The following is a 970,133-nucleotide window of genomic DNA, read 5'->3' as shown; positions in this document are numbered from 1 at the left end:
GTATGTCTCTGTTGATCACCCTCCCCTCACCTATCCACACCCATCCTGTTAGAATATCAATGATATGCTTTGATGTCCCCATGCATACCTCCTACCCACCCCCATCCTCCCACCCTGTCAGACTGTCATAGTAATGCTTGAATGTTTTCACTTATATACACTGTCAGCTAGCACATTTGCTTATTTCCGATCTGAGGAAGAAGGGTGACCTTCGAAAGCTAATCAAGAAATGTATTAAGTTATGTCCAATAAAAAAGGTATCATCTTATTTTCTTTTCCATGTTTTATTTTGTTTGATTTCTATTGATAACCTTAAGAGTGGACTAACACGGCTACCACACTCCTCTACTCTGGTTTGTAATAAATTTACTGCTTTGTAGCTTCATCGCATGCTCCCTAGTCCTAGTATTTTTGGAAAGAGTAAACAAATTATTCACGTCTACCCGTTCCACTCCACATTATTTTATAGACCTCTATCATATCTCCCCTCAGCCATCTTTTCTTCAAGCTAATTCTATAAAGGGAAATGGGACTTGATATACCACCTTTCTGAGGGTTTTGCAACTACATTCAAAGCAGTTTACATATATTCAGGTACTTCTTTTGTACCAGGGGCAATGGAGGGTTAAGTGACTTGCCCAGAGTCATTTGGTACCAAGATTCTGTTATAGACCACTAGCATTGGTGTGCCCATGTTTTGGTGCACCATCTTACGCCATGTCAGTGGCCGGTATAAAAGTCAGTGTGCCTAAGTTTACCAAGTGAAGTGGTCTGAGAACCTAGGGGAACTGGGTTTGATTCCCACAGTAGCTTCTTGTGACTCTGGGCAAGTCACTTAACCCTCCATTGCCCCAGATACAATAGATTATGAGCTTACTAGGAACAGAGAAATATAAACTGCTTTGATTCTACCATAGAAAGCATGAACATACTAGAAAAACTATATTTTCTGTACAGGGCCCAGAACACTGGAATAGGCTACCATCTGCTTCTCCACCATACTTCCCTTCAAAGTTTCAGAATGGAACTTAAGACCTTCTTGTTTTTTTTTAGACATGTTCTCCTAATCCTCCATTTATTCACACTCCCCTTTACTCAGCAACTGTGGAGGGTGAGCCTGACTGACTGCAGAGTTTAATGCTCCTCCCCCTTTTTTTTTTACAGTCACCTCTTTCCTTTTTGGATATTGTAGTTCTGCCCCTCTCCCTCCTGTGTCCTGTTTTGTCCATGCATATGCGTTAAACTGTTCTGATGTAACTTTTAGTATGGAAGCCACCTAGACATATCAAATCCCATTACCCTTATGGTAGTCTATAAAGTACTCATGTAACTGAGAGACATGCCTATGCTCTGCCCATGTGTATGCCCACTTACCGGTGAAGATGTATTTTCAAAGTACTTAGACTTACAAAGTTTCATGGGATGGGAGTAACCAGTGAGGTAATTAAATTTGCTGACGACACAAAGTTATTCAAAGTTGTTAAATCACGAGAGGATTGTGAAAAATTACAAGAGGACCTTACAAAACTGGGCATCCATATGGCAGATGACGTTTAATGTGAGCAAGTGCAAAGTGATTCTTGTGGGAAACAGGAACCCGAACTATAGCTACATAATGCAAGTTTCCACATTAGGAGTCACCGACCAAGTGTGGCAATACTTATGTACTTATAACTTTGTAAGTCTAAGTGCATTGAAAATAAGCCCCTTGGGGTGCTAGGGCACTACATTACAGAATGGCACCTAGTGCACACAATGGAGCATATTTTCAAAGCACTTAGACTTACAAAATTCCATAGGATACTATTGGGCTCATTTTCAAAAGAGAAAAACGTCCAAAAAGTGGCATAAGTCTGCATTTGGATGTTTTTCTCACAAAAACATCCAAATCAGCATTTTCGAAACCTAATTTTAGACTTTTTCTCTGAAGTCCGCCAGAAGTGCGTCCAAATCTTAAGGGGATGTGCCAGGTGCATATTCAGGGTGGAACTTAGGCATTCCTAAGACTTAGAGACATTTTTCAACCATAATGGAACAAAACAAAACCGTACAGGACTAAAACTTAAGATGTTTTGAGCTAGACCTGTTTTTATTACAAATAAGGCACAAAAAGGTGCCCTAAATAACCAGATGGCCACTGGAGGGAATCAGGAATGACCTCCCCTTATTCCCCTAGTGGTCACTAACCCCTTCCCCCCCCCCCCCCAAAATGTGATGAAAAACATTACTTACCAACCCCTAAGCCAGCCTCAGATGTTATACTCAGGTCCATTAGAATAGCATGCAGGTCTCTGGAATAGTCTAGTGTTGGGTGCAGTGCACTGCAGACAGGTGGACCCAGCCTCCTACCTCCCCCTACCTGTTACACTTGTGGAGGAAACTGCGAGCCCTTCAAAACTCATCAGAAACCCACTGTACCCACATATAGGTGCCTCCTTCACCCGTAAGGATATGGTAGTGGTGTACATTTGGGGGTAGTGGGTTTTGGGGGGGGGGGGGGGGCTCAGCACAAAAGGTAAGGGAGCAATGGTGAGATGTGTACCTAGGAGCATTTTATGAAGTCCACTGCAGGGCCCCCTAGGGTGCCCTATTGCTGTCCTGGGATGTCAGGGGTACCAGTCTACTAAAAATGCTGGCTCCTCCTACATCCCAATGGCTTGATTTTGTGTGTTTTGCACTTGGATGTTCTTTTCTCGAAAATTGACCAAAAAACAAAACGTCCAAATCAATCACAAAACGTTGTTTGGAACAGTATTTTTGAACACAAAAGATAGACGTTTTTCTTTTTTGAAAATGACCTTCTTTCCTATTCGGATTTTGGACGATTTTTGTAAAACATCCAAAGTCGGTCTTAGACATCATATCGAAAATGCCCCTCCATGTAACTTTGTAAGTCTAAGTGATTGAAAATGTGTGCCCTCCATAGTTCACCAAAACCCTACTGTACCCACATACAGGTGACCCCTTCACCCATAAGGGTTATTGTAGTGGTGTACAGTTGGAAGGCTCAGCAGACAAGATCAGGGGGTAACAGTGAGATGTGTACCTGGGAGCTTTTATATGAAGTTCACAGCAGGATGTCTAATGGCTCGATTTTCTACGTTTTCCTCTTGTACGTTTTTTCCCCGAAAATGGACCAAAAAGATAAACGCACTGAGCACAAAACCATGTAGCATGTGGCCATTTTTAAAAATAAAGATAGACATTTTGCTTTTTTGAAATGGCCATATTTCCTATTCGGATTTGAGACATTTAGTGCAAAACATCCAAAGTTCAACTTAGATGTCATATTGAAAATGCCCCTCCACATATAATTAAACAAAAGCAAGCAATATCTGGAATACACACTTTCAAATAATTGTAAAAAAAAAAGTTTCATAGAGGTAAACACAATATATGACAATCAGAGTCCATTTGTTAAGTTTTCAATAACATGCTATGACATGCTTTATTTTCTATATATAAGCTTTACAACTATTGAAGAAAATACAAAATGATGATACTATTGTGTTTATACATTGCCAGTAAGTCCAGGTTTCTACCAAAATGTATTATTATATGTGAAATACACATATATCATGGTTTTGGCATAATACAATATTTACACTCTTAGAAAGCAACATTGTAAGCCATAGTTTAAGTATTATACAGAGATGTACACAGATCCACATCAGATCATATTACATTGTATTCCAAAACTGCTTTCTTCCATGGATAAGAGAGAGATTATTTTTTAAGCAGCTTCTTCAGCAGAGCAATCAATGCCTGCATAGGTAAACTTTTCATAAAGTGTAGTATTCACATAGGTCTGAAAGGAACAAGAAAGGTTGGCAGTTAATATAAACAGAATGGAGTGCAGTTTATATTTCCTTCTGCCTCTGTACTTTTACTGCCCAGATTGATCTCTGCTTTTCTCCTGGTCTCTAGCCTTGGTAAAACTACAGCTATTCCCATAATCAGACTGATGCAGAAAACCTGAATCAAAGACTCTTGCCTTTGTTTTCCTCAAAATCATTGGTTTACCTCCCATTAATCCGAGGGTGGGCCACTGTGGTCCTCGAGGGTCACAACTCAGTCAGGTTTTCAAGATTTCCACAATGAATATGCTTGAGATTGATTTGCATGTACTGCTTCCATTGTAAGCAAATAGATCTCTTGAAAACGCGACTGGGTTGTGGCCCTCAAGGATCATGGGTGCCCACCACTGCATTAAACTGACTTTCCAGGTTACTATAAGATTCTTCGCAGTTGAAAGGCTCAAAGGAAGATTTCCCTTGAAATCTTAGTTCAAGTATAAAATGAATGAGGGCACAATACAGACTATTGTAAGCTCTGTCGAGCAAGGATTGTCTCTTCATTTTCAAGTGTACAGCGCTTTGTACATCTAGTAGCGCTATAGAAATGACAAGTAGTAGTAGTACTATGTACTATTCTATAAAATAGAATTGCAAGGGAGTGTACCCATGAGCGGAGCATGGGAGGGGTGTAGGCCTGTCTACAACTTACACATGTGCTTACATTAGTGCTGACTTAACAGCATCTTGGTGCATAAATGCCATTATAGAACTGGCACTCAGCATTGGCACACCTACCTCAAGGTGCCCAGTTATAGAATTTCAACATTAGTAAACTGGGTCCATATTGTAGTAACCATATTAATTGTGGGGAACAGGTTCCTTCTTCTGGTTGTACCCTTGTAGTCTTGAAAGCTTATGTTCAATATTTATGAATAATTTTGGTGTTGATCCAATGAAAGCAAAAAATGTAAATGCACGGAACCTTACCTTTCTTTCTTCTAACATCCTGTTCAATGACACCAGTATCTGAGCAAATGATGGTCGTTCATATGCCTTCTCACGCCAGCACTGCCTCATGAGGTCATACCTTAGAAAACAAAAGTATTTCAAATCTAAATATTCTGTATTATCTTCAAAGTTTATTTACATATAATAATCAAGATCTTCAGTCAGAATTAGACAGAAAATGCCATTTTGTGTTGTTTTCTCAGCTTTCCTGTGCTGTTCTTTCATTTAAAGGTATGAAATGTAAGTGTACTGTTACAGCAGCAGACTATTAAGTATGTTCTGCCCATTTACATGGAGGCAGGTTGTTTGTTGTTTATGAATATAAATAAAGTATTGTCTGTAACAGATTCATTGCCTGTACCTTTAATTTAAGGTTGTGCCCTTGAATTACAAATTCCTGTAATCTTGTACTTCTCTGTAATATGATCTTCCAGAGCAAATGTCCCAGATCCCTGTGTCTTATGGGACTCTTCTTATTGGTTTGCCTTGTTCTTCTGTATATGCTGGGCTAATTGTCCCCCTTTCTCTCTCCAAACGTTAGTCTGCAGCATTCTCCTCTGTGAACAGAATCTGCCCAGGGCCGGTCTTAGGCAGGGGCAACAGGGGCAGTCGCACAGGGCCTCGTGTTCCCAGGGGCCCTGCGGTGGCCTTGGCATCTCCCTCCTTCTCCCTACTATTGTATAAATAGGAGAGGAGATACAATAGTGGGGGGTGGGGGGATGCACGGTGATCTAAGCTTTGTCTCTCCTCCCCCGAGCCGCAGGGTGCCCTCCCAGCACATACCTCAAGCCACCCTGGTGGTCTAGTGGATTCTTTGGGGCAGGAAGATCCCCAGTCTTTCCTGCCCTCTTGCTGCTGCATTTCTTTTAAAAAATGACTTCACGAGACTTCCAGCGGTGGCCTCACGAGACTTCCGCTGAACAGGGCCCAGCAATTGCAAAGACCGGCCCTGAATCTACTTATGCTGTACTTTGCTATATGACTCCCATTCAAGCTACCATGATGCTATTAAGATTTCAGCAGTGTAAAAGTATATGCAGCATTATTTTCACTGTGTTGCTGAATTCCTTCCAGCTTCTCTCTTACAGGGAAAGAGAGCAGGTTGAGAACAGACTCCCAGTTTGCAAGGCAAAAGCTCATGTCCAGCACATCTGAATTGTAAGTTATGTTTCCTTGTTTGATTACTACATTAAAGAAGATTTTGGTTCAAGAGTTCTAAGTCTTCTCGTAGTGAAGTTCTGTACTCTGGTTTAAGCTGCATGCCATTCGTGCCAGGCCATTGAAAGGGCAGAACAAAGTAAAAGAAGATTTATGTAACAAAAAGTGAGTACAACATGCATGTTAACATTTCATAACCTCATGCATTATAAAAAAAAAAAGTAACTTACTGCAATAAGCAAATAATATGCAAGTGCATCAAGAGTTAAAATACAGTATGCCAATAAAAATGTGTGCAAAAATGCAAGTAAAAGGTGAACTAACTTTACTGCACCGTTTCACATTGGAAGATCAGCTAAAAATGGTAGTAAAGCCCTATCTTTGTTGCAGGTGGAAGTTAAGCCTAACTAGCAACTCTAACCATTGAATTAATGGGACCCCTAGCCAAAAGGGATCTGCCCTCGGATGAATAAGATAGTGAGTGGGTGAAAGTTACGTTGGGCTGGTTAATAGATGGGTGAGTATGTGGAGGGGTAGGTAGTCGAATAAGAGTAATTAGGCAGACGGGGGTGGTATTGAGTGGAATTCCTAGAACAGAGAGTTCTGGCTTGAACATCCCTGATTTGGATATGCCACTACTTGGCTCATTTTTAAGGACTGAAATTTTAACTCTTGAAGAAAGACGGAATAAAGTTAACTCATATTTCTGCTGATAGGTTAAATCTATGGTGCTGTGTCAGCATAATTCTGAAACCTGGTGCTCCTGGTGATGTGGCCCACCAGAAAGCAGAGTTCAGGACCCTGCAACCAGGAACTCCAGGTCTGGGACTGCACTGGCATAGCACCATAAACAAACACTAGTGGAGGAGTGGCCTAGTGGTTAGGGTAGTGGAATTTGGTCCTGAGGAACTGAGTTTGATTACCACTTCAGGCACAGGCAGCTCCTTGTGACTCTGGGCAAGTCACTTGACCCTCCATTGCCCCATGTAAGCCGCATTGAGCCTGCCATGAGTGGGAAAGCGCGGGGTACAAATGTAAAAAAAAATAAAATAAATAAAAATCTACCGTGGATATTGGAATGTTTTCCAACCCTCATCGCTCAGAACGAGGGGTCACTTCTACATCCCAACCTCCAGTCTCTGGCTCTCACGGCTTGGATGTTGAGAGCTAGAATTTGCCTCCTTGGGTCTTTCAGAGGGTGTCTCCCGAGTCTTGCTTGCTTCTAGAAAAGATTCCACGAAGAGGTGTTACTCTTTCAAATGGAGGAGATTTGCCATCTGGTGTGGCAGCAAGGCCCTAGATCCTCTTTCTTGTCCTACACAGACCCTGCTTGAATACTTTCTACACTTATTGGAGTCTGGCCTCAAAACCAACTCAGTACAGGTTCATCTTAGTATGATTACTGCCTATCATCGCCATGTAAAGGGTAAGCCTATCTCTGGACAGCCTTTAGTTGTTCGCTTCATGAGAGATTTGCTTTTGTCAAAGCCCCCTGTCAGACCTCCACCAGTGTCATGGGATCTCAACATCGTTCTCACCCAGCTGATGAAAGGTCCTTTTGAGCCACTTAATTCCTGCCACCTGAAGTACTTGACCTGGAAAGTCACTTTCTTGGTGGCTATTACTTCAGCTCATAGGGTCAGTGATCTTCAGGCCCTGGTAGTACATTCACCTTATATCAAGTTTCATCACAACAGAGTAGTCCTCCGCACGCGCCCTAAGTTTCTGCCAAAGGTGGTGTCGGAGTTCCATCTGAACAAGTCTATTGTCTTGCCAACATTCTTTCCCCGTCCTCACACCCGCCCTGGCGAAAGCAGTTTGCATACCTTGGACTGCAAGAGAGCATTGGCCTTTTACGTGGAGCGGACGAAGCCCTTCAGACAGTCCGCCCAGTTGTTTGTCTCTTTTGATCCCAACAGGAAGGGAGTCACCATCGGAAAACGCACAATCTCCAATTGGCTAGCAGATTGCATTTCCTTTACTTATGCCCAAGCTGGGGTGACTCTTGAGGGCCATGTCACGGCTCATACAACACAACCCACAACCCAGACGATAATAACCCCGTAACTCACATATCATATAACACTCACATACACACAATGCCCACTCTAAAGAACATCCATAATAACCCACCAACAATACACCAACCCTATATACGACCGACTAACAACTCAACGAACCAAAGACACAATAACCAACCAAAAGGAATAATCCCTGGATATGAACACCACCAACAAAAGGAGGAAAACAACAACAATAACAAATTCAACCACCGAAGAAACAGACAACTAATAAAAATAAACACAGCAAACCTCCCCACAGAACCACACCGCTCAATCCAACTAGGATACATTAATGCAAGATCAGCAGTAAGTAACTCAGTAGATTTACTAGACTGGATCACTACAGATAATTTAGACCTTCTTTTTGTCACAGAAACCTGGTTCCACAGCCCCACTGACCCCGCCATCTTAGAAATTTGCCCACCAGATTATAAAATCACCCACTGGACAAGAAATGGAAAAAGAGGGGCTGGAATAGCCATAATTTACAAATCCGAATTCACCATCACAACCACGGGTGAATCTACCTCTCCACAACTTGAAATTGCCTCGACTAGAATTAATCATCCAAACCTCAACGCAATTCTATTCTACAGACCACCAGGAAAATGGCAAGACTCCCAAACACAACTCATGGACTTCATATCGAACACATGTGTATCTGCCTCAAACATCCTCATAATAGGAGACATCAACCTACACCTTGAAGATGACACCTCAACAGGCACACGAGAATGCAAAGAATTCTTAAAACTCTGGGACCTGCACGCACCCAACAAGCAGCCAACACACAAAAAAGGACATACATTAGACATCATAACACACAAATATGACCCGAACTCAACCATCATACTCACTGACACAAGATGGACACCTACATTATGGTCAGACCACCATAAAGCAAATGTCTCTCTCTACTGGCGAAAAACACACATAAACACAATCAATAAACATGAGCGAACAACATACACCACGAGAGGAAAAATAGACCCCACAACATTCTGGCAACAGATCTACCAAAACGAATGGTCAACAAATGCTGATACCATTCAATTCCTCCAAGAATGGGATGAGTTATGTACAACGACACTAGACAAAATCGCCCCAATCCAAACCAGAATATCACAAAGGAAAAAACCAAACCCATGGTTCACCGAAGAGCTGAAAAAGCTTAAAACACAAGTCAGGAAACTAGAACGCGCTTGGAACAAAAAGAAAGACGAACAAACACTAAATGCCTGGAAGCAACTTCGAAGGAAATACAAATATACCATAAAACAGACCAAAAGATTACATTACAAAACAATAATAGGACCAAACTACAAAGACACACATAAACTCTTCCTTCTTGTGAACAAAGACACTGCAGATGTTGACAACCTTGCGAAATACTTCAAGGAAAAAATTATACAACTACGAACCAAAATACCCGCCAGCCCTATTGACTATGCCACACTTCTAGACTGTCTAGACCCAGAAGACGGAACATACCCAGCAGACAGAACTTGGACCGAATTCGAACTACTATCAGAAAACCTCATCTCCGGAACACTTAAAAGATTTGCCAAATCCCACTGCAAATTAGACACATGCCCAAACAACCTCATGAAATCAGCTCCTCAACAATTCATAATAGACCTAACGAACCACGTTAACTTCATGCTACAAAATGGACTTTTCCCAAAAGAAAAAGGAAAACTTTTACTCACCCCAATACCCAAAGTTACAAAGAAAAGCGCAAGCGAAATAACCAATTACAGACCAGTAGCATCCATACCACTAATAACCAAAATAACCGAAGGAATGGTAACTAAACAACTCACAAAATATTTAAACAAACACTCAATACTGCATGATGCCCAATCAGGATTCCGATCGAACCACAGCACAGAAACAGTATTAATTACCCTTATGATTAAGTTTAAACAAATGATTGCAACCGGCAACAATATACTCCTCCTACAATTTGACGTGTCAAGTGCCTTCGACATGGTTGACCACGAAATCCTATTACACATACTTGAATATTTTGGCATCGGAGGAAATGTCCTAAACTGGTTCAAGGGATTCCTAACCCAGCGGTCATATCAAGTCACATCAAAGTCAACCACGTCTGCTGCATGGACACCTGAATGTGGAGTACCACAAGGATCACCCCTCTCACCAACCATCTTCAACCTAATGATGATCCCCTTGGCAAAACTCCTATCAAATCATAACCTCAACCCATATATATACGCCAATGATGTAACAATATACATCCCTTTCAAAGAAGACATTAAAGAGATCCTCAATGAAATTAACCAAAGTCTACACATCATGAACACCTGGGCAGATGCATTTCTCTTGAAACTAAATGCAGAAAAAACTCAATGCCTGATACTCACTTCCCAGTACAACACGAATGAATTCACCGCTATAAACACACCAAAACTAAACCTTCCAATCTCAGAAACGTTAAAAATCCTTGGAGTCACTATCGACCGCCACCTAACACTCGAAACCCATGCAAAAAACACAACCGAAAAGATGTTCTACTGCATGTGGAAATTGAAAAGAATAAGACCATTCTTCCCAAGATCCGTCTTTCGCAGCCTAGTGCAATCCCTCGTACTCAGCCATCTGGACTACTGCAACTCACTATACGCAGGTTGCAAAGAGCAAATACTGAGGAAACTCCAAACAGCCCAGAACACAGCAGCCAGACTCATCTTCGGAAAAACAAAATATGAAAGTGCAAAACCTACTACTACTACTATTTAGCATTTCTATAGCGCTACAAGGCATACGCAGCGCTGCAGAAACATAGAAGAAAGACAGTCCCTGCTCAAAAAGCTTACAATCTAATAGACCCTTACGAGAGAAGCCACACTGGCTCCCACTTAAGGAACGCATTACTTTTAAAGCATGCACATTAGTCCACAAAATCATTCATGGTGAAGCCCCAGCCTACATGTCTGATCTAATAGATCTACCACCCAGAAATGCTAAAAGATCATCCCGAACTTTCCTCAACCTCCACTTCCCTAATTGCAAAGGCTTGAAATACAAGGCGCTGCACGCGTCAACCTTTTCTTACATGAGCACGCAATTCTGGAACTCACTGCCGCGCAACCTGAAAATGACCTACGAACAAGCCACCTTCCGCAAACTATTGAAGACCCATCTTTTTGAGAATACTTACGGAAAGAACCAAAACACATAAAGCCCACACCCACGGTTCAACAATGCTTCAATACAGCCACTCTGAATTCTCATCCCCTGTAATCTCACCACACTCATACTTCTACTCACAGAAAATGTATGCCTTATGCTTTCTTGTTGTTATGTACTGCCCCTTTTAGTTTCCCGTTGTTCCCCTAATGTTTAACTGCTCGTTTCCATTGTTATATTCCTTAATGATACTCTGAGTTTGTCTCGCTTAACTCCTCACAATGTAATCCATAACTGAGTAGTAACAAACTGTATTTCTATCACTCACAACTTATTGTAAGCCACACTGAGCCCGCAAAAAGGTGGGAAAATGTGGGATACAAATGCAATAAAATAAATAAATAAATACTGTTAGAGCCATGGCTGCGTCAGTGGCTTATTTGAAGTCAGCTTCCATTGAAGAGATTTGCAAGGCTGTAACGTGGTCATCTGTCCACACTTTCACATCTCACTACTGCCTTCAGCAGGATACCCGACGCGACAGTCAGTTTGGGCAGTCAGTGCTGCAGAATCTGTTTGGGGTTTAGAATCCAACTCCACCCCCTTAGACCCAATTTTGTTCTGTTCCAAGCTGCACTCTCAGTTAGTTGTTTGTGGTCTCAGGTCAATCTATGTTATGTCCTCGCCGTTGCGAGGTCCTATTGACCAGTGTTTATAGTTTTGGGTGAGCCTGGATGCTAGGGATACCCCACTTGTGAGAACAAGCAGCCTGCTTGTCCTCGGAGAAAGCAAAGATACTTACCTGTAGCAGGTATTCTCCGAGGACAGTAGGCTGATTGTTCTCACAAACCTGCCCTCCTACCCTTTGGAGTTATTTATTTATATGCTTTTTTATTTAACTGACGAGACATGCTCACGCAACGGGCGGGAAATCTGTCCGCGCATGCGCGGTGCGTGCTGCACACGCGCCAGAAGACTCTGCCAAAACTTTGTTTTTATTTTGCTTGCAAAATACCGATTCTTGGGCCGACGTGGACGTTGACCCACTTGTGAGAACAATCAGCCTGCTGTCCTCAGAGAATACCTGCTACAGGTAAGTATCTTCACTTTTCCTTCATTTAAATGGTATTTGTATGGAGATATGCTTGTTTTAGCGCACATATTTACTCGCATTTTAAAACACCTGGTAGCCATATTGATACCAGAGAAAGTTGGGATTTTTTTGTAGGCTGTAATACCTTTTACTGGCAGTGATTAAAAATTATTTTAAGTTACAATTATTGAGTAAATTGCAACCTATGTTATCTTGGGGTGATTTCCAAAAGGTACTATAAGTACTTTGGATTTCTGTAATATTGTATATTTGGGCCTGCATGTTTCGTGTATACAGGCATTGAAGACAGTACACATTTGTTGTATGGACTTTTGAAATTTGAAGATGTATCTCATTTACTGCGGGAGCTGCTGGCTTCCTATGGGGCAAAGAATCAGATTTAAATTGCTGCTACTAGTTCATTTGTGATTACACCAGGACTCCTCGTACTATCTACATAGTGTATTCAGCGTTATGTGCTGTCAAGATCACTGCGTTCAGCAAGTGCTTGTGCACTTGTTGTGCCAACTTTAAGACTTTAAGACGCTTGTGTCTGAATATTACAAAAACTGGCCTGTTTTCTGTAGCCAGCCCCTCAGAGTGGAACAAGCTGCCCTTAGCACTGAAGGCACAACAGAATGCAATAGTTTACATAAGTACATAAGTATTGCCACACTGGGACAGACCAAAGGTCCATCAAGTCCAGCATCTTGTATCCAACAGTGGCCAATCCAGATCACAAATACCTGGCAAGATCCTAAAAATGTACAATATATTTTATGCTTCTTATCCGAGAAATAAGTAGTGGATTTTCCACAAGTCATTTTAATAATGGTCTATGGACTTTTCCTTTAGGAAGCTGTCCAAACCTTTTTTTAAACCCCGTTAAACTAACTGCCTTTACCAAATTTAGTTGGCTTAAGATTAATGCTTGCATCAGAAGTTTAAATTGAAAAGAGTCAAATTAATTACAGATCCGACGCAAGCCATCTTAAACAGAATTTTTTTTTACAAGATAAGTGATATGTTTTTCAAATGAAAGAGTTCTATCCAATATCATTTCCAGGACCTTCATTTCTGAAACAAAAGGAAAGTCAGTCATGTTAATATTCAGACTCTATTGTTGTAGAGATTGAAATTGAGGACTGGCAATAAAAGAACTTAGTCTTCTCAACATTCAGTTTTAACCTATGGGTAGACACCCATTTCTCTACAGTATTAATGCAATGTTCTGCATGTGTTCTAATGTCAAATGAGGGACCAGGAATGGGGAGCAACAGAGTCACGTCATTAGCCACAGTCACATAAGCCATGTCAATGACATGCGTAAGTGGGCACACAACTGACAGAATTGTATAAGTGCATGTGTCATTAGCTGACACACCTATTACATGCCCTTGCTCCTTCTACATTAGCACCCCTCTTGCAGATGTGCACTATGCAACCTAGGCACACTGCTTATAGAAATAGCACCTATGCAGGTAAATGTCAATTAGTGATGCCATTTACCTGCATAGTTGCACCTATTCTATAAATTAATGCATGTAAATCATGCCTAAATTTAGGTTCCCCTTTATAGAATTGCCCTTTTAGCTTTTGATGGCTCAGTCACAGTCACAAACTTTAATTCTTAAATACTTGAAAAGTATTAATATATAAACAAATCTTTTCTAGAGATGAGGAAGCAGTAACCTAGAGCACATGAATTGAGGTTGCAGGGTGGCAGACTTAGGAGTAATGTCAGGAAATTTTTTTTACAGAGAGGTTGGTAAATGCCTGCAGTGTCCTCCCAGTGGAGATGATGGAGGCAAAAACAGTGACGGAATTCGAAAAAGGAATGACATATGCACAGAGCCCTATATAGAGGATGGTATCATAACAAAAATGGCATTATGGATGTTAATGTTTTATGATTATAGAGAGTTCTCTTAAGGTCTGACTTTTTAAACCAGTTTTTTTCTACAGGAGGAATGTGCTGAGGGTTCTACCCTATTTTTTTGGTTTAATGTTTTATGATTGACAGGACTGGAGTTCGCTCGGAGGAGGGAAAGGTGAGTAGTGGAGTGCCTCAGGGATCGGTGCTGGGGCCGATTCTGTTCAATATATTTGTGAGTGACATTGCCGAAGGGTTACAAGGTAAAGTTTGCCTTTTTGCGGATGACACCAAGATTTCCAACAGAGTGGACACCCCGGAGGGAGTGGAAAACATGAAAAAAGATCTGAAGAAGCTAGAAGAATGGTCTAACGTTTGGCAATTAAAATTCAATGCGAAGAAATGCAAAGTGATGCACTTAGGGAGTAGAAATCCAAGGGAGACGTATGTGTTAGGCGGGGAGAGTCTGATAGGCACGGACGGGGAGAGGGATCTTGGGGTGATAGTATCTGAGGACCTGAAGGCGACGAAACAGTGCGATAAGGCGGTGGCCGTAGCTAGAAGATTGCTAGGCTGTATAGAGAGAGGAGTGACCAGCAGAAGAAAGGAGGTTTTAATGCCCCTGTATAAGACGTTGGTGAGGCCCCACCTGGAGTATTGTGTTCAGTTTTGGAGGCCGTATCTTGCGAAGGATGTTTAAAAAATGGAAGCGGTGCAAAGAAAAGCTACGAGGATGGTATGGGATTTACGTTCCAAGATGTATGAAGAGAGGCTTGCTGACCTGAACATGTACACCCTGGAGGAAAGGAGGAACAGGGGTGATATGATACAGACGTTCAAATATTTGAAAGGTATTAATCCGCAAACGAATCTTTTCCGGAGATGGGAAGGCGGTAGAACGAGAGGACATGAAATGAGATTGAAGGGGGCAGACTCAGGAAAGATGTCAGGAAGTATTTTTTCACGGAGAGGGTGGTGGACGCTTGGAATGCCCTCCCACGGGAGGTGGTGGAGATGAAAACGGTAACGGAGTTCAAACATGCGTGGGATATGCATAGAGGAATCCTGTGCAGAAGGAATGGATCCGCAGAAGCTTAGCTGAAATTGGGTGGCGGAGCAGGTGGGGGGAAGAGGGGGTGGTGGTTGGGAGGCGAGGATAGGGGAGGGCAGACTTATACGGTCTGTACCAGAGCCGGTGATGGGAGGCGGGACTGGTGGTTGTGAGGCGGGAAATACTGCTGGGCAGACTTATATGGTCTGTGCCCTGAAAAGGACAGGTACAAATTCAAGGTAAGGTATACACATATGAGTTTGTCTTGGGCAGACTGAATGGACCATGCAGGTCTTTTTCTGCTGTCATCTACTATGTTACTATGTTACTATGATTGACAGGAGTGGTGCTTAGATGATAACTCCAGCTGTGAGGAACAAAGTCCAATGCTGGGCAGACATTCTGTGTTCTATATGACTCTCAGATCTACATTTCCACCCCTGAAATCTCAACCTCAATCCAGGACAAAATCTCAGCCTGCTTGTCCAACATTGCTGCTTGGATGTCTCAACGCCTTCTAAAGCTCAACATGTCCAAAACTGAACTTCTCGTTTTTCCCCCTAAACCCACCTCCCCTCTTCCCCTTTTCTCTATCTCTGTCAATGGCTCTCACATCCTCCCTGTCTCCTCGGCTCGTAACCTTGGAGTCATCTTTGATTCCTCTCTCTCCTTCTCTGCGCATATTCAACAGATCGCCAAAACCTGTCGTTCTTTTATCTACAATATTAGCAAAATTCGCCCCTTCCTTTCTGAATACGCTGCCAAAACCCTTATCCACACCTCTCGCTTGGACTATTGCAATTTACTTCTCACTGGTCTTCCGCTCAGCCGTCTCTCTTCTCTCCAATCTGTCCAAAATTCTGCGGCACGACTTATTTTCCGCCAGAATCGTTATACCCACACTAGCCTACTCCTCAAGTCACTTCACTGGCTCCCTATCTGCTTCTGCATTCAGTTTAAACTTCTCGTACTGACCTTTAAATGCATCCACTCTGCAACCCCCCATTACCTCTCCACTATCATTTCTCCCTACATTCCTCCCCGTGAACTCCGCTCACTGGACAAATCTCTCTTGTCGCCCCCCTTCTCCTCCACTGCTAACTCCAGGCTTCGCTCCTTTTCTCTCGCGGCACCTTATGCCTGGAATAGACTTCCTGGACCTATATGTCTAGCTCCATCTCTATCTGTTTTCAAAGCTGAAAACCCACCTTTTCACTGCTGCTTTTTAGCTCCCATTACTTCCCTCACCCGTAACTGTCTTGTCTGTCTGTATTACTTAGATTGTAAGCTCTTTTGAGCAGGGACTGTCTCTTTGTATCAGGTGTTCAGCGCTGCATGTGTCTGGTAGCTCTATACAAATGCTAATAATAATAAGAGTGTTCTTCTGTGAGTGTTTGTTGCTGTGCTTTCCTTGCTACTTTCTGTTGCTGCTAGACTCTGCTGGTTTCCTGGTTTATTCTTCTGATTGCTGCCTGCCCAAGACTCTGCTTGCTTCCCGGTTTGTTCTTCTGATTGCTGCCTGCCCAAGACCCTGCTTGATTCCTGAGTTCCTGTTGATTGCTGCCAGCCTACTGACTCTGTGTGGTTCCTGGTTTCCGTGCTACTTTGCTGCCTGCCAGTAAGACTCTGCTTGTTTCGTGGACTATTCTCCTGCTTGCTGCTTTTGCTTCTGTTCCAGCCCAGCCGCTCCAGTTCGGGTTGTACCTGTCTGTCTGTGTTCTGCCTTGTCTCCTCTTTGGGTGATTCTCCTGCAGCTGCCGCTCCTCGGCAGTGGCCCAAGGGCTCACTTTTCCTGTGACAGGCGTAACAGTATGAAAGGTTTTTTGGTGGAGTTACCTTTGGCTGGGAATTGAAAATATGGGTTTGTTAGGGGGCATAAGTGAGATGCTTGTGGAGATGTGTGTTTCTGCATCTGTGTGGGTGAGGTGTGTATGATGACAAATAAGAGAAGGAGATACATGGAAAATGGAATCCATCTAAAAATATAGCAAAAATTTAATTTTGCACACAAAATCAAACATATAAAAAACAAGTGACCGACTCACCTGCAAATGCGCAGTAGAGACTTCCCTCTCTGTCCCGCCCTCGCGTCAAGACGTGATGACGTTAGAGGGCGGAACAGAGAGGGAAACGGATGCTGCCAGCCTGCCGCTGCTGCTGGAGAGCCTGGAGACTAAGGAAAGGAACATCGCCGGCGCACCAACCTCCCCCCTCCCCCCCATCCCCGACGTCGTCGCTGCTGCTGCCGCCGCTCCCTCCCACCTCCATATCAGGCCCCCTGCACTGACATGACAGCGCCTCTCACCTCCGTGTGGAAGCGCTGCAGACTCTGCTGCTGCCTGGAGCGCTTTTACACGGAGGTGAGAGGCACTCTCATGTCAGTGCAGGGGGCCCGGCACGGAGGGGGGAGGGAGCGGCGGCAAGGAGGGTAGCTGGACATGGGGGGAGGGCAGGGGAGAGAGCAGGGTTGCTGGACATGGATCGATGGAGGAGAGGGCAGGGGAGAGAGGAGGGTTGCTGGACATGGGGGAAGGGCAGGGGAGAGAGGAGGGTTGCTGGACATGGGGGGAGGACATGGGAGAGAGCAGGGTTGGTGGACGGGGGGGGAGGCCAAGGGAAAGAGGAGGGTTGCTAGATATTGGGGGAAGGCAGGGGAGAGAGCAGGGTTGCTGGACATGGATCAGGGGAGGGGAGGGCAGGGGAGAGAGGAGGTTTGCTGGACATGGAGGTGAGAATTACAAATCTCACCTGTTTTAACGGGCTAGTACCAATATATACTGCACACAGATTTTAATATCCTCCCAAAGCCCCTCACAGGCTTGTAAATAAACACCTAAATTTGCAACTGATAAACCCCTAGAATCAGATATCTAATTAAGGGGCCCTTTTACAAAGCAGTGGTACCTGGCGCACGGCAACTAAGGTGCTAGAAAATACTTTTGTATTTTGTAGCACTGGGTGTGTTTCACATGCAACAAGTGTTTCACTTACCAAATGGCCATTTCTGTCCCCCGCCCGGAATTTCCTTTTTCTGTGTAGCAGTAAAAGGGGGCCTCGGTGTGGCAAACCCGCACACCAATGCCACCACAGGGCCCCTTTTCCCGTCGCTTGGTAAAAGAGGCCCTAAAAGTTTTTAGTTGATGTATATATTTGTTGTATACTAATCTGAAAAGCCAAAACACAGTAACTTGAGAACGTAAATATGAGAAAAGTTCAAAAAGCTGATATCTTCAAATAAATTCCCATGATGTAGTTCTTGACCAAAACTAATAAAGTACTGTGTTCTAGCTTAACATATTTCCCACTTATCGAAAGATACTGTGTTTTGGGCTTTTGTTACAGGCTTGAAAATGCATCCAAATGTTATCTGGCTTCCATGGTAAGAAATATACAGTAACTACAGGACATCGGGCGAGTTAGCTTAGTTTTGGCAAAACTTTGAGCTATTGTGTTCTGACTTTTCAGGGCAGTATACTGCCAAGGGAAACGATATCTTCTATTTAGAAATTAGTGCAAATAAATTATTATTTTTTTTAAATTAAGGGACCTTTTACTAAGCTACAGTAAGCATTAACGCATGCTTTCTGCAGGGTGAAAGGCACTACTGCGGGCACACTTAGGCACCTCACAATAGATTTTTATTCGGTGCGTGCTACCCACATGCTAAAAAATAGAAAATATCTTTTAGCGCAGGAGATGGAGAATAGGCGTGCCCAGCGCTAATCTGTTAACATAGCTATATCACCGCATTCTAACCGATTAGCGTACAGTTAGTGCGGGAGCCGTTACTGCCTAGAAAATAGGTGTTTGGTAGGAGCTCACATGCTAATGGCCACGCGCTAATGGAGAAATTAGCGCATGGCCATTAAAAGACAAAACGGAAAATGGGGCCATTTTACCACTGTCCTAAAAGTGGCATCAGCACATGGGAAAGCCCCATGCCGGGGATTGTACTGGCTACATTTTAGTGCAGCTAAGTAAAAGGGCCCCTATACTTTAAGGTTTCTTATTATTTTATAGATAAATATTTTTTAGCTTACACTTCATCATCACAGTTGAGTGGTTTTTCGAGTCTGTATCCCTGTGGCAATTTTTCATAGAGTTCTGCACATGTCATTCCACAGTAGGGTGTTCCTCCTATTAAAAAAACAAAAAAAAACAAAAGATAAATCACTGTAGGAATTTCCTGGCTTTTGAGAGTTTCTATCAATGTTAGCAGAAAAGTGAAAGGAGTCCATGATGTCTTCATTGATTCCTCGTTTCAAATTCATTTCTTAATGATTTAGAAAGAGTTTCTCTCCCTATGCATTTAGGACAGGGGTCCTCAACCCAGTCCTCGGGACACACCCAGTCAGTAAGGTTTTCAGAATACCCACAATGAATATTCATGAGACTTTGACTATGACTGGCTGGGTGTGTTCCAAGGACTGGGTTGAGAATCCCTTATTTAGGGTGGAAATTATCAATGTGGGCTAAAGTAAAGATGTGTTATTTTACTTTTACCCTCTGTTTTTAGTAGCTAGGGGCCCTGTTTACTAAGCCGCACTAGAGGCGTGCAAGCATTTTTAGCATGTGCTAAGTATTAGAGCTTGCTAATTGTATAGATGCCCATAATGGGCGTCTACACGGTTAGCATGTGCTAATTTTTAGCACCCACGAAAAATGCTAGTGCACCTTAGTAAACAGGGCCCTTCATCTCCTTTCATAAAATGGGACCTATGCTACAACAGCATAAATTAGTGGTAAAAATAACCTGGCCAATATTCAGCCAGAGGCGGTTACTGTTTTTTTAAACACTGACCGTCACTGGCTAAATTAGCCCCCGATATTGAGTGCTGGGCCATGTGTGGGCACCAGCACTGAATATCTGGGCTGTTACAAAAGTGGTCTCTGGAGTTTACGTGGGTCCCAACCGATATTCAGCCAGGACCTGCATAAGGGTTTCTGCCCAGGAATCATAGCATCTCCCACTTTCGCATCCCCTCTCCCACGCCCAGAAACCATAATACATCCCATCCTGATCCACCCTCCTACCCGAAGCCAGAAGATGGCAAACCCAAGTCTCTTACCCCTGTAGGCCCCCTGGCCTACCTGGGTGGTCCTGGTGGTCTAGCAGGGCAAACGAGTGGGAGCAATGCCCACTCGCCCCTGAAAGGTGTGGCAACCTGTTCAAAATGGCTGCTACGACCTCTAGTGGGAGGGAGGTGGATCCTGCAGGGTGTATAATGTGCTTCCAGGGAAGCGGGATAGAAGGGGGATCCTGCGGGGGGAAGGGGGTGTACATGTTATGGAGAGAAGGAATGGGATCCTGTAGGGAGGAGGACATGATATGCTTCTGTGGGATTGGGAGAGAGGGGTGATCCTACAGGGGGTGACCATGATGTGCTTCCAGGGGGCTGGGATGGATGGGGATCCTGTAGAGGGGTCATGAAGTGCTTCCAGAGTTGGATGGGAGGGAGGGGGACCTGCTGGGAGAGTCACAATGCGCTTCCAGGGGGAGGAAGGGGGATCCTGCTGGAGGGGTCTTCATGTTCTGGAGAGTGGGAGGGAGGAAATGGGATCTTGATGGGGGGGGGCATGATGTACTTCCTGGGGAGTGGGAGGGAGAGAGGATCCTGCAAAGTGGGGGGGGGGGGGGCATACTTCTGGTGGGAGGGAGGGGTGATTGGAGGGGGCTTTGGGATGTTCCATGAATAGAAAGTAGGGAGGGGGATGGCCAAAAAGGTCACTGGCTGTTATTCAGACCGTTGCCAGTTATCTTACCACATTAAGGAGGTCTTTTACTAAAGCTTAGCTTGAGTTATCTGCAGCAGGGCCCATAGGAATAAAATGGGCCCTGCTGAAGATAACTCAAGCTAAGCTTTAGTCAAATATCCCCAAAGTTAGCTAGCTGGCTAAGTTTACACTCTGCTATAATTCCGCCCTCAAACCGCCCACAAACTAGCTGGTTTCAGCATGGGCAGTTACAGGGGATATTCAGTGGCACTGTCTGGTTAAATGCTGCTGATTATCTGCGGTTAACCCTGGACAAGTGATTTAAACAGCTAGGAGCCTCTCCTGGTCATTTAAATAACTTTGAATATCAACCCCTAAATTTTTAATCCTATCTTGAATTAGGTCAGAGAGAATTGCTTCGTCTTCTAAGAAGACTAGAGTAATTAGGCGATCTAATAAGTGGTTTGATCGATAGGATTAGGCAATCTAATAAGTGGTTTGATCGAGAGGATTGTGAAAAATTACAAGAGACTGGGAGACTGGGTGTCTAAATGGCAGATGACATTTATTGTGAACAAGTGCAAAGTGATGCATGTGGGAAAGAGGAACCCGAACTATAGTTACGTAATGCAAAGTTCCACGTTAGGAGTCACCGACCAAGAAAGAGATCTTGACGTCATTTTTGATGATATGTTGAAACCCTCTGTTCAGTGTGCTGCGGCGGCTAAGAAAAGCAAATAGAATGCTAGTTATTATTAGGTAAGGAATGGAAAACAAAAATGAGGACGTTATAATGCCTTTGTATCGTTCCTTGGTGCGACCGCACCTCGAATATTGTGTTCAATTTTGGTTGCCGCATCTCAAAAAAGATATGTTGGAATTAGAAAAGGTGCAGAGAAGAGCAATAAAAATGATAAAGGGGATGGAGGAGGGATTTGACCTGAGAGCGAAGGTTTCGAGTAGGAACGTAAGGGGAAATGAGGGTAGGAGTGAGGAAAGGCTAAAGCAGCTAGGGCTCTTCAGCTTGGAGAAAAAATGGCTGAGTGGAGATATGATAGAGGTCTATAAAATAATGAGTGGAATGGAACGGATAGATGTGAATCATTTGTTTACCCTTTCCAAAAATACTAGGACGAGGGGGCATGCGTTGAAGCTACAAAGTAGTAAATTTAATACGAATTAGAAAATGTTTCTTCAAAATGTGGAATTAAACTCTGGAATTCATTGCCAGAGAATGTGGTAAAGGCGGTTAGCTTAGTGGGGTTTAAAAAAGGTCTGGACAGCTTCATTAAAGGAAAAGTCCATTATTAAATTGACTTAGGGAAAATCCACTGCTATTTCTGGGATAAGCAGCATAAAATGTATTGAACTTTTCGGGATCTGGATTGGCCACTGTTGGAAACAGGATGCTGGGCTTGATGGATCTTTGGTCTGTCTCAGTGTGGTAATACTTACATACTTAAGTAAGAATTGCTTTCTTTAAAAAGGGAGTGTAGATAAAAGGAAAGGTTATGGCAGAGAGTTCCCACAGAGGCAAATAAACATAATTAGAGAATAGCAGTTTGTTCTTATAAGAGGGCTATCTCAAAAAAAGAAGAGCTTTACTCTAAATTAGTAACTCTAAATCACCCTCCCCCTCAGTCTCGCCCAACACTAACCACCACTTCCAGAAATCTCCAGGCTGTTGACCCTCCCACATTATCCCACATTTATCAACTCCTCCCTCTCCTTCTCTGCGCATATCCAGCAGATAGCCAAGACCTGTCGCTTCTTTCTCTATAACATCAGCAAAATTCGCCCCTTCCTCTCTAAGCACACCACACGAACACTCGTCCACTCTCTCATTACCTCTCGCCTTGACTACTGCAACCTACTCCTCACTGGCCTCCCACTTAGCCATCAATCCCCCCTTCAATCCGTTCAGAACGCTGCTGCTCGTCTTATCATCCGTCAGAACCGGCATGCCCATATCACCCCTCTCCTCAAGTCACTTCACTGGCTCCCGATCAGGTACTGCATACAGTTCAAGCTTCTCCTACTTACCTACAAATGCACTTGATCTGCAGCCCCTCACTACCTCTCTACCCTCATCTCCCCTTACGTTCCTACTTGAAACCTTCGCTCTCAGGTCAAATCCCTCCTCTCAGTACCCTTCTCCATCACTGCCAACTCCAGGCTCCGCCCTTTCTGCCTCGCCTCACCCTATGCTTGGAATAAACTACCTGAACCCATACGCCAAGCCCCCTCCCTGCCCATCTTCAAATCCTTACTCAAAGCCCACCTCTTCAATGTCGCCTTCGGCACATAACCGCTACACCTCCATTCAGGATATCTAGACTGCCCCAACTTGACATTTCATCCTTTAGATTGTAAGCTCCTTTGAGCATGGACTGTCCTTTTTTGTGAAACTGTACAGCGCTGCGTAACCCTAGTAGCGCTTTAGAAATGTTAAGTAGTAGTAGTAGTAGGTAAAGATAAGGTTGATATTAAAAAGCTGTACAATTTGGTTGATTCCTTTGTTAGATCTGAGGATTTAGTTCAGCTAGGTGGGCAACAAATTCCATCAGTTAAGAAATTTGCCCAATATTTTCAAAATAAAGTTGAGAATATAAGGGTACAGTTGCCAATGCGAGATGATTTTATTATGAATGCGGTCTTACCTAATTCTACCATTTTGGCAGATAGGATGTGGCTGGAATTTGATAAAATCACTATCAGTGATACTAAGAGAGCACTACTGAAATATGCTAAGTCTTCATGTAGATTAGATGCGTGTCCTGAATATTTAATGAAATATGCTTCTCCACTATATATACATCTGTTGACTCAGTGGATTAATAATCAGTTTCAAGAGGGTATGTTTCCATGAGATGAAGGCAAAAAACTCAAATGGAAATCTAAATGAGGTTAGTAATTACAGATCTATAGCCTCTATACCACTTGTAACAAAATTAATGGAAAGTCTTGTTATACAACAGCTTCAAACATATTTGGATAAATATGATATTTTACAACTCAGTCTGGATTTCAAAGGTTTTATAGTACAGAAACTGTGGTTGGTTCGATTGTGCCTTGGGAAAAACATTGCTGAGCCAAGGCAAACGCGCCATCCTAATCCAATTCGACCTTTCATGTGCCTTTGATTTAGTGGATCACGAAATCCTGTTGTTTATTTTGAGCAAATTTGGTATTTCTGGATCATAGAGGTTTCAAGGTTTTCTTACCAGCAGATCTTATGTAGTAAAATGGAATGAGGAATTTTCAGACTACTAGAGATCACCCAGTAGAGTTCCGCAGGGCTTTCCTTTGTCATCTACTTTGTTCAATGTTTTATTACAATCATTGGGTATTCTTTTGGAAGAGGCTAATTTAACTTTTTTCATATATGCAGATGATATTTCAATTGTGTGCCCTGTTCAATCAAACTGGTCTGAAACACTTACAGGTATAACAAAATGTTTTCTCATAATAGAAAATTGGATCACTGCTCATAGGCTTAAATTGAATAAGGAAAGCACGAAATTTCTCTGGTTGGGGTCTGTGTTGTAATATCGAGGTTTCTTGTTTTTTTCAAGTTTCTTGATGTCTTTTTCAACACACGATTGGAATGCTGTAATCAAAGGATGTGCTTGACCTGAAGGAATCCATGCGGAAGGTTTCTTGACGATGGATATATCTTGGTATGGAGTTTCAGATTTGGAGAAGGTGTGTATGATCTGTAACTTCCTATGGAATTTGAAAAGTCGACTCGAGTATGGAAGGCATTGTATCCTGTCATGGGAACAAAAGATAAACCCTTCTTGAGGATACCTAATTCGGTGGAGTTGAAATTATGTTGTGATAGATTGAAAATGGGAGTGGAGTCTTCTAGTACTGGTTGTAAGATGGGCCTCTGCTGTGCAGGTCTTGTCCTTCCTCTTCCGTTGGAATTTACACACACCTCTTTTTAGAATATGCCTAAAAAGATGCACACGTAAATTCCAATTATTGCCAAGTGTTCATAATTGGTTGTGGACTTTGATCCTGGGGAACTGGGTTCTATTCCCACTGCAGCTTCTTGTGACTCTGGGCAAGTCACTTAACCCTCCATTGCCCCAGGTACAAATAAGTATCTGTATATACTATATAAACCGCTTTGAATATAATTGCAAAAACCACAGAATGGCGGTATATCAAGTCCCTATCCCTTTCCCTTTCCTAACAGGATATATTTTAGCAAACACTGTTTGCTCTTTTCAGTATGGATAAAGGTAGTGTGTATGATGCCTAATTTGATCAAAAATGTGATGAGATTATTTTAAAAACATAATTATATATGCAGAGATGATTTTTCAGTAACGTAGCGGTTGTATATGTACTTGAAAACCAACACAGAACAAGGTGATTTTCAAACACAAGGTTCCTGAGGTCAGTTTGAAAACTGTGTATAAAGGGTATGTACAGACTTTTATGTGAAGTAAAATGAGGATGTAATGTCAGAAACTTTAGCAGCATGTTGTCTGCATGCATATCTTTTGAAAATGTAAGGTACAGGCATACATCTACTACATGCCCTCAGAATACCTTCATTTCCTTCCTCCCCAGATCATTTTATTATGCTAAAATAGTTAGCCCTTGTAAGTCAGCCATATGAGGTCAAGCCTTTAAATGGCAGCTTGACCCCTGTAGGTAAAACCGCAAGACTACTACTAGGGGTCCACCAGTGCAATTTTGAACCCAGTGCCTGCAGGGGTAGGAGTAACTGAGACAAGAACCCATGGAGGTTCTTTGCTAGGGAGCAATTTGTGAAGACAGCCTTAATGTACAGATTTTCATGACTCTGGATTTTTGGACTGTATGGCCTTTTGATTTTCTGTATGGATTACACCAGCCTTCCTGCTCTGGATCCGCCTAAACCACCAGATTCAAAGAGGTAGGCCCAGGGGCCTACAGGGGGGTGAGGGTCTTTGGAGCAGTCTCTATGGAGAGGGGGCATCCCTATGGAGAAGAGGGCTCTTTTGGAGGGTGTTCTGTAGGATCATTTCTTCAGGGGGGGGGCGGGGGGAAACGCATTTCAACTCCTGCCTCTTTAAGAATACTTTTGGAGTCGATGAATAATGCAGCTTACAAAGTTGTGTTATTCATGTACTGTGGGAGTCACACTATGGTATGGTAAAATGCCATCCTACTACATCTTAGTAACTACCCTCCTGAGTCTTGATAGTTTACCACCAAGATCATTGAATTATCATGTAGAATAATGGATGTATTTAAAAAATGAAACACATTTTTAACTTTTTTTTTTATGAATAGTCTTGTGGTAGTGTTAAACTGTTTACATCTGTAATTACTTCTATAGAAGCAGCCCTTTGTTCTATATATACTGTATACATATCCTTGTTAGCTATGAGGTTTTTTTTAATTAAAATGTAAATACAGTATATGTTTGTGAACTTAACTCTCTCCTTTTCTAAATCACTCACATAGTTGGGACCCTGTTTACTAAGCCACATTAGTAATTTTTGATTGTCTGCACTCCTTGTCCTTTAGATTGTAAGCTCCTTTGAGCAGGGACTGTCCTTCTTTGTTTTTTGTACAGCACTGTGTAACCCTGGTAGCGCTCTAGAAATGTTAAATAGTAGTAGTAGTAGTAATACGTGCTATAACATTTTTAATGTACATTAACCATGTAAGTGCGTTAACTGTGTATGCGTCTACAATATCCGTATAGGCGCCTACATGGTTAGCTCGCGCGCTAATTGTAGGCGCATTAAAAACAGTATGTGCCTTAGTAAACAGGGCCTTTGGGCTCTTTTTGCACTGTATTTAGCTTTTCAATTACATGTGAAGTCTGTGGATCCATCCATCAATAAACAAAGGATTAAAAAAACCGGTTAATTTGGGTCACGTGGAGGGGCATAATCGACCAGAAACGCCTATCTCCATGGGCGTTAATCTCCGAGAACGGGTCCGTGAAGGGGCGGAGTGAACCGTATTTTTTAAAAAAAATAGACGCCCATGCTTTATTCGCCAAGGTGTGAGCTGGGCGTTTTTGCTTTTCACCGATAATGGAAAATGAAATCGCCCAGCTCAAAAACGAATAAATGCAAGGCATTTGTTCGTGGGAGGGGCCAGGATTCATAGTGCACTGGTCCCCCTCACATGCCAGGACACCAACCGGGCACCCTAGGGGGCACTTTTACAAAAACAAAAAAAAAGGTAAAAGAGCTCCCAGGTGCATAGCACCCTTCCCTTGGGTGTTGAGCCCCCCAAATCCCCCTCAAAACCCACTGCCCACAAGTCTACACCAGTACTATAGCCCTAAGCGGTGAAGGGGGGCACCTACATGTGGGTACAGGGGGTTTGGGGGGGTTGGACGACTAGTAGCATTAAGCAGCACAATTGTAACAGGTAGGGGGGGGATGGGCCTGGGTCCACCTGCCTGACGTCCACTGCACCCCCTAACAACTGTTCCAGGGACCTGCATACTGCTGCTTGGGAGGAGGGTATGACATTTGAGGGTGAAAGTAAAAAGTTGTGAAACATCATTTGTTGTGGTGGGAGGGGGTTAGTGACCACTGGGGGAGTCAGGGGAGGTCATCCCCGACTCCCTCTGGGGGTCATCTGGTCATTTAGGGCACTTTTTGGGGCCTTATTCGTCAAAAAACAGGGTCCAGGAAAAGTGCCCTAAATTCTAGCTACAAACGCATCCATTATCGGCGAAGGGCGCCCATCTCTGTTCGGGTGATAACCACGCCCCAGTTCCGCCTTCACCACGCCTCCGACACTCCCCCGTCAACTTTGTCCGCATCCGCGACGGAGTGCAGTTGAAAGCGTCCAAAGTTCGGCTTTCGATTATGCCGCTTTATTTGTTTTTGTGAGAAGAACGCCCATCTCCCGATTTAGGTCGGAACTTGGGCGTTATTCTCGTTCGATTATAAGCTGGATAGAATATCAGCATAAAATGTGATTGCAGTCAGTACAAGCAAGTAAGAACAATACTCACCTAAACTCACAATTTCCCATAATAATATCCCATATGACCATCTGTAAATAAAATGGTAAAAGTCAGTAACTTCTGTGTTATAATTCACAATAAAAACTGGCAATGTAATTGTGTAAATAAAGACTTCAACATATTTCTATGCAGGCAACTGTTTCTCAGCTGATACAATTGAAACCCTACATTGCAGTATGTTGGAGAGACAGTAAAAAAAATGACACAAATGGTCAGAGAAAATGGCAATCTAGTATAAACTGCCAACACAATCCCCAGTGGGAAAAAGACACCTACTGTAAGACACACATATACAAAAAAAAAAAAAAGCCAGGGGGGTCTTTTACTAAAGATTAGCTTGAGTTATCTGCAGCAGGCCCATTGGAATAAAATGGAACCTGCTGAAGATAACTCGAGCTAACGTTTAGTAAAAGACCCCACAGATTACCAGAACTGCACAACATTGTCTTAGGTAGAAGAAAGCCAACAAAGAAAAATATGCAAAAGTTAAGGAAGGCAGACATAAGGCAAAAAAAAAAAAGCAATCACAAAGCCCTTTGCAGTACTGTATGACAAGGAGGACAATTTCTTTCATAACATAAGAACATAAGCATTGTCATACCGGGACAAACTGAAAGTCCAGAAAGCCCAGTATCCTGTTTCCAACAGTGGCTAAGACAGGTTACAAATGCCTGGCAAGATCCCAAAACAGTAAAATAGATTGTTGTATGTTGCTTAGCCTAGAAAATAAACAGTGGATTTTCCAAGTCCATCTTCATAATGACTTATGGACTTTTCGTTTAGGAAATTATCCAAACCTTTTTAAAATCCTGCTAAACTAACTGCTTTTACCACATTCTCTGGCATTGAATTCCAGAGTTTAATTACATCTTGAGTGAAGAAATAATTTGTCCAGTTTTTTTTCTTCAAATTTACTGTTTAGTAGCTTCATTGCATACTACCTAGTCCTAGTATTTGTGGAAAGAATAAACAAGGAATTCACGTCTACCCGTTTCACTCCACTCATTATTTTATAGACCTCTATCATATCTCCCCTCAGCCATCTCTTCTCCAAGCTGAAGAGCCCTAGCCGCTTTAGCCTTTCCTCACAGGGAAGTCGTTCCATCCCCTTTATCATTTTTATTGCTGTTCTCTGTACCTTTTCTAATTCTTCTATGTTTGTTGAGGTGCAGTGACCGGAATTGCACACAATATTCGAGGTGCGGTCAAACCATGGCGTGATACAAAGGCATTATAATGTCCTCATTTTTGTTTTCCATTCCTTTCCTAATAATACCTAATATTCCATTTGCTTTCTTAGCCCCCGCTACACACTAAGCAGAGGGTTTCAACCTATTACCAACAATGACACCTAGGTCTTTTTCCTGGGTGGTGGGTGACTCCTAATGTGGAACCTTGCATCACATAGCTATAGTTTGGGTTCTTCTTCACCATGTGCATCACTTTGCACTTGCTCACTTAAAACGCCATCTGCCATTTGGATGCTCGTAAAATCCTCTTGCAGTTGTTCACAATCCTCTTACGATTTTACAACTTTGAATAATTTTGTGTCATCAGCAAATTTAATTACCCTTACTAGTTATTTCCATCTCTAGATCATTTATAAATATGTTAAAAAGCTGCAGTCCCAGCACATGCCCCTGGGAACTCCACTATCTACCCTTCTCCATTAAGAATACTGACCATTTAACCCTACTCTCTGTTTTCTATCTTTTAACCAGTTATTTATCCATAATAGAACAATACCTCCTATCCCATGACTTTCTAATTTCCTCAGGAGTCTTTCATGAGGTATTTTGTCAAATGACTTTTGAAAATCCAGATACACAATATCGACCAGCTCACCTTTATCCATGTTTATTCACCCCTTCAAAGAAATGTAGTAAGTAGATTGGTGAGGTAACATTTCCCTTGGCTAAATCCATGTTGACTATCAGGCTAATTTTCAAAAGAGAAAAACATCCAAAAAGTGACATAAGTCTGCATTTGGATGTTTTTCTCACAAAAACGTCCAAATCAGTATTTTCAAATCCTCTTTTTAGACGTTTTTCTCTGATGTCTGTCAGAAGTCTGTCCAAATCTCAAGGGGGCTTGCCAGGGGCATGTTCAAGGCAGGACTTGGGCATTCCTAAGACTTAGACGTTTTTCAGCCATAATGGAACAAAACAAAAGTGTCCAGGACTACAACTTAGACATTTTAAGCTAGATCTGTTTGGGAATTGAACCCATTTCCCCAGGATCAAAGTCTGCTGCACTAACTACTAGGCTACTCCTCTACTCCACACAAGAGATGCCCCAAATGACCAGATGATCACTGGAGGGAATCGGGGCTCATCTTCCCTTACTCCCCCGGTGGTCACTATCCCCCTCCCACCCCAAAAAATGTGATTAAAAATATTACTTGCCAGCCTCAGATGTTGTACTCAGATCCATTAGAACAGCATGCAGGTCCCTGGAGTAGTCTAGTAGTGGTGCAGTGCACTGCAGAGAGGTGGGCTAAGGCTTCTACCTCCCCCTACTTATTACACTTGTGGAGCAGGGGCGTAGCTACGGGTGGGCCTGGGTGGACCCAGGCCCACCCAATCACATCTCAGGCCCACCCAGTTTTCCCTACTCCTCCAACTAATCAGTGCACAGCCTTTGAGTTCTGCCATGGCAGCTTATGCCACGTGCTTTTAGGCAGCCGACAGGAAAAAGAGTGGCTCTCAAGAATGCATGGGCATAGTTCGGGGGCAATTGCCCCCCCAAACGAACTGCAGCAGCACCCCTCTCTTCTCTCCTTCCAGCATCGCAGCACCCGGTATTGCTCCCCCCCCCCCCCCCGAGTCCTCTAATCGCCGAGCTGTCGGTAGCCTCAACGAGAAAGCAGTACACACACTGCTTTAGTCCTGCCCCCAGAAGCCTTTCTTTCTGCTTCAACTTCCTGTTCCCGCGTAGGAGGGAAACTGTAGGAGAGAGAAGGGCTTCCGGGGTAGGTCTAAAGCAGTGTGTGTACTGCTTTCTCGCTGAAGCTGCTGGTGACTCGAAGGATTAGAAAACTAGGGGGGGTGATACCGGGCGCCACAGGGCTGGAAGAAGAGAAAGAAGACTCCAGTGCTGTGGTGGCGGTGGAGGGGGGGGGGGTGCTGGAAGGAAAGCAAGAGAGAGACAGGGGTGAGGCGAAGGGTAAAAAAAAATGAGACCACCGGGGGGGGGGAGAGTAAGAGAGAGAGATAGAGAAGGAGCACAAGATGGATGGGACTAGGGGGTGTGAGGGGAGGGAGAGGGAGCAGAAGACGAATGGTACTAGGGGGTGTGAGAGAAGGGAGAGGGAGAAGAAGATGGATATGACTAGAGGGTGTGGGTGGAGGGAGGGAGAAGGAACAGAAGATGGATGGGACTAGGGGGTGTGAGGGGAGGGATAGGGAGCAGAAGACGAATGGTACTAGGGGGTGTGAGAGAAGGGAGAGGGAGAAGAAGATGGATATGACTAGAGGGTGTGGGTGGAGGGAGGGAGAAGGAACAGAAGATGGATGGGACTAGAGGGTGTGGTGGAGGGAGGGAGAAGGAACAGAAGATGGATGGGACTAGAGGGTGTGGTGGAGGGAGGGAGAAGGAACAGAAGATGGATGGGACTAGAGGGTGTGGTGGAGGGAGGGAGAAGGAACAGAAGATGGATGCAACTAGGGGTGTGGGAGAAGGGGAACAAAGAAGAAGATGAGTGGGACTTGGGGGAGGGAGAGGGAGCAGAAGATGAATGGGACTAGGGGTTGTGGGGGAGAGAGAGGGAGCAGAAGGTGGATGAGACCAGAGGGTGTGGGTGGAGGGAGGGAGAAGGAGCAGAAGATGGATGTGACTAGGGGTGTGGGGTGAAGGGGAACAGAGCAGAAGATGAGTGGGACTTGGTGATTGAATGGGAAAGGATGACGACAAGAGGAAAGACAAGAAATGGAAAAGCCAACCTGGAAAAGAATTTAGAAGACTGACACATGGAAAGTGAAGGAGAGTGGGACTAGCTCAATCAGAAAAATAAAGTGCTCAGACAACAAAGGAAAAAAAGAAAACAATTATTTTTATTTAATATTTTTTAAAGATTGAGATGTGCATACTTTGTGAAATGTACCTTTTTAAAAAGTTTTAAATATATATATTTTTTTAGTTTTGTATTTTGCAGAGTACAGGAGAAAAAAAACATTTGTTTCTCTCTTACCTGTATTGCCCTGCTTGTAGAGACTGGCTTTTTTGGGTGGAGGGAATAGGGGGGGGGGGGTCTCCATTTCAGTTTTTGTCTGAATGTTTTTTTTGTGAGTGTAATGTTGGTGGTGGGTTTCTGGGTGGGGACGGGCGCTTCACTGCCTAGGGGAAAACAAGGTATATTTAATCTTTTTTCCCTAGCCAGTGAAGAGCCACCCCCACCCAGAAACCCACCAATAATGTTGGGGTAGGCTCATTGCACAGGTTAAAAAAACAAACAAACCTTTTTTAAAAATTTTATGTTGGTGGGTTTTGGGGTGGGGGTGGTCTCTGCAGTGCCCAGGTTTAAAATAAAAAATAACCCTTTATATTTAATGTAGGCAGGTTCCTGGATAGGGGTGGTCTCTGCAGTGCCCAGGACATTAAAAAACAAAAAAAGTTTTATATTGAATGCTGGTGTGCTTCAGGGTTGGGGGGGGGATGCCAGACTATGGAGGATGGGTAGGGGATAGGACAGGACTGACGCTAGACTAGAGGGAGGGGTGGGGCTGATACATAGCAATGGGATGGATGATGGGGAAAGGAAGGGTTGATGCTGGGCTATGGGTGGGGGGTAGGGTAGAGAAGAGAATGGCTGATGCTGGGCTACGGGGCTGGATGGAGGGGTAGAGAAGCAAAGTTTGAAGGATAATATCATTGCTGTAATTATACTGTAGGATCCTGTCGTGTGTTGAAATGTTTGCCATTATAGTGGGAATCAAACCCATGTTGCCAGGCTCAGTGCCTGCTGCACTAACCATTAAGCCATTCCGCCTCTATTTTGGACGTTTTGCATTTGGACGTTTTTTTGTTTGAAAATGGACCAAAAAATAAAACGTCCATATCACAAAATGTCCAAAATACAAGAAGTCCATAGTATTTGTTTCTTTCTTTCTTTCTTTTTTTAAAGATAGACATTTTTCTTTTTCAAAAATTACCTTCTTTCCTGTTCTGGATTTGGACGTTTTGTGTAAAATGTCCAAATTCAGACTTAGACATCATATTGAAAATGCCCCTCTTTGTCTCTTTAATCCATGCTTACATATATGCTCTTTACTTTTGTTCTTTATAATAGTCTCTTCCATTTTGCCTGGCACCAAAATCAGGCTCACTGGTCTATAATTTCCTGGATCACCTCTGGAACCCTTTAAAAAAATTTCCATTACGTAGGCCACCCTCCAATCTTCCGGTACCATGCTTGATTTTAAAGATAAATTACATATTACTAACTATAGCTCATTTATCAATTCTATCAGTACTCTGGACCAGACGGTATACATCCTAGGCGATTAGCTACTCTTCAGTTTGTCAGATTGCCGCATTACATCTTCCAGGTTTACAGAATTTGTTTCAATTTTTCTGACTCATCAGCATTGAATACCATTTTTGGCACTGGTATCTCTCCCAAACCTTCCTCAATGAAGACTGAAACAAAGAATTAATTTAGGGGTCCTTTTACCAAGCTGCGGGAAAAAGGGCCCTGCAATGGCAGCGGGAGCCGTTTTTCCCACGCACCAGGGCCCTTTTTACCATAGTGGGTAAAAAGACCCCAGGTACACATGGCTTGCAATAAGAGAACTCTTATCAAATAGCCATGCAACATGGAGCCCTTACCACCACACGTTCAGGTGCAGATAAGGGCTCTTGCACTAACCCGGTGGTAACCAGGCAGCACGATTACCGCTGGGTTATCGCCGTGTAAGCCATTTCTGGGGGTTTCTTATTCCCCCGGAAATGGTGTACGCTTGGGGTGGACTACCGCTGGTGGTGCTATAGAAATGCTTGTAGCGCTATAGAAATGCTAAATAGTAGTAATTTTTTGTCTATTAGATTGTAAGCTCTTTGAGCAGGGACTGTCTTTCTTCTATGTTTGTGCAGCGCTGCGTATGCCTTGTAGCGCTATAGAAATGCTAAATAGTAGTAGTAGTAGTGGCGGCCGCATTGTGCTGGCAGTAGTCCCAAAAGAGTGAGCAGTAAGCCCTCATTGGGCTTATCACCACTATGTAAAAGGGCCCCCACATCTCTTCACTATGGTCTTGTTTTGCCTGGGTGCCCCTTTTACCCCTTGGTCATGTAGCAGTCCAACTGATTTTTTTTTTTACTGGCTTCTTGCTTCTAATATACGTAAAAACGTTTTTACTATGTGATTTTGCCTCTAATGCAATCTTCTTTTCAAAGTCTCTCTTTGCCTTCTTTATCAGTGCTTTGCATTTGACTTGCCATTCTTTATGCTGTTTCCTATTATTTTCAGTGGCCTTGCTTCCTCTTTTTCTAATGTATAGAATATAACTGGCCTGGGCTTCCAGGATGGTATTTTTGAACAGCATCCACGCCTGATGTAAATTTTTGACCTTCGCAGCTGCTCCTTTAAGTTTTTTTCCCACCATTCTTCCCATTTTATCATAGTCTCCTTTTTGAAAGTGAAATTCTAATTGTGCCAAAACAGTTGGTTTTAAGCATGTAAGACTGTATTAATTTCATGAAGTGTATTTCTATAGTTTGGCCAGCAGGTGGTGTTTCTTACTTTAAAATTGTTACAGAGATGTGACTGTTTTTTCTTTAGTCTAACACAGATAGGAACTAAGATGCAGTATACTTTTGAAAACTTGTTGTTCTGGGCTCTGATTAGCCCAGGAGCTCAATTCATCTCGGATGTACTGGCTTTTGCCCCAGTCTTAGCCAGGGAGAAAACAGAGAACAATCTCTTTGCTGAGGCCCTGTGAGCAGTTATCTTTGATAAACCCTGAGCAGCTATATGTCCTGATCTCCCTAGGTACTATTTAGATAATAAACAAATGTATAGATAGTGTTATAATTGATCCATATTTCAGTTACTTCTTACAGTTTGCTGATTGCACTTTTTCTTTTCATTGTTCTAATTTTTCATGACAATAAACATTTTTAGTTTACTGCCTCTTCTTGTCTGGACTGACTAAAAATCCTGGTAGTTTGTGTGTTAGGTCCGTGAGTGCTTTCTGGGAACTGTGGGACCACTGAGAGTGTGGCCCCAGTAACCTAGAAATCACTGGGGATAATTTGAGAGTGGAAGACTTGCCCAGAGGCAGTCGGGACTCAGTTGGTGGGAGGAGGGTGTTAGTGTAGAGCACAAGCGGCAAGTACAGGCAGACCTGAACTGTGCTGGGGATAGACCCTCTAAGTGGCCGCGGGTTAGCCCCAGGCAGGTGGCTGGGCATTTCGTGACACTAATATATTGTATTTCCTATGTGTACTTCAGAGATGATAACAAATCTGATCATGTTATGATCATTGTTATCAAGTGGCCCCAGCACCATAATCTCTTGCACCAAATCATATGCTGCACTAAGGACTAGGTCTAGAATTGATCCCCCTCTTGTTGGTTCCTGAATCGGTTGCTCCATGAAGCTGCTTTGATTTCATCAAGGAATTTTACCTCCCTAGCATGCCCTGATGTTATCGGACTTAAAGGTTTTTTTATTTAAATGTTTAATTATATAGTTTAAATGTCATGTGTGAGAAACACGTCTATCTGCCTCTCATTACATTTTTTGAATGTTTTTTCTTTTGATTATGAGCCCCTTTATGTATTACATGTGGCATGTTGCTCCGCTATCTTCTGCTTCAACTTGCTCCAGACCATCTGTTCCAACTTATTCCAGTCCGCCTGTTCCAGCTTGTTCCAGTCCGTCCGTTCCAGCTTGTTTCAGTCACATCGCATCTGCCCCTGCCTACCTGCCTGCCTGCCTGCCATCAACCAACCTGCCTGCTTCTCAGCCCATCGACTTGCCTGCTTGTCAGCCCATGAACTACCTGCCTGCCTTCAAGCCTGCACAACTACCTAACTGCCTCCCTGCCTGCCAGCTTGCCAGCCCATTAACCTACCTGCCTGCCAGCTCACCCTCACCTGCCTGCCTCCCAGCCCATCAACCTGCTTGCCCCCTGCCCATCAACCTACCTACCCACCTGCCAGCCCTTCTACCTACCTCCCCACTACTACTCCTCACTACTTATGACCCCTATACACATTCTCTTCATCGCCCTGTCCCTTCCTAATCTTTTCCCCCTCCCCCTACCGCTGACTACCACAGGAACTCACTGCCCATCCATGTCCTCTCCCGTCCTGCTCACTACTGCAATACCCTGCCCACCCCCATCCCTCACCACCTCACCATCTCTCCTATCCCCTCCTCCTTCCTAGCTCTCAACCTTCATCACGTCTTTCCTGCCATTAGCCCATCCCCATTCCTCCTAAGCGCATCCCGCCTTTGTCGCCCTACCTCCCCTACCCTCCTCTGCACTCTCTTACTCCTTCTCCTGCTATCCGCCAGAGACATCAATCCCAATCCAGGTCCCCCACACCTGTCCTCGTCTTATCCAAGAAAACGGTTCTGGGATGTCTCCAATCTCATCTCTATTCCTCTCCTCCCCCCCCTCTTCCCTCCCCTTCTCGTGTGCCCTGTGGAATGCCCGCTCTGTCTGCAACAAACTTTCCTTCACCCATGATCTCTTCATCTCCTGTTCCCTTCTTCAACTGCTCGCCCTAACTGAAACCTGGCTCACCCCCGACGACTCTGCCTCAGTCGCGGCCCTATGTCATGGAGGTTATCTTTTCTCCCACACTCCCCACCCAGTCAGCCGCAGAGGTGATGTCGGGTTACTACTTTCGCCCGCCTGTAGTTTTCAACCCCTCCTCCTACCGCAGTCTCACTGCTTCTCATCCTTTGAAGTTCACTCCATCTGTCTATTCTACCCGCTGCCACTCAGAGTTGCAGTCATTTACCGCCCCCCTGATAAGTCCCTCCCCTCCTTCCTTACCGACTTCGATGCATGGCTCTCCATTTTTCTTGAACCCTCATCTCCATCCCTCATTCTTGGAGACTTAAACATACATGCTGATGACCCATCCGACTCTTACGCTTCTCAGTTCCTCACTCTGACATCCTCCTTCAACCTCCAGCTGAGCTCCACCACCCCTACTCACCAAACTCGTCCTCTCCTCTACCTGCTCACCCTCCAACTTCTGCCCCTCAGCTCTTCCTCTCTCAGATCATCACCTGATCACCTTCACACTTCATCACCCTCCCCCTCAGTCCCACCCTACACTAACCACTACTTTCAGGAATCTCCAGGCCGTCGACCCTCCCACCTTATCCTCTAGTATCTCTAATCTCCTCCCCTCCATCATGTCCTCCGAGTCTGTCGACAAGGCTGTCTCCACTTACAATGCCACTCTCTCCTCTGCTCTGGACACCCTTGCACCATCCATCTCCCGTCCCACAAGGCGTACTAATCCCCAGCCCTGGCTGACCCCTTGCATCCGATACCTTCACTCCTGCGCCCGTTCTGCTGAATGCCTCTGGAGGAAATCTCGCACCCATACCGACTTCATTCATTACAAATTCATGCTATCCTCCTTCCAGTCCTCCCTATTCCTTGCCAAACAGGACTATTACACCTAATTGACTAATTCCCTCAGCTCCAATCCTCATCGTCTCTTCGCCACCCTTAACTCCCTCCTCAAAATGCCCTCCGCTCCCCCCCTCACTCTCTCCTCAATCACTGGCTGACTACTTCCGCGACAAGGTACAGAAGATCAACCTCGAATTCACTACCAAACCACCTCCTCCTCCTCACCCTTTAACCCACCCCCTCAACCAACCAACCCAGGCATCCTTCTCCTCTTTTCCTAATATCACCGAAGAGGAAACCGCCCACCTTCTTTCCTCCTCGAAATGCACCACCTGTTCCTCTGAACCAATCCCCACCAATTTACTTAACACCATCTCTCCTACTGTCACCCCCCCCCCCCATCTGTCATATCCTCAACCTCTCTCTCTCCACTGCAACTGTCCCTGACACTTTCAAGCATGCTGTAGTCACACCTCTCCTCAAAAAACCATCACTTGACCCTACCTGTCCCTCCAACTACCGCCCCATCTCCCTCCTACCCTTCCTCTCCAAGATACTCCGCTGCCTTGATTGTCTCTCCTCTCATGCCATCCTCGACCCGCTTCAATCCGGTTTTCACCCTCTACACTCGTCAGAAACAGCACTCACTAAAGTCTGTAATGACCTGTTCACTGCCAAATCCAAAGGACACTACTCCATCCTCATCCTCCTTGACCTATCCGCCGCTTTTGACACTGTCAATCATAATTTACTTCTTGCCGCACTGTCCTCATTTGGGTTCCAGGGCTCTGTCCTCTCCTGGTTCTCCTCTTATCTCTCCCACCGTACCTTCAAAGTACATTCTCATGGATCTTCCTCCACCCCCATCCTGCTCTCTGTTGGAGCTCCTCAGGGATCTGTCCTTGGACCCCTTCTTTTTTCAATCTACACCTCTTCCCTGGGCTCGCTGATCTCATCTCATGGTTTCCAATATCATCTCTATGCTGACGACACCCAGCTTTATCTCTCCACACCAGACATCACTGCGGAAACCCAGGCCAAAGTATCGGCTTGCTTGTCCGACATTGCTGCTTGGATGTCCAACCGCCACCTGAAACTGAACATGACCAAGACAGAGCTTATTGTCTTTCCACCCAAACCCACTTCTCCTCTCCCCCCACTCTCTATCTCAGTCGATGGCACCCTCATCCTCCCCGTCTCATCTGCCCGCAACCTCGGAGTCATCTTCGATTCCTCCCTCTCCTTCTCTGCGCATATCCAGCAGATAGCCAAGTCCTGTCGCTTCTTTCTCTATAACATCAGCAAAATTCGCCCTTTCCTCTCTGAGCACACCACCCGAACTCTCGTCCACTCTCTCATCACCTCTCGCCTTGACTACTGCAACCTACTCCTCACTGGCCTCCAACTTAGCCATCTATCCCCCCTTCAATCCGTTCAAAACTCTGCTGCACGTCTTATCTTCCGCCTAGACCGATATGCTCATATCACCCCTCTCCTCAAGTCACTTCACTGGCTTCTGATCAGGTACCGCATTCAGTTCAAGCTTCTCCTACTAACCTACAAATGCACTCAATCTGCAGCCCCTCATTACCTCTCTACCCTAATCTCCCCTTACGTTCCTACTCGAAACCTCCGCTCACACGACAAATCCCTCCTCTCTGTACCCTACTCAACCACCGCCAATTCCAGGCTCCGCCCTTTCTGCCTCGCCTCTCCCTATGCTTGGAATAAACTTCCTGAGCCCATATGCCAAGCACCCTCCCTGCCCATCTTCAAATCCTTGCTCAAAGCCCAGCTCTTCAATGTCACCTTCGGCACCTAACCATTCTACCTCTACTCAGGAAAACTCTAGACTGCCCCAATTTGATTGTCTGCACATTTTATCCATTAGATTGTAAGCTCCTTGGAGCAGGGACTGTCCTTCTTTGTTAAACTGTACAGCGCTGCGTAACCCTAGTAGCGCTTTAGAAGTGTTAAGTAGTAGTAGTAGTAGAAACTACTTTAAAGAATTACCCCCTTCATGCTTAGGATAGATTTAAATATATTCCTTGTCCTGTCATAATTTGCAGTACTGTTATTACACTAAAACATTTTAAGAGAGTTACTTACACATCACTGTTTGTTGTATATACACTGTAATTTAGAGACTCGATCGCCATCCATCGCACTGGAAGCCTTCCCTGTTGAAAACAACAATTACCTATGAGAAAAACAAGCACTCCTTTTCTATAAAGCAGTATGGCCAGATTAAAGATGAGGAAAAAGAATACTGTCTTCCAAACCTATTCTGAGGACCCAATAGCCAGCCTGTCAAGTTTTAAGGATATGCATGATGAATATGCAGGAGAAATGCGAAAGTCTCCAGAGCAGGTACATGTATCTCATGCATGTTCATTATGAATATCCTGAAAAGACAGACTGACTGCAGGGTCCCCAGCTTACCTTTGGTGACAACTATTGGGAGTTGAGTGGGGGCGGGGGGGGGGGGAACAGGGTTTTTTTTTCAGTTTTAGCCAAACCTGAATCAACTGCTGAAATCTGCCACTCGGTTTCGGTCAAAACCAAAGCCAAAACCAGTCCCATACCCATACCCAAACCATAGCAGGCTCCTTCCTCTATCTCCTCCTCCTCCCCTCCCCTTTCCTCGAACAAAGGTAGACCTCCCCATGCCCTACCTTTGAGTCCCCGGTAGTCTAGTGCCTACTCAGGACAGAAGCAATTCCCAATCACTCCTGCCCATGCCAACCCTAATCTCAAAATTGCTGCCGCGATCTTCAGCTTCAATCTTATGAGACTGCCATTTTGACAGTGGAGATGGCAGGAGCAGGATTGTTCCTGCCCCAAGTAGCCACTACACCACCAGGGACTCAAAGGTAGGTGTCATGCTGCTGCGTTACCTTCAGAACTTCTGGCGCCCCATCAGGTGATCGCTCTCCTCTCCCTGCAAGGAATCGCAAGTGCCCAGCACGGTGTCTCTCTTCCGCCGCTGCATACTGCGACACTTTGCCTCCGTGGGAGCATGACCACTTCCAGGATTGTGCCACTGGGGCAGCGCCCCACCAACCACTGCCCTCCTGCCTTTATCTTCCGGGCTTCTCCTTAACCCCCCGTGGCTTGGCAACAGTCCCTGCTTGCCTTTCCAGTCCCTGTGCGCTGGAGCATTCTGCTTACTTTGTATCGCTTGTTACCTGCCTTGATTTCTGCTTGGACACTGACGACACCTTGCCTTCTGCCTGTCCTGACCTCTGTCTGGATACTGACGATGGCTTGTCTGCTTCCAGCCTTGACTTCTGACCAGATACCGACGACTCCTTGCCTGTCGCCTGCCTGGATCCTCACCTGGATATTGATCCCATTCTGCCTGCCCTCTGCCTGAGCCCTGCCTGGACCTTGGCTACATCCAGTCTGACCAACTGCACCACAACCAGAAAATCGACTAGGCTGTCACCCAAGCCTACCGGAGTCTTGCTTTGCCCTTAAGTTCTGCCGGCTGCTCGCACCCGAGTGCTCAACTAGAGAATGACACGGGGACGGGGACCCACCGTAACTGCGAGGATGGGGATGGGAACAGAGCCTGCGGGGATGGGGCAGGGACAGATACCGTGGAGACGGGGACAGATCCCACGGGGATGGAGTGGGGAGAGAGCCCATGAGGAGGGGGACAAACTTTGTCCCCGTGTCACTTTCTACTTTGAAGCCTGTTAATCAACTGGACTGTTTGATTGATGTTTGATTGAATGTTTGATTGATTCAGATGACAATATTTTTATTTTTTGGAAAAACAAGCAAACATGCTGGCCACAGCTAGCAAACTTTGCATGGGGGATCCTGTATATCCTGTTACTAGCACATCTTCTAACAAGACATCTTCTATTGCAGGAGGGACTTTGGGAGACAGGAGAGATAGACTGAATCCTGCAGGGACAGGGCAGGGTCAGAAATGGGGCCTGCGGGGACGGAATGGAGATGGAAACAGGGCCTGCAGGAATGGGGTGGGGACGGAGACAGAACCCAAGGGGATGGGGCGGGGACGAGAACAAATTTTATCCCCATGTCATTCTCCCCAGTGGTTGGTCCAGGTGAAGACCTGGGATTGTCAGCTGCTGAACCGGTCCTCTCTAGTATTGGCCACAGGGCTCACTTCCTCTCCAAATGACCGTCTATGTAACAGATTGCCAAGGCCATGAGCTCAGCTGACAAACCCACTCTGCTAGACTTGGCTCAGCCTTTATGGCAACAGCAAAACCAGCTGCAACAGCTGTCTGGCATACTCCAGAATGTTTGTTCACAGTTGACAGCCTTAAGGGCCACTCCTGCTCCAAACACCAACCTTACTGCCCAAGCGGTGACCCCTGCAACTTCAGCTTCCTTCCGGGTTCCTAATCCACCTCGATAAGACGGGACTCCACAGGCCTGTACGGGATTCATAAACCAATCTTTGATGCACTTTGAGTTACAACCAGCTTGTTTTCCCATTGATCGTGTAAAGGTGACCTACATGGTGTCATTATTGTCTGGCCAGGCCCTCACTTGGGCATCTCCATTTTGGGAACAACAGGACCCAATTCCTGCAGTGCTTTTGCCTAGTGTTTGATGAACCCGGACAACTGACCTCTGCTGTCAGTGAAATCCTGCACCTTCAGCAAGGCTCTTTGTCTGTGGAATCTTATGCTGTTTTTGGACGTTAGCAGCTGAACTTCATTTGAATCAAGAAGCCTTGGTCATATTTTGGCAAGGCCTAGCTGGGAAGATCAGGGACGAACTCGCTGCTGGAGAACCCCACGACGCTCAATAAACACATTTCTCTTGGTATTCGCATTGATATACACCTTCAAGAACAAGCCCAAGAGAGGGCCTTGGCTCAGCGAGTACCACCTCTGTCCCCTCGGTTTCAACAATTGCTAGTGGCTCCTGAAGAACGCATGGATGAGCCCATGCTCTTGGGACGATACTGGCACTCCAAAGATAAAAAAAAAGGCATAGACTAATAATCTTTGTCTCTATTGTGGGGAGTCAGGTCACTTTGTGAATAACTGTTCACACAAACCAGGAAACTCCCAGGCCTAGATCATGCAAGGGAAGTCACTCTAGGCCTGTTCCCCGCTTCCCCCAACTCCTTATGTACCTGCTTGGTTCTGTTATGATGGATTCTCATCAGTTGGAAGTTCTGGCCCTGCTGGATTCTGGGACCACTGGAAAATTTCATCAATAGAGACCTGGTTCAGAAATACCAAATTCCAACTGCTCCCTTGATGCTCCCTTCCTCTACGCATTTCCTCCACATTTTTCCATGTCCTATCACTTGGCTCCTTTTATGTTTCAGCTGGGAGCCTTGCACATCCCCTTGTCCTCGGTCTTCCATGGCCACAACACTACTCCCCACACATCGATTGGAATTCTAATGATATATTGGCTTTGAGTTATCATGTTTTCACTCCTGTCTGAGACGTACTGTGCCACCCTGACCTCTCGGACTTGTTCCTCCACCACAACTACAGATACCACCGGACCTGCCTCCCGAATATCATGAATTTGTCAACGTCTTCAGTAAACAGCAGGCGGACATCATACCACCTCATTGAGAGTTTGACTGTGCAATAGATCTCTTGCCAGGCACAACTCCCCCTCGGGGTCAGATGTACACCTTCTCCCACCCTGAGACACAAGCAATGTCAGACTATATAGAAGAGAATTTACACAAGGGTTTTATTCATCCTTCTACTTCCCCTGCGGATGCTGGGTTCTTCTTTGTTACAAAGAAAGATGGAGGCCCTTGCCCCTGCATTGACTACCGGGGGCTCAATGCCATTACTGTCAAAAACTGGTACCCACCCCCACTCATCGCTGAGCTCTTTGACCGAATACAAGGGGTGGTCAAAGTTGAATTTATGGGGGCCCTACAACCTGGTGTGTATTAGAGAGGGTAATGAGTGGAAACCTGCTTTTAACACATGCGATAGGCACTATGAATATCTAGTGATGCCCTTTGGCCTTTGTAATGCACCGGCAGTATTTCAACATTTGGTAAATGATATCTTCAGGGACCTGCTCTATTTCTATGTTATCATATATCTGGATGATATCCATATATTCTCTACTACTTTATCTGACCATCCCACTCATGAACGCAGTGTCCTCCAACGACTTCGGGGCCACAACCTATATGCAAAATTAGAAAAATGTGCATTTCATCAGGAAACTATACCCTTCTTAGAGTATATCATTTTGGCCTCCGGATTATAAATGGATCCAAACAAATTCTACGCCGTTCAGAACTGGCAACGTCCCACTGGTCTTTGGGCTTTCCAACGTTTTCTTGGATTCGTAAATTATTATAGACAGTTTATCGATCATTACTCTATCATCATAGCCTCTCTTACTGCCCTGACTAAGAAGGGGGCCAATCCCACTCATTGGTCTTCAGCGGCCTGCCAGGCCTTTGAACGGCTGAAGAAAGCCTTCCTTACTGCTTCAGTTCTTCAACGACCAGATCCGCTACTACCATTCACTCTTGAGGGCGGATGCTTCCACAGTTGGGGCAGGTGCCATCCTCTCCCAAGTTACCAGGAGGACAGTTACATCCCTGCTTTTACTTCTCTAAGAAATGTTTGTCTACATAATGAAATTACACTGTCAGGGATCGTGAACCTCTGGCTCTAAAATTGGCTCTAGAGGAGTGGAGACACCTTTTGGAAGGAGCAGCCCACCCATTTACCGTTATCACGAAACACAAAAACCTGCTGTACCTACAAGCCAAGCACCTGCTCTAAAGAGTTGGGTTTGGGTACAATAAGCCCAACAGAGAGCTCAATAATAACTCTCGTGCAACCAAGCACAGGACGTAAGAAGAAGTATGCTCCTGATATTGGTCAACAAGATCCAGCCAGCCAGATCCATCCCCAAATCTCTTGCCCAGTTGGAATGAATATTCTCCAAATCCTTAGGTTTCTCCAATGATGTTGGTGCTGGGCAGAATAGTGGAAGCTATTATAAACAATAAAATTATAGAACACGTAGACAAACACGGTTTAATGGGACAGAGTCAGCATGGGTTCAGCTGAGAAGAGTTTTGCCTCACCAATTTGATTCATTTCTTTGAAGGCATGAATAAACATGTGGATAAAGTTGAGCCAGTTGATGTAGTGTATCTAGATTTTCAGAAAGTTTTTGATAAAGTTCCTCATGAGAGACTCCTGAGAAAATTAATGAGTCATAGGATATAAGGCAAGGTTCTGGTGTGAATTAGGAATTTGTTATTGGACAGGAAACAGAGGGTAGAGTTAAATGGTCATTTCTCTCAATGGAGGAGAGTGAACAGTGGAGTGCCGCAGGGATCTGTACTGGGACCAGTACTATTTAAGTATTTATAAATGATATGGAAATCGGAACAATAAGTGAGGTAATAAAATTTGCAGATGATACAAAACTATTCAAGGCTGTTAAAACACTTGCAAACTGTGAAATATTGCAGGAAGACCTTAGGAAATTGGAAGACTGGACGTCCAAATGGCAGATGAAATTTATTGTGGACAAATGCAAGGTGGTGCACATTGGAAAGAATAATCCGAATCAAGTTACCTGATACTAGGGTCCTCCTTGGGGGTCAGCGCTCAAGAAAAAGCTCTGGGTGTTGTTATATGCTGAAATCTGCTCAGTGTGTGGCGGCAGCCAAAAGAGCAAACAGGATGCTAGGAATTATTAGAAAAGGATGGTGAGTAAGACCGAAAATACTGTAATACCTTTGTATCGCTCCATGGTGCGTCCGCACCTCGAGTATTGCGTTCAGTTCTGGTTTGCCGTATCTCAAAAAAGATATAACGGAGTTAGAAAAGGTTCAAAGAAGAGCAACTAAAATGATAAAGGGGGTGGAACTCCTCTCATATGAGGAAGTAATTAGTGGGGTTCCTCAGGGGTCCGTGCTAGGACCGCTGCTTTTTAATATATTTATAAATGATTTAGAGATGGGAGTAACTAGCGAGGTAATTAAATTTGCTGATGACACAAAGTTATTCAAAGTCGTTAAATCGTGACAGGATTGTGAAAAATTACAAGAGGACCTTACGAGACTGGGAGACTGGGCGGCTAAATGGCAGATGATGTTTAATGTGAGCAAGTGCAAGGTGATGCATGTGGGAAAAAAGAACCCGAATTATAGCTACGTCATGCAAGGTTCCACGTTAGGAGTTACGGACCAAGAAAGGGATCTGGGTGTTGTCGTCGATAACACACTGAAACCTTCTGCTCAGTGTGCTGCTGCGGCTAAGAAAGCGAATAGAATGTTGGGTATTATTAGGAAAGGTATGGAAAACAGGTGTGAGGATGTTATAATGCCGTTGTATCGCTCCATGGTGCGACCGCACCTTGAGTATTGTGTTCAATTCTGGTCGCCGCATCTCAAGAAAGATGTAGTAGAATTGGAAAAGGTGCAGCGAAGGGCGACTAAAATGATAGCGGGGATGGGACGACTTCCCTATGAAGAAAGACTAAGGAGGCTAGGGCTATACAGCTTGGAGAAGAGACGGCTGAGGGGAGACATGATAGAGGTATATAAAATAATGAGTGGAGTGGAACAGGTGGATGTGAAGCGTCTGTTCACGCTTTCCAAAAATACTAGGACTAGGGGGCATGCGATGAAACTACAGTGTAGTAAATTTAAAACAAATCGGAGAAAATATTTCTTCACCCAACGTGTAATTAAACTCTGGAATTCGTTGCCGGAGAAAGTGGTGAAGGCGGTTAGCTTAGCAGAGTTTAAAAAGGGGTTGGACGGTTTCCTAAAGGACAAGTCCATAAACCGCTACTAAACGGACTTGGAAAAATCCAAAATTCCAGGAATAACATGTATAGAAAGTTTGTACGTTTGGGAAGCTTGCCAGGTGCCCATGGCCTGGATTGGCCGCTGTCGTGGACAGGATGCTGGGCTCGATGGACCCTTGGTCTTTTCCCAGTATGGCATTACTTATGTACTTATGAAAGGCTAAAGAGGTCAGGGCTCTTCAGCTTGGAAAAGAGACGGCTGAGGGGCGATATGATTGAGGTCAACAAAATCCTGAGTGGTTTAGAATGAGTAGAAGTAGATCTATTTTTTACTCGTTCCAAGACTAGGGGACACTTGAGGAAGTTACATGGAAATACTTTTAAAACAAAAAGGAGTAAATAGTTTTTCACTCAACGAATAGTTAAACTCTGGAACTCTTTGCCAGAGCAGATGGTAACAGTGGTTAGTGTATCTGGGTTTAAAAAAGGTTTGGACAAATTTCTGGAGGAAAAGTCCGTAGTCTGCTATTGAGACAGACATGGGAAGCAACTGCTTGCCCTGGGATTTGTAGTATGGAGTGTTGCCACGATTTGGGTTTCTGCCAGGTGCTTGTTACCTGGCTTGGCCACTGATTGGAAAACAGGATACTGGGCTAGATGGACCATTGGTCTGACCCGGTATGGCTACTCTTCTGTTCTTATGTAATGTACTAAGAGCTTTATGTGCCCCTGAGACTGAAACCCCTCTTTTGGAGATGGTATTAAAGAATTCCCTAAGACGCTCATCCATACACATTTGGAGTTGGGTACTGTCTAAAGAAGCAAGACAACGTTTAAGCTGATGATAGGCGAATTTATGCCCCCATCCCTCACCATTTTTCTGCTGGATGTCAGGAAAGGGGAGAAGGTGCCCCTCTTATTCTAAGATGTGCTGAAGCTGGCACACCCTCGCCACTTCCAATTCATAAAGGTAGAATTGGTCAAACCAGGCTCAAAAGCCATTTGTCCCCGCTAAGAGATATAATAATTAGACCCAAACTAAACAGCTAGGTATAAAGATGGTGGAAAAGCTTTGCTGGTTCTGCTTCCTTCAGAACAAAAAAGCATGGGGCAACAACTACCTGAGAAGAAAGTCTCCATCGAAATCAAAATTAATCCAGAAAAAACAATCCTTCTCTGCCACCTGTGAGATTTAGGTCTCCTTCGGAAAGTATATCCTTTCTGACTTTATCCATAAGATGGCTCAAGCCATACCTTTCAAATTAGAGACAGAAGAAGAACCTCGTTCAGAACTCTTTGAGGTTCTAGATAATGACCCTCCTCCTAGAGAAGGAATCACTGTTCCACTTCATACAATTATGAAAAATACTCTGATCAAAAACTGGGAGACTCCACTGACAGTTTAAGTTGCCCCAAAGAAAATTGATACAATGTATAGAATACAGAAATGCACTGGGGTTGAGAATACTCAATTACCTCATCATTCCAGCAAGTGCATTTGTTTTCAAAACAAGTTATATTAAAATTTTCTTTTAAACAGAACATGTCATACAATAAATGCACAAACGACAGAATGCATAGAAAATACAGATATTCCTCACAGCTATCTATTGTTCTCAATCCAGAGCTTCAAACGTTGATAATGGAAACCAAGGACGCCCATCTCATAAATTACCAAATCCAAGCCATTTGGTCATGGGGGGAGCCATTATTCGTAGTGTACTGGTCCCCCTCACATGTCAGGACACCAACCGGGCACCCTAGGGGGCACTGCAGTGGACTTCAGAAATTTCTCCCAGGTACATAGCTCCCTTACCTTGTGTGCTGAGCCCCCCCAAAACCCACTCCCCACAACTGTACAACACTACCATAGCACTAAGGGGTGAAGGGGGGCACCTACATGTGGGTAGAGTGGGTTTCGAAGGGCTCACATTTACCACCACAAGTGTAACAGGTGGAGGGGAAGGGCCTGGGTCCGCCTGCCTGAAGTGCACTGCACCCACTAAAACTGCTCCAGGGACCTGCATAACTGTTTTTTTAGGGTGGGAAGGGGTTAGTGACCACTGGGGGAGTAAAGGGAGGTCATCTGGTCAGTTCAGACACCTTTTTGAGGCTTGGTCACAAGAAAAAATGGACCAAGTAAAGTCTGCCAGGTGCTGGTCATGGACGCCCTTCTTTTTTCCATTATCGGCCAAGGATGCCCAAGAGGCATATTTTCAAAGCACTTTGGGAGGCTAAGTTCCATAGGTTTCTATGGAACTTTGGGAGGCTAAGTGCTTTGAAAATAAGCCTCATGGGTGTTACGCATGCCCCAGTCCTGCCTTCGCTTTGCTTCCGACTCGCTCCCTTGAACTTTGGTCGTCCCCGCGACGGAAAGCAGTTGAGGACACCCAAAATTGGCTTTCGATTATGCCGATTTGGGCGACCCTGAGAGAAGGATGCCCATCTCCCAATTTGTGTCGAAAGATGGGCGCCCTTCTCTTTTGAAAATGAGCCCAATAATTTCCCAATCCACAGATCTCTATACTGGACCTTGACCCACTCCCAAACTCGAACTGATTGGACTGTGCTGAGTGGAGTATGTGAAGTGAGAGGACTGTGGTATGGAGAGTAGAGAGATGAAAGAAATAAACTTTCCCTGTGACCCAGTTTGAAACTGAGCTAGTGGGAGATTTGGCGGCGAGATCCGGATTACATAAGGTAGTGTTCTTAATAGCTCTTACTTCTGACAGAAGATTAAGCGAACTTCAGGCCCTTGTGGCAGACCCATCTTACACCAGATTCCACCCCAAATTTCTCCCTAAACTGGTATCAGAGTTCCACTTCAATCAGTCCATTGTACTTCCTGTCTTCATCCCTAAGCCACAGTTTCATCCTGGAGAAGCAGCACTGCATACCTTAGACTGCAAGCGTGCTTTAGTGTATTATCTAGAGTGTACAAAACCTCAAAGGAAGTCCTCTCAGCTTTTCTTTTATCCTTCAACCCTAATAGATTAGGGATACCCAACACCAAATACACAATGAGGCATATTTTCAAAGCACTTAGCCTTCCAAAGTTCCATAGAAACCTATGGAACTTTGGAAGGCTAAGTGCTTTGAAAATATGCCTATCTATCTACTTGGCGAGCTGACTGTATCTCCTACACATATACACAGGCTGGGCTGACCCTTCATGGCTGGGTCACTGCTCAGAATGTAAGAGCCATGGCTGTTTCAGTAGCCCATTTCTTCTCTGCCTCCATTGAAGAAATTTGTAAGGCAGCTACATGGTCTTCTATTTACACTTTCACTGCTCAGCACTGTCTGTAACAGCATACTAGGTGGGATAGCCAGTTTGGACATGCAATTCTGCAGAATGTTTTTACTACTTAAAAAGTCAACTCTGCCCTCCAGCCATTATTTTCCACTAGGCTCACTAACTACTTACTTGCCAAAAAATTCATTTATGTTGTGAACCTGGTAGCTAGTGAAACCCCACATGTGAGAATATTATGCCTGCTTGTCCTTGGAGAAAGCTAAGTTATTTATCTATAGCAGGTGTTCTCACATCTCTCCTGCCTTCTCTTGGAGTTGTCTTAGCTTTAATACTGTATTACTGGTCACGTGCTTGAACATCAGGCGGGAAGGCACCCACACATGCGAAGTGGGGGCACTGTCTCAAAGATTTAAAGTGACAGTGCACTTGACAGTGTCCGTACCGGGCTCCATGGATGTCGTCAACCACATGTGAGAATATATGCCTTCTGTGCTCAGAGAACACCTGCTACTGGTAGGTAACAGCTGCACCTACAAGCTGCAAGGGCACACATAACTCAGAGTGTTCTGTAAGTTATGTGTGTAGCTGGAAGCCCTGTCCATGCCCCACCCATATGTATGCTCCCTTGCAGTTGTACACATAGCACTTATGTGCTGTCTTATAGAATAGCACTTAGAGAGCTTTTACATGTAAGTGCTACTTTTTCTCTGCACTTATGTGTGCAAAGGGGTGCGTATCCATGTGCACCTAGTTGCAGAATTGCCTTTTAATTGACTATTGCTATGTCTCCTATGATATAGCAGTTTGATGCAGTTGAGCAGGTCAAAAAGTAACTAAACTAGGTCAAAAAAACTGTACACTGGATGGCTAAAATACTCCATGGCTCCTGCTAAGTTACATATATAGAAAGTTAATATCTGGTTTAAAATTAGGAAACAAAAAGAAGCACCAAGAGCCTTCAAAATCAGGACACGATTCTTTTAATAGTGTAACTTGAAAATCAGTCTTCCATTAGTGACCCGACACAGGCCATTTTTCAGCACACAGCACCTGCGTCAGGGGTCAAATATGATGTGACATCTAATGGATTCAATGTGCAGCAATGGAACTTTCTCCCATGCACATTACAAAGTCATCGCTCAGTGTGTTCAAAGCAAAGACAGTCCCATAGGATAATGTGGAGATCTCACAGCTGACTGTATTTTAATAGGAGGAGACAGGTTGAGAAAAGTTTATGTGCAGTTGTTTTCAAAATTCAAACTGGGTATATTATATAATGTGTTTATTAATAGTAATCCACCTTGAGGCATGAATTAAGTTAAAGGTGAAAAATCAAAACAAATTAATGTAATACTTATTTATAATTTAGTTTATTAAGATTTGATATACCACTTTGCCGGAAGGATCACAGCGGTATATAATAAAAATATAAACATCAAAGAATAAAAGGAAAGGAACTCCAAAATTGATAGGACAGAAGTAAACATTCAACACATATAGCTACAATATAAGGACATTAAAAACAATAACAACAACAAGCATGACAAGATAAGCATGTGCTACAAACCCATAGAACTTCAGAATTTGAAAAGTAAGTAAATGTTTATCACTCAGTCCATATAGCTTGCTGTATTTCTTTTAATATTGCTATCTTTGGCACTTTTCTGCTGTTATGCAAAATGTCTATTCTCCTCTACTATTAGCCATTAAGCCCGTTAAAACGGGCGAGATTTCCAGCTACCCTCCTCGCCACCGCTCCCTCCCCCCTCCGTGCTGGGCCCCCTGCACTGACCTGACAGCGCCTCTCACCTTGTGAAAGCACTGCAGGCAGCAGCAGATCGCTCTGCTGCTGCCTGCAGCGCTTCCAAACGGAGGTGAGAGGCGCTGTCAGGTCAGTGCAGGGGGCCCGATACGGAGGGGGGGCGGGAGCGGCAGCGGGGATGGGGGGGAGGGTGGAGGTTGGTGCGCGCGATGTTTGTTTCCATGCGGCAGTGGCAGCTTCTGACAGTCCGACTCCGTTTCCCTCTCTGTTCTGCCCTCTGACGTCATCACATCTTGACACAAGGGCGGGACAGAGAGGGAAGTCTCTACTGCACATTTGCAGGTGAGTCGGTCACTTGCCATTTATATGTTTGATAGCCTGGCTGCAGTGCTGATTGTTGGGAGGCCCTAGTTCTCTCAGCAATAATTACCATAATTTGTTCAGCTATCAGTCATTCTCTATTGTTTCTTTACAGCTAATCTTTAGCTCTTTTCAACCAATCTCCTCATCATACAAATTAAAGTGAGATTAGTGTGACACAGATGAGTCTTAAGTGACAAACAAATGTCATTTACCTGTTTCAGTCCTTACCATTGTCTTTTTTACGTAAACCTCTTGGCCCCTCGTTAATCCAAAATCTGCAATTTTTGCCACATAGTTTTCTCCCACCAAAATGTTTCTAGCGGCTAAATCCCTGTGGATAAACTAAGACAGAACAACAAAAATTCTTACAGTATTTCGTGATTGTAGTGCATTTTAAAGAGGTTTAAGTATGAATGCAGAATGAATATACAAGCAAAGTTACACAGTTAACAGTAAGATTTTAAAACCAAGGCAAATACATTTTCAGCCTGGGTATATGAACTCTTAAAATAGTCTACCATTAAACCGAATAGAGGCAAATTCCATAGGGACATTTAAACATAAATAAGACATGTGCTTTGCTTCTATTATCAATGAACACATTGACTTCCAAAGACCCAACTAAACAGTCTGTGAAGCTAGTATTCAGTAGATAGCTAGATGACTTTAAGGCATATTTTCAGCAGATTATTGCATTCAAGCCAGACTGCTGAATATGCAGTCCTAAACTTAAACAGATAAGTTATCAGTTTAAGTTAGAACAGCTGTTATGTGTCCTTCATATAGGTAGCTCAAAGTTCGGCGCCAAAATGTAGAGGTGTATTTTCAAAACACTTAAACTTACAAAGTTGCATAGTAAGCTATGGAACTTTGTAAGTCTAAGTGATTTTGAAAATGAGCCCTTGAGTGTGACTTCTGTAATGGCAGGTGGGCATCCCTTTCAATTGTACGCTAACCCCCGGATTCTATATAGTGTGCCTAGAGATTTGCACTGATTTCAGCGTGAATTCTATAATAATGTGTAACTTAAGCCTAACAAGCTGATAAGCGCTGATAACGGTACTTAACAAGCAATAATGAGCACTAATTGGCACTGATTAGCATTTAGGCGCACAATTCACTAAGCATATTCTGTAATGAAGTGCGCTGAATTTCTAACACTCGCAGGCAAAAAGGGGCATGGTTATAGGTGGGGAAATGGGCGTTTCATGAGCATTCCAAAATTTACATGCATAGTTATAGAATATGGCCCAGTGCGCCTAAATCTATGCACAGGGATTTACACCAAGTTTTCGTTGGTGCAAATTGATGCACGTAGATTTAGGCGCTGATATATCAGCTAAATGTATTATATATACTGCGCCTAAATCTAGGCACTGATTATAGAATATGCTTAATCGGCACTAATTTCAGCGCTGACTTTTTAGGCGCCATATATAGAATCTCCCCCTATGTGGGTTGGGTGCTAAGCTTGTAGAAACCCAGTTAGCACCCAACTGGCACTTATTGTGGGTGTGTGAATGTTATATTTGTGTGCTTAAGTGCTAGTATTCTATCATCTTAGCACTCAAATGGTGCCTACATTTAGGCACTAAGATCAAACAATTAGGGCTGGATTCAGTAATTGGCACTCAAAAATCAGCCTCAGAGAAAAAGCTGTGCTCAATAGGCATTCAAAGATGAGCACCCATTACAGAATAAAATTGAGAGCCGATGTCAGTGCCCAACTTTGGGCACCAGGACTTATGCCTGTTGAAACCTGGTGTAATTCCCGGTGCCTAATTTGAGCACACATCCCTGGTATTCAGTAACAGTGCACAGGAATGCCCCTGACCTGCCCATGTACCTCCCATAGCCACACCCCTTTTGGGTTACACTCTATGGGATTTGGGTGCACATTGTTATAGAATAGCACATAGCAAGATATGCGCCTGATTCCAAAATGGTGCAGATTAGTGCCAACTAGCACCCAATTATTGGCACTAATTGGCTCCTTAGCCAATTTTGGGCGCCATATATAGAATCTGAGGGTACAGGGTACATGGATAAAGTTAACTAAATAGGGCTGAATCTCAGTACTATAAAAGTGCACCTATATTTAGGTGCCCATTCTATAAATGAAAGTAGGCTCCTAGCATGACAGGTGAAATACACATCTATAATTTATTTTTTTAAAGTTTTTATTTATCAATTATTTCACTTTTACAACCAACCAAAAAAACACTTGTACAGAAAAGTAAATAAACAATAATAACAACAAGAAAAAGAAAATTATACATTGGAAATCCAAATTTATTCAGGATTACCTACCCTTCCCTTCAGGGAAACTGCAGGGCAGCTTACAATCTACTAAAAAAAATGAGGAAGAAACAACTGGAGGAGAACAAAGGCAAGATAGAGAAAAAAAGAAGAATGCCAGACAAGGGAGAAAGATTAAGGCAGCGTGAGTTAACCAGCTGGGAATGGCTGACGACTGGTTAACTCACAGCTTGGTGGATAACCGGTCATTTTCAGTGGCATTGAACCAGTTATCAGCACTGAAAATGCCCAGTTAGTGCCAAAAATAAAGCTGGTGATGTTGGGTGCATTCTGGGGGCAAGACTGGTTAAGTCCCGATATTTGGGGAAATGGCCATTTAACTCTACCCTCTGTTTTCTGCCCAATATCCATTTTCTAATCCACACCAGAACCTTACCTCCTATCCCAGGGGTAGGCAACTCTAGTCCTCGAGAGCCGCAGGCAGGTCAGGTTTTCAGGATATCCACAATGAATATGCAGGAGATAGATTTGCATACCATGGAGGCAGTGCTTGCAAATCTATCTCCTGCATATTCATTGTGGATATCCATAATTTTATTCTTGATAATAATTTCCACTATTTTGCCTGGAACTGAAGTCAGACTTACTGGTCTTTAATTTTCCAGATTACCCTGGAACCCCTCCATTTCCTCTGTGTCCCTATCTGTCCTGTCTAGCATCTGCCCTTTGTGTCACCCCCCACCCCCCATCCCTCTTTCTGTGGCTATCATCACCCTATCCTTTCCCCATCTAGCATTACCCTTTGTGTCCCTGTCCTTCCCCATGTGCACTTTTTCCTCCTCCCAGACACCCCTCCCCCTAGACCAGCATCTGTCTCCCCTGCCTCCCTCCCTCAATGGGTCCTGTGTCTCTATCCCCCCTCCCACCCTTATCTCCTTATCTCTTTTTCCTCCACTTCCACCCATCCCTGATCCAGTATCTCTATCCCTCCTTTCCTACATGGTTCCAGTGTCTCTCCCACTCTCTTCATCTTCCTTCAGTGGATCTTTTTTCCTTCACTGCTCCCCTCAAGTCCATCACCCTTCTCTCCCTCCTTGTCCTCTCCCTGAACCCAGCACCTCTATTCCTCCTTGTCCTCCTTGCCCTCTGTTCAGCATCTCTCTCACTCCCTCTGTTGGTCCAGTGTCTCTCCCCCTTTCTTCCTCACTTCCCTCTGTTTTCTTTCACCATCCTCCCTTTGAGTACAGCATCTCTCTCCCACAGTCCAGCACCTGTCTTCCTCCTTGTCTCCCCCCCCCCCCCGAGTCCAGCACCTCTCTCACTCCCTCCATGGGTCCATTGTCTCCTCCTCTCTTCTTCACCCCCTCATTGGATGTCTCTACTCCTCCCCCCTCCAAGTCCAGCATATCTCTACACAAGATGAAGCTAAAATATGGTAGATTTAAAACAAATAGGAGAAAGTTTTTCTTTACTCAGCGTGTAGTTAGACTCTGGAACTCGTTGCCAGAAAATGTAGTGACAGCAGCTGGCCTTCCGGAATTTAAAGGGGGTTTGGACAGATTCCTGAGGGAAAAGTCCACTGAACATTATTAAGAATTAAGTTTTTTTTTTTGGGGGGGGGGGAGGGTTTGCCAGGTTCTTGAAGCCTGGATTGGTCACTGTCGAAGACAGGATGCTGGGCTTGATGGACCCTTGGTCTTTTCCCAGTATGGCGGTGCTTATGTACTTATGTACTGTCCCCTGCAGTTGAGTACCTCTTTCTTCCTTTCCCTTTTCTCCTTCTGGAGATCCTCTAATTCCTCTGCATCATTTGCAGCATCAGCCATGTAAACAGGCTGCCTTGGCCAGCCCTAAGGGCCTTCCCTCAGCTGCATCCTGCCCTCGAGGAGACAGAAAGTTGCATCAGAGGGAGCAGGGTATGGTTGAGGAAAGACTGTTGGGGGTCAATCAAGGCAGCTTGTTTTCATGGCTGATGCTGCCAGTGATACAGAGGCTTAGAGGACTGCTGGAATGGAAGGGACGAGAGGTGCCAGACTTCAGGAGGCACAGAGAGGGAGAGAGGTGCTGGACTCTGGGACTGCAGAGAGGATAAGAAGTAATGGGCTCTGGGGGAGGGAGGAGGGAGAGAGATACTGCACTCCGGCTGGGTGAAGGAAATAGAGATGCCAGACTGTTCAGGGAGGGGTCGGAACAAGAGGGTGTTGGGGAGAGATGCCAGATCCATAGAAGCTGGGGAAGGGAGAGGAGAGAAGCATGGTACAACAGATAACCATGCCTTGCAGTGGCTTTTGGTACCCCCCCCCCCCAAAAGGTTGATGCCTCCACTCCACTGCCATGCTTACCACGTTGTACCCGCATTGGTGCTGCCAAACAGATGCACACTAATGGTTCGAGGGTGGAGTCAACGCTTATCTGCATAAGGTAACCACAGAAATAGGACCCATACAACACAGTCCTGTCTTTATACGATTCACCTTATGTGGTCAAGGATAGCCTGCTGCATAAACCTGGATATTTAGTGTCAGTGCCCAGACATGACCCAGCATTGAATATCTGGGAGTAACGCCAGCAGCAGCTGAAAAAACACTCACTGCTTCTGGCTGAATATCTTCTCCTAAATATTCTAACGTTTTGCACTTTTTTATGAAGTGACATTACAAAAATGTACTTTGCAGTTGTAAACATTTTATATGAACTTACATTCAAATTCTCCATTTAAGCTACGATACAAAAGTATGCAAAGCAGCTCATTAACAGTCAAATCTGCACAATGGTAACATGAAATGGATTTGAAAAAAATACAACTATACCTTAATGAGATGCAATTATTTGTCTTTGAAGGTCCCCATAGCAGCCCTCCTGCTATGCCATGCCCGTCCTTGTGGGAAGCTCCACCCTCTTAAAAAAATATACAGCCTCACCTCCCCAACCCAGGCTTACCCCCAAGTATTCTTTCGAGAAAAGGGCAGGAGCAATCCATCTTCAAAAATGTTTTTACCTGACCACCTAGAGGATTAATAGAATGCTCCACTAGGCAATACCATTTTTCAAGATCGTGCTCCTGGGACAGGATAGAGTGGGATTACTCCTACCCCCTTCTGGGGGATAGGGAGCTGCACTAGATAAAAAAAATTTGAGCCCCAAGCTTGCCATGAAGGTAATTGTTAGCAGACCTCTGGATCACCAAACATTTAAAGATGCCTTGGGGGCCTTTAACACAAGTCCAGGACCCCTTTAACAACCTGCTACCAGGCAAAGGGAATCAATTTTTAAAATTATATTTGTATTTCCTCAAGCAGGAACATGTATATCATGGGAATGGGAATCATGGCGAGGCCCCAGTCTACATGGTAGACCTCATAGACTTACCAACCAGGAACACAAAAAGATCAACACGCACATACCTAAATCTTCACTACCCTAGCTGCAAAGGACTAAAATATAAATCAACATATGCATCCAGTTTCTCCTACATAAGCACGCAACTATGGAACGCACTACCAAACGTCATGAAAACAATGCATGGCCTAATAAACTTCCGGAAAGCACTAAAAACCAACCTGTTCAAAAAGGCGTGATCCAACCTAAACACCTGAACCTTGCAACACAACGAAACTCATACCATAACTGGACAATACTTAACTCTCTCTCCTTGACTACTTAATTTACTTTGTCATTATGCAATACTACTCTGTATTTCTCTTACCAGAATTGGCAATCGCCATAACGGTAATATGTAAGCCACATTGAGCCTGCAAATAGGTGGGAAAATGTGGGATACAAATGCAACAAATAATAATAAAAAAATTTGTGATATTTATCTACAGGATGCAAATAAGGAAGGGGCTCATTTGTATCCTGTAGACCAGTGATTCCTCCTTGGTATGCAAATCTATCTCATGCAATTCATTGTGGATATCCTGAAAACCTGACTGGCTGGGATTTCCCCAGGACAGGTTTGGGAACCCCTGCTGTAGCTAAATGCCATAAAAAATGGCTGCTAACCCAAAATTTGTTTCTTGAGTTAGTACATTGGCCTCTTAGCAATCAATCAGTCAAGGTTTTCAAGAGGGTACAGTCTGAAAAAGTGACCTTGATCATACCTGTTTTTGGCTCAAGTACTCCATCCCTCTGGCCACATCTGCTGCAAAGTGCAGGAGTTGCTGGGAAGACAGTGTGGAGGCAGTGCTGTTGGCAATGGCAAATGCCGGGTCTGTCTCTAATACTCTGCTTTTTCGTAGGAAGTCCAGCAGATTTCCATGAGGAGCATACTCAATAGCAAGGTACAAATATCCTATAAACAAAAAAGAAAATGTCATGCACCTGGATTACAAAAATATAAAATGATTTTAAACTAAATTTCACACAGGACTTATATGCAATCTGCCAGCACTATAGACTGAAAGGTTGTATTAGAAGATGCCCTTCTCTGACCAGTTATGTATAATCTGTGATAAGTATCCTCATTCTGACACCATCTAAGAACCAAATTGGGTATTATATACCCTTGTTCGGATTATGCCAATGCTGTTTTGGTAAGTTTACTGGGCTTAACCATTAAGGCTGTATAAATTGTTCAAAACCATATTATCATGGCACTATGGAGCTATATTGGTTACCTATTCAATATAGGATTCACTACAAAATCCTATCAATGATTTTAAAGTCTGTTAGGGGATTTGTTGCTCCAACTGTTTCCTGGTTATTGATGTGGTACTGTTAGGCTGTTACGCACCTGCTTGCATGCTTTTTTTTTTTGTTAGAACTTTATTTTGCTTGTGATGCAAAAATACAGTATACCTTGGGTGGGGTGTTAGGAGGGAGAGTGAGTGACTGAACAGTCAGGTGGTATGATGGATGGTATAGAATAGGTTTTATGTCTTCTGAGGGAATGTAAAGGTATGATTGGCAGAGCAAAAATAAGCAAAAGAGCATCACTGAATGGCTAATTTATCCCCACTGATGTCATCTTCAGTTTTTCTTTGTTAATGATGTTGACCATAGGGACCATATTCTGACTTCAGCTGTTTAACTGCCTACATAGCATTGTAAAAGGAGGGCTGGTATTACATGCTTCTTTTATTGTTCCTTTTGTTTAAGTCATTTGCAAGACTGCTTCACGGAACAGAACATTTTTAGTGTTAACACTTATTGTATGGAATAGTTTACCTCAAGGTGTTTGAAAATTTCCAATTGTGCTACTTTGTGCAAAAGATTGAAGGCCTTTTTATCTGAGAAGATGTTTATTGAATCTTAATTATGCCATTGAATGTGTAGATTTTAGGTTTTTGCAGTTTATATATTTTTTGGTTTTATTTTATTTGTTGTATTATTTAATTTATTATTATTAATGTTTCATGTAACTCACCCAGAAGATTGTGGATTGACAAGCTATAAACGGTTCAAATAAATAAATCAACAAACATAAGTAAATAATTTTGTTCTTTTAATCTGATGTTAGCTAATTACTTCACAGTAGGGAATGTTATTAGTTTACAGGTTTGGAAGATATTTTCACAAGGCATCATTAATACTTCTATCATTTTGCAGTAGGGACAATTCCAGTAATACCTTTGAGTAAATGGGCATCAATTCAATTAGCATTTACTCAATTTCCCCTATTAATTAACAGTAACATTTATTTATTTATTTATTTATTTATTCATTCATTCAAAGAAAATAATTGTGTTTTAATTTTGATACAGATTTAGGAATAGATGGCTACATATGCTAATTGAGTACAGTGGGCAAAGCATTATTTTTCAGCAGGCAGCAAGATATTTATGTCACTCAGTTTCACAGCTCTTATGCTATAAAAAATAGGTAGTGGCACTCCTCTGATATAAAGATAAACTTTAACAAGTGACAGGCTTATTACCCAGAGGTTGTTGGGTTTGAAATGCTCTATGAACTCTTTTTGTGTTAGTCAAGTTCCTTTTGGAAGATGATGCTTGAGCAGAAACAGAGTTTTTTTTAATTAGAATCAGAGACAATGAGGGTGGATGGAGACCACTTGCCCATTCAAGGATGACTTCTGTGCTATCACCACTGTTATTCGATCTGTGAACTTTTCTCTCCACCCCAACACCCCCATCATTAAAACTCTTTTATGTCTACCCTGCACTGACTTAATTTCTGTTACTATTTTGGCTTTCACAGCCGCTGTTGGAAGTCTGTTCCAAGTGATCATCAACTTAGGGACATAGGGCTTGATTCTGAACCAGCTTCATGACCAGATTATGATAAACATGTGTGCAACAGATAAGTAGCCAGGCTGAATATACAGAGAGTGCAGTCACCATGCTGGCACTATCTGTTTAGTTTAGGCCTGCTATTATAAGGTCTAAACTGTCAGCTCAATATTTAAACTCCATGGTTGGAGTTTCTCTTATACACTGGCTGCAGCATTTAACTTGGGTTTTAGCGCCAGTCACTATCTGGATAGTGGTGCTGAAAATCAAATATAGAGACACCAAGTGCCATTAGGTATCAGTGATATTCAGCACCACTATGTATTGGGTCTAGGTCCCTGCCTATGCAGCTGTAATACAGAACTTGGTTGGACAACCTCCTGCAAGAACAGAGTCCAGTGCAGGGTGAACTTTAGCCTGAATTTGTTCAACAGCTGGAACTTGTTTCTGGACTACTTAGCTGATGACATGATTGCACAATCACTGTGCCCTAAACTTCTTGTGCAGAGACCAGCTTGACCCCACCATTCTGGTGCCTGGGTTCGGGGACTTTCCTGAATTCCAAAAACTGCATCTTCAGTGATGTAAAATGTGGTCCGAATGTTCAGAACAAAGGGAGGTGCTTATCCTATCTTCCAAGATAAGGCCTCTACTAGAATTTGTAAAAGGCCTCTTTGACGATTTGTGTTTGCATTCAAACTAAATTATCGTCAGTACAGGTTTCTACCAGCCAACCAATCTGATGCTGCACTGCTGAGACCTTCCAGGGCTAATCTGAATCCAGCTGTTCACCTGGTGTGCTGCACTGACATCGTGTGCTACCCTCATCTACATTCAGGTTGTATGCCAGCTTTGTTATTGCTAAAGGGTAACCACAAGAGGCCTGAAAGCAGGGCCTGAACCAGGGTTTGTGACTGTTTATTCTGACTAATTTTCTGATAAGAACCTCTGTCCTTTCACTCCTTCTTGAGCTACCTCGCATTTGCACATAATTTGTAATTATTCATGTTTACACTTTGGTTGTTTTACCTGCTTGTAAATAAATAGCCTTTATTTTTATAATTGGCCTGGTTCCTTCTTGTAAGTATAATTTAGGAGTTAAGAATTCAAATCTGCTTGAGTGGGGGGAACGTAAGTAAGTAAATAAATAAATGTAGCGTGCTAACCAAAAATATTCTATTGCACACTTTTACATTTCTCATTGCTTGTCATCACTAGGAAGTAGTAGCCTGTAGCTTCTCTGCTACAGGTACCTGGATAACTATCCAGTTAACTTAGAACAGTCTTTTTGTCTTGGAAGAGAGCACAAGATAAAGGAGATGGAGAAATGAGGAAATGAAAAGTACAAAGATGCCAAGTTCCCCAATTCCAGAAGGAAGATTTTAGGCTAGTCCTGGATATCTGATAATCCTATTTTGATGAATTATGGAGAACTGATTTCAGTGGATAGAATCAAGGACTACATATACCACATTGTTGGATGTAAGTTCAAAGTCAGGACTGACCAAAAAGTCTCCTAACTTGGCAGCTCTGGTGGAAAGAAGAGCTCAAAAGGGAACTGGGAGCTGGGTGTTAGGGAAAAAACACAAGAAGGATTGGTGACTGACAGATGTGAAGAGAGAACATGCAGGGTAGTGGGAAATAGGGAAAGAGAGAATGGAAGACTGGAAAGAGAGCAACTAGAAAGAATCCTGGGAATGCTGGAGTGTCTGTGTTGTGGGGGTGAAAGAGAGATGGAGGGCTGGGATATAGAGAACAGCCATAGAGTTGCGAGGCTGGAAGATTAGGAGTGGGGTGGGGATGGTGAAGAGGCAGGGAGAGGGAGAGAGAGCAAGAGATAAGAAGGGCTGGAGGGAGATCTCAGAAGGGGAAAGAGGCAGGGAAAGGTAAGAAACAAATATGAAGAAAGAGAAATGTGGATAAATGGAAGAGAACAACAGTTGGTAATGAAGGGTAGAGAGAGTTGGAGAAAAAAGATGGCAATAAATTAAAGAAAAATATCTGAGTGACACGGGAGAGAGAGATTAAAAAAAGGAAAACACAAGGATGAAATAAAAAATGGAAAAGATAACAGGAAATTAAATTAGAATATCTGTACTTTATTATTTTTTTAAAGTATTTATACCACAAATAGTAAAAAATTAGTATCATCTAAAGACAGACAAAATGAAATCACAGAAAAACTGAGGAGGAAAAAAACCCCTTTAATAACCTAAGTACAGAAAAATAAAACACATTAGGGGCATAATTAAATTGGGTAACCGAAAAAATGTGTTATTTTACCACTTGAGCTATTTCAGCACAGGTCTCATTTTACGCAATTAGACCTAGGGCCCTGTTTACTAAGCCGCACTAGAGACATGCTAGCATTTTTAGTGCTTGCTAACCATTAGCACCTGATAACTGTGTAGGTGCCCACAATAGTGGTGTAGCCAGACCTAACATTTTGGGTGGGCCCAGAGCTAATATGGGTGGGCACTGTATATATAGGTATGAGTAGTGTTTCTTGCTACAAAATAATGCATTAGAATGCACTTGATGATGGATTAAAAAGTAGTATGCCCAACATCTGCCCTGCATCAATATATGGAAAAAACTATATTTTTAAATATGGTTACATTATCCCACATCTTAAACTTGACCAGGCATAAGTCTACTATAATGGCAAATATCTCAACACACATGACAGGATCCTACAGTATAATTACAGCAATGATATTATCCTTCTAACTTTGCTTCCCTACCCCTCCATCCAGCCCCGTAGCCCGGCATCAGCCCTTCTCTTCTCTACCCTACCCCCCCCCCACCCAAAGCCCAGCATCAGCCCTTCCCTTCCCCATCATCCATCCCATTGCTATGCATCAGCCCCACCCTAACCCCCACCCCTCCCTGTAGTCTAGCGTCAGTCCTGTCCTATCCCCTACCCATCCCCCATAGTCTGGCATCCCCCCCAACCCTGAAGCACACCAGCATTAAATATAAAGCTTTTTGTTTTTTAATGTCCTGGGCACTGCAGAGGCCACCCCCATCCAGGAACCTGTCTACAGTGCCGTAGCGAGGGCTAATGACACCCGGGGCGGGTTGCCGCTGCGCACCCTCCCCCCGGGTGCAGCATGGCACGACCCCCCCTCTGCGGCGCACCCCCCCCTCTGGAGCGAACCCCCCCGACCGCATTCTTACCTGCGGGAGGGCCGATCCGCCCCGAGTGCACGTCACTCGGAGCTGCGTCGGCCCCGCTGGTTCCCTGCTCTCTCTGCCCCGGAACAGGAAGTAACCTGTTCCAGGGCAGAGGGAGCAGGGAATCAGCGGGGCCGGCACCCCCCGAGCATGTGCACCCAGGGCGGACCGCCCCTCCCCCCCCCCTTCCTATGCCACTGCCTGCCTACATTAAATCTAAAGGTTTTTTTAATTTTAAACCTGGGCACTTCAGAGACCATCCCCACCCCAAAACCCACCAACATAAAATTAAAAAAAAAAAAGATTTGTTTGTTTTTTTTAACCTGTGCAATGAGCCTACCCCAACATTATTGGTGGGTTTCTGGGTGGGGTTGGGCTCTTCACTGGCTAGGGAAAAAAGATTAAATATACCTTTTTTCCCCTAGGCAGTGAAGAGCCCATCCCCACCCAGAAGTCCACCACCAACATTACACTCACAAAAAAACCAGACAAAAACTACAGGCAGGGCAATACGGGTAAGAGAGAAACATAAATGGGGGGGGGGGGGGGGTTCTCCTGTACTCTGCAAAATACAAAACTAAAAAAAAAAAATACAAATTTTAAATTTTTTAAAAAGTTACATTTTCACAAAGCAGGCACATCTCAATCTTTAAAAAATATTAAATAAAAATATTTTTTCTTTTCTACCTTTGTTGTCTGAGCACTTTATTTTTCTGATTGGGCTAGTCCCACTCTCTTCCACTTTCCATGTGTCAGTCTTCTAAATTCTTTTCCAGCTTGGCTTTTCCATTTCTTTTCGTCATCCTTTCCCATTCAATCACCAAGTCCCACTCATCTTCTGCTCTGTTCCCCTTCCCCCCACACCCCTCGTCACATCCATCTTCTGCTCCTTCTCCCTCCCTCCACCCACACTCTCTAGTCTCATTCATCTTCTGCTCCCTGTCCCTCCCCGTCCCACTCATCTTCTTCTCTGTTCCCCTTCTCCCACACCCCTAGTTGCATCCATCTTCTGTTCCTATGCCCTCCCACACCCTCTAGTCCCATCCATCTTCTGCTCCTTCTCCCTCCCTCTACCCACACACTCTAGTCCCATCCATCTTCTGCTCCCTCTCCCTTCTCTCACACCCCCTAGTACCATTCATCTTCTGCTCCCTCCCCTCACACCCCCTAGTCCCATCCATCTTGTGCTCCTTCTCCATCTCTCTCTCTTACTCTCCCCCCCGCCCCAGTGGTCTCATTTTTTTACCCTTCGCCAGCCGGTCTCGCCCCTGTCTCTGTCTTGCTTTCCTTCCAGCACCCCCCCCCCCTGCCACCACAGCACTGGAGTCTTCCGGTTCTTTCTCTCCTTCCAGCCCCGTGGCGCCCGGTATTGCCCCCCCCCCAGTTTTCCAATCCCTTGAGTCGCCAGCAACTTCAGTGAGAAAGCAGTACACACACTGCTTTAGACCTACCCCGGAAGCCCTTCTCTCTCCTACACTATGTTACTATCCTGCTTATTTTCGAAGGAGAAGGGCGCCCATCTTCTGACACAAATTGGGAGATGGGCGCCCTTCTCTCAGGTGCGGTCAAATCGGCATAATCGAAAGCCGATTTTGGCTGCCCTCAACTGCTGTCTATCGCAGGAGCGGCGAAAGTTTAAGGGGGCATGTCGGAGGCATAGCGAAGTCGGGACGGGGGCGTGGGTGCCCTCGGCCAATAATGGAAAAAAAAAGGGCGGCCCTGACGAGCATTTGGCCGACTTGACTTGGTCTATTTATTTTCAGGACCAAGCCTCAAAAAGAAGTCAGTTTCATTTAACTGGGAATTATTATTATTATTTGTTACATTTGTATCCCACATTTTCCCACCTTTTGCAGGCTCAATGTGGCTTACATATAACCATTAACGGCGTTAGCCAATTACGGTCTGAAGAAATACATGGTAAGAATGAATACCAAGTGATATTGTGGTAGAATAAGGTACATGTATGGTAGGTACAGTTGGGGGAACTTAGAGAGGAAAAGGGGAAGAAGAGTCAGGTAATGTTCGTTACAGTCTTTGGTTGCATTGTGTCGCAAGTGAACAGGTATTTTTATGTTGGGTTGGTGGGGTATGCTCTTCTGAACAGGTCTGTCTTTAGTGCTTTCTGAAAATTTAGGTGGTCGAGCGTAGTTTTTACTGCTTTTGGCAATGCGTTCCATAGTTGTGCGCTTAGGTAGGAAAGGCTGGTTGCATAGGTGAATTTTTTTTTATTACTATTACATTTGTTTTGTATTTGAGTCCTTTGCTGCTTGGGTAGTGGAGGTTTAGGTATGATCGTGCAGATTTTGTGGTGTTTCTGGTTGGCAGGTCAATGAGGTCTGTCATGTATCCCGGTGCCTCGCAGTAAATAATTTTATGAACAGTCGTGCAGATTTTGAAAGTGATATGTTCTTTGATTGGTAGCCAGTGCAATTTTTCTCTGAGTGGTTTGGCGCTGTCAAAACGTGTTTTTCCAAATATAAGCCTGGCTGCTGTGGTCTGAAGTTTCTTTATGATTTGATCCTTGCATCCTGCATAGATTCCATTACAGTAATCTGTGTGGCGTAGTACCATGGACTGTACCAGGTTACGAAATATTTCCCTCGGGAAGAATGGTTTTATGCGTTTGAGTTTCCACATTGAGAGAAACATTTTCTTTATGGTGGATTTCGCTTGGGTCTCTAGTGATAGGTTACGGTCGTTTGTTACTCCGAGAATTTTCAGGCTGTCTGAGACAGGGAGGGTGTATCCTAGGGTGTTAACGTTTTTGGGTTTGTATGTATTGTATTGGGATGAGATGATGAGACAATGTGTTTTTTCTGTATTGAGTTTTAGTTGGAATGCATTTGCCCATGAGTTCATGATGTTTAAGCTTAGCTTGATTTTGTTGGTGATTTCCGACAGATCATGTTTGTATGGTATGTATAATGTAACATCATCAGCGTAGATAAATGGGTTGAGGCCTTGGGTGGATAGGGTCTTGGCTAGTGGAGTCATCATGAGGTTGAAAAGGATCGGTGATAGTGGTGATCCTTGCGGTACTCCGCAGCCTGGTTTTCACGGTGTTGATATGTTTGTTTTTTATTTCACTTGATATGTTCTTGTGGTTAGAAAACCCTTAATCCAGTTGAGAGTGCCACCACTGATTCTGAAGTATTCTAGAAGTCTTAGCATAATAGTAAATGTAGTAATTAAAAAGAAAATTAGTAAATCAGTAATTAAGAAGAAAAACAGTAAATCAGTGGTTAGCATGGGATACATATTTCTGAAACAAAAGAGTTTTCAATTTTTTCCTAAAAAGAATATAGGACTGAGATGATTTAAATATAGGTGAAATCATAGTCCACATTCTTGCTGCTTGAAATGCCCACCCTAATTCAAAGAAATTTAATCTCTTTTTACCTTTTGGTGATGGAAAAGAGTAACCTACAGTATCAGTATGTCTTGTTCTCAAAGCATAATTGAATATAAAATGTGGATATAGATAGTCTGGTGCCAAGCTATGTAAAAGTTTAAAGAAAAAACACGCCAGTCTGAAATAAATTCTAGCCTCAATAGGCAACCAGTGTAATGATAGATAACTGGAAGTGATCCTATCAAACTTAGACAGTCCGAAAATCATTCAAACTGCTGTAATCTGTATCGTTTGCAGTCTTCTCACCAAATTTTTACTACATCCTAAATATACCAGATTACAATAATCCAATTGAGAAACTAAGAGAGATTGAACTAGTATTCTGAAATGATCTTGTTCGAAATAATTCAAATTTTTCATAAGGAAAAAACATTTCCTTGTTAATGAGGAGACCTGTTTTCCCATGGTTAGAGCACTATCAATAAACACTCCTAACAATGTAATAACTATAGAAAATGTAAAGGTAACTTGGTTAATAGTGACAGATTTTGGAATATTTTCTGGATGCATGTCAAAACAAATAAATTTTGTTTTCTCAGTGTTCAATTTTAACTTATGATCAAACATCCAATTATTTATTAATGACATGCATTGTTGAATTAAACTAGAATCTATTAAAGAAATAGAATCAAAAGGTATCAAAACTGAAATGTCGTCTGCATAAATATAGTGAACAAATTTCTTGTTATATAACAACAAAAGTAAAGATCATACAAAAATATTGAAAAGCAGTGAAGACAGTGGAGAGCCTTGAGAGACTCCACAGTTATTACTCCAGGAAGAAGATAGGCCATCCTTTGTTTTGATTGTATAAGAGTGAATCAAAACATCTTAAACCAATTCTGCACTTTTCCAACAATTCCAATATTTTCAAGTAACTGCAGCAGAATTTCAAGGTCCACCAGGTCAAATGCCACCGAAAGATCAAATTGCGACAATACTGCACACTTTCCTTCACTCAGCAGACCTCTGACTTTATCAATCAGTGAACCCACTACTGTTTCTGTACTATGAAAACATCGAAATCCCAACTGAGAAGAACATAAAATTGAATTATTTTCTAAGTACTGTGTTAATTGTTGAGCAACAAGACCCTCCATCAGTTTAGGATAGATAGGAATTGAAGCTATAGGTCTATAATTCGAGTTATTATTAGCAGGCAATTTTGAGTCTTTCAGTAGTGGAGTAATAATTATTTGACTCAATGTTTTGGGAAAGATGCCTAGGGACAATTGTTCTTGAATCCAGTCATTTAGAGCTAATTGGAAGAAAGGTGGTGATGCTTTTATTAAATAAGGATGACAACTATCCAAAAGACAATAAGGAGCATTATTTATGAAACAGACTAATAAAATCATTCCAATTTATAGGGAGAAAATCGCTCCAAATTCTGTCACCTAGAGTCCCTTCAGAAGTAAACAATAAGGGATCATCCTGTAATTCAAATTTATGGCTGGAAAATCCTATTTGTAGATTTTTGACCTTACTTTGGTTTGGAGATGGTAATAAATCATCATTTTGAGAACGTACCTTGATTAGAGAATTAATTATCTGAAATAATTGCCTTGAATTAGGATGTTCTTTACCAATTAGAGTGAAATTTTTTCCTAGCCATTTTTAAAGTTGATTTATAATGGTGAATGCTTTTCCTCCAGTTTTCCTTTGATTGGGCAGTTTTTAACTTATACCATTTACATTCCCATTTTCTATAAATACATTTTAGTTTCCTTAATTCTGGTGTATACCATTTGTCACTTTGACTTACTAACCTTGCTTTCGTATGAAGGGGAGCTATATTGTCTAAAATATAAGTACTAACCTGGGTCCATTCATTAATATAATTATGATTATTCTGAGAGCAAAATGTTGACACTTGATTCCAGAAATTACAAGGTTCAATTTTACTCCTAAAAATAGAAACGATTGAGGTTTTGAAAAACCCTTACATTTTCCCCAATAGATTTTAAATGAGCAAAGTTAGTGATCTGACCACAATGATTGTTTCTAATTTATATCCATTAGTGTTTAATATGTTTTAATGAATTTAAGGTAGTATCAGAAAAGGAAATAATATCCAACTGATTACCCTTCTCGTGTGTTGCTAAAGCAGCGGGTTTAGAATAATTTAAAGAAAACAAAAATGAGTAAAAATCAGTTATGTGTTTATCTTTTATTTGTTCTAAATGTAAATTGAGATCACCTAATAGTAAATTGTAAGAATTAATAATAGAATTCTTTAGCTACAAAGTTATTTAAAAAAAGGACAAGCTTTGGGCCAATTACCAGGAGGGCAGTAACATAGGATACAATCTAAAGTATTAGTTAATGTAGAATCTTTCAACTGACAAGAGAAGATTTCAAGATAGAAGGAAGTAAATGCATCAACTAAGGTTACTTCTAATGTGGTTTTATATATCATTGCTATTCCACCTCCCTTCTTCCCACTTCTTGATAAAGATAATACTTTGTAACCCGCTGGACAAATTTCTTTAATGCGAGGGTCTCAGTTAAGAATAGACATTCAGGTTGATGATCATTGAGCCAATCTTTAAGTAGGCAGATTTTATTGCCTGCTGAACGAATATTTATATAATAGCAAGAAAGTGATGAATAAGAGTAATTAGTTTCAAATTTTACACGGTTAATATATCTAAGATTAGACTTGTTATGTGTAACGTTTCTAGTCCCTATTTTTTTATGACGTTGAGCTTTACTGTGTCTAAGAGAAGATTGAAGTGGATCAATAGCAAATTGTAATTGAGTATGAGAATTAGTAGAACTAATCAAAAGCTCAGAGTCTACTTGTATAGATAGGTCTTAACAATTGAGGAATGAATGGCTGTTCAAACAAGCTTAGAGTGTGGCCATTTATCAATATGCTTTTAAAAAGAATGAGATATATTTGAACCCAGTGAACCCACACCATCATAAGGGTAAGATGCCCAACTAAAACAAACTATAAAATAAGACCACATCTTAATCAACAAACAGACTAAGACACTGCAAAGTTGTGTATGCTACTAGCGTCGCTAAGCTCCACAGGATAATCCCTCAACATCTGATAGCTTAAATTAGGCAGAACTTGCTGCCACACCTCGGTAGTTAAGATTATAGCAACAGCTGGAGTTGCTAAAAACCAAGTAGAAAACTTGTCTTTCGGAGCTTGCTCCCACGCTTCAGTGATAACAAAATAGCAGTGGTGTCACTAGTATAATCAAACATCAGGATAAAGTGGTAGATTCAGGCTGGATTTTAAAGGCTGTAGCATCTAACGTGAGCACAAACTGGGCGGAGCTTGCTCCCACACCTTGGTAGTTAAGATTATAGAAGCAGCTGGAGTTGCTAAAATCGAAGTAGAAAACTTGTCTGGTGGCGCTTGCTCCCACGCCTCAGTGATAAATTAGCAGCAGTGTGACTAGTATAATCAAATGCAGTTGAGAATTGAGAGTGTATGTAGTCTCCAGCTGATCAAATACATCTGAGCACAAAGAAGCAGCAGGCAAGGCTTTCACATAGTGGCTTAGTTGAAGATAGGCAAACACCTCAGTAGGAGCCAAAAGAAATTCCTCTCATAAAGCTGAGGCCTTCATACGGCCATTATTATCTAGTAATTGAATGAGATATTTAATGCCACAATGTTCCCAGGTCACAAAGGATGGCAAGTTGAGTCCAGGGAGGAAGGCTCCATTTTTCCAAATAGGTAGTGGAGATGCCCACTAAGCGGTGATGTAAAAGCGACAGATTCGCTTCCAGACCTGTCATAAGGGTTTATAGAGAATATATGAACTCACTGTGGAGATGGAGTGAAGTGACACAGCATGTATATATGCACTAAAATGTTCATGTTCTAATAAGGAAAGCTCAATAGAGATAGCAAAATAAACATATGGATAAAGGTGAACCAGTTGATGTAGTGTATCTAGATTTTCAGAAATGCTTTTTTGGTAAAGTTCATCATGAAAGACTCCTGAGAAAATTAAAGAGTCATTGGATAGGAGGCAAGGTTCTGGTGTGTCTGGAGACTGAAGATGAAAAAAGAAGAAAGTTGCCCAATATGGACTAGAGTCAATAAATGGCGCTCAAATAGACAGCACCACAAAAAATCTGCATGGAGCGCTATTCTATAAATGGTGCTCTGAGTTGGGGGTCATTTATAGCAGTGTTTCCCAAGCCAGTCCTGGAGTACCTTTTGCCAGTCAGGTTTTCAGGAGATCCACAATGAATATTCATGAAAGAAATTTGCATACAATGGAAGCAGTGTATGCAAATCAAGTTCATATATATTCATTGTGAATATCCTGAAAACATGACTGGCAAGGGTGTACTCCAGGGCCAGCTTGGGAAACACTGGTTTATAGAATAGCACTTAAGAGCCAATTATTCTGCACCAAACTTTGGGGGCAAGAATTTATACCAACTGAAACTTGGTTTAAATCCTGGCGCGGAAATTAGGTATTCAGGAATACTGTGCGCATCTGTATTGAATGCCCCTGACCCGCCCATGCTCCTCCCATGGACACACCACCTTCTGAATAGCACACTATCCCCAGGATTCTATATAGCGTGCCTAGCGTTCCGTGCCAAAATCCAAACGTATTCTATAACAGCGCATGTAACTTAACTTTAGGCGCTTGCATACCAACTAAGCCTATTCTAAATACCACATCTAAATCTAGGTTCAGCTTGTAGAATATGCTTAGGCGGAAATGTTTTCCTCGCGGATTTTTTCAGGCACCATGCATGGAATCTGGCCCTATAAGATTTGCGTGTGGATCTTTATAGAGTAGCGCTTAGCAAGATGCATGCACAAATCCAAATTGTTGCCAGTTAATGCCAATTGTTAGCACACAATTATTGGTGCTAATTGGCTCATTAGTCAGTTTAGTTGCACACACATCTCAGAATAGCGCACAATATTGCATGTGTATATTTGCCCACCATTTATAGAATCTGGGTAACATAGTAGATGACGGCAGAAAAAGACCTGCACAGTCCATCCAGTCTGCCCAAGAAATGTGCCACTTTTTTGTGTATACCTTACCTTGATTTGTACCTGTCTTTTTCAGGGCACAGACCGTATAAGTCTGCCCAGCACTATCCCCGCCTCCCAACCACCAGCCCGACCTCCCACTACCGGCTCTGCTATCCAATCTTGGCTAAGCTCCTGAGGATAATCTCGGCTAAGCTCCTGACCCAGGAGTCCATAAAAGCCCAGAGGAGAGAAGAAGAGAAAAGAAATTCAGAGGAGAAATTCAAACACTGGGCCTATTGGGTACCAAGAAGAGTGCCTAGGAATTCATACTTCTCCCCCTCTATTGGTATCACTTATCAATAATAGCCTCAGTTGTGTTTCTTACTACTTATGCTGCAATCCTCTTTTGATCCTTCTGATCCATATAGCTACAGTATTGGCTGGTCTCTAATCTGCTGTTTGTTTTAAAGATTCTAAAAAAAAGTTGTAAATCTTCAGTTATCCTCTTTTCGAGAAAGCATAAATACACTGTACTCTAGGCAGGCAGGTTTTTGAACTTACCATTGCACAGAATCCCTCCTAAATGATGAGTGAGTTACATCTTATCACTGAATTTAAAACTACTTCTGTTATCTCCCTTGAGCCGAATGCAGCCTTTGATCTGGTAGATCCTCAATTTTTATTGCAGCAGCTACCATATCTGGGTATCAGGAATACTGTTCTCCCGTGGTTTTCCAGCAACTTTTCTGGCCAAACATATGCAGTCCATTTGGGGTCATCTAGTTCAGAAACCCATACACTTCCCCTGGGGGTCCCTTAAGGTACCATTCTGGCCTTGGCCTTATTTAATCTCTTTTTAGTTCCACTTGCTACTGTTGTGCAGAGTCTTGAGTTAAGCAGCCTACTTTCTTGCAGATGATATTCAACTCATTTGTACCATTGACCAGAATTCTCCAGGCTTCATTCCCTATTGAATTCCAGCCTTAAAAAGATCACAAGTGGCTGGCTCAGCATGGATCTCTCAGCATCCTCCACTGCCCACTATCTCACCTACATTAAATAATTGTCCAATTCCCCTTCATGATTGTACTACTGTCTTCGGATTTAAAATAGATTGTCATCTCACTTTTGAGTCCCAAATTTCTTCTATTGTGAAATCATCATGCTTGGCTCTCAGGCAGTTATGCTCCATAAAACCCTACTTTAATTTCTCCAATTTAAAAACCCTTGCCTTTGGTTTAACACTTAGCAGACTTGACGTCTTTAATTCCCTATATCATAGTCTCCCTCAGCACCCTAAACACCATTTACAGTAACTTCAACATGCCACGGTGAGTCTCCTTACTGGAAGAAAAAAATCTGGCCACATATCACTGACTCTCCAAAAACTCCATTGGCACTAACTACCGTATTCAATATAAAATCCTTCTTGGTCCATAGGGCACTCCAGATAGGTTTACCATTATATTTATCTAGTACGCTCGCTCACTCCAGCCAATTCTTCACGTACCACAAGGTCACTCTACATGGATCGATTGGTTCTCCCATCTACCTTTACTCCTCTCTTACAGAACCCCATTACTGGAATTCCCTTCCTCTGGAGATGAGAGATAAACTGAATTGCAATACATTTAAAAGTGCTTTAAATACCTACTGCATTATGCTGGTGAATGGTGCACTGTAGTGTCTTCGGATAACCTACTACTACTACTACTAATCATTTCTATAGCGCTACTAGACATACGCAGCGCTGTACACATTATATGCAGGTACTTTCTCTGTCCCTAGAGGGCTCACACTCTAAGTGTTGTACTTGGAGTCAATGGAGGATTAAGTGACTTGCCCAAGGTCACAAGGAGCTGCAGTGGGAATTGAACCCTGGTTGCCAGGGTCAAAGCCCACTGCACTAACCATTAGGCTACTCCTCCAAATGAAAACTACAATTCTATGCATGAAATGAGGAAAATGCCAGGACTCGATCAGTCCCTTCATGATGACCTGGGAATGAGATGATGACCCAAATATCTCACTCAAATTATGCAACCAGGAGATACTGCTTCACTAACGCCCAGTGGCGTACCAAGGGGGGGTGGGGGCGGTCTGCCCCGGGTGCACGGCGCTGGGGCCAGTCTATGCTGGTAATGTTCCCTCTCCTTTTTGGCTACCCTGTTCCCTTCTTTTCTCAATGATTATTTTATTTCCTTTCTACTCTGAATTTTTCTGTTGTACTGTATAGTTTAAAGGGTGGTATATCAAGAAATACATTAGCTAAGTAAAGGTTAGAGAGGGAAGAAGAATGTCCCAGAAGAGGAAAGATCTAACCTAGTTCTGTTTTTTTTCCTCCCTGCTTTTCTGCTGTAAAACTGCTACTGATCCTGATACAATTGATGTTTTGCTTTGAAGAAACATTTGCAAGACTTTTAATATATCTTGTCTTGGAGTGGAGGAATAGCCTAGTGGTTAGTGCAGCGGACTTTGATCCTGGGGAACTGAGTTCAATTCCCACTGCAGCTCCTTGTGACTGTGGGCAAGTCACTTAACCCTTCATTGCCCCAGGTACAAAATAAGTACCAGTATATATGTAAACCACTTTGAATGTAGTTGCAAAATACCACAGAAAGGCAGTATATCATTTCCCTTTCCCTTAAGTGTCTCTTCAAACTCACAATGGGACAGTGACATGGAGAATCCTTCCCCCCCCCCCATCGGATAATCCCTGTATACAGTCCATGTGATTTGGACCTAGAATTAAGTGAGCATCTAGTATATAATTAGCACCAACAGAGGCTACACCAAAAACATATATTACCTCCTTTTATTCTAGCTAATATAGATGAAGAATTCATATTTAAATGATTTATCCACAGAGCGCAGAACATTTCTGTCTCTTACTTCAACCTGAGTAGCAAGGAGAGGGAGAAAACCACAGATCAAGTGAAACCTATGGCAGCATGGTAGACAGGTACAAATGGACAGACTATTTGGGACACATAATCCTTTTCTGCTGACATTATCTCTGTTTCTATTATAGATTTACACTGCACAGTAAGACCCTCTGGCTAGTGTTACCAACAGCATTGCATTGGGATAACCAGCTGAGGTTTTCAGTGTAGGTAATAAATCAATCCAGTTGCCACAGAAAATTATGAAGATGATTAGTTTACATGTAAGCATCGGGATATTTATTTGATATTATGTGTTTATTTTCCCAGGGCAATAATTTAAGGTAATATTGATGAAATGACGAAAACAAAGAGTACATATTCCTACCCCGGTGCTCACAAGCTCCTAAGAGATTTATGATATTTGGATGGTGCCCGAGTTTGCAAAGAACTTCCAGTTCACCAGCAAAGTCCCTGTGATCATCTTTGGATGCGTACTCTGAAATGGCAACAACAACAACAAAATACTATCAGGTTTGATAGGCCCTAAGATTGTTGCGACAGGGATTGTACTACACAGACTTCATCACAATCATAAACCAACATGTCAATATTACTGATAGGAACTTTAGATTTGTCTAGTTATGGATCAACTAAATCAATATTGATTAATGTGTTTTTACCATAAATTCACAATACATTTATTAATTTAAAGGAAACAATACAGTTCTACATTTGATATTGTTTTTAGGGCTTAATGGCTGCATACACATGTTAGTTGTATGTACTATCATTATCCCCCAGATTCTATATAGGGCACCCAAATTTGGATGCCGATATGTGGGCACCAATTCAAGATGTGTGCCCAATTAAATTGGCTAAGAAGCCAATTAGGGCCAATAATTGGGTGCTAATTGGCACATATTAAGCTGGTTAATAAACATAAACAGAATCAGCACTAATTTGGAATTGTGCACACATTGTGCTATGCACTATTCTTTAACAATGCATGCCCTAATCCCATAGCACAGAACCCAAAAGAGAGCGTGGCCATGGGAGGTGCATGGGCGGGTCGGGCATTCCTAAAATTTGCACGAAGTGTTATAGAATATTGGGGATGGGCACTCAAATTGGGTGCCGGGAATTACACCTGGTTTCAGCAGGCACAAGTCCTGACGCCTAAATTTGGGTGCCAAAATCAGCATGCAATATTATTCTATAATGGGCGTGCATCGTTGAGTGTCCATTATAGTATAGCATTCAGCGCCGATTTTTTTCGGTGCCGAGTTTTGAGACACTATTTATAGAATTTTCTTCTATACGCTCGTTCTCATTCAAATCATGGCCATTCAAATGTCTTCACAGTCTTTGACCCAGTTTTCAATATCATTTTAAAAAATTCACCGAGGGAAGGGAACTCTCCAAACTCACTCCATGTCTGTCCTCCACCTCACCCCCCCCCAAAAAAAACCTTTAGTATCTTATTCTTCTTCCTTCCCTCCCTTCTCACTACCTTACCACTGGTGTAACAATAGGGCCTATGACGCCTGGCCCACACTGGTTGCTACGTCTCCTGACCAGGTCCTCGCTTGTGGCTTGCATCAGTCCTTACTCCTTTTGGCTTCTGGCTAGTCCTGATTGCTACTTTTCCTAACCCACTTGTCACTTGCAGCCCACACTGGCCACTATTCCTCCTGGTACTGTTGAGCAGCAGCATGTTCTGTCCAAATCCTCCTTCTTAAAACAGAGAGGCTCATAGGCTGGTGGTGATTCCATTATCAGCATCACAGAGACTCACATACCTTTAATGGGGATGACTTGAACAAATTATACCACTTTTGGCAGCAATAGTGAAGCTAGGCTGCCTTGCTTCTCATACCAGCCTTAACCACTATTGCCCTTACTATCAGGTGACCAGCCCATCGGGGTATGCAAAAATCGTCCAACAGGCCAATCTGCCCTTGCAATAATTTATTCACCATGGCCTTCTTTCTAGTATTGAATTGGGTGCATCATCCCTTACTGTATATTGGCACACACAGCTTTGTCAATATAAATATATTCTATTATTATTGTATAGCTGAACAGAAGTAGGAATGGGCAATACAGTACAGTACAAGCCACGGATTTTCTAGTATACTGATTTATAGGGTGGTGAGGAGCAGGGCCGTACTGAGGGATGTGTGTAAGAGGGAAAATTCAGCAAATGGCGCCTAAAGATAGACATAAAAAAATAATACTTAATGCTATTCTATAAATGGTGCTCAAAGTTAGGTGCCATATATAGAATAGTGGTAAGCACCGGGAACCACGACTACATTTAGATGCGACCATTTATACCAACGAAACCATGGTGTAAATCCCCATGCCTAAATTAGTCACAGATTCCCCTTATTCTATAAAAGTGCACATACATTTTGGGAATGCCCCTGATCCGCCCATGCCCCTCCCTTAGCTGTGCCCCCTTTTTGGAGCCACATGTAAATATATGCATTTAATTGTTAATTAATGCCAAGTAGCACCAATGATTGGTAGCTCCCAATTATTGGCGCTAATTGGCTCATTATTCAATTAAATTGTATATGCATATTGGGTGTGTGCCTAAATTTGTATGTGAAATTTAAAGCATCATTTATAGAATTAGGGGATGGTGTGGTTGTACAGGGAGCAAGTGAGGCGGACTTCAATTATTGGTCACAGTGTTGAGAGGTTGGATGGGAGTGCCAAGAGGAATGTCACACAAGAAGTGATTCCATGGAGGGGGATAGTTGAAACTTCCAAAATATGCAAATCCTATCCTGCCAAGCTAAACAAAATTCAGGATGAAGCCAGAAAATTTAATGAGCTAGAGGAGAGACAACAGAGAACAGATCTGGAAAAGCAACAAACCTCACTCACCTTTCATTCTTTTAATGGCTGCGTCCATCCGTAACCCATCCTTTTTGATTCGAGCTTTAAGAACTTGCCCAAAATTCCCTTCTCCGATCACATCTTGAAATTTGATGTCACTCCAATCCAGAACTGGGTAAACAATGGGATCAGGGCTGTTTTTTGCTTTCTTTAGAAGCGGTAACATGCCTGAGTTAAACTGCACAGCTGGCTCCTCCCTCTGGAAGGATAAAGGCCTTTAAGTATGAGCACAGTACAAAACCCCAGCAACTGAACTATATGTTCCATAATTTAAATGGGATATGGTTTATTTCGACTTGCTAAACCACCCTTCCCATAGGCATCAAAGGGCATTGTACAATTAACAAAATCTATATAATTTAATAAGCAGAAAAGAACACCAAATATAATAGGAAAGAGCACTGATACATGCATGCAAGAAGAGAAAATAAAAATTGCATGCAGCCATATCCATATGAAGGGTTGATTTCAACTACCGATGGGTCAATGGACCCGGGCTACGCTGCTATCGAACCCTGCAGCAGGTCCAAAGGCAGCTTGGAACAGACAGGTTTTGAGGGCTGAATGGAATTTAGGGTAGGACAATTCCAAACATACCAATGATGGCAAAGTGTTCCAAAGAGATGGGGCAATACAAAAAAATGCAGAATGTCTTGTTGATTCCAGATGGGCATTCCTTGGAGATGGAATGCACAACTGATGGTCATTCAGAAATCGAAGCAATGTAGGTGCTTGCAAGTCTCTAGACATTCTGGGCATAAAGGCTAATATTGCATGCATCACAGTTATAGGGGAAATTACCAAAATTACCTCATTCTTCAATAAACATTGAGTGTTACTGCAGATGGCGGTTTAACCCCCCCTTTGCTTTATTTCCCTCCTAACAACTACATGGGATTAAAAAGCTGGGAGAAAATTTCTGCACTGAAAAGTGGAGACCTGCATTCTCAACTCTACTGTTCTGCTCTCAAATCTCTGGTTACCCAGGGATTCCTGCTTTGCTAAAGCACTTTTCAGAAGAAGAGAAGCATGCTATCTCAAGTTAAAATGTTTCTTCAGAGAGAGACATTTCTGTCTTTTGGAATATGGGGGTTGCTCCAAAAGACATATGAGAAGAGATATGAATGCCTGAATATGTATACCCTACAGAAAAAAAAGGGACAGGAGAGATATGACACAAATGTTTAATAATTGACAGTATAAATTTTTTTCAGAAACAGAGTAGTGGTAGTACTAAAAGACAAATAGAGGTTATAGGGAGGAAGACAGGAGAAATATCAGGAATATTTTTTTTTACAGAGAGGGAAGTGGATGCCTGGAATACCCTCTGACTGGAGGTGGTGGGAGCAAAAATGATAGAATTCAAAAATGGGTGACATAAACACAGAGGATACCTACATAGGAACAGGAATGAATCAGAGCAAAAAAGGCATAACAGAGTGGCAGGTACAACTCTAACCACCTAATTGGGCAGGCTAAATCGAACATACAGGTCTTCATCTGCCATCATTTACAATATTACTATATATTACTATGGAGGTTATGTTCAAAGGTAGTTCTATGTTCACCAGCATCCGATGTACATATAACTCCCCTAATCTGTGATTTTTGGCCCCTATATTGAGCAGGGACTGTCTCTTCATGTTCAAGTGTACAGCGGTGCGTATGTCTAGTAGCGCTATAGAAATGATAAGTAGTAGTAGTAGGATAGTGTCAAAATGGTCTGGGATTACAGCCCATGTGGAACCACATGGTATCTGGATAGTGCTGCCATATAGCATTATGAAAATGGGTCCATTATTGGCTTAATCCAGATAATCGAGGACAGCAAAATAGCTATCCTATGTTAATCGGATAGTTATCCAGATAGCAGCAATATCTAGCAGCCCAATCTTGATAACAGCAGTGGTCAGTAGCATACCTGGATATTCAGGTATGTTTAAACGTTGGGGGTCAGCGTTTATAAGAAACACAATCCACATAGTTCAAATATTGACCCATCTCTTTTTGATACATTTCTGCCATCAACCTTACTCTTCTCCTCCCTGTCTGCAAATAGATGGGCAAAACCTCTGTTATAAAGCCCTGTTTACAGATTGTTCAGAAGCTTTCTAGTTTAAAATGAAACACATGATTAAGCCAATACCAGACCCCTCTACATTATCCTGTTGTTACAGTACCTTATGATCTAAACTCAGTCTTTAATGTGGATACTGTGATCCATATTCAGGTTTCTCCACTCCCCCAAAAGTACCCTAAGATGACTACTGAAACTCTTCCTGTAAAGAAAAAGGTAGCTTTAAACAAAAATACCTCCTCCATTCAGAAACTCCCACACCTGAAAACGTACCACTCCATTTTGGAAAGCCTGGACCATCCTGCGTTGAAAGTGTGCTCGCTTGAACTGCAGCATGATCAGAAACGCTAGCAGTATTGTCAGGCAGGTCATTCCCGCAGAGCCCAGGATAGCAATGAGCAGCATGCTCCCATCCCTCGCTTCCTGTGGTGCTGGGGAGGAGAGAAAGAAATCCCTTTACACCACTTATAGTACAATAGGAACAAAGAAGCTATGTTGTCCCATTTTCTGCCACTCCTGCTGCACTAATATTTCCCATGGCTGTACTCCCATTGCAATCACTCTGATGCATCTCTAAACACTTGCATGAAACAGATGAGTGTGACACAAGAAAAAATACAGGGCTGATAATCGAATGGAATTATAAGTTCAGTGGCAGCTGGTAAATGCAATTTTTAAAGGAACTAGGAAGGCAATTCTATAAAGAGTCACTTTTACTTATGTGCATAGAAGGTGCCTATTGGGAACTGTCATGCCCCTCACCTGTTTTCTGAAGTTTCCTAGGGTCCAGAAGCCTTCCGTGTCTGAGGAATCTTTTCTGTTTCCTAGAATTTGGCACTTCGGGGATGATACTCAGAGTGATTTAAGCAGGCTGGAGAGGTTCTGGCCCACTTAAATCACCTGTCCCTGCCTAACTGCCAATATACAGCAACACTAAACTGGACAGTGCCGCTGAATATCGCCTTTGACCAGCCAAAAAAAAAGTGGGCTGGTCAGAGGTGGGGCAGGGGGCATGTTGGGGAAGAGCTGGGGCTTATGCTGGTGCAGGTGATATTCAGCTGAAGCTCACATAAGCTTAAGTGGGTGAATTTAGGACAGCTCAAAAACTGTCTGGTACCCAAATAAGTTGTTTTTTAAATTTTTTAAAAATTGAAATCCCCTGAGTCCAAATGCGTCACATCCCCTCCCTTTCCCCCTTCCATCCTGTAGCCACAAGCCACTCCCCTCCGCAAATGCCACCCATCCCCCCAACCCACCCACCCCCCCCACCCCCCCGGAGTCCATGTAGACCCCTTCTCGGGCCTACCTTAATCCCTGGTGGTCCAGTGGTGGTCATTGGGGGCATGAGCTGAGCCCCCTTGATCCTTCCCCTTGCAGCACAAGAGGTCATGGCAGCCATTTTGCAAAGGTACAGCAAGGGGCAGGAGTGAGGGGGCTCTGCTCCTGCCCCCAATGACCACCACTGGACCACTAGGAAATTAAGGTAGGCCTGGGGGAGAGGCCCTGCATGATCTCCAGGGAGGGGGAAAGATGAGATGGGGACTGGTGACATTTTCAGTGGCTTGTGGCCATGGGTTGGGAGGGGGAGAGGGAGGATGTGCAATGCATTGGGGGCTTGGGGGGGATTTCAATTTAAAAAAAAAATTTTTTAAACAACTTAGGCAGTTCCGGCCCGATATTCAGCCAGGGCTGCATAACTCTTATGCGGGCTTGGTTGAATATTGGCCAGACCCGCATAAGCTGCAGCAGCCTGCCTGCCCCAAATTGGTCCCCGATATTCAGTGCCAGTGCTTGGACATTTGGTCGACAATGATCAGCGTTTAAAAAAATGCTGACCACCGCCGGCTGAATATTGGGGGGGGGGGGGGTTGTTCTTTATAGCCGTGCCTAGGTATTTAAGGAAGTTCCATACACTCAACCAGTGCCTCAGCAACAAACTTCCTGGTGTCTTACTGACTTTTGTGTTCCTGCCCTGCCTTGCTCCAGTATTCCTGCCAAGCCGTTTCTGCCTTGCCTTATTCCAATGTTCCTGACAATCTGTTCCTGCCCAGCCTTGTTCCAGTGTTCCTGCCAGTCTGTTTCTGCCTTGCCTTGTTCCAGTGTTCCTGCCAGGCTGTTCCTGCCTTGCCTTGTTCCCTGTCAGTCTGTTCCTGCTCTGCCTTGTTCTAGTGTTCCTGCTTGCCTGTTCCTGACTTTGCTTGTTTGCAGCTTGCCTAGATTTTTGGTCTGTTCTAGACCTGTCTGTCTGCTTCTGGGCTTTGCCTTTGACCCTTCTAAGTTGGGTTTGCTGCAGTGTCCTCTACAGTGTCCTGGACTTTGTTAAGCATCTGTGTCAGTAGTCATCGCCAAATACCTATGCTGTGCTTGTGTCACACATGTGGAGCCAACCGGGCTATGGCCCAAGGGCTCACTTTCCTTGTAACATGACAGTTTGCTGAGGCCATGAGCTCAACTGACAAGCCACCTCTCCAGTTTCTCCAGGACATCTCCCAAGTAGTCCAGCAACAACAGACTCAACTTCAACAGCTTATGGGAACCCTTTTTTTGTTTTACTGCATTGGATCCCCTTAGAAGCCAGAATTCTCTACAGACCTTACTCTCTGATATTTAAGATCCTTTATGGCATAGTGCCAAAGTATATGCTTCAGCTTATCCTCCAAATCCTAGAGGTATTTCATCCATGAAAGTGATGTCCTCTTTATTTTCTTATCAAGCTGCTAGTGTTTGGTCAACTCTACCTAATGAGATAAGATTCTTATCTAGCTATGCTATTTTTAAAAAAAGGTATCAAAACTGTCCTGTTTCAAAAATATCTCCTTCTAAGACAGCATTAGGTTTGCTATTAGTGTGTCTTTTTTCTTGTATTACTCTGTAATTTCCTATTAGAACCACTGACAGGAATTAGTGGAATATAAAAGGCATAACCCTAACTTTAAAAATGCCTTTATAAGGTTGCCCTCATTGGGGGTAAATTTATAAAGGCATTGTCACATGTAAATGGCTATTTTGCTCATATAAAATACCACTTAAATACCATGTAAAAACAAGAACACACAAACTTTTATATGACCCAGTTGTAAGTGTATTCAGGGGCGGGTTTTGAGTGGAGTACAGGTGCAATCTTGATTTACATACATATTTTATAAAATAGAAATGATCACGTGTACTTTATGCACAGATATTTATGCCTCCTGATCTTGTGTAAATGTCTACAACCTCAATTTAGCTGCATTTTCTGCAGCTCTTGTACTAGTATTTTATAAAGCTACCTAGGTGTTTATATCTAATATAATAATTCGCACCTCTAATGTTCTGAAGCTGACTCCGTGGCAGCGTGGCAGTGAAGCCGTGTAGTGTTCCTGGGGTTCGTAATTGCCCTGGCCTCGAGGGAAGTCTGTATAGTTGCCAGCCCTGCCCCCCCTCTCCGACTTCCATGCCCCCGCGCCTCCCTTCCTCCCTCTCTCTCTCTGCCCTCCAAGCACGACCTGGCCACCGGCAGCCTTCCTAAGTGCTGGCTGTATTTTAAAAATTCTTACCTTGGGGTGCAGCATCCACAGTGAAGGCGAGCGGCACTTTAAACTGCCTTCATGTCTCAACTGTACCTCTGGTCCCGCCCTTCCGGAAACAGGAAATGAGGGCGGGACCAAAGGCAGAGCTGAGACATGAAGGCAGTTTGAAGCGCCGCACCCCAAGGTAAGAATTTTTAAAATACAGCCAGCATTTAGGAAGGCGAGGGGCTGCCGGAGGACAGGTCATGCTTAGAGGGCAGAGACAGAGAGGGAGGGAGGGAGGCGCGGAGGCATGGAAGTCGGAAGAGAGGGGGGGCATGGACCTCAGAGGGAGGGGAGGTCCTGCAAGTCGAAGGGGAGGGGAGGGGGTGTGGAACTCAAACGAGAATGGGGGGGCATGGAACTCGGAGTGGAGAGAGGGGGTCCTGGAACTCGAAGGGGAGGGGGTCCTGGAACTCAAAGGGGAGGGAGGGGGGGAACAACCTTGCTAGCGCCCGTTTCATTTCTTTCAAAATCGGGCTTTTTTTACTAGTGTCTTCATAAAGTAGGTCCAAAATAAGCTCTTTCTTACACTTACAATCTAGGTGACCGGTTATAAAATTACCTTCTCCATGTACAGCTAGAGGAGCCTTTTAAACTAAACCACATACCTTTACACATAGAAGCTGATTATCGCTGCTATAAGTATAGCTAATAATGGTCACTGTTGCCCATGTACACTCAGCTGTAGCCAGTGGTGTGCTGGTAAATTTTTAACAACTGGCTCTCTCTCCGGGTATAGCCAGCCCTGCAATTACAAGGGCGGCCTCGCAAGACTCCAGTGGAAGTCTCGACAGCCATTTTTGAAGAGCAATGCGGCAGCGGAAGGGTCAGTGCCGGCAGCAAGCAGGAAAGACTGGGGATTTTTCCTGCCCCGAAGAATCCACTAGACCACCAGGGTGGCTACCTTCAGGTATGTGCTGGGACCCTGCGGCTCGGGGGGAGGAGAGGCAAACCAGCTCAGTTTAGATGAGGCTTTTTTGAGCCCTGTAGAACACATTGCTCCCCCACAGCCAGGAAGCAGCTTAGCAGCAGTTCTGCATTCTGCCGAGGTGTCCCAGCAGAAGACAGACCTCGGGGTACAAGAGGAGCAGACCACAGTGATGTCAGATCTTACTCTTGAGGAAGATCAGGCATTGCAAGGTGCAACCAGAGTCCTTGGACAGGAAACTTCGAGTAGCTTGTTGAGAGTTAAGAACCAGGCTGTTTCAGATTCTGAAAGTTGGGCTATGGTGAGACTAGCCATCATGACACTGGAGTCACTATGGGATGTCATAAATGTCATGAATTCTTCTGTACTGGCAGCTACTAAGCAAAATGTTAAAGATATAATGGCTATTTCTGATGCTTTTCTTGTTCAAGCCCAGGTCTCCAGTCAGTAGCTCTCAGAATTGGATTCTTTAAAGACTTAAGGTACATACTATGGAGAGTTTAGGAGCAACTGCTCTTAAGGTACAAAATTGATTGGAACATCTGTAAAATCAAATTAGGAAACACAGTTTGAGACTGTTAAACTTTCCTAAGCCTAAAAATGGCTGCCAAAACATCCAGCAGTGGCCTCGTGAGACTTCCACTTAAGTCTTGCGAGGCCACCAGTGGAAGTGTTGGCAGCCATTTTAAAGAAGATGCGGCAACAGAAGGGTCAGCACCGAGATACACGGATTAGGCATAAGGCTTTCCCTTCCTGCCTCTTCGATCTAGGCTACAAGCCTTAGGTGCCACCTTTGTGTTAAGATTTTCTTGTGCATGTGTTGCTGTTTTTGAGGGTAAGTAATTTCAGGTTTTCAACCCCAGACAACTTGGTGATTTTCTAAGGGTTTAATGTTATTATGTAAACAATTATGTTGCTGTTTGACAAGCTTGAGAGGGTATCTTGGAGGGGTGAGAGCTGACCTTTCAGTTGTATTAGTCAAGTAATTTTTTTTCTTTATTGGATCCAGTTTTTTAAGTTGTGGACAAAATTATGTCTGGTTTTTTCTTTATATATATATATTTTTTTCTATCCATATCTAGATAGATAGATAGATATTTTTTCCATTGTAGTTTTGCTAGGATTTTTATGTAACCCAAAAAGTATAGTTCTACTATTGTATTATATATTGAAATATTAATAAATAAAATAATACAATGACTGCCACAGCCAAAAATGGACCTAGCAAATTTTACTCTGATATTTAAAAAGAAGTACTAGCTACAAACAATTATTTGCTTGGTCTTGAGTCTTTTACTTTCTGTTTTGATCTTATTTAATTTGTAACCTGCTTAACCATTAACATAGCTCAAAGCGAGGAACAACCAGAAAAAGAATATATAAAATAATCAAGGTCAAGGAATACTTCACCTTACAAAGCAAATAAAAATATAATCACATGATCAGTAAACTAAAACAGAAAAAAAGAAAGAAAAAATAAGCATGAAGTACATTTGTTATAAATTATACAATTTCTTAAATAAGCAAGGGCCTTGTTTACTAAGCTGTGCTGTAGGCACGCTAACTTTTTAGTACGTGTTAAAAATTTGCATGCAGTAACACTAGAGACACCCATAGAAATATAATGGATGTCTCTATCATTAACATGCGCTAAGTTTTAGTACGCATTAAAATATTAGCGTGCCTACAGCGCGGCTTAGTAAACAGGGCCCCAAGTTTCCAAGGACCATGTTTACTAAGCCATGCTAGAGGCACGTTAGCGTTTCTAGTATGTACTAACCATTAGTGCGTGCTCTGTAGGCGCCCACAATATTCCTACGGGTGCCTACACATTTAGTGCGCATTAATTTTGTGCATGTGCTAAAAACGCTAGCATGCTTTAGTAAATAGGGCCCCAAATCCCGTCACTAGTTTCCCCTGAATGTACTTTTCTTTTTATAGTCTCAGGGCAAAAGAAAATGGTACACACTGTTTATTATGGGTACAGCTTTTAACTTAGCCATTTTTGAGTTTGTTCAGAAGTGAATTTCGAGTCTGTTCATAAGAATATAAGTGTTGCCATACTGGGACAGACCGAAGGTCCATCAAACCCAGTATCCTGTTTCCAACATTGGCAAATCCAGGTCACAAGTACCTGGCAAGATCCCAGAACAGCAAAACAGATTTTATGCTGCTTAATCTAGAAAAAAAGCAATAGATTTTTCCGAGTCCACCTTAATAATATCTTATGGACCTTTCTTTTAGGAAATTATCCAAACCTTTTTATTTTAAAACCCTTCTAAGCTAACTGCTTGTACCACATTTTCTGCAATGAATTCCAGAGTTTAATTACCCATTGAGTGAAAAAATATTTTCTCCGGTTTGTTTTAAATTTGCTACTTAGTAGCTTCATTGCCTGGCCTCTAGTCCTAGTATTCTTGGAAAGAGTAAAACAAGTAATTCATGTCTACCTGTTCCACTCCACTCAGTATTTTATAGACCTGTAAAAATATCTTCCCTCAAGCATCTCTTCTCCAAACTGAAGAGCCCTAGCTGCTTTAGCCTTTCCTCATAGGGAAGTCATCCCCCATCCCCTTTATCATTTTCGTGACCCTTCTCTGTACCTTTTCTAATTCTGCTATATCTTTTTTGAGACGGGGTGACCAGAATTGCACACTCTTCAGTGGCTTCTTTCTATTAATACCACTGAGGTTTGTATCTCCTATGTGTCACTTTAGACCTTGGTTCCATAAAATTCCTGAACCATTTAGATCGCAATATTCAAGCTGAAACATTTTATTTCAGATTGCAAAATACATATTTGGGCTGGTCTAGAGAATATCCATCTTCATCCTGTGGATATTATGTAGTTATTTCCACTTCTTTGAATTCTGTAGAATCATGGCTATAATGAATAGGGCCATGAGAAATGTAAGCTTGGTACTTGGATATGGGACCTACCTGCATTTTCTAAGGATGTCTTCAGTTGTACCCTGGAATTTGGGAAGCTCTGCCCGATATTATTCTCTGCACAGATCTCCACCATGTATGGGGTATTTGCCTCTAGGCCCTTGAGCTGATACTGAGTGATGGAGATGTTTCTTATCTTTATGTCATGGTTGAAGTCCATATTGTCAGCAATTTTGTACCGAATAATGATTGACGTGATAGAGTGCCCTTCCTCCAAGGACCAAGAGATGATGGCAGAGGAATCTGTGACGTTAAAAATGTTAATACTTGCAGGTGCAGGTGGGATTCCTGTGAAAGGCAAAGACATTCATTCATTTTATTTATCTAAGACCATTCACAGAGCAAACCCTTTTTCTTCAGATTTAATATTTATTTATTTTATTTTTTATTAGTATTTATTTACTGCCTTTTTGAAGGAATTCACTCAAGGCGGTGTACAGTAAGAATAGATCATACATGAGCAATAGGCAGTTACAGCAGTAAAAATATTCAACTAACAATACGAAGTATGGCCTGGTATACTACTTGCAATGTCAACACAATACGTAATAAAACATTATACTTGGTAGTGAAGGGTAATGCAAAGTTGTAACATATAGATGGGTAAGAAAATAGGAAGAGTTAGAAAGTAAGGTGACTGATTTGAAGAACGTTGCACATAGATTTCTGCCTTTGACATTCATCATTTTGATACATATTAGGCCTTATTCTATAAAGGTTATGCTCCTAAATTTGTGCTCCTAAATGTAAGAGCGTAATATATGCTCCTAAATGTATGCTAAATCTATTATCGTACTAGGCCCTAAATTAGGAGCACAGATTACACTTGTAATTTAGGAGCATAATCTTTATAGAATAAGTCCCATTGTTCTGACACAATTCTTTTAGTGCATTTCTGATTTTTGGTCTCTGTTTATTCACCTATAGCCCTGCATGACAGCAGGAAGTGCAAGGCACATTTTTAGAAAAGTGACAACAGGACTGTTGGCAGGGAGCACAGTGCTCTGATAATGATGGTGGTCACCATCACCCATTCTTACCCCTAGCTCACTGGGCAGATCTTCTCATCCACCCCTGCATTATAGCAAGCTAGGAGGGAGGGTATAGAAGGGAGCTGGGTACTGTGCAGCATGCCTTTCTCACCTTCACCTTCTGGTATCATTCCTGGCTTGATGCTCTGGGCAGAAAGCCAACTTACCTTCTCTGTCAATGACTCTAATTAGCTGTAATAGTCATGGGCTAAATTGTTACAAATATTTTCAGATCTGAAACTGCATGACCTGCAAATGGTTATCCAATACCCTGTAAAGTCAACAATCAAAAGTACTTATGTGGTTGCCGGAGGCACCAGATTCATAAGTCCTTTTAAAAAAACAATAGCCCGTAGTTGAAAGTATAAGTTTGGCTATATTATTTGCAAGTACATTATAGGTTCAATTCTGTAAATGGTGCCCAATAAAAATTAGCACTAAGCGCAATTTTATAAATGGTGTTCAGAGTTGGGTGCCATTTATAGAATGGCATTTGGTGCCAGGATCCATGCCCAATTTTGGGCATTAGGGTTTACACAAACTGCAACCTGGTATAAATTCTCACATCTAAATTAGGAGCAGATCCTTCAAATTCTATAACACCGTACACAAATTCCAGGAACGTCCCTGATTTGCTCATGCCCCACCTATAGCCATGCCCCCTTTTTGGACTGTGTGGATCCCGTTGCTTAAAGATGTGCACACAAAGTTTAATTAATGCCATTTAGCACTGATAATTAATTATTAGTGCCCAATTATTGTCACTAATTGGCTCATTTATCAATTAAATTGCACACGCAAATTGGGTGTGTGTCCAACTTTGTGCATGCAATTTTGAACGCCATATGTGGAATTAGGGTGCATATGTTTTAAAAAAAGGGATGTGATTTGGAACAGAGAAAGGGTAGACACAAAAGTTATATGATTAGTGGCAAAATTCAGTTGATGAGCGTATAACTTATATGTCCAATTAGTGACACATACATAAAAGGTGTGACTAACCATTTAGGTTTAATGTTCAGATTTATATGTGATTTTTCAAAGTCGGCACTTATATGTGCCATAAATGTTTAAATGTATAAGTTATGAGGCAGATTTTAGAAAGGACATACAAATTGGACCTCAGACATCTGGGCCAGAACTTGCCAAGATCCAAGAGTACTTTAGAACAGGATCTGCTAATGTAGAGTCTGTTCTACAATACATACAGGAATGGACATGTATGCATTTGTTTCATGCAGTAGGAGCATCTATTTTACAAGCATGTGGTCCCTGATTACTAAGCCGCACTGTAGGCGCGCACTTTTTAGCGCGTGCTAGAAATTAGCACGCAGTAATGCTAGAGCACCCATAGATGTCTATAAAGTTAGCATTCGCTAAAACGTTAGTACGTCTACAGCACGGCTTAGTAAACAGGGCCCATGCATTTCCCAGAATATATACATGTATGTCAGACATTTCAGTAACATACTTATCTATGTTTTCTGAAGTTGTCTCAGTGCTCCATATCCTTTGCCTGTATTGCTTTCAGGGGTAGACAAAAAACACTGGGGGATTAAGGGGGAGAACACCTCTCCAGTGGAGTGCCTCACAACATGATCATCTTTCTATAATCTACACATCTTTGGGAGCAGGTGTAAATCCCATCGGGGGACATAAATGTGCATTCCCTTTCTGAGATAGGGAACGGATGTACATCTTTTTTGTCCTGCCCATCCTGCCCTACATAAACCCAGACCACACCCCCTTACCATATACACATATTTGTGTTTGGAATGTGTATATCCCAGCTTTCTAAAATCAAGATTTTTAGACATGCATGCAATATACACATCTAAATGTCAGTTTCTGCGTGTCCAAAATACAAATATGGGGTTCTAAAATGAGCACCTATGTTTAAAGTTTAATGGCAGCTGCGGCACTGAATATTCATCTCTGCAGTTTTAGTTATCATTCTTATCTTATCGTTTATTATCTGCCTCCACTGCATGCAAATCTGTCTCATGAATATTTATTGTGGATATCCTAAAAACCTGACTGGCTAGGGTGCCTCCAGGATCAGGTTTGGGAACCCCTGATTTAGATTAATTCCTTTTTTCACACTTCTTGTGAACATTTATAATTCAGTTATTTTCCATCTTCCTAAGTGTTTGTGCTTAAGGGAACTTAGGTGTTGAAGCATTTAAGAAACAAAAGTGAAAATGGCAATAAGCATCTGAGCCCATTAACTTACTGTCACTGTAGGTCCAGGCACACACCGTCTCACTCCACTCTCCTGAGGATGTTGTAGTCACACGGACTCTGCACCGATACAACCGTTGAGGTTCTAAGCCCTCTATTGTAGCATTCAGCTCATTTCCTTGCACTTTCATAGATTTATGCTGACCACTGCCATTCACTGTCCTGCATTCAACTTCATACACATATTTTTCCTCTGTGTTCTCAGTGGCAGGCAGCCAGGTCAAGTTGAGTGATGTCTGATCTTTAGGAAGCACGATAAGTTTTCTTGGTGGGGGGAAGCCTTTGAGAAATCACATAGATATGCAAGTTTATTTTAGGCAATATAGCTGAACTCTGGCATACGTGAAGCATGTTACTCTTCAGGCAAGAAAGGCAATCTGGAATGCCAATAAAATAATGTTCTGTCATCCCCATTTTATAACATTCCTAGGGGTCCAAGGGACTCGGTTCAAATCCCACTTTAACTCTTTTATTTTGAAACTGTGAGCCCTCTAAGAACAGAAAAATACCTACTGCAACTGAATGTACACTACTTTAGTAGCCTTCAGGCTTGCAGGTGGCTTATATATTTAGGTACAGTACATTTATTTCTGTTTCTGAAGGGCTCACAATTAAAAGAAAATTGAGCTAAAGTTGGATTTGAACCAGGGTCCCTTGGTTTAAGTCTACTGTACTAGCCACTAGGCTACTCCTCACACTTGCTTCCTGCTTTCCTCATGAGGCCTGAAATATCTAAGGCTGCCATAGAGCTTGGTATTCCTTTCCAGTTTCACTATCAGGGGAGAGGGAGGGGGACAGTTATTACTGGGGATTTATGAAAGGCTCATGCCTTAATACTTGCAGTGGTCAGCTGCTCTATCACAGCACTTTTTTTTTTTATTACCCTGGACTTGATTGAAACAGGTCTAATTTAGGACATCCTAAATCTAAGACAGGTTTCTTCCTGTTCGATTATCACTGTTGGATGTCCTGTTTCTGGGCCCTCCCTAGTCCTGCCCAAAACACGCCTCCTACCCCCTTCCCCAACACACCCCTTTACTATTTGGATGAACTGCGGTGTTGGACTTTTTTTCTGCCTTTTCATTGTTTTTGGCAGATAGACTTTTGGGGGGGAATTTTGAGATGTCTATGTGATTTGAAAATGAGCACCATAATTAACAAACAGTGTAATAACATGAACATATTTCTATGTAGCCTGAGTGGTGCAAGATAGTAGCATGGAGATGCAGCTTTACAATGGCATACCTAGGGTATTTGACACCTGGGGCCAATCATTTTTAACAACCCCTCCAAAATCTAGTACTAGGCATATTGAGAATACAAAACACTCAGCACCTGCAGAGCAATTCTATTACCATAAGCAGTAATTTCTGGTATACCTAGAAAAAGTGGGGGATGCTGAACAGGTGGGTGGGGGGATAGGGACACAGATGATGAAATATGAGGGGAGATGGGGTGATACTGGATGAATACAGGCACAGAGAAGAGGAATACTTAACATGGTGGGAGGATAGAAGCAGAGACACAGGAAATACTAAACAGAGTGATAGTGACACAAAGGGAAGATGGCTAGTGAACATGTAGAGAGAAGAAATGCCAAATAGACCAAGAAGCCCTGCAAGAGAGTTAGGAGAAGACAGAGGAAGGCAGAAACCAGAGACTGGGACCACCATGGTGAGGAAAATTAAAGGACCAGACAACAAAGGTAGAAAAATGAATTTTATTTTCTATTTATAGATTATAATATGTCAGTTTTGGGAATGTGCATGATCTGCCAGAACTAGTTTTAGACATGGCTGGGGCCCACAAGAAAAATCTCACTCATTTGGTCTTCAGTCTCCAGCATTGTGGTGGTAAATCTCCAGCATTGGGATGGGCCACCCTTGGAGTCTCTGAATTACTCCAGAGCTGATATCAAATCTGATCATATTACGATCATTGTTATCAAGAGGCCCCAGCACCATTACCTCCTGCACCAGATCATGCACTTCGGTAAGGACTAGGTCTAAAATTTTTCCCCCTCTTGTTGGTTCCTGAACCTGCTGCTCCATAAAGCAGTCATTGATTTTATCAAGGAATTTTACCTCCCTAGTATGCACTGATGTTACATTTACCCAGTCAATATTAGGGTAATTGAAATCACCCATTATTGCTTTGTTGCCCAGTTTGTTAGCCTCCCTAATTTCTGATAACATTTCTACATCTGGCTGTTCATCCTGGCCAGGTGGATGGTAGTATACTCCTATCACTATCCTTTTCCCCTTTACACATGGAATTTCTATCCATAGGGATTCTAAGATGTGTTTCGTGTCCTGCAGAATTTTTATTCTATTTGATTCAAGGCCCTCCTTAACATATATTGCTACCCCTCCACCAATTCGATCCACCGCTTTATAATGATTTATATTATTTTGCCCGTCATTGAAGTCAGGCTTACTGGTCTGTAATTTTCCAGATCACCCTGGAACCCGTTTTAAAAAGTGGCATTACATTGGCCACCTTCCAATCTTCAGGTATTTTGGATGATTTAATGACACATTACTAACAGTAGATCAGCAACAGTTCTTTCAGTACCCTGGGGTGCATACTATCCAGTCCAGGTGATTTACTACTCTATAATTTGTCAATTTGGCTCAGTACATCTTCAAGTTCAAGTTTAAAACTATGGGGAAAAAGGTTTTAAACAAACTATTTCATAAATAAAGGGTTTTTTTTTAATGAAAATTAAATTAGGCCCAGCTGTGCCTTCTAGAGACTATCTGTTAATTCTTTAGACTGTAATAGTTAAGTTTCAACCTTTGACAGAAAGTTCAAGTTTAAAACTATGGGGGAAAGGGTTTTACACTATTTAAAATAGTTAATAAATAAAGTTTGATTTTCTAAAATCAAACTGTTTTTATCAATAAACCTACAAGATGCTATTATAGAATACTAGTGTAAGTCAGCATCAATGAGGCTACATTTTTGTACACCAGCTTACACCAGGTCAATGGCTGGGATAAATGCATGCACCTACAAGCGATAGTGTGTAACTTACAGTATTCTGTAAGTTACACGTGTAAATGTTAGACCTGCCCATGCGCCTGCCCTGTGAATGCCCCCTTGCATTTACGCACTGAGGGCCTCTTTTACAAAGCCACGCTACCGATTCTCAGTGCGGCAAATGAGAGGAAGCCCATTCAATTCCTATGGCCTTCCTCTCATTTGCTGCGCGACTTTGTAAAAGAGGCCCTAAGTGCGCTTATATTATAGTATACAGCTGAGCGCTCCACTATCACTTATGCATGAATGTATATTCATGTCAGTGCTAGTATTCTATAAGCACAAATGACACTTAAATTTAAGCGCCCTGTTATATAATGAGGAAGCAAGTGTTTCTTTTAAAAGATAATGAGAGTATAGAGAGTGCTGAACAGATTCATTGGGAAATCATATAAATACGAGGACATGTATGGGTAAGACTGAAGAAGGCAATAGGTTCACTTTCTAGCCTACAGCAGAAGATTTATTTACTTGAAAAATGAAGTAACATATTCATACCAAGTTCATCTGTCATAAATCCAGCCTCTGGGCCCGGGTGCCCTGTTCCACCTTTACCTTCCCGTGAGAGTTGAACACAAAACAGATACTCGGTTCTAGGTTCCAAACCCTCCAGTTTCACAATGCTTTCATTTACTGGTACTGAAAAGGGATCAAGAGGTTTCCTGTTATAAATTATATCATTCATGTCCTAAAACTTGGGATGAAACTTATTATTATCAAGTGTGTTTAAGCTTTACAACATATGTCACATTTGCAGATCTCATTCAAAATTTGACTGAGCTCTTTCTCTCTGTCACTCAGATTCAGAGTTAGGAAATTTTATTGGCGTATCAGTTTGGATGTGTTGGATTTGGCGAGGGCTATCTTCTTTGCTGGGCAAAGTGGTACAGCATGTAGCATGCCATAAAGATTTTGACAACCTTCTCTGGGGTGTAGAGGAGCTCCCCCAACCCCCAGAATAGTCGAGGCATCGAAAGCCATTCTTGAGATGGCCAAAGGTCCTTTTTATGATCGAATAGGTGGTCTTATGGGCTCTATTGTAGTGCTCCTCTGCCTCATTTTGATGGTGTATGATGGGGATCATGAACCAAGTTCACTGGGGATAGCCTGTCATCTGAGGGAGGGATTACTATGAAACTTTCTAAGTTTGTGCTTTGAAAATACATTGTCACTTTAATGTTACTTGAGTTTGAAATAAAGGATAATATTTAATATTATAGTGCAATGAATATACATGAGATAAATGTACATGCACTACCTCCATTGTATGCAAATCTATCTCATGCATATTCATTGGGTATATCCTAAAAACCTGACTGGCTGGTTGTGTCTTGAGGACTGGGCTGAGAAGCCCTGACTTTTAGAGGGGCATTTTAGATACGATGTCTAAGTCAGACTTTGGACATTTGACGCTAAACGTCCCAAATCCAAATAGGAAATGTAACCATTTTTGAAAAAGCAAAACATCTTTAAATAAAATACTGTTTGTAGCAAGGTTTTGTGCTCTGTGTGTTTATCTTTTCAGGCCATTAAAAAAAAATGTACAAGTGAAAAACATAGAAAAACAAGCCATTGGGATGTAGGAGGGGCCAGCATTTTTAGCAGACTGGTCCCCCAGCCTCCCAGGAGAGCAACGGAGCACCCTAGGGGGCACTGCTGTGGACTTCATATAAATGCTCCCAAGTACACATCTCACTGTTGCTGTCATATCTTGTCTGCTGAGCCCTCCAAAACCCATCCAAAACCTAGTACCTCCAACTGTACACTACTACAATAGCCCTTATAGGTGAAGGGGGTATCCATATGTGGGTATAGTGGGTTTCTGGTGAGTTTTGGAGGGCTCACAATTTCCACCACAAGTGTAACAGGTAGAGTGAGGTATGGGCCTGGGTCCACCTGTCTACAGTGCACTGCACCCACCACTACACTACTCAAGGGACCTGCATTTGTCAGACTTGTGAGTTCTTGTACCAAGTAGAGCGCTGCTGAGCCCAGTACTCGGACCAGATTCTGCTTGGCGGCTGGACAAAGCCGGGTTTCCCCTGCGCTGACCGCCGTTCCCCAGAGGTTGAGCCCCTAGGTGCGGGCAGCCTGCAGGACTTACAGGATGGAGCTGAAAGCGTGGTGATGAATGTATCGACCAGGCAGGCAGCAGGTCAAGAGAGTAATCCAGGTACAAGCGGCAGTCAGTAGGCAGGCAGCAGGCAAGAGAGTAACCCAGGTACAGGCAAGTCAGTAGGCAGGCGGCAGGCAAGAGAGTAATCCAGGTACAGGCGAAAGTCAGTAGGCAGGCGGCAGGCAAGAGAGTAATCCAGGTACAGGCGAAAGTCAGTAGGCAGGCAGCAGGCAGAAGGGTAATCCAGGTACAGGCAAAGTCAGCAATGAGGGACCAGTAGACAAGAAGCAGACTAGAGAGTTAGAAACACCTACCAAAGTAGAAGCCGAAACATGGAGTCCAGGAAGAGCTCAGCTGATAAAGTGTTGGTGTCTGACATCAGCGGGGAGAAGGGGCACAGCCATAGGACAAAAGCAGGAGAAGGAGGAACCGGAAGACCAATAGGAGAGAAGCAAGAGAAGCCAGGCAGAAGAAGAGCAGACCCAGGTGGGTGGAAGCAAAGCAATCAAGGAGCCTGGAACCACCATTCTCTGAACAAACCCAGAGAGGACTACACACACATGGCTCAGGCAGTGCCAGTCAAGTGTGTGTGTCGACAGGACCCCACGCAGCCCGAGGACGCCGCTTGAGTTGAGGTAGGGGACATGACGGCATGCTGCTGTAATGGACCTGGCTATAACATCTTAGCCATAGAGGCTGGTGAGTACTATTTTTATTCACTTTTTTTGGGGAGTGGGAGGGGGGTCAGTGACCACTGGGAGTATAAGGGGGGATTATCCCTGAATCTCTCCAGTGCTCATTTAGGGCACCTTTTTGTGTCTTATTCATTGTAAAAACAGGTCTAGAACAAAACGTTGAAGTTTTTGCTCTAGACATTTTGGATTTGTTCCATGATGGCTGTAAAATGTCTAAGGCATACCCTAAGCCTGCCCTAATCTCGCCTTCAAAATGCCCCCGACACACCCCTTGTGATTTGGATGCAGAAAAATGCATAGATAGATGTCTGCAAAACAGGTTTCGAAAATACTGATTTGGACGTTTTGAGAAGAAATCTGTCCAATTGGTGCTTTATGACACTTTGTGGATGTTTTTCTCTTTCGAAAATGTGCCCCATCAGCTCAAAATAAGTGCCTAGTGGCCTCCTGACTTAGATGATAAATTACCCTAAAAAAAAACAATTATCAAAGTACAGTATTTCCCCTGTGTAGAACAGCATTTTACTGGTGATAATGGAAAATTGTTCACCCTCATTACAGATAAAATTATATACATTATTCTACAACACATGTAATTTTACATGCTTTATTCCTATGGGAAGTCTAAGGCTGAGAGAACCCAATACATATTGTATTGAATTTTCAAAATCATGGGGACTATTTACTAAGCTGTTTTAGCTGTTTAAAGCAGGGAATATCATGAACTAAGAATTAACATAGGCCCAATGAGAGGAGAACTGGAATCATTGTCAACATCTGCCCTGGCTAGTGCCCACCCATATTAGCTTCAGGCCCCAAAAATAATCATTCCTGCTATGCCACTTATTTTAAGGCATATTGTAATATATGTTGCTGTTTGATGAATTATGGGTTTTGATGCTGTTTTGATATGACATATTTGCTAGATATATGCTGAGTTTTTGCAAGGTTTTGTGTTACGTGATTATTGAAGGAATATGTGCTAAGGAGTTGACACCAGAATCTGAATATTCAATGTTGTGTGGTGAGTAGTAAGGAAAAGTGCCCCAATTCTGTTCTGTATCCTGTTATTAAGGCAGTTTATGTAGGTGCAGAATGTTTTCAAGTTCAGGATTTCTTTTTGGGCACAGAGGTTCAGGATTTGTAATGTGTGTAATGTTTTTCATGTTTTCTGCCCTATCTAAAATGGAGCTCTTTTTCTCTTTTTTTAATTTAAATTTTATTTTATTGTAAAAATATTTATTGTAAACCGCTTAGCTCCTCTATTTGGCATTAGGCAGTATATCAAGTTTTAATAAACATAAACATTTCTATAGAGTTCTGCCTCATACTATATAGTCTGGATTTAATGGTAGACTCCAAACCTCATTTCATACGAGGACTGGTTTAAATAATATTTTCACCAGTGAATAGGAGGTTGTAACTGGTCCATGTGCGATGATGTGAGAACTGTGTGCAAATGCTTCTCAAAACCTTGAGACACTTTAACACACCAAAAAAACCTGAGCACATTATTTAATTATTTTCATATTTTTTATTTAATTTGTTTTTTGATTTAGTAGTAAGGTTTCTGGTTGAGTTGTTGACCATAGTTTCTTTGTCATATATAAGGCTGTTTGATCTTTCTCTTGTAACATTTTTTAGCCAGTTTAGTTTAAAACTCTCAGATGTATATTCTAGGGCATGCACAAATTCTTGATTATTTAGGGAAAATGTGAATTTGTATTGGAGATTTTATGTTCAAGGAAATCACATATTTTTGTCTATTTTCTCTCTATATATATATATTTTTTTCTCTTTAGGCTGAATGAGGTGAAAATGCCCTTACCTTCTTTAGTGCTCCAGGAGGAATTCTGCATTTTTGCAGGTTTGTAGAGGACTTTGACTGATACAATGGGCCCATCACCAGTATGGGGCTCTGCATTGACATAAATGGTAAGATGGTGAGGTCCACTGCTGTTCATCCTTGGAGGATTCTGGGGTCTTGGAAGAACTGAAAGACAATAGAACTCTTAGATCCATTTTTTTCTTTTATCAATTTATTGCCAAACAGTGAATTATCGTTGGGCTCTTGTATTTTACTTTAATAGACCAAAGAGGACTCAATAGACATTATCAGTTGAGCCCTCACTGAAAAAGGTACCATTCTTTGACTACAAAGTGTGATTTATTAGGTGATCAGAATATACCTTATGGAAAATGTATGTCTTACCTGATAATGTTCTTTCCTTTAGTCACAGCAGATGAATCCAGAGGCTTGTGGGTTATGACCATCTACAGCAGGTGGAGATAGAGAGCACTGAACTGAACTCTGTCTTATAGGATGGCATGCCCTTTGGTCAGTTAGTATGTCTCATAATAAATCAGAAGGAATCATTAGTTACAACAATACTTCTTCTCCAAAGGGGCAAAATATTGCACAGTAGAACATTAGATACCTAAAATACTTTAAGAAATAGTAAATAGGAAAAAGTAGCAACAACTTCAAACAGAGAGTTGAACCAATATGATAAACAGGTCATGGAATCCAGGGTAGGACTCTGGATTTATCTGCTGCAACTAAAGGAAAGAAAATTATAAGGTAATACATAATTTTTCCTTCCTTAGCATCTGCAGCAAATGAATCCAGAGACTTGTGGAATGTAGCAAAGAAGTCCTTAAGTATGGTGAGAATTCATAACTCCTGCAGGAAGCCTCTGATCATGCTATGACATCAAAGCAATAGTGTCTAGAAAAGATATGTAAGGAAGACCAAGTCACTCCTCTACATATTTCTTCAAGAGAAAAAAATGAGATTCTGTCCAGGAAGTTGCCATGGCTCAAGTAGAATGTGCCTGGAGCATGACTGAAAGTTGTTTACCAGACAGAAGATGAAGCTATAGCTTCTTTAACCCAGTGAGCACCTTATGTGGCCTGGAGAAGAGGGAAGGGAATGGTTCATGATATACTGCCTTTCTGTGGTTTTTGCAACTACATTCAAAGCAGTTTACATAGTATATATATAAGTACTTATTTGTACCTGGGGCAATAGAGGGTTAAGTAACTTTCCCAGAGTCACAAGGAGCTACAGTGGGAATGAAACCCAGTTCCTGAGGATCAAAGTTCACTGCACTAACTACTAGGCCACTCCTCCACTAGATGATCTGAGCAGCAAAAATCATTGGTTGCTTTCAGGTACTGAAGGAGCATATGACAAACATCAAGAAAGTACAGCCAATGAAAGTCCTTCACATAATCCTCTTCCTGAAATGAAGGAAGAAATAAAGGCTGATTGAGGTGAAATACCGACACTACTTTAGAAAGAAAGGAAGGGAATGTGCATATTGTCATGCCCGTTTCAGAGAAACAGAGGAATGGATCCCTACAGAACAGTGCCTGCAGCTCAGAAACCCTATGCACAGATTATATAGCAACAAGAAAAACAGATTTTAGCATAAGAGATTTTAGAGTAGCTTTCCGTAAAGGCTCAAATGGTGTAGCCTTTACTGTGCTCTTTTCGGGGCACTGAAACCACCGCCCCTAACTGCTGCAAGAATTGCAGAATAGAGTACTGCCATCTGCTCGTGCAAAGTGCTGCACGGGGGACTCCAAGAAAAAATCTATGATTGGAGAGGAGATTTCTAATTTGCAACCATCTTGAATAATTACCTTACCAATTTGCTTCATTTCTTTGAAGGCATGAATAAACATGTGGATAAAGGTGAATGGGGTTGATGTATTTTATCTAGATTGTTCAGAAAGCTTTTGACAAAGTTCCTCATGAGAGACACCTGAGAAAATTTAAAAAGTCATGGCATAGGAGTCAATGTCCTTTTCTGGATTAGGAAATGGTTATTGGACAGAAAACAGAGGATATGATTAAATGACCATTTTTCTCAATACAGGAGGGTGAATAGTGGAGTGCTGCAGGGATCTATACTGGGACGAGTGCTATTTAACACATTTATAAATGATCTGTAAATTGGAATGACAAGTGAGGTGATTAAATTTGCAGATCACACAAAATTATTCAAAGTTGTCAAACACATGCGGACTGTGAAAAATTAGGAAACTGGAAGACTGGGCATCCAAATGGCAGATGAAATTTAATGTGGACAAATGCAAAGTGATGCACACTGGGAAGAATAATTGTTCCTGATGCTAGGGCCCACCTTAGGAGTTAGCACCCAAGAAAAAGATCTAGGTGAAATCTTCTGCCTGGTGTATGACAGCGGCCAAAAAAGCAAACAGAATGCTAGGATTTATTAGGAAAGGAATGGTAAATAAGAACAAGAATATTATAATGCCTCTGTATCGCTCCATGGTGCAACCTCTCCCTGACTATTGCGTTCAATTCTGTTGATTGTATCTCAAGAAAGGTATAGCAGAAATAGAAATGTTTCATAGAAGAGCGACCAAAACGATTAAGGGGATGGAACTCCTCCCATATGAAAAAAGGCTAAAAAGAGGTTAGGACTCTTCAGCTTGGAAAAGAGATGACTAAATGGTGTTGAATGGTTAAGAGTGAATCAATTTTTCACTCTTTCAAAAAGTACACTCAATGAAATTACATGGAAATACTTTTAAAACAAATAGGAGGAAATATTTGTTCACTCAATGTTATGCTCTGGAATAAAACAGTTAGCATATTTGGGTTTAAAAAAAGGTTTGAACAAGTTCCTGGAGGAAAAGCTAATAGACTGCTATTGAGATAGACATGAGGGAAGCTACTGCTCTCCCTGGGATTGGTAGCATTGAATGTTGCTACTATGTGGAGTTCTGACAGGTACTTGTGACCTGGATTGGCTACTGTTGGAAGCAGAATACTGGGCTAGATGTACCACTGGTCTGACCCAATATGGCTATTCTTATGTTCTTATGATCTAGGTCTGTAGTAATCTTGGCCCACTCCTCGTAAAATTGGAACAGCTGTCCTTTGATCAGCGGCATAGAGTGAGTCGGAACCCCATCATTATGAGGAACGAGCCGTGGAGGAGGATCTTTTTCTGCTGATACCTGGACCTCTGTTTAAAATTAGTCCGGCTTGGATGATATCGCTTGTTATCCTTAAAACAGAGGCGAGCCTGAGTTGATCTAAAGAAGCCTTTGGACTTGTCCTCAGGAAGACGCCGAGACTTTAAATCATCCAAATCTTTGACCAACTTCCTCAGATCTTCCCCAAGCAGGAAAAGCTTAACAATTGGTTAACTAGCTAATCAGCACTGTCAATTGAATATTAACAAGCAATTATCAGCACTAATTGGCATTAACTAAGATTTACACACACACCTTATGCATATTTTGTAATGTGGTGCATGTAAATTCTAAGTTGCATAGTTGAAAAGAGAACTTGGCCATTGGCATGGCATGGACATTTCTAAAATCTATGTGCATTGTTATAGAATACACCCGCTCTGTACCTAATTTAGGTATTAGGATTTATGCCAAGTACAATGTGGCTAAAAGGCTGTGACTAAATTTGGTCATGTGGAGAGGTACTCAGCGTATTCTATACACCATGCAGAAATTTAAGCCTATTCTATAAAATTTACGTCTAGGTGTATTTTTTTCCACGTAGAATTTTCAGGCGCCTTATATAGAATCTAGCTCTAGGCGCTGACCACAAATATTCATCGGGAGATAGCTGGCAGTCTTCCACTGAATATTCGCAGATAGCCAGTTAATCACTATTTAACCAGCCGGGGCGCTGAATATTGGGGGGGAATACATATACACTTTAGTCATGAAACGTAGGCATCAGATTCATAATTATGATTTTCTATTGGCATTAGCCTGCTTTGGGCTCTGTAACTGCAAACCTGAAATGAAACTATTGGGAGAATAACACTATATTGTGCATTGTATAGCTTGCAATTTATACAATACAATACAAATAAAACATATTCTGCAAGCTACCAAAAAATGGTCTTATGTGGATCAGTTGTATTTTACCTTTTTTTTTGCCTATACACTATGTTATGTTACATATTTATATATCTAAGCTGGTTGTTATGAGCATCCTTGAATATTTGTCAAACCTTGTCATTATAATGACAATTATAGTTCTATAATTTAAGCTTGATTATGTCTTATACCCAATGCTTGGGATCAATTACAATAAACTTCACAAATCTTGTTGCAGATTATTTATGCATTTTATTAAGAGATCAATTTCCTCACCATATTAATTCAGGCTTAGAAACTATAGGAGTCAGGAAAAAAATAGGACCCCTTACATAATTTCAAAATACTTTGCAATAGTTTAAACATTTAGTATGGCCTTCAAAGTATATTACCTCCAAATATTTTATTAATTTCCAAGAATACAAATAACAGGAAAACAATGATGGAAAAACATAGGAAGCAAGAAACACAACAGGTGGGAAAGGAAAAAAAAAAGAGAAAGGAAAGAAGAGAAAAAAGGAGGGGAAAGCATCCAGGTGTTTAACAAATAAGTCCTTTGTACTTGCCTTCAAAGTATATTAAATAATGAGGGGGGGGGGTGTTCTTAGTTAATTCATTATTTATTTATTTATTATGATTTATTTACCACCTTTTTGAAGGAATTCACTCAAGGTGGTGTACAGTAAGAACAGATCAAACAATTTGTGTTCAAAGTATCCTCCTTCAACCTTGACACTTTTACAAAGTCTTTTACACCACTGAGCTATTGATTCAATGAATTCTGGGGTTCATTAATTAAGAGCTTAACTGTTTTGTGAGCTCGATGCACTAGCGCTCCATCCTGTTGAAAAATAAAGTGCTCAGAAATGTCTCGAATGTCAGGCAGAAGTTCTGCTGTAGTAGGACGTTTTGGGGTTATTTGTTAAATGTTGGGAGTCCTTTTTTTCCAGACACCGTGCACATCAGGTCATACACAGACAAGTGCCATTCACAGGGGCCATACCTGGATTTTCAGCAGTATTATCCAGATAATGGTCCTGAAAATCCTTTCTCGTTGTCCTGGCACTATCCAGGCTGTGCCAGGGAGGACCAGAGATGGAGCTTTGGCAGAGTTTTTATTTATTCAGTTAGTGACAATATTCAATCTGCTAACCGGTTAGCTACCTGGATAAAGTTAGGACGGCAGAAAGGCTGTTCCACCTTTATTCAGTTATTATGTGGACACTTGTTTAAATATCTCAGATATGCTGGTGGACAGGTTATACCCAGATATTCAGTGCTGACCAGTACCCAAATACAGGTAACAGCGGTTAGTATATCTGGGTTTTAAAAGGTTTGGACAAATTCCTGGAGGAAAAGTCCATAGCCTGCTATTGAGACAGACATGGAAAGCAACTGCTTGCCCTGGGATTTGTAGTATGGAATGTTGCCACAATTTGGGTTTCTGCCAGGTACTTGTGACCTGGCTTGGTCACTGTTTGGAAAACAGGATACTGCGCTAGATGGACAATTTGTCTGACTCAGTATGGCTACTCTTATGTTCTTAAGTATGAAAAAACAACAGTGGCTGCTGTTTAAATCAAACACTGACTGCCACAGCTGAATATCTGAGAGTGTATCTGTTAGCTTTCTGGTACATCCTATGGAAAAACAAAACAAAAGACAAAATGCTAGTAAAATGCTGCAATAATTTTAAAAGTGCCATCAGCTTTCCATTTTAAAACCCAAAATATTATGGGTTGGGAGAACCTGAGGGGCTTTGCCCTCTACCTTCATACAAATTAGTCAAGATATTGGCAGTCATTTTACAAGCATTATTTGCGCTTTAAAACCTCTCAGTCCTGCCACTTATATGTTTTTGTGGCCAAAAGGTTTAAGCTAGTATTTTACAAAAGGGCTGAACTAAACATTTAAGCCACTAAAATGTATGGGGCCTGTGAAGGAGTGTTGGGGGAATACTGGGAAGTATTAAGGGTGGTGAAGTCAGCAACTTCTATCCCTGATTCTGGATAGCACGCTGATGTACATCCAATGCCAGATGAATGTTGGGACTTAGACCACTTTTAAATCATGAATAAGTTCTGCCACAGCATGTTTGCCTTGGTGCTGACTGTGAGAGAGCTGAGAGACAGTCTGTGAGTCTGATGGCCTCTTCTGTCTACCCAGGTCTGTTGTCTTAAGCCCCTCCATCTCCACTCCTGCTACCTTCCCCATCTTCTAATACCATGCTAAATGCCTGTTGCTCCTCACCTGTCTTTTTCCCTTCCACCTCACCCTCTGGGGTGCAGCAGTTCCCTTCTGGTTCCTGCCTGGTTCTCAGCATGTTTATCATTCTGCCCCTTGTCCCATCTGAGGTGAGGTTTCCCTTGCAGATCAAGAACTGCTGTTTTGGAGCAAGTACAAACCTTCCCATGCAGCCTCTGCCAGAGATTGTAAAAACAACTTCAAACGGAAACACTCAAAGATTCATCTCCTCACAAAAGATGGGGGCAAAAATAGTCCAACAATCAAAAAATGGCCCAGCGTCTTATAGTTATTAAGAAATTCTTTATTTTCCAAACGCTTGAAAGCTTTTACAAATATAACGCTTCATTAGCTTTATAAAATCAGCTTGATTACTCAATATAAGACCATTGGCTGACATGTAGCATGTTTCGCTATTGCTGCATCAGGGTTTGGTCCACGCGTTGAATGCCATCCACATATAAGTTTTTGCCATGTTGACAGTTTGCCCTTCTTGTTCCTTGGTACTTTGATAAGGTGCTGGACGGGTTGTTGGTGATCATTCTGCTATCCTTTCTAGCAGTGGCGTAGCCAAGGGTGGGCTCGGGTGGGCCCAGGCCCACCCAGTAGCAGCACATCTATGATGTGGCTGGCAAGGATTCCCCAAGCCCCACCAGCCGAAAACTCCCAACAACTGTCCCTCCTGCATACCTTGTAAATACCAGATCTTTGCCTGCAGTGAGCAGCGACTGATACATACTGCTCGCACCAGTCCCACAGCCTTCCCTCTGATGTATTCCCGCCTATGCGGAAACAGGAAGTTACATCAGAGGGAAGGCTGTGGGGCCAACATGAGCAGTGTGTATTAGTTGCTGCTCGCTGTTGGTGAAAATCTGCTATTTAAAAGGTATGCAGTGGAAGGGGTGATGTTTGAGAGACCATATGGCATGCAGGTGAGAGAGGGAGAGACCAAATCACTTGTGGAGTACTTCTGCCCACCCATCTTGGGCCCAGGCCCACCCAAACTTGGGTGTCTGGCTACGCCCCTGCTTCCTAGACTGGGGGAAGGGTTTGAGTCATTTTCATTATGACTCCTTGCAAAAGGACAAGACTAAAAGCCACACCCGGGTGGGGACCGAGATGGGTGAGCATCAGGTTGGGAAGCGGTGTGTTAAGCGGTCCATCCGGTTTTTGGAGGATGCAGATCCTGGGGAGGATACCAAGTTAGCCTGCTCGGGAAGGCAGCATCCTTGTGGTACTTGTGGTAGTGGGCAGGGAGCGTGCACAGTACACAAGCAACATCAAGATACATAGCACTTCACAGACATTATGTACTTGTCCTATGGGTGTCAGCTTCATTGGCACCCTTGGGTATACTTTTCTTTTGGTCATTTTACTTTACCCCGTTTTAAGGCATTGTTGTTGATGCTGCTGTGTTTAGTGGATTAGGAATTGGTTACTGGACAGAAAACAGAGGGTAGGGTTAAATGGTCATTTGTCTTAATGGAGGAGGGTGAACAGTGGAGTGCTGCAGGCATCTGTACTGGGACCAGTGCTATGTAACACATTTATAAATGATATGGAAATCGGAATGATGAGTGAGGTGATTAAATTTGCAGATGATACAAAACTATTCAAGGTTGTTAAAACACGTGCGGACAGTGAAATATTGCAGGAAGACCTAAGGAAATTGGAAGACTGGGCTTCCAAATGGCAGATGAAATTTAATGTGGACAAATGCAAGGTGATGCACATTGGAAAGAATAATCTGAATCATAGTTACCTGATGCTAGGGTCCACCTTGGAATTCAACACTCAAAAAAAGAGCTGGGTGTCATAGATAATATGCTGAAATCTTCTGCTCAGTGTGTGGTGGTGGCCAAAAAAGTAAACAGGATGCTAGAAATTATTAGGAAAGGGATGGTGAATAAAACCAAAAATACTGTAATGCCTTTGTATCGCTCCATGGTGCATCTGCACCTTGAGTATTGCATTCAGTTCTGGTCACCGTTTCTCAAAAAAGAGATAGCGGAATTAGATAAGGTTCAAAGAAGAGCGACCAAAATGATAAAGTGGATGGAACGCCTCTTGTATGAGGAAAGACTAGAGGTTACTGCTCTTCAGATTGGAAAAGAGATGGCTGAAAGGGGTTATGATTGAGGTCTACAAAATCCTGAGTGGTGTAGAACAAGTAGAAGTAAATCGATTTTTTACTCATTCCAAAAGTACAAAGACTAGGGGACATTTGAGGAAGTTACATGGATGCACTGCAGATGAACTACATAGAAAAACATCTTAAAAATGTGTTTTGAAAATAGCAATTTGGACGTTTTGGCAAATAAAACGACCAAATGTTGCTTTGTGCTGCTTTTTGGATGTTTTTCTGTTTCAAAAATGAGCCCCTAAGCAAAATATATCCTATGTTATTGTCTGATGCTAGTTGCATGGCGTATAACAGCAAATGGGCTATACCAGTGGAGGATCTGCCTAGTAATGTGCACACATTATAAAATAGTATCAGATACATGCATTCCAAGACATACTTAAGCATACCAGCCTATTCCTGCCATTGACCTGGCATACGCTGTTGTGCTTAAGTTTTGGTGTGCCAAAGCAGCTTTGCATTACTATTCTTTAACAGGTTAGGTGCTGTTATAAGATTGGCACTAAGGGCACTTATTTATCACAGTTACATTTAGGCATCACTTTATAGGACTTCCTTCTAAGTTTCTTCCTCAGTCATGTGAATTACACAAAGCAATGAGTGTATTTTTAATGTTAAGCCTGCCCCCAATAATATGCATCTCTGGATTTTTTTGTACAATGTGTACATTTTTAAATTTTAATCATTATTAGGGGTCCTTTTACTAAGCAGCATTAAAATGTTTTTGACGCATGCTGAGGCCCCCTTTTACTGCAGCAGCTAAATTTTTTTTAAAGAAATGGCCATGCGGCAAGTGAACCACTTGACACATAGCCATTTTGGGGGGAGCACTGGACGCCAAAAGGCTGAATCCTCATCAGGCCAGGTGGTCTCTCTTTTCCTTCCACTTTAATTTCCAGCTGACCTTCCACCCAACAGAAGAAAACGCTTGAGCTGATGCCCTCTTCAGGTCCTTTGATACCACAGAAACCATCTCTGAACCTCAAACCATTATTGACCCTGTAAAGATTCTGGTTCCTTCCCACATCACAGTACCTCTGGAGAAGATGCTTGTTCTGAAACGATTAAGAGGAAAGTTCTTGCAGTGGGCATATGACTCCAAACTTGAAGGGCACCTGGGAATAAAGAAAACCCTTCAACATGTGGCACGCCAATATTGGCCTCAAATGTTTCGAGATGTACCAAAGTATGTCAACTCCTGTGTCAGCTGTGCCAGAAATAAGCCAATGCACGCTCACCCTTGGGGCCTGCTCCAGCCTCTTCCAGTTCTGAAGCAGCCCTGGTTGGACATCACCATGGGGTGCACTACTATCTGGGTGGTAGTAGATTGTTTTTCCAAGATGGCACACTTCATCACCATGAGCTCCTTATCGTTTGCTGCCATCTTGGCCCAGTTCTTTGTTAACGATATCCTTTGACTATTCAGACTACCAGAATGCATTGTCAGTGACCATGGAGTTCAGTTCATCCTTGCTTCTGGTGGAAGTTATGTGACAATTTTGGCATCCAGTTGGACCTCTCCTCATTTTATCATCCCCAGTCCAATGGCTAGATGGAAATGATAAATCAGATCCTAAAGAGTTTCCTCCGAGCCTACATTAGTGAGTGCCAGGACGACTGGGCACCTCTACTTCCCTGGGCTGAGTTCTCTTATAATAATCACGTCAGTGAATCAACAAGATCTTCTCCCTTCTACATGGTGTATTGATAACTTTCCCTGATTCATGTACCAGTCCATCTTTCTTCTTTTACTCCTGTGGTTCAACAGGCAGTTGGAAGTATCCATGAAATTTAGGACCAGACCCAGAACCTGCTCATTAAGGCTTCAGCATCATACAAGAAATAGGCTGATCGCAAACAATGACCAGCTCCAATGTTTTGCCCCTGGGAGAAGGTGTGGCTTAGCACCAAATATCTCAGGCCCAAGGTGCCATCCCAAAAGTTTGCACCAAGGTTCATTGGTCCCTTTGTAGTACAACATCAGCTAGGACAATTACTTATAGATTGTGGCTTCCACCCTCTATGCACATCCATAAAACCTTCCACGAATCTCTAATAAAGCCAGTCGTTCTGATGGGAAATGCAACAAGGGAACCTCTACCACCTGCACCCACAGTTGCAGATGATCCAGAATTCGAGGTACAAGACATACTGGACACTAAGAAAATTAGGGAGAGACTACATTATCTTCTTGCTTGGAAGGGCTTTGGATAATATGTGGGAACCTGCTAACAATGTTCATGCCCCTGCACTTATCAGATGCTTTCATCACCTCTATCCCCTTAAGCCCAAGCCAAAGGGGCTTGAAAGGAGGCTTAGATGAGGGGATGCTGTCTTGTCCCTCACCTGTTTCCAGATGTCCTCAATGGTCCAGCAGTCTCCCATGCCTGAGGAATCTTTTCTGGTTCATGGAATGCTGCACTTCCTTTTTATAGCACTGAAAGGTGCAGCTGACTGACGATATCCCATCCTGCCCGGACATTTAAGGAAGTCCTTTACTGTCAACTAGTGCCTCAGCAACAGGCTTCTTGGTGTCCTGCTGACTTCATTGTTTCTGCTTGCCTGCTCCTGCCCCGCCTTGTTCCAGTACTCCTGCCAGTGTTCCTGCCCTGCCTTGTTCCAGAGTTCCTGCCAGCTTGTTCCTGCCTTGCCATGTTCCAGTGCTCCAGTCCTGCCTTGTTCCAGCATTCCTGCCAACCTGTTCCTGCCATGCCTTGTGGCCTGCTGATCCCTTGCCTGTTTCAGACCTTGTTCTCCAGCTGTTGGGCCTGGCCTTTGTCACTTCTAGCTTGGATCCGCTACTGTGTCCTGGACTTTGTCAAGCATCTGCAGCTCTCAGCGAGGACCCGTGCTGCACTAGCATTGCACAAGTGGAACCAATCTCGCTATGGCCCAAGGGCTCACTTCCCTTGCACCGTGACAGGTGGCATATCAAATACATTACCCTTACCCTTACAATCCCTCTCAAGTCTAGAAGAAATCATACAGTTGCAAGGTAGTCACAGTTGCTGATTATCCTTTTAAAACTTTTCTTAAGGGGTCATATTTTTTCTTTAAAATGAAAGATTAATGAAATTGAAGAAATGTCTACAGATGCAATGGAAGAAGTAATATAAAAAAATGATTTCAGGTTTGAAAATGATGTCTCAGAGCTAAACACCTGGGCAGAGGATACTTTTGTCAACTGATGTATAATGAAAACATCCCTAAGCTGAACAGAGAAATTACTTAAATGGCTTTACCTTTTACAGAAACAGAGAAAGATTTTTCAGCCATCCCTGCCACGGTTTTCACGCTACAAATCCAAACCCCAGAATCTCTTGGTTGGGTTTTGTTCACCTGGAACAGTGCCACAGAGCCTTTCTTTTCTTCTCTGATTGCTACAGGCTAGAAATACAGTCACAGAAGATCACAATGAGAACATGATTTATTGTATATTTTAAAAATCTTATAAACTGCATACTCAAGTCAGCTAGTTCAATGCAGTTTCCAAAATAACATGCACAATATAAAATCAATAAAAACATAAACTATAGAAACAACATGTCAAATAACAGAAAAATCCATCTGTCCCCAGAGTCAACAGCTCCTCATATCTCTCCACTGATCTAGCCAAGGGTGCACAGTCTTCCCTCCCAATTCCAGAGCAATTTCTGGCTATAGGATAAGTTGTTTTAATCAACCTTTGAAAAAGCACCCTGGTTCAGTTCCAGCCTCACATCTCTAGGCATCCCATTCCACAACAAAGGTGTTGCAACCAAGAAAATATGAGAGTCCTCCAGTGGACTTCCTGAACTTCTTAACAGAGGGCAACACCTGCAAACAATCTTCTGCTGATTTTTAGACTTGATCTGAGCAACACCTACATAGCTTATCTGTCAAGTACTTCCGTTGACTGTCTCACAAAGCTTGAAAAGTTAACACCAAACTTTAAATTTCACCCTTGCAACATATGTTACAAAGGAGTCATTCTTTCCCTCTGGACTTACTCAAAATTACCCTTATGACAGTATTTTGAAGCATTTGGAGTTTTCTAAAAAGCTTACTGGTTGCTTCCACCAACAGTGCATTACAGTAATCTAATTGTGAAAAAATCAGTGGCTAGGTAACCATCTACAGCACATTCACATCCATATAAGGCTGTAGTCCATGAACAAGACACAATTTACCATAATAAACCTTTTGCATCATACTCAATAACATACTCCTCCAATCCAAAATCCATAGTAATTTGAACTCTCACGGATTTATCCTTTTCTTAGCAGAACAGCTATGTTTAACAACACATGCCTCCATCTCCTTCCCCAGACCCACTTGCAATACTGTTAATTTTTACTCTATTCTTCTGAAGCCAATTAACCCCCTTCTCTAAATATTGATACATCTTAGATGCTATCCCCCATCTCCTACCAATTGGACCGCCAAAGGTTGGAGATAAATGTTGAACAATAGTGTAGAGAGGGCTGACTCTTGTGGCACCTTCATATTTAAGATTTGAAGTCACAGTAATTTACCAGTAACTGATACTGTCTACCCTCCAAAACTGAAGCAATCCAGTCAACAATCTCATCCCCACCCCAACCCACCTAAATGAACTCTGTCCAATAAAAAGTCATGAATGACCAAATCAAACGTCAAAGACATGCAAAGGAGTATAAGGAAGAACCACATCTTTTTAGCTAGGAAACCCAACACCATTATCTGTCAATGCAACCTGCACAAAGTTCATGTTATTATTATTATTATTTCTATACTGCCTACAAGCCTGAAAGCTATCAAAGCAGCGTGCACTCAGGTAGTAGGTATTCTTCTGTCCTGGCGGACTCAAAATCTGGACTGAGAAGGATCAAATCTGTTATTATCCAAAAATACAGACAGATGGACCAAAACTATCCTATCCAATAACTTACTCAATAAAGACTGATTTTCCACTGGATAACAACAGGATTCTTCTAACATGCTTCTCTTAAAAATAGGCCTAAATATAACCCTCTTCAAAGCCTTGGGTACTTTATCTTCCAATAAAGATCTATTAACAATCTGACATATGAAACCTATCAATTCAAATTAAATTGCCTTTACTAGTTTTGAGTCACAGAAGTCTAACAGACCTTTATCTCTCTCTATTAAAATGAAACTGAGCCACATTCATTGACATCACAGAAAATTTCTCCAACCGCTCTCCCAACGCAATCCCACTGAATAGTCTCCCTCCTCCACATACCCCCAAGGAGTCCCTCAACACTTCAACTTTGTCCACAAAAACTTGACTAACCTGCTTATTTTCGAAGGAGAAGGGCGCCCATCTTCTAACACAAATTGGGAGATGGGCGTCCTTCTCCTAAGGTCGCCCAAATCGGCATAGTCGAAAGTCAATTTTGGGCGTCCTTAACTGCTTTCCGTCGCGGGGAAGACCAAAGTTCAAGGGGGCATGTCGGCAGTGTACAGAAGGCGGGACGGGGGCATGGTTAACAGATGGGCGTCCTCGGCCGATAATGGAAAAAAGAAGGGCGTCCCTGACGAGCATTTGACCGACTTTACTTGGTCCATTTTTTTTCACGACCAAGCATCAAAAAGGTGCCTGAACTGACCAGATGACCACCGGAGGGAATAGTGATGACCTCTCCTGACTTCCCCAGTGGTCACTAACCACCTCCCACCCTGAAAAAAACAACTTCAAAAACTTTTGTCTTTTTTTTTTTTTTAGAGTATGTCCTTCGCTATGCCTCCATCCCTGCGACAGCAGTTGAGGACGTCCAAAATGTAGATGTTTCTGTGAGAAGGACATCCATGCCTTTGCTATGCCTCCAACACCCTTTTTATTTCTTTGGATTTTGGATCACAAGTGGCAGCAGTGGGATTTGAACCTGCAACCTCTGGATTGCAAGACCAGTGTGCTAACCACTAGGCCACTCCTACATTCCATTCCACTCCCTTTCAAACATTTTAGATGCCCTCAACTGCCCCCCACAGGCGTCCTTAGAGATGGGCGCCCCTGTTCAATTATCCCCCTCTAAGCCTCTCAGCTCCTGGCATTTTAACAACGTCCTCCATCCAAGGGGCCTTCCCCAACAACTGTCCCACCAATCTAAACAAATCCTTCAAAGAATTCATTGCTCTAACTTATCCTTTCCATGTCCAGTCTTACACTACATCTGCTACAGTATTTTCAGGTCAGTAAATTTCAAAGTAAACCAGGGATTCTCTTTCTTATTCTCAGACCTACTCTTCAAAAGGGCAACCCTATTCAAAGTTTTCTGCAAACCTTTGCTCCAAACCCCCACTATCTTATCCAAATCACCTGCCAGAGGCACCTGAAGATAAACTTTCAGGCCTTCCTGTAATAATTTCTGGTCCAATATTTAGTATCCGAATTATCCCATCCTCCCTTACCCTGATTTAGTAGGGGAAATAAATCCGAATGATGATTCGTCCATGTGAAGGCTACTCTGTCTAAAACTCAACATCTCAAAACCTACCACTCACTGATTTAATCATGCGTTGGACAATCAATACACTGTTCCATAGATAAAAGACAATTCTTATAGAAAACTCTTCACTTTCCCATACTCCCTATCATCTACTGTATGTGCAAATTGAAATCACCCATAACCCACAAATCAGGAACAAGTACCTACATCTCTGCCATAGAATCTAATAACTCATTTATATTATTATCATCCAACCTGGGTGGCACTTACACAAGTAAAATTCCCAAACCCCGTCTTCTCCAACCTTCACTATCAACCCATCAATACTGGGCAACTGCACATCCTTAAACCTATTCTTCTTCAAGCCATCCCTAAGCAATCCCCCCCCCCCCCCCTTTCCTAACCCTAGACTGAAATAAGATGCTATTACTTGAAGGACACATCTCATACAGGCTCACTCCTCCCTCCAGCTGGAAGACAAGTTCCTGTGATTGGCAGCAAATCCAAATCATACTGTGTAACAATATTAACTACATTCTCCCTCTTTCTCATTACTAATCTCTCATTTGTTAATCCTATATACATCTCACCCCATCCTTCCCATCCTCCTCCTCCAAATTAAAATAGGATATGAAGGTCAAATCTCCAACTCCTTGATCCCACCTCCTTTAAACTCCCGTACAGCAATACAACCCTCATCCCCTTGTGCTAATCTACCAAATCACTTATTTACTGATCTTCAAATAAACTTGAATCCTAAACAGAACAAATACAACCAAATTAGCTTCCAGGTGCATAGCACCCTTCCCTTGTGTGCTGAGTCCCCCAAATCCCCCCCAAAACCCACTGCCCACAAGTGTGCACCATTACCCTAGCCCTAAGGGCTGAAGGGGGGCGCCTACATGTGGGTACAGTGGGTTTTGGGGGGTTTGGGAGGGCTCAACATTACCCACCACAAGTGGAATAGGTAGGGGGGGATGAGCCTGGCTCTGCCTTTCTGCAGTCCACTGCAACCAACAACAACGGTTCCAGGGACCTGCATACTGCTGTCAGGGTGCTGGGTATGACATTTGAGGCTGGCATACAGGCTGGCAAAAAAGGTTTGTATTTTAATAATTTTAGTGTGGGAGGGGGTTGGCGACCACTGGGGGAGTAAGGGGAGGTCATCCCCCATTCCCTCCGGTGGTCATCTGGTCAGTTGGGGCACCTTTTTGAGGCTTGGTCGTGAAAATAAAAGGACCAAGTAAACCCGGCGAAATACTGCTTATCGCCGGGTTTTATTTTTCCATTATCCGCGAAAGCCAGCCATCTGGTAGCCACGCCCAAGCCTGCCCATGTCCCGCCTTCGCTTCACCGCCAACACGCCCCTTTGAACTTTAGCCGGCGAGGCGAAGGGAAAGCGGTGAAGCTATCACAAATGTAGCTTTCGATTATATGCTTTTCGCCACTTTTGCGAAATCGCCGGCCATATCCCGATTTGTGTCGGGAAATAGCCGGCGATTACTTTCGATTATAAGCTGGTTTGTGACCTAGCTCATTTGCATGTGATAAGGGGGAAGCCAGTTGATCAGCTGAGCATGCGCATAGCAGCCAATCGCAAAGCATGGCTGCTTTGCCCATGCTCAGACAACTTTCATACATGCAAAGAAGCTGCGTGTATGAAAGTCAGTGTAGCTTTTCTTTTTTTTCCTGCTTCCCAGCTTTCTATCCTGGGAGGCTTTCCCAGTTCACCTCCTTAGGCTTTGCATGTCTAACGGAGTATCAGCCTCTGGAGCACCCCCTCCCCACCCCTATCCCTTTCCTGCAGGACGCTACTGTGCTTTCTTTCCAGCCCCCTTGCTCCTGCCCCATCGCAGCTGCCTTTCAAAATGGCTGCTGCAATCTCTTTCGACAGCTCACGGTACTACACAAGTACTGCGAACTGTTGTGAGAGATTGCGGTAGCCATTCTGAAAGGCAGCCGTGAGGGGACAGGAGTAAGGGGGTTGCTCTCTGGCCCTCAAACACCCCCACTGGACCACAAGTAGGCCCAGGGGGTCTACCTAGACATCAGGAGGCGGAGGATGTGGGGTCTTATCCAGAGGAAGGGGAGGGACTTAGCAAATTGTGGTGGGGGGAGAGGTAGGAGGGGTATTAAGCCAGGAGAGGGATCAGGAGGGTTTAATTTAAACAAAAAATAGCTATGTGGGTCCTGGCAGATATTCAGCCACAGCCCACATAAATTTTCTTATGTAGGCCCAGTTGAATATTGTCCAGGCCCACATTAGCTCCGGCAGCCTGCCCAACCACACTTAGCCCCCTGTATTCAATGCCGGTGTCCGGACATGGCACGGCACTGAAGGTTGGGGGCTAATTGAGCCGGTGACAGTCAGCATTTTAAAAAATGCTGACCACTGCCGGCTGAATATCGGGAGGCAGCATGTATCCAGCATCTCCCTCTTCTTTTCCCCCCACTTCAGGGCCTCTCTCGCCCCTCCTCACATTTATTGTTGCTTCTGGTGTGCTGCCAGTACCTAAGTCTGAATGCCCTATTTTGGAGGCGGCAGGAAATGGCAGAACTGAGCACATGGGTAATCAAGACACTGTATCAGCTGGGTTGACTCTTGTTTAGAGTCTCTGTCATGCTAGTGCCAGTCCCACCCCCACCCTGCCAAATTTTGCTAGCATAGGAGTCGTCTAGCCTGCCCAGTGGTTGGGCTGGCCCTGAAGAGATGAAGTCGCATGGCACCTATCAAGCGTCTTCCTAGTCAGTAATGGGAAAGGCGGAGTGATCCCCTGGCCTCCTGCCCTGGAAGTTCTGTCAGTTAACATGGTAACCTCAATCCCATAATGGTGTCTTTTGGTATTACATTTAGGAGTCAGGCTTCCAAATAAGGGAAGTTCCCTTATTTGCTCTTATTTAAAAACTAGATTGGGGTGGGGGAGTTCTGAGGGGCAGCTCTTATTAAAAGAAATAGATTAGGGGGGGGGAGCAAGGGAATAGTTTGCAGCCCAATATTCCTTGTCCCCTTCTTTTTGTGTCATCTCTCCTTATATTAGTCTGTAAGCTCAGCTGCTTAGTTGGTTTCGCTGCTAGGCAGGATAGCAAGTTCTTAATAAATTTGAAACTTAAAACACCTCGTGTTTTATATCTGCCTAAACTGTCTTTCCTCTATCCTATCACTGATTGTAGTTCCTTTCTATCTTTTATTACTTTTTAGAGTTTGTAAACTGCTTTGAACAGTTTCTAGAAGGCGGTAAATCAAACACTAATGAACTTGAATAAAAAGAATAACATGGAGTCCTTTTACAGTAAGCACTAATGCGTTATTACCGCAGCAAAAAATGGCTTACTGTGGGGAGGGCTGAGGCATCACATGGTACTTTTGCAATGTGTGCATGCTACCCACCCTGGGGAGGGTCTGGGGGTGTTGAGTGGGCATGTTCTGCACTAATCAGCACAGCTACATTGCCACATGCTAACCCAGTTAACATGTGCTTAGTGCTGAGCCGTTACTGCCTACATAATGGGTGGCAGTAGGGACTCACATGCAGGGCCGCCGAGAGGGGGGGGCAAAAATCCCCGGGCCTGGCCTCCAAGGGGGACCCAGCACCGGGGTCTCTCTCTCCTGATCCTGATGAGCCCCAAGTGATCGGGTCCCAACAGGAGCAGGAGAGAGAAAACTCCGGCTCCAAGACCCCCTCCAGCGCTGCTCTTTGCTCGCTTCTACTGCCGTGCCGAGTGGCTGCTTTTCCCCCTCAGATGCATGCTCGGTTTTGAAACTGAGCATGTGCGATGAGAGAAAAAGCAGCCACAGGGACAGGGCAGGCATGGAGTGAAGAGCAGCACTGGATTCTTCCACTGGCGGGGCCTCAGGATCCCCGCCAACCCAAGGTACCTCAGTTGCGGCAGCAGCAATGCTTGGGTGAGTGAACAGGAACAGCGACGATCTGGGAGGGTGGTGATTAGGGGGCAGCAGCGGCTCTGCCCAGGGCCTGGCGGCAACCGCCCTGCCCCGGGCCCAGTTCAGTCTCTCGGCGGCCCTACACACATGCTAATGGCCATGTGCTAATGGGAAATTTAGCGCATAGCCATTAATACTAAAAATAGAAAGTCAACCATATTACTCCTGTGGAAAAAATGGCCTTAGCATAACGGAATGAGCCATATAAGGACACACTAAGGACACTTTTTTTTACTGCAGTTTAAAAGGGCCCAATTGCTTGCTGAATTTAATGCAAGCTGCATCGTTCTTTTTGCATCATTATGAGCTGCTTTGCATGCGTTTGTATTTGCATTCTTTGCAGCTCATTACTGTTTAACTTGCACTGTGTTAAAAGCATGCATTGAGTTGTGTTATTGGCAAACTGACAAATAAGGAGTGTTATTACCATAATGCAGCCTTGTAACTCTAGGCATAACTGTAACACCTGGCAGTCAGTAACTATACATAAAAATTAATATTAAAAGTTAATACTTGTATCACTACGGAAAGAACCACTTTTAATATAAATCTTAGCTAGATAACAAAAAGAATATATTTATAGTATTTTTCCATGTTCAGATATATACAGAACTGGTACCTACTTGAAAGACCATTCCATCTTGTTTGGACAACTTAAATTCTTCCAGTACAGGAGCTGGCCGGCCAGTGGCAGTGGAGTTGATCATAAAATGTTCTATTCCAGAATTAACTTCTACATGTTCTGGTAGTTCCACTATCTGTGGTGAAACATAAGCCTCCCCTGTGTGAGAAGACCATATATGTGAAAAGTTCCTCTCAGTATCAGCAAGAATTGATAACACACGGAGTGACATGTACACTTTATTAAAGTACTAGTTTAGAAAGATAATACCACCTAAAATATGTTCAGTTTTTCTAACATTAAAAACCTGCCATTTTCTATTTACTGTGATAAACCTCTGATTATTTTTTTCTAGAAGCTTCCTCAGCTGAAAATTAAGGACCCCGTGATCCTTCAGTGTTGCAGACTCATTACCTTTAATCCAGCCAGTATGTTGTGCAAAATCGGACACATTGGGAAAGGAAGGGAACGATAGGAATGTTGGATGCTATGGGGAGGGAGGGAAGTAAGGAAGGAGAGAGGGGCCCATTTTGAGCAGCCCACAGTTCTGCCAAAGTGCACTGATTCTGTTTCTTTGGTTTTGCACTGTATGCAGAGTTTGGCTTCTTGAGGTTCAGTTTAATTTTTGTCTACGTATTTCTATTATTAGTTTGTGGTTACTTATGCTATTATTTATGAGGGGCTACCTCAGTTCATGTGTGAAAAGGGTCGGGTATTCTGTTAGCTTCAAATGTCTGTGTTGCACTGATCTGTACTAATTCAGGGCTCCTTTTACAAAGCAGCGGTACTGATTCCCGCATGGCAAATGCGATGAAGCCTATTCAATTTCTGGTTTCTTTTACTGTAACCAGCCCTGAACTGAATAGGTAGATGCGGGCTATAAGACATGATGTAACACAACATAACATAACTGCAAATTATTCTCTGACATATCAATTGTTTCTGACCTTAAATCAATTTCCAACCAATTTATGAGTAAAACTAAACTTTAGACAGTAGCTTTCTCACTTTTCCTTTTCTTTCCTACTCTAGTGTCAGGGTGAAGACCCTTCACACTGAGTTAAGTGTTTTTACTACAGTGTTACCTGGCTTTACCTTCACTCTCACAGTGTACCCCACGCCAGCCCGGGGGGCACAGGCAGCCTTTGAATCGGTCACAGGTTCCTCCTTGGCTGCACTGGCACTTCAGTTTACAATCTGGACCATAAAATTCTGATTCACAAGCTGGAAACATATTTAAAACAGAAAAAAACAACAACCAGAGTTAATGGCACTAATTTCAGATCCCTATGCTAGACCCCTTTCTGATAACAAAGCATTGATCTTTTTAGTCTCATGGTAATATCTGAATGTCTAACTTCACCCACATTCTTAAGCTAATACTAGCTAAAGTATTTTTCCTTTTATTCTTGTTTTTCCCCTTTAGCAATCGCCGCCTGCCTACCCCTTCCTCAGACGGCATACCTAAGTAACACAGGACAATCTGAAAGTTGTGAGAGGCATTCATTGACTGGTAGGGGACACCATAACAGAAGTAGCCATCTTCCCTTCCACCCTGGCCTGAATGTATCTCCTCTTCTGCCTGCCCAAGCCCAACTGACCTCCACAGCAAGAAATGTGACTGGGACAAACCTTATCTAAAACCGTTTATTTGGATATTCTAGTATGTTTAACATAGAAAGCCTACTCCAGTGAAGAAGCATTGATGTAGTGCATATTGTAGAAACTTACTAGATAACAAACTGTACTGGATGTGACATTAATGCTAAGTGATCTAATGGTTTTCTGCACATATTCAGTAAGTAAAAAATAAACTTAGGTTTTATAAAATTATTTTTGACAATTCTTTTAATTTTGATCTTTGTTCTTCAGTAATCTGGAGCAATATTATAAATAGCCCTGTAAGTGACCTGCTCTTACAACTGAGGAAGGTAAAGTTAGAGGGGAAGGTAATAGACTGGTTGCTCTTTTTTCTTCAAGGAACAATATTGTGTAGAATAAGCTGGATTGCATTTTGAGGGTTAATTTGTGGCATTAGGGCCACCGAGAGACTGAACCGGAACTGAGGCAGGGCCGCCGCTGCCCCCCCCCCCCCCCCCCCCCCCGATCACTGCTGAAATACCTTGTTGGCTGGCGGAGATCCTGAGGCCCTGCCAGCAGAAGACGTCTTCCTCCAGCGCAGCTTTTCTACTGATTGCCTGCGGCTGCTTTTTCTCTCAGGGCATGCTTGGTTTCAAAGCTGAGCATGTGCCTGAGAGGGATAATTTGCAACCTTTGCTCTGTTCTACCCTTAAACACTCCTGGCTTTCTTTCACCTTTGCTGAAACCTTTCTATTGGGATTTCCTAAATGTCTTGTTATAATAGTATCCTTCAGGGATACCTCACTCCGAACCATGAGCTCCTGAGCAACTGTCGGCATTCTTCCCCCCTCCCCCTTCTATTCTAATTTAAAATCAGCTCGGTCTCCTTTTTAAATGTTAGTGCCAGCAGCCTGGTGCCAATTAACATATGCAACTGATTAGTATTCTATAAATTGTGTGAATGGCTTGGCGACATACCCATGACATACTCAAGCACTTAAAAAGCAATAATGAGCACTAATAGGCCCTGATTAGAATTTAGGCACACAACTCGCTAAGCGTATTCTGTAATGATGTGTGCCAAACTTCTAATGCATGCAGGCAAAAAGGGGTATTGTTATGGGCAGAGAAATGGGCATTCTGAAACTTACATGCCTAGTTATAGAATATGGGATTTATGCCACATTTTCATTGGTGTAAATGGATGAGTGTAGATTTAGGCATAAAATATCAACTAAGCGTATTCTATAATTGGCGTCTAAATCTAGGCACCGATTATAGAATACACTTAGTTGGCACTGATTTCAGCACCAATTTTTTAGGCGCTGTATATAGAATCTCCCCCTATGTGAATTAGGTACACAATTTATAGAATAGTGCCCTGCACTTAACCACTTAACTGCCAATTATTGGCATCAATCACATGCTTAAGTGCTAGTATTCTATAAAGTTGGTGTACTATTGGCATCTATATTTAGTCATCACTTTATAGGTTGAGGGGGAATAGGCTTTTCTGTGTTCCTTAATGCTCTCTTTCTACTTAGTTACAGTATACCTCTGCTCGCTTCTGTGCATCTTGCTTCCCATCTTTCCTTATTTTTATAAACATAACTGTTATCCCTTATATCTGACTTTCTTCCTACTTCTGTTGTTTTTGACTACTCAAAACATTCAGTTGCCTCTCCAAAGGCCCTTGTTGTCTAGGTCAGGACTGCCACATGTGGATGCATACATTTCTGGTAGTATTCCTCTGGAGGAGAAGTTGTATATGTTTGCAACATACCTTTATCACACTGAAGCCCTGTCCAGCCTGAGGCACAGGAACACCCATATGGATCCGGGAGGCAGAACATCAAATGCTTGCAATCACCTGCTTCTCTGCAGGTGTGTGTACAGGTTCTGCCAAATTTATTGCTTCCACAAGCTAAGGGAAAGAAAGGCATCCAATCGACATTAATAAAACTTGACTAGTCTACATTTGAGAAACAGAAAAGCAAATAGTTGAAAAAAAATAGAGAATGAAAATGAAAATGTGAAATCTGCTATGGATTCTAAACTTTTAAATTATGTTTTACTTGCAGATTCCTGAATCATGTTTCATTTTCTCAATATCTTTCTGCGCTTGGGGGACTGCTGGATACTGAATTTCAAGTTTATTAAGTCTGTGCAGGTAATGATGTGCTGGTCTTTCAAACATTTTCAGACATACAAATTAAGTCAAACATGGTTCAAACTTGCTAGGAACTTCGAGCAGGTTTTCCAAACATTGTTCTGATCTTTGGAACACCAAAATGGAGTTCAATGCACTTGTGGCATCCACTTGAGATTTCTGCTTATCCACAGACCATAAGGTAAAATCAAGACGAATGTTTCATGCTGGATCTGGAAAAATACACTTTTCTTTTAAGATCTTGAATCAGGATGAATTCTGACTAGCTTGAGTTTAAATTACTCGGAGAAAGCCATTCCACATATTTACTTTTTTCCAGATTTGCACAGCTTTTGCTAGATTATGTGAAGTCAGTGAAATAAGCAGATTAAGAACGGCATTTTCAAAAGCACATCCATCTCATAATAGAGATGTCCAAGTCAGAATGTCACAAATGGATGTCCATCTCACATGTATTTTCCAACAGCATACAGCCTGTTTGAAAATATGTGAGATGGACATCCACGTGCTGGAAACGTCCAGTATGAACATCCATTTTACAAACTGAAACATCCAAGATATGAACAGGGCAAAACAAGGGACATGGACACCTGTATAGCAACATAGGAACATCCATCTTATAAAATGGCCACACAGACAACCATGCAGAGCTCAAGGATAGCCTAATGGTTAGAGCAGTGGGCAAGGCATCAAGGAATCCAAGTTCAAATCCCCCCTTCAGCTGTTTGTGAGTTTTAGTTTTAATTCCGAACTTTCCAGAATACAGAAAAATACCTACTGTGTCTGAATGTACATCATTTTAGTACCCTTCGGGCTTCCAGATGTCTTAGATATTTAAGTACAATAGATATTCTTCTGTCTCTAGAGGACTCACAGTTAAAAAAAAAAAAAGTTGAAGCAGTATTTGAGCTTGGGCCCCTTGATGTACAGTCCACTGCATTCACCACTTGCTTGTTGCTCTGTTAAGAATGTCCATAATACCTGATGCTGTCCTGGAGCCTGGTATCCCTTGCCAATTTCAGTGCTGAGGAACAGGGAAGGTGACAGCAATCACTGGGAGATTAAGGAGGTGTCATGCCTTAATTTCTCCAGTGGACAGCTGCTCAATCAGAGCACCGTTCTGTAATCTGGACATGCCTGTACCAGGTCAAAATAACACGTCCTTTTTAGAGATGGATCCTTTCCTCTTCTCTAATTGCAGTCGGATGTCCATATTTTGGGCCCTCCCTAGTCCCGCCCAAAAAAACATGCCTTTGCTATATGGACGTTCTGCAGTGTTGGATGTCCATATCCTGCCTTTCTAAAATTAGGATTTGGAGATCCCTGCAATATGGATGTCTAAATGTTAGTTTTCAGAGAACCAAATCAGGAATAGAGCATCAAAAATAAGCACCTAAATCATAATAAATATCTACATAATAAAGATATAAATTTTATTTTTTTATTAGGCTTTTCCTGGTCTAAACGTGATTGTCCTTTGAAGCAGGAATAGTTTTCTACACTTCATCTTATTCAACTGCTTGGCCAACATGATGACTTGTTATGTTTTTGACCTCTACTGAGATACAGAAACTTGTTTTCTGCTAAAATTCTGCATTAAAATCTTTGTCACCTGTTTCACTATAGTTGCCTCATTCTCATTCTATACTATGCATTGTTCCAAGAGAATATATATTCAACAAAAAGTCAATACTCAGCCACACAGTTAAAATATAATTAGAAATATCTAATTAATATGGTTCAAGTTATATATTCATTTGTACTATTTGAAACATAGAAACATGATGGCAGATAGAGGCCATATGACCCATCCAGTCTGCCCATCCTCTGTAACCCCTAACTCTTCCTTTTCCTAAGCGATCCCACATGCTTATCCCATTCCTTTTTAAATTCCGGAACAGTCCTCGACTCCACAACCTCCACCGGAAGGCCATTCCATGCCTCCACCACCCTTTCTGTAAAATAATACTTCCTTAAATTACTCCTAAGCCTATTCCCTCTTAACTTTGTCATTTGCCCCCTCATTCCAGAGCTCTCCTTCATTTGAAAAAGGCTCTCTTCCTTACATAAATGCCCTTGAGATATTTAAACGTCTCTATTATGTCTCCTCTCTCCCTCCTTTCTTCCAGCGTATACATTTTGAGGTTCATAAGCCTGTCCCTATAATTTTTGCGTTCAAGACCGCTTACTAATTTTGTAGCCGCCCTCTGGACCGACTCCACTGGTTGAGACGTTGGGCCAGTGGTAGTCCTGAAAGAGGAAGCGGTAAGCCCACACTGAGCTTACCGCTTCTCTGTAAAAGGGCTCCTTAATTGTTTTCTATGACTCTCAACCTCCTTACTCCCTGATTGTAGTTTTGAGGAGGAGCTGGGGGCAGTGGGTGGGGGCGCCATATCATCCTTCGCCTCAGACAGTAGATTGCCTTGGGCCACCCATATGATAGGCAAGGTTTTCCTAACAATGAAACCACTTTGTAAATACAATAATTATGTCCAAACACAAAAGAAATAGAAAGAGCCCAGGTTTCTCACTCACCTTCTCATGGCTGCAGTAGACTCCTCCCTTGCAGTGTTTAAAACAAAACACTGGACCACCCACTCTGCCAAAAGAAAAACCCTGGAAATGGCTAGCACAGTGGTAACCAAGCGGTAATTAGGCATTGCCGCACGCTGCCTAGTTACCGCCAGGTTAGCGCCAGAGCCCTTATCTCCATCTCAATAGGTGGTGGTAAGTGCTCCCCACTGCATGGTCATGTGGTGAAAGTTATCCAATCCCCCCCCCCCCCCCCAATGAAACTCCAGCACCTCTCTCCCTTTCCTGCCCCCAGCCCCACCATGGGACTCCAGCACCTGTGTCCCTTCCTTTTTGCTCCAGCTCCAGCCCCCCACTCCGCAGGTCCAACACCTCTGCTCCCTTCAGTTCCAACCCCCTCCTATGACTCCATTACCTCTGTCTCCTTCAACTCCAGCCAGCCAGCCAGCCAGCCCGCCTACCGGTCTATGGGTCCAGAACCTACATTCCTCCCACCTGCCCACACACACATCTAGCCCGCCCCCTCCAGCACTGCTCCCCCACAGGTCCAGCATTTTGTTTTCCTCCCATCCCCACCACGTCTACCTTATGCACTGCTGCGAGGAAGATCCCCACTGGCCTGCTCTGAAGCCTTCCCTCTGCTGGCTCCTGCTTTCTGATGTAACTTCTTGTTTTGGGAAACAGGCAGTTATATCAGAAAGTGGGAGCTCACAGGTTTGTCCCCATGGGGATCATCCTCATGGCAGTGGATAAAGTAGAGAGATGGGGCGGGGAGGGGAGGGAGGAAGGAAGGAAGACAAACAGATATGGGACCCACAGTAATTGTGGATTGGTTTGTTTTTTCTACCACAGGAGCAAAGCTTTTTACCATCCCTACACCCACAATAAATGCAGTAACATTTTTTTTTGTTACTGCGGATTACTGCTGGGTTGCCCCATTCCCATGTCATTCTGTACCTGGAATGCCCCAAACCAGGCACCCTTTTGGAAGAATAATTTTGGCTGTATGATGGTTTATTTGTCCAAAGCTATCTATTAAGTGGCCTGAATTTCAAAAATAAAAACAATTATGTGGTAGGCGCTGCTGTCACCTGCATAAATACTTTAGAATAATGGGTCATTTACGTTTAAGCTTTTTGACTGAGAATTAAGAAACATACAAATGTAAAGTTCTTGTATGATTTAACTGTGCACATTAATAATGCTCTACTACTTATAACATGCTGTTAGTACACATGGAGTGGCATTTTTGATATGAGGTCTAAATCCGATTTTGGTCGTTTTGCAAAAAACATCCAAAATCCAGTGCCAAACATGGTCATTTTCAAACCAGAAAAACGTCTATCTTTTTGGTTCAGAAATCACCCTATTTTAGAAGTGTTTGTGCTCAGTGTGTCTTTCTTTCAGGGCCGTTTTCAAACAAAAAACATGCAAGGGAAAAACACACAAAAACAAGCTTTTGGGATGTCTGGGGGCAAGCAGTCTTACTAGACTGGCCACACAAACATCTCAGCAGAGCAGTAGGGCAGCCTAGAGGCCACTGCAGTGAACTTCACATAAAAGGTCCCAGGTACATATCATATCATATTCCCCTTATATTGTATGGTGAGCCCTCCAGGAATAGCAAAAAAAAATGTACTGTACCCAACTGTACACCACTACAGTAGCCCTTATACCTGCATGTGTCACCTATATGTGGGTTCAGTAGGTATTTTGTGGTTTTTGGGGGTGCTCACAATTTCCACCACAAGTGTACCAGTTAGACTGGGATATGGGCCTGGATTCCCTTTTCTACAGTCCATTGTTCCAGCCACTAGGCTACTTCAGGGACCTGCTTGCTGCTCTAAGAGGATTGGCCAAAATATCTGCAGCTGTCATAGAGCCTGATATATACTGTCACTTTCACCTTTTAGGGGGGGTGGGAGGGGGAGGGGACCACTGGGGGATTAAGGAGAGGGGTCATGCCTTAATGCCTCCAGTGGTCATATGGTCAGATTGGGCACCTATTTGGCACTTCGTCATTACTGAAACAGGTCTAGCCAAAAACATTCTGGGGTTTTTTCGCCCTGGACATTTTTACAACGCTCCATTATTGCAGAAAAATGATCAAATCATAAGCCCATCCTAGTCCCACCCAAAACACACCTCCAACACCACCCTTTGAGATTTAGATGCACTGTATAAGAAAACATCTTAGAAATGAGTTTCAAAAATAGCAATTTGGATGCTTTTGCAGAAAATAAAATCCCATCTGCCACTTTGTGCTGTTTTTTTGGATGTTTTTCTCTCTCCAAATTGAGCCCCACAGTCATCAATATGATTACAATATTCCTACCCCAAAGATCTTTGCTGTCTATCTTCAATGAATTGTTTAATATTGCAGAGAGTTGTACAGAGGAGGATTGAAGCTGGGTCTCCTGACTTATTGCCCTCTACGGGAACCATTTTCCACTCCAGTGGCCTTGCCAGTGGAAAGTCTCAAAGCAATGATTAGGGAGCTTACCTTTTTCACACGTTGACCCCATAAAGCCTGGAGGGCATATGCATTCCCCATTTTCTTCATGGCAGACTCCTCGATTCTGGCACTTCAAGCAGGTCTTCTTACACATAGGCCCCCACATTTCTGCTTCACACCCTACAAGCAACCACCAACAAACAACTCCATAAAGTCTTGCTGCAATCAACAACATTGTTCACCTACTTATACTATTGTACCACATATACAGAGGAATCCTCAATGGATTTTGGATTTTTAGACTGCCTTTTGAAATGATATTCAAAGTGGATTACAAAGTTATTCAAATTCAAGTACAGGCTGCATGGAATACAGATCATACACAAGCTTAATTACTACTTTTCTTATTATGATGCAGTTGTGAATGTTAGTTCATGCATAATTTTAAAAAAAATATCTTTATTGTATCATAGATGCAATTACAGACCATAGCAATTAACAACTTCACTGCACCACGTTTAAACTTAATACCAGCTCCCACCCAAGTCTTTTACCCAGCCTCTCAGCCCTATTCCTGCCTCTGTGTTCTGTCTCAAGCATATAAATTGTATGGCACTACTGGCCTTCACCAGTAGTCCATTCCAGGTACTTACCATCCTCACAGCAGGGGCGTAGCCAGACACCCAAATTTGGGTGGGCCTGGGCCCAAGATGGGTGGGCAGAAGATCCAAACCCCGTCCCACAGGTAATTTGGTCTCTCCTCTCGTTTGCATGCCATATGGTCTGTCAAACATCCCCCTCTCCCGCATACCTTTTAAATAGCAGATTTTCACCAGCAGCAAGCAGCAACTAATATACACTGCTCATATTGGCCCCACAGCCTTCCCACTGATGCAACTTCCTGTTTCCGCATAGGTGGGAATAAGGCTGAGGGGCTGGAGTGAACGGTATGTATCAGTCGCTGCTCACTGCAGGCGAAGATCTACTATTTACAAGGTATGCAGAAGGGACAGTTTTCAGCTGGTGGGACTTGGGAATCCCTGCCAGCCACATCATAGGTGTGCTGCTTCTGGGTGGGCCTGAGCCCAAAGTGGGTGAGCCTGGGCCCACCCGGGCCCACCCCTGGCTACGCCACTGCCTCACAGTAAAGAAGTATCTCCTCCTGTCTTCCCTTAACTTATATGAACATGATAGCAGATAAGGACCACTTGACTCATTCAATCTACCTGGCAGCTCCTCTCATATATTCCGTCTGTCAGCTCCAGCAGTTTGGTAATCTGCATAATATTATGTTTTATCCATGTCAGTTTCTGGTATCTTCCTCAGAGGCGTAGGTAAGTGGGTCCGCCAGGGGAGTCCCCCAAACAGACTTCTGACGGCACCTGTGCCTAATTTTGATGCAATCTATTATGTTTAAAATATGCACCTGTGCTGTCTGCAGTCTACTGTATGCTCCCCCCCCCCCCCCCCTGCTCCCTCAACTCGGCTACAGTTCTGATCTTCCTCTTTGGTTCTTGTACATTCTATTAAGAATCTAAATCATTTATCTTTTCTCCCATTCAGTGTGCATAACGGAAACCTTGAAGAGTTCATAAATGTTGAAATATGTGGAACTTACTTCTGACTATCAACCTGGTGCGAGCTGCGATGAAATGGTTTCCCCCCATGTACATGACAGAGTACATCACTGCATCTGCCGGCCCAACATGAGAAAGGGACATTTCCAAGACCCTTTGTACATCGTCCTTGGGCACTGTATGAATAAACGATCCTGAGGAAAGACATATAAACAAAATAATATGTCAGCTCATTGGAAGTAGACATGTAAGATTTGTCCCAGCGTGTAAAGGTTTCAATAGTAAATAGTACCCCCTCCCTCCAAATAAAAGTAGCCAGTCCTAAGATGCTGTGGAGACTGAAACACTGCATGTTCATCAACACAGCTAGGGGTCATCCTGGTCTGTCGTAGGATGCCATCTGCTATACTGGATGCGCTTGGAATCTCATCTGTAGTTGAATTCAAATCAGTTCAACATACATTTCACAAATGCAGTTAGTTTTTTGCTGAGTACACTTCTTTATGAGGAAATTTTAAAGTGGAGATGGGCAAATCTGGTTAATAGGCTGAAAATAAATTTAGGAAACGATATTCAGCTGGCGGCGGTGAGTGTTTTTGAGCTGCTGGCCGCATTATTCCTAGATATTCAATGCAGGCCATGTCCGGACATTGGCATTGAATATCCAGGTTTATGCAGCCAGCTATCTCTTATGCAGTTAAGACCAATATTCAGTCTGGCTGTTACCTTCTGTCACAGACTACGTGAGGAGCATTGCATAACATGTTGTAAAAATTAATAATGTATGTGACGCCAATGTATGTGATGCCAAGAAGACCCATCCCCTGAACCCTGTCTCCACCAACATTTGTTTTGTAGGCGCTTCAGTATCCACCAAGACTTTGAGTCGCTCCGGCGCTGGTACAGGTACATCATCTGAGAAGACCCTGCTTTAATCCGGTGCATGGTGGAGCACCTCAGGGCCCAATGTAAGTACCACATACATAGCACCTCTAAAATAACTCTGTCCCTGATCAAGGCCTGCTGTATACTCAGTGTGCCCACAACACCATATCTACTAGAATGTGTTGCAGTCAACCTCCAACCTATGAGATGACATGGAAAGGAAAGCAGGAGGGGAAGCTCTTTGGACAGCATCCTCCAGTGACCAATAGAAAAGTGTCTAGCGTGTCTCACACACACCTACCTAGCACATTGCAGCCGCTATGACAGGGGAAATAAAACAGTAACCCGAAACACCCACAGTAGGAATTAAACACACGTCCCCTGCATTCAGGGCACACAGTCCTAACCCCTACGCCAAACACGTATCTGATACAGGAGTGTTCAAGGGGGAGAGTACACTGACCATAGCGGGCCTTCTTTTTGACAGGTTAGACTACCTATTTATGGTATTGAAGGACCTGTTCTTTGGGATGCATTACCTGAAGCCTTGTGTAAATTTGTTCTATTGTACAATTCCCAAAATGTTTGAAGGCTCAGATGTTTACACTAGCTTTTGTTAACAACTAAGGTCTGATGTTATTTCTGTATTTTTAGCTGGATTATATTTTATTTTGGTATTGTGTTTGAAGAATAGTGTGTCTTTTGTAATGATTTTATTATGTATGTGGCTTGGAAACCGCTTAGAATTGTATGATAGAGCAATTTAAATTTTTTTAAAATACATAAATCAGTTGACCCTCCCACGCCACACTCATTGGATACATACCATTGTCAGTTCCAAAGTTCAGTATGCTGCCCTGTGAGACATCCTTCAAGGCCCAAGCTAGGGGTCCCTGAAATCTCCACATTATAGTGGGCCCCCAATCTCCTCTCATGGAAACTCCCACCTACAGTGGGGGAAATAAGTATTTGATCCCTTGCTGATTTTGTAAGTTTGCCCACTGACAAAGACATGAGCAGCCCATAATTGAAGGGTAGGTTATTGGTAACAGTGAGAGATAGCACATCACAAATTAAATCCGGAAAATCACATTGTGGAAAGTATATGAATTTATTTGCATTCTGCAGAGGGAAATAAGTATTTGATCCCCTACCAACCAGTAAGAGATCTGGCCCCTACAGACCAGGTAGATGCTCCAAATCAACTCGTTACCTGCATGACAGACAGCTGTCGGCAATGGTCACCTGTATGAAAGACACCTGTCCACAGACTCAGTGAATCAGTCAGACTCTAACCTCTACAAAATGGCCAAGAGCAAGGAGCTGTCTAAGGATGTCAGGGACAAGATCATACATCTGCACAAGGCTGGAATGGGCTACAAAACCATCAGTAAGACGCTGGGCGAGAAGGAGACAACTGTTGGTGCCATAGTAAGAAAATGGAAGAAGTACAAAATGACTGTCAATCGACAAAGATCTGGGGCTCCACGCAAAATCTCACCTCGTGGGGTATCCTTGATCATGAGGAAGGTTAGAAATCAGCCTACAACTACAAGGGGGGAACTTGTCAATGATCTCAAGGCAGCTGGGACCACTGTCACCATGAAAACCATTGGTAACACATTACGACATAACGGATTGCAATCCTGCAGTGCCCGCAAGGTCCCCCTGCTCCGGAAGGCACATGTGATGGCCCGTCTGAAGTTTGCCAGTGAACACCTGGATGATGCCGAGAGTGATTGGGAGAAGGTGCTGTGGTCAGATGAGACAAAAATTGAGCTCTTTGGCATGAACTCAACTCGCCGTGTTTGGAGGAAGAGAAATGCTGCCTATGACCCAAAGAACACCGTCCCCACTGTCAAGCATGGAGGTGGAAATGTTATGTTTTGGGGGTGTTTCTCTGCTAAAGGCACAGGACTACTTCACCGCATCAATGGGAGAATGGATGGGGCCATGTACCGTACAATTCTGAGTGACAACCTCCTTCCCTCCGCCAGGGCCTTAAAAATGGGTCGTGGCTGGGTCTTCCAGCACGACAATGACCCAAAACATACAGCCAAGGCAACAAAGGAGTGGCTCAGGAAGAAGCACATTAGGGTCATGGAGTGGCCTAGCCAGTCACCAGACCTTAATCCCATTGAAAACTTATGGAGGGAGCTGAAGATGCGAGTTGCCAAGCGACAGCCCAGAACTCTTAATGATTTAGAGATGATCTGCAAAGAGGAGTGGACCAAAATTCCTCCTGACATGTGTGCAAACCTCATCATCAACTACAGAAGACGTCTGACCGCTGTGCTTGCCAACAAGGGTTTTGCCACCAAGTATTAGGTCTTGTTTGCCAGAGGGATTAAATACTTATTTCCCTCTGCAGAATGCAAATAAATTCATATACTTTCCACAATGTGATTTTACGGATTTAATTTGTGATGTGCTATCTCTCACTGTTACCAATAACCTACCCTTCAATTATGGGCTGCTCATGTCTTTGTCAGTGGGCAAACTTACAAAATCAGCAAGGGATCAAATACTTATTTACCCCACTGTATGTATGCACTTCTTCTCTTCCCCCCCCCCCCCCTGCACCCCCAAAATATGAGCATAAGTTATGCAGTGATGTGCAGCCACTGCCATCAGTGAGGGCCATAGAACAGCTAGCATGAGTACCCCACAGATAGAAGGCCCGTCTTTCTCGGGGGGGGGGGGGGGGGGTCCCCAGCAGAAGTGGCCAGAAAGATGGGCAGTTCTGACATTGTCCCTTGCCATCTCCCAGTCAGCTGTAGGACACATAGGCATGGGGATACACACACACCCACATCCCTGACAAAAATTATAACAATGGCACCATTTGTGCAACAGTGCAGTGCCATGCTACCTCCCAGCCAGTGCCTGCTCACCCAAGGCCAACGGTCTGTTCTATGATAGTAACATAGTAGCATAATACATGATGGCAGATAAAGACCTGTATGGTCCATCCAGTCTGCCCAACAAGATAAACTCATTACACATGGTATGTGATACTTCATATGTATGCCTGATCTTTATTTGTCCTTGCCATTTTTAGGGCACTGACCGTAGAAGTCTGCCCAGCACTGGCTTTGCTTCCCAATTACCGGTGTTGCCACCCAATCTCTGCTAAGCTTCAGGAGGCAGAGAAGAATTGCTGGACATGGATGGAGAGTACAGCAGGGGAGAGAGGAGAAATGCTGGCCATGGATGGAGAGGAGAGCAGAAGAGAGGAGAATTGTTGGACATGGATAGATAAAGGGGAGGGCAGGGGAGAGAGGATAATTGCTGCACATGGATGGAGGGAAGGACAGGGGGCAGAGGAGAATTGCTGGACATGGCTGGAGAGGAGAGCAGGGGAGACAGGAAAATTGGTGGGCATGAATGGATGGAGAGTTGGACGGGAGGAGGAGAAATGCTAGACATGGATAGTGTATATATATGGCCGCCCTTGCTCTCAGTAAAATACAGGCCAATGGCTCATAATAAGAGCTAGGCTTCTTAAAATCAGAATCATCTCTGATACAAAAGAGAGCTAGCTTGTAAAAATCAGAGATCACCTTTGACACAGTTACATTTCACTGTGGCAAGTGCTGAACTGGCAAGGGTGGGGGCAATCTACTCTATAAACAATCCTGAGATTGGCACCTGCAAGACGTCATAAGCAAGAGTTGCTATGGTTACGTAGAGATAGTGCTGGGTCAGCTGCACCCCGGGTGAGAACATCCAAAGGGGGGGCTACAGGAAGGTTTGGGAACATGTGAAGTCATTCTGATCAACTGATAAGGACTAGGAGCCCAGTTGAGACAGCTGGGGTCCATTGAAATGAATAGGGCCAAAATTGTATATAAGCAGCAGTTTGAGGAGTATTAGTTCAGACGAGATGAGACGAGAAGAAGAAGGAGACAAGAGGAGAAGAAGACCAGAGAAGGGAGACTCCAGAAGGCTAGAGAGAGAGGACGTGCCATGATATGCGGTTCCATTATGTGAATGCTTAACCTACCTGTATTACCATTGGTAAGATTGTAATAAACTATCTTATTATATCTACTACATATTGGGTTCCTTTCTAATTACAAGAGTCCATACTGCCTGATGGTGTAAGCCTGTCATGAGCAGATTCAAGGTTGGGAAAGCTAGATATTTGGAGGGCATATGTAACTTCGCCCAGAGAGATGAGACGGGCCACTGCTTCCGCTGCTTGATTAGCAAAGGCAGATTCAGAGAAAATAAACAATAGAGAGGAGAACTGCTGGACATGGATGGCAGAGGAGAGAGGAGAATTGCTGGACACGGATGGAGAAGAGTAGGGGAGCGAGGAGGAATGCTGGACTTGGATGAAGAAGAGGGAAGAATTGCTGGATATGGATACAGGGGAGGGAAGAGAAAGGAGAAATGCTGGACATGAATGGAGGGGAAGAAAGAGAAAAGAAGATGCACATGGATGGAGATGAGGGAAAGGGAAGAGAGGAGAAAAACTGCACATGGATGGAGAAAATAGGCAAAAGCTGGATCCATGTACCTCCTCCAGTCAATGCTATGAAGGACCCAGCTTTTACTTATGGATGTAGGGAAAGAAATGAAGAAGAAGGGAGGAAAGTAAAGAAATAAATGGAAAGGAAGCCCTGGAAATGGAGTTATGAGAACAGACAGAGAGCATCAGAATCAGAGACTGGGACTAATATAATCAGAAAAACAGTCACCAGACAACAAAGGTAGAAAAAATCATTTTATTTTCATTTTAATGTTTGGAATATGTCCAGTTTGAGAATTTACATCTGTCTTATTTTGCACTGTATAGGAGGACACTTGTTTCTTTCTATTTTTCTGGTAGTGTGCTGCATGCAGAGTCTAGCTTCTTAGGATTTCAGGATAATTTTTGAAGAATTTGAAGAGGGACTATCTCTGTTCTCCATGTGTGACTGCAAGGCCAAGTGTCTGAACAGGGATCTGTTTGTTAGGTTCTGAGATTTTTATAACATATTGTGTTTCAGATTTGGCAAGGCTGTTCTCCTAACTCCTGGTCTGTGTGCTAATTTGGTTTGTGTCATTTTGGGTATATTGGAGCCTTAACAGCTTACAGAAATTTTTTATAATGAAAAAAAAATCACGTTATTTTTTTCTCCTATACTGGTATAATATTATCATTGATGCCTGTTTATATGCCTCATGGCTGGTAAAGGGTGTGTGGCTACTGTGGGTGTGGCTTCCATAGGGGTGGAGCCATAGATGGTGACCCCACCCCTAAGGTCACCCATAATGGCTACAAAAAAAGCACTACCTAAAATTAGCTCACTTAGAATCCACGAGACATTCTGCTTTTTATTTTCTGGTTCCTAAGCTATGGATTGATCCTCCATTGAATATTTGAGGTGAACTATATATAAAACAATCAAAGTTCCTTTTAAAACATATTTTTTTTTTGTGCAGGCATTTGGAGATTCAGAGGCTTAAATTAAATTTTTGGGGGGGGGGGGGGGTTGGAGGGGGAGCATGGATCTCTGATTAGTTGTTTCTATCCTATTTGATAATGGCATTCTTTTCATCTTACCTCTATGTTGATTTTAAATGTAAGCTGCATAGACCTATATTATGATAGAGTGGGCAGTATAAAAAGTTTTAGTTAAACATTAAATAAATTTTATGCACATGGCAAAACATAGGGCACACAAGAAAATACTATACTGTGACAAAGTTTATCTAGGTGTCAGCAGCACAGAGAAACTGAATTACAGCACAGACTTGATTATCTGACCTTTGCTAATCTGACCATCCAGCATATCCGTCAGAGTCTCCCCAGTGATGTCATTGCCCTGGATTTGTCTCCCCTGCAAGTCTGTCTTGAGGCCGTCTCTACTTGGCTTCATGAACACAGGCTTTTGCCTAATCCATCCAAGACCACGGCCTGCTGGCTTATTGGTCATGGTACTGTTCCATCATTCATTCCTACCCTATTTGGTTTACCAGTCCCAACAGTTCATCTTTTAAATATTTAGGAGTAACTATAGACTCTCGGTTGACATTTATGCAACATATATCATTGGTAGTGAGGGCTGTGTTTTTTCGTTTTGCACCAGATTTGAGCGGTGAGAAGTTATCTACCTTCTGATGCTTTGCAACACTTGTCTTGCTCTGGTGATGTCCAGAATTGACTACTGTAATATCATTTTTGTGGGGATTACGCATACAAATTTGAAGCGCCTGCAATCTTTGCAGAATGCGGCCGCTCGCATGCTTTGTCATGCGGGAAGGTCCAACCACATAAATCCATTGCTTCAAAGACTGTATTGGATACCTGTAAATTTCAGGATTAAATTTAAAATTCTATTACTAACCCACAAAGCGTTACACACTGGTCTTCCATCTTATCTAGCTTCTCTTGTCATACGCTCCCACATACCTCTTACGTTCTATTAACAACCACTGGTTGGTCCTACCAGGCATTCTCAGGAGAGATGGGAAAGCACCAGGAAGACAGCTTTTTTCTTCTTGGCCCAGTTCCTGTGGAATACTTTCCCCTCTTTCACTCCTACCTGTAAATTTCAGGATTAAATTTAAAATTCTATTACTAACCCACAAAGCGTTACACACTGGTCTTCCATCTTATCTAGCTTCTCTTGTCATACGCTCCCACATACCTCTTACGTTCTATTAACAACCACTGGTTGGTCCTACCAGTCATTCTCAGGAGAGATGGGAAAGCACCAGGAAGACAGCTTTTTTCTTCTTGGCCCAGTTCCTGTGGAATACTTTCCCCTCTTTCACTCCTACCTGTAAATTTCAGGATTAAATTTAAAATTCTATTACTAACCCACAAAGCGTTACACACTGGTCTTCCATCTCATCTAGCTTCTCTTGTCATACGCTCCCACATACCTCTTACGTTCTATTAACAACCACTGGTTGGTCCTACCAGGCATTCTCAGGAGAGATGGGAAAGCACCAGGAAGACAGCTTTTTTCTTCTTGGCCCAGTTCCTGTGGAATACTTTCCCCTCTTTCACTCCGGAAGGAACATAACTTGATACTTTTTAAGAGAGCTCTAAAAATGCATTTCTTTCAATTAGACTTTGGAGATCAATCGGAGCCTTGGACAGGAGATGAACCTGAATGAGATTATTAATATGTTATATGATTTCTTTAGGGTTGATTGCATGACTCTTCGTGTGTATGACCTCTCCTATATTGTGATGGCATTCCGTTTTCTTTTTCTAGTTGCTTGTTTATTTAATTTTAGTGTAAACCACCTAGACTTGGTTTCAAATTAGACAGTATATAAAGTCTCGTAATAAATATAAGCATAAACAAGAACTGCACAGCTTCTCTTCCTGTTTTCTGGCTTCACATGCTGCGAAGAAGCCTTGTTTGATCTGAGACCGTGCTTCTCTGCAAGGGAACCATGTTTTGCAGCTGATACTCCTTCATGCACCCCTCATCGCCATTAAGAGGCGTGCAGCTTCTCTTCCAGTTTTCCAGTACTTACTGTATGTGCAGTAATTTTTGGACCTAAGACTCCGTTTTTTTCAGTGAGGGAGCTGTTTTTTTGAGACCATGCTTCCATGCAGTAATGTTTGAACCTGGGACCCTGCTTTTGCAGTGAGGGAATCGTTTTTGATTTGAGACCATGCTTCTATGCAAGGGAACCATAATTTTTTGGACCTGGGATCCCGCTATTGCAGCGAGGGAACCATTTTTGATCTGAGATGCTGCTTCTAACAATGCTTGTTTGAGCATCAGATGATGGTAAAGGAAGTGCTAAAGAAGGTGAACATTAAAGATCTTTTGAGCTGAGACCTTGCTTTTGCTACCAGGGAACCATTTTTGAAGTGAGACTGTGCTTTTGCAGAAATGGAACTAGGATAAGATTCTTGTGCACAATGAGTTTTATGCAGTACTGTATGTACACCTATTCCTGTTTGCTCATTTAAATTTACAGCACTTTCTTTATTCTTGCTCTCATTCTTAGATCTGTTTTGCCTGTGAACTTGGAGTGTGGAGAGTTTCACGTTTCAGTTCTGCTGTCTTGAGGTCTGCTTCATACTGTTATTTATTGGAGAAGACAAAGCAGTGAGCTTGAGAAATGGGGCTCCACTCGTGCTCTGCTCAGTTCTGTATTTCTGTTCACATTGCCTGCTGTCAGTGGCATACCAAGGGGGGGCGGTGGGTGCGGTCCACCCCGGGTGCACGCCACTGGAGGGGTGCCGCGCACCTGTCGGCTCTGCTTGTTCCTTGCTCCTGTTCCAGGGCAGAGGGAGCATGGAACGAGCGAAGCCGACAGGCGCGCAGCACCCCCCTCCCCCCCAGCAGGTAAAAGTGCACCCGGGGGGGGTGTCCTTTCACCAGGAGGAGGTGTCCTTTCGCTGGGGGGGGGGGGGGGGCGCATCGGCGATCCGCCCCGGGTGTCAGCCACCCTAGGAACACCACTGCCTGCTGTAGAAGACAACTCAAGTGAGATTGAACATGCAGTAGATAAATATAGTTCCTTTGCACAGTTCTGTATTTTTGTTCACACTGCCTCTGTGCAATTGCTTTATTGTGAAATACTGTATACAGCTCTGTATTTGTGCTCAAATTGCCTGCTTTACAAGACGAACAGTCATGCCCTATACCGTACATTTTATTTTCATTTTTTCATTGCTGTTTAGTGTTAATAAACAATATTTTAAATACAGATACTCTATGCCTGTCCTTTATGCATAAGGTATGTTTTCCATACATTTTTTAAAGGGGTTGCCATTGTTTTCCATATTATCCAACTTTTCACTTATCCGACAATGGGTCGGTCCCGTTTACATCAGATAATCGAGACTGTACTGTATTCACATTTGCCTGAGCTTCGCGGCAAGCTTTTCTAATTATTTAAAATAAATAATATGCCAAAATTGTTTAAAGGGTTACATTCATTAAAATAATTACTTAAATAACATTTTTGAAATCCCAGTACTATTTGCATTATTCTTGTCAAGGTAAACTTGGCTAGTAACAAACAAATTTGAATTTAGCTGATAAAGTTGCTTGAAAGAACATTTTTGCATGCATAACCTGTCAAATATTTGAGGGAATACAGAACACTGTCACTGCTGAACTTTTTGTCTGAATGGGTTCTGTTGCCTGTCTCCCACAAACTCTGGTCCCAAAACCCAATCACCCCCTGCTGCTTGCCTCAGAAGTACTTTTGTCCTTGCCAGTAGGCCCAGCTGATACCTGCTGCTTGCTTTCTATAAGCTGTAGTCTTTTCCTTCAAAACATTTCCCTAAGAGAGCAAATCATATGCCCAATATTCAAAGCGATGTAACTGGGCAGGAAAGGCTCCTTTCCGGTTAATTTGCTTCTATCCACCTAAGCGTTGATAGTCAGTGGCACTGAACCGGACAGGGCTGCTGAATATCACCACTAACCACCACGGCACTGAACAGAGAGTGCCAGAATGATCCATGGGCAGAGCATGGGTGAAGACGTGGATGAGCAGGTACTTAGTCAAGTAGCAGCAATATTCACGTCACTAACTGATTAATTAAGTGGCTAAAGTTAGGGCAGTCAAAAAGGCTGTTCTAACTTTAGCCACAGAGGTAACTGGGTACCAGTCTGAATATTGGCCAGTGCCTAGTTAACCTCTGGGTAGTGTCAGAGGGGTTTCCGGTGCCCTCTCTCATCCTAATCCCCTTCCATCCTCCCCGAAGCAAATGCTAGTCATGGTCTGAGTCCCTCATCATGAGACTACCACTAGGCGGTCACAGCAGCCATTTTGAGGCCAGACCCGAGATGAGCAGGAGCAGTGGGGGGTGAGGGGGGGGGGGGGCTCAGGCCAGGCCTAGCATTTGCTTCAAGAAGGGAAGGAGGGGAGATTGGGACTGGGGTGGAGGTATGGGGAGCAATCAGAGGGGCTGAGGCACTTCTTTCCTGTTATGTGGGTCCCGGCTGATTTTCAGCCACGGCCCGCATAACTGTCTTATGCAGGCCCCAGCTGAATATCAGGTAGGACCAGCAGAAGCTCCAGCAACTAGCTCAGTATGACTTAACCCTGAATATTCAGTGTCAGTGACCAGGCATGGCCTGGCATTGAATATCTGGGGATAGTTCTGCATTTGGAGGTCAGGGTTTAAAATAACACTAACCGCAACATCACTGTAACATCTTCTCTTACCCTCTGACCCTTGTAAAAGGAAAAAAGAAGGTGTCTACTTACCACCCTGTGACCTACTGTACATTAACAGGCATTATTAATGAACAAGCCTTATTGCCAGCAATAGGGGCTGCAGTACCCAATACACATTACTACATGTTCCCAGTTAGTATCATGAACCTCTAAGATTCAAATTCACAAAGGAAACGACTCCAACAACAGTACTACTAGCTAGATACCAACAAATCTAAAATATCTAAAATTGGTCATTTAAAAAGTATTCACCGTTGTAAGAGAACAACAATGTACCAATTGTGAAAATGTTGATGGTATTCCCCTTGTAAAATTCTGAGAAGGGTTTCATCTCTGTAGAGGATTTGAAACCTGAGCTGGAAATGGTAACAAGCTTATACTTGTGGACTCTGTAATGCATTTAGCATTTTCTTTACTATATGTTTGCATGTTTACATAAATTCCACTTTTAAAAAGGATGTTTAAACACAACATTGATATGCAACCTTTTTCAGGAGATGTGTTTTATCTAGCAATGCTCAGCTAGATATCCTCAAGAAGAAGGAATTTGGGATTTGGCTGACACCTTTTCAGTGTAGCTCAAGATGAGTTACATTCAGGTACACTAGGTATTCCCCATCTCCAGATATCTTATGATCTAAGAATGTACCTAAGGCAATGAAGGGTTAAGCGACTCGCTCGAGATCACAAGGAATTTGAACCTCTGGCTTCCCTGGTTCTCAGTCTGCTTTCTTACCACTGCCATGCATTATTTTGTAACACTGTGTTGTCTACCTTTAGAATACCCTCCAACTTCCACATTCCCCTCCACCTCCCTCATCCCCTCCTCCTCCCCCCCCCCCCCCCTGACACACACAGATTAGATCTCTGGGCAGTCATGGAAATCCTTGACAACCTGAGCATCAGAAGTACACCCTTCAAAACTGCACCTTCAGTATTACTGTTTGGCCAGAAGAGGACACCACAGTACTGGCAGCCATCTTCCCTTCATCTTGTGACTTGTGTGAATCACTTATTTTTTTAGTGTGCCTAGGTTGATAGATAGCGCATCCAAACCCAGATTCCTTGTTCCTCAGAACGCTGCATCTGTCCAACTCTGCCCTATCATATTCTGTAAGTGCCACTTCAGTTTTACAGTAAATAGGAATCAATGTGATCGGAAATCACTAACTTTCTAACACCGCTCCTTATCGCCCACAGACCAAAAACTGGAAAATTTTAAGAATAAACAAGCATTGCTCTAACCATTTTTGAAGATCAGAACATCTTCTTGTTTTTGGATATGTCTGATGAAGGAAATAGTGACGTTTTCTCCTCTGTTCACTGTAACAGTTAAGGAATCTGGAATGAAAGGTGCTGAAAAGAGAGACCGTGGGATTACACAATAATTCTTTTCTTACATAATCAATATAAAATACAATTCAGGCAACTGGAAAAATTTGCTGAAAAGTACTAGTTGTGCCTTTCCTATGGCTTCCCACCACTCTTTATTGGACTGTGCTCATTGTAACTAACACAAAGGAAACCTACCGTTGGTTTTGCTCTATGTTCCTTAGAATATCCTGAAAAATTTGTGATGAATGCTATCTGCAAGCGGATAGAACCATATAAACATTCAAGTACTTAGTTCCTTTCACTGTGCTTCTAATAAAGCATGCCATCTGCTAAATCTAGCATACTCTACTATCCTTTCCTGAAACAGTGACTTCATTCATTTATCCACCACCAAGATCAGACTCACTTGCCTGTAGTTACCAGCCTCCTCCATTTTTTCACTTTTATGAATACAGATAATGGGTAGGGGGGGGCAATTATATAACTGGGCGCCAGACATTAGGCATCTAGATACAGTACACTGTGCACTAATTATATAACAGCATCTGGGCATCCACATTCTGTTATAGAATACTAGGGTGTCAACATTTATGCACCAAAACACCTTTTAAATACATCAGAAGGCGGGACATTGAGCGGGAAGCTGGAGCCTGGAGGTGAGCCGTCGCGCTGCAACTGTCTGTTGTCGCTGCTTCCAGTAATTAATGATATGACACCTCGAATTAATCATTTGGAAGTTAGACTGCAATCACAGGAAGAAAAGATTACTAAGCTATTAATTATAAAAATTAGTGAGCACCTCATTGTAGCGACCACTTAAAAGGTATTTTCTGAATTAATTTTCTGAATTTTCTGAATCTTCAGCCCTGCAGCAACAGCAGTGGTACTAAAAAGCTGCCTGCAGCCTGCACCGGGCCTTCCCTTGGACCTGTCCCACCCCCTTCTAATACAATTTCCTGTTTGGGACAGGTCAGAGGGAAGGCCCGATGCAGGCCACAGGCAGCTTTTAAGTACCACTGCTGCGGCTACAGGGTCAAAGATTTTACCGAAAATGGAAGTAAAAGGTAAACCTGGGTGGGAAGGGGAGGGAAGAGAGAGCCATTTGAGGGGGGGGGGGGGGAGAGATGCCTGACCACATGCAGGCGATGGCAGTGGCAGTGGGGGGAAGAGGGAGAAAGCGAGAACCTCGAGTGGCTGTGGGGGGTGGGGTGAGGGAGAGAGAGAGGAAGAGAGAACCTGGGTGGCAGGGGGGAGGGAGGGAGAGAGAACCTGGGTGGCCGTGGGGTAAGGAATAGAGAACCTGGGGTGGCCATGGGGGGAAGGGAGAGAGGACAGCAGGCAGGGCTAAAAGAGGAAGGAGAAATGCTGGACTTTGCACGAGGGGGGGGGGAATAGGGAGAGTAGTCAAACTAAAGGATGAGGGAGAAAAGGATGGAAGGAGAAGAGAGAGGGAGAGATAATGGACCTGGAGTGGAGAGGATTGAGGGAAGGAAGAAAGAGAGAGGTGTTGGGGAGGGGGGTTGAGAGAGAGATAATGGACCTGGAGGTAGATGAGAGGAGAGGAAGGGAGAGAGAGTTGGACCTGGAGGCGGGAGTAAGGAAGATGTTGGGCGTTTAATCAGTGGCATAGCCACAGGGGAGAGGAGGGACCTTGGAGACCTAGGCCCCTGTTCAATGGCTGGTGGGGTAGCTCAAGCCCCACCAGCCAAAGAAATCCTCTGCCTGCATTACCCCCTTCCTCCTTATAGTGCCTCATGAGCAAGGAAGTCAGCAGGGTGCCTTCAGCCACCAATGCTTGTTCAGTTTTTGCATGAACTCAGCATGTTTGGGAAGTGCTGGCATCAGCTGCTTGAGGCACACTGCTGATTTCCTCAATCCTGAGACAGCACAAGGAGGAAGGGGGCTGCTTTGGCAGTGGATTTCTTTGATTGGCAGGGCTTTGGCATCCCTACCAGCAAAAGTATGATATCTAATGGGGGGAGGAAATATGTGCCCCCCAGTCCATCCCTGTGCCTCTTTCAATGGACTGCTGGCTATGCCCTGCATTTAATCATGCAATAAAATGTGAGATTAAATTTTTTAATCACGTTTTTGATCACAATTACAAATGCAGCCCTATTTGCAACTAGCAAGGCTCGCTGGGACTGGATGGCCAACATCCAATCCCAGTATGCCTTGCATGGAGGAGTGGAACACTGAAGCATTTAAACTGCTTCAGCATCTATCATGATCTTTTTTTGAGCCTGCTCACTACCTCAGCTGCCTTCTGCCTGACAGAACCAACCAGATTCTGCTGCTTAGTACAGTCAACCAGACCGACCGCACCTGCTGCTTAGTGCCTAGCTGTACTGTCTACCAGATGCCTGGACTGAAGATCATTTGCCTCTGCTGCCTGCCAGCTTCTGCTGGCCCACCACTGCTGCCTGCTGCTGCTCTAAGTGACTTGAAAGAACTGCTTTTCCAGAGCAGGTAAGGGTTCTGGTCTTGTTTTGAGTCCCGAGGGGGGGGGGAGGCTGGGAGTGGATGGAATGTGGAATGGTGGAAGTTGCTGTTGGGGAGGGAGGTAGAGAGGACGGATTTGCAGGAGATGTTGCTGTTAGGGGGAGAAGGGAGGGTGAAATTGAGGGAGATGTTGCTGTTTGGGCGGAGCAGGGGATGGGACAGGTGGGAGGTGGGGCAGGGGTGGGACTAGTGGGAGGTGGGGCTTGGGAGCGCATAAACAAAAGCTGGTCTGGGGCACCACAACCTCTTAATCCAACCCTGTTAATTTGCACACACAACTTAATCGCCAAACAAGCCAATCAGTGCCAAGAATCAACTGCTAACAACCAATTATTGGGATTAATTGGCCTTAATTATGATATATGCACAGGCCATATTCTATAATGATATGCGTGTAAAACCTAATGCATGAAAATTTAGGGGGTGTGGGGTAGAGTCGTTTTGGGAGCTTTCCAAAATGTTAGTCGCGTAAATATAGAATTCAGCCTAATTTAGGTGCTGACATGTACAACAATTGCTGGCACCTAAATTTATACATGGTTTATGCCCTAAGCACTATTCTATAAAGGACATGTATCCTTTACAGAATAGCAATCAGTGTGTAAAATTGTCAGCGACATTTTTTAGGCCCTGCTTATAGAATTTACCTCTAAGTTAGTTGTGCATTCAGAATAATGCCAAGTTCACACCTAGCAGTTACACACATAATTGTTAATATTCTATAACTTATGCATGCAATTGGCACCATACATTTAGATGACCTGTTATAGACCTTCCTTATAATCCTAGGATGTATCCTATCTTGCTCTATTGACTTATCTAATATCTATGTATACTTATAGCCAAATGAAAACATGCTAATATTAGTGTTCAACAAAATGAACACCATTAATGATGAAACTTTACACCATTAATGCTATACTTAATAGGAATCTTCTACTTTGTTTAGTTTCAGGTTCTAAATGAAATTAAAGAAAAACCTAAGAACATATGAAAAGCCATTTTGAATCAAACCAAGACCAAACAGTCCAGCATCCTATTTCTGACAGTGACCAGACCAGGTCAAAACTACCTAGATTATCCCAAAATGAAGATCTGTTTCTGATAAGCTCATATGCGATCACCCTGGTCCCGTCAGGAGCAAGAGAAAGAGACCCCGGCGCCAGGCCCTCCTTGGAGGCCCAGGTCCGGAGAATTTTGACCCCACTGACCCCTCTCTTGGCGGCCCTGTGGTATGTAAATGCAAGGAGGGCATACACAAGGGGGAGCATGGGTGGGCAATGTGCAGGACTCCCATTTATGCATGTAACTTACAGATTACAATAAATTAAGCATGAACATGCCACATTTATATGATCGCAGTTCACTGGCATAACCAGACCTATCAATGGGCCCAAAATCAGGATGGGTGGGCTGTACAAAATTTCCCCTCCACCTTTTTCCTGCATCTCTCTCTCCTCTGCCCTAGATCCAATATTAGCCCCACTCCCCCCAGTCTTCACTGGTGAAGCAGTAATGCACCTTCATTGCCTGCACTGGCTTTGCAGGCTTCCCTCTGCACATCTAGGAAACAGGAAGTGATGTAGGCGAGGGTGGGACGTGGCACAAGGAATACTGTGGGGGGCCGAACCTGGCAGTAGAAACGGAGGTGCATCACTGCTGCGCTGATAAGATGCTGAGGTAGAACAGAAAGGGAAGGAGAGCTGCCAGGTCACAGGAGGGACAGAGATGGGAGAGAGCAGAGTGAGGTGGCTGCCACTGAACCTTTTTGGTGGGTCATTCAAGGTGGGCCTGAGCTAACCCAGGTCCACCTGTAACTACACCACTGCTGCAGTTATACCAGGCCTATAGCTGGTATAGCTTTGGGTGTGTAAATGTAAGGTGTGCTGATACCAGGTTATGTTAGTATTCTACCACAGAATTTGGCTGCTCAGATGCCATTATAGAATAGGCTCTCACCATGCATCCTTGGGACACCTACATGGAGATGCCCAGTTATAAAATTGCCCCGATAGAGTACGAGGTAACTTGACGGTAATACAGGGGCCCAATTAAGGTATGGGGGGGGGGGCGTTATTTTATAACTAGTTGTGGCAGCAATAGTCTGGGGTGGAGGAATGGGACTCAGGGTCCTTTTAATAAGGTGCGCTAACAGATTTAGAACGCACGAATGATTAGTGCACACTAAATGATAAGACACCCATAGGAATATAATGGGACTCTTATCATTTAGCACATTCTAATCATTAGTGCATGCTAAATCCAATAGCACACCTTAGTAAAAGGACCCCCTTAACCTTTTTTCTATTTCTTTCATTTTTTCCTGTTTTCTTTTTAATGTATTTAATTTTAAAGATATAACAAAATACAAATAAAACAAAAATAAAAACCATTTAAAAATATGAAAAGTAAAATACAAAAATGTTCATTCACATCCCTATTACATAACCTTAAAAAGAGCACCAGCTTACTGAGACCAACCTGTGTATTTATCAGATTATTTGCCCACATAACACAACGTTCATAGTCATTTGCCTGGGTTAATAGATTACTCTCATGGAAAATTTCTTCCCTTATAAGTAGAAGGTATGCGAAGTCTTTTAGAATGCATGTACTTGAACCAGAGTATAAAAGAAGTATCTCAAGGATGTGTTCAGCTCAGAGGACGAATGCTTGTGCATTTGATTTTCAACCGTACACATCCTGCTTCACTCCTGATTGGCTATTTAGCAGTAGAATTACACAATTAGTTTGTATGCACATAGCTGGTAGCCAGTTTTCGAAGAGAAAACACCCACAAACTGTAGCTTCCCTTTGAACATTCACTAAAAGGTACATGCATGCTAAAGTGTACAAGTATTTCACTACACCATGAGCTATTGAAAATTGCCCCCATCTAATGTACTGGTTTCATCATATGCAATATCTACCTGTTTTTAAAGAGAGCATCAGTCAGTATGTGGAACACCCCTGCAGTATATTGAGATCGCTGCCTATAGTACCTTGCTCTGACATCTTCATGGTTCGTATCCTTGTCACCGCATCTTTGACTTTTCCCTCACAGTAGTAAGTGCCTATGGTCTCACTAGCTTTTTCTCTTTTCCACATCGCTATTTTGATCACACGTCGGTTCTCATCTTGAGTAACATTCAAAAAGAGCTGTGGCTGGTTCTTCAAGACATCGTCGCGCCCTATGGTGATGGATTCTGGGGAGCTCCATTCGGGAGCTATACAGATTAATGATGTTTCAGCATTGGATACCAGAGGAAGGGAATTGATTAGTATCAGGTCCATTGTTGCTTCTACATCACCTGAAAAGAAGCAAAACAACACAAAAGACTTTAATAAGTTGCTGGAGCCTTTTCTATTGGAAACCTAATCAGCTTTTAATGTTTTGTGTAAGATTGATTGGTCCTGCATCATCAAAGACCTATGTATTCAAACAGCTGATCAATCACACACCTTATATGGAATCAAAACCATTCTTTTTTTTAAATTTTTTATTTATAACCATTTAAATTTTTACAAGCGATAAAACAACTTGCTGGAAATACAGATAAAGTAATATGTAGGAATTATTTCAGTCAGGTAATTCTATTCTCTTCCTTAGACCACTAAATAGGGAGAGTGAAACAAGATAAGGAGATCAATTAAACAGTAAACAGAAAAAAAACCGTGGTATTAACCTGATATTACTCATCTAATTCATTATTCCACATTGATCATCTGGTTGGCTTCTTCAAGGCCAATACGGTGTATAGTCAAATCATTTCATTGAAAAACATACTTATTGTCCAATATTAGTTAGAAATAATACATCTGATTACATTCTTTCTCTTTTAAAAACCAGAAGTTATTTAACAATACATATACTTAAGTCTCTAATTCAGATCCCACTGATTAAAGTAATCCCAGTTTTCACAGGCTTCACTCCTTTTAAAGTAATAATTTGAGAAAATATTTCTGAGGAAAACTTTAGGAGTCATACCCGGAACTCTGGGAAAAACAATAATCTCGATATTAATCATCTATAATAATATTAATTTTATTATTCAAAATTTCTGGTCTATTATCATAACCACTTCTTGCTCATGTAGATTCATTTGTTATATCAATTTTTTACTCTCAAAGGGTTCAGTTGAATTGTCCATGTAACTCTCTAATAAAATTATATCTGAAACAAAATTATTTACTGCCCCTGTTAGGTCCCGAAGCGCCTTCCAGATGGTATTCAATGTAACCTCCACGGGCGCCAAAAAGAATCAAAACCATTCTATGCGATACCCAAAACTTTCTTTAACAGGTCAATCATATTTTTTATTATCTCAATTGTCCATCTCTCAACCCAAAAAAGTTACATGAAATGGTGAGTTTGATTTTCAAACAAAAGAAGTTTCTTATTCCAGTCTCGTGTATTCCTGTGTAAATAATTCGCACAATGCACCAGCTGTGAGAAACATGGAGCAGAATTCAGTAAATGGCGTTCATAGTTAGGCACTGGCAAGATCTGCGCTAAGCTGGTGTTCTGTAAAGGGTGTTCTGTGCAGAGTGCCTTTTATAGAATATTAGCTTAGCATGGATTTCGTTCTAACTTTGCGCGCAAGCATTTAGTACCAAATTCTATAGATAACGCCTGAAAAATCCGCGTGGAAGAAGTTTCTGTCTAAGCGTATTCTATCAGCGGCACCTAGATTTAGGTGTGGTATATAGAATATGCTTAGTTGATATCCCAGCACCTAGAACTATGTGCGTGCATTTACACCAAGGAACACGTGCCATAAATACCAGTGTGTAAATTTAAGCGCAGAGGGCCATATTCTATAACAGTACACATAAATTTTGGAATTCCCATGAAATGCCCTTATCCCTGCCCATAACTGCACCCCTTTTTAACTGTGCGTATTAGAATGTAGGCACTCTGCGTTACAGAATACACTTAGTGAGTTGTAACATACATAGTAACATAGTAGATGACAGCAGATAAAGACCTGTACGGTCCATCCAGTCTGCCCAACAAGATAAACTCATATGTGCTACTTTATATGTACACCTGACCTTGATTTATCCTTGCCATTTTCGGGGGCATAGATTGTAGAAGTCTGCCCAGTACTTGCCCCACCTCCCAACCACCGGTGCTGCCATCCAATCTCCGCTAAGCTTCTGAGGATCCAGTTGTGCGTGTAAATTCTAATTATTGCCAATTAGTGCTCATTATTGCTCGTTAAGTGCTGTTATCAATGCTGATTCGCTTGTTAAACCAACTAAATTATGCATTTTGATAGCTTGTTAAGCCAATTAAATTACGCATATTATTTTAGAGTATGCTTGGATTTTGGTGTGGAACACTAGGTGCGATATATAGAATCCGGGGGTTACTGCCTGATGTAAATGATGGCACCCAGTTTACAGCAGCTGGGCATGCATTTTACAGTACTGTATAATATCATGCCTAACTTCTGGGAACTCCCCCCTCCACTAGGTATCTGCCTAGGGCAGTAGAATTTAGGGCCCTCCCCCTGCTTAGCCCTGCTGTCCAGAGAAGGTAGAGCACTGTGTGGGCCCCTTAACTACTATTACTCTCTTACCCTTTCCCTTTTTCTTCTTACCCTGTTCCTTCTATCCTATTTCATATAATTGTAATTGTATAACAACTGGTCTGGCGATAGCCTTATCAGTACATTGTAAGCCACTTTGAGTCTGCATACATGTGGAAAAAAGTGGGGTATAAATGTGCATAAATTAATAAATTAATTAATCATTTATATAGCGCTACTAGATGTATGCAGCGCTAAACACATTATATGCAGGTACTTTCTCTGTCCCTAGAGGGCTTCAGGGACATAGCCAGACATCAAGGTGGGAGGGGGCCAGAGCCCAAGGTGGAGGGGGCACATTTTGGTTGACACCCCGCCGCCACCATCCCCTTCTGCCGCCTCACATGTTGCTGCTGTAAGCAGCAACCCCCGCCAGCTGAAGCACCACTGCTGCAAATACTTTGGCTGGCGGGGGTCCCTAACCCCTGCTAGTGCTGAACTAAGTCTTCAGCTGGCAGGGCTTGGGGACCCCTGGCAGCCAACCAAGGGCCCAAAGCAAATTTGGGGGGACCCAAGCCCCCATGGCCCCACCTAGCTACACTCCTGGAGGGCTCACAATCTTAAGTTTTGTATCTGGGGCAATGGAGGGTTAAGTGACTTCCTCAAGATCACAAGGAGCTGCAGTGGGAATTGAACCCAGGTTGCCAAAATCAAAGCTCGCTCCACTAACCATAAGGCTACTCTGCCACTCTATGCTGAAGTGCTGCCTTGTCCTGCCCCCTCTGAGACAGATTTCCTCTCAGAAGGGGGTAGGGCATTGTAGGGGTTCAGCATGGGTCTGTACTTACAGAGTCCACACAATATTTTTTTAAGCTCAGTGCAGATGCTGGGGGAGGCAGGGAGTATCGACAGATGAACGGGGGAAGAAAGGGAGAGATTCTAGAAACCTTGGGAGGAGGGTAGAAGTGAGATGCTGGCCACCTGAGAGAGATGCAGGCAATTAAAGGGCATAAGGAAGGGAAGGGGAGATGCTGTCCTATGGAGGGGGGGAGTGGTAAGGCCTTGAACTGGTGTAAAGTGTTTCCACCTTACATGTAAGCACATTTTTAGCCATTTGCACTAGTAGTCTGTAAAGTAAGTACCTTCTATTCTCTATAAAATAGGCTTGAAATAGGCAGCATATGCATATTACACAATTACTCTCCATCCCCCAGATTCTATAAACGGCAACTAAAGTTGCGCGTGCAAATCTGCACACATCGCCAAAACTTCATTGTTTAACAAGCTAATCAGCTCTAACTGACCGCTAACAAGCAATTATCAGCACTAATTAGCACTAATTAGATTTTACGTGCACAATTTTCTAAGTGTATTCTGTAAAGTGGTACGTGTAAATTCTAATGTGCAGATCACAAAAGGGGGCATGGCTGTGGGCGGGGCATGGGCATTCTGAAAATTTATGTGCACTGTTACAGAACATGCCTGATCCTCGACTAAATAAGACGTGGGCATTTACCCCAGGTTTTAGTTGGCATAAATGGCTGTGCCTAAATTTTAGTCTATTCTATAAACTACACATAACTTTAGGCAAGATTTATAGAATAGTGCTAAGTGCATTTTTTTATCAACACCAATTTTTTTGGTGCCATATATAGAATCTGGCCCCATATGTATAAATTATACATATAAGTGCCAAATATCAATGCTTTTATGTGTAGAGGTCCCTACGGGGACCCGTTTCGCTATGGCTTCATCCGGAGACCTCACCTCTTTTTGTGACAATCATGGGTACTTAGTGCCAGCCTCCAGGCCTACCTGAGGGATCCGAGGGACAAAACATGTTGCAGTTTTTGAAATGGTGGCTTCCCTCATGGATTTAAAATTTGACTGTCCCTCAATGCTGTAGGGACCTCTACCCAGGAGTTCACAGCGTTTATACAAACAAAAGCAGTTAACGATTATTTGAAGCCATTTAGAAGCAGGGCTTCTTAAAGCTGAGTAATATTTTACTACATACAGTTGTTGAATGAGAGTTATTGTCAATTAAAAATGCATATTTTTGGTTTATTCAACAATGGTGAAAAGGAGGTTTTTTTTAGACCAATGATGACTTTTGGTCAATCACACACAGGGGTACACAATCAGTTCCAAGAGTGTGGTTTAAGGTCTAAATTAGGTCTTTTCCTCCTAATTTTTAATTTTCATTAACAAAATATTGAGAAGAATAAGATGCTTTTATTCTAAATCTTTAAGTAAGATACCATACAGGATTTATAGAGTAACTAGGGATTGGCCTACATGTTACGCAGCTCCTGTATAATGTGGAGGATGAAGGACGATTTCTCTTAGCACATGCGACAAAACTTCCTATTCAGCATTTTGATGTCTTGTCTTACGACGTATCGTGTGGAAGACATATATGAGAATGGACATGGATATTGTAATGGCCCCTCACTTGTTTGACAACATGTGTTTGCTGTGATAGATGTGTATTTGCAACTATGATGGCAGTGCTGCTGCCACTAGTTAGGGTGCTGTTTTGGTCTCTGAGTCAGTAGGAAGATTGGTGGTAATGGAACTCACATTGAGAGTGTGGTGTGTCACCAGACCATGCACCTTTCCTTGTTGTGCTGGTGAATTGTTACAGTGTTGTGCACAAACGTATTGTCATCTACAGGACCCTCCATATGTCATGTTTACGGATGGGGTGTGTTGTGGTGTTACTGGTGTCATATCTGTGGATAAATGATAGCAGGCAAGAGGTTTGTGTCATATAGATGTACAGGCTTTCCTTTCTAGAAGTTGGCATTCTGCTGTAGATATTGTCCCTGTCTGCATATCCTGCCACAGCACTGTCATGAGTCCATGAGGGCTTGTTTGGGGCCTAATTCCACTTGTCTGTACCATGATCCTGGGAGCAATGCACATGGTGTTTATGGAAAGTAGTGCAATTGATATTTCTAGTGGGATGTTCATTACAGGAAATAGCTATTGGTCGATTTTGGACTGCTCTTGTATGTTTACAACTTTCTTTCTGTAATACGCCAGCTAACTTATATGTCTCTACCTCAACGTTCATTTTTGTTTTTGGAACGTTCCGTAAGAAATTAAAAACCCACTTATGCGGCATTTATTATTGATACTTTTTATGAGATGATAATTTAATAATATCTTTCCTAGAAATATCTAGTTGAACATTTTGTATGCCGCATAAAACCTATACTGGTCATTTGCACAATATAAGTAACATTTGTATTTGTAATATTCCCGAGAGCTGTCCGAAGTCCATCTCACACCATAGATAACAAAATCTCCTCTGTGAATATTTCCTGTGGCTGTCATTGATACCTGGCAAGCTACGCCTGCCTTGCTTTCGGATGTTAGTGTGTGCTTGGGTATTCTTAGGGAGTACTGTAGGGAATGCACGATTCAAGTCTGCCAAGAAAGGAAATAACACAGAAGAGAAATATGTCGCCTTCTTATTTTTGTGCTGAGTGTCAGGAAATACAAGATTTTCACTGGAAACAAAAACTGGTTTAATGATTCATCCCAAACTATTACTCCACAGAATGATCCTTCTTGTAGGGTTTAATTTTGAAGTAAACATAAGTATTACCATACTGGGACAGACCAAAGGTCCATCAACCCAGCATCCTGTTTCCAACAGTGGCCAATCCAGGTCACAAATACCTGGCAATTGATTACAACTTTTTTTTTAATTAGCTGTTTACATCTTCCCTATGAACAATTCCTGAAAAAATGGTTCAGTAGAAGTCAAAGAACCCAACAGCACAAGTGATGCTCCCATGGGTTCAGCCGTAATACATGGCATGTGCTACTACTGCTATCGGTGCTGCACTGTGAATGCAAATGTGCATTAGGAATGATGTGCCTGCCCCAGTGCTGCAAACAAGTCTTGGTTTTCCGCTTGTAAATTGAACCAGGCACATATAAATATCCATCAACGCTACCCTGATGTAGTGCTCTGGTACTATAATCCATCATTCCTACAGTTATAATACCAGCAAGACATAATTTTGTTATATACTATTTGTTGGTCATATAGAACATGAAAGCCTTGTGATGTTTGACAAGAATACTACCAGGCAGTCTCTCTCCTTTCTCGTTCTTCCTTCCTGCTCAGTTGGAACCAGAGACTTCATTCTCAACTACCCAGGGATTTTTCCTCTATTTTAGCATTACTCTTGGCATGGTTATTGCAACAATGGTTCTGAGGCTGGGAATCATGCATCAGAATCATGCATCAAAACTCCTACTGGAAGCCGTATCATGGATTCTAACTCAAGCCAACAGGTATCACCTGTAAAAATGACCAGTATTCTCATCCTCCCATGATCTGTGAATGTTAATAATAATAAGAAGAAGGAGAATCATGATAAGAATTGGTGCAACTTTCTTGACTGCCCTTTGGCCTAACGGCCTATCAAAATGATTTACAATTAAAATTTTTTTACAAAAATAATAGTAATAAAACACACAAATGATAACAGGGAAGGAAAATCTAGTGCTAGACTATAAATTCAAAGATCAAATGCTTACTTGAAAAACCTGAAGCATTCATCTAGCTGTTCCAGCAGCATCTTCAGCTCTGGTGGATCTGCAGTATGGGAGATCTGATCCAAGAATCAAACTGAGCACTCCTGCTTGCTATAGTCAACAAGGCCACTAATCAGCTGGGTCATCCCTTCTCGGTATCTTTATAATCCTATCTCAAATGAACTTGGGTGCTAAAATTATCTGGAGGTATCATTCAGTTACCTTGATGCAACAGAGAATGACTTTAGAACTCCAGATACAACTTAAGCAACCGCAGTGCAAACCACATTAGACAATACCACAAAATCTAGCAAAATTAAAAAAAAAAAAAATAATAATAATAATAATATATATAAAAATATATATATGATGAAACATACTTTTAAAAGTATATTTATAATTCCAGAGAGCAATATTGTTATGAACTTATACGTATATATATATATACTGTATATATATATATATATATATATATATATATATATATAGTATATATTGTATATAGAGTGCAGGAGGGCCTATGGTTAAAGCAGCAGTCCTAGGGTTAAATCCCATAGGAATTCCTTGTGGTTTTTGGCAAGTCATTTAACCCCCTCATGCCTCAGGAGAAAGGCAATGGCAAACCACTCCTTTATCATGCCAAGAAACCCACTGGAGGGTCACCAGGAATTAATCCTGATTCAAAGGCACATCTGGATATGGGTGTATTGTATGTATACACACACATACAATTTCATAATAATATTGATTCCTGGAATTATTTATGATTATTGAACTTTTAAAGGGGTGTAAATCATTTGGATCCAAAGATTGCCACAGTGATCAGAGCATAACCACAAAAAAAGCAGCATAAGGACAGGTTGAGGGCAAATCTATAATGGTGTGCCTATTTATTTATTTATTTATTAGTATTTTTATCCCACATTTGCCAAAAAGTAATATCAGTTCAATGTGGCTTTCATATATAAGTAAGATGATACATTACAAATAAACATAGAATCAAGAAAAAGTGAACAGTTGTTTAAATGCATTTAGAGCATTTTGTATCAGATACATAATTATAAGAATTCTATTTCATTTTTAGAGAGTTAATTGGCATCCTGTGATAGGAACGTTTTGAATAAAAAGGCTTTTAAAGAATTCCAGCATAGTAGGTAATTGTTTAAATGTCTTATTCTCTTCGGGAGTGTATTGCATCATTTTGTGGCTAGGTAAGGGAAACCACTATTTGGATCCTATTCTGTACAGGAAAGCAGGTGACTACCTTCCTCTATGGAATATTAGCACAATCAGATACTGTATATAAGTGTGGATGTGTTTAGGCCTGAGCATTTGAACTGTTACGCTAGTATTCTATAAAGACCTACTTTTCCTGATAGTATAAGCTCCAATTAGCTACACCATTATAGAATTACCCTCAAAATGGCCACTGTTCTTGTGCTTAGGATCAAATCAGGAATATCTGCCCACTATAAAAGTGCCTGGCTCACATTAGCCTGAATGGTGGTGACAGAGACGTCTGATAGATCCTATACAATAGGATAGCGTTGAATAATATAAAGATCTGTTGAAATAATATGTGAGTTGGGTACTATATTGTGAATAGAACAAGACAGTGGCACTTAAAGTAGTCAAAATAATACAGTTCAAAAATAGACCCCCAGTGTAACTTGCGAATACAAAATCTATGTCCACGTGCATAAATTAAACATCATCAATTATGAAATAAGAACCTACAGTATTGATCTCAGTGATGACTTTTTTCATATGAGGAACTCGCCCCATGATTCATCTCACTCTTCATTGGTCCATACTGAGGTATGTTTATTTAGCTTGATACTCTCGCATATTTATTATTTTTTTATAAATATAAATACTTGTTTTTTCTTTTTTCTTAAAATATATTGATTTCAGAAATCAGTATCAGAACTTATCTTTTAGTATAAGAAGGACCAACAGTGGTCAATCCAGGTCACAAGTACCTGGCAGAAACCCAATTAGTAGCAACATTCCATGCATCAATTCCAGGACAAGCAGTGGTTTCTCCATGTCTGTCTCAATAGCAGACTATGGACTTTTCCTCCAGGAACTTGTCCAAACCTCTCTCCCCTCTTGGCCCCATCCCCTCCTTTCCTTCCTTTTTCAAATACACACCCATTCCCCTTTCTTTTCCTGTCCTGCTCCTTCCCTTTTTGCTACCCCTCTATACCTCCATCCCTTCCTATCCATACTATCCCTTCTCTCTTGCTGCCCCCACTCCCTATCCAGTATCATCCCAACCCCACAGTACAGTTTTTTTCCTTTCCAAATAGCCCAAATCAGTGGCAGGCTCAAACTCTTCCCCTTGGCAGCCCCAACCCTTGATGTTCTGAAATTTCTTCTTTCTTGTTGCTCCACTCCCTCTCCAGTATAATCCTAACCCCATAGTAAAGTTAATAGTTTGTTTTTTTTTGCTTATGCCAGATAACCAAAATTAGTGGCAGGCCCAAACTCTCCGCCTCTGAATTCCCATCCCTTCCTTTCTCCACCATCCAATATTTCTTGCTGCTCCCACTCGCTCTCTAATATCATCTCAGTGACCCAATCCCCAGTAAAATGAATAGTTTTTCTTTTGTTATTGTTTTACCAAGTAGCTCAGATCAATGGTAGTCACTGCCTAGTGTAAGTTCTGAAGGAACCACATGCCACTATGCATTCAGAGCTCTGCTCCTGGCATCTGAGCTGAGGCAGTGGCAAGCCAAGGTGCAAGGCTGCAGCCTCACTGCAATCGGGTCTCCTGTCCCCACTCTCATGGGGTTCAGAGGAGTCCAGGGCGAAAGTATGGCTTTCTGAGATTCAGTTCAGCACAGCACTTAACACTACTGTGTCTCATTGCTGGGTTGGGAGCTGCCACTTGCTTTCAGCTTGGCATTCCTGCAGAGTTCCCTCCATTTCATGTCCTCTGCATCCCTGTGATTATGAAAGACACCATTCAGCTTATGACAGATCACAACCCAGGCTTTTTGTTTTGTATAGGTGCTAAGGCATTGTCTTACCATATCAAAGAAATTCATTTGGTGGCATAGAACCTCCCTGACAAGCATCCCCACTTCTTCTGAGGTAAAGTTACACTTTAGGATCAAAACCTGTTGATAGGGCCCTTTTTAATGTTCCCTATGGCACAAGTCTCAGAGATTGTAAAATGGCAACCTGTATGTTTATATATGTGCTAGAAAAATGATGAGGTAGGACGGCTGAAAACATTGCTTCTCTGAGGACAAGTAGGCCTTTGTATTCTCACAGACGGGTGACATTATCTGACGGAGCCCGATGCGGATGCTGACTAGCAAGTTGTAGGATTTTCTAGCAGTGTCCCACTGCACATGCGCAGCTGACTTCCTGCCCAATGCACGAGCACAGTTCCCTTAGTCTTCGTTTTTCCATGGAGATGAGGGAACACGTTTGTCTTCTCATTGCCGTGCATATTTTCTCTAAGTGCCTTCCCGTGCAGTCCCTTTTTACTGTTTCTGAGTTTTCAGTAATTTTCTTTATATTCCATTTCTCCTTTTTTTTTCCCCACTTTATTTTCTTAATTTTTTTGATATTTTAAGTTTCCTTCGGTTTTTCATGACCAGCTAGGCCTGTGAGTTCGGCCGGAGCCCCAACCTCAATTTGCCACTGCTCCTTTTTCGGTTCAAAATTGAGTTTAATTTGGCCTCGACTCTTTATTGGATGTCTCAGAAGACTCCCAGTGGCTTCAAGTTGTGTGTCCAATGCAATTGCTGATATCTATCACAGACCTCAAGGTGCATTGTGTGCCTTGGGCCTGACCTTGACTCTAACTCCGTTTACAAATGCAGTTGAGGACACAGAGAGCATAGTAGGCACAGCAGGAACAACATCTTGGCTCCTCAAAGTCTGGTGCATCTAACTTTATGGCTGCAAAGGCTTCAACATCCAGTGGGAGTGCACCAGCATTGAGACAGTCTCTACCTCTCTCTACTTCGGGCACTGAAAGTAGGCCATGGTACTGGTCATCATTGGACCCTACGCCAAGGTTGCACTGGATTCGTCAGTGTCCTCACTGGCACTGAAGGACCCCAATGCGGTGCCTCAGGGGAAGCCAAGCATCAATCCTCCTCGATGCATGGTGATGGGAGCATTGGGCCATCAGTATCGCTAGTACCCAAGAAGCGCTGGCACTGCTCCCCCTCTTTGGAAGAGGTGTCAGTGCACGAGCCTCAGAGCAGCCAGGTCCCTGCTACTGGTTTGACACCAAGACCTTTTCAGGTTGCCTCACTACCATCTCCTTGCCTTTGCTGATGCCTTTCTTCGATAAGCAGTTTCAAGCCATGCTCAGGGAGGAGCTGGCGCAGATGCTGCAGCAGTACACTGCTCAGGCATCAAGGGTGCTTGTGCCAGCTGTGGATCAGCTCCAGACTCTTCCTGAGGCTCCTTCTATGTCTATGCAGGCATCTTCAATACCGGCACCTTGAAGGGTGTTGACGTCGACATCAACATATACTGTACCACTCTCAACGTCAGGGGAGGAAGCTTCACCGAAGTTTGAAAGTAGGGCTGTACCTCAGCGCTCTTCAGGGAGTGGACATGGTTCCATAGAACGAGGCAGATACTGGCTCACCAGACCTGCTCTGAGTATGGGGAGGAGTCTGACTGGGACCGCTCATGGATTCATAGAAAGATCCACATTACTTCTCAGAGGAGGAGTCTTATGCTATTCCCTCTGATCTCTCCCCACCTCAGGAGAAGTGAAAATCTCTGCCTGAGGGTTCTCTTTCACTGATTTTGTCAGGTAGATGGTATTGGCCATCCCTTTAAAGTTGGAAATGGAGGAAGAGCCCAGGGCTGAGATGCTGACTGTCCTGGACAACGAGTCTCCTCCTAAGGAAAGGGTCACGGTACCATTGAGCCCTATCCTTAAGGATGCACTGACGAAGAACTGGAAATCTCCCCTCTCAGTGCAGATGGTACCAAAGAAGGTGAATACGCAGTATCATATCCAAAAGGCTCCCAGATTCAAGAAAGCCCAACTCCCGCACCATTCTCTGGTGCTCGAATCTGCCCTCGAACAAGTTACAAGTTCCAGGACTCATGCCTCGGAGCCCCCAGGTAGAGAGGCTCGGACACTAGATTTGTTTGGGAGGAAGACATTTCAGGCCTTGATGCTCATTGCTCGCATCCAGTCCTACCAGCTCTACATGAGCCTGTACTTGCAGTTCCTGGTCTGCAGTACACTTAATCTAGTAGACTCTCTCCCACAGGAGCAGGCTGCAGAGCTTCATCAGTTGGCCACTAAGCAGCTAGAGCATAGAAAATATCTGGTCAGAGGGACTTATGATTCTTTTGATGTGGCATCCAAAATCTCTGCCATGGGTGTGGGGATGTGCAGACTCTCATGGATGCATGTCTCTGACCTGGAACCAGCGGTTCAGGAGAGGTTACCAGATGTTCCATGCTGAGGGGACAACTTGTTTGGAGATAAAGTAGAGGAGGTTGCTGCCCTCAAAGAAACACACTGATACTATCCAGACACTGTCTCGCCACCTTCCAGCTGCATCCTCCACCTCAAGGAAGTTTTCCAGTGGGCCTAGGCGGTGACCCTACTACTCTCAGGCATAGGTTTCCACCACCTTCCCACTCTATCCGGCAGTCCCAGGGCCAGCATTCACAGAAGTCCCAGCCTGCTCCTCAGTCAAAGCAAGGGACGAGCTTTTGGCTGGCTCCAGCAGAACATAGCCACACTCCAAGTAACCGTCCCGGATGGCCTACCAGTTGGGGGGAGGTTAAATTTTTTTCCATCAAAGCTGGACCCTTTTAACCTCTGACCAGTGGGTTCTTCAAATAGTCCATCAAGTTTACATCCTTTATTATCATCAAACACCACCAAATTGCCCACTGAGAGCATCATAAGTCAGCTCTCAGCACAGGCAGGCACTTGTAGAGGAAATCTCCACCCAATGCAGTCGAGCCCATGCCACCAAGGGAAAAAGGGAAGGGATTCTATTCTAGGTACTTCCTTGTGCCCAAGAAGACAGAGGGATTATGTCCCATCCTAAATGTAAGGGTCCTGAACAAATTCCTGGTCAAAGAAAAGTTCTGGATGCTTTCGCTGAGCACCCCTTTCCTCATGATTCAGGAAAACATTTGGCTTTGCTGTCTGGACTTAAAGGATGTCTATACCCACATTTCAGTTCTTTCCAGTCACAGGATGTATCTAAGATTTTCACAGGGAAACACCATTACCAGTATCACATATTTATTTATTTATTTGTTTGTTTGTTTGTTTGTTTGTTGCATTTGTATCCCACATTTTCTCACCTATTTGCAAACTCAATGTGGCTTACAATAATACATCCTGACAATCGCCAATCAAGAGTAGATAAAACAATTGGTTACTAAAGAACAAGTGTAACATAATGGATATAATCAATTCAGTAAATCAGAAAACAGACAGATTATCTAGTAAGTAGTGATGTGTTGGAGTTTCTATTATTGATTATTATGGTAAGTCTTGTTAAAAAAGGTAGGTCTTTAGTGATTTTCGAAAGTTGATAAGGTCGTGAATATTTTTTAGGTCAAGTGGTAATGTATTCCACAGCTGCATGCCAATGTAAGAAAAGAAGGATGCATGAACTAATTTGTATTTTAACCTTTACAACTAGGGAAGTGGAGTCCCAAGAATGTACGTGCTGATTTTTTAGCATTTCTGGGAGGTAAATCAATAAGGTCTGACATGTATGCCGGAGCATTTCCGTGAATGATTTTATGAACCAGTGTGCAAACTGGGAGCCAATGTAGCTTCTCTCTTAGGGGTTTTGCACTTTTGTATTTTGACATTCCAAAAATGAGCCTAGCTGCAGTATTCTGGGCTGTCTGAAGTTTCTTGATGATATGCTCTTTACATATTGCATTTCGGCCTCACATGTGCTCCCAGGGTATTCACTAAATGTCTATCAGTAGTAGTGGCTTATTTATGCAGACTGGTAGTGTATGTTTCCCTATCAGGATGATCGGCTGATCAAGAGCACTTCTCAGAAAGGGGCATCAGAATTAATGCCTAAGTATTTGGGTGTTGGAGCTACTAGGGTTCATCATAAACCTCAAGTCCCAACTTCTCCCAGTTCAGAGATTGGAATACGTAGGAGCCCTGCTAGATACATTGCAAGCTTGGGCTTTTCTCCCACACGCGAAAGCAGAGACCTTATCAACTCTGGTGTAGTAAGTCCAAAGCAGCAAGCAGGTCACAGCTCAGTAAATGTTGAGATTAATGGGCCACATGGCCTCAACGGTGCATGTCACACCCTTGGTAAGTCTTCATTTGAGAGAAGCCCAGTGGACCCTAGGTCTCCAATGGTCTCAGATGACTGGAAACCTAGCAGATGTCATCCAAATTCCTCCAAAGTTGACTCATTCTCTTCTCTACTGTTACCTCCTTAGAAGGTGCTAACAACGGATGTATTTAACCTCAGATGGGGAGCTCATGTGGCTTCACACCCAGGTAACTTGGTCTGTTCAGGAAACAGAATTCCATATCAATCTCCTCAAGCTCAGGGCCATTTGGAATGCTCTAAAGGCTTTCAAAGATTGGCTACAAAACCAAATTATACTTATTCAAACAGACAACCAGGTTGCAATGTTTTATGTAAACAAGCAGGGAGGTACAGGATACTACCCCTTGTGTCAGGAAGCAGTGGGGATGTGGCAGTGGACTCTCCTTCATGGGATGGGCCTTCAAGCCACATATCTTTCAGGAAAGACAGCTGTCTAGTGGACAGACTGAGCATGAATTTGCAACCACACAAGTGATCTCTCAATATGGGCATAGCCTGCAAGATCTTCCAAGAGTGGGGCACCCCATCAGTAGATCTATTTGCCAGTCACCTCAACAACAAAGTTTCCCAATTCTGCTCCATATTCAGATCACATGGCAGACTAGCATCAGATACCATTCTCCTACACTGCTGTATGCATATCCTCTAATTCCTCTCATAGAGAACACTTTACTGAAACTCCAGCAAGACTGAGGAACTATGATACTAATCGCACCTACTGGCTGAGGCAGATCTGGTTACCCCTACTTCCGGAGTTATCCACTGAAGATCCATGGAGATTAGTGTTTTCCAACCCTCAGCATGCAGAATGAGGGATCTCTTTTGCATCCCAGCCTCCAATTCCTGGCCCTCATGGCTTGGATGTTGAAAGCATAGAATTTGAATCCTTGGATTTGCTGAAGGGTGTCTCCTGCATCTTGCTGGCTTCCAGAAAAGACTCCAGAAAGGGGTGTTATTCCTCTAAGTGGAGGAGGTTTGCTGTCTGATGTGAGGGCAAGGCCTTAGATCCACATCTATATTCTATACATTTATTCTACTTTTAATACATCTTTGCTAGGGCCTGAGATATGTTTATTTAACTTGGCACGTATATGCACTGCCCTGGTGTTGTAAAACAGATGGGCAAAAGAGTAGAGAATGCAACACGAGCTGCAGCGTAGGGAGTATTCAACAAAGGTTCTAACACAGGAATGATTGGAGAAAACACCTTTATTTGCACTAAACAAATACCCGAGATGGGGCCATGTTTCAGCAGAGCAAGCTGCCTGTCTTAGGGGGTCAATGATTACACTGTATAAAAACATATATAATAAGTTCAATATAAAAAAACAGGAATTGAAATAATATAGAGATAAAATTAACTTATCAGACTGCTATTTAAAAAGACAATAAGGATAAAAGAAAAAGTAAAAAATAATTAAATGGTAAAATCAAGTTATTCAAAACACAAAAAATGGTACACATGATAAAATGTGGCTAAAACAAGAATAAAATATAAATGTATACTTTAGAACAATACAAACTTTAGAACAATATGCGATGAAAGGGCTTAGAAAATTAGTAAATGAACATAAGGAATTAAAGTTACATGTAACATAAACAATTGCCATATACAGGGAGTCTATATGCACCCAAATGTAAAAAACAGAGACAAAATTTGTATGTATTGAACACAACCCGCCTGACTGGTGTGATGAAAAAAATGGTGCAAATGTTGAAATATCCTAGTTCATTGACGTATATTTGAATCACTCTAACATAATACATAATAAGACATGTAAAATGTTGATGTTTAGATTGTGGTTTAATAAAAATAAATAAATAATGTGTTTAAAAAAAAAAAGATTACCTAAAAATAGCCGACAGGAAAACTACAAATAGGAGTGTACAAACGTAATCGAATAAAAGATGCATGTGGGGAAAAAAACAGAAAAGGAGAAATGTATCCAACTACCAAGGATGCGTGTTATGTAGTGAAGAAAACTATATCAAATCACTGACGGTGCAAGTAATGTCAAGAGGAGAAGCTGATAGGAAAGTTCAACATTGGCTTAATGCAGAAAAAAACATATTCATAAGCAATGAAATGTCTCCTGTCAGTGACACAATATTATAGTGCTTGATGAAAATAGGACCAAACAATTAAAAAAGATGATGAAACATCTTTCAAAACAATGCGTGACAGTGTAAATTGCAAATGAGTGCATTTAAATACTATGTGAAATAGAAATTACACGAAAAAAATCACTGCAATAGCTGTCATGAAGCCAAAACAAGGAGATAATTAATATAATACAAGAATGAAATATACAGTGTCATAGAAAAACAGTAAAGAATGAAAGGCGCCTAGTTCACAAGGAGGCTCAACAGTCCTGATGGCTCTATTAGACTTAAAGAAAGTAAAGTAAAATAAGAGATACATGCATCTCCGGATTCGAACAAACTGTTGTACTAACACCAAAGACTGAAACCAAAAACAAATCAATCAATCAGTGCTTACCAAGATCCAAAACACAGTAACATGGTAGCAAAAACACCTTGGCACCAAAAGCCACAGTTTCAAACATCAACGAGAGGAAGTGCCTCAAGCAGTGGTACTAATAAACGAGACATATTCATGAGTGACATCAATAAACACTGTGCGTGTCACGTCACAGAGTGGAGGAAGTGCAAACCAGAAATCAAATGAGCTTAACAAATCGAGGGCCCTGTTTACTAAGCCGCGCTAGAGGCATGCTAGCGTTTTTAGCATGCACTAAGCAATAGCACGCGCTAACCGTGTAGATGCCCATTACATTCCTATGGGCGTCTACACGGTTAGCACACGCTAATTTTTAGCAAGCACTTTAAACACTAGCACACGTTAGAAAACAGGGTCCCAAATGACTAAATAAAAACCCTGTATTTAAATACTATATATAAAAAATATTAAGATCAGACTAAATGGTAACAAGATGAATTAAAACCATGATGTGTGAAAAAAAATGTGATATGTGGAAAAAAACAGTGTCATTGAGATTGATGTATGGAAGATGTATTAAAAGGAATATATGAATGACAAGGAGGGAATAGCCTAATTAAAAAATCTCACTCAAAAGAATGAATACAGTATGATTGCTTAACCTGCCAAAATAACAAAGTATGCTGTAATAATTGATCTATTCTGAGGCACAATATTTTGTGGGTCAAATAATAATTGTGTGGCAACTGCCGGTGAATCCCAAACTTAGGGCCATGTTTAATAAATGCGCGCTTAACCAGTTAGCGCCTAATGGAAAGCCAGCTCTCTTGGTCATCGCATAAATAGGACCGCATAAAAGTCAGTTCTATCTTATGTGATGCACCATAGTCAGTTAAGTGCTGAATATCACACTTAACTGCTTAAATCTTCATTATCCCAATTGCTGAGGACTTAAATACAAGTCTGTACATACATCCAGTTTCTCATACACCTGCACGCAACTATGGAATGAATTACCGATTGCCATAAAACAACACACGACCTGACAACCTTCCGAAAGTTATTAAAGACCTACTTATTCATAAAGGCGTACAATAAAGATTCCCCATAACGATCTGACTTCCTAATTATTCCAATCACAACTATTAAGGAACCCTCCTATCTGTCCATCCTAATTACATCCTCACGACTGAATATTATATCTTGTCCTGATATCATTATGTTATGTTATGTTGATGTTATGTTGATCTTTCAATCCACTTCCAATCCAATATTTTGAAATTCTTATCCTATAATTTGTATATGTTGCTATAACATTTTGTAAGCCACATTGAGCCTGCAAATAGGTGGGAAAATGTGGGATACAAGTGCAGCAAATAAATAAATAAATAAATAACTGGCTATGGGGTCGCCGGCTCTGTAAACCCAGAAATTCAATGCTGGAGCCTAAAATGGCCTGGCATTGAATTTACGGGTATAAAATGCTGAGCACCACCTGCTGAATATCGACTCCTTGGTTCCTGTGGAAAACCAGTCTCTTTACAAAAAAATATTATAACAGTGAACATATTAAAATTACAGATGAATATTGCTACATGAATTTTACTCTCAGACCTGTAGGCAGACTGGCACAATTTCTTCACAAATCTCCATTCTAGGAGATCTTGGATGCTGAATGTTTCTTTGCAGTAGCAGCTTCCTGTTCAAGTGGGATCTCTATATTTGAATTGTCTTTCTTTTGTAAGGTGACTTGGAAAATAGTAAGGGGAAATATTCTCTCTCAGCCCAGTCATCTATTTCAGAGATTATCTTCAACCCTGCAGCATAAATTTATTTATGAATTTATACATTGATATATTTCTTGGTTCCTTAATTTTTGCACTCCACTCGCAAACAACGGAGATAACGTATTTAAACATCTATTCGTGATTTCTTAAAGATATTTCTTTGATAGTTTAATAGTTGAAAGTATGATGTCCAGTTATCTATCTTTACAAGATTGTTTGGTAAGGGTGGAGTGGGAGGTTGATTATGATCCTTGCATTTAATTACCAAAATCTTGAGGTGGAGGATTCAATGGGCCCAAGTGCCAATCAATCAATAAGGGAAATAACTTGTCCAGTGTCACAAAATGTCCTTAGGATGACTGCTCCAATGATTAGAAGAGGAGTGGTAGCAGATTGGGTCTATTAAATAGGGAGAAAGGTTTCCAGGTGCCCCTCCATCTGGTTTTATAAAATAGACACCCAGAACCAGCCCCAGTAATGCACAAATACTAAGAAATACATTTACACACACAACAGCATCATGTAAAGTTCACAAAGTTGGCACCAGCTCCTGTCCTCATTCTGCTCAGCCCCTTCACAATTTACCCCATCCCTCTCCCATTCCTACCACTCCTCAGCACCCCCCCCCCCCCAAGACATTACTGGTTTCATTGGTCCCCCAACTCAGTTGCACAGGACAGAAATTTAACTCTGGCTCACCCCTTCCTTTCCTCTGAAAAGAGTCACTTTCCAGTGTTCTCAGTCCTATTACTTTCACATTGACTGAATCCTACCTACAGTTTCTATTACAAGTAAAATGAGAAACATGTAGGGCAGACTCACACAAGCAGAGGAGTGGATTAGAGTAGCACTCACCAATATTTTTGCAGACACGACTAAATGCCGACCAAATTTTGGTTTCAGTGTCGGCTTTGGCGCCAAAACCAGCCTCAAATCTGCATTCAGCCTTGTTTCAGTTTCGGCTGAAAATGCCAATACAACCACAGGTTATCTCCCCCGGACCTGCCTTATCACCTGGTGGTCTAGTGATTAGTTGGGGAAGAAGTGATCCTCAGTTGCTCTGCCCATCCTGCGTTTTCAGTCAAAACGGCTGGTGTAACTTCCAGCGGCAGTCTCATATGTTTTCCACTTGACATTTCGTCCTTTAGATTGTAAGCTCCTTTGAGCGGGGACTGTCCTTTCTGTTAAACTGTACAGCGCTGCGTAACCCTAGTAGCGCTCTAGAAATGTTAAGTAGTAGTAGTAGATTGAGCAACCATTTTGAGATTGAAACTGGCACAGGCAGGAGCAATCTGCAGTCTTACCCGTGCTGGTTCCATTCTCAAAATGACTGCTGCGACCTCAAGCAGCAGACTGCTGCTGGAAGTCATGGTGGCCATTTTGACTGAGGGCACAGGATGGGTATGAGCTACTGAGGATCGCTCCTGCACCACCCAGCCATTAAACTACAGGTGATAAGGCAGGTCTGGGAGGGAGGGCAGTGGTGGAAGCCTACAGATTAGCCCAGGGTTGATGGACAGCTGTGGCAGTGGTGGAGGAGAACTTGGAGGAAGAAAGTGGGGGCTGTTCCTGGTCGGGAGCTGAGCCAGTTTTAGTTTTGAATTTGCTTTCATCCAAAACCGAGCAGTGAATTTCAGCGACAGATTCAGTTTCGGTTGCCCTCTAACCACAAACCCAATGAGTATGACCATAAAAAGCATGTGACCCTTGGTTGGCTTAGGACAATATTGTCCAATTGAGTGCCTGCCCAGATCGTGATCCCAAATTACGTTTTACCTATTTTGAGAATCTTTGAATTAGAGGGTCATAGATGGAGATTTAAACTCTGAAAAATGTCCAAATGGAAAAATGTCCAGACACTTTGGTCATCCTTGTGTCAGACATTAAGGCACAAATCTGTATAGTCCTGAGGAAGTCAGACAGGCACTGGCAGTTCCTCCTTTCTGGAAGAGGAGCTAATCACAGACACAGGCACACTCTGTATGTAAAGAATCCCTAATCCATCTCAATACAACTGTAAGTGATTGATTTGTTTTATCTTGTCATCAACTGTATTAAATAAAGAACTGGATTAAGGATTGGAGTCTATTCTTAGAAACAAGCAGCCCCAGGTTTAAGTCTCTGAATAGACTCAGTATTAACACTGAGTTGAGGTCAAAAGAGGTTATAAAAATCATTAAATTGATATTAAAATAACAAGACAGATTAAGTAAAACAGCACATACCTGCACCCTGTAACAGCTGACTAATTAGTTAAAGGCCTCCTGAAATAAATACGCTTTTAATAGTTTCCTGAAATGTAACAGATCCACCCTCTACAGCTCAGGCAAAGAGTTCCAGAGTTGAAGGGTTGCAATCAAAAAAACAGATGTCCTAGAAAAAGCAAGCTTAGCAACCCCTAGAAGAAAACTAGAATCTGCAGATTGCAAAAGACACATAGGAAGACAAAGCATTAAAATTCATCAAACCCATAAAGTTTTAAAAATCAGCAAGCAGATTTTCAATTTAACTCTTTGCACAACTGGTAACCAGTATAAGGGTTCAAAAATTGGGGTAAAGTGCCTATGGACACTACAACCTGAAACTGAGTAGCTTTGTTTTGTGTCAACTGAATGGTTTTTCACTATTGCAATAATCAAGACAACAAAGCCACAATATAGACTGAAAATCAGAAGAGGTTGAAACACTTTCAATGATCATTCTGTCAGCGAATTTGAGCCTTCTACCAGCAAAATAGTAAATACAGTATCACCTACTTTCAGCAAGAAAAAGACCTTTGAACAGGATAGTTTCCTAATCCAAATGACCTCAGTCTTTTTTACATTTAAAATCAGTTTACCACCATCCACTGCTCAACATCTGCCAAAAATTGTTATAGCAGAACAAAGGATAGCCAAATCAATAGGAATCAATTGTACATTGTCAGCATATGTCCTGAATAACAAATTCTTAGAATGCAAAAATAAAACCAGTGAACAAAGGTAAATCTTAAACAAAACAGCAGATAGGGCCATGCCCTGAGGTATTCCAAAAAGCAATGATATCCAGTCATAGTCATGTTCAACCAACAAGATATTATGCAGATGTAACCTGAGTTTATGTAAAGTGTTCTACTAGGAAGTTGCCTAGTACATACCCAGACTCAGCAACTCCAGATAATGTGGGGCAGATGCAGAGAGCTTCCTGAGTGGTTACCTTGGGTTTTACACAGTTTTATTCGGGTTTCATCATGGGTGTTAACTCACGTGGAAACCCTGACCACACACACACACACACACACTGCATAGAAATGAATGCAAATGCAGTACATTTATTATCCTGCACATGCAAATAAAAAAAGCAAGCTTTGGCCTTGTGGCTACTGTAGGAAAACTATGTCAGGGTTTGGGGCAGCGTAGAAGAGTTGGTTGAGAGGAATGGGTGTCTGTCTATAGGCACCCCATCTCTCCGCCTGACCAAATCACTCTGCCCTGGATACCTGCATTGATCCCTGCTGGTGATATAGCAGGTCCTCTCCCTCCCTGACAACCTGACCCAAGCCAACCCTCCCCCCTCCCCCCCCCCCACTGAGGTTCAAAACATTTTCCTGATAGACCATTCCCCTCCCAACCCGACCCTCCCAGAAGCCTCTCTGATGTAACTTCATGTTTCGTCAGAGGATCAGGCATCCGCAGTAAAGAGAAGAGGTGGGTACCAGCAGCAGTGAAGCATATGGATCGCTCCATGTTTGGAATGTGATGAAACAGGTAAACGCCGCAAAAGGCTGGAGGTAGGAAGGGGGCAGCATCTTGGCCTGGGGGGGGGGGGGGTCAGCATCTTAGCTCCATCTCAGGCTGCAGCTTGCCTTGGGCTGGTGCTGCTGTCACTGATGTTAATAGACACTCCTAATTTCTCTCAGCTTCTGTCTCTTTCTAGAAAAGTTCAGAAGATCCACTGCACACAGCTACTTAGATTCTGCCTACCTACTACTGAGGTCAGACAGAGTTTATTATTTTATTGGTTTAAAGTAGTGGTATTCAGTGGCGTTCCTAGGCTGCCTGACACCCGGGGCGGATCGCCGATGCGCCCCCCCCTGGGTGCAGCGTGCCCCCCCCCAGCGAAATTACACCCTCCTCCCGGGTGCATTTTTACCTGCTGGGGGGGGGGGGGGTGCCGCGCGCCCGTTGGCCGAGTCCGCTCATTCCCTCCCTGCTGCTCCCTCTGCCCCGGAACAGGAAGTAACCTGTTCCGCGCAGAGGGAGCAGCAGGGAGGGAACGAGCGGACTCGGCCAACAGGCGCGTGGCACCCCCCCCAGCGGCATGCACCCGGGGCGGACCGCCCCTCCCGCCCCCCCTTAGTACACCACTGGTGGTACTGTGAATATAAGCAGGTGCCCTACACAGACAAACAGAAAGATTCGAACCAACAAAGCATAAATCCACCAATTCCAATGAATTGGAAGTTAGACAGTAAGATGGCATGATCAACAATGACAAAAACAGCAGAAACATCTAACATTATCAATAACCAGGGCTTTTTTTGAGGGGGTACTTGGGGGTACTGAGTACCGGCACCTTTTCCATTGTCTGCTAAAATTGATCCCCAAGTTAAGATCTCAGGCTCTACACACAAATTCTGCCTTGTCATAGATTCTGTGACTGGTTGCAGGGGGCCTGGCTATTGTGGGGTGGGTCCCTCATTGATCACCCCATCCCTGAAGGGTGGCTTAGCTTTTGAGTACTGGCACCTTTTTTGCTAGAAAAAATGCAGTTAACAACACTTGAACTCCTCAATCCAGGTGACTGCAGAAGTATCAAGCAACCAGACCAGTAAGATCTCAATGCTATGATCATTGCAAATGTCATATTGGAAATCGCCCAAGAGCACATAATCACAGAAAGGGGCATTTTTGATATGACACCCAAGTCGGACTTTGGATGTTTATGCCAAACGTCCCAAATCTGAATAGCAAATGTAACCATTTTTGAAAAAAGAAAAATGTCTATCTTTTTTTCCCAAAATATCATTTCAAACAAGGTTTTGTGTTTTGTGCATTTATCTTTTAAGGCCACTTTTGGAAAAAAAAAAACCCACAGGTTAAAAATGCACAAAATCAAGCCATTGGGATGTGGGAGGAGCCAGCATTTTTAGCAGTCTGATCCTCAAAACATCCCAGGAGAGCAATAGGGCACCCTCAGGAGCACGGCTGTGGACTTCATATAAATGCCCCTAGGTACACATTTTACCGTTGCTCCCTTATCTTGTCTGTTGAGCCCTCCAAAGCCCACCGAAAACCCAACCCCCAACCCCACAAAATAGCCCTTATGAGTGAAGGGGGCACATATATATATGTGGGTAAGGTGGTTTTTTGTGAGTTTTGGAGGGCTCACAGCTTCCACCACAAGTAGGGGGAGGTATGGGCCTGGGTCCACCTGTCTACAGTGTACTGCACCCACCACTAGACTACTCCAGGGACCTACATGCTGCTCTAATGGACTTGACTATAACATCTGAGGCTGTCATAGAGGCTTGTGAATACTATTATTATTCACATTGTTTGGGGGTAGGAGCGGGTCGATGGGTTATCCCTGAATCCCTCCAGTAGTCATCTGGTGATTTAGGGCACCTTTTTGTGTCTTATTTGTTAGAAAAACAGGTTTAGACCAAAACACTGAAGTTTTCGCCCTAGACATTTTGGTTTTGTTCCATTATGGCTGTTTAGGCATGCCCTAATCCCGCCTTTGAAACACCCCAACGCACGCCTTTGTGATTTGGATGCACTGCAGACAAATTGCATAGATAAACGTCTGCAAAATAGGTTTTGAAAATATGGATTTGGACGTTTTGAGAAGAAATTTGTTCAAATCTTGCTTTATGACACTTTCTGGATGTTTTTCTCTTTTGAAAATGAGCCTCATAGTCTTTCAACTGTCCCAACACTCACTTTGTAACCAAGGGCCCTGATTACTAAGCCGTGCTGTAGGCACGCTAACCTTTCAGTGCACGCAAACAATTAGCATGCACGAATGCTAAAGACACCCATAGGAATATATGGGTGTCTCTAGCATTAGCGCACACTAATTTTTAGCACATGCTAAAAAGTTAGCTTGCCTTCAGCACAGCTCAGTAAACAGGGCCCCAAATTTGCTAAAAGGGCAGATTCAAGATTGGGTGAAAATTGGCAGGATCATTAAAATCAATTGAAGAGTGCTTCAAAACTGGTTGCCCTAAAGTCCTCTTTGGAGCAGCTGGTAACTCTCCAAAATACAAAGAACAACTGATAAAACATCCAGTAAAACAACATCCTTTGCAGATATCACTAAATGTGTTGGATAAGAATGAAGAGTGCACCCTTTGCTTTTCAGTGAAGCAATGCAGGTTCAATCTCAGTCAAAGAAACCAAGTGGAAAGTGTTCCATCTATGATCTCATCAGGACACATTAGAATTGGTCAAAGTAGTCTACTTATCTTTCAATAGAAGTGTAGTGGTTCATCATTACCCACTTTCTTAGCAGATACAAGGGATTTTCCCATAGAAAAAAGTTCATGGGACTATTCAGTGCAGCTTGCAACTTTTAGCTGATAAAATCTCTCTTATTTTCAGAAACCAGTAATTCATACAACCTTAAAACAAACCTATAACTGCCCCTTGCACTATGGCCAGGATTAGTCCACCTTTGACATTCACCTCTCCTCATATTTCTCTTGGCCTGTAGCAAACTAGAGGTAAACCAAAGATTAGATTTCTGGATAAAGTACAGATTTACTAACTTGTTTTTGTTTTTTGAGGGCAGTTGGTCATATATATTTTGCAAAGAGGAGTCTCATAATGCAACTTTCTCTACTGAAACCTGCTTTTGTTTGAGAACAGGACCTGCATGCCAGTTTGTCACAAACTCCTCAACATCAACTTCCCATGGGACAGTAATTGATTTCAGACTTGAAATCAAACCAACTCTCTTCTTCCGCCAAAAAGTAGAAAATAGCAAGTGATGTTCCAACTGGGGAACAGAATGGATATCCAAACTGTCTCATTTTGCTACATTAAAAAAAAAAAAAGACACCCCAAATCCAATATATGTCCTGCATCATGGGTTGGTTGGGTTTCAAGCTGACCAAAATCCATTGCCGTTGAAAAACGTTCAACCACAGGGGACATCAAGTTACCCCAATTAAGATTTAAATCACCAATAATTATCAAAAATTCAGACTAATAATAGCAATGCACTCAACATCAGCTTAAAAGAAAGGACTAGGGAGAAGCAGTGATACAGTGCCATAAGAGTAAAAATCCAACTCTTCAACAACCATTCCCTCACAACATGGCATAAAGCAAAACTGAACTTTACATCTTAAAAAAGAGTTTTTCACTAATAACAGCACACACAGAGTCCCCTTGAGATCTCTCCATTGATGGAGGAATCAATAATTTTGGGGGGGGGGGGGGTCTGCAGAACTGTGAGTCAATGAATACATCACAAATAAGCTGGCACTTATTCCTCATCAACTTGGCATTAAAATACAATATATTCAAATCAGTAAGTTTGTCAATACAAAGGGAGACCCCTAGATAATCAGTCATAGGTTGAGCTAGGTGCCCAACACACCCACTCCTGTTTTCAGACTATTGCTTTTGGTCTGAGAGCATTTAGGATACCTATCTCTACCAAGGAAAGACTAAGGTAGCCACTGGCCATCAGGGGTACTAAAAGCATGAAACAATACTGAAGATCACTCCAATACCAGTGCCAGTAAGAACTGCACCCAGAGTGGCACACAAAGTTGCAAATGAAGGGGCACATAAAGGAGCATGCCCATTTGGTGTATATCTTGGATGGCATGCCTGCAGAAGCACACTAAAAGAGCATCACCTTTTAAGCTCTCAATCAGTATTCTGAGGTAGCATCAGTGGGGACCAGAGCTCACCATCTGTCAATGTCAGCTGCAGCAAGTTGAAGACAATAAAGTACTTTGTGCAAAAATGAATTGATGCTAGAGGCAAATTAATAGCAGAGAAGCAGTAGTGAGTTAATTATTCAGTGCTCATAGCCCCATGGGTAATGTAGCTGCTATACAGATAGTATTAGGCTGAAATTCTAACTGGCCTGATGCTATCTATATAATAAAGGTACAGAGAAAGAGAAGAGTGAGGGTGGGTTGTGAATCTTATCCAGATAGAGGTGATATTCAGCCATTATCAAGATAAGCTATAAGTGTAGTTTAGGCCTGCTGAATATAATCTTTAATTTGGAGGCAGAGGAAACAGGCTGCACTACTAACTCATCAAATGTCAGAACTTCCCCTTCATCCACTAATTGACTTAAAGTTTTTAGCCCCTTAGCTCCCCATTACAAATGTACTATCATGTTAGGGAGAAAATCTCGGAGGTGCTGCAAAGAGGTAGAGTGGAAATACCTTCTATTTTTTTTTAAACTTTCTCCGAACTCTGTCTCTTCATTCCTTAGCTGCAGTATTATCCATCTGGGGTTTAAAGTTAAAGTTGCCCCCTACTAATAGAGTCTTCAACATAGTTCCCAAATAATGTCCCCTGATCTGCATCCACGTTAAGCGAGGTGTAAAGATGATGATTCAATATGGCCTTGACAAGAATATATCTGTCTTCCCCATTTCATATCATCTCTTTTACTTGACATGCTATCTTCTTATAGATTATGATCCCACTCTATTAGTTTTCCTCCCTATTCTATTGAAGGCCAACAGTATGTATGGATATAAATGATGCACTAACAGTTTTTTCTGCAGCTGGCAGAAAATGCATCTCCTGTAGAAAGCAAACTCTCCCATTTAAGCAGGTTGCCTCCTTAAAAAACAATTGGTGCTTTTGGGGAGAGTTCAAGTCCCACACATTAAAAGACAGTAAAAGCAACTCATTCATTCTTCAAGTACCAAACATACAAACCAATCACCTTCATCATTACATACATAACAGATTCTCACCCCTCCCTGTTCCATACTAATTTCCCATTGGCCACTCAGGCACCCTGGGTCCCTTCCCCTCTAGCCCCTTCCTCATTAGAAATCCCCCCCCAAACCTCTATTGCTTGTCCTCCCCCTTCCTAATGACCCTACTTACCCCTTTTCTCCCTTTCTTCCAATAACTGCCCGGATTCCATCTCCATCACACAGGACACTGAGAAAGCACACATCAAATGCAGGCCAAGTGTCTCTCAAGGCACCCAGTCCTGCCTATACACTTCCAGTATCCTTTATTACTCCCCTCCCACAAGTCCACCAGATTAGCATTTTCAAAGTATGAGAGGGTCAACTTGAGATCTATATCTGTTGCCCATTAGACTATCCATTTTAGCTGAAACATCATACATAAAAATAACAGTCAAGTGGCAGCTTCCATCCTGAATCCTTAACAGCCTCCATTACTGATGCAATTTGTAGCACTCAATTTGGTGGACAAAAGTCAATCTAAATGGGTACAATCACTTATACTGGATATTATGCTAAGTGTACTGTTCTAGGCAAAATATAGAGTAGCTTCAATAGCCAGTTCAAACCATCCCCAAGTAGAAGCTTTACCAGTAGACTCTCAGTTCTTAAGCAAATTTTCTTTATTATAGTACTCAAAATAAACAAAGAAAATCCAATTTACAGTTCAGTTGCTTAGACAGAATTGTTGCCTTCTGCATAGAGTCTGTATCTAGCCACCTCAGAGGCAAGGATATGGTCAGAATCTTAGCCCAGCTGAGAGGAAAGCTATACCACTCAAAGGAGAATAAAGGGGAGTAACTCAGGAAAAATAAAAGGGGAATGACTTGGGGAGATGGTGAAAAATCTGGATGGAATTACAGTAATTTAAGCAGGGATCAGCTCCTAGAACAGCTGCTGATCACAAAAGCATTCTAGCAAGACTGGGGCAGAGAGGGAGGGCTGGCCCTAGTTCAGAGCTAACAGTCAATAGGGAAAGATCACAAGGAGTCAATCACAAGATACTGTAACCTATAGGAAAAGCAGTCCTAAAATACTGTGCTATCTATTACACAGACAATACAACTGAATACAGATAATATTCATATTAAATAATATATAACAATATACCCTGCTTCCATGAATATGGGGGTAGAACACTAAGAATCTGCATTATGTCTTTAAAGACTGTGTGTTTCCTTGAAGTAGTGGCTGAAATGTCTGCAAATTTCTACACGGCTCCCCTCCCAGTACACATGGCCAACACGACTCACTGCTTGCCAGATTGTTTCCTTTACTGGGAAACATAAAAAGTATGCCAGGATATCCTGGGGCATATTTACCGGTTTACAGCCAAACACACAGTGCAGTCTTTCAAATTCAGTGCTTTCTTGTTCCTCCATACAGCCCACTGCCATCAAAAATTGGTGCAAAATTTCTGGAGCATCTGGGCAGTTTTCTCCACAAAGCACCTTCTGGCACTTCTCATACCCTTAAGTTTTTGTGATGGGAATGATTTTCACAGTTTCAAAAGTGCCTCTTGGTACATCGCCTCCAGATCCCACATCACTTCTGCAAGGCAGTGAGTTCCTTATTATGGTCAATAACATTTTTTTCTGTTTCTTGCAGGCATTGCCTTAGCTCTGTCATAACTGCATGCAGCTCCTTGAGATACGTGTGGATCTCTGTTTGCACCCTTGCAATTGCAGCTTTAATCTCCTTGATCCACTTTTCCATAGCACTGGTTGTCTCCACTTGATCATCCAGGGACCCTTCATGCACTTCTGAGACCCCTCTCACATAGACCTTCAGACTTTCCTCTACTTCCAGGGCCAATGCCAGTTTGTTCCCTCTGTGCACTAGCATAGCTGCAAATGTCGGACCCCAGCTTCTTGGACACCATCGCTTCAGCAGTATAGAGCAGCTTGACTGACTGCTAGAAAAGGCTCAGGTAAAAGAGAAGGCTGATTTTACATCTTTTTTACTCCTTGAGATACAGAGCTCTTTACCTAGGAGGCCATTCACCCCGCTGATGCCCTTCAGCTACCAGTTTCAATGCTTTTTATTCATTACAGAAACAAACAGATGGCATTCATTGGTATAGCTAGGATTGAACAGGACCCAGGTGGAAACATCAAGATGAGCCATCCCAAGATACATAAGTACATAAGTATTGCCATACTGGGAAAGACTAAAGGTCCATCAAGCCCAGCATCCTGTTTCCAACAGTGGCCAATCCAGGTCACAAATACCTGGCAAGATCCCAAAAAAGTACAAAACATTTTAAACTGCTTATCCCAGAAATAGTGGATTTTCCCCAAGGCCATTTAATAATGGTCTATGGACTTTTCTTTTAGAAAGCCGTCCAAACCTTTTTTAAACTCCGCTAAGCTAACCGCCTTTACCACATTCTCTGGCAACAAATTCCAGAGTGAAGAAAAATTTTCTCCAATTCGTTTTAAATTTACTACATTGTAGCTTCATCGCATTCCCCCTAGTCCTAGTATTTTTGGAAAGCGTAAACAGACACTTCACATCTACCCGTTCAACTCCACTCATTATTTTATAGACCTCTATCACATCTCCCCTCAGCTGCCTTTTCTCCAAGCTGAAGAGCCCTAGCCGCTTTAGCCTTTCCTCATAGGGAAGTCATCCCATCCCCTTTATAATTTTCGTCGCCCTTCTTTGCACCTTTTCTAATTCCACGATATCTTTTTTGAGATACGGCAACCAGAATTGAACACAATATTCGAGGTGCGGTCGCACCATGGAGCGATACAAAGGCATTATAACATCCTCATTTTTGATTTCCATTCCTTTCCTAATAATACCTAAAATTCTATTTGCTTTCTTAGCCGCATCAGCACACTGAGCAGAAGGTTGCAACATATCATCAACGACGACACCTAGATCCCTTTCTTGGTCCGTGACTCCTAATGTGGAACCTTGCATGACGTAGCTATAATTTGGGTTCCTCTTTCCCACATGCATCATTTTGCACTTGCTCACATTAAACGTCATCTGCCATTTAGACACCCAGTCTGCCAGTCTCGTAAGGTCCTCTTGTAATTTTTCACAATCCTCCCGCGATTTAACTACTTTGAATCAGGGGCGTAGCCAGACCTTGCCAGGAGGGGGGGCCAGAGCCCGAGATGGGGGGGCACTGTTAAGCCGCCTCCCCCCCTCCGGCAACCCCCCTTCCCCCGCTCGATCGCGCCGACACTCTTAAACTCCCTCCCCCCTCCTCCCGCTACCAACCCTCAGCCGCCGTCGCCGCCCGCCCCATGAAGTACCTTGTTTGCTGGCGGGGCTGCCCAAACCCCGCCAGCCAAGAGTGTTCTTCAGCGCTGGAGTTAGTAAACTCCGGCGCCTTCATTCAAGAAAGTTCGTCTGAAGGATCAGCTGGTTTTGACGCATTTACGTCCTGCACGGGGCTACATGCACGGTGCAGGACGTAAGGCGTCAAAACCAGCTGATCCTTCAGACGAACTTTCTTGAATGAAGGCGCCGGAGTTTACTACAGTGGGGGAAATAAGTATTTGATCCCTTGCTGATTTTGTAAGTTTGCCCACTGACAAAGACATGAGCAGCCCATAATTGAAGGGTAGGTTATTGGTAACAGTGAGAGATAGCACATCACAAATTAAATCCGGAAAATCACATTGTGGAAAGTATATGAATTTATTTGCATTCTGCAGAGGGAAATAAGTATTTGATCCCCCACCAACCAGTAAGAGATCTGGCCCCTACAGACCAGGTAGATGCTCCATATCAACTCGTTACCTGCATGACAGACAGCTGTCGGCAATGGTCACCTGTATGAAAGACACCTGTCCACAGACTCAGTGAATCAGTCAGACTCTAACCTCTACAAAATGGCCAAGAGCAAGGAGCTGTCTAAGGATGTCAGGGACAAGATCATACACCTGCACAAGGCTGGAATGGGCTACAAAACCATCAGTAAGACGCTGGGCGAGAAGGAGACAACTGTTGGTGCCATAGTAAGAAAATGGAAGAAGTACAAAATGACTGTCAATCGACAAAGATCTGGGGCTCCACGCAAAATCTCACCTCGTGGGGTATCCTTGATCATGAGGAAGGTTAGAAATCAGCCTACAACTACAAGGGGGGAACTTGTCAATGATCTCAAGGCAGCTGGGACCACTGTCACCACGAAAACCATTGGTAACACATTACGACATAACGGATTGCAATCCTGCAGTGCCCGCAAGGTCCCCCTGCTCCGGAAGGCACATGTGACGGCCCGTCTGAAGTTTGCCAGTGAACACCTGGATGATGCCGAGAGTGATTGGGAGAAGGTGCTGTGGTCAGATGAGACAAAAATTGAGCTCTTTGGCATGAACTCAACTCGCCGTGTTTGGAGGAAGAGAAATGCTGCCTATGACCCAAAGAACACCGTCCCCACTGTCAAGCATGGAGGTGGAAATGTTATGTTTGGGGGTGTTTCTCTGCTAAGGGCACAGGACTACTTCACCGCATCAATGGGAGAATGGATGGGGCCATGTACCGTACAATTCTGAGTGACAACCTCCTTCCCTCCGCCAGGGCCTTAAAAATGGGTCGTGGCTGGGTCTTCCAGCACGACAATGACCCAAAACATACAGCCAAGGCAACAAAGGAGTGGCTCAGGAAGAAGCACATTAGGGTCATGGAGTGGCCTAGCCAGTCACCAGACCTTAATCCCATTGAAAACTTATGGAGGGAGCTGAAGATGCGAGTTGCCAAGCGACAGCCCAGAACTCTTAATGATTTAGAGATGATCTGCAAAGAGGAGTGGACCAAAATTCCTCCTGACATGTGTGCAAACCTCATCATCAACTACAGAAGACGTCTGACCGCTGTGCTTGCCAACAAGGGTTTTGCCACCAAGTATTAGGTCTTGTTTGCCAGAGGGATTAAATACTTATTTCCCTCTGCAGAATGCAAATAAATTCATATACTTTCCACAATGTGATTTTCCGGATTTAATTTGTGATGTGCTATCTCTCACTGTTACCAATAACCTACCCTTCAATTATGGGCTGCTCATGTCTTTGTCAGTGGGCAAACTTACAAAATCAGCAAGGGATCAAATACTTATTTCCCCCACTGTAACTCCAGCGCTGAAGAACACTCTTGGCTGGCGGGGTTTGGGCATCCCCGCCAGCAATCAAGGTAAATCATGCGGTAGCGGGGCTGGCGGCGATGGTGGGGGAGAGTTGGTGGCGGGAGGGGGGTCGTCGGCAGGGGGCCAGGGGCGAATCTGCGGGGGCCCGGGCCCCCTCAGGCCCCACGTAGCTACGCCACTGCTTTGAATTACTTTGTGTCTTCAGCAAATTTAATTACCTCATTAGTTACTCCCATCTCTAGGTCATTTATAAATATGTTAGAAAGCAGCGGTCCAAGCACAGACCCCTGGGGAACCCCACTAACTACCCTTCTCCATTGAGAATACTGACCATTTAACCCTACTCTCTGTTTTCTATCTTTTAACCAGTTTTTAATCCACACTAGAACACTACCTCCTATCCCATGACTCTCCAATTTCCTCTGGAATCTTTCATGAGGTACTTTGTCAAACTCCTAATGAAAATCCAGATACACAATATCAACCGGCTCACCTTTATCACATGTTTGTTCACCCCTTCAAAGAAATGTAGTAGATTGGTGAGGCCAGATTTCCCTTCACTAAATCCATGTTGACTTTGTCTCATTAATCCATGCTTTTGAATATGCTCTGTAATTTTGTTCTTAATAATAGCCTCTACCATTTTGCCCGGCACCGACGTCAGACTCACCAGTCTATAATTTCCTGGATCTCCTCTGGAACCTTTTTTAAAAATCGGCATTACATTGGCCACCCTCCAATCTTCCGGTACCATGCTCGATTTTAAGGATAAATTACATATTACTAACAATAGCTCATTTTTCGGTTCTATCAGTACTCTGGGATTTATACCATCCGGTCCAGGAGATTTGCTACTCTTCAGTTTGTAGAACTGCCCCATTACATCCTTCAGGTTTACAGAGAATTCATTAAGTTTCTCCGACTCATCAGCTTCAAATACCATTTCCGGCACCAGTATCCCACCCAAATCTTCCTCGGTGAAGACCAAAGCAAAGAATTCATTTAATCTCTCCGCTACGGCTTTGTCTTCCCCGGTCGCCCCTTTTACTCCTCGGTCATCTAGCGGTCCAACCAATTCTTTTGCTGGCTTCCTGCTTTTAATATACCTAAAAAAAATTTTACTATGTGTTTTTGCCTCCAATGCAATCTTTTTTTCGAAGTCCCTCTTAGCCTTCCTTATCAGCGCTCTGCATTTGACGACATTCCTTATGCTGTTTCTTATTATTTTCAGTCGGTTCCTTCTTCCATTTTCTGAAGGATTTTCTTTTAGCTCTAAAAGCTTCCTTCACCTCACTTTTTAACCACACCAGCTGTCGTTTGGTCTTCCATCCTCCTTTTTTAATACGCGGAATATATTTGGCCTGGGATTCCAGGATGGTGTTTTTGAATAGTATCCATGCCTGATGTAAATTTTTGACCCTCGCAGTTGCTCCTCTACGTTTTTTTTTCACCGTTCTTCTCATTTTATCATAGTCTCCTTTTTTAAAGTTAAACACTAATGTAGTTGATTTCCTATGTATACTTACTTCAAAGCTAATATCAAATCCGATCATATTATGATCACTGTTATCAAGCGGCCCCAGCACCATTTAGTGGGGACCTGGAAGGAGGGGGTGGGGGATTCAGAGCTTCAGTAACCAAACTCTGCAAAAAGCATATTCCAGACTTATATGGAAAACATGTCATAATATAGCTGAACTAATGTCCAGGAATCAAATACTAACAACCCCACCTATAAAAGGCATAGCAGTTACTTCCTGCTGGAAAAACAGAACAAGTCAGACTACTACAGATCCCTACACAGAAACTAAACACTAGCAGTGTACTTCACTCCTAGCACTCCTGCAGAATACAGAGAGAGCCTTGAAAAGAGAATAAGCAACCACAAACTAGAAACAGGAACTCCAAGAAGTCCGAATGCCATGTAACAATAGAGAAAAAGAAATGTAGGTGCCTTCAGTACTGTGCACAACAAAAAAATTCTAGCTATGCCACTGAGTGCAACTTACAGTATTCTACAAATTACCCTCCCCAACACACACACACACACACACACACACACACACACACACTAATTTTATAAAAGTCACCAAAAATTGTGTGCACAAATTTGAGCATGTGCCCAGCGCATTTCATTTAATTGAATAATGAGCCAATTAATGCCAACAGCTGGCTTTCTAACAAGCAATTATTGGCACAAATTAGATTTAATTGAAACTTATGCACGATTTTAAAAAAAGGGGTGCAGAAACAGGAGGGTCATGGACAGGGCGTTCCTGGCATTTGAGCACGTTGTTATAGAATAATGGGGATACACGCCTAATTTAGGTGTACACATTTGCACCACATTTCAGTTGGTAGAAATGGCCACGCCTAAAGTTAGGCTTGAGTCCTGGGCACGATTCTATAAACTGCACCTAACTTTAAGAGCAGCTTATAGAATAGCACTTTTTTCAGCGCCAATTGTTTAGACACCATATATAGAATCTAGCCCTATATGTATATCCCTATAGGGGCAATTCCATAACAGGGAGCATGGAAGGACCTATTTTTATAAAGGATCCAATCAGATTTAGAGGCAAATGGACTGCTGAGCACCCTTGAGATCCCTTAGGTACATGTTTTGTGCTTGCTGACAATGACTTGCTCAGTAGCTCTGTGATACCACTGGATCCCGCAATCTCATTGGTCAGATAGATAGGCTGACCTCCTCCGGACGATGGGATCCCTACAAGGTTTTGTTGCATTTGCTTGTACTTCTGTGATACTATTGAATGCTGCAGTGTCATTGGTGAGATAGGCAGGGGAATGATGTTTTTTCAGTCAAAGCAGTTGTTGACCTCCTACTGGATATGAGGATGGTCACTGGAACATTTTGTTACATTTGCTCATATTCCCTCCCCCCCCCCCCACCTTGGATTCTATATATGGTTCTCAGATTTGGGTGCCCGAATCTGGGCACACTCCTGAGATGCACGCACAACCTAATTGGATAGCAAGCTATTAATCATCAATTGGATGTTAACAACCAATTATTGATGTTAGCACCAATTAGGCTTTTCACGTGCATCTGGCTGCATCTTATTCTGTAATGCTGGGTGCCTACATCCCATAGTGCACAACCCAAAAGGGGCATGGCCACATGAGGGGCATGGGTGGGCCAGGGGCATTCTGAGAAATTGAGTATGTTGTTACAGAATACTGGCTCAGCATGCCTAACTTGGGTGCCAGCATGTACAAAAAGGAAAAAAAGGGGGGGTCCACAACTTCCACAAAAGAGGCAAGCACAAAATGAAGGGGTGAAAGCAGAGAAAATTCCAAATGACCAACGCAAGCAAGGAGTAAGAGCGTCCAAAAAGTTTATTTGCAAAGAGTCAACTGACCCAAAAGACCCTACACGGGCCGTGTTTCGGCAACAAGCCTTCCTCAGGAGTCAATATGGTTTAGATCGAACAGCATCACAAAGAGTATGAAACCCATAAGAATGCTGGAGCCCAATATGCTGAGGTCGCCCACACAATCCCGGTGTGAGTGCTGCATCTACCCATGTTTGTAAATTTGAGCCCAGCCCATGCTATACTCAAGTGTACAACCTCTTTGCAAACACCCACTATCCCCTGGATTCTATATAGTGCAACTTAAGTTGCGTGTGCAAATCCAGTCATATTCTGGATTTGTGTGCACATCTTAATTAGCTAACAAGTCAATCAGCACCGATAACTGCCAACTATTTATTTATTTATTAGGATTTATTTATTAGGATTTATTTACCGCCTTTTTGAAGGAATTCGCTCAAGGCGGTGTACAGTAAGAATAGATCAAATATGAGCAATAGGCAATTAGAGCAGTAAAAATATTCGAACAACAATACAAAGTATGGCATGGTATATACTACTTGCAATGACAACACAATATGTACTAGAACATTATAATTGGTAGTGAAGGGTAAGGCAAAGTTGTAACATATAGATGAGTAAGAAAGTAGGAAGAATTAGAAAGTAAGGTGATTGATTTGAAGAAAGTTGCACATGAGGTCAGAGAGATGGTTAAATATTATGTCAGCTAGGGTAGGAGTGGATAAACATGTCCCGCTGCAGTATGTGCAGCCCGAGTCAATCCTTGTGTGTGTGTGAGAGACTAAGAAGTTAGTTACTTCTTCCATTAGTGTTATTGACACTAATTGGCATTAATTAGAATTTACATGCCACAACTGTCTAAGCGTATTCTGTAAAGTAATGTGTGTAATTTCTAAGGCACAGAGTTGGAAGGGGGGCATGGCCATGGGTGTGGAATGAGCGGATCATGAACGTTTCTAAAAACTATGCGAATTGTTTTAGAATACACTTGGTCCATGCCTAATTTGGGTGTAGGCATTTACACCAAGTTTTACTTGGCATAACTACCTGTGACTAAATTTAGTTGGCGTGGATGGGCACTAGGCATATTCTATAAACCATGCCTAAATTTAAGCATCGCATAAGCATTGCCATGCTGGGACAGACCAAGGGTCCATCGAGCCCAGCACCCTGTCTCTGACAGCGGCCAAAAGAACAAGCATTTCGTCCCGCCCATCCCAAAAATAGTGGGTTACTCCTACGTCCATTCAATAACATTCTATGTCCTTTTCCTCCAGGAAGCCGTCTAAACTTTTTTAAAACTCCGCTAAGCCAACTGCCTCAACCACCTTATCCGGCAATGAATTCCAGAGTCTAACCACGTTGAGTGAAGAAAAACTTCCTCCGATTCGTTTTAAATTTACTACACTGCAGCTTCATCGCAGGCCCCCTTGTCCTAGTATTTTTGGAAAGCGTAAACAGACGTTCCACATCAACCCGTTCCATTCCACTCATTATCTTATAGACCTCTATCACACCTCCCCTCAGCCGCCTTTTCTATAAAGCATTCACTCTTTCTTCAACAGAAATGCAAACTAATAATACAAAACAAACAAAGAATACATGGTTTCTCAGGCGGCTGCAGGTAACTCCCCACCCCCTTCCTCTTCCCCTTTTGCCGAAGCGGCCAAGGACGTGCCCAACCATCCCCGTCCTCAGGCAAGTCGTCTCCCACCTCCAGGATGCCCAGAACCCCAGCCCAATGGAAAAAGATGGCGCTGCTTCCAATAGCACATTTCTCTTCCAGCATTCCCCTACAGCAGCCCTGAAACGGCCAAAAAATATCGACAGACAAAGAACGTGCTCCTCTACCTTCCGCCCATCTAAAACAACACTGCTGCCTCAGCACAACACAAAAAAAAAAACATGGAAAAAAAAAAACACTCAACAAAGGCTGACCCCCCTACAACCACATTTACATTTCACTAACAGAAAGACCCCCCTCCACAAACCTCCTTGACAGACAAAACCACACACACTCAATACAACAGAAACACACCCTCAAAGCCACACACCAATCCAACCCACTTTGCCAGCACAGCACATCCCCCAACCCCCAAGCAAAAAACAAAACAAAACAAAAAAAGACACACATCAACAACCTGCACACACACCGCACCCTCACACACTCACACACACACACAAAATAACTCTGTGACACATACACACACACAAAAAAAAACCACATGCTAGTGCCCGTTTTATTGGTTTTGGAAACGGGCCTTTTTTACTAGTATGCTAATATTCTACACATGTACATGCGTAAGGTGCACACCTATTTTTCGAATTCTCTGAAAGTGTACATGTACAGGCTGTGGTCTGTGGCCTCTGGTGACGGACTGCTGCTGCAGTGATTTAACTAGACAGAAATAAAAGACCACAGAGAAGTGATAAAAACTTACACTGTTCATTTGATTTATTACAGCTAAAAAGCTGCCATTTGGCTGTGGTCACTGCATTAGCCTAGTTAGGTGTGTATACCAGTCACACCCACTGTGAACGCTCTGTCAGCTTTCCCATTTTTGTTAGAACATGATATCACATTTCCTGGGGAGGTTGCTAGAAGACAATGCAAAACTGCTTTCCTCTCCGCAGGGCAGGCGGAGCTCAGGAAAGCAATATTGACATTTGTGCAAGTTGGGAGACATTAGCGAGGGTGGGAAATGCAGATAATGAACTAAGCTGACCTTCTTACTAAAACGGGGATGATTCTGGGTGTACAGCTGGGGAATTAAGCAAAATGCTATCTACCCATACCAGAGAGAATGAATAAATCTGGTATCGCTATAATTAGAACAAGTTTTATTCACTAGCAGACTGGAAGAATTCCTTTAGCATCTGCTCACAGTGCAGCCATGATTAATCAGTCATACCAGTCATACTGTGTAACTGTAATTTCACCACAAGAACAGTACAGTGTATGACTTTAATTACCAGGACAGCAGAAATCTACATATGAAATATTATAGCATTATGATAAATACCACTTTCACATTCAATACACTTTTATCTGAAGGATACAATTATTGGACCTAGTTCCAATTTTAGTTTCCAGATTAAATTTTCCTGAAAAAGAGGTTTTTTTTTGTTACATTTGTACCCCGCGCTTTCCCACTCATGGCAGGCTCTATGCGGCAGGCAATGGAGGATTAAGTGACTTGCCCAGAGTCACAAGGAGCTGCCTGTGCCGGGAATCGAACTCAGTTTCAGCTGGGAGAAGGAAAAAGGGAGGTGCAGGGCCGGTCTTAGCAAGTGCGGGGCCATATGCAGACCAATCTGATGGAGCCCCATCCTAGCCCCGCCCCCACCCTAGCTCCAGGGCCGACCACCCCTCCCTCTGAGCTCATGGGCGGCCAACCCTCCCTCCAAGCTCCCGGGCCATCCCCAGGGCTCCCCAGCTCCCTCCCTCCCAGCTCCAAGGCCTCCTGGCTTCCCACCCAGCTCCAAGGCTGGTCTCTCTCTCTTTCTCTCTCTCTCTTTCTCTCTCTCTCTCTCTCTCTCTCTCTCTCCCTCCCACCCACCCACCAGCTCCAAGGCCCCCCTCCCTCCCAGCTCCAAGGCCAGCTGGCAGTCTCTCTTTCTCTCTCCCTCCCACCCACCAGCTCCAAGGCCCCCCTTCCTCCCTGCTCCAAGGCCTGTCTCTCTCTCTCTCCCTCCCTCCCACCCACCAGCTCCAAGGCCCCCTTCCCTCCCTGCTCCAAGGCCTGTCTCTCTCTCTCTCTCCCTCCCTCCCACCCACCAGCTCCAAGGCCCCCCTCCCTCTGAATTTTAAAAGTTACCTCGTCGTCGACATCGGAGTGGCCGGCAGGTAGCAGCAGCCGTGAAAAGCGTGCGAGCTGCTGGGCGGCACTTCGGGAGCCTTCTTTTCCCTCGCTCAGCTCTGGTCCCGCCCTCAAAACGAGACCAGAGCTGAAAGAGGGAAAGGAAGGCTCCCGAAGCGCTGCCCAGCAGCTCGCACGCTTTTCATGGCTGCTGCTACCTGCCAGCCGCTCCGACGTCGACGACGAGGTAACTTAAAATTCAGAAGGCGGGGGGACTGGAGCTTGGGCAGTCGGGACGGGGTGACTTCAGGCGCGCCGCGCGGGGCCCCCTTGAGCGTGAGGCCCTATGCGGTCACCTCGCCCTAAGACCGGCCCTGGGGAGGTGTATTACATATGCATCCTCATTTGTACCAGACTCAAATGTATACACATTGTTGGTTGCCTGTATATAAATACAATATTATGATGAAACAGACTGATGGAAATGTTTCACTTGTATATTCTTTACTTACATAAATTTATAAAATACAGAGTAATGGATGGCATTGCCTCTATCCCCGGGCTATACTGATGTTACTATGAGGCCAAGATATTAACAGTAGGATTCCTTAAGGGTTAGCGGCTTCATTTGCATGCAAGCTTGCTAACCAGGCAAAGTTGTTGTGTAAAGATCTGTAGCAGTCGCATTTGTTCTATCACTAGGTGGTGAATTAGTGTTTTATGGCCAGGTGTAATATTTACAGTGTTGCTTGTTCATGGATAAGGTTGTTGCTCTTTGAGCCCTGGGAGTTAATGCTGTTACATAAGTACATAAGTAATGCCACACTGGGAAAAGACCAAGGGTCCATCGAGCCCAGTATCCTGTCCACGACAGCAGCCAATCCAGGCCAAGGGCACCTGACAGTCTTCCCAGACGTACAAACATTCTATACATGTTATTCCTGGAATTGTGGATTTTTCCCAAGTCCATTTAGTAGTGGTTTATGGACTTGTCCTTTAGGAAACCGTCTAACTCCTTTTTAAACTCTGCCAAGCTAACCGCCTTTGCCACGTTCTCCAGCAACGAATTCCAGAGTTTAATTATGCGTTGGGTGAAGAAAATGTTTCTCCGATTTGTTTTAAATTTACTACACTGTAGTTTCATCGCATGCCCCCTAGTCCTAGTATTTTTGGAAAGCGTGAACAGATGCTTCACATCCACCTGTTCCACTCCACTCATTATTTAATATACCTCTATCATGTCTCCCCTCAGCCGTCTCTTCTCTAAGCTGAAAAGCCCTAGCCTCCTTAGTCTTTCTTTATAGGGAAGTCGTCCCATCCCCGTTATCATTTTAATTGCCCTTCGCTGCACCTTTTCCAATTCTACTATATTTTTCTTGAGATGCGGCGACCAGAATTGAACACAATACTCAAGATGCGGTCGCACCATGGAGTGTTACAACGGCATTATAACATCCTCACACCTGTTTTCCATACCTTTCCTAATAATACCCAACATTCTATTTGCTTTCCTAGCCGCAGCAGCACACTGAGCAGAAGGTTTCAGTGTATTATCGACGACGACACCCAGATCCCTTTTTCGGTCCATAACTCCTAACATGGAAGCTTGCATGACGTAGCTATAATTCGGGTTCTTTTTTCCCACATGCATCACCTTGCACTTGCTCACATTAAACGTCATCAGCCATTTAGCCGCCCAGTCTCCCAGTCTCATAAGGTCCTTCTGTAATTTTTCACAATCCTGTCGCGAGTTAACGACTTTGAATAACTTTGTGTCATCAGCAAATTTAATTACCTCACTAGCTACTCCCATCTCTAAATCATTTATAAATATATTAAAAAGCAGCGGTCCTAGCACAGACCCCTGAGGAACCCCACTAACTACCCTTCTCCATTGTGAATACTGCTCATTTAACCCCACTCTCTGTTTCCTATCCTTCAACCAGTTTTTAATCCACAATAGGACATTTCCTCCTATCCCATGACCCTCCAATTTCCTCTGTAGCCTTTCATGAGGTACCTTGTCAAACGCCTTTTGAAAATCCAGATACACAATATCAACCGGCTCCCCTTTATCCACATGCTTGTTTACTCCTTCAAAGAATTGAAGTAAATTGGTCAGGCAAGATTTCCCCACACAAAAGCCGTGCTGACTTGGTCTCAGTAATCCATGTCCTTGGATGTGCTCTGTAATTTTGTTTTTAGTAATAGCCTCTACCATTTTCCCCAGCACCAACGTCAGACTCACCGGTCTATAAATTCCCGGATCTCCCCTGGAACCTTTTTTAAAAATTGGCTTTACATTGGCCACCCTCCAATCTTCTGGTACCATGCTCGATTTTAAGGATAAATTGCATATCACTAACAGTAGGTCCGCAAGCTCATTTTTCAGTTCTATCAGTACTCTAGGATGAATACCATCCAGTCCAGGAGATTTGCTACTCTTCAGTTTGCTGAACTGCCCCATTACGTCCTCCAGGTTTACCGTGAAGCGAAGGCAGCAGGCTCAGCTCGGTTCCTGCCTTCGTTCCATTCCTTCGCATCATGGCTCCACCCTTGCCTGACGTATTTCCTGTTTGCGCAAGGGCGGAGCCATGATGTGAAGGAACGGAACGAAGGCAGGAACCGAGCTGAGCCTGCTGCCTTCGCTTCAACGCTGGCCGCCTCGAGGGAAAATAATTTTTTTAAAGGCAGGGCGGCGGCGGCAGCACAGAAAGGAAACCAGCAGGGCTACTATCGGGGAGCAGAGGGCAAACAGAAGATGGATGACCAGGGGAGCAGAGAGGGCTGGAAGATGGCGGAGAGGAGGGCAGGGGGGGAGATGAGGATTGCTGGACAAAGGGTGGGTGGATGGAGGGCAGGGGAGAGGAGGGTTGCTGGACATGGGTGGGTGGGTGGATGGAGAGGAGGGCGGGGTGAGAGGAGGGTTGCTGGACATGGGTGGATGGAGGGGAGAGGAGGGTTGCTGGACATGGGTGGGTGGATGGAGGGCAGGGAAGAGGAGGGTTCTTGGACATGGGTGGATGGAGGGCAGGGGGGAGAGGAGGGTTGCTGGACATGGGTGGATGGAGGGCAGGGGAGGGAGGGTTGCTGGACATGGGTGGATGGAGGGGAGAGGAGGATTGCTGGACATGGGTGGATGGAGGGCAGGAGGGAGAGGAGGGTTGCTGAACATGGGTGGATGGAGGGCAGGGGACAGGAGGGTTGCTGGACATGGGTGGATGGAGGGCAGGGCAGGGGGAGAGGAGGGTTGCTGGACATGGGTGCATGGAGGGGAGAGGAGGGTTGCTGGACATGGGTGGATGGAGGGCAGGGGAGAGCAGGGCTGCTGGACATGGGTGGGTGGATGGAGAGCAGGGGAGAGCAGGGCTGCTGGACATGGGTGGGTGGATGGAGGGCAGGGGAGAGGAGGATTGCTGGACATGGGTGGAGGAGAGGGAAGGGAGAGAGAAGAAATGCTGGATATGGGTGGAGGGGAGGGAAGAGTGAGGAATGAGATGAGAAGAGGGAAAAGGAAGAGAGGAGAATAACTGCAAATGGATGGAGAAAATAGGCAGAAGCTGAGGACCAGAAATGAAGAAGAAAGGAGGAAAGAAATAAATGGAAAGGAAGCCCTGGAAACGGAATTAAGAGGACAGATAGCAGCAGAATCGGATACTGGGCCAGCATGAGCAGAAAAACAGTCACCAGACAACAAAGGTAGAAAAAAACTCATTTTATTTTCATTATAGTGTTTGGAATATGTTCACCTTGAGAATCAGGTGCTCAACATTAAAAGTTTATATTTATTTACTTATTTATGGCATTTTATCCCACATTAAACATGAATTAGATTGGAACCTGGGATCATTTAATAGTTTTTTCCTGGAGAGAGTAATGCATTGCCCCCCCCCCCCCCCGGCTATAGCCAGCTCTGCAATTTGGGGGGGGCGCAGAGGTGGATGGGGGGGCGCAGAGGTGGACGGGGGGGGGGGGGGGGGCGCTGAGGTGGACCGGGGAGAGAGCCTGTTGTTAAACATTTACCAGCACACCACTGGTTCACGTCCAGTTTTTGATAATATTCTTGATCCAATAATTGACGTTGTGCTTCCTCCCTATACTTCTCTACGTCCTGGATCACTACTTCACCCCCTTTGTCCGCTCTATGGATTACTATACTCTGATCCTCGGTAAGTTCCTGTAAGACCCCTTGCTGTTTTTTATTGAGATTGTGTAAGTTAAATAGATTTTTTCTTCTCCATCTCTGCTACATTATGAAGTACTAATCATGCAAATGTTTCAATGGCTGCTTCCAGAGGACCCGGCGGTGTCCATGTGGACGGCAATCTGTTTGCCGATAGGAACGATAGTCATTCCCTTCATTGCCCATTGGATCATTTGGTTCTTGTAATCTATCAAAATATGCTCTTAATTTTAATTTTCTAAAGAATTTATGTAGATTTTGTCTCATTGAAAACGCATCATAATGATTTATTGTCACGAAGGACAATCCCAATTTCAACACTTGTGACTGAATTGGTGTTAAACATTTAGAGGATAAATTATAAATTATTCTTTGTTGTTCCATGCTTGACAGCGGTTCCTGGTGGGTTTTGGTAGGCTCGTGTTCAGGGCTGACTGAGATTTGTCGGTGGTAATCTCTAAAAAAGTGCCTGTTCTCTGCTCCTCTTCCCTCGTGTTGGCTCTTCATCAGTCAAGAGCCCCAGGCATGTAGTTGCTGTCTGTGGCTGGAATGGCTTAACTGGTAAGGGTACCAGGAGCTTGCTGTGGTGCTGCCTTCTAATCAGTGGCCATATTCCAATTAATATTTGTCTAGAACTCTCAAGGGCTCACAATCTCCAACCACAAAAACTGTGACAAACCCCTTCCCTCAAACCATTATAATTTTAAAAAATGGAGTGGAAGGGCAGAAAAACCATCTTCCTCACCAAACCCAAACTGAAACAAAAGCCCATGAATAAACAACTGTTGAACATAACTTCACCAGCCAACCACCCATTCTGCTCTTATTCTGCCTAGCAAGTTTTGCTGCACATTCCTGATGTGCATCTCCACGCTAAGCATTCCCAGCTCTGTCTGGGGTTTTATTCATATAATAGTTAAAATAGAAACAGTTGGGTTTTCATCCAAGTATCCAGAGAGGGGCATTGTTGATTTAACATCTAAGTCCCAAAAAAAGTCTATTGAAAAACATCCCAAAAAGTGGAGCCATAATGGATAGGTGGAAAAAACATCTATCAATGATCGAAAATAGACCATTGAAATGTCCAAAATGAAGATGCACCGCAGAATGACATAGACATAATGAGATTGTTGTTTTCAATAAAGGTAAGTGCATAATTTATTTGTGATAACAATATCCTAAACTCACCAACCCATATCACAGTCTCCCCTCCCACCTGCACAACCCCCACCATCACTTCACACACTCCCACCATCCTTTCTCCCCTGGCATTACCACCATGGCATGGGAATGATGTCACTCACAGCACAACCTCATTCCCCTCCCCTCTACCACATTCCCTCTGCTGGCCACCTTTGCCATCCCTTCCACTAGCCACTGGTAATGGTCCTGGCCTCTCAAGAGGCAATGGAGTGACTAAATCCTCCCCCGTGGTGCTCGCACTCCCCTCAGAGTCCTCAGTGCACCCTGCTGCTGCTGCTCTGAAATCAGGCCACTTTGTTGGGCCTGTGGCTGACCTGGTGCTGGGCTCAGCACCCAGCATTGCACTGTGTGCCACCCCTGAGGGACCTGGCCTCACACACGACACACTGGCTATGTATCCCGTAGATCCCATCCACACCTGCTTGGATGAGGGTTCATTCACAGCAGTTGAGGCAGTTATTGTGAAGCTGGCCTGGGTGATCTGGGTGCTGGTACCACTTTCTGCTGGTCTGGAAGGCGGTGCTATTGGAATGATGGTCTCACTGGTGCCAGTGGGAGGGTCAGGCACCTGCTGTGTGGGCAGCATGCTGAACAAGACCTCATTGAATGCCTGGAGATCTCTCTGGACCCCAAGAAGCTGTTGTCAAGCATCCCGGTTCTTCACCTGTATGGTACACTGCACCTGCAGACAGTTCTCTTGGGCTTGGACATTCTGCTCCTGCAGTTACAGACCCTCACGCAGCAGCTGTAGCTTCTGGTGCTAGTAGTCAGCCATTTATAAGGTTTGTCAACTGGACAACTCGCTGCCTGTGGTGAGAGGCTCCCCTAGGGGACAGATGTGGCACCCCATCTGGCTCCTCAGCCTCTGCGACAGAACTTGGCAACTCCAGATGGGTTTTTGGTTCCACCACTCTTTTCCTGCTCTTCCTCCCCTGCAAGTGACTCCAGACTTGTGTCCTCTGCTTCCTTTGCCAATGCCCTGGTGTCCTCCCTTGATCCATTTTCTGCCACAGACTCAACCTCCTCCTACTGAGGTGGCTGGCCCTTGGTCCTGCATCCGCATCGGAGTCAGAGTCACACCTGCAAAGGTAAGTTAGAAGAAATGTCTCAGTTGGGCTAACTAACCTGCTAGTCGGTTGCACCCTTCTGAACATATCCTCATGTGCACTTGTATATCACAGGTGATGAGAACTACTATTGTCTGCCAACACCCTACCTATGGAAATACATCCCACGGTGGAAGAGAGGAAGGGTATCATGTACTGTCCACCTCAAATCCAGGATGCCAGACAGCCACACTGTTAGGTGGGTAAAGGGGAAGAGGATAGTAGGAGTGTTCTGTAGGTCAGTGGGCCAGAGATGTCTGGAAAGCAGGGATTGCCAGAGATTGCTGATTGGGGGGGGGGGGGGGGAGAGATTGTACATAGAAAGACAGAAACAGTGGACCTCCTCAAACCGCTTACCTGAGTGCTCCCGGACCAATGCACTAACCATTACACTATGCTCCATTGTTGAGACATGGCCCCTGAAAACTTGCTTTTCTGAGTGTAGTAGATGACGGCAGAAAAAGACCTGCACGGTCCATCCAGTCTGCCCAACAAGATAACTCATATGTGCTACTTTTTGTGTATACCCTACCTTGATTTGTACCTGTCCTCTTCAGGGCACAGACCATATAAGTCTGCCCAGCACTATCCCTGCCTCCCAACCACCAGTCCTGCTTCCCACCACAGGCAGCTTTTAAAAAAAAAAACATGAGATATTTAGGGGACGGGCATGGCTTAACTAAGATATTAAATTTACAAGAAAGCAGTGCAGACAATCCATTCATATCGGGTCAGCACCAGTGGTAGTCCTTTCAGGCAATGCCGTCAGGACAAACGCAGGACAGAGGCAGCGGACATTGCACCTAGCACCCGACACGCCCGCGCGGGCAGGCATGCTTCAGGGCAAGGCAGGCTTCCCAGAGACAGGGAACAGCAATCTAGTAACACGGGACAGGGTACTGAGGGAGCTAGCGCTCCCCCCATCAAGCTTAAGAGACAGGAGACAGCAACCTATTAACTCAGGACAGGGTCCGGAAGCCATCAAGCTTCAAGGTTAGTTCGTTACCCTGACAGAACGGGTGCATCACCACAGGTTTCCAATCAGGTTGCATGATTCCATATTAGAGGCCAATACCACAGTGACAACACTACCCCAACAATGCATCCTCAATTCACAGGCATCGACAGATAGCTGCAGGCAAGATTACCAAAGAACTATTGCTAGGCTGCATAGCGGGGCTGTTTGAGGACCCGCCCTTCAAGGCAACAACAGTGTCTCCGCTAGGCATAATACCAAGGAAGGAGCTGGGGAAAGGTAGGCCCAGTCGTAACTTGTCTCGCCACATAGGAACATCAGTAAATGACTACATTGACCATAGCAGCTGTACAGTACAATATGCATCGGTAGACAACGCCATTCAAATAATTCGGCGGCAAGGCAACTAGGCACATTGGGCTAAGGTGGACGGAGATTCGGCTTTTCGCCCCTTGCCTTTACACCCACAGCCCTTTCCCTTGTTAGGTGTCAGGTTCCAGGAGAGGTTTTATTGCGATAAATGTGTCCCCATGTGTGGCCACATCTAGTGCGCATACTTCAAACAGCTTAGCATGTTTGTGCACGGGGTAGTGGAGCAACTAGCCCCCGCTAGGTCTCTGGTCCTCTATCTGGAGAACTTCCTGTTCAAAGGCCGGGAATCACAAGAGTGGACGGACGTGTTACAGGTCTTTATCCACTTGGCACAGAAATTGGACATCCCATTAGCCGTCGAAAAAACAGTAGGCCCACCGCGAATCCTTATGTTGTAGGTATTGAATTGAAACTAGGTGTTCCAGACTGCCGGCTGACAAAATTGATAAGCTTGCCAGAGCGGCGAATACAAGGTGGCACTGTAAAAAAGCAAGGCTGAAGCAGGTACAGGAACTCCTGGGTCCAGTAGGCTTCGCAATAAGGGTGATTCCCAATAGCTTTAGCAACATCGGGAACAAACAAAGCGCATTTTCATCTCAGACGTACACAGGATATCAAGCAAGATTTAGCAGGTTCTTGGCCCATGGGATTTCATTCTGGCACGATTCACCCACTCTCACGGAAGCCCTGCATTTTCTTTACAGATGCGGCAGATTTACTTCCAGGGAGCGTGGTGCGCAGCAAGCTCGGGCTCCAGCAGGGACCACGTAGGATATCATGTTTCCTGGGGGGACCTGGCATATCTAACAAGTCAATTGTAATTCCCTCAGACAATATGGCAGTAGTTGTCCGCCATGCACTTCCCACAAGTTATGTGCGCAGACAGATAGTTCCGCAGTGATTACAGCTATACATATACCAGGCAGGGAGAATGGTTATAGTGGATGCTCTTTCTCGTTTTTAGAGCACAGACCCGGAAATGGGACCCGATGCTGCGATAGTTAACAGACACCTCGCGGACAAGATACACAACCGCACATACAGTATAGTCAACACTTAGAAGAGAAGGGTGGTACTGATATATTCCCGGCCCCCGGCATGTATGAAGGGAATTAGCAGAAACCAGGTCTCAATCATGTTCGCAGCCATCAGTTTTCTCACCAAAGCGGTGGCTGTCCAAAATCCATCTAGGTCATTTGTTGTCACGAGACTGATGAGAGGATGGGGCAGGCCGGAGTACCCTACCTAGGTAAAAGAAAATCCAGTACTGGCAGGGAAATGGGCCGTCTCTTCGCATCATTAGAGGAGATAAGTGACACTGATTTTGAGGGCCGTTGATTCAAATGCGCATTCTCATTAGCTTTGCATGGTGCTCTGCAAGTCAGTGAGTTGGTGGCTACGTACAAGCATGTCCACCAGGGCATGTCCCTCTTAATACGTGAAGCGGCCATTACAGCCGCGGCAACTGACCTACTTATTCGCAAATCAGAAATGGATCGGAACGGACATGCCCTGTCCTGAACCTTCAAGCCGACTTAAAACAAAGACCAAAGACCAGCCTGCTGATTCATACACTATGTACAGTACCCGCTCATTTAGGATTGGGGCAGCTACGACAGTGGCAGCGCTAGGAGTGTCCATAGAGGCCATCAAAAGACTGGGCCGATGGTGACCTAATGTATACAAGCGCTACATCAGACCCGTCTAGTGTAGACAAGCGGTACATTGGACTCATTAAGGCATCCACAGCAAAGTGATAATGGTTGCTTGCACTGTGCTAACATGTCGCTTCCCATTATATTCTATTACAGGCATCCATATCCAGAATGAGCTGCAGTGGATTTGGATATGCGGTCACTCATTACTCGTATGTACATCGGGCGCAGGGAAAGGCGGTGGGCGCATAGAAGGGCAGCAGTGAGACCGAACAGTGAGAGCCGGGGTTGTCAGGGCGATAGAGGAGCCAGGGCGATAGAGTAGCCATAACAGGGTATAGGTAAGGGAGGGATGCTTCAGGCATTCATGTGTGCATTAAAAGCTATACGATCCCACATGACTTGTGAATAGATACAAGCCATAGCGTTAGGGCATGACCGCAGTCAGGAGGGGTGGGGGACCACGGCAAACGAGGTGTCATTGCCTTGGCCTGTGGCGTTAGACTACAATGTTTACGCACAGCCAGCAATGGGTACACAGCAGCTTGACACATAACAGTTACAAGTTTGGGGTAACTACTGCTGCAGAAAGAGTTGTATGGAAAGTTATCAAGTTGATGCAAATGGTAGGCTTGCATGTGAGCAGCCTTGTTATAAGGAAACAACGTGTATACAGCTTGTCTCCTGGCTTCGGCGGCCGTGAGGCCTAGAACATCATTTTGTAAATGTGGTAGGTGCCTCCTTCAACGGAAAACAACGTGTATACAGCTTGTCTCCTGGCTTCGGCGGCTGGGAGGCCTAGAACGTCACCAGCTCTGGCACAGACCGTATATTAGCAAGCAGGCGACTCCATCACCACTTTCTGCTACAGGGCTGGGGTGGGGGGAGAGAGTCCCTGCTTCCAGGCATCCAGGGCCTCAGTAGTCTGGGGTTCTGGGATGCCCCCCCCCCCCCCCCCAGATAACTTCTAGTACAAAAGGATTTCCTATCACCTCCCCCACTTCAACAGTGTCCCAGCTCGATGGAGAAAGGGTTAGCTAGAGAGAGCAGCCAGCACACCTATATTCCCAAGACCCTTCCTGTCTACCCAGCCTGTGCCGAGGTATCCTGGCGCCCAAGCTCATGGATGGAGTCCTTGGAAATGGTTCTATACACCATTTTCTCCATAGGGGTGAGGTTGTCAATGTCCACATCCTGAGAGTCGGCTCCAGCCTTGGCTCTACCTCTTCAGCTACCTCCATTTCCATTTGCAGTCCTCCACATCTCTATTTGCATGGTAGACTGCATTCAGCTTGTGGTAAATAGCGATCCACTCTCTCTGCTTCAGATATGCACCAACCCTTTGCCCTTTAGGGCTCCTGGGAGCACTATTTCACAGTCATCTTTCGAGGGACCTCATTATAGTTCTCCATGCCTTCATGGAGACACGTGGAAGGTGGTGATGTCTTTTGAAAATCTCCCTCCTGTGCCTCAGGCACAGGATAACCAGACGCTCTGGCTCCTCTCTGGAAAAGTTTGGTTCTCTCCTGAGAGACATCTCTGGGCAGACTGAGAAACAACCTTCCATCTGCTGCACTATACATGGACATTTTACATGTGGAGGGGACGTCTTCCTGTCACAGCAGAGAACATGTTTTTGATATGGAGCCGCTTCCTCATATGGACGTTTTCCACATTATATTTTCTATTGGCGGACATGAATGTCTCATTACCGAACTGTAATTCTGCGGTGTGTATTCATTTTGGATGTTTTAAAAGTGTATTTAAGATCATTGATAGATGTTTTTTTCTAGTTATCCATTATGGCTTCACTTTTTGGGACATTTTAGATACTTTTTGGGGGGACTTAGATGTCATATTGAAAATGCTCCTCTGTGTATACTTGGATGAAAACCCAACTGTTTCTATTTTAACTATCTACTATAATAAAACTCACCCTCAACGTTCTGAAGACAACGTTCTGAAGTCACTCAGTCACTCCCTGAAGGGTTCATGGATTCATGGTGGTGAAGCCACAACACTGACCATGTCTCTCTGCCCCGCCCTCGCATGATGGACCAATCAGAAAAAACACCCTCAACATTCTGAAACACAAAGGACCATCACAACACCTTTCCCAGGCAACACTAGGCAACGTAAGACGGACCAATCAGAGGAAACTACGTGACAATAAGGGAGGAGCATTCCCCAGCAGAATGGCTCATTATCTGTGCAGCACGGAGAGCACAGAACCACCGCTGGAACGAGAGAAGAATATTCCTGCTGTGGGTATGTGCAAAAATAGACCGGGGGGGGGGGGGGGGGGGGGAGAAATTTTTAAATGCCTAATGCCAGTACTGAAGAGTGCCAGAGGGCCTATAGCACAGACTATATTTGGGATCGCTTGACATGGAGTCAGAGGAGCCGGAAAACAACGTGCCCGTCACCATCTGGGACGTGGGCAAACAGGACAAGCTGCGGCCCAGCTGGAAGGATTACCCGTGACCCAGGCAGCAGCAAACAGCGACCAAGGACAGCACAGCACAGCACAGCACATCCCCCAACCCCCAAGCAAAAAACAAAACAAAACAAAAAAAGACACACATCAACAACCTGCACACACACCGCACCCTCACACACTCACACACACACACACACACTCACACACACACAAAATAACTCTGTGACACATACACACACACAAAAAAAGCCACATGCTAGCGCCTGTTTCATTGGTTTCGGAAACGGGCCTTTTTTACTAGTTATATGAATAAAACTCCAGACTGATCTGGGGCTGCTTAGCATGGAGCTGTACATCAGGAATGTGCAGCCAAACTTATTAGGCAGAATAAGAAGGGAATGGGTGGTTGATTGGTGGAGTAGTGTTCAGCAGCTCTTTAGACTTATTTATGGGCTTTTGTTTCAGTTTGGGTTTGATGAGGACGATGGTTTTCCCGCCCTCTCACTCCATTTTTGTTTTATTATAATGGTTTGAGAGAAGGGGTTTGACATAGTTTTTGTGGTTGGAGATTGTTAGCCCTTAAGAGTTCCAGTCAAATAAGAATTGGATTTGGCACGCGGTGCGCTCTCTCCACCACCACCGGGCCTATCGAATCTGACAATGCCAGTTCTCTCGCCAGCCAGGTCTCGAGCCATACTATCCTTGATTATATCAATCTAACCTAATACTAACACCTCCTCTTACCTCCTCTACCCCCTCTCCCTTATAATATTACCTATCCACACATCCCCATTACTCCGCTAAGCTTAGCCTGTTTTTCTCTGCATTATACTCTGTAATTCTACTACTATGTAAGCCGCATTGAACCTGCTATGAGTGGGAAAGTGTGGGGTACAAATGTAACAAATAAATAAATAAATAAATATTACCATGGGAAATCTGCAAATGTATAGCATTTGACCTGAACTACTTTGCATCACCGCAGGAGTTTGGGATCGCTTACAATGTTGATGCGAGATTTGTTAAAGATTAGGACAATACTGTCTAGTCGTGTGTTTGATTGTATATGTTATATTGGACTAAAAAAGGGCCAATAACTGATTTGTTCAGTTATTGAAACTTAAGGTTGAATTCCTATGGTTTGTAATAAAGCTGTGACCTTTGTCGTACCACAATTAATTTGTTATGTGTTATTTGGCTGTGAATGCATGGCTGTGCATGCTCCACATTAGGATATTGTTCAAGTGGCTCATCTTCATAATAAAATCATGAAGAAAGAAGAATTTCTGGTAGAACTTCATCCTAAAATACAGACTATTACAGGCTCATTTTCGAAAGAGATGGACATCCATCTTCCGACATAAATTGGAACATGGATGTCCATGTCTCAGAGACGTCCAAATCGGTATAATCGAAACCCGATTTTGAACGTCTCTAACTGAAGTCCAGCGCAATGACGTCCAAATTTCAAGGGGGTGTGTTGGAGGCATGGTGAAGGCAGGACTCTGGCGTGCCTAACACTTGGACGTCTTTGAGCCATAATCAGTGCTTTTTTTGTGCTGGTACGCACCGGTACGGCATACCAGCTCCTTTTTTCCCCCGGCGAGTCCTGCACCCTTCCTCTCACTCCCCTACTTACTACTACATCGGACTCGGCAGCGCGAACAGTGCAGGCAGCGATTGAGAGAGGCTGGCAGCATCGGAGCTTCCTTCTGCGAGTCCCGCCTATGTTGTTTCAACTTCCTGTTTCCGCATAGGCGGGACTAGCAGAGGGAAGTTCTGACGCTGCCAGCCTCTCTCAATCACTGCCTGCACCGTTCGCGCTGCTGAGTCCGACGCTGGCAGGCAGTGGAGAAGGAGGATGGGCTGGGTGAAGAAGAATCGCTGGACATGGGAGAGGGGGGGGCAGGGGAGATAGGAGAATTGCTGGAGATCAATGGGAGGGGAGGGCAGGGGAGAGAGAATTGCTGGACATCGATGGGAGGGGAGGGCAGGGATGAGAGAATTGCTGGATATGGAGGGGAGAGAGGAGAATCGCTGGGCATGGATGGGAGGGGAGGGCAGGGAGGAGAGAATTGCTGGACATGGATAGGATGAGAGGGGAGGGGAGGGAAGAGAGAATTGCTGGACATCGATGGGAGGGGAGGGCAGGGGAGAGAAGAGAATCACTGGACATGGATGGCAGGGGAGGACAGGGGGCAGAGAAGAATCGCTGGACATGGATGGCAGGAGAGGACAGGGGAAGGAGGAGACATACTGGACATGGATGGGAGGGGAGGTCAGGGAAGAGAGATTCGCTGGACATGGATGGAAGGGGAGGGCAAACAACAAAGGTAGAGAAAATAATTTTATTTTCATTTTAGTGTTTGAAATATGTCCAATTTGAGAATTTACATCTGCTGTCTTATTTTGCATTGGGTATACTAGAGCTGTAACAGCTTACAGAAATTATTTATAATGAAAAAAATCACATTATTTTTTTCTCCTATACTAGTATAATATTTTCAATGATGTCTGTTTATATGCGCCATGGCTGGTAAAAGGGGTGTGGCTATCATAGGGGTGGAGCCATATGTGGTGACCCCGCCCTTAATGAGTACCGGCACCTTTTTTTCTACAAAAAAAGCACTGGCCATAATCGAAAAAAGCAGGGACGTCCTAAAGTAAAACTTGCATGTTTTCACCCTGACGTGTTTTTTTTTTTTTACGAATATGGCACAAAAAGGTGCCCGAAATGACAAGATGACCACCGGAGGGAATTGGAGATGACCTCCCGTTACTCCCCCAGTGGTCACTAACCCCCTCCCACCCTCAAAAAACATATTTAAAAAAATTTTGTGGCAGCCTCTGTGCCAGCCTCAAATGTCATACTCAGGTCCATGACAGCGCATGCAGTTCCCTGGAGCAGTTTTAGTGGGTGCAGTGCACTTCAGACAGGTGGACCCAGGCCCACACCCCTCCCACCTGTTACGTTTGTGGAAGAAACAGCGAGCCCTCCAAAACCCACCACAAACCCACTGTACCCACATCTAGGTGCCCCCCTTTACCCTTAAGGGCTATGGTAGTGGTGTACAGTTGGGGGTAGTGGGTTTTAGGGGGGGTGGGGGGCTCAGCACACACGGTAAGGGAGCTATGTACCTGGGAGCAATTTATGAAGTCTACTGCAGTGCCCCCTAGGATGCCCGGTTGGTGTCCTGGCATGTCAGGGGGATCAGTGCACTACTACTGCTGGCTCCACCCACATCCAAATGGCTTGCATTTGGACGTTTTAAACATGGATGTCTTTGTTTTGAAAATCGCCGAAAGTCAAAGATGTCCATCTCTAAGGACGTCCAAATCCAAGGACGTCCTTTTTTTTTTTTTTTAAACGAAAGATGGACATCCATTTTTTTGAAAATATGGTTTTCCCCGCCCCTGGGTTTGGACGTTTTACAAAGATGTCCAAATCCCAACTTGGACGTTTCTTTTGAAAATGCCCCTCTTAACCTACTGCCCGAAGTACATAAAAATCTCTAGCATTCACATGGAAGACTGACTGTTTCCACTAGGAGACCGATTCTTGAACCTCTATTGAGATTTATGCCTAAATTTTAGAAACCTCAACGAAGTGAGTTAAATCATATATCCAGGATACTTCTCATATGCTGCGGATATTAGATAAAATACATTTAATTGGAAATTTGATATGACTGGTTCCTATTGATTTGGTCTTGCTGAATACACAAGTTCCCCATAAAGGATTGCTGCAACTTATTAAGGGCCCTGTTTACTAAGGTGCACTAGCATTTTTAATGTGTGCTAAAAATTAGCGCATGCTAACCATGTAGATGCTCATAGGAATATTATGGGTATCTACATGGCCAGCGTGTGCTACAAACATCAGCACACCTCAGTAAACAGGGCCCTAAATCAATTTTACAGATGACTCATCAGATTCCAGCTGATTTTCTTTGTAACTTACTGCTACTGCTAATCATTTCTATAGCACTACTAGACATATGCAGCGCTGTACACATTATATGCAGGTACTTTCTCTGTTCCTAGGGGGCTCACAATCTAAGTTTTGGTACCTGGGACAATGGAGGGTTAAGTGACATGCCCAAGGTCACAAGGAGCTGCAGTGGGAATCAAACCCACATCCCCAGGATCAAGGTCCACTGCACAAACCACTAGGCTACAGAGTTCATTATATAGAGAAATTATTTTCATTATGAACACTTTTATTTTCAACAGATTCATAGAGTGGTGGTGGTGCTTCTATAGCTCCATCATTTGCAACACCGCGGTCCTCATTTTATAAGCCCTAGTCATGTTTGAGACATGAATAAACTGGCACTTAGACATTTATCTTATATAAACATCATTGTCCTCATTTTATAATGCCAGGATATGCATGTCTCAAACCCAAGTTCAAATGGCAAAGGGGCATTGTCTGGGCATTTTGGGTGGGACAAAGGCATAGCAAATGAATTCATATTTAGTTTAGAAGGGGTCTAAACATCAGTGTTCTAAAAGATCAACCTAGGGAGTTATATCTGCTACCAAATATAGGATTTATTAAACAGCTGCTAGTGAGCAGCACACCGCTGGCTGGATTAGGGAATGAGTGGAGGAGTAGCCTAGTGGTTAGTGCAGTGGACCTTGATCCTGGCGAACTGAGTTCAACCCACTGCAGCTCCTTGTGACTCTGGGCAAGTCACTTAACCCTCCATTGCCCCTTGTACAAAATAAGCACCTGAATATATATAAACCACTTTAGAATGTAGTTGCAAAAACCTCAGAAAGGCAGTATATCAAGTCCCATTTCCCTTTAATCCTCTAGTTGGTTTTGTCCCTCCTAATGCCATACATAAGTACATAAGTAATGCCACACTGGGAAAAGACCAAGGGTCCATCGAGCCCAGCATCCTGTCCACGACAGTGGCCAATCCAGGCCAAGGGCACCTGGCAAGCTTCCCAAACGTACAAACATTCTATACATGTTATTCCTTACTAGGGAAATCAGTCTCTGTGACAGCATCAGGGTAATATATGGTTATGTTTCTAAAATGTTAAAGATAAATGGGTAGGTGCCATTGTACAATATACACATGTATGTTTTGGATGTTTATGCTGCATGCATCCAGTGCATCAACTTCCATTTTTTCTGTATTTTAGAACCGGCTCCACATTGCAGAATCTGTTCTGAAATACTCATGGAACTTGAGACGTACTGATCTGCACATCTCAATTTCAACTTCTACAACCTGTTTAAAATGGGGCTGCCTATGTTTCTAAATTTGTTTATCCAGCGGATTGATTTAATTATATGCTCTTGTGGAAAAACTTCTTGAATGATAGATTTTTCATCTGAAATAGTACCAAAGATGAATTATTGCAATTTCTTATATAACTTAATTCCTTAGATGTAAATCTGCAATTTACTATGAAATATCATTTAACTGCTAGTGAATTTTTGGACATATTGATACTTCTTTGTTATGCAGAGAAGAGGAATAATCTATTGAGGCATAAAAGCTTTCATCCTATGAGTTTGAAGATAAATCTACAGATGGATCAGTTTTTGCATCTGTGATGCATTTGCAGTTCTCTGTGATTTTGAGAAACATGTGGTTGATCTGAAGAATCATCCTGTGAACAAGGTTATCCTGAAGCCTGTATAAACTGGACGTATAGAAGAACATGATTTGAACCAGGGAGTTACTTTTGTAATATGAGAAGCATGAAGATTTAGTATGTGTTATACTGTTCTCTGCAGGTTCCAAGATAATGGTTGGCTTGATTTAATGGTTTTGGCATGTGTTGCAGCTTCATGATATTTTTGCAGATAATCCTTTCATAGCTTACTTCAGAGGAAAGAATATTGCTGATTTCATAATGAGGATACTCAACTTTAGGAATTAGACCCACAGCACATACTGTTGGTGCTATTAGTATTCATCTATGATTGAAGAACACATTTGGGTATATCCCAAAAAACAAAGGGGGTTTGAGGGCAGATTTGACAATACATGCAACTTTAACATTGCGATTTATATTATCACTAGTAAAAAAGCCCCGTTTCTGATGCAAACGAAACGGGGGCTAGCAATGTTTTCTTCTGTGTGCATGTGGGAGTGTGTGTGTCCCTGCCCTCTGGCCTCTCTCCCCTGCCCCCTCTGAGTCCTTCACTGTTACAGAGCCAGCGATTTGATTTCATGCTCTGCTGTTTTCCTTCACTGACTGTGTTACAGAGAGGGCGGGGCAGACACTCATAGGGAAACCGGATATCTCGCCCCCTTCACACTTCCGGCTGGAGGCTTCATAGAACGTTGGTTTTGCCTTTTATATAGAGAGATATGTCCTTGTAATTTGGGCTACATGGGATACACAAAACATGCAGTGTAACTCTATTTAGATGAACATTGAAGAAGAGTCAACACAAGTGCTTTGTCTGCAGCACTGCTGGTACACAGTGCAGTCTCAAACAGCAAAGGAAGGAGGAAACACCAGAAGATCAAACAACAATTTATTGAGGGGAGTCCCAACTTGATCAAGTTTTGGCTAATAGCCTGCATCAGGGGTCATCCAGTTCTCAATAATCAAAATGGTATACTGAACTGGCGAATAATGATCACTCCTTATAATGTCCTAGTGCAACTTCAAAAGCAACCTCTTGCTCGCAGTTGCTTTTGAAGTTGTGCTGGGACATTAAAAGAAGTGATCATTACCCGCCAGTTGAGTATACCATTTTAATTATTGAGAACCAACTTGGCCAAGTCAGGTCTCCCTGCAATAAATTGTTGTTTGATCTTCTGGTGTTTCCTCCTTCATTTGACCACCTTTGTTATTTTGAACTGCTTTGTGATTTGCAGAGGTTGTTTCTCCCCTTTCTTTTTGCTGCACTGCTGGTAAATCATTTTGTCCGATTTAAATACTAGTTGGAAGATTATTGTTGGAGAGTTACTGATCATATTCTACATAATCACCTTGGCGGGGATAGAAATCTGGGATTTACATGTTAAGAACTGTCCAGCCAGATGGTCTAAATTAATTAATTAATTGTATTTGTACCCCACATTATTCCAAACAAGTTCGGGTTCAATGTAGCTTACAGTAAACTTCTAAAGCAAATTACAATAAGAAAACTATAACGAAAATACAAAACAATAATAGGCAAAAACATCCAAGCAGTAAGATGAATAATTTTGAAATAACAAATTAACGTAAAGAATTGGTGTGTAGAGCCTGAGCTCTTTCATTAAAACTTGGGAACCATGGGTCAATTTTAGCAGACAATGGAAAAGGTGCCGGTACTCAGTACCCCCAAGTACCCCCTCAAAAAAACCCTGATTAGCGTGCACTAAAAATGCTTACGTGCCCTTAGCACTGCTTAGTAAACAGGGCCCAAAGGTAGAAAAAAATGATTTATTTTGAATTTATAAACTGGAATATGCTAATTTTAGGAAAGCTATGTATTGTGTTCATTACAACAGGAAATGCATTTGCTCTTGTTTCTTCAGTGTTGTAATATATGCTGAGCTTTACTTCTATCTCTAATTGGGAATCACTTGTCCTGTATTTGGTGAGAGTCTGTCTGTGTTTTGCATGTGGCTGAGGTGTGATATTTGTTTGCATATAGTTTTTGTGTTGAGATCTGTAGCAGTCCCATTTATTCTGTTTTATTTGTATTTATTTATTAATTTATTTTAAGCGCTTACTATATCGCAAGTGATAGGCGTTTTGGTGTAAAAGGATCCAGTATAATATTTGAAGTTCTTCCTATTCATAGATTACTCCTGGGGGAATTCTGCACCACTGTGCAATGCAGAATTTCTGGAGAATTCTGTATTTGCCTTGCAAAATTCTGCACAGGGAACAAAAGGCAGAAAATTTGTCAGGTTTCTGATCCTCCTGCCCTTGCGGCACATACCCACCAACTACTCGTAGAAACCCCCCTCCCCCACCCAGCTTATACCACATGATCCGGGAGGACAGGGTAAGGAAGAAACAAGTAGTTGCACATCAGACCACTTCCTCCTCCTCTACTAGCCTAGGCCCAACTGCTGTACAGAGTCCTACATGGCTTGAATAAGCAGTGGGCAAGGTCAGAAGAGGAGGAGAAAGTGGTCTCCTGCAGCTGCTTGTTTCTTCCTTATGCCACATTATCCAGGAGGAAAACATGATAATGTAGAGGCAAGGAGAGAAAGAATATAGAGAGGTAGGGGTTGAGGGGTAAGGAAAGACAAAGAACTAGGGTACAGAGAAAGCTGGGGGAAGTGAAGGGTTCAAGCTAAATCAGGGTGGGGAGAGTGGAACCTGAAAGTAAGTTGGAGTGAGAGAGAGCTGGGCAAGCTGGAACATGGAGAGTAGAGAATGACACAGGGACTGGGAAATGTGGTAACCATGGGGATGGGGACGGAGCCTGTGGGACTAGGGTGGGGACAGAGCCTGAGGGGACGGGGTGGGGATGAGGACAAATCCCGTGGAGATAGGGTGGGAACAGGGCCCGTGCGGACAGGGACAAACTTTGTCCCCATGTCATTTTCTACTTTGAATCCTGTTAATGAACTGGACTGTTATTTATGTTTGAGTGATGCAGACGATTTTTTTTTTTTTTGAAAAACAAGCAAACATGCTGGCCACAACTAGCAAAATTTGCTTGGGGGATTCTGTTCATGCCTGTTATCAGCACATCTTCTAAGAAGACATCTTCAATTGCAGGAAGGACTGTGGAAGACAGGAGAGAGAGACTGAATCCTGAGGATGTTGATTCTTATTCATCCACAGATTAAAAAATCATAACAGTCCTTTGTAGGCATATTTCTCCCCTCTAGGGCATACAGAACAGGTTTTATTTTGTACCCTTGGACATTTTAACAGGGTGGATTCCTTGGGGTTGTAGAAGTCAGCTGTTGTTGGAAATGGAAGAGAAGAGGATGGTGGTGTTGGGGGGGGTTATTATAGTTGTTCATTGTTATTATTGTTTTCTATGTAGGATTTATAAACAACCGCTGCACAGCGTATTGTTCCTTTTTATACATTAATAAAAAGATTTAAATATAAAATCATTTCGAGGCTTCTGTAGATGAGGACACAGCCCACAGGGATGGGGCGGGGATGGGGACAGAAGCTGCGGGGACGGGGCAGGGACGGAGACAGTGCTCACCGGGACGGGACAGGGACAGAACCTGCAGGGATGGGGTGGGGCAGAGACAGAACCCACGGGGACGTGGCCAAACTTTATCCCCATATCATTTTCTAGTGGAAAGCGATATTACTGATGAAGAAAGAAGCTGGGGGAGTAGTTAGACCTTATGCCTGATGAAATTCTGTGCAAAAAAATTACAAATAAAGATGCAGAATTTTTAAATACTGTGCATAGAATTCTCAAAACATTTCTGCAGAAGTTTTCATTTTGCAACAAATTCCCCAGGAGTAATAGGTAAGGTTCTCGCTGTTTGAATCATAGCATTAGCACTACTGTTGTATGACATGTTTGCTAACCATATATTGAGTTTGGGTTTTGCATTTCACAATGTGCCTGGTAGAGAGATTTATGTTGCTATTACTCCGATGACATGAGAATCAGAATAATTGTATTGTGACTCCCATGGAGAAATGTCCTAGTTATGATCTGCACTTGTTGGGGGGGGGGGGGGGGGGGGTTGAACTTTTGTAGATGCAGAGCATGGTTACATTTAACTCAGAAGAATTGCTATATTGTGTCAGACCAAAGGTCTCCGAGGGTCATACCTGCTTTGGGTCATATGTGCAGTGTGTCTCATATACGAGCATCGTCCATCTGGTGTGTCCTACCTGAAAAAAGGTTGTGAATCATTGCCATAGAGTCTCTGCAGCACTTAGAAAGCAAAACATGCAGATCTTTCCTAATTTATACCCCAGATGCACCAGTAGAAAAATCTCACTCATTACCTCCAACAGTCATTGTGGTGGTGAATATCACTCTTTGGGACAGGCCACCCTTTTCATATTGCTTGGTGCAACAGTTTCTTTTGGTTCCACCAAAACTTGTGCCAACTGCTCCTTTCTACTACCTGCTTGGTCTGGCACCACTAAATCAGATATAGAGTGGAGCAGTGGCTTAGCTACAGGTGGGCTGGGTGGGCTGTGGCCCACCCAAAATTGTGGCTCTCATGCTGTGGCTGGTGGGAATCCCCAAACCCCAGCAGCTAAAGATTTTCTCCTCCTCAGGCAGCCAATGCCTTTCCAAACGGGAGCTGGCACCACACACCGGCCTCTCTGCACATGCTCAGTTTTCACCAGGTGGAAACACTAAGCATGTACGGACTACTGTCAGTGGCGTCAGCTCAAGTCAAGTGCTGCCAGCTGCTGTTTGGAAGAGCACCGGCTACCCAAGGAGGAGGAAATCCATTAGCTGGTGCAGTTTAGGGATCCCCACCAGCTCAGGTATTTAATATTTTGCGTTTGAGGGTAGGGAGAGAGGCAGAATGTGGCGAGCACAGTGGGAGGGGGGGGGGTGGCAGGATGCGCTGAATTCTGTGCCCATCCATTTTGGGCTCAGGCCCACACAAAATTGGCTGTCTGGCTACGCCCCTGGAGTGGAGAGCTCCTTTCTTTGCTCCAGCTTCTCTGGCTGCCAGCACTACAAAGCTGCTAAAATCAGAGAGAATCTACTTTCAGTTTCATGTGAGGTACAGGAAGTTTTTGTTCTCGACTTTCAATTCCTGCGGGGTGCCAGTGGCTTGAGATAAGAAAGGAGCTCTCTTCTCCGCAGTGGATTTAGTGGTGCTGGGCAGATAGAAGGGGGCTGATGAGACCAGTCTGATGCTAGGGCTGGGTAAAGGTCGATGGGGGCTAAGAAAGGGGCAGGTGGGAGATGGGAGCTGGGGCTTAAAGATAGGCCTGATACAGGGGATCATGGAAGGAGGGCATTGGTGGTGGGAGAAGGAGGAGGACAGATATTGTTGGGACGAAGGTAGAGACATGAGCATATGCAGGGGAAGGTGTAGAGGGGCACAGAGCTAGATGCTGGAATTAAGGTGGAAGAAAAATAAGGTAGAAAAATATTGGAGAAGGAGGTGAGTGGGTGCTGGGGAAGTGGAGAAGAGGTAGGGACAATGGCTACAGGGGAGAGAGGAAAAAGAGGGCAATAAAGAGTGTTTGAGGGATAAAAAAGGTGACCTATGTGAGAGATAGGGGATGAATAAGGGGAAATGGGAACCTGAATAAGGGGTAAGACATAAAAAGGGACTGGAGGTGAGGGGAGCAGAGGAATAACAGGGATGAGAGGAGAGGCAAAGATTGATCAGGCCTGGGAGGTGATGAATACAGGGGCTGGAAATGGGGAACTGCAAAGTGAGTGAAATTCAGGGAATAGGAGGCTGGAGAAGGAATAGGGTGGGGATCATAGGAGAAGGGTGGAAAGTGTAAGAAGTGGAAAGCTGATAAGTAGGTGAAAGAGGAGTCCGAAGATTGTGGGGAGGAGGAGGGATGAAATCTAGTTAGAAGTTCATTAAAAAGGCAGATGAGAGAAATGGAGACAAAAATGAAACAGAAGCATTACTACTACTACTACTACTACTATTTAGCATTTCTATAGCGCTACAAGGCGTACACAGCGCTGCACAAACATAGAAGAAAGACAGTCCCTGCTCAAAGAGCTTACAATCTAATAGACAAAAAAATAAATAAAGTAAGCAAATCAAATCAATTAATGTGAACGGGAAGGAAGAGAGGAGGGTAGGTGGAGGCGAGTGGTTACAAGTGGTTACGAGTCAAAAGCAATGTTAAAGAGGTGGGCTTTCAGTCTAGATTTAAAGGTGGCCAAGGATGGGGCAAGACGTAGGGGCTCAGGAAGTTTATTCCAGGCGTAGGGTGCAGCGAGACAGAAGGAGCGAAGTCTGGAGTTGGCAGTAGTGGAGAAGGGAACAGATAAGAAGGATTTATCCATGGAGCGGAGTGCACAGGAAGGGGTGTAGGGAAAGCATCAGTGTCAGTCAGGTATAAGGAAGAAGACAGTAAAGTGAAGAAAGTGAAAATTGAAGTAAGATCCTGGAAAGGGAGAAAAGCAATAAAAGGAAGTAGTAAAAAGACCAGGATCAACCCAATTCAAAAAATAAACTGGTCAGAAAAAAAGGATACAAATAAATTTAGTTTTGATATTTAGAGAAAGATAACATCAGCTTTGAAAATGTGCACTTCTTATATTTTGTTCAGCACTGAAGGAGATGCATCTCTGTTTTTCTGGGGTTTCATTGCTCACAGTCTGGTTTCTTTTGTTTTACATTTCATTTGTTGTCTACATTATATTTCTAGTTTATAATCTCATTTTTTTTTTTAACTAAGTGATGGCCTGTGTTTTCCTTCTGTAACAGGGATGAGGGATTCAGTTGATATGTAGGTTCTGTATAGGAATTTGTAGCGGTCCATCGTTTCTAGCTAGAAAAGAGCCTGTCACCCCCTGTACTTAATAAAAGACTCGCACCCCTGACCCCTGGAGGTGTTCTAGAACATTTTCAATGCTAACTTTTCATAGGTAGGGTTGGTGTAGTTTGAGGGGCCCTTTTACTAAGCGTAAGCGTCTAAGCGTGCCCAATGTACGCCAAAATGGAGTTACCGCCCGGCTACCGCATGGCTCTTGCAGTAATTTCAATTTTGGCGCGCAACCGAAAAATAATTTTTATTTTCAGACGTGCATATTGGATGCGCGCCAAGTGGCATTTGACACGCATAGGTCATTACACACGGTTACCGCGTGAGACTTTACCGCAAGGTCAATGGCTGGCGGTAAGGTCTCAGACCCAAAATGGACACGCACCAATTTTGATTTTGCCGCACGTCCATTTTCAGCAAAAATTTTAAAAGGCTTTTTTTTTACAGGCGCACTGAAAAATGGACCTGTGCGCGTCCAAAGCCCACACCTACACTACCGCAGGTCGTTTTTCAGCGCACTTTAGTAAAAGGACACCTTGGTGCTGGGATGGTATGGTTAAGCTTCTGAATGTGTATTTGCAAAGTTTTGTCTTACAGTACACATAGTCGGGCAGTGGAGGGAGTTTGTGTTGCTAGCACTGATTTGACACCAGAATTTGTATGTTCAGTTGTTGTAAAGTGAAACATTCTATTTCTGCTCTGTACCTCTTGTTAGGAGAGTTTTATTGGCTGATTTGGGAATGCTCCATGAATGAATAATTATAATCTATATAATTTACATCTCTGTGAGTACTTGTGCTCTGCACTGCACTCCAGGCCTCAGAGATGTGCAGCCAGGTCCTGGTGGACACCAGCACCAGAGAGCTCAACCCTGGTGCAATGAATGAGACATTTTTCTTTTGTGTGTGGTTTACCCTCATTAGGCTGTTCAACTTTGGGTTTTTGTACATATAATTTATAAATATATATGGGTTTATATATTTTCATGATTTTTTAAATAAACTTAATTGCTTGGCTACTGTGAGTTTGTAGTTTTCTGTCACTCCCAACCATTTTACTCCCTGATTGTAGCTCTGAGAAGTGGGGTGGGGGCAGGCTGCTGGGGTTGCCATCTTATCCTTCACTTCAGGCAACAGAGTGCCTTGGGCCGACCATGGGTGTAATTCTATAACTGGGCAATCAAAATAAAACAGCAAACTCTGGGAAATGCCAGAAAATAGACAATGATTTCATTTTAGATGCTATACAAAATGTATAAAACAGAAGAAAACGTGTTTGCAGTAGTTAATAGTTAAGAAACTTCAGATAGTTACCAAATATCCCTTCATATTTTTAGATTTTCAAAAGTTTAAACATTCTTCTCAGAGCTTAACAGGAATAAACCGGGAAAGACTTTATCTCCTGGATTCTATATATCACACCCAAATTTCTGTGCCCAACTTTATGCGTGACTCAGAAATGCACATGCAAATAAATTGATGAATGAGTTCAGAAACATCAATAATTGGGTGCTAACAACCAATTACCGATGTTAATTTGCAGTCTTAAAATTTTGCATGTGCATCTCGCTGCACGCTATTCTATAAAGCATGACGCCTAACTTCAATTGTGTATATTTGAAAAGGTGGTGAGCCCAGGGGTGTGACTGGAGCATTCCAAAAATTTCTACATGGATTGACAGAATTCGCCCACAGCATGACTAAGTTGGCCATCAGGATTTACACCTGCTTTTAGCGGCATAAATACAGTATCCAAAAGTTAGGCATGGGATCCCTGCCAAATGCTATTCTATAAAGAGCATGTTCCCTTTATAGAATAGTGCTTCATACTCAAGTTTTTCAGTGCCATTTATTTATTTATTATTTTTTCATCATTTTACATTTAATCGACCAAGTAAATAACTTGTACAGAAAAGTGTGGCTATCCAACGTAATATAAAAGGAAATTGTTTCTTATCTTGAAAAATATAAATTCGGAGAGCTTCATTCAAGTCCAAAAAATAGATCCAAGATTACATAAAGTGGAGTATTAATTACCAAAGGAAATTGAGAAAGAAAAAAAGCTAACACCTGAAACATTAAGAAATTCCCTTTCTTGAATTAGAGCTATCATAAGGGAACAATCAAACCCCCATGATCCGTTTCCCTGCAAGAAAAACAGTGAGTTGTGAAGGTTAAAAAAAACATATTTTACAGCTTGGTACCTAATTACACATTTTCATGGATAATGTAAATAAAATATAGTTCCAATCTGAAGGACACCTTGTTTAAGTAATAGAAACTGTCGACATCTCTTCCAAGTTTCTCTTGTTACATCTGGGAAAATCTAGATCTTAAAGCCCAGAAAAGGTTTATCTCTATTTTTTTTTTTTAAAGAACAATTTCATCAACCAGCTTTTATCTGGGGTAAGAGCAACAGTAGCAAGCAAGGTTGAAGGTATCACAGTTTCAGTGTCCGAAGACTCTAAAATAGCTGAGACATCCAAAGGTAAATGATCTTGAACTACATTTATTTATTTTGTTTTGTTGATCTTCCAAAGACTTTACTAAAAGGTAGTATACCTGAGAAAATGGAGGAATATTATCCTCCGGAACGCCAAGGATTTCTCTAACATTTAAGCATTTCTCTAGGAGATACCGAGAAGATCCTAGGAAAGTTCAAGAAACGCAGATTATTATCTCTCATTATGTTCCCAAGTGTTTCTGCCTTCCTACGAGGATCAGTTGTATCTTTAATTATAGTTGTATGTATCTTCTGAATATTTTCCAGGTCATTCTTCTGTTTTTCCAACCCATTCTTTTAATTACAAGTTCAGAGTCAACAGTTTCCAACCTTTTCTCACTAAGGGAAAATTGTTGCTCCAATTTTTGAACCTGGGGACATAATTCCTTACCCAGGTTTACAGTCAGAGCCCATAAACTGTCCAAGGTCACCTCAGATGGTTTACTATATAGAAAAGAGGGATACTATGGAGAAGGAACCAATTCCTGAAGTTTAAAAGTTGCTTCCTGCTCACTGTCTGCGGTACATGACTCACCCACACTAGATGAAAACCCTGGTACTTCAGCCTGGGAGTCTGGAGCACCCAGTAATCCTTTGTCCGACATTGAATGGATCAGAGCATCACGACGTTGAAGCTCCACTGTTCTTCCTTGTAGTGGAGTTTGTAACGCTGACAGTGGCGAACTGCTGGTATGCGGCTGTGTGGGGGGAGCTCTATAGTCAGGGCTCAAGGTAACATCTAGCCCAGAAGACACTACAGGATCTCCACCTTCCATGGGCGTCTCAAGCAGGCTTCCTCCCTACTGAATCGGAAATCCAGGCCTCACGATAAAAGATTCTATAGAGCTGATAGCCTGCACAGGTGGTCGCAGCGAGGCTCCAGCCGCCAACTTTCCCCTACGCTTCGGCATCACGGTCAAAAACGATTCAAAAGAAAGTCTCAGCATGTATCAGGTGCATGACACCATCTTGGATTGAACCCCACAGGAAGCCTTCAGTGCCATTTATTGAATTCCCTCCCATGTGGCCAAACTACAACTTTCCAGGGTTCTATGTTCTTCCTCAACTGTATGCAGATATCTTATGCATATTCATTGAGGATATTCTAAAAACCAGATTGGTTTGCAAAGGCTGAAAGGACTGCAGGTTGACATCCCTAATTTAATCCTATGGGGAATAAGGTGCTTTATTTATTACAGGTGTTATTTCTTTATTTATTAGAATTTATTAACAGCCTTTATGAAGAGATTCACCCAAGGAATACAGTAGTTTCTTTTGAAAGCAGTTCACCAGTTATGTGACTGTATGTGGTGTCAAGCAGAATAAACATTCCAGAGGTTCCTGGTAAAGATTAAAAACCTTTACTGCAAATGCATGGGACTTTCCTTGCTGCAGTGGCCTCACAGTTCATTCAGTTCCTATTATTGCTAACCTCAAAGAAAAATGAGAACAACTAAAAAGAGGAACAGGGAAAGTATGTCAAAGCCTGCAGGATATAAATATTTTAAACTAGTAAAAAAGGCCCGTTTCTGTATGAAATGAAACGGGCGCTAGCAAGGTTATCCCCCCCTCCCTCGCTCTCTCCCTCTGTCCCCTCCAAGTCCCACGGCCCCCTTTCATCCCTTCCGATTTCCAGGCCGTCCTCCCTCCCCTCTCCCACTCTCCTGCAACTCACCACTTTATCCATAAGTTTCCAGGTGTTCTGTACGGGCCTGATTGGGGGTGCTGTTTTGTTTTTTTTACAGGTGGTGCATCCCCCCTCCTCTGAGTTCCAGGCCCCCCTCCCTCTCTCCCTCCCTCTGTCTATCCTCCGAGTTCCTGACCCCCCTACCTCCCCCCTGAGTTCCAGACCCCCGCCCCCCTCCAAAATCGCCACCCCCTCTCTCAGTCTCACAGACACGTCCTTGCGATGCCTCCACCTGCGGCCCTCCCCAACACTGGCCCCGCCCATCCCCCTACGTGCACATCACACCCCCTCCAAAATCGCCAAACCCCCTCCCTCCCCCCGTTCCAGACCCCCCACCCCCCTCCAAAATCGCCACCCCCTCTCTCAGTCTCACAGACACGTCCTTGTGATGCCTCCACCCGCGGCCCTCCCCAACACTGGCCCCGCCCATCCCCCATGTGCACATCACGCCCCTCCAAAATCGCCGAACCCCCTCCCTCCCCCCGTTCCAGACCCCCCCACCCCCCCAAAATCGCCACCCCCCTCTCTCAGTCTCACAGACACGTCCTTGCATTGCCTCCACCCATGGCCCTTCCCGACACTGGCCCTGCCCATCCCCCTACGTGCATGTTGCCCCCCCCTCCAAAATCGCCAACCCCCTCTCTTACCCTCCCCTCCCCCTCTTTTACCGGGGTCCCAGCGGCAGCAGTGAAGGACGAGCAGCAGGCTCGGCGAGTCGGCTGCCTTCCCTTCTCTTCGCAGCTCTGTCTCTGATCCCACCCTCATTTCCTGTTTCTGCAAGGGCGGGACCAGAGTCAGAGCTGAGAGCGAAGAGAAGGGAAGGCAGCCGACTCGCCGAGTCTGCTGCTCGCCCTTCACTGCTGCTGCTGAGACCCCGGTAAGAGGGGGGAGGGGAGGGTAGCAGAGGGGGGGTTGGCAATTTTGGAGGGGGGCGATGTGTACGTAGGGACGTCTCTGCCCGCTCCCGCTGTTCTTTTTGCTGGTCGCGCGCTTCCCTTGTCTCTCACTGGTATCGTAACCACCTCCTGACGTCAGGCAAGCAGGGTTCTAGTGCTGGCCAGTGACGTCAGCAGGTGGTTACGATCCCAGGTAGACACTTTTGAACGTTCACAGACCAAATTATTATATTAGATAAATAAACACCTACTACAGGTAAACAACTTGCTTTCTTTGAGTATAAGCAAGTTGACCAATCACATGACCCTTACTCTCTAAGGGATTCTTTTACTTAGGCCTGTGCTTGTGTAGACTCGTGTATTGGGCACTTGCAGGTTCATTTTTCAGTGCACCTGCAAAAAAGGCCTTTTTTTGTTTAGCCAAAATGGACGTGCGACAAATTGAAAATTGGCGCGCATCCATTTTGGGCCTGAGATCTTACCGCCACCCGTTCACTGAGTGGTAAGGTCTCACGTGTTAACCGGGCAGTAATCATCAGCACGCATACAATGCCGATTACTGCCCAGTTAGCACAGCACGCTGTAAAATAAAATATATTTTGCGGCACGCATAGTGGGTGGTAGCTCCGAATTGGTGTGTGTTGGGCACGTGTAGGCGCCTACACAGCTTAGTAAAAGGGCTTCTCACTCAGGGCTGTCTTCAACAAAACACACAAAAAAGCAGTGAGAAAATGACATCAAGCATATTTTAAGTGGGGAAAATTCTTTTCATATTTTTTTAACATAGACAACACAGAATACAACTCAAATCTAAAAGGACTTGGACTCAAGCCCTTAAAAGTGATGTGAATCTGTGGATTGAACACCTCCCGACAGTCCTGCAAATTTCCTCAGTGCAGGTAGACTTTAGACCAGGGGCGTAGCCAGACTTTGGCAGGAAGGGGGTCCAGAGCACGAGGTGAGGGGGCACATTTTAGCCCCCACCGGCGCTGCCACCCAACCCGTCCCTTTCGACCTCCCCAACACCACCACCAGGTACTTTTGCTGGTGGGGGTCCCCAATCCCTGCCAGCCGAAGTCCCCTTCAGCACTGTTCTCCGAGTCCGGTGCGTTCGCTGATCTAGATTCTGTTTCTGTGAGTCCTGACATCCTGCATGTTCCTACGTGCAGGACATCAGGACTCACAGAAGCAGAATCCAGATCAGCAATGCGCCGGTGACCGGCGCTGAAGAGGAGTTTGGCTTGGGAGGGTTTGGGCACCTCCGCCAGCAAAGGTACCTGACGGCGGCGGGGGGGAGGGGGGTCAAATGTGGTGGGGGAGGGTCAGCAGGGGGGGTGAAAGCAGGGGAGCCAGGGCTAAATCTGCAGAGGCCCATGCTCCCGTGGCCCCACCCAGCTACGTCCCTGCTTTACACTAACAATTGACCTCACCAATCTTCTTTATTTCACACAAAAGTAGGATTTTGTATGCTGTAATTGTTCAAAAGGGTAGTTATTATGGCATATATCACTCTGAGGGGCCCTTTTACTAAGCCATGGTAAAAAGTGGCCTGTGGCAATTTAGACGTGTGTATTAGTTGCGTGCCAGGCCAGTTTTTACCGCATCTGCAAAAAAAGGGGGGTTTTTAATGACGGGAAAAGGGCATGCAGTAAAACTGAAACCAGTGCGCGTCTATAACCGGCCTGAGCCCTTAGCGCCACCCATTGATCTAGTGGTAAGGGCTCATGCGCTACACGCACAATGACTGGTCGGTGCGTGCCAACTGCCGATTACCGCTGGAAACAGGGTGTGTGTGAGGAAATAAATAAATAATTAAAGCAGGTGTTATGGACGTGTGCCAAATCTGAAATTACCACCAGGGGGAGCGCTGGCCTGACGGTAGTCTCATTTGGGCATGCGCTGCATGCGTGTAGAGCCTACTGTGGCTTAGTAAAAGGGCCCCTGAATTTACTGCTGTTCATTAATAGCAGAACCAGTGTTTGAAACTGAACATTTTCTTGCACTATAATCCTACTATTCAACATCCTTTTTGCTGATCTAAGAGAGTGGTTTCCTTCACAAGACAGTCTCAGTCCTTCATAAAAGCTGACCACACTGTAATCTCCACCACTATAGCATTTTAAAACTAGCTCTTAATTTTTAGAAAAGGTGTTTTTTTAATTTCTAGATTTTCTCCATGATCTTGCCTGCTGGTTTATTTATGTCCCCCGCCAGCTTTTATTCTACGACGTAACAATGCAACCACGTTGCAAAATAGAGAAAACAATCCTCCGAGAAAAAAGATGATCCCATAAAACTATGACCAGTACATTCTTCCCATAGGGATATAAACAGACCCTATCAGTTAAGGCGTGGGAATGAAATGCATTGTTAAAATGTTTAATTAAAAGAAAGAAAGAAAATGTTCTTCCTGGAGGCTAGAAGAGGGAATGATGGTGCTCTGCCAAGTTCAGGTAATCTGTGTTAATTTTTTTTTTTTTTTACATTTGTATCCCGCACTTTTCCACTCATGGCAGGCTCAATGTGGCTTACATATTGTATACAGGTACTTATTTGTACCTGGGCCAATGGAGGGTTAAGTGACTTGCCCAGAGTCACAAGGAGCTGCCTGTGCCTGAGGTGGGAATCAAACTCAAGTTCCTCAGTTCCCCAGGACCAAAGTCCACCACCCTAACCACTAGGCCACTTAATTAAAAAACATTCTGAATAAATGTAAATATACAAAGCATCTTTTAATGTATTTTTGTTAGATTGTAACCTTGTAAAATGCAATGGGGCTGAATCACACTAGCAGCCACTGGTTATGTTCAGTACATGCTACTGAGAAGTGTGACTGTGCAAAAAGCCTGAATCCATTCCCATATATACATTTTTAACTATTGTAGTACAACATCAAACATATAAACGGCAAGTGACCGACTCACTCGCAAATGCGCAGTAGAGACTTCCCTCTCTGTCCCGCCCCCGCGTCAATATGTGATGACGAGGGCGGGACAGAGAGGGAAACTGCACCGCCGAGGTTGATACCGCACCCGCCCACCCGAGGTCGCCGCTACCGTTACCCCCCCCCCCCCCCCACACACACACACACACCCGGCCCGGGCCCTCTCTCCGCTACTAAACTTACACATCCATTCACCGGAACGCAGCACGCACATCAGCTCAGCTGCCGTCGGCCTTTCTTCCCTGCCTGTGTCCCGCTCCTCGCTGACGTTACGTCACAGGAGGGCGGGACACAGGCAGAGAAGGAAGGGCCGACGGCAGTTCAGCTGATGTGCGTGCTGCGTTCCGGCGAATGGATGTGTAAGTTAGTAGCGGAGAGAGAGAGGGCCCGGGCCGGGTGGAGGGATGGCGGCGACTCCGGGGGGGGGGGGGGGGGGGACGGTAGCGGTGGTGACCTCGCGGGGAGGGAGGAAGGAAAACTCCAATACCAGCCCGTTTTTACGGGCTCAACGGCTAGTAAAACTATACTTTGTTTGGGGTTTTTTTTTAATTTCCATGGTACTGCTTGCATCACATTCATCTAATAGCTCCCAATACCCCTGCATTCTAGAAGTTAAATACATTTTATTGCTACAAGAAATTTTATTATTTATGACATTTATATCCCACATTATCCCTAACAAGTTTGAGTTCAATGTGGCTTACAATAAACAATATTGGATACATAACAAAAAATAATGCATAAGAAAGTAATTTGTTAATAGCATACATGAAAGTGATGTCAGATTGGACAGTACAACCATTACATTTAGTCCTCTTACAAACAGCCTGTGTGGAAGAGGCTGGTCCTTGCTAAATTTCCAAAAAAAAACAAACCCAAGAAAAAGATAACTAGCCGAGATCATATTCAGTCACCTTTCTGACTTCATGTGCCACTTTCTTAAGTTAGACATCTTATTTTCTAACTCCTGTTACTCTATTTTATCTGTCTATACCCCATGCTTACAAAGCTGCATTAGCGGCTGCCAGTGCGCTAATGCCGACTCAGCCCATTCATTTTAAATGGACTGTGTTGGCACTGCCACATGGCTTTGTAAACCGGGGGGGGGGGGGGGGGGGGAATATATTCCCCCTCCACTTACACCCTATGATGTCTACTATGATATTTCATTGCATATTGTGCTGACATTGCAAGTAGCATACTAGGCCATACTATATATTTTAAAATGTTTAGTGCTGAAATTGTTGCCTATTTTGTGATTGTTCATGCTGTACACTGCCTCGGGTTAATTTCTTCAAAAAGGTGGCAATTAAATCCTAATAAGTAAATACATACAGACATAAGTGCTGAAACAAAGTCATCATCGGTTGTTACTGGCATCAATAAATAACTGATTGGACTGGTAGACTGCATATCTACTATGTGATTTTATCAATTTAAAATGTAAATATTTTATATAGTTTGTAGAGATGTTTGTACCTGTTTTTAGTAATTTATTGATAGACCAGGTTGAGATGATATTGATTTATCATTTTTGTTATTTCAGAATTTGAGCATATAATTTTAAATTCCCTAATGAAGCTGAAGAGTGAAACAATGGCCTCTTGGAATTTGAAAACTGTTACACAGATAAGTGCTCTGAAATCCCGTTACAAAGCAGCAGTAAGCCCAACGTGGGCTTACAGATCACCAAAAAGGAGATACCACAGCATTCCCACCCCCAACATGCCAGTGTGCACCTGGTGGTAATTTGCAGTGGCATGCGCTGCCCGGTTACTGCTGGCTTAGTTCAGGAGCCCTTACCTCCACCTCAATGGGTGACGATAGGGGCTCCCCCCCGAATGGCTGCACGGTAAGTGCCTCACTTGCTGCATGGCCATTTCTTTAAAAAAAGAAAGACCTATCTTTTACCCGAAGCAGTAAGAGGGGGCCTCAGCACATGTTAAAAAACACGTACCAATGCCAGCGCAGGCCCCCTTTTGCCGCAGCTTATTAAAAGGGGCCCTGAGTTTGATAATCTCATATTATTGAAACTTATACATTAGACACTAAGGTTTGCTAATGATTAGCAAATGCTAAGAAACCCATTTTATACCTAATCATTACAGCGTGCTAAATCCATTAAAACACATTAGTAAAAGGACCCCTAAGACAGAAATGAATATTTAAAAAAGTAAGCATAAAATATATACAATAAGAATTTGAAAATAAATATGGGAGTTTTTTGACCTATGAATGAACTTGGAGTCTGAATGGCGGCAATCACTGTAAGTCGCACAGGGATCTTTTACTAAAGATTAGCACATGTTATCTGCAGCAGTGCCAACAGGAATAAAATGGGTCCTGTGACTGATAACATGAGCTGATCTGGTGCTCTGTGAATTAAATATTTCCACATATGCAGCTAATAACCGATATATGCTTCCAAAGGCTCATGTTCTCAGATGCAGTAACTATATTTATAGAGGGGAAAACAGAATGGGAGTTTGATCTTTTACCAGGTATTAAATATGCAATAAAACAGTTTGCAAAAGAGATGTCAAAAGAGCTGGTGAAGACAGAATTATGCATGTCCTTGCATATGTATAGACAAAGAAGAGAATCTCATAGCCATTAATGTTAGCACAGTTCTTACAACCATTTAACAGGAATGGAACAGCAAGCACGCTTTCTTTTGTTTCAAATTGTCCAGCAGACATGAAATTGGTTAGCAAATGACAGAAGGAATCAACACAATTCAATCTTCTTAAGCTTACCAAACTATACAGAAATATTTTTCTAAAGAGATTTTTACTAGCAATTCACAAACTACACGTTCACACTGTCCAGTTTCAGAAATTGCACATTTTTGTAAATAATAAAGTATTTCCTGCTACTACTATTAAACTATAGGATAACTCCCAAAAAGTTCTGAAGTGTACGTATGTTTGGCTGCAATATACTTTTCATTTGGTTATATTAAAGGCAACTGTAGAATAGAAAGCAGCGTTTAATTTTGTTTTTTTTAAATTTTTGTGGATCAACATAACATACTGTCCACTAGATTCCGTTGAATGGATTAGGTGAAGAGGTGTACAAAACTTTCCCCTTCTCCCCCCTCCCCAAATCTATTCAATGTACTAAGTTATGTGTACCAAGACTTTATGAGACATTTTTAAGGGTTACAAATGGATGACATTTAGGGCTAAATCTTTAAAAGGCAAGCAAGCTCAAAAAGAAAAGCCTTCTTTCCACTGCAGATACAAACTGCGAACATTCTTTTTACATCTCGCTTTGTTTTAGTAAAAGCAATAGTGAGTTATGAAGGGCACTTGTAAAACTTGTTTCACAGATGTCAATTGAACTGTTTATTGTATTTATCATCTTACCATTAATGTTTAAGTACACGATGTATGATTTAGGATTTCCAGAATCAATTATGCATTAATATGTGCAACATCACAGTGGAACAACTCAGAATTCCCATTTCAACCAACCAAGTTATCATTTTGGCATGTCTTACTACTCTATGAAGTGATACAACTATATAAAATATGTCCATATCTATATAAAATGGAACACAGCATCCAAATACCCTCAGTAAATGTTATGAAAAGAAATTTACACACAAGAAAAGACACAGCTGAGCTATAATACATCCATAACATCATCTGATCGTAGCTAAACACACATGGACATTTTACATATAAGCAGAGCCTTACCTGAAATCAGAAAGCTGATCCCATAGAGAACTAAATGTGCTAAAAAATCCATGCTTTCCAAAATATATCCATCCAGTTTTCAGAAAAGCTCATGAGTTTATTATATCCTTAACATAATACACCCTATGAGATATCTTGTTGACAGCTAACTTACAAGTAAGGGAAGATGAAGGGTTATGCTTTGCTGCTTTCCCATGTCCAGCAGTGGGGCGTATTGTAAAGGTCTTAGTGCTGTCCAAACACTGGGAGTTGAAGTTCCTTTTTCCTGTTTCCTTTGTAGATTAGAATGGGAAAGGCAGGATCTTAAAGGCATTTTGCATCAGCAGTACTTGAGAGCACTGCGAAGGCTTTCCAGACACACAGTAATACATCAAACCATTTAGGCACTGCTCAGGCGTGGCACAGAACTGCTTGAAGAGAACAGGCAACAGGTCACTCAGTTGTGTTAGAAACAATAATGGCACTGTCCCATAAAAGGAGTAAGTAGCCAAACCTCTCTCCTCTTCCTAAAAGTTGTCACTGACATTTGTATTCCATGTGTAAATCACTAGTAAATATAAAAAAAACCAAAATATTGGGTATAGTAGGTATTGTTCTTTTTTGTATGAAGTATTGATATATATATATATTTAAAGTAATCTTTCTTCAGATCTTTAAATAAATGTCCTCAGAAGTTGCTTGCGTCACTAGAGAAGGAGAGCACATGTTGTTTTTACATTCAACCAAAACACATTTTTATGCTTTTCGCTTTTTTTCCCTCCCTCCACAGTCAAAACTCTAATGTACAATATTGAATGTTCTTTGCTACCTCCCCTTTCTTGCTGCCTTTTGATTGGTCTAGAAACGAACACCAAGAACCATTTTCCTCTTTTCCAAATCTCTCCCTACTTTCCCCTCATTGAAGACCTCTACTGCAGAGCTTCTCAAACTACATAAGTACATAAGTATTGCCATACTGGGAAAGACCAAAGGTCCATCAAGCCCAGCATCCTTTTTCCAACAGTGGCCAATCCAGGTCACAAATACCTGGCAAGATCCCAAAAAAGTACAAAACATGTTATACTGCTTATCCCAGAAATAGTGGATGTTCTCCAAGTCCATTTAATAATGGTCTATGGACTTTTCCTTTAGGAAGCCATTCAAACCTTTTTTAAACTCCGCTAAGCTAACTGCCTTTACCACATTCTCTGGTAACAAATTCCAGAGCTTAATTACACATTGAGTGAAGAAAAATAAGCGTAAACAGATGCTTCACATATACCCGTTCAACTCCACTCATTATTTTATAGACCTCTATCATATCTCTCCTCAGCCACCTTTTCTCCAAGCTGAAGAGCCCTAGCCGCTTTAGCCTTTCCTCATAGGGAAGTCATCCTATCCCCTTCATCATTTTCGTTGCCCTTCTCTGCACCTTTTCTAATTCCAATATATCTTTTTTGAGATGCAGTGACCAGAATTGAACACAATATTCGAGGTGCGGTCGCACCATGGAGCGATACAAAGGCATTATAACATCCTCATTTGTGTTTTCCATTCCTTTCCTAATAATACCTAACATTCTATTTTATTTCTTAGTCACAGCAGCACACTGAGCAGAAGGTTTCAACGTATCATCAACGACGACACCTAGATCCCTTTCTTGGTCCGTGACTTCTAACGTGGAACCTTGCATTATGTAGCTATAATTCGGGTTCCTCTTTCCCACATGCATCACTTTGCACTTGCTCACATTAAATGTCATCTGCCATTTAGATGCCCAGTCTCCCAGTCTCGTAAGGTCGTCTTGTAATTTTTCACAATCCTCCCACGATTTAACAACTTTGAATAACTTTGTGTCATCAGCAAATTTAATTACCTCACTAGTTACTCCCATCTCTAGGTCATTTATAAATGTTAGAAAGCAGTGGTCCCAGCACAGACCCCTGGTGAACCCCACTAACTACCCTTCTCCATTGCGAATAATGACCATTTAACCCTACTCTCTGTTTTCTATCTTTTAACCAGTTTTTAATCCACAACAGAATACAGACTTATACTGTCTGTGCCGGGGCTGGTGGTTGGGAGGCGGGACTAGTGCTGGGCAGACTTATACGGTCTGTGCCGGGGCTGGTGGTTGGGCGGCGGGGATAGTGCTGGGCAGCCTTATACGGTCTGTGCCAGAGCTGGTGGTGGGAGGCGGGGTTGGTGGTTGGGAGGCGGAGATAGGGCTGGACAGACTTATACGGTCTGTGCCCTGAAGAGGACAGTACAAATGAAAAAGTAGCACATATGAATTTATCTTCTTGGGCAGACTGGATGGACCGTGCAGGTCTTTTTCTGCCATCATCTACTATTTTACTATGTTACCTCCTATCCCATGACTCTCCAATTTCCTATGGATTTCATGAGGTACTTTGTCAAACACCTTCTGAAAATCCAGATACACAATATCAACCGGCTCACCTTTATCCACATGTTTGTTCACCCCTTCAAAGAAATGTAGTAGATTGGTGGGTCATAATGCCAAATGGGCTCCTGAAACCCAGATTTGAGGTCACAACTTGGACAGGTGCTCCATAGGATATCATTGGCCTACACCACCTGGAGGTTGCACATTTTCTATGGCTACGCAGATCGGGGTTATGGCTGTAAATAGATTGGTGCGCTGCTCTATTGGCTTCCATGTAAGATAAGCACATGGGATCGCTTTGGAAAAGGAAGAGTTAGGGGTTACAAGGGATGGGCAGACTGGGTGGGCCATTTAGCCTTTATCTGCTGTCATGTTTCTATTTTAATTCAAGCTTTTTTTCTCAAGTTCCTGAACTCCTTTTCCCATCCCTAATATTAATAAAATTAATATTTAAGGCTTAATTTACTATGCTTTTATTCTCATAAATACAGAATGGGGGAAAAAAAGTCCATAGTAAATCAGGACCTGAAATCTTCATGCTGTTTATGTTCTGCCTTTGCCATAGGCTTCATCACTGCTACCCGCTTCCTTTGCCTGTGTGGTTTCTACCTTCAAGTTTTTCTTGATGTTTCTTACTAAGACGTTCATGCCCTTTCGCAAAGTACCATGTCTCCTCTTTCTTTACCTTCACAGCGTACCTAAATACTGATTTCTTGGGGGTCAGGTAATGGATGCTGAGCTGAGCAGATGCCTGCTTGATCTGTTCTGCAGAGGCCTTGCAAAAGTTTGCAAATCATAGCATCAAATGACACCCCTGTACACTCCTCAAGGTTGGTGCTTAATGCTGAAGAAACAGACAGACCAGAAAGAGGCATGCACTGTCCAGAGAACAACTCTTGGCAAGCAAGTATGCAAAATCTGTGAAGAAGGCAATGTGTGAGCACAAGGAAAAGATACTCCCTATGTTTACTTTGCACATGGTAGTGGTCCAGGAGCTCACCAGAAACCTGACTGTAGTATTAAAGGGCAAGCTTGCCACATCTAGACCTCCACTGAAGAAATAAAAGAGGGCCTGGATGGACATGCGAGGCAAATCAGTCAAGTAGAATGATTGTCAATCCAGGAAGACCACATGAAAATTTTTAAAGCATGGATCAGGGCTCTGGAAAGTCATAAACTAGGAGAATTGGAGGTGCCAGATTGATTGGAATCCCTGAATCAGTGGAAGATGGTAAATTGCAAATAATATTGGAGTGATGGCTGCCTGAGACCCTTGGCTTTGCAAAAGAGGACAAGGCCTTAAAAGTAGGGTGAGCTCACCAGATTGGTGGGTGCCTGGAGGGAGAAGGGTGGCTGAGACCACCATATTATAAATTCTAAATTAAGGATGCCAATTGCAGTGATACCTCCTAAAGGGAGCACTCTTTATATGGAAAAAAAGTGATCTACAAAATTGTCCACTCAGCAGACTTCCCTTACCTAGGAACCAAATGATGGAACTCCTTACCACCCAAAATAAGGAATATACAGGAATATACTGGATTCTGCAAAATCCTCAAATCGTTCCTATTCAAACAAACCCTTACAAAGAACTAATTATTGCTTGAATTGGTTATTACTCTATTTACCATCAACCTTCTCTTTGCTTCATGTACAATTTCTCATTCATAATAGATTTTCTAAATGTTAAACATCCATAGCTATCCCAGTATGTTTATGATACTGTATTGTAAAATTGGATTCTTACAACTCATTACTTTCTTAATAATTACTCTTTGTTATGTATCCCATACTGTTTTATTGTAAACCACATTGAACTCAAACTTGTTTGGAATAATGTGGGAAATAAATGTCACAAATAAACAAATGAATGAAGGCACAAAAATGTTGATGTTCCAGGATTTCTCCCTACAGGTACTGCTAAAGCAGTGCTCGGTGTCCCTATACTGCTCAGAGTTGTACAAGTGGGGAGGGAAGTTTGCCTTCCATTACCCAGCAAAAGTGTACCTTATTTACCAGAACTGGGCACTGACCCCAAGAGCCTACTAGTCAGAAGGAATTCCTAGAGAAGATACCAGGCGGTGGGTAGGACATCTGATGTGGGAAGTGTCCAAGTTATACGGTATGCAGGGCATTCATCAGATAGTGACTGAAATGGAGGGAAGCTCTGAACGGGGAAAGATGGTAGTTTAGGTTAAATGCTTAGTTGGAGGGAGGGGGAAGGGAAGAGGAGAGTGTGTGCAGGGTGAATGGTGGGATAGGTGTGAATAGATGCTTGCTGTATGTTTGATATTAACGGAAAGGTGCAAGTTTAAGCTGGGAACTGACAAACCAACACATAAATGGGAGAGATTGGCAGGGAGGCTCTCCTGTAAAGTTACAGAAAAAGCACTGAAGACTTACTTGAAGAGATACTCTGGCCAAATGATTAGACTCAAAATTGCCACTTTGAACGTAGATGGTATCCATTCACCTGTTAAGAGGATTAAAATCCTCACATATCATTAGAGACAAGAACTGGACATAGAAATTTGTACATGAAACTCGTTTCAATTCCCTAGACCACAAGAAGCTACAGCAGACTGGGTGGGGCAGTTGGGTTATGCAGCGTATAATGGGAGGCAAAGAGGGATAGCTATTCTTATATACGAGAAATTATAATTTATGCTTCAGAAGCAGTTCCAGAATCCAGAAGGACGATACTTCATCACCATAGGAGAGCTAATGGGACAGAAGATAATGTTTTGTAAAGTTTACAGTACAAACACATGTGGTCACAAGTTCTTGGCCCTACTGGCTACTTTATCATTATTATATTATTATGAGTATATGGAGATAATTGATGGTGACTTCAATATTACAGCAAACTCATTAGCAGACTGTGCAACACTCAAGTCTTACAATTCCATTTCCAGCCTTCTTCCTTTTCCCAATATATTTGAAAAGTTTTACCTTTTACATCTTTAACCATTTTCTTCCCCCTGTGCTTTTGCTTGTTATATTTCTCTCTTCACTTCATTGAGTTTTATCTGGAAATGTTTTCTGAGGTCCTCTTGTTGTGTTCTTTTGTATTTCTTGAACACTGCTTCTTTTATTTTTTCAGCCACTTCTTTAGAGAACCATATTGGTTTCCTGTTTCTCTTGTTTTTGTTAACTTTCCTTACATAACAATCTGTTGCCATATTTATATTGATGCATAAACAAATGAAGAAGGAGAGAGGAGGTGGATAGGTTGAGAAGCATCCATGACGAGAAATACATCAACAAAATGCTTCCTGAGGGGTCAAAGATCTTTGTAAAGAAGAAGCAGTACTGAAAGAGCACAACTGGATAAAGATCACCAAAGCTTGCAAAACCAACATCTTCAACTCCACCTTCCCTTAAACCGAAGAATCGGTAAGCAGCCCTGGAAATGGAAAACAAAAACATTCCATGCACAGGAGGAACCAGAGCTCAAAACTGCTGGATCAATGACCACTAGGAAGACAAGGGTACAGGTGGTTGGTGATTCACTTTTGAGGGCACAGAGGTGTTCATCTCCTGACTAGACATGAGACCCTGAGAGGTGTGCTACCTCCCTGATGCCAAGATCCAAGACATTACAGAGTTTGCCAAGACTCATCAAGCCTACTATTATCAGATGTTACTCATCCATGTTGGCACAAATCATACGCCTAGGTATTAAAAGTGACTTCATGGCTTTAGGAGATAGTGTGCAGGGGTATTCTCATCGATCCTCTCAGTCAAGAGTAAAAGCTGTGTAGTGGTGTCAGAGTGCATTTCAGCTTCCTGGAACATGGAATCATTTCCCAAGGGCTGCTGAACACAGATGGCATCCACCTATGAAAGAAGGAGGGAAGTGTCTTCTGCAGCAGTCTGGGTAGTCAGTCATCAGGGATGCATGAATAAAACCCTCTGGTATGTAAAACATTAAATACCTCTATAGAAATGGGTAAAAGAAACAACATCCAGAAATTCTGTATCGTAATATAAGGTTCTCGAACAAGAGACTGTGATGGAAAAGGCTGAACTGAGTACAGTGATGGTCTGAGATATAATTGATGGAGAACCATGACTGGGATATATTTATACTGGGCTATAATCTACTCTGCAAGAACAGGGTAGGAAGAAAAAGAGTGCCACTCTTTCACTATATGTTATAGATAATAAAGCAAAATCATTGTATACTCCTGGAGGGAATTCTGCGCAACTGTGCAGTACATAATTTGTGAATTCCCCACCCCCATAGAATGTGCAGAAATTTGCGAAGCTGCTGGTACTCTCCCCCTCCTCCACTGAGACTGTGCAGCAGGAGGAAGAGAAAGTAAACCGCTGCACACTGGGTCACTTCCTCCTCCTCTGCTGGCTTAGACCCAACTACAGTGGGGGAAATAAGTATTTGATCCCTTGCTGATTTTGTAAGTTTGCCCACTGACAAAGACATGAGCAGCCCATAATTGAAGGGTAGGTTATTGGTAACAGTGAGAGATAGCACATCACAAATTAAATCCGGAAAATCACATTGTGGAAAGTATATGAATTTATTTGCATTCTGCAGAGGGAAATAAGTATTTGATCCCCCACCAACCAGTAAGAGATCTGGCCCCTACAGACCAGGTAGATGCTCCAAATCAACTCGTTACCTGCATGACAGACAGCTGTCGGCAATGGTCACCTGTATGAAAGACACCTGTCCACAGACTCAGTGAATCAGTCAGACTCTAACCTCTACAAAATGGCCAAGAGCAAGGAGCTGTCTAAGGATGTCAGGGACAAGATCATACACCTGCACAAGGCTGGAATGGGCTACAAAACCATCAGTAAGACGCTGGGCGAGAAGGAGACAACTGTTGGTGCCATAGTAAGAAAATGGAAGAAGTACAAAATGACTGTCAATCGACAAAGATCTGGGGCTCCACGCAAAATCTCACCTCGTGGGGTATCCTTGATCATGAGGAAGGTTAGAAATCAGCCTACAACTACAAGGGGGGAACTTGTCAATGATCTCAAGGCAGCTGGGACCACTGTCACCACGAAAACCATTGGTAACACATTACGACATAACGGATTGCAATCCTGCAGTGCCCGCAAGGTCCCCCTGCTCCGGAAGGCACATGTGACGGCCCGTCTGAAGTTTGCCAGTGAACACCTGGATGATGCCGAGAGTGATTGGGAGAAGGTGCTGTGGTCAGATGAGACAAAAATTGAGCTCTTTGGCATGAACTCAACTCGCCGTGTTTGGAGGAAGAGAAATGCTGCCTATGACCCAAAGAACACCGTCCCCACTGTCAAGCATGGAGGTGGAAATGTTATGTTTTGGGGGTGTTTCTCTGCTAAGGGCACAGGACTACTTCACCGCATCAATGGGAGAATGGATGGGGCCATGTACCGTACAATTCTGAGTGACAACCTCCTTCCCTCCGCCAGGGCCTTAAAAATGGGTCGTGGCTGGGTCTTCCAGCACGACAATGACCCAAAACATACAGCCAAGGCAACAAAGGAGTGGCTCAGGAAGAAGCACATTAGGGTCATGGAGTGGCCTAGCCAGTCACCAGACCTTAATCCCATTGAAAACTTATGGAGGGAGCTGAAGCTGCGAGTTGCCAAGCGACAGCCCAGAACTCTTAATGATTTAGAGATGATCTGCAAAGAGGAGTGGACCAAAATTCCTCCTGACATGTGTGCAAACCTCATCATCAACTACAGAAGACGTCTGACCGCTGTGCTTGCCAACAAGGGTTTTGCCACCAAGTATTAGGTCTTGTTTGCCAGAGGGATTAAATACTTATTTCCCTCTGCAGAATGCAAATAAATTCATATACTTTCCACAATGTGATTTTCCGGATTTAATTTGTGATGTGCTATCTCTCACTGTTACCAATAACCTACCCTTCAATTATGGGCTGCTCATGTCTTTGTCAGTGGGCAAACTTACAAAATCAGCAAGGGATCAAATACTTATTTCCCCCACTGTATGTATATGAACCAATTCTCTGGGTGACCAGAGAATTGGATTGAGAATGAGTGTTAGGAGTGGTGCATTTACATTTCAGCAAAGCCTTTGACATGGTTCTGCAAGAATTTATAAATAAACTGAGCAACTTCAGTACGGCACCTAAAGTGACTGACTGGGTAAAAGCTGGTTGAGTGGGAGGTGTCAAAAGGTAGTGATAAATAAAGTTCACTCTGAGGAAAAGGGTGTTATTAGTGATCATTTCTTGGTCTGTTTTTTAAACATTTTTCTAAGCAACATTGAGTAAGGGCTGTTAGGTAAGGTTTGCCTTCTTACACGTTATCAAACTTTGCAAAACAATAGATAACCTGGATGGTGTGGATAAAATTATCAGGAATCTAACAAACCTTGGTCTAGAATTCTGTGGCTAAGATTCAATACAAAATAAAATATATGGCCATACATTTTGGCTGGAAAAACCCAAAGGAGCTGTTCAGTAGTGAGGTACTTAAGTGCACAAAAGAGCAGAACATGGGGATGATCACAGTGGCCAAACAGGTGGAAAAGGTGACAAATGAGGGTAGAATGATGCTTGGTTGCATAAGGAGAGGAACATTCAGCAGGAACATAAAGGTGATAGTGCCTTGTGTATAAATATTGGGTGAGACCTCATCTGGAGCACAGTGTATAATTCTGGAGATCACAACTTAAAAAAGAATAAACAGGATGGTGTCAGTTCAAAGGGTGGCTACTAAAATGGTCAGTGGTCTTCATCAAGCATATAGGGACAGACTTAAAGATCTCAATATATATACTTTGGAAGAGAGGCAGGGAGATAAAAGACACTTACAAACCTCTATAGCATGAATGCACAGCTGGTGGGCCTATTTCAACTGAAAGGAAGCTCTGGAAGGAGGAGGCATAAGATGAATGTGAAAGAGGTCAGACTTCGGAATAATCTAAGAGAATATTTCTTTATGGAAATGGTGGTTGATACGTATAATGGCCTCCCAGCACAGGCAGTGCAGTTGAAGATTGCATCTGAGTTCAAGAAAAGCATGGGATAAGCACAGAGGATTTTTATGAGAGAGGAAGGGATTGTAGAGTTTAGTAGTTGGAACAGATAGGCAGATTGGATAGACCATATAGAGGGGCATAATCGAACGCGAATGCCCATCTCCAAGGGCGCCTTTCTCTGAGGACGGATACACGAAGGGGCGGGACAGACCGTATTTTTGAAAAAGATGGGCGTCCATCTTTTGTTTCGATAATACGGTTTGTGCCGGACAAATGCATCGCATTTGGGCGGATTTGACCTGGGCGGTATCGGTTTTCAGCGATAATGGAAACCGAAGGCGCCCAGCTCAAAAACAAACAAATCCAAGGCATTTGGTCATAGGAGGGGCCAGGATTCGTAGTGCACTGGTCCCCCTCAAATGCCAGGACACCAACCGGGCACCCTAGGGGGACTTGTAACAATTAAAAAAAAATTAAAATACCTCCCGTCCATAGCTCCCTTACCTTGGGTGCTGAGCCCCCCAAATCCCCCCCCCCAAAACCCACTGCCCACAACTCTACACCATTACCATAGCACTTATGGCTGAAGGGGGCCACCTAGATGTGGGTACAGTGGGTTTTGGGGGCGGTTTGGAGCGCTCCCATTTAGCAGCACAAATTAACAGGTAGGGGGGGATGGGCCTGGGTCCACCTGCCTGAAGTCCACTGCACCCTCTAACAACTGCTCCAGGGACCTGCATACTGCTGTGATGGAGTTGGGTATGACATTTGAGGATGGCATACAGGTTGGCAAAAAAGTTTTTAAAGTTCTTTTTTTTGGTGGGAGGGGGTTAGTGACCACTGGGGGAGCCAGGGGAGATCATCCCCGATTCCCTCCAGTGGTCATCTGGGCAGTTGGGGCACTTTTTGGGGACTTGTTCGTGACAAAAAAGGGTCCAAAAAAGTGACCCAAATTCTCGCTTCTGGCGCCCTTCTTTTTTCCATTATCAGCCGAGCACACCCATCTCTCCTCGGCTGATAAACACGCCCCAGTCCTGCCTTCACCACACCTCCAACACGCCCCGGTCAACTTTGTCCGTTCCCATGACAGACTGCAGTTGGAGGCGCCCAAAATCGGCTTTTGATTATACCGATTTGGGCACCCATGAGAGAAAGGCGCCCATCTCCCGATTTGGGTCAAAATCTGGGCGTCTTTCTCTTTCGAAAATAAACTGGATAGTCTTTATGTGCTTTCATTTTCTATGTTTAGTACGTGAAATCGATAGACAAGGGGTAGGGGAAGGTATAAAAGCAGGAATAATCAAGAAGGACATAAGGGTGGGCAAGAAAAACCTCCATTAACTTAATAAAGCTGTGTAACCTTTACCCCAACTGAAGATAAACCTAAATATTCGGCATCCACCTTTGCAGATGGTGGAAGGCTCCTTGGAGTCTTATAAATTAGCAACAGTAAAGTTGGGGGCATATATAGATTGTCTATAGTGACATGCTCTACTAAATGGAAGAAATATTCTCTGCATGACACAGCTGAATATTAACTGCAGCATAAAACTGCCATTAACTGATCATCAGTATTTCGGACTACATTTAGTAAGTGGTACCCATTTGGGTGCCATTTATAGAATAGCGCATAGTGCCATAATTTTTGTCCAACTTTTGTGCGTGAGGATTTACACCAATTAAAAGCGGGTGTAAATCTTCATGTGTAAATTAGGCATGGATTCCCCAAATTCTATAATACTGCACATACCTTTAGTGATCGCCCCTGACCAGCCCATGCCCCTCCCATTTTCAGTTGCGCACTATAAGATTTGCACATGCATTCTTATAGAATACTATGTAGCAAGATGCACATGCAAATCCAAATTGTTGACAATTAACAATAATTGATTTAGTGGCCAATTATTGGTGCTAATTGGCTTATTACTCAATTAAACTGCTTACACAAATGGCACATGCAATTTTTAGCATCATATATAGAATCCAGGGGTTATCCCTTTATTTGGCTTAACAATTTCACAGAACCAAGTCAGCCTTGTAAGTGTCCAATATTTGATTTTTTATTTAGAAAATAATTTAACTAACAAAGTCTGTACAGACATATGATTCCCCCCTCCCAAATTATCAGAATATAGCAGGTATTTTCACAGGAATAGCTGAAATGCGCTGCAAGGAAAACAGATTCATAAACACTTCCTCTGAGACAATAGCTTCTGGTTCAAAGAAATCCTCTTCTATCATACTGCCTCAGCAGCAGAGCAAGAATTAGTGTACGAAATACTTGCTATTTTCTATTTCTATTCTAGAAGTTCTATCTCTGAAACAATTTTAAATATACGTATTTTCAAGTAAAATCTCTTCCTCTCCCTACATTTAAGAAAATACATTGTCACCAATAAAGCTGAAACATATTCTACATGCTAATAAAAATATGAATCAATATCTATGTATTAACCTAAATTAATACATTGTTTTCAGAAACAGTTTGAATAATCTGGCTTTACATAAAGAATTGGTAACAAGAAAATTTATTTACTTCAAGGAATGAGAAAACATATAAACAGAAAACAACACATTTTGAGGCCCTTTTACTAAGATGCCTAAAGCTGTTAATGTGTGAATTAGCACACGTTAACCACTTCGCCATAAGCGCGCTGTTAGTGCAGCATCATGCCAGTTAGCACAAGCAAATTCATGTGTTAACGGCATCTTGATATAATGGGCAAGAACTAGGCAGAGAATGAGTAGGGACTGCATATTACAGTAGGCTCGTAGTACTTAGCACTATCAGCAATAGGAGCTGCTACGTGCTTCCATATTAATTGCAACCAAATTTAGATGCACTGATGACGTTTTCAGTGTGGTAATTGCAAAGGAAATACTGAGCATGTCTCCAACAATTGCTGCACAGTCTTTGCACTTAGGGCCCTTTTACTAAGCCACGTAAGCGTCTACTTGCACCCAACATGCGCCAAAATAGTTACTGCCTGGCTACCGCGTGGCTCTTGCAGTAATTTCATTTTTGACATGCGTCTGATACGAGCGTCCAAAAAATAATTTTGATTTTCGGACGCGCATATTGGATGCGTGCCAAGTGGCATTTGATGTGCGTGGGATATTATCGCCCGGTCACCACTTTACCGCTAGGTCAATGGCTGGCAGTAAGGTCTCAGACCCAAAATGGACGCGCGGCAATTTTCATTTTGCCACACGTCCATTTTCGGCCAAATTTTAAAAAGGCATTTTTTTGCAGGTGCACTGAAAAATGATTCTGCACGCACCCAAAACACATGCCTACACTACCGCAGGCCATTTTTCAGTGCACCTAAGTAAAAGGACTCCTTAGTGTGTCTTAAGTTTTGCTGTTAAGGCAGGGCTAAGTGCAAGCACTTATGCCATGTCAAAGGCAGGTGTAAATACTTGAGCCTAACTGCTCTCAGTAACATAACTGACAGTATTCTATAACTTTAGCAGATAAGTGCTGGGCACGCTCCTGACCTGTCCATGTCCCTCCCATGTCCACACACTCCTAGCAGTTGCACACTAAAAGAATTATGAGCTTAGTGCCAATTAGCACTTAATTTAACAATTAAATTACGCAACATAACCGCTATTACTATATAACCTATGTGTGCAAATTTGTATGCTTACCTCCAGATTCTAGTGTGACTTGAGTTGCGCGTGCAATTGAAGTCATATTCTGTACTGCGCATGCAACTTAACAAGCCAATCAATGCCAATAATTACCAATTAAAAAGCAATTATTGACACTAATTCACTTTAATAAGAATTTACATGCACAACTTGCTAACTGTATTCTATAAAGTGATGCAAGTAAATTCTAATGTGTGGTGCTGAAAAGGGTGTGTGGAATGGGTGGATCGTGGTCACTTCTATAAAATTATGCATGTTATAGAACAGACCCAGTCTGCGCCTTAGTCACCAGCATTTACACCAAATTTTACTTGGAGTAAATTTCCATGACTAGATTTAGTTGCATGGTCGGGCCCTAGGCGCATCCTATAAACTGTGCCTAATTTTAGGCATAGTTTATGGAATATGCCTAGGTGTATTTTTTTCAGCACCAATTTTTAAGGTGACATATATAGAATCTAGACCTAAGTGCAAAAATGTGCACCAAGATTATAGAATTAGGGGGTAATTTCATAACAGGGAACTTAAAATTAAAAACAAAACCACCTATTTTATAAAAGCAACATTATGTGTCCATGTCCTGTTATAAAACAGGCTCTTATAATGATCTCTAGTAGTGCTCAAATGCTCTTGCACAAATTTATACCTGCTCTGAGGCAGATCTAAGTGTATATACGTACTCTTTGTGTATGCACATGTGTACATTTTAACTCTGCCCCAGAAACACCTACCTGCAGATCATGTAAAATTAGGAGCTATCTTTCAGTGTATCAACCTTTTATATATATATGCTACTGTGCATTTTTGTAATAGTCATTTTCTGGATGTAAAACATGCTTTCCAAGCACATACAGGCAATTCTATAACATAGGTGGTGTCATTCATGGTCGCACTATGGAAATCAGTGTTTAGAATACCAACATATATACACAGATATGTCAACATGCACCCTTTCCAAATACCCACTAACTTACTTAGCATGTATTTGCAAGTGGAATGTGCAAAGGGGGAGAACATGGGCAGGACCCATACTTAAATGCATATGTTATAGAAAATGCTTGTGCATAAATGTTAGGCATGTTAATACCTGGTTACACTAGTATTCCATACAGGAAAGTAGGTGCCTATTTTTCCTTTATAGAATAGCCTCCTATCAGGTACCCTATTACAGAATTGCCTCATAATGGTTTAGAAAAGTATTCCCTTATATGAGTGGGTCATAAAGAAGAATAAACAATAATTTCAAGAGTTAATACTTTAATGTTAATTCATTAGAGGAGTCTTTTTCAAAGACGCACTAGCATATTTTAGCATGTGCTAAATGCTAGAGACACCCATATATTCCTATGGGTGTCTCTAGTGTTTAGTGCATGCTAATTTTTAGTGTGCAATAAAAATGCTAGCGTGCCTTAGTAAAAGGACCCTGAATGAAATTCAGCTATAAAAGAAAACTATTAGCAAATCAGCTTTCTTCCTTTTTAAAACTCAGCTCCTTTTTTAAGTACAATGCAGAACGCAAGAGCTTGTAATATGATTGGAACTGCAGATGTTCTAATGCAAATGGTTCAAAACACCTAAAGGTAAAACTGAGTCACATGCTACCATATTCAAGTATAGGGAAGTCTCCACAGCCATTAAGAAGAAGCAGCGGCACTGGGTAGAGTAGCAGCAGCAGCGGACAGGAGTATGGTTCTTTCCTGCCCCCAAAGAGGCCACTAGATCACCAAGATAGGCCCAGAAAGGGCCTACTGAAGCTTGGGCGTGGGGGGCTGTAGTGTGCAGGGGGGGCTGGAAACAAAGAAGGGGATGTAGTGTATAGAAGAGGGGGTTCTTGAAACAAGGTGGAGGCTGTAGTGTGAAGGGAGGGGGGGGTGGAACAAAGGTGGATGGTGTGTGTATTTGCATACCTTTTGGCCAGGGGTAGGGGGTGGGGTGCAAGTGGCAGGAGTGTCCAATGACCTTTTCTGCCTGGGGGCCCAGATCACTGTCAGTCTACCCCTGTTAAGAATGTGTGCTTCCTGTCCTGAAATTTTAACTAAGGCTTTTTTTTTTCAGTTTGGCAGGAGGAGGAGAGGGATCTAAATTTTCATTCCATTCAAACTTTTTCATTTCTATGTCACTAATGCGGTAGAAGCATATATATATATATATATATACTTCTACCGCATTATAGACATATATATATAGTTTGAATAAATGGAGGAATAAATTTTGTTATTAAATGAAGTGGGGGTTTTTTGAAGGGATATTGTTTATTATTAGAATTCCTTTTGGACATTTTGTGGTAGATTTATTTTATAAAGGCAACATATGCACCTAGATGACTTTATAAAATTACCCAACTGGAAAGTAGGTGCACACATTCACAATTGTTTTAAGGCAGGTATAATAATGTGAATGTATGTGCCAGTAAGAATCATGTTTAACCTAACCCTGTTCCATCTATACTTGGCCCATGGGAACATCTGTGTATCTATATGTATATCTATCTCTATATATCTTGAAAGTGATTTTATGAGCCTATTTTACTTGCATATAACCTTAGACAATTTTATAAGAGTTTACTTAAGCACATAACACAATGTAAATGTGTGTGTCTACTTCTACTGGAGTAATGTTATAAAGTAACACAGTCTCACATGTTGCCCCTAGTTTATAGAGACAGTATGTAAGTCTATTCACCCTCAGCTTAGACACTCTCCCCTAGATTCTACATAGTGTGTCTTGAGTTGCATGTGCAGTTCAGGTTGTACATAGTACATGTGCTTGCAACTTAATTATCTTAACAAGACAATCTGGAAGCAATTATTGACACTAATTGGCTTTAATTAGAATTTATGTGCACAACTTGCTAAGCGTATTCTATAAAGTGGTACCGTAAATTATAATGTGTGCTGCCGAATCAGGATCATGGGCGTTTCTATAAAATATGCGTGCTGTTATAGAATACACCCGCTCCACGCCTTAGACGCCAGCATTTACACCAAGTTTTAGTTAGCATAAATTCCCGTGACTAGATTTTGGCATGCGGATGGGCCCTAGGCGTATTCTATAAACCGCACCTAACTTCAGGCGCAGTTTATAGAATATGGATAGGCGTATTTTTTTGGCGCTGATTTTTAAGGCACCGTAGAATCTAGCTCTCTGGGGAGAAGCCTCAAAGCTGTGGAAAATATGTATTTTACTGCAGCTTAGTTTTTCAGCAATAGTCACCAACCTGCGGTAACTCAGTACCTCAGGCTAGTGACTCCACAGTAAATAACACAAGTTGTGATCAGCCTCACAAAATGCATTAGTCTGCTCTAAGGGCTCATGGGGCTGTTTATGTGCAGCCCAATGCTCCCAGGGAGCCTTTCTTAAAGGGGGCTATTGCTCAATAAGGAGAAAAGTGCTCTCTCCCCCCCCCCCCCCCCCCATCTACATTAGTCAGTCCCTGATGTTCTAGGGGTCTTGGCAGGAATGATCCCCAGTCACTCCTGCCCCTGCTGGCACCAGGTTCAAAATGAACTGGTGACTCTTAGCTGTAGTCTACTAGTACTAAACTCTAGAAGTCAAGCCGACATGAATGCAGCTTCTGAAGTTCAATTCTAGCTGCGTTACTCAGTTTGCATTTGCATGCTTTACATCTCAATATTACACAGCCTGCAGTGACTTACATTAACATGCATTATGATAAAATAACACACGATTTTGCGTTTAATGTGCATTAAGAAGCAAATATGCATTGTTCCTATAAGCACGTATTACTAACTTCCCCTCTGTTAACAAAACTATCTCCTTTGGGGGTAATTTTTTAGAAAGCATTTTTCAAATGTAGAATGGTTCTTATAAAATTGTGTGTGGGTATACTCAACTAAAAGTGGGTGCACTGCAAGACTGTGCTTACCTATACATGACATCGCATAGGCATTCCCAGGGATCTAATATGGATAGTCCTGGGGCAGAGTTGTAATAAACGCATACATACTATAAAATACACATCTATATGCAGAGAGTACAAGTGCATATTATTTACACCTTCTCTGGAGCAAGTATAAATTTCAGCGCTACAGGGGGTCACCACAGAAGTCTACGTCATAAAAGCACATAAGTGCCCATGTTACCTTTATAAAAGTAGCTTTACAGATTTCATATAGGTACCCTGTTATGAATTACTCATATAAATGTTAAACTGTGCAGCACACTGTATTTATATGCAAAATATTTTTAAAAACTGAGCTGGTAAGTTGTGGGGTGCCTTGGGATGTTTTACATTGTTGGTCTTCAGAACTAGCACAGATGCAGCAAGGAAGTGGCTGAGTTCAGTTCCTGGAGTTCTGCAGGGCTTCCATAAGAGTTTTGTTATACTCTGTGATCTGCTTTGTCACATTCTTCATTACTGGCCGGTAGTCGCTCTCTTGACTTTTTGTTGCTATAACTGGTTATCAGAGTTAGGAAAATTAAGTGCAAATAAAAATATGAATCTTGTTGCGATTCCAAAGGGAAGTACATTTTAAATGTTTCTAAATGAAACCATCTTTAGAGCCTCAAAACAACAGAAAAAGAAATTTGCAACAAAGAAAATCAGAAGCGTACAGGATATATACTAAGGATATTGTTAACTATCCCTTAATTTGAATGACGTTTTTAAAAACTGTTTACTGGGATAAGTACATCAGTAACAAAAGCACTCCAGTTTTGATTTTCATTCCTCTCCACCTCACAAAATCAAGCATAAAATCCCACTGGCAAGGATTATTCAAGTTACATCAAATTCTACTAAAAGATCTATTTTTTATTAAAGTGAAATAATCTACAATTTATAGATTTTCCAGCTGTAGAAGGCATCATACATAGTAAATGACAGCAGATAAAGACCTGTACGATCCGTCCAGACTGCCCAACATTTTACAAGGTATGTGATACTTTATATGTATACCTGAGTTTGATTTGTCTTTGCCATTCTCAGGGCACAGACTGTAGAAGTCTGCCCAGCACTGTTCTTATACTAAAAGTTCTGAAGCTAACGTCAAAGCCCCTTAAAATTTACACTCCAGCCCATCCATATCTATTTATTTATTTATTTATTTATTTATTTATTGCATTTGTATCCCACATTTTCCCACCTCTTTGTGGGCTCAGTGTGGCTTACAATAAGATATGAATAATGGAAATACATTTGTTATAACTTGGTTATAGGTTACATTGTACAAGTTTTGTGAAACCATCGAAGTATCATTAAGAATATAACAACGGGACATCAACATTGAAACGTTGGAAAGAGACAATGGGAAGCTTAAAAGGCAGTGTTAAGACACAGAGATATATGGTGTACATATTCCTGTGAGTAAATGTATGAGTGATGTGGAATTAGGGGGGATGAGGGTTAGGAGTGGATGTATGGAGCATTGATGATCAGTGAGTGTGGACTCTATGTGTTTTGGCTCTTGCCATAAATTGTTTCAAACAGATGAGTCTTCAGTAATTTGCGGAAGGAGGCTTGTTCGTAAATCGTTCTTAAGTTGCGCGGCAGTGTATTCCAAAGTTGCGTGCTCGTGTGAGAAAAGGTTGACGCGTGTAGCGTCTTGTATTTCACGCCCTTGCAATTAGGGAAGTGGAGGTTGAGGTATGTTCTGGATGATCTTTTAGCATTTCTGGTTGGAAGGTCTATCAACTCGGACATATAGGCAGGGGCTTCACCATGAATGATCTTGTGGACTAGTGTGCATACCTTGAAAGTGACTCGTTCCTTAAGTGGAAGCCAGTGTAGTTTCTTTAGTAGTGGTGTTGCCCTTTCATATTTTGGTTTTCCGAAAATGAGTTTGGCTGCTGTGTTCTGGGCTGTTTGAAGTTTCCTCAGTACTTGCTCTTTGCAGCCTGTGTATAGTGAGTTACAGTAATCCAGATGGCTTAGGACGAGGGATTGCACTAGGTTGCGGAAGACGAATCTTGGGAAGAATGGTTTAATCCTTTTCAATTTCCACATGCAGTGGAACATCTTCTTAGTTGTGTTATTTGCGTGAGTTTCGAGTGTTAGGTGGCGGTCGATAGTGACTCCAAGAATTTTTAGCGTTTCTGAGATTGGAAGGTTTTGGTTTGGTGTGTTTATCGCGTTGAATTCATTTGTATTGTATTGGGAGGTGAGTATCAGGCATTTAGTTTTTTCTGCATTTAGGTTCAGAACTTCAGACGAAATGCATCTGCCCACGTGTTCATGATGTATAGACTTTGATTGATTTCGTTGAAGATTTCTTTGATGTCTTGTTTGAAAGGGATGTATATCGTCACATCATCGGCGTATATATATGGGTTAAGGTTATGGTTTGATGGGAGTTTTGCTAGAGGGATCATCATTAGGTTGAAGATAGTTGGTGAGAGAGGTGATCCTTGTGGAACTCCACATTCAGGTGTCCATGCCTTGGATGTGGTTGAATTTGATGTGACTTGATACGAACGCAAGGTTAGGAACCCCTTGAACCAGTTCAGGACGTTTCCTCCAATGCCAAAGTATTCCAGTATGTGTAGTAGGATTCCGTGGTCGACCATGTCAAATGCGCTTGACATGTCAAATTGTAGGAGGAGTATGTTGTTGCCAGTTGCTATTATTTGTTTAAATTTAGTCATAAGGGTGACTAATACTGTTTCAGTGCTATGGTTCGACCGGAATCCTGATTGGGCATCGTGCAGTATTGAATGTTTGTTTAGATAGTTTGTGAGTTGTTTGGTTACCATTCCTTCGGTTATCTTGGTTATTAGTGGTATGGATGCTACTGGCCTGTAGTTGGTTATTTCGCTTGTGTTTTTCTTTGTATCTTTAGGAATTGGGGTGAGTAAGATTTTTCCTTTTTCTTTTGGGAAGAGTCCGTTTTGTAGCATGTAGTTTATATGGTTCGTTAGGTCTATTATGAATTGTTGAGGAGAAGATTTCATGAGGCTATTTGGGCATGTGTCTAGTTTGCAATTGGATTTGGCATATCTTTTGAGAGTCTTAGAGATGAGGTCTTCTGATAGTGGTTCGAATTCAGTCCAGGTTCTGTCTGCTGGGTGTGTTCCTTCTTCTGGATCTAGACAGTCCAGAAGAGTGGCGTATTCTATAGGACTAGTGGGTATTTTGTGTCGTAGTAGTATAATTTTCTCCTTGAAGTACTTCGCAAGGTTGTCGACGTCTGGCATATCTTTGCCGTTGTTTGTAACTGGTGTGGTATCTAGCAATTTGTTCACGAGGTTAAAGAGTTTGTGTGTCTTTGTAGTTGGGTCCTATTATTGTTTTGTAATGTAGTCTTTTTGTCTGTTTTATGGTGTATTTGTATTTTCTCCGAAGTAGTTTCCAATCGTTTAGTGTTTGTTCGTTTTTCTTTTTGTTCCAAGCTCGTTCTAGTTTTCTGACTTGCGTTTTAAGTTTTTTTCAGCTCTTCGGTGAACCATGGGTTTGCTTTTTTCCTGTGTGATGTTCTGGTTTGGATTGGGGCGATTTTGTCTAATGTTGTTGTACATAGGTCGTCCCATTCTTGGAGGAATTGGATGGTGTCAGCGTTTGTTGTCCATTCGTTCTGGTAGATCTGTTGCCAGAATGTTGTGGGGTCTATTTTTCCTCTCGTTGTGTATGTTGTTCGCTCACGTTTATTGGTCGTGTTTAAATGTGTTTTTCGCCAGCAGAGAGTGACATTTGCTTTATGGTGGTCTGACCATAATGTGGGTGTCCATCGGGTGTCGGTGAGTATGATAGTTGAGTCTGATTCGAATTTGTTCATTATGATATCTAGTGTGTGTCCTTTTTCGTGGGTTGGTAGCATGTTGGGTGCTTGCAGTTCCCAGAGTTTTAGGAATTCTTTGAATTCTCGTGTGTTTGGTAAGGTGTCATCTTCTATGTGTAGGTTGATGTCTCCTAGTATAAGGATGTTTGAGGCAGATACGCAGGAGTTCGAGATGAAATCCATGAGTTGTGTTTGGGAGTCTTGCCATTTTCCTGGAGGCCTGTAGAATAGGATTGTGTTAAGGTGTCCTGTTAAGTTTGGATGGTTAATTCTTGTCAATGCAATTTCGAGTTGTGGGGAGGTAGATTCGCCCGTGACTGTGATGGTGAATTCGGGTTTGTAAATTATAGCTATTCCGCCTCCTCTTTTTTTCCATTTCTTGTCCAGTGGGTGATTTTGTAATCTGGTGGGCACATTTCTAAGATGGCGGGATCTGTGGGACTATGGAACCAGGTTTCTGTGATAAATAGAAGATCTAGTTTGTCTGGGATGATCCAGTCTAGAATGTCTACTGAATTGCTTACTGCTGACCTTGCATTGATGTATCCTAGTTGGATTGAGTGATATGGTTCCAAGGGATGGTTTGATGTATTTATTTTTATTAATTGTCTGTTTCTTCAGTGGTGGAGTTTGTTGCTGTTGTTGTTGTTTTCCTCGTTTTGTCGGTAGTGTTCATATCCGGATATTATTCCTTTTGGTTGGTTATTGTATCTTTGAGTTGGTGGATTGTTTAGGGTGTGCACTATGTGTATATGAGTGCAGTGTAATTTGTCTGTGTAATTTAGTCTGTCCAGCACTGGTTTTGCTTCCCAATTACCTGTGTTGCCACCCAATCTCCGCTAAGATTCTGTGGATACATTCCTTCTAAACAGGATTCCTTTGTGTTTATCCCACGAATGTTTGAATTCCATTACCGTTTTAATCTCCACCACCTCCCGCAGGAGGGCATTCCATGTATCCACCACCCTTTCCATGAAAAAATACTTCCTGACATTACTCCTGAGTCTTCCCCCCTTCAACCTCAATTCATGTCCTCGAGTTCTACCGCCTTCCCGTCTCTGGAAAAGGTTTGTTTGTGGATTAATACCTTTCAAATATTTGAACGTCTGTATCATGTTACCCATTTCTCCTTTCCTCCAAGGTATACATGCTCATGTCGGCAAGTCTCTCCTTATACGGTTTGCAATGCAAATCCCATTCCATTTTTGTAGCTTTTCTTTGCACCGCTTCCAGTCTTTTTACATCTTTAGCAAGATACGGCCTCCAAAACTGAACACAATACTCCAAGTGGGGGCCTCACCAATGACTTGTAGAAGGGCATCAACACCTCCTTTCTTCTGCTGGTTATACCCCTCTCTATGCAGCCTAGCATTCTTCTGGCCACGGCTGCCACCTTGTCGCATTGTTTCTTAACCTTCAAATCCTCGGACATCAACACTCCAAGGTCTCTCTCCTGAGTCGAGCTTACTAATCTCTCCCCTCTTATCCGGTATCTCTCTTTTGGGTTTCTGCACCCCAAGTGCATCACTCTGCACTTCTTGGCATTAAATTGTAACTATTCCAAGTCACAGGTATAAATGTGTTAAAAATCATCACTATTTGTTACTCATGCTATCATTTATGCAAACCTTTCTACAATTTAAGGTCCTTTAGTGAAAGGATAACAAACCAAATTCATACTGATATGGTACTCATATTTATTCAATGAGTAATATAATGTAACTTTGCTATTAGAACTTCTCTACCAATCACAACGGTGTGGCAACCTGCAAAAGGGAAAGTCCATATGTCAATAGTTCTTATATCGTCTCAGGGGAATCCCCTCAATTTAAAACTGATATTTCCATGCAGTCTTTTCAAGAATATAAAGTTGTCTCTAAACAGTCAATCTTCCTCTTAGGTATAAAACAAGGAGAACGTGTTGTCCACATCACCAATTGTGCAATATGTTCACTCTTCATGGTGAAACAAAATCATGTCCTTCAGTACTTCACTGAATACAGTGCACTGCCTTGACACTGGCCAAGTTTCGCTGTTAGTTTTGTCAAAAGGCATGCTGCGATTCCACCTACAACATGCATACCACCTCAAATAAACCAAATAATGAACCAAATAATATCCCTTCACTATTTCCTATTTGAGCCACTATGATCTTCTTACCTTAGATGATCTGAATCTTAATTATCAACATTTCCCAGCGACCGCTAACCCCGGATGGAGCTCCAGTCCAGAATGTATCTTGCCCAATGGTGGCACTTAGCGTTGTCGTATGGCGGAAATTTAACGTCTTGTCACTAACACCTATTATGCATTCCCCTGTCCCATTCAATTTCCTTGTTCAGTTCCCCTGGCTGGGTCGTGTTCCAAGAGTAAATAAACTGTTGTTCTTTATGTATTAACCAATCTGGATTGACTTTACCACGATGTTGTACCTGCAACAACACTACAAATTTTAATTCAGAAATGGAATGTCTGTGTTCCTTCCAGTGATCAGTCAAAGGAGCTTCCTTTTTATTAGGCCTTATGTTAGAAACATGCTCTCCTATGCGAGTTTTTATCTTTCTAGTCATCTGGCCTATATAATAAAGACCACATGGACACATAATACAATATACAACTCCTTGTGAGTTGCAATCTGTCCTCATAGATAATTGAAACCGTTAATCGAATGGGGAATAGATATAACATTAGTTTCCACTGCATACTGACAATAATTACATTCTCCACAATTAAAATGTCTGTTATTCTCTCCCAGCCAGGGTTTTGGATTTGACACTAATTCTCCCAAGTTTTTCCCTCTATGGTAAGCAAACTTGGGGTATTCTTTAAATACCTTATGAATACCCAGGACATGCCAATACTTTTTAATAATTCATGCTATAATAAGAGCACGAAGAGTATAAGGTAATACACGTCAGCTCATTAAAATTTCCTGAAGATGAAGAATGTATTAACCACTGTCTATCTGCATATAATGCTCTCTTGTACGCTTTTTTTTACTACTGTTCTGGGATAACCCCACTGACAAAATCTAAAGAATATTCTATTCGCTTGCTCCTTGAACTGATCAATGGTGGAGCACAGTCTTTTTAGCCGGAGGAACTGACTAATAGGAACACTATCATGTAAGCTCTTGGGATGATAACTAGTGTAATGCAACACTGTGTTTCTGTCTGTGATTTTTGACACAGATGTATTGAACTGTCCCTAATCATTCAGAACTATAGAGATATCAAGAAAATTGATTTTTTTTCTTATCCCAATGAGTCATAAATTTGATATTTTGATCCACTTGATTTTAACTGCCAGACCCTCAACCATTCTTCTAATATTTGGAGATCCCTTCTCATTGTTTCTACTTCCTCCAGGGTATCCACTCTATTGGCTATCTTCGTGTCATCTGCAAAAAGGCAAACCTTTCCTTCCAACCCTTCAGCAATATCTCTCACACATATATTAAACAGAATCGGCCCCAGCACGACCTCGGAGGAACTCCACTGCTCACCTTCCTTTCCTCCAAACGGATTCCATTTACCACCACCCTCTGCCACCTGTCAGTCAACCAGTTTCCCATCCAGTTCACCACTTTTGGTCCTAAGTTCAGCCCTCTCAGCTTATTCGCTAATCTTCTGTTGAGTACCGTATCAAAGGCTTTGCTGAAATCCAAGTAGATTACATCTAGCGCATGTCCTTCATCCAGTTCTTTGGTCATCCAGTCAAAGAAGTCAATAAGATTTGTTTGGCAGGAATTTCCTTTGGTAAAGCCATGTTGCCTTGGATCCTGTAACCAATTGGCTTCTAGAAAGTTAACTATCCTTTCTTTCAGCAGCGATTCCATTATTTTTCCTAACACTGACGTGAGACTTACCAGTCTGTAGTTTCCCACTTCTTCCCCGTCTCCACTTTTGTGAAGAGGGACCACATCTGCTCGTCTCCAATCTCGCGGAACCTCTACCATCTCTAAAGATCTATTAAATAAATCTTTAAGAGGTCCTGCCAGGACCTCTCTGAGCTCCTTCAGTATCCTGGGATGTATCCCATCTGGCCCCATAGCTTTGTCCACCTTCAGATTCTCAAGCTGTTTATAAACTCTTTCCGTTCCAATAAAATGATTAAATAATGATATAGATATTGGTACATGTCACAGCTACTTCAATCACAGCTGACATGAAAGAGTTTTTCTCCTGCTGGGCCTGCCACTGCTGTATGCCAGTCCCGAGTTAAAGATGAGTGAGTGCTGCGTGGGCCCTGTAAGTACAGGCCCATGCTGAAGCACTGCAATGTCTTGCTCCCATTTGAGGCAGATTTTCTATTGGAGGGGCCAGGACATGACAGCGCTTCACATCAGGCCTTTGCTCACACAGTCCACGCAGCACTCACTCTTCCTTAAGGGGCTGGTGAGGAAGGAGACAGGAAGGTCTGCAGTCACTCTAAAGTGGGGAGGGAAGCAGGGTGGACATGCAGGACATAGAGTAGGGGGTAGGGAAGGGAAGATGAAATGCTGGGCAGTTGGGTGGAGGGTTAAAGGTAGAGGAGACCCTGGCAACAGGGGGGGGGAGGGAGGGAAAGGAGTGATGCTGACAATCTAGGGTGGAGGTTTAGAAAGGGGAAGTGGAGATACTAGCAACATTAGGGTTGAGGGAATGAGAGATGTTGGCCACGGTGGGGGGAGTTTGCTACAGAGGGGAGCGAGTGATGTTGACAACTTGAGGTGAGGGGCTACTGAGGGGAAGGGGAAATGCTGAACTATGCAGGGGCAGGGAGGGGAGGGCCTCAAGCTGCCCTTGGGAGGGGGCCCAAAGTTGAAGGATCACCTAGGACATCCAATACCTTTGGACCGGTCCTGACTTCAGTTTCAATAATGACATCTATCTAGAAGTCATGGGTACTACTATGGACACCAAAATGACACCACAATATGCCAACTTTTTCATTGTAGAACTGGAAAAGACATTTTTGAATAAATATGAGACTAAACCTTTAAATATGGTATATTGATAACTGATCTATGATTTGGACAGGGGGAGAAGAAACTCTCAAACAATTTCATAATTGACAACTCTAAAAAAAAAAAAAGTAAAGTTAACTTTCTGGATACCTCTGGAACTGAGCATATTCCGACCTGGACATCTCTATTCTGATCTCAACATTCTATGCAAAATGGGCCTTCAGATGTCTGAAAATCATTCAACTTAACTAATGTACCAAGGGAAAGATTCAGCTTTATTAAAGGATACATTCTTTCATTACAAAGTTATTTTGCTCATGGTGTTGCCATTTCCTTTCCAAATTTGTAAGCTGAAAGCACAAAAAGCAAAATGTTAAGAGAGCCAAGAAACAAAACACTACACACCCTTTTACAAGTTAAAAAAATTCAAATGCTAAGTCTTATCAATTCCTAACATTCAATCAAACTGATAAGATTATGGTTAACACAAAGGGAAATTAATAGTGGTAAACAATGAATACATTTTTGTGTCATCTGGTGGGTCAGATATTTTAGATCTAACAAGACTACTGTATAAATCTTTATGGATACTAAAAATAAAGGTATCTAAAAAACTGAAGGGTTATTTTGGTACGGCTGGTTTGTTTCATCTCTGAATGGTTATAGATTTTTATATATTATTGGCAGGCTGAAACCACTTACCAGATTCCTTTGCAAGAAGTCCACAGAGCAGCCTTTTAAAAAAATAAAACATAGGTGCTTCTGTGCCTTTATAAAATAGGCTCCCTGATGCAACTCCAACAGCACCCTCACTTTGAACTCAGATTTGGAAAGCTAAAGAACAGATTTATACCTACTCCAAAGGAGTACATATATTCTAAGTGTATTATATAAAATATGCATGCACATTGCAATTCTGCCTCTATTCCACCTAAATTACCCTGGGAACGCCTACATGCAGTTTGTGTAAAAGTAGACACACATTTTCTGTATGAGTACTTTTTACAAGTGTATGTGATCATGCAAGTTTATAAAAGCCCTTTTGTGTATGTAAATCAGGCTTTATAAACTTACCCTCACTATGTTTATAATGGCTTATACCAGTAATCCCACATTCATTTTAAGCACAGATAACTGATTCACACGTGGAGGGTAATTTTATAACAGGATTCCTAAGCTATCAAGGCGCATAAGTACTTATGTTGTCCCTATATTATAAAGGCAAAAAGCAAAGTTACTCACCTGTAGTAGGTGTTTTCTGAGGACAGCAGGGCAAGCATTCTCACAGTTGGATGAAGTCATCCAATGGAGCCTGGTGCAGATGCAGACTAGCGAGAAGTTTGTAGAAGTTTCTAGCAGCATCCCACCATTCATGCACTGGTGCCTTCCTGACCGATGTGCAAGTGTAGGTCCCTCATTCAGGTAATATAGCTAAAAAATTCAACTCCAAGGGGAGGTGGGAGGTTTTGTGAGAACACTTGGCCTGCTGTCCTTGGAGAACACTTGCTACAGATGAGTAACTTTGCTTTCTCCAAGGACAAGCAGACCAGTTGTATTCTCACATTTATGAATTTATTATTGAAATTTTGTATAATGTGTTTAATTCAGTAAACCACATAGGCACTGATGTATTTAGCAGTATATCAAATTATTAAAATCCAATCTAATCCTGGGTACCAGGCTCACTGAAAACAAGAATGTTAGGACAGTAGGGACTCGAATCATTGAGGCCTTGAAGTAAATCAACTTAGAAACTATATATATTCTAGTGGTGGAGGTGCAGCCTGGAAGAGAACAAAATTGGGACTAGGGGGTAGGATTCTAGACACCAAACAAAATGTGCAGAACTGTCTGAGCAAACCGGACGTCATGTCAGGTATCCTGCACAAGGCAGTAATGAGATGTGAATGTATGGACAGAAGAACATGTTGCAACTTTGCATATCTCTTCTATGGAGGCAGATCTCAAGTGGCTACCGGCATTGCCGTGGTTCTGACATTATGAGCCTGGATATGGCCCTCTAGAATCTGCTAGCCAATTAGAAATTGTGTGCTTGCCGATGGCTACCCCCTCCCAATCCGATTTGGGTCAAAAGAAACAAAAAGTTGGGTGGACTGCCTATGGGCTTTAGTCTGCCCCAGGTAAAAGGATAAGGTTCACTTGCAATCTAAGGTATGCAAGTACACTTTCACCAGGATGGACATGTTATTTGGGGAAAAATGTTGGTAAAACAACTGACTTATTAAGATGGAACTCCAACACTACCTTAGGAAGGAACTTAGGGTGCATGCGGAAAACTACTCTATTGTGATGAAACTTAGTGTAAGGTGGATCTGCTACTAGGCTCTGCGGGCTGACATAACCACCACCAAAAACACAACTTTGCAGGTCAAATATTTCAGATGACAGGAATCAAGTGGCTCAAAAGGAGAGTTCATAAACTGGGTGAGAACAATGATGAGATCCCATGACACGATGGGAGGTTTGATGGGGGGGGGGGGGGGGGGGGCTCTGTCAACAGCAAACCTCTAATGAAACGATCAACTAGAGGCTTACCTCCTACACGTTAATGATAAGCACTGATTGCCCTGAGACGAACCTGCAGGAGGTATTCAAGCAGATTTTGTGTAAGGTAAGTGAGGGGATTTAAGGTCTTGCTCTCACACCAGATGGCAAACCTTGTCCACTTAAAAGAGTAAAAAAAACACACAACTATAACAAAGCATATCTATCTTGAAGAAGACAAATAATACGAAGAGAGTAGTTCTGGTAATTATTTCATTTACTGAACTTTTTAGTATTTCAGTTACATTCAAAACATCTGAAGATGTCTACAGCAGAGGCTTCACCAGAGCAAATGCCTGAATAGCAGAAGGAATATAATAAATCTTTTGGAGAGGAGGTTATGCAGTATCAGAAAAATGAAACATTTCTTTTAAGAATCTATGAAATAGATGCTGTTAACATCTGAGTAAAGTTTAAAAGCCTTAAGTTCAATTATCTGGTGAAGTTATCAAAATTTTCTACCTTTTGACGAAGAATCTTTTCCTGGGTAAGAGAGGAATAAAGCTGCTTTACCTGTTGAACCTGAAGACCCATATCTTCAGTTTTCACCTCTGTCACTTGTCAGTTTCGTAGCCATGGGGGGGTGTCTTAGGAGCCTGGGCCCCCCAATTTGGGTTTGGGCCTCTTTAAAATTGAGGCGCTGGTGGGAATCCCCAAGCGCCACCAGCAGAAGCCCTCCTCAAACCAAAGCCTGCTGCATCTCCTGGGCTGCTGCTGTGCCGGTCCCCCCCCCCCCCACCCCCCTGGACATGCTTGGTTTTTTTTGTAAAATTGAGCTTGAGTGAGGCAGGCCTGCCCCTTATGCTTGTACAAAAACCAAGCATGCGCAGGAGGGTCTCTCCTGTATATGCTCAATTTTGTGAAAACCGAACATGCACAGGGATGGGGGTAGCCCAAAAAAAGCGCCAGGCTTTGGCTGGGGCCACCAGCTCAGGTATATGGGGGTTACTGGGTGGGGGAATTTTAAAAAGCCCTCCCCTTCACAATTTGGGCTCAGGCCTCCCCAAAATCTGAGGTTTGGATATGCCCCTGCCCTGGTCACTGTAAGGCCTTCCTCCAAAGTCTGTAGTCTAGTTGAATTTATCTGTACAGTAGGAACAATTCCAGAGCATACTCTGTACAGGGACTCCAAAGCTTGCCATATACAGTCCAGAGTCACTTGTGCAGGTTTAACCAAAAGGGGGGGGGGGGGGGAGCAGATATTCACCTCCACTGTCCCTCCTTGAACTGCTTTCTGTGCCACTGAGATTGGTACAGCTTCCACTTGCACCGTAGTGATCTGTTCCACAGCAGAGGAAGTCAGGGCCAGAAGTCTGCCGATAGTCATTATTGTAGTTCTTTGCTGGCTCTAAGCTACATTTGGGCCCATGGGGCTAAGTGATACATTGCCTCCGAAACTTGGGCTTCTCCTGAGGACCAAGTCAGCCGGAATGTCCAGAGAAGCTGCCTGCATAAAGCCAGTTATCTCTAGTTGGTGAGTTGGGGGAAGGGGTTTGAGTCAGGCAGGCAGATGCCAGACTCTTCCCCCTTTTTTTAGGCAAAAGATAAGGAGTTTTCTCAGCAAATAAACCCAAAAATGTAACATGAGAGACCATCTTGCTCCCACACTCTTTTTTTTTTTAATGTCTAAGTTGCACTGGCAGCACAGGGGCAAGTCTCATCATAACAGCCTTACAATCTTGCAGCTTATACCTGTAGCTACAAGGTGTGATAGGCGCTTAAGTACCTACTCTACTGCAATTAGATTGCGGGCATTTTAAAAGGAAGATTGAGAGATGGTGAGGCAAAACTCACACCTCCCAATGAGCTAATACTGCTAGGATAAGGAAACAGTCTACCAGAGGTAGACAAACTCCAAAACCCTATGAGCAATCAACAGTGAAAAGGCAGTGGAAAGTGGGCCAATGACTCAAGAGACCAGGACAACAGACAAATATCTGAAGTGATATGTTAAAGACTCAAAATAAATCTGTGTTTCGGCCACAGGCCTGCCTCAGGAGTCTGGAAAATAAATATTATAAACATAAAAAACTGATAAATACAAATATATGCATATCACATTGTGTTGAAAACCATACAAACATTAAGATCCAAATATAGAATGAGAATAAATACAGATAAAAAATCATATTAAATAAAATTAACCGAAACTTGAATAATGAAGAAATCATTACACAAGATTTTTATTTTTATTATTTGTTACATTTCTATCCCACATTTCCCCACCTATTAGCAGGCTCAATGTGGCTTACATAGTGCTGGAGATGCGATTGCAGACTCCGGTGTAAACAAATACAGAGTGATGTATATATAAGATAGGTTCATGTGGTATAGCCACATGAGATAGGATAAGGTTCATGTGGCATGGCCACATAGGGGCATCGTACTCGGGAGAATTGTGTTGTGTCCATGATGCATTTTGCTATTATTGTGTCCATACTGTGTTTTGGTTTTGTTGTGCCCGTGATGCATTTTGTTATTATTGTGTCCAAGCTGTGATTTGGATTTGTTGTGTCCACACTGTATTATGGTTTTGTTGTGTTGTATCAGTCAGTGTTTTTATGTTGAGTTGATAGTGTATGCCTTTTTGAACAGATACATTTTTAAGATGACTTAAAGGTGTGTCCTATGTGAATGATAAAAACACAATATGAAAATAACATATACACATGTATCCCAAATCACTAAATGGGCTCATATATGAAAAATAAAACAAGTTGAAAACTCATAATGCAGTAATACATATTATGATATATTAAAACATATAGGATACATCATTTACAAACTTGTAAAAACATATAAATGTGCATAAAATACAATTTATAACAGCAAATACAGTCTTATGAAATCAAGCTAGCTGCAAATATTAAAAAATACATAAAATTAAAAATGAGTGAATAATACCTTGACCTAGATGTTTACACACCACTAAGGGCCCTGTTTACTAAGCCGCGCTAGAGGTGCGTTAGTGCTTTTAGCGTGCGCTAAACATTAGCGCACGCTGTGTAGGCACCCACAATATTCCAATGGGTGCCTACACAATTACTGCGCACTAATTTTGTGAACGCACTAAAAACACTAGTGCGCTTTAGTAAACAGAGCCCTAAGTTATTAAAGAAAATGAGATAGAAAAACATCATGTATATAATAAAAAAAAGGGGGGGTAAAATAAAACAAAGAAATAAAAAGAAAAAAGGAAGAAAAAAGGAAAAAGAAAAAAAGTGGGCCATAGTGTGATGAATACAAAACGAGGGGTTAACATACATATCCTTTAAAGTGGTATTGTCAATTGTAAAAAATATATACTAATGCTACAAAAAAAGTATTCAAATTGAAAACATTAATTGATGTTGCAAACAATTGTAAAAACAAGAGGAACAGGTGAACTAAAGGATTGGTTTACAAAGAGGGGCATAATCAAACAGGGACGACCATCTCTAAGGGCGTCCATCTCTAAGGACGTTCCGGCGAAGGGGCGGGGAAACCCATATTTTCGAAACAAGATGGACGTCCATCTTTTGTTTCGATAATACGGTCAGGGACGCCCAAATCTCAACATTTAGGTCGACCTTAGAGATGGTCGTTCTTAGAGATAGTCGTCCCCGGTTTTCAGCCATAATGGAAACCGAGGACAACCATCTCAAAAACGACCAAACCCAAGCCCTTTGGTCATGGGAGGAGCCAGCATTCGTAGTGCACTGGTGCTCCTCACATGCCAGGACACCAACCGGGCACCCTAGGGGGCACTGCAGTGGACTTCAGAAATTGCTCCCAGGTGCATGCATAGCTCCCTTACCTTGTGTGCTGAGCCCCCCCAAACCCCCCTAAAACCCACTCCCCACAACTGTACACCACTACCATAGCCCTTAGGGATGAAGGGGGCACCTACATGTGGGTACAGTGGGTTTCGGGTGGGTTTTGGAGGGCTCACATTTACCACCACAAGTGTAACAGGTGGGGGGGGGGGGGGGGAATGGGCCTAGGTCCGCCTGCCTGAAGTGCATTGTACCCACTAAAAACTGCTCCAGGGACCTGCATACTGCTGTGATGGAGCTGGGTATGACATTTGAGGCTGGCATAGAGGCTGGAAAAAATGTTAAAAATTTTTTTTTAGGGTGGGAGGGTGTTGGTGGCCACTGGGGGAGTAAGGGGAGGTCATCCCTGATTCCCTCCGGTGGTTATCTGGTCAGTTCGGGCACCTTTTTGAGGCTTGGTCGTGAAAAGAAAGGGACCAAGTAAAGTCGACCAAATGCTCGTGAGGGACGCCCTTCTTTTTTCCATTATCGGCCGAGGATGCCCATCTCTTAACCACGCCCCACCCCGCCTTCGGTACACTGCCGACACGCCCCCGTGAACTTTGGTCATCCCCACAACGGAAAGCAGTTGAGGATGCAAAAAATCGACAAGCTTCCCTTTCGAAAATAAGCTAGACAATAAACCTAACCTTGGTAGTTATGTGAATGGGAAAATCTCCAAGAGATGGCTACCTTAAGATGTTGTGGTACGTAGTTGGTCTATAAAGATTAAAATGATCCACCAATGAACAGTCACTGTGAGCTGTCTGCATAAAAAGTGTGAGCTAACAACTTGCACAGGGGGGCCCAGGTGGTATATGGCTTATAACAACAGTCAGTATAAATAGATGTAATGTCTAATGAAAAGCATATAGGGACAAAACATTGAATACAATAAATAATTGCCGGTACTCTGATATTGTGAGTCTGGAACGAATGAAAAAGAGAATGGATTTATAAATTCAATAGTATCAACTGATGGAAAAATGATTGCTGATCTAAAAAAAGAAAAATGGTTGTCGATCTGAAAAAAGAAGAAACAATGGAGAAGCGTCTATGATTAAACTGGTGGATTGCCACTTGACTTAAAAACGGAATGTCTAAGGTGGGTATAGAAATTAGCAGAGAAGTGTGAGTGCGAATGTAAACGAGCGGTGACATGGAAAGACTAAATCCAAATGCGCATTCTAGGATTGATCCACTTTCCATCTTTGTGGACTATTTCCTTAGACCCTTTGTTCCACTTATTCCATCATATGTACATGACACTTCAGAGATGATTAACTTTCTACAGGATTATGATGGTCCACTTACTGAAACCCTTATGGTTACGATGGATATCGAATCCCTGTACACTAACATCTCCCAACTCGTAGAACAACTACGTATCGCAACATCTTAAGGTAACCATCTCTTGGAGATTTTCCCATTCACACAACAACCAAGGTTAGTTTTACTGCATTATATATGTATTACTGCATTATATTATGAGTTTTCAACATGTCATTTTCATATATGAGCCCATTTAGTGTTTTATGATACATGTTTATACGTTTTTTCATATTGTCTTTTTATCATTTATATAGGACCCACCTTTAAGTCATCTTTTATAATGAATTCTTCATTATTCAAGTTTCGATTAATTTTACTGAATATGATTTTTTTATCTGTATTTATTCTCATTCTATATTTGGATTTTAATGTATGTTTTTCAGCACAATGCGATATGCATATATTTATATATACCAGTTTTTTATGTTTATAATATTTTCTTTCCAGATTCCTGAGGTCGGCCTGTGGCCAAAACACAGATCTGTGTCGAGTCTTCAATAAATTGCTTCAGATATCTGTCTGTTGTCCTGGTCTCTTGAGTCACTGGCCCACTTCCCACTGCCTTTTCATACTACTGTTAGGCTCATTGTTTGGGTGGCAGAATCTGCCCTCCCCACTATCTGCTGTCATGGAGTTGGAGAAACGGTGCAACAGTTGACTTCTCCTACTTGGGAAGCCACTTGCACCTTCCTTACCCATATGCAGGTGTCTCGTTTCCTCCTTCTACTGTTCCTAACTTCCTGTTGCCACTCTAGCTGCCCACTTTACCTAACCTAAAGATTAAATTACCCCCGGGCAAAGGCACTCTTCACAGCCCTGGGGAAGGGGGGGGGGGGGGGGGGGGGGGGTTGCAAAATTGCATGAAAGTGAAGGCTAGATGGCCACAGTCACATACTTAGTCATGAGGTTACAAATAGAACCAGCTCACATAGCCCCTGGCCTAGGATGGTCAATGCAGTGACAACTGAATATGCATTTCAAGGGTGTGTGTGTGTGTAAATATAAAATATGGCAACCCCCCCCTTCAGATAGTGTAAATGAAGTAAGTGTAAGTCCCACCCATGCTCTGTTCTAATCTACCCATGTGTATACCTATCTGTAAAATGCAGGCTATGTAAGTTATGTGCATACTTATAGAACAGCACTTAGGTAGGTATTTGGCATTTACATATGTAGTACACACATACGTGTGTATACGCCACTATTCTACACATATAACTGCAGTGGTGTTCCCAGGTTGCCTGCCACCTGGGGTGGACGGCCGCTGTGCTCCCCCCTAAGCGCATTGCTCTTACCTCCTGGAGGTGCAGGGAGCAATCGCAAGGTTGTTGGCTCTATCGGTTCCCTGCCCTGGAACAGGAAGTAACGTCAGAGGAAGCAGGGAACCAGAACAGCCGACAGCCGCGCAGCTTCTCCATGCACCCCCTTGCAGTATGCACCCGGGGCGCACCGCCCCCACCGCCCTGCCCTTGGTACGCCACTGTATAATTGGTATGTAAATATTAGTGCCTATTTTATAGAATTACCCCTGCTGTGCTAGATCTCAACTTGGTTCCGACTAAGCTGGAACGAAAAAGGAGGAAAGGAGAAATGCTGGATAAAAAAAAATAAATAAAGGTTGTAAGCACAGTTGGGCCAATTTCTAAGCAGTCTGAAAGTTCAGATGTGCAGGAGATTTAATCAATCTGACACAGAATTCTAAATTCTCAATAACAAGGACTAGGTAATTTCTTTATAGCAATTTTATGGACAGAGGCACTAAAATGACATTTTCTCCTCTTTTACTGCTGGAGAACGATCTCCTGTTAATTCATTCAGGCTGCAGGCCATATGTATCATATGACATATCCGGACATCAGAGACTCTTAGCGGTGCAGACAAAACTTCCTTACTTCCACAGCTGAATTTCCTGCCTGATGCAAGAATCTGTGATAAGAGCAGAGCTGCAGTGTGAAGATTACAAAAATGCAGGTTAAATGTTGGCTCTGCTTCAATATTTTCAACATCAACAGGAACTTAGTGTACATATTATTCTGGTGGTAGTTTCCTCAAAAGATCAGTTATCTTGTGTTAAGCAGTTTCTTTAAACCATAGATCAATATTTTTACTTTACAGTAAGAACTACAGAGTAGATTACTATATTTTTTTTTCATTAGTCTACTGGAAAATGCCTAGTACATCTGACATGTTGCAATTATAACAGGGATATATAACGTTTACAGATTTCAAAATAGCCTAACATTTTCTATTACATTTTTTGGCTGCAACAGTTCCATATTTTTATGTCAAGCATACTTACTAAGAAGGGGTTCAAACTGATTATAATGAAAGAGCTTAGGTAGCCTCCCTGCTTTGTGTGGGGTATTTTTTGGGTTGCTTAGGAGGGTATTTATTAAGGTGCATTACATCAACATCCATATTAATTTGCCCCTTGATGCATGTTAAATGGAAAAATATGCATTATATTTCTGTAATGCACATTAATATAAATTACTGAGGGATATATGATGAGATGCAAAGTACACAACGGCATGCAAAACACTTCATTGTTATATAAACTGAATAATGCAAGCTGCATTATTTCTGGAAAATTAATGTCAGCTAAAAGTTGCCATTTTTTCTGCCCAGAACATTGGGATAACAAGTAGACTAATGCTCCCAGGTCACATCTTAAAGGGTCTGGGCATTAAAAACTTTATCTCCCTCTTTAGCTCCCTCCTCCACCCCAGCGAAAGTAACCCCCCCTCTTGAAGACCCCATCACAAACCATGACCCCTGAAGACCCCCCCCCCATCATAAACTCCATCTCACAAAAAGCCCTTCTTTTCCTCAAAGACCACAACCACCCTCCTTATGCTCCTCTGGGCCTGTCCGTAAAAATCCTTGATGCCAGTGTCGTTCAAGGATGCCAGTGACCCCTAGCAGCAGTCTCGCAGCACTACTTCTGGAGGTCAAGCTGCCATAAAAGGGCAAAAGGCTCAGTCTGGGTGTATCTGTAACTAGGACAAGTTTGAGGAGTTGCAAAGAAGACACCCCTGTCCAGATTCCACTGAATCAGCCACCAGGACAAAGAGTTCTTGAGATTTGGGGTGACTCAGATGACAGGTTCTGCATATAATTTTACAATACTGCAACCTGCACTGATATGTGTGTAAAGGCAGGATACAAAGTCTCTCCACAAAAAGATAACTTAACTGTGCAGCTTAGCATTTGTCTCGTAATTGATAATCTGTCGAATACAGCCATAGTATATTCCAGCCTCAAAGGGTTTATGGCAAAACATAGAAGTCTAGTCATATTGTACCTGGGTATGGGTTTCATTCTCCTGCAATTGTGTCTTCAGTGCTTCATATTCTCCATTTAACTTGTCCATTACTTTCTTGAAGGTGTCTTTGCGTTTAGAGAGCATTACTTTATCATCTTGGAGTTTCTGGAAGATGGAGAGAAATAGAAGATAAAGATCTTACAGAATGTTCTCTTTTTAAGTCTTTTGTAAATAGTAAATTTCTAGGCACAATTTCATTTTCAGTGCAAACTCATTCAGAACGCTTTTCATTTTTATTCTTTCTTAGTATATGTGCGAGGGGCATAATCGAAAGGGGCGCCCAAGTTTTCATGAGGATGTCCTCGCAGGACGTCCTAGTGAAGGGGTAGGTAAACCTGTATTATCGAAACAAGATGGGCGTTCATCTTTCGTTTTGATAATACGGTCGGGGACACCCAAATCGAGAAATTTAGGTCGACCTTAGAGATGGTCGTCCCTGATTTTCTGCGATAATGGAAACCGAGGACGCCCATCTCAGAAACGACCAAATGCAAGCCATATGCCAGGACACCAAATGGGCACTCTAGGGGGCACTGCAGTGGACTTCACAAATTGCTCCCAGGGGCATAACTCCCTTACCTTGGGTGCTGAGCCCCCCCCCCCCCCCCCAAACCCTAAAACTCACAACTGTACACCACTACCATAGCTCTTAGGGATGAAGGGGGGCACCTAGATGTGGGTACAGTGGGTTTCGGGTGGGTTTTGAAGGGCTCACATTTACCACCAGAAGTGTAACAGGTAGGGGGGGGGGGGGTTGGCCTGGGTCCCCCTGCCTGAAGTGCACTGCACCCACTAAAACTGCTCCAGGGACTTGCATATTGCTGTCATGGAGCTGGATATGACATTTGAGGCTGGCATAGAGGCTGAACAAAAATATTTAAAAGTTTTTTTTTTTTTAGGGTGGGAGGGGGTTGATGACCACTGGGGGAGTAAGGAGAGGTCATCCCCGATTCCCTCCGGTGGTCATCTGGTCAGTTTGGGCACCTTTTTGAGGCTTGGTCGTGAAAAAAAAATGGACCAAGTAAAGTCGCCCAAGTGCTAGTCAGGGACGCCCTTCTTTTTTCCATTATCGGTCGATGACGCCCATGTGTTAGGCACGCCCCAGTCCCGCCTTCGCTATGCTTCCAACACGCCCCCGTGAACTTTGGTCGTCCCCACGACGGAAAGCAGTTGAGGACGCCCAAAATCGGCTTTCGATTATGCTGATTTGGGCGACCCTGGGAGAAGGACGCCCATCTCCTGATTTGTGTCGAAAGATGGGCGCCCTTCTCTTTCGAAAATAAGCCTGCTAGTAAACCACACAAAACAGAAACAGGAGCCTTCAAACTGTTGACAGCAATCATAATTTTAATAAATTTGTCTAAATAACACAACCACAAAATTCAAAATAACATATAAAATGTGTTTATATTATACAAAATATTTCAATATATTTATTCATAACGGGGCAATTCTATAAATTAGCACCTCAGTTTGGGTGCCAATTCTTAGGCCATGTCAATTCATGTAATTTTTAGTATTCTATACACTATGGGCCCAATATTCAGAAAATGCTGAGCTCCTAATTTATGCTCCTTAACTTCTTAAATGTGTGCCCTATTTTCAGCCAAACTTAAGAGCATACCTTTTCAGCTGAAAATTCATCTTAATTTAGGAGCTTAAAATCATGCTTATAAAGTTATGCCTGCCATTTGTTTGTTCAGATTTATAAGCCTAGGGGGGAGTGCTTGAGGGGGTGGAGGGGTGCACGTCAGCCAGTTTGAGCTCGCACTGAGTTAAAATTAGCATGTTTGCTTATCTTTGTGTACGAGCTGTAAGGAAGAGGAGAGAGTTTGTGTTAAAAGTCAACACTAACTATTAACAATAGTTCTTTTGCCTATGTGCCCTTTAAAGTCTAACATGTAATTCTGTTTTTTTTCCTGCACTGGCTAAAAATGCCTTGTTTTCTTTCCTAAGAGAAACCCCCCCACCATCTGTATGACACCGTAGCTCAGGAGGAGGGGATTTGGGGTCAAGCCTTTTTGCAGCAGTGTTCAGAAAATGGAGTTTAAAAGTCTACATATGTTGAGAGATGTCATTGAAAGCCTGACTAGCCAGACCCCCTCTTGTTTCTTGGGAAAGTCATCTTCAAACAGCTTTGTGTCTGCTGAATTTTTCTGAAAAAAGAAGGTGATGCCCTTGTATCTGTGGAATGTTTTTAGCTGTAATGGACTTCTGCCTGATGCCACATGTTGTAAAAAAAAACAAAAAAAAAACAAGGGACTGAATAAACAAGTGGGGCAGGAGGGAGTGAACAGAATTTTAAAAAATATGGTTTAAGGACAGGGATAAAACAAACCGCACATGCTCCTGCAAGACTACAAGGGGCGGTGCTGGAGAGAGGATTGACATCCCTTCCTGTCTTGTGACTCATCCAAGATCGTTGTGAGTAGTATGAAACAGAGAAGGATATGTTCAGTAGTCGCCACCATCTTGGAAATGGGGCAGAGTTATGATGTCACTTCCTGTGATGTCACTAAAAGGGGCAGTTTTGGGGTGGAGTTATGCAAAAGAGGGCCTGTTTTGGGTCAGGTTATGCAAATAAGGTGGAACTAGGGGCAGGATTATGATAAAGGACAGTTATGGGCAGGTTATGACATATCTGGTGAAGTCATTAAAGTGGGTGGGGTGGGGCTTGGGCATGGTCTGGGTGGATTTGTGATTCTGATTGGCTGACATAACTGGAAGTGGGCATAGCCACAATATATTAAAGATCATTAATGGTTGACAAATACTAGTGAGCCTTACGACTTACACCTTTGAACAGAGGTTTTCAACCTAATTCTCAGGGCACACCTAGACAGTCGGGGTTTTCAGGATACCCTCATTCAATTCAATTGAGATATCCTGAAAACCCAGACTGGCTGTGTATGCCCTGTCTTTGAGAGTTGTAGGGCCACCGCTTAATTCGTTACTAGAGGAGGATGCAGCTGGAGGCTGCTGAGAGAGGGACTGGATGGTGTCTGTGTGCTTCTTGATAAGGTCAGTGACCTCCTCCACATTGTCCACAAAAAGATTATCTCCTCATAAAAACATAAGAATAACCATACTGGGTCAGACCAATGGTCTATCTAGTCCAGTATCCTGCATCCAACAATGGCTAATCCAGGTCACAAGTACCTGGCACAAACCCAATTAGTACCAACATTCATGCTACTAATCCCAGAACAAGCAGTGGCTTCCCCCATGTTCATCTCAATAACAGACTAAGGACTTTTCCTCCAGAAACGTGTCCAAACCTTTTTTAAACCCAGATACGCTAACACCTGTTACCACAACCTCTAGCAGCGAGTTCCAGAGCTTAACTATTCTTTGAGTGAAAAAAATATTTCCTTCCATTTGTTTTTAAAAGTATTTCCATGTAATTTCATTGAGTGTCCCCTGGTCTTTCTACTTTTTGAAAGAGTGAAAAATCGATTCACTTCTACCTGTTCTAGACCGCTCAGGATTTTTTAGACCTCAATCATATCCCCTCTCAGCCATTTCTTTTCCAAGCTGAAGAGCCCTAACCTCTTTAGCCTTTCCTCATATGGGAGGAGTTTCATCTCCTTTATCATTTAGTCACTCTTTTTTGAACCTATATATTTTTTGAGATACGACCAGAATTGAATGCAATACTCAAGGTGAGGTCACACCATGGAGCGATACAGAGGCACTATAATATTCTTGATCTTATTTACCATCCCTTTCCTAATAATTCCCAGCATCCTGTTTGCTTTTTTGGCTGCCGCTGCACACTGGGCAGAAGATTTCAGCATACTGTCTACAATGACACCTAGATCTTTTTCTTGAGTGCTGACTCCTAAGGCAGACCCTAGCATCAGGTAACTATGATTCGGATTATTCTTCCCAATGTGCATTACTTTGCATTTGTCCACATGAAATTTCATTTGCCATTTGGATGCCCAGTCTTCCAGTTTCCTAAGGTCTTCCTGCAATTTTTCACAATCCACATGTGTTTTGACAACTTTAAATAGTTTTGCGTTATCTGCAAATTTAAGCACCCCACTCGTCGCTCTGTTTTCTAGATCATTTATAAATATGTTAAACTGCACTGGTCCCAGTACAGATTCCTGCGGCAGTCCACTATTCACACTCCTCCATTGAGAAAAATGGCCATTTAACCCTACCCTCTGTTTTCTGTCCAGTAATCAATTCCTAATCCACAGAAGGACACTGAAGGGCATAACTGAACGCGAACGCCCATTTCCATGGGCGTCTATGTCCGAGAACGGGTACGTGAAGGGGCGGGACAGACCGTATTTTTGAAAAAAATTGCCGCCCATCTTTTTTTCGATAATACGGTTTGTGCCTGGCAAATGCATCAGAGTTGTGCGGATTTGAGCTGGGCAGTTTCGTTTTTCAGCGAAGGCGCCCAGCTCAAAAATGAACAAATCCAAGGTATTTGGTCATAGGAGGGGCCAGGATTCGTAGTGCACTGGTCCCCCTCACATGCCAGGACACCAACCGGGCACCCTAGGGGGCACTTGTAACAAGTAAAAAAAAAAAAGTCAAATACCTCCCAAGTCCATAGCTCCCTTCCTTTGGGTGCTGAGCCCCTCAAATCCCCCCAAAACCCACTGCCCACAACTTTACACTAGTACCATAGCCCTTATGCCTGAAGGGGGGCACCTACATGTGGGTACAGTGGGTTTTGGGGGCAGTTTGGAGGGCTCCCATTTACCACCACAAGTGTAATAGGTGGTGGGGGGAGGGGGGGAGGATGTGCCTGGGTCCACCTGCCTGAAGTCCACTGCATCCACTAACAACTGCTCCAGGGACCTGCATACTGCTGTGATGGAGCTGGGTATGGCATTTGAGGCTGGCATACAGGCTGGAAAACAAAGTTGTTAAAGTTGTTTTTTTTTTGGTGGGAGGGGTTTAGTGACCACTGGGGGAGTCAGGGGTGGTCATCTGGTCATTTAGGGCACTTTTTTAGGACTTGTTCGTGCAAAAAAAGGGTTCAAAAAAAGTGACCTAAATTCTCGCTAAAAATGGCCATTTTTTTCGATTATCGGCTGAAGGCACCCATCTCTCCTCAGCCAATAAACACGCCCCAGTCCCACCTTTACCACGCCTCCGACACGCCCCCATCAACTTTGTTGGTTCCTGCGACGGAGTGCAGTTGAAGACGCCCAAAATCGGCTTTTGATTATACCAATTTGGGCGCCTTTGCGAGATGGGCGCCTATCTCCCGATTTGGGTCGAAATCTGGGTGCCCATCACTTTCGAAAATAAGGCTGATTGCCTCCTATCCCATGACGAGGAACTTTGTCAGACGTTTTCTAAAAGTCCAGATACATTACATCAACTGACTCACCTTTATCCACGTTTATTTACACCTTCAAAGAAATGAAGCAAATTGGTGAGACAAGACTTCCCTTGGCTGAACCCATTCTGACTCTGTCCCATTAAATCATGTTTGTCTATGTGTTCTGTAATTTTATTCTTTACAACAGTTTCCACTATTTTCCCCGGCACTGAAGTCAGGTTTTTTGGCCTGTTTAAAAATCGGTGTTACATTGGCCACTCTCCAATCTTCAAGAACTAAAGATGGTTTTAGGTCACAGACATGCAGTCATGAAGAGTTTGCGCATCCCACACCCATGGCAGAGAGTATGAATGCAATGTCAAAAGTGTTATAAGTGTATCTGGCCAGATACTTTCTGCACTCCAGTTGTTTACCAGCCAACTGGTGAAGCTCAGCGGCCTGCTCCTGAGGGAGAGAGTCCGAAAGACTGCGTAGCAAAGAATTCAAGTAGATGCTCATGTACAGCTGGTAGGACTGGATGTGGAAAATAAGCATTGAGGACAGATAAAGCTTCCTCCAAAGTGAATCTAATGTCCAAGCTTCTTTATCTGAGACAGTTGAGGCATGAGTCTTGAAATTCATAGCTCGTTTGAGGGCACATTCAACTCCAGAGAGAGTGGTGAAGCAACTGAGCCCTCTTGAATCTGGGAGCCTTGTAGATACTGTACTGTGTATTCACCTTCTTAGGTGCAACCTGCACTTGGAGGGGAGATTCCCAGTTCTTCGTCAGTACATCTTTAATAATAGGGTGTAAAGGAACCGTGACCCCTTCCCTAGGAGGTGACTCATAATCCAGGACAGATAATATCTCTGCCCTGGGTTTCTCCTCCGTCTCCAACTTAGATGGGAAGGCCAAAGCCATCTCCTTTACAAAACCTGTGAAAAAGAGACTTTCAGGTGGAGATTTATATCTCTCTTGAGGTGGGGAGTGATCAGAAGGGACCCTATAAGAATCATCCTCTTCTGAGTCCCATGAGCATTCCCAATCAGAATCTTCACAGTACTCAGGTAGGATAGTGAGTTTGTGTCCACCTCAGCTCAGTGGGACCAGGCCCACACCCCAAAGGATGCTGGACTACAGCCCTACCTTTGAGAAAGATGTTGAGAGTGAAGGTGCATGGGTCATCGTCACCACCTGTAGGGGCATTGGCATCAAAGACCGCTGCACAGAAAAGGCAGAAGCCTCAAGAAGGAGCGGAGGCTGAGTCACAGTTGGTGGAAGCACTCTCGATGCCTAAACAGTGTGCAGCCGATGAATCTGCGCCAGCCCCTCCTTGGGCATGGCTGAGCACCACTCATTGAAGGTAGGCATCAGCAAAGGCAGGGAACCAGGATAGGAATAACCTACAAAAGAGCTAGTGCCAAACCAAATGCGGTAAACTGGTAGCCTAGAGACTGGCACACCAAGGAGGGGGGCACTCCTCTTGGTGCTTCTTGGGTACTGGTGATGCTAATGTCCTGGCACTCCTGGCACTGTGCGTCGATGAGGACCTATGCTTCCGCTTCTTCGTCTTCCTTGGATGCTGTGCAGGACAACGTTGAATCCATACGTGTCCTCTCTAACGGGTCCAATGTTGACCAGTCCCAGGGCCTACTATCTGATGTTGGTGCACTTCCAATAGTAGCTGAAGTCTAAGCAGCCATTGATGTGGATGCTTCCAGTGCTGATGTTGATGGATCGGCCTTAGAGGAGTCAAAAAGTCGCTCCTGCTGGACCTAACATGCCCTCTGTCTCCTCAATTGCATTTTTTTAAACAGAGAGAACAAGAGTTAAGCCCAAGGCACCTGATGCACCAAGTGTGCGGGTCCATCACCGAAATCACCCAACTGCATTGGGCACTTCTCATGAAGCCTCTGGGGGTCTTCTTGGACATCGCAAAAAGGATCGTGGCTAAATTAAACTCCTCAATTTTTAACTATGAAAAGGGGCAGAGTCCAAATTGAGGTTGTGAAGGAACAGGGGATTTCCATATTTGGTGATTTGTATTGCTGCCCTATGACACTTTTTCCCCTTCAGTGTATTTCTCTTGGTGGACCAACAGGTGGTGTTTGACCTCTGCACTATTGCTAGGTCTGTTTTCTTTGTAGCTACATCCCCAAAAGAAAAGGAAAAACAAAACACCTCTTGAGGTAGAAAAGTAACTTGCAGTGCCATTGGTCAAACATCCTTAGTGCTGATTGGCTCTGAAGCCAAAGACCTAGCTCAGAATGTGCTAGAACTCTCCAGTCTTAGTTGGGAGTGTAGAGGGGGCAGACCACTGCGCTGAGGCCCTGTTCAATTCCTGAGAGCTGTTTTTTCCCCCTAATCTCCCCTGGTACTACTTAGGTAGTAAAAAGTGTTTGGCAAGATTTAATACCAAATCCTTGTTATTTTACCTGTTCCTGTTTGCTGCTTAAAACCTTTACCATTCACTGTTCTACATTTTTGATAATAAATCTATTAGTATGCTAGCTTTGTTCTGGACTGACTAAGAATCCTGGCAGTTTGTGTTCTCTAAACATGGGTATTTTATAGGAACTGTGGGACCCCTAGGATTGTGGCCTCAGTGTCCCTAGAACCCCTGGGAAATAACTGGTGGGTGATAACTCATCCAGAGGCAAGGGGTGGGTGAAGGGTATGCCAGTGTAGGCACAAATGCGCAGGTGGGTCTGGGCAGTGCTGGTAAGACCCTCCAGGTGGCCACAGGATTAACCCCAGGTGGGTGCTTGGGGTAGCATTAAGGCGTTATGTGACAAAGGTCGGTGCTCAGGACTAAGAAGAAACACATAAAAAGAGAAACTAGAGAAAATAATAAAGTAAGTGAGGGAAAAACCACTCACAAGTGAAGGCACTGCAGTGGCAAAGAGAAAAGCACTGAGGGGAGACTGCAAAGGCACGTATTCCCTGCTCAGTGGAAAAATGAAGACTGAGGTACCTGTGCTCACACATTGGGCAGGAAGACACTCACGCATGCATGATGGAACACTACTAGAATTTTTGAAACATCTACATGCCAGCCAGCATCTGCCCTGGGCTCTGTCGGAAGATGTCACCCACATGTTAGAATACAACTGGGCCTGCTTGTCCTTGAAGAAATAAAATTACCTCCATCTTGTGTTTATCTGAGACAACCATCTTCTGTCAAAGGCTAGGCATTTGTAAAGCCTAACTTTTCACTCAACGCAGAAAACTAAAGTTGATAAATCAAACTCAGTTTGTATTTTAAAGAAAGGCAAAGAAAATTAATTGAAAAATTAAGGACTGGTGACATTTCATCATGTGACACTTCAAGCTAAATATATTCATTTTATGTACATGGAAAACTTGTGGCAAATGAAAGGAGGGGAGCATGTTAGCATATACTGGTGCCCAAATATCAGTCTCACTAAAACATCTTGCACATAACATTTTCATGAGACTCATTTAGGCACACAAGTGTTCCTGCCATCTAAATCTATTCACCTCCTTTTAGAATTACCCTTTAAGTGGGTAGTTTTATAAAGTATTTTTCACATTTAAACCGTGTTCTATGCACATAATGGGCCTCAAAAACTTACCCCAAAAGTTATATGAATAAATCTGAGCACTGTAACGAGAAGGCAAGCATTTTCCTTTCTTTTTATTCCCTTGTAGTTGTATTCAGAAGCATAGTTTTGACAGAGTGCAGGCAGAGTCACAAAATATGTGAGTAATTTACAAACTATGCACCTATTATGTGCATACTTTGCCTATGTACATTTACACTTGTAGAGAAAAGCTATAGTAAATGTATGAGAGTACACTTTAACTGTGACTTTGCAGGTTATATGAGGTTATTTTATAAAGACACATAAGTGCCTATGTTAATTATTTTAGAAATGTCTTCTCTTGCTAAAAGGAGTGCCTTTCTTGTAAAGAGATGAAAAGGTTATTCAACGGACTGTCACAAGGGCACCATCAACCTTTTAGTTCTTCAGAAGTCCCTGGAGATGATTTGCGCAGTATGTTAATGCTCTTCTTTTAATGCATTAATTTCTCCTACCGTTTTCTTATTACTTTTACATTTTGATGATGTCTGATAGTCTTTTGTTTTGCCTCCGTAGGCCACCACCATGTTGCTTCCTTCCTTCCTCCCTCCCTCCCCGATAATGCCAACACCTGTGAATCACTTGTACCTGGTAAACTGAGAGTCTTTTTATCTTTTCAGTCCATGTACTGTGGTTTATTGTTCATGCCACCCACTATGCTTTTCTCCTGTCTTTTCTCTGTGGAACACTCCACAGCATGGGATCTTCCTTCATTTTATTCCCTGGCTCTGCTAATCCCCCAGGTCCTCTCCTTTTTCCTGGTAAGGAATTACTCTCATTTCTCTTTTATCCTCCCCCTACCACATGTCTGTTACATGCTCAAGCCACCCTATTGCTCTTTCCCTTATTTTTTTCTCCACAACTCCCTAGTGCAGCTTTAATATATGATGAAGCATTGTATAATGAAAAGTCCGCATTTATGATGTGGCACATGATGAACTGGAATGGTGATGAAGTGTTGCATGATGAAATATACATACACTAAAAATCAAAGAAACAATTCTAAAATCTTTAAAGTATGAGAGATAGTAAATGCTGTGCACTGGTAAAAACAGCCACTGATATATCCAGTCAGCAGATCAGAAAAACCCCCAAATGCAGGGCTGCCAACAGGGAGGAATGGCTAAGCATGCTCAGAAACCTTTCCTAGTGAATTCTGAGCTCTTATGAACAGATGATCAAAAGCCCCGTGCTGTTCCAAACAGCACTCTAAAAATAGCACTTGAACAGCGCGGGGCTTTACCGCACCTATGCTCAGAGATAATTGCAAGCAAATTTAAGAACGCAATTCTCGCTGATCATGGGGTAGAAGTGTGGGAGGATTGTGCTTGAGCATGCTCTCAGGCAAAATCCTCCCATACTTGTTTGACAGGTCTGGGCTGGGGGGGTGGTGTTGGTTGGGGCGAGGTTCCTGCGGGGACCTGCTGCATTGGGGGGAATGGGGGCCTGCTAGCATGCAAATGCATGTTGGACAGGGCTCACCATTCCTTCCCAATGGTCTGCAAACCCTAATACCAGCTCTGAGCTGGCATAGGGTTTGCCACGGCCAGCATGCCAATCTTTGGCATGTTGGTCACTGATCACTGGGGATGAATAGGTTTAGCTTGCAATTGAATGCTACCTGCACTAAGAGCCCCGTTTTACATGCACTTGCATGCTAGTTGCGTTCAGAGTCAGTGAGTGCATTGTTTCACATGCTCGGGGACTCTGATCATGGGGCGGTAGCAAACGCAGGTGCTAGTATGGTGCTAACAGCCTCTAGCGCCTGCGGTTGCTTCTGATCATCGGCCCATTAGTGAACTACTCTGTCTCTGCACTAGGAGATGATGTCACCCACCTATGTGGCTCATTCATCCTGCTTGTTGATAGAGAAAGAGAGAAGCCCATCCCAAACATGTTTCCCTAGGTTCTCTTGGAAGCTTAGTAAGCCCTTGAATGAAGTCCTATTTAAGTTGGTTACATAAACAATTTGAAGAGTATTGGATCCACAGCTAATTACCTTTTTCTTTTCTTCTCCTGATGCTTTCAGTGCATCCAAGTTACTATAGGTCACTAAGCCATCTGTCATTTGTTGAATTTTATCCTTCAGAGAATTCAGTTCAGTGTTAAACTTATTTTCCAGGTGTTCCATTTTCTGTAGGTCTTGCTGAACGCGTTGACGCTCTAAAGCACAGAACAGCTCATTAAAATAGTTAACAAAGCAATCAATATTATTTGTGACTGACATTATTACACACTGAAAAAAGATGGAAATTTTAGCCATTTGTTACACTGTTCTTACTAACCTCTGCTATGGTATTATGGATGTGACTACTGGCTCAAATGCTGTCTTGTGGGTTCATCATTAACATTCCATTAAAACACACATTACAATTATGCCAAGTTGCTTACCTGTAGCAGGTCTTGGCTGTAGTTCATCAGTAATACAGCACCCTGACATAATAGACCATGACAATAAAAACCCGACAAAACAGACTAAAACCAAAACAGACCATCACAAAAAAAAACCCAAGACAAAATAGACTCTACACAAAACAGGGAAGGGAAACCTCCTTAATCAAACTGGATTATCCTGTCAAGCAGATTTATGATTCTCACTAGATACCAAGTGTGGATAGTGAAGTCAAGCCGTAGGCAGGTGCCAGGACTTTCATCAGACCCTTTTGCCAGGAATCTATTTTGTCAGGGACTTTTATGTCGGGAACTTTTTTTGTTTGGAACTTTTTTGTCTGGTTTCTTTTGACAGGTTTCTTTTGAATGCTGCCCAATAATACAACTGAGTCACATGAATACACACTGTAACTTACAAAGCTGAATGAAAAAGTAAAATCCCAATCTGTGCATTTCCAGCACTTCCTGCGATGAAGTGGTCTGTAACTCCCCTCAGTTCTCTATATTGCTCTGACTAGGGGAGAACAACTGCAATGACAGGTGTCTGGGTTTGTGTAACTGGTGCATAACTATTGCTGAAGAGCACCTGATAAGATATGCAACTTTACTTTATATGAAGACAAGTAGATTTATCAGTAACACCAGCAGGTCTCCCTAGCTGTGGGTTGTGTTCAATAAATAAAAAGTGAGAACAGGATCAAAGATCTACCAATATGTTGTAAATACTTTTCTTGAGGAAATATTTTTTTCTATCATTTATTTTTTTTAATCACAGGTAAGGCAATTTCAAATCATAAAAACGGGAACTAGGAGAGATAGAAAAATTGAGACTCCCCTTCAAACAAACCATCAAAAGCGAACTTCCTCTGCCAGGAGACCATGAAGCGTACTTTCAAAGCACTTAGACTTACTAAGTTACGTGGACGAACATTTTCGATATGACGTTTAAGTTGGACTTTGGACGTTTTGCACTAAATGTCCCAAATCCAAATAGCAAATGTAATCATTTTCAAAAAAGCAAAACGTCTATTTTTTTTCTGAAAATACCATTTGTAACAAGGAATTGTGGTCTGTGCGTTTACCTTTTCAGTTCATTAAAAAAAAAAACAACATGCACAAGTGAAAAACGTAGAAAGCCACTGGTATGTGGGAGGGGCCAGAAATTTAGCAGACTGGTCCCCCAGACATCCCAGGAGAACAATGGGGCACCCTAGGGATCACTGCTATGGACATCATATAAATGCTCCCATGTACACATCTCACTGTTGCTCCCTTATCTTGTCTGCTGAGCCCTCCAAAACCCACTGCCCTCAACTGTACACCACTACAATAGCTCTTATGTGTGAAGGGGGCACCTATATGTGGGTACAGTGGGTTTCTGGTAAATTTTGGAGGGCTCACAGTTTCCACCACAAGTATAACAGGTAGGGGGAAGTATGGCCTGGGTCCACTTGTTTACAGTGCACTGCACCCACCACTAAACTACTCCAGGGATCTGCATGCTACTCTAACAGACCTGGCTATAACATCTGAGGCTGTCATAGAGGCTGGTAAGTACTAGTTTCAGTCACGTTGTTGGGGAGTGGGAGGGGGTCAGTGACCCACTGGGGGAGTAAGAGGGGTCATCCCTGATTCCCTCCAGTAGTAATCTAGTCATTTAGGGGACCCTTGTGTGTCTTATTTGTTAACAAAACAGGACTAGACCAAAACGTTGAATTTTCACCCTAGACGTTTTGGCTTTGCTCCATTATGGCTGTAAAACACCCAAGTGTTAGGCACGCCCTAAGACCACCCTAATCCCGCCTTCAAAATGCCCCCTTGTGATATGGATGTACTGCAGACTAAATGCAAAACAGGTTTCGAAAATACCGATTTGGACGTTTTGAGAAGAAATCCATCCAAATGGTGCTTTATGACACTTTTTGGACTGTTCTCTTTTCAAAATGAGTCCCACAGTAGCCTATGGAACTTTGTAAGTCTAAGGGGGTCTTTTACTAAGGCGCGCTGGCATTTTTAGCGCGCGTTAAAAATGCTAAAGACGCAAATGTATTCCTATGGGTTTTAGCATGCGCCTATTTTTAACGAGCACTAAAAACGCCAGCACGCTTTAGTAAAAGACCCTCTAAGTGCTTTGGAAATGAGCTCCTATGTCTAAACAGTAATGACACTTAAATGTCTAGACTGAGGGCCCTGTTTATTAAGGTGCGCTAGCATTTTTAGTGTGCGCTAAAAATGAGCAAGTGCTAATGCTACAAACACCCATAGGAATACATGGGTGTCTCTAGTGTGTGCGCTAAAATACTAGCGCGCCTACAGTGCGGCTTAGTAAACAGGGCCCTGAATTTGTTGATGCAATCTTGAAAAGCTTTTCAAAGGAAGTAAACATTAGATACTGTCATGGTTCTAACATTATGGGAATAATTTTATAGAGGATTTTTCATACGTATATGCCAGCATACATACATAAGTGTGTGTGCGTGTGTGTAAAAAGCATCTTATAAATTAACCCCCCTCCCAAATACAAGTACATGCTAAGAAAATAGAAGCATATTTGTATATTACACAGCTATAGGCAGGCTTGAGGGAGGAGTTTGGGCAGAAACAAGTTGTAAAATTCGGACTTAGGTTATAAAATATGCACCAATGGGCATACTTCCTCCACATAAATTTATATCTGTTCCCATGCAGGTATAAATGTACAAGGTAGCAGGTGTCAATGGTACAAACTCTCAGGTAAGTGAAGCATTAAGCACCTCTACACACCAGTGGTGTCCAACCTATTTTCATGTAAAGGGATGCAACGAGTCACAAGAAAGTCTGAGGGCCACCAAAAGATGTCAGGCTTACACATTTAACTTTTAAAATAAAATATACAATCATTATTCTTACCTTTGTTGTCTGGTGATTTTATCTTTCTAATCACCATCAACCCCCCCCCCCCCCCCCCCCCCGGCTGCATCCTCTCATTCTTAGCTCTGTCTACTGCTGGTCTGGGCCCTACGAACTTGCCTTTAGTGCTCTTGTGCTGAAGGCATGCTGCTTCTCTCACTGCCAGAAGCCTCTCTCTCTAACATCCTGCTTCCTCTAACAGAACTTCCTGCTTCCGGTCGGGACGCTACAGAGAGAGGCTTTGCATGGTGCGAGAAGCAGTATGCCTTCAGCGTTAAAGGCAAGTTTGGAGGGCCAAGACGCACAGGTAGAAGGAGCTGAGAATGAGAGGACACAGACCGCGAGTGGGTGTAGGCTGTTTCTCCCAACTGTTTGAGGGCCGCAATGGAGGATTTCCATGGCTGCGTGGTGGAGACCACTGCTCCACATAAATGGGAAAAAGGGGCAACATCTGGAAAGCAGTATATACTAATACCCGAAGTATGGGAAATAAGGTTTTAGATCTTGAGGCTGTGATGGAAGAGGCTGATTTGGATTTAGTGGTGATCACAGAGACATGGTTCACAGAGAATCATGACTGGGACATAGTTATACCAGGTTATAATCTCTTCAGGAAAGACAGGGTAGGAAGAAAGGGAGGGGGAGTGACATTGTTAAAGATAATATTAAAGCCACACAACTGCAGCACCTATAGGGTAAGGAAGAGGCACTGTGGGTCAGAAGAATTGGACAGAGATTTAATTGAAGACATTCAAAATATAGCTATAAAAGGGGAAGGAGGTGATTTTAACACGCCAGATGATTGGAATATCCCTACTGTGGGGTCTTTTAGAAATAGGGAGATCCTAGATTCTCTACAGGGGGAACTATTCCAGCAGTCGTTAATGGAACCCAAGCGGGATGGGGCCATACTGGACTTAGTGCTTACTAATGGGGATAGTATTTCTGATTTTATTTTATGGCATTCAGTTATCACCAGATGATGTGGTTTAATATTAAGATAGGTGTGGAGAGGGTTCATTAGAAAGTGAAGGTTCTAGACTTCAAAAAACTAACTTTGTTCAGTTGTGGGATTACCTCAATGAATTGATGTATGGACGAGAACATATGGAAGAAATTGGAAAGCAGTGGGCAAAACTAAAAGGAGCTATTGTAAGGGCAACAAATCTTTTTGTAAGGAAAGTAAATAGAAGTAAGGGGGAAAAGAGGCCTCTTTTGTTCTCAAAAGTAATAGCAGCTGAAAAGGTATGGAAAAAAAGGTTAGCCTTTATAAACTACAAGAGAGACAATATCTGGAAAAGCTAAGAGAAGCTGGTAGTCAGGAAAGCAAAGATGAAAATGGAATGAAAAATAGCCAATACAGTAAATATCCATGTAAATTCTAATTATTGCTAATTAGTGCTCATTATTGCTTGTTAAGTGCTGTTAACAATGCTGATTGGTTCGTTAAGCCAATTAAGTTACAAGCTTTGATATGGTATACACTTAGATTTACACGTGGAACACTAGGTGCAATATATAGAATCCGGCTGATATTGCCTAAAAATAGGCTCTGTGTTTCTATGTAACTACTTTCTACACATGTGTACCTTGAACAATTTTATAAACGTTTACTTGAAAGCATACATACTCAAGATTTGAACTGGAATATCGGGCTGCCAACATGTGGCTGTGGTTCCTGGGGGCCATCTTAAAGGGGCTAGAGGTAGAATAAGTGCTGTGCAGACCCCTTCTCCCTTGCAAAGATCTCTTCACTCTCTGAAGGCACCCTCCCAGTCTCAGAACAGCTTCCTCACTCCCACACCTCCCTCCCAGGACCTACCCAAGGGTTCCCTGGTATCTAGTGTGTGGGACAAGAGCAATTCCCAGTTTCTCCTTCCCTATTGGGCACCAAATTCAAAATCAAGCTACTAGCATCCAGGAACCACCACCAACTATGGTACAGGGCTACCCAGACACAAACACACACACAGTTAGATACAGTGTAGATGGACACCCCCAAAAATACAAACACACTGTCTGTTGCACAGACAAAAGGGGTGGAGGGACCAAGAGAGGTGCTGAGGAGGACGGAAGGGGGAAAGAAGTTAGAGATGGTGTTTAGTTCAAAGGGGGAAAATGGATCAGAGTGGGAATTAAATAAATAAATTAAAGGGGCTGTATGGGACTGTACAGGATTAGGTATGGGCAGAGATGTAGCAAGTTAGAGGAAGAGTGAGACATGACCATGCATTGAGATGCCAACCAGCACTACAACATGACAATCAGTACTCCAGGTCAAAAGAGACATGGTCCAACATTAGTCACTATTTACAGGAGTTGTAACTTTAGGCATTCTTTTACATGCCATCCATGTGCCCAACATCCTGTGCACCAGGTTGTTGGTCCCTCCCAGCACATGCCCACTCTTCACCCCAAACATGTCCTCTTTCAGGGCACACATATGTATACAACATGCCGCACATGCCCACGCCTGTTTTGATGTTATAGAATACCGCTGTGTGTGCTCCTGGATTTTGACAGGCCTGATATTGATTTTATATGCGCGAACGGTGGCTAACTTTTCTAAAGTTGCCACCTATGCAGGTAAAAGGAAAAGGGAAATGGGACTTGATATACCGCCTTTCTGAGGTTTTTTTTACAACTACGTTCAAAGAAGTTTACGCATTTTTAGGTACTTATTTTGTACCAACTATATGCATCTTCATTTTTGGTCCTAAGGAGGAGTTGGTTAGGAATGGAATAACATGGGGTTTTACATTTTCAAAACAGCACCCATTATTTTTCCCAGAAAAAGCAGGTGCAAATCTCTACAGCTATTTTTTCCTGGGCAGTATTCACATGGAATATATAGGTGTACTTTTTCTGAGAACTGGTGCAAAACCTGTGAATAAAAGTACTCATGGAGTTAGCATCAAAACAGATAGTTTTGAAAAATGTCCTCTGAAGGCCTATTCAGCACTATTTGGATTCCCAAGAATAAACTTTTCAGCCTAAGCATGGCATCTTACCTATTCACTCGACCATCCTGAATAAATATACTATTACCTCTAAAGCAATAAATTAACTCCTTGGTTTCTTCTCTCTTTTCATTATACTGTAGACAATAACAGGGCAATTCTATAAAGAGGCACTTAACTGGAGTCTATTCTACAATGAAAAGTAGGCACCTACTTTCCTTTACAGAATACTAGGAAAGTTGGGTATATATGGGCATATGCAGTTAATTATGAGCCCTTATGCCTATATATACCCAGAGCTGTAAAACTGGTGTAAATGTTTGCACCAAGATGCAGGGAATGCGCATATAATTTATTGTATACTATAAGTTGCGCACGCATGAGTCCCAACCAGACTCCACCCATGTGTACATCCACTTCTAAAATGCACACTATGGAAGGTATGCATATACTCTATTTACAGAATGCATATACTCTATTTACAGAATAAAGTGTAGTCAGATACTTGGCATTTATACACACAAGTACACACATACAGGTGTATATACCAGAATTCTAGTCATTTACACGCATATTTGACACATAAAGCGAATGCTACATACCTGTAGAAGGTATTCTCCGAGGACAGCAGGCTGATTGTTCTCACTGATGGGTTGACGTCCTCGGCAGCCCCCTCCATCGGAAAGTTTACTAGCAAAGGCCTTTGCTAGTCCTCGCGCGCCCATGCGCACCGCGCATGCGCGGCCGTCTTCCCGCCCGAAACCGGCTCGAGCCGGCCAGTCCAGTATGTAGCAAGACAATACATTTCAAGGGAAGACACAACTCCAAAGGGGAGGCGGGCGGGTTTGTGAGAACAATCAGCCTGCTGTCCTCGGAGAATACCTTCTACAGGTATGTAGCATTCGCTTTCTCCGAGGACAAGCAGGCTGCTTGTTCTCACTGATGGGGTATCCCTAGCCCCCAGGCTCACTCAAAACAACAACCATGGTCAATTGGGCCTCGCAACGGCGAGGACATAACTGAGATTGACCTAAAAAATTTACCAACTAACTGAGAGTGTAGCCTGGAACAGAACAAACAGGGCCCTCGGGGGGTGGAGTTGGATCCTAAAGCCCAAACAGGTTCTGAAGAACTGACTGCCCGAACCGACTGTCGCGTCGGGTATCCTGCTGCAGGCAGTAATGAGATGTGAATGTGTGGACAGATGACCACGTCGCAGCTTTGCAAATTTCTTCAATAGAGGCTGACTTCAAGTGGGCTACCGACGCAGCCATGGCTCTAACATTATGAGCCGTGACATGACCCTCAAGAGCCAGCCCCGCCTGGGCGTAAGTGAAGGAAATGCAATCTGCTAGCCAATTGGATATGGTGCGTTTCCCTACAGCCACTCCCCTCCTATTGGGATCAAAAGAAACAAACAATTGGGCGGACTGTCTGTGGGGCTGTGTCCGCTCCAGGTAGAAGGCCAATGCTCTCTTGCAGTCCAATGTGTGCAGCTGACGTTCAGCAGGGCAGGAATGAGGACGGGGAAAGAATGTTGGCAAGACAATTGACTGGTTCAGATGGAACTCCGACACAACCTTTGGCAGGAACTTAGGGTGAGTGCGGAGGACTACTCTGTTGTGATGGAATTTAGTGTAAGGGGCCTGGGCTACCAGGGCCTGAAGCTCACTGACTCTACGAGCCGAAGTAACTGCCACCAAGAAAATGACCTTCCAGGTCAAGTACTTCGGATGGCAGGAATTCAGTGGCTCAAAAGGAGGTTTCATCAGCTGGGTGAGAACGACATTGAGATCCCATGACACTGTAGGAGGCTTGACAGGGGGCTTTGACAAAAGCAAACCTCTCATGAAGCGAACAACTAAAGGCTGTCCTGAGATCGGCTTACCTTCCACTTGGTAATGGTATGCACTGATTGCACTAAGGTGAACCCTTACGGAGTTGGTCTTAAGACCAGACTCAGACAAGTGCAGAAGGTATTCAAGCAGGGTCTGTGTAGGACAAGAGCGAGGATCTAGGGCCTTGCTGTCACACCAGACGGCAAACCTCCTCCAATGAAAGAAGTAACTTCTCTTAGTGGAGTCTTTCCTGGAAGCAAGCAAGATGCGGGAGACACCCTCTGACAGACCCAAAGAGGCAAAGTCTACGCCCTCAACATCCAGGCCGTGAGAGCCAGAGACTGGAGGTTGGGATGCAGAAGAGCCCCTTCGTCCTGCGTGATGAGGGTCGGAAAACACTCCAATCTCCACGGTTCTTCGGAGGATAATTCCAGAAGAAGAGGGAACCAGATCTGACGCGGCCAAAAGGGAGCAATCAGAATCATGGTGCCTCGGTCTTGCTTGAGTTTCAACAAAGTCTTCCCCACCAGAGGAATGAGAGGATAAGCATACAGCAGGCCCTCCCCCCAATCCAGGAGGAAGGCATCCGATGCCAGTCTGCCGTGGGCCTGAAGCCTGGAACAGAACTGAGGGACTTTGTGGTTCACTCGAGATGCGAAGAGATCCACCAGGGGGGTGCCCCACGCCTGGAAGATCTGTCGTACCACACGGGAATTGAGCGACCACTCGTGAGGTTGCATAATCCTGCTCAACCTGTCGGCCAGACTGTTGTTTACGCCTGCCAGATATGTGGCTTGGAGCACCATGCCATGCCGGCGAGCCCAGAGCCACATGCTGACGGCTTCCTGACACAGGGGGCGAGATCCGGTGCCCCCCTGCTTGTTGACATAGTACATGGCAACCTGGTTGTCTGTCTGAATTTGGATAATTTGGTGGGACAGCCGATCTCTGAAAGCCTTCAGAGCGTTCCAGATCGCTCGTAACTCCAGAAGATTGATCTGCAGATCGCGTTCCTGGAGGGACCAGCTTCCTTGGGTGTGAAGCCCATCGACATGGGCTCCCCATCCCAGGAGGGACGCATCCGTGGTCAGCACTTTTTGTGGCTGAGGAATTTGAAAGGGACGTCCCAGAGTCAAATTGGAGCAAATCGTCCACCAATACAGGGATTTGAGAAAACTCGTGGACAGGTGGATCACGTCCTCTAGACCCCCAGCGGCCTGATACCACTGGGAGGCTAGGGTCCATTGAGCAGATCTCATGTGAAGGCGGGCCATGGGAGTCACATGAACTGTGGAGGCCATGTGGCCCAGCAATCTCAACATCTGCCGAGCTGTGATCTGCTGGGACGCTCGCACCCGTGAGACGAGGGACAACAAGTTGTTGGCTCTCGTCTCTGGGAGATAGGCGCGAGCCGTCCGAGAATCCAGCAGAGCTCCTATGAATTCGAGTCTCTGCATTGGGAGAAGATGGGACTTTGGATAATTTATCACAAACCCCAGTAGCTCCAGTAGGCGAATAGTCATCTGCATGGACTGCAGGGCTCCTGCCTCGGATGTGTTCTTCACCAGCCAATCGTCGAGATATGGGAACACGTGCACCCCCAGCCTGCGAAGTGCCGCTGCTACCACAGCTAGGCACTTTGTGAACACCCTGGGCGCAGAGGCGAGCCCAAAGGGTAGCACACAGTACTGGAAGTGGCGTGTGCCCAGCTGAAATCGCAGATACTGTCTGTGAGCTGGCAGTATCGGGATGTGAGTGTAGGCATCCTTCAAGTCCAGAGAGCATAGCCAATCGTTTTGCTGAATCATGGGGAGAAGGGTGCCCAGGGAAAGCATCCTGAACTTTTCTTTTACGAGATATTTGTTCAGGGCCCTTAGGTCTAGGATGGGACGCATCCCCCCTGTTTTCTTTTCCACAAGGAAGTACCTGGAATAGAATCCCAGCCCCTCTTGCCCGGATGGCACGGGCTCGACCGCATTGGCGCTGAGAAGGGCGGAGAGTTCCTCTGCAAGTACCTTCTTGTGCTGGAAGCTGTAAGACTGAGCTCCCGGTGGACAATTTGGAGGTTTTGAGGTCAAATTGAGGGTGTATCCCTGCCGGACTATTTGCAGAACCCACTGATCGGAGGTTATGAGAGGCCACCTTTGGTGAAAAACTTTCAACCTCCCCCCGACTGGCAGGTCGCCCGGCACGGACACTTGGATGTCGGCTATGCTCTGCTGGAGCCAGTCAAAAGCTCGCCCCTTGCTTTTGCTGGGGAGCCGCGGGGCCTTGCTGAGGCGCGCGCTGCTGACGAGAGCGAGCGCGCTGGGGCTTAGCCTGGGCCGCAGGCTGTCGGGAAGGAGGATTGTACCTACGCTTGCCAGAAGAGTAGGGAACAGTCTTCCTTCCCCCGAAAAATCTTCTACCTGTAGAGGTAGAGGCTGAAGGCTGCCGGCGGGCGAATTTGTCGAATGCGGTGTCCCGCTGGTGGAGAGACTCTACCACCTGTTCGACTTTCTCGCCAAAAATGTTGTCCGCACGGCAAGGCGAGTCCGCAATCCGCTGCTGGAGTCTATTTTCCAGGTCGGCGGCACGCAGCCATGAGAGCCTGCGCATCACCACACCTTGAGCAGCGGCCCTGGACGCAACATCAAAAGTGTCATAAACTCCTCTGGCCAGGAATTTTCTGCACGCCTTCAGCTGCCTGACCACCTCCTGAAAAGGCTTGGCTTGCTCAGGGGGAAGAGCATCAACCAAGCCCGCCAACTGCCGCACATTGTTCCGCATGTGTATGCTCGTGTAGAGCTGGTAAGACTGGATCTTGGACACGAGCATAGAGGAATGGTAGGCCTTCCTCCCAAAGGAGTCTAAGGTTCTAGCGTCCTTGCCCGGGGGCGCCGAAGCATGTTCCCTAGAACTCTTAGCCTTCTTTAGGGCCAAATCCACAACTCCAGAGTCGTGAGGCAACTGAGTGCGCATCAGCTCTGGGTCCCCATGGATCCGGTACTGGGACTCGATCTTCTTGGGAATGTGGGGATTAGTTAACGGCTTGGTCCAGTTCGCAAGCAATGTCTTTTTCAGGACATGGTGCAAGGGAACCGTGGACGCTTCCTTAGGTGGAGAAGGATAGTCTAGGAGCTCAAACATTTCAGCCCTGGGCTCGTCCTCCACAACCACCGGGAAGGGGATGGCCGTAGACATCTCCCGGACAAAGGAGGCAAAAGACAGACTCTCGGGAGGAGAAAGCTGCCTCTCAGGAGAGGGAGTGGGATCAGATGGAAGACCCTCAGACTCCTCGTCAGAGAAATATCTGGGATCTTCCTCTTCCTCCCACGAGGCCTCACCCTCGGTGTCAGACACAAGTTCACGGACCTGTGTCTGCAACCTCGCCCTGCTCGACTCTGTGGAACCACGTCCACGATGGGGGCGTCGAGAGGTAGACTCCCTGGCCCGCATCGGCGAAGCTCCCTCCGCCGACGTAGTCGGGGAGCCTTCCTGGGAGGTGGCCGCGGTCGGCACCGCACGCGGTACCGACGTCGGGGACCTCAACCTGGACGATGGGCCAGCCGGCGCCATGCTCGACGGTACCGGAGGCGCAAGCACCGCCGGTACCGGAGGGGTAGGGCGCAACAGCTCTCCCAGAATCTCTGGGAGAACGGCCCGGAGGCTCTCGTTCAGAGTGGCTGCAGAAAAAGGCTGAGAGGTCGATGCAGGCGTCGACGTCAGAACCTGTTCCGGGCGAGGAGGCTGTTCCGGGCTGTCCAGAGTGGAGCGCATCGACACCTCCTGAACAGAGGGTGAGCGGTCCTCTCGGTGCCAATGCCTGCTGGGTGCCGAATCCCTCGGTGACCCAGAGCTCTCGGTGCCGACACGGGGAGGAGACCGGTGTCGATGCTTCTTCGACTTCTTCCGAAGCATGTCACCGGAGCTCCCCGGCACCGACGAGGAGGACGTAGAATCCATCTGTCGCTTCCTCGGGGCCGAGACCGAAGAGGGTCGATCCCGGGGGGGCTGTACCGCAGGAGCCCTCAGGGTGGGAGGAGACCCACCCGAAGGCTCACCGCCACCAGCAGGGGAATGGACAGCCCTCACCTGCACTCCTGACGATGCACCTCCGTCCGACGACATCAGCAGACGAAGTCTCGGTACCACCGACGTCGATGCAGTCGCCCGATGCCTCGGCGCCGATGCAGAGGTCCGATGCAGTCGATGGAGCGGCAGCCAAGGAAGATGGTCCGGACGCTGACGACGTCGATGCACTCGATGCCTCCGGTGCCGATGCCGACGAAGAGCCCGAGAACAAAACGTTCCACTGGGCTAATCTCGCTACCTGAGTCCGCCTTTGAAGCAGGGAACACAGACTGCAGTTCTGAGGGCGGTGCTCGGCCCCCAGACACTGAAGACACGACGAGTGTCGATCAGTGAGCGAGATTACCCGGGCGCACTGGGTGCACTTCTTGAAGCCGCTGGAAGGCTTCGATGTCATGGGCGGAAAAATCACGCCGGCGAAGTCAAAAGCCGAAATGGCGAAAATTGAAGCACCAAAATTTAAAGGGAGAAAATCTCGACCGAGGCCAAACTAGGCCTACCCCGACAACGAAAGAAAACTTACGGGGCAAAAACTGAGAAAAATACGGGAAGGGCAGAAAACCCGAAAGGGTCTTCCGGAACACTTCCGGAGCGCTTCCCGAACTTTTTTGATGAAAAAAGAGTGAAAAACACGTCGAAACGGACGCGCGAGGTCGACTCTCTGGGGCACGAACGGCGTAACACGACCATACCGAGCGCGGACGAAAGAAGACTGGCCGGCTCGAGCCGGTTTCGGGCGGGAAGACGGCCGCGCATGCGCGGTGCGCATGGGCGCGCGAGGACTAGCAAAGGCCTTTGCTAGTAAACTTTCCGATGGAGGGGGCTGCCGAGGACGTCAACCCATCAGTGAGAACAAGCAGCCTGCTTGTCCTCGGAGAAATATTAGCACCTTCTTTATAGAATTACCGCCTAAATACCCTACAATACATATCAAACTACAAATGGTAAATAAAGCACTTTGGAATCTAATATCAATTAAACAAGTTTGCACTTGCAAACAAACCTACTTCATAAGTCGTTGGTGAGGCCCCACCTGGAGTATTGTGTTCAGTTTTGGAGGCCGTATCTTGCTAAGGATGTAAAAAGAATTGAAACGGTGCAAAGAAAAGCTATGAGAATGGTATGGGATTTGCATTACAAAGACGTATGAGGAGAGACTTGCTGACCTGAACATGTATACCCTGGAGGAAAGGAGAAACAGGGGTGATATGATACAGACGTTCAAATATTTGAAAGGTATTAATCCGCAAACAAACCTTTTCCGGAGATGGGAAGCCGGTAGAACTAGAGGACATGAAATGAGATTGAAGGGGGGCAGACTCAAGAAAAATGTCAGGAAGTATTTTTTCGCAGAGTGGTGGATGCTTGGAATGCCCTCCCGCGGGAGGTGGTGAAAATGAAAACGGTAACGGAATTCAAACATGCGTGGGATAAACATAAAGGAATCCTGTTCAGAAGGAAGGGATCCTCAGGAGCTTAGCAGAGATTGGATGGCAGAGCCGATGCTGGGAGGCGGGACTGGTGGGTTGGGAGGCGGGGCTGGTGCTGGGCAGACTTATACGGTCTGTGCCCTGAAAAAGACAGATACAAATCAAGGTAAGGTATACACAAAAAGTAGCACATATGAGTTATCTTGTTGGGCAGACTGGATGGACCGTGCAGGTCTTTTTCTGCCGTCATCTACTATGTTCATTTAAGTTAGTGAACTTCGGTCTACTGTGCAATTTCAATCCTCTCTTATCAAATTAAATATTTAATACTTTGGGACTGTATATACAGTTTCTGGAATAGATTCTCTTTACTCAGTTATCTATAAGAAAAGCAACAGAATATATATGTAACAGAAACAGTGAGGAGCTCTGATTGTCCTTAAAAAGCTGTGGGCATTACGAACACTGTCTTCACACTATCCAAATGTCATATGTACCTCAAACATTAAAATAAGACAGGAGGAAATTCAAAACACTTAATAAAATGCACCAGTAATTGAAACCCCAAAAATCTGAAGTATTTTTGTATATCTATAGCTTCTTTAGATCTTAATGTACTTTGGGGTCAAGTAATAAAATGAGCCCTAAGGCAAACACGAAGCAATTCTATAACTTGGTGCCTCAATTTAGGTGCCATAATGGAGTGCACTTAGTGCCATGTCTATAATGGTTTCTGTGCACACCTATACTAATTAAACGACTAGCATAAAGCCGCTCTGGTGCACCCAAGTTTAGGCACGCCCATTTATGACAGACCTGTGATAGGTGTAAGTTAGTGCAAGAAGTGCGTCATGTGACACACACAGCTATAGTATTCAATAAGTTTTGTGCATTGCTTGCTAACATGCCCGTAGCCCACCCATGTATACGCCCCTTGCAGCTGAACGCTAAGCAACTTGTGCACATGAGTTATAGAACAGTGCCGAGCACTTAGACTCATAAATGCAAATTAGTGGCACCTATCATGTGTTTAAGTGCTAGTATTCTGTAACTTACATGTGCTACTAGCACCTAACTTTAGATGCCAACTTACAGAGTTGTCACGATAGTGTGTTCTGTTAATACATGAGCCCTTAATGCAGGAAGCAAATTGTTTTCTGTGGTCACTTATAGAAAATATAACATGTCTTGACCCATCTCAGAATGTAACAAAATTATCAATGTTGGGTTTCTCAATGAGCTTACAGTAAGATATCCTCTAGTACTGTGAACATGATGGGGCAGTAGGTTAATTAAGGTTTCCTTTAAAGCACTTTTCCGGCAGGAAAAAAAAAGGGAAAACTGCTAACGGAAGGTAGTTTAAAGAGATTTAGATAAAGGAAGATAAAGAATTAAGGGGAAAATGCTTTCTCCAAGGGAAGAGACAGGAAGAGGATGCAGCCTAGTTCCTTCAGATATGCCATGAAGCCACAGGAGCAGTGTGTACACAGCAGTGCAGTCTGAGACTAAATGCCTTTGACCTAGAGAAAGTTTCTGGGACAGCATGGCAACAACACATTTGTTTACTCTCTGGAGTTTCCTTTCTTCCAGGGTTCTGTTGTTTTATCTTAGTGACTGTAATATATTCAGAAAGTCTGCTGAGTAGATGCATCATTTAACCAACTTAATTTCTGGAAATTACTCTAAATAATAAATTACACAATCCATCATATTAATTTAAAAAATCTAGGCCATAATGTTTTTGAAATACTCCATGCACTTAGTTTATTCTGCCAATTATCAGAAGCATAAAGTTTCATATTATAAATAAGGGATTAGGAGACGTGGAGGGGCATAATCGAATGGGGTGCCCAAGTTTTCATGAGGGCGTCCTCGCAGGATGGCCCCGCGAAGGGGCGGGGAAACCTGTATTATCGAAACAAGATGGGCGCCCATCTTTCGTTTCGATAATACGGTTGGGGACGCCCAAATCTCAACATTTAGGTCGACCTCAGAGATGGTCGACCTAAATGTTGAGATGGTCGACCTTAGAGATGGTCATCCCCGGTTTTCAGTGATCTCAAAAATGACCAAATCCAAGCCATTTGGTCGTGGGAGGAGCCAGAATTCGTAGTGCACTGGCCCCCCTGACATGCCAGAACACCAACCGGGCACCTTAGGGGGCACTGCAGTGGACTTCACAAATTGCTCCCAGGTGCATAGCTTCCTTACTTTGGGTGCTGAGCCCCCCCCAAACCACCCAAAATCAACTCCCCACAATTGTACACCACTACCATAGCCCTAAGGGTTGAAGGGGAGCACCTACATGTGGGTACAGTGGGTTTTGGAGGGCTCACGTTTACCACCACAAGTGTAACAGTTAGGGGGGGGGATGGGCATGGGTCCACCTGAAGTGCACTGCACCCACTAAATACTGCTCCAGGGACCTGCATACTGCTGCCATGGAGCTGGGTATGACATTTGAGGCTGGCAAAAAAAAAAAAAAAAAAAATTTTAATGGTGGGAGGGGGTTGGTGACAACTGGGGGAGTAAGGGGAGGTCATCCCCGATACCCTCCGGTGGTCATCTGGTCAGTTTGGGTACCTTTTCTCGGCTTGGTTGCAAGAAAAAAGGGACCAAGTAAAGTCGGCCAAGTGCTCGTCAGGGACGCCCTTCTTTTTTCCATTATCGGCCGAGGACGCCCATCTCTTAATCACGCCCCAGTCCCGCCTTCGCTATGGTACCGACATGCCCCCATGAACTTTGGACGTCCCCGCAATGGGAAGCAGTTGAGGACGCCCAAAATCGGCTTCAGATTATGCCGATTTGGGCGACCCTGAGAGGACAAATCTCCCGATTTGTGTCAGAAGATAGGCGCCCTTCTCTTTCGAAAATAAGCCTATAAGTGATGCACTGAGGGAAGAGAACATGTTCTCTGTCTCTCTGGGGGTCCTGCGCTCCTGTCACCCTCTAAAGCAGTTTGCATTATCACCTTGAATGCTGAGATAAGCTCCGATTACTTGCAGAACCTTATGAACACATTTGTTACTAATAGTGTTATGCCCCCTAAAGGGATAAAGAAAGAAAAAGACTTGTCGCAGCCCAGCGATTCTAAGATGGCAGTGCTGGTCTCCTCAGCTGCTCTGGTGTTCACTGATATACAGCTACAACTTACAGCAGCAGAGGAGTATGCTCTGGAGCCCCAAATTGGGCACATATCCTGGCAATAAAACAACTGGAATCCTTTATGACGGATACTATTGCCCCCTTGGGAGAGCTTTAAACCAGAGTATCCATCTTTGAAGATTCTGCGGAGCATGTGCAGACAGAGGTGGCGGCTCTAAAACAGCAGCTGCAGGGCCACGTGGCACAATTAGATGATCTCGAAAACTGCAGCAGACTGAGTAATCTGCGGTTAATTGGATTTCCCAAATACGTCTCAGACCGTTCTCTACAGACTGTGTTGGATACATGGCTCACTAAAGAAATTGCCCTTACAGACAGTGCGAGACCATTTAGCATTGAAAGAGTTCACCATCTATGCCGAGTCCTGGATAATCAATGACGACATCAACTGGTGATAATTAAAGTTCACCACTATTTACACAAATTAGAAATACTCAGGGGATACCGTCAATAGAGGAATTTGTTGTTATATGATGGTATACCTATTCAAATATACCAGGATTACTTTGTGGCTCTACAGGATCGCTGCAAAAAATTCACACCTATTTGCACTGCATTGCATGAAGCAGGACGCCGGTTTATGCTGTTGTACCTGGCTATCTTAAAGGTCTGCATTAATGGCCGGTGGAATACATATGATTCTCCTGAGGCTGCAAAAGTGTATCTGGAGCAACAAGACACATCTCAAGCAGCAGAGACATGATGAAATTTCATTGCATATAAGCTGTTTTGCTCTACTTGTAATTTTGTCTTTATTTAGCGAACAAATGTTTAATCTGTCCTAAAGAGTTTGACTGCATTAATACAGTGGGGGAAATAAGTATTTGATCCCTTGCTGATTTTGTAAGTTTCCCCACTGACAAAGACATGAGCAGCCCATAATTGAAGGGTAGGTTATTGGTAACAGTGAGAGATAGCACATCACAAATTAAATCCGGAAAATCACATTGTGGAAAGTATATGAATTTATTTGCATTCTGCAGAGGGAAATAAGTATTTGATCCCCCACCAACCAGTAAGAGATCTGGCCCCTACAGACCAGGTAGATGCTCCAAATCAACTCGTTACCTGCATGACAGACAGCTGTCGGCAATGGTCACCTGTATGAAAGACACCTGTCCACAGACTCAGTGAATCAGTCAGACTCTAACCTCTACAAAATGGCCAAGAGCAAGGAGCTGTCTAAGGATGTCAGGGACAAGATCATACACCTGCACAAGGCTGGAATGGGCTACAAAACCATCAGTAAGACGCTGGGCGAGAAGGAGACAACTGTTGGTGCCATAGGAAGAAAATGGAAGAAGTACAAAATGACTGTCAATCGACAAAGATCTGGGGCTCCACGCAAAATCTCACCTCGTGGGGTATCCTTGATCATGAGGAAGGTTAGAAATCAGCCTACAACTACAAGGGGGGAACTTGTCAATGATCTCAAGGCAGCTGGGACCACTGTCACCACGAAAACCATTGGTAACACATTACGACATAACGGATTGCAATCCTGCAGTGCCCGCAAGGTCCCCCTGCTCCGGAAGGCACATGTGACGGCCCGTCTGAAGTTTGCCAGTGAACACCTGGATGATGCCGAGAGTGATTGGGAGAAGGTGCTGTGGTCAGATGAGACAAAAATTGAGCTCTTTGGCATGAACTCAACTCGCCGTGTTTGGAGGAAGAGAAATGCTGCCTATGACCCAAAGAACACCGTCCCCACTGTCAAGCATGGAGGTGGAAATGTTATGTTTTGGGGGTGTTTCTCTGCTAAGGGCACAGGACTACTTCACCGCATCAATGGGAGAATGGATGGGGCCATGTACCGTACAATTCTGAGTGACAACCTCCTTCCCTCCGCCAGGGCCTTAAAAATGGGTCGTGGCTGGGTCTTCCAGCACGACAATGACCCAAAACATACAGCCAAGGCAACAAAGGAGTGGCTCAGGAAGAAGCACATTAGGGTCATGGAGTGGCCTAGCCAGTCACCAGACCTTAATCCCATTGAAAACTTATGGAGGGAGCTGAAGCTGCGAGTTGCCAAGCGACAGCCCAGAACTCTTAATGATTTAGAGATGATCTGCAAAGAGGAGTGGACCAAAATTCCTCCTGACATGTGTGCAAACCTCATCATCAACTACAGAAGACGTCTGACCGCTGTGCTTGCCAACAAGGGTTTTGCCACCAAGTATTAGGTCTTGTTTGCCAGAGGGATTAAATACTTATTTCCCTCTGCAGAATGCAAATAAATTCATATACTTTCCACAATGTGATTTTCCGGATTTAATTTGTGATGTGCTATCTCTCACTGTTACCAATAACCTACCCTTCAATTATGGGCTGCTCATGTCTTTGTCAGTGGGCAAACTTACAAAATCAGCAAGGGATCAAATACTTATTTCCCCCACTGTACATCATGTTTATATTTGTCATGTTCTAGGTATTTGCAGGATTGGGGGTAGGGAGCAATAGGACAATTACTTCTCTAACAGACACCTCAGGGCGGATAGTTAATGTTCAAGAGAATATTTCTTGCCTGTTTCAAGAGCATTTTCAGAACTTATATTCGGCACCACCAGATGTGGACACCTCAATAATTTCACATTTCTTTGATACAGCAGTTATGCCCCGTTTATCGGAGGAAGACAGTCACTTGTTAAATGCATGGAGGAGTGGCCTAGTGGTTAGGGTGGTGGACTTTGGTCCTGGGGAACTGAGGAACTGAGTTCGATTCCCACTTCAGGCACAGGCAGCTCCTTGTGACTCTGGGCAAGTCACTTAACCCTCCATTGCCCCATGTAAACCGCATTGAGCCTGCCATGAGTGGGAAAGCGCGGGGTACAAATGTAACAAAAAAAAAACTCCAATTAGCAATTAAAAAATTGAAATCATGTTCAGCACCTGGCACTGATGGTTTTAGCAGGGAATTCTACAAGATGCTTCAATTGCACCTGGTGGGCCCTTTACTTTCATATTATACGTCAGTTATAGCCTTGGACACTTTTCCTAGATATGAGAACGTGGCCCTCAATAGCTTATTAGCAAAGCCTGGGAAACCCTGCAATGAAGCAGAGTCCTACAAGCCAATTTCACTCCTTAATGTAGAAGTGAAATTATTAGCAAAAATACTGGCAGCACGACTGGCACCACTGTTACAATCATTGACAGGTAGGCTTTGTACAAGGTAGTCAGACATAGTAACATAGTAGATGACGGCAGAAAAAGACCTGCATGGTCTATCCAGTCTGCCCAACAAGATAAACTCATACGTGCTACTCTTTGTGTACACCTTACCTTGATTTGTATCTGCCATTTTCAGGGCACAGACCGTAGAAGTCTGCCCAGCACCAGCCCCACCTCCCAACCACCGGCTCTGCCACCCAATCTCCGCTAAGCTTTTGAGGATCCATTCCTTCTGAACAGGATTCCTTTATGTTTATCCCACGCATGTTTGAATTCCGTTACCGTTTTCATCTCCACCACCTCCCGCGGGAGGGCATTCCAAGTATCCACCAATCTCCGTGAAAAAATACTTCCTGACATTTTTCTTGAGTCTGCCCCCCTTCAATCTCATTTCATGTCCTCTAGTTCTACCGCCTTCTCATCTATGGAAAAGGTTCGTTTGCGGATTAATACCGTTCAAATATTTGAATGTCTGTATCATATCACCCCTATCAGTTGTACATGTTTGCCGATTACTACTGGCTATGTCACATTGCCCACTAACAATATTCCAGTATTGTTGGTCAGCCTGGATGCCGCTAAAGCATTCACTCAGATTCACTGGCAGCATCTCTTTCAGGTTTTCACTAGGGTGAGCATCTGGGGATGGTTCTATAGTGCAATTCAAACCCTATGTAAACTACCCCAAGCACAACTGCTTATAAGTGGAGACCGTACTCCTCTGATGCCTATACACCAAGGAATGAGGCATGGATGCCCTCTCTCTCCGCTTCTGTTTGTGCTGGCTTTGGAGCTTTTCTTCAGGTGCTTAATGCAAACCTGCAGATAACAGGGTTAGATTTATTGGGTTGGCCTATTAAGGCTCTGGCATATGCTGATGACATCATGGTGTTCCTAACTTCTCAATTGACACTACCTCCATTACTTGCTCTAATTGCTCATTTTGGAAGTTTTGCAGGATTTACTCTCAATTATGCTAAATCTCAAGTCCTGCCTCTCCCCTTTAAAGTGAAACAGGAGTGGGTAGACCCCTTTCCATTAATATGGGCAAGCACTAAACTACATTATTTGGAGATCTGGTTGCCTGAGGATATGATTTATATAAAATTAATGCTTTACCATTATTAGTTCCAATATTTTTATTGTTTTATTATTAGAAGCGGCTAAGATCTGTTTACATCTTTGGAAGTCTTGCCCACTCTCCTTATGAGGTAGAATACACCTGTTTAATATGATTCTTACTCCCTGCTGGCTGTATACTTTTCAGATGTTACCGCTTTTATTTCGTACTCATGAGGAGAGGCACTTGCAGAGACATCTGCAGGAGTATCTCTGGTTTGGGAAGAGACCATGGTTACCCATGACATTAATTCAAACACCAAAAGCTCATGGTGGCATGGGGTTGCTCAACTTGCGCTATCTGAAGGTAGCATGTGGGATGAGGTACATTAATGATTGGTATCGGGGCACTGAGTGGTTTTCGGTTACTCCCACTGACGCTAACTTACTTCCAAGTGTATATTTTAGCCAGACTTTATATACATTTACTCTGCTCCCTGGTGGCACCTTTATGAGATGGCCTCTGTTGCAGCCTGCTAGGAAGGTTTGGAGGTGGGTGTGTCACAGACACCATTTTTCAGTGTATGTAACACCTTACTTGTCTATCTGCAATAACCCAGCTTTTTCTCCAGGTTTGGGTTCTAGTATTTTTTTTCCATGTGGGCTAGAAGAGGACTGCAGTACTTGTTACAGGTTGTAACAGAAGAAGGAGCAATAAAGTCCTTTGATACTTTGCATACAGAGTTCGGCTTGGCCCCTTCTCACTATTTTGGCTATTTACAGCTCAAGCACTATATTGCTTCCCTGCCATGGACTGATTAGACTGAGGATGTGCAGGAGACATTAACAGACGCCTTCACACTGGGGTCGCAGCAATCGGTACCACTAGCTTACCATCATTGCTATTTAAAAGACACTACTGCAGACTTGGACTATGCATTGTTAGCTAGAAAATGGTCCAAGGATCTTTCTTGTTACTTGTCTGCTGATCATCTAAAGGATTTTATACTACGTATACACAAGCAGGAGTCTATGGTGTTGAGGCAGATGCTATATAAATTTGCTTTACGTCTGCATATTTCCCCCACAGGGCGTATAAAGCTCACATTTCTTTACAAGATATTTGTCTTAAATGTGGTTTCAATGGAGCAACTTTAGGGCATATGTTTTGGTTTTGTCCTAAACTTTCCACTTTTTGGACCACAATTTTAACTGCTATAGATACTTATTGGATTGGGGTTGTTCAGTTATAATGAACTCATTTGTATTATTTGGACAATTCCAATATATAGCACCTGAACCCAGAAGTTTTACGCAGTTTTTGAAAAAATCTTTTATGTATGGTTTAAAGAGTATTTTACATTATTGGGTGGTACCTGCAGAGCCTACCCTACAATCATTGCGATCCCTGCTATTGTTTGCTCTAAGGACAGAGAGGCAAGGTATTTTTAATTCTGAGTCGCAGATTGGGCAACGATTCCAAAAATCACTGGTTTGTACAAATTAATCTGCAGCTGAATGTGTACAGGGGAGGGGGGGTTCTTGGGGGAGAAAGGGGAGGGGGATTTCTGAGGAAAAGGGCGAGGAATTTGATGGGGATTTTTGCAGCAATTTGTTGTTGGGACCAAACACATGTTCAAGTCATAGTTGGTTTATTGTCTTGGCTGCTAATAGGTCAAATGGATATCAGAACCAAAAGCATCTGGCACGTGGAGGGGCATAATCGAACGGCGCTGGCCATCTATTTGGCCGGCGCCGGAAAGAGCAGTCCTGAACCGTATTATCGAAAAAGATGGCCGGCCATCTTTCGTTTCGATAATACGTTTCAAGCCGGCCAAATGTCAGAGATGGCCAGGTTTGAGATGGCCAGCATCGGTTTTCGCTGGCGATTTCAAACCTGGCCAAATCCAAGGCATTTGGTCGTGGAAGGAGCCAGCATTTGTAGTGCACTGGTCCCCCTCACATGCCAGGACACCAACCGGGCACCCTAGGGGGCATTGCAGTGAACTTCAAAAATTGCTCCCAGATGCATACCTCCCTTACCTTGGGTGCTGAGCCCCCCAAATCCCCCCCAACACCCACTCCCCACAATTGTATACCATTACCATAGCCCTTAGGGGTGAAGGGGGGCACCTACATGTGGGTACAGTGGGTTTTGGAAGGCTTAACATTTACCACCACAAGTGTAAGAGGTGGGGGGGGGGGGGGGGCCTGGGTCCACCTGCCTGAAGTGCACTGCACCCACTAAATACTGCTCCAGGGACCTGCATACTGCTGTCAGGGAGCTGGGTATGACATTTGAGGCTGGCATAGAGGCTGGCAAAATTATTTTTTTTTGGGTGGGAGGGGGTTGGTGACCACTGTGGGAGTAAGGGGAGGTCATCCCCGATTCCCTCCGGTGGTCATTTGGTCAGTTGGGGCACCTTTTTGAAGCCTGGTCCTGAAAAAAAAGGGACCAAGTGAAGCCGGCGAAATGCTCGTCAAGGCCGTCTTTCTTTTTTCCATTATCGGGCGAAGCCGGCCATCTCAAAGCACGCCCCCCTTCCCGCCTTCGCTACCCTACCGAAACGCCCCCTTGAAGTTTGGCCGGCTCCACGACGGAAAGCAGTTGGCACCGGCCAAAATCGGCTTTCGATTATACCGATTTGGCCAGATTCAAGTGATCGCCAGCCATCTACCGATTTGTGTCGGAAGATGGCCGGCAATCTCCTTCGAAAATAAGCTGGATTGTCACTTATACGCTGACATATTGTGTTATTTACAGGTTGTGTTGTTCAATGACTTGTTATTCAATAAAAAAGATTTAAATGTAAATAAGGGATTAAAAATTCTGAAATTCATATATGATCTCTAATTTCAACTTTTTTAATGCTGACAATAGGAATTCTCAGAACCAAATACTGTTATATCTAGTAAAAGATGCAAATTTCCAGATCCTGATCAATAAAGATTTGCTTAAATAATTTAAAATAATTTTAAACACAAATGAAAGCTTAACAAGACTCAGCATAAGAAACAGTGAATATGAATTAAACGTATTTAAAATACTAGTTAAATAGGCCCCTCAAAAAATGGTGATCAAAAATGGCAGTTTTTGCCATATATTCACTGCTCCAGTCTCTTTTTCCCTGCATTGAACAAATCTCTTCTCTGTACTGCAAATACAGAGGTTGGGTGGTTGGGCAGGCACCACAGCTAATGAGATTTGTCACCTAGATATAGGTGGCAGGAACAGCATAAATGGCAATATTCTAGTTATTTATGCACATAAATAACCTCTTATATCAACTAGTGGAAAAATAAGCACCATGATTTGATGGTGTGCACTTTGCTTGTGAGTGTACACATGGTTGGAGTTTGAGTGCATGTAAATTATAATATTCCAAGTGCATCCTGCCTAACATCTAGGCACAAGCATTTACACCAACATAGAACTGGTATACATGATCACACCTTAAATGTACGGTTGTTTTTGTTTTCTGCCACTTGCACTAATATGCTATAAAGAAAATTAGGCATCCACTTATCTTTATAGAATAGGTTTGAAATAGGCATATGCTTACTCTCTTATTCTAGGTGCACTGCCCCTGTTAAAGACGACCACCAGAGAGAATAGGGGATGACCTCCCGTTACTCCCCCAGTGGTCACTAACCCCCTCCAACCCTCAAAAAACATCTTTCAAAATATTGATTCCCAGCCTCTATGCCAGCCTCAGATCTCATACTCAGGTCCATCACAGCAGTATGCAGGTACCTGGAGAAGTTTAAGTGGGTGCAGTGCACTTCAGGGGGGGTTGGGGGACTCAGCAGACAAGGTAAAGGAGCTGTTCCTGGGAGCATTTTATGAAGTCCACTGCAGTGCCCCCTAGGGTGCCCGGTTGGTGTCCTGGCATGTCAGGGGGACCAGTGCAGTACAAATGTTGGCTCCTCCCATGACCAAAGGGCTTGCATTTGGTCGTTTCTGAGATGGGCATCCTTGGTTTCCATTATCGCCGAAAATCAGAAACGACCAAGTCTAGGGATGACCATCTCTAAGGATGACCAAAATTTCAAGATTTGGGCGTCCCCGACCGTATTATCGAAACGAAAGATGGACGACCATCTTGTTTCGATAATGGGATTCCCGCCCCTCCATCAGGACGTTTTGCAAGGACGTCCTCAACAAAACTTTGGCGTCCCTTTCGATTATGTCCCTCCACGTGAACCATAGGAACAAAGCTTCGGTCACCTTCTCATATTCAATTTTCATAGTTTTTCTACTGTTTAATGTATAATTAGAGGCGCAACTGCAGCCTAATTTTTTTCTTTTGACTTGCCACTGCAGAGAAAGCAAGGTCAAAGGTGAAAAGTAAAAAATGATCTAAGAATAAGAAAAGTGCTGTAAATGTAAAATAAGAAACAATAATACGAGTAAATGTCCCCAAGAATCTTACCAAACAGTGCTGGATTTGCAGAGAAGGCAGGGTCACGGGTGAAAAGTACTGCCTTTCAACTCAACACAACGCCAGGAAACAGAAAGCTGTGTACATCTAAATGACGACGCTGTGACATCAGCGGAGGCTTGCTGGATAAGCGAAGGTCAGATAAGCGAGACTCTACTGTATTGGTAGCAAACTGGTGATGGTCAGTAATAGACATCTTCTGTTTGGACTTAGGACAGAACCTGAAACTGCTGTTCAAGTTCTCATGGAAAGGAAAATCAATGACGTGAAATCAAATGAAGGAATTTTCCACTAGATACAACATGAGATGGACTGAATAGAGAAAAATAAATTATCCAACCAGCTTATTGGCAATGCTAGTGCCAAAAAAGCCATAGGTCAGAATACAGGAATGCTGAAGAAAAAAATAAAACTTAGGCAGTGCTAAAAATGTAAAAGAAAGAATAATAAAAACAATTTTTGGAAGTTCTGTAGCAAAGTGACACAAAGATATGTCCAGTGATCTTAGTGGACAAAATTAAATTAATGGGAACTATGGAGCCTCTGCAGTGAAGAACCTAATCTGTATAATCAATGAAAAACTTGTGCTTTCCTGAGATGCCTGAATGATTGAGATTGGGTGCCAGAGCCGGTGGTGGGAGGCGGGGCTGGTGGTTGGGAGGTGGGGATAGTGCTGGGCAGACTTATACAGTCTGTGCCCTGAAGAGGACAGGTACAAATCAATGTAGGGTATACACAAAAAGTAGCACATATGAGTTTATCTTGTTGGGCAGACTGGATGGACCGTGCAGGTCTTTTTCTGCCGTCATCTACTATGTTACTATTGTGCTTATAATCGAACGAGAAAAACGCCCAAGTTCCGACCTAAATCGGGAGATGGGCGTTTATCTCACAAAAACGAATAAAGCGGTATAATCGAAAGCCGATTTTGGACGTTTTCAACTGCACTCCGTCGCGGATGCGGACAAAGTTGATGGGGGCGTGTCAGAGGTGTGGCGAAGGCGGAACTGGGGCGTGGTTATCTGCCGAACAGAGATGGGCGCATTTCACAGATAATGGGACAAAAGTATGCGTTTTTAGCTAGAATTTAGGGCACTTTTCCTGGACCCTGTTTTTTCACGAATAAGGCCCCAAAAAGTGCCCTAAATGACCAGATGACCACTGGAGGGAATCGGGGATGACCTCCCCTGACTCCCCCAGTGGTCATAAACCCCCTCCCACCTCAAAAAATGATGTTTCACAACTTTTTATTTTGACCCTCAAATGTCATACCCACCTCCCTGGCAGCAGTATGCAGGTCCCTGGAGCAGTTGTTAGGGGGTGCAGTGGACTTCAGGCAGGTGGACCCAGGCCCATCCCCCCCCTACCTGTTACAATTGTGCTGCTTAATGCTTAGTCGTCCAACCCCCCCCCCGAACCCACTGTACCCACATGTAGGTGCCCCCCTTCACTCCTTAGGGCTATAGTAATGGTGTAGACTTGTGGGCAGTGGGTTTTGAGGGGGATTTGGGGGGCTCTACACACAAGGGAAGGGTGCTATGCACCTGGGAGCTCTTTTACCTTTTGTTCTGTTTTTGTAAAAGTGCCCCCTAGGGTGCCTGGTTGGTGTCCTGGCATGTTAGGGGGACCAGTGCACTACGACTCCTGGCCCCTCCCACGAACAAATGCCTTGGATTTATTCGTTTTTGAGCTGGGCGATTTCATTGTCCATTATCGCTGAAAAGCAAAAACGCCCAGCTCACAACTTGGCGAATAAAACATGGACGTCTAATTTTTTCGAAAATACGCTTGGGTCCGCCCCTTCACGGACCCGTTCTCGGAGATAAACGCCCATGGAGATAGGCGTTTCTGTTCGATTATGCCCCTCCATGTCTGTTCAGGGATGGATGGATGTCATTGCTGTTTTCACAGAATTAGATGATTATGCACCAGCCTTTTAAAAATGTTGCTTATTTACAAAAACAATATGATACACATATATATCTATATACAGTGGTGGAAATAAGTATTTGATCCCTTGCTGATTTTGTAAGTTTGCCCACTGACAAAGACATGAGCAGCCCATAATTGAAGGGTAGGTTATTGGTAACAGTGAGAGATAGCACATCACAAATTAAATCCGGAAAATCACATTGTGGAAAGTATATGAATTTATTTGCATTCTGCAGAGGGAAATAAGTATTTGATCCCCCACCAACCAGTAAGAGATCTGGCCCCTACAGACCAGGTAGATGCTCCAAATCAACTCGTTACCTGCATGACAGACAGCTGTCGGCAATGGTCACCTGTATGAAAGACACCTGTCCACAGACTCAGTGAATCAGTCAGACTCTAACCTCTACAAAATGGCCAAGAGCAAGGAGCTGTCTAAGGATGTCAGGGACAAGATCATACACCTGCACAAGGCTGGAATGGGCTACAAAACCATCAGTAAGATGCTGGGCGAGAAGGAGACAACTGTTGGTGCCATAGTAAGAAAATGGAAGAAGTACAAAATGACTGTCAATCGACAAAGATCTGGGGCTCCACGCAAAATCTCACCTCGTGGGGTATCCTTGATCATGAGGAAGGTTAGAAATCAGCCTACAACTACAAGGGGGGAACTTGTCAATGATCTCAAGGCAGCTGGGACCACTGTCACCACGAAAACCATTGGTAACACATTACGACATAACGGATTGCAATCCTGCAGTGCCCGCAAGGTCCCCCTGCTCCGGAAGGCACATGTGACGACCCGTCTGAAGTTTGCCAGTGAACACCTGGATGATGCCGAGAGTGATTGGGAGAAGGTGCTGTGGTCAGATGAGACAAAAATTGAGCTCTTTGGCATGAACTCAACTCGCCGTGTTTGGAGGAAGAGAAATGCTGCCTATGACCCAAAGAACACCGTCCCCACTGTCAAGCATGGAGGTGGAAATGTTATGTTTTGGGGGTGTTTCTCTGCTAAGGGCACAGGACTACTTCACCGCATCAATGGGAGAATGGATGGGGCCATGTACCGTACAATTCTGAGTGACAACCTCCTTCCCTCCGCCAGGGCCTTAAAAATGGGTCGTGGCTGGGTCTTCCAGCACGACAATGACCCAAAACATACAGCCAAGGCAACAAAGGAGTGGCTCAGGAAGAAGCACATTAGGGTCATGGAGTGGCCTAGCCAGTCACCAGACCTTAATCCCATTGAAAACTTATGGAGGGAGCTGAAGCTGCGAGTTGCCAAGCGACAGCCCAGAACTCTTAATGATTTAGAGATGATCTGCAAAGAGGAGTGGACCAAAATTCCTCCTGACATGTGTGCAAACCTCATCATCAACTACAGAAGACGTCTGACCGCTGTGCTTGCCAACAAGGGTTTTGCCACCAAGTATTAGGTCTTGTTTGCCAGAGGGATTAAATACTTATTTCCCTCTGCAGAATGCAAATAAATTCATATACTTTCCACAATGTGATTTTCCGGATTTAATTTGTGATGTGCTATCTCTCACTGTTACCAATAACCTACCCTTCAATTATGGGCTGCTCATGTCTTTGTCAGTGGGCAAACTTACAAAATCAGCAAGGGATCAAATACTTATTTCCACCACTGTATATAAAATGCAAGACCAACGTTCTATGAAGCCTCCAGCCGGAAGTGTGAAGCGCCAGAGATATCCGGTTTCCCCATGAGTGAAGGAAAACAGCACAGCACGAAATCCCTCTCTCTGTAACAGTGAAGGACTCAGAGGGGGAGGGGAGAGAGATGCCCTTACTCTCTCTGTAACACAGAACAGCAGGAAACTTATTACTGAAGGACTGGACTCCAAGGGGGGAGGGGGAGGGAGAGAGGGCAGAGAGCAGGGACACACACTCCCACATGCACACTCTGAAGAAAACCTTGCTAGCCCCCGTTTCATTTGCATCAGAAACGGGGCTTTTTTACTAGTATATATATATATATATATATATATATTTTTTTTTTTTACCTGGAGTAAGATTCTTGGCAGTATTCTGTGACTTGTGCATTTCAATCTCTTTGAAAATAAGGTCTTCCTGCATAACTTCAAGCTCAGGAGCAGTAATAGAAGTAATATGTTTCAGGCGATTCATATTCTGCATATTAACAAAACAATGCAAACAACATTATCTTACATTACTTCCTAGTCTATTCCATTCCAGTCTCTTACCTTGATGCCTTGTTTTGGAATTTGCTTTCCACTGAAAATACTAATCTCTCTATATAAAACGCACCTCCAACGTTCGAATGAAGCCTCTGTTAGCCAAAAGTGAAGGGGGTGAGATCGCATTGTGTCTGCCCCGCCCACGCGTCAAACGTGATGACGTCGAGGGCGGAGCAATGACACTCATCCAATCGCAACGCTCGGCAGCGAAGCGTCAGGGAAGGAGGCGGCGCTCTCAACGTCTAGCCTTCCCTTCGCTGTGTTCCGCCTTCTTCTGACGTCAAGGATGACGTCAAAAGAAGGCGGAACACAGCGAAGGGAAACCTAGACGTCGGGAGCACCGCCTCCTTCCCTGACGCTTCGCTGCCGGAACCACGGAGGTACATTTAAAAACAAGAAAAAAAAATTAAAACCATGTTGGGGGGAGCGAAGAGGGTGGCCACAAAAGAAAAACAATGGGAGCGGGAGGGCAGGGGAGAAACGACACCATGGATGCGAAGGGGGGGGGGGGGGGGGGAGAAGAGGGCGGCCCAGGCTGGGACATGGGAGAGAGAGGAGCATGGATGCAAGGGGGGGGGGGTCATGGAAGGGAGACAGGGGACTTGCTGGAAAAGGATGAATGGAGGCGGCAGGGGACAGAGGAGCATGGATGGGCATGGATTGGGAGGGCAGGGCTCAGGGAGAGAGGGCAATTGCTGGAAAGGGATGAATGGAGGGGGCAGGGGACAGAGGAGCATGGATGGGCATGGATTGGGAGGGCAGGACTCAGGGAGAGAGGGAAATTGCTGGATAGGGATGAATAGAGGGGACAGATGGGCATGGATGGATATGGATTGCAGGGCAGGCCTCAGGCAGAGAGGGGAATTGCTGGATAGGGATGAATGGAGGGGCCAGGTGACAGACGAGCATGGATGGGCATGGATTGGGAGGGCAGGACTCAGGGAGAGAGGGAAATTGCTGGATAGGGATGAATAGAGGGGACAGATGGGCATGGATGGATATGGATTGCAGGGCAGGCCTCAGGCAGAGAGGGGAATTGCTGGATAGGGATGAATGGAGGGGCCAGGTGACAGACGAGCATGGATGGGCATGGATTGGAAGGGCAGGACTCAGGGAGAGGGGAATTGCTGAATAGAGATGAATGGAGGGCACAGATGGGCATGGATGCATATGGATTGCAGGGCAGGCCTCAGGCAGAGAGGGGAATTGCTGGATAGGGATGAATGGAGGGGCCAGGTGAAAGAGGAGCATGGATTGGAAGGGCAGGACTCAGGGAGAGGGGAATTGCTGGATAGGGATGAATGGAGGGCACAGATGGCCATGGATGGATATGGATTGCAGGGCAGGCCTCAGGCAGAGAGGGGAAATGCTGGATAGGGAAAAATGGAGGGGCCAGGTGACAGACGAGCATGGATGGGCATGGATTGGAAGGGCAGGACTCAGGGAGAGGGGAATTGCTGGATAGGGATGAATGGAGGGCACAGATGGGCATGGATGCATATGGATTGCAGGGCAGGCCTCAGGCAGAGAGGGGAATTGCTGGATAGGGATGAATGGTGGGGCCAGGTGAAAGAGGAGCATGGATTGGAAGGGCAGGACTCAGGGAGAGGAGAATTGCTGGATAGGGATGAATGGAGGGGACAGATGGCCATGGATGGATATGGATTGCAGGGCAGGCCTCAGGCAGAGAGGGGAAATGCTGGATAGGGAAAAATGGAGGGGCCAGGTGACAAAGGAGCATGGATTGGAAGGGCAGGACTCATGGAGAGGGGAATTGCTGGATACGGATGAATGGAAGGGACAGATGGCCATGGATGCATATGGATTGCAGGGCAGGCCTCAGGGAGACAGCGGAATTGCTGGATAGGGATGAATGGAGGGGCCAGGTGACAGAGGAGCATGGATTGGACTCACACTTTCACTCTGACTCTCAAACACTCACTCTCACATACACTCTCCCAAACACACACACTCCGAGGAAAACCTTGCTAGCGCCCGTTTCATTTGTGTCAGAAACGGGCCTTTTTTACTAGTTGTTAATAAAGAATAGTAATACACTTTTACGAAGCTGCAGCAAGGGGGGGGCTGCACTGGTATCAGCGTGTGTTTTTGATGTGCCAAAGCCCCCTTTTATTGCAACGGGTAAAAGACAGTTTTAAAAAAAAAAAAAGAAATGGTTGTGTGGCAAGTGAAGCACTTGCCGTGCACCCATTTCAGGTAGGAGCCCGGCGGTATTTCCCTTTTAGCAAGCGGTAAGCCCGTGTTGGGCTTATAGCCACTTTGTAAAAGGGCCCCTAAATGCAGTTTTCCAGGCATCTGTGCCTGTTACCTGGATAAATGTTGCTGAGACAGATATTTAGCGGCACTATCCAGACACTGCTACTAAATATCTTTACAGACTGCTTTGGCACTATCCAGGTAACATAGCTCAGCATATATGCTGTCCTATCCAGATATAGCCAGCATCTCACCGCTCTATCCGAATATTCAGTTGCAGCCACTATCTGGATACTGTTAAAAAAAACAACAACTTCTGTGGGCTCAACATCAATAGGCTCATTAATTTTATATGTTTTTATGCACTGTGGCAATAGAAGTGTAATCATTTTTATTATTTAATTGTTCATAAAAACAAAATGCTGTACCCCACCTTGTGTGAATCTCTTCATAAAGGCAGTTAATAAATACCAATAAATAAATGATCAAATAAACTGAACAAAAATCAAATGAAAAAAATTACACAATGCATAGCTATTAATTTCTATCCTCAAAAGGAATATTTAACCTCTTTGCTATACGTGAAAGCTCAACAAATTCTCTCTGCACACTTTTACTGAACTGAGGAAAAGAAGAAAAAGGTAGGCAGCATGTACCCTGCTTGTGTGTTCCAAAAGTGCAACAATATTAGCCTCTATCTGTGCCTTCCGTTCTAGTTCCTGATTCTTGGTCTCTTCAAAAGTTGCAAGAAAGCCTGCAAATCAAAAATAATATAGACATGACACTTCTTTTTCTATTGTACCACTGTGTTTTGCATTAATTGTACTTGCTCATAATGTCACCAGAAAATGTAAAATAATAAACCATTTCAATTACACAATATTATATCTTTCTAACATTTGCTAGTTTAACAATGTTGGATCGTAAAAAATAAAATAAATTAAAAAATATATATATATAGCCCCCCCTTAAATACAGATAATTTACAGATGACTGAACTAAGCAGAAGTACAATTGTGTTACTGTTAAGCTACTGTTTCTTAAACCCTTTAGTGTCCAATTTTCCCATCAATCTCTTCCCATATGGCTTATTACAGGAACATTGGACACTAAAGGGTTAAGGAACTGAAGGTGATCTAATGGTCAAGTATGTTACATAAGCGCAATGCCACTGGGCTCTGTCACATTTCCACATCTGCACCCCCCCCCCCCCCCCGATAATTTACTCCACTGTATATCTACATTTGTTTAAACGTTTGGGTATTTTGTTTTTGAGAACTAGGTATTACAGTTTTATCTTATGCGGATGATATTTTTTTGTTGAGTCCAGTTTCACAGAAATTTGAAGATACTCTTACCTCTCTAAAACATCACATTGCACGTATAGATAGGTGGACAACTGAACATTTTTAAAAACTGAACATGCAGAAAGCAAAAATTCTTTGGTTTGGTGACTTTGAAAATATTCCATGTAAAAAGCTTGTACTATCTTCAGGTGAGAATTTAAAACTAGAAGATCACTCTAAAGTTCACTTGACTTGATTCTCAAAGGGGAGGAGGGAGGGTTTGTGAGAATATTCAGCCTGCTGTCCTCGGAGAATACAAGGTACAGGTATGTATCTTCATTTTCTCTGAGGATAAGCAGGCTGAATATTCTCACTGATGGGGTATCCCTAGCCCCCAGGCTCACTCAAAACAATGAACATTGGTCAATTGGGCCTCGCAACGCCGAGAACATAACATAGATTGACCTAAAAAGAAACACAACTGAGTGCAGCCTGGAACCGAACAGAAATGGGCCTAGGAGGGTGGAGTTGGATTCTAAACCCCGAACAGATTCTGCAGCACCAACTGCCCAAACCGGCTGTCGTGTCGGGCATCCTGCTGAAGGCAGTAGTGAAATGTGAATGTGTAGACAGATGACCACGTTGCAGCCTTGCAAATCTCTGCAATAGAAGCTGACTTCAAGTGAGCCACTGACGCAGCCATGGCTCTGACATTGTGAGCCATGACATGGCCCTCCAGAGTCAGCCCAGCTTGGGCATAAGTGAAGGAAATGCAATCTGGTAGCCAATTGCAGATTGTGTGTTTTCCGATGGTGACTCCCCTCCTATTGGGATCAAAAGAAACAAACAACTGGGCGGACTGTCTAAAGGGCTTTGTCTGCTCCATGTAAAAGGCCAATGCTCTCTTGCAGTCCAAGGTGTGCAACTTGTCTTCACCAGGGTGGGTATGAGGATGGGGAAAAAATGATGGCAAGACAATAGACTGGTTCAGATGGAACTCAGACACCACCTTCGACGAGAACTTAGAGTGAGTGCAGAGGACTACTCTGTTGTGATGAAATTTGATATAAGGTGCATGCACTACCAGGGCTTGGAGCTCACTGACTCGACGAGCTGAAGTAACAGCCACCAAGAAAATGACCTTCCAGGTCAAGTACTTCAGATGCCAGGAATTCAGTGGCTCAAAGGGAGCTTTCATCAGATGGGTGAGAACGACATTGAGATCCCATGACACTGGTGGAGGTTTGACTGGGGGCTTTGACAAAAGCAAACCTCTCATGAAACGAACTACTAAAGGCTGTCCAGAGATAGGCTGACCTTCTACACGTTGATGATGAGCACTAATTGCACTAAGGTGAACCCTTACGGAGTTGATTTTGATACCAGACTCTGATAAGTGCAGAAGGTATTCAAGCAGGGTCCGTGAAGGACAAGAAAAGGGATCTAGGGCCCTGCTGTCACACCAGATGGCAAACCTCCTCCATTTGAAAGAGTAACACTTTTTGGTGGAATCTTTCCTGGAAGCAAGCAATACTCGGGAGACACCCTCTGAAAGACCCAAGGAGGCAACTTCTAAGCTCTCAACATCCAGGCTGTGAGAGCCAGAGACTGGAGGTTGGGACGTAGCAGCGACCCCTCGTTCTGGGTGATGAGGGTCGGAAAACACTCCAATCTCCATGGTTCTTCGGAGGACAACTCTAGAAGAGGGAACCATATCTGACGGGGCTAAAAAGGTGCAATCAGAATCATGGTTCCATGGTCCTGCTTGAGTTTCAGCAAAGTCTTCCCTACTACTACTACTTAACATTTCTAGAGCGCTACTAGGGTTACGCAGCGCTGTACAATTTAACAAATTTACTAGAGGTATGGGAGGATACGCATACAGAAGGCCTGTCCCCCAATGAAGGAGAAAGGCATCCGACGCTAGTCTATCGTGGGCCTGAAGTCTGGAACAGAATTGAGGGACTTTGTGATTGATCTGAATGGCAAAAAGTTCCTCCAAGGGGGTGCCCCACTCTCTGAATATCTTGTGGACAATGTCCATGTTCAGAGACCACTTGTGAGGTTGTATGATCCTGCTCAACCTGTCGGCCAGACTGTTTTTACGCCTGCCAGATATGTGGCCTGGAGAAGCATGCTGTGATGGTGCGCCCAAAGCCACATATTGACGGCTTCCTGACACAGAGGGCAAGATCCGGTGTCCCCCTGCTTGTTGGTGTAATACATTGCAACCTGATTGTCTGTCTGAATTAAAATGATTTGATTGGACAGCCTATCTCTGAAAGCCTTGAGAGCGTTCCAGATCACTCGTAATTCCAGGAGGTGGATCTGAAGATCCTTTCCTGAAAGGACCAAGCTCCTTGAGTGTAAAGTACATCTACATGGGCTCCCCACCCTAGAAGGGATGCATCCGTCGTCAGCACTTTCTGTGGCTGAGGAATTTGGAATGGACATCCCAAGGTCAGATTGGATCGAATGGTCCACCACTGAAGGGATTTACAAAACTTGGTGGAGAGATGAAGTGCATCCTCTAGATCCCCTGTGGCCTGGCACCACTGGGAAGCTAGGGTCCATTGAGCTGATCTCATATGTAGATGTGCCATGGGAGTCACATGAATTGTGGAAGCCATGAGCCCTAAAAGTCTCAACATCTGCCGAGCTGTGATCTGTTGAGACACTTGAGCCAAGGACACTAGGGCCAGGAAATTGTCTGCCCTTGCCTGGGGAAGATAAGCTTGAGACGTCCGTGTGTCCAACAGAGCTCCAATGAGCTCCAATTTCTGTACCGGGACAAGGTGGGACTTGGGATAATTGATTACAAACCCCAGTAGCTCTAGCAGTCGAATAGTCATCCACATGGACTGTACAGCCCCTGCCTCCAAGGTGCTCTTCACCGCGAATCGTCAAGATAAGGAAACACATGCACTCCCAGTCTGCGTAGCGATGCTGCGACAACTGCCAGACACTTTGTGAAGACTCTGGGCGCAGATGCGAGACCAAAGGGCAGCATACAGTACGGAAAGTGCCGAGTTCCCAACCGAAATCAAAGATACTTCCTGTGAGCTGGGAGTATCGAGATGTGAGTATAGGCATCCTTTAAGTCCAGAGAGCATAGCCAATCGTTTTCCTGAATCATGGGAAGAATGGTGCCCAGGGAAACCATCCTGAACTTTTCTCGGACTAGGCAGGGCAGGTCTTAGACCGAGGCAACTGAGGCGGCCGCATAGGGCCTCGCGCTTGGGGGGGGGGGGGGGGGCCCCGCGCGGCGCGCCTCGACTCCACCTCCTCCATCCTGCTCCGGCCTCCGGGTGCTGCCTTCAACAGTTCTGCGGCGCTCCGAGTCCCGCCACCGCCAGACCCAGCCAGATGAGACTGCTCTGTGCCTCCTGGAGCCTGAATTCTGCGCTCCCAGCACCACGATGCACTCTGTCATCCCGTGACACCTCCTGACCGCTGATGCGGCGCGTGATCCCGCCCACCCCCACGACGCGCAGCCCGCCCTGACACAGTGAACTTCCTTCCTCAAGGGCGGGCCGCGTTGTAGTGGAGGGCTGAGGGCACACCTACAGCCTGTTTCTGCTGCGGTGGTCTGATGGACTAAAGGGAAAATAGCAGCAGCCGGTAAGTCCTAATTTCGCAGTGATTTTGAAAGAGAGAGAGAGAGATAGGGGAAACAGAGGGAAGGAAACAAGGGAGACCTGCTGGAGCAAAGGGGAGATGGAAGATGTGGAGAAATGCTGGTCTGAGTGGATTGGTGGAGAGAAGAGACAGACTGGATCAGGAGGAGAGATGCTGTACTATGAGGAAGGGAGAGAGGCTGGACCAAGGGTGGGGGTACAGAGGGTAGAGAAGAGAGAAAAGCTGGACATGGAAAGGAACAGGAACATAAACAGGAAATGCAGACCATGGAAGGGAGCATAGGGCAAGTGGAGAGATGCTGACTATAGAGGAAGGGTAAAGACAGGGACACTGAGACACTGGTGGACAGGGTGAATAAGAAGAGAGAGACAGGGGAGAGATTGAAGGATAAACAGAGAGAGAGAAAACACTGAATGGAAGGGGGATGGAGTGGGAGATGTTGGATGGAGGGAAGAAAGAGAGAAACACTGGATGAAAGATCATGTGACAGAGGGGAGAGAGGGGACATGCTGGTTGAAAGGAGGAGAGGAGACAGAGAAAGGGAGACACGGAAGGGGGAGAGAGGAGACACATTGGTTGGAATGGGAGATTGGGGGGCACTGGATGAATGGGGAGAGGGGGATACACTAGATGGAAGGGGGAAAGAAGAAATGCCTTATTTTCATTTTTTTTCTTTATTTTATTTGTTAATTTGTTATGTGATTGGAATATGTCATATTTTAAAATTTACATCTGCTATCTTTACATTTTGGCATATATTTTAGTATTGCATTCATTGGAGAGTCTAGTTTCTTGGGGTTTGGTTTAATTTCAGAAGTTCTTAAAATCATATTAGTGTATTTTTAAGAATATGGGTTCAAGAAAAATTTAAATACTTTACATATGACTGTACATCTGAGGTATGCCTAGTTATATTGCTGTAAATTAATCCATAAGCATTTTTGTCTACATACTTCTATTTTTAGTTCATGGTTACTTATTCTATACCTGGTAAGGGTCTATCCGTGTTCTGTATGTGTGAAAGACCAGGTATTCTGTTAACACTGAATATCTATGTAGGGCTGATCTGTTCTAATCTGGCTTGTTTAGTTTTCCAATATTGATATTGCATTGTTTACGTTGCTGCGCTTGCTGTGTGTTTCCTGGAAGTTAATGCTATTATGGTATTGTAGAATTGTTCTTTAGGTCCTAAGGACATTTTTTGTGTTTTATATCACTTTATTATGTGTGGTACTAGTCTTTGGGATGTGATGTTCGGTAACGGAGTTCAAACATGCGTGGGATATGCATAGAGGAATCCTGTGCAGAAGGAATGGATCCTCAGAAGCTTAGCTGAAATTGGGTGGCGGAGCAGGTGGGGGGAAGAGGGGGTGGTGATTGGGAGGAGAGGATAGGGGAGGGCAGACTTGTACGGTCTGTACCAGAGCCAGTGATGGGAGGAGGGACTGGTGGTTGGGAGGCGGGAAATACTGCTGGGCAGACTTATATGGTCTGTGCCCTGAAAAGGACAGGTACAAATTCAAGGTAAGGTATACACATATGAGTTTGTCTTGGGCAGACTGGATGGACCATGCAGGTCTTTTTCTGCCGTCATCTACTATGTTACTATGTTACTATGTTAGAGCGCGCCTTTCTCAGCAGTAGCTCAAGGCGAGTTACATTCAGATACAAAAGTCAATCCTTCATTCTTCATGGAAGCTTCGCGGCAGGGGGAGCTGATTTCAAAGCAGCACACCCAGGAGCAGGAGGACTAGATTTAGGACAGTCAGTCTATCTCCAATATAGCTGATTTATGGAAAAATTTGCTACTGTAAATGTGTTGTGGTTTTGTCTTTAATAGGAACCTATGTACTTACTTACATCTGTTTTGGCTACTTGGGGATCTCAGTGTTGCCTCTCTGGTTTGATGGGTTACAGAGTAATAGGGGAATCTGAAAGTACTGGATCTTTTCTTAATTAATATTTTTCCTTTATTCTCCTTTGTTATGAGAATTGGAACTACTAATTGTAGTGGACTTGAACTGAATAATTTCGGGGGGGGGGGGTCATGATAGCATTGTGCTTATTTCAATCAGTTTTTACAAGTTTAGCTTCATTTGTCTTTATTTGAAATTTCGTAAATAAAAAAGTTTCTAAAAATTGAATAATCTTATCAATGGGGCGGGGCTAGGGCAGGGGCGGGGCTAGGATGGGGCCCCACCAAATTGGTCTGCATAGGGCCCCGCACTTGCTAAGACCGGCCCTGGGACTAGGAATTTGTTCAAGGCCCTTAGGTCTAGGATGGGACGCATCCCCCGTTTTCTTTTGCACAAGGAAGTACCTGGAATAAAATCCCAGCCCTTCTTCCTCTGTTGGAATGGGTTCGACCGCATTGGCCTTTAGAAGGGCAGAGAGTGCCTCTGTAAGTACCTGCTTGTGCTGGGAGCTGAAGGACTGAGCTCCCGGTGGGCAATTTGGAGGCTTGGATACCAGATTGAGAGTGTATCCTAACCGGACTATTTGAAGAACACACCTGTCGGAGGTTATAAGAGGCCACCTTTGGTGAAAAAATATCAACCCCCCCCCCCCCCCCCCCCGACTGAGGAGAGATGAGTTATGTGAAGAATATAATCTTGGATGTAAATAATTGGAATAAATGAACTTCCCCTGAAGCAGCCTAGTTAAGGCAAAAAAGGGTTCCCCTATTGAGAGAGTGGCCTAGTGGTTAGGGTGGTGGACTTTGGTCCTGGGGAACTGAGGAACTGAGTTCGATTCCCACTTCAGACACAGGCAGCTCCTTGTGACTCTGGGCAAGTCACTTAACCCTCCATTGCCCCATGTAAGCCGCATTGAGCCTGCCATGAGTGGGAAAGCACGGGGTACAAATGTAACAAAAATAAATAAAAAATAAAATCACTATCGCAAAGAGGATATTAGATAAGGAGAACAATTTGTCATCCAAGGTAAGCAATATCTGGTTACATGCTTTCACTATAAAATTGAGTCTCACCCCATAGGGATTGTGGAGAGGTGGTTATGTTGCTGTTTCATGAATATGAAATTGTATGTGGAGTTTTTTTTGAAGACTTATGATTAATGAGGAGTCCTCTTTACTCAGAAAGGTGTTTCCTTTAAATTGAGGTATCTCCGTGAATACTGAAGTCTTTTTTTCTCCACCAACTCTTCACTGAAACTTAGAAGATACACCTTCAAATACCTGGTATATAATTGTAGAATTTGATCCTCTCTATCATTGCGGTACAATTTGTACCCTGTTAATACAGTGGCCCTTTGATTGTCCTCTTTCCACCAAGTGTCTGAGATGCCTATTATATTTACCTCATCATTTAGTGCTTTATATTGTATAATTTTTTAGGGTATATTTATCCCTCCCAAGACGGTAGTCCACCCACCAATACCTAGGAGTAAATAAATCACCCAAGGCTGCATCAGTTTGCTCTTTATTAGATACCTCATCAAGTATTTGTACAATTAACAGATCAGTGATATCTCACTGGGAGTACAGAATATTGCTACATGAAATTACTACTACTACTTAGCATTTCTATAGCGCTGCCAGTGTTACGCAGCGCTGTACAATTTTAGCATGGGGAAGGACAGTCCCTGCTCAAGAGAGCTTACAATCTAAAGGTTACAAACTATGTAGTCAGTGTAGGTAACTTACAACTTATGTAGTCAATGTAGGTAGCTTACAATCTAAAGGTTATAAGCTATGTAGGGAAGGTGGTTAGGCGCCAAAAGCAAGGGAGAAGAGATGGGCTTTGAGTAAGGACTTGAAGATGGGCAGGGAGGGCGCATGGCGTATGGCTCGGGAAGACTGTTCCAGGCATAAGGTGATGTGAGGCAGAAGGAGCGGAGTCTGGAGTTAGCGGTGGTAGAAAAGGGTACAGATAGTAGTGATTTGTCCTGAGAGCGGAGGTTACGGGTAAGAACGTACGGGGAGAGGAGGGTAGAGAGGTAAAGGGGGGCTGCAGATTGAGTGCACTTGAAGGTCAATAGGAGAAGCTTGAACTGTATACAGTAGCGGATCGGGAGCCAGTGAAGCGACTTGAGGAGAGGGGTGATATGAGAGTATCGATTCACGCGGTAGATAATACGTGCGGCGGAATTTTGGGAGTACAGAATATTGCTACATGAAATTACTTCTATATCTGAGACTTCAAAGAATATACAAGCAACATGTACAATCAATTGGTTATGGGAATATAGTACCCCAGCTACACATAGGTGTTCTCTGGGTCTGAGTCTCTAATGTTTTATTTTACCAGTCAAAACCAATTATAGATATAAAAGACTCAAAGCTACTTATGAGAAAGCAATTGGATTACTTGCCAATTCAGATACAATTGATTGGTTTCTCATGTGAGAGAGCAGCTCGGCTGTTTCAAAGGTACCAGCTGTGGCTGTCTCTCTCCATTGAAATAGGAAGTACACTCATTTTTATATGTCCATTCAGGATACAGATAATATGACAGTAAGCACACCTTATTGGATCTATGTTAATGTCATAGTTAACACTGATTGGCTATGGTAATGAGTTGATTAGTATTTACTGGAAAAGCTAACAATAGACTAGCTTTTACTGGAAGACTAACCAGCTTATTTTCAAAAGAGAAGGCCGGCCATCTTCCGACACAAATCGGGAGATGGCCGGCCATCTCTCAAGTCCGGCAAAATCGACATAATCGATAGCCGATTTTGGCCGGCCTCAATTGCAGTCCGTCGCAGAGCCGGCAAAACTTCAAGGGGGCATGTCGGCAGGGTACAGAAGGCGGGACGGGGGCGTGCTTAAGAGATGGCCGGCTTCGCCCGATAATGGAAAAAAGAAAGCCGGCCCTGACGAGCATTTGGCCGACTTTACTTGGTCCATTTATTTTATTATTATTTATTTATTTATTTATTGCATTTGTATCCCACATTTTCCCACCTATTTGCAGGCTCAATGTGGCTTACATGATTATGTTAACATTGTCACATCAGGATATCAGATACAGTAGAATTGTGCATAGTATAAGTAAGGGAGGATAGAAGAAGGAAGGGAGTGATTAGGGTAGTTGTAGAAGGTGGGCTTTCATAACTGATTGGGTTAGTGAGGTATATTAGTGAGGCTGCCGGTTATTGGATCTCATTGTAGGCTTTGTTAAAGAGGTATGTCTTCAGAGATTTGCGAAAGATAGTTATTTCGTTGATTGTTTTCAAGTCTGTAGGTAGTGCATTCCATAACTGCATGCTCATGTAGGAGAAGGTAGTAGCATGCATCAGCTTGTATTTTAGTCCTTTACAGCTGGGGAAGTGCAGGTTGAGGACCAAGCTTCAAAAAAGTGTCCAAACTGACCAGATGACCACTGGAGGGAATCGGGGATGACCTCCCTGTACTCCCCCAGTGGTCACCAACCCCCTCCCACCCTAAAAAAAAATTAAAAACTTTTGCCAGCCTGTATGCCAGCCTCAAATATCATACCCAGCTCCATGACAGCAGTATGCAGGTCCCTGGAGCAGTTTTAGTGGGTGCAGTGCACTTCATCCAAGCGGACCCAGGTCCACCCCCCACCTACCTGTTACACTTGTGGTGGTAAGGGTTGAGCCCTCCAACCCCCCTAAAACCCACTGTACCCACATGTAGGTGCCCCCTTTCACCCCTGAGGGCTATGGTAGTGGTGTACGGTTGTGGGTAGTGGGTTTGGGGGGGGGGATTTAGGGGGCTCAGCACCCAAGGTAAGGGAGGTATGCATCTGGGAGCAATTTTTGAAGTCCACTGCAGTGCCCTCTAGGGTGCTCGGTTGGTGTCCTGGCATGTGAGGGGGGCCAGTGCACTACATATGCTGGTCCCTCCCACGACCAAATGCCTTGGATTTGGCTGGGTTTGAGATGGCCGGCCTCGGTTTCCATTATCGGCGAAAACCGAAGCTGGCCATCTCAAACCCGGCCATCTCTGACATTTGGCCGGCCCCAACCGTATTATCAAAACGAAAGATGGCCAGCCATCTATTTTGATAATACAGTTTGGGACCGCTGTTTGCGGCGCCGGCCATATAGATGGCCAGCGCCGTTCGATTATGCCCCTCCAAGTCATCTTCCTGAGGTGCCATCTTGTTCTATTTTTCAAAAGCATCTGTGACCACAATATTGCTAAACAATGTTACCCTGTTTTTCCACTCACGCCCGTTCCTCATTCTACTGCCTCAGAATGTCACAACAGATCAATCACACTGAAGTTCAGGTTAAAGTCATGGGCCTGTAAGATTTTTCCTCATTTTAGATCCTGAACCAAAGTCTCAGACCTTGAACCAAAGCTCATAGCTGTAATAATAATATACAATATTCTAACTATCCCATCTTATTTTTTAGGCTTCTGGCATTTGTATACAGGCACTTCAGATTGTGTTTTTTCCTTGCATCTACAATTTGTTTAGAAGTTGAAGGGGATTATGTGCATCCTGTATCCTGCTCTCTCATTAAGCACGCCTGGCTTACTTTCAGAATTGTGGAAACCTCTCTACTGGGATTCTCTACATGTCTTGTTTCAATAGTATACTTCAAGGACACTCCACACAGAACCATGTGCTCCTGGGTGACTATAGGCTCTCCTCCACCCCCATTCTAGTTTAAAAGCAGCTCTATCTCCTTTTTAAAAGTTAGTGCCAGCAACCTGGCTCTATCCCGTTAAGGTGAAGCCTATTCTTTCAGAACAGTCTCCTCCTTTCCCAGAATGTTTCTCAGTTCCTAACAAATCTAAAGCCTTCATCCCTGCACCATCATCTCAGCCACGCATTGATACTTCGGAGCCCGGCCTGCATTTTGAGTCCTGCGCATGGAACCAGGAGCATTTCTGAAAATTCTACCTTGGAGGATCTGGACTTCAGCTAAGAGCCTAAATTTGGCTTCCAGATTCTCTCTCCCACATTTTACTATGTCATTGGTACCTCCATGTACCAATACAACAACACAGAGAGGAATCCACAGCAACGAACAAAAGTTCAAAGTACAGCAAAAAGCACCAAGAGCCTTCAGAAATGGGACACAAAACGAATATCCAATGGGGTCCACATTGGATAATCGTTTTTATAATTAAAGAAACTGTGTCTCGTTTCTGAAGGCTCTTAGTGCTTTTTGCTATACTTTGGACCCACATGTACCAAGACAGCCGGCTCCTCCCCAGCACTATCTAAGATCCTGTCTAGGTGACGCGTGAGGTCTGCCACCTTAGCACCAGGTAGCAAGTGAGCAGGTGATCCTCACGTCCACCAAACACCCAGATATCTACGTGCCTAATAATCGAATCACCAACTACCCAGATATCTACGTGCCTAATAATCAAATCACCAACTACAACAGCTGTCCTAACTCTTCCCTCCTGGGCAAAAGTTGGAGACATATCCTCGGGGCAAGAGGATAGTGCATCCCCAGGTGGGAAAGTTCTGGCTAAAGGAGTACTTCCTACTTCACCAAGGTGATGCTCTCCTTCTAGGAGACCTCCCTCCTCCAAGGCAGCAAAGGGGCTGCCAAATTGGAGGTGGGACTTATCTACTACGTCCCTATAGATTTCCTCTATGTACCTCTCTGTCTCCCTCAGCTCCTCCAAGTCTGCTACTCTAGCCTCAAGAGATTGATAAGCACAGCTCAGAAGAGAGACCTTGGGGTGATGGTGTCCGAGGATCTCAAGGTGATGAAACAATGTAACAAGGCAGAAACCACAGCCAGAAGGATGCTAAACTGCATAGAGATAGTAACATAGTAAATGACAGCAGATAAAGACCTGAATGGTCCATCCAGTCTGCCCAACAAAATAAACTCATTTTACATAGTATGTAATTACTTTATATGTATATCCGAGTTTGATTTGTCCCTGCCTTTCTCAGGGCACAAACCGTAGAAGTCCGACCTGCACTGGTTTTATTCTCCAAATACCGGCGTCGCCACCCAATGTCCGCTAAGATTCCATAGATCCATTCCTTCTAAACAGGATTCCTTTGTGTTTATTCCACGCATGTTTGAATTCCATTACCGTTTTCATCTCCACCACCTCCCGCGGGAGGGCATTCCATGTATCCACCATCCTCTCTGTGAAAAAATAATTCCTGACATTAATCCTGAGTCTGCCCCCCTTCAATCTCAATTCATGTCCTCTAGTTCCATCACCTTCCCGTCTCCGGAAAAGGTTCGTATGCGGATTAATACCTTTCAAATATTTGAACATCTGTATCACGTCACTCATTTCTCCTTTCCTCCAAGGTATACATGTTCAGGTCAACAAGTCTCTCCTCGTACGGTTTGCAACGCAAATCCCATATCATTTTCGTAGCTTTTCTTTGCACCACTTCCAGTCTTTTTACATCTTTAGCCATATACGGCCTCCAAAACTGAACACAATACTCCAAGTGGGGCCTCACCAACGACTTGTAGAGAGGCATCAACATCTCCATTGTTCTACTGGTTATACCCCTCTCTTTGCGGCATAGCATCCTTCTAGCCACAGCCGTCACCTTGTCACAAGGAAGTGCTCCATGAGTTCCTTGAATCTGCCGAGACACTCCTTGAGGGCCACCATCGACAAAGACTGGGGCTCAGTCAATGTGACCATGTCCTTCTGAGACATTTGGTGAGTATTAGATGCAAGGTTTTGGCTCCTTGGAGGTCGGCACACCCCCTCTGATGTCAAGGAGAGTAAGCTGTCCTCATGACGGGGGTGCCACAAGGGGGACCAATGTCAGTGTGCTTAGCTTCTGCCCAACATCCCACATTTGTATTCCTCAGTGGCAATAAGAATGAATCCTTTGCCTTTTGGAAGAGGATCAGAGGATGCCCAATCCCAATAGCTTTTGTCAACATTTAATGTCAGTGTCTGATGCTGCTTCTGGAGCTTTGGAGATCATGCTTCCATTGCCAACATTGATGGATCAGACTTACTTTCGCCAAAAATCCTCTTGTGTTGCTTCTCATGACCTCTGACACCTCTCCTTTACATCTGTGAACAGAGATTACAAGAAGATGGATCGTGACAAGGTCCCTGGCACTGCAGGTGGTAATTATGAGTAATCTGCAATTTCCAATAGGAATGACGTACAGTAACCCCCCTGAAGGCTGAAGGTCCTGTAATGCCTATGGTGAAGTGAATGATATAAGTACTTAAGTATTGCCATACTGGGAAAGACCAAAGGTCCATCGAGCCCAGCATCCTGTTTCCAACAGTGGCCAATTCAGATCACAAATACCTGGCAAGATCCCAAAAAAGTACAAACATTTTATACTGCTTATCCCAGAAATAGTGGATTTTCCCCAAGTCCATTTAATAATGGTCTATGGACTTTTCCTTTAGGAAGCCGTCCAAACCTTTTTAAAACTCCGTTAAGCTAACCGCCTTTACCACATTCTGTGGCAACAAATTCTAGAGTTTAATTACACGTTGAGTGAAGAAACATTTTCTCCGATTTGTTTTAAATTTACTACATTGTAGCTTCATCACATGCCCCCTAGTCCAAGTATTTTTGGAAAGCGTGAACATACGCTTCACATCTACCCATTCAACTCCACTCATTATTTTATAGACCTCTATCATATCTCCCCTCAGCCACCTTTTCTCCAAGCTGAAGAGCCCTAGCCGCTTTACCCTTTCCTCATAGGGAAGTCGTCCCATCCCCTTTATCATTTTCGTCGCCCTTCTCTGCACCTTTTCTAATTCCACTATATCTTTTTTGAGATACAGCAACCAAAATTGAACACAATATTCGAGGTGCGGTCGCACCATGGAGCAATACAAAGGCATTATAACATCCTCATTTTTGTTTTCCATTCCTTTCCTAATAATACCTAACATTCTATTTGCTTTCTTAGCCACAGTAGCACACTGAGCAGAAGGTTTCAACGTATCATCAACCATGACAACACCTAGATCCCTTTCTTGGTCCGTAACTCCTATCGTGGAACCTTGCATGATGTAGCTATAATTCGGGTTCCTCTTTCCCACATGCATCACTTTGCACTTGCTCACATTAAACATCATCAGCCATTTAGACGCCCAGTCTCCCAGTCTCGTAAGGTCCTCTTGTAATTTTTCACAGTCCTCCCACGATTTAACGACTTTGAATAACTTTGTGTCATCAGCAAATTTAATTACCTCACTAGTTACTCCCATCTCTAGGTCATTTATAAATATGTTAAAAAGCAGCGGTCCCAGCACAGACCCCTGGTGAATCCCACTAACTACCCTTCTCCATTGAGAATAATGACCATTTAATCCTACTCTCTGTTTTCTATCTTTTAACCAGTTTTTAATCCACAATAGAACACTACTTCCTATCCCATGACTCTCCAATTTCCTCTGGAGTCTTTCATGAGGTACTTTGTCAAACGCCTTCTGAAAATCCAGATACACAATATCAACCGGCTCACCTTTACCACATGTTTGTTCACCCCTTCAAAGAAATGGAGTAGATTGGTGAGGCAAGATTTCCCTTCACTAAATCCATGTTGACTTTGTCTCATTAATCCATGCTTTTGAATATGCTCTGTAATTTTGTTCTTAATAATAGTCTCTATCATTTTGCCCGGCACCGATGTCAGACTCACCGGTCTATAATTTCCTGGATCTCCTCTGGAACCTTTTTAAAAATCGGCGTTACATTGGCCACTCTCCAGTCTTCCGGTACCACACTCGAATTTAAGGATAAATTACATATTTCTAACAACAGCTCTGCAAGCTCATTTTTCAGTTCTATCAGTACTCTGGGATGAGTATCATCCGGTCCAGGAGATTTGCTACTCTTCAGTTTGTAGAACTGCCCCATTACATCCTCCAGGTTTACACAGAATTCATTAAGTTTCTCCAACTCGTCAGCTTCGAATACCATTTCCGGCACCGGTATAACTCCCAAATCTTCCTTGGTGAAGACCAAAGCAAAGAATTTATTTAATCTCTCCGGTAAGGCTTTGTCTTCCATGATCGCCCCTTTTACTCCTTGGTCATCTAGCGGTCCAACTGATTCTTTTGCCAGCTTCCTGCTTTTAATATACCTAAAAAAATTTTTACTATGTGTTTTTGCCTCCAATGCGATCTTTTTTTCGAAGTCCCTCTTAGCCTTCCTTATCAGCGCTTTGCATCTGACTTGACATTCCTTATGCCGTTTCTTATTATCTTCAGTCGGTTCCTTCTTCCATTTTCTGAAGGATTTTCTTTTAGCTCTAATAGCTTCCTTCACCTCACTTTTTAACCACGTCGGCTGTCGTTTGGTCTTCTGTCCTCCTTTTTTTAATACACGGAATATATTTGGCCTCAGCTTCCAGGATGGTGTTTTTGAACAGCATCCACGCCTGATGTAAATTTTTGACCCTCGCAGTCGCTCCTCTAAGTTTTCTTTTCACCGTTCTTCTCATTTTATCATAGTCTCCTTTTTTAAAGTTAAACGCTAACGTATTTGATTTCCTATGTATACTTACTTCAAAGCTAATATTAAAGCTAATATCAAATCCGATCATATTATGATCACTGTTATCAAGCGGCTCCCACACCAGATCATGCGCTCCACTAAGGACTAGGTCTAGAATTTTTCCTTCTCTCGTCGGCTCCTGTACCAGCTGCTGCATTGTCATACGTCTGTGGCCGTGACCCCTCTCAGACTCACCGTATTTCCGGCGGTCAGCTTCTGAGCTGGCTCCTGTTTGTTTTTCCTGTGTTAGTTCCGTCTCTGTCTCTGTGTGCTGGCTCCCATTCCAGACTTCAGTCCAGTCCAGTTCGGATCTTCCGGCCTGCCAGACCTGTTTGTTTTGTTTGAACCTGCACAGCACCCTTAGTTGCCTGGTGATTGCTGCAGTGAGCCTTTCTGCTTGGCCTTTGCATCGCCTTAGGCCCTGGTACGTTGGTGCTTGTTGCTCTTTTGCTTAGCTTGGGTTCTTGTTTGAGATTCTTGTATGTTCTAGTTAGTCTGTGTGTAGTTTAGATTAGGTTGTTGCTTGTTCTCTAGTCTTGTCTCTGGCTTGTAGTTTTGTGTCTAGTCCTTGTCTGTTTGTGTTTTTAGTGGCTGTTCTGCAGCTTTCAGTCCTGTCCTTTAGCTTTTCCTTTCCCTGCCTTGCTGCCCCTGTTTATTATTCCTTTCCCCTCTGACCCTTAGTCCCTGTTCAGCCTAGTTGGGATCCTGTTCCTGCCCTGTCCTATAAGTCCTGCCGGCCGCCTGCAGCCAGGAGCTCAACTCCTGGTGAAAAGTGGCCATGTGCAGCACCCTTAGTTGCCTGGTGATTGCTGCAGTGAGTCTCAGCTGCTGCTGGGCTTATTAGCCATTTTGAAACCTTTCTGCTTGGCCTTTGCATCGCCTTAAGCCCTGGTACGTTGGTGCTTGTTGCTCTTTTGCTTAGTTTGGGTTCTTGTTTGTTCTAGTCAGTCTGTGTGTAGTTTAGATTAGGTTGTTGCTTGTTCTCTAGTCTTGTCTCTGGCTTGTAGTTTTGTGTCTAGTCCTTGTCTGTTTGTGTTTTTAGTGGCTGTTCTGCAGCTTTCAGTCCTGTCCTTTAGCTTTTCCTTTCCCTGCCTTGCTGCCCCTGTTTATTCCTTTCCCCTCTGACCCTTAGTCCCTGTTCAGCCTAGTTGGGATCCTGTTCCTGCCCTGTCCTATAAGTCCTGCCGGCCGCCTGCAGCCAGGAGCTCAACTCCTGGTGAAAGGTGGCCATGTGCAGGTGAAGTCTCACTGTTTGTCAGAGTTCTGCCTTGCTTCCGGTGTGGAGTGGTTTTGCCTGCCGCTGCCGCTCCTCGGCAGTGGTCCAAGGGCTCACAAACCTAGTTCCAGTTTTGAAAACGTGTCATCCATAAAGCTGTCCTTGATTTCATCAAGGAATTTTACCTCCCTAGCGTGTCCCGATGTTACATTTACCCAGTCAATATCGGGGTAATTGAAATCACCCATTATTATTGTGTTACCCAGTTTGTTTGCGTCCCTAGTTTTCTTTAACATTTCTGCATCCGTCTGTTCATCCTGGCCAGGTGGACGGTAGTACACTCCTATCACTATCCTTTTCCCCTTTACACATGGAATTTCAACCCACAGTGATTCCAAGACGTGTTTTGTTTCCTGCAGAATTTTCAATCTATTTGATTCAAGGCTCTCGTTAATATACAATGCTACCCCTCCACCAATTCGATCCGCCCTATCACTACGATATAATTTGTACCCCGGTATGACAGTGTCCCACTGGTTATCCTCCTTCCACCAGGTCTCTGAGATGCCTATTATATCTAATTTTTCATTTAGTGCAATATATTCTAACTCTCTCATCTTATTTCTTAGGCTCCTGGCATTCGCATATAGACATTTCAAACTATGTTTGTTGTTCCTATTTACATCACGCTCAGTACTTGACAGTATTAATTTGCAATCTTTTGTCTGATTTTTATAAGGTAATATCTAACCCCTGAAGCAGCCCCTGCTGGATGAAACATGGGCATTGTTTGTTAAAATATTTGTTTATCAAATGTCTGTTCCAACGCCTTCATACCAATTATGAATATCCATGACAGATATGGTCATATTACACCTGGTATACTTCTTAATGTCACTGGGAGTGTTTTTCTGGGATATATCCAGAAAAAAAGCCGAAATGAAATCAAATGACTCAATTGTGAAAAATGTACCCAGCTGGCAGTGGCGTAGCTAGGTGGGGTGCCAGGGGAGCGGCCGCTTCCCCAAACGGAGTTCTGCCGGCGCCTATTTTTTTTTCGTCCTGTTGCACTGAAAATGTGCACCGGCGGAAGTCCGCTCTCGCTCCCCCCGCGCCGTCAACCTGCCTCATCCTGGCTCCGCTTATGCCAGCAGGTTGCCTGAAGCTTAAGAGGGCCTAGTGGGCTGCAGAAAACAAAGAAAACTTAAAATGTGACAAAAAAACCCCTAAGGTATTTTACTGGGAACCACGGTTGCATGGAAGCAACAAGACTTACGAGATTTCAAATAGACAAATTATTGCCAAACAGGCACACTCAAAAGACTTAAGATGTAACCTAAGGAGAGGTTTAAAAGAACATCTGACAAACTCCATGAAAAATTTGAGACTAGCTTGTTCCTACATGACAGCACCAGGTGGGAAGACAAGTATATGTGTGGGGAAGAGCAGATTGGAGGGAAGTAGCAACACAAACCAAATGTGAGACAAAACAGTGTAGTAAGCTCCAGATGGAGCAACCAGGTGGAGACAAGTGTAAGAGGAAGCAGTTTTTATTGGACTCAACACAGTTCATGTTTTGGCAAATGCCTGTGTCAGGGATCAAAAGCATCTAAATCACCTACGCTCCATGAAGCCTGAATCATCTTAATTGCTAAAAATCTTAGTTCTGTAAAGCTATGATTGAAGGACAGACAGTGGTGCAGTAAGATTTTGTCTTTTTAAGTTATTTTGTGTTCCAATATTCTTATACGAATCTTCCTAGTTGTTTTACCCACATAAAGCAACTTGCATGGGACTTGTACATATGTGGGACAATGCTCTAAAAAGTTGAATCTTACAAGCTGGTGAGCGTTCTCACACAGGATCTGTCGGCTGACATCACCCAGAAGTAAGAATATCTTATCCTGCTTGTCCTTGGAGAATGCAAATTTTGTTAGAATTTCACTGTCTGTTTCCTCATCCTGGCTAATGGGATGGTAGGATATCCTCACCACTATATTCTTCCCCATTATACATAGAATTTTTATCCCCAAGAATTCCACAGTGCATTTTTTTTCCTGAAGGATTTTTATCATAACTCCATGGCATCCTTAACTTATATTTCCACCCCTCTACCAATTTGACTAATCTTATTTAGGGCTGCACACCAATTGTGATTAACACTGTGATTAACTTGTTAATTATTAATCTCAATTAATAATTAACCACGTATTACCCACCTTCTGCTTCCCTCCCTCACCTCCCCCTGATGTGCATGGTCTGGCATTTCTTTCTCCCCTCCCGGATCAGCCCTCTTTTTAAAAATTCTAAGATGTGCACACATAATTAAATAACCCTTTCCCCCTTTTTAACTTTCAAAAATACACACAAAGAATTAAGCAATCTTCCTTAAGTCCCACTCACACATCAGCAAAGGCAGCTTCTACTATCACCCACCCTCAGGAAATGCCTTCAAGTTAATTTCCATGTACCATGTCAGGGCTTCCATTAAAGCTAGTTTTGGATAAAGAAAACAGAAGATCAGTGATTGTCATACAATGGCATTAACTTACTGTCCATGCCTTCTTCTCTTTTCTTCAACTCCTTATACTTCTGATTTTTCTCCCCTGAAAGAGATTGAATTCAACAAACACAATTAAACAATCTACACCTCAAGATTTACAGCAGGGGTCCCCAAAGTATGGTCTGAGGGCCAGACACAGAACGGGAAACAGTTTTTTTTTTAAATCCTCCTTTCTCTTCCTGTCCCCAAAGCATATCTGGCCCATGGAGCAAGTTTTTCTGCTCTTTTTTTTCTCTCTCTCTTTCTCTCTCCCTACAGTTCACTCTGCCTCTTTCTCTCCTTCTCTTCCTCATAAGTACTTAAGTATTGACATACTGGGACAGACCGAAGGTCCATGAAGCCCAGTACCTGGAAAGATCCCAAAACAGTACAATACATTTTGTGCTGCTTATCCTAGAAATAAGGAGTGGAGGAGTGGCCTAGTGGTTAGGGTGGTGGTGGACTTTGGTCCTGGGAACTGAGGACCTGAGTTCGATTCCCAGCACAGGCAGCTCCTTGTGACTCTGGGCAAGTCACTTAACCCTCCATTGCCCGCCGCACTGAGCCTGCCATGAGTGGGAAAGCGCGGGGTACAAAATGTAACAAAAAAAAATAAGCAGTGGATTTTCCCCAAGTCCATTTTAATAATGGTGTATGGATTTTTCCTTTAGGAAACCACCTAAACCTTTTTAAACCCCGCTAAGCTAAATGCTTTTACTACATTCTCTGGCAACAAATTTTCTGATTCGTTTTAAATTTACTACTTTGTAGCTTCTTTGCTTGCTCCCTAGTCCCAGTATTTTTGGAAAGAGTAAACAAGCGATTCATGTCTATCCATTATACTCTACTCATTATTTCACAGACCTCTATCATATCTCCCCTCAGCCGCCTTTTCTCCAAGCTGAAGAGCCCTAGCCGCTTTAGCCTTTCCTCATAGGGAAGTCATCCCATCCCCTTTATCATTTTCGTCACCCTTCTCTGTACCTTTTCTAATTCCACTATATCTTTTTTGAGATGTGGTGACCAGAATTGAACACAATATTCGAGAAGCGGTCACACCATGGAACAATACAAAGGCATTACAATGTCCTCATTTTTGTTTTCCATTCCTTTCCTAATAATACCTAACATTCTATTTGCTTTCTTAACCGCAGCAGCACACTGAGCAGAGGGTTTCAACGTATCATCAACGATGACGCCTAGATCCATTTCCCAGTTGGTGATTCCTAATGTGGAACCTTGCATTACGTAGCTATAGTTTGGGTTCCTCTTTCCCACATGCATAACTTTGCACTTGCTCACATTAAACATCATCTGCCATTTGGATGCCCAATCTCCCAGTCTTGTAAGGTCCTCTTGTAATTTTTCACAATTCTCTTGCGATTTAACAACTTTAGTTGGCTTAGGGATCCCGTAGCTCACATATTTATATTTTGCATTAGGGCAGGGAGAAAATTTGCTCACCCATTTTGAGCTCAAGCCCCCCCCCCCCCCCCCCCCCCAATCCGCTGTCTGGCTACACCACTAATACAGTACAAAAACATTTGTGATGCACATATCCCAAAGTTAACATATTCCAGTTAATTCAAAATAAAACACATTTTTCTACATTTGCTGTCTGGATATTTTATTTTTCCATCATCTTGGTTCCAGTTTCTCTTTTCTGCTTTCCTGTCTGTCTTCTGCTAATTCTCTTTCCAGTCTGCTATTCATTTTTTTCTTTTCTCCTCTCTTCTCTCTTGTTCCATTCCATTACTACACCTGTCTCTAATATATAGATTGTTCCCTTTCAGTTCTTCCCTTTTTTTCTTTTCTGCCTGTGTTCACTCAAATGTCACCCTCTTTCTCACCCTTCTCCTTCTTTTAAATTTCAGCTACCTATCAAATTCCCATTGTCTAACATCTCCCTGCCCCTTTCCCTCCAACTTCTAGCATCATCCTGTTCCAACTCTTTACCCTCCTGCCCCCTCCCATGGGTCCATCTCTCTTCTTCTTCCCTCCCCCCCAATGGTCCAACATTATTCCCTCTATTTTCTGTTCATCTTCTTCTTCCCTTCCTCAGTGATGCATCATCTATTCCCTCCCCCCATCCCACTGTTCAGCATCTTTCCAGAGCTTCCACCCCCGGACCCAACATTTCTTCCTCTCTCTTCCCTCCCTCCCTTTCACCCCCCAGGTCCGTCTCTCTCTTTCTTACAGGCTTTCTCTCCACCACCCCCAGGTCTACCATCTCTCCCTTTCTCTTCCCAACTGCCCTTCCATCCAGCATCTCTCCCTCCTTCCCTCTGCACCACCCCTGGGTCTACCATCTCTCCCTTTCTCTTCTCAACTGCCCTCCCATCCAGTACCTCCCTCCCCTTCCATCCACAGAATCTCCTGGGTCCACTTTCTTTCCCTTTCTCTTCCCTCCTTCCATACCATTGTCTACCATCTCTCTCTCTGTTTCTGGGCCCATCATTTCTTCCCTTTCATCTCCCCCCCACCCCCGGTCTGGTACTTCCCCCTCTCTTTGAACCCCTTCCTCCCATCTACTTTAAAAACAGCTGCTCCAGGGGTACCCCCCATGAGATGGAATGTTTTCCCCTTCTCTCCACCCCCATCCAACATCTCCCTCACCTACTGGTCTACTTTTAAACTACATTTGTGTTTGCAGGGGATCACCAGCGTGGCAGCAATAGAGCACATAGGGTGGTCTCAGTGCTAAAATTTGCTCGGAATCCTGATTGTGAGATGTGTAGTATATCCAATCTCTCCAAATATTCAGTTAGTTGTATGGTGACTATTCCTTCCACTAGTAAGGTATGGATGCTATAGGCTGGTATTTGTTCACATTGGCCCTTGATTCTTGTTGGTTTTCAGTATGGGGGTAAGGATAATATTCCCCATTGTGGTAGAAAGTAAACTCTGGACATGGAATCAGTCAGCCAATTATAGATTATGGATTTGAATTTAGGAGAGGCACAACTCATGAGGCTTGTTGGACTTATGTCTAGTTGGGAGTGGGATTTGGAGAACTTCCCAAGTAGTTTATCTAATTCAGACCATTTGATGGTGTGGAAGATATCCTGAGTCATATCAGTGGGTATTGCTGTATCAGGATGTTTGGTTGTTATATATTCCTTGTTGATAATGTTGCTAAATTGTACTCTGATTTTGGTGATTTTCACTCTGAAATAGAGGGCTAGTTGCTCTGCTGTTGGAGCGGATTCCTGAGTCAGGATAGTTATTCCATCTATGTTTGTTAGGTTGGTAACTATAGAGAAGAGACATTTGGTGTTGGTGATGTTGTTGTCAATCAGTTTAGAGTAACAGTTTTTTGGAATCAGCTAGTTTGATTTTAAATCTGGATGCTGTTTTTCTCCAATTTAGTCTATTTATCTCAGTTCTGTCTTTCTTCAAGGTTCTCTAAAGGTGCCTATATAGTAGCAAGAGGTCCGCATTGGCTCATTTGTACTTACTAGCGTTTGATTTTTCTTTTATTTTCATGGGTCATGCTGTCTAAATTGGTCTCAGAAACCTCATGCCAATCTTCTAGTGTTGCTTTGTCGCTTCTTGAGTAGTATTCACCTACCTTATCCCAGAATTCTGTCTCATCAATCTTTCCTCTGGCATAGGTTCAAACCCCACTATAACTATTTTAGCATTGTCTGCGGTACTGTAATTACATTTTCATGTAGTTTGCATTTTGTTGTGTCCAGATGATACTGAAGTCTAGAAGAACGTGATCTGACAAGACCAGGGTGGACCATTTTCCCATTTCTATGTACAGGGCTAAATATGATCTCTTATTCTGTATTACCTGAGGGAATATCTATATTTTACATGTATGCTTGAGATGAAGGATTCAGCTCGTGTGTCATTCCTGTTCCTGCTCTATAGTCTCCAAACTTCATTCCCATATGGAAGAATACATTTAATGGTGCTATAATATTTGTTCTCTGTGTGGCTGAAACTGGATAAAGGGGGTTCTAAGGCCTTTGGGACTTAATCTTTTACAGCAGATTTAAAGGGGGGGATGGGGAGGGGTATGTTGTTTAGAAATGTCACTTTGACTTATCTCCTCCAATTCATAGGTTGCCTCCCCTGTGTCCCCCCCCCCCCCCACACACTTTTGTCTAGTGATGCCACTGCCTGAAGGCTATCGAAGTGGTGAACATTCAGGAATAGCAGGTATATTTCAGGTCCTGGCGGGATCACATTTACAAAAAAACAGTTTGTCACGGAACGCCTAGCCATCCGTCTGAGGCTAAACCTGCAGCGACTTAGAGACTCTATTCTCAGCACAGCTCAGGTCTCCCTGCACCTGCCGCTTGTGCTCTACACTAGCAACCCTTCATCCTCACGCACTAGGTTCCACTTGCCTCTGGGCGAGTCTCCCACCCACAAGTTATTACCTGGTGATTTCTAGGACACTGGGGCCACACTCCAGGGATCCCACAGTTCCTAGAAAGCACCCACAGATCCCAAAACACAAACTACCAGGATTCTTAGTCAGTCCAGACAAGCACATTCAATAAACTAAAAAAGGTTTATTGTCATAAAAATACTGAACGATGAACCATAAAAACAGATGGAACAAAAACAGCACACAATAACAGGTAACTGAATATGGATCAATATTAAACTATCTAAACAATTAGTCACTACCTAGGATAGTGCCTGGGGAGTACACGAAATATAACTGCTCACAGGTTACAGAATATAACTGCTCACAGGGTCTCAGTGAAGAGATCTTCCTCTCTCCTCTCCCTGGCTGAGACTGGGGAAAAAGCCAGCACATTGAGGCTGAATTTGAGCTCCTGGGCCAATCAGAGCCCAGAACAACATTTTTTAAAAGTAGCTGGCCACATCACTGCAGGTTATTTCCTCTCTGTGTTAAACTAAAGAAGGAACAGTCATTTTTTCTATGACAGCTTTAAACATAAACATGCACCATCCGCTGGACAAACTAGAGAAATACACTTCATGAAATGTCCTTATAATTCATATGCTGGAAAATTCACCATGTCACCACAGAGTTATAGTGGGGTTTGAAGTTATGTCCCTTGATTTATAGTCCACTGCACTAACTACTAGGCTACTCTTCTGTTCTGCAGGGATGTCCGTGTGGCCATATTGTTGAAAATGATGCCAGACAGACGTTCATGTCCCTGATTTTTTATCATTCAAAAGTTGGATGTTTCACTTTGGAAAATGGCTATTCATTTTGGACGTTTTCAGTGCAAAAATATCCATCTTACAGCCATAACTGAACAGGAAATCTAGACTTTTTCCTGTTTGATTATAGCTGTGAGATGGATGATGTTTTTTGGACATTATGAGCAGGATGGTTTTATTGGACTTAAATAGTTTTTTGAAAATGCCCCTCTAAATGGTTTTGGCACTACATTGCTGGGAAGTAGTGATAAATCTGTTCAAGAAATATGGAAAAATAGGACAAAAGGAAAGAAAGAGTTATAAGAATACCTCCCTCCCCTACCCCACAAATTTACAAAAGACACCAGAAGCCTAAAACAAGCCCCATGATTGGGTACTAATCTGTGTTTTGAAAAACTCATGACAATTGCCCCCTCCCTGCCCATCTTCAAGTCTCTGCTTAAAGCCCACCTCTTCAATGCTGCCTTCGGCACCTAACTCTTACCTTCAGGATATCCGGACTGCCCCAAATTGACTGCCCCCATCATATCGTCTACTCACTTGTCCTTTAGATTGTAAGCTCTTTGAGCAGGGCCTGTCCTTTTATGTTAAATTGTACAGCGCTGCGTAACCCTAGTAGCGCTTTAGAAATGTTAAGTAGTAGTAGTAATCCCATTCAACTATCTATAATTAAATTAAACCATATCCTTTTGTGTCATACCTTGGTGCTCCTCTAGATCCAGGTCTAGTTGTCGAATTTCTTCATTGAGTTGGTTATTTTTTTCTCTGATATCTGTCAATCTATAAATAATAAGAAAGACACCAGTTTCACTATAAACTTAACTGCCTTAATTTAAACTTTTGCTGGTAATTGTTTAAATATGAGCTACCTATGAGATACATGTGAATAATTTGTGGTTTCTGTCAGACAGCAAAAGACAAAATACACCCTTTCATGCTTCCTGTACCAACTAAGTATTCTCAGTTAGCTGCTCATACTGAACACTACTCTGGATTATGATATCCAGGGCTTTATTTGAGGGGGTACTGAGTACTGGCACCTTTTCTGTTGTCTGCTAAAATTGACCCATGGTCCCCAAGTTTTAATGAAAGAGGTCAGGCTCTAAACACTAATTTTGCCTTGTCATAGATTCTGTGACTGGTTGCAGGGGGCCTGGCTGTTACGGGGTGGGTCCCTCAGTGATCACCCCACCCCTGAAGGGTGGCCTGGCATTTGAGTACCAGCACCTTTTTCACTAGAAAAAAATGCACTGATGATATCAATAGCATCAAAGTTCTGAGGGGATAAGCCCCTTAGGATCAAACGAACATATTAAAAATAAATTTGCATACAATCAATTTTACTTCTAGCATTCTTTTCTGTTGTAGGAATAAGATGAAGAACAGGCTAAAAGCTAACACATGTAGGGGGAAGTTATCAACGTGGGCTATCATTAAGATGAGTTATTTCACTGTTAACCTGGGTTATTAAAAACTAGGGCTCATTGCATAAAATCGGACCTATGCTAAAACAGCATGAGCTGTGTTAAAATAACCTGTCTTAATGGTAGCCCATGTTGATCCTAAGGGGCTTAACCCCTCCTCAGAATCTTGATGCTGTTGACTAGCTCTTATTTAGCTAGTAGGCTAAGGACGCTTCAAGTTAAGAGAAACATATATATGATTAAAGATAAAGGGGAAGGTGGGTGGAACCATTAATCAGATCAGGCCAGAGAGAATTCATACTTATTACCGTGAGTTTTACCAGCATATTTGTGGGTTGAAACAACACACGGTAGGACCTCATATTATTACCGTGAGCTTTATCAGAAGGATCTCACTATAAGAGATTAGGACACCCCTGGATCCACCTGCTCTGACACAGGCTATCCTGGAAACCAAGATAACTCCTAAAGAGATCCTCCATGCCATTAGGGGACTGCCATTAGGAAAAGCACCTGGGTTAGATGGGTTTATGGGGGAGTTCTATTGAATCTTTGCAAAAGGTTTGGCTCCTAGATGACAGCAATGGCTAACTCGGTTTGGTGAGGGGAGCTTCTTCCACTATCAATGAAGGAAGCCTGGCTCACGGTTATCCCTAAACCTTAGAAGGATCCCTCTGAGTGTCAGTCATACTATCCCACTCCCATATTTAACATGGATGTAAAAATGAAAGGAAAGGTGTTGGCCAATCGTTTATCTTGTCCTATGGAACACTTAGTGCATACAGATTAGGTTGTCTTTATCTCTAAGAGACAGGCATATGATAACATTAGGTAAATGACTTATTGTATGCAGCCAAACAAGATATATTGGCAGCCTGTTTGTTGAGCATTGATGCCAAGAAGGCATCTGACAGAGTGCACTGGTGTTTTATGGATCATGTCCTTAATAAATTTGGGATTGGGCCTCAGTTCAGAGGATGGGTCCAGGCATTGTACTCCTCCCCAAGGGCTTGTGTTTGCATAAATGAAGATAATTCCACTATATTTTCTCTGTGGCGAGGTACTTGGCAGGGTTGTTCCCTATCATCATTGCTTTTCACACTGGTGATGGGACCTTTTGCCACAGAAGGCATCAAGTATAAAACCACCTATGCATCCACCTTTCCTTATGTTAGCGCTCACTTGTGGAATGGATTACCAAAATCTGTAAAATCTATTCAAGATCATTTGGCCTTCCGAAAGTCTCTAAAGACCCTATTATTTGGGAAAGCTTACGCTGCAGACCCGCCTACCATCTCTAACTTCTGAACTGCTGCAGACGTTATGACATATTGAATTCTATTACACTTTCTCCTTTTCCACTCCTTTGCTGTTACTTGCTTCTCTTTACTTCATTGATTTTGATTGTTACCTGCATTGATGTATGTTTTTTGCAGACTGATATAAGCCACATTGAGCCTGCCCTTGGGTGGGAAAATGTGGGATATAAATAAATAAATAAATATGCAACAATGTAAATATTCAGGGCATATGGATGGAACCTCACAAACATAAGATATCCCTATTTATGGATGATTTTTTGTTCTTCTTAACTAGTCCTCTAGTTTCATGTCCTAATCTGCTATCTGAGATACAAAAATATGCAGTGGTGTTAGGTTTCAAAATCACTATTACTAAAATGGAAGCACTGGCCTTGGAACTCCCTCAGAATGTACTGAATACCCTGCAAGGGTCTGGGTGAACAGAGTATTAGATACCTGCAAATATCCTTAATACTAAACTCTAGTTTCAGACAAATTATACTATTCTTACTAGGGTGATTGTTGCAGACCTGGATAGGTGGGATTTTGCCAGGTATTTGTGACCAGGATTGGCCACTGTTGGAAACAGGATGCTGGGCTTGATGGACCTATGGTCTGTCCCAGTGTGGCAATACTTATGTAATTATGACTTGATGGATCTCCCCTGGTTTGGTAGGTTTGCTATTGTAAAAATGAATACCTTACCCAGTCTTAAGTAATTTGGTTCAAGTGTTGCCCATACTGGTTCCCAAACAGTTTCTGGAGGCCCTTCAGCACAGAGTAAGTAAATTTATCTGGCACAACAAGGGGCCCCACTCGGAATGGGCTATTCTACATCAAGACAATAAGAAAGAGGGCCTGGGGGTACCTAACTTGGCATTATACTATAGGGCAGCTTAACTTCGGGCTGTGACTGGTTTCAGTATCACCCTTATAACAGATGGGTGGCTGTCATGTTTTCAAAAAGCAGGAACTAGGTTTGTGAGCCCTTGGGCCACTGCTAAGGAGCGGCAGTGGCAGACAAAACCACCCCATACAGGGATAAGGCAGAACTCTGACAGGGCCAGCTAGACTTCACCTGCGCTTGACCACCGTTCCTCAGGAGTTGAGCCCCTGAGTGCAGGTGGCTGGCAAGACTTACCGGACAGGGCTGGAACTGGAAACCAGCCGGATACACACAGGGTCTAGAATACACAGGGAAGAAAGGCAGAATACTAGACTAGGACTCTCAGACAGACAAGGGACAGAACTGAAAGTTGCAAGCAGCCACTGAAACAGGGAACACACACAGATAGACAAGAGAGAGAACTGAAAGCTGCAAGCAGCCGCTGAAACAGGGAAAGAACACTGATAGATAAGAGACAGAACTGGACTGGGCTGAAGACTGGAACGGGAAACAGCACACAGACAATCCAATGCAGCCACCAGGCCTGGCCACCAGGGGGCGAGATGACTGAGAGCCTGAAACCAGGGCACGACCGTGACAGTGGCAACTGAACAACACATGGTAAGACCTCAGCCACTGGCCCACTTTTTGTGGTTGCCCCATCAGAAACAACATCTGCCTTCTAACATTTGTCCTACCATAAGCTGTACATTCCACCACTGTGATCACCTTTATCGGGATCCAGACCAATTTCTGGTTTACTCCTATTGTCTCAAATCCTTTGTGTTGCTCCTAAATTGGGTAACCTTAGGCTTGGCTTGAGAAGAGACACAATTTATCCCCTTTCATGCCCTATCTCATGGTTACAATCTCCCAGCTCATGACCAATATGCTTATACCTTTCTGTACCCAGATTCAGGAAAATCTTGGGGAGAAAGGAAACATTTTTAGAGGGCTTTTGTGATGACTTTGTAGGTACTACATGGCTTATTGCAACCATTTATTGTCACGAGGGATACCAGCATACTTCTCTTCACATAAAACACTTTGGGAAAGGGAGTTAGGAGTTCAGCATGAGGAAGAAGACTGGGAGTCTTGGAGGTCACAACAGCCACAATTTCAACAGTTATCAATTTGCAAGAAACTAGCATTAAATACTTTATCTCTGGTATCTGACACCAGTCCAGTTGTGTCACATGAATCTTTCTAAGTCCAATTTGTGCTGCAGGGGATGTGGTGAGCCGGGTACCTTGCACACATATGGTGGGGTTGTACAAAGGCTATAACCTTTTGGAGAACTGTTCAGACTAGAATACAATCCTGCCGAGATACAAATTCCATGGGACCCAGCAGTATAATTAATAGACTGCCTAGGGCCCTTAAAGTTTCATAACATCACTTATTTATTTATTTGTTGCATTTGTATCCCACATTTTCCCACCTATTTGCAGGCTCAATGTGGCTTACAATTTTCCGTCATGACTAATGCCATTTTAGAGTACAGATACAATTGTACAATTGCATATTAACTTTATGTAGCTACAATACGTCTAAAGTTAGTATGTTATTAGAAATCTGGAAACTTTTCCTATAATATGGTTTGGGAAATTGAGGTATATCTGTGAGATGGACTATTTGAAAGCCAATCAGGAGGGTAGGCTGGGCAAATGGGAGAAGACTTGGGTTTTTTTGTACTGAAGCATGTGCATTGAAGCTGGATGAGGGCAGAAGGCCTAGATTTAGGATCATGTGCTTGATATACTGCCTTTCTGTGGGTATAACCAAAGCAGTTTACATATACTATATGATTTGGGATTTCTAATACTGGTGCCCCTTGATGGGTGTTAGAGGTGGTGGGGCGCTACAACACTGAGAGACAAGGGGGTAGAGTTTGGGTTGGTTTGATTTATTCATTTATATTTCTTAATTGAACTTATAAACATAACAAAAAACAAACAAAGGCTGTGGTTTAGTTCTCAATAGAGTATGTTGTATAAATTTGCTTAGACTACATTCTGTCATGCTGACGTGCTGTTGTGTTTCTGTTCAGCCTTGTAGTGTTTTGTATTTGCAATGTTTCAATAAAAATACCTTTTTCAAATTAAAAAATACTAATGTTTTTGTCTGTTGTCTCTTTTCTTGAGAGGGGTGTTTCTCTCGTTGCTTTGTTAAGAAAATACTGAATAGCATCAGGGTCAGAGTTGTAGCCTTCAGCTCCCATCTACTGGTGTCTTTGTCTTACCTTCCACTGCCTTCCTTGTCCTTTCAATGGGGAACAGGAAGGTCAGGTTCTGGGGCTGACCTGGTACCTATGGAGGTGTTTCAACGGCAGGTCAGGTGATACTGGAGCAGTTTGGGCTGCTGCCATCACAGTTGGGTTTGTGGACGTTTCAGTGGACTGCAGCATGGAAGGGGCATTGCTTAGCCTTCTCCATAGAAGTTTCAAGTTCAAGTTTATTTCAGTTTGATATACCGAATCATTGGAATCTTTCTGAGCAGTTTACAAACAGCCCCCCTCAACCCAACTATCAGTAGTGTTAGCATGCTAGAGGAGTGGAGTGGAAGAAGTAGGCATGAATCGCTTGTTTACTCTTTCCAAAAACACAATAATTAGGGGGCACTAAGTAGTAAATTTTAAACAAATCGGAGAAAATATTGCTTCACGCAACATGCAATTAAACTCTGAATGTGGTGCCAGAGAATGTGGTACAAGCAGTTAGCTTAGCAGGTTTTAAAAAAGGTTTGGACAAGTTTTCTAAAAGGAAAAGTAATTTTTGTGGGTGGGGCAGTTTTGGGGGGTTGTATTTATGGGTGAGGCAGATGCTAGGTGGCCTTTAGGTACTAGTCGAACTAGGTTCAGCTTCGCAAATAATGAAGATGGATTTGGGGTCCAGCGCGATTTCCAAAGGCGAGATATATGTTCTCCAACTGCTCACCAAAAGCCAGTTATCAAATGGCAAGTCCAAAACATATATGTTCCAAAGTAGCTGCAGACCAGCCACACTTCTGACGACAATCAGTAGTACCAAAGTGGGCTTGATAAGCACGATGTGGGGATGCACAATTGCTTCACCAATTTATATTGTAGTTCCCAGTGCAGGATATTGGTGGTAAGCATACGCTGTAAATGGTGGTCTGCTATAACAGGAATAGCTAAGTCTGTAGTCCATTTCTGGGCAAGCAACTCAAAGTTAAATCTAGGCAAGATCTCCTGTAATGACTTGTGGTGATAGTGCACAGGCATCTGAAGTAGAGCTTCCAAGCTACAAGTTTCTAAAACAGTTTCATGGACCTCCAAAGTCAGTGATTCAGAAGGCAGCGTGAGCAGGTAATGGCATAACTGTAAGTAAGAGAAAACATCTGAGGCAGGTAAGAGGCAAAAAAGCTAAGTTTCCCAGCTTCAGTAAGAACTTGAAATAAAAAACATAAATCTCTATTCTACCAGGACCTAAACACTGAGGTTATAAGACCTGGAGAAAAAAGCACTGTTACCATGAATAAATAAAAGGGGGGAGGCTACAGAGGGCAAGTAGAGTCTTGAATACCCAATGCTAGGTCAATGAGATAGTCTTGAAAAAACCTACCCAGGGTGTCTGGGCTTCATAAGGAAAAGTTCTGCAGTACTGAGAGAAAAGTGTGCAACATTATGGAACCAATCATTTATGTGGTGCATGTTACAAGCCAGGGAGAATAACCTAACACTGAGAAGGCCCAAACCACTCTTATCCCGAGGTAAATATGCCCAAGAAAGAATCATATGGGCCCTGCGACCAGACCATAAATATTGATTAAGTACGTGCATTAGTTGCTTATCGTGTTTGGACAAAAGTACCAAAGGACGCACTTGGAAGGCATAAACCCACTGGGGAAGTAACATCATATTATACAAAGCTACACGGCCAAGGAAGAACAGTGAAAAGGTATGCTAAATTTGCATCTTAGTCTAGGTCGCAGACAATAAAGGATCTATACTGCAAGCATATAATGCATGAAGATTTTGGGGAATGACACCTAAATATTTATGGTGAAGTAGCATCATATTATACAAAGCTACACAGCCCAGGAGGAACAGTGGAAAGGTATGCCAAATTTGCAAATTAGTCTTGGTCGCAGACAATAAATGGTCTATACTGCAAGCATATAACTCATGAAGATTTTGGGGGATGACACCTAAAATATTTAATCCATCCAGTGGCCCACATAAGGGGGAAAGGACCCACCCAAACCTCCTGGCACCTCCTCCTGCAACAGCAAGGCCACAGATTTGTGCAAATTGAGGGTAAAACCAGAACAGAAATGGAACTCATCTACCATATCCAATAATCTATCCAGGGAAGCCTGGGGGTTGGGATAGTTTAACAAAATGTCATCCACAAAAACCAATACACAGATTTCATGCGGGCTGATTCGAACTGCATGGATGTCAGTTTTGTGCTAAATAGAAAGAAAGAAGGGCTCCAGGTATAATAAAAAAAAGGAGACAGGGGGCAACCCTGTCTTGTGCCACACCAGATTGGAAAGGTGTCGTTCTTTACACCATTTACCAATACTGAGGCAGTGGGATTAGCATATAACAGATGAATAGCCTTGTAAAACCACCCTTCTGGGCCTACATATTATAAGGTTTGGAAGAGAAAAAGCCAAGCCACCTTATCAGAGGCCTTCTCTACATCCAAAGTCACAAGCATACTCAACTGTTGAATAGCCTGAGCATGAGACCAACAAGAAGGACCCATCTCACATTCAAAACAGATTCGCAGCACTTAAAGCCCACCCAGGCGTCACCAATTAACGATGGTAGGTAAGCCATCAGCCTAGTGGCCAATATCCGAGCCAAGTTCTTCACATAAACATTAAGGAGGGAGATCGGTTAGTAGGAGCTCGGACATGTTCTCGCCTTCCGTATTAGTGTAATCAAGGCTTCATTTGCCCAAAGCAGAAAAGTTCCCTTTTCCATGGCCTCAGAAAAATAAGCAGCTAATGGGCTGCGTAAGTAGGGAGCCAAAATTTTGTAAATTTCAGGTGTATAGCTGTCAGGTCGTGTAGTTGTAAAAATGTTTTAGGGTTTTAATGCCCACCTGAAGTTCTTTACCCAACAAAGGAGCAAAAAGAAACTGCCACACCTCAGCCAACTTTACCCAACAAAGGAGCAATAAGAAACTGCCATACCTCAGCCAACAGATGTGGCATCCTCAAGTCTTCCAAATAATCAACTATATTGGGATTGTCTACATTACCCTCAAAATTATAAAATTGCTGAAAATGGTGGAAAATATCTCAGCAATTGTAGAGGTGTTGTTATAGAGGCGACTCTCTCTGTCACGGAGGCAAGAAATATACCTGAGCCCATCCAAGTTTTGGTAATATGAGCTAGCTTTTTGCCTGGTTGATTCACAAAATGATAATACATACATTTACAATCAAAAAGCATCTTTTTAGTATACTCATGTATAAGGGAGTTAAAGCGCCTTGATTCGCGCCAAAAGGGTCTCTTTTGCCAATGGTGAAGGGTGTTGGATAGAAGTGCGCTTAGTGAAAAGGTACTTTTTTTCCAAAAGTAAGATGGCCTGGGAGAGGTGCTTGGCTTTCGCCGAAACATATGTGATGATGTCCCTACGAAGAACCAATTTCGCTGTCTCCCAAAAAAGACCAGGGTCATCAGTATGTTGCTCATTAAATGTATCAAAATCTGCCCATTTTTGAGTAAAAAGTGTTGGGAGTGGAATCCTCTAGACACAACATGTGAGGGATTGACCTAAACATCCAACCAAATCAAGGAATGGACTGAGACCAAAGGAGGTCCAATTTCAGCCAAATTCACCACGGCAAAAACAGAAGAAGAAATTAGCATGTAAATCAACCTCGACCAAGTTTCATGTGCCCTTGACAAGTGAGTATAGTCACATTCTGTGGGATGCAGGATTATACCAACCCTAATGAAGAACACAATAAAGGTAGGCTCCTGGCTGCGCCTGTTACGTGCCCCAAAGTTACCTCGGATCTATCTAGGGAAGGGTCTAAGACTTGATTAAAGTTCTCGAATAACATTAGAGGAAGGAAAGGATCCCGAAAACCTCTCCATATTAATTGTTTAAAGAAAACATGTTCATACACATCAGATGCATAAACCACCAACAAATAAAAGGCAAATCCCTTTAAAACAATTTTTACATAATATACTTCCCATAGTTATCCTTAGCCACAGGAGTAACTTCACAGAGCAAGGTTTTCCATATGAGTACCACCAGGCCTGCTCTCTTGAGGAGGAGGAGGAGTAATAAACTCCTCCCACCCATCCCAATTAAGTTTCTGATGTTCAGCATCAGTAAGTTTGGTTTCTTGAAGGCAGGTAATGGAAAACTTTTAACACCGCTAAATAAACATGAAATGCAGCTTACACTCGGGCGAGGGCCAAGTACAAAGGATGAAACTGCTTTCACCTGTCTAACAAGGTGGCTGAATAGTCTTGAAAAATGTGGACTGGACTGCTATCTTAAGAGAAGGAGTCTCAACGCAATCTGTATTGCTTCAGAGTTTCCACTTTGTGCAAAAAATTGTGAAATTTCATAATGACTATATAAGGTCTCGACTCCCCAGAAAGCCACATGCCCACACGATGGGCACGCGCAAGTCACGTGGGGCCCAGGCCCTCTCACAGGGGAAGTTATTTCTCCATCAGCTTTCTAAATCACACAAAAGATGTTGTTCATGGACTGTCTCTGGGATGCCCAAAAAGCGAAGATTGCCCCAACAGAAGCGGTTCTCTAAATCTTCAAGTTTCTCCACATGGGTATTTAACCAAGCTGCTCAACTCCAGTAACTCCTGTCCTGCCCCATGAGAGCCATCTTCTAGGCTCAACACGCGCTGTTCCAATTTGGCAGTTCACCTGTTCGTTTCAGTAAGGAGTGCTTTCAGGTGTGTAATTTGGTTGTATAGCTGTTCTAATTGTGGCTCCAAAGCTTGTTCTACTGCTTGTTTAAGCTCTGTAATAGCAGCAGAAGTGAATTGGAAAATTACGTCAGTTACCAGGTCTGACATTTTCTCTGCAGTTTGCTTTGCATGATTACGTACCTTTCGCTGTGGTTTTGTGACATTCCGTCTCCAAATCGCGTTAAATACTTGTCTATATAACGCCCCATAGGTAGACAATAATATAAGAGCAAATGGTAAAGTACATTTTGCAATAAGCTGAACGATGCTGTTGGAGGCTCTGGAGCAAGACAGACCAGCATTTTGTCTCACTCACAGCATCATGTGACCTTCCCATGTTTTAACTAATTGGGCCATAAGCCTACCTGTCTTATTACTATATTTTGCTTAAATCTGTTTACTGAATATTTCAAGCCAAACTGGAAAAATACGGCCGGAAAAACACACACAAAAATCCCAACACAGATAACAGGATAAATTTCAACACGTTACCCCCCTCCACACCCTACCATATTTATAAAATCTATACTTCCTCTATAGTAGCTTTCATGTAATTTGCTCATGAATTAAAGAATTTAGGGCAGGTTGAGTGGACAAAAAAATGATCTTTCATAAGTTAAGAAGGGGACCACAGATATTTATTTTTTATTTTGTTACATTTGTACCCTGCGCTTTCCCACTCATGGCAGACTCAATGTGGCTTACATGGGGCAATGGAGGGTTAAGTGACTTGCCCAGAGTCACAAGGAGCTGACTGAGCCTGAAGTGATATGCCTGTTTATTTCATTTTAGCTGCGATTCCAGATGAATAATACTGAAGGCTATCTGTTATCAGATAAATATTTAAGAAAACCTTGGTTATGTGCTAGATAGGTGGGAAACCATCAATTTACAGAGGGCCTATAATGAGCTGGGGCCTCCAAAACCACCCACACAATAGAGTGGTCAGACACGATCCCAGGTTCCACAACTGCAGCAGAATGTATGGAAACATGGTAAGCCAAACAAAACATAGTACAGTCGTGACATCATATCATGTAATCTGGAGAGGTGTATGAAATTCCTCTCCAAGTGGTGAAGTAAAGCTACGAGTCCACCAAATCTAAGACAGTGGTAAATGCCTGAAGAACCCCATTCTCTATGACTCTGGACACCCCCCCCCCTCCCGCTGTCCAGAGGAACAAACAGTCCAGGGAACCATGACCAGACTCATATTGCCAACTACCACCAACTCAGACTCTTCATATGGAAGGAGTCAACTCATCAGAATAGGATAAAAAAGATTTATCAAAAGGATATATGGCCATAAAGGACTAATAGTAAATATTCTCTACTTTGAGCCCATACTTTTAAAAGAACATAATGACCCGTATCTTTAAATATGAACTCAACTTTGTAGCTTAAGGATTTCCTAAATAAAATTGCTACTCCTCCCTTTCTACTCTCAGAGGAAGAAGCTTCTGGTGCTCATTGTCAGTCAAGTGAGTGAGTCTCTTGGAGACAAGCAATGTCCACTCCATGATGTTTAAGTGCTATCAAAATTTTGGAACATTTGATGGGGGGTGTAATGCCACTCTCGTTCCAGGAGGCAATTCAGCAGAAAGATGCCATTTCAGCTCAAAGACAAAAGTTATAACATATTCATGCAACAGATAAGAAATGGACTTGGTATGCCCAGCCCCCACCCTGAGTAGCAACAGGGACAAAAAAGTGTACTTGAAAAAATTCAGTTTGTTAGGTGAAACATAGCAAAACCGAATGCAAAATTCAACCATCCTACCTACATATAGTACAGACTCTTATTACCTATCTTTCACTAATTCGACCATCTGGCATATTCAACAGACCCCCCTGGCGATGTCACTGTGTTGCCGTTAAGAAGCACGTCTTCACATGCTGCAAGAAAGCCATGTCTGATCTCAAGACCATGCTTCGCTGAAAGGGAACCATGCATTGCAGCTGATACTCATTCATGTACCCCTCATCACCGTTAAGAAGTGTGCAGCTTCTCTTCCGTTAAAGAACTTTTAAGCTGAGATCTTGCGTTTGCTGCATGGCACCAATTTTTTGGCCAGTCAAAAGAGGAAAAAGTTGTTTTGTCTATATAGTACAAACCTTTTCAGAAAGGAAGTGCTAAAGAAAGTGATCATTAAAGATGTTTTGAGCTGAGACCTTGCTTTTCCTGCCAGGGAACTATTTTTGATCCCAGACCTTGCTTTTGCTGAAATTTGTGGACCTTACACACTGCACTATGTGAGCCAAGCCTGCTTTTCCTGCCACAGAACCACTTTTGATCTGAGACCGTACTTTTGCGGCAAGCGAACCATGGTAAGATCATTGTGCACAATAAGTTTTATACAGTACAGTACTGTATGTACACCTATTCCTGTTTGTTCGTTTAAATTTACAGCACTTCCTTTATTCTTACTATCATTCTTAAATCCAGAGAGTTTCCAGTTTCATTTCTGCTCTATTGATTTCTGATTCAAACTGTTATTGACTGGAGAAGCAGTGAGCTCTGCCTGGTTCACATTGCCTGATGTAGATAACAACTGTAGTGAGGCTGAACATGAGGTACATAAATATGGTTTCCTTTGACGGTTCTGTATTTCTGTTCACATTGCTTGCTGTACAATTGCTGCACTGTATACTGTTCTGTACTGTGTGCTCAAATTGCCTGCTGTACAATGGTTTTCATATTTTTCGTTGCTGATTAGTGTTACTAAACAATATTTTTTAAATCAAGGATACCCTATGTCTGTTCTTTATGCACAGAGTATAATTTCCGTGCATTTGTAAGGAGGTTATCATTGTTTTCTGTATTATCTGATGTTTTACTTATCCAACAACAGGTCAGTCCGTTTACGCCAGATAATCGAGACTGTACTGTACAACCCTTTGGAGAACATGAAAACATGCCAGTCAACTAATGTAAGATGGTATGTGGAAGTCACTTATGTATATGCAACAAAAGCCCCCACTCCCCCCACCTCCTGGCGTCACAGAATTTCAGCCAATAATGAACAAAGAGAAGACAGGCAACATGTACAAAATAAACCAGTAGAAGCCAGTAGAACCGCCCATCAGCCCTGTACCCCAAGGCATAGTAACTGGACAGCCAGAAAAGAGAACAATAAACAACATCTGCTGATTAATGTATGATGAAGCACAAAGAGTTGAAAATCAAGAGGTAGTCCTGTCCTTCAGTTCAACTGTGAGCCTGATAATCTAGGTACATTAAGATGGTTAAGAAAATCTTGAGCACATTTTAGTGTATCCATTAATTCCCATCTGCCATCATGATAAATTTTTAAGAGTGCTGGATAAGCGATGGAATTAAAAAAATAAAATAAAATAAAGGATCCCATGCTACTCACACAAAAAAGAAGCAGGAAAGCAAGACACAAAAAGTCTTCCAAAACTGCTTCAGACGAGAAGGTCACACATGGAAAAGAATGAACTGAGGGTGCAGCGTAAGCAGGTGGACAGGAAGACATGTGTGGTTGAACCTGCCAAAAACAAACTGAAGGAACGCTGGGCAGCACCCACACCAGGGCTTCATCAGTGACGTCACTCACATGTGAGAATGTTAGTCCTACTTGTCCTCAGAGAAATGAGGTTTTCTTCTACAAACTGACTGTAAGCACCCACTGCATCAAGACAAACTTAACAGAGTTAGTTTATAGGTCATATTCTGAAAGCTACTGAAGGCATTCAAGTAGGTAGGGCAAAAGAAGAAAAAGGTAGATCAGTTTTTGAGGCCAAGAAGAAAATAACTCATCTGAAATTCATGACAAACAAAACACACTGAGGAGAGCCATTGGGAAGGGAGGAAGTCCTATAAATGCATAGTACTTTTAATCTTCTTGTGGGCTTGACTTCACTACAAGTAGAACAAGGCAGAGCTCTTCAAAATAAGGGAATGAAAGGCCTTCTCACATTTAAGAATTTCTAGAAGATTGCTGACATGATGCCTCGTTAAGTGCAATAGTACCACTTTATTGTAATGAAATCTGTTTTGCTTTTAGTCTTGATAAATTAATAGAGAAAGGGAGGGGAAGTGAAATGGGACTTGATATACCGCCCTTCTGAGGTTTTTGCAACTACATTCAAAGCGGTTTACATATATTCAGGTACTTATTTTGTACCAGGGGCAATGGAGGGTTAAGTGACTTGCCCAGAGTCACAAGCAGCTGCAGTGGGAATTAAACTCAGTTCCCCAGGATCAAAGTCCACTGCACTAACCACTAGGCTACTCCTCCACTCCAATATATTGGCTTTTCTGATTTTTATATCTTTGCATATTTTATCCTCTGATTCAATGGTCTCATTAATACTTTTAGCTATTTTAATATTTTCTTTACATTTTATTTTGTTGTCATTATACTCTGGAGTGGAGGAATGGCCTAATGGCTAGAGCACAGGTTTAGACATCCAGAGGTGGCCAGTTCAAATCCCACTGCTGCTCCTTGTGATCTTGGGCAAGTCATTTAACCCATTGTGACCCCAACAGGGAAATACTCAGTGTACTTGAATGTAATTCATTTTGAGCTACACCTGAAAAAGGTGTGAGCAAAATCTAAATAAATTTTGAAAAATGTTAAATATAGTGCTCATAGGCGGTCGGTGGCCCAACTGTTTGGGGAGGCTAAAGGGGGTGGGGTTGGGGGTGGGGCCAGGGGTGGAGGTGAGGTGTAAAGCGAGCGTGCCGCCTTGTGCAGTGTTACGGGAAGCGGGAAGGCACTGGGCATGGGCAGGCCAGAGCAGAGGACACCCCCCATTGTTGGCACCCAGGGCGGTCCGCCCCCACCGCCTCGCCCTCACTACAGCACTGTGGCAAACCTAGATTGAACAATAGTCATAGGGCGGCTGTATGGTGGAGAGAGGGATGGGTGAAACAATCCACAGCAGCAAGCCATGATCAGACTGGCCATTGGTTTACTGCATGCTATTTTTATTATTATTATTATTATTAAAAGAATTTGCATTCCAAAACAGGATTAAAAAAAATTCTGCTTACCCCAAGGCATCAATTTGATGCTAGCTGCTGCACACAGGCAAACTCTGGTATTGTGCTGCTATCACAGGACTTTCTTGACCTTTAGTTAGGCTTCTTCTTCCTGCTGCTAACGTCTTAGTGACTCCTCGACTGTCTGGATCTTTCTCTGGTGGTGACTGCCTGGTCAGGTGCTTGCTTTGCAGGCTGAAGCTGCTTTGGTCTTTGTGCGCTACTCACTTCAGTCTTCAAGCCAAGGCCCCCCAGCCACAACCGTCAGGCGCACTGTCTGGTGCACACGCAGGGTGCCGCAGGGGGAGGAGGCGTCATCCGTGACTGAGTTGTGACGTCGTCAAGAGCGGAGCCGCGGCGCGGCGCTGGACAGGCTGGGAGACGAGCAGCGCTGCGTGCGGAGGCGAGGTATAAAGCGCATGCGCCGCCTCGTGCAGCATTACGGGAAGGGGGAAGGCACTGGGCATGGCAGGCCAGAGGCTGAGGCCACTCCCCATTGGTTGGCACCCGGAGCGGTCCGCCCCCACCGCCCTGCCCTCGCTACGCTACTGCGGGGAAACCTGCAGCTCGCAGGGTGGGGGCAGCAGGGGAAGAAGGTAACGGTTGGGCTGGGGAGGCTTAGCCTCCCCAAGCCTCTTATATGGGGCGCCTATGATAGTGCTGACCTCAGATAAAATATATCTATCCTAAATGTAAAATTTCTAAGATATCCATCTAAGGAGTTACAAATTTCTGAACTTAACAAACTTCAAATTTTATTTTTTATTCTATTGTGCTCATTTTCAAAAAAGAGGGACACCTCAAAATGCCTGGCCTAGTGGTTAGAGCACTGGTCTTGGCATCCAGAGGTGGCTGATTCAAATCCCACTGCTGCTCCTTGTGATCTTGAGCAAGTCACTTAACCCTCCATTGCCTCAGGTACAAACTTACCTTGTAAGCCCTCTAAGAACAGGGAAATACCCAGGGTCCATGAATATAATTCACCATGAGCTACTACTGAAAAAATGTGAGCAAAGTAGGAAGTCCAACAATGATTTTCGAATGGGAAGAAATATTCATGTCTAAAAAGAAAGATGTTTTTAACTAGACCTGTTTCAGTCACATCCCAGTAAAAAAAAATGGTGCTCTGATTGAGCAGCTGACCACTGAAGGGATTAAGGCATGACCCCTCCTTAATCCTCCAGTAGTTGCTATCCCCCTCCCTCTCCCCAAAAAGTGAAACCGGAAAGGAAAAGCAGGATCTATGTCAGCTGTAGGTATTATTTATTTATTACATTTGTACCCCACATTTTCCCACCTATTTGCAGGCTCAATGTGGCTTACATGGAGGGGCATAATCGAACGCGAACGCCCATTTGTAAAAACGTCCATCTCCGAGAACGGGTCCGTGAAGGGGCGGGCCAAATCGTATTTCGAAAAAGATGGACGTTTATCTTTAGGTTCGAAAATACGGTTTGTGCCGGGCAAATGCATAAGATTTGGGCGTTTTTTGAGCTAGGCGTTTTCGTTTTTCAGCGATAATCGAAACCAAAGCGCCCCAGCTCAAAAACGAACAAATCCAAGGCATTTGGTCGTGGGAGGGGCCAACATTGGTAGTGTACTGGTCCCCCTGAGATGCCTCTATGCCAGCTTCAAATATCATTCCAAGCTCCATGACAGCAGTATACAGGACCCCCCGAGCAAATTTAGTTTAGTTGGTGCTGCCCGGACCCATGCAGAGAGCAAAAATCGGAAGAAAAAAAAAACATGCAAGTGCAGTTGGGGACATCCAAATTAAAAAATAGTAAAAGGGAGATTCGAACCAGCCACCTTCTGATTCCCAGGCCAGTGCTCTAAGCACTGCACCACATGAATCAGTTGTTTAGACATCCTTCCCTTTCCATTAAGTCCCTCCAAGTTTCTGTCAGCCAATCACAGCTGTTTAGCTGACATGATATCAGCTAAAGGAGCTGTGATTGGCTGACAGAAACTTTGAGGGACTTAAGGGAAAGGGAAGGATGTCTAAACAACTGATTCATGTGGTGCAGTGCTTAGAGCACTGGCCTGGGAATCAGAAGGTGGCTGGTTCAAATCTCCCTTTTACTATTTTTTAATTTGGACGTCCCCAACTGCACTTGCATGTTTTTTTTTTTCTTCCGATTTTTGCTCTCTGCATGGGTCCGGGCACCACCAACTAAACTAAATTTGCTCGGGGGACCTGCATACTGCTGTCATGGAGCTAGGGATGATATTTGAAGCTGGCAGAGAGGCTGGAAAAAAAAGTGTTTAAAGTTCGGGTTTTTTTGGTGGGAGGGGGTTAGTGACCACTGGGGGAGTCAGGGGAGGTCATCCCCGATTCCCTCCGTTGGTCATCTGGTCATTTAGGGCACTTTTTTGGGACCTGTTCGTGAAAAAACAGGGTCCAGAAAAAGTGTCCTAAATTCTGGCTAAAAACGCCTTTATTTTTTCGATTATCGGCCGAGCGCGCCCATCTCTCCTCAGTCGATAACCACGCCCCAGTCCCGCCTTCACCATGCCTCCAACACGCCCCCGTCAACTTTATACGTTCCCGCGACGGAGTGCAGTTGGAAACGCCCAAAATCGGCTTTCGATTATACCGATTTGGGCACCTACAAGAGAAAGACGTCCATCTCCCGATTTAGGTCGGAATTTGGGCGTTTTTCTCTTTCGAAAATAAGATGGATAGTACCGTAAGGCGTTGGTCGCCTTCGATGATGAAACAAATACAAAGTGATATTATTATCAAAGAAGTTCATGTGTAACAAAGTTCATGTGAACAAAGCAGCAAGCACATCAGAGGACTAGCCTAGTGGTAGTGTAGTGGACTGTAAACCAAGGGGTACAGGTTCAAATCCTACTGCAAATCTATTAATTTTTTTCCTGGGGCTCCCTCCAGGAACATAAAAGTACATATTGTACCTAAAGATATAAGACACGTGCAAGCCTAAAGGTTATTGAAGTGGTGTACATTCAGGTAGCGTAGGCATTTTTCTGTTCCTGCAGGGATCACTTTTTTTTTTTTTGTGAAGGAGTTACAGTGGGATTTGAAGCTGTGTCCCTTACTTTACAGATCACTGAATTAAACACTAGGTTACTCCTCTGTTCTGCAAGTACATTTGGGTGGTCATTTTTGTAAGAATGTTGCCAGACAAAAATCCCTGTGCCTTGTTTCCCCCTGTTTATAATTTAAACATTTCAGTTTGTAAAACGGTTATTGAAGATGGACGTCTCCAGCTTAAGGATGTTCTTCTCACTTATTTTCGAATAGGAAATTTGGACATCTTTCCTCTTTGAAAATTGCTGTGAAGTGGAAGGTTTTTTTTTAGGATGTAATGAGCAGGACATCCCAATTCTGACTTGGACATTCTTTTGAAAATGCTCCTCTATTTCTTATATACCAACTGAAACCTTGAAAGCTATAGAAGTGGTGTACATTCAGGTACAGTAGGCATTTTTCTGCCTCTAGAAGGTAAAATTTTTAAATGGCTGCATGCTAAAGGCAACAACAGCGCATGGCCATTAATACAAAAAAAAGGCTATTTTTACAGCTGCAGTAAAAATGGCCATTGCACGTGGGAAAAACCCGTTTAAGGGCATGGTAAGACCACATTTTGCCACAGCTTAGAAAAAGGACCCTGTTATATTTGGCACATTTTTTGAAGCCACTGGAGGTCTTCTGGGCCATCGGGGAGAAAACAGCTCAGGCAAAATCAAACAGCAAAATTGTGAGGGAACAAATTTACCTCACAGAGAACTCCCGGCTGGTGCTCAGGCCTAAGCAGGCCTCAGAGCCGCAAAACAAAAGGAAACTTAAATTGCCACAAAAAAATTAACAAAAACTAACCTGGGGAAGGGAAAAAGAAATCTAAAGACAAAAATGAAGTAAAAGGATACCCACAAGCGAGGAAGGCACTCTAAAAGCAAAAACAAGACACACTGAGGAGTGCTCACTGAATCACGGCTCTGCAGAAAAATAGTCCTGTGCTCACACTGGGCGGGAAGGCACAGACACATGTACAGTGGGACGTTGCCAAAGGCTTCTCAAAATAATAGAATACTGAGTAGCCTCTGTACCGTGGCTCCATCGGATAATGCCACCCATATGTGAGAAACAATATCCTGTTTATCCTTGGAGAAGGGGTACGAATTCTAATTTCAGTTTCATCAAATCACATGCAATTATATACATGCTGCAGATCCACAATACAAAATGTATCTAACTCTCCTTCACATTATGTTTCAAGGTATTTGCCTACTGAGAATAATCATTTGACAACTGCAGACATTTGTAACCAATTATTTAAAATAGTACTCACTGTCTTTCCATGCTTGCTATTTCCTGATTGTCTTCTTTTACCTGCCAAGATAAAATGCACTCAGAACGTTGAAACAAGTAAACATTTAAGAAAAAAAAAAGAAAATACACAAGTTGAGCCATATTGTGCAATATCACAAAGTATGGGATGTGTATACAGCATGGCATGATGGATTGGCCTAGCTTGTATGAATATTGGATGAGAGCTAAGAGGACCTTATTTCTGACTCTTTTGGGGGGGCTAGATTTTGGGGGTGGGGGGAGAGGGTGGGTGGGAAAGTAAAAAATACACAAGTTGAAAAGTGTATGCTCTTAGCATCTCACAAAACCACATTTCATACTGGGCATTCTGACTATTTAAGAATGCACTTTATTAAATACTGTGAGTTAGGCATTTAACTGCTTAATTTAGGTGCCTCCATTTACACCTACTACCATAGAGCAAGTGTAAGCAGTTGTGCCTAAATTTAGTTCCCTAATTGCTGAGTATGTTAGTCGTCTATAACTAATTAGGTGCACAAATTTGCCGTTATAGAATACTAGCTTAGCGACTAGATTTTGGGCACCTAACGTTTAGTGCTCTTTATAGAACTGGTTTGTCTGTATACTGACTCTCAACAAAAAGCAGTCTTACCTGATGTGAAATGTGACTAATAATAAACATAATTCTTCAACTGCCTCCTAAAAAGATACAGAATTCTCTCCCTTGCCTGTTTTAGCAATCTCTCTCTTTCTTCCTGTGGTGACTCCATACTTTTGTCCTCTGCAATTATTTGGTCCCGACGACACTCAAGTTCATGTAGTTTTTCATGCAGTAGCACTGCTTCCTGTTTAATCTGGGAATGTGCTATCTCCTGCATATAAAAATAAGTACTTTACGGTAAATTAGTATTTACAATTTAGAACAAGATGCTACATGTTAACACCAAAAAAATGAGTACAGTGCCTTGTAAAAATCTTCAAACCCATGTATATTTTTTAAATTTTCCTGTCTAAAAATATGTTTCACTTGCCTATACAACATATTCTATGCTTTTGAAAAGTTAGAATAAGAAACAAAAAAGTCTTAATTGCATCAATCTTCACACTCCTTGACTCAATACTTGGTAGAAGCTACTTCTGCAGCAATAACTGATACGGGTCGTTTAGGATATGTCTACAAGTATATGAAACCTTTTGTCAGAGAGCACTAGTATGAAATCTGACCCAACCATAAAACGTATTGTGAAAACACAATAAAGCTGCTTAGCTGTAACAGATTTTTTTTTTCCTGGATACTGCAGGATTAATTATGCATACAAAAAGGTGAAGTCACTGGGTGACATTTCATGAAACTCAGAACAAGTGGAAAGCTCTAAGCACGGGCAGCTCTTCCTGTGCATAGTGGTCTCCTTGGTCCCTCTGGTTAGTTTCATAGCACAAGTTATGCAACTCTTGGGGAGGTGGAAGGGATTGTGCGCATGATAAATCCCGCTGTCTACTAAAAGATAATAATAGACACCCCGGGTCAGACCAATGTGCCATCTAGCCCAGTACCCTGCTTTTAACAATGGCCAATCCAGGTCACAAGTATACGGCAGAAACCCAATTAGTAGCAACATTACATGCTACCAATCCTGGGGCAAGCAGTAGCTTCCCCCATGTCTATCTCAATAACAGACTATGGACTTTTCCTCAGGAACTTGTCCAAACCTTTTTTAAACTCAGATACGCTAACCGCTGTTACCACATCCTCTGGCAGTGAGTTCCAGAGCTAAGCCAAACTATTCATAGAGTGGAAAAATATTTTCTGTTTGTTTTAAAAGTATTTTCATGTAATTTCATTGTGTCCCCTGGTCTTTGTACTTTTTGAAAGAGTAATAAATCGATTCACTTCTACCCGTTCTACACCACTCAGGACTTTACAGACCTCAATCATGTCCCCTCCCCCCCAGCCATCTCTTTTCCAAGCTGAAAAGCCCTAGCCTCTTTAGCCTTTCCTCATATGGGAGGCGTTCCATCCCTTTTACCATTATAGTCACTCTTCTTTGAACCTTGTCTAATTCCACTATATCTTCTTTGAGATAAGGCAAGCAGAATTGAACACAATACTCAAGGTGAGTACACAATGTGATACCCGCAAGCGAACTTTCCCCTGAGTAGCCCCTACAATCTGGAATGCATTGGCTGAAAGGCTCCGCTTAACACAAGACTATCTCTACTTCAGGAAGCTGGTGAAAGCTTGGCTCTTCAACCAGGCCTTTAATGGAAGAAGTAACTAACTTGTTAGTCTCACTCACACACAAGGAGTGACTCGAGTTGCACATGCTGCAGCACGACATGTTTATTCACTCCTTTCCTACATGAGATAATACTTAACCATCTCTCTGACCTCATGTGCAACTGCTTCAAATAAATCACCTTATTTTCTAACTCTTCCTACTTTCTTACCCATCCATATGTTACAACTTTGCCTTACCCTTCACTATCAATTATAATGTTCCATTACGTATTGTGCTGATGTTGCAAATAGTATACCATCTGAAAAACCATATAGCATGAAGGAGATAGGTGGAGACTCTGCTGGCTTTCACTCTGGTAATAAATTCATTAAATAAAGAGGTGAAGCCTCAAGAAGCCCCCGGCTCAATAATTAAAGAGCTCTTGGGAGGTTGACAAATAGTATACCATGCCATACTTTGTATTGTTAGTCAAATATTTTTACTGCTGTAATTGCCTATTGCTCATGTTTGATCTATGCTTACTGTACACCGCCTCGAGTGAATTCCTTCAAAAAGGCAGTAAATAAATCCAAATAAATAAATAAATAAGGTGAGGTAGCATCATGGAACGATACAGAGGCATTATAATATTCTTAGTCTTATTTTGCATCCCTTTCCTAATAATTCCTAGTATCCTGTTTGCTTTTTTGGCTGCCACCGCACACTAGGCAGAAGATTTCAGCATATTGTCTACAATGACACAGGTCTTTTTCTTGAGTGCAGACTCCTAAAGTGGACCCTAGCATCAGATAACTATGATTCAGATTATTCTTCCCAATGTTTTGGATTTAGGGTGATGGGATCTTTCTTAGTTCAGCAGAATTGCCACTGTCAAAATGAATGTCCTACCCAGGTTATTGAACCTTTTTCAGGTATTACTGGTGTTAGCGTCTTGACTTTCTTTAGAGGCTCTGCAAGATAAAGTGACTAATTTCATTTGGCATAACCAGAGGTTAAGATTGGCAAGAGACCTCTTATGTAGGGCTAGGAAAAGTGTGTTTGTAGTATGTGTGTGTGTGTGGGGGGGGGGGGGGTCCCTAATTTGAAATTACATTATTAAGCTGCTCAGGCAGTGGTAGAATAGTTTCAGAAACTTTCCTATAAACATTGCGTGGCAATTGAACAATAGTTAGTTGGTCACAAAATGTTGTCTCATTTCCTTTGGATATCTCACAAGCTTCGAAGCCTGAACTTGGACCTGTGCCCTACTATAGTGTACACCTTTCATTACTGGGATAAAATGAGTACGGAACCGGACATACAAATTTCCCATTTTTTTCCCTATAGCAGCAAATCCTTTATTCATTCCTGGAATGGGCTCTGGAACATGTAGGGAATAGGAGACCCTGAGGTTGACAACTTGGTCAGGTGTGGGACACATTTTATATTCTTTGATACACTTTCCCATAACTATCAACTCACAGGCCAAGATTACTATGCTTATAATCAATTGATGCACTTATCTTCACCTAGGTACAAACAAATATTTGGGAGGGAGGAGTCTTCAGAAGGGCCTGTGAGAAGACTTCTTGGACACCAGATGGCTAATTGCAGTTATTTATAGACACCTGAGGGACAGAAGTAAGTCTTTTTTTTAGCTCATAGGCTGCAGTGGGAGGAAGATTTGGATACTCATTATGAGGAAGTGGAATGGGGGGGGCCATGGAGTCCACACTAGCCACAATCTCCATGGCTGCTAAACTGCAAGAAAATAGTGTTAAATTTCTGTATAGCTGGTACTTGACTCCTGTCAGGTTGCATCATATGTTTCCATCTGCAACATCACTCTGTTGAAGACATTGCAGGAAGCAAGGTACCATTGGTCATATATGGAGGACATGTTGAAAGGCCAGAGCCTTATGGAGAACTGTGCAGGCTTGGTTTCAAAGTTGGTTGGGTAGACAGATTCCAAAGGATTGTAAAGGCTTTTCTTTTTTAATTTCCAGGTTTCGTTTTGTTTTTCTGGCATAAAAGGCTCTCCGAAAATGGTAACTTTGTTCTTGTCTCTTAATTTCCTTTCCTCAAGTCCTGATAGACCAGTCCAAATGAGCGGGTTATGTCCTCCAATCAGCAGATGTAGGCATAAAATACTAATAATTCAGTGACATTGCCAGTACAAGGTGTGGTGCACCTCTGGAACTTGCCAGAATACTACTGAAAAAGCAGTTTCCTCAAGTCCTGCTAGACCAGTCCAAATGAGTGGGCTATGTCCCCCCCAATCAAGAGATGGAGGCAGAAAATACTAACAATGCAGTGACATTGCCAGTACAAGGTGTAGTGCACCCCTGGAACTTGCCAGAATACTACTGAAAAAGCAGATCTGAAACATCTGAACAGCATTATTCAATGATCTTATAGCAGAATAGTTTATATCAACCCAATAAATTAAGATTATAGTGAGACAACATAGTACCGCATCATATAGTATCATTACAGTAGAAAAACATAACATGGAATTGTGAAACTGTGTTATGGAACAGTCTCACAAAGCTCCCAGTTATAACAAGACCAGCCAATTCCTTCCTAGGAACTACCAATAGGAAAGGCAGGAATACCCACTGAGGTGTCTGACAAACCTAAGGGGAAGGTCCAGCAGCAGTCTTCCCAGGCAGGTCTTGGGCACCTTCCTTGTCCTGATCATCCTGCTAGACATGTCTAGATGAGTGGGACGCACCGAAGTTCTAAGGACCTGGGGTGAGATGAAGACTAAGCCCTGATACACAACCTTCCACTTTGGCTATATCCTGCTGACCTTGCACAACCTATAGCAACAGACAAATCTGGGAATAGGGCCCCTGAAGAACAAATAAAGCTCCTAGCCCCATGCCCAAGACTGCGAGACAGCCAGGAGTGGTGCCATCGCTGTTGTTGAGGGATTCCCACACCTACCAAAACTCTCAAACTAAATGAAACAGTCAACGAAAATTATACTGCCCCATTTCCCTGTGGAGCTATGAACGGAGCAATTTGAACTGCTCATGCAAGAAAGCGTAATTTGTTTCTGAAACCAAGAGTACTCAAAGAGGAGAACAGTCTTGAGAACATTAATAAGGAGGCCATGTAGACTGGGCATGGCACTCTGGTCCTTGAGAACTTCTGGGCTAGGGAAGAAGTGCATGACCACAGTTTCGCTGACCACGGAATTAAGAGCTTCACTAGAACCTTTATGAGCCATGTGAAAAATATAAAATGGGTAGGGGTATGGCCATGGCAGATCGAACAAAGGCCCTGGAGGTATCTAGAGGTGTCCCAATGAGTCTGCTGTAATGTCTTCAATACCCAAATGGTCTCCACATTTATCCCGGGCAGAAAGTAAATCTTTAATACATGTGGTATTAATTATAGGGGGATCTGAATGTTCTCTGCAAAGTAATTTCTAACTAAAGGGGCATTTTACAAGCTGCGCTAGCATTTTTAGCTCACGGTAAAAATCAGCTGGGGGTAAACACTGAGACATCTATAGGAATACAATGGGCGTCTCGGTGTTTACTATGAGCTAAAAACACGAGTGTGGCTTTGTAAAAAACCTCCTCAGTCCTTAATTGTAATATTAATAGTTCGCAGAAAGTTCAAAATCCTCACATTAGTGCTTCTGATAGTATTTTTTAATGATTTCACTTTAAATCTAACCACAGATAAATCTGCTATGAAGAAAGTTTAAGTCTACTGAATTTCAGAAAACGTTTGCTTAAGAACTGTGTCTTTTTCCAAAAGTACACTCATATTAGACAATTGACTTTCGTGCTGAGAAACATTTTGCTCCAAAGAGTTAATCTGTGGAGCAACTATCAGCTATTAACCTCATGGAGAATCTGGAGGGTGCCACTTTAAGAATGTGGAAATCCTCTTTCTTCTATAAATTGCTACCTGCAGGCAGATCACCAAGGCCTTCATTAGGGGATTCAAAAAAGCAGAGCCATGACCAGGAGCCACTGCAGTACACAGGAGCCTTAAAAACAGAGAATACTGGTCTTCAAAGACTCAACTCTATTCCATCTGGATATATAACGCCCCTGAGGGAAGCACTGTACAGACTGGGCAGAACGGTTTATCAGAGTGGGCAATTATCAGGGGCCTACATATTCCAAACCAGACACTGTAATACTATAAGGAAGGTAAAGAACTGTTAAGTAGTGTTGGAGGTTGGAGACGGGGGTTCCTCTGCATTATAGTGCCCTACTTAATTAGCCGGTGTTGGCTGGCTGGATAAAGTATGTTTGTTAGGGACAGGGTACTGGAGGGGGGGTCGGGGGGAGTGAGAGGTGGAGGAATGGGAGGGAAGAGGGGAGGAAGGAGGATCGGGAAGGGCCAGTGGGAGGGAACTGTTGAGCCTAACAAACTGCCATTGAGAGCTTATATGGAAATGAAACGTGGAGTGTGTGAAAGCATTGGGAATCTGTTCGAAAGGGGTGGAAGATCCACAATTCTTAAACTTGATGATGGTCCCTGTTGGTATGTCCATGTTAGTCTTAGTCCTATGGGTTGTGGCTGGGAGACTCAGGGCAATTGATGTTCTAGGCCTAGGCAACTTTACAAACCCTGTTAGAGTCAATGGCAAATCATCCAGCACTCAGATTAATATCGTGGAATGTATCGGGAATAACTTCCCCTGTCAAGCGAACTAAGATCCTCACTACACTTAAACATCATAAGAAATCAATTGCTTGTTTACAAGAGACAAAGCTATCAGACGTGGAGCACCAAAAATTAAACAGCAGTGGGTGGGAGAATCTTACTGTCCTCGTCAAGGCACAGAGGGGGAGTGGCCATTCTTCTTAAGCGTGGTCTCCCGTGCACATCACGTCTGGTAGAGAAGGACTCAGAGGTAGATATTTCTTAATTCATTTTAATTACATGGGTCAGGAGTTTTACATTTGTGCAATCTATGGCCCCAATATCTATGATGCCAATTTTTTTCATTCCCTAGTTAAGTTGGGACTGAGTTAGTGGAGCCCTGGGAAAAGGGAAGGGCCCCCACTACCTGTGTAAAATGCTAGACTTAGTAGACCCTTGGCGTCTCTTACATCCTACACAATGGGACTACACTCATCTTTCTAGAGTCCACCAGTCTTGGTCCCTCATAGACTATATCCTCATTGCCACCTCCTTATTCTCACAAGTAAAGTCAGCACAAGTGGGCCCCATGGTGGTTTCAGACTACACTCTAATCTGGGTAGACTTGGTGTTGGGGGGTAGCACTTGGGATCACGGTCGTTGGAGATTGCCTGCTTATATGACTGAGAATTCTGATTTTAAAAATTTTGTAGCTCAGAAATGGGCAAATTACTTAGAGACAAATCACAGCCACCAAGATACACTGACCCTGTTCTGGAAAACGTCTAAAGCGGTGATGCGCGGAGTAATAATTAGCTACATGAGTGCCCGAGCAAAAAGACTAGCCTAAGGCATTATCCTACTAGAACGTTGCTACAAACAAGCAAAGCAAGCACACCAAAACTATCCATCCAGGATCAACTAAGATCAAATGATAGCAAAACTGGCAGCCCTGAACTCGTTAATCCATGAGCGCACGAAAAAATCTCTCTCTTACCGGCGCTTCCAATATTTTAAGTATGGTAATAGGGCGGGGAAGCTACTGGCTAGGGTGGCAAAAACGTGGTCTCCACGAACTTTAATAGGCTCAGATGGAAAGCGGAGAACCAGTCCAACTGATATTTCTTCCAAATGTTCAAGACAGGTCAAACACAGATAGGACCAGCAGTGGTAGATTATTTGGAAGATTCGGGGATCCCCCAGATCCCATTAGAGGCACACGCCTAACTCAGTGCCCCTCTGCATGCCCAGAAAGTCCAACAAGTGATCTAATCCCTCCCTATGGGCACTAGTCCAGACTCCGATGGATTCTCTTCTGAATATTATAAGATGCTAAATCAACAGGTATGCGCCCCACTAACCATGTTTTATGAGGAGGTAGTAGAGAGGGAGGCCTTCCCACCACAGGCAAATGAGGCTCTTATCACCCTGGTACCCAAATCGGGAAAATCTCAAAACTCCCCAGAGGCTTTCCGGATAATCTCGTTACTTAATGTAGATGTAAAAATATTCGCGAAGATCTTAGCATCCAGACTGACTAAACATCCACCAAACATTGTGGGGGATCATCAGGTGGGCTTTGTTAAAGGTAGACACCTGGGACTGAACGTACGTAGAGCCCTCCTAGTGATGGCAGAAAGCCAAGTAATTCGCATGCCCCTGCTGTTTGAGGTATTGAGATATGTTGGCTTGGGGGGATGGTTTCTACAGGCATTCTACTCATTATATGCAGAACTGTCAGCCCGCATAACAGTGAATGATCTGTCGGCACCCTTCCCAATCGGTAGGGGCATTAGACAGGGCTGTCCCCTATCCCCACTACTATTTCTGTTGTACCTTGAGCCTTTTTTGTGCACTTTAATGAAAGATCCCGGGATCTCGGGCATGACCATGCCGGGGCTCTAGGTCAAAGCACTGATGATATTCTCCTCACACTCACAAATTCACAATATTCACTTTCCAATCTGCTGGAAGCGGTGGTGGAATTTGGTTACTATTTGGGCTTTCGTCTTAACCTGCAAAAATCAGTGGCACTTCCTACACAGTCCTCTATCCGTGATCAGTGGGAGGGAGAGTTCCCTATTAAGTGGGAGACCAATCGCATTAAATATTTGGGGATCTATATGTCAGTCTTAAGCCACTGTTGGTTTCCACAAAGACATCACTATCGATGTAGCAGAATCTCCCTTTTTCTCTGTGGGGTAGAGTCGCTTTATATAATACTAGTAAAAAAGGCCCGTTTCTGTATGAAATGAAACGGGCGCTAGCAAGGTTATCCCCCCCCTCCCTCGTTCTCTCCCTTTGTCCCCTCCAAGTCCCACGGCCCCCTTTCCTCCCCTCCGATTTCCTTTCCAGGCCGTCCTCCCTCCCCTCTCCCACTCCCCTGCAACTCACCACTTTGTCCATAAGTTTCCAGGTGTTCTCTACAGGCCTGATTGGGGGTGCTATTTTCTTTTTTGTTTTTACAGGTGGTGCATTCCTCCCCTCCGAGTTCCAGGCCTCCCTCCCTCTCTCTCTCTCCTTCCCTCTGTCCGTCCTCCGAGTTCCAGACCCCCCGCCCCACCTCCAAAATTGCCACCCCCCCTCTCAGTCTCACAGACACGTCCCTCCCCCACACTGGCCCCACCCATCCCCCTACGTGCATGTCACCCCCCCTCCAAAATTGCCAAACCCCCTCTGCTACCCTCCCCTCCCCCCTCTTACCGGGGTCCCGGTGGCAGCAGTAAAGAGTGAGCAGGCTCGGCCAGTCTGCTGCCTTCCCTTCTCTTCGCTCTGACTCTGGTCCCGCCCTCATTTCCTGCTTCCGCAAGGGCGGGACCAGAGTCAGAGCTGAGAGCGAAGAGAAGGGAAGGCAGCAGACTTGACGAGCCTGCTCGCTCTTCACTGCTGCCGCTGGGACCCTGGTAAGAGGGGGGGAGGGGAGGGTAGCAGAGGGGGGTGGGCGATTTTGGAGGGGGGGGCGACGTGCACGTAGGGACGTCTCTGCCCGCTCCCGCTGTTCTTCAACTGTCCGCTGTTCTTTTTGCCGGTCGCGCACTTCCCGCTCTCTCACTGGGATCGTAACCACCTCATGAGTCCTGACGTCAGGCAAGCAGGGTTCTAGTGCTGGCCAGTGAGGTCAGCAGGTGGTTACGATCCCAGTGAGACACATTCGAACGTTCAAGTAGCAAATTATTATATTAGATGATAATGGTGCCTAAATGGATATATGTAGTTCAGGTATTGTCCCTCTTTCTTACACATAAGGATGAAATGAGCCTCCATCGCCTATTGCGGCAGTTCCTATGGAATCGGCGCCAGGCACGAGTATCGGTGGCACAGAAACAGGGGCTCTTAGTGTTAAATTAATCTCTGTGGCTGGATGTATGAGGCACCTGTCAGACTGGTTCAGAGGCACATTGCGTTTGATGTTGGGAGCCACACACTTTAGTTATTGGCTACATGCGAGACCGGGCCAAGCCCAAACACCAGCACACCTGACTTTCCTTTTTTCTTCTTTGAGGAAAACATGGAGGTGGGTTTGCAAATATTATAAGGTTAATCAGCACTCCACTCCACTTTTGCCGCTTTCTGGTAATGCCGACTTCCTGATGGGAAGCTCATCGGCCGCTTTTGAACGACTGAGAAGTAAAGGCAAGTATTAACTGAAGAGGGTACTTTGAAATCCTCCACAGATCTGCAGGTCAGGGTCTCTCCACACAAGATTTCCTAACTTATTTTCAGTTAAGACATTATATAGGGTCTCTGCTGAGAGATTATCTCACTTTACGTGTATGGGAAAAACTTGTACAGATCTATGATCTGGAGGCTCAGTTGGCAGTACCCCTTAAATATTACCATACTGAGAGAGGATGCGCCAGAAGGCACATGGGTCTCTGTCGTAGAGATGGTCCTTAGAGTTGGAGTGCCATATCTGAGAAAGCTTTTGCCAGTGCAGACTTGTGGGAATTACAATACAAATTCATTATGCGCCTGTATATATCCCCACATAGAGCATTTAGAGCTACTATACAGCCCAGCGACGACTGCCCAAAGTGCTCTGGGGTGGGTGCCCATCTAGGGCATATGTTTTGGCACTGCCCTTCAGTACTAACATTCTGGACCCAGGTATGTTCCCATGTCTCTCGGATGTGGAATACCCCATGGAGGCGAGCCCCCACCCTTCTGTTTAATGTATTTATTATTCAAGGACCAGCCACAGCAGGCCTGAAAGATTTTCTAAAATGTGCAGTGATGATGGGAAAAAAACGATACTCAAGACATGGTTACAACCAGACAGTCCCTCTATCCAACTTTGGAGGTCACACATAATCACAATAAGTACTATGGAGCGTAAGACAGTGCTAGACCTTGCCTTACGTAATGGAGACAGATTTCTGCAGTGCTGGTCCCCTTTTTGTGACACCTTGACTCCACTTGCTCGTAGAAAAGTACTCAATGGCTAACTAGATATGAGATAGGCCTTATCTAGTGGAAAGGGGGGTGGGAGCCTGAAAGGGGGATTTATTGTAAATCGAAAATGGAGCAGACCAGAACTTGGACTTTAAGAATCAACGTTATTTGCACTGTTTAAAGTTGTCTGCATGATGGCTCAACTTATGTACAAGGCACATAATATGGGAAGTAAGGGAGAGGGCTACGGGAAAGTTAAAAATTAAGATGACAAACTGCACCCTTGTAAATGTGGCATTCTCTTTAATAACTTAAGTACATGGTAGATACCTGATTGTTTGTACCTGCACCGTTTCCTTTTGTACAACTTTGTCATCAATAAAACATATTTACAAAAAAAAAAAAAACAACAACAATCCATTATAGTAATACTGAATACCTGCCAAAGTAGTATTGGGAAGTACCTCAGAACTTACTAGCTGCCAAATCATCTGACCAATCTCAAATCAACACTGGGACATCCAACAACATAAGAACATAAGCAGTGCCAAACTGGGACAGACTGAAGGTTCATCAAGCCCAGTATCCTGTTTCCAACAGTGGCCAATCCAGTCACAAGTACCTGGCAAGATCCCAAAACAATAAAACAGATTTTATAATACTTATTGTAGAAATAAACAGTGGACTATCCCAAGTCCATTTTTAATAATGGTTTATGGGCTTTTCCATAAGTGAAGGAGTAGCCTAGTGGTTAGTGCAGCAGACTTTGATCCTAGGGAACTGGGTTCAATTCCCACTGCAGCTCCTTGTGACTTTGGGCAAGTCACTTAACCCTCCATTGCCCCAGATACAAATAAGTACCTGTATGTACTGTGTTCCTCTGATTCATCAACATTAAATACCATTTATGGCACTAGTATCTCCCCCACTGAACACTGAAGCAAAGAATTCATTTAATCTCTCCACCGTGGCCTATCTTCCCTGAGTTCCACCTTCACCCCTCTGTCATCTAGTGGTCCAACTGATTCTTTTACCAGCTTCTTGCTTCTAACATACCTAATAATTAAACCGGCAGTAGTAGTTTAGCATCAGAATGATTATGCAGAGGAAGTTCAGCAGCACTTAAACAATACATCTTGATACACTCCCCTTACAGAAGACCCTACAACTCGGTTGATTGGGAAGATTGCTTTGCTGGTAGACACAGCAGCGGGTCAAGGCCAACTCACTAAAGCAGAACAAAAATTTCTGAAAGTGAAGAACCCTAGGACCCCGAAATTTTACATGCTCACAAAAATTCACAAGACTCTCCAAAAACCCCCCTGGAAGACCCATTGTTTCCTTGAGAGGTACAGTTTTGGAACCACTTTCCAAATTTTTGGATCATATCTTAAAACCTTTGGTACTGCGTACTCAATCTTATCTGCAGGACACCATAGACTTTCTGGTCAAATTACGGACAGTCCAGAATTTGCCATCAAATAGCCTATTAGTAACTATGGATATTAAAACTCTGTGTACGAGCATTCCCCACACATCGGCTATTAATGAGGTGAAACAATATTTAACAAAAAGAACAAATGAACACCAGGTATCCAATCAATTTTTGGTTGATATTACCATCTTAATTTTGACCAAAAATTATTTCATTTTTGATGACAAATTTTACTTACAAAAACAAGGAGTTGCTATGGGCACTGCAGCTGCCCCCAGCACTGCCAACCCTTTTGTTGTAGAATTTGAGCGGCGTCATGTTTATCCATCCCATTGGATGGCTTCTATATCCAACTAGGTCAGATTCATTGATGACATCTTTTTTATCTGGTTAGATTCCCAAAAACAACTGAATCATTTCACGAACTGGATAAACACTTTAGACCCACATTTGCAGTTTATCTATACTTACAGTTATAACCAAATTTCTTTTCTGGATACCACAGTGTCTACAGAATCAGATCATCTAGTAACCACAGTACATAGAAAACAGACTGATAGGAATAACTATTTGCAATTTGACAGCTGTCATCCGCGAAGATTAAAGAAAGCAATTCCCATCGGGCAGTTCCTGCAAATCAGAAGAATTTGCAGAACCTTAGAAGAATTCCAGAAGCAGGCCCATACTTTAACCAAACGCTTTTTGGAAAAAGGCTACCCACTCCGAGCGGTTAAGCAGACTTATTATCGGGCTCGCTACGCTAATCCAGATCTGCTGTTAAAATATATTCATAAAGAACCACAAGACAGACAAATATGTGTTTTGTCTCATTCAGATAAATCAGCAAAAATAGGACAAAGTATTCACACTCATTGGCATGTGTTACAAATTCATAAAGTGTTTCAGTCCCATCCTTGTATAACTTTTTTGAGGGGTAAAAATCTCTCTATCATCTGGTATCTTCTATATTCTCTACCCAGTCTCAACAAGAACCCCACAAGTATGAGGGTTATAAACCTTGTGGACATTGTAAAGCTTGCCCTATGTCTCTAAGTCTGCAGATCTGGCAACATCTTAATACTTTGAAAACATACAGATTGTATGTGGATACTAATTGTTTATCTGCTAGGGTGGTATATGTGATTATATGCCCCTGTTTCAAAATCTATGTGGGATGAACGGGAAGACCTATCCACCAGTGGTTAAGTGAATATCGTAGCAGATTAAAGAACAAGGCTTTAACGGCTCCTATGGTGGCCCATTGTATAGAATAGGGTCACACCTTTGAGGATATGAAATGGTTTGTTATTGAACAAATTACTGCAAACTTTCAGAGAGACTGGGAGAATTATCTGTCTTTACGTGAACAATACTGTATTGAGTTATGCACAGTGATACCGGATGGACTGAATGACGGTATAGAATGGACTACAACTTCATGAATAAAAGTATGGGTGGAGTTTGCCTGGATTCTTAAGAATTGGGTGAAGTAACATAAAAGTGCAAATTCAAGTAACCCGTTTAGTGGGTTTGTTATTAAATTGAAGGTCACATGATTGTGTGGCTTATGACGTCCCTGAAGAAGAGCTTTGTCTTGAAACAGAAATTTCTGTAGGACGCATTGAATCCCCTCGGGAAGAAGCAGTGAAATTTACAACCCAGGTAAGTGGGTTCCTGTGGGGCATTTTCATTCCAGTGTTTTGGGAGTCAAAGTGGGTCTTGCTAACAGTCAAGACTGGGCTCCGTTTCAGTGACATTCAGTTTTTTCCCCAGGTGAACTTACAGCATACGGCATGTTTGGGGAGAACTCATAGGATGTTAAGATTGACATTTGATTTTCACTATTTAGGTTAAAGTATTCACTTTCTCTACATATAAAAAAAATTGGAGGTTGAATTTAGGAGGAGAATATATGATGTGTAGAGCTGTTCAGGTGAGACGCTTTTTAGAGGTGTGACTCATTGATAAGTTGATCGGCTGGAATCACAGCCTATGCTGAATCCTCCTTTAACCTTCAACAAATAAAGTAATATATATATTAAACTCAAGAGGAATATATCGTTTTTTTATGGGTTCTCCCCAGACATCCTGTTTACACCCGTTTTTTCACCAGTATATCTAGGGATTGACTATATATTAGTAGTTTCGATTTTTTTGTCTCTCCCTCGGGGATTGTTTGACAGGAGGTAGAATACAGGCAAATTCCATAGCTGCAACATACCTTGTGTGGTGATGTCACTTAATTTTTCAATGTTCTCTGTCTCCATCTGGCAGACAGGGGACATAACTCACTCGAATTTCAGAATACCTTGACATACACAGCGAATGCTACATACCTGTAGAAGGTATTCTCCGAGGACAGCAGGCTGATTGTTCTCACTGATGGGTGACGTCCACGGCAGCCCCTCCAATCGGAAACTTCACTAGCAAAGTCCTTTGCTAGCCCTCGCGCGCACCGCGCATGCGCGGCCGTCTTCCCGCCCGAAACCGGCTCGAGCCGGCCAGTCCAGTATGTAGCAAGACAATACACTTCAAGGGAAGACACAACTCCAAAGGGGAGGCGGGCGGGTTTGTGAGAACAATCAGCCTGCTGTCCTCGGAGAATACCTTCTACAGGTATGTAGCATTCGCTTTCTCCGAGGACAAGCAGGCTGCTTGTTCTCACTGATGGGGTATCCCTAGCCCCCAGGCTCACTCAAAACAACAACATTGGTCAATTGGGCCTCGCAACGGCGAGGACATAACTGAGATTGACCTAAAAAATTTACCAACTAACTGAGAGTGTAGCCTGGAACAGAACAAACAGGGCCCTCGGGGGGTGGAGTTGGATCCTAAAGCCCAAACAGGTTCTGAAGAACTGACTGCCCGAACCGACTGTCACGTCGGGTATCCTGCTGCAGGCAGTAATGAGATGTGAATGTGTGGACAGATGACCACGTCGCAGCTTTGCAAATTTCCTCCATGGTGGCTGACTTCAAGTGGGCTACCGACGCTGCCATGGCTCTAACATTATGAGCCGTGACATGACCCTCAAGAGCCAGCCCAGCCTGGGCGTAAGTGAAGGAAATGCAATCTGCTAGCCAATTGGATATGGTGCGTTTCCCTACAGCCACTCCCCTCTTGTTGGGATCAAAAGAAACAAACAATTGGGCGGACTGTCTGTGGGGCTGTGTCCGCTCCAGATAGAAGGCCAATGCTCTCTTGCAGTCCAATGTGTGCAGCTGACGTTCAGCAGGGCAGGAATGAGGACGGGGAAAGAATGTTGGCAAGACAATTGACTGGTTCAGATGGAACTCCGACACAACCTTTGGCAGAAACTTAGGGTGAGTGCGGAGGACTACTCTGTTGTGATGAAATTTGGTGTAAGGGGCCTGGGCTACCAGGGCCTGAAGCTCACTGACTCTACGAGCCGAGGTAACTGCCACCAAGAAAATGACCTTCCAGGTCAAGTACTTCGGATGGCAGGAATTCAGTGGCTCGAAAGGAGGTTTCATCAGCTGGGTGAGAACGACATTGAGATCCCATGACACTGTAGGAGGCTTGACAGGGGGCTTTGACAAAAGCAAACCTCTCATGAAGCGAACAACTAAAGGCTGTCCTGAGATCGGCTTACCTTCCACTTGGTAATGGTATGCACTGATTGCACTAAGGTGAACCCTTACGGAGTTGGTCTTCAGACCAGACTCAGACAAGTGGAGAAGGTATTCAAGCAGGGTCTGTGTAGGACAAGAGCGAGGATCTAGGGCCTTGCTGTCACACCAGACGGCAAACCTCCTCCAATGAAAGAAGTAACTTCTCTTAGTGGAGTCTTTCCTGGAAGCAAGCAAGATGCGGGAGACACCCTCTGGCAGACCCAAAGAGGCAAAGTCTACGCCCTCAACATCCAGGCCGTGAGAGCCAGGGACTGGAGGTTGGGATGCAGCAGAGCCCCTTCGTCCTGCGTGATGAGGGTCGGAAAACACTCCAATCTCCACGGTTCTTCGGAGGATAACTCCAGAAGAAGAGGGAACCAGATCTGACGCGGCCAAAAGGGAGCAATCAGAATCATGGTGCCTCGGTCTTGCTTGAGTTTCAACAAAGTCTTCCCCACCAGAGGAATGGGAGGATAAGCATACAGCAGACCTTCCCCCCAATCCAGGAGGAAGGCATCCGACGCCAGTCTGCCGTGGGCCTGAAGCCTGGAACAGAACTGAGGGACCTTGTGGTTCACCTGAGATGCGAAGAGATCCACCAGGGGGGTGCCCCACGCCTGGAAGATCTGTCGCACCACACGGGAATTGAGCGACCACTCGTGAGGTTGCATAATCCTGCTCAACCTGTCGGCCAGACTGTTGTTTACGCCTGCCAGATATGTGGCTTGGAGCACCATGCCTTGACGGCGAGCCCAGAGCCACATGCTGACGGCTTCCTGACACAGGGGGCGAGATCCGGTGCCCCCCTGCTTGTTGACATAGTACATGGCAACCTGATTGTCTGTCTGAATTTGGATAATTTGGTGGGACAGCCGATCTCTGAAAGCCTTCAGAGCGTTCCAGATCGCTCGCAACTCCAGAAGATTGATCTGTAGATCGCTTTCTTGGAGGGACCACCTTCCTTGGGTGTGAAGCCCATCGACATGAGCTCCCCATCCCAGGAGAGACGCATCCGTGGTCAGCACTTTTTGAGGCTGAGGAATTTGGAAGGGACGTCCCAGAGTCAAATTGGAGCAAATCGTCCACCAATACAGGGATTCGAGAAAACTCGTGGACAGGTGGATCACGTCCTCTAGACCCCCGGCGGCCTGATACCACTGGGAGGCTAGGGTCCATTGAGCAGATCTCATGTGAAGGCGGGCCATGGGAGTCACATGAACTGTGGAAGCCATGTGGCCCAGCAATCTCAACATCTGCCGAGCTGTGATCTGCTGGGACGCTCGTACCCGCGAGACGAGGGACAACAAGTTGTTGGCCCTCGCCTCTGGGAGATAGGCGCGAGCCGTCCGAGAATCCAGCAGGGCTCCGATGAATTCGAGTTTCTGCACTGGGAGAAGATGGGACTTTGGGTAATTTATCACAAACCCCAGTAGCTCCAGGAGGCGAATAGTCATCTGCATGGACTGCAGGGCTCCTGCCTCGGATGTGTTCTTCACCAGCCAATCGTCGAGATATGGGAACACGTGCACCCCCAGCCTGCGAAGCGCCGCTGCTACCACAGCTAGGCACTTTGTGAACACCCTGGGCGCAGAGGCGAGCCCAAAGGGTAGCACACAGTACTGGAAGTGGCGTGCGCCCAGCTGAAATCGCAGATACTGTCTGTGAGCTGGCAGTATCGGGATGTGTGTGTAGGCATCCTTCAAGTCCAGAGAGCATAGCCAATCGTTTTGCTGAATCATGGGGAGAAGGGTGCCCAGGGAAAGCATCCTGAACTTTTCTTTTACGAGATATTTGTTCAGGGCCCTTAGGTCTAGGATGGGACGCATCCCCCCTGTTTTCTTTTCCACAAGGAAGTACCTGGAATAGAACCCCAGCCCTTCTTGCCCGGATGGCACGGGCTCGACCGCATTGGCGCTGAGAAGGGCGGAGAGTTCCTCTGCAAGTACCTGCTTGTGCTGGAAGCTGTAGGACTGAGCTCCCGGTGGACAATTTGGAGGTTGAGAGGCCAAATTGAGGGTGTATCCTTGCCGGACTATTTGGAGAACCCACTGATCGGAGGTTATAAGAGGCCACCTTTGGTGAAAAGCTTTCAACCTCCCTCCGACAGGCAGGTCGCCCGGCACTGACACTTGGATGTCGGCTATGCTCTGCTGGAGCCAGTCAAAAGCTCGCCCCTTGCTTTTGCTGGGGAGCCGCGGGGCCTTGCTGATTCGCACGCTGCTGACGAGAGCGAGCGCGCTGGGGCTTAGCCTGGGCCGCAGGCTGTCGGGAAGGAGGATTGTACCTACGCTTGCCAGAAGTATAGGGAACAGTCTTCCTTCCCCCGAAAAATCGTCTACCTGTAGAGGTAGAAGCTGAAGGCTGCCGGCGGGCGAACTTGTCGAATGCGGTGTCCCGCTGGTGGAGAGACTCTACCACCTGCTCGACCTTTTCGCCAAAAATGTTATCCGCACGGCAAGGCAAGTCCGTAATCCGCTGCTGGATTCTATTCTCCAGGTCGGCGGCACGCAGCCATGAGAGCCTGCGCATCACCACACCTTGAGCAGCGGCCCTGGACGCAACATCAAAAGTGTCATAAACTCCTCTGGCCAGGAATTTTCTGCACGCCTTCAGCTGCCTGACCACCTCCTGAAAAGGCTTGGCTTGCTCAGGGGGAAGAGCATCAACCAAGCCCGCCAACTGCCGCACATTATTCCGCATGTGTATGCTCGTGTAGAGCTGGTAAGACTGGATCTTGGACACGAGCATAGAGGAATGGTAGGCCTTCCTCCCAAAGGAGTCTAAGGTTCTAGCGTCCTTGCCCGGGGGCGCCGAAGCATGTTCCCTAGAACTCTTAGCCTTCTTTAGGGCCAAATCCACAACTCCAGAGTCATGAGGCAACTGAGTGCGCATCAGCTCTGGGTCCCCATGGATCCGGTACTGGGACTCGATCTTCTTGGGAATGTGGGGATTAGTTAATGGCTTGGTCCAGTTCGCAAGCAATGTCTTCTTCAGGACATGGTGCAAGGGAACAGTGGACGCTTCCTTAGGTGGAGAAGGATAGTCCAGGAGCTCAAACATTTCAGCCCTGGGCTCGTCCTCCACAACCACCGGGAAGGGGATGGCCGTAGACATCTCCCGGACAAAGGAGGCAAAAGACAGACTCTCGGGAGGAGAAAGCTGTCTCTCAGGAGAGGGAGTGGGATCAGACGGAAGACCCCCAGACTCCTCGTCAGAGAAATATCTGGGATCTTCCTCTTCCTCCCACGAGGCCTCACCCTCGGTGTCAGACACAAGTTCACGGACCTGTGTCTGCAACCTCGCCCTGCTCGACTCCGTGGAACCCCGTCCACGATGGGGGCGTCGAGAGGTAGACTCCCTCGCCCGCATCGGCGAAGCTCCCTCCGCCGACGTAGTCGGGGAGCCTTCCTGGGAGGTGGCCGCGGTCGGTACCGCACGCGGTACCGACGTCGGGGACCTCAACCTGGGCGATGGGCCAGCCGGCGCCACGCTCGACGGTACCGGTGGCGCAAGCACCGCCGGTACCGGAGGGGTAGGGCGCAACAGCTCTCCCAGAATCTCTGGGAGAACGGCCCGGAGGCTCTCGTTTAGAGCGGCTGCAGAGAAAGGCTGAGAGGTCGATGCAGGCGTCGACGTCAGTACCTGTTCCGGGCGTGGAGGCTGTTCCGGGCTGTCCAGAGCGGAGCGCATCGACACCTCCTGAACAGAGGGTGAGCGGTCCTCTCGGTGCCGATGCCTGCTGGGTGCCGAATCCCTCGGCGACCCAGAGCTCTCGGTGCCGACACGGGGAGGAGACCGGTGTCGATGCTTCTTCGATTTCTTCCGAAGCATGTCACCGGAGCTCCCGGCACCGACGAGGAGGACGTCGAATCCATCCGTCGCTTCCTCGGGGCCGAGACTGAAGAAGGTCGATCTCGGGGGGGCTGTACCGCAGGAGCCCTCAGGGTAGGCGGAGACCCACCCGAGGGCTCACCGCCACCAGCAGGGGAATGGACAGCCCTCACCTGCACTCCACCCGATGCACCACCGTCCGACGACATCAGCAGACGAGGTCCTGGTACCACCGACGTCGATGCAGCTATCCGATGTCTCGGCGCCGATGCAGAGGCCCGATGCCTCGATGCACTCGATGCAGGGGCGGCCGAGGAAGATGGTCTGGACGCTGACGACGTCGATGCACTCGAAGATCCCGGTGCCGATGCCGACGAAGAGCCCGAGAACAACACGTTCCACTGGGCTAGTCTCGCTACCTGAGTCCGCCTTTGAAGCAGGGAACACAGACTGCAGTTCTGAGGGCGGTGCTCGGCCCCCAGACACTGAAGACACGAAGAGTGTCGATCAGTGAGCGAGATAACCCGGGCGCACTGGGTGCACTTCTTGAAGCCGCTGGAAGGCTTCGATGTCATGGGCGGAAAAATCACGCCGGCGAAATCAAAAGCCGAAATGGCGAAATTTGAAGCACCAAATTTAGAGGGAGAAAAAATCTCGACCGAGGCCGAAAAGAGGCCTACCCCGACGACGAAAGAAAACTTACCGGGGCAAAAAAGCTGGAAGTACGGGGAGGATTTACACGAAACCCGGCGGGGGGTTTCCGGAGCACTTCCCGACTAGGACAAAGCTTTCCCGAAGGAAAAAAAACACGTTCAAAACAAATTGGACGCGCGAGGTCGACTTTCCGGGGCTCGACACGGCGAAAACACGACCGTACCGAGTGCGGACAAAAGAAGACTGGCCGGCTCGAGCCGGTTTCGGGCGGGAAGACGGCCGCGCATGCGCGGTGCGCGCGGGCGCGCGAGGGCTAGCAAAGGACTTTGCTAGTGAAGTTTCCGATTGGAGGGGCTGCCGTGGACGTCACCCATCAGTGAGAACAAGCAGCCTGCTTGTCCTCGGAGAATATTACTTACAGAGATTTTATAAGCTGTTTAACGTCCTCCACAAAAATCATTCCTCTAGTTCACAAATTTCCAAGGGGGCAACATTTATACATAGTAATAAAAACTCTGTGGATAGCATAAATAAGTTTCTCATCTGTCAGGACAACAAAACATTCAAAAACAATATTTCTACATATTTGGTTATCTACACTGCTTAGAAAGTTTTCAAACTTTAGTAATACAACTTAATAATTTGTACACCAACCATGTTACACCAATACTTACAGCTTCTAGGGTTTCCTTCCTTGAATTTAGAGAATCTAACTCTTGCTGATACACCTCCAATTCCTAGAATAAAACATAAAATCATGAGGTGCTAAAATCTGACCTTAGAAATATTTAGCATGCTTCTATAGGAAACAGGAACACACCTTTCCATAAAAAAATGAAATTGAAAGACAAGGGATCATGATATAAAACTGAGGGGAGGGAGGCTCCAGGTACATATAAAGAAATACTTGTTTATGCATAGTGTGGTGGATGACTGAAGCATCCTCCCAGAACTGGTGGTAAAAATCAGTTTTGTGATAAACTCAAGAATGGTTAAGATACAGAGGGCAATAATAAGGGCAAAGGCACGGTGGTGCGGGTTGAGGGTAGGAGACTGGGTACAAGAAATGTGCATATTTGGTAGACAGGGGAAGACCTAGATGTATAAGGAAAAACAGTTACCAGTCTATCCTGAATACGTTTTCCTTTATATTGCAAAAAAGGAATATGTATTCAGGACAGACTAGTATCTGTTTTTCTTATACAACTCACGCTTCATTGCTAGTGTCACTACTTTATAAATATTGGGATGTGTTAAAGATCTATCACTGTTTTCAGGACACTCCCCTCACAGCTTATTAGAGGGGTCAGACTATTGGAGAAATACTAACATACAAAAGGATTGAGTATCCCTTGCAAAAATAACCCTATTAGGGGCCACATGCCTGGTGGTACTTGCCAATGGTGTGATAAAGCTAATACGGGTTGTGATAAATAAGAGGCTGTCCCAGCCGGGGCAGGCCACGAGATGGCGCTGTTCCCCTAAAAATGTCCAGGATGTCCGGGGTAGGCCACTAGAGGGCGCTAGGAGAATAGGTGGAGGTCGCTAGGACCAGGGAGAGCCCTGGGAGGTCCACAGGTGTAGGAGGTTATGGGCTGGGTCCTGTGTAGCTATTAACCACTTTATACCCCACCTGAGATGGGAAAGAAAAGGGAAGAGAGCTGGTAGCTGAAGAAAGAGAATCCCCATGGAAAGAACTGGCTAAACCCTATGGACTTGTGGTGGACTGTGTGCTCAAGGAAGAAAAACAGGCTGGGGTAAGAAGTCCCTAAAGCATTAGTATTGGACTGTGTAGCCTCAGTACTTAGAGGAACTGTGTGTTCAAAGAAAGGACTGGGTGTCCAAGGACGGAAGGACTGGGTGTCCAAAGAAGAAGTAGGGCTGTGTGTCCCAGTACTGAGAAGCAGGCTGCAAAGCCTGGGGTTAGAAGTCCCCAGAGTATTGAGGTTAATGCTGAGCCCAGGAATCTGTGTGGGGAGGCTCAGTGTGAAGGGTGACCTGGTTCTCCAGAGGCAAAATTAAACAGGTCTTACCAACAACATATTCAGGCAATTCTTTATTCCAGCCCCTGGGCACAGTTCTAGCTTAAATACTTTATACATTTACATATCTTCTCACTGAGCCCCCCACACAGATTCCTGGGCTCAGCATTAACCTCAATACTTTGGGGACTTCTAACCCCAGGCTTTGCAGCCTGCTTCTCAGTACTGGGACACACAGACCTACTTCTTCTTTGGACACCCAGTCCTTCCTTCCTTTAGACTTACAGTCCTTTCTTTGAACACACAGTTCCTCTAAGTACTGAGGCTACACAGTCCAACACTAATGCTTTAGGGACTTCTTACCCCAGCCTGTTTTTCTTCCTTGAGCACACAGTCCACCACAAGTCCATAGGGTTTAGCCAGTTCTTTCCAGGGGGGTTCTCTTCTTCTGCTGCCAGCTCACTTCTCTTCCTTTCACCCTCACAACTCAGGTGGGGTATAAAGTGGTTAATTAGCTACACAGGACCCAGCCCATAACCTCCTACACCTGTGGACCTCCCAGGGCTCTCCCCGGTCCTAGCGACCTCCACCTATTCTCCTAGCGCCCTCTAGTGGCCTACCCCGGACATCCTGGATATTGTTAGGGGAACAGCGCCATCTAGTGGCTTGCCCCGGCTAGGACAGCCTCTTATTTATCACAGGGTCTAAGTTGGGAACCATCTGCTTATGGCAAGAAAATTTTCTCACGGGATAGTACTAATTGTGAATCAAGTAATGTAGTATATGCCATACAATATCCTTGTCAACAGATTTATGTTGGTAGGACTTTGAGACCGGTGAGGCAGAGACTATCTGAACACAAATCTAGGATAACTTGGAGCAATAGACAGGCACCAGTGGTATTTCATTGGTTGGATAAGAACCATACTTTTGTTGATATCCTGTGATGGGTTCTAGAACAGATTCATTTAGGAGATGAAGGGGGTCTGTCCCAGTATGGCGATGCTCATGTCTTTCCCATCTATCACGATGGAATCAAACTTCACATCAAAGAATCTCAATTAGCAATAGTCTGTCATGCTTCCTGAAGCTCTTACAAAAAATTATTAGTGAGCGCATTCTAAAAAAAAAAAAAAATTAGTTCAGTTTTGGTGCATAGGTCCCCATACCTCTTTGTATTTTTTTTCTGCCATCTATAATTCTGTTTAGGAATCACAGTAATTTTTTCTTATAAATTCAACTATGATAGCACTTGGGAAAAACAACCTGCAGCAATTTTTCATTTGTTGCCTTCATCTGCAAATATCTGGTTTGCTTTTCCTGAGACATATTTTTAATGATGCCATCTGCTGCTTGTTTCTCTCGTTCAATATCTTCTTCCACAGCTCGAATTAGGTCTTCTTTCCTGCAACATAATGAATAGATAAGGTAGACAAAATAAGCAAGCACAAAACCACAAAAGGAACTAGCCATTCCAACATATTGTGGGCATTCTATTATGCATTAGGAAACAGCATAAAAAATTATTAATCTTAAAAAAGTACAAGAACAATAGGAACAAAAATTTTGCATAGAAAACTTACACTGCTTTATACTGCTTATTATGAAACAGCTATGATATCACAAAGACTGCCAGCAAAAGCTAAGACCACAATTAAATGAATACAAAAACAATACGTAGAAACAAGAAAGAATAATGAGGGGCCTACTTACTAAGCTGTGATAGTAGGAGGTAATTGTATAAGACGCAAGCACTTTTAGGAACAAAGAACACATGCAATCGAGGACTATTTTAGTCATTAACACACACGCGTAAACAACCTCTTATAAAATCCCAACTAATGTAGAAGTTGTGTTCAGGGCCACATTAACGTCCTGTGGAACCCTGGGAAAACTTCTGTGGATAAGCCTTCCAAAGTCCAGCATCCATTTGCCCAGAGCATCTGCCCAAGCAGTACCCCCTCCCCCAGCCAAGCAACATAGCTTACCTCCCATACCAGCCACGTCACTTTCTAAGGAAAAAAGCAGCATATTGGCACAGAACCACTGATGGCCCCACCCGTTCCAAAATGACTTCCAGTTTCTGAAAGGAAAGACCAGCTCTGCACCATTATGCTGTTTTGTTTTGGAGGTTTTTTTTAAACTCTGGAAGCAGCTAGACTGGGGGAGGGAAGGGGAAGGAAAGAAAGGGAAGGACTATACTGGACCGGAATGGGCCATGTGTGGGCAGCACCACTTTTACTTATAGGCACCCTGTTAAGCTGAACCTAGAGCAGCTGCCTCCTTTTCCATAGGTAAAAGCGGCCCTGTGTTCATAATTCGATAGAGCCTCTCTGACGACAAGAATGCGCAGGGGTGGAGTTTGGTCAAAATGTGGGTGCAGCTCTCAAATGCACACAAACTATAAAATAATATAATTTACACATCTTCCTAATATCTAGGTGCTAGAATTTACACTAGCGCTAGAGCTGGTGGTAAGCAATAATGCCTTTTTATGTAAGGCATATTTTTGGCTACTTGCACCTTCTTTTATTTATAAAACAGATTTACAATATGTGCCTCAAAAGTTTTACTAGGCACACTATTATAAAACTGTCCTCATAAAGCAGGATTTACCCTATGTTAATGGCACATTAACTGTTTGTGCATACTAGGTGACAATTCTTCCTTCCAGGGGGTCCTTTTGCTAAGGTGCACCAAAAAGTGGCCTGCGCTGGTGTAGACATGTGTATTGGACATGCTCAGGTTCATTTTTCAGCGAACCTGCATAAAAGGCCTTCTTTCTTTTGGCCAAAAATGGACGTGCAGCAAAATGAAAATTGGTGCACGTCCATTTTGGGCCCGAGAACTTTCCGTCACCCACTAACTTAGGGTAAGGTCTCACACATTAACCAGGTAGTAATCAGCAGTGTGTGTGCAATGTCGATTACTGCCTGGTTAGCACCGCGCATTGGAAAATTTTCGGCATGCCTACTGGACACACGTACAAAATGAAATTACCACCCGGGTCACGCAGTAGCCGGGTGATAGTTTCAAATTGGTGTGTGCTGGGCACGCGTAGGTGCCTACGCAGCTAGTAAAAGGGCCCCTAGGTGTCCCAGTGCTATGCAGTAAGAGCCTATTCTACAACAGCATTTGGGTACCCATATTCTAACAGAACACTAGTATAACCTTGTATCAGTGCTCCTTATATTTACTGTATTCTGAAAGTTGAGAGCATTAAGTACTACTACTACTTATCATTTCTATAGCGCTACTAGACATACGCAGCGCTGAACACTTGAACATGAAGAGACAGTCCCTGCTCGACAGAGCTTACAATCTAATTAGGACAGACAAACAGCACAAACAAGAGATAAGGGAATATTAAGGTGAGGATGATAAAATAAGGGTTCTGAACAAGTGAATAAGGGTTAGGAGTTAAATCAGAATCAAAAAGGTGGGCTTTTAGCTTAGATTTGAAGACGGCCAGAGATGGAGCTTGAAGTACCAGCTCAGGAAGTCTATTCCAGGCATATGGTGCAGTTAGCGGTGGAGGAGAAGGGTGCAGATAAGAGAGATTTACCCAGTGAACGGAGTTCCCGGGGAGGAATGTAGGGAGAGATGAGAATGGAGAGGTACTGAGGAGCTGCAGAGTGAAAGCACTTATAGGTCAATAAGAGGAGTTTGAACTGTATGCGGAAACGGATAGGAAGCCAGTGAAGTGACTTGAGGAGAGGGCTAATATGAGCATAACGACCCTGGCGGAATATTAGTCGTGCAGCAGAATTTTGAACAGATTGAAGAGGAGAGAGATGGCTAAGTGGGAGACCTGTGAGAAGCAAGTTGCAATAGTCTAAGCGAGAGGTGATAAGAGCGTGGATGAGGGTTCTGGTAGTGTGCTCAGAAAGGAAAGGGTGAATTTTGCTGATATTATAGAGAAAGAAACGACAGGTTTTAGCAGTCTGTTGAATATGTGCAAAGAAGGAGAGGGAGGAGTCGAAGATGACCCCAAAGTTATGAGCTGATGAGACAGGAAGGATGAGAGTGTTATCCACAGAAATAGAGAATGGGGGAGGAGGAGAGGTTGGTTTAGGGGGAAAGATAAGAAGCTCAGTCTTGGTCATGTTTAGTTTCAGATGGCGCTGAGACATCCAGGCAGCAATGTCAGACAGGCAGGCTGATACTTTGGCCTGGGTTTCAGCTGAGATTTCTGGTGTGGAGAGGTAGATCTGGGAGTCATCAGCGTAAAGATGATACTGAAAACCATGGGATGAGATCAGAGTACCATGGGAAGAAGTATAGATGGAGAAGAGAAGAGGTCTCAGGACAGATCCTTGAGGTACACCAACTGACAGTGGGATAGAAGTAGAAGAGGATCCACTAGAGTATACACTAAAGGTACGCTGGGAGAGATAAGAAGAAAACCAGGAAAGAACAGAGCTGTGATCAACAGCGTCAAAAGCAGCAGATAGATCGAGAAGGATGAGGATGGAATAGAGACCTTTGGATCTGGCTAGGAACAGATCACTGGAGACTTTAGCAAGTGTTGTTTCAGTTGAATGAAGGGGGCGAAAGCCAGATTAAAGTGGATGAAGAATAGCTTGAGATGAAAGAAAGTCAAGGCAACGGCAGTGAACAGCACGTTCAAGTATCTTGGATAGGAACGGGAGGAGGGAGATGGGGCGATAGTTGGAGGGACAGGTAGGGTCCAATGAAGGTTTTTTAAGGAGTGGTGTGACTACGGCATTTTTGAAGGCATCAGGAACAGTCGCAGTGGACAATGAAAGATTGAGGAAATGACAGATAAACGGGATGACAGTAGGAGAGATAGTGTTAGGTAGATGGGTGGGAATAGGATCAGAGGAACAGGTAAGTTAGTTTCGAGGAGGAAAGAAGATGTGTAGTTTCCTCTTCAGTGATTTCAGAAAAGGAAGAAAAGGAGGCAGGGGTTGGAGGGTTGAGAGAATGGACTAAGGGAAGGAGAGGTGGAGGTGACCTGGTTGAGAATTCAAGTTTAATCTTGTGAACCTTATCATGAAAGAACTCAGCCAGAGTCTGGGGGGAAAGTGAAGGCACTTTGAGGAGAGAGTTCAGTGTGGCAAAGAGACGACTAGGGTTTGAGCCAAGAGAATTAGTCAACTGGATGTAATAGTCCTGTTTGGCAAGTAAAAGAGCAGACTGGAAGGAGGTCAGCAAGAATTTGAAATGTATGAAGTCAGCATGGGCACGGGATTTCAGCCAAAGGTGTTCGGCAGAGCGGGCACAGGAACATAGGTAGTGGATTCTAGAGGTCAGCCAAGGTTGGGGTTTGGTACGTTTTACAGAATGGGGAATGAGAGGAGCGAGAGTATCCAGAGCAGAGGAGAGAATAGTATTATAGGAAGAGACAGCCTCATTGACAGACTTGGATAACATAGTGGTAGAGAAGAGATTTGAAACATTGGAGGACAGAGTAGAAGGGTCAATAGCCTGAAGATTCCTAAATGTATTGGTTAAGATTGGACGGGACTGGAGAGGAGGGTGTTTAAGGGTGAAAGTTATCAGATGATGGTCAGAGAGGGGAAGAGTTGAGGCACAGAAACTGGAGAGTGAGCAGTTAGAGGAGAGGATAAGATCAAGACAGTGGCTGTTCTGGTTAGTGGGGGCAGTGGAGCACAGTTGAAGATTGAAAGAGGATGTTAAAGCAAGAAACTGCGAAGCATAAGAGTCAGAGGGATCATTAGCATGAATGTTAAAATCCCCAAGAATGAGGGAAGGAGATGAAGGTTCAAGAAAGAAGGAAAGCCAAGCATCAAAGTCAGTGAGAAAAGAAGAAAGGGACTTATCAGGGGGTCGATAAATGACTGCTACTTGGATAGGCAGAGGAGCAAATAGACGGATGGAGTGGACTTCGAAGGAAGAAAAACAGTGAGATTGAGGTAGAAGAACAGGCTGAAATCTACAAGAGGGTGAAAGTAGTAGCCCAACACCACCTCCGCGGCCAACTGGGCGAGGAGTATGGAAGAAAAGATAACCTCCATGGCATAGGGCTGCAACTGAAGCAGAGTCTTCAGGGTAGAGCCAAGTTTCAGTTAGGTCAAGCAGATGGAGAGTACGAGAGATAAAGAGGTCGTGGATATAGGACAGTTTGTTACAGACAGAGCGGGCATTCCACAGAGCGCAAGAGAAAGGCAGGGAAGGAGGGGGGAGGAGAGGAATAGAAATTAGATTGGAGATATCACGGTGTGACCTGCACAAATAGGATGAGAGCTGATGTGGAGGACCAGGATTGGGATTAATGTCCCCAGTGGAGAGCAGGAGAAGGAGTAAGAGAGTACGGAGAAGAGTAGGAGAGGTACGACGAAGGCGACGAAGACAAGATGTACTCAGATAGAAAGGAGATGGATGAAAAGAAGGAAGAAAATGTTTAAGGTTGAGAGCTGAGAAAAAGGAAGAGGAAAAAAGACATGGTGAGATGATGAATACAGATGGTGGACAATGTGTTCCTGCGGTGTACAGTGGTTTAAGATGGAGAAACAAATTAGGAAGGGACAGTGCCAAGAAGAAAAAAATGTACAGGAGCCATAAGTAGTAACTGGGAGAAAAATAGATGTAAAGTGAAAAATGCCCCACCCATGCTCATCTTATGTTTCACTCATGTGAGCGCCCTCTTGTATTTATGTGTCAGACCACTTACGCCCTTAAAAACAGAACTTAGTCGTTTAGCTGTCAGTTGCGCATGTGCTGGTTTTCTGCACATTAATGCATGCAAGTGGTGCATAACCATAACGCCCTGTGATAGGTAGAAATGGGCAGAGACTGTACCTTGCACGTAATGAGGAAGTCACTGCCATGCGTTAATTGCAAACATGGCAGATAACACAGTGCAATTAGCTACATCTCTAGAGGTGTAGCTAAATGTGTTTTACATTATCTCGTGCAGTGATCACGTGGAAACAAATTTAGCTCTGTATAAGCCGCTAGCAGTGGCAGCCCTCTCTAAAATCCTTGGAACGCCCCCAATGGTTAATATAGAGGCTCTGCACCTTAGTAAATAGGCCCCTGAATGCAATTAATCTTTCATATGGTTTGAATTCCAGTTTTCATTTACTACTCTTCCTTGTCCCAGAAAAAAAAGTATTAAAATAAAATCAACTGTCAAAGTAACAAAAAGTTTTGAGATTTCTCTTAACAAAAGTTTTGAAACCCAAGTGCTTGACAAACAAACAAAAAAAAATCTACTGCATTTTTTTCAATTCTTTCCAACTCAATGGAATGCTGGAAAGAAATTATAAATAAGGGGTTGAACAAACGTTTGTCTGTCTCAGTACTAAATAACTCTGGGCTGTCTGGTAAGGTTTGTCTATTTGTGGATGATACCAACAGAGTAGACACCTCAGATGGTGTGGATAACAGGAGGGCGGACTTAGCGAATCTAGAGGAATGGTCTGGAATTTGGCAGCTTAGATTTAATGCTAAAAAATGCAGGGTCATGCATTTGGGCTGCAAAATCCTGAGGGAATGGTACAGTTTAGGGGGTGAAGAACTTTTGTGCATGAAAGAGGAGAAGGACTTGCGTGTGATCACATGTGATGATCTTAAGGTCGCCAAACAAGTACAAAAGGCAATGATGAAAGCTAGAAGAATGCTTGAGTGCACAGGGAGAGAAAAGGCCAGTCGGAAAAAGCAAGTATAAGACTTTGTTGAGACTTTATTTAGAATACTGTGTACAATTATGGAGACTGCACCTTCAAAAAGATATAAACAGGATAGAGTCTGTCCAGAGGGCAGCTACTAAAATGGTCAGTGGTCTTCATCATAAAGCATATGGGGACAGACAAGATCTCCATATGTGTACTTAGGAAGAAAGGCGGGAGATATCATAGAGACATTTAAATATCTCCGGCATAAATGCACAGTGTAACAAAGCTAGCACTTGGGGCCCCACAGAGAAGCAGCTAATCCCCAAACTACGGTTTCCAGAAGCCCTTACAAGCAAGAGAGAGGAGGGTAGCCCCAAAAGGGTGGAACGGATTTCCAACCCCAGCAGAGGGAGCAGTGACTCAATGCTAGGGGAGCCAGTTACTCCCTTCCCCACTAGAGGGAGAAGGGGAGGTGAAGCTCAGTCCCTTAGCTGCATCGCCAGTATATAATTCCCTCCAGCTGTGAGAGGAGAGAGAGATTTCCAGAGGGAGAAGAAACTGATTGAGAGAGAAGCTGCCTTGGAGTAGGTGGAGGACGGAAAGGGCCTGCCATTGGAGCTCACTGGGGGGGGGGGGGGGGGGGGGGAGTAAGCTGCCATGGAGTGTGAGAATGTAGATGTAACCCTGATCAGTACATGAAGGCAGTGTGAGAGGCCACAGGGGTGTGGTGCTGTGAGGCAGGAGGAAAGCTAGGCCCCTAGTGACTAACTGTGTAGCTTGTTACTGGTTTCTATATATAGGGCCTCCTAGTGGTGAGAAAGCATGACAACACCTGTTGCTTTGGTACAGAAGCACTATAGTTTTAAAATATAAAATACATCCTGTCAGATCTGTTGACAATGATATCTTATGGTTTCATATATTATTACATTTGGTTTCATGTTTATTTTTCTTTCCAAACCAATGAAATATTTGAGTACCAATCCATTCTAGCTGCACTCCCATTAAAGATACACACACAGACAACAAGATGCACATCCACAAAGGCAACATCGATACAAACACACATATCATTCATCAAGCCATATCTCATAAAAATATAGCAGAATTAGAAAAGGTCCAAAGAAGAGAAACCAAAATGATAGAGGGGATGGAACTGTTCCCATATGAGGAAAGGCTAAAGAGATTAGGGTTCTTCAGAATGGAAAAGAGATGGCTGAAGGGGATATGATTGAGGTCTACAAAATCTCAAGTGGTGAGGAGCGGGTGGAGGTGAATTGAATTTTCACTCATTCATAAAATACAAAGACCAAGAGATACCCAATGAAATTGCATGGAAATACTTTTGAAACAAATAGGAGGAAATATTTTTTTACTCAAAGAATAGTTGAGCTCTGGAACTCATTGCCGGAGGTAATGGCAGTTAGCGTATCTGGGTTTAAAAAAGATTTGGAAAAATCCATAGTCTGTTATTGAGATGGACATGGGGGAAGTCTCTGCTTGCCCTGGGATTGGTAGCATGGAATGGTTCTACTAATTGGGTTTCTGTCAGGTACTTGTGACTTGGATTGGCCACTGCTAGAAGCAGGATACTGGACTAAATGGACCATTGGTCTGCTCAGTATGACTATTCTTATGTTCTTAAGCCATCTACTGTTATTTGTGCCTATATCCTCCATTGCCAGCTCCATATTTTATGCTTTCTACCTTGAATATCATGTGTGTGGAATTCCCGGATTAACATAATTAGCCACTTCTTCTGGCCATATTCAATTTTTGCATACTGTGAGTGTATATGAGAGCTCTGGTTATCCTTATACTCACTCCCTCATTGGGTTACCTTAACAAGGCCAGACCAGGGAGCCCTAGCCAGGAGGGCGGGGTCCCAACCAGGAAATATAAAAGCCTGGGAGGCCCAGAGGAAGGGGAAAAAAACTCTAGGATGGACCCTGAGATTGCAAAGAAATGCTGAGAAAGAGTTTTGATACCTTATTGCCTGTAAAGTAGGACAGATTTTCTTATATCATTAAAGGAGACTACTATGGAGAAATTCAATGCTATTCAGCCTGCAAGGCAGAGCAGGCCTCTCTTACCTTTGGACTAAAGTTCTTTGTGTTCAACCCTTAATTATCTGATAAAGCTTTAGCTGCATTTAACCTGTGAACTGCCTGCTTACTTTGTGGGTGAACCTTGGGGCCTATAGGTAAGCAGGCAGTTCACAGGTTAAATTCTCAGGGGTAATTCTCAGGGGTTGCCTTTAAATTCTAAATCCTGCTTCTTCCTATCTCAGACTTGTTGATATCAACTATGTTTATTACAACAGATCTCCTACAGTTTCTTATTTGTATCTTTTCAGTATATCTTGTCCAGATTATATACTTTATGGAACATGGACTCTCTCAAGCACATATAGAGACTGCTGTATATGATAAGTAATGTTATTTATTTACAAGTGTTTATATTCTGCTTTTTCAAAAATTAATTTGTTCAAAACCAGAAAGTAATACACGTGCATTCCTAACAGTTAACACAGACGCTATTCTGAAGTCAAATGTAATATAGCTACCTATGAATTCTCTAACAAATAAAACCTCAAATCAAAAACCTGGCATGTTAAAGAAATTAAAATTTGAGTATCAAAAGAAAATACTTTAATTCATAGGAAATTTGAAACTCTTGAAAATATATCTAGATCTAAAAATCTCAGATTTATTATTTTTCCAAAGCAAAAAGGAGTATCACCAAGAGACATAATGGAAAGGTATCTTACAGATATTACATTCCATTACAACAATTAGGAAGGAAGAACAGACTGAATTATCTTTGGAATTATTTGATAGTTTGAACAGTTCTGGTATTAATTCTAGGCATTTAAATTGCAATATTCAAGGTACTAGTTTGATTGTGGTTACTGCAGAAACTTCTTTCAAAATATGATTTGGAACAGGTTTTTCTTTTTATACATCAACATTTAGGAAGGAACTTAGGGCGTGTGCGGAGGACTACTCTGTCATGATGAAACTTAGTATAGGGTGCATGCACCACCAAGGACTGAAGCTCACTGACCCTACGAGCTGAAGTAACAGCCACCATGAAAATGACCTTCCAGGTCAAGTACTTCAGATGCCAGGAATTCAGTGGCTCAAAAGGAGCTCTCATCAGCTGGGTAGTACGACGTTGAGATCCCATGACACTGGTGGAGATTTGACAGGGGGCTTTGACAAAAGCAAAACTCTCATGTAGCGAACAACTAAAGGCTGTCCAGAGATAGGCTTACCCTCTACACGGCGATGATAGCCACTAATCACACTAAGATGAACCCTTACTAAGTTGGTTTTGAGGACAGACTCTGATAAGTGTAGAAGGTATTCAAGCAGGGTCTGTGTAGGACAAGAAAGAAGATCTAGGGCCTTGCTGTCACACCAGACGGCAAACCTCCTCCATTTGAAAGAGTAACACCTCTTGGTGGAATCTTTCCTGGAAGCAAGCAAGACTTGTGAGACCCCCTCTGAAAGACCCAAGGAGGCGAATTCTATGTTCTCAACATTCAGGCCGTGAGAGCCAGAGACTGGAGGTTAGGATGTAGAAGCGACCCCTCATTCTGGGTGATGAGGGTCAGAAAACAGTCCAATCTCCAACGGTTCCTTGGAGGACAACTCCAGAAGAAGAGGGAACCAAATCTGACGGGGCCAAGCGGGCGCAATCAGAATCATGGTTCCGTGGCCTTGTTTGAGTTTCAGCAAAGTCTTCCCTACTACAGGTATGGGAGGATACGCATACAGAAGGCCTGTTCCCCAATGTAGGAGAAAGGCATCTGACGCTAGTCTGTCATGGGCCTGAAGCCTGGAACAGAACTGAGGGACCTTGTGATTGATCTGAGTGGCAAAAAGATCCACCGAGGGGGTGCCCCACGTTCGGAAGATCTTGCGGACCACATCCATGTTCAGTGACCACTCGTGAGGTTGCATTATCCTGCTCAACCTGTCGGCCAGACTGTTGTTTACGCTTGCCAGATAAGTGGCTTGCAGAAACATGCCATGTTGGTGTGCCCAAAACCACATCTGGACGACTTCCTGAAACAGAGGGCGAGATCCGGTGCCCCCCTGATTGTTGGTGTAATACATAGCAATCTGATTGTCTGTCTGAATTAAAATGATTTGGTTGGACAGCCGATCTCTGAAAGCCTTTAGAGCGTTCCAGATCGCTCGCAGTTCCAGGAGGTTGATCTGAAGACCTTTTTCCTGAAAGGACCAAGCTTCCTGAGTGTGAATCCCATCTACATGAGCTCCCCACCCCAGAAGGGATGCATCCATCGTCAGCACTTTCTGTGGCTGAGGAATTTGGAATGGACGTCCCAAGGTCAAATTGGATCGAATCGTCCACCACTGCAAGGAATTCCGAAAGTCGGTGGACAGTTGGATCACATCCTCTAGATCCCCCGCAGCTTGACACCACTGGGAAACTAGGGTCCATTGAGCGTATCTCATGTGTAGATGTGCCATGGGAGTTACATGAACTGTGGAGGCCATGTGCCCCAGAAGTCTCAACATCTGCCGAGCTGTGACCTGCTGAGACGCATGAACCGTGGACACCAGGGACAGAAGGTTGTCTGCTCTTGCCTCGGGGAGATAAGCACGAGCTGTCTGAGTGTTCAGCTGAGCTCCAATGAATACCAACTTTCGGACTGGGGTGAGATGGGACTTGGGATAATTTATGATGAACCCCAGTAGCTCCAGCACCTGAATAGTCATTCAAATGGACTCCAGAGCACCTTCCTTCGAGGTGCTCTTCACCAGCCAATCGTCGAAATAAGGAAACACATGCATTCCCAGTCTGCGTAGCGACGCTGTGACTACAGCTAGGCATTTTGTAAACACTCTGGGCGCAGATGCCAGGCCAAAGGGCAGTACCGGATACTGAAAATGCTGTGTTCCCAGTTGAAATCTAAGATACTTCCTGTGAGCTGGAAGTATCAAGATGCGTGTGTAAGCTTCCTTTAAGTCCAGAGAGCATAGCCAATCATTTTCCTGAATCATGGGAAGAAGGGTGCCTGGGAAAACCATCCTGAACTTTTCTCAGATAAGAAATTTGTTCAGGGCCCTTAGGTCTAAGATGGGATGCATCCCCCCTGTTTTCTTTTGCACAAGGAAGTACCTGGAATAGAATCCCAGCCTACTTCTCCTGGTGGAACGGGTTCGACCGCTTGGGCCTTTAGAAGGGCGGAGAGTTCCTCTGCAAGTACCTGCTTGTGCTGGGAGCTGTAAGACTAAGCTCCCGGTGGGCAATTTGGAGGTTTGGATAACCGGACTATTTGAAGAACCCACCAGTCAGAGGTTATAAGAGGCCACCTTTGGTGAAAAAACATTAACCTCCCCCCAACCGGCAAGTCGTCCAGTACGGACAGGTTTACTGAGGCTATGCTGAACTGGAGCCAGTCAAAAGCCCGTCCCTTGCTTTTGCTGGAGCCGCAGTGGCCTTAGGAAAACGCTGTTGACGAGAATGAACACATTAGGACTGAGCCTGGGCAGACTGCCAAGAAGCAGGAGTGTACCTAAGCCTAGCATAGGAATAGGGAGCACTCTTCTTCCCTCCAAAAAACCTCCTAGATGAGCAGGTAGTAGCAGAAGACGCCAGGCGGAAGAGAGAATCCATAGCATTGCTTCTTGATCTGGTCAACTACATCCTCTACTTTCTCACCAAAAAGGTTATCCCCCCGGCAAGGAACATCCGCCATCTACCGCTGGACTGAATGATCCAGGTCAGAGACACGCAGCCATGAGAGTCTGCGCAGCACTATATCTTGGGCAGCGATCCTGGATGCTACATCAAAAGTGTCGAACGTACCCCTGGCCAGGAATTTTTGACACGCTTTCTGCTGCCTGACCACCTGGCGAAAAGGCTTGGCCTGCTCCGGAGGGAGTGCATCAATCAAGCTGGACAGTTGCCTCACCGAGTTCCGCAAGTGGATGCTCATGAAGAGCTGCTAAGATTGGATTTTGGCGGTGAGAATAGCGGCCTGATAGGTTTTCCTCCCAAAATAATCAAGAGTCCTAGCTTCCCTGCCTGGGCATAGTCCCTAGTACTCTTGGCTCTCTTGAGACCTCTTCAATCCAGGTTCACCGTGGATCCGACACTGGGATTCAGTTTTCCTCAGGATCACGGGGCCAGACAGAGGGGACGGCCAGTTCTGCATAAGGAATTCTTTCAGTACCTTATGTAGAGGAGCCATCACAGCCTCTGTAGGTGGAGAAGTACATAAGTAATGCCACACTGGGAAAAGACCAAGGGTCCATCGAGCCCAGCATCCTGCCCACGACAGTGGCCAATCCAGGCCAAGGGCACCTGGCAAGCTTCCCAAACATACAAACATTCTATACATGTTATTCCTGGAATTGTGGATTTTTCCCAAGTCCATTTAGTAGTGGTTTATGGACTTGTCCTTTAGGAAACCATCTAACCCCTTTTTAAACTCTGCCAAGCTAACTGCCTTCACCACATTCTCCAGTAATGAATTCCAGAGTTTAATTATACGTTGGGTGAAAAAATTTTTCTCAGATTTGTTTTAAATTTACTACACTGTAGTTTCATCGCATGCCCCCTAGCCCTAATATTTTTGGAAAGCATAAACAGACGCTTCACAGCCACCTGTTCCACTCCACTCATTATTTTATATAATCATGTCTCCCCTCAGTTGTCTCTTCTCAGTTGGTGTGTTTATAGCTGTGAATTCTTTTGTGTTGTATTGGGAGGTGAGTATTAGGCACTGAGTTTTTTCTGCGTTTAGTTTCAGACGGAATGCATCTGCCCATGTGTTCATGATGTGTAGACTTTGATTGATTTCGTTGAGGATTTCGTTAATGTCTTGTTTGAAGGGGATGTATATTGTCACGTCATCAGCGTATATATATGGGTTGAGGTTATGGTTTGATAGGAGTTTTGCCAGCGGGATCATCATTAGGTTGAAGATGGTTGGTGAGAGAGGTGATCCCTGTGGAACTCCACATTTAGGTGTCCATGCTTTAGACGTGGTCGAATTTGATGTGACTTGATACGAACGTTGGGTTAGGAACCCCTCGAACCAATTCAGGACATTTCCTCCAATGCCGAAGTATTCGAGTATGTGTAGTAGGATTCCGTGGTCAACCATATCGAAGGCACTTGACATGTCGAATTGTAGGAGGAGTATATTGTTGCCAGTTGCAATTATTTGCTTAAATCTAGTCATAAGGGTGACTAATACTGTCTCTGTGCTATGATTCGACCGGAATCCTGATTGGGCGTCATGCAGTATTGAGTGTTTGTTTAGATAGTTTGTAAGTTGTTTGGTTACCATTCCTTCAGTTATTTTGGTTATTAGTGGTATGGAGGCTACTGGTCTGTAGTTGGTTATTTCGCTCGTGCATTTCTTTGTATCTTTAGGAATTGGGGTGAGTAGAATTTTTCCTTTTTTCTTTTCAGATTTGTTTTAAATTTACTACACTGTAGTTTCATCGCATGCCCCCTAGCCCTAATATTTTTGGAAAGCATAAACAGACGCTTCACATCCACCTGTTCCACTCCACTCATTATTTTATATAATCATGTCTCCCCTGAGTTGTCTCTTCTCCAAGCTGAAAAGCCCTAGCCTCCTTAGTCTTTCTTCATAGGGAAGTCGTCCCATCCCTGCTATCATATTAGTCACCCTTCGCTGCACCTTTTCCAATTCTACTATACCTTTCTTGAGATGCGGCGACCAGAATTGAACACAATACTCAACGTGCGGTCACACCATGGAGCGATACAACGGCATTATAACATCCTCACACCTGTTTTCCATACCTTTCCTAATAATACCCAACATTCTATTCGCTTTCCTAGCCGCAGCAGCACACTGAGCAGAAGGTTTCAGTGTATTATCGACGACACCTAGATCCCTTTCTTGGTCCGTAACTACTAACGTGGAACCTTGCATGACGTAGATATAATTCGGGTTCTTATTGCCCACATGCATCACCTTGCACTTGCTCACATTAAACGTCATCTGCCATTTACCCCCCCAGTCTCCCAGTCTCGTAAGGTCCTTCTGTAATTTTTCACAATCCTGTCACGAGATAACGACTTAGAATAACTTTGTGTCATCAGCAAATTTAATTACCTTGCTAGTTACTCCCATCTCTAAATCATTTATAAATATATTAAAAAGCAGCATTCCTAGCACAGACCCCTGAGGAACCCCACTAACTACCCTTCTCCATTGTGAATACTGCCCATTTAACCCCAATCTCTGTTTCCTATCCTTCAACCAGTTTTTAATCCACAATAGGACATTTCCTCCTATCCCATGACCCTCCAGTTTCCTCTGTAGCCTTTGTTGAGTGTCAGGCTTCTTCCCTGGAAGCACTGGGTTTGTGAGCCCTTGGACCACTACCGTGGAGCGGCAGTGGCAGGCAATGTCACCTTCAAAGCAGAGACGAGGCAAGGCTGGACTGGAACCCCAGACTGGAGTTCTGCACTGGAATATACAGGACTGTGCGCACTGAACTGGAACCCACTGGACTGGTACACACTGGAGTGGAGCCCACTGGACTGGAACACACGGGACTAGAATCCGCTGGACAGGAACACACTGGACCTAGGCTTCACCTACGCTTAGCCACCGTTCCCCGAGGGTTGAGCCCTCAGGTTCGGGCAGCCGGCAGGGCTTACAGGAAAACCGGAACTGGAACTAGCAAGCAGGAACAACAGGAATCAGGAAACAGAAGTGCCCCCAGGCACCTAGGCGAAAGCAAGGCAGACAGGCAGGGAATGTCTGGGTTCTGGCAATGGTCAGGTCAAGTAGCAAGACTATGGCTGGAGCTTCAGTAGCAAGGAGTACTGGCAGCGGAGAGGACTAGGGCTGAAGCTCCAGAAGCAAAGGAAAACACACACGGGAAAACCAGAAAGCTAAACACAAGAAAACTAGTAAAGCTGTACACAAGCTAACAAGAAGGCTATGCCCAAGCTAACTAGTCACAAGCTAGAAACTCACACTAAGCAAAACACAGGAGAACTAGTAAAGCTGTACACAAGCTAACAAGAAAAGCTATGTCCAAGCTACTAGTAACAAGCTAGAAACTCACACTGAACTGGACAAGGTAGCAGTGCACAGAGCACTCTAACATACCAGGGACCTTAGACGATGCAAAGGCAAAGGCTGCAGTCTCTAAGTGATTAATAAAGCCCTTCAACACCTGAGGAACAGCTGCAGCCATCAGTAAGCAACTACGGAGGCTGTCCAGGCACAAACGAGAGAGACAAGTCCGGCAGCCTGGCAGAACCGGACCGGACTGGGCTAAAGTCTGGAACGGGTAGGAACAGCAAGACAAACTATGGCAGCCACTGGCTCTGGCTACCAGCGGGTGAGAGGAGCACAAACCAAGGAGCAGGCAGAGCGCACACAGAACATAGAGAGACTTAGAATATCTAGGTGCAGCACAGAGGAGCAAACAGAGCCAGGCTGGAGACAGAGGTAGAGCTAACTCAGGCAGCACCCCCAGGTGCAGTAGAGTGGAGTAATTAGAGCCATGCTGGAAGCAGCCAGCACACAGAAGGAAAACTACTCCAGAAAGGATGGGCAGAAGCCAGCTTAGAAGCTGACCCCCAGAAATAAAGTAAATCTGAGGTTGGTCACGGCCACAGACGTGACAATGAGGTACCTTGTCAAACGCCTTTTGAAAATCCAGATACACAATATCAACCGGCTCCCCTTTGTCCACATGTTTGTTTACTCCTTCAAAGAATTGAAGTAAATTGGTCAGGCAAGATTTCCCCACACAAAAGCCATGCTGACTTGGTCTCAGCAATCCATGTCCTTGGACGTGCTCTGTAATTTTGTTTTTGATAATAGCCTCTACCATTTTCCCCAGCACCGACGTCAGACTCACCTATAATTTCCCGGATCTCCCCTGGAACCTTTTTAAAAAATCGGTGTTACATTGGCCACCCTCCAATCTTCAGGTACTATGCTCGATTTTAAGGATAAATTGCATATCACTAACAGTAGCTCCGCATATCAGTTCTATCAGAACTCTAGGATGAATACCATCCGGTCCAGGAGATTTGCTACTCTTCAGTTTGCTGAACTGCCCCATTACGTCCTCCAGGTTTACCGTGAAGTCAGTAAGTTTCTCCGACTCGTCCGCTTGAAATACCATTTCCGACACCGGTATCCCACCCAAATCTTCCTCGGTGAAGACCGATGCAAAGAATTCATTCAATCTCTCCGCTTCATCTTTATCTTCCTTGATCGCCCCTTTTACCCCTCGGTCATCCAGCGGCCCAACCGATTCTTTTGCCAGCTTCCTGCTTTTAATATACCGAAAAAAAATTTTGCTATGTTTTTTTGCCTCTAATGCTATCTTTTTTTCGTAATCCCTCTTGGCCTTCTTTATCTGAGCCTTGCATTTGCTTGACACTCCTTATGCTGCTTCTTGTTATTTTCAGACAGTTCCTTCTTCCATTTTCTGAAGACGTTTCTTTTAGGCCTAATAGCTTCCTTCACCTCATTTTTCAACCATGCCGGCTGTCTTTTGGACTTCTGTCTTTCTTTTCTAAGTCACGGAATATGTTTGGCCTGGGCCTCCAGGATGGTATTTTTGAACAGCGTCCATGCCTGTTGTACAGTTTTTACCCTCTCAGTTGCCCCCTAAGTTTTTTTTTAACCGTTCTTCTCGTTTTATCATAGTCTCCTTTTTTAAAGTTAAACGCTAACGTATTTGACTTCCTGTGTATAGTTACTTCAAGGTTGATATCAAAACTGATCATATTATGATCACTGTTATCAAGCGGCCCCAGTACCATAATGTCCCTCACCAGATCATGCGCTCCACTAAGGACCAAGTCTAGAATTTTTCCTTCTCTCGTCGGCTCCTGCACCAGCTGCTCCATAAAGCATCTCAGCCCTGAGCTCATCCTCCACTTCCATAGGGAAAGGAATAGCCTTAGCCATTTCCCAGACAAAAGGTGTAAAGGACAGACTCTCCTGTGGAGATAGTCTCCTTTCTGGTGGAGGGGAAGGCTCAGAGGGAATCCTAAAGGACTCGTCAGAAGAAAAGTACCTGGGGTCTTCCTCTGACTCCCACGAACGCTCCTCTTCAGTATCGGATAAGACCTCCCTCAGGGCACTCTGAGACTGAGCCTGCCTCAATGCTGAGGAACAACGTCCTTGATGGCGATGTCGAGAAGTCCATGCCCGCCTAGACTGCGGTGAAGCTTCATCCACCGATGTCGAAGGGGAGTCAACCTGGGTGGTAGCCGCCGTCAATGCCACAGGAGGCATCGAGGCCGGGGACCTCACCGCAGGAGAAGGGCCAGATGCTGCTGCAGCTGGCAGCACGGAAGACACAAGCACCCCCGACACCGAAGCACACCGGCGCAGCAATCCCTCCAGAAGCTCTGGAAGCAGGGCCCGGATGCGTTCGTCGAGAGCCGCCATCGGAGAAGGCTGCAGGGTCGGTAGAGCAGCCGGTGGCAGAATCTGTCGAGACTCGGAAGGAGGTATTGGGCTGCCAAGAGATCGACGCATCAGCACCTCCTGTATAGAGGGGGAGAGGTCCTCTCGACACCGATGCTTCTAGGGTGCCGACTCCCTCGACGCCCCAGAGCTCCCGGCACCGTGTGTCAAAGGAGAACGATGACGGTGCTTCTTAGCCTTCGCTCGACGCCAGTCATCGAGACTCCTCAGTACTGATGAGGAGAACATGGAATCCTCACATCTCCTTGGGGCCGGGTCCGACGACGGTCGATCCTTGGGGCCTGCATAACAGGAGGCATCGAGGCAGGTAGAGACCCACTCAACGCCTCACTGCTCCCAGCATGAGTTGGTCTCGGGGCAGCCATTACCTCTCCCTCCCGACATCAATGCCCCTCTTGATGTCGACGCCACCAACCTCGGTACCAATGTTGTTGTCGATGTCAAGGGACCAGAGCGAGCCCCAAAAAGCTTTTCTCGTTGGGCTTCTCGAGACGCTTGAGTCTGTTTCTTCATACAAAGACACAGACCAGACTACAAGTGGCTGGGCTATGGTCGGGCCCAAGGCACTGGATAGACCAGGCATGGGTATCAGTGCCTGAGATGGTCCGGTTGCACTGAGTACAACGTTTAAAGCCTCTGGGTGTCCTTGATGACATGGAAAGAAAAATGGCGTCGGCAAAATCAAACGACGCGATTGTGCCAAAAAAGTGAAGGGCACAAAAAGGGGGAAAAACCGACCACGCGGCCTAAAAAACACTAAAGGAAAACTACTGGTAGGAAAAAATTAAAAGAAATAGAAAAAAGAAGTAAAAAAAGTCGTCAGACTCTCGCTCCTGGGCCAAAAAATGAGGGGGAAAAATGCTGTCACCTCGTCCGGACAAAAAAAGAACTGAGGAGTCACGCTCGCAACGGGCAGGAAGTCATCTGCACATGCACAGTGCGCACTACTCGCGCGCCAGAAGACTCTAGCAAAGTTTTATATTTTTGCTGGAAAAATTTTGCCGCTTCCTGGGCCAATGCGGACGTCGACCCACTTGTGAGAGACTTGCTGACCTGAACATGTATACTCTGGAGGAAAGGAGGAACAGGGGTGATATGATACAGACGTTCAAATATTTGAAAGGTATTAATCCACAAACAAATCTTTTCCGGAGATGGGAAGGCGGTAGAACGAGAGGACATGAAATGAGATTGAAGGGGGGCAGACTCAGGAAAGATGTCAGGAAGTATTTCTTCACGGAGAGGGTGGTGAACGCTTGGAATGCCCTCCCGCAGGAGGTGGTGGACATGAAAACGGTAACGGAATTCAAACATGCGTGGGATAGGCATAAAGGAATCCTGTGCAGAAGGAATGGATCCACAGAAGCTTAGCTGAAATTGGGTGGCGGGGGGAAGAGGGGTTGGTGGTTGAGAGGCTAGGATAGGGGAGGGCAGACTTATACGGGGTCTGTGCCAGAGCCGGTGATGGGAGGCGGGACTGGTGGTTGGGAGGCGGGAAATACTGGTGGACAGACTTATACGGTCTGTGCCCTGAAAAAGACAGGTACAAATCAAGGTAAGGTATACACATATGAGTTTATCGTGGGCAGACTAGATGGACCGTGCAGGTCTTTTTCTGCCGTCATCTACTATGTTACTATGTGAGAACAAGCAGCCTGCTTGTCCTCAGAGAATAAGACCTTATCCCCACCAACCAAAGTGGCAACTTGCAAAACACTGCAACACTGTAACAAGTACAGTCTGTCACTAACATTTCCACTGGAAGGTTGTTCCATACGTCTACTATCCCTTCTCTAAAGAAATATTTCCTTAAATTATTCTATCTATTCCCTTTCACCCTCATCTTAGGACCCTTGTTCCAGAACTTCTTTTGAACTGAAAAAAGGTCTTCCTCCTATGCATTCATACTTCAGAGGTACGTTAATGTTTCTATCACATCTCCCATCCCATCCTGCCGCCACTCCACAGCTAAGCCACACCAGGGAAGCAGGACTGGCTACTGTGTACAGTACCTGGGCACTCTATATAATGGGTTGGTAAGGAGCCAAGCCCCAGTAGCCAGGGAAGATAGAGTCACCAACCAAACATGATGTGCTGCTGGCAGAAATGAACAGCATGGTTAGCAGGGAGGCCAGGTCCTGCCTGCTAATGAGTCCAGCCCTGAAGTGGAAGCTGGACTTCCTTAGGTGAGGGAATAAGAAGTGAAGGAGAAGGGTCAGATTAGGGGAGAGGAAAAGGAAAGGATGAAAATGGTGAAAGAGAGTGAAGCAGTGGCGTAGCCAGACAGCCAGTTTTGGGTGGGCCTGAGCCCAAAGTGGGTGGGCACAAAATTTTCTCTGCTCCGCCCTACCTCCACCTCAAAATATAAATACTTTAGCTAATGAGGATCCTCAAGCTCAGTCAGCTGAAGACTTTCTCTGAAGGTGGCCAGAACTCTCTTTTACCAAGCTTGGCAGGCAGCAGCAATGACCCTAAGCCACTGATGCCAGCACCCCACACATGCTTAGCTGTCGATGGCTCAAGGATGCTGTTGCCAGAGCTTGGTAGAAGGGAGTTCTGGCCGCCTTTGGAGGAGGTCCTTAGCTGGGGATGCCTGGGAATCCTCACCAGCTATACAGCAAGGGTTAGGACTGTTGTAAGACCTACTTGGCCCAGGTCAGAAAATAAAGGAGGGCTTCCCTCCCCGATTCCCTCTCCTCTTTGCCTCCCTTCCAATTTTCCACCTGCCATTACTATCACACCAACAGAACCTCACCAAACACAGAACAAGGGATAACAAATTAGAAATAAAAATATTTAGACAAAAATTGAAAAGGAACCCCAAGAAGTTAAACATAGCATTACTGCAACACTGGAGACACAAAACATGCATTTCCTTTTCTACAGAACACAATACAAAGACATTTCCTATGCACATTTCCAAAAGCTAACATATTCCATTTAAAACATTTGAAATAAAATGCTTTGTTTCTACCTTTGTTGTCTGGACATTTTATTTTTCCATCTTGCTGGTTCCAATTTCTCTTTTCTGCTTTCCTCTCTGCCGTCTGCTAATTCTTCTTCAAGCGGCTGTAGTCCATTTGTCTTTTCTCCTCTCTCCTGTCTGTTCCCTCAATATTCCTGCCTCTGACATGTTGGTCATTCCTTTGTAGCTCTTTTCTGCCTCTCTCTCACCCTTCTTTGTCTCCTTTTTACTTTTCAACTACCTATCAAATTTCCATCTTCTTCTTTCACCCACTAGCTCTCCCATTCCCCATCTTACTCCTCCCCATCCCTGCTTTCTCTTTTATCTTTAATCTACTCCCCATTACCATATTTCTACCCTCTGTAATCACTATCTCTCATTCATTTCCTTGCCCTCTCCCACAGGGTTCCACCATTCCCATCATCTTCTCCCTCCACCCTTCTAACCAGCATCTGATCCCTTCCCCACCCCACCATGGTAGCCTTATATTTTCCTGCCCCTTCTCTCTTCATTCCTGTTAAATAGTAATAGTAGTAGTCCTCTCCCCCATGGCCCAGCATTTCCCCCCTCACCACCTACTGTGTACCTCTCATCCACCCCCATGTCTATCTCCCCCTCTCATTCCCACTGTCCAACGTCTCTCTCCCCTTCCCATACAGCATATCTACCTTCCTCCCCTCTACCAGCATGTCTAACATTTCTCCCTTCCCTCCACCCCTATGCCCACCATTTTGCCCTCCTCTCCACCCCTATGTTTAACATTTCTCCCCCTCTCACCACCTATCCCCTCTCTATGCAGCATGTCTACCTCTCCTCCACCTCATATGCAGCCAAGACTTCTCCCTTCCTGACCCCTCCACCCCTTTACTGGATCTCTCCCTTCTTCCCCATGCAGCTTCTCCCCCACCCACCATGCCTCATCATTCCATCTTCCCTCCTCCCTGTGCAGCATCTTTCCTTCCATCTTCTTCCCCCCCCCCCCCCCCCCCGTGCAGCTGCTGTCCCCGTCTTCCCTCCCCCATTCCAACATCTTTTCCCCATCATACCTTGCCCCGTTGCGTGCCACAACTTTCACCCCCATCTTCCCTCACCCTCGCAGGCCCGCCCAGCAGCGATTCCGATCGCAGGCAGCTCCTTCGACTCGCACACGCTGCCTGCCGGCTGCCGCTCAAATCTCCTTGCAGCTACTAGCAGCGCTAACCCGGAAGCTCAGAGGAGAGGCTTCCGGGTTAGCGCTGCTAGTAGCTGCAAGGAGATTTGAGCGGCAGCCCAGCCGGCAGGCAGCGTGTGCGAGCCGAAGGAGCTGCCTGCGATCGAAATCGCTGCTGGGCGGACCTGCGAGGGTGAGGGAAGATGGGGATGAAAGTTGCGGCACGCTACGGGGGAATGGTATCGCTGTGCTGCTGGGCGGGCCTGACCCCAAATTGGGTGGGCCCAGGCCCACCCGTGGCTACGCCCCTGGAGTGAAGAGTTCAGAGCAGACAGAACTGGCCTTGATTCACATATACCACCTATCTACTCACACCCCACTTATATAACCATACCCTTGCATCTCTTCACACATACATATCCCACATTCACTTATATACATTCACATCCAATCACATAAATCTCTATTTACAGACATTTTACCTGACTCACTCATACACCTCTCATTCTCCACCAACTCGTCCACAGATACTTTAGTTTAATAGTTTAATTCATTTGATATACCACACTTATAACATAATTAGAGTGGTTTACAATAAAAATACACACATTCCCATCCCAGCCTTGGATAAGACCTGCCATTAAGTCTCAGGTAGGGATGTATAGAGAGCTAGGATCCCATGAAGTGTCTTTAGAGTGGGGTTATGATTTCTTTGACAAACATGTGGATGTGGGTTATTAAGAGAAAGAAGGGAAAGAAGAAAGGAGTGAATGGGGAGCCCAAGTTAACTCCCTGATATCTAGGTTTCCCATTTAATTACTGGCTCTTCCACTAATAACATTTTAGTAAAGCTAATTTTATGAAGGCTTTTTGCTGAAATTTCAACTCTAACATGCCACATTCAGGTTCATTTTCTGGTGGAGGTGTGCAGGGCAAGAATGATTTTGTTTTAATTTCCCATGCCATTTATGTGATTTTTTTATTTTGGAAAATAGTGTGCACTATTGACAACATAGAAAAACACTGAAATCTCAGGTTTCCTGTTGTTTCGGGTTAAAAACAACATGAAACAATATGGTAAATATCCTTTGCACTTCCCATGTCATTTCAGATGAATGCAAATCCCTATTTTCTGATTCACTGTCAAGCAAAAGGTTCTAATCTTCCTAAAAATAGTGGGGTCTTCAAGCATGTAGGAAAAGAGAAAGAACAGGACATAAGATGTTGTGTAAAAAATAGCAATTTCAAAGATGAAAGGTAAACAAACAAAAAAACCAAGAATATCTGTGTCACAGTTGTGCCCAGGTCCCTAGCTCGCAGTCACCTCAGCCCCCGGGATTTAGACCTGGGGAATGCTGCAAATTGATGGTTTACCGTTTCCCATGTTCCAGAAGATATGCTGGTCCGTTCCGGATCTTCCAGCTCTCCAGATTGCTTTGGGAGTTTTTTGGAACCAAGCAGCACCCATACCTGGTGAACTCCCTTGTGACCTGCCTTTATTAACCACCTGGTAAGGTTCCTAGTTGCCTTGCAACAGTGTTCTTCAGAGGCGTTCCTTTGGTGTGAGTTGTTGCAGTGCCTTTGTGCTTTTACCTTTTGGTGACTTTAACTCTGCTTGTTTACTGGACTATTCTTCTGCCTGCCGCCTGCCCAGACCCGGATTGTTATTGGACTATTCTTCTGCCTGCCGCCTGCCTAGACCCAGATTGTTGTTGGACTATTCTTCTGCCTGCAGCCTGCCCAGACCCGGCTTGTTTCTGGATTGTTTGTTTGCCTGCTGTTTTCCTGGAACCCCACCGTGTTCCTAGTGTTACCTGTTATTTGTCAGCCTGCTGCTGTGTCCTGCAGTCCTGCCTCCCTGTCCTGTCCAGTAAGTCCTGCTGGCCGCCTGCAGCCAGAAGCTTCTCCTGGTGAAGGGTGGCTAAGTGTAGGCGAAGCCTTGCTCCGATCCACTTTGTTCCAGTTCCGGTCTGCCCTGTCTTGTGTTTGGGTGATTCTCCTGCCGCTGCCGTTCCTCAGCAGTGGCCCAAGGGCTCACACACCTAGTTCCTGCTCTTGAATAGGTGACAATCTGGTACCTATACAGAGATTAAGGGCCCTGTTTACTAAGCCGCATTATTGGTGCGTTAGCATTTTTAACGCATGTTAACCGTGTTCGCGTCTACAATATCCCTACAGGTACCTACACGGTTAGCGTGTGCGCTAATTGCAGGTGTGTTAAAAATGCTTATGCGCCTTAGTAAACAGGGCCCTAAGGGCCCTGTTTACTAAGCCGCGTCATAGGTGTATTAGCATTTTTAAAATGCGTTAGCAATTAACATGTGTTAACTGTGTACACGCCTATAATATCCCTATGGGCACCTACACAGTTAGCGCACGCGGTAATTGTAAGTGCACCTTAGTAAACAGACCCCTAAATGCAAATTTTACATAGAGGCTTTAAACATCTATTTCATAAAAGCTGTGACATATTGCAAGGCAAGGCTCTGTTATCAATACTACAGTTGCCTTGTGGATCAAAGCAATAAATGCAGGGCCTTGTGAAACACAAGCTGAAACTATGACTATATAACAATAAAAGAGGAGAAAAAAAGGGACGTGGAGGGGCATAATCGAATGGGCCGCCCAAGCTTTCCTGAGGACATCCTCTCAGGACGTACCGGTGAAGGGGCGGGGAAACCCGTATTATTGAAACAAGATGGGTGGCCATCTTTTGTTTTGATAATACGGTCGGGGACGCCCAAAGCTCAACATTTAGGTCGATCTTAGAGATGGTCGTCCCCGGTTTTCGGCGATAATGGAAACCGAGGACGCTCATCTCAGAAACGACCAAATCCAAGCCCTTTGGTCAGGGAGGAGCCAGCATTCATAGTGCACTGGTCCCCCTGACATGCCAGGACACCAACCGGGCACCCTAGGGGGCACTCCAGTGGACTTCACAAATTGCTCCCAGTTGCATAGCTCCCTTACCTTGGGTGCTGAGCCCCCCAACCCCCCCCCCAAAACCCACTCCCCACAACTGTACAACACTACCATAGACCTAAGGGGTGAAGGGGGTCACCTACATGTGGGTACAGAGGGTTTGTGGTGGGTTTTGAAGGGTTCACATTTACCACCACAAGTGTAACAGGTAGGGGGGGATGGGCCTGGGTCGGCCTGCCTAAAGTGCACTGCACCCACTAAAACTTCTCCAGGGATCTGCATACTGCTGTCAGGGAGCTGGGTATGACATTTGAGGCTGGCAAAAATATTTCTAAAGTTTTTAGGGTGGGAGAGGGTTAGTGACCACTGGGGGAGTAAGGGGAGGTCATCCCCGATTTCCTCCGGTGGTCATCTGGTCAGTTCGGGCACCTTTTTGAGGCTTGGTCGCAAGAAAAAATGGACCAAGTAAAGTTGGCCAAGTGCTCATCAGGGACGCCCTTCTTTTTTCCATTATTGGCCGAAGACGCCCATGTGTTAAGCACGCCCCAGTCCTGCCTTCGCTACGCTTCCGACACCCCCCCGTGAACTTTGGTCGTCCCCGCCATGGAAAGCAGTTGAGGACGCCCAAAATCGGCTTTCGATTATGCTGATTTGGGCGACCCTGGGAGAAGGACCTCCATCTCCCGATTTATGTGGAAAGATGGGCGCCCTTCTCTTTCGAAAATATGCCTGATGGTAAACACGAACAGTATTTTGAAACCACACTATCAAATTCAACAAAGGAAATATTTGTTTGAGATGAGGTTGTGCTTTTCTACAAATATTTTTGATGATTAGCAAAATAAGAATGAAGAGAGAGCATACAACTAGACAGACAATTAGAAAATGAGAAAGGAAACACTGCTGTTTAATTCTACATTTTCATGTTTTACATATACAAGTAGGCAGAACTAATTAACTGTAACTGCGCTTTCAACTACTACAGTTTAATTTGATTTAGTCTGCATGACAAGGGAATGAGAAGGAGGTGGTTAGACTACCAGTTTCTTTCTAGCAGAACACTGGAATTAACCAAAGACGAACATAAGAAACTGAAGAACTAGTCAATCTTTTGCAAGAGAAGTTATGGACTTTTTTTTTTTTTTTATTACCACTCATTCTCAGAGTACAAAGGTTGAAACACAGTGTAACTAAGGCTGTGTTACTTCAGTAGTTTTGAACGTACTGGACATAACTGTTAAAACAGAAAAGCAAGTTTCCAGAGAACGATAACCTCCAGAAAGGTAGGATATCCTATCTCCAGAAAAAAGTATTTTTAATAAAGTACAGTATATTCTGTTTTGAAGGAAATGTGTCTCATCAGATAGCAGCAACTGAAATATGTAACCTATTACAGTATACTTAGTTCCTGAATTATTTGAGCCTTGTAAAAGAAATATTTTCAGAAAGCAGAGGAAGCTTTTATGTTACTGTATAATCCTAAATGTATTTATTTGAGAGGGGTTTTAAGGTATGCACCGCAAAAATAATTTCCTTGATTTGTTGAATATTTTTCATTTGAATACTAGAACCAAGAACTTGAAAGGAAATACTGCTATCATGATTACAGAATAACAAAATGAAAAACTATGGTTATTTTATCGAGACAATGTTTCATACAGTTCTAGATGTTCTCATGCTGACAAATGTTCACTTTAAAAAAGATCTGGGTATTTCATAGTTTAGAGAAAAAAGAAGAAATGTTTGTCTTTAATACGCATTCTCTGAAGACCGCGATTCACCAGTCACACACATGGGAGTGGAGCCTGAAACCGGGATATACAGCAGATTACTCTTTGATTTCACAACTTCCCTGCTTTATCTGTTCTTTTGAATTTATGACATTTCTTTTTCCTGCTTAACTATACTTTTTCCACTGCCTCTATTATGTTATGTTACATTATTGTTAACCACTTAAACAGCACCACTGATGACAGGTATATCAAGCTAATAATACATTTGAACTTGAAACCTGATGAGCCATGTGACTTTGCTGGCAATTAATCAATCAATCCTTCCAAAGCTTTCTGGAAAAGCTTTTATTGTTTCTATGCTTCTGTGGCCGAACAGCTCACTTCAAGTTTAGAAACAGAGATGACAGATCAACACCAAGGACATGTAGAAGGGATTGTGTGACTGGTGAACTGCTGTCTACAGAGAAAACCCAACTTCGTTTTCTCTATAGACATACACATTTGTTTAGTCAAAGAGTGGGAAACCTTTGGCCCATGAAATACATCCAGTCCATTGCTTAATCTCATTTTGCCATCTCCAAGACTCCACAGAAATCGCTGCTCTTAATTTATTCCCACCTCCTGTTCTCATTTTCTTCTTCCTTTCCTCTGTAGAAATAATAAATTGAGCCTCATTGGAGTTAGGCAATGTCATAATCAACCCCACTGGGAATGTATCTCCTTTGTTCTTCCACCCCTCCATAACATCCTCACAGCACTTACTCTCTGGTTCTATCCCTCTACCACATTCCGTAACCCCCCCCCCCCCCCCCAAGACCTCTCTGGCTGTATGATGGCAGTGGTAAGCCAGCTGCAACTCTCCACAGTGCTGCTCTTTGTGAGATAGTAGCATGGTACTATATGTGGCCTCTACACCAGTCCCTGAGCGATACATACATACCACATGGGGAGGACAAGTATGGTAGTGTGGGCATCACTGAGAAGAAAAGGTACACAGGTAACCAGGGCTGCCATAGGAAAATTCAAGCCTAGCTCTGGCCTTTCCACTTCCAGGACACCAGAGGGGAAGATGAGATGCGTGGTGTCGATCTGTAACAGGCAGGCCCAAGTCCATGAGAAAGAAAAAGAAGAATGATTTTGGAGACTGATCAGGTACCCAGGAGGGGAAGTCAAACTAGGCCCTAGGTCATGTCCCCTCTTCAATCCTTCTCTCCAAGGTCCTGTGTCATTTGTTCCCTGTTCACAAAATGGTGTTGTTTAAATTGTTAATTCTGTCTTTGCACGTCACTCAATGTGTTCTTCAGCAGAATTTGAGAATTCAGTTAGCAGTTACTAGAGAGAGAAAGTTAAGAAGAAACGCCCCAATATGGTGCAATAAACCTCCAATGTAACTGAGGATGGAGCCTTGCCTTGTTACTCAGGTTTCCACAAACAAAGGGGACTGTTCTGAGGCTTTTTTTTTTCTTTCAAACTAATGCCTCCAAGTGAGTCTATAATTAGGATTTTCCTTTTTTTCTGGGCTCATCATGTTCGATTCTTTTTTTGTTAATATTTATTAGACAATTGATGCGGAGTGGCATTTTAGTTAGGACATTCAACTCAGAATATGAATGTTCAAGTCAATAACATCACAAATGGATGTCCATCTCACATGTATTTCAGAACAGGATACAGCCTAAGTGTTCTGTTTTCCTGGGTGTTGGCTGTATTCTACCCAAGGTTTTCCACCTTGAGGAAAGTGACAGGATTACTCCTTGAGGTATACTATCGCCCCTGAAGCAGCCCAGCAGGGCAAAACAGAGCTATATCGGGCACCATTTTACCCACATTTTACAATAAAGGTTGTCATTCATCTCTAACCGTGTCTGCTTCTGCATCTTCCATTCCTGTACCTGATGGTCCAGTGGTCCTAGGGCAGGAGCGATCCCGAGTCATTCCTGCACTATTGGCGCCATCTCCAAAATGGCACCCCTAGCGGTAGTCCTTATGGATTGCTCTGGCCCCATAAGGTATAGGGCCATTAGGCTCTTGATGCTGAAGAGGAGGGGTCCTTCAGGGCTCCACTTTAACCAGGGTGGAACCAAGCTACTGGAACTAACGTTTAAAAAGGAAATAGAGCAGCTTTTAAAGTATAACCAGGGGGAAAGCCGATAGTCCCTCAGGAGCACATGGTTCAGAATGAACATATAGATAATGAAACATTAGCATAATTACGAGCAGCTAATAAATTTGGCAACAGTATGATAAACGGGTGACTGCAATTAGCAGAAAATCAAAACTAAACTACCCAATGCGCTCCACACTTTTACAATATCTACCATTCAAAAACACCCAATGGCAAATCAGAAAAATTTGCAAGTGGAGAAAAAAAGACCTCAATGAAATATTTCACAACGCCATCAGGTATCATAGATCAGAAAAAAACCCTACTTGTCCAAATAAGAGAACTCTTATTTACCCCCAAAAAGATATTTAAAAATAATCCATAGTTCATTTAGATTATATAAAGCGAAGATACTTACCTATAGCAGGTATTCTCTGAGGACAGCAGGCTGATTGTTCTCACATGTGAGACATCGTCCGCGGTGGCCCAGGAATCGGCAAACAAATTTTGCAAGTAAAATAAAAATCTAAGTCTTTCGGGAAAGTTCCGTCACGCGGGCAGCCCGAACCGCACATGCGCGAACGACTTCCTGCCCGCAGCGCAAGCGTGCCTCTTTAGTTTAATCAAAAAGCATACAAACAAGAAACAACAATAACAACAACTCCAAAGGGGAGGAGGGCGAGTTTGTGAGAACAATCAGCCTGCTGTTCTCGGAGAATACCTGCTACAGGTAAGTATCTTCGCTTTCTCTGAAGGACAAGCAGGTTGCTTGTTCTCACATGTGGGGTATCCCTAGCAACCAGTTGAACATTGGTCAACTGGGCCTCGCAACGGCGAGGACAGAACAAAGATTGCCCTGAAACCAAAATCAACTAGCTGAGAGTGCAGACTGGGACAGAACAAAAATGGGTCTAGGGGGGGAGTTGGATTCTAAACCCCAAACAGATTCTGCAGCCTGCCTGCCCAAACCGACTGTCGCGTCGGGTATCCTGCTGAAGGCAGTAGTGAGATGTGAATGTGTGGACTGCAAATCTCTTCAATGGAGGCCGACTTTAAGTGGGCCACTGACGCAGCCATGGCTCTAACATTATGAGCTGTGACATGGCCCTCTAGAGTCAGCCCACCATGGGCATAAGTGAAGGAAATGCAATCTGCTAGCCAATTGGAGGCTGTGCATTTTCCGATGGCAACTCCCCTCCTGTTGGGATCGAAAGAAACAAACAACTGGGCGGACTGTCTGAATGGCTGTGTCCGCTCCATGTAAAGGGCCAATGCTCTCTTGCAGTCCAAGGTATGTAAACTGCTTTCGCCAGGGCAGGTATGAGGACGGGGAAAGAATGTTGGCAAGACAATTGACTGGTTCAAATGGAACTCCGACACCACCTTAGGCAGGAACTTAGGGTGCGTGCGGAGGACTACTCTATTATGATGGAATTTGATATACGGTGCATGCACCACCAAGGCCTGAAGCTCACTGACCCTACGAGTCTGAAGTAACAGCCACCAAGAAAATGACCTTCCAGGTCAAGTACTTCAGATGCCAGGAATTCAGTGGCTCAAAAGGAGCTCTCATCAGCTGGGTGAGTACAACGTTGAGATCCCATGACACTGGTGGAGGTTTGACAGGGGGCTTTGACAAAAGCAAACCTCTCATGAAGCGAACAACTAAAGGCTGTCCAGATATAGGCTTACCCTCTACACGGCGATGATAAGCACTAATCGCACTAAGGTGAACTCTTACGGGGTTGGTCTTGAGACCAGACTCTGATAAGTGTAAAAGGTATTCAAGAAGGTCTGTGTAGGACAAGAAAGAGGATCTAGGGCCTTGGTGTCACACCAGACTACAAACCTCCTCCATTTGAAAGAGTAACACCTCTTTGTGGAATCTTTCCTGGAAGCAAGCAAGACTCGGAAGATCCCCTCTGAAAGACCCAAGGAGGCGAATTCTATGCTCTCAACATCCAGGCCGTGAGAGCTAGAGACTGGAGGTTAGGTTTGTTTATTTCTTAGATCTGAATTAACAGGTTGTAGAAGCAACCCCTCGTTCTGAGTGATGGGGGTTGGAAAAGATTCCAATCTCCACGGTTCCTTGGAGGACAACTCCAGAAGAAGAGGGAACCAAATCTGACGTGGCCAGAAGGGAGCTATCAGAATTATGGTTCCGCAGTCTTGTTTGAGTTTCAGCAAAGTCTTCCCTATTAGAGGTATGGGAGGATACGCATACAGAAGGCCTGTTCCCCAATGCAGGAGAAAGGCATCTAACGCTAGTAAGTTGTGGGCCTGAAGCCTGGAACAGAACTGAGGAACCTTGTGATTGATCTGAGTGGCAAAAAGATCCACCGAGGGGGTGCCCCACGTTCGGAAGATCTTGCAGACCACGTCCATGTTCAGCGACCACTCATGAGGTTGCATTACCTTGCTCAGCCTGTCGGCCAGACTGTTGTTTAAGCCTGCTAGATAAGTGGCTTGGAGAAACATACCAAAACGGCGTGCACAAAGCCACATCTGGACGGCTTCCTGACACAGAGGGCGAGATCCGGTGCCCCCCTGCTTGTTGGTATAATACATGGCAACCTGATTGTCTGTCTGAATCAATATGACTTGGTTGGACAGCTGGTTTCTGAAAGCCTTTAGAGCGTTCCAGATCGCTCGCAATTCCAGGAGATTGATCTGACGACTTTTTCCTGAAATGAACAAGCTCCCCACCCCAGGAGGTATGCATCCATCATCAGCACTTTTCGTGGCTGAGGAATTTCGAATGGACGTCCCAAAATCAAATTGGATCGAATCGTCCACCACTGCAAGGAATTTCGAAAGTCGGTGGACAGTTGGATCACATCCTGTAAACTCCCCGCAGCTTAATACCACTGGGAATCTAGGGTCCATTGAGCTGAACTCATGTGTAGGCGTGCCATGGGAGTCAAGTGAACTGTGGAGGCCATGTGCCCCAGAAGTATCAACATCTGCCGAGCCGTGATCTGTTGAGACACTTGAACCAAGGACACTAGAGACAGGAGGTTGTCTGCCCTCGCCTCAGGGAGATAAACACAAGCTGTCTTTGTGATCAACAGTGCTCCAATGAATTCCAATTTTTGAACTGGGGTGAGATGGGACTTGGAATAACTGATCATGAACCCCAGTAGTTCTAGCACCTGAATAGTCATTCGCATGAAATTTAGAGCGCCAGCCTCCGAGGTGCTTTTCATCAGCCAATTGGCGAGATAAGGAAACACATGCACTCCCAGTCTGCATAGCGACACTGTCACTACAGCTAGGCACTTTGTGAACATCCTGGGTGCAGACCCCAGACCAAAGGGCAATTGACAGTACTGAAAATGCTGTGTTCCCAGCCGAAATCAAAGATAACTCCTGTGAGCTGGAAGTATCGAGATGTGTTTGTAAGCATCCTTTAAGTCCAGAGAGCATAGCCAATCGTTCTCTTGAATAATGGGAAGAAGAGTGCCCAGAGAAACCATCCTGAACTTTTCTCGGACTAGAAATTTGTTCAGGGCCATTAGGTCTAGGATGGGACGCATCCCCCCTATTTTCTTTTGCACAAGGAAGTACCTGGAATACAATCCCAGCCCTTCTTCCCCTTGCTTGTTAACATCCAATTATCAGCGCTGATTGACTTCTTAACCAATTGAGTAGCATGCGCAAATCAGAACACATCCAGATTTGAAGGCACAACTCTAATCGCCCTATATAGAATTTGGGGGCTAAAGTCTAAAATGCGACAACATAAGTACATAAGCACTGCCACGCTGGGAAAAGACCAAAGGTCCATTAAGCCCAGCACTCCGTCTCCGACAGCGGCCAATCCAGGCCCCAAGAACCTGGAAAAATCCCCAAATTTAATAACGATCAATGGACTTTTCCTTCAGGAATCTGTCCAGACCCCCTTTAAACTCAGCAACGCCAGCTGCCGTCACTACCCTCTCCGGCAATGAGTTCCAGAGTCTAACCACACGCTGAGTAAAGAAAAACTTTCTCCAATTTGTTTTAAACCTACCACATTTTAATTTCATCTTGTGTCCCCTAGTTCTATTATTGTTAGAAAACGTAAACAAACGCTTCACATCTGTCCTCTCTACCCCACTCAAAATTTTGTAGACCTCTATCATATCACCCCTCAGCCGCCTTTTCTCCAGGCTAAAGAGTCCTAGCCTTCTTAACCTCTCCTTATAAGGTAGTCGTCCCATCCCTTTTATCATTTTCGTCGCCCTTCTCTGCACCTTCTCCAATTCCTTTATATCTTTTTTTAGATGAGGCGACCAGAACTGAACACAATACTCCAGGTGCGGTCGCACCATCGAGCGATATAACGGCATTATAACATCCTCATGCTTGTTTTCCATCCCTTTTCTAATAATACTCAACATTCTGTTCGCTTTCTTGGCCGCCGCAGCACATTGAGCGGACGATTTCAACGTCATATCCACGATGACTCCCAGATCCCTTTCTTGGTCTGTAACTCCTAAAGCGGAACCTTGCATGACATAGCCGTAATTCGAGTTCCTCCTTCCCACATGCATCACTTTGCACTTGTCAACGTTGAACTTCATCTGCCATTTGGACGCCCAATCCCTCAGTCTCATGTGGTCCTCTTGTAATCCTTCACACTCCTCCCGCGACGAGACGACCCTGGATAACTTTGTGTCATCTGCGAATTTAATTACCTCACTAGTTACTCCCATCTCAAGGTCATTTATAAATATGTTAAAAAGCAGCGGTCCCTGCACAGACCCCTGAGGGACCCCACTAACTACCCTTCTCCATCGAGAATACTGACCATTCAACCCTACTCTCTGCTTCCTATCTTTTAACCAGCTCTTAATCCATAATAATACACTGCCTCCGATCCCATGACTCTCCAGTTTCCTTTGGAGTCTTTCATGAGGCACTTTGTCAAACTCCTTCTGAAAATCTAGATATACAATATCCACCGGCTTCCCTTTGTCCACATGTTTGTTCACCACCTCGAAAAAATGCAGTAGATTTGTGAGGCAAGACTTCCCTTCACTAAATCCGTGCTGACTTTGTCTCAGTAGCCCATGCTTTTGTATGTGCTCCGTAATTTTATTCTTAATAATAGCCTCCACCATGTTTCCCGGCACCGACGTCAGACTCACCGGTCTATAATTTCCCGGATCTCCTCTGGAACCCTTTTTAAAAATCGGCGTTACATTGGCCACCCTCCAATCTTCCGGTACCACACCTGATTTTACAGATAAATTGCATATTACTAACAGTAGCTCCACAAGTTCATTTTTCAGCTCTATTAATACTCTGGGATGAATACCATCCAGTCCCGATGATTTACTACTTTTTAGTTTGCAGAACTGCCCCATTACATCCTCCAAGTTTATAGAGAAATCATTTAGTCTTTCTGACTCGTCCGCTTCAAATACCTTCTCCGGCACTGGTATCCCTCCCAAAACCATAGCTTTTTACATCTATTGGTAATACTGCAGACATATAGAATTGATGCTGCCTAGAATGTCACATTTTATTTATTTTAAAAATTTATACCTCACCTAAATCCTGATTATCAGATTGTCTTATCTATATGTTTTGATTAGACTGTAATTCCAAAGAACAGGAACTGTTTATGTGTTTCTGTACAGCACTGTGTACATCTAGCAGCACTATACAAATGATAACTAGAAAAAGTAGTATTAGAATATTAGTTTTTATTTTAGTATAATTAACTACATTTTTTTCCTTGTCAGGTCAAGAACATGAAGATCATTTGGTTGGTGATAATTGTTACAACTGTTCCATATAGTTCATCAGAATGCAATATCACACCTCAATCTGTAAGTTTATAGTTAAAGCTTTCATTATTGACTATAGATACTTTTACATTTTAAATTAATCTTGTACAGTTTGTCTCCATCAAAATCATACTTTTATTTTTGATTTTTAAGGGGTCCTTCTCCAATCAATAATTTACATTACCTTCAGTAATGTGATAGCTGGAAATAAGTGTATACTTCCAAAACATGCTAAACTGCTTACCTGCACCAAATGCTCTCCTAGGACAGCAAGCTATTTTACTCAGGGTGTTGACATGAAAAAGCCTAGGCGAGAGAAGTGACTAAGTATCATTTACTGTGTATGAAGACGTTCCCATGTCATGGTGGTAATATGGAGCCCTGCTTGGTTTTGTTACAGATATAATTTTGAATAAGCCAACTTCTTGGGGAGGTGGGAAAGTTGTGTTAGGACTGATATTCTCCTGTGCTTACTGATTAAAGGATCCTCCATAGACAGAAGGCTACAAGTCCTGATGTATGGGTGATGCCACCCAAACAGCACAGGATGGAAAAACTCAAGGTACCTAGCACACACAAAGATTAGAGTTTTCCAGAATGGTGAACTGTACCATGTGTGTTACTTCCCACACTTCAGTTCTTTTTGAAGCTTATGATTAGTTGAAGTCAACTCCTACATGAGGTGAGTAGGTTTTATGAGTACTATGTAACCTACTGTCCTTGGAGAAATTTTGCTTTCTACAAGGACAAGCAGGTTATACAGTCCTGATATATAAGAATCCTTATCTATAGGTTGAAGTTAGGAAAAAAAAAGGAGGAAAATGAAAAAAATAAACAGTGCCAAAGAACAACAGCAACATTTTTTTGTTGTTGAAAACAGGCCTCCTGCCCTTTTTTCTTCTTTAATTAAAGTAACCTTAAATGTAATAAAAGATGGTCCTAGAGGGATGGAATTCGATTATGAACCTCAAAGAAATTCCTCAGGACAGATTGGACAAATCTACTGTTGTGTTGGGAATCTCTTTCCAAACAAAAATGTGATGTTAATGCTTAGACAGAAGTTCATGACATAGATTTGCAAATCTACTCCTGAAATGCCGGCTCCAGGTGGACCACTGATGCTACCATGGCTTTGACATTGTAAACCTTGACATGCCCCTTCCAGGGTCAAGGCATCCTAAACATATGTAAATGAGATGTAATCTGCTGTCAAATTAGAGTGCAGGTGCTTGGCTACAGCAATCCTGTGGTCAAAAGAAACAAAAGCTGGTTAGACACCTAGTGAAAACTGTTGGAAAGATGACTGATTTGTTACACTGAAAATCTGACATTACCTTAGGTAAGAACTTATGAAGCATATATAAAACCACCCTATTGTTGAAAATCTTTGTGTAGGAAGTTAGAGCGGTTATGGAAGAAAAATCCTATTATATACAACTAGTAAAAAAGGCCCGTTTCTGCCTTTGATGAAACGGGCCCTAGCCGGCTCCGGACTCCCTTCCCCTCCCCTTATGGTTGTGTCCCTGGTGGTCTAGAGGTACCTGTTCAGTCGGGGCAGGAAAGAAAGACCCCCTCTTTCCTGCCCATAGCGGTGCTGGTAGGTGCCTTGCAGCATCATGTGGGTCTCTGGCTCTCGGCGTTTCAAAATGGCCGGCGAGAGTTGAAGTCTCGCGAGGCAGCTTGAACTCTCGGCGGCCATTTTGAATCGCCGAGAGCCAGACTCCTATACGATGTTGCCGGGCAGCTAGCAGCAGCGCTGCGGGCCAGGAAACCAGGGGTTCCTTCGTTCCTGGCCGTGCAAACAGGTACCGCTAGACCACCAGGGATAGTGGCGTAAGGGGAGGGAAGGTGATGAGGGGAAGAGTTTGCTACCAGGTGTGGGGCGGTACGTTGAAAGGGGCGGTGCGATGGGGCGAAAGGGGGCGGGTTGATGGGCACGTCGTCGGCTGCAGGTATTTTTTGGAAGGGGAGGAGTAGGGAATACTGCTCCCCATGCATTGTTTTGCCTCGTCCTCGGCGTCATAACGTGTGACGCGAGGGTGGGGCATGCAGACACGGTGAGTGTTGTGGCTTCACCACCATGAAGTTATGAACCGGTGTGTGAGTGCCTGCAGTGACATCAGTGTCCTCAGAACGTTGAGGGTGCGTTTTATTATAGTAGATAGGCAAAATTGAAGGCTGAAAATTAATTCTTATAAACAACTCTTGGTTAAAACAAAAAAAGGAGTATTTTTCTAAACTAGTGGAGCCAGATAGACTGGACATACCTAAATCGTTTAGTTCATTCACTTTTCTAGGTTACTGACTGTACTAATAGTGTTGTAACAGGTCTTCCGTCTGCCTCTGATTTGGCTGTTTATTTTAAGGAAAAGGTATGTTCTATTTGGAATAGTTTACCTGATACACAAGTCATTGAACCCTTCTTGAATATTACAGATACAGGTATACCATCTGATCAGTTATGGAGAATTTTCGAACCAATAACAGCTACGAATGCCACTAGGTTATTAAAATGTCATCTGACTGTTCTTCAGACATTTGTCTTTCTTAGCTTATGAGGTCTCCTAGCCCTAATTTTATATGTTTTCTTACTAACTGGCTAAATATTCAAGAATTCTAAAGGCAGTGTATTAAAGGTGACAAATTATAGACCAGTGGCATCCATCCCTTTGTTCATTAAGGTGATGGACGGATGGGTAACTGAAAAGCTGAATATTTTTTCTGAACAAATTTCAACCCCCGATGTTGATGCCTATATCAATGCCGATACCTAAGCCGAGGATTCAGACCTAGCTCCAAATATTTTCTCTCTTTGAGCCTCTCTGGCCAACTAGGTTATTTTCTTCATACGAAGGCAAGAAACACAGGTATGTTCAGGTCCCAAACACTGAAGACACCAAGAATGAGTGTCGTTGACATTGATGGTCCTATTGCACTGCTTACAGCACTTAAAGCCACTGGGAAGCTTTGATGACACGCAAGGGAAAACAGCTGTGGCAAAATCAAATAGTTCGATGGTTACTGAAAAATGGGGCAAGCACTGAAAAAAAACAGAGCCTGACTGAAGCTCAGGCCTAAGTGGCCTACCGAGAGCGGTAAAAACAAAGAAAACTTAAAATGGGGAAAAACTAAAACTACAAGGGAAGGCAGAGGATAATTTACCAACAAAAACAAAACAAAAATCAGAGCAAAAGACCCCGAAGGGAAGGCACAAAAATGAAAAAACAGTGCTCACACACTAGACTCTATGAGGAGCAAAGGACAATCGCGTTCTCTCTTCACTAGGATGAGAAGAGACTGATGGGTCCGTGCTCTCATGCTGGGCGAGAAGGCACTCGTGCATGCGCAACAGGAACTCTGTGCATGATTTTAAAAAGGATTTTTTTTAAAACTATATAAGCTCCACATCGGGTGAAATAGATGACGTTACCCACATGTGAGAATATGGCCTGCTTATCGTCAGAGAAATCCTGTTATCTATCTTTATCCCCTACAATACTAGGTTCGCCGGTTCAGCTTGTGGAATCCTATAAATACTTAGGAATCATCACTGATGGTAACTTTCTTTTTACTCAACAGATAACGTCCATTGTCAGATCTGCGTTCTTTATTTTGTACAAGCTATGATCTACACTTTCTTGCCTTGACCTTGCTACTTTGCACTCTCTTTTTTGTGCATTCTTATTTTCACAGCTAGACTATTGTAATATTGTATATGCTGGCATACCTTTTAGTAGCCTGAAGAAACTTCAAACCTTGCAGAATACAACTGTCATGCAAGCAGATAAGACCACACAACTCCTCTCTTGTTCAGTTGGCCCCCACTGAATTTAGAATTAATTTTAAGATCCTGGTCACAAAGCCACACAGGAAGGCTTACCCAGCTATCTATTGACCCTTATTGTTCTTTATGTTCCTTCACAACTCCTTCATTCTGAAGTGAGGTAGAAGCCTCAGTAGTTCAGAGAGGCCCTTCCTATTGAACTCACTCAGGCTGAAACAGTCCTGCACTCAACAGAACAAGAGAAACAGAAAGAAAGGGCATGGCTGGAAAAGAGCAAGAGAGAGTTGGAGTAAGAAAACAGGAAGCATGGAAAGTTTACAGGTGATGTAGAGAAGTGAATAAAGAGAAAACATGTGAGCTAAGGGTTAAAATGGGAGAGAGAGAAATGGATAGAAGAGCAAGAGATGTAAGACAGGGAACAGGAAAGAGCATCTAGGCATGTCTTGAGCTTTTGGGCTTTGATCAAATTGAGCTCAACTGAATGGAGAGTTACTCATAGAAACCCAACTCTGTAGGCCCGATATTTAAACTGCAGGAGACAGGCCAGCTAAGTCTCCCGGTTGGCACTGAGCCCAGATATTCAATGCCGGGCCGTTTCCAGTGGCCAGCATTGAATATCCAGCGTTTTTTTGGCCAGTTTAAACTTAAGCGGCCAAGTCAATATTGAGCGCTGGCCAATTAAGTTTATAGAGACCAAAGATAGGCCTGGTTATTTAGGCAGCCTGATTTGGCTGCTAAACAGCTGGCTATGTCATGCGAAATAGCCGCTGTGTGCCGACTGTGAATATTCAGTGGGAGAAAACCAGCCATCTCCCGCTGAATATTCACAGAGAGCTGGTTAAGTGCATATAACCGTCCAGGAGCCACTCCTGGCAGGTTAAACAGCACTGAATACTGGCTGGAGTATTTTTTGATACACATGGCACTAACAGAAATTATGGTATTGGTGCTAATACACCTTTCTAAAAAACTAGGTATCATCAACAAAATAAGCAAAGAAAACAGAAAACGAACCAACCTGCCTTTTTGGTGGCACCCACTTTGCTGCATGAAATTTGCATTGCTGCCTATATGGTGATTTGTGGTATTACACGTATGAGAAAATAGTGACTACGTTTTGTCCCCACCCTAATCTCAGAATCATAAAGCTGTCTACTGCAGATAAATTTGAAATTTGATATCCTAATTGTAGTCTCTTGCTTCATTAACAGGTGGTTTGTAAGGAAACTTGGATGGGCCTTTCTTCTATTCCTGATAATTTACCTCAAAATGTTAGTATACTATACCTCAATAATAACAACATAAGCTTCAATGCTACAGATAATAAAATCCTCCAAAAGTATGTCAACCTAACGGAACTGTATCTCAGTGATAACAAATTTACCAAGCTACCAGAGGACAGTTTTTCTCAATTGACAAAACTTAAAATTCTAAATCTCAGGAACAACTCCATTAATATAATTGAAACAAATGCTTTTCGAGGCCTGAACTATCTAATTAACCTGGACCTTGGCAATAACAGAATATCCCAGTTGACAATAGCAAAGGATCTACATGTGGAAAACTTAACCCTCGATGGAAATCCATGGAATTGCAACTGCAGCCTTCTGAGTCTGGAGAACTGGTTGAATTTCACCAAAGCAGTAACAGGCAAGTTTTTTTTTTTTTATTAAGTTTATATTATATAGAGTAATTCACTACAGAATACATTTTCCTAATTGAGAATACCAAAAATAAAAGAACTGCTACTGTAAAAATAAAATAAAGTCTGCCATTTATTTAAGAAATGAAACCTGAACAAGGTAAGAATGTAAATCACAAAGTAACACCAGCCTGAATCATTATTACCCTTATTTAGAATTTGCCAGGTGATATTACCATTATATTTCATCTCAAAGTCCAAAGAGATGTTAAAAGTATGTCTTACCTGATAATTTTCTTTCCTTTAACGCAGCAGATTAATCCAGGAACTAGTGGGTTAAGTCCGCCTACCAGCAGGTGGCGATAGAGATAAACAAACTAAAGGCAGTGATGCCAGACGGCCAGCTCCTTCCTCAGTTAGTATGTCTCTATCTCAGCAGGTGGTGGATGGCTTTTTCTCCAGCTCCTGGGCCCAAGGCCTCTGTGTGTGCGCCTGGGCCGGTGGCCAATTTGAGCTGGGGGTGGTGGACTGGTGGTGTCCCCTTTGGCAGCATACGCAGTTGCTGGGTCCCTGCTGCACCTCAAATTCCCTCTGAACAGGCCTTTGCTGTTCCTTTCCTTCCCTGTTTGTTTCTGCCTCCTCACTAAAAAAAAAAAAAAAAGAGAACCATAGAATTTATTTAAAAGACAAACAGAGAAACACAGGGAAGTGTGTTTTTGCTGAGAGCAGGTTTGTGTCACTGCTGTCCGAGTCCTGTTTTCTGTTGCCTGCTTGTCTGAGCCTGCCTCGAAGTGGAGTCGGAGATGTTTTTTTTCTTCGGCCCGCGCTTTTCCGGTCCGGGGTAAGTCCTGCTGGGTTCTTGTTCGGGGACGGGCGATGGCAGTGGAGGCGGTAAAACCCTGTTCCCGATGCGGGAAATGGCGTTCGGCAGCGGGCCTTTGCAGCACGGGGTGCGCTGATTTTGCGGGACTTGACGGAGTGGTGGCCCCCCTGAGAGTGTGCTTTCCTGCCCAGAGCCTGGCGATTCTCGCGACATTTTGCGATCGGTCGCGGAGCTGGCTCCGGTAGCGGTTTTGGGCAAAGCTTCTTCTCCGCTGGTAGGGGAGTCGGGGGGGGGGGGGCGCCAGGCACTGTGGGCGGTGGTGCAGGTGCCATGGCAGCGACCTCCTCCGTTGCGGATTCATCTGCTGCAAGTGACAAGGAAGGGTGCGTTTTGCTATATACTTTAAAAGAAGAATTAATCTTTTACCACTCAGTCAGATAAACTCCAATGTAACTGAGAGACAAACTACTTAAAGGTGACTGGTAATATAAAATAGAGGCATTTTTTATCATGTAGTTGAATGTGAATCACATGCCTTGTGTAGAAAACTGATCTATGCAGCTGCAAATTTTAATTTTTGAATCTTTTGTTTTTCTCTTGATTATTGCGCTGACATCACTGAATCTAAATAGAAGTTTTAGAACCAGTTCGTCGTCCTCATTCAAAAAGCTTCTCTTTAGATTGTGGTAACTGCAATCTAAAAGGGTGTCAACAGTCTATTGTAAAAGAATGTAAAACAATAAGAAACAGAAAGTAACTCAAACTGTATATACAAGGCATTTGATTCACGGTCAAAAACACTAAAAAAAAAAAAATGTATTTCTCCATCTGCAAGCAGAATTGAATTAGCCACACAATATATAATCCAACAGCACCAGAATGAAACAGCTCTCCCAGAAGTTAGAAATAATGTAAAGTCTGAGCATATACAGTCCTTCCCAGCACTGTAGTTACCTCAGTCCCCTCAGTTTTGCTTCCTCTGACATCCTTGTTTTTCCATACTAGAATAATTGGCTTCTTTCAGCTCCATCCCTGAGTCTGGCAATCTTATTGAGAAATAAGGCCTTACCCCTGTTTTAGTCCTTGGGGTTCTCAAATGTCAACAAGCCTTCCTTTCACTGAACCACATGGATTAAACCAAAGTTTTTTCTTCTGAAATACAGACTATAGAAGCTTGTCAAGATTGTTCAATTGGTTCAGCATTCCCCTTGGGATTACAGCCAAACCGATTTAGAAATACTAGATCTACAGTGCATATAGTCCCTCTTGCTCATTCTAGATCTACAGTGCATGTAGTCCCTCTTGCTCATTTCAAGATGAGAAGACTTCAATGGAACCTAAGCTTCAGTCGAATCAGACTTTCTAGCAATTACCCTGCATGGTCTTTCCTTCTGCACATTTGCAAGCCATGCTGCAATGATCAGCCATAGAAACCAACCTGCTCAAAGGACTCCCCTTTACACCTCAGCAACATCATTGTGTGCTCACCACAGATGCTTCAAATGTGGGCCTTTAACATTCACAGGGTATCTGGTCAAGAGCCTAGAATCTTCTAAGAGCAATATTTTAATATGTATTAATTTTATTCAGCTGTTTGAACACCTTATTTGTGTTCAATCAGTGCTTAACCAAACAGACAATGAAATATCAGTGCTTTATGTCAGCAAACAAAATCGAACAGGATCCCTGTGACTATGTGAAAAATGGATGCAGATTTGGGATTCTCAATCTCTTATCCATCCAGGCCATGTATACCTCTGGAAGACAAAACCAGCTGGCAGGCGAACTCAGCAGACTCATCCAGCCCCACACATAGTCACTGCATCCAAAAGTGGTACAACCTATTTTGCAACAGTGGGAAACTCCATAAACTAGTTCACCTGCAGTGAAAACATCAAGCTTCTCTTCTATTGCTCAAGGCGAATACCTCCAAGCTGCCCTGCACAAGATGCTCTAGCCATAGACTGGGTTTGGTTGCTCCTCTATGTGTTACTTCCCATACCCACAATATGGAAAACTGTACAAAAATTTCAAAGAAGCCCAGGAACAATGATTCCCATATTGCCGGAATGGACTTGACATCACTGGTTTTCCCTCCTCGAGAAGATAGTTCAGATTCCACCTAGGCTACAAATATGTTCAGCCTTAATACTGCAAAATCAGGGCACTCTCATACATTCTGATTTCAAATTGTTGGCTTTGATAGCAAAGACATGGAGCCTAGCTGTTTCCTTAGGCATGCCATGTCCAATTCAAGATGGGGCATCAAGAAAATCTTTCTCAAAAAGATCCAGTAACTTCAAATGGAAGAGGTGTTCCATTTGGTGTTCTCAAGAAACTACCATAGAAGGATCATCTTCATATAAAACCTCTCACTCAAAAGCCACTAGACCCTTGGAATTTTAACATTGTCCTTTCTTTCCTCATTTAAACCACTTTTGAGCCAACAAAATCCTCACCTTTATTGCATCTTACTTGGAAAATACTTTTCCTGATAAGCAGTCACCTTGGCAGAAGGATCAGTGAACAAAGTTTTAATAAACACAATTTCATCACAATAAAGGTAGTCAGAAGGATGGAAAGTCACACAGACAGGCTGTCTAACAAAACTTGACCAAATGCATTGTCTCTGACTGTGAACTGTTCCAAACAATAATGTAAAGTAAATGTATGAAACTAGGACTGAGTTCTGCATATCGTACCCAGCAAAACAGACTTCTGGAAAGTCACAGGAGCTGCAGTAGCTCTAATTTGATATTTCTCTTTCCTGGTTAAAGGAGAACCAGTTTGTTCAAAACAGCACTGAATACAGGATGCTAACCAATTTGCCAATGTTCATTTAGCTATTAGAATACCCATTCTGTTAAGATCAGAAGAGACAAACAAATACATAAACTTGCACTTGCAAAGTGAAGGGATTATTCATGTGGATTCTTATGTGATTTTTGACAAAACGTAGGAAATATTATTTCCCCATTAACAAGGAAATGTGATGTGACTTTAAGGAATCTGAAAAACTGCACTGTTGAGATAAAAATTACTATGGTGTCTTTATATGACAAAAGGCATGTAGTTCATTTAAGAACATAAGAACTGCCATACTGGGTCAGACCAGGGGTCATCAAGCTTAGTATTTCATTTCCAACAATGTCTAATCCAGGTCACAAGTACCTGGCAGGACCCAAAACACAGTGAGATTCTATGCTGCTTACCCCAGAGAAAAGCAGTCTAACTTAATAGTTTATGGACTTGTCCTTCACTTGTCTGAACCATTTATAAACCCATCTACAGCAACTGTTTTACCACATCCTCTAGCAACAAATTCTAGAGCTTAGCTATGCGAGTGGAAACATATTCTCTCCTATTTGTTTTAAATATTCTACTTGGTAACTTCATGGAATCTCCTAGTGTTTGTACTTTTTGAAAGAGTAAACAATCAATTTGTTTTTTCCCATTCCACTCCACTCAAGATTTTAGACCTCTATCATATCTCCCCTCAGAAGTCTCATCTCCCAGCTGAAGAGCTCTAACGTCTTTAGAATATCCTCAGAGGAGAATCATCCTATTCCCTCTATCATTTTGGTCACACTTCTCTGTACCCTTTCTAATTATGCCTTTTTTTGAAATGCAACCACCAGAACTGCACACAGTACTCAAGGTATGGTTGACGTAACCACAACTAGGAAAGAGCGCCTTCCAGGTAACGAGTGAAGTAGATTCTATTGGTTCAAACAGAAGCTTCATAAGAGATTTAAAGACGACATTAATGCCTCAGAGTAAAGAATACTTCTGTGATGGTGATTTAACATGAAGGAACCCTTTCATGAATGTGGAATTTACAGACAGCAAGCAACCAGAGGCCTATCAACCTGGGAATGACAGGTTGAGAGAGTGTAGAGATGTACCCTAACAAATGATATATGCAGGGTAATTCTACAAAGTGGGTGCTGCCAAGTATGCAGGTAAATGACTAGGACGCTAGCATAAACACATTTGTGTGTGCACCTACATGTGAAAATCCCAAGATTCTGGCAAAACATTATTCCATAAAAAGGTGCCTAAATGCAATGGCATGTATTTTGAAGGTGGGGGTTCACAGGGGCCAGAGTCAAAGAAGAGCAGGGCAGAGTGCACATTTATGTGTGTAAATTACAGAATTCTATAATTTACATGTGTTTCAACACTTTATGCAGGCTCTATAGCTGGTTAAGTGCTTGCATCTAAAATATAGGCATGTATTTTACCTGTTACACTAATATTTATATAAGGGAAAGTAGGCACCTACTTTTCTTTGAAGAATATGCACCACACATAGGCGCCTAAATATAGGTGAACATAAGAGTAGCCATACTGGGTCAGACCAATGTTCCATCTAGCCCAGTATTCTGTTTCCAACAGTAGCCAAGCCAGGTCACAAGTACCTGGCAGAAACCCGAATCGTGGCAACATTCCATGCTACAAATCCTAGGGCAAGCAGTTGCTTCCCCATGTCTGTCGCAAAAGCAGACTATGGACATTTCCTCCAGGAACTTGTCCAAACCTTTTTAAAACCCAGATACGCTAACTGCTGTTACCACATCCTCTGGCAGAGTTCCAGAGCTTAACTATTCATTGAGTGAAAAAATATTTCTTCCTATTTGTTTTAAAAGTATTTCCATGTAACTTTCTTGAGTGTCCCCTAGTCTTTGCACTTTTGGAACGAGTAAAAAATTGATTTACTTCTGCTCGTTCTACACCACTCAGGATTTTATAGAACTCAATCATATCTCCCCTCATCCACCTCTTTTCCAAGCTGAAGAGCCCTAACCTCTTTAGCCTTTCCTCATACGAGAGGAGTTCCATCCCCTTATCATTTTGGTTGCTCTTCTTTATTTATTTAAAAAAAATTATGTTCTGCCTACAACTAAGTGGATTACAACCACACATACATAATCAAGTTTAAACAAATAAAACTCAAATCAAAAACAAATGTAAGATTAAAATTAAAATGTAACATATTATCCCCATAACACACACAAATATATTATCAGCAATTTAAAAAAGAAAAAAAAAGTATGTTTTGCTGCAGCAATATACAAAATTTGTCATATTAGCTCCATGCCTGCACACACAAATATGTCTTCAATAATTTACGGAAAGATGTCATACTACTACACAATCTAATGACTCCAGGTAATGTATTCCAAATCTGTGGGACAGCGAGTGAAAAAACTTAATTCCAAGTACGAACATATTTTGTGGAATACAAATCCCCAGTTACTAACAGCATCGTGTGATCTGACCTCAAGGCCCTTAATGGCCGATACATGACAATGGATTCTTTCAAATACCAGGGAACAGAAACTGCATATAATGCTTGATGAATTAAGCATGCAAATTTGTACAGAACTCTAAATTGAATAGGTAACAGTGCAGTGAACAGAGCACCGGCGTTGCATGTTGAAAACGAGACACACCACTGAACAATCGAGCACCACATTCTAAACTGTTTGCAGCGCCTGTACCCTAGATTTTGCAATACCCATATACATAGAATTACAAAACTCAATTAGAGAGATCATAATACTCTCTATAACAGACCTAAAATCATACTGTGATAACAAAGGTTTCAACCTATTGAAAAGATGGAGCTGAAAAAAATCAGATCTAACAACTAACAACACTGAACGCAATACTCAAGGTGCAGTTGTACCATGGAGCAATACAGAGGCCTTATAGTATTTTCAGTATTATTCACCATCCCTTTTCTAATAATTCCTAGCATTCTGTTTGCTTTTTTGGCCTAGCATCCTGTTTGATTCTACTGAGCCTATCTGTCACAGCTGCAGTTCACACATAGGTGATGGAGGCAAATGCAGTTGGATGTTGCTCCTTCCCTCTGGGCCTCCTTAACCTGGCTATGCCCCTAGCTTTTATACTTACTAGGTCCTGCTCTTCTGGCTTCATCCCTCTCTTGTCACTTCCCCTCTGGGTGGGATTATAGACCTTAAGGTGCTTCTGACACTGTGAGGGAGGGAAAGTGGCCATGTCCTATAGACTGCCTCACAGCTGATTAAAATGATCTTTTTGTGCTTATAGAGAAATATGGCCATCATACTTAGGATCAGCTTTGTTATTTCCAGAGTAGAGACAGAGTGGGTATCAAAATTCTGGATCATTCAGGGGCAGAATACTAACTTTGGTTGAAACATGACACAGCAAACAAAAAGAAAAACCAAACAAATGAAAAACGAAGTCAGAAAATGCATCAAGGTAAAACAATTTTATAAGAATCAAGCAAACTTTGTTTTTTGCATCTATTTGGCAGAGCAGAACAAAACTGCAGTGCACAAGAAGGTTTGCATATGCCCAGAGCTTTATACTTTGGCACCAAGAATATGCCTATTTGAAGCTTATTGAATAAAGAAAAAAGTTTCACCCTACTTTTATTTATAGCAGGGGTTCCCTTACTAGCGGTCAAACAGGGTGCGGAGAAGAGTCATGTTTTCCCAGAGATGGTCATATTTCAAAACTAAAGTCATCAGAAACAAAAAATAAGGTTTTAATGTATTCTATTAGAGCAAACAATTTGAATTACAACAGTCCAAACCCCATCATTTTATGTTAAAAAGTAGTTATAGAAGTTCAAACATATGACTGCTTTTGGACCCATGATGTGAAAATAAATAAAAATAAATAAATATAAATAAATAAATAAAATCAGCCAGTCTCAACATTTTGGATCTGTGACTTCAGTCATGTTTTCCCAGAGGCGGTCACAAATCTGAGACAATTTCTGAGACAATTTATTGAAACCACTTAGACAGAGTGAAAGTTTTTATGATAGTTAATGGTAGCATAAATGTGTACTACTATAATTTTAGCAACATATAAGCAGTTAACAATGTTAACAGCTGAGTTAGTGACATATGCAGCTTCTTATATTTCCTGAATGGAATTCCACTCTCCTGACTAGGCTCTTTTTCTGACTCCTTAAAGTGACCCAGTGGGGAAGTGTATTTAAAGAGGACTGGGGTTCCCATCACAAGACCAGCTATCAGTAGTCACTAGTGGATACATGGTTAGGAAAGGGGTGTAAGGGATTCATTGAATAGTTCAAGGGGTACAAGAACAAAAAAGATTAAGAACCCCTGGTTTAGAGAAAATCAAATATGCACATATATTTCAGGTGCGAGGACTCACACCTGCCATAAAGCTTGTATAAATGCTCACACCTAAATTTGAAAGAATATGTATAGATTAGGGTATTTCATAATCTACGAGTGTAATTGTGCACCCATCCACAATCCACCCATGTGAACACCCACCTGCAAAGTATGCATCATTGAATTTTAAGCGTGTACTTATAATGCTTAGCCAGAAGGTGATTATTTGTCTGCATAATTTAATACATATTGGTATTTATGCCTGCCTAAATCTAGGTAGCTCTTTACAAAATTACTTCCCTAGTTCTGAGATCTAAAAGAGCTGTTGTGCCCCATAAGGGTATTGCAATAGCACCCACTTGTGTGTGCCTGACTCAATCCTGCTTGTCAATGGAAAATGTATTACAGATAGAGAAGCAGAGTGGGAGAGAAAGTAGAAGATGCATATAGAAGGAAAGGCAAATGGAAAAGGACACAAGAATGAAAAATTATGTCCTACCTGATAATTTTCTTTTCTTTAGTCAGTGACACTGTTCTGAACCAATGAATGTTATCCTTTCCTACTAGCAGGTGGAGGTAGAGAAAACTGAATTTTGCCAGTGACATCACCAACATAAGCACAGAGTGCTCCTGGAACAATCCAGTATGCATCTGCCCAAGCAGCAGAAGGTCCCTTTGTAACACACCCATGCTCAATTAACCACACAATTGTAATGATAATCAAGTGAACAAAACACCACAGAGTGGCACTCGCAACCCTGCATATACCAGGATATAGCCATATCACAGGAACTCGTATGGCTGCCAGTCACAAAATGAATTTCTCTTTTTTTTTTTTATAAAGCACTGAAAAGGAAGCACAGAGCGCCACCAGAATTCTGGGATGAGGTCTTCCAAGGGCAGGACTTCAGAACAGTGTCACTGACTAAAGAAAAGAAAATTATCAGGTAAGACAATTCCTCCTTTCTTAGCGTCAGCTTCACTGTTCTGGACCAATGGGATGTGCCAAAGCAGATCTATTGGGTGGGGAAAGACAAGGCCCCCTGAACGACAACTCTTCCAAAGTCAAAGTGGGCTCTGGCTAGCACGTCCAATCTACGGTGCTTAGCAAACAAATGAAGTGATAACCAAGTCACTGCCCTGCAGACCTCCTCAGGGGATATCACCCAAGCTTCCACCCAGGATGTGGCCTGAGCCCTAGCAGAGAGGTCTTTGAGCTCCTGAGGCACTGGATGATTCCTGCTGATATAAGTGGACTCAATAGCTGTCTTAATCCACCCCGTAATGGAGGCCATTGAGGCTCCCTGGTTCTTCCAAAGGCCATGGAAAAGTACAAAGAGGTGGCCTGAGAGACGAAACTCATTCATCTCCTGAAGACACTTCAGCAGTGATCTCCAGGCATCCAGCTTGTGAAACCTCCAACCTTCCAGCGATTATCCTTGTGCCACCCTGGAGGACAAACAGACCTCCTGATTCAATGAAATCAAGACATCACCTTCGGAAGAAAGGATAGTACCATGCACAAGGATATGGAATCCTCCGAGAAGGAGAGCTAGGGATCCCGACAAGACAGGGCTTGTAATTCAGAAACCCTCCTAATAGAGGTGATAGCCACCAAAAACACCGTCTTGAGAGTTAAATCCTTGCTGGAAGCAAAGTACGGGGCTAAAACAGAGCCTCGGACAGTGCCCGGACCAGATTGAGGTCCCAAGAAGAAAAGGAAGGATAAAGAGGGAGTGCAGATAAGCCACCCACTTCAGAAACTTAGCTACTTCTCTAAGCAAAGCCAGAGAGATACCCTTCCCCTTCTCCTGAAAGCTTGACAACGCAGCCACCTGGACCCTCAGGAAGCTCAAGACAAGCCCCTGTACCAGGCCCTGCTGCAGAAAACCTAAAACATCGGGAACCTGAGCCCTTCAGGAGACAGGGACCTTACCCTGCACAAAGATTCAAACACATGCCAGACATTGACATAAGCCAGGGTTGTAGAAGACTTCCTGGAGCGAAGCAGGGTAGAAAGCACTTCAGGGAAAACCTTGCCGTTCTCTAATCATTGCCTCTCAATGGCCACACAGTAAGCCAAAAGGGGCCTGGATCCTCCACCTCTACCGGCACTCGCTGGAGCAGACCCTGACCCTGGGTAGCAGAAGTGGATCCTCAGCACCCATTCTCCCAGACCCAGGAGAGCAAGGCTGAGAAAGTCTGCATGCACATTGTCTTTGCCTGCAATACGGACCGCTGAGAAAAACTGCAGATGCGTCTTGGCCCACAGACAGATACTCTCCGCCTCTAGTGTCTCAGCCCCCAGGAGATACTTTCCGCATCCAGGGCCACCGCCAGACTCCTGGATTCCACCATGCTTGTTGATATACGCCACTACCATGGCGTTGTCCGACAGCACTCTGACATCTTTCCCTTCCAAGAATGGCTGAATCACCTGCAGAACCAGATGGACCAGGGTGCCTCCTGTTTTGACCAGGTGTCCTGTACCACAATCTCAAGATAGTGAGCTCCTAACTGAGAGCTCTCGCATCCGTGATGACCAGCTGAGGAGGATCCAGAGGGACCCCTCTCGAAAGGTTCCACCAGGTCAGACTGATCCTCGCCCTGGGTGTGAACAGGACAGAATGATGGAAATCTTGAAAGGGCAGTGTCCACCGGGACAACAGGGCTTGCTATAGCAGTTTTATGTGAGCCCTCTCCCACGGTACCACCCCCAGAGTTGCAGCCATGGAGTCCAAGAGCTGCAAGTAATCAAAAACCTTGAGCTCCAGGAGATTGCACAACTGGCACAACTACACCCGGAGCATATATGTCTGCTACTCCGGAAGAAAAAGCATTCTTCTGGCCGTGTTGAAGCGGACCTAAGATACAAAGTTATTCAAAGTTGTTAAATCGCGACAGGATTGTGAAAAATTACAAGAGGACCTTACGAGACTGGGGGACTGGGCGGCTAAATGGCAGATGACGTTTAATGTGAGCAAGTGCAAGGTGATGCATGTGGGAAAAAAGAACCCGAATTATAGCTACGTCATGCAAGGTTCCACGTTAGGAGTTACGGACCAAGAAAGGGATCTGGGTGTCGTCGTCGATAATACACTGAAACCTTCTGCTCAGTGTGCTGCTGCGGCTAGGAAAGCGAATAGAATGTTGGGTATTATTAGGAAAGGAATGGAAAACAGGTGTGAGGATGTTATAATGCCGTTGTATCGCTCAATGGTGCGACCGCACCTTGAGTATTGTGTTCAATTCTGGTCGCCGCATCTCAAGGAAGATATAGTAGAATTGGAAAAGGTGCTGAGAAGGGCGACTAAAATGATAGCGGGGATGGGACGACTTCCCTATGAAGAAAGATTAAGGAGGCTAGGGCTATTCAGCTTGGAGAAGAGACGGCTGAGGGGAGACATGATAGAGGTATATAAAATAATGGGTGGATGTGAAGCGTCTGTTCACGCTTTCCAAAAATACTAGGACTAGGGGGCATGCGATGAAACTACAGTGTAGTAAATTTACAACAAGTCGGAGAAAATTTTTCTTCACCCAACGTGTAATTAAACTCTGGAATTCGTTGCCGGAGAAAGTGGTGAAGGCGGTTAGCTTAGCAGAGTTTAAAAAGGGGTTGGACGGTTTCCTAAAGGACAAGTCCATAAACCGCTACTAAATGGGAAAAATCCACAATTCCAGGAATAACATGTATAGAATGTTTGTACGTTGCCAGGTGCCCTTGGCCTGGATTGGCCGCTGTCGTGGACAGGATGCTGGGCTCGATGGACCCTTGGTCTTTTCCCAGTATGGCATTACTTATGTACTTATGTACTCCAGGGACTGAGACAGGGCAAGATGGCTCTTGGGCTGGTTCGCTATCCAGTCCAGGGATTCCAAGGAGGGAAATGACCTGTGAGGATACCAATCCGGGCTCCAAAGCCGAGCTGACCTGAAATAGCAAGTCATCCAGGCATGGATGAAGCCGAATACCCTGAAGCCGGAGGTGAACAGCCACTACCCCCATTACCTTGGAAAATGTTCAGGGGCACCTTAGCCCTACCAAAAAGTAAGGCCCAAAACTGAAAGTGCCGCCCCAACACACAGAAGTGCAGATATCTCTTGGGTTGATCCACAATGGGGAAGTGGAGGTAGGTCTTCTGGGTGGCTCAGGGAAGTAAAGAACTCCCCCGGTTGAACTGAGGCAATGACAGAGAAGCGTTACCATCCAGAGGCGCTGGAGTAGCTGACAAGCATCCATTCCCTTGAGGTCAGGACAGGGGAGAAAGGAACAGCCCCCTCTTCAAGACCATGAAACAGATGGAGTACCCCTGTCCAGGTCATGCTCCACTAGCAGAACTGTTTCCACCACTTTTATATTGCAGAGCTGCTGAAGGATACAACGGCCTGGCACTTTAGATCCGTGTCGCAGGGAGAGGTGATGAAGGTGTCCGGAATCAGATGGGTGAACTCCATGGAGTACCCTCTCTTAACAAGCTCCAGAACCCCCGGCAACACTGAGGCAATGACTGAGAGAAGTGTTTCCATCCAGAGGCGATGGAATAGCTGACAAGCATCCACCCCTTGAGGTCAGAAAAGGGGAGAAAGGAACCACCCCCTCTTCAAGACCATGAAATAGATGGAGTATCCCTGTCCAGGTCACACTCCACTGGTAAAATTGTTTCCACTACTCCTATATTGCAGAGCTGCTGAAGGATACAACAGCCTGGAACTTTAGATCCGAGCTGCAGGGAGAGGTGATGAAGGCATCCGGAACCAGACAGGTGAACTCCATGGAGTACCCTCTCTCAACCACCTCCAGAACCCTCTGATCTAAGGTAACGTGGACCCACTCATTGAAGAAGAGAGACAGCCTAACTCCCACTGAAAATGACTGGCACCTTGATTGGGCAGGCTGAGCAGCTGTGCTCCCACCTGAGGTACCTGAGGGCCCGGCAAAGCTTGGGGTCTCAAAAAGATCCCTGCTTGAAGGACCTAACGTCCCCCACCTGGTCTGAAGGGCACCAAGCAGACTGAAGCAGCCCATCTGCTTAAGGCCAAGGATCACTGCACACTCTTGTGTGGCTCAGGGAGATGGAGAGCAATGCCTCCTCCATATCCAACTTCTCCAAGTCATCGACAAAGAACAAGTGCCCCCTTAGGGCATCTGACTCAGAAGCTTCTTGGAAGCCACACCCACATCCAGTGGTGAAGGCACAACCAATGGCAACTCCCGACGTCAACACTTAGTGGGAGGCCAAACTAACCATATCGTATGAACATCTGCCCAAAAAGGTCGTCCCAGACTCCAGGTGAGAAATCTCCGACAACTGCTGGAACCAGTGCAGAATGGCACTACCTAACCGCCACAAACAGGAAGCTGAATGCTGGATTCCCCCACTGAAAAGGGCAGGTGGAGCTGCTAATCTACATTCTTTTCATGGAACTCCTGGACAGATACAGCAGTCACCTGTGTAACTGCTGTAACAGGACGTCCACCCTCAGGAAGACCCAACACTTCTCCTGAGCGAAAGTATAGAGATAAGCAAGAGCCCCGGTGATCCCGAGGGGACTATCTGGGAATGCCCACTCCGCCCTCATCAAGCAGATGAGGGCCTTATGAAGTGGAAAATACTTCAGGACCCTGAGGGGCTCACTGCGGAAGGCTTAAGCATAGCCACAGCCCCTTCAACCTCATCTAACAGACGAGACAGCTCCTCATATCTAAGGAGCTGGAACCTATGGGAATGCTCCTCCCCAGCCTCCCACCAGGGAGGGTCCTCGGAACTGGAGGCCATGGAGGACTGGGAGCCCAAGAGGACCTCAGAGTCCTCCTCTGCTCCCTCTGAAGAACCCAGACTCTCTGGATCAACCATATCTGTTCCACAGTGCTAAAACTCCAAAACGGGGATCTCATTGATCTTCACCAAGAGGATGAGGGTTAGGGCTAGAATTAGGTCCCAAGAGGGGACCTGTGCAGAGCCTGCTTAACCAACTAGGTCAAGCTGTGGAGTCAAAAACCATCGGGCCCTTAGTGACCCCCCCCCCTGCTGAGAGACCCGGGTTGGACAGGAATGAAAAAGCCTATCACATGACCATGGAATTTTTCTGTTTCTCTGTCTGAGTGAATTAAGAGAGAAGAGAGAATTCTAACTTCCAATCTGCCCTGGCAGGAACAGTGCATGAGAGCAATGTATCCATTTTAGCTGAAGGGAGGAAGGGTACAGCACATGTAAAATGCAAAGGCAGACAGACTGAATAACCCACATTTACACACTATAAAAATAATCTATTACCCCTACTCAGCTGCTGGCTCTGAAGGTTGTACAGTGTGTGCAGTCAGTGTACATCTGCGCATGCTAACCTGCCTGACTGCCCCAGCCTATCTTGGCTCGGGGCTCCACTATCTCTGCTGTCCCTGGCTCTCTGGGTGCGCCTAGAAGGAAATTCCGTACTTAGTGCTTTACAATAGCATTAGCCCCTGACAAAGGGCATTAAGTTAGTCAGGCCAAGTGAATTACATTTTTTTTTTTGTATATGAGCTGCCAAAGTGAGCACTTTTGGAATGCATTGGAGCTGCAGGGACAGCCTGTGGGGAAAACACCCAAACAGGGTGAACAGCCAAGAGAGCTGGAGGGATAGGGACCCGCACCGAGCCAAAGCCTCACACAGTGGTAGTAAGAAGTGCAACTGAGGGCTGCAGGTACAGATCAGAGACTGTGACTTGGGAGTGGCCGTTAGGCTCGACCATGCTGTGCGGTTGCGGCCAAAAGAGTGGGGAGGCTAAGCCAGAGACAGGAGAACTGTCAGCACAACCTATCACCTGCTGAAGGTACAGAAAAATACTGGATTGTTCCAGGGAGCACCTCCGCTTATGCTGGTGATGTCACTGGCAAAATTCAGTATTCTCTACCTCCACCTCCTGATAGGAAGGGATAACACCCATTGATTCAGAACAGTGGAGCTGATGCTAAGAAAAAGGAATTAGAAATAGACAGATGAAAGCAAAGAACATAAGAACAGCCATACTGGGTCAGACCAATGGGCCATCTAGCCCAGTATCTTGCTTCCAGCAGTGGCCAATCCAGGTCACAAGTATCTGGCAGAAACCCAAAGAGTGGCAACATTCCATGCTACCAATCCCAGGGCAAGCAGTTGCTTCCCCATGTCTGTCTCAATAAGACTATGGACTTTTCCTCCAGGAACTTGTCCAAACCTTTTTTAAACCCAGATACACTACTGCTGTTACCACATCTTCCGACAAAGAGTTCCAGAGCTTAACTATTTGTTGAGTGAAAAAATATTTCCTCCTGTTTGTTTGTCCCATAGTCCAGGAAGCTGAAATTCTTCTTGTCAACACAATCTAGGCCAATGGGGAGCCTAATAACACTAAAATAAATCATTGCAAACGAAGGGGCTGATTTATTATACCATGTTAAAATCCAACCATTAACATGCATTATAAATAGACATTTTATATTTTATGTTGTCTGAAACTTAATGTTCACCTTTAGCAATTTGTGTTGTATTTCTGTGTATATATGCCATCTGTCATATGAGTATTTCTGAATTTATTTGCTCTTTGAACTGCAGCAAATGAGAATATCACTGTGTGCGTCAGTCCAGTACATATGGCCAACATCTCTATTAAGAACGCATGCCTAACTGCAGATGACTTGTCTGAACCTAACTCAACTTTGCCTTCCACTACTCTCCCTGCAAGCACAGACAAACAGATCTCTTCTGTGAACTTTAAAAACACCTCCTCTCAGACAGGTAAACAATATACTTTAATTTCATGCTTCAGTTCTAAGGTACATAAAGAAAGGTAAGTCTTTATCTGATACAACAATAGTCTTTGCTCTGTCAGCGCCAACATGACTGTGGAGAAAATTTAGCCTGTCTATCACTATCAAGTATAACTTCTCAATTAAGAAAAAGGTCTATGATATATTCTGTAATATTCATTGTTTATGAGAAGATCTGGGGACAAGTTAAGGTACTATGATGAAATGTTTTCCCAAAAAAGTGAAATTGCTTACCCATAATAGGTAAGCAACTTAACATTCTTTGAAGACAAACAGTTCACTTTAGTCATATCCATGGGACTTTCTAGCTAAACAGTGTCTTCAGCCAAATAAAAAAAAGTTTTTTTTTTGGGGGGGGGGGATATCATCCCAGTCTCCTATCCGGTTAAACCCTTTGGCATATCAACCCCTTCATTTTTCTCTGCCTCCATCACCCAAGAGTCTGGACTGGTCTAGCAAGAAGATAAGAAAAATATGTTCAAGAGGTACTTTAAAAAGGTACTTACTCCAGACCACCCAAAATACAGCAGCCACGCTGATATTCAGCAAAACACGCTTCGAAAGTGCCAAACTCCTCCAAGAAAAGTTGCATTGGCTCCCAATCAAACAACGGATCATCTTCAAAATCTGCACCTTAGTCCACAAAATCATGTACGGCGTAGTCCCAGGATACATGACAGACCTTATAGACTTACCAATAAGAAACTACTACTACTACTATTTAGCATTTCTATAGCGCTACAAGGCGTGTGCAGCGCTGCACAAACATAGAAGACAGTCCCTGCTCAAAGAGCTTACAATCTAATAGACAAAAAATAAAGTAAGCAAATCAAATCAATTAATGTGTACAGGAAGGGGGAGGCGAGTGGTTACAAATGGTTACGAGTCAAAAGCAATGTTAAAGAGGTGGGCTTTCAGTCTAGATTTAAAGGTGGCCAAAGATGGGGCAAGAAGAAGGGGCTCAGGAAGTTTATTCCAGGCGTAGGGTGCAGCGAGACAAAAGGCGGAAACAAAGTCAGATCATCAAGATCCTACCTAAACCTACACTACCCAAATTGCAAAGGACTGAAATACAAAACACCTTACGCAGCCGGCTTCTCCTACATAAGCGCCCAACTATGGAATGGCCTCCCAAAAGCTGTGAAAACAATCCATGAACTTCAGGAAATCACTAAAAACAAACCTCTTTAAAAAGGCCTACCCCAATAACCCCACGTAACCCTCTTCACCTACCAACACAGCATGACTATGATCGAACAAGACATCACGCAATCTTCATCCATTCTGACCCGCCACTTACACCTCATACGATCACTATACAACTTTGCATTCGTTATCTACCGACTGGGCAAACACCTTTGACGGTACTATGTAAGCCACATTGAGCCTGCAAATAGGTGGGAAAATGTGGGGTACAAATGCAACAAATAAATAAAAATCTACGAGAATGTAGTTCCCATGATATCCAAGACTTATTACCTTCTTCCTTTAAAAAAAAAATCAAAGAATGTGATGAACATTTTCCTAAAGTTCAAGGCTTTTTGATACACTTAATCTACGTTTTGAGAAAGGTCCCAGGAAGAAGTGCCAAATGCAGCAACGCTTACGTGAATTTGGGCTTGGAACTCAGATGAGGATTATTCTCCTCAGAATTTTCTATCATCATCAAGAAAATACCTTTTATAATTTGAAAGTGGAGAATGTTCCTAGGCATGACTAAGACCACTCAAAGCAGAAGAAGTTTCCCTTGTTGAAACTAGGGCTGGTAGGACTGGATGCGAGCAACAAGCATTAAGACCTGAAAAGTCTTCCTCCTAAATGAATGCAAGATCCTGGCCTCTCGTCCCGGGAGTGCTGAGGCATGAGACAGAGAACCCTTGGTCCATTTGAGAGTAGATTCGACCACCATGGAGCGGTGTGGCAGCTGTGGCCTCTCAAATCTGGGAGCCTTCTGGATACGATATTGCGTACCCACCTTCTTGGGTGTGACCTGCACTGTGAGTGGAGATTCCCAGTTCTTCAACAGTACGTCCTTAAGGATAGGGTGCAATGGCACAGTGACCCCTTCCTTAGGAGGAAACATGTAGCCCAAGACAGACAACATCTCTGCCCAAGGCTCCTCCTCGGTCTTCATCCATCTTCAACTTAAATGGGACGGCCGCAGTCATCTCCCTCAAAAAAACAGTGAAAAAGAGTGCCTCTGTTGGAGATTTCCATCTCCATTGAGGGGGAGAGGGATCAGATGGTATACCACATGACTCCTCCTCCAAGACGTAATGTGGATCCTCATCCAATTCCCAAGAGAGGTCGCAATCAGACTTTTCTACATACTCAGAGGCAGCTGAAGGAGTCTGCACTGACCTCAGCCTGGTGGACAGAGGTCCACGCCCCATAAAGTCCCAAGGTACAGTCCTACTTTTAGACTCCAGGGAAGCTTTCTCCCCCAAAATCGAGAGCATACTGCATGTCCAGATGCTGACACCCAGCAAGGCGCAGGTGTCAAAGATCTGGGTGCTGGCATCAAAGAAGCCTCAGAGAGGGCCTGGGGCTGTTCCGCTAGTGGTGCAAGCACCCTCAATGTCTGAGCAGGAGGCCCCTGCAATAACTGGACAACTCCACTGAAAGCATGCTCTGGAACCACTCATCACAGGTAAGCATTGGCAAAGGCATGGAAGTCAGGACCAGGCTGTTCGGTGACTTGTGCACTGGTACCTCTTCTAAGGAGAGGGAGAATTCTTCTTGGTGCCGATGCTTCTCGGGCATCGGAGGATCCGATGACCTGGTGTTCCTGGCACTACACATCAAGGAAGATCGGTGCTTATGCTTCTTGGGCTTCCCTCAAAGCATAGCGCTCTGATCACCCGGTGCCGATGAAGACAATGCCAAACCAGTGCACATCCTTGATGTTGGATCCAATGCTGACTGGTCCTAGGGCCTCCTATCAGTGCCCGGTGTCAAAACAGGTGAGACATCCTCGATGCTGGTGTGCTCCCAGTGGATGCTGAAGTCTGAGCAGCCATGGAGGACGATGCTGCTGGTGCCAACGTCAATGTCAATGTTTCAGACTTCAAGGAGCCAAAAAATTGCTCCCTTTGAGCCAGCCACACCCACTGAGTTCTCACTTGCATTTTCAAACAGAGATCACAATCAGAGGGGTCATGATCTGGCCAAAGGCACCTGATGCACCAAGAGTATGGGTCCATGAAAGAAATCACCTGATTATATTGGGTGCAACTCTTGAAGCCACTGGGGGTCTTCTGTGACATCAAAAAAAGAACCTCAGCCAAATTAAATTCCTCAATTTTGAACTCTCAAAAAGGGGCGTATTCAAATTGAGGACAGGGCTGTGGACAAAACTGGGCAGCCACACTCACAAATAAAGAAAACTTAAAAAGGACCAAAACCCCTAAAAAATTACAAGGGGTTTGGATGAAACAAAAAATGAAGAAAAATAAACCTGCACAGGAAGGCACTCGCAAAAACAGCACAGCATGAAGAGAGAACCACGAACGTATCCTCTCAGCTCGGCAGATAAAAGAAGACTGGAGGACCCATGCTTGCGTGTCAGGTGGGAAGGCACCTGTGCATGTGCGGTGGGACGCTGTAAGAAGCTTCTACTTTACTCGCATGTCAGCGTCCGCACCGCGCTCCGTCGGATGACGCCACTCAGATGTGAGAATAAAACAGCTTCCTTGTCTTCAAAGAATAAAAAAATATAGCTTTTCTGACCTGGGTGATGGAGTCGCCAAACATCTATTAACTCAAACATTTTAATCAAAGACAACAGGGCAACCTATCAGGCTCATTTTCGAAAGAGATGGACGTCCAAAAAGTGACATAAGTTGGCATTTGAACATCCATCTCACAGAAACGTCCAAATCGGTATAATCGAAACCTCATTTTGGACGTCTTTCTCCAAAGGCTGTCAGAAGGACATCCCAATTTCAAGGGGGTGTATCGGGGGCGCGTTCAAGGCAGAACTTGGGCGTTCCTAAGACTTGGACGTCTTTCAGCCATAATGGAACAAAGCAAAAACATCCATCACTAAAACTTAGATGTTTTGAGCTAACCTGTTTTTCTTACGAATAAGTCAGCAAAAGGTGCCCCAAATGACCAGATGACCACTGGAGGGAATCACGAATGACCTCCCCTTACTCCCCCCGTGGTCACTAACTCCCATCCCACCCCCAAAAAGTGTGTTGAAGAACATTACTAGCCAGCTTCAGATGTCATACTCAGGTCCATGACAGAAACATGCAGGTCCCTGGAGTAGGTTAGTAGTAGGTGCAGTGCACGTCAGACAGGTGGACCCAGGCCCATACCCCACTACCTGTTACACTTGTGGAGGAAACTGTGAGCCCTCCAAAACCCACTGTACCCACATATTGGTGCCCCCTTCACCCGTAAGGGCTACGATAGTGGTGTACAGTTGGGGGTAGTGGATTTTGTGTGTGTGGGGGGGGGGGGGGGGGGGGCTCAGCACACAAGGTAAGGGAGCAATGGTGAGATGTGTACCTGGAAGCATTTTATGAACTCCACTGCAGTGCCCCCTAGGGTGCCTGATTGCTGTCCTGGGATGTCAGGGGGACCAGTCTACTAAAAATGCTGGCTCCTCCTACGTCCCAATGGCTTGACTTTGGACGTTTTACACTTGGACGTTTTGGGGTTTTTTTTCCCGAAAATGGCCGAAAATCAAAGGTGTCCAAATCTCAAAACGTCCAAATCATAGGATGTCCATGGTATTTTCAAACACAAAAGATGGATGTCCATCTTTTTCGAAAAAATACCTTCTTCCCGATTCGGAATTTGGACATCTTTGTAAAACGTCCAAATTCTGACTTAGACGTTTCTTTCGAAAATGCCCCTCTATGTGTGCTAGTATTTTCTTCACATCCCTTAGAATGATCCAGCAGAGGATCAGACACAATATTAAAATCTCCCCCCCCTCCAAAGGAAAAAAAATGGGCATCCCTTTAACAAAAGATCCCAAAGACTGCTGAAGATCTTTATAAAACTATCTCTGCTTATGATTGGGGGAATAGATGTATATTATCGTGACCGCCTTCCCATTTAAAAGCCCTTTAATTGATAAACACCTGCCAGCTTCATCTTTGTACTCCCCTTCAAGCACAAAGGAGCACCTGGAGTGAATAAAATGTTTACTGTCCCATACTCGCTCCCTCCCACAGAGCTGTGAGTGGCACAAATCAATAAATCTTTGTGACACAATAAATGCTGATCCCGAGGCCGCAAATGGGTTTCTTGCAATAAAATAATATCCCAATGAAGCTTTTTAAACTCATTAAAACTAATGCTTCTTTTACCAGGATCACTGACATCATTAACATTCCATGTCCTTACCTTGAGTGTAGCCTCTGATTCTTGTTGTCCCTTACCAGATTGCCCTCCCCCCCCACCCCTCTGTCCTTCCCTCCCAAAAGACTGAATGCCAGCTATTCCCCGTCTAAGCCAGCCCTCCCTATGGAGGAAGTCACTCATCACCAAAAGGGGCCAAAGCAGAGTCCCCGCCATGTGACTTCCCCATCAGCAGATAACAAATGAAATGTTAACACAATTTTCTTACCCCCATCATATTACTATCCTAATTCCTAAGAATACAAAAAAAAAATCTGCATATATAGCACGCAAGGTAAACCTTAGTGAGACTGAGAAAAAAAAGAACAGAAATGTCCAAATGACAACCAGTACAAGAAATATTCAGGTAACCAACTTCCTGGTTGACAATGAAGCCCTAGAGTTAGTGCCTAAAACTTTCCTCCAAGTCTGAGGTGGAGATCTCTTGGCAGAAGATGTAGGGTTCCCCACACTTAAGGGTAGATTAGTGCACCCCAATTCAGCAAGAGCTTTCCAAGCCTCAGTGGCAGTATGAACCCTCTTCAAAGTGCCCAAAACTGTAAGCAATAGCTCAAAAGGGAACAGCCGCCGATATTGATGATTAGCTGACCAGAGTTACTACATCGCTGCACTCAGATCTTTGCGCTTCAACAGCGTAGTGCATGCCAAATCTTGATACACTGCAGTCTTACAATTTATCCCATATTACTTCCTTCTGCTGGTAGGATTTGCGCAGAATCTCCTCTTTCTGAGTAAAATCATGGAAACAAACTATAATGTTCCTCGGAGCCGAGTCCCTCCAATGCTCAAGGCTGAAATGCGTTAGTTCATTTTAACCCTCTTTTTAGCCATACTAGGCGATGCCAACTCAACATTCCCCAAAATGTGAGAACAAATATTTGCAAAACCTGTGCACAGTCCTTATCTTGGTCAGTTTCCGGTACTCCTTTAAAATGCAAATTGCATCTTTGGGATCGATTTTCCAAGTCCTCAATCATATCCAAGAGTGTCTAATGATCCTGTAGATGTTTTTGCTTAAATTCTGGTAAGCCTTGCACATTGACTTCAATTAAATCTAAGTGCTCCTCAGTTCTTTCAATTCTGTGACCAAACTCACGCACCTCTTGTTTGAGATCCATCACTGTGACTTGAATATCCCTCCAGACTGCCTTCATTTCCATTTTTAGTGTCCTGAACCAACGTGCCATCTCCTGTTTGGTTACATCACCATCACTAGCAGCACTCATCACAAGGTCCTCCTCTTCTGAATCAAATTGCTCTGCTGCCCCATCCTTGGCCACCTTTAAATCTAGACTGAAAGCCCACCTCTTTAACATTGCTTTTGACTCGTAACCACTCGCCTCCACCTACCCTCCTCTCCTCCTTCCTGTACACATTAATTGATTTGATTACTTTATTTTTTGTCTATTAGATTGTAAACTCTTTGAGCAGGGACTGTCTTTCTTCTATGTTTGTGCAGCGCTGCACACGCCTTGTAGCGCTATAGAAATGCTAAATAGTAGTAGTAGTAGTAGTAGTGCTGCCATCTTTGCAGCACCCGCAGAGGTCTTATCTGCCAATGAGTGCCGAGTATCCTCTCTTTCTGCCTGCTTTCTTTTACAGAATACTAGCATAACAGGTGAAATATGCGCCTATAATTTAAACATCAGCACTTATGCCAGCGATAGACCTGGTGTGTTTGCACATGCTAGAAATTTGCACATAACATAGTATTCTATAAGTTACGCATGTCAACCCATGTTTTGCCCAAAATCTGCCCATGTGTATATCCATCTGAAATATGTCAAATATGTGCTATGTAACATATGTGCATATTTACAGAATAACTTGAGGAAGAATTTCACCAGTTACATGCATATGTGCACATATGCCATTATTCTAATAATTTATGTATGTAAATGTTAGCATCTACCTTATAGAATACTTCAAACAAAAAATAGCAAAGACAAGGTCTAACCTCGCAATACTGCAAACATCCATCACTGACTTCCTACATGACTGTGAAACCAACACCAACCATACCATGACAGACAGAATCTGGTCCGCATTTGAACCACCCAAAATGAGCACAATAAAGGCACTACTGACAAAATATGCACATCTGAGATGTCTGCAGGACAAATGCCCCAACCACATGATGAAAAACCCACCAGAATGGTTGATCGAATGTATCACCAAAAACATCACATACATGTTAGCAGAAGGACAATTCCCAAAAGATAAAGGCAACATCATTTTCACACCAATCCCAAGAACACAACCAACAAGATCAGCAATCTCACAAACTACAGACCAGTGGCCTCAATACCTATATTGACTAAAATGATGGAGTAGCTGGTAACACAACAACTAATGGAATACCTAACAAAATTCTCAATCCTAAATAAATCCCAATCAGGTTTCAGACCACAACACAGTACTGAAATGGTCCTAACCACTCTGCTAATGAAGTTCAGAAACATCATAAGCCAAGATGAGAATATACTATTAATGCAATTCGACATGTCAAGTGCATTTGTTCTAGTCAACCACACAACACTGAACACCGTGCTTGATTACATGTGAATCAGCAGAACGGTGGCTGCATGGTTCAACGGCTTCCTAAAAACCAGATCCTACATTGTAAAGATGTCCAACTAGCTATCAACATCCTGGATTTCCAAATGTGGGGTACCACAGGGCTCTCCAATATCACCGACACTATTCAATGTAATGATGGCACCACTTGGGAAAAAACTGGAAATCATGGGTTTTAACCCATTCATTTCTGCAGATGTCACCATTTACACACCTTTCAACAACAATATCACAGAAATAATATTCTTACTGTACACCGCCTTGAGTGAATTCCTTCAAAAAAGCGATAAATCAATAAATAAATCAGTAGGACTTAACTCGGTCGTGCTGCTAACTATCTTCTCTAAGTGCCACAGCACTGTCTGGGCAGTGTCACAGTGGTCTAGGAAATTATGCAGGCATTGTCAGTATTCAGTGCTGGTGCCAACATAGCCAACAAGGCAAATAGGACCACCTGAATAGCAGTTCTAATGTTGACCAGCTGTAGGGGTACAACATTGAGGGCCCCCGATTACTAAGATGCGCTAGCGTTTTTAGCACCTGCTAAAAATTGGCGTACGCTAAATGCTAAAGATCCCATATATTCCTATGGGTGTCTCTAGCATTTAGTGTGCGCTAAAAACACTAGCACAGCTTAATAAACAGGGCCCTGAATTTTGGCTGTACCCACATAACTACTAGGTATCATGGCTTACCTGGATATTTAATACCAGTGCCTGAACATGGCTCTGCATTGAATATCCAGGTCTAATTTAGCTGACGATGGCATTTTATTTTATTTATTTTTTATTAAATACTAGTAAAAAAAAACCCGTTTCTGATGCAAATGAAACGGGGGCTAGCAAGGTTTTCTTCAGAGTGTGCATGTGGGAGTGTGTGTCCCTGCCCTCTGCCCTCTCTCCCCTCCCCCCTCCGAGTCCAGTCCTTCAGTGTTGTTTCCTGCTGTTCTGTGTTTTTGTTACAGAGAGAGTGAGGGCATGTCTCTCCCCTCCCCCCTCTGCGTCCTTCACTGTTTCCTGGGATTTGGTGCTGTGCTGTTTTCCTTCACTCATGGGGAAACCGGATATCTCTGGCGCTTCACACTTCCGGCTGGAGGCTTCAGTGGTGCCTTTTATATATATAGATATTTCAAATACAATGTTTGAAAGATCACAGGAACAGGATCTCCAGGATACATAATTTCTAAAGGAAAATACATCTCCTTTATCATCCAGCTTAGTCCACTAGAGGAGGAAGCAGGACAACCTAATAACACAAAGATCACAAAAAGTATTAAGACCCATTTATTTATGTCCCTAATAATCACTCCAAAGGCAAGAATAACAGTTGTATCATACTTTCAATTGACCCTTTCTTCTTTGCAAAAACGTTAGACTGAGTAGGTGTTTAAAAAAAAAAAACCCCAAACACAGGACCTATATTAATCTTTAAGACAATTACAAGGAAACCCAAAGAAAACAAAATCCTAAAGACAATGCTAACATTCTACGTTTTGGACTTAACACACTGTAACGCAGGATTTTGGTGTATGGCAAACCCAAAACTAATGTTGCATCAAGAAGGGGTAGTCCCTCTATTATTTTTATTGCAGGTCATGCATTCACATTTAGATTAATGCATGGTACCTGCTCGCAGCTAATGCAGAAGCATTTACTGCCTCCTATTTAGAAGGTGATAAGTGGTCCTGAATTAACTCTGCATTAGACAGTTAATGCACTGCACTTATCGTGCGCTAACTGCCAAATACCTTCCATGCATAGTCTTCACCCAAGCCATGCCCCCTGAAAGAGAAATTCGAAAAAATTACGTAACACACAGTTTAAAGAGCCACAGAAGAAGGAATTAAGACCTACATGTCAGTGTGTCTCAGTTTTCACCTGTATTTTAGAACAGAATCTGATGATGTAGAGCCTGACTGAGCGCCATTTATAGAATGGTGCTTAGCACTAATTTTTATCAGCGCTGATTTTTCGGCACCATATACAGAATTTGGTCCTATGTGTGCAATAATGTATTATTTAAACTGCACTTGATTCTGAATTTCTTTTCTTTTTCTTTTTGACAGGCACTTTTTTATTTGGCAACACCTGGAAATTTATACTGGGGGTTATTGTTGTTGCCCTGGCTACGGCATTACTTATTTTGTTGGCTGTGAAAGTTCCAATTTGGTACAAGTATGTGATAAGCTACAATCATCAACGTCTGGAAGAAGATACATTCAACATGTTTGAAGAAGAATTTACCATAGATAAGAATTCCAAAAGAACAACCTCAAACAGAGAGGAAGATGACTCTATAGTGGTATTTGAACAAATGCATGCATTTGCCACAGATGATGATGGATTTATTGAGGACAAATATATTGATGCTCAGGACTTGAGTATTCAGAGCTAAAACCTCTGTTAAATGTGAATGAAGCAAAAAAGGGGACAAGTACTTAAGCACTGAGGTTTTCCCAGGGACATTCATACTGTTTGAGGGATCAGGCAATTTGTTCACTCCTACTTTATAATCATTTGCTTCCACTCAAAGTGCTAATGTGCACAAACTAATTGATATTCTAGATAAGTACTATAGTCATTGATATTTGAAAAGTCATTCAGATATTCAAATTTTTATAGATGGGAAAATTATGTTTCTTACCTGTTAATTTTCTTTCCTTTAGTCTTACCACACCAGGATAAATGGGTTCCATCTACCAGTGGATGGAGAGAAAAAACAGCTCCAAGTGAATCACCCTTAAGGGTATCATGCAGCCTGGAATGTTCAGTATTTCGAATAGCCAAGCAATGGTGCTCATAAGTCCTACAGTGGATCATACTAAAAAAGACATTGAGGTGTATTTTCAAAGCACTTAAATTTACAAAGTGCTTTGAAAATGAGCCTCATTGTACATTTATCATTCATTGTTTTAACATCACCATGAGTGAGGCTTGTACTCAAGTGACATACAGATATTTCACTGAGTCAGGAGATGCGAGAGATCCATGATAACGAGATGAAAAGCAGAACAAGTGCTCCCTAAGTAGAAATATAAGGCAAAAATCAGACTAGGGGGTGGAGGGTGCCTGGACTGGTCAGATAAGACTAAAGGAAAGAAAATTAACAGGTAAGAAACAATTTTCCCTTCCTTTTTGTCTATGTCAGACCAGTCCAGGGCAAATAGAATATAGCCAGGCAGTGTCCTCATTAGGGTTGGATTAGAACCTCATATAAAGAGAGAGAAGAAAGGTGAAAAACCTTGCCTACAACGTAAAAAGAGCATGGTCAATCTCCAAGCTGAGGCATGTGTATAGAAGTATCAGATGAAACTGACAAGGTCCAAAAAATAAACCTAAGCCCTAAAGAAATGTAAGACAGAACCATGGCCAGCCCACAACAAAGAGGCACTACAATGCACAAACAAGAAGACACCATACCCCAAAAGGGAAGAGGAGTTGAGCAGTGCTGACAAATAGTGAGCCTCAGTCATCAGACAAAACACGGCTAAGGGTCCAGGCACCCCGCTAGATACAGAGAGAGAAGGAGATATAGTTCTCTATGGAGCCCTACTCTTCTCAACAGAAAGGATCATCAGGGCCCCCCATCCAGATATGAAGGTGGGAGCAGAATGAAGAGAAGTAGAGAAGGATGGCGCCACACCCCAGCCTCAGAAATGGAGGTTAGCTGTACATGCATGGAATAAGTTTGTTCTATGTGCAGAGGAGGAGCTACGCTCTATATGTAGAGAAGTAGCTGTAACTTACATTAAAAAATGGGGTGTGCTGCCCCTTCAGAGATCAAGGTGCACTCAACATTCAGAGACGGAGAAGAGCGTCACATGCATAGAAGGGACTGTACCCAACATTCAAAGATGAAGGTGTGCACCACAAGCAAACATGGGACTGAACCCAACACTCAGAGATGGAGCAATAATCTACATTCTGAGCTAGAATTGTGCCCTACTTACAGAGATGAAGGTATGCTGAACTGGAGAAGGTGGAGCTGAGACTGCCATCAAAAAGTGGAGTAGCAGCCTAGCGGTTAGTACAGTGGGCTAAGAATCTGAAATGGGTTTGATTCCCACTTGCACCTTGTGACCCTAGGCATGTCACTTAACCCTTCATAGTCCCAGGTACAAAAACTTAGATTGTGAGCCCATAGTATATGTAAACTGCTTTGGTTGTACCCACAGAAAGGTGATATATCAAATCCATGACCCTCTGACCCTTCTGACTTGCCACTGACGTAGTCAAAGGCCCACGCGAAACCAAGCTGGAGCCGCGCTGTAAGCCAAGAAATAGAGATGTGCTCTATATGCAAAGCTGAAGCAGTTCCCCTTATCCAAAGATGGAGTTGTACTATACATTTAAAGAATGATCCATATTCCACATGGTGGATGTGACCTCTACATCCAGAGATGGCACAGTGCTGCCTTGCAGAGATGAGCCGTGTCCCCTATATAGAATAAGTGAAAGGGGATGCGATTTGATATACCACCTTTATGTGGTTAGAATCAAAGCAGTTTTACATATTACATACAGATACCTGGGGCAATGGAGGGTTAAGTGACTCGCCCAGAGTCACAAAGAGCTGCAGTGGGAACTCAACTCGGCTCTCCTCCTTCAGAACATCCTTTCATATTGAAAGAGGCCTGTCTCCCTTAAATTTATACAAGTGTTTCCCCAAGTCCAGTCCTGGAGTATCCCTTGCCAGTCAGGTTGTCAGGATATCCGCAATGAATATGCATAAAAGAGACCTGCATATAATATTCATTGTGGATATCCTGAAAACCTGACTGGCAAGGGGTTTTCCAGGACGGGAAACACTGGTATAAATGTAAAGAAGGTGGGCCTCTTTCAATTTGAAAGGATTTTGTGTAGGAGGGAACATAGAATGAAGGTGAAAGAGGAGAGACTCGGGAGAAATCTAAGGAAATGCTTCTTGTACTAGGCTGCTCATTTGATTTCCTATTCTCTAAAAAAAACTTATCAAAATATTATAAAATATTATAGAAAATTAATTGTAGAAGAATCAGGGAGAAAAGTATTTTAATTACTCACCCTCTTTACAGAAAAGGCGGTGAAAGTGTGACACGGCCTCCCAGTGGAGGTAATGAAGACAAAGGACTGTATCTGAATAAAAGAATTTCCATTCATTCTAGCCCAGTATCCTGCTTCTTACAGAGCCCAATCCAGGTCACAAGCATAGGAGCCAACTTTTCAAAATGATTGGGGGTGCTGAATTTTTTTTATTTTTTACAGGTGGTGCATTCCCCCTCCCCCCTGTCCCCTCCCCCTCATCCCCCTCATCCCCCTGCCCCCGTCCCTTGTCCCCCCTCCACCTCCCTCCGTTCCAGGCCCCCTCCCTCCCCCTCTCTCTCCTTTCCCTCCCCCTCCCTCCAAGTTACAGGGTCCCCCCTCCCCCCTCCGAGTTCCATGGTCCCCCCTCCCTCCCTCCCAGTTCCAGGGTCTCTCCCCCCCTCCCTCCCAGTTCCAGGGACCCCCTCCCCCTCCGAGTTCCAGGGTCCCCCCTCCCTCCATCCTCCCTCCCAGTTCCAGGGGTCCCCACTCTCTCTCCCTCCCATCCAGTTCCAGGGTCGTCGTCCCTCCCTTCCTCCCTTCGAGTTCCAGGCCCCCTCCCTCCAAATTTTAAAAGTCATCTAACTTAACTCGTCGGGGTTAGGGCAGCAGCAGCTGTAAAAAGCATACAGGCTCGGCTCGGCGCTTAGTTCCGTTTTCCCTTCTCTCTCTCTCTCAGCTCTGGTCCCGCTCTCATTTCCTGTTTCCGCAAGGGCGGGACGAGCTGAGAAAGAGAAGGGAAAACAGAACTAAGCGCCAAGCCGAGCCTGCATGCTTTTTACTGCTGCTGCCGCCCTAAACCCGACAAGGTAAAATAGATGACTTTTAAAATTCAGAGGGAGGGGACCTCAAACTTGAAGGGAGGAGGGAGGGAGGGAGGGAACGAAGTTCTGGTGGGTGAACGAACTTCCGGTGGGTGAAATATTGGGGGTGCTCGAGCACCCACAGCACCCACGGAGTCGGCGCCTATGGTCACAAGTACCTGGCAGAAATCCAATTAGTAGCAACATTCCAATCCTGGGGCATGCAGTGGCTTCCCCCATGTCCATCTCAATAACAGACTATGAAATTTTCCTCCAGGAACTTGTCCAAACTTTTTTTAAACCCAGATACACAAACCACTATTACCACATTCTCTGGCAATGAGTTCCAGGGCTTAACTATTCCTTGTGTGAAAAATATTTCTTCCTATTTGTTTTAAGAGTATTTCCATATAATTTCATTGAGCATCCCCTGGTCTTTGTACTTTCTGAATGCATGAAAAATTTATTCACTTTTACCAGTTCTACACCACTCAGGATTTTGGAGACCTCAATCATATCCCCTCTCCACCATCTCTTTTTCAAGCTGAAGAGCCCTAACCTCTTTAGCCTTTCCTCATATGGGAGAAGTTTCATCCCCTTTATCATTTCAGTTGTTCTTTGAACCTTTTCTAATTCCACTATATCTTTTTTGAGATACAGCAACCAGAACCAAATGCCAGTCACACCATGAAGCGATACAGAGGCATTATAATATTCTTGGTCTTATTTTGCATCCTTTTCCTAATAATTCCTAGCTTTCTGTTTGCAGAAGATTTCAGCCTATTGTCTACAAGTCACCTACACTCCATTCTCATTATTCATGCATTCAGCATTCAATATTTCACTTACCTGACAAGATGCAAATAGTGACCACCATTCGCAGTACTGTGTTTGTATTTTTGCAGACATGCGCATTTCGCTTTCATATTTTTGGTGTTTGCCTGTTTGCTTCTGGATACTGCCACCAAGCGACCTAGAGCAGCCAAGAGGGATTTTCTTCACTGCCTCCAAAACTACTACGGTAGCGTTTTTAGCTCGTACTAAATGCTAGAGATGCCCATATAGTCCTATGGGCGTCTTCAGCGTTTAACACGTGCTAATCATTAGCACGGCTAAAAACGCTACCATGCCTTAGACCTCCTTAATCACCTTATTCATCGTTCTGATTTCCAGATCATTTATAAATATGTTAAATAGCACTCAGTACAGATCCCTATGGCACTTCACTGTTCACCCTCCCCCACTGAGAAAAAAGGCCATTTAACTCAATGTCCAATAACCAATTCCTAATCCACACCAGAACCTTGTCTCCTATCCCATGACTCTTTATTTTTTCAGGAGTCTCTCATGAGGAATGTTGTCAAAAGTTTTCTGAAAATCTAGATACACTACATCAACTGGCTTACCATTGTCCACATGTTTATTCACACCTTCAAAGAAATTAAGCAAATTGGTGAGGCAAAACTTTCCTTGGATGGATCCATGCTGACTCTATCCCATTAAACCACGTTTGTCTATGTGTTCCAGAATTTTATTCTTTACAATAATTTCCACTATTTTGCCCAGCACTGAAGTCAGGCTCACCAGTCTGTAATTTTCTGGATCACCCCTGAAACCCTTTTTAAAAATCAGCATTACTTTGGCCACCCTCCCATCTTCAGGTCTACAGATGATTTTAACAACAGCTTACAAATAACTTTCAGCAGATCAGCAATTTCATGTTTGAGTTCTTTCAGTATCCTGAGATGTATACCATCTGGTCCAGGTGATTTATCCCTCGATTTAGCTTGGTATATCTTCCAGGTTCACTGAGATTTCTTTCAGTTCCTCTGCATCGTCACCCTTGAAAATAATTTCTGGTAGAGGTAGATCCCTTACATCTTCTTCTATAAAGACTGAAGCAAAGAACTCATTCAATCTCTATGCTATGGCCTTGTCTCTTTTGTTCCTTCATAATCTAATGGTCCCTCAGATTCCCTCACAAGTTTTCTGCTTCTGATGTACCTGAAAAAGTTGTTACTATGAGCTCTTGTCTCTGCAGCAAGTTTTTCTTCATATTCTCTTTTAGCCTTCTATATCAATGCTTTGCATCTAGTTTGACAGTGCTTATGTTGCTTTTTATTTTCTTCATTAGGCTCCTTTTTTTTATTCTTTAAAGGATGTTCTTTTGGCTCTAATAGCCTCTTTTCACTTCACCTTTTAATCATGCTGGCTGTTTGCTCTTCTTTCCACCTTTGTAGAAGCAAGAGGTGATAATATTACACAAAAAAATGACAAGCCAATGCTTTAGAAGGGACACACTGTAGCCTTATAGACAGGGATATGCTACCAATTGCATAACAAAGAGTGTTTCACTAGCACTGGTCTGAAAAGGGAGGTAGTCTTTATTCTAATTAAAATGATGTATTTATTTAACAAATTTATAATCCACACATCAAACTACCTGAGTGGTGAACAATAAAACATTCATAAAATTAATGACCAACAAAATTCTAAAATATACGCATATTCCAACTTAAAACAAATAACCCAACTACAGTCTCCCACTACTGAATCCCACTACAAGATTACGCTTTTTCAAAACAAATATGTCTTCAATTGCTTCTTAAAGACAAAAAAGAAACAATGTCTATCAAGAGGAAGACAATTCTACAGCCAAGGTCCTATCACAAAAAAGACACAGGAGCTCCTGGACTAAAACACTACTGTGTACTACAGAGGTGGTCAACTCAGGTTTTATAGGTAAATATGTATTGGTCCTCTAATTTTATTCATTCTTAATCCCGTAGGACTTTTGAGAGCTGAGGTGAAATGTTGGCACTGCCCAAGTGGTGCCTGTAAGTAAGGACGGTTCTTCAGGAAGCCTGTTCTGACCTCCCATACCGCCTGGGGCAGCCCACTTTTCCCTTTTGCTCAAGAACCCCTGGCTACAGCAGCAAGCAAGCATTGGCCCTGCTGCTACTGAGTACCAGAGGGTCAGCTGCACTGAAACAGCCATGCCAAAACAACAACAGCCAAAAGTCCTGCTTCAAGAAAGGACCTTCATATGAGACATTCTTTTTACCGTTGCACCAACAAACGCCTAAAAAAATGGCATAGGTCTACTAAAATAAGACACAGGAGCTATCAGTAGGAAAATAATGAATAAAACAACAAATGTTAGCACATGCTGGAAAAACTAAGGGAAGTTAGTGGAGACAGAATCAGGCAACAGGTCAAGAAGAACTGAAAACATCCTTGGAAAGTTCTAGAATAATCAGTTTGTCCAGCATCATCAAGATGATGTCATCCAACTATATGATGAATGAACTAGTTGTCCTCAAAGAAAATGTGTACTTTAAAGAAAGCAACTAGTTTCTTCAAAATTTATAGTTGTATACTTACGCTTGTCTCTCAGTAAAAATGACATCCATGCTCTGTGCTTCCCGATCATTTTGAGATTTGAGCTATAAAGACAATATAAATTGTAATAAAAAGTGTAAGAATGCATTCATCATTATTAAAATTCAAGTCTTACTTCCATTCATCCACAGCTGTAAAATACATCTAAATCAAGTGAAGTTGTTTACCTGTAAGTGGGGGTTTCCATAGACAACAAGATGTCGGTGATGTCATAAAATGGTGCCAAGACAATCTGGTTTCTGAGTTCAGAAAAACATACAAGATAATTCTGAAGATATTTAGGTGTTTCTGTGCAGCTGTCTGCTCACTGAGTCCTCCCAGTTGTACACAGAGCTAGGTTCAACCACTTGGAGAAAGTGGGAGGAATGATATAGCTAAATTGTCCAGCTGTCCATGGAGAATCTCCAGTATAAGTAAACAACTTTACTTTCTCTATTGCTGACACACAGGATAATGTCAGCCACACAAGTTGGGACTCCCAAGCTGAGGCTCTGCTGACTAGTTAAGTTTATAATTGGCTTCTCTGCAACTCGAGTGAAAGCTGTAATGGATTTCTGGGAAACTGAAGGTATTAACAGATTACACAAGGGCTAAGTGGTTAAAAGCACTATTCTTTGGAGAGTTCTGGTTCAGGCAGCAATGTCTTGAGAGTACGTATGAAAAGTGAAATTTAATCATACCTTTTCATTTCCTTTCCTTGAATCTTGCCAGACCAATCTAGACACATGATACACAACAAAACTAAAGTACGTAATGGACATAACACAACTCTTCCATTGTACGATTCCCTAATGTGGCTGTTACACATGAACTTTATCTTACCACAACATCACTTTGTATTTGTTTACACCGGAGTCTGCAAACACCTCTCCGGTATTATGTAAGCCACATTGAGCCTACAAATAGGTGAGAAAATGTGGGATACAAATGTAATAAATAAATAAAACACAGTTTTCCAGTGATATTATCCACTTCTATCTAAGTGGTGCAGCTCCAGACTAGTTCTAGTAGACGGTGGCAGTTTCTGAGGTGGTGCTCAGAGTACAGTTTGCCTACTTATTTGGAGAAGAGGACATAGTCTAAGGAAGTCATATTGGCACCGGGGAGAGGGGAACCAATTCAGCATTACCATCTGCAACATTTAGTGAAGGGCATTGTCTCTTCCTACCCCATCCCACAATGCCCAACACCCAAACTACACCAATAGTCTAGCTACAGAATTTTACTGCTGTTAATGCATAGCCAAAAGAAATCAGATGATATCAAATATTATACTTGGGTCGTCTATGAAGATGAGCAGAATTTTGCCTTAAGCTCTTGCTGTTTAAACTGGAAAATTTGCTCTGTTGTGTCCAGTTGTCTTAGATTTGGTAATACAGGAAAGTAGCTGAAGCTAGGTCATGAGAATTGTATGAGTTTGTGGCTGGTGAATTTTTTTCCCCCGAGTACACTGAACTGCCTCCACCACTGGAGTGCTTCACACATTATCAGCATTATTCTCATCCAGCAGTATAGGGACTGAGAATGCTGGTTCCACTTGAATCTGAGCCAACACTGAATATCCTTGACCTGAAGCCTTACTAGTGGCATGAAGTGAACCACAGTTACTATATGTTCTAGTGGGCACTAACTGATCACTGTTTGCACCCTTGGGCCACTGGGAATGACCATCTGTAGGACACAAGAGTTAAGTTTATAAAGCTTTTTACTGCATGTAAAACATATTTGTGGTATCAACAATACAGAAACTGGGATCCAGAGTCAGTAGTAATGAAAAAACAGATCACAGGAGATGAAGTAAAAATACATTTACTGACAATAGCCTAACATGGCCATATTTTGCCTATAAAAGGCTGCTTCAGGGGCAGCAACTGTTAATTAGACATGTCATAAATTAAAAATAATAAAAAACAAACATATAAAAACTTGAATTATTCATAAATAAAAACACATGTAAATCAATCCATAAAAAAATGTAAAAACTCACAGCAAAGATAATCAGTAACGACAACCAAATAAATGTTAACAACATTGAAATGAATATTAACAACACTGAAATAAATACCAGTAAGACCTTTTTTAAAGCAAATTATAGCAAGAATCTAGTTTTTATTTCCAATATTTTATATGTTTTTTAAAGTTCCTACAACCTGTATAAGCTTCCCACATTGATTTTGAATGTGCTTCAATTCCAATGACATCATTGTTACATCACTGGAACCCAAAAAATGGCCACTGGAACGCATGAGCTTTTCAGCATGTTTAGCTATTTCCAGGAATTTTTAGCTATGCTTTTGATTAATTTTTAGCAATTTCAAGAGGGTATTTCTTCCTCTATTAAATGATATGCCTCTCTTTGATTTCTGAGATGTTTATAAAAATGTTTATTTAAAACAGCATAATAAATACTTCCTATATTAGCAATACATTAACTTTTCCAAGATATTATGTTGTAAGAGTATTATTTTTGTTTAGTTTTAAGTATTGCTTGAAACTAGGCATTTTGAAAGTTTTAACTTTAGATTTTATAGAGAAACACCTTTGTGACAAGCATATAAGCATGGAACACATCAAGGGCCCTGTTTACTAAGGTGCGTTAGTGTTTTTAGCGTGCCTACACTTAGCACGCGCACACACAAACTATGTAGGTGCCTATAGGGATATTGTAGGCATGTACATGGTTAACGTGCGTTAAAAATATTAATGCGCCTATAACGCTGCTTAGTAAACAGGGCCCCAAGTTAGGTTAGTACACTTTCTTTGGAAAAGAAGTGCTGTGACTAAGTCATAACTTTTAACTTTCTAACTTGCAACTTATTTTAACCTTGATATTAAGCTGCATTTTTTAAAAGGGCTTTGCTTGTTCTTGATTTATTTACTGACCTCACAGTTACAAAATTGTAGGTTGCCAGCTTCCTTGCTTTTACTTAGGGGAAGTGTATTTTTAATCTCCTCTTTAGGTATGTGCATATGGTATTAACCGAGGACCTCTTACCAAATTGCGCTAGCGATTCCCACATGACAACACAGACGAAGCCCACTGAAAGTAAATGGGCTTTACTGGCAATACCACACCAGGAATCGCTAGCGTGGTTTGGTAAAAGAGGCCCTGAGATTTTATGCATGATTCATCACAGTCCTGTATCACAGATCTACTCATAACATCCTGCTGTGCTTGTTTCCATCATATATTAAGTAGTATATTTTTATTTCAATGGTCTTAATGATATTTATATCAATGGCCTTATTATTTTATTCTTACTGGTATCTATTTCAATTTTAATAATATAATTTATTTCAATGTTCTTAACGTAATGTACTTGGTTGTTATTACCCGATTACTTTGTTGTGTATGTTTATTCATAGTTTTTGCATGTTTTTTTATGGATCTGATGTGTTTTTATTTATGAATAACTCAAGTTTTGTATATATTAGTTTTTTTTATTATTTGTTTTTAATTAATGACATATCTAATTAACAGTTGCTGCCCCTGAAGAGCCTTTTATAGGCAAAATGTGGCCACATTGGGCTATTGTCAATAAAAGTATTTTTATTTCATCTCCTGTGATCCACTCTCTTTCTTTAAGCATATTTTACATGCAAAAATAGTTCTTACAAAATCATGTAAGGTATGCACGTATAGAAAGTAGGTGCACAGAGAGAATGTGTCTGCTTTCAATTTAATTTAATTTAAATACTTATAATCAGTTTTTTACTTTCTGTAATATACAAAATGGAGTACAAAATTAATAAAATACAAACTAGCGCTTAACAAAACCAAATATATAATACTAAACCAGAATAAACATTCACGTTTAAAAAAAACCTTTAAAAAATCCTTCACACTGCCGTCTGCTTCACTATCCGACTCCCAATGATTAAAAAAAAACAGGTTTTTAGGTAGAAACATGATGGCAGATAAGGGCCAAATTAGGGGTTACAGAGGATGGGCAGACTGGATGGGTCATATGGCCTTTATCTGCCGTCATGTTTCTATGTTTCTATCCAGTCTGACCATCCTCAGTAACCACTATCTCCTCTTTCCGTAAGAGATCCCACGTGCCTGTCCCATGTTTTCTTAAATTCAGACACAGTCCTTATCTCCACAACCTCCACCAGGAAGCTATTCCAAGCATCCACCACTCTTTCTGTGAAAAGTATTTTCTTAGATTACTCCTGAGCCTATAATTTCTTAACTTCATTCTAAGCCCTCTCATACCAGAGTTTTCCTTAATTTGAAAAAGGCTCACCACCTGTACATTAATGCCACAGAGGTATTTAAAGGTCTCTATCATATACCCTCTCTCCCACCTTTCTTCGAGAGTATACATATTAAGGTCTATAAGTCTGTCCCCATACGCTTTATGACAGAAACTGGTACCAATTTTGTAACCACCCTCTGGACAGACTCCATCCTGTTTACATCTTTTCATAGGTGCGGTCTCCAGAACTGCACACAGTATTCTAAATGGGGCCTCAGCAGACACTCATACAAGGGCACTATCACCTCTTTTTTTCCTGCTAGTCATCCCTCTCCCTATGCACCCAAGTATACTTCTGGTTTTGAACGTCAAGCGAATGCTACATACCTGTAGAAGGTATTCTCCGAGGACAGCAGGCTGATTGTTCTCACTGATGGGTTGACGTCCTCGGCAGCCCCCTCCATCGGAAAGTTTACTAGCAAAGGCCTTTGCTAGTCCTCGCGCGCCCATGCGCACCGCGCATGCGCGGCCGTCTTCCCGCCCGAAACCGGCTCGAGCCGGCCAGTCCAGTATGTAGCAAGACAATACACTTCAAGGGAAGACTCAACTCCAAAGGGGAGGCGGGCGGGTTTGTGAGAACAATCAGCCTGCTGTCCTCGGAGAATACCTTCTACAGGTATGTAGCATTCGCTTTCTCCGAGGACAAGCAGGCTGCTTGTTCTCACTGATGGGGTATCCCTAGCCCCCAGGCTCACTCAAAACAACAACCATGGTCAATTGGGCCTCGCAACGGCGAGGACAAACTGAGATTGACCTAAAAAATTTACCAACTAACTGAGAGTGCAGCCTGGAACAGAACAAACAGGGCCCTCGGGGGGTGGAGTTGGATCCTAAAGCCCAAACAGGTTCTGAAGAACTGACTGCCCGAACCGACTGTCGCGTCGGGTATCCTGCTGCAGGCAGTAATGAGATGTGAATGTGTGGACAGATGACCACGTCGCAGCTTTGCAAATTTCTTCAATGGAGGCTGACTTCAAGTGGGCTACCGACGCAGCCATGGCTCTAACATTATGAGCCGTGACATGACCCTCAAGAGCCAGCCCCGCCTGGGCGTAAGTGAAGGAAATGCAATCTGCTAGCCAATTGGATATGGTGCGTTTCCCTACAGCCACTCCCCTCCTATTGGGATCAAAAGAAACAAACAATTGGGCGGACTGTCTGTGGGGCTGTGTCCGCTCCAGGTAGAAGGCCAATGCTCTCTTGCAGTCCAATGTGTGCAGCTGACGTTCAGCAGGGCAGGAATGAGGACGGGGAAAGAATGTTGGCAAGACAATTGACTGGTTCAGATGGAACTCCGACACGACCTTTGGCAGGAACTTAGGGTGAGTGCGGAGGACTACTCTGTTATGATGAAATTTGGTGTAAGGAGCCTGGGCTACCAGGGCCTGAAGCTCACTGACTCTACGAGCTGAAGTAACTGCCACCAAGAAAATGACCTTCCAAGTCAAGTACTTCAGATGGCAGGAATTCAGTGGCTCAAAAGGAGGTTTCATCAGCTGGGTGAGAACGACATTGAGATCCCATGACACTGTAGGAGGCTTGACAGGGGGCTTTGACAAAAGCAAGCCTCTCATGAAGCGAACAACTAAAGGCTGTCCTGAGATCGGCTTACCTTCCACATGATAATGGTAAGCACTAATTGCACTAAGGTGAACCCTTACAGAGTTGGTCTTGAGACCAGACTCAGACAAGTGCAGAAGGTATTCAAGCAGGGTCTGTGTAGGACAAGAGCGAGGATCTAGGGCCTTGCTGTCACACCAGACGGCAAACCTCCTCCAATGGAAGAAGTAACTTCTCTTAGTGGAATCTTTCCTGGAAGCAAGCAAGATGCGAGAGACACCCTCTGACAGACCCAAAGAGGCAAAGTCTACGCCCTCAACATCCAGGCCGTAAGAGCCAGCGACTGGAGGCTGGGATGCAGAAGTGCCCCTTCGTCCTGTGTGATGAGGGTCGGAAAACACTCCAATCTCCACGGTTCTTCGGAGGACAACTCCAGAAGAAGAGGGAACCAGATCTGACGCGGCCAAAAAGGAGCAATCAGAATCATGGTGCCTTGGTCTTGCTTGAGTTTCAACAAAGTCTTCCCCACCAGAGGTATGGGAGGATAAGCATACAGCAGACCCTCCCCCCAGTCCAGGAGGAAGGCATCCGATGCCAGTCTGCCGTGGGCCTGAAGCCTGGAACAGAACTGAGGGACTTTGTGGTTCACTCGAGATGCGAAGAGATCTACCAAGGGGGTGCCCCACACCTGGAAGATCTGTCGTACCACACGGGAATTGAGCAACCACTCGTGAGGTTGCATAATCCTGCTCAACCTGTCGGCCAGACTGTTGTTTACGCCTGCCAGATATGTGGCTTGGAGCACCATGCCGTGACGGCGAGCACAAAGCCACATGCTGACGGCTTCCTGACACAGGGGGCGAGATCCGGTGCCCCCCTGCTTGTTGACATAGTACATGGCAACCTGGTTGTCTGTCTGAATTTGAATAATTTGGTGGGACAGCCGATCTCTGAAAGCCTTCAGAGCGTTCCAGATCGCTCGTAACTCCAGAAGATTGATCTGCAGATCGCGTTCCTGGAGGGACCAGCTTCCTTGGGTGTGAAGCCCATCGACATGAGCTCCCCATCCCAGGAGGGACGCATCCGTGGTCAGCACCTTTTGTGGCTGAAGAATTTGGAATGGACGTCCCAGAGTCAAATTGGAGCAAATCGTCCACCAATATAGGGATTTGAGAAAACTCGTGGACAGGTGGATCACGTCCTCTAGACCCCCGGCGGCCTGATACCACTGGGAGGCTAGGGTCCATTGAGCAGATCTCATGTGAAGGCGGGCCATGGGAGTCACATGAACTGTGGAGGCCATGTGGCCCAGCAATCTCAACATCTGCCGAGCTGTGATCTGCTGGGACGCTCGCACCCGCGAGACGAGGGACAACAAGTTGTTGGCCCTCGTCTCTGGGAGATAGGCGCGAACCGTCCGAGAATCCAGCAGAGCTCCTATGAATTCGAGTCTCTGCATTGGGAGAAGATGGGACTTTGGATAATTTATCACAAACCCCAGTAGCTCCAGTAGGCGAATAGTCATCTGCATGGACTGCAGGGCTCCTGCCTCGGATGTGTTCTTCACCAGCCAATCGTCGAGATATGGGAACACATGCACCCCCAGCCTGCGAAGTGCCGCTGCTACCACAGCTAGGCACTTTGTGAACACCCTGGGCGCAGAGGCGAGCCCAAAGGGTAGCACACAGTACTGGAAGTGGCGTGTGCCCAGCTGAAATCGCAGATACTGTCTGTGAGCTGGCAGTATCGGGATGTGAGTGTAGGCATCCTTCAAGTCCAGAGAGCATAGCCAATCGTTTTGCTGAATCATGGGGAGGAGGGTGCCCAGGGAAAGCATCCTGAACTTTTCTTTTACGAGATATTTGTTCAGGGCCCTTAGGTCTAGGATGGGACGCATCCCCCCTGTTTTCTTTTCCACAAGGAAGTACCTGGAATAGAATCCCAGCCCTTCCTGCCCGGATGGCACGGGCTCGACCGCGTTGGCGCTGAGAAGGGCGGAGAGTTCCTCTGCAAGTACCTGCTTGTGCTGGAAGCTGTAAGACTGAGCTCCCGGTGGACAATTTGGAGGTTTTGAGGCCAAATTGAGGGTGTATCCCTGTCGGACTATTTGCAGAACCCACTGATCGGAGGTTATGAGAGGCCACCTTTGGTGAAAAGCTATCAACCTCCCTCCGACCGGCAGGTCGCCCGGCACTGACACTGGGGTGTCGGCTATGCTCTGCTGGAGCCAGTCAAAAGCTCGCCCCTTGCTTTTGCTGGGGAGCCGCGGGGCCTTGCTGAGGCGCACGCTGCTGACGAGAGCGAGCGCGCTGGGGCTTAGCCTGGGCCGCAGGCTGTCGGGAAGGAGGATTGTACCTACGCTTACCAGAAGCATAGGGACCAGTCTTCCTTCCCCCGAAAAATCTTCTACCTGTAGAGGTAGAGGCTGAAGGCTGCCGGCGGGAGAACTTGTCGAATGCGGTGTCCCGCTGGTGGAGAGACTCTACCACCTGCTCGACTTTTTCCCCCAAAATGTTGTCCGCACGGCAAGGCGAGTCCGCAATCCGCTGCTGGAGTCTATTCTCCAGGTCGGCGGCACGCAGCCATGAGAGCCTGCGCATCACCACACCTTGAGCAGCGGCCCTGGACGCAACATCAAAAGTGTCAAACTCCTCTGGCCAGGAATTTTCTGCACGCCTTCAGCTGCCTGACCACCTCCTGAAAAGGCTTGGCTTGCTCAGGGGGAAGAGCATCAACCAAGCCCGCCAACTGCCGCACATTGTTCCGCATGTGTATGCTCGTGTAGAGCTGGTAAGACTGGATCTTGGCCACGAGCATAGAAGAATGGTAGGCCTTCCTCCCAAAGGAGTCTAAGGTTCTAGGGTCTTTGCCCGGGGGCGCCGAAGCATGCTCCCTAGAACTCTTAGCCTTCTTTAGGGCCAAATCCACAACTCCAGAGTCATGAAGCAACTGAGTGCGCATCAGCTCTGGGTCCCCATGGATCCGGTACTGGGACTCGATCTTCTTAGGAATGTGGGGATTACTTAATGGCTTGGTCCAGTTCGCAAGCAATGTCTTTTTCAGGACATGGTGCAAGGGAACAGTGGACGCTTCCTTAGGTGGAGAAGGATAGTCCAGGAGCTCAAACATTTCAGCCCTGGGCTCGTCCTCCACAACCACCGGGAAGGGGATGGCCGTAGACATCTCCCGGACAAAGGAAGCGAAAGACAGACTCTCAGGAGGAGAAAGCTGCCTTTCAGGAGAGGGAGTGGGATCAGAAGGAAGACCCTCAGACTCCTCGTCAGAGAAATATCTGGGGTCTTCTTCGTCCTCCCACGAGGCCTCACCCTCGGTGTCAGACACAAGTTCACGGACCTGTGTCTGCAACCTCGCCCGGCTCGACTCCGTGGAGCCACGTCCACGATGGGGGCGTCGAGAGGTAGACTCCCTCGCCCGCATCGGCGAAGCTCCCTCCGCCGACGTAGTCGGGGAGCCTTCCTGGGAGGTGGCCGCGGTCGGCACCGCACGCGGTACCGACGTCGGGGACCTCAACCTGGGCGATGGACCAGCCGGCGCCACGCTCGACGGTACCGGAGGCGCAAGCACCGCTGGTACCGGAGGGGTAGGGCGCAACAGCTCTCCCAGAATCTCTGGGAGAACGGCCCGGAGGCTCTCGTTCAGAGTGGCTGCAGAAAAAGGCTGAGAGGTCGATGCAGGCGTCGACGTCAGAACCTGTTCCGGGCGAGGAGGCTGTTCCGGGCTGTCCAGAGTGGAGCGCATCGACACCTCCTGAACAGAGGGTGAGCGGTCCTCTCGGTGCCGATGCCTGCTGGGTGCCGAATCCCTCGGCGACCCAGAGCTCTCGGTGCCAACATGGGGAGGAGACCGGTGTCGATGCTTCTTCGACTTCTTCCGAAGCATGTCACCGGAGCTCCCCGGCACCGACGAGGAGGACGTAGAATCCATCCGTCGCTTCCTCGGGGCCGAGACCGAAGAGGGTCGATCCCGGGGGGGCTGTACCGCAGGAGCCCTCAGGGTAGGAGGAGACCCACCCGAAGGCTCACCGCCACCAGCAGGGGAATGGACAGCCCTCACCTGCACTCCTGACGATGCACCTCCGTCCGACGACATCAGCAGACGAAGTCTCGGTACCACCGACGTCGATGCAGTCGCCCGATGCCTCGGCGCCGATGCAGAGGTCCGATGCCTCGATGCAGTCGATGGAGCGGCAGCCAAGGAAGATGGTCCGGACGCTGACGACGTCGATGCACTCGATGCCTCCGGTGCCGATGTCGACGAAGAGCCCGAGAACAAAATGTTCCACTGGGCTAATCTCGCTACCTGAGTCCGCCTTTGTAACAGGGAACACAGACTGCAGTTCTGAGGGCGGTGCTGGGCCCCTAGACACTGAAGACACGCAGAGTGCCTATCAGTGAGCGAGATTACCCGGGCGCACTGGGTGCACTTCTTGAAGCCGCTGGAAGGCTTCGATGTCATGGGCGGAAAAATCACGCCGGCGAAATCAAAGGCCGAAATGGCGAAAATTGAAGCACCAAAATTTAAAGGGAGAAAAATCTCGACCGAGGCCAAACTAGGCCTACCCCGACAACGAAAGAAAACTTACGGGGCAAAAGCTGTGAAAACTACGGGAAGGGCAGAAAACCCGAAAGGGTCTTCCGGAACACTTCCGGAGCGCTTCCCGAACTTTTTTAAGAAAAACAAGGAAAAAAATACGTCGAAAAGGACGCGCGAGGTCGACTCTCTGGGGCACGAACGGCGTAACACGACCGTACCGAGCGCGGACGAAAGAAGACTGGCCGGCTCGAGCCGGTTTCGGGCAGGAAGACGGCCGCGCATGCGCGGTGCGCATGGGCGCGCGAGGACTAGCAAAGGCCTTTGCTAGTAAACTTTCCGATGGAGGGGGCTGCCGAGGACGTCAACCCATCAGTGAGAACAAGCAGCCTGCTTGTCCTCGGAGAACCTTTTCTACCTGTTTGGCCACCTTAATATTATGAGATATGATCACCCCCAAGTCCCGCTCTTCTTTCATACATAGAAGCACTTCACCCCAGGGGCGTAGCCACGGGTGAGCCCGGGCGGGCCTGGGCCCACCCAATTTGGGCTCAGGCCCACCCAGCAACAAAGCACCCAATGGGCCTTCTTTCTCCTCCCTCCGTCGGGCAGCGCGCGCCAGCCTAACTGTACAACAAAGCTGCACGGCACTGGGTCCATCAGCATGCTGCCGCTAGCTCCTACCTTGTCATCTTTCGGCAGAGGTGTTAGTTCTGCTGCTATATCTGCAGCGAATCCACGCGGTGCCAGGGCTGTCTCTCTGTACGCTGCTGCGACTGCTTCCTCTGCGCTGGCCCCGCCTCTTCAGAAAGAGTATCGGAAGTGAGGCGGGGCTAGCGCAGAGGAAGCAGTCGCAGCAGCGTACAGAGAGACAGCCCTGGCACCGCGTGGATCCGTTGCAGATTTAGCAGCAGAACTAACACCTCTGCCGAAACATGACAAGGTAGGAGCTAGCGGCAGCATGCTGACGGACCCGGTGCCATGCAGCTTTGTTGTACAGTTAGGCTGGCGCTGCCCGACGGAGGGAGGGGAAAGAAGGCCCATTGGGTGCCGGTAGGTGGTGCCGGAGAAACCTGCAGCGGTGGCTTGGGGGGGGGGGGGGGGGGTTCGGGGCAGTGGGTAGCCAGACAGCCAATTTTGGGGAGAGGGGGGAGAGAGAAAATTTTGTGCCCACCCACTTTGTGCTCAGGCCCACCCAAAATTGGCTGTCTGGCTACGCCACTGCTTCACCCCCTATACTATAATGCTCCCTTGGATATTTGTAACCCAAGTGTATGACCCTGCATTTTTTAGAATTAAATCTTAGTTGCAAATTACTAGACCATTCTTCAAGCTTCGCTAGATCTCTCCTCATGCTATCCACACCCTATGGGGTGTCCACCCTATTACAGAGTTTGGTATCATCCACAAAGAGACAACAAACCTTACCAGACAGTCCTTCCGCAATATTACTCACAAAGATGTTAAAAAGAGCCGGCCCAAGGACTGATCCCTGTGGTACACCACTGTAACATCCTTTTCATTGGAGCAACCTATGCTTGGAACAACCTTCCTGAGCCCTTACGCCAAGCCCCCTCCCTGCCCGTCTTCAAGTCTTTGCTTAAAGCCCACCTCTTCAATGCTGCATTCGGCACCTAACCCTTACCGTTCAGTGAATCCAGACTGCCCCAATTTGACTGCCCCTATCGGACCGACCGTTCACTTGTCTATTAGATTGTAAGCTCCTTGAGCAGGGACTGTCTCTCTTTGTTAAATTGTGCAGCGCTGCGTAACCCTGGTAGCACTCTAGAAATGTTAAGTAGTAGTAGCAAACTCCATTTACTACTACCCTTCCACTTACCAAGTTTTTAACCCAGTCAGTCACATTAGGTCCCATACCGAGGGCACTCAGTTTAGTTATGACAAGACCTGCCTCTAGTGAAACCATGTTATCTCAGGTCCTGCAGTCCATTTGATTCGAGAAACCTCACAATTCTCCGCTTTAAAAGCATTTCCATTAGTTTACTCACCACTGAGGTCAGACTGACAGGTCTGTAATTCCCAACCTCTTCCTTACTTCCGCTCTTGTGCAGAGACCACATCCACCCTTCAGTTCTCTAGGACCACTTCAAACTCTAAAAGAAGCATTAGGTCAGCCAACCGAGCTGCCAGAACTTCTCAGAGTTCCTGAAGGCCCCTCAGATGTATCCTATCAGGCCCCATTGCTTTGTCTATTTTTGCTTTAGCTAGCTCCTCACAAACACAGTCTTCTGAGAATCAGTCCTGGTCTACCATCCATCCCCATTAGCATTTGTTTTCTGCGGTCCTACCCCTGGCCTTTCATCTGTGAACACAGAACAGAAATAAGGATAAAGCTGAACTGCTTAATTATCAGCTTCTACATATTCCTCCCCTTCACCCTTGAGCCTCACAATGCCATTCTGGCACTTCCTCCTATCACTTATATATCTAAAAAATGTCTTGTCTCCCAATTTTACCATACTGGCTAAATTTTCTTCAGTTTATATCTTTGCTTTCCTGACAGCTTTTCCAGACACTCTTAGCTTTTCCATTGTCCATTGTCTGTCTTCCTCTTTCTCTGTCGTCTTCTAGTTTATAAAGGTTAATCTTTTTCCCTTACCTTTTCATCTACTTTGTTTAAGAACCAAACCAGCCTTCTTTTCCTCTCACTTTTATGTACTTTTCTAACATAAAGGTTTGTCACCTTTAAAGTAGCTCCTTTCAGTTTTGCCCACTGATGATCTACTTCCTTTAGCTGTTCCCATACAACTAACTCTTCCTTGAGATATTACCCCATCTTGGCAAAGTTCTTTTGAAGTCTAGGACCTTAAATCTTGAATAAGCCCTCTCCTCCTGTGCATAATATTGAACCATACCATTTAGTGATCACTAGTTGCCAAACAATCTTCCACTGTAACATCAGAAACACTCTTCCCGTTTGTAAGCACAAGGTCTAGAATAGCTCCATCCTGTGTGGGTTCCATTACCAACTGCTGGAACAATTCATACCATACAAGATTTAATCTAATCTAACATAATCTGGCACTTAATATACCGTTAATTCCCTCGAATGGGTCCAAAGTGATGTACAACAATAATGCTCCACTTGATTCTAGATGACCCCCTGCAGCAGGACACCCCAACTGACATCCAGCATATTAAAATCACCTATCAGTAGTACTTCCCCTTTCCAAGCTATCTTGTGAATGTCTTTGTCATGAAACGCCTAGCCACCCCCACCCAGGACTATCCCGCAGCCACTTAGAGAGTCTATCCCCAGCACTGCTCAGGTCCATCTGCACCTGCCGCTTGTGTTCTACACTAGCACCTTCCTCCCACTGACTGGGTCCCAACCGCCTCTGGGTGAGTCTCCCGCTCTCAAGGTGTTCCCCAGAGATTTCTAGGTTACTGAGGCAACACTCCCAGTGGTCCCACAGTTCCTAGAAAGCACTCACAGACCCAACACATAAACCACCAAGATTCTTAGTCAGTCCAGACAGCAGAAGCAATAAACTAAAAATGCTTAATGTCATAAAGATGTTGAACAGTGAACCATAAAAACAGATGGAACAAAAACAGCACATAATAACAGGTAACTGAATATGGATCAATTACAAAACTATCTAAACATTTGTTTACTATCTAAATAGTGCCTGGGGAAATCAGGACATATAGCTGCTCACAGGTTATCAAATATAACTGTTCACAGGGCCTCAGCAAAGAGATCTTTCTCTTCCCTGGCTAAGACTGGGCAAAAGCCAGTACATCCTAGAAAAATTTGAACTCCTGGGCCAATCAGAGCCCAGAACAACAAGTTTTCAAGAGCATACTAAATTTACTTCGTATCTGTGCCAGACTAACTAATGAAGGAATGGTCATTCCTCTGTAACAGCTTTAAAGTAAGGAAACACTACCTGTTGGCCAATAGGAGAAATACACTTCAAGAATTAATTAAGGTAGTTTTACAGGCTTAAAAACCCACTGTTTTATCATAGTCTTCAATTAAATCTCTGTCCATTTCTTCCGATTGTGAAGGAGGCCTGTATATCACACTGAGGTATATATCTTTTTCATTCTCTCTTTCCAGATTAACCCACAGTGCTTCTTCCTTACCCTGTATGTCTTGCAATTCTGTTACTTTAATATTATTCTTAACATATAATGCCACTCCTCCACTCTTTATTCCTACCCTGCCCTTCTCGAATAGATTATAGCCAGGTATAAATATATCCCAGTCATGGTTCTCTGTGAACCATGTCTCTGTGACCGCCGCTAAATCCAAGTCAGCTTCTACAATTATAGCCTCTAGATCTAGAAATTTGTTTCCCATACTACAGGCATTGGTAAACAAAGCTCTCCAGATATTACTCTTTCCCCCCATTTCTATAAAGATATTTGATGCCTTACATTCCTGAGGGTTATTAATGACTTTGGGGCTCTTCTCACCCATTCCCTATGAATTTAGTTTACAGCCCTCTTTAGTACATTAGCCAGTCTGTTACGGAATACATTTTACCCCTTTTTTGGGCACCATCTCTGCTCAGTAGTTCTTGGAAAAACATCCCATGGTCTAGGAAACTGAAGCACTCCGTTGGCACCATTCACGCAGCCATACATTCAGCTCTAGGATGCGTGCTTCCTTCATTTGACCTTTACCCTCAACAGGAAGGTACACCGCCTGTGCACTTAACACTCTGTCCCAGAGCCATGAAGTCACATCTGATACGTTCAGTAGGATACCTAGCAATTTATCATTTGTGCCAACATGGATGAGCAACATAGGATAGTAGTCAGTAGGCTTGATGAGTATCGGCAATGTTTCTGCTACATCTCAAATTTTGGTACCAGGCAGACAGCATACCTCCCTGTACATCATATCTGGTTGGCAGATGAGTGCCTCTGTACCCCTCAGAAGAGAATCACCAACCACCACTACCTTTTACTAAATTATTGGCCACTCATCCAGCAGTTTTGGGATTTTTGAGCTTTGCTTCCTCCCGTTCTTTAGATATTTTCAACTCTTATCTCCAGGGCTGCAAACCGGTTCTTCAGTTCAACCAAAGATGGAATTGGGGGGTTGATTTAGCAGGATCTGCCGATCTATGTCCAGCTGTCCTCTTTCTGAGGAACATCTCCTTTCCCTTTGCTGTAGGTCCCCAATGTCTCAAGATGCATTTCATGGATGGATTTCTGGTTGTCACAGATGCTTCTTAGTCTTGCTACCTCCTCCCTTACTTCTTGTACTTCTTGCATGAAGGACTCAACGTGCATCCACTTAGTACATAAAACCAGTTTGTCACCTTGGATCAAGCATTGTCTGGACAGAGGCAGAAGCTGTAAAGAGAGCAGCAGCTTTGGGGGCAGCATGTTTCTTAGCCATACTTCAAATGTAGGAGCATTTTGTACCCGTGAATAGAAAGAAAAGGACCTACCAAAGTCCCAACCCTAATTTTTCCTTCACCTGTTCTGTATTACAAGAAGCAGATAGTTACTTTAATGTGCGATCTCTGAACCTGTTCAGATTCACTCTGTGGATGTAGTTCTATCTACTTCCTTTAGATATGTATTTTACGTATCTGGTGTGTAGAGTAGTGTGTGTTTGTAGGCTTAATTCAAGGGATTAATCTTACTAAGTAGAGACCCAGAAATAAAGCTGATATCTATTAAAAGGTAATGATTATATCACTTAATGATTTCTTGATTATCTTTCCAAACAATATTAATGTTGTTAACTGTTCCAGTAAAGCCAGATCTCTATACAGTATACATAAAGAGTTTAATTTGTTTCCCCCTTATGAAGTGGGGGTAAAAAAAGAAAAGCCTAGAGTAAGCTGATTGAAAAAAAAAAAAAAAGAAACTTATTCAAGGAAAAGAGAACGTAAACAATAATATCCTTCTATTAGAGGTATATAAAGGAAAATAACAGTAAACCTGTTTCCCCCTTATGAACTGTAGGTAAAAAAAGAAAAGCCTAGAGTAAGCTGATTTAAAAAAAATTGGTCAAGGAAAAGAGAAGGTAAATAATAATACTCTTCTACTAGAGGTATATGAAGGAAAATAACAGTAAACCTGGTTATATACAAACACACACTTAATCTAAATCAGGAAAAACACCTGATTAAAAGCAGACAAAAGTTATAGCAATCAGAAAAGATTTGCCTATAAAACTGGCTGCAAATTACACAGAACTGAAGGATTAGGCAGACTATATAGGAAGTAACACCCTTTGGGGGGGGGGGGGCTGAGGGACAAGGTGGGAGGACCAATCTAGACTGTGTTACCTGTGAAACCAACCTCCAATGCTTAAAACACTTCAGTACACCTCTGCTTTGCAACAAAAGCCTGCCTCCTAGATCAGGTGACTGCTTTAGCAATGGGTAGAGAAAATGTGGGGTACAGGGCAGGAGGCCTAGTACAAAACAGGGGCGTATCTGCGTGGGGCCACAGGGGCCTGGGCCCCCGCAGATTTCGCCCTGGCCCCCCTCCCCGCCGTCAACCCTCCCCCGCTGCTTACTTTTGCTGGCGGGGTCCGACCCGCAATCTCCATATTTCGGCTTCCTCCGTGGCCATGTGCTTCCAGGAAGTAACGCTGCAGTGCTGATTCGTTGAATCCAGTTCGGCGTCTGACGTCCCAGCACGTCAGACGCCGAACTAGATTCAACGAATCAGCGCTGCAGCGTTACTTCCTGGAAGCACATGGCCACGGAGGAAGCCGAAATATGGAGATTGCGGGTCGGACCCCGCCAGCAAAAGTAAGCAGCGGGGGAGGGTTGACGGCGGGGAGGGGGTGGAGAGAGGCGGCGGCGGGGGGGGGGGGGGGGGGAGGCAAAAATGTGCCCCCCCTCTCTGGCTCTGGCCCCCCCTACCGCCGGATTCCAGATACGCCCCTGGTACAAAATACTTTAAAAGTAGGAATGCCACTGATAAATATTTAATTGCTACAAGGACCAGTGGTAATCAAATATGAGAAATGTAACAGTTTTTAATATAGTATAATGGTAATCAATAGAAATAAAATAAACTAAAACACAGAAAAGCAAATAAGATGTTACCATTTTTATTGGACTAACAACACATTTTTTGAATAGCTTTCGATGGTAACCCTTCTTCATCAGATCAAAAATAAGCAAATGTTGGAACGCGTTGCCGCGCAACTTAAAAACGATCTATGAACTAACTAACTTCCGCAAACTACTGAAGACCCATCTCTTTAACAAGGCATACCACAAACAGCAACAAATATGAACTCCTCACATATATCCAGAATTGTCTTACAATATCTGCTTGTTATGCTACTATCATGTTTTATCATTATCATGCTACCCAAGATCCTCTGTAATACTAAATGTCTATTTTCTTGTTAAACTACTATCATGTTTTATCACTATCATGTTACCCAAGATCCTTCTGTAATACTAAATGTTTATTTTCTTATATATTTCCACCATTCATGATGTATTATAAGCCACATTGAGCCTGCAAAGAGGTGGGAAAATGTGGGATACAAATGCAATAAATAAATAAATTAAATAAATAAATAGTATATATAAGTGAAGCATCAAAGCATTCTAGTGACAGTCTCACAGGATGAGGTGATTTAGGTGAGAGACAGGGAGGGCTGGGTGGATGATGGACAGGGAGATATGAATGATAAGAGGGTGACAAAGCAATAGAATTTTATGGTTTATAATGGGCTAGAAAACCCAGATCTTTGTTAAGTCCTGTCTGGTGGGTGTCAAAATATTTAATCATTCTGATTTCAAATGTCTTATGTTCCAGGATTGTCTTAAAAGTTTCCTTTTAGTATTCTCACCACAAAATCATTGATAGTGTGTTCTGGTTTTGTAAAGTGCTGCCCCACAGAGGTGATATCCTGGTTGGCACTGGCATTTTTCATGTGACGTCTATGTAAATCAAGTCTCCTCTTTAGTATCTGGCTTGTTTCTCCAATATAGCACCCTTCGTCACACTTTTTACATTGAATGATATATACTACACTGGAAGATTAGAGTATGAAGGATTCCTTTATGTAGAATATTTTTCCTTTGTGAAAGACTGTGGGCTCCCGTGAAATGTTTTGGCATAGTTTGCAGTTGGATATATTGCAAGGATGTGTGCCACTCTCTTCTTTTTGAGTTTCTATTGGGAGCTTGCTTCCTACTAGTTTATGTTTTAAGTTGGGTTGCTGTCGGAAGGCCAGCACTGGTACGGATGGGAAAATCTCTTTCTGTAGTATTGAAGGAGTACTGCTGTGTTACCTTGTCTGCTGAAGCTAAGACTGAGTTGTAAAGTATAATAAAGCTGGTGACATGTGATCAAAGAGCTCTGGTCAGAAGTTGTATCGTGGGAATACAAGGAGAAAAATAGCAACAAGACCAATCTACCCATGATACAATGCACTGAATGGAAAAAATATTTTCTCCAATTTGTCTTAAATGTACTGCAAAGTAACTTCATAGTGTGCACACAACAACTGATTTGCGTTTATCCGTTACACTCCACTTAGGATTTTATAGACCTCTATCATATCTCCCCTCAGCCAACTCTTCTCCACAGTGAAGGGGCTCAACCTCCCTAGCCATTAATCATTTTGGTTGTTCTTCTCTGTACCTTTTCCAATCCTGCTATATCATTTTTTTGAGATGTGGTGGCCAGAGCTGTACACAATATTCAAGGTGAAGTCACGATACAGTGAATGATACATACCTGTAGCAGGTGTTCTCCGAGGACAGCAGGCTGATTGTTCTCACGACTGGGTGACGTCCGCGGCAGCCCCCACCAACCGGAAGAAGCTTCGCGGGCGGTCCGCACGCAGGGCACGCCCACCGCGCATGCGCGGCCGTCTTCCCGCCCGTGCGCGACCGTTCCCGCCAGTTGAATGACAAGCAAAAATGATGAAAACGCAACTCCAAAGGGGAGGAGGGAGGGTAGGTGAGAACAATCAGCCTGCTGTCCTCGGAGAACACCTGCTACAGGTATGTATCATTCACTTTCTCCGAGGACAAGCAGGCTGCTTGTTCTCACGACTGGGGTATCCCTAGCTCTCAGGCTCACTCAAAACAAGAACCCAGGTCAATTGAACCTCGCAACGGCGAGGGTACAACAGAAAATTGACCTACGAAGAACAACTAACTGAGAGTGCAGCCTGACCAGAATAAATGCGGGTCCTGGAGGGTGGAGTTGGATTTGCACCCCAAACAGATTCTGCAGCACCGACTGCCCGAACCGACTGTCGCGTCGGGTATCCTGCTGGAGGCAGTAATGTGATGTGAATGTGTGGACAGATGACCACGTCGCAGCCTTGCAAATCTCTTCAATAGTGGCTGACTTCAAGTGGGCCACCGACGCTGCCATGGCTCTGACACTATGAGCCGTGACATGACCCTCAAGAGTCAGCCCAGCCTGGGCGTAAGTGAAGGAAATGCAATCTGCTAGCCAATTGGAGATGGTGCGTTTCCCGACAGCGACCCCTAGCCTGTTAGGGTCGAAAGAAATAAACAATTGGGCGGACTGTCTGTGGGGCTGTGTCCGCTCCAAGTAGAAGGCCAATGCTCTCTTGCAGTCCAATGTGTGCAACTGACGTTCAGCAGGGCAGGGATGCGGCCTGGGAAAGAATGTTGGCAAGACAATTGACTGGTTAAGATGGAACTCCGACACCACCTTCGGCAGGAACTTTGGGTGGGTGCGGAGCACTACTCTGTTGTGATGAAATTTGGTATACGGAGCATGAGCGACCAGGGCTTGAAGCTCACTGACCCTACGAGCTGAAGTAACTGCCACCAAGAAAATGACCTTCCAGGTCAAGTACTTCAGATGGCAGGTATTCAGTGGCTCAAAAGGAGGTTTCATCAGCTGGGTGAGGACGACGTTGAGATCCCATGACACTGCAGGAGGCTTGATAGGGGGCTTTGACAGAAGCAAGCCTCTCATGAATCGAACGACTAAAGGCTCTCCAGAGATGGCTTTACCTTCCACACGATAATGGTAAGCACTAATCGCACTAAGGTGATTCCTTACTGAGTTGGTCTTGAGGCCAGACTCTGATAAGTGCAGAAGGTAGTCAAGCAGGTTCTGTGCAGGGCAAGAACGAGGTTCTAGGGCCTTGCTCTCACACCAAACGACAAACCTCCTCCACTTGAAAAAGTAACTCTTTTTAGTGGAATCCTTCCTAGAGGCAAGCAAGACACGTGAGACACCCTCAGACAGACCCAACGCAGTGAAGTCTACGCCCTCAACATCCAGGCCGTGAGAGCCAGGGACTGAAGGTTGGGGTGCAGCAACGCTCCGTCGTTCTGCGAAATGAGAGTCGGAAAACACTCCAATCTCCACGGTTCTTCTGAGGACAACTCCAGAAGAAGAGGGAACCAGATCTGACGGGGCCAAAAGGGCGCTATCAGAATCATGGTGCCGCGGTCTTGCTTGAGCTTCAGTAAGGTCTTCCCCACCAAAGGTATGGGAGGATAAGCATACAGGAGGCCGGTCCCCCAATGAAGGAGAAAGGCATCCGACGCTAGTCTGCCGTGTGCCTGAAGTCTGGAACAGAACAGAGGCAGCTTGTGGTTGGTCTGAGAGGCGAAAAGGTCCACCGAGGGGGTGCCCCACTCTCGGAAGATCTTGCGTACCACTCTGGAATGGAGCGACCACTCGTGCGGTTGCATGACTCTGCTCAGTCTGTCGGCCAGACTGTTGTTTACACCTGCCAGGTATGTGGCTTGGAGGAGCATGCCAAATTGGCAAGCCCAACGCCACATCCCGACAGCTTCCTGGCACAAGGGGCGAGATCCGGTGCCCCCCTGCTTGTTGGTGTAATACATTGCAACCTGATTGTCTGTCCGAATTTGGATAATTTGGCAGGACAGCTGATCTCTGAAAGCCCTCAGTGCGTTCCAGATCGCTCGGAGCTCCAGGAGGTTGATCTGCAGATCCTTTTCCTGGAGGGACCACAGACCCTGGGTGTGGAGCCCATCGACATGAGCTCCCCACCCCAGGCGAGATGCATCCGTCGTCAGCACTTTCGTGGGCTGTGGAATTTGGAATGGACGTCCCAGGGTCAAATTGGTCCGAATGGTCCACCACAGCAGTGAAGTGCGGCAACTGGTGGAGAGGCGGATGACATCCTCTAGATTCCCGGTGGCTTGGAACCACTGGGAAGCTAGGGTCCATTGAGCAGATCTCATGTGAAGACGAGCCATGGGAGTCACATGGACTGTGGAGGCCATATGACCCAGAAGTCTCAACATCTGCCGAGCTGTGACCTGCTGACGCTCTGGTCTGCGAAGCCAGGGACAGGAGGTTGTTGGCCCTCGCTTCGGGAAGGAAGGCCTGAGCCGTCTGGGTATTCAGCAGGGCTCCTATGAATTCCAGAGACTGGGTTGGCTGGAGATGGGACTTTGGGTAATTTATCACAAACCCCAGCAGCTCCAGGAGTTGAATAGTGCACTGCATGGACCAGAGGGCTCCTGCCTCCGAGGTGTTCTTGACCAGCCAATCGTCGAGATATGGGAACACGTGCACTCCCAGCTTGCGTAGATACGCCGCCACCACCACGAGGCACTTTGTAAACACCCGTGGGGCAGAGGCGAGCCCAAAGGGCAGCACACAATACTGAAAGTGCCGTGCGCCCAGGCGGAATCTGAGATACTGTCTGTGAGCTGGCAGTATCGAGATGTGAGTGTAAGCGTCCTTTAAATCCAGGGAACATAGCCAATCGTTTTCCTGAATCATTGGCAGAAGGGTGCCCAAGGAAAGCATCCTGAACTTTTCTTTGACCAGGAATTTGTTCAGGCCTCTCAGGTCTAGGATGGGGCGTATCCCCCCTGTTTTCTTTTCCACAAGGAAGTACCTGGAATAGAATCCCTGCCCTTCCTGCCCGGGTGGTACGGGCTCGACCGCATTGGCGCTGAGAAGGGCGGAGAGTTCCTCTGCAAGTACCTGCTTGTGATGGGAGCTGAAGGATTGAGCTCCCGGAGGACAATTTGGTGGAAGGGAGGCCAAATTTAGGGCATATCCGCACCGCACTACTTGGAGAACCCACTGGTCGGAGGTTATGAGAGGCCACCTTTGGTGAAAAAATTTTAACCTCCCTCCGACCGGCAGATCGTCCGGCACGGACACTTTGAGGGCGGCTATGTTCCCGTGGATCCAGTCAAAAGCCCGTCCCCGGCTTTTGCTGTGGAGGCGCAGGGGGCTGTTTAGGCGCACGCTGTTGACGAGAACGAGCGCGCTGGGGCTGTCCCTGTGCCTCTCGAGGCCTTCGGGCCGGCTGGGTGTACCTACGCTTGGCAAAAGCATAGGGCGCAGCCTGCCGGGCCCGGGAAAAACATCCACCTGCTGAGGTGGATGCTGAAGGCGCCCGGTGGGAGAGCTTGTCGAGGGCGGTTTCCCGCTGATGCAGTTGGTCCACCAGCTGCTCGACCTTCTCGCCAAAAATATTATCCCCCCGGCAAGGGACGTCGGCCAGTCTCTGCTGGGTGCGGTTGTCCAGGTCAGAGGCACGCAGCCATGAGAGCCTGCGCATCACTATACCTTGGGCCACAGCACGAGATGCCACGTCACAGGTGTCATATATACCCCTGGACAGGAACTTTCTGCACGCCTTCAGCTGCCTGACCACCTCCTGATAAGGCCTGGACTGCTCCGGCGGGAGCTTATCAACCAGGTCCGCCAGTTGCTTCACAGTGTTCCGCATGTGGATGCTCATGTAGAGCTGGGTAAGATTGGATGCGGGTCACTAGCATGGAAGATTGGTAGGCCTTCCTCCCAAACGAGTCCAGAGTGCGAGACTCCCGCCCCGGGGGCGCCGAGGCGGTATCCCTCGAACTCCGTGCCCTCTTGAGAGCAGAATCCACGACCGCCGAGTCATGGGGCAATTGGGGCCGCATTAACTCTGGGTCCGAGTGGATTCTTTACTGGGACTCTGCTTTCTTGGAAATGGTGGGATTAGATAATGGTCTCATCCAGTTCCGAAGCAGTGTCTCTTTGAGGACATTGTGCAACGGCACCGTGGAGGACTATCTAGGTGGTGATGGATAGTCGAGAACCTCGAGCATCTCAGCCCTCGGCTCATCCACAGAGACCACGGGGAAGGGAATGCAAATGGACATGTCCCTTACAAAGGAGGCAAAGGAGAGGCTCTCAGGAGGCGAGAGCTTCCTCTCTGGTGAAGGCGTGGGGTCAGAGGGAAGGCCCACAGACTCCTCTGAGGAGAAATATCTGGGGTCCTCCTCTTCCCCCCACGAGGCCTCTTCCTCGGTATCGCACATAAGCTCATGTAGCTGAGTCCTTAACCGGGCCCGGCTCGACGTCAAGGCACCGAGGCCTCGGTGTCGTCGAGCGGTGGACTCCCGCGCCGGCGGGGACGAAGCTCCCTCCATCGACGGGGACTCCACCTGCGTGGCGGTCGAGACCGGCGCCGCAAGCGGCGGCGGTGTCGAAGGCCTCGGCACCGGGCTAGAGCTCGCCGGTGCCACAGTCAACGGCGCCGAGGGCGCAAGCACCCCCGGCGCCGGCACAGCCTGGCGCATCAGCCCTTCCAGGATCCCCAGAAGGATGGCTCGGAGGCACTCGTCCAGGCCCGCTGTCGGGAAAGACTGGGGGGCCGGTAGAGGTGTCGGTGCCGGAAGCTGCTCGGGTCCAGGAGACTGCACCGAAGTGCTGGGACCCTGACGCGTCGGTACCTCCACTACCGAAGGGGACCTCTCCTCTCGACGCTGACGCCTCGCCGGCACCGAGAGCCGGATGCATCGAAGGCGACCGATGACAGTGCTTCTTTGATTTTTTGCGGTGCCCGTCATCGGCGCCAGGTGGAATGGAGGAGGAGGAGGTTGATCCCCCTCGGTCTCGAGGGACTGGGTCAGAAAGGGTTCAGTCCCGAGGGCCATGGGCAGAGGGAGTGACCGGGGCCGATTGCCCACGCGGCCTCTCACCCCTACCCTCACCGGAGGACCGGCGGGCCGACGGGACCTGTGCTCCTGGGGTCGATGCCATCGGTGCCGATTTCGCGGACATCGATACTGGTACCGAAGAACCGGCCGTCGATACCGATGCCGTCGAGGTCGACGTCGAGGGGCCGGCGCAAGTTCCAAAAAGACGGTCCCGTAGAACTTGCCTCGCAACCTGAGTCCGCTTCCGGAGACCAAGACACAAAGAGCACGACTTGATATTGTGCTCCGGCCCGAGGCACTGGAGGCACCAAGCGTGGGTGTCGGTCTGCGAGGTAGGCCGGCCGCACCGACCACACTTCTTAAATCCACTCGGGACCTTCGAGGACATCAACGGAAAAATCGCGTCGGCGAAATTAAAGTCGTCGATGGTGGCGGTAAATCACACCTCGGGTGGGTTTTGGAGGGTTCCCATTTACCACCACAAGTGTAGCAGATGGGGGGGGGGATGGGCCTGGGTCCACCTGTCTGAAGTGCACTGCACCCACTAAAAACTGCTCCAGGGACCTGCATACTGCTGTCATGGAGCTGGGTATGACATTTGAGGCTGGCATAGAGGCTGGCAAAAAAATGTTTTTTAATTTTTTTGGGGGTGGTAGGAGGGGGTTGGTGACCACTGGGGGAGTAAGGGGAGATGATCCCCGATTCCATCCGGTGGTCATCTGGTCAGTTTGGGCACCTTTTGAATTCTTGGTCATGAACAATAAGAGACCAATTAAAGCCGGCCAAATGCTCGTCAGGGCCGGCCTTCTTTTTTCCATTATCGGCCGAGGGCAGCCATCTCTTAACCACTCCCCCGTCCCGCCTGCGCTACCCTGCAGACACACCCCCTTGAACTTTGGCTGGCCCCACAATGGAAGGCAGTTGGGGACGTCGAAAATCGGCTTTCGATTATGCCGATTTGGCGACCCTGTGAGAAGGACGCCCATCTCCTGATTTGTGTTGAAAGATGGGCGTCCTTCTCTTTAGAACATAAACCTGATAGTAACATAGTAGATGACGGCAGAGAAAGACCTGTACGGTCCATCCAGTCTGCCCAACAAGATAAACTCATATGTGCTACTTTATATGTATACCTGACTTTGATTTGTTTTGATTTGTTTTGAAGCTTTCAAGTTGGCGACAAAGCTAAGTATAAGATTTTTTACGTTTTGGAAGCTTGGCTACGGGGGGCTTCTAAGTTTTTCTAATAGAGGGCAGGGTAGGGTTTTTTTCCCTACTGCTCTAGTGTTTGAATAATTTACTTAGGGCTCTCTTTTCTGAGGGGTCTCCTATTAAATAGTTTGGTTCTGGGTTGGGGTTAGCGTAGGTAGGTTAGGTTTTGGTGTTCCTTTTACAGTGTCTATATATATACAAGAAAGGAGGACAGTTTTTTAACCCATACGGTTTTCTCATTTAGGATGAGTTTTTTCGGTTGGGCTTTTTTTCTGTTCTCCTTTCTTAGTAGGAACCAATGATAGGAATTTACTCCAGTATTTACAAGGTGTTACAAGTACTTGGGTATGGTCCCTTGTTGGAGGTTTGAGGTTCCATTTGTTAGACAAAGTTTGTAGAGGTTGGATTTCTCCTCCTGTTTAAGGGACACTTTAAAACTTGCTATATTTTCACTTTAAGCTCCACTGACCAGTTTGTAATTGTTTGATTTGTATCTGCCATTTTCAGGGCACAGACCGTAGAAGTCTGCCCAGCACTAGCCCCACCTCCCACCACTGGCTCTGCCACCCAATCTCCACTAAGCTTCTGAGGATCCATTCCTTCTGAACAGGATTCCTTTATGTTTATCCCACGCATTTTTGAATTCCGTTACCGTTTTCATCTCCACCACCTCCCGCGGGAGGGCATTGCAAGTATCCACCACTCTCTCTGCGAAAAAGAACTTCCTGACATTTTTTCTTGAGTCTGCCCCCCTTCAATCTCATTTCATGTCCTCTAGTTCTACCGCCTTCCCATCTCCAGAAAAGGTTCGTTTGCGGATTAATACCTTTCAAATATGTGAAGAGTCTGTATCATATCACCCGTTTCCCCTTTCCTCCAGGGTATACATGTTCAGGTAATCATTAAGGAGCAGAAAACAGTTATCATTCCCCTATAAGGGAAGTTTAATCAGCTCTAAGCTCTTTACTCTGTCTCCATCTGCTAGCATGGGGACATAACCCCCTTGTCTGGACTGGTATAGTGAAACTCCTTTTCTCCTCTTTTAGTACAGTTTCAAGTATGGCAATATTATTTGGCAGTTAATATAGAACTATAACAAAAAAAGAGCTCTTACCGTATTGTAATCATTCATTACTTCCTCCATGTCAGTATTAGTATTGAGTTTATCCACCAACTGAAATAAGATGGACATTTAGCAGTTAGTAAGACTCTCTGCTTTTGAACAACTGTTACAGTTTTTGAGTAAGCAATTAAACAACCTGTTTAATCTTGGTACACTGAAAAATGCTAATACTGTACAGTCTCAATTATTCGACCTTCACTGATCTGACCATCCAGCATACCCAACAGACCCCCGGTGACGTCATGCGGCTTCTCTTTCAGTTTTTTGAAAACGGGACCCTACTTTTACTACCATTGTGAGCTAGGACCACGCTTTTACTGCATTTCTGAATTGTTTGAGGGGTTACCATTATTTTAAGAGGTTACCATTGTTTTCTGTATCATCCAACTTTTCATTTATCCGAAAGCAGGTGAGACAATCGAGACTTTACTGTAATACTTAACCATTACTAACGCAAAACCTATATACTTTACTAATTTCACATCTGACATTACATGACTATAATGAATAAATTCTACAATGCCTCTGGCTTCTCCTAATTCAGTGGGCTTAATAACTAATCATTTTATCACATACACACACAAACTCTGCCATTTATTTAATAACCATTTTTAACCCATTAGTGCCCAATGTTCCCAACTCTGTATTGCTCACTAGAAGCTGTAGTACCATCCCTTGAGACTTATCAGCCTCCTTGGGATTTCTTTTCTCTATATGCTACTATATATTCGTCCCAGAGTTGTATGCTCTTTTCCGGAACCTTATCAGCTTCCTTGCACCTACTGTTACTCTTTTTTCCACTCTGTATATATTCCTGGAGTTGGTACTCTCCTCTCCGGAACCTGTAAGCCACATTGAACCTACTGCTATGCGGGAGAAATGTGGGATACAAATGTAATAAATAAATAAATAATAAAATTCCATATGGGAACGTTGGGCACTAATGGGTTAAACTGCAGCAGCAGGATCTGTTCTACTTATTGTATTTGAAGCTTACATATATGGGGAAGGAAATTTTCAATGCAGGCCAGCAGGTTATACCCCAGGTCCACAAGCTCATTTTCAAAACAAAACTCCCTGTGGAATTTCCATTTGAAAACATTTGCAGCATGCAAAACACAAATCCTTTCTGCTCACATACTTTGCGCCTGAATGGGTACAGGTACAAAATACATAGCAGAAAGTATACACAAAGATTTAAAAATGAAATCTCTGTCCTTGAGTTTGCACAATTTTGTACTAACAAGAGCTTTCTACCACTTAGAATTTTAGGCAGCTTTTATGTCCTGACATAAACATCCAAACAAGTTATTTTCACCACATACAGATTTTTATAGGGACAGCAGATAACATATAACACACTGCTGGAATGGCAATTCATGTGTTGATGTAGCAGCCATCAGGGTATGAACACCTACACTTCTATTAACTGTGAATATATTGAACAAAATATACAAGTACCACATAGTCCTGTCGTTAGAGTCCTCTCCTGTTAGTCATCTAATGTTGACACCTCCAAGTGGACAACATCGTGTTGAGAATGAGTCACACACCTAAAAGCTAAAGCTATACAAGCTTCTGGAGTAACATATGTTAAAAATAATCATTTTAATTCATGTGCCTAGAGATGGAATTCCTCTGCTGTCATGCAAAATCAGATGAATTGCCTATTTTTTTTTATTCTCCCTGAATCTATGTGGGTAGGTGTTATCAACATAAAAACATAAGAATAGCCATACTGGGTCAGAACAATGGTCCATCCAGCCCAATATCCTATTTCAAACAGTGGCCAATCCAGATCACAAGTACCTGGCAGAAACCCAAATACAGTAGCAACATTCCATGCTACTAATCCCAGGGCAAGCAGTGAATTCCCAATGTCTACCTCAATAGCAGACTATGGAAAGTTTGGAATTCCTGGAAGCACACACTTATATATTTTATTTATTTACTTATTTATTTATTTATTTACATTACTTGCTAAACCGCAAAATCCATCATATTCTGGGCAGCGTACAACAAAAACATATATAGTTGAACAATACAACCTAAAATGAATGAAATCTCTATAAACCTGGAGGATGTAATGAGTCAATTAACAAACTGAAGAGTAACAAATCTCCTGGAACGGATGGTGTTCATCCCAGAGTACTGATGTTACCTCTGCAACAACCTCCACCACCCACGTCAAGCTAATGGTCTGGCCTACGAGGCTATGAGGTGCTGCCATCTTGTCCTTCATGAATCAGGCCTGCTCCTGATCTTTCTTTTGGCTTTTACCACCATCTCACTAAGACCACACTTGGCTACATTACCGCCCAGCTCTAGGATAGTTTACACAATAGCATATTGCTTTTGGGGGTTTGAGGCATATGCAATCTCAGGATTTCAAGGAAAGTAGTGGGAGAAGCTGGTTTCAGCGGCTTCCCCCAAGCATAGCATCATGTGACTCTCCCTTCACTTATTTTTATTAGGGAAAGCTGTATATACTAAATAAGAATTATTAGTTTTTCACTGCTAACAGTTATATTTAGTAATACATTTCTACTAAGAGATGTATGATCAGACATGCTTTGCTCACCATATTTATATTGCCAATAAATCACATTGTATCTTCTGAACTCGATAGTACAATCTTCTTCTTACCAGCCTACAGTCTTAGCTTGTGACAGGCACTATAGCATAGTTACTTACTTACCTGTAGCAGGTATTCACTGCAGACAGCAGGATACACAGCCTTACATCTGAATAATGCCTTCCAATGGAGCCCATGCAGAAACGCTCCCCAACTTTACAAACCACTGGAGAACTACACTACACATACGTCCTCCACCTGGCTAGGTCACGCGAGTCCTAGTCAGTCAAGTATGCAACTTACAGAATACTTCAAAGTAGAGGAGAAAAGGGTATGTAAGGCTATGTAACTTGCTGTCCTCAAAGAATATCTGCTACAAGTAAGTAATTACATTTTCTCCAAGGACAAACAGGATATCATAGCCTGATAATAGGTTAATAATTCCATCACCAAAAAAGGCTAGATGGGAATCTACTAGACATTCAGCTTTTTTCTATGTAGCTCCTGCTCTTTGGAACTGCCTTCCAAAAATTATCAGATTAGAAGAGTCGTATGTTAAGTTTCGCAAACTTCTAAAAACATACCTATTCCAAAATACATTTGAAAGTAATCTGGGATGAAAAAAAAGGGAAACAGGGGCAGAATGTATATGCAGAAAAAAACATATGTTTGTTCATATAAATCTGTTATGAGTGGATTGTTTTATTGTTGTTTTTATTCTTAGAATGGATGCTTTTGGTTTGCCATGCTTTCCTGTCAAAGAAATGGAGTTCCTGTAGGTTATTTTAAAGTTTGTGTGTATTTTTAGAGAATGTAAACCGTTCTGGTTTGTGTATGCAATTAAGTAACGGTATAGAAAAATAAATAAATGATAAATGAATGATGATACATCTGGAACTCCCAAGCTACAGGTTGTCCTTTAAAAAAATTTAAAAATAAATAAAAGAGAGAATGGTAAGTTGCAGCCTTGCAACAGGCAAAGGCCATTGTCACAACCCTTACCTGAGCCCGAGACACAGTCCAGGCGAGGACCGTCGGGCGCGGTGTTTCGGACCGGAAGAGTGTCGGGCGCAGCATCCGGGGCCGGCAATGCTCCCGCGGGTCGGCTCAGGAGTGCATCTTCATGCCGGGACAGATGCGGGGCACGTGGCTCACCCCATTGCTCCTCTTTCTGACTGCCACGCCTCCTCTCGTGTGAGGGCACTTCCTGACATCAGACGCAGTCGGCACTTAAGTCAGCTCAGTCTTTTTCTCAGGGCCTCAGTTACAACTACTGTTGGTTTTGGCTCCTCAGTCTGCCATTGTTTGCCTTTTTCTTTGGCTGCCTGAACCTAAGCCCAGACCTTGACACTGTATACTGCCTGCCACCTGTCCAAACCCAAGCCCGGACCTTGACACTGTCGACTGCCTGCTGCCTTCCAAACCCAAGCCTGGACCTTGACAATGTCTACTGCCTGAACCCAAGACTGGACCATGATGATGTCTACTGCTTGCCTGAACCCAAGCCCAGACCTCAACACTGTATATTGCCTGCAGCCTGCCCAAACCCAAGCATGGACCTTGACACTGTCTTCTGCCTGTCGCCTGCCTGAATTCTGTCCTGGCCCGTGACACTATCTACTGTGTGTCGCCTACCTGAACCCTCACTCCAGTCTGGTTTTTCCTTCTGGTACCGCTTCTAAGCATGTCTGAGTGCTGTTTTATCTTATTCAAACAGAACTCCGACATGCTTAGAACTCTCTCCAGACTCACTCCTGATTTGACCTCTTTTTTTCAAGAGGCATTTTAGGTATCCTCCTTCCTCTCGATCCTCCCAAACAGTTTAGGAATCTTGCTCTCATCCATGACAGTATAGGGCCCAAAAATCCCAAATATCTCCCCAGCCAAAACCAGAGTGATGGGGTCTGCAGCCTCTTTCACCTTTTTTCTGAAGAGATTCTCTCCACAGCACAGAACATCTGCCGGCTTCTCCTGTACCTTTGGCTTGAGGTCTGAGGCCTGCAGCCATGTGAGTACGCAGACACCAATCTCCACTGCTAGGGTTCTCAATGCCATATCATGTTGCTTTGACCCTGTATATTCTACACTCATGCTCTTTGGCTGCTAGACCGAGTTTGTTGGTCTTCCCCTAGGGAGAGTATCAGCAAACTCTGCCACAATGTACACAAATGTTCCCACAATTGCATGCTCATGTACAGCTGGTATGAAGCTATGTGGGTTGTTACACAGAATTCTGAAAACATTTTTAAGAAACACTCCAAGGTCTCAGACTCCCTCCCCAAGGGCACTACAGAAGTGAGTCTTCATACTCTTAGCCCTTTTTAGAGCAGATTCAACCACAATTAAATGAGAAGGAATTTGTAACTTCTGGAATCCCAGAGCCTTCTGAACTCTGTACACAGTTAACCTTCTTGTTCACCTACTGTACAGAGAGAGAGAGAGAGAGAGAGAGGTCTTACACATCTTCATCCTTTATTTGTTTAAGAATTCTGTGCATGGACACTGTCACATCTTCCTTAGGGAGATAATCGAACTACAGGAGGTCCAAAGTTTCTGCAGTGAACTCAGCCTCAGCCTCTAAAAGAAATGGGGCAGATTTATCATGTCCCTAAAAACAATCCTGGAACAAGAGTTCCTCTGAAAGGGATGTATGTCTTTCATGAAGTGGGAAGAAATCTGAATGGCGATCATGCGAATGATTGGTGGGACGCTGCCAAAGGCCTCTTAAAGAGATTTTATGCTGGGAGGCATCGCATCAGGCTCCACAAGATGACATCACACATATGTGAGAAACAATGTCCTAGTTCTCGGAGAAACCAAGTTTTACTTTGGAACCTTGTGAACTGCTAATCCTTAAGGGCAGACCAGAGTCAGGCCTAGTTATGATTAACCTTTAAGTCAAGAAGAGTGCACTGCAACTTTGGGGCCCTGCCAGGGAAAGGGCTGAAGGAAGAATGGTACATGAACTTAACCAGTCTGTAAAGTAAACAGGTTTACATACTTGTGAATACAAATAAAATGTTTTTGTATTACTTTCACTACTCTGAGTGACCATGTTTGTTGGGGCTCTATGCCACACCCTCAACCACAGTACTACAAATGTCAAATATGTATCTAGCAAAAGAACTCCAGGATCAAGTTATTCAAAAAATACAGATTAGCTATAGAAAAATGTCAGTGTTTGAATATTCCTTGTGCACTGCGAGGTCCATCATAAAGTGGAAACTGTTTGGCATTACAAAAGATTGTCTTGATCAAGCCAAAGTCAGTAACATTAGATTAAGGAAAATGTTAAGGAAAGGAACGGAGTGTCTTAATATTATATGAAAAGAACTGCAGAGGTCTCTGACAAACCAGAAAATACTGTCTGTTAAAGTATTTCAAGATTACTCCACAAATATGGCCTGTATGGGAGGGTGGCAAGAAGGAAGTCATTGCTAAAGACAAAAGCATATAATGTGCCATATACCTTTTGCAAAGAAAGATTTGGGGAACACTGCATACATGTGGGAGACAGTTTTCTGGTCTGATGAGACCAAAGTAGCACTTTCTGGTCTCAGAGCTAAATGATATGTGTAGTAAAAAGCAAACCCAGCACCTCCCCCTGCTAACACCATTCCTACAGTAAAGCATGATGATACCAGCATTATGTTATAGAGATGCTTTGCAGTAGCTTGGGCATGGAAATTTGTAAAAAAAAACAAGAGAAAGCTGATGGTGCACGTACAAGCAGATCTCAGCAGAAAACCTGTTCCACTCTGTCATAGACCTGGGACTGGGGAGAAGATTCACCTTTCAGCATGATAGAACATATGATCAAATCTTGCTATTTGAAGATATTCATTTTCTTCTTGACGACTGCAGTCCACAGATACCAAGACAGTTAAGACTGTGCCATAGGGGTGAAGATGGGGAACAAGGTGAGAGTATGCTACTGATGTGGGGGAACATCAAGCTTGAGGGTGTGCCATGGGAAGGTGGGAGAGAGATCCAAAGATACCTGGGTAGAGGAGAAGAAAGAATAAAAGGTAAGGATGTGTGCCTGGGGGGAGAGAAAATGAAAGGTGGGAGACGACTTTGGGGGCTGGCAGAATTAGAGGTCTTGCTGGGAGTTAGAGCAAGTTTTTTTTGTACCTGTTAATGCCTAGTTTATAGAATTGCCCCATTAACCTTAACAACTCATCGTTATTATTGCTACAAAAAGAACTACCACAAAGTATTTTGTTGAGGGGTAAATAGACTGATATAACCAAGACTTTTTGGTTTCTTATTCTTATTTTTTTTAATATTTCTGTAACTGTTCATTTCCACTGAAAATGTAGCATACGTCATGAAAGTCCAGCAGCAGCTCCCAATTAACTCCAGCCACAGCCATGTCCAAGAATGGAATTTGGGCGGAGCACAGGTTATATAAAAAGCACACCTATGCGCTTACTTCAGCCAAGTACATTTACAACTGCTCCAAAGCTGGAATAAATGTACACAGCTGCATCTTAGCATCTATTTTTACAGGATTCTGTGGACACCCCAAAAGGCTGAAATGGACACCCATATGCTTGAAACATCCAAATCCCAATTTTTCAAAGGCAAAATAGGGATGTCGAATACTGCAGTATGTCCAAATAGCAAGGGTGTGTGTTCTTGCAAGAACTAGGGAGGGCCTGAAAATCTGGACATCCAAAAGCAATTACGGAAGGGGAAGAAACATCCCTGACTAAAATTTAGACTTCTTTCAGGAAAGTCCAGGTTACAGAAAGGTGCTCTGATTGAGCATCTGTCCACTGGAGGAATTAAGGCACCTCCTTAATCTCCCAGTGGTTGCTGTCAAAAAGGTTTGATTGAGAACAGGAGACAGCATGACATCAAAAAGTTGAAGCCAATTAGGTTAGTCCATGTTTCCCCTTCCCCACACAGCTGCTGTTCTGCGTACACTCAAAACAAAGCAAACAAACCTATGAGCTGCTGAATCCACATTGTTGTTCTTTATTGTTGGTAGCATTTTTATTTAATCTCACATATTTTCAAATATGCCAGCTTGTGCAGCATACAGATGTACACAGAAGAAATATAAAAACGGAATAACTTTTCATACATAGAGGGAGGGAACGATGCTGGATCTGGTGCTCACAAATGAAGGATAGTGTGTCAAATGTCCGAGTGGGTGCCCACCTGGGCAGCAGTGACCATCAAACAGTTTGGTTTGATATAACAGCTGAAGTAGAGGGCACTCAAAACTCAAAGTCCTGGATTTCAACCATGCTGAATGGGGGAATACCTGAGAAAGGAGCTGATGGGCTGGGAGGACATATGAGAAGTGGAACAGCAGTGGTCCAGGCTGAAAGGAGCTATAAATATAGCCACAAACCTTTTATGTAAATAAAAGCAAGAGAAAAAGGAAAGCAAGTGGCTGAGAAAATAAAGGCTAAAGAGTTGGCGTTCATGAAATACAGAAAAACTCAAGAAGAGGAACACAAGAGGAATACTGGATGAAACTGAAAGAAGCCAAGAGAGAGATACGTCTGGCGAAAGCGCAAGCATAAGAACATATGGCTAGAAATGTAAGAAGGGGCAACAAAAATTTCTTCAGGTATATTAGTGAAAGGAGGAAGACTAAAACTGGAATTGTGAGACTGAAAGATGTTGCGAACTGCTATGTGGATAATGATGAAGAAAAAGCAAATTTGCTAAACAAATACTTTTGTTCTGTTTTCACTGAAGAAAATCCTGGAGAAGGACCACGGTTGATTTGCAAAAGTACATATGAGAATGGAGCAGATATAGCACCATTCAAAGAAGAGAGTGTGTATGAACAACTTGAAAATCTAAAGGTGGACCGGATGGGATCCACCTCAGGATATTGAAGGAGCTCAGAGAGGTTCTGGCGGGTCCTCTTAAAGATTTGTTTAATAAATCCTTGGAGACGGGAGAGATTCTGTGGGATTGAAGAGCGGATGTGGTCCCTCTTCACAAAAGTGATGATAGGGAAGAAGCTGGAAACTACAGGCCGGTAAGCCTCACCAGTTATTGAAAAGTAATGGAAGCGATGCTGAAGGAAAGGATAGTGAATTTCCTGAAAGCCAATATGTTGCAAGATCCGAGACAACATGGTTTTACCAAAGGTAAAACATGCCAAACGAATCTCATTGAATTCTTTGACTGGGTGACCAGAGAATTGAATCAGGATGTGCTATAGATGTAATCTACTGAGATTTCAGCAAAGCTTTTGACACGGTTCCCCACAGGAACTTGAATAAACTTGACAGGTTGAAGAATGGACCCAACATGGTGACCTGGATTAGGAACTGGTTGACAGACAGATGCCAGAGGGTGGTGGTTAATGGAATTCACGCGGATGAGGGAAAGGTGAGTAGTGGAGAGCCTCAGGGATCGGTGCTGGGGCCGATTCTGTTCAATATATTTGTGAGTGACATTGCCGAAGGGTTAGAAGGTTAAGTTTGCCTTTTTGCGGATGATACCAAGATTTGTAACAGCGTGGACACTCTGGAGGGAGTGGAAAACATGAAAATGGATCTGCAGAAGAATGGTCTAATGTTTGCCAAATAAAATTGAATGCGAAGTGATGCACTTAGGGAGTAGATGTGTTAGGGAGTGAGAGTCTGATATGTACAGACAGGGAGAGGGATCTTGGGGTGATAGTATCTGAGGATCTGAAGGCAATGAAACAGTGTGACAAGGCGGTGGCCATAGCCAGAAGGTTGCTAGGCTGTATAGAGAGAGGTGTGACCAGCAGAAGAAAGGAGGTGTTGCTGCCCCTGTACAAGTCGTTGGTGAGGCCCCACCTGGAGTATTGTGTTCAGTTTTGGAGGCTGTGTCATGATAAGGATGTAAAAAGAATTGAAGTGCTGCAAAGAAAAGCTACAAAAATGGTATGGGATTTGCGTTACAAGACGTATGAGAGACTTGCTGACCTGAACCTGTATACCCTGGAAGAAAGGAGAAACAGGGGTGAAATGATACAGACGTTCAAATATTTGAAACGTATCAATCCGCAAACAAACCTTTTCCGGAGACGGGAAGGCGGGGAGGACATGAAATGAGGTTGAAGGGGGGCAGACTCAAGAAAAATGTCAGGAAGTATTTTTTCACAGAGAGAGTGGTGGATATGAAAACAGTAACGGAATTAAAAAATGCGTGGGATAAACATAAAGGAGTCCTGTTCAACAGGAATGAATCCTCAGAAGCTTAGCAGAGACTGGGTAGCAGCACTGGTGGTTGGGAGGCGGAGTTAGTGCTGGGCAGACTTTTACGGTCTGTGCCCTGAAAATGGCAGATACAAATCAAGGTCAGGTATACATATAAAGTAGCACATATGAGTTTATCTTGTTGGGCAGACTGGATGGACCATCCAGGTCTTTCTCTGCCGTCATCTACTGTGTTACTATCAGGTTTATTTTCTAAAGAGAAGGACACCCATCTTTCAACACAAATCGGAAGATCGGCATCCTTCTCACAGGGTCGCAAAATCGGCATAATTGAAAGCAGATTTTGGGCGTCCCCAACTGCTTTCCGTCGCGTGGATGACTAAAGTTCACGGGGGCATGTCGGACATGTAGCGAAGGCGGGACTTTGGCATGCCTAACACATGGGCATCCTCGACCCATAATGGAAAAAAAAAAGGGTGTCCCTCACGAGCATTTGGACAACTTTACCTGGTCCTGTTTTTCGTACGACTAAGGCACAAAAAGGTGCCCGGACTGACCAGATGGCCACCGGAGAGAATCGGGGATCACCTCCCCTTACTCCCCCAGTGGTCGCTAACCCCCTCCCACCCTCAAAAAACAACTTTAAAAATATGTCGTGCCAGCCTCTATGCCAGCCCCAAATGTCATACTCAAGTCCATCGCAGCAGTATGCAGGTGCCTGGGGCAGTTTTAGTGGGTACTGCAGTGCACTTCAGGCAGGCAGACCCAGGCCCATTCCCCCCCCCCCCCCCCCCCCCCCACCTGTTACACTTGTGGTGGTAAATGTGAGCCCTCCAAAGCGAAGAGAATAATCATCAAAGTCCCTGAGGAAGCCACTTACGGTGAAACGGTGGCACCGTTGGACAAAAGTTAAGTGCTATTCCTTGAAATATAACAGAATGTTGTTTTGCTGTTATGGGCTCTTTTTCTAAAGTCATCTATTGATTGCCAGTTTGAAATAGTAGTTTTTGAAGCACAGTAGTTGCACGTTAAAAGCACATTGATAGAAAAAAAGAGATAAGAAACAAAACTGGAGAAATCTTAAAACCCCCATGATAGAAACTATCAACGGCCATTTTTTGGCTTGTTGTATACCTAGGACTAGTGGTCCAATAGGTTCTGAGGGGTTTTCTCCTTTTAAATATTTGTCGCTGGTGTAGCAATAGTGTTTTGTATAGATTTGCCTGGTTGGTTTCCTGGCATGTCAGGTGGACCAGTGCACTACGAATGCTGGCTCCTCCCATGACCAAAGAGCTTGCATTTGGTCGTTTCTGAGATGGGCGCCCTTAGTTTCCATTATCGCCGAAAATCAGAAACAACCAAGTCTAGGGACGACCATCTCTAGGGACGACCTAAATGTCAAGATTTGGGCGTCCCCGACCGTATTATCAAAATGAAAGATGGACGCCCATCTTGTTTTGATATGGGTTTCCCCGCCCCTTCGCCAGGACGTTTTGCGAGGACGTCCTCAGCAAAACTTGGCCATCCCTTTTAATTATGCCCCTCCATGTAATCAATGTGTCATTTGGAGGGGGATGGTTATAGGGACACCTTAGCAGATGTTATGTTCGTGCACAGATGTTTTTCTCCTGGTAAAGGGCCACTAAAACAGACATCGTGTTATGAGAATCAGGTGCTCCACATTCAGAGTTTCTATCTATCTATTTATTTACATATTGATGGCAGTCATATCCCACATTAAAAATGAATTAGGTTGAAACCTGGGAGCATTTAAAATCTTTTTTTTTTCCTGTAACGAGATCAAAAGAGACACATGGTTTGTGGGAACTTGCACCTTTTGTTTTGTGGAATGTGTCATGGTCGGCGGCGGCAGCGTCCATGCCTTGCTCATCAGGGCACTCGTCAGTGCCCTGTTCCTCCTTCTAAACCTTCTAAAATGACCTGCAGTTCCAGTCAGTGACCTGTGAGGTCAATGTAGAGTGGTGGAGGCCAAGCTGGTGATGTCATCAGTACTGAGCACTTCTTAAGCTGGCTTCTGAATGTGCTCAGGGTTCTGGCAATTACTCTTGATGGGGCCCAGGTCTGCCTGGGCTCTGCTAATTCCAACTCTGTTTCTTTGTGAGGCTGTGGCTGAAGCTTTGCCTACAGCTTTCTCCTAGTGGAGGAGTAGCCTAGTGGTTAGTGCAGTGGACTTTGATCCTGGGGAACTGAGTTCGATTTCCACTGCAGCTCCTTGTAACTCTGGGCAAGTCACTTAACCCTCCATTGCCCCTGGTACAAAATAAGTACCTGAATATATGTAAACCGCTTTGAATGTAGTTGCAAAAACCTCAGAAAGGCTGTATATCAAGTCCCATTTCCCTTTCCCTTATGCTGCGTTCCAGTGGAAGTCTGCTTCCAAGACAGGGAGTCCTGAGGAGTAAAGCTTGGCCTACAGCTTTCACCTAATGCTGTGTTTCTGTGAAGCCTGCTTTCAAGCTTGATAGTTCTGAGGAGTAATAGCTCTGTCTACAGCTTTAATCTTTGCTTGGGTCCAGTGAAGCCTGCTGCCAAGCCTGTGAGTCCAGAGCCTCCTGTGCCTCAGTTGAGATTCCATTCACCCACCGTGAGTCCTTAGTCGCTGTATGCAGCGAGTGGCTTTCTGCTGTGTTTGGGACTGTGTGGGCTGGATGACGGGGAGTGCTGCAGGTGCAGCGGCTGAGGCCACGTCTCGAGGTATCTCTGGGTGAGGGAGCGGTGCTTGGAGAGCAGAGGGGTCCGCGTGGGCTGATCCTGGCCCTTGAGTGCTGTGCAGGGCCGTTGAATATTCTGCCTTGGGAGCATCAGCTCAGGTTTGGCTCCTTCACCTTGCTTGCTTTGGGATCGTCGGCTCGGGCTTTGTTGATTTATCTTGCTTGCCTTGGGAGCATTCTGCTCGGGCACCTCAGTGACTGGTTGCTTGACTTAGGTGACATCCCTAGTCTTCTGTGAGCGGTGATCCGCTCTTGCCTCCACTTGCAGTGCAGGTCCTCAAGAGACTCTTTCTTTTCCCTTTGCTTTTGCTCCACTCTGGTTTTGAGGGAGCTTGCTGCAGTTGTTCCACGGCTCATCTGAGCATACTGACAGAATGAACCCTTTTCTTAACTGCTACTACTGTCAGCCAAGTATTGCCTGTTTGTCGTTGTCCTGCTAGGGCGGGCCCTTTGCCTAGTCTATTGTGTTCTACTGTATGTCATATGTTTGCATTGCTTTGCTAATATTGAGATGCGCAGGTAGGCTGCTTATGTTTGATTTCCCTATACAGCTAGGCTGTTCTACTTTACCTTAATCTATGTTTTATATTTGCCTTGCTGCAGCTAGATTAGACTTTATAGCTAGGCTGCCTGTTTTCCTTTCTGTGCCGTTTGGCTACCCTTGTAGTCTTGTGTTTTTTGATACTAATAAAGCTGCCTCAGTTCATCTCCACTTGTGGTCCAGTCCAGTTCTTGGGAGTACTCTTAGTTCTGAGGGGACTCGGTCTACCCAGAGGAGGTTGGGTGATTCTCACGCGGCCACCTCTGGGCCAAGGGCTCATAAACATCACACAATGCAGTGGTATATTATAAAAATGCACTTCCTATTGTTTATTATTACTATTTAAAAGAAAGATATTAAATAATGAGGGCAGAGCTACCTTCATTCAGAAGTCCAGAGTCAGTTTAAATGTGCCAACATTTTCCAGTTCTGTGATATATATTTACTTCTTCTTCAAATCAGTTTTCATTAGCAATTTCTCAGTTATTACCCAAATGCGAACACAATTATGTTAATTAATAAGTTTTGGATGTTACTGAATTCTATTACTCTGTCTCACTGTATTTCCAGTTTTGGAACAGTATAAGTCATCACAAGGCCAAAATATAAGAAAATCAATGGACTGCATTAGGGGCTTATAGCCCATTTAATTATGTTTAAGCAAATGAGAGATCTGCATGAAAGAACATATTTATTTTTATTATTTTGACTTATGAAATCAACTTGTCCCTGAAATAAGCTCAAAACAGAATAATCCATTTGTACAAAAGAGACGAGGTGAAGATGCGATTCCATGTGCCCCAATGAAAGGAAAGTTTAATTTTACTTCCAATCTTTGTAACATCAGGCTTCCCAAGGCAGATTACAACAACAGCTAAAATGAACCTATCAGTAAACAGGATATCCTCACTGAAATTTGGCCATGTATTACTGTATTGTATAGAACCAGTGTAGAAAACTAAGCACAAAATACAGCCTTTATTAGTGCTGTTTCCACCAGCTACAATAATTTTTGAAGCTGTTTTAGTGATATTCAGTTTTGATTTCATGATATTTATATCTACATATGGGACGCTCTCAAATAAATTGTTTATCCACTCCTAGCCTAACTGAGATAATATTTAACCATCTCTCTGACCTCATGTGCAATTTTCTTCAAATTAGTCACCTTACTTTCAAATTCTTCCTACTTTCTTACTTATCTATATGTTACAACCTTGCCTTAAAATGTTCTATTACGTATTGTGTTGTCATTGCAAGTAGTATACCATGCCATATTTTGTATTGTTACTTGAATATTTTTACTGCTGTAATTGCCTATTGCTCATGTTTGATCTATTCTTACTGTACACCGTCTTAAGTGAATTCCTTCAAAAAGGCGGTAAATAAATCCTAATAAATAAATAAATAAATTAATTAATTAATTAAAAAGCTGTCAAATCAGTAAAAATAAGAAAATCTTTTGTCCTCCACCTTTTAAGGCACTGCCTATCCAACTGGCACAGCTTTTAACTTTTTACACATAGACAATGCATAGGCAATTCCTTATTTCTAATAATCTTTTACTACTGCTTTCATTAGCATTTGTTATTGTTCTGGGTGTACTTGTGACTCTGCCTACTGCCAGCATGCTCCACCTACTGACTTCAACTCACATAATGGGACAGATAGCCTCGTACCATCTCCTGTTCTCAATCTAACCTCCTTGGTTGCTGTCCCACTCTCTCTCCCCTGAAAGTGAAACTGAAAGGGGATAGCAGACTATGACAGCTTCAGGTATTATGGGAATTCTGAACAGAGCAGGAATGAACAGTAGCCTAGTGAATAATGCAGTGGACTGTAAACCAAGGGACCCAGGTTCAAATTCCACTTCAACTTTTTTTTTCTAATTGTGAGCCCTCCAGAAACAGAAATTTACCTATTATACCTAAATATATAAGACACCTGCAAGCCTGAAAGGCCATTGAAGTGGTGTACATTCAGGTACAGTAGCTATTTTTCTGTTCCTGGAAAGCTCACAATTTAAAAAAAAATAAAAATTAAAGGGATTTGAACCTGGATCCCTTGGTTTAGTCCACTGCACTAACCACTAGGCTGACCCTCTGCTCTGCAGAGACATCTGTGTGGCCATTTTCAAAGAATGCTGCTATACAGACGCCCATGTGCCTTATTTTACCCCATTCAAAATTTTGATGTTTCACTTTGTGAAATGGACCTTCATGCTGGATGTTTCCAGTACAAGGATGTGCATCTCACATATTTTCGAACAGGCTTATTATGTTCAAAACACCTGCGAGATAGATGTCCATTTGGGACGTTCTGACTTGGACATCCTTTTGAAAATGCCCCTCTATGCGTCTTTATAGAATAGTCTCAAAATATGCACATATTTGGCCTCCCAACCTAGATGATCTGTTATAAAATTACCCTCAAGGTGTTGCTGCTGTGAGATAGCTGGGACTGCCTCCCCACTATAGCAAATGCTAAGGATATTGCCACCAGAACCACTCCTGCTCTGACTGGCCTAAGGGGTAGAAACTAAGCCCTGATATCAAACTCAATTTTCTGACATATCACTATATCCCTACTTCTGCACCCATTTTACAGCAAAGCTATATACTACATAAAAATTAAGCTGTTGTTAATCAGACACTTCACAAAAAAAACATGTGGAAATGAAATGCATACCATGTTGTAATCTGCTAGCTGACCTTGATGTTCTTTGATTTCAACAGCTAATGACTCAGCCCTAGACAAAAAAATCCAAACAGTCTGTTACAAACAATGTTACATGCCAAAAAATTAAACTGGATAAAGTATCAGTTTTATATAGGCTACAGTTTAGTGTACCATACAGAAGGCCATTAAATTACAGTTTTATCAAATGAAAAAATAATTTAATAAGTTTAATGTGAAAATATCAACCATAGTATCACTTACCTCTTTTCATAGGACAGATAGACAGAATTCTCCTGATTGTACATGTCTATTTCCTTCCTCAGTTTGTTCATTTCTGTTGTAAGTTCACTTACTTTACTTCTACAGAAAGAAAATGAACAAGTGGTAGCAATGAAAAATCATTTATTCAAAGGATAGAAACTATTTAGGGCAAAATTACTGGTTCATCTTTCTTGTTGCTATGACAATTTGTACAGCGATAATTCCCTAAGGGCCCTGTTTACTATGCAGTGTTATAGGCGCATTAACATTTTTAACGTGCGTTAACCATGTACATGCCTACAGTATCCCTATAGGCGCCTACATGGTTAGTGCGCACTAAGTGTAGGTGCACTAAAAACACTAATGCACCTTAGTAAACAGGGCCCTGAGATACTCAAAAATGTAATTCAGAAATAGTTTCTCTTTGCAAGGAAGCTGGATTCTGTGTGTATTCATAAAACGTCTAACATATAATAATTAGATTGGTCCTCTGCAGTAAAGGCAAGCAAGCAAATGTGCAGAACAATAAAGCAGGCCATCACTTTAGTGCGCCAACAGAAAAAAATAAAAATGACCAAAAAAATTCTAAAATATTAAGACAATATAAAAGAAATATAAGCAAAGCCCGCACAATCCAATTTCTCTCAAATCAGTTTCAGAATCTCTTTTAGCAAAAATGATCAGGAAAAAAAACTACAAACCTGGCAACACAACATTGTATGTGTTCTCTCTCCATTTAAATAAGCATGCAAATGTAATTTATGCATATTAAAACAAAACACATGCAGTTGGGTCTCCTAGTCTAATGAGGGCCTTAGTGTTTCAGCTCAAAACTACACAGCATAAATTTTTGCACTTGTAAAACATGGGGACAGACCAGATCTAAATATGCAAGTTTTGAAAGAAAGACGATATAAACAACCTTTAAATATATCTCCAAGCTATAAATGTACAGAAGGTGGGCCTCTTAAATGGAAAGGAAGCTCTAAAACAAGGGTCATAGGATGAGAGTGAAAGATGGTAGTCTCAGGAGTAATTTGAGGAAATATTTGATAAAAAAAGAAACTGCACTGAATGGCTTTTGTAGGTGAGATATGGAGTAAATAGATCTTACCTGCTAATTTTCTTTTAGTCGCACCAGACAAGTCAGAACTTGTGGGTTTGTGTCTACCTACCAGCAGGTGGAGATAGGAGTACAGATTTTTGCTGTGCCTTAATAAAACCTTATGCAGCTCGGAAATTCATTACTGGATAGCAAAGCAGAGGAAAACAGTTGCTGATCATGATGCAAAAATATTTGCTCAACCAAAGAAACAGGAAGTTAGCAAAAATAAAAACTCTGGAGCTATAGAAATGATAATTAGTAGTAGTAGTAGAAACAAATAAGGGTGGATAGCTGGACTCGTCTGGTGTGACAAAGGAAAGAAAGTTAGCATATAAAATCTCATTTCTCCTTCCTTGTCATGCATACCAGACAGGTCCAGGACTTATGGGACAGACGAAAGGAAGGTTCAAATTTGTAATCTTTTCTAATTATATCCAGTACCCACTGGTCTGATATTATCTGGGTCGACTCCTGGACAGAGCCATAAGGCGTCCTCCTATCACCAACATCAAGGAGTGAACCTGGTCACCATCAATAGATAGCTCTAGATGCATTTTTTGTAAGAGATTTCTGAAAGCCTGACCCGTTGTCAGAACAAAAGGAAGACTGTCTTCTTTGAAATCAAGGCCACTGTATAGAGTTAGAATTACTGGGCCTATAGAACTTGAGGTCTTTAAATTTGTCTACTAGTAGCAGAGGCCCTAGAAGATTTAGGTCTATGAAGCTTAGCCTCTAACAGTCTTATCAAGCTTATCACCAAGAAAAAAGGTACTCTTAACAGAAGTCGAGACCAGACTTAAATGCCACATCTGTCGACCAGTTTCTCATCCAGAGAAACTAATGAATGTGACGCTGATTCTCTTGACGCTGTCCCACAAAAGTAATATTAGTAGCCAACAACTTTAAATTTAAGCTTTATTTGTAGCACACCCCACAGACGCACACCTGAGCACAATATGCTCCTTTGTGCTCTCCTTCGTGCACACCTTATTATTGCCAATATATTGTGGGGGGGTTTTCTCCCTGCTTCCAGGAATCATTTCCATACCTCCCTGTTCTTCTCCACTGATGACCACTGGATCGTCCATTCCAGTGATTTAGGGCAACAGACCTTATACCTGTAGGAATATTCTCTATCATAGGGTAAGAAATTTCTCAAACCTAATATCTGTTCCTTTGCACTCTTCAACCTCCACTTTGCCTAACCCAGTCCCTATTAGGCTTCTTAATGGCCAGTGTTGTACACTAAAAATGTATCAATTACAGACCCTATTTGTAATTATAACATACAGATTCTCTGTCTTACTGAGAAACAGACGCCGCATATTTAACTTAGGCTTCTCCAACAGGGTACTCTTACTGTTATAACATGCGAGAAAACAGGAGGGCAGGAGAATTGACTGGGATCTTTTCGAATCATTTGTCACTCCCAAAAATGAACTCTATCTACTAATTCATTGGAGCTGCTTAGACTTTGTTTAAGCACTGGCATCTAGTACTCCTCTATGTCTGCCACTTTACTACAACTTTAGGACATTACTGCACATTACCATCTATTTTCCACATACATCTTCTTAGGCAATTTCAATATTCTATGGTTGATCTGTCAAATCATCTCACTAGAGATTTTGCCTCCTTTCTTCAAGGCATAGCTCTAACTCAGCACATTGCTAGACACATCTTGGATCTTGTGCTCTCGGATGTAACCCAATTCTCTACCATCATAAGTACATAAGTAATACCACACTGGGAAAAGACCAAGGGTCCATCGAGCCCAGCATCCTATCCACGACAGCGGCCAATCCAGGCCAAGGGCACCTGGCAAGCTTCCCAAACGTACAAACATTCTATACATGTTATTCCCGGAATTGTGGATTTTTCCCAAGTCCATTTAGTAGCAGTTTATGGACTTGTCATTTAGGAAACCGTCTAACCCCTTTTTAAACTCTGCCAAACTAACCGCCTTCACCACGTTTTCCGGCAACGAATTCCAGAGTTTAATTACACGTTGGGTGAAGAAAGTTTTTCTCCGATTTGTTTTAAATGTACTACACTGTAGTTTCATCGCATGCCCCCTAGTCCTAGTATTTTTGGAAAGCGTGAACAGATGCTTCAAATCCACCTGTTCCACTCCACTCATTATTTTATATACCTCTATCATGTCTCCCTTCAGCCGTCTCTTCTCCAAGCTGAAAAGCCCTAGCCTCCTTAGTCTTTCTTCATAGGGAAGTCGTCCCATCCCCACTATCATTTTAGTCGGCATTGATGCCAGCACTTAACAAGCAATAATGAACACTAATTGGCAATTATCAGAGTGGTGGATACTTGGAATGTCCTCCCATGGGAGGTGGTGGAGATGAAAACGGTAACGGAATTCAAAAATGCGTGGGATAAACATAAAGGAATCCTGTTCAGAAGGAATGGATCCTCAGAAGCTTAGCAGAGATTGGGTGGCAGCACCGGTGGTTGGGAGGCGGGGCTAGTACTGGGCAGACTGCTACGGTCTATGCCCTGAAAATGGTAGATACAGATCAAGGTCAGGTATGCATATGAGTTTATCTTGTTGTGCAGACTGGATGGACTGTACAGGTCTTTTTCTGCCGTCACCTACTATGTTATTATGTTAGTCGCCCTTCGCTGCACCTTTTCCAGTTCCACTATATCTTTCTTGAGATGCGGCGACCAGAATTGAACACAATACTCAAGGTGCGGTCGCACCATGGAGCGATATAACGGCATTATAACATCCTCACACCTGTTTTCCATACCTTTCCTAATAATACCCATCATTCTATTCGCTTTCCGAGCCGCAGCAGCACACTGAGCAGAAGGTTTCAGTGTATTATCGACGATGACACCCAGATCCCTTTCTTGGTCCGTAACTCCTAACATGGAACCTTGCATGACGTAGCTATAATTCGGGTTCTTTTTTCCCACATGCATAACCTTGCACTTGCTCACATTAAACGTCATCTGCCATCTAGCCGCCCAGTCTCCCAGTCTCGTAAGGTCCTTCTGTAATTCTTCACAATCCTGTTGCGAGTTTGGTGCATTCTAGGAACTATGGGACCCTTGGAACTGTGGCCCCAGTGTCCTTAGAAACCACTGGGGAATTAAGCTGCAGGTGGGAAACTTGCCCAGAAGCAAATGTAACCCAGCAGGTGGGGGAAAGGGTATGCCAGAGTAAAGCATGTGCACAGGTGGGCTTTAGAAGTGCCGGAACAGACTCTCTAGATGGCCACAGTGTTAGCCCCAGGTGGGTGCTAGGTCTTCTGTGACAAAGGGTAACATGAACAAATAAATTACATTGTCAGAAAAAAACTTAATGTTTGAATTAAAAAGAATGGGTAAGTATAAAGAAACAGGAGGGAGTGGGGAAGAGAGAGGAGCTCTGACATGCATATGGCACCACCTGCTGAAATATTAACTCAGAGAGCTAGAGCTGTGCAGGCTCTGCCATGCCCGAGGGTAGACATACAGCTTTCATGAAATGTCCCATTTCTCTATCAGAAAGAGAACGAGAGAGAAAAAGAGGAAGATAAAGAACCCAGTATGCCTAACTTTTTTTTTTTTTTAATGCAAAGTGGCAATAAAAAGGCTAAAGAAATAATAGTGCCTGATCTTACTCCACATACACCACACAGGCTACAAGCTCAGTCTGGAGAACCTCTCCAGATTTGCTTTTGTCCGAGAACAAACCTTTCCAAATAGCACCTACCCACCTGTGTTTGCCTAATGAAAAAGACACCAGCGTGGGGGAGAGGAAGCTGCATCCAGAAATGTACCTTAAAAATGACCTCAGGTGCTCGGGCTGAGCCAGCAGAAAAGGCTGGTGCTTTGGCCTAACCACTCTGAAACCAGCTCTGCTGCCGACCCAAACACTCGTCCCCTGATACCAGTTCTCTCAGGATTATATGAAAAATAGGAAAACTCCCACCTGCATTCCACTAACCAGTATTGCAGCATGATGTACTGACATGAGGAAACAACCTCCCATTGAATTAGTTAAACCCCTTTCAGGGGAAAAGGAGAAAACAGTAGTGAACAAAGGAGGGGGAGAAGAACTCGGACTCCTCCGAGTATCATCCTGCTCCAAGTCCAATTCAATTGTGTGTGTGTGTGGGGGTGGGGGGGGGGATGGAGCTTTTAAAACCTCAAGTGACGTTCCCCTATGCTTAACTGACGCACAGTTCTCCAACTTGGTCAGGAGCTGCCTTAGACAAACAGTCCATAAGCTGCGTGGTCCAACCATCACTATGCACTAGAGACAGAGAAATACTCAGAGCACACAAAAAGTCCACTTACCATTACTACTACTTATTATTTCCATTTATATAGTGCTACTAGATGTACACAGTGCTGTACACTGAACATGTAAGAGACAGTCCCTGCTTGACAAAGCTTACAATCTAATCAAGTCAGAAAAACAGGGTAAATAAGGGATAAAGGAATTACATAAGGTGGGAATAAGACAGACATGTGTACTGAACAACTGAATATAAGTTAGGATTGGAATCTTGGAGTCTATTTGTGGACTTAAGTATGATTAACGGAAAATGTTTCTTTTTCTCTTATTTCTTTAATGCTTTATTTAATATTGCTATATGCTTTATGCTATCATACTTTTCTGTACAAGTAGTATTCTTTTGCTTGTTTAATGATTGAAATATTGATAAATAAATAAAAGAATACAAGTTAGGAGTTAAAAGCAGCCTCAAAAAGGTGAGCTTCAGCCTAGATTTGAAAACAGCCAGAGCTGAAGCTTGACACACTGATTCAGGAAGACTATTCCAGGCATATGGTGCAGCAAGATAAAACGAACAGAGTCTAGAGTTCACAGTGGAGAAGAAGGGTATAGATAAGAGATTAACCCAATGAATGGAGTTCCCGGGGAGGAGTGTAGGGAGAGATAAGAGTGGAGAGGTACTGAGGAACTGCAGAGTAAATGTACTTGTAAGTCAATAACAGGAGTCTGAATTGTATGCAGAAACGGATAGGGAGCCAAAGTGACTTAAAGGAAAGGCTAACATTAGCATAGCGACACTGGTGGAATATTACTCGTGCGTGCAGTAGAGTCTTGAACAGATTGAAGAGGAGAGAGATTGCTTAGTGGGAGACCTGTGAGAAACAAGTTGCAGGTGTCTAAGCGAGAGGTGATGAGAGTGTGGATAAGGGTTTTGGTAGTGTGCTCAGAAAGGAAGGGATGAATTTTGGTGATGTTATAGAAAAAGAAACAACAGATTTTAGAAGTCTTATGTGCAGAGAAAGAGAGAGAGGAGTCAAAGATGACCCCAAGGTTACGAGCTGATGAGACAGAGAGGATGAGAGTGTTATCCACAGAGACAGAGAATAGGGGAAGAGGAGAGGTGGGTTTAGGGGGAAGGTTGAACGCAGCTCTTACCAACAGACTTCCTCGGAAATAACCCCAGCTCTCCTTTCAGTCTCTTTCCTTCTGTCAGAAAGTGTTATTCTTTAACAGAGAAGGCATAAGAAATGGAGAACCTTGGGGATGGGGAGAGACCCTGCACCAATTGGTATACCCCTGAAGGGCCCATTTTACTGCAATATCAACAGTCCTTCTCCACAGAAATTCACCAGTCCTACCCTCTGACTTCTGTAAACTAGTCAGAAGTTAAAAGCAAAATCCAAACCAGAAGCTGCATAGCAAACATCCACCACCTACTGAAATGTCTGAGCTAAGACACAGCATAATGTTGTATTCTCTCTCGCCACCTGCTGGTAGAGGGACACAAATTCACAGGTCCTGGACTCATCTGGTCTGCATGGCAAGAAAATAAATGTTTTAAATAAATAAGTAAATATTTCTTTGCAGAAAAGGTTTGGATGCCTCTCAGTAGATATAATGGAAACAAGGACTGTAGCAGAATTCAAGAAAGCAGGGAACAAGCACAGATGAACACAGAGAGTAAGAGATTGTAGGGATAAGCAGCTGGTGTGGATGGGCAGACTAAACAAGTTGTATGGTCTTTATCCATTGTCATTTTCTATGCTTCTAAAGGAAGGCATCTGGGTAACATGTATAGCGTAGCAATTAAAACCTTAACCACCTTACTGGGCAGACTAGATGGGTCATTTCGGCCTTTATCTACCATAATGTAATCATTGGCTACCAGTACAATACAAGGCTAAATTTAAAACTCTATGTCTGATCTTCAAGGCCCTTAAACGAAATGGCCCCGAGTACCTGAAGAATAGGATGATCCTCTACACACCGCCAAGGACACTAAGATCCTCTCAAGGACTATCACTAACCACACCCTCTCCAAAAGACATTACACGATGTGATACCTGCAAGCGAGCCTTCTCGGGAGTAGCCCCCACACTCTGGAATGCACTGCCTGAAAGGCTCCGCTTAACACAAGACTATCTCTACTACTTCAGGAAACAGGTGAAAGCTTGGCTATTCAACCAGGCCTTTAATGGAAAAAGTAACTAACTTGTTAGTCTCACTCACACACACAAGGAATGACACGGGCTGCACATACTGCAGCAGGACATGTTTATCCACTCTTACCCCAGCTGAGATAATATTTAACCATCTCTCTGACCTCATGTACAACTTTCTTTAAATTAGTTACCTTTACTTTCTAACTCTTCTTACTCTCTTACCTATCTATATGTTCCATCTTTGTTTTACCCTTCATTATCAATTAAAATGTTCTATTACATAGTGTTGACATTGTAAGCAGTATACTATTCCATACTTTGTATTGTTACTTGAATATTTTTACTACTGTAATTGCCTAGTGCTCATGTTTGATCTATTCTTACTGTACACCGCATTGAGTGAATTCCTTCAAAAAGGTGGTAAATAAATCCTAATAATAAATAAATAAAGGCTGTGCTTAGGAAAACATAGTTAAAAACTATTTCAGCTTGTTCCTTGCAATAATTCACATATAATATATTCAGTGATTAACATACCTCAATAGACCAAGATAATATGATTTGTCCATAATCTGTCTCTGCGGTCCTACAGACAAGAAAGAACATAAGAAACATTTCTATGAAATGTAACATATTTGAATACATTTTTAAAATAACCTCACCCCTGCTGCCAGTACATATCTATGAGTTCTTGCCAGCCCTAGGTACAATAATTGGTATGACAATCTGGAAGACAGGTTCACATTCTATTGGGAAGTCCCAGACTGTAAAGGAAAATAATGGGTATCAGTGTAGCACTGAAATGGTTTGTTAGGGTACAACATTGATTTATTTTTTATTTCAAATACTTATAGACCTCTTATCTACTATTCTAAGTGGTGTACAAACCCACAAGAAACAGTAAAATCGAACAAAAACACAAACAGAATGTACAACAACACATTTTCAGACCTAATACAATGATGTGAACAAGATTTTGCCCCTTCTGATTATCACTATTAATGTATATACGGTACATCACACTAGAGAATGACATAGGAAATCCTCGGTAACAAAAACAAAAATTTGTTACATTTACCATGCATGCAGGAGCAAAACTTTTTACCACCCCACAGGAACAGTAAAAACCCTTGCTCTCACGGGTTCTATCTCTGTCTTGCTCCTCCTCCCCTCCTTCTGCCGCAGTATACATCTTATGGAGCCCGAGACCAACATGATTTGAAAAATAAAATGACCAAGCAACAAAAGGTAGAAAAATAATTTTATTTTTTATTTTATAGTTAGAATGTGAGATTTGAAATGTGTGTCCTGCCAGAGCTGGTATTAGACATGGCTGGGGCCCAGGGCAGAAATTTGGGAAGGGTCCCCAAAGGACACTAGTCAATCATGAGCTTATCATGACTGCTGAAGTATTTTACTTATGCAAGGAGAAAACCCTCAGAAACCTAGTGAATTTGCATAAATCCTAGGTTTACAATGGCTGAACTTGTATGCCGTTGTTAAGTTTCTATCATTAGGAAAAACTCCTTGTGTTTGCTTTATTGCTTTTCAACGTGTTAGATTCAAAATGTCTCTCAAACCATCTATGTGTGTATCTTAAATTTTGATTAAACTCTATGCAATAGCGCCAGGACAAAAAACAACTGCACTTAGCTTAAAGTCCAACAGGGTTTGACCCGTGTGGCTTCTTCAGGAACGTGCGTTGTTGGATGTGGCTTATACAGATTTTCTGCAATTGTATTTCAAACAAAATGGCGCTATTTATGTTTATCATTTTTGGTCACCTATTCTGTATTTGGCATTTGTGTTCTGTGTGTATGACCAAGGTATTTTGTTAGCATAAATTTTCTATATATCATTCTGTAGTAATTTGGCTTGCAGACAGCACAAGGCTGACCACAGACCAAACAAACTCAGGAGATGATGCAAGCAGAGATTATTTGCCGCCACACTGTTGAGTCTATTCTCTACGATTTCATATTTGCTGGAGATTTCTTTTTGTCTGACAGAGTGACCCTAGGTAGCCATCTCATTTAGTCAGTGCACTCTGCGAATACCATTTGCGATCCCTGAGGCAGGCGCCTGTGGTGCCGAAACATGGACCGTGTCGGGTCCTTTATAAAACCAATAAAATATTCTTCAGTATCATCTCTCGAGTTTGTTTGATCTGTGGTCAGCCTTTTCTCCTCTTGTGCTGTGTGGATTCATCGTAGAGGCTTTTCCTGTCTTGTTGTTTTTGTTATTTGGCTTGCTCAATTTTCCCGATAGTGGAGGGGATATTTGTTAAGGGGGAGAGAAGTCAAGGGTTTTGTTGATCCTTGTTCTGTATTGTTTGTAATTTATAAAATGACAGTTGTACAGAATATTGTTTCTTTTTATACTTTAATAAAATGATTTAAACATAAAATCCTAACTGTTCAAGGCTTGTACACATGGGATCAGACAGAGTTCATGGGGACAAACTCTGTCCACATGTCATTCTCTATGTCACACTGAATGGTTTCTGATCTTTAAACAAAATTTTAATATTAGAGAAAGGAAACCTGAGTAAACACAACACTGGCTTTAAGTTTTTATTTAAGGAACAAAGTTACCAACACACATCATTCATACGAAAAAGTACCCGCCCCTTAAACTTAATAACTGGTTGCACTACCTTTAGTAGCAATAATTGCAAACAAACACTTCCTATAAATTGGTATCAGACTCTCACAGCACTGTTGAGGAATATTAGCCCACTCTTCTTTACAGAGCTGCTTTAATTCAGACATATTCGTAGTTCTTTGTGCATGAACTGCTTGTTTAAGGTCCTGCTACAGCACCTCTATTAGATTAAAGCCAGGACTTTAATCTTGTTTCTCCTCAGCCAATCAGATGTAGACTTGCTTTTGTGTTTTGGATCACTGTCTTGCTGCATAACCCAATTAAACTTCAGCTTCAACTAGGGACAGAAGGAAAGCTAGAAAAGGGAATTGCGAGACTTAAAGCGGCTGAGAACAAATACTTCTGTTCTGTATTCATGGGTATAGTTTGGGAGGGCGAGGAGGGACACTGATCCTTTCAGCATGTAAATACATAATAGAACAAGCTCCTAAATGGAATACACATGAATAGAAAAATCAGCCACTGCAGAGGATGATGAATGTAGCCAGACTAGCAAAGAATGTTAATAGGCCTGATATGCAAAAGATGATGTTCAATTTTTATACCTGCAAGGTAAGAATTTGACAAGCACACTTTGAGTGTCCCAATACGAAAAAATACCTTTCATTCCTGTTTTCATTCCACTTAGTCCTTGTTGAGTCACTGGGCGGTCTGCAACTTTTATTTGTGCTGATAACACACCTCCAGTTCCAATGGAACCACTACGAGTACCAGGCCTGGCTGTGCCAGGAGGCATCTGAACAAATAAAGAAAAAAGAATCATTTTTTCTGTCACCTTAAGAAAAAGTCTGATATTTTGTGGATGTAGAGGGGCATTTTCGATATGACATCTGTTGGACTTTGGACATTTTGCACTAAACATCCAAAATCCAAATAGAAAAACATGATAATTTTCAAATCCGCATAACTTTTTTTTAACGCTTTTAGCAATGTTTTATGCTCTGTTCATTTATTTTTTCAGGCCATTTTTTAGAAAAAAAACAACAACAAAAAACCATACAAGTGAAAAACACTGAAAGTCAAGCCATTGGGATTTAGGAGGGGCAGCATATTTAGCAGACTGGTCCCCCAGACATCCCAGGAGAGCAGTGGGGCACCCTAGGGGCACTGCTGTGGACTTCATATAAATGCATCCAGGTACACATCTCACCGTTGCTCTCTTGTCTGCTGAGCCCTCCAAAACCCACTACCATCAATTGAACACCACTACAGTAGCCCATATGGGTGAAGGGGGGCACCTATAATTGGGAACAGTGGATTTTTAGTGAGTTTTGGAAGGGTCACAGTTTCCACAAGTGTAACATGTAGGGGGAGGTATGGGCCTGGGTCCACCTGTCTGCACTGCAGTGAACTGCACCCATCACTACACTACTCCAGAGACATGAATGCTGCTCTAATAGACCTGGCTATAACTTCTGAGAGTGGCGAGTAATATTTTTATTCACAATTTTTTTTTTTTTGGGGGGGGGGGGGGGGGCGGAGCAGATCAGTGACCACTGGTGGAATAAGGGGGATCATCCTGAAAACAGGTCTACACAAAAACGTTGAAGTTTTCGCCCTAGACGTTTTTGTTTTGTTCCATTATGGCTGTAAATTGTCCAAGTCCCTAGTCCCGCCGTCGAAATGCCACCAACACACCCCCTTCTGATTTGGATGCACTGCAGAAAACATGTACAAATAGATGTCGGCAAAATAGGATTTGAAAATACGATTTGGACGTTTTGAGAAGAAATCCATCTGTCGCCTTTTAGACATTTTTCTCTTTCAAAAATGAGCCCCGTGGAAGGGCATAATCGAACGGGGCACCCAAGTTTTCCTGAGGACGTCCTCGCAGGACGTCCCAGCGAAGGGGCGGGGAAACCCGTATTATCGAAACAAGATGGGCGTCCATCTTTTGTTTCGTTTCGACAATACGGTCGGAGACGCCCAAACCTCAATATTTAGGTCGACCCTAGAGATGGTCGTCCTTAGAGATGGTCGTCCCCAGTTTTTGGCCATAATGGAAACCGAGGACACCCATCTCAGAAACGACCAATAGCAAGCAATTTGGTTGTGGGAGGAGCCAGCATTCGTAGTGCAGTGGTCCCCCTCACATGCAAGGACACCAACCGGGCACCCTAGGAGGCACTGCAGTGGACTTCAGAAAAAGCTCCCAGGTGCATAGCTCCCTTACCTTGTGTGCTGAGCCCCCCAAAACCCACTCCCCACAACTGTACACCACTACCATAGCCCTTAGGGATGAAGGGGGGCACCTACATTTGGGTACAGTGGGTTTGTGGTGGGTTTTGGAGGGCTCACATCTACCACCACAAGTATAACAGGTAGGGGGGATGGGCCTGGGTTCGCCTGCCTGAAGTGCACTGCAGTACCCACTAAAACTGCTCCAGGGACCTGCATACTGCTGTCATGGAGCTGGGTATGATACCTGAGGCTGGAATAGAGGCTGGAAAAAAATATTTAATTTTTTTTTTTTTTTTAGGGTGGGAGGGGGTTAGTGACCACTGGGGGAGTAAGGGGAGGTCATCCCAAATTCCCTCCGGTGGTCATCTGGTCATTTAGGGCACATTTTTGTGGCTTGGTTGAAAAAAAAAAAAAGGACCAAGTAAAGTCGGCCAAGTGTTCATTAGGGACGCCCTTCTTTTTTCCATTATCAGCCAAAGACGCCTGTGTGTTAAGCACGCCCCAGTCCCACTTTCACTATGCTTCCGACACGCCCCCGTGAATTTTGGTCATCCCCGCGACAGAAAACAGTTGAGGACACCCAAAATCGGCTTTCGGTTATGCCGATTTGGGCGACCCTGGGAGAAGGACGCCCATCTCCCGATTTGTGTCGAAAGATGGGCGCCATTCTCTTTCAAAAATAAGCCTGATAGTGTCTTAAGAAAACAGCATTAATATAGTTCTAATTCAATGCAAAAAAAAAGATCAATGTGGCAGCTTGAAGGGAGATGCTGCTTGGAGCATCATTTTTTTTGCTTCCTTTTTCTATCCACTTCCATATTCATTTCCTAAAATGAAAAATTAGGGTGAAGTTTTAGATACCCTTTCAGAAAACTTTATTCCCAGAGCGCCTGTCGATTTACTTCAGTCTCCACTGGATTAATTTGCGACCAGCTTTGGCATGGTAGTGGCCAGTTAGACAGATGCTGATGCGTCTCTCATCCTTGATGGATTTAGTGAAAAGACATCTTACCTCACCAATCTACTACATTTCTTTGAAGAAGTGAACAAATACGTGGCTAAAGGTGAGCCTGTCCATATTATGTATCTGGATTTTCAAAAGGCATTTGACAAAATACCTCATGAAAGACTCCAGAGGAAATTGGAAAGTCATGGGATAAGAGGTAGTGTTCTATTGTGAATTAAAAACTACTTAAAAGATAGAAAACAGAGTGTAGGATTAAATGGTCAGTATTCTCATTGGAGAAGAGTTGATAGTGGGGTTCCACAGGGGTCTGGTGCTGGGACCACTGCTTTTTAACATATTTATAAATTATCTATATATGGGAATAACTAGTGAGGTAATTAAATTTGCTGATGACAAAGTTTTTCAAAGTTGTTAAATTGCACGAAGATTGTGAAAAATTACAAGAGGACCTTACGAGACTGGGAGACTGGGAATCCAAATGGCAGATGACGTTTATATTTAAACGATTTTATTGGCATTTCCACAAACAACAACATTACAACTTTTCATGTAACTATATGCCCAATCAAACCATTCTGCCGTGGCCAAAACCCAATTAACCATCAACCAATATCTTTAACATTGTCTCTCCCTCCCTCTTTCCGCTATATTTAAGCAGACTGTATTAGTGTTGCCACATATTACAACAGTAGATCTACTATAATAAAACTCACCCTCAACGTTCTGAAGACAACGTTCTGAAGTCACTCAGTCACTCACTGAAGGGTTCATGGATTCATGGTGGTGAAGCCACAACACTGACCATGTCTCTCAGACCCGCCCTCGCATGACGGACCAATCAGAAAAAACACACTCAATGTTCTGAAACACAAAGGACCATCACAAAATCGTTCCCAGGCAACGCTAGGCAACGTAAGACGGACCTATCAGAGGAAACTACGTGGCAATAAGGGAGGAGCATTCACCAGAAGAATGGCACATTATCTGTGCAGCACGGAGAGCACAGAACCACCGCTTGAACGAGAGAAGAATATTCCTGTTGTGGGTATGTGCAAAAATAGACCGGAAGGGGGGGGGGGGGGGGGGGGGGGAAAGAAATTTGTAAATGCCTAGTGCCGGTACTGAAGAGTGCCGGAGGTCCTATAGCACAGACTATATTTGGGTTCGCTAGATGTGGAGTCGGTGGAGCCGGAGAACAGTGTGCCCCTCACCATCTGGGATGTGGGCGAACAGGACAAGCTGTGGCCCAGCTGGAAGGATTACCCGCGACCCAGCCAGCAGCAAATTTCCCTACTCCTTCCCTGCCTAGGAATCGCTGGAGACTGGCTGCAAAACTAACGAAACAACCGCACACCGACACACCACCTCCATCATTCGAAAGGCATCCACTCTTTCTACAACAGAAATGCAAACTAATAATACAAAACAAACAAAGAATACCCGGTTTCTCACGCGGCTGCAGGTAACTCCCTACCCCCTTCCTCTTCCCCTTTTGCTGAAGCGGCAAAGGATGTGCCCAACCATCCCCAGCCTCAGGCAAGCCATCTCCCACCTCGGGGATTCCCCAAGCACCCAGAAAAAGACGGCGCTGCTTCCCGCAGCGCATAAACGTTCCAGCATTCACCTGCAGCAGGCCTGAAATGGACAGAACATACCGGATCACCCCCCGACGGCCCGAGACCGTGCTCCTCTCCCTTCCGCCAACTTAAAACAACCATCCGCGTCCTCAGGCAAGCAGTCTCCCACCTACAGGATGCCCAGAACCCCAGCCCAACGGAAAAAGACGGCGCTGCTTCCCACAGCACATTTCACTTCCAGCGTTCCCCTACAGCAGCCCTGAAACAGCCAAAAAAACCCGACAGACCAAGAACGTGCTCCTCTACCTTCCGCCCATCTAAAACAACACTGCTGCCTCAGCACCACACACAACCCCCCCCCCCCCCCCCCCCCCGGAAAAAAACAATCCACCACTCAGCAAAGGCTGACCCCCCTACAACCACATTTACATTTCACCAACAGAAAGACCCCCCTCCACAAACCTCCTTGACAGACAAAACCACACACACAATACAACAGAAACACACCCTCAAAGCCAAACACCAATCCATCCCACTTTGCCAGCACAGCACAGCACAGCACAGCACATCCCCCAACCCCCCACCCAAAAAACAAATTAAAAAAAAACACACATCAACAACCTGCACACACACCCCACCCTCACACACTCACTCACACACACACACAAAAACTCTGTGACACATACACACACACAAAAAAAAGCCACATGCTAGCACCCGTTTCATTGGTTTCGGAAACGGGCCTTTTTTACTAGTAGTTTAATGAAACGAACTACTCAAGTAGGCCATGCTATAACCGGCCGCATGCTGAAATGTTCAATATATAGCAATTAATTTTTTTCAACTTTCCTCCCCCCTCCCTTCCCCTCCCCCTTCCCCTTCCTTTTTAAATGCTGATGCTGCCCTTATCATTGCCAAGCAAGTGTACTATATAATCCCAATAGGCCCTTCCGATCCCCACACGCTTTATGGACATGTCAACATTATTAGCAACAAAGAAATTGCAAGGCTACCCATCCCTCCCCCCTCCCATACAGTCAATGCAGATACCGAACAGTGAGATCTGATATGTGAGACTCTCCGTATTCACTCTTATCATTCCCAACCATGCACACTGACTAACCTAAAGTGTTTAAGACCTGACTCCTCGCCCGTGGGGATATTTTGTTCAAATAGGCCCCCCAGATTTTTATGAACCGTTGTCGCCTCTTTGGAGTGTTCCGGGCATCACGCATTTCCCACAGCATAAGCTCATGGAGCTTATTTCTCCAGTACCAATACGAGGGACCCTTATCTGATATCCAATGCTTGAGAATCCATTTTTTCCCCAAAATACAGAGTTTACTGAGGAAAATCTTGTCTTCTAGCGATCCCTTGTTCCACGCTGTCACAGAAGTAAATACTACCCTTTCAAAAGACAGGTCCACTTGACAACCAAGAACCCAACTCATGAACTGGAAGAGAGCCAACCAGAACCCCTGTATCTCTCTACATTGCCACATACTGTGAAAAAATGAGGCATTTTCCACTGCACATTTGGGACATACATTTGTTCCCACCACTCCCGCATACCATGCTTGTTTTGCTGAAAAATATGCCCTATGTATGGTTCTAAAATGACATTCCTGTAGTTCGGCACTATGGACCACCCTTGTACCTCCCTGTAACGCTGCCAGTAACTTCCCTTCAGCTATTCTCCTCCCCACCTCCTGGCTCCATCGTTCGGCAACCACCTGAACTGTTCTTTTAGGGCGTTTCCCTTCTAGTGCCTTATGAAACCAGGATACCGATATTTGCCCTGCTGCTTCCCCAGCCAGAAATTCCCTGATATTCTCCCCAAACTCCGAGAAGAGACTTGCCCGGGGGAGCCCTTGTATGTAGTGCGAGAGTTGATGATATGCTAGCTTCGCCAACAGTCCTCCCGTGCAATGCCGCTCAAATTCTTGATAGGGCATGACGGTCCCATCCCTCTGAAGGAAATTCTCCAGAAGTATCACGCCCTGCCTCCCTAGGTCTCGAAATATTTTATTGTCCCTCCCGGGTGTAAATTGTGCGTTACCCGTTACGGGCAGCAATATACTACTCTCTGAGCTATGCCCCCAAAGCTGTGTCAGATCTCGCCATAAATGTCGTAGTGGTTGCAAGATGATGCTATGTTTGACTTGTTTCGGGAGGGTACTGAATTTTGCATGTAGTAAGTAATTAAGATGCCAGGGGCTAAAATACCCATTTTCCAAGTGTATGTCCATATAGGTAGCCGTGCCCAACACCCAGTCTCTTAAATGCCGTAATAGGCATGCTTGATTGTATACTAGCATGTCTGGGATCCCCAGCCCCCCACCTACCTGAGTCCCCTTGAGGTATTCCCATTTAAGCTTTGGTTTTTTTCCCCGCCCAACAAAAACAGGCTACGTGCCTCTGAAGTATTTTCAAATCTTTTTTCCAGAGCCATATTGGTAACACTTGTAGTGTGTACAGCCACTTCGGGAACACCAACATGCGATATAGATGTATCCTCCCCATCAATGACAGCGGCAGGGCGGTCCATTTTTCCAGCTGCGTCTTCGTATCTTTCAATAGTTGGGGAATATTATGCGCATAAATTTGTGCTGGGTCTAATGTTAGCTGAATACCCAGGTACCTAAAGGACCCAGTTGCCCAGCGCAATGGGAACTGTTCCCAGTCTACCCTTCTAAGCTCCGGACTCGCCAACGCTTCAGACTTCATGAGATTTAAATGAAACCCTGAGAAGTCTCCATATTCGCTTATACTGTCCATGAGGTGTCCCAGAGAGCTCCTCGGGTCTGTTATTAAGACCAGCAGGTCATCCGCAAATGCTGCTATTTTAAACTCCCTCTCTCGAAAATGTACTCCCCCTATGTCTGTGTTATTACTTATCTCCCTTTGGCAGATGACGTTTAATGTCAGCAAATGCAAAGTGATGCACGTGGGAAAGAGAAACCCAATGGGAAAGAGAAACCCAAGCTACAGCTACATCACACAAGGTTCCACATTAGGAGTCACTGACCAGGAAAAGGATCTAGGTGTCATCATTGACAACACGTTGAAACTCTCTGTTCAGTGTGCAGCGGCGGCTAAGAAAGAAAATAGAATATTAGATATTATTAGGAAAGGAATGGAAAACAAAAATGAGGATGTTATAATGCCTTTTTATCACTCCAACTTGCAGCCACACCTTGAATATTGTGTGCAATTCTGGTCACCGCATCTCAAAAAAGATATAGTGAAATTAGAAAAGGTAAAGAGAAGGGCGACAAAAATGATAAAGGGGGATGAGACGACTTCCCTGAGGAAAGGCTGAAGTAGCTCAGGCTCTTCAGCTTGGAGAAAAGACAGCTGAGGATAGATATGATACAGGTATATAAAATAATGAGTGGAGTGGAACAGGTAGATGTGAATCACTTGTTTACTCTTTCCAAAAATACTAGGACTAGGGGGCACGCAATGAAGTTACAAAGTAGTAAACTTAAAACGAATCGGAGAAAATATTTCTTCACTCAATGTGTAATTAAACTCTGGAATTCGTTGCCAGAGAATGTGGTAAAAGCAGTTAGCTTAGCGGGGTTTAAAAAAAGGTTTGGATATCTTCCTAAATGAAAAGTCCATAAGCCATTATTAAGATGGACTTGGGAAAATCTACTGCTTATTTCTAGGATACTGTCAAATACATACAGCACTTCTCTACTATTACTGTTTATACTTGCAAAATCAATGGAAGTACAGCTCTCACTCGGAGTAATAATCAACCACCTTTATGGTGATTGTTATTTTTAATAATCAAGGAGGAGTCTCATATATTCACCACGGCCAATTGCATGAGTCTATGATTTAAAATGCACACACGAGCATAAGTTCATCGTATTGGTGAAATGCAATTGGCCGTGGTGAATATATGAGACTCCTCCCTCATTATTAAAAATAACAATCACCATAAAGGTGGTTGATTATTACTCCGAGTGAGAGCTCTACTTCCGATGATTTTGCAAGTATTTCTAGGATAAGCAGCATAAAATGTATTATACTGTTCTGGGATCAATCCTCTATGGGAGGAGAGGGAATGGTTATAGCTGAGTGCCCACCGACACATTGGCTCCCACTAAGGGGGAGAAGCTCAGCAGCACAGACAAGGAGAAACAGTGGAGCGCTGGAAAGAATTTAGTACTCCAATGGTGTTTGTCTGGGCTGTGGGATCCTTAGGACCTATTCCTGGACTAAAATCTATTAGACCTCCCTGAAGTTAATGCCACATTCAGCTTAACTTTGTCATCTCCCTTTGAAAAATATATGGACTCTGCTGGTCTCAAGTGGGTATTCTGTTTCTTCACTTGCTTTACTTACTTCAGTCATTTCATATTTTGAGATGCAAGCCAAGAATCAATACAGTACCCCAAGCTGGGAGGACTGGGAAAGCAATGCAATGTTACACATTAAAGTGAGAGAAGATATAGGAAAGGAACTTTTGGCACCGTCAGATATTTGAAAATAGTTTGCGTAGCTGAATAAATGCCTTTGTGAGAGGAAAAAGAAAAAGGTCAGAGAACAAGGTCTTGATGTATTTCTCAGAGACTGCAATAACTACCCTTTCACAAGAGGTGTATGAATTGTCTGGAGGCTGAGATTTTAGAGGCTGAGGTTTGATGGCATAAAATCTTTGAAAAATGATAAGATTCCAAGGACTTGATGGCTTTTCAGCTAGATTTTATAAATTGCTTGTTGGCTCCCTGGTGAAGCCACTGGTGCCTGTTTTCAATGAAAACTCAGATGGAGGGGAGTTGGTGGACCAGAGAAATAATCTTTCACTTACCCCTGTTCCTGTTCTGACAGGTGTTGGTGGTGGTCGAATGCCAGAAGGTGGCCTGCCCGTAAGACTTATTCCTCCTTTCGTACTGGGACGACCTGAAGGGGGTCTTTGGTTACTTGCCATTTCTTATGCTCTGGAAGTTTCTATTTGAAATACATTATACAATAAATTCATTATCATGTAATTTAAAAAAAAAAGGATTTACAGATTTAAAAAAAAAAAAAAAAAACTCAAATCCTTCATCACTATCACAAAACTAATTGTTGGAAATGAAGTGCACACATTTTGAACAAGCAACATATTATACAATTAAATTACCTGATAATTTTCTTTACATTAGTATTTCCCTCTATTCCAAAACCTGTAGGGATAGTTGTGTCCATCAACCAGAAGGTGGACAGAGAACTGAAAACTGAGCAGAGACATCTCTCTCGGCATCCAGTCCAACTCATCAGTATTTACATAGGCAAGTAGAAAGGATAAACTCAGAATAAACACAATCATCTTTAAAAACTCGCTAATCTAACACTAACCAGAAGAGCAAACATATGTGGACCTCTCATCTCTGGACAACTTGTAGAGAACAAGAGATATGCAGAAGCATCATGCAAGGTGACAGTCATTATTTGACCCATTACTTCGCACTGACTTAAACATCTCAGGCAGTCCTCTAGAACAGTAGGAAGGACTAACGGAAAGAAAATTATTAGGAAAGACCTAATTTCTCCTTCCATTACGAAGCTTCTCACTATTCCAAAACCTGTGGGATGTTCAAAAGCAATCCCTAGAGTGTGTGGGATCCTAGCACCGCTGCCCAAAACTGGTTTCCAAGCATGCCACAACTTTGCCCTGTAGTGCTTGGCAAAGGAATGCAGCGTTGACCATGTTGCCACCTTGCAAATAACCACCAGAGACTGTAAGGTAGTATCCGCTCAGAATGTTGCTGTATGCCTTGTCGAATGAGCCTGAAAGACCTGAGGAGCCTGCTTGTCCACAAGCAAATAAGCTGACGCAATAGTCTCCTTCAGCCATCTAGCAATTTTGGGCATAGAAGCCATGCCTCTGTTTACCAAAAAGCACAAGGAAGTTGGTCACAGGAGTGGAGGAACACCAACCCCTACGAGCACAACAGAAACAATCTTAGGAGAGTAGAGTGAAGGAATGGCACCTCCAAAAACATGCAGGAGTCAAGGGTTCTTTATACAAAGAGTTTTATTCTATAGATGTGACAGAACCGTGTTTCGGCAAAAAGCACTTGCCTCAGGAGTCTAAAAAAAATATATACATTAAGAAACACAGGGATGCTTAATATTAAAAAACAGAATTGACATATATAAATCAAAACATATCATATAAAATATATGTACTCAATACAAAGAAATATATAAATATGAGTTAGAAAGTATGCTAAATATTAAAAAACTAGTAAAAAAGCCCCGTTTCTGATGCAAATGAAACGGGGGCTAGCAAGGTTTTCTTCAGAGTGTGCATGTGAGAGTGTGTGTGTCCCTGCCTTCTGCCCTTTCTCCCTTCCCCTCTGCTCTCCGTCCCCCCCCCCCCCCCCCCCCCCCCCCCCCCCCCCCAGTCCTTCAGTGTTACGTTTCCTGCTGTGCTGTGTTACAGAGAGAGTGAAGGCGTCTGCCCTCTCTCCCCTCCCTCCTCCAGTCCTTCACTGTTACAAAGAGAGCGATTTCGTGCTGTGCTGTGTTTTCCTTCACTGTGTTACAGAGAGAGCGAGGGCGGGGCAGACACTCATGGGGAAACCGGATATCTCTGCAGCTTCACACTTCCGGCTGGAGGCTTCATTAGAACGTTGGTGCTGCCTTTTATATATAGAGATAAAATTAAAACACTGTTTAAAAACATGTACTCAAATATGTAAATAACAGTTAAAGTATGCACATCTGATCTGCATAAAACTATGTATTTTATATAGTAAATAGCGTTAACGGGCAAGTTTTTTGTTTTCCTATGGCCTCCCCCCACATCCACCAACCCTGCTCTCTCCCCTGCCCTCCCCCCCATGTCTATCAACCCTGCTCTCTCCCCTGCCCTCCCCCCATGTTCAGCAACCCTCCTCTGTCCCCTGCCCTCCACCTTTGTCCAGCAACCCTCCTCTTTCCTATGGCCTCCCCCTGTCCACAAACCCTGGCCTCCCCCTATGTCCAGCAACCCAGCTCACTCCCCTACTGTACCCCCGTCCAGCAACCCTCCTCTTTCCCTTGGCCTCCCCCCCCCCTGTCCACCAACCCTGCTCTCTCCCCTGGTCTCCCCCCATGTCCAGCTACCCTCCTCGCCACCGCTCCCGCCGTGCCGGGCCCCCTGCAGTGATATGACAGCGCCTCTCATCTCCGTGTGAAAGCGCTGCAGGCGATTTGCGTATGTGCACGCAAGGGCTAGCAAACTTTGTTGCTAGGAAGATCTTCCGATCCTGGGGCTGCCATCGGACGTCACCCAGCAGTTAGAACAAGCAGCCTGCTTGTCCTCGGAGAATCTGTTTTACTGGTATTTTTCCTTCTGTTACTTTTTAAGCTTTTCTGCTTCATTGATCATGCTCCTTTTTTCAGGTACGGAGCATGTACAGCTGTCTAATAGAGAATATATATTTTTTATGCTTACCCCTATTGGATATGTGCTGTTCTTTAAAGTCTTTTTTGTTCCTGTCTGCACCAATCACATATTTATGTTAAGAGGTACCCTCTTCTTAGTTGTATAACACATTAAGTAGTAGTAGTATATGGTGTGTAATTTCTGCATCTGCACTGGTACACATTGCACTGATCCTAGGACAACCTTTGTAATAGAATCTATTACATATTACTGCACTTCACACTGATCTTTTAAAATATTTCTGTTTCTGACTGCATGCACCTAGAAACATAGAAACATGACAGCAGATAAAGGCCACGTGACTCATCCAGTCTGCCCATCCTCTGTAACCCCTAATTCCTCCTGTTCCTAAGTGATCCCACATGCTTATCCCATGCCTTTTTAAATTCTGGAACAGTCCTCAACTCCACCATCTCCACTGGGAAGCTATTCCATGCCTCCACCACCCTTTCTGTGAAATAATACTTCCTTAGGTTACTCCTAAGCCTATGGAGTGGAGGAGTAGCCTAGTGGTTAGTGCAGTGGGCTTTGATCCTGGGGAACTGAGTTTGATTCCCTCTGCAGCTCCTTGTGACTCTGGGCAAGTCACTTAACCCTCCATTGCCCCTAGTACAAAATAAGTACCTGAATATATTTAAACCGCTTTGAATGTAGTTGCAAAAACCTCAGAAAGGCAGTATATTACTACTACTACTACTATTTAGCATTTCTATAGCGCTACAAGGCGTACGCAGAGCTGCACAAACATAGAAGAAAGACAGTCCCTGCTCAAAGAGCTTACAATCTAATAGACAAAAAATAAAGTAAGCAAATCAAATCAATTAACGTGTACAGGAAGGAGGAGAGGAGGGTAGGTGGAGGCGAGTGGTTACAAGTGGTTACAAGTCAAAAGCAATGTTAAAGAGGTGGGCTTTCAGTCTAGATTTAAAGGTGGCCAAGGATGGGGCAAGACGTAAGGGCTCAGGAAGTTTATTCCAGGAGTAGGATGCAGCATAACAGAAGGCGCGAAGTTTGGAGTTGGCAGTAGTGGAGAAGGGAACAGATAAGAAGGATTTAGCCATGGAGCGGAGTGCACGGGAAGGGGTGTAGGGAAGGACGAGTGTGGAGAGATACTGGGGAGCAGCAGAGTGAGTATATTTATAGGTTAGCAGAAGAAGTTTGAACAGGATGCGAAAACAGATAGGGAGCCAGTGAAGCGACTTGAGGAGAGGGGTAGTACGAGTAAAGCGACCCTGGCGGAAGACGAGACGGGCAGCAGAGTTTTGAACCGATTGGAGAGGGGAGAGGTGACTAAGTGGGAGGCCAGCAAGAAGCAGATTGCAGTAGTCTAAACGAGAGGCGACAAGGGTGTGGATGAGGGTTTTGGTAGAGTGCTCGGAAAGAAAGGGGTGGATTTTACGGATGTTGTAAAGAAAGAAATGACAGGTCTTGGCGATCTGCTGGATATGAGCAGAGAAGGAGAGAGAAGAGTCAAAGATGACCCCAAGGTTCGAGCTGAGGAGACAGGGAGAATGAGAGAACCATCAACAGAAATGGAAAACGGGGGGAGTGGGGAGGTGGGTTTGGGGGGAAAAATGAGAAGCTCGGTTTTGGTCATGTTTAATTTCAGGTGGCGTTGAGACATCCAGACAGCAATGTCAGACAAGCACGCTGAAACTTTGGTTTGGATGCAAGGTGAGACATCAGGGGTAGAAAGGTAGATTTGGGAGTCATCAGCATAGAGATGGTAAAAAAAAGCCATGGGATGAGATTAATGAACCAAGGGAAGAAGTGTAGATAGAAAAGAGGAGGGGACCAAGAACAGAACCCTGAGGTACGCCGACAGGCAGAGGGATAGAAGTAGAAGAGGATCCACCAGAGTGAACACTGAAGGTGCGGAGGGAGAGGTAGGAAGAGAACCAGGAAAGGACAGAGCCCTGGAATCCAAGTGAGGACAGGGTATCGAGGAGTATGCTGTGATCGACAGGTCAAAAGCAGCGGAAAGATCAAGAAGAATGAGGATGGAATAGAGACCTCTGGATTTAGCCAGTAATAGGTCATTGGAGACTTTAGTAAGCGCAGTTTCGGTTGAGTGGAGAGGGCGAAAACCAGATTGTAGTGGGTCAAGAATAGCATGTGAGGAGAGAAAATCAAGGCAGCGGTGGTGAACAGCACGCTCAAGTAATTTGGAGAGAAAAGGGAGGAGGGAGATGGGTCGGTAATTAGAGGGACAAGTAGGGTCGAGTGAAGGCTTCTTAAGGAGAGGAGTGACCACAGCATGTTTAAAGGCAGTAGGGACAGTTGCAGTGGAAAGTGAGAGGTTGAGAATGTGACAGATAAAAGGAATAAGAGCAGGTGAGATGGCATTAAGAAGGTGGGTGGGAACGGGATCAGAGGAACAGGTGGTACATTTTGAGGAAGAAAGGAGAAGTGTAGTTTCCTCTATAGTAACTTCAGGAAAGGAGAAAAAGTAATGAGGGGAAGGAGAGAGAGGGGAACGGACTAGTGGAGGGAGAGGTGGCAAGGTAGAGAATTCAAGGTTTATCTTTTGAACCTTGTCGTGAATGAATTCAGCAAGGGTCTGAGGAGATAATGAAGGGGGAGTTGGGGGAGGGGGCACCTTGAGGAGAGAGTTCAATGTGGTGAAGAGAAGTCGAGGGTTAGAGCCAAGAGAGTTGCTCAGTTGGATATAATAATCCTGTTTGGCATGTAAAAGAGCAGATTGGAAGGAGGTCAGCATGAACTTAAAGTGTAAGAAATCAGCAAGGGCCCGAGATTTCCGCCAGAGGCGTTCGGCGGAGCGGGTACAGGAATGTAGGTAGCGGATATTAGAAGTCAGCCAAGGTTGGGGTTTTGTATGCCTTATAGGGCGGGTCATCAAAGGTGCAAGAGTGTCTAAGGCAGAGGATAGAGTATTGTTGTAAAAAGAAACAGCCTCGTTGACAGACGTGGATGGTGCCACAGTAGAGAGGAGGTTTGAAACATGGGAGGATAGAGATGAAGGGTCAATATTGTGAAGATTCCTAGATAAATTAGATAAGATAGGACGGGACTGGGGGCGAGGAGATTTAAGTGTGAAAGTTATAAGATGGTGATCAGAGAGGGGAAGATCAGAGGCAAGGAAACTAGAGGGTGAACAGTTGGAGGAGAAGATGAGATCAAGACAGTGACCATTTTGATGAGAGGGGGAGGTGGAGCATAGTTGGAGATTAAAGGAGGATGTTAAAGCGAGTAACTTGGAAATATAAGAGTTGGAAGGATCATTAGCAGGAATATTAAAGTCACCAAGGATGAGAGAGAGGGAGGAAGGATCATGGAAAAAGGCAAGCCAGGCATCAAGTCCCATTTCCCTTTCCCTCTTAACTTTTTCGTATGCCCCCTCATTCCAGAGCTCTCCTTCATTTGAAAAAGGCTCTCTTTCTGTACTTAAATGCCCTTGAGATATTTAAATGTTTCTATCATGTCTCCTCTCTCCCTCCTCTCTTCCATTGTATACATGTTGAGGTTCATAAGCCTGTCCTTATAATTTTTGCATTCAAGACTGCTTACTAATTTCATAGCTGCCCTCTGGACCGACTCCATCCTGTTTATATCTTTCCATAGGTGCGGTCTCCAGAACTGCATGCAGTACTCCAAATGAGGCCTCACCAGAGACTTATACAACGGCACTATCACCTCCTTTTTTCTGCTGGTCATGCCTCTCTTTATGCACCCAAGCATCCTTCTGGCTTTGGCTGTCGCTTTTTCTACCTGTTTGAAAGCTTTAAGGTCATCAGACACAACCACCCCCAAGTCCCGCTCTTCCTTCGCACACTGAAGCACAACACCCCTATACTATACCGTTCCCTCGGATTTTTGCGACCCAAGTGCATGACCCTGCATTTTTTGGGATTAAACCTTAGTTGCCAAATATCGGTCCATTCCTCTAGCTTCGCTAGGTCCTTCCTCATGTCGTGTCCACCCTGTTGCAGAGTTTAGTATCATCCGCAAAGAGACAAACCTTACCAGACAGCCCTTCCGCAATATCGCTCACAAAGATGTTAAAAAGAGCCGGCCCTAAGACCGATCCCTGCAGTACTCCACTGACGAGCTCCTTTTCTTCAGAGCAAGCTCCATTTACCACCACCCTCTGTCTCCTACCATTCAACCAATTTTTTACCCAATCAGTTACTCTAGGTCCCGCACCGAGGGCACTCAATTTATTTATCAGTCGCCTGTGCGGAACCATGTCAAAGGCTTTGCTGAAATCCAAGTATACCACATCAAGCGCCCTTCCCACATCCAACTGTTTAGTCACCCAGTCGAAGAAGACAGTCAGATTCGTCTGACACGACCTGCCACTAGTGAAGCCATGCTGTCTCGGGTCTCGCATTCCATGTAGTTCAAGAAATGTCACAATCCTCCTTTTTAGAAGCGTTTCCATTAGATTACTCACCACTGAGGTCAGAATGACAGGTCTGTAATTCCCAACCTCTTCCTTACTTCCACTCTTGTGCAAAGGAACCACATCCGCCCTTCTCTAGTCCACCGGGACCACTCCAGTTTCTAAGGAAGAATTGAAGAGTCCTTCAGCGGAGCCGACAGAACGTCTCCAAGTTCCTTCAGCACCCTCGGGTGTATCCCATCAGGCCCCATCGCTGTCTACTTTTTTTTTTTTTTTTAAATATTTATTTATTAAAGTTTTTGAACAATTGCATATTGACAACCTCTTTATAACAGTCATGTATCACACACAGAATGTTTGAACTTCAATAACAAGAAGCGGTGTATCCCCAATCCTCCCCTCCCCCCTGTCCCTTCCCATCAACCCCCCTCCCCCCTTGTTACCAGTGGAATATCGTAATATGAGGACTGTATTATAGCAGTCATAGTCTTGGTATAATCAGTTTAGGTGCATCTAAGTCTATCCCATTTTGTGATCGCCAGGCTCGATATTGTTCCCACTGTATATTGAATTTTGTTACATGTCCCAATCGTATAGCTGTCATTTTGGACATTTGGTAGAGGTAGTCCATCTTGTGTATCACCTTTATCACTGGTGGAGCCAGCTGGCTTTTCCACGCTGATGCCAGTGTGATTTTTCCCGCTATCATCCAAACTGTTGTGAGCCTGTGTACCGACAGCCGCACTCCCGGGGGTCTGATATGCAGCAGACAAATCTCCGGTTTAGTAGGGTATCTTACCCCAGTCACTATAGCAAATAGGTCCAACAGTTCTGTCCAGTATGCTTGAATCTTAGGGCAAGACCACCAGATGTGTAACATATCCCCCACCATTGAACAGTTTCTCCAACACTGTGCAGACCCCTGTCCATACATTTTTACCAGTCTCTGCGGCGTGTAGTACCACTGATATAGTATCTTATAGCTATTTTCAATCATTGAGCTAGATATGGAAACCCGCAACAAGTGGTTCAATGCTTTTTCCCACTGTGTGTAATCTATGGTAACCTGCAAGACTCGTTCCCAGCGTTGTATATAATATAGTATGGGTCCCTTGTCATTAAGCAGTGAAGCATATATGCGAGAGATACATCCCCTGTGGCTTCCCACTCTCATTGCTCTTTCTAGGGTCGTTTCTTCTATACGTAATTCTGTTTTGGCTCTCTTATTTATATAGTCTCTAATGCGAGTGTAGTGGAACAGATGTGATAGTGGTAGCCCATAATCTTCTTGTAATTCCATGAATGAGAACATCTGACCCTCGTCCCATAGTTGGCCCAGTGTGTTCAAACCTCTCTTCTCCCATTGTCTGTATATTAAATTATCCATCCCTAGTGGACACCCTGGGGCCGTTTTTATTGCCATTTGGTGGAACCAACAGCGATTAGGAAGATATTTCCCCCTAATGGCTAACCATGTCTGTAAAGGGTATTGCACCGCTGGGGGGGCTCTCTTAATATATGTCCGTAGTTGGCCCTTTGGTATCCATAGTAGAGAGCCCAAATTGTTTAGACCCATCCAGTGTTGCTCTATCTGGAGCCATGCTTTTGCACTACCAGCGCTCCATCCCGCCAGCACACGTAGCTGTGCCGCCTGATGGTATAGTGTAAAATTTGGCACTCCCATCCCTCCCAGCTTCTTGGGCTGATATAGTATAGCTGCCTTCACTCTGGGCGGTTTATGCTGCCAAATGTATGCGAAAACCTTCCGCTTGAGTTGCCTAAAGAACCCCTTCGGCATTGGTAGGGGCAGTGCAAGAAACAAATATAGCAATTTGGGTAGGATCATCATTTTTATCGCTGCCACTCGCCCCAGCCAGGATAGTTCTAGGCCCTCCCACCTATCCAGATCTTCAAATAGTTCCCTGAGTTTCATGGGAAAATTAGCTTGATATAAGTCTGTCAATTTGGGTGTTAAGTGTACTCCTAAATATTTAAGGGATCTCGTGACCCATTTGATCGGGAATTGTTGTCGTATTAAAGCTTCATCTCTCTTTGTTAATCCCAGCCCTAAAGCTTCTGATTTGTCCATATTCACTCGAAACCCAGAGCATTTGCCATATCGGTTTAGTTCTTGCATTATCTGAGGCATGGAGTCGCTCGGGTCTACTAAGGTTAGTAGAATATCATCGGCGAATAACATGATTTTATGTGTCACACCCCCCACAGTGATGCCATGTATATGTGGGTCCTGCCGGATATGCTGGGCTAGTGGCTCCATTGTCAAAGCGAATAATAGTGGTGATAGGGCACAGCCCTGGCGTGTCCCCCGTTCTAGTATTATCGGGTCTGAACTTTTCCCGTTGATCCTTAAGGCAGCCATTGGTCTGGTGTAAATCAATTGAAGCCATGTTGTAAAACGACCTGTAAATCCCATATGCTCTAAGACCTTGAACATGAAACCCCAGCTAACCCGATCGAACGCCTTTTCGGCATCCAACGAGAGAAGCAACATAGGTTGTCGGGTATTTCGTGCCTCGTGCATCAAGTGGAGTGCCCTTCTAATGTTATCAGTTGCTTGTCTGCCTGTGATAAATCCTGCCTGATCCTCCTGTACTAGTTTCGGCATTAGCTTTTGTAGTCTCTTAGCTAGTATTTTGGTGAAGATTTTATAGTCAGAGCCTAGAAGGGAGATTGGGCGGTAGGAACCGCAGAATTGTGGATCCTTCCCTGGCTTGCGAAGGACCACTAAATCTGCCAGTCTCCACGAATGAGGTAGTTCCCCCTGGAATTCCAACTCGTTGAATGCCCGGACCAGTAGGGGAATTAGCCATTTGCTATATCTTTTGTAAAATGTATTTGTGAACCCGTCTGGTCCCGGTGCTTTCCCATTAGGTAGATCTTTAATTGCCCATGCCACTTCGTCATATGTAATGGGGGCTGAGAGCATCTCCTCCTCTAGTGGAGTTAATTTTATAAGCTTGGCTTGCGCTAGGTATCTCTCGGATTCCTGCGGATCCGAGTTTCCCTCGGCCTGATAGAGTGTTGTGTAGAAATTTGTGAAGGCTGCCCGAATATCTTCTCGTGTGGTGCATAATTTCCCCTCTTTGTCATGTATGGCTGTGATATGTGTGTTGGCAGACCATTTTTTCAACTTAAATGCCATTAGCCGAGAGGACTTGTTCCCATATTCATAGTACGTCTGTCGCACCCGTTGGAGTTGTTCTGCTATCTCTGCCATCTGGATTTCCCTAAGCTCCATCCTCAATGCATGCATGTGGTGTTGTATTTTCTCCTTGTCTCTCTGGCGGGCTTCTTGTGCACCGAGGGTGGTCAGCTCTGTGTGTATTTGTTGGGTCCTTTCTCGTGTCTGGCGTGCAAGATGTACCTGTAGAGCTATTACTTTCCCTCTTATCACTGCCTTGCAGCCCTCCCACAATATTCCTGAGGTCACCTCTCCATTATCATTAAGGGTGATGTAGTCTTTAATGGCCACTTCTAGACTAGTAGCGATAGCCGAGTCTGCTAATAATTTGTCATTGAAGCGCCACTGCGGCGCCTCAGGGCTCGGAACCCTCAGCTTCACCTCTAGCACCATTGGTGTGTGGTCCGACCACGTTCTCGGATGTATCTGAATATCTATGATATCAGTCATTAAGGTTGGTGGGCCCATCCAAAAATCTATGCGAGAGTATGAGTTGTGGACTGCCGAATAGAATGTGTATCCTCTCGTTTGGGGATTTCTATGTCGCCAGATATCTACTAGATGCCATTGCCTCATAAATTTGTGGAGCTGAGACCGAGCGGATTGTGAGTAGCGAACCCCCTGTGTGGTGTTATCTAGGGTTGGGTGCAGCGTCAGATTGAAGTCCCCACCTATTAATAGGGTGCCCATTATGTGCTGGGAGAGGAGCGCTGATAGTTCCAGATAGAATGCCCCCTGCTGGTCATTAGGTGCGTATAAGTTTAGGAGTGTAAGTGTTTCCCCCTCCACTCGCACTATCATTAACAGATACCTGCCCTTTTTGTCCCTGATCATTCTCTGGACCCGCCATGAATATTTTTGGGATAGCATGATCATGACCCCATTCTTTTTCTTTTCTAGTAAGTTGGATGCACAGAATACCTGATGTTGTCTTGTATTTTGACAGAGCCGCTCAGCTGACTGTAGCAAGTGGGTCTCTTGAATGAATGTTATGTCTGCTTTTAGGCGTTGCACTTCTTTGAGCATGAGTTGGCGTTTACCTGGGGAGTTAAGGCCCTTTACATTTAGGGTCATACATTTAATAACACTCATCTAATTTGTGGAAGTGCGCCCCTTAACTTTAATCCCTGCTTAGTCTTCCAGGTTATCCCCTCTTGTTGTGTTTTATCTCTCCCCTTCATGTGGTGTTTAAATATTGTCAGTCTTTTCCCACTAGTAACCCCCGTACCCTCCCTCTCCATTTGAGAACATCCTCGTGTCATATACATAAGGGTGTCTAGAAGGATAATGACCCATCCCCCTAATTGTCAACTTTAAGTACCTGGGTCCCACTTCATTAACTTATACATTGCTATTTGCATATCATAGTTATATCTCCTTTCCGCACTAAGTAGTGCATTCTTAACAACATCAACTCTACATAATTCAATTACATAGTCACCAAGTTGCGGCCTGCATCTGGGTTCCGATGCCAAGGATATAGGCTCTGTTTATTTCTTTATTCTGGCGTCCATTTTTGTTAATTGCTTGTCTGATTGTTGGCGTTGTAGTCTGCCTTTTCCCGTGACGACTCTTTGCCAACGTGGTTTATCGCCAATCATGGGTAGATGTTTCTTTGGTGCAGTAGTTTCCCCCGTGATCCTTCTTCTGGAAATATTTCCGCCACATCCGCTATACTTCGCACTTGATATTGTTTCCCTTCTTTGTAGAATCGCAGCACAAATGGGTGACCCCATCGATATTTGATGCCCTTGTCTGTCAGAAATTTAGTGAAGGGCTTGAGCTCTGCTCTTCTTTTCAGTGTGGCTGCGGCTAGGTCTTGGTAGCATTCTATATGGTAGGAGTCCCATTGGAATCCAGGTGTTGATCGTGAAGCCCTCATAATTTGTTCCTTTAATTTAAAGTCATTAAAACACGCAATTATATCTTTTGGCCGGTTATTTACGGTGTTTCCTAAGGCTCTATGTGCCCGTACTAGTTGGATTGTTGCTGGTTCTTTTGATATCTGTACTTCTTTCAGCAGGGCGCTTGCAATACTCTGTACTGTTGTTTCACAATCATTGTACAGTGGCGTGTCTGGAAGGCCGCGGAACCTCACATTGCAGCGTCGACTCCGGTTCTCGAGATCTTCTACTTTGTCCCATATTTGCATTGTTTCCAGTTTAGCCTCCCTCATCTGGGAGTCTATGGCCTGCATTAGTTCTGCTTGTTCATCAATGCGATCTTCTGTCTCTGCGACTCTGATGCCCAGCGCGCCTATTTCCCCTCGGAGCTCCGCCCCCAGTGCCACGAGGTCCGCTCGTACAGCGGCGATAATTTCAGTTTTTATTTCCTGCAGCCATCCGCGGATCTCGTGTATGTGGGTTTCTTCTGGGTTGTGTCCCTCTCCCGTTATAAAGAGTGGCGGGGAGAGCAGCGGGGGACTGCCTTCGCGAGGGCTGGTCGGGACTTGCTCGGAGGACGGCGCGCTCATGCTCGCCGTTGGGCCCGTGTACGCAAAAGCTTGTAAGTCGATCGGATTCGTTTTAGATTTCGGCATGGATCGCTTACCCTTGGCTTCCGATGTTGTTTCCATGTATTTGCTAATTGTTTTTATGCGCTCGCGTCTCCGTGGGTGTCCTGATAGCGTGGGGCTGATCGGAGCTCGTGGCTCAGGCAGCCATTTCAGGGGATGACGTCACTTCCTCCTCATCGCTGTCTACTTTTAGTTTGGCAAGCTCCTCATACATGTATTTTCTTGCATATGCTAAGTATTTTTTTATTTATATATTTTTGTATTTGTTTTTAATGTGTAGGTTATTATTTTGGTATCTGTATGTTTTTTAGTGTTGCCCCTGACTCAGCCTTTGGCAAAACATGGCCACATTGGATCTTTCTTTAATAAAATATTGTTTGACCTTCATCTGTAATCTGCTCTGCTCTTTGTTTGAATCATACAGGAGTATAAATATTGACTGTTCTCTTACTTCTTCCGCCCAACCACCTCCTCCCATCCCCATCATCCAAACTATCTCCAAGCCTCAGCCCCCTTCTCAACTTCCAGTTCAGGCACAGCAAGAGATACCTTCTTCCTTATTCCTTAGCTCCTGTACCGGGTCCCTGTGTTAGGTCCGAGTCCCTTTCTGCCACCAGCTTCAGCCCCCTTCTGTTGCCCCCACCATCTGCCATGATCAGACCCCTTTCGCATTCCCAGCTTTGCAACATCCCCTAGCCTCAGCATCTCTATGAGACCCATCCCCAACCCCAATTTACATCTCTTACTTGCCTCCTTGGCAGCCTAAACATCCTTTTCAGATTGCCAACATCAGCCCCCTTCTACATGTGACACCTATGTGCAGTGAATGCTGATGGTCTGTTTGCACCCTGATTAAGTGATTCAAGTGTGCTCATGAAACAAGGGCTTTGTCAGCAGAACAGAATCATGAGTTATAGACCCGACTGATGACCTAAGCACCCTGCTGAAGTGTATTATGATACATTAAACAAGTTTGGGGGTTTTTTGTTTGTTTTTTTTAATTATTGAATTCTAAATGGGTGATATTATTTTGGACAGTGATTAATTTTTAGTTAATCCAATATAATAATTTGCATCTCCAATGTTCCATTGCTGTCTGGATGCCTGAGTTCGTAACATCTCATGACATCAGCCAGCCTCCAGCGTCCCATTCCCCCTCACTGCCCCCCCCTCGCGTAAAACCTAATGACGTCAGAGGGTGGAACAGTGAGAGGGAAGGGAACGCTGGAGGCGAGCTGACGTCAGGATGTTACCAATGGAAGGGAAGCCAGCCAGAAACCGATGAGGTACAAAGGAAGAGAGAATCGCGGCACATCGAGGGGAGGGCAGAGCAGAATCGATAGACATGGATGGGATGGGATGGGAGGAAAAGACAGGAGAAAAGAGAATCGCAGGACACGGATGGGAGGGCAGGGAAAAGGAGAATCGCTGGACATGGAGGGGAGGGCAGGGGAAAGACAAAAAATCACTTACAAGACAGCCTTTCTAAGACCCCTTTCATTGTTGAGGAAATGGGCTGGGTTCCACTAGTTATATATAATACAGACCTCTAAATCCTCTGCAGACCAGGGAGCTCATTGCTTGGCTCCAGCCACTTTGTCTGTCCTCTGCCAGCCCTGGGCCCTGGCCCTGTGCAGGAGTTGAAAGTAGAAAGTAACTACTTCCCGTGTTGTGAAACAGACAGGAAGTAGTTGCTCTCTGATTTTAAAATCCATGTAGTGCCAATGCCGAGAGGACAGACAGAGCAGCCAGTGCAAAGAAATAAAATGAACACCCTGCTTTGCAATGGATTTAGAGGTACTAAACAGGTAGGAGAAGGGGGTAGCTACCATTAAAATTATTGTGGGACCAGAGCCTTATGACCCTTCCATCCCCTTACAATACCTAGGACCTATAGTTCCCAGCCTCCTCACTTCCACTTTTGTGAAAAGAACTACCATATATATTCACATATATATCACCTTCATGCATAGATCACATCCCTACTTTCTCCCTTAATCTCCATATAATGACTCTTATATAGGTCACCCCATCTATCCATGGGTCCACACCTGGCAGAGTGTCAGATCCGCCACTATGGAGCCTTCCTGTACAGGTCATTCTCAGGTGTGCAGCTGCATCTTATCCAGGCCGGGCCCAGAATTTTAATCTCCCCCTTCCCCTCCCTATCCCCCCGGGGTTTCCCCTGAACCATTCCGCTGGCAGCAGCTGCAAATGTAGTTTAACTACTCCCTTTCCCATGCTGTCACTTTTCTTCATACCTCTTCCCCCTACTCCAAAGCAGTTTCTGCATAGGACCTTCCTGTACAGACCCGCACTCAGAAGTGCTGCCATATCCTGCTAATAGAAAATGTATAACAAGCAGAGGGTGGGATGCAGCAATGCCTTAAGTGCAGGCCTGTACAGGAAGGCCCCATGCTGGCACAGAAACTGCTTTGGAGCACCAGCAACAGGTATGAAAAAAAAAATGACAGAACTGTGTGGCGGGGGTGTCACTGTGCTTACAGCTGCTGCTGGCAGGACTGGAAGAGGAGAATCTAAAACCAGCATGTGTGGATATGAAAGGCTGGAAGACTTGCGTATAGGTTCCCCCCCCACCCCCAACGTTTGACCTTAAATTATGCACAAGTATATACAGCATCTGTCCATCCAGAACCAGAATCAAGATCTATCTCACTTCTATTCCCATTTGTGTTTGTTTCCTGACCCTTCCACTGTAAAAACTGAAAGAATTATTTGACAGGCAATCCCCCTTTACCCTCATCTCACAATGCCAATTCTGAACTTCCTCCTGTCAATAACATACGTTAAAAAAAGCCCATACTATTTCACAATATTAGCTATTTTAAATTTCATTTGCATCTTTGCTCTCCTATTTTCCTAGGTCATCTGAATATTTTTGTTTGTTTGCCTTCTTCTTTATGTGATCTCTTGTAGTTTATAAAAGCTAATCTTTATTTCCTTACCTTTTTCACCTTTTTTTTTTTTTTTAGAAAACCTTGATGGCCCTCCTTGTATCTTTTATATTTATTTCAGAATTCAATACTCGCTTCACATACATAAACAAATCTAAGTGGTATAGATAATAAAAACAAGACTAAAACAAAATAGTATATAAAGAAAACAAACAAACATCCTCCGAGATTGGACAAGGTGATATCAATGCAAAATGTAACTCACCTTGAGCTACTACTGAAAAAAGGTGTGAGCAAAATCCAAATAAATAAATAAAATAAAAAAATGAGTCGATTTAAGCCCCATTAACTTCTCAGAGAAAGCTACTGAAAAATAATAGGTTTTTAACCCCTTGTTGAACTTGTTAAAATTAGTCTCTGACCTTAGGTAAAGTGAAAGTAAATTCCAAAGAGATGGTGCCAGAAAAAAAGTTCTGTACATTTAGTAGAATCAAGTCTTGCGCCTGATGTGGGGGATGGGGAAGGCAGCAATACACACCTGATCTTAAGATCAAAGATATGGAGTAGGTACATAAGGAATTAAAAGGAAAAAAAATAATGTGGAACCCCTCTACGGGCCATAACAAAAAACCTGAATTTAATTTGATAAGACAGCCTGTACGGTCCATCCACTCTGCCCAACAAGATAATTCACAATATAAGGTATGATGCGATACTACATATACAAACTTGATCATATAGTTTTATAGGTTATTAAAAATTTGCTATACCACTTTTACCTTAATGGAGAACTCGGTGGTTTACAATTCCAAATGAAAAATAAAAAGGACCTCCATTAAATAGATAGTGTTATCTGTATTTTCTGTCCTAAGTAAACTGAAAATAAAAAACATAGATGCAAAGACACTTTCAGTACCAATTAACTAACTGCCAAGTACTGCTATCCTAAATAAGGTGAAAAAAAACCCATCTTTTTAAATCTCTTCAATGAGCCCTCCAACCGCACTCTCACCTGAAGAGCATTCCACACAACTGGCACCAAAATAGAAAAACACACTCAATCTCGTGGATGCCCGAGAGGCCCTAGTCAAAGGTGGTACCACCACTCTACCCCCCACCGCTGATCTCAACTGCCTGCTGCGACATACAGTGATATTAACTCCACAAGAGTAGAAGGAAGTTTATAAAAAAGAGTGGTATGAGCCAAAACCAAAAATTTAAAGAGTGTCCTATGATAATGGAGATAAAGAGGGGTTACACTGTCAAACCTACATGCATGCCCCAACACCCGTCTAGCAGTGCTCTGTAAAATTTGTAACTTCTTTTGTCCTATGTCTTAGCAATTCCAGCCAAGACCACATTACAGTAATGCAGTTGAGCTCATGAAAAGGGCATGAATCAATGAACGAAAGGCAAAGTCACAAATAAACCTCTTATAGCACATAATCTGTAAAATGACATGCCCATTACACACAATCCGACCAACCTGACTACAAAGTCAAGATGAAAATCTATAATAATTCCCAGGTACCTAAATTCATCAACTACAGGAACCATTAAGTCCAGTAACAACACCATAGTAGTAGGGCATGGCATCCTGCACGTAATCCAACAGGCAGAGGTCTTGGCCATATTCAGAATTAGTTTATGGGCATTCAACCATTGGTGAATGGCAACTTTGCAGACCTGAAGTAAACAAAGCTCCACATTATTAAGTGAAACCTAACAAACTAAAAGATCATCATCTGCATACATATACACACAACTTATAGCGAATGACTGAATAACCACTAACAATGGGCTCAAAAAATATTGAAAAGTATAGGGGCTATGCCTGAACCTTGTGGGACAATACAATATATGCCTATCAGATTGCTCTCAACACTGCATCACTGAAAATGTACATCCCAAGAGGATAGACGTAAACCATGCAAGAACACAACCCCCTAGCCCCAGCACTTGCAACTGAAATAAAAGACCATGATCAATAAGGTCAAACAATACTGTTAGAGAGAGAGACACACACAATCAACACCAGGTTCCCAGCATCTGTTGCTTCAATACTATGGCCATATCTAAAGGCAGATTGCCTCAGATGAAGAACATCCTGTGCTTCTACAAAATCTATAAATAGCCTCAAAACCACTTTTTCAACCACCTTAGCCACCCAACAAAGGTTAGAGATACGCCTATAATTCTCTGGCCTTAATGGGTCTAGTGAGCCCCCTTTCAATACTGGCTGCACCAAAGCATGTTTCCAAATATCAGGGACCTCACCTAACATAAGGCTCTCATTTACCATGGATAATAAAAGCAGGAAGAGGCCATGTGCAGATAACCGAACCCACTTAAAAGGTATGGTATCCAAGACAGAGAAAGCCAACTTCATACTCGACTTTTCCAAGGACATCAGGGAAACAGGTACAAAGGCAGTACATAAGTCCCAAACAAAGGGTGAGGTGTCCAACAACTGTGGGGAGCCGTTCCCAACCTCCTGATCCTGCACAACCGGAACAGGACAATCAATGGCACACAACCGTCAGACTTTCTCTGCAAAATAGCTGGTCAACTGATGGCATAGGCAAGGACACATCACATTTAGTGTCACTGAAGGCATGAACTAAAGAAAAAAGTTTCCATGCAGGTACATCCGCATCCCACACACGGGAGGAGTAACAGGAGGTCTTAGCTTCCTTCACTCGAGACATATAGTAAAGTTGTAGGCCCCAACAGGTGCGGAGAACATCAGGTGTCTTATATTTCTGCAAGCAGCACTCTGCCCTCTATACCTGTCATTTCAAAATTCTAAGGCCTGCATGATACTATGAATGATTACACACTGGCTTCTGGGCTATCTCCCAAAGCAGGACTACCACATTCAGAACAGAGCTTAAGATAGAATTCCAGACCTGGGCCTTATCAGCCAGAGACCAGCTCAGGTAATCATTCAAGAAAGAAAAGAAGGAAAGGGAATGGGACTTCATATGTTTTTTTGCAACTACACAGGGTGCACCAAAAATTAATCCACTCCTTACAAATTATGCACCATCACAGTATCCTCCCTCATCGGGCATAAGAGATCATATGTCGCTTCAATTCTGAAGGAGATAACCGCATGGTCTGTACAAGACAGCAATATAAGGACCACCCTCTGCACTCCAAACCAGACCATAGAAGTCTGACCAGCACTGGCCTTGTTTCACAACTACTGAAGCTGTCATCAAAGCCCCATGCCAAACCATCCAGATCTGTCCAGTCATAATCAGGGCACAGACCGGAGAAGTTTGCCCGGCACTGGCTTTGTTTCCCAATTACTGGAGTTGCCATCTAATCACCACTAAATTTGTTTGGTTCCATTCTTTTTCCATATAGGATTCCTTTTTGTTTATCCAACACATTTTTGAATTCCGTTACTGTTTTCACCTCTACTACCTCCTGCGGGAGGGCATTCTAGGTATCTACCACCCTCTCCGTGAAAAAATAACTTCCTGACATTATTTCTGTTTCGGCCTCCCTGCAACCTCTATTCATGTCCTCTAGTTCTACCGCCTTCCTGTCTGTGGAAAAGTTTATTTGTATATTAATAACCTTACAGACAATCAAATATTTGAAACTTAATCACCCCATCTCTCCTTTCTCCATAAGCTCTAAAGATTGAGCTAAAAGGGCCAAACAACTCAGAAACAAATTAAACAATAGAGAGTACTGAACCCTGAGAACACTGCAAGTTTAATGGGAATTTCTTTGATACTGTACAGTTAAATTAAATAGAACCAGGGCTTTTCTTGAGGGGGTACTGAGTACCAGCACCTTTTCCATTGTCTGATAAAATTGACCCATGTTTCAATGATAGAGCTCAGGCCCTACACACCAATTCTGTCTTGTCATAGATTCTGTGACTGGTTGCAGGGGGCCTGGCTATTATGGGGTGCGTCCCTCAGTGATCACCCCACTCCTGAAAGGTAGCCTAGCATTTGAGTACTGGCACCTAGTTAGGATTTTAGATAGTGCTGAGGAGGAGCCAGCTTTCTTGGTGCATGTGGGTACCAATGACATAGGAAAATGTGGGAGAGAGGTTCTGGAAGCCAAATTTAGGCTCTTAGGTAGAAAGCTCAAATCCAGAACCTCTAGGGTACCATTTTCTAAAGTGCTACCTGTTCCATGCGCAGGGCCCAAGAGACACACAGAGCTCCGGAGTCTCAATGCGTGGATGAGATGATGGTGCAGGAAGGAGGGATTTAGATTTGTTAGGAACTGGGCAACAATCTGGGGAAGGGGGAGCCTACTCCGAAAGGATGGGCTCCACCTTAACATGGGTGGGACCAGGCTGCTGGCATCGGCATTTAAAAAGGAAATAGAGCAACTTTTAAACTAGAAACTGGGGGAAGGCCGACAATTGCTCAAAAGCGCATGGTTCGGGATAAGGTATCTTTCAAAGATAGCACCAAAACAGGGAAGATAGGGTATCCCGATAGTGAGGTTGCAAAAGAGACTGTAGCAGATCAGGTGGCCTTAAATAAAAATAAAAATCAGACAAAATAATGCAAATTAATACTGTCAAGTACTGTGCGTGATGTAAATAGGAACAACAAAAATAGTTTGAAATGTCTATATGCGAACATTCAAACCACCAGAACCAACTATAGTGCTAACCACAGATACGTGAAAAAGAGATTGGGGAGTTCATGTCAATACCTTGCATATTCAGGGCACCTGGTCCCTGAAAATGCACAGCTGACACATACGTTTTCTGGAACTCAAAGCGATTCGCTTAGCCATCCAAGCTTTTCACACACAACACCATCATCACATAAATCACATGTGAAAAGACAATCAAGTATCAATATACTATATCAACAAGCAGGAGGGTACAGGATTGCAACCCTGTACAGGGAGCTGATGAAGATTTGGGAGCCTGCCCTCCAATTAGACTCAAGGCCATTCTGAAAGATGTGGGGGTCTTTTACTAAAGATTAGCTTGAGTTATCTGCAGCAGGGCCCATGTTATTCCTATCCCAGAACTGTACTAATCCACCTCTGAAAACCCATCGTCTAATATACCTATTAAATTCCTTCCTTCTTCCCCTAATTAATCTCTGCACAACAATAATTGTACCTGACATCCAGAATTAACAACTGTGTGTAACAAAACTATGTAAGCCACTTTGAGCCTACAAATAGGTGGGATACAAATGCAATAAATAATAATAATAATAAAAGACTTCCATAGATAGTAACATGTTCTTGCAGTAATTCAATATAGGAGTTTTCAAGTTTGGTGCAAGAACATCTCGGCTGCTTTTTGTGTAGGTTTAGCTAGGTCATAAACCTATACAGCAGTATCTTGAATATGGAAGGACACCCTCCCCTCCACCTAGCCTGCTCCTAACATAGCTTAGTTTTGGTGTCAAAATTGTTGGGCTGAAAAATTTATCACCATCTGGCACGTCCTCCTCCTCCTCTTGCAGTGCTATCTTGGGGCAGAGAGACCTGATGCCGAGGCCGTCATAAAATTCCCCCATGGGTAAAATGTGTGATCAGATCAAATGCTGCTGTAAATTCCTAAAAAGATTACCCATGCAACCTTTCCTTTATTTAAGAAACTATGAATTTTACTCAACACAGCAAACATACCAAGGCACACGCATTGGCTGCCCTCAAAACTCTCAGCACCCCCCTTCATACGCATTCAGGGGACCAGCCTCCCCTCCCCAATGGTCTGCCATCTCCTCCCTTGGTGTAGCATCATGTCTCACAGTCTCCCCCTCGCCTCCTGTACGCGATCCGCCACCTATCCCTCAAACACCCACCTCCCATCGTCAAACTCATACCAGAGGTTGCCCACCAACAATCCTGCAGCTTTCCTTCTCCAGTGCCCTGCTCCCTAAGACACAACGAGAAGTTCTCTCTCTCTCTGAGGCGTCTCGCCTTGCGTCAGAGCAGAGGAGAGCAGAATACCGGTGAAGCAAAGCTGTGAGGCCTATGGCAGGCGATCAGTAGAGAGCTACACGGTGATGAAAATAGTTCCTACAGGAGTGTGTACACGAGCCCCTCAGTAACCACCTGCCTACCCAGAGGTCTCCAAGTACCGCTTCTTCCTCCCTTCTTTAATTCAGATAATAGCCGCACTTACTCTCTCGCTGCCCGGGCAGAAGCATCCAAATAAGTTGGTTTCCTTGGATACCGCGAAGCTCACGCTGATACGAGTCACAAGGAAGTTAGATTGAGACCAGAAGACGGCCTGATGACGTCAAAAACCTGAAGCCAATTAAGGAAATCTCCCTTTCCCTCTCCTCCGCGCAGCCGTCGTCCCCATTCACCCAAAACAAAGCAAGCAAACTTATGAGCTGCTCTATCAACGTTGTCATTCTTTATTGTTGGTAGCATTTTTTATTTGATTTCACTTATATTTTCACACATGCCGCCTTGTGCAGCATACGGATGTAAACAGAGGAAGAATTGGTTAGAGTAGCAATTAGGTCTAAATTGTAAATCATTGTGTCATGTGGAGGGGCTGGTGGTTATAGGGGACTCCCTGTATTCGTGCAGAGATGTTTTCACCTAGTAAAGAGCCAAAACATACATCATATTATGAGAATCAGGTGCTTAAGAATAAGACTTACTATTTATAAGTACAATTTTTAAAAAATTTATTAGCTTGAAACCTGGGAACATTTAACATCCTTTTTTGCCCCCTGTACATCAAAAGAGAAGATGGTATATGGGAACATGCTGGCTTGTGCAACATACTGATGTACACAGAGGAAGTATTAGTTTTATCTGTTGGAGTAGCAATTAGTTCTAAATCATTGTCATTTGGAGGGGCTGGGTATAGGAACTCCCTAAATGCCCGCAGAGATGTTTTCACTTAGTAAAGAGCCAAAACAGACATCATATTATGAGAAGCAAATGCTTAACAATAAGACTTTCTATTTATACATACAATTAAAACAAATCATCAATTAAGTTGAAACCTGGGAGCATGTAACATTTTTTTTCCTTTAGATACATCAAAAGAAAAAGATGGTATGTGGGAACTTGCTTATTTTGTTTTGTGGAATGCAGTGGTATATTATAAAAATGCACTTGCCTTTTTTATTACTACTGTTTCACAGAGAGGTATTGAATAATGAGGGAATGGCTTGCTTCATGCAGCAGTTCTGTCCAGAGTCAGTCTAAATGAACAAACATTGTCTAGTTCAGCACACTATTAGCTGCCAAGTTCATACAAAGTTAATTATGTTCAGTGAAAAATAAAACTGTTGGCTCAGGCTACTTGCTGTTTCATTATTGCTACCAAGTATTACATATTAAGGGCATTTACTTTAAACTTTGTTTTAATTCATTTAGTCAGTCCTTACATGCACATGGTTTTGCTTTTTAAACCCAAAGGTTAATCCTAAAGGTAGTTGAACAATTAGGTATAAACTGTGTTGTTTCTGATTTTATTTGTTTTGTACTGCTTTGGGTCCTACTGATCTGCACATCTGTTGTCTATAATTTTGGAAGATTGAAATGAGAAAATAAAAATTAAGTTTTGGATGTATGCTGTGAAGTTGTTGTTTACTTCTACAATGTGTGCATGGATGTGATAATGTTTGAATAACTGTCTATGATAGCTATGATTTCTGTACATGCAGCATCATTAAAGGACAGGCTTTTAAATGACCAGTTGGGTAGTATATATGCTAATCTCAACTTTGTTAAATGTTTCATACATATCCATCTACTTGCTCCCATGATATAACTTTATTCTATTATTCTCTCTCACTGTATTTTTAAATGTAAGTCACATTGAACCAGAGTTTGCTTGGGATAATGTGGGATATAACTGTAAAATAAAAAAAAAATCATTTATCCTCCACCTTTTGAGACACTGCCTATACAGCTAGATGATGATGGCACAAAGAAAGCAAGTTTGGTCCAGCAAAGGCAAACTCAAAATAACCTCTTCCTTAGCTGGAATCTAGTATTTCCATACTGAAAATGCAACCATACATGCCTCTGTGGTTATGTTCCACTAACAAGTTAAATGATTAACTGACTTTCTTGAAAGGATTATATAACTCTTGGATGCATGACAAGGAACAAAAACATATACTTATTTATTCAATACCACAATTCCTCATGTACAGCCAGAAAACAACCTTTTAGGGTGGATACTGTTCACAATTAGCTCCTTTGGTTATCAGCCAGATAGAAGAGATAAGAGTTTTCAGTTTTGGCACAATATAATTCATCACAAGAACAAAATGTAAGAAAAGTAATTTAACTGCATTAGGGTTTATAGCCCATTTACTTATGTTTAAACAAAAGAGATCTGCATGAATAAAAATATTTATTTTGACTTATAAAACCACTTGTCCCTGAAACATGCTCAAAACAGAATAATCCATTTGTGTATCTAAAATGTAAACTTCTACAAAACAGATGAAGTAAAGATGTGATTCCATGTGCCCCAGTGAAAGGAGAGATTAATTTTACTTCTTTTTAATTTTTATATATTCCATAACACCAGGCTTCCCTACAGCAGATTACAACAGTTAAGATTAACCCATTAGGAAACAGTATATCCTCACTGAAATTTGTCCATCCATCTGTACTGTATAGAACACTGTAGAAAAATGAGCACAAAATACAGAGTTTGTAACTGCTGTTTTCTACCAGCCACAATAATTTTTGAAGTTGTTTTAGTAATATTAAATGTTTATTTAATGATATGTAAATCCAGTGCTTTTTTTTGTAGGAAAAAAGGTGCCGGTACTAATTATGGGTGGGGTCACCACATATGGCTCCACCCCTATGATAGCCACACCCACATTAGCCACACCCCTTATGCCAGCCATGGCGCATATAAACAGACAATTGAAAATATACTAGTATAGAAGAAAAACAATAATGTGATTTTTTTTCATTATAAATCATTTCTATAAGCTGTTACAGTGCCAGTATACCCAGTGCAAAATAAGGCAGCAGATGTAAATTCTCAAATTGGACATATTCCAAACACAAATTAAAATAAAATGAATTTTTCTACCTTTGTTGTCTGGTGACTGTTTTTCTATCCATATTGGTCCCAGTCTCTGATTCTGCTGCTCTCTATCTGTTCTCTTAACTCCGTTTCCAGGGCTTCCTTTCCATTTTTCTCTTTACTTTCCTAATTTCTTGCCCTACATCCATAAATAAAAGCTGTGTCCTCCTCCGTGGAATTGACTGGAGGAGGTATAACGTGGATCCATCATTTGCCTATTTTCTCCATCCATGTGGTACAGCTGTTTTTATACCTTTTGTGTTAAGCAATGCTTCACATTACTTCAGCACTTATCTTCCTCCGAGATCATTCTGTTCTGTTCTCATCATCTACTTTCCCTTAAGTTGCTAAATCACATTTTCTGGTTGTTTATACTAGTTTATTTCCCAAGGCCTGCCTTGCCCGTAAGGGTATCATAATAGACCATAAATTCCTGAGTTTATACAGGCTCATGTTCTTTAATAAATTACAGGCTTCTCAATCTTTGATAGATTCCAGAGTCGCACCGGCTTGTTAGCCTCTGCCCTTTTTGACCTGTGCTGGGGTGCTGACCTGTGCTCATGATTCAACATCTGCCCCCTTGAAGGCCTTAGAAAGTAAGTGCTTCACTTATTTTGATCCTTCGTATTGGGCTCACTCAAGGTTCTGTTAGTGCCCCGGCCACAGGCTGTCTTACGTTGCAAGCTGTCCTATCTTACCCGTCATTGCCATATGACCTCATGAGTACTAACTAATGGATGATCTCTCATTTTTTCATTTAAGGGATAGCACCTCATACATTCCCGTCAATTTAGGTAGGGAGAGTGTAGGTGTGAGTCACAATGTCAAACCCTTTTTACAGGTATCTGACTACAGGTGACAAAAGAATGTGGTTATAGTGAGATGTAAGAAGAAGATAATAATGCAAAACTAAGAGTATCACAAAGAAATTAAACATTATCTTCAACATTTTCGTTTTCTGCGCTAATGCATAGTCTTTCATACAGTACATATGCATGTTCTATAGGTTCTCTTTTACTTAAAGCAGTTTCAATCAACTGTTACACAAAGCTTCTAATACAGGGTGTTATACAGCAGCCAAGAAGTACAAATACAGCAATAATGATTATCAATATGGTGAAACCAGATAATATGAAGGTTTTCCATAGCATAATGAACATTGTATAAGCAATTAACATTAGCTGCAAAAAACAGCTTGTGATGCAAGGACATAATTCAGTAAGAAAAATAGAATATTTGTAAAAGTCCATAATGTGTGGTTTTAAAGTGTAAGCAGTTAGAAATCAGGTAATTCAAAGTCACTTAAAATTTTGTTGATCTGATAAGTAGACAATCTTGGCATCAGAGAAATTTAGAAGTCAGTGTAGGTTCTGGTATTGTGAAACAGCAGTCTGTATACTGTTGGGAGGCTCACACGGACAGGCATCATGTTGCAGCCAGCAGACTTTCTCTTAGAGCATCGCATGATTTCCAGCAAGTTAAATAGTCCATATAATAGTTGTCCAACTCATTAGTAACATGTCATTAACTTAAGGGTGTTCTCAGATTTAATTCTTTGCACAATTCAAGGTACAGTATATGTAAAATATAATAAAAATCTTAGTATGTGAACAGAAGCATTATCAAACATGAAACAACCAGTTGCTTTAGTAATATTAAAGCTGATTGTGTTAACAGAATAAAGGGATTAACATATGAGTTTACACCTAGTAAGAATAAAGGACTTAGGGTCAGAAGACGAGAACCAAAGAAAGAAATCATAACTCAAAGGCACAGGCAGCTCTTTGTGACTCTGGGCAAGTCACTGAACCCTCCATTGCCCCATGTAAGCCACATTGAGCCTGCCATGAGTGGGAAAGCGCGGAGTACATCTGCTCTTTAATTCTCAAAGGGCTTAGTCGTCTTCATAAGTGATATTTCAAGAATATGATGTTTAATGAACAGTATTCAGAGATATCCAATGACTTGAGACTATAGATAGGGATCTCTTTAATCTCTTGTACCTCATGTTGATAGATTAAAGCAGTGGTTCCCTAATTTTAGGTCTGGATTCCAAAAGGGGTCACATCAGGGGTTAGGGCACAAGAATCGTGGCCACTTTCACTCTGACTTATGCCCATTAGTGGCATTAGCATAGGTCTCCTATGAGCCAGTGAACATTCACAGGTCTTACCTCCACCTGAGTAGGCTCCCTGTTAAAACTGAAAACCCATGTAGAATGATTGTGAGCACAAACTCACTCAAGGTTTTACATGGATTGTCATCGCTGCTGCTGCTGCTGCTGCCTTCTTGCTCTGAATTTGTTGGGGAAAGAAGTGGGTGAGAGAATGGAAGGGGAGGTGTGAAAACATATTTTGTTATCTGGAATCGTGAGAATTTTCAGCCATTAAAATTGGGTCATATTGCAAAATGGCATGAAACACTAAATTAAGGCCTGATTCAAACCTCTCGTGTGCTAGCAGAGGTGGTGTGAGTACAGAACATTTGAATTGGATCCTAATTGTATCTCTGTGACTTGTCCGCTGTCTACAGTGTGACACTGTAGTGACTGCAACCAGCTGGTGTTGCTACAGGAGCAGAATTACTTGTGGGGAGGGTTCCATTGAAGAAACCTATATGGTCTCCAGAGCTCGAATTGCAAAATAGTCCAAGGAGACCCACCCAGTCAGACTTCCAGGATATGCACAAGATAGATTTGCACACAAGGTAGGCAGTGCATAGAAATCTGTGGCGTGCATATTTATTGGGCTACCATGAGGAGTGGGTTAAGAACCCCTGTGCACGTGGAAAAGAAAACGGTAACTGAATTCAAACATGCGTGGGATAAACATAAAGGAATCCTGTTCCGAGGGAATGGATCCTCAGGAGCTTAGCCGAGATTGGGTGCCAGAGCCTGTGGTGGGAGGCGGGACTGGTGGTTGGTAGCGGGGATAGTGCTGGGCAGATTTATACAGTCTGTGCCAGAGCCGGTGGTGGAAGGCGGGGTTGGTGGTTGGGAGCGGGGATAATGCTGGGCAGACTTATACGGTCTGTGCCAGAGCCGGTGGTTGGGAGGCGGGAATAGTGCTGGGCAGACTTATACGGTCTGTGCCCTGAAGAGGACAAGTACAAATCAAGGTAGGGGTTTACACAAAAAGTAACACATGAGTTTATCTTGTTGGGCAGACTGGATGGACCATGCAGGTCTTTTTCTGCCGCCATCTCCTATGTTACTATGTAACAAAAATAAATAAATAAAAAATAAATTAACTAAACATTATACAAAAAGAGTGTAACATTCCGTCAAATCAAATCAAATCAACAGTTTAAATGCTGGAGTTTAACAATTCACCCAAGGTCTTTAAATCACACAAATGAGTCCAACTAAAAGTCTCTTTCCAGCAATGCAGCTGTAGGTGTCACTGTTTGGATACTATACTATACTATACTATACAGTCCTTTATAAATTGGGTCCTGCCAAGTTTTATGGGTGAAATTCTTCTTTTATACCAGCTGGTCAGGCTGGTATTTGTAAACAGGATAACATGATGCTTCTGAAAGGTGTCAATAAGTAAATAAGGGGGCTTTGAATAAAAACAATAAAACAATTATACAGAGCAATGTACTTAATATCTGCCCAGTTCCTTAACAAAATGCCATTAGCTCAATGCTGTTTTCAAGTTTTATACTTTATGCAATTCTGGTTATAGTTAATTTAGAATAAAATCAATTGCTATTCTGGTCTTGACTAAAAGAATATATCATAATTCATATTCATATCCCTGTTCAAAGACCTCCATATATATTCACGTTTCTCATTCTTTCTAGCTAACTTGCAATATCTTTTCTATACATGCTGTTCTACTAGCCTGCACTCCCTTCCATGTGACTATTCACAGTATGTACTGGTTCACACAACTTGCCTATTTTTAGCTCATTACAAATAGACCTTCTCATTAGTAAAAACTTTCTGTAACTTACTACATAAAAATGGTAAAATTATGTATCGTACCTGATAATTTTCTTTCCATTAATCATAGCTGATCAATCCATAGACTGGTGGGTTGTGTCCATCTGCCAGCAGGTGGAGATAGAGAGCAATCCTTCTGCCTCCCTATATGTGGTTATGTGCTGCCGGAAACTCCTCAGTATGTCGATATCAAAGCTCCATCCGCAGGACTCAGCACTTAGAGAATTACACCCACAAAGGGACACTCTGCCCAGCTCACCACCGCCGAAACGGGGGAGGGGAATTAACCCAGCTCATCCCAACACAAGTGGGGGAGGGGAATCCATCCAGCTCATCCCCGAGGAGCGGGGGAGGGACACCACCCCGCCGATGCAGGGGGTCTGGCTTATCCTGCAACCGCAACCGCGGGAGAAGCTGACTGACCCTAACACCGCCAAAGCGGGAGGGGTACAAAGCTGCCCTACAGCCGCACGAAGCGGGAGGGAGCGCCGGCAGAATTTAGGTCTCAATCCAGCCCCGTAAAACAGAGGGGAGAGGAATGCAGCAGCTCACTAACACAAAATCGTCTCAACTCCTGAAGAATCCAATTGAAAAAACTTGAACACGAAGTCCTCCTGAACAGGAACTGAAGACTAAACTTGAACCTGAAATGCAACCAGAATAAAAACAGTACAGATATCTGGGAGGGGCTATGGATTGATCAGCTATGATTAATGGAAAGAAAATTATCAGGTATGATACATAATTTTACCTTCCATATCATCATGCTGATCAATCCATAGACTGGTGGGATGTACCGAAGCAGTACTCACCCAGGGTGGGACATAGAAATCCCTGAACGCAACACTGAAGCTCCAAACCGGGCCTCCGCCCGAGCAGCCACAGTCAAGCGGTAATGCCTGGAGAAGGTATGAGCCGATGCCCAAGTTGCCGCCTTGCAAATCTCTTCCAAGGAAACGGACCCGGCCTCCGCCATCGAGGCCGCCTGAGCTCTAGTGGAGTGAGCCTTCAGCCGGAGAGGGCGTCACCTTCCCCGCGGCCACATAAGCCGCTGCAATGGCTTCCTTGACCCATCTTGCCACTGTAGGCTTAGCAGCCTGCAGACCCTTACAAGGACCTGCAAACAGGACAAACAGATGATCCGACTTCCGGAAATCATTGGTCACTTCCAAGTATCTGATGATGACTCGTCTCACATCTAGATATTTGAGAGCAGAGTACTCCTCTGGGTAGTCCTCCCTACAGAAGGATGGGAGACAGAGCTGCTGATTCACATGGAAGCGAGAAACAAACAATCTTGGGCAGGAAGGAAGGCACTGTGCGAATAGACACTCCTGCCTCAGTGAACTGCAGAAAGGGCTCTCGACATGATAGCGCCTGGAGCTCGGAAACTCTTCTGGCTGAAGTGATAGCCACCAAAAAGACTGCTTTCAACGTCAGGTCTTTCAGAGATGCCCTCGACAAGGGTTCAAAAGGCGGCTTCTGCAAGGCTCTTAGCACCAGATTGAGATTCCACGCAGATACCACTGAGTGCAGAGGAGGGCGCAGGTGATTAACACCCTTGAGAAAGCGTACCACATCTGGCTGCGAAGCCAGGGAAGCACCCTTCAGGCGGCCCCTGAAGCAAGCCAGAGCCGCTACCTGGACTTTAAGGGAACTGAGCGACAGGCCTTTCTCCAGACCTTCTTGCAGGAACGCCAACACTGAAGAAATTGGAGCAGTGAAGGGAGAAAGGGAGCCTGCCTCACACCACGATGCAAAGGTACGCCAGTAGAAGTAGAGCGCTTCCTCGCTCTCAGCATAGTGGCGATGACCTTGTCTGAGAAGCCCTTCTTCCTCAGACGCTGCCGCTCAATAGCCAGGCCGTAAGACCAAAGGGGGAGGGATCCTCCATCACCACGGGACCCTGATGCAACAGGCCCGGCTGGCAGCCGCAGAGGGCCGTCCACTGAGAACCTGATCAAGTCCGCATACCAGGGACGTCTGGGCCAGTCCGGACCCACCAGGATTATCCTGCCTGGATGCTTTGCCACCCGGTCTAGCACCCTGCCCAACATGGGCCAGGGCAGGAACACATAGAGAAGCTCCTGTGTCGGCCACTGTTGGAGAAGAGCATCTACTCCCAGAGATCGAGGGTCCCGTCCTCTGCTGAAAAAGCGCGGCACTTGGCAATTGGCCGATGACGCTATCAGATCTAGGCTCGGCTGGCCCCAGCGCTTCGTGATGTCCAAGAACGCCTGAGCCGATAGCTGCCACTCTCCGGGATCCAAGGTATGGCGACTGAGAAAGTCCACCTTGACATTCATTACTCCGGCAATGTGGGCCGCCGACAGCTGTTCCAGGTTCGCTTCCGCCCACTGGCATAGATTCATGGCCTCCTTGGCTAGAGGGGCGCTCTTGGTACCTCCTTGGCGATTGACATAGGCCACAGCCGTGGCATTGTCCGACAGGACCCGTACTGGCTTCGATGCCAATACCGGGAGAAACTCCAAAAGCGCCAACCGAATGGCTCTGAGTTCCTCTTGAAGGAAGAGGGGGCAGAGGAGCCTGACTTGCCCGGGCGATACCGACGGGCTTCCTGAAACCGTCCTTTGGAGGAACCGGGGCGAGCACCACTGGCCCGAGCCCTGACCTCTGGTAACCTCTTGCCCTTAGACGTGCCGAGATCGGTCACAATTTTGTCCAGCTTGACCCCAAAGAGCAGCTTGCCTTTAAAAGGCAACTTAGCCAGGCGAGACTTAGAGGCGTGGTCAGCAGACTAATGCTTCAGCCAAAGCCAACGCCGCGCAGAGACTGTCTGAGCCATACCTTTAGCTGAGGCTCTCAAGACATCATACAGCAAGTCTGCCAAATAAGCCAAGCCCGATTCCAGGGCCGGCCAATCAGCCCTCAAGGAAGGATCCGAGGGGGAAGCCCGCTGCACAATCATCAGGCATGCCCTGGCCACATAGGAGCTGCAAACTTAAAGCAGCCGCCTCCAATCTTCTGTCTTGGGCGTCCTTTAGGGCCGTGCCACCTTCCACCGGCAACGCCGTTTTATTAGTCACCGCAGTGATTAAAGAATCCACGGTATGCCAAAGAAAGGCCTCCCATTCACCTTCAGGCAGAGGATAGAGGCGGGACATAGCCCTAGCCACTTTGAGGCTCGCTTCTGGGACATCCCACTGAGCCGAAATCAAGGTGCGCATGGCCTCATGCACGTGGAAGGTTCTAGGCGGGCGCTTCGTCCCCAGCATAACAGAGGCTGAGGGAGAGACATCTTCCGGAGAGGAAATCTTCAAAATGCTCATGGCCTGCACTAACAGGTTGGGCAAATCCTCTGAGCGAAAGATCCATGCTGCAGAGGGGTCATCCGCTCCATCCGAGCGGGAATCCGTCTCCTCCAAGGAATCCCCAAAGGACCGTTGGGAGAACTCAGATACGTTGCCCTCATCTACATCAGAGGAGACAGAGTCCTCTAGGGCCTGGAAATCCACCCGAGGGCGTTTGCTTCCAGAGGCCTCAACCCCTTTATCAGACAGGGGGGCAGGGGCAGCGTTTTGCATAAGAAAAGCCTGATGCAGCAGCAAAATGAACTCAGGGGAGAAACCCCCCGAACTGTGCACTTCTGCAGCTTGGGTCACGGCCCTAGACGCACCCTCAACCAGCGCTCGCAAGAGCGGGGGAGAAACGTGCTGCGCATCCAAAATGGCGTCCGGCGCGAAACTCCGAGAAGGAGCCGCGCGGGAAGAACGGAGCTTAACTTTGGCCGCTTTCTTACCGTCGCCCGAATCAAGGGCGACCATAGTATTAACGTCTCCCAGCTCGAGGGCAGCCCAAGAAGAAGCCGACCGAGCAGAGTGGCCGGCCAACATGGAGTGGGCGAGCAGCGGGGGATGGGCGCTTATGGCGTGAAAAACCACCGCACCGGAGGAAGAACCGGAACATTGACCGGACTCCAAACTGATGCTCAACAAAGGCAATTCAGGCTTTGAAACCCCCGCATCCCCGCTAGACGCACACACGTGGTCCGGGGAGCGAATCTTCGCGCCCTCACCCTCCGACGCCATAAGCCACGTGGAGTCCGAACGGGGAACCTCCCTGTCCGCTAAAAAAAGGTAAAATTACCTGCTTCTCGCTCCGAGCTGTAACGAACTGGTGTCCCAGTGAGCAGCTGCAATAGACGTTGAAATAAACGCCCTTAAAGGATGTCCAATTTTTTTTTTTTTTTTTAAACGGAGCCAGCAGGAGGGGGGAGAAAAGGAGGGACCTGGCATCACCAGGTTTGCACTTGCTCAAGAAGAGCCCTCAACCCCAGGTACTCAATAAAACCTAAAAATTAGGCTTGGAGACCTAGCCAGAGCTGCTGCTGTGTGTGACCACCACCTGCTGAGATAGAGAACATACTGAGGAGTTTCCGGCAGCACATGACCACATATAGGGAGGCAAAAGGATTGCTCTCTATCTCCACCTGCTGGTAGATGGACACAACCCACCAGTCTATGGATTGATCAGCATGATGATATGGAATTCCAAAACTGATTGGGAAATTGCTTCCAACTTCTTCACAAGGTTTCTCCAATCAATTAAAAACAATTTTAAATCTTTACCATTGCGGTTTTCTGGGTAATCAGGTCTGCTACAAACAAGCCTCTGCTTTAAAATCATTAGACAGGAACATGTCATTAATAGAAAAACAAATTAGGGAAAAATAAAAATTACACCAGTATCCAATTATTAAACAGTGGAAATTAGGGAAAATAAAGTTCTATATGTGTAGTAAGAAAACTAATGCATAGCTTGCATAACAAAGAAGATTAGGAGCACAATTTCTCCATTTATACTAAACAAAGGGCATAAAGAATACAGGAAAAAAAAGAGGAAATTAGTTTAACATGACAGCTGTTTACAATTACCATCAAAAATTGTATATATGTTATTTTAAAGCATCCCTCTTGTTTCTGAAATAATATGGTGAAAGAGAAAGTAATTTAAACCAATTAGGGGCTAGGCAATCACTTAGAAAGACACTGTCTTTGTTCTGGGGCAGTATAAAACATTTTCTTTCAAGGCACATAAAATATCTTAACTTCTTAATCTAAACATTCATCTATATTTACTTTTCCTGTGAGGCAGTTTCTCTAGAATCTCAGCTACCTGAGGTAGAGTGACAGATATTTATTTGTTATATTTATATCCCACATTTTCCCACCTATTTGCAGGCTCAGTGTAGCTTACATAATACCGTAAGGCATATGCCAAGACCGGTAGAGAAACAAATACAAGGTGGTATTATGGTTGAATAAGTTACGTTTGTTCCAGGCATAATGGGGTCCAAGAGGAAGGATATACAATGTCCAGTACGATCTTTGGTTTTACTGTGTTGCAGAGTGTAGGTATTTATGTTGGATAAGTAGGGTATGCCTTTTTGAACAAGTTGGTTTTTAGTGATTTCCTGACGTTTAAGTGGTCGAAGGTGGTTTTCACTGCTTTTGGCAGTGCATTCCATATTCATATTAATGAACTAAACACATTTAGTAAAACAGGATACAAATATTACCTTGCATTATTAGCAAAACAATAAGTTTCAGCAGAACTGTTGCAAATCCTGTGTTGATGAATCTCACTTGTAAAATACAGCTGATCATAGAGAGAAAAGCAACCATATGGGAACAATAAAATCTGCAACTGCATCACAAAGTAAACTGTAAAAGTACATAGCATGTAGAAATAAATATATAGGCAGGAACCTTACAGTAAATCTCACACAATGTAAAATTTATCCTTGTAAATCAAAATCCAAAAGTGTTTTGAAACCAATCTAAGAAAAATCAGCTTTAAGAAAAGTCCTGATGAAGCAGGCAAAAAGCTGTATCCTTGACTGACCTTTACAAAGATTCACACAATCAAGATGGGGCAAAGATATCTTCAAAATAGAAGTTATCTTTAAGGAAAAGTGTATTGTAACTAACGCATTAAAATGATTTAAAATGTTAATAAGATGTTGGGAAGAGACAATATATAAGTAGTTAATAGGACTAGGTCTCCTATTTACAATGCTTTGCTACCATCCCCCCTTCTGTCTGGCATTTTCCTGGGAAAAGAAAGATAATAAAAGGTTGTAAATTAGATCATGTTATTGAAATGCAGTACTAGGCATATCCTTTAAATAACACGATGGTAGTCACAAGTATGCATGAGAAATTACCAAAACAGTGTCCTAGGGCTAGAAGTACTTATGTGCACAAATTAATATGAGATAGCTACTCCAGAAGGAAGGAAGAAAAAAAAATGGCTCTGGGATGTCAAAATGAATTTAAAAGTTAAATTGTGTCAATAAGTCTCTGCCTAGTAAATTTAAGGGGCACAATAGGGCAGACAATAAAAGAACTGTAACTTCTTATCCAGAGACATGAATTTTAACAAACCCATTTTGTTAACATGTTCATTGGATAACTAATTCTTTTTAGTAATTTCATAGGGGCATTGGTCAAAACTAAACTGTACAAGGCTGAAAATAATTATTATGGGAACTCCCTCATATCTGGGGGCTGCTCCTACACTCTGAAGCATAATGACCAATATTATTGCATTGCCAACATTGAATATTGGGGTCGGTGAGATGAACTAGGTTGTCCAGCTCTGCCGTGGCCAGAGAAATCAAAGCCTCTCTGTCTCCCATGAAAATGACCTTTAGGTGGGCTGTCATATGGTGGAGGCGCTGGCGAAGCCGTAGCTTCAGGTGGAGGAGGTGGGAATTTACCGACCAAAACCCATGTATCTCTGCATTCAGAGGCATAATGTCCAAAGTTGTTATATTCCAGCACTGAATATTATAGTGGCAGGACGGACTAGGTCCATCTCTGCCATTCAAATAAAAAACAAAATTGTGGTCTTTTTTGCCCTCGTCAAGATGAGAACAATTTTGATCTTGATGGTGTTTGATACAAGATTTGCCCTTCTTATGTTTTTCATTATAATCAATTAATGCTTTTAAAGTGGGCGGATTGAAAGATCCGTGCACTGGCCAACAAAAATCAGTTTGTTTTTGGTTCCATTTATGCAATCTAGTACGGGTCTTAGCAAAATCTTTATCTAGTGGAAAGTATTTAATTACTATCTCACAAGACATGGCCCTCTTACATTCAATACTGTGAACAAAATATAATAAAAATTAAATGTTCTACTTACCACTCTTCGTCCTAACATGGACTACCAGGAATCTAGAAGTCCTGCAGCTTGAAAATTGAAGACTATTTTTATTCATCACGTAGTCAGCTAGTCAGATGACCGCGTCCAGCGTCCCAGATCGAGATTCTATCCAACTCTATCCAAGTATAAAACTAAAAACTTGGATCCACTTTTTATTGTCTTTTTCCTATTTTTTTAAAAAACTTTTTATGGTACCTTGACCTCTCAGGGGAGTCAAATATCCCTCCCATCATGTCGGGATTGGAGCATTGGACCTGTTGATATTTGAAATTCTGTCAAAACCCAACATTGTTGGCGTGTGGATAGGAGCACAAGAATTTAAGCTTTTAGAGAGCTTCATGAAATATGAGGACTAAAGGTTTAAACTTAATATGGTAAAGTTTATGGCTACAGATGAGTTCCTTAAAAGACAATGGGGTTGTAATTTCCCTTTGAGATGGATAGAAGAGAGCTTTTGATACCTTGGTATACAATTGCCCTCAGATCACTGGAAATCAGGTCAACATATCCCATTATTTAAATTCACCAGGCAACAGCTCACTAAGGGCCAGATGCACTAAACTTAACGAGCCAGCAACGTGGTTTTTAAACTGGTTCTAGCCAGTTTAGCGCACAAGTAGTAAACCAGGACATGTACAAACGGTTTCCCCGAGCCATTTTCCTGTCACGGTAGCAGCTAACAAAAACGGAATGCAAATAATCTACAAGTTATTATAACGAGCTAATTAGCAGATGCACAGCAGTTTTCCGACCCCAAGCACCGTGGAAAACCTAACGGGAGGTCTGCACCTCTCGTTGGGGCTTCTGAGCGGGACTCATGCAGAGGAGGACGCCCATCACAAAAGCTGAAAAAAACATCCAAGTGCTCATCAGGGACGTCTTTTTTTTTTTTTTTTTTAGTGAAAGACGTCTTGGGGCAAGCTGCATGAACCATACGTAAAAAAAATCTAAAACGTTAAAATACTTAACGAATTTGAAAAAACGAAGAATGCACCAAAAAAACAAGTCGCACATGTTCGGTACAATGTATCAAAGATTCGTAATCCCCGTCAGTAATCAGCCCCTAAAGCACGCGCAGAGCAGCCAAGCATTTTGCTGGTTTCTCTGCGCATGCCACAAACGTCAAAACACCAAAAAAAAAAAAAAAAAAAAACACGTGGCTCCCCGCTTCCCCCTGCAATAAAAAAGAAAATCAAACCGAAGAAAAAAAGGATTGGGAGGGGGCAAAGGCGCTCGTCAGGAGCGTCCTGTATGGACAGCATTGCTCCCCCCGCCCGAGGTTGCTGCTGCTCCCCGCTTCCCCCTGTATTAAATAAAAAATAAAAACAAAAATGAAAAGTTTAACAGCCCCGGCCCCCCTTCCTTCCTGTCTCTCTATTTCTCCTAACATGATGTCCTTCAGAAAAAAAAAAAAAAAAGTTAAGTTTTGTTTCAGCACTAATCTGCTGTCTGGTTTTCTTTTCATGTGCTGATTTCCTTGTAACAGAACAGCTTTGACCCCTTTCCCCTAGGCATTTTTCTGCAGTCACAGTAGGGAGCTCCCTACAAGATCAAAGGCAAAAGCAAAAGCATTTAAAGCCTCCCCAGAGCCCCTGCACCACTCACTCTACCAATTAGTGTACCTGGAGTGAGATCCTCCCTGACAAACACCTGGACATTTTCCTTCAATTTTTGTGATGGGCATCCTTCTCAGATGCGTTTTTCTTACCTGCCTGAAATGACCACAACCATGGAGATTCTCTCAACATTCTCCTTGTCCCCTCCAAGGTTGTTTTCAGCTTGCGTCCCCCCCCCCCCCCCCCCCCCCCCCAGGATCGGGACCTGCGAGGACGTCCAAATCAAAACTATTTGGATGTCCCTTCCTCCAGGTCTCAGCCAATCACAGGGCGTTTAGCTGATACCGGTAACAGCTAAACGCACTGTGATTGGCTGAGACCTGGAGGGAGGGACATCCAAATTGTTTTGTTTAGGATATCCTCGCAAGTCCTGATCCTGCCGGGGGGGGTGGGGGGGGGGGGGGGGAAGCTGAAAACAACCTTGGCGGCAACAAGAGAATGTGGAGAGAACCTCCATGGGTGTGGTCATTTCAGGCACGTAAGAAAAACACGTCCGAGAAGGACGCCCATCACAAAAGCTGAAGGAAAACGTCCAGTGCTCGTCAGGAAAGTCCTTATTTTTGTGAAGGACGTCTTTGGCTGCTCTGCGCATGATCAGCTGGCCGACTGGAATGAAATAGTGTGCAAATGAGCTAACAGCAAGCAGCTCATTTGAATGCGATTTTCTTCATGCATACCCTTTCCTTACCGATTCGCTAAGGGATCGGTAAAGAAAGGGCTCTTTACGTGGGGTTAGTGCATCTGGCCCTAAGTGGCAGGAATTGCCTTTATCTTTGAGTGGGAGAATTACCCTTTTATCATACGACATTAATCTCAAATTGGATAAATGTGTTTCAACATATCTTTATTTGGGTACTTAGCAAAACACATACAAGCTTTGAGGAGACAGATTACTAGATTTTACTGGGGAAGTAAACAACGGGCTAAAAATTGAGAAATTATATGGGAATTGGAGTCGGAAGGTTTGGGCCTTCCAAATTTGAGGCTGTATAACTGGGCATGTATAACTCAAAAAGGAGTTCTTTGCCCTGTTGCATATCAACTATCTTTTACAGGCCCATGCGGACTGACTTCCCTCCCACATTAAGAAAGCACCCTTCTATAGCCACTGAGAGTAGCTTGACCATCAGCTATTATCAGCTTGGCGTCTTAACCAGTCTTCTACATATTTTCTACCCACAAGTGGTATCATTTTCTTTTCCCCAGGTATCATGGGCAAAGTCTTTAGACACTGAGTAACTAGTGGGTTTAAGCTAGTTAGGCATTTTCTGCAGGAAGATGGGAGGGTAATGTCTTTTCAGGTACTATCACAACATCCTGCAATAAGATGCATATATGTCTTTGGATACGTGCAATTAGCTCAATACATCTCTTTGTTGAAGGATTGTTTTCCTGTGGGGGGTGTATGATAAATTAATAGCGTAGCCAGACCTCAATTTTTGGGTGGACATGACCCATTTCCCCTCTGCCTGCTACCCCGCACCCCAAAAGCAGTAAAAATGAATATCTTGGCTGGTGGGGATCCCCTAAGCCCCAACAGCTGAAGAATTCTCACTGAAGTCCCCCTCCAAGCAGTGTCAGCCTCATGGCAGCAGCGCATTTACAGCTGCTGACACCAGTGCTGCCCCCCACCCCCGTGCATGCTCATTTCAACCAGCATCCTCTATGTACAGGGGTGCCAATTGAACCAAGCAAGCGTGGGAGGAAGGGATGCTGGTGTCTGCAGCTGTAAACATGCTGCCATGCTGCTGACAGTCCTGAGGATGAGACTACCGCGGGGGGGGGAAGGGGGGGGCTCCAGAGAGGAATCTTCAGCTGATGTGGCCCAGGGATCCCCAATAGCTAAACTAATGTGTGCCACCACTGGATGGGCCTGAAGCAAAACTGGATAGACCCCTACCCATCTGAGCCTATGCCACTGTAATAAATTGAAGGAATTTATTTTTTAAAGTGAAGCGGATTCCCCAGGAAGATGCTGGTGTCACAGCTACAGAGGGCATTGTGGGGAATGCTACTTCTTAGAACCCATCATACAATAATCGATAAATGGAATGCAGAATAAAGGCACAAGGCTATCTACAGACATTAGTCAAGCTTTAAAAGCTGTTCCTAGAGTGATTGTTGGTATGATTGGTTGGAGTGCACATTTAGGATAATTACCAGAGCCTATTTCTCTCAGGTGCAGGCCCAGCATGTGGGATGCACAGAGTCCTCCACTTGTATAAAATGTGGAAGGCTTCCTGTCCCATGCCTTGTAGACCTGTACACAATTCAATCATTTTGGTCTAAGATTTTGCAATACCTGAGTGATCTTCTGGGAATCCCAATTCAACTGTCTCCTCTGGGTATCTAATTTGGGAAAGCATCAAGCTATGGGATATCTGGTATTGGGAGATGCTTGTTATTTTACAAAGCATGTACGGTGGGGCAGAAATGTTTAATGCAATGTTGGCTCCAAGACAAATCACCCATCTATTGGCACTGAAGAAATGTGTTTCATTCCTTGATGTTGCTGGAAGAGATATCGGTGCGACTTTGAAAAGAGAAGGGAGGTTTCTCACTATACGGGATCCTTATCTTCAGGCTCCACCACATAGCTTGTTTTTGAATGCCTTACACATAGGTAACCCTTTTTGGGGAGAGGAGCTGATAGGGATTTGAGTTGCTGTTTAATGTGGGTGAAGGCCTCTAAGAATAAAGACCACCTACTATGCTTGTTGTTATATCTTGGAGGAAGGGTGAGAAGGTTCATTGTTTCACACATTTAATGGTTGCATTGACTTTTTGATTGTACTAATTTTAATTCAATAAAACAGATTTGTACCTTAAAAAGTCCCAAAATAAAAGCCTATTTGGGACTTCTAACCTAGGCTGTTATAATTATCCCTATAACTGACACCAGAACAGATGCTCAAAACAACTGTGCAACTAATAAAAATCACACAATCTACATCAGTGCAAAAGGCTTTATTTAGTCTGTTTCAATCTTAATGACAAGTTAAATCTTCATTAAATTTGTACTTTAACCACATCCACAGCATTCTCTCAACTATGCTCATAGTATTGCAAATCTGAAAACAGTATTTCTCCTGATACTCTAGGGCAGTTCTCAACCCAGGCCTTGGGACATACCCAGTGAGTCAGGTTTTGGACAGATCTGCATGTATTGTGTATAAATATCAAGCATATTCACTGTGGATATCTTTAAAACTTGACTGGTTGGGCATATCCCAAGGCCTGGGTTGAGAACCCCAGCTTTAGAGTTTTCAAATACTGGAGAGAATTATAGCAGATTCAGAACAAGTTTACAGCACTCACTTATTTTAGCAGGTTCCGATACAGCGGCATATTTTTTGATTTGAGAGTCAATGCCTAAAGACTTGGCCAGCTGGATGGCATTCACGTCATCGCTGATCAGTGTCCCCAAAGCCACCAGCAACCTGAAAGCAGCTTCAAGGTCTTGTACCATTTCTATGGCTGTGCTGACGACAGATAGGCACTGTGCTTTCCCTTCAATGTCATTGTCTTGGTGCAAACAGATTGCATAGTTGAGCACCAATGTGGCCAGAGCAATGTGAATGTTTTTATTGACACTTGCTTTCAGTTCTATTGCCTGCGACAATATTTGATCCCTGTGCAACATCATGAGTTTCTGACCTGGTTGCCAGGCAAAACAATTGCAGAATATTCTAAGAGCAAGCAGCTGGTTTGCTGGTTTGCCCTGAGGGTTCAGGTGCATTATGAGGTAGCTGCAGAATTGACCAGTGGCTTTGTCACTGCACAAGTTCTCATTCACACTGGGGTGCCGAATGGACAACCGGAGAATGTCTAGTGCTGGGAAGACTATATCTAGGACAGAAAGGAATGGGAGAATTAGTTTTTTTGCATTTGATGCACACTCTAGGACATCTCTCAGAAGTACAAAGCTTTATGTGGCACTACTGGGCTACTCTGCCAAATCTCTATCTGTAGGAGAGAAACATTAAACTTTTAACCAAATATATTGAACAATTTCCACCAGCATTCTAAAACTCACATGTATATTACAGTGGAAAGCTCTCTCCAACCTCTTTCTTTAGAGAGTTTCCACCAATTGGCATGGACAACCTAAGAACAGTGAAGTACAAAGGGAAAAGTCAAACACTGGGTGTATATATATTTTTTTTACGACAGTGGTTCTCAACCTGACTGGATAAGTGTGTCCCAAAGACAGGGTTTTCAGGATACCTACAATGAATATGCATGAGATAAATTTGCATATGCTAACTCAATTACCTGCAAATCTTATGCATATACATTATTGGTATCCTAAAACTCTGACTGGATAGGTGTGTCCCAAGAATTGGGTTGAGAATCCTTACTTTAAAACTAGTGTTTCCCAACTCTGGTCCTGGAGTACCCCTTGCCAGTCAGGTTTTCAGGATAGATTTACACTACCATGGAGGTATGGCATGTAAATTTAACTTGTACATATTCATTGTGGGCATCCTGAAAACCTGACTGGCAAGGTGTGTCCTAAGCACTGGGTTGAGAACCCCTGGACTAGAACAAATAATGCAAAAATAAATAAAATCAAAAGTTGTGCAAAGGCCCTACAAACAAAAAGCCCCCCTGCCGCTCACCACCTCTGTTTTGTGCTCTCCTCCCCTCCTCTGCTCACCTTTACTCACCTTCCTCCTTTTGTTCCCCTTCATCTTTGGGTGGTGGTGCACCAATAGCCCCTCTAAGTATATTACAACCTCATTCGGGTGCTATAATAGCCTCTCTCAGTGCATTTTCCCCAAGCTTCTCTCTGGCACAAAGTACCCTCACTTGTAAACCCTATAGCAACGTCTTTGATCCCCACAACAACCTCACGGTCCTGGAGGTCATATCTGATGGATTCCCGTGATACCCGTTTCCGTGCAGAATTGCCTCATATATAACACACCCCTATTCTCACCGACAGATAATGCATAAAATTACACTCGTCTTGGAACAATTATCCTTAAAATTAGAATTTCATTCTGTGTAGACATTATCCAAAAGTTGGTGCACTCAGAACCTCCCCCCCCCCACCAAAAAAAAAAAAAAAAAAAAAATTCAGCGCCATTTAACCATTCAGAACGGTTGTTCACCGGTTAAATAGCGCAGTTAGCCAGTTATATCGGCCTATATAACCGGCTATCTGCTGATTTTTTAAACTGGGTTTTGCGGTTTTCACGATCTTTGGCCAGTTTAAAGATAACCGGCTAAGTCTGAATATTGACTTAGCCGGTTATCTTTAAACCAGTCAAAAATAAACTGGATATTCAATGCCGGTCACTGGAAACAGCCCGGCATTGAGTATCAGGGCTTAGCACCAACCGTGGGAGTTAACCGGTCTAATTGCCACAGTCTGAATATCAGCCCCACACATTTTAGTATTTGCACATGTGCATATTTTTAATTGTACATGTTTATTATTCTAAATCAAAAATTCTTTTTAGCCATGATGTTCTTTTAATCTATTAACTACATGTCTAGAATTTTAGTATACATACAAGTTGTTTTATTTTTTTTAAATCAATGACATTGTAACTGAAGTTAATATGTTTATGTATTTTTATAGCCTCAAAAAGCATGAAACATACAGTCTGCTAACAAAATGGCTAACAGACTATGGGGGGGGGGGGGGGGGGGCTACAAACAAACAGTGCCTCAAAACTCAAAGCATCAGTCGGACCAAATGTCAGTTTTCTCAATGGAATTCCCAGATATTATCATTGGCCTCAATAAATCAATCAACAAACTCCAGAAAAGAGAGAGCAACCAAACAAACTCCCAAAAACGGAGAAAGAAGTTGCTCACAAAAGACACTGAAGAAAAATAGCGAAACCCAGTGTTTTTGTCATAAAAAAAACCAATTCCACATCGAATCCCCATTAGTCCCAATAAATAATGCTAGTAATTCACGAACTATAATCAAAATACAGTTCCACAGATAGTTAGCTTGGCTAAAGAGGTATCTTGTCCCCATACCGGATCGTCGAAACCATTACTGCTCCACTGCATTAGAGAGCTCTCCTTCCACTGCTGTGATGCATAAACAGATCCCAACTGTCCAAAACCTTGACAAGGGCGACTTGTTTCATGAACTTGCTTGCTTCAGGTGGTGTGGGATTTGGCTATTTTTCTCTGGGGGTTTTTTGGTGAGCAACTTTTTGCTCCGTTTTTGAGAGTTTTTTTGGCTGCTCTCTTTTTTTGCTGGAGTTTGATGATTTTATTGAGGCCAATGATAATATCTTGGAATTCCTTTGGGGAAAATTACACATTTGGTCAGACTGATGCTCTCTGAGCTTTGAAACCTTGTTTAGCGCCCCCATAGTCTGTGTTAGCCATTTTGTTAGCAAACTGCATGTTTCATGCTTTTGGGGGATATTTTGAAAGTCTGCTACCCCTTGTGTATTTTTTATTATGCATTTGTGTCATGTCACTATTCTGAATGATTGTACACGTGTTATGATTTTAATTATATTGTGTATATGTGATTATGATTTTAACTTGTATGGATGTCCCTAATGTTTTTATGATTTGTAGTCACTGCTCCTGAAGCAGCCTGCAACAGGTGAAATGTGGCCACATTAAATAAAGCATATCTTCCTTCCTTTATTCTTATAAGTGCATAAGTCACATGAGGAAACACTAAGCCTGCTTTAGTTACTGTCACTTTGGGAAGAAAAAGCTGTACAATACAAACAAGAAGTAAAAGGAAAGAAGTCTGAATTTACCAAGAACAAGGATTAAAATGGACTCAAAGTGCTCCAACAAGAGAGATTTCAAAGAAAAGAAACATACTGTTGGATGCAGTAGCCAAAATCAAGAGACTGCATAGACGAGTGCCTCCTTTCCATACCTTCAGGCCAATGAGCTGCTTTCCACAGAGTTTCCATTTGTGGTGCTGTGGGTGTTTCCCCAAAGGGTTTACATGTTATAGCCAATAGCTTTTCAAGCAGGATCAAATCTTCCTCTGCTAATCTCTTTTCTTCAGGTGCTGCGCCATTGAGCTCCTTTACTTTCCCTAAAATGGGACAGAACAGAAAGTAAGTGCCCACTCAACTTGATGAAATACAGGATTATAACTTTGGAAAATGTTCCAAATTGGGAGAAGTCCCTTCTGAGAACCCACAGAAGGTTTTTATTCATGAAGAGGCTGAACAAAAATAATTTCCCATAATTTATGCCCTATATAAGCTGTGATCTCCTCAGCACAATTCTGTTCTCTGGTGTTACGGTCTCCAAAATCTCCTTCCCAAATAGTTCACCAAGTTGCCCCCACCCACCTGCTTGCTTTATATTAATGGCCCTGAATGTTACTTTCTGGTATAACTGTGTATTATGTTGTGTATTTACCAGATTTTGTGTGTGTGTTAATATGATTTTATGTATGTATTTTTGTAAGCTGCCTTGAATAAAGGCAGGTTAAAAATAATAAATTCAACTTCAACATCCCCTATTTTCATTAAGATCTCACAGCAACTTGACCCGTGACTCCCTTTCTCATGGGCTTCATCATACTTCATTCCACTCCATCACACCATTGCCGAACTGCAACCTATCCAATCCCCATTACATATCTAAAGGCCAGTTTTCATGTTCAAAATACAAATGATGGCCTTGCACAGACACACTACAGCAGGTCCCCCCCCCCCCCCCCCCCAAGTCCAGTCCTGCAGTACCCCTTGCCAGTCAGGTTTTCAGGATATCCACAATGAATAGGCATCAACTTGATTTACATGCACTGCCTCCATTATACACAAATCTCTTGGATACCCTGAAAACATGACTTGCAAGGGGTATTCCAGGAGCAGACTTGGGAAACACTGCACTATAGTAGCCAGAAAGGGACATCCTTTCTGTGAATATAGTCATTTGAGTCCATGTCCATTTGGGGTTTTCAAGAAGCAATCACAAATAAAAAATTTTGTTAAAACCCACAACTTTAATGCTGTCACAGCTCATATGGTCCTGGCATGCTTTATGGCATGCTTACTGTGACCATCAACCTATTCAGTTATATCTGGCTGCCGAATATAAAGTTACTTAACTTTAGGACATATTTAGAGCTACATGGTTAAAGAGTAGTTGTGCCCCCAAGCATTCCTCCACCCTCCTAATTTTAACTGGTTAAATTTTATCTACCTTGCCAAATTTAAGCAGTATGCAATTCTGAAGAGTTAAGATTTGTCTAGTTAACTTCCAAAGTTATCTGGACAAACCTTTTAATACCTCCCCCACCATTTCAGATCTAACAGAAAAGACTTACTAATATCTTGCACCCACCAGATTATTGGATCAAAGACAGCTTCTTTTTCTTCTTTTTAACCATAAGCAGATCCCTAACCTAGTATGTGTCTACCCTCTCCTAGAGATAGACAGCTAGGTGGTTTTTCAGGATTACCACATGGAAGAATGCATGAGGATAAATATGCATATATTAGAACCATATGCAGATCTCATGTATATATTCACAATATTTTTTTATTGAATTTTACAACTGTACAATATAAAACAAAAAATAAAATACATGAGTATATCCTATATAATAAAAAGCACCTCCAACGTTCTGAAGCTGGCTGCTGACTGGGTGGACAAAAACCTTGAGGCATTCGTGCACTTCCTGGTATGTCAACATCGACACTAACCAACCACAAGAAAGCAACACGATCCAGGGGAATTGCACTCGCTCTCATAGCCCCGCCCTCGCAGAACAGCTAAGGTGACATCAAGAGAAGGAAACAAACACAGCTGCAGGAGAGATAAAGCAATCCACAACAGTCTCAGGCAGCTTGACTGGCACAGAAGCAGTGCCCTGGGGCAATGAAACAGCTCAAGCAGGCACTCTCTCTGTCAGCCAAACTCCCCCACCCTCACTGGCTGATCTAAATAGGAAGACTGGCAAAAAACAGGTAACCCAGCAAAAAGGAAAACACACAGTTAGTATGAGGAACCTGATGGGAAAAGGGGGAATTGACCTTGAAGCACACACACACACTCTCTGTCAGCCAGACTCCCCCACCCCCACAGCATATTAGCAGCAAAGGTGAGGCATTGGAGCATCGCTGATCCCCATACAGAGCAAACCTGCAAACCTCTCTCTTTCACACACACACTCTCTCTCTGTGTCAGTCAACCCCCTCCCCCCCCCCCCCCCCCCCCCACAGCATATTAGCAGCAAAGGTGAGGCATCGGAGCATCTCTCATCCCCATACAGAGGAAACCTGCAAACCTCTCTCAAACTCTATGTCTCACGCTGTATCACATTCACTCTCTATGTGTCACAAAGTCACTCTCAAACACTCTCGGTCTCACAGAGAGTCTGTGTATCGCACACATACTCTCTTACATGTCTCACACACACACACTGTGTGAAACACTCTCATACTCACTGTGGCTCACATACGCACTTGCACACACTCATTCTCACACATACACTCGCACCCACACTCACTCTGTCACACACACACTCGCACATTCACTCTCTCTCACACACACTCTCTCTCAAACATACACACTCGCACCCACACTCACTCTGTCACACACACACTCGCACATTCACTCTCTCTCACACACACTCTCTCTCAAACATACACACTCGCACCCACACTCACTCTCTCTGTCACACACACACACACTCGCACATTCACTCTCTCTCACACACACTCTCTCAAACATACACACTCCGAGGAAAACCTTGCTAGCGCCCGTTTCATTTGTGTCAGAAACGGGCCTTTTTTACTAGTTATACAATAATCAACGCAGTCATATATACACCAACACTATATAGCTAAGGTATTACAAGAATGAAAATGATGTAGAGTTTTCCATTTCTTAAGACCAGCTGAAAGACCCAGTGAAGAATAAGATATAGACTGTTCATATTTCTTGTATAGTAAAATCCAGTTCCACCAAAGATAAACAGTCACTTGAGAATTGTCCTTCCAATGTGAAATAAAGCGAATGCTACATACCTGTAGAAGGTATTCTCCGAGGACAGCAGGCTGATTGTTCTCACTGATGGGTTGACGTCCTCGGCAGCCCCCTCCATCGGAAAGTTTACTAGCAAAGGCCTTTGCTAGTCCTCGCGCGCCCATGCGCACTGCGCATGCGCAGCCGTCTTCCCGCCCGAAACCGGCTCGAGCCGGCCAGTCCAGTATGTAGCAAGACAATACATTTATGGGAAGACACAACTCCAAAGGGGAGGCGGGCGGGTTTGTGAGAACAATCAGCCTGCTGTCCTCGGAGAATACCTTCTACAGGTATGTAGCATTCGCTTTCTCCGAGGACAAGCAGGCTGCTTGTTCTCACTGATGGGGTATCCCTAGCCCCCAGGCTCACTCAAAACAACAACCATGGTCAATTGGGCCTCGCAACGGCGAGGACATAACTGAGATTGACCTAAAAAATTTACCAACTAACTGAGAGTGTAGCCTGGAACAGAACAAACAGGGCCCTCGGGGGGTGGAGTTGGATCCTAAAGCCCAAACAGGTTCTGAAGAACTGACTGCCCGAACCGACTGTCGCGTCGGGTATCCTGCTGCAGGCAGTAATGAGATGTGAATGTGTGGACAGATGACCACGTCGCAGCTTTGCAAATTTCTTCAATAGAGGCTGACTTCAAGTGGGCTACCGACGCAGCCATGGCTCTAACATTATGAGCCGTGACATGACCCTCAAGAGCCAGCCCCGCCTGGGCATAAGTGAAGGAAATGCAATCTGCTAGCCAATTGGATATGGTGCGTTTCCCTACAGCCACTCCCCTCCTATTGGGATCAAAAGAAACAAACAATTGGGCGGACTGTCTGTGGGGCTGTGTCCGCTCCAGATAGAAGGCCAATGCTCTCTTGCAGTCCAATGTGTGCAGCTGACGTTCAGCAGGGCAGGAATGAGGACGGGGAAAGAATGTTGGCAAGACAATTGACTGGTTCAGATGGAACTCCGACACCACCTTTGGCAGAAACTTAGGGTGAGTGCGGAGGACTACTCTGTTGTGATGAAATTTGGTGTAAGGAGCCTGGGCTACCAGGGCCTGAAGCTCACTGACTCTACGAGCCGAAGTAACTGCCACCAAGAAAATGACCTTCCAGGTCAAGTACTTCGGATGGCAGGAATTCAGTGGCTCAAAAGGAGGTTTCATCAGCTGGGTGAGAACGACATTGAGATCCCATGACACTGTAGGAGGCTTGACAGGGGGCTTTGACAAAAGCAAACCTCTCATGAAGCGAACAACTAAAGGCTGTCCTGAGATCGGCTTACCTTCCACTTGGTAATGGTATGCACTGATCGCACTAAGGTGAACCCTTACGGAGTTGGTCTTAAGACCAGACTCAGACAAGTGCAGAAGGTATTCAAGCAGGGTCTGTGTAGGACAAGAGCGAGGATCTAGGGCCTTGCTGTCACACCAGACGGCAAACCTCCTCCAATGAAAGAAGTAACTTCTCTTAGTGGAGTCTTTCCTGGAAGCAAGCAAGATGCGGGAGACACCCTGTGACAGACCCAAAGAGGCAAAGTCTACGCCCTCAACATCCAGGCCGTGAGAGCCAGAGACTGGAGGTTGGGATGCAGAAGAGCCCCTTCGTCCTGTGTGATGAGGGTCGGAAAACACTCCAATCTCCACGGTTCTTCGGAGGATAACTCCAGAAGAAGAGGGAACCAGATCTGACGCGGCCAAAAAGGAGCAATCAGAATCATGGTGCCTCGGTCTTGCTTGAGTTTCAACAAAGTCTTCCCCACCAGAGGGATGGGAGGATAAGCATACAGCAGGCCCTCCCCCCAATCCAGGAGGAAGGCATCCGATGCCAGTCTGCCGTGGGCCTGAAGCCTGGAACAGAACTGAGGGACTTTGTGGTTCACTCGAGATGCGAAGAGATCCACCAAGGGGGTGCCCCACACCTGGAAGATCTGTCGTACCACACGGGAATTGAGCGACCACTCGTGAGGTTGCATAATCCTGCTCAACCTGTCGGCCAGACTGTTGTTTACGCCTGCCAGATATGTGGCTTGGAGCACCATGCCGTGACGGCGAGCCCAGAGCCACATGCTGACGGCTTCCTGACACAGGGGGCGAGATCCGGTGCCCCCCTGCTTGTTGACATAGTACATGGCAACCTGGTTGTCTGTCTGAATTTGGATAATTTGGTGGGACAGCCGATCTCTGAAAGCCTTCAGAGCGTTCCAGATCGCTCGTAACTCCAGAAGATTGATCTGCAGATCGCGTTCCTGGAGGGACCAGCTTCCTTGGGTGTGAAGCCCATCGACATGAGCTCCCCATCCCAGGAGGGACGCATCCGTGGTCAGCACTTTTTGTGGCTGAGGAATTTGGAAGGGACGTCCCAGAGTCAAATTGGAGCAAATCGTCCACCAATACAGGGATTTGAGAAAACTCGTGGACAGGTGGATCACGTCCTCTAGACCCCCAGCGGCCTGATACCACTGGGAGGCTAGGGTCCATTGAGCAGATCTCATGTGAAGGCGGGCCATGGGAGTCACATGGACTGTGGAGGCCATGTGGCCCAGCAATCTCAACATCTGCCGAGCTGTGATCTGCTGGGACGCTCGCACCCGCGAGACGAGGGACAACAAGTTGTTGGCTCTCGTCTCTGGGAGATAGGCGCGAGCCGTTCGAGAATCCAGCAGAGCTCCTATGAATTCGAGTCTCTGCACTGGAAGAAGGTGGGACTTTGGATAATTTATCACAAACCCCAGTAGCTCCAGTAGGCGAATAGTCATCTGCATGGACTGCAGGGCTCCTGCCTCGGATGTGTTCTTCACCAGCCAATCGTCGAGATATGGGAACACGTGCACCCCCAGCCTGCGAAGCGCCGCTGCTACCACAGCTAGGCACTTGGTGAACACCCTGGGCGCAGAGGCGAGCCCAAAGGGTAGCACACAGTACTGGAAGTGGCGTGTGCCCAACTGAAATCGCAGATACTGTCTGTGAGCTGGCAGTATCGGGATGTGTGTGTAGGCATCCTTCAAGTCCAGAGAGCATAGCCAATCGTTTTGCTGAATCATGGGGAGAAGGGTGCCCAGGGAAAGCATCCTGAACTTTTCTTTTTCGAGATATTTGTTCAGGGCCCTTAGGTCTAGGATGGGACGCATCCCCCCTGTTTTCTTTTCCACAAGGAAGTACCTGGAATAGAATCCCAGCCCTTCTTGCCCGGATGGCACGGGCTCGACCGCATTGGCGCTGAGAAGGGCGGAGAGTTCCTCTGCAAGTACCTTCTTGTGCTGGAAGCTGTAAGACTGAGCTCCCGGTGGACAATTTGGAGGTTTTGAGGTCAAATTGAGGGTGTACCCCTGCCGGACTATTTGCAGAACCCACTGATCGGAGGTTATGAGAGGCCACCTTTGGTGAAAAGCTTTCAACCTCCCTCCGACTGGCAGGTCGCCCGGCACGGACACTTGAATGTCGGCTATGCTCTGCTGGAGCCAGTCAAAAGCTCGCCCCTTGCTTTTGCTGGGGAGCCGCGGGGCCTTGCTGAGTCGCACGCTGCTGACGAGAGCGAGCGCGCTGGGGCTTAGCCTGGGCCGCAGGCTGTCGGGAAGGAGGATTGTACCTACGCTTACCAGAAGAGTAGGGAACAGTCTTCCTTCCCCCGAAAAATCGTCTACCTGTAGAGGTAGAAGCTGAAGGCTGCCGGCGGGCGAATTTGTCAAATGCGGTGTCCCGCTGGTGGAGAGACTCTACCACCTGTTCGACTTTTTCACCAAAAATATTGTCCGCACGGCAAGGCGAGTCCGCAATCCGCTGCTGGATTCTATTCTCCAGGTCGGCGGCACGCAGCCATGAGAGCCTGCGCATCACCACACCTTGAGCAGCGGCCCTGGACGCAACATCAAAAGTGTCAAACTCCTCTGGCCAGGAATTTTCTGCACGCCTTCAGCTGCCTGACCACCTCCTGAAAAGGCTTGGCTTGCTCAGGGGGAAGAGCATCAACCAAGCCCGCCAACTGCCGCACATTGTTCCGCATGTGTATGCTCGTGTAGAGCTGGTAAGACTGGATCTTGGACACGAGCATAGAGGAATGGTAGGCCTTCCTCCCAAAGGAGTCTAAGGTTCTAGCGTCCTTGCCCGGGGGCGCCGAAGCATGTTCCCTAGAACTCTTAGCCTTCTTTAGGGCCAAATCCACAACTCCAGAGTCATGAGGCAACTGAGTGCGCATCAGCTCTGGGTCCCCATGGATCCGGTACTGGGACTCGATCTTCTTGGGAATGTGGGGATTAGTTAATGGCTTGGTCCAGTTCGCAAGCAATGTCTTTTTCAGGACATGGTGCAAGGGAACAGTGGATGCTTCCTTAGGTGGAGAAGGATAGTCCAGGAGCTCAAACATTTCAGCCCTGGGCTCGTCCTCCACAACCACCGGGAAGGGGATGGCCGTAGACATCTCCCGGACAAAGGAGGCAAAAGACAGACTCTCGGGAGGAGAAAGCTGTCTCTCAGGAGAGGGAGTGGGATCAGACGGAAGACCCTCAGACTCCTCGTCAGAGAAATATCTGGGATCTTCCTCTTCCTCCCACGAGGCCTCACCCTCGGTGTCAGACACAAGTTCACGGACCTGTGTCTGCAACCTCGCCCTGCTCGACTCCGTGGAGCCACGTCCACGATGGGGGCTTCGAGAGGTAGACTCCCTGGCCCGCATCGGCGAAGCTCCCTCCGCCGACGTAGTCGGGGAGCCCTCCTGGGAGGTGGCCGCGGTCGGCACCGCACGCGGTACCGACGTCGGGGACCTCAACCTGGGCGATGGGCCAGCCGGCGCCACGCTCGACGGCACCGGAGGCGCAAGCACCGCCGGTACCGGAGGGGTAGGGCGCAACAGCTCTCCCAGAATCTCTGGGAGAACGGCCCGGAGGCTCTCGTTCAGAGTGGCTGCAGAAAAAGGCTGAGAGGTCGATGCAGGCGTCGACGTCAGAACCTGTTCCGGGCGAGGAGGCTGTTCCGGGCTGTCCAGAGTGGAGCGCATCGACACCTCCTGAACAGAGGGTGAGCGGTCCTCTCGGTGCCGATGCCTGCTGGGTGCCGAATCCCTCGGCGACCCAGAGCTCTCGGTGCCGACACGGGGAGGAGATCGGTGTCGATGCTTCTTCGACTTCTTCCGAAGCATGTCACCGGAGCTCCCCGGCACCGACGAGGAGGACGTAGAATCCATCCGTCGCTTCCTCGGGGCCGAGACCGAAGAGGGTCGATCCCGGGGGGGCTGTACCGCAGGAGCCCTCAGGGTAGGGGGAGACCCACCCGAAGGCTCACCGCCACCAGCAGGGGAATGGACAGCCCTCACCTGCACTCCTGACGATGCACCTCCGTCCGACGACATCAGCAGACGAAGTCTCGGTACCACCGACGTCGATGCAGTCGCCCGATGCCTCGGCGCCGATGCAGAGGTCCGATGCCTCGATGCAGTCGATGGAGCGGCAGCCAAGGAAGATGGTCCGGACGCTGACGACGTCGATGCACTCGATGCCTCCGGTGCCGATGTCGACGAAGAGCCCGAGAACAAAACGTTCCACTGGGCTAATCTCGCTACCTGAGTCCGCCTTTGTAACAGGGAACACAGACTGCAGTTCTGAGGGCGGTGCTGGGCCCCTAGACACTGAAGACACGCAGAGTGCCTATCAGTGAGCGAGATTACCCGGGCGCACTGGGTGCACTTCTTGAAGCCGCTAGAAGGCTTCGATGTCATGGGCGGAAAAATCACGCCGGCGAAATCAAAAGCCGAAATGGCGAAATTTGAAGCACCAAAATTTAGAGGGAGAAAAATCTCGACCGAGGCCAAACTAGGCCTACCCCGTCAACGAAAGAAAACTTACGGGGCAAAAGCTGAGAAAATTACGGGAAGGGCAGAAAACCCGAAAGGGTCTTCCGGAGCACTTCCGGAGCGCTTCCCGAACTTTTTGAAAGAAAAAAACAAGAGAAAACACGTCGAAAAGGACGCGCGAGGTAGACTCTCTGGGGCACGAACGGCGTAACACGACCGTACCGAGCGCGGACGAAAGAAGACTGGCCGGCTCGAGCCGGTTTCGGGCGGGAAGACGGCTGCGCATGCGCAGTGCGCATGGGCGCGCGAGGACTAGCAAAGGCCTTTGCTAGTAAACTTTCCGATGGAGGGGGCTGCCGAGGACGTCAACCCATCAGTGAGAACAAGCAGCCTGCTTGTCCTCGGAGAATTAACGCAACAGTTATAAGAAAGTCAAACAATAATTTAACATCCTCTGAAAGAAAAACATTGGAATACAAATGGACTTTTAGATTATATATTTTGGTAAAAAAGATGCTTGAAAACCAAAAATCTCCATCAACTTATCCCAAACATCTGACCAAAACAAAATTAGGGCATTCTAATAAAAGATGTATAAGAACACATAGTAACATAGTAGATGATGGCACAAAAAGACCTGCAAGGTCCATCCAGTCTGCCCAACAAGACAACTCATATGTGCATACCCTACTTTGATTTGTACCTGTGCTCTTCAGGGCACAGACCGTATAAGTCTGCCCAGCACTATCCCCGCCTCCCAACCACCGGCTCTGGCACAGACCGTATAAGTCTGCCCAGCACTATCCCCGCTACCAACCACCAGTCCCGCCTCCCACCACAGGCTCTGGCACCCAATCTCGGCTAAGCTCCTGAGGATCCATTCCCTCAGAACAGGATTCCTTTATGTTTATCCCACGCATGTTTGAATTCAGTTACAGTTTTCTTTTCCACGTGCACAGGGGTTCTTAACCCACTCCTCATGATAGCCCAATAAATATGCACGACACAGATTTCTATGCACTGCCGACCTTGTGTGCAAATCTATCTTGTGCATATCCTGGAAGTCTGACTGGGTGGGTCTCCTTGGACTATTTTGCAATTCGAGCTCTGGAGACCATATAGGTTTCTTCAATGGAACCCTCCCCAAAAGTAATTCTGCTCCTGTAGCAACACCAGCTGGTTGCAGTCACTACAGTGTCACACTGTAGACAGCGGACAAGTCACAGAGATACAATTAGGATCCAATTCAAATGTTCTGTACTCACACCACCTCTGCTAGCACACGAGAGGTTTGAATCAGGCCTTAATTTAGTGTTTCATGCCATTTTGCAATATGACCCAATTTTAATGGCTGAAAATTCTCACGATTCCAGATAACAAAATATGTTTTCACACCTCCCCTTCCATTCTCTCACCCACTTCTTTCCCCAACAAATTCAGAGCAAGAAGGCTGCAGCAGCAGCAGCGATGACAATCCATGTAAAACCTTGAGTGAGTTTGTGCTCACAATCATTCTACATGGGTTTTCAGTTTTAATAGGGAGCCTACTCAGGTGAAGGTAAGACCTGTGAATGTTCACTGGCTCATAGGAGACCTATGCTAATGCCACTAATGGGCATAAGTCAGAGTGAAAGTGGCCACGATTCTTGTGCCCTAACCCCTGATGTGACCCCTTTTGGAATCCAGACCTAAAATTAGGGAACCACTGCTTTAATCTATCAACATGAGGTACAAGAGATTAAAGAGATCCCTATCTATAGTCTCAAGTCATTGGATATCTCTGAATACTGTTCATTAAACATCATATTCTTGAAATATCACTTATGAAGACGACTAAGCCCTTTGAGAATTAAAGAGCAGATTTGGGGAGGGGGGAAGAACTGTGCTCACCCAATATTTGTGCTGGATTAGCCTGGTCAAAAGTGACAGCCTCCTTCTTGGGAAAATAAACATTCACAGCAGCTGTGGCCGATTGATAGGCATTTTTTCCTAAGAAATAAAAAGCAGACAAGATAGTACAAGAAACAGAAATCAATTAGCCAGTACATAAACTCAGTACAATATTTCATAGAAATTCAAAGATGAATCTTACATGTACAATGCACATATTTACAACTATGAAAAGCACAGTTAATCCCTAATTATTGTAGTAAGCATTTTATGTGACCCTACTGAATTTCCTTTCCTACAGCTGCTGAGTCCATTTAAGCAAAGATGAAAGCACTCAGATGGAGGGGTTAGGAAAGAGAAGGGGGTATTTTTCAATCGTCTTTGTGATGGCAATGAGGGGGAGTACCTCAATTTATATCTAGTTATACAATCCTCAAAATGTACAGATATAACATTTAAGACTCCATAAAGAGGATGCAATATATAAAACAATCTCTATGTTAATATAGCAAAACTCAACATGAGAGACCATGCTTTCATAATAGTGGGATCAGGCTCCATACCATTAAGACTTGAACTCCTGAATTCAATGATGGCTAGCCTATATTATGAGATGATAATGAGACTGTTTACTGGATAAATGGTTCATGTGAGCTCATTCCAAATATACAGTAATGTGCAAAACTCAGGTACCCTTGGTCAAAATGTATGTTTTAATAAATCCTTAAGTTTAAGAAGACAAAACCTCTACAAAGTACAAAATGTAATATATTTCTGCAATTTTAAGCAAAATTTCTATTTGCTGATTTTAAGAGTCTTAAAATAATAATAAAGTGATTATGGCATATGCAAAATTTTGGATACCCTTCCAGATGATTCCTTACAACTATCTTTGACTATTAAGTCCTAAGAAGGTAATTCCACAGTAGAACAAATACTCAGACTCTAACATCTTGGTTTGTGATGATGGTTTGTCTACTTTGAACAAATACAGGCTTCTCTGTGTAGTCATTTGAGTATTTGAAAATGAAGATAATTCTTAACAAAACAGGGAAAAAGGCTATTAAAAAAACCAAAAATAAACCCCATTAAACGCATCCAGCTACTGTAGCAATTTCAACTGCCAAAATCATTAAGAAACAGAAGTTACATGAAATTGCTGAAATCATGGTGAGCTCTGGAAATATCTGCTAGAGCTTTCCTAAACTGATCCAAACTGCTAAACACCCAAAGATCACTTGGCCCTCAACCTCAGAGGCTGGACAACCATGATCCAGGGCCTTGTACTCACACCAGACAGCAAACCCCTTCCATATGAAAAGTATAGCACTTCTTAGTGGAATCTTTCCTGGAAGCCAGTAGGATTCTGGAGTCACCCTCAGGCAGAGGGCTGCAAATTTTATGCTCTCAACATCTAGGCCATGAAGACCAGGGACTGGAGGTTGAGATACAAAAGAGACTTCTTGGCCTGTGTGATGAGGGTCAGAAAACACTCCAATCTCCAAGGAATTAGAGTTAGTTTTGTGGTGGCTTTGGGCCTGTAGGCTATAAGAGAAGTTAGGTTAAATTAGGCTTTGCTTCCTAGCTGTTCAGACCAGGCCTGACCTGTATTTAAGAGAATTAAGCCAATAGCATTATTGATCCAAGCTGGTGTACCAGAATACACATTGCAACGTGGAGCTGGACTGCTTACTCTAGGTGAGATCATGGGACAGAAGAATCATGATGCACTAGGTCAGTGTTTTCCAAGTTTAGTCCTGGAGTACTCCTTGCTAGTCAGGTTTTCAGGATATCCACAATGAATATGCATGAAAGATTTACATACAATGGAAGAAGGTATGCAAATCAATTTAATGCATATTCATCCTGAAAACCTGACTGGAAAGGGGTACTCCAGGACTGGACTTCGGAAACACTACACTAGGCGACCTGGGTACAGCCCGAGGTCATGACAATCCAGCCCAATTATGCCCACCCATGAAGGTGGTCAGAGAGTAGGTTTGTGGAGAATGCTTAAGCTGACTAGGATTTTGCATCATAGAACCAATTCCCAAGACATAATCCTAATTAAGCTGGCCCAATCATGAAATGCCAAGCTCCATTACGTCCATAACAGCCTATTGACAAACAATGAAAGGACATACCATTAATAGCTAGGGAGACAAACCCTATATAACATAGGATTTCTTGGACATTAAAGAGAGCAAGTGAGGGAACGAAAGAGTGTGGAGAGTGAAATCCAGATGCACTAAACCTAGCAAGACAGCAATGTGGTTTTTAAACTGGTTCTAGTCGGTTTAGCGAGCAAAGAGTACAGCCAGACATGTAAAAAAGGGTTCGCTGAACTCTTTTCCTATCACGGTAGCAGCTAACAAAAAATGGAATGCAAATTCATTATAATGAGCTAGCTACTATACAAAATGTGCATGCAAAGCGATGCACAGCCATTTTCCCGACTAATGAACAGAAACCTTTACTGTCAAAATTTTAACAGGTAGTCAGGAGCTGTCTGTATTGCCTAGAATGACAGCTGAAGCAATGGAGGGAAGAATCAGCTCATCAAATCATCCAGATCCAAGAGATTTCCTGCCTTCCAGTACAGCAGTTCTATTTTAATCACCTGCTGCTGTAAGGAAGATTTTGAACAGTTCAGAGAAGGAAGATCTGGAACAGTTCTCATGCTCCGGATGCTTCGGCCCTGAAAACATAGAAGTTTTCAAAGAAAAAAAAAAAAAGCTTTTGCATGGCTCTTATACATGCAGCTTCTTTGCGAGTATGAGCCAATCATACTCCAACTTCTCATGTGCAGAACTCTGAAATCCTCCACCCCCAGCTTGTCTGCGTGTATGAGAGCCACTTGCAGCATGCGCAGAGCAGCCTCGCTTAGCGATAGGCTGCTCTTCGCATGATCAGCTGGTCGACTGGCTTCCCCCATATCACTTGCAAATGAGTTGGGTCACAAAAGCAACGAGCAGCTCTTCCATGAGAATCTCTTTGGGAATTCCTCTGCATTTACGGATTTGGAAATACAGATGGATTCTTAACAGGGACCTTTGTGCATTTGGGCCTAAGTGAGTTGGAGTATGTAAACTAAGGTAGTCTCCAGCCCAGCAGAGGGACTGGAAAGATGTGCCATAGAGGAAGATGTCTCAAGGAGGGGGGGGGGGGGGGGGGGGGGGGGCAAGGATCTCTCCCTTGGCAGAGGTGAGAAGTTTCTATTCAAATTGAGGTATCTGAAATGCTGCTACAGTCAAATTTTGTTACTTGATATCAGACTTTTTGGAGCAGTACAGGCCTGGCAAAAGCTAGCACAGTAAGCCAATTCAAGCAAACAGCAGGTATGCTAGAGTAAATATGTGGTACTGACTTTGTGTGGAAACATTAAACATAACATCTTACTGAGACACAGAGATTGTAAGTTTCTACATATTTCTTTAAATCAGACCTTAATTAAAATTGTTAATTTGTGAAACTATTGAATTAAATAAAACCATACACTAATTCCCAAGCAAAGCTGTATTCACTGTGAGCACCTCTTGCTTATAAAAAAAAGTCATGGCATTAAGAGGGTATACAGATACTGCCTAATAAAGTTTAAACAGATCTAATAATGGTTTCTTTGGAGGACAACTCCAGAAGAAAAGGAAACCGTATCTGCCTCAGCCAATAAAACACAATGAGGATCATGATTCTGTGGTCCTGCTCTAGCTTCAGCAGAGCCTTCCCGATTAGAGGATACACAGAGATGGCCGTGCCCCCAATCGAGGAAAGCATCAGATGCTAGGCTGCCGTGTGATCAGGGCCGTGCCAACACGGTAAGCAATGCAAGGGGGCGCCGACCTCTAGAGGGCGCCACTCACTTGCAAAATCTTTTACCTGAAGCTGTGATTCTCCTCTCTCCCCTGCCCTTCCCTCTCCGCATCAGGAAGTGAAGGTAGCCCAGCAGTGCTGAGACAGACACACTCTGCTAAAGTTGCTTCAAAGAGTACAGCCAGCAGCTATATATGTATTTGGTGTGGGAAGAACTTTTCATTCAGGGTGAGCTTGAACAACATTCAAATTAAAGAGAACAGGTTTGGAGGGAGGTGTGCAAGTGAGACTGGGGAGAAATAAAAAATAAATAGTGTAATTGTTATCTGTAAGTGGTTCAAAGTTTTTGGGGTTTTTTTTCTGAGCATGTACACTGGAGGGCATGACTGCAATGATGTGTACATAATTATCATAGCTACAGCTAAAATCCATTTAATTGGCTGAGGTTCAAAGAGGAAGTTTAGCTGACGTATAGTGTAGAATAGCTGGTAAGTAAAAAAACTGATTGCTTTTTTTGTGTGTTTGTTTTTATATAAAACATTCTGCTTGGATAGGAAGCAGTTTGTGATATGTGAAAATACATTTTGCTTTAATGAAATTGCTAAACTTTAGAGTCAGAGACTTATCAATGAGGGATACATACAGTGGAAAGGAAGCCCTGGAAACGGAGTTAAGAGGACAGATACCAGCAACAGAATCAGATACTGGGCCAGCATGATCAGAAAAAGAAAGTCACCAGCCAACAAAGTTAGAAAAAAATTGTATTATTTTCATTTTAGTGTTTGGAATATGTCCACTTTGAGAAGTTACATCTGCTATCTTATTTTGCAGTGTATAGCAGTCACCAAGAGACTGGGCTCCCAGTGAGCCAGCAAGGTCAGACTGTAAATGAGATGAAGAGACCCCCCCTCCCCTGTAACAAAGACAGGAACATGCATAATCAAAGCTTAGGTCTCTGCAGTTACAAGGGCTGGCCATTCCTAATTATGCTAATAGTTTTTAATAGGCTAAGTCCCACTGAAAAGCCTCTTTATAAAGGCAGTGCTTTCTCTGGAGAGCAGTGTTAAGAAACAGCAGGAATTGTGTTTATTTTTTTAAACTGCTTTCCTGTGTAAGCTAATTTATAGTTTTCTAGTATATGCTTGACATTGAAGGGTGTGGTAGACCCTTTTGTCAGGTCTGGCTGGGCCTGTAGTTTTCAGTCTAAAGGAAAGACAGGTAGCAACGGAGAAACATCTAATGAAGAAGCGAGAGGTGGGGCGCCGCCAACTGATAGTCTGCAGGGGGGCACCAGAGACCCTTGGCATGGCCCTGCGTGTGATCTGAGTCTGGAGGCAGTACAGAGGGACTTTGTTGTTGAGATGAGTGGCAAAGAGATCCACCAAAGGGGTGCCCCAATCTTGGAAGATCTGGCAGGGAATGTGGATACTGAGAGCTCACTCATGCGGTTGCATCACCCTTCTCAAGTTTGTCAGAATGTTCTCTTTGGCTCGTCAGGTATGTGGCCCTGAGTACCATAACATGACTGGTGGCCCACTGCCACATCCCAACTCACGAGCATAAGGCAGCATTCAGCCCCCTATAAAAGGAGTGAAGGCAGCTCTGAACTTTTTTCGCCATCTCCATCAGGTGGCAGGGAGACATAACTCACTTGTCCAGACCATCTGACATAGATAAGGAATTTATGTTTCCAAAACTAGTTTCCACATAAGGCTCCAAGCAGCAGAGCTCTGATCAAAGGCACAGCAGTAAGATCAATGTACTCAAGGTGCAGTTTTACTGTTGAAATTGTACAGCACACATTCTCTGAAACAAAATTCTTGCCTAGTGAATTTCTTGGGAAGGAGAGGCCAAGGAAGAGAGTGTCACAGTACCTGTGAATGGGTCGCTTCCTCCTAAGGTCACAGTGTCTGCACCCGAGCCTGGGATATAGCGACCAGCACCTGAAACAAAGCCACATAAGATTTTCCCTCTACAGACTGAAAATATGACGACTTTTGCACAAATAACCCCCCAGGCCACAAAAAGGCTTAAATCACAAAATTTCCCACTAAAGTTTCAGGGAAAAGCACTTCCCAAAATCTACATAGGGCCTGCAGGAGAAAAGGAGAGATGCTACAATACAAAGTCTGCAATTTCATATTACTACATTCCAGGCCCTGTATTCTCCTTTCTAACACTGTCCTACAGGAAAAAAATTTAAACTAGTCACTATAAGAAAATATCCGATAAATGCCACATCCCAACACAACTTGTACAAGTATGCTCTATTCTTTCTCTTTGTGTATATGCCAACATACTGTAAGTGGGAGGTAAAATCAGGCTGCCACCAACAGCAACTGGTTCAAAAGCAAAAAAAAAAGTCTTAATAGTTCTGGGAATCTGGAAGCAGCACAGCAATCAGAGAGCTTGGGATGGGCTCTATTTTTCCTACATGTGCACACTTCCATGCAATTCTTTAAGTCTGTGGCACTAAATATTGCTGATGAGGAAGAATCAACAAGAGTTCTGCTGTACCTGTGAACGGATCTGCTCCAGACACTGGCTCAGAAGAAGAACCAGGAATATAACGACCACCGCCTATATGGTAGAAAAAGGAAAGCCAGTGAGTACAGAATGACTCATCAAAAACTGACATACTAAACTATTAAGGGGGAGCATGTTTGAAAAGAAGCATCTCAAGACCTTACCCTAGCCCCCTACCCCAACCTCCCAGTCCTTGCAGTAAAATCACTTGAGAAACATTTTTATGCAAATACGAAAACATAGAACTTTTCAGTGAGCATTTAAGGCATTTTTTCTAAGGGAACCTTGATAGCCTGTGAAACCTTTAAAGGGCCTACAACTTATGAAGCCTCTATTTTTCTCCAGCCTGTTCTCATTAAGAAATCCCAGTTCACTACTTATCACATGCAATCTATTAACACAGAAAACTTGAGTCAAATGCACCAAGCACCTGCCAGGATTCAAAACACTTCATTCCATCCAGTCAGTACCAACTCTAGAACACCGGTAATATAATTTCTTTTCAAGAAAAATATGTTCAAACCTTTTTATTTCTTGTTTTCCTTTTTGCCTTTGTTTCTTCCTTGTTCCTTTCTTCTGATCCATCACTCAGTTTCATTTGTTTTCTCTGTTTTTTCCCTTTTTCCTAGTTCATTCGTTTTACCACTTCTGTATTTGCTTTCCTTTCTAATTTTAGTTTTCTTCTTATCTTACTAAATCTAATCTTAAATTTTGTCCTAGATGTTCCCACCCTACTACCCCTTTTCTAGTCCAATTTCTCTCTTTTTTTTTTTTTTTAAATCCTACTTTAAAATATTTGCTACACACTTCTTATTGGTCACAAATACATCCTTCATACACCTTTCTTATCAGCTCTCGCTAGGGCTATACTGAATATTCATATTTAATTCAGTTTGGGCCCCCAAATACATTATTTGTATTTAGCTGAATAATGATTTAAATTCAAATAAGACTAATCTGGGGCTCTACTGTGCTACATTCTTGATCTCCGATTTCAAGATGAGCTTTAACGTAACAAATAATAAAATAAGCAATTGCCCATTATTTGTATTCTTCTGAATAGTAAAATATGCTATTCATTACCGCTCTACCTCTTCTCCCCTCACCTCTATTGTTCACTCAGAATTCTTTCAATTCTCCCTCTACCTATTCCTTTTATAGGATGGAAAATGTGTGTGGATTTTTGCCCTGGCCAAGGGACACCCAAACCACTCCTTCTTGAAACCTCTGTGTAGTCTGCATTTCCACACTTGAACAGTGGCTTTATTAAATTGCCACTTACATATGTATGAAATCTACATGCGTAAAATACTGCTATTTACAACTGGAGATGTTTCTAAAATAACTCCCTATGCCTTATATTTTCATAAAAGGTTTACATATATTCTAATGAAATTGGGAGAACGTAACATTTGTAGCTGTGTGATATAATTAATCCCCTACCTGGCAAGCATGGGGAAGGGGAGGAGCAGGCCTGCATTAAACCCTGCTTAAAGTTAGGCATGGTTTATAGATAGCGCTTATGCCCGGGAATCACATCTAACTTTAGGTGCAGCCATTTCCACCAACAAAAATCTGAAGCACCTAAAGTTAGGAACAGATATTTTTTTCTTTATATTACAGTTTATGAGAATGAGATACTTCAAACTGATATGGTTTTATATATGCCCTAAGCATTTACTACTTTTTAAATATACACAGCTGGAGACCAGATGATAGTGTATATGCATATTAGGCATCACAACCATGAGAGGAGACTGCATTGGTAGCAAAAGCCTACATTGGTTGTAAGGAATGCCATCATGTTGTCAGAATATCACTTGTGACAAGTAGATATAATACACACAGTTCACAACATATTATACAATTATCCATTTTTCAACCAGGTACGTGTTTAACTTGTTTCCCAGTTGACATCTTGATTTAATGGAAATTTTCATTTAGGGATTTTTTTGTGAATGTTTAGTGTTTTGTTATGTTTATAGCTGCTAAGTGGGGGAGGTTATTTTTGTTGTAGGTGGCACAGATTCCTTTGGGGAAAGTTAATACTTCATTGGAATATTTATTAAAAACAGAAGATCTCAAGTGTTTCTAATGGGGGAGGGCAGGGAAGGCAGAGACTGTATTCACACAATTCAGGCCACTATTTGTTTATTTACTACTCAAAATTTTACATACTTCTTCCTCAGTCTATGCTCAGTCTTGAGTTTGTTTTGATTTTTCTTTCCTCTTAGTTTTATTTCATAGTTTTGTATGGATAAAAAAAACTTATTGTCTCTCTGCACTTTACATGTGAGCAACCTTTCACTTTCCTTGTGATCTGTGCTGGATTAACAACCACCACCACAATCACCCTCCAGTGATCTACATCAACTGGATCATCAAACATCAGGATCAGAAACTGCAAAATGATGAAACCATAACTGCAATTCTGTGAGATAAAGTTCATACCTTTAACTTATATTGTCTCTAAATTTCTGATATCTGGCCTGAAGCTCCCTCTCAATTAAACTTCCAAATAATTTCACAGGAGTGAAGTACAGTCATTTGATCTATGCCTCTAGTGAACAGAGGTGCCTGTTAGATATTAGATGAGGGACTTTAAAAACTATTTAACCTTGTTTCAAGATTTAAAAGTGCAAAATATAAATAGAATAAGCAGCTCTACTGACTACATATCTAACAGAGAACCTAAATTTTCCTAGGAAGCAAACACTTCAAAGGGACTCAGACCCTCATCCAAGAACTGTCTGCCACTGTTAATTGCTGCCAAAGACAAACTGGCTTTTTATTATACTGATAGCTAGAGCGCTCTGTAACCTTACCTACTTTAAAACAAGAACACACTTTGGCCTAGTACACCAAACATACATCCCAGTAATCTGGGGAAGAAAAAACAAGAACACACTTTGGCCTAGTACACCAAACATACATCCCAGTAATCTGGGGAAGAAAAAACAAGAACGCACTTTGGCCTAGTACACCAAACATACATCCCAGTAAACTGGGGAAGAAAAAACAATAGACTCCCCCATCCACCTAAAGGACACAAACTCAACAGAAAAAAACAAAAAACAAAAAACAAACAAACAAAAAAAACTTAACTATACCATTAATTCCCTTGCCTTTTAATGTCTTGTCTGTCTGTTCTACCTAGATTGTAAGCTCTTTGAGAGCAGGGACCATCTCTTCATGTCAAGTGTTCAGCGCTGCGTGCGTCTGGTAGCGCTCTACAAATGCTATTAGTAGTAGTAGTAGTATACCCACACAAATACCTGCCTATCACCATCAAGTAATCCCTAAAACTACAACTACAACTAGCAGACCAGTACTTGGGAACTTGGGCCTAGTAAATGCCTGATCAGGCAACAAAATTTCCAATGATCCATGATGTCATCAGTGAATACCACTTTGACATCTTAGGAATAACTAAGACTTGGCTGGATGAAAAATGGAGGAGTACCATTGGCTATGTCCCACATGATTCACTATTCTGCAACAACCAAGACAAGGGAAGTGGGGTGGAGGGGTAGCAGCCCCGATCTGAGAGACAAACTATGCAAAGTCTCCATTCCCCACTTGTCTGAGTCAGAATGCCCCCTAATCCAGCCGGACCTGTGTGGCTGCTCATGGTCTACAAAGTACCTCGCAACAACGCATCATCTGTACAAGAATTGCTGAATCTGATGACCAAAGTAACCCTGAGCTTACTGATCATGGGAGACTAACCTACATATTGAAATTAAAGACACCATTACTGCTAACTTCCTTCATACGATGGCAGCTCTAGGATTCATTCAGATGATCAAATCTCCAACCTATGAAAAGGGCCCATATGCTAGATTGCAAAAGGGTCAATATCTTTGACACAAAGCTGGTGGCATTGAGATAACATCCCTATCATGGACTGATCATTTTCTAATCAAATTTTCTATTAAAGGACCACATAAAACAGATGGGCACAATCAAAGTTTGGAAGGCAAACAAGAAATCTGACTGCTGATAACTTTCTGGAGGTCTTGTCTTAACCCCATGTGGATGGAAAGATGAAAGAATCAGAACAGGTTGATATCTGGAATGCATGCTTAGCAATACCATTAGAAAAAACAGCCCCTCTAAAGAAGGTCCTATAGAAACAGAAACATGACAGCAGATAAGGGCCAAATGGCCCGTCCAGTCTGCCCTTCCTCATTAACCACTAACTCCTCCTTTTCCTAAGGGATCCCATGTGCCTGTACACGTTTCCTTAAATTCTGACACAGCCTTCGTCTCCACTACCTCCACCGGGAGGCCATTCCACGCATCAACCACCCTTTCCATGAAGGAGTATTTTCTTAGATTCCTCCTAATTGTATTTCCTCTCAACTTCTTCCTATGCCCTCTCATTACATGGTTTTCCTTCATTTGAAAAAGGCTCACCTCATATACATTGATGCCACTGAGGTATTTAAACATCTCTATCCCTCTCTCCCGCCTCTCTAAGCGTATACATATTGAGGTTCATAAGCCTGACCCCACATGTTTTATGACGGAGACCGCTTACCAATTTTGTAGCTGCCCTCTGGACTGACTCGATCCTGTTTATATCCTTCCATAGGTGTGGTCTCCAGAACTGCATGCAGTACTCTAAATGTACTCACCAGAGACTTATACAGGGGCACTATCACCTCTTTTTCCTACTGGTCATCCCTCTCCTTATGCACCCAAGCATTCTATGCTCTACAAATGTACATTCCCCATGGTTCTCCCCAGAACTACGGGTCCTTAAATGTAAAGGACGTCAACTTGAAAGAAAATGGCAAATCTTACTTAGATGAAGATAGGCTCAACTAAACACATGGCTCAACTGTAAGAAACAAATGGCAATGTACCACCAGGCTTTAACAGACAAAATATTTCTCTCAACATACAGAACAAGATGTAAATTCAACTAAGAAATTTAAACAGTAAACCGCCTACTGCAAACCCTAAAAGAACAAGCCTTGCAGTCACACCTAACCTGCAATGATTTTGCCAAATACTTTGCCAACAAAATTAAAATATCTCTATGATGACCTACAGATAGCCCCAAAGTTCCCACTAGCTCATGAAGAGAAAATACTCCCTCACCCTGCACATCCATCTGGGACTCATACAACCAGGTCAGAGGAAGTTCTTGAAAAATATCCTGGAAGGCCTAAAGCCTACAACCTGCCCTCTTGATCCTTGCCCAGCAAAGATAGTATAGCCACCTTCGACACTGGATAACATTATGCCTCCTACTGAGCTGCTTAGGTCGATGAACATAAAATTCTACATCTATACTGATGATGTGCAACTACTCATGCCTGAACCAGATCATCTACCCACAGTTCTGAGCAAACTGTCTGCCTGTCTTAACCGCAACTCAGGAATGGGCAAACAACAAACTCACTCTGCCGGAATCCAAGCAAAACAGAGATTCTTTGGGTACCTAACACAAGTGGACAAACACCGGACTTCAATATACTTTTTGGGAAGTATGAATGCCCCCTAAATTATTATTATTAGCATTTGCATAGCGCTACCAGACCCACGCAGTGCTGAACACCTGATACAAACAGACAGTCCCTGCTCAAAAGAGCTTACAATCTAAATAATACAGACAGACAAGACAGTTACGGGTGAGGGAAGTAATGGGTGAGAAGGGAGGAAGGGACAAGGGGAGGGCAATTGTGGCTAGGAGCTAAAAGCAGCAGTGAAAAGGTGGGTTTTCAGCATAGATTTGAAAACAGGTAGAGATGGAGCTAAACGTATAGGTCCAGGACTCTTAGGATACTGCTAGACTCATCATTCACTCTGATTCCACAAATTCAAACCACCTTAAAAAACTGTCTTATCTCCTAACTTCAGGAAGCAGGTAAAAGCCTGGCTCTTCTCCTAAGCTTTTAATACCTAGGGTGACTGACTATACACCGATTCTGCACCTGGACTAGCTTGCTACACCCACTAACTTAGACCAGTTCCTTATATCTTGATTAACTGTACAAAGAACTTGCCTTGAGTTTAGCCACCCATTTATTTACCCAACTAACTCTGTACCACGCATCTTGTCCCCCCATCTATTGTCGGGGTCTTTTCCTGCTGTCTCACTTTTGCTGGTCTAAGGCCTGGTTAGGCCTGAACCATCTTTTCCTTCACCAATATGGATTCTGCAGACTGTGGCCTAAACATAAACCAGCTTTCTACAAAGGTCATACGAGTCTAGAATAATTGCTGCCCAAGTGATTTTCTGATATAACAGTACTTACTCTATATATCAGCATTTGGCCCCTCATCTATATGAGAAGCTGTACTGTAGAAAAGCATTAATATCATAGCAGTGTTTTTTGAATTTCTGCTTATTAGATATTCCATCCTTATGATGCTTACATCGTGTTATCTCTGTTATTTAAATTCCAGTGCTGTTAAATGTGCATATTTTTGATCCCGTTTCATGGTAGTCCTATTATTAGGTTTCAATTTGCCATTTTCAAGTTTTCCTCTTTCACTGAATTTATGTTTATACTTGTTCATTTTATTATTGTTATGCTGTTAACAAAATTGTACGTTTGATGTTAAATTATACCCACTGTACACCACCTTGGGTGAATTTCTTCTGGCCTCATTCACTGCAGAGCAAAACTAAGTTGTACCGTTGGGATTACATGCTAGTCAATGCCCTGCTTAGCTGCTGATCAAGTCTTCAGTGAAGTTCTCAATTTACACACACAAACATTTGGTCTTCTAATACTGCACATTCTCCAACAATAAGCATACAAAAAAAAAAAAAAAAAACCCTTGTGTGTGTTGTGGCCCTTTACCTGTGAAGGGGTCAGCAAACTCCATGGTTGTAGCCCCTACAGTCTGTCCTTTGGTATTGTTGATAATAAATTTAGCCACCTGATCCAAAAACATGGGATTCAGGTCATTCTTCTGCAGAAAATTGTATGCTACCAGCCAGGGATCATCAATAATGTTATATGGAAGTTTATAGGAAGGTCCACTCTCATTTACATCAATTGTGAAAACGTAGTCATATTCCTTTGAATAACAAAACAGAAAAGGATTTAAGACATAAAATGAACATGGCTGGATTTTAACTACAAAAAACAGCAAAAATATTTCAACAGCAAAAGATCTAGTGAGGTATCTGGACATCTTTATCAGTAATTAGCTGGTGTGCGTGCTAGAACAGAACATATGAAATTTTCAGGGAAGCAGGGCACTCTTACTTGAATGAGGTCATGTGACAGGCTGTAGCATGCTCATTTAAAGTCAATCCTCTCAAAGGGATTATCTGCTTATAAAGCAAACTACATACGTTTCTCCAAAAATCAGTTTTATAAGCACAATGCTTATCATGAAGAAAGCTTAACAGTACATAAGGATGTTACAAAATCTGTACCACATTCCAGTGTACCATTCTTTCAAACTAATTCCCACTAGGAAATGGCAGAGGTACAGACTCCTTATCTGCTTCAAATCAAAGATGACCCCTGCCTTTGACTATAGGCTAGAGAAAATATTTAATTGAATGCAACTTTTATATTCAGTCATTTTGCCAATTAGTTCAGAGCAGATTACATAATAAATATACAAATGACAAATCATATATATTATAAAACACTAAAAAGTACAATCACAAGTCTTATACTTCAATTACATAATCCATTGTACATTTAAAAAAAAAAAAAAAAAGTTATCTTCCCTCATCTTACCATTTTGCCAAAACATGCAAAATATCTTCCAAAATAGGCACAAAATACAATCTGTAGCCTGAACCACAAGCTGCTGCCTATATCAAATCCACATTCAGGTATTTGCATTCTTCCTTTTATTCTCTAAAGAAGCTTGTCTCTACATTTGCAATAAGACTCAGCATTTTCCCCATTTTGGGAGAGGTTACATACTTTTCCTTCAAATAAGACTTTTCCAGATGTTTGCTGCGTGGCTCCAGATGAGCCAACCACATCCCCAATCTTCACCCACTTCCTATCGCTGGAGCTCCACTGATAGGCTTCAACCTTCCCTTCAACTTTTACCAGTCGTGTCTGGCCTTCCCTTGTACCTGGGGACACAAAAACAGGCGTGACTAAGGAAGTTACAAATGTAAAATACCCAACCTCCTCATCAAGAGCTTTAGGAACAAGAAAAAAAAAACAACAACAACAAAAAAAAGATCTTAATGCAGAGAGTGAAATGAATAGATTAGAAAAAAAAGTTATGAGACAAACCCAGAAAATCCCTCCTGCTTATCTGAAACTTATGGAAGGATCAGGTTTATATACCAGCTAGGTCTACCTGAGGTACACCAAACAGTGACACACTTAGTCCCTTTCATATTCCGAACAACCCCATATTTAATAAAAACGAACAATGAAAGAAAAATGTGGAAAAAAATCCTGGAGAAGGACCACAATAGGTACATATGAGAAAAGTGGACATCACACGGTTCATAGAACAGAGTGCTTATGAATAACTTGAAAAGTTGAAGGCGGTCAGAGCCATGGGACTGGACAGGATCCATTCCAAGATATGGAGGGAGCTCAGAAAGGGTCTGGCAGGTCCTCTTAAAGATTTAATAAATCCTTGGAGATGGGAGAGGTTTCACAGGATTGGAAAAAAGCAGATGTGGTCTCTCTTCACAAAAGTGGCGACAAGAGAAGTGGGAAACTACAGGCTGGTATGCCTCACTTTGGTTACTGGAAAAAGTAATGGATGATTTGTTGAAGAAAATGATAGTTAATTTCCTGGAATCCAGTGGTTACAAGATCCGAGACAACATGGTTTTACCAAAATTAAATCATTCCAAATGAATCTGATTGAATTCATTGACTGGACAGCCACAGAACTGGACTGAGAACATATGCTAGATGTAATATACTTGGATTTCAAAGCCTTTGACACAGTTCCTTATAGGAGGCTTGAATAAACTTGACAGACTGAAGTTAGGACCCAAATGGTGAACTGGATTAGAAAGTGGTGGTTAATGGAACTCACTTGGAGAAAGAGATGAGTAGTGGGAGTGCCTCAAGGACCGGTGCTGGGGCCAATTCTGTTCAATATATATGTCAGCAACATTGCCAAAGGGTTAAAAGGTAAGGTTTAACTTTTTGCAGATACCAGAATTGTAACCGAGTGGACAACATAAAAAATGATCTGCAAAAGTTAGAATAGTCTAATACTTGGCAGATAAAATGTAAATGCAATGAAGTGCAAAGTGATGCATTTGGAGAATAGAAATCCAAGGGATCCTTATGTACTAGGAGATGAGAGGCTGATATACACAGATAGGGAGAGGGTCCTTGGGGTGATATGAAAGCAATGAACAGTGTGACAAGGCGGTGGCCACAGCCAGAAGATGCTAGACTGCACAGAGAGGCATAACCAGCAGAACAAAGGAGGTGCTGATGCTCCTGTACAAGTTGTTGATGAGACCTCAGCATTGTGTTCAGTTTTGGAGGCCGTATCTTGCTAAGGATGTAAAAACTCTTGAAGTGTTCCAGAGGAAGGCAACAAAAGTGGTATGTGGCTTGTGCCAAAAGGCATATAAGAGAGACTGGAAGACCCGAATACATATACTGTAAAGGAAAGAAGGGATGCGGGAGATATGATACAGATGTTTAAATACGTGAAAAAGTATTAATATAGAAACAAATCTTTTCCAGAGAAGGGGAAACAGTAAAACTAGATGACAAGAATTGAGGTTGCAGTGTGGTAGACTTATGAGTAATGCCAGGAAATTCTTCTTCATGGATAGGGTGGTTGATGCCTGAAATGCCCTCTCAAGAGAGGTGGTAGAGACAAAAATGGCCTGGGAATTCAAAAAGGCCTGGGATGAGCACAGAGGATCTCTAATTAGAAAATAGGTGGTGCAGAGGAAGTGACATCACTGCAGGGAATGGCTGCCTAAACGCTCCCAATACACAAAAAAAAGCTGTAATTTGGCAGTCACCGGCACTACAATTGCTATCTAGCCTCCTTATCCACTACTTACCATCGAGCACACTTAGGAATGAGTGCCAAGGGTAAAGTGGTTCACTTATCCAATTATGCCTTCCTGGGTGTAGCGGGGTCTAGCTCCATGAGGCCAGAGTTGGATACCCCTATGATGGTGCAGCCAGTGTCTCAGTCTCTGGGATCTCAATTCCCAGACTTGTTTGTGGTGGGAGAAGCCTCTGTGGATCCCTTGGGAGACCCTCTGCGGGAAATCTGCGACTGGCTCTGGGAGAAGACAGACATCAAGCAGTCCAGGAGGAACTTACCACACTGGGAGTGGACTTGCGCACTGAAATCACGGAGCTGGGACAGCAGGTGGTAGACACAGAGCAAAATGTGGATGAACATATGAAGGTGCTTACTACTGTGGAAACTCAGTTCCAAGACCTCTGGGCTACTGATCTCTCCATACTAGATAAAATGGAGGATATGGAACAGAAGCAGGCACCAAAACTTACATTTTCATGGAGTACCGGAAACCCTTGCTTATCTGGACTGTGACCATGTTGTACATCTATAGCGGGAGCCCTGCTCGGCATTGAGAGGTCCACAATACAACTGGACAGAGCTCACAGAGCACCCCAAACAATAAGCCCAAGGACATAGTGGTCTGCTTTACCAACTACAAGGTCAAGGAAAATATCTTCCAGGCATCCTATATAAATGGTGCTACCCATTTGCACTGCAGTTCTATAAAGATGGTAAACTGCATCAGGTCCACACAGTAACGGAAGCGCAACGGCTTTTCCTCAAATGGGTGATTCATCTCTAGTGTGTTAAGAAGTAGTAGTAGTAGTGTAGCAGCGTTCCAACCATAAGCCCTCTCTGGGGCTCTCTGTGCAGCCAGAATGGCAATGAGTCACTAAAGGAGGTGGCTGCTTGAAACAGCAACTCTGTAACCTCTCTGCATGCAGCCCCATTGCAACCTGCCTCTCTTCAAGCTTTAGTAATAGAAACTATGTAGGCTAACTGATGGTTCAGTGGGAGTGGCACTGGAGCTCTGAAGACTGGACATCTATTTGAATGGTTATCTATGCCAGTTAGGTGGCAGGTTCTTCAGGTTCCTACATGTTATTATAACCTTTTTTCTTTTTTTTTTTCTTTTCTTAGATACAGTGCTGTTTTATTATTGGCATCTACTTGCCCGGTGACTATGACATGGTCTGGGATGATATTCCTCTGAAGGATGGGAACTGACCCTGGGGTGTGCACTTCTGCTGGGCGGAGGACTCTCCCTGTAGTTGAGAGACTGCTTTCTTCATTGTTTTGGTGGGGGATGGACAGGAAGGGTAAGGGTAGAAGCTTGTATAAAAATAAATGGCACTTATAAAACTCCTTTTCCATTACACAGGGGGAAATGACAAGAGTCGTGTGTTATCCCCACTCTTGTTCGCTACTGTAATTGAACCCTTAGTGCTATTTATCTGACAACAACCCAAAATAGCTGGGCTTAGTTGGGGAGGGAAGGAATATAAATTACAACTCTTTGTTGATGTTTTCCTTACAGACCCTAAACTGTCCATGCTATAAGATGGGGAGTTGAGATGTTATGGAGCCTTATTCTGTTTTAAAATAAATTGACAAAATCTGACATTTTGAATGTTACCCTGGAGAGGGACTTGGAGCTCTCTATACAAGGAAGGTTTCTGTATCTTTGGGCTCCCCATCACATTTGATATTTGGGTACTGATTTGACCTCTACTGTACTTAATCTTTATGCTATTAACCTCCCTGTTAAGATGGAAGAACTTTTTGGAGGCCTTGACAAGTGGGAGGGACTTAATATTTCCTGTCTGGGACAAATAAACACAGTTAAGATGATGCTCCTGCCAAAGTTGCTCTGTTTATGGCTTTGCCCCTTCCAGTACAGAGACCTTTTTTCAGCAATTAAAAAGGAAGGTCTTTCGTCATATTTGGAATGCCCCCTCCCCCCAGGGTGCAGGCTAGAGCTCTGAACCATCCTAAAAACCAGGGGGGGGAGAGATATGTACTATATTTGTTGGACTTGTCCCCTTGTCCAACCATATTGGCAGGCTGTTTATTCTCTGGTGCAACGGCGTCTGGGGAGCTCTTACCCCTTGAAGGCAGAACACTGTCTGTTGCATCATAGACCTTTTGGGATAAAGCCCCTGAAGCATAACTTGGTGATTTGTTTGTTCACAGCAGCACAACAGGCTTTGGCAGTGGCCTGAAACAGTTCAACGATACTAGCTTGTTCAATATATTTGAATAAATTGGATTATCTTTGCTTAATGGCCGAGTTAGCAGGGATTACAAATGGCCAACTTACAAGTTTCATAAGATTTGGGACTGTTATTGGATGTGGGAGGTCAGACCCACAGAATACAGGACGACTGAAACTTGCTTACTTGGATTATATCCCCATGAGTTGTACATGAAGACTGAGTGATCTTGCCTTTGGAGGGAGACCCAACTGGGTTATTTTGAGGTGGGGGGGGGGGGAGGGGGTTGGGGATTTGCATTTCATAGCTGTTGATCTTCACATTCTTCTAGATATATTTTTCATAACTTTCAATAAAGCTTCTTGAAAATAAGGGGAAAAAAAAAAGAAAACTGATGGTAGGAAAAACCACAAAACTTAAATGGCTGCATGTGTGATGTGTCAAGTGACACTTAGATGGCAACTGGCTGTGAAGAACTATGGTCGGTGCCCAGCAGACTTGTAAAGTCTGTGTCCTGTATATGACAATTCATTTTAGGATGGGCTGGAAAGGACTTCAACAAACTCCAGTAGCTGGAACATGATCATATTCATTGTTGGTTTAATTGTGAATGGATAACGAGTGTGACTGTTGGGCAGACTGGATGGACCATTCAGGTCCTTATCTGCCATAATTTATTATGTTATTACGTAAAGAACAACTTGTCTTTTAGAACAGGTGAAACAATAAGCTGTAATGGACAAGTCTACAACAGATGAATGAAACAAACATTTCCTGGTCTCAATCCTTCAGAGCCATCGCCTATTGATAGTGCTAGAAAAATCCGATAAGCCAGGTCACCTGGGCATCTAAACTTCGGCACTTAAGTAGGTAAAATAAAGTAGAAAAGCCAAAAATAAAGAATTGAATTGGCTCCTAGAAGTTTCTGATGGCGTCCAAGTTTTCTAAATATATTTCCAACTTTGCTTATTATCCGAGACAAACAAACAGATTAGAACCAAACCTTTAGCCTATTCATCTGGGGACCACATACAACACAAAACATGATTCTAATGCAAGTCAATCACATGCAACACAAACAGCAGCAGTGACCTAGATTCTGTTCTAGCATCCAGAACCCACTCCTGGAGTAGTGTATGCTGAGGTGGCAGTGCTTGCAGTTATGGCTCAGCAGTAATGCCAACTGGCTAAACCTAAGAGTGCACTTATTTCCCTCCTCCAGAGACCTTCTGCTGCAATGGCCGACTAATGGGTTGAGGAAGGAGAGCAAGAGGGATGAGGAAAACAAAATGAAATGAAGCTTTATGATACAGTAGCTCCAGTTACGGTTAATTACAGCTGGGCTAGAAACCCAAAAGCATCAAGAAGTCAAAACACAGAGCACATTTCCTGAGGTCAGGTATTTTCACAAAGCTGAAAATTTACAATTTCACAGAAAAAAAAAAAAAAAACAACCCTCCCCCCGACAAACACATCAAGGTGGGCAAAAGTAAAAAAACAAAACAAAACAAAAAAAACACAAAAAAAACAAAACAATGTAATCCCAGGCACATTTACCAGGATCATCCAAATGTTCTTTTCCAGGAAGTTCCTCCACGTTAATATCACCCAAGTCCCCTGTTTTTGGGTCAATAGTTGCTGTGGACAGCTCCTCCTCAAAAGCCTTCAGTTCCTCGGGATTCGCTCTCCGTTCTAGAGACTCTGTAAACACTCGGATCATGCCATCACTAAAGAAAAAACAGCAAATATGTACATGCAACAGGCCAAGAAAAATCATTCCATTTATGAAAAATATTGTTGGTTGAAAACAAATGAGGAGACCTACAAACAGTTTAGAATCCCTGGTTAGATATTAGCAGAGAAGTTTGTCCACTGATCAGTTTTCTCTTCTTAAATTGTTACAACTAAGATCAGGTCAGAAAAGTGATTGGAGCCATTTTTTCTAAATTGATAATTAAGGCATTTAAAAAAATGTTTACTGCTGGTAATTTTATGATGGTCGTTCAACATACTGTGACTCCACATCTAAACAGACTTTGAAGTCATTAAAAATAGCTCAAAATACAGTAGCATGCGTGATTCAAGGGTTATCTAGATTTGAACATATTATACCAATGCTGATCTCTCTGTATTGGTTGCCAGTAGAATTTCAAATATGCTATAAAATTATGATGCTTGTATTTAAGGTGTTGACCAATAAACGAATTTACATTAGACTTCTAGTACTTTGCTGTCATCCTTGGCAAATTTACTTGATGCTCCCTCATTTTGTGTAATACAACTGGAAGAATACAGAACATCTATCTTATGTTGCAGGTCGTAAACTATGGAATGAACTGCCAGATCATATACATTCTTTAAAGCAGTGTGAAGGAGTTTACAAATGCTTTAAAAACAATTTTATTTCAGCAGGCATTTGGGGAGTGTTTGGATGAATCTGCTTAAATCTATTGAAGTATAAATTATCCTTCTAATGTAGAGCTTGAAGATTGGATAAAGCAGGGTTACTGCAATTAGTTTTATTTGTATTGTTTAGTCATTGTTGACATGATTTTTATGAATGTGAGTTGTAATCCACCTGGAGTTTTTAGACAGTATAGAACGCAGCTGCTAGATTAGTTGCTGGTATTTCTAAATTTGAACATATAATACCAGTGTATATTCCTTCCTCTGCTTGGCCTGCAAGCACTCAGAACTGCTGTCATCACCTAAGTTTCGTTTCTCCCTAATGCGGCCTGTATACAGAGTGCACAAGCCTTGATTATCAGTAAATAGCAAATATTGTTATGGACTTCTGGTAAATCACATGACAAGGAGAAACACATGAGGAACTGAAGCTATGCGGCCCATATATGGCAGACAAAAACTGATATAACCTTGATGGTAAGACTGAGGACCCTCCAAAGAAGGAGATGTTCCTCCACAAATATGTGTTTAGGGGAAAGAGAAGCCAGGTGTTTCATGCAACTTGTTTGCTGTTGCTGGGGATCATGTGTATGGGATAAGGAAATGGCCAATGAGCACATAATGTGCATGTGATTGGAGCAGGAGAGGTTGGTAAGAAAACAGGAACAGGCAATATCCTTATATGAACAATAAGTTAGAATAAGAAGAAATCTCGTGATTTAGAAGAAATGAAACTTATAACAGCATATAAGTGCAGAATGAGAAAGCCTAGCTGAGCAGCCTTGTAGCTCAGCATGAACGTCTTGCTGGCTGTGTGCCAACTCTGCTCCAGAGGGAACAATTATTTTTGTCCTGGCTTAGGGAAACACCAATAAAGATTTTACTTGGTTGCACTAAATCTGAGTCTGATTGTCTCTTATTCCAGCCAGAGATTTTTGGGATTCGGATTACACCAGTGGGAAAGGGATTGAAAACTTCACTGGTTGGCTGTGAAATATAGAGTACAACACAAGGTTTTAACTGTCATTTATCAAGTGATTCATGATAAAATGCCATGGTACTTTGGTCAGGTTTTCACTCCATTTTCATATTGAAGGTCTTTAAGATCCTATTTTACCCCCCCCCCCCCCCCCCCTTTTCCAGGCTGCGCAGTATTGCTGACACATCCCATTCAAAATGAATGTGCTGTGTTGGCAGTACTTCACTGCCATCCATCCACTAGCGCAGCTTTGTAAACAGGGGCCTAAATGTTTGAATTTGCATTTGGTATCTTCTGTGCATTATGCTATTACTTGAGAATCAGCTTTTTCAATTGCAGGAACGCTTATGTGGAATGCCCTGCCTGGCCAATTGCGTATAAGCACTAGCATTCAACAATTTAGGAAATTGTAACAAACAGTTTTTTGTACAAGCTTTTTTTCTGATAGGCAATGAAGGTTTGGAGAGTTTGTGATGGCAGCATTTCATGTCATGTATGTTAATGAAGATTTATTTTTGGTATTTTAATATGTATGTTTTGATCACGTGATGCTAGGCTAGCGAGAGGCAGCCGCAGCGAGGATCTCCGAGCCCCCCCCCCCCGTAACATCGAGCGGTGAGCGTATTAGAGCCTCTCCAAAATCCCCAGCTTGGGTCACGTACGGTGAGTGAAGGTGTACAGATCCCGGGAACCTAGACAAGAGTTTTGACGCTCTGATGGTGGCAAAATTGCAAAGGATAGACGGAGCATGAGGCCGCATGGGAGATTCCAAGATGGCGGAGATTGGCCCCGCAGGAGAGGTGTCGGTGGGCTCCGCATGGGTGGCAGAGATACCAGCAGAGGTCTCGGCGCTGCTGGAACCGATGGTGGACCGGAAGCTGGAGCGAATATCTGATAAATTAGAGGCGATGAATGGCAAGCTGGAAGGGCTAAGGTCCGATCTCACTACCTTTCAACAGCAACTATCGGATGTGGAGGACAAATGAAATCAACAAGACAGTCAGCAGCAGAAAATGCAGAGCAAGATTGAGCAATTAGAGGCTAAGCTTGACGATCTGGAGAACAGATTGCGGCGAAACAATCTCATGTTAGTGGGCCTCCCAGAGAATATGAAAGTCTGACCTGCGTAGCTTTCTGGAGACTTGGTTAACTAAAGCGTTGGAACTTCCGCTGAAAGAGGGGCCCCTAAGGATTGAGCTGTGCGTACAGAGATGTCCCGTCCACGAATTGCAATTATGAAAGTTCTTAATTATGCCCACAAACAAGACATTTTGAGGGCATTGCGACAGAATGGGGCCTTACATTATGAGAACCAGCGAGTTTTGTTCTTCCAGGATTTCTCCGCGGTGGTGGCGGCGCAGCGCCGACTGTTTGTGGACACATGCAAAATGCTACACACGAAGAAAATATCATTTGCTCTCCTTTACCCAGCTTGCCTTAGGATCCAGAATGGCAGCAAAACTTGTTTCTTCACGTCTCCCACTGAAGCTCTTAAATTTGCCAATACTTTGAACTGGGGGGGGGGGGAGTGGATACGAGTAAAACCTGAGGCTGATGTGCGATTGGTGAATATCTTACTGGGACTATGGAAAATTTGGGGTCCTTGACGGTGGAGTCGATAGACTTGAAATACACCATAGGGATCTGGCTGGCACTGAAATTGGATAAGGACTGTTGTGACATTTGTACTTGTTGAGTGGTGATGAGGGCTCTGGATCTCTGTTTGCTTGTTGTGTGATTGGTTGGAGTGTGACTTTGAGGAATTGGACAGAACTGAGGTCAAAATTTTTTTGCTCAATCATTCAGCTGCAGACATAGAAACAGTCTTAAAGTACTGCAGAATACCCACACTCACTTACTAGACATTGGAGGTCTGGGGTTGGTTTGCCTTGCGTGCTGCTCTGGGGGGGGGTAGGGATAATGTTTTTGTTAGGGTTGTTCTGTGTTGTGTTTCTGGATAGTAGCATATTTTATGTTCTTGGAACAAGCTCTGGGAGGATAGGGGATCTGTTGGCTTGGGGGAGGATGGATGGGACAGGTAGTGGAGGCCCCAGCAGTGCAGAGGAAGGCGGGTGTCATGATCCTTTTTCGTAAAGGGCTAAGGGTGTTGATTAAATCTATCAAACACAGTCCGGATGGCAGATATGTTCTGGTAGTAGCTGAGTTGGAAGGCCAGCTTTTGGTTCTATGCAATGTTTACCCCCCCAATATTTTTGATAGGAATTTCTTCCGCAAGCTTATTGAGCTTTTAAACCCCCTATCAGGAAGGCAATGTTATTTTAGGAGGGGATTTTAATTTGCCCTATGATCCTGTGATGGATAAGTCGACCTGTGTCAAGGGGAGTTTGACTCAGTATGCCACAGGTTTGCCCTTTCTGTGTAGTACGTTAGACCTGATAGATGTTTGGAGGATTCTTCACCCCACACACAGAGACTACACGCACACGTCTCGGGTACACTTGACTCAATCACACATAGACTATTTCTTTGTATCCCGTATCCTATTTCCAAAAATTCCATCAGCGGACATAGGGCCCTGTGAGATATCGGATCATGCCCTTATATGGTTACAGATGGAAATAGGCAAAGGAAAATGTGCAGGGGGGGAATGGAGGTTCCCCCTAGAATTATATAGAGACCCTGCCTTCCTGCCTTTTTTGGAGGGAGAAATGGGCGGATTTTGCACGTCATAATGGGGGACACTCACAGCAATATGGCTTATATTGGAAAACCACAAAAGTGGTGATGAGAGGAGAGATCTCCTCGTATAGGGCCAGAATACGGAAAATTAGAGATTGGGAAATACTGCATTTGGAGAAAACAATTTGGCAGCAGAGACAACATTATGGGATTGTTCGGACGGAGGGGGCTAGATGGGCTCTTCTGGACTCCCAGAGGGAACTGAATGAATTGCTACACCAGCGGGCGATCAAGTCTCATATCTATTACAAATTTCAGTTATTTATCCATGGGAATAAGGCAGGAGGACTGTTGGCCAGGTTGGCGTGAGGAAGTAGAGGGTCTACCTACATAGTACAGGTGAGGAGGCTGGGAGGGGGGTGGTATAGAGCTAGCAAAGATATCTTGGCCCATTTCCAGATATTTTATGAACTTCTTTATCAAGAGCCTAAAGACGTGATGGACGATGGTAATCTCTATCTAGAGAATGCTTCACTGCCTCGGGTCACTGCAGCACAGAGGGCGTTTCTTAATGCACCTATGGGAGAAGGTGACCTTTTATTAGCAATATGCCCCCATGAACTTTGGTCGTCCCCACGACGGAAAGCAGTTGGGGACGCCCAAAATCGGCTTTCGATTATGCCGATTTGGGCACCCCTGTGAGAAGGATGCCCATCTTCCGATTTGTGTTGAAAGATGGGCGTTGTCCTCTTTTGAAAATGAGCCTGTAAGTCTACCATCTCTACTGATCAGCTCTGACGCGGAGAAGGTTTTTGATCGCGTCTTATGGTCGTTCCTTTTTGCCATAATGAGGAAAGCAGGTTTGGAGGGTTTATTTGGAGATGCAGTGAAGGTCTTATATTCAGACCCTCAGGCATTTTTGTATGTAAATGGAGAGAGGTCAGAGGCATTCCCTATTCGATGGGGTACAAGGCAAGGATGTCCATTGTCTCCTTTGTTATTTCTTATTAATATTAGATCCACTTCTTAGGGATATTAGTTCCCATCCAGAGATTTCAGGAGTTTCAATTGGGAAATCTATGTTCATGATCCCAGCGTTTGCGGATTTACTTGTACACCTTACACATCCTTGGAGATCTTTAACAGCGCTTTTGGAGTTATTTCAAGAATTTGGGGATTTTTCTGGGTTTAAATTGAATTTTTCAAAGATGTTAGCTCTCGCCTTTACAGAGCAGTTGAGACAGGAATGGGGGGAGGACTTCCCTTTCTGCTGGGCTCGCAAATCCTTTACATACCTGGGAATAAAGATTGGAATGAAAACGTCGTCTCTATACCAGGCTAATATCTCTAATTTGTTAGAACGGACCATAGAGCATCTGCGTAAATGGAAATCTTTGCCTCTCACCTTGCATGGCAGAATTCATCTGGTTTCGTATGGTTGAGCTCCCGAAGTGGCTATATGTAATGGTTTAGGGCTGCTGAATAGCAAATAGATAAATCACCTGTGTGGAGGTTATTTCTATAACAGATCATCTATGTATGAAGGCAAAGTAGGTATCTACATCCAGCCTATTTTACAAAAATACTAGAGGCAAAGAAGCAGAAACCATGGACAGATTGAAAATGCAGACAGACATTTATACCGTCTCCTGAGCAGGTGTAAACATTCAGACAAAGTACACGGTGAAATTTCCCTTACCCATTAACGTTCCTTCCTTGAGTCTGGCTAGACCAGTCCACAACAGTGAGTTTAGGTGGTTGAGATTATGTATCCTTAGTAAGCCACAGAGGCTGAGCCTCACCTAGGTCCTTGACAAGCTTCAAGACCCTCTCCAAACAATAGGCAACCCTTAAAAGGCAGTGTACAAAGGGGGTCCTTAGGCGACTGCATCCTCTGTCCAATGCCATAGCCCAAAACACTGAGTTCCCACCATGGAGGGAACCGAGCTTGAACACATCTAGACTGGATCATAAAGCAAGTCTGCAAAGGGGGGGGGGGGGGGGGGGGGGAGGGGAGCTGAGTCAGTGTGTGAGAACAAAATGCCCTGCTGGAGGCACTAGCCAACACCATGAACCTGAGGATACACACCTCAGGCCAACATTCTCTCTCCTGTCAGGCTTGCTGCTCTAACAGGCCTCAAGTCTATGTGCAAGACGTTCCTGAATGGAAAAGTTTCTAGGAGAGTGAACAACTTCAACAACAATCTTGTTTACAGAAACTGGGACTTCAGGGTCAGAACAAATCTGCTCCTGGCGTCCGTGGCCCAGTGTTGTAGTCCTCCAAGTCGTAACACTGGAAAACCCCAATCTGCTCCAGACAGCAAGGCTCGCCTTTACCCAGGAAGAGTATAAAGCAGTGGTTCCCAAACCTGGTCCTGGAGACACATCAGTCAGTAGGTTTTTATAATATCCACAATGAATATTTATGAGAGAGATTTGCATGCACTGCCTCATTGGTATGCAAATCTCTCATGAATATTCACTGTGGATATCCTGAAAACCTGACTGGCTGGGGTGCCTCCAGGACCAGGTTTGGGAACCACTAGTATAAGGAGAACGTGGAAGAAACAGTTATCCGGGTGTTGTCTGGAGCAGTTTGCACAAGAAATGCTGTCAGCCGAGTAGCTGACAAGCCCAGATCCAAGACGGCCGTATCATGAAAACATCTGAAGCTCATTAAACCTCGGCCCTGCCATCTGCTCCTGCCCAACAGTGGAAGTAACCTGAAGGCCAGCTGCCTGCTCATGACTGCTATCTGACCATCCCTGCTGTGGCTCCCGTCATCCTCCTGAGAGATATCATTTGACAGCTCCCTGACTGCCTCTGCCTCCAGTGTCCGAGTGTGGGAGAGTTCTTTTCCCATCAAGTGGTAACTGTTCTTTGCTTAGTGCCTTGGGAATTAAGGGTCCTAATTAGTTCAGGACTAGGGTTTAAGTGTAATTTCTTTGCCTTCCCTTGACAGGTACATAAATGCTCACGGATTACCATTATTTTGGGTCATTTAGCGTAAGTATATGATCACTGATTTGCCTTTTCTCTGCTGCCAATAACAATTTGTAACATTTGTATCCCACATTTTCCCATCCATTAGCAGGCTCAATGTGGCTTATATAATACCGTAAAGGCGATCGCCAGGTCCGGTAGATGTTAAACAAACAGTATAAAATAAGGGTCAGGTAAGGTAAGGGTATACAAGTACAATAAGGGTCAAGGAAATAAGGAATATATAATGTCCAATACGATAACAATAAATTAGCTTTTACATTTCTATAATATCTGAGCCTTGTGTCTTATTCTGTTAAGTGTTTCTGGGTGTAACGAACTCGGTTCTGTAGTCAGAGGGACGTCTGTGACCTGACATATATTTCAGACTGCTAAACTACTAAGGAAGCCTTTTACAAAGCCATGATAGCGTTTTTAGCTCGCAGTATAAATCAGCTGGTGGGAAATGCTGAGACACCCATAGGAATATAATAGGTGTCTCAGCATTCACTGCCAGCTGATTTTTATCGTGAGCTTTGTAAAAGACCCACTAATTTTGTCACTTTTGTACATTCCCTCATTGCCTGCCTTCTACTGTACCTGAGGCAAGGTAACTGTGTATACGCCCCACACGTGTCACATAACCTCTTATAGATAACCATCTGAACCCACTGATATGGACTGGTCTAGCTGGTGATACGCATATTTTATAAGACATATGTAAATAATGATTCTGCTCCTGAACACATAGGGCCACATAAAAGCATACATCTTGTCACCACATAAAACTTTTACATGTTTAGCTTCTGGAGTACTTTTATAAAATTCCATATAAAATTATTCCCTTAGCGACTAAATATTACTGCAAAACATTGTGGTGCTGCATTCGCCCCTCCCCTACCTGGTCCAAAATGATATGAAACTATCTACGGATAAGAGAAATATGCATTGGCCACCTGGCGGCTAACAAAGAGCTCGATTTGAATGCAGGGCCATTCATACTTAAATTATTGAATTGCAAATGGCTTTGCTGGGAGAGCCCCGATTCCGGTGGATCCCTAACTGAATGACTGGAAGACATTTTGGTACCTCGCACCAACAGCGATGTCACCGTTATCTAGGACGCAACAACACCAGATGGACTGAGCTGGAAGACGAACTGTCTGAGTACATTCACCCCCCTTCCAGATTCTCAAAGAGCGATCCTCTCCTGTTGTTACAAAATCTGCAAGGAAAAAAAAAAGAGAAAGATCTGTTTCAACACAAGACATTTTTCTAAACATGACAGTTCTCACTGTTAAAATGAGCAAGATAAGAGATTCAAACCTAGGCTACAATTGATCTTTGTCATTAAAACCATGGCAGATTCTACGTGCATTTTAAGCTGCCTGTGAACATCACAAAAACAAACAAAAAAACAGTAGTAGAAAGGAGACAAACATCCTTGAATGTATCAAAGGGCGAATTAATGTAATCAATGATGTTTAGTTGTGGTAATGTTTTCTATTCATGCACTTCCTATAAAAATTTCTTGTCATTTTTTTCTAGAGAGGTATAGAAAAATTTAAAACTTTTTTTTTTTTCCTTTTACCAAACAAAGAGCCCCTTTTACAGTTACATTAACTCTCAGATCCTTAGGAGGAGAAGATATTCACTTCGTACAGCTCAGATTTTTATCCTGGGTCAGAGAAGGGCAGAGCTAGAAGGCAGTGGAAACCTACGCTTTTGAAAGTAGTAGAGTCGTCGCCTAGGCCCACTCAAAACCCTCAGAGATGAAGAGGTTGCAGCTGAAGTGTGCCAAGATAGGGTTTGGATGGTATCAGTATGTTTTTTACGAGGTCAGCAACCTCCTCCACCTTATCCCCCAAAAGATTGTCTCCTTGGCAAAGTATGTCCGCCAACCTCTCCTGAACCACTGGTTCTAGGTTATAAACATGCAGTCATGAGAGTCTCTGCATCCCTACACCCACGGCGGACAGTCTGGATGCAATGTCAAAAGAATCATACAAGACCCTGGTCAGGGGTACTTCTACACTGCAGCTGCTTACTGGGCAACTGGTAAAGCTCTGCAGCTTGCTCCTATTGGAAAGAATCCATGAGACTTAATGCACTGTGTAGCAAAGACTGCAAGTGAAGACTCGTGTAGAGCTGGTAGGACTGAATGCGGGCAATGAGCTTTGAGACCTGAAAAGCTTTCTTCCCAAAGAAGTCTATTGTACGAGCCTCTTTAACCAGAGGGAGCTGAGGCACAAGTCCTGGAATTCCTAGCTTGTTTGAGGGCAGATTCAACAACCAAAGAGTGGTGAGGCAGTAGAGCCCTCTTGAATCCGGGAGCCTTCTGGAAACGATACTGTGTATCCACCTTCTTAGGTGCAACCTACACTAAGAGGGAAGATTCCCAGTTCTTAGTCACTGCATCTTTAAGGATAGGGTGCAATATCGAACATAACATAAGCATTGCTATACTGGGACAGACCAAAGTTCCATCAAGCCCAGTATCCTGTTTCCAACAGTGGCCAATCCAGGTCACTTGGCAAGATACCAGAACAGTAAAACAGATATTATGCTGCTTATCCTAGGATCTCTCTCCCTGGGCTCTTCCTCTAACTTAAATGGGATGGAAGAAGCCATCTCTTTAATGAAACCAGTGGAAGAGACCCTCAGCTGGATATTTACATCTCTCTTGAGGGGTGGAGGGATCAGAATGTACCTCATAATATTCCTCCTCTGAAACGTAACGAGGGTCTTCTTCAGAGTCCCATGAGCAGTCCCGTTCAGATTCCTCATGGCACTCTGATTTGACTGAGTCTGTGTCTACCTCGGCTCAGTGGAACTACATCCACGCCCTGATGAGCGCAAGGTACAGCCCTACTCTCAGACTCCAGGGAAGCTTCCTCCACCAATGTCGATAGCGGTACTACATGTGCCGATGTCAACATCTTTCGAGGCGTTAGCATCCAGGATCTCTCCACAGGCAACGATGAAGTTTCAGGAAGAAACTGGGGCTGATATGCAGCTGGCGCAAGCACCCTCGATGGCAGAGTAGATTGCAACTGCAGCATCTGTGCAAGCTCCTCCTTGAGCATGGCTTGGAACTGCTCATAGAAATTAGGCATCAGCAAAGGTGGGGGAGCTGTGACAAACGCAGCCTGAGAAGGTTATCAGTGCTGAACCAAAAGCGGGGATCTGACTGCCTGGAGACTTGTGTAACAGCATTTCTTGCAAAGAGGGGGAGCACTGTTCCCAGTGCTGGTGATTCTCAGGTACTGGTGTTGCCGATGCCCCAGAGCTCCTGGCACCACGTGTTGATGAGGACAGACGCTTATGCTTCTTGGGCTGTCCTTCGGTGCCGATGTCGAACCTGGAAACATGCCCTCTCTTGGGTCTGATGCTTACCAGTCCCAGAGCCTACTTTCAGCACCCGATGTCGAGGGAGGTACAGACCTTCTTGATACCGGTGCACTCCCACTTGTAGTTGAAATTAGCAGCCATCGAGAGTTGATACATCTGGTGCTGATGTTGATGAGGAGCCAAAAAGTTTTTCCTGTTGAAGCTGCAGCACCCTTAACTGCATTTGCAAACACAGAGAACAAGAGTTAGGCTCATAGTCAAGCCCAAGGCTCCCGATACACCAATTGTGCAGGTTTGTCAAATAAATCAACCTTTTAAGTCACTGGGGGTCTTCCTGGACATCAAGAATTGCGGCTAAATTAAACTACTCAATTGCGAACAGTGCAAAGGGGTAGCGTTAAAATTGAGGTCTGTGTTCTGGCCTGAATTGGCCTAGCAGCTTACAAAAAAGAAAGGAAAAGCTTTAACAGCCGAAAACACTTAAAAAAAAAAAAAAAGAGAAAAAATAAAATTAGGAGTAAGGAAAAAAAATAACCAAAAGGGACAAAAATATCTGCATGGGAAAGCACTATAGAGTAGAGAAAAATCTGCACTGAGCGGAAAATATGATAACATGTCCTCCGTGCTCCGCAAGAAAATTAAAGACTGAGGGACCCTTGTTCGTGTCTCGGGCAAGGCACCAGTGCACGTGTGGTGGGACACTGCTAGAAAGTTCTATAATAATCTCGCTAGTCAGCGTTCGCACCGGTCTCTGCTGGATGCCACCCAGCTGTGGGAATACAAATGGCCTGCTTGTCCTCTGAGAATTCTCCAGACTCTTTGAACACCATATGTACGCTCACATTTTTCTTTCCTTTTATACTATATATATTCAATAATTATCTCAGGAAATGTTGCTTATAATTTTGCATAATATTTGGGAGGTTTATTTTGACATTAATAATGCTGCTTTTATTGTTGTGTAAAATTGTTCATCTCTTAGAGATGGAAACATCACAATCAAACTCAAAAGATTTAAAACAAAGAAGTCCAGTAGAATAGCTTGAATAAACTGTGTGAGAAGAATTAAACAAATGTAGAATACAGATTTGGTGGATTGTGATGGCCACAAAGCAGAGTGGAAGCAATTCATAGTATTAGCACTCAAAGAAAGAAAAAATGTTAATTATAAGCTACACATCCAGTTAATTACGGAAGGATAAGTTTAGAAAACACAACGTTCAGGAATCCACCTTGGTGCTCACCTAATTACAAAAACTAGAGGCCAATTCACTTGTTTTCATCATCAATGGACTTCCACCAGGCTTCCCCTCTGTGCTCTCAACTCATTATTTTAATTATAGATAAGGGATCAGATAAAAGAAAATACATTTTATGTAAAGATGAAAATATATTCTAACAATTAGAGTTCACTGATAGACTCACCTTTAACATAATTCTCCTGCTCCCTGCTCCAGAGTCTGTTTCATGGTCCTAACAACCATAGTCCTCTACTATCACTTACAGCAGCAGTACTAAATGAAGACTGGTTACAAATGTTCAGGCTAAGGGGGTAGGGGGAGGAGGAAATCTGCTGTGTGTGAAAAAAAAACTCTGTGCAAAGGGAAAAAGTCGGTAGGCTCAGCGGGTGGCAGGAGCACAGCACAATAAATGAGGTCACAGTCCTCACAGTGTAACAATGCTCCTTGTGCTCTGTACCACAGTACATTACAGGTAGCCTATGGCTGCAGCGATTTTTCACCCACTTTCATCTAACTTTGAGGCTGCCAGTGTAATGTGTCAAAAACAAGCCACAAGGGCAGACTAAAATCATGTTAACACATTTAGAGGCTTCCAGTTTCAAATTCTTCTTTTTATATTATACTGCAGTCTGTCACTTGGATTAATCTGGGAACAAATATATCATTACGTCTCCAGAGTCTGGGAAGAAGGGATGTGGGAAAGGGAAGACAGGGGACTGACACTTTTTAATGGGATTTGGTTCTTTCATCTGCAGATGTTTCAGTTGTGACAAGTTACAGTCACACAAGAACTCAAAATTTCATGTTATGAGACCACTTACTGCAAATCCTATCTTTTTAGGCATACATTAGTGGTATGTGGATTTAAGGGGTCCTTTTACTAAGGTATGCTGAAAAATGGCTTGGGGTAGTGGAGTAGCCGCCTAGTGGTTAGTGCAGTGGACTTTGACCCTGGAGAACAGTTCAATTCCCACTGCAGCTCCTTGTGACTTTAAGCAAGTCACTTAACCCTCCATTGCCCCTGGTACAAAGTAAGTACCTGAATATATGTAAACCACTTTAAATGTAGTTGCAAAAACCTCAGAAAGGCAGTATATCAAGTCCAATTTCCCTTTCCCTACGCGTGGGTTTTGGGTGCGCGCCGATCCATTTTTCAGCGCGCTTGTAAAAAAAAAAAAACCCCACAACTTTACAAATTTTTGCCGATAATGGACATGTGGCAAAAATCAAAATTGCCATATTTCCATTTTGGGACTGCGACCTTACTGCCAGCCGCTGACCTAGCGGTAAAGTCTCACATGGTAACTGGGTGGTAATGATCTACGCGCGTCAAAATGTCACTTGGCGCGCATCTGAAAATAAAAAATTTTGGGGCCGTGCGCCAAAAATGAAATTACCACAAGAACCATGCAGTAGCCGGGCGGTAACTCCATTTTGGCGCGCGTTGGGTGCACACAGATGCTTATGCGGCTTAGTAAAAGGGCCCCTAAGTACTGCATAGTCTGAAGGTCTCCCCAAGTCTACTGCTGAAAGGTCAGGGAACAGAAACCAAGTGTCATTATCTTGAAGATATATAGAACCACAGAGACTCCAATCACATGGCCATCATCTTCTTCAGTTATGGTTAAATCATTGTGGAGGGTCACCACATTTCTGATGTACCAATCAATATAGAAACCACTTTCAGAATCACAATAAAAACTCATGAAATGCCATCAAGCAGGCATACAAAAATCAAACCTCTGAAATAATGGCCAACAATGATTTTGACTAGTAGTTCTGTTTTTTGCAGACACTAAAGAGAGGGAGTGCCTACAAAATCATTTCATCTCTGCTGCCATTTCTAAATGCCCGTTGAAGTAGTGAGGCTCAAACCAGGCTGAATATGATCTTTCTTCACTATTTGATTAACAGCCTGAAAGGATAAGTCTGCTTTCTCACAAAGGTTACAGCAATTTTTCCACAAATCCATACTACTTACAGCGAAGTGGCTATTTTTTTTTTTTTTTTTAGAAGGAGGAACACACTACAAACTAGAAAATAAGGAATATAAGGATGACAAAACCTATTACAGCTTTGCAACAAATTCATGACTGGTAATGACCCAGTTCTCTGAATGAGAAAAACGCAGATGTAAAACTGGAAAAATTTGCATTAAGGCAACACTTTCATACATTTGGTCGAAGTAGCCTTAGTGGTTGGTCCCTGATCAAAAAAAAAAAAAAAAAAAAAAGCTACCTCATGATGCTCTGTTAGAGGTGAAAGGGAAGACAAGTGGCGCGTCTCACCTTTGCTACCTGGAAAAGTGGAAATGCAGTAGATGTAATTGGTATGACCAAAGCAGACCTGAAGACACTCGCCAGATATCTTCCATCTTCGGATGGAGGCATCATTAGAGCAGGAGAGGAACTCTGTCTCGGTGAGAGTGGCCAGTCCCCTTACACAGTCCTCATGTCCTTAAAAAAAAGGATGATTAAAAACTGTCAGGAATTCAACACAAATGAATTTGTTTCATGTAAAATTAATTTAGCACTCTGTATCACTGAGAATATTCTTCAGAACAGACATTTTTCATTTATGCCTGCTCAAGATTGCACCTTCAATCTAGGCACGATTTCTGCTAGTATTTTATAAAGACATACAGCTACCTATAAACAAGGCACTAACATTTATGTGCTGAGTGTAACATAGTAAATGATGGCAGTTAAAGACCTGTACGGTCCCATCCAGTCTGCCAACAAGATAAGCTCATTTTACATGGTATGTGATACTTTATATCCAAATTTGATTTGTCCTTGCCATTCTCTGGGCACAGACCGTAGAAGTCTGCCCAGCACTGTTCTTGTACTAAGTTCTGACACTAACGTCGAAACCCCTTAAAATTTACACTCCAGCCCATCCATATCTATTCGCTACAATCATTTGAGAGCTATTATCAGATGTATAACATTGGTTATCCTAAGTGAACACAATGTATGTGTAAATGATTAGAATACTGGTACACACATGTAAAAATCAAAACTCCACTTAAGCACTATTCTGTTAATACATGCTAACTTACATAGTGCATATTTTACAGGTGGGACGGAGTCTGGGTGGGATTCACATTTACAAATGTAACAAAATATTAGAAGTTACGCACATATCTCCACCATCCAGGCATGGCATAAGTGGTGGTGCCTAACCATATACACATATATAGGACTAGTGTAACAGAGTATGTAATAAAAACACACCTCCAACGTTCTGAAGCCGAGAAAGTGAAGCCTTCAAGCCTTGAGGCATTCCTGCAACATTCCGGGACTACGTGTCGTCAATTGAGAAGATGGAGCCTTACAGAGCGCACGAATGCTTTGCTTTCTCGGCTTCAGAACGTTGGATGTGCTTGGTGCTTTTCTGTAGCACATGGGGTGAATTTAATATATGCTGATTAAAGTGGAGGAGAGGCTGGGGGGGGGGGGGGGGCAGGGAAGAGAAGCGCATCGGTATTCTCACTTTCTCTCTGTCACACACACACACTCGCACATTCACACTCTCTCACACACAGTCAAACATACACACTCCGAGGAAAACCTTGCTAGAGCCCGTTTCATTTGTGTCAGAAATGGGCCTGTTTTACTAGTATTCTATAAAAGAAAATAAGTGCTTACTTTCCTTTATAGAATAGGCTCCTATCAGGTGCCCTCTCATAGAATTGCCCTAAGGTTTGTCTAGAGCATACACAGACACCTTCTCTTGCACATATTGCAGATGGAACAATTAGTCTGCAGTAACAGTTTTACACACAAACCATAATGGTTTAAAAGCACAAGAAACCTGGCTTTGTGTAGATGGCAGAGAGAAGAAAAAGTTTGGTAATGCTGACTGAAATGTGATGCAATGAAACTGAAGCCAAAGAACAAGAATCTGTGCCAACAGAAAGTTTTCACCTATCATCATTTTCCCCTATTTTAATTTCAACAATATACCCGTCATAATACATTATTGTAAGTCCTTTGTCATACAATACTTTAATTCTCAATACAATAATAAGCAACATTGCCAACTTATTCCAGTGACAGTGGACAGTGAACAAGAAGAGAGGAAGCATGAAAGTGAGAGGAAGCCTGCATAAAGCTTATACATCTTTACTGTAACAGATCACTTTAATGCATCTTCCCTGACTTCATGTGCAATTTTCCTGAAGTTAGTCACCTTATTTTCCATATTTTATCCTTCTGCTTGTAAGAAGTTTTGATCTGCATTGTGTTGATGCTTTAATAGTATACTACACCATAACATGTATTATTTTGAGTACTTTCTTCTACTGTAATTGTCTACTGCCTATGTCCAAATTATTCTTACTGTATACTACCTTGAGTGGTATACCCCACATTACCCCGAACATACTCAAGTTCAACGTGGCTTACAATAAATAAAACGATAGGCAAGGTTTACAATACTATAAATAAAATATCAAGTAAGAGCAGAGTAGCACAAATAAGAACTAAATAATTACCCATTGATGGTCAGTTATAATCTAACACACTCCAACGGGTAGAAACCTCTCAAAGAGGAAACTTTTCAGTCTTTTGAGAAACACCAAATAATCAGGCTGACCATTGATTGCCACTGGCATCGAGTTCCACCACTTAGCACATTGGTATCTAAAGTCTGCGGAGTAAACTGATTTATAGTGCACTCATGTAATCTGGAAGATGAAGCCTAAGGTAGTCCCTACAATTATAGGTTATACTGAGTAGGGAAATAGTTATAAAGGGCTGCATGTAATCTGGTAGTCATGCCATATAATATCTGAAAAACAAAAACACAATTTAAAAATAATCCAGGCTTTAATGGGCAGCCAGTGCAGTTTGCATAATAATGAGAGGCTCTATCAAAACACGATACCTTGAGGACAAGCCTAGCTGCTGTATTTTGGGCCGTTTGAAGCTGTTTTAGGACACCCTCCTTATATCCAGCATAGATGGAACCGCAGTAATCAAATCGAATTAAAACCAAGGATTGAACTAGCAGTCTAAAGATGTTGGGAAAGAAATAGGATCAGATTCTCCTCAGCTTTCCAAGAGACCTGAATAATTTTTTCACTACTGACGAAACCTGAGGCTCGAACTTGAGATGACTTGTCAATTAATACACCCAATACCCTAAGCGTCATGTCTAGGGGACAGGACACATTGTCAATGGTAAAATTATTATATATGATACAGTCAAAGGAGTTGGTTACCACAAGAAATTTAGTCTTCTCTATTTAGCTTAAATTTAAATTCAGAAGCCCAGGATTCCAACAAATCAAGACCAAGCCTAATCTTAGGGACAATTTCTGGAAGACCAGTTTTGAAAGGGATATAGATTGTGACATCGCCCGCATAAATGAAAGTGCAGAACCCTTCTGCCTCCAATCTTTCTCCTAGCAGAGTCATCATAACATTGAACAGGATTGGAGATAGTGGCACCCTGCAGCAAGGAGACCAGGATGGTGAGAGACCCTGATAATGTCTAGATTTTAGGAAGCTGTGGAGCCACTGGTGAACATTTTGATTACAAGAGGCCACCCAGAAGCCCACGAACAACCAGTATTTTGATTACAAGAGCCCATCCCCACCCTGAAGCCCCCCACCAGCCAGCATTTTGATTACAAGAGTAATCAAAATGCTGGCTGGTGGGCTTTTGGGTTGGGGTGGGCTCTTCACTGCCTAGAGTTGCTGCTTGCTCTTGTTGGCAGGTGGTGCAGTCTGTGTGAAGCCACAGAAAAGTGCTGATGGAGGGCGGGAGGTCAAATTGATCAACAACAAACTGTTGAACAAAGGCTGCCACAACCAATGAGGGCACCGGTCCGGCACCCGTGACCCCGCACACTGTGGAAGTGAGGTGCCACACTGCAACACAACCGGCAGCCTTCCCATGTGGCACTGTATGTGGTGCTATCGTGCACACTGCGGGGGAAGAAGGAACTTGGGAAGCAAGCAGCAAGGCACTAGCTGAGATTGAGGCCATAGTGGTGCAGGCATGCTATAGGCAGCGCCTGCGCCATGGGAGACTTCCACATTCTGGCACAACAAGACCAGACCTATGGCACACCGCACTAAAAAAAAACCAAACAAATCAAAAACCCTCCAAAACATTTAGGCAGGGCCAGGCAAGGAGGAGGAGGAGGACCAGGAGAGTTGACAGCTGCTGTGGCAGAAAGGCTGTGCACATCTGTGGCTAAACTTGGAGGGTCTGAGCCGAGATTGGATGGGCCGTGGCCCACCCAGCCCCACCCGTAGCTACGCCAGTTTCTGAGGCAGACCAGCTTCCTGGAGAGCGATAGAAATGAATAAGGCATATGGGCTCCAATAACACAGGATCACTTGATTTGCAGGCAATAATCTCAAGATCAGAAGAGTTCAGTTGGGACAATATTCTATTTTGAAGAAGGCTTTATAAATGATGGTGATTCCACTCCCTCTCTTTTTAGCACTTGTTTGATGAGGCCCTTGTAACAAAAAGAATTAAATATACGATCCTCTGCTGAACGAAGTCACATTTCAGAGACCAGCAACAACTCAAATTGCTTCTCCACCAACCAATCCCTAGCATAAGTTTTATTGATCACCAACCTAGCATTTACATACACAATTGGAACAGGCAGATAGGAAGTGCAGACTAACTGAAGGTAAAGTGATTAATGGCATCTAGAGAAGGAGGTTCCTTGCCTTGCATGAGTGTGAAAGAAGCTTGACTGGAACAAATTGTATGGGCAGGAACAGAGATTAATCCTATGAGAGATTATAATAGGGATTGCACATGGGAACCTCCAGCACAGCAGTGCGAGGGAAGAGCAACAGCACACACATCAATAAGCAGCAGAGCCAAGGAACAAATTTCACTCAACGCAGTATGATTAAAAAAAAAAAAAAAAAAAAAAAAAAAAAGTCACACAGATTGCCAGGGCAGATGGACAGTGGGGACCTGCCCTACTTCAAGGAGCTGTGCCCGACACCACCCGAAGGGACTCACAAAATACAAAAGTACATAAGTATTGCCATACTGGGACAGACCGAAGGTCCATCAAGCCCAGCATCCTGATTCCAACAGTGGCCAATTCAGGTCACAAGTACCTGGCAAGATCCCAAAACAATACAATACATTTTATGCTGCTTATTCTAAAAATAAGCAGTGGATTTTCCCCAAAGTCCATTTTTATAATGGTCTATGGATTTTTCCTTTAGGAAGCCATCCAAGACTTTTTTTAAAGCCTGCTAACTCATTTTATTATATCTAATTTTTAATTTAGTGCAATATATTTTCTAACACTCCCATCTTATTTCTTAGGCTTGTGGCATTTGCATATAGACATTTCAAACTATGTTTGTCGTTCCTATTTACATCTTGCTCATTAGTTGATAGTGTTAAATAAAAATCAGACAAAAGATTGCAAATTAAGGTCACCTGATCTACTATGGTCTCTTCTGCAACCTTGCTATCAGTATACCCTATCTTCCCTGCTTTGGTGATATCTTTGAAAGATACCTAGTTCCGAACCATGCATTTCTGAATGACTGTTGGCCTTCTCCCAGGTTCTAGTTTAAAAGCTGCTCTATCTCCTTTTTAAATGCCGATGCCAGCAGCCTGGTCCCATCCTGATTAAGGTGGAGCCCATTCTTCTGGAATTGGCTCCCCCTTCCCCAGAATGCTGCCCAGTTCCTTACAAATCTAAAACCCTCTTCCCTGCACCATTGCCTCATCCACAAATTGAGACTTGGAGCTTTGCCCGTCTTTTGGGCCCTGTGCGTGGAACAGGTAGCACTTTGGAAAATGCTCCCCTAGAGGTTCTGGATTTGAGCTTTCTACCTAAGAGCCTAAATTTGGCTTTCAGAACCTCTCTCCCCCACATTTTTTTATGTCATTGGTACCAACTCAGGAAGTCAATTTCAGGTATATGGTGCAGAAAGATGCCTTGATCCCAATGCCCAAGAGCCAGAAAGCTGTTCAGGGAAGCTTTTACTAAGAAAGAATAGCCATACTGGAGCAGACCAATGGTCCATCTACTACTACTACTTAACATTTCTAGCCCAATATCCTGCTTCCATTCAGGTCACAAGTACCCGGCAGAATCCTACTACTACTTATTTCTATAGTGCTACTAGACATATGCAGCACTATACACTTGAACATGAAGAGACAGTCCTGCTCGACAGAGCTTACAATCTAATTAGGACTGACAAACAGGACAAACAAGAGATACAGTAGCACAGATTCTATGCTACCAATCTCAGGGACAGAAGCGACTTTCCCCATTTCTATCTCAATAGCAAATTATGGATTTTTCCTGCAGGAATATGTCCAAACCTTTTTTTAAACCTAGGTACGTTAACCGCTGTTATCATATCCTCTGGTAATAAGTTACAAAGCTTAACTATTGAGTGAAAAAAGTTTCTCCTATTCATTTTAAGTATTATCATGCAACTTCACTGAGTGTCCCCTAGGTTTTGCACTTTTTGAAAAAAATAAGTAATCGATTCACATTTACTTGTTCTACACCGCTCAGGATTTTGTGGACCTCTATCATATTTATTTGCTGCATTTGTATCCCACATTTTCCCACCTATTTGCAGGCTCAATGTGGCTTACAGTTTTCCGTCAATGGCATTCGCCAATCCGGAGTGAAGATACAACTGGTATTACATAAAGAAACATGGATGAGATAATAAATATCCCCTTCATTCTTCTTTTTTCCAAGCTGAAGAGCACTAACCTCTTTAGCCTTTCCTCTTATGAGAGGAGTTCCATCCCCTTTATCATTTTGGTCGCCCTTCTTTGAACCTTTTCTAATTCCACTATAGCTTTCTGTGAGATACGGCGACCACAACTGCATGCAAAACTCAAGTTGAGGTCACACCATCGAGTGATACAGAGGCATAGTATTCCTTACCTTATTTTCTCTCTCTTTCCTAATAAAATTCCTAACATTCTGGTTTGCTTTCTTGACTGCTGCCGCACACTGGGCGGAAGACATTAGCTTATTGTCCATGACGACACCTAGACTTATTTCTTGGGTGCCTACTCCTAAGGTGGAACCCAACATCAGGTAACTGATTTGGATTATTCCCCCCTCCCAATGTGCATCACTTTGCATTTGTCCACATTAAATTAAATATGCCATGTGGATGCCCAGTCTTCCAATTTGCTAAGGTCTTCCTGCATTTTAACAACTTTAAATATGCAAATGACACCAACTTATTTAAGCACCTCACTCATCATTCCCATTTCTAAATCTTTTACAAATATGTTAAATAGCACCAGTCCCTGGGGTACTTCCACCATTCATCCTCTTCCACTGAGGGTAATGGCCATTTAACTCTATCCTCTGTTTTCTATCCATTAACCAGGTCCTAATCCACAACGGAACATTGCCTCCTATCCTATGGCTTTTCAATTTCTTCAGGAGTCACCCATGAGGGACTTTGTGAACAGCTTTCTGAAAATCTAGATATACATCAGCAGGCTCAGCTTTATCTACATGTTTATTGTGTGGGATAAACACAAAAGGAATCCTCTATAGAAGCCATGGAACCAAACAAGCTTACCATCAAGTAATTGGGATGCAAAGTCAATGCTGGGTAGACTTCTATGGTCTGTGCCCTGATTGTGGCTGGACAGATTCAGCTTCAGTAGCTGGAGAACAAGGACAGTGCCGGGCAGACTCCTACAGTCTGTGCCCTGAAAATGGCAATGACAAATCAAGATCAAGTATACATATGTAGTATCACATTGTACCTTATGCTATGAGTTTATCTTATTGAGCAGACTAGATGGCCGTAGAGGTCTTTATCTGCTACGTTATTCACGCCTTCTAAAGCCAATTGGTTAGGCAAGACTTCCCTTGACTTAATCCGTGTTGACTGTCCAATTCAACCATGTTTGTGTTCAGTACTTTTATTCTAATAGTTTCCACTATTTTACCCAGCACTGCCGTCAGGCTTACCGGTCTGTAATTTCCCGGATACCCCCCCCCCCCCTCTCCAGGATCCCCTTGAAACCCTTTAAAAAAAAATTGGCATTATATTGGTCACCTTCCAATCTTCAGGTACTACAGATGATTTTAAACAGGTGTATACCATTCAGTCCAGGTGATTTACTACTCTAATTTGTGGACTTCCAGATTCACAGAGATCTTTCAGTTCTTCTGCACTGTCATTCTTGAAAACCAGGTACAGGTAAGCTCTCTAACATCTTCTTCCATAAAGACCAAGGCAAAGAATTCATTTAGACTCTCTGCTATAGCCATGTCCTCCCCGAGTGCCCCTTTTACTTCTTGATGATCCAACAGTCCCAAATTCCCTCTTAGGCTTTCTGCTTCTGATATACCTGAAAAACGTTACTATGAGTTTTTGCCTCTGTGAAAAGTTTCTCTTCATATTTTTTTTAGGCTTCTTTATCAATGTTTCGCATCTAACTTACCAGTGCTTATGTTGCTTCTTGTTTTCTTTATCTGGATCCTTTTTTCACTTTTTGAAGGATGTTCTTTTGGCATTAATAGCCTATGTCACTTTAACCATGCTGGTTGTCATTTGCTCTATCTTTATTAATGTGTGGAATACATCTGCTCTGGATTTCCCAAGATGGTATTTTTAAACAACGTTCATGCCTGATTTAAAGGCCCAACTTTAACAGCTAATCCTTTTAGCATTTTTAAAAAAAAATTTCCTCATTTTATCATAGTAGCACTTTCAAGAATTAAATGTTGCTATAGTAGATTTCCTTTATGATGTCATCATCAAGTTATCAAGTCAAATTTTATATTACGATTACCGTTTCGCAGCAGACCCAACACCGTTACTTCTCGTACTAAGTACTGATTTCAATAAGCACTAGCTATAAAACAGCTCTCCCTCTTGTTGGTTCCACTTTCGTTTTGCTTTCATTAACACATTTTGAGAAATATTATATAATTACATGAATCAATGAAGAGGTGGGTGCTGTTTGCATTGCCATAAAAAATTTCTCTTGGCGATCAGCACCACTGAGGTCACTATAAAATGTGTTAAAGCAAAAACGAAAGTGGATATTGTTTTTCTGAAGAATATGTATTGAAATTTTCTTATTGAAGAATTCTATTATCTGAGTCTAGTTGGGTACCTGAGAACTATATATTGTACTAAAATACATTTGCATTGCGCATCTCGGAAGCCCCTCCCTCGCAAGGAGGCCTTACTCCCCCATCACCACCACCAAATACGACCAATCTAAAGTGCATGGCAAAGTGGCCTCGATGACTCCTACAGCCTGGGACCAAAAGGTAGACAGAGGGGCATTCCATGAATAAATACAAGAAAGAGCCTGGGAACGCTTTGCATTTCACACACAGATCATCCCCCCATAGGCCCATGTCCTTGCCCTTCTGTTTAGTGATATGCTCTCTATGCAGAACTCTGTATTGAATATCCTGTAATGCTGCGCCGGGGGGGGGGGGGGGGTCACTGTATGAAGATCATCAAATGCAGCCCCCAAATGAGCCACCAAAACATCCTCCACTAAGTCTCTGCTCCATTCTCTGGCTAATTGCATCAGAAAGGGAGCTTTCCTAGTGTCCCAAATTACCTGATACCATTGGGATAGTCTGTTCAGAGTAGGAGAAAGGCTCAAAACAATTTGATCTAATAGTAGGAAGAATGCTTGAGCCGTATGGCACCACTCAGATACGAGAATATAGTCTCACGCCTGGGGATAGGCAAGAAAAAGAAGAATTGGGGACATTCCACGCATGCTTGACACCCCTGCCCAAGTTGTAATCCAGGGAACACTCAGGTGCCCACAGTATGGCGGCTAGGCTGAAGTAAAGCACAAGCACGTTAAGTTATACACTCCTGTTGCCCCATTGTAAAATAGGAGAAGGGAAGGGAAATGGGACGTGGTATTTGCATCTACTCAAAGCGGTTTACATATGTACAGGTACTTACCTGGGGCAATGGAGAGTTAAGTGTCTTGCCCACAGTCACAAGGAGCTGCAGTGGAAATCGAACCCAGTTCCCCAGGATCAAAGTCCGCTGCACTAACCTACTAGGCTACTCAAGGCTCCATAAAAAGAAAATCAAGCCACATGTGTGACCCTGGAGTTAAAAATGTTATTGTGGCAACAAGTACATCTGAAGAAGGGACGTGTGGCTTTGAATACTCATTTAGAAATCACACTTTTGGCAGAGTCTTAAAAAGACATGACAAACCACTAAGATACCAAACAGCAGAAATAAACAGTCATTCAGTGTGCGCTGTGGCTTGATGAATGCAGTTAGAAAGCGGAGTGCTAACAGAAGCACTTACCAGTGTAGGTTCTCTCACATCTGCCTGCCTTCCAAAGCTTAATAGTTTTGTCTGCTGACCCTGTCAGCATCAGGCCTTGCTCTGGTAGTATCTTCACTGCCCACACTGCCGCCGTGTGACCCTGTGAAGAGGAGGAGATTAGTAATCAACGCAGTTCCAGTGACAGCTAAACTATGTCCCACATTCCATGAGCAATACAAGAAACCTTATACTCACACAGCAGCACGCCTACCTGCAGCGTCATCATGCACTTATCACTCAACCAGACCTTGGCAGTGGTGTCCCATGATCCGCTCAGAAGTGTACCAAATTTTCCAGAGGAGAGGCTGCAAACTGCAACACAACATCTGCCCTTAAAACTCTAAAACTCTTCCAAAGATTCTGAAAGTCAAAATTAACCAGCTTTTGTCCAACCTATGGTCTCTATTCTACAAAATTGAGAGGTGTGCAAAAATAATGAAAAACAGTACTAAATTTCCAAGGAATACACCTGACTAGACCCCTCCTATCACCACAATCAGTTCATAAATTTGTCTTAAGGCTTAAGAAAAAAAATCCCTAGGCTGAATAGCTCTAGGCTCAGGAATTTTCCAATGGAAAAGTCTATTAGGAGATCCCATATGAGAGTTAGAGTAAGATTCTATCTTGCTACACCATATGCCTGGAATACACTTCCTGAGTCTTTACGACAAGCTCAGTCTCTGGCTGTATTCAAATCTAGGCTAAAAACGTCCACCTTTTTGAGGTTGGTTATAACTCCTATTCACCTCAGTACCCATGTCTGTTTTAACCATTCCACCAATAAGAAATTCCCTAATCCCTTATTTGTCCTGCTCGTCTGTCTTGAGTAGATTGTAAGCTGTGTCGAGCAGGGATGGTCTTATATGTATTTAGTGTACAGCGCTCTGTATGTCTAGTAGCACTATAGAAAGGATAAGTAGTAGTAGTACTAAGTTCTAATAGGTAGGAATGAAGTCACTGTATAGTACTCACTGCTATTTGTGTGCAAGGACAAGATAGAAATGTTAGTTTAAAAAACACAACATTTACACACCCAGAGAGGAAAACTAGTCAACATGCATACCTATTCAGGAAAATATCCACATGCATCAAGTTAACAGGGTTCAAACTTGTTTCTGCAAAGTCTACAGGTACTGTTTCTGCAGTCTTTGTACCAATTTCTTTAAGTGAAGTGAAATTACATCTGTTCTTTCAACTTGAAATTATCCTAACAAAAGTACCTACACAGAAAGAACTGCACCTACTTTTTGCACATTGAAAAAGCATAAAACTAGGCCGTAGCCACACTGAGAATTATCAAGCTCTCCAAAAATGTGGAACTGTGTGGATAAGATTAACACACAAGGAACAAGAAACTGAGACCCATAAGTAGAAAAATGTCTTATAACAAAAAACAACAACAACAAAAAAAAAGACAAATGCAGCACAGCAACACTTATTTAATTAAAGAAAACCTGTTCAATAATTATCTGGAATGACAACGATATGGTTAGGAGATGGAATATTTGCTTAATTGATTTTCTAAAGTTTGCTTACTTGCTGGATCTGTTGAAAGGTATTTTAGAAGTTTTTAAAATACTTACAAAAAAAATCCTTAAACTGAGTTTGTTCAGCAATACTGTCATGCCTGTTTTTGAAGATACTTTTGGAACCATATTGTTGATAGGGGCGGGGGGGGGGGGGGGGGTGGGGGGGGGGGGGAGAAGGTTCTCTGTTGCCAGCTGCATACTTTTGTTATTTTGCTTCTGGATGATCATTTGTTTTTCTTGCGGAGTTTATTTAAATAATAAATACATATTTATATTAGTTACCTGAAAAAGCTGCTCCTGTGTTCTTGAAAGTGTATGACCTATAGCCCTTTAGGAAGAGAAAGCCAAATTATGGACCTGAGGCCATTATCGCAAGATTCTGTTGACCCTCTCAAACTGATGGGGGGTTACTGAAAAGATCCCAAGAAATTGCAGCCACTATTATACTTAACTCTGGGCCTGATTTTCAGCTTGGGCAGCCACAAATTAAGCCCTGCTGTTTCATTAACACGTATATTCAGCAGCAGTCCTTGCACAGTAGTGGTCATGCCAGCGATTATCTATGTATCTAGGCCTGCTACTTGACAGAAATAAATCAAAAATATATACCAGCAATTTAACAGTTGAATATTGATACTAAACGGATCATTGCTAGCTTTGGTTTCACTCCTTCCTGAAGCTGGCACCGAAAGTCTGGCAGCTTAACAAGTTATATGGCCAGACTAGCAACTGAAAATATATAGAGGAGTATTGCATTCATCACCTGTTGGCAAATACGTAGCTCAATTTGTATAGCAGCCCCTTGGTTCTGCTGTAAGAACGCCTTGTTTTCTTAATATGAAAGCAAGTACACTTCCTGATGTGCGTTCTTCAAGCCTTGGGTTCTGTAGTTGGGAACTTTATTTTGGCAAATTTTCCATGCAACTGCATAGTCAAGATATTTCTAAAATTTTCTCTATCTTCCAGCTCAGCTTACAAAAGTCTCATAAGAAATCTGCTCAAGCCAAAACAGCTGTTGCACCTCTAATAACTTTTAAAAGATATTTGTCAGAAATATTGAAGATCCCGGAACAAGCATATCCTCCGGTCTCTGAAATTTATTATTTGCTGCCTTATACCAAGAGGAAAACCAATCAGTTTGTTGCTGAAGGAGCTGAAGTATCTTTTGAGAGTTTAAATCTTACACAGACACTTGACGATAATTTGGTTTTAAAACCTGCAACATTGTGACTTTTTTACTACAGCCTGATAGAAATTGTTTTAATATACAATTTCTATCATAAAGAAGAGATTTTTTTTTTTGAACTGTAAGATTATGTTCCCTGATGTTATCTAGAGCAACTCAAAAGAGGCGCCAACTTTTCCTTAAACTTCGCCCTCGTGTTTTGCAATTGGGTGGTCTTTTTTGGCTGTACTTTCCATGTAAATGTGTAATGAAATTGAATTCAGTGAAATATGTTTTTTTTATGATCCTTTACATTTGAGTTCCTTTTTGAAATATAAGACAGTAGTAACTCCATTTTCGCATCGAGGAACCGTATTATCATCTACTCCGTAATCAAACTTTAGTATAGTTCTGTGTTACTCCCTTCTTGTCTCTAATTTTGAATAGTGATGGTTTATTTTTCCTAGGTATTGTGCCCTGTTTCCTTCCCAAAATAGTGGACTAAGATCGGATAATATAAATATTCTTCCTTTATTTTTGCAAGTTTGTATCAATATTGGAGGAGTGGCCTAGTGGTTAGGGTGGTGGACTTTGGTGCTGGGGATCTGAGGAACTGAGTTCGATTCCCACTTCAGGCACAGGCAGCTCCTTGTGACTCTGGGCAAGTCACTTAACCCTCCATTGCCCCATGTAAGCCGCATTGAGCCTGCCATGAGTGGGAAAGCGTGGGGTACAAATGTAACAAAAATAAAATAAATGTTATCCTTCTGTATCAAGATTTGGAAATTATTTGTAAAATTGCTTAAAAAAAAATAAATCTGCTCAAGAAGTTCACCAGGGACTTCTTCCCCACCCCATGCACCTTGAATATGTACAAAATGCATGGCATACCAAGGAAAGCAGTCTGTCACAAGAAAGCAAATGTTACTGAAATGCATAGGACATCACCTGTTTTTTTGTTGTCCATTCCCTTTTGTTAGTCCTTTAAATTGTGAATTTGGGTCTCCTTTTATTGGTGGACTGTTTAGAGCATCTAACTATTTTTTCCATTTCTTATTTGAATTAGATTCACATTAGATCTAATGTTAATATTTAACAAAGCTCTTTTTGTATTATACTATAAAAAACAAACAAACAAACATGCACAATATAAACAAATATGCATAACTTACCTGCACAAAGGATGGGAGATTTTCAAATACTGACCCCTTACAAAGTTTTGAAAGATTTGCAGAGAAGTGCATGTATGCTTTCTGTATTCATCTGCTGTAGTGATTTCTCCATCTCTCACTGCTGCTTCTTTGCCCCTAGAATCTATTCTTCTGATCTTTTGCACCTTGAGTCCTTAATCGCTCATTCCCAATTTGTCTGTGCTGTTCCCGAGCTGGTTTTGATTTGTTTAAAACATTTTTTCTTTTAATTGAACCATAATTGTGTGATTCTATTATACTCCTTTATCACCTTCCATCTTTGTAATAATTTCCAGAGCAACAGAGCAGATCAGACTTGTTTCACCTAAGTAAACTATCAGATATGGAGGAGGTTTTCTCAAGTCCTGCCAGACCAGTCTAGAGAAATGGTTTATGTCCCTCCTACCAGAAGATGGAGAGAAGAATTAATGACTTCCTAGCTGTACAAGCTTATTTTCAGAAGTCAATCATCCTTGTGCCATACCTAGGAAACCATTGCCCTGCTCTCGCAGGAATGCCTTCCATCAAGCTCATTCCTTACTTCCCCTCACTGAGCGACGGCCCTTAGTGTTACAGTAATCTTGGCTGAACTTATCCTTGTCAGACCTGTCCAGAGATTAAAAAGTAGGATGTATGAGAGCATTCCCTTGGAAGCTGCCTTTTGCATTCCATTCATTCGATATACACCGCTTTTTCAAATAGCATTAAGTAGTTTAGAAACAAAACAAAACTAACCCAAAACAACTTGATAAATAAAAATCAAAATAAAAGGTGTATATAAAATTACATGCAATTCTTAATAGCAGCCCACCAGATGAAGAATAATATCCTTTGCTTTCTCCCTACACTCTAATTACTAGTATCTCTCAGCTCTTGAACCAGGGAGTTCCACAAGTGCATCCCAGTCCATTGTATGCAAGCCAAGCAAGTAATCTTGGATCCTGAGCACTGGGCTGACCCAATGGCCAAACTGCAGATACCCGAGCTGCTAAATACTGTATCTGACCACCTCCTGGTGCTGCTAATCTTTGATAGCCAAGGCCAGTGAACTAGTTTCCCTAGGCTCTCATGATGCTGTCGTCTTAAATACCATCTCTCTTTTCCAGGGTATCTAGACTAGCAAAGATAACCTCCTTGGTCTCATGCTTTCCATAAATGACTAAGACTATACAACAGGCATTACAGAAATCCATCATGAACCATCAACAAGCACTGGCCTATGTTCCAGCATCGCCCTCTTCCACAAGAATCTGTCCTTCCATGAGCATCCAACTCAGAACCGTAAGATTGACAAGAACACATCCAAGGTAAGGTAACTGCTAGACAAAGACAATTAGGTAACAACAGTGTAGTGTGGTGAAAGCAGTCAGGGGGAGAAATGAGTGAGCCTAGACCAGTGTCTTCAATACAAAGCCTGCATGGCAATAGTGGCCTCCATCCTTTTTTTTTTTTTGCACTACTAGCAAGTCTTGCTCACTATACTGGGCCTCTCTCTCTTACCCTTCCTTCATCTCTCTATTCCCTCTCCTTACCCCTTCCTGTGGTTATCCAACTACTTGCATGTCTTTGCCGCAGTGAAAAAGAGTCAGGTTGTCTCTGGTTGGCCCCAGGAACCTTCCTTCTCTGCCTGAAACTTCCCAGCCCAATGCATATTGCCTCAGGAAGTGCTGGCCTCAGCCTGCTCAAGATCCAGAACAGAGTTTTGCCGAGTCAGATGGCTGCACTAGTAGTTGTACTGCTTCACTGGAAACCGTGGTCTTGGGAGTCTGAAGTGGAGCTAAGGAGAAATTAGCTCTTACATGCTAATTTGCTTTCCTTAGTTCCTCCGGTCCAGCCCAGAATGTGACTGATGGGCTGTGCATGCCTTATTCTGTGCAACCGGGAAACTCGAGGAGCCACTAACATGCTATCAATGAGCATGTGCCTCTTGCGTAATGCCAGCCACCTCTAGATTGCAAGACCAGTGCTCTAACCACTAGGCCACTCTGCCACTCCACTTGGAGTGTTGGAGTGGCAGAGTGGCCTCTTGCATAATGCACCTTTTGTGAAAGCAAATATAGTTGCTGCGTATTTTTTTATTTTTAACAACAAAGAAAGTGCAAACGCACAAAGCACCTCCATCAAAAAAAAAAAAAACAATAGTAACCAAATACGAAGCAAAATTTCATCACTTCAAAAATTACAGGGAGGTATCTGGGCCGGTCTGGAGGGACTAAAGGAAAGCAAATTAGCAGTAAGAACTAATTTCTCTATCCTTAGCGCCCCTCTGGACCAGCCCAGAATGTGACTGAAGGAAGTAACAATATTGTTAAGGGACGGACCCTAGAAAACCTACAGTGAGAACATTTTCTCTAAAAACTGGCTCCTGACAACACCGCACATCCAAGATGTAGTATCTAGAAAATGAATGCAAGGATAAACATATTGCTGCCATACAAAATTGTAAAAAGCGGGTACCAAGAAGCATTCAGCTCATGATGCAGCTTACAAGGACTTTCACTCCTTCTGGAAAAGGTTTTCCTGGACAGAAGGTAAGCAGAAGCCAATATCTCTGTAAGCCAGCTAGAAATAGTGGGTTAGACACCACTAAACCTTTACGGGGAACCTCCAATCAGCAAGAACAGATGATCCATCCATCTAAGTCCCCTATAGCTTTCCAATAGTACTTCAGAACTCTCCCGCTATTTAGCTTCTGCAAAAGTCGCCGCTCCTCCGAATCCGAGGCAGACCTAACACAGGCAAAACTATGAAACTGACAAGCCCATAGGGAGAAAGAAAAAGGACTGGAATTAAAACCACCTGCTCCTAAAAAAAATAGAGACCAACAGGAGAATGCCTGCAACCCTCTATTCTCTGGATCAAAGCAAACTGGCTACCAAAAACACTGTCTTGAGCGCAAATCATACAGAGAATAGGACGCCAAGGGCCCAAAGAGAGACCTAGTTAAAGAAAAAAAAAAAAAAGAATGAAAGTAAGGACCCACGCCGTAAAAATGGCCCCAGGAGGAATGACACCTGCTCCATGAAGGGACAGAGATATCTGGATGACTAGTAAGGCCTTTCACTGAATGCACCCCCAAAAACAAGACAGCGCTGCAATTTGGACTTAAGATAAGCTATCGCCAGGTCTTCATTAAAACCTCCATCACCAAAGCGTGAAACGGAGAAATGTCCGTTCTGAACACAAAGCCTTGAAAACTACTAATCATTTCTTTAACGCTACTAGACGTACACAGCGCTGTACATTCGAACATGAAAGAGACAGTCCTGCTTGACAGAGCTACAATCTAATTAGGACCAACAGGACAAACAAGAGATAAGGGATATTAAAGTGAGGATGATAAAATAAGGGTTCTGAAACAGTGAATAAAGGTTAGGCATTAAAAGCAGCATCAAAAAGGTGGGCTTTTAGTTTAGATTTGAGACGGCCAGAGATGGAGCTTGACGTACCGGCTCAGGAAGTCTATTCCAGGCATATGGTGCAGCAAGATAAAAGGAACGGAGTCTGGAGTTAGCAGTGGAGAAGACTGCAGATAAGAGAGATTTACCCAGTGAATGGAGTTCCCAGGGAGGAATGTAGGGAGAGATGAGAGTGGAGAGGTACTGAGGAGCTGCAGAGTGAATGCACTTATAGGTGAATAAGAGGAGTTTGAACTGTATGCGGAAACTGATAGGAAGCCAGTGAAGTGACTTGAGGAGAGGGCTAATATGAGCATAACGACACTGGCGGAATATTAGTCGTGCAGCAGCAGAATTTTGAACAGATTGAAGAGGAGAGAGAGGCTAAGTGGGAGATTCTGTGAGAAGCAAGTTGCAATAGTCTAAGCGAGAGGTGATAAGACTGTGGATGAGGGTTCTGGTAGTGTGCTCAGAAAGGAAAGAGCAAATTTTTGGTGATATTATAGAGAAAGAAATGACAGGTTTTAGCAGTCTGCTTGAATACGTGCAGAGAGGAGAGGGAGGAGTCAAAGATGACCCCAAGGTTACGAGCTGATGAGCCGAAGGATGAGAGTGTTATCCACAGAAATAGAGAATGGGGGAGGAGAGGTTGGTTAGGGGGAAAGAAAAGGAGCTCAGTCTGGTCTTGTTTAGTTTCAGATGGCGCTGAGACATCCGGCAGCAATGTCAGACAGGCAGGCTGATACTTTGGCCTGCTTTCAGCTGAGATTTCTGGTGTGGAGAGGTAGATCTGGGAGTCATCAGCGTAAAGATGATACTGAAAACCATGGGATGAGATCAGAGTACCAAGGGAAGAAGTATAGATGGAGAAAAAGAAGAGGTCCCAGGACAGATCCCTGAGGTACACCAACTGACAGTGGGATAGAAGTAGAGAAGGATCCACTAGAGTATACACTGAAGGTAAACTGGGAGCGATAAGAAGAAAACCTGGAAAGAACACAGCCCTGAAATCCAAGTGAGGACACCTGCCAAGTTTCGATATAACTCAGAGAAGTTGGACGAAACAACTAAAGCGTCGTGGAAATCACATTGGCCCAGCAACCTCTCTTCATCAACCGAGCCTGCTCAAGAGCCAAGCTGTAAAAAAAAAATCGAGTTGGGTTGGGAAAAACCACTGGGCTAGGAGACCGTGAGATTCTGCAATTTGAGTTAAAGGCTGACAAGACGACGCACGGAGATCGGCTTTCAAGGCCAATCCAGCGCGTACTAAGATTAGAAGACCCCTGTTCGCCTCGATCCTTTAACTTAGGTGTCCCAGAAGGGCTCACAGAGGAAATGCATATAGGATCCCCGAGACACAAGGCTGGAGAAACACCTACCACCTTTCACTTGAGATTTCTTCTGCGATTGAAGAATCGTGGTACTTTGCATTGAGATCTAAGATGCGCAGAGCCATGACTGTAAGCCCCCAGGAATAAGTGACAGGCTTGAAATGCTGACAGCCATTCTCCCAGGACCAGAGAGTTGCGCACCTGAACGGTCACAGTCTCCATTAAATAGGACGCAAAGAGGGCATCCAGGACGAAGCTGTGCCAGACTTATGAGCTGCAACCCCTTCCTGTTACAACTGATGACTCCACGTTGGCGTTGTCCAAGAGGATATGTACAGACTCACCTACTAGCCGAGGGTACAATACTTCCAGTGCCCACCAATGCTTCTGGCTACCAAGAGGTTGATTGAGCAGGATGTCTCTGGCTGAGACCAACGACCCTGTGCATACTGTCCCCCAACAGTAAGCTCTCCAGCCTCTGAGGCTGCCATCTGTTGCAACAACTTCCTAGCAGCAGCAGATCCAGGGGAATGCCCATAGGGCAGTTTGGTCGTCAGAAGCCACCAGCAGAAGACTGCCATGCTCACGAGCCTGGAGTAGCAAATTCACCTCTAGGGAACCTCTGCGGTGACCATCTGGACGCAGGGGACTTCTGCAGAGATCTCATATCTGCTGTGCCCCAGGGCCCCGCTTCTATCGTCGCCAACATGGAGTCCAAAATCTGAAGATAATCCCTTGCACATGGCAACAACCTTTGCAGAACTGTTCGAAATTGAATCCGTAACTTGAGAAGCTTGTCCTAGGGAAGAAATACTCGACCCTGCAGAGTGTCAAAGGATATTCATAGACAGACTAGCGACTGAGACAGCACTAGGTGACTCTTTCGAGAGCTGACCACTCAACCAAGGGACTGTAGGAACTGGACCACATAAGCAGTGACTTGTAGACTCTCCCAATACGAGATTGCCCTAAACTGGAAATCATCCAGTTAAGGATGAACTGAAAACACCGATGCATGGGTCGACTCGGAAAAAGCAAACCAACGCGGTCAAAAAAAAAAATCCCTGGAACAAGTGGCTACTATGACCAAGCAAAGAGTCTCCAAATTAAGAGTCCGCCAAACTGCTTTATTAAGTCCCGTATTGGTCGGAAAAATCCTGCTTTTTGGAGGACGACAAAATAAACAGAATAGCGCCCCTGACTAAGTACTGAAGAGGGAACTATACAAACAGCCTGCAGGTTGACCAGCCCTTTCCAGAGCATCCTGATCGTGTCTGCCTTGAGGCTGGACTGACAAGACGACTCCAGGAAGGAGACTGAAGATGCCATGCCAAATCTAAAGCGTGTCATCTCAAATTGCCTCCACTCAACCTCTAGCACTCAGTGAGTGGAGGCCAATCTGGCTCACTTCCAAGAGAACTGTGCTAAGCGACCTCCCATAGGAATCAGAGGCTTGACCTTGAAACTTAAGTGAGCAGGATAGACCTCCTCGAAAGGGACCAAAATCCTCTGAAGAGCCAGGACCACTGTACCCGTTCTATACCGGCGAAAATCTCATCCCCAACTGCAATCACGAAAAGAGACTGCAGTCCGACGCCCTATGCCGGCCTTCAGGAAGACTAGGCACCATAGCATCTCCTAGACTGCGGACTATCTTGTGTAAGTCCTCTCCAAACTAAGGGAGCCTACTCAGATTAGACTAAAAAGCAGCATCCACTGACCAACCTCGCAACCAAGGAGAACACCTTACAGCCACACCTGAGGCCATAGAAATAGACACTAGCAAATTGTATAAAGAATTCTGCCAAAAAGGCTGAGCCCATCTCAAGCTTCGTCCCTTCAGCGTCTATCAAGGCAAGATTATCCAAAGCTCCATCCAGGACCCTCTTGACCAGCGGAAAAAAAGCCTAGCTACTAAGGAACCACAGATAGTTACCTGGAAGCAGAGACATCAAAACCACTCAACAAAGCCTCCAGCAGGCAATTCTGAACATCCCCAAGAGCAGGTCCCCCATTCACAGGAACCGTACATCTCTTAGGAGCCTCCAAGACCACCGCAACCACTACAGGAGGAATGAAAGAAAGAATCTATCTGAATCCGTAACCAGATAGAGCTGAACTATAGACTTAGCAAGACCTAAGAAGGAACCCGGTACATCTTCCTGTACCAGAAAGATATCCTGTTATCCAAACCTCTTTTAAACTCCGCTAAGCTAATTGCTTTTACTAAATTCTCTGACAACGAATTCCAGAGTTTAATTACACATGGGTGAAGAATATTTTCTCCAATTTGTTTTAATTTTACTACTTTGTAGTTTCATTGCCTGTCTCTTAGTATCTGGGCAGAACTCAAAGAGTCGGGGATACAGACATTTATCTCCAAAAGTGTACAGAACACAACCAAGGCTGAGCAACACATTTTCAAGTTGTTTATATGCTGAAATACATTAATGCTCCAAAACCTGTAAGATATTCTAAATATCCATTTGTACTCGTTTCTTGTATTTTGCTTCTTTTTTACATCTAAAGTCATATTGGGCTTAGTTTAATGGGAAGAGTATTTTAACAGACTGTACTGATGTCTGTGTGTTGTGCATTTTTTTTTTCCCTTTGTACAAGTTTACTTTGTTATGGCTTCTGAACACTGCTCCTTGGCTCAACAAAACATGGTGTAAAGCAAGGCCATTAGCGAGACAACAGACCACAGTTTAAAACAAGAGTGCTGTGGAGAGGCACAGAATGGGCAAAACTTTGAGCAATTTTCTACATGAAATACATTGAGAATTGAACCAAAGCAAGCTAGAACGTTGTCCTTTCTAGCTCAATTACCTTTAATACAGTTTATATCCTACTATTTACATTTTAAGCAGTTTTTATGGAAAAAATTCAGATGTAATAAATTCCTCTTCAACTGCCTGTGCTATATTCATAAATAGTGCAGGCAAGGTGTGTCCCCCCCCCCCCACCCCCCATTGTCATGGGGCTCTCATAAGGATGGTAATCTGGTCTGAGCCAAAACCTTTGATGGCTTTACGCTGTAGCTCCATGAGAAGCTGTCATAAGATATGTTTTTAGAGTACAGGAACCCAATTTTATACTACCAAGATTATGGACCAAGACTTATTTTGAGAATTTTCTGTGGCAATAGGATTATTTGTCAATTAACTGGGGATAAGAGGAATTTCCAAATTTATTTCAGTTTGATAGACCGCTAAAGGTTAATACCAACAAAATGGTTTACAAAAATAAAATAATTTAAAGAAAGGAAGTCCATAGTTAAAGGTCAATCCAAAGAAGGAGAATATACGTCTTCATGCTTCAGCCCAAAGCCCATGGGTCAACCGCCAGAGCCACAATATCAGCAATAGGTATTTCCAAATTAATTGTGAATAATGTTTTTAGGCCCTATTTGAAGGTCTGGAATGAGACTTCCAACCACTCTCAACCTGCCTCACATCCGTTTCTTTTCAATAGACAGACTCAAAATTCTTTTCACAAAAACACATCTTGTATGTACTTAAAATGGGTTTTCTTGCATCGTGTAAAATACACTGTTCTCCAGAACCTGCTAAATTTTTTTGACTTTGCACACCTTAGCTCACTTTTTTTTTTTTTTTTTTTTTAACGTCACAGATTGATTACTGCAATTCCATCTGTGCTGGCATAAGTAAATTTCAGTTAAAAAGATTACAAACATTGGCTGCTCATCTGCTTTGTAGGGCTCGTAAGTGTGATCTGTGTCTCCTGTTGATTAGATTTCACTAGTTGCCTGTTCAATATTAGATTTGGTTTAAAATTTAATGTCTCTCATGCACCTTACTATTGACATAGCAGAGGACAAAAAGGACAAAGGCATTTCTCTCCTCTACCCTCCATGAACGGACATTTCTTACCTATTCAGGGATATGGACAGGCAATTATTTGGAACACAAACGTTAATGTTACTCAAATTAAAGGGTTTCCGGTCCTGAAAGGGGGGGGGGATATTATTAGAGCGAATACAGTAATAAAAATTAAAATTATTACGATGCAGGGCTTCAACTTCGCCATTAAGCTTGCTATATTTTTATTTTCTTCAAGGGTGTATATTACATGTGTTTCCATGGGGTTCTCATAAGGATCAGCAAAGCACTGTCCCAGTTTTGTTTTGAATATTCACGGTACTGTAACAGGAATTATTATAAACCTTGAGCAATAACACCTCCACATAAAGCAAAAATTGGAACAAAAGAGAAAAATCTAAGTAATTTCATTTGTCAAATAAAAAATATTGGCTTGTCTTACTTTAGGAAAGGAGTCTTTAGCGATACGATATTTGCTCTAGAATCAGCATATTGCTGCCACGAGTGCATATGAAGGAAAAAAGAACAAGGATCAGAAGCATCAAACTCTCTGCTTGCATCCTTGTACAAGGATATAAATTGCCCTCGCCTCCAGAAAAAAAAAAATTGTCATGATTTACAAAACCTCAACTATAAACATTTTGATTTTGCATCAGTTTAGAAAGATACAGTGAAAAATGAAGCTCACCACTCCAACCTACCTGTGTTTTTGTGACCCTTGAGCACGTAGAGTGGTTTGGGGTTGTCCAGTGTGAAGACACAAATGTTGTTGTCATTGCCTCCTGTGGCGATCAGCCCCCTAGGGTAGTTATCACTCGCAGGTATGATGCATACAGATGATACAAAACCAGAGTGGCCAAGCATACAGTGCATTTCCACAAACCCTCCGTGAGAACTAAACACAAAGATAGTATACAGATAACTTTTCAAGCCATTTGCATGGGGAACAGTTATTTAATGGGGAGAAGTCGCCCTTTACAAAAATTGCCCAGTCTACATGCGCTTAAACTTCTATGAATACACAATGTAAAGTTTATCCAATCTGAGCATGGCATTCCTGGGAACAAGGTTAGACATTTATTAAAATTTAAATCCCCCATTTTCACAATCAATCAGGTTCAATGTGGCTAATAGACTATTAAACTAACAATACAAATCGGGTTCAATGTATCTAACATATTAAACAATACAAACTGGTCAATGAACACATCAGTATAAAAGACTTGTAGGGTTGACGTAAACAATGATTAAATAGAATGTGACTACTAATTTCAAAGAATAACATTATGAAATGAAAAAGAATGGAAATGTACACTTTGCATTAGGATTCTTCCTTATAGTTGGGTCTATCAGTAAAAAGATTTCTTAAAAAAAAAAAAAAAAAACCCAGATGCCCAGGTATGTAAATACACTGGGAAATTTGTGTCCAAGAACAGATTTAAGTGCATGTCCATCTACACTATTCCTTAGGTGACCTGTTACAAAATTACCCTGTAAAAGGGATAACAACGTAGGAGTGGAGGAGTAGCCCAGTGGTTAGTGCAGTGGACTTTGATCCTGGGGAACTGAGTTCGATTCCCACTGCAGCTCCTTCTGACTCTGGGCAAGTCACTTAACCCTCCATTGCCCCGGTACAAAATAAGTACCTGAATATATGTAAACCGCTTTGAATGCAGTTGATATACCGCCTTTCTGAGGTTTTTGCAAGTCCCATTTCCCTTATACATATGGTTTAGGGCTTCTTTTACAAAGCTGCGCTAGCGATTCCCACACAGTAAACAGTAAATGAGGGGAAATCCATAGGAACTGAATGGCCTTCCTCTCATATGCCGCACAGGACTCACTAGCGAAGCTTTGCAAAAGAAACACAAATTATTTTAGAATACTGCATAAGGGATATACAAGCTTATAAGCGTGCACACTGAGAAGATAAAACATCTTATACACACACCATGTACAGGAACTCCTAGGGGTGTAGGCTCAGTAGAGCAAAGAGTTGCAATGTACACTCATATTTTACAAAATACACACACACACACACACATTTACACCCACTGGCATTTGCATGCTACCAGAGTTGATTCTGGTAGTTTTTTTTTTTTTTTTTTAATTATAAAAGGTTTATAGGTGCCTATCAAGCTTATTTTCGAAAGAGAAGGACGCCCATCTTCTGACACAAATCGGAAGATGGGCGTCCTTCTCACAGGGTCGCCCAAATCGGTATTAACGAAAGCCAATTTTGGTCATCCCCAATTGCTTTCCGTTGCGGGGATGACCAAAGCTCCCAGGGGCGTGTGGAGGCGTAGCGAAGGCGGGACTTGGGCGTGCCTAACACATGGGTGTCCTCGACCCATAATGGGAAAAAAAAAAGAAAACATCCCTGATGAGCATTTGGATGAACTTACCTGGTCCTGTTTTTCTACGACCAAGGCACAAAAGGTGCCAGAACTGAACAGATGACCACATCTAGGTGCCCCCTTCACCTGTAAGGGGCTATGGTGATGGTGTACAGTTGTGGGTAGTGGGTTTCCAGGGAGGTTTGGGGGGCTCAGCACACAAGGTAAGGGAGCTATGTACCTGGAAGCAATTTATGAAGTCCACTGCAGTGCCCCTAGGGTGCCCGGTTGGGTCCTGGCATGTCAGTGGGACCAGTGCACTACGAATGCTGGCTCGTCCCATGACCAAAGGGCTTGCATTTGGTCATTTCTGAGATGAGCGTCCTAGTTTCTAATATCGCCGAAATCAGAAACGACCAAGTCTAGGGACGACCTAAATGTCAAGATTTGGGCGTCCCCAACCGTATTAATTGAAACGCCTATCTTGTTCAAAAAATACAGGTTTCCCCGCCCCTCCACCTGGACATTTTGCGAGGACGTCCTCAGTCAAAACGTGGGTGTCCCTATCGATTATGCCCTCTACGTTGCCTTTATAAAATAGGTGCCTTTTTTGAAATCTTACAGAGGGCCTGGTTTTTGACAGGTTGCCTGAATGCGTACATTAAGGGGTCCTCTTAGCTAAGCTGCAGGAAAAAGGGCCCTGCACTGGCAACGAGGGCCCTTTTTCCCTGAAGCCAGTAACACCTGAAAAATAAATGGCTGCGGGTGAGAACTCTCATGGTATGGCCATGTGGCAGAGAGCTCTTACCGCCACTCCTGAGGTTGGCGATAAGGGCTCCAGTGCTAACCAGGAATTGCATGGCGATGCCCAATTACTGCCATGCTAGCCATTTCCGGGGTCTTTCTTTTTCCACCAAAAATGGCATGCGCTTGGGGCGGGGCCAGCAGTAGTCCCCGAAAGAGCGAGCAGTAAGCCCACATTGGCTTACAGCCGCTCTGCAAAAGGGTCCCTTAGTGACCCACGAAAAAGAAATAAAATAGGGAAGAGCTATCATCTTAATCTGGTCAAATAAGAAGTTAATGGAAGAGTTGTATGGTAAGCATTTAGGTGTCCTTTTACCAAGCTGCAGGAAAAGAGTCCGTGCTAGCAGTGGAAACCATTTTTCCTCACACACCAGGGCCCTTTTTACCACAGCAGGTAAAAAGCCCCCAGCACACAGTAAGAGAACTCTTTACCTCATGGTAATGTGGCAGCGATAAGGGCTCCTGCACCAACCAGGCAGTGCACGGTGATGCCCGATTACCACTGGTTATCGCCACGCAAGCCATTTCCGAGGGTTTTCTTTTTTGGGCGGGACTACCGCTGGCAGCCGCTTTGGGCCAGCAGTAGTCCTGGAAGAGTGAGCAATAAACCCGCATTGGGCTTACCGCCGCTCTGTAAAAGGGCCCCTAAATTGCATATGGCTAACTCCTTTTTATTACACGTTTTTTTGCACTGAATTTGTGGTTATGCAAGATACCCAAACAATTGCACTGGAAAGTGAAATCCTCCATTTATCCTCAGACTAGGTACTAGCGCCACAACCTTCCCCATGCTGACCTGCCAAAGTGCTTATTATGGAGGGCCTGTGTCTAAGAAATTGGTTAATGCCTGTGCACTCTGGCCTCACTGAGAAAATATGGCATACCAATTAATATCAAACTGACAGGACATTTTAGGGTGCACACACAGCCATTCTTAGGCAACTGATCAACCCATTTCACAAATCCTGCCAAATGGATAGGTAAACAAGATGGGCCTTCCAATCCTTGTCACTCTTATTTATAAACATACCCACAAATATCAGAGAAAAAAAAAAATAGTGTGTTTGTTGCCATCCTGGCACATACCGAAGGTCTATCAAGATATATAGATAGATATAGATAGATAAATATAGATATACCACACACTAGTAAAAAAAAGCCCATTTCTCATCGAAATGAAAACGGGCGCTAGCAAGGTAATGACCTTCTGCCATTAATGTTTTTAAGGGAAGATTATTCTCCCCTTGCCTCCTCCTTTGATGATGTCTGTACCTTTGACTTCATTTTCAGAGAATATATATAGTGTGTTGTTGCCATCCTGGCACATACCGAAGGTCTATCAAGAATATCTATATCCGTCCAAACCTTTTTAAAACTCTGATAAGCTAACCGCCTTTACCACATTCTCTGGCAACAAATTCCAGAGGTTTTAATTACACGTTGAGTGAAGAAAAATTCTGATTCGTTTTTAAATTTACTACTTTGTAGCTTCATCGCATGCCCTCTAGTCCTAGAACTTTTGCAAAGTGTAAACAGACGCTTTACGTCTATCCGTTCGACTGCACTCATTATTTTATAGACCTGTATCATATCTCCCCCTCAGCTGCCTTTTCTCCAAGCTGAAGAGCCCTAGCCGCTTTAGCCTTTCCTCGTAGGGAAGTCATCCCATCACTTTATCATTTTCGTCACCCTTCTCTGCACCTTTTCTAATTCCACTATATCTTTTGAGTTGCGGTGACCAGAACTGAACATATTTGAGGTGCAGTCGCACCATGGAGAGAACAAAGGCATTATCCTCATTTTGTTTTCCATTCCTTTCCTAATAATACCTAACATTCTATTTGCTTTCGTAGCCACAGCAGCACACTGAGCAGGTTTCAACGTATCAAAGTAGGAACTACTTTTCCCTCTCAGCATCCTTTAACTTAGTTTCCCCCAGGGGTCCACTCTTTTCCCTGCTTTCTTCAATCATTTCCTGACCCTTTTGCTATGCTTAGCTACCCTAAGAAATGTTATTTATCTATTTCAATGTGACTAGGTCCTCCATAATGACTGTCTAAGGGAGATATCCAAATGACCTGTGGGCAGCTGCCTCAAATTCAACCTTGCCATCTACACTCACAATCTCTCTATGTGGGTCCGAAGCTGGTCCCTTTCACCAGCAAGTTCATCTGTTTTGTCCAGTTACCACCTTGCTCTTTGAAGTTCCTTGCAGGTATTGGGTTTCATATTGAACCAAGAATTTAAATTCAAGGCCCAGATAGAAAAAAAAAAGCACTTATCCATGCTTTATAGATTACTGTAATGGTCTGTACAAAGGCCTGCAAATTTCATTCTTCTAGAAGCTTCAAGTGCTCTAAAATACTGCTCTTAAAACGAACCATATCACCCTCCTTCCCTTTCCTTGGGAAGTCGTTGGGTTCTCCACCCACTATAGAATTAAATTTAGGATTCACAGTTTGTCTTTCCAAATTCTTAACTCTGGACAACCTGTCAGTTCGTTTAATACCCTTCCACTATATGTAGTTACTCAGGTTTTCCACTCTCAGGATGACAAGCAATTCATGATGTTTACTTCACAAGTGCTCACTTGGACTGCACCAAAGAAACAGAATTCTATTCCCTGGCTGCCCACTCGTAGCATTGGACTACAAACCTCACAGAGAAAATGCAAAACTGAATTTAGGACTTACTTCTTTACTTTGGCATTTGGCCTTTAGTGTATTTGTCAGTGGATGGTCTGATCTCTGATTTATAGGCCCTTGAACCAATTAGAAGGCTACAAAGTTGGACATGTTTATTCGCTATGCGGAGGGCTTTATTCCCGGGCAGCTCGTTCGTACTCATCTGTCTTGGGAGGGGTGGGGCCTCTATTGTTTGGGGCAATGTGTTGAAGAGGGGAAGGAAGTGCCCTTCCTGGAGCTGGCAGAGGAATTTGGCCTGGGTCAACATGATCGGTTTTCACTATCGCAGGTGGCTGATTTTATTGTAGAAAGGCTATTCCAGAGTTGCATTTGCCTACATCCCTCCTTGAGCAAGCTATGATTGGAAGCAGTGGAAGTATAATCAGATTCTATTTAGCTTTGTTACATCAGGTTTCCCCACCCTCGCTCTATATGGATAAATGGAAGGTTATTCTGGGGACCCAGCTTGATTTTAAATCATGGGAGAGAAGTTACAAAAATTTTCTCCAGGTCTCTGTCCCAAGCAACTTGGTGGTAAAAATGGTTATAAAATATATCAGTGGTATTACACCCCTGTGTGATTGAATGCTGTGTATGGAAATGGAAGTGGAGCTGATCAGTGCTGGCGTAGATGTGGGGCTCAAGGGACTTTATTCATCTTTGATGGTCTTGCCCTAAAGTGTAGCGCTTTTGGGACTCTGTGGTGGGTTGGCTTCAGATTATTACTGGAGACCGCGTCACTAAGACCATAGCTAGCTGTTTGCTTCATCTGGGGTCCTCAGAGGTGTTGGTGTGCAAGAGTAAGTCAACCCATCACATCTTTGCAGCAGGATGTCTGGTGTTGGCTTCTGCCTGAAAACAACCCTCTCTCCAGAAATGTCGGCAGTGCAGGCTAAAGTGTCCTATGTCTACCTAATGTCCAAGCTTACAGCCATGTGAAGGAATAAGCTAGCTCAGTTTTGTCAAGTATGGGAAGACTATATAGCTTGGGTAAAACGTTTTGAGGCACCCTCTTAGGTTCTTTGATAATCTAGTGTTATACCCCAAGGCCATACTCTTCGTAGATTGGTTTTTAAATTTTACTTTTCTGTCTTTAGCAAGCAGAAGTAATGGGGGTGGGGGTGTATGTGTGTGGATTTGATTAGCAGTTGTGGGGTTTTTCTTTGTATTGTATGGTTTTGTTCTTTACTAATAAATTTAAAACGAAAAAAAAAAAATGAAGGTTAAAAGGTTTATCAGGCCATCTCTAATCAGCCAATAATTAGCTCTTAGAAATAGTCCACTTAGGTCTATAGAGACGAACCTACAAAAAAAAAAAAATAAATAAAAATAACGTAAATATCAACATAGCCTAAAATATAACAATTAAGTTGTAAGGGACTTCAGTCTACAAATTCCTACTCCATTAGCAACTTAAGAAACCATCAATAAGATGCAGACAGCAATCCAGCAGCTAGATGAGGGCTATCCAGTCTTTTGAACTGTCACAATCTAGTTGATGAGAGATCATATATGTGTGTACTTGGTGCAAAGAGTTCCTAGCACTTGGGTCTGATCCCTGGAGGCGAGAGTAGCAGACAGAGAGGTATATAGAAGAGGCCTACAGGAGCTGAGAAAGGATTTCCCACCTTCAGTCTAGAAAAGAAAGGTCACCTGAAAAGGAGAGCATCACCTTGGAGAGGCAGGAAGTGATTCCGTAGCCAGGATCTACCTCTCAGGGAATGCAATACCCTCTCACACAATGATGTGTCTCCAGGGGCATCGGCTCAGGAGGGAAAGGTTAAGACAGCCGTATTAGTAGGAGATTCGATCATTAGGCACATAGATAGCTGGGCGGCTTGTGGACAGGAGGATCTTTTAGTTCCAAAAATCTAAACATTAGATATACTAATAGTAAAGAACTTGAAGCTGAAGTTAGTCTGGGAACGATCTTTTTATTTCCCCAAGGTCCTAAGATCTGGAATTCAATTCCAGTTTCTCTACGGACCATTGCAAACTAGATCTCCTTTTGTAAAGCTTTAAAAATCACATTTATTTTGATTTTTTGTACACTTGATACTTTTAGCGAGAGGTGTTAGACAGGAGGACAGATAAAGAAGAGAGAGATTTAATGGTCCTGCAAAGGGGAGACAGAACAGGAGCAAGGGAAGAGAGAGGAACACTTGCTGGACCCTTGGGGGCAGAGCACAGGGAAGAAAGATATGCTGGCATAGGTTTGAGGGGGAGGGGATAGGGCCACAGAACAGTTATGTTGGAAAGAGCTTGAATAGGGACACAGAGATGCTCAACATGTCAGGAAGATAGGGGTGATGCAGAGAGAAGATAGATAGTGGACATGGAGAGAAAAGAAGTGCAAGGAGACTCTGGCAAGACAGTTTAAGAGAAGAAATAAGAAAGCAGAGACTGGAACCAACAAAATAAGAAAAATAATTTTAGTTTCTATTTATTGATTGGGAAGTCCATTTTTGGCATGTGCATCTGCCAGAACTAGTTTTAGATGATGAGACGGGAGAAGTTCCATGGGACTGGAGAAGAGTGGATGAGGTCCCTCTTCACAAAAGTGGTGACAGAGAAGAAGTGGGAAACTACAGACCGATAAGCCTCACTTTGGTTATTGGAAAAGTAATGAAAGCATTGCTGAAAGAAAAGATAGTGAATGTCCTAGAATCCAATGAGTTACAAGATCAGAGGCAACATGGTTTTACTAAATCGTGCAAACAAATTTGATTGAATTTTTGAGTGGGTGACCAGAGAACTGGATCAAGGACGAGGGCTAGATGTAATCTACTTGGATTTCAGCAAAGCCTTTGACATGGTCCCTCATAGGAGGCTCTTGAATAAACTTGAAAAGCTGGAGTTAGGACCCAAAGTGGTGAACTGGATTAAGAAAATGGATGATGGCCAGACACAAGAGGGTGGTGGTCAATGGTGTTCACTCAGAGGAAGGAAAGGTGAGTAGCAGAGTGCCTCAGGGATCAGTGCTGGGTCCAATTCTGTTCAATATATTTGTGAGTGACATTGCCGAAGGACTAAAAGGCAAGGTATGTCTTTTTGTGGATAACACCAAGATTTGTAACAGAATGGACAACCCGAAGGGAGTGGAAAATGTAAAAAAGGATCTGCAAAAATTAGAAGAATGGTCTAATGTCTGGCAATTAAAATTTAATGCAAAAAAAAATGAAAACTGATGCATTTGGGGGAGTAGAAACCCAAGGGAGCAGTATGTCCTAGGAGGTGAGAGGCTGATATGAACAGACGGGGAGAAGAACCATGGGGTGATGGTGTCCGAGGAACTTAAAGCAAAAAAAACAGTGTGACAAAGCGGTGACCATAGCCAGAAGGATGCTAGGCTGCATCGAGAAAGGAGTAGCCAGCAGAAGAAAGGAGGTGTTGATGCTCCTATACAAGTCGCTGGTGAGCCCACACCTGGAGTATTGTGTTCAGTTCTGGAGGTTGTATCTTGCTAAGGATATAGAAAGACTAGAAGCAGTTCAGAGGAAGGTGACAAAAATAATATGGAGCTTGCACCATAACACGTATGAGAAAAGACTGAAAGACCTAGATACGTATAGTCTAAAGAAAAGAAGGGACAGGGGAGATATGATACAGACATTTAAATACTTGAAAGGTATTAATATAGAAACAAATCTCTTCCAGAGAAAGGGAAATGATGAAACTAGAGGACATGAGCTGAGGTTGCAGGGTGGTAGACTTAGGAGTAATGTCAGGAAATTCTTTTTCACAGAGAAGGTGGTCGATGCCTGGAATGCCCTCCCGAGGTGGTAGAGACAAAAACAGTGACAAAATTCAAAAAGGCATGGGATGAACACAGAGAAACTATTTAGAAAATAGATGGTAGAAAATAAAAATAACCCCCCCTTCCAAAAACAAAACAAAAACAAAAAAACCCAAAAACTTAAATGGCTGCAGGGAGTGGATGTGAGTGATTATTGGACAGCTACTCTGGTGTAAAGAACAAAGGCCAGTGCCAGGCAGACTCTGTAGGTCTATGTCTGTATATGGCAATTTGATTTAGGATAAGCTGGAAAGGGCTTCAATGTTAACTTCAGTAGCTGGACCCGAGAACAAGGTGATGTGGGAAAAAAGAACCCGAATTATAGCTACGTCATGCAAGGTTCCACGTTAGGAGTTACGGACCAAGGAAGGGACCTGGGTGTCGTCGTCGATAATACACTGAAACCTTCTGCTCTGTGTGCTGCTGCGGCTCGGAAAGCGAATAGAATGTTGGGTATTATTAGGAAAGGTATGGAAAACAGGTGTGAGGATGTTATAATGCTGTTGTATCGCTCCATGGTGCGACCGCACCTTGAGTATTGTGTTCAATTCTGGTCGCCGCATCTCAAGAAAGATAAAGTGGAATTGGAAAAGGTGCAGCGAAGGGTGACTAAAATGATAGCGGGGATGGGACGATTTCCCTATGAAGAAAGGCTAAGGAGGCTAGGGCTTTTCAGCTTGGAGAAGAGACGGCTGAGGGGAGACATGATAGAGGTGTATAAAATAATGAGTGGAGTGGAACAGGTGGATGTGAAGCGTCTGTTCACGCTTTCTAAAAATACTAGGACTAGGGGGCATGTGATGAAACTACAGTGTAGTAAATTTAAAACAAATCGGAGAAAATTCTTCTTCACCCAACGCGTAATTAAACTCTGGAATTCGTTGCTGGAGAACGTGGTGAAGGTGTTAGCTTGGCAGAGTTTAAAAGGGGGTTAGACGGTTTCCTAAAGGACAAGAACTAAATGGACTTGGGAAAAATCCACAATTCCAGGAATAACATGTATAGAATGTTTGTACATTTGGGAAGCTTGCCAGGTGCCCTTGGCTTGGATTGGCCGCTGTCGTGGATAGGATGCTGGGCTGGATGGACCCTTGGTCTTTTCCCAGTGTGGCATTACTTATGTACTTATGTAACAGTGCTGGGCAGACTTTTATAGTCTGTTTCCACAAATGACAAGATGGATTTGGATAAGCTAGAGAGGGCTTTGATGTCAACTCCAGTAGGTGGAACATAAGGATACAGCCAAGCAGACTTCTACAGTCTATGTCCCAGAAACGCCAAAGAAAGACTCGTTATAAAGTATATCACATTCATTGTTGATTTAATCATGAACGATGAGTGTAACTGTTGGGCAGAATAGATGGACCGTTCAGGTCTTTATCTACTGTCACTTACTATGTTACTATGTAGACAGGGCTAGAGCCTGCACAAAAAACCTCACTCACTAGCCTTCAATCTCTAGGACTGCAATGGTAAACCTCCAGTTTTGGGATGGGCTGCCCTTGGTTTCTTTGAAGACAGCAAATTGTGAAACAAACAAACAGTTAGGAGTGGAGGAGTGGCTAAGTGGTTAGGGTGGTGGACTCTGGTCCTGGGGAACAGAGTTCGATTCCCACTTCAGGCACAGACAGCTCCTTGTAACTCTGGGCAAGTCACCTAACCCTCCATTGCCCCAGGTACAAATAAGTACCTGTATACAATATGTAAGCCACATCCCGCATTGAGCCTGCCATGAGTAGGAAAGCACGGGGTACAACTACTACTAGTTGTACCCCGCGCCTTGTAGCGCTATAGAAATGCTAAATGCTGCCAGGGTTACGCAGCACTGTACAATTTAACAAAGAAGGCCAGTCCCTGCTCAAAGGAGCTTACAATCTAAAATGAAACAACAGAAAAAGCACCCAGTTCCCCAGGCCATACTTGTACAGAACTATGGTCTGAACCCTTGGGGCCAACCTCAGAAGTTAAGAGTTTTATTTAACAAAGAAAAATTAAAGCAGATTAGGCTCATATGACTTATCTTGTCTGCTCATCTACTTTTTTTTAACGAGAAGAAAAAACAAAACAACAGGAATAAACTAAGTACAAGAAGGCTGTAGTAAGTTACAGGAGAATAAGACTTTTATGCACCTTATCAGCGAAGCTAACCCATCCACTATATAACCTTGACTTTGGTTTTCTAGAAACTTAATCAATCAGCCTCTGAATTATGACATCACAAACTCACCTGCCGGGCACCCATAGGCGCACGCTCCGGTCCCGGGAGACGGACACGAAAGACCCTTCTGGGAATAGGCCACGCGCCAAGCCGCGCACGTCCAGCTCGTGGCCGGGAAGCGTGCAGCTCAGCCGGTAATTGCTCGCCATGGCAGCAACGCCACCGGCCTGGCCCGCACGGCTACGAGCTCCAGACAATTGCTCAGGGCCCTGACACAGCAAACTCTCTTAACAGCCAACGCAGGAAACTGTCAGGAACTATAGCGCTCCGCCACCGGAAGTGAGGCACATCCCTTCCGCCGAGATCTCAGTTAAACGTCATTCGTAAGCGCCATGCTTGTAGTTGTATTTCCTGTGTCTTATTATTCATACATCGTTACTGTATACCCAGCTACATAACAAGCAAGAGTGGGGGAGTGACGCTGGAAAAGGAAAGCTCCGTGGCCGGGCGCAGTTAATCACAAAGAGAAGCTTGGAAGGTAGGAAACAGGGGTGGGGAATTTGAGAATGAGGGAGTTGGGGGAGAGCCGAAGAAAGAGGGAGAGATGCCAGGTCGCGGGGGAGGGGAGAGGAGAGGTGAGGAGAGGTGGCCCGCCCGAATGCACGTGCAGGTGGTTGCCCGGGCTAATGAGAGTGTAGTCAAGTGGGGGGGGGGGGGGGGGGGGGAGGGGAGGCTGTGCTCAGTTCCGATCTTATCACTATGTATTATTATTAACATTTGTATGGCGCTACCAGACGCACTCAGCGCTGAACACCTGACATAGAGAGACAGTCCCTGCTCAATAGAACTTACAATCTAAAAATAATACAGACAGACAAGACAATTAAGGGCGAGGGAAGTACTGGGTGAGAAAGGAACAAGGGGAGGGCAATTGAGTAGTGGCTAGGAGCCAAAAGCAGTGGTGAAAAGGTGGGGTTTCAGCATAGATTTGAAAACAGGTAGAGATGGAGCTAGACGTACAGGCTCAGGAAGTTTATTCCTGTCATAAGGAGCCGAGAGGGAAAAGGAACGAAGCTTGGAGTTAGCAGTGGAGGAGAAGGGGGACGACAAGAGAGATTTGTCCAGTGAGCGGAGATCACGGGGAGGAATGTAGGGAGAGATGAGAGTGAGAGGTAATGTGGAGCTGCAGAATGGATGCACTTAAAGGTCAGTAAGAAAAGTTTGAATTGTATGCGGAAGCGGATGGGGAGCCAGTGAAGTGACTTGAGGAGTGGGCTAGTGTGGGTATAACGATTTTGGCAAGAAATAAGTCGTGCTGCAGAATTTTGGACAGACTGGAGAGGAGAGAGATGGCTGAGAGGAAGACCAGTGAGAAGTAAATTGCAATAATCCAAACGAGAGGTGACAAGGGTTTGGATAAGGGTTTAGGTAGGGTATTCAGAAAGGAAAGGGTGGATCTTACTAATGTTGTAGATAAAGAAACGACAGGTTTTGGCGATTTGGATGCCCAGTCTTCCAGTTCTTAAGGTCATCCTGCAATTTTTCACAATCCGCATGTAAGCCTATGTGCTTTGAAAATGAGCCTCAATGTCTGCCACATGCAATTTATCTTCATTTTCCCTAGCATTGAATCTCTTATGCACTAATGAATTCACAAAGTTATCTGGGGAAGGGGGCAACCTCCCCAAACAAGATGCAGTGGTTCCATCAATTTTAGAAAAAATATATAGTTTTGATTTATACAAAAGGAAATAACGCAATATGCTAATAAGACTTATTTATTTAAATTTACTAAATGTCTTTAGGAAGAGATTCATTCAACTAATTAAAAATACTGCACCAAGACTGATAAAGGACCACAAGCAATGTAACCCCATCACACCCTTCCTGCAAAAACTACACTGACTTGGCTAACCGTACCTTACAGAGCCAAATTTAAAACTATTTTTGATTTCAAGGTCCTCAGCCAAAATGATCCAGAGTACACCTTTGAGGCCTCTAAGGCCTATCAAGAAGCATCACTCTACCCTCATCAAAAGAAATCACATAATGCGATACCCACCAGCAAGCCTTTTCTTATGTGCAGTCTCCACACACAAGAATTTTCTCCCAGAGGAGATATGTCTAACTCAAGATTTACCTTTACTTTAGGAAGCAGGTGAAAACCTGTCTCTTCCAAGACTTTAATATATGTAGCAACTGACTAGCCACTGGGTCAGTACTGGACTAGATTGCTCGACATCCTGTAACAAAGACCAGTTCCTCACACCATAGAGTGTAAAGTGGATTATTGGATTCAAGATGGGCACTGCACAGATGGTAGCAGAATAGTCAGCTCTCTGGCCTCCAGCTGAATAACCAGCAGAATAACCGTAATCGGTCACAATCTAACCCTCTTGCATCGGGACGTTTATCTTACAACTTTACTGAGCTACTCTAAGCATTTTACTGCTACACTATTCGTGCGATTGTACCGTGCCGGAGCCTCGGAGCACCGTGAACAACTGACAGGCCTATACCTCGTCAGGTCTATAGCACTTGAGTGCTTACTACCATAATCGCTTTGCTCAGCGGTCCTACCGGACGATTGCCTGATTTATACTACCTCTGACACTGTCGTCTGATAGCATATGACTCACGTATAGCCGATTGTACTGAACCGGAGCCCCGAAGAACCGCGAACAACTGACAGGCCTATACCTCATCAGGCCATAACACGTGAGCGCCTACTACCACAGTCGATTTGCTCAGCGGACCGACAGGACGATTGCACGACTTATCCTGCCTTAGACACTGTCTTCGGATAACGAATGCCTCCTGTATAGACGACCTCCAGGCGACCACAACCACATGGTTCAGAGACCCTGTCTGGTGATTCACCCGACTCTCACCCAGCCTCTGACATAATCGTTGGCAACGAATGACTCTTGTGGTACTAATCACCCAACAGTCATAGCTTAAACCATCTGCATCGGAAGGTTCACTTACACCATAGCCGTGCTATTCTACGCACTGTACCATCCATGTGATCGCCCTGAGTTGCAGCACCAGAGCACTGTGAATTAACTATCTGCGTGTTTGCGTTTGTGTGTGTTTGCGTTTGTGTGTGTGTGTGGGGGGGTTGCGGGTGGCTTTTGTGGTCGTGTGGTTGGGGAGTTTGCCAGCAGTCTGTAGCGATTCCTAGGCAGGGGGAGGAGTACGGAAACACTCCACCTGCCTGGGTCGTTGTTTGTTGGAGGGGTTTGCTAGTTGGTAGGGGTGCCTTTATGGATCCCTTTACTCTCTGTGTTCCGCCCTCGAGGGCGGGGCAGAGAGACATGGTGAGTTGGATGGCTTCACACCATGAACTTACGAACTGGTTAGGGATTTTGCAGATGGCTTCAGCAGGTTGTCTTCAGAATGTTGAGGTAGCGTTTTATGTACAGATGGGGCGTGGCTGAGGGCGGGTCTATGAGTGAGGGTGACTGGTCCTAGCCTATGAAGACTACAGGATTTTTGTGCTTCTCTGCCGTGGAGTGAGCTTCTCTGCCTTGGAGTGAGCTTCAGAACGTTCAAGGTGGGATTTATTAATATAGAAGTGAACTAAAAAAAATGGTTCTTTAAAAAAACAAAACCAACCCTCTTAAAATAGCTGATGAGTGACTACTAATGTCTTTCTCCTCACCCCCCCCCCCCCCATCCCCATGATTATTATTATTTTTTAAACATTTTGTGGAGTTTTCCTCTTAACATGCTGGTGTTTCTATATTTTAAGTAGTAGCGTGTGCTTGTTTCACCAGCTTCATATTTTTGTTACTGTCATTAATGATATGAAATTTGACTTATTATATTTGTAAATAGAAACTTCAAGAGCACAAGAAATGGCAAGCAACCAGAAACCTCCTTCTGCCCGTCCTAGTACAAAAGGAGGAACAGGTGTTACATGCAGGCCAGCATCTGCCACTCAACCTCCATCACCTGTCAGAGCAGGAACAGGGGTAAGTGATTATTTTTCCACTAGACAGTGACTTAGCATTTTGCAGTGTATAGCAGCCTGGAATGATCCCTCCAATATCAGAAATTCAGTATACTATCATTCTTCCAAACAGTTTAACAAGCTTTTATTCTTATGCTAGAGGAAAGGCCCATCATAAAATAAGTAAATAAACAGCTGGACATATATCCTGTTAATTTTCTCCAGCCCCCACCAGCACTTACAGCACTATGTTGGCTGGCAGGACCCTTGGAGTTTAATTTTTAAAAGGTCACATGGAGGCGACATAGGTTACTATTTTTAACCTGTTTTATGTTTAAATCTGTTGATTAACCAGCAAAATACAACTCTCATAAAAAAAAAAATCCAATGCAACACTTACATAAGAAAAGTCAGTTCGCATTTAGTTACATAAGTGTTGCCATACTGGGACAGACCAAAGGTCCATCAAGCTCAGTATCTTGTTTCCAACGGTAGCCAATCCAGGTTACAAGTACCTGATATGGTCCCAAAACAGTACAATACATTTTATGCTGCTTATCCTAGAAGTATTCAATTGACTAGACCACAAATTAATATATTACAATCCGTGTCCCAAATCACCATAGTCTTTACATTATCTTAATTATGTTTTTTATAATTACTGCATCATTATATCACTCTGTAGCAATCCATTTCTCTTTTTCTTTTTTTCGGGGATACTAATGCTGCTCTCACGATATGAACATAGTTTTCAATGTTCTTTTATCCTTCCTGGACAATGGTTGAGGCGCAAATCCTCATAGATCAACCCTTATTCACCTATCATTTATATTAGAATTCCTATTTTTTTCTTTTAATATTTTTTACGCTTTTCACGATTTTCTTAAAAGTATATATCTGCACTTATCTTTCTCAACGGCAACACTTTATCCACAGGAGAACCTCCGCCAATATGGCAAAGTTTAGTTTTCTTCCTCAGGTAAGAGGTTCCAGCTACAGACCAAACATGGTCCTGCATAAGTTTGAATAAAATGGCCACGGTTTGTCGGCACTGAACAATTAATTTAAATAGCACACAGCTGTTTGCTATTTAAATTAATTGTTTGGCCATTTTCCAAGAGGAGCTGGGGCGACTCCTAGCCTGATCGATACCATGGTATCGAGGTGTCGTACCCGTTGTCAGCCTAGCCGATCTTGGAGGCCCATGCACTTGCTCTTAGCCGTGCATCAACACTGATTATCTAAAGGAGAGGCTAATGCTGGCTGAGATGATATTAGCATCCAGCCTGTCGAAGAAGGAAGCTTCCTCAATGTCCAGGTCCTGTACCATGCCTTAGCACTCTCACCCTGATCCTACCCACCAGGCCAGCAGTTTGAGATCAGTGAGGACTCAGATGGAAGACTACTGTCCAGAGTCGGATCATTCCTGGGTGTCTGAGGAAGAGCCAGAGGATCTTTCAGGGGTCATCCCATTTAATTTGGAGGTTGAAGATGAGCCCAGGACAGAAATGTTGGACATCCTCAATTTCGAGTTGTCCTAAAAGAGGCTGTGGTAGTGCTCCTTCACAGCATTTTCAGAGCTATTCATATGAGACTCGGGGAACCCCCCCCTCTGTACAACTCATTCAGAAGAAGGCTGACTATTTATAGAGACTATACAGAGTCCAAAAGGCTCCCAAATTTGAAAAGCTGCAGCTGCTGCACAACTATATAATTGTTGAATCCTCCTTCAAAAGAGCCAAGAGTGCTGTCTCACTCCTCTGAGCCCCCAGGGAGGGATGCTTGGACTTTGGATACTTTTGAGAGTAAGGTTTATCAGAATGCTGTGTTGTCTTCTTGATCACATTCCTACCAGCTCTTCATGAGCATATACTTTGAAGTCCTTGGTAAACAGTGTGACTGAATTTTCAGTCACTCTGCCACTGAGAAGACTGCAGAACTACGCCACTTAGCTGCCAGGCAGTGGAAGTGTCAGAAGTACATGGCCCAGGCAGCCTATGGTGCTTTTGATATATTGTTGAGGGCCTCTGCTATGGGTATTAGAATGTGCAGACTTGCTTGGTTGTGTACCTGCAATCTGGAACCAGCGGTTCAGGAGCGGAGGACAGATGTCCCTTGCGGGGAGACAAGATGAAGGAAGTCACAGACCTCATCAAGGAACATGCTGATACTAGTCGCTTTCATGGCTTGCTCCCGCTGTATCCTTGTGTTACAGGTTTTTGGGCACAGGCCACAGGAGACCCTACTACTCTCATAGGTCTAGGGATGGTCCTTCCTTGCGTCCTTCTCAGTTGGCCCAGAGCTCTCACTCCTGCCCAAGGCAGCAGAAAGCTCAAAAATCTGAGTCAGCTTCCCAGTCAAAGCAGGGGATGAGCTTTTGACTGGCTCCACAACAGCATAGTCGCAGTCAAAGTAACTATCTCAGATGACCTACTGATAAGAGAGGGGGATGTATTTTGTCCAGGAAAGATGGCACCTTTTAACCTCAGACCAGTGGCTCCTCAAAATAGTTCAAATGGGTTAGAGACTTCATTGGCAAAAGCCTCCAAATAGCCCCCCAAGAGCTTCAAAACTAAGCTCTCACCACCGGGAACTGCTGTCTCAGGAGGTTTCTTCTCTCTCTTAGGCCAATACAGTTGGGTCTGTTCCACCAAGGGAGAAAGGGAAGAGATTTTACTTCAAGTACTTCTTTGTACCCAAAAGGATATAGGGATTCTGTCCTATCCTAGACCTAAGGGCCCTGAACAAATATCTGGCCAAAGAAAAGTTCAGAATGATTGTCCTAGGCACCGTAGTTTCCATGATTTAGGTACAAGATTGGCTATACTCTTTGAACTTAAAGGATGCTTATACCCACATGCAGATCTCAGTCACAGGAAGTATCTCAGCTTTCAAGTAGGGAAAACTATTACTAGTACTGAATTCTGCTCTTTGGCCTTGCATCAGCTCTCAAGGTCTTTACAAAACGTCTAGCAGTAGCTGCAGTGTTGCTACTTATACTGGACGATTGGCTGATAAAGAGCACATCCAGGGTCGGGGCTCTGAAATCCATGACCACAACTATTTGAGTGTTGGAGCTACTAAGATTTAACTACCCCCGAAGTCCCACCTGCTTCCCATACAAAACTTGGAACACATTGGAGCCTTGCTAGAAACAGTTCAAGGCTGGGCCTATACTGCTGAACTGGTGTGCGGGACACTCTTGCCCGCATTGCAACTCAGGTCTGCCAGAGCCACCAGGTCAAAGCTCAGCAGATGTTGAGATGGCTAGGCCACATGGGCCTCCACATCCACGTGACACTCATGGTTCATCTCTGTTTGAGAACTATTCAATGGACCCTAGCTTCTCAGTGGTCATAGGCCACTGGGAATCTAGCAGACATTGTCAGTGTCACAAGTCTTCTGCTGGCAAGTTTCCTGTCATGGGCAATTCAGTCCAATTTGACTCAAGGAATTCCATTCCAAATTGTCCCTCATCACAGTACGGTGACAATGGATGCATCCAGCCTCGGATGGAGAACCTATGTAAATGAGCTTTACATTCAGGGCGAGTTGTCCTCCCAGGAGACCCAGTTGCATATAAATCTTCTGGAACTTTGAACAGTATGGAACGCTTTAAAGGCTTTCAGAGATTGACTGGTGCACATAATTGTTATTCAAACAGACAACCAGGTTGCAGTGGACTACATAAGCATGGAGGCATTGGCTCGTACCTCCTGTCTCCAGAAACACTAGGGTTGTGGACCCGGACCTCTTAGAATGGGATGTTCTCAGAGCTAATGCAAGTCTGGCAGACCAGCAGAGCAGAGTGATGTAACATCACAAGTGGTCCCTCAGCGTGTACGTAGCCATAGAGATCTTCTGAAAGTGGGGCACTCCGTCAATGTATCTCGTTGCCACATCTCAGCAGCGAGGTCCCTCGGTACTATTCACACAACAGACTACTTTGGATACCTTCTCCTTCACTGGGGAACAGGTTTTCTGTAGGGTTATCCTCGTATTCCTCTCATAGCGAGGGCTTTGCTGAAACTCAAACAGGACAAGCGGTCCGTGATTCTCATCACCTCCTATGGGCTGAGATAGATATGGTTCGTCCACTTCTGGATCTAGCCTCTGAGCAGCCATGGAGACTGGTCTTTTTTTCTGACTCTCATTGCTCAGAACCAGTGATCTCTTCTCCATCCCAACCACCAATTCCTGGCCTTCATGGCTTGAATATTTAGAGGGTAGTAGTAGATTCTCTCCACTTGAACAAGGGTGCCTCCTAAGCCCTGCTTGCTTCCAGGAAAGATTCTACTAAGACAGTGTGTTCTTCAGTAGTGGACCTTGGAAACCTCTGGGGTGACTCCCATTTTATCTTTCTGTTTTTGTTTTCCTGCTACTGTGCCTCTCTACTCAGGCTCAGGACAGAAAGGGGAAAGTGGATGGAGGAAGTGCCACGTGCTTGAAGGACAACACATTTCTCAATAGACAAAAGAATATATTTGGAAAAGCTCAGAATCTTGAGGCTACCTGCAATTAAGTTTGAAGGTGGGCTAGTGGTGATGGATGTCAGCAGTGTTGTGGCTCCATATGGAAAGATATTTGGTGGCTCTCTATCAGCTCATTAGAATCCAAAGTGGCCCCAACTTAAAATCTAATGAAGACCATTGGACTAAAGTCTTACAGCTTCAAGTGAAGGAGGTTTGCTATCTGATGTCAGGGTGAGGTCTTGGAGCCTTCTTTCTGTCCTACACAAAAACTGCTCGAGTACCTTCTACACTTGTCAATCTGGTTTCAAGACCATCTCTGTTAGGGTTCAGCTCCAGTGCAATAGGCATTTACCATCACCGTGTGGAAGGCAGGCCCATCTCTGTACATCCTCTAATTGTTTGATTCTTCAAAGGTTTGCTCTTACTCAAGCTCCCCATCAGACCTCCTACAGTGGGATCTCAATGTTCTCACCCTGCTGATGAAAGCTCCATTTGAGCCACTTGATTTCCTGCCATCTGAAGTTTTTGACCTGGAAGGAATTGTTCTTGGTGGTGTTCACTTCAGCCCGCAGAGTAAGTGGGTTTCAGGCTCTTGTAGCTGACCCATCTTACACAAGATTTCGTCACAACAGAGTACTTCTCTGCACGCCTCCTAAGTTAATTCCTAAGGTTGTCAGAATTCCATCTTAATCAGACAATTGTCTTATCAACATTTTTCCCCAGACCCCATGCCCATACTGGTGAAAGTGCATTGCACACCTTGGACTGTAAGAGAGCCTTGGCCTTCTGTCTGGAGTGAACTAAGGCCAATAGACAGTCCACCTAGCTTTTTATCTCTCTTGACCCTAACAGCAAAAACACTTTATCCAGTTGGCTGGCAGACTTCATTTTCTTTACTTGTGCCCAAGCTGGACTGACTGTAGAAGGTCTCGTTACGGCTATGTCGGTAGCTCACTTGAGATTAACCTCCATTAAGGAGATTTGATTGTACCACAGAAAGGCATTATAGCAAAAATTTAATAAAATATAACACATTAAAATTTTTTTTTTTTTTTTTAGAGCTGCAACGTGGTCATCAGTCCACACATTCACATCTCACTATTATTTGGAACAAGATTCCTGATGCGACAGTCAATTTTGGTCAATCAGTCTTACGGAATCTATTTGGGATCTAGAATACAACTCCACAACCCCCAAGCCCATTTTGTTTCTGTTACAGGCTGTTTAAAAAAACAAAAAATGATTATAGGATTTGGCTTTCTGTAGGCCTCGTTCATTTTTCGCCCCTTTATTTTCAAACCATCTGGTAACTAGGAAATCCCTTACGTGTTAATATGCTGTCCTGCTTGCCTGTGTTTGCCTTGGTCAGTAGGACACATTCACACATCCCATCCTCCTCCCCTATGAGCTGTATTCTATTAGCTTTCTAATAAACTGGCTGGTCCTACACAGTCACAGCAGGGGATGGTCCTTGACAACCCTTTTCAGGTGAAACATGATCATGTCGGACACAGGTCCCTGTCACCTGACAGAAGTTAAAAATTTCTAAGTTAAGTACTGGTGATAATTATTTAATGGCCAAGGTGAAGGAAATGTTAGTTCGAAGTCACATGTTCATATTTAATTCTTTGAAAAATACAAAAATTTAAAAATTGCAAAAATCAGCAAAATTAGTCCTTGCACCAATGAGGAGGTGGGTGCTGTAAATCTTGCAACCATTGAAGCAGGGTAGCAAGTTGCACTGCTTGAGGTGTGTTGGATTAAGTAACTACATTTGTGGAAGATAGGACATATTCTTTTGAACTTTTATGATGGCAGTATAAAAGAATCATGTAACAAGCCCTTTTAAGTATGAAAAATCCTTTTATAAAATTGCCTGTGTTATCTGCATGGAAACCCCCTTTTAGACTTTTTCCCCGAAAGCTTTTTTTAAAAATTATATTTGTACCATTTTGTATGGTGTTTGTAACTTTGAGCTTGTGAAGTCTCTTCTCCAATCCACTGCATTGCATACTGCAGTTCCCAGTGCTTTAGTCTAATTACTTTCTGAACATGACCTTTAGTAAGGTGGAAGGGCATTCTGTCTGGGAGATCAAATTCAGCATGGACAAAGCTGCTTCCCTCACTGTCGGTAACTTCCGTGTTTTTTTACCCTGTCCTGTTCCATTTGTATGCTTTCAGTAGCAGAGCTATGATAGAATAATCCAACAGGTGGCACTGTTGTATAGCAATGAAGAGCTGATGTTGATAGCTGCTGGAAAAAAAAAAGGATTGGGGCATCTCTGTAGACAGAGAAACTGATCAGTGGTTGTCCGCTATTATTTATTAGGATTTATTTACCGCCTTTTTGAAGAAATTCACTCAAGGCGGTGTACAGCAAGAATGTCAAACATAAGCAGTAGACAATTACAGCAGTAAAATTATTCAAACAATACTACAAAGTATGGCATAATGTCAACACAATAATTCATAAAACATTTTAATAAACAGCATAGGGTGTAAGCAAAGATGGAACATATAGATAGACTAACAGGCGTAAGACAATAAGGGACTAGTTAGAGTTGCAAATGAGGTCAGAAAGGTGCTTGAATATTATCTTGGCTAGGGTGAGGGTGGAAAACATGTCCTGCTATAATAATTGCTTGCTATTTCTTGGACAGAATTTAAAACATTATCCCCCTCATTCTAGAACTTGGGACTTACATTTACATATCAACCTCTGAGGTACTCCTTGCAAACATATAACATTTTTACAACTTTTTTTTTTAAAACACTTTTCTTTTTTATTTGTGTATGCTCTTATACAATGCAAACCATTTTATTACAGCACTCCTTCATCCACCCACCACGCGTTCACAATCATTCAATTTGCCCTCCTTATTGATTTGTAATGTGAAATCATACACTCACAGAACATCGCTTGTATAAAACCATCATCTATACAAAAACCTGGATCTTATCAGCTGTAGTAACTCAGCTAAAGCTTTGAAAGGCCTCATCGCACTCAGTGCTAGGCACCTCACTGGCGCACAAAGCGCGTGTTATTGTCCAGCAATGTCCAAGAAAACACAATAAGACAGTTAGTTGTGATATAACCTTGGGTGAGAGTGTCACTCTTCCTCTCCCCAATTCTGTGACTATTCGTTTACCAGTACGCTGTTGCGAGCTGAATGAAGGCTACGGAAATAAGCCTAAAATTTCATTCATCATTCTTCCTTCACCGTCACTGGTCCTCAATGCGAGACCGCATTTCGGTATAACCTTCAGGAGAACCAAATCACCCGTTCTGTGAATAAACATATAACACATTCTAGCATGCACAACCAAATCAAATCAGAACAACTTCTCTTTAACACTATTAATACCTTTCAAACTACTCACTGCTGCTTCCCCCCGGGACTACCAACCCAGACCGGGTTACCGGATATGATGTCAAAGCGGCGTTATGTGTTACAGTTTAAATACCCAAAAAGTTCCACCCCTTCCCTATCGTCACACCTTCCTACAGCCACTCAACTTCCAGATCTAAACCCCTGGGGGCAACGGTATTCCATTGGAAAATATACCGTTCCTTAGCGTCCCTCCGGGCCGGCCCAGGATTGGACTGATGGGTTGTGCACGCCTACCAGCAGGTGGAGACTGAGAAAAAACTCTGACTCTAGAGAGCCAATGAGAGCCCTGGTCATGTGACCCTAGCCTCAGTATTTTCTCAGTCTCCCAGCAGGTAGGACGTGAGCCTATTAGTCTCTCCTTTTGGTATTTGTATATATTTTTTTCCTATTCTCTTTATTGGTTCTTCTGTGCCCAGGAATTTTATTGAGGTCAATCCTGATACTAAGTGTCTTAGTTTTCAGCCTCTGGGGTGTTAAACTCTGGTGCCCCGAGTCCCTCCCCCCCTATTTCCTCCCCATCTCCCTTCTGGTGTATCCTCAAAAAGCATTATTAATAACTAAGGGAAGGGCTACCCTTTCATTGTAAAGGAGTATAGCCTTTGGGAGAGGCAGCCAGTACTTTAAAAAAAAAAAAAAAAAAAAAGACAACTGAACAGCTATCTGTGTTCCCCGCTGACTTAACGAGCTGGCAGCTCTGTTTTCAACTCTGTGTGGGTTTTTCATCACCTGTTGAAAAAAAAAAAAAAAAAAGAAACAAGGGGAAACGAACGAAGGCAAGCCAGTCCGCTTTTATTTCCTTCTTGCTCCTGTCAGCCCTCGGTTTTTCGCTGCTATATAGTCTATTCAAAAAGGCGCGAACCGCGTTGCCGCTTTCTCGCGTGTGCTCGCTTGTTTCCGCGATGGCGGAAAAGTTGAAAAGCTGTGCGGTCTGTCAGCATCGGGGGGTTAATGCCTCCGGCGCCTGTAAATTTTGTACAGCGCTTGACATCCCCGCCGTTTCTCTTCCTCCGCCAACTTTGGCTTCGGTTCTGTCGGGGGTTCCGATTTCGCCGTCATGCTCCCTCTGCTCCAAATTAAATAGTTGAGTGCTGACATCTCCTCCCCGTTGTGGGGGTGCTATTTGTATTAATGCCAAACATCTAAGGTCATCGACCGTATGATTACAACTTATCCAATGCGAAACAAGAGGATTATCTTTTTTCTGATGCCTCAAATTGCTAACATGTTCCGCTAGCCTATTCTTCAATTTTCTTTTTGTATGCCAATATAATACTTCAAACAGGGGCATATAATGCAGTATACCATTCTCTCACTATTACAAGTGGTGGTAGACTGAAGATAGAAATATCGGTTAGACCCAGGAATCGTAATACATGCCAAGTGTGTGCATAAGTTATAGACAGTCACATGCTTAAGTGCTAGTTGGGCGCTAAGTTGTATTCATTAGATTAAAGGTTGTATTATCTTGGGTGAGTGAGGGGTAACAAGTGGTATTATATCTGATATTAGATTGGTTCATGTGTTGCGTATGCTGTGCACTTATTGCTAGCATGGAACGTTTATGTTTGATCTCTAGAATGTAATTTGTGACCATTTGCAAACATGTTAGTTCCATGGGCTGCAGGGAAACAGCTTTTAAGAATTTTAAAATAAAAGTAATGTTTTTGATACAGTGAATTTCACTACTTGAAATATGCACTGAACAGTCTGCACAAGAGGCATTTTTTTTTGATGGCTTTAACAGGGTTCATTTTCTGATTATGTGTTACAGTTCTGACTGTTAAAGTAATGTTAATTTCGCCCATAATTTCCAAGGTTGGCACTTTTTAAAGAAATTCAGTCTTATGAGGTTCTCAAACCCAGCAGAGTTGGACCCACTGTAGCACCTTGTATCCAAGTTTCCTCCCCAGTTGAAATCTGGATCTAAAAAAGATCTTTGTTCACAACTGCCAGGGTTTCAGCTTAAAGTATGCTTGTTCTTCTACCTCAAACTCTGGAATTCAAAGCTGGTTTCCTACATGATATTGTTCTTGGAGTTGGCATTATTACTTAAATAAAAAGTTTGCATCAAAGGAGAGAAATTTTAAAGTTAACAATTGTGAAAGTAAATGATCTGGTTTAAGAATTGTGAGTTCCCATTAATAGATTGGAAAAGGAGAGTAGGTGATAAGTTAATATGAATTTAAAAAGTAACTGCTTGCTTAACTTAAAATTTTTAAATTGCTGGGGGAGGTTGGTGTGATTTTGTGTAGAGAAGAGCAAAGGACTGAGAGGCTTACTTTAGCTTGGAGCCAAACTGGACAACCAGTCCTGGTGAGAGTGACTTCCCAAGGGACCTTCCCTGTGACATCAGAGGTTATCGCATCTATATCCCTGTTAGGGGGAAAAAGAAAGGGAAAGTTAAAGATTTTACTTAAAAAAAAAAAATGTGCTGTGAGAAGATTTACAGAGAGGTAGAAATTTTCATTAGTAACAATTTGCTGGGAAATTGTTTTTAAACTTGGGGAAAAATAGACTTAACCTCAGGGACTTAAGTTACTCTGCTCACTTAGCAAAGGAGTTTAAGGAATAGTTTTTCTTACCGTATAAAGTCTCTGTTACAGTTCCATAGGCTAGCATTTAAAGGGGCTATTTTATAGTTTCTGTAGTATCAGTATAAAGTACCGCTAATAGGCGCAGGAAGCCTCAGTTTAGGCTTTAATTCCCACCCACCGCTGGCCTAAACTCTGATTTATAGGCCCTTGATCCAAATTAGGCAGCTACAGATATAATTAGGGCATCTCTATCAGCCAGTAATTAGCTCTTAGAAATACAGTCTACTTAGATGCATTGAGGGGAACCTACTAATAACATTAAAATAATAATCATAATCAAAACTAAATATTAGTATATAACTACAATCTTAGGGGACTTAGTTTACATATTCCCACGCCAATTGAAACTTGATTAAGAAATCATCATATAGTAACATAGTAAGTGATGGCAGATAAAGACCTGAATGGTCCATCGAGCCTGCCCAATTGTCTCATTCATTATCAATTCAAGATTTAAATCACAATGAACATGATATTATATACTTGATCGTGGTCTTTCTTTGGTGTTTCTGGGACATAGACTATAGAAGTCCGCCCTGCTCTGTACTTATGTTCCAACTAGTGGAGTTGCCATCGAAGCCCACTCCAGCCTATCCAAATTTGTCTCATCATTTGCAAAACAAAGACCGTAAAAGTCTGCTCGGCACTGTCCTCATGTTTCAAACAACTGGAGTTTCCGTAAAGTCTCTCGCTAGCCCAGCAGTCTAGCAGCGAGATGGGGGCTATCCAGTCTTTTGCACTGTCACATGTTTGATTACCTCCTAGTTGGTGGCAAGTCATATTTGTGCACTCTGTGCAAAGAGCTCCTAGCACTTGGGGAACGTTTCCAATCTCTGGAAGCTAGAATAGCAGACTTGGAATAGCTGAATCGGACAGAGGTTTATAGAGGGAGGCCTAAGTTAGACCTCCAATCTGGCAACTTCTGAGCTGCCATGGAGGAGAATGGTCTCCTGAAAAGAAAGCATCACTGTGGAGAGACACAGGAAGTGATCCTGTATCCAGGACATGCCCTCCAGGGGATGCAATATCCTCTCGCACTGAGGATGTGTCTCTGGGGCTTCTGCCCAGGGTGGGGAAGGGTTAGGACGGCTGTTGCAGTTGGAGATTGTCATTAGGCATGTAGAAAGCTGGGTGGCTGGTGGATATCAGGATCATTTGGTCACTTGCCTGCCTGGTGCGAAGGTGGTGGACCTCACGTGGCATCTAGATATGATTTTAGACAGTGCTGGGGAGGAGCCTGCTGTCTTGGTACAGGTGGGTACCAGTGACATTGGAACATGAGAGGTTCTGGAAGCCTAATTTAGGCTCTTAAGTAGAAAGCTCAAATCCAGAACCTCAGGGTAGCATTTTCAAAAGTGCTCCCTATTCCATGCACAGGACCCAAAGACAGGCAGTGCTCCGAAGTCTCAATTTTTTCTGGTTTTGAGACGCCTTTCTCAACTGTTTTCTGTTCTCTGCTCTGTTGAATCTCTTCACGCATTGCTGACAGCAGTTACTCATAGAAGAAAGTTGAATCTATATCATCCTGAGGTGATTTTCTGCAGGAATTTCTCAAATGTTTCACAGTAAAAATAGTCTTGACCTTTTGATGCTTCTCTTATTTAGGAACTCCTATTTTTTCTTTTTATCAATATATTTTAGGAAGTGAAATGTCCTTCTGCTCCACCTACAGAACAAGAAGCTGAGGTGGATGAGCCCAGTGATATAGAAGAAGGTGGGCTGGACCTGAGCGTCCCACTGAAGCCCATCAGTTTCTACATAGCAGACAAGAAAGAAATGCTGCAACAGTGCTTCCATGTTGTAGGGGAAAAGAAACTGCAGAAAATGCTGCCTGATGTTTTGAAGGTACTGTGTATGGTTCATATTCCTTGTGTGCAAATGATCAAAAATGGTAGTCATTCTTCCATTTCCCATTGGGCCAGATATGTAGAACTTTTTCTGTAGAGACAAAATGGGTGCAAGCAGAGCTTTTACAAATTTGGTCTGACCCAGAGTATGGTATTCTGTTAAGAGGTATCATGATTCAGCCTAGGCATTTTAGGCATCAGTTATGAGTATCTGCACTAGAGATACTCTTGCTGTATTGCCTGCACTTTGTAAAACTGCTAGGGCCTTTCTTTTGGGGTTGGCTTGACAGGAGTGGGTAACTAGGACCCTGATGCACAAAGATTACTGAGCTTGCAACATTTGCTTTAGACCGGTTGTAGCCGGTCTAAGGCAAATTCTACTTAGCTTTTACCGTGCAAAATTTTACGTCAGGTCTGGACCTGTCATTTTGGAGAGCAGCCTGCTTGCACTATATAGTGGTGGTTGATGGTTAGTAATCCTTTTATGTGTCAGTTGCTTAAATTTGCTTGTAAGTTCCTTTGATATTGTTTTTGACAGGTGGTATATAAGTAACTTGAAATAAATAATGATGAAACAACTCAGTTTTGGGTAGAAAAGCCCAGCGAAGCCACCAAGGTGTCTGAAAAATATGGTGAATTGGCAGATGTGAAAAGAATTAAGAAAAGACACCCAGAAACCCTACCTAAAGGAAAGTAAGAGGAGGAAGGGAAGGCCTATGTGCATAGCTCTGAATATATGATGATGATAATTTTAAGATGAAGTTGAACCATCTGAAAGTGGGTATGTTCAAGTTTATATTTCTGAAAGAGCATAAATATCACCACCAATAATCATTTGTCCTTATATCATTTTTTTTCAAGAAATATTTCAACGGGTCTATAAAATATAACTCCTCCTCTTAAATTTCTTTCAAAACAGGGCAGTATCAGTTTATCAAAAAAACAAGCACTTAAGTCAAGGTTGAAAATCTTCAGCCCATTATTCACTTGCTCCATAGTCTCTGTTAGAACTCGCTCCAATGTTTTGCTGTGATAACTGCATCAGGGAATTGGGTTCCGCAAAAAGAGAAATTGTATAAAAATCATGTCTCACGACAAACAAAATGATATAGTCCAATATACTCAGATATCTTGAAAATACTTTTCAATATCCATATTTTAGGGACTAATATTTCTTTTTATGTATTATATCAATAATAAACCTCATATATACTTGTTCAACAATTCAATAATCATATTTTATCATTGTTGCATATTCATACAAAAAATACAGAAGACAAATACAATGAATCACAATTTCCACAAAAAAATTCAAAACACACAAACATTCAAAACAGATGATGTCCTACTTTATCCTAATACCATCGTAGATACAAAATGGCAGTCTCAAGCATAGAAATATAAATGAGTTGTGTTCTAATTTTGCCGCTTCTTGCAAGAGTCAGTGAATAATCAATTGTAGTAGTTCATTCCTCACGTCTCTCGCGCTTGCCGCTCTCTCGAGGACCTTGGCATACCTTCAGGCTTCTTCCCCGGAAGCGCGGGGTTTGTGAGTCCTTTAGGCAAAATCACCTTCCAGGTAGAGAGGAGATAAGACTGGACCGGAACTCCGGACTGGAGTTCTACACCGGAACACTCGGAACTGGAACGCACCGGACGGGTGCGCACTGGAGTGGGGCCCACTGGACTGGACACACTGGAGTGGCCCCACTGGACTGAAACATACAGGAGTGAAACCCGCTGGACTGGAACACACTGGAGCGGAACCCGCGGAACTGGAACACCCTGGACCTAGGCTTCACCTACACTTGACTGCCTTCCCCTCGGGTTGAGCCCTCAGGTTCTGGCAGCCGGTAGGACTTACAGGAGCAGCAGGAATGAAGGTCCAGGGGTGCCCCCTGGCCCCTAGGCGAAGGCAAGGCAGACAAGCAGGGTCTGTCCGGGTTCTGGCAGTCGGCAGGATTCAACACTGTCTCTGGAGGTGGCTAGCAGGACGGCTAGCTGAAGTCACTGTCTCCGCAGGAGGGCTAGCAGGACGGCTAGCAGGAGATGCAACACTTGTCTCTGGAGGTGGCTAGCAGGACGGCTAGCTGAAGTCACTGTCTCCGCAGGAGGGCTAGCAGGACGGCTAGCAGGAGATGCAACACTGTCTCTGGAGGTGGCTAGCAGGACGGCTAGCTGAAGTCACTGTCTCCGCAGGAGGGCTAGCAGGACGGCTAGCAGGAGATGCAACACTGTCTCTGGAGGTGGCTAGCAGGACGGCTAGCTGAAGTCACTGTCTCCGCAGGAGGGCTAGCAGGACGGCTAGCTGAACGGAACACAGTCTTGGGATAGTGGCTAGGAAGGGCGGCTAGTCTAACACTAGGAACAAACACAGTCTTGGGATAGTGGCTAGCAAGGGCGGCTAGTCTAACACTAGGGACAAACACAGTCTAGGGATAGTGACTAGCAAGGGCGGCCAGTCTAACACTAGGAACAAACACAGTCTCGGGATAGTGACTAGCAAGGGCGGCTAGTCTAACACTAAACAACCACAGTGAACTAGTAGAGCTATGCACAGGCAACAAGCCAGACGGTGCCTAAGCTAACTAGTCATACACTGGAAACAAACACAGAGAACTAGTAGAGCTATGCACAGGCAACAAGCCAGACGGTGCCTAAGCTAACTAGTCATACACTGGAAACAAACACAGAGAACTAGTAGAGCTATGCACAGGCAACAAGCCAGACGGTGCCTAAGCTAACTAGTCATACACTGGAAACAAACACAGAGAACTAGTAGAGCTATGCACAGGCAACAAGCCAGACGGTGCCTAAGCTAACTAGCCATACACTGGAAACAAACACAGAGAACTAGCAGAGCTATGCACAGGCTTACAAGCCAGATGGTGCCTAAGCTAACTAGCCATACACTGGAAACAAACATAGAACACTAGCAAAGCTATACACAGGCTACAAGCCACACGGTGCCTAAGCTAGCTAGTATACACAAACATAGAAACTCACTCAGAGCAAACACTGAAACTGTGTACAGAGCACTCTATACAGCAGGACCTTTAGATGAGATGAGATGAGATGCAAAGGCCAGGACTGTAGTCTCCATGTGATTAATAAAGCCCTCAACACCAGAGCTACAGCTGCAGCAATCACCTTGCAACCAAACAGAGGCTTGACACTCAGAGCAGTCAGCCCATAGGAAGGAACAGCGGGAGCCATCTTGGATACTGGCAAAGAGGAGGAGGCGGCAGCCATCTTGGAAGAGGCAAAGCCCACACAGGTGAGGTTCAGTAAGGCAATCAGCACACAGAGCCAGAGAGAACCTAAGACAGACACAGAGACAAGCAGAAGCCAGCACAGACACTGACTCCCAGAAACAGGGTAAGTCTGAGGGTTTGCACGGCCACAGACGGGACAAAACTATATATGTGCAACAAGACTCTAATGTAGAATGAAGCTTTTACTTGCAACTAATCAAATTCTTGAGCACTCCACTTCCGGACCTGAAGTATTCACAGCTGAATCAAGAGACCAAATTCAAACAGATATCGCAACGTCACACCCCTGAAATTTGCAGTGAAAATACTCTTCAGGCACAACATTGAAGTGGAGACCTATCTGTCTAATATGGCAGCAGCGTTCTTTTCAAATCTACAAAGCCAATATTTATTTTATTGAGATGACATATACCAAAATTCTTCATTCAGTCCTCCAGGGGTCACTGTTTTCAAATCGTAAATCCAGCGTTTTTCCTTGACATTTAATACTCTTTCAAGATTGCCTCCCCCCCCCCCCCCCAATCATTCACAGTATCTATTACCCACTATCGGATATCTGCCATTGTATGATTCATTTGAAGCCAATGTGCTACAATAGGTGCTGACAATTGACTTGAATTGATGCAAGATTTATGTTCCATTAAATGTACCTTGAGAGGTCTTTCAGTTCTTCCAACATACAATTTATTACATGGACATAGTATGGTGTAGACCACATTCTTTGATGTACAAGCAGTGTTAACTCGCGATTAATAGACACCCTCCTTTCATATCAAGTGGCTCGCTTGGATAGGGCTATTAAAGATTGACATCTAAAATCTTCTATAACTCGTTCTGTAAGCAGATCAAAACTTATTTAAAAAGTTTGTATTAAATCATGCTGAATAGAATCTGTAGTTTAGGGATATTGTATCTCTGTTAAGTACATAAGTAATGCCACACTGGGAAAAGACCAAGGGTCCATCGAGCCCAGCATCCTGTCCACAACAGCGGCCAATTCAGGCCAAGAGCACCTGGCGAGCTTCCCAAACGTACAAACATTCTATACATGTTATTCCTGGAATTGTGTGATCCGCATTGAACTAAAAGGTATATGGCGGAATATAAATTGATTGTCAACGTTAATCAAGTGTTGTGATCCTGGTGGCTGCCATTCTTGTCCCACAATAATATATTACACATTGGCATGCACCACATATCTCATGTTGAAAACATTGTGTATCTCTAGATTGAGCTTTACTCTTCAGTCACCTAGAGAACTTCCCCTGCAGAGAGCCATAACAGGGGGTCAAGTGATATAGATAACGAACTAGTAATGTGTCAGTGTTTGTATATGCTTGATGGTATAGCAGATGAAAGATCAGAGTAAGGGAGAACTCAAGAATATTAAATGTTAAGGAACAACGTTGGATTTACGATTTGAAAACAGTGACCCCTGGGGGTTTGAATGAAGAACTTGATTGGTATTCTTTGGCGTAAGGTGATTGGTATACATCATCTCAATATTGGCTTTGTAGATTTGCAAAGAATGTCCCTATGATATTAGAGAGCTAGGTCTCCACTTGAATGTTGTCAAAGAATTGTTTAAGTATCATCTTTAAATAGATAAGCTAAAATCTCAAGGTGTGGGGGTTAATGATGAATGTATAACTTCTGTCTTAAAACATTTGTAAATTAAAGCAAGACAATCTCCCCTTTTCTTATCCCTATATAAAACAACTATTTTTTTTATCGTGGAGGACAAATTTCTTTAATAAGAGGGTCTTAATCTGACGTCAGCTAGGTTCTGTTAAAAACAAATAACCTGGTCGGTTGTCCTCAATCCAGTCTCTAATAATATGAATCTTATTCCCCACTGAGCGAGTATTTATATAAGCACTTGGAATAGGAATTTATAGGAACATCAGCAACAGTACTCCGGGGTAACGTTTTAAAATTATATCTAGTACTCATTACTTTGAAATGGCAAAGGAAGAAAAGGCTTTATCATCAACTGCTGGCCTGTGGCCAATTTGAGTCTCAGTCCTATTTAAAGACTGTCCTGAACAAGCCAATAACTTCCTAGTATGGTAAAATCCCTTATATAAAATTTTAGAGTGTTTAAAATTTGATTGGATTAAAGGAATCTGATTTAAAACAAGCTACCTGGTAAAAATTAGAACCCCACCCATTCATGCAAATTGAACAAAATAACTAGCAGCTTTAACCACTCCATGATAGATAGAATGTCCAATCCAAGTAACTAAATCGGTTAAAAACAGGAGTGTATAATTTAAAAAAAAGAAAAAAAAACATTAAAAAGCTTGCCAATAATAGTTTTATTATATCGTGCACTTAGTGCACAAGGGGGTGCACAAAGGGGCAGGACATGCATCCCTTTGGCGTGACACCTCAGAAACTAGCATGATTTTATGCTGAGAGTTTCTGACACGCCTCAGAAGCTAGCGAGATTTTATGCTGAGAGTTTCTGACAGCCGTCACCGCAGTCGTGAATGCTGCTTCTTCCACTACCGATGGTGCAAAAACAAAGTCTCTCTAAGATGAAGTCAGCACAAATGGAGGCTGGTGCTGTATTACAATGGTGGTCTTTGTCCATCTTAAAACATGTTCCAACCATACCTGAAGTATTTATTTCTTGATATACCACATTTCATCATAAAAGAAATATCTAAGGAGTTTACATAATAGTATGGGTTAAAAAATTGGTAACAACAAGTTATAACAAGCTGACCATAACCCTCCTGTATATTAAGTTAAAATCCTTTATAATAGTGGTAGGAAACAAGGAAAGGGTAAGAACAAAAGTAATTGAGGCAGTGTGGTTGCTATTATGGGTGTGCCTTCTCTGTCTAGGTCTGGACCATGCTCAAGAAAACTGAAAGCATTGCACTCAAATGTCACTCAGAGTGATAAGAGATCATCAGAATCAATTCTGTGACCATTTAAAGACAGAAGTATCTCTTGCAAGAGAAGTCAGAAAAGGATCCATTCTCTGCAGCTGGCTGCAGTCTCTATTTGTACAAGTTGAGAATCTTCTGTGGAGTGACATTCAAACTTTAGACATGGTGATCTACACGCTTGGTGCTCAAGGGGATCGTCAAATTAATTTAGTGAGAAAACTGATCTTGAAGTCTACCATTCCGGTAGTGCAGCCACCATCAGAGCGCCTTCCAAAACTAGATGGGAAAGTGCATTTGCGCAGGCTTGCCTCAGACTCCTTTACAGAAAAGTGCAGCTTGCTTCTTATCTGTGCAGAATTCCCAGGTACAACGCAAGAGCTGTTCAGCGCTACCACTCCTGCAGAGCCCTCTACGCAATGGACAACTTCTACTCTGGTGCTCCATATCGCTTTTGGAACAGCTGTGCTCTGTTCCTGCAAAAATGTGCAATGAGTTTGTGAAAGGCTATTTTAAGGATTTCACTTAATACGAAGAGCCTTCAAAGTTACCTTCCGGTTCACTGGGAATTATCCCACGCAAAGAGAGGATAGACCTTCTCAAAATCCTATAGTGTCTTTGATCTTTATGTGTGATTCTGAGTTGGAGCCAGTACATGTGCTACTGTCTTCGTCTCCACACTTCATCACTTTTCAATTCTTCATCCCCCATTCAGTGATCTTGAAAAGGATTCTACAGGAATTCCATCTGACCTGTCTCCTCTGTCAGCCACAAACAAATCTCCATATGATGACATTGGTTGCCAGTGAGGGCCCACATATTTTTTAAGGTGGGCTGTTTGATTTAAAAATTATTAGAAGGTCACTGTTCTGAGGGCTTAATCCCTTTGATTTAGCTTGTTGGGATCGAATAATGATTTCTGATTTCTATCTATTAAGAATCTTAAATCAGAGTACTACTGTTTACAAATATTTATGTATCAGTCCATGAAGTTTTGTAATGACTTCAGGAAATTTTTCTTGCTAATTTCATTTTCAAAGGTTATTGAAGTCTTATTTGTTTTTGAATTATTGTTATAAAGATTATTTTTGTATTGCATTTTATATTGTATAGTCCTGATTGATGAATTGTTTTTTGTTTTTTATATCCCACTCTGAACCGTTGTAAGGGATAAAGTGGTTTGTAATCACCATAACATTTCTTATCCACGTTTTGTTCAGAAGATGGCTAAAGTAGCTATCTTTTCCCCTGCAGCAAGATGCTCAATTGAATGTGGACATCCTGTGGCCTCTTTAAAATAGATTGAGGCACCAAATGCAACTGTGCAAGGTCTTTTCATGGATTACTACAGGACCAGAAATTCCCAGTGTAGCAGAATCCATTCACTATACTTAACATTTCTCCTTTTAGAGACTAGCTGAATAAAGTCCAATCAGCTCTGGTTTTAAATGAGATCAGCTTTCCCATGCATCTGGATGAGGCAGCTATGAAGAAAGCCAAGAAGTTCAGGGGATCTCCCCAACATTCCACCTGGAAAAGATTCACGAATGCTAGGTTGCTTCAGAAGGAATATATTTTTCCCCCATGGGGCATTGCTGTTAGTCATATAGCAGCACATCAACTCTATATAGTCCAGTACATACATACTTCCTTCTGGAAAGTCCAAGTTTTCTCACTGCGCTAGTCCTCGCAGTCTCAAAACACAACTGCCATAGTAGCAGAGATGTATAAGTGTGGTACACATCTTATATGTACTACCTACAATGTTTTTGAGACCTTGTCCACAGTTTCTGCTTCTGCAGTTGTGATCAGATGCTTTGTGTGGCTGTGTCCCTCCGGATTGTATGAGAACGTACGTTCTGTTAGCATGGTGAAAGTGACTTGCAGGACGCAAAAGTTTCTATTATTGGAAACTACAACAAAATTCAGTGACCCATAGATCAAGAACTCATCAAAGAGGGATCAGCGTAAACAACTGATGCCTGCTCCAGCAAGGCAGTAGACTACTTTTTGACTATCCTTTCCTTCAACAGTCCCAAACTCTCCGTTATATAGTGCCCTTCCTGTAGGTGGTGATGGTGTGAGGGTGCATTGCTGCCTCAGGACTTGGAAAATTTGCCATTACTGAAGGACCCATGAATTCTGTACTATACCACAAAATACTTAAGGAGATTGATCTTCTGTCTGTGAGCTGAAGCATAGTAAGGGTTGTGCAGCAAGACAAGGATCCACACACAAAAGCAAATCTGCATCTGAATGGCTGAGAAGAAACAAAGTTAATGTTTTGGATTGTCAACAAGTTCTTACTTGAATGCAGTAGAGATGCTGTAGCAGGACCTGAAACAAGCACTTCATTCATGAAAACATGCAAGAATGTCTGAATTGAAAGCAGTTCTGCAAAGAAGAGCGGGTTAAGATTCCTCATCAGCAATGCAAAAGATTCATATCAAATTACAGGAAGCATGCACAGAATAACATGCACCTGTTCAGCAGTTTGATGCAGAATGAGAAGCTGGGTACCAAGCTACTTGCCAGTGCAAAACCTCATCAGGGTTTACTTTTACATTTGTCTTCCTCCTTTTCTCCACTAGTAAAGCACTGTGGCATAGTATGCTAAATAAATAAAAATAATTTTAAAAAGCCACCATCAGACAAGACGTCTCTTAGGGGATGGCAGGCTGTCCTCACAGAGGCTGTGCTTTTTTGCAAAGGTGATGCGATGAGGCTGTTGATTCCAAAAGTGTATTCCCAGGTCCCACCCAGCCACAGCAGAAGGCATGATAGAGATGAGCAGTGCTGTATCACTGCAGAATTGGTGCTGATTGTGTTGTGAGCTTTAGATAGCCACAGCAGGCGTTCAGATTCTATACATTAGATGCCTGGTGGCTTATGAATTTATGCTGCTGATGTATTTTTTCTTAAGATTTTATTTTTAATTGTTATTGATTATAACCTGTGTAGGTTATAGACGAACTATACATATAGCAATATTTATTTATTTATTAAGGCTTGGGAATCCTTAGCATATGCTGGAAGGCTGCAGCAGCAACACACATGTGCATGGCCTCCATCCACTGCAGCTCAGGCTGCAGCTGCTTAATCTTAGATTCAAAGTAGGATGCAAAATCCTCACAAGAAAAAGGGCTAGATTTGGCATGCAGTGCTTTAACACTTTTACATGTGATTTGCTTTATTTCGTTTCATTGTTATCTACTCCCACCGTGGTTTCCAAAAAGGCAAACTCAACCCTCCTATTAATTCACTCCCTCTGAACTTAATATATTAATGGACATTACAATACCATTACAGAAATCCTTGTCCAATAGCATTCTCACCCTACCTCCCCCTTTTTTTATTGGTTCTCCAGTCCCATCTTTGGATCTTGCTAATGGGCACACTGAACGATGTTCCACTTGTTGCCACTATACTTGGTTGCAGTTAGTAGACACTGTTCTGGAAGTGACATTAGTTGAGGGGTGGATCTTGGTTCTAGCATGGTGACAACTGCACAGATCAGCTGTCTCCCAGTGCCTCCCAAGTTCAATGATAATAGGTAGGATGGAAAGCCCCCAGTGCTGTACTCTCACCCGTAGTTTCCATTTTGACTGCTTGAATAAAATTTGGTTATCTCCTAAAGGGGAACCCTTGATACACCATAAGCTAACCATCACTTTTTATCCATCACATGAAGTCTGATGAGATATCAAGGTTCTTGGGGTAGATGATCTAGTGGATTATGCAGAAGTACAGAGCATTAAGGCGCCCTTTTACTAAGTGCGGTAAAATTTGGGCTTAGCATGTTTTAATGTAGGACTTTTCCATGCGCTAAGCCCAGATTTAACAGGGCACTTTTTTAGGGGTTGTTTTTTTTTTTGGTTGGTTTCTTGCAGGTCCCATTAGCATGTGAGACATGCAAAAATTTAGTGCAAGGGCACTTATCACCTCCTATTTAGAAGGCACTAAGTGCTCCTGCTTTAACCTTGCATTATCTGATTAGTACATGCTAATCATAACATGCTAACCAAATAATGCAGGAATGCCCCCTCTCCACCCTGACATACCCCCTCAAAAATTATTTTTAAAAAATAGTTTGTGTGCTTAGCGCACAAAAACAGGCAAAATACCACAAAGTGTTTTAATGCTTAGGGCCTTTAAAGCACTACATAAGAACATGAGTAGCCATTCAGGGTCAAACCAGTGGTCCATCTAGCCCAGTATCCTGCGTTCCAAACAGTGGCCAGCCAGGTCACAAGTACCTGGCAGAAACCCAAATCATGGCAACTACATCCATACTACAAATCCCAGGGCAAGCAGTCGCTTCCCATGTCTGTCACAATAGCAGACTGTGGACTTTCTCCAGGAGTTTGTCCAAACGCTTTTTAAACCCAGATACACTAACCGCAGTTACAAATGGTTATGTCCCTGAATTAGTGATTTTTGAATGTGTTTTTTTTCACTAGATTGTTTATTATATGTTTGTTTTGCTAACAGTTTATCTTTTCTCCTAGATTAGAAAAGTGTGACTTATTAAATGTTATTTACAACCTTACCAGTCATGTTTAATATTAAATGTCTGATACTGGTTCTCTGTTCTTATCCCTAGGATTGTTCTTTAGAAGAAATTAAGAGGCTTTGCTTAGAGCAGTTAAAGCTGATGTCTGAGAAGAAGCTGATGAAGATTTTGGAGGGTATGGATGGGCTGATTTTTTTTTTCTTTGCTATACAGAGGATCCTGAAGATTTTTCTTAGTTTATACCACTGCCTCTTCTTTACAGCTCACAGATTGTAATGCATATTCTCTAGTTGATAATCCAGGTGCAGAAGTAAGTGACATTTAATGGTGCTGTCTGAACAGTTTTCTCAGAGTTCTGAGCATGTGCTGCCCTTATCACATGCAGCAGTGTCTTCTCCTCGGGTTCCCCCCCCCCCCCCCCCAACTGTGCTGAATAGATTTGGACACAAGGCTGTCCCAGCATTTTCATTTACATTTTCTCTTGTTTTTCAAATACTGTTTTTGTTCAGATTTTATTTTTGTTTTACCTTATATCCATATCTCTCTGTTTATATATGTGACTGTCTCTGAGAAAAGTTGACTAAAGTAGCAGATCCAGAATGTTAAGAGTGAGAAACTTTCAGGTCCATAAACAGTCTGAAAAAGTTACAAGTTTGAGGAGGGCATTCCTCAGGGGCATCCCCTCATGAGCCTGCAGACTGGGTTCAAACACTATATCGGCTCCCTGCATGCAGCAGAAAACAAGCCATCACACAAGACTCCAGCACCATGGCCCAGCCATGCCACAAGCATGTGACTCCAGCAGTACCAAGAATACTTACTGGCCCTGGCTTCTCAGACCTCTGAGAGTAACTCATTCTGGGGGGACCAAGGGACATCAAAACTGGCAAAGAAAGGTAAGGTGGATAGTCTGTTTAAGCACAGTTCCGTGATTTCAGCCTTTAAAGAGGCAGCATCCTCTTAAAGTGCCCTCAAAGTGCCAGTCTTTTTGTTGGTGTTTTTTTTTTTTCCTTCAAGACTTCATATCTCCAGTCAGAGATCAGAAACAGCCTAAAATTGCTTAGGACACTCTAGCAGGTCTGCCTGTGTACATACTCCATCCAGCTGAAGATATCACCAGCCCCTCCAGCAACAGAAAGTACTCCCCAATGTGTTTATTCAAACGTTCTTTGCAGAAAGCACTTTTATAGTATATGGGTAGCAGAGCACTGTATATGGGACCTTCTCCCTCCCAAGAATGTCTGTTCCAAAACCATTATGCCATCCCCACACAGTGCTTCAAGTGTGCTGGAAGACTTCACCACCTCAGAATAACCCCTGCCTTCTGATCCTGCCCTCTCTCAACAAAGATTGGTTCTAGACATCCAAGAAGAGGATCACTTTTACACTGAATTCCTCCAAAAGATTTCCCGAGTGTCATTCCTCCAGTCTGTAGCTCAGCTACCTCACTCAGATGCTACTTGAGCTGCTTTTTATTTAACCTGTTGGAAGTTAATTTGGTGTCTTGCAATGGCAGGTGCACCTCCCAGTCCTGCTCTCATAACACCCCACTTTGCTGACCCAGCTGCAGGGCCAGTTATTACCCCCCCCCCCCCCCCCACACCTTAATTTCTAGTGTCTGACTGCGTGCTTCTTGAAGAGTAAGTCCTAACTTCTTAGTCTGACCTTTTAGATGTACAGAAAATAATTGGTGCCTCCCAGGAAACCTTCAGTTCTATGATATTAGTCTGTGACAACACTTCTGCCCACTGGTGCAAAAACAATAACCATCCTTAATCACATGCCCACTCCTGGTGGTCCTGTTTTACTTTTGTTTCTGTTCAACTCTGTCCTCCAGACATCATCTTTCTGCCATTTCTGTGTTCCACAGCCAAATAGAGGGAAAGTCCCTGGCATCCCTTCCTCATCTCTTGATTCATGAAAGTTTTTTTTTTTTCTAACACAAGACCACCTTTTCAATTCCTGCACCCTTGATGGGACCTCAATATAGTTCATTCAACTCTCCTACGTAGCCCTTTTGAATCCTTGCTATTGCTTCTTTCAAGCATCTCACTTTAGAAAACAAGTCTTCCTCATTGTCATTCAGTGTCAAGTTCTGATCCATTATCTGTTCAGCAACAGGAAAGGCAGTGCAGCAGCAAAGAAGGCAGGATTTGATGAATGCACAAGAAGTTTTCATAAAATCCAAATCAAGGAAGACGTATAGAGGTGACTCAACACATCTATGTTTCGGCATATGTGCCTGCGTCAGGAGTCTTTCTACTTTAAATAGGAACAAATAAATATGAAATTAAAAAGACCATGTTAAAAGCCATGTACTGCAAAATAAAAAAACTGTAAACAATGATAATAATATAACAGATACACATAAATGACATCATTATCGACAGCTTGTCACCTTCCCCTCTCTCCCTCTCCCTCCTGTTGTTCCTCTTTCCCTTCTCTGACACTAATTACTGTATTTTGTATTACTGTTGTTTACTAGACTATTGCACGCCACATTGAGCCTGCCCATGGGTGGGAATAATGTGGGATATAAGTGCCATAAATAAATAATAAATTATTATTATTGCCGTCGAGGCGCTTCACAGTTGACTGCTTAATTCTTGTGTTTTAAAGAAGTCCTACAGCCACATTTCCCTTGGTCTTTTATTCAGTGATAACTTAAAAAGATTTGTTTGACCCCTGATGCAGGCTTTGATGCTGAAACACGGCTGTGTCGGGTCGTCATTTTATCATTAATAAAGGTTTTTTTCGGATTTCCTCTTCAACTCGTCCTCACTTTTTGTGTCCATTGCTTTTGCTATACATGAGGATTCTCCTCTCTGCTTTTTGTTTTCTTGTATGAAAAGCCAGCCATGACGAATGATGTGACCAATGAGTAGCACCTGATACTATATCAAATTGTAGATGAACCTTTCCCCTGAAATTTTGGTGAAAGGGGGATGTATTGTTTTGGTACAAAGTGAGCATGCGCCAGAGAAATTAAGTGTACATAAATGTGTAAATTTGAAGCAGTTGAGTGCTGAGGACTAATGCAGAAAGTTTACCAACGTTTGAGGTTATGCACAATGGTAACTGTGCAATAAAGGTGCAATGAACTGTGATAACTGAAACAAATGGAGTAAGCTGAAATCCTATTAAGACAAACCTAAAAAATTATAATGAAAAAAAATGCCAATACTAATAAATACTCTTAAGAATAACTCACCCTATTCATATAATGTGGGGACCAAAAAGTTATCAATGTTCATCTATGTCCCAAACATTTCATATCAGATGTAAAATATGGACAACTCAACAATTTTTTCTTTTTATTGGGAAAATCAGATTAGCTGCATATCACAACCATATGAATAGTCTTATTCTTTCGCTCAGGCGAAATGGTGTGTAGCAAATCCTCATATATCTCCCATCAATCCATATTTTTTATACAAAATTTTGTTCTTAAAGATTGTGCATATATATATATTTCACTCCCAAAGGCTGTGTAAGTATGCCCAGAGCAACACATATAGTTTTTACAATCATTCACTTATCTGTGAAACGGCAATCTAGCAGTAACAGGGAACCCCCGCCGACATGGCCAGGTTTCGCATAGCGCTTTTTCAAGGAAGAGGCTCTCTGTAACAAAAGACCATATATATATTCTTATTAACACAACCCCCAACAAATTTCTCAATATTAATATAACAAATTATTTAAATATCTGTCCATACCTTAACATCCTGCTTTACTCCTGTATACCAAAAGATGGCCGCGGCATTTCAGCGCGAACCCTGCCCTTACATACGCTACAGCTGATCGCAAAACGCTCTCTCTGATTGGATCCTAACTCCCAACTAAACCACCAATCACATATCAGCTCATACAATTACATCATTGACCACCAGTCAATCTCTGAATTCAGCCCGGTCGGGGCTAAAGCATTTAACCTAAAAATCCATTGTTGCTCTTTAAAATTTAAGAGCTGAGCAATATTACCACCCTCCCATCCCATACTTATTTGATCAATAACTCTCCATCTGACATCAGAAAGCAAATGCCCATTCTCTAACCAATGCTGTACCAAGGGCGCTGCCAAAACTGCATTTTTGATACGAGATTTATGTTCATTTAATCGTATCTTAATAGATCTACTAGATCTACCAACATATACTTTATTACAGGGACAGATTATAATATATACCACATTCTGCGAAAGGCAATTAGTATTGGATTGAGCATATAAAGGTTTAGATCTATCTGAGTGTCTCCAAGTAACTCCTTCAACGGTTGTTTCACACCATTGGCATGATCCACATTTTGTGTGGCCAGTAAGAGCCATGTTATCAATATTGCCCCCTATATTTCTATATGATAAGAGTTCCCCCAAGGTTTTACCTCGGGTATATGCTCCAATAGGATGTTGAAGAAAGCATTCAAAAATTTGAAGAACATGCCAATGTTGATGAATACTTGTCATTACCCTTGAACTTAAAGATGAATACGGAAGCACAGCCACCAATCTATCCTCTTGCTCCTGAGGTTGCTTAAAAATTAAAGAATGTACAAAACAAATCAAAACAAAAAAACCTCTCAAAGAGATTTGCTATATGTTGACTGCCAAACATGTATGTAGTGGCATTGTCAACATCACTAGTATTGTCGGTTCTATAGTGCCGAAAGTGGTAACCGGTATTGAAAAAGCAGTGAATATCAACTACAAAAAAGTTCTCCTAAAAAAAGCGGTACAATAAATAATTGCAATTTAAAACAATAATGACAGATGAGACTTAACCAGCTGCTGAAGTGGTTCAAACACGAAGCAGTTGAATGGCGTCTCTCTTGAGAACTGGAAATGGACCATGCACATGTGCAGGTTTTAAATGGCACCAAAAATAAAATGCTGAAAAAAAAACATTCAAGCAAAAAAAAAAAAAGGGAGCTGCTGAATAAATATATGAAAAGCTGTGGTTGCGAACCACCTGATTGTGGTAAATGTAGAGCAGTGTGCAAAATGTTGTGTATGTAAAGTGATAGTCTGCTGAGGCACAAGTACTGATGATTAAAAAAAAATGAATGCATCAAATGTCCATAATGTATAAAATGGCTCACTACCCAGTGATACTATCTAATAAAATTCAAAATAAAAGCAGACTTATAAGTGATGGAAATAGTGTAATGGGTCAGTGATGAAGTGCACAAATATATATATATATATATAATATACACACACACATGAAAAACTGGTTACATTAAGATACTGTACTGCATAAATCTTAAGCGTAAGTATTGAAGGAGACATGGCAATTCCAAAATTGTATCTGAAAGCTTGAAAAGTGCACAGAGGGGAGTGAAAAGCATTGTAAAGCACAAAAAACCCCTAGAAGAATTAGTAATACGTGTATTACAATGCTCTGTGCATTTGATGTCGGAAAAAAATGCTGAACATAAAGCAATACCAGAGATGATAAAAAGCATAAAACTGTATGAATAAATGGCTGATTGAGCAATAGTATATAAATGAAGCAATATACAACTGGAATAGGTGAAAATAAAGGTGGGGGGAGGCAACTGAAATGAAATGGAGACCACAAAATTTACAAAAAACACTGTAATCATCTCTGAGTTTAAGCCAAAGAGATGAAGAATATTGAGCTCGTATATGAACCTTTTGTCTGTTTTGAGTCTTTTCTATATTACTCTGCTGCCATCTGCTGGTCAGATGTTTATTGAGAGTGGTGGGAATGACTTTATTGTGCTGGGACAAAAGCAGAAGACAATGAGTTTTTTCTTCATTGATCTTGAATTGAAATACATTTGCCCAAGAGGTTAAGATGGAAAAGCTGGCTTCGATCTTCTCATGGATTTCTGTCAAAGCAGAGTTAAAAGGGATGTAGACGGTTACATCGTCTGCATAAATAAATGGGTGAAGATCCTGTTTTGCAAGCGCTTCCGCCAGAGGGGTCAGCATCAGGTTGAAGAGGGTGGGAGAGTGAGAAGATCCTTGGGGTACTCCACAATGTGACTCCCAAGGTGCAGAAATAGTTGCATTGGCTTTAACTCGGTACGTACGGGATGCCAGAAAACCCTGGAACCAGTGAAGCACATTGCCGCCAATTCCAAAAGTGTCCATAAGGAAGGTCAGAAGCTCATGGTCCACCATGTCAAATGCACTAGACATGTCAAACTGTAACAATAATATTTTCCGACCCAACGATATTTCTCTCTTGAAATTGGACATGATGGTAACAAGAACTGTTTCAGTACTAAATTGTGGTCGAAATCCAGATTGAGAGTAGTACAAAGTTAGTCAAATAGCCCATTAGTTGCGAATGGACAAGATTCTTCATTGTTTTGACCAATAAAGGAATTGACGCCACCGGGCGATAGTTAGAAACGACATCCGCTTTGAGTTTTGGGTTCTTAGGAATAGGCGTTAGGAGGATATGTTCAGAAATCTATGTAAGCCACATTGAGCCTGCAAATAGGTGGGGGAATGTGGGATACAAATGCAATAAATAAAATCTCTTGTCTTGAAAACATGAGTGGCCATCTAATATGTGCCAGTATCTCTTGATGGAATTCTTGATTTTCCCAGACAGATTTGAAAGCCATTATGAACCTACTAAATCTGGGGGTGGTTTGCGTAGTTGTTGGATAAGTAAGGATTCTCAGCTTGCCAATAATTCTCATGCATATCCTTCTTTAACTGAATGTACAGAGTAACATCTACTCTTAAAACACTTCTCCATAATGGCATCCTCTCTTAAATCCATCAATATCTGTTCAAGGAGACTTTGGTAAAACTCAAACGAAACCAGGAATCTATGATCCTAATTGCTCCTTACTGGCCAAGGCTTATCTGGTTTCCTCGTCTTCTGAGTTGTCCTCCGAAGATCCATGGAGATTTGTACTATTTTCTGACTCTCATCACGGAGAATGAGGGATCCCTTCTGTATCCCAACCTCCAATCCCTGGCCCTCACGGCTTGGATATTGAGGGCGTATAATTTGAATCCTTAGATTTGCCGGATAGTGTTTTTCGCATCTGGCTGGCTACCAGAAAAGACTTCCACTAAGAGGTGTTACTCATTTAAATGGAGGAGGTTTGCCATCTGGTGTGAGGGCAAGGCCTTAGATCCACTGATTTACCTTACAAAAAACTGCTTGAATACCTCCTGCACCTCTGAGTTTGGTTTAAAAACAAACTCTGTAGGGATACATCTAAGTGCAGTTAGTGCTTATCACCTTGTGGAAGGTAAGCCCATCTCTGTACAGACTCTAGTTGTTCGCTTCATGAGAGGTTTGCTTATGATAAAGCCCCCCATCAAGCTTCCAACTGTGTCATGGGATCTCAACATTGCCCTTACCCAGCTGAAGAAAGCTCCTTTTAAGCTAATTCCTGTCATCTGATGTATTTGACCTGGAAAATTGCGTTTTTTGCAGCAATCATTTCAGCTTGCAGGGTCAGTGAGCTTCAGGGTCTAGTAGCAGATCCACTTTACACTAAGTTTCACCACAATAGAGTAGTTCTCTGCATGTACCCTGAGTTTTTTTTTTTTTTTTTTTAATTTGTGAAATGTTAACAATTAATTCACAAGACACCTGTTGCACAAGAAAATAGGGTACAGAAATAGAAAACCCCATATATGAAATCAAATATAACAACATATAATGGAACTTCTTTACCCTATAAAGTCCTCAATGAAGGGAAAGGAGATAAAGTAATGATCAAATGGAAGCAGTCCAAGGTACAAAAAAAAATGCTGAATGAAAATCTACCAGGCGTACAACAATTCTAATTGCAAACGGTCTTATACTTGTCCAGCACTATCTGAGGCACTCGCAAGGAGAGAAACAGCAAGACTAGGAGAAGAAGTAAATACAGACGTCTTATCTGATAAAAAACATAGAAAGCTGGGATGAATCAAAAAAGACATGGCTATTACCAGAATATTTGATAAGGCATTTACAGGGATACTTTAACAAGAAAGTACCCCCAACTTGCAAAACTCTAGGATACAATAACAAAAATTGCTGCCTTTTCTGTTGAGTGGAATAACATCGGGAAAAACTCGTACTTTCAGGCCAAAAAATAAACTCTTTATGCAGGAAAAAAAAGTCTCAATAATCAGTCCCTAAGCTCAAAGTTACAATCAAAGATGCAGGAGTTTCCTGTTGCTCAATAGATATCTCAAGAAAAGTAGTAAGACCCATATCTTCCACTTCCACCATAGGGATTCAGGGAGTCTTTGACTTTATGGTATATAATAAACCTTCTGTACAGAGGGATGTTCAGTTTCTGGAAGATTCAAAGTCTCTAAAATATTTCCTGAGCATTTCTTTTGGAGAGATCTTAGAAACTTTAAGAAAAATATCTTAGATTTTTCCTTCTCAAAACATTCTCATTTTGTTAAGCAGCTGTAAATTGTCTTTCTTGTCAGAGCCGGATTCTGTTGAAAAATTGAATCATATTGGGAGCCAGTTTTTTGAATTTCTGCTTTCACTGAATTCACTTGTTGTTAATAGGATACACATTTAGCTGGAAAGTCATTATGTTGTATAGCCTGAACAGAAAATTGAGCAACTAAGAGTTTACCTATCTCTTCTATAGCAGTCCAGATTGACATTAAAGAAATCTCAGCAGGATGCTGCAATACAAAGAAAAATGCTGGAGTAGTCTTTGCATTCTCCTCAACATGCTCCAAATCGCACCATCCAGGAGAACCCTCACCATCCATCTGGAGGGGGGAAGAACTTCCACCATCTGATTTCCTGGCACCTTGTGGAGATACCAGCGTCGGGGTCCGCTCCTGGTGTACTAAGCACTGAGACCACATCTGTTGTTGCCCCAGCAGATCATACCACTGCTGGATTGGGGGTGGGGAATTGCTGCTCTCCCAGGCTCGTTGATGTTTCCGTGGCCAAGGAGACAACTTCCAATGGCTACCTCACTGATGCCAGCAGCGTCTGTGCAGGTCCAAGCATTGATGCCAAATAGAGATGGCGGTCCATCGGACCTGCAACACAGGGGATCAAGGGAACAGAACCTTGCCCCCAACCTACCCCTTTCTGTTTCTTGTCCCCATGTGGAGATGCCAAAAAAGATCAGGAAAGGACCTTCACCTCACAATCAGCAGGATTTTTGTTTATGTTGCAATTTATCTTTTTATTCATTTTTTTATTATATTTTTTATTTATTCTTTTAATCATTTTTTATATAGACTCCTGATGTAGGCCTTTGTGTCAAGTCATTTTATGTCTCAATAAATATTGTTTCAATTCATCACTTCTGCGGTCCTGTCTTTGGAAATCCTGGTTCTCATTCCCACTTTCCTCTTTGCTTGAGTTTCTCTGTGGAATCTCTTGAGTCCTCCACCTACGTGGATTCTCTTTGGTTCTTCCTCTTGTAGGCCAGAGGTGGTTACCTTAAAAGGAATGGCTTGGGAATCCTGTATGTCTGTAGAAGTGGAGCCTTAAAATTAAAGTCAGAAATGAAAATAACAAGTATTCTGAGGTTTAAGGAGAAAAATTACATTTACCTATATGAAAAATGTCTTTTGCTGTGGACTGGATTTTAAGGCATTGTACTTTTGCTGACTTGTGGAGGGTAGTTTTATAACAAGTCACTTGGTTGGGAGGCCAAGTAGATGCCTAATTTGAGCTTATTTTATAAAAGACACATAGATGCTTATGTACCTTTTTATAAAACAGCCACAAAAGCTAGTTTCCTATTGAAATTTCCTTGTATTTGCAGAATTGTATTTTTAGGTATTTTTAGGTATTTTAGGTATAACTTGTCTGGAATGTTTTTACGTTTGGGGAGCGTGCCGTGCCAGGTGCCCTTGACCTGGATTGGCCACTGTCGGTGACAGGATGCTGGGCTAGATGGACCTTTGGTCTTTCCCAGTATGGCACTACTTATGTACTTATTTCAATCTAAATAACTTCAGTTCTTTGACCCCAAACAATTAGAGGAATTTCTAGTTAGTAGAGAAGGAGTTAAGGTGGTGGTATAGTCCCATATGTACACTGTTTAACAGTTTTTGAGTGAAGAATTCAGGGCACGTGCTTCATGGGTAAAAGTTATAAAATATATAATTATTTCCTCTAGATTATTTAAGTAATCTTACATCTTGATCTGATTTCTTAATATTGAGGTCGATAATTTGTTGAAACTTATTAGTTTATTATATGTTTGATTAAGTGTGATTTCCAACTTGTGTATTATCATTCATAAATGTGAAATTATGTTTGTTAAAAAGTTAATAAAAATGATTATTAAAAAAAAACCCAAAACAGCAGCAACAAAAACTTACTGAAACTGTGGCTAAAATGCAGCTACATACATTTACACCAGCTTAGGAACTGGTCTAAATGTACACGACTAAAATATGCACATCAGAGATCAGTAAGTTCCAGGTTGCCATGGTGCCTATAAATTTCACACTGGTGCCCAGGATTTCATGCCTCCGAATTTGTGGATTTGTAACATTTCCTCAAATAGTATGTTCCTTGTTGTTCCTGTACCATGATTCATCTCTATGTAAGCTTGAGCTGTGCATTTCAGTAAGTTCGAGTCTCATGGCTTTGGGTCTCAAAGGACTGAAACTGCGAGACAGCCCAAACTTTCTGTACCACAGAGCTGAAGTTTACATGAGAGCTGAATCACAGTGGGGGACTAGTAAGCATGCTGTGTCTTACAAAAACGCAGCCTGTGAGATGAAGGGAATAGGTAGCAGTGTTAGAGAGAGAGACTGGGTGAGAGAGTGGATGAAGGCTAAAGGGATGAGTTGGAGGGAGAGAGAGAGATTGATGGGAGCCCATGCTATAGCGACACATGAAACAGAGGCAATTGCTGTTGGCACACAGCTGACAGCATGCTTTTGGAATGAAGACTGCTGGCTTTTGCCCCAGTGATTTGCAGAGGCGTTGTAAGGATCTGATTTACTAATGTTTCTTTTCCCACAGACATAAAATAGAAAAGGAGCCTTAGTAAGTCAGTTTCTTAGAGAGCTGTTGCTGATCTAGAACGAGATCCCCTCCAGCCCCAACTTCACTGGGGGCAATGTTGGAAGGATGGAGAAGAAGCATGAGAGGTCTCTTAAGTTTTTGGGCTGGCTCCTAGATTTAATGAAAATTTGTTGAGGCTTGACATAGGTTATAAAATAATCACCTCCATATGTACATCATGTCTCTGCCCATGATTCACCCAAATTATGCCCCCCAAAACACTAACTGTACATTTGGGTAACGTAAAAGTATGCTCTGGCTTGTCTCTCTGCACACTTTTACATGTGGGGTAAAAGACCTGTTACATATTTCCAACACAGTTTCCACTCACAAAATACTTTTTATAAAATTACCCGCATAATGACTATAAATCTTGAGGCAGAGTGTCACTAGAAACTTCCTACTAAACCCTGAAGAGTAAGTTGAATGTTTAGTCATTCAGGGGAAGGGGTAAATAAAATATAGCCTTTTCTTTAAATTGATTTAGCATATTAAACCTGTAGTTCTCTTTATTTTTTTTTTTATAAGCACTAATTGTTTATAATAACACTTACATTGTCATGTATAATTTTGTAGGAGAAAGTGGGATTGACTCTGCCACTGATGAAGAAGGAGAAAAGGGTGTGGATATTAGTCAGTGAGTACAAATACTTTTGTTTCTTGTATATTTGTGTTTTGCTTTAGCTATATATTTGTTCAGTACCTGGGACCAGGAAATGTAAAATGTCTTAAGAGGACTAAATAGAAAACCTAAGGCAGAATTTATTGTGTCTGTCTTTTAATAGCAATTATTACCCACTTTATGCATGGAATAGAGCTGAGGTCTTCCAGCAGAATGATAGACCCTGAACAATAGACTGTGGAAGTTGGAGACCTGTTTCCATCACATCATAGATTCAGTTTCAACCCATTACTACTGTTTTGTTTGAGTTATTCACAACATATTCTTTCTCAACTGGCTCTTCTCTAAGCTGAAGAACCCACCTCTTGAGTTTTTTCTCATATGAGAGTTGTTTCATCCCCTTAATTACAATTGATAAGCAAGATGAAATCAGCCACACTTGTTTATTACCAAACTTTATACAGCACCCTTCACTGTGCATCACAGTATTAGTGGATGACATCACCCAATGGTGCCAATGCAGATCTTGCTCTCAGTTTATAGATAGACCAAAAAAATAAAAAATAGTCTTTTGCATGTGAATGGGAGTTACACTTGTGTGGCCTCCCTCAAGGTACTCTGTCCTTTTTATTGTTTTTTGTTTTTATCTGTGCTGGTGTTCAAATGTATGTCCAGTCTATGATTTTTTCCTCTTTATGTCCCCCCTCCAAATAAAGTATGAGTTGCATGAAGGTGTCCCCAATGGTTGGAATTTCAAGCTTTTTTGGATGCGTAGATGCCTCTGAACCTAAGGAGCCATAAAGTCGCACTGGAAACAATTCCAGTTGGTGCTCACACATGGCTGAAGACTCCAGAAGTTATACTAGATTCGGAGGCAGGTGATGCCTTCCCCAGCCTGTTGGTGTTGATTCTTTAAATCACAGTGCATCCTCCTACAAGCAATTTGAGTAGACTCTGAGGAGGATTGTTGCAGGATAATTCAGCTGTGTACCTACACTCCCAACCCACACACAAGTGTTCCTTCCTTGCTTTAGGGGACAGTCATACTCAGAAAATATATCGCCTAGACCAGTGGTTCCCAAACCTAGTCTTGGAGTCACCCCAGCCAGTCAGGTTTTCAGGATATCCACATTGAGTATTCAAGGGAGAGATTTGCTTGCTCTGCCTCCACTGCAAGCAGATCTCTCTCATGAATATTCATTGTGGATATCCTGAAACCCTGACTAGCTGGGGTGCTTCTAGGACTAGGTTTGGGAACCACTGTCATAGACTGATGACTATCTCGCTGGCAGATGATGACCTCTTAAGTAAGGGAGAAAACCTATTATCAACTTAGGGCATGGGAGACTGACTGTCCTCCCACAGTGGACAGCAGTGACAGGTTCCATAGGGCTCCTTTCAGACTCTTCCGTGCAGATAGCCAAGTGTGCCTCATCAGTAGATGATCTGAATAACATGAAGTTCATCTAGAGGATGGTGATAGTGTTTGCCATTCACAGTGCAGAAGAAGCAGAACTCAAGGGTGTTGATATATGGCCTTCTGCATCTACTAGATGAGCTTAGAGATGAGACAGTTGTCTTAGTCCATAGACTTCTGCAGGTACCAAAATTCCATCTCATGCCTCCTGCCCATTCTTAGTAAGGCTCCAAGAAAGTGCAGCTGCCTCATCATTGGTGGTGGAATAAACCCTCATACAAAGTAGTATTGTAGCCCTCCACCAGGGAAAGAGCGCAAGAACTTTGGATACGGTAGGAAGGAAACTAGGCTCAGTGCCAGGGTGGTAGCCCATATGGTAAAATTACTGCATCACTGCCCAGGCTCCTCCTCTTGGTAGAGGAGATCCCATCGGAAGACACTGGTATCTTCAGAGGAGTCCTGGATGACATGACGGAATGTGAAAAGTACTTGATCCACTCGCCTTATGAGTGCACTCGTTCAAAAGGTCCTGGGGAGAACACTGGACTGCCATTGCTTCTGGAACCTCTCAACAGCGGAGAAATACAAATTTTCAGATATAGGGAATTTACTTTTCAACAATTTGTGAGGGAGTCTATAGTACGCTGTCACTTTCCTTTAAGGATACTCCCTCAGAATGTCAAAACTAAGCGTCTACTATATGATCACATTAAAAAAACAAAGTGGTATAAACAAAAAATTAAACCATTCAAAACTCATACTGCACTCAAATCTACCACAGTTATATAAACAGACACATGTAAAACCAACAACCACAGCTTTCAAATATCAGATGTATAAATACACATAGCATTTCAAACTGAATTTCACAAATCCCACCCAAAATGTTATAAACAGTTAACAAACCTCTTCGCCATACAGACATATTTGTAGTGAGACCCTTGAGGGTGAAATCTCTCTCTCTGTCTGTATATATCTATATCCATCCATCCATCCATTCATTTTCCAAAAACAAATAATGCTCTGAAATTGTATTTCACCAGTGAAGGCAGCATCAGTATCGCAGATCTTCAGATTTAGTTAGATAAAATCTTTCCATGCCCTTGTTTTGGAAAATTCCAGTCAAGATGGTATACATAATATACAACAAACAATGAAACATCACAGTTTAGCATAAACAAACCCAAATTAAACAAGAGAAATACATTGTTTTAATTCTTTTCTAAACCTTAGGAGAGGATTTTCTTTTTTTTTTTTTTTTAACCCCTCAGACTTTTTGCATGCATTCTTGTATCTCACTATTTTCCAAAAACAGGTTTTGGTTCAAAGTGGCTTACAATTTACAGTTAGGTTAAGTTTTCAGTTAGAAAATGGTGTACACCATCATTCTACTGCAAATACTGTAAAGCTTTCCTCCATCAAATCTCTCTCTTCATTATGTTTTTGCCGTGGTACAGTGTTCTCACTGGAAAGTCTTGCCAGTCAGGTGGGATGAAGGAGTAGGTGGATGGGGAGCATAACTTTTTAAATCTTAGTTCCCTGAATAGTTGGTATATTTTGAGGATTGTTTTCCCACAAAATAAAATATCTTAGCTAGAAGTAAGTGGAACATGGCAGTTTACCTCTTAACATCTGCTTGAAATTGCTTTTGGAATCGACAGTTCCTTGAATAAAAAAAAAAAAACCCCCATGAAAACCCCCCTACCTGTAATAACTGCCTAAAAGGTTGGGGAAAGAGATAAAATCCCTTATTTTCCCTGCCAGAAATAACCTCCCGTGGATCCCCATTTTCCTCTGTACTTTTCAAACATGGATTAAAGGCAACAGAAAAGGAGTTTTATTATTTATTTATTTATTTATTCCATTGTTTAATGTGTTTTCCTGATATTGCCCAGAACGGGTTACAGAATTACATTCATAATATATATATAATAAAGTAAAACTAGACAATAGTTCCAGACTGACAATTACTACTCCTCAAATTGCTAAGTTAAAACAAGTTTTAACAGCCTTACAAAATCCCAAAAGATCATTAATATATTTCACAGAGGGAGGAACTTTATTCCACAACCAAGTCATGAAACACTCCAACTGAAACACTCCAACTGAAAGGATCCCTACCAGAGTGCGCCCACTCCTCTCTTAGCCTCCTCCCTCCCCATCATCTTAAAAACTAAAGAAGGCCTCAACATTTCCTTCTCAGCTCCTACCCATTACATTCCCTTGGGGCTCTCATAATATTTAACTGCCTTTAACACCCACCACTCTCTAGCATTCCTCGTGACTAATGGCAAGTTTAATCCCTTGCTAACCACCCTGACTAATATGTTCCCTTCCTCTCCCCCCTCCCACACACACAAATTTTACATAAAAACATAAGTGTTGCCATACAGGGACAGACCGAAGGTCCATCAAACCCAGCATCCTGTTTCTAACAATGGCCAATCCAGGTTTCTAGTATCTGGCAAGATCCCAAAACAGTACATTACATTTTATGCTGCTTATCCTAGAAATAAGCAGTGGATTTTCCCCAAGTCCATCTTAATAATGGTTTATGGACTTCTTTTTCAGGAAGCTAGCCAAATCTTTTTTTAAACCCCGCTAAGCTAACTGCTTTTACTATATTCTCTGGCAACGAATTCCAGAGTTTACACGTTTAATGAAGAAATATTTTCTCCAATTTGTTTTAAATTTACTACTTTGTAGCTTCATTGTGTGCCTCTAGTCCTAGCATTTTTGGAAAGAGTAAACAAGCGATTCACGCCTACCTATTCAACTCCACTCATTATGTTATAGACCTCTATCTTATCTCCCCTCAGCTGTATTTTCTCCAAGCTGAAGAGCCCTAGCTGATTTAGCCTTTCCTCATAGGGAAGTCATCCCTTCCCCTTTATCATTTTCTTCACCCGTCTCTGTACTTTTTCTAATTCCACTATATCTTTTTTGAGATGCGGTGACCAGAATTGCATACAATATTCAGTGAAGCCGGAGTCTCGTAACCAGGCATTTAGGTTCCTATGTGGCACATCTGCCCATAGGTGAGCTTCTGATTTCGCTATAAGAGCCCCCCCCCCCCTTTTTTTTTTATTAGGCTTAGAACTCATTTTCAGAGTTAAGGAAAATTACAGAATGCTTGAGACATGTGGGAATGTGGTCACATGTTTCTCTGTCCAGGTGGCCAGCCTGAACTCGAAACATGCTCCACCTCCCCCAGCACATACCAAATTAATTAGAGCTGTGTCTTATCTTCTTACACATTCCAAATCATTTTCACACAAACAGAATTACTTTTAATCAAAAATACAGACCCAGAGTGCACTATCGGTCACTCAGACAGAGTTGAAAAGCAATCTTTAAAATCCTTTACAGTGGTGCTAAATTGTTTTCACTTCACTATGTTGAAGTATAGCCTTCTGCAATAATTTTTAATCAAGAGCCGGAGAGATTATGTCACTTACCATATGGACTTGAGGCAGTGATTTGGAAACCAGTACCAGCTTGCCTCAGTGTGGGGTTCTTCATTTTGGGCATAGAGCATCCTTGCTGCAGCCTGTGGCGCGCCCATTGGCATGTGCCTGAAGCGGTGTAACCAAAGGGGCAGGTCCTGCCCCTTTGGAGCCAGCAAGGAGTGTGTAACTGTGCTCTCCTCCATGAGGAAATGGAAGGGAACTAAAGGCAAGACTCCCATCATTGGCTGTCATGAAAGGACCCATGGACCAACACATGCGGGTGGCAATGTCAGTTATGTTATCTACACCAGGAGGGTTGCCCTTTCATCTGACATTCAAGAGTTGGACAGCGTCCCTAGATGGCTGGACGCTACGGACCTGCAAGGCTTAACTCTGGCAGGAGTTTCATCTCCCGATTCTTTGACTCCGGGTAATAGGGTTGAACAGATTGCTCAGGTTAAGGTACCTTTATCTGTTCTTTTCCTGTGACTTTAATCAGCAGGAAACTTCATTTAAAAACTTGTTCTCAGCATTTACTAGAATGGAGAAAATTCTTCAGGAAAACTTGTCATCTTTTGCAGAGTTCACAGAGAATGCTATTGATAAATTTAATGACCAGGAGACTAGATTTAAAGTTTGTGAACAGCGGCAAGTAAGGAAGAGTACAGTGTTCTTGGACCCAATCCCTCCTAGTTGGTTGTTGGTGCCACTGCATGGTCTTTTACTGTTTATTTAATGAATGATGAGCCAGAGTACTGGAATGGAAACTGGCTGTAGTGCACCCAATTTTGAAAGGTCATATATTGGATCTGCTTAGGCCAGAGCACTGTAGGCCTATTTCAAATTTATGTTTTTTAAGCAAAATTAGTTGAGCAATTTGTCCTACAGCAGTTAGTAGAGTTTTTAGAGGATAATGCCTTATTACATCCTGGGCATAAGTACATAAGTATTGCCATACTGGGAAAGGCCAAAGGTCCATCAAGCCCAGCATCCTGTTTCCAGCAGTGGCCAATCCAGGTCACAAGTACCTGGCAAGATCCCACCGTATCAACGGCAGACGGCCTTTTGGTCAGGTTATAGTACTAAAACTATTTTGATAGCATTTGTTAATGAGATGCAATGAATTTTGGATGGTGGTGATTTTTTTTTGTTACTGTCCATTGACTTGTCGTCTGCCTTTGATAAGGTGGACCATAGTTTGTTGCTGGGCCTGGCAGGTATGGTATTGGCCAGGTTTAAGTGTTTTCTTTCAGGTCATACTTTTTCCGTAATTGATGGTCAGGAGATGACACACAGGCCTGTGACCTGTGGTGTTCCACAGGGCTCATCCCTTTTCTGCTATTTTATTTAATATTTTTATGAGTCCGTCAGAGGTTGTTCAGTGATGTTTGGTGAGTCCTTATGTATATGCAGACGATTTGTTGTTACTGCTTTGGGTTGATAAAACTCTTTTGGATTTGACTTGGATGCAGACTTGTACTTTTTTAGACGTGGTGAGTTGCTTGTCCTCATATGGGCTTGTGATAAATGTTGACATAAGCTATGCTTGTTGGATGGCAGGTTATTGTGTACAGCCAGAAAAATATGTTCATTTCTTGGGTGGGGAGCTCCCACTTGTAGAATCTTTTTGTTCTTTGGAATTCATTATTGACTCCCAACTTACCTTTACAGCTCAGGTTGACTCTTTGGTCTGGCGGGGGTGCTCCGTAAACTATGGGCGGTGCAAGGATTTGTTGTGGAGAAATTCTTTCAAGTAGTAGTTCATTCTCTTCTTATGTTATTGCTTGATTATGCAAATGGAATACTAGCATATATTTTGGTTGAGAATTTAAAGAAACTTCAAACCCTTCAGAATGTTGTGATATGGATATTGGGAAAATCTGCTAGGTTTGATCATGTAACGCCTTTATATTTGCATTATCAATGGTTACCTGTTTTTTTTTTAATCATATCAGTTTTAAGTTATTAGTGTTAACTCATAGAACTTTTTATGAGCAGACAATATCTCCTTTATTGGGTTTGCTTGGAAGTATGTTCCGCTTCGCCTCTTGCGTTCAGTAGATTTTCTTCTGTTAACCATTCCTGCTGTGAAAGACATACGTCTTTTATGTCTATAAGACGGAAGCCCTTTTTTAAAATCTGGCACCTTTGTTGTAGAATTTCATAACATTGAGGAGAACTCTGTCTTTGGTACGTTTTAAACGTTTACTAAAGATGCATTTTTTTCAGTCAGCATTTAAATGACCCAGATTATTAGGGAGTGGTCAGGTGTGGTATCTGTTTTGATTGATTGTTAATTTTGTATTCTTCTGAAGTATGTGTGGTTCTATCTTGGGTTTTTTTTAATGGAGTTCTTGTCCTGTTTATTTTTACTTTTCTATTGTGTAAATCGCTGTGATCTTATATTTTAAGCCTAGAGGTATAGCAAACGAAATAAACTATAACTATAGATAAATTTGATGTTCAGATTATTTCAACTCAATCAGCTGTCTCTGCTATTACTAAGGACTGTTTACCTATACATTTACAAATGGAATCTTTAGAAAAATTCTCTAGAGCATGAAATCTAAGGTTTCTAAATTTCCTCTTACCCATTCCTTGGCACCCTGAGAACTCCAAAAATTTCCTTTAAGGAGGTTTTGCAGTTGACAGTTGAAACTTTTTCAGTTAGTCATATATTATTTGCCTAGAAATTCTAGGATACCCCATAAGGAAGGAGCTTTAGATACTACTCATGCTCCGGGTAGCTTAGATTTGACTAGCAGGCTTATTTTTGAAAGAGAAGGGCGCCCATCTTTTGACACACATCGCATACCCTTCTCTCAGGGTCGCCCAAATCAGCATAATCGAAAGCTGATTTTGGGTGTCCCCAATTGCTACCCATCGCGGGGATGACCAAAGTTCACTGGGGCATGTGTTGGAGGCGTAGCGAAGGCAGGACTGGGGTGTGCCTAACAGAGGGGCGTCCTCGAGCGATAATGGAAAAAAGAAGGGCGTCCCTGACGAGCACTTGGACGTTTTCACCTGGACTTGTGTTATTTTAAGGTTGTAGACGGCTATTATTCACGCAGCTTGTCTGAGCAGCCACTTGCTCTGCACTTGCTTCCCCTTCTTAGGAAGGAAATCATGTGTAAATGAGCTAACAGTGAGCAGCTCATTTGCATGCAATTTCCTTCATGCATGCCCGTTCCTTTTCAATTTGCTAAGGGATCGGAAAGGGAAGGGCTTTTTCCATTCAGTTAGTGCATCAGTTAGTCCACTGAGGTGCCCCCTAGGGTGCCTGGTTGGTGTCCTGGCTTGTCAGGGGGACGAGTGCACTATGAATGCTGGCTCCTCCCATGACCAAATGAGTTGGATTTGTTCGTTTTTGAGATGGGCGTCCTTGGTTTTCATAATGGCTGAAAACTGGGGACGACCATCTCAATATTTATGTCGACCATCTCTAAAGTCGACCTAAATGTTGAGATTTGGGCGTCCCCGACCGTATTATCAAAACGAAAGATAGCCGCCCATCTTGTTTTGATAATACGGGTTTCCCCACCCCTTCGTGGGGATGTCCTGCCAGGATGCCCTCAGGAAAACTTGGGCACCCCGTTTGATTATGCCCCTCTAGATTTCTTGAATCCTCTGAGGAACGTTACTAAGAGGAGCTATGTTGTTGATACAATGGAACCCCATTTTATCACAATGTTTGGGATCCATAATATCCCATCGTAATTAAATGCAGGGTTTCGTTATATTGGGGTCAATGAACTCCAGCCTTCATAGGCGGATGTGATTGCAGGCGCAGGGAAAGGTGGCAGATCACGCACATGCTGCTGGCCTGTTATCAATCTCTAGGACCAGCGATCAGCCAATGAGAAGCTGCCTCCCACCATGTCTGCAGGGAATCCCCTCTCACCTCAGCACCCATTCCAGGGCAGACTATTGAGACCACGCTCGGTAAAAAAAAAAAAAGAGCAGGCTGTTAAACGCAAGCCCCCATCTGGATCGTCCAAATGGGCAGAGAGAGGACCAAAACTAGTGGCACAAGCATCTCCCCCAGGAGGGTAGGGGCAGGGGATTTGGTCTGCTTTCACTACCTCGTAGTTTACCGGTATAGTGGGGGTAGGGGGTTCGGCTCCCCTTACTGACAATTGGTATGGGAAATTAAGAGCCGAGTTCCTCCGTAGCACACCTACACGGGGAAGGGGATAATTGGTCTCAGCTCAAACCTGAAAGTACCACCATCTCCCAGCTCAGGGGACAGGAGAGGAAATGTAAGTACAGTACAAAAAAAATAAAGGAGCCAAGACATGATCATGCTATAAGTGGATTTGCTTTATAGTTGGGTTCCACTGTATCTTTTCTAAAAGAGGAACATACATGTTTAATAATGAAAGCTTATTTTGCAAAGAAGAATGTTCCTTTTTTTGGGCAGCCTATTGTATTTCCTGATGTTTCAGACCTACACAAATGAGGTGGAAAGTTTTTCTTCAATTAAAACCTAGGGTCTTCGTATTAGGAGCTTCTTTTCTTTTTAAAATTTCCTTGTAAGTGTCTGGTAACATAAGAAAATAATGTTTTTGTTTTCTGTGGTCTCCTTACACCTGGAAACTTTCCTGTTGGAGAAAAAGAAAACTTAGTTTAATATTTTCTTCCTTTATTCATTGACCAGGTAATAGGAGAATTGAAGTGATTGAATTGGTGCCTGTTATTTGTTGGGGAGGGTTCTTTTCTTTTTAATTGTGAAATGATTACTGTCAGCTGGCAGTCTCTGTGACATGGACTTGTATGCATTATATGTGTTATTCTTATATTAACTTGTGGATTATTTTTTGTTTAAGCATATTTCTGAATGTTTGTTTATAACATTCAGTTAAAAAAAATAATTTTATCCTATAGCCCTGCTTGGCAGCTCCTTGTTCTGCAGATTTAAATGGTTTGCTTCATATTCCTTTCATAGAACCTGCTTGGTTCTGTATTTGAATCGGCTCAGCTACTATGATTGGACACGGTTGATCTTGATTTAACTGAATTTTGTGCCTTAAGACCATTTTTTGGAGCTCTGCTAATGGGTTTGCTTTGACAAAGCGTGTGAAGACTTATGCAGCCAACTCTTCCCTGTGTCTTATTTTTAATTACTTTTTTGAGTATTTCTATTCTTGCTTAGCGTGATACTGCAAAGTTTGTTGTGTAGATCAGTGAAACTTTAATGTTCAGAATGAGAGAGAAATTTTCCTTTGATGGAGGTAGTGCGTGCAAATAAAATCTGACTGGTTTGTGGCTGTTCAGGATTGCAGCTTGACCTCCTTACCTTATCTGCTGTGCTTCGGGGTATCAGTGTTTCTTTGCTTCAGCTGCTGGCACTGCCTATCCCATAGAAATGCATCGGGCCAATTTTGAAGACTTTTTCGGGAACCCTCACTTTGATTTGGCCAACTTGCAAACTTTATATGTCTTTTTTAGCCCATACCAACTTAGTCCTGTTTTGTTAATTTTTTTGGAGAGGAGTTTTGCCTCAATGCTTTATAATAAATTTCTTTCCAGCATTCTGTTGAGATGGAAAGCATAAAAAGGATGTCTAACTCATCAGAAAGTGTTGTTCCATACTGGCAGAATTGTTTTTTTGACTTTTAGTTGAAAATAGCTCTTAGGTAGGCAGTCTTATGTATATGACCAAGGTGAACTACTTGTCTTCAGAGAAACAGTTACTTGTCAGTAATAAGCGTTCACTGAAGACAATTCACCAGTGTCTGTGTCCACAGGAGTGTAGGAACTACAGTGCATGTACAAAGGAATCTAAACATCTTAAGTTCCTTGCTTAAGGAGATGATAGGAACAGGATTTATATGCCATTGTTGATATGTTGAAACCCACTGTACAATGTGCAGAAGCGGCTAAGAGAGCCAATAGAATATTAGGAATTATTAAGAAAGGAAGGGAGAATAAAACTGAGAATATTATACGACCTTTTTATCGCTCTATGATGCAACCACAACTTGAATATTGCATGCAATTCTGGTCACCGCATCTCAAAAAAGATACAGTGGAATTAGAAAAGGTACAGATAAAGGGGATGGGACAACTTCTTTATGAGGAAAGGCTAAAGAGGGTAGAGTTCTTCAACTTGGAGAAGAGGTGGCTGAGGGGAGATATAATAGAGGTCTATAAAATCCTGAGTGGAATGGGGAGATTTGAATCTCTTGTTTACTCTTTCTAAAAATACACAGATTATAGAGGGCACACAATGAAGTTATGAAGTAACAAATTTAAGACAAATCAAAGAAGATTTCTTCATTCAACATGTAATTAAGCTTTTGAATTTGTTGTCAGAGATTGTGGTAAAAGCAGCTTAGCGGGGTTTAAAAATAGGTTTGGCCAAGTTGCTTAAAAAAAAAAGTCCATAAATCATGTATTTGAGTTCTGTATGCCCAGCTGCCTCTTCAGTTCCTCCATTTCTTTTCATCAAGACTGCAGCATGGATGCAGATGCTGCTCTCTTCACTCCATTGCAGAAAAGTTGTTTTTTATTTTGCAATTCCTTCTCTTACCAGGACTGCATCCTTTTTGTTTTTGATCTTCTGTCTGGGGCTGGAGATAGCATAAATCTTAAGGATCATCTCTGAAACTTTTCCAGTTCAAGTTTTTTTTTTTTTGTTAAACATAATATAAGATATATTGAAATTCAACTGTGTTCACTATTTTTGATGACTTAAATACTTTGAGGTAATATAATAGGGTGCCATGGGTAGGTGCCTTCATAGGTTCTATTTTATAAAGAAAAGGCTCCTTCTTTTCTTTATTATCAAACATATAAAAGGCGAGTGTCGTACTCACTCGCAAATGCGCAGTAGAGACTTCCCTCTCTGCCCCGCCCCTGCATCAATACGTGATGAGGGGGGCAGGACAGAGCGGGAAGTCTCTACTGCGCATGCCGCAGACGTACTCGCAACCTCTCCACCCTCCGCCGCCCCTCCACCCGGCCCGAGCACTGTCTTTCTTATTGAACTTACATCGCACCACGCAGACGCAGAAGGCACATCAGCAAAGCTGCCGTCGGGACGGCCTTCCTTCTCTGCCTGTGTCCCGCCCTCGCCGCGTTACGTCACACGAGGGCGGGACACAGGCAGAGAAGGAAGCCTGTCCTGATGGCAGCTTTGCTGATGTGCCTGCTGCGTCTGCGTGGTGCGATGTAAGTTCAATAACAGACAGTGCTCGGGCCGGGGGGGGGGGGGCCGAGCAGCGGCGACCTCGGTGGGGGGGGCCTCGGAACCCTCCCCATTCCAAAACTAGCCCGTTTACACGGGCTCAACGGCTAGTATTATAATATAGTGTAAGTTGCCTAACATACTCCTGTATTGCAGAGGAGGATATTTACATCAGCTGTAATGCCCGTGAGTTCAAGCATGAATTGTAGTATGTGCACACCCACCAGCAAAGTATGCAAAATCACATACTTTTACATACTTGGTACTTATAAGAGGTTATTTATGTGCATGTGTGACCACATGTGGAATTGTTAGTATTACCTCATGTACAAAAGAGTTTTCTCAATGCGATCCTTAATGTGTGTTTCTCTGAGACTTGGCTCTCTGCTGAAACATAGAGTTCACTAGTGATGGCCTGCCACAAAATAGTACTAAACAGCCTTTTTTGGAATGGCTTCTGTTATGGAAGGACAAGTGTTGCAGTTGGACTTCCCTGCAACCTTAGGACTAGTCAATCGGTCTTCTTTTAAGTAAACTGGATAAACTGGGTATAAAGGAGTAAAGTCCTTGAATGGTTTGAAGCCTTTCTGTCACAGGGGGGAAATGAAAGTTCTGATTGATGATAGTTTGTCAGATGCATGTTATCATGTTGTGGAGTCCTGCAAGGGTCTCATCTGTTACCTTTCTTTTTCAGTATAAGTTATTTAAGTCTGGTGATCTGGGATATAGGGATTTGTCATCTGTCATATATCCATGATTTTCAGCTGTTTTTACCTTTTGCAGATTTGTTATCCAGAATAACTCAAATTGATTGCTCAGTTCATTTTTTAATGAATTCTAAAGTTGGTTTAAGTTCTGAACACGCATCCTGTATAGGAGGGAATTGCAACAGTCCAGTTGGCTAATTAGTAAAGAGTGGAGTCAGTATGCGAAGTGATTTAGAATCTAAACAAAAGAGGACTTAAGGAAGCAATTTCAGTTTGAAGGAACAGTTCCTTACCAACATTGAAATATATTTCTAAAAATTCAATTGACAGTCAAGTGTGGCACCAAGGATTTTCAGTCTACCATCTCGATAGTGGGAGTCAGCCATGTGCAGTGGTGTACAAAGGGAAATCTCGCCTGTGTTGGGGGAAAAAGCATAGCTTTTAGAGTCATTCAGTTCTAATTTAGGATCTGTGAGCCAGCTACCTGTGGTCGTCAACTTAGTATCAAGGGATCCAACTATCTGAATGTCATCAGCATAAATAAATGTAAACCTGACTAAGAATGCTAGTGGTGACAAGAATAAACAGAATTGATGCAAGCACTGAGCTTTGTGGAACACCACAAGTGAGATGGTATGGTGCAGAACAGGAATTGTTCCATATTACCATATTCCTACGTTGTGTTAAGTAGGAATGAAACAAAGATGGGCTATATATCAATAATAGTGTGGAAAAGTTGATCCAAAAGAAGAGCGTGATCTACAAGATCAAATGTAGAGGATAAATCCAGCAATTTTAAAAGCAAATGTTTATGTTGAGCAAGTTGTGTAGGTAGAAGAAACTATCCCCAAAAGAGCATATTTAGTGTTGTGATGAGGCTGAAACCTTATTTGACAGGGATGAAGGGAGCCAGAGGCTTCTAAATGACTTTCCAGTTGATAAGCTTTGACAAAAAAGACAAATTCAAGATGAAACAAAAATTAGTAATATCAGCAGATATTGAAAGTGTTTTTCTTTTCGGGCATATATACATATGCCATTTTCCCAGCATTGATGAACCACTCCAGATTGTAGAGAAGTAGTGATGAGCAGTGCTGTCTGATTTGGCCAGAAATTTTCGATTCAATTCACTCATAAGAATCATTTTTTCAACTTGATTCGGTCCTTTAAGTCCACTATCAATAAATAGAAAATAAAATTAAATGTTCTACTTTTATCTGGTCTTTAAATTTTTTGTAATCATGTCTCTGGTTTCCACTTTCCTCTGTCTTCTCTTAACTCTTGTTGGGTCTCCTGATTCATTTGTCATTTCTTCTCTGTCCATATCTATCTTTCAACTCCCCTCTTCTCTGTCCATATCTATCTTTCAGCTCTCCTCTGTTTCCCTGCCCCACCCCATCTTCCTGACATGTTGAGCATCTCCCCCCCTTTATTTTTGCCCTGTTCAGTGACACCCCTCTCTGTCCCTATCCCTCCATTTTCAGCATCACGTCTCTGTTCCCCTTTGCCGCCTCATGTTCAGCTTCTCTCCTTATTCCTCTTTCCCTCCTGTCCCCGATCCCCTCTTGTTGTTCCTCACCCAGGACCAGCATCTCCCTTCCTTCTCTCTCTCGTCCTCCCTTCTCCCTTCCATCCAGCCTCTGCCCTTCTCTCTGTCCTTCCATCCATGGTGTGCCCTCCTTCTCTGTCCTCTTTCCATCCAGCCTTTGCCCTCTCTCTCTCCCCCCACCTTTCTATCCAGCCACCGTCCCGTCTCTGAAACCCCCAATCCAGCATCTGCCCTTCTCTATCCTATTTCCATCCAGTCTTTCCTCTCTCTCTTTCTATTCAGCCACCATCCCATCTTTGTAATCCCCAGTCCAGCATCTGCCTCCTCTCTGTGTCCCCTCCTACCCTGACATCTCTGCTGCTGCTGTTGCTTCTCTAGAGCAGCAGCGACGCCAAAAGAAAATTAAGTCACCATGGGGCCGGACTCTCCATAGGCGCGGCTGCTGGTCCTGATCTCCTGATGTCACTTCCTGTTCTGGGGCAGAGCAGGCAGCCTGCGCCAATAGAGAGACCAGCCCTGTGGTGAGTTTATCTTCTTTCGTTGCCGCTGCTGCTGAGGGAAGCAGTGGCTTGGGTGACGGAGGGAGGTGGGGAAGTCCCAAATTGGGACTTCTGATTTTTTTGCAGAAATGAATTAGTTTGAATCGATTCGCCCAAAACAAATCAGCGAATTGATTTGAATCATGAATTGGACAGCACTAGTGATGAGTGTGTGCAAATAAGGTAGAAACAAATGACATATTTGTTTTAAAAAGATGAGTCTGCATTGGGTTATGAGGGAATGTCATGGCCTTAAGAGCCCTGAGCCAAAGAAAGGGCCACATTTAGAGTTTGAGTCTGCTTCTCTAAAGGGAAGGGAAGTGGGACTTGATATACCGCCTTTCTGTGGTATTTTGCAACTACATTCAAAGCGGTTTACGTATATACAGGTACTTATTTTGTACCTGGGGCAATGGAGGGTTAAGTGACTTGCCCACAGTCACAAGGAGCTGCAGTGGGAATTGAACCCAGTTCCCCAGGATCAAAGTCCACTGCACTAACCACTAGGCTACTCCTCCACTCTAAGAGGAAGGGGGTGGGAGGGGTAAAGTGGTCTGAATCAATCATAAAATTGTGCATGAATGGTTCCTCAGTTACCGCTAAGTCACGCTTTTGAAAAACGCCCAATCAGGAACAGGAGAATGTCATAGATACTGGACAATTATATTGAAACTAGTAAAAAAGCCCCGTTTCTGATGCAAATGAAACGGGGGCTAGCAAGGTTTTCTTCAGAGTGTGCATGTGGGAGTGTGTGTGTCCCTGCTCTCTGTCCCCCCCCCCCCCCCCCCAGTCCTTCAGTGTTAAGTTTCCTGCTGTGCTGTGTTTGTGTTACAGAGAGAGTGAAGGTGTCTGCCCTCTCTCCCCTCCCTCCTCCAGTCCTTCACTGTTACAAAGAGAGCGATTTCCTGCTGTGCTGTGTTTTCCTTCACTGTGTTACAGAGAGAGTGAGGGCGGGGCAGACACTCATGGGGAAACCGGATATCTCTGCAGCTTCACACTTCTGGCTGGAGGCTTCATTAGAACGTTGGTGCTGCCTTTTATATATAGAGATGTTATTAAGGAATGATCAGTCCAAAGGAGAGTAGAGGCACTAATAGCAGTAAGCAGAGAACAACTGTGTACATCTGTAAGTATGAGGTCTAAAGTATGACCTGCAGGATGAGTGGGAACGTGAACAAGCTGTGAGAGATCAATCTCCTGAAGAAATGCAGAAAAATTCATAGTGAGAAAATTCAAAGTGTTGTCTGGATGGATGTTAGTCACCCAGATAAATGGCATTCAGGGATAGTAAATGATGATCCATTACAGTAGATTGTAAATTCTTAAGAGCAATAGGGGGAAACCAGTTGAGGTGTATAAAGAACAGCAGTTAACGGAGTGGTGAGCCACAAGCAAAATGAAAAAAGTTCCGTAGAATTGCAGATTTGCAAGTCAGAAAATGACACTGGTGTGTGCTCTGATAAAAGAGCCACTAAACCACTACCCTGCGATAAGATCTGCCAGTGTGAAAGTAAGAATAGCTAAGTGGCATAGCTTGCGCTAAGTAAGCGGTCTCAGAATTGGATAGCCAGGTCTCCGTCACACAAAGTATGTCCAAATGATAGTATAAAATGATGTCACAAATCTGAAATTACGAGAGAGTAGGAGTATCAAATCCCATCGTATCCGTTTAGAGAAACTCCTGCTTCAGTGTTATTGCCCTCTCCCTCTGGAATTCATTCCCAATCTCTCTTAGAGTTGAATCTTCCTACTAGAAATTAAAAAATGCTCTTAAAACTTTTCAGACAGGCTTCTCTCCAAGTACAGCCTGTTTCGTTATCCTGAGATGTTGCCATGGTGTTCTGCTTTAGCCATACTCCACTTATCTCTTATGTTTGAGAATACATTGTAAAGCAAATTTTCCATCCCTTATGTGCTCCCCTTTTGTTCTACCCTGGTTACGTTTGTGAAGTGCTCTTCCTTGTATTTTAACTGTAAACCGCTTAGACGTATTTTTTTTGTGATTTGTAGTATATCAAAATAAATTGAATTTTGAAATACCTCACATTTTTCCATGTCTCCTTTTAAATTTCTCTCCCAAGCCAACATATGTTTGATTTTTCACAGTTTTATTCTCTCCTGTTTAAAAGATTTTGTTTATTATTTCTTCTCCAATTTTGTTGCCTCCTGCCATAATATCTCCTCCCCATCTAGAGTGTCAAAAAATGTCATAACTGCAAGTACTCATAAGTCTGTGCTGGGCAGGTCAAGTTCTTATAGTTGTATCAACAACCTAATAGTCCATCCCTCATGGTAGTACCCCAGTTTTGTCAATTCTGTGCCCATTTCCCACAAACCTTTTGAAGTACTTGAAGAGCTTAGTTCCTAAACCTGTTAAGTGTGAAAAGTTGTTTTCTGGATAAATGAACATTTTTAATTTAAAAAATTCTAGTCAACATAAGAATCTTTTTTTTTTTTTTTCCACTGAATATTTCATACCTTAAAATTAAATGCTTTTTTTTGCAAATTTCACACATCCAATGGCTATCTATGAAGGCCTTCTGCGTCTGGTATAAACCCATTTCTCTGAGAATAAGCAGTCCATAGTATTCTTATAGCTGGGTGATGTCCCCTGCCGGAGCCCCAGTGGAGACATTACCCAGCGTTTCTAGTTTTTTTTTTTTTTTTTAAGAAGCCTTTTGTAGGCCCGGACTGTGTATGTGCAAGTGCTATCCTGCCTTTCCGAATCGCAAAGGACCCACAGTTTTACTTTCTCTGCAGAGTTGAGAAGATGTCTTCCATCATAGCAGCAAGTAAAACTTTTTATAAAGCTATGTTTGGCCTTCCTGTTCTTTATTCACATGAGCAGTACAGGAATTTTTCTTTTTGAGTGTTCTTTTTTACCTAGTTTTCAGCCATTTTATTTTTATTTCATTTTCTCGTGGGCTTGCAGCCGTTTTTAGACCTGAGCACTTGCGGGGTTTGAGTTACTTTTATTATTATTTATTTGGATTTTGCTCACACCTTTTTCGGTAGTAGCTCAAGGTGAGTTACATTGCGGTACACTGGATATTTCTCTGTCCCAGGAGGGCTCACAATCTAAGTTTGTACCTGAGGCAATTTAGGGTTAAGTAACTTGTCCAAGATCACAAGGAGCAGCAGTGGGATTTGAACCGGCCACCTCTGGATTTCAAGACCGGTGCTCGAACCACTAGGCCACTCCTCCACTTTTTTCATAATTGTTTGATTTTGCTGTGGCTGTTTTCTCCGTTATGTCGCACAACCCTGCCAGTGAGTTTAAAAGGTACACAGACTGTAATAGGACTATATCTGTGACTGACCCACATGATGTTTGGCTAAAATGTCTGAACTCTCAACATAAGACTTTTGTTCTCTATGTGCTCAGATGCAGAAGAGAACTCAGAAAGCTAGAAAGGTTGTGTGTGTGAGAGGCTTTTCATCACACACAAATCTGATATATCGGCTTCGAGAGCATCAATCTCTATGGTTGCTAGAGCTGCACCAGACACTGGTGACACATTGGCGTTGAGGTAATTTTCCCCTGTCTCAACGTTGAGTGCTGGTAGCACCCACCTGGGCTCGGCATACTTGGACCCAGCACAGACAAGGAGCATAGATTCTGTATGGTCCTTAGCACTGAAGACATCGTAAGAAGACGAAGAATCATCAGCATAGGTCCTTCTTGAAGCACAGTGTCCAGAGCTCCAGGGCACAGCATTGCTGGTACCCGAGAATCGTTGATGCCAAGAAGTCCGCTTCTCCTTCGTTGAAGAGATGCCAGTGTGCCAATCTCCCTGAAACCAAGACCCTTCTTCCAATTTGGCACTGACATCTTTGCAGGCTGTCTGAACATTAACACTAGCTATAGCCCTGCTTTTTCCAATTGCCTTCCCTTGAGTGGTTCTGGGCCATACTGCAGGTAAAGCTGGGACGCATCCTGCAGGAAATAGGAGAAATATTTTTTCACTCATAGAATACTTAAGCTCTATAACTCGCTGTCAAAGGATGTGGTAACAGCGGCTAGCATATCTAGGTTTAAAAAAGGTTTGGACAAGTTCCTGGAGGAAGTCCATAGTCTGCTATTGAGATGGACATGGGGAAGCCACTGCTTGCCTCGGGATTGGTAGCTTGGAATGTGGCTACTAATTGGGTTTCTGCCAGGTACATTAGACATGGATTGGCCACTGTTGGAAGCAGGATACTGGGCTAGATGGACCATTGGTCTAACCCAGTATGGCTATTCTTAGGATTGCAGCACCAAGGTATCAAGGGCACTTGTGCCACCTTTGGTACGACTACAGCCCATCTTGGAGACCCATGCCGTGCCTGTTGGATGGTTGTTGGCACCGGTGCCTCATTGGGGCCGGCACTTATCAATGCGATGTGTCTTTCCAGCGCATTGGGGGAAGAAGCTATCCCGGAGTCCTAGAGAGAACCCATACTGAGCCTGGATGTTCATCCAGTTGACAGAGGCAGGCGTTGACTCGGACCTTCCAAGAGGAATATTTTGCTGGACTGCTCCTGAGCATCTGAAGATGAGCCAGAGGACTTCTTGGAGGAGCGGTTCCTTGACCTACCTTTAGATCCCTCCTCACTGCAGTACTTGCGGGCAAGCGGGAAAAGGTCTGAGGAATATTGAGAAAAATAGAGGCACGAATAGATATCCCCTGACGAAGCAAGAGTGAAACAGGTCCTGTCGGGATGATTATGAAAAGATAAGTGCCTTCTTACCCACAAGTACTTATGATTGAGCTAAAGGAGTGTATATATACTCAGCATATTCTGTTCATTGATTGGGAATCTATACTATAAAGTGAAAATGATAAAATACATAAAAAGCAATAGTTAAAAAAACTTTTGTGGATTTGGATTGGAGGTTTTTTAAGCCAATGAAAGAAACCAGTTGGACTGGAGAAAAGAAAGAAGGAAAAGAAAGTTTTCTCATAAGACGCCATCGAGCATTTCAAGCCCTGACTGAGGCTTTTTCCTCCAAATATATACAACAAAAGTCCTATTACCGATAATGATATGAACACATGAAAAATGTTTTGAGTCACATGCAGAGTAGATCAGTCCTATAAAAAACAAGTAAAAATATTTTGAAAGATTTATTAGTTTCACATTGTTTCATTTGGGTAGTGTTATGAAAATGTAACGAATTTCATGGGCCTTTCTCTACATATAATACCCCTGCAGTTTCAGAAATGTTTGAACCTTGTAGTTTTTTCTTTAATCTTCCCCTCCCCCCAGTCTTGTGAGCCTAATTCCACTAAACGACTATGCACACATGTCCAGAGGGATGGTGGCCTGTAAAGCAGTCTAGTTATATAGTGAGTATAGAAGGCTAAGTGCATTATCATATCTTATTAAAAAATAGACTAGGATTACAAAAGAGAATATAAACTGAAAATATGCTAGTGATGTAGAATTTTCTTTCAATTTGAGAACTACACTGCCAAAAGGAAGCATGCATACTATCTTATCCATAAAGGACTTGGCTGGAATCAATAATTATTCACTACTTATGGACACTTGTTTTATAGTTGAAATTGACAGATAACAATTTTGGCCTGCCAAATTTGCCCATTTGTTTTGCTTATACTACTGTAGCACCTCCCATTTTGATACATACAAAGGGTTCACTGCATTGATATTGATTGTTAAGAAAATGCTGTGAAGAATCAAGATCATTCCCCCCTGGCTATATATGATGCCAGGAGCAGGGAGATACTGGTGGATACCTTATGTCCTCACTTTGCCTTATTATAAGGGCTGCTTACCCTCCATGAGGAGTGCCAGACAGTATCATTATTCAGGGGTCCTAGTAGAATCATGATATTCCCATTCTGGATGCTTTTCTTTCACTGTGCATATCATTGTGAAATGCAGTCTGATTTTTTTTTATTTTTTTTTTTATTAAAAGCATAGTGTTTATCCTTGGTGAATGCAAGATAAAACATTTTTATGGCCTATTTTGACTAACAGTAAAAAGAAGGAAATGCACTTTGAAAGTCACTCTGTGCTATAATATGTGACACATGTTTTTTCACCCCAGGCAAGACAACAATGTAGACTCTACGTCTTCCCTGAGGGAAAGCAAAGAAACTGAAGGATTAGAACTAAAACAGGGTAAGAATCAGAGTGGGCAAAGTAATGACACATTTATGTTTTATATTTTAAGATATTGTAAGTACCTCTATGGGATGCTAAATGGTACACTCCTGTGCTTGCCTCATTTTTTAAACATCACCTAATCCCCTTTTATTTTTTGACTTAACGTGACCTGGTTGAGAACTTTTGTTTTTATCTTCTCCCCCTGTCAGTCCCTCTACAATTAGAAGTGACCACTAATTTGATTATTTAAATTCAAGATCAAGCAAATGCCTATTAAGATCCTTATTGGCACCATATTTTTCTTTAATTGTCTTTAATTTATTTGAAAACTTTTATATTCTGTTGTACTCAGTGATCTAGGCGGGTTACAATCATAACATAATCTCATATAAATAAGACATAATAAACAGCATAAATTATTAAAAAATGGTAAAAATAATGCAAAGTCATTGACTGTCATAACTGTCAAAAATAAAATATATCCTGTTCTTCATCCAAGAAGTTATCTTGTGCCCACAATACATGAATTTGTCTTGCCTTAGGTGGTTGGCTTATCAATTCATCCACAGTCAAGCTGTTCCATCATTGTCTTGCATATGCCTGGTGAAACAAATAAGCTTTCAACTGCTTTTTAAAAGTCATTAATTGGGTATGGGCTCATAAAGCTGAGGGTAATGAATTCCATAATATAGATCCAGCAATAAAGAATGCTCAGAATTGAATTTCTGCCAGACGGAACTATTTTACTGTAGAAGCTTCCAAAAGTAGTTGCCTTTCAGAATGTAAAGATCTTGATTAATCTTCAAGGCAGAACAGACTCTCAGAGGAGCTTCCTTCTTCAGTGCCTTAAATATCAGTGCAGTAATCTTGAACTGTATTCTCCATTTGACTGGCATCCAATAGAAAAAGAAATTGGTGATATATGGTCCAAGCAGCTACCCTCCACTTACAATTCAAGCCATTGCATTCTGAATGAGCTGACAGCCACAGAAAGAATGTTAAGGAGACCTAAATAAAGCCCATTGCAATAATCAAGGTGCAATATTACCAAAACCTGGATAACAGTATAAAAATTTTTGGCTAATAAGAAAGGTGTTACATTTTTAATAAGGCGCAGTTTTAAAAAGGCTTTCTACAGATTGAATCTGAGTCTTCAGAGTAAGTGGAGGAGTAGCCTAATAGTTAGTACAGTGGGCTGAGAGCCTGGGGAACTGGTTTTGATTCCCACTGCATGGGCAGACATATACGGTCTGTGCTGGGGCTGGTGGTTGGGCGGCGGGGATAGTGCTGGGCAGACTTATATGGTCTGTGCCAGAGCTGGTGGTTGGGAGGCGGGGTTGGTGGTTGGGAGGCGGGGATAGGGCTGGCCAGACTTATACGTCTGTGCACTGAAGAGGACAGTACAAATAAAAAAAAGTAGCACATATGAATTTATCTTCTTGGGCAGACTGGATGGACCGTGCAGGTCTTTTTCTGCCGTCATCTACTATGTTACTATGTTACTGCAGCTTCTTCCATTGCTCAGGTACAAAACTTATATTGTGAGCCCACTAGGGACAAAGAAAGTACCGGCGTATAATATATGTAAACTGCTTTGGTTGTACCCACAGAAAGGCAGTGCATCAAATCCATGACACTTTAAGCTAAGAATAGACAATAACTGCTAATATTTTAATTATGTGGAAATAGGAATTAATCACTGATGTATACAAAAAGAAGATGGTAAATTATATGGTAAGGTTCTTCCCCAAAACAGAGCCTGTTTTTGTTTTGATGTTCACTGACAAGTTACTGTGTTTCATCCGGGCATTAACAGTATTAATGCATAATACTGAATGGCAGAAATTGTTGATACTACAAGAATTACTGAATATAATTAGCATACAGCGTATATCACCCAAGCCAGACTACAGTGGTATCGGATATGTGTTGAAAAAGCAGAGCGTAAAGTGAAGATCCCTACAGTCCTGTAGATAAAGATATATAAAAAAAATGTAATCAACAACATAGAGTACAGCTAAGAAATGAAAATCAAAGTTTTGTCTGCCTGGAAGTGCATTAGATTTCTTGATTATGGTAACTAATTAAATAGATATGAGCTAGAATTGAGTTTACAAATAAACTGAATTAAATATTTTCTGTTTTGACTAGCCATTGAGCCCGTAAAAACGGGCTAGTAAAGGAAGGGGGGGGGGGGTTTGAAAGCCCCCCCCCCCCCCGGATGGGTCGCCACCGCCCCTCCCCGCCCCCCCCCCCCCCCCCGGAGTCCCCTCCGCCACCCCTCCACCCGGGCTGGGTACCTAGCTTCACTATTCAAACCGCTGGAACGCAGCAAACAGCTCATCTGAGCTGCTGTTGGCCTTCCTTCTTCTCTGTGTGTGTTCCACCCTCGTGTGACGTAATGTCGGCGAGGGCGGGGCACAGGCAGGTAAGGAAGACCAACGGCAGCTCAGATGAGCTGTGTGCTGCATTCCGGCGGTTTGAATAGTGAAGCCAGATACCCGGGCCGGGTGGAGGGTGGGTGGCGGCGGCGACTCCGGGTGGGTGGGTGGGAGCGGTAGCGGCAACCCTGGGGGGGGGGGAGCGGTGGCGATGGCGGTTCCCTCTCTGTCACGCCCCGTCATCACGTATTGACGCGGGGCGGGACAGAGAGGGTCTCTACTGCTCATTTGCGCGTGAGTACGCCTCTTGCCATTTATATGTTTGATTGCATCAGTGTGATAAGTTACACTTTTTTATAGTCTGCCAGGAGAGTTGATCGTAACCAAGACAGGAAAATAGCAAGAGTAAAGTAAGATTACACGAGACTGAGTTGATTCTGTAATGATAGATTGACGGGTATATGAGCAGATGGAATGGGCAAAGTCTTATTGTTACTTGCTAACCTCTAATACTGACCTTTGATCCTAAGAGGCAGTTTTTGACAGTGAACTACAGTGAAATGTTTATTGGCTGTGTTTCATATGGTAGGTTAGCAAGACTGAGACCTGCTGTATTGTCAATCATTTGACACAGGAAATCTTGCCAGAAGTAGCAGGGTTGGCCCAACCATTAAGCAGACTAGGTAGTCATCTAGGCTGGCAGCTTGTAGGGGACAGCAAAAAGCTGCTATAGTCAGAGCAAATCAGTAAATCTCGACAGGCACAGAAACTCAAAGAACCATCAGTGCCTACTTTTATCTGCAAATAAAGTTTAGTAATTGATGTCCAATTATGCATTTTTATAGACTTGTAGGGTAATCATAATTGTAAGTATTATCAAAATCTTGCAGAGGGGAGCCAACAGGCTAGGGACCTTAAAATTGAGGGGAAGCCATAAGGCTGAAGGTTCGCCTAGGGTGCACAATACTCCTGCACCGACCCTGGCTCTCTTAGCCTTTAGGAAAAAAGTGCTGGAGTATCACTCAGTGTTGTCGGACTTGGGCAGAATTGGTTTCATATCATGGTCTGCTTATGATGCCATCAACTCTTCTGTAACTTAAAAACCCAATATATGTCTCTGCACACATTTGAGGCAATTTTAGAAAGTTTACACATGTGGAAAAAGTAACACATATAAATCTGCTTGCATTAGTTTTTATTCTTATGTTTGTTTGGTTTTTTATAGATTTTATTTACAAGATTTTGTATATTTGTATAATTTCAGTATTTCTATATGTTTTATGTTTCAACGTTTTTATTGATGATTTCACAGATTAACACAATCATTTGATTAAGTACATAACAGTTTTTAACTTTGTCCGTCATATGTACACTAATCCGCGGTCGTTATCAAGTTTTGTTGTTAGTTTCCTTCCCGATCTCCCCTTCTTCCCCCCCCCCCCCTTTTTTACTGCCTTTAACATAATCCTTGTACAAAGATAGCGTGTAATGTTCATTGTTATATACTGTTTCTATCTGCAATTTCCAAGAATAATAACTTGTATTTTGTACCGTGGTGAACCCCTTCTCTAATTCCCCCTCCCTCTCATCCCCCCTCCCCCCTTTCTATATGTTTTATTTGGAGCCTGCCTAGTTTGAAAGATAGTGCAGGATATCAGTACCTATAAAGGTTTGAAGGGCATGGTTTGAGTGGACACTAAAAGTACATTTGTCTTCCCTTTTTTGCAACAGCAGTAACTTTTTGGTGGTCCCTCATTCACATGCGCAGCCTGACTGCACATGAAATTCAGCCTTCCATATCTGTGCTCCACATCTGTGGAATTCTGTTCCATGGCAACTTTGTTTAGAGAACTCTCACCTTAAATTTAAGAAGAACTTAAGGCCCCCCTCCCCTTTTTATTTTATTTTATTTTTTTATTTTAATAAACTCGAGCATTTGACCTGGGGTAGCTGAGCTGGTGGTTGGGGGTGCCCCAGGATCCAGTCTTTTTCTTTTTCCTTTTGTTTTCTTCATTAGTGTACTAGTTCACTTTTAGTTTAAGCTGTTGTTTATTGTAAACTGCTTTGTTGGTGATTACGAAAGGCTGTATAGCAAGAATTGAAATAAACATGAAGTTGTACCTACATACTTCAAAAAACGTTCCTGTCAGTATTTATACCTGCTCTGAGTCATGCATAACTGTTAGCTCACTTCTTGTTTAGACCTGAGCATTGGAGGAGAGTTTGAGGGGGGGGAACTGACTTTACCTCTCTGGTATTCAAAATCGCATCTACAAGTAAATTGTTTGAGTTTGGCACCTTAATTAGCTTGACTTGCACTGCAGTTTTGCAAGATCTGCTTACATATGTAAGTGCCGCTACTTATAAACCTAGAAAAACCTGAATAATGACATCCTTTTCTGAATAAATATTTTTGTTTTTGTAAAATGGCTGTTCCCACTGTATGTGCTGCCAAATATATATTCCTGTATGCCTTATACATAGTTTTCAAAAGGCTCCACATTCAGTAAGCCTTTTATAAACTACTTTAGAACATACGAGTAGCCATACTGGGTCAGAGCAGTGGTCCATCTAGCCCAGTATCCTGTTTGCCAAACAGTGGCCAGCCAGGTCACAAGTACCTGGCAGGAACCCAAATAGTGGCAACACTCCGTACTACAAATCCCAGGGCAAGCAGTTGCTTCCCATATCTCTCAATAGCAGACTATGGACTTTTCCTCCAGAAAAACCCAAATACACTAACCACTGTTACCACATTCTCCGGCAAAGAATTCCAGAGCTTAACTATTTGTTGAGTGAAAAAATATTTCCTCCTATTTGTTTTAAAAGTATTTCCATGTAACTTCTGTGAGTGTCCCCTAGTCTTTGTACTTTTGGAACGAGTAAAAAAACGATTTACTTATACTCGTTCTACACCACTCAGGATTTTAACATCTTGACTTGGCCATCCTTTTTCCAACCCTGACACCCTATACAAAATTGGACTGCATATCTGAGGTGGTGTAAAGCGCAACTTAGTAACATAATGTCAGCAGAAGATGCAAACAGCCTGCCTAGTTATTCGTGGTTATACTAACAAATGTATTTCCCAGAAGTCTGTTAATATCAAGACAGTACTTTTCATCTTTCTCTTTACTTTACTCTCTTAGGTAGATGTGCATCACCTGCTTAGTTTACCACACGCAACCCTCCCTTTGCAGTAACAACAGATAAAGAATTATAATACTCTCAATAGCTATGCGTTCTAATGTAGCTGTTGACTAAACATCTGACCTCCTTGGTCCCCCAGGCCTTTCAGAATCCTACCTTTCACCACCAGCCTGCCATTACCAACCCAGATGATATGAGGAACTTGCAGACTGCCAAACAGATCCCAACTACTTGAGCATCTATTTTCTGCTAGGACTTCTAGTTATTGCTGCTAGACAGACCTGGCTACTAGTTAAATCTGTCATAATTTTCCAGACTGACCCAGCTTCTGGGCTGCTTGTGTTTTCCATTAAGACTAACGTTTCATATTATCTACAGTGGTGGAAATAAGTATTTGATCCCTTGCTGATTTTGTAAGTTTGCCCACTGACAAAGACATGAGCAGCCCATAATTGAAGGGTAGGTTATTGGTAACAGTGAGAGATAGCACATCACAAATTAAATCCGGAAAATCACATTGTGGAAAGTATATGAATTTATTTGCATTCTGCAGAGGGAAATAAGTATTTGATCCCCCACCAACCAGTAAGAGATCTGGCCCCTACAGACCAGGTAGATGCTCCAAATCAACTCGTTACCTGCATGACAGACAGCTGTCGGCAATGGTTCACCTGTATGAAAGACACCTGTCCACAGACTCAGTGAATCAGTCAGACTCTAACCTCTACAAAATGGCCAAGAGCAAGGAGCTGTCTAAGGATGTCAGGGACAAGATCATACACCTGCACAAGGCTGGAATGGGCTACAAAACCATCAGTAAGACGCTGGGCGAGAAGGAGACAACTGTTGGTGCCATAGTAAGAAAATGGAAGAAGTACAAAATGACTGTCAATCGACAAAGATCTGGGGCTCCACGCAAAATCTCACCTCGTGGGGTATCCTTGATCATGAGGAAGGTTAGAAATCAGCCTACAACTACAAGGGGGGAACTTGTCAATGATCTCAAGGCAGCTGGGACCACTGTCACCACGAAACCATTGGTAACACATTACGACATAACGGATTGCAATCCTGCAGTGCCCGCAAGGTCCCCCTGCTCCGGAAGGCACATGTGACGGCCCGTCTGAAGTTTGCCAGTGAACACCTGGATGATGCCGAGAGTGATTGGGAGAAGGTGCTGTGGTCAGATGAGACAAAAATTGAGCTCTTTGGCATGAACTCAACTCGCCGTGTTTGGAGGAAGAGAAATGCTGCCTATGACCCAAAGAACACCGTCCCCACTGTCAAGCATGGAGGTGGAAATGTTATGTTTTGGGGGTGTTTCTCTGCTAAGGGTACAGGACTACTTCACCGCATCAATGGGAGAATGGATGGGGCCATGTACCATACAATTCTGAGTGACAACCTCCTTCCCTCCGCCAGGGCCTTAAAAATGGGTCGTGGCTGGGTCTTCCAGCACGACAATGACCCAAAACATACAGCCAAGGCAACAAAGGAGTGGCTCAGGAAGAAGCACATTAGGGTCATGGAGTGGCCTAGCCAGTCACCAGACCTTAATCCCATTGAAAACTTATGGAGGGAGCTGAAGCTGCGAGTTGCCAGCGACAGCCCAGAACTCTTAATGATTTAGAGATGATCTGCAAAGAGGAGTGGACCAAAATTCCTCCTGACATGTGTGCAAACCTCATCATCAACTACAGAAGACGTCTGACCGCTGTGCTTGCCAACAAGGGTTTTGCCACCAAGTATTAGGTCTTGTTTGCCAGAGGGATTAAATACTTATTTCCCTCTGCAGAATGCAAATAAATTCATATACTTTCCACAATGTGATTTTCCGGATTTAATTTGTGATGTGCTATCTCTCACTGTTACCAATAACCTACCCTTCAATTATGGGCTGCTCATGTCTTTGTCAGTGGGCAAACTTACAAAATCAGCAAGGGATCAAATACTTATTTCCACCACTGTACTTTGCCATGTACACATGGGTATAAGACTAGGCACATGAATCTTGGATTTCATTCCTTTATTCAAGTTATGTGCCGTAACATAGTAGATGATGGCAGAAAAATACCTGCACAGTCCATCCAGTCTGCCCAAGAAATGTGCTACTTTTTTGTGTATACCTTACCTTGATTTGTACCTGTCTTTTTCAGGGCACAGACCGTACAAGTCTGCCCAGCACTATCCCTGCCTCCCACCATTGGCTCTAGCACAGACCGTACAAGTCTGCCCAGCACTATCCCTGCCTCCCACCATTGGCTCTAGCACAGACCGTATAAGTCTGCCCAGCACTATCCCCGCCTCCCACTACCAGCTCTGTTATCCAATCTCGGCTAAGCTCCTGAGGATCCAATAACTGTTGCAATTCTTGAATTTTATGATGACTATACAAATTTTTGGATAAATGGTGCACCATCTTCAATAAGTGCTCACTTGACATGATGATTTTGTTTGTTGAGACTCGCAAAAAATCATGCAGATAAAATAAAAATAATTTATGATGAGAAAATTGTTATTTTTAAAAAGGAAGATCTTAATTTTGAGGACGTTTCAGAGGAGGTAGATAAATACATGAATGTTTAAAAGAAAAAAAAAAGAAATTAGAAGTGTGAAAAGGGATGTTCAGATGTGACGAACAAGATGGGCGTCCATCTTTCGTTTCGATAATACGGTTGGGGACGCCCAAATCTCAATATTTAGGTCGACCTTAGAGATGGTTTTCCCTGGTTTTCAGCGATTAATGGAAACCGAGGATGCCCATCTCAGAAACAACCAAATCCAAGCCATTTGGTCGTGGGAGGAGCCAGAATTCGTAGTGCACTGGTCCAACTGACATGCCAGGATACCAACCAGGCACCCTAGGGGGCACAGCAGTGGACTTCATAAATTGCTCCCAGGTGCCAAAACCCACTCCCCACAACTGTACACCACTACCATAGCCCATAGGGATGAAGGGGGGCACGTACATGTGGGTACAGTGGGTTTCTGGTGGGTTTTGAATGGCTTACATTTACCACCACGTGTAACAGGTGGGGGGGGGGGTTGGGCCTGGGTCTGCCTGCCTGAAGTTCACTGCACCCACTAAAACTGCTCCAGGGACCTTCATACTGCTGTCAGGGAGCTGGGTATGATATTTGAGGCTGGCAAAATATATTAAAAGTTTTTTTTTTGTTTTTTTTAGGGTGGGAGGGGGTTAGTGACCACTAGGGGAGTAAGGGGAGGTCATCCCTGATTCCCTCTGGTGGTCATCTGGTCAGTTCAGGCACCTTTTAGAGGCTTGGTCGCAAGAAAAAATGGATCAAGTAAAGTCGGCCAAGTGCTTGTCAGGGACGCCTTTCTTTTTTCCATTATCGGCCAAGGACGCCCATGTGTTAAGCACGCCCCAGTCCCGCCTTCGCTATGCTTCCGACACGTCCCCGTGAACGTTGGTCGTCCCTCCGATGGAAAGCAGTTGAGGACACCCAAAATCTGCTTTCCATTATGCCGATTTGGGCGACCCTGGGAGAAGGATGCCCATCTTCCAATTTGTATCGAAAGATGGGCGCCCTTCTGTTTTGAAAATAAGCCTGATAGTCTCAATTTTTGAGACAGCATAGATTCTGCACTGATGTCAATGAATATGAACACCAGATTGAGGATTTGATGGATAGATTCAGAAGAAGAGGACATCCTAGTAAATATACCTATGATGGTTGCCACAGAGCGAGAGCTTGTTGAAGCAGTCTCAGGGGGGCTTTTGATAAGGTGAGGTAGAGTTTTTGGCTCGCGGTAGAAATCAGCTGGCGGTAAACACTGAGACACCCACAGGAATGTAATGGGTGTCTTGGCATTTACTGCCAGCAGGTTTGTACTGTGAGCTAAAAACAATACTGCGGCTTTGTAAAAGGACCCCTCAGAGAGCCAAAAAAAGGAGAAAAATACTGGCACTGTATGCACATTAGGATTCTCTCATTTAGTAAATGATTCAGAAGATTAATAGAAGTAATGGCACATATTAGAAGGGAATGAATGCTTTAGAAATAAAAGGGTCACTGTAGCTTATTCTAGGGACAGGAATCTAAAAGAAAGGTTGGTGTCATCACTTCTTCTGAATTGTCAGTAGAAAGGCTTCAGAAATAGTGGTGGTTATTGCAAGGGGTGTCCAAATTCCTTGTCTGTTATGGTGTTTGAATATTTGCTGACTAAACAGAAGTTTTATATCAATCATATTCCGATTGTAATACTACTAATGTCATTTACATTATCTGTCCTTGCAGCTGCTTATATGTTGTCAATACAAAGAGAAAAGTGAAAATTAGGATGATTGAACACAAGAGTTGTGTTAATAGAACTGTAAGATCAGCATCACTTATGGAACATTGTCTAGAAAAAGGTCATACCTTTGAGATGTTAAGGTTTTACATTATCAAGACAATCAAAATGAGACGAAGAGGTGGGAGATATTGGCCTATTACTATTAAGATTCACATCCTTTCTTCTTTTCTTACTTTTTTCCTTCCTTTTTCTTTCCCCCTTTCCCCTCATCTTTTCCTTCTTCCTCCATTCTTCCCCTCTTTTCCTATTCCTTCTCCCTTTTCACTCCCTCCTTCCTGTCACTCTCCCTTTCCCTCTTTTTTCCTCTTTTCTTTCCCTTCCATTCACCTTTGCTTTCTCTCTTCCCTTTTCCCTCTTCTTTTCTTTTTATGGTATCTACATTATGCTTTTCTATGCTCATATTTTTTTACATTCCATTTTCTATTTCCTTGAATCAGAGTAGTTGATATCGTGATAGTGTTAGCAAAATAAGACTTGTGACTTATTTTTAAAGTTTTGGGATGTTATATACTGCTTATATGTGACTTCTACCCTTATTTCATTTCTTATATAGTCACACAGTTTTGTGCTATTGTGTTTTTGGTGTGCTGCACAGTGGTCTTGTTCTGCCAATTTTATACTTTTCAATTCTTCTGAACTGTTTTCATGCCATTTTCTTTTAAAATTGAACTTGAGCATGTGCAACAGTCTACTTCCATTTTGTTCTCATGAGCAGCATCTTCCAGGACTCTGCTATTTTCTAAAGGGTTGTGGTTTCCTTAAAAAAAAACCACAAAAAACAACAACAACAAAAAAAACACATGCTGGGATAGTTTTCTTGTGAGCAGTTTGTTATGCTTCTGCCTGTCTCTTATGCATTATTTATGCTACTATTTGCAGCCCCCTTTTAAGTGTAACTTTTTGTTTGTTTCACCACATAGTGTTGCCCTTGCTGTGATAACTTATTTTGAAACTCTTTTAGAGGTTTTTTTTCTACATTGATTTACCTTTAAAGTTTTAGGGCCCTGTTTAAAAGGCACTTTAGAGTTTTTGACGTGCCTGCAATTAGCGCGCGCGCTAACCATGTAGGTGTCTATAGGGATATTGTAGGCGCGTACACGGTTAACACATGTAAATGGTTAATGCATTAAAGACGCTAACACGCTTAGTAAACGGGGCACTTTGCATTAAATTTATAGTCTGATAGAAATAAGAATGGTTTGGTGTCTCATTTCTCCATTCTTTTATCCTGTGTTCATATGAGCAGTAGCCAGTGGTGTTGACAACAAAAAAAAAAGGGGGGGGGGGATTTAACTTTGGCTCTGATTTGTATTTTATTATTTAAAATTTTCTTCCTTTGTGATTTGTTTTTTTTTTTTACTTCATTTAAAATTTAGGAGCACTACAGTTTTAGCATACGCTCAGACAAGCCGCGCACAGCTAGGTGTGCAGATTTTAGGGGTGTGCTTCTAATAAGTTGAACATAATTTTTGATTGTGAACCCCATATTCTGTTGCTTTTGCAAGCTATAATCACTGCATTATGGGGTCCTTTTATAAAGCCACTGGGCCACTTTATACCACAGCTGGGAAAAGGCCATTTTTTAATGGTCCAGGAAATGGGCCTGAAAAAGAATTTAAAACTAGCACACACCTGTTTACGGCTTGAGCTCTTACTGCTAGCCATTGACTTAGCGGTAAGAGCTCACATGGCCCTTATTCTAAAAGTTTAATGGATTCAAAAATAAATAAATGTATAAAAGATACCTTACCTGATGGTGAAACATGTGTAATGCTGAAAGTTATTTCTAAAAACATAAATATCTTTCATAAAAAATGCAAACATATCAAGATTACTATTGTACATTTATAAATGTAAAGAACCTTACCCGATTGTGAAATGCCAAACTGTTTTGACAAAATGATGTGAAATCCGCAGATCTTGTATGTCACACAAACTTTTTATTATCATGGTTTTTTTTTTTAAACATAACTCACATGCCAAGAATTTTAAAGAATCTGGCAAAGGACCCAGATGCAAACAAACTTTATTGAAACAGTTATATTTGACCATGCTATACATCGAAAGTGTCTGTGCATGCCCAACATGCGCCAGTTTGGAGTTACCACCCTGCTACTGCGTGACTGTTGCGGTAATTTAATTTTTGGCACGCGTACAACACGTGCGTCTGAAAAATAATTTTTATTTTCTGGGGCATGTGCTATGCGCACCAAGTGGCATTTGATGCACATAGGTCATTACCGCCCGGTTAACACATGAGACCTTACTGCTTAGTCAATTGCTGGCAGTAAGGTCTCAGACCCAAAATGGACGCGTGCCAATTTTTATTTTGCTGTACGCCCATTTTTGGCAAAAATAATAAGGGCGTTTTTTTGCAGGTGCACTAAAAAATGGAGCTGCGTGCGCCCAAAATATGTGCCTACACTACCGCAGGCCATTCTTCAGCGCACCTTAGTAAAAGGACCTCTATTTACTTAAACACTATTTAAGACGGATTCCACCTACAGTTCAAAGATATATAAGTAAGTGAAACAATACAAATGATGATATAAATATGGTATTGATTATTCAGTTATGAGAAGTCTTATAGCAGACTTAAGAGGTAGATCAATCATTATTTAAAAAACTATTAAAGACAGATTCCACCTATAGGAATGATTATACAAAAGCAAACAGAACCAAATACCATAAAAAAAATGTAAATTAAAATATTGAAAAAAAAAATCAATCTCATTATTAAGACTAACTTACTCATGAATGAGAAAAGTATTATAAATCATATAGGGGCTCTCTTACAAAGGCACGGCAAGCCTACTGTGGGCTTGCTGTGCATCAGTTCGGCACTACTACCAGGCTACTGCAGGAACCCATCAGTAGTTCCTGCCCCACTGCATGCCATTTCTGGTGTTTAAAAATATTTTATTTTTTTTAGTGCTGGGGGCTTACCTGGTAGTAATTGGGCAGCTAAATGCAAAGAAACAGTATGGGCTGTTCCCCCTACTTCCGTAATCTAATACCAATAAGAACTAGTGAACAGCCAAAAAAAACCCAAAGGGTAAAATAGATTTCAATTAATGGGTATAGCCCTCGGAGACCAAGGATAAACCGAGGTCTGACCTGCCAGATGGTAGTGTCTGCGGTCCTATCTCATTCATGGGGCTGTTATATACCCATAATACTTTGCTTGTATACAAAAATCATTCTTCGAGGACAAGCAGGCTGCTTGTTCTCACTGATGGGTGACGTCCACGGCAGCCCCCCTCCAATCGGAATCTTCACTAGCAAAGGCCTTTGCTAGTCCTCGCGCGCCCATGCGCACCGCGCATGTGCGGCCGTCTTCCCGCCCGAACCGGCTCGTGTTCGTCAGTCTTCTTTTGTCCGCGCTCGGTACGGTCGTGTTTTCGCCGTGTCGTGCCCCGCAAAGTCGACCTCGCGCGTCCTCTTCGCTTGTTAAAAAAAAAAAGAAATCCATTCTGTGTGTGGAAGGAGACTCTTCGGTCTCTTTTCCCCCCCATATTTCAAGTTTTTTCGCCCCGATAAGTTTTCTTTCGTCGTCGGGGTAGGCCGCTTTTAGGCCTTGGGTCGAAGTTTTCTTCCCCTTGTTTTTCTGGTGCTCTTCCGCCATTTCGTCTTTTGATTTCGCCGGCGTGATTTTTCCGCCCATGACATCGAAGTCTTCCAGCGGCTTCAAGAAGTGCACCCAGTGCGCCCGGATCATCTCGCTCACTGACAGGCACGCGTCGTGTCTTCAGTGCTTGGGGCCTGAGCACCGCCCGCAGGCCTGTAGTCTGTGCTCCCTTTTACAGAGACGGACTCGGGTAGCGAGATTGGCCCAGTGGAACGTTTTGTTCTCGGGCGCTTCGTCGGCATCAGCACCGGGGGTATCGAGTGCATCGACGTCTTCAGCGTCCAGACCTTCATCCTCGGCCGCCAGTGCATCGAGGCATCGGCCCTCTGCATCGACGTCGGTGGTACCGGGACCTCGTCTGCTGATGTCGTCGGACGGTGGTGCTTCATCTGGAGTGCAGGTGAGGGCTGTCCATTCCCCTGCTGGTGGCGGTGAGCCTTCGGGTGGGTCTCCCCCTACCCTGAGGGCTCCTGCGGTACAGCCCGCCCGAGACCGACCTCCTTCGGCCTCGGCCCCGAGGAAGCGACGGCTGGATTCTACGTCCTCCTCGTCGGTGCCGGGAAGCTCCGGTGACATGCTTCGGTCCAAGAAGTCGAAGAAGCATCGTCACCGGTCCCTTTCCCGTGTCGGCACCGAGAGCTCTGGGTCGCTGAGGGCGGCACCCAGCAAGCATCGGCACCGAGAGGACCGCTCACCCTCTGTCCAGGAGGTGTCGATGCGCTCCACTCTGGACAGCCCGGAACAGCCTCCACGCTCGGAACAGGTTCTGACGTCGACGCCTGCATCGACCTCCATGCCTTTCTCTGCAGCCGCTCTAAACGAGAGCCTCCGGGCCGTTCTCCCAGAGATTCTGGGGGAGCTGTTGCGCCCTACCCCTCCGGTACCGTCGGTGCTTGCGCCACCGGTACCGTCGAGCGAGGCGCCGGCTGGTCCATCGCCCGAGGTGAGGTCGCCGGCGTCGGTGCCGCGTGCGGTACCGGCTGCCACCGCCTCCCAGGAAGGCTCCTCGACTACGTCGGCGGAGGGAGCTTCGCCGATGCGGGCGAGGAAGTCTACCTCTCGACGCCCCCATCGTGGACGTGGCTCCACAGAGTCGAGTCGGGCACGGTTGCAGGTCCGTGAACTTGTGTCTGACACCGATGGTGAGGCCTCGTGGGAAGACGAAGGAGACATCAGATATTTCTCTGACGAGGAGTCTGAGGGTCTTCCTTCTGATCCCACTCCCTCTCCTGAAAGACAGCTTTCTCCTCCCGAGAGTCTGTCTTTCGCTTCCTTTGTCCGGGAGATGTCTACGGCCATCCCCTTCCCGGTGGTTGTGGAGGACGAGCCCAGGGCTGAAATGTTTGAGCTCCTGGACTATCCTTCTCCACCTAAGGAAGCGTCCACAGTACCCATGCACCATGTCCTAAAAAAGACATTGCTGGCGAACTGGACCAAGCCTCTAACTAATCCCCACATTCCCAAGAAGATCGAGTCCCAGTACCGGATCCATGGGGACCCAGAGCTGATGCGCACTCAGTTGCCTCACGACTCTGGAGTTGTGGATTTGGCCCTAAAGAAGGCCAAGAGTTCTAGGGAGCATGCTTCGGCGCCCCCGGGCAAGGACTCTAGAACCTTGGACTCCTTTGGGAGGAAGGCCTACCATTCTTCTATGCTCCTGGCCAAAATTCAGTCTTACCAGCTCTACACGAGCATACACATGCGGAATAATGTGCGGCAGTTGGCGGGCTTGGTTGATGCGCTCCCCCCTGAGCAAGCCAAGCCGTTTCAGGAGGTGGTCAGGCAGCTGAAGGCGTGCAGAAAATTCCTGGCCAGAGGGGTGTATGACACCTTTGATGTTGCGTCCAGGGCCGCTGCTCAAGGTGTGGTGATGCGCAGACTCTCATGGCTGCGTGCCTCCGACCTGGAGAATAGAATCCAGCAGCGGATTGCGGACTCGCCTTGCCGTGCGGATAATATTTTTGGAGAGAAAGTCGAACAGGTGGTAGAGCACCTCCACCAGCGGGACACCGCATTCGACAAGTTCTCCCGCCGGCAGCCTTCAGCCTCTACCTCTACAGGTAGAAGATTTTTTGGGGGAAGGAAGACTGTTCCCTACTCTTCTGGTAAGCGTAGGTACAATCCTCCTTCTCGACAGCCTGCGGCCCAGGCTAAGCCCCAGCGCGCTCGCTGTCGTCAGCAGCGTGTGACTCAGCCAGGCCCCTCGGCTCCCCAGCAAAAGCAAAGGATGAGCTTTTGACTGGCTCCAGCAGAGCATAGCCGACATCAAAGTGTCAGTGCCGGGCGACCTCCCGGTCGGAGGGAGGTTGAAAGTTTTTCACCAAAGGTGGCCTCTCATAACCTCCGATCAGTGGGTTCTCCAAATAGTCCGGCAAGGATACGCCCTCAATTTGGCCTCAAAACCTCCAAATTGTCCACCGGGAGCTCAGTCTTACAGCTTCCAGCACAAGCAGGTACTTGCAGAGGAACTCTCCGCCCTTCTCAGCGCCAATGCGGTCGAGCCCGTGCCATCCGGGCAAGAAGGGCTGGGATTCTATTCCAGGTACTTCCTTGTGGAAAAGAAAACAGGGGGGATGCGTCCCATCCTAGACCTAAGGGCCCTGAACAAATATCTGGTCAGAGAAAAGTTCAGGATGCTTTCCCTGGGCACCCTCCTACCCATGATTCAGCAAAACGATTGGCTATGCTCTCTGGACTTGAAGGATGCCTACACACACATCCCGATACTGCCAGCTCACAGACAGTATCTGCGATTTCAGCTGGGCACACGTCACTTCCAGTACTGTGTGCTACCCTTTGGGCTCGCCTCTGCACCCAGGGTGTTCACAAAGTGCCTGGCTGTGGTAGCAGCGGCACTTCGCAGGCTGGGGGTGCACGTGTTCCCATATCTCGACGATTGGCTGGTGAAGAACACATCCGAGGCAGGAGCCCTGCAGTCCATGCAGATGACTATTCGCCTTCTGGAGCTACTGGGGTTTGTGATAAATTATCCAAAGTCCCACCTTCTCCCAGTGCAGAAACTCGAATTCATAGGAGCTCTGCTGGATTCCCGGACGGCCCGCGCCTATCTCCCAGAGATGAGAGCCAACAACTTGTTGTCCCTCGTCTCGCGGGTGTGAGCGTCCCAGCAGATCACAGCTCGGCAGATGTTGAGATTGCTGGGCCACATGGCCTCCACAGTTCATGTGACTCCCATGGCCCGCCTTCACATGAGATCTGCTCAATGAACCCTAGCTTCCCAGTGGTTTCAGGCTGCTGGGGATCTAGAAGACGTGATCCACCTGTCCACGAGTTTTCTCAAATCCCTGTATTGGTGGACGATTTGGTCCAATTTGACTCTGGGACGTCCTTTCCAAATTCCTCAGCCACAAAAAGTGCTGACCACGGATGCGTCTCTCCTGGGATGGGGAGCTCATGTCGATGGGCTTCACACCCAAGGAAGCTGGTCCCTCCAGGAACACGATCTGCAGATCAATCTTCTGGAGTTACGAGCGATCTGGAACGCTCTGAAGGCTTTCAGAGATCGGCTGTCCCACCAAATTATCCAAATTCAGACAGACAGCCAGGTTGCCATGTATTACGTCAACAAGCAGGGGGGCACCGGATCTCGCCCCCTGTGTCAGGAAGCCGTCAGCATGTGGCTCTGGGCTCGCCGTCACGGCATGGTGCTACAAGCCACATATCTGGCAGGCGTAAACAACAGTCTGGCCGACAGGTTGAGCAGGATTATGCAACCTCATGAGTGGTCGCTCAATTCTCGTGTAGTGCGACAGATCTTCCAGGTGTGGGGCACCCTCTTGGTGGATCTCTTCGCATCTCGAGCCAACCACAAAGTCCCTCAGTTCTGTTCCAGGCTTCAGGCCCACGGCAGACTGGCATCGGATGCCTTCCTCCTGGACTGGGGGGAGGGTCTGCTGTATGCTTATCCTCCCATACCTCTGGTGGGGAAGACTTTGTTGAAACTCAAGCAAGACCGAGGCACCATGATTCTGATTGCTCCTTTTTGGCCGCGTCAGATCTGGTTCCCTCTTCTTCTGGAGTTGTCCTCCGAAGAACCGTGGAGATTGGAGTGTTTTCCGACCCTCATCACACAGGACGAAGGGGCGCTTCTGCATCCCAGTCTCCGGTCCCTGGCTCTCATAGCCTGGATGTTGAGAGCGTAGACTTTGCCTCTTTGGGCCTGTCAGAGGGTGTCTCCCGCATCTTGCTTGCTTCCAGGAAAGATTCCACTAAGAGGAGTTACTTCTTTCTATGGAGGAGGTTTGCCGTCTGGTGTGACAGCAAGGCCCTAGATCCTCGCTCCTGTCCTACACAGACCCTGCTTGAATACCTTCTGCACTTGTCTGAGTCTGGTCTCAAGACCAACTCTGTAAGGGTTCACCTTAGTGCAATCAGTGCATACCATTACCGTGTGGAAGGTAAGCCGATCTCAGGACAGCCTTTAGTTGTTCGCTTCATGAGAGGTTTGCTTTTGTCAAAGCCCCCTGTCAAGCCTCCTACAGTGTCATGGGATCTCAATGTCGTTCTCACCCAGCTGATGAACCTCCTTTTGAGCCACTGAATTCCTGCCATCTGAAGTACTTGACCTGGAAGGTCATTTTCTTGGTGGCAGTTACTTCAGCTCGTAGAGTCAGTGAGCTTCAGGCCCTGGTAGCCCAGGCCCCTTACACCAAATTTCATCATAACAGAGTAGTCCTCCGCACTCACCCTAAGTTTCTGCCGAAGGTTGTGTCTGAGTTCCATCTGAACCAGTCAATTGTCTTGCCAACATTCTTTCCCCGTCCTCATTCCTGCCCTGCTGAACGTCAGCTGCACACATTGGACTGCAAGAGAGCATTGGCCTTCTATTTGGAGCGGACACAGCCCAACAGACAGTCCACCCAATTGTTTGTTTCTTTTGATCCCAATAGGAGGGGAGTGGCTGTGGGGAAACGCACCATATCCAATTGGCTAGCAGATTGCATTTCCTTCACTTACGCCCAGGCTGGGCTGGCTCTTGAGGGTCATGTCACGGCTCATAATGTTAGAGTCATGGCTGCGTCGGTAGCCCACTTGAAGTCAGCCACCATTGAAGAGATTTGCAAAGCTGCGACGTGGTCATCTGTCCACACATTCACATCTCATTACTGCCTGCAGCAGGATACCCGACGCGACAGTCGGTTCGGGCAGTCAGTTCTTCAGAACCTGTTTGGGCTTTAGGATCCAACTCCACCCCCCGAGGGCCCTGTTTGTTCTGTTCCAGGCTGCACTCTCAGTTAGTTGGTAAATTTTTTAGGTCAATCTCAGTTATGTCCTCGCCGTTGCGAGGCCCTATTGACCATGGTTGTTGTTTTGAGTGAGCCTGGGGGCTAGGGATACCCCATCAGTGAGAACAAGCAGCCTGCTTGTCCTCGGAGAAAGCGAATGCTACATACCTGTAGAAGGTATTCTCTGAGGACAGCAGGCTGATTGTTCTCACAAACCCGCCCGCCTCCCCTTTGGAGTTGTGTCTTCCCTTGTATTTGTCTTGCTACATACTGGACTGACAAACACGAGCCGGTTCGGGCGGGAAGACGGCCGCACATGCGCGGTGCGCATGGGCGCGCGAGGACTAGCAAAGGCCTTTGCTAGTGAAGATTCCGATTGGAGGGGGCTGCCGTGGACGTCACCCATCAGTGAGAACAATCAGCCTGCTGTCCTCGGAGAATACCTTCTACAGGTATGTAGCATTCGCTTTATTTATGATCATTCTTTTTTGTTGAATATTGCGATCTTAATAAACAACAGCAAAAACTTCAAAAACAACACTTAGCTTTCACTGAAGTTACACAGTAACCCCTCTGGTAGAATCAACAGAATCAACAACGGGGCCCATATCGTTTCGCCTTCTTACAGGCTTTTTCAGGTTTTGCCCAGTGTAAATGTTAAATGGGGTTTCACTTGACCATGCAAAAACGCAGCGACCCGTTCTTAACAGGCCCAGAATCTTGTGTAACTTCAGTGAAAGCTAAGTGTTGTTTTTGAAGTTTTTGCTGTTGTTTATTAAGATCGCAATATTCAACAAAAAAGAATGATCATAAATAATGATTTTTGTATACAAGCAAAGTATTATGGGTATATAACAGCCCCATGAATGAGATAGGACCGCAGACACTACCATCTCATGTAGATATTTGAGTCTGGCAGGTCAGACCTCTGTTTATCCTTGGTCTCTGAGGGCTATACCCATTAATTGAAATCTATTTTACCCTTTGGGTTTTTTTTTGGCTGTTCACTAGTTCTTATTAGTATTGGGCAGCACCATGGGCTGCCCAGTTACCGCTGGATTAGCATGGGAACCCTTACTGCCTCTTAAATGCATGGCAGTAAGGGCTCTCCTAAGAAATGGCCGCTCGGCAAGTATTTAACTTACCACATGGCCAAGCCTTTTACCTGGTGTAAAAGGGGGCCTTGGCACACTGCGAATTCATGCACCGATGCTACCGGAAGGCCCCTTTTACCTCAGTTTGGTAAAATGGGCCCCTAGTGGTTATTTAAAAAAAAAAAAAAAACAGTTTAAAAGAACTATAAGACTTCTTGCAACACAAAAAATATGTACCATTTCTTATTTTCACACGTGGGGTATCCCTAGCATCCAGGCTCACTCAAAACAACGAACATTGGTCAATTGGGCCTCGCAACAGTGAGGACATAACATAGGTTAATCTTAAACTATATACAACTAGCTGAGAGTGCAGCCTAGAACAGAATAAAAACGGGCCTAGGGGGGTGGAGTTGGATTCTAAACCCCAAACAGATTCTGCATCACTGACTGTCGCGTCGGGTGTGGACTGATGACCACATCGCAGCTTTGCAAATCTCTTCAATGGAGGCCGACTTTAAGTGAGCTACCGACACGGTCATGGCTTTAACATTATGAGCTGTTACATGGCCCTCCAGAGTCAGCCCAGCTTGGGCATAAGTGAAGGAAATGCAATCTGCTATCCAATTGGAGATTGCATTTTCCGATGGCGACTCCCCTCCTGTTGGGATCAAAAGAAACAAACTGGGTGGACTGTCTGAAGGGCTTTATCCGCTCCACGTAAAAGGCCAGTGCTCTCTTGCAGTCCAAGGTGTGCAAGCTGCTCTCACCAGGGTGGGCATGAGATCAGGGAAAAAATGTTGGCAAGACAATGGACTGATTCAGATGAAACTCCAACACCACCTTTGGCAGGAACTTAGGGTGCTTGCATAGGACTACTCTGTTGTGATGAAAATTAGTATAAGGTGCATCCACTACTAAGGCCTGAAGCTCACTGACCCTACGAGCTGATGTAACAGCCACCAAAAAAATGACCTTCCAGGTCAAGTACTTCAGATGGCAGGAATTCAGTGGCTCAAAAGAAGTTTTCATCCATAGGCGCCCCGTATAAGAGGCTTGGGGAGGCTAAGCCTCCCCAGCCCTATCGTGGACTTCCTTTGGCTGCTGCCTTCACAAATGCAGCGGCAGCACTTTCGCCAGATAGCTCTCCCTCCGCCTCCTTCCTTCCCACTCTCGCGAGTCGCCGGCTTCCCGATCGGCATCCCGCCCTCCTCCTCCCTTACACCCCCCTCCGCGCGCGTGCTTTAACCTTTTACTTCCCAGCGACGTCAATCAAGAAAAAGGCACTACAGGCTCGCCTCCGGCTCCAGCTTCTCCCTTCACACAGTGTCCCGCCTTCTCCGATGATGCATTTCCTGTTTCAGCGAGGGCGGGACACTGTGTGAAGGGAGAAGCTGGAGGCGAGCCTGTAATGCCTTTTTCTTGATTGACGTCGCTGGTTTGTGGCTGTTGCCTTCACTACCTTCTCTTCTGCTGATACTGACAGTCTTCTGCTGGCTTCCACCTCAACCACACAGCTACAGAGCAACCCTCAAAGCCAGTTGTGCTCCCAGGGTTCTCTCTCTTGCTAGCCATCCTTCAAAAACATTGCAGCCATCAGAAGGACAGTAAGTTTTTTCCCTCTTTTTTTTTTTTTTTTTTTAAACCTCAGATTACACAGGGATGAAAAGAAAGAGGCAGAGGGCTATTAAGGGGGTAAGAGAAGTTATTGATGGAGGTGTGAGAGGTTAGAAATGGGGAAGTAAAAGTGGGGTAGGAGTGTAGATAAGGGGTGTGATGTAAGTCAGGAACTGAAGGTGGAGAGAGGATGAGTGATGAGGAAGAAACTGGTTGGTGAAGGGATGAGAGGCAGATGAATGTAGATGAGTCTAGGAAGAGGATGATCACAAAGAGTGGAAATGGGCAACTAAAAAGTAGCTGAAAGACAAGGGAATAGGAGGCTGACAAAGAATGAGAGACATGAAAATGGGAGGACTAGAGAGGTAAGTGGAGGGAGACTGATGACTGGAGGAGAGATAAAAACATAGATGAGAAACAAAGATCAGTGTCAGAGACAGATATAGGAGAGGAGAGAAAGGAAAAGAAAGGAGTTGGGCGTCATGAAGAAACAAAATGGAAATAAGATCTTGAAAAGGACATGGTGAGAGAAAAAATATCAAATGGAAAGAAGATACTGCATAAAACAGAAGACACTAATAGAAAAACTAAATGCTCAGACAGCAAAGGTAGAAAACATTTTTTTATTCAGAATTTATTAATTGGAATATGTCAGCTTTTGGAAATGTGCATCTGTGATATTTTGCATGTAAGTTTCAATTTTTCTAGTATTGCTGCTTGCTGAGTCCGACTTCTTGAGGTAACTTTCCAGTTCAGTATTTTGCCTTCATATCTGTTGTGTCGTGTATTTCATGTGTGATCAAGGTGCAGTATTCTGCTAGCGAGTAGTATTTGCAGCTCTTTTTGTTTTGTTTTTTTTTTGTTTCACTAGGTTGTTTCACTAGGTGTTTTAGAGCCCGGTGTAATTACAGTGCTGCCTTTCCACGCATAAGGTTGTAGCTCATCCTGTCCTTGGAATTAGTGCTGTTATGGTTTGGTAAGGTTATGAGTGTGTTTTTGCACAAGTTTGTGTATAGTGTTTTGCGGTGGAGAGATTGTGTATTGGCCTGTTTGTGTATAGTGTTTTGCGGTGGAGAGATTGTGTATTGGCCTGTGTGGTGCCACTGAGGTGGCACCAAAACCTCAGAAAGGGTTTTAGAGCCTAAATCATGACACACTACCTCTTGAAGGATCTACATATGGTCGTTAATAAAAGGAGCTCATTGTGAACACTATCCACCCTAAAAGGATGTTCAATGGCTCTACATGAGAATTGTGATATCATGATCCCTTGTTTCATATTGTTGACGGTCTGCATTTTCCGTATGGGTGGTGTATTGGGATTTGCCCAGTGTAATATTTATGGTACAGTAAGGTTCTGAGTGTGTTTTTGCACAATGTTGTGCATAGTGTTTTGCAGTCGAGCAATTGTGGTTAGTATATTCTTTGAGCAACCACTTTATTCTTTGACATATGATACATATCTAATATTTAAATTTAATAAAAGGTATTAATTGTGACTATTATTTTTACTTTTTTTTTTCTGTGTTGTCAGACAATTATGGAGGTAAGCTCCGCCCCCTTTAGCCTCCCCAAACAGTTGGGCCACCGACCGCCTATGCTTTCATCAGTTGGGTGAGAACGACGTTGAGATCCCTTGACACTGGTGGAGGTTTGACAGGGGGCTTTGACAAAAGCAAACCTCTCATGAAGCGAGCAACTAATGGCTGTCCAGAGATAGGCTTACCCTCTACACACCGATGGTAAGCATTAATTGCACTGAGGTGAACCCTTACAGAGTTGGACTTGAGACCACACTCTGACAAGTATAGAAGGTATTCAAGCAGGGTCTGTGTAGGACAAGAGAGAGGATCTAGGGCCTTGCTGTCACACCAGACAACAAACCTCCTCCATTTAAAAGAGTAACACCTCTTTGTGGAATCTTTCCTAGAAGCAAGTAAGATTCGGGAGACACCCCTGAAAGACTCAAGGAGGCAAATTCTAAGGTCTCAACCTCCAGGCTGTGAGAGCCAGAGACCGGAGGTTGGGATGCAGAAGCGACCCCTCGTTCTGAGTGATAAGTGTTGGAAAACACTTCAATCTCCACGTTTCCTCAGAGGACTACTCCAGAAGAAGAGGGAACCAAATCTCACGAGGCCAGAAGGGTGCAATCAGGATCGTGGTTCCGCGGTCTTGAGTTTCAGCAAAGTCTTCTCTACTTAGAGGTATGGAAGGATACACATACATAAGGTGTGTTTATTTAGAACCCTGATGCAGGTGCTGTGTTGAAAACGGACCGTATCAGGCTTCTCTCACATCATTGTGATGTCAATCCATTCCTGAAGTTTCATTGTGCTTCTTTTGATACTTTGGAATCGTATCTTAGAAAGGTAATATCTTCATTTTGTACATTTGGCTCCATTTCATTTTATCCATTCTTTTTTGCACCTTTTTTGTTTGGTTATAAAATTTTATGATATAACTTTAGCTGTGACATCATTTTTGTCAATATGTTTATGGAATTGTAACTTGTAATTTTACTTGTCTTTTTTATGTTTATTTTTACATGTGTTTATTTAGCTTATTGTCATATTTATAGCCTTTCTTTATTATCTTATAGTTCCCCTGAACGCAGGCAGTGTGCCAAAACTTGGCAGTGTTGGGACAGTTAATAAAGTTGTTATCATGCTTCCATTCTTTGCCATCTCCACTGTGTGTATCTGCGGAGGTTTTTTCTTCTTTGGGTTGTTGCTGTTTGTGACTATACAAATTACTCAGCTGCAATTTAAGATCTAGAGCCGTGCCTATTAAACTTTCTATGGCTGCAAGCCCATTTTTGTAGCCACAAAAAGCACATGACCCCTGGAGGCGTGGGCTGATGACATTTCTATGGAGAAGGCCACCTAGGATGCATCCTCATTCGGAGTTGGAAGCCTTAACACGAATAGTCACACTGAAGCATCATAATGGCATCTGAAGGAGCTGTCTTGTTTGCTTAATTGTAGGAGGGCAACAATCAGTTTTTATCCTTATTGGTTAACCTGTTAAAGAGAAATGACTCAATAGGCATGCAGATGGGACTTAGGAAAGGAGATCTCCTAAAGATAAGGATGAGGGCACCATGATCTGTTTCATGGTCTGTTAATAGAGTGGGCCAGTTTCAGAGAATCTATTTTGAGAAATTTGAGGGGGAAGGATAGGAATGTTCGATTTGATGTGAACAGTTTTCCCCGTCCTTCCCCCAAATCAGTGAGCTGCAGTCTATTTGTGTTTTGATCAGTTTTATCACTTCATTTTTTTAGTCTTTAAAAAGGTGCCCCCTCCTGAAATCAGACCAGTAATTTTGTATCTTAAACCTATGATGCTGATGATTGTTCCTGCTTGTCAGTGGATTTGGTATTTGCTCTTTTCGTTTCTTTTCTTGTTTTTTCTGTTTGTTTAGTAGGGGATAACTGAATACAGTTGTGCATACGCCAAACATGAGAATCAACTATGTGATGACATAGATTTTAAAAGTTTAGTTGATGGATTGTGGAAAAAAAATGATTTGTTTCAATGGAAATTGGAAAGTATAAAGTAGTTCTTTTTTCTGTTCAAGCTTTTGGCTGAACTTTTTGAAACTTTTTTGATAGTGCTTTTCATTTGTAGACTTCAAAATTAAGAGAGCAGGAATTCTGCTGTCACAGCATCAACTGTAAGAGCAGGTCAGATATCCCAATGGCCTTTTGATGAAGGCTTCTCTTACTTTGTGTTGTATTCTATTTAGTGACCTTTGGATTGTGACCTGAGAAGTGCCACATTTCACACAGACCCTTTTTTCTATCTTCTTCCAGTAATACTGCAGAGAATTGATGTCTGCTGCAGGTGATTGCTTCATTGCCTCTTTTTTTATGACTATCCAGTAGCTCAGGACATTAGACCACTTCAGATGTTAAGTTTTAAAGTGGTCTGCATTTTGAATCTCAACTGGAAGGATTGAGCTGTGATCTCATTCTCAGCATGAATCTAGAACACATGTAGATTTTCAGGTACACCGAAACAAAATATCAGGCATACAAAGGTGTTAAATTAACATAAGTTTGAAACTTGTGATCAGCAGTACCTGTCAGGTGTTTATCATGGCTACTGACCATTTACTTAGAACATTCAGAACTAGGTCATCTTTATTAAAAAAAAACAAAAAACATACAAATAAAAAAAAAAAGTCTAAATTGAGAGTGCATACCCAATTGTTCACCTCTAGTTTGGATCAAAAAGAACTGAGCATTGTGACTGCAAACTTTGAAATAGCTTTCTTAAGAAATTAAAATATTAATAGGAAACGTATTTATAAGGGATTTTGTTACCCCTTGTTCAAATTTCTTGAGCTGAGTGAATGGGAGATGTACGTTCCTTTCTTTCCTTCTTTCTTTCCATTTTGTTTTTGTTAAAGGTGATTGAGTCCTGAATATTTATGAAATACTAGTAAAAAAAGGCCCGCTTCTGACGCAAATGAAACAGGCACTAGCAAGGTTTTCCTCGGAGTGTGTATGTTTGAGAGAGAGTATGTGTAAGAGATGGAGTGTGTGTGTCAGAGAGAATTAGAGACAGACAGCGTGTGTGTGTTTGTGTGAGAGACAGTGTGTGTGTGAGAGACTGTGTGTGTGTGACAGAGAGATGGAGTGTGTCAGAGAGAGTGCATGTGAGAGACAGTGAGTGAGTGTGGGCCCCCTCCCCACCCCCCACCTTTCTGATCTCAGGACCCCCTCCCCACCTCCCTCTCCCCTGCCCCCCCCCCCAGCCATCCATGTCCAGCGACCCTCCCCTCTCCCCGGCGCATCAACCCCCTCACCACCCACAGCTGCCACTGGTAACACTGTCCGGCCGCTGCTGCTTCTCCTGTTGAGCAGCAGCGGCCACTACAAAAAGAAAAAAAGCGATAAATGTTTTTAAACCCAGCCCAAATCATTTGCAAATGCCCGAGTCTTAAAACGCAGTCTCTGCAGCCGCTCCTCCTCTCGCCTGTCATGTCGCTGCGCTCCTACAGGGTCTTACTCCAGGGGCAGTGATGTGAAGGTGAGAGGAGGAGTGGCTGCAGAGACTGCGTTTTAAGACTCGGGCATTTGCGAATGATTTGGGCTGGGTTTAAAAACATTTATGGCTTTTTTTTTTTTTTCTTTTTGTAGTGGCCGCTGCTGCTCAACAGGAGAAGCAGCAGCGGCCGGACAGTGTTACCAGTGGCAGCTGTGGGTGGTGAGAGGGTTGATGTGCCCGAGGGGGGGGCTTGGGTGATGTGCCGAGGGGGGGTTCTGTGGTGCCGCGCTTGTAGTTTTTTGATGTGCCGCTCCCTGCCACTTGCTCCCCGTGTTTCCCTACTCCTCCCCCTGCCTGGGAATCAGCTGTCAGTGACGTCATCCTGGCTACAGAGCCTAGCTCAGCAACTCCAGGAGCCACGGACACAGGCAGTCCCACATTAGAACGTTGGTGGTGAGAATTATTATATAGGACATGCAAATGTACAGTAACTGGGGTTCAAACCTTTATAATTGACACTTTGCTCATAATTTCTAAAGTTATGCTAATTCAATCCCTTTTTGTGTCTATACCTTTGTGTTTGATTTGGGGGTAATATAAAACACCATATATATTCCCCACTATACTTTCTGCATGTGAACCTTTTTATAAAGGGAAGGGAAGTGCCTCCAACCTGCACATCTTTTTTTTTTTTTTTTTTTTTTTTTCTAGTGCTTGATCCAAAACAACCATAGGTTAAAAGCCTTCCTATTATTGTCAGATCTAAAATCTGTTCAAACCAATACTCATGCCATTCCCTATTCCAAAATGGTGAGGCTGATGCAGGAAGTCGCAGCTGACATTTTAACAATGCAGTCAGCGGGGGGGGGGGGGGGGGGGGGGGCAGGAGCAACTTGGGATGCTCCTGCCCCAAAGAGGCTACAAGGTCATCAGGGCTTCTAGAAGGTAGGCTTGGGGGGGAGGGCGGAGCTGGTAAGTGGCTGGGGGGGGGCATTCTGTCAAGGGAAATGGGCTTGGGGGGCAGTGCTACGGTTTCGGTATCCTCCAAAAATGTACATATATATTGTTGGCTAAAACCCAAACCTGGATTTTGAGTCCATATGTTCCTTTCAGAGATTACTGTTAAATGGTTCTTATATGTGCTTTTTAGGGTTTCCAACAGCTTTAGGCTTTCCTCTTGATCTAATGGAATGCAAGCAGTGGTCTTAGGAGAGATTCTGGCTCCTTCCTTATTCTATCAACTGGTAATGCAGGGCAAGTCAGAGCAGGAGAGTTGTTTGGATACATTCAGATATTTTCCTCAGGTGCTGGAATAACTAGGATAACTTAATAGATTTCAGGAGAAGCAGTTTTTACTTCTCAGAATGTAGAATATTTGGAAGTTCTTTTGACTCCAAAAGAGAGATTTGGTGCCCTTGGAGGGCATGATTGAGTGAGCCAAGGAATTCTTGTCTGACAGCTACTTCTGGGAACAGAATAGTTCTGAGTCACTCACTCAATTGTAGCTTTGGCAATTTTCCACAACCTTTTAGGAAAATACTGCTATGGAAGTAGACACCAATTTGAATAGTCATTTTGAGGATTGAATGGAAAATTAAGGAGCTAAAAATAATTTGTAAACTTTGTTTATATGGTGACTGTTTCTGCTACTATTGTTCTTTTGTGAGGGAAGGGACATATAAGACTAAGGGCGCGCTATATGGCTGCCGCACGTTAAATGCTAATGCACCCATAGGAATGCATGGGTACGGTACGTTAGTATTTAATGCACCTTAACTGTAAAGGTGCGTTAAAAATGCTAATGTATCTTAGTAAACGTACCTCTTAGATGTATTTCTTAAGAATTTAAAGTTGTGCTTTTTGAGTGTATTTAGACATTCTGTTTGGAATTCAGAAGCTTTATTATAATATAAAACCCAATGGTATTTTAATTTGTAAAATAGATCAGGGTATACTATAGTAACATTTTCTAGTCCCTACAGGATTCAACACATTCTTACCAAAGCTTCCGCCCTGTCTTGCTTAAACCATATCGCTCAACATTCCCACTAGACCACTTTGCTCTGTAATGGAATACCGCCTTTCAATCCCTTCATTATTCTGATCCCAGTTTGCATCAACCTGAAATAGTGTCCTTTTTACCTTTCCCCCACTGTATGGAACACACTCCCTTTCTGCCTTTGTACTGAATTATCCACAAACTTTAAGGCTATGTTGAAGACGTATCTTCTCATTGGCTTTCCCTTGCCTGGTGGGCACCATACAGTAGTGGGCTCAGTGAGGACAGATTTGCCTCTTATCCCATTCCTACTCTCTCCTATTTCCTTACTCCTGTATTTGCCTCCTATTCTTTCTCTGTCTTATTTGAGCATTGTAGTTATTTTCTTTTTTAATTTTTGATTGATTTTATGATTATTATTGTAAACCACTCTGACTTGTTTGAAGAGTTGTATATCAAGAAATAAATTTAAACATATATATTCTGTTTATCTTGTCATAAATATTATATGTAATATGATCTCATCTATACCATCCCATGAAAAGTTACTGATGTAACATCATGAGAATTTCAAGAGCAGTTTGTGCTGTCTTGAATTCTCCATACTGTGTACAATTCATCAGATCATTAAAAGTTAGTGCTTCCATTGCTGGCCTATGCAGCCCTGACAGCCAGTAGGAAAAGGCTGCCTACATTTTATTTCAGCACTCATCTGTAGGCCTCTATCCTTCAGCAGATAGCTTGGAGCCAGCTTCTGTTGTAGCCTTTCAGTGAACTTGCTGTTTTCTGGCATCTGTTGGGAAATCAGATGACCTCACTGGAAGTTTCCAGAGAGGTAGTGAACTTAGGGGAATAGTGTAAAAGCATCTGGAAACTGAAGAAAGGGTAGTAGAATTTATGAGAATTTTGGGGAAGGGTCTCGTGGCAGCAGTAACCTCCCCCTATGTGTTATAAACTCACTTTATGCCTACAAAATTTGTCTTGGGTTCTGTCTCTCACTTTTGACCAATGCCAAGAAAGAGAATCCCTCCTGACCAGCCTGATGCAGTAATCCTGAATGTAGAATCAGCCTTCTATACTCCCACAAGTTGGCACTAAAGGCAGTTTCTAAAGGAACAAGGATTCAAGCACCAAGGGACGAGTAACAGATCCGAAACCTGGTTGCTGGCTTGTTTTAGAGGGGATGCATGGGAACCTTCCCACCCCTGTTTAGCCCAGGGAAAAAGGGGAGAGAATTCATTCAGAGTAACTGCTGTGACATCCAGGCATCCTGCAACTTCTAACCATAGCAGGCATGAGAAGGAAAGAACTGTTTAACATCTGATACATTGTGGCTGTACAGTAAGGATGTTATCCCCTAGATACCAAGGAGCCTGTAAAGGTTTACCAACAAATTGAATTTTGATAAGTTAACAGCTGCTTAATTATACCATCAAGTGAACTGTGCAAGCCAAGTGATGAGTAGGTTTGAGTAACAAGGAGAAATAGAGTATCTATATACATTTTTGTATTACTGGAGGAGAGGAGTAAATCCACAGTATATAGTTGGTTGAAAAGGTTGAAGCTATACCCTCATCAAATTGAAGGATAGTAAAGGTTCTGGTTTCAGCAAAAGAACTGTTGTGCTCTCCATCATTGTGTGCTGCAAAGCTTGCCCAGCCTCCTAGGTAATCCTAGTCCTGGCTCTTGTTCCAACCAATGAATAATAGTGTGCACCTCTCTTGTCCAACTATCTGGGGCATAGGCTAGGCATCTGCCTAGACCATATCAACCAAAGTTACATTGACAAAAAATGAGATACATACTCCATAGTTTCTCAAACATTTCACAGCTTCTTTGGTTTACTGAGGTTTAAATTTATTGTAAAATCTTTCATTAGTCAAGTTATTTGATTGTAAGGGGAGAGAGCATAAAGGAGGGCAGGTGGAATAATCTTTTTGGAGTTTAGTTGGATACTTGAATGTCATGTTTATTCCAAATGATGAACCAATTTTCTATGCAAATTATTTCAATGTAAAAAAACTTTATGGAAAGCAGTATGACAATTATTTAGATCTGTATAAATGAAAGGAGGTTTTTTTCGTGTTTCTCATTAAAAAAGCTTAAACAAAAAAAAGACAAAATATGATTCCAGTTGAAAATTGAGGTGAAGAACAAGGGTATTTTACACTCTTATTTTTACTGATGTCTGTATTACTGTGTACATTCACTGGGAAGCAATAAGATAGGTGACAACCCTCTAGAAAGCTTACCTAGGTCAACCTAAACAGGCTGACTGAATCTTGGTTTTGTCCCATGTAAGGAGATTTTGCTAAGAAAAATAAGGCTAGAACTCTATGCATGGAGTGGGACAAAGCCATCACTGTATCAACCTTTTTGAGTTACCATGGGTGGGGTGACAACACTACTTTCCATATAACTATACTGTTTGAGGAATTTTGCTGTTCTGACTTTGAATTGTAATTTTTTCTTCTGCTTAATAATTGTACATTTTCTGCTCAAGTTAAGGGAGAAGATAGTGATGCTCTCAGCATAAATGCAGATGCTTTCGATAGCGATATAGAAGGCATAGAACATGAAGAGGGAATCCAAGATATGTCTGAAACTGCAGTCAAAAGCAAAACTGGACAGGGTGATGACCTGCAAATGGACATTGATAAAAGTGTGAATGAGATACTGGGATTGGCAGACCCCAGTCCAGAGGAGCCCAAGTCTGCCCCTACCGTTCCTACTCCTCCTCCAGAAGATATTCAGCCATCAGCACAGCAGCTGGAGCTTCTGGAGCTTGAAATGAGAGCCCGGGCTATCAAAGCCCTAATGAAAGCTGGTGATGGGAAAAAAATAAGCCCTTAAGTTATTTCCTCTTAACTCTTTTAAATATAAATGCATATATTTGTTTTGAAGGTTGTAATGGCAGGTTTGTTTACGTTTCATTTGAATTTTATATGGAATTTCTCATTCAGTCCCCTTTTTCTGTGAAGTCACTTGTGGCATTAAAAAAAAAAAAGCTATGTGGATTACATAAACAGATTGATTTCATGGCACAGTGGATGATTACCTCTGCTGTATTTAATGAATTGACAGACACCTATATGCATATCACACGGGTACCAAAATCCTGAAGCCTTTAAGACAGTGTTTCCCAAACTGGTGTTCAAGACCCCAAAAGGGGGGGGGGGTCACAACTTCAGTAGATGGGGGTCATAATAATAAGAGCTGCTCTTTTTCTCTGTGGACCTCCCCTGTGACCTATGCCCAGTAGTGACAATCAGGATTTGACCGGTGAGTTAAAAGTTCAGTAGCCCTGTGGCCCCCTCCCATGTTGGCTTCCAGTTAGACTGGAAACCTACAGAGTACTGGGATCTGTGAGCACACACTTACACACAAGGCCCTGTGCTGACTGGTGCTACTGTACTTTGGTTACAAGTAGTGGGAAAAGAAAGTGAATTAGAGAGGAAGGGAATAGACATTCTTTTTGTTTTCATCATCTGAGGTCACATTAACTTAAGTATTAAAAATTGGGTCATATTGGATAAAAGTTTGAGGAGCACTGCTTTAAAGAGAATCTGATGCCTTTACACTTGAACTTCAAAGACAACCACTTTTCCTTTACTGGTTTCTAAATAAATTTTAAACATATATTTGGTGTAACCTTTATATCTTTTCTTTTTTTTTTTAAAGCTATTAAAAGTACACTCCCCCACCCCCCTAACAACAAAAAAAATATTCACAGCGAATGATATTCTCTGTGCATGAAAAACTCCGTGCTGAAAACAGGTTGACAGTTACCTTCTAGTTTGTTCCATGACTATAACAATAGGGCAATTTTCACAGTAAGATGTTTTTCTCTTTAACATGCTAAATCGTTAAATTATTTTTGATGCCTCTTTTAGAGTCTTTTTTGAGGCATCTAGGGGGCTGTTTGTGATGTACCATATATATGTTCACAGTGTGAATTTGTATAGCTTGATATAAATTATTTGTTTCTCATTGAAGCCCTTATTTTTGACCTTGTAATTTATAGGTGGTGTATCAGATGCTGTAAGTAAGTAAATATCAACGATATGGATATATTCAAACTAAATATCCATTTACTTATGGAAATGGTTAGTGGTATCCTTATTTTTAGATGCCACAAACCATTAAAGAATGTGAAAGGAAAAATTTAATTCTGAAATATAAACTCAATGGAATTTGGTCTAAATTCACATATAAATACAGGTTATAATGGTAGATTGGACTATAAAGATCTATTTAGTCTGCCCGGTTTTATTTTATGGGCAGTACCAAGAGGCTTTTTCTTCACCTCCATTCAAGTAAAGGTTGACTGTATTTATTTTAAACTCTCTCAAGTTGCTGTTACTGTTTTGCCTTTACCACTTTTACTGGGAAGCCATCACTATTTTGTGTTCGTTGTTACTTTTCTCATAACACTTACTACAAGTAAAGACAGAATCTGTAGTCCTATCATTGTGTTCTGTGTATAAGCTCCACTATGAATTATTAGTGTTGAGCGGATCTGCCTGTAATTTCTCTGACAAAATACAGTGTCAATTTTGTTTCATGGATATTGTCTATTGTATTTTTTTTCAACTTATTTTGACATTTTTACAGATGAAGATTAGCATCAAACTGTTACCTTAAAGTTAATAATCTATTTTTTTCTTCAGAGAAAATATAATTTAATGTGTGAATAGAAAATAAAGACTGAATTGTCTTAAGTTGTAGAATGTAGTAAGGTTCTAAATATGGAAAAATAAAAAGAACTGACATCTGTGATGCTACGTCTTTTGCTGCCAAGGTCAGTGTATTTGTCTGTGTACAGCTCAACATTTCATGTTTAGGAAGCAGCTTGATGAAGTGAGACATTTTAGTCGTTCTTGGCTTCTTTTACAGAGCTGCGTGGCAAATTAAAGGAAGCCCATAGGAATTGAATGGGCTTTCTCATTTGCTGCACCAAGAATCAGCAGCGTGGCTTTGTAAAAGAAGCCCTCAGTGATCCCTAGCTTGAACATATCTAGACTTCAACATAACCAAAACATGCCAACCAATATCCCTCTCAGACCAAATGTATGAAAATCTATTTTATTCATAGTCACATTTGACTATTAAGTAGACTGTTGGTGACTTACAGAGCATTGCCTTATGGATGAAACTGCTGGTAACGTAACAGAAAGAAAGCAATGATAGAATTGAAGCCTTTTTTTTTTAATTGAAATTTTTCAGAATTAAAAAAAAAAAAAAAAGAAGCAGAAAATGCAAGAATGGCTATTCAAAAGAAATACACCAAGGAATTAGTCTAATATCTAATAACATAAGTGACAATCAAGCCTACATCAGGAGAGATGACAGCATCAATTTAAGGAAACTAATATCTATAAAAATCAAGGTTATTCACCCACAATTTAGCACCAATAATACTATTAGATTCCACATATTAAAAGCACATCATTTCTTATGACTTTAAGAAAAGTTTCAAGCTGTAAAGAGTCCCAAAGAATAAATTCCTTCCCCTGAAAAGCAATAAGACATTTACATGGCTATTTAAAGAAAAGAAGTAGTCCCTAGAGACCTAGATTTCAGAGCCAAAAAGACTTTTCTTCTGAGTGGCTCTAGATACATCTGGAAAAACATTAATTTTTTCACCACGAAAGTGCACATCTTTAAAAAAAAATTTAAAAAAAGCTTCAAAATCAAGCATTTATCGTTAGCAAATTTAACCACCACAGTAGATCAAGTACTTATAATCTCTTGAGTATCTTTGAAAAATGCAGTCAAATCTTCCTCAGGTGTAACCAACTGATCAACCTCCTGTTGACTGGATCTTCTTTTTAACAGACAAATAATAATTAACTAATCATGGGGTCCTTGTACTAAGGTCCACCGAAAAGTGGCCTGCACTGGTGTAGAGGAGTGTATTGGACGTACGCAGGTTCATTTTTCAATGCACCTTCAAAAAAAGGGATTTTTTTTGGGGGGGGGGGGGGGGTGCCAAAATGAACATTGGCACGTGTCCATTTGGGCTTAAGACCGATTGACTTAGTGATAAGGTCCTGGGCGATAATTGTCAGTGCGCTTACAATGCTAATTACCACCCGGTTAGCGCCGCATGCCGGAAAATTTCCAGCGTGCCTCCTGGGCGCACGTACAAAATGAAATTGGCATCTAAGCCACACAGCTGGCAAGTAGTTCCAAATTAGCGTGCGTTGGGCGCGCGTAGGCGCACCCTAAATTGTTTTAGATGTAGACAATCCCAGGACTTTCCTAAGGTATTTCCTCAGGAGAAACTCTCTTTACAGCAAATAAATTGAATTAAAATTTAGAAAACACAAGTTACATGCTCTTCTGGCATTTTCCATCAACTCTCATTTTGTATGAATAACATGAGTTTCTTATAATAGAACAAGAACCTGCCTTAAGATCAGAAACATGAGGGGCTCTTTTACTAAAGTTTAGCTTGAGTTATCTGCAGCAGGGCCAATAGGAATAAAATGGGCCCTGCTTCAGATAAGTTGAGCTAAGCTTTAGCAAAAGATCCCCTAAGTTTCCAAACCTGAAACTCATTTATCTAATAATGCAATATTGATATCAACATTAACAAATTTGTCCACTGCTTTTTTTTAGAGAAAGTTGCTGAGTGAGAAATGACAGACTTGAGCATCACCTCCATACGAGAATTAAGTTCCCAAATATCCTTTAAGGTAACTTCCTGAGCACCACCTGAAATAGATGGCATAGCCTTAGACTCTCCAAAATCACTAATGGGAGCAGGAGTTACATATATCTAATTTTCTTTACAAGGAGGAAAAGACCTCAGAAGCTCGGCTTTTTTAATAGGATTGTTACTGACTGAAATAGCCGTGCGAACATCCTCATGGATCTAAAAAAACGCCTCTTGTTTTTATGTCAATTTATTTGTTTTTCGGGACATGAGCCCTTGAGCCCAGAGTGAGGCCTAGGGTAGACTGAACAGGCCCTAAGCACCACTCCAGCCACCAAGCCCCGCACACACTCAACATCCAACAGGCACCACCAGAAAATGGGAGATAGAGCATTCAGGTGGGCCTCACGGTCGCTTGGGAACCCACTCGTGCAGAGTCCAAGCAAGCGGGTCTCACGGCCGCCCGGGAACCCAGTCACACTCTGGGAAGGGAGAAAGAACAACAAAGGGTTCCCCAAAGAACTGGAGCACAAGCAGCACACACAGTGCAGGGTAGAGACAGACACAAGGGAAGGGGTGAGAGACAGAAGCCTCTAAAGGTATACACAAGGCTGTGCCACAGGGCGATCAAGAATACAGGAAGCCCCAGAAGGGAACACTCTAGGCTGTACCATACAGCAGTCAAGGGAAAAAGGGAACCAACTATAGGAATACACTCTAGGCTGAACCATTCAGCACACAGGGAAAGGGGAAGCCACTCAAGGACTCTAAGGTGTGCCACTAGGCACTCAAGGAAAAAGGGAAAGCACTCAGGAATACACTAGGCTGTGCCACACAGCACTCAAGGGAACTAGGCTGCACCTACAGCATAGAAAGATACAGGAAGCCCCACAGGGGAACACACTAGGCTGTAACATACAGCACCCAAAGGTAAAGGGAAACTACCTATAAGAAATACACAAAGCTGACCCCACAACAAACAAGGAAAAAAGGGAACTGCTAAAGGAATATACAGGGCAGTGCCACACAGCACACAAGGTGAAGGGAAGTGTAAGCAAACAGAGGAAGCTGCCTTGACACACACAAACCAGAAAAGGAGCACTGCTTACTGGAAACAGGAGACAGATTCAGCAAACAAAGAGAACTAAAATAAATAGGCGCAAAATACTAGGACAAGGGGGACTGCCAAAAGGAAGCAGAACCACAGGGAGCAGAGCCAAAGCTCAGCACAACAAAGGGAACAGAGAGAGAGAAAACTGCAACCTACTCACTGGCCTCCCACTTAACCATCTATCCCCCCTTCAATCCATCAGAACTCTGCTGCGCTTCTTTTCGTGCCGCCTAGACCAATATGCTCATATCACCCTCTCCTCAAGTCACTTCACTGGCTTCCGATCAGGTACCGCAAACAATTCAGCTTCCCTTATTAACCTACAAATGTACTCAATCTGCAGCCCCTCAATACCTCTCTACCCTCATCTCCCCTTACGCTCCTACCTGTAACCTCTGCTCACAGGACAAATCCCTCCTCTCAGTACCCTTCTCCACCACCGCCAACTCCAGGCTCCGCCCTTTCTGCCTCGCCTCACCCTATGCTTGGAATAAAGTCCCTGAGCCATACGCCAAGCCCCTCCCTGCCCATCTTCAAATCCTTGCTCAAAGCCCACCTCTTCAATGTCGCTTTCGGCACCTAACCATTATTCATCTATTCAGGAAATCTAGACTGCCCCAATTTGATTGACTGCACTTTTTGTCCTTTAGATTGTAAGCTCCTTCGAACAGGGACTGTCCTCTGTGTTAATTGTACAGCGCTGCGTAACCCTGGTTGCGCTTTATAAATGTTAAGTAGTAGTAGTACAAGAGCAAATACAAGGCAGAAGTTCACCACAGACAGCACAATGTTAGAGAAGCAGAAAGCAGACCAGGTGTAGTGAAGTGAGGCAATCAAGATCCTGCTGGGGAAGCCCAGCACATACACACACAGAATAAATAAGCATCGAGGAGAAAGGCTAAACTCCAACGGAAACACAAGCACCCAAGCACAGGCTGGCTTCAGCTGAGTAAACAAAGCAATCAACGTTAAAGCAAGGATTGCAGGGAAAGGCAGGCTTAAATGGAGCAGGCTTCTGACGTCTGCTGGCTCAGCCCCTGACAAGCCAATCAGGAGCGAGTCCCAAACATTTTCCTGCCTATCCAGCAGAATCATAACATTGTTTAATTGTAAAATACATAATTAGAATTTTTCATACATTGTGTGAGTGATTTCTAACTCACTTATCTGCAGCATAGGAGTCAATATTTTGCTTGACCGGGTTGCTCGAGAGTGCGCCTGTTTCACGGTACGTTTCTTCAGGAGCAAGACCCGTCAATTTTGCTTATTTGAGCCTATTCACAGGAAAACTGTATATTAACATCAGTATTTAGCTTTTAACGTTATTAACGTCTTAGTTTAAAATAAACATAGGATTTTACTTGATACGGTTTCTTTATAGATTTTGGCTCTATGCTGCCTGAATTAAAAAATGGCTCCTGTTGTTTTTAAAGGGACGCCTAGGTTTCCTATCCAATCACAACATTTAGTTTTCTTAAAGGAACAAAGTTTGTTAATAACACTAGTCACCTGGTAGCTGAGCTCTGTGATTTCATTCTAAGCACAATACAGATCAGCCTTTTAGGGTACAGATTCTTTAGTTAAGACTTGCAACTTAGAACTTTCAGTCAATTTGCCAGGCAGAGGTTGTTATAAAAACACTTTACATTCAGTCTTGTTATTTAAGCCTGTAGGGCTCATTGACTTTGATTTATGTTTAAAGAATTTTATTAAGGACACTCAAGTAACCATTATAACGCAAAACAACCGTGTTCCAATACAAAGAAGATGTCCCTTTTTACAAACAGTAATAACCCCCCCCCCCTCTCCCCTACCCTCCCCACCCATAAGCTCAACCCAAGCTACATTCTGTGAACCGGAATACATTAAGAATTTAGTATCCTGCTGCAAGCCACTGGTGTTAGAGCGTCCCAAAAGGGGGGGACCAAGTCTGACAAAATCGTTCACCTCTAGAGAGACCATAAAAATGACAAACCCAGCGCCAGGCGTGCCTTAAAGGTTGTAAAAATGCTGCGAAAAAAGTAGGAGTACGCGTGCGCCCCGGTTGTGCCTGAAGCCAATAACTAAAATGAAGAGGAGAAAGAAATCCCATCTGTACCGCAGTGCACGAAAAATACGAGGTGTTAGGGAACCAGTCCATAAGGTGTCTCATACTTCTAGCCGCCAAAAATAATTTGACATTTAACAGCCCCATCCCACCCTTAAGCCGAGGGAGAAAAAGTTGAGAAACAGGCAACCTGGCACGCCTGTCCTGCCAAATATAACATGCAGCAGGTGCGTCACGAGCCTCTCATCCTTGTGCTTAAGAAAGATGGGCAACGTTTGTAAAGTATACGCCCACTTCGGGACCACCATTATGTTATACAGGACAAGTCTGCCCAAAATAGACAAAGGTAACAGCTGCCACATCTGCAACGTTTGCTTAGTAAAAGATCGCAGGGGAGCAATGTTAATTTCGTATAGATGGGAGAGATCTGAGGGAATGAGGACACCCAAATATTTGAGTGGTCCAGTCGTCCATGAGAGAGGCAATTTGCCTGACCAAAACTCCCTTATCGTAGGTTGAATTGGAAAGGCCACTGATTTCTGCAAATTGAACGTAAAACCAGAAAAATAACCAAATTCATCTATTACATTCAGTAAACTACACAAAGATTGTTGTGGATGTGTCAAGGCAACCAGAATGTCATTTGCAAAGGCAATGTTTTGATCGAAAGTGAAGACAAAGTGACACCCATGATGTCTACGTCAAGTTGGCTAGTACGAAGCAAGGGTTCCAAATAAAGAAGAAACAATAGTGGTGACAAGGAGCAGCCTTGTCACATGCCCCTTTCAACTGCAAATGGAGATGTCCGTAATCCATTGACAAGTATAGATGCCGTTGTCTTAGAATATAACGATTGTATTGCACGCAAGAACCATCCCTCAATGCCTACAACACTGAAAAAAGATCATCCCAGCGTACTTAGTCAAAAGTTTTTCTGCATCCAGACTCCCCAAAAGTAATGGTTCTTTACTGTTATGACTTCGCGAAATTGCCAGACGTACATTGACTGAGGAGTGGCATCCACAAACAAAACCCACCTGATACTCTCCCACTAAAGTGCAAGCCGATCCGCCAAAACCCTAGAAAAAAATCATTAAGTCCACATTGATAAGTGATATCAGCCTATATGAGTCTGGGCGCTCTACAGGTTGCCCGGGTTTGGGAAGTAGTGTAATCAGGGCCTCATTAGAAGATGTAGGAAAGGAGCCAGCCGAAATAGAAGCATCAAAGAATGAAGCCAAGGTGCTGCAGATTTGCAAAATCATGATCTTATAAAATTCCGCTGAGAACCCTTCAGGTATATGTACAATCAGTTGTTTATGGGAGTACAGTACCACAGCTACACATAGGTGTTCTCTGGGTCTGAGTCTCTAATGTTTTATTTACCAGCCAAAGCCAATTAGTAGATATAAAAGACTCAAGGCTATTTATGAGAAAGCAATAGGATTACTTGCCAATTCAGATATAATTGATTGGTTTCTCATGAGATAGAGCATGCACAAAGGTTCTGGCTGTGACTGTCTCTCTCCATTGAAGCAGGAAGTACACTCATTTTATATGCTCATACAGGATACAGGTAAAATGACATATTCACACCTTATTGGATATATGTTAATATTGTAGTTAATACCTTAGTGACTATAAATGGTAACATTTACCGTACCTGCTTGGCTTTTTTTAGCATTGCTCGGAAAGCTTGGTCATCTTCCTGCAAGACCACTCAGTTCTACATTTTTGACCGTATCTGCCTGGGTGTAACTGACTCTGCCCTGTTGATAGACTGCACCATCCTGTTATTGAGGATTTTGCACCCTAGCCCCTTCCTCATTTTGCTGCATGGTTGTGTCCCAATAGCTCAGGAGTTTTACTGGAACTCCAGAGTTCAAATTAGAGTTACAGGCTGTAAAGTTTTCTCTCATTTTAGATCCTGAACCAAAGTCAGGCTATAATAATAATATGCAGACTAGGATAATGGTAAAATCATAAGGGGTTCAAAATTACATAATTTCTGCAGTAGTGGGCATCGGAAGGAGAAATGTGTAGTAGGCACACAACTGGGTGACTGTGATAGAGTCTATGTGAAAATAGTGGTCCACTTTAAGTACACTCCCTCACAAGGTCATATTAATAGGCCTATACCTGAGAAGCTCAGCCAAGGAGGGTGCAGTTCAGCCAGGAGAAATAAAAGCCCAGGGCTGGGGAAAGGTAGACAGAAACAGACCAGAACCAGGAAAAGTTAAAAATCAAGCATTACTACAACACATGGAGATAAAAGAAAGCCCAATGTGGCCATGTTTCATCCATACACAAATCACTAGAAGTACTAGAGTTCACGCACTACCTTCAGGTGACATTATTCAGTCCATATGAATCAACAGAGTCTCCCTAGTGGGAGACATGGGGTTTAGGTATTTCATGGTTTTTGACATAACAGTCTGGGTTTTAGAATGGGAAGTTCTCCTGAAATGACTCTTTTTCTAACTCCACAAGGCAGACAGCTAGGCCTACATGACTCCAAAGTCTGGATAGACCCGACCCAATAAAAGCCCAAGGTAAGATCCTCCTTTCAGCTTGGCTTGCTCCACTGAGTTTCTGTTTGAGATCTGAGCTGTTGGGTATTGCCTCCGGTCTCCATGAACACAGGGTCATGGATTTACTGCCTTTCTGTGGATACAACCAAAGTGGATTACATAAATTATATACAGGCACTTTTTCTGTCCCTAGTGGGCTCATAATCTAAGGGGGTCTTTTACTAAGCCACGGTAGTGTTTTTAGCGTGTGATAATGATTAGCATGTGGTAAATGCTAGAGCCACCCATAGGAATATATATGCGTCTCTATTGTTTAGTGCATGCTAATCATTAGTGCACACCAAAAGTGGTAACTGGCTTTGTAAAAGGCCCTATAAGTTTGAAAAGAAGAGAACACAAGGCTCAGATATTATACCCACACTTGGAGAGTTTCCATGAATAATGAGTATGTTTATAGAACTCAGTCAGTATGGTTTATAATAGGGGTGTGCAGCCCCACTTTTTTTCATTTTGTTTTGTTTCTCTGTTCATGGGAATTTTCATTCTGTTCAGGTATTTTTTAATTATATTTTTTCATTCTTAATAGTATCTTTTCAAAAGAGTGTGCATTATTTGGAAGGATATGCACTATTTATGACACTGGGGAAAAAACTAAATTTCAGGGTTTTTCCTCTCATTTTAGGCAAAAAAATGACATGAAACAACTTGGGAAATATCCCATATCATCTTAAACAAATGCATATCCCTAATTTATACTGAGGTTCTGACCCATCCTGTATAACAAGCTTGTCCAACCTATGGCCCACAGGCCAGAACTCGGCCCACCAATTACTGCTATCTAGCCCATCCCGTCTGGATTCAGCTCCATCAACCTCCACATAATTCTGGCTTCCCCAGTGCAACTCCGTCTCTCTTCAAACTTGAGTTGTGCGATGCAGGAAGTTCAGCAGCATAATTATGTGAAGTTGCAAGTAGAGAGATTTGGGAGCAACATCAGAAACTATTTCTTCATTGAATGGGTAGATATGATGTTAAGGGGTGAAGGAAAGGGAACATTATCTATATTTTTCTGCCTGACAGTTTTCTTCTTCTTTGAGCATCCAACTTAGTTGGAACCAGCCTCTACTAGACTATAGCACTAAGATTTTTTTTTTTTTTAATCTTCCCTCTCAGTATAATGGGAGGAGACGGGAGAAATGGGATTGTGGAGTTACAAGCTTGGGTAAACAAATGAAAGCTCCAAGTAACCGGTACATAGCACTACTAAGAAAGGGAGATCCCAAGTTTTCAAATAGACTTGTACTCACAGGTATTGCCATGGAAATAGCGAAAAACCCCCAAAACTTAATACAAATAGAAACGAACCCCTGAGAACGGAACAAAAAATAGAAAAAGTTGCAAGCAACCATATAACAGGAATAGATCATTGAGTGTTGTTTTTGTTTGCTTTTGTGTTTACTTTTCTGTCTTATGTTCTGAAAAACCTTTAATAAAAATATGGGGAAAAAAATCTTCCCTCTCAACTCAGCCCACTTACTGCAGTGACAGTCCTTAGTCAGGGGCCAAAATATAACAGCTTCCTCTAGAATAGTGGTGGGCAACCACGGTCCTTGAGGGCCACAGGTGTGTATGGTTTCTACAATAAATATGTATGAGATTGATTTGCATATACTGTTTCCATTGTATGCAAATAGGTCTCATGCATATTCATTGTGGAAATCTTGAAAACCCAACTGAATTGTGGTCCTCAAGGACCTTGGTTGTCCGCTCCTGTGCTCTAGATAGAACCTGGCAAATATAAACCATCATTCTGACCAGTAGGTGTCACTATTGAGCAATGACCAAGATTCCTTTTTTCCTGGAGCTATGAACACTGTCTCCACAGTGACTCCAGTTGGCCCATGGAGAAGGCTGGCCCAGTAACTGAACCCAGGACTTCTCCATAGCAATGCACAGCACAGAGAAAAAAAACCCCAAAATGTAAAACACTCTTTATATTGCACCATAAGCCTTTGTCTCTAGCCTTCTCTATATGTAGAACTAGTTCTTTACTATGTGAATGTGTCTTTAATGTGCAGTACACTTATAGAAATACAAAATTCTTACTTAAATTATAAATTAAACTTAGAAAGGGTATGCTGCTATGGAAAAAAAGTTCTCCTTGGAAAATAAATTAGAAAGAAAAGAAAACAAGTAATTCTCCCTTCAGTCTTCTGCCAGTTTTTAAATGCCAGCTATATGAAATTACATTTTCCATTAAGCTTATGCCTTTATTGTGTAAAGTGATACCCAGTGATTCTTCGACCGATAACAGCTTCTAGTGATAAACATATATTGTGACCCAAGCAGCTTTATGAGGCCAGCAGTTCTTCATTGACCGTAGATTTCACAACACTTTGTTTATTCCCTATGGCTTATTGGTATTTAAGGAACAGTAAGAGCAGCAACACCATTATCTGCCTGTCCAGAACTAGGAAGGGAGGATGATTTGGAGAACAAGAGACTCATCATTCTCACACTACATTCTAGCTCTTAATGGGCAGACTGGCAGCCAACGTTAGAATTAAATTTTAAGCCTTTTACATTTCTAATATATGCTCAGTTGTGAGGGAAAAGCAAGCCTAGTCCCATCTCCAACAATAAAATTTAGATACCAACAAATGAGGAAAGCATGCAGAGCATGACTCATATTTTTTCCAACTCCTGTGTGTGTATCTCCATTGCGTGTTTTGTATGTTCATTGTATATGTTAAGCCTGTGGAGGTTAAATGGGGGTGATGGTGCACTTTGCAGAGGGTCTTTTAGAGGGGGGTTGGGACAGTTTACAGTGAGTCAGAACTGTTGTGTGGAGTAGTTCTGGGGATTGAGGGCAGAGTTTGGAGATGGGGCATTTTGCAGGCTGATGATGCAGTTGCGGGGGCTACTTTTGGGTGGAGCAATTTGCAGGATGATAGGGCATCTGTGGGGTAGTTTTTTGGGGAGGGGCACATTGCAGGGCTAAGGCAGATGTAGGGGAAACATTTTTTGGATGTTGGGCAGTTAGCAGGGTGGTGAGGCAGTTCTCATGGGTAATTTTTGGATGTGACAGATTTTGAAACTGGGACAGTTTGCAGGGTGGTGGTATAGTTGAGAGAGGGTAATTTTTAGTGATAGGGCAGCTAGTGGGCTTGGGGAACAGTTTTGGGGAGCTTGTTTTTTTGGATGAGGCAATATGTGGTGTGGTGGGCAAGTGCAGGGATACTTTTGAGGTGAGGCACTTGTGAGTATTTTTGGTTGTGGGGAAGTTTGTGGAGCAATTGCAGGGGTAGATTTTGGGTAAGAGACCGTTAGTGGGGTGGTGAAACAGTTGCAAAAGGTCTCTTTACTTCCAGTTCTGGATAATGGTTTCAAGAGAGGACAATCACAATATTAAGCCATTTCCTCTCCTGCACAATAAATTCGTCCAATAGACAATGAGAGCTACAGAAAATGTAAAAGAGGCCCAACCCTTTCCCACACCTGTGCGTGATAAATAAGCCATCAAGTTACAAGTAAAATGGCACGTGGTTTAAAGTTTATTGAAACTTGCTAAGCTGTTCTATCTGATGAGGCAGAGCAGAGTGGTGTACAATCTAAAAACAATTTAATTAAAACAGGACAGTGATACAATACACACACACAGAAAAAGATAAAGAGAAGGGAGGGGCAATGAAGGAGGGGTAGGGTCGCATAAAGCTACGTAAGCTCTATCTGACCACCCGGTCAGTCTGTACCGTCATAAGCCTGCTTAAAGAGCCAGGTTTTTCATTCAGTTTTTAAGCTTTTAAACAACAGATTGGTGCGGATAGAGATAGGAAGATTATTCCAAATAAGTGGTGAGAGAAAAAAAGAAGGCACCACATTTAGTTAACTCTAAGGGGTCTTTTACTAAGGCTCGCTGGCGTTTTTAGCGCATGCTAAAAATAGGTGTGTGCTAAATGCTAAAGATGCCAATGTATTCCTGTGGGCGTCTTTAGTGTTTAGCGCGTGCCTATTTTTAACGCGCGCTAAAAATGTCAGCGCGTCTAGGTAAAAGACCCCCTAAATGTGCAAGCTTGGGACTTGGTAATATAAGACAGTGATCATTTAAGGACTGAAGAACCCTACTGGGTGAGTAAGGAATTGTGGAGGTCTTTTACTAAGGCGTGCTAGAGTTTTTAGTGTGCGTTAAAAATAGGCGCGTGCTAAACGCTACGTGCGCCAGAAAATAATTTTTCTTTTACGGCACGCGGCAGAAACCGGGTGGTAATCATCATTCTACGTGGGCAGACGATTACACATGGTTAACACGTGAGATCTTACTGCTAAGTCAATGGGTGGCGGTAAGGTCTCAGACCCAAAATGACCGCACGCCAATTTTTATTTTGCCGCACGCCCATTTTCAGCAAAAATAAAAAAGGCCTCTTATAGGCACGCTCAAAAATGGATCTGCATGCACCCAAAACACACGCCTACACTAGCGCAGCCCATTTTTCAGCGCACCTTTGTAAAAGGACCCCTTAGTAATTTCAACAGCATAGCTAACCCCTACTTGTAATGCATTACTCTTTTGTTGTTGCTGTCTTCTCTGTGTGTGTATGTTTTCTCTCTATTTTCTTTTCAGTCTATCCTTTCCTGTTTACTTTCTGAAATTATTTTCCTTCTTCCTCTTAGAATGTCCACCGCTTTTATTTTACTGGAAATGCTGTTAAGCATATAGCCAACAAACTAGACTTCCAGCCACCTCTGTGTTAGTACTATTTTACCTGACTGGCACTGTTTTTAATTATTGTCCCTATAGGGAAAGAAAGACTGAGTGGTTCATTTATAAAGCAGTACTAAAAAGTGGCCTTAGCTCACCCTTATATGGGTCTTCCCTGCACACTAAGGCCATTTTTAACTTAGCAGTTAAATGGCTCATTTTTGAATTTTTGCATGAATGGCTATACGCTAATATATTTTTTTGGGACATGGAGCCTTGGACACTCACTGTATTTTGCACTCTGTGAGCTTTATTACTCTTATTGGCATTTCGACCTTGACCACTATTTATATCTGTTTTGCTGGCTTATAAGAACCCCTGATGAATGTTTTGTATGTTGAGACAAGGCCGGTGTTGGGTTTATTTTGTCAGCACATCCTTTTTGAAAAATAAACTTTGATCTTCTTGGACATTGTGGTTGGCTCATTCCACTACTCTGCAGAGAATGAACACTCTAATGTTGCCATTAGCACGTGGTCATTACAAAAGATTTTGTAGGCAGAAAGAGCTCACACGCTAATCACACGCTAATCTGTGTAGCTGTGCTAACTGATTACTACAGATAAATCCCACTCTCTGTCCCCCAGACATGCCCCCTCCACAGTAAAAATAAAAATACATTTTTACCACATTGTGTGCGCGCTAACCCAAAACTTACTGCAGGATGCCTGAATGTGCCCCACAGTCAACCCTTTTAAGCTGTGGTAAACTTGCACTAATGCTCACTGTAGCTTGGTATAAGGACCCATGGAGGTCTTGCCTACTGTTACAAAATGGCTTACAGGGGGATGATCAGAAGCAAACACCGGCGCTAGAGGCTGTTAGCGCCATACTAGCGCCTGCGTTTGCTAACACCCCATGATCAGAGTCCACGAGCGCATGAAACAATGCGCTCGTCGACTCTGAACGCAACTAGCATGCAAATGCATGCAAAACAGTGCAAATAGCATGCAAATGCATGCTAAACCTATTCAACCCCAATGATCAGTGACCAGCACGCCAAAGATTGGGTTGCTGGCTAAGGCAAACCGTATGCCAGCTCCGAGCTGGTGTTAGGGTTTGCAGACCATTGGGGAGGAATGGTGAGCCCTGTCCAGCATGCATTTGCATGCTAGCAGGCCCCCATTCCCCCCAATGAAGCAACCCCCCCAGGAACCGATGACCCCCCCAGCAACAGGGGGCAGAAGGTCTGGCAGACCTCCTGTCCTCCCGATGACCCCCCCAGGTTCAAGGAGGGCTGGAGATCCGGTGGATCTCCAGCCCCCCCTAACTCCCTTCAGCCCAGTGGGTGACCGACCCCCTCCCCAGCGACAGGGGGGCTAGAGGTCCGCCGGACCTCCGGTCCCCTCAACACCCCCCCACCCCCTAGCATTAACAAGGGGTCCCTGGTGGTCCAGGGTCAATCCTCCTACCCCCACCACCCCCTACCTTGAGTTGGAGGAGGGAGGTAGCCTGCCTCCCTCCTCTTCCTTCGATGATGCCACCTGCAAAATGGCGGCGCCCATCCCTGCCCAGTGTATCCTGGGATGCGCTTGGCGTGGCTTCACACCATATAAGGGAGAAACTGTTGCTGGGGGGGGGGTCGGTCGCCCACTGGGCCACCAGGGACCTTTTAGAAATGCTGAGGGGAGTTGGGGGGGGCTGGAGACCCACTGGATCTCCAGTCTTCCTTGAACCTGGGGGGGGGGGGGGCGTCGGGGGGACCGGGGGTCCACTGGACCTCCAGCCCCCATTTTGCCTAGGGGTAGTTGGGGTCTGGTGGTCCCATGGACCTGTCAAACAAGTGTGGGAGGATTGTGCTGAGCGCATTCTCAGGCACAATTCTCCCGCACTTCTACCCCATGATCAGAGATAATTGTGTGTTTAAATTTGCATGTCATTATCTCTGCTTATAGGTCTAATAATGCCCCGCACTGCTCCAGTGCTATTTTTAGAGCGCTGTTTGGAACAGCGCGGGGCTTTTGATCATCTGGGTCTTAGCGAATCTAATGGCTGAAAGGAGGAGGGCCTGCAAGGGTTTTATTTTATTTGGTTGGTGGTGGAAGAGGTAGGCCTGAAATTAACATTTTTAAACATTTCTTTATGGATTTAATTAAAATGTTTTTTGTTGTTTGTTTTAAATAAATGGATCAAAATGAACAATAAACATAATAAAAATAAGGAAAGAGAGAAAACAAAAATATTTCTGTTACACAATATTAAATCTCTCACATTGAACTGGATTTAATAATAAAAGTAGGGGTTTCTTAACTATACAGGGTGTCTGTCAATCCTAGTTCTCAGTTAGAGGAACATCCATTACTTTGTACAGTGTCGGACAAGCCTATTTTATTTTACAGAGACAGAGTGAAAGAAAATTAGTGTATGAGGTCTAGAAGATTTATGGGTGTCTTAGAGTTAAACTCTTTTAACCAGTCTTATTTTTTCCCTCAATTTCCTCTACAAAACTTTTATCCCCTTCTTGTCTGGAAAAGGTTTAGTTAAATGCGTTTAATTAAACAAGAAAGGCCGAATAAACCCAAAGGGCTGTACCTTAATGACACAAATTTCTTGCAGTTTTTCTTTTTTGTAGTGTGTTTTAAAATACAGAGAATGTAGCGGGGGTGGGTGGGGTGGAAGAACTTCAAGGGTTTTATATTTAATTGAACTAACAGCATGTGCTGACAAGCAATATATAACGCGGCAGCACAGAGTGACTAAATAAATTGCTTGCCTCCAGTGATGATTCATTCTCCGACTTTCATTGCCATCAGGTTAAGAGACAGCTTCTTCTTGTCAAACCAACAGGGGACATATTTGATAGTGCCAAAATCCAGATGGTTTCCAGCCCCGCAAAAATAAGTCCCTTAATGTAATGGTTTCCCTGGGAAAATAAAGGCAGCAATTAAATAAACAAACCCAAAAAGTACTCTTTTTGTTGACTTTCGACAATTCAATTAAAACTTGGATTTGCAGGCTTCTACACCTATTTCTTTAAAATATCAATTTGCCATTTCTTAGTTAGGTCTGCATTCTGTTGGTCTTACTCCTGCTTCCTTTTTTGTTTCATCCTAAACTCTGAGTGGGCAATTTTCAAAGACATAAAGCGGCCTATGTGCTAAACTAAAAATAATGTGCTGTACAATATTCCTTATTTTATACAGTAAAGTGATCCAGAAAGATGCTAAAACTGTTATGTTCACACATCCAAAGGAATATTATATGCAAATAATAATTTACTGTATAGAGGAGTAAATAACATTGGTATGCTTATTGTTGATTCTAATTATCAGGTGCTCACTAATGGCATGCCATTTAATACCTGCTTCAAACCAGGTGATAAATTACTGTGGACAGGGCTCAGTTAATTGTTAAGGGCCCGATATACAGCCGGCAGCAGGCAGTGCATTTGCTGTCTGCCGCAGATGTTAATCTCATGTATTCAATGGCAGGCCATTTCTGGCAACAGGCATTGAATATCTGGATTTATTTTGGCTGCTAAAAAGTTAACTGGCTATGCTGATATTTAACGCTAACCCCCGGATTCTATATAGCATGTTTAGCGTTCCACATCAAAATCAAAGCGTATTCTATAACGATGTACGTAACTTAATTGGCTTCACAAGCCAATTAGCGTTGTTAACAGCACTTAGCAAGCAATGATGAGCACTAATTGGCAACAATTAGAATTTATGCGCACAACTTGCTAAGCGGATTCTGTAACGCAGTGTGCCTAACTTTTAACACATGCAGGCAAAAGGGGCATGGTTATGGGTGTTTCAAAATTTACACACATCTACTATAATAATCTACTATAATAATTTGCATCGCCAACGTTCTGAAGCTGACTGCCAGGAAGTTGAAACCTGGTTCGTAATGTCTGAAGCCTTCCGGTGACGTCACCATGTTGCCTGGGAAACTGCGATACGTCTCAGCACGGGCGCTACGAGTTCGCACCACCATCTCCATCCCCTTCCAGTTCAGCAGTCCGGCCCCCCTCTGCCCTCCCCTTCCGAGTTGCAGGATGCCCCCCTTCCCTTTCAAGTTGCAGAAAGGCCTCCCCTCCCCTTCAAGTTGCAGGACGCCCCCCTCCCTCCTTCCACTCCCCTCCGAGTTGCATGCCCCCCTCTCCTCTGAGTTCCATGCCCCCCGCCTCCCTCCCTCGAAGTGCAAGCAGGACCTGTCCTCTGGCAGCCCCTCGCCTTCCTGCGTGCCGGCTCTAATTTAAAAATTGTTACCTCGGGGTCCGGCGTCAGCATTGAAGGTGAGTGGCGCTTCACACTGCCTTCCCATCTGTCTGAGCTCTGCCTCTAGTCCCACCCTTCCGGAAACAGGAAATGAGGGTGGGACCAGAGGCAGAGCTCAGACAGATGGGAAGGCAGTGTGAAGCGCCACTCACCTTCAATGCTGACGCTGGACCCCGAGGTAACAATTTTTAAATTACAGCCGGCATGCAGGAAGGCGAGGGGCTGCCGGAGGACAGGTCCTGCTTGCTCTTTGAGGGAGGGAGGCGCGGGGGCGTGGAACTCGGAGGGGAGTGGAGGGAGGGGTGCGTGCTGCAACTTGAAGGGGAGGGGGGCGTCCTGCAACTTGAAGGGGAGGGGGGCCATCCTGCAGCTTGAAGGGGAGGGGGCCGTGGAACTCGAAGGGCAGGGGATGGGGTTCCTGCAACTCGAAGGGGAGGGGGGCCTGAAACTCAGAGGAGACGGAGGGAGGGGGGCTAGAACTCGGACGACAGACAGGGAAAGAGGGAGGGAGGTAGGGAGGGGAGTGTGGGACCTTGCTAGCGCCCGTTTCATTCCTCTATGAAACGGGCATGTTTTACTAGTTGTTATATAATATGGCCCTCTGTGCCTAAATCTACACACTGGGATTTATGCCACATTTTCATTGGTGTTAATGGATGCACATAGTTTTAGGTGCTGTGATATCAACTAAACATATTCTATATACCACACCTAAATCTAGGCCCAGCTATGGAATACGCTTCGGCGGAAATTCTTTCTGCATGGATTTTTTAGGTGCCATATATAGAATCTCCCCCTAATCTGTTAACTTTTTAGCAGTCATAGATAGGTCTGTTATTTAGCGGCCTATTTTGACCACTCAACATATCCGGTTTCTGCCGGATTCTATATATCGTGCCTTAATTTCCGTGTGGAAATCAAAGCATATTCTATAGCAATGTGTGCAATTTAATTGGTTTACTAGCTAATCATTGCTGTTAATTGGATGCTAATAAGCAATTAGCACTAATTGGCATTAATTAAGATTTATGCGCAGAACTCGCTAAGTGTATTCTATAACGTGGTGCACGTAAATTCTAAGTTGCATAGTTGAAAAGGGTGTGTGGCCATGGGAAGGATGTGGGCATTTCTAAAATCTATGCACGTTGTTATAGAATACATCCGCTCTGTGCCTAATTTAGGTGTCGGGATTTATGCCAAGTAAAACATGGCGTACATGGCCGTGACTAAATATGGTCATGTGGAGAGGTGTTTGGCATAATTCTATACACCATGTGGGAATTTAAGCCTATTCTATAAAATTTAGGTGTATTTTTCTTCCATACAGAATTAGGCGCCATGCAGGACCGCCGAGAGGGGGGGCAGAGGGGACAAAATTCCCCAGGCCCCAGCCTCCAAGGGGGGCCCGGTGCCGCAGTCCCCTCCACCCGCCCCCGCTCCGTCCACCACCGGGCTGGGCCCCCCTGAATTCAAATCATAATGCCTCACCTCAACCTCGCTCCGTGTGAAAGGAGCGCAGCAGTGGCAGTCTGCAGATCGCCTCCCTTCGGGCCCTCCCTCCCTGTGTCCTTCAAGGGGGGGCGGTGACGATGATGACCTCGGGGGCGGGGCTCCGGGGGCAGCCTTGCCCCGGGCCCGGCCAAGTCTCTCGGCGGCCCTGGCGCCATACATAGAATCTAGCCCGGTGGTTAGGTGCTTAAACGCTATTTAACCAGCCAGTGCTGTAGTGTAAGGGACTTGGCCTTCAGGTGCATTTCTCACCTCTCAGACCAGGTCAGGATGTCTATAATGATGTGTATTATTAGGCACCAGCAGCATTTGAAGCCTGTTTATATAGAAAAGAAGTTGCCAGTTTCTTTATAGAATGCCAGCATAACAGATCAAGTACCTGCCTGTATCACAGGCGTGAACACTTATACCAGTCATGGAGCTGGTATCATCAAGATTGTGAAAGTGTATGTGAATGTGAGCTCCGCCCAGACTCCATGTGAATGTCCACTTACAAAGAACATGCTGCAATGATATCCGCATCCTGATAGAATATCAGCTAAGCCAGAAAATACTTAGACATTTATGCACATGCTTGCCTCCTAAGTTTAGGCAGCTCCTTATACAGTTACCTCCAGAGTGCACTTTTTGATATTTTTTCTTACATGTTTTAATATTTGATCTCTTGGGGAAGAGGATAGATATACGCCAAACTTTTTCCTCCTTCTAAGAGATATGATTTTTTTTTTCAATTGTATTTTTTAACAAGGCACTTTCTTTTACTATCATATTATGTAGTTCCCTTCTTTTATGTAAAAATGTTTATTGTGCACGGTTTTCATTTTGATTGGAAAGGTGGTATATCAATTACTACAAAAAATAAACTAACCTAACCTAGCCTACCAGGAAAACAATACAACATTGCACATTTGTACAAAGGCAGGAGTATTGCAAGCACCAAATGCACCCAGTGCGACACGTCCCCAAATGATGAGGTGTGCTCCTGCTCCACCCACTTTGGTGACATCAGTGCAAGGGAAGCCAATGGACGACTTCCCTTGTGAACTGTGCAGCCGCATAATAGCTTCCTATGGCTCTGTGCAAAGGTATCCATTTATGATCCAAGCTTGACAAAGGGTTTCCAAACCGTGTCAATGAAACTTAGCCCATTTGCTCTCACCTGTTATCTAGCCTCCTCCCCACACTTAAAGATTGAATGACTTCTATTCCTCCATTTCCAAGTTTCTCTTTCTAACTTCCCATCAATGATATATCATCTACGTTCCTCCCAAAAGTATGAATAATTCAACACTGTTAATCATAAAACCCAAAATTCACGATACAAATGAACATAAAAGAAATGAAATGCAGCTGGTAGCCTTCTGTTCCTCTCCAATGAGTCATGAGCTATGCTTAGTGGGAGCTTATTGAAAGACATCATCTCTCCAGTCTTGCCCAACTAGTCTATCACAGAGGAACTGGTCTCCTGCTTCCATTTTCATCACTATTTGGGCTGCTATTAACAGCTGTTGAATCAGCTGGTGAGGTCACAGGCTATCTGCTAGATTTATCTTATTCCCTAACAAACATCACAATGGGTCCCTCTTCACTGGTAATTCTTTTTTTGTGCAAAAAGATGACTTGCCAAAACTCTTGGATCGTGACACATTCCCACCACATGTGAAAGAATGATCCCTCTGCCTCACACCTTCTCCAGCACAGTGGACCCCTATCCCTCCCTTATTTCTATTGGGGGAGAGGACTGTCTATACACAGTTTTAATCTGTATCTGCTTCCACACCACATCAAGGCTCTGGTGATACTCTGTAAGTTCTCTGGTATCATAATAAAATGTCTAGGCAGAAGGGATGGAATAGAATAACAGCCTTGGAAATGACAATACTGTCAAAATTATTGGAATTGCCCAATTTAGTAACGTAGAAGTTCTTCCGACAGTGGGAAGTAATGTTTAGATACCTTATGTGGGATAGGAAAAAAAGCCCGAGTGGCTGAACTATTAACTTAGGGCCCCTTTTACAAAGTAGAGGTAAGCCCAATGTGGCTTTACCACTTGTTAAAAAGGAACAACCGCCAGGGTACTATAGTAGCCCGGCAGTAGTTTCCACCCCCAGTACGTAGTCATATGTGGTGTGTACCCGGCGATAATCGAGCAGTGCCATACACTGCCTGGTTAGCATGGGAGTCCTTACTGCCACCTCAATGGGTGGTGGTAAGGGCTACACCCCCCCTCCTCCCAGAAATGGCCATGGGGCAAGTGCCTCACTTGCCGCATGGCTATGTCTTAAAAAGAAAGAAAGATTTCCCTTTTACCTGCTGTGGTAAAAGGGGGCCTCAGCATGCATCAAAAACATGCACCAATGCCAGTGCAAGCCCCCTTTGTTTATTTTTGTTATCTTTTTCGAGTAATGATATAACAGTTGAAAAAAAAAACATTGGACCAGGCAGTAGGATTACCAGCTGATAGATTCTGGAATTATTTTTCTCCTGTCACTTTAACAGTAATTCTACGAATTCTGAGGAGGGTGACCAAGAAGGAATATCCTTTGGACTTATGTCCATCTTTTTACTTATGGGCTATACCATCTAATATTTTAGGTTGGCTCACGGATTTCACCAAACACAATGCTATCAGAAGGAATTTATCCTGAGGAAATTGCTTTGATTGTATTAACATCAAGCCCTAAAGATGCAGGAGGTGATCTCACTCAAGTTGAAAATTTTAGACCTGTAGCTAGCATCCTTTGGATATCAAAGTTCTTAGAGTTTGTTGTTAATACCCAATTTTCAGTTTATTTAGAGGAATCCATGTATTTGCATTCTTCATAGCATGGATTCTATGCAATGCACAGTACAGAAACAATGTTTACTGTTTTGACAACTGAAATTAGAAAATTCTTATCTATGGGTACAGAAGTGGTTCTTTTACAATTTGATATCTCAGCAGCTTTTGATGCTGTGGAGGAGTAGCCTAATTGTTAGTGCAGTGGGCTTTGATCCTGCCAAGCTGGGTTTAGTTCCCACTGCAGCTCCTTGTGACCTTGGGCAAGTCACTTAACCCTCCATTGCCCCTGGTATAAAAAAGATTGTGAGCCCTCTAGAGACAGAAATTACCTGCATATAACTGTACAGCACTGCATATGTCTAGTAGTGCTATAGAAATGATTAGTAGTGTGGCTACTGTTGAATAGGCTGATTGAAATGGGAATAGGAGGATCAGTTCTTAGATAGATTTCTGCTTTTTTGGGGAATAGACATTATACATAGTAACATAGTAGATGACGGCAGAAAAAGACCTGCATGGTCCATCCAGTCTGCCCAACAAGACAACTCATGTGTGCTACTTTTGTGTATACCCTACTTTGATTTGTACCTGTGCTCTTCAGGGCACAGACCGTATAAGTCTGCCCAGCACTAGCCCCGCCTCCCAACCACCAGCCCCGCCTCCCAACCACCGGCTCTGGCACAGACCGTATAAGTCTGCCCAGCACTATCCCCGCCTCCCAACCTCCAGCCCCGCCTCCCACTACCGGCTCTGCTATCCAATCTCGGTTAAGCTCCTGAGGATCCTTTCCTTCTGAACAGGATTCCTTTATGTTTATCCCACGCATGTTTGAATTCCGTTACCGTTTTCCTCTCCACCACCTCCCGTGGGAGGGCATTCCAAGCATCCACCACTCTCTCCGTGAAGAAATACTTCCTGACATTTTTCTTGAGTCTGCCCCCCTTCAATCTCATTTCATGTCCTCTTGTTCTACCGCCTTCATATCTCCAGAAAAGGTTCGTTTGCGGATTAATACCTTTCAAATATCTGAACGTCTGTATCATATCACCCCTGTTTCTCCTTTCCTCCAGGGTATACATGTTCAGGTCAGCAAGTCTCTCCTCATAAGTCTTGTTACGCAAATCCCATACCGTTCTCGTAGCTTTTCTTTGCACTGCTTCGATTCTTTTTACATCCTTAGCAAGATACGGCCTCCAAAACTGAACACAATACTCTAGATGGGGCCTCACCAACGACTTATATAGGGGTATCAACACTCCCTTTCTTCTGCTGGTCACACCTCTCTCTATACAGCCCAACAACCTTCTAGATACAGCCACCGCCTTGTCACTCTGTTTCGTCGCCTTCAAATCCTCAGATACTATCACCCCAAGGTCCCTCTCCCCGTCCGAACCTATCAGACTCTCGCCACCTAAAATGCCTAGATCTAGAGGCTGCAATGATAGAAGCCAACTTGGATACAGTGGTGGTCATGGAGATGTGGTTCACGGAGAACCATGACTGGGATGTAGTTATACCTGGCTATAATCTATTCAGAAAGGACAGGGTGGGAAAAAAGGGTGGAGGAGTACATAAGTACATATGTATTGCATACTGGGAAAGACCAAAGGCCCAACAGTGGCTAATCCAGGTCAAAAATACCTGGCAAGTTCCCAAAAATGTACAAAACATTTTATACTGCTTATTCCAGAAATAGTGGATTTTCCTCATGTCCATTTAATAACAGTCTACGGACTTTTCCTTTAGGAAGCTGTCCAAACCTTTTTTAAACTCCGCTAAGCTAACCGCCTTTACCACATTCTCTGGCAATGAATTCCAGAGTTTAATTACATGTTCAGTGAAGAAAAAGTTTCTCCGATTCGTTTTAAATTTACTACATTGTAGCTTCATCGCATGCCCCCTAGTCCTAGTATTTTTGGAAAGCGTGAACAGATGCTTCACATCCACCTGTTCCACTCCACTCATTGTTTTATATACCTCTATCATGTCTCCCCTCAGCCGTCTCTTCTCCAAGCTGAAAAGCCCTAGTCTTTCTTCATAGGGAAGTAGTCCCATCCCCGCTATCATTTTAATCGCCCTTCACTGCATCTTTTCCAATTCTACTATATCTTTCTTGAGATGCGGTGACCAGAATTGAACACAATACTCAAGGTGCAGTCACACCATGGAGCGATACAACGGCATTATAACATCCTCACACCTGTTTTCCATACCTTTCCTAATAATATCCAACATTCTATTCGTTTTCCTAGCTGCAGCAGCACACTGAGCAGACGGTTTCAGTGTATTCTCGACGACGACATCCAGATCCCTTTCTTGGTCCGTAACTCCTAACATGGAACCTTGCATGACGTAGCTATAATTCGGGTTCTTTTTTCCCACATGCATCACCTTGCACTTGCTCACATTAAATGTCATCTACCATTTAGCCGCCCAGTCTCCTAGTCTCATAAGGTCCTTCTGTAATTTTTCACAATCCTGTCCTGAGTTAACGACTTTGAATAACCACTTGTTATCAGCAAATTTAATCACCTCGCTAGTTACTCCCATCTCTAAATCATTTATAAATATATTAAAAAGCAGCGGTCCTAGCACAGACCCCTGAGGAACCCCACTAACTACCCTTCTCCATTGTGAATACTGCCCATTTAACCCCACTCTCTGTTTCCTATCCTTCAACCAGTTTTTAATCCACAATAGGACATTTCCTCCTGTCCCATGACCCTCCAATTTCCTCTGTAGCCTTTCATGAGATACCTTGTCAAACGCCTTTTGAAAATCCAGATACACAATATCAACCGGCTCCCCTTTGTCCACATGTTTGTTTACTCCTTCAAAAAATTGAAGTAAGTTGGTCAGGCAAGATTTCCCCACACAAAAGCCGTGCTGACTTGGTCTCAGTAATCCATGTCCTTGGATGTGCTCTGTAATTTTGTTTTTGATAACAGCCTCTACCATTTTCCCCGGCACCGACGTCAGACTCACCGGTCTATAATTTTCCGGATCTCCCCTGGAACCTTTTTTAAAAATTGGCTTTACATTGGCCACCCTCCAATCTTCTGGTACCACGCTCGATTTTAAGGATAAATTACATATCACTAACAGTAGCTCCGCAAGCTCATTTTTCAGTTCTATCAGTTCTCTAGGATGAATACCATCCGGTCCATGAGATTTGCTACTCTTCTGTTTGCTGAACTGCCCCATTACATCCTCCAGGCTTACCGTGAAGTCAGTAAGTTTCTCTGACTCGTCCACTTGAAATACCATTTCCGACACCGGTATCCCACCCAAATCTTCCTCGGTGAAGACTGAAGCAAAGAATTCATTCAATCTCTCCCCTACGTCTTTATCTTCCTTGATCGCCCCTTTTACCCCTCGGTCATCCAGTGGCCAACCGATTCTTTTGCCGGCTTCCTGCTTTTAATATACCGAAAAAACTTTTTGCTATATTTTTTTGTCTTTAATGCTATCTTTTTTTCATAATCCGTCTTGGCCTTCTTTATCTGTGCCTTGCATTTGCTTTGACACTCCTTATGCTACTTCTTGTTATTTTCAGACGGTTCCTTCTTCCATTTTCTGAAGACGTTTCTTTTAGCCCTAATAGCTTAAACAATTTCTTTGCACCTCACAGCGCCTCCACTAGCCATTTGAAACTGTTTAAAAACTTTCAAACTGTATTTTCATATTTTATATAAGGAGCTGGTGTCTGTGCCAGTCCCCTTTATTGTATTGGGCTCTTCATGACCCCCCCCCCCTTTCTCCCAGCAATATCTGGGGCTTCAATCACTTCATTGCCACACATATGCTATTGCACTTCCACGCAAATCGTACCACAATGGTGTCCGTAACCAAGGGACCTTCTTCCAGGTCCAGCCAGTATCACCATGTTTATTTAATTACATTTGGCCAGTTTTAGCACTTTTTAGACTCTGGAGCCTTCTCACAGCTTTTGCTGCCTCTTCCCTATTTTGCGCATGTGTGTGATATCATTTGTGAAGTCATCATGAATACATGTAGCCATGCATGAGTGTGAACAATTTCTCTGGGCTGGCTCTAAGCCCAAACAGAGCCAGGGCCTTTCCCAGCACCTCCCTGCCCAGCTTGCTGTCTGGTGGCCCAGGACACCACGAATCACACTAGACATGCAGTTCTCATGTTGGGACTGCCCCTACTATGGGCATTTCCTCAAGAGTCATCCCCCCCCCCAGAGCTAGAACCACCCCTGGAGAGCCCAGGTATCTTAAAAAATATATATTTTTTATAACTTCAGGTTATATTAATAGCCAGTTACACTAGTATTTTATTTAATAAAAAAGTAGGTGCCTATTTTCCTTTGTAGTATAAACTCCTACTGCGCACCCAATTAGAGAATTACCCTCATGTGACTTCAATTCTTGTCTAACAGGAAAAAACATCTTAATGTCTAATACTGTATTTATAACACACAAATTCGCACAAACATTTGTCACAGCTGTGCAAATTTCAGCATAGAGGAAGGAAACTCAGCATAATGAAATGTTCACACATCTCCTTGCTTTATTCTACATCCAATATTCCTTTCAGTTTTTTTTTCCAGCTGAAGATTTCTGTTAAGATAGTGGATATTTGGAAGTTTTTCCACTATTCACCCTCAGAGGCCAAACGTAAGTTGAATAAATTGACCTCTCAGTCATGTTAAAAGGTTAAGCTGGGTGAATTTCCACTCAGGAAAGGAACTTATGCCCTACGTCCTTGTGATTTTCAGTGCTGGTAATGCGGTGAGAACCACTGCAGTCATTCTTATGATGATTAGCACCCTATGGATGAATTTCACCAAACAAAATCTACCCTGTGCACACAGCTCAGTATATCACAAAAGAATAAACAGTCACTGCTGGGCGTAAGCAAACAAAGCACATTTTTATGGACTGTGTTGGTTTTAAATTCATGGAAGAAAATGTCTGGAAATAGCCTTCACGGAGAGTGATAGCAAACAATTTCAATCCTACATTATCCACATGGCATCAATGCTCCTGACTGCTCACATTTCGCACTTCATTTTATTAGGTTAAATTGCATTAACCGTATGTTGTTTCTGCTTTTCTCCATTGTTTAAATGTGTATATTTATGTCTTCTTTATGCTGTAAATGCAATTTTATTTTCATTTCCACATCTAAGAATTCAACAAAGCTCAGAAAATCAAATGGGTTGGCAGCACAATAATAAAAATGTTAGACCGTAATAGAGACTACAATACATTTTTATGGGTTGACTGTACTTCCATTTATATAGACAACTGGTTAACAATTCTCATATTGATTTTTTTTTTACTCTGTAGGTAATTTAGAAATAACTTTACTTCTCTTTTTGGAGAAAACTTTGATGGGAGCCAGAGTGGTAACTGAAAGACCCTTTTACAAAGGTGCATAAGGACCTATGCATGTGCAGCGCATGTCAAATTGGCATTACCGCAACTGACGGCTCAACTGACGTGATGCCAGCAGAAGCGTAGATTTCTCAGTGACATCATTGCTTCAAGAGCACTTTTTGTTCTATGTTTTTATGACTCTGTGAAGTTGATTGAACCATTACGACCCCTGAGGAAGGCTTTTTAGCCAAAACACGACCCATATTGGGTCTTTCCTTTGGGTCAGTTTACCTTTGGCAAATAAATTTTTAGACACTCTAACTCTGCAGTTTGCCTTCGTCAATTGGTACATTCCCTCTTCCACTCGTGTTGTTGCTTTTTGATTTTCCTTATGGAAAGTGTGTGGACCCTATCTGTTTCTCCCACTGGAGGGATTAAGGCATAACCCCCCTTACTCCCCCAGTGGTCACTGACCATCTTCCAACCCCATAAGATGTGACAGTGACAGTACATACCAGACTTTATGACAACTTCACATATGATGGCCATTCCTATTAGAGTTTCAAGCAGATCCCAGAAGTAGCCAAGTATTCAGTGCAGTGCACTGTAGAGAAGGGGAACCAGGCCCATATCCCACTCTAACTGGTACTAGTGGAATGTGTAAGCCCACCAAAACCTACTGTACCTACATATAAGTGACACCTGCAGGCATAAGGGCTATTGTAGTGGTGTATAGTTGGGTACAGTAGGTTTTGGTGGGTTTTGGAGGGCTTGCCATACAATATAAGGGGGTTATGGTGAGATGTGTACATGGGACCTTTTATGTTAAGTCTACTCAGGTGCCCTCTAGGGTGCCCTACTGCTCTGATGAGATATCTGTGTGGCCAGTCTTCTAAGAATGCTGGCCCTCCATTTTTCCCTAGGACATTTTTTTCAAAAATGTTCCTAAAAGAAGCACTGAGCACAAAAACATCTAGCAAATGGCCATTTTCGAAACAAAAAGCTTGATGTTTTTCTGGTATGAAAATGGCCGTTTGCTACTGTATTTTTGGACGTTTATCAAAAATGCTTCTCCACATGTCTCAGGACTCTTGTGTAAATGGAGTTTATGCAAAGACTCAGAATGGCCTATGTCCTGAGCAATATTATTGGTGTCATTTCACTGTCTGCCAATCATTGTCCCAGAAAATCATCTTCTATGTTTAGAAGCAGAGGGGCAGATGGGAAGGAAGAAATGGCCCACTGATTACAGCAGTGGGCTGCAAACCAAGGAACATGGGGTTCAAATACTGCTAATGTTCCCTTTGACCTTGAGTAAGTCATCTCACCCTCTGTTGCCTCAAATACAAACTTAGGTATCTGTTTAATCTACAGGATAATGCACATTTTACTGTGGCATTCACTCAGTACCATGACTTAGTGAATCCCATAGTAAATATATTTTTATCCCATGTTCCCTTCCACAGGTAGGCACAGGACCTGCCAGGTGCAAGACCCCCTTCCCCCAATCTCTTTAATAGAATGACATCTCCCTCAGACAAGCACAACCACTTCCCATACCCTGATCCATTTAAAATTTAATTCCTTTCAGATTCCTGTACTTCCTGATCTATTTAGAAGATCATCAAATCTACCCTCCCCCAGTGGCGTAGGAAGGGGGGGGCGGGGGGGGGCGGTCCGCCCCGGGTGCACGCCGCTGGGGGGGTGTCGGCTCCATGCTGGTGCACTGCCCTTTCTGCCCCGGAACAGGTTACTTCCTGTTCCGGGACAGAGAGAGCAGTGAACCAGCGCGGAGCCGACACACCCCAGCAACGTGCAGTCGGGGCGGATCAGCCCTCCCGCCCGTCCCTCGCCGCAGGTAAGCACTCCGGGGGGGGGGGGGGGGGTGCGCTCCAGCGGGAGGAGGGTGCGCTGTGCTGCACCCGGGGGGGGGGGGGAGGGTTCACAGCGGCGACCCGCCCCGGGTGTCAGCTCCCCTCGCTACGGCTCTGCCCTCCCCTCCCCTACACCCCTGATTTATTTAAAATTAGCCCACCCTATACCCACCCCATACCCTCTGATCCATTTAATATTACAAAGCATCCCCAAAGTGTACCCCCACACCTAATCCATTTAAAGTTAGAAGCTCAAGGCCCTCAGTGGAGGTGAAGAAAAACTCCACCCAAACAAGGGAGACACCACAAGTTAAATTATAACAAACCTCATTTATAATATCCTTAGGTTTGGGGCCAACCTGGTAGGAATCCCCTGGGCCGCCGAGAGACTAAATCGGGCCCGGAGTAGGACCACCACCTCCCCACCCGGATCGCGGCGGCTGCCCCCCAGATCACTGCCAAAATACCTTGTTGGCTGGCGGGGATCCCGAAGCCCTGCCAGCAGAAGGTGTCGTCCTCCTGCACTGCTCTTCTGCCGATTGCCTGCCCCTGTGGCTGCTTTTTCTCTCAGGCAGAGGTGTAGCCAGACCTCAACGGGAGGGGGGCCAGAGCCCAAGGTGGGGGAAGCACATTTTTACCCGCCTCCCTGCTGCTGCTCTCCTGCCTCCACCTCTTCCCACCACCACTTCTGCCTCCCTGCCGCCACCATTTCTGCTGCCACCACTTCTGCCTCCTCACTGCTGCTGCCGCTGCCCCCCCACCGCTGCCACTGCTGCTGGAGGGTACCTTGGCTGGTGGGGGTCCCCAACCCTCGCCAGCTAAACCGTTTGTCCCGTGCTGGTCTTACATTGCTGGCACCCTGTCCTGCATGCTTAGTTTCATTAAAATGAGCGTGCATGGTGCTGAAAAACAGGACAGGGCGCCAGCAATGTAAGTCCAGAGCGGGACAGATGCCTTAGCTGGCGGGGGTCCCCAACCCCCGCCAGCCAAACTAGGGGCCCCAGAGCCAGTTTGAGGGGGCCCAGGCCCCTATGGCCCCCCATAGCTACACCACTGCTCTCAGGGCATGCTCAGTTTCAGCTGGGCAGAAGAGATTTGCCGGAGTTGCTCCTCCAGGTCCTCCCCAGCCTCCAAGGGGGGGCCTGGCTGCGGCACCAGAGTTTTCTCTTTCCTGCTCCTGTTGGGATACGATCACTCGAGTCCCGGCAGGAGCAGGAGTGAGAGAGAGACCCTGGTGCCTGGCCCCCATTGGAGGCCTGGGCCCGGGGAATTTTGCCCCCTCTGCCCCCCCTCTTGGTGGCCCTGGAAATCCCCCTTGTGCAGGCTTCATCAGTACCTGAACACTTGGCACCCAGTGGCTTCACCTGAGGAAGAAGGGTGCTTGTGGGTGAGAATTCCCTCCTTTCCCTCCAAGCAAAACCAAAACAAGTGTAACTGAATACAACACAACACAACACAACCCCTTCCTGTCCTCACCATCCCTTTTCTCATCATACTCTCTGCCACTACTGAATAAAACCTGAGCCATTGTATAAGCTCAAACAGCTACTGCTGTGTGCACTATTCTGGGGGAGGGGGCAGACAGCTGGAAAGAGGGAAGAAGAGGAAGAATAGGAAAGCAAAGAGTAAAAAAAGGAAAACATTTACTAAACTAAGGGGTATGTTTACTAAAGGGCGCTAACCTCCATATTCTATATAGCGTGCCTAAAGTTACGTGCGGTTCTGCACATAAATCTAGGCGTATTCTATAATTACATACATAAATCATTTAAACAAGCTGTTAAGCATTGTTAACAGCTCTTAACAAGCAATAATATGCACTGATTGGCAAAAATTAGAATTTACATGCGTACAAAAACACAAGTTAGAAGGCTAGAACGAGCATGGAATAAAAAGAAAGACGACTGTACACTCAACGCCTGGAAACAACTACAAAGAAAATACAAATACATCATTAGACAAACTAAAAGATCATATTACAAAACTAAAATTGGACCAGACTACAAGGATACACATAAACTTTTCCAACTCGTGAACAAATTACTAGATACTACACCGGTTACTTCTAACGGCATAGACACCCCATCAGCAGACAATCTTGCGAAATACTTCAAAGAGAAAATTGTAAAGTTACGACTCATGTTACCTATCAATACCATTGACTATGCAAAACTCCTGGATGGTTTAATAACAAACTCAACATTTATTGTAACTTCTACAAAAGGTAGATGGTAACTTCAATAAATCTTCACCACAGTCACTGATATAAACTCTTATTTAAATCAATCTCAGATTTCTGCTGTTCTGGGGGGAACACCTATTCCTCTTTCTTCACAGATATATTTACAGGGGATTTTTAATCAGGGCTATTTACATATGAACAAGTACTCCTGTCCATGCCTATCCTGCCAGCCAGTTGTAACCTCATGTGCTGTTCTTCTTCTCCACTGAATCTTTCCCCTACCACCAGGCACAGTCCCTTATGACTTTTCTCCTTCCACAGGTGCTTAAACAGGCTTCTTCCAGCCTTAAACCATGCTGATGGGCCGGACTCCCCAAATGGCCCAAAACTCTGTCTCCTTCACCAGCTATTGCAAGTTGCATAATAATTGCTTCTTAATTCCAGCCCCAGCTTAAGATGGCATTTCAAGATACCACTTCTCTTTCTTTGGGTCACTTGGCAGGGACTTGCAGTCAATCAAAGACCCTTTCCGGCACTTCTTTTCACTTTTTATTTTCTCTTAACTCCTCCCATCCTGTCACTCACTAAACTCGGAACAGTTTATTTCTGCGACTTATTCCTGGGACCATCTCTTGGGCTGGGCTTCACCCACCCACCCAGAGGACTTCCCAATCACTCCCCTCAGTCAGGGAACTTACTCTAATAGGGTCTCCTTGGGTACAGGTAAATAAATTCTTGCTCATGATAGTGGATCTGACAGTCCAAGTGGGACAAGATATCTTTTCTTATTAAGTTTGCAACAGTGGTGGAGCTTACCAAAAAGACAGGAGCTAGTATTCAGTCACCGATCTATACAGGAAGAGATTCAATCAATTCATGGAAAAGTATATTTTTCCCTCAATACTCTCCATCATGAGGGATTCTGTGCTGCTTGGGCCAGTTTGTGGCCTCCTAAGCTTGCATAAGAGACATTTCAGAACTGGTATCTACTATACAGATCAGGTGTTTTCCAATAACTGTTATTTCCATTTCATAATTTGGGTCAAGTGGAATCAAAACATACTCATTCACTGAATTTATCCCTGGGTTGTTCAGTCTCCTGCCTCTCAGCTAATGTTATGATTAGTTGGGATGAATTCTTCCTGCTCAACCTGTTGAGTGTGAGTAATGATCTTACCAGGAGACAATTTTTGTTAGTCCTCAGGGAAAGACACATCAAGAACACTATAACTTCCAGTGGCTGGGCTGTTGACATCTGCAACAGACTCTGAGCTGGGCTGGTTTCCCATATTTCCATCCATGGCCACCTCTGAGGGCATAGGCTGGTCCTATTCCTCTGATTCTGTTTCTGGTTGCCCCTAGAAAAGGCATCAAGCATAGTTCTAGTAACCATTCTGTCCTTTGCTGCAACAAAATGAACTATATCTTTCTTCTACTAAGCTCTGTAACTCAGGTTTCAGTCTTTTCACAAAAACTGTCACAAGCTGTGATTCAGCAGTCTGGACTGTCTCATTTAATGAACCCTCAATACCATTTCTCCAGATGCTTACGGGTTTCTGGGCCATACTCAGTACTACTCAATGCTCATATAAGTAGCTGGCCCTGACAACAGTGTTGACTTTGGGAATTTATTTTTAATACTACTCAGCTTGGAGAAAAGGTGGCTAAGGGGTGATATGATAGAAGTCTACAAGATAATGAGCGGAGTAGAGCAGACAGATGTGAAGTGTTTGTTTACACTTTCAAACAACAACAAAACCAGGGGACACAAGATGAAGCTAGAATATGGTAGATTTAAAACAAATAGGAGAAAGTTTTTCTTTACTCAGCGTGTAGTTAGACTCTGGAACTCGTTGCCAGAGAATGTAGTGACAGCAGCTGGCCTTACGGAATTTAAAGGGGGTTTGGACAGATTCCTGAGGGAAATGTCCATTGAGCATTATTAATTAATTTTTTTTTTTTTGGGGGGGGGGGGGGGGTTGCCGGGTTTTTAAAGCCTGGATTGGCTGCTGTCGGAGACAGGATGCTGGGCTTGATGGACCCTTGGTCTTTTCCAGTATGGCGGTGCTTATGTACTTATGGTAAATTGTCAATGGGGGGTGAGATCTCTGATGTCCCGTGCCACTGTGCCCTTACCTCAGGAATACTTCACCTAGCCTTCTACCCCAGAAGGCTACTCCTGATTCCACAGCCTATGGAATCAACACAGGGCGAGCCACTGCTGCTCCTTGTGATCTTGGGCAAGTCACTTAACCCTCCATTGCCTCAGGTACAAACTTAGATTGTGAGCCCTCCTGGGACAAAGGAATATCCAGAATACCTGAATGTAACTCACCTTGAGCTACTACTAAAAAAGGTGTGAGCAAAAGATAAATAAATAAATTTCCTTTCCAATTTGTGTTCAGTGACTATAACATATTGTATGATATGGCTACAATAACATTGAACAATTAAACTGAAAGTTTCAAATTGGTCACAAGGTGGCAATGTTGCAAAACATATCAACTAGCAACATTGATTTTAGTTACACAAATACAGGCAGTGACAAAAAGAGGGAACATTGAACCGGGGAAAAACAATTGATTAGACAAACCCCAGAATTGATGGACATGACACACATACACGCAACAAGTCAGGGATTTCTCCATTGGATTCAACAGTAAGACAAGCACAAAACTAATTTCTCACAGTAACAGGAAAAGAAAAATTTGGTTCAACCCAAGTACTGCAAGCTACAGAGCAACTGCGCTATACTGCCTCCTGGGTACAAGCAAAGCAAAAGCAAGTGCTTACCTCAATGCAGGCTCCTCAAACAGAGTACAGCAGCCAGTGCAAGTTGTCTCCAGAACAACAGAGTTGAGTAGATTCCCGGCCAATGCACCAATTTGTGGAACACAGAGAAAAATCCTCAGTGATAATACTGTGAAGATGAAGAATGAGTCTACCAAGTCAGTATTGCAATTGATTTATTCACTGTTGAGTACAATGTATATGCCTAGATAAGGAACAGATTCTCCCCCTATGTCTGATTCTGCTCTAAATATGATTAGCAGAGCTTCTCTTTCATAGTCAAAATATTGGCTAATTAAGATGATAAATGGCTTTGAGAAAAGGCAAGAACTATAAAAATAGGATGCAGATGTTCTGCTTATATTGTAAACCCCCAGGGGTCTCTCATGTGCTGAGGACCCTCTTGTGGCTCCTATCCAGCTTTCCTTGTTCTCAGCCAGGGTTCTCTGCTTTGGGAAACAACCCAGAAACAACTCTCCTCTGTGACTCCTGTAAATCTGGTCCCTATGTTTGGGGCCCCTCTTTCACTCAGGGTGACCTCTTCATTAACACCCGTTCATGGACCTACCTGTCAGAATACCCTGGGACAGTGGCATAGCCAGACAGCCAATTTTGGATGGGCCTGAGCCCAAAGTGGGTGGGCACAATATTTTCTCTGCCCTGCCCTACCGCAAAATATAAATACATTAGCTAATAAGGATCCTCAAACTCTGTCAGCTGAAGACTTTCTCTGAAGGTGGCCAGAACTCCCTTTTACCAAACTTGACAGGCAGTAGCAACATCCGTAAGCCACTGATGCCAGCACCCTATGCGTGCTTAGCTGTCGGTGACTCAAGCATGCTGTCACTGACTGCAGAGCTTGGTAGAAGGAAGTTATGGCCGTCTTTGGAGGAAGTCCTCAGCTGGGGAGGCTTGGGATCCCTACCAGCTATACAGCAAGGGTCAGAACTGGTGTTAGATATGCTAGGGCCCCCTCCCTGATCCCCTCTCCTCCCTGTCTTCCCTCCAATTTCCCAACCTGCCATTACTGTCACACCAACAGACCCTCACCAAATACAGAACATGGGATCGCGTATCAGAAATAAAAATATTTAGACAAAAATTGAACTCGGAACCTCAAAAAAGTTAAACTTAGCATGTACTTCAACACTGGAGAAATAAAAACAGAAATGCATTTCCTTTCTCCTGAACATGATACAAACACTTTTGCTATGTAGATTTCCCAAAGCCAACATATTCCATTTAAAACATTCAAAATACATTGCTTTTTTCTACCTTTGTGGTCTGGACATTGTATTTTTCCATCATGTTGGTTGCAGTTTCTTTTCTGCTTTCCTGTCTGTCGTCTTCTAATTCTCTTTCAAGCGGCTGCTGTCCATTTGTCTTCTTTTACCTTCACTACACATACTTCTGACATATTGACTTCTTATTTTTAGCTCTTTCCTCTCTTTTTTCTTCTTTCTGCCTTGCTGTCAACTCAAATTTCACCCTCTCACTGTTCTCCTCCTTTTTAGTTTACAGCTACCTATCAGATTTTCATCTTTTTCTCTCACCTACTAGCTTTTCCATTTCCCCATCTCACTCCTTCCTCAGCCCTCCACAACTCGGGCATTCGGCACACACTCAGACGTATCAACCCCCGCCCCCTTCAATACCACACTACAAGCCATATCTTCGATAGAATTGGATTTATTTTGGCCGCAGCCAGGAACATCAAAATTGTTACAACTTAAACAAATTACATTACATCTTCTACTAATCATTATGCCAGCATGCATTTCTACCCGGGTACACAGCTTCTACACGTAGTTGCATATTCTGGGCCACAGGCCAAGCCGTACCAAGCCCCTGTGGCCCCCTGTGCTGTTTTCCAAGCACCCGATGTCACTTGGTGTCTCCCGTTGAAGGAGGCACCTACCACATTTACAAAATGACGTTCTAGGCCTCCCGGCCGCCCAAGCCAGGAGACAAGCTGTATACATGTTGTTTCCCGTTGAAGGAGGCACCTACCACATTTACAAAATGACGTTCTAGGCCTCCCGGCCGCCGAAGCCAGGAGACAAGCTGTATACACGTTGTTTCCTTATAACAAGGCTGCTCACATGCAAGCCTACCATTTGCATCAACTTGATAATTTTCCACACAACTCTTTCTGCAGCAGTAGTTACCCCAAACTTGTAACTGTTATGTGTCAAGCTGCTGTGTACCCATTGCTGGCTGTGCGTAAACATTGTAGTCTAACTCCTCGCTGCGACAAATCTTGCCTCTCAAGTGGGTGGGCGGGTGGGCGTTGCTCTTCTCCTGCTTCCAAATTCAAAAGGACTTCCTGTGCAGTTCAAATTCCTCTCTCCTCCTCCCTTGCTCCTCCCCTTTTTTCCTGCCCCCTCCCCTTGCTACCCCTTGTTTCCCTCCCACTACTACCTCTGCTCTCTAGCTAGGCCCTCCCTGTACCCTCCCCCACACTTCTGTCTTTGCTGGCCTTCAGCCCGGTTGTGGTCGGCCCCCCTTTAATGGGTGTGCCTGGTTCTCAACTCGGGCATTCGGCACACACTCAGACGTATCAACCCCCGCCCCCTTCAATACCACACTACAAGCCATATCTTCGATAGAATTGGATTTATTTTGGCCGCAGCCAGGAACATCAAAATTGTTACAACTTAAACAAATTACATTACATCTTCTACTAATCATTATGCCAGCATGCATTTCTACCCGGGTACACAGCTTCTACACGTAGTTGCATATTCTGGGCCACAGGCCAAGCCGTACCAAGCCCCTGTGGCCCCCTGTGCTGTTTTCCAAGCACCCGATGTCACTTGGTGTCTCCCGTTGAAGGAGGCACCTACCACATTTACAAAATGACGTTCTAGGCCTCCCGGCCGCCCAAGCCAGGAGACAAGCTGTATACACGTTGTTTCCCGTTGAAGGAGGCACCTACCACATTTACAAAATGACGTTCTAGGCCTCCCGGCCGCCCAAGCCAGGAGACAAGCTGTATACACGTTGTTTCCCGTTGAAGGAGGCACCTACCACATTTACAAAATGACGTTCTAGGCCTCCCGGCCGCCGAAGCCAGGAGACAAGCTGTATACACGTTGTTTCCTTATAACAAGGCTGCTCACATGCAAGCCTACCATTTGCATCAACTTGATAATTTTCCACACAACTCTTTCTGCAGCAGTAGTTACCCCAAACTTGTAACTGTTATGTGTCAAGCTGCTGTGTACCCATTGCTGGCTGTGCGTAAACATTGTAGTCTAACGCCACAGGCCACGGCAACGACACCTCGTTTGCCGTGGTCCCCCACCCCTCCTGGCTGCGGTCATGCCCTAACGCTATGGCTTGTATCTATTCGCAAGTCATGTGGGATCGTATGACTTTTAATGCACACAAGAATGCCTGAAGCCTCCCTCCCTTACCTATACCCTGTTATGGCTACTCTATCGCCCTGGCTCCTCTATCGCTCTGACAACCCAGGCTCTCACTGTTCGGTCTCACTGCTGCCCTTCTATGCGCCCACCGCCTTTCCCTGTGCCCAATGTACATACAAGTGATGAGTGACCGCATATCCAAATCCGCTGCAGCTCATTCTGGATATGGATACCTGTAACAGAATATAATGGGAAGCAACATGTTAGCACAGTGCAAGCAACCATTATCACTTTGCTGTGGATGCCTTAATGGGTCCAATGTACCGCTTGTATACACTAGATGGGTCTGATGTAGCGCTTATATACATTAGGTCGCCATCGGCCCAGTCTTTTGATGGCCTCTATGGACACTCCTAGCGCTGCCACTGCAGTAGCTGCCCTAATCCTAAATGAGTGGGTACTGTACATAGTGTATGAATCAGCAGGCTGGTCTTTGGTCTTTGTTTTAAGTCGGCTTAAAGGTTCAGGACAGGGCATGTCCGTTCCGATCCATTTTGATTTGTGAATAAGTAGGTCAGTTGCCGCAGCTGTAATGGCCGCGTCACGTATTAAGAGGGACATGCCATGGTGGGCATGCTTGTACGTAGCCACCAACTCACTGACTCGCAGAGCACCATGCAAAGCTAATGAGAATGCGCATTTGACTCGACGGCCCTCAAACTCAGTGTCACTTATCTCCTCTAATGATGCAAAGAAACGGCCCATTTCCCTGCCGGTACTGGGTTTTCTTTTACCTGGGTAGGGTACTCCCGGCCTGCCCCATCCTTTCATCAGTCTCATGACAACAAATGACCTAGATGGATTTTGGACAGCCACCGCTTTGGCGAGAAAACTGATGGCTGCGAACATGATTGAGATCTGGTTTCTGCTAATTCCCTTCATACATGCCGGGGGCCGGGAATATATCAGTACCACCCTTCTCTTCTAAGTGTTGACTATATGTGCGGTTGTGTATCTTGTCCGTGGGATATCTGTTAACTATCGCAGCATCGGGTCCCATTTCCGGGTCTGCGCTCTAAAAACGAGAAAGAGCATCCACTATAACCATTCTCCCTGCCTGGTATATGTTTAGCTGTAATCACTGTGGAACTATCTGTCTGCACACATAACTTGTGGGAAGTGCATGGCGGACAACTACTGCCATATTGTCTGAGGGAATTACAATTAACTTGTGAGATATGCCAGGTCCCCCCAGGAAACATGATATCCTACGTGGTCCCTGCTGAAACCCGAGCTTGCTGCGCACCACGCTCCCTGGAAGTAAATCTGCCGCATCTGTAAAGAAAATGCAGGGTTTCCGTGAGAGTGGGTGAATCGTGCCAAAATGAAATCCCATGGGCCAAGAACCTGCTAAATCTCACTTGATGTCCTGTGTATGTCTGAGATGAAAATGCGCTTTGTTTGTTCCCGATGTTGCTAAAGCTATTGGGAATCACCCTTATTGCGAAGCCTACTGGACCCAGGAGTTCCTGTACCTGCTTCAGCCTTGCTTTTTTACAGTGCCACCTCGTATTCGCCGCTCTGGCAAGCTTATCAATTTTGTCAGCCTGCAGTCTGGAACATCTAGTTCCAATTCAATACCTATAATGTAAGGATTCGCCGTGGGTCTACTGTTTTTTCAACGGCTAATGGGATGTCCAATTTCTGTGCCAAGTGGATAAAGACCTGTAACACATCCGTCCACTCTTGTGATTCCCGGTCTTTGAACAGGAAGTCCTCCAGATGAGGACCAGAGACCTAGCGGGGGCTAGTTGCTCCACTACCCCGTGCACAAACATGCTAAGCTCTTTGAAGTATGCGCACTAGATGTGGCCACACATGGGGACATATTTATCGCAATAAAACCTCTCCTGGAACCTGACACCTAACAAGGGAAAGGGCTGTGGGTGTAAAGGCAAGGTGCGAAAAGCCGAATCTCCGTCCACCTTAGCCCAATGTGCCTAGTTGCCTTGCCGCCGAATTATTTGAATGGCATTGTCTACAGATGCATATTGTACTGTACAGCTGCTATGGTCAATGTAGTCATTTACTGATGTTCCTATGTGGCGGGACAAATTACGACTGGGCCTACCTTTCCCCAGCTCCTTCCTTGGTATTATGCCTAGCGGAGACACTGTTGTTGCCTTGAAGGGCGGGTCCTCAAACAGCCCCGCTATGCAGCCTAGCAATAGTTCTTTGGTAATCTTGCCTGCAGCTATCTGTCGATGCATGTGAATCGAGGATGCATTGTTGGGGTAGTGTTGTCACTGTGGTGTTGTCCTCTAATATGGAATCATGCAACCTGATTGGAAACCTGTGGTGATGCACCCGTTCTGTCAGGGTAACGGGCTAACCTTGAAGCTTGATGGCTTCCGGACCCTGTCCTGAGTTAATAGGTTGCTTTCTCCTGTCTCATAAGCTTGATGGGGGGAGCGATAGCTCCCTCAGTACCCTGTCCCGTGTTACTAGATTGCTGTTCCCTGTCTCTGGGGAGCCTGCCTTGCCCTGCAGCATGCCTGCCCGCACGGGCGTGTCGGGTGCTAGGTGCAATGTCCGCTGCCTCCGTCCTGCCTTTGTCCTGACGGCATTGCCTGACAGGACTACCACTGGTGCTGACCCGATATGAATGGATTGTCTGCACTGCTTTCTTGTAAATTTAATATCTTAGTTAAGCCATGCCCGTCCCCTAAATATCTCATGCGCTTTTAAAATTATATTCCATATCCCACACCAAGTCCGGGCCCCTTTCCGTTTCCTTCACTATAGTGAGTGTCCTGAGTATGTGAACAGCTGAGTGTCCTAAGTATGTGAACAGCCTCCGACCAGCCCATGAAGGACCCGAATATCTTGGGCTTCTTATCTGTTACGCTATCCCTGCCTACGGTACCCTCCTCATGCAAATCCCACACAAGGAGGGAGAAGATATCGATCCACCTGTATTGTGAGAACGGTACCTAATGCATCGCTCCTGTGATTAAGTACTCCCACATCCTGACTGGTCCCCTGTGCACCGACCGGTGCCACAACCGCATTCTGTCCTGCCATATTGGGCTCCGTTACCCGTTCTTATCGTCCCATACTGCATATCTAGTTATGTCATGCGTCTGCGCTGGAAGGAGTGTGGTGCTGTCATTAGACTTACCCCTTGCCGGTACTGGCGGTAGCCCCGCAACTATGGAGGTGGAGTCTGCGGTGCTGCTACCTCCCTTGCAGGCCCCCGCACCGTCTGTGCTTGTGGTGTAGGTCCACTGTGACTTCTAAGGTCTGGGGCCACAGCACTCCGCGTCTTAGCTGGCGGAGTTTTGGTGGGCCGCTTGGCTGGCTTTGCTGGTGCATATGTCTCCTTCGCACACTACAATGACATTACTGCAATGGAGAGACTAAAAGAATAGACAATTTAAAGCAAAATGACCTCATAATAACTGATTGTGGTGACGCCGGCTTCCCCAATCGCTGCGTGCATCCTATGGTGCCTGTGTAAACTGTACCCTCCTTGCTCACAGCTACATATCCGACTGCGTGCTGTCTGCGCAGTGCGCCCTTCCTTAAATGGCTGGCCTAAAGCCCCACGGGCGATGGCTGTTACATTCAAATTTGGCCTGGTAGTCAAAACGGCTGCCGTATGCAAAATGGGCTGCTAAAATTAAAATGGCCAGGCCCCTGTAAATCCGGCAGATAAATCAGTAAGACTGGTGGTCCTTCTATCAAAATGGCCACCGTTTTCAAATTAGCTGCTTTAGTCCACGTGGCCGCTCTAGTCAAAATGGCCGCTAAGTGCACATGGCCCTCTAGGACTAACACTGTTGTACCAACCCTTCCCCCCGTGGACCTGGTCCTAACGGCAGCTGAGAGTAGCATACTGTAACCGATATGTTTGTCTGATGCCCCTAAGTACTGTGTCCCGCTATGCTGGCACCAAACGGTATGATATCAATTGTTCCAGCCTATGCCGTGTGTCAAAGACACAAATGCGTGCGGTATCCAAGGTGGCCGCTGCGGTTAAATTTGTATTTGGAATGTCCATTCTAGTGAATTTTAGCGCCATAAAACTGGCTGCCTTTTCCAAATTTTACTGCTAGTCAGAATGGGCGGTGTATTGAAAGTGGCCACCGTTTTTACAATCGGCACTCATGCAAATGGCCACCCTATCGAAATTCACCGCTGCCGTACGTGCCTCTGTAGGTTAATGGCCGACTGTATGGGCGAGCAATTACAACGCGTAGCGAAGCGCATGTCCCGCCAATTTGGGACTCCCCCTAAGTGGCCCGCAAGAGAAGACCCTGACTAGCGAGGATCGCAATGTGGACGTTTCTGCAAAAACCCGCATCTCAAATATCGCATGGCAGACCAATCATACAGACATGGCGCCGGTAAGTAACGTTTAGGATGAAGCGTAGTCGACCAAGTAGAAAACACAGCATGGCCGTAGTGCTGCGTGACATGGGCAGCTTATACAACATGGGCAACTTATACCGCACTAAATTTTACCGAATTAGATAACACGGCGTGGCAGACCACAATGGGGCTTGTATAGCTCTGCGTGGCCTGGGCGGCTTATACAGCGTGAGCGATTTATACTGCACTCATTTTTGCCGCATTACATCGAAAAACTGGTGTGGCCGGCCATAACGGGGCTTAAGGTCCGTCGCCGTAATGGCATGGACGGCTTATACCGCATTTATTTTTCAATTAGATAACACGGCGTGGCCAGCCACAACGGGGCTCGAAGGTCCGTTGCTGTATAGTGCGTAACTGTCGGCCAATTATTAGTGGCCGGCCATCACCGCATCTTAACGTGCGGTGTGCCGCTGAGGCAGGAGAAGAGCAAAAATGACGTACCATTAAAGGTGTTTTCGTCTCCCTGAGATAGTTTGCGCCTCGGTTCAGTACTGTGCACAAGGTCTTCCTAGTCGTGCCTCAGTGCCGTGCTATGCACTGCAGATTGTGAGCACTGCATGGCCAGCCAAAAATGGCAACCGCGCTGTGGCAAACCCATCTGCCATGCGCCATGGGCAGCGTATGTGGGACTCTAGCCTAGTGCACGTAATGCCGTGAGATAGGCAGCTAACCCGAGATGGCCGGCCATCCTGGAAAAACTAAATGGGGGTCGGCAGGAGAAAGCTAAAATGCCTTGCACAAAGTTTTAAATGTCTACATACCGTAAAATTTGTTCTCAATTTGCTGGAATATCGTGCTCTGCTGTAAGAGCTTCTTTGGCTGTACTCTGCACAAGCTCTGCCCAGGGCAGACACAAAACATGTGCCTGTAAAAATTTCAGGAGCTGCTGCCCAGGGTTGCTCTTCTCCTGCTTCCAAATTCAAAAGGACTTCCTGTGCAGTTCAAATTCCTCTCTCCTCCTCCCTTGCTCCTCCCCTTTTTTCCTGCCCCCTCCCCTTGCTACCCCTTGTTTCCCTCCCACTACTACCTCTGCTCTCTAGCTAGGCCCTCCCTGTACCCTCCCCCACACTTCTGTCTTTGCTGGCCTTCAGCCCGGTTGTGGTCGGCCCCCCTTTAATGGGTGTGCCTGGTTCTTTCCCTTTCATTACCATATTTCTATCCTCTGTAATCACTATCTTTATATTTATTTCCTTGCCACCCTCTTCCTCTCCTTCCTGGCCTCTCCCACATGGTCCCACCATCTTCCTTCCCTCCACCCTTGTAGCCCAGCATTTGCTCCCTCTTTCTCCCCACCCCACTCTTGTAGCCTTACATCTCTCTTCCCTCCTGCCCTCTCCCCCATGTTCCAACATTTCTCCCTCTCTCTTCCCTCACTCCCACTGTCCGGCATCTCTCCATCACCCTTCTGGTCCTGAATCCAACATCTCCTCCTTTCTTCCCTCTCCACCTCCTGTGTTTTTCTCTTCCTCTCATTCACCCCCAGGTCCAATATATCTCCCTCTCTCCCACGTTCTACCATTTCTCCCTCTCTTGTGCCATGGGTCCAACACTTCTCTTCCCCCCTCCCCCCATGCAGCATTTTCTCTCTTCCTCCCTTCCACTGCTGTGCCATGTTCAACATTTCTGCCTCTCCCCCTCCCTTGTGCCCCATCCAACATCTCTCGCTTCCCCCTACAAATCTCTTCCTGCCCTCCACCATCATGTCCAATTTTTCACCATCTATCTTCTCCTCCTCACCACCCCCTGTCCAACATTTACCATCTCTCCCTCCCCACTACCCCCCTATGTCCAACATTTCTCCTTCTCTTGTCCCTCTCCCCTCCCCATGCAAGATTTTTAACTTCCTTACCCCTCTCTACCCTATGTCCTACAATTCTCTCTCTCTTGCCCCTCTCCACCTCATGCCCCCCCATGCAGCATCTATCTTATGGAGACCTCCCCTCAACTCTCCCACTCTTCAATGGGGCACCACCCTTAAAAGGCTGAGCTCCGATCCTGCATCTCCTTCCCTCTGTCCCACTGCAGCGCTTCTCAGACGCTGCCTACCTACCACCACCACGATCCAGCATGTACCTCCAATTTCAGCAGCAGCGGTAGTGATTCAGGTAGCAATTCATGCTGCTGCTGCTGCTTCGTGCTAACCCGGAAGTGTCTCCTCTGCCGAGCGCCCGCGTCCTGCCCCAGCAGAAACAGGAAGTTGTAATAATGGGGGCGGGACGCTGCAGAGGAGACGCTTCCGGGTTACAACAAAGCAGCAGCAGCATGAATCGCTACTGCTGGTCCGCGCTGCTGCTGAAACGGGAGGATCGTGGCGGTGGTAGGTAGGTAGCGTCTGGGAAGCGCTGCAGTGGGACAGAGGGAGGGAGATGCAGGATCGGGGGAGCTCAGCCTGCTCCCTCTGCTGCCGTTCCAACGAAGGTGCTCTGCTGGGTGGGCCTGAACCCAAACTGGGTGGGCCTAGGCCCACCCAGGCCCACCCGTGGCTACGCCCCTGCCCTGGTAACAGGCCACCTTACCGGTTCCTCTGATGGGCCCCCTGGTCACCCTTCTTTGGAATATAACCCGGGCTTCTCAGCTTTCAGCCATATGCAAATTCACTCCACACCAGATGCAAATTAACAATAACTCTTTATTAGCACCTGGGTGAGGACACAGTTTCCAGCATATCATTCAACTTTCAATAATCCAGTTTCATTTCTACCCCAAAAGGTATTCCAGGTCAGCACCTTCTTGGTTTGTAGAGGGATCCTCCTCTCTCACTTCCAGGAATCTCCTCCTTTCCTGCATTTCATTCAACTTCCAATAATACACAGTTTCATTTCTAGCAGAAGGCCTACCAGGTCAGTACCTTCTGAGCTTTTAGAGGGATCCTTCTCTCCCATCTTCCAGGAATCTCCTCCAACTGGCTTCAGGTCCCCCATCTCCTCTCCCCCTTTCAATTCTCAGAGGGGCTAATAATCCTCTTCACCTCTTTAGGCCCCTCCCCCTGGTTCCAGAAAGGTCCAGAACCAGAACTCTCTTTACCTGTCCATCTCCTATCCTGAGAGTTCCCCCTTGTGGCCTCTTCAGGGAAGGGCAGGTCCTATACCAAGAGCATCCCCTAGCTGTCCCTTCAGGTCAATACATGGACGTACCCCTCTTGGCTCCATCTAGTGACCAGATCAGGGCATTTTCCAGACTTTTTCCCTGGGACAGCGCCCTTTGGAGGCCTCCTCAGGCTAGGACAGTCCTGTGTTTATCACAATATCAAAATATCCAAAACTTAAGGATACTTGATTGACATTGTAAGGCACAAAAAAATACACCCATCAGCAGATTCTTCATATGTAGTAGATGGTCAAAACTTTAAGCTAAGCAAAATAACATCTGCCTGTCGCTAATTATCATATATAGAACTATAGTACCTTTGAAATATTGTCAAGTTATAATTATAAATAACCTTGAGAAATAACAACTTCTAAAAGGGACACGATATAGCTGTCCCTATAATGGGATATTACAACAGGTGGGGATTCTCTGGTTGTCTTGGGAGGAACATCTTTGTCCTTGAAACAAGCCTTGCTTATCTGCAATTACCAGCACTGCAGCTATGACAAGCTACTTTTCAAAGAATATTATTTTTTCTAATTTAAAGCTCTCTAATTTTTAACTCTGTCATCTCCACAGATTTCTCGTTCATTTTCACAACCTTCTTTCACTTCCACAACAGGTAGGAGGAAAAAGACAACATAATACTAGTCTGTAAATATAACAATGTCCTCGTGTTACTTGTCCCTAGCCTGGTTCCTCAAAGTTATCAAGGAAGTCTCTAGCTATTACTGAGGTCAAAATACAAAATCTGCAAGGTTCCCAGTGGAGGTTGGCCTACCTGACTGTAGCAATGGAAGTTCACATATAAGTTGTGGAAACACTTGCCATGGCGTGTTGCTGCTTCCCTCTGGGCCTCCTTAACCTAGCTATGTTCTGAGGTTCTATACTTCTTAGACTATGCCCTTCTGGCTCCTCCCCTCCTCTGTCACATCTCCCTTGGGTGGGACTATGAGGGAGTACTGTTAAGGAAGAGGGGCAGCATCTTATAGATGCCCTCACAGTGCACGATTGACCACATGAGTGCATGACCTGCATAAAATATTCTCCCAAAAAGAATAGCGTCAGATTTGTAGTTAACGTGCTAAAATACATTAACTGCAATTCCTAAAGCCCTTTAATAAACATACCCCTAAGCAATATAATTCTTAAACTGTGTGTTCCAGAAAAAAAAGTTTTATTTGAATTCTTTACATATTGAGGATTTTATGGAGACATGTGAAGAAAATAAAAACAAAGAACAAGCAATTCTAATCTTCTTTATCCATTATTATGTCTTGTTGTACATTTGTAATGCACATTTTCCAGCGCAGAGGTAATTTTGATGTTCGCATAGGGTAATTTTATATTTCTGAACCGAGTCAGATAGAAGGCTGAGGGCAGCTCTCATGTGTATGTGGCATTCTGGCTTCATTCCCTGAATTATTACTGTGTTTTAAATGATCTCATCTCCTGTCCTCAGCTGCAGCTTATTGATGAAATCACAGATGTAAAGCATATAGATCAGGCAGTGATTATCTCCATGGAAATGGTAAGAATCTAGCAATACTTGAAATATTTTCATTTACATAAGCAGAAATTATGGCCGAAGATGTCCAGGTCTTCTATCAAACATACAGAGAACCACAGGAGTGAAAATAAAAAGAGGAATGTGGTTTAAAGCTCCTATTAATACTTGCGTAATTTTAAAATATCCTTGATATAATGGGCATTTAACTTAGGGGGCATTACTCAGCCTGCCCTAAGTTTTTAAGTAAGAGTACAAGCATATGGTCACTTTGAAAATTGCCATGGATCCAGTGTACCCACCGTCACTTGCACCTTCTTCTTCTGTTGTTATAAATTAAAATTTAGCTTGAAACGTGTAAAGATTTGAATATACAATGTACATGTGTATGTTGCCTCCTCTATCCTATATATAACAAAAGAGAGGGAACGAAGTACAAACTAAAGTCCAAACAAAAAAAACAGCACCACGGGTCTTTAAAAATGGAACACAGTTCTTTAATAAGTACATAAGTACATAAGTAATGCCATACTGGGAAAAGACCAAGGGTCCATCGAGCCCAGCATCCTGTCCACGACAGCGGCCAATCCAGGCCAAGGGCACCTGGCAAGCTTCCCAAACGTACAAACATTCTATACATGTTATTCCTGGAAATTTGGATTTTTCCAAGTCCGTTTAGTGAATGAGCCTTGATAAAAAGACCCGACAAGGGCCGTGTTTCGGTGACTAGCACCTGCGTCAGGGGTCCCCACGTCTCATATAGTAAAAGCTACAAAGCACCAAGGCACTTTCACTTTCTGTATCCAAACGGATGAAAAGCCTCCTCTATCCTAATCATGACCTCAAGAAAGCTGCACTCTGGCTATTTAAATCCCTTTCTTGGGGCTAACTGGGCATATTCAGTGGCACAAACCTGCTGAAAATGCCCGGTTAGGGCCAGATTCTATATACGGCGCTGAAAAAATCCATGCGGAAAACATTTCTGCCTAAGCGTATTCTATAAGCGGTGCCTAGATTTAGGATATATAGAATATGCTTAGTCAATATCCTGGCGCCTAAAACTATGCGCATCCATTTACATCAATGAAAATGTGACATAAATCCCCAGTGCATAGATTTAGGCACAGAAGGCCATATTTCTTTTTTGTTACATTTGTACCCCGCACTTTCCCACTCATGGCAGGCTCAATGCAGCTTACATGGGGCAATGGAGGGTTAAGTGACTTGCCCAGAGTCACAAGGAGCTGCCTGTGCCTGAAGTGGGAATCAAACTCAGTTCCCCAGGACCAAAGTCCACCACCCTAACCACCCTATTCTGTAACAACGTATGTAAATTTTGGAATGCCCATGAAATGTCCATTTCCCTGCCTATAACCACACCTCTTTTTGCCTGCACGCATTAAAATTTAGGTGCAGCGCTTTACGGAATATATTTAGGGAGTTGTGCATGTAAATTCTTATTATTGCCAATTAGCACTCATTATTGCTTGTTGAGGAGGTCCTTTTACTAAAGTGTTCTGAAAAATGGCCTGCAGTAGTGTAGGTGCATGTTTTGGGCACACGCAGATCCATTTTTCAGCATGCCTGCAAAAAGTACCTTTTTAAAATTTTTGCCGGTGGACGTGAGGCAAAATCCAAATTGGTGCATGCCCATTTTGGGTCTGAGGCCACTGACCTAGCAGTAAAGCCTCATGCAGTAACTGGGCAGTAATGACCTACGTGCGTCAAATGCCACTTGGTGTGTGTAGTGGATGCGCGCCAGAAAATAAAAATTATTTTTCGGAAGTGCATATTGGATGTGCACCAAAAATAAAATTACCACAAGAGGCACACGGCAGCTGGGCAGTAACTCCATTTTGCTGCGCGTTGGGCATGCGTAGACGCTTACGCGTTTAGTAAAAGAGCCCCTAAGTGCTGTTAACAACACTGATTGCCTTGTTAAGCCAATTAAGTTACATGCATTGTTATAGAATACACTTGAATTTCAGCACAGAACGCATAGGTGCTCTAAATAGAATCCAGAGGTTAGTGCCTAAGCCGTAACCTGCTATTTTGTGGGCGTTCCCAGGGTGAAATTGGCACTTAGCCAATTAAGTGCTGATATTCAGGACTTAAGTGGCTAAGATAAGTGTATAAGTAGGACTTCATAAAACACACTCCTATTTTTATGCAGTTCATGCTGAATATTGCACTTAACTGGCTTTATTTTGTCTGGCTGCATATACCTGGATATTCAATGCCTGTGTCTGGACACTGCCCAGCATTGAATACCCGGAAGTGAAGTACTGCTGGCTGAATATTTATCCCTAAGTGGAGAATTGAGTGAGGGCCTTTTCAGACAATCCTTTTACCCAAAGTAGAACACTTTTTTTATTCATGAAATAACTTTGAAAATTGCCCTCTTAGGGGTCCTTTTACTAAGCTGCAGTACAAAATGGGCTTGGCGCATCCTAACGCAGTACTTTCCCACGCACTAAGCCCATTTGTACTGCGGCAGAGAAATATGCTTATTTCAGTTTTTTATTTGCAGCTGGTGCGCTAATATTAGTGTGTGGCAAATGCAAAAAATGACTGGGGGTGAACTTACTGCTTCCTATTTAGGAGGTGCTAAGGGCTCCTCGTTAACCTCACAATAATCAGTTAGCATGCAGTAATGCGACCGCACTAGCTGGTTAGCACTTTAACGTCCACTCTCCACCCATGACATGCCCCCCTGAAAAAAAATTAGAAAAACAGTTTACGTGCGATTATTGTGTGTAAACTGAGAAATTAGCACATGATGCTTTAGTGTGTCCTGTGGTAAGCCTTTTTCAGCACTTTAGAGCTTAGTGCACCTTAATGAAAGGTCCCTTTAATTATTAAGAGGGTTATAATTTAAAACGGCAGTCTGGAAAGGGTTTAAAGTCCCCTTGTCCTCCTTTGGCCCAGGCTATTCGGATTGCCTTGGATGTAGATTGGTGTTTTTTCAATGTCTCTCTTCCCTATCTCACGAATCAGCCAATCAGTTTCCATTTCTCAATGAACTGGACCCTTGTCATGAATCATCAGAAGCCAGACAGCATGAATATATATGACTCTGAAACTTATATTGCCTACCACTATTTCTACTACTACAACAACAACGACTTATCATTTCTATAGCACTAAGGTAAGTGTTCTATCCACTACCAGTACTCTCAATATTTGCCAAAAATATCTATAAGTCTTGTTGAGAACTATTTATAGCTTGATTGAAATAATTTACAAGAATCTATAACAAGCAATGATATAACCATCCTGAGTAGTAAGATTAAAAGACTTGGAAGGTTTTTTTTCGGCCAATGACGAAGAGAGGATCAATTTGATCCGGTCAGCTCATTTGAAAAAAAGTTATTCAAAGAGCTCTTTGAAGCCTTTGTCCTTCCCAACCAAAGGGTCTTTATTAAGATTTAGGCAGTGAGCAGTATATCTAGTGGGATACGTTTACATTTTCTGTTATCTAGACTTCATAGAAAAACATCTAAAAATAGGTTTAGAAAATACTGATTTGGATGTTTTTGTGAGAGAAACATCCAATGCTGCTTTATGCCACTTTTTAGATGTTGTTCGTTTTTGAAAATGAGCCCATTAGTGTGTCCTAATCATTAGCACATGCAAAATCTGTTAGGACACCTTAGTAAAAGAACCCTTAACCAACCCACCATTGTATACCTCCCCTCTTGCTTACCCTTTGCCGTTTAGCATCAGCTCTGCTTCTAAATTATAGGGTCATTCCCCTGTAAAGATGGCGTCGTCGTCTTTCTATTTACATTTTATATTCTAATAAGCCTGACGTCACCCACCCATACATTCTTGTATGTGCATTAGCAGCAGAATCAATATTTTGCACAGATTGACTGGGGCCTAGAGGAAACTTGCAGATGCCACTAAGAACATAAGAATAGCCATACTAGGTCAGACCAGTGGTCCATCTAGCTCAGTATCCTGCTTCCAGCAGTGGCCAACTCAGGTCACAACTACCTGATGGTATCCCAAATAGTTGCAAGAGTCATGCTACTGATCTCAGGGACAAGCAGTGGATTTCCTCATGTCTGTCTCATGTTCATACCTTTTTAAAACCCAGATAAACTAACCACTGTTACCATATCCTCCGACAACAACTTCCAGAGCTTAACTATTCGTTAAGTGGACATTTTTCCCTCTTGTTCGTTTTAAAAGTATTACCATGTAACTTCCTTGAGTGTCCCTAGTCCTAACCTCTTAAGCCTTTCCTCATTACAAGAGGCATTCCAGCTCCTTAATTACTTTGGTCACCCTTTTTGAACCTTTTCTTATTCTGCTGTATCTTTTTAAAGATTGACCAGAATTGCACACAATACTCAAGGTGTGGCTGCAATACAGAGGCATTATAATATTCTTTGTCTTATTATGTATCACTTTCCTAATGATTCCTAGCACCCTGTTTGCTTTCTTGGCCATTGCCACACACTGGGCAGAAGATATCAGCATATTGTCTATGATGATACCTAGATCTTTTTCTTGGGTGCTGATTCCTAGGGTGAATCCTAGCATCAAGTTGGATTATTCTTCCCAATGTGCATCACTTTACATTTGTCCACATTAAATCTCATCAGCCATTTGGATGCCCAGTATTCCAACTTCCTAAGGTCTTCCTGCAGTTTTTCCACAATCTACATGCATTCTAACAACTCTGAATAGTTTTTTGTCGTCTGTAAATTTAATCACCTCACTTGCCATTCCCATTTCCAGATCATTAATAAATATGTTAAATAGTACTGGTTCCATTACAGATCCTTGGGGCACTCTATTATTCACCCTCCTCCACTGAGAGAATTGGCCATTTAACCCTATCCTCTGTTTTCTATCCATCAACCAATTCCTAATCCACAACAGGACATTGCCTCCTACCATAATATGCAAGTATCAGGTTATGAGCATTAGATGTAAAGCATATCAAGGGAATGCCAATAAATCTTTCAAAAAACACCTTCAATGAACTGTTAACTAGCTCCTCAAAAACTTAATTTCAAACTCAGTATTTATAACTGTGTATGTAAAGGTGGACCATCATGTCTCGGGTAAGAAATTATAATTTCAACTTCATTCACCTACTTCTTGAAGGCATAGCCATCGATCCAAAGTCACAATTTTAAATGATTATATTAGTCAAACAGTTACCAAATAGGTTTTGCACCTAAAGCACTTTCACTTTTGCAGTTAATGAATGTTATGTACAAAATCGTACTGTACTTTAGTAAACAGGGGGCTTAATGAACTTTGTGATAAAATCACCTCTAGGATAGTTGGGTTAAGGCAGTTTCAGTCTGAAATACAAGTCCCAGAAGGCATTGCAGGCAAGGAGCCAGAGGGGGAGATGAAGAATCCGGACTGGACTCCTAGCTGCAATCGGGGAAGACATGGGTGTAAGCTGGCAGGTTTTGTAGAGTGGCTGCCACTAGGCGGAAAGAGTTAGGAAACCCTGTGTGCAGGAGCTCATCATTGGTCTCATTAGTCTAATGCTTAACTCAGCTGGTTTGGGTGTGAGGAAGCTAATGGAAGGAGAATGATTGGGTGGTGGTAGCTGAAGCCAGGGATTAATTAGGCAGGTGGGAAGGAGTCCCAGGAGGGCAGTTCAGTTCAGGAGAGAGAAGCAGAAGGAGAGAAGCAGTGGCAGGCTGAAATCCTTGGGCAGGGAGGTTCCTAAAGTACTGAAGCAGGCTGAGATTCCTTGGGTGAGAGGAAGTCCCAAAAGTATTGAATTCAATGTGAAGCTGATGCAGGGGAAAACCCTTGGGTAGAAGGAGTCCCTAAAATATTGAACTCTCCTGAAGGTTAAGAGTATAGAAGGTAGAAACTGCTACTTGGTGACTGAACTGTGATGATGAACTGAAAGAACTGTTTGTCTTGGGAATTGAATTACTGTTTATTGGGCACTGGATAAAGAGCCCAGACTGAAGCCTGTAAGCCTGTATTGAATCCTGGTATGTGCTATGTTGCTATTGGAACTGTGTACTAGAAACCTGCATGGAATAAAAGTTCTTAAGATTGAAGTTACGGGTGGACATCTGTTTCTTCACTGTACCGGGAGCCTGTGGCTGGAGGAGATTGTTCTATCCTTGGCTGCACAAGAGAGGTACCTGGTTACAACTTCAAGAACTTTTGAAGACAAAGGTTACATTCTCTGCAAAGGATAATTTTAAGAATTAAATAGGATTATAATTATCTGTATTTATCAAAGTCTTAGGGCCACTTTTATCAAGCTGCGGCAAAAGGGGGCCTGTGCTGGTGTTGGCGCGTGTTTTTGTTGTTCGCTGAGGCCCCCTTTTACTGAGGTGGTGGTAAGGGCTCTAGCGCTAACCTAGTAGTAACCGAGCAGCACACGGCACTGCCTGATTACCGCTGGGTACATATCAGCGCTATTAAAATAAACATATTTTTGTGGCGCTGGATATGATGGCGCGCTGGGGGTGGGAAGTACCGCCGGGCTACTGTGGTAGCCCAGTGGTACCACCTTTTAAAGACTGTGTTGGGCTTACTGCTGCTTTGTAAAAGGGCCCTTAAATTTTTCTCTCTTCATCTTTTCCCTCATTGCTTTTTTTTTTTTCTTTTTCTATCAAGATATTATGGTTTATTGTGTCTCTACTAGGTGACTTTGCATGTGATTTACACACAGAATGGCCCTGCGTTTAGAGCAAGTTAATGATATAATATCTCCATTAATATTCAGTCAACACTTTCCAGTTCCCAGAATAATGAAAAACCACCTGCATTTAATATACATGGAAAAATGGAAAGGCAAATAGTAGACATGGCACAATCAGATAAATGTAATCAGATAAAATACCACAATATTACAGCAGATCAGCAGCTGCTGATGACTTGAATTTTAAAAGACTGACAAACAGCATGACCTATCCTAGATTTGATTACTCTTTTCATATGTTTCTGGCAGATTAAACATTTAGGGATTTTTTTTATTTTAACTCTTGTAGTGATACTTTGATTTAACATGAAAAAGTAAAGTATCTATCTATCTATCGAGAAACCATTGTTATAGAATTTAAAAAATCTCTTAGAACTAAACCATAACAGAGTTATGTGATGACGATGCCCTGAGTGGTGGCTCCGACCTCTGGGCTCCACTCCCAATTCCCCATTTCTTATGCTAAAATGCTGAAGACCAGCTTGCTGGACTAGTTTATTTTTCAGTGGGCTACATAGCCTGACATATCAGGACCCAGGACGGGGTGAGAGGTTCAGATCTGTGTGGCTGTATTCGCAGTATGCCGCTTCGTACATTGTGGTCAGTACAGCAGAAGCATGAGGCTCTCAAGATGGTTTCAGAAGCTGCATCTTCACCTACAATTGTTACCCTGAAGGAAGAAGCAGTGTGGGAGCTTACTTGGAATTTGTCTGCTATACTGGATGAAAAACTTACCAAGCTCCAGACTACGGCTGATGAAATCAAGGAGGGCCTCGAAGGACATGTGGCCAGACTGACTCAAGTCAAGGAGTGGGTGTTGCACACGGAGTATGGTACTATGGCTATGGAAATGAAAGTCAGGGAACTGGAGCACTGCTGCAAGATCTTGGAAGACCAGAAGATCATGAAAATAGGGGTTGTAGGAATAACCTACGCATTGTGGGCCTCTCTAAAATGGTATCCTCTAAGACTCTTTGGACATTGGTGGACATCTGGCTTTCTCAAACTTTGGGTATGGTGCTTCCAGATGGTGGCCTGAAAATTGAGTGGGCTCATTCTGTGGGGCCGCCATGTGCAGAGAACAATGTCCCAGGCCAGTTGTGGCTCGGGTGCTGAACTTTACGTACAAGGAGCACTTGATGGGTCTTTATTGGAAGGCCACGTCCCTAGAATATGAAGGCAGTAAGCTGCTCCTTTTCAATGATTACTTGAACCAATTGTCAGCCAATTGCTGCGCTTTGGCGCCTTATTGTACTGATCTCAGGAATCATTTCGGGCTCATTTTCGAAAGAGATGGACGTCCAAAAAGTGACATAAATCGGCACTTGGATGTTCTTCACACAGAGACATCCAAATTGGTATAATTGAAACCGCATTTTGGACGTCTTTATCGGAAGTCCATCACAAGGATGTCCAAATCTCAAAGGGGTGTATCAGAGGTGTCATCCACCCCAGGTGCAGCATCATCCTCCCCGGAGCATTGCCTCAAAACACCCCCCTCCCCGGGTGCATTGTTCTTACCTCCTGGGGTGCTGGGAGCAGCCATGCGGCTGCTGGTTCTGCTGGTTCCCTGCTCCCTCTGATGTGGAAGTAACAGCAGAGGAAGCAGGGACCCTGCGGAGCGGACAGCTGCGTGGCTGCTCCCTGCAGCGTGTACCCGGAGCGGACTGCCCCCACCGCCCTGCCCTTGGTACGCTGCTGGTGGTGAGATTGTATCAGTGGAGTTTATGTGTGGACATGTTTGCTTCTTTTTTTTTTCTAGGGGGTTGGTTTGGGGCTTCTTTTTGGGATGCAGTTCTCCTTGATTGTGGTCCCTTGGGGTCTGAAGAAAGACTGTTGGGGCAATTGTAAGTCTATTTGGCCTTGAGGATCAGGGGGGTCAGGCATGGGCTGGTGCTCTCATCCTGCCAAATGTTTTACTGTTTGCTGTCTGTGGATCTTTTAATTATATGAGCACTTTGCAGCTTCTTTTCTTTAATGTTGATGGATTGCCCCAGGTACAAATAAGTACCTGTATACAATATGTAAGCCGCATTGAGCCTGCTATGAGTGGGAAAGCGCGGGGTACAAATGTTAAAAAATAAATCCATTTGCCAGTCAAGTGAACTAGGATCCTAAATTATTTTAAGAAGCACCAGACAGAAGTGGCATTTTTGCAAGAAATGCATCTCTTAGATTTTGAACATAAAATACTGAGGAGGGCATGGATGAGAAAGGTTTGAGCTTCCTTTTTTGATGGCCAAAAGTGGGGAAAGGCGATTTTAGTTCAAAAGGTTAGATGTTTTAGTGAATAAATTACTTATAGATGTGTTATCTTTTTGGGTGAGATAAAAAGACATAAATTAATTTTGGGGAATATTTAAGCACCAAATGCAAATGACTATGCTTTCTTCTCCAAGCTTTTGGAGCTTGTGGGCCAATTTGATGGTTACACTGTGGTGCTTGGGGGGGGGGTTAATGTAGTTGCTCAGCCACAGTTTGTCTGTCAACCACCTAGAGTGTCGGCCCCTAATTTTCCTAACAAAGGAATTAACTTTCTTATGTCCCAATTACACCTATTAGATGCCTAGCATACATTACACCCCCTGGATTCTGATTATACATTTTATTCTAAGGTTCATAATGCTTATAGTAGATTGGACTATTTTTTCATATCAGAAGTTGCATTTTCCTCTATTTCACCAGTTGCTACAGTACCATGTCTGACCTTTCTGCTCTTCAGTTGCAGCTTCAATTTTGTGTGGGGGCGAGGTCTGAGATCCTTGTGGTGCCTGAACCTGCTCCTTTGTCAGGATCGTTTTTTCCAGGTGTATTTGAGGAAGTCTTGGCAGGAGTTCCTGGACACAAATATGCCCCCTCCTGGGATCAGGGAGCCCCTGGTGCCATTACCTTTTGGGAAATGGCCATAGCCATGTTGAGGGGTAAAATCATAGGGTATGTTAGTCATGTTCAAAAGCGGAGAGATGCTTGGATCCTGTTCCTTACCATACAGCTTCAATATTGGAAAAAGAAACATATCTGATATGGAAGAAATGTTAAAAGTTTGATTAGAACTGGATGCCCTTTTGAATCAGAAGGCCAGATATAATATTTTACTGTATAAATATAAGTTATATTAGTGAGGGAATGAAACCAGTAAACTGTTAGCTAATCTGGTCCGTCCCTCCAAAATTCGGAAATGTATTACTAAGATAGGGGTACAGAACACTGTAGTATGTGATTCCCCTTTCTTCTTTATATAGCCCAGAAGACATGAATGTTGCACAGCAGGATAGTATTTTCCAGCTCTTAGTGCTGCCTCAGATCACACCTCGGGAGACGGTTGCACTAGGGTGCCACATAGACATGGGTGAAATTTGATAGGCCATCAATGATTGAAACCAGCTATAGCACCGGGGCCTGATGGCTTTGGTAGTGACTTTCATAAACTCATGGCTGTGTACTTTTGTGCCTTGTACACAGGATTTCTTGCTAGGGGGGAAATGGGGCGGTATCAGAATAGGGCCCATGTGGTTCTCCTCCCTAAGCCTGGAAGGGATTCTGAGTTGGTGAGTTCATACCACCCCGTTTCTTTGAATAACCAAAATCTTAAACTCCTCACCTCAGTTTTGGCGTCCAGGCTGAACTTGGTTCTCTCTTGGTTGGTGCATGCGGACCAGACTGGCTTTGCTTCGGGGCGGTAAGCACCCACCAACATATTTCGGGCCCTCTTGGCACTTTGTCTTCGGATTGGTGTAGGGGAGTGGGCGGTGTTGGTCGGCCTGGATGCTGAAAAAACGTTTGACTGGGTAAATTGGGATATATGAATTAGGTGTTAGGTTTGTATGGGATTGGGAAGATTTTCTACAGTGGCTACGGGTTTTGTGCAAGGCTCCCGAAGTCCACCATTTATTATTTTTCTTTTTTGTTCTTTTATTCTTTCATCCTTTCTTTCTGTTTAATTATATTGTTATTTTCGTTTATGTTTTTTCTTTTTTGTTCTTTCATTCTTTTGTTCTTTTTTGTTCTTTCGTTCTTTCACTATTTCTTTCTTTCTATTTTGTTCTTTCATTCTTTTTCATTTCATTCATTCTTTTTCTTTGTTTTCCATTCAATCATTTTTCTTTCATTTTTTCATTCTTTTTTCATTCTATCATTCTTTTTTGTTTCATTCATTCTTTTTCTCTTTTCATTCATTCTGTTTCTTATTTTTTGTTCTTTCATTCTGTTTCATTCTTTTGTTCTTTTTTGTTTCATTCGTTCTTTTTTCTCCTTCATTCAATCATTTTTTTCATTTTCATTCCTTCGTTCTGTTTTTTTTTTTGTTTTCATTCTTTCTGTTTCGTTATTTCATTCTTTTTCATTTCCTCTTTTTTTTGCTCTTTTGTTCTGTTTTTCTTTATTGTTCTTTTGTTCTCTCATTCTTTCTTTCTGTTTCATTATTTCATTCTTTATCCTTTCATTCATTCCTGTCTTTTTCATTGAATTATTTCTTTCTTTTTCATTCTTTTTTCATTCTTTTTGTTTCATTCATTCATTTTCGTTATTGTGTTATTTTTTTCTTTTTCATTCTTTTTTTTTTATTATTATTTTATTTATAACTTTTACAATTATAATCAAGCAAAGCTTGTTTTGAAAAGCAATACATTTCACATATAGTTTAGTCAGGAATACAATATTATTAAAGCAACGGTTTTGAAATTTCTCGCTCAAGTCCACATATTTGGAGCAAGATATTAAGAAATGGAATATATATTAGGCAAAAATTTCAAGATTAAAGCAAACAAAAACCTAACAGGTAACATTGCTCAGTGTTAAATTTCTCAATTAAAGGGAGAATAACATTTTAAGCACCCCTATTTTGCCTTGATGCTAGAAACACTGTTAACTGAGCTGGGTCAAAGAAAACATATTTATTCGATTGGTATCTCACTATGCATTTACACGGATATCTCAAGTAAAATGTAGCACCCAGCTGTATGACCCCTGGTTTCATTAGAAGAAATTGTTTTCAACGCTTTTGCGTTTCTCTAGAGATATCAGGGAATAACTGTATCTTTTGACCAAGAAACAATTTGTCTTTGTTTTTGAAGTACATAGTCATGAACCAGGACTTATCCGGTGTTAATGCAACTGTTGCAATTAGGGTAGTTGAGGTAACAGGTTCAAGATATGTATTTTCAAGTAAATCTGTGACATTCAAAACTTGTTCTTCTTGTTCTGGTTTCTTCTGATCCGCCTGCTCTCTTAATGGTAGGTAATAAACCTGGGTGAAAGGAGGAATAATTTCTTCCTTAACACCAAAGATCTCAATTAAGTACTTTTTTAACATTTCCCTAGGCAATTTAGTAAGTTGCTTTGGAAAATTTAGGAAGCGAAGATTATTACTTCTAACAGAGTTCTCAAGAAATTCAGTTTTTCTTCTTAAAGAAGTCAAATCCTTTACCATAATCTCCTGTTGGGTCTGCATTTTTTTCATTTCCAAATCCTTTTTAAGTTCTAGTTGCTCCAGTTTTTCGATTTTTAAATCCAAAGATTTTATATTTTGTACTTGTGTTATCATTTCTTGATTTAATTTCTGAATTTGAGGTGATAGAGATTTCCCTAGGTCCACTATTGCAGTCCATAAGGAATCTAGGGTAACTTCAGCTGGATTTTTTGTTTCAAAAGAAAAATGCAAAGGTGGTACCTCTTTCTCAGTCGTTGTCCCCTGGCTCGTGATAGCAGCATCTCCCACCTTTGTTGTATCTGGTGTTGTCATTCCCATCAAGGCTTCCAGATTACCAGCAGGCTGATTTAACTCCTCCTGGCTCCGTTCGTTCACACCACACTTAGGAGGGACGCTCGGAGTCACCTCTGCTGGTGTACTGCTGCTCACAGGTTGAGGGGGTGGTTCCCTTGTGTTGGGGCTGAGCGTCAGCTCTAGCCCTAGAGACGCTTCAGTGCCTCCATTCGCACCAGAGCGTGTCAACGAGCCAACTTCCGACATTGCTAACACTGGAGTAGATGGATTTACAGCAGTCTGCAACAATGTGCGAACATCCTGTGAAGAAGGAGCCTGACGGGAGGGGGCATTGGAGGCTGATTTGCCCCGTCTCTTCAGCATCTCAGTAAGTCAAATCTTTCAGAGAGCTGTAAGAGAAAATGCTGCCTGCTAGCAGTTTTGCTCAGCGGCCATCTTGCCCCAGCCTGTCTGTTTTTCCATTCTTTTTTTTTTTTTATTTCTGTTTTGTTCTTTTTCATTTAATTCCTTTTTATAATTCTTTTAAGTTTCATTCATTCTTTTTCTCTCAGTTCTTTTTTCTGTTTTTTCTTTTTCGTTCTTTCATTCATTTTCATGTCATTTTTTTTCTATCTTTTACGTTCTTTTGTTCTGTTTTATTTTCGTTATGTCATTCTTTATTTCTGTTTCAACTTTCATTCGTTTTCATTTCATTCATTCTTTTTCTCTTTTATGTACTTTTGTTCTGTTTTTTTTATTTTTCATTCTTCCATTCATTGTTTCTTGCTTACATTTTTTCATTCTTTTCTGTTTCATTCTGTCTCTCTTTTAAGTTCTTTTGTTCTATTTTTCTTTTTTGTTCTTTTGCTGTTTCGTTCTATCTTTCTGTTTCATTCTTTCATTCTTTTCATTCATTCAATCTTTCATTCTTTTTTCTGTTTTGTTCTATTATTCATTTTTGTTCATTCCTTTTTTCTTTTTTGTTATTTTGTTCTTTCATTCATTCTGTTTTGTTCTTTCATTCTTTTCATTCATTCAATCTTTCATTCTTTCTTTCTGTTTTGTTCTATTATTCATTTTTGTTCATTTCTTTTTTCTTTTTTGTTATTTTGTTCTTTCATTCATTCTTTGTTTTGTTCTTTCGTTCTTTTTCATTTCATTCTTTCCTTTTCTCTGTTTTGTTCTTTCATTCTTTCTTTTTCATTTAATTCATTATTTCTCTTTCTTTTTCATTCAATCATTTTTCTTGTTCTTTTGTTCTTTCATTCTTTCTATTTCGTTTCATCTTTCATTTTCATTCATTTGTTCTTATTTTCTTTTTTGTTTTCATTCTTTCTTTCTTACTGTTTTGTTCATTCATTTTCGTTTCATTTGTTCTTTTTCTCTCTTTTTCATTGTTTTTTCTTTTTCATTCCTTCAATCGTCCTTTAATTCTTTCTCTTTCATTCTTTCAATCATTCTTTCTGTTTTGTTCTATTGTTCATTTTTGTTCATTTGTTTTTTTTTCTCTTTCATTTTTTCTTTCTTTCTGTTTCATTCTTTTGTTTTTTGTTGATTTATTTATTCTTTTTTGATTCATTCGTTATTTTTCTCTCATTTTTGTTCTTTCGTTGTTTCTTTCTTTTTCATTCTTTCATTCTTTTATTCTTTTTTCTTTGTTTCATTCTTTCTTTTGTATTTCATTCATTTTTTTCTCTCTTTTTCGTTCAATCATTTTATTCTTTTTCATTCTTTCATTCTTTCTGTTTTGTTCTATCGTTCTTTCATTCATTTGTTCTTTTTTCTTTTTCATTCTTTTTCTCCTTCATTCTTTCTTTAAATTTCATTCTTTCAGTTTCATTCTGTCATTCATTTCATTTTTGTTCTTTTTTCTTTATTTCATTCATTCTTTTATCTTTTTGTTCTGTTTTTTCTTTTTCGTTCTTCCATTCTTTCTTTTTAGTTCTTTTTCTGTTTCATTCTATCATTCATTTTCGTTATTTTGTTCTTTTTTCTTTCTCATTTCATTCATTTTTTTTTCTCATTTGTTCTTTCATTCTATGTTTTTCACTCTTCTATTTTTTCTTTCACTCTTTTCTTCTTTCACTTCATTCATTCTTTTTCTTTTTCTTCATTCTTTTTTTGTTCTTTCATTCTTTCTTTCTATATGTTTCATTCTTTCATACTTTTTCATTTTATTCATTCTTTTTCTTTTTCATTCAATCATTTTTTCTTTTGTTCCTTTATTCTTTCTGTTTCATTCTATCATTCATTTTTGTTCATTTTTGCTTTTTTTTTGTTTCATTCTTTTTCTATCTTCATTCTTTCATTCTGTATTTTTCAGTTTTTCATTCTTTGTTTCACACTTTCGTTCTTTTTCGCTTCATTCGTTCATTTTCTTTTTCATTCAACAGAAAGAAGAGAAAACAAAATACTCAGCATTTGGATAATATTGGACTATTTAAATCACTAGGGGAGAGCAGGGGTGTAGGCAGCATCACAAAATATCAGTTTGATGGCCATATCCTATACTGTTTATTGTAAGCCACATTGAACTCAAACTTGTATGGAATAATGTGGGATATAAATGTCACAAATAAACAAATAAATAAAATATTCACTTGCTAAACAAAATTCTACCTGCGCGCTCACCATTAAATATGTACATTCAATGATGCTGTTTATACTGATAGCATTATTGAGGCACCCAGACATAATAGCTCTGACAAAAAAGCCCTGACAAAACAGCCTTGTAACAAAATAGCCCTCGACAAAATGGCCCCTCCCACAAAATAACCCTTGACAAAATAGCTCCTAGACAAAATAGCCTCCTTAACAAAATAGCCCCCTAGAAAAAAATACAGTGCCATATTCTGGGCAGCCTGATCGGGCCCTTTTGTCAGGGGGCTAATTTGTCAAGGGCTATATTGTGGGCAGGCCGTTTTGACAGTGGCTATCAGGGGCTATTAAGTCAGAGCTTTTCTTGTTTGGAGCTTTTTTGTCGGGGCTGTTTTGACCGGGTACCTGTTATTGAATATACATATTAAATTAAGCACTAGTGTCAGCGTTTAACTGAAGACAGTTACTGCAGCAGCTCAGTATCTGACCCAGTTTAAAAAATTGTTCACCTGAAATACAATTACATCAGCTCACGCTTTGAGACCTGAGAGATTTAACAGAGAGTTTGACTCTAGTGACTGCACCCCACTATGAGCCACGTGTCAAGAGATTTAGGAGAAACGTTAGAGGACAGATTATGGAGAAATTGACTCAGGGGTCCTTTTACTAAGGTGCACTGAAAAATGGCCTGCGCTAGTGTAGGCACGTGTTTTGGACATGTGCACATCCATTTTTCAGCACACCTGTAAAAAAATGCCGAAAATGGATGTGCGACAAAATGAAAATTGGTATGCGTCCATTTTGGGTCTGAAACTTACTGCCACCCATTCACTTAGCGGTACGGTCTCATGCGTTACCTGGGCCGTAATCGTCAATGCATGTACAATGCCGATTACCGCCTGGTTAGCACCACATGCCAGAAAATAAAATATCTTTTCCGGTGCGTGTAGTGGATGCACGTAAAAAATGAAATTACCGCCTGGGCCATGCTGGGTGGTAGTTCCGAATTGGTGTTCGTTGGGCGCGAGTAGGTGCCTATCCAGCTTATTTTCGAAAGAGAAGGGCGCCCATCTTCCAACACAAATTGGGAGATGGGCGGCCTTCTCTCAGGGCTGGCCAAATCGGCATAATCGAAAGCCAATTTTGGTCAGCTTCAATTGCTTTCCATTGCAGGGACGGCCAAAGTTCAAGGGGGCATGTCGGTACCAAAGACGGGACGGGGGCGCGGTTAAGAGATGGCCGTCTTCGGCCGATAATGGAAAAAAGAAGGGCGGCCCTGACGAGCATTTGGCTGACTTTACTTGGTCCCTTTTTGTTCATGACCAAGCCTTGAAAAGGTGCTCGAACTGACCAGATGACCACCGGAGGGAATCGGGGATCACCTCCCCTTACTCCCCCAGTGGTCACCAACCCCCTCCCACCCAAAAAAAAATTTAAATACATTTTTTTTGCTAGCTTCTATGCCAGCCTCAAATGTCATACCCAGCTCCATGACAGCACTATGCAGGTCCCTGGAGCAGTTTTTAGTGGGTACTGCAGTGCACTTCAGGCAGGCGGACCCAGGCCCATCCCCTCCTACCTGTTACACTTGTGGTGGTAAATGGGAACCCTCCAAAACCCACCCGAAACCCACTGTACCCACATCTAGGTGCCCCCCTTTACCCTTGTTTTGATAATATGGTCGTGTACACTTCTTTACGGGGCCGTCCGTAGAGATGGACGTCCTTATAAATGGGCGCTCCCGTTCGATTATGCCCCTATATGCGGCTTAGTAAAAGGGCTTCTTACTTTTTAGGTTATATATAGAAATAAAACAAAACATAAAAAAAGAAAATTAGATGATACCTTTTATATTAGACTCCCTTAATACATCTCTTGATTGATTAGCTTTCAAAGGCAGCTCTTCTTCTTCAGATCCAGAAACCCTTTGTTTTCAGATCAGATTTCTGATCTGAAGAAGAAAGATTACCTTTGAAAGCTAATCAATCAAGAAATGTATTGTTAGTCCAATAAATAAGGTAACATCTAATTTTCTTTTTAATGTTTTGTTTTATTTCTATATATTACCTTTAAAAATGGACTAACAACGCTACCACACCATTTTACTTATTTAATTAAAAATACATTCTACTGCAGAGGGTGCATAACATTATAGTTGAATACAATTTTCCCTCCAGGACAGCTTACTTTGTCAAATCTAAGTGAAATGCTGCTGTAGCTAGGAAAAATAGCACATCTCCCTAAATGTGTCTGAGTTGTACTATGCATTTTGGAAAACAATTCTGGGACAGATTTAATAACGTGTCCACCAATTTTGTGTTTATGGGAAAATTCTTTAGTAAATCAAGTCCAATGTGTTCTGTAGCCTACAATGTTTTTAAATGACTACTGTTTCTTTTCAGATTCATACATTACAGAGCCTATCTCTGTACGCAATGCGAAGGCTTAAGTGGTACTAATCTACCTTTAAGCAATAACAGAGGTGTCAGACCTTTTCCTGTAATCTGGCTGCATACATATCACTAAATTATTTACTTCTGTTGTGTTGACTCTGAAAATAGATAGGCAATAAATGCACAGTTAAAAGGGAATATTACAGTTCTTGCATCTCCGGGGTAGGTGGGGGTAGAGTCTTTGATGAATATTTCTGCAGGAAGAAAATGAAAGAAAACTTCTTAAGACACACTTCAGACCCCATTTTGTCTTTTTTTCCCCTAAGGAATCAAGAAAGGTGTGGTATAGGGAGAAAACATATTAGGCTAGTAGTGTGAGGGAGTAAGTAAACATAGAAACATGATGGCAGATATGGCCCATCCAGTCTGCCTTCCTAAGTAACTACTAACTCCTCCTTTCCCTAAGGGATTTCATGTGCCTGTCCCATGTTTTCTTTCTTTTCTTTTAATGTTTATTACTACAATTCCAAGAATAAATCTTGTTACAGAAAATAAGGAATATTAACACAATACTTTTACATTTACAAATCATAAGGAGAAAAAGAAAAATGTATATTATCCTAAGTTAGTCCACTATTCCAAACCAAGAGCAAGGCACAATACTCAGGGAAAAAAGATTATCAATCACTACTACACAATTAGAGGCATGAAAGGAGAATCACAGGAGCAAATTAAATCAGATTATGGTGTAGATATCAATAACACTTCTGGATTTGGGGATGGAGTTATAACCTTCTTAGATTCTAAAAAAGAACTTAAGTGTAAAGGATCAAAGAAAACGTATTTCACTGAATTCAGTTTCACTATGCATTTACATGGAAAATTCAACCAAAACAAAATGCCTAACTGTAAAACAGAAGGGCATAGTCTAAGAAAACATTGACGCCTCTTTTGGGTTACCCTGGATACATCAGGAAATATTCTAATCTTATAATTCAAGAAGGTCTCTTCCCTATGTCGAAAAAATTGTTTTAGTATTCAATCCCAATCCGGCTATAGTACAAAAGTCACAATAAGCTTTGCTGGTTTTAAACCCAGATTATCATCCTCAAGTATTTGCGTGAGAGTTAAAGTCTCGAAAATAGCTTCAGTTCCTTCAATCACAGGTTGATCAGTCAATTCCTTTTTATAAGGCTGTAGATAGTAAATTTTTGAAACTGGAGGGTAAGCTTGTTCCAGTATTATTAGTATTTCCAACATATATTTTTAAAAAATCATTAGAGGTGCAACAGACACCTGTCTTGGAAAATGTATTAATCGTAATGTTTTTGATCTCTGCTGATTCTCTAGTTTTTCAATTTTATTCTGCAGCCACTTGTTTTCCTTAATTATATTTGTTTGAATTTGTTGGGAAGATTTTATATCTTTACTATTAATTTCAATTTTTTCTTCAATTGTGGAAATTTTCTTTTCCAATGTCCCATATTTTCTTACATTCTGACACAGTCTTCGTCTCCACGATCTCCACCGGGAGCTCATTCCACGCATCCACCACCCTTTCCATGAAAGAGTATTTTCTTAGATTCCTCCTAAGCATATTTCCTCTTAACTTCATCCTATGTCCTCTCACTCCAGAGTTTTCCTTCATTTGAAAAAAGGCTCACCTCCTGTAGATTAATGCCGCTGAGGTATTTAAATGTCTCTATCATACCCCTTCCTCCTGCCTTTCTTCCAGTGCATATATATTGAGGTTCATAAGCCTGTACCTATATGTTTTATTACAGAGACCGCTTACCAATTTAGTAACCGCCCTCTGGACTGACTCCATCCTGTTCATAGGAGCCGACTCTGTGGGTGCTTGAGCACCCCCAATATTGAGAGAAAATGTCTTGTATGTGTCCAGGGAGGGGTTATTTCCATTGGGTTTAGCACCCCCAATAATTTTGAAACGTTGTTGCCTATGATCCTGTTTATATCTTTCTGTAGGTCTCAAGAATTTTTTATTATTTATTTTTGTTACATTTGTACCCTGCGCTTTCCCACTCATGGCAGACTCAATGTGGCTTACATGGAGCAATGGAGGGTTAAGTGACTTGCCCAGAGTCACAAGGAGCTGCCTGTGCCTGAAGTGGGAATTGAACTCAGTTCCTCAGTTCCCCAGGACCAAAGTCCACCACTAGGCCACTCCTCCACTCCATTGCATATAGTACTCTAAATGGGGCCTCACCAGACACTTATACAAAGGCACTATCACCTCTTTTTTTCCTGCTGGTCATCCTTCTCCTTATGCACCCTAGCATCCTTCTGGCTTTGACGGTTGCCTTTACTACCTGTTTGGCCACATTAAGGTCATCAGACACAATCACCCACAAGTCCTGCTCTTCTTTCATACACAGAAGCACTTCACCTCCTATATTGTACCGTGCTCTTGGATTCTTGTAACCCAAATGCACGTTAGGAGTCACAGATCAAGAAAGGGATCTAGGTGTCATCATTGATGATATGTTGAAACCTTTTGCTCAGTGTGCTGCTGCGGCCAAGAAAGCAAATAGAAAGTTAGGTATTATTAGGAAAGGAATGGAAAACAAAAATGAGGATGTTATAATGGCTTTGTATCGCTCCATGGTGCGACCGCACCTTGAATATTGTGTTCAATTCTGGTCGCCGCATCTCAAAAAAAGATATAGTGGTATTAGAAAAGGTGCAGAGAAGGGTGACGAAAATGATAAAGGGGATGGGACGACTTCCCTATGAGGAAAGGCTAAAGCGCTAGGGCTCTTCAGCTTAGAGAAAAGACAGCTGAGGATATGATAGAGATCTATAAAATAATAGGACTAGGGGGCATGCAATGAAGCTACAATGTAGTAAATTTAAAACGAATCTGAGAAACTTTTTCTTCACTCAACGTGTAATTAAACTCTGGAATTCGTTTCCAGAGAATGTGGTAAAGGCGGTTAGCTTAGCGGAGTTTAAAAAAGGTTTGGATGGCTTCCTAAAGAAAAAGTTCATAGACCATTATTAAATGGACTTGGGGAAAATCCACTATTTCTGGGATAAGCAGTATAGAATGTTTTGTACTTTTTTGGGATCTTGCCAGGTATTTGTGACCTGGATTGGCCACTGTTGGAAACAGGATGTTGGGCTTGATGGAACTTTGGTCTTTCCCAGTATGGCAATACTTATGTACTTATGTATGACCCTACATTTCTTAACATTAAATCTTAGTTGCCAATTATTAGACCATTCTTCAAGCTTCGCTAGATCCTTCCTTATGTCATCACACCCTCTGGGATGTCCATCCTATTACACAGTAGTGTAGGGGCAGGAAAATCTCCCTCACTTGTGGTTCAGCCCCCTTTCGGCAGATGGCGCTGGTCTGCTGAGGTGGAGGCTGAATCAGAGGGGTGGGGCTCAGGCCAGGAGGGAGCTAAAAGGCAGTACAGATCAGGGAGGCCCCCGATATAGAGGTTCCAGGTCCAAGGAGAGCAAGCGAGTGAGCGAGTAAAAGGCCCTGATATAGAGGCCCAGGGAAGAGGTTAAGGAAGAAAGAGTTCCTCAAGAGAATCATAGCCTGTGACCATAGTGTTGGCACACAGGTCAAGGTAGGCAATATTTACCTAACCTGTGATTGCAATATTTGGAGTCTGGTCCACATGGAAGGTATACAGATTACAAGTGAAATATTGAAGTAAGCCTGCTAGAAGTAGTCACTATGAGTGTTAGCAGGATACATATGACAATGAAGTTTCTTTTTGTGTGAAATGAATTTACACTTAAAACCTGTCCATGTTTGCATCTGTGACAGTACATTTATACCCCACATTTTCCCACTAAAGCGAGCACAATGTGGCTTACAATGTTACAGAAGGTTACAAAGCAATGAGGGTAATGACAGGACAAGTCAGAAAGACGGGAAAGAACAGTAGGATTATACAAGGATGCTTGAATAGGTTGGAGAAGTAAACGAGTATAGACAATTAGAGATAGTCGGGGAGTAAGCGTTAATTGGTAGGATAAGCTTTTAGTCAAGATCAGGAGGCAGGGCTGGTGGTTGGGAGGTGGGGATAGTGCTGGGCAGACTTATACGGTCTGTGCCCTGAAAAGCACAGGTACAAATCAAAGTAGGGTATACACAAAAGTAGCAAATATGAGTTATCTTGTTGGGCAGACTGGATGGACTGTGCAGGTGTTTTTTCTGCCGTCATCTACTATGTTACTATGTTATAGAATCCGCTTGGATTTCGGTGCGGATCTCTAGATGCGCTATATAGAATATAGGGGAATATGCATATATACACACTCTCTCTCTCTCTCTCTCTCTTTCTCTTTCTCTCTCTCTGTCTTTCTCTCTGTCTGTCTGTCTGTGTGTGTGTCTCTTTCTCTGTCTTCCTTCCTTTCTTTCTCTACCAGACAAAACCAGTTGCTGCACTGTAGGGTCTCCCTGCATGCGACTCTACTGGTTCTAGCTAAGTATTGAATTTGTAATGGAAAGCAGTTTGCAAAGTAGCTATTTAGACTGAGGAGTGAGTTATCATTAACATACTGGACAAATGTATTCAGATTATGGCTCAGCAGGTCTGTGTGTTCCTGATAGAAATTAGCAATGACATTCACTGAGACCTTATTAATATCTTAATAGTCTTAGAGGCACACTCAGGCATGCAGCAAATAATATTATAATATTATATATTAAATAATAATCTGTATGCTGGGTGTTAAGGACATTATGCCATGTTTGAAAAATTATTATTAGCAGTCATCAAGGAAAAAGTATTAAATGTGTGGAAATATGTTGTTGGGGTTTTTTTTTTTTGGCACACTCACAATTCTGTCTCATGCCCCATGTAATCAGAAACATCCCATTTTCTGCAAGACACAGAAAAGTACACATCTCATGACACACTTTTATTTTATTACTGTTATTTTCAAAGATAAATTATATTTGTCTACATTGTTGGGCATTTATATGATGCTTTACATCATGATACACTTCAAGCATAAGCTTAAATGATACAAACCTGATGGGAAATGAAGAAGGGTAAATGTGATAAGCCTTTCAGAGCCTGATGAACAGAAAGAGGTGATAATTAATGGACAGCTGGGATAAGTAGACCCTATCTATTGGGAACTACTGGACAAAGCCCACCCACTCATTTTATATTGGCCACCAGATGTGATGATTGTCACCGTTACCAGGAGAGTACTGTGAGTGAAACAGAAATATGAGAGGATTAATTTACTCGAGGTGGTGGAAAATCACTGAAACCTGACAAAATGAAGCCCTCATATGAGTTTGCTACTTTAAGAGTGAGATGGATAAAGAAATAAATTCAGCTACAATCGGGAAATGCAATATCGCAAAGTAATAATTTATGCCCCATGGGGCATATTTACAAAAAATGTTCTAACATGTTAAGGGGTCCTTTTACAAAGGTGCGCTGAAAAATGGCTTGTGGTAGTGTAGGTCCGGATTTTGGGCGTACACCGATCCATTTTTTAGCGTGCCTGTACAAAAGACCTCTTTTTTTTGCTGAAAATGGACATGCAGCAAAATCAAAATTGCCGCGTGTCCATTTTGGGTCTGAGACCTTACCACCAGCCATAGACCTAGCGGTAAAGAATCTGGGCGGTAATGACCTACGCACGCCAAATGCCACTTGGCACGCATCCATTACGCGTGCCTGAAAATAAAATATATTTTTCAGATGCGTGTATCAGATGCATGCCAAAAATGAAATTACCACAAGAGCCACGTGGTAGTCGAGCTGTAATTCCATTTTGGCACACGCTGGGTGCACGTAGACAATTACACAACTTAGTAAAAGGGCCCCTTTGTTAGTAAACAGGCTCCATTGAGATTAACAGGGTCTTCCAACAAATAATGGGAGTTAATACACAGATGAATAGGTAGGACTAAAGAGACCTCACCCTTCACATGATTAAAGACTTGCAAGACTTGCAAAAAAAAAAAAAAAAATCCTTTTTGTTTTGCTTTATGTATATTAAAGTACCTGGTCATAAATCTGAATGAAACACATTTTAAATGCATGGTTAAGCTAGTTTGGCCTACATTTCTGAAAAACACATTTGCACTTTCTGTGGATTCCAACAGCACTACAAAAAGAAAGGGCAGAAGAGATACTCCTCTTTGATTTCCTTCCTAAAGCTTTCTGTGATTGTTTGAACCTGTAGGTTCCAAAAGGAAGTTGTATAACTTCCTGTGACAGGGTTTATAGAGCACTGCCCCTCGCCTTTAAGAAAAGTCCCTCTCTAACTAAGGTGGGCCACATTAAGAGCATTGATCCAGCCCTGGGAGGAAGTGAGCTGGGAAGGGTGGAGTCAATACCTGGGAAGTTTACACGGTTGCCAGATGGGCGGTTTTCCCGCCCAATTGGGCGGTTTTCCACAACCTGCTGCGGGAAACTTTTGCCCACGGCGGGTTGCGGTTTTTTGGGCTCGTTTTGTTTTTTCTGTGCGAGTTTTGGGGCGGTTTTTCGTCCGGCGGGGGGTGGGGCTAATGGTGACAGAGGCGGGGTTTGTGACATTTTGGGCGGGGTTTGCTGGCGTATTGGGCGGGGCGATGATGGTGGGGCGGGGCTGATGATGGCGGGGCGGGGTGATGACGGAAGGGGTGGGGCTGATGACGGCGGGGGCAGGGGTGATGACGGAAGGGGCGGGGTTGATGACAGTGGGGGTGATGACGGAAGGGGCGGGGTTGATGACGGCGGGGGTGGGGTGTGTGCGGTTTTTGGGCGGTTTTGTATGGGAATTTTTTTTTATTTGGCAACCCTGGAAGTTTAAGAGACAGGGCCAGGCTGAGGGTAAAGAGGCCCAGGGAACGAAGAAAAGCCCCAGCATACACCTTTACTGAACACTTCTAGCTGCTGTGATCTGGCTGAGGTAAGCTAATCTTTTATTTGAAGAATTGTGAGCCTTGTTCTGAGGTCTCTCTTTTCTCCTGCTGAAGATAAGAGACTTTTCTTTTGTTCTAGGCCTGTGAAGGAACAGGCCTCAGATTTAAGTTAATAAAAACATTTATTTCGATGCAGATCAAGATGGCGATGTGAACGGTTGTGAGGCTCAGTAGCTCCCGAGAATCAACATTGCTCTTGTGAGAGGATCACTTACCCGACTTCGCGATGGGTAAGAGAAAGGGGAAGACAGCGGTTCCTTCCTCCACGGTACCGCCTCCGTTACCCACCTCCCGCCAGATGACTATGGAGAACTTTGGTGTTTGAGCCCTTGGAGAGCGGGTGCCCACTTCGGCGGACTCGGCCATTTTGGGCCTTGAGTGCAACATCGAAGGAGCGACGTTGAGCCCTCCTTCCCACACTGCTCCTCCGCGACCCAGAGATGATTTGCTGACCATGGGGTCACGGCTTCCCGAGGATGAAAACCCGGTGTTGGCTATGGAAGGAGGACCTATGGGCACCTCGACCCCGGGAAAGGAAACATCTATGCTGGATATTGTTCCATCAACCCGGGAGATCGTAGCAGTGAGTACCTTGTAAGACCTTCAGTGGTGTCGTTAGACACACTATGGGATGCCATACAAGGTGTGAATAGTACCTTATTATTAATGAATGCCTCAGTTAAAGGTGAAATACTTGAGATAAAAAAGTCTAATAAGGGTCTATCTGAACAAACTCAAGAACAGAACGTGAAAATTATTAAAATGCCAGGAGAAATTGAAGAACTAAAAAACTTAACCATGACTTTGATTAAAGAAAGAGAAATCCAAGAAAGAAAATGGGAATATCTGGAAAATAATGGATGCAAGAATAATTTAAGGTTCCTGAACTTCCCTAAGTCGCCTCTTATTTCCTCTTTGGACATGCTTAAGAAATATTTTTGTGATGTACTGGGAATACCCATTGAGGGATATCCTCCCATAACGAGGGCCCAGTACATAACTGGGATAACTAAGGTGCCTAAAGAACAACCTCAGCCGGCTCCTAATCCTGACCTAAATTTGACAGAATTCTTGGAGAGTTCTCTTGAATTAATAACTGAAAGAACAACATTACTAGTCACCTTCGCTCTTGAACCTGATAGAAACAATATTCTTCGCTCATACTTTCGCCATATTAATGATTCTTTCTTGGGACAAAAGATACACAAAAAAGGAGAAAAGAATTCTTGATGTATAAATCAAGAGTTCTTAAACTAGGTGGATCATTCATTTAAAATTTCCTTGTAAATGTATGTCTCCTTTGCAAAAGTGAATTTTGTGTTCTTTACACCCAAGAAATTATTGGAGTTCATTGAATTAAAAGAAAAAGATGTTTCACCTGTAGAGACTCCCATAGTTAATGCTGCTTAAGCCGGCTATGATCATCTGTTTTTCCCTTCCGTTTGTATTAGTTATACTATGTTATTGTATTACTCAGTAGAAATTTCTTAGTATCTTGATCTATTTCTTCTTATTGTGGACAAATAATAATGTTTATTTCAAGATTATATCAGTTTGATATAATGTATTATACTCCGATTATACTTTCTGATATTTCCAATACATTTATGTTGGTGGATATAAATGTAAAAAATTTAATAAATAAAAAATTAAAAAAAAAACACACATTTATTTCATGTTTACAATCTTGTCCGACTGTTATTGACAGGGCCACCCTATAACCCTTGCACGGGGTTTCACTCTTCCTTTCCTTATTTATAAAGTGGATTATACAGAGGGCCTCTTTTATCAAGCTGTATAAGTAGTTTCCTTGTGGCAATGCTGATGGAACCACATTGCTGCACCCGAGCCACAAGCACGGCTTGATAAAAGAGGACCTGAATCTCTTAATTGTTCTCAAAATATAAGAATGACTGCATGGTAGGAAGCTTGAAGTAGTTAAACAGGCTGCTTCTCACTAGGGCCGCCAAGAGACTGGGCCGGGCCCGGGGCAAGGCCTCCCCCAGGGCCCCGTCCCTGCTGCCGGGCGCCCCTTGGAGGCCCGGACCTGTGGAATTTTGTCCCCCCTGCACTCTCGGCGGCCCTGCTTCTCACCTGGCTTTTTCATTGGAAGTTTTTGGGCACTCAGTGCAGGCTTTTCAGCTTTTGTTTTTTGACTTCTTCCATTAAAATGTGAAATGGCCTGTCCTGGCTGTAATTCTGCATCCTGATCATGTAAAGAATAAAATTCAGCAAGCTGTGACATTCTGACACAGTATATTCAAAAAGAGCTTTCCCCACGCCACGCTTATAAAAAAAATATTTATTGAATAAGGTTCTACTCCCCACCCCCTGGTAGAAAAGGCCTGATTATGCTGTGACATTATTACTTGGGCTTAGGGAAAAAACAGAAAAGCCAACTTTTTCCCATTCATCAAATGTGCTTGGCTGACAAAAATAAATTACATGCAATTTAACTTAGATTACTGAATCATCAGTTCTGTATACATAATTTTTTTTTCAAATGATATGTCCAAATATTACAAATGTTTTTTTAGGCCTGAGATGCAATCTCCAAAATTAAGAAATAAAAACACTTCAAAAAGAAACAGCAGTACATTTTTCTTTGATAAAGATAAATATGGCTCAAGTATGCCTTGAATGCTAAAACAAATAAGAGAGATCAGAAATGGGTTTGTCATAAAATAAATCCCTAATGATGTTACATTTGTTTCTTTAGTGATTTTAAATATGGGGACTGCAATGGTATCTATAGTCAATCTGTCCATCAATCTGTGTGAAGCCTATCCTTGCTGACCCCGATTGGCAAGATGGATTTGAGGGGCTAAATAACAATTTTGGTATTTTTTGTGAGTCGGGGGGGGGGGGGGGGAGGAGGGGAGTTGGTGAGGAGGGTGGTGGTGGTGGAGAGAATCTATCTCACAGGCACTATCATGGGCGTAATTTGTCTGATTTGTTTGGGAGTGGTATGGGGTAGATTAGTGGGGAGGTGGGTGAATTTTCTCCTTCTCTCTCAGATTGGCATCAATTTTATTTTAAATGAAATATCTTTATTAGGAGCTTATCTCTCCTTCTCCATGACACTCTCTCTGTCATTCACACACTTTCTCATGTTTTCTTTTTCCATGTTTCCTCTCCCCTCTTATTTCTAACAGGTCGGTATTTAAGCTCAATGCCTACGCTTCTTTTAAATATCAGATGTGGTGTTTAAACATATACCCGATTATTCAGTGCTGGCCATCATAACTCTACCACAACCAGATAAAATCGAATTCTATACACCTAACTGCTTCAATCAGTTTTCACCAATGAACATTAACGCATCACCCCTTTACCTCTCATGCTTGATTTCACGTTTTTAGCGCACACTAAAATTGTGGGCGCGCTAAACATTAAAGACATCAATGCATTCCTATGGGAGTCTCTAACGTTTAGTGCACCCAAAATTTTAGTGCACACTAAAAACTTGAGCACGCCTTAGTAAAAGGGGGTTATAATTTGCTGCTTTACCTAGGCTCCACCCCTAGACTGCCCTGGCAAGTTTCCAGTCTGCAAGGATTTTCAGCAACACTATCTGGATAATGCTGCTGAAAATCCAGGGATAGCCCCAGTTACTGGTACCCTGCCCAGAGATGAAAGATTTTACTGGTCCTTAAGTTTATTTTTTTCTGTTATCCATTTTGGACTCAATTTTGTAAATGGCAAAAATGCTCACTAAGTGCTACTTTAAAAACGGGACTCCAAGTGTCGTGAATTAGTGCTTAACACTGGGATTTGCACCCAAGTTTAGGCGCGAGGAGTTACACCATCTAAATCCTGGTATAAACCCCTGTTCCTAAAGTAGGCATAGATCCTCCAAATTCTGTAACATTGCGCACAAACCATAGAAGCACCCCTGACCCTCCCATGTCCCTCCCATGGCCATGTCCTCTTTTCAGATCCAGGTGGAAAAATTTATGCGTACATCTTTATAGAATAGCGACTATAAAGATGCATGCGTAAATTCTAATTATTGCCAATTAGTGCCAATAATTGATAGAGCCCAATTATCAGCGCTAATTGTCTCATTAAGCAATTAAATTGCACGCACATCCTATTGTTAATTGTATTTTGCTTATATTATAGGTCCAATGTCTTTCCTTTAATCTTTTTATTATGTTTCCTTTTATCTCACCTATACTTTCCCCATTCTGCTCTCCCTCCCTTCCTTCCTGCTCCCTCACACACATCTTTCACCTCCCCACACACATTCTTTCTCCCCGTTCACTCATCCTTTCTCATCTAACCATTATTTCCTCATTCTTCACCTCTATTCCTCATCTTTCCCCACTTCTCCCTCCTTTCTACTTTATCCTCCATACCACCCTTTCTCTCTTTCCTTCTCTCCACTTCATCCCTTCCATTTATCTCCCTTCCCCACCATTCTCTGAGATCTACTTCCCCCCCTCAACTCTCCTTTCTCACCTTCCTAACTCTCCCTTTCCTCTTGCCTATTTCCTTCTCTCTTCCATCCTTCTTCTCTCCATCCTTTATCTCCCCTTTCCTATCACTTTCCTTCTCCCTTCTTACATCCTATCCTCTCATCTCTCTCCTGTTTTTCAATTCTCCCTTCCTAGAACTCTCTTTCTCTTATCCTCCCATTCCTGCAAGAACACCCTCTCTTGAGGCACTCTATTCTTTAACCTCCCCTCCTCCCACTCACCACTCACTCACCCTTTTTACTTCCAGATAATTGTGAAGTAACACAAAATCCTACAAATGGACACTTATCATACCATACCATACCAGTACCAAGTTCAAGTACCCCCAAGCTTACCATACCATACTAGTACAATCATGAAATTTAAAACCCATCAAGTTTACCATTCCATACTAGGACCAAGCCCAAGAACCACCAAGCTTACCATATCAGTTTATAGTCCATGAACCACCAAGCTACCATACCATTACCAAGTCCAAGAACCACCAAACTGACTTGGATTGGCCACTGTTGGAAGCAGGGTACTGGGCTAGATGGACGATCGGTCTGACCCACTATGGCTAATCTTATGCTCACAGAATGGTGGTCCATACCATACCATACCATACCATACCATACCATACCATACCATACCATACCATACCATACCAGTGGTAACTCCAATAACCCCCAAATTTGTCATACAAATACCTAGTTCATGAATCACCAAGCTTACCTTACCATATCAGTACCCAGTCCATGAACCACCAAGTTGCCTTACCGATATCAAGTCTAAGAACCACCAGCTTACTATACTATACCAGTTTTCAGCTCCAATGTGTTACAGATTTCAATACAGAACCTATATATTAATAGAATCCCTCATCTTGGTTGCAAATGGAAAGCACAGACCATCATCTAGAAAGGAATAAGAAACTATAAATTAGAAATATACACACAAAAATGAAACCAGATTATGTGATCCATGGAACACTGAAGAGAAACAGAAATGCATTTCCTCCTATACAGAACAAAATACAAGATAGTCACATTTTCCAAACCTCTAAAAATTGAAAGTAAATTCTTTTATACCTTTGCTGTTCAATCATTTTGTTTTCACAGTTGGATTGGTGATTTCTTTTTATCTCCTTTTTTCACTTCCATTTTCTCTTATGTTCTTTTCCAGGATCTCACTTCCATTTTCTGTTTCTTCACTGTCTCTGTCTTCTTCCCTTCCTTCTTTACATCTATCTCAGACATTGATTTTTCTGTTTCATCTTTTTTCTCCATTTCTCTCACCTGTATTTTGATCTACCTATACTTTGATTTCATGCCTCCTCTACCTTATCTTCAGTTTCCTTCTTTTCACATTTCACCTACATACCAGCTTTCCACATGTGCCCTTACTTCCCTAGTCCTTCCATTTCCACTTATGTGTCTTATTCCTTTCCCAGCCTCCTATCCACTCTGTTTGTCAATCACTTTATAGTCCTCCATTTCCATCCTCTGTACTCATCCTCTCTCCAGCTTCATCTACTGTTGCCTCTCATCTCCTCACTAACCCCAGTTCCTTCCCTATTACTCATTGCTTTACATTCCAGTCCCTTTCTTATGTCTTATCCCCTTACCCAGGCTTCCATTCCACCATTTTCACCCTGTCTCACCTCCCTGAAAAATCTGTCCCTTTTCTTTGTCTCTCGCCCTCTTTAACAATCTCTGTCTCTTTGTCCCTTTATTCTAGCACCAATTGCCCTTGCCATTACCTTATTCTTAGCATCCATTTTCTCATCTCTTCACCAACACAACTCTCCCCCCTTTTCTATCATCCCATTACCTCCAGCATATATCCCTCTACCCTTCCATCTCCCCCAATATAGTTTGTTTCCTCCTCTTCCTTAAAAGTCTCTCAGCATCTGCCTCTTCTCTCAAACTCATCCATTGCATCATCCCTCAGTGCTCCCTCTGAGCCCCCACACCCCCTTCTCTAAACTCAAACCCCAGCCCCAGCATATGCCAGCATCATCCCCCTTATCCCTTCCACAATCTTCCAGTTAGCCTCAGCCACCTACTTCCAGCCTCAGAATCAGACCCTTCTTTTAACATGGTGTTCCTAATTCCTATCTTACCATCTGCCAGCATTAGCTTTCTTGTCTTTCTCTCCCTTTTCCCACAGCTTAACATCTCCTCACAGCTCCCCTTCTCCTTCCATGGTTCAGAATCTCTCCCTTCTCTGTAGTTCAGTATCTTCCCATTTCTTCCCTTCTCTCTTGTGGTTCAGTATCTCTACCTCACTTCCTTTTCCCCAACCCCCAAGGCTAACCCCTACTTCTCAACCCCCCACAAGAGTTGACCCCTCCTAGACCCCCTTTACTAGCAGCCCATCCCCCTGAATCCCCCAGCACCCACCCACCTGCAAGCCCCGTGGGTTACTTTTTGTAATATTAGGAAAGTTTTTCCCCTTGTCTTTGACCAAAAGAGGAAAGCTTGACCCTCTGGATATTCTACTGTGTGCTAGAGATCCTCTGTAGTATGCTATTTCTGTTTTTGTGGTTTTTCTTTTTGGGTTTTTTTTTGTGATGCAGAAATATGACAGAACATTGTAGGTCAGACCTTCGGAAGGTATCTGTTTCAAGGACAGTAGGGATCCTAATTGAAAAACCGAGGCAGTTTCAGGCACCCAATGAAATCTCTTACTGGAACTTCAGGGTGTGCTCTTCTTCTGAGAAGGTATTAGAAGCAATGCAGATCAGAAGAGATGCTTGGGATTTTTTCTACTGCTTCTTTTTTTTTTTTTTTGGACTGTGAAATGTATATCTTGGAGAAACTCAGAAGTCTGGAGTGGCTCCTTTTTCTCCTTGCCACTTTACTATTTTTAAGTAAACTTTTTTGTTTTGGAACACCATTTGTAACTAAAGCAACAAGAGTGTATTTATATACTTTCTAAACCTGGAGCTAAAGGGTTCATGAATTTGATATATTGCCTTTCTGTGGTATAGCCAAAGCAGTTTATGTATATTATATGCAGGTACTTGCTCTGTCCCTAATATGCTTGCGATCTAAGTTTTTGCACCTGGGGAAGGGAAGGTTAGGTGACTTGCCCAGAGTTACAAGGAGCTGTAGTGGTAATTTCTACCCACTGCACTAACCATTACATTACTCCTCCACTCTGTATGCTTTATAAAAGATAAAAAAAAATTACATAGAAATTGAGGAGATAAAACCACGAAGACAGATAAAGACCATATGGCCTATAAAGTTTGCCCATCCATGGCATCTACTCTCCCTTTCGCTCCCTTAGAGATCATTTGTACTTGCCTCAAACTTTTTTCAGTTCAGATGCAGTGTTTGTCTCCACCATCTTCATTGGGATGTCGTTCCATGAATCCACCACCCTTTCTTTCTATGAAGAAGTATTTCCTCAGGTTACTTCTGAGTCCATCCCCTTTCACCTTCATCCTATGCCCCCTCATTCCAGAGCTTCCTTTCAATTGAGATGGACTCATCTCCTGTGCATTTATGCCACTTTGGTATTTAAATGTTTCTATCATATCTCCCCTCTCCCGCCTTTCTTCCAAAGTACTATGTAGAGGGGAGATATGATAGAAAAAAAGAGATCTTCAAGTCTGTCCCAGTACTCTTTATGACAAAGACCACCAACCATTTTAGTAGCCACCCTTTGGACCTACTCCATCCTGTTTATATATTTTTGAATGGTGCAGTGTCCAGACTTGTACACAATATTCTAGAGGAGGTCTCACTAGAGTCTTATACAGGGGCATCATCACCTTCTTTTTCCTACTGGCCATTCCTCTCCCTATGCATCCAAGCATCCTTCTAGCTTTTGACATTGCCCTTTCTACCTGTTTGGGCAGCTTAAGATCATCATATATGATCAAATCCAAGTCTCGCTCCTCTTTTGTGTACAAATGTTCTTCAACCCCTAGACTATACCGGTCTCATGGGTTCTTGCAACCCAAATGAATAACCTTGCAGCTTGTAGCATTAAATTTTACCTGCCAACTTCTGGACCATTCTTCAACTGACCCTTGGTCTTTCCTCATGTTATTCACAACACCAGGGGTCCTATTGCAGATTTTGGTATCATCTGCAAAGAGGCAAATCTTATCAGACAGCCCTTCAGCAATATTGCTTACAAAAAGAACGGGCCCAAGAACCACATCTTGTGGTACACCATTAGTAACATCTCTTTCCTCAGATTGAGCTCAACTTACCACTATCCTCTGCCATCTTCCACTTAATCAGTTCCCCCAGTCAGTCACTTTAGGACCCATACTGAGGGCACTCAGTTTATTAGTCATCTGTGTGGAACCATGTCAAAAACTTTGCTAAAATCTAAGTGCTCTCCCTTAATCTAACTCTTTAGTCACCCAGTCAAAGAAATTAATGAGATTTGACTGTCAAGACCTGCCTCTAGTGAAACCATGTTGCCTCAGATCCTGTAATCCATTGTCTTCCAAAAACTTTAGTATTCTCTGTTTTAAAAGCATTTCTATTCATTTACTTACCACAGAAGCAATTACATCCATCACTATTCAGCATAACAAAAACAATTACAGTGCTTGCTGTTCAACATATTTCTGATATAAAAAGGTTTTAAGGAATTTTCTGAACTGTAAAATAATGCTCAGTTCTTAATTCAATAGGTAGGGAGCTCCTTTTTTCTAACACTATTACTATGTTACTGTGACCTCTTCTAAAGCCAGAGTGTCTAGAATCCAAGATGTTAAACTGACATGAAAACTCTTGAAGTTGGAAAGCCACCACTGCCTCCAGAATCTTAGCAAAGAATGGAATATTTGCTATTGGCCTATACTGGACAATAACCAAACCTTTAGCTTGGTATCCTTTAATAGAGGAGTAAGTGTAGTCAATTCTAGAGAGTTAAGAAAGCTACCTTCAGACAGTGCTAGGTTTATAAACGTCAAGAGCAATGTAACACCATCTATTGGTAAATATTTTAATAAATAATTTGGGCAGAAACGTAGCTCACAATAACTTTTGCTTAACCTATGAATCAGATTGGGCAATTCATCTGAAGAAAGCTGGTAAAAATGAACCTATATTTGATCAACAGAAACTTGGTGTAGAACATTCTCAGCGTCACACTAGACTGAAACCTTACACTAGAAAGCCAAGTAAAATCCACAACAAAGAAAATGTTCTACTCCAATGTGAAAACTCAAATGCGTGGATCAATACTTTCCGAGGGAAATATTCCGCAACCTGGTTCAATTAATGGTACTGAGCCATACTGACTACTGCAACAGAATCTGTGCAGAATGCGTAATTAAACTCTGGAATTCGTTGCCGGACAACGTAGTGAAGGCGGTTAGCTTGGCAGAGTTTAAAAAGGGGTTGGACGGTTTCCTAAAGGACAAGTCCATAGACCGATACTGAATGGACTTGGGAAAAATCCACAATTTCGGGAATAACTTGTATAAAATGTTTGTATGTTTGGGTAGCTTGCCAGGTGCCCTTGACCTGGATTGGCTGCTGTCAGGGACAGGATGCTGGGCTCAATGGACCTTTGGTCTTTTCCCAGTATGGCATTACTTATGTACTTATATAACATCACTACCTTCGTGGATCTGCAATTCCAGTTGACTATATTGGCTGACATGGAGGGAAGCTGCAGTCTAGGTGATCTTTTTCTGAAAGTAAATGGCAAGTTCCTCAGCAAAAAGTCCTGTTTCATTCTCATTGGATGAAGGTACGAGTGTTGTTACTCCCTGTTCAATCTTCTTACCATAATGATTTTTTAATGCACTCTTGGTAGTGCGAAGATTCTTCTTTGAGTGACGTGCTTGTGTGATTCTCCTGGGCTCTACAGCTCATGCTGCCTTCATTGGAAGAATCCTAATCTGAGGCTGCATACAGTTTTTCCTTCTGTGCAATGCTTGAAGGCAATCCTTTACCCAGATGGGGAGTGTCCTGGGAAAGAGAGCTTACACAGGGTTGTGTATAATTTTATCCATGTGCAGGAGAGGCATTCAAATTTTCACTCTCAGTATTTGATTTTTAACTCTTTTTTAAAAAAGTATCTTCATTGAATCAAAGGCAGGTACACAATATCACAGTATGCCACTTGAACACAGACAAAACTGAGCAACACAACAACCAAATTTGGGTGAGAACAACTATAGAGGGGACAGACCCTAAAAAAAGAAAGAATTGTGCACCTCCCCTGAACATTTTCATATATAATCCTTGAACAAAACCCCAAAACAACCCCCCCCCCACCCCAGGTCTCCACATTCTATCCAGTAATATCTCAGATACCATCCTTCATTATAACACACTCCCCATGGTACAATTTAGTGTATCTATTCCAAAGATCTTGATAAGGGCATTGCCTCAACAACATGGATAAAGCAAACTGGAGGGACAACCATTCTGCCATTTCTCTCATAAGACCATGCAAGACTACTATGGAGGGCGGATTGGGGGCTACCCAAGACTGCAATAATGCAGTCTTAACCAATAATGCAGCCAAAATCACAAACTGACATTGTGCCTCTGTTAGGCCGTTACTACGCAGTTGATCCCCACTACCAAGGTGCAAAACAACGTAGGACCACTCAAATGTACACTGCAAAAACAACTTATGGACCCTGAGAAATTGAGTCCATAGAGAGGACAGTGCAGGATATTCCAGGAACGAGTGGAGAAGGGAGCCTGGGGCAATTTTACACTTTAAACAAGTATCATCTTCCCAAAGTCCCATAACCTTGCCCCTCTGCCTTGAAATATAAACTCTATGCTGTGATTCCATGGATATTTTCAAATGCACCCTGCAGGAGCTTCCCAGAAACCTCCTCCCCCAAATTCCTAGTTGAGCCCTGAATTAGTGAATCTAGGTGCGGCACTTTCCTAGTGTCCCTAGTCATTTGGTACCACTGGGAAAGTTTATTCAAAGCAGGCGGTAGCTGGGAAAATAATTGGTGTAATCTGGTGAATCTCAGAGGAGAACCCAGATGACGTTCCGTGGAGGGGCATAATCGAACGCGAACGCCCATCTCCATGGGCATCTATGTCCAAAAACGGGTACGTGAAGAAGCGGGACAGACTGTATTTTCAAAAAAAAATGGGCGTCCATCTTTTGTTTCGAAAATATGGTTTGGATGGACCAAATGCCATGGATTTGGTCCTTTCTGAGTTGGGCGGGTTTTTTTTTTTGCGAAATGTCCAGCTCAGAAACGTCCTAATCCAAGCCATTTGGTCGTGGGAGGGACAAATGTACAACACTGCCATAGCTCTTAGGGGTGAAGGGGGCAACTACATGTGGGTACAGTGGGTTTCAGAGGCCTCCCATTTACCACTACAAGTGTTACGGGGGGGGGGGGGGGGAGATGGGCCTGGGTCTGCCTGCCTGACGTGCACTGCAGTACCCACTAAAAGTGCTCCAGGGACAGGACTTGTTGCTGCTGTATAACCTTGGTACAGCAGTTGACACCTGAAGACTAATCTCGCTGAAAAAGTCCTTTATTTGAATAAGCACATTTACTCACAGTTAACTGCAGATCAGAGGTTGTGCCCCACTGGCAACGAGTCTCGCATAGTGTCTGTAAGGGCATCATTAATGATAAGCTAAGCAGAAGGTTTACTATAGAGCACTCTTACCCAATCCAAGAAGGTCTCTGTTATACTGAAGTGCTGAAGAACCCAAAACAAATACTGCTATTGCATTTTATCAAATGCCTTCTCTGCATCCAGACTTGTCAGAATCGCATCCCCTGACCTATATGCGCCCTCCCTAAGTATACGGCAGACCTTTAAAATATTGGCTGAGGCATATCTACCAGGCACAAAGCCTACTTGATCAGGATGAATAAGATGAGGGAGGAACCTGCCCAGCCAAGTCGCAAGCATAGCTGCCATAATCTTAAGGTCCTAGTTCAAGAGAGAGATAGGTCTATATGACCCAACCAGCTCTGGGTCCTTTTCTGGCTTCGAGAGAACTGTTATATAAACATGATTCAAGATGGGACCCATAATTTGGGTCTCCCGGATTGAATCGCACATACGTATGAAAGGGGGTATAATGATATCCTGAAGGATTTTATAAAATTCTATGCCCAGACCATCCGGGGCCTTTTCCAGTTTTGATTTCTTAATGACTCCTGTATCTCATTTCCCATAAGTACATAAGTATTGCCATACTGGGAAAGACCAAAGGTCCATCGAGCCCAGCATCCTGTTTCCAACAGTGGCCAATCCAGGTCACAAATACCTGGCAAGATCCCAAAAATGTACAAAACATTTTATATTGCTTATCCCAGAAATAGTGGATTTTCCCCAAGTCCATTTAATAACGGTATATGGACTTTTCCTTTAGGAAGCCGTCCAAACCTTTTAAAAACTCCGCTAAGCTAACCGCCTTTACCACATTCTCTGGCAACGAATTCCAGAGTTTAATTACACGTTGAGTGAAGAAAAATTTTATCCGATTCGTTTTAAATTTACTACATTGTAGCTTCATCGCATGTCCCCTAGTCCTAGTATTTTTGGAAAGCGTGAACAGACGCTTGACATTTACCCATTCAACTCCACTCATTATTTTATAGACCTCTATCATATCTCCCCTCAGCCGCCTTTTCTCCAAGCTGAAGAACCCTAGCCACTTTAGCCTTTCCTCATAGGGAAGACGTCTCATCCCCTTTATCATTTTGGTCATTCTTCTCTGCACCTTTTCTAATTCCACTATATCTTTTTTGAGATGCGGTGACCAGAATTGAACACAATAGTCGAGGTGCAGTCGCCCCATGGAGCGATACAAAGGCATTATAACATCCTCATTTTTGTTTACCATTCCTTTCCTAATAATACCTAACATTCTATTTGCTTTCTTAGCTGCAGCAGCACACTGAGCAGAAGGTTTCAACGTATCATCAACGACGACACCTAGATCCCTTTCTTGGTCCGTGACTCCTAACGTGGAACCTTGCATGACGTAGCTATAATTCAGGTTCCTCTTTCCCACATGCATCACTTTGCACTTTCTCACATTAAACGTCATCTGCCATTTAGACGCCCAGTCTCCCAGTCTCGTAAGGTCCTCTTGTAATTTTTCACAATCCTCCTGCGATTTAACGACTTTGAATAACTTTGTGTCATCAGCAAATTTAATTACCTCACTAGTTACTCCCATCTCTAGGTCATTTATAAATATGTTAAAAAGCAGCGGTCCCAGCACAGAGCCCTGGGGAACCCCACTAACTACTCTTCTCCATTGAGAATACTGACCATTTAACCCTACTCTCTGTTTTCTATCTTAATGGAGCAGTGAACTTTGGCAATTCCAGAGAGTGAAAGAATTCCGAACTATTGGACTGGGAAAAGGAGCTACTATCATACAGGGATTTATAAAAGTACATGATTCTCATTGGATGTTAGATACTGTGGTGCAGGGGGTTCCTGCAGCACCCTTAAGCTTTGTTATAAAACTTTTACTGGATCAGGGCCGCACTAGGGAGGCTAATAGTTTGGCTGTCTTATTGTCCCACCGATGTAGTCTGTATCTATACAGCTTTATATTGTACAGGGCTCTCATGTCCAAAAAAGGATTGCATTTGCTTCTTGACTGCAAAATGTATAGCACGATTCTGTTCAGATGGCTGAGTAAGGAAGAGATGCCTCGTCTCCTGTAACCTGGATGCCACTTCTATAATATCCCGCTCCCTCTTGTTGTGAAGCGCTGGCCTAAAGGCAATGATTTTACCATGCCTTGGCTGCCTCCCAATAAATCCTGGACCCCACATCATCTATGCTGTTATCAGCCATGTAGTCCAACCAAGTCTGCTACGGGAACACTCTAAACTCTTTTGCCTGATATAGAACTGGGTTCATCCACTACTGAGGGGATCGAGAGAGCTCCCCCCAAATAATATCCAGTCACACTGGTGAGTGGTTGGAGACATCCGCCAAACTGATGGTGGCGTCCACCATCGAGCGAAACAGGGTCCTAGAGACCAAAACATAGTCCAAGCATGCATGGACCCTACGAGGGTGACAGAAAAAAAATATAATCTTGTTCTTCTACATGGAACAGTCAACACCAACCCAATCCCATTTTAGTTTCAAGTGGTCAAGTTTATTTAAATGGATTTCTTTCAACATTGCTACATCAGTGCGAAGTGTCTTCAATGCCCGCAAAAGTGTAGTCCTCTTAGTAGGGGAATGCACACCGTCTACATTTAGAGATACAGAAACTTTTTTTAGAGGTAGAAACGTAGCCAAAAAACTTTTAAAAGGATAGTAGGAAGGCTCAAATCTTGTTCTAAAAGGCAGTTATTTTCTGTTCTTTGGTTGCTGGAGAGGTAGCAGTGCTACTGACCGGAATTAGGTATTAATTAAGGTATGAAGAAATAGAATATTTGCAAAGGATAGTAAGGGCAATCTGATTACTGAATTAGCTCAAAAGGGTCTGTTTGAAACAGTCCCCTTACATTCAAAACTATATAAAGAGGAAAGGTCCCACTTAATTTTTTTTCTGAGAAGTTCTGAGAGAAGAGGATATTTCTCTGGTAAGTGAACATTATTTTGTTTTGTGTTTTGAGACCTTAAAGATTTGGATTTAAAGGAGGAATTGTAGGTTAGTGATGGACAGAATAAAAATATAAAAAAGCAAACTTTATAAACTAATCTCCACACTCTTTTTGCCCTAGTTTTAAAACTTGAACTCTGTATCACAGCATTAACAGATAGCCTCTAGCAGGCACAGCAGGACCTAGTTTAGTCTTCATCCCACCCTCCCAAACACTCACCCATAACTCTTCATTTATAGTCAGTTATTCTAATTAGGATAACAAGAAAGGAGTGCTCTTACAGAGTTTTAATTACATTTCATTACTTTCTAAGAAGAACACACTAAATAAATCACAGAATATACCATATAAGATAAAGACATTTTTATATTAGACTAATATCCTTAATATCTTAGCATTGAAAAACTCAAAAATACTAACACGGAGACAGCAGTCCAGCAGTGAGAGGGGTGCTATCCAGTCTTTTGCATTGAGTGTCACATGTATGATTATCTCCCAGTTGGTGAATGCAGTGGCTTTCCTAGGGGGGGGGCGGTGGGTGCGGTTCGCCCCGGGTGCACACTGCTGGGGGGGTGCCGTGCGCGCCTGTCCGTCGTTCCTTCCATGCTCCCTCTGCCCCAGAACAGGTTACTTCCTGTTCCAGGGCAGAGCGGGAGCATGGAACGAACGAAGGACAGGCGCGCGCGGCACCCCCCCAGCGGCGTGCACCCCGGGGGGGGGGTTCTTTCACGGGGGGGTGTCCTTTCGCCAGTGGTGGGTCGCTGCACCCAGGGGGGTGGGGCACATCGCGATCCACCCCGGGTGTCAGCCCCCCTAGGAACGCCACTGGGTGAATGTTTATATGTGTGTGCCTTATGCAAGGAGCTCCTAGCTCTCAGATAATGGGTCTGTTCTCTTGAGGCTAGAGAAGCAGACTTGGTGGAGCTGAGGGATACAGAGAGGTACATCAAAGAGACTTACAGGGACATTGTAGAGAAGTCCTACCTCTAGTTTGGCAGCCCCTGTGCTGCCTTGGAGGAGGAAGGTTTCCTAGAAGGAAAGCATCACCCTGGTGAAATAGGAAGTAATCCTGTAGCCAGGACCTGCCCACCAGGGGATGCACTATCCTCTTACACTGAGGATATGTCTCCAAGTACTTCTGTCCAGGCGGAAAGGGTTAGGACAGCTGTTGTAGTTTGTGATTCGATCATTAGGCATGTAAATAGCTGGGTGGCTGGTGGACATGAGGATTGCCTGGCCACTTGCCTGCCTGGTGAGAAGGTGGCAAACCTCATGCATCACCTAGACAGGATCTTAGATAGTGCTGGGGAGAAAATGGCTGTCTTGGTACATGTGGGTACCAATGACATAGGAAAATATGGGAGGGAGGTTCTGAAAGCCAAATTTTGCATCTTAGGTAGAAAGCTGAAGTACAGATCCTCCAGGGTAGCATTTTCAGAGATGCTCCCCGTTCCACACACAGGACCCCAAAAAGGCAGGCAGAGCTCTGAAGTCTCAATGCGTTTTTGAGATGATGGTGCAGGGATGAGGGATTTAGATTTGTTAGGAACTGGGCAACATTCTGGGAAAGGGGGAGACTTCCGAAAGGATGGCCTCCACCTTAACCAGAATGGAACCAGGCTGCTGGTGCTAACTTTTAAAAAGGAGATAAGACAGCTTTTAAACTAGAATGGGGGGGGGGGGGGGGGGGGAGAAGCTGAAGTTGCCCAGAAGTGCAAGGATCAGTGTGGAATATCCTTGAAGGATGCTATTGAAATAGGACATTTAGGGAATCCCAGTAGAGAGGTTTCGACAGTGCTGAAAATAAGCCAGGTGTGCTTAATGAGAGAGTAGGATAAAGGATGCACATTATCCCCCTTCAACTTCTAAGCAGCTTGTAGATCAAAGGAAAAACACAATTTGAAGTGCCTGTATACAAATACTAGAAGCCTAAAATTAAGATGGGAGAATTAGAATATATAGCACTAAATGATGAGGCAGATATAATAGGCATCTCAGAGACTTGGTGGAAAGAGGACAATCAATGGGATACTGTGTTAACAGGGTACAAATTGTATCGCAATGATAGAAAGGATCAAATTGGAGGGGGAGGGGTTGCGCTATATGTTAAAGAGGGAATTGAGTCAAATAAAATAAACATTCCACATGACACAGATAGCAGCATGGAATTATTATGAATAGAAATTCCATCTGTGAAGGGAAGGAGTTTTCTTGTAGGGCTGTACTACCGTCTGCAGAGACGGATGAAGAAATGTTTACAGAGATTAGGAAAGCTGGCAAATTGGGCAACACTAGAATAATGGGTGATTTCAATTACCCTGATAGTGACTGGATAAATGTTACATCAGGGAGTGCCAGGGAGATAAAATTTCTAATGTAATAAATGACTGTTTCTTGAAGCAACTGGTCCAGGAACCGACAAGAGGGGGAGCCATTTTGGATCTGGTCCTTGGTAGTATGCAGGGCATAATGCAAGAGGTGGCGGTGTTGGGTCCCTGGGAAACAGTGATCATAACATGATTAAGTTTGAGCTACTATTTGGGATGAACCTGCAATGGAAATCTACTGAACCTGCTTTTAATTTTTGAAAGGGTGACTATAATAAAATGAGGAAATGGTTAAAAAGAAACTAAAAGGATCGGCTGCAAAGGTAAGGACACTAAATCAGGTGTGAACGTTATTCAAAAATACCATCTTGGAATCCTAGTCCAGATACATTCCACGTTTTTGCAAAGGTGGAAAGAAGAGAAAACTTCAGCCAGCATGGTTAAAAGGTGAAGTAAGAGGCCATTACATCCAAAAGATTGTCCTTCAAAGAATGGAAAAAGGACTCATATGAAGAAAATAAGAAGCAACATAAGCACTGGCAATTCAGATGCAAAGCATTAATAATGAAGGCTAAAAGAGAATATGGAGACAAACTTGCCGCAGAGGCTAAACCTCACAGTAACAACTTTTCCAGGTAGATCAGAAGCAGAACGCCTGCAAGGGAATCTATGGGACCGTTAGATCATGAAGGAGGAAAAGGGGTGCTCAGGAAGGACAAGGCCATAGCGGAGAAACTGATTGAATTCTTTGCTTCTGTTTTTATGGAAGAAGATGTATGAGATCTGCCTGTACCGGAAATGTTTTTCAAAGGTGATGATGCGGAGGAACTGAAAGAAATATCAGTGAACCTGGAAGAAGTACTGAGCCAAATTGACAAATTAAAGAGTAGTAAATCACCTGGACCGCATGGCATACATCCAAGGGTCATCAAAGAACTCAAGCATGAAATTGCTGATCTGCTGTTAGTAATATGTAACCTGTTGTTAAAATCATCTGTAGTACCTGAAGATTGGAGGGTGGCCAATGTGTTGCTGATTTTTAAAAAGGGGTCTAGGGGTGATCCGGGAAATTATAGATCAGTAAGCCTGATGTCAGTGCCGGGCAAAATAGTGGAAACTATTATAAAGAATAAAATTACAGAACACGTAGGCAAACATGGTTTAGTGGGACAGAGTCAGCATGGTTTCAGCTGAGGGAAGTCTTGCCTCACCAATTTCCTTCATTTCTTTGAAGGCGTGAATAAACATGTGGATGAAGGTGAGCCAGTGATGTAGAGTATCTAGATTTTCAGAAAGCTTTTGATAAAGTTCCTCATGAGAGACTCCTGAGAAAATTAAAGAGTTATGGGATAGGAGGCAAGGTTCTGGTGTGAATTAGGAACACATGTGGACTGTGAAATATTGCAGGAAGACCTTAGGAAATTGGAAGACTGGGCATCCAAATGGCATATGAAATTTAATGTGGACAAATGCAAGGTGATGCACATGGGAAAGAATAATCCGAATTATAGTTACCTGATGCTAGGGTCCACCTTGGGAGTCAGCACTCAAGAAAAAGACCTAGGTATTGTTGTAGATAATATGCTGAAATCTTGTGCTCAGTGTGCGGTGGTGGCCAAAAAAGCAAACAGGATGCTAGGAATTATTAGGAAAGGGATGGTGAATAAGACAGAAAATACTATAGTTCCTTTGTATTGCTCCATGGTGCATCTGCACCTTGAGCATTGCTTTCACTTCTGGTCACCGTATCTCAAAAATGATATACCTCAATTAGAAAAGGTTCAAAGAAGATCGACTTAAAGGGGATGGAACTCCTCTCATATGAGGAAAGGCTAAAGAGGTTAGGGCTCTTCAGCTTGGAAAAGAGAATGTAATACAAGCAGTTAGCTTAGCGGGGTAAAAAAGGTTTGGATGGCTTCCTAAAGGAAAAGTCCATAGACCATTATTAAAGTGGACTTGGGGAAAATTCACTGCTTATTTCTAGGATACTGTTAATCTTGGCAGCGTTTAACTACTAACACAGCTTAATATTTAATACAAAAATAGTAGATATTGTATACGAGCATCAGGTGCCTTTAATCCACTATCTAAAGCACTGTTGTGCTTCAAGGGGAAGTCTCATAAGGTCACAGTGTTGTTTTAACCCAGTATTGAAGGTAAACCACCGTCTTGTGACAGTTGTAATCATTGACTGGCCCCCTTCCTACCTATGATATTGAATTTTATATTTTCTTATTTTTTTTTATAAAGTTTTGTTTTTTTTCATAACTTCTGTATTTCATCTAATTGTCGAACCAATGACGGACTTGTACATCTGTATAATCTTGTGCCTGACGGCTACTGCAATACCACGGCTATGCTCAATGTTTTATTACAACAAAGTAATTTGAGTTATCACTTATCTGCGTGTCCAGGTGCTGTGCTTGCCCCGACAGGTGCCTGTTTCGCACAATATGGCTTTTTCAAGGGATAAACACACTCAGGACAGTCTTACAGCTATGAGCTGCCAAGGAGGCTGTTGCAGAGTATAGTGCATTCAGAGCGGAGCAGGGCTGATGGACATCCAATCAGCTAAGAAGCATCATGTGACCTTAACTTTTTTAAAAATATCTGCTGTTCACATGTTTTTGCTGTAATTTTTGCTCATTCCTTAAGCCTGGCCCTTAGTGTGTCGAGAAAAAGTGTCTGTTAAAAATTTTAAATGTTAAAGCCTCGCTTATTGGCCACCTGTCATAATGGGGACTTCAGGTCCCTAAAACTCTGACTACCCAACAGCTTCAGCTGTAAATGCTTCATGTACAAGTATGATAATGCTACTCACTGCAAAAGATTCAGAAGGACTTTAACAAATGCAGTCATTGGAAAAGAAAACTGCTTTATTTTAGAAATAACTTGCATGCCCTTTGAACAATAGCTGTAAAAGTGAGATTTCCAGAAATATTTATATGTTGTGGATCAGACGGATGATGCTAGTCCCAAACATCATTGAGGATAATGACTATTTTGTTTTTGAAAGAACCTCTGAAAGCATTTTGAGGTCATAATAAACAAACAACCCCCCTCCCCCAAGAATCTGTTCTTCTCATTTTCTGTGACAGGCTGTTGGAACCCAATATGTAAAGAGGTCTCAGAAGGAGCAAGGATAATACAGTGTTTGCAGAATTAGGTCACTTCCTAAGAGCAAATAAACTGTCTCAGGAAGAAACACCTTACTGTTTGTGGTCTGGAATGACTGAACTTTGCCATCAATCCTTTTCACAATTTAGGAGTGTCATTCATCTGAGATGGAAGCTTAGAAAACCTAACAACCCAAAAAATATTAACAGAGACATTCTGAGCAAAACAAATTCCATCAATGTTATAAACAAATGGATACATGCAAGGGGGACCTAACTTACAAGTGCTGTGAAAACTCTTATACCTGTGGATTGCAAAAAAGTATAAATCATCTGACTTTCTACTGAAAGAACTCCATTGGTTAACTTTAATATAGAGTGTAGTATCACTTGTATTGTGGAATGTAATTTTTTTAAATTATTTATTTATATATTAATTATAACAATCATCAAGCTAATAACTTGTACAGAAAAGGTAAACTATACAATATCAGTTACTTCTGCAAACAAATAACATAATTCTTCAACACTCAAGTCCTCAATTATTGATTCAAGATTAACATGAGTGGAAATTTTAATTAAAATAAAACTCCAAGAAAATGTAGAAACCTGTATCAATTAAGTGTCCCATTTTATACAGAGCTCAGATTTGATGGTAATATTCCTTAACCTTCTCTCAACTCCAAAGATGTTTTGGCTGCCAGAAATTCCTTGAGTTGTAATGGCTCAAAGAAAACATATTTCATCGATTGATAGCGGATTATACATTTTCATGGGTAACGCAAATAGAAGGTCACACCAAGCTGAAGAACTCCTGGCTTAAGCAGTAGAAACTGCCTACGTCTTTTCTGAGTCTCTTTAGAAACATCTGGAAATATGCGTATTTTAAGACCCATAATTGTGGAGGGTAATTTTATAACAGGTCACCTAGGTTTAGAGGGCAAGAATGCTTCAGTTTCTGGCCTATTTAATAATATGGATGGGCAGCCCCACAATTTTCATTTCATTGTGCTTCCCGTGTCATGTGCAGCATCATTTGTTTTGTCTTGGTTAGACTTCATTTTCATTTCTGAAGCAATGTTGTTAGGAGTGCTCATGCACGATGGTTTACAAATGCATCATGGTTTACATCATGGTTCACTCCTTGCTAAGAATTGAGCGTAGATCACTGCACTAAGTAACATAGAGGGGCATAATCGAACGGCGCCGGCCATCTATATGGCTGGTCATCTTCGGGGCTGGCTCTGCAAAGGGGCGGTGCCAACCGTATTATCGAAAAAGATGGCCGGCCATCTTTTCTTTCAATAATATGGTTGGGGCCGGCTAAATCTCAACATTTAGGTCACATGTTGAGATCGTCCGGTTTACAGATGGCCGACTTAAAAAAAAAGTGAAAAAGAATCCAAGTGCTCATCAGGGACTGCTTTTTCAGTAGTGTCAGTGGGATTTGAACTGGCCATCTCTGAATTACAAGACTAGTGCTCTAACCACTTGGCCACAGCACCACTTACTTGGCTGTCTCTCCCTTTTGGTTATGCCCCTTCAGGTCTCTCTCAGCCAATCACAGACAGCTAAATGCGCTGTGATTGGCTGAGAGAGACCCCTGTTTGTGATTGGCTGAGAGAGACCTGAAGGGGCATAATCAAAAGGGAGGAGCATCCAAGTAAGCAGCACTGTGGCTAAGTGGTTAGAGCACCGGTCTTGTAATCCAGAGGTGGTTGGCTCAAATCCCACTGGTACTACTGAAAAAGCTGAGCAGAAATAGTTTTGATTTAAGATGTCCCTGACGAGCACTTTGATTTTTTTTTAGGTGGGAGGGGGTTAGTGACCACTGGGGGAGTAAGGGGAGGTCATCCCCGATTCCCTCTGGTGGTCATCTGGTCAGTTGGGACCCCTTTTTAAAGCTTGGTCATGAAAAAAAAGGGACTAAGTAAAACCGGCGAAATGCTCATCAAGGCCTGCTTTCTTTTTTCCATTATCGGGCGAAGCTGGCCATCTCCTGAGGATGCCCTGTCCTGCCCCGTCCCGCCTTCACTACCCTATGACACGCCCCCTTGACGACAGAAAGCAGTTGAAGCCAGCCAAAATCGGCTTTTGATTATACCGATTTGGCTGGTTTCAGGAGATTGCCAGCCATCTTCCAATTTGTGTCAGGAGATCGCTGGCGATCTCTTTCGAAAATAAGCTAGATCGTAACACAGTAACATGGTAAATGACAGCAGATAAAGACCTGTACAGTCCATCCAGTCTGCCCAAAAAGATAAACTCATTTTATGTATACCCGAGTTTGATTTGTCCTTGCCATTTTCAGGGCACAGACCATAGAAATCTGCCCAGTACTGTTCTTGTACTGTTCTTGTACTAAAAGTTCTGAAGCTAACGTCGAAGCCCCTTAAAATTTACACTCCAGTCCATCCATATCTATTCAGTCATGATCAGAGCAGAGACCGTTATTCTATAAACAGTGCTCAACTTGGAAAATTTTTTGTCGCCCAAATTTGGGTGCCATTTACAGAATTGAGTCCTATATGGATCTAGCAGTTGTTCCCCTTTAAAACTGCAGGTTTTCTTTAGTAAATTGTGATAAGGCTAGTAACTGTAGACCCAAAGAGAAGCAGCTAACCCCCGAACTGCAATTCCCAGAATCCCTTGCAAGAAGGAAAGAGAAGGGCAGACCCAAAATTGTGGAAGGGATTTCTAACACCAGCAGGGGGAGAAGTAGCTCAGCGCAAGGTGGGCCAGTTACGCCATCCACCACTAGGGGAAGAAAAACAGAAGAAGTCCAGTTCCCATATCTGAGAAATCAGTGGAGGAGTAACTTAGTGGTTAGTGCAGTGGACTTTGATCCTGGGGAACTGAGTTCAATTCCCCCTGTAGCTCTTTGTGACTCTGGGTAAGTTACTTAACCCTCCATTGCCCCTAGTACAAAATAAGTACCTAAATATATGTAAACTGCTTTGAATGAAGTTTCAAAAACCTCAGAAAGGTGGTATATCATTTCACTTTCCCTTCATTATATATAATTCCCCCCAGGCATAGGAGCCAACTTTTCAAAATTATTGGGGGTGCTAAGCCCAGTGGAAATAACCCCTCCCTGGACACTTACAAGGAATTTTCTCAATATTGGGGGTGCTCAAGCACTCACAGCACCCACAGAGTCGGCTCCTATGCCCCCAGCTGTGAGAAGGGAGGAACAGATTTCCTGAAAGCTACCAGGAGGGAAAGGAGACTTACTTAGAAGAAAAGGAATATATTGAAGAGGGAAAGAACCTGATTCTAGAACTTCCTTGCCTAGAAGAGCAAGCTACCATGGATTGGGAGAATACAAATGCAGACCTTTCCAGTACTTGAAGGCAGTGTGAGAGGCCACAGACGTGTTGGTGCTGTGAAGTGGGAGGTGAACTGCCTGCCATGCTCACTGCAGGGTCTCTGAAGTGCAAAGAAGAAGGAAAGGTGATTTAAGTATTGTTTTTCTTTTGGACGCCTTTTTCGTGTGGGTTGTTGAACTATTTGTGACACAGAGAAGGGGGTGGAGAACTGTTATTAAGCCCTTCTTAGGTGGGGGGCAAGGTTTCCTTGGAAAGGAAGGGGAGCCCCCACCTGGCCTTTTGGGGGGAGTGTTGGAACTGAACTTTGAATGTGTTTTTTTTTCTGAATTGAACCTGAGTTTTTTTTTTTTTCATGGAATTAAGCCTGAGTTTTGAAACTGAATTTTGATTATGCTTTGTGGAACTGAGCCTGAATTAAAACTTTTTGAACTAAGCCTTAATTAAAGTGGTGAACTGCACCAGAACCCAGTGTGCTGAACAGGACTTCTGGTTACAACCCCGAAGCGGGAGTGGAGGCCCCTTTTACAATATCCACTTTTGTGTTTCTCAGTTCTATTCTTGTCTCTGTTGAAGCTCATGTCTTATTTCCTTCACGCTATTTTCCTTCTCGTATTCTAACCGTAGAATAAAGGGGAGGAGCCCCTTGATTTTATAAAATACCTCTGTTCCCATTTCCCATTCTTCATTACAGGATATATAAGCTACCTGGGTCGTTGACATCTTGTGTTTGACCAGCAACCCCTGCCTCCCTCACCCTTGAAGAAAATAATTTCTGGGCTGCAGAAGTCCCTTCTTCTGATGAGGCAAATTTTGTATTCAAAGAAGTGTGTTTTCTGCATAACTAAAATTCTTCATGCATCAAAAAGAACATAGATTAATGGATAGAAATAGATGAAAATGGGTGCGTGACCGAGTGTGGAAGAGAAATATAGGGAAAGAATTGTGAACTCTTATTTATAGGACCTAACATAATGACATGCATTAATGCATTGTGCTGCTCCAGTATGCATCATGTATCTCAGGCCCATTATAAGCAATGGAGCCTGCAATACATAATGGGCACTGGAGTACGATAATACAGTAGCATTCCTTATTATATTATGCGAACAGGAAAAGAGAAATTATCAAGGTAAAGAAAGAAAGGTGCCTTGGCCTGTGTATACTTGATAGAATGCGTCTGTGTGATGCTGCTAATTTATTTAGAGCTATCTTTCTCCTGCAGACAGGGTTCTGAGGAATATTTCTCAGCTCCGCTACTTTTTGTGCATATGGGTGTGTTCTTCAGAGCCCTTTACTGAAGAATGCACTTGACTTGATACAAACAGCATTTACTACAGCTTCCCTCCCAGTCTGTCATACGTTTGGATGTCACAGGAGCCTGTGCTTTTGCATATGCCGGTCCTCAGCATTGGAATACCCTGCTATTTCATCTTACAACTGAGTCATCATATCCACTTTCAAGAAACCAGAAAGCCTTTCTGACATAGTCCCTTTTTCTATCCTCTCTTCCTCCTCCGTTTTTCCCTCCCCCTCTACACCTCTCCTTTCTTTTTCTCTTTTTCTTTCTTTTTCTTTCTTTCATTTTAAACCACCCAGATGCCATTTGGGGACAGGTGGAATATCAAATATGAATAAATAAGATGTGTGTGAGCGCACACACACACAACAGGAATTTCTAATACCAGCAGGGGGAGAAGTAGCTCAGCGCAAGGTGGGCCAGTTACTCCATTCACCATTAGGGGAAGAAAAAGAGAAGGCCGCATGGCCATTTCCTGCAGAAAGGCGAGACTTCCCTTTTACTAGCCACGGTAAAGGGGGGCCTTGGCGCATATGTCAAATACACACCAGGGGCGTAGCTATGGGTGGGCCTGGATGGGCCCAGGCCCACCCAATTTCAGCTCAGGCCTGCCCGGCCGCCCGCCCACCCAAGCGCACACACACTGCAGCTCTGGCTCATCTGATCGCTCCAGACTTGCAGTGGCGAACTGGCGCGGGCGGCGCCATTAAAAGCATAAAGCAGCCAGGCTCTTCGACTCCGTCCTTCGCTTCCCTGCCCTCTCAGCGTCTCGCCTTCCTCTGATGGCATTTCCTTTCGGGTGGGCGGGACGCGCTGAGAGGGCAGGGAAGCGAAGGACGGAGTCGAAGAGCCTGGCTGCTTTATGCTTTTACTGGCCGCCCGTGCCAGTTCACCGCTGCGACTAGAGAAGGAGGGAAGGAACTGGAAGCCATTTAGAAAATCTCTTTCTACTCCCCCGCGCAGCCGTCGCCATTCACTCAAATCACAGGAAGCAAACCTGTGAGCTGCTGCCTGCGTCTACGTTGTCGTTCTTTATTGTTGGTGAGCAGTGTGAAGGATGGGATTGGGAGGGGTGATGAGTACAGAGTATGGGGAATGGGGGACTAATGAAGTGGGTGAAAGATGGGGGGAGGAATTTAGGAGACTGGGTAAGGGAGAGACAGAGGGGTGACTAGGAGTGCTGGAGAGGGAATGAGAGGGATGTGGTCAAAGGGGAGAGAGGAGCATCGATGGACATGGATGGGAGGACAGGGCCCAGGGAGAGAGGAGAAATTGCTGGACATGGAGGGGAGGGCAGGGGAGAGAGGAGGGTTGCTGGACATGGGTGGATGGAGGAGAGGGCAGGGAGAGAATTGTTGGTCTGGGATGGATGTGAAGGAAGGGAAGACAGGAAGGAGATGCACATGGATGGAGGGGAGAAAGAAGAAATTCTGGACATGGATGGAGGGGAGGGAAGACAGAGAAAGGAGATGCACATGGATGGAGCGGAAGGGAGAGAGAAGAAATGCTGACATGGATGGAGGGGAGGGAAGAGAGAGGAAGGAGATGATATGAGGGGAAAGGAAGAGAGGAGAAAAACTGCACATGGATGGAGAAAATAGGCAGAAGCTGCATCCACTGGACAGTCAAGTCTGCGGAGGACCAGAAATGAAGAAGAAAGGAGGAAAGGAAAGAAATAAATGGAAAGGAAGCCCTGGAAACGGAGTTAAGAGGACAGATAGCAGCAGAATCGGATACTGGGCCAGCATGATCAGAAAAACAAAGTCACCAGACAACAAAGGTAGAAAAAAATCATTTTATTTTCATTATAGTGTTTGGAATATGTCCACTTTGAGAATCAGGTGCTCAACATTAAAATTTTATATTTATTCACTTATTTATGGCATTTTATCCCACATTAAACATGAATTAGATTGGCACCTGGGATCATTCAATTTTTTTTCCTGGAGAGAGTAATGCATTGCCTCCCCTCCCCCGGCTCTCTCCCCGGCTATAGCCAGCTCTGCTATTTTGAGGGGAGGTGGCCCGGGGGGGGGGGGGGGGGGGGGTTGCGCAGAGGTGGACCTGGGAGAGAGCCTGTTGTTAAACATTTACCAGCAAACCACTGTCTAGTGCCCACCCATCCAACCTGTTGGCCCACCCAAAAATTGACTTCTGGCTACGCCACTGATACACACCAACACCAGTGCCAGCCCCCTTTTGCTGCAGCTTGTTAAAAGGGGCCCTAAGTGATTCTGGTTATATTGGGGCTATTTCAGGGATGGAGTTGGCACTTGGCCACTTAGAGGGGAATAATCGAACGTCGCTGGCGAAATAGGTCGCCGGCGATCTATTTTGGCGGCGGCGCAACAGCTGGCCGGAACCGTATTTTCAAAAAAGATGGCCGGCCATCTTTTTTTTTGATAATACGGTGTGAGCTGGTGAAATGCCTTGGATTTCGCCGGGTTTGAGATTGCCACTTTTGTTTTTCCGCAGTAATGGAAAAAACTGCCGGCGATCTCAAACCCGGCGAAATCGAAGGCATTTGGCCGTGGGAGGAGCCAGCATTTGTAGTGCAATGGTCCCCCTCACATGCCAGGACACCAACCGGGCACCCTAGGGGGCACTTCAAACATCTTTTATAAACAACCAAATTACAGTGGTGGAAATAAGTATTTGATCCCTTGCTGATTTTGTAAGTTTGCCCACTGACAAAGACATGAGCAGCCCATAATTGAAGGGTAGGTTATTGGTAACAGTGAGAGATAGCACATCACAAATTAAATCCGGAAAATCACATTGTGGAAAGTATATGAATTTATTTGCATTCTGCAGAGGGAAATAAGTATTTGATCCCCCACCAACCAGTAAGAGATCTGGCCCCTACAGACCAGGTAGATGCTCCAAATCAACTCGTTACCTGCATGACAGACAGCTGTCGGCAATGGTCACCTGTATGAAAGACACCTGTCCACAGACTCAGTGAATCAGTCAGACTCTAACCTCTACAAAATGGCCAAGAGCAAGGAGCTGTCTAAGGATGTCAGGGACAAGATCATACACCTGCACAAGGCTGGAATGGGCTACAAAACCATCAGTAAGACGCTGGGCGAGAAGGAGACAACTGTTGGTGCCATAGTAAGAAAATGGAAGAAGTACAAAATGACTGTCAATCGACAAAGATCTGGGGCTCCACGCAAAATCTCACCTCGTGGGGTATCCTTGATCATGAGGAAGGTTAGAAATCAGCCTACAACTACAAGGGGGGAACTTGTCAATGATCTCAAGGCAGCTGGGACCACTGTCACCACGAAAACCATTGGTAACACATTACGACATAACGGATTGCAATCCTGCAGTGCCCGCAAGGTCCCCCTGCTCCGGAAGGCACATGTGACGGCCCGTCTGAAGTTTGCCAGTGAACACCTGGATGATGCCGAGAGTGATTGGGAGAAGGTGCTGTGGTCAGATGAGACAAAAATTGAGCTCTTTGGCATGAACTCAACTCGCCGTGTTTGGAGGAAGAGAAATGCTGCCTATGACCCAAAGAACACCGTCCCCACTGTCAAGCATGGAGGTGGAAATGTTATGTTTTGGGGGTGTTTCTCTGCTAAGGGCACAGGACTACTTCACCGCATCAATGGGAGAATGGATGGGGCCATGTACCGTACAATTCTGAGTGACAACCTCCTTCCCTCCGCCAGGGCCTTAAAAATGGGTCGTGGCTGGGTCTTCCAGCACGACAATGACCCAAAACATACAGCCAAGGCAACAAAGGAGTGGCTCAGGAAGAAGCACATTAGGGTCATGGAGTGGCCTAGCCAGTCACCAGACCTTAATCCCATTGAAAACTTATGGAGGGAGCTGAAGCTGCGAGTTGCCAAGCGACAGCCCAGAACTCTTAATGATTTAGAGATGATCTGCAAAGAGGAGTGGACCAAAATTCCTCCTGACATGTGTGCAAACCTCATCATCAACTACAGAAGACGTCTGACCGCTGTGCTTGCCAACAAGGGTTTTGCCACCAAGTATTAGGTCTTGTTTGCCAGAGGGATCAAATACTTATTTCCCTCTGCAGAATGCAAATAAATTCATATACTTTCCACAATGTGATTTTCCGGATTTAATTTGTGATGTGCTATCTCTCACTGTTACCAATAACCTACCCTTCAATTATGGGCTGCTCATGTCTTTGTCAGTGGGCAAACTTACAAAATCAGCAAGGGATCAAATACTTATTTCCCCCACTGTAGCTTCCAGGTGCATAGCACCCTTCCCTTGTGTGCTGAGTCCCCCAAATCCCCCCCAAAACCCACTGCCCACAAGTGTGCACCATTACCCTAGCCCTAAGGGCTGAAGGGGGGCATCTACATGTGGGTACAGTGGGTTTTGGGGAGTTTGGGAGGGCTCAACATTACCCACCACAAGTGGAACAGGTAGGGGGGGGATGGGCCTGGCTCTGCCTTTCTGCAGTCCACTGCAACCAACAACAACTGTTCCAGGGACCTGCATACTGCTGTCTGGGTGCTGGGTATGACATTTGAGGCTGGCATACAGGCTGGCAAAAAAGGTTTGTATTTTAATAATTTTAGTGTGGGAGGGGATTGGCGACCACTGGGGGAGTAAGGGGAGGTCATCCCCCATTCCCTCCGGTGGTCATCTGGTCAGTTGGGGCACCTTTTTGAGGCTTGGTCGTGAAAATAAAAGGACCAAGTAAACCCGGCGAAATACTGCTTATCACCAGGTTTTATTTTTCCATTATCCGCGAAAGCTGGCCATCTGGTAGCCACGCCCAAGCCTGCCCATGTCCCGCCTTCGCTTCGCCGCCAACACGCCCCTTTGAACTTTCGCCGATGAGGTGAAGGGAAAGCGGCGAAGCTATCACAAATGTAGCTTTCGAATATATGCTTTTCGCCGCTTTTGCGAAATCGCCGGCCATATCCCAATTTGTGTTGGGAAATAGCCGGCGATTACTTTCGATTATAAGCTGGTTAAGTGTTTGTTTATTAAAACTTGTTATACCATTCTAACTGCCATGGCAGAGCAGAGTGGTTTACATAAAAATTACAAAGTAATAGAAAAGATATTCATTCACACTTAAAAAAAAATTGAAAGGCAGGGTTGGTGGAACATTAAACACAAAAATCCCATGCTGGCTTGTCCATCACCCTGTGTCCATGAAAGCCTGTTTAAAGAGAAACATTTTAAAATTAACTTTAAAAGAATTTAAAGAGAGATCGCTGCGGAGGTAAATAGGGAGTGAATTTTAGATTGTTTTTAGGGTTTTTTTTTAAAGATGCATAGTTCAATAAGTTTATTTTGTGCATCCTGCTGCTCGTTGAACTGCTGTCTCATTTGGACATCGGACTTTTGTTTGCCTCTTTTTGTGTATGTTTTTTTTGTTCTGTCAACTACCGGTCATCATTTTTGAAAACCTGCCAGTTGGTCCACAGCTGGGTCACCAGGTTGTGGTTTACAGCTTGCTGTTCAGGTCCCAAGATTTATATATAATCTGGTTAACGCTGGGTTGTTGGCTGTGTATGCAATATCACTGGAGGCCAGAAATATCCAGCTGTGATGATTTGTTGAGATATGCGTTCATCAGAAATTGCTGGGGGCTGTCTAGGGAGAACGTCTGGGGGAAAACAGGCTGAGTTGGGGGCAGGGAGGGGGATGCTGGAGTATGACTGGTAGACTGCTGGGAGGACTTCCTCTGTGCCTCACATTCTATATCCCCACCAGCATGCCTGCCACCTACCAAGTCAGTCATAGTTCCCAATGTGGCCCTTAGGTCAAAAGGTTTGCCCATCCCTGGAATAATTGATTAATTGAACACCTCTTACTATTGGGCTTTCTTTATAAAATTTCAAGGCCTGATTTAAAGGATTTATGCTCCTAACTTTGAAAGTTATGCTTATAAATTGGCCTCTTTGAAAACTTATTAGAGCTGAGTGCATAAATTCTTACTCAAAATTTCATTAAATTCTTAGGGCCCAATATTCAGCCTGTAGTGATCGGCGTTTTGCTGACAACTGCCTGTATTATCCCCAGAAATTCAATGCCGGGCTTATGTCTGGGCTTCATCATTGAATTTCCAGGTATACAGAGCCGGTGAAAACAAAGCTGGATAAGTGCAATATTCAACACTTTAACCGGCTATGGCAAACTACATAAAGATAAGACTGACTTTTATGCGATCCTAATTATGCAGTTATCATGGCTGGTTAAGTACTGAATATCGGCACTTAACCAGCCAAGTACTCAGGGCCAGCCCAAGGCAAGATGCCACTTGAGGCGAAGCTGACATGCCGTTCCCTCCCCTGGGCTGAGATGCCGCCTCCCTCCCAGGCCGAGATACTGCCCCCACCTTTGTGGCATTTTACTTCATAGTGATGTTCCAAACCCAGCAGCGGCAGCGATTCCCATATGCTGCCCTGCCACCACCGGCACCCGCCTCTTCCTTTTTCTGCGGCCGCCTGAGCCTCTGATGAAACAGGAAGTTGTATCAGAGAGGTGGCTGCAGTAAAGGGAAGAGGCGGGTGCTGGTGGTGGCAGGGCAGCGCATGGGAATCGCTGCCAAGTTTGGAACGTCATCGTGAGGTAAAACGCTGCAAAGGGGAAGATGCCGCCCCTCTGAGGTGGCCTAATGGTTGGGCTGCCCCTGCAAGTGCTGACTCCAACCCGGGATGCCCCAAATAGCTGGTTTCGCATTAGGTACCCACTGAACATTTTCAGCAGCACTAACCAGTTAATTGCTGCTGAATATGACTGGTTATCCCCTAACAAGTGATTTTACCGGCCAGCATCCATTTCTGGCCAGTTTAGTTGCTTTGAATTTCAACCCCTTAAATTTAGCAGCATAAAAAGCGGCTGGCAACAACATCAGATTTAGGGTGGGGGAAAAGAGGTTAGGAGCTTAGCATTGATAAATCTCGGCAAATGAACAACAGGCCTAAATTTATGAGAATAACTTTGAAGCTCCTAAATTTAAGATTAATTTTCAGCTGAAAACTTATGCTTATAAGGCTGGCTAAAAATAGGGCACAAATTTAGGATGCTAACTTAGAAGCATAAATTTAGGAGCTCAGCATTTTCTGAGTATTGGGCCTTCATTCTTAATTCTTTGTGGAACAGTGTAACTATCACTAGGGGCAGATTGTGGCCAAAAATCAGCCCTGGCCTAAGTATGCTGTCCCTGGCCCTTTCCCCTCACTTTCTCTATCCCTCACCCTTCCCACTAACCTCGATGATACATCCAGTGTTGCTCCATGCTTCAACCTCATCACAATACAGTCCATGCCTGCTGGTTTGCTAGGATGGGCAAAGCAATGTAATAGATATCTGCATAGTATTTGCCCCATGGATAGATGGAACACTGTCATTATTACCAATATTAAAAACTAGGGGTCCTTTTACTAAGCCACCGTAAAACGTAGCCTGTGGTACTGCGAGTGTGTCTTTTGGGTGAGCACTGGGCCATTTTTTTTTACCATGTCTAGGAAAAGTGGACGTGCACTAAAATTGAAACCAGCGCGCATCCATTCTCGGCCTGAGACCTTACCATCAGCCATTGACCTAGCGGTAAGGGCTTATGCGCTACATCCACAGTGACCGGTCAGCACACGCCAACTGCCAATTAACGCTAGAAACGCCGCGCACGATTGGAAGTAAAAAAACCCCAAAGTGTCCCAGTGTTATGGGGGTATGCCAAATCCAAAATTACCGCCAGAGGGAGAGCTAGCCTGGCGGTACTCTCATTTTGGCGTACACTGCACGCTTGTAGATCCTGCCATGCCTTTGTAAAAGGGTCCCTAGGTAACTCAACCCATGAACTATTTATCAATCAAACCATCCATAGGAGCAGATTTTTAAAGACAAAATATATACACTTGACTACATAAGGACTCAAGTGTTCACTTGGCAGACGGAGGACCAAAGTGAAGTTATAAGAGACGTGCATTTCTTTGCTCTGCCAAAACATTTCAGTATTAAGGACAAGGATAAAGACAAAAAAAATGCACATTTTTTTGCGTTGGGGGGGTGGGGGGGTGAATTTCTTACTGCCTAATGCAAATATTTAACAGTAGGTAAGTCATTACTCTCCCACTGCTCCAATCTGATTAATTCTCAGAATATTATCCTGCAATTCATTTTAGCCCTTCAGATCAGAAGTCTAGCTGAAGGAGATAAGTGGCTGATAAAGGATCTGTGTGAACAGTTATAAATGATTCCCTTTTAAAGAATTGTATAGCAGCAGCTCGCTCAGCACCACAGAAACTTGCTGCTTAAACAGAAAAACAAGTCATCTCATTTCAGAGCAAGAAATGAAAAGTTTCCTTGTGAATTTTGCTTCATTTTCCCTTTCTGAATCTCATAGCCCCCATATTGCACCGTGTTTCATTGTACCAATATTTGTAGATATGTTTTATAAAAGGCAAATACTATTAATAATCCACATTCAAAATTAGCACCAGAAAATCTGTTGAATACCCAATTAATGAGTTGTTTTCCTTGACAACTACATTTTACCTTCAAGATCCTTAACAGAAATGGCTTAGATTTAGAATATTCTCTACACACCTCCAATGTCACTAAGGTTCTCCCATGGAATATCCCTAACCACACCCTCTCCAAAGGACATCACACGATGTGATACCCGCAAGTGAGCCTTCTCTGGAGTAGCCCCCACACTCTGGAATGCACTCCCTGAAAGGCTCCCCTTAACACAAGACTATCTGTTCTTCAGGAAGCAGGTGAAAACTTGACTCTTCAACCAGGCCTTTAATGGAAGAAGTAACTAACTTACTAACCACACACATACATACATACATACATACATACATACACACATACACACCCTTTATCCACTCCTAGCTAAGATAGTACCTTTCTGACCTCATTTGCAACTTTCTATAAATTACTCCCATATTTTCTTACTCCTGTTACTCTATCTTATCTATATGATCCATCGTTGCTTGCACCCTATGCTATCTATGAAAATGTTTTATTGAGTATTGTGTTGAAATTGTAGTGTAGCATACTATGCCATACTTTGCATTGTAGTTTGAATATTTTTCACTGCTATAATTGTCTATTGCTGATGTTTGACTTATTCTTGCTGCACACTGCCTTGTGTGAATTCCTTCAAAAAACAGTAAATAAATCCTAATGAATAAATAAATTAACAACAAATCTAAATCATTATACCTCCACCTTCTCATAAAGAAGAGGTTATGGAGATTGAGGGGGTGTTCAAGCTATGTCTAACAAAATGATCTTCAGCACTAATTGTTATTATTAACCTTCTCCGATATTTGAATGCCACATAAACAGTGATAGAGTAACCTTGAGGAAAGAGCTTTAAAAAAATGGATTAGTTATAAAAGCAAATCAAACCTTTTAGTCCCAAAAATAATTTTGAAAATAAAGGAGGCATCCGATTAACAGACACCAAGAAACTGGCAGTTCTCATTCTAGGAACCAGATTCTTGCTGCATCGCAGTATAAAGTCACAGCCATTTTAGAGTCAGAACGGTAGATTACCACCTTCATTTTCACTATTGTAGAACCGCCTTGAGGGCATCACTAGATCTGGGGCTAACCTAGCCGACAGAGCTTGTGGGCTGCACTACAGCTTCCTCTCGTTAAGAACTGTTTCTTTCTCAGTGAAAAGACCAAACAACAGAAAGCAAACAGAAACACAATGTACAGCATCTCACCTGTTGGTTCCCCCAAAAAGCAATGCAGCCAAAAAAAGGGGGTCACCATACTTCCACAATGATACAAAGAAAAACAAAGTAATGGAAGTCAAATGTTTCAAGATCAATCAAACAGAAATTAAGACCAAACTTCTTGAAAGCTCTCTATTCTTCAATAATAGTTGTATAGTCTTGACCAACCACAGATGTAAAAAAGACCCAACACAGGCCATGTTTCGGCACAAAGCCTTCTTCAGTTGTAATGGAAGTTTCAAGAACTGACAGAATATGCCTTTGCAAAGTCACCAATCTTGTGATAAAAATCAATCAATGGTAAACTTTAGTCTGGCAACTTATTGTCAAAACATACTTTGGACGAAATGCCAAGAAATTATGGAGGCTATTTCATCAAGGAGCTATTTTGTCTAAGGCCATTCTGTCAAGGGTTTATTAGGGACCAATTTGCCAAGGGCTATTTTGTTACAAGGTTTTGTTGGGGCTATTTTGTCCAGGCTGTTTTGTCTGGGCTATTATGTCAGGGTGCCGGCAGTAAGGGCTCACGGAGTCACCATGTGCTAATCAGTTAGCGTGCAGCAATGTTGCTAAGCAACTGATTAGCTGAGGGACCGAGTGCAGATATATGATGGGAACAAGACGCATGGTACAGTCAGTTGCGATAATTTGATGGTTGGTAAACTCAAGGCAAGTTATTTGTATAGTTAAAGCAAGAGATAAGGAACTGATCTAAGTTATAGTGTATGTAGCAAGCTAGCCCAGGTGCAGAATGAGTGTATAGTCAGTCACCCTATGTATTAAAGGTTTGGGAGAAGAGCCAGGCTTTCACCTGCTTCCTGAACTAGAGGTAGTCTTGAGTTAGACGTAGCCCCTCTGGGAGTGAAGTTTTATATGTTGTTGCTACCAGGGTTTTTATTTTCTGTTGAATTTGAACTACTTTAAGATTGAAATTTTCACTGGAAAAAAACATTCCCTAAGCCTTGGGAAAAATGTTCATGCCATCATGCAGTCCTTATTCTGACTCATAGGATTGATTCACCCCAACAAAAGAGATATTTGTGTGGCTCCCTGAGCCCCCTGATCCTAATGTATTTACCAAAATAAGTTTGTTTATTAAAGATAGATTCACTGCAACAAAACGCACTGCAGAGCAGGGGTGTACACAATGGTAGGCCATAGTCCTCCCATTTTGGAATCAGGCCCACCCAGTCAGTGCCAGCAGCACAGTTCATTGAGAGGAAAATGGAGACTGTGTCAATATCCTTATTGTCTACTGTCCATGCATAAAATGCACCAATGCATCAGAATCCACTGCAAAGTTTTACCAATCTGCTGCTTGTTTTGCTACAGAAGTGCCAATTTCAACATAAAAAGTTAATAGATTTCTGCCCATGAGACATGGATTTCACAGAACTTGGTGAGACAGTACTCTGTCTGGTTTGCTTGTGAATCAAAGTCTGCCTGTGGTTTGCTGTAATATCACTAAAGAGCCAGGCTTTGGTCTGTGTTTGTTGCTGTTTTTGAACTTTGCCCTACCCCTTGGTGTGAATTTAATTTTGCCTACTAGAAATAAAGACCTTAAATGGTTGTAATGGAAGCTTTGAAGATCTGGGATTCAGGAAGTGGAGATCTAGTGGGCCTGAGCCCAAAGTGGTTGGGCACAAGAACCTCAGCCCCCACCTGGCATCTCTCCCACCTCTCCTCTCCCAGGTGATTGGGAGACTCTTAACTCCACTTCCCCAGTATTTTTTAAGTCATTTAGTTCTTCGCTGCCAACAAACAGCAACTCATACCTGTTGCTTACACTGGCGTGAGCCTTCCCACTGATGCAACTTCCTGCTCTTGTGAAAAGGAAGCTCCTCAGAGGGAAGGCTCGGGGTTGGTGCAAGCAGTGTGTATGAGTCACTGCTTGTTGCCAGCGAAGAACTGAAGGATTTTAAAGGTATTGGGGGGGGGGGGGGAGTGGTTTTAAGAGACCCCTAATTGCTTGGAGGGGGGATGGAAGGGAGAGATATCTGGAGTCTTCAAATGGCAGTACTAGGGGATCCCCCACCAGTCACATCACAACTGTGCCACTGCTGGGTGGACCTGAGTTCAAAGTGGGTGGGCTTGTGCCTGCCTGGGCTTACCAGTGGCTACATCATTGCTTTTAATAGGACTGCAGTGTTCACAAATTTCACTTGCTCACAAAAGAATAGTCCAGAAGAGTTTTAGATGCATCCTCTTACCTGTAGTGGCCTCTGTTACCTTTTAGGTATAATTTTGAAAACAAGATGTGTTGGAATATTGCTTAAATAATTATTTCTGTAGTTTACCTTAACATTTTATTTGAACATCCTCCCCCCACCTACTACTACTACTACTTACCATTTCTATAGAACTACTAGATGTATGCAGTTCTATACACAAAACAGTTTTTGACAGAGTTTACAGTCTATTCAGGACAAACAGGACAAATAAGAGATTAGTGAGTTATTTATTGTGCAAATTATTAAAGTAGGCATAGGTACTGAACAGTGAATAGGGATTAAGTGTTAAAAGAAGCCTTTGGCAATTTATCTTTCACTGGTTTAAGAAAACCTAGGATTGTTCAGTTGTCTATTCTATGCAAGTACTAGTTCATGCTCATGGTTAATTGCAATCTGATTTTTAGGCACCTAACCACTAGGTGGCGATAGCACATAACTAATTCATATATGAAGAAGGGAAACCAAACTTCCACCAATGCTGAAACAGCCTTCTGCTGTGAAGAATGCACTTACACAAACTGATTTTTTTTTTTTTTAAGCAACTGAGCTACTTTGGAACTTAGATAACACAATTGTCCGAGAGAAGAAACAAATAATCAGAATAATTTCTTTCACTGTCAGACAGAGTGGCCTCATTTACAAAATCCTCATATTGCTGATGCCCTTTAAGCTCTTCATAATTAGAAACATAAAAATACAGAAATTGGCAGCAGATGAAGACCATTAGGCCTCTCAAGTCTGCCCATTTTCTCTACCTCCTGCTGTATGCCCCACTTGATTGCAAGATTTAATCTTGCATTCCTACCACTAAGAATCATTTCTTCCTGCCCCATACCTAATTATATGTATTATCACCATGCTGTGTTGAGGAATCACTTTTCTAAGAACAACACAGACTGTAGTTCTTCTACGATATAATTTGTTCCTAATCTTTAGTACAAACTGAAGTGGAAAAATAACAGGGATACTGTAATCTCATTGGGTCCCTACCATAGGCATAGTTTGCCTGAGTGAAGATTTTCTTGTGGTGCATTTTAGAGTATAAATTTGGCACATTGGTGAGGGGACTGAGGGCTGAGGAAAGGCTGCTGGTTAGTTTAATTGACAAGTCATGCCTTTATGTGCACTTAAAATTGATTTCTGCTTCATGGGTGCCTCTTTACATATTTTAACCTCAATTATTTCAAGCACTTACCAATACTAAACCATATATACATCTATGGAAACAATTCAACTGTATTTAAAGTTCCTTCAAGACACAGCATCTGATAATTTAACCCTGATCAGACACAAGTCTGCTCTAAAGACAACCACCTAAACTCACATCAGATCCTGCAAACTGTTCCAAAACTCTGTATAATGTTATGACAAATGAAAATTATATCAAAGTTTTGATGTCACCTCAGAAAGGCCAATACACAATCTCTCCCCTGCAAACCACAATGCACAAATTTGTGCAAAAGCACACTCAGAACCTTACCATCACATAACAGCACTAATGCCCAGGACTCAAAGAGCAACAACCGTATCTGTGAAAAGGCAGCACTATAAATATTATATCGGACCCTAAAACATTAGTACAGCACCTTGTGAGAAAGCAGAACAAACGGGACTGCTATGGATCTCTACACATAAACTATATGCTAACAGAATACCACATCTTAGTCATGCACACAAATAAAAAACAATCTTTTAATAAATATGGAACAAGAGACCACAGATCAGTAATAGAGATATGAATGCAAGACAACTGAACTGGAAACATCAAGAAGTCAGACTCTTCATGTACAGCAATACTAGAGAAATAGAAACTAAAAGGCAAGATATCAGATATGTGCATTTCCTAAAGCGGACATATTCTAATTAACAAATTCAAAATAAAATACCTTTTTCAACATTTGTTGTCTGAGCATTTTATTTTTCCATTTGTTTTGGTTCCAGTGCCTCTTTTCTGCTTTTCTTGGTTTTCTTTCTGTCTTTCCAGGATCTCCTGTTCATTTCATAAGACATAAGCATCGACACACTGGGACAGACCAAAGGTCCATCTAGCCCAGCATCCTGTTTCCGACAGTGGCCCATCCAGGTCATAATCACCCAACAAGATCCATGGAGCAAAGCATTTTATACTGCTTGTCCCAGGAATAGTGGATTTTTCCCTACATCCATTTAATAACATTCTATGGCCTTTTCCTTCATGAAGCCGTCCAATCCTTTCTTAATCTCTGCCAAGCTATCTGCCTTAACCACATTCTCCGGCAACGAATTCCAGAGTCGAATTACGTGCTGAGTAAAGAAAAAGTTTCTCTTATTTGTTTTAAACTTACTGCACTCCAGCTTCATCGCATGTCCGCTTGTCCTAGTATTTTTGGAAAGCGTAAACAGACGCGCCACATCTATCTGTTCCACTCCACTCATTTTATATACCTCTATCATATCACCCCTCAGCCGCCATTTCTCCAAGCTGAAAAGCCCCAGCAGCTTTAGCCTTTCCTCATAGGAAAGTCGTCCGATCCCCTTAATCATCTTCGTCGCCCCTCTCTGCACCTTTTCTAATTCCACTATTTCTTTTTTGAGGTGCGGCAACCAGAATTGAACACAATACTCTAGGTGCGGTCGCACCATGGACTGATACAGTGGCATTATAATATCCTCATTTTTGTTTTCCATAACTTTCCTAATAATACCTAACATTCTATTTGCTTTCTTAGCCGCAGCAGCACACTGAGCAGAAGATTTCAACGTATCAATGATGACTCCCAGGTCCCTTTCTCGTTCCGTGACTCCTAGCGCTGAACCTTGCATGACGTAGCTATAGTTTGAGTTCCTCTTTCCCACATGCATCACTTTACACTTGCTCACATTAAACGTCATCTGCCATTTAGACGCCCAGTCACCTAGTCTCGCAAGATCTTCCTGCAACTTTTCACAATCTTCCCGCAATTTGATGACCTTGAACAACTTTCTGTCATCAGCAAATTTGATAACATCGCTAGTTACCCCCACCTCCAGGCCATTTATGAAAATGTTAAAAAGCAACGGTCCCAGCACAGATCCCTGACGGACCCCACTGACTACCCTTCTCCATTGCGAATAGTGACCATTTAACCCTACTTTCTGTTTCCTATCTTTCAACCAGTTTTTAATCCATAACAATACACTACCTCTGATCCCATGACTCTCTAATTTTCTTTGGAGCCTTTCATGAGGAACTTTGTCAAATGCTTTCTGAAAATCCAGATACACAACATCCACCGGCTCACCTTTGTCGACATGTTTGTTTACCCCTTCAAAGAAATGCAGTAGATTGGCGAGGCAAGACTTCCCTTCACTAAATCCATGCTGACTTTGTCTTATCAGTCCATGCTTTAGAATGTACTCTGTTATTTTGTTCTTAATGATAGTCTCTACCATTTTGCCCAGCACTGATGTCAGACTCACCGGTCTATAACTCCCTGGATCTCCCCTGGAACCTTTCTTAAAAATCGGCGTTACATTAGTGACCCTCCAATCTTCCGGTACCACGCTCAATTTTAAGGATAAATTACATACAGTATCAACAACAGTAGCTCCGCAAGCTCATTTTTTAGTTCCATCAGTACCCTGGGATGAATGCCATCCAGCCCAGGAGATTTGCTACTCTTTAGTTTGCGGAACTGCCCCATTACATCCTCTAGGTTTACAGATATTTCATTAAGTTTCTCTGACTCGTCAGCCTCAAATACCCTGTCTGGCACCGGTATCCCAACCAAATCTTCCTCGGTGAAGACCAAGGCAAAGAACTCATTTAATCTTTCCGCTATTTCTTTATCTTCCCTGAGTGCCCCTTTTACTCCTCGGTCATCCAGTGGCCCAACCGATTCTTTTGCCGGTTTCCTGCTTTTAATATACGTGAAAAAAAATTTACTATGTGTTTTTGCCTCTTCCGCTATCTTTCTTTCAAAGTCCTTCTTAGCCTTTCTTATCAGCACTTTGCATCTGATTTGACATTCCTTATGCCACTTTTTATTATCTTCAGTTGGTTCTTTCTTCCATTTTCTGAAGGATTCTCTTTTTTGTTCCAATAGCCTCCTTCACCTCTCTTTTTAACCATGTTGGTTGTCGTTTGGTCTTCTGCCCTCCTTTACTGATACATGGAATATATTTGGCCTGGGCCTCCAGGATGGTGTTTTTGAACAGCATCCATGCCTGTTGTAGATTTTTTTTACCCTATCCGTTGCTTCTCTCTAAGTTCTTTTTCTACCATTCTTCTCATTTTATCATAACTCCCTTTTTTTGAAGTTAAACACCAACATATTTGACTTCCGTTGTCTACTTTATTGAAAGCAGATTTCAAAGCTGATCATATTATGATCACTGTTATCAAGCGGCCCCCGCACCATTACCTCTGTGTCCACCATTCATTTTCCATCTGTTTCTCTATCTGTTCTGTCCAGTATTTCCCCTCTGTGTCCTTGTTCCTGTCCTCCCTCTATGCTCTATACTGCCCTCTGTCCCTATCCTCCTCCATTTGAGCATCTCCCCTCTACGTCCCTATTTGTCACCTATATCCAGCATTGCCCTTCTGTGTCCCTATCCTGTGTCCAGCAACACCTCTCTGTGTCCCTATCCTTCCCCCTGAGTCCAGCATAACTTTTCTGTGCCTTATGCCCCCGTATCCAACATGCCTCCTTTATATTCTTATCCTATCCTTTTCTATCATTGCCCCTCTGAGTCCTTATCCCCCTCTTTTCCAGCTTTGTCCCTCTGTGCCCCTATCCTCCACTTCATGTCCAGCATTGCTTCTTTATGTCCATATCTCACCCTTTTCCCATTGTCCCCTGTATTCCTATCCTCCCCCATATCCACCATTGCCACTTTGTATCCTTGTCCACTCCACATTAGGCCTTACCCCTCTGTGTCCCTCTATGCTTCCTTCATTCATAGAATCTCTGTTGGTCCCTATTCTTTTCTGTGTCTAGCTTCTTCATTCTTTCCTTCCTTTCTCCTGCACACTCCATCATGGGGTCATTTCTCTTTCTCTCTCTCTCTCTCTCTCTCTCTCCTGCCCTCATATGGTCTAACATCTCTCTCTCCTTCCCTTCATGGCTTCAGCATCTCTCCCCCTTTCTCTCCTCCTGGTCTGGTCTCTCTTGAGTTTATCTTGTTGGGCAGACTGAATGGACCATACAGGTCTTTATCTGCCATCATTTACTATGTTATAGCCCCCCCCCCCCCACACTGGTATGGTATGCCTTTCTCCCTCTGTAGTCCTCCAAACTTGTGATCCCATTGCCAGCAGTGACTGTGATTGATAGGCTGCCTTTGGTCAGCCCTAGGGCTTCCCTCTGCCAGATCCTGCCTCTTCTGATATAACTTCCTGTTTTTTTTTGTATGGGCAGCACACAACAGAGGGAAGGCCCTGAATCTGGCTGGAGGCATCCTCTATTAAACAATGCCATTATTGGTATCAGAACTGCAAGTTTGGAGAGCTGTGGGGTTGGGGGGAGTGAGAGATATCAGATCTGCGGGGTAGGGGGAAAGAAGGGAAGGGAGAAAGAGAGATACCAAACTGTGTGTCAATGTGGGGGGGGGGGGGGGGGGGAGAGATACCAGACCTGCAAGAGGTGGAAGGGAAAACAAAGCGAGAGAGAGATGCTGGACCATGGGGTTGGGAGCAAGAGCAGTGACAGAATGCGTAAGAGGAGGGCCCTTCAGCAAGTGAGCTGAAGAAGGTGGCGAAATGCGCGTGACATTCTGTCACTTATGATAGAATGTGGACAATAGAGTGGAGGTGTAGCCTAGTGGTTAGTGCAGCGGCCTGAGAATCTGGGGAACTGGATTTGATTCCCACTGTAGCTCCTTGTGACTCTGGGCAAATCACTTAACCCTCCACTGCTCCAGGTACAAAAGAAGCACCTGTATATAATATGTAAACTGCTTTGATTATAACCACAGAAAGACGGTATATCAAATTCCACCCCCTTTCTCTTATATCCTTCGCCATCCTCCCAGTCCTGCTGCCACCAGCCTAAATTTTCCAACCTGTTCAGTTGTAGCTACCACAGGGTGATAAAATAAGATTTTCACAACTTTTTATTTTTTTGAATATATTCTTTTTTTTCTTTGCAATACAGTTTCGATGATCCAACCTTCAGCAGCTTCCCTTTCTGCTGGGACCCTACTTTTACCACCATTGTGAGCTGGGACCCTGCTTTTACTGCCTTTGTTTCTGCATTATTTGAAGGGTTACCATTGTTTTCCATACTATCTGAATTTTCTTTTAGGGTCCCATGTAGGTCGGATAATCAAGATTTAATGTATTTCGAATTTTTAGCTGTTACAAAAAAAGTAATAACAAAGAAAAATTGCAAGGAAAAACAAAAATTACATGTTAACACATCATAATAATCAAATCCACATTAAGGAGGATGCTTTTGGGACACTGAACTGTAAACTAACACTAAAAGAACATAAGGATTCCATGTTGCTATCTATGAGATGGCATCTGCTCTCAAGACGCTGTTGAATTAATTATAAAGTGTCATGTGATTCAACCCCCTCCAACGGAAATGTCTTTCAAATTTCCATTGGAGGGGATTGAGTCACATGACACTTTACGAGCATATAATGAATTAATTCAATGGCGTCTTGAGAGCAGACACCATTTTGATTCTCATGGAGACACATTCAGGTATGCAGGTGAAAATCTTTTGCTGTAATTTAAGATGATGGGCCACCAGTAGTTCCGGGTTGCCACACAGCAAATCCGTTGCTGTGCAGAAACCCTTTAGTAAAAGGGCCCCTCAGTTTTTAGAGGTTATCAGTCTTCCTAGTGAGCCCTTCAATTTTCCTACTGTGATCTGGAAGGCTTTCCTGGTGGGATTGAACTTGGGCTTTAGGCTTTTCCAATGCAAAGAAGAAAACTCACCCACAATGGACTGTTTGAGATGCAATTATTGAAGCCAATGTGGGTGGCAATTATATTAAAGGGTGTCTAAGTCAATGTTGACAGAGGCATCTTCCATACTCGGTTTTGCATTTCATCAACTGCTTTTGACCAATTCATTTCCAGCTCTGTGAGGTCCTTTTCAACCATTTGATACCTTCCTGGACCTCTTTCCTCATCTGGTTTCCTTGGTATATGCTGTACATCCATTCTTTGTAAGTGCCCAAGTCACTGTTGCTGTAGTATTTTGTTTACTGGTGGCTCTTTGTCTCTTATTGCTTCAATTTTAGCCATAACTTGCCACTTGACATAAAGGATTCTTCTTTCTTAAACTGTGTGAATCAAAACCATCCAGTTTGTTTTGGAGAGTTTTCATTACTGGCTAGTTTTCTGCATGATATAACAGAGTGGATATCACTGACCTGGATATCATTTGGTCAGAAGAAGTTAATGAAACACATGACTGACAAGTGTGGAAGATGTGTTTGTCTGCCTCGTGTCAACTGGGTCAAGAAGAAATAACAATAATAATAATAACACCAATGTTCCAAAAATGGTACCTATTCTGTGCCTATTTTATAAGAAATAAAAAATATCGTAGAAAAACAATAATATAGCAATATGCTTCAAAATTGTGTAAACCTCAGAAATTACAGAAAAATAGCACTGCAGTCATGCTGCAGACCATATCAGCTGCCTGCATCAGTCAATGGTTTCTGTTCATTCTCAGGTTTAGTATATAAGCATTGTTTGTTTTTAGTCAAACATGAGCCAAGAAACTGTAGTTTTCAAAAAAACTTTTCAATTTGCAAATAACATAGTACTTCCCTGACTGCTGTGGGATTCATTGTTGGCACATCCTGTGTTTTGTTTTGTGTGTGTGGCTCATGTTCAACTAAAAAACAAAGAATGGCTATATACCTATGTATATTTTATCTATCTAGAGCTAGAGATAATATATATATATATAGTCAGTATTTAAATGGGATATCCAGTGACATCTCCTATATGTATAAGTATGCATATAGCACAAGGAGAATCAAGATGGCATCACAGTAAGATTCTGTGTTTGGTCTCCACATTATTATGATTAATCTTGTGGTTTCAGGCTGCATTATTTATTTTTTCTGATACCAAAGTGGAAGGGGAAGTAACAAGCTACTAACCTCTTGTTGCTCATCCCTGTCTTGCGACAGCTGGAAATCACCAGCTTTGCTCAAGCCTTACTTGGGGGTGCTTCTGTTGGTCTGGGCACGAGAAAGTACCCTGACCTGAGAAGTGATGTGTCACTTAGTCCTGCTGGCCCAGAATTCCCTCCCAGTCCATTAGCTATGAAACCAGCATTGCTAGTTGAGGATGGTGGTGGGCTGCAGACGTTTTTGTTCCTAGTGGCGGAGTCATCCTTGTGGTGTCAGAACAAATGCTGCTCTTGGAGGTTATGGAAGACAGCCAAGTATTGAGGCTGGAGGTACCTTTGCCTCCCCTGGTTAAGCCTCTGGAAGTTACATTAGAAGCAATATAGATGGCGTTAGAATTTTTGTATAAGGGATGTATTGGAATCTTTCATTTGGTTATAAGACTTTTCTCTGGAATACAGAAGGTGGAAAAACATTGTCAGTCTACAAAGATAAAGGGATTAGACCCTCAAATTCAACAGGTTAAACAAGTTCAGCCTTCTATTTCTCAGGTAGACTACTTCTTCATTGCAAGATAGAAACATTTGATAATTATACTAGACAATTGAACCTGAGATTATTGAATTTTCCCTGACTGTTAATGTGTACATCGGAGGATCTATTTTATAGATTATTGAGGGAACAGTTTAAATATCCTAACTCTAGACTTCCTTCTTTGCATAAGATATTTGCCTATCCATTTTCTGAATGGTGAATACTCTTTCAATGATGTACCTTCTGATACTTTAGACTTGATTAGGATGCTGCTTTTAACTCCTAACCCTTACTCACTTGCTCAGTACCCTTATTTTATCATCCCGACCTTAGTAATTCCCTTATCTCTTATTTGTCCTGTTTGTCTGTCCTAATTAGATTGTAAGCTCTGTCAAGCAGGGACTGTCTCTTCATGTTCAAGTGTACAGTGCTGCGTACATCTAGTAGTGCTATAGAAATAAGAAGTAGTAGGATGCTTACGAGCTCAACAGAGGAGGTGGTTTCCAGAACTACCTTATCAGTTTCATTTGTCTTCCTTCAGGATAAGGTTACTTTAGTAAGTAGATTTTTTCCACCTAATGAGCATAATTTTCTGGGAGGGAAGATATCTATTTTTCCAGATGTTTCTAAATGGACTCAGAGTAGAAGGGAAAAGTGACTTACTTATCATTATCAACAAGTTATGTCTCTGAGAGCAAAGTTGCAGTTGAGATATCCCTTTAAATGAATTATTTTCTCTGGGGACAGGAAAAAACCATGTGTATCTGACTTAACTCACCTTGATCTACCTACTGAAAAAGGTGTGCCCTAAATCTAAATACAGAAATAAACAATGGCATACCACTGAAAACAAATAGATCAAAAGAGCACTAGGCAAAACCAAAATCGATCTGATCTACAAGCCAAAATCGATCCAAACTACAACACGAAGGCTCAAAAAATGTCAGCAGCAACTAAAATTGCTCACAGAACATTTCCCCCCTTTTTCTAAAAATAGGCTATAGGAAAGGCTGATTTAAAGGAATAACAGTGCTGCAGTAACAGTTTGTTTACTGCAGTGCTGGTACTTCAGTGGTTTTAAAGGTAATTCTTGAGTTGTCTTGGTTGGTTTTCCGACTTTTTTAAAGGACCCTTGTTTTTAGTCTCACTAGACCTAATTCTATTTATGGTGCCTAAAAATTCAGCACTGATCGAAAACACAGGCATATTTTATGAGCCATGCCTAACGTTAGACACGGTTTACAGAATACCCCTAAACCCGTTCATGAGATTAGAATTTAGACAGAGCAAATTATGCCAATGAAAACCTGGTGTAAATATCCACGCCTAACTTTAGGCACAGGGGGTGGGGGGTTATTCTATAACTGCGCATAAATTTTAGGAATGCCCATGCTCCTCCCATAGCCACGCCCCTTTTGGGGATCCACACAGTAGCATTTGTGCAGCCATTATAGAATTTGCTTAACCAGTAGTGCGTGCAAATTCTAATTAATGCTGATAATTGCTTGCCAACATCCAATTATTGACGCTGATTGGCTTGTTAACCAATTGAGTTGCACATGCAAATCAGAATACACACAACTCTAGTCGCATTATATAGAATCTGGGAAACAGTCTCTTTGGGGTTTCTTTTATTTATATTTGTTTTTTCAGCAGCAGTGCTTTCTTTGGTAACTTTAGCTAGTAATGGTTTCTGCAGAGACACTGTACTCCTCTGTTTGGACCCTGAGTAATTGCAGGCAGAGGATAAGTGAGTTTTCTCTTTCTTTTACCTTTTATTTTTTGTTTGTTTAAAGGAGTGTGACGGAGCAGTTATATCTGATGCCCACATTAGTTTAAGATATATTGGTTTGGGATGTATTTTTAGTTATGTTTATTGATATTTCTGAGCCCTTTTTCTGATTAAAAGACTTTATTTTGAAAACTGGTTTTGTGATAAATGTTTAGCCAATCATTGACCCTGTCCTATATTTGTTTACCCATTTTTAGCCTGAGTACTGACAGGCAAGAATGAATCATTTTTATTTTGGGGTAGGAATGTTCTGTGAGTGATTTCAGCTGCTGCGTATATTTTTTAAGCCTTCATTTTGGTGGTTTGGATCAATTTTGGTTTTGCCTACTGCTTTTTTTTAAATGTTCTTTTGTTCTATTTTTCTTTTTAAATTTATAGTGGCATGCTACTATCTGATGAGTGATGCCCTGGTGAATTCAGTGACAATTTCCAGTGAGGGATATACGGTCTGTGTCATTTGTTTTCCTCAGCAATTGGGTAAGGTTGTTACTTTGTCTTTTTGACTCACTTTTGTAGAGATACTTTTGTTTCTTTTTCTAATTAATTTTCCCCTTTCTTCTTTAAGGGGTCCTTTAAAAAAGCTGCAATAAAAAGAGGCATGCGGTAGTGTCGGTGCATCTTTTGGGCACGCCCTGGGCCACTTTCTACCTTGGCTGGGAAAAAGGCCATTTTTTAAATGGGCCAGGAAATGGACGAACGCAAAACTAAAACTAGCGCGTACCTATTTATGGCCTGAGCCCTTACTGCAAGGCATTGACTTAGCAGTAAGGGCTCATGTGCTACCCGCATGGTAACCACGCAGGGCGCGCCAACATGACCGCACTGCCAATTACCACTGGGAATCCCCCCCCCCCCCGTGGTTGAAAATAGAAAAATATTTTCTAACACGGGATTCAGCACATGCCAAACTCAGAATTACCACTGGGTGCATGCGCTACCCCAGCGGTAGTGCTGATTTGGCACACACAGCCTGTGTGTTACCCCTCCCACGCCTTTGTAAAAGGGCCCCTAGATTTGTTGTCTGAAGCTGTGTGCTATTTTGCTGTCATTTCTCTTTTATAAAATCAGTCAGTGAGCCAAAATATGTATGTAGAGCAGCTGGTAATCTAGGAGTATGGATGCTTGCTTAGATTCTCAGTGTCACTCAGGGGCGTAGCCACGGGCAGGCTTGGGCCCACCCAATTTCGGGTCAGGCCCGCCCAGCAGCAAAGTTCCTGACGGCGATTCCAGTCGCAGCTATTCCCACACGCTGCCTGCCAGTGCCGGCTGCCGCTCAATCTCCTTGCGCTTAGTAGCGCAAGGAGATTGTTGAGCCGCAGCCGGCACTGGCAGGCAGCGTGTGGGAATCGCTGCGACTGTGAGCGGAGCCTGCGAGTAGAATTGCCGTCAGGAACACTGCTGCTGGGCAGGCCTGCAAGGAGGGTGAGATGCTGCAGCTGCACGGGGGGGGGGGGGGGGGGGAGGGATGATGGGGGAAAGATGTCGCATGTGGGAGGGAAGACGGGGGACATAGCAGCTGCACAGGGGGAAGGGAAGATGGAAAGATTAGGCTTGGTTGGTGGGTGAGGGAGATGCACGGGGAAAAAGGAAAAGATGCAGCAAAGGGGTGGAGGGGTGAGGAAGGGAGAAGTCTTGGCTGTGTATGAGGTGGAGGGGAGGGACACATGCTGCATACAGAGGGGATAGGTGGGGAGGGGGAGAAATGGTAGGCATAGGGGTGGAGAGGAGGGAGAAATGGTGGGTATAGTGGTGGAGGGAGGGCGGAGCAGAGAAAATTTTGTGCCCACCACTTTGGGCTCAGGCCCATCCAAAACGCTACTGGTGTCACTACTTTAACCAATAGGATTTCACCTCTTGTCTGACCTCACTAGTAGGCAGGCAGAGCACTGCTTAACACTTCAGCATTCTGACCTCTTCCAGAAAAAGAGAGAAGCTAGAAAGGCAATATTATAATCAGAGGGAGGGAGCTGTCTGGATAACTACCCTGAGTTTCATGTCTGGCTTGACTGTATTTGTTTTTTTTCTCCCTTCCCAACCAGTGACTTTAAGCTTTAGGGAAGACTCCCATCAATCCTAATTATTACCAATTAGTGCTCATTATTGCTTGTTAAGAGCTGTTAACAACGCTAATTACCTTGTTAAATCAATTAAGTTATGCACGTTATTATGGAATCTGCTTAGATTTCAACGCAAAAATCTAGTCACACTATATAGAATCCAGGGGCCTATGTGTAAATTTTCGCAATCTGGGTTTTTATCTTATCTACCTGCTGGTCCAGGACTGAAGGTGAAACTTTTACCATCTAAAGCTACAGAGCTCCCAAGGAGCCACTAACATCCCAGTGGAATCTGTACTCACAGAACTGCAACAGAGCCTCAGAATCCCTGTCTCATTGCAATAATCACCTAATTGTAAGTGAATATTGTACTGAACTGTACTATTTTGATACCCTCAGTAATAAGCATTTACTATGGAAATAAAGGAGTTTGGCCTTTCTCATGGCTTTGGAGCTGGGAGTAGCCGCAGAGACCTTGTATATTATTCAGTTGTCTTGTGGCCTTTGCCTACTGTCTTCCACTGCCACGTTGTATTTTGCCCAAAGTGATGCTATTTTGAGTAAATACTTCAGAATAACAGCCTGAAGGTGGCTTATCTTATTGGCAGTGTGGAACTGTCTTGAGAAGGAGCGGAGCTGCTTATCAGCTTCCCAGAGGATTACAGTCCCAGCCCTAGTCCCATAAACAAATATTGTTTTTCTAGAGGGGTTATTCACATTCTGGGCACTCCTCCCAGCCCCTCCCCTCTACCCACCCCTCCCACCCACTCCTGGAGTAACTCGAGGCCCCGAAGACAACACTTCATAGAGCTGCCACAGAGATCTGTACGCCTGGTCACGCTTCTGCCCAGAGGACTTAAGTCTTTCCCTCTCCCAGTGAGCCATATGGATCATCTTTACCGTCCAATGATGTACAGTCGGTGGGTCTTCCGCTACCCAGTTCACTAGTATAGTTTTTCTAGCCAGCATTAACGTCACACACACAAAACGTACCTAAGAGGGAGATAACCCCTGCTCGCTCAATTATGACTCATCTCCCAGAAGCAACACCCTATAGGACCATTCAACTGGAACGTCTAGCATATGCTCTAGAGCCCCCAGCACACCCAACCAAAAGGTACGCAGTTTCGTGTATTCCAGAAAAATGTGAACTAGCGTACCCACTCTGCATTTACAGCACACACATTTATCATCCTCCCAAAGACCCATTTGTTTCCCTTTATCCCTTGTTATAAAGGCACCATTTAAGAACTTAAATTGCATTTCTTGTAAGTTTGCACTGGGAGTCGTTTTAAAAGCCCACGTAAAGTATTTTGAAAGCATCTCCACCGTAATCTCTTTCCCCAGCTGCTCCCTCAACCACTTGGCTAAGCCAGCAAAAAAAGATGCCTTCCGCTGTTCCCTACCTAAGGCATAGCAAACTGCAAGCTTATTTGCCTGTGCGGGGTCCTGGCAAAAGATCTTATCCAGCCTAGAGAAGGTCGGACCACCTGTTCTCATGGAGGTTAATGTCGCACAATAATGCCTCCATTGTAAAAAGGGCAAAAAGTCTGCGCATACCAGACTCCAGCTTTCCTGCGCCTGTTCGAAAGTAGGAAAGGAATCCCCCTAGGGGTTGTAAAGTGTCCCAACCTCTTTGTGCCCAAGCCTTAAAATGCATCACTCCCTGCCCCACCGGGAAGTGGGGATTATCAACCGCTGCTAAGAAAGGAGAAGGACCAGACCCAAGCTCACCTTAGCGGGTGAAGCAGGGGATGCAGACCCCCCTTCCTCCTCGCCGGCAACTGCAGAAGGTTGAAAGCCGAGTACGGGAGAGAGCCATCCTCCCAAATAGAATGTGGCACAAATCTAGAGGCCCCCGAATGCAGCTCATGAATCCACCTAAGCAAAGCTGCCACATTATACAAATGGAGATCTGGCAAGTTCAACCCCCCCCCCCCCCCCCCCCCCACCGGGCTTTAGACTGTGTAAGGTTGGCAAACCCTATTCTAGCCCTTCATCCCGTCCAAAGAAAGGTCCCTATGAACCCTTTGTAAAAAAAGTTCATCTCTTTTTGTAATCCAGAGGGGCAACATCTGTAAGGAGTACAGTATCTTTGGTAACATGATCATTTTGACTAGCGCCACTCTACTTAACAATGAGAGCGGTAGATCTCGCTATCGATGACACCGCTTTAAGGCTATCTAACTTGCCCTGTATGTTCCTATGATACATCACTCTCAAATCTCTGTGGAGGTACACCCCCCAAGTACTTTAAAGTGCCTGAAGACCATGCAAGGGGAAATGTTGGCAGCTGCTGGCACATGCACGGTAATGAGACAGGTAAAGCCTCTGATTTATTGAAGTTGATTCGCAACCCCGAGAAGGACCCAAAATGCAAAAGCAAGGATATCAAATTAGGAACAGACTTAGTGGCCCTATCTAAGCAGATAAGCATATCATCGGCAAACAAGTTAATTTTAAATTCCTGCGATCCCACCTTGAGGCCCTGAACTTTATCGGTTTGCCTAATTTTAATAGCATAAGGTTCAAGTGATAGCACAAATAGCATAGGCGAGAGCGGGCAGCCTTGTCTCGTGCCTCGTTCCAAAGTGAAACCCGGGGACCAGTGCTCCATTTATCAAAATCTGAGCTGTGGGGTTGCTATACAAAGATCGAACACCTCCCAGAAATTCTCCCTTAATTCCAAATTGAGGAAGCACCCAAAACAAGTAGACCCACAGGATTTTATCAAAGGCTTCCTCTGCATCTAGACTTATAATAATAGTATCACCTGGGATACCACCCAGCTTCTGTATAACCGTCAGAGCCTGTAGGACATTAGAAGAAGCGTACCTGCCCGCTTGGTCCGTATGTATTAATGCAGGTAGGAATTTTCCTAGCCTATGAGCAGGATATTCGCAAAAAGTTTTATATCTTGATTAAGAAGTGAAATCGGACGATAAGACCCCAGCAGCTCCGCGTCTCTCCTGGGCTTAGGAAGCACTACAATATGAGCATGTGTCAGTCTTCCCCCACCTCACCTGTAGCACATAAATGGTGACAGAGCTCCTGAAAGGGAGGACAGATCTTCGTACCCAGGATGTTGTAGAACTTGGGTTGCAGCCTGTCGGGCCCAGGCGCCTTTGCTAGCTTTAAGCGTCGAGTCGCCTGACATATCTCTGCCCCCATAACAGGAGCATTTAAAGCAGCTTGCTGTTCCTATGACAGCTGAGGAAGACCTAGGCCCTGAAAAAAAGACTCACCTTTATCGTACAATGCCTTATAAAACTTCACAAACTCATTCTGTATGTCCTCCACTGCTGTTACCAGCCTGGTAGTGTCAGAATTAATATATTGTTTCCCTCCTGCAGATCCCTCTGGCTTGTGATCCTGAAGCAGTGATTCGAAATGCTGGCCACCGTTGATCATGGTTGGGGTTCTGGGAAGAAAGGAAGAGACCGGGTGTCCTAAGCTAAGCTAAGTTAATTACTTTGATAACATAAAGTCACTTTAAGGAGGTTTTTGCCGATGATGAAGAAGTCCTGCTCCTGTAAGACACATTAGAAGTCTAGGAGTTTCTCGAGACTTTTCCTCCAGCAACAGTCTGTGTGTTCATAGTTAATAAGAGAACCCCTCTCTTTATAGTTTTTGCACAACATTAGCACATAGCCATTAATACAAAAGAGCGGTATAATATGTTTTATAAACATAAACATTTTACGGTTGTGGTAAAAATGGCCTTAGAACACAGGAAAGACCCATGTAGGGGCATGATAAAGCCACTTTTTGCTGCAGCTTTGTAAAAGGACCCCTAAAATCCTTTATGCAGAAACATATACCTTATATCACCCAGTAATGAATTCCACAAGTCTGATCTCCTTCCTAACATATTTATTCCACGTCTCTCATAGTCTGATCCTGTTTTGCTGTTGGAACCTGTAGTCTAACCTCTTTACCTGAGTGTAAGTGTTTAGAGGACACATATAGGGAGATAAAATGAGACAAAATATTCTTGAGACTAGACTAAGTAGAATTTTAAGCACAAACAATAAAAGTTCAAAAATAACCCTAGCTTTAATCAGCTAGGGACACAATAGTACATAGATATTAAAGCCAGCACTTCTGATAAGACTTTGTGAAGTTCTTTGTAAGAACAATAAAGTTTCTGTAGCATTTTTCCTAATCAAAGGAGGAAGCAGCATTAAGTTTAGTCAGTGTATTTGTTTTGAGAGGATTTTGTGTATTTTATCTTTGTGTGGAAGGGGTGTCTCAAGACAATCTGCTTCCTGAGGCAAGGGATGAGAAGGCACCCCCCCCTCCCCCTGGCTCCTCCTCAGAACTACAATCAGGGAGTAAAAGAGTTGAGAGTGATGGGGCCCTTTTATTGAACCACGTAGGTGCCTAAGCACGCCCTGCGTGTGCCCAATGCACGTCAATTTGGACCTACCACCCAGCTACCGCATGGCCTGTGTGGTAGTTTCGTTTTTTATGTGTGTCCAGTATCTTATTTTCCGGCGCGTGGCGCTAACCGGGCGGTAATCAATATTGTACACATGCTGATGATTACCGCCCGGTTGATGTGTGAGACCTTACCGCTAAGTGAATAGGTAGCGATAGGGTCTTATGCCAAAAATGGATGTGTGCTGGTTTTAATTTTGCCGCACATCCATTTTCATTAAAAAAAAAGCCTTTTTTCAAGGCACGCTGAAAAATTGACCTGTGTGCATCCAAAACACGCACCTACACCAGTGCAGGCCATTTTTTGGTGCACCTTAGTAAAAGGGCCCCATAGAAAACTCCAAACTAATAGTAGCCAGGCAATTATGTTTATTACAATATAAAAATACATAAACCATATAATATATTTATATATATTTTTATAAATATATTATATGCACATAAAGCCAAAGTCGAATAGCATTATAGAGTCGAACCACACAATGTCCAGTCCATTTTATCAGGGTTGAGCTCTCTAGTGCTGGCAGCCACTAGGGTCTATCTACACGTGTGTGAGGCCTGGGATGAGGAGCACAAGGACTCACAGAGTATAATTATTCATTCACATATGCATTTCCAGATAAACCAATAAAACTCTCCCAACAAGAGATACAGAGCAGAATTAAAATTTTTCATTTTCAACTCAACATACAAACTTGATCTCAAATCAGTGATAGTAACACAAACTCCCTTCACTACCAGGCACTGTGTAGTATAAGAAGTGGAGGGGCATAATCGAAAGGGGCGCCCATGTTTTCCTGAGGACGTCCTTGCAGGATGTCCCGGCAAAGGGGTGGGGAAACCCGTATTATCGAAACAAGATGGACGTCCATCTTTTGTTTCGATAATACAGTCGGGGACGCCCAAATCGCAAAATTTAGGTTGACCTTAGAGATGGTCGTCCCTAGACTTGGTCGTTTCTGATTTTCAGCCATAATGGAAACCAAGGACGCCCATCTCAGAAACGACCAAATGCAAGCCCTTTGGTCATGGGAGGAGCCAGCATTTGTAGTGTACTGGTCCCCCTGATATGCCAGGACACCAACCAGGCACCCTAGGGGGCACTGCAGTGGACTTCATAAAATGCTCCCAGGAACATAGCTCCCTTACTTTGTGTGCTGAGCCCCCCAAAACCCACTACCCACAACTGTACACCACTACCATAGCCCTAAGGGGTGAAGGGGGGCACCTAGATGTGGTACAGTGGGTTTCTGGTGGGATTTGAAGGGCTCACATTTACCACCACAAGTGTAACTGGTAGGGGGGGGTGGGCCTGGGTCCACCTGCCTGAAGTGCACTGCACCTACTAAAACTGTGATTGAGCTGAGTATGACATTTGAGGCTGGCAAAAATATTTATAAAGTTTTTTTTTTTTTAGGGTGGGAGAGGGTTGGTGACCACTGGGGGAGTAAGGGGAGGTCATCCCTGATTCCCTCCGGTGGTCATCTGGTCAGTTCTTGCACCTTTTTGAGGCTTGGTCGTGAAAAAAAAATAGACAAAGTAAAGTCGCCCAAGTGCTTGTCAGGGACGCCCTTCTTTTTTCCATTATCGGTCGAGGACACCCATATGTTAGGCATGCCCCAGTCCCGCCTTCGCTATGCTTCCGATATGCCCCCGTGAACTTTGGTCATCCCTGCGACAGAAAGCAGTTGAGGATGCTCAAAATCGGCTTTTGATTATGCTGATTTGGGTGACCCTGGGAGAAGGACGCCCATCTTCTGATTTGTGTCGAAAGGTGGGTGCCCTTCTCTTTCGAAAATAAGCCTGCAAACCTTGCAAATGACACTCAGAAGCTTACCATACATATCAGCACCAACTTAAGAACTTATAGTGCACCAACCCTACCTACAAAAGTTAGCACTACAGCTATTCTAGAATAACAACAGAACTCCAGCTGGGAAAAGAGAACAAGATAGACTGCTACAGATTCCTACATGGAACCGACATGTCAACAGAATCCCTCATCCTGTAACAGACCATCACTTAGCAAACAAATAGGAGACTGCAAGCTAGAAACAAATATGTAGACAAAAAATGAGGTGGAAAACCAAAGAAACCAGATCAAGCAGTGGAACCCTGAAGAGAAACACAGATATATTTCCTTCAGTACAGAACAAAATACAAGACATGCAATTTTCCAAGTTGATGGTATCTCATTCTAAAAAAAATGTCTTTGTATCCTTATCTGACCATTTTGTTTTTCCAATTAGGTTGGTCCTGGTCTCTCTTTACCACTTACTTTTGTTGCTTGTCTCCAAGTCACTTTTCAGGATCTCATTTCTATTTTCTGTTTGTTTTCTGTCCTGTCTTCTTCCTTCCACCTAACTCTTGTCGGAATGTTGGACACATCATTGTTCCTCTGGCCTGAAAAGTGCTAAGTGTTCAACCCAGATGTGTCTTGTGCCCAAACTATGTGATAAATCAATAACTACCATTCCAAAACATGAATGTTAAGCATTTTAATACATTTCAATGGATTTTTTTGACTACTTACCGCAACTGCCCTTTTATTAAGGCACACATGCACTTACACGTGTCAAATGTGCTCCATATTGGAACTACCAGTTAGTAATTCCATTTTTGAGGTGTGCCGAAAACACGCGGTAAGGTCTCACGTGTTAACCAGTTAGCACGTGAGATCTTACCCTAAGTCAATGGGTTGCAGTAAAGTCTCAAGCCAAAAATGGATGCGCGCTGGTTTTAATTTTGCCGCACATCCATTTTCATCCACAAAAAAAGCCTTTTTTCCAGGCATGTTGAAAAATTGACCTGTGTGCATCCAAAACATGCACATACACCAACGCAGGTCACTTTTAGGCACGCCTTAGTAAAAGAGCTCCTTAAATTGCAAATAGAGTTCACAGTGATGGTCTGGTGGTTCTTCTGAATTTTTAAGGACCAGACACAGATGACGATAGTATCACGACTCCTTGAAGCAGAATTTGAATCGGGGCACTTCATCAGACCATCACTGTGTATTAGGCATCAAAAACTAAGGCACCAAAATAAGGTACTAGGTTCCACATTGAGTCACCGATCAGGAGAGGGATCTAGGTGTCATCATTGATGATAATTGAAACCCTCTTCTCAGTGTGTGCCGGCAGCTAAGAAAGCAAATAGAATGTTAGGTATTATTAGGAAAGGAATGGAGAACAAAAATGAGGATGTTATAATGCATTTGTATTGCTCCATGGTGCGACCGCATCTTGATTATTAAGTGCAATTCAGGTCACCGCATCTCAAAAAAGATTTTATACTGCTTATCCCAGAAATAGTGGGTTTTCCCCAATCCATTTAATAACGGTCTATGGACTTTTCCTTTAGGAAGCCGTCCAAACCTTTTTTAAACTCCACTAAGCTAACCACCTTTACCACATTCTCTGGCAACAAATTCCAGAGTTTAATTACACTTTGAGTGAAGAAAACGTTTCTCCAATTCGTTTTAAATTTACTACATTGTAGCTTCATCGCATGCCCCCTAGTCATAGTATTCTTGGAAAGCGTGAACAGACGCTTCACATCTACCCATCTAACTCCACTCATTATTTTATAGATCTCTATCATATCTCCCCTCAGCCGCCTTTTCTCCAAGCTGAAGAGCCCTAGCCGCTTTAGCCTTTCCTTATAGGGAAGTCGTCCCATCCCCTTTATCATTTTCATCGCCATTCTCTGCACCTTTTCTAATTCCACTATATCTTTTTTGAGATGGGGCGACCAGAATTGAACACAATATTCAAGGTGTGGTCGCACCATGGAGCGATACAAAGGCATTATAACATCCTCATTTTTGTTTTCCATTCCTTTCCTAATAACACCTAACATTCTATTTGCTTTCTTAGCCGCAGCAGCACACTGAGCAGAAGGTTTCAACGTATCATCAACGACGACACCTAGATCCCTTTCTTGGTTCGTGACTCCTAACGTGGAACCTTGCATGACATAGCTATAATTCGGGTTCCTCTTTCCCACATGCATCACTTTGCACTTGCTCACATGAAACGTCATCTGTCATTTAGATGCTCAGTCTCCCAGTCTCGTAAGGTCTGCTTGTAATTTTTTCACAATCTTCCCGCGATTTAACGATGTTGAATAACTTTGTGTCATCAGCAAATTTAATTACTTCACTAGTTACTGCCATCTCTAGGTCATTTATAAATGTGTTAAAAAGCAGCGGTCCCAGCACAGAGCCCTGGGCAACCCCACTAACTACCCTTCTCCATTGAGAATACTGACCATTTAACCCTACTCTCTGTTTTCTATCTTTTAACCAGTTTTTAATCCACAATAGAACACTACCTCCTATCCCATGACTCTCCAATTTCCTCTGGAGTCTTTCATGAGGTACTTTGTCAAACACCTTCTGAAAATCCAGATACACAATATCAATTGGCTCCCCTTTATCCACCAGCACCCTGGGACAAACCAGTTAGCACGTGAGACCTTACCCTAAGTCAATGGGTTGCAGTAAAGTCTCAAGCCAAAAATGGATGAGCGCTCCCACGACCGTAAAAAAAGGTCCAAAAATTTCCACAAAAGTCCAACACAAAAAAGAAACAAGTGGAAACACAACTTCAAAAGATCAATCCAGGACAAGAGGTGAGATGCTCCAAAACAAACTTTATTGAGGACCCAACACGGTCCGTGTTTCGGTTTTTAAAAAAACCTTCATCAGGGGTCAATCAGTAGTTGCACAGGAGATATATTGACAGACAAACATCAAATGATGTGTGGAGCTACAACCTCACAAGGACCAGTTTTTTTTATGCAGAAGAAACAGCTTATTCTGACATTTTGCTTTCTAGCCTCCAAGGCCTGCGTTGTGAAGATTAAGAAATCACCATAAGGTGCTCTGAAACGCCCAGAAAGAAAGACTACATTATTACGAGCTCCTTTGTCTGTCAATATATCTCCTGTGCAACTACTGATTGACCCCTGATGAAGGTTTTTTTAAAAACCGAAACACGGACCGTGTTGGGTCCTCAATAAAGTTTGTTTTGGAGCATCTCACCTCTTGTCCTGGATTGATCTTTTGAAGTTGTGTTTCCACTTGTTTCTTTTTTGAGCGCTCCCACGTTCAGCACTGAGCCCGGATATTCAATGCCAGACTGAATATTTGCTTTATTTTTGGCTGATTTAAACATAACTGGCCAAGTCAATATTTATTTATTTATTGCATTTGTATCCCACATTTTCCCACCTTTTTGCGGGTTCAGTGTGGCTTACAATATGAGATAAAAGTTGGAAATACAATTTATTACAGATTGGTTATGGATTACATTGTGCAGAGTTATGCGAAACAATTGAGGTGTCGTTAAGGAATGAGACAATGGAATAGTGATTCCAAGGATTTTTAGCGTTTCTAAGATTTGAAGGTTCAGGTTTGGTGAGTTTATAGATGTGAATTCTTTTGTGTTGTATTGGGAGGTGAGTATCAGGCATTGAGTTTTTTCTGCATTTAATTTCAGACGAAATGCGTCTGCCCATGTGTTCATGATGTGTAGGCTTTGATTGATTTCGTTATAGATTTCATTAATGTCTTGTTTGAAGGGGATGTATATTGTTACATCATCAATATTCAGCGCTGGCTGGTTAAGTTTAAACCGGCCAAAGATAGGCCTGCTATTTCGGCGGACCAATTTGGCCGACACACTTAGTTGGCAACACGTTGATGGATAGCTGGCTTTATTGCGCAATATAGCCAGTTATCTGCTAACTGATGACCACAAATATTCAGTGGGAGATAACTGGCTATCTCCTGCTAAATGTTTGCGGATAACCAGTTAGCAGTCCCTGGCCAGTTTAATAGTTTTGAATATTGGGCAGTTTCTATTTTTTAAATGAATGGCCACACGCTAATTTTCCCATTAGCGTGTGGCCATTAGTGTTTAAGCCCCTACTGCCACCTATTTTGTAGGTGGTAAGGGCCAAGTGCTGATTATGTGCTAATTGGTCAGTGCGTGGCAATGTAGCAAACATTCCCATTCTCCATCCCAGACCAACCCCCAGTGCTAAAAAATAACATTTATATTTTAGCGCATGGATAGCACACACAGATCCCAAAAATATCATAGGATGCCAGAGCTTGCCTTGCGGTAAGGCATATTTTGCTGTGGTAAGTATGCATTAGTGCTTACCGTAGCTTAGTAAAAGGACCCCCCCCAAAGAGTAAGACACCAAAATTAGGCACTTAGGGGCCATTTTGCTAAGCTGCGGTAAGTACTAATGCGTGCTTACTGCAGTGAAAAACACCTTGCCCTCTCTCTTCCCTGCCACCCTTCCCCCAACCCCTTTGTGGTCCAGCATTTCTCCCTTTCTCTTCCCTGCCTCCCTTCCCCCCCCTCATGGTCCAGTATCTCTTTCCTTCTTCCCTGCCACTCTTTATTCCAACCCCTGTAGTCAACCATCTCTCTGTCTCTCTTCCCTGCCACCCTTCTTCTATGGTCCAAAATCTTTCCTTTCTATTTCATGCCATCCTTCCTTCGTGGTCTACAATCTCTCTCTCTCTCTTCCCTGCCATCCTTCTTCTGTGGTCCAAGATCTCTCCCTCTTTCTTCCCTCCCTCCCTCCCTTCTATTGTCCAGTCTCTCTCCCTCCCTCCTTTCTGCCTCTAAATCCAACACCTCTCCCTATTTCTTTTCTCCTACCCTCACCTTACCCAGCATCTTTACCTTCCTCCCCTCCACACTGGGTCCAGCATGTCTCCCTCCCTTCTTCCCATTGTCCGGCACAACATTTCTGCCTGTTTCCTACCTGCCTTCTGCTGCCCTGCCACAATGGTCCAGCATCTCACCCACTCTCGACCAGCACCACCCACCTGCTGCCATGGTCCAGCATCTCATTCTCTCTCAATCAGCTCGCTGAACCACACCCACCTCGCATTCATGAAGTAGCCGGCAACGAATCACATATTGCCTGCTGCTGGCTCTGGGGCCTTCTCCGTGACTTATCCTGCTCCTGCGGAAACAGGAAATATGTCAGAAAGGGTGAGACGTGGTAGGGAGAAGGCCCAGGAGCTGACGGAAGAAAGTGTGTGATTTGCTGCTGGCGGCTTCATGAATGCAAGCTGAGGGAAACATGGGGATGGGGATGGTTGGGCTGCTAGAGAGAGAATGAGATGCCAGGTCAATGACTACAGGTGGCTGGTTGGGAGAGCATATGATGGCAGACCACAGACTATGGGGGACTGAAGAGTGCCAGCCTCTAAAAAGTGCTGCCTGATGCCTCTGCCTCAGTTGGCCTAATTATAGGACCACCCCTGTTGTGTGGGTTGGAGGGGGTAGTCTAAATTCCCATTCTTTATAGCATTAAGAAGAATTGTTATTGTGGAGATATGTCTGGCTGAAGACACTACATTTTCTGCTATGATGTCTTTGTCACTTTCCATTAATTCTGAGGGGCCTACTTCTTTAGAAAGCAGGGCAAAAAGATTAGGGTATTGAATTAGATGTTTGCTGTGAATACATTTATTTCCCAGCTAGTGGGAAAAATTGGAGCAGGGCCGAAATCCTTCAGAGCAGAAAATGTCACAGTGTTTGGTAATACATAACTGTGCAAAGAAATACCTAATAAAGCCCCTATTAGAATGTCATACCTGCTTACTACTGAATTCTCCAGAAAGTTTATTTGCTATGTCTAAGCCAATTATCAAAGTCTTAGTGATAAGAAACAGCTCACTGAGCCTGAACATTGTCAGAATAGAACGACTAAATTGTGGGAATTCATGGGTCTCTGCTCTGAATAATTAACTTGGATCTTTGCAGAAAGCATGCACTTTGAAAACTAATTTTCTTTCTTACCCGCATCGCATTCTGCCCTTGCCTTGCCTTTGAAAAGTAAACTGCTGAACAGTGAGGTTATTCCCTCTTTCATTAGATTTGTCTCTGAGCTGCAGGTCCTTTTTTTTTTTTTTCAGTCTCATCTCCTTCTGAGCAATCATTGACCTCCCAGAATGGTGAGAATAACGCTCGCTTGGAACCAAAACATGAGCCAATGTCATTTTCTTCTAATTGGACAAACGCGTGCCTCCCTGGTATTGACAGCAGTGTGGGTAATCTCCGCTTTATTTTGCAGTCAGAATTCTACTAGAAAGTAAAGGGAAATACATACTCACGTTCAGTGTTGAAGAAAACACAGGCACATAAATTGTGCTGGGCTCGATGTAGCAGTGCTGAATAGAGGGGAAAGCTAGTGCCACAAACGCGTTTGTACTAGTGGCGTAGCTAGGTGGGGCGCAAGGGGAGTGGCTGCTCCTCCAATCGGATTTCAAACGAAAATGGCGCCTACCTCGCCTGCTGCCACACAACAGCATGGATTTTATTTTAAGCTTTGCTGCACTTCTTCTCCCCTTTCTCTGGTCGTACCAAAACGACCGTCCCTCTTCTTTCCTCTCCTCAAACCCTCCCTCCCCCCCCGACCGAGTCTAGCAGACTAACACCAGCGCTTTTTTTCTCTTCCCCCCCTCCCCTTCGGTTCCTGAGTCACTGACCACACATACATGCCTAAGAGGATTTTAACCCTTTCATCTCTCCCAGCCCTTCAGCCTCGCACAGGCACCTATTTTACAAAGGTCTGCTCCCCCTGATGTCAAAACCTGGCTACGTCTCTGGTTTGTACATACTATTTGTACAAAGTAATCACTTAGGCATTCGCACATTCCAATCAAAGCTATTGACAATAGCATCACGTCATAATAAAAAATAATTCACTACACACATCTGAATGAGCGGCAACTCATGGCTGCAGCTTTATTAATAACATCATAAATATCACAAATAAATTCCATTCAATAAACACCATCAACTGGTTTAGTCTAGATGGTGTTGTACTAGTCAACTCATATCACATAACATCTCCATCAAATGCAGTAACGTAAGACTGCAAAATTCATTCAATCCCTTTTCACCCCTCATACCTTACCCTGTAAGCACAGCAGTATCACACGTGCCTTCCTGCCAATATTAAAAATCCACAGTATTCCTGAAACCAAACCTAAGTAAATGCTGCAACAACCTCCAACCCAACAAAACCCTTCAACCCTAAACCCACATAGAGGAATGGCGGGAGATTAATTAAATATTTTTTAACTGACAAAAAAACCCCAATACTTTCCTTTTCTTCAGCCGCATTCAATACCATAGCTCACACGTTAAACAAATAACTAAAACTCTCATTCCCGTTCAAATCAGCGCTTCTTTCCCAGCCAATCATATTCCTCAGCTTTGCACATTGCACCAAACAGTGCTCCCCAAACAAATTAATGGCACCCAAATAAAATATTTAACTATGGAATTGCTCAAACAAATTATAAAGCCCTTCCTCCGATTAGAGTTGTGTTAATTCATTCACAGATCATGCATTGCTTTTCTTGGAAAGCAACACAGTCCTGCTGACTGATTCATTTTAGATGAATTAGGGAGGAAAGCTATCATTATGCTGTAAAAGGCGAGCTTCTACCACACTTTTTAATTTATCTTAGGAGTCGGCAATCTGTGGTACACCAGTCCCGCAGTTGCTGACTACTGTGATAAATGAGTAAATCTGCTTATGAGCCACTCTGAAAGCAGCATTATTCTAGTGGCTCGGAGTATCGGGCTGACGAATTGCAGCCCAGTGCTCCTGGTCGTGACCACTAGGGCAGGGGTAGGCAACTCCGGTCCTCGAGAGCCACAGGCAGGTCAGGTTTTCTGGATATCCACAATGAATATGCAGGAGATAGATTTGCATACCATGGAGGCAGTGCTTGCAAATCTATCTCCTGTATATTCATTGTGGATATCCTGAAAACCTGACCTGCCTGCGGCTCTCGAGGACCGAAGTTGCCTACCCCTGCACTAGGGTTCCGTTTCGATCAAGAGACCCCATGATTCAACTGTCCCTGAAGTAGAGTCCCCCATCCAAAACCCCTCAAAGCAGAGCCTTAATCCAGAACACCTGAAGTAGTGCCCCCACATCCAACCCCCCCTGAAGTAGAACCTGTGATCCAGAACTCCCCAAAATAGAGCCCCCAATAAGACCTCCCCATGAAGAATGCTCCTGAAGTAGACCCCCCAATCAAGCTGTCACCCCAAAGGATCACCCCACCCCCATGTCAGTACCTTAATTCCCTGGTGGTCTACAGGTTTCTTTATGGTGCTGTCTGTCAAAATGACTCCCCTAATGGTAATCTCTAATGGTCCCCTAATGGTAATGACTGCTAGGGGTCATGTGTCCTTTGGTGCCATCCATCAAAATGTTGTCTTTAGCAGTAGTCTTTCTTGACTATTGCTAAGGGTCATATTTCACTATTTGGAAACATGACTCCTAGCAGTAGTCATGTGAGACTAACGCTATGGGTGCCATTTTGATGGATGGTGCTGGAAGGGCAGGAGTGAGTTGGAATTGCTGCTGATAGGGGAGCCCCTAGACCGCCAGAAAATTAGGGTACAGGCATGAGGGTTAGGGTAGGGGTGGGGGCTTGATTGGGGAGCAAATTGGGGAGAGACCCAGGAGGTCATAGCCAGGAGAATTGGGCTGCAGCTTGTTGGCTCAATGCTCCTGGGTAGTTAAATAATCCCCTGCAGCTTTACATGCATTTGTATGTTTTGCCTTTCATTATTATGTAACCCGGTGTTACTTAAATATCATGACATTAAGGCAAGACAACCTGTGTTAGAGTCCTTTAAGTCTCATTAAGGAGCAATAAAGTTTTATTTGATATACTGCCTTTCCATAGACAATAACAAGGCGATGTACATTTAAAATATTGAATATGGAAAAGAATGGTTGAAAATTTCCCCCCCTATAGTGCCAAAAGAAACACAGTACGGGGGTGATTTTATAAGGCCACTTTCATGTGTAAATAGCCTAAACATACACTTTTCAGTGTCTGACGCTGGCATTCCCTGCCCATTCTCAGTTCTTGCATGAACTGAGCATGTGTGGGGAGTGTTGGCATTGGCATTGGCATCTGGAAGTATTCCACCAACTTCCTCACTGGTAAGGCAGCATGGGGGGGAGGAGTCGGGCAGTAGATCTCTTCAGCTGGTAGGGCTTGGGCATCCTTGCCAGACATTCAATAGGTGCTGCAGTTTTGGAGGGGACTTGAGCCCAAAGTGTGGGGAGCGGCCATGCCACCACATTGCAGAATAATTAGAAAGGGGCAACTCATATAACATAAGAGCTCCATCAAATTTCCAGCATGCGGTAACACAAGACTGCAAAATTAATTCAATCCCTTTTCACCCCTCATACCTTATCCTGTAAGCACTGCAGTATCACACGTGCCTTCCTGGCAAAATTAAAAAGCTTAGGGAGAGAAAGGGGAAAGGGATACAGCGGTAAACCGATTACACCAGTTTTATAAATATTTTTGGGGTGTGGGGTTGGGAGGGGGTGCACATATAATCTTAGCACCAATTAGAAGGTGAGTATGCAGCCTGTGACTGAGAATTACTAAGCTGTCAGAAAGAATGGTAAATATATCTCTCAGATCCAGGTTCCAGTTTCCTGCGTCCTCTAATAGTAAACACCACTGTGTTAAATGAGTTGTCAATGCACCAACCCAGCAAGGCTTGCTGATACCTTATGTTGGGCTACAGGTACATGTTGGTAGAAAACAGTTTCAGATAATTCACTTAAGATAGGGGGAATGGACTTGACAAGGCGTATGCATAAATGAGCCTACTGTTTTCAGGAAGCCTGCTCAAAGTATCTCTAGTCACTGGGGGATGAAATTGAGTTTATTGCTACAGCATGTACAGCTTAAGAATAGTAAATATTTTAAAGAATGCTAGCTAGAGCTTCTCTATCATTTTATTTTTTATTTATTTATTTTTTTTAAGCTTGGATAGGTTGAAGTGCCAGGCAGCGCTGCAAATTGAGATTAGGTGTTTGTGGAGATTAAATATTGGTTTCCTGAGAGGGCCTTTATTATGGCAAACTGGAACAAGACTACTTTCCGCTGGGCTGCACGAGATTATGTGTTCAGGGAACAATATAATTGGTAATGTACTTTTTAAAAACATTCATAGGCAAATAACGTCTTAGCTGAAATCTTCCAGTGAATAATACTTAAAAGGGTTTGTCAGCCAATAATTCACTAGGGGCTGAGAATTATGGAAGTATAATGGCTGGGCTAAGGATGTTGCTGCTGGAGATGATTGATCACGGTAGATCGCTTTTCACAGTTATATTGCTGCAAGAGGTGTAATTTGTGAAACAAAGCATGCGGCCAAACATTCTAGATGGAACTATTATACCTGAAAATCTTTAAACGTTAATTTAACCTGTTCTTTCATTATCCTATAAAAATGTTAAGGGGATACAAAAGGGAGCTCTCGCAAGTTTAAATGTTATTGACGTCCCAGAGATAAAGATGAGAAATTAAAATGCACTTGCTTTATCTTGATCAGGTGATTCCGTCAGGGTGGCAGGTATGAAGGGATAGACCTATAGCAATTTGTGCTGTTAATATACTCAAGCAAAAAGCCCCCAGCATACTATGATGTTCTGCTAATTAAATAGGATCTGGTTGGATACCTTCTGAATAAAGTAACGTGAAGGCTGTGTTTCATTCACTTATAGATATGTAGAAATGAAAGGTAACAAAAGTACTGTAGGGGATAATATTATATTGGGCTAATTCACGACATCACCCCCTCTAGATCTTTAACTATTGAAGCAAAAACACTAATATCTGTGATGCTTGAAGGACACTGAGGCACGTTACCGCTTTCTCCATCCTTTCACTTCATAACTAGGTCTTCTGATTTTATATTTTAGCCCAGGGAAGATCTTTAGGACACCCCTCAACTTGTCTTTCTTGGGTTAGAAAACATAGATCCCTGGACATACCATTGCAGAGCAATTGGGGCTGGGAACCCTCCCACTGGTAAATGGTTTGAGGTGGTATAAACATGTAAAATATAATTAAATTCCCCAGTGAGGATCCACCCTCTTTCCAGCTGGATTTCTTTGCTAACTGGAGTTTGGTAGGGAAAGGGGGGGGGGGGGGGGAGAATTATTAGAATTCTGAATATCAGTTCTAATGAAATATGAAACGAGTTAAGCAGATGTTTTGCTTAAATTGAATGAAAATCTTAACATTTGTATTCTGCAAAACTAACATTTTAATCCTGTTTAGAGCAACATAGAAAAGGGCACTTTTACTAGGCAACGGTAAGCACGAACGCATGCTTACCACATGCTCAAAGGCACTACTGCGGGACGTGCTCAGGCGTCTCATGGTAGTGCTGGGATCGGTGCACGCGTTTGGGAGCAGAGAGTATGTGTGCCCTGCACTAATCAGCAAATCGCCGCTAATAGGTGGAAGTAAGGGCTCACACGCTAATTGGGAAATGAGTGTATGGCCATTAAGGGGGAAATTGAAATTGTAGCCATTTTACTGCTGCACTGTAGCCTCAGCGCATGGGAAACCCACACGCTAAAAACAATGCAGACCACTTTTTAGCACAGCTTAGTAAAAGGGCCTCAAAACAATGGTAAATACTTGTACAATTTTGTACTTTTGTTTTCCAGACTTCAGGATAATTTATCACAATCAATACAGTTTATAAACTCATTTCATATGAGCATTTTTACAATATCAAACCTCTTTTTATTACTAGTAAAAGAGGCCTGTTTCAGAGCAAATGAAACGGGCGCTAGCAAGGTTTTCATCGCCAACACCCCCCTCCCTGCCCAACCCCTTCGTCGTTCTGCCATTGCTCCGCCCTCAACGTCATGACGTTTGACGTGAGGGCGGGGCCCGGAGCGATTTCGCAACCCCGCCTCCCTCCCTGTCAACCCCTTCGTTGCTCTGCCATCAAGGTTTTCGTCGGCAACACCCCCTCTCCCTGCCTCCCTCCCTGCCTGCCTGCCAACCCCTTCGTTGTTCTGGCATTGCTCCACTCTCAACGTCATGACGTTTGACGCAAGGGCGGGGCCCGGAGCGATTTCCCACCCCCCCGTCTCCCTGCCTCCCTCCCTCCCTGCCAACCCCTTTATTGTTTTGCCATTGCTCCGCCCTCAAGGGCGGGGCCCGGAGCGATTTCGGTGGCTTCACCACCATGAACCTTCGAACCTTTTTGAAGGAAGTCAGGGCTTGGCTTCACTGACGTCACTGTCTTCAGAACGTTGAGGATGAGTTTTATATATGTAGATTATTGGATTCTATGTTCTAAAAAAACTATGCTGCACAGTATCAGATAAGTAATTATTACATCACACATTATCTGCTTAAACCTTCTCAATTTACTTATACTGTTTTGGTTGGAAAATGTGATTGTTTCCCTTCACGTTTTCTTTTCCAGAGTTCCTTCACTTCAGATTTTCTAAAGGTAAGTATAATTTACTTCTTACCAGTTTCATTAACTTTGTCAGTAGGGATTATATAATGTGAGAATGTTACCTTCAAATCAGGATCTTCATTTAATTCGCTTTCTAGTTTTATACATTTTCAAAACTTTTTCCTCTTCTTTAAAATGTTTTGCTCAATCCTTCATTAAATCGTTAAGGAGCCCTTTGTTAAACATAGGAATCTAATGGGATTCCTCCAGTGGCGTTCCTAGGGGGGGGGGGGGGGGCGGTGGGTGCGGTCCGCCCTGGGTGTACGCCACTGGGGGGGGTGCTGTGCGCCTGTCCGCTACGTTCGTTCTGTGCTCCCTCTGCCCTGGAACAGGTTACTTCCTGTTCCGGGGCAGAGGGAGCATGGAAACGAACGAAGCGGACAGGCGCGCGGCACCCTCCCCCCCAGCGGCGTGCACCCTGGGTGGGTTTCCTTCACCGGGGAGGTGTTCTTTCGCCGGGGGGGGAGGGTCGTGCTGCACCCGGGGGGCGGGGCGCATCGGCGATCTGCCCCGGGTGTGAGCCCCCCTAGGAACGCCACTGGATGCCTCTCATTTGCCGCACCGAGAATCGGTAGAAGAGGCCCTTAATGTGTGGTTTACTGTGCGGTAACTGCTAGTGCAGAGCCGCATTAAGGGGCGTTGTGGTAATGTAGCAGTTACTGTACAGTAAACCACAAGTTGAGTGCTTTTATGTGTTGGAGGCATGGCATGGGTGGAGAGTGGGTGTGGAAGGCATTTGGCAGTTAACACGCTGCACTTATTGTGCGCTGACTCATGTGGAGTTAACGTAGGTCCACTTAACACCTCAAAATAAGAGGCGCTAAGTCCTTCCATGTTAACAAGGAGCAGGTACCACACATTAATATTAATGTTAACACAGAACCTGCAATAGAAAATACTGGGAACACCACCGCCAGTAGGTGGCACATTAAATCCACATCTACCATGTGATAATGTCCTGCATTAAGCTTCAGTAACAGCAAATTATGCGGTAGTTTAGTAAAAGAGCCTTTAAAGTTCTTTGCTTGCTGGCTCTTATGTTGTGAATTAAATGACATTGCTTTTCTTAAAAAGGTAAACTCGGTCCCCCTAATATTTTAGTTCCAACCACCAACAGCCACCTACCATATTAATAGCTAGGCAGTACAACAGCAACCAATCTACCTGATAACCATCGAGACAATTGCTTGCCCTGGGATTGGTAGCATGAAATGTTGCTGCTATTTGGGTTTCTGCCAGATACTTGTTACCTGGATTGACCACTGTTGGAAACAGGATACTGGGCTAGATGGACCATTGGTCTGACCCAGTATGGCTATTCTTATGTTCTTATATTCATAATCCTCTGACCATAGCCCATGTCATGTTACTAGCTGTGGAATACCAACCCTGGGCTTGGCACTCATGAATCCCATAACCATTGTGCAACAAAAACTTGACCTAGACCCCTTAGTGACAGTGAGATAGTCCTTGGATCAGGTACCCTGCCCATTGTGACAAACACATTCCGCCATCACTTTAACATCAGGGCCGGGGAGGGTGGAGGATTGTGTGCAAAAAGCATCAAGACCAGTAGAATGACAAACATATGCCAGGGTAAGTGAACTGGTTTCCACAACAACTCTTTACCACTCCAGCACCCCCTCCCCTTCCTCCCAACATTTCCAGCTCCCCAGCCAACTCGCACGTTCCCACTCAGATTGAAAGTCAACAATTCAACCATCAAGCCTCCACTCTCATCTGTTATCCTCCGCTCCCCACCACTTCTCAGATGCATCCAAGCCTGGGACCAGTATGTGGTTAATACTGGCTCCTGAGACTGGGTTCTTCCACCATTCACATTTCATTAAGATGTGGGATGAAAGGACAGAATTAAGGACACCATTATCCTCAGGGTTTTCCTTTTAGCTAAACAGCTCTACAGAGCTGCAACTTTGCATACTAACCTGTCTTAACAAACTCAATAAAAGAAACCCTATGTACCCTAATCTGTTGTACATCTGAGGCTGAATACAGTCTGGATCTGCAGTTTCTCTTCTTTTTTTCACTTTACATTTGTTATTTATTCTCTGTCTATTGGAGAGACCAACTATTCATATCCCTCACAACACTCATTCACAAGTTGTTTTATTGTACACAAAGTTCAATTAAACATATTTTCACACTTTCACTCTTTCTAATTTTAATTGAAATAGCAATTGCTGATTTCAACAGAATGATGAATTTCAGTTCTATTTTTGTCAGCTGCGAAAGAGAATCAGCTTTTTCTACTATTAGGCTTTCACTTTTTTTTTTTTTTGTAGTTGGAGCATAAAGTAAATACTTTTTTCCCCTGAAGGTAGCCATTTCTTCTACAAAGGAACTCAAATATTTTAGTTGCCAATAGTATTTCCCCTTTTTGTGGTCTGCCTTTTTGTTCAACACATGCCAATTCATTGACAATATTTGCCTGCACAGAAGTCTTGTAACTCCCGAGGCAGGCATTGATCGCTGAAACAGAACTATCAAGTCTGGCAATAGTTTCATGTGTATTGTAAACTTTTTTTCTGTATGCAACTGAATCAATCTGTTTTTTGTATTTTATAGGTTTTAGAAAATTTTGATCATCATTGTTTTTTGGTCTGTTAATAAATACTACTTTATGTATGTTTATTCACCTCTGTAGTTCATTGGAATGTAATTGGTCCTCCTCTCTCCCTTCCCTGTGACTTCTAATTTCTACATTTCCAGAGATATTCTATTAATTTTTTCCAATTCTTTACACAAAACTCAATTATACTTCTGCTCTGCAGTGCACACAGCATTGATCTCTTACTGGCATCCTTATATTTCCATGGAAATTTGCTCACTATCCCCTCCAAGGAAGTTTTATGACAGGCGATGGCATGAATCTATCTAGGCTGAAGGCAGTGGGTGAAGCTTGCCACCATATTGAGTGACCCTAAACGTTTGCAGATGCTATTGAAAACAATAGCAAATTTGTGAGGTTTATATTGCTTTAATAAACCTCCTTGGTTTTTGCATTCTTTCTGTTAGGAGGGGATTGGGGGGGAAGGGGGATGTAAGGGAAGTTTTCAAGGGATCTTTGAAGGGGATTTCAGTTCTGCAAAAATGACAATACAGATATTTCTGTATAAAAAACAATAGCAAATGTGTATGACTGTCTTTGTGTGTTTTTTGTACATAAGTACATAAGTAATGCCACACTGGGAAAAGACGAAGGGTCCATCGAGCCCAGCATCCTGTCCACGACAGCGGCCAATCCAGGCCAAGGGCACCTGGCAAGCTATGTATTTTGAAAGCTTCCTATATATATATATATATATATATATATATGTAATATAATTTAAAATCAGTAAAACAGCATAAAAAATTATTGTCGGCATTTCAGCTATAAACCCAGTGTCTGGGAAAGACAAGCTTCAAATTGGACAAGGTGCCACGCACTGAATTGGAGGTGAGAAGAAATGGGTAGGAAAGTGCTTAGTTGGCAGTAAAATGAAGGCAGCATCTCATCTAAGACGTTGAAGATGTTTTCTCTTTTTTGTACCTGTTCTTCATATTTCCAGACTGTCACTCAGCTATTTGGATTTTTCTTCTTGGTAACTGATAGTTTGTTTAACGTACACCAAGGGAGCTCAAAGGAGACAGCTTCAGCTTTTTCATGTCCTGATGTCTCCTTGTCATTTTTAAACCTCCTTGATCCCCTCTTCCATGAAGTGTATTACCAAGGAGTTTCTAAACACCAATCAGAACCTTTCTTTTGGCTTGGGGTTTTCAACTTTGATCTCTCCTAAAGTTATAGTGATTTTCAGTGAAGCTTTTGAACTGTTCATACATTTCACAATACAAAAGCACTCACACAGATACTTACCCCATTCACAACACTCACAATAGTTCCCATAAATGTACAAAGAAGCTGATTGGGGGGGGGGGGGTAGTTTGGAAAGTTTTGGGAATGGGGTAATTAGTAGCTGGGTTATAGTTTTGAGGGGTATAGTTCTGGGGAAAGGTAACTAGTTGTAGGTTAGTTTTTGGAGGTGGTAATTTGGATAGTTGTGGGGAATAGTTTTAGGGGTAGGGGATAAGGTAGTTGGAGGGGACTATTTGTGGGTGGTAGGGTAGTTTTGGGGGAGTAGTTGAAGAGAAAGGATAGTTTGGGGGCTGAGGGTAGTTATTGAGTAGTTTTGGGGTGAAGGTAGCTGGGGTACAGTTGCATGGGGATAGTTTTGGGGGTTGGGTTTGTTGGGAGTATGGGATAGTTGTGGAGGGGTAGTTTTGAGGGTAGGGTGCTATGTTTCATTGTATCTATGTTTCTGAGTTGCAGAAGCTGGAATTGCTACTCCTGTAGAAAAGCACTGGACATTTTTTGAGGGGAGTTTATTTCTTGGGAATCTGCAATATGATCTGACCCATTTTTTATCTTGATGTGTCTTTTCACTGTTTTGTCCCCATACCAAATTTTTGGAGAATTATTTTGCCTACAGACATTCCTTATGTAGAATTATTTCCAATTTCTGTTGGGTTGGGAAAAAATAAAAAGCAGGTAAGGAAACTGGCATGTCTAAGGGTGGGTTGTGGGTGATGAGGAGGCTGGGGTTAGAGTTGTGCAGGAAGAATTTCTGAGTCTGTGAGAGAACATTCTCCAGAAAGAATAGTCCAGAAGCTGCTGAGTTTTTAGGAATTATGGCTTGGCACAAGTTATAGATAGTTGAAAATAAGTAAACAAGAGAAGGGGTGCACATCTAATCAAATGAGGACTGGGAGCTCGATTCTAAACTTCCATACTGAAAGTCTTTTTTTTCTTCTTGTTCTTTTTGTGGAGTTTTCAACTGAACAGTTTGATGGACTGAAACAAGGAGTAAAAAAAATCGATTTACTTCTACTCATTCTACACCACCCAGGATTTTGTAGATCGCAATCATATGTCCCCTGAATAAGCAATTTAACCAACCAGGAGCCTTGTCTGGCCGATTAAATTGCTTTTAATATCAATCCCTATATCTTTATAATCTATATCTATTTATATATCTACTAGCCATTGAGCCTGTAAAAACGGGCTAGTAAAGGAAGGGGGGGGAGTTGAAAGCCCACCCCGGATAGGTCGCCGCCGCCCCTTCCCCCCGGAGTCGCCGCCGCTGCCGCCCCCGGAGTCCCCTCCACCACCCCTCCACCCGGGTCGGGTACCTGGCTTCACTATTCAAACCGCCGGAACGCAGCACATAGCTCATCTGAGCTGCCGTCGGCCTTCCTTCTTTTCTGCGTGCGTTCCACCCTCGTGTGACGTAACGTCGGCGAGGGCGGGACACAGGCAGGTAAGGAAGGCCAACGGCAGCTCAGATGAGCTGTGTGCTGCGTTCCGGTAGTTTGAATAGTGAAGCCAGGTACCCGGGCCGGGTGGAGGGTGGGTGGCGGTGGCGGCGGTGACTCCGGGTGGGTGGGGGGAGCGGTAGCGGTAACCCTGGGGGCGGGGGAGCGGTGGCGACGGCAGTTCCCTCACTCGCAGGTGCGCAGGTTCCCTCTCTGTCACGCCCCCGTCATCATGTATTGACGCGGGGGCGGGACAGAGAGGGTCTCTACTGCGCATTTGCGAGTGAGTACGCCTCTTGCCATTTATATGTTTGATTTATCTACATTATACACACACATACATACATGCACATGCATCCGCATGTATACATACATACACATGCACGCGCACACACAAGATCTATCAGACTGATGTATGTAAAATCATTTTCTAAATGTTGTGTGCCTTTCTTCTTTCGCTGTGTCTTTCTTTCATAATGCTCCATCATTCAGACTTCATGGCTTCTTCTGTAGTGTCTGTGGAAGGTGCTGGATGACAGATTGGATGCTGAATTCCAGTGTCATTATGACTTTCTACGAGGAAATCAAGGAGAATCTGGATCCTGTGAAAGGCAAGTCTAATGCTATATCTGGTCTTTCCAGCTGTTGAGTTTGCTACATTTTCTTGCCTCAGAGTACTGTAGCTGTTGCAGGCAGAATGCAGATGTCTATCTTATCACATTTGTTTGACACACTGAGAAACATATATTTCTTCCTAGTGAGAGGACAGAATGACAAGACACTGAAAGAGACTTTATTGCCATCACTGGTATAACAAATGTGATGGGTGCGTACATGGTTGCAGTGGCCCCACCTTATGAAATGGTGTACCATACTTGAAAGTATTTTTATTCCCTGAATTTGCAGATTCTTTGTGATGTGCAGATGAGAATTCTGAATGTGGAGGCCAAATTTCATGTGCCTTGTCATGATTTCTATATCCTGCATCAGTCTGAACTTTTCCATGCTGGCTGTTTAGGTAATTACACTTCAATTTTAAGTGGACGTTAAGAAGGTAAGTCTATTAAGAATGCGCTAACAGTTGCACATCTATTATACATGAAAATCATTAGAATAATGTCATATATGCACATATCTGTGACTATCCAGCTCATTTTCAAAGGAGATCGCCGGCCATCTTCCGACACAAATCGGAAGATGGCCGGTGATCTCCTGAACCCGGCCAAATCTGTATAATCGAAAACCGATTTTGGCCGGCGCCAACTGCTTTCCGTTGCAGAGCCGAACAAATTTCAAGGTAGGCTACAGAAGGCGGGGCAGGGCGTGGTCAAGAGATAGCTGGCTTCACCCCATAATGGAAAAAAGATGGCCGGCTCAGACGAGCATTTCGCCGGCTGCACTTGGTCCATTTATTTTTAGAACCAAGTCTCAAAAAAGTGCCCCTATTGACCAGATGACCACCGGAGGGAATCAGGAATGACCTCCCCTTACTCCCCCAGTGGTCACCAACCTCCTCCCACCCAAAAAAACATTAAAATACAACATTTTTTTGCCAGCCTCTATGCCAGCCTCAAATGTCATACCCAGCTCCATGACAGCAGTATGCAGGTCCCTGGAGCACTTTTAGTGGGTGCAGTGCACTTCAGGCAGGTGGACCCACGCCCATCTCCCCCCCTACCTGTTACACTTGTGGTGGTATATGTTGAGCCCTCCAACCCCCCCAAAACCCACTGTACCTACATATAGGTGCCCCCCTTCACCCCTTAGGGCTATGGTAGTGGTGTAGAGTTGTGGGGAGTGGGTTTTGGGGGGGGGGGCTCAGCACACAAGGAAAGGGAGGTATGCACCTGGGAGCAATTTTTGAAGTCCACTGCAGTGCCCCCTAGGGTGCCCGGTTGGTGTCCTGGCATGTCAGGGGGGCCAGTGCACTACAAATGCTGGCTCCGCCCACAACCAAAAGGCTTGCATTTCGCCGGGTTTGAGATGGCCCGGCCCGATTTCCATTATGGCCAAAAACCGAACCCGGCAATCTCTAAACCCGGCGATCTCAACATTTGACCTAAATGTTGAGATTTAGCCGGCGCCAACCGTATTATCGAAGGAAAAGATGGCCGGCCATCTTTTTCGATAATACGGTTGGCTCCGCCCCTTTATGGCACCGGCCGCATAGATGGCCGGCCATCTCTTTGGCCGGTGCCATTCGATTATGCCCCTGCACGTGTATAAATGTCAAAAATTTGCATAAACACTATTCAGTAAACATGCACACTTCTTACATAGTGCATATTTTACATACACCTAGGCGGAGTCTGGGCATGGGTGGAATACTGTATGTTACATACGCATTGCTGATACTCAGGTGCACTCAATTACGCCAGCTCTGTGGCTGGTATAACTGCTCATGTCTAACTTATAAGCGCATATTTTCACTGTTATGTTAGTAACCTCTGACGCTTTATAGAATAGGTTCCTACCATAATAAGATTCTCTAAGAGGCCTCTATACTAAAGTGCACTAAATAGTTAGTATGTGAATTAGCGTGCACTGTTAGCTCACAAACACATTAAACCTTACTGTGCTGGAATGGTGGTGCACGCTAATTCATGCGTTTAATAGCATACTATGCTGTGGGGTGGGTTATTGGTGGGATTGATCATGGACAGCATATTGCAATTAGGATATGGCACTTTACTGCTCAGGATCACTTTCACTTGATGCATAGTAAAGAATTTTTCTGTGCAGTATCTGGATGGGAACATGTTGGGAAAATCCCTAACAGTTATCTCACAGACTTTCCGGTCAATATTCAAAACCACGTAACCAGCCAGGAACAGCACCTGGCCGGTGAAATGGTACTTAACCAGCTATCCGCCGATTTTCAGCAGGAGATAGCCGGCTGTCTCCCGCTCAGTATTCCTAGTTAGTGCTTAGCAGATAGCTGTTTATATCATGCGATATAACCAGCTATTCACCAATTTTCAGTGCATCACCAGCTAACTTTGGTGGCCAAATCTGACTGCGTCAATAGCAAGTCTGTCTTTGGCAGCTATGAACTTAGCCGGCCAGCGCTGAATATCGACTTGGCAAACCATGTTCTTAGCAGCCAAAAATAAACCAGATATTCAATGCCAGTCACTGGAAATGGCCCTGTAGGGTTCTTTTCCTGCTGCCTCACCTTTGCTGGTTAGGCCTGAACTTTTCCTGAACTAATATGGATTCTGCAGCTTGAGGCCTGAATACAACAGAGATCAGTTTTCTTCAAGGAAAACTACTTCTTGGCACAACTGTGTTAGTGACTTCATCATCCAAGGACATGCCATCCACCTTATCTCCTGGGAAGGTAAATAGGAGCATGCCTTACTAGAGACAGTCTCCGGTATATCTGTGAACCATGGAGAGGAGTTTGCTACCATCAGGCTTGTGTCTGATAAGAGACTCTTGCTGGAAGCTCACAGGGCCTCATTGTTATAACCGTGGGTAACCTGCTGGACAGAGGTACATGGCTGGTGATTGGTCCATGTGTGTCACCTGACCCAGAGGAATGCCAATGCTGGGCATGAAAGAGAAAAAGAGAGGGAGAAGAGAAGAAGATTGCATATTGTATAGTTCTTTTTCAGAGGAGCTAGAGACTGATTTGCCCAAAATACCTGTGAACTGTAATTCCTTATGCTGAGAGCTGACAAGGTCAAGTTCAGCCGTAGCTCTGTGGCTTCCCCAAAGCAGTGGCGTAGCCACAGATGGACCTGGGTGGGCCAGAGCCCACCCACTTAGAACTCAGGCCCACCTAACAGTAGCACACATTTAGCGGTAGCTGGTGGGGATCCCAAGCTTTGCCAGCTGAAGACTTCTTCGATAGTAACAAAAATGCTAATCTCCACGACACCAGCACCTACACATGCTCAGTTTTCAGTGCATGCCTGCCGCAGACTGCCAAGCTGGAATGAAGCTTTTTTCCACCAGCTGAGATATTTTTTTGGTGGGGGAGAATGCTTGGTGCCCACCCACTTCTTGCTTAGGCCCACCCAAAATCTGTTGTCTGGCTACGCCCCTGCCCCAAAGACTGTGTAACCAGCTGCACAGAGCAGGGACCTTGGACTATTCCCAATCTACAAGAGCTTGCAGGTATTCTGCTGGAGCCTAGAAGAGAAGCCGATTCTTCACATCACCTGAAGTCTGGGACCTACGGACCACAAGGGTGAGCTTGCAGGAATTTTTCCTCTGCTGCTCGGGATTTAGTTAGTTTGGTTTTTGCCTGTGACTGGTTATAACAGGACCTGTGGCTGTTAGCCTAATTTTTTTGCTGTTGGTAATCTTTTATCAGGATACTAGTAAAAAAGCCCAGTTTCTGATGCAAATGAAACGGGGGCTAGCAATGTTTTCTTCTGTGTGCATGTGGGAGTGTGTGTGTCCCTGCCCTCTGGCCTCTCTCCCCTCCCCCCTCTGAGTCCTTCACTGTTACAGAGCCAGCGATTTGATTTCGTGCTCTGCTGTTTTCCTTCACTGACTGTGTTACAGAGAGGGCGGGGCAGACACTCATAGGGAAACCGGATATCTCGCCCCCTTCACACTTCCGGCTGGAGGCTTCATAGAACGTTGGTGTTGCCTTTTATATAGAGAGATTATATACATACACTCACACACAGGTGTAAAAATCAGTTTGTTTTGTTAGTATACAGAGTTTTGTAACTTGCTTTACATTTTGCAATATTGTTATTTTTATATCTATAATAAATAATATATTTCCATTTTGGCCTTATTCTTTTCATTGCTGTGCAGCCTGACAACAACCTGAGGGCCATATTTATCAGGTACTGATCATCTCTTTTGCCAAATGGGTCTGGAGTAATTACTGTACAGTGATTCTTTATATTGAATATCTGGGCTGAACGCTGACTGCGGGAGGCAGCCCGACTACCTCCTACGGTCTGAATATCAGGCCCCTTTGTACTTACCGTATGTTAATTTTTTAATTTAACATGTGGTAAGTGCAAAACGTTACTGCACTCGAGTAGACAGGTCCCTAAGTTATCCAAGCAGAATTGCCTACAAAGATATTGTAGGAAATCTGCATAGGCCGCACACTGGAAAAAATTTCTGTCAGCCACAGCAGTCATTTTAAATCTGAGTTGCCATGCTATTCTTCATTAAGGGGCCCTTTTACAAAGCTGCATTAAGTGCTAATGAGTAGTTAAAGCAGCAAAACAAAATGTTAGTTTTGCCGTCTGCATGCAGGCACAGTCATTTTTTTGGTGTGTTTTTTTTGGAGGGGGTGTGTGGGGTGCAGAGAATGAGCATGAATGTGCTAATCAGCTAGTATGTGAAGATTACCACTGCACTAACTGGTTAGAGCATCTACTACTACTACTACTATTTATCACTTCTATGCGCTACAAGGCATACGCAGCGCCTGCTCAAAACGCTCACAATCTAAAAAGACAGGTAAACAGATAAAACAACTAAGAATTAAAAGGAATTAAAGAGGTGGGGTACAGGGCAAGTGAGTAGAGGTTAGGAGTCAAAAGCAGTGTCAAAGAGGTGGGCTTTATAACGTCTAAAACGTGGGAGCCCTTAACACCTAAATAGGAGGTGGTAAGGACTTCCGCGTAGTTGGTTTATTTTTTTTTAATGGCTGCACATTAATGCTAACAGTAGCCATTTTGACAGCTACGCTAGAAATGGGCTTAGCGTGCAGGAAAGTCTTTACATAAGGATGTGATATGCCCATTTCTTAGTGCAGTGTAGTAAAAGGGCCCCTAAAAGAATCGAATAAACCTCAAATTAAACAAAAATTGAAAATAAAATAAAGCAATAAAAGCCCCCAAAGAAAACCAAAACATAACAAAAATAAGTTTTAAGTGTGCACTCCTATTGCCTAAGAGCCTGTTGCCTACTAGTTTCAGCAGTGTCTCTGTTCCTTTACCCCCACTGAAGTTAAACCGTCAAGTCTGTAGTTTTACACTTCCATTTTGTTCAAACCTTTGTGGGGTGGGGCCTCATCTGCTCCTCTCCAGTCTCTTGCAATCTCTTCTGAAACAAGTGTCAAATTGAAGAGGCTTTTCAGTTGATACCTCCTTTAGGGGCTCTTTTACTAAGGCTCGCTCTTGTTTTTGGCATGTGCTAAAATTGGGAGCACGTCCACAGGAATGCATTGGCGTCTCTAACGTTTAGCACATGCCCAATTTTAGTGCACACCAAAAACGTGAGTGCACCTTAGTAAAAGACCCCCTTAGTTCCTTCAGTATTTTACGATGTATCCCATCAGCTACATTGCCCTTGTATATTCTCACCTGTGCGAGAATCTTGAATACCATCTCCTCAGCAAATTATATGTTCACCCCACAGTCCCCTAGAACCTGGACTTTGGTTTATAGTCTTTCTCTTCTAGTGTGAACACCAAGGTAAAGTATCTGTTTAAGATTTCTGCCTTCATTGTTTTCTTCTTATAGCCGTGTTTCCTATCCTGAGGATAACGTGCAGTATATCAAGTGGCATAAACAAATAAATAAACTATGGGGCTCATTTTCAAAACAAAAAAACATCATAAGGTGGCAGACGGACAATCTTCTCTCAAAAAACCGTCCAAGTTCTGATTTTCCACGCTCTGATTTAGGCATTTTGTCTCCACAGTTAGTGTTGTGCAGGAAGAATTTCCAAGTGTGTGAGAGAACACTTTCCATTCTCACCAGGGTTGCCCATTTTAGAGTACCAAAATATGGGAGGTCCCCCTTCCTCCTCCCTCCTCCCATCCTTCTCCCATCACATATAAGACCAGGTCTGAATCCAATATGCTGCATTCTTATCAAATATACTAATTTAGCAATATTTATGAATACATTCTTATAATTACATTTCTACTTAGTACGTACCATCTGTTCTTTAGTCATCTAATTCTTTTGATGTTGGATTGCCTTTTTAAAACGATTTCTATTAAGGCTTATAAACATATGCATAAACAAACCACAAAGAAGCAGAAAGTATGTAATATATAAAGAAATCCAGATGGACATATCACAAAATTCTTCCAACAGATACTCAGTGCATTGTTAGCTGGTAATACAGAACATTGCTCCCCATTCCTTTCTCTGTCTCTCGCTGCAGTCGGGCTGCCAGTTCACGTGACACAATTGTAGCGACCCCGGAAGCCCCTTCTACAAATTTAAACTGCCAGCGGCATATTTTTTTGTTGTGTTTTACTTGCTGTGACTGAAGTGTAATCCTGTTCTCCTCTTCTGTCTGCCATAGGTCTCGCTGTTCCCCATTCCTCTCTCTGTCTCTGGCTGCAGTCAGGCTGCCGGCCCATGTGACCCATGATTGCAAGGACCCTGGAAGCCCCCTCTACAAATCTAAACTGCCGGTGGTATATTGCATTGCTGCGGTGTGCATTCAATGAACAGGTCGTGCTCCTTGGGTGAGGTCCTTCGGATGAACTCTGGGGGTGAATTTTGGCCATATTATTATTTTTGGCTCTCTTTTGGGACAACTTCTTTTCCTCTACTTTCCCCTCCTCTTCTCCCTGCCCCTACCTTGGTGGTTTATCCTGTCATATCCCCACACTCACATGGCCCACACCTCTTTTCCTATTCCTGTTGTTTGGGGCCGCCACCCGCCTTGGGCTCTCTCGTTGACCCCTCCCACAAGGTAAGATCCTTGATTTATCCTTCTGCTCATATTATTCCACCTAGGCCCTTTTCTCCCCTTTTGTCCTTTGGCCTTCTCAACAGTTGCTCTCTTAACACAAAAAGCGCCCTAATTCATGATGTATTCTCAGACCATAATTTTGACATTCTATGCCTTACCGAGACCTGGCTTAGGGATGGTGAGGAATCACATCTTTATCAAAACCTCCCCCTGGTTTTATGGCTTTTCACTTCTCATGGAATTCTAAAATGGGTGGTAGTCCAGCAGTTTGCTTCAGTCACTTTTGTTGCCAATGAACTTTCTTCTTCCACCCTTTCCTATTTTGAAATCCTTATTCTTAATATTACCTCTCCTTACCCCTTTTATCTGCTAGTCTGTTACTGCCCCCTCTCCATTTCTAACACAGAATGGGGGGGGGGGGGGGGGGAGCAGTTTTCCTCTCTCTTGCAGATGTTTGTATCCATTTTCCTAATCTTCTAATCATAAGCGGCCATACATTAGATCTTCTTCTTACTAATATCACTGGTCATCTTACTGCATCTGCCTTTTTTTTTACACATTCTTTGGCTTGTTCTGACCATCTTCTTCTAGTATTTATCATTATATTTTCTTCAGTTTCTTGCCAACTTGAGGTTTTTCGTCCTATATCTGCCACCTGGTCCCATTTCGCCTATAAAGACCATCTTTCCTGTACTCCTCTTTTTACTTCACCCACTCCTCCCGATTTTCTCTCCCTCCGTTGAGGAGATGGCCTCCTGATGGAATAAGGTCCTCAATTTCTTCATTCACGTCAGCTTCATGACACCAGTAGTACTTTCCCTTTGTAAACGATCTTGGTTCCACTCTGGACTCTGACTTCTTCGTTGCCAGGTTCGGAAGGCTGAGTGTCTCTGGTGCAGGGACCGCTCCCTGTTCCACCTTCATTCATTCAGATCAGTTAGCAAGTTCTATCGTTTGCAGCTAAAGGGAGCTAAAAATCTGTATTTCAATCATCTTATTTCTCACTCAAACTGTCCCATCTGGAAACTTTTTCAGGTGGTTTCCCATTTGACTTCTCATCTCTCAGTGAATTCTACAGCAGTTTTTCCACCTGCTAATGATCTGGTGCTTATTTTTCTTCCAAAGTTTCCCTTCTCTGGGAGTCTTTGCCTTCTCTTTCCCTTGATCTATCTTCCTCACTGTAAAAAAATGCATAGCTGGATATCATACTTTTAAATATTAAACTTTGTTTCATCTTTGAGTTAATGTGACAGTCAGGACCTATTTTCCTATGATTGCAACTATTATTTGCTCTCCACCCCCCCCCCCACCCCCCCAGTAGAGGCTGCTGTCTGGACTGCCTAATGGTTAAACCAGCCCTGAGCAACACTAATGATAAAACCTCATTGGAGATTCTTCATGTGTGTTGCCTGGGAATGCCATCTGAGGTAGGGGGTTTCAATAAAAGAGGGAGAAATGAGGGCTCAAAAACTTCTGTGCTAACCCTTTACAAGTGAATGATGCTCTCATAGGCTACATTTAGCTATTTCTTTTCTTTCCTTTCTCCTTCTTACATTTTTGCTGAATAACAAAGTCACCTATATTTCCATGCTCGGCAATCTTTGAGGGGGAGGAGCTCAGTGAAAGGCTTTCTAGATTAAAGTGCAGTCATTACAATTTGATGTAATGGCACAGATTAAAAACTCTGGAAGGAATGTAGCTGAGTTGCAGTAGACACAATTGGAAAAACTTCATCACTCTTGCACTGTCTTTAAGAGCAATGATTAATGTACCATTGCAGGATGATATATATCCCCATAGATTACTGTTTGAATTATTGTGCCTGGTTTATGACTTACTGTTTGCCTGAGATCTCCGAACATTTTATTTAAAGATCAGTGAGGGATTAAAGGGCTTCTTTTTTTTTTTTTTGCTCTGAAAGAATTAAAAAGAGAAGTCTCAAAAAGACTGATGCTGTGCTGAAATTAAGTGCCTAGGCCCAAATCAATCATTTGTCTCTGAAGCTTATGAAAACTTTAGCACATGTTTATTGGTAAACAAACCCAAGAAGTGGGGATGATGGATAACTGTTCTAGCAGATATGAATGCATTCCGGTGGCGTTATCTGGGAATCTGAGCATCTATGATGCAACCTGTAAGGCTGAGGAAAGGAAATAAAAAGTTTATTTTTCAAAAAGAGTTGGAACTGCCAACATATTAAGGGCTGATAGTCAGTCAGCACCAGTGAAACAGACAAAATTAACAGGTTAACTATATCCTGATATTCAACCTTACCTAATCAGTTAAATGTGGGGCTGAATATACAGCATAAGGCTTGTAGGGTTAGATTTAAGGCCACCATTTTGTGGGCAGAGTTATCCGCCCAAATGGAGTTCATCAGTGCTAGGCATTACACCAAACAGTTAATTTTTGAAAACCTCAGGAACCTCTCATCTGAGATCCTTGTGTTTGTCCCTTTTACTAAGCTGCAGTAAAAGGGGCCCTGCGCTAGCGGCAGTGGCCATTTTTGCCATGCGCTGAGGACCTTTTTACCACAATGGGTAAAAAGGCCAAAAAAAGAAATGGCCATGCGGTAAAATTGCACTTACCATGTGGCCTGCAGGGGGTGCACTTACTGCCACCCACTGAGGTGGTAATAAGCGCTCCCACGCTAACCCGGAAGTAAACGGGTAGCACATGGCGCTGCCCAATAACCAGCAATTACCCAATTACCAGGTAACTGCTGCGGTAAAAAATAGGGACCTCTTTTCCCTAATGCCGGAAATGGCGCATGCTGGGGGCGGAACTACCACCTGCGCCTGCATTGTGCTGGCAGTAGTTCCGGATTTCCGCTGCTTCGTAAAAGATCCCACAGTGATTTGGTGCAGGCAAAAATTGACCTTGCAATGAGTATTATTTAACTGGTTAGATATGTGTGGTTGAAATCCAATCTCAACTATATAAATTCCCTGAATATCAATCCCCAAGTGTTCAGGTAAATATGAGAACTGGTATTGAAAGAGAACATCTCATATGGGGCCCCTTTTTACAAAGTGGTGGTAAGCCCAATGTGGGCTTACCACTCGCTAAAAAGGAAGTACCGTTGGGCTACCACAGCAGCCTGGCAGTACTTCCCTCCCTCAGTGCGCCGTCATATCAGGCGCTACAAAAATATATATACTTTTGTAGCGACGGCATGTACCTAGCGGTAATCAGGCAGTGCCATATGCTGCCTGGTTACTGCTGGGTTAGCACTGGAGCCCTTACCGCCACCTCAATGGGTGGCAGAAAGGGCTCCCCCCAAAATGGCTGCCAGACAAGTGCTTCACTCTCCACATGGCCATTTCTTAAGAAAAAGAAAGACCTACCTTTTACCGGCTGTGGTAAAAGGGGACCTTGGTGCACGTCAAAAACATGGACCGACGGCAGCGCAGGCCCCCTTTTGCTGCAGCTTGGTAAAAGGGGCCATGGTTATTTCCAGAGCTTTTTTTCAGGGGGTTCTTGGGGATACTGATTACCAGCACCTTTTAAATTGCATGCTAAAATTGACCTATTCTCCCAAGTATTAATGAATGAGCCCAGACTCTGCCCATCAGTGCTGCCTTCCCATAGATTCTGTGGCTGTTTGAAGGGGGGTATTGTGGTGTAGGTCCTTCAATGATCACCCCATCCATGAAGAACAGCCTGGCATCTGAGTACAGTAGAACGCCGATTGTCCGAATGCTGATCATCTGGATTTCCAATTATACAGACACATTATCTGCCAATACCTTCCTAGCCAATCCTCGCAGTCCGCACAGAGAAAAAGCCCTGCTCTTTCCTTTTCTGGCCCTTTCCATACTCATATGCAGCACATAAAAGCCCTTTCTGCTTTGCTATTGCGGGGACGCGGCAGAGGAAACAGCCTTGCTATTGCTGCTTGGAAATGGAAAAAAAAAGCAAAAAGGGCACATTTTGTCATTAAAAGAGAAAATTGATATTGTGGAGAAATTATCCGGATGTATGATTATCCGGACCACCCTCTGCAGAGGATAGTCCAGATAATTGGCGTTCTACTGTACTGGCATATTTTTTGCTAGAAAAAACAAATTGGTTATTTCTAGTTTTATGCACTCACTGTGTGATGAACTCATGATTCTGTTGGAGAGGCTTTTACTTGTATATCAAATGAGCCCCACTGCTTTGCTTGCTGTGTAGGTGCTTTTCAGGAGGTAGTGCTCTGCTTTGAGAAAGTGGGCTCTAAATTGGAAAATAAGATGCACACGGTCTCTAGGCAGCTCTCCTGGGTGCATGATTTAAATTTCACAGTGTAGTTATCAGTAACCAAAATGTAATTAGATTAATTAAAGCAAAACAACACCCTTTAGACAAAGTGAAATTATATCAAAGACTCTAACTTGTCAAGTTGATTGATGCATACGGTTTTTCATTTGAGACTTTGGGTAAATTGTTAATTTCTGCTTCCTGGCAAGTTCTATTCTGTTATGGTTGGTGTGAAGGACTGACACATTCACTGCATAAATCAAGCTTCAGCGATATAATAAAGCTTACTATAAAAACCCAAAACGTCTGCTTTTATTTCTTTATATTAGTATGAATCTAATATAACACACATGCACTTGTTACAGAAATTAAAAAAAAATAATTTCAAAAGAAATCAAAAATATCAAATAGCCAAGAAGAGATCTAATAGAAACTCACCCTGGATCACAATTAAAGAAAGCAAACAGGAAAATTCACAAATAGAGAGACCCTTCTACCCAGGGCTTTTTTTGAGGGGGTACTTGGGGTACTGAGTACCGCCACCTTTTCCATTATCTGCTAAAATTGAGCCATGGTCCCCAAGTTTTAATGGAAGAGGTCAGGGTCTACACACCAATTCTGCCTTGTCATAGATTTTATGACTGGTTGCAGGGTGCCTGGCTATTGGGAAATGGGTCCCTCAGTGATCACCCCACCCCTGAAGGGTGGTCTGGCATTTGAGTACTGGCACCTTTTTCGATAGAAAAAATGCACTGCTTTTACCAAACAGTGGTAGAAAGTGGCCATAGTGCTTCTATGCTCAGGTCATTCCCACATGTTAAGGCCATTTTTACCTTAGGGTAAACTGGCCAATTTTTCTATTTTTCTTAATAATGGCCACATACTAATTTTCCCATTAGCACATGAGTCCCTACTGCCACCCATTATGTAGGCGGTAAGGGCGCATGTGCTAATCAGTTAGAACATAAGTTCATAAGTAATGCCACACTGGGAAAAGACCAAAGGTCCATCGAGCCCAGCATCCTGTCCCTGACAGCGGCCAATCCAGGTCAAGGGCACCTGGCAAGCTACCCAAACATACAAACATTTTATACAAGTTATTCCCGAAATTGTGGATTTTTCCCAAGTCCATTTAGTAGCAGTCTATGGACTTGTCCTTTAGGAAACCATCAAACCCCTTTTTAAGCTCTGCCAAGCTAACCTCCTTCATTACGTTCTCCGGCAACGAATTCCAGAGGTTAATTATGCGTTGGGTGAAGAAAAATTTTCTCCTATTTGTTTTAAATTTGCTACACTGTAGTTTTGGGTGCTTGAAGAGGGTGACAGGGGAGAGAGGAGAATCGTGATGGGTCGGAGACTGGGGCACCGGTGAGCGCAATGCAGGATGGTGCAAGTGACGGCAGCGGCCGATGAAAAATGGTGGATTTTGAAGAGCTGAGGGTGAGTGAAACACGTCCAATAGCTGCCCCGGGGTGCCAAAGAAGGGTGAGACGTGACAGTGGCGAGGGAAGGAGAGTAATGGCCGCCATTCTTATATCCTATATTATCCTATATAATAGAAAGCACCTCCAACGTTCTGAAGCTGACTCCAAGGCACTGTGACAATGCGGGACAGTGAGAGCCAATGAAACGCTGAACTACGAACCTTACACTGCCACAGTGCCACAGAGCCAGCTTCAGAATGTTGGAAGTGCTTTTTATTATATAGGATATATATGCAAATGAATATGCTAAATGCCCCGCCCCATCCTTTGCCCCCTCCCCCCAAATGAAACAGTCAAACTACGCCCATGCTTGAAGGCTGTACTGTATCCTGTATCCTTTAAGCCAAACTTCCTGTTTCCATGAGGGAAAGTCATTGCAGGGCTTTCAAGACATGCACATGCTCAAGGACTCCATGGTGCATGCAACCACTTCTTTTATTTCCACCAGTATTCTGCTCCATTCCGCCTGCACCTCCTTCAGCTCAGTAGTCTAATGCAGCATTAGATAGTGGATCCTCATCTTCTAAAAGTCTGACAACTGCTGATTTGGTCTTCAGGATTATTCCAGTCTCAGACCTGGCCCTTCCATCAAATAAATTTGAGTACCTGGTTCTAACCACTCAGGGCTGATTATATAAACCCAGGGTTACACTGGCATCTTACTCAATCATGATTGAGGCTGCAGTATTGAGTTCCTGGCCTAGAGTGCTAACCTGGAAAAGACTCCTTTACAGTGGTGTGCTGGAGCCAGCTCGCACCGGCTCGCAAGAGCCGGTTGTTAGTTTTTTAAGAATTTTGGGAGCCGGTTGTTAAAGTACCTACTTTAACAACCGGCTCCCAAAATTTAGGCTTGTCGTGCCTCTTCTTGATGTCCTCCTTCCCTGTGGCTTGCTCAGCATGTCTCTCCACCTCCCCGCTACCCGATGCAGTTCCTGCTCCTCTTCTTGCAGCGATTTTTTTTAAGGGGTGCCGGCCGGCACTGCAGGCACAGTCAGAAAAAGCAGGTTGCTTCAGCCAATCCTGGAGACTTTTCTTCAGCCTGTCCCGCCCCCTCCCTCCACATGCATTCTGGTATTTCTCTCCCTTCCCTCTCGCGATCTGGTCTCTGAAACCTTCCTGTGCCCGCCTCCAGCACTGCAATCTTCTGACTTAGCAGCAATGGAGATCAAAGCAGCCTCCCATCCATCCTGCAAGCCCTAGAAGCTTTCCCTCTGCGTAACTTCCTGTTCCTGAGGCAGGGCTCTACTGAGGAAAAATCTTAGTTTCTTACCTGTAACGGTAGTTTTCCGTGGACAAAGGATCTTCTAGCCACACCTCTGAATATACGCCACGATGACGTGCGTGACCCGGCTATCCAATAGTAATGCTTAAAAAGTAAAAGCAATAAAGTTAGCACATTCCCGCCCAGATATGCAGTATAAATACCGTATGACAGCCCAGACCAGTCAGTTTAATAAATATAGCTACGACAACTAGGGAGGGTAGGGAGGGATGGTGTGGCTAGAAGATCCTTTGTCCACGGAAAACTACCGTTACAGGTAAGAAACTAAGATTTTTCCATGGACAGGATCTTGTAGCCACACCTCTGAAGACTCCCAAGCACACACAGGTAACAATCATGTGATAGATAAAACATGAATAATCCAATAAACATGATGAAAGAAATTTGTTACCTGTGGTAGGAGGAGGAGGACAGTTGTCGTTTACATTACCTCCCAAAGGACCGACAGTCCAAACAATGAATCTGCACGTGAAGCTGCATTGAGGCAGTAAAGCTTTGAAGACGTATGCAGGGATGACCATGTAGCTGCCCTACAGATGTCGAGAAGAGGCGCCCTATGTAAAAATGCAGTTGAGGCCGCCATAACACAAAACTTATGAGCTGTAACATGAGGACGTGAAGCATGCTGATTATAACAAAAATTTATACACTGAGTAAAATATGACGAAAGAGTACTTTTAGATATTGGTTGTCAATTTTTTACAATGTAAGAAAGAAATAACTGCGAAGGTCTATGACCACCTGATGTACGCTGTAAATATATTAATAATGCTCTGGTACAGTCCAATGTGTGCAATCTACTGTGTTAAGTAGATTGATGAGGAGGTGGAAAAAACACTGGTAAGATAATCGATTGATTCATTTGATACTATTTATGGTAGAAACTTCGGATAAGGTTGTAGCATCGCTTTATCATGTAAAACTTGAGTATATGGGGTGTAATATACGAGTGCATGTCGTTTCCCAACTCTTCAAGCTGAAGTAATAGCGATAAGAAACAAGGTTTACCAAGTAAGACATTGGAGGGAAGCCCATTGAAGTGGTTTAAATGGAGGTTCTTTGAGATTTTCTAAAACCAAATTCAATTCTCATACTACTGGGGTAACTGAATCGGAGGTTTAAGATTCAGTAGACTTTTCAAAAATCTCCTTGTGATAGGATGTGCCATTACTATGTAAACATCAATCAAAACATGAAAAACAGAGATAGCTGCAATGTGGACCTTACCTGAAGAAGCAGCCAATCCTGAATTGGATAAAAAGAAAGGAAAAATTCCAAAAATGGAGAAATTTGGCAAGAAATTGTGTTAACCTGATGTTTTCCATTTAGACGCATAAACCAGTCTAGTCGACTGCTTCCTGGAATCCAACCACACATTAATAACTGGTTGAGAAAGAACCGAAGAACCTAGCGAGTTACTTGAAGATACCAAGCGGTAAGATGGAGGTCACTGAGATTTGGAAGAAGATGAGGTCTGGCATTGCAGGAAGAAAACTGTGGTTGGAAGTCAGCTAACTGCGTTCGTACAGGAACCACGTTTGCCTCGGCCAATAAGGTGTTAATAAAATTATAGACGATCTGTCCTGGATGATAGTCTGTAACACTTTTGAAAAGAGAAGGATTGGAGGGAAGCTGTAAAACAGAATTTGTCCAACGGATAGTAAATGCGTCTGCGGCTATCCTGTTCGTTGAAGGTCACCTTGAACAATATTTGTGACATTTGCTGTTCTGTGGGGACGCAAAAAGATCTACCTGAGGCCAGCCCCAAAGCTGAAAAAGGTTGTGAATAATTGTGGTCTTCGTTCGAGGTTGAAATTTCCTGCTTAACACCTCTGTGATGTGATTCTCCTGACCTGATAGAACAAAGGTCGAAAGTCTGACAGGTTCTTGACACAGACGAAGACAGCCCATGTGCCCTTGCTTGTTATATAAAACATAGCCACCTGATTGTCTATACGAACTTGTATCACTTGTAATTAAAGTAGATGTTGAAAAGTTTGAACAGCCAATCTGACCACTCTCAATTCCAGGAGGTTTATGGAGTAGAAGCTCTCTTGAAGTATCCAGTGACCTTGTGTTGATAAGTGTCCTAGATGTGCCACCCAACCAACTTTGGATGCATCTATGGTAAGAATCTTGGTTGGTAAAGGTGATTGGAACGGAGCTCCCACCAAGAAATTTTTTTTTTTTTTTTTTTGATGTGTCCACTACAACATCTGTAGTTTGAGATGGTAGGATAAAAGAATCTTTGAAGCAAGAAGATGACGATTCTGACTCCATCTTTTCTTTAAATACCACTGTAGAGGCCGCATGTGTAGTCGCGCTAGAAAGAACAGCCACTGCCGAAGCCATATGTCCCAAAAAAAAAATAGAAGAACTCGATCAGTCGTGACCTTCACTGATTGAAGATAATTAACTAATTGTAAGAGCACAGGAGCTGAGGGAGTGGTAACTTTTCTAAAGATTTCCAGAAACCAGATCCGCTCCCATGAAAGTCAACCTCTGTGTTGGGATCGAATGTGATTTTTTTTTTTTTTTTTAATAGATTAGCAGCCCACAACCTTTTGAGAAGTATAAAGATAGACTGTAAATCTTAAAGATTCTTCTGTGGAGACTGAGCTGCAATCAACTAATCGTCGAGTTATGGAAACAGGACGATTCCTTATCGATGTAATTGAGCAATTGGAGCTATGACAAAATTTGAAACATCCTGGGAGCTGATGTTAAACCAAAAGGTAGACCTTTATACTAGTAATGTTGCCCTTGACAGACAAACCAAAGAAATCTTCGTGAAGAGGGATAAACAGGAATATGTAGGTAAGCATCCTGTAGATCTAGGGCTGAAAACCTTACCCCTAAACGTTAGAAAGGAAGTATTACCGGTAAAGATGTCATTCAAAATCTTTATTTTGGGAGAAAGTTGTTGAGTTGTCTTAGATATAATATTGCCCTTAGACCCCTATCCTTCTTGGGGATAAGAAAAAATAGGGAATAAATAAATCTTCGTTTATGCCATGAGCAGGTACATTCTCTATAGCATTGAGATGAAGAAGCCTGCAAAGTTCTTGATGTAACTGTGGAGTCTGGGAACTTGAGACATGGAGATGTGTTTGTGATTGAAGAGGTGGGGTTGAAAAAATACCAAAGAATAACCATGTTGAACAATAACCAGAAACCACTTATCTGTTATTGATCTCCAAACCTTGAAAAAATGTTGAATTCTGCCCCCCACCGGACTCTGACACTGGGAAAGGTCAAAAAGAAGGTTTTTGCTGCTGATGTGTCTGAACAGGCTTCTGAGAACGCCTTACTCTAGCTGGTCTAGTGTGAAAATTATAACTTTGATACTGAGATTTAAATTTAATCAGGATGTTGATGAACAAAAGATTTACGCTATTGAAATCTGGTTCTAGAGATAAGTCCACTTTTTATAACTGGATTTAGAAGGCTGGTATTATCCTGCTCCAAGGTATCAAGCGATGTACCTAGATTGTAAGCTCTTTGAGCAGAGAAAATCTCTCTATGTCAAATGTTCAGTGCTGCCTGCGTCTGGTAGCGCTATATAAATGCTATAAGTAGTAGTAGTAGTTGTACCATCTTCCTTAAGAGCTTAAATTAACTGTTTAACTGTAGCTATAAATAAGGAATCAGCATAAGAAAGGAGCATCAGCCATCTTTTCATGAACATGCTCACCCAAAGCTGAGGCTCTTAACCAAGATAATCATCTTGAAGCAACTGAAGGAACTACATTTCTGACAGAAGTATAAAACTGATCATTTGCTTAGAAGTCTCCTCTAAAGTTGCCATAATCTACTGAAAAAGATGCATGCCCTGCAAATCAGTATATAAATATTCTAACTGATGAAACATATGAAGAGAAATACGAGCAGACAGCATAGAGGAGTGAAAATTCTTTCTTGCTAATATATCCAGAAACTTTAAATCCGTAGGAGGCGGATGATTAGTGACATCTTTCTGCAACTTATTTCTACGCATCATAGATTTAACCAACAATGATGCGTGGGGAAGTAGACTCTTACCATGACCGAAAAGTTCATGAACCTTATATTTAGCATCTAATGACCTGTGGGTAGGGCGAATAGAATAGGCGTATTCCATATCAATTTGTGATGGTCCTGAAGCATCTATGGTATAGGGAACCAACTTAAAATACTTAGTGACTAATCTTTTATCCTCAGAAACCTCTCCTTGAGAAGTAAGAGAAAAATTCAATGCATCAACCAGTTTTTGTAAAAAGTTTGGATAAGAATAATCTTGCTCCGGGAAATCTTCCTCCTGATTAGTGGAACACAAAGAAGAAGTATGAGGGATTTCCTGCCCTGTCAGATTTAAAGACCAATTGACTCATTCAGTCCTTTTGTTTATTTTAGTCTGTACTGTATAATTGGGTCACCCTTCCAGGACCCAGCCAGGGCCAACGCTGCTTAGCTTCCTTTCAAATAGGAAGGCTATGCAGTCTCGCCCCTCAATGGAGATCTCTCTCTGAAGTTCAACTGTGTAAGAGAAGAAGAAGAACAAGTATGTCTATAGCTCTTACACTCTGCAGACCTCTGACGAGCCTTAGCTCGACTTTGGTTTTTTTTTTTTTTTTTTTGAGCCTCAAATGCAGAAGCTGATGATGACGTCGATGTTTGACTATTTCTAAATGGGCGGCGATATCGAGAACGTCCACATCGAGATGGACAGTTCTGACTGCAATTCTGAAATGGACGCCCATGCCCGACGTCGACCTCACAGGATGAAGTCAACCTCGAAGGCTCTATCCGAGATCAATGAGCTTGACTCCGATGTCGATTCACGAAGAACCTCGACATCAACCTCTGTACATGGCATCTGCTACAGGCAAAACGTCAGGAGGCGATTGCTGTCCATGCAGTGAAGAAATGTCCTGATCCCCGGGCACTGAGGCAAGGGGGAGAGCAGGAATGGAAGACACCTGATCCCCGGGCACTAAGGCAAGGGGGAGAGCAGGAATTGAAGTCACCTGATCCCCGGGCACAAAGGCAAGGGGGAGAGCAGGGATAATATTATTCTCCATAACTTCCGATACCTGTAAAGACAGAACTGGGAAAGATTGGTTAGAAAACTTATATATTAACTTGCTCTAAAGTCGTCAAATCCCATGTTTTTGTGAGATAGTACAAATTTTGACTGACTGAAAAGAAAAAAATACCAGGTCATCTGTCAGCGCGGGAAAAAAAAAACTGACTGGTCTGGGCTGTCATACGGTATTTATACTGCATATCTGGGCGGGAATGTGCTAACTTTATTGCTTTTACTTTTTAAGCATTACTATTGGATAGCCGGGTCACGCACGTCATCGTGGCGTATATTCAGAGGTGTGGCTACAAGATCCTGTCCATGGAAAACTTTTGTTTGCTTTCAAAGTTCCAATCTTGACAGGAAAGTTAAAGACGCGCGGCGCCGCATGCGCTACTTCCTCAGGAAGCTGCAGCTTGCACCCCAGAGAGAGAGAGAGAGAGAGGACTGAGGAGGTTTATATTTGAGGGGCTGGAACTGCTAGAGAAAGTAGCAATATGTAGAGTCAGGGCCCCGCCGAATGGAGAAGGCACCAAGAGAAAGGACAGATACTGCATGATGGTGGGTGGGAAGGGGAGAGACAGAGGGGTGAGAGAGGTAAAAGGGATATAAATGAGGGAAGGAATGTTGGACTGGAGAGACTCAAGATATTGGCAATACTTGATTGGGGTGAGAGAGAGAAAGAAGTGGACTTGTGCAAGAGATGGCATGGAAGAGAGAGAGAGAGAAGCAATACTGAATGAGGGATGGGAGAGAGACAATAAATGCTGGATTGGGGGGAGAGAGAGATAGGTGTATACTGCATAAGAGAGAAGGGAGAGATGGAACAATGCTAGATGGTGGGAGAGAGAAAAAGATGGGAGGAGAGAGAAAGAAAGAAAGAAAGGCAATGCTGGGTGGGATAGAGAGAGAAAGGAGAGCAATCATGCATAGGAAGGAGAGAGAGAGAGATGCTGGTGTGGAGAGAGAGACAGTGGCATTGCTGCATGCCAGAAGTAGAGACAGACAGGGGCAATGGTGGATGGTGGGGGTAGAGAGAGAGAGAAAATGCTGGATGTTGGGGGCATGGAGGTACAAAGAGCCTGGATATCAGGGGTTAGAAGGTAAGGAGAGATTAGCTGGCAGGGAGGAGAGAGGAAAGCTTTAGTAAAAAAAAAAACTGGGGAATAAGGAATGGGAATGGGGGGCTGGGACGAAGGGAAAAGATGGAAAACTGTAGGTGGACACAGTAAAAAGAGGGAGAGTGAAGACTGGATAATAAAAATTAATGAAATCTGAATGGATAGAGCAGCAGCAAAAAATGGAAGAAAGCTGAAAGGAACAAACCAAAATTGAAGCTGGACGTAGTGCAGAAGGTAAAGAAGACAGGAGGAGAGTGATAATGGCAGATGGACAGGAGATCCTTTGAAAGAGTTACGAAAAGATAGAAGAAGGCAGAAACCAGACAACAAAGGTAGAAAAATAACTATTTTTAATTTAGGATTAACCCTGTTTACAAAGCTGCGCTAGTGGCTGGAGGTGCATGTGTTACTTCTGTGAGCTAGTGGTGTTATAGTGAACTAGATTAGCTCTATAGGTCCTGAGTGATTTTTGTAGGTTTTGTATTACTGGTAATTCAATATGCTTGGGACAAGTTCATACAAAGTTAATTATGAACATGGCATTTGATTTGGGCTATAAAGATTTGTTGTTTAATGGGAGCTCTAAGATGAGGGGGGGGGGAAGGAGAGAGAGAGTAATGCATTACCCCCCCTCCCGTCCACCTCTGCGCCCTCCCCCACAGGCCCCTCCCCTAAATTGCAGGGCAGGGAGAGAGCCTGTTGTTAAAAATTTACCAGCACACCACTGCTCCTTTATCACAATAAAAACACATATTTATTAGGATTTATTTACTGCCTTTTTGAAGGAATTCACTCAAGGTGGTGTACAGTTAAGAATAAATCAAACATGCGCAATAGGCAATTAGAGCAGTAAAAATAGTCGAACAACAATACAAAGTATGGCATGGTATATACTACTTGCAATGACAACACAATATGTACTAGATCATTATAATTGGTAGTGAAGGGTAAGGCAAAGTTGTAACATATAGATGAGTAAGAAAGTAGGAAGAATTAGAAAGTAAGGTGATTGATTTGAAGAAAGTTGCACATGAGGTCAGAGCAGTGGCGTAGCCAGACTGCCAATTTTGGATGGGCCTGAACCCAAAGTGGGTGGGCACAAAATTCTCTCTACCCCCCTCCCCCAGCAAAATTTAGTCATGCTAATCAGATGCATTTGTCACACAGGGTAAAGTGCTGCTTTTCAGTGCATCAGATTTCAGAAAATTTATTTAATAGCCTAACACCCTTTTCAATGAGCTTTCAGAGGCCCAAACCTCCTGCCTCAGGTCAGTATAATGCTGTTACGGTATCCTCGCCTGACCTAAGGAAGGAAGTATTGGTCTCTGAAACTTCATTAACACAGGTACCATATTACTTTATCCTAAATTAAAAATAAAATTATTTTCTTTACCTTTCTTGTATGGCCATTTACTTTTTCTCATTGTGTCGCTCCCAGTCTCTAGATTCTGCTTTCCTTCGTTTTCGCTTAACTCTTCTGCCACGGTTTCCTGGCCATTTCTCATTTTTCTCTCCTTTTTCTTTGCTTTCTTCAATATTTTTCTGCCTCTCTCTCTCTGTCCTGATTTAATTCATTCTTACTATCCATTCTTTAATTTCCTTCATCTACTTATGGCTTTTCATCTTTTTCTCACCCTTGTTCTCCCCATGCCCCTTCCTCTTATTCTCCAGTCTTTCACTACTCTCCTTTTCCATCCAGCAGCTCTCTTCTTTCTCTCCCCATCCTTCCAGTCTCCCCTCTCTCTCCCCATCCTTCCATCCATCTATCCTCTTTCCTGATCCTTCCATCTAATGTCTCTCTCCCTCTTTCTAACCAGTGTCTCTTCTGTTCAGTGTCCCTTCTCTCTCCACATCCTTCCAGTCTCTCACCTTTCTCTGCATCCTTCCAGTCTCTCCCCTTTCTCTCCCCATCCTTCCATCCAGAGTCTCTCTCCCCATCCATCCATTTTCCCTCTTTCTCTCCCCATCCTTCCATCTGTTTTCTATCTTTTCTCCCCATCCTTCCATGTTTTCCCTCTTTCTCCCCATCCTTCCATGTTTTCCCTCTTTCTCCCCATCCTTCCATCTGTTTTCCCTCTTTTTCTCCCCATCCTTCCATGTTTTCCCTCTTTTCTTCGACGAGGCCCGCCCTGCATGCCAGCGCCAGCCCCCATTGCCGGCCACTGCTGCTTTTCCTGTTGAGCAGCAGGGCCGGCGCTACAAAAAAGAAGAAGCGCTAACGGCGCTAAGGACGAGAAATGTTTAAAAAAAAAAGCGCGGCACCGGCAGGCACTGTCTCGGCAGCCTTAAGGCATTGGCTGCTGAGGCATTGGCTGCTGGCTCGCAGGCTCCGCAGACGGGAGGAGCCTGCGAGCCAGCAGCCAATGCCTCAGCAGCCAATGCCTCAAGGCTGCTGAGACAGTGCCTGCCGGTGCCGTGCTTTTTTTTTTTTTAAACATTTCTCGTCCTACGGTCCTTAGCGCCGTTAGCGCTTCTTCTTTTTGTAGCGCCGGCCCTGCTGCTCAACAGGAAAAGCAGCAGTGGCCGGCAATGGGTGCTGGGGCTGGCTCTGGGCGGGCCTGGGCTGAAATTGGGTGGGCCTGGGCCCAGCCAGGCCCACCCGTAGCTACGCCCCTGGGTCAGAGATGGTTAAATATTATCTCAGCTAGGGTAGGAGTGGATAAACATGTCCCGCTGCAGTATGTGCAGCCCGAGTTAATCCTTGTGTGTGTGAGTGAGACTAAAAGTTAGTTACTTCTTCCGTTAAAGGCTTGGTTGAAGAGCCAAGCTTTCATCTGCTTTCTGAAGTAGAGGTAGTCTTGTGTTAAGCGGAGCCTTTCAGGTAATGCATTCCAGAGTGTGGGGGCTACTCCAGGGAAGGCTCGCTTGCGGGTATCACATCATGTAATGTCTTTTGGAGAGGGTGTAGTTAGTGAAAGTCCTTGGAAGGACCTTAGTGTCCTTGGTGGTGTGTGGAAGATCTACCTTTTCCTATACAAGCACGCAGCTCTGGAACGCGTTGCCACGTAACCTGAAAACGGTCTATGAATTGACCAATTTCCGTAAACTATTAAAAACCTATCTCTTCGACAAGATATATCAGAAAGATCAACATGTGTAACTGTATAATCTTTAAAACATCCAGAACTGTCTTATAATGTCTTTTGCTTTATCACTATCATGTATTTCACCACCATGTAACACAAAATCCTCTGTAAAACCAAATGTATATTCTCTTCTATTTCCAGTATCCATGATGAATTGTAAGCCACATTGAGCCTGCAAAGAGGTGGGATAATGTGGGATACAAATGCAATAAATAATAATAATAATCCTATTCTTCAGATACTCGGGGCCATTTCATTTCAGGGCACATACAGACACAGACACACAAATATATACTCATACACATACAGACACATAGAGAGGAACTGTAAATAATTCCATGAGACATTTGAAATAATTCCATAAGGCATGCTTTGTATATTTCCCCTACCATACCCCCTCCACAGCTGCCACGCCCCTATTCTTGCTGGCCAGAGTCTTAGTGATTCAGATGTGCATTTCACTTTCTTTGTTTGGAAATTCTACAGTGCAACCTAGTGCCTGAATTCTTTAGCTGTCTTAATTGTTGCTATCTATGGTCCACCTAGGTACTGAACCATATAGTTTACTCCTGGTTGCTATGTAGAGAAGCAGGGCGATACCTATTGCCATCAGACAGTGTCACCATGTGACTAAACTGTAAATCCATCCTTTGAAACAGGAATGTCCTGACTTGGATTCATGCCTTGTGTGACAGGCTCCCTACCCCACCCAGTGCACTGTGGCCACTGCAGGGAAGACAGTGGCCACAGTGCACTGCACAGCATAGGCGGTCGGTGGCCCAACTGTTTGGAGAGGCTAAAAAGAGCGGGGTTAGGGGTAGGGCCAGGGGTGGAGCTTAAATCCATAATTGTCTGATAACTCACAGAAAAAAAATAAAAATAAAAGTCACAATACCTTTTATTAAATTTAGATATTAGATAAGTATCATATGTCAAAGAATAAAGTGGTTGCTCAAAGCATATATAGTAACATAGTAGATGACACTAACCACAATCGCTCAACTGCAAAACACTATGCACAACTTTGTTCAAAAACACACTCGGAACCTTACTGTACCATAAATATTACACTGGGCAGAACCTAATACACCAATATACCACCCATACGGAAAATGCAGACCGTCAACAATATGAAACAAGGGATCATAATATCACAGTTCTCATGTACAGCCACAAAACACCCTAATTCATGTTTAATTGGGATAAAATGCCATAAATAAGTAAATAAATATAAACTTTTAATGTTGAGCACCTGATTCTCAAAGTGGACATATTCCAAACACTATAATGAAAATAAAATTATCTTTTCTACCTTTGTTGTCTGGTGACTTTGTTTTTCTGATCATGCTGGTCCAGTATCTGATTCTGCTGCTATCTGTCCTCTTAACTCAGTTTCCAGGGCTTCCTTTCCATTTATTTCTTTACTTTCCGCCTTTCTTCTTCATTTCTTGTCCTACATCGTAAGTAAAAGCTGGGTCCTCCGCAGACTTGACTGTCCAGTGGATTCAGCTTCTGCCTATTTTCTCCATCCATGTGCAGTTTTTCTCTTCTCTTCCTTTTCCCTCATCTCATCTCCTTCATCTCTCTTCCCTCCCCTCCCCTCTATGTCCAGCAATTTCTCCTCTCTCCCTGGGCCCAGTCCTCCCATCCATGTCCATCCATGCTCCTTTCTCCCCTGCCCCCTCCATTCACCCATATCCAGCAATTCCCCTCTCTCCCTGGGCCCTGCCCTCCCATCCATGCTCCTCTCTCCCCTGCCCCCCCCATTCACCCATATCCAGCAATTCCCCTCTCTCCTTGAGCCCTGCCCTGCCCTCCCATCCATGTTCATCCATGTTCCTCTCTCCCCTGCCCCCCTCCATTCACCCATATTCAGCAATTCCCCTCTCTCCTTGAGCCCTGCCCTGTCCTCCCACCCATGTTCATCCATGCTCCTCCCTCCCTGCCCCCCTCCATTCACCCATATCCAGCAATTCCCCTCTCTCCCTGAGCCCTGCCATCCCATCCATCTCCCTCTCTCCCCTGCCCTAACTGCCCACCCTCTTCTCCCCCCCCAAGATCCCTTTTTTTCTTTTAAATTTACCTCCGAGTCCGGCAGCGCAGTCAGTGAAAGCGCTCCCAGTGAAAGCGCTTCTCTTCGCTCAGTGTCCCGCCTTCTTCTGACATCATAATGTCAGAAGAAGGTGGGACACTGAGCAAAGAGAAGCGCTTTCACTGACGCTGTCGCTGCGCTGCTGAGTCGGAGGTAAAATTTAAAAGAAAAAAAAAAGCAAAGGGATCTTGGAGGAGAGAAGAGGGCTGGCAGTTGGGACATGGGAGCGGAACTATGTCAGCAGAGGGCGGAGCCATGCGAGGGAAGGCTGGGGAGCCTGCTGCTCCTTGCAATGCCGGCACTGCCCGCTCGAAGAAAATTACAATATTTTAAGGTAGGGCGAGGGCAGGAAGGGGACGAGGGCTAGCCTATCGGGCAGCTGAGGGGCGGGCAGACTTGAGATGATTGACGACGGGGGGAGTGGGGGATCGGGCTGGAACGAAGGCAGGAAATGGCAGCTGAGGGCAGATGGGGAAGTCTGCAGCTCGCGGGGTGGGGGCTGCAGTTGGGCTGTGGAGGCTTAGCCTCCCCAAGCCTCTTATACCGGGCACCTATGCTGCACAGCACTCGGTATGGCTCTGCTTTGAAATGTTTTGCCTGTGATATATAATGATTTTATATATCATCACACTTGGTTTCATTTTTTACCATTCAAACCACTTCTCCCCTCTTTCCTCCAGGTCAGAGAGAACAGAGTGGTTAGAGAGACACATACATACTATACACACACACGCGGATGGGATGGAAAGGATTCCATTAGCCATTCTCCACACGCTTTCCTTATTTATTCTGGTGTATCATAACTTCAAAATACTCCAGTCTTCTCAAGGTGTAGTGACTTATAGAGCACTGGGCAAAACCCCAGAATATAGGTTATAGAATCGCCTGAAAGAAAAGGAGATAATGTTGAGTTTTATGTTCCGTTTTCTTTGACTGATCCTTCTGTTTGAATACGACAAAAACACACACACACATAGACACACACAGTTTAACTTCTGTGGATGAAGGAACTGAGGCTCATTGAATATGCAGATCACAGAAGAAAACCAATGCGCTTAGCTCTAATTCCATCAGGCTCATTTACCTTTTGAAGGATAGAAAAGAATGAATTGAGGATCAGAACAATCAGTCTTATTTGACTTCATCTAAGATTTATGGCAGCTGCTTTCAAGGACGAGTTAGACTAGTTGCAGATCTCACATCCTAATGCCTCATTTCAATATTTCATGAATGTTACAGGAAAGTCAACCTTTTGTAGGCATTTAATTTAAACATCTTTTTACTTCTATGAAACTGTATATAAAAACCAGTATACTTAACAGCCTAGCCAGGTCTAATTAGCAGTCATGCCGTTTTATGTCTGCTTTACTAACCATTTGTCAAGTGGCTCTACAATGCATTTTTGTAAAGTGGAAAGCATTAACCTTACGTTTAAGTTGTTTAATAAAACCACGTTTCGCATTCATACTGTAGTCAGCTCTCGACCCAAATTCATTTTTTAAACAAACACCCAAGCAATGCCAGTTAAGACATCTCAGATTAAATTGCATGATTAATTCAACCATCCTTATAGAGACGGAAATGCATTAAACTTTTTAAGCAGGGGGGCTCCTTTGATATTACAGGAAGTTAATAAGATTTGCTATAGCTTCTTAGGGAAGAGATGCTCTGATTAATTTTGACAGTATGAAATATGACTCTTATCTGTATGATAAAGGGGTATGATATAAGGAGACAGGTACAGAGACTCCGAAATTTTCCTTGGGATCAAAGAACACCAAGTAAAAAATGATAAGCTTAGATAGTTAAAACAATAGGACAAAAGCCTTGCAGTAGAAAGGTTTGTTTTGCTAGATACAGCAGCACTCACTAGAAGAATAGCCATATTTAACATGGATTTCTCTCTAAAACCAAAGAGCAATACACATAACCAGGTTATTGTAGTCAACCATTTAAAAGAAGGATCTAAAGCGGTAGATATTCAAAAGGATTTAATTTGGTAAGAAGGTTCCTACCTGGTTACATCCCATAGGCTGGGCCCAGATAACATATTGATGCGTTTTTATTGGTTGCCGGTGAAATATAGAATTCATTTTAAATTGCTTGTCCTTAGGTCTAAGGCCTATTATGATCATATCCCAAGTTATTTGGCCTCCTTGGCTTCTCCGTATGGTCCTAACAGACCATTAAGATCCTTTTCTGAATGCAGGATATTGATACCCCACCCATCTAGCTCTTGATGGGTATCGATGCAGACATGTGCTTTCTTGTGGATGGTGCCTTCTCTGTTGAATGCCCTATCATTTCATTTTTGGCACGCATCCGATACGCGTGTCTTAAAAATATTTATTATTTTCGAGCACGCGTAGGTCATTACCGCCCGGATTCTTTACCGCTAGGTCAGTGATGGCGAACCTATGGCACGCGTGCCAGAGAGGGCACGAGCACCATCACCTCAGCCAGTTCCAGCCCCCCGCCCCGCCCTCTGAGCACCAGGGCCCACCTCCGAAATTTAAAAGTCATACCTGGTCGGGGTTAAGGCGGCATCGGCAGCAGCAGCAGTAGTGAAAAGTATGCTGACTCGGCGCACCTTCAGCCTTCCCTTCTGTCTCAAGCTCTGGTTCCGCCCTCATTTCCTGTTTCTACAAGGGCGGGACCACAGAGCTTGAGAGACAGAAGGAAAGGCTGAAGGTGCGCCGAGTCAGCACGCTTTTCACTGCTGCCGCTGACGCCGCCTTAACCCCGACCAGGTATGACTTTTAAATTTCGGAGGGGGGCCCTGGTACTTGGATGGAGGGAGGGCGGGCTGCTCAGGAAAAGCTTTTGTCTTTGACGCCATTGGAACTTGGAGGGAGAGGGGACCCTGTGGAACTCAGAGGGAGGGGGGATTCTGTTGAACTGGGAGGGAGGGGGACCCTGGAACTCGGGGGAAGGGGGAGAGGGAAGAGGGAACAAGAGGGAGGGGGACTACTACTACTACTACTACTATTTAGCATTTCTATAGCGCTACAAGGCATACGCAGCGCTGCACAAACATAGAAGAAAGACAGTCCCTGCTCAAAGAGTTTACAATCTAATAGACAAAAAATAAATAAAGTAAGCAAATCAAATCAATTAATGTGAACGGGAAGGAAGAGAGGAGGGTAGGTGGAGGCGAGTGGTTACGAGTCAAAAGCAATGTTAAAGAGGTGGGCTTTCAGTCTAGATTTAAAGGTGGCCAAGGATGGGGCAAGACGTAGGGGCTCAGGAAGTTTATTCCAGGCGTAGGGTGCAGCGAGACAGAAGGCGCGAAGTCTGGAGTTGGCAGTAGTGGAGAAGGGAACAGATAAGAAGGATTTATCCATGGAGCGGAGTGCACGGGAAGGGGTGTAGGGAAGGACGAGTGTGGAGAGATACTGGGGAGCAGCAGAGTGAATACATTTATAGGTTAGTAGAAGAAGTTTGAACAGGATGCGAAAACGGATAGGGAGCCAGTGAAGGGTCTTGAGGAGAGGGGTAGTATGAGTAAAGCGACCCTGGCGGAAGATGAGATGGGCAGCAGAGTTTTGAACCGACTGGAGAGGGGAGAGATGACTAAGTGGGAGGCCAGCAAGAAGCAGATTGCAGTAGTCTAAACGAGAGGTGACAAGGGTGTGGATGAGGGTTTTGGTAGAGTGCTCGGAAAGAAAGGGGCGGATTTTACGGATGTTGTAAAGAAAGAAACGACAGGTCTTGGCGGTCTGCTGGATATGAGCAGAGAAGGAGAGAGAAGAGTCAAAGATGACCCCAAGGTTTCGAGCTGAGGAGACAGGGAGAATGAGAGAGCCATCAACAGAAATAGAAAACAGGGGGAGCGGGGAGGTGGGTTTGGGGGGGAAAATGAGAAGCTCAGTTTTGGTCATATTTAATTTCAGGTGGCGTTGAGACATCCAGGCAGCAATGTCAGACAAGCACGCTGAAACTTTGGTTTGGATGCAAGGTGAGATATCAGGGGTAGAAAGGTAGATTTGGGAGTCATCAGCATAGAGATGGTAGGAAAAGCCATGGGATGAGATTAATGAACCAAGGGAAGAAGTGTAGATAGAAAAGAGGAGGGGACCAAGAACAGAACCCTGAGGTACGCCAACAGGCAGAGGGATAGAAGTAGAAGAGGATCCACCAGAGTGAACACTAAAGGTGCGGAGGGAGAGGTAGGAAGAGAACTAGGAAAGGACAGAGCCCTGGAATCCAAGTGAGGACAGGGTATCGAGAAGTATGCTGTGATCGACAGTGTCAAAAGCAGCGGAAAGATCAAGAAGAATGAGGATGGAATATTGACCTCTGGATTTAGCCAGTAATAGGTCATTGGAGACTTTAGTAAGCGCAGTTTCGATTGAGTGGAGAGGGCGAAAACCAGATTGTAGTGGGTCAAGAATAGCATGTGAGGAGAGAAAATCAAGGCAGCGGCGGTGAACAGCACGCTCAAGTAATTTGGAGAGAAAAGGAAGGAGGGAGATGGGTCGGTAATTAGAGGGACAAGCAGGGTCAAGTGAAGGCTTCTTACGGAGAGGTGTGACCACTGCATGTTTAAAGGCAGCAGGGACAGTCGCAGTGGAAAGTGAGAGGTTGAGAATGTGACAGATAAAAGGAATAAGAGTAGGAGAGATGGCATTAAGAAGGTGGGTGGGAATGGGATCAGAGGAACAGTTGGTACATTTTGAGGAAGAAAGGAGAAGTGTAGTTTCCTCAATAGTAACTTCAGGAAAGGAGGAAAGGGAATGAGGGGAAGGAGAGAGAGGGGAACGGACTAGTGGAGGGAGAGCTGGTGAGGTAGAGAAAGCAAGGTTTATCTTTTGGATGATGGAGAGGGGGGACGAGGGGGAGAGGGAGGGGGCGAGGGGGAATGGCACTTTGCGATAAATAATTAAATTTTGGGTTGCTGTTTGGGCACTCGGTCTCTGAAAGGTTCACCATCACTGTGCTAGGTCAATGGCTGGCGGTAAGGTCTCAGACCCAAAACGGACGCGCGGCAAGTCCATTTTCGGGAAAAACTTTAAAAAAGCATTTTTTGTAGGTGCGCTGAAAAATATTTCATGCGGGTGCCCAAAACACGCATCTACACTACCGCAGGCCATTTTTCAGCTCACCTTAGTAAAAGGACCCCTTAGAACCTTACCATACCATAACACACTAACTCCCAGGACTCAAAGAGCATCAACTTTATCTGTGCTATGGATCTTTATACAGAAACTACATACTAGCAGAATACTGCACCTTGGTAACATGCACAAAACACAGACAAACCCTCAACAATTATGAAACAAGGAACTACAGATCAGTTATAGAGAGTTGAAGGCAAAATACTTCACTGGGACCTCAGGAAGTCAGACCTTGCATACAGCAAACATAGGGCTTCTTTTATAAAGCCACGCTGGTGAGTCCCACATAGAAAATGATAGGATGCTATGGGCTTCCTCTCCTTTGCCGCACGAGAATCACCAGCGTGAATTTGTAAATGAAGCCTATAGAGAAATAGAAACTGAAAAACAAGATATCAAAGATGCGCATTTCCAAAATCTAATATATTCCAATTAATACGTTCAAAATAAAATGTTTTTCTACCTTTGTTGTCTGAGCATTTTATTTTTTCTATTCACTTTGGTCCCAGCATCTCTTTCCTTCTTATCTCTTCCCTCCCCGATCTTTGCAGGATCTCTGTCCATTTGACTTCCCAGCGCCTAGAACTACGCGCATCCATTTACACCAAGGAAAATGTGGCGTAAATACTGGCATGTAGATTTAGGTGCAGAGGGACATATTCTATAACAGTGTGCATAAATTTTGGAATGCCCATGAAATATCCATTTCTCTGCCCATAACCATGCCCCTTTTTGGCTGTGCGCATTAGAATTTACATGCTCTGCATTACAGAATACGCTTAGCGAGTTGTGCATTAGAGAATGACACGGGGACGAGGACCCGCAGTAACCATGGGGATACGGACGGTGACAGAGCCCACAGGAATGGGGCAGGGGCAGAGCCCCCTGGGACGAGATGGGGATAGGGCAGATCCCATGGGGACAGGGTGGGGATGGGGACAAACTTTTTCCCCCGTGTCACTTTCTACTTTGAAGCCTGTTAATGAACTGGACTGTTATTTATGTTTGGTTGATGCAGATGACAATATTTTTATTTTTTGGAAAAACAAGCAAACATGCTGGCCACAGCTAGCAAAATTTGCATTGGGGATACTGTACATCCTGCAACCAGCACATCTTCTAAGAAGACATGTTCTGATTCAGGAAGGACTGCGGAAGACGAGAGCTAGACTGAATCCTGAGATTGTTGATGACTTCTTATTCATCAATAGATTAAAGAATCATAACTGCTTCATAGGGCATATTTCTCCCCTCTAGAGCATACAGAACAGGTTGTATTTTGTACCCCTGGACATTTTAACAGGGTTGATTAGGATTCCTTGAGGTAGTAGAAGTCAGTTATCGTTGGGGTTAGAAGGGTAGAGGGTGGTGGTGGTGGTGGTGGTGGGAGGGTTTATTATAGCTGCTGATTGTTATTATTGTTTTCTATTTGTAATTTATACACAACAGTTGCATAGCATATTGTTCCTTTTTATACTTTAATAAAAGATCTAAATATAAAATCATAAGTGTTCAAGGCTTCTGCAGATGAGAACAGAGCCCACAGGGATGGGGCAGGGACAGGGACAGAACCTGCGGGGACTTTTTGGGACGGAGACAGAACCTACAGGGATGGGGCAGGAGCGGGGACAAATTCTATCCCCGTGTCATTCTGTATTGTGCATGTAAATTCTAATTATTGCCAATTAGTGCTCATTATTGCTTATTGAGTGCTGTAAAAATGCTGATTGGCTTGTGAACCCAATTAAGTTACACGCTTTGTTATAGAATACGCTTGGATTTCAGTGCAGAACGGTAGGTGTGATATATAGAAACCTGGGGTTAGGTTGAAGATTTATTACCAATTTGCCTACGTATTCACCATTGTATTGTGGAGAATAATTTGTATAAGAGATGCTCGATAACATTCACATGAGCTAGATAGAAACACGAAAGTAATAAATAGGAATTTCAGATATAAAAATATAGATCTGTTCTTATTTATTCTTTGTTATATAACTCTGGAGGAATAGTGCAAAATAATTGTCCCTTTTCTGCTCAAAATTAGGTGCCAGAAAAAAAATTGATGCTAAGCTCTATTCTGTAAAGGGCACACACCCTCTACAGAATAGTGCTTAAGTGTGGATCTCATGCTTAACTTTAGGTACTAGACTTATGCCTGCTGAAACCTGGTGTAATTGTTGGTGCCCAAAAGTTAGCACTTCAAAAAAAGGCATGTGCAATGTGAACTTGCAAATATATGGACATGCACAAGACATAGGAACAGGTGAATTGCAGGCATATACAACTGAATGTGTCAGTGACAGTAAATTTACATATAACAATATACATGCACAAGTGCTAACCTTAAAAAGTGTCAGCATCATGTGATGCTTATTGGGTAAATGACACTGATGCTGACACTATTTCTTGTGCACATGTTCCCATATTTAGAACATAGGAACAGCCATACCGGGTCAGACCAATGGTCAATCTAGGCCAGTATCCTGCTTCCAGTAGTTGCCAATCCAGGTCACAAGTACCTGGCAGAAACCCAAATAGTAGCAAAATTCCATGCTACCAATCCCAGGGCAAGCAGTGGCTTCCCCCATGTCCATCTCAATAACAGAGTATGGACTTTTCCTCTAGGAACTTGTCCAAATCTTTTTTAAACTCAGATACGCTAACGGCCATTACCATATCCTCTGGTAACGACTTCCAGAGCTTAACTATTCTTTGAGTGAAAAATATTTCCTCCTATTTGTTTTAAAAGTATTTCCATGCAATTTCATTAAGTGTTCCCTGGTCTTTGTACTTTTTGAATGAGTGAAACATTTATTCACCTCCTCCCGCTCTACACCACTCAGGATTTTGTAGACCTCAATCATATCCTCCCTCAGCTGTTTCTTTTACAAGTTGAAGAGTACTAACCTCTTTAGCCTTTCCTCATATGGGAGCATTTCCATCCCCTTTATCATTTTGGTCGCTGTTTTTTGAGCCTTTTCCAGTTACACTATAACTTTTTTGAGGTACGGCGACCAGAATTGAACACAATAGACAAGGTGAGGACACACCATGGAGCAATACAGAGGCATTATAATATTTTTGGTCTTATTTTGCACCCCTGTCTTAATAATTCCTAGCATCCTGTTTGCTTTTATGGCTGCCGCCGCACACTGGACAGAAGATTTCAGCGTATTGTCCACAATGACATCTAGGTCTTTTTCTTGAGTGCTGATGCCTAAAGTGGACCCTAACATCAGGTAACTATGATTGCAATTTCACACTGCACATGCCTTTTTTGAAGTGCTGTTTTCTGTATGTAAGTATGACATTTGCCTATCTGCATGTTTTATACTCTTATGTTTTTATGTATTTCTAATTATTATCTTTTTATTTTTTTAATAATTCATGATTATTTATTATTTAATTTTGAATTTATGTTTGTATTTTAGTGTTTACCCCTGATGCAGCCTGTGTGTGAAACGTGGCCATGTCAGGTATTTGTTTCAATAAATTATTACTTTCTTCATTTATATTGATCTGTTTGTCACTTTGCCTGTTGGCGGATCTTTGTCTCTTGTTGATTACAATGTTGGTGCCCACGTTTGGCATGCTGACCCAATATTCTACAACTATGTGTGCAATTATTTGGAACGTCCCCCTGACAAACCCATGTTCTTCCCATAGCATACAGCCAAATGTGCATGCAAATAATAATGAGTGCCAATTTTTGTTAGCACCCAATTATTGATGTCATTGAGCTCATTAAGCAATTAATTTGCATGTGCATCTTGGACAAGCACACAAATTTGGGCACACAAATCTGGACACAAATCGGGAGATAGATGTTTGTCTCGCAAAGGCGCCCAAATCGGTATAATCGAAAGCCGATTTTGGGCGTTTCCAACTGCACTCCATCGCGGAAACGAATAAAGTTGACGGGGGCGTGTCAGAGGCATGGTGGAGGCGGAACTGGGGCGTGGTTATCAGCCGAGGAGAGATGGGCGTCTTTAGCTGATAATCGAAAAAAAAGGCGTTTTTACCGCGATTTTGGGTCACTTTTTTTGGACCCTTTTTTTTCACGAACAAGTCCCAAAAAAGTGCTCCAACTGCCCAGATGACCACTGGAGGGAATCGGGGATGACCTCCCCGGACTCCCCCAGTGGTCACTAACCCCCTCCCACCAAAAAAACCCCACTTTAAAAACTTTTTTTCCAGCCTGTATGCCAGCCTCAAATGCCGTACCCACCTCCATGACAACAGAATGTGTTTGATCCTGTCACAGCCTTTCCCTGGGTCAGATGTGGCTCTCGGGTGCAGTACAGGGTCACATCAGCATTGCATTGTGGTGGGTGTAGGGTATTGGGCTCCGTGATTTCATTAGCTTGTGTTACAGTCTCACGATGTTGGTAGTTGGTAGGCTCTTCTCCCATGGTGCCTTTCTCCCTGCCTACTGGGTCAGAGTGTGCCCTGTTGTGTTTCCTGTTGTAGTCCATGCGGTAGTGGCCATTTTTGTAAGCCAGTTTTAGTTCCCTTTCCTGTGTTAGCCATGTTAGACAACTTAGTTCTTCCCTTGAATGTGGCTGAAAGAGGGCATTGTACAGCATTCTGCCAGCTCTGACCTACCGCTCATCTCAGTACCGGGAGACTCGTTGCCAGTGGGGCACAACCTCTGATCTGCAGTTAACTGTGAGTAAAGGCGGTTATTCCAATAAAGGACGTTTTCGGAGAGATTAGTCTTCAGGTGTCAACTGGTGTGCCAATGTTATATAGCAGCAACCAGTCCTAGAGGCCTGCATGTATGCAGGTCCCTGGAGCACTTTTAGTGGGTACCACAGTGCACTTCAGCCAGGTGGCCCCAGGCCCATCCCCCCCACCTGTAACACTTGTGCTGGTAAATGGGAGGCCTCCAAAACCCACTGTACCCACATGTAGGTGCCCCTTCACGCCTAAGAGCTATGGTAGTGTTGTACATTTGTGGGTAGTGGGTTTTGGGGGAGGGGGGTTGGGAGCTCAGTACCCGTGGTAAGGGAGCTATGCATGTGGGAGCTTTTTCTGAAGTCCACCGCACTGACCTAGGGTGCCCAGTTGGTGTCCTGGCATATCAGGGGGGGCGAGTGTACTACCAATCCTTACCCCTCCCATGACCAAATGGCTCGGATTAGGACATTTTTGAGCTGGGCGTTTTTAGTTTCCATTATCGCTAAAAAAAACAAACGCCCAGCTCAAAAACGTCCATTTTTTTGAAAATTCAGTTTGGCCCGCCACTTCACGGACCCGTTCTCGGAGATAAACGCCCATGGAGATAGGCTTTTCCGTTCGATTATGCCCCCCCACGTATAGAATCTGGGGGTTAGTGGTGATTTTCAGTCTGCTGTGTAAATGCGTGGATAGAATTAGCCACAAAAATTAGAGATCCCAATATTTTAACTCTACTACCTCATCTCTAATATAGGATACGAACTTGACACTATACAATTCAGGAACTTCAATATAACACCACTATTTATGTGTCTTCCCTTTAATGCAATACTACTTGTAATTTGTCTTCCCTGTAATGCAATACTACTTGTAATTTCATTCCGGAAATGGCGATCGCCATTACGGTATAATGTAAGCCACATTGAGCCTGCAAACTGATGGGAAAAATGTGGGATACAAATGCAACAAATAAATAAATAAAAACATAAGTATTGTCATACTGGGACAGACCGAAGGTCCATCAAGCCCAGCATCCTGTTTCCAACAGTGGCCAATCCAGGTTACAAGTACCAGATGTTGGTGGAGGTGTACTTTGTACTTATGAAGGCCTGAACCAAGCAGTTCCAGTGCTGCTAAGTATCTAATATCTAAGAATTAATGTACAGACGATGAGAAGTGGAAATTTCTCTTTTTTCTGTAAATTACAATGATATTAAGCAGGCCAGGTGGAGCAAGTACCCCCACCTCTTCCCCCCACCTTCCTCTGACCAAGCAAGTGAAAGACAATCCATTTGCTGTTTACATGAGTGTGTTTATTAGCCTTTGAGAGACTTTTAGGATGCAGATCAAAGGAAATTCCAGGTGAAGGGGGCAGGGGGGCTGACAGAAGAGAGAGATAGAAATCCTGTAGTCAGGACTGGATAAGAAAATATTATTGCAGAGGGGGGAGAATCTCTCCCATTGAATATGGTCAGGAGACAGAATTCTTTCCCATGCCCTTGGAAGTAAGGCTACTATCCAGGAGAGAATTACCCTTTTTTTACAACCATGAGAGGAAGACCAGGTAACACCTTATTTCCTTCTCTGCCTAGAACAATTCAAATACTATCTCCCTGATCCCTGGAGTCAATAGCAATAGTTCTATTGACAAGAGAAACCTAACACCTCTATAACAACTCTATAAGGAAGCAGTAATTAACGTTTGTCTCCTCTTTCAGAATAGGGGAAATACTAATTAAAGGTTCTGAGAAAATGTATTCTTGTGTGAGAATGGCTGTATAGATGAATAGAAGAGGTCCAAAACATTTGGACAACAGACCAAATGCATCTTCAAAAGGAAATATAAACAGATGCTATATATTTCTTTATTGTCAGGAGATCCTGCCTGACTGTAAGATGCTAATTAAGGAGATGAGGAAACCCTCCCTCCTTCTTGTGCTCCATGTATTGAAAGGGAAAAGAAATCCTATATAATATTTCTCTGCCAGATAGGAGATTGGGCAGTGTACATCTCTTTTGACTCCCAAGCCAGGGAGTTTGAAAGCATGACCTGCTCCCACTTTCCATTGTAATTTCCATTTCTATATATGTTCTCATTTCTGTCATATTCTAGACTATTTCTATGACTATTTCTTATTATTTATCCTAAATCTCTGGATAAAAAATAAACCTGTGTTTTCCCCCAACGGAAGCTTCTCTTGGCTCTCTTTTCTGTGTTATTGTTTTAAAGGCTTTAATCCACCTGTCAAAGTTTCTTAAGGTATAGTTGAGAGGGTTTGTCTGCGTAGTATTGCTGGCCTGATTGGACTCCGCCGGCCGCAAGAACAGACGCAAACACTGGCAAGATCCCAAAACATTATAATACATTTTATGCTGCTTATTCTAGAAATAAGCAGTGGATTTTCCCCAAATCCATTTTAATAATGGCTTGTGGACTTTTCTTTTAGGAAGCTATCCAAACCTTTATAAAACTCCGCTAAGCTAACTGCTTTTACTACAATCTCTGGTAAAGAATTCCAGACTTTAATTACACGTTGAGTGAAGAAATAGTTTCTCCGATTTGTTTTAAATTTACTACTTTGTAGCTTCATTGTTTGCCCCCTAGTCCTAGTATTTTTTTTTCAAGGACCATCAGAAGGTGAGCAATTCCAAATAATATTTCACACTTCACATGTATTTCTGCACCATTATCCTCATTGGTCTTTATTTTCATTTTTTATACAAGAGTCCAATAACAGGAACAAGTATTTATATTGACATTTTTCTATGTATCTTTGAGGACTGGTTTGCTTTGATGAAGTGTGCCAAAGAACTTGTTTGAGAGAAGTGAATATCTAGAACCATTAAATATATGTTTGGGTATTATCTGCCGTCATTTACTATGTTACTATGTTTTGTATTAAAAAATTGAAGTACTTATATATATAATATTTTCTTCACAGAACCAATTTTCTCTGACGCAGCTGTAATAGCTAAATGGAAACTAAAAGATTAAATTTGAGATAAGTACTTTCCTATTCACTAACTGATGACCACTTTGATATATATAGAGAAATGTCAATATAAATACTTGTTCCTCTTATTGGACTCTTTTATAAAAATGAAAATAAGGACAGATGAGGATAAATGGTGTTGAAATACACATAAAGTGTGAAATACAATTTGGAATATTGGGATCTTTTTTTGTGTGGTATACTGAATATTATTGAGTATCCCTATTTACCTATAGGGGTCCTTTTACAAAGCTACGACAAAAGGGGGCCTGCGCTGGCATAGTCGCTTGTTTTTGATGCACGCCGAGGCCCCATTTTACCGCAGCAGGTAAAAGGCAGGTCTTTGGTTTTTTTCAAGAAATGGCCGTGTGGCAAGTGAAGCACTTGCCACACAGGCATTTTGGGGGGGGGGGGGGGGGGCACTTACAGCCAACCATTACCACCGGGTACACACAGGCACTACAAAAGTTGAAATATTTTTTCAGTGCCAGAAATAGCACACGGTGGGGAAGGGAACTACTGCCAGGCTGCTGCGGTAGCCCAGCGGTACTTGCCTTTTAGCGAGTGGTGAGCCCGTGTTGGGCTTACCACTGGTTCATAAAAGGGTCCCATAGAGGGGCATAATTGAAAGGGATGTCCTCGTTTCAATTTGGATGTCCTTGCAGAACGTCCCAATCCAGGGGCGGGGAAACACATATTTTCGAAACAAGATGGATGTCCATCTTTTGTTTCGATAATACGGTCAGGGACATCCAAATTCTTAAATTTGGTCATCCCTAGATTTGGCAATTCCTAGACTTGGTCGTTTCTGATTTTCGGCGATAATCGAAACCAAGGACATCCATCTCAGAAACGACCAAATGCAAGCTATTTGCTCATGGGAGGAGTCAGCATCTGTAGTGCACTGGTCCCCTTGACATGCCAGGACACCAACCGGGCACCTTAGGGGGCACTGCAGTGGACTTCATCAATTGCTCCCAGGTATATAGCTCCCTTACTTTGTGTGCTGAGCCCCCCAACTTCCCCCAATAACCCACTACCCACAACTGTACACCACTACCATAGCCCTTACCGGTGAAGGGGAGGCACCGAGATGTGGGTACAGTGGGTTTGTGGTGGGTTTTGGAGGGCTCACTGTTTCCTCCACAAACGTAATGGGAAAGGGGAGGATGGGCCTGGGTCCGCCTGCCTGAAGTGCACTGCACCCACTAAAACTGCTCCAGGGACCTGCATACTGCTGTCATGGAGCTGGGTATGATATTTGAGGCTAGCATAGAGGCTGGAAAAAACATCAAAAAAATTTTTTTGAGGGTGGGAGGGGGTTAGTGACCACTGGGGGAGTAAGGGGAGGTCATCCCTGATTCTCTTCAGTGGTCATCTGGTCATTTTGGGCACCAATTTGTGCCTTGGTCGTAAGAAAAACAGGACCAGGTAAAGTCAGCCACATGTTTGTCAGGGACGTCCTTGTTTCTTTTGATTATGGGTCGAGGACGTCCTAGTGTTAGGCACACCCATGTACCGCCTTCACTATGCCTCCAATATGCCCCCTTGAAATTTGGCCGTCCCTGTGACGGAAAGCAGTTGGGGACGTCCAAAATCGGCTTTCGATTATGTCGATTTGGATGACCCTGTGAGAAGGACGCCCATCTTCCGATTTATGTAGAAAAATGAGCGTCCTTCTCTTTTGAAAATGAGCCGAATAGTGACCACATGTGGTGCCACATTCATTCAGATAGAATTAGGACAGCGAAAAGGCTGTCCTATCTTTATCTAGGCAGTTATCTGGGCACCCTTCTGAATATCATCCAGCATCTGGATACTAGCCAGTGGGTGCTGAAGAACCAAATATTCAATGCTGGTACCCAGATTACTCCCGGCACTGAATATCCGGGTTATTTATTGACTGTAGTGATTGGCCCCTCTGCAATTGCTGACCATCATGGGCTCAATATCATCACACAAACTTTTATCACCACAACTGTAAGAAAAACAGCTATGCAAAACTACTTTACAGAGCCTACTCCATAAGCTGCTAAACATTGTACAAAATATTGTAAAATATTCCTGCTGTATTATGAATCTTAAAAACAGCATGGATAGTCTCAGAGGAATGGAAATGACCTATGAAAAGCTGGGAATGGTTTCTTTGCAGAGCTAATGTGCTATAAAATACTTTTCTATAGGTTGGCAGAAATGTGTCATTTTTAAAAAATTATAATAAGCTGTGCATGTGCCTTATTCTTTGCAGATAAGTTACCTTTCTACTTCCAAGCTACTGAAGAGAATAATAGATTTGTCCTTAGTCAGATGCTGATTGTGAAATATGAAATGGCTCAGCAACTTTGGATATCATTTAGGGAACTGCAGATGTCTCTTATCTTTAACCAGAGATAAATTATAACTTCAGCTACAGTTTGGTTCTATGCACTGTATGACACTTTGTTTTCTTTCTAACTTGCTTTATCAATATCATACTAGTTCAATTTCTGTATTTATAGAAGTTAAATGAGATATCCACTACTACTACTACTACTTGACATTTCTAAAGCCCCTTCTACTAAGCTGTAATCTCTTGTCTCTTTTTGTGATTGATATGGGGCTTTCATGCTAAGATCATTTTATGCAATTAAAAGAAAAAAACAGTGGCAAATAAGGACAATCTGACCCCTAGCTGCAATGACACGAAATTACTGCTAGGAGTCATGTCGGCCATTTTGGAATCTAGGGCTTTAAGAGCAGGAATGTGTGATCAGATGCTTTGTTGGGGATGGTGGAATCAAATGTATTGGAGGGGCCAGCAGTTGAGGGAGAGGGATTGAGGAGGTAAATGGATGCCTTTGAAGAGTAAAGGTGGGGGGAATGAAAAGCTGGCAGAGATGATTGGGGAGACTGATGCTGAGGAGGGGATGGTGGGAGGAGGCGGGACTGGTGCTGCAGGATTGGCATCAACATAAAGAGTGGGAGTAGCATTATAAAAAGCTGATCCACCCCTATGTGGGGCACTGTTAAACTTTTGCTTTCCCTATGTGCAGCTTCTGCTGGACATGGGGAACCATCGACATCCAGTCATGCACCTATTTTTGCAAGATGATCTATGTTTGTCAGAGTCTGTTATATAGTATTGTGGTTCTAACCTGGACGTCTGAATTCCCTTCTCCAAGAACTATCCAAAATCTGCTTTCACATCATTTAAATATTGGCCTCATAGTACTTTATGAATACATAAATTGCAAAATACACAAAGAAAATATCATAGCATGCATATTGGGAATAATTTTTTAAGCAAAACTACCAAAAAGTGAAATAAATCTATGGATTACTATATCAAGAATACAAAAAGATTTGTTTAAAAGGATGCAAGCTGACATACTATATAATGAGGGGAAAAGACCTTAGACATTTTTTATAGGCCTGGTAATTTCATGGCTAGATGAGCTATAATCAAAGTCATCAGTCATAACAACTCCTCACTCACTATGAAAACTTATTTTTTTAAACAAAGTATAGTCCAATTCAGTTCTGGCTGCCACATTTCTAATGCAAAATCAGTGATTTTAAATGTATACTTAGCCTAAATCTTTTATCCTTTATTTATATATATGGAGGGGCATTTTCGAACGGGGCCGGCCATCTCTAAGGGTGCCCATCTCCGAGGACAGCACCGCGAAGAGGTGGGGCCCACCGTATTTTCGAACAAGATGGCCGGCCATCTTTCATTTCGATGATACGGTTGGGGCCGGCCAAATGTCAGAGATGGCCGAGTTTGAGATGGCCGGCCTCGGTTTTTGCCGATAATGGAAACCAAGGCCGGCCATTTCAAACCCGGCCAAATCCAAGGCATTTGGTTGTGGGAGGAGCCAGCATTTGTAGTGCACTGGTCCCCCTCACATGCCAGGACAGCAACCGGGCACCCTAGGGGGCACTTCTAAAAATAAAAAAAAAACATTAAAATAGCTCCCAGGTGCATAGCTCCCTTACCTTACCCTCTCCCCACAACTCTACACCATTACCAATGTTTTGCAGCCTGAAATGCCCAAGTAGAATTACATATTCTCTTATTTCTTTTTAAAATTAGGGAAATCAAAAGTTGACTGCATTTGTAACTTCAAAGCTTTTGAAAATGGAGACATTTGAACCAGAGAGTGCATATAAAATGGTTTAGTGCCATTTAAGATCTTACACAACTGACAATAGAATTTTAATAAAACTCTAGCTTCAGCTGGTAACCAGTGAAGATGTTTTAAATATGGGGTAATTCAATCTGTCTTCGGTAGAGAAAATATTTATTTATTTGCTGCATTTGTATCCCACATTTTCCCACACATTTGCAGGCTCAATGTGGCTTACATTATGCCGCAATGGCGATAACCATTAACTGAATGATAAGTACAGAGAAGAATTACAATTAAGGTATATAAGAATATCAAGCAAATTAGATGTTAAAGATAGAAAATCAAGTGAATTAGAATAAATAATTCATAACAGGTATATAAGAACAAGGACAAGGTAAAACGTTCAATAATAACAGTGTAATTAAAGTAACCAGATTAATGGAATCAATGTTGGTTTGTTCTGGTGCATTTTTGATATCAAGTCTTTTATGAAGGATTCTTGTTATAAGTCTCTTTGAATAAGTTTGTCTTTAGTAATATCAAATGTATGGCAGTATTTTGGATAGTTTGCAACTTTTTCGTGATTGCTTTTGAACAAGCCCAGTAGGTAATATTACAGTATTCAAGTTGGGATAATAGCAGTGCTTGAAACAGGAGTTGAAAATCTTGGTTCCTAATAAATTTACGGATTTGTCTCGGTTTCCTCATTAAGTAGAGTACTTTCTTTTATAGCTATAAAACATCCAAGTTTTAGGAACACCCCAATCCCACCACGAAAATGTTCCCAATCCCTTGAGATTTGGATGCACGTCAGATGAATTGTGTAAATGTCTGCAAAATAGGTTGTGAAAATACCAGTTTGGACGTTTTGAGAAGAAATATGTCCAAATCCTACTTCATAACACTTTTTGGACATATTTCTCTTTTGAAAATGAGCCCCATTGGCATTTGCATCTTTATAAAATAGTGCCTACCTACTACCCTCTTAAATTATGTACCTACTTATAAAATTTCTCTCGTAATGTGAATATAGCAGGATGTCATAATCTCCCTGCCTTAAAGGAAACAAGAGAAACATTCTGGGATCCTGCTCCAGAATTGTGTCGCTCAGAGGTAATGAAAGGGTTGGGCTACGCTGGCAGATTGCTGCAGTAGATGTTCCTTACATTTGGAGAGCACCTCATTGTCATCTTCCAAAAGCTTTCCAATGGATGAAGGCCGATACCTCATTGGAGGCTTTTCTCCATAGAAGGGGAAAAGTGAGGTACTAAGCCATCTAGAGTTTAACCAAACCCCCAGAGCTTAGAGGAATGAATTATACAGATCCCAGAAAGAAGAGAGGAGTGAGCTGCAAAATTCCAAATCCTAGCGTGGAGGGGAGGTAGAAATGAAGAGACTGAGAGTCCAGATGCATGAGCTAGTGTGGAGAGAGAAATTGCTGACCTGCTGTTAGTGATCTATAACTTGTTAAAAAAAAATCTGTAGTACCTGAAGATTGGAAGGTGGCCAATTTAACAATTTTTAAAAAGGGTTCCAGGGGTGAGCCAGGAAATTAGTGGAAACTATTATAAAGAATAAAATCACTGAACACATAGAGGGGTATAATTGAAAGGGGCGCTCAAGTTTTCCTGAGGATGTCCTCGCAGGACGTCCCGGAGAAGGGGCAGGGAAACCCATATTATCGAAACAAGATGGGCGTCCATCTTTCGTTTTGATAATATGGTCAGGGACGCCCAAATCATGAAATTTAGGACATCCTTAGAGATGGTCGTCCCCGATTTTCAGCAATAATGGAAACCAAGGATGCCCATCATAGAAATGACCAAATCCAAGCCATTTGGTCATGGGAGGAGCCAGCATTCGTAGTGCACTGACATGCCAAGACACCAACCGGGTACTCTAGGGGGCACTGCAGTGGACTTCAGAAATTGCTCCCAGGTGCATAGCTCCCTTACCTTGTGTGCTGAGCCCCCCAACCCCCCCCGGTCCGCCTGCCTGAAGTATACTGCACCCACTACAACTGCTCCAGGGACCTGTATACTGCTGCGATGGACCTGAGTATGACATTTGAGGCTGGCATGGAGGCTGCCAAAAAAATATTTTTAACCTTTTTTTATGGTGGGAGGGGGTTAATGACCACTGGGGGAGTAAGGGGAGGTCATCCCAGATTCTCTCCAGTGGTCATCTGCTCAATTCGGGCATCTTTTCATAGCTTGGTCATGAAAACAAATGGACCAAGTAAAGTCAGCCAAGTGCACATCAGGGATGCCCTTCTTTTTTCGATTATCGGCCGAGGATGCCCATCTCCTAATCATGCCGCAGTCCCGCCTTCGCTACCCTGCCGACACGTCCCCGTGAACTTTGGTCGTCCCCGTGATGGAAAGCAGGCGAGGGTTTCAAAAAATCGATTATGCCGATTTGGCCTCCCTTGCGAGAAGGATGCCCATCTCCCGATTTGTGTTGAAAGATGGGCGTCCTTCTCTTTTGAAAATAAGCGTGATAGTAACATAGTAACATAGTCTGCCCAACAAGATAAACTCATTTGTGCTTTTTGTGTATACCTTACCTTAATTTGTATCTGCCATTTTCAGGGCACAGACCGTAGAAATCTGCCCAGCACTAGCCCCGCCTCCCACCACCAGCCCCGCCTCCCACCACCAGCTCTGCCACCTAATCTCGGCTAAGCTTCTGAGGATCCATTCCTTCTGAACAGGATTCCTTTATGTTTATCCCACGCATGTTTGAATTCCGTTACCGTTTTCATCTCCATCACCTCCCGCGGGAGGGCATTCCAAGTATCCATCACTCTGTCCGTGAAAAAATACTTCCTGACATTTTTCTTGAGTCTGTCCCCCTTCAATCTCATTTCATGTCCTCTAGTTCTACTGCCTTCCCGTTTCCGGAAAAGGTACGTTTGCGGATTAATACCTTTCAAATATTTGAATGTCTGTATCATATCACCCCTGTTTCTCCTTTCCTCCAGATAGCATTGAGTTATATGCAGGCTGATTTAGCCACTAAACTTAGGAGTTTAAGGGCTTCTTTTAGAAAGCCACGCTAGCGATTCCTGCACAGTAAATGAGAGGAAGCACATTCAGTTGCTATGGGCTTCCTCTTGTTTTATACATTGGAGTCACTAGCACAGATTTTTAAATGAAAGCCTAAGTGCTGAATATTGGTACTTGACCACATAAGTGCCAACTTGGTCCCGGACTGCCCATGAAATATCCAGCTTTGAGTTTAGCGGTCTTTGGTGATATTTAGTAGCATTAACCAGTTAAGAGACCCTTTTACTAAGCCACGTAAGCGTCAATGTGCACCAATTCCAAGTTACCCCGCGGCTACCACATGGCCTGGGTGGTAATTTCATTTTTGACGCACATCCCCTAGGCGCACTAGAAAATAATTTTTATTTTCTGGCACGTGGCGCTACCAAGCGCCTCAATACTACACGAATCCGAGTCAGGATTCCGATCTAACCACAGTACGGAAACGGTACTAGTCACCCTCATGAATAAATTTAAACAAATGATTGCAAATGGCAAGAACATATTACTTCTACAATTTGATATGTCCAGTGCCTTCGACATGGTTGATCATGGGATACTACTACATATCCTTGAATACTTTGGAATTGGAGGCAACGTTCTCAATTGGTTCAAGGGGTTCCTAACCACACGGTCATACCAAGTGACATCCAACTCAAATACATCAGATACATGGAAACCTGAATGCAGAGTACCACAGGGACCCCCCCCTCTCACCGACATTATTCAACTTAATGATGATACCATTGGCCAAACTTCTATCAAACCATAACCTCAACCCATATATATACGCTGATGACGTAACGATCTACATCCCATTTAAACAAGACTTAAAAGAAATTTCCAATGACATCAACCAAAGCCTACACGTCATGCACACATGGGCGGATGCATTTCAACTGAAACTCAATGCAGAAAAAACCCAATGCCTAGTACTCACCTCGCAATATAACACGAACAAATTCACTACCATGAACACACCAAAACTGACTCTTCCAATTTCGAACACCCTAAAACTTCTTGGAGTCACTATTGATCGATACCTAACACTTGAGAGTCATGCGAAAAACACAACCAAGAAGATGTTCCACTCAATGTGGAAATTAAAAAGAGTAAGACCTTTTTTCCCAAGGACCGTTTTCTGCAACCTGGTACAATCAATGGTACTAAGTCACCTAGACTACTGTAACGCACTCTACGCTGGTTGTAAAAAGCATATAATCAAGAAACTCCAAACAGCTCAAAACACTGCAGCCAGACTAATATTCGGAAAAACAAAATACGAAAGTGCTAAACCCTTACAAGAAAAGTTACACTGGCTCCCACTTAAAGAACACATCACGATCAAAATATGCACCCTAGTTCATAAAATCATTCACGGAAACGCCCCAGCCTACATGTCAGACCTGATAGACCTACCACCCAGGAATGCTAAAAAATCATCCCGCACATTCCTTAATCTACACTTCCCCAAATGCAAAGGTCTAAAATACAAAACAACATATGCATCAACCTTTACCTACTTGAGCACACAATTCTGGAACGCGCTACCATGTAACTTAAAAACGACCTATGGACTAACTAATTTCCGCAAACTTCTGAAGACCCATCTCTTCCACAAGATATACCACAAAGAACAACAAATATGAACTCCTATACATACACCCAGAACTGTCTTTAATATCTGGTTGTGAATCTACTATTATGTTCTACTATTATCATGTTACCCAAGATCTTTCTGTAATACCAAATGTATATTTTCTTATGTATTTCCACTATTCATGATATATTGTAAGCCACATTGAGCCTGCAAAGAGGTGGGAAAATGTGGGATACAAATGCAATAAATAAATAAAAGGCATTTGACACGCATAGACCATTACCGCCCAGTTAACACGTGAGACCTTACCACTAAGTCAATAGCTGGTGGTAGATCTCAGACCCAAAATGGATGCATATCAAATTTTGGGTGTCCAAATGGCAGATGAAGTTCAACATTGACAAGTGCAAAGTGATGCATGTGGGAAGGAGGAACCTGAATTACAGCTATGTCATGCAAGGTTCCGCTTTAGGAGTTACGGACCAAGAAAGGGATCTGGGAGTCATCGTGGATAGGACGTTGAAATCTTCAGCTCAATGTGCAGCCTCAATGAGGCTAAGAAGGAAAACAGAATGTTGAGTATTATTAGAAAAGGGATGGAAAACAAGCATGAGGATGTTATGATGCCGTTATATCGCTCCATGGTGCGACCGCACCTGGAGTATTGTGTTCAGTTCTGGTCGCCTCATCTCAAAAAAGATATAAAGGAATTGGAGAAGGTGCAGAGAAGGGCGACAAAAATGATAAAAGGGATGGGACAACTACCCTATGAGGAGAGGTTAAGACCGCTAGGACTCTTTAGCCTGGAGAAAAGGCGGCTGAGGGGTGATATGATAGAGGTCTACAAAATAATGGGGTAGAGCGGACAGATGTGAAGCGTTTGTTTACACTTTCTAACAATAATAGAACCATGGGACACAAGATGAAATTAGAATGTGGTAGGTTTAAAACAAATCGGAGAAAGCTTTTCTTTACTCAGCGCGTAGTTAGACTCTGGAACTCATTGCCGGAGAAGGTAGTGACGGCAACTGGCCTTGCTGAGTTTAAAGGGGGTCTGGACAGATTCATGAAGGAAAAGTCCATTGATCATTATTAAATTTTGGGGTTTTGCCAGGTTCTTGGGGCCTGGATTGGCTGCTGTCGGAGACAGAGTGCTGGGCTTGATGGACCTTTGGTCTTTTCCCAGCGTGGCAGTGCTTATTTACTTATGTACTTATAGAGAGCAGAAATCTAATAGCAAAACTGTAGCCACACAATTGAAATATTAGGAAAAAGTCAGAAATCATTCATCAATATTGGAGCTCACTTTCCTGCAGAAAAGCACACCACGTGTGTGAGAATCAGTTTCTAAGCATGCCTTGCTTCTCTGTTTGAAATATGCTTAAAAAATGTCCCTTTTGGCATTTCCATCTGTCCACGGAACACATAGGTAGTTGTAATTGTAGTTTATTATTTGCTAAATGGCCATTAGAACAAATAATTTGCCATCATTGTGTGTACATAATTAGCTTTTCAAAACCAGCCAAGAATGAGGGAACACATAAACTAAATGTAATTAGGGGACATAATGGGAAGGGGAAATTAAATAAAGCAATATTTTACCAAAACCAATAGCAATATTATTAAATTATTAAATGAGACATAAAAGGAAGACAGTGAAAAGACTAACCCACTCGAGTTGAAAGATAATCCTGAATAAATTAGGCTATGATTATATGAAAATTTGTCAAAATATCCAAACCTTTATCCCTCGCTTAAATTTTCAGAAGGAAGATTCCAATTGAACTTCAAGTGAAGGAAATTCCATAGGGAAGGTACAAAGGCAATAAAAGCTGCCAAACATGTAGATTTTAGTCACATTCTAGAAGGTGGAGAAATCAATGAGAGGTTGGTCTGTGAGGACTGTAAAGGTTGAGAAGGATTACAAGGAGTAACGAAAGTGTAGATATGCAAGGAGCCCAATACAAGAGATGTATGACCCCGAGGGGCATTTTTGAAAGAAACGTCTAAGTTGGAATTTGGACGTCTTTGTAAAACGTGCAAATTCAGAGGCGAGGAAAATGCCATTTTTGAAAAAAGATGAACATCCATCTTTCATTTTGAAAATACCAAGGATGTCCTTAGATTTGGACGTCTTTGATTTTCGGCGATTTTCGAAACCAAAGGCGTCCAAGTTTAAAACGTCCAAATGCAAGCCATTTGGAAGTGGGAGGTGCCAGCATTTGTACTGCACTGGTCCTCCTGACATGCCAGGACAGCAATTGGGCACCCTAGGGTGCACTGCAGTGGACTTCATAAAATGCTCCAAGGTACATAGCTCCCTTACCTTGTGCGCTGAGCCCCCAAAACCCCACTACGCCCAACTGTACACTACTACCATAGCCCTTATGGGTGAAGGGGGGCACCTATATGTGGGTACAGAGGGTTTCTGTTGGGTTTGGAGGGATCGCTGTTTCCTCCACAAATGTAACAGGTAGGGGGGTATGGGCCTGGGTCTACCTGTCTAAAGTGCACTGCACCCAATAAAACTGCTCCTGGGACCTTCATGCGCTATCATGGACCTGAGTATGACATCTGAGGCTGGTAATCAATATTTTTAATTATGTTTCTTGAGGATGGGAGGGGGTTAGTGACCTCTGGGGGAGTATGGGGACGTCATCCCTGATTCCCTCCGGTGGTCAGCTGGTCGTTTCAGGCACCTTTTTGTGCCTTATTCATGATAAAAACAGGTCCAGGTGAAAATATCCAAGTTTTAGACTTGGACGTCCCTGCTTTTTTTGATTATGGGCGAAAGACGTCCAAGTCTTAGGAACGCCCAAGTCCCACCTTCACTACACCTCTGATACGCCCCCCTCAGATTTGGATGTCCTTGCGATGGACTTTCGCTAGAGACGTCCAAAATCAGGTTTCGAGTATACCGATTTGTACGTCTCTGAGAGATGGACGTCCAAGTGCTGAATTTTGTCGGAAGATGGATGTCCATCTCTTTTGAAAATGAGCCTGCCTGTGTACTAAGGTGAGTTAGCGTGTGCTAATCATGTAGGAGCCTATAGGGATATTGTAGGTGCGTACATGGTTATTGCGCATACATGCTTAACATGCATTAAAAACGCTAATGTGCTTATAACGCAGTTTAGTAAACAGGGCCCGCAGTGAACTAAAATAAAAATTTTTAACTTAATTTTCCTTACTGGAAGATTTAAATTTAAATAGCCATAATATGGAAAGAAAATACAGCATTACATAAAATAAACAAAGAAGTATCTCTACAATAAGCATTTGTGCAGTAGCCCACATTACGAGACCCTACTTACCCATTAATCAAAAAAATATAAATAAAGAAAACAAAAAGAGAATTAATCCTACCCCACAGCAGGACCATTCTACACTATTCTAGCAGCATTAATTATCAGAGAAGCTAACCTCACCCAACAGAAAAAGAAACCCTAGGAACTCTTACTATTATTAAGAAAAGTTTCAAGTTGTGTAGGATCGAAGAAGACATCATTCTTTTCCTGCCAGCGAACCAGACACTTGCATCGGAGCCACACACACACAAAAAAGTAGCTTCCATATGAACTTTTAATTCCAGGAAATTGCTTCCTTCTCAGTTGAGTAGATCTAGCCACATTGGGAAGATCTGCCCACAAAACAAGGAATTTTTATTTTTAAAGTAAGCTTTAAGAACCATCAATTATACTTCTTTGTGGAGAATGTAACAAAGAGGGAAGCTGTAGTTTTAATAGCATAGTTAGAACTTTCAAGGAAATTAGTTAAATCTAAACTAGTCAAGGCAACCCTCAACAGAGTTCTCCACATGGAAGGATTGAGAAATATAATAGCATTGAGAAATTGATATTTATTGAGAAGTTGAAATTTGTAGCACCTCCTTAAAATATTTGTCCAAGAGAATCTCAGATGAAAGCTTGTTTGAGGAAAATTTTAAAAATCTCAGATTTTTGGAGCGCAGCAAATTTCTAGCCTCTTCATCGCAAAACTTGTGAGACTATCTTTAGTCATTGAAATTCCTGAAGCTTGAAAAGTGGAAATCTGAGGCTCCAAACCTTGCAGTCTCTTATCCATTGAAGCAAATTTAGGGTCTCTTTTACTAAACCACACTAGTGATTCCCTCACGGCAATGCTGATGAAGCCCATTCAAAGTGAATAGGCTTGGTTGGCATTGCTGCAGTGGAATTGCTAGCACAGTTTGATAAAAGAGGCCCTTAATTTTTATTTATTTTTACAACTTATATACCACCTACACCTATGTGGTTCACACACATATATTTGTATAGGTACTTTCTTTCCTAGGTGGGCTCACAATCTAAGAGTTATTTGTACTTGGGATACTGGAGGGTTGAGTAACTTGCCCTGGGTGACAAGGAACTGTGGTGGGAATCGAACCCAGTCCCCAGGATCTCAACCTACTGCATTTTACCATGAGGTTGCTGTCCATATTCTCTAGCTTTTAAACATTCTCATGAGTAAAGGTACATAACTGCTAAACCTGAGATCTTATCGTAGGCTCAGTCCTGGTCACCACAGTCCAAATATAATTCAAAAACAAAATTTTAAACTTAATTTGACATGAAATCAGGACCCTTATTAAAGGGGTAACATGGTTGGATCATTTCGTAAAATACAGAAGCCTGACCACTGTATTGTATAAAAGCTGGAGGCACTTTAAGGTTGAAACAAATAATTTCAATAACCTAGTTTGTTTAAAATAAGATCATGAAGAAGAGTTTTATGCCTTTCATTCTGAGAAATGGTCTAAGTAAGGGATCTTATCATTCTTAATATAGCAAAAATTTCTTTACCAGAGATGAGATAAATGTGAGGGAACTAACAAATGCACTTGGGCTTTCAGTAGAACATAGGATCCTGCAATGCATGGTTGAAAAGTAGGAGGAGATTTCTTCCTCGAAAACCAGACCACTTCTGATTTATATGAACTAATCCAATCCTTGATATGGTTAATGATTGATGAGGGAGGTCCTGATCTTCATGAACTTAGGGCTCCTTTTACGTGGGCTTACCGCTTGCTATAATGGAAGTACCGCCAGCAATCTGATGTTACTTCCCACCCTTACCGTGCCATCATTTCCGGTACTACAATTTTTTTTTTATTTTTGTAGCACCAGACTGTACACGGCAGTAATTGGGTAGTGCCACCTCAATGGGTGGCGGTAAGGGCTCCCCCCCCCGAAATGGCTGCATGGCAAGTGCTTTACTTGCCACCTGGCCATTTCCTGCAGAAAAGCCAGCCCTTCTCTTTTACCAACTGCAATAAAAGGGAGCCTCAGCGCACGTGTAAAACATGCACCGATGCTAGCGCCGGCCTCCTTTTGCCACAGCTTGGTAAAAGGGGCCCTTGGTAAGGACTAAATCCCAGTTCCTGATTAAGAGTGGCCAAAGGAGCTAGGAATATACTAAAGAGTGCTGGAGATAAAAAGTAAACTTGTAGACCCATGCAAGTAAATGGGTATATCGAAGACCTACATGCATTCATCTTAACTCTGAAGGTACGATCAGAGAAGAAAGATTGAAACCAACTAGAAACAGAACATGAAATACCTATTTCTGCAAGTCTGTAAAGAAGGAGAACATGGTCACATAGATCTAGTTCACCGAGCCTTCTGTAAAATACCTTGCATATTTTGAACATCCGGACCTGAATGTCCCTTCTTCCACTTCGACAACCTATACAAAGTCAGACTTCACATATTATTAAGTGGTATAAGCTGTTTGAGGTAACAGTCACAAACAATGAATGAAGATCCTGCTTGAACCCCCCCTTCATTCTTATAGGAGTATTTTAATCATGATTTGTATGGCACATATTAGCTACATGCAGTGCTGTACAGACAAACAACAAAATCAAATCGGAGGCTTTGAGTTAAGATTACGGTCAGAATATACAAATAGTCAACCTCAGCCCTTTATGTGGGTCCAACTAAATTCAATTAAAACACAACTCAAATGACCTCATAACTGGAGTGAGCTTTGATGGCAGCTTGGAATTAAGATCAATGCTGGGCAGACTTCTATGGTCTTGGGTCCATAAATGGCAAAAACAGATCAGGATTGAGGCTGCAGATGGCTCCAAGTGGTTGGGAAGTAGGACAGATTTCTATGGTCTGTGCCCCAAAATTGGCAGGGAGAGACGGAGATAAAGAGGGGCATAATCAAAAGGGATGCCCAAGTTTTGTTGAAGACGTCCTCGCAAAATGTCCTGATGGAGGGGCAGGGAAATCCGTATTATCGAAAAAGATGGACGTCCATCTTTTGTTTCGATAATACGGTCAGGGACGCCTAAATCTTGAAATTTTGGTCATTCTTAGAGATGGTTGTCCCTAGACTTGGTCGTTTCTGATTTTCGGCGATAATGGAACCCAAGGACACCCATCTCAGAAATGACCAAATGCAAGCCCTTTGATCGTGGGAGGAGCCAGCATTTGTAGTGTACTGGTACCCCTGACATGCCAGGGCACCCTAGGAGGCACTGCAGTGGACTTCATAAAATGCTCCCAGGAACATAGCTCCTTTACCTTGTGTGCTGAGCCCCCCAAAATCCCCCCAAAACCCACTACCCACAAGTGTACACCACTACCATAGCCCTTACGGTTGAAGGGGGCACCTAGATGTGGGTACAGTGGGTTTGTGGTGGGTTTTGGAGGGCTCACATTTACCACCACAAGTGTAACAGGTGGGGGGGGGGGGGGATGGGCCTGGGTCCACCTGCCTGAAGTGTACTGCACCCACTAAAACTGCTCTAGGGACCTGCATACTGCTGTGATGGACCTGAGTATGACATTTGAGGCTGGCATAGAGGCTGACACAAAATATTTTGAAAGATGTTTTTTGAGGGTGGGAGCAGGTTAGTGAACACTAGGGGAGGAAGGGGAGGTCATTCCCGATTCTCTCCAGTGGTCATCTGGTCATTTCGGGCAAATTATGTGGCTTGCTCGTAAGAAAAACAGGACCAGGTAAAGTCGTCCAAGTGCTCGTCAGGGACGCCCTTTTTTTTCCATTATGGGTCGAGGACGTCCAAATGTTAGGCATGCCCAAGTCCCGCCTTCACTATGCCTCCAACACGCCCCCATGAACTTTGGCCTTCCCTGTGATGGAAAGCAGTTGGGGACGTCCAAAATTGGGTTTCGATTATACTGATTTGGACGACCCTGTGAGAAGGACGCCCATCTTCTGATTTATGTTGAAAGATGGGCATCCTTCTCTTTCGAAAATGAGACTGAAAGTATTCCAGTATTTAATCATGAAGAATTGGAACCTGTGCAGGGTGCCAGATTGAACTCTGACCACCTTGTTGGGAAGACTGGATGGGCCATGCAGATCTTTATCTGTCGACATTCACTAAATTACTAAGAGTTAGCACATGTTACCTGCCACAAGATCCATAGGAATACAATGAGCAAAGTGGCTGATGGCATACACTAAAGCCACTCTAGTTATTGCTGATAGTTCTATTTAAAATATTAAAGGGCTAGATTTACTGGAGTGCACTAGTGTATTAGTGCTTGCTAACACAGTTAATTCATGTTATTAATCAATTGGTCCCATTGCATAAAATAGGAACTGTGGTAAATAACTTGTATTTTATAAAAATATCTTTATTTAGGGGCCCTTTTACTAAGGTGTGTAGGCGTCTATTTGCATCCAACGTGTGTCAGTTTGGAGCTACTGCCTGGCTACTGCTTGCCCCAGGTGGTAATTCCATTTTTTACGTTCATCCAATACACGCAGCAGAAAATATTTTTTATTTTCTACTGCATGGTGCTAACTGGGCAGCAATCGGCAGTGTACACGTGCTGACCATTACTTCCTGGTTAACGCGTGAGACCTTACCGCTAAGTCAATGGGTGGCAGTAAGGTCTCAGACCCAAAATGGAAGTGAGCCAATATAAATTTTGCCGCACGTTCATTTTCGGCTAAAAAAGGCCTGAAAAATGGACCTGCGTGCGTCCAATACATGCGCCTACTACAGCACAGGCCATTTTTCGGAGCACCTTAGTACAAGCACCACTGAATTTTTAAACCGCTCAACATGCGAAGTATCTTCAGCAAGTAAACATGCTTGTAACAAACAAGGATATCCTTGCCTCAGAGTTATAGACTGTAGCAAACAGTATTCCCACCTGGGGTCCTAGCCCAACCAATAATAATTCAGTTTTCACTTCCATCCCCTTAAGACAACAGAAATAATAATGGATGGAGAGTGTAACAATTCCACTTGAACACACTCTGAAACCAAAACCGTATTCCATAAATAGCACATACCAATGCACTAATCAGCCATCTTAAATCCAGGCAGGAGAGGAGCAATATAGGGACAGAGCTGGGGAGGAGCCAGCTGTCATATGGATACTGGCAATATTCATAAGTACATACAGTAACTATTGACATACTGGGACAAACTGAAGGTCCATCAAGCCCAGCATCCTGTTTCAAACAGTGACCAATCCAGGTCACAAGTACCTGGTAAGATCACAAAAAGGTACAATACATTTTATGTTGCTTATTCTAGAAATAAGCAGTGGATTTTCCCCAAGTCCATTTTAATAGCGGTCTATGGACTTTTCCTTTAGGAAGCCATCCAAACCTTTTTAAAACCCTGCTAAGCTAACTGCTTTTACTACATTCTCTGGCAACGAATTTCAGAGTTTAATCACATGCTAAGTGAAGAAACTTTTTCTCTGATTCATTTTCAATTTACTACTTTGTAGCTTCATTGCGTGCTCTCTAGTCCTAATATTTTTGGACTGGTGCTTGCACTCTTAGCTATGCAGATGCCGGCACTGAATATCAGTCAGCACTATGTAGCTCTTAGGCACTGGCCTATAGTCCTCAATGTGTTCCCTTCCATCCTGACCACCTGACCTTTCCCTAAACAGAGAAGCACCCCTCAAACTGATCCAATCCTCTATCCTGACCCCCAACCAGAGGTGCCCACCATGTCCCTCACATATTTGAATATTTTGGGAAATATATATCAAAAAATGGTTTGGTTTTCAAACTACAGACATTACTACTTACTACTACTACTACTTATCATTTCTAAAGCGCTCCTAGACGTATGCAGCACTGTACACTTGAACGTGAAGAGACAGTCCCTGCTCGACAGAGCTTACAGTCTAATTAGGACAGACAAACAGGACAAACAAGAGATAAGGGAATATTAAAGTGAGGATGATAAAATAAGGGTTCTGAACAAGTGAATAAGGGTTAGGAGTTAAAAGCAGCATCAAAAAGGTGGGCTTTTAGCTTAGATTTGAAGACAGCCAGAGATGGAGCTTGACGTACCGGCTCAGGAAGTCTATTCCAGACATATGGTGCAGCAAGATAAAAGGAACGAAGTCTGGAGTTAGCAGTGGAGGAGAGGGTGCAGATAAGACATGCTTTTATTAGTTTAGATGTCTGAAGGCAGATTTTTATATTTACAATCTCACATCTACTCTTTGGAGCCCTTTTACCAAGCAACGCTTAAAGTGTCCTGTGGTAGCCTCAATGCAGGTTTTACAAGCATGCTGAGGCCACTTTTTGCTGCTGGTAAAAGGCAGATTTTTCTATTTTTTCAATAATGGCCACATACTAATTTTAATACTAATAATGAGCTGAAATGAACTTAACTAACCTAATCACTTAAAAGTGTGTGGTATCCAGTTAGTGGCTTTCTTTTTTCTTTTTTAAGTGGCGAAAAAGACCTCAGTATTCAGCGCGTAGCAGAACAATAAATGCACTCAATGCTCGCGTCACTTTGACTCCGTTTTTATCATTGGTAAAAAAAAACTCCACTGTGTGTAAGTAAGGGCTGTGAATAAGGTAAACAATAACCTAAATCGTGTTGACCAATGATAAAAATGGAGCCAAAGTAACGCGTGCATTCAGTTCATTTATTGTTCTGCTGCTACGCGCTGACTACTGAGGTCTTTTTCTCCACTTAAAAAAATAAAAAAGAAAGCCACTAACTCGATACCACACACTTTTAAGTGATTAGGTTAGTTAAGTTCATTTCAGCTCATTATTAGTATTATACTTTATTCCGCTCTCGCTGAAATTTTGTCTAGAGTTATCTGCACATACTAATTTTCCCATTTTGTAGGCAGTAAGGGCTCTTGTGCTAATAGTAACATAGTAGATGACGGCAGAGAAAGACCTGCACGGTCCATCCAGTCTGCCCAACAAGATAAATTCATATGTGCTACTTTTTGTGTATACCTTACCTTGATTTGTACCTGTCATTTTCAGGGCACAGACCGTATAAGTCTGCCCAGCACTATCCCCGCCTCCCACCACCCAATCTCGGCTAAGCTTCTGAGGATCCATTCCCTCGGAACAGGATTCCTTTATGTTTATCCCATGCATGTTTGAATTCCGTTACCGTTTTCCTCTCCATCACCTCCTGCGGGAGAGCATTCTTGCACTAATCAGTTACCACGCAGCAATGCCCATGCGCTAACTGATTCGAATAGCCACCTCCACTCTCTGCTCCCAAACATAATAAAAAATACATTTTATTTTTTAGCGCATGGTTAGTGGATGCACAAGCAAAAACTACCGCGGTATGCCTGAGTGCTCAGCAGTAGTGCATTTTAAGTATGGTAAGCACAGGGTGGTCACAGAGAGATGCATCTCCAGTCATAGTAACATAGTAACATAGTAGATGACGGCAGAAAAAGACCTGCACGGTCCATCTAGTCTGCCCACGATAAACTCATATGTGTATACCTTACCTTGATTTGTACCTGTCTTTTTCAGGGCACAGACCGTATAAGTCTGTCCAGCAGTATTTCCCGCCTCCCAACCACCAGTCCTGCCTCCCATCACCGGCTCTGGCACAGACCCGGTGTAAGTCTGCCCTCCCCTATCCTAGCCTCTCAACCACCAACCCCTCTTCCCCCCGTCACCCAATTTCAGCTAAGCTTCTGTGGATCCATTCCTTCTGCACAGGATTCCTTTATGCCTATCCTACACTTGTTTGAATTCCGTTACCGTTTTCATCTCCACCACCTCCCGCGGGAGGGCATTCCAAGCGTTCACCACCCTCTCTGTGAAGAAATACTTCCTGACATCTTTCCTGAGTCTGCATCTCCAGTCAAAATATTATATTCACATTAGATCTTTCTACTAAATAGAATATTTGCTTACATGTTTAGCCACAGTAGTTTTGCAATGGCTAATTATTGGAACTAGAAAAAAAGAAATGATACAAATCACTTGCTCTACAAGGTGTTATGATGTTGACAACCATTAGGTGGCAGCAAAGCAGTAAGAATGACAATATTCTCCATGAATTTATCCGACTTTCCAAGGAGGCCATTAGGAAATTTGAAATGATTAATAAGAAAAAAAAATGCAACTCTCAAGCCCCCACCTTCAAAATAGTCAGGGACCCCTGAAAGCTCAATTCCTACAAGGACTCAGTTTTGCCTTCATTTCCCAAACATTGAGTGGAGTGGAGGAGTGGCCTAGTGGTTAAAGCACCTGTCTTGAAATCCAGAGGTGGCCCCTTCAAATTCCACTGCTGCTCCTTGTGATCTTGGGCAAGTCAGTTAACCCTCCATTGCCTCAGGTGCAAACCTAGATTGTGAGCTCTCCTAGGACAAAGAAATATCCAGAGTATCCGAATGTAACTCACCTTGAGCTACTACTGAAAGAAGGTGTGAGCAAAATCTAAATAAATAAACAGCAACTACCAAGGTAGACTTTCTGTTCACAGAGGGGCCCTTTTACTAAGCTGCATAGGCGCCTACACGCACCCAATGCATGCCAAGTTGGAGCTACTGTGTGGCCTGAGTGGTAATTTCATTTTCTACATGCGTCCGGTAGGCGCACTGTGGCGCTAACTGGGCCGTAATCAGCATTGTACACTCGCTGGCGATTACCACCTGGTTTACGCGTGAGACCTTACCGCTAAGTCAGTGGGTGGCAGTAAGGTCTCAGGCCCAAAATGGACGTGTGCCAATTTTTATTTTGCTGCACATCCATTTTCGGCCTACCCTCCAAAACACCTTTTCTGCAGGTGCACTGAAAAATGGACCTGCGTGCGTCCAATACACGCGTCTACACCAGTGCAGGCCATTTTTTCAGTGCACCTTAGTAAAAGAACCCCTGTGTGTCTGGTTTCTGTGGTGAATATTTGGTTTTAAGTCACACCTTTTCAGTACTAGCTCAAGTTGAGTTACGAATGTGTACTTACTGCAGCAACAAATGGCTTACTGTGGGTTTTGCTGAGGTGTCCCACGGTAATTCTGAGATGTGTGTGTGCGCTTTCCCTATGTTAAAAATAAAATTTAATTTTAAGGCTGATGACGGGTCTGGGAGTAGAGAGTGGGTGTGTTTTGCACTAATCAGTTAGCACAGCAACATTGCCATATGCTAACTGATTAGCGTGTGCTTAACATGTGAGCCCTTACCACCTACATAATGAGTTATGGTAGGGCTTACAGACTAATGGCCATGTGCTAATGGCAAAATTAGCATGTGGCCATTAATAAGGAAAATAGAAAAATTGGCTGTATTACCCTAGTGGTAAAAATGGCTTTAGCGCGTGGGAATGACCTGCGTAAGGTCACAGGAACGAAGGAGTAGAGACTGGCCAAAGGACAATTCAACACAGGAGGTAGTGCTTTAAAAGATGCTTTATTCGCTGCTTGGACACAAAGGACCCGACACGGTCCGTGTTTCTGAGTTAGAGAACACCTGCCTCGGGGGTCACAATAGTGTTCAGAACAGGACACTGAGAAACAAACAAAGTCACAGGGTAATCGATTCGGGAAAAAATGCTGACCAAACAGCTCTGCTCGGGAGAGTTAATGTGCAATTAGATCTTTTTACTAATGTAATATTTGCCTACATGTTTAGCCATAGTAGTTTTAGAACTCTCCCGAGCAGAGCTGTTTGGTCAGTATTTTTTCCAAATTGATTACCCTGTGTTGGATTGTCCTTTGGTCAGCCTCTGCTCTTTCGTTCCTGTACTGTATATGTAGAGGTTCTTCCTGTTTGCTGTGCCTGCATAAGGTCACGCCAAGGCCACTTTTTACCGCTGTTTGATAAAAGGGTCACTGTGTATATTCATAAAATACTAACATTAGTGGCAGATATTGTGTCTTGCATGCAGGTGTATATGATTGCATCTCAACTTTGCAAATGAAAGTATTTTATAATTTGAGTGTACTTGCAAACTCTGCCCGGACCATTCCCTAAGCTGCTCCTACTGGTAAAGTTCCCACCTTCATGTGAATGTGCACACTTTTATACTGGTCTGAATTTTATAACAGGCCTTGGAGGCATGTATGTGGCCACATATATGTGAGAAAGACATTATCACCTCAATTTTCAGCTGGCAGTGGTCAGAATTGTTTTAAAATGCTGACTGTCACTGGCTAAATTATTTATTTATTTAGATTTTGCTCACACCATTTTCATTGGTAGCTCAAGGTGAGTTACATTCAGGTACACTGGATATTTCTCTGTCCCAGGAGGGCTCATAATCTAAATTTGTACCTGAGGCAATGGAAGGTTAAGTGACTTGCCTAAGATCACAAGGCGCAGCAGCGGGATTTGAACCGGCCACCTCTGGATTGCAAGACCGGTGCTAATTAGCCACACATATTCAGTGCCAGGCCATATGCGGGCATCAACACTGAAAATCTGGGGCTAATTTTGCTGGGGCTGGCCACTGGAGTTTATACAGGTCCCTGACCCTGCCGATATCCAGCTGGGACCCGTATAAGTCTTATACAGACCCCAACTGAATATCGGCCAGGACCTACATAACTTGCTTTTTTTGTGTGTGCCCCCAATCTCCTGAAAAGTCTCCGCTCTTGTCCCCCTCCCCCAGCCTGCAAGTCAGAAACTTCTCCCACCCCTTGACCTTTCTTTCCGAATTCAACCGTCCATTCTTTGGTCCAAACATTAGCACTCTCTAAGTTTGACTATTATAATGCATTTTACTCAGGTTTAAAGTACTCTTTAGTCAAGAAACTTCATCAGCGCAGCAGAACACCACTGCCTGTCTTGTTTGTAGCGTTCCGCTTTACACCAAGGGAACTCCTCTCTTGGCTAAATTACATTGGCTTCCAATAATTCTCAGATTACCTTTAAACTTTGTGCAATTGTTTATCAAAGTTTGTACAGTTTATTACTTAGATGCATGTAAAACCTGATAGAACTGCCTTTTCGAAATGCTTTTTCTACATCTAGGGACTATCTCATCCTTCATTACCCAAGTTGTAAGAAAGTAAATTATTATAAATCTGTTCATAATGCAGGCTTTACCTATCAAGGCATGAAGATACGGAATTCTCTGCCTAACCCATTAAGATACAATACCGATTACCTCTTATTTCGTAATCTGTTGAAAGCATTTTTATTTAGTAAATCCCTTACTCACACTTGTAATTGTTAGTCTTAAGCATGGTTGGAACTCTGCTCCTATTATTCAATAGTAGTGGTTTATGTATTATATTATTACCACGTATGCTAATACTAATTTTATTGTGCTTTTTGCAAATGTTTATTGTTAGCCACATTGAACCCAAACTTGTTTGGGATAATGAGGTATATAAATGTCACAAATAAATAAATAAACCCTTCAAACAATGTCAAACTGTCGTTGAATCACAAGTTGTCAAATACACCTGTGCTGCCAATAGTGGAGGAGTGGCCTAGTGGTTAGGGTGGTGGACTTTGGTCCTGAGGAACTGGGTTCGATTCCCACTTCAGGCACAGGCAGCTCCTTGTGACTCTGGGCAAGTCACTTAACCCTCCATTGCCCCAGGTACAAATAAGTACCTGTATACAACATGTAAGCCACATTGAGCCTGCCATGAGTGGGAAGGCACGGGGTACAAATGTAACCAAAAAAAAAATCCTCTGTGTACACATAGGAGGAGATTCTATATATGGCGCCTAAAAAATCAGCACTGACATCAGTTCCATCTAAACATATTCTATAATCAGTGCCTAGATTTAGGCGCCGATTACAGAATACGCTTAGTTCATATTTCAGTACCTAAATCTACGCGCATCCATTTACACTAATGAAAACTTGGTTTAAATCCCTGCGTGTAGATTTAGGCCATATTCTACAACTAGGCACCTAAATTTTGGAACGCCCATGAAACACCCATTTCCCCGCCAATAACCACGCCCCTTTTTGTCTGAACGCATTAGAAGTTCAGCACTCATTGTTACAGAATACTTAGCGAATTGTGTGCCTAAATTCCAATCAGTGCCAATTAATGCTCATTATTGCTTGTCAAGTGCTGTTATCTGTGCTCATTAGCTTGTTAAGTTATGCGTATTGTTATAGAATCCACACCAATTTTAGCGCAAATCTCTAGGCACACTATATAGAATCTGAGGGATAAGGACTAATTCCAAATGTTTCTATTAAATGTACCAATGGTCTTATAAAAATGTTAAACAATATTGGACAGAGTGCCGACCCTTGAAGTATCCCATTAATAAGTTGTTGCGGGAAAGATATTTCTATATCTTGCAGCACCGAAAACGAATGGTCTGTTAAAAAAACTCTGACAGTACTCTACCATCCAAACCAATAGCTGTCTAACGATCCAAAAGTTTAGCATAATTCTCAACATCAAATGCAGAAGATAAATCCAATGATACCACCAACAATAAATCACCCACATCCAGAATACTCACTGAGGAGCATAACCAAATTTGTCTCTGTACTAAATTCTATGCGAAATGCTGTCTGTCTTGGGTGCAACATGGAATTTGCCTCCAGGAAATCCACTAACTGTTGAACTACTATTTTTTTCCCAAAAGTTTCATTAAAAAACAAATTAGAAACGGGTTGATAGTACTGCACTTTCAGAGGATCCAATAATTTATTTTTCAAAATAGGATGAACCACCACATGTTTCTGCTCCCAAGGTATTATGCCCTCTACCAAACTCTGATTAAGCATAGACACCAATGGCAACAAGCCATGTTGGGATCATAATAACCAACATGACAGTACAAAATCCAATAATGTCTCAGAAAGCACAACACAACACAACAGAACACCTCCTTAGACTTTTGGGCTAGGATTCCCTTGACTTTCAGGGACGTGAAGTGTAGGTCTTGCCATCAAAAAAGATATTCTGTGACAAATTCAATGTTTTCATCATTTCTAAATTTGATTTCCTCATCGCAAATATTCAATTTGGGAGTGAAATATGTTCAGGAGAGAGTGAATATTCCAGCTATATCTCTTAGCATCTCACTGAGATTGTAATAAAAACAAGGGGAGGGAAGATAGGGAATAGGAAAGGGGGAAGATGAAGAAGAGGGCAAGGCTGATTGACTTCTCATTCTCACACACTACTGTACTCCAAACACAACCTTTCCCCATTAAACAGAACTATGCCTCATGCATATGCCATTATTAACATATAACTTCCCTTGCATGCCCTGTATGCATATATCTCTCTGTAACTCATATAAACCCTACCCCATGCATACTCACACACACCTATGCTATGCCCATCCTATACCCCTTCACATATCCCTTTATGCACAGGTAACCTACATAACACATCTTGCTGCAGTTAACAGAAACGTTCTTGAGCACAGTAGGTGATTTGCCTTGGGTCAAGAAGAAAAGGTTTAAAACTGGAAACATCTGAAGTAGCCTTATAGTTCCAGGACACCAAGAGGGGCATAATCGAACGTGAACACCTATCTCCATGGGTGTCTATGTCCGAGAATGGGTACGTGAAGGGGCGGGACAGACCGTATTTTTGAAAAAATGGGCGCCCATCTTTTTTTTTTGATAATACGGTTTGTGCCGAGCAAATGCATTGGATTTGTGCGGATTTGAGCTGGGTGTAATAGTTTTTCAGCGATAATGGAAACCGAAGGCGCCCAGCTCAAAAACAAACAAATCCAAGGCATTTGGTCATGGGAGGAGCCAGGATTTGTAGTGCACTGGTCCCCCTCACATGCCAGGACACCGACCGGGCAACCTAGGGGGCACTTGTAACAATATAAAAAAAAGTTAAATACCTCCCAAGTCCATAGCTCCCTTCCTTTGGGTGCTGAGCCCCTTAAATCCCCCCAAAACCCACTGCCCACAACTCTACACCATTACCATAGCCCTTATGGCTGAAGGGGGGCACCTACATGTGGGTACAGTGGGTTTTAGGGGCGGTTTGGAAGGCTCCCATTTACCAGCACAAGTGTAATAGGTAGGGGGGATGGGCCTGGGTCCAACTGGGTGAAGTCCACTGCACCCACTAACAACTGCTCCAGGGACCTGCATACTGCTGTGTTGGAGCTGGGTATGGCATTTGAGGCTGGCATACAGGCTGGCAAAAAAGTTTTTAAAGTGCTTTTTTATTTGGTGGGAGGGGGTTAGTGACCATTGGGGGAGTCAGGGGAGGTCATCCCCGATTCCCTCCGGTGGTCATCTGGGCAGTTGGGGCACTTTTTGGGGACTTGCTCGTTAAAAAAAGGGTCCAAAAAAAGTAACCCAAATTCACGGTAAAAATGCCTTTCTTTTTTTGATTATCGGCCGAGGGCGCCCATCTCTCCTCGGCTGATAAACACGCCCCAGTCCCGCCTTCACCACGCCTCCGACATGACCCATCAACTTTGTTCGTTCCTGCGATGGAGTGCAGTTGAAGATGCCCAAAATTGGCTTTCGATTATACCGATTTGGGTGCCTTTGCGAGATGGGCGCCCATCTCCTGATTTGGGTCGAAATCTGGGCGCCCATCACTTTCGAAAATAAGGCCGCAAGAGACCCAGTGTGTATTGTTGTGAAAGAACAATTTTTTCAGGTGTTTGGTCCAGACAGTACAGATGTAGAAGTGGATGTGTATTTTCAGATGAATGCTGTCAGTGACCATGTCCCCAAGTGTGTCTGCCCCATGATGGATAGCATTGGTTTAAATGTGTGCTAGGCAATCTGCACCAATTAAAGTCCCCTTCTGCATCAACTTTTTCAAATCAGCAAAATTATTCCTTCTTCATCTCACTAGAGTCCACAAAACATTGCACTGCAGTCACCAGCAAATACCAAACACGCCTCAAGTAAATTATTCTTTGTCAGAGCTTCAGTGACATATGTTTCAATAGTAGCTGCAGTCTCACTGGGTGTGCTTTGAAGTTTTATCAATTTTTTTTGAGAGGGGAGGGGGTTAGTTATCAAGCTGTGTTGCAACAGTAATGCATGTTATTTAGTCTTAAACACGTTTAAAAGCGTTCTAATGCAAATTTTGGTGCCATAACAAGTCGATTTGGAGTACATAGGAATAAAGTGAAAACCATGCAAATGCATACAGAACACTTTATTACTATATAAATTCTGCATCAGTGTGCCAGCAGGGACCCAACCCTCATCACTGCAAGCAGAGTAAGTGACCCCAGTCTGACTAGAAGTAGTGGTGAGATGGGTGAGGAAAGGGAAGGTGAAAAGAGACCAATTGGAAGGATGAGATAGGAAGAAAGAGAAGAAAAGTGGAAGAAAAAAGGGGGATCAGGGGAGCAGTGGCGTACCAAGGGCAGGGCGGTGGGGGCGGTCCGCCTAGGGTGCACACTGCTGGAGGGGTGCAGAGAACAGCTGCACACCTGTCAGCTCCGCTGGTTCCCTGCTCCTTCTGCCCTGGAACAGGTTACTTCCTGTTCCGGGGCAGAGGGAGCAAGCGGAACCAACAGCCGTGCGGCTGTTCCCAACACCCCCTCCATCAGCGTGTGTTGATGCAGGGTATGTTTATGCGCTGGGGGAGGGGTTTGTGTGTTGATGCGCCGGGGGAGGGGTGTGTGTGTTGATGTGCCGGGGGGGGGGGGGGGGGTGTTGATGCTGCGGAGGGGGGGGGGGAAGTTGATGCGCCGGGGGGAGGGGTGTCGTGCTGCACCCGGGAGGGGGGGTGCCCATAACGTAATTAATTAACAAGCTAATCAGTGTTTGTAATTGGATGTCAACAAGCAATTATCAGCACTAATTGGCATGAACTGAGATTTACGAGCACAACTTGCTAAGTGTATTCTGTAATGTGGTGCTCGTAAATTCCATGGTCCATAGTTGAAAAGGGGGCATTGTTATAGGTGTGGAATGGGCGAGTCATGGGCGTTTCTAAAATCTATGTGCATTATTATAGAATACACTCTCTCTGTGCCTAATGTAGGCATCGGGTTTTATAGCAAGTAAAGCATGGCCTAAATGGACGTGACCAAATTTGGTCATGTGGAGAGGCGCTTGGTGTACTCTATATACTGCATGGAAATTTAAGTCTATTCTATAAAATGTAGGCGTACTTTTTGGAATATGCCTAGGTGGAATTCTTTACTATGTGGATTTTTTGGGCTCCATATATAGAATCTGGCCCTATGTGCTAAAAAAATTCTTAATTTTTTCATGGGGGGGGGGGGGGGGGGATGTCTGGGGAGTCACGCCCCTCACCTTGCCAGTAATGGCACTCCTTCTGTCGGTGTAGGGCCGGGGTTCCCTTCAGCAGCATGCCTGCCGGCGCTCTTGACCCACAGTGCTCTGCTTCTCTCCCCTGCGAACGCTGGCTGGGCGACTCCCGGCATCTCTGCCCCGCCTTGCTCCATGGGGATTGGCTTCCAGTGACTGATATCCTGGTTGTCCATCTCTCAGCCCTTAACCTATGGGCTCTCCCTTGCCTCCTCTGCTCTTTCCCTATTGGATGCCTGGCTGCTTCCCCTGCTCTGCTTCTTCCAATGCCTACTCTCCTCAGCTGTTTCCAGTGAATGCCTGATGCCAGCACTATTTCTGTGGAACCCTTCCCTGGCTCAATGCTTCGGCTTCTACTTCTGTAGGTGTTTACTTTGCTCTGTTGTTTGCTTTTTCTCTACTTTGTCCCTCGTTGCTGGCTTTGCCTGTTCCTGGATTACTCTCTTGCCTGCTGCCTGCCTATTGACTTTGCCTGTACCTGGATTACTCCCTTGCCTGCTGCCTGCCTATTGACATTGCCTGTACCTGGACCACTCTCTTACCTCTGGACCACTCTCTTACCTGCTGCCTGCCTGTTTGCCACCCCACTTCCAGCCCCGTCTCGTAAGTCCTGCAGGCCGCCTGCAACTAGGGGCTCAACCTCTGCAGAACGGCGGTCAGCGCAGGTGAAACCCAGGGTTGTCCGGCCGCCAAGCAGAACCTGGTCCGAGTTCCGGGCTCAGCAGTGCTGTACTTGGTACAAGAACTCACAAATCTGATATGGGGATAGAGAGTGAGTATTTCTACACTAATCAGTTAGCTGACGCATTAACTGATTAGTGCATGAGTAGCATGTGAGCCCTTATTCCCTACAAGATAGGTGGTGGTAAGGGCTCAAATGGTAATCTTTTTTAATGTCCATGCACTAATGGCAATATTAGTGTGTGGCCATTAATACCAGAAATTGGAAATCGGTTATTCTTCAGCTGTGGGAAGAAATGGCCTTAGTGCGTGGGAAAGACCTGTGTAAGGGCACGCTAAGGTCATTTTTCCTGTACCTTTGTAAAAGGATCCCTAAGTGATTTAGGCAATCTTTATACAAGAGTGCCTAGAAGTTATATGAGGAATTGTCAATTATTGGCACCGACAAATACAATCGGACGCCAAGAAAAAGTGGCAGACAGATACAGAAATTGTTTCAATTTATTGAGTGCCACCAGCTTGATTAAAAAGGATTTCCAAGTGCATCTCATTCTGTTGACCATCAGGCTCATTTTTGAAAGAGATGGACGTCCAAAAAGTGACATAAATTGGCACTTGGACGTCCATCTCTCAGAGATGTCCAAATCGGTATAATTGAAACCTGATTTTGGACTTCTCTAATGGAAGTCCGTTACAAAGACGTCCAAATTTCAAGGGGGCGTATTGGAGGCCTGGTGAAGGTGGGAATTAGGCATTCCTAAGACTTGGACGTCTTTGACCCATAATAGAAAAAAGCAGAGACATCCATGACTACAACTTGGACGTTTTCACCCGGACCTGTTTTTATTACAAATAAGACACAAAAAGGTGCCCGGAATGACCAGATGACCACCGGAGGGAATCGGGGATGAGTTCCCCTTACTCTCCCAGTGGTCACTAACCCCCTCCCACCCTCAAAAAACATTATTAAAAATATTACTTGCCAGGCTCTATGCCAGCCTCAGATGCCATACTCAGGTCTATGACAGAGCGTGCAAGTCCCTGGAGCAGTTTTAGTGGATGCAGTGCACTTCAGACAGGTGGACCCAGGCCCATACCCCCCTACCTGTTACATTTGTGGAGGAAACAGTGAGCCTTCCAAAACCCACCAGAAAACCTCTGTACCCACATCTAGGTGCCCCCCTTCACCCGTAAGGGATATGGTAGTGGTGTTCAGTTGGGGGTAGTGGTTTTTGGGGGAGTTTGGGGGGCTCAGCACACAAGGTAAGGAAGCAATGTACCTTGGATCATTTTATGAAGTTCACTGCAGTGCCCCCTAGGGTGCACGATTGGTGTCCTGGCATGTCAGGGGGACCAGTGCACTACAAATGCTGGCTTCTACCAAGTTTTTGACTTGGACGTCTTTGGTTTTATAAATCGCAGAAAGTCAAAGACATCCAAATCTAAAGACGTCCTTGATATTTTTGAAATGAAAGATGGACGTCCATCTTTTTTCGAAAATGACCTTTTCCCCACCTCCAGATTTGGATGTTTTACAAAGACGTCCAAATCCCAACTTAGACGTTTCTTTCGAAAATGCCCCTCCATATCTGTTACCCTCATGAGTTCCAGATCAAGAGTCTCTTTGTCATTGATAAGATGTACACTAGCAGTAAATACGAGAGACTGGGATAATTTACAACATACCTTGGGAAAGAAGTGAGGCTCATTCCTGTCATGGTATGCACAAAAAACAACCCCAAAAATGAAATAGAAACACAAAGAAAGAGCAGCATATTCTTGTTTCACACATCTTTATCTTTCCTGAAACGAAGACATTCCAGTCTTTCCTTTCTCCCCCTCCACAAAAGCATCCACATGTTTGGTGATGAGTCTGTTGACCATAAATAGGTGGCTTGTGGCCTCAGGACAGAAGGTTTTTCAGTAATAATAAACTATGGGTCCCTTTCATTAACCTGCGTTAATAAGATAATATGCAGTTATCAATGCGGTAGTCAGTAACACAGGCCTGTGGTACTGTCTACTGCGCTTAAATAGGGGCCTTTGCTTAAAATATGATGCAAGACTACTGCTTGGGGTTCTCGGTGCCATTTTGGGGTGTGGGGAGGACTTTGATTGCAGGATCGGGGTACAGTAAGGATTTTGATGGTGGGATCAGAGGAAGAGATGTGGCGATGGTTGACCCTGCACTACAGTACATGGGATTGCTGATAGCACAGTTACTACCATGCAGTCTGCAACTGCATGTAACGCAGTGCCATGTGCTGTGGTAAGAATCCGCCATGTGTGGTAAATTAAGGTCAGATGCTGGACATGTCCTCCTGCGTTCACCACAGAGGCTTTGCACTTACTACACCTTAATTTTTGATTTAATGTGTGGTAAGTTCAAAATTTTAGTTTAGTTTAATTTATTGGGGCTTAATATACCACCTTTCATAAAACCAAAGCAGTTTACAATTAAAATATAAAGACATTATAGCGGGGAAGACAAGGAAAGGAGCACCAACTAAAAATCGAAAGAAGTAAGAAAGGCTGGAAAAGAAGATGAAGTCAATAAAAATAGATAAGATCAGGTAAGGAACACATAACTGCCCGCTAGAAGGTCAAACACCAGCGATCAAGAGTCAGATGAAAAAGCAATAGTGAATAAAGGAATTTTTAATGCCGTTTTGAAATTTTGGTATGACTGTTCCGTACAAAGGGAAGAGGGCAAAAAGTTCTATAAAGTTGGGCTAAGAGAAAAAAAAACCCCCAAACTTACTGCAGTTTAGTAAAAAGGCCTCTATGTTCGTCAGTTCTCCTTGACCAAACTGGAATGAACAATGGTCCAATTCTCCAGCTCTGAGAAGACATTTGTACGATAATAGTAACATAAGTGAATAGCAATTTGATTATATATTTTGCTTGTAAAGTTCTATTGAAATTTTTTCATAATCTTACAGAACACAATAAATCTCTGATAGAGATTTGCAAAACAGAAATGGCATGTTGTACGCAAACATCAACCTTTTATTGGAAATTAATTTCACTCTTTGTAAGATGCAGCAGCAGGAAGGCGTGCAAGGATTCAGGATGGGCAAGGATATGTTTTCATGGAGAAGGTGGTAAATACCTTGGAATGTCCTCCCATGAGAGGTGATGGAATTCAAAAATGTGTGGGATAAACACAAAGGAATCCTATATACAGGGCTTTTTTTTGAGGGGGTACTTGGGGGTACTGAGTACCGCCACCTTTTCCATTGTCTGCTAAAATTGAGCCATGGTCCCCAAGTTTTAATGGATGAGGTCAGGGTCTACACACCAATTCTGCCTTGTCTTAGATTCTCTGACTGGTTGCAGGGTGCCTGGCTATTGGGGAATGGGTCCCTCAGTGATCACCCCACCCCTGAAGGGTGACCTGGCATTTGAGTACCGGCACCTTTTTGTATAGAAAAAAATGCACTGCCTATATAGAAGGTATGGAACCAAACAACCTTAGTGGTGATTATATGGCAACACCAGTAATGGGAAGCAAAGTTGGTGCTGGGCAGACTTCTACAGTCTGTGACCTGATCGTGGCTGGACAGATTTGGATGGGCTGGAGTGAAGCTTTGATGACAAAGTTGGAGAACAAGGTCAGTGCCGGGCGGTGCTCCAGAATGCTTTTCTAAGCTGTGCCTGACTGGACTTTTGCTTTGTTATCTGAAGATAAGTTATATTTGTGATTCATTTGAGCAATATTACTCCAATTGATCCCTGATGCAGGCATTTGTATGCCGAAATACAGCCCGTGTCAGGTCCTTTGATTAAAGATCTCTTGATTGTTCCAGTCATGAAGGCCTTTTTGTGTTGTCTTTGCTTGTTGTACTCTTGACCCTCACTTTTGCTACCTAAATTATGGTAGAAACATGGAAACATGACAGCAGATAAAGGTCAAATGGTCCATCCAGTCTGCCCATCCTCAGCATCCACTATCTTGTCCTCTCCCTAAGAGATCCCCTATGCCTGATCCATGCTTTCTTAAATTGAGACACAGTCCTTGTCTCCACCACCTCCAATGGGAGGCTATTCCACGTGTCCACCACCCTTTCCATAAAAAAGTATTTCCTTAGATTATTCCTGAGACTATAACCTCATAACTTCAACCCATGCCCTCTCATTCTGGAGTTTTCCTTCATTTGAAAAAGACTTACCTCCTGTATGTTAATGCCATGGGGATATTTAAATATCTCTATCATAACCCCTCTCTCCCCCCTTTCTTCCAGAGTATACATATTGAGGTCTACAGGTCTGTCCCCATATGCTTTATGACAGTGACTACTGACTAATTTTGTAGCTGCCCTTTGGACCGACTCCGTCTTGTTCATATCTTTTTGAAGAAGTGGTCTCCAGAATTGCACAAATTATTCTAAATGGGGCCTCACCAGAGACTTACACAAGGGCAGTATCGCCTCTTTTTTTCCTGCTGGCCATTCCCCTCCCTATGCAGCTGAGCATCCGTAAAGCATAAATAGTTGAATTGTATTTCTATTGGTGAATTTTTTTTTACCAAAGATGTGTTTGAGCTGCATTTTTTGTAGAAAATAAATGATGACTACAACAGAGGTCTTTTTCTTCCATTTATACAAGTGTACACGTGTATAGAAGTTTTCATTTATGAGATTTGTTTTACTGTAAGAAAACTGTCCAGTTTTCCTGCTAGTAGATCCACCCTCTGTTGCTTCTTTACGTTTTTGTGGTTGTCAGGATCTACTGCTCTTTGGTGCCCCCCAGAAGTTGCTGCCCTAGGCGACTTCCTAATATGCTTAATGGTTGAGCTGACTCTGACTGGGAACTATGATATATTGGAGCCAGACCTCAGTCCTCTGGTTCAGTGGCCAAACCACTAGCAGCCAGATTCTGTATAAGGTACCAAAAAAAAAAGTGCTCAGCTCACCTAAAGTTAGGCACAGTTTATAGAATTTGTACAGCGGCCATCCCGCGACTAAAATTTAGGCTTAGCCACTTATACCAACTAAATCTGGGGTAAGTGTCCACATCTTATTTAGAAGTGGATTGGGCATATTCTATAACAGTGTAATTTTCTGGAACGCCCATGACCTGCTCGTGTTCGTCCCATAGCCACACCCCCTTTTGTGAGCTGCGCATTAGGATTTTTGTGGACCACATACAGCAAGAATAAGTCAAACATAAGCAATAGACAATTACAGCAGTAAAAAATATTCAATAACAATATAAAGTATGGCATAGAATACTACATAACAATGGCAACACAATACGCAATAAAACATTTTAATAGACAGCATAGGGTATAAGCAAAGATACCCAAGTCTCAATTCATAGTTCATAGTAGATGACGGCAGAGAAAGACCTGCATGGTCCATCCAGTCTGCCCAACGAGATAAACTCATATGTGCTACTTTTTGTGTATACCTGACCTTGATTTGTATCTGCCATTTTCAGGGTACAGACCATAGAAGTCTGCCCAGCACTAGCCTCGCCTCCCAACCACTAGCCCTGCCTCCCACCACCGGCTCTGCCACCCAATCTCCGCTAAGCTTCTGAGGATCCATTCCTTCCTCAGAAGCTTAGCGGAGATGGGAACATATAGATAGATAAGATAAGAGAGCGTAACAGGACTAAGAAAATAAGGGGGCTAATTTAAAGAAAGTCGCACATGAGGTCAGAAAGCTGCTTCTATATTATCTTAGATAGGGTAGGAGTGATACATACTTACCCCCTGTTTACAAAGCTGCACTAGTGGCTGCCGGTGTGGTAATGTTGACATAGCCACATTGCTTTGTAAACAGGGGGTTTAAAAAGTTGTGCACGTAAGTAAATTCTAATTAGTGCCAATTAGTACTGATAGTTGCTTGTTATTGGCCAATTATTAACGCTAATTAGCTTGTTAAACAATTAAGCTGCATGTACAAATCGGCTATTTGCATGCACAACTCTGGTCGCTGTTTATAGGATCTGGAGTAGATGTATACTGCTAGCCAGAAAATCCACTTAATTGGACACAAATTCTGTGCAAAAAAACAAAATAAAACTCCACCTTAAATGTGGGACTGAAGTTGCACTGAAGTTCCAACTTTCATTTGTCTTGAGAGAAAAAAAAAGAGGAAAGAAAACTGGCCTTGAATGTTTCCTGCCACAAAACAGAAATAGCTTCTTATCTAGCTCTGTTGTCATCAGAGGTTGACAGTGCTGTTGCCTCTGGACAGATCTTTGCGGCACTAATAGGAAACTGCCAGAGAAAGTCATGGGGGTATCGAACAGCAGTCTAAAAACTTATAAACTCAGAACATGTCACCCCTGAGGAGAAGTCAGACATCAATCTGCCTGCATTACTTACTGCTGTAAATACCTGACTCAAATAAAATGAAAACAGACCTTTTGAAAGCCTGCTGTAACTCTGCCTCCTGGCTAGTTCAATCACCTAGCTCAGTGTTTGTGTTAATGTCAGCTGCTTCCCGTTGGAGGCAGGGCAAAGTCTGACCTTCTGATCGGGGTGATGCTAGCATTCAGAGACCTGTCAGCAGCACTGCTGTGCGTCTATCCTACCTACAGTAGGAAACGCTACTGAGGGCCAGACAAGCAGGTGATTTGTTCCATATTGATGATTAATCATTCTCCATTTTGGTTTGTTTCTGGAAACTCAGTGTGTTCCTGTAATAGAAAAAAGACAGGGGCATTTATCACACTATACCTTGTGCTGCGGGGAGGTTCCTTCTTTACAAACTGCCTTAGTCCCAGGTACTGATGTTTCTTCACAGCTTCTTGCTTCTTCATTGTGGTTTGGGATCTCAGTTTCACTGTGAAACGAAAAGATAAAACAATTAAATAATTTGGTTTAATCCATGCTACTTGGGAAGTACAGAATAAAAATTTAAATGACCCAAAAACTAGCAATGGCACTCATCCAGGTTGAAGTAACACACAATATAATATTTCTATTTCCATTTCTTATTATGACTAATCTACCACTACTTGGTTTTCCAATTTTACAATGGACAGAAATATGAATTTACATTTTTTATAGAAGGACGTCAGACTCACAGAAACAGAACGAAGCCTTGCGATCTGCAGGGCTTTGTTCTGTTTCTGTGAGTCTGATGTCGTGCACGTTGTATGTGCAGCAGGACGTCAGACTCAGAAGAAACCAAACACAGGAAGAAGACTTCGGCTAGCGGGGGGGGTTGGGTCCCCTGCCAGCAAAGGTACAGACAGCGACCGCGGTTGGCGGGGGGGGGGGGGGGGGGTTGAGAGGGGCATCGGTAGGGGGTCCAGGGCCAAATTTACGGGGGCCCAGGCACCCGTGGCCCCATAGCAGCTACGCCCCTGGTGTTGACTATTATTATTTGGTAGCATATTAACCCTCTGAACCCCTAAAACACATGACGGAGTGGAGTAGCGTGATGAAAGAGGTGGCTGGCGGGGGGGGGGGGGGGGGGGGGGGGGGGTACTGTTTGACCAGGTCTTACAGCATATCAGAATTAGGTAAAGCAAAATGACAGAGTTGATAAGAGCCTCATGGGACAGAGCAGCAGGCTGTGAGGTAGGGAAGCCTGGTTTAAATTCCACTGTAGCTCTGTGTGACCTTGAACAAGTCACTTAATCCTTCATTGCTTCAGGTACAAAAATAGATCGTGAGCTCTCCAGGCACAGGGAACTGCCTACTATACCTAAATGTAACTCACCATGTGCTACTATTGAAAAAGCTGTCAACCAAATAAATCCAAGTGAGTAATAAATATCATAAGATTCAACCAAAGCAATCATTTTGTTGGGTAGAGCTGATTTGCAATCTATATTATAGGTATTAAAATAGATCTTATTCTCCTTTTAAACATGACCCTACCTTTTTCTAGGGAGTGGCTGTTTAAGAATAAAAATATACCAAGCATGGAGAAACCACAAGACGAGTTTGCTAGACATCTACAGGTTTTAAAAATTTAGCAAAGTTTCAGCCAAAGACAACAGCAAGGAGGGGGGGGGGGGGGGGGGGGGCTAGAATCTGTGCAAACCTATGAAACTCTGTGAAATAATGCACCTTTCCATGTAACACTGTGGCACATATTGTGAAAGGCCCTTAATTTAGAAACATTCTCACATATAAATGCTCTGAATTTTCCAAATCTCTACTTTGATGTCTTAATTTCCCTCTCCATCCATGGCTTTGTGCAACTATCTATTGGCGCTATTGATTTTAGAATATTTCACAGTTTCTTTGTGAAACTAGTAAATTTACCTGATCTGCTACTGTAGACACAAAATTCACACATACACATTGCTTCTTTAATGCAAAATAATGTGAAATTTTAATTTAATTTTCTTGATTTATAAACTGCTTTCCCATCTTTAAAGCCTGCTCCAGGCAGGATATAGGACAGTTCTTTAACCAGACACCACAAGTTAGGGGCCTACTTACATGGGCTGTGAGCCTATTTGATAATAACACTTACGCACATTAACCCCCAAATTGGCTAAAAATTGTGCATGCAAATTTGGGCACATGCCCAATTTGTGCACGCAATTTAATTGAATAACAAGTCAATTAGCCGCATTGAGCCTGCCATGAGTGGGAAAGTGCGGGGTACAAATGTAACAAAAAAAAAAAAAATTAGCACCAATAATTGGTTTAATAAACAATTATTTATTTGTTACATTTGTATCCCACATTTTCCCACCTATTTGCAGGCTCAATGTGCCATCTCCGGCAGAGAAAATAAGTACAAAGAGTTATAGTAGTTGAAGAAGGTTCACATGTTATAGACACGCTGGGGTTCATAGAGAGGAAGAGTTATGCAATGTCTGTTTCAGGCTTTGGTTTCATTGTGTTGCAAGGTTTAGGCATCTAAGTTGGGTCGACGGGGTATGCCTTTTTGAACAGGTGAGTTTTTAGTGATTTCCAGAAGTTTAGGTGGTCGTACGTTGTTTTCACGGCATTTGGTAGTGCGTTCCAAAGTTGTGTGCTGATGTAGGAGAAGCTGGATGCATATGTTAGTTTATATTTGAGTCCTTTGCAGCTTGGGTATTGGAGATTAAGGTATGTTCGTGCTGATCTGATTGTGTTTCTTGTTGGTAGGTCTATGAGGTCTGTCATGTAGCCCGGGGCTTCACTGTAGATGATTTTATGGACCATGGTGCAGATTTTGAAAGCAATACGTTCTTTGATTGGTAGCCAGTGTGGTTTTTCTCGGAGGGGTTTGGCGCTTTCGAATCGCGTTTTCCCAAATATTAGCCTGGCTGTTGTGTTTTGAGCGGTTTGAATTTGCTTTATGAGTTGTTCCTTGCATCCCACATATAGTCCATTGCAGTAGTCTACATGACTTAGTACCATTGTTTGTATCAAATTGCTGAATCTTTCTCTCGGGAAGAATGGTTTCACATGCTTGAGTTTCCACATGTTAATTGGATTTCATTAAAATTTACACACATGTCCAAAAAGGGGGCAAAGCCATGGGGAACTCATGGACGGATCGGGGGTATTCCCACAATTTATGAACATTGTTATAAAATAAAGGAGATCTACGCCTAATTTAAGCATAGTGATTTAAACCAAGGTTTCATCGGTAGAAATGGTTGTACTCAAATGTAGTTGCGGTTCCCAGCCCTAAGTGCTGTTCTATAAACATAGAAAAATTAGGCAGATAAAGACCATATGGCCTATCCAGTCTGTCCATCCATGACATCCACTCTCTTTATTACTCCCTTAGAGATCCTATGTACTTGTCCCAAGCTTTCTTGAATTCAGATACTGTTGTCATCTCCCCCACTTCCACTGGGAGGCTGTTCCACAAATTCACCACCATTTTCATGAAGAAATATTTCCTCTGGTTACTTCTGAGTCTATCCTCTTTCAACTTCATCCTATGTCCCCTGATTCTAGAGCGTCTTTTCAATTGAAAGTGATTTGCCTTCTGTGTATTTATGCTGCTTAAGAATTTAAATGTCTCTATCATATCTCCTCTCTCCCACTTTTCTTCCAAAGTATACATATTGAGACAAACAATTTAGGGGCCTACTTTATATGGGCTGTGAGCCTATTTGATAATAACACTTATGCACTTTAACCCCCAAATTCTATATATATTTATAAGGATCCACCTAGTGTTAGGAGCTAAGAATGCATGTAAATAACTTCATAAAATTTTCACTAGCTTGAGAGTATGCACATAAGTTTCATAGTGCATGCTTTTCTTGCATATAGATTACATAATTCCTTAATTTAAGCCTGCATCTACAGATGGTGCTCGCTAACATTTACATCAGCTCTTCTGTTGGTTTATGTGCTAGAATCTACTTGTACCCATGCTTTTTCCAGTCTATGTTCATACTTTCTAAATTCAACTAGGCACATACTTGACTTTATATAATAGACGCATGACAATGTAGACTACTTACCATGTAAGCCTTCATCAGCAGACCTTATTAGGAAAAAAACATAAAGCTAGACATGATCAGGGCTTTTTTGAGAGGGTACTTGGGGGGGGGGGGTACTGAGTACCGGCACCCTTTCTATTGTCTGCTAAAATTGACCCATGGTCCCCAAGTTTTAATGAAAGAACTCCGGCTCTACATACAAATTCTGCCTTGTCATAGATCTGCGACTAGTTGCAAGGGGCTTGGCTACTGTGGGGTGGGTCCCTCAGTGATCACCCCACCCCTGAAGGGTAGCCTGGCATTTGAGCACCGGCACCTTTTTAGCTAGAAAAAATGCACTGGACATGATATATAAAACAACATGCCTCAATACTGTCTGGAACTCTTAAGGATGTTTAGATATTATGGTAGCATATTCCCTGGTCTAGAGATGGAATTATACACAGACCTTGAAGGTGACACGCTTTGTCCAATATTTATTAAAGCCAAAGGCTTCATAAACAGTGCTAATCTTCAGTTTCACCATTCAGTCATTGTTCTTGCTTAGCCGAAAGCTATGGATTTAGCTCTGTCCTTTTCAATGAGGAGATTATTACAGAAATGACATTTTATTCAACCTGAAAGAGAACCACCTCCCTTCACTTACATGTTCTCATTTCTTTCAAGTTAGCTGCATTGTTTTGCATTTTCCCTCTCAGGAGGCACTATTGCTTTTCTTCTCTAACCTAGACTCCCTGCAGGTATTCTGGCTTATCATATACCTGAATTGGATTTTTTTTGTGCCTTTTTCCAGTCTTAAAATGGCCATTCTGCCTTGCTATACCTTTCCTATATGCTTTGCAGGCAGATTCATCTGAGCCTTTGGGACACAAGCCTCTTTTTTGACATACAGTTTGAAGAAATCACCCTGATGCCTTCCTTCTTGAAAGAAAACCGATGTCTCACTTCATTTATTTCAAAAGCTCTTCTATAGCAGGATTAGAAATGTGCAAATTGGATATACTTTTTTCTGCAGCAATAGAATACACTGTTTAGACATTTTGAATAGAATTTGGTCGAAAGAATTCCAGTGATGGAGTCCATGGCCCTAAGGTTGATCCATAATGCCCGGTCTTCTGACCAGGTCACTCTGCTGTTAAAATCAGAGCATTGGCTTCCTGTCAGTGTCAGAGGGTAGTATAAAATCTTAGGTCTTATCTACAAAAGTCAATTGCCCTCTACCCCAGACTATTTGTCAGCTCTCCTCAGTCTGTACATCTCGGTACGCTCACTTCACTTCTCTCAAGCAAAGAATGATGCTGGCAGGGTTCTGGAAATACGCCAGCATGCCACCTCTTGACAGGATATGGGAGAAACTCAGACATTTTTACTGGATGTATGAGCAGGCCTCGAGATAGAATTCTAGTCATATGTATAATAAAATGTGGATTGTTATATGCTCGGTGAATCCCAGATGGCTACTGTTGAGCATTGTCAGGTATAAGGAGTGGCGAGGGAGGGGTAGTTAGAAATGAGAGTGATTGGGGTGGACAGGAGCAGGGGGGATGGGGGTCTTCAGTACTATTGTTCCAGTTTTGTTGACATGTATGGTGGGGAGGATGAAGGAGTAACTGTTAAAATCTTAAATAGTTTAAACAATGCTATATATTGAGTGCTTTCTGGCTAACATCTAGGCGGGGGCATTTACGCCAGCTATAGTGTGTTTTTTTGCCACTTATACTTAGTTGCTTGCTTTTCCTTGTAGAATAAGCTTGAAATAGGCACCTGCTTATCATTTTATCCTAGATGCCCTGTTCTAGAATTATCCTCCACACATATAGCTAGGCAGAACGCCCTCGCTCCTCCCTTGCATTAACTGGATAGTGCTAAAATGCTTAGAAGGAATTTTTGGTGAATTATCTATATGGTGATGCTGAAAATTCATGCATAGAGGATTTATAAATACAGCTGCCAAACATATTGTTATTTTGTAAGGTGTTTTGAATTACAGATGGGTGGTATAGAAGTATGTGCAAATAAATAAATAAACAAAGTCTCTTGGAAAGCTGTTTATACTGAATTTTACAATGTATGGACTACGTGACATCAAGTTAAACCACAAACAACTGTTATTATTCAATTTAGATGGGTAGTTAATAAGGTGGGTTATGGCAATTAACACATGCCATTTGCCCTTCAATGTGCATTAAAAGGCAAAAATATGCATTACGTTACTGTAATGCATGCTAGTTTAAGTTACCGTGGGATACATCATAATGAAGAACAAAGCATGCAAGCACCTCATTATTATGTAAATTGAATAGCCTAGCATATAGGGGACATTGCAAACTGTGTTATTTCAGAAAAAATTATCTGCTTAAAACTGGTGTTATTTTTCCTGTCTGGGAGCATTAGGTCACTAACACATGGTCTGATGCTCCTGGGAACCATCTTAAAAGGACCAGAACAAACTCTGCTTCCTTCCTCCCATATCAAAGACCCCCCCCCCCCCAACACAACCCCCCATAAAGACACCATTCTTGAACACAGTCTCTCCTTGAAGTGCCCCTCTTTTTCCCCAAAGATGCACCTGAATACTACCCTCCTCCTGTAGGCCCTCCTAGGCCTATATCTCCAAATCCCTGGTGTCTAAGGGATTCAGGGCAGGAGCGATCCTCTGTCACTCCTGACCTGCTGGTGCTGGGTTCAAAATGGCGCTGGCGACCCCTAGCAACATTTTCATGTTACCATCATTAGGGGCCAAGCTATCCTATAAGGACCTATGTATGTAAATAACAGTACTGTAAAATCAGTTGAGTTGGTATTCAAATGCCACGGTCAGGATCTGCCCCCTGTGTGGTGTGCAAAAGATCCCTTGGTGGTTGAAAAAGATTCACCATGTTGCTCTTTTTCCCTAGTTGTTGTTGGAGAGATGAAGAATATACTTCAATGTGGAAACCCCCAGCGTTTCTTGCTTAGACCAAGATTTGTTAAGGAGGCAGCAAAGGAGCTTTCATCAATGGTTCTGTTAGACTGGTGTTAAAAAAAAAAAGCTTATGTTAGATCCAAATTTGACCACTATCACCCTGTTTCAAACCTTACTTTTCTGGGGACATTGTTGGAGCAATTGTTTTGGATAGTTAAGTTGTCTGCCCTTATCATTCAGGATTCTGAAAGGGATATGCTTTTTCCCACTGCTTTCCTCTCTGGGTCCACTCAGGTGTCTTGGATCATTTTTGCTCCCCTCTTTTTTCCCCTATCCTATTGATTTTTGGAGTTCTTTTCCATTTCCCTCCTTATTATATTGTAAACCGCTTTGATATGCTCATCACAAAAAGTAGTATGGTAAATCTCAATAAATATAAACATATACAAGAGATTTACTGTGATTGAAGGAAATGGGTGTTGTAGGTATGGTATGGACTTGGCATAAGCACTTTTTTTTTCTGAAAGTGCTGCTTCTTGGAGAGGCTCACTCTCTGACCGAGAAAAGATTAGGCGTAGAATTCCTTGGGGGCTCCATACTGTCTCCTCTTTTGTTTAATGTGGGTCTGCTAATGGAGATCATTCAACATTTTGGTTTCTATCACATGTAGCCAGATGATTTATGGGTATGGAAGAAAGTGGGATGTTTGACCCGTGGGGCGTTTGAGTTCTCCGCTGAACAGCGAATTTTTTTGCCAGATGATTTATAACTAGTGAACAACCACTGATACTGATCTGCATACTATGTTGATATAATTTGAGCTGTTGCTCAGAGGCAGTAGTAGAATTGCTTACTGAACACAAGCTAAAATTGAATCCAGATTTAAAACATAATAATTAGATTTTTTGGGGGTCCTTTTACCAAGCTGAGCTAAAAAGTGGCTGGCGCTGGTGTCACTGCATGGGTTTTTGGCGCACTTGTCCAAGCAGCAAATATTGTATCTCTTAAAGTACCATCTTCTGTGTTGGATTGTCCTTCGGCCAGCCTCTACTCTTTTACCCACAAGCTTATTTCCCCATTAGCACATGAACATTACTACGGGAGCCCTTACTGCCACATGTTTAGAAGGTGGTAAGGACTCCTGCGCTTCTCCTGTGCTATATGGTAATGTGGGCCCGCGTTACCTGATTAGCATAGGCATGCCTACTCTCCACTCAGGGGCACACCTCAAATTACTGCGGGACGCCTCAACGTTTCTTGTGATAGTGCCCTTTTAGTGCATGGTAGGCCCGTGTTAGGCCTACCGCACCTTAGGAAAAGGATCCCTTAGTAAGCGAGTGAGACCTTTATTATTCCTTAATAATGGACATGAACTTGTTCCCTATAGAAGTATATCTAACTCCTATGATAAGCTTGCAGTTAGAAGGCTGATCCTTTTCGGTAGAAGTGAATCGATTTTTCACTCTTTCAAAAAGTACAAAGACCAGTGAAATTATATGGAAATATTTTTAAAACAACTAGGAGGAAATAATTTTTCACTCAAAGAATAGTTACGCTCTGGAACCCGCTGCCAGAGGATGTGGTAATGGCAGTTAGTGTATTTGGGTGTAAAAAAGGTTTGACCAATTTCTTGAAGGAAAAGTCCATAGTCTGTTATTGAGATGGACATGGGGGAAGCCACTGCTTGCCCTGGGATTGGTAGCATAGAATGGTGCTACTCATTGGGTTTCTGCCAGGTACTTGTGAACTGGATTGGCCACTGTTGGAAGCAGGACATTGGGCTTATGGACCATTGGTCTGACCCAGTATGGCTATTTTTATGTTCTTATGAGAGATATGAATATTTATTAAGGTTGATTACAAGGTGTGAGTCTTTTGAAACTGTTAAAAAAAAATATATATATATATTTATTTAATGTTATTGATGGATAAATAAAATCCGTGCTAATTTTAGATACGTGCTAAAAATGCTAGCATGTCTTAGTGAACATGGCCCTTAATCGGTTAGGCTTGGATATTCAGCGGTTGACCGATTAGGTTATAGCAGTTAAAGATAGGACTGCTATTTATGCATTCCTATTGAACCGCTAATCTTATCCGGGCTGACGCTGAATATCCGCACTTAACCAGGTAAGTCACAGCTGGTTTAGTTCTAGCCGCTAACCGCAAATTTCCAGTGGGAGATAGCTGGCTATTTAACCAGTCAGTGGTTTGCCGCACCTTTTTTGTACCTTTTCTAATTCTGCTATATCTTTTTTTATGAATCCCTCAATTGGACTCACTTTGCTTTTAACTTCATTTCCAAAAGGCGGAGGCCATATAGCTATATCTAATCATATCAACAATTGCCCAGTGCCATATATTCTTCTGTTTTAATATCCATTTAAGATATTTTCCTTGTGTCATTAATATTATCAATTACAGTCCACTTTAAAAATTTTCTTAACCTTCCAACTCTGTCTTCTCTAGCAGAACTACAGGACCTCATTAGCTCAATGAGTAATATGGCGGCGTTTCATTTATTGGACACCCGAATGCTCCTCATCGGTCCACTCAACCTTCCTCCCAAAACATTTATTTTAGTATTATGAAATTTTATAATAAACAGTTAATAACACTTAGCTTTCAGGAAAATATCTTAAAATGAATATTAAAACAGAAGAATGTATGGCACTGGGCAATTGTTGATGTGATTAGATATAGCTATATGGCCTCTGCCTTTTGGAAATATCTTTTTTGATGTGCAGCAACCAGAAGTGCATACAATATTCAAGGTGTGGTTCCACCATGGAGTAATACAAAGCCATTATTATATTAGTTGTTTTATTCTCTATTCCTTTCCTAATAATTCTTAACATTCTGCTAGCTTTTTTTGGCCACCACTGCACACCGAGCAGAAGATTTCAATATATTTTCTTTGATGACAACTAAATCCTTCTTGTAGGCGGTGATTCCAAATGTGGAATCTAGCATTGCATAGGTATAATTGGGGTTATTCTTCTCAATGTGCATTATTTTGCACTTGTCCACATTAAATTTCACCTGCCTAGTCTCCCCAGGTACGAATACGTACCTGTATGTACTAAGTAAACCGCTTTGAATGTAGTTACAAAAACCACAGAAAGGAGGTATATCAAGCCCCATTCCCTTTCCCCCTTTCCAGTCTCAGAAATTCCTCCTGCAATTTCTCACAGTCCGAATGCAATCAAACAACTTTGAATAAGTTTGTGACATCTGCAAATTTGATCCTTCACTAATTGTTCCCATTTGCAGGTCATTTGTAAATATGTTAAAAAGCACTTGTCCGAGTATAGATCCCTGTGGCACCCCACTGTTCACCTTACTCCACTGAGAGAAATGGCCTTTAACCGTACTGTTATCTATCTTTTAACCAATTCCCAGTCCACAACAGGGTATTGCCTCAATTTCCTCAGGACTCTCTCAGGAGGGACTTTGTCAAAAAGTTTCTGAAAATCCATACACACTATCCCCCTCATTCTATAATAGGTTGCTTAAATTTTTGTGCCGATTGTGTGTGCAGATTTATAGAACACTGCCATGCATGCGGGTAAATATACACTTACTGATGTAAATAGCACTATTACGCCTAACTGCTATTCTATAAGTATGCGCTCAAATTCTATAGCTCATAACTGTTAGAGGGATGTTCATAGGGGAGGTTCATGGGTTGGCCATAGGTGGGCTGACATTTATACAAGCAACTTAACAGAATACGGTTAGTTGTGCACATAAATAGGTGTGAACATTTGGTCAAGCCATAGACCTGTCTTAAATGTTCGCACCCACCTTCCAGTGCACCGATGCCAGGTTATGCCAGTGTCCTTATAGTATAGGATCACTACCCAAGTTATTAGGCCACCTAAATGAAGGTACCCTTTATAGAATCATCTCCTATATCAATTGACTCAATTTATCCACGTTTATTTGGGTCTTCAAAAAATGTAGCAAATTTTTGAGGCAAGATTTCCTTTTGCTAAACCTATACAGACTCTATCCCACTAAACCATGTCTATCTATATGGTTCAATATAGCAAAAATACAATGGAGAGACTGAATAAACGAATCAATCAGTACTCAAATTAGTTAAATATATAAATGTATGTGAAGGTGCTCAGAATCATAATTGTCTCAGCCGGATAGCTTGGTAAGCTTAAAGAGCTGATATCTTGAAATTCAATCATTGCACCTATTTGAAACAATTACTGTATGATGAACCAATACCAAGCCATTAAGAAGTATCTTGGTCAAAAGAGACATCTTCTCTGCCATTCAGTTGCTATAAGCACCAAGTGTACATTTGGGTGCCTTTTTTATGCACTACCCCCCAAATTCTATAAAAGTCGCTAAAAATTGCGAGCACAAATTTGGGTGCCTGCCCAATGTGCACATGCAATTTAATTGAATAATGAGCTAATTAGCACTGATAATTGGCTTGTTAACAGCCAATTATTGGCACTAGCTAGATTTAATTGAAATATATACATGCAAATTTAGGTGCATATTCAAAATGGGGGTGTGGCAATGGAAGGGTCATGGGCGGAATGCTCCTAACATGTTAGGGGGGGGTTCCTAACATTTACACACATTGTTATAGAATGAAGGGGATATGTGCCTACATTTGCACCACATTTCAGTTGGTAAAAATGGCCACGCCTAAAGTTAGCCACAATTCCCAGGTGTAAGTGCTATTCTATAAACCACGCCCACAAATCAATGATGGTTTCTTTTGATGCTGCTGTAGGTGTGGCTACTCAATTTTCTTTTCCTTAATAAACTCTCCTCCTGGAGGCTTGCTTATAGCATCACCACCAAATCAGCTGTCCTGTATTCAGTACCATTTGGTTCTCACTGAGTTAGTGTTTGACTGTGAAAACAGCAAGGAATTTGGGCATGTTTGTTTTGGAGGTGAAGCTAGTAGCAAGCCTTTGGAGAAAGTTGGGAAAAATGTTTATTAGGAAAGGGAAAGTCAGAGAGACACGCTTATGTGCTGATGATCAAAAGCCAATACGAACGCTAAGGGCCTTTAGCGCTGTTTTTGGGCATGCACTCACCAACGTGGGATGATCAGCGGGGTTGCTGCTGTAAACAGCAAGCGCACCAGGCACTTGTGCAGATGGCATGTAAATGTAGTCAATCTCATGTAAATAAGGCCATTTCCTATTCTTCATAGGTGATCAAAAACTAGCGCCACAATGAACAGAGGTGTTGAACGGCGCTAGACAGAAAACAACGCCGCAAAATAACGCCAGGTCCTGGCTGATGTTATTGTCAAGCAGGTCCCATCAGAGCTAAAAAAAAAAGTTATATATGTGTAACTACCTCCTTTCTCTCCTTCCCATGTGAGCTGGAAGCAGTGGCGTTCCTAGCGTGGATGGCACTCGGAGCGGATCGCCGATGCGCCACCCCCGGGGAGCAGGGCCCCCCCCAGGGTGCAGCACCCCCCCCCCCGCCTGCTAAATGACACCTTACCCCCTCCCCGGCGAAATGACACCTCCCCTGGGTGCACGCCGCTGGGAGGGGGGTGTGCTGCGGTGCACGCCTATGGGCTCCGACTTCGCGAACTTTGCTCGTTCGCTGCAGCTCTCTCTGCCCCGGAACAGGAAGTAACTTGTTCCGGGGCAGAGGGTGCTGCAGCGAATGAGCGAAGTTCGCGAAGTCAGAGCCCACAGGCGCGCACCGCGGCACCCCCCAGCGGCATGCAACCGGGGAGGACCGCCCCACCGCCCCCCTCTTGGTACGCCACTGGCTGGAAGTAGTGCCAGAAGGAGAAGCCTGGAAGACAGTTTATTGCCTGCCAATGGGAGTAAAGACAGGCACCTGAAAAAATAGAAATCAAAATAGAATTATTTTTAAGCCCCCCACACAAATGATGGGGCTACTAAATACACATGTCTAGTCACTTACCTCAAACTGGTCAGTGATGTGACAAAGAAAGCCAGAAGGAAAGGCGCTACAAGCACAGTCAAATGACAAAGCCAATCAAACAGACTAGGGCCACTTATAGAACAAAAGGGCAAGCTATCTTTTTACGGTATTTTCAGACAGCATGTTTTGTCATGCTTTACGGCAGGGTGCACTTTATGAGCTGTCCTACGCAAGGCGCCTCGCCTATGCACATGAGCATTATTTCTGGCTTCTTTTTAGCGCCATCAGATTAGTGTTCATGTGCCCCAGCTGCTTAGCATATTTTATCACGCTGTTTAGAAGGGGTTAGCGCTACTACAGTGCTGCTTATGTCTGCATATATTAACTCTGATCATGACCGCGCTGCTATTCTGCACTACTACGGCATTGGAATGGTGGTATTTTGAGAGTGCTATCTTGAATAGCGCCGGGTTTTGATCATTGGCCCATTAGAATAGAGTCAAAGGGAACTGCCAACACACCTGGTGGGGGTGTGAGGGTGTGAGAATTGACTCAGGATTGGAGAGTTTGAGTTAGGAACAGGTTAATAGAGGCTATCAGGTGAGAGAGGTGGGTGAGGGTTGAAATTAGCGGTGATTAATTTGAGGAGAGAAAGTATTTTATGGGGTAGAAGACCTGGAAAGAGCAATTTGGGGGCGATGGGTTGGGGGAAGGAGGAAAGGGAGGGAGAATGAACGGGAGCGTGAGTGTGGGAGAGATGGGCTTCAGGAAAATGAGTGTAGAAGAATACACTTTAAGTGAACCTGAACTGCTGGGCCAACTGCATCATGGAAGGGGCGAACCACCTTCCCCAGCTGACTGCAGCATTTGAGGGGGATTTTCCGGTATCTAAGGCCCTGAGTGCTCTGCCTGGCAATGGTCCTGGTGTTCACACTAAAGGTTTTATTTTTATTGCCAAAGTGAGGTCTGCTTAAAAAAATAATTAAAAGAAATGTCCTAGAGGTATAGAGTCTACCTACAGATTAAGACAAACTAGTTTATGTTGTTCTGTCTGGCTGCATCTCTTTGCCCTTCCTCTCTTGTGTGTACCACAGGCCAGTAAATGAGTCATTAAATGATTGCAGAACACAAAATCTGAATTAGTTTATTGCTAGCAGATATATAGATAAAAGAAGCGATTCCAGGGAATAAAAGTTAATTTCTTTTTCCCTCAAATAATAAAAATAAAAGGTTACATTACTGTATGGCTTTTGCCTCTGTTAAACTAAAAAAAAGAGAAAGAGAGAGGGAGGGAGAAAAAAAAAAAGCCCGGATCAATACCTCACAAAGAACTAAATTCAGGATGATCTATGCAGGTAACATTCATCTTGTGTTATCACATGAATAATATGTAAGAAATCTGGCTTGTGAATCTATGATGCCACTCAATAAAATTTATCATTTTTGATAGGAAGTCATTAATTTACACTAGCACTGCTGAATGTGGGGCTGAGCGCTGTAAGTTTGTCTTTGATGTATCTGGTCTCTCTTGTGGCATTGAATCACAATATGGATTCCCTCTTTCTAGAGTCCAGCTCTTTGTTGGGAGCAGATGGATAGTTCAGACTGGGAGAAAGGGGGGGGGGGGGAGGGATATCAAAGAGAAAGGAAGGTCAGTACATTTTCTTTAAAATGAATATTTGTCCTTTTAACAGTTGCACACCATTCGTGAACTTAAACTTCCACATGGTAATCAAAACATATATTAGTTTATATATTACTGAACACGTGGGGGCTAATTTTATAACGGGGTGTGTTTTTGGAAAGTCAAAAAAGGATGCTTCTATTATACCTTTCTTTAAAAAAGCAATGTAATCCCCTTTATGGCGCCTTACGTTGTGCGCAATAATTTGGCTGCATGGCGAATTTGCGTACAAAACTCACTTGATTAACAAGCCAATCAGCACTGATACCTGGGACTTAACAACCAATTAGTGGTACTAATTGGCTTTAATTAGAATTTATGCACATTTAGGCACAGGCATTTAGGCCTGGTTTCAGGTGGCCTAAATGGGTGTGCCTAAATTTTAGGCGCAAAAACAGCGTATGAACATATTTGATAAGCTATGCCTAACTTTAGCATAGTTTATAGAATCATGCTAAGGGCGTGGTTTTATGCCTCAATATAATGGCATTTGATAAATAATAATGTGACTTCCTTTGACATTCTGATACCAGGCAACACAAGAATTAAAGACAAAGAATTGGAAAAATTAATAAAATACTGAGACCTGAAAATAGAAATGGCAAGAATCTGAAGAAAAGCATGTTGTTATAGGATCCTTGGGCAAAATTACACCAAAGATGGAAAAATTCATACAGAACCTTGTAATTTTGAATTTGACAACAGCAGCCTTAAAAACACCCCGATAACCCCTGACACTAAAGCAAGCAGTGCTGCTGAATATCACCTCTGACCGGTCCCAGAAAAAGTAGCAGCTCAGGGATGGTAGAGTGGAGGGGGTGGCATTAGGGAGGTGCTGGGGGTTTTGTGGGTGCTGACAACATTCAGTGCCAAGATCCGCATAGCTAGACAGCTTATTTTAGCTATGCGAATCTGGTACTGATTATCAACCTGGAGCCGCTTAACTTATATTTGGTCTTTTTTACCCCCTGATCCCCTGAAAAAGCACCCTTCTCTCTTCCCCCTCCCCAGCCCATGAGTCTGAAATCCCCCACCCCTCCATGGGGAACAACTCAATGACCTCCCCTCCCACCGCGGTCTAGGTAGCCCCCCCCCCCCCCCGTGTCTACCTTTCCTCCCTGGTGAACCAATGCGGGTGTTGGGGCTAGCAGCAAAGCCCTATCACTCCTGCCCCTTGTGGCTGCTAAGATAAAATGGCCACCATGACCTTTTGCAGCAGCCTCGTGGTACTACGCAAAAACACCAGCTGGACATTGGGGGGAACAGTTTTACTGGATCCAAGCTATATTTTGCAGTGATACCTGGGTGAAGTTTGAATTCTCTAGTGATATTAAACAAATCTCTCTTTGTATAATAAACCATGGGGCTCATTTTTGAAAGAGAAAAACATCCAAAAAAATGTCATAAAGCACCATTTGGATGGATTTCTACTTAACACACCCAAATCAGTATTTTCAAAACCTGTTTTGCAGACGTTTATCTATGCAATTCATCTGCAGTGCGTCTAGATCACAAGAGGGTGTGCTGGGGGCATTATGAAAGCAGGATTAGGGCGGGCTTAGGTCGTGCCTAACACTTGGATATTTTACAGCCATAATGAAACAAAATGAAAATGTTTAGGGTGAAAACTTCAACGTTTTGGTCTAGACCTCTTTTTTTTTAGAATGAATAAGACACAAAAATGTGCCCCAAATGACCCCTGGAGGGAATCAGAGAGGACCCCTTTCCTAACTCCCCCAAAATGTGAATAACAATAGTACTCACTAGCCTCTATGACAGCCTCAGATGTCATAGCCAGGTCCATTAGTGAAGCATGCAGGTCCCTGGAGTAGTCTAGTGGTGGGTGCAGTGTACTGCAGACAGGTGGATCCAGGCCCATACCTCCCCCCACCTGTTACATTTGTGGTGGAAACTGTGAACCCTCCAAAACTCACCAGAAACCCACTGTATCCACATATAGGTGCCCCTGTCACTCATAAAGGCTACTGTAGAGGTGTATTGTTGGGGGAGGTGTGTTTGGGGTGGATTTTGGAGGGCTCAGCAGACAAGATAAGGGAACAATGGTGAGATGTGTACCTGGGAGCATTTATAGGAAGTCCACCACAGTGCCCCCTAGGGTGCTCCATTGTTCTCCAGGGATGTCTATGTGGCCAGTCTACTACGATTGTTAGCTCCTCCTATATTCCAATGGCTTGATTTTATGCATTTTGCGCTTGGATGATTTATTTATTTCAAAAATGAACCAAAAGGATAAATGAATAGAGCACAAAAACATTTAGCATGTGGCCATTTTTGAAAAATAAAAACAGATAGACATTTTCGCAGTTTTGAAAATGGTCATATTTTCTATTCGGATTTTGGCCGTTTAGTGCAAAATATCAAAAGTCTGACTTAGACGCAGGGGCGTAGCTACTATGGGGCCATGGGGGCCTAGGCCCACATAGATTTGGCCCTGAAGCCCCCTGCTGACGACCCTCTCAACCCCCCCTCCCGCTGCCAACCTGCCGTCGCCATCTGCTACCTTTGCTGGAGGGGGACCCCAACCCCCGCCAGCCGAAGTCTTCTTCCTTCGTTTGGTTTCTGAGTCTGATGTGCAGGATGTCAGACTCACAGAAACAGAACAAAGCCCTGCAGATAGCAAGGCTTCGTTCTGCTTCTGTGAGTCTGACGTCCTGCATGTTGTACGTGCAGGACGTCAGACTCAGAAATCAAAAGAAGGAAGAAGACTTCAGCTAGCAGGGGTTGGGATCCCCCGCCAGCAAAGGTAGGTGACGGCGGGCGGGGGGTTGATAGGGTCATCAGCAGGGTGGATTGGTGGTGGTGGTGCTGGCGGCCGCAGCGGGGGGTGTCGGCAATGGCGGCGGGGGGGGGGGGGGGCTAAAATGTGCCCCCTCACCTCGGGCTCTGGACCCCCCTCCCACCAAAGTCTGGCTACGCCTCTTTAGACGTCATATTAAAAATGCCCATGTATAATAAATCCTTTTGTATCCTTCTTGAGGGTACCAGGCCACAGCTGTTGTCAGTTACTGATGTTATCCATGTTATTTACACAAAAACAAAATTCTCTTAATACATAAAGAGAAAATGTTTTTAAAAAAGGAAGAACAAAGCCTCAATGATCTCAAGAAACATTTGCTCTTTATGTACGGAGTTTAAGGGACTTTTGTTTTTATGTTTGTATGATAGATCATTTTCGGATTCTCCTACGCCAATAAGGGCCCTGTTTACTAAGTTGCGTCATAGGCGCGTTAGTGTCTTTAATGTACATTAAACACGCGCGTTAACCATGTAGGCACCTACAATATCCCTATAGGCGCCTACATGGTTAACGTGCGCGCTAATTGTAGGTGCATTAAAAAGGCTAACGTGCCTTAGTAAACAGGGCCCTAAGTGTACTGGTAGTTATCCATGTTAATTTCAATTGTTCTACGGTATTGTCTCTGTAAGGCCTTGTTTTTTCAGTTAGCCAAATGTATTTCCAGTTATTCAATTCTATGCTAATTTTTTGTTTCTTGTTACCTTGATGATATTCTTCCTGCAAACTTCAATTAACATTTTCTTGTTGTTATCCCCATTTTTCCTCCTCAACAATCTAACTTGGAGCAGACCCTGATAACAAATGTTTCTTGTCTGTATCGTTCATTTCTATCATACCACTTCTAACATTGTCCTTTTAAATGTAGACAGGTTTGAAATACTTGAAATCTGCTCGTAAGCGTTTGCTCTTGTAAATATCACTTATGAGATGAGCAGTGGCGTTCCTTGCCTGGATGGCACCCGGGGCGGAGCGCCGATGTGCCCCCCCCGGGTGCAGCGCGCCCCCCCCCACTAAATTACACCTTCCCCCCCCCCCCGGCGAAATGACACCCCCAGGTGCACACCGCTGGGGGAGGGGGGGTGCTGCGGCGCGCACCTGCTCCGAGTTCGCTAAACTTCTTTGCTCGTTCCCTACAGCTCCCTCTACCCCGGAACAGGAAGTAACCTGTTCCGAGGCAGAGGGAGCTGCAGCGAATGAGCAAAGAAGTTTAGCGAACTCGGAGCAGGCGCGCGCCGCGGCACCCCCCCAGCGGCGTGCACCCGGGGCAGACCGCCCCCACCGCCCCCCCCTTGGTACGCCACTGGAGATGAGACTGCTATAGGTCATGCATACTGTCTCTGCTGCCTCAATTTGAACTGGACCCTTAAAAATATGGGATTCAGGATTAAGCTGATTTAGAGGACCTGGATCAGTCTTCATATTCTCTATACCCATCCACTGTTTCAATGTCTGTGCTGGTCTGTGTCACAGAGAGAACCTAGAATTACTCAGTACCAGGGATTTTTTGATTTTCTGTTTAGAGCTATTACATTTTGTGTGTGTGTGTTGACTTGTTTTCTTGTTATACAGACAGGTAACCTTTCTGCAGTACCCTTTGGCACTTGTGTCTTGATCAGCAACAAAAATAATCTACAAAAGGGAAGTGAGCACCTCCAAAGTAGTGTTTTTTCCCCTGCTGGGTGTTTTTCTTTTCATTTTACTTCCATTTAAGCTTTGCAAACAACATGTTCTCAACCATCTTGACTTTCTGTATATGCTTCTGCCAGGATGTGTCCCAAGATGCATTTCTTTCAGTGATGTCAAGGTGCTTTGTCTTCTGCAGTGTTCATTAGCACTTTTTTTTACACATGATGTTTGACAGAAGAGCGCATTTTAAAGACACAGCGGTGGTGACAGTGCAAAGTCGGCAGACATTTTCAAAGTGACTTTAAAACATCAGAATCTGTAGGTACACAGGTAATGATTTCAGAAAAATTATGAAAATAAAAAGTACTAGAAAATAGATTGCAGATATGTCAACAACTATACAAATCACAAATATACTGCCTGAAAGTCACCAATATCAATCAGAATATTAACAATCGTGGAATGTATAAGGAATAATCTGAGGTGTAGCTCTCCCTTACCCCCTCCCCCCACCCATATTAAGAAAACCCAAATTTGGACCTGTGTTTACAAAGATGTGCTATAGGCGCATTAGTGTTTTTAATGTGTGTTAATGGTTGACGTGCATCAAATGCTAATGTGCCTTTAGGAATGAATTGGTGTGTTAGCGTCTAACACGCCTTAACTTTAGAGGTGCGTTAAAAACGCTAACAAACCTTAGTAAACATACCCCATACTTTGCACTTTGCCTTACATATTGGGGGCTAGATTTTATATAAGGCACCAAAAAAATCGGTGCTGAAAAAAGTGCTGTTCTATAAGCCACACTTAAAGATAGGCCTGGTTTATAGAATAACACTTATGCCCGGGAACTGCATCTAACTTAGACACAGCCATTTGTACCAACTGAAATGTAGTGCAAATGTACACACCTGTATTAGGCATGTATCGCTGTTATTCTATAACAATGTGCGTTAATTTTAGGACCGCCCCGTTCCACCCATGACCCTCTCATTTCTGCATCCCCTTTTTCAGATCATGTGTAAAATTTAGGCGTGGATCTCACATCTAAATTATGAACGTAAAGTTCAATTAAATTTAATTGGTATCAATGGCTGCTTGTTAAAATGCCAATGATAATTAGCTTGTTATTTAATTAAATTGCACACATAAATTGCGCATGCGCTCAAATTTGCGTGTGCAATTTTTGGCAGCTGAATTAAGGGGATTATTTGATACAAGGGTCTTAATCAAGCACTGTGTCTCTATCCCATTGATTCAGTTAGGATATTCTTCTTCAGGTTTTGTTCAGGATTTTATTTTATTTAATAGGTGTGCAGTCCCTTGGTGTATACCCAGATAGCAGTAGGGACCAGTACATAAAATATTTTATTCTGTTGGGAGCGGGATTGGGACTGACAAAATGCTGGAGGCCATTTGCAGAAATTCCACTCAGTCAATAAGTCAGATCACTCTATTCTGTTCTGCATCTTGCATCCTGCTTTTAACAAAATGTCGAAGCGGTTCACAATAAGAATAATATCTCATTCAGGTATGATATACAATTAAATTTAAGTGATCCATTCACTGAAGAAACATTTCAATGAGAACAGATAAGATTTTAGTATTTTAAAACCTATAATCAGGTATTAATCGCATGAATAGTGGCAAACTATTCCAAATTCTTGGGCCCTGAAATGCAAAAAGGTATTCCCAAATAGGTTTTCAACCTCATCTTCTTCATAGATGGAATATCAGTAGTCAAGTTTTTTGAACTCCTCAGATAATCTCTTAACCCTGGAAATGATATTAAATGTCCTACTATAACATAATTCATACTGTAAATACACTTATAAATTTGACAAATAATGTTAATTTGAATGTGAAATTCCAATCTTAACCAATGTAAATCACACAACAAAGAGCTAACTTCGCCAAGTTTTCTTAAATCAAAAATCAACTGGGCACCTGTATTTTGAAGAAGTTGAAGCCGACGCATCTGCTTTTTGTTTATCACTGCAATATAGTGAATTACAGTAATCAGGTAATAGAAGTAATGTAGTTTGGGCAATTATTCAAAATCCTGTAGGGCTTAAAGAATTTGAATCGCTCGAAGCTTTCTCAAATGAAAGAAGAATTTCCTTACTAGGGCATTAATCTGATGTTCACAAGTAAGTCTAGAATCCAAACTGGTGTTCTGAACCAACTAGTTTACTAGAAGTCTTTTCTTTTTTCCATTAAAGTAAATTTTATTAAAATTTTAAGGATAACAAACATCCAATACAAGAAGTCTTTTAAGGCAATCACTGAGTCAGTAATAATATTTGGGTTCCAGGGCTCTGTCCTCTCCTGGTTCTCCTCCTATCTCTCCCACCGCACCTTCAAAGTTCACTCTCATGGATCTTCCTCCACCCCCATCCCCTTATCTGTTGGTGTTCCCCAGGGATCGGTCCTTGGACCCCTTCTCTTCTCAATCTACACCTCTTCCCTGGGCTCCCTGATCTCATCTCATGGTTTCCAGTATCATCTCTATGCTGATGACACCCAACTGTATCTCTCCACACCAGACATCACCGCGGAGACCCAGGCAAAGGTATCGGCCTGCTTATCCAACATTGCTGCCTGGATGTCCAACCGCCACCTGAAACTGAACATGTCCAAGACCGAGCTTATCGTCTTTCCACCAAAACCCACTTCTCCTCTTCCTCCACTTTCTATCTCAGTTGATAACACCCTCATCCTCCCCGTCTCATCTGCCCGCAACCTCGGAGTCATCTTTGACTCCTCTCTCTCCTTCTCTGCGCATATCCAGCAGATAGCCAAGACCTGTCGCTTCTTCCTCTTTAACATCAGCAAAATTCGCCCTTTCCTCTCTGAACACACCACCCGAACTCTCGTCCACGCTCTCATTACCTCTCGCCTGGACTACTGCAACTTACTCCTCACCGGCCTCCCACTTAGCCATCTATCCCCCCTTCAGTCTGTTCAGAACTCTGCTGCACGTCTCATATTCCGCCAGAACCGATATACTCATATCACCCCTCTCCTCAGGTCACTTCACTGGCTTCCGATCAGATACCGCATTCAATTCAAGCTTCTCCTTCTTACCTACAAATGCACTCAGTCTGCTGCCCCTCACTACCTCTCTACCCTCATCTTCCCTTACGTTCCCGCCCGTAACCTCCGTTCACAGGATAAATCCCTCCTCTCAGTACCCTTCTCCACCACCGCCAACTCCAGGCTCCGCTCATTCTGCCTCGCCTCACCCTATGCTTGGAACAACCTTCCTGAACCCTTACGCCAAGCCCCCTCCCTGCCCGTCTTCAAGTCTTTGCTTAAAGCCCACCTCTTCAATGCTGCGTTCGGCACCTAACCCTTACCGTTCAGTGAATCCAGAATGCCCCAATTTGACTGCCCCTATCGGACCGACCGTTCACTTGTCTATTAGATTGTAAGCTCTTTGAGCAGGGACTGTCTCTCTTTGTTAAATTGTACAGCGCTGCGTAACCCTAGTAGCGCTCTAGAAATGTTAAGTAGTAGTAGTAGTAGTAACAGCAGAAGCAGTCACTTACAATGTTGCTTTATCTCCTTTGCAATCTTTTCTTCAGTGTGAGAGTATATGAAAACTCATTCCTTAGCTCCTTTTAGTAACAGTCCTTCTTGTGAGACTATCCAGCTTATAATCGAACGAGAATAACGCCCAAGTTCCGACCTAAATCGGGAGATGGGCGTTCTTCTCACAAAAACAAATAAAGCGGTATAATCGAAAGCCGAACTTTGGACGCTTTCAACTGCACTCCGTCGCGGATGCGGACAAAGTTGACGGGGGCGTATCGAAGGCGTGTCGAAGGCGGAACTGGGGCGTGGTTATCGGGCGAACAGAGATGGGCGCCCTTCGCCGATAATGGAACAGTTTTGAGCTAGAATTTAGGACACTTTTTCTGGACCCTGTTTTTTGACGAATAAGGCCCCCAAAAGTGCCATAAATGACCAGATGACCCCCAGAGGGAGTCGGGGATGACCTCCCCTGACTCCCCCAGTGGTCACTAACCCCCTCCCACCACAACAAATGATGTTTCACAACTTTTTACTTTCACCCTCAAATGTCATACCCTCCTCCCAAGCAGCAGTATGCAGGTCCCTGGAGCAGTTGTTAGGGGGTGCAGTGGACGTCAGGCAGGTGGACCCAGGCCCATCCCCCCCCCTACCTGTTACAATTGTGCTGCTTAATGCTACTAGTCGTCCAACCCCCCCAAACCCACTGTACCCACATGTAGGTGCCCCCCTTCACCTCTTAGGGCTATAGTAATGATGTAGACTTGTGGGCAGTGGGTTTTGAGGGGGATTTGGGGGGCTCAACACCCAAGGGAAGGGTGCTATGCACCTGGGAGCTCTTTTACCTTTTATTTGGTTTTTGTAAAAGTGCTCCCTAGGGTGCCCGGTTGGTGTCCTGCCATGTGAGGGGGACCAGTGCACTATGAATCCTGGCCCCTCCCACGAACAAATGCCTTGGATTTATTCGTTTTTGAGCTGGGCGATTTCATTTTCCATTATCGCTGAAAAGCAAAAACGCCCAGCTCACACCTTGACGAATAAAACATGGGCGTCTTTTTCTTTTAAAAAATACGATCCGCCCCGCCCCTTCACGGACCCGTTCTCGGAGATAAACGCCCATGGAGATAGGCGTTTCTGTTCCATTATGCCCCTCCACATAGATATCCTCTTTCTTGTTCACCTTAGTAACAATGCTTCAGATAGCATAAAGTAGCATTAAAAATGCTAGGCACTTCCTATGTTCAGGATGAGAATTTTAGATGTTGTCACCAACACGTCTACAATTGGTCTTGGATGTCATATCGAAAATGCCCCTCCACATGATTACTTCACTGTATAGGCTCCTAGAGTTTTCCTTTTAGATTCTCTTGATTAGGGCAGTCAGATATCTCTATGTCCTATACTTGTTTGGGCTTAGATGGCTAGGGCCTATGGATAGATGTGGTCTCCCTTCACATTTAGTTCAGCGGCCTGGGAGACAAAAGCCAAAGACAGAGGTTTGAATTCTGCACAGAGTTTTACACTCCTGAGCCGTTCCCTCCAATACCAATCTCTTCCCCTGCTTATAATACTGGACACAGGGCACCCTCCTACTTTCTAGAATCTGTTCAGGGTTGGAAAGGTCAAAAGTGCAATGCCCATTCCTTCCCAGCAACTAGTGATATCACACTGAAATGTAAATTATACTGCTTCTAGTATGCTCTTTGGAATTCTCTGAAGGCATCCATACTGCAGGATTCCAAGATGTCTACATTTAAATAATAATATTCATAGCCTTACTAAGCCACAGTAGGGCTCCCGCGTGGGTAGGAAGTGCCAAATTGACCTTACCACCTGGGTAGTACGGGATCCAGGTGGTGGTTCCAAGGTTAGTGTAAGCAGATTCCTGTGGTAGAAAATAATTTTCTATTTTTTATTTATTTATTTATTGCATTTGTATCCCACATTTTCCCACCTATTTGCAGGCTCAATGTGGCTTACATAGTAACCGTGATGGCGATCGCCAGTTCCGGTATAGCAGATACAGAGTGACAATGTAGAAGGTTCGTGTAGGATAAACACATCAGGGAATAAGGAGGAAGGGTTGAGTTGTGATCAATTCGAGTCTTAGTTTCGTTGTGTTGTGGGATCGAGGCATTTAAGTTGGGTCATCAGGGTATGCCTTTTTGAATAAGTAAGTTTTTAGTGATTTCCGAAAGTTTGATAGGTAGTGCGTTGTTTTCAAGGTGTTTGGTAATGCGTTCCATAGTTGCGTGCTTATAAAGGAGAAGCTGGATGCATAGGTTGATTTTCTACTGCGGGGGGCATTCCTGGTGGTAACTGGCAGCCCAGCCATATCGTTGCATGATGCCCGATTACCACACAAGTACAGCTTGAGCCTTTACCACCTACTAAATAGGTGACAGTAAGGGCTCAGGCAGTAAATAGCCATGTGCTAATTTTAATATTAGTGCATGGCCATTTACTGCCCCATTTTTAATAAAAGGTCTTTTCCCCCACCACAGTAAAAAGTGGCCCAGTGTGCGCCAATTTCGTATGCCAAAATTAGCACAGGCCACTTTTTACTGTGACTTTAGTAAAAGAACCCCTAAGTTCTGGCTCCTCTCTGGCTCTTTCCAACTCTACCCATTAACCACCCCATCACTGTCTGGTTAAGTGCCGCTGGATATCACTGGTTAGGCAGCCACGTGTTATTTTTAACCAGGCAGGAACCTCTTCTGCCCAGTTAAAACACTTGGAATATCGGGCAGCTATTATAAATGCTTTTGTGGGGAAGCAAACTAAAGACTCCACTGTATGCTCTGTGGTATGATATGATTATTATCCTGCAGCAGGCTGCCCTGCTGCAGGCACCAGCCTTTTCTCTCCACTGCGGCCCACCTTTTGATGTATCTTCTTGTTTCCTCAGAGGCAGGGTGTGGGAGGGTGTCGGTACACACTGGTCCTTGGTCATTTCCGTTGACCAAGGAGATGACCAAGGATCTGGAAATCCCAGATCTCCTTGTTTGGATGCTGCTCTATGAGCTGTGGTCACTATCCCTTCCTTTTTGTTCCTTAGGGCTTGTGACAACAGAATAGGCCTAGCAAGTGGTGCACATAAATTCTAATGAATGTCAATATGGATTGGCTTATTAAGTAATTAAATTGCACGTGCAAATCGAGAATACAACCAGATTTACATGCACAGTTTTAATCGTGCTATACAGAATCCGGGGATATGTGTGTGCGTGTGTGTGGGGGGGGGGGGGGGGGGGAAGAGGAGGAGGAGGAGGGGGTAGAAGTGGTAGGACCCCAGATCCTCTTTTGTGCTGTTGTGGAAAGATGGCAGGTCGGATGGTGGAGTTGCTGAGCCTCTTTTGTGATGTGGTGTTCTGCTAAAGTATATTTTCCACCTAGGGATTTGTAACAGAATATAAGAACATAAGAATAGCCATATTGAGTCAGACCAAAGGCCATCTAGCCTAGTATCCTGCTTTCAGGAGCCAATTCAGGTCACAAGTACCTGACAGAATCCCAAATAGTAGCAAGGTTCATGGTACGGATCCCACGGATAAGCAGTAGCTTTCCTTATGTCTATCTCAATAGCGGACTATGGACTTTTCCTTCAAGAACCTGTCCAAACCTTTTTTAAACCCAGATACATTAACCGCTGATAACCATATTCTCTGGCAACGAGTTCCAGAGCTCAACTATTTGTTGAGTGAAAAATATTTCCTCCTGTTCATTTTTAAATTAGTACCATATAACTTCCTTGAGTGTCCCTTAGTCTTTGTACTTTTTGAGAGTAAAAAATTGATGTACGTTTACCTGTTCTACACCACTCAGTATTTTGTTGTCCTGTATGATATCCACCCTCAGCCATCTCTTTTACAAGCCAAAGAGTCCTAACCTCTTAAACATTTCCTCATATGTGAGGAGTTCCATCCCCTTAATCATTTTAGTTGCCCATCTTTGAACCTTTTCTAATTCTGCTATATCTTTTTAAAGATACGGCGACCAGAATTGCACACAATACTCAAGGTGTGGTTGTACCATTGAGCAATACAGAGGCATTATAATATTGTTTGTCTTATTTTTTATCCCTTTCCTAATAATTCATAGCATTCTGTTTGCCTTTGTGGCTGCTGCCACACACTGGGTAGAAGATTTCAGGGTATTGTCCAACTAGATCTTTTTCTTGGGTACTGACTTTTGATTTTTGTTCTGTTTTAATTTTTTTTTTTTTTTTGTGTATATCTATCTTCTTTTGGTTTGTGGTGTACTTGCCTTTTTCTTCAGCACCACAGACTTGAGACTGAGGAGAAGATTCAGCATTTAGCAGGACAATTGATTGGAAACAGAATCCAAAAGAACAATGAAATGGTTCAGCAGGGAAGAAAATGAATATCATTAAGTAACCCAGTCAAAGACCAGACTCAAATCGAAGGTAAAATCTGCGGCAACACTTGAAGACTGCAGTCTACAGATGGTTTCCAGTTAAACGTTGCACCATCCTGCTGCGACAGGATGGTAGACACTTATCCAAAATAACTCATGGCTGCTACCACTGGAAAAGGGGCCCCCACCAAATACTGAGGGGTTGATGCAGAAAGCTGCCGCTGGCTGCAGTGTGAGGTTAATGAGCAGTTTACATACTTGTAAATGGCTGCTGCAAGCTAAATGGTTTTCTGCACTGAGATTTACTACCAGGGTAGACATCTGCACACCGCATATTAAAATGCTTACTAAACAGCCTATTAGCTACCCTGCAGCAATTCAGAGCTGCGTGCTGATGTCTACCATGGGTGCTCAACACCAGAAACCTACCGCCAGGTCTGAGGCTGGCATACAGCCCCTGCAGTCAGCCTCGATCCCCATCTCTCTCCCTGCTGCCTCACTAATAATGCTCCTCTGGCACCTTCCCACCCCCAACATGACTGTCACCCCTCCTGAATTAAAAAAAAAATTCCCTGATGTCTAGTAACTGGAACCAGTCCACCTCCTCACCGCTAAACATGATCAACACCAACCATCCTAAACCCCTCCCTGTCAGGATGGTCTGTTCCCCTTCTGACTTAAAAATATTGCCATGGTGTATAGTGGCACTCCTCCTCTCCCCTTACTTGACCTGACTTTAAAAATAAAATCCTTCCCCCCCTCGACCCTTCACCCAGGCCTCCCTCCCAGACCCTGTTCCTCTAAATGAGGCAGGAGCGATGGCCATTTGCTCCTGCCTCTTGGCTGTCGTCTCCAAAATGATGGTACTTTGCCCTGCACAGTGCATCCTGGGATGCACTAGGTGGGGCCAGCCAGCCATATAAAGGTGACAATTTACAATGAGCTGTAGATTTCTGCCATGATTTTAATATAGCAGTAATTTGCATGTTTGTTGCTTAAAGTATGCTGCAGTATTTTTGGAGCAGTGAATCATGGTACAAGGCATGATGTGTTAACAGTAACATTTTGTACAGAAGGCGGTACTTGAGAAGTAACCATTTCATGCATTTAAGATACTCAGTGACATGTTCCTTTCTAGACAAACCGAACAGCAACCTAACTACAGAATTCTGCGCTACCTGAAGTGACTGTACACAAGCATTTGGTAATCCTAAATAAACGATGTTTCAGTAGTCCAGGCTTCCCCAAATCATCCAACACACACAGAAGGTGTCCTCTCCACAGGAGAAACGCAAAGCGAAGAAAACAGTGGATCCAAAAAAGTCCTCTCTCACGTGGTGTCTTCTTAAACAAGATCTTTATTTGAAATCAATAACACAACAACCCGACACGAAACGTGTTTCGGCCGTGACGGCCTGCGTCAGGGGTCTATTGATTTTCAATGTAAAAAATAATAATCATGTAGATCAAATTACCAAGCATTTAGCACTCTGTTGAGATTATCGCATGCAGGGTGCTGCTGTACAAACTCCCTTATCAAAAGGGTACCGCTAATGGAAAACCGAAAACTGAGCTACCGGAACCCAAACGGATTTAAACTAAAACAGGAGGTGATCCCAGCGTGATGTCACTCTTAGATAATGGAAAAAAGATTTGGATATCGTCAGCATATACTCTGTAAGACACCCCCAAAGTCTGCAATAATGCGCACAATGGGCGCAGGTAGATATTTAGGAGTATAGACGAGAAGACTTTTTCCACGGAGAGAGTGGTGAATACTTGGAATGCCCTCCCACAGGAGGTGGTGGAGATGAAAACGGTAACGGAATTCAAAAATGCGTGGGATAAACATAAAGGAATCCTGTTCAGAAGGAATGGATCCTCAGAAGCCTTGCGGAGATTGGGTGGCAGAGCCGGTGGTGGGAGTCGGGGCTAGTGCTGGGCAGACTTCTACGGTCTGTGCCCTCAAAATGGCAGATACAAATCAAGGTCAGGTATACACATAAAGTAGCACATATGAGTTTATCTTGTTGGGGAGACTGGATGGACCATACAGGTCTTTCTCTGCCGTCATCTACTATGTTACTCTGCAAGACTGATCCCTGCGGAGCTCCTGTGCGAATAAGATGTTCAGTGGACACACCATCACCCATTCACACCACTGCATGCCTGTTATCTAAAAAAAAAAAAAAAGAAGAAAAGATGCAAACCAACCTAGAACACTCACCTGAAGGCTATAAATGCGGAGATGATAGAGAACACTATGGTCTAGGGTGTCAAAAGCTGCAGAAATGTCTAAAAACAAAAAACAGAAATTAATGCGGTTATCCAACCCCAGGCAAACCTCATCAATTCTAGCTACCAAAAGTGTCTCCATTCTGTGAGCCCTGCGAAAGCTGGAAGAGCTACGCAATGAGCAATGCTTTCTGCCTTGACCCCTGAGTCCAGAAGTATTATTTATTTATTTTATTTATTACATTTGTACCCCACGCTTTCCCACACATGGCAGGCTCAATGCGGCTTACATAGTAACAATATAAAGAATTACAAAGTCGTAAGAAGAATATACAGTTTGTAGTAAATGCAAGTATGAAGACTTATGTAATCCAGAGTTCCAAATACTTTGGTTTCTTATTACTTTTTAAATACTCATATTTTTATAATTGTTCCTGCATGCGAAAAGTGTAGAATATGTTAAATATATCAGTGAAACAAATGTCTACTTTAATACATTCTGAATTGCATTTTACAGCAGAATGTGACACATGTAAAAGGTTGTGAAGACTTTTACAAGGTACTGTTTGTTTTATCCCATTCCTTAATGAGCGTTATTATTCTAAGGTTGCCAAGTGGATCCAGATTCGCTCGACGGTGGATCCAGTCCTTGGTTTACCCCATTGCATTCAGGGACTTGTAGTCATGCATTTCTTAGGGATTGCATCGAGGAAGTCAGAACTACACATCCCTGCATGCAATGTGTGAATTCAGAACTGGATCCACCCTGTTAAGCGAATCTGGATTCAGTTGGACACCTTACATCATATTCTACTGTGGAGACAATTAACTTTGGGGGTCTTTTACTAATGCGCGTTCATGTTTTTGGCACGCACTAAAAATAGGTGCACGCTAAACGTTAAGAGAAACCAATGTATTCCTATGGGCATCTCTAACATTTAGTGTGCGCCCAATTTTAGCGCGCACTGAAAGTGCGCCTTAGTAAAAGACCCCCTGAGTACATTATCTGCAGCAGGGCCCATATGGAATAAAATGGATCCTGATGCTCTAATCTCTAATAAAAGATGTCCTTAGTCTTGAAGTAAATCTCATTTACTTTGGTTTATGAAGGACTTTTTCACGTTTTGTGCCTGCAAAAGTTGCATATAAATATGGCCTGCTGTGAGAAACCTACTGTCCATTAGTCTTTCCCTATCACTCTCTTTAATACAGAAGATCCATTAAAAACAATTTTTCAACATAATCTTTCTTTACATGACAGTGGGAGGATCACAGGAAGCATAAGGACTGAGTTTTCTTATTTTTCTTTTCTTCCTCTCGGTGTTATTAAAAATTAACACCCCAGGGGAAAAAAAAGGTTTCTAGAGATTTCAGATTAACGGGAAGCTGCCTCTGAAACAGTTTTCATCCTAACACCCTTTCCCTTTTTTCTTTTGATATGACAGAACTGTAATAGCTCTCCTGGGAACACTGTGGATTTCAGATTCATGGTGTCGGCTCTACACGGCTGGGATGTGACATCCTGTACAGATGGTTTAACCTAAATTGCTGTTAACAGCAGCACATCAATGAATTATCTGTTGCTTTTGGGGGCAAGCAGTCTAGAGATGTAGCTTACTCTAACTGTGAATATTGTTATTTTCATTTAAGGAAGGCATATAACACTGACAGTCACCTTAATAATGCAGTAGAATCATTTTTAATAAATATTTAACCAGTTTATATGTGACAGGCTTGATGAGCCACACAGAAGCACACATTCTCTCTCTGAGAAGGGTGACGCAGCAGCATTAATAATTTTAGCCCTCGGTGTGGCCAAAGGGAAGTTCTTACTGTATGTACTACGAACGCTTTTGCCTAACAGCAGCAATGAGTGTTTATTAATAGGCAGGTTTTGCATTCATTAGGTAATTAAAGCATACAGGATTTCTTCACACTTGTAAATCTGATATGATGTATGCCCAAGTGATATTCAGGCTTGCTTTACTGCTTCCCAGAATTATCATATGTTTCCCAAATTGCCTTTTTTTCTTGGTGAAATGAGTTTG

The 970,133-nt window shown here is 43.4% G+C and overlaps 5 protein-coding genes across 8 annotated transcripts; 2 read left to right on the top strand and 3 right to left on the bottom strand.

The window, feature by feature from the left end:
- Positions 1-3,427: 3,427 nt before the first annotated feature.
- On the bottom strand, positions 3,428-221,844 carry TEK (TEK receptor tyrosine kinase). 3 transcript variants are annotated; one of them, XM_030194174.1, is made up of 23 exons: positions 221,479-221,844; positions 145,546-145,854; positions 139,952-140,062; positions 127,705-127,857; positions 126,135-126,266; positions 120,713-120,853; positions 118,444-118,572; positions 117,350-117,507; positions 109,595-109,739; positions 97,911-98,075; positions 93,770-93,910; positions 90,222-90,509; positions 86,949-87,245; positions 79,803-79,960; positions 77,441-77,651; positions 74,931-75,041; positions 58,009-58,199; positions 51,875-51,988; positions 39,618-39,688; positions 27,897-27,937; positions 19,237-19,333; positions 4,785-4,884; positions 3,428-3,808 (listed from the first exon to the last, which is right to left on the bottom strand). In XM_030194174.1, the coding sequence occupies exons 1-23, from the start codon at positions 221,528-221,530 to the stop codon at positions 3,734-3,736; spliced, it is 3,390 nt and encodes a 1,129-aa protein (XP_030050034.1). In that variant the 5' UTR covers positions 221,531-221,844; the 3' UTR covers positions 3,428-3,733. The 3 variants fall into 3 exon arrangements, with proteins under 3 accessions (XP_030050034.1, XP_030050035.1, XP_030050036.1); XM_030194175.1 differs by having other exon boundaries at positions 221,633-221,844; XM_030194176.1 differs by lacking the exon at positions 221,479-221,844 and having other exon boundaries at positions 145,474-145,558.
- A 14,006-nt stretch (positions 221,845-235,850) lies between these two features.
- IFT74 (intraflagellar transport 74) lies at positions 235,851-526,971 on the bottom strand. Its single transcript, XM_030194172.1, has 20 exons — positions 526,893-526,971; positions 505,158-505,297; positions 496,208-496,343; positions 493,481-493,529; positions 485,431-485,529; positions 485,179-485,239; positions 469,471-469,530; positions 442,871-442,932; positions 370,007-370,145; positions 367,433-367,495; positions 346,710-346,853; positions 346,001-346,041; positions 326,835-326,914; positions 320,988-321,041; positions 301,528-301,625; positions 298,460-298,586; positions 269,084-269,247; positions 258,168-258,293; positions 247,462-247,522; positions 235,851-238,908 (listed from the first exon to the last, which is right to left on the bottom strand). The coding sequence occupies exons 2-20, from the start codon at positions 505,275-505,277 to the stop codon at positions 238,793-238,795; spliced, it is 1,800 nt and encodes a 599-aa protein (XP_030050032.1). The 5' UTR covers positions 505,278-505,297; positions 526,893-526,971; the 3' UTR covers positions 235,851-238,792.
- Positions 396,077-437,700, top strand: LRRC19 (leucine rich repeat containing 19). The gene is made up of 5 exons (XM_030194173.1): positions 396,077-396,155; positions 404,442-404,528; positions 409,482-409,920; positions 425,456-425,638; positions 435,689-437,700. Exons 2-5 carry the CDS (start codon positions 404,451-404,453, stop codon positions 436,015-436,017), a joined length of 1,029 nt encoding a protein of 342 aa, XP_030050033.1. The 5' UTR covers positions 396,077-396,155; positions 404,442-404,450; the 3' UTR covers positions 436,018-437,700.
- Positions 526,972-545,498: 18,527 nt separating the features above from the next.
- Positions 545,499-629,189, bottom strand: PLAA (phospholipase A2 activating protein). Of its 2 annotated transcripts, XM_030194169.1 has the most exons (14): positions 628,956-629,189; positions 617,810-618,003; positions 604,865-604,965; positions 604,633-604,753; positions 594,615-594,782; positions 588,824-588,959; positions 580,285-580,454; positions 574,456-574,613; positions 573,367-573,586; positions 566,537-566,599; positions 565,894-565,962; positions 560,210-560,308; positions 549,421-549,585; positions 545,499-546,395 (listed from the first exon to the last, which is right to left on the bottom strand). In XM_030194169.1, exons 1-14 carry the CDS (start codon positions 629,093-629,095, stop codon positions 545,830-545,832), a joined length of 2,370 nt encoding a protein of 789 aa, XP_030050029.1. In that variant the 5' UTR covers positions 629,096-629,189; the 3' UTR covers positions 545,499-545,829. The 2 variants fall into 2 exon arrangements, with proteins under 2 accessions (XP_030050029.1, XP_030050030.1); XM_030194170.1 differs by lacking the exons at positions 604,865-604,965; positions 628,956-629,189 and having other exon boundaries at positions 617,810-617,974.
- A 105-nt stretch (positions 629,190-629,294) lies between these two features.
- On the top strand, positions 629,295-721,406 carry CAAP1 (caspase activity and apoptosis inhibitor 1). The gene is made up of 7 exons (XM_030194171.1): positions 629,295-629,424; positions 632,727-632,863; positions 644,941-645,144; positions 655,922-656,006; positions 667,405-667,465; positions 688,356-688,429; positions 719,342-721,406. The coding sequence occupies exons 2-7, from the start codon at positions 632,747-632,749 to the stop codon at positions 719,689-719,691; spliced, it is 891 nt and encodes a 296-aa protein (XP_030050031.1). The 5' UTR covers positions 629,295-629,424; positions 632,727-632,746; the 3' UTR covers positions 719,692-721,406.
- Positions 721,407-970,133: the final 248,727 nt, after the last annotated feature.

This window comes from Microcaecilia unicolor, chromosome 2 (assembly GCF_901765095.1).
Source record: "Microcaecilia unicolor chromosome 2, aMicUni1.1, whole genome shotgun sequence".
Classification (NCBI taxonomy): domain Eukaryota; kingdom Metazoa; phylum Chordata; class Amphibia; order Gymnophiona; family Siphonopidae; genus Microcaecilia; species Microcaecilia unicolor.
The sequence above is the reverse complement of the archived record's forward strand: the minus strand, read 5'-3'. Positions and strand labels throughout refer to the sequence as shown.

Excerpts from the sequence above, each read along its gene's own strand:
- TEK (XM_030194174.1), bottom strand. The coding sequence starts at position 221,530 with ATGGATTTTTTAGCACATTTAGTTCTCTATGGGATCAGCTTTCTGATT. Across the intron at positions 98,076-109,594 it reads TTTCTCTGTTTCTGTAAAAG|TTCTTCCAAGACCCCAGAAT; the intron begins GTAAAGCCATTT and ends ATTGTCTTTCAG. Across the intron at positions 75,042-77,440 it reads AGCCATTAAAAGAATGAAAG|AGTACGCATCCAAAGATGAT; the intron begins GTGAGTGAGGTT and ends TTGCCATTTCAG.
- LRRC19 (XM_030194173.1), top strand. The coding sequence starts at position 404,451 with ATGAAGATCATTTGGTTGGTGATAATTGTTACAACTGTTCCATATAGT. Across the intron at positions 404,529-409,481 it reads GCAATATCACACCTCAATCT|GTGGTTTGTAAGGAAACTTG; the intron begins GTAAGTTTATAG and ends CTTCATTAACAG. Across the intron at positions 409,921-425,455 it reads TTTCACCAAAGCAGTAACAG|CAAATGAGAATATCACTGTG; the intron begins GCAAGTTTTTTT and ends TTTGAACTGCAG.
- IFT74 (XM_030194172.1), bottom strand. The coding sequence starts at position 505,277 with ATGGCAAGTAACCAAAGACCCCCTTCAGGTCGTCCCAGTACGAAAGGA. Across the intron at positions 496,344-505,157 it reads CTGTCAGAACAGGAACAGGG|ATGCCTCCTGGCACAGCCAG; the intron begins GTAAGTGAAAGA and ends TTATTTGTTCAG. Across the intron at positions 442,933-469,470 it reads TAATGAATGATTACAATACG|CTCAAATCTCAAAATGATCG; the intron begins GTAAGAGCTCTT and ends TTGTCTTTATAG.
- PLAA (XM_030194169.1), bottom strand. The coding sequence starts at position 629,095 with ATGGCGAGCAATTACCGGCTGAGCTGCACGCTTCCCGGCCACGAGCTG. Across the intron at positions 604,966-617,809 it reads CAAGGGTCACAAAAACACAG|TTTGCAGCCTCTCCTCTGGA; the intron begins GTAGGTTGGAGT and ends GTTGTGTTGCAG. Across the intron at positions 594,783-604,632 it reads ATGTGAGAGAACCTACACTG|GACATGAGGACTGTGTAAGG; the intron begins GTAAGTGCTTCT and ends CTTTTTTTTAAG.
- CAAP1 (XM_030194171.1), top strand. The coding sequence starts at position 632,747 with ATGGCAAGCAACCAGAAACCTCCTTCTGCCCGTCCTAGTACAAAAGGA. Across the intron at positions 632,864-644,940 it reads CTGTCAGAGCAGGAACAGGG|GAAGTGAAATGTCCTTCTGC; the intron begins GTAAGTGATTAT and ends AATATATTTTAG. Across the intron at positions 656,007-667,404 it reads GCTGATGAAGATTTTGGAGG|GAGAAAGTGGGATTGACTCT; the intron begins GTATGGATGGGC and ends ATAATTTTGTAG.